The sequence below is a fragment of the Rhineura floridana genome, chromosome 5 (assembly GCF_030035675.1).
Source record: "Rhineura floridana isolate rRhiFlo1 chromosome 5, rRhiFlo1.hap2, whole genome shotgun sequence".
Classification (NCBI taxonomy): Eukaryota; Metazoa; Chordata; class Lepidosauria; order Squamata; family Rhineuridae; genus Rhineura; species Rhineura floridana.
Window position 1 is genome coordinate 17451231 of NC_084484.1, and position 1153433 is coordinate 18604663.

Genomic DNA, 1153433 nt, shown 5'->3' on the forward strand with positions numbered 1-1153433 from the left:
GACACAAAGTGGAATTTTTGAATCTGTGATGGATGCATTAGCACCTTTAATGGCTTCATTGCTTGCAGTGGTTCTGTGGCTTGTCAGAGTTGACACACAACCTCCTTCACCAGAGGTGTGCAGAAGAAATTTAATGAAGTCGGCACATGCGTGCAGTATCTGTGTGTGTCGGTGACTTGGGGTGGTGGGGTGGATTGCTACTGCTGCCAAAAAGATACAATGCTCTACATTTTCCATTAAACAATGTCAGCTGTTGAAAAAAGCCAACACTGCAACTAGAAAAATCAACATCCACATTTTCTTTTTAATCAGTTCAACAAATCTTTGCCAAACGTTTGCAATGTCACTCAAGGGAGGAACAGAGTGTCCCTTTAAAAGTAAATGTCACTTTAAAAGCAAATACCATCAAGTAGGAAAAAGCACCACTGAAAGTACCAACTTCGTGGCCAAATTGATGGTTACATGCAGAGAAGGTTTGAGAGCAGGCATGGCAGCACAAAATTCTGAGGTTTCCCCCCCATGTTAATCAGTTGCAGCAGCCTACAAACTATACAGAATCAGAGTGATATGGCAGAAAGCTAGTGTTGCATGTTATGTAGAGCACTGGACCTAAAACATGCAAGCCTGGGTTCATATTATACAGCCATGAGAGTGGCTGTATACTATAGCCAGCGTGGATTTTTCACATTCAGCACTGTTAAATTGAAAACACCCCTCATGCCATTCTGATGCTTCCCATAAGCTCATTTCAAAACAAAACCTTACAAAACCTATAGTCCTAAACTCAGAAAAGCTAGCTTAACAACCCTCTAAATTTTCATGGTGATACACAAAACAGTCAGAGAGAATAGAGAGTTCAAAGTCTAAAAAGAGAGAGAGAAAACCCAGAGCCCTTTTGGACTTTTTTCTCTCAGAGTTCTCATAATCTGTTGAAATTCATTAAAAATCAACCATGTCAACAGAGTACCTATAATCCTATTACTGACCTTGCCCCATACTCTGACGTTCATCTTCTGAAGTTTAAAAGTTGAAAAAAATGCCTGGCTGATTTTTAATTAATTTAAGAAATTTTGGCTGGCACCCTATGATAATCCCGGGCATGCTCAGTAAGAACCAACTGTCAGAAAAGCCAGACTCACAGCTGCTGGGCTTGCCTAATCAGGGGCTCACATCTACACCAGACTTTGATTTCACGTGAGACAGTCATGGCTTCCCTCAGAGAATCCTGGGAAGTGTAGTTTGTGAAGGGTGCTGAGTGGAGACTCCTATTCCCTTTAAAGAGCTCCAGTGGCCAGAGTGGTTTAACAGTCAGCTGCTCTGACTGAAGCTCTGTGAGAGGAACAGGGCATCTCCTAGCAACTCTCAGCACCCTTCACTAACTACACTTCCCAGGATTCTTTGAGAGAAGCCATGGCTGTCCAAAGTGAAATAAAGGCCTGCTGTGGATGTGGCCAGGGACAGCTTTGGTTTAAATGTAGATGGGAGGCTACATGTGCCTGCTGTAGAATAAAAAGGTGGGGGAAACCCTGAAAAGTAATGTTTTCCTTTTGAAAAGGAAAGGGGCTTCCCTTCTGCCCAGTGCCAACCCACTTAATATCCTACCCTACCCTCCTCCTACTCTCCCTTCCCCTCCCCCTGGTCAGTGTTGGACTATGACCTGGGAGACCAGGGTTCGAATCCCCACACAGCCATGAAGTTCACTGGGTGACCTTGGGCCAGTCAGCCTCAGAGGAAGGCAACGGTAAACCACTTCTGAATACCGCTTACTGTGGCCCTGTTCACACGTTAGTCAATGAATGTACAGTCCGTGTACTCAGGTACACAAGTAGTTGGGCTGTACACTCGTACAGTTATTCACATGTAACATTCAACGAGTGTACAGTCTATGTACCTAGGTACACATGTAGTTGCGCTGTACACTTGTACAGTTATTCACATGTAACGTTATAGAGTGTACAGTCTCCGTTATATACATATTTGCTGCCAGGGAAAGAAAATGGCTCAAATGACACTTATTAAATGTGCCATTGAAGCAATTCCCTTTTACTGGCAACAAGGCAAGGCATGCTGGATCTGTTATACTTCCTGAAACTGTTTCCCATCAAGCGGTACATTCAATAGAAAGAGTTTTGGCAGAAACAGGAATGTAGTTTTACTCTTTTCATTTTTCCTGCAGATTCTTAAGTTTTTAACATCAAAACACCAACTATTTAAAAGAAAATACCAGCCTGTAACTATCATAATTATAGCTATTAAAATATTGGATTTTTCATTGCCTGTTATTAGAGTATGTATGGTTTTTGATGTAGGCTTTCATGGAACAATCCTATACATGTCTATACAGTCCTATAGAGATGAATAGGACTTTCTCATAGATAAATCTGTGAAAGTGCAGACCTAAATATATTGAATATTTATATATGAAAATATTTTGATAAAGGGGCTGCAACAAAAACAAGCTGCTTAAAAGAGTATGAACTGAAACGATTCTTCCAACATAGTACACCTGATTCTTTCTTGAGGACATCATGAGTTTTAATACACAAAACTACACTCAAAGTATAAATGTGGGGGAAATTATTTATCAATTCGGCTTTCCAGCCTGCTGCTCCCACTGTAACATACTCTTTCCCCTGGAAAGCCTTTCCTGGTATTTGGAAAGCTCTGTGCTGTGGTTGTTATGGTTTTTCAGTGGAAATTTTTGTAGCTCAGTATCAAAAAGTGATCATCAGTATCTTTTATGGTATATGTCATAGTGTTTAGCTTTTGGATAGCACTTTAAATGCAGGATGGGCAGAAAGTAGATCAAAATGTATTGGTTTATCTCAGGATGACTCACAGAAGATCAATGAGGATTTCAGACTCTTGTTTCACAATGAAAACAAGAAAATGACCACCCTGCCATTATACCGCTGAAAAGAAGAAAATGGGGGGGGGGTAATCAGGAGTGGATTTTTGTGTGGAAATACTGTGAGCTCAGTTCAATTCTGGAACTCAAAACAAATCCCTGGGCTAAGAATTATTTAACTCTAAGTGTATATATTTTGTGGCTTGCTTTGGTTGGTGGATTTTGGGTTTTTTTAAAAAAAAACAACAATAATAATAATAATAAATACCAAAGACCTGAAGTCTAACCATCCTGATCTAGAGTATTAGATCCCGATCTAGTCTAACCATGAAGTCTAACCATCCTGATCTAGAGTATTTGCCACCCTGGGCTCCTGTTAGGAGGAAGGGTAGGATATAAATCAAATAATAAATAAATAAAACATTACAACCCTACAAGGAAGGTTTGTGTTACCATAAAACCATGTGATGCAGCTACTTCTGACAGCAGTTTCTAATGAAGGCAGACATTATCATGCGTTTGACCATCAGGTGACGCTAATTTTGATGCATAACACTTGACACAGAAGGTAAGAGCTCCCAAGAGATGAGCAAGTCCACAATTTTTTCTTATCAGTTTCTGGGTACACAGTGGAAAGGTGACATTGCTTTTTTGAGAATGCCTTCTTTGGCAATGTTTTGAAGCATATGGAATGCTTTAAAAGAAATAGGGGTGCCACAGCATCTGACTGTCCTGATGCGCAACCTATACTCTGGACAAGAGGCTACTGTAAGGACAGAATATGGAGAAACCGATTGGTTCCCCATCGGAAAGGGTGTAAGACAGGGGTGTGTTTTATCACCCTATTTATTTAATCTATACGCAGAACATATCATACAGAAAGCAGGATTGGACCAAGAAGAAGGAGGTGTGAAAATTGGAGGGAGAAACATCAATAATTTAAGATAGGCAGACGATACCATACTACTAGCAGAAACCAGTAATGATTTGAAACGAATGCTGATGAAAGTTAAAGAGGAAAGCACAAAAGCAGGACTACAGCTGAACGTCAAAAAGACTAAAGTAATAACAACAGAAGATTTATGCAACTTTAAAGTTGACAATGAGGACATTGAACTTGTCAAGGATTATCAATATCTTGGCACAATCATTAACCAAAATGGAGACAATAGTCAAGAAATCAGAAGAAGGCTAGGACTGGGGAGGGCAGCTGTGAGACAACTAGAAAAGGTCCTCAAATGTAAAGATGTATCACTGAACACTAAAGTCAGGATCATTCGGACCATGGTATTTCCAATCTCTATGTATGGATGTGAAAGTTGGACAGTGAAAAAAGCTGATAAGAGAAAAATCAACGCATTTGAAATGTGGTGTTGGAGAAGAGCTTTGTGGATACCATGGACTGCAAAAAAGACAAATAATTGGGTGTTAGAACAAATTAAACCAGAACTGTCACTAGAAGCTAAAATGATGAAACTGAGGTTATCATACTTTGGACACATCATGAGAAGACATGATTCATTAGAAAAGATAATAATGCTTGGAAAAACAGAAGGAAGTAGAAAAAGAGGAAGGCCAAACAAGAGATGGATTGATTCCATAAAGGAAGCCACAGACCTGAACTTACAAGATCTGAACAGGGTGGTTCATGACAGATGCTCTTGGAGGTCGCTGATTCATAGGGTCGCCATAAGTTGTAGTCGACTTGGAGGCACAGAACAACAAGCATGTGCTGTGCTGATCTTCTTTTAGCAGGGAAGAAGCAACGTTATTAAGACAGTTGACATAGTTCAGATAGTCACTTTAAATATGTCTGATTTACTTCGCAATTTCAGTGAAGTTTCCTATAGGAAATCATTTTCTTTTGCTTCGATTTCTGTGAATATGTGAAGTACAGCAACACTTTGCAAAGTTTACACTAAAAAAACTCCAAACATAATTGTGGAATAATGGCACTGACTATTCTTCAGAATAGTCTCCAGTGGACATCAGGAGTGTCTCAGTTTGCATAAGATAAAACAGTGGGAGGTAAAATATATTCTAGGTGTGCTCTATGTTTTTAATTGACCGTGCCCACCTTGACTTAAATGAAGTGGTTTAAACATAGCAAGCTGAAAACATGCATCTTTGGCAGGCTAAGTTTGTTTTTTCCAACAGCTAGAGTCGTTCCTGAAGTAGCAACATATTGTAATCAGTCTGATTTTACATCAAACTGCAGTTTCAGAGTCAACTGCTAATGCACCCAAAACAGAAATAGAACATAAGCTCCAATTGAAACACAAAGGGCTGTCTTCACCATCATATGACACTGACCAATAAAAAGGCTTTGAAATTAATAAAAATAAATTTGATACAGGTTTCTAGGATGAATAATGAGAGAAATAACATTTTCTAGATTAGATTCTCTGTAGAAACAATAGTAACACAGGAATGAAGCAAAGTAAGAAGAAGAACAACAAACGTACAACAATTGAATTCTCCCTCTTTGGAGATGGCAGGTGTTGCCACCACTCACCATATGCTCAGAGGCACATGTTACTAAATTCTTCCAAGCTACACAGCAAGTGGATTGGACTGTGAAAGACCAACCCAAATTGTGTTTGCATTTTGACAAATGTGTAGGGCAGTCCAATATCTCAGAGAGGAGGTCAGGTCTCCTGCTCCCCTGGTGCATTCACTATAGCTGCCCAGTTTCCCTGCTTTTTAAAGTTTAATAGAAAGATCACATTCTTAAACACAAGGTTTTTTGCATATTAGTGAATCTACACTCAGCTATGAAGCTCAGCGTGTAACCCTGCCTCACAGTGATCTTGTGACAATAAAACAGACAAGGAAAAGAAAGTTAAAATGCAATTCCCAGAGCAGGAAGTGGGAAAAGGTTTGGAAAAAAGATCTGAGAGAGCCTATTCATTCTTCATCAGCCAGAACATTATGTCTCTGGCTGGTTCAGAAATCATCATGATCAGATGAAGTTCATTTAAGTCTGTATGATATAATCCTTCTCCACCCAGTGGCCCCTGGTGACTCCCTGTCAGTGGGGCAGTTGATCAGCTCCAGTTTTAAGTCTAGATGTTCAATGAACTATCCAAAGTGCTGAATCTATTGTGGGAACATCTTGAAAGTTTGGACTAAAATCCCTAGTGGATTTCAATGTCCCACAGCCATGAAGCCACCATCCACCACTGTCTCCACCGCTGATATTCATGGACTCAGTGTTTTGTGGTGTTTTTGTGATGTAGGTCAACTTATAATGACATAAAAAGAATCTTGAGGGATCAGACAAAATATTCTTCTCATCCAATGTCCTGTTTCCACCAACAGTGACCAGCCAGATGCCTGCAGGAAGTCCACAAGGAGGGCATGAAGGCAACAACCCTCCTCTAGTTTAACCAGAGTGTCTGGTATTAATAGGTAAACTAAGGCCCCAGTTTTACTTTACATTTAAAGCACTCTTATACCTCTTTAAAGAATCATGGCTTCCTAATGAATCATGGGAGCTGTAGTTTGTTAAGGGTGCTGAAAGTCGTTAGGAGACTCTCATTCCCTTCACAGAGCTACACTTTCAGAGTTCCCTGAAAAGAGGGACTGATTGTTAAATCACTCTAGAGCTTGTAGCTCTATGAGGGGAATAGGGTTCTCCCATGCTCTAGGCCCTTCCATTCTCCTTCGCTCTTCCTCCCCTCTTTTCCTCAGGAACCCCTCTCTTCAAGTCCTTCCCCTTTACCCAGGAGCTATCTACCCACTTTGCTGAGGACATAAAACTACTTTCCATTTTATCCCCATTTTGGGACATAACACGGTATTGAAAGCAAGGGGAAGAGGAAGGGAGAGGGGAGAGTACACAGGCTGTATGCTGATTCATTTACTGGGTCCTCTGATCACTTTTAAACCCTAACAAGTGCAGGAGGTGAGATCTGCTCCAGATGCCATTTATGTCTGAGGTAACATATAAAATATTCAGAATTTTATATTTTATATGTAAATTATTTTGAGTTTAAAGGGGGAAATAATTAATATATAAAGGCATACATTAGGCAAAAAAGCATTTTAAAGACCCACTGAATTTAAAGAGAAAGTTAATTGTGTGTTTATTTTTTTCCCCATTGGAATCAATGACAATTAAAAAGCTTAATTTTGGCTGGATTGTGCCCAAATTAAATGATGTACCACATTAACATTATATCGGCTTTATTGGAAATCCAGACATGTTGCCCATCATATTGAAGCTTTTTTCATTTCCTTATTTTACAAAAATACAAATTGACAGCAAAGCAAATATTCTATGGTGGCTCATGTGATTTCATTATAATTTTGAGCTGAGCAGCCAAAAGATAATGAAATTCAGAAACCTGCCCCAAACTCACAAATTACTCAGTTATCTCCTACAACCATTTTGACTTTTTTCAACTCCATAACCAATTTCATTTTAAGGATTATTTTATTAAGAAAGGTAAATATTTAAATCAAAAAGATGATGGAAGATGTTAGCAATAGGATTTTGCTTCCTTTAAAAAAAATAATACTAGGTACACAATATCCTGTCAAGTTTTCTCCAAGATTTCTTGCCAAAAGAATAAAAAAAGTTATAGCATGAAGAGATGTTACAGCATTTCATTCAAAATGTTCCTCCCACTATTATCTGATGATAGTGTTATAGGACTGTGGGGGTGGGTTTGGATGATATCTGTGAGACCCCTTCTATTTTTTAAGTGTATGCCTGTAAGAGATACAATCTGCAAAGGAAGAAACATCCTCCTCTAGTCAGACTAGTTTCCTTTGTTAATCTAATGGTTTAGCCAAATCAGCCTGTGAGTTAATGGGTTTATTGAGTCATCAATCTACATATCCAAAGGGATATGGCCAAGACAGATCTTGTTGCTATCGGAACTCTTTTCAGGGGAAAGCCCCTTGTCCTCCCATCCTGAAGCCAAGGAGAGGCTTGTGTCGTTTAGTCTGATCTTGGGGATGAAGCTGGAAAGACACACAGAGTGGCCTGTCTTCTGTGACTATACCCCCAAAGCTATGGTCTTTGGGGAGTAAGATCTAATGGACTGTTAATGCTGAGGACCCCTCCATCTTGTGTTCAGGTTGTGAATATGTCTAAATAAAAACCATATATCCTATAAGACACCCCAGTCTTTGCTGACCTTCTTTCCAAGGAAACAAAACCATGGGCAAGTGTAGGAACCCCTGGAAGTCTGCACCACTCAATTGACCACTCAAAAAAACACAAAGGAAACTAGTCTGACCAGTGGATCAGGTTTCTTTATTTGCAGATTATATCTCTTACAGGCACACAATTATAAACTAGAAGGGGTCTCAGGGATATCATCCAAACCTACCCCCACAATCCTATAACAATATACTGTATATATTATCATCAGATAATAGTGGGAGGAACACTTTGAATGAAAAGCTATAGCACCTCTCTGTGCTAATACGTATATATTCCCTCTCATCCAGAACCATTTCAATGCAGCCCAACTGAAGCCTAGACAGCAGTTGAAGTGTTAAAGTGCTACCACTTTAGAGTGGAAGAGGGAGAATCACGATAGTGAACATACCCTCTGTGTTAGAAAAGCTCACAGCACTTAGGAATTGGAGGGGGGATTTGGTTTGTTCTTAATTGGCACTTCCCAAAATATACAAACCGAAACGCATCTGTTCTTTGAAACTAGCACTTCTCACGAGGCAGTTCTCCAGGCAAGTAATATTGCAAAAATCCATATATTGGGGGAAAGTGTGCATAAAATGCATACATTAGTGAAAATAACATATGGAATGCATTATATGAGGGGAAATGGCTTGCAAAAATGTGTAGATCAGGCAAAAGTTCACATGAAAATGTGTATATTAAGTGAATTGGACACTAAAATGCTTGTGAAATGTTGAGGGTTTTGTTTGTTTAAGCAAGCTGCTGGGGGTATGCGGTGAACTGAACTTAAGACTGGAACAATGAAAAAGTGGAAGAAACCAAAAGTGGTAGATTCATCGATCCCTAGCTGCACCACAGTTGTCATTGAAATCTTGTCGCAAGTAGAATTCAAAATGAATGTTGGGGAGGGGCGATCCTGCCACCAAGAAAACCTCTGCAGCACAACTGAAACATAAGACTGGCAGAATTAAAAATTGCTTATGAGTGACATTCCATGTGGCTTACTGAAACTGGACTATTAGCCACTACAGCAGTAGCACACCAGCCTGGGTCACAGATCCCTGGCATGTTAACAGCGTACTCCATGAGTTTAAACTAGCACTGAGCTGAAGCCCAGGGTCCAGAGTTTTTCTGATGTCACTGGTGGTGTGGGAGGATGGGTGTGGGTGTAGGGATGAAGGATCCGTCAGTTTTGGTTCTCTCCATTTCTCATTTTCTAATCTTAAATTCGGTTCTCCACATTTCTGCAACAATTTGCATTAAAAAAAAAACCCTCATGAAAATTATTCAGCATTTTAATGCGAGTCTCTCCTAATAAATAAAATGAGCTATGCAGTTTGGACTAATGTACACATTTTTGCAAGCAGTGTCTCCTTATATAACATCCTAAAATGTTTGGTTTTAAAGTCTGTTTTTCTGATGTTTTAGACTGTTTTTGGTGTTTTTATTTGCCACCCTGGGCTCCTACTGGGAGGAAAGGAGGGATATGCACTTAATAAACAAACAAACAAATAGCGTAATTAATTTTTGTGTTATTTACACCAATATATTCATTTTGTTCACACTCTCCCCAAATATATGCATTTCTGCAGACATTGCTTGGTTGGAGAACTGCATCACAAAATTTGGATCAGAGTGAATTATGAAGGATGGCTGTGTTTTGCTTCTCATGTTCTTTCAGAAAGTGCATATTTGATAGGTTCGGCTTGAAATGCCAAATTTCTCACCCGTCGCTAGTTATAAATAATCTGGCACCCTCAGAATACAGGGTGTTTTCCCTTACTTCAAGGATAACAGTGGCTTTCATCATGGGACTTCCCTGGGAAGTTCCCCTTCAAACCAAACAAACGTCTGACTTCCTGCCAAATCTCCTCATCCTCCCATTACTCCCCTTTATCTCAGAGGTTTCTTCTAAAACTTCCCTTCCCCTAAATTCCTTACCATTTTTGGCTGTCTTATCTCTCCACTTTCTCTCTCCCTTGGACTTCACAGAAGGTGCCTTCCAGAGACAGACACTATATTCACACCCACCTATCAACCTTGAGCTCTTCGCCTCTCTCCTACTGGCCTACTGGCAATCTGCATCACAAAGCACCCGTGTAAAGTAACCCTCAGCCTCCTTGGCACACCCCTCTTTGCAGCTGCTCCGTCTCCATCACAGGCTGCTTTTAAGTCTTTCTAAAATCCCCGGTTACAGATCTTGTGCACAACTTCTAGTTTGTCCCTTAGCATGCAACAATGAGGCCGAGGTGTAGGAGAACATGAAATTGCCTGAGTTGGATCTGTGGGTGGGAGAGACATTCTGTTCAGTTTCCATTTAAAGCTGAATCTATCAAATTCACACTTTTCATAACAATATGAGAACCCTAACCCAGCCATCCTTTGAAATTTGCGCTTATCCAATTTTTGTGAAGCAGTTCTCCAGCCAGTGTTTACAAACATGCACACGTTTGTTGGGAAATGTGCATAAAATAAATATATTCATGAAAATAACACATAAAAATATTATATTAGGAAACATTGCTTGCAAAATGCATACATTAGTCAAAACTGCATACAAAATTGTTTTTATTAGGAGAAATCTGCACTAAAATGCTGAAGAATTTCCATGTAGACTTCTTTCAAAAAATTGCAGAAAACTTAATTTAAGACTTGAAAAATGAGAAAGTAAAAGAACTGAAATTGATAGATCCTTCCATCCCTAGTTGGATCATTCATCTCTCTAGTACGGTGTTGTTTATTTTAGCTAGTAGAAGCTCAATGGAGGCTTTTAATTAGAGATGCTAGTTTTCTAAACAATATTATTATGTTTATATCCCACTTTTCCTCCAAGGAGCTCAAAGTGGCATTCCATTTTATCCTCACAACAACCCTGTGAGGTAGGTTAGGCTAAGGTCACCCAGCAAAGTTTGTGGTTGAATTGGGATGTGAACCCCAGTCTCACACCTGGGATCTTTTAGATGCAAAGCATATGCACTACCACCAACCACTGAGCAATGACCCTTGCTGCTAGAGGACATACTAGGAGCCAGATAACAAGTACTTGTTCCTTGGGCTGTGTGTTACCTGTCTCAAATAGATCACATAGGATATTTGGAGCTCCCAAAATGCCTCGGTGAGAAAAGGGGAGGGGAGGGAAAACAACTACAATGCAAAAAGAATTGATAAAAGGAGTCAAGGAAACTCATAACATGGTGCTAATTGACTCTGGACAAGATTGATCAAGTTCTGTCAAAGGCTTAGAATATTGTTGCCCAAGTCAGTCTGACCTTTAGATGTACCAGATGACAAATGCAATTCTAATTTGTTTGCCTAGAACATCACTCTGCTAGAGGATATTTTCTTCAAAAGCTACTTTGCAGTATATAAGTGAAACAGACATATTTCAGTGCCAAATAGCGTAAGTGATATATCCCTGCTTTAAATAAATGATTCATATTTATATTGTGTTATGTTATACACATATTCTTTTGTCGTCCCCAGTACGGGATAACCTCTTACTAGGTCAGATCCCTCGTGAGGAGAGAGCATTGGAAAATTATGAGGGTTTGTCATATCTAATTTATAAATATACAAGATGAGCATGTGGGAGCAGGCAGGCACCTAGATAGACAGCACTAGTTATTAAAATATTAATACTATACCATTTGACCCCATTTACACACAGACACACACACACATGCACACATCTCCTTTGTGCTAGCCAATAATAAAGTACTGTCTCCTTCACTGGCCGAATTCCAAATTGCAAACTGTTTCTTCAGCTACAGTTGAGGAATCTACTAACTAGTAGCCACCAGCCATCAAAGCACACCAGTGCTCTTTAGGTGTCATCAACTATTCACCTCTTTCTATCTTGTGTAGCCTCACTACTCTCTCAACCAGCCACTTCCTGTTCCATTCCCTGTTGCAGTGCCTGCTTCTTTCTTCTTCCTTGATTGGTCTTGTAAGCAATCCCAGTCAATTATGGACCATGTAGTAAAAAGAACGATGTTACAATGCTACATAGCTAATGAGATGTGGCTATATGATGGTATTCACTAATAGGCAAAAAGCCCTTGCGGTAATCAGACATGGTTTTACCATTGCCTTCCTCTGAAGCTGACAGATAATGACTGGCCCAAGGTCACCCAGTGAGCTTCATGGCTGTGCGGGTATTCGATTCCTGGTCTCCCAGGTCATAGTCCAGCACTGACACAGGGGAGGGGCAGGGAGGATAGGAGGAGGGGGAGGGTAGGAGATTGGATGGGTGGGCACTGGACAGAGGGGAAGCCCTTTTCCTTTCCAAAAGGAAAACATTGTGAACAGTATCATTGCTTTCCAGGGTTTCCCCCACCTTTTTATTCTACAGCAAGCACATGTAGCCTCCCACCCGAATTTAAACCAAAGCTGTCCCTGGCCACATCCACACCAGGCCATTAGTTCAATTTGGACAGTCATGGCTTTTCTCAAAGAATCCTGGGAAGTGTAGTTATGAAGGGTGCTGAGAGTTGCTAGGAGTGTTCCCCCCACAGAGCTTCAATCAGAGTGACTGACTGTTAAACCAGTCTGGCCACTGGAGCTCTGTCAATGGAATAGGAGTCTCCTCTCAGCACCCTTCACAAACTACACTTCCCAGGATTTTTGGGGGGAACCAAGGACTGTCTCAAGTGAACTTAAAGTCTGGTGTGGGTGTGGCTCCCTGATTAGGCAAGCCCAGCAGCTGGGAGTCTGGCTTTTAGACTGACAGTTGGTTCTTACTGAACATGCCCGACAGTATCATTCAGTTCAATGCAAAATTTCTTAAATTAATTAAAAATCAGCCAGGCATTTTTTTAACTTTTAAACTTCAGCAGATGAAGGTCAGAGTATGGGGCAAGGTCAGTAATAGGGTTACAGGTACTTTGTATACATGGCTGATTTTTAATGAATTTCAACAGATTATGAGAACTCCTGACAGAAAAAAATCCAAAAGGCTCTGGGTTTTCTCTCTCTCTTTTTAGACTTTGAACTCTCAATTCTCTCTGACTGTTTTGTGTATTGCCATGAAAATTTAGAGGGTTGTTAAGCAGTGTTTCTGAGTTCAGGACTATACGTTTTGTAAGGTTTTGTTTTGAAATGACCTTATGGGAAGCATCAGAATGGCATGGGGGCTATTTTCAATTTAACATGATGAAATGTGAAAAATCCACGCTGGCTATAGTATACAGCCACTGTCATGGCTGTATAATCAGTTCTAGTAAGAGAAGTCAATTGTGAATGAAAGCAAGAGGGGATCGTGCAAATCAACACATGAAGAATTTCACAATTTCAGTACTGCCTATAAGGTTTGCAGAATAACCACCACCCTGTGAATAGTTTTAGCTCAGCTTTGGTTATTACTCAACTTCCCATTGGAAAGCTCTTCCTGCAATAAGTGTACACAATTTATATATTTGTTGTTTTTGTCAGACAAATTGGATGCATCCCAAACACTTCTCTTTTCATTTTTCTTTATTTTACTGAATGGCATAACACGATCCCTCACAAAGTATAACTTAGTATAGCTTAATTAAGTTCATACGGAAGTAGAAAACAAGTGCAAGGTTTTTCTACGTACATGGTTCCTCCCCCGATTTCTACAGATGTGGAATCTTTCAAATGATTTATGCAAACAGGCTGTGGATTTAGTTGACATCTACAAACAACGAGCTGAAACTACAAAGGATATGTGTCTCGCAGCTGAGCAAAGCACTCACCTGTCAGTTGCAATGTCTACAGGATGGTACCGTACTATCTTGCCATTCTCACCATCAAAAGGTAAGCTATTAATATGTAACAGCCAATAAAAAGGAGCTTCAGGTCAAATTAATTATTCACTCCATGCAACACAGTCTACAGACTATTTTTTAGATTAGTAAATCTGTAGAGAGAATACATTTTTATACCAAATCAAAACATTTACAGTTTGTTTGTTTTAAAGATAGCTCTTTAGCAAAAAAATAAATTAACAAGGAGAAAGACAGGTCTTTCTTACCTTTATTTCAATATATAAGTTTTGAAACCACTTTTTAAATCCCTTTAATGGTATGTGGGAAAACAGAGCTTACGACAAATCAGAAGTGTTCATTTTCTTTGGTGGTAGTCCAGGAAGTCTAGCTTTGTGCCCTCAGCATGGGGTGCCTTTGTGGTATGGTGTGCAGCTCCTGGCACTGATGGCAGGGGAGATTCATACTCCCGGCCGTGCTCTAGTTTGCACGGGATTGCTTGTAATCCTGGGCAATCCTGCAAGTACTGCAGAGAGGAGGGACAGGTCCTGGCCATAAAAGGCCTTGGCCTACCAGATCCAGCCTCTTTCTTTGTGCAGTGGCTTTCCCACCTGCCTTCCCTCCCTTCGTATTAGTGTGTCACTGAGTTGTTCCTAACAGGATCGCTGGTTGGTTGGGCCAGCCAGGAATTTTTCATCTCAGTTAAATTCGCTCTCGGCTGAGCAGATTTTTTCACCTATCCCTCAGTGGTTGCTGTGCAATTGTCAGGCGTTTATCTGCTTCTGTCACAACTTAAGGCTGAAATGGCATTGGACAGGATCAACCATAAGGCGGACCCCCATAAGGGCTCTAGAGAGGTACTTGCTGGCCATGACCCTAGTTTGGGAGGGGCCAGGCCTCATCCAGCTCGCTACCACCCCCACTAGTTGGCCAATGAGATCACAGGTGATTGGTTGCACCTTGCCTGGGTCTAACGCTGGTCAACTCTCAAAGGTGATTCCCAACTGCTTGTTGGGCTGTCTCAGCATTCCCTCACTGTGAGGTGTTGGAATCAAATCAGATCCTTGCCCTCCTGCCAAGCCAGCCCCACTTACTCCAGTCAATAAAGTTGTGGCCTGTTTTCAATCATAAACCATTGTTCGCTGTTTTATTCCTGTTGCTAAAAGAGAGGCGCCTCTTGCATCTGCTTTGCACACTGTCTAGATGTGTCAATGATTTTTGCCTGAAACAAAACTCTATGTATATTGAACGAGTCCTGCTGAGATGAAACATCTGTAGGGATTTTGAGGGAAGATGGATGGCGCTGAAGAAGATTAGCAACATTTATCCAGGGCAGGTTACACACTCTTATGTTTTCCAATCATGTTACTTCAAGTAAAGTTTGAAGCAAATTTAGAGAGTCCAGTGCAAACAAAATATATGTAGAAAGTTACCTGGGAAACAAAGGGAATTTCAGTAACCCTGACAAAATGTCTTGTGCTGGGTGGGGGAGGCTTACATACATACCTACAAACATCAAACCACCATACCTTGTGACTGCATGCTATAGGGGTGGTATTGTGATAGGTGAATTGCATACTAGGATTTGGAGTTAAAAACATAAAAAGGATCCGGGAGGTATAAAAAATAAAGTGTGGGGTTAGAGGTTTGGAGAAGGAGGTTTCCATTCTGAGTGAACTGCTGAAATAAGGGTGCTCCAAGCATTTGTCTCTGAAATTTTAGATTTCATGATAGATAATAATAGGCCATGTTATATCTGGCACATGGAGAGGACTTGAAAACTGCCTGGACTCTGATTGTTCCAGATGTTAGCCGTGGGTGTATGGAGTTCCATGACCCTGAAAAACAGTCCCAACAGGAGAGCAGAATCTCTCCACGTGATAAGAACAATATGCTGAGCTGCTCTGGAAGTTATAGACATGTGGAAAAGTTGCCACATGAAATCTAGGGGCTAGTTGAGCTCTGTTGTGCACAACTTGGTAAACTATATTTATAATCTTAATTACAGGACACTATCCTAAATGACTGAATGGCTGGATCCTTGTCTACCTATTTTGAGTGTAGGAAGCACCAGCTTTTTTGTTTTTTTCTATGCATTTCTTATAGCTGCAATTGCATTCCTCTCTCTCCCTCTCATTGTACACTCATACCTTGATGCATTGTGCAACTTTTATGACCCCATGGACTTACACTGCTGAATTGGCTTTCAATAATAATGTGTCTGTTCCAGTTATTTCTGTATTCTTTTATGGCATTTGTGTGTTGGACTGAAAATACTAATATGATCTACGCCATTGAAGACTGCATATATACCAAGGCTTAGTTCTCAATGAAGAGATGAAACTGTGTCTAAACTGTAAAACTTCAGATTGCAGGTGAAGATTTTTCCAAAAAAAGAAGAAAAGAACAAAAAACCCTATAAATCCTTCTTGAGGCCTTATCACTGAAAGAGGAAACACAGGAAGCAGTGGAGGCTGGTGGAACCTAAACCTGGTGGAGCCTATGAGGTAATGTGGGTGGAGCCTATGAGGTCATGTGGGCAGAGCCTATGAGGTCTCTATTCTCCCTTGCAAACAAACAATGGCCAGTTAAGCAGTACAGTTCTACAAATGTTTAGCACCTAAAAGTGCCTTACCTTAGTTCAGAAGGGGGCCCTGTGGTCACAGTTGCAGTCGTTGCTGCTTACACACACACACACACACCAATCTCATGTTTACCATGGGAAGTTAGTTATGTCTTGCTGGTCCTGATTGTTGTGAATAAACCATCAATACATGTTACAAGTGACTTGAACCAATGGGGGGGATAGAGAGAAAGGAAATCTATTATTCTCTCTTCTTGTTCTTCCTCTAAAGTTTTTTCTTTTTGCAGGATTTGCTCCTCGCTTTCCATTCTGTCTTTTTCCCCAGTTAGTTAGTAATGGCTCCCTGAGTGCAGGCTGCATGGCTGCTGCAACACGTATGACTTCACCTCTTTGTAATAATAAACTTTACTTTTATTTATTATTTCAACTACCAGTCTTAACAAACCAGTTATTTCTGTACTTCACTGCAATTTATATATATACCAAAAACTCATAACACTGATTGTGGAAATACAGTTGTTAAAAGGTTCAAGTACCCTGCTTTCCCCAATGCCAATCCTAAACCATATGGAAGAGATATAATTAATGCAGTACAACCATAATTATTCTCAATGTTTTCGGTATCTTCCCCCTAGCAATATAATAAATATGGTGAAAATGGTAAGTTTGGGAGTAAGAAGTGGTTTATCATTCCCAAAGTTAAAAGTTTAGCTAAATTATACAGCCACAGGAGTGGCTGTGTACTATAGCCAGCATGGATTTTTTTGCATTCTGCATTGTTAAGTTGAAAATACCCCCATGCTATTCTGCTGCCTACCATAAGCTCATTTCAAAACAAAACCTTACAAAACTTATAGCCCTGAACTCAGAAATGCTTGCTTAACAACCCTCTAAGTTGTCATGGCAATACACAAAACACTCAAAGATAATCAAGAGTTCATAGTGTAAAACAAGAGAAAAAATATACCCCTTTTGGACTTTTTTCTATCAGTGTTCTTATAATTTGTTGAAATTAATTAAAAATCAGCCATGTTCACAGAGTACCTGTAATCCTATTACTGACCTTGGCCCATACTCTCACCTTCATCTTCTGCAGTTTAAACGTTTTTAAAAAATGAATGGCTGATTTTTAATTAATTTAAGAAATTTAACATTGAAGTCTATTATAACATTGGGCATGATCAGTAAGAACAAATTGTTAGTGCTCCAAAAGCCAGACTAACAGCTGTTTGGCTTGGCTAACCAGGGTGCCACACCCACGCCAGACCTTTATTTCACTTTTGACAGTCATGGTTTCCCCCAAAGAATCCTGGAAAGTATAGTTTGTGAAGGGTGCTGAGAGTTGTTAGGAGACCTATTCCCCCTGCAGTGGCCACAATGGTTTAACAGCCCCTCTTCTGGGGAAAAGCAATGATACTGTTCACAATGTTTTCCTTTCGGAAAGGAAAGGGGCTTTCCCTCTGCCCAGTGCCCACCCACCCAATCTCCTCTCCCTCCCTACCCCTTCCTCCCCCCTTCCCCTCCCCGTCCTCCCCTACTCTCCCCCTTCCCCCTCCCTGCCCCTCCCATCAGTTTCACCTATCTTAAGCATGATTGTACAAGAGTAAATCCAATTGAACTCAAAAAGCATGCAAATGATCAAACCTGCCCTCCCCTCCTCTCCCCTCTCCCCTCTCCCTGATTGCAGGTATTGCCACCACTCACCATATGCTCAGAGGCACATGTTACCAAATTCTTCCAAGCTGCACAGGAAGTGAATTGGACTGTGAAAGTTTTTTTTTTTTTTGCCTATTAGTGAATATAATCTGAACAGGGTTAGACTTTGTATGGTAAGGTTTGTATGACTTCTGTGCAAAGTGGAAATGGTGAGAACTGTGTGGGAAAGAGATGTTTATTCTAAAACTTATAATGGTTTATTACTGATTATGACTATCTAGTTTTGTCACTGATCTTAGTAAGCAACTCTGGGACCTTTTTTAGGCTGAAAAGTGGGGTAAAAATGCTTTATGTTTCTGTCGGTTGTATAGTATGAAAATAATCTTCATGCTTCAGGAAAGCGGGGCTGTTTAGGTTCTTGAAGCAACGAGTTGTGTTCACAGGTTAGGAAAAATAAACTGGAGTCAACAAACCAGAAAGAAGCAATCTTTTCTTTGAAATAGGAGTTGGAATCCCTTTGAATATGAGAGCAACTGCTCGATCAAGCCAAAGGTCAATCTAGTCCAGCATTTTGCTTCCCACAGTGGAAACTAGATGAAGCCCACAAGCAAGGTTTGATGCCAATACTGCTTCCCTCTTGTTTACCTCCTTCATCGTATTCAGAGCTAGGCTGCCTCTGACCATGGAGAAGGAAAGGGATCTGTCAGTTTATTGCTATATGGAATCCCCAGGTTCAGAGGCAGTCTACCTCTGAATATGCTGAAGTTGGGGAGACGAACAACAGAAAGGGCTTTTGGCCTCAAAATACACACAAACACACCTTCCCCTCTCTCTAAGCAGCTCCCCACTCACCAAAATTCTCTGTCCACTCAGCAACAACCAATGAACACACACACAAACATAAAATCTCCCCCTCTGTCCAAGCAACCTCCCCACTTGCATTTCAAAAGAAGTCTTCAGAATTCCCTTTTCCCCTACAAACAAAGCAATGAACACACACACACATTGTTCTCCCAGCAGCCTCCCCTTACAGCCTCTAGACCTCAAGAAAGAGCCAAGAAGGAAGACTTGTCAAGCAAACAGCCTCTTTCTCTCACACACCCCTAAATGGAGTAGTTACCATTGTCCCACCCACCCAGCCATCTAGTCTAGCTCTTTGTTCTCACAGTGGCTAACCAGATGCCTCAGGTTGTTCTGTGGATAAAATGAAAACGTGTGAGGAAACCATGTACAGTGCCTAGCACTGCCTTGAGGAATGGTTATATATATGTATACTGACAGCTAGTGTGGTGCTGTGATTAGAGTACTGGACTAAGACCTGGGAGACCAGGGTTTGAATCCCCACTCATCCACGAACTTCACTGGGTGACTTTTGGCTAGTCACAGCCTCTCAGCCTAACCTACCTCACAGGGTTGTTGTGGGGGTTAAATGAGGAGGGGGCCATGTATGCCACCTTGAGCTCCTTGGTGAAAAGGTGGGTTATAAATGCAATAGACAAATAAATAAAATAATACACTTCAAAACCTTTTCAAATCTATCTTGGATCATTTCAAAGACCAGCAAAATTTCTCAAACTGTATGTGTCTGTTACCCACATTTCTACACCATCTGTTTAAAGGTGACACTGTGTGCACAATTCATTCATTCAGTTTTATCCCACTCTTTGGCCAGAAAGGCTCCCAGAGCAGTTGACATATCAATTTAAAAAACAGAGTCTCTGCTCTCAGGCTCATGAAGTAAAAAGATATAACAAAAAGTGAAAAAGGGTTTTGGAAGGGAAAGGGAAAAAAAAAGAAAACTCACCCACCAAATTCTGAATTTACGAAGTTCTTATAGTGACCAGCTGGGATGAAAACAGCCCCCTCATTGTTGAAACAACATGCCTTGTTGGCCCCCTGATAAAAAACCTGCTTATCTCACCTTCGTGAAAGTGGCTGTAATACAGCTGAAATTGTTGACTGTATAGGATAGAGCCTTCTGGACATAAGAAAATTACAGGCCAGTTAGCTTAACTTCTGTCCCTGGAAAACTGGTAGAAAGTATTATTAAAGCTAGATTAACTAAGCACATAGAAGAACAAGCCTTGCTGAAGCAGAGCCAGCATGGCTTCTGCTAGGGAAAGTCCTGTCTCAGTAACCTATTAGAATTCTTTGAGAGTGTCAACAAGCATATAGATAGAGGTGATCCAGTGGACATAGTGTACTTAGACTTTCAAAAAGCGTTTGACAAGGTACCTCACCAAAGACTTCTGAGGAAGCTTAGCAGTCATGGAATAAGAGGAGAGGTCCTCTTGTGGATAAGGAATTGGTTAAGAAGCAGAAAGCAGAGAGTAGGAATAAACGGACAGTTCTCCCAATGGAGGGCTGTAGAAAGTGGAGTCCCTCAAGGATCGGTATTGGGACCTGTACTTTTCAACTTGTTCATTAATGACCTAGAATTAGGAGTGAGCAGTGAAGTGGCCAAGTTTGCTGACGACACTAAATTGTTCAGGGTTGTTAAAACAAAAAGGGATTGCGAAGAGCTCCAAAAAGATCTCTCCAAACTGAGTGAATGGGCGGAAAAATGGCAAATGCAATTCAATATAAACAAGTGTAAAATTATGCATATTGGAGCAAAAAATCTTAATTTCACATATACGCTCATGGGGTCTGAACTGGTGGTGACCGACCAGGAGAGAGACCTCGGGGTTGTAGTGGACAGCACAATGAAAATGTCGACCCAGTGTGCGGCAGCTGTGAAAAAGGCAAATTCCATGCTAGCGATAATTAGGAAACGTATTGAAAATAAAACAGCCGATATCATAATGCCATTGTATAAATCTATGGTGCGGCCGCATTTGGAATACTGTGTACAGTTCTGGTCCCCTCATCTCAAAAAGGATATTATAGAGTTGGAAAAGGTTCAGAAGAGGGCAACCAGAATGATCAAGGGGATGGAGCGACTCCCTTACGAGGAAAGGTTGCAGCATTTGGGGCTTTTTAGTTTAGAAAAAAGGCGGGTCAGAGGAGACATGATAGAAGTGTATAAAATTATGCATGGCATTGAGAAAGTGGATAGAGAAAAGTTCTTCTCCCTCTCTCATAATACTAGAACTCGTGGACATTCAAAGAAGCTGAATGTTGGAAGATTCAGGACAGACAAAAGGAAGTACTTCTTTACTCAGCGCATAGTTAAACTATGGAATTTGCTCCCACAAGATACAGTAATGGCCACCAGCTTGGATGGCTTTAAAAGAAGATTAGACAAATTCATGGAGGACAGGGCTATCAATGGCTACTAGCCGTGATGGCTGTGCTGTGCCACCCTAGTCAGAGGCAGCATGCTTCTGAAAACCAGTTGCCGGAAGCCTCAGGAGGGGAGAGTGTTCTTGCACTCGGGTCCTGCTTGCGGGCTTGCCCCAGGCACCTGGTTGGCCACTGTGAGAACAGGATGCTGGACTAGATGGGCCACTGGCCTGATCCAGCAGGCTCTTCTTATGTTCTTATGTTTAAGCGAGTGAAGGTGGCCTCCCACACTCCCAGTAGGGCAGACACCAGCTGCCTTTTCTAAGGGCCAGTGTGGTGTAGTGGTTAAGGTGCTGGACTATGACCTGGGAGACCAGGGTTTGAATCCCCACACAGCCATGAAGCTCACTGGGTGACCTTGGGCCAGTCACTGCCTCTCAGCCTCATAGGAAGGCAATGGTAACCCACCTCTGAATACTGCTTACCACAAAACCCCTATTCATAGGGTCGCCATAAGTCGGGGTCAAATTGAATGCAGTCCATTTCCATTTTTCTCTATAACAAACCAAGGGTCCTGTCAGATTGACAGAACATAGAGAGGTATGAAAACTATAGCCCAAACTCATACATCCTGAAGCCCAAAGCACGCAGCAAAAATGTATACTGATAGTCTTTACCCTATAATGCAATACTAACTGTACCATAAAGACTATCTGAAGCATAAAATATAAATATTCTAACAATTGCAATAAATACTTTTTTAAAAAATCCCAGTGTGTATACTTCTGTCCCAAATCACATCCTACAAAATATATTCTCCTTTACTGCTTCTTGCTACTATAAAAATAGCTGCTAGCTTTTTCACAATATGTAAATATTTGGATGAACTGCGAAGGGCATGCTTATATACATTGCCCTGGAGACATCCATTTTGTATTTCATATAAGTATTGCTTTTAAAAACATTCCTTATCATTTCTACTGCTACAAATGAGGTTCACTGGCACAACATTGGCAAGGAAAGAGTGGGGATGGAAATGTCCCTGATTCCGTGTTGGGGGTGATTTCAAAGATCTATTTCTTCTGTCAGCACACACCAGCAATTGCCGTAATTGATGTTTCAGCCCTTACTCCACCGGCTTTCACAGACAATGTAGATAATTAACCAGGCTCCACTTTTGGATGATTATTTCTGTCCTCTGAGGAACTTGATGGTATAATGGACAAAATGTCAAGAATAATTAGGAATAATGATGGTGGCAGATATGCTGCTAAACCTAAAAAAGAGTTTTGCCTTATCTTGGGACAGTGGGGAGAATAGCTCAGGGACATTAGAATTCAATTCTGTGGTTTATACGTTCCTTGGGAGATTGTTAACATTTTCCAGAAAATACAAAGTGGAAATGAGAGTGCTTGTAACACATCTTAAAATATGTCTGAGTGAAATGAGTCAAACAGCTTATGCATAAGTCTTTAATTTACTAAAAATGTCTTGTGTTTTGTGTGTGTTTTACAAACCAAAAACCTCAGGGCGTGCTATCTTATTAATATATTATTTACACAGCACACATGCATAGGTCATCATTAGGCAACATTTTGCATTAAACTTTAAACCTTCCTTCTGTTTTTAGTCCAGGAAAATACCCTTTTGCTTTCATGGAGTGTAGTATAATTTCATGCAGCCACTATTTAAAATTATTGTTTCACATATTGAAATTTACTGTGTTCCACAGTTTAAGCGTCATTTCTGCTTTCTCCAGACCCCATATTAAACACAACAGAAATGAAAGACAAGGGAGATACATCAAATATTGTGGGCACTGTCCTGATACCCTTTCCCTCTTAGCCTACCAGACCTCTGCAGATGGAGGCCAGTGGCATATAACCACTGCTACCATTGCTGTGACTTATTTATTTATCATTTGATTTATATCCCGCCCTTCCTCCCAGTAGGAGCCCAGGGTGGCAAACAAAAGCACTAAAAACACTTTAAAACGTCATAAAAAGACTTTAAAATACATTAAAATAAAACATACTTAAAAACATTTTTTTAAAACCTGTAAAAACAACTTTTAAAAAGTAAGAAAGAAAATGTTTAAAAACATATTAAAAAGCAATTCCAACACAGATGCAGACTAGGATCAGATCTCAACTTAACAGGGTTGTTGAAAGAGGAAAGTCTCAGTAGGCACTGAAAGGATAACAGAGATGGCGCCTGTCTAATATTTAAGGGCAGGGAATTCCAAAGGGTAGGTGCCACTACACTAAAGGTACATTTCCTATGTTGTGCAGAACGAACCTCCTGATAAGATGGTATCTGCAGGAGGCCCTCACCTGCAGAGCTCAGTGATCGACTGGGGATGATGATGATGATGGTTTATTTCTATACCACCTTTTGGCCAAAAGGCCCTCAAGGCGGCTTACAAAAAATAAACACAAATATAGAAATACATATCAATAAAAACAGTACAATTTACAAAAACTAAATAACAGGATAATAACATTATTAAAAAGCAACAATAGCAACTTTCAATGAAAATACAATAACAAATCACCCTTTCCTAACACCTTCCTAATAACTTCCTAACAATTAGACCAGCCTTTCCCAACCAGTGTGCCTCCCCATCAGCCTCAGCCAGCATTGCCAATGGTCAGGAAAGATGGGAGTTGTGGCCCAACAATATCTGGAGGGACCCTGGTTGGGAAAGGCTGAATTAGACAATGTCTACTAGTTCTTAGATTGATATGTTGACATCAGAACATGATACCACTGAGGTGTCCTGCTGGTACTGCATCTGCCAGTCCTAATACAGGAAATGGAGCAGGAGCAGTCCAACTTTTTGCCAGCATAGATGGTGTCCACGGTAACCAGTATTTCAACTTGATCACGGGGATGAAGTGGTCGACGTTCCGGCTGTCGTAGGTCATTGTAAAGGTGGAAACGATGGGCTCGGAAAGAAAAGAGAGGAAAGAAGTAGAAGCCTGCTCAGCGTGGGTGGGTCTGCCTGTGGGAGAGATGGAAATGACGGGCTCTGAGAGGAAAGGAGAGGAAAGGGGTTCAGGCCTGCTCGGAGTAGATGGATCTGCTCGTGGGGGAGGCCCCAGTGCCAGAGCTCACATAGTTGGACAGTTGGTACGGATCCACCATCATGGCTGGACAGGATGACGAGAGCCCCACAGTAAGGGTGGCAGCAAAAAAATGATGTGGTGGAAAAGAAGGGCAGGTGGCCCTTGGTGGCTCCAGGGCTTTCAAAGGTAAAGGTGGCACAACTGTCCTTCCACCGAACTGGACAACAAAAAGCCCAGGAGGGAGGGCGGCAGAAAGGAAGACGCAGCAGTGGAGATGAGCGGGTGGCATTTGATAGCTCTGGAACTTTTTGAAAATAAAGGTGGCACAACTGCACCTCTGCTGGTTACTCTGCTCTGCACAGGTCCTGAGTGGCGAAGGTGTTCAAACTAAAGCACCAGCATCTTGCCCACTGCTCTCTCTCCGCTGTCTTCTTGCAATAAGATGGTCTTTCAGGTATCCTAGTCCAAAGCTGTATAGGGTTTTGTAGACCATAATTAGAACCTTGAACTTAGCCCGGTAGCTAATAGTTAGCCAGTGAAATTCTTTCAGAAGCGGGGAGACATGTTGGCGATACCATGCCCCAGTGAGCAGTCTCGCCACCACATTTTGCACCAGCAGCAGCTTCCAGACTAACTCAATGGCAGCCCCACATAGAGCGCATTACAGTAATCCAGCCTGGAGGTTACCAGTGCATGGACAACACTTATCAGGCTATCCCTGTCCAGAAACGGCTGCAGCTGTCTTACCAGCCAAAGGTGGTAAAATGCACTCCTAGCCAATGAGGTCACCTGGGCCTCTAGTGAAAAAAAAAATCGAGGAGCACCCCCAGACTACGGACTTGCTCTTTCAGAGGGAGTATGACCCCATCCAAAGCAGGCAACTGACCAATTATCCAAACTCAGGAACCACCAACCCACAGTGTCTCCATCTTGCTAGGATTCAGACTCAGTTTATTGGCCCTCATCCAGCCCACCACCGAGTCCATGCAGTGGTCCAGGGCTTGCATGGCCTCTTCCAATTCAGATGTTACAAAGAAATAGAGCCAGGTATCATCAGCGTACTGCTGACACTTCACACCAAATCTCCTGATGACTGCTCACAAAGGCTTCATATAGATGTCAAACAGCATGGGGGACAAGATAGTACCCTGTGGAACCCTGCAGCACAACTGCCAGGGGGCCGAAAGACAATAACCTAATGCTGTTCTCTAAAAACAACACTGGAGATAGGATTGGAACCACTGTAAAACAGTGCCTCCAATTCCATCTCACCAAGTCGGTCCAAAAGGATACCATGGTCAATGGTATCAAAAGCAGCCGAGAGATCAAGTAAGAATAACAGGGTTGTGATCCCCCTGTCCTTCTCCCAATAAAGGTCATCCATCAAGGCAACCAAGGCCAATTCAGCCCCATAACCAGGCCTGAACCCAGATTGGAATGGGTTGAGATAATCTGTTTCATCCAAGAGTATTTGCAGTTGCTGCACCACAACCCTCTCAATCAACGTCCCTAAGAAGGGGGTATTTGGAACTGGTCAGTGCAAACCAATGGGTCCAGGTCTTTTTCAGGAATGGTTGGATCACTACCTCTTTCAGGGTTGCTGGAACCACTCCCTCCTGCAATGATGCATTGACCACACCCTGGACCAAATCAGTCAACCCCCCTCGGAAGCATTAATAAGCCAAGAAGGGTAAGGGTTGAGAGGACACATTGCTGGCCACATCATCACAAGCACCTTATCAACATCATCAGGCCACATCAACTAAAACCATTCCTAAGACATTGCAGCAGATGTTGCACTGGACACCTCATTGGGGACTACAGTAGATATGAATGGGGCATCAAAACTGCTGTGGAGGCGAGCAACTTTACCCTCAAAGTGCGTTGCAAACAATTCGCAGTAGGTGAATTCGCAGTAGAAGAACTCCAGTGCATTTCCTGGAGTTGATATCAACAGACCCCTGACAATAAGGATAAGCTCCACTGAACAGCTACTGGAGGATGCGATGGTGGCAGAGAAGTGGGCCTTCCTCACTGCTACACAGTAGGCACAGTTATGATGTTTTACGTGTGCCCGATCAACCTCACAGCACGTCTTTCACCACTTGCACTCTAGCTGTCATCCAGCCTGTTTCATTGCCCTTAGCTCACTGGTGTACCAAGGTGCAAACCGGGCTCCACAATGCTGATGAGGGTGCTTGGGAGCAACCGTATTAAGAGCCCAACGCACCTCACTGCTCCACAGTGTGACCAAGGGCTTCAACAGGGTCACCTGCTCTATCTACTGGGAACTCCCTCAGGGCATTCAGGAATCCTGTGGATTCCATTAGTCTCTCAGGGCGGACCATCTTATTCTGTCCACCACCCCTGCAGGGAAGGATCAGAACCATAAGTCTAAACTTCACCAGAAAGTGGTCTGACCATGACAATGGGGTGTCATCCACACACACCCCAACTCCAGACCACCCTTTCCTCCATCTGGAGCAAAACCCAAGTTGAGGGTGTGCCCTGCCCTATGCGTCGAGCCAGTGACAACTTGAGACAGCCCCATGGTCATCATGAAGTCCCAAGCCAGAATGGCAGCCCCAGCATGGACATTGAAATCACCGGGACTATCTTTCTGGGCTCCTCCAATATGACAGCCAAGAAAGCCTCCACCAGCTCTGTCAGAGAAGCTGCCGAGCAGTAGGGTGGATGATACACCAGCAGCAACCCTAGTTTCCTATCTCCTTGGCCCAACACCAAGTGCAGGCCCTCACAGCCAGCTCCAAGACAGAGTGGTTTCCTGGCAACATAGATGGAAGTTCTGTAGACCACAGCAACTCCTCCCCTCCCCCGTCCGTACAGCCGGTGTTGGTGTTGCATCAAGTATCCAGGTGGACAAAGCTGGATCAGATCAACTCCTCCCAGCTCGCCCACCCAGATATCAGTAATACACAGCAAATTGGCACCTTCATCCATGATCAAATCATACATGAGTATGATCTTATTGTGCACCACAGATGCATTACAGCAGATGAACAATGAGGAACCCATCCATAAGAGTAGTGGGAGTGAGGAACAAGGCATAGATAGCCTTCCTGTCATCTTCTATAGTAGTTCCCCACTTCCCCATGGCCATATCTCCCTCTACCCAAGATCACTGAAACTGGGGTGGCATTACCCATGTTCCTTCTTAGTAAGACTCCTCCTAAACACCTGATATGGACCCAACAGCAGCCCACCAACAAAACTTGCCTGAGCCAATTATCCCAGTAGGACTCTACGAGAACTGGGAACAGTCAGACCACTCTATCCTTTACACAAGGCACATCTACTCCCCCCCCGTCTCACACCCAGGGAGCGCCAGCCTTCTGCCAGTTCCAGACTGTCACTCCAAAGGCATCTGGTGACTTTCTCCTATCGTTCAGTTCACTGCACAGGCTCTCACCCTGTGCAGGAACTACACATGCACCGTACACCCTCCCGCTGCCAATCTCCTCTAGATTGGTTAAAAAAGATAGAAGGGGGTAGCGCCTATGCCCTCGGGACTCCCTAAGGGGATCCCCGAGGGCAACTAGGCTTTTATGCCCCCTGACCCAGCCAAGAGCTAATGCAAGAGGCTGCAAGACTGCAGCCTCTCTGGAGTCAGGGTCAGGCAAGGAGTGCCCATCCTTGCAGCACTTACGAGGGACTTCAGCTGTTTCAAGAGACAGCAACCCAGAGGAGCGAGCGAGCAAGCACCCACCTGCTCAAATACTCACTCCCAGGGGAGGTCTTCTTCAGTGCCCCAGTGCTGCAGCTGACTTGGGAGACCCATCAAAGCAGCTCTTAGAATAACTGTCTTATTATTAGGCTGGTGATCTATTACGTCTCCTCTTATCTGTCATAGCAAATTATTGGAGGGAACGTATACGTTTTGTTATTGGCTTTGCATGCCACTTTATGAGCTCACCTGTTCTGGAAGGTGGGATACTAATCTTTTAATAAAATAAACAGCTGCCTGCCATCATATGGCAGCTGGGCAATGCTGCCTCAAAATCTGAGGTGCTGGAATTGCTGCGCTTTCTCATGATAGCAACATTTCATACACACACATTTACACCATCCCCACTTTTTCTTCTTACTGGAAATAAACATTTCAGTCTACTCAGACTAACGTGTGTGATGGAATTGACTCTACCACCTAAGACTGCAAGGGCAAGGATTGCATGATGGAACATCCGTCCATATTTTAGAAAGGCTCCTTGCACGTAGAAAACTAGCATGTCAGGGTAAAGTAATTTAGCCCAGATTTCTCCCTGAAATTTTATGAAGCTTTCTCCCTACCACCTTCCCCCACAAAAAAAGTCACTTCTGCTGGAATCTGAAGTGGTAAAGCCCAGGAATACTTTTATCATATCTGCTGTTTGTGAGACCAACGCCTGAGAGAAGATAAACAGGTATTTCCAACTGGCTGCAGCTTGCCCTTTGAACTAGCTCGAGGATTAAGCAGTATATGTCTACTTAGAAGTAAGTCCCATTCAGCTCGCAGATAAGTGTGTATAGGATTGCAGCTTGAATGTACATACCACTTATAAGAAAACTCTGCTATTTAGCAATTCTCATGCTTTCTCCAGACGGCAAAATACCATGCTGACGAATATCATATTAGGTAGAAGAATGTTGTTAGCATACTAATCCCTTTATCATCCACCTGAACTACAGCTAATGCCACCACCTCTTGCCAAAATATATACCAGCTATGATATATGTTGGGAGGCCATCATAAGGTATCACTGCTTCTCATCCACATCATGCTCCACTGTCTCCGCTGGCCCTTCTTCCCTTTCAGGTTCAATGCCAAGAGTGGGTGATGACCTATAATGTCAGTACTGTAAGGTATGCCAAGAGGCATTCTCAGTGGCTGCCTCTCAACTTTGAAATTTCCTTCCCCAGGAAATTTGTTAGAGTCCATGCATCCTCCAGAATCACTGTGTGTTGTTGATGATGATGATTAAAATTGGCTTTTGATACAGAGTGCTAGGAAGGAACTGGGTAGGCACTGCTCATCTTACACATGTTGGGATAGGTTGCCTGAACAGTCCCTATACATGTACAGACTGTACACATATAGGCTTAGTACACATGGTTGAAAACCAAAGCTTGGCTGGACCTTTTGGCCTAGATGCTTTTTTGTTGTTGTTGTTTGGCAATTTGTGACAGGTGAGATGAACAAAAAATGCCCCTGAGGATTGGGAGGGGGGAGGTGAATTTCTCAGAGGCTTTCATGGGTGGGTGGGATTGTTTACCTTAGTTTATAGGTGGCCAACGTTTTTCCACACACACTTAAAAAAAACCCTCACTGCCACTAAAATGTGACACTAACTCTCCATAGAGTCTCCCAAGACCCATCTACACTATACATTTAAAGCAGGATCACTTCCCCCTAGCACCCCCCAAATCCTGGGAACTATAGGTTGTTATGGGTGCTGAAAATTGTTAGGAAACCCCTGTTTCCGTCACAGAACTACAATTATTTTATTTTATTTATTAAATTTATATCCCACCTTTCCTCCCAACAGGAGCCCAAGGTGGCAATTTCTAGCAATGGTTTAACAATCAATCCCATGGAATTCTGGGAATTGTGGATTGAATTCTTGAATGAGGTAAAAATGAAGAAAGTCATGCAACAAAAATACAAATCAATAGTGATCATTATTGCACTTAATACAAAGAGGGCTTTTTGTACTGTGTATGTGTACACAGTAATATCCCAAGCCCTGGTAGATCAGGAGGCACATTCAGAAAAGGCTTCTCTACATTGGCTGGTATGGAAGAATTTTAACAGTACTAGTGAATTACTACTAGTAGTAATTCTAGAAGTACTAGTACTACTAGAAGATCCTCCGTGGCACAGAGTGGTAAGCGGCGGTAACGCAGCCAAAGCTCTGCTCACGGCCGGAGTTCGATTCCAACGGAAGGAGGAAGTCAAATCTCCGGTAAAAGGGGTCGAGGTCCACTCAGCCTTCCATCCATCCGTGGTCGGTAAAATGAGTACCCGGCATATGCTGGGGGTTAAAGAAAGGCCGGGGAAGGAACTGGCAATCCCACCCCATATATACGGTCTGCCTAGTAAACATCACAAGACGTCACCCTAAGAGTCGGAAACGACTCGCACTATAAGTGTGGGGACACCTTTACCTTTTTTAGTGAATTGTCTGCTTGGGTGAGGAGGACTACCATGGGGATTGGATCTCAAGTCCTGACTGTTTCTCCACATCACCACCACTACTTAAAAAGGTGATCAGCATTCTCAAAGCAAACAGTTGGCAGGTAAACTCACTGCTGCTAAAACACTGCTTAGCCTTCATAGGAGAAATAAGGTGCAAGATGGGGCAATGACCATCCTACTCATACACAAGTGTCAATCGACAATTAATAAAGAGTCATGTTTTTTATTTTTATTCAGAATAATGAAAGAAGGAAGATGAACTGACAATTGCATTCCACTTTGTTTTTTTAAAAATGAAATAGTGGTATACAAATATGTTTATAAATAAATAAATAAAAAGTGTCATTTCATTTTTGATGTATGTATGCACAATATTCCCTTGAGAAGCTTTGCTGTTTGGACTGAAAATCTATCAGGTTAGTTAGTTAAAAGCTCAACTATTTCACATTTAAGGATTCTTATATGGATGCCATATAACTCTAGTAACAAGCTACTTTTTCATTTGTCTGACCTAAAACACCTTTTTGCCAATTTTGACATAGTTCTTGAAGTGATCATCCAGGAAACCATAGTAGTATTCCTTTTCCAGTTTTGAGGCAATCAAGATACTGTATTGTTTTTCATCAGTCATTGTCCCGCTCTTAAATCCTTTTTAGCTGATTTGGCTCGTTAGGCTCGTTATGGATTTGGACCTTACATGCACAACACAAATTTGTGAAACTGATGTTGCAAAGCAAGAGGCTTTTAGAATACTTCTGTTTTCTTTTCTCATTTGAATAATCTCATTGTTTTGAGATCTTGTCTTTTTTAAAGACCCATAATCTCATTTAGTGATTAATAACTATCTCCTTAACTATAAAATGGGTATCAGCAGCTATCCAGAGGCTACGTCTGGCTTTATTAATAATTCACACAGTTCTTTGTAGACTACTACTTCTAACTTTATTTCTGTTAACTGCTTGAGGACTGGCAATCTTTTGTCATGCTTTAAACAAATAACATATAATAACATCCCAGGTTTCCTATTGAAGGAGGAAACCAATGAATTGCTTGAGAGTTGGCATCCTTTTCTTGTGTTCTTCAATAAAGAAAAGAAGGTCCATATGACAACATTGTTCCTACTAAGAAATGCAAAACACAAAGCATCAAAGTCATATTGCCTCATGACTGCTAAGGAAAATGGTTGGTTCAGTAATCCTCAAAGAGAGGCAATTTCAATAAATGACAGGATTTTCTTTATTTCTCATCATGTTACATCTTCCTGCCTCTCCAATTAATGCCTTTTACCTTCCTCAGATCAGCCCTTTTATTTTATTTTTTACTTGCAGTACTGGCTGCTTCTATTTCTGTGCAGAGGACAAGGTATTCCACTTGAACAGACCCTGACATTTTAGCTCTGCAACCCATGTGCAGTATATGCATGTGAATGTGGAGTATATGACATGTGGTAATAGTGAACATTCCTTACTTGTACAGTAAATCAAGTCCAAAAGTGGACATTGTGGTGAACACATGGTTGCCACTGACAGCAGCCCTGCTAGGTCACCTTCTCTCTCGCTCGCTCCATGACATCCCTGTGCTCCCACTTTCTCTGTCCCCGCAAGTGACAGTGAGACTGAACGGGAGCAGAGGAATCACACTGCAATGTTGTTGTATTATAGGGAGATATGAGGCAATGTGGAACTGTTGCTTTCAGTGGCAGCTACACTTCTGTCATGTCTAGTATTGACCTAAAGGACTTGTGCATGTGCATCACCTGATTTTTATAATTGCTTAAGCCCATGCATGCACCGGACTTGACCTTTCAACATGCAATGACTCACAGCAGAATATGTTGTTGGCAGGTAATGAATTGAAACGTGTCCTGTCTGAGATTATATGAAAGTACACCATTGTGTCTGTATTAGATGCTGTCCTGAATGTCATAGCGGGGCAGAGAACATAACTCATCAGAAGGTCTGGCATCCTTTCGGCTGGCATCTTGATCATCAGGAAGTCCCTGGGTCTTCCTGCCCCTTCTTGTGTCCGTTCCCCCTCCCCAGACAGAACGTAGACACACATGATCAATGACTGAACTAGGAAGATAGGTGGTCAACAGAACATCTTCTATGGACCTTAAGTATAGCTACAGCTCCCCACTTTTTTAAAGGAAACCATCAGCTGGTAAAGACTATCTACTTGAATGAAGGCACCATGCTTTATAAATTACATATCACATCAGAAGTTCCACTGTAATAGATTGTAACAATCATCACCCAGTTGCAAATGCTCTCTTCCTGGGAAAGGTAATTGAGAGGGTTGTGGTGGAACAGTTGCAGGAATTCCTGGATGAGACTGATTATCTGGATCCATTCCAGTCCGGGTTCAGGCCCGGGTCTGAGACCGAATCAGCCTTGGTCACCCTGATGGATGGTCTTTATAGAGAGGACAGGGAAACTGCAACCTTGCTCCTCCTGCTTGATCTCTCAGTGGCTTTTGATACCATTAAGCATGGTATCCTTCTGGACCTGCTCTGCAGGATGGGTATTGGTGATACCATGCTGCAATGGCTCCATTCATACCTATAGGATTGTGTTCAGAGAGTAGTATTGGTAGAGTGCTCCTCTGCCCTCTGGTGTTTACACTATGGGTTGCCACAGGTTACTATCCCCAGTACTTTTTAACATCTACACAAAGCCATCGGGAATGATTATCAGGAGTCACAGAACAAGCTGCCACCAGTATGCTGATGACACACAGCTCTATTTCTCCATTTCATCTGAATCAGGAGAGGCTGTGCAAGCCCTGGACCAGTGCCTGGATGCAGTGGTGGAGTGGATGAGGGTCAATAAACTGAGCTTTCATCCTGGAAAGATTCAAGAAAGACCTTGTGGGTGGGTGGTTCCTGTGTCTGGGACATAGGTCAACTGCTTGCCTTAAATGGGGTTGCATGCCCTCTGAAGGAGCAAGTATGTAGTTTGGGGGTACTTCTCAGTCCATTGCTGTCACTAGAGACTCAGGTGAGCTCTGTGACCAGGAGTGTTTCTACCAGCTTTGGCTGGTATGCCAACGGTGACTGTTCCTGGACCATGATAGCCTGACCACAGTGGTCCTTGCATTGGTAGCCTCAAAATGCTATTACTGTAATGTACTTTATGTCGGACTGCCCTTTCATCTGGTCCTGAAGCTGCAACTAGTGCAGAATGCAGCAGCCGGACTGCTCACAGGAGACAATTAGTGGCAACATGTTACCCCACTACTGAAAGAGCTGCACTGGTTGCCAATTTGCTGCCGGGCCAGGTTCAAAGTACTTGTGTTAATTCACAAAGCCCTAAACAACTTGGGCCCAAAGTACCTTAAGGACTGCTTGATTCCTTATGTTCCATCTTAATCACTGAGATCTTCTGATGGGGCACTTTTGGTGGTTCTCCATGCCCCTGAGGTTCAGTTCGCCTCCACCAGGGACCAAGCCATTAGTGTGGCAGGCTCTGCCCTATGGAACTCCCTACCAATAGAAGTTCGGCAGAAACCATCCCTTTTCTCTTTCGGGCATCTCTTGAAAACCAAACTTTTTAGACACACCTTTTAACATGTTTTTCCCCCTCTAACTAATGCAGTATTTGTTGATGTTTTTATTATTGGTTTTAATTTTTTATTGGTTTTTAATTTTACAATGTTTTTGTATGTTGTAAGCCACCTAGATGTACTTTTATGAAAAGTGGCTTATAAATAAATGAATAAATAAATAAATACTGTTTCTGCCATCTTCCTCTTTCATCTTGGCTTTAGTGGCTAAAGTGTTGGACTATGACCTGGGAGTCCAGGGTTCGAATCCCCACACAGCCGTGAAGCTCACTGGGTGACCTTGCGCCAGTCACTGCCTCTCAGCCTCAGAGGAAGGCAATGGTAAACCACTTCTGAATACCGCTTACCATGAAAACCCTATTCGTAGGGTCGCCATAAGTCGGGATCAACTTGAAGGCAGTCCATTATTTAGATAGCAAGCCTTCGAGTGAGGACTTATCTTTTTTTATTTCTGTGTTAATCAATTAATATTAAGCACTATACAAATGATGAGTAATAGTAACTAGATAGTTTTCAGCAGCAGTGCACGTGGCCTACCACTACAAGTACAAGTATTGCAGGCTGGATCTAGACTTTTAAGATTCAGACTGATTCTACTACTTGCATTGATAGGCCTCTTCTTTCCAACTTTTTTCTTACCATCAGATACAGTTTTACCATCAGATACAAAGTCTTATTGACTAATTTTCAATGGCATGTTACCTTTCAGGACCCAAATAAAATATTTGTGATGTGATCACTAGTGAGAACCACTTTTACAAGGAATGTAAACTAGACTTTGTTAATGCACATAAAAAGCACTCAAGATGTGACAACTGCAGAGCATTACAATAATTTTCCAGGACAGATTTATCGTTTACACATTATTATACCATCAATAGTTGTTATTGCCAGTGGCGTTAACATCCACACAACTTTTTAATTGTTTTACTTCTAATTTCTGGGAATAGTCTTGACAACAAACAATCAGATTAAGAACATAAGAACATAAGAAGAGCCTGCTGGATCAGGCCAGTGGCCCATCTAGTCCAGCATCCTGTTCTCACAGTGGCCAACCAGGTGCCTGGGGGAAGCCTGCAAGCAGGACCCGAGTGCAAGAACACTCTCCCCTCCTGAGGCTTCCGGCAACTGGTTTTCAGAAGCATGCTGCCTCTGACTAGGGTGGCAGAGCACAGCCATCATGGCTAGTAGCCATTGATAGCCCTGTCCTCCATGAATTTGTCTAATCTTCTTTTAAAGCCATCCAAGCTGGTGGCCATTACTGCATCTTGTGGGAGCAAATTCCATAGTTTAACTATGCGCTGAGTAAAGAAGTACTTCCTTTTGTCTGTCCTGAATCTTCCAACATTCAGCTTCTTTGAATGTCCACGAGTTCTAGTATTATGAGAGAGGGAGAAGAACTTTTCTCTATCCACTTTCTCAATGCCATGCATAATTTTATACACTTCTATCATGTCTCCTCTGACCTGCCTTTTCTCTAAACTAAAAAGCCCCAAATGCTGCAACCTTTCCTCGTAAGGGAGTCGCTCCATCCCCTTGATCATTCTGGTTGCCCTCTTCTGAACCTTTTCCAACTCTATAATATCCTTTTTGAGATGAGGCGACCAGAACTGTACACAGTATTCCAAATACGGCCGCACCATAGATTTATACAACGGCATTATGATATCGGCCGTTTTATTTTCAATACCTTTCCTAATTATCGCTAGCATGGAATTTGCCTTTTTCACAGCTGCTGCACACTGGGTCGACATTTTCATTGTGCTATCCACTACAACCCCGAGGTCTCTCTCCTGGTCGGTCACTGCCAGTTCAGACCCCATGAGCGTATATGTGAGATGAAGATTTTTTGCTCCAATATGCATAATTTTACACTTGTTTATATTGAATTGCATTTGCCATCTTTCTGCCCATTCACTCAGTCTGGAGAGATCTTTTTGGAGCTCTTCGCAATCCCTTTTTGTTTTAACAACCCTGAACAATTTAGTGTCGTCAGCAAACTTGACCACTTCACTGCTCACTCCTAATTCTAGGTCATTAATGAACAAGTTGAAAAGTACAGGTCCCAATACCGATCCTTGAGGGACTCCACTTTCTACAGCCCTCCATTGGGAGAACTGTCCGTTGATTCCTACTCTCTGCTTTCTGCTTCTTAACCAATTCCTTATCCACAAGAGGACCTCTCCTCTTATTCCATGACTGCTAAGCTTCCTCAGAAGCCTTTGGTGAGGTACCTTGTCAAACGCTTTTTGAAAGTCTAAGTACACTATGTCCACTGGATCACCTCTATCTATATGCTTGTTGACACGCTCAAAGAATTCTAATAGGTTACTGAGACAGGACTTTCCCTTGCAGAAGCCATGCTGGCTCTGCTTCAGCAAGGCTTGTTCTTCTATGTGCTTAGTTAATCTAGCTTTAATCATACTTTCTACCAGTTTTCCAGGGACAGAAGTTAAGCTAACTGGCCTGTAATTTCCGGGATCCCCTCTGGATCCCTTTTTGAAGATTGGCGTTACATTTGCCACTTCCCAGTCCTCAGGCACGGAGGAGGACCCTAGGGACAAGTTACATATTTTAGTTAGCAGATCAGCAATTTCACATTTGAGTTCTTTGAGAACTCTCGGGTGGATGCCATCCGGGCCCGGTGATTTGTCAGTTTTTATATTGTCCATTAAGCTTAGAACTTCCTCTCTCGTTACCACTATTTGTCTCAGTTCCTCAGAATCCCTTCCTGCAAATGTTACTTCAGGTTCAGGGATCTGCCCTATATCTTCCACTGTGAAGACAGATGCAAAGAATTCATTAAGCTTCTCTGCAATCTCCTTATCGTTCTTTAGTACACCTTTGACTCCCTTATCATCCAAGGGTCCAATTGTCTCCCTAGATGGTCTCCTGCTTTGAATGTATTTATAGAATTTTTTGTTGTTGGTTTTTATGTTCTTAGCAATATGCTCCTCAAATTCTTTTTTAGCATCCCTTATTGTCTTCTTGCATTTCTTTTGCCAGAGTTTGTGTTCTTTTTTATTTTCTTCATTCGGACAAGACTTCCATTTTCTGAAGGAAGACTTTTTGCCTCTAAGAGCTTCCTTGACTTTGCTCGTTAACCATGCTGGCATCTTCTTGGCCCTGGCGGTACCTTTTCTGATCTGCGGTATGCACTCCAGTTGAGCTTCTAATATAGTGTTTTTAAACAACTTCCAAGCATTTTCGAGTGATGTGACCCTCTGGACCTTGTTTTTCAGCTTTCTTTTTACCAATCCCCTCATTTTTGTGAAGTTTCCTCTTTTGAAGTCAAATGTGACCGTGTTGGATTTTCTTGGCAATTGGCCAGTTACATGTATGTTTAATTTAATAGCACTGTGGTCACTGCTCCCAATCGGTTCAACAACACTTACATCTCACACCAGGTCCCGGTCCCCACTGAGGATTAAGTCCAGGGTTGCCGTCCCTCTGGTCGGTTCCATGACCAACTGGTCTAGGGAATAGTCATTTAGAATATCTAGAAACTTTGCTTCTTTGTCATGACTGGAACACATATGCAGTCAGTCTATGTCCGGGTAGTTGAAGTCACCCATTACTACCACATTTCCTAGTTTGGATGCTTCCTCAATTTCATATCTCATCTCAAGGTCTCCCTGAGCATTTTGATCAGGGGGACGATAGATCGTTCCCAGTATTAAGTCCCTCCTGGGGCACGGTATCACCACCCACAACGATTCTGTGGAGGAGTCTGCCTCTTTTGGGGTTTCGAGCTTGCTGGATTCAATGCCTTCTTTCACGTATAGAGCGACTCCGCCACCAATACGTCCTTCCCTGTCCTTCCGATATAGTTTATATCCAGGGATAACCGTATCCCACTGGTTTTCTCCATTCCACCAGGTCTTATAACCTTATCAAAAGTATATTTATTAAGTTAGTGGTTTCTGAGCTAATGTAACAAAAGGCTGATGTGGTTGAAACTCTGATTGTTAGAACTGCTAGCAAAAATGATGACATCAATCTGAGATCCACTATCAGGCTTCACTTGTCAAAGGCCCAAGAACAGTGGATTAAGCATGCTCTTTGTTGTGCTTGACACAAGACCCTTGGGGAGCAAGATCCAATACCTCAGCCGTTCATACTGAGAGAGGCCTAGAAATTGTTTCTCTTATAAAATTGATTGACTTGGAATGTGTGTCCGTGTTTTCAGCTCATGTGTTTAAAATAGGAACCATGGGGTATTTGGAAACTTTTCGCTCAGTAGCAGAAGACATGTTTTCCACTATTAAGATCCCAGATGTTCATTCCCCAGCAGCTTCAGCTCCAGAGATTTCAGAAGACAAAGCTTGATAGACCTCTGACTGAATCTTTGGATATCCACTCCTGCTCAGATGACACAATACTGAACAAACCAATAGTGTGACTCAGGAGCCATGTTCACATGAACATTATGCTTTACCTATGGTATTGTGCCTGCTGTCATCACTCCCAAGCTCTATGTATTCATTAAATGGTTTGCAGTGTGAATTAAATTTGTTTGATGTGCATAAGACTTCACTCCATGATTAGGTACCCTAGACAAGTGGGTTCCTAGTGTTGGGCAAGATCTAAATGAGACCTCACTGTGCCCCCTTCCTTCAGGTAAGGCATGGAGCTTGATTGGACCCTGAAACCAAGTTAGGAAGGAAAATACATACACAAACAAATACTTTGATCAAAGGATCAATCAGCACCAGGCTACCACAGAGAGGCAACTGTGGTCAGACAGACAACTTTATTCAGAACTCCTCAGTGTTTCATAGGACTTTGGGTACAGTAAATAATAAACATCAAAGATGCACATAAAGGTAGTAAAATGCAAAAGAATTACATAGAGTACCTCCTTCAAGGATAGAAGAGGATGTCACATTCCATCCATTTGAAGTCCTTGAGCAAGAAACAGAGGAGCCAGTACAATGCTTGACGAATAAACAAAGAATTCCTCTAGGGCAAACAAGTAATTACCCCTCACCTTTGATCTACATACTTAGCAGTGAGGATACACAGCTTCACGGGAATAGGAATCTTAAAGGGACAGCAACTCTCACAGATTCTGAGAGACTAAAAGTAAGAGTAAGGCTTGTTCTGAGCACCCATATAATTTTACTGATAACAATTCCCCCATTTGGGGCAATTGAGCTGTCAAAAGCCAATCTGCACCACCAAGATTAGTTATGTAGACCATGGGCTTCATTCATTGCTTCCCTAAAAGCAAGTTGTTCTAGGGCATCCATGGTATAGGGTGTTCTTATCCAAGTTGCAGTAGGGGGTTTACACGAGGTACAAGAAAGTGAGATCAGCAGAGGAGAAACATATGGAAAACAACACATAATCAGGGATAAAATGATGAAACATAGAAACCCAAATAGTAAGTAGTTTACCCAACCCCATCTAGATAACCACGAGGTAAGCCAGGAAAGTAGATCAACGCAGAACAGAAGCAAGTGATAAGGAGAAGAAGCACCATCTACAGACACCTGCCCATTCACCTGGCATATTCACTAATAGATAAAAACCCTTGCAGTTTAAGAACGTACAGTAGGGCCCCACTCATATGGCGGGTTATGTTCCAGACCCCTGCCGACAAGTGAAACCCGCCGAAAAGCAGAACTCCATCAATAAAATGGCTCCTGACGCCCGAAAAATGCCATAAAAGTGGAACAAACACCGTATAAGTGGGGCCCTACTCTAATTGAAAACCGCCGTATTAGCGGAACGCCGAAAAGTGGGCCACCAAAAAGCAGGACCCTACTGTACCTACAGCCAACAGGTATTTCTACCAAACTTTAAAAAGCAGGGAGATTGGGCAGTTATAGTGAATGCACCAGGGGAGCAGGAGATCCGGCCTCCTCTCTGAGATATTGTACTGCCCTACAAATTTGTCAAAATGCAAACAACATTTGGGTTGGTCTTTCACAGTCCAATCCACTTCCTGTGTAGCTTGGAAGAATTTGGTAACGTGCCTCTGAGCATATGGTGAGTGGTGAGGAGCAGGAGGGGTGGGGAGGAAATTGGGTGGGTGGACACTGGGCAGAGGGAAAGCCCCTTTCCTTTCCAAAAGAAAAACATGGTTAGCAATATCATTATTTTTCAGGGGTTTCCCCAGCTTTTTATTCTACAGCAGACATATGTAGTCTCCCACTCAAATTTAAAACAAACTTGTCCCTGGCCACATCTACACCATTTTAAACAGCCATGGCATCCTCCAAAGGATCCTGGGAAGTGTAGTTTATGAAGAGTGCTGAGATTTGCTAGGAGAAGCCCTATTTCCCTCACAGAGCTACAATCACCAGAATTTTCTAGGAAGAGGGGCTTACTATTAAACCACTCTGGACACTGGGGCTCTGTCAGGGGAATAGGAGTCTCCTAACAACTCTCAGCACCCTTCAGAAACTACACTTCCCAGGATTCTTTGGGGGAAGCCATGACAGTTTAAAGTGGAATCATTGCCCACCCTGGGTGTGACCACCTGATTAGCCAAGGCAAACAGCTGTTAGCCTGGCTTTTAGAACATTGACAGTTGGTTCTTACTGAGCATGCGTGCACTATCATAGACTCCAATGTCAATTTTCTTAAATTAATTAAAAATGAGCCATGCTTTTTTTTAATGTTTAAACTACAAAAGATGAATGTCAGATTATGGGGCAAGGTCAGTAATAGGATTACTTGTACTCTGTGAACATGGCTGATTTTTAATTATTTTCAACAAATTATGAAAACACTGACAGGGTCTGGATTTTTTTCTCTTGTTTTAGACTTTGAACTCTGGATTCTCTCTGAGTGTTTTGTGTAACACTATGAAAACTTAAAGGGTTGTTAAGCAAGCTTACGAGAAACACCAGAATGGCACGGGGGTATTTTTAGTTTAACATGGCGGAATGTGAAAAATCCACCCCGGCTATAGCATACAGCCACTCTTGTGGCTGTATAATCTCGCTCAGCAACAGTAGGAAAAGACCCCAGAGGAAAACTGAGAGCAAAAGGTCAAAGGCAAGGAGGAGGAGGGCATTGAGGGCATCCTGCCCAAAAACCTACCCACCCCTTGAAATCCTTTGAGCTGGCACTGTTGAAGAAGACTAGTTTTACAGCAGCTTCGTACGTTCACTTCATGTGTCTATCACATTAGAGACCAGGGGGGGGCAGATCCTAAGAGCAAATGCCATGCAGAGGCACAGATGAAATTTACTAATTCATCTAGGCTAATACAGTCTACTCTGGCTACCAGTGATCCTCCATAGTGTGAGACCAAGATCTCCCTCATCAGACTTGACCCTTTGCACTGGAGTTGTCAGAGAATGAACCTGGGACGTTCTGCATAGGAAACTTGTGTTCTTCTGCCATGGAGCTATGGCTCCTCCCCTCGTTCCTCATCCATATGGCACCAATTCCCAGACTGAGCAATTATATTCTCTTTGAATATTACCTGTAGAACAGTACAACGATATACACAAGGTAATACTGTTTTATCTTTTGTGAGACAACAGAGCAGCTGGCTAGCACAATGGTGTTATTCATTCCATATTTGCATGCTCCACAACTGTTTATTCTAGGTGCTGATTCATAGATGTCAGCATTGTTACAGATCAAAGGACTTTGCTGGGAAGAGAAAATATTTAGTGTCTCACTTTCCTGCTAAAAAAAGAAAAAACCTTGGCTAATTATTGATCTTCTCCTTTGACTGCCCCATTCACAGGAATAGTCACAGATGATAATAAGCTGAGATTAATTAAAGGAATGGGCAAGACTGACTTCTGCAACAGCTGCTGCGATTTAAAAGGTGAATGGCTCTCATTCAGACTGAAGCATGCCATGATCAAGGTGTGGCAGTCTTCAGGGTCAAATCAAATAGATTAAAACAGATGTTTGGCTTAAGGGTTTAAATAGACTAATCCCTGTGATGAGTAATTGGTGAAATCCTTGGTGAGTGAAGAATAGTTGAGAACCTTTAAGGATACTGCTGCTGAAATTCCAAATTCTTATTGGTCAGAAGATTTATTTATTTATTTATTTTACTTGTATACCGCCCCATAGCCGAAGCTCTCTGGGCGGTGTACAGTAACTAAAAACAAATACAATTTAAGATACATCTTTTAAAAAACAATTTAAAACACAATTAAAAAATTTAAAACAATATAAAACACAAATTTAAAACAATGTAAAAGATGCTTTTTTCTCAAACGTTTGATCATTTTAGTCATAGTTGAATGGCTCTGTCTCTAAGAAGCATTTAGGTTTTCCTCAAAACTTGGCAAATAGCTCTGTTTTCCCCAGTACTACTGATATCTAGGAGTAAAAGAACTGTTGGGGCCATAACCTTAAAATTCAACAACATCAGTAGTAAAAAGCTGCTCACATTAATGGTAGATGTTGCAGCATAAAAAACATGGGGAGCATTAAAAATTTTCTATATACAATCTGCACTTTTGGCATTGCCATCTTGGATACCTGTCTGACTGAGGGTAGAAACTAGGGATGGGTTCCGTATTTTGGCACTGGTTTGATTTTTGCTGTCGAACTTCCTTCTGATACCACTTCATCAGGGATCAAGAAAACCCAATCCACAAGGACAAAAGAAAGTGAATAAACAGGAAATCCAGTGTCAAATTCAATTTTTGCAAAATTCAAGCACATCCCTAGTAGAAACACACTCACTGTTCTGCCAGTTCCAGTGTGTCTCCACCTCTCTCTTTGAAAAAGGGGGCACATGATGCTAGTCAAGCCCCGCCCCCTTTTACTATAAAGCCAGGTGGGATCATCTTTAGTGCATTTTTTTAAAAAAATTCAACTTCAAAGAGGTTTTGCAACTGATCAGCAGGTCAACCCATTCCCTCTCCAGGTGTGGCTAATGGACAAGCTTTGCTGTAGACAACTAGTGTGTTCACAGCCTGAGTTTGATTCCACAGACCCATGTGATCTTATTAAAGGAAGTGACTGTTGAGCACAGCATCAGAAAAATATACATTTAATGATTTTTCAAGCTATTTGAGTTCTATTTACCAGGTTTGCTGTGACTATCTAGGAAGGAGATCCTTGGATTTGGGGATGCACTTATCAAAAACATCAGATGACCCCTGCATTGGAGAAAAGTCAAAATTAGATGTTGGAAAATGTTTGGAAAGAAGCAGAAAATAAAACTGCAAGTACCATAAAGCCAATATAAAACCTATGGTGTGGCCACAGATGAGATACTATTCACGAGTATTTCAAAAAAGGATAGGGTAGAGCTGGAAAGGGGAAACTAATAGTTTAATCCCATGTGGAGTCAGAGAAGCCTAGCTCTGCATAGGATTCAACCATAGAATGATTATCTGGGATTTTTTGTTTAGAAACAAGAAAAGGACATGATGGCAGTTTATAAAATTATAAATGTGCAAAAAGAACTGACAGAACTTTTTCTCCCTCTCATATAAGCTTCTTGCTCCGTGATGTCAGCAGTTGGTTCAGGACAGACAAAAGGAAGTGCTACTTTACACAATGCATAATTAAGTTTTGGATCTCACAACCAGTAACTTAGGTTGCTTTCATGAAGGATTAAATGAATTTATGAAATGCAGGTCGATCATGTTATTTTTTAAAAAAGCCTCTATTTTCAGAGGCAGTATGCTGGGGTAAACAAAAAAATAAGGGAAGCCATTTCTGCCCAGTTGTGAGCTTCCAATGGCAACGGCAACAGCAACTGGCTTGCTGTTGCCACAAACAGGATACTGGAGTAGACAGAGCTTTGACTTGGTCCAATCTAGATCAAACTGTTCAGTTTCTTCAACATCTTCCCAGTAACACTCTTTAAAAGGTTAAAAAATCCCAACATGATCCTGCATGTGTTTCTTAAAGTTGCAACTGCTTTGTTACCCAAATTAGCTATCCAGTCTATGGACAAAATCAATAAACAGTTCTGTTTCCAATTAAGAGTCCTCAGTGACATCAGGTTTCCTGCTTCAAGGTCTTTAGTGTAATAAGCAGGGCTTGAACTTCAGAAATAACCTTTTAGCCTTTTAAAAACTCCTTGGTAAAAAGGCAGCTATTAATAATTTGATACTTTGGAAGGAAGGCTAATTAGCTATCCCTATCCTAAGAACAACACTGACATCATTATGTAACTTTTAAGGCCTGAACTGAAACTTCCTATCTTGGCTTCAGTTTCGCTCTTGGTCCAGTAACTGCAATGTTCTATATAATGATAGCCCGAGGAAAGCATGAGTGTTTCTACCAATAGCCTTCAATTAGCTTTTCACAGCAAGTGTATTGCAGAAACATTGCTCTCTGGTGTATCACACACACACCCCGCAAATGAAGTTGAAATTACTGCAGAGTGCAGCAGTTCAAGAGTTCACAGGGAGTAGTCATAACCAGAACTAGTTTGGTTGAGCAAGTTCACTGAAATAGTTAATCTCTGAACTACACCTGAATAATTGCTAAGTGAATTAAAAGTGAATTAAGTTCATTACATGGTAGAATTTTTAATGATTTCTAGTTCATCTTCATGTTGCCGCCCTGGGTTCCTGCTGGGAGGAAGGGTGGGATATAAATAAAATAATAAATAAATAAATGTTCATCCCCCCCCCCAAAAAAAAGCTGGGTGGCAGACTCTTAGCTTTCATGTTTTTGGAAAAGTAAGTCACTTGGACACACAAAGAAAGTTAGAAAATAAAATATTGAGGCAACATTCTAAGGCTTATTAGGCAGATACAGAGGTGCTGCAGTTGCTAAGGATGCTTAATCATTGTTGCTAAGCAATCAGAAAGAAGGAATGTGAGGCATTTTCTGTATCTCTCCTGTTGAAGAGATTAAGTCTCTCTCCTTGCTGCAGGAACGAAGTGAATTATGCCTTTGACACAGGTGTGGCAGGCAGAAAGCAGCAGAGTAATCCTTTTTTAGTATGGAAAGCTTAACATGTTGACATTCTGCCTGACATCTTACTACTTTTGTGTGGCAGCTGATTTACTTTTGGACCCTATGCTTCTGCACAGCAGCTTGAATCACTAAGAATGTTGGGGAAAATAGCCAAGGATTAACTTTTTATGAATTATAAACATTTATTTGGATAAACCTGGACTAAATTAGTTCATTTTGTAAAGGTACAAACTGGAACTCAAACTAGCGCCTTTTGGGACATGATGAACTTGAAGCATAACCAGTTTCTCTGTTAAATAAACTTTCCAAACACTGTCTAGAATGTCTGTGACTGATTGTTATGCCTCTAACACAAGAACATAAGCATTTTTGGTGGGAGCAGGCTGCATAGGTCATATAATAAAATTGTTCCTGGAATTTATATTTCATATTGCAGGTGGGATATACACAGTGGAGGCTGCTCCATCGGGGCAAATGGGGCACTCCCCCACCAACCTCAGGCTTGATTCCTCCAAGCCCATCTGCCTTCTTACAAACAGTCAGTAGCCCTGTCTGTCTGTTTCCTTCTCTTTAGTCTCAATTTTGCCCTTGTAGAACTCATCAGGGAGGAGGATATGGACAAAAGTAGGATTTGCCTGTCAATGGCTCTGGCTCTATCTAATGTAGGTCTCCTTGGCTTCTTCCCTACCAGTCCTAATGGTCACCAGCCACTGCTGGATATACGTATTTAGATACTCCCCCAACACCACCAAAAGGAAAAGAAAGATCAAGCATACGGATATTTAGCATACCTGAGGAAATAGGATCAGACCATGGGCTTATTTTGTCCAGCATCCTCTTCTCACAGTGGTCAACCAGGTGCCTATGGGAAGCAGGCCATGAGTGCAACAGCATGTGATGCCCCTGTAAATGTAATTACTGTAAATATTCTAAGTGTGGGTTTAATAGAGTATATGTGGTAAGTAGACTGAGTGAGAGGGGGGAGTACATGGGTTGGAATGTTGAAGGATGTTGTATGATGATTGGCTGAGTGTCTGAAGGTATAAATGAGAGGATGATAGTTGTTAGGGGGGCTCGGTTGGATGGAGTTCTGAGAGGGTTTTTTGGAAAGGGTTGTTGGGTGGATTGGATTTAGACGGGTAGTGAGGCAGGTTATTTATGACTAAGAAATATAAAGAGTAACACATGTTATGAAACCACATGCATGTTGACTAAACCTTTAAATAACCTTGTTATTCCTTGTGTAAATAAATAAATAGTTCTTGGTTTACCAAAATGCCTGATCCTTGGCTGGGTTTCACAGACCAGAAGGGTGGGCAGGGCATATACCAAGGTTGGGAAACAGTATCAATGGTGGCAGCGGTGAAGAGATAGTGTAACATCATCAGGTATCCAGAGCAACCTAGGGCTGTATTCTTTATAGGTACAAAGATACAGGGGGGTTGTGGCCTGTAAGTGCACCCAGACACAACGTAGCAATAAGCCAGGAGGAGACTAAGGCACAGTTTCAAGGCAATATTATTTATAGGGAGTGTCAGGTGGTGCTGTCTAGCAGTGGGATCTTGAGAGATCTGTCCTAGGGCCAGTGAGAGAACCATTAAGAGACCAGGACCCTGAGGTGGGACCGTGACATGGTGGAAGATACAGGAGGAGTCCTGACACAGCACTCACCTCACTTCTTCTCCTCAGCAACTGGTGTCCAGTGTCATAATGCTCTGATACTGGAGGTAGTACACTGGCATCATGACTAGCAGCCATTGATAGCCTTATGCTCCATGAATTTGTCTGAACCCCTTTTAAAGCCATCCAATTTGGTGACTGTTAGTATTGTACATCTTGTAATAGCAGATCCCATAGTTAACTAGGCACTGTGTGAACAACTGCCTCCTTTTGTCTCTCCAGAATCTTCCAACGTTTAGCTTCATTAGATGAAGCCAGGTTCTAGTAGTATGAGAGAGAGAAACCCTTATCTCTGTCTAGGGATGGGGGAGAATATTCACTAAATCAGATTTTTTACCATATTTTGACATAACCCAACAATCCACATTGTTTTTGGACCGGCATTGATTTCTTGCAACAGGTCATGGCTGTCATCGGCATTTTTTTTTTAAAAAAAAATCAGTTCTGAATTTCACATTATTGTCTTCATAATCAGCTTTCCTCTGAGCTGATACACTCTTAACTTAACTCAGTGGAACAAGTGCCTGCAGCACAGGCATTTTTGTTAGCATTTTCTTTAGCAATTACATTTTTTTTTCACTGGGGAAAAAACCCGTGAATTGGCAATTGTGCAAACAATTAGGAACAAAAAAATGATCGATACTGGAAGCTAGTCTGTCAGAATTCAAATGGATAGGAACCAGCTACCAAAATCCATCCTGATCTCTATCCACTTTTCCCACACCATGGACAATTTTTATTCACCTCTATCATATACCCCTGGACTTCCCTTTTTTCCCTTCAACTAAAAAGTCCCAAATGTTGCAACCTTTCCTCATTCGTTGATGATGTTGCCTGTGCTCCCAATTTCTGATAGGAGAAGAATCAAATGGGTTAGAGCACAAGGAATTCGTAATCATTCAAACATAACTGGAGAAGAAACAGGTCTAACCCTTGTGAATTTCCTGTTCTCTATTTCTTCTATTTCCTCCCTTCCCTTTCCAGGAAGGAATGAGAACATAAGCAGAACCCTGCAGAATCAAGGTCCATATAGTGCAACATCCTATTTTCCGCAGTGCCCAATCAGATGCCTCTAAAACAGACTCTAGCAGTACTTGAACTTGCACCTTTGAATATGATAAATATTCCCTGGGCTGCCTCAGAATCCAATACATTCTTCAGAGCCACAGATCCTAGCCATGGAAAAGACAGAAAGTCTTGCACCAGCTGCAAGACAGAATTCACCTCTATCTCACCTCCCATTTCTGATAAGCTGGGATAGAACCATCCTCTCTACCAGAACTGGGAGGAGAGAGGCAAGTGAACAGGCACAGAACCTGAGGGTTTATCCAGATGATCACAAAGGGATATTGACCCTGTTCAAGGGTTACCTCCAACATTTTGGCAAAAGGAATGGAGCCAGACATACTAATCCTTCCTCTAATGTCCATCCTCCAAACTGACATGCCGAGTGGAAAGTCTGAAAGGTATATATTAGCACATTCAGTTAAATATGCTTAGAATCCTCCACGTGTTAGAGGTCTTTGTATGATTGGGGTTCTTGTTTCCATGAAGGACGGTAGGTGTATTCCAGTCAGCACACAAAGATTCCTTCTTTAGACATTTCCACTCCATGCACAAAGAGATGGGGTGTGGTATCAGGAGGCATGGGACCATTGGGGTGGGGCTACTGTAAACAGCTCTGCACCCATGGAGGTGACTGCATGAACAGAGCTAGAATCAAACTGCATTTCAGGTTTTGAAGGAAAGTCCTTCTAGGAAGAAAGTTGTAAAGTGCTGTTGCACCCAGATCCTGTTTTTGGGCTTCCCATGGGCATCTGGTTGGCCACTGTGAGAACAGGATACTGGACTCGATAGACCATTGGCCTGATCCAGCAGGCTTTTCCTGTCTTCCTAGGAGTATACCATACGAGAGAAGGAACAACAACCCTGCAAAAGGTGAAACATACAGTATTGTGTGTTTGAGTGCTCAAGAGAGGGAGTCTATAGTATGTAACCAGGAAAGGAATACAATAAATAAGAAAAGGGCTCTTCCTGAAACACCACTGTGTTGGTTTTCACTATTAATTTTCATATAGATATGTATGTATGGGCTCTAATAAACAAACATGAGCTTTGACAGATATTTATTACTAAACATACCAAGGAGGTCAACATTAGATTGAACCCACAAAAGTGAGAGAGAATTGTTTTCCTCCCTAATACTTTAAATGGATTCTGCTGAGAAAATTTACAGTGGTATTTTTCACGGAATAATAAATGAAGTGTTTTTAGTGCTCCTATAAATAGTCACTTTCTTACTAAACTTTGCTTTGTTTTGCTTCTGCCTGCTACTCTGAATGAGCCCCTGGAGACATAGAACTATCAGTCACAAGTGTGGCAGTATGGCAGCCAGAACAAAGGCAGATGTACAAATATATCATGCTCCATGTGAGCACCCTGCTTAATTCTTCATAGGACTGCTGGTGTTTTTACCAGACAAACGAACCAACAGAAACCTTTCTGAGACCATGCTCAATCAATCTACCACATCTTTGCATCTGTTTACTACTTTTACATATTTTAATATGTTGCTCAGTATGACCCACTGGAGAAATTTAAGCACGTTGAAATCAGTAGGATGCACTGTAAATGCACAGTATTTACCTTTGGCTGGATCATACCCATTTAATTAAATTATTTTAAATTAGCATGGATCATCACTTCCTGCACAGCCTACTTCATTAGGGGAAGGATTCCAAAGGGAGTTGGCTGCCCACACCCAGCAGGTTCTCAAATGGACATATATTGTGTCAGGCATATAGGACAAGAATCACTGTTTGTGTAAGAACTACCCACTCTCAAAAGAGAACACCTTGTGGTTCTGAACAAGTTACTCTCTGGAGTGTGCCTCCTCTGAATGTAGATAATGGAATAATCTAATCATACCTACAGCAAAGACACGGTAGAATTTATTCACCTCCACTGGAAGCTGATTGTAAGAGATGATGTCAGAGCAGTAAAGCATACAGAGATGCAGCATTCAGACTCATCTGTGTATAAGTACTTTGGACTCAGAGGACTCCCTCAGACTGGAGATGTATATGTTTGAGATATGACCCTCCCCAACTAACATAAGGTCACCAATTAAAGGGGGGAGGGGAGAGATCTAGCCTGGTCTGCTCCTGTAACTCTATGAGCAGCATGATGGATAGCATGGATATAAAAAGCACCACTAGCTCTTGTCTGCATATAAAAGCACCCTTAAAAGCACAGCTACAGCAGCTGATGGACAAGTTGGCAACCCTAAAAAGATATAGAAACATACATAGAAAGTACTATGTGGTCAAAATACTCCAGGTCTTTTAACTGTAACCAATAATAACTTCTTTTATTTCTCTAGTGATCCTAAAATCCAGGTAAAGATAAGGATATAGATAATATTGTTGCACGGTCTTCACTTCCTCAAGCGGTGAGAAGTTCCAGGGGTTGTGCTATCCAGGTTTAGCTTTCAATGGATGAGAAACAGCTAGGGATGGGAAGGAAATCTGGTGAAGTTCACATTTAAAGATGAATACATCAAATCCTCACTTTCTGAAGCAATATGACAACTGGAACACAACTATCCTTCAAAATTCACACTCATCTGGATTTTGTGATGCAGTTCTCCAAACCAAAAACGTGTACAAAAATGCATGTATTTGGGGAAACAGTGCATAAAACTTATTTATTTATTTATTAGGCTCATACCCCACCCTTCCTCCCAGCAGGAGGAATCTATACATGGAAATAACATAAACATGCATTATATTAGGAGAAATTTGCTTGCAAAATGTGTGCACTAGTCCACATTGCATACAAAAATGCATTTAGTTGGAGAAATCCATGCTAAAATGCTTATACATTTTCATGAGGACTTCTGTTTTTAAAAAATTGTAAATTACTGCAGAAATGTGGACAACTGGATTTAAGATTGGAAAAATGAGAATCTGAGAGATCGAAATTGACAGATCTTTCCATGGATGGAAAATTAAAACTACTGTAACATTTTCTTTATTTGCAAATAAGTGGAGGCAAACAGGATTGCTGACTTGTCTCCACTTATGCTCTGTCAAAGCAAATATTCCTTATATACAGCAGAACTGCTACGCCACAGCGTATCTCCAGAGAGACCCTGCATCCCAAAGTGACTCTTCCCCACTTTTTTCTCTCTCTTACACACACACAGCAATCAGCTGACACCATTTAAAAATAATTGGCCTCCATGCTAAACAATGTTTTATCTTATTAAAAGTTATTTTTTCTAAGTAAAATAATAATTAATAAATCATATCACAGGGTTTGGTTCCAGAGAGTCTTTATTTCATTTAAAGTTCTCTTTAAAAAAACACTTTGGCTTCAAAACAAAGGCAACTCTTGTGTGGGAAGAAACAGGATTCACTATAAACAAATCTGCTGTTGGCTGAAGGTTGCAATATCACTAATTACATTTAATGCATGAACTTTCATAATGAACAAAATCTCTAAGGGTGCTTTAAAGCTCACTCTTATATTCTACTTTGTTGGTATTTACTGTCTTTAGAATGTGTTAACCTCCTGAGCTGAACTTTCCCCTACCATGACAAATGTAATCTTTCCTTACCAAACTATCAGTAGATTTGCATCTAATGGAATCTGGCTCAGTCAAGAACAACACTCTGTCTGGTACCTGCTACTTCACACAGGCTGCATTCAGACAGCACTTTATTGTGTTTCCCCAGTGTTTCCTTACCCATTAATTTTTGTGTTTTAGGCGATCTTTCTCACAGTGTAAAAGCCACTTCTGCAAATCTAGTAGAATTAAGTGCAAGTTTAGCACTCATTTCCATATCAATTGCTTCCAGAAAAAGATCCATTTAACCCAGAAAATTGTTTGGCATTTTATTTTTCCCATGGTATTCTTGGGATCATACCACCACCACTCACATAAGTGAAATTTGGGGTGATATTCCAGCATACAGAAATGTACATCCACATGAAGGGTGGGGAGGTGGCAACATGTCCAATGACTTCTACTGTTGTGTCACACCTCACTCACTGCTGTGAATGAAATTTAGTGCAACGTGACAGTATATAGATTAAAAAAAACAGTTTCATAATACAACACATACTGCAGCGTGAAAGGAACATTAGAAATCAGGACAGAAATGGTAGTATTATTATCACATCTGAATACAGCTATAGTTAAGTCAAAATGCAAGGGAAAAGTTTGGAAAGTTTGGTTACCATTTCTTTTGAGTTCCTTTCTTCTGTGAGAAGTCTGTCAAAGTTTCATGGAGACCTCAGCAGGATAATTTCAAAGATCTCTTTGAGGATTTTTTTTTTAAAAAACAAAGCCCTCTGAATCAGAACTTTCTGTATCAGTGTCATTTTTAGCAAGGACACACTCCTTGCTTATTGCATGATACAGGCAACTCTTTTGTAACATGAAGCAAATTAACTAACACCTACCATTGAGATACCAGAATAGTTACACTCTTCATGTTGATCCTTCAGATGGCTTTCCAAAATAGCAGTGGGAAAGCCTCCCAGAATTAATTGCCACATTTGTTGCATGAATTGATACCAAAATGTTCTGCCACTTCCCTTTGGAACCGAAAGTGTTCTTAATACTTTCAAGTCCTTTGGGGTTGCCTCCAAATTACTAAGGAAATCACATTAGTTTTCATGATTAAGGAACTGGAGATACCTGAGTCAAATTAATTCAGAGATATTGGTATGGGTAGAAAAACAGCAGCAGCAGAAGAAAAAAGTGTCACCACCAGTATGATGGAATGCCAAAACAGGAAAATGATATGCACTAGGGCATATCACTGTGATGCAATAAAGTATAACATTGTAATCACAATGATTCAATGCAGACAAATGTTACAAATAGCCTAAATACAATACAATTCACAACAAACAGTAAAAGATGCCACGATAACCAGAAGCAATGAAATAGAACACTATGTTAATGTTGTGATAACCACAGGCAATGAGGAATAACACAATGGCAATTAATCCAGATTGTAAAAATACTTTTCAATACTTCTGTGGAACCGTCTCCATTTTGGCAGTTCATAGAAAAACAGCAGGCCAAAGCAGTAGGTAGTACAAAGACTTGGTGGTGGTACATATGCTGGATTTCTGCTTGCTATCCCGCAGGCATTCTGCAGGTACCTAAAATAAGGCGAGTTACACTGAGGGGTGTATGAAATCCTCCTGGGAAATGTAATTAGTTTTTTCTAAAGATTTCTGGTTTCTCTTGATGCTCCTTAGATGATTTGCCTTAGAAGAATGTTTAATATTTGCTTCAAAATTCATTTTAGCTGAAATCATGTGAGAAATTTGTTTGTTTATAAAAATACTTATATGCTGCAATTTCATTTAAAAAATTAAATGCAGTGTATAACAACAAATACACACACACACACACACACACAGAGAGAGAGAGAGAGAGAGAGAGAGAGAGTTAAAACCCTTAAAACAACCAGAATCACAAACATAATTTTAAAAAAATGTTTTCAGTAATGTCTAAAATTTAATACTGAGGTCATCTGCTGAATCTCTATCAGAAAAGTATTCCACAAGAGTATTACATAATCTGGTATCTGAATAAAAACCACATTAATTAGAACAGCTGGTGTCAAACCTTATTGCTTATCTCACTTAATCATAAAAGAACATCTGTATGAGTACAATGAAGGCATCTGCCTAATGTCAATAGGCAGGGCATTCCAAAGTGTAGGTGCTGCCACACTAAAGGACTGATTTCTTACAAAAGCAGAACAAGTACAATGTGGCACCTGTAACATGGAAAGCACACCTTGAACTTGGCCTGGTGGCAAATCAGCAACCAGTGCAGATTTCAGAGCAGAGGTATTATGTGCTGACAGGGTCCCACTCATGTCATCAATCAATTCACAGCATTCTACACTAACTGCAGCCCCTGGGTCAGATTGTGCTCTATGGGGATTTCTGTAACCTTGGCTGACTGGCTGCCACGATTTTTTTAGTTTTGGGTTTTGGTTAGGAATCCTGACTGGTTGTGGGATACTGAATTTTCTGCCTTACTCTTAGGAATCTTGTTGTGGTTGATATGGTATTGCATTTAGGAAATCATCATTGTCTTTTGTTTTTCTTTTCCTATTTGCATTTCATTTACCTTTAACCTCACTCCCTTACATCTAAAGAAGCAACAATAGTGACTCCATGCCCTCAGCTCAACCCCCTGAAACCCACTGATGATGCACCTTGTTGATTGCATGGCAGTTTGTTTCTTGCCCAATAGTGGTAAAAGAGAATTCATATACTGGGAAGTGTAGCTGCAATTGTTGTTGTACCCCAAGCTGCTGCCTGTGAAGGTAGACCAAACCAGGTGTGTTTTCTCTGTCAGTCATTACTTATTGTAATTGGGTTGATTGTCAAAATGAGTTTATAGCAGCCCACAGGGAAGACAGAAAAGGACAGAGAACCTTCTTACTCTTACTCATTTTTCAAACTTCTTTCTGAAGTGAAGGATCAAATCTGTAAAGAAATTTGGAGCAGTCATGTTAAAAGGTAGAAGCAAGGCATTCCAGGCAGGCTGTTGTCAACCCTGCTTGGATATGGATGTCTTTGCAGATAATCCCTAGTCAAGCTTTACCAACAGTGCAATTCAAACCATATCTACTCAGAGGTAAGTCCTATTCAGCTTAGTATCTTAGTAAGTGTGTTAAGAATTGCAGCCTTCAGAAGCATCCATCTTTACTCCAGAGTGCTCCCATCTAACATCTCCACAACACTAGGTTCCTTTCTTCCTACAATGGCCTTCTGGTGACTGGCCTGGCAGCACTTAAACCCTTCTTGCCAGAAGCAAGTAGTCTAGATTAAATGTTCTCTACCCAGGCTCCATCTTTTAGTTAAGATTTCTATCTTAATTTCCAATCAGACAAATGTTTTGTTTGAATTGTATGCTCCAAGCAACTGTGGTTGATGCTTAATGTATCATGCGTAATGACATCATTAGGGCTTGCCCCTATGACATCACTAGGGCCCCCCATGACATCTCTAGGGCCTGCCCCTGAAATCTCAGGGTTTGGGATGCGTCTGGCTTGGCAACCCTACTGCCTGGAAATTTTAAAGTTGTGTCAGCTTCTGTGGCACAGGTAGTAAAATGACACACAAACGCTGTACGATGCATAGGTGGTGACTTGATTCATCAGGGATATTACTGAGTAAATATGCTTAGGATCGGGCTATAAATGTGTGTCCTGTGCTATGTCAGGCACTTTCTCTACCGCATGCTTTTGCAATAAGGAGCAGAAAAGAAATAGCTTGGCTGGGGAATGCTTCGCAATCTCTGGCATACTAAATGGCAGCGCAATGTTGGTTTGGCATTAAGATACTTCTGGATGGCTCTCCCAAGGGGAGAAAAGGTTGCTCTTTTCTGAAGCTTAAATGCTGCACCTAAGCTTATTGAAAGAATTGCAAATTGATGAATGAAATGCTGGATGGTTTTCAAGGATTTTAAAACTCCTCATTTCAAACCAACACATTTCAGTATCAGGCCTTCTGTTTATACAGGATGCTTCATCTGTTAGACAAAATGAATTCATACAAGAGAATTGGCCGCAGCAGGGAGTGTGTTGTGCATACAACTCCATTTTAGGTAAAGGGTCAGACTAGACGTATCATGGTAAATGCATATTACAGGCTCTGAAAGTTAGATGATAAAACAACAAGCAGACATGGAAAGCTGTAGATTTGATCAGAAGAATGGTAGAAAGAGCTGCTGAATCCTTTGTCCACCCTGTAACCCACTTTTTCACCGCAGGGGAAAAACTATGGCTACCCATATTCCAAGGAAGCCATCATCATCAACATCATCCTCATCCTCATTCTGTGGTGCTAAGATACCTTCTGAATAAGTTGTGTTCCTGCAAAACTTGTTGATGCTTTTGGTCCAGGGGGATTTTGTCATTCATGCTGAGGCTGCCAGTTCTGGGGTCACTTGGGACTTTGTGGCCTCCATGACAGCTATGGAGCTGTCCCAATACATCAGCAGCCCAACACACATGTGACTGGTCAAACCTTCACCTGGTTTTCTTGGTGAGAAGGATGATATGAAAGTAGAAGATCTAACAACCATTCCCTTGTCATGGTCAGATCACTTCCTGTTCAGATTTAGATTGTCAGTGGCATTTCCCCTCTGCAGAGTTGGGGGGACCTATTAGCATGGTCCACCCTCAGAGGCTGAGGTTTTCAGTTGGCTCTGGAATCTTTCCCACCTGGCAAGTGTTGCAATTCTGTCAAAGTTCTGGTTGATCTATGGAACAGGAAAATGACTCCAAGCAAACACAACCAAACATATGTCTGCTCATTTTTGAGCCTACTCTGTGACTGTGAAGGCAGTGAAGAAGAGCTATATCTGTGCCTCCACTGCATCCTTGGTTTTGTGTCTGGTTGAGATATATAGGGAGGTATGGGTCCTCTTACATTCTGGCCCAAAGGAGATGACGGAACTCTCAGTAACCTAATATGATTTCTTTATGAAGCATTTGAGGACAAAATTGGCAGTATCCATAGCAGCAGACTCTGCTACTATAGTAGGTCAATTTTCAGTTCTGGTTTTGACCTTTCTCCATATGAATGTGCCTGGACCCTGAGAAATATTATTTGGTGTCCTTCTCTGTGTGCCACCTCTGAAGAAGGTCCAGAGGCTGACATTGAGAGAATGCCATTCCCACTATATGTGGGGGTGCCTTTGCCTTCACACCCTTCTCTTGGCACAAGGAAGACTCAGGTGGTTTGACCCGAAGGATGAGGGAAGGGCCTTTAAGCCAATGGGGCTAGGGCTGGGGCTGGGAGATCACCTTTTAAGCTTTCCCCACCCGCCCTCCCACCCTTTCAGTGTGAGCTTAGCTAGCTGTCATTTAGGGGCTGAGTAGGAATTTGGGGGGGGGGAGGTATACTTAGCCTCCCCTTTGGTTTGCTTACTCCATACTGGAGGGCTCAATTTAATTGACTTTCTGGACAGATGTGGCTGCTTGCCGTTGGCATGGTGTTCGGGCAGGTGAAGAGGTTGCGGGATTATCATGAGGTATACTGAGGCAGTTATGGGATTAGGGGCACCCTTTGGGGATCTCCCAGCTCTTCATGCCTGGGGCACACCTAGGGGGTGCCCCTGGTGCCTATCTTGTGCATTCGGGTGAATGCCAGGATGGTGGGGACAGAAGGCCCAGGGTGGGTGGGTGGGTGCCCACCCAAGGCTTGCCTAGAAAGGAGGCAAGTATTTTATCCCTATCCTTGGCTGGGGGGCTGGGGGGGATGTTTCCCCGAGGTTGGTTCAACCTCACCTGCCCAATCAGAGTTTAATTTAGTTAATAGTTAATTTGGTTGATTTGGTCTGCAGGTTCTCCAAGTTCAATGTTATATTTCAATAAATATAACATTTTCCCAACTTTTGTGTCTCGAGTCTTCTTTGGGGGTGTGGGGGCAACAGGCCTTTTCTGTAATAGCTCTCTATCTATGGATTGTTCTCCCCAGGGAGATATCAGGTGTCAGGCAAATAGGTTTTTGTTTTCCTGGGCATTCAGGCAGCATTAGTGGTTGGATGTTTTTACTCTTGAAGGTTTTTAATGTTTTTCTTTTTACTGTATCACTCTATTTTGTTATTGTAAATCACTTTGGGATTTCCTGTTGTGGGAAGCAATTCAATAAACTAAACCAACTTGTGACCCACCAAACCGATAGTAATGGATAGTTTTGTTCCCCTTCTGGGAATACAAACACTGGATGATTGTCAAGTGCCCAGCAATTCCAAAGATATGATTCATGTGCTCAGTTTGGTTTGGCAGACCAGGTTTTATGCCGTGGACATTTCTGAACAAAAGTGATGAGGGCAAAGAACAGACATTTCCCATCCTTCTTGGCTTGGAAATTCTGAAATATAATTGGGAACACAGCAAGCTTTCCTTTTATTTAACATTCTTAATATTCTTCAGATTATCATACCCTCCAGTTATGCAATCTCATTACTACCATCATTAAATATTATTTTACCCTTCAATTTCCATATTAAAGAATAAAGTATGAACACATTCAGAAAAGAAGTTGTATCTGCCATGTGCCTCCTTGTATCTTGTCAGCAGTACAGAAGTTTAAGCAGATATATCTTTCCCTTTCCTTCCCTTCCTCCCTATATCTAGAAAAGACATAATAACCTTTTCATAGTGAAAAAAGGCAGCAGCCATGAACAAATAATGAGAAGCATTTTGTTTTCAACTTCCATTTTCCAGTTTTATACAGGGGAAAATCCAGCTGCCAATGGAATCTTAGCCATCTGCGACCATCGATCATCAGCTCATTCAATATGATTCAGTTGTCTATTTAGTGAAAAACCTTATAGATTTTTGTACATGCCAGAAATTGAATCTGGGACATTCCACATGCAAAACATGTGAGCTATGACCTCCCCACCTCCATATATGTGGTGGAGAGGAGAGAAATGTTTGATTAGTTCACATTCTGCATGTTCTTATTCCCAGTGACTGCTGTGAAGCTCATCTGTCCCTTGGCACAGCATACTAGGACAGGGAGACTGATGTTGTATTTACTGCATGAACAACAACTTAATTAAGTGGTACTTTAGAAACACCATTGTAACTGGCATTGCACTTGGGGATGTTTCACATTGTTTTGACAAATGCACTGGGAGAATGGCTTTGTAGCTAGTTATGTTTCTGGAACATGACCGGCTAAGGAAACAGGAACATATTATTGCTGTCATACAAGGAGAAATTATGCAATCATTTCCAGGTAGGACCACAAAAGCCAGAATAAGAATGTACGTTTTTCAGCTACCGCTCAAAATCTGAATCAAAATGAAGACCACCTTTCACTTTTGAATGACATAACATTGCCCTATATACACCAGAATCTTAGCCACATCTACTGTGATGTAAGCTGCACTGAGTTCACAGCAATTAGCTTCCCATTCCCAATAAATATGCTTAGGATTGCTGCCATTGTTTAATAACAATAATAATATGTGAGGACTCCATGACATTTTGTAGAGGGTGTTGCACTAGGTGGGGATCACCCTCCTCTAAATGGTCACCTCAAGGACAGAGACTAAGCAGGGCTGGATTAAGCTGAGGAGGGCCCCTAGGCTGATTCTGAGCCACCTGCTGTCCCGTCCCATCTCATCCCATCCCATCCCCCCCGCTTCACCTACCTTTCCGCTTTTTTTGCAGCTGCATGCACTGCGCACGCAGGTTTGCCATCAATCAAGATGGCGGCTGAGGTTTCCCTAAGGGGCTGAAGCCTCTGCCGCCATCTTGGTTGATGGCAGCAATGCGTGCATGTAGCATGCAGGCGTGCCATCAACTAAGATGGCAGCAGAGGCTTCAGCCCCTTAGGGAAACCTCGGCCACCATCTTGATTGATGGCAAACTGCAAAAAACAGTGGAGAAAATGGTAAGTGAAGTGGGGGGATGGTGGGCAGTTCGGAAGCTCTTGTCCTACGATCTGTGGCTCCTGTCTTGCTTCCACGGATCACAGGCCCCCAAGAGCTCCGGGCCCCTAGGCTTCAGCTTACTAAGCCTAATGGATAATCCGGCCCTGAGACTAAGTCCTCATTTTCCTCCTTGTCACTTGGGGTGGGGGTGGGGATAGGGAACAAGAACTCAGTGGGAACATGGACTCAGATTCCAAGCCCAAATTCTCTTCACCACCACCCCATGGGGAGACCATTGGGGGAGGGATCTGGGTCCAAGACAGTGTGTCAAAAAAGAGTGTGTCTCTAAGTCCAATTCCTCACCCGCAGAGGCTTCAGGGGAGGAAGAGTTTGGCTTTCCTTTGCTCCTGAAGGAAGTGAGGATCCATTAATTAGCTAAAGGGAGCAAACACAGGTGGAACAATTAAGCTCCGGCCCCTGCACAGTGTAGCAGATTTCTCCTGCCCTCTTCTTCTTCTTTATTTATTTATTTACTATTTCATTCAAATGTATGGTTATTTATTTATTATTATATAAATTTAGGAGCCGAGGGCTGCTAACATATCTGTGATCAAACAATATAAAATTTCAAAACAATTAAAAATTAAAAACAATAAACACAGCAAAAAATACTTTAAACAAATGTAAAAACAGATATAACCATGTTATGGTATCCATGGATAACTCAGGAGAGAAGCAGAATCATTTTGACACTCAGTGTTTTTTATTCAAGAGTAGGATCTCTTGAGCATTAATTAAAGAACCTCTCTTTTCCTGTTTTCTGCACATTTGTGTTTACAGGAGGACATCTTCACTTGGGGACCACTTTACTAATATGATGGTGACTATGACAGGAAGAAGTTGCTAAATAATAATGCCCTCAACATAAATGTGTGGTACATAATTCAGCCAAATTTAAGTTCCACTGATTTCAATAAACAAGAGTTAACCATAACTCTCATATTTAAAGCTATAGGACTATGTTGTCTTTATCTTTTTTTTTAACTGTCCTTTTCAAAAGAACTTTCCTATGAAGCATGCTAGGTTAAGAGTCTGCACTTGCAAACATTTCTTGTGTGGATGAATATGGGGACGCCCTACACACATACACTACAAAAAGGATACTTGGGACAAGAGGGTCCTATGCAGAAGATGGACATTTACACCTGCATAGGTTTTTACAAGTGTGGTTGTCAAGGCCAGTCAATGTTGTGAGAAGTCTGCAAACATTCTCAGTTCCTGGCAACTTTGTATGGCTAAGAGAGCTTCTGGCAGGACTTTTCCTAGCCACTTGAAGCTATTATTTGGTGTGCAGGGCTAGACCCAGATGAGGGGAGGATAAAATAAGAATTCTTCTTCAGTTTTAATTTAAATCTGAGCCACAGAAGAATTTGGGGCTTTGCACTGCTTGCTTGCTTGAAGTGAGCACTGGAAGCCCTTGATGCTTTTATGCAGGCTTGATCCTGGCAGCATCTATCCATCCATCCATCCATCCATCCATCCAATCTCATCTCATCTCACTCCCTCTAATAGAGAGGTGATGAGTCAACAGGATGGGAACCAATACAGCCACTGAGAAACAAGCAAGAGGCCTGAGGGTTTGTAAAAGTTTGTAAAAGTTGCCACCCTGGGCTCCTGCTGGGAGGAAGGGTAGGATATAAACAAATAAATAAATAAATAAAAGTACCAAAAAAAAAAAACCCTAGGGGAGCAACTCTCACCAAAAGAGCAGAATGAGGACTGAACATACTCAGTAGCATACAAGGACAATGGAATGTTTAGTGCCAACTGGAAAGAAAAACTGTAAAACTGGGGAGAGTTGAGTCCTTTACAGCTGCGGGAGGGCATGGTTGGCTGGCAGGCTTGTTGTTACTTTGAACAGGAACACTCCTCTCAGAGGTGAAGATACTTGTGACTCTAACTAACACAGAAGTATGAGCTATAGAGACAAACTGAGACAGAGAAACGTTTTTTTTTATTGATTGCACAAGGTTTAATTTTGCCCCCCAATATTTAATATGTTTAAGAATAATTGGAATGATAAGATGATGCAGATTATTATTTTGCTATATATTTTGCCACATATCTGCACTGGATATATGAAAACTCCTGCTTCCACCTAAATGGCTAAATTAGTCTGGGCATCTGTGCGAGCACAATATCTCCCAGCTGAATATAACTTGTACTTTGCTACACATTTTTAGCAGGAAAGGAAAAGGTTGCTTGGAATTCTCCAGAGGTAACTTAAAAGGGAATAGTTCTCCAACTGCAAAAATGATTGCTACAAGAGAAGAGGAGACATCTGTTGGATAAATGAATTTTAGATAATTATGTGTGTTCATCCAGAAATAACAAACATTATACAACATTGGCTGCCATGTTGTAAACTATGAAGAACAACAGAGGTTGTAAAGTGGGCTTAAAATAAAATGTGGTGTTGGGTTAGAAAAAAAAACTATGTCATTGGGTGTGTGGTGTGTATGGATGGGGATGGGGCATATTCATCACTGAATGCTATTGTAATTTTTCTATCCCACCCATCCCACCCCATAATACAGCAGGAGGGGGGAAATCAGCATTTAATGCCACAAAGGGTGGCCTATTTTCAACTTTGACCTTCAGTCTCTTTTTATATCACAATGCACTGACACTATGTTTCAATTCACAAAAAATTTATAACTCAGTCTAGTATGTGCACCTGTTCTTCCTCAAAATATTTCACTGGTAACTAAATTTACACTCTAAATGGGAAGGTCATGTTTCAAACATTATTTAACTTTTGGCTTTAAATGGTCCACTCCACAAACTAAGGCGGATGTCATGTATGCTCAGGTCTTTCCAGTCATTCGTTTGGAGAAACTCTTTTCTGCTATTCAGTAATGTGTGAATGGATGTTCAATCTATTAATGGTGAGGTTGTTCTAGGAAGTTGAAGTCCTCACCTAAACTCCTGCATCCAGAAAAGTTTGCTGAGTCAATGTGAACAAATGTTTTGTAATTTCGACAATGCTAGTGAAATATTGTTGAAAATTAAACTGGAGTGAATTTGAGGGCTCTTAGAGTGATATCAATTGAGTCATACTCAGAGTAGATCCATTGAAATTGATGGATTTAAGTCCATCTATTTCAGTGTGTTTACTCTGACAATGACTTAGTTGGATATTGCCCCAACTGATTAATTGTTATTAAATCAAAGAAAGTGTCAATAAGGCTAGCAAATTTCTTTGGGTGATTTTTTTGCACATACCTAAGTTGTCTCTAGATTTTGTTTAAAAGAAAATTCAAAGCAAAATGTATGTGAGATTTCAAGAGAAGAAGAAAAAGTTTCAATTAGACTTGTGTCATTTCCCCATCTTGAAGCCATCCCTATTGATTTGTTGTCAAAATTTGTTAGATCTCTACTGTACTGGCATTGCCATCACAACGACCTAGTAGTTTGAGGGAGGGGAGGGGATTTCTCTGCTTTAAGACAGAGGACGGTACATAGGGCTACCTGTACTTTGTCTACTGGCTGTAAAAGCACCTGGTCTGGTGTCTTTAGAAAGTAGAATGCAATTGTTTGAAGACTGGTAGGCCCTGCCCACTAACAACCATCAGCCTTTTGCGCTTTAAGAGCTTCAGCTGACTTTGCAGGGGCATTAGCTTGGACTGGTGAGACTTACTTTGCTATGGAGAGCTGGGGAACATAGATAAGTACAAGGGTTGGGTTTTGTTTCCTTTATGAAGGGTGTTTTTGGAACACTGCAGTTTTTATGCTAAAAGCCAGGCTGGTTTTGTGTGGTTATTATAAAGAGTGTTCTTGCATTATCAACAAACTAGCCTGAGTCTTTTCATAATTTGCAAATATCTTGTGGTGGTCAGTTCTAACTGGTGGATGAGGAAAACGCTTCTAAAGAATACAGATAGTAGTTTGGATGCTATTAGATCTCTCCTTATCACTGGAGGCCTTCACGACACAAATACCATCAGTTAAGGCTGGTGTGCCAGCTGTGGTTCTTCCTATATTTTTTTTTAAATGCTAATAATAAATTAAAATACTAACAATGAATAAAATAAAATAAGTAAACCTAGATAGGCACGAAAGGCCCTTCTATGTATCTCTCCCCCTGCCCCATAGTGAGATAACCAGGAATGGACTCTGTTCACCTCTTTCCGTCTTTACCCCCATAAGTCCAAAATTCAACACTCCTGGTCTCTTTGTTTCCTTCTTCTGTCCAATTTGTCATTTTTTTTCTGGGAATTAACTGAACATGCACTTGGATTGTATCAGTGTGCGATACAAGTAAATTGTGTCAGCTACTGTAAAAACTGGTCAAGATGAAGCGCTGAAGTTACATTTAATTTCAATGATGTTCTTTTTGTATGCCCTCGGGAATATCAGGGAAAGAAAACTTGTCTTTCACCACCAGCAGAATCAACCTGATGCCTTCAAACACTGGTATCCTGCACAAACTGAGGAAGGACCTCAAGCAAAAAGGTCCATTATGTATGAAGAAAAATGAAGACATATTTCAAAGATAGCAATGAAAACAGAGGGGAAAGGTACAAAATTTCAATGAGTAAAATTATGCTGATACTTAGCAGTAAGAATCAATCTTCCAGAATGTTTGAAGCACTAAATGCCTTCTGACAGCAATAAAGTTTTTTCATTAGGGCCGTTGAAATTATAAAATGTGCTCCTGGAGAATACAGGGGAATCATGTTTCTCTATAGACTTGGTCTGGAAAGACAGTGATCATTTCCCCTTATCTTACTTTGTATAAACATTGTCGCTGATTATCTTCCAACACCACTTTAAGGCAGTTTCATTCATTCAGGCCATTGGGAGAGAGCTGAAACGAAATCTGGCCCATACATGGATACCAGGGTTTTGTGTACTGAGACTTTCTGCTACATATGTTTTAAAGATTATTTTAGAAATGCTATTGTTTATTTAATTGGGTATTGTAATTTTATTGGACTGTGTGATGTAATCCACTCTGGAATCTTCACAGGCAGACAGCAGGATATAAGTAAAACAGATAAATAAATAAATTTGCTTCCTAAGCATCTTTTGCCATTCCTTTAACATCTCAACACTTTCTGATGAAGTAAAACATTTGGTGAACATTATCAGCCGAAGTATGAGCATACTTGTAATAAGTAGACTCACACAGAGAGTCAACTTCTGGATTCATTTTTGTACTTTTGGGCGGGGGTTCCCCCCCAGGTGAAAGTGACACGTGCCCATTGAAAACAAGGTTTTACATAGATGTGATTAGGAAGCAATACTTTGTCCCTGCTTGTCCACTCCAAAGATAAAAAGAAGCAGCAAAGATAAGGCTGCACATTTTATCTTCACTTCCTATGAAAATTTAATTTGATTTTCTTACAAAGCATTTAAAACTTTAATACATCTGCATGCAAATCAGTGTTTTGGCTTCAGCATTCGAAGTCATGCCCCAACTATGCAGTAGCTCCCTCTCTGGGACGTGGTTGGCATCAGCCTTAGGTAAGACCTGGTGATTTTCTCAGGGACTTACAAATTGTTAATTCTGCTGTATAATAAGGGTTATCGGCCCTTCTGTGTTGTTTGTTGTTTGTTTATTGTTTTCTCTGCTTCTTGTTTTATTAACAAATAATAATAATAATAATAAATTTTATTTCTAGGCCGCCTATCTGGCCGCACAAGCGGCCACTCTAGGCGGCATACAAGATAAAGTAAAATACAACATACAAACTACATAAAAACCCAAGAACTACAATATAAAACGAAACCGAACCCACCCATAGCTAAAACCAATGGCACCCAAAAGAAAACAAAACAAAAGACAAAACCCCAGGCCACCTCAGCCAGCCGGCTTATGTATCCCTCCAAAGAGGGACAGGTGATGGAAATTAGTCACAGCTGGCTGGGTACCTGGGGCCTGGTCCTGCAGGAGGCACGTCTGCCAGGCAGCAGTTCCACTGGGAAGGGTGGTGGAGGTGGTGTTCCAACAGCAGCAGCAACAGCAGGCTCTCCTTCCCTGGGTGGCGATGTTCTCCTTCTTCCTGCAGGCACTGGGTCTCCCAGGCCACCTCAGCCAGCCGGCTTATGTATCCCTCCAAAGAGGGACAGGTGATGGAAATTAGTCACAGCTGGCTGGGTACCTGGGACCTGGTCCTGCAGGAGGCATGTCTGCCAGGCAGCAGTTCCACTGGGAAGGGTGGTGGAGGTGGTGTTCCAACAGCAGCAGCAACAGCAGGCTCTCCTTCCCTGGGTGGCGATGTTCTCCTTCTTCCTGCAGGCACTGGGTCTCCCAGGCCACCTCAGCCAGCCGGCTTATGTATCCCTCCAAAGAGGGACAGGTGATGGAAATTAGTCACAGCTGGCTGGGTACCTGGGGCCTGGTCCTGCAGGAGGCACGTCTGCCAGGCAGCAGTTCCACTGGGAAGGGTGGTGGAGGTGGTGTTCCAACAGCAGCAGCAACAGCAGGCTCTCCTTCCCTGGGTGGCGATGTTCTCCTTCTTCCTGCAGGCACTGGGTCTCCCAGGCCACCTCAGCCAGCCGGCTTATGTATCCCTCCAAAGAGGGACAGGTGATGGAAATTAGTCACAGCTGGCTGGGTACCTGGGACCTGGTCCTGCAGGAGGCATGTCTGCCAGGCAGCAGTTCCACTGGGAAGGGTGGTGGAGGTGGTGTTCCAACAGCAGCAGCAACAGCAGGCTCTCCTTCCCTGGGTGGCGATGTTCTCCTTCTTCCTGCAGGCACTGGGTCTTCCAGGCCACCTCAGCCAGCCGGCTTATGTATCCCTCCAAAGAGGGACAGGTGATGGAAATTAGTCACAGCTGGCTGGGTACCTGGGGCCTGGTCCTGCAGGAGGCACGTCTGCCAGGCAGCAGTCCCACTGGGAAGGGTGGTTGAAACAAAAATATTGTTTTTAATGTATACTTGCACCTTGCCCCAAGATCAATTTTATACAGGGTTGTTTATAATTTTTCAATTAATAAAGGCAGACAGACATCTAAATGAGCACTAGACTGGGATCTGGAGAAGGTTTGAGGAGGCAATTTCAGCAGTTTGATCATTGCTGAAATGAGGAGTATTTTTCATTGGGTATTTAAGGTTGGAAATGCAAAACAACATCAGCCCTAACTTGAAATATTGACAGTGGACTACTTTGTAAGGCTGCTGTAAGCTGCTCTCTCTCTCTCTCAGGCAGAGCTCCAAAGTCTGCAATATGAGGACACTGGGCTGTCATTGCATTTTCGTTGGCAGGATATTTTTCTTTTAACGATTAAACATTTTTTAAAAAATGTTTCACACAAAATAAGCCAAGCCTGAGCTCCTGCTTTGTCTGCTCTTTTTTACCTTGATGGACATGCTGCGGCCCAGTCATGCAGGGCTGACATTATGGATTTCCTAGGTTCTGCCCCGGCAGGAGAACAAGGAACACCCATCGCTAGGCTAGTGGGTTGTGACTCGAACCTTTTCTGTCATTACCAATAGACCTCTGGTGTAACCTCTGGAGGGTTGGGGGAATGAAAAGTGCCTTCATGAGCAATGCTAGCAGGGGGTGGACTGACGAGTACGAGGGGGGTGAGGAGGACTGGGGCTTTCCAGTAAGGAAAGCACCAAGCAAGGGGAGGGATGACAAAGCGGTCCCTGCTCCAGACGTTGATGGGTCACCTTCAGCAGTCCTAGACACACACACCCCCCCAGAGAGACCACCATACCCGCCTGTCACTCCTCCACCTGACGAGGCGCCTGTCCCAGCGCCCATGCTGCTACCAGACAGCCCTCCCACTGCAGAGGGACAGGACAGGACAGAGACTTAGGCCCCACTTTCACCCCAGTCCAAGAGGCAAATGCAGTGGGAGATTCAACAATCCCAGCTCAGGAGGAGTCCGCGTCCCAAGGATGTCTATGCACATAGGCCACCCCTGCTCAGATGGGCAGCAGGGACAGGATTGAGAGGGAGGTGTGCATCATCAGGGGCAGAACCCAACCAACCCTTTTGATTATGTGCTGTCCCTTCGTGCGCGTAATGCATAAGGGGGATTGGTTCGAACGAGTAGAGACTACTAAGTGGGATTCTAAGTGCGCCTCTGACAATGCTGTATTGAGGATGTATGCAGCAGCAGCCAGTGTTTTACACTTTCAATGTGCATTTTTAATGGATGTGTACTGGGTTGTCTGCTCCTGTTCCTACTACATAAATGTTCTTCAGAATTCCCGCATTGGCTTTGGACTGGCCGCCTTTGACTCCTCCCAGGCCATTGTTTCTATCCCCATCGTCTGCCCTCCCATCTTTTCTCAACAGCAGAAGTTAGTTGTGCTATGATGCCCTGCCGCCCTGCTGCCCTGCTCTTTCCCCCAACCCTTGTAGCTGTCACTCTTGCTGGTGGTGGCAGGAGCAGCATGGTTCCTGCGGCAAGAAATCCTGTCTCTTCTCCTTATGCAGCCCTTAGAGGAAAAAGAGGAAGGAAGGAGGGGGGAAGAGAGGGAAGAAAAGACTTACCTGGTCTTCACTACTTAGCTGCCTCTTGTACCCCCACCAACACACACACACTCACCTAAGTCTGTGTGTCCCTCTCTCTAAACTTACAACCCTCCCCCTCCCTGTATATCCTTCATTTAGGCTCTCTCTGCTTTCATGCAAACACCTATCCATTAGCAAAACAATCTCCTAATAGGTTCAGCCGCTTTCCCTTAACCCTCCTGACACAGTGAAGCTTCTAAAGGTGGCGCCGAGGAGAGTGGGTGTGAAGCATTCTTCTCCCCTCCCATTTTATTTAATCATAAGTTATTTGCTGTATGACCCCATGACACTATGCTAGCATGGTATTAATGTCCAGGCTGTGATTGTTGTGCTAAACCTTCAGTTGGTTCCACAAAAATGGCATCAACAGAAAGTATGTGAGAGTGGCTACTCATGAAGAAGCAACCTCAGTTTGGCACATCACCATGGTGCAGTGGCACATCAAAGATGGTAGTAAAAAGAAAACCCAGAACATTTCCAAAATAGTTTCAGAATACCTTCTGGAAGCTCCAATCACACACACATTCCTACTTATGCTATGTGACTGTCCCAAAAGATCTGTGAGTACAAATCAACTCGAATGCTGGAGCACATCTGACTACCCCAATACCATTAAGAGCACAAATCATCCTTGATATACAATAAAAAGGATGTCTGGATTAGGCATGTGATTTGCTGTGGTATTTCGTGCTGCTTGTGATCCATCAGACAGTTACTATGTCCTGGTCTGTAGCAATTATCATTTCATTAAATTAGATGATGAAATGAAAACAATGAATAATTAAAGGACAGGTTTTTTCCCCTTTCTTTTTTGCACGTAAAGCAGGTATTTTTTTCCATTTTTGCTTCGATTCCTCCCTCCTCTTTCCACACTACACCTCAGTGCACTTAGACCTTTTGCTTCAGGCATCAGACTGCTAAACAGCTTTGGTTGTGAAGCAAATGTGTGAGTTATTTCATTGAATGGATTATTAAAACATAGAAATTTATGTTAGTGGAATAAAGCTGTCATTACAGCTTCAATTCATTAAAGGTATTGTAAAGTTCACCAGAATATATTTTTTTAAACCCAGTATCTACAAAAGCTGCTAGTGGCTGTAATATTGACAACAGATCACCACACATTGAGAATGATCAAATTATATCTGAATCTACACCCACATTCATCACCATTCCAATCTGGAGGGGGCCTAAGAGAGTGCAGACCTAATTCTCAGTTAGAAGGTAAACTTGCATCTGGACTGAATAACTTGTATAATTTGGGGATGGGAGTGGGGGATATTCACATTATTGAGTGTTCTTCCACACAAAAACTTCCCTAAACAGAAACTAGATTCTCAAATGAGAAAATGTTCAGGTTAGAAGAACATGTTGTTGTTGTTATGTGCCTTCAAGTAGATTACGACTTATGGCGACCCTATGAATCAGTGACCTCCAATAGCATCTGTCGGTAACCACCCTGTTCAGATCTTGTAAGTTCAGGTTTGTGGCTTCCTTTATGGAATCAGCCCATCTCTTGTTTGGCCTTCCTCTTTTTCTGCTCCTTCTGTTTTTCCTAGCATTATTGCCTTTTCTAGTGAATCATGTCTTCTCATGATGTGTCCAAAGTATGATAACCTCAGTTTCATCATTTTAGCTGCTAGTGATAGTTCTGGTTTAATTTGTTTTAACATGCTATTATTTGTCTTTTTTGAAGTCAGTGGCATGCAAAAAGTTCTCCTCCAACACCACATTTCAAGACTTGATTTTTCTCTTATCAGCTTTTTTCACTGTCCAGCTTTCACATCCATACATAGAGATCGGGAATATCATGGTCTAAATGATTCTGACTTTTAGTGTTCAGTGATACATCTTTGCATTTGAGGACCTTTTCTAGTTCTCTCACAGCTGCCCTCCCCAGTCCTAGCCTTCTTCTGATTTCTTGACTATTGTCTCCATTTTGGTTAATGCCTGTGCCAAGGTATTGATAATCCTTGACAAGTTCAACTGTAAAGTTGCATAAATCTTCTGTTGTCATTACTTTAGTCTTCTTGACTTTCAGCTGTAGTCCTGCTTTTGTGCTTTCCTCTTGAACTTTCATCAGCATTCGTTTCAAATCATTACTGGTTTCTGCTAACAGTATGGTATCATCTGCATATTGTAAATTAATGATATTTCTCCCTCCAGTTTTCACACCTCCTTCATCTTGGTCCGATCCTGCTTTCTGTATGATATGTTCAACATATAGATTAAACAAGTAGGGTGATAAAATAAACCCCTGTCTCACACCCTTTCCAATGGGGAACCAATCGGTTTCTCCATATTCTGTCCTTACAGTAGCCTGTTGTCCAGAGTATAGGGTGCGCATCAGGACAATCAGATGCTGTGGCACCCCCATTTCTTTTAAAGCATTCCATAGTTTTTCATGATCTACACAGTCAAAGGCTTTGCTGTAATCTATAAAGCACAGGGTGATTTTCTTCTGAAATTCCTTGGTCTGTTCCATTATCCAGTGTGTGTTTGCAATATGATCTCTGGTACCTCTTCCCTTTCTAAATCCAGCTTGGACGTCTGGCATTTCTCGCTCCATATATGGTGAGAGCCTTTGTTGTAGAATTTTGGGCATTACTTTACTTGCATGGGATATTAAGGTAATAGTTCGATAATTACTGCATTCCCTGGAATCCCCTTTCTTTGGAATTGGGATGTATATGGAAAGCTTCCAGTCTGTAAGCCATTGTTTAGTTTTCCGTATTTCTTGACAAATATTTGTCAAAATTTGGACAGATTCAGTCTCAGTAACTTGTAGTAACTCTGTTGGTATGCCATCTGTTCCTGGTGATTTGTTTCTTCCAAGTATTTTAAGAGCAGCTTCCACCTCACATTCTAAAATTTTTGGTTCTTCATCACACAGTTCCTCCATGAATGAATCTGTCATCTTTGCATCTCTTTTATAGAGTTCTTCAGTGTATTGCTTCCATCTTCCTTTTGTTTCATCTCAGTCAGTCAGTGTGTTCCCCTGTTGATTATTCAACATCCCTAGCAGTTAAGGTGTTAGACTATGACCTAGGAGACCAGGGTTCGAATCCCCACATAGCCATGAACCTCACTGGGTGACCTTGGGCCAGTCACTGCCTCTCAGCCTCATTAAAAACCCTATTCATAGGGTCTCCTCGGAATTGACTTGAAGGCAGTACATTTACATTTCACCATTTGTTTAAATTTCCCTTTCATTTCTCTGATCTTTTGGAATAGGTGTCTTGTTCTTCCCTCTTTGTTGTCCTCTTAGTTCTCTTTGTCCTTACGTACTAGTCGCTGTATTGTTGCATTTATGGTTCTGACTGTGTTTCTATCTCCTCTTGCTTTTGCTTTCCTTCCTCCTTTAACCATTTCAAGAGTTTCTTCAGTCATCCATTGAGGTCTTTCACTCTTTTTAACTAGAGGTATTGTCTGTTTGCATTCTTCCCTGATAATGTCTCTGACTTCAACAGTTCTGATTCTCTATCAACAAAGTTTAAAGCCTCAAATCTGTTCCATATCTGATCTTTATATTCTTCTGGGATGTTATTTAAATGGTATTGTGGCATTATGATTGCTTTGTTGTTGTTCTTTAGCTTTACTCTTATTTTTTATATTACCAGTTCATGATCTGTACTACAGTCTGCTCCTGGTCTTGTTTTTGCAGAAAATATGGAACTTCTCCATCTTCTGTTGCCAATTATATAATCAATTTGATTCCTATATTGACCATCTGATGATGTCCACTTGTACAGTCATCTTTTCAGTTGTTCAAAAAATGTGTTAGCAAGAAACAAATTATTGCCTTCACAGAATTCCACAAGTCTTTCTCCTGCTTCATTTCTATCTCCTAAGCCCCATTTCCCCACAATTCCTAGTTCTTCTCTGTTACCTAATTTTGCATTCCAGTGCCCCATGATTATCATCTTATCGTGTTTTGGTGTGTGATTATTTCTAAATGGCTTTCCAGGGTACATGTATGGTTAAATTCAGGTTTGGCTTCTTTGCTCTTCTTTTTGTAAAAATCTATTGAATCTTTAGGAAGACATTAGATTTTAAATTATCCATTTAATTGAATGCTAAGTAAGTATAAGTCAAATAGTAATGTATAATCAGTTACTCCTTTTGACTCTTTCCAGTGGAGCCTTTTCTGTAAACAAAATGGCTGCAGCCAGACTGAGGGTGAAGCTTTTATGTGGCAAGTCATTTCAATAGGGACTTTCTTTCTTCCCCAGGGCAAAGGTGAGAGCTACCCATAGAAATCAATAGAGGAATCCCAGCTTTCCTCATAGCTGTCACTGGGTACAAGCATGTCTAGCCACAAGCAAAAAAAAACGCAACAAAGAGGGATCTTTTTCTAAAGAAAAAGTAGCCTTATTTTGTGTGATCAATTTCCCCCTGTACTTCTGCGTAACATCTCTCCTTCTTCTGCATTTGCCATTGGAGCATAGACTTGGATGATGGTTAAGTTAATAGGTTTCCCATTTAATCTCATTGATATCACTCGCTCAGACCTTGCGTTGTAGCACCTAATTGCTTTTGCTACATCACTTCTCACTATTAAAGCAACCCTGCTTCTTCTTGATTTCTCATTTCCTGCATAAAATATTTTGTAGTTGCCTGATTGAAAATGTCCCATTCCTGTCCATTTTAATTCACTCACGCCAAGTACTGTAATGTTGATACACTCCATTTCTGGCTTGACAATTTCTAACTTATCTTCGCAAAATCATGGAGGATGGGTGACGTGCTGGATGACAGGAGGAGAGATAATGTTGTCCCTATCTTCAAAAAAGTGTAAAAGGAGGAACCTGGGAACTACAGACCGGTCAGTCTGACATGCATCTCTTAGAAAATTCTGGAGCAGATTATAAAGCAGTCAGTCTGTAAGCACCTAGGAAAAATAAATCAAACACACAGTTATAAGATAGGGAATACTTGGCTCAGCAATACTACACAAGCTGAATACGGCCCAACAGTATGATGTGGCTGCAAAAAAGGCAAATGCTATTTTAGGCTGCATTAACGGAAATATAGTTTCCAAATCGTGTGAAGCATTAGTTCCTTTCTATTCGGCACTGGTTAGGCCTCATCTTTAGAACTGCAATTAGTTCTGGACACTGAACTTTTAGAAGGATGCAAACAAACTGGAACATATTCAGACGAGGGGAAACTAGGATGATCTGAAAGAACTGGGCATGTTTAGCCTTGAGAAGAGAAGACAGAGGGGAAATATGATAGCACTGTTCAAGTACCTGAAAGGCTGTCACACAGAAGAGGGCCAGGATCTCAATCATCCCAGAGTGCAGGACATGGAGTAATGGGCTCAACGTCCAGGACCCAGATTGCAGATAAACATCAAGAAAAACTTCCTAACTGTTAGAATGGTACAACAGTGGAACCAATTACTTAGGGAGGTGGTGGGCTCTTGGAGGCATTCAAGAGTCAGCTGGACAGCCACTTGTCTGATATACTTTAACTTGGATTCCTGCATTGAGCAGGGGGTTGGACTCGATGGCCTTCTAGCCCCCCTTGCAAATCTACTATTCTTTGATTCTATGACTCCTGAAATTTTCTTTACTTTCTGGGTACCTGAAGATTAAAGGCTCATGTGGAGGGGCAGGAGAGAAAGTGTGTTATGGGGGGGGGGGAAGGATCATACATAGCAGACATTTGTCCAAGAAGAATAATTCTTTAAATGTATCTCGGCCATTTCTCAATAGAATTTGTCTGGTATTTGATATGGCATTCAGCATGTAGATAATACAAGCCAAAGTTCAGCAGTTTGGGCAAATCTTTGGAATGTTATACACGTTTGAGGATTCATAATTATCAAATGCAGTTTGATCTGTCTGGCTTTCACTCCTTTATAATGTCAGGGAAGTGCTTTAGCCTAACCTTAAGAACATAAGACGACCCCTGCTGGATCAGACTAAAGAGCCATCTAGCCCAGCATCCTGTTCTCACAGTGGTCAACCAGATGCCTATGGGGAGCCTACAAACAGGATACAAGGACAACAGTATGTCTCTCATGTTCCCCACCAACTGATATTCAGAGGTACTCCACCTCTGATACTGAAGGTAATGCACAGCCATTGTGACTAGTAGCCATTGCCTGCCTTATCCTCCATAAATTTATTCAAATCCTTTTTAAAGCCATCCCAGTTGGTGGCCATTAGTGCTGGAAGTGCGACAGCAGAGATCATTCAGAGTGTAATTTAAGAGTTAATTCGGTTGTCAGTAAATCAGCTAACCAAGGTAGGTGGGGATGGAGGTGTTGCATAGCAACAAACGAAGGTGGCATGACTTTTATTGAGGTAGCATGTGCTCTGATAGGCTGCCTAGTTGTAAGGGAGTTTCTTGTGGATGTTTAGTGTAATCTACCCCTGCTCTGAACAAGGCCTGTCCAAAAGACAACCCCCTCTGTTTCTGCTTTTGTTGTATCCTGTTTTGTTCAGTTTCCTCAGTAAACATTTACTAGGATTTTCTCTATGGATTCTGTCTGCTTTATCCAAGTGTCTCTGCTAACAATTAGTTCATCTTGTGGTAGCAAATGCCATAGTTTAACTATGTTCTGGGTGAAGACGTGCTTCCTTTTCTCTCACCCAGTGGTTCCCATCCTTTATGAGTATGGGGACTCCTTTGTAAGCTCAAAAAATGTTGTGACCCCCCTCCCCCCAAGAGCTTGGAAAAGTTCCTTTTTTGAACTACAACTCCCATCAGCCCCAGCCAGCATGGCCCCTGGATTGAGCTGATGGGAGTTGTAATTCAAAAAACTAATTTTTCCAAGCTCTGACCCCCCCCCCCCACTTTAATTGTAATTTTAGTCTCTGTTAATTGAAAAAATGGTACCTGGCACAATCCAAATATCCCATTCCATTAAAAGCTCCCTGCAGGCCGGGTGTTGCTTTCTTTTCTTAGTGCAAAGGTCCAATCAAATTGAGATCCCCTCCCCCTCAACAGTCTCAAGATGTATAGTCCTGTCTCCCGACACTAGTGGTTTACAGTGTTGGGCTAAGATCCAGGTTCAGATCCCCATCCAGTCATGACACCTGCTGGGTGACCTTGGGCCAGACACAATCTCGCAGCCTGACCTATCTCACAGGGTTGGTGTAAGGATAAAATGGAAAGGGGGGGGACCATGTACACTACCTTGAACAACTTGGAGGAAAGGTGTGATAGAAATGCAATAATTTAATAAATAAATACATTTCAGCTGCTGTATGTGGACCTCAGCCAACCTGCTGAGCTTTTTAAAAATCATCATCATCATCAAGAAGCAGCAATATGGTAGTGGTGGGGATGGTAGATTGTAAAGACAAAAGGGTGGATAGGTTGGGAAGGGGGGTTAGTGCTTTTAGGCCTTGGGATGATCATCAGAACTGACAACTTGGTTAGCATGCACTTGGGGAATGAGAGCGGAGCAGAAGACATATCCAAGCATGCATGCAAACACACCTGCACCTCCTGCAAGCATCTGCAGACATGCATGCATCTGGGCATGTGGGAGGGGGGAAATCCTCTGCTGCAGCATCTTGGAAAGAGAGGTGGAGGGGCGGAACGTAGGTGGAAGAAAGGGGGGACACTGGCACACACACTTGACCTCAGAGATGGGGAGTGAGCAAGTCCTGAGCTTCCTCACTGCTTCTTGGTTCTGTCTGGGCTGAAAGTGCGATCTGGACAGCCTCGCAAATAAGAATAATTTTTAAAAGGAGGTGGCGGGGAAGCAGGAGTCAAGAAAGGCAGGCAGGCTGGCTGTCAGGAAGGAAGGGGGAAAGCAGCCTTTCCTTGCAGCCTTACTTCTTATTTTTTGCTTCACAAAAAACCCTCTCCTCTCATTCTGAGTAAGGGCGTCAGCAGCAGCGGCAGTGCAAGGAGATGGGAGTCAGGATAGTCATCCCATCTTCTTCTTGGTAGCACCTCCCTCAGCCTCCTTTAGCGTCTGCCACATGTTTTATAGGCAGATGCTTGCTCTCCGTGTGCCTGAAAGATGCTCTGGCACTTCAGCAAAGTCGTCCCCTCTCATTTGGAGCAAGGGGGAGGTGTCATCTGCAGCAGCAGTGGGCAGTATCCAGGTATGTGTCAAGAATCCCTGCCATCAAGGCCCAAGGATCATGCATCAGACCCAATTCCCACCCTTAGGGCAATTGATCTGGAACCGAAATATACCAAGTCACTCTTGCCAAGGCTGTGTGTCCAACATTAACCCTGCAAGGTAGACAGGTAGGCTGCCACCACCCCTTTTACTGGTACCACTCAGAGTCAGGGGATCTCTGAGCCCAGACACTAGTTAAACCAAGGTCCAAAAAGACAAGAGCCAAACTTTACACTCCTTGTCAGGAAACATCTGGTAAAATCCACAAAGTAGAATTAAGCTTTTAACTTCTTTTTCCCTCTTTGGTAGTATGTGACTGAGATGGTCAAGGTGCTGAATTCAGAACCACCCTTTCTCTCAATGAACACACCAGGTTAAATAGAAATAGCTTTATTAAAATATATAAGTGCACATCAAATATATAGCAGCAAGTAATCCTTTAAGACCATACACCCAAACAGGGGTTTAGGTAAATACAAGAGAGTTCATACCCACAACAAGAAAATAACAAACTAGCTTACCTAATTTACACATGAGGTAGTTGGTTGCAGTAGCACCTCTCCTGAGAGAGATGGATGTTAACAAAGCAATGGAACCAGGCATAGGTTACCTCCCGTAGGCAACACCATAGAACCACAAAAGCAGAACACTATGGAACTCTGGAGCCAAGGCAGCAGAGAACAAAGGCTATGGGTCTCCAGCCCTATACTTAAGGGAAAAGAACATAAGAACATAAGAAGAGCCTGCTGGATCAGGCCAGTGGCCCATCTAGTCCAGCATCCTGTTCTCACAGTGGCCAACCAGGTGCCTGGGGCAAGCCCGCAAGCAGGACCCGAGTGCAAGAACACTCTCCCCTCCTGAGGCTTCCGGCAACTGGTTTTCAGAAGCATGCTGCCTCTGACTAGGGTGGCACAGCACAGCCATCACGGCTAGTAGCCATTGATAGCCCTGTCCTCCATGAATTTGTCTGATCTTCTTTTAAAGCCATCCAAGCTGGTGGCCATTACTGCATCTTGTGGGAGCAAATTCCATAGTTTGACTATGCGCTGAGTAAAGAAGTACTTCCTTTTGTCTGTCCTGAATCTTCCAACATTCAGCTTCTTTGAATGTCCACGAGTTCTAGTATTATGAGAGAGGGAGAAGAACTTTTCTCTATCCACTTTCTCAATGCCATGCATAATTTTATACACTTCTATCATGTCTCCTCTGACCTGCCTTTTCTCTAAACTAAAAAGCCCCAAATGCTGCAACCTTTCCTCGTAAGGGAGTCGCTCCATCCCCTTGATCATTCTGGTTGCCCTCTTCTGAACCTTTTCCAACTCTATAATATCCTTTTTGAGATGAGGCGACCAGAACTGTACACAGTATTCCAAATACGGCCGCACCATAGATTTATACAACGGCATTATGATATCGGCCGTTTTATTTTCAATACCTTTCCTAATTATCGCTAGCATGGAATTTGCCTTTTTCACAGCTGCTGCACACTGGGTCGACATTTTCATTGTGCTATCCACTACAACCCCGAGGTCTCTCTCCTGGTCGGTCACTGCCAGTTCAGACCCCATGAGCGTATATGTGAGATGAAGATTTTTTGCTCCAATATGCATAATTTTACACTTGTTTATATTGAATTGCATTTGCCATCTTTCTGCCCATTCACTCAGTCTGGAGAGATCTTTTTGGAGCTCTTCGCAATCCCTTTTTGTTTTAACAACCCTGAACAATTTAGTGTCGTCAGCAAACTTGACCACTTCACTGCTCACTCCTAATTCTAGGTCATTAATGAACAAGTTGAAAAGTACAGGTCCCAATACCGATCCTTGAGGGACTCCACTTTCTACAGCCCTCCATTGGGAGAACTGTCCGTTGATTCCTACTCTCTGCTTTCTGCTTCTTAACCAATTCCTTATCCACAAGAGGACCTCTCCTCTTATTCCATGACTGCTAAGCTTCCTCAGAAGCCTTTGGTGAGGTACCTTGTCAAACGCTTTTTGAAAGTCTAAGTACACTATGTCCACTGGATCACCTCTATCTATATGCTTGTTGACACGCTCAAAGAATTCTAATAGGTTACTGAGACAGGACTTTCCCTTGCAGAAGCCATGCTGGCTCTGCTTCAGCAAGGCTTGTTCTTCTATGTGCTTAGTTAATCTAGCTTTAATCATACTTTCTACCAGTTTTCCAGGGACAGAAGTTAAGCTAACTGGCCTGTAATTTCCGGGATCCCCTCTGGATCCCTTTTTGAAGATTGGCGTTACATTTGCCACTTCCCAGTCCTCAGGCACGGAGGAGGACCCTAGGGACAAGTTACATATTTTAGTTAGCAGATCAGCAATTTCACATTTGAGTTCTTTGAGAACTCTCGGGTGGATGCCATCCGGGCCCGGTGATTTGTCAGTTTTTATATTGTCCATTAAACCTAGAACTTCCTCTCTCATTACCACTATTTGTCTCAGTTCCTCAGAATCCCTTCCTGCAAATGTTAGTTCAGGTTCAGGGATCTGCCCTATATCTTCCACTGTGAAGACAGATGCAAAGAATTCATTTAGCTTCTCTGCAATCTCCTTATCATTCTTTAGTACACCTTTGACTCCCTTATCATCCAAGGGTCCAATCGCCTCCCTAGATGGTCTCCTGCTTTGAATGTATTTATAGAATTTTTTGTTGTTGGTTTTTATGTCCTTAGCAATGTGCTCCTCAAATTCTTTTTTAGCATCCCTTATTGTCTTCTTGCATTTCTTTTGCCAGAGTTTGTGTTCTTTTTTATTTTCTTCATTCGGACAAGACTTCCATTTTCTGAAGGAAGACTTTTTGCCTCTAAGAGCTTCCTTCACTTTGCTCGTTAACCATGCTGGCATCTTCTTGGCCCTGGCGGTACCTTTTCTGATCTGCGGTATGCACTCCAGTTGAGCTTCTAATATAGTGTTTTTAAACAACTTCCAAGCATTTTCGAGTGATGTGACCCTCTGGACTTTGTTTTTCAGCTTTCTTTTTACCAATCCCCTCATTTTTGTGAAGTTTCCTCTTTTGAAGTCAAATGTGACCGTGTTGGATTTTCTTGGCAATTGGCCAGTTACATGTATGTTTAATTTAATAGCACTGTGGTCACTGCTCCCAATCGGTTCAACAACACTTACATCTCGCACCAGGTCCCGGTCCCCACTGAGGATTAAGTCCAGGGTTGCCGTCCCTCTGGTCGGTTCCATGACCAACTGGTCTAGGGAATAGTCACTTAGAATATCTAGAAACTTTGCTTCTTTGTCATGACTGGAACACATATGCGGCCAGTCTATGTCCGGGTAGTTGAAGTCACCCATTACTACCACATTTCCTACCATTACTACCACATTTCCTAGTTTGGATGCTTCCTCAATTTCATATCTCAAGAATCCTAACAGTCCAGGATTCAGGAACCAATCAGAAAATGTCTGATGTGACCCCCTTCTAGATGTTTCTCACTGTTTTGCGCCTTCCAGGCCCCCCTCTCAACGGTGTTTCAACTGCACAGGCCAAGAATTACCTTGAGTGCCAGGCACTTGTTAATCAGCACAGATAGCCAGGTGCTGCTGTTTAGGCTTCTCTAACTGTCTTCAGCTGGAAACCGAAACTTAACATTTTTACCCTTTCAGAGGCCCTGTTTTTCTAAGGGTTGACACTCCCAGAGTTCTTTGCTTGAACCAAAATGTTACCTAGGGTTTTATATAACTCATGAACATATGCAGGTTCATGACAGTATGGAAGACTTTTTAAAACAAATTAATAATAATTATTCATTTCTTTACTATTCTTGCCCCCCTCTGGATTGCTCCGTGGCCCTCCTGGGGATCATGGTCCCCAGGTTGGGAACCACTGCTCTAACCTGAATCTTCAAACATTCAGCTTCATTGGATTGACCCCCAGATTCTAGTATTATGAAGTAGGGGGACCCTTTCTCTATCCTCTTTCTCCACCCCATGCATAACTTTATATAGCTCTATCATGTCCTCCTTCCCTTGTATTTTTTTTAACTAACTTGCCTCCTTTCTGTAACCTTTCCAGTTCTACAACATTGCTTCTTCCTGATATGCTAGTTCTTTATGTGCAGGAATAATTTGGGAGCTGAACCTTTATTGTGAAGTGATACATTCCAGTATAGGTTTATTATTTCAATGAGAACTAAACCACAAATTAGGAATCAAACAGGGCAAAGGAGAGTGAAGGGAACAGAAGAATTAACAGAGGTCCACAAGTACGTTGAGGTACAGCCACGGAACTCTATTGGTCAGCCTGCTAGCAGTCTCTTCCGGCTTCCTTCTGCAGTGGCTGATGGGAGACAGGAGTCTAAGAGAGCAGGGAAGTGTGTGCAACTAAGAGACTGATGCTCTACAACAACCCTTTTTTCAATTCTCTGCTTTCTGGAGTTTCAGAATTCTGTTTCCTGGGGCATGAGCCTGGAGTAATCTCCTGCAAACAGACATGTTTTCTAGCAAGTAATTTAAAAACATATTTTCAAATTGTTTCTGCTGAATGAACTACCTATTTTGCCCCTCAATAAAAGGAAATGCATATCCTGTCAAACTAGGGGCTATATCCATTTACAAAATAGAATTTAGTGTTCAGAAAGAAGTGCTAGATTGACAAATGGTGGGGGGACATGACAAGTGTTGATTCATAGAATAATAAACAGTGCAAGCTTTTGTTGCTAAACTTAGAAGGTAAGATTAGTTCAGTCTGAACTGATCTGCTTGACTGTCAGGTTTGACAATGGTTTTTCAGTCTGAGTTCTGGACACCTCTCTGACGCTAGGCTCAAAGAAAGAGCGTAAGAGTCATTAGGATGGAAATATCTACAGTGATAGAAGGGGAAATTTGCAGCATATCAGTACAATACCAAATATCAGGGAGAGCCAAATTCTGTATTCTCTGGACTGAGGGCTGGAAGGGTATTTGGTTGCACAACTGGTGAAGCTCCATAATAAAGTTGCCTCCACTGTTACGTTGTATACTGCTTAGTATACAAAAGTACATTTCTTGATATATACATAAAAATGTAAAAATGAAATGCACTACAGGTTGTTTGGCCACAGACAAGTGACATTGCAAACTACAGCATGATGAGAAGGGATGGCGCTGGGCAGACATGGCATGAAGCAGGTGAGTGAGGCTGGCAGGCAGGTGGGCTAGCGGCTGTTGTTTGAGGTGGGCTGGAATCTGGCAAGAGAGCAGCAGCAAAGCCTAGCAGCACTACAGGGTTTGGAGAGGGGGTGGGAGTACCGGGGGTTGCCATTCCTGAGGTTAGGTGGCGGGGTTGGCATGCAAAGTGCACAGAGGCAGCATCCCCTACTATGTGACATATAAAACAAAAAAAAAGAACAATGTACCTTTCTAACATTCAATGGAATGTTTCAGTCCGCTGAAAGGTTCATTGGGGCAACATCTTGATGTGGAATATATCTATTCCTTACAACTGGAAAATACTCTCCTTTCCTTATTATTAAAACTGTGATTAGGTATTTCCCTAGACTTGATTAAAATTTGGTAGGATGACCAGAAGCCAGATGCATTTGTCTAAGGAGGACTGCATCAGTCCCGTGAGTGAGCAGTTGGCCATCCTTGCTGAATGATCAGCCTCAGGGTTTGTTATGTCTAGTCATTTATATCCATTTGCCACACCTTCTGCTGGGATAGGAAAACAGAAAACATCTGGCAAAATTAAGTAAGTGGTTCAAAAAGCAGTCTGAGAGTGTGGAAGTACAATACTTTAAACAGCTCAATTATAGTGACTCCTTATCAGAGGTAGAATTTGAAGTCTAAAGCCAGATTGTTGTGGGAAAATTGATTGAATAGCAGTCTTATTATTGTTGTTGTTGATGATGTTGTTAAATTAATTAAACTTCTATCCCACCCTTCCTTCCAGAAGGAGTCCAGGGTGGCAAACAAAGAACAAAGCACTAAAAACATATTAAAACATCTCCAAAATTAAACATCTTAAAAACATTTCAAAAATAAAACATATTAAAAGCATCTTTAAAAAATCTTTAAAAACATTTTAAAAAGCAATTTCAAAACAGACACAAACTGGGACAATGTCTCTACTTGAAAGGCTTGTTGAAAGAGGAAGATCTTCAGTAGGCACCAAAAACACAGCAGAGCCACGCCTGATTAATATTTATGGGGGGCGGGGTGATGCCAAAGGGTAGGTGCCACATAGGTTCCTACGTTGTGCAGAATGGACCTCCTGATAAGTTGATATCTTCAGAAGGCCCCCACCTGCAGAGCATAGTGATCAACTGGGTATATAAGGGATAAGAAGGTATTTCCAGTATCCTTGTCCCAAGCTGTATAGGGCTTTGAACACCACAACCAGCACCTTGAACTTGACCTGGCAGCTAATGGGCAGCCAGTGCAATTCTTTCTGCAGTGGGGTAACATGTTAGTGATACCCTGCCCCAGTGAGCAGTTGCACCACTACATTTTGCACCAGCTACAGCTTCTGGACCAATTTCAAGGGCAGCCCCACATAAAACACATTACAGTAATCCAGCCTGGAGGTTACCAGTGCATGGATTACAGTGGTCAGGCTATCCCAGTCCAGAAATGGTCACAGCTGTCTTACTAGCCAAAGCTGGTAAAAGACTCCTAGCCACTGAGGTCACCCGGGCCTCTAGCAACAAATATGGATTCAGAAGCACTCCCAGACTATGAACGTGCTCTTTCAGGAGTACGACCCCATTCAAAGCAGGCAACTGACAATTATCTGGTCTCGAGAACCACCTACCCACAGCACCTCCATCTTGCTAGGATTCAGTCTCAGTTTATTGGTTCTCATCCAGCCCACCACCGAGTCCAGTCCAGTTTATGAAAGACTATACTGAGTAACTCATGTCTGGTGTACACAAACATTTGTTTTTTAGAACATTTTTGTTTGTAACAGCTGCCTTTATATCCTACCTTGCAGTTTTGACTTATCTTCTACTGTACTCCAACCTGTCATATTCAGTCAATTCATATTCTAATGAAGTAGGATGTTGCCTATGGATCACATGCCACAATAATTTACCCAGTTTCTAAGGCAGACTTACACAACTTGAGATCCATCAAGCCAGACAGAGCCCATCTGACCAGCCAGATGTATTTTAGAGTTGCAGCATAGGTCTTCTCTAAGGGAGATTTGGCACTATATGTCAACAGTAATGGGCTTCATTTGGCTTGGTGGATCACAGGTTTTGCGAGTCTTCTCTAAGACTTCTGTGGGCATATAAAGAATTATTAAGGACAATAATTTTGATTCATGTCAAACTCGACTTGATGCATTTGTTACATGTACGTGATGCAGAACACACATGTACATATATGGCTCTTAAAACACACTACTATAGAGGTGGGATCTTTTATATGAATGAATTGCACTCTGCCCTGAAAATGTATCTAAGCAATCTGAAACCTAGGAATACATGCCCACAAAAAGCTTTCTTTGAATGCCCAAGTGAAGCATCAATTTATTACAAAAGATAGCAAAGAGATTTTGGTAACAAATTGATTAATGCGGTGTAGCACATATATAAGATCAGTGGGAGAATTGTTTAATATCCTAACATATTTACAACCCTTAAGATTACAAATGAATTCTTAGACAACAAAGGAATGCCCTATACTAACTTAAGAGAGAAAAGGAATCTTAGCACACCACTTTGGAATGAGGCTCCTCAAAATAGAGGAAAAAAGCAATGTTATTTTTCTAGCTCAGTTTGAATGTTCCTGGAAGCTGTGTAAGTATGCAATGAAGCCAGAACTAGATATGGAAGTATTTGTCGATTTCAGTTCTCCACATTTCTGCAACAGTTTGCAATTTTTTTAAAAAAAAATCCTCATGAATTCAGCATTTTAGTGTAAATTTCTCCTAATAAATACATTTTTGTCTGCAGTTTTGACTAATGTACACATTTTTACAATCAGTTTCTCCTAATATAATGCATTTGTGTTTATTATTTTCACTCACATATTCATTCTTATGCTCACTGTCTTCTGTTATATGCATTTTTATAAACATTGGTTGGAGTAATGCATCTGATAAGTGTGAATTTTGAAGGATGGCTGTGTTTATATTGATTTGAGAAGTGTGAATTTCATAGAGAAAGTTTTCAATGCAAATTGTATTGAATTCCCCCCCCCATCACTACCCACAACCAGAAGTTAGAAATGGAAATTCTGTGCCTTTAAGTATTTCACTCTTTTTGGAAATTCCCTGGACCTTTTCACACAACAAGGCAATAGAATCCTTACCTGAGCTTCTTAGTCTGGGGTTCCATGCTGCATTGTTTCCAGCATGGAGGTTTTGCATAGTGTAGATCACTATTCTTCAGCTTTGGGTCCCCAGACTGTTGTTGGACTACAACTCCCATCATTCTGACCATTGGCTAAGCTGTCTGAGGATGATGGGAGTTGTAGTCCAACAATTTCTGGGGACCCAAGGTTGAAGAAAACTGGTGTAGATGTAAAGTTGGAGCTTGAGTTGAAGCTGAGTAATAGCATTCCTATTGGCTCCTTCAGAACAGTTTTTGGTCCAATAGGAGTGTATGTAAAAAAGGAGGGGTGTACTGATGTGTAGAAAAATGAGAAAGGATGGGAGTGCCCCTTCCAACCTTCCAGAAACAGGCAAGGTTCAGAAAGTTAAAAATTCCTTAGAAGGTGGGCATCAAGATTATGATCCTGCCCAAAAGAGCTGGCTCCTGATTGTTGAGAATCTTGGAGTAAGAATCTTGGTCAAGGAGGTAGCTTCAGTGGCATATGTTATTTGACAGGAGGGAGTCTACTCCTTTACAGCTAGATAAGAGTTTAAGTAAGGGGTCTCCAGCCAATGACTTTTACATTGCCAATTTTATCAATTCAAGCCTTATTGCAGTCCAGAGTCAAATGATTTCTGGTTTTCAACTCATCTCACAAAACGAGAAAGGGTCAGGGAAGTGGAAATCCCACCATACCCCAAAGTGCCCCCAAATCCCAAAGGGTAGCTGCCATGAGCCTGCTGTGTTACATATTTCAAGCAAGATTCAATATATCAAAACTCCGTGAACTTGTTATGTTTTGGAATGATTGGCTTATGAGGTGCACATATTTCAAAGCCACCCACCACTAATGCAAAATTTGGTAAGAATTCATAGGGACACTGTGATATTTGAAGAGACTCGGGTGTGCCCTGTGGAGTTTTTCGCTTCTCGCACCCCACTACAGAAGCACCTCCCATATCACTGTTGAAATGTGACAGTGCAACTCAGCTTGGAGCCTGGGAGGAGATTGCATGCTACGTGAGGAGTGAAGAAATAGACAGAAAACCTCCTAGATTCCTAGACTGCTTGGTCCACTCTCACCTAAGCTAACCTTTCCTTCCAGGTGTAAACTAATACTCTCAGGGGAAACTTCTCCTTCTCTGATTGCAATCTTCCTTTGTTCTTCTTGCCAGCATGGCTCCCAGAAGAGGAGCACAGATGAAGCAGACATATCTTCTGTGGCATCTCCTATCTAGTTAGTCAGATGTAGGTCTTTTCTATTTAAATGTATTTCCTACAATAAGCTTACTTTATTATTTTTTCTTATACCAGAGCCTCAGTGTAATTTCTACCAAGCTAAAGTGTAGCTACTGCTTAGTGGTTACTGTATGCACTTAATTCCGCAAAATACCATTATAATCCAAAGATTTTAAAAATCACTAGAGAATGTTTTTCAAGCTTCACTGAGTTTCAGGGATAGCTTTTCAGATAGGAAGCGAGAATGGTTCCCTATGTCCCACCTCCTAGCCCTACCCCCTTTTGATGTTAACCTAATATAAAATTACAGGCCGTACCCCTTTTATATAAAATTATAGACCCCACCCTTTTATATCATGTGATAGGCCCTGCCCTATAATTTAATATAAAATCATAGACCCTGCCCTCTTGATATCAAATTAATATTAATTTAACTTCAGTTTATAGGCACTGTACATTTTATATCACCTTAATATTGATTGATGGGCCCCATCCCCATTTTTTTAAGATTCCCCATTTTTTCCATCCCCCCATGCATCCTGGACCTGTGTATGGTGTTCAACAAGAGCCTGAGGCTGACTCCAGGCTGTTCTGAGCTCCCTCTACCCTCTTTTTAACCCTTCATGGATTTCCCTCTCCCCACACTGGAGCGTCTGTGTGTGGCATATTTAACAAGGCAGCATCCAGGCTGTTCTGAGTTCCCTCTGGGAGAAGCGTGTGCTTTGAGCCACCCATTCTATCCTTTCCTAGTTATCTTTATTTTGTGGCAGTGGCTCTAAGGAGAAACCACATTAAAGCCTGGCTTGCAGACCAAGAGGCTTACACGTTGCATAAAGTGGCATTTAAAAAGAAATAAAATGGCTGTTTCAGAAGCAGAAGGGACAGCAAGAAAAGTTAGCTAATACCACCCTGATTAATTTCAGGCAGTTTTTCCCAAAAAGGGATATGTTGGGGTTCAAGCTTACTTGGAAGCAGCCCCTTGGACTACTTAGCCCTGTTGTGTAAGTCAAATGAGAAGGATGCAGAACTCAGAGGCACCTTTTATGATTATGATGAATATTCCCCTACAGTTAAGTGCTGCAAAACACTGCAGAAACAAACACAACCCCAGAGGTTTTGTGATACATGAGGAAAGAAGAGATTTGTGAAAAGCTACACAGAATTTCAGTAACTATTCCTTCCAGCAAACCTGCGGGATGGGATGGGAACTGAGCAAGAGATTTTATAATGCACACATGTATATTGATATTTAATAAATACAGTGCTGAGATGTAATCACCCATGCATGTAGTGGCAGCCCAGAAGAGACTTGGCAACAGCCACAGAGGACAAAGGACCTCTGTGTCTAGAGGCAATCTATCTCTGAAGTGGGACAAACTACAGAGGATGAAGGTTGTTGATAGTTGTTAGGAGACTCCTATTTCCCTGGCAGAGCTCCAGTGGCCAGAGTGGTTTAACAGTCAGCCCCTCTTCCAGGGATTGTAGCTCTGTGAGGGGAACAGGGCCTCTCCTAGCAACTCTCAGCACCCTTCACAAACAATACTTCCCAGGATTCCTTGGGGGAAGCCATGACTGTTTAAAGTGGAATTAATGTCTGGTGTGGATGTGGCCAGGGTTTAAATTTGGGTGGGAGACTGTGGAATAAAAGGCGGGAGAAACCCTGAGAAATAATGATACTGTTAACAATATTTTCCTTTTGGAAAGGAAAGGTGACTTCCTTCTGCCCATGCCCACCCACCCAATATGGTGAGTGGTGGCAACACCTGCAATTGGGGCTGCATTTCCAAAGATGGAGAATTACATTTTTTCATATGTTTGTTGCTTCTTACTTTGCTTCTTTCCTATGTTACTTACTGTTTCTACAGAGAATCTAACCTACAAGATTATATTTCACTCATTACTTGTACTAGAAATCTGTGTCGAATTTATTTTTATTAATTTCAAAGCCTTTTTATTGGTCAATGTCATATGATGGTGAAGTGTTTCAAATTGGAGGTTATGTTCTATTTCTATTTTGGGTGCATTAACAATTGAATCTGAAACTGCAGTTTGATATAAAATTAGACTGATTACAATATGTTGCTACTTAAGCAATGACTCTAGCTGTTGGAAAGAACAAATGTGGCCCGTCCAAGATGCATGTGTTCAGCCTACACTCCACTTAAGGAAGGGTGGGCATGGATAATTAAAAACAAAGAGCACATCTAGAAATTTGCTAGAATATATTTCACCTCCCGCTGTTTTATCTTGTGCAAACTGAGATACTTCTCGTGTCCACTGAATACTATTCTACAGAATAGTCTGTGCCATTATTCCACAATTGTTTTTGGAGTTTTTTAAATTATGCAGTGTTGCCGTACTTCACAAATTCACAGAAACAGAAGCAAAACAAAACAATTTATTATAGAAAACTTCACTAAAATTTCAAAGTAAATCCAACATCTGAACTATATAAACTGTCTTAATGTTGTTGCTTCCTCCCTGCTAAAATAAGATCAGCACAGCACATCTCTTGGTTTTGTTATTTGGGCTGATTGGAGGTGTTGCCACCATTCAGCATATGCTCAGAGGCATATGCTACCAAATTCTTCCAAGCTACACAGCAAGTGGATTGGACTGTGAAAGACCAACCCAAATTGTGTTTGCATTTTTACAAATTTGTAGGACAGTACAATATCTCAGAGAGGAGGTCAGGTCTCCTGCTCTCCTGGTGCATTTACTAAAGCTGCCCAGTTTCCCTGCTTTTTAAAGTTTGATAGAAATATCTGTGGGCTATAGGTACATTCTTAAACTGCAAGGTTTTTTGCCTATTAGTGAATTTATGTGCAAAGCCACAGACTGTACATTTGTGAAAGCATATGTTGATTAACTCATTCTTTTCTCATGTGCCATTTGCTGCTTTTAAAATGCAGTGTTGTTTACTGAACAGTTTTTTATGATTTCAAAAATGTAAATGTGCTTTCATCAGCAGTGTGTGTGTGTGTTTTAAACAAGTTTAGGCTGCAGTTATTTTGTGTATTATGAAACATGTTTTTATTATGGACCAGGGAATTTTAAAAGTCTTTATGTATAAAGTTTCTTATCACACTAGCCCCATACCCGCTTTTGATTTGTTGTTTTTTAAAATCCATGCTTACAATGGCATGCATTTATTCTAAATTCCTCTGTAGCAGGTGGTAACTAACTTGATTTAATTCACTGGGGCATTTGGAAGCAGATAGTTGCAGCATGTAACTTTTTGTAAAACAAAATATTCTTGAGTTGAATTGAAATGTGCATAGCCAATACGTGTGGATGAAACAAGATTCCTGGTGCAGTTCTTACCAATACAACTTGAAAAAATAAAATAACTTTTAAAATAAAATGATAACTTTCCTACAATTTGTTTTCAATATTTCTCCCCACACAGTCCCCCAGCTTGCATTTTCCCCTCCTGCAGGCTGTATGTCATTTTTCTGTGTTACCCCAAGTACAGGAAAAAATACACTGTGTGAAATATTTTCTACCTGCTCTTGCTCTGCCTTCAAAGTGTACATATATTCTACCTTATGTTTTTATTTGGATATGCATAGGATTCCACTGTCTCTGTCTGTGACAGAAAAAAAGTCAACTCAAAAATACATGCTAACCAATGACATTGTTCTTCAACAAACACATGCTTACAGAGTTGCATATTGTCAATGATGGTGTTTACAATAACTTGCCTTGTTAACTATAACTCACTCAAGATGCAAAACTGGCAGAGACTATGATATTGGGCTAAGTGAATGCACAGTAAATTGGTATTAGTTAAAAGGTTTTTTTGGGTAAAAAATGATAGAACTCAAATGTACATTTCATCTAGCATGGTTATCAAAAGAGCCCTAGTTGTCTATATATAGCTGTCTTAGTCTGAAGCATTCTCATCATAATATTAGCTTGAGCACGAGGGTATCCTAAAAAGATATTTGTGCAGTGCTATGCAGATTTTGTTTCTATAGCTGGAATAGTTTAGAAGTAGCTCTGTAAGATCGTGCTTAATGAAGAACAATGCATGCGTCCATGAGTTACTGCATGTACATTTTTTACAACTCAACATTTTCCTGTGAGGGGGTTGCACCGTAAAACAATTTTATTTAAAAAGCACAGTTTGGGGTGGGGGAAAGTGACTTACAAATAATCCCTGTCTAAAATTTGACACAGTTTGCAGAATAAAAAAGTGCAAGTACTCTGTGTGTGCCCAGATGTACACTCTGTTTCCATTACTTTATACATTTACAGAGTGCTTTTACCAATCAGTGTTTTTTATCACTTGGAGAAATATGGATATTAATATCAATATTTTAAAAGGAAATATCAATATTTTGAAGGAATATCAATAAGTTATCGTTCTTACAATCAATGATTTAGAAACAGATATTTTTTAAAAAAAATCAAAAAGAACTGTGGAAATTCACTACATGAAAATCTGATCCTCATTGATTGAGAATACACAAATTAATGAAAAATTCAGTACCAAATCTGAATTGGGTGGAATTCTAGCACATCCCTAACAATTACGCTTGATATTTACTGTTGTTGATTTCAGCCTACAACCCATACACAATTGATTACATTCCCCCCATTTGCATTGTGTTTCCTTTGCAATGAAATGAATGGGGTGGAATGACATAATGACAATATAATTTATGTCATTTCGCCACAGATGGCAAAACAAACTACAGCAGAACAGAACAGTGCTACATGGACAAATACAGGGTGGAACAGAAAATGGCACCTTCTTACATCCCTACCCTCAGCATACCAAAAGTGTTCTGCTGTTATGTTTCAGGCAGTGGTATAAGTCACCTCAGTTGTAGCCTGAGCAGGGAGGGGTGCCAGGCATGAGTCAGGTTCCAGTAAGAAAAGCAAGGCAAAGTCAAGGAAGTCCAGGGTCAAACAAGGTACTGTTCAGGCTCCAATAAGGCAAAGTCAAGGCAAATTAGAGGACATATTCTGATAAAGCAAAGTCCAAGGAAAGCAGGCAGCACCCTGGATGGCTCAATGTAAAGTTCAGGCTGAAGAATCATACAAGGAGATTCAAATTATGTTGCTTTAACAGGTAATTCTAGATGCACCCTTAAATACAGTAGCAGTTCCACCTAGGTGGCTAGCTACACATTCGGTGAGAGAAGCCTGTTTCAATAGACATTGTCTCCAACAGCAAAGAGCTGTCCATTCACCTTGGTAGGCTTTTTCTGATATACCACCAAGAACGAGAAGTCAGTCAGTCGAGGGTTTAACCCAAGTTTATTCTGCAGAATAGAGACACACTCACACGCTCATGCGGAAAGTAAGCTGCCCGCATGTTACTGAGCAGGCCTTCTTTTTATACCTTATCTCACTAATGCTATGTGGCAATAAAAAGTTACAAAGCTCAAGCAGTTTAGCAAAGAAAACAAAAGATGTGCCACCTTATGGCTGGCTATCTGCCAATTACATCTGCATAAACAAGATAAACCAGAACTTCCAGCTAGTTTCCTTATCCTTATCTCAGTGCATTGTAATCAGTTCCCTGAGGACTTTTGACCTTCGATGTGGCTGTACTATATTTCTGTTGTACATTATAACACACTCTGAATTTTCTCGACAGTTCCATTGGGGCTTCTGTGCTGGAATCCTCAGGAATCCTCAGAGTACAATGAAGGCAACGTAACCTCCTCAGTTCACAGAAGTGCCAGTAAGATGCCTATTGAACTGAAACTCACATCTGGGGGTGATTTTGAGGGCAATTCCTTCTTTGGCTCTGATACTTCCTCCAAATCCATGGGCTCCTCTCTGAAAATAAAGAGGATCATGACACCTTAAACATCTCTGTCCTTTCTCCCTTTATTGCTCCTTATGCCTAGAAGATTGCTTTGTTGCTGCCCTCTCTCTCTATTTCACTTGAATAGCATAATCAGCAGCCACGTCTGTTGTTGCTTTTTAAATTAACAATCAGAGTGTGTATGTGAGAAAGTTTGTTTTATCAGGATTGTATGGTGCAGGGAGAGGTTTAACCCCTCCATCCCCAGCTGCAATCTACACACACACACACACAGAGAGAGAGAGAGAGAGAGAGAGAGAGAGATTAACTTCCTAATCTAGAAAAAAATTTCTAATCATTGCCTGGGAGGAGGTTCATCAGAGTTGTGGCTGTGGAGGGCAGAATTAAATATCCCCTCCCTGTTCACTATGGCCCTGATAAAAATTCTCCTGTGCCTTGTGTGAGTGTGTGTTACGTGGTTGCTAATCACATATATAAAGTAGTGTCTTGTAAGATGAAGGATACACCTTTGTGCATATCCTTCCAGTCATTGTTTTTCCTACTGTTCACTCCCCTTCCTTCCCTCTGTCACCTTTCCTACTGTTGGAGTTCCGGTTGTAAGTACCTTAGGGTAGGAACCTGAATCACATACACAGATCACACTATCAAAACGTTATATATGTATGTGTATAATCTTTCTTAAGAAAGGAAAATGTAATTAATTTCAATCAAGATAATATTTCTTCCTGAGATATGGCTACATTTTTCCCCGGACATAAGGAGAGCACAAGGATTATGTGTGATCCCTACCGGGATTTCAAATTAAAAGTATTTGACTGCACAAGAAAGGAATACACATGAGTGAGATCAAGAGTAACAGATGGCAATACACCAGGGGTGTAACTAAGGGGAAATTTGACATTCTTGAAGATAGCTTTAGAATGGATGCCAAGCGTAACCTAGCATAGGAGATAAAATAACCATGCTGAGATGAAGATCTTGGATGCAAAACAAGAGTAAATCAAGATAATACAGAAGAGCAGAAGACACTGAGATAAATCTCTCCCACAGCAGGTGGATTAGTGGCAATTACAGTAAAAACATCTGCAGCTTTCATTCACCCTTGTGATGTTGTCATATACGTTTATGCTGTTTCATCTGAGTTAATTACATTTATTTCAGGTAACTGTGGCCAAGCATCCTAAAGAGATGTAGAAGCCCCTCCCTTGCATAGACAGACAGACAGACAGACAGACAGACAGACAGATTAGATAGCAACCCATAGGCTTATTCAGAGAGTAGGTCCTGCTTGTTCATAAACGGCACAGAGGGGGAAGCTGGGCTGCATATACTATCCCCACGCCCAACATGGACACTGTCACTGGCTCCACTTCACCCCACAGCACTTTTAGCAAAGGTCTGAATGTGAATACTATATACGTGCAGTCAATCACCATCATGTGCAGGAGACTATTAGATCCGGGCAGTTCTTTAAGAATGGCTATGGCTAGCATCCAGATTTGTCACAAGGAAGATATAACAATCAGATCTTTTCTAGTTGACAATGGAAATTGTGATGAGACAATTAGGAACAAAATCCTATCTTGGGCCCTTTATACATGTATTTCATTACAGTATACACCAAATGAAGACTTGTAATTGAATATATGAAGTGACTCCAATGAAAATCATTTTAGGTGATCAGAAAACATATAAAGCCCTAAAAACCTAGGCCCCAAATATCTGAAAGAGCACTTCATCCTGCGTTGACCTTCCCAGTATGAAGGTTAACAGGAGAGGCCCTCTTGGCAATGCCACCACCCTCTATGGCTTGAGGGGCTCTGTGGGGTGTGAGATGCCCTTTTCTATAGCGGCCCTAAGGTTGCGGAATGACCTCTCTTCCAATCATGCTCTTCAGTGATTGGTCATGGTTCACCTCTTTTTCCAGGCCTTTGGTTTAGGGGATGCCTTCCCTCCTCCTGCATTGCTGTTCTGTACTGGGGTTTTGTTAACTTTGTTATTGGTTCATTTTGTGGCTTTATTTTATGATTTTAATGATAATTTGTATTTATTTTAATTGTGATATTTTTGTAGCCCACCCTGGGACCATTCAATGAAGGGTGGACCTTGGGTTGTATCCAATGTTGAACCAACTCAGAGCAGACCCAATGAAATGAATAGACATGACTAACTAAGTCCATTACTTTCAATGGATTTACTCTGAGTAGAGCTTAGTTTGCTGGTGATACCTAATTAAGAACATAAGAAGAGCCTGCTGGGATCAGGCCAGTGGCCATCTAGTCCAGCATCCTTTGCTCACAGTGGCCCACCAGATGCCCATGAGAAGCCCACAAGCAGGACCTAACCACAAGAGCACATTGCCGTCCTGTGGTTTCCAGCAACTGGTATTAGGAAATATACTTCCTCCAACTGTGGAGGCAAAGCATAGCCATCATGGGTAGTAACCAGTGATAGCCTTATTCTCTATGAAGTTATCTATCTATCTATCTGGTTGGTGGTCACTCGTGGCCGAGTAAGATTGTCTTCCAAGATAATTTGGTTGGAAGACACCTGTGCGTGAATTTGTTTTATGTGGGGAGATCGGCGCATGACAATCAACACACAATCTTGACAGAAAAAGACTTTGATCCAATGGCATGGGTACCACGATGATTGGAAGTCTTTTATCTGCTGCAGCCTTCATCTGTCTTCACAACCGTTGTAACATACACATTGTTATCCTCTGTCTGTTCTGCTGCTGAGGACATTCTTGGATCATTCTTTGTCTGGTTCCTCTCCCTCAGCCTTACTGCCATTGGTGACCCTTCTGGGAGCACATGACTCCCGACGGCATCGCTCATAGGGTTCATTCGAACACGCAAGCCCACTCACCACTACAAGGTGATGATCTATCTATCTATCTATCTATCTATCTATCTATCTATCTATCTATCTATCTATCTATCTATCTATCTATCTATCTATCTATCTATCTATCTATCTATCTATCTAGGTTGGTGGCCATCACTGCCTCTTATGGAAGTGAATTCTATAGTTTAACGATGCACAGTGTGAAGAATGTAAACAAGTATATAGTGATGCATGATGGAGCAAAAACTTAATTTCACTTGACTGACTAGGAACGAGACCTTGGGGTCATAGTGGATAGCCTGATGAAGATGTTGGTCCCAGTGTATGACAGCTATGAAAATGGTAAATTCCATATTAGGGATCATTAGGAAAGGAATTAAAAATAAAACTGCCACTATCATAATGCTATTATACCAATCTATAGTGCAATTGCATTTGCAATACTGTGCACAGTTCTAGTTGCTGCATCTCAAAAAGGATATTGTAGAGCTGGAAATAATTCTGAAAATGTCAACCAAAATGATCAAGGGGGTGGAACAACTCCCCCATGTGGAAAGTTTAGAACATTTGGGACTTTTTAGTTTTAGTTTGGAGGAAAGGTAAGAGATGACATGCTAGAAGTGAATAAAATTAGGCATGGTTTAGAGAAAGTGGATACAGAAAAGTTTTCTTCCCTCTCTCATAATGCTACAACTCTTGGACATCCAGCTGTTTCAGGAAGATTCAGGACAGACAAAAGAAAGCACTTCTTCATACAATGCATTGTTAAGCTATGAAATTCACTTCCACAAGAGCTGTGATGGCCACCAACTTGGATGTCTTTAAAAGAGGATTAGACAAATTCAAGGAGGGTAAGACTATCAATGGCTCATGATCACGAAGGATGTGTTCTACCTCAACTGTCAGAGGCAATATGTTTCTGAATACCAGTTGCTGGAAACCACAGGAGGGGAAAGTGCTGTTGCAGTCAGGTCCTGATTGCGAGTTTTCCACAGGCATCTAGTCAGCTACTGTGAAGGATACTAGTTTAGATGGATCACTGGCCTGATCCTGAAAGTTCTTCTTATGTTCTTAGCTGGATACAATTGACTAAGTACAAATAATCAATCAATCAATATTGGAGTTTTATCCACACTGCTTGAACTGCGATAACTCATGTAGATAGGACAATCATCACTTGATTCTCTATTCATTAGTATCTGAACAAGCATGTATGAATTGGATGTTATGTGTACAGGTTTAATTGGATGACTGATAGAGCCTCTCTCTCCAATCTCCAGTTGCAAGCCACTTTTGACATTCCCACAGTCCATTTAGATTAGAAGACAGGCTGATGATTTTTTTAAGATAAAGTCAAACAATCAGTTTAAGGCCAAATAATAGGATGTATGTAAAGTTGAATGTTAAAAGTCAACATCAGTCCTAAAAAGGCTAACCAATTCATCTTTCTTCTCCTTTGAAAAGCAAGGTTATTAAAAAAACCCGCTATGAATTCTGCCTATGCAGGAATTTCCAATTCTCTCAGTTGAAATATTGTATAAGAATAAGCAGAATGTTCTAAAAGCAGACAATGGTGGAACATGTTGATATGCGAAGGTTAAGTTGGTACTTTCTACCCCAGAGGGCAAGGGAATAATAGCGTCTCAAACTATAACACCTTGCATTTCACAACTCATTTTCTGGCAGTATATATATTAGCTAAAGGGAAGAACCCAACTGATAGGGAGAAATAAGATGCATGCACTCATATCTCCTTGTGGGCTTTTTAAAATAAACTCTTGTCTACATTCTGCACCCTGTATAAACAGAGTTCTTCTGAGGGTATTTCTCGCACTGAAATTAGAAAGAGAATGACATCAACATTTAATACCTCCCTGAGGTATTTTACCACAGCAATAAAGTATAGCAGTGAGGCAAGAAAAAGCTTGCCTTTGCTTTCCTGTGCTGTTTGCCTAAAGGGTATCAAATTGCAGCATGTGTTTTATTACGTGGATAAACACTGATCTCAATAGCAATGTGTTTTTCTATTTGCCTACCATGTTTGAAAAGATGCCGTGTAGCTCTCAGGAATTTGCAGTTTTGAATTAGAAGAATCTATTCATAGAGACTGTGCCTGGATACTGAGGAAATACTTCAGTGTCCCATAGATTTTTGCCATCTTTTAGTTCTGCTAGGGTTAGTGCTCGACTGTGAAAATACTTGCAATCCCATGGAAGATTCTAAGGTCTGCCTCCATGCATTTATTGGACAACAGCTGAAGGGGACATCAGAATCCTTTGTGGATATGGAAAAAGATGAGGTAACCCTCTCAAATCTACATTCAAGCAGTTTGCACAAGGTGCTGGCATAATGAGATCAACAAGTCATGTACATAGGCTCATGATGTGATTCTATATTGTCTGACTGTATTGCTCAACCATTTGGCCATCTAGGCATGGGCCAGGCCTGCACAGCTTGTGTAGTACAACTCTGAATGTATTCCGTGAGCCTCATATTGGTAACATCTCTATTTCTGTAGTCTCATGCAAAAACTGGAGAATTATGCAGCCCCTCGTGGGCTAACATGCATAGACGGCTGCATTTAATGTGATGGGACAGAAATTGTAGGAGCCTCCACTAACATCATACAATAAATAATGGGAGGGATCACATTCACTTCCTTCGTCATGGACTCAACATACTAGCCCTCGACCTATCAGAGGAAGGATGGAACGCTTGCATATTGTAGCAAACAATTTATTGAAGTGAAGCACAGTATATAAATATTAAATAAATGAGATATATAAATTCACCAAACTGGTGGGCGGGGAAGCTAAGACCAGTACGAAAATAATTCTGACTTATCATAATAATTTGATTGAACATCCAAGAAATCTCTCAGAAATTAATGCTAGTTATGGATAAAGGGGCTATGGGGAAATTTTTGAGATGGCTGGAGAGAATACAATATCCCTCTCCTGCAGGACTAATATATGCATGCTACGGACTACAATGTAAAGGACAGTGTCTATTATTTATGATATCTGGAAAGCAGTTATGACATTCTAAAGCTTGTTAGACTTGGGGTGTAATGAAGAGAATGCTGGACTTGGACTTGGGATACCTGGGTCCCACCCACAGAACAATCCTAATTATGTCTACTCAGAAGTAAGTCATGTTGAATTTAATGGGCCTTAGTCCCAGGTAAGTGGGGTCAGGATTGCAGTCCTAGTCAAGAAGCTCATTGGGTAACCAATGTCACTATTTCTATCAGCCTGGCTTAACTCCCAAGGTTATTTGTGAGCATAAAATGGGACAAACCTGAACTCCTTGGAGAAAGAGTGACATAAGAATATGGTCAATAGACATATAAACAACATGCCTCTCTGGTGTGTTCTGATAAGGTAACTTTTATCCTGTAGCAACACAATAATATTATAGGGAACACCTGTTACCTCTTATTATCAAAGAGGATCAGCTGGTCTAAGGTGTTTTTTTTTTAAAAAAACCACACACAACTTGTTACCAAGTCAATTGTTTAAACCATAGACTATACAATTTACCAAATCTTTCTTTCTAGGAGAAACTGTTAAAACTGGTTATTGAACTCCCTCTCTTGTTATTGTATTCTTATAATGAATGTAATTTAATTAAAGCTAGGTTGGAGAGAGAAAGAATGCCATCTATTATTTATTGACCATGTTCTTCCGAACTCATTATTGAACTCACAATGAAGTGAATTATTAATCAGATGACAGCAAATTAATATGTTGCTATGTGCCCATGGTAACACTGGCATAAGCAAAAAAGATGACACTATAACAAGCAGAAAGATGAAAAAGTAGGAAGATGAATTCTGAATGAGACTGGCAACATGCTTTACAGGAGGCATATCTCTAAGGGCAGAACTACATGTTCCACCTCTACTTCGTAGCTTGAAACTCCATTTCTCCACCACAAAATGGTGTCAGGAGACAGTGTAGGACTTGGGGCGCTTAACCTTCCTCCACCCACTTTCCCCCCCCCACAACTCCCCTCAGCCTTCAAGGGACATGCTTATATTACAACGCTAGTGGGTGAAAAACGGCCCCATCGAAAACCTACACACAGGGAGAAGAGGAATATAACTGGCTGGAGTGGTGTTGCCAGGGAAAATGGGGAATGTGTTAAGCACCCAAACTTCTTTATTTTTTGTTACATTACATTATGTTATACTATGCTATGGTTATGGTTACATTTTTAATGTTAGATATTGTTACGTTTATATTTATGATTGTGCTTTGGTATTTCATGCATTTGTTTTTGATGTCTATGCTCTGTTTTCTTACCTTTATGCTATATTGCCTTTATGGTTGTGTTTGGATACATTTGTTATGTCTTTATGTCTTTTTATGTTTATGCTTCTGTTATCTTTATATATTTCCTTTTGGGCCCAAAGGCCCCCAAAGCACTAAGGAGCATGTTAATAATTTAAAAAGCCAATAACATAAAAGTAGAACTAATACAAACATACAATTTGCTGTTAAAAATCGCCCACAGGATGGAGCCCATATATTGGTCTGCCTTTGAAGCAGCCCTCTTTAGGGTGGTCTTTGCCTTCTCCAAAGTTCTGGGGTGTGGATAGGGACTGACAGTGGTATACCGGAATTACAATTCAGCCAGGATCCTGAGTGGTGGTGATGTAGAGACATACAGCTAGAAAGTCACCCCGCACATTTGGTGGCCAAGAACAGACAAGCATGTTCAGGGGAGCCATCCAGTAAACAGCTTCTTGGATAAGTGAAACTTGCTTGCTAAAAGATCTCCATGCCTATTTAGCAGTTCAGCCAAGATCCTCAGACCAGTGCCTGTAGCACTCAGATGGATTGCTGCTTAGTAGACACCAGTTTTCCTAGTGTCTTTCACTGTTGCATCTCAAACCTTGGGCTGGCCCAAGGAGAGGTCTTGGCCCAATAATTTCATTCATTCATTCATTCTATTTCTATGCCGCCTTTTGGCCAAAGGCCCTCAAGGCGGCTCACAAAAAAATAAAATAAACACAAATACAAAATACACATCAGAAAAGAATACAGTGCACAGAAATTCAAACAACAAAACATTAACATTGTTTAAAAAACAAGGTTCTTTAGAGGCCTGGAGATAATCTGTCCTTAAAATGTAGCACTGCCACTCCAGGAATTTTAGTCCTCAAACATTGAGCAGCTGTTGTAAAGGATTTGCTCACCAACACCATCGGATTCTTGCCCGAAATCATTGTCCATAGACTTGAAGTAGAACTTGTAGTTGGGCCGGTTGAGGAGCACCTTGAAGTCGCCCAGCGTCACCCGCTCAGCCGGGATGAGCAGCTTCACCAGGTACGGCTTCTCCTGGTTGTCCAGATGGTAGATGATCTTGGTCTCCACTGCTGCCATTGCCGCCGCTGCTCTTTGCGGAGGGCGCCGCCGGCCGAGCCCGGGCCAAGCTTACCTAATGTTGTATTTTCAATTGACATGAATTCATTGTTACTAATGAACTTGCGAAATGGGCATGGCTACAATGGTGGCAGGCTGGGAGTTACCAGAGCCACATATACAGACCATTGGCTGCTGCTGGTCCATAGCTATCAAGGACTATATCTGCACTCACTGCATCCTCCAGTTGGAGGCTCATAAACAAAACAGCATAAGAAGAGGAGCCTGCTGGATCAGGCCAATGGCCCATCAGCACAATGGCGAACCAGATGCCTATGGAAAAACATAACCATGTTAATTTTTTGTGGTATGTTTCTGGTTATGTTTCTGGTTATGTTACACTTTATGTTTATAGCTTAATTATGTTTATGGCTATGTTTTGTTATATGCATGGTTATAAACAGCACACTGCTATTTCGCAACAAGCGCCTCCCTGTGTACCAGTGTGATGATCAGCAGCAGCAACCAGGCTTCTCCAATGGGCATTGGGAGCATGTCAGGGCTCAGGCCAATCTGCTCCCCAGAATCTGGTCAGAGGGCTCAGTTGGCTTCTGGAGGCAGGTCCGTGATACTTGCTTTGTCTGGTCCTGTCGTTGCCATTGCCAGAGGAACATCAGTCTGTGGAGCCTGAAGAAGGAAGCAGCAGCATCCATTACATGAACAGCAGGTCGGCCCTCATGTGGCTATCCCAAGTGGCCAGAAGAGGGATGCAGTCATAGCCACTTGGCTATTGCAGGCATCTTGAAAAGGCCATGAACATGGCACCACCCAGGAAGGGGTGCCCAAATCTGGACAGTCCCAAGGTTTGGGTGTAGATGTTTGTATCCATGCCTGGGGAGTTGGGTATGCAGAAGCAGAAGTGGTCTGCCCCACCCATTTGTCCTTGGGACCCGCAGGGAATGTAGTAGGACTCAAACTCCCCAATCTTTGGTTGGCCTATACTATGGCAGCCACCATCTTAAACAACACACGTGGCAGCCATAACCGTTTATCACATGTAGAGGCCTTCATCAGGGAAGCACCTGAAGACCTCCAATTTTAATGGAAAATATGTGGATTGGTGCGGTGGCAGGTGCACTGTCAGGATATTAGCAGGCTGTCCCCACAGACCATTATGAACAGGAAGGAGCCATGGTTCAGTAGCAGAGCATGGGTGTTCCTATCAGAAGATCCCCAGTTCTCTCTCTGGCTTCGGGTTTAAAGAGGGTCTCCCCTATGCCATAGGTTAGGGCCATGAGGCAGTCAGAATAACCAGCTCTGAGCCAGGGAACCATGGCCATAATTTGGCATATGGCAGACCCTTATTTCCCCTATGGGCAGGCACTAGAGATTACATCTCTCACACATAGCGGAAGTGAATGTGCAGGTGGAGGCATTGGCTGCCAGCCCAGTGCATTGGGAGTTCAGGGGCACAATACATTCAGATGTATGCAGGAAGGTGCTTTACCAAACCGAAAAGTTACTGATAATGGGAAATGATATTGGCGAATAATGGGGTGGCGGGGCGGAATGAATTCATGATCCTTCCAAAATGCTCACCTTCTTCTCAATTCTATCCTAAGCCTAAATATACCAGTGACTGGGAAGAGGCTTGTGGGCCAGAGTCTGCTCTCCCTGTCACCCTGCCTGCCTGAGTAGGATGGCAGGAACAGGGCACAGCCACCGGCTCATGCTTTGCCTAGAGAGGCACAGAGGTTTGAGCAGGGCTGGCCAGGAGAGCAAAATCAGTTTGAAGAGCCTGTCTCAGTCCCTGATACAATTATCTGAGTACATGGCACAGAGGGGGACATCAGGGCCACCGGCCCTCGTGCCACAGCACGAGTATGTAAGAAGTGGCGGCACAGGGAGCCCCAGTAACCAAGGAAGAAGCTTCAGGATGAAACTGTGAGAAAACTAAAGACACCCCCCTGGTCATCTACCTTCCGTGAAAGATCAGGGAGCACATCCTGCTTGTATATAGATGTCTTTTCCTTGCTCAGACCCCAAACTGAGGAGAGCAGGGGAGAAGCCAAAGAAAAGAAACAGGGAAATGAGGACAAGAAACAGGAGGTGGGTAGGACATTCATCACCTGGCTGGTAGGCTGCACCAAGGGCGGGGAACTGAATCTGCCCAGCAGGCTACATTGTTTTCACCCCCCCCCCGGGAGCATTTGGTAGGTGAGTGACGCCATCCACCTGTCAATCACCTGACACCATAATGATGTCCAGTAACCTTCCTTGCCCTTTCAAAGCACTGCACAAGATAGTGGTTTGAAGGGGGTTTCTGAAGACCCAACAATCAGTTTTCAAAATGCTATCTTGGGGAGATAAATTGGAGAGGGGCTGTAGCTCAATGGTAGAGCATTTACTTTGCATGGAGAAGGTCCCAGGTTCAATCCCTGCCTTCTCCAGATATGGCTGGGAGAACCCTGCTGGAAATCCTGGAGAGATGCTGCCAGTCAGTGTAGGCAATACTGAGCTAGATGGACCAATGGTCTGACTCAGTATCCGGCAGCTTCCTAGGTTCCTATCTTGTGCAGATAGAGGGCTTTACCGACAATGTGCAATTGGCAGCACCTGCAAACCCTCTCTTGGCTGAGGCAGGTTTTTACCTCCTGATGTCATGTAGGCCAAGTGGGCATGGCTTGGCCAAAATGGACTGGTGAGCCAAATGCGGAGGCCTGATGGGCCTAATTACACTTGTGGGCCAGATGTTCCCCACCCCGGTCTACACAGCCTCAATATAATACAACAAAGCATAATAAAAACATATCAGGCAATGCACAATGCCAGTATAGTGACAATGATAAAACACACACCCTAAAGTCCAGACTGAATAACTGTAACAACCTTATCACAAAAGCTGCCCATACACCCGGGAGAATAAAATCATGTTTTCCTGCTGCAGAAATGATAGTAAAGTTTACTTCCATTGCTTCCAGGCATGCTTCCATTCCAAAGATGGGGGCTATTGCAAAGAATGCCCATTCTCTGGTCACCACCCTCTATGCTTTGTTTGGCGGTTGGACACAGAGAAGGCTTCACATTACAACCATAGTGTCTGCACAGGTTCATATGGGAAGAGGCTGTCTTTCAGTGATTGGGGTCCCTAGCTTGAAGATTTCCTAATAGTAGGAAATACACCTGTAGAGATCGGGGTGAATGTCAGCAATTTTGGATTTGTTTCCAAATTTGGTCAGAATCCATAAATCCTGTATGTCTTCAGACCGGTTTTGATTAATGCTTGCGACCGTCAGTGACACCAGCTTTTTTAAAAAACATATCCACAGCTAATTTGACATTGTTATTAACGTAAACAGCTTTGCTTTGAAGTGCTGCAATGTGTTTTCCTGTGAAGTTCTGTCTCAATGAGATGATAACAATCACCATTAACATCTTTGGTCAGCACCACAGTAACCTGAGGCAAGAGGCAGAACTGACAGGCAATGATCTGCCTAATTTAAATTTAAATAGAAAACCCAAGAGACCATCGGTAGAAAGATCGCCAACAGCATTAGCAATTTTGTTAGCTGTTACAAGTGGATCGGAAATAGAAAAAAAAATAGGGGTGGGGAAACGTTGTGGATCGGCACCACAATCCAGTTGCTAAAACCAAACCAAAGAGCGAACCCCATCCCTAGACACCTGCATTATAAGTTTATTGAATGAACATATTTGCATACAAAGGTGAATAGAAAACTAAATGCTGGGGTATCAAGAGAGCACAGTGAAAATAACAAGACCCAATTGTTGCAAGCATTTGGCTGGAACAAAAAGTAATAGTTGAAGCCCTGTAAATTTGCATTCTGCCATCTGAATCGGCTAAGATACAAAATCACAGCGGTAGTTTTTAGTTGCTTCCTCCAAATCTGGCTGGCTTGTGATCTTTCCCCAAGTCAGGGGAGGCCCCCTGCTGCTAAGACAATAGCTCCAGTGCCAACACACTATACTGAAAGCAGTGCCAGCATCACTCAGCGGTGTTTCTGCTGGTAAGGGAGGTCAGCAAGCATGATCACTGTTGAGGAAAGAAGCAAAATAGAAGTCAAGCTTCATTTGCGCCTTACAATTAAGAAAGTAAAATACTCTTCCAGAAGAAGAAAAAGCTAGATGTAATATGTCACATGGAAAGAGAGAGAAATGGATGGTACGTGCTTTCTTTTCCTTTGCTGGAAAGAAATGCCACCCAATAGTTTGAAATTTCGAGCTTGCACTAAAGATTATAAAAAAAAAATTCTGAGAGTGAATAATGGTAAAACCCAAAATACCATGACACTTTGAAAGGACAACCAGTTCGGTTTTTTTTAATACAGGAAAAAAAGAATTGGAAAATTATGGCTTTGCTGGATCAGATCAAAGTCCATTGAGCACAACATTCTGTTTCCAACAGTTAGAAGCCCAAAAGCTGTGCACAAGGACAACTGCTCCAAGTTGTTTGTCCAGAGCATCTGCTCATCCCAGGCACACTACCTCTGAATATGGAGGTTTCACCCAGTCTGTAAAGCAGGTGTGGGGAACCTTTGATTCTCCAGATGTTGCTGAACTACAACTCCCATAATCCCTGTCCAATGGTCAAGTTTGCTGGGGTTAATTGGAATTGCAATTCAGTAAGATCTGAGGACAAAGGTTGTCTACACCTGCTATAAAGGCTAACAGCTACTGGCAGCTATATATATTCCCTGAATCTGTGTAATTCTTTTTTCTTTTAAAAAGCCATCTAAGCTAGAGGCCATCACCACATCTTTTAGTAGAGAAATCCATGCATTAATAATTCACTGTGAGATGATGAAGTACTTCACTTTTTTTTCTGTCCTGAACTACTAACAATTTTATTGGTTAATTCACAGTTCTCTTAGTTGGTTGTCACTTTCTATTTTTTCAGATTGACCAAAGTATTATGTTCCTCCATCATGCCCTCTCTTTAGTCATTTTTTTAAAAAAACCTAAAATAAATAATAATAATAATAAAATTTTATTTCTAGGCCGCCTATCTGGCCGAATTAACAGCCACTCTAGGCGGCGTACATAGACTAAAATATAATATAGAGTAAAATATAACATATAATACAAAACAAAACCCCAGTAGTCTATAGACATCCCGAGCAGCAGGTTCACGCACACATACACACACACGGTCTCTGGCCACTTCAGCAGTTGCTGCTTTTGTAGCTGGAGAGAGACAGGGCCCCGCCCTTCCAGGCCAGGTGGAAATCAGCCAGAAATGCAGGGAGCAGGTCTTGCAGAAACTCACACAGGTAGATGGTCTCTGGCCCCTTCAGCAGCTGCTGCTTTTGTAGCTGGAGAGAGACAGGGCCCCGCCCTTCCAGGCCAGGTGGAAATCAGCCAGAAATGCAGGGAGCAGGTCTTGCAGAAACTCACACAGGTAGATGGTCTCTGGCCCCTTCAGCAGTTGCTGCTTTTGTAGCTGGAGAGAGACAGGGCCCCGCCCTTCCAGGCCAGGTGGAAATCAGCCAGAAATGCAGGGAGCAGGTCTTGCAGAAACTCACACAGGTAGATGGTCTCTGGCCCCTTCAGCAGCTGCTGCTTTTGTAGCTGGAGAGAGACAGGGCCCCGCCCTTCCAGGCCAAGTGGAAATCAGCCAGAAATGGGTCTTGCAGAAACTCACACAGGAAGATGGTCTCTGGCCCCTTCAGCAGTTGCTGCTTTTGTAGCTGGAGAGAGACAGGGCCCCGCCCTTCCAGGCCAGGTGGAAATCAGCCAGAAATGCAGGGAGCAGGTCTTGCAGAAACTCACACAGGTAGATGGTCTCTGGCCCCTTCAGCAGCTGCTGCTTTTGTAGCTGGAGAAAGACAGGGCCCCGCCCTTCCAGGCCAGGTGGAAATCAGCCAGAAATGCAGGGAGCAGGTCTTGCAGAAACTCACACAGGTAGATGGTCTCTGGCCCCTTCAGCAGTTGCTGCTTTTGTAGCTGGAGAGAGACAGGGCCCCGCCCTTCCAGGCCAGGTGGAAATCAGCCAGAAATGCAGGGAGCAGGTCTTGCAGAAACTCACACAGGTAGATGGTCTCTGGCCCCTTCAGCAGCTGCTGCTTTTGTAGCTGGAGAAAGACAGGGCCCCGCCCTTCCAGGCCAGGTGGAAATCAGCCAGAAATGCAGGGAGCAGGTCTTGCAGAAACTCACACAGGTAGATGGTCTCTGGCCCCTTCAGCAGTTGCTGCTTTTGTAGCTGGAGAGAGACAGGGCCCCGCCCTTCCAGGCCAGGTGGAAATCAGCCAGAAATGCAGGGAGCAGGTCTTGCAGAAACTCACACAGGTAGATGGTCTCTGGCCACTTCAGCAGTTGCTGCTTTTGTAGCTGGAGAGAGACAGGGCCCCGCCCTTCCAGGCCAGGTGGAAATCAGCCAGAAATGCAGGGAGCAGGTCTTGCAGAAACTCACACAGGTAGATGGTCTCTGGCCCCTTCAGCAGTTGCTGCTTTTGTAGCTGGAGAGAGACAGGGCCCCGCCCTTCCAGGCCAGGTGGAAATCAGCCAGAAATGCAGGGAGCAGGTCTTGCAGAAACTCACACAGGTAGATGGTCTCTGGCCCCTTCAGCAGCTGCTGCTTTTGTAGCTGGAGAAAGACAGGGCCCCGCCCTTCCAGGCCAGGTGGAAATCAGCCAGAAATGCAGGGAGCAGGTCTTGCAGAAACTCACACAGGTAGATGGTCTCTGGCCACTTCAGCAGTTGCTGCTTTTGTAGCTGGAGAGAGACAGGGCCCCGCCCTTCCAGGCCAGGTGGAAATCAGCCAGAAATGCAGGGAGCAGGTCTTGCAGAAACTCACACAGGTAGATGGTCTCTGGCCCCTTCAGCAGTTGCTGCTTTTGTAGCTGGAGAGAGACAGGGCCCCGCCCTTCCAGGCCAGGTGGAAATCAGCCAGAAATGCAGGGAGCAGGTCTTGCAGAAACTCACACAGGTAGATGGTCTCTGGCCCCTTCAGCAGCTGCTGCTTTTGTAGCTGGAGAAAGACAGGGCCCCGCCCTTCCAGGCCAGGTGGAAATCAGCCAGAAATGCAGGGAGCAGGTCTTGCAGAAACTCACACAGGTAGATGGTCTCTGGCCTCTTCAGCAGTTGCTGCTTTTGTAGCTGGAGAGAGACAGGGCCCCGCCCTTCCAGGCCAGGTGGAAATCAGCCAGAAATGCAGGGAGCAGGTCTTGCAGAAACTCACACAGGTAGATGGTCTCTGGCCCCTTCAGCAGTTGCTGCTTTTGTAGCTGGAGAGAGACAGGGCCCCGCCCTTCCAGGCCATAAATAAAATAAAAATAAAATAAAAATAAATAAAAAATAAAGTTTCAATACCTTTTATACTCTCCTCCTAGGGAGTGCTTCTCCACCTTTTTGGCCATTTTCTCTACCAATGCCATCTCTCCAACAATTTTTTTGAACTTGGGCAAATTCACGGAATTCAGATTACCCTGGCTGAAGTTCAACTACCACAAGGCATCTCCATTTTAGTCAATTGTTTTTTTAAAAAATTAATTACTGTTACTATCCATCAATTTCAGCAAATGAAGATGATCAAAGTTTTACACCAATCGGGAATGTAATTTCAACAATCCCAGTATGGGTCCAAGATATTTTAAGTTAGTTGGAAACTGATCTTGGTTTGTGAATTTGCTAAAATGAAGCATTTACATTGGCTCCACCAATAAATGGACAACTGACTCTGCAGGGCTTTGTGTGCGTGTGTGTGTGCGTGCGTGCCACTTTTGTATTCCAATAAGTCTGTGAAAGTGAAATGCATACAAGTAATTGTGAAGAAAAAGGATGCTGTGTTTCATTTAGCTAAAAAAATATGGTGGTGATGAAATTAGAAGAAAACCTAGCTGATGAAGAAAAGAGGGAAGCTTTAAGCCCCGGTCTGGACAAAGCTATAGGGATTTTAGAAGTACCTAAGTGCAAACAATAGACACAGTTCTACTTTTCCCTTGAAGAGCTTGTGGCACTCCATGCCCTGTGCGCAGATGTGAAAATGGACAGCAGCAGGAGTGAGCAGTGTTACGGCAGGACCCAGGTCAATAGATTTATTGTGAGAGGAGCATGGGCCAAGAAGCTCAGTGCCTAACATTCTGGATGGCAGAGGAGAGAAGAGATTAAACAGAGTTGGCCTACTTTTCTCTGCCCCCTTTGCCCACTGGCAAAGTAGCATCTGTGGTACAGTCTTGTTACATGGCCTCTAAAAGAGAATCAAACTGAAAATCAGTCTGAAACAAGCATTAATCATTAATTTCAATAATGGGGGAGGGGTGCCTACAGAAGTAAGATGGATGTGTTTGCTTGTTGCCATTTGTAACATTCCTGTTATGAGGAGGTAGCATTCAACATATTAATGTGTTTGCCTCTCCTCTAATTTACGATTCCTTTCCCACTTTAATGAGATCTGCTTCTCAGCCCATAAAATAATTGTTATGGTAAACTGACTTTTTAAAATTAGCTACACACCAGTTGTTCCAGAAACCTATTCCTCCAGACTATTCATGCACAAAATACCTTTGTGGAAAGCCCTTTCCAAGTGTGTAATGACTGGAGCAACTCCAGAAGTCTGCCTGCAAATTCTCTCTGCGTGACTGCCAGGAGAAGTGGCCTCCCTGCTTCTTTTCTCAGCTCAGCCATGCAGTCAAAATGACTGAGATGCAGAAACACTCACACAGCTCTTGACCTGACAAGGAGACTAACTTCAAATCCTGGTGCCATTTCAAATAAAGATAATAAGCCGCATCCATGAGGAGTCAGGATCCACTTCCCCGCTTCTTCAGCCGTTGTTTTGCTTTCAAGAGCCTTTTGCGAGAAATCGGATGGGACAAGATGGGTTTCCTTAACTTCTGCATGAACACCATTACTGTCTTTTTTTTTTAGTCTGCTTTCAGATAACTACATTAACGCTGCATTTCCCATCAGGGAGCTTCCATTTGGGTTATTAGGAATATTGGCTAATGACATCCAAACAGAGCCCCTCCTTAAGAAAGACAAAACAATACAGATTTCATTTTGTCAGTGCAATTATGAATATGACATGTGCAGGGTGGGGGAAAATTTATCTCCATGTGACTTCTAATGTAATGCTTCTTTGAAAATAGCCGAATAAAATAAAAGAGGAATAGCAATCTGAATCACTCTCAGATGGGGAGACAATGTACTCTTCCTTTGAGCATTTGCAAAAGAAAGGCGATGTTACTATGGGTGAATAATGAATGAGTTTTGCCATTTACTAAGTGGTGCTATACAGTGGTTTTATACTCATCTTTGGATGTAATCCTTGGTAATTGGTCATCTGTATTCATCCATAGTTAAGTTTTCTCTCTTTCTCTCATCTCTCTGGCCGCCGCCATTCTTCCACTCCACATTGCTTCTGGGAAGGATGTGAGTGTGCACGTGCTAGTATCATTCTGCTAGCATGGACAGGTTAGCATTCTTTCCAAAGGAAGGACAATGGTGGGGGCAACCAGAACTCTTCTGCCACCGCTGCCATGCTACAAAAGCTTAATGAAAGGAAGTAAGGAAGTTCAGAGGCCTCGTTGTAAGCCTCGCCAACCCTCAGAAATCAAGTCGGGGTCAACTTGCAATCCCTGAAATAGCCTTTCCAATCTGCCACTTATACATTTGGTGGCAAATTGATGGTGGTTGCATTGGTCCATGCTACACAGCTGATCTTAAATCATGGGGAAACACACATTCAGTCATGGTTAGTATACATATTCAAGTCTTACTGAAAGGCAATATATATTGTTTTGCTTTTGTTCTGTTCTACATCTACACTGCTGGCATAAAAGTCTTTCTTCCACACACTCTTTTTTCTTTTTCTTCCTTTCTGTCTCTGCCCTTTCCTTTCCATTCTTTCTTGATTGCTTTAAATCAAATATACTGTTGGTATATTTAAATTAAATATTCACTAATAGGCAAAAAGCCCTTGCAGTTTAAGCATGTACCTATGAAAAATGGACTGCCTTCAAGTCAATTTGGACTTATAGGCGACCCTATGAAGAGGGTTTTCATGGTAAGCTGTATTCAGAGGTGGTTTACCATTGCCTTCCTCTGAGGCTGAGAGACAGTAACTGGCCCAAGGTCACCCAGTGAGCTTCATGGCTGTGTGGGGATTTGAATCCTGGTCTCCCAGGTCGTAGTCCAACACTCTCACCACTATGCCACACTGGCTCTCTATAGCCAACAGATATTTCTATCAAACTTTTAAAAGCTGGGAAATTGGGCAGCTATAGTGAATGCACCAGGGGAGCAGGAGACCTGAGCTCCTTTCTGAGATATTGTACTGCCCTACAAATTTATCCAAATGTAAACACAATTTGGGTTGGTCTTTCACAGTCCAATCCACTTCCTGTGCAGCTTGGAAGAATTTGGTAACATGTGCCTCTGATCATATGGTGAGTGGTGGCAACACCTGCAATCAGCCCAAATAACAGAAAGAAGACATGTGCTGTGCTGATCTTGTTTTAGCAGGGGTGGAGCAGCAATATTAAGACAGTTTATATAGTTCATATTTTTGATTTCCTTTGCAATTTTAGTGAAGTTTCCTATAGTAAATCATTTTCTTTTGCTAATATTTCTGTGAATATGTGAAGTACAGCAACACTTTGCATAATTTGCACTAAAAAATCTCCAAAAACAATTGTTGAAAAATGGCACTGACTATTCTGCAGAATAGTATCCAACAGACACGAGATGTGTCTCAATTTGCACAACACAAAACAGTGGGAGGTGAAATATATTCTAGCAAATTTCTAGGTGTGCACTTTGTTTTTAATTATCCATGCCCACCCTTCCTTAAGTGGAATGGTTAAAGCATAGCAGGCTGAATACATGCATCTTGGGTAGGCTAAGTTTGTTTTTTCCAACATTTTCCATTCATTGCTTAAGTAGTAACATATAGAAAATCAGTCTAATTTTACATCAAAATGCAGTTTCAGATTCAAATGTTAATGCACCCAAGATAGAAATAGAATATAACCTCCAGTTTCAAACACAAAAGATTGTGTTCACCATCATATGACATTGACCAATAAAAAGGCTTTGAAATTGATAAAAAATAAATTTGACACAGATTTTCAGGATGAGTAATGAGTGAAATATAATTTTCCAGGTTAGATTCTCTGTAGAAACATTAGTGACACAGGAAAGAAGCAAAGTGAGAAGCAGCAAACATACAAAAATGTAATTCTCCATCTTTGGAAATGCAGTCCTGATTGCATGTGTTGCCATGACTCCAATATTGGGTGGGTGGGCACTGGGCAGAGGGAAATCACCTTTTCCTTTCAAAAGGAAAATATTGTTAACAGTATCATTATTTTTCAGGGATTCCCCCAACTTTTTATTCTACAGCAGACACGTATTCTCCCACCCAAATTTAAAACAAAGCTATCCCTGGCCACATCCACACCAGATCCTTACTTCACTTTAGACAGTCATGGCTTCCCCAATGACTCCTGGGGAGTGTAGTTTGTGAACAGTGCTGGGAGTTGCTAGGAGCTGCCCTATTCCCCTCACAGAGCTAAAATCATCAGAAGAGGGGCTGACTGTTAAACCACTCTGGCCATTAGAGCTCTGTCAGGGCAGGGAATAGGAGTCTCCTACCAACTCTCCGCGCTCTTCACAAACTACAATTTCCAGGATTCTTTGGGGAGACGTATAACTGTCTAAAGTAAAATAAATGTCTGGCATGGGTGTGGTCCACTGATTAGCCAAGCCAAACAGCTGTGGCTTTTAGAACACTGACAGTTGGTTCTTACTGAGCATGCCCACACTTATCATAGGCTCCAATGTTAATTTTCTCAAATTAATTAAAAATCAGCCAGGCTTTTTTTAAAAAAAAAAACTTTTAAACTGCAGAAGGTGAAGGTCAGAGTATGGGGCGAGGTCAGTAACAGGATTACAGGTACTCTGTGTACATGGCTGGTTTTTAATTAATTTCAACAAATTATGAGACCACTGACAGAAATAGAGGTTTGGATTTTTTCCTCTTGTTTTACACTTTCAACTCTTGATTCTCTCTGACTGTTTTGTGTATCACCATGAAAACTTAGAGGGTTGTTAAGCAAGCGTTTCTGAGTTCAGGACTATAAGTTTTGTAAGTTTTTGTTTTGAAATGAGCTTATGGTAAGCAGCAGAATGGCATGGGGTATTTTCAATTTAATGTTGCAGAATGTGAAAAATCCATGCTGGCTATAGTATACAGGCACTCTCTTGGCTGTATAATACTAATTTTCCCAAGAGAAAACATGCATATTACAAATTGTGCTTTTTCTGAATAGATTGCTCAATATATCTGAGCAAACATTACTAGATTCTGTGCATAATACTATCTGCTAAACTGAATTATAATCACCAGAAAATGAGCTGTTGATAAGAAACAATCAAGCATTTTAAATTCAGGGTGTTTTTGTTTAATGTCATGTTCTTTATAGTTATTCATCACTGGAACAGATAAAGCACAAGCTGAGTGGTATAGAAAGTTAAGGAAAATAATATCTATCAAAGCATCTAAAAATAGCAGAATAAATCAATAAAACCCAATTAGAGTGAAGGACACAATTATTTATTTAAATTGTTTGACACTTTCTTTTCTAAAGTAAGAGAGGGCTTTCAAATCGATAAAATGCAATAATAATATGATCCAATTAAAAATACAACTCCAATCAACCATTTAAAATAAATCATAAACATACCTGATGGTTCATGAGCCATCACAGACAAAAGCTTAATAAATTAGAGGGAGAAGATCAACTGCAGTCGAGGGGCGAAATAAGACACAGACACATCAGCTTGGGTTGAACAAGGGCCACTTTATTAAACTATAGCAAAAAAAAACCCTTTTATAGTAACCTGCAGAGGGAAAACCTAGGTGGGGGAACTGTCTGTAAGCAAGCAGCTTGCCATACAGCTCTCAGGCGACCAGCCCCTGCTGGGCAAGGGCAAGTCCATCTGCTTACCCCTTACCCCGGCCACACCCTGTAGGTGATTAGGGGGGCCTTCCCACGTTACCACCCCCTGGGTCCATGAAACTCCGGGTGGATGAGGTAAGATGGCCCCAGAAGCAGCCCATATGTCCTGGGGCAGGCGGTACATGAATGTGCAGCTCCACAAATGGAACACTCGTGCCAGAAACAACATGGGTTGCGTGCGCACACACCTTGGGAGCTAAACTCCCAGCACAACAGCCGTTGTTGAACTCCCTGCCCCGCATTAAAGAGGGGAAGGGTAGCAGCCAACTGCCTGCTCACTAAGTGCCCACTATCACACCTGTCCCCAGTCATGGCTCGGGCCGCTGCCATGAACTGCAGCCATAACTCTGGCTCTTTCTTGTCCCCTGGCAGAGTTCTATCGCATGCTGTATGCATGCGAAAAGCCTCGTCATAAGACAGCTAGGCCAGGCCAGAAAACTCAACATACGCCCTGTGTATAATATCCAGGTACTTCACTAGAGGCAACACCTTCAGAGGCTGCCTTTCCATCAGTACTCCAGCATAAATCAGGTATGCTGGTAACCAATTGGCCAATGTCCAGTCCACCCTCCGACATCTGGGCCTCTCCGCGTCACCCTCGCCCTCCTTATCCTTATCTTTTTTGGGGGTGCTCCCTATAGAGCAGTGAAAATAAATCCATGTACTCCCCTTGCCAAATCTTAACCTTGGTCGCTGGGAGCAGGTGGAAACCCAGGGTGACAGATGTATCCCCAAAAGGAATGGCACCTGCTGCTACTGACCCCAGAGGGTCTGACATTGCACCCTGACCCGTTGCTGCAGCTGGTTGTTCATCAGTCAGCATGGCCATCGGATCCATCCCCCCAGGCAATATGGCCGATGCCACCACCTGTCCCCTTCCTGTATGTTGCCAGACTTGGTTACATGTAGCCTGGAGCGGTGGCTGGAGACCACCAGGCATCATTCCCACACCAGGCCAGGTGTGGAATGTGCCACTCGCTTCCACTCTGGAAGGAATAATGACTGCACACACCCCGTCCCTGAGGCCCATGGACCCCATGGAGACCATCCCCATCCTGGCTACCCAGCTGCCTGGGCAGGCCTAGCAGACTCACCTGCTCCCACCAGCGGCCCTGTCACACTAGCTGCCTGATTCTCCCCTGCTGATGATGACATCACACCAGCCTCGGGTGCAGTCTCCTCCTGTCTTGTCCCAGCCACTGCTGCCGATGTCGCGGGAGTCTCCACCCCCTGCTCCCATCCTGGGTCGAGCTGGGATGGGTTTCTAAGGCATCCAGCCGGGCTAAAATCAAAGCAATAACATTTTTATTAGCCCCTTACTGCTGTCCCATGCCAGTACCACCCTGTGCCCTAGCCTTAGCCCTCTTCAGCCTGGCCACCACACCAGTCGAAGTCCCAGGAGTGGCTGCCAGTTCTGTGGCAGTCAGGGGTGGCATGGTGCTTTGCCCTGATGCCCCCATCCCCTGCTGCTCCAACGCCTCCAAGCGAGTTAGAAAAGCCACCAATGGAGGAGCCTGCTCTTCATCAGAAGAGCTAGGCACTGGGGATGCCATGTTTGTAGAGGCCTGGAGGCCTTTTCTTTCCCTTTTGGCCCCCCTTTCCTTTTCTTGGGAGGCATTGCTATGTCAAAATCCCTCCTTGTGTTATAATCCTTCACTTCCTTTCCTGTGTATTTACTTTATTTTATTGCTTGTTTTTTATTTTATTTTATTTCATTTTTTGAACTGAACAATCAGCAGCCCTGATGCAGCGCTGCCTAAGGATGCCTCATGCCACCCTCCCCTAACTGCCTGGGGAGGGCCCTGGAAAGTCCAGCCAGCTAGGCCCCTTTAACAAGGCCCGCTGGCTAGGCCCCTTTTATGAGGCCCGCTCTAGCTGCAGCCGCACTGCAGTGCCACAAGTGGCACCCCCCATGCGGCAGCCTTATTTTCCACCCACCCCTATTGGGGAAACCAGAAACTGGGCCTGATTGGCCCCGCAAGCACGGCCTTTCCCACCGCTTTCGAGCACCGCAAAATGGCGCTGCCCACGAGGTCGGGATAAAATGGCAACCACAGCTCTCTGCCCGTGATGCTCCGTCCTCCTCTCAGCCGTCGCATGCCAAAGAGGAGAATAGGAGGGGCCGCCTGGGCTTAAATAAGCCCCAAAGCTCCGCCCCTCCACGCCTTACATCGCACATGCATAATAGGTGCAACTCGCGATGTTGCCCTTTTCCAAGATGCCCCCATCTGCAACTATGCTCCGCTCGTCCAGGCTGCACGGGCAAGCGGAGCAGTATTTCCTTCACAACATATGGTAACCTGAGATAAATAATAATGCTTAGCATTTTAAAATATTCGAACCACTTCATATAAATCATGTGTAGGAAACCTGCTTGTTGGACCACATCTCCCATCATTCCTGACCATTAACCATGCCACCTGGGGTTGATGAGAGTTGGAGTTCAACAATATTTGGAGACCCACAGGTTCCCCACCCCCCCAATATAAATTATTGCAATAATCCTTAATTAGGTCTTGTGAGATGGATGCTGGTGGTGGTTGTCATGCCCGCCCGACCCTCAGGGTCCCGGGAACATGCATCAGGCTCAGACCCCCACCCTTAGGGAAATGAGACTGGAACCGAAAAGCTATTACTTCACCCTTGCCAAGGCTGTGTACGCTCACAACAACCCTGCAAGGTAGAAGGTAGGCTGCCACCACCCCTGTATACTGGTCCACTCAGAGCCAGGGGATCTCTGAGCCCAGAAGGTATATAAAACCAAGGTCCTAAAAGGCAAGAGTCACAGTTACACTCCTTGCCAGGCACCTCTGGTTTAACACTTAAAATCCAAGCTTTTAACTTCTTAACCCTCTTTGGTAGTGAGTGACTGAGGTTGGGTCAAAACACTGAATTTAGAACCACCCCTTCTCTCAAATGAACACACCAGGTTAAATAGAAGTAGCTTTATTAAAATATATAAGTGCACATATCATATAGCAGCAAGTAATCCTTTAAGACCATTCACCCAACAGGGGTTTAGGTTCTTACAAGAGAATTCATACACACAACAAGAAAATAATAAACTAGCTCACCTAACTACTTACATACGAGGTAGTTGGTTGCGTGGCACCTCTCCTAAGAGAGATGGATGTTCAACATAAAGCAATGGAACCAGACATAGGTTGCCTTCCCATAAGCAACCCCAGGAACCATAAGGCAGAAAAGGTTTGGAACTCTGGTGCCAGTCAGCATAGGCAGAGAACAGAGAACAAAGGCTGTGGGTCCCTAGCCCTATACTTAAGGGAAAAAGATCCTAACGGTCCAAGATTAATTGACCAATCAGGAATTGACTGATGTAACTTTCTTCTCGATGTTTCTCACATTTTCGCGCCTTCAGGCCCCCCTCCCAACGGTGTTTTCCAACTGCATAGGCCAAGGATGACCTTGGGTGCCAGGCACTGGCTAATCAACAAAGATAAACAGGTGCAGCTTGTTAAGGCTTCTTCTAACCGTCTTCAGCTGGGAAAATGAAACTTAACTTTGCAAATTGGCAAAGCCTGTCCTTTCTGACTATAACCATCTCCCAGAGTCCCTTACTGGAACCAAAGTGTTGTCATCAGATTTCTAATAACTCATGACCATTACAGGTTCATGACAGTGGTGATGATTATGATGATTTAAACTTATTGATTGTGTATTGCCTGAAAGGTCTCCAAGTGACTTACATTTAAAAACATAAACATAAATACATAATACCACAAAAAAGAAAAAGCCATACAAAAGCTGGTGGGAGGCACTCCATACCTCCAAGGCCACCTGCGCCTCAAGTGACTGCAATGGTTCCAGCAGAATCCCCAAACTATGAACTTGCTCCTTCAGAAAGAGTGTAGACCCTGTCTAGAGCAGGCCATACACCACTCAGCTGGATAGAAGAACCACCCACTATCAGCATCTTAGTCTCATCTAGATTAAGTATCAATTTATTGGTCCTTATTCAGTCAGTTAATACAACCAAACATATCCACTGCCTTACCTGACAAAGATGAAAAAGAGAGACAGAATGGTGTGTCATCAGCAGATTAACAACAATTATTGTTCTTGGTTTTGTCATATTGTAAACTGTTTCAGTCAGCACATTTAGATGCAATCCAGAACCATGGATATGCATGTCATTCCCATGGTTTACTTGGGAGCACTTATTTAGACAATGGGCAATATTCTACCAATGGGTCCATCAGTGCAAGGATTACCACTAGTTGAACAGGACTCCCCTCCTTTCCTCCCCCCACACATGCCCTACGCTCTTCCAAATCTGTTCTGGGGGGTTTGGGGAACACCCTAGAACAGATTTAGAGTGTGTGGTGGAGGAGGGGGAAAGTTCTATTGTGCAAGCAGAAATACTGACTGTGCTACAATGAAGACAACTCAATATATTTTGGCCTGGCAGGCCAATAAAGTGATTATCATAAGCAAAGGATACGATGTAATCCATTTTGTAACAACAAAACAATATTGAAAACACATAAAACTAAAAGAGATTGATCACAGATAGGGATGGGGGAGAAATACAGTTCAATTTGCATTGAAAGCCGAATCTATCTAATTCTCACTTTCTAGAACAATATGAGAAGTCCCTCTCCGAGTGCCTGAGCACAGCCTGGGTGGGTCGCAGCTGCAGCCAGGGGTTGAAGCCCTGGTCGGCATCATAAGTGAGGGCAGCAGTTGTGTGTCACACACAAAGTGTGCGCGCAGTGTGCTGTGGGGGGGGGTCGGAGCATCAGAGCCTTTTTAAGCCCACGTCACCCCCTTAGTCCTCCTCTTAACGCCCACCCTACTCTCCCATTGCTATGAGGTGATTTGGGTCGCTTCGAGGCCAAGTAGGAATTTTTATCCTGCCCACCCTTGTTGGTGGGCAGGTGTTTTGCCTGCTCCACACTGTGGTGGTGGGATGGAATCAGGTTAGGGGGTGTCATGGTTAATAGGTTGTTTTGGCTAATGTGGCTAATTCGACAAGGTTAAGGTTAATTCCTTGAGTTGGTTTAGGCTGTCTGGTCACTTGTGTGGCAAGGTGCAGGGAGGGAAGTAGTTAAGGACATCTAGGTGTCCCCCTTAGGCACCTTTGGAGGTGATTGGTGGCTCCGGAGGCCTGCCAGTCAGGAGTCTGTGGCCTGAGGGCAGGATATGGGCTGCTTCTGAGGCCTACTTACCTCATCCACCTGGAATTGTAGGGCTCCCAGGGGGTGGTGACATGGGATGGGGCCCCTGCTCACCTACAGGTGTGGCTGGGGTGAGGGGTAAGCAGAATGGCTTGTCCTTGCCCCAGCAGGGGCTGGTCACCCGAGAGCTGTGTGGCTTATAGACAGTTCCCGCACCTAGGTTTCCCCTCTGCAGGTTAGTTTAAAGGGTTTTGTGATAGCTTAATAAAGTGGCCCTTGTTCAACCCAAGCTGATGTGTCCATGTCTCATTTTGACCCTCGATAGGAAAAGCCATCCTTCAAAATTTACACATATCTGAATTTTGGGATGCAGTTGTCCAACCAAATAGTGTTTGGCAAAATGTGCATAAAAATGACTATATTTGTGAAAATAACATTAAAATGCATAGTTAGGTGGAATTGCTTGCAAAAATATGTAAATGATTCAATACTGCAAACACAGATGTATTTATGTGGAGATATTTACACTAAAATGCTGAAGAATATTCATGAGGCTCTTTTTTAAAAATCAGAAATTGCTGCAGCAATGCAAAGAACTGAATTTAAGACTGGAAAAATGAGATACTGAGAGAACCAAAACTGACAGGTTCTTGCATTCCTAATCACCAATTCGGCACAGCATCCTATTGGCTAAAAATTCTGATCTTTTAAGTATATTGTGAAACTATATGTGTTTTGGCCATGCACCTGAATGCCAGTGGTAAACAATACTGGTGGACCATCCTAGCGAGGGAGTATGAAGGTATACCCCTGGGAAAATACTGCTTCTCATGACCTCTAGCCTAGTTGCTGATATCAGTGACACTTGGAGGAGGGACTCATCAAATGATCAAATAGTTGCTCAGACACCATTCCAGGGTAACATCTACATCTTGGGCTCATGTGGTTAGAGTAGGTTACATGGCTACCAACCATAGTGGCAATGCACCCACAAATAGGGGTAGCCTGACTACTGTAGTCCATGCATCGGGAACTTCAAGGTCAGATTACTGGAACGTGCTCCATATGGATCTGCCCTTGGCACTTGTTCAGAACCTTCAACTGGGGGGGGGGCTTCCGGGTTTACCTCTTCCGGTAAGAGACGTTCGCTTCAGCTCCTCCGCTTTTGTTCTATCTAAATCCTTTAATTAATACTACTGACAGAAACCGTTTTTAGCTACTACCCTCTCCGCAGCTTCTGTAACAGCAGTGTATTTACTAAACAAATTTTAGTCTATCTTCTCCTGTCACGGAAGGCTGATAAGTCCCGGCTAGCCATCCGCTCGTTAAGGAAATACCAGCAGGCGGGGGAGTGTATTGGAGGGAGATAAAATGAAGAGTTCTGCCCAAACAAGAATTACGGACTACTTTCTGAGTGGAAAAGATCTATCTCACATTCCAGCAGTTTCCAACAACGATAAAGAGACTCGCCCTGCTTTTACAGTATCACATGAATGGACGATAGAAAAGCCCTTTTCTGTCCAAGCTTACGCTGCAAAAATGGCTGCCAAATCCTTGGCAGAGGAACTCCAAGACGCTGGGTTTAACTGTGCCTCTGCAGACTGGCTGGAGAATCCAACATCAGAGATGATTACAATTGATTCACTACATGACTCCCAAAGCGATTTACCACTTCTATCGGATTTGAGCTTGGAAACAGATAAACATACATCTACTCCCCCTCCGGTTTCCATGAACCCCACCACAGGATGGCAATCCCTTATATCTGAAGAACTGAGACTTATTAAAGGATTCCTTGCTGAAACAAACAATCTACTTATGACCCTGGTGAAATCTCTTGGCCCTCATCTTCTCCAGGATCCAAATGGACAAAGCCCCCCAACAATTTTCGCCAACACCCCGACTCAAATGGAGCTGGATTTGAAAGACACAATGGAAAAAGACATCAAGGCCCTCAAGAAACCGCGTACTATTGATGGAACTTTAAATCATAATAAAAAGACTAAGAAATCTAAAAACATCAAAAACCCTAAATCCTCTTTCTCCAAAAAAATGAATTTTAAGCCGCTATTTAAACTTTTAGATTCAAATTCTTTGAACCCTAAAAACAAGCGACATTTAAACAGGACTGCAAATCTGCCCGCCCAAGGGAGCAAAAACATCAGCACGGAACTACTAAAGAACTCTGATAATATTGACACCCTCTCTGGGTCGAAACAACAGTTCTCAAGAGCACATCCAAGAGCTTTTTCTATTAACACACAAACTCACCCATGGAACCTAGTATTGCAAAAGAATAAACTAGCAGTGTCATATAAGCAAAAGTACCCCAGCAGCAAGACATTATATCCTAGCATTGCATTTTTGGATAAATGTTTTTCCCAGCTCCTTCAACCCTTACATAATACAAATTATATAAGGTCTTTGCTTAATGTATCCTTGCATCCAGATTACCTTCGAATGATAATCACCTTTCACTCTATATCAGATGTCAATCAGATATATTCATTAAGACAGAAGTTTGAGGAAAGAGGATTAAGTATACAGAGATATTATATAAACGCTATCTCTCCTACTCCGCTAATACTCCTTAACACTTACTGTCCTCAAGACTCTCTCTTCGAGACTGATTCCTCTATCACTATCAATACCCTGGGACCCCACTCACAACAAAGCATTCCAACGGGCCGGAACCTCTCGGCCCTACCCTCCGCGCCTCAATTTCCAACAACTTTCCTGTGCAAATTGATTCTGGAAGAACTACAACTCAAGGAAATATACTCTCAATTACCGACCACTGAACGTTCGTTAATTATTGACAAGCTATATCAACTAATACACCGACTTTTGGAGTTTCAAGAAGAATGGAATACCACGGGAACCCAGAGGCAGTTCTCGCATATTCCGGAGGTCCACATGCCAACTAAAACACAGGACGCGAATAATATCATTCCAACTTCAGTTAACGCGTCGGGAGCAATATTTGTAGACCACTCTGGATCTTTGAATCGAATAGAAGAGTTGCATTGACCTTTTTCATATACATTATCTTCCTCAAATAATCTTCCATCACTTTCCATTCCTCCTCTTACATCTACAACTAGAAAAGGGTCTGGGGTAGAGTTACCTCTAAAATTCATTTCATGGAACATAGCAGGTTGGTCTTCTAAAGTCAATAACTCTGATTTTACCAGTTGCTTACATAAATTTGACGTTATCTGCCTCCAGGAGACATGGATCACCTCAGCAATAACTCTGGATGGATACTTTCCCATACATCTCCCAGCACAACAGTCACCTGCGGAAGTTAAAGGCAGAGCAAAGGGGGGCCTAATAATCCTGATCTCCACCTCACTGACAGTTCAACTGGTCCATTTAACTCCTTGTAGTAATATTGCCGTAGCGGTACTACTTACAATGCACTCTTTATCCCTGTTATTGCTCAATGTTTATATCCCTCCATCTAAAACGAAGGCAGCAACAGATCAAATCTGGGAAGAACTAGATACCTACATATTAAAATGGGAGGCCACCTATCCGAAGGCTCTACCAATTATTATGGGCGATCTCAATGCCAGAATTGGCCCCAATAACGACATTCTATTTTCATCTAATCTGGGGGGGGGAGGACAATGAACGGTTTGTCAACCATATGGACTGGTCCTCCAAAGATAACAAGGTAAATTATTCTGGCATTTGCTTAATTCGTGTGGTAGGGAATCGCGGTCTGGTTATATTAAATGGCTTAAATATCTGGGATTCATCTAACAAATTCACATTTTTTTCCAACAGAGGAAGTAGTGTGATAGACTACATAATAATTCCCTTCAGATTGCTTAAGGCTGTAACTAACTTTTCAATAGGCACTAGACAAGACAGCGACCACCTTCCGTTAACTTTTGCAATTCGAATAAATGAAAAAATAAGATTAGAAGCAAAACACGTGTCTTCCAACTCCGCCAAACATTTCTACAAAAGAAATAAACGGTCCCCCCAGGTAGCTTCCAAGATAGCAGAGTATCTTGCTTCCCCCCCAGCACTGGCATCCCAAGCCCTGCTAAGCAATACTCTGAACAATGTAAAGGCCTTAGCTACATATAATACACTCTCTGAAGCTCTAAATTCTATCATTTCCACCTCTCACCTTAAAAAAATCGAGCTTGAGTACTCATTTACCTCATTGGTTTGATCAAGAATGTAAATTAGCAAAAACACAAGTAAAACAATTATATCTACAATACAGATACTGTAATTCTACAAATCTTCCCCCCGAATATTATAATGCCAAAAACAAATACAAACCTATAATAACAAAAAAAAGGAGACAATTCCAACAAATAGGCTGGAATTCCCTAATACAAGCAGCTAAATCAAAAGATACAAAAAAATTCTGGTCCTTAGTATCTGGAAACTTAAGGCCTACAACTTATACTCCCTGTAATATCCCTCCCTATATTTGGGAACAGCACTATTTAGCTATACAGCAAATCGCACACCCATCTCCATTAAACAATCCATTTAACTTTGCTCTGGATACAGTGCCATTATGGGCTCCTGTTTCCCATTCAGAAATACTAGACCTAATTTCTCAGCTTAAAGTGACAAAGGCACCGGGAGGAGACAATCTACCTCCGGAGCTACTAAAAAACCATCAAGATTGGTGGGTCCCGGTTTTAGCCAACTTATTTACATTAATGAACAACTCAGGACTTATCCCAGAGGCTTGGAGCGAAACAGTAATAATACCAATATATAAGAAAGGCCCTAGAGAAGACCCTAACAACTACAGACCAATCAGTCTGCTTTCAGTTATAGGAAAATTATATGCCAGCCATCTGAAAAACAAACTGGAGTCATGGATAGAGGAAGAAAATACCTTAGGCTGTGAACAGGCAGGGTTCAGGAAGGGTCTTTCGGTTATCGATCACTGTGCCTTATTATTCCATTTGGCGGAGAAATACAGGAATCATGTGGGAAGTGGCTTATTCACAGCGTTTGTGGATTTAAGAGCAGCCTTTGACTCGATATCCAGATAAATATTATGGAATAAACTGGCGAATACATCAATTGAGAAAAGACTGCTCTTTCTTATTTACAAACTTCACCAAAGCACCTCCCTAAGAGTCCGATGCGGAATAGATGGGGGGTTGTCTAACACCATTCCTACTCTAAAAGGAGTAAGGCAAGGCTGTGTTTTGGCGCCCCTACTCTTTAACCTTTTTCTCAATGACATGAGAGCTAGTTGTCTCTCCCCTTCCTTCCATTCTCCCAAGATCAATGAGCACAGTTGTCCAATTCTCCTTTATGCCGATGATGCGGCTTTACTATCCTTCTCCAGAATTGGCCTAAAACGCTTGCTCAGTACCTTTATGGCCTGTTGTGCAGCAAATCAACTAGATATCAATTACAACAAAACTAAAATAGTAGCTTTTTCCAAATCCTCTAAGGTCCCCAACTGGTTAATAAACAGTCAATCGATCGCCCAGGTATCCTCCTACAAATATCTAGGCATTCTGTTTCAGTCAAATCTTTCCTGGAACACTCATATCCGAGGGGCACTAATGTCAGCTCGGACCACCACAAAAAACATCATTCGATATTTTTATACTAAAGGGGGACAATTTATCCCCGCGGCCATACAAGTCTTTAATTCAAAAATCATACCCCAATTATTATACGGCGTCCCCCTCTGGATTGTTGCCTATAAACCCCTTTTAGAATCAGTTCTCTCGACCTTTCTGCGCCAAATTCTGGGACTACCAAACTGTGTCCCAAGCGCTGCGTTGAGATTGGACGTTTGCTTAACATCAATTGAATGCAAGGCCTGGATATTAGCCTTTAACTATTGGTGCAAACTTGCATATAATCAAACCCCAGGTTATTTAGCAGGAATCTGGAAAGATATGTTTATATCCAGCTGGATGAGCTCTTTTCGCGACAAACTCTCTTTCTTAGGCCTCTCTTTACAATATCTAGCTTCCCTAGATGTAACTACTGCCAGAAATACCATCTGCTCCAGACTAAAGGATATAGACCGACAATGTGACATGGCAGCAGCTTTTAAAACTTGCTCACCCTTATATCACTCTCAATCTTTTGATGCCCATAAATATGCGCGTTATCTTGAATTCCAGGCAATTCCCAAATATTCCCATGCGTTCATAAAAGCCAGATTTAACTGTTTATCCTCTTCAATAATGAAAGGTAGATACAAGAGGATCCCTTTTGACCAACACCTATGTTTGTGTAATGAGGGGGTCCCGGAAACTCTCACATCCTGTTGGCTTGTCCATTATATACCCAGAACGACCGCCACAAATACATCTCTCCAATTATAGCAAAGTATTCCAGTAAAGCTTCTGAGCTACTTATAACTTGTCTCTTGTCCGGTTTGAATGAGCAATACACGAGAGAGGTAGCTAAATTCATGTATGTAGCTCAGATTAAACGTGCCAACCTTTTAAAGTGATGGTATCAATACAAAGTTATGCAAATTCCAGTTTCTTTTATGCCACTTATGAATAACTATTTTATTAGCTTGTCTTCATGTAAATAATTTAATTTTCCGGTGGTACCTTCTGTATCTCTTAATATTTTCATTTTATTTCTTTTTTGTATTCTAACCCTTGTATTTTAATCCATTTTATCTGTACGGGTCAATGACCACAAATAAAACTCTATGTCTATGAAAATTCAACTGGTACAAAATGTGGCAGCCAGACTGCTGATGGGGGTATATGGCTGACAACATGAGACATCACTCTAAAAACATTTGCACTGGCTGCCCATCCACTACCAAGTTCCTTGTATTAATTTACAAAGCCCTGAACAACTTAGGGGTGTCTTAGGGACCACTTGAACCCTTATATCCCAGCTCAATCACTGATATCATCTGCAGGAGCAGCTTTGGTCATATAACATCAACACGAAATCGAGCCTTCACTGTCATCCAGTTCTCTGGAATGCTCCACCAATGGAGATCCAGCAGGTGCCTTCTGTTTTAACTTTTAAACATTTGCTGAAAACATTTCTGTTCCACCAATTTGCAGTAGTCGACCTTTGCTTTTCCAATATTTTTAATTTATTTATTTTTCAAAATGAAATAGTGGTATAAAATACATTTATAAATAAACAAACAAATATTCACTGAGACACTTGAGGCCTGCTTTATCTATGACCAGCTCCAGTATGGCTGGGCTAATGTTTAAATTATACCACATGGGAAGGGGCCAATCACATAGCTCTTTCTCAGGAAAATCAGCAACTATCCCAGTGATCAGTAACAATTCCAGTGACAGGTTCCCCCCTCCCATTGTTGGATTACATAAATGTTACCCAACTGTGTGGGAGACACTCATGGGCAAAGCATTTCTGTATGGCTCACTTGAATGAAAGATGTAGCAGGATTGACGTGGGAGTAGCCACAAAGATGACAACAGCCACACTGCTCCAGGTAATGTGCAAAGGGCCCTAAGAAGTATTTAGCTTTGGCCAGAACATACTTGGTATATTAAGGGTTAGAGTAAAATACTTCAGAATCTATAAATATGGAGAGAGTTAATAAAATACTCTGAAAACTGTCATGGAAAAATTAAATTCAAATGTGCTACGCCTTTTTAAAAAAGCACCTTCAGGCACTACAAATAAAAGTGATTTGACAGAACTTCTGAAATATTGCTTCCTTGAAGTATTCAAAAATGTTTTAAACATATCAACTGTCAATCTCCTCTTTGCAAGGCTCAATGTCAAAATGTTACATAGGGAATAAAGCCCACCATGAAAGAAATCAAACAAGCCACGAGCAGGTAAGGGGAAGAGTCATATCAAAAGCAACCAGGGGCAAACTGCACAAACAACCTCCTTGAAAAAGAATTGTAAATCAAATAAAAAAAATAGCTTTGAAATGCAGAATCATGTTCATTAAAACCAGATGAAGGAAAATGAAACCATTGGCAGTGTGTTGCTGATGCATAAACACAAATGCCAAACATTTCTCCAGCATTTTATTAGGCCATTCTCCATCAATTAGTGTAAAAAGAAACTGCATTTGGAAAATATCAAAGGGGAGTGAAAATTTTGATGAAATTCTCATGGGTGGTTTTTATTGTTGTGCTTAGTTTACTTTTGAGGTGGCTGAGGGATTTTGTGAATGACATTCTGCAAGTCATCTGTATGGCGATCTGCATTCTGCAGCATTCTTGGGTGCCCGCACGTCTTGACAAACCCATGATGTCCTTGGCTGGACTTTCTGTACAGAAGAGAAGTTGGGGAGGCTGTCTACTTCAGAGAGGGAGGCATTCAAGAGGCAGCTGGACAGCCATCTGTCGGGAATGCTTTGATTTGGATTAGGCCCCTTCCAACTCTACTATTCTATGATTCTATGAAATAAGTGAAATATTATTTTAGGAAAATATAAAAGTGACTGCACTGATCTCAAGAGCTTGGTAATCACCTCCCTAGCTTTGCATACTTGTTAAAGCCCAGGGGAAGATGTCATGAGGTAGTTCCTTCCTTCCTTCCTTCCTTCCTTTCTTATATATAGCCCACCGTTCCTCTCAGAAGGAGCCCAGGGTGGCAATGATGTCCTAATTATGTCCTCATTCCAAAGAAAGTTAGTTATCTACATATTGTATTCCGACCAAAGCAACAAGTTAATGGCAACCAATGGATGTCCAATAGATTTGACCAAGATCTGGGGCCTGCTGATCAAATTCATTACTGCCAAATTTTCTTATCCTTGGATAGCTCCTCGGTATACTTCTGAGATGAAGGAAATGAAGCAAGAGGGATGATGACTTGAACGCAGGTGGAAGAGGAGACTCTTGTGCCGAGGCTGAACAAACAGATGCTAGAGCCTAATATCTAGCCTGTTATGTGGCAATGGTGGTAGAGGGGGGAAAAAAAAGAATTTTCCTTCACTACTATTGCATCTTGTAATTGTCATCCAGTGGAGCTTTTCTGGGTGATTAGAAGTGTGTTACAATGTGGTCCAGAAAGAGTAGCACACTATGACATTTTTGGAAGGCACTTTGAAGATAAAAGTCAGTTGCATCCATCATGACTCAGACTCCACATTTAGCATAGTTCTTTTAGTGGTGTCAGGAACACCATCTGGCCTAGCTGCATTGGATGAGTTTCTATTGCTGAGGTCTGAGGATGTAGACGAGGAACTTGCATAGGTTTGGCCACCTGCTCTTTGTTGGGCCTTTCCTGTCTTGATTCATCACATGTTTTTTAAAAGTCTGCATGTTTTCCTCCATGTGATATATTAGTGCACCCTCACCAATACAAGCAGCTCATCCCCAGAAACCTCTAGATATACCCTGGATCCACAGAACTGCTGCTGATCATTCCTTTTCCTGCTCAGACAGATAACAACAGCCTCCAGCTAGCAAATAGGCTTGTAGCTCCTGACTGGAGGCTGATGAACTAGATGGAGTCAAACAATGGAGCTCAACAGCCTTTGGTTCCTGTTGCATTTATGATGGCTCCATTCTACAGTCGTAGCCAGGTCTTGCATTAGAACCTGATTGAAGGAAAACCCACTACAGGCCTTCTGGAGCTGCAGACAGAAGGGACCCTAGGGAAGGATTTTTGCTTCTTGTTCAAGAATGTACTGCTAAGGTCGGAATGGAATATGGCAGAACCAATCGTTTATATATAAAAAAATGGTTTCAAAAACAGTGGGATATGTTAAGCCATTTGAGAACAATATATTTTTTGGGTGGTGGTAGAGGCTGCAGAGTTGCCCTCAAGACGCAGCATCCCTGCATCTTACTTTGATGGGAAAGGGGAGGGTGGCAGCAAGGTAGAGGCTGTGTGGACACATCAGGTGGAGCCAATTCAGCACTCCTACCAGTGCATCTGTGCCATCCTGACCTTGCTACTGTCCTTCTGTATGAATGTGGTTTTTTCCCCTGCAGAAGTATTTAACCAAGCAACAGTCCCACCTATTCAAAATGGTTTAGCTGAGAAATAAAAATGCTACCTAACCTGCGGTTTGTGCAAACAGATCTCTCCTCCCCTGATAATTGTGAAATTCGACCGCATTGCGATGGCATGTGGACTCAAATCTAACATCTGTAGATATATTCCATTTGTTCTGGCACTTTGCTACCTGGCCCCATCAAGGCCACTGGGGTGATGAGGTTCAAAGAAACTGGTGCCTAGCTGTTCCAGTGAGAAGCAAAGAAATTTATTTGTGGGAATCAGGATGATCACTACAATAATGTTATCAAGATGGGATACAGCCCACTTTTTTTCAAGCCAAAGCATTTGTGCCTTTGGTATTTCCATACCTATTATAAAGGCCAATTTAATGGTTTATAAGAGGGTTGGGGCACTTCTGGCCCATGGGCAGATTTGGACCAGCAGCCCAGCCAATTTATTTATTTATTTATTTATTTATTTAAAATACTTATATCCCGCCCTTCTACCCCACAATGGGGCACTCAGGGTGGCTTACAATAAAATCACACACTCGCAAAGGGAGATGGCTCAGTTGAGGACTTTCTCAGCTGTGGCATTCACCCTCCTTCCTCTGGAGGTCTGTCAGCACCTTTTTGCTCAGGTCTTCATGCCTTCTTGAGATTGCCACAAATTAGAGAATTTGATTTGGATAAGGGTCTATGGGATTGTTTTCTTGCTGCTGTTTCAAGTAGGCGTTATTGTTCTGTTTCACTCTGGTATGTATTTGGCCGTGATTTGTGACCCATTCTGGGATCTTTTAAAAAAATTACAAAATGAATTTAATAAATGAATATACTCACTAGATGGTCCAAGAAAGCCACTCTCAGCTTTGAATCTCACCACCATCACCTCCTACAATATGGAGGATAATAATATTGACTTACATTACTGCAGGGGGGGTGAATCTGAGGTCTACGGGCCACATGCAGCCTTGGATCTGCTTCCCCCACTTAAAAAACATAGCATCTATTGGTTCATGATTTTCATGGGGTGGAAAAGGTACAGTAAACCCTCCCACCCTTCAGGCTGCAATCCCCCTCCCCCATGCCTCCACTGCAATTAGACTTGGGGAAAAGTCCCCATTTGTGTGAATGGGTGCTACAGCCCTGGATCCAACATTGTCATTGGAGGCTCAGGTGGCCTTGGTGGTTAGGAGTGCCTATTTCCAGCTCTGGCTGATCCACCAGCTTATTGAACTCCACAAGCAGTCTGCCATACATGACTGGTGGGCTGTGTTTAATGTGGCCTTGTGCAGACCTCTTATAGAAGCTTCCAACATCAAATTGCAGAGGAAGAGTGACTACCCCTGCTGGGCCATGTTTTTTCCCAGGTCCCATTTTGGTTGCCATCTCGTTTCTGGGCCCAGTTCAAGGTGCTCACATTAGTGTTTGAAACCCTAAATGCCTGGGGCCCAGAATATCCGAAAGACCGCCTCCTTCCCTACCAACCCTCTTTGGAGTTAAGATTGGCAGACGCAGGGGGCTCTCAGTAATTCCGCCACCCTCCAAAGTGGGCATTATTTGTGGCAGCCCCTAAGCTGTGGAATTGTCTCTCCACAGGGGCATGTTGGGCACCTTCATTATGTAGTTGTTGTCATTTGCTGAACACGCACCTCTTAACCCTTGCTTTTGACACCCAAGATAGGTATTTCCGGAACCGCCTTATTCTCTTGGTTGTAATTTATTTTAATATTGTATTTGAAATTATTGTAACCAGCCCTGAGCAGGTAACAAACCTAAGTAATACTAATGTTAATACTAATAATGTTTTCCTCATCCTAAGGATGAATTTTAAGAGGATGGGAGGGACACGTAAAATGTTCCCTCTGTAGGCTGCAATCCCCTCTGCAAATTGATCCAGCTGCAAAAAGGCCCATTTGTGTGAATGAAACTGCCTCTCCCTCAAGCCTAATTGCTGTGTTTGAAGTATTTTCAGGGGATGGTAGGTGTGGAGTCTCTCTTCTGTACACATTGCACCCCCCACTGAAAAACCAGCCCTTGCATAACTTTGAAAAACACTTTTATTAGTGCTAATGGGAGCTTTTTCTTCAAAGCCTAATTGGTGTGTGGGAGTGGTTTTTGGAGGGGTCCGTTGTGAAGGAAAGGGCTAATCCTCCCCTTCATGTGCCCCGCATTGTTCCACACAAGACAACTTTGAAAAATAGAAGCTTCTCCTGGCACCAGTGGGACCCAGCACTGGCATGTAGCCCCTGATAACTGGAATGCTGCCCTCACTGGAGAAAGAATTATAGCTAGATAATGTACATGAAGTGCTTTGGACCCTTGAAAGCCCCATACAATTTTTACTACTGCTTCTACTCCTTCCTCCTACGCCAATACCTCCCTCAGCAGCAGCCTTTACCATGACAAGACTGCAATTCCAAACACTGCCAAAGTCTTAGCAGTTACAGAAATGGAAAACAAATGGTGTTGTCCTGGCTGTTAAAGAATTCAAATAAATAAATAAGCAACCAGCCACCCAAGCCCACTTCATCTAAATATTTTGCTGGTTTGTTGGTCCAGAATATCAAAACAGGCTTCAGAGTCTTTACTTTGGAAAGGTATACTTGGAGGCTTGATGATGTTGCCAGCATTTCTTTTGAAATCATTGTCTACACTCCAGTGTCACTGCCATATTGAATTGTTAATTACACAGAGATGTTTTGTTGGTGGTGGTTTTTTTCCTGTCTAGAACTGCAAGCTTATAATTTGTCATAATCAGGCACATGACATATTAAACATGCAGTAAAATGCATTTGCTTTATACTTAAAAAAAAAACATGAGGAAACATACTAATTGAATCAGTATTTATCCATGCATATGATTTGTAGGTGTTCCAATTTTAAGCTCAGTAATGATCAGGTAATATTTTAAGAATGGATAGTTAAGCAGCAAATATCCTCCAGAATCTGGTAAGATATTTAAATGGCTGGCCTGTGAAGATTGCCTGACTTAGCTTTTTTTTAATAGTCCAGGACTGCACATAAGGGTGGCCAGATACTAAAGAGGCTCGTGCCTATTGGGACTGGGAGGATGGAAGGCTGGGAGACCAACAGGAGGTGGAGTCAGAGCCTGGTTGTAAGTAGGAAGGCAGGCAGGTATGAGATGGCTGAGGGCAGACTGAGGCAGTGTCCTGTTCACCCTAATGAATGATCCTCCACTATCTGTAGAAAAGGGAATTTCAGCATGTGTAGGTTGTCTCTTCTTCTCAACTATTTAAGGTCTAGGAGCCTCTTTATCATGTGGCTGGCCACCCTATACTTTCTAGCTGAAGCATTCTGGAGAGACTTTACCTTTCAATTTCCTTTTACCAATCCTCTCATTTGGGGGAAGTTTTTTCTTTTGAACTAAAATGTGACTGTGTTGGATTTTCTTGGCAATTGTCCATTTATATATATTTGATAGTACTATGGTTACTGTTCCCAATCAGTTTAACAACACTTACATTTCACGCCTGGTCCTGGGCACCACTTAAAATGAAGTCCACGATCGCCACTTCTCTGATCAGTTCCATATTCTAGGGCACAGTCATTTGGGGTAACTAAACGTTTTATCTCTATGTTGTGATGGGATCACACATGGTACCCAGTCTGTGTGAGGGTAATTGAAGTCACCTATTGCTATAGTGTTTCCTCTTTTGAATGCCAGCTTGAGTTAATTCTCCATCTCAAGATCACCCTGAGCACTTTGGTCAGGGGGACAGTAGCACACCCTCAGTACTAAATTTATCACCACCCACAATGCTACTGTGGAACAGTCTGCCTTTGGGGGGATTTTATCCTGTTGGACTCTGTCCTTTTTGATGCACAGAATTACTCTACCTCCAGTACACCCTTGCCTGTCCTTCCCATAGAGTTTATATTCAGAGATAATCATATTGTCTCCATTCCACCATGCCCACTATATCTATCCTTTCACCTAAGAACAGGAGCTCCAGCTCTCCAATTTTGGCTTGGAGACTTCTAGAATTAGCATGTAAACACTTATACAGATGTCTCCCTCCAATATGTTTGGCACTTGCATTTTAGCCTACAATAGTTTGGCCTCTCTGAACTGCTATCATGTGCCCCTGTACTCTCAGTGCCTAGTTTTATCCCGACCACATTTAAATTAACATAATCAGAAGGTTTGTTCTGAACCAGATGCCCCTCAGCTCCTGTTGGGTTCCCCTGCAAAATCAGTTTAAAAGCTGCTCTGCCATCTTTTTGATTTTAAGCAACAGCACTCTGGTTCCATCCTGGTTCAAGGGGAGCCTGCCCCTTTTGTACAGAGCTGGCTTGTCCCAAAGCATTTCCCAGTGCCTAACAAATCCAAACCCCTCCTCCAAACACCACCGTCTCCTCCATGCATTAACATTACACAGCTATGTGTGCTGCACATGTAACTCTTGGCATGTAATGGCCTTTTATCTCTTATTATACCTTTTTGTAGAACTCTTGCACACCACACGAGTCTGCTTGAACCTTAGGATCACCACTGGAAACCCACCTGGGAGTCTCCCACTATCAGAAGTTAGGTGGGTGATGGACAAAGAAAACTCTTTTGTCAGTCATGGCTTCTTGTAGTAGGAATACCCTCCCCAGAGAAGCTTGCATGGTGCTAACACTGATGTCTTTTCAATGCCATTTTTAATTTGCCTGGGTATTTTCACATAGTGTGCAGCTGGTTTTCGTTGCGTTTTTATGGCTTTTGCTGGATTTTATTAGCTGGTGGTGGCTTTGATTTTATTCATTTTGTGTTTGAATTGTGTTGCATTTGCTTAAATTATTTTGTTTCATTGTGTTCACATTGTTTTATTTATTATTTTAAGTGTATATCACCTGTAACCCTAATGAAGAAGGGCAGTTTATAAATCAGCTAAATCAATAAATAATTTACAATTTGTATTGAGAAGCGGTGGCTTCTGAGATTTCAATCGGCAGTGGTCAAAGCAAGAGAGGCCAAGACGTCTAAAGCATTCATATGTCAAGTTTTGAGATAAAAAATCACATTCAAAAAGTGTATTCAAAATTGCTTCAAAATTTGCCATTTGAAAATTGTGTGATGAAATTGGAAAATTTGCTGAATTTTGAGTAATTAGAATAAGAAGCAAACAACAATAGGGTAGATGGTTCTTTATTTTTGGAGGTTCCCATTTTTGTTGCACTTTGTTTGGTCTTGTACCATGAATAACAGCAAATACTTGGTTTGGTAGTATCTTTATTTGCATGGTGTGATGGTGCCACACACTCTGCAAGGAACAGAACTTGATGCAAACAGTGATGAAGCTGCAGTCCACAGAAAAACGACCCATTCTCTCACACAGACAACATAAGGATGTCCTGCTCACCATAAATAGACATTTAGTGTGGGGCTTATTCTGTCAAGACAACATAAAGAGGGCACAATCTCTGCAAGACTGAGATGCATGTTTAAGTAGTTGACTGAGGATTATGCAATGAGTTACATGTGTGAATGAGTCATCACAGGTCAATTGCCACACATGTCCGGCTCAGCCTGCCTGAGCGAATCCTGGATGGGCGGTGCATATTTGCGGCTGGGGTTTGAAGCCCCAGTCGCCATGGGAAGAGAGGGCAGCCATTGCCTGGCACGTGGGGAGCACATGCACGGTGCGCTGCATAAGTGGGTGGGGTGGCAGCAGGCCTATTTAAGCCCGGGCTGCCCTCCCATTACTGTGGTGTGTTCGTGGTCGCTTCGGGGCCAAATAGGAATTGTTGTCCTGCCCACCCTGGTTGGTGGACAGGTTTTTTGCCTATTCCACACTGTAGTGGTGGGATGGAATCGGGTTAGGGGGCATTGTGTTTAATAGGTGATTTCAGCTAATTTGGCTAATTCGACAAGGTTAAGGTTAATTCCCTGAGTTGGGTTTAAGTTGTCTGGTCACTTGTGCAGCTAGGTGCAGGTTTTCTTGCAACAAAAACCACAAGGTGAAATTCTCCCTTCCCCCTGCACAACTTTTAAAGATACAGAAGTCCTCTTGGTTGCCAGGCCCAGCCTCCAAGAGGTCTTCTGTATCTTTAAAAGTTGTGCAGGGGGAAGGGAGAATTCCACCTTGTGGTTTTTCCCATTAAAGTGTTGCAAGAAAACCTGCACTTGGCTGAATTTTCTCTTCTCTTAAAGATACATAATCATTCTCAGGCCCTGAGCCTGGCAAGCCTATCAACAGGTGTGGTGGGGGTAAGGGGTAAGCAAAATGGCTTACACTTGCCCCAGTAGGGGCTGGTTGCCTGAGAGCTGTACTCCTATGCTTGCTTACCAGACCTATGTTTTCCTCTGCAGGTTAGTTTTTTGTTAGAGTTTAATAAAATGGCCCTTTGTTATTTATTTATTTAATTTGTATCCGCCCTTCCTCCCAGCAGGAGCCCAGGGCAGCAAACAAAGCACTAAAACACTTTAAAACATCATAAAAACAGATCTTAAAATACATTAAAACAAAAAAGCATTAAAAACATTTTTAAAAAGCAACTTTAAAAAAGGGTTAAAAACATTATTAAAAACATATTAAACAATTCGGACACAGATGCAGACTGGGATACGTCTCAACTTAAAAGGCTTGTTGAAAGAGGAAAGTCTTCAAAAGGCGCCGAAAAGATAACAGAGATGGCACCTAATATTCAAAGGGAGGGAATTCCACAGGGTAGGTGCCACCACACTAAAGGTCCGTTTCCTATATTGTGCAGAATGAACCTCCTAATAAGATGGTATCTGCAGGGCACCCTCACCCGCAGAGCGCAGTGATCAACTGGGCATATAAGGGGTAAAATGGTCTTTCAGGTATCCTGGTCCTGAGACGTATAGGGCTTTGTATGCCAAAACTAGAACCTTGAACTTGGCCCAGTAGCAAATGGGCAGCCAGTGCAATTCTTTCAGCAGCGTAGTGACATGCTGGTGATACCCTGCCCCAGTGAGCAGTCTCACTGCCGCATTTTGCACCAGCTGCAACTTCCGGACCAACCTCAAGGGCAGTCCCACATAGAGCACATTACAGTAATCCAGCCTAGAGGTTACCAGTGCGTGGACAACAGTGGTCAGGCTATCCCGGTCCAGAAATGGCTGCAGCTGTCTCAGCAGCCGAAGTTGGTAAAAGGCACTCCTAGCCACAGAGGTAACCTGGGCCTCTAGCAACAAAGTTGGATCCAGGAGCACCCCCAGGCTACGGACCTGCTCTTTCAGAGGGAGTATGACCCTGTCCAAAGCAGGCAACTGACCAATTATCCGAACTTGGGAACCACCAACCCACAGGGCCTCCGTCTTGCTAGGATTCAGACTCAGTTTATTGGCCCTCATTCAGCCCACCACCAAGTCCAGGCGGCTGTCCAAGGCTTGCACGGCCTCTCCCGATTCAGATGTTATGGAAAAATAGAGCTGGGTATCATCAGCATACTGCTGACACCTCGTCCCAAAGCTCCTGATGACTGCTCCCAAGGGCTTCATATAGATGTTAAACAGCATGGAGGGCAAGATGGTACCCTGCGGCACCCCACAGCACAACTGTCAGGGGGCCGAAAGACAGTCACCCAATGCTATTCTCTGAGAACTACCCTGGAGACCCTTGTTCAGCTGAGTTTACTGTGTCCATGTATTATTTCAACCCTCGGCTGCAAACAACATCATGTGGTAATTCAAAGAAAATACTCATCAGTGGAAATGGGTCACACATTCAGGAAAGCAAAGATTAATCAATAAATGAGAGATCAACAATGTAAAGGCATGAGTAAGCCAACAACCCAGAGCCAGTGTGATGTACTAGTTAAACACAGACCGGGCAGATATGTGAGTGTGAGAGAGAAATAGTAAGGTGGCCAAATTCTGTGAATCAAACCTAAGCATAATACAACTACATGCTGATAGCATCTGCCTGGATAAAGTACCAGAATCCAAAAATACTTACCACCAAGGAAATCATTTTTAACGTCTTGGCAAGACACGGCCACAGTAAAAATGCATCATACTGCAGTCATATGAAATGTGTTATATAATGCAAGGCATATCCTAATAAACTTTGAGGAGGTGTGGCAACAGAAGAACATATTTGGTGGTCATCCTCAAAGAATCAGACACTGGGCAAGGATCCTTAGCTATATAAACCCCATTACAAGTTGTACAGCCCCCTTGACAAAGTCCAGTTACTGTTTTGTTTGCTACCTAGAAAACCAGAACATTTCAATTTAATAGGTCTTTTGTTAAGAGCAGTCAAATTTGAACTGGCCTTGCAAATGAAAATTTTCCAGATGTCACCTGTCAAGGATGGTTTGACAAAGTATGAGCATATAATACATATATATAAAATAGAACAGCTTTGCACCCTGATTTCAAGGATAGCGTATTAGAAAAATGCTTCCAATTGACTCTAAAAAGAGGATGTGTAAAAGGCCTGTTAGGTTCAACTCTATATTTATATTGTGATACTGACACTTGCAAACCCTTTTTATTTATATGAACAGTGTTTAAAAGATTTTAGGAAGGGTGACAGAAATTTATAATATTGTTTTGTAATATCATTTTGAAAATCTTCAAATAAAGTAGTTTACAGAAAGCAAAACTTTAATTGCCACCAAATTTTGCCCAAAGTGAAATTCAGGGTAGATTCCTGCTTGTGGGATTTTGAAGAAAGTTGAAAGGATTTCTCGTAAGACTTCAGGGTAGATTCAAATATCCTTAGGCAAAGAAGTGACTTGCTTACATACCTGGATTCATCAGACAAACACGACTGAAGGCCTGCTGACTGCATGAAGTTATTGTGGGGGTGTAAGAACCTTACACATTAATTTTCTATGAGCCTCAAGTGATTATTTCATCCAATGCTGCTTCTTAAAGCAGAACACAATCTCTTGCTGAACTGCAGTCAGCATCATTTCAGAGTTTGGGGTAGGGTTGCCAGGTCGGAACCATCCAAAAACCTGAGAAAATGGGGGCAGGCCCTAGTGACGTCAGGGGGTGGGCCCTAGTGACATCAGGGGGCGGGCCCTAGTGACATCAGGGGGCGGGCCCTAGTGATGTCAGGGGGTGGGCCCTAGTGACGTCAGGGGGCGGGCCCTAGTGACATCAGGGGGCGGGGCCTAGTGACATCAGGGGGCGGGCCCTAGTGATGTCAGGGGGCGGGCCCTAGTGATGTCAGGGGGTGGGCCCTAGTGACGTCAGGGGGCGGGCCCTAGCGATATCATTAAACATGATACATTGTATCAACCACAGTTGCTTGGAGCATACCATTCAAAAAAAATTCTCTGGAGATTAAAATAGAAATCTTACCTAAAATAGGGTGTTCCTAGGTCCATCTGAAGTGACAAGGTCATTCTTTCTCACAAGCTTAGGGTGATGCAAAATGGAAATGGACTGCCTTCAAGTTGATCCCAGATAGGGTCTTCATGGTAAGCAGTACTCAGACAGAGGTGGTTTACTATTGCCTTCCTCTGAGTCTGAGAGGCAGTGACTGGCCCAAGGTCACCCAGGGAGCTTCATGGCTCTGTGGGGATTCAAACCCTGGTCTGCCAGGTCACAGTTCAACGCCTTTAGGGAACATTTAATCTAGCTTACTTGCTTCTGGGAAGAAGGGTTTACATGCCCTCAGGCCAGCCCATTATTGGAAGAAAGGAGCTTAGTGTTGCAGAGACGTTAGATGGGAGCACAGATAGATGCCCCTGAAGGCAGCAACTGTAAGCATGCTTATTAAGGAACTAAGCCCCATAGAACTCAATAGGACTTACTTCTGAGTAGATATGGTTGCAGCCATGTTAAGGACAAGGGAGGGCATTCTAGGCAAAACAGACAAATAATTGGGTGTCAGAACAAATTAAACCAGAACTATCACTAGAAGCTAAAATGATAAAACTGAGGTTATCATACTTTGGACACATCATGAGAAGACATGATTCACTAGAAAAGACAATAATGCTGCGAAAAACAGAAGGGAATAGAAAAAGAGGAAGGCCAAACAAGAGATGGATTGATTCCATACAGGAAGCCACACACCTGAACTTACAAGATGTGAACAGGGTGGTTCATGACAGATGCTCTTGGAGGTCACTGATTCATAGGGTCGCTATAAGTTATAATCGACTTGAAGGCACATAACAACAACAAACCTCCCTGATAGACTGTGGGAATGCTGTGGACACAATATATTTCAACTTTAGCAAAGCTTTTGACAAAATGCCACATGATATTCTGATTAGCAAGCTAGCTGAATGTGGACTGGATGGAACAGCTATTGGGTGGATCCACAGTTGGCTACACAATCATATTCAGAGTGCTGACTTCCGGGAAGGGTGACTTAGCCTGTGCCTGCTTTTGAGACGGGCTCCTGCCTCAAAAGAAGCTTATTCAGATATATCAGTCAGATTTTTTCTTTTTTTTGACTGATTAAACTTCTCCCGGGTAGGGAGAAACGAAGAGATTAACCTCAAAGCCTATTTTTGTTGGGACGACCAGATCTCATTAATTTATGGGACGAGGTCCAGCCGACGAAGGTGGGACGGATTTTCAACAACAAGCTCTATCTGATAAAGCGAACGTTCATCTTATCTTCTAAGAGAGAACGCACTAACAGGCAAGCACCCTTCTTTCTATATTTTTCTTTTACTTGACTTAAATTGTTGCTGTTTAAAAGAGATTTGCCAGATTGATCGGTTTTTGACATCTCACTGGGGAGCCATAACTTCTCTCTGCTACTCACTAATTAATAGCTTATCTCTGTTTTTGTTGCAAAAAGCTGTCCTGGATTTGCATTCTAAAGATATACACAGAAGAGGGATTTCTATTCCAGATTTTTATTTTGAAGAATATTATATTGTCTGAGACTACTCTCTTTTTGGTCTATTTTATTTTGACGAATCTGTTTCCTGATGACCGCCATTAATTGTTTCGATCCTGGGAACTGCATTTTGTTTACTTAAGCATGGAGAGATAAGGCTGTCTGCTCTGTTTATACTGTGATGTCACCAAGTTTGGAGTATTAACCCAATTGTTGCTGAAATAAGAAGTGGTTTTCCTATACTTTTGTTTTAAAATGGCAATTAAGAAAGTGGCTGAGAATCTGGAAATAACTATGTTTCAGAAAATAATGGATGAGATTGAGATAACGAAACAAAACCTGCGACAGGGTTGTAAGGAGCTGAAAATTGAATTGAGTAAAATGAAGCAGGAGATTAAAGATATAGGGGTCCCTGTGAGAGAGGTGACCCTGGAAGGGGTCCCTGTGAGAGAGGAGACCCCGGAGATTGGAACAAACGTGGAACAGGAAAAAGATTTGGAGTCTATGGACTTTAGAAACAAAATCTATTGTTTGGAGACACAGGAGATTAAAGACATAGGGGTCCTTGTGAGAGAGGAGACCCTGGAGACTGGAACAGGGGTCCCTGTGAGAGAGGAGACCCTGGAGACTGGAACAGGGGTCCCTGTGAGAGAGGAGATCCCGGAGATTGGAACAAACGTGGAACAGGAACAAGATTTGGAGTCTATGGACTTTAGAAATAAAATCTATTGTTTGGAACTCAATGTTATCTCTGAAGAAATTAATGAAGATTCTAGAGATAAAGTTATCAATGGCATGGATAATCTTCTGGACTGGAATGATGTGATGGAGCCCAATATAGAGAAAATCTATGGAATTAACTGCAGCCATGTGACAATGGAAAAACTTTCAAGAGATGACCCAGTGTATTTTGAAAAAAAGAACAGAGATATGATTTTACAGCAGTATTTCAGCAACCTATTCAGAATGGATGGCAAGAAAATATTTGGGATAGAGGTAATTCCCATCAGACTCTTACTATATGACTATGGCTTTGACAGCAAGATTATTATGGAATACTGATAATGGAAGATTGGATACTGAAATTACTGGACTTAACAAGACTACTGAAGATGGAAGATGGAAAATGGAACTAATAGGGATAATAGAACAATGGCTACTGAAATTACTGAACCTAACAGATTCTGATGTGATGGATTAATTGAAATGTTTATTTTGACTATGGTTATGACAATAAGATTATCATAATTAGTAATGAGATGGATTAATCGATATGCTTATCTGGAAAAAAAAATTGATAGATATATTTCTTAAAGAATTGAAACCTCTCTTTGACTTTTTGTGGAAAGAATAAAGTAATGTTTATGAGATTTGATGATTAAGTAAGATAACTACTGGAGGAAAGTGATTTTATAATATGACTTAAGAGACAGGATTGTTATATATTATAGACTTATAACTGATTTGATCTTTGACAAATGGGAAGTCAATATTTTACTCTTTATTTTTTATTTTTGTTTTTTTTTTTCTTTTTTTTTTTTTGTTTTTGTTTAACTATTTTTGATTTTGTTTTTTGTCTTTGAATGTTTTATGATTTCGTCTTGTATGTTTTATGAAAATCTGAATAAAAATTATTGAAAAAAAAAATCATATTCAGAGTGCTAATCAATGGTTTCTTCTCAACCTGGGGGGGGGTAACTAGCGGGCTACTATAGGGCTTTGTCTTGGACCCAGTGCTCTTCAACATTTTTATTAATGACTTGGATGAGGAGGGGCAGGGAATGCTTATCAAACTTGTAGATGATGCAAAATTTGGAGGAATACCTAATTCCCTGGAAGACAGAAACAAAATTCAAAGGGATCTTAATAGGCTGGAGCATTGGGCTAAAAACAGCAAAATGAAATTCAACAGGGATAAGTGTAAAGTTCTACACCTAGGAAAAAGAAACCAAATGCAGTTATTAAGATGGGGGATACTTGGCTCAGCAATACTACATGCAAGAAGGATCTTGGGATTGTTGCTGATCACAAACTGAATATGAGCCAACAGTGTGATGTGGCTGCAAAAAAGGCAAATGCTATTTGAAGCTGCATTAACATTTGGAGGCAATATGCCTCTGAAGGCCAGTTGCGCTTATTTATTTTATTTATCTATTAAACTGATATCCCGCCCTTCCTCCCTGAAGGGTCCTGCTTGCAGGCTTCCTATTACGGTTGGGGTGAGGAACTAGATGTTCTTATGTCCTTAAGGGAACCTGAAAACTACTGAAAGGTACCAGGAGAACAGATGGGCCCAACTCCTGCTGTGCAGCTCCCAGCACGGGCGGATGAAGCAGGGTGGCCAAGGCAAACTAAGACTCCAAGCCCTGGCCTGAGGCAGGATTGGACCAGATGCAAGGATCCGCTTCATTTACCCAGGAATGTTGGATGCAGACCCATGGGTGCTCTCTAGCCCAGTGCTGTCTGCACTGGCAGCGGCTCTCAGGGCTTCAGGCAGGGGTGTCTCTCAGCCCTACCTGGAGATGCCGCTGAGGACTGAACCTGGGCCCTTCTGCATGTGCAACAGTTTCCCTAAAAATAAAGTAAGATTCTAGTCCTTATGGTTCTGAATGAAGGGTGATTTAAACAGGGAGCTGCTTTATACTGAGTTAGGCCATTGGCCCATCTGGTTCAGCATCAGCACTGTCTACAGCGACTGGCAGCGACTGTCCATGTTCTCTACCACTGAGTTACGGCCATCTTCCCTTGATTTAAAAGGGGGGGACGGGCTCTGGCCTGCAGGTCCCCCAATATCACCTGCTCCACAGGCTCTTCTCAGGCGGGAGGGTGTTCAGCACTGGGCAGTCTCTGCTTGAGGAGAATTTTGAAAGTGCACATTGAGCAAGCTGGCAGCTGACCCAAGGCATCTCCTCAGGCCACTGACCCACAGACAAAGCCAGCTGGGGCCTCAGGTTGATTTGGCTGGTGGTGGTCAATGGCTCTTGACAGACAAAAAGAGGCTTCCTACTCTGCTGCGGGGGGCTTTGCACGCACACTGAGAGGTTTAACTTCCAGAGTCTTGAGTGGAGGCAACTCAATGCTGAAAAAAGACTAGAAACTTGTTAGCAGAGTTAGGTTTGGGATCAAGAGCAGACCCAGCGCTGATGTGTGTGTGTGTATGTGTGTGTTTGTGTGTGTGTGAGAGAGAGAGACTTTCCCTGTGAAGTAGCAGACTTTTACGCTGCAGCAATAACTGAGGATTCAGACTTAGTAAAATAAGGAACAGCTTGCTTCATTGAAGGAAATACACAATAGATAGGAAAGGGATTCTAGTTCTAGTAAACTACCTGCATTGGAGGTTCATGGACCTGACATGGCCTTTGCCCTCATGCTGCAGGTGAGAGAGACAAATCAAAGACATCTCTTCTCTTCCAGAGACAGCAAAGAAGCAGGATGGAGAGAGTTGGAAAGTGTGGTCAGCATTCCTAAGAGGTATCAGTTTTCTGGAAGGAAGATGAGCATATGACCAAAGGAAAGGCACAGCTTAGCAACCTGGAGGTCTCCTCTCTGTCTCCCTCCAGACATGGAAACACCCAAATCAAGTTGCATTTCCACAATTCCAACACAAGTGATGCTTAAAATGGAAACTGTGATTTATCAGGGACAGGGATTAGGAAACAGACATTGTTCCTGGGGAACCTGGCCTGGTTTTCCCTGCCTTCCATCTGCAAGATTCTTTCTTTATTTTAAGACCCACTCTGCACCCACCTGTTCCCGGGGCTGCCAGCTTTCTTTGGGTGGCAGCCAGAAATTCAAGACGTAGAACTTTCATTGTCACAGAGATGAGGGGACGGGCCTGTTCACCTGCTGAAGTTCCATACACACACAAACCCAGCTGGAAAAATCACATGGCAACCTCATCCTGCTATACATTTTGCTTATTTAAACATTTGGTTTTCAACAATCCAAGGAGCTGTGGCAGACATGGAACCACCAGCTTTCCACAATCAGAAAAGGAAGAGGGGGGGCCCAGGGTGTGAGAGTGTGTGTGTGTGTGATGGAATTTCCTCCCCCAAGGTGTGGTGATGGCCAGAGACTGCTGAGCCCCATCTCTCAGGCCTCTCTCTCTCTCTCTCTCTCTCTCAGGCCTCTCTCTCTCTCTCTCTGGCCTCTCTCTCTCTCTGGCCTCTCAGGCCTCTCTCTCTCTCTCTCTCTGGCCTCTCAGGCCTCTCTCTCTCTCTCTGGCCTCTCTCTCTGGCCTCTCAGGCCTCTCTCTCTCTCAGGCCTCTCTTCTCTCAGGCCTCTCTCTCTCTCTCTCTCTCTCAGCCCCCCCCCTCTCTCTCAGGCCTCTCTCTCTCTCTCTCTCTCTCTCAGGCCTCTCTCTCTCTCTCTCAGGCCTCTCTCTCTCTCTCTCTCTCTCAGGCCTCTCTCTCTCTCTCTCTCAGGCCTCTCTCTCTCTCTCTCTCTCAGGCCTCTCTCTCTCTCTCTCTGCAATCAGCCGCAGTCCAACCTGCTCCAGCTCCTGCCACCTGCAGCCTTCTGCTTCCAAACGAGATTCCAAACTGCTCTATCGGCCGCGATGCAAACCGCAGCCAGAAACGCCCATCGCGGCTGCTCCTCCCACCCAGCAGCCATGTGTGTCAATCACGCATGCATGCCTGAGGGGGACGTCCAAAAGCCGGAGATCAGCCTCTTCACACCAAATATGGCTGGAGGCCGGAGACGGCCCACTTTTGCTGGAGACTCCGGCAGAAAACCGGAGACCTGGCAACCCTAGTTTGGGGGTGACAGACAGACAGTTGGGCCGTTTGCTTCCCTGCCACTGTGCCTGATTTATTATGTGGATAAAGCAATTGCCTTTCTGCTGCTGTCTCCTGTCCCTTTTCATTTGGCTCTTGGGGGTGTAACGCCACATGGTGGTCAGTAATTATGCATGATCTCTACCAATAATGTAGTGATAACCTCGAACACAGGATAGGAGAAGTGTCCTAGGATCAAACAACTAAGCATTCAAAATCTCAGGCCTGGAAGATTCCCTTTAGAAAGAATGTTCATACAAATAATTCTATACTTTAAAAAGACTCATCCCATACAAAGCAAAATTAAATTGCACTCCTCTAAAACAGTACTTGAATTCCTATGAACGATAGTGCAGTAATTCACACCTTAGGAAAAGTACATAACTAAAAACATCCCTCAAACTTTGGGAGGGCATAGTATAATGGTAACGTGATTCAGGGATGGGGAACCTGTGGCCCTCCAGGTGTTGTTGGGCCATAACATCCATGATCCTTAATCATTTGCTGTGCTGGCTGAGGTGATGGGTGGTGGAGTCTAACAACATTGGGAGAACCACAGATTCCTCATTCTCTCTTAAAGTGAAGATGTTTCTACTGCTCAATGCATCCACAGACATTTTATATTTACCACATCGAAGGAATACATATAGCACAGAAAATTCTTTTCACTGACATTTGACCTCTGAGGGCTAACATACGTGTTACAGGTGGGTGCAACATTAGCCATTTGTTTGGTGAGTCACAAGTTCTGCATGCCCTCAAGTTGTTGTTGTTGCTGTTGCTGTAACTTATTAGTTGCTCACTAAAAAGAAGACTCTAAAGGACTTACAAAAATTAAGAGCCAAAGGCATAGCATAAAAACAAACATTATGCATTACAATAAATAAAACCATTACAATGACATGGCAAAACTTCAGTAGCAGAAAACAGTTAGTACTGGTTAGCAAATGGAGCCAGTGTGGTGTAGTGGTCAGATTGTTGGAGTAGGGCCTGGGAGACCAGGGTTCAAATCACCACTCAGCCATGAAGGTTGCTGGATGACCTTGGCCAGTCACAGTCTCAGCCTAAATTACCTCACAGGGTTGCTGTGAGGACAAAATGGAGAGGGAGAACTGTGTATGCCACCCTGTGCTCCTTGGAGGAAAAGCAAGATATAAATGCAGTAATAAATAAATAGGCAGCAGAAGTGATGAACTGTGATCAGTTGGATCGTTCACAAAATGAAAGGGCTAAAATCCATTGAAAAAGTCACAATGAATGTATACATTGGTAATAATGGTAAGGACCAAACTGCGTATATAAGAGATTATAAAAATTACTACTCTGGGGTTTTTTTATTAGTCCAAGAGCCTTCTAGCTACTTCAGAGACTAGTAAAAAAAAAAAGCCTTCTATTAAGCATGTTAGCAGATAAGAAACAAATCTCTCTGTCCTTCATCCGTCAGCCTGCTTGGTTTCCCTTGTCCTTCTCCTCTTCTCTGTGACCAGCATGGAAATACAGTACAGTAGAAGAGGAGGGGTGGGTCTCTCTGTTTCTCTTATAAATGCCTACTAGCCCAGATGGCTATGTTCTCCCTCTGAAGTAGTAAGCCTCCGAATGCCAGTTGCTGGGAATAACCAGTCGGAAGGGTGCTGTTATGTTCAGATCCTGGTTACAGGCTTCCCATAGGCATCTGGTTGGTCACTGTAACAACAGGAAGCTGGACTAGATGGCCCCATTAGCCTGATCCATCGGGGCTCTTCTTATGTTACTCTACCACACCTCTGCCTTTCTGGACTGGTTGTGAGGGAAGGGGCTTGCCTTCCTCCCTGGCTAGGAAAGAAATCAAGTGGGCTGGTGGAGGAAGGCCAGGTGACCTGTACCTCCTCCACTAGTCTGCTCATTCACCTGCATGGAATTCCTTGTTTCCTGTAACTTCTAAGCAAATGAATCTGCATTGCAATGAAGCTAAGTATAACAGTAGCAATGGAAGGGTGCTTTGAATAAGGGGGAGAATGCAGAGCTTGGAAAAGTTACTTTTTTGAACTACAACTCCCATCAGCCCCAGCCAGCATGGCCACTGGATTGGGCTGATGGGAGTTGTAATTCAAAAAAAGTAACTTTTCCAAGCTCTGGGAGAAGGATAATGAGCCCTTCCCTTGCTAGCAAGTTTCACACTGAAATTCCCCCTAGCAGTTCAGCTGCCTTCCAGATCTACATTTACGTTGGAGGCATGGCTCTGAAACCCCATGTGGAGAAAAGCTACTCAGAAAGTGCAGGGGGGAAACAGCCCACAAGGGAAAGACCAAGTACCCCCACCTTGCTTCCTCACTTGCAAAGTGGAGTGCTTTACAGCCAAGAACTTACTCCATCTCTTAATAGCTGTTACTTCCCTTAAACTTTTTAAGTACCGTAGCAATCATTCAGTACATTCATTTGACTGCACTATAGCTCCTTATGATAGTTCCAAATAGTCACTGCCCCTTCCAAACAGAAAATAAATGTTATGCTTCAATTTGGATTCCCGCATTGAGCAGTGGGTTGGACTCGATGGCCTTATAAGCCCCTTCCAACTCTATGATTCTATGAAATTCTGTCCATGAATGTCAGGGTGTTTCAAAACATTAGCCTAGAATCCATCTCTTTGACATCTGGTTTTTCTATATGCACTGATTCTCTCTCTCTGTCTCTCTCTCTCTCTCTGTCTCTCTCACACACACACACGTGTGTGGGTTGTTAGTCCATTAGGGCAAATAGGACACTGCCCCACCAACCTCCATCTGCCCTCAGGCAGCCCTCACCTGTCTCCCTTCTTACTAAATCCAGTTCAGGTGGTGGCACTGCTGGTCAGCTTTTTCCAGCTCAGTCTCGGTGTTGCTATTATAGAACTTGGTCAGGAGGATGACAGGGACAAAACTAGAATTAGTTGGCTTATTGAAGACCTTCCTCTTCCAACAAGCCTTTTAAGTTGAGACCTTATCCCAGTCTGCGTCTGTGTTGGAAGTGCTTTTTAATATGTTTTTAAACCTTTTTATAAAACAATATGGTTTTAACCTTTTTTTAAAGATGTCTTGAAAGCTTTTAAAAAAATGTTTTTAAAGATGTTTTGTTTTAATGTATTTTAAAGTCTGTTTTTATGATGTTTTAAAGTGTTTTTAGTGCTTTTGTTTGCCACCCTGGGCTCCTGCTGGGAGGAAGGGTGGGATATAAATCAAATAATAAATAAATAAATAATATGATCCACTCAACTACAATCTGAAATGGCGCAAACACAGGTTCCCCTTTTTAACAGTGTGTTAACTAGGCCAGGAAGTCTAGGTTTAATGGAAACCATAATACATAGCCCATCTCTTAGCCTCACTAAGAGCGTTGGAGCAGAACTAAGAGCTGGTCCACGTATCCAGAGACATGTGTGAATCAGTCATCACAGATCAAACATCAGAGACTGAACTCTGATGTTCATAAATTCATCTGCCTGGCATCATCAAGTGCTGCATAGACAAGGGCTGTACTCGCATGTGTTAAGCAGCCATTATTTGAGACTAATTCTAGTCATATTGATTTGAATGGAATTTAGTCATGACTAATGGTGAGTTCTTACCTTACCCTGTAAGCAGCATTGTTCTTTTCCATGCCACCAGTAGAAGGTGAGAAGCCCAGAATCATGTGGAAAGAGACTGTCCCAATAGCTCCTCCTCACATTAATATCAGCCTTAAAACTGATTTAAGAGTGTGTGGGAAGAGCTTCAAGGTGGGTTCCTCCCACGTGGTCCAGGGATTTTCAAATTTCACAGTGGCATGGGAAGAAGTGGCACTGCAGAAATTCCCACACCACTGAAGTGGAATAAGAGATATGCCTAAGGGCTCTTTCAAATACATCCACAGCCTATACAGGAACTGCTTCTCTAGCCACTATCTCTTTGGAAGTATGTATGTAAAAATCATAACTACCTGGATGCAGTCCATTGCTTGGGTGTTTCCTAACTGAAGTTTCCTAACTTCATGCTGCAAGGAGAGAAGATGATGATTGGATGACAAATGGTTTGTCTGTTTATTTCAAAAATGTGTACTCCACTAGCATGTATAAAGCACATCACTCCGGTATTGGATCACACTACGAAGATAGCTACCACATAACTGGTGTAGCCGAGGTCAGAGCTTGGAAGTAACTAGTTACAAGCCACAAATTACTTGTAATTTATTACTTTTTTGGGTAACTTCACTACATTTTGCTGGTAATAGAACGAGTAGTAACTTCATTACTTTTGAGGAGTGATTGTAATGTTTCCAGCATTACTTTTGCACATTACTTGGGGGAGAGCAGGAGAAGACTTCTGCTCCTCTGATTTGTGAATAAAAATCATGTGCTTCAAATTGGGCTTCTGTGCAGCGTTGTTCTCCCTTCATGCTCTATGGGTACTCAGATGTGCAGCAGCCAAGGCCAGCACCTTGTAGGCAATTTTTTTTTTTAAAAAAGTAACTAAAATGTAATTGTAGCAAATTTGAGTAAAAGTAAAGTAATCGGTTACTTTCAGAGCAATTGTAATTGTGACGGTAATTACTACTTTGGGGGCATGTAACTGTAACTGTAATTTATTACTTTTTAAAAGTGATTTCCCAAGCTCTGGCTGAGGTGGGGAAACCTTTTCAGCCCAGGGGCCACATATCCTCATAGGCAACCTTCTAGGGACTGCATGCCAGTGGTGGGTAGAGCCAGAGGCAAGTGGGTGGAGCAACTGATGGGATTTAGTAGGCTATATTCCAACAACACTGACTCAGAGGTTTCTACAGACATGTACCCCACATCTCTCTATCCTCCATCCAGGCAAGCAAGTGTCAAGGCAAAAGCATCTGAGGAAGGTGTGGATTAAGGCTGGTGAGGCTGTGGTCTGGGGAATGCACTCAGTGCCAGATAAACAAGCCTGAGGGGATGTATTTGGCCACTGGACCTTAGGTTCCCCACCCACTGTGTGTGTGCGTGCGCGCGCATGCGCACATGCTTGTCATATATATGAACAAGAGAAGACCTTCCCATTTTTCATATTCATATATAGTGCAAGTCTCTCCTTCAATGACTTAATATGTCTTTATCATATGGTTCCCTTGGGTCAGGAAATAGGACTTTTTAATTTTGCAAACTATCTATCCCTTCGCATACTTGAGGTAGATACAATGTTAACACGATAAAATGGAGTTCTCTTTTGAAGCTTGTTATTGTTTTTGGTATTATTTTTTTAATAAGAGGAAAATAACCCTGAAGAAACCTATTACAATTTGTATTTTCCAATCAGTTTGCAAACTTCTACAGTCTTGTGAGGGGAGGAAAAGGCCCTCATGTTTCCCTGCTGAGAGAAGGCTTCTGGAAGTGACATGAGCAAAGCCTCCAGATACGGCCAAGCAGGCTCACTGTTAATCACCCCTTAATGCCTGGCTCTGGTTCATGTGATCCTAACAAGCATTTGAATGGTCCCTTGGGCTGATTTGCATGTTCATCTTCTGCCGCGGGAGGAAAAAATGCCCTTTCTCTGCCACATTGGTGAATTTCTGTCAAGTTGTAAACTAAGGGCTTATTTAGAGATATATGGGATTTACCCAGAAGTGTCAGAATGCTAGAGGGACTGCGCCAGCTCATTGGTTGGAAATGAAGGTGTATTCACTGAACACATATATAGGGCCAATTGCATATCCTATTGAAGTCCATGGCACAAGTCCCACTGCCTTTAATTGGATTTAAATCGAGTTCTTGGCACATTTCTACATTAAGGCTGATCTCCAAATGCTTTTCTTAATGAACAGAATTCATTCACAATCTATTATAAGATGTTCAAGGTTTAAGATTATCAGCAAACAACTTCTCAAGTAAACTGGATGGCTTCTTTTAAAGAAGTAAATATTCTTTTTCATCAATATTATCCATTAGATGGTTTGCCAACATTACCCATCCTGATTCTCTGGAATGTTTTTCTTGGGCCTGTAGAAAGACCAAAGTGTGGTTTAACTGGGCTGATTTCAAAAACAATAACATGATAAAACTGTTTCTAGACTGTACTACTTCATGCTAGAGTTTGAATAATCTCTCTCTCTCTCTCACACACACACACACACACTCACTCACACATGTGCACACACATATATAGAGTCCCAGCACACAGAAAGGTAGTATGTAGGAAACATGACCTAGATGTCAGAGAGGTCATCTTCTCTACATATTTTGAGATCTCTACATCTCTCTGACAGTTACTTTTCCATATGCAAGGAATTGTTTGGATATAGGGGCATATGCAACCATTCCTGCACTATGAATTAATACAACCCAGTAACCTTATTACAATTTAATCTGTTGTTTGTGTAGACTACCTCTTAAACAACACCATCTACTGGAACTTCTTTCCTAAATACCAATATGGTGCCACCGCTCTCTCTCTTCAAATCCCTTCTTAAAACCAACTTTCCCCATATTTTTAATGAGAAACACACACACCTCTCTTTATTCACAATACATTTTATATATGTGTAGCTGCATACACTCATATTACTCACCTTAATAATAAATGATGATAATAATTTATAGACATTATCACATTCTAGCTCTAAGGTTGGCCAACCAGCCAAGTTCCCCCAATAGTTTTTCATGCATATCCAGGTACAAGAATGACTTATTCAGAAGTACTTTCTGTTCTGTTTCTGTTCCTGTTGCATCCCTGCCAAGCATTTACCCATTCTTTTTACATGCAAATTATTTCAGTAGGCTGCTTGGTTGATTATCAAGTGATCAGTTGTCACACAAATTCATGTACTAATACCAGGAGTGTTGCTTCCTATCAAGGAAAAACATGGCAAAGATCACCAGGGTACACACTGCTGCCACTTTATCATACTATTTTATTTAACCGACATTACTATGAGTTTGGATGTTCTGTGTAAGCCCATATATAATAGTCAAACAAACTGGCCAGATTTTAACATTTCCCCCCTGGTTCATTGATATTTCCTTGTCTTATGGTGCCAGGTTTTCAAAGTATTCAGCTTTTGAGGACAAGCAACAATCAAATGAACATGGCACACAGAAAAAAATCACTTCAAGAATCAGATTGGCAAGGGCAGCTTACAGATGACAATTTATGGCAGAGAAGAGAAGCAACCCCAATATTGTTTTAATAACGTGACAACTACAAATATAGGAAAGCTGAAGAAAATCCTAACAGAGCTGTCAATGATTTTTTTCCCCATAAAGTAAAATTTGGAAGGTCGTGTGCAGGCAATCCAGTGGTAGGACTTTCAAGAGACGTTAAAAGGATTCCTATTATGATGGGAGGAGGAGCACTACATATCTCTAAATTGCCACCAAATTTCTACCTAAAATGGAACTTGAGAAGGAGAATACTGATCAGGTGAAATATTGTAGGAATTTCTAGGAAGTTAAACAGTACAGGCATAGCCCGCTTAACGTCGCTTCACTTAACGTTGCCTCGCTATAGCGTACATGCTGTATACATCCCCATATCCTGCTTAACGTTTGCGCGCTTCGCAATAACGTACATGATGACGCTGCCATCTAGTGGTGATTGTGTGCAGTACAAGTGAAGACAATTGCTTCACTTAAAGTAGATTTTCACTTAAAGTATACTCTCCGGTCCCATTGCGAACGTTAAAGCAGGGTATGCCTGTATTTATAATGTTCAAGAAAATTCTGATGGGAAGGGGCAACATTTCACACACCTGGGCTCCTACTGGGAAGAAGGACAGGGTATAAGTCTAATAAATAAATACCATGTAAACTGACTAAGGGCAAAGTGGCCAATAATTGGCTGGGGAAATGAATTTGGAAACTGATGACTGTGGCACCACCTCTGCTTTTCCCTGTAACACATGCCGTTCAACAGCACTCTTAGGCTGCCTACAGTAACTCTTCCATCCCTACCGGGACAGTGGCAGGGAGAAAGTTCAAATAGAAAGAGAAGAACAGAAAGGAAGGGAGGCTGCAGAAGGTGGGTAGGCTTATAGCACCCACACCCCACCCTTTGGCATCCACAATGCTCTCCCAGAGCCAAAGAAAGGCTCAGTTTGACCTTGGTCTGCTAGTTCTGCCGGGACCTTCCTTTTAAATAGTGCCTTTCCCTATAGCCTTACCCATCAACATCATTTTCATTAGCTGTCACACTTAAGGTCAGTATTTCTCCTCTTCATGCCAGTTTCGTCCAGCTGTGGCACAGTGACTTTTTAATCTTAGTAAGCCTTAGTAAGGCATTAGGCCAAGAACTCCCACAAGACAATCAGGAATTCAGAACATTTATTGCAAGAGCTGAATAATTGTAAATAACGTTGAACTGGCAAAGCAGTAACAAGGATAACTGTTTAGATATTTATTCGGTCAAAGTCATCAAACACCCCTCACAAACTGACATAAGTACTGCAATAAGCAATGCACCCCTAGCCCATTTTATGCTCGTATATTGTGGAGGAATATTTTTGTGTGTGTGTGTTTATTTTAAGACTGATGTTTAACTGTGGAATAAGATATTTTTTATTTTTTTTCTTTAAGGACTCCCCCCCCCTATGTTGCATGCTATTTGTTTAAATTGTCTGTCATGCCTTAAGAAAAAAAACGCCTAAGAATGTTCAGATTAGGATTTATTAGACGTGCAATTTAGATCTTATTAACATTAGGAGTCACTTTGCTAGTTTGAGTCAAGTGACACAACACTGGTACCCGCCAGGCATTGACCAACTATGATAACAAACAGTTAAACAGCAAGAATTAGAAACTGAACCCTTTCATTTCCCCCAACTAGCCTACCAGGAGAATGCTTGGTTACATCATGAAGGCACAACACATTAAATATTTTGTGGCTATGATCTAAAAACACTTGTGTTACTACAACATCAATGCAGATGAAGATCAACACAACCGCTGCCATTTGAGCAATACAAACTGTCTTAGGTATAGACACACAGCCCAATTTTTTAAAAAAAAACAGTCAGTAGATATGAAAATGCTGGGTACAATACGAATTTCTCCTGCACAAGTTCCATTGAAATAAATGGGCACAGGCACCTTCCATTCAGTTCAGTGGAGCTCATACAGTCGAACTTCTCAGCTGATTGTGCCCTTTATCCTCCACCTAATTTTGATTAATATTATTCTCTGGTGTGATGACAGCTAACATCAATTCAGCTGCTATCACGGTTGAGGTTCTGTTTTTCTCCCTTTGCTTTGCAAATCAAAATAATAATAAAAATAAATTGGCTAAAATTTCAAAGCCCTTACTTCAAGCACATTTTTTTTTCAAAATTGGCAAATAGGTTTAATTGGCAATTTTTTAATCGCACTAATAGTAAAGTAAAATATCCCCCCCCCATTTTTCCTCAGTTTTTAACACAAGTGTTTTGAGTTCCTTGGAACATTGTGTGTCAGACAGACTACCAACACAGAAGCACCATCACCAAAAGAAACAAAATGATAGTAAAAAAACAACAGGAAGCAAATGAAATAAAGTAGAAAAAAAGCAACTGTGAAACACAGAATTATGCTACAGTGGGGTTTTTTAGGTGAACGTTATTACACAAAAGTCGTTACTAATAATTGATTCTATTTACAAGTACTTGAACACTGATTGACTTAACAAGTGTCCACTAGCGTCGTTAATAGCACAGTAGGTTTAATGTTTGTAATTTTAGTTGTTTGTTTCAGTAAAGATGTCAAGTATAGCAGTCCCAGCACAAGATCAATGGCAACAATAACACAATTTCCTAATTGGATATGCTTTCTAAGAATTGCAATCCACCTTTTCTCACACACACACTCACTTTCTCTCACTCTCCATATGTATCTTCCACTGTTCACAGCAGCAGTCCAGGGTCAAAAAACAAAGGAACGTGAACAAATCCCCACCCATTATCCCAAATAAATTGAAAAAATTAAGATTGTTTGCAAACTGGAGAGATTCTCTGTAAGAGTTTGATTATTTCTATTTAACAAAACCACACAACTAGGAGAAATGCTGTTTTGTGTTGCAGTTCCATGGAGCTACCACAAAGTTATGCATATCTCTGCTATGTGACGCATAGTTCTAGAGGTCTACTCAGTACATAAAGCTCTGACACACACACACACAGTATTAGCAAGTCTAACTAGGCTAAAGTCACTGTTCCAAAGAAGGCATTCCTTATAGCTGGTTCTCCTTTGGACTTTCCACTGGTCCTGATGCTTGCTTAAAGGATTTCAAGTTAGCCAAAGGAATGTCAGTCATGTGATTGCCAGGGTTGAAATGACCTTCACCTGAGCCGAACTGCTTTCGGTCACTGAACTGGTTTCTGTTGCTGTCTTCTTTCCAGGTTCTTGTCAATGTATGTCCATTCACCAGTTTGTCTTTCTTAACCCATTCCTTCTGAGGTGCAAAGGTGGAGAGTGGAGACTTTGGCTGCTGGTATGAACCCAAAGTGGGAGGCATCCAACAGTTGTCTGAGTGACCCAGGACCAGGCATTCTTGAGTGCACATTTCAGTAGCTTCGGCTAATCCTCGAGGGCCAAGAGGTCCATCTGTGGTGAGATGCAGGCACAGGCAGAACACAGAAGGGGCAGGGTGTAGAAAAAAGAGAGAAAGGGGTGGTTAGCTTTTTGTATATAAAAATGTATTACTTATTCATTTAAAATATAAATTCCTCACCTGACTAGTTTATTCAGCTCTGCAAACAACTTACAACCAATAATAACACAATAAAAACAACATCACACACTAAGAAGTCATATAAAATATTTTACAACAGTCTATTTAATTCTTCTTCAACTAGAAACCACAAAGACCCTTCAAAATAGGAAGGATTGTACAAATCTCCAAAAAAACTGGAAGGGGGCTGGCCAGACAGGCTTCTTGGGGAAGGAGTTCCAGTGACTAAACATTACTTAGATTTCTTGAGATCTTATAGCTGCCTCCATGGGAAGAGGAGGTAAGGTGTCCTCTTAAAGCAAGTATTGTGAAAATCAGGGTGGGAACTAGCATTCAATATGAGCACTTTGAACTGATCTTGAACATATTGGTAACCCAAAGCAGCTTCCTCCAGGTGAAAGTTATATGATCACTCCGCTGAACTCTAGATAGGAGCCTCTAATTGTGGCCATATGCACCTTCAGCAGTTTCCAGACAGCACATTGCAGCAGCCCTCCATATAGCACATTGCAATAATTCAGCTATTAAAGCTTGATATCTTCCTGGTTTAAACTATAAACTATAAATAAATAAAATCAACCTCCACAAGGACCCTTCATATCCATGAAGGGCTGATGCCTAATGTTTTGGCCACTGTTCATCTCATGAGTTTAAGTGAGCAGATGCCCTGAGTGTGGCTGGTTACTCTTTGGGGAGTCAGAAAATAATTGCTTCAAGCTTTGCCTCACTGGCTGTAGCTGAGCATGTTTTTTGCCTTCCCCAGGGTGCTGTTCTGTGAGGGAGACAGCAGAACACAAGAAGAGCCTGCTGGTTCAAGCTAATGACCCATCTAGTCTAGCAACCTGTTCTCACCATGGCTAATCCGACACCTATGAGAAGCCCACAAGCAAGACCCTGCACCCAGCAGCGTTCTTCCCCTTTGAAGTTTCCAGCAACTGGTACTCTGACCATGGAGACATAGCACAGCCATTGTGGCTAGTAGCCACTGATAACCTTATCCAAATTTGCCTTATCCCTTTTTAAAGCCATCCAAGCAGGTGGCCATCACTATTTTTTGTGGGAGCAAATTTCATAGTTTAACTATGTGTTGTGTGAAGAAGTACTGTCTTTTGTCTGTCCTGAATCTTCCAACATTCAACAGTCCTCCAACGTTCAGTTTCAATGGATGAGAGGGAGAAAACCTTTCTCCACTTTCTCCACACCATGACTAATTTTATACACTTCTGTCATGTCATCTCTTAGGTACACACCCTGTTCATCTTTGTAAGTAGGTTAGGGTTGCCAAAAAAAATGATGCCTCAGGACTGATCTGGTGGCTCAGACTGATCTGGTGGCTGGTGGAACAGCCAAGCTAAATCTCATGGGTGTACAGACAGGTTAGCTTACTGTCCTCATCATTGGTCTGGTTTGGTTTTTGTTAGAAGTTTGAAAGTTATTGAAGAAAATAAAGTTTTGGCCTATTTAAATCCAGTATGGTGTCCATCTCTTGATTCCCATTGGCAATGCTATAGTAGATTTTAATCATATCTAAAATAAAAGCTATTGAAATAATGTCATTCCTAAATATTCAGATAAAATAGTAACATGCAATCTTTGGGTTTGCTGTGAAACAACCGAACTGAGTTATCAAACAATTGGGTCAATGCTGCCCTCAGTCCTGAAAAATGTTTGCCACCTCTGGCATAGGAGGTCCATATCAGCATGGAGACAATGTCACTCACCCTTAGAGGTAAGCAAATTTGTCACTATTGGTTTCTCTCCATGTCTCATTTTTCCAATCTTAAACTTAGTTTTCCAAATTTCTGCAGCAGTTTGTGAAACCTCACAAAAAATTGACAGCATTTTGGAGGACATTGTTCCTAGTAGTCACTTTTGCATGCATATTTGCCTAATGTTCACATTTTTGCAAGCAATTTTCCCTAATAAAATTCATTTTATGTTGTTTTTACTAATATATGTCTTCTTCATACAAATGGAATATATGTATTTTAAACACTTTTTATTGGAGAACTGCACTGGAAAATTCAGAGACATACAAATTTTAAAGGATAGCTGCACTTTAGTTTATATTGTTTCAGGAAGTGCAAATTCTCTAGATTAGGATTAAAATGCAAACCTCACCAAATTTGATTCACATCCTTACCAACCCTGTCCCTCTTGCTTGGAACTGTCAGAACCATATCTCCATTAATGCACCTGGATTTACCATCAAGTATATCAACCACATATTTACCATCAACCACAGTTACTTGGAGCATACCATTCAAACAAAAACATTTGTCTGATTGGAACTTCAGAAAGAAATCTTAGCCAAAAGATGGAGCCTGCGTAGAGAACACTTAATCTAGCCTATTTGCTTCTGGCCCCCTTTAGGATGCACACCTTAATGTGGTGAGGGACTTTGAGAGTGTTGAAGAATCTGAAACCAATGCCGTCAGGAGTCTAGAACAAGAGGATAGACTCCTAGCAGGGGCACCCAAGGAATAATGGTCAAAGCTGAGACACCAGACTAAGAGGCATCCAAACTCAGAGGAAGGCAATGGTAAACCACCTCTGAATACCTCTTACCACGAAAACCCTATGAACAGAGTATCCAAAATGCAACATGAGATAGTGCTGGAAGATGAGACCCCCAGGTCAGAAGGCACTCACCGAGCTACTGGGGAAGAACAATTGACAAGTACGAGTAGCGCTGTGACTAATTATGCAGCTGGGTCAAAACCAAAAGGAAACCCAGAGGCTGATGCACACAGATGTGAAAGCAGAGTCTGGAGTTGTACGACGCACACAATAGGAACATGAAATGTGAGAAGCATGAACCAGGGAAAGTTAGAAATTGTCAAGGAAGAAATGGAACACATGAACATTACAATACTTGGCGTGAGTGAATTAAAATGGATGGGAATGGGACATTTCCAGTTAGGCAACTACAAAATATTTTATGCAGGAAATGAGAAATCAAGAAGAAGCGGGGTTGCTTTAATAGTGAGAAGTGATGTAGTAAAAGCAATTAGGAGCTACAACGCAAGGTCTGAGCGAGTGATATCAATGAGATGAACTGGGAAACCTATTAACATAACCATCATCCAAGTCTACGCTCCAACGGCAAATACAGAAGAAGAAGGAGACATGTTACGCAGAAGTACAGGAGGAAATTGATCACACACCAAAACAAGATATGATGATAATCATGGGGGACTGGAATGCAAAAGTAGGGAACATAGAAGAATTAGGAATTGTGGGAAAATGTGGCTTAGGAGACAGAAATGAAGCAGGAGAAAGACTTATTGAGTTCTGTGAAGCCAATAATTTGTTTCTTGCAAACACATTTTTGAGCAACCTAAAAGACGACTGTAGACATGGACATCACCAGATGGTCAATATAGGAATCAAATTGATTATATAATTGGCAACAGAAGATGGAGAAGTTCCATACTTTCTGCAAAAACAAGACCAGGAGCAGACTGTGGTACAGATCATGAACTGGTCATATCGAAAATCACAGTAAAGCCAAAGAAGAAGAACAGAGCAATCACAATGACAAAATACAGTTTAAATAACATCCCAGAAGAATATAAAGATTTGAGGCTTTAAACTTAGTTGACAGAGAACCAGAAAAACTATGGAATGAGGTCAGAGACATGATCAGGGAAGAATGCAAAAAGACAATACCTCTAGTTAAAAAGAGAGAAAGACCTCAATGGATGACTGAAGAAATTCTTAAAATGGTTAAAGAGAGAAGGAAAGCAAAGAGAGAAGGAAAGCAAAAGCAAATGGAGATAGAAACACGGTCAGAACCCTAAATGCAACAATACAGTGACTAGTATGTAGAGACAAAGAAAACTAATATGATAGTTATTGTATAGAAATAGAAGAAGACAACAAAAAGGGAAGAACAAGAGCCCTATTCCAAAAGATTAAATTAAAGGGAAATTTAAACCAAGAGTAGGGATGTTGAATAATTAGCAGGGGAACACACTGACTGACTGAGATGAAACAAAAGGAAGATGGAAGCAGAACTCTATAAAAGAGATGCAAGGATGACAGATTCATTCACGGAGGAACCATATGATGAAGAACCAGAAATTTTACAATGCGAGGTAAAAGCTGCTCTTGAAATACTAGGAAGAAACAAATCACCAGGAACAGGTGGCATACCAATAGAGTTGCTACAAGCTACTGAGACTGACTCTGTCCAAATTTTGACAAACATTTGCCAAGAAATATGGAATAATAAACAATGGCCCGCAGACTGGTAGCATTCAATATATATATCCCAATTCCAAATCGCAAACATATGTTGGATAATGTTGGATAATGGAACGGAGCAAGGAATTTCAGAAGAAAATCACCCTGTGCTTTATAGATTACAGCAAAGCCTTTGACTGTGTAGATCATGAAAAACTATGGAATGCTTTAAAAGAAATGGGGGTGCCACAGGATCTGATTGTCCTGATGTGCACCCTATACTCTGCACAAGAGGCTACTGTAAGGACAGAATATTGAGAAACCGATTGGTTCCCCAATTAGAAAGGGTGTGATACAGGGGTGTAGGTTATCACCCTATTTGTTTAATCTGTACGCAGAACATATCATATGGAAAGTGGGATTGGACCAAGATGAAGGAGGTGTGAAAACTGAAAGGAGAAATATCAATAATTTAAAATATGCAGATGATACCATACTACTAGCAGAAACCAGTAATGATTTGAAATGAATGCTGATGAAAGTTAAAGAGGAAAGCACAAAAGCAGGACTACAGCGGAATGTCAAGAAGGCTAAAGTAATGACAACAGAAGATTTATGTAAATTTCAAGTTGACAATGAGGACACTGAACTTGTCAAGAATCAATACCTTGCACAGTCATTAACCAAAATGGAGACAACAGTCAAGAAATCAGAAGAAGGCTAGGACTGGGGACGGCAGCTGTGACAGAACTAGAAAAGATCCTCAAATGCAAAGATGTATCATTGAACACTAAAGTCAGGATCATTCAGACCATGGTATTCCCAATCTCTATGTACGGATGTGAAGGTTGGACAGTGAAAAAAGCGGGTAAGAGAAAAATCAACTCATTTGAAATGTGGTGTTGGAGGAGAGCTTTACGCATACCATGGACCGCAAAAAAGACAAATAATTGGGTGTTAGAAGAAATTAAACCAGAACTATCACTAGAAGCTAAAATGATGAAACTGAGGTTATCATACTTTGGACACATCATGAGAAGACATGATTCACTAGAAAAGACAATAATGCTGTGGAAAACAGAAAGGAGTAGAAAAAGAGGAAGACCAAACAAGAGATGGCTTGATTTCATAAAGGAAGCCACAGAGCTGAACTTACAAGATCTGAACAGGGTGGTTCATGACAGATGCTGTTGGAGGTTGCTAATTCATAGGGTCGTCATAAATCATTATCGACTTGAAGGCACATAACAACAAAGATATTTATAGTGCAATCCTATGCATGTTTTCTCAGAAGCAAGTTGCAATGTATTCAATGGGGCTTACTCAAACAGGCATGTACTTTACTCACCCAACCCAAAATTCAAAATTGTGCCACTTTAAGCTGTTTTGCCACTGTTTATATTTTTTATGGTTATTGGATTTTATTTCTTACTGTGAGCTGATTTGGTTTCCAATTGGCAACCATACGTCATAGGGTTGTTGGAAAGACTCCATATACCACATACACTGGAGATGTAAAAATACATTCACCCCATATAATTGTTTATTGTCAAAACCAGTTGGTAATTGCAGAACATTTTTTTAAAAAAATCAGTATTAGTTTCCTACATAATAAGAGCAGTGATTCTATGTAAACCCTGCCTAATTGCTTTAAAAAATAGGATTGTAGGGGAAGAGAAAGATTTACTACACAAACACAATTCTTTGCTATGCTCATTCAAAAGTCTCATTAATTTACTGCACAATCTTAACCATGTCTACTCAAAAGTAAGTCCCATTGAATTTAATGGGGTTTACTCTGGATATGTGGGATTAGCATTGCAGCTTTATTCCCAGAAAAGTGAGTATTGGTTTAAAGCTTCATATTGGAAAGGTTTCCAAACCACTGCCCTCTTCAGCAGCCCAGGAAAATTTCGCTTGGTTGACTCTTGCACACAAGAGAGAAAAACACTAAAAACTATATACTTACTCAATTTATGAGATTTTCAGATAAGAAGGAAAAGAACAACAGTTTTCTGGCCTTGCAGTGAGGTCTTACTATTGCCTGGAGGTCAACCAATCATAACTCTGACTTCACTTATTGGCTACAAACCTGAAAGGGTGGGCTTAGAGCAGCGAGCTATGAGCTCATTAAACAGAAGTTGAGGAAAGGGGGTTGCTGATGTTTTGGTGTATATATCATGAACCAGATCGCCTAGAAACTTTTTTTAAAGAAAGGTAAGAGTCCAGAGATTAAGGTAACTCACCCTGAGACCCAGAGAGGATCCCAAAAATCCAGAGTCTCTGGGCAAAAAAACGGAGACCTGGCAACCCTATCTAGCCCTGAGTTTTTCAATGCTATCAATAAACTCAGTCATGACTGTCAAGAACAGCTAACTTTGGTCAAGCTGAAATGGGTCTACCAGAGAGAATTCTGGGAGCCTGTGGATCCCTGGGACACCCTACTGAGGGAGATCCATGGCTCAGCGCCAGACAGACAATTTGCAACATTGAAAGAAGAACCTTAGCTGTTATCTCTTATCTTCTTCCTGAGTTCAAAAGTCAGGAAGAGAGGGTGTTGTAGATCAGGACCCCTGGGTGGAGCTGTCAGGCCCCCTTATCTTTAAAGAAACTGATCACGGCAGGGGCGGAATAGGGCTAATTGCCCCCCTCCTTGTTAACCGTTAAACTCCATAAAAATGAAGGATGTTCTTTCAGTTGTTGTTTCCTATTTCCATCTATCTCAACTCACTGAAGTTTACTGGGAAAAGCCATTGGAGACCAGGCTATTCTAATGTGAGTATAGGATCATAGCTTAGCAAGCTCTTTGTTATGTTTTTTGGTCTGTATTGAATCTCGCACCTTTGTTATGCCAATGTATCTCTTGTAGCCCTGCTGAGGGCGACTAGCTTTGAGGAAGCATCTGCTGCTCTCTTTTTTATATATACTTTTCTTTTAAATAAACTACCCTTTTGTAATTGGTGTGTATTGCTTGAAACTAATTATTCTAAATCCAGTCTTTGACCGATGGACGCTACTGAGTACTGTTGATTAATGTGGGTTAATACCCTTAGAACTCACATAGCTCTCTGAGATCCCCTTTCTCAGAGAAGGGAGCTAGAAAGAGGGGTGGTGGCAGTTCTACCATAGATTTAATCCTGAAGGAGGGTTAGTTTGCCTGAGAAGCAGAAACCCAAAGGGTTGGGACTGTTCTCAGAAACAAAGAACTCCCCTTGGGGTGCTGAGGGCAAGAGACCCCAGGGGGACAATTCTTTGACAATGACATCCCAAATATATGACTATTTCAATTACAAATTATCAACAGCAAAGGACAGTTCCTTAAGGGTGATCTTCCTGTTGTTCCTAAAGAAACAAAGTTGCTTTCTTTACCCTGTGTACAGACAGTCAATTGTTTCTTGATTAAAGTCAAGTGACAGGAAGGTGATAGGAAGGAATTTACTGATTTAGTTAGAGCACAAAGTTAACTGATACTCAGAAAGGCTGTAGTCAAAGGAACTTTAAAGGGCAGCACAAATGAGAGAAGAATAAAGAACAGAAAAGGTTGCCCTGATCACTGTCACATCAGCCAAAAAAAAAAAAAGATTGTTTGTAAAGGATGGAAACTGAGAGGAAGAGCGCCTGGCCCACCTACAAGCCCAGGAAAATGAGACATATTTTTTTAAAAGTTAGCAAGTGCACCATGTGATATTCAGAGTTGCCACCTAAAAGTCAGGTAAAGGGAAATAAGAACCACATTTAGAATTTTCTTCTCAGGAAAACCATCAGATTTTTGGGGTAGCCAAAATTATTTCAGAAATACTAGAAGAATTTATCAGGGAAGCTTGTGTTGATGCTGCAAGTTGCAACAAGATTTGAAGCATGTTTGATCTTTTCCCTTACAATTTTACCTGTAAAAATAAAAGAGGGGGGAAATGGGGGAAGATAATTTTTAAAAATGAAAGCAGATCATTCTGCTTTCCAGTAGACTCCCATCCCCATTGGCTACAGGTACAAGGTAACTCCTCAATCCCTTCACTAACCTGGGAATAGACTCAGATGAACACAAGTAAGACTTATGCATCTAAAACTTGCAATAGTCAGGTTAGATTACGACTGGTTGACGCTTTGGTGAAACAATATGGGGAGCACAGAAAAACATGGCCTTTTATAGTACAAAGATGCATCACTCTGGTTAAAATAATCAAAAGTTGATGCCTGTGATACAAACACTAAGTCCCCTTTTATAGCCATTTTTATCTACCTACTATATCTTCCCAACAGGCATGTGAGGTACGTTATACTGAGAGTTGAATAAACAGCCCAAGATTAGAAGTAAGAAAACCAATGCTGTGTTAAGTGAGCTTAAAATCTGCAGTTGCACATGCTCAACAGCACTTTTTGTAGTCCACGAAATCTTGTACCATAATGTTAATCTCTATGATACCACATAACTTATTTTGTGGTGCTCTATTTCATGTCTTCCTTTTGGGGGGAAGGAGGGAAAGGCCTTGGTGCCTTGGTATAATTTCTGCCATGGCACTATTTCATAACAAGACCCTGAAAGGATGCTTCTTATTAAAGGCACAATATCTCATCACATTCTTAGCCACGATATTACACCAGCAGTGCAACCCTCCTCTTTTTGACTACTCAAAGTAAATTCCATTGAGTTCAGCAGGCCTTCTTCCCAGGTAAGTAAGGACAGGACTGCAGCCTGAATATTCCAGAAATCTTATATATTTATCTATTAAAGAAGCTGGCAAGATAAATAGGTCTGTTATTTTAGCTCATACATTTTATACAGTTTTTTTTCAATTTTGAGTTATATTTTTTTTCTTCTCTTTTTATTCAGACAATTCACTTGCCTTAAACCCATGGCATACACTAGGTGTTGGCTGAAATAAATTAAATGGAATACCATAAAAATATATACACATTTGGTACCAGAAGCTTCATGGGTTTTTCAGAGGGCATCAAATCCTGAGCTTTCCATCTGAATCCCTAGAGTTTAGTGGAAAAAACATTTCTTTATTTTATAACTCAGTCCCCTCCTGGCCTTTCTATGCGCCTTTGCAGTCTTCACTGCTATATAATCAAAGTGATGTAGGTATTTCATGGAAGAAGGGGGGGAAACAGCTAGTAAAAGGGAGTATTTCCAGCATATTGTTAACATTTCAAAAGGTTAATCTATAGGTTAAATGCTGATTATTTTCTTTTCGGCTGACACCAGCAATTTACGTTTAATTAGGTTTTCTCATTTTTTTCTCCCCACACAATAATGCAATCCTATCTTGCTGACCCAAAAGGGAATGGTTTGGCAGGGATTAAATCTTCCAGTGCACAATGAAGAGGGAAGGAAAAAACCCACAACCTTCATTCACTGTGGACTGACACATTTCAGAAAACAGAAACAGCTCCGTCTCAGTGCTTCCAGCTTTCAATGAAATGAATGGAAAGCCTCAGCACCAAACTTCAATGTTTCAAGTCCTCATCCTGAAGCTAAACAAACTAAAGTCAAGTTGAAGCACAGCTAACATCTATTTTGGTTGGGTTTTAAATGAGTAATAAGTCATTTTTAGTCAGAATGAAAATAGGCTTGTGGCCCTTTAAGCCATGTCAGATTGGTGGCGGAGAGATTTATTTCTCATTTAGTTTGCTTTCCTCTGTAACAGTCCCTGAGATACTTAACGCACTTAATTTTGGTGTAGGGTGTATGCAAGCTTTTCTAGCTGATGAGTCGATAAAGTTTATATGGTGCTTTGGAAATGTTTGTCAGAAGCCCGATTTAAATGCATGTTCTTGGTGATGAAATGCATTATCTGCACATATTTTCAGAGATGTGCTGGAGCAACTCATTTTAAACAGATGTATATTTTTCTTCACTCTCCCTTACCCCACCCCACTTCGACTATAACATCGGGTACATCTAGATAATAACAAAAACATTTATTTGCTAGCACTGTATTAGTGCTAGACTTGGTTAGTGCTAATTGTGCATTACTGTCACACAAAGGAGGGCCAGGATCTCTTCTCGATCATCCCACAGTGCAGAATACAGAATAATGGGCATTACAGGAAGCCAAATTTTGACTGAACATCAGGGAAAACTTCCTAGATCCCATGCAATGGAAACCCTCTATACAAACACTTCACCCACTCTGGTAGCGATGGGAAATCACTACTGATTCCCCCAACAATGCAATACAATGCAAAGTGAACTGAGACTCTGCCCTAAAGCATAATTCTGAATCCTCTCCAACATTGCAAGGGTCTTGTGGAAAAGGAACCTGTTTCTCAGTTACTCCAACACAAGCTTCACCGGAGATAAGAGGACTAGCATGCACATATGAGCCTGCTGTATACAAAGCCAGAACACTGGCCCATCGTGCCCAGTTCGACCTACTGACAGTGTCTCTCCAAAGTCTCAGGCAAGAGTCTATCCCAGTCTTTCTACCAGAGACTTTTTAAGTGATGGTATCAAAGACTGAAGCGAAGACCTTCTATAGGCAAAAGCATATGCTTTACAACTGAGTTATGGCCGTTTTCATCCAGGATGGGACTCCTAAGTCTTGTCTTCATCAGTTCTATTCTATTCTAATTACTCTGCCTATTTCTACAGCTCAATCCATCTCAAGTCGTTTCTTCTGGTCAGGACTGTAGGACAAAGGGATAAATTATGATCATGAATGGGCTAAGTAAGATGGGAAAGGTGGCTTCATAGAATGCATACAGCCTCTTATATATATATATATAATCCCTTGCAAAAAAAAATAATGACAGCATAATGTTGACCTAATGGCAATTATCTCTTCCCCATCATCAAACAATGGCTTTCTCCCAATTTTCTGAAGTTGTTTCATTGCTGCATACAATGACACCACTTTCAAAGTAGCTTCTGCTGCTTTAATTTAATAATTACATTAAGTTGTTTCCTTTTCCTCCATAAAACATCACTGAAATCTCCATATCGAGGTTCTTTTTTCCCTCTCAGGCTCAAGTATTTCATGGATTCTCTCTCCCTTTCACATCCTCCCCCCTCCCAAATCCCAAATTATTTGTTCTTCAAACAATCCAGGATAAATCTGGTTATCAGTCTTGGCTGCTTGAATATATAATGACGCAAGTGCTGATAAAATTGTACAAGCCATCTGTCCCCAAATTTAAATATTTTGAAGGCAAACACAGCAAGAACTCCTTAAAATTGCCTTTGTAAATATTTATATCTGATTGTGCTCAAAAATAATGCCTTTTGTTGTTGTGTTTTTATTCTGTTAATAGCTGTCAGGCAGACGCACATTCATGTTGCCTCAAAAGCAGGCAGGTGGAAGACAAGAGAGTAATCTATGCCAGTCAAGTGCTGGCTGTCTCCTAATGGTGGAAATTCTGAGTGGTCTTTTATCTCATTTTATTATACCCAGAAGCGAAACTCTTACTCCATTGATTAACTCACTGGCACAATTAGTGAGTAGCTTCTGGCAAGCTGACCGACTGCATTTCAACCTCCTGCTTCAAAGGCCTTTTGCTCAAAGGGTAGAGAACTGACTCTGGAAGAGTGAGGACCTCATCATTATCCCCCTCCCTCCCTAAAATAAATCCTACTCTAAGATATTTTTTGTTGCTAAGTATGAGGAGGTACAGTTTGGATACAGTGAGGCATTTAGTTCATACAGTTGCAACCACCGTGTGGGAACATTTCTCCTCACCACTTGCCTGGGTACAGAAAACTATTTTGCCGTATCTGACACAGATGTGTGGTGTAATTCATTTTGTCATTTGTTAGGATGGCTAGGGTTATCAAGCTACCTTGCACTGAAACGCTATAGCCCCAAGAAATTTGATCATCAATCCATCATCCTCAATCAAGTTATAACATACCAACTAGCAGAGCTTGGAAAAGTTACTTTTTTGAACTACAACTCCCATCAGCCCCAGCCAGCATGGCCACTAGATTGGGCTGATGGGAGTTGTAGTTCAAAAAAGTAACTTTTCCAAGCTCTGCCAACTTGATACGTATTGAACTTGACTGAAGCTGAAGACACACCTGTGGTTCTACTGGCTCATTGCTTCTCCACCTCTGTTTTTTCATCTGGGTACATACGACATTCTTCATCCCCCTCGTCTTTTTAATCCAAAATCTAGATTTACTGAGATTGGATGAGTTTTCTCTTCAAGTCAGTTTAACACCAACTTGAAAACTGCTTGGTTGATCAACCCATTGTGACTCAGAAGTGTGTTCAATGTAAACACTTTATGGCAGCTGGTCCGAACAGCTCTGACATCAAGCAGTGGGGCTGGGTGCATTCCATCGAACAATAAAGATGTGTGCAGCCCAGTGTAGATTCATTTCAAACCACACCCAGACAAAATGGTCTCTCTGCTTTAAAAGGAACTAGCGTGCCCATAGCTTCAATCATGCACACCCAACTTTCCTCATAACATGTTGGACCTTCATTGAGTTTCCATTTCTGTTAAAGAAAATCTTTACTCCCTTCTCTCCAGTTTTATACATATTCAGTTCCAGATCAGACTACCTCATACTATCCATATTAATTCCACATTAGATGTACATTGTACACCCTCAGGCCCAACTCTCTTATTAGCCATGGTGAGATCCTTGTCTCAGGTGGCAGATTGGGAGGGATGGTGGACTATGCACACCAGCCCATCTCTTAGTTTACCTGGGCACCCATAGGGCCATCTACCAGCATTGTGTTCCATTGCCGTCTCTTGCCACCACCAGCATCACCATCACTGGATGCCCTCCCTTCATTGTGAAGCATTGTGTGTTAAGTAACTCCAAAGAGTGCCTGCTTAAAATTTCACAATTTTGTTTCACAGCTTAGTACTGTGAACCTTTAAACTGTATTATTATTATTATTATTATCAGTAGTAGTAGTAGTAGTACAATATCCTGCCCTTCCTCACAGAAAGAGCCAAGGGCAGCAATTTGCCACTGTGTATTTGTCACTGTGCTGGTAAAGCAGTGGCCATGCAAGTGTTCCTTGGGGCCATCTCACCCACAATGCCTCACTCTTAGGAAGGTCCCTGTGCTCCTCAGAAAGAAACATGCTGCTGCTGTGGTAAAATGATGACGACAACACAGCTTGAAGTGTTTGGTGAATGGGTGTGTGAAGAGGAGGATGCAACAGCCTTGCTCTAGGTGGCACATTGGTTGGTATTCAATGCTACTCCTTCTCAAAGTACCATTGAAGTTTACATGATTAACTTAGGTTCTTTAATATTAATGGGTTTATTCTGAGTAGGACTTAGCTGAATGCAACCCAGTGTCTTCTACAGCCCAGGACACATTCTAAAGAAAAAGGTTATATATGAGAGGGGAAATACTAGAACAGTACAAAATGTCTGCTTCTTACCCTTACATACTGGCAGAAATCCATTTCTTCCTATGAACAACAAAGCAAAAGTTTTATTACTTAGGCCATGGATCACCAACCTAGTGCCAACGGGCACCTTCCTCCCATGATACCCACAAAAGGCTTCAGTAAATATTCCATTAACATCCCCTTCAAAAAATCCATAATCCACAAGAAATGGTTTGCTCTTCCCGCTCAGTGCCTGTTTGCACAGGCTTGGCCTTTCCTACATAAACTCAGTGAGACTTCCTTCTAGACATGCATAGGATTGCACTGTTAGATTCTTAATATGAGCTTGCACTATAGTCTGTCATGCAGTGGTACTTTTGACTTTGACTTTTGAGTAGCTGGTTCCCATACCATCTCACAAAATGACCGTGAAGCTCCTTTAAGGGTCTTTTTTTTTAACAGTTTGTCATGGGGAGGGTCAGCTGCCCAATTAAAAACCTTCTTGAGCTAATGAAACTGGTCACATGGTCTTTGGATCCTGGCCAATAAATAAAAATAAATAATAAAGTAATATCTCTCCGACAAAGGGCAGGAATTATTTTCATTGCTCCCTTGTGACAAAGTTAGACCTGTGTAACGTGTGATGCAGGAGGCCAAAGGCAGCAACTCTAGCCAAGCTGTAAACTGCATTTGCTTGTAATCCTGATCAGTGACCATTTCTCATCCTTACTTTGTTGTCTGGCTGTTAGGTTCATTTTTTAAAAACTATAGCTTGTGATGCACTGAACCAAACACAGCCCACTAGCCTTATAGGGTGACATTGACATGAATTATTATTAGTATTAGTATTAGTATTAGTAGTATTTACATTGATATACTACCTTTCCTCCAAGGAGCTCAAAGTGGTCTACATGTTTTCCCCCTCTCCAGTTTATCCTCACAACAACCCTGTGAGGTAGGTTAGGCTGAGAGGCAGCAACTGGCCCAAGGTCACCCAGTGAGCTGCATGCACTTATAGATTCATGTCATTTATTATTGATACTGCTATTGGAATATTTCTATATGCTTCTACTCTTATGCATTCACTATAAATATTATTTTATCACTGATTCACATTTACAGTTGTATCTTCAATACATATATAAGAAATGCTGTTAACTGCTGTTAGTACTGAAAGTGTCAGAAATAGTGTTTGAGATAAAGTCAGGGATGTTTATAACTTTCTCCATCTTGTTTGCAAAACAAAGTGCAGTGTCTGTTACATTGCTTGAATGTACTACGACGAATCCAGCTAGTCACCTCAAGGCCACCAATGATGAGTGGTCTATGTTATGATAACATGCAGAGGATGTGTGGGTGTGAATAAATTCCTCTTTCTAGGGCTTATGCCTGAAACTGGAGGCTTGGAGGGGCTGAAGATTATTAAAGTGACAACAACTGGAGGGTGTCTGGAATACATCAGCCATAAACAAATCTTCTAATTCTAATGTAAGTCTGAGTACTCTTAAAGAGATCCTGTGACTGGTGCTCCTGATAGGCACCAAGATAGTATGAGGAAGAGGGGGTGCAGCCCTGAGAACATGTATGTGCTAAGAGACTGACATCACTACAAGTGCCAGCTGAGTAATTGATGGATGAGATACTAGGGCTCAGTGATGATATCAAAAGAACATCAAAACCTTATCTGACTATAAAGACACCTCAGCTTCACCAGAAGATTTGAGGTTTCATTTCTCAAATCTGAGAGGAGGGAGGTATAGAATGTGTCAGATCTACCTGGTAAGTTTTTTTAGGATTGGAGCAATATAAAAGGGATGAATGTCCTTATAATATGTACAGTATAACAGGACATAGGTGATTGATTCCACCTCGCCCGATTGGCATGGGCAGATGCATTGGGAATATAGGCTTCAAGGGCAAAATTCTTATCGTGAGTCACTAGAAACGAATAACATGAGGCCCAAGCTTCGTTTCTTGTAAGGCAAAATCCCTAATCCAGTTCTTGGTCATTTATTTGGCCTTTGTAGGTGTGATCCTATGAGAGGTATAGTGAAAAAAGAGCTCCATTGGGCCTACAGCTATATTTCCTAATCAGATTATGTAAGATCAGGCATTGATCGGTGGTGGAGCACCAAACCTAAAGCCATCTTGCTCCTCAACTAATATGTTCACCTGATCAAGCCAGTCCCAAAGTTTCCACAACAGATGTCTGGCATAGAACTTGCTTACTGTGCTAAGCAGACTAATTGGGCAGTAATTGGAGGGGTCATCCTTTCATCCCTTTTTAATATTGGGATGATAATGGCCAGGCCCACCAGTCTATTTTTTTTTATTAGCTCTGATGGAATACAGTCAATCCCAGGAGCCTTCCCAGGTTTGAGTAGAGTGAATAATTTTTTTATTTCTAATATCGAGACTGGCTGCCATGAAGGAGTGTCTGCCAAATTAATAACTGAGGTTACTGCAGTTTTCTACCATAGCCTACCACCTGAAACTCCATGAGTGCTCCTCCTCTCCTTCTCCAAGACTCTTCTTCTTCCTCGCTACAGTACTGGTTGGCCAACAGCTACTTACATGAGTGTGTGAATGTGAAAGATCAGGGCTACTGGGCATATCTAATTTTGCATTTTACCATTTCTGCAATGGGTGACTCACAAGAGCACCTCTGGCTGTGTCAATGGGACATCTTTCGATAAATCGTTTAAAACCTTTTATCTTGGTGTGGTCCTAACACTCCTTCTGCTCGCTCCTACTATCTCCTGCCTTCATCACCCAGGAATGGCTTTGGGTTCATTGGTAAGACCTAATTCCCCAACACTACATGTCAACATACTATACACTCAAGAAATATATTCTTTTTTTCCTACCTGCTTGGGTCTGCAGAAAATGGGGGTGGGGTATTTAGCATTTGGCAGGACACTAAATGGATGATGGGCTAAATGGTGAGTCATATGTTGTACAGGCCTTACTCAGCAGAATTCTTGTGAAAGGAAATGGGGCCTTTTAGTCTAATCCTACCATCTTGTTCCCTCTCTTTCTTCCTCAACATTTCCTTAATATATATTCAATGCGCCATCCTACGTTAAATAAACACCTTAATTAATGTGCATGAGAGGCAAGGGATGGGGGGAAATCCAGTGGCACATTTCCAAATTTCCAAATTAAAGAAGCCACTATAAAACAAACTTTAGTTCGTGGACAAGAAATCAGTGTCATGTTCTAGATGCAGGCAGTCACTTTGAAAAAAGTGGCAGAGGAGAAACCAAGCAGGATTCCACAAAACCTTTTGTTAGCAAATAAATGGAGATTACAGTTTTACACATCTCTCGCACAGATTTTATTCTTCGGTCACAGATGAAAAGTCAACATTTGGAGATGGAGATGGTCCAAATACAACAACACATGGGCAGCCAAAGAAGCAGATTCTCTCCCCAGGAGAATATGGTTATTTAGACAGACTTTATAGCTCAAAAAGAACATATACTAGCACATCTTTGTAAATCTGTACCTTCTATTTCATGGCATGGGCCTCATCTGTCTTTTTAACTGCTGAAGCTACTGCTGAGGAGAACATTACCACAAGTAATTCTGTCTTTTCCAAATTAGCATTTTTGCTGCATTCCCTATCTTTTCTAAAATAAATAAATAAATTATGCAGGGGATTGAAATGAACCTCTACATCTGACATATTTGCTAATAAAAGCAGAGCACCCACAGTGTTGGATTAATATTCACTTATTAACATACATTTTATGTTATTTAGTTGAGATGTTTTAGGCTGCTGCTAGGGAGATAAAATGCATAGAAATTTATTGATTTTGCCAATGCTTTTCATGGAGTGAAATGCAGAGGAATCTAGACCAAATACTGAGAACTATTCAGTCATCTGATAGATGTGCTGACCATTCCTGAATGCTAAACATGAGAGCTGTGCCATGCTTCCTTAACTGACTGGAAAAATAAGGGGGCACCCTTTCCCCCTACATCTCGAATCAGTCTTTAGGGTAGGGTTAGCTAATCCCTGGTTTGGGGGCCTGATCCAGCCTCCAGGTGATTTCCTATGGCCTATGGTGATTTCCTATGGCCTTCAAAGACCTCAACAGTTTGGTGGCAGCACAAAAACATTTTTTTTCCACCAACCACATCGAGGCTCTGCTATAACATGATGGAGTATCCAGCATAGGTTTCCGATTCTGGGGGTGAGGCAGGGAATGGATTTCAGTCATGGAAAATTATTCTGAGATTGCCATCTGGGGCCATGGGTTTCAATCCCACCCCCTCATTGCATTTGCATATGTGTATGCATGTGAGCATGTGGGGTGGGTAGCCACTTTTTCGAGCTGCTAGCATGTAGCCCTTGGAGGCTCTACAAAGGGCAATGTGGCCCATGAGCTGAGAAAGATTAGCCATCCTTTTTCTTGGGCTAACAAAGAAAGAATCCTGAACCCCATAGCCCAGTTGTTCAAAGTTTAAACAAATGAACGTCAAACCTGCAAAATAGTACTTTACATGGATTGCACAAATGAACTTCATACTGTACAAAATATTACTTTACATGGAAAGAGTTCCCAGGAAATTCCCAGACTGCAGCATCAAGGCCAAAAATCTAACAACAGAGAGAGAATGTTCATATCTTTCTTGCCTCATGGTAATCACTATACCTCTCATAGGATCACACTTCACACACTTCACACATTTTACACTTTCAGCTGCCATGCTTAATAACATCTGGCTAATAATTACCAAAGGCAGCAATTTCACTTAAATGATGGAGGACCAGACAAGTGCTTGTCCCTTCTACTATGCATTTAGTGAGAGCCAATGCGGTACAATACAGTGTTGGATTCTTTAGTGATTCATTTCAAAAACCTGCAAATTCTGTTTTACCAAAGAAGACAATCATACAAAATAGACACGTGACTATACCAAGGGCAACTATGCCTTAGTCATATCACTTCCAACTCTTTTGAAAACTATTGACTCTCTACAGCCAGAATTGAATTTCAAGAGTTTTATGAAGACATTAGATATACTTCAGCTATTTTCTATTTTACAATACTTCCAGGTAGCTAAAATCCAGTCCTGCTGAATGGATAACATGACATCGATGTCAAGAAAGTACTACGTCAACTAAGTTTATCAGTGATTCTAATTCTGCAAAACACGTGTGCACATCAGGGACTTTATGATTATGAATCGTTCCCCTGACTAGAACAGGACTACTTATACCTCTATATCGTTTCTTAACTGTGTGCTTGCAAAAACTTATATTAGTACACATATTTCACCACCTTGAAAACTAACAATTTCATACTGGTGCTCAGATGGGGACTCTCTTATCTTCATATTTTCACTTCTAATGTGCACAGAACCATGGATCTTCTGGTTGAACTCTCTATTTTTCCAACCATGAAATGTTATAACTTAAGAATTCCTTTGATGTTCTCTGACTATCTTCATTTCTCACCCTTCACATTTTTGATTAGGTCAGGGCGCTCAGTGAATGTAATGCACTGTGGGTTCTCAGCAACTACAAAGCATTAATTTATATTTCACATGAAGAATCTAGTAATTCATTTGAGGCATATGTTTCTGTGAGTGCCTTTGTATGCACCTACTGCCAATGAGAGCAAGCAAATGCCCAGTTCCTTGGCTTGTTTATTGGCCAAAAAATCACACAGCCCTTAATGGGGCTTGCTTCCAACTAAATGTGCTTGGAACCAGAAGCAAATGAATATTGTTGCTACATTTTTTTATTGTTTAAATTTATTAGTTGCTTATAACCTGAAGGTCTCCAGGTGACTTACAACACTGTTTTTAAAAAAGATATATATCGCAACGTAAAACAAAATAGTAAAACAATAACCACACACATACAGCCATAGAAAGCTTTGGCAGCACACTAATACAAAAAACATCTCAGTCTATCAAATGCCTGTGAACAAAGCTAAGGCTTTATCTGGTGCCACAAAGATGACAATGACATTGCCAGGTAGACACCACTGGGAAGCACATTCCACAGATGGGGAGCCACAATGGAAAAGGCCCTCTTCCTGGTCACCATCCTCTGATCCTCCATCAGAGTGGCGACCTGGAGAAAGGCCTCAGAAGTCTGGATAGGTTCATATTGGGAGAGGCATTCCAGAAGATATTGGGGTCCTGAGCCTTAAAGAGCTTTATAGGACAAAACCAGCACTTTGCATTGGACTCAGAAGCATACAGGCAGCCAGTGCAACTGGAACAGAATTGCTGTTATATGATCTGTTTGCCTTGAACCTGTCAACAATCCAGCAGCCACATTCTTCACTCATTAAAGCTTCTAAACCATTTTCCAAGGCAGCCCCACATAAAGTGCATTGCAATAATCCAGCCTTGAGGTTACCAAGTTATCCTTGTCAAGAAAGGATCGCAGTTGGGCCAACGGCCTAAGCTGATACTTAGAAACAATGGACTAAAACAATTTAAACTTATTTAAACTCTTTTTCCAGGTGACTGCAAATAAAAAAACACAGAAAAATGTATGGAAGTGCAATTTGAAAAAAAGAAAGACTTTCTATGGTTTTTTAGGAATAATTTATGTAGCATGTAAGCTCGATGTTATGAAGAACAATACAGATATTAGTTATGTATTATAGATCTTTTCCATTACCTGCTGTTCATAATGTTGTAATTACACAAATAATATATTTTTTAAAATCAACACTTTATTTGAACCACTAACAATTTATTTGAACCCTTCAAATAATTCTTGGACTTATGCTAACAGTGTCACTCTCAAAAGTTGGACTGCTCTAAAGCTGAAGTTATGAAGAATTTAATTGCCAAATTTAAGCTGATGATTATCCATTCACTGGGCGAATTAATGGATTAATAATCAACTTCCACAGCCTCAGAATGATTTGGAAGTAATCATGGGCAATCAGTGATGAACACAATAAAATGATCTGTTGGACATCAATTGTAAGGCAACAATTACAGAGTTAAATTTAGAAATTCCTATTATGAGCTGGAGTCAATCTCTACACACTTGGACTCTTCTTGTTATTTTAGCTCAGTGTTTTTTATTGCAATAAATCAGCATAACCTATACCTTGCAATAGGGGCCCCTATAAAATGTGTGTGTATCATCACTCTGCACCCCATATCTAACTCTCTTTTTACATACATGAGGAAGTTATTTTCCCTTGATGAATAAACTCACAGGAGAATACCTGTTCCTGATTCTGACCTTAAAAGCTGCGAGAGGAACGCAAGATGCTCAAGCAATCCCAACAAGTAAAACATCCGTATCTATATCATCTATATATTTAACTAGCTGGAATTGAGACTTGCTTCTGAGTAAATGAACATAGGATTGCACTATAAATATCTTACAGGTTGTGTAAATAATAAACATCTTTGACAGTCATGCTTATATAAATATTAACTAATAGACAAAAAACCTTGCGGTTTAAGAACGTAGCTATAGCCCACAGATATTTCTATCAAACTTTAAAAAGCAGGGAAACTGGGCAGCTATAGTGAATGCAGCAGGGGAGCAGGAGACCTGGCCTCCTCTCTGAGATATTGTACTGCCCTACACATTGGTCAAAATGCAAACACAATTTGGGTTGGTCTTTCACAGTCCAATCCACTTGCTGTGTAGCTTGGAAAAAATTGGTAACATGTGCCTCTGAGCATATGGTAAGTGGTGGCAATATCTGCTATCTCCAAAGATGGAGAATTACATTTTTGTATGTTTGTTGGTGTTCTTACTTTGCTTCATTCCTATGTTATTATTGTTTCTACAGAGAATCTAATCTAGAAAATTTTATTTTTCTCATTATTCATCCTAGAAAGCTGTGTCAAATTTATTTTTATTAATTTCAAAGTCTTTTTATTGGTCAGCATCATATGATGGTGAAGACAGCCTTTTGTGTTTCAAATTGGAGGTTGTGCTCTATTTCTATTTTGGGTGTATTAACAGTTGAATCTGAAACTGCAGTTTGATGTACAAGCAGACTGATTACAATATGTTGCTACTTCAGGAACGACTCTAGCTGTTGGAAAAAACAAACTTAGCCTGCCCAAGATGAATGTTTTCAGCCTGCTATGTTTAAACCGCTTCATTTAAGGCAAGGTGGGCATGGTCAATTAAAAATATAGAGCACACCTAGAATTTTGCTAGAATATATTTCACCTCCCACTGTTTTATCTTGTACAAACTGAGACACTCCTCATGTCCACTGGAGACTATTCTGCAGAATAGGCAGTGCCATTATTCCACAATTATTTGTGGAATTTTTTTAGTGTAAATTTTGCAACGTGTTGCTGTACTTCACATATTCACAGAAACAGAAGCAAAAGGAAGTGATTTACTATAGGAAACTTCACTAAAATTGCAAAGTAAATCAGACATATCTAAAGTGACTATCTGAACTACGTCAACTGTCTTAATAATGTTGCTTCCTCCCTGCTAAAACAAGAGCAGCACAGCACATCTCTTGTTTCTGTTATTTGGGCTGATTGCAGGTATTGCTACCACTCCCCATATGCTCAGAGACAATTGACTGACACTTAGTTCTTACTGAGCATGCCCAACAATTAGTTCTTACTGAGCATGCCTGACATTATCATTCAGTTCAATGCAAAATCTATTAAATTAATTAAAAATCAGCCAGGCATTTTTTAAAATTTTAAACTCCAGTAGATGAAGGTCAGAGTATGGGGCAAGGTCAGTAATAGGATTACAGGTACTCTGTGAACATGGCTGATTTTTAATGAATTTCAACAGATTATGAGAACTCTGAGAGAAAAAAGTCCAAAAGGGCTCTGGGTTCTTTTTCTCTGTCTTTAGACTTTGAACTCTCGGTTCTCTCTGACTGTTTTGTGTATCACCATGAAAATTTAGAGGGTTGTTAAGCAAGCATTTCTGATTTCAGAACTATACTTTTTATAAGGTTTTGTTCTGAAATGAGCTTATCGGAAGCATCAGAATGGCATGGGGGTATTTTCAATTTAACATTGCGGAATGTGAAAAATCCACACTGGCTATATTATACAGCCACTCTCGTGGCTGTATAATTTCTTCATACTATGTCCCGATACATTTCACAGTATGGTTGTACATGGTTGTTTCCTCTACATTTTAAATGTGCCCTTCTTGCTTGAGGTGGTCATGGCCCCCTTCTGTTGTTTTCACTCTGAGGGGCAGATTAGGCTGAGAGATGGTGAGTAGCCCATGGTCACCCAGTAAACTTTATAGCAAATTTCCATTTAAAAAAAATTAATTAAAATAATTTACATGCAGGCAAAAGTTATGAAGTGGATCCACACAATACATTTAAAGCTCATCCAACTCGCATTTAAAGCGCATGACTTCCCCTAAAAAATCCTGGGAAGTGTAGTTTTCCCTTCACAGTTATAGTTCCCACCACCCTTAACAAACTGCAGTTCCCATGACTCTGTGGTGGGATTCATGTGCTTCAAATGTGTGGGGAGGGGATATATGGGATATTTGATGTTTGGGAAGTGTAGAGTGGAATTTCAAGCCAAACACTGCAACATTATACTTGAATTCCATTCAGGTGTGAACTTGCTTCAGCCTATATGTTCTGATCAATAAATATTTTCAGCTGCTGTTCCTCAAACACAATGATTTATGCACTGGATAGAAATATCAGTGTTTGCCCTCCACTAAGAGAAAAAAAAACCTCAGCCTGTTTTCTGTTTGTTGACACTGGGGGAGGAAGTGGGGAAGGATTAAAGGCCAGAAGAAAGGCTTTCTTTAAATACTTATGGTTTGAAAAATCAAGTGGTATTTGAAACATAAAATTTATTCCTTCTACACACTAAATGTAAATTCTTTTCAGCACTAATTAACCAGGTTTTGCAACAATTACCAGCAAAAACACTTAATAGGTACTTGGAAGATGAAGTGTCAAAGAAAACCTGCCTTCTGTTAGCTCCCATATTATTAAAACAGTTCAGGGAAATTAAATTCAGGAGTGGGTAGTACGGGAATCCCCACAACGTTGTTTTTGTAAGATGACAACATTACAAACACTATTGAATTCAGCAGCTACATACGCAGAAAGGATATGATAGAATTGCTCCATGGTTCCTCAACAAGGGATCATGAGGGGATGACTAGAAGAAGCAAGGATCCAAGGAAAGAACTTGAGGGCAAATCCAACTGGGATCATCCAATTTAGCTTAACATTGTCATTTAAAAAAATCCTGACAAATTTTTGAAAATTTTCTTTTTTGAAATCCTCCTGAATTGTCAGAGAATTTCAGGCCTACCCAAGAAAATTCAGCAGAGTGGCCTCCACAGTTTCACCATCCCTGAATGTTGGGCATAACTGTGAATCCTGTTTTAATACCGTTTAATGTTATTTTAATATTGCTGAAGGAAGCAATGGACTTGGCTCTTCCTCCTTCCAGTCCTCCTCTTTTAGCCTGTTGATCCCTTCATCCATGAATATGAACAACAGAGTTTCATTTGCCAAATGTCTGAGATGAGAATTTTCTAAGGAAAATAAAAACATTTGGAGAATTTCACCTCATTCCTCACAGAATATCCAGGAAAATCCCACTCCCCATTTCATAACACACAAATAATGCGGGGAATTATGGGATGAGCTATGAATTGAAGCCTTCAAGTCTCTTGCATCTCCCATGAATTCACTAGGTTGCCTTAGGCAGACCATGATGCATCAGTGTCTGTCATGCCCCCTTCTGAATTATGGGAATTATTTCCCAGCTCTATCACTGATATCATCTGCAGGAGCATCATTAGGTGTCCTCTGAGTTGGCAAAGCTCATTTGTCAACAACAAGAAATTGAGCCTTTAATGTCATTTGCCCAGTCCTATGTAATTCTCTGCAACTAGAGATTCAGCAAGCATCTTCTTTTTTGACTCTTAAATGCCTGATGAACACTTGTATGTTCTGCCAGCCTGATGCAGGCAATTGAGAAGATACCATTCTGCAATAGTTAGTCAATGATTTAGAGACGTTTCAGAAGATAATGTATGTGATGTACTTTGGAAACTCACGAAGTATCATTTCAGTGATATTATTATTGTTAACTTTTGGTGGGCATCTCACTATCCATCTAAAACCACCCAGTTAAACAATGGTATATAAAGTTTTGAATGTAAGGGATTCCACCATAAATCTTCTTAAAACATTTTCTTCCCCAAATGGTTTACTTCTGCAAGTAACTGCACCTCATATAATTGTACTCCATATACAGTTAACAATTAATTATAATATTGTAAGAGTGTTAATACTTGGAAAACACTGTTGTGCCCTTGGGAATAACTGCAGCTAGTTGTGGGATTTGCGATTAAACACAGAGGGAAAAGGAGGATGCGGCAAAACATGGTGGCTTCATGCTGATCAAACTTCATAACTGATTAAGTAAGCTATAGGCATCAGCCTGCACAAGTGCCTGCTCAGCATGTCCTGCAGCAGAGGACATTGCCCACAAGAGATGCTTGAACATATTGTATATTTACAAACAAGGTGAATGGCCAAGACAGCAGTTAAAGACACACACACACACACACAGAGAGAGAGAGAGAGAGAGAGAGAGAGAGAGGTTGCAGCAAAAACAGCTGCTACAGGAAACTAGTTTATGTAGACGTCTATAACATCAAGGGAGAAAAAAACCTGATACCTTTCATGTATCTATCATTTTTTGCTATTTGACATTTAACATTATCTGTGCAGGGGTGGAGGACAGGAGGGAAATGAGATGATGAAGACATTAAATTTGGGGAAGAATTTCAAATCTTTATTTACAGTGGTTTAATCAGTTAGTACTATGATTTGTTTTTCTCTACATGGCTGGTGAGATGCCTGCTGAAAGACTGTGTGACACACCAACATACATAGATATGTCCAGCACTCTCCTATGGCATTCTGTTAGTCTTAGGCTGCAATCTTAAGGCTGGGAAGGAAACCAGAGGTGGCTGGACTATCTCATCCTAAACCCTGCTGGCTCATGTCAGCCCTTTTAACTGTTACCCTCCCATTGGGAACAAAGGGAGGAAAATAACAGGGAGATAATTAGACCAGCTCCTGAGGTTGGTGATGCTCCTGTGGCCAAGAAAGCTTTGGATCCTTGAGATCCAAGCCATTTCCTAGTCCTCACCCAGCACACCCCTGAATCATCCCCAACAACACTCCTTTTTTGCTCTACTGACATTGGAGCTCTGACACTGGTTGGGCCAAGGTGTTAAGAGATTTCTTGGTGGTGCAGAGGGGGGATCCAACATCATACCTCTCTCTTTAACTTCAGAACCCCTGATCTGATATGTCCATTGGCTATAAACAATAAAACTCAAACTGAACTGGTATATCCTGGAATGCCCTGCAATCCTATGCATACTTACATGGGAGTAAGTCTCACTGACCACAGTGCAAGTTACTTCTGAGTAAACATATATAGGACTGGGCTGTTAGCAAAATGCTTTGGGCTTCCCTCAAAATTCTCTGACGTTTTCAACTCAGAGACACCTCCAAATTGCCTTCCATTTTCACATTAGTTGAAATTCCATGATGACAACCATGGGAAATGCAGACAATCCCTCATGCCAAAATTGTCCTAGTCTTGTTGATGTACTCCTTTTTGCTTTCATTAAGAATTTCTCAGATGTTCTGCCTTCAGATGGCAGCCGAATATTCACTTTCATTGTCACTTTATGCAAGGGAAAGGAACTCTGTACGTAGACAACCCCTTGCTACCTGGTTCTCACAGTTGTAGACTTCAAGCTGAATCCTCTTGACTTGTGATTACCACAGTTCAAGGGTATGTAACAATAATGCATAGCATGTATACAGCATTTCCCCTAATTGTTCTAAGCCCTTGACAAACATTATAGCAGGCATGCCTACAACTTTGTAATACAGGCCTGTACTGACTGATTGATTGACTATGTATAAACCACCTTTCCATAGCAAGCTGTGCCCAAAGCAGCTTACAACAAACATTCAAAATATCAAAATACAAAGCAATGAGGTAGGGGAGAGCAGTCAGTTTACAAAAAGCAACAATAAATTCAAATAAGACAAGAATCAACAATTTAGCAAATGTAGAACAAATCATATGACAAAAGAAGCAGTCTAGACTTGAATACAAAGCAAGACAGTGAACAGACAATAGAGCTTCAGGAACAGGTCTTATTGCATTCCAAGGCAACTCAGCAACCCTGGCTTAAATATGGTTCAGAGGGGAGGGGTCCCCTCACCAGGCTCTATGGCTTACTCTGGCTCTTTCTTCTGTCCTCCATGTTACTGATGGACCTGGATACATGGACTGATTGATAGTGGCTTACCTATGACCACCCAATGAGTTCACAGCAGAGATGAACCGTGGATTACTCAACACATCTCACACTTCCTTCCATTACAATACAGGTGGCTTGTATGTATGAAAATGCTCTTATCCATTATGAACTCCTCCCCTCCCCCCATAAAACCTATGAGCTTGCATGCTCATTTCCCAAATGAAAAGCCAAGAAAGCAAAATGGCTTCATGGCAAGATGTAATCTTGTACAGATGAAATTATGAACCAAGGTGAACCTGTCAACAAGGAAAGGGAGGAGAAAGGGGACATGCACTTTCGACGCGAATTTGCCAATCGCGCTTTGAAGGTAGTCAGACTACAACTAATGCTGAACCTAATTTTTGTAAACCTTTTCAAGGCAACAGGTGGAAAGCTGAAAGGGGCAAAAAGCCCCTTGAGAAAAACCTGTACATTAATAGTCTTTTGCTTGTTTTACACCTCTTTTCAGTCCTGATATGCTGCCACTTTGGTGCAATTTTAGGACTTTCTTCCCCTCCGTTTAGTATTCCCAGACCATCAGATAGTGAATGTGATATCAGAATGGGGCACAGACACTCATGTTTTGCTAACTGATGATGATGTCAATGCAGGCCTTATGGTAAAGTGGTGGGGTGGCAGGGGGAGAGATGGAACATGATGCCATTACTTCAGCAAACAGCTCGACACCCCTTATCTAGTAGTGCTGCACTGTCAGTGTCATGTCCCACCAACTCTGTTAATGGATAGTTATGCACAACTAAGGGTCAAATTATATGTTATGCTAAATGCATAATATTCAGCAATGTTATTTTGTTTTTCTTTGATTACAGCCATGCAGTGAGGTGGACTTCCATATCAGAGGTGCAGTGTGCAGGGAGCAGAGGTTTATCCCTTCCATCCCTAGCCGTGACTCAGACAACAGTTGCCCGACTCAGAAAAAGATTCACATTGTTGTCAGTGGGAACTGTTTTCTAAGCCATGTTTTGGTTTTTTTGTCTTGTTTTTTTTGGGGTGAGGCAGACAGTTGCCATTCCAACTACAGCTGGATGAGGAATGGATAAGCTTTCTCTCGGTGCATGTTGTGGTCTAGATAACAGTCCCCCACCACACCTGTAATAGAAGATATACTTAAATGCATTTAGTGTAGAGATGGCAAGATCTGTCAATTTCAGTTCTCTCAGTTTGTCACTTTTCTAATGTTACATTCAGTCCTCTACATTTCTGCAGCAATCTGTGAATTCTCTTTTTAAAAAAATCCCCATGAAATTTCTCCACCATTTTAGGGCGAATTTCTCCAAATAAACACTTTTTTGTAGGCAGTTTTGACAAAGCTACACATTTTGCAAGCCATTTCTCATCATATCATGTCCTTGTGCATGTTATTTTCCCTCATATATTCATTTTTATGCACACTTTCCCCATATATATTCATTTTTGTAAATATTGTTTAGTTGGCAAACTGCATCCCAAAATTCTAATAAATGTGAATTTTGCAGGATGGCTGTGTTTCGGTTCTCTTATTGTTTCAGAAAGTGCGAATTGGATAAATTCTGTTTGAAGTGCGAACTGAATCGAAATTCTCACCCATCCCTAAAGTGTCATTTGGCCATAGCTATGACATAATAGACATGATGATATAGAATCCACTTCCTCCAGCCCCCTTTGGCTGAACCAGGGAACTCCTGACGGGGATCTATTTAGTCCAGTTTAGATAGCGAGGCTATTTGACAAGAAGCCCCATTTGCAAAGGAACAATTGGGCGCTCCCTTTAAGCTTCCAGTTGTTCTTTTCTAGCTGCATCAGTACCTGCTGCACACCTGATGTCACATATGACAGGTGTGGGACATGGGGCATAGTTTATGGGAAATGGCCTCACATGCCAAACTGGGCTTACACTGGACCTGATTAGGCCCACCGGCCAGAGGTTAGCTGCCCCAATATAGATGCAAGGCTCACTTCCATTGAGTTGCAACTACACACACAGAAATCTATGTGAAGCACTAGAATTACTTGTTATACCCACTCGTCTAAAAAAACGCCACACACTTTTGCACACTTCCACAAAGGGCTGCAAAATGTTGTCAAGACTGAAAGAGGCTCCCTTCCTGATTTGGCTCAGCATTAGTTAAATCTGCACTGGGCCTCAGAGACATGCAGGTATTTATGTAAAAGAAAGGGTATGTATGGTCAAGTAAAACAAGACTGGGTGAGTGTTAAATCCCTCCTAACAAAAACTGAGCTCTCGGGAAACGCTGAAGTTGGAGTTATCATACTGAAGACACAGGATCAGACAAAGCAAGCCGACGTCCAAGGACTGGGAGTATAAACAAAACTGTTTGTAGTTGACAATTTAAGGCCAAAGCAGAGGTTTACCCTTCTCTGGTATTTAAAAAGGAGTTATCTGTTGCGCACAGGCCTGAGATAAGTGTGTTAGAAATTATGGGCTGGAAGCCCCCAGGCATCCCAGGCTTGTGGGGGAATCATGCAGTTGTTATCGAAAGTACTATACACAGCAAAGATACTCTGTTTGTTCTTGTTGCCTGGACTCTTCAATAATTGAAATGGAGGTAGGCAAAGGAAGTTTTGGCACAATATATAGTATATTTGTACAATAATGAACAGCTCAGAATTATAAGCTTCTTAATTCATTTTAAATACAGAGATTGAGCCCATTCTTTCTTGACATTAAAAAACAAACTCAGCTACTGATGCCTGAATGCAAATGGTATGCCTATCTTGTCATTTGGGAAGGAGACATGCATATCAAATCTGGAGGTGTCTCTTTAAAAGACACAGAAGCAGGGTCCCAATCCTTTCCTCAGTTGCCGCATCTGATAATTTTAAAGGATCGCATACTAAATTTTACACACACATGCCTTTTTTCGAAGAAGTTTGCAGATTTGATGCTATGACTCCCTCAACCAACATTCAAATGCAATTTGTGCGTTCTTCCTCAGGCAAAGCATCCAAATCATTGCAAGAAAAGCCCCAAGAGTTCAGACAGAGCTGTTAACATTTCTTTGGAGGCATTTGTACACCCCTGTTGTGTTCTTGAATATGAATACCTAAGTGTAAAACATAAAATGTGAATTGGCCCTAAGTGGGGTGGAAACACTACAGACATTATTAAATTGTTGGTAAGCCAAGCCTGTTTACCCTATAAATCAGAAGGAGAATACAAATAATGCGATTATTTGTTTATTTGAAACATTTCTAAACCAATGCAGGCAGATCCCAGGATGGTCCACAACAGTATTGATTGAAACAGCTCAAAGTCAGTGTCCACATAAAAAGGGAACAGTGGCTATATTTGGTGGGCATTTGTGAAAATATGTTTTAACACATGTGCTGTTTTGAAAAGAAAGCAGCAGCTGCAGTCAATACTATGCTTTCGACAAACCTTTGTCCCAACAAACCTTCCGACAACGCATTTAAGGAATTCATACCATGTATGCATTAACATAGAGAGCCAGTGTGGTATAGTGGTTAAGGTGTTGGACTACAACCTGGGAGACCAGGGTTCGAATCCCCACATAGCCATGAAGCTCAGTAGGTGACCTTGGGTCAGTCACTGCCTCTCAGCCTCATGAAAACCCTATTCATAGGGTCGCCATAAGTCAAAATCGACTTGAAGGCAGTACACACATACACATATGCATTAACATTTATCCGCCACATGCTTATTCTGACAACAGCCTCAAAATATGGGGCTGGAGACACTCAAGGGACAGCTGGACAGCCGTCTGTCGGGAATGCTTTGATTTGGATTCCTGCATTGAGCAGGGGGTTGGACTTGATGGCCTTATAAGCCCCTTCCAACTCTACTATTCTATGATTCTATGATATATGTTGGACTTTTTCAAACTTTTTAAAAAATGTTCCAATAATAGGAAGATCACAGGTCTCATGTCTGGAAAGAACAAATTCAACAGCTGCTCTTCCCTTGACTGCACAGATTCAAAATATGTATTTTACCTGAGACAAGGGAGTGACTATGGCTACTCAAAGTCACAGTGGTTAGTGGCTTTCTTTGAGACATGTTCTGTAAGTTCCCCCTCCTTGTTCCTCATTTCACCATCTGTACCTAGACACAAAATCCTTACAATATATCACCTTGTGTAGTTTCATGCGGCAGATACATTGAAGTATGGATATAGTCAAGCTATTCAGCAGACATATCATTTTACATTATATGAAATGGGAAATTCAGCAGAGTACTAAGTAGAGTGATACTGAATCAGTGTGGATGAAATAGACATTGTTTCCCATGTTTTGAAATTAAAGCTTCAGGGGCATAGTTTATTTATTTAAAGCATTTTGCCCCATTCTCCTGCTGAGAAGGCTCCCAGAGTTGCTTACAGATTATTATTATTATTATTATTATTATTATAATCCCTGCCCTTTTGTCTTGTCCAAAAGACAAGACATAAAAGGAAAGGGGAAGGGGTGGGAGGAGAAAAAAAAGCAAAGCCTGGCATCAGCTCTTAAAGCCACCAATATAAAGAAGGAAAGAGCAAAGCTATCCTATACTTTAATTATGTTGGAAGAAGAAGGAAATACACCATTGCTGTTGTAGCAGAGTGACCAGCAGAATCCTGTACATGCTCAGCCCAAGAAGAAAGGGGTAAAACACACAAAGGCCATGTGACAATCACATGACCTTTAGCGTAAAATTATTACTCACAATTCCAGCTTGGCAATGACTTTTTTTTGCACGTGATTGGCTCTGCTCAAGCAATAATAACCCTTTAAATGTTATAGCTGTGTCGTGACTTCCCATAGCATAGTGCTAATGCTTAAAATCGTATAGGGGGATTTTCAATTTCTTTATCCCCAACAACCTAAAAGACTGTAGGCTATGGAGCCTCTATGGAGCCTCCCCTTCCTTCTCCCTTCACACACCCTCATCTCTTTCCAGATTTCCATCCTGATTCATGTGGGAGCAACCTGCATGCTAGAGGTTCTGAGAGTACAAGGCCGCTGCATACCTGGATGAGGTGCAGAAGCGCTATCGATAATGGCTAGGTATCCTGCAGCATACACAGCCCATCGGCAACACCTCCTGCAGAGCATCACTGGGGATATCGGAGGGCTTCATAGAATGCCTATAAAGATTACTGTGCATAGGTTTGTGCATGCGTGAAGGAATGGATCATGTCTGAACTGTTGGGCAATTCCACAACAACAACAAGAAACAAGTTCCAGGTAGGCACAGTTTTCTTGCCTTTCTCCTGCCCTCATAATATACTTAATAAATATTGGAATAATACACTGGCTACTATACATTTTTATATTTATATTGCTGCTCTGTAATTCTGGGAAGCAGCCATCAGAAAAGGAAATCTCGGCCTACCTAAGGTTTAAATCTGATTCCATAAAAATGATCAAGTTTTTTAGAATTACAGCAATCAATGAGATTCACTCACACACCACCAATATAGACTCAGTATTTCATTAGCCCAGGAGAAGCATCAAATCATTGCTCAGATATTAAGGTCGTGAAACTCACTGCATTTGTGTTTTCAAATGCTAGCATCTGCAGAGTCAGCTTGCTATTAACACCCCCTACGTCTACAGAGGAGATTGCTGACACATGAATGCGATGCTTTGTCAGTCTGGCGCAAAATGTAGATGAAGTACAGAGAAGTGAAGCAGAGAATTCAAAGGGACTCTTGATTGCCTTCTTTAAAATGCCAAGAACTTAAGCTGCCCTTTCTTATCTTCCTCTGCATGCATGTGACACTTTAGGAGGTCTGCCTCATCCTACTATAATTCAGCAATTGTTCCTTCCATGCGCTGCTCCTTCCCTTGCGAAAGGGCAGCATGAGATATATAATTCTGGTAATGAACAGCTGCATAATTTAGGGGTTGTTCAACTATGAGGGCACTCTTCCCGATTTGTGTTTCCTTAGCAGATGCCAGGATTTCCCAAGCCTATTTAGGAATGCATTTTCCCCCTCTCTACTTTCAATCCCACGACTGAGAAGTGCTGGAATTTTTCACAAAGCAATTCAGACGTACGGGAGCAAACTATGCCTTAAGAGTACAACTGTGTCCCATTGATGGACACTGGAATTTCTCAGAGAATAAATTTGGTAATAAGAAATATAAAAGCAAGAGATACCTAGTCAGGCTGAGCTAAACCCCCCACACACACACACACACAAACCCTCCACACCATTTGTGGGTAGTAAAATTGGTGTTGGGGCATTTTCCCAAATATTCTTGGAGGAGGAGGTGAAATTCTCCAACAGTTTTTTTGTTGGAAACCACATCTGAGAAATATGGGCTCCCTGAATGTTGAATGAAACTCTGCTGTTCATCCATATTTATGGATGATGGAAGCAGAGGATGATTGGTGGATTAAAAATTCATGGATGGGGAAATGGGTGATGCAATGATCAGGAAGGAGCATGAAAAAGAAAAGTTTCAAAAATTAGTCAGAAAATACTTTTGTGAGCAATTGTGGCTTAGCTGTAGTACCGAGACTTTATTCCACAAGGTGAACAATGTGTACTTTTTTCTTCCAGGCCATGCCTAGTCTCTGCTGCATTGCGCCTTCCTCTACCAGTTCTTTCCTTTTCTCTAACATGAGTTATACAGGACCAGTTCATACATTAACCTCCTGATGATGAAATACATGCATGTCATTCCCTCCTTTCGTACCTCGTTCTCTGCAACCAGAAAGTAGGAGGAGCAGGAGAAAGAGTCATAACCTCATCCTCAACAGAAGCAGCAGCCTCTAGCTTTATCTGGAACATTAGTACATCAGCTAAGTAGGCAACCATTTTTTCTCCTTTGGTAGACTAAGCAGATCACATGATTTTATCAAATGACCACTTAGAGATTTTATTTACAATTTAGCAGTATATAAATGTTGTTAAATAAATATGCCAGGTAAAGAGCTCCATGACTGAGGATGGAAGTTCTTTCTGCATCTCTGCCTCTGTCAGTGCATAGCGCAAGGCACAGCAAGGCAGTTCTGTAGAAGAAAGGTTTCACTTCTGTCCAGCTAGATGATATTATCAGGAAAGGCCAGTTTTGTCTGGAGTTAGTTGTAATAAAGCAGACGAACACCTCAAACTTATTTCACCTCTCTTAATATGACATGGTATCAGAAGTGGCTGGAGCTTGCCTCTCAACAAAACCAATTTCTGTAAGTTAAAAGCAACCCTCGTAGCTCTTACTACCTTCAGATGCTCAAAAAAATACTAGGAAGCATGTAGAAGCAATGGATGAATGATGAGGCCTAATGAAGGGAGAGGGGAAGAGATATTGTAAAGAAACAAACCTGGACTGACAGAAGAGTCAGCAGCAGGCCCAAACTCCAAATGACAGCGCACTCCAGCCCAAGACAAAATGGAACCATTCAAGACTGCATCACTAGAATGGTGTGAGTTCCACTCCTCTGGAATGTGGCCCCTGCAATGTGGTCTTCAATCAATTTAGAGAAGTCTCTTAGTAATGCAAGTTCCACAAGCTCCTCCAGCCATGTTTGCTTGTGGTGGTTGCTATCAGAAGTATGTGCTCTCTTCACCAGCGTTTAAAATAGGCCAAGGGAGATTGATGCAGACATGTTCCTTCGTTGTGGTAACTGGTAACACAAAGGTGGGCCCTTTCACTTGCAGCACATGTTATGGAATGCACTCACTGCTGAAATGCAAGTGACCATTTCTGTACAAGGCATTCTCTTGATCTCTTGACCCAAGTGTTGTATTTTTAATTGTTGTATTATTTTAATTTTTTTAAGTGTATTTTAATTATGGATGTTGACATTTTAAAATTGTGCAACTTGGTTTTTGTACTTTGTAAACCACTAAGAAGCCTATCTTGGCTTTAAATGCTTTATAAAGTAAAACAAAACAAAAGAACAAGAACCAGAACCATAATGCACGAACTGGCTCCTATCGCACAAGGTCAATCTTCCAAAGACTGAGGCAGTTACGGATCGTGAAGATTCAAGGTGTGCTTCTCATTCTGTAGCCTCAGCAAGGGTTCTCCGTTTCTAAAAAGGTTGACCCTGGATTTCCTAAGGGCTGAAAGGCTGCTTTGGCCAACATTCAGCAAGTCTTCTGCAATTTGCATCAATAAAGAAGGCCTTGCGTGTATGGTCATAAATACACTCTTCAGTTGCCCTAAGGATTACAAACCAAACAAATGGTAATGGAAGTTGAGGGAAAAAATGCAGCCGGAAAGTTGCCTGCTCGTGAACAGTATTCTGTCATTTTCACTAGCACTTTGGTTATGTCTCTTTCTCAAATAGGCCTGTTTGCAATTTATTATTTTATGGAAGGTTCAGGTTGGTTTATGGCAGCATATGAGTTCCCTCATAGGAACTTTCACATAAAAAGACAAACTCCTTTAATTTATGGCTCAGGTTGGCCACACTCCATTCAGATGGCAAACAGCAAGCCTAAGAGACACATGACAGGCTGAAAAGGACTAGAAATTGTCTGCAAACTGGCAGCCACTGTGGTTCGCTGACGACCTGTAATTATTTTCCACTACCTTTGGCATATCTCCATTTGTCACACTTAGACAGCTAAAGCCAATGTTATTCAATTAATACTGAAAAACAGCATTGTCCCTTGCTTTCTTCAAGAAGGAACAAAATGCAGCCATATAAATTCCACAGGAAAGGTAGTTATACTAGATTTTGTGCTACAAAAAGGATTCAAGATAGTTACAGAAAAGAAAACAACAATGCAGAAACAAAGGCTCCGCCACTTAACTTATATCACACTCCACTGGCCATTATTCACCTTGGGTTATCTTCTATGCAGCACATACAGCCACTATAATATTTATTCCAGACAATGGCTTTTTAGGGAAGCTGAATCCCCCCAGTTGTAAATCATGCAAACACCCAGTGCTCATATTACGTTGCTATGAAAAGCATCTGAGAATGTGTTTTTTGAATATCTATTCATTCTTCAAATACCAGCACCAAATTGTATTGTGCGAGTGCATGCTTCTGTGCGTGCTATTTTATAGAAATAAAAATCTATGACAAACTGTTTCTTTCCAGTTGAAAGTAAGGAGAGGGTTGGCTATTGCAAAAGTAGCAAAATGTTCATGCATCAACATGAGTTTTTGACACTATTATATAAATCCATCCATCACAGCAAAGCAATAACACTACAAGTAGTGTGCGGTGGTGGTGGTGGTGTGTGTGAGAGAGTGAGTGAGTGAGTGAGTGTCCGTATGACTGCCTATACTATGAGAGTCAGATTTATAAAGCTCCTCTGTTGACAATATTTTTCTGGAATCACAGATTCCCCCCCCCCCCGCTTAAGAACGCAAGACCCTGCCGGATCAGACCAGAGCCATATCTAGTCCAGCATCCTGTTTACCACTTACCAGCCAGATACTATGCGAAGACCACCAGGAGGACATGAGGGCAACAGCTCTCTCCCCATTGTTGTTCCTTAGCAACTGGCATTCAGAGCTATGGTGTCCATGGAGCTGGAAGTAGCATAGAGCCATCATGACTAGTACCCATTCATATCCGTATCCTCCATGAATTTGTCTAATGCCTTTATAAAGCTATCAGAGTTGGTGGCCATTGCCACACCTTATGATTGCAAATTCCACTGTTTAAACCATACACATAACTGCATAACTACGCATTTTTTAGGAAGTATTTCCTTTTTTCTTTCCTGGATCTTCTGCAATTCAGCTTCACTGGATGATGTCAGGATCTTATAGCATGAGGAAAGGAGGGAAAAAAGCCTTTCTATCCACTTTATCCACACTGTGCAGAATTCCCACCCTGCTGACAGACCAAGGGGGCTGTATCGGCAGCTGGCCTTTGTAGCCATGCCAGGAGAAATCCTGGTGTGGGTTCAAAGCCCCTCATAGCGGTGTGGCCACACATGCCACATCATGCAGGGGGCAGGGTAGGGTGGCTATTTAAGCCCTGCTCTTCCCTAGACTGGCCTCTTTGGGGCCTTGCATGACGAGGAGCAGGGCGCCTCGGTCAAGGAAGCTCTTGTCCTGACAGGGTGGCCTGTTTTGGCAACGGGCGAGGTGGGAAGGGAGACATCATGAGGTTGTTGTGGGATCCTTACCTCCCTTTGGCGACCAGCAGTGGCAGAGTGGCAGTGGCAGTGTGGTTGGCGGGCTTTTAAGGGCACGGTTTGGAGTTTGGGCTGGGGGCATTTTACCAGCCTGACAAGCCTGTGTTGAGGGCTGGTGTGCAGTGTATAGCTGGGCCTAATCAGTCTGCTTTTAGGCCTGAATGGTGAGGCAGCCATTTTGGCAGCAGCCATTTGTGGCCTCGTGTTTGGGGCCATTTTAGGCTGGCTCAGGGAGGCGGTGACAATTTTGTGGCAGTCATCTTAGATGCTGGTGGCCATTTTGGGAAGGTTGCTGGGGTGGTAGCCATTTTGTTGTGGCCTAGTCTGGTAGCCATTTTGGGAAGGTCATATTGGAAGGTGGTAGTTTATTATCACTGTTATTGCTATTGTTATTGCTGTTGTTGTTGTTACTGTGTAGGCCATGCCTCCTAAGAAGGGCAAGGGTGGTCCTAAGGGGAAGGGGAAGGCCCTGAAGCATCCAGCCCAGCAATCTCCTCTTTCACCTCAGGATTTGTCATCCTCTGAGGATGAGGGGCCTGATATGGCTTCGGTATTAGCCCATATTGAGTCTCTGGAGAGGTTGAATAGGCAACCTCAGGAGAATACCTGAAAGGTGGTTAGAGATAAACATGATAAAAAGCATTTATCTGATAATGACTGGAATTCTGTTTTGGACCATTTATCTCCGTTGGAGTGGTCATTGAACCAGTTTGCCCCAGTGTATTTGGTGCCTGAGGTGGAGTTGGCGGCAGCAGGGGTTCCTGAAGTGGAGGTTGCTGCAGTTCATCCTGGTTTTGGTGAGTCTACTCCTCAGGGGAGGATTTCCTGGCCAGGGATGGGTTCCTGGGTTATACCATGTGGTGCTACTCAAGGGTGGCCTTACCCGGCATATTCTGGGGCAATACCTGCTATATATGTATGGGGTGTTTCTCCTTCTTCCCAGCAGCAGCCTCTGGGGGATGCCTGTAAACAGGGTTGGACCTCCAAGGGTACTGCAGTGATGGCATCGGCTACAGGGGCAGCCCAGTTTGCTGTGGATCTATTGTCTTCTGTTCAAGGTGGAGTGGTTGCATTTGGGAAACATCCACTCCTCTTGGGACCCATGTGTTGTTGTCAACAAACGAGCATATTTGGAAGGGGGAGTACATAGATGTTTTTTTCTGTTCTGTGAGCCTGAGCAGAAGGGAAAGGATAAGCAGGATGAAAGAGAGAACGAAAAATTTAAAAAGAAAAAGGTTGATAGGACCTGGGGTAATTGGATGGCAGGATTCCTAATCTACATCGCAGTGGTGATTCAGCACCAGCCTATGAGGGTGGCAGCTTTAGTGAAATACTTGGACACCATGGTATTCCCGATCTCTATGTATGGATGTGAAGGTTGGACAGTGAAAAAAGTGGATAAGAGAAAAATTAACTCCTTTGAAATGTGGTGTTGGAGGAGAGCTTTGGCATATCATGGACCACAAAAAAGACAAATAATTGGGTGTTAGAACAAATTAATCCAGAACTATAATTAGAAGCTAAAATGATGAAACTGAGGCTATCATACATTGGACATGATTCTCTAGAAAAGACAATAATGCTGGGAAAAACAGAAGGGAGTAGAAAAAGAGGAAGAGGAAAACAAGAGATGGATTGATTCCATAAAGGAAGCCACAGACCTGAACTTACAAGATCTGAACAGGGTGGTTCACGACAGATGCTATTGGAGGTTGCTGATTCATAGGGTCTCCATAAGTCGAAATCGACTTGAAGGCACATCACAACAAAAGGGAATCTGGCAATTTTTGTCTGTGTAGAGGGTATCCGCTCCTTTGGCCTATCCCAGTGGACCAGTTGGTTAAATTTTGCATGGTTCTTCACCAGCATGGCCTTTCTGTGAAGACCATTAGGGGTAAGTTAGTGGGGATTGGGTTTTGGCCAAGGTTAGGGGTGTACCTGACTTCTCAGGAGATTTTAGAGTGAAGATGATTGAGGGGTGGACTTGGACCCATCCTCCTGTGCCAGACATTCATTGCCATATTTCATCTGCTATTTCGTTGGCTTTCATGGGCTTTGGGTGTCTTTATGTAAAGTTGCTGTTATAGTGTTGTTGTTTTTTTGGCTTTTTGTATGGGAGGGTTACTCCCCTTTTCTACGAATGACAGGTCTAGTCAGGCTTTGGATATAACTGATGTTATGGTAAGTGAAAGCCACATTCAGATTCAGCTGTACAAGTTGAAGACTGACCAGAGGGGCCAACAGTCTGTCATCATTTTGGCCTCTTTCCCTGTAGATGGGCTGTGTCCAGTCTAGGCCTTAGGTTCATTTTTGTGGCTTAGGGGTAAGTCTGGGGAGTTGCCATTTTGTCATCAGGATGGTCAGCCTTTAACTAAGTTTCAGTTTTGGTCCATGGCCAGACAGGCCTTGTGATGTTTGGGTCTGGATCCCGGGCAGTTTGGTACACACTCTTTCAGGATTGGTGCGACTTCTATGGCAGCTGCCTTGGTCTTTGGGAGCATAGCAGTGGGGCGCTGGTGTTCAGGTGCTTTCAGGGCTTATGTTAGGCCAATCAAGGGCCCTCATTAACTGTTGTGCTAGTAAGCATTTGGTTAATTGATGTTTCTGTTTTAACAGGTTGGAGGGTGCTGGAGAGAGTCAAGGTACTCATATGTGGCCACAGCATGGTGTTCTGGGCCAAGAGGAGGGTATCACAGACCAGGCACGGAACCCAGTTGGGGCTCATCCATTGCGCTTTGGTCCAGTGGCTGAGTAGACGTGGCATGCTGTGGGAATGCCTCCTATCAATACTTTTTGAAGGTTCATTGCTGCAGCAACCACCACAGGTTTTGGTTATTCATTTGGGAGGCAGTGACCTGGGAATGTTGAAGGGGAAAGCTCTTATCATTCAGGCTTGCCTGGACTTTGAGGCCATACATAGAAGGTGGCCTGGGACCGTGATTGTTTGGTCTGACATCCTCCCTAGGAGGATTTAGAAGGTGGGAATTGACCCCAGGAGCCTGAAAAAGGCTCATAAGAAAGTAAATAGGGAAGTGTGGCTTGCTCTTGCTGATAGGCAGGGTGAGGTAATACATCACCTGGAGGTGAAATGTGGCAGGGCTGATCTTTACTGGCCAGATGGTGTTTATAATCCTGACTTGGGTAACAATCTGTTTCTAACTGATCTGCAGAGTACCTTGTGTGAAATTATTGGCTGCAGGTGGGCAAAGAGGGACTAAGCTGAGGCTTGTCCTCTTTTGTGGCGGATATGTGTGGAAATTTCACAGGGTAGGGTTTCGTCAGCACCTTTAACACTCTAAGGTGAAAGGAGCAATCTGAGGCTTGCCTTCCAGGTTAGTGATGCCTGTTGGCAGCATAAGGTTCACCTTTGGGGGTAATCTGTAACACCCACTCAGAGTTGTGAGGCCCTGGGAGGGGGTAGAGCAGGAAGGCCTCCCTAACCACCCTGAGGGGATGAGACCCAGAGAAAAGATTGGGCTTGGACCACCCCCTTTCCATGGGAGGGTGTCTTCGCCCAATTGGTTAAGAGTTCTGTCCCGCACTTTTCTCTGCAGATCATTTTTATACTATCAATCACTTAATTGGCTTTATTTAAATAATCATGGCCCTTAATTTACCCACACTTCATCTTGTAATACCTCTTCATTTCCTGATTATGGCTGCAATTTTATACAGCTATATCATGCATCCCTTTCAGAATATTGCAATACACTGTACATGGGAATGCCTTTGCAAATGGTCCAGAAACAGCAGTTGTTTCAAAATAGGACTGCAAGGTTGCTAACTGGGATTGGGCAACTGAATCAGGCAACTAAATCATATTACGCCGGTACTTTGTCAGCTACACTGGCTTCCAGATTGTTCCCTTAATAGCTTGGGATCAAGATACCTGAAATATTGCCTCCTCCTACATATACTGTACCCATCCAAACTTTGAAATCCTGTTCAGAGGCTATGCTCTGGGTGTCACTGGCAAGTGAAGTGAAAAGAGTGCCTAGGAGAGGGCTTTCTCAGAGGTGGCACACCAGTTACAGAATGCCCTCCCCAGAGAGGCTCACATGGTGCCTTCTATATTATTGAAATATTGGTTATTTCAAAACAAAGTGAAGACATTTTATTCTCATGGGCCTTTGATGTGAAAATATCATGATCTTTGATATGCAATTATATTATTTCTTTGTACATAGGGGTGGGGGGCAAATGATCCATTTTGAATAACTGTTTATATGCTCTGTATGTTTAATTATAGAAGAATTGTTATGCAGCAGATGGTTATATAACATTGTATTTTAATTATTTTGTGAGCTTCTAAGTGAATAACGTTATTGAGAGACTGATATATAAATGCCATAAACTAACAAAAACATCCACTTTCTTCACGCTATACGTAATTTTATAACGCTCTATCATTTTGGTCTTCCCACCCAGTTACCTACACTTTTCCCAGATGAGTTTATAGAAGTCCATTTTCAGAAGAAAAAAAACTAACTTCATATTCCAGCTTTTAAGCTGCATTAAAACAGAAATCTCTCGGAAAGGCTCAAGGGCCATCTGTGAAGTCCCTTGATACTAACCATAAATTTTGATTCCAGCTTAATTGACAACTATAACATTTACAGTAAGTGTGTGTTAATTGTTTCTGTAAGCATTTCTTCAAATGTTACGTGATCATGAAATAGCGGTCTCAGAAGAAACATGAATGCTAATATTTAAATATTTCTCTTTAACAAACACTGAAGATTTTTGGTGATCAGGGTTTCTTACTTTGTTTAAAAAAAACAATCCACTTCAAAGCAATATTGAGACAAACTGAAAAATGATATGGTCACACATTCAAGGCTTCATATACGTTATGGCCCAATAACACTAATGTAATTGTAAACACCAACACTATTATTTCGGTATCCATGTACATATTTCAGAGGACTAGTTCATACTCGGGATTATCACTTGAGGAAATGTGGTATCAAATAATGACTTGAAACATGCATGAAACATGAATGAAATTGCCCATGGTCATTATAATTGATAAACTAGTGCTATACCCTTTCGAGGAGTCAAGGACAAGCACAGAGTTTGAAGTGGGTCTTGGCACAGAGCCCTCTAGTGGGTCCCCTCTGGCTTATAGTGCCCTCATGGCAGGTTTACTCCAATCAGTACTGGTCAGGCCCAAGGAGGAGGTCTGTCATTTAGTTTCCCGCAATGTTCCGGAACAGCATCACTCTGAGGCACTGTAGGACATGCAAATTTATTAAAATGTTTAAGAAAGGCCTAGGGCAGGTTATGAGTCAGTCATGGGCCAAGGCGGCTATATCTGTATCCTTAACTATTTTTTTTCATAACAAAAGCAGAATCCTGCAACACCTTAAAGATTAATAAATTGTGGCATAAGTTTACATGGCCTGCAGTCCATTTCACTGTATGGTAGTGATAATGGATTTGACGATACATATTTACCTCTGCACTAACCATAACAGCTATTCCTTGTCTCCTGGATTCAAGCAATGCAGAGAATCTATATATCCTTTTTATAGTCAGTCCAGAGATGCTCAATTTTCCATTTTCTTTCTTGCTTCCATGAGACATCATGAAAACATTGGTAGAGACTGCAGAGGACAAAGTACCTTTGTGCTTACAAGTCCCCGATTCTACTCAGATGAAAGTAGGAGATATTCTTCTTTGAAGCTCCATCTTTCAGTGAAAGACCACCACAATGTCTGGACATGCAAGGAGATTTGGGGTTTTTTAATGTCCGTCTCCCTCTAAAAGAGGTGCACGAGGACCACAACCCTGACAGTATTCCAGCACTGATTTGTGAAGATAAAGACACCCTATACCTTTTTAGCAATTAAGCTATTGGCTCTTGTTCCTGGACAGTTTCTAAGAGAGAGAAAAACTGAAACAAAATTCCTTGACAGGAAGACCTGCTAAGATTTAAAGAAGGAACGTGAAGTCTGAAGATAACTCATATTGGTGCTAGGTAATTGAAAAGTCTACCAGAGGGAAAAATAATGTTCACAGGACCTAAAATGTATCTGCTGAAATAATACATTTTATATAGGGTAACAACCACCTCTCCCCACCTCACACATCTCTGCAAACATGTAAATTTAAGAATACCAATGGTGTTGTGTTAATAACAAAACAGGAATTTGATCTTGTTTGAAATAATGGGGTGGGGGAGTGGCATTGAATTTTCCCTATTATCTCACTACACCAAGTGCTGGGGAGAAAGAGCAGGTGATGGCTATCGTCATCACCCCCCCCCAAATCCTATGATGCCCAGCTAATGGCCTGCCAGAGGTATGTGGCTAGTCATTCTGAGACAGAATGTTGGGTTTGATAGACCCTTGGCCTGACTCAGCCTGGCAGTTTCTTAAATCCTTATTAGACTGTCTTCAGAGTAAACCCTCTTGGAATAAATGGGAGTTGCACATGAGCACAACCGTGCTCTTAGCACAACCTCCAGTCACTTGTTCTGTGTGGGGTTTTTTATTACTGTTAGATATTGGACTGATTGACAATGACATTGATGCTCCAGGGAAGCTATTAATGTTGAACTTCTCCAAAAACGTGACTCTCCTTCCCTCCAAAGATACTGCTGTTGTGGCGACAATTATTTTATTTTACCTGCATTGATGGGAAATCTCTCTGCAACTACAATTTGGAAAGTAGCATCCCAAGAATTGGTTACAATCTTTACTTAAAACAGTTTTTCTTAAAAAAAGGAGGATTTTTGTCCAAACATTTCTACCAGTCTTGAAATGATAAATTTGAAGATTAAACATCTAGCCATTTCCACCTTCAGCCACACACCTGCAAGCTGTTTCTAGTTAAATCTTACTTAGCTGTAGCCTAGTGGTCTCTTAAAACACAAGTCTGTTATTACAACTGGGTTTGCAAAAGCACAGCCTTTTGAGGCTAGGGATGTATAACATGTTAATGTATTAGCTCCAAATATAAAGGCTTGTGGAATTAGACTGTGCTTTGAAACTATCCCTGTTCTTGTCTTTCTTTCTTCCCCACCTTTGCGGCATGCTCTCCTCAGGCTTCTACAGATTATGAGCTGTTAATTTTGCTGAAAGGCACCCTGTTACTTTTGGGCACAGCTTTGAGAAGCTAAGGCTGGTATTTGCCACAAAAACAAGGCTGTGGTGATATGCACCAAGTTTAATGCCAGAGAATTGCTTTGGAGCATTGTGCTGAGGGATTAGTACCTTATCCCAGAGAAGACATATGAACGAACTGCACGGAGATGATTTTTTAAAAAATCAAATCACTTCCATTGATCCAACTGCCATACTTGTTAAAAGGTCAAACACATCCTAAACCCCAATGATAATGAAAATGCAAGGTTTCTTGCCATAACTTGCACAAATATTGGTGTATTTGCCTTGGTGGTCTTGTAGGGAGGAAAAGAGACAGAAATAAAGGAAGGCTGGTTCCAGATAGGGATGCTCAAGGTTTTTAGTTAGTCCACATTTTTACATGAATCAGTCTGATTTACACTTCCTGGACTAATATGTGGATTCAGTTTTCATGCTTCTCTGACTTTCACAGTATTGTTGCATGCATCCCAATCTCCGAGCAGCGTGAGACTTTCAGGGGTTCCTGTGCTTACCAGGGTTTGGTTTTCTTGAAATGAAGGACAGCAGAGACTGTGGTGCCTTTAGGATATATGGTTTTATTTACACATATATACAAGCCAAGCATAAGAGGGAAGGACTCACAGCGTTAACACTTTAACAGATCTTGCTCCCCCATCAGTTTCTAGGGGAGTCCTCCATGCTATAGCTTGACATTCAGCACAGACAGCAGGGCAAGCCTCTCTGTGTCCTTCCAGCTTCAATGCAGACTAACTCAAAATCTACCTCCTGTCCCAGCCAGGTGAAGAGGTAAGGATGTCCCTGTTACTATGGCACCACATTGCTCTCCTGGTCCAATCTTTACACATGTTAATGGGGTATGTGACAGACCTGGCCAGCCCCATCAGTTTATAAAAGAACTGGTTCAACCAGTTCAGCAGTCTTTTCTACTGCAAACTTCATTCCTAGAGATACAGAATTATTGGCTGAGAAGGGGCTCACAGATATCATCCAGACCAAGTAATACTATCTTTTGTCTGTCCTGAATCTTCCAACATTCAACTTCTTTGGATGTCCACAAGTTCTAGTGTTATGAAAGAGGGAGAAAAATGTTTCTCTATACACTTTCTCTATACACTTTTTCCAGTGGTGTATGTATCAGGTCACCTCTTACTGACCTTTTCTCTAAACTAAAAAGCTCCAAATGCTGCAACTGTTCCTCACAGGAGAGTTGCTCTATCCCTTTGATCATTTTGGTCCCCTTGTCTGAACCTTTTCAGCTCCACAGTATACTGTTGAGGTGAGGCGACCAGAACTATACGCTGTATTCCAAATGTGATCACACCATAGATTTGTTAAATGGCATAATGTAATTGGCAGTTTTATTTTCAATCCCTTTCCTAATGATTCTTAGCCTGGAATTTGCCTTTTTCACACCCATCACATACTGGGCTGCAATGCATTATATTAGGGGAAATTGCTTGCCAAAATGTGTATATGAGGCAGAATTGCAAACTAAAATTTGTGTAAAAAGGTAAAGGTGTCCCCACACTTATAGTGCGAGTCGTTTCCGACTCTTAGGGTGCCATCTTGCGACGTTTACTAAGCAGACCGTTTATATGGGGTGGGATTGCCAGTTCCTTCCTCGGCGTTTCTTTACCCCCCAGCATATGCCGGGTACTCATTTTACTGACCACGGATGGATGGAAGGCTGAGTGGACCTCGACCCCTTTTACCGGAGATTCGGCTTCCTCCTTCTGTTGGAATCGAACTCCGGCTGTGAGCAGAGCTTCGGCTGCGTTACCGCTGCTTACCTCTCTGCGCCACGGAGGGCCTTTAACATTTGTGTACTAGGAGTAAAATGCAAACTCAAACGCTGATGATTTTTTGTGATTTTTTTAAAAAAAGAATCAACAGATGCCAAAAATGTGGCAATTCAGAAAATGAGGAACCAAAAATGGGCAGATCCATCCATCCCTTTTGATCATCCCAAAAAGGGTTGTGCTTTTGTGAGTGCTCTAGCTAAACATTCAGAAAAGGGAAAAAGCGATTTGCAATAGAGCACCATTCATTGCTGCTTCCCCTTTCCCAAAATCCAAGAATGTGAGCACTTCCAGGGCTTCAGCAGAGTGTCATTTGCCTTTTCCTTCCAGGTACCAGGATTAGTCACCAGCTCCAGAATCCCCTGCAGGAAACTGAAACTACTTGTGTCATTTCCACCAAGTAGAAGGTATGTTTTTGAATTTGAGAGAAAGGGAAGGGGGAATAGTAGAAGTAGCTCATAGAATCAAGAGAAAACATATCCTTGTTTACCCTGTCCAAAGTAGTTGCAAGCTGCACTACACTTGCTTCAGTCCTGCTCACAAGCATTATTTGCAAGTTCCCCTGCTCAGATGCTCACAGTAATTCTACTTTGTCTATCCTAGTTTCCTAGAACCATTCCTAAAACAGGTAAATCTTCCGATATGAACCGGCCCGTGCACTACGTTCTGCTACGAAGGCCCTCCTCCGGGTTCCAACTCACAGGGAGGCCCGGAGGGTGATGACAAGATCTAGGGCCTTCTCAGTGGTGGCCCCCGAACTATGGAACAGTCTCCCTGAGGAAGTACGCCTGGCGCCGACTCTGCTCTCCTTCCGGCGCCAGGTCAAAACCTTCCTATTCTCTGAAGCATTTTAAGTTATACTGATTTAATTTTAAAAATGTTTACTGTGTTGGATTGTTGCTTGTATTTTAGTATTGTTTTGTTATTTATTGTATTTTATGTTGTTTTATGTTCACCGCCCAGAGAGCTATTGCTAGTCGGGCGGTATATAAATTTAATAAATAAATAAATAAAATAAAATGATAGACACGTCACTTCCTTCAAATTCCACCTTAAAGCACACTATTTCCACTTCAGCCTTTGGCTTAAAATGTCTAACTAGGGATGGTAACAGAATCTGTCTCAAGCAGATTCTGACCAGATTTTGCAGTACCATATTGCTGGAATGGTTTCTGGACTGGAACTTAGCAGGACAGGATCCAGGTGGATTCCAGAACAATGATTCAGAATTTTTCCAGGGGGAAACAGAACTGCTAAAATTTTGAAAGGAGACTTTGCTTTATTTTCCTCCATGTTTTAGATTTATGGAATTGTGCAAAGATGTAATGGGGCAGTTCCATGATTGTACAAACTTGCAAATTAGAAAAAGGAAGTAAAAATAAAAGAAGCTATTCTTTCAAAATTCTTTTCATGAAAAGCCAAGTCCACCAAAGGATTTCTCCCCATTCAAAAAAAAAACAAACTATGCCAAAAACCGAAATAATAATACTATTATTAAAAACCATGGACACATTATGTGAACAATTCCACCAAGCTACATTCCAGAACCTGAGTTTCTGACCAGTATTAAACCAGGGTGGAATTAACTGTAGGTAAGCAAGGGTGTCTTTCTGGTGGGGGTAGTAACTATTGTAGAACTAGTTGAAGTCAGTGGTGTATATATCACCCAGTTGTTAACTCCTGATACATTTCTTCGCTCATTGTCAAAAGCTCTTACTTTGTAAACAGTTTAACAACACAATGTATCATTATAACATTATGTCTCTAATAAACTGTAGCTATGATTTTGTACCATTCCTTATGAACATTTTATAATTTATTATTTGATCAAAGTGGCCAGCAATTCTTAACGGACTGCCTATCCATTAATTAGTAATTATGACTCAAAAAGTGTCTGGTCCAGATGAATACAAATGTACATAGCTCCTGTAAAATAGCTTCTCTAACCAGTGAGGATAATCCACCATTTTAGAGTCTGAAAAAACTAACCAATTAAACAGTGGATAAGGCCAACTTTTATTGACTGTAGATTCCAGCAAACACCCCCCCATGTAATTGGACTGTGATTTCCTTAAAACACTTAAAAAAATCCAGAAGCTGTTCTTCTACTGTGATAGAATATGAGTAGTCTTGCAACAACGTAATCATTCATTGACATAAAGATCAATACAACTATAAAACCTTGGAGCCAGAAAAAAAAGGGGGGGGGAATTACGGTTAAATTGCAACAGCAATTTAAAATGGATTTGTAACTCTTAGTAGGCATTTGGTAACACACATATGATATGTACACACAGCAGCAAGAGGACTGCCAGTTTTGCACATGGGAAGAGTAGGCACTGTTGGGCTGGCCTACACATTCACATTTATACCTTGATGACCGCCCCATCAAGTGATGGGATGCATGTGACGGTTAATAGGTCATCAGAGATATAACACAGTCAGAGAACTTTGAAATCAACTCACATCATCTCATATACTTTTCAATGGAAGCATTGCACAGTCAATGCCAGTCATCAAATACGTAGTCATCAAATGATGCACATGCATCTTCTTTATCAGTGCTTAAATCTGAGGAAGAGAACTTGAATCAGAGGAACCAGATCTATTCTCCTTGCAAATCATATTATTCCATTTTTGTTTATGCATGAACCTGACAAACATCAGAGTGTAGCTCATTTATGTAATGTCTGTCTTAAAACTGTCTCAAATGAGACACTATGTGACTACATAAGAGCACAGAATTGGGTAAAAGGGCTAATGTGAAAGAGCAGCAATTTGACACTGACATTTGTATATAAATTAGCATATTTTCACAACTTATTCCTTTGACTCTATGGATAATTTAATGTCATGTGAATTCAGTAATCAGAATATGAAGAGAATTGTTTATATCATAGAATAGTAGAGTTGGAAGGGGCCTATAAGGCCATCAAGTCCAACCCCCTGCTCAATGCAGGAATCCCAAATCAAAGCATTCCCGACAGATGGTTGTCCAGCTGCCTCTTGAATGCCTCCAGTGTCAAGAGCCCACTACCTCTCTAGGTAATTGATTCCATTGTCGTATGGCTCTCAGTTAGGAAGTTTTTCCTGATGTCCAGTTGAAATCTGGCTTCCTGCAACTTGAGCCCATTATTCCGTGTCCTGCACACTGGGACAATCGAGAAGAGATCCCGGCCCTCCTCTGTGTGACAACCTTTGACCTGTTAACCCTACCCCCCAGTCTTCTTTTCTCCAGGCTAAACATGCCCAGTTCCTTCAGTCTCTCCTCATAGGGCTTGGTTTTCAGTCCCCTGATCATCCTTGTTGCCCTCCTCTGAACCTGTTCCAGTTTGTCTGCATCCTTCTTGAAGTGAGGAGACCAGAACTGGATGCAGCATCCAAGATGAGGCCTAACCAGGGCTGAATAGAGGGGAACTAATACTTCACACGATTTGGAAACTATACTTCTGTTAATGCAGCCTAATATAGCATTTGCCTTTTTTGCAGCCACATCACACTGTTGGCTCATATTCAGCTTGTGATCAACAACAATTCCAAGATTCTTCTCACATGTCATATTGCTGAGCCAAGTATACCCCATCTTACAACTGTGCATTTGGTTTCTTTTTCCTAAGTGTAGAACTTTGCATTTATCCCTTTTGAATTTCATTCTGTTGTTTTCAGCCCAATGCTCCAGCCTATCAAGGTCCCTTTGAATTTTGTTTCTATCTTCCATGGTATTAGCTATGCCCCCCCAATTTTGTATCACCTGCAAATTTGATAAACATGCTCTGTACCTCCTCATCCAGGTCGTTAATAAAAATGTTGAAAAGCACTGGGCCCAGGACTAAGCCCTCTGGTACCCAGCTTGTTACTTCTGCCCAGTTTGAGAAGGAACCATTGATAAACACTCTTTGAGTATGATTCTGGAGCCAACTGTGGATCCACCTGATAGTTGTTCCATCCAGCCCACATTTAGCTAGCTTGCTAATCAGAATATCATGGGGCACTTTGCCCAAAGCTTTGCTGAAGTCGAGGTATATTATGTCCACAGCATTCCCACAGTCTACAAGGGAGGTTACCCAATCAAAAATGAGATAAGATTTGTTCTTCATAAATCCATGTTGGCTCCTAGTAATCACTGCATTGCTTTCAAGGTGCTTACAGATTGACTGCTTTATAATCTGCTCCAGCATTTTTCCAGGCATTGATGTTAGGCTGACTGGTCTGTAGTTCCCGGTTCCTCCTTCTTGCCCTTTTTGAAGATAGGGACAACATTAGCTCTCCTCCAGTCATCCGGCACCTCACTAGTCCTGCATGATTTCGCAAAGATAATAGAGAGCTGATTTGAGAGTTCTTCAGCCAGTTCCTTCAATACTCTAGGATGCAGTTTATCAGAACAATCTGAACTCGTTCAAAGTGATTAGGTATTCCGTGACCATTTGTCTATCAATCTCAAGCTCCAATCCTGCTCCTTCTACTTCATGTTTTCCGGGAGGGTCACAGATCCCTTTTTTGGAGAAGACTGAGCCAAAGTAGGAATTGAGCACTTCTGCCTTTTCTTTGTTATCTGTTATCATTTTGCCTTCCTCATTGAGTAGCTGCGCCACCATTTCTTTTCTCTGTCTTTTACTATGGATGTACCTGAAGAAAGCTTTTTTGTTGCTTTTAGCATCCCTCACTAACCTCAGCTCATTCTTAGCTTTAGCCTTCCTGACACCATCGCTGCAATTCCGTGATACCTGCTTGTACTCTTCCTTTGTGGCCTGGCCTTCTTTCCACTTCCTGTATGTGTCCTTTTGTTTTTGTTTTCAGGTCCTCTCTAAGCTTTTTGTGAAGCCACATTGGCTTCTTCTGTTGTTTCCCCCCCCTTTTTTTCCTTGTTGCAATCGCTTGCCATTGTGCTTTTAGAACTTCATTTTTTAGAAACTCCCACCCATCTTGGACTCCTTTTCTCATTAGGGCCGCTTGCCATGGAACCGTACTTACAATTGTTCTGAGTTTATTAAAATCAGCTTTCCTGAAGTCCAGGGTGCTTGTATGGCTACTCTCAGCTTTCGCTTCTGTTAAAATCAAGAATTCAAGTATGGTGTGGTCACTTTCCCCCAGAGTTCCTGTAGCTGCCACTTCATCCACCAAATCATCTCTATTGGTTAGAATCAAGTCCAGGATAGCTGATCCTCTGGTTGCTTCCTTCACTTTCTGTAGGAGAAAGTTATCTCCAACACAAGTCAGAAATTTCTTGGAGGGGCCGTGTTTGGCAGAATTTGTCTCCCAACAGATATCAGGATAATTGAAATCCCCCATTACTACTTTGCTTTTCAAAAGTTACATTCTCAATTTCTCTTTGATTGGGTGGTCAGTTATAGACTCCAAGCACCACCTTCCTTTTATTACTTGCCCCATTAATTTTAATCCAGATACTTTCAGTGGAGCTACCAAACTCATCTTCCTGTATTTCTGTGCAGGGATATGTATTTTTAACATATAGCGTGACTCCACCTCCCTTTTTATTCTTTCTGTTCTTTTTGAACAAGTTATATCCTTCAATTGCTGTATTCCAGTCATGGGAGTCATCCCACCAAGTTTCAGTTACACCTATCAAGACGTAATTGCCCTGTATTAAGAGTTCAAGTTCATCCTGCTTGTTTCCCATGCTCTGCGCATTAGTATACAGGCATTGAAGACCATGTGATTTATGGCTTGGCTTCCTTACTACATTTTCTGAGGACTGTCACTGGTCCCTATTACAGCCAATCTCTCTGTTCCCGTTACTGTGCACAAGCCTTCATCTTTTGTTACCACCAAGTTTACATCTCCCTCCCCCTTAGGATTCAGTTTAAAGCCCTCCTGATGAACTTCTCCATGCTGTGGCCAAACACATTCTTCCCAGTCCTTGTGAGATGCAGCCATCACTTGCCAGCAATCCATCTTCCAGGAAGCATAGCCTGTGGTCCCAGAATCCAAATCTCTCTCGTCGGCACCACCTTTGTAGCCATTCATTCACATGGAGTATTTTTCTTTCCCTTTCTACTCCTCTTCTAAGTACTGGAAGGATGGATGAAAAAACTATTTGGGCCCCAAAGTCCTTGAGTTTCCTTCCCAGAGCTTCAAAGTCTGATGTGATTTCTTCATTGCTCCGTTGGGCAGTATCATTTGTTCCTACATGGATGAGGAGAAAGGGATACCTGTCAGTGGGTTTGATGAGTGATGGCAACCCGTCCGTCACATCTCTAATCCGTCCTCCTGGTAGACAGTATACCTGGCGAGTCCACGGCTCTTCTCTGCATACTTGGGTTTCGATCCCACGCAGTAGGATATCAGGGATCATTAAACTTTTTGGGACAGTGGGCACATTTGAACTTTTCAGAAAGACCCATGGACACCAGCCACAGAGTGGCTGCTGTGGGGTGTGTGGCTTAACAGAAAATGCATACAATTGTCAAATGCACATCTAAAAGCAGGCAAAGAGACAGGACCACAAAATAGTCAAGCCCTCTCCCCTGCACTGAGCCACCACCATTCTTGCTCATAGAAAGAAGTTATTTGCACCTCTCTTCTGTTCAGAACAGATGGGAGGGTGGGTGTTCAGCTCTGGCATCCAATGAAATGTGGATGTATTTAAGAGAATATGTTCAATGTAGAAGATGCCGAGTCAGGGCAAACAGGAACTGAGCAGCAAGAGCAGTCTCAGGCATTGTGGAGTTTTGGAGGGGATATTTACAGAGATATTTTTCAGGCACCATTGGAGGGACCATGGGCAACACATTGATGATCCTCATTTTATATGATGGCTCCAAACCACAGATTTTTGTACCACTGTCACAGCACAACTTGCCTGCTTCCTTGTTCTGTGCTTAATGAACCTATGTAAGAGTAAGGGTAATGCAGTCAATGCAGTCTTTGACTGCATTGCCTTAGACAGGCTAACTTACCTCAAAGGATGCCATGAGAATAAAATGGGATAACTCTAAATCTGCCATCCTGAGTTTTGTTTGAAGTACCTTCTCCTACAACATCTTCCCATCTGCTCAAATTATCAGTCAAGACTCTATGCTGTGTTTCCTCTATCCATAAACATAGATTGGCTTGGACATAGAATGGGCATTTTCAGTGGTGATTATGAATGTCCTCAAGGAGACTCACCAAGCTACCGTTTGGTTCATCATCATCATCATCATCATCATCATCATCATCATCATCATCATTTTCTACTTCTAAACTGAAGTTGCTTTTTGAGTTTTGCTTTTGACATAGTACTGTTATTTTGATATTGATTACAAGTGTGTATGCTTGTTTTGCTTGCATTTATAGTGCAGTTGTCTACTTTTTCTATCTTATATACTGCCTTAGGAAACTTTCTGTTTGATGTAAGTAAATGATACAAATGAGGCATGTGCATGTATGTGTGACTATGTATGTATGTTACACTTTCTCCATTGTGGTTTCTACCAGAGGCCTGGATTATTATGGCTTACCCCTGATGTACAGATATTTCAGTCAGAGCTCAGAGTTAGATTACAGTTATTTCAGAACCTGCTTCCACCTGGCAGCTGTCAGAAGAGATGGGAGAGACAGTCGTTTCATTACCCTGGATGGGACCAACTACAACTGAGCTTCTCCTTCCCAAAATGTGTGTGCGCGTGCATACACACACACTTCTTTCTTCTGGCTGCTCAAGAACTACTGTGAAAGTACTCTAAAAGCACACCATAAAATTGCACAAAAACTGCTGGCTATTTATGTGTCTCACTTCTCAAACTGCCTTCAGACTTCGCTATGTTGTGTTACTAGCCAGGCAACATAATCTCCAATAATACCAAACACCATTCCTCTCTAGTTATGCATCATATTTTTGTTTTGTTTATCTTGTTCAGATGCATTTTTAGCCTTTGCTAAGTAATTACTTGCCAGTTTGTCTTTGTCTGGCTTCACAGCCATCATGTTGACCTTCTTTGCTTACTTAGGACTAGTAGTAAACCATTACTTTCTAGCATGTTTCTAAGTGCTAACAATTAGTTTCATATGCCTGGTCTTCTACCTGCATGTAGATGATTTGCTGTCAAAACATTTTATTTGTCTGTCTCCAGATATTAAGCAAACATACAAATGTTCCAAGCTCTTGGAAAAATGCCATCTGGATAAATTTAATAACTAGATGGCCCAATGGATAGGACTAAGGGCTGCAGTGTTTGAATTCTCCATTGCAATTGGCTGTAAAAGCTGCTTTCAATAGAATGGGTAGCTAAGGAATGTTTATAAATATTCAAACTGTTCAAATTTTTTTTTTGTTTTACTAAACAACTTAATGCCTAAAGAACAGATGGGGGTTGTTTGCTGTTGGTTGGAGGGTTTCAGCAAGAAAGGTATTAAGCAGCACCATTGCACGTTTATTCCCAGTTTCTCCAGCCCTGTCTCAGAAAGTTATCATGGTTGACAATTCATTTGCACAGGTACATTAAAAAAATAAGAAAATATGTGAAATGTCTTGTACTAGAGTACTTTCCAGGTTTCATCCTTTACAGCTCCATTTCGACTTGTGGAGTAAGGGAAGGAGGATTCTGTGGGGTATTTCTGTGCGGCACCTTGGCATCAGGCCTTACAACAGTACACACAGGAACTCCTTTTAGCAGACCAAGGTCTCCAAATACTCCTTCAGTTTCTCCCCTTGTTTTCAGTACTCCCATTTGGGCAGCTGTTCTACAACTGAGGAGAAGGTCTAGGCTATAACCTCACATCATGTATGCAGTGAACACAAACTGCGATAGATGATTGGCTGTCAATTTTTTATCTGTCTGTCTCCAGAAAGTAAGTAAGCATACAAATGGAAATACCAAGCCCTTGGCAAAATGTCACCTGGCTCAAATTTAATAGCTAGGTAGCTCAATGTAGTGAATAGGAAGGAGAACATCTGGCAAAAGAGAAAATCTGCTTATCCAAATCCAGTGGCACATCTGACTGTCATGGTGAAGACGGAAACAAAATATTTATCTTGCTTAATAACTCCAAGTTTGCTTGCCATTTTCTCTCTTATCCTAACACACATATTGGCATGAGTAACTTAAATTTGTGCTAAGTACTTCCTGCCCACCTTCAGCTACTTTTAGTCACAGAATTTTGGATATATTTTAAAAGCAATTAATTAAGAAGATTTTCTCTCAAGAACCATGCTTAGAATACACTAAAAAAATTAAAATGTGCAAAATGGAACAATATATATTTGGCCTCAAGCTACCAACTTCCATTACTGAAATTAAAATCCCTCATTATTAAATAAAATAGCCACATTATTATACATTTCTATATGTATATTTATATACTTGCAACCAATATGATCATGATACATGCTATACGTTTCCCTGTCTTTGGAGATACAATATTCAGGCTTGCACAAATCACTGCTACCATACAATTCCTGCCAGCCCATCACCTGAGGAAAGCTCATTGCTACAAGTCAGCCCTGCTTGTGTGCCTACTGTGTGTCTGCTTGAAGTCAGGAACGTGAGTGACAAGCAGCACTGTGCAGCACAGCAAATGCAAGGAAAAGCCAGGGGCCAGGTTCATTTTTCATGTGTTATAAAGAAATTTGAGTCTCAGTTTAGAATAGGGATAGGGGAGAGATTTGATTTTGTTTGTATTTTAATGAGAAACTACCTTACATACACTTCACGAATCAGTAAGTGGGCTGAAACACAACTATCTTTTAAAATTCACACTACTTTGAATTTTGCAATGCAGTACCCAACTAAAACATTTGTAAAAAAAATGCATGTATAAGGGGAAAGTTTGTATTAAAATACATATATTAGTGAAATTAACATATAAAAACTATTATATTAGGGAAACTTGTTTGTCCAAATGTGTATATTAGTCAAAACTGCAGATACAATGTGTTTATTAGGAGAAATTTGCAATGAAATGCTGAAGTGAAATGTGGAAAACTGAATTTAAGATGGGTAAAATGAGAAAATGAGAGAAACCAAAGCTGACAGATTCATTAGTCTCTAGTCTGGAGCAGGTTTTATTTGGGTCTTGGCCTGTGTGCATAATTAAAGTCTAACAGTAAAATAAACCATGTGTTTCCTACATAATTGTTTGGTCTGTGGTCTGTGACCTTGCTGAACGATCTCCTCTGCATGTGTTTTGAATTCTCTGTTATGAATTCAGTAATTGTCCTACCTGGGCAACAGACTCAGTGTTCTCTACCTGTAAAATGGGTAAATGATTTCTGGAAATTTTTCTAAACCACTGGGTTCTTAACCTTTGTTGGGGCACGGACCCCTTTGAGACAGATATGTGCAAATGACCAAGGTAAGCTTCTGAGAAGGTACATCCAGGTATAGGAGCAGGTTTTGAATTTGTCCATTTATTTTATATATTCATACTAAGATTTCTACCCCACTTTCCCCCTCCAGCCATGGCATTCAAAATAGTTACATCTCTAGCTCATTATTTCTGTTTCCACCCCAATTGCTTACCTAAACCCACCTCTTCCTTTTTGGACTCACTCAGTGTAGCAGACATCCAACACAGTAGAAGAGGTCAGTAAAAGGCTGCCTACAATATGATGAGATGTCAAGAAAGAAAGGTATGGCAGAAACAGCTATCTGTGGGAGGAATTGCAGGAATTGAAGATTTGTTCCATTATGCACTATGGGCTATTACTATGATCATGTGTATATTCACTGATAGGCTAAAAAAAAATACCCTTGCAGTTTAAAAATGTACCTATAGCCAACAGATATTTCTATCAATATTTAAAAGGCAGGGAAATTGGGCAGCTATAGTGAATACACCAGGGGAGCAGGAGACCCGACCTCTCTACTGCCCTACAAATTTGTCAAAATGCAAACACAATTTGGGTTGGTCTTTCACAGTCCAATCCACTTTCTGTGTAGCTTTGAAGAATTTGGTAATGTGTGTCTCTGAGTATATGGTGAGTGGTGGCAACACCTGCAATCAGCCCAGATAATAAACATCTATTGGCTATAGGTACATTCTTAAACCATAAGGTTTTATTTTTTTCTGTTTTTTTAATCTGGGAGGTAAGAAATGGGATCCTGTGGAAGTTTGCAGAGACTGGATTGATCATTTGCATGCTTATTGAGTTCAATGGGATTTACTCCTCTGCAAGCATGCTTAGCATAGGTGAAACTGACCATGGGGGGATGAGAAGGGGAGGAGGAGAGAGGGGAGGAAGAAAGGCAGAGGGGAGGAGAGGGAGGGGAGCAGGCAGGAGGGAGAGGGAAGGAGGAGGGAAGGTTTGATCATTTACATGCTTATTGCGTTCAATGGGATTTACTCCTGTGCTTAGGATAGGTGAAACTGACCATGGGGCAAGAAGAAAAGAGGGAGGGATGAAGTGGGCAGGGGGGAGGAAGAAGGAAGAGAGGAGAAGAGGAAGAAGGGATGAGGAAGGGGAAGGAGGGGAGGGGAAGGAGAGGGAGGAAAGGAGAGGAGCGAGGGGGACTGGGAAGGGTAAAGGCTGGTCTGATCATTTGCATGCTTACTGAGTTCCATGGGATTTACTCCCGTGCAATCATGCTTACAATAGGTAAAACTGACCATGGAGGAGGGGGGAGGGGACAGGAGAGGGAAAGAGGGGGAGGGGGAAAGAGGGGGAGGGGGAAAGAGGGGGAGGGGATTGGAAGGGGATAGGGAGTGAGGGGGCAAAAAGGAGGAGGAAGGGAGGGCAGGTTTGATCATTTGCATGCTTGTGGCTGTATAATTAAGACACTATATTCTGTAGTGGCAAAAGCTGTTTCTCCTATTTTGATACTATCATTAGTGTCATCATTGTAGTGCCTACTGTGATGCATTACTTTTTCAATGGGGATTCAGCAAGAACATCTTTCATGATATGCAATTATAGCTGTTAGGAGCATATCTGTTAAATAGCAATGCATTCTTAACCAAGGCTGTCCATGTGTTCCTGCCAATGCCAACCTCACAGCAAGGCAATCAGTTCATTTCAACATATCTTGAGGCATTTATAAATCATACAGTCCCAATAATCGTGGTTTGATAAAATTTCGCTATGTTCTTCTGCAGAGCTGCATTTATGCCTTCTTTGATGCCCCAGGCATCAAAACATGCCATATCTTCTAATGACATGTAGAAATTGCCCAGAAAGATAATAGCAGAGACTAATTATTAATCAGCAGTTTTAGCAACATGTTTCACAATTATGCATGGATGGATGTCTCCTAGGCTGCAAGATTTCATCAACAGATCAACTAAAATATTCAGTGACTGACTGCTTTCCTATTTCCTGGGCCTGCATTATTAAGAGTAAGCATTATATGTATTAAGATGTATTAAGACTGCATTATAAGAGTAAGCTCAAGAACACAGCCATTTATTTATTGGCTATTCTGGTTCCAGTGTGTTACTGTACTAGGAATGAAAAACAGTAAATATTAAAAGTGGTCTTGCAGTAAGTGTGGACTTTTTGCAGAAGCTGCTGTGCTTCCTGGCAGGTGAGTTGCTGCTGCTTATGGGAGGGACAGGGGGAGTGGCAAGGCGGCAGGGAGATTGGCATTTTGAAAATGCACCAGCAGGTGAGCCGGGTTGGCTTCACCAGAGTGTTTGCACCACACCAACCTCCCTGCTATCTTATCTGTCCGTCTCTCTCTCCTGGTGATAGCAATCCACCTGCCAGGAACCTAGAATAGCAGCTCCACTCTATCCGACAAGTGCTTCTTATCAGAAGCACCGATCTTATGAAGTGCTAGACTATACTTATCAAGTTTGCTTATCAGAGAGTTTTGCAATTTGGAAGTGCCCCAAGGTGGTGTTAAATTATTATTATTTGGGGGGGGAATTAACTCCTTGCCAGCAAAAGCCCTCAAAACAGCTGTCATCACGTAAGATAAAATATCACAGCAACAAAATACAACTCATTAAAAAAAATCTATTAAAATCTACACCAACAGATACCCAGTGGTGCAAGTTCCAGTAAAACTTCAGTAAGTTCACAAAATATATCAAACTGACTTTGGGGGAGGGGGAATCCTACTTCTTTAAATGTAATTGATCAGTCTTTTGCCTTTTGACCCATAAAATGTAATCAACTCAATTTTTGTATCAGTTGGCAGCCTCAATTTTTACATTTGCATATAATGGTGTTACCATATGCTGCTGTGAAAAAATGGTTTAATTGATAAAATTGGTTTAATTCCAATAGTCTCAATGTTTTTATAGCAAAATTGCCACTTAGCAGTTCAACCCTACATACCTTAGTTTATCTCTAAGTCTATCTTTAGACTAATATTTCCATGTTTTTGCACTACTTTGCACATCACTTTTTAGAACAGGGGCCCATTCGCATTGCCAACACAGCTAAGGTACTGTGTTACTTGGCTGTTCTGTAAACATGCAAACTGCATGGAGGTCGTAGCTTCTGAGTTGGCCTTAGACCATGTTTAGGATCACAACCAGACTGCACTAGTAAAGCAATCTGTACATACAAGCATGCACCATGTACAACGGGTATAAATAAGATAAATAATCAAATCATAACAAAGCTATTGGGTGAAAGCTAGCAGTTTATAGAGGTTGAGATTGTTCGTGAATAGAAGCCTAAATGCCCATCTATATATGTCAGAGGAAGCAGATTTAATCATGTTTTCATAGTCTTCACCTGGCTTTATAGGTGTATTTTTATTAAGTTCCTATCATAATATTTGTAGGCCTCAAATGATGTACTTGACCAATGTCTAAAAATCTCAGTGCTTCAGAATTTGCTACATCTCTGCTGAAGTACATTTCACATATTTATAGTACATGAACCTTTTCTATTCACCAGATACTCTTTACTGGAATACTTGAATTGCAAAGCTCAAGAGGTCTATAATGATGTTGTCTTATGGGGATGGAGGAAAGCCTATTGGTTGCATAACCTATGCAAAAACACACACAAAAACCCCTCACATTAATCAGCAGTACACTGAAAGTGGTACATGATTAATGGGAATTCTAATTAAAATTAAAATGCAACCTAATATAGGCAACATAATTAAATTGCTTACAAAATTAAAAGTTTAATTTTAACATTAAATCGTGACAATAGAGCATGTTAATTTTCAACACGACAGCGTTCAGTGTGGGGATAATATTAAAAACATTCATGTGGGCAAACTGCTGATTAAAGAAAAACTACTGTTTAAATTAATTGGAAAAGTTATAATCACTACCCGTGTTTTAATTCAGAATATGCAACATTAAACCAATGCCTTGAATTCTAGCCGTGTCTCAGTCCGGCATGCAATTACATGCCTTTAAGTCCTGTTGATTTTGTTGGTGTTTTAAATGTGTGCTGAAAATACCTTACATGTAAGCAACAACTGTGCAGATTTTAAAACAAAATCTGCAAGTACTTGAAACCAAAAACGTGTATTTAAGTAAATGTCAACCCAGAGTCAATTCTGCTCAAATTTAATTGAATTCAACAGTTATTTCTTACTTCACTGATGCAAAGGAGACTAGAATTATAACCTATACATCTACCCTTATGTTTATTCAAGCACAGAAATATGCTTGGTGTAATTTACAATATGAAATGGAGGCAAAATTGCATGGATTTCAGAGAGCAAACTATTTTGTTTCTTGTAAGCATAGAGACTGAAAAAGGCTAGAGTGGCACACAACCTGAATGGAAAGCTGTCATTGGCCATGATTCTCTATGAGAATTGTTGGCATCTTTATGGAGAAAACCTTACATACTTTATGTCAATATTAAAATTGAAAACCACTTCAGTTTTAGAACAGAAGTGCTAAAAACAACGATGTGTGCTTCTAGTCCTTTTTTATTCTTCTGATTTTTGTATCAGCAATCCAAAACATTAAATGCAAAACTAGAAAATTAATCGTACAGGTTATCAGATAACATACTTGCATTTTTAATAAATAACAGAAAAAAGGAATGGAAGTAATAATAATAAAAAATTCTGCACCAGGCAATCCAAATTCTGCATCATGAAATGCTGAATTCTTTCACCTGCTTAAATCATGCAAATTGAGAAAAAATGCATGATTATGCATAATTTCCCATGTGATGCATATTTTTATGCAGTTTTACTCTTCGCCAGAATTCAGTCTGGTTTCGTTAGTAATGAGAAAGGCAACGAGCTATATATGGCACTGAAGCCTTGCCCCCGGCCACAGGAAATTTAATTCAGTCATTCTTCTGAGATATCACCAAGCATTTTGCCTACTTGCTTTCAAGTGTATATCTGCACAACCATATACACTAAAGACAAGGGATGGGTGAATATTAATCTACTTGCCTTGAAAGTCATTGTGAGTATTGTTGGCAAGCACTTATAGAACCTTGATGGGCTTTGCAAGTACTCTCAAAGGACACTTGCAAATCCCCAATGGTGTGCCCTTTGCCACTTCACAATCTTCATTTCACAAGCAATGGCGACACTGATTTTAATAGGAAGAGTTAAACAGGCTGCATGCTGGAAGAAGAACTGCTGGTGGTGAAACATCACCTCACAAGGGAGGAGGAGGGGCAACAGATGCTTCAGCAGTAGGTTAATGTTTTCGCTGCCCATGCCAGCACCACCAGGCATTTGGGGAATGCATTCTCTTTAACTTTCACTGCTGACATTAACTGAGACAGACACAACAGGGACAGTTTTTTGAGCCTAGTTCTATTTTTGCCTCTCTGAGGCATTTGGCAAAATGAAGTGGGGATGGGATAGTGGAATCCAGACATTGTAGAATTTATTTATTATTTATTTATTTAGTTGCATTTCTAAACCGCCCTATAGCTAGCAGCTCCCAGGGCAGTGTACAACAAGATAAAATCACATTAAGAATGGGCTTAATCACTTGACATTGCAATTCAGAGGTCACATTTTTCAAATTATGCCAAAAACAGGACAGAAGTAATAGCGTAGTGATACATTATCATTTAGAGACATTCACTTACATGAGGTGCTGGTCAATTGTATTAAGAAAATAGTAATTTGTAGATGTGCCCTCAGGTCACATGGGATCTTTAGAGGAATGCTTGAGACTGCTGTACAAGCTGTTGAGGCATTATGCAGGTTAACATTGTGTTTATACCAGTCCTCCTTCTGTTCTGAGACACTACAAATCAGCAGGGATTTTATTTTTATAGTATTCACCCACCTCACAGCATGATCTGGTACAGTCTACTCTGCTGCCTCACCTCACCCTGCTGCATCTTTGAACAACATTGGTCTTATACTGTGGACCCAATATGATCCGTTTCATATTTAACTGAAGTTGCTTTTTTCTTAAACTGGTTGGTATATCTTAACATCCTTCCTTTGGTAGTACTATGAATTTGGAATGAAATGTACTCCATGTAGGAACATAGGGAAAGAGGCAACATTTAATTCTTTATGAGGAGCAGTTTCAGCATTGTATGGTTGGCTGGTGCTATAATAAATCACACTATTTGAGCAATCCATAAAAACACATGACAGTTACACTTTTTTTCCCTGGGATAGAGAGGTCATCATTCATAATAGTGAAAACATCCAGAAATGTCCCTAAAAATAAAATAGAAACCCCCTTAGGTGTCTTTTCTGAACAACAATAAAAATATTGCTTGCTGTAAAATTTGTAAGAAGGCTCTATCCTGTCAGCTTCGAAGGAATGAAGATGAATTGCAGTCAGAGAGATACATTCAGAAGGCCTGAGTAGCACACTGGTGGAGCTTCCATGAAGCAGGCATTTTTCTTTTGCCAACTAAACTTATGAAGTCTTGTCATTGGCTCAGAAAGAAAAAGAAATATGAAAAATTAGCAGTGGTTTCAAGCATGTATTACTTCCTGATAGTTCTGCTTTAGGAGAAAAGAGTCTACCTGTGGCACATTTAAGAATGTAATAAGTGGCATCGTTTTCTGGCTGGTGCATAAAGTCACCTAGACTTCTCATGGTGAAGCAGTAATCCCCATTCCTTTCTATATAGAACTTAACATGTGACACAATGGATCCTTACGTATGGTCATGCACGCATATACCGATTTTTTAGAATGGAGATATCATGCAAAATGGGTCTGTGTCCATACCCTTGAAATCTTCATGGCACATCATACCTTATCTGTGTGATGAAGAGGGGCATTCCAGCATTAACTCTATGCCTGCTCGGAGAAGGTGGCATTTGGCCATATTCAATTTTTGGTTAGGCAGCTTGCAACTAATGCTCCCAAACTGGGAGGATAATCTCTCTAAAGAGGTTAATTCTGTCTTATTTTATGTGCATGTGTTGGATAAGAAATCAGTAGACTAAGACTTTTTTTCTTTTCGTACAGCACTAATGACTATAAGTAGTCAAGCAGGGTTAGCAAGTAGGGACTCACATCAACAAGAAATACTGACAAAGGAACAACATACAGAGATGCAACAATTGATTTATTATCCAAGAAACAAGTATCCTATGTTTTAAGCCTGAAGTTCTTCATTACACACTGGATTTTAAAGAGGCAGAACCCTTACAGTGGTGTGTCCACTTCTTTAAAAAACCCACTCTGCGCCCAATGGAGTGTAACAATTGTAGACCAGTTACCAAAACCCCTTTCTTGACAAAGGTGGTGGAGAAGGCGGTTGTAGAGCAACTGCAGGTCTTCCTGGATGAGACTGATTATCTAGATCCATTACAATCTAGATTCAGTCAAGGTTTCAGACAGATTCAGCCTTGGTCACCCTGATGGATGACCTTTATTGTGAGAGAGACAAGGGGAGTGTGACCCTGTTACTTCTGCTTGATCTCTCAGTGGCCTTTGATATTATTTGCCATGGTATCCTCCTGGACCGACTCAGTTGGATGGATATTGGAGGCACCGTATTACGATGATTCTGCTCTTACCTTCAGGTTCGTGTCCTGACAGTAGGACTGAAAGAGTGTTCCTCACCCCCTTGGCACTGTGCTATGGAGTTCCACAGGGTACTATTCTATCCTCAGTTCTATTTAACATCTATATGAAGCCATTGAAGGTGCTCATTAGAAGATTCGGAACAAGGTGTCAGCAGTATGCTGATGACACACAACTCTATTTCTCCATAACATCTGAATCAGGAGAGGCTTTGGACTCTCTGGATCGGTGTCTGAATCCTGTAGTGGACTGGATGAGGGCCAATAAACTGGGCTTGAATCCTGGGAAGGTGGAGGCTCTTTGGGTAGGTGGTTCCCAAGTGTGGGAGATAGCCAAGTTACGTGTCCTGGATGGGGTCACACTCCCTCTAAAGGAACAGGTTTGTAGCTTAGGTAGTTCTTCTTGATTCTTCTTTGTCACTAGAGGCTAAAGTATCCTCTGTGGCTAGAAGTGCCTTTTACCAGCTTTGTCTGGTTTGACAGCTATGGGTATTCCTGGCCAGGGATAGCTTGATCACTGTAGTCCATGCGTTGGTAACTTCGAGGCTGGATTTCTGAAATGTGCTGTATGTGGGATCACCCTTGGCCCTGGTTTGGAGGTTCCAGCTGGTGCAAAACACAACAGCCAGATTGCTCATAGGGGTACATGGTCAAAAACATGTGACACTACTGTTAAAATATCTGCACTGGCTGCCCATCTATTACCAAGCCATGTTCAAGGTCCTTGTATTAATTTAGAAAGCCCTGAACAACTTAGGTCCAGGGTACCATAAGGACTGCCTGAACCCGTATATCCCAGCTGAATCACTGAGATCATCTGCAGGAGTAGTGCTGGTTGTTCCCCAAGTTGGCCACACAAAATTCATTGTTATTGGCACAGTTCTCTGGAATGCTCTGCCACCAGAGATTCAGCACGCACATTCTGTTTTAACCTTTAATGCCTGCTGAAAATCCACCAGGATTTCTGTTCCATCAGGCTTATGCAGGCAGTTGAGAAGATGTTTCTTTGCAATAATTGACAATATTTTTACGGTATTTTAATGGTTTTTATTATATAATTTTAAATTGTTGTTAACTGCTTTGATGTTTTTTAAAATGAAATGGTGGTATATAAATATGTTTATAAATAATTAAATAAACCTATCATACTATTCCCGTGCAATGCCTCAAAATATTAATTCTAGCAGAACTTTGGCCTTTGCTCTTCCATTGTTTAAGGTTGAGCGTAATATCTGATCACTATCCAATTTGCACGCAATTCAGACAACCATTTCAGGTCATCCATGAGAAGCAAAGGTTGCTGTAATTTCTTTCAGATCCCTGAGATATTCAGGACAGACAAAAGGAAGTACTTCTCCACATAGTGTTTAGTTAAATGATGGTATTTGCTTCCACAAGATGTGGTGATGGCCACCAACTTACACAGCTTTAGAAGACGATTAGACAAATTCATGGAGGATAAGGCTATCAATTTCTCCTAATCATGATGGCGATACCTCCAGGATCAGAAACATTAGTAATGGGGAACAACAGCAGGAAGGAGGCTATTGCGCTGCTGCTGGGCATCTCATAGTCCACTCTGGAAAGAAGAATACTGGATGAGATAGGCCTTTGGCCTGAACCAAAAAGGCTTTTCTTATATTCTTTGAGTGAACCTCTCTTCTTCATTTTGTGTGTCTGTGTGGGGGCATAGTCTATGACACTCTTCTTTGTACCTACAGGGGAAATTTTGTTTGTTCATCCTATACATTTTCTTCTTGATTTACAGAAAGTAGACGATGAGAAAAACTTTGGAATCACTGAATAATTCTACTCCAATCTAGAACTCACTAATTTAACTATTTATCACACCTCAAACTTACAGCAAAGACCAAAATGAACAAAACTGCTTGTTGTCCAATATCAAATTTTGAGAAATTACTTGATGTTTGTCAGATTAAAAAGTCTAAAAACTAATGCTATAGTATCCATTCAGCATTACCTTTCTTGCTGTATGATAATCATTAATAAAGGAGAGTCATTACACATCACCAGTAAAAGATTCTCTCCTATTAAAAACCAGTCAATTAAAAGAAAGCTAGTGCAACATAATAGTGCTTGTGCAATGATGATCTGTGAACAGGACTCCGCAAAACAGGTAAGCACAGACGGCATACTAGAAAAATTTGAGTTTCTTACTAATGATTTATCAGGGACTGCATAATATACAACAGGGCACATCATAGGCACTGCATTAATTTCAAATAAAAGTATTTTTATGAGTCTGAAAAATATGGTTGAATTCTGCATATTGTATTTGGTTCTTGACTATTTTGCGCTCAGCAGTATATCATTTTTTCATTATATCCTTTACTGTATAATTATACTTTGCATATTTGTGTATCTTATTTCACATAGAGATTGTGTGTTTTTAATATTCATTTTTGCATCTCCTCCATGTTTTGTTATAAGCAGTGCAATTCTGTGCATGCCTGTCAGAAGTAAGAACTATCGATTTTGATGGGCTTACTTCCTGGTTAGGGATGGGAGAGAAATTCAGTTCAGTACCCATTTAAGCCACATTTATCATATTCACACTTTCCAAAACAATATGAGAATCAAAGCACATCCATCCTTCAGAATTCTCATTTATTCAAATTTTGCTTTTCCAACCAAAGGATGTTTTTAAACTATATTAGGGAAAATGTGTGGGGAAATGGATATATTAGTGAAATTAACATACAGAAATGCATTATTTTAGGAGAAATTGCTTGCAAAAATGTGAACAGTCAAAACTGCAGATAAAAATGTGTTAGGAGAAATTTGCACAAATATGGTGAAGAATATTGAGGATTTTTTTAAAAACAAATTTGCAATTGCTCCAGAAACCTAAAGAACTGAATTTAAGATTGGAAAAGTGAAAAAGAGAGAGAACCAAAACTGACAGATTCTTCCATCCCTGTTCCTGGTAAGTGTACATGGGATTGCAGCCTAGACAAACAAACTGAATTAAATACAGGGAAAAAAATCTATCCATAATAAAATTAATTTAAAGCATTTGTTTTGAAACTGTTCCTATGTTCACTAAAGTTTGTGAGTTTACATGAGTTTACAGACCTGCCTGAAAACACTGATAATGATGGTTAAGCTGTTCAGCACTTCGTTTTCCCAACCTTATTGACCTTTTCATGAAAAGCGCAACAACAGCAGTAGTATCTTGGTCACATTCTTGGGTACACTTACATTTTTAATAAAGCCATAGCAAAGATCAACAGGTAAAGCTTCTCTTAATTATGTGCACCCAAGGGTATGCCCACAAATTCTCTGCCATACCTTTGTAGGTAAATACATTTGGGAGGTTTCTCAAAGAGCAGAAATTTTGAGCACCAATATCCAGATAAAGAAAACTGATATAAAACTGGTTTGTGTTTGTAGGATGTGCCACAAATCTACTACAAGTGGACATCATCAAAGAAAGGCTTTCTATTTATAAGAAGCATACTGGCTTTATCTGGAAGAATCTTCCCGTGGCATCATCTGTCTTATGCAGTATACAAAGGAGGGCTGACATGAGAAATCAGAAAGTGCTATTTTACATATGTCCTTGCTTCAGGTGCAGAAGCAGCAAAGTAATATTGATAGAGGAACAAAGGAAGCTGGGAGCTGGAGGGGGGTGTTTTGTCAAAACATTATTTTAATGGCAAGTAGCTAATTCAAAACTACACTTCTAATGTGCTGCCTCCATCAAGGTCATATGCAAGACAGATCTCTCACTCCAGATGCTGGAATCAGGAGTGTGTTTATTAAACCAGAAATACAGATAATGTACAGGGACTTATTGCCTTCGTTCTGCCTGTCTTAAGTCTTTGTCTTCTTAATGTTGCATTCACCTTTGAATTTCAGTTTCAAATTTATCCAAATTTAACTTTGAATTTTATTATTGTTGTTGTTAATATGAGTATTGACTTTAAGATTAGGTACATATTTTCAGGGACACAATTTATGGTGGATTAAAACTATATTTGCCAAAAAGATGAATCTGTCAGTATGTCTGAGCTGGAGCTCTCTGCAAAGAAGGCTACCAAAGAACATACCAGTCAGAAATAGCCATGATTTAAAATGGCTGCGTATAAGAAATGAGGAATAACCAGATTTTTATGAAAGGTTGTGCTGCACAGGCCTGTCTCCGGGGGGGGGGGATATCCTAATTTACAGAGGACATTCCTCCAGTTCAAAGGCTGTTAGAGTGGAGTCCTCCATTTGAAAGCATCTTCATTTGAAGGGTTGTCTGGCTCAAGCCAACTTTAAAGACAAAGAAACTTAAGAATGGAGAGCAGCACGGGGTCTTGAAGTTGGCTATCTTGTGTTAGATGGCAGACTGAGCAGGTACATGGGTCACCTGGTCACAGCCTTCTCCACTAATAATTGTTTCTAAATTGGCATCTATGAATAATATAGTCACATATTTTATGCAAAATGGTGCCCTCTTTTGTCTTCCATTTTTTTGATGATTAAGTGGCCATTCCAAATCCGAGCAATAGATTATGGCAATAGAAAGCAGAGTAATTTATTATCATATTTGTTTCTAGCTCCTGACTCTTTCATTTCCCTCCCTCCCCTTTCCAGTCCTCGTCTCCTCTTTTTCAGCTTCCTCTATCTTAAACGTGACTCTTCTTCCTCCAGTGAGGTCATATATTTCTCCCTCTCCCTTATGCCATTAAACATTTAACTCTTCCTTCTACAGTTTGTCCATACAGAAGTCTTGAATATCTATCAGGACGTAACAACCTATATTCTTCCTCTTTCATCTTCTACTACCTAGCAAGGCAAAATAACAATTTGCTCCCACTTATTCCACTGCTTTCTCTCCCTCACCCATGCATTTCACATTTGAAATTAAGAATGACATTACATGTATGCTTGAACATGGGAATGCAAATGCCTATTTATTCCTTAATAGATGAGCTATGATCTGATTAGCCCTCTTTTTAGGCTATTCACACACTAAGGAAAATTGAACAGAGGCCTCCCTTGCACTAAGGATCGCATGAATAATAGCCTATAGGCAATGCACTGTAGACTTATGGCCTCCTAACTTGGCTCTTGTTGGATAATTTCCTGGCATAATCAGAGGTGATAATGCATGGTAACTCCCTATGGCAGATGTCAAGTGATAGCCTTCAATTAGCACATTAATAATGTAAAGGATTGTAGGAAGAGTTCACTCCTAGCCCAACATTTAATCTAACCATGGTAAATAAATAAATAAAACATTTCTAGCGGGTAACATATGGCTTCTTGATATCACACAGCCAGCTAAAAGATTCCCAACCAATTATCTAGTTCCCACAATTCCTCTGTTTTTAAATCTTCACATTCAGACAAAAGTTCCCCTTAAATTGTGATGCAATCTTATTTATAGCAACACATTTTCATGATCAAGAGCCGAAAACCAGTCTCTTCAAATATTACTTCCACTTTATTTCCCTTAAAGATATCTTCTAACCTTGCCAGTAAGATGAGATAATCTACATAATAACAAGCCCCTATTGTGTAGTTCTGCTAAGTCAGTGGAGTACTGATTCAGTTGGAAAACAGTACCAGATTGCATCCAGGAGAACAGAAACTACTACAAATTCACAATGGCTTTCTCTTTCATCACAAAAGCTTGAGCAATAAACTCATAATTATACCGCTAGACTCCTCCATTCATTCAAAATTTTGCCTCTTAGCAGTAAAATATACCCAGTGCTAAGCACCCTTTTTTTCTGTATTAAAATGATACACACTGCATTTGGATGTAATTACTTGCTTTTAATAGGTGGATAAGGTGGAATAAAATGACTTCTCAGTAATAAGAACTGCTGATTTTCTTTTGAGATTAAAACACACGCACTATCCTGATATATATACAGCACTGTTTTGGAGAACTTGAAAAACCTTACACATGGGTCTGCCTATTAAACTTGCATCAGTGAATGAATTGGATCTCCAAGTATTAGAAATCAACAATGGACAGTATATGTACATTACCCAAAGATGGCCAAATAGGTAGGGCTTTTCCAGGTATAACTTTTAAGCATAATAACAGTCTGTTTGATCAGACCAGTGCTTCATCTAGTCCAGCATCCTGTTCTCACAGTGGCCAACCAAATATCAATGGGAAGTCCACAAGCATGATCTGAGAGCAACAGGCTCTTCCCTCCTGCGGTTTCTAGTAATTCCAACTGCCTCCAACTGTGGAGGTAGAACATATCCACCAGAGTCAGTACAGTAGTTACTGACAGCCTTATTCTCCATGAATTTGTTTAACCCTCTTTTAAAGCCATCCAATTTGGTGGACATCACTGCCTCTTGTAGGAGCATATTCCATAGTTTAGGTGTTGCGTGAAGAAGCACTTTCTTTTGTCTGTCCTGAATCTTCAAACATTCAACTTCATGGGATATTCACAATGTCTAGTATTATGAGAGAGAGAAACTTATCTGTGTCCATTTTCTTCATGCCATGCATAATTTTATACACTTCTATCACATCATCTCTTGGTCACCTTTTCGCTAAACTAAGCTTTGCAGATTGCCTGGCTTTTTGCGGGTCTTGAGTCATGTGCCTGGGAGCGAGGACTTGGAGCCAAGTGGGGAGACTTGAGGGCCCCCCAATTAGTGTAGTGACTGGTAGAGGGAGATATGGCATTGTGAGGAGGACTTGCCAGGTAAGGGGAACGCGGCCCAGGCAGTTAACAACTGTGGATGAATGAATGAATGAATCTTTATTTTTACCCTGCCCTTTTTCCAAAACTGGAACTCAAGGCGGCCTTCAAATAAAAACTACACGTAGGTAAAAAAAACATACAAAAATATACAATTAAAATAGAATTAAACTATTTGTGACATGAAAATCATGAAACATATACTTAAGATACTAAGACAATTTAAAACATTAAGAATAGGACCATAGAACAATACAACAGACCTTATGAGGCCCTATCTTAAACTTGTTCCGGTCCTCCCCACACCCGCAGGTTTGTTGGTTGCCCTATCAGCCAGCTGTCAGGCCTCCAGATGCTGCTCCTAAATGAAAGATCGGTGCATAATAAGATCTCCCTCATTCATTATTTAATTGTGGATGAGGCAGCCAATCTGGAATGTACAACTGAGACCTAGGTGGGTGAGCAGGGAGGAGTCAGTCTCTCCTAGCTATGCCCGCCAGGGTACCTGGTTCATCATAAGAGTACACCTGAGGGTTGGGGAGGGAGGGTTGCTGTGGTCTATAGGAGCTCCATCTCCCTCTGCAAGCACCTGTCCATGTGACTACTGGTCTGGAGTGTTTGCACCTTGTGTTGGGTCAGCGGGACAGACTGGGGATTCTGTTGGTGTACCACCCACACCGCTGCCCAACAAACTCCCTAGCTAAGCTGATGGAGGTGGTCTCAGGTGTACTGTTGAGATCCCCCAGACTGTTGGCTCTGGGGGATGTCAACATCCATACCGAGGCCACCTTATCTGGGGCAGCTCAGGATTTCATGGTTTCCATAACAACCATGGGACTGTCCCAACATGCCATTGGCCCAAGACATGTAGCAGGGCATACTCTAGACTTGGTTTTTGCAACTGGACATGAATTTGCTAGGCACTTCCAGGATAAAATCTTTAGCATCCGCCAGGACTTAGACTCCAGCGTTATAGCAGGTGAATCAAGCGAGGTATCCAGAGCACAGCCTTGTCCCGATTTCTTGGATGAGTTTCAGTTGGTACAGCTTGAGGATGTTGACAAGGTGCTTGGACAGGTTCGTGCAACCTCTTCTGTGCTGGATCCTTGCCCTTCTTGGCTAATAAAAGCTAGAAGGGATGGAACAGCCAGCTGGGCCAGGGAAGTGATTAATGCCTCTCTGCGAGAGGGGGTGGTCCCTGGCTGTCTGAAAGAGGTGGTAGTGAGACCACTTCTGAAGAAACCCTCCTTGGACCCAGAAAATCTTAATAACCATAGGCCGGTAGCAAATGTTCTGGTTGTCTCACCTCAAAAAAGGTATTGTAGAGCTGGAAAAGGCTCAGAAAAGGGCAATCACAATGATCTAAAGGGATGGAGTGACTCCTATGAAGAAAGGTTAAAGCATTTAGGGCTTTTTAGTTTATTTATTTATTGCATTTGTATACCGGGCCATAGGTGAAGCTCTCTGGGTGGTTTATAACAATTAAAACATTAAAAACAAAATATACAAATTTAAAAACACATTTTAAAAAAGCAATTTAAAAATATATGCTAAAATGCCTGGAACAAGAAGAAAGTCTTGACCTGGCACCAAAAAGATAACAGTGTTGATGCCAGGTGCACCTCATCAGGGAGATCATTCCATAATTTGGGGGCCACCACTGAGAAGGCCCTCTCCCTTGTTGTTGCCAGACTCCCAGCTTCCCTCAGAGTAGGCGCCTGGAGGAGGGTCTTGGATGTTGAGAGTAGTGTATGGGTGGGTTCATGTTGGGAGAGGTGTTCCATCAGGTATTGTGGTCCCAAACCATGTAAGGCTTTATAGGTCAAAACCAGCACCTTGAATCGAGCTCACAAACATATAGGCAGCCAATGCCAGCGGGCCAGAATCAGTTTTATATGTTTGAACCATCTGGTCCCTGTTACCAATCTGGCCACTGCATTTTGCACAAACTGCAGTTTCCGAACTATATACAAAGTTAGCCCCACGTAGAGTACATTGCAGTAATCTAACTTGGAGGTCACCAGAGCATGGACAACTGAAGCCAGGTTATCCCTGTCCAGATAGGGGCGTAGCTGGGCCACCAACCGAAGTTGGTAGAAGGCACTCCATGCCACCAAGGCTACATGAGCCTCGTGACAGAGATGGTTCTAGGAGAACCCCCAAGCTACGAACCTGCTCCTTCAGGGGGAGTGCAACCCCATCTAGGACAGGTTGGACATTCACCATCTGGTCAGAAGAACCACCCACTAGCAGCATCTCAGCCTTGTCTAGATTGAGCCTCACTTTATTAGCCATCATCCAGTCCATTGTTCAGCACATTGAGAGCCTCACCTGAAGAAGATGAAAAGGAGAAACAGAGCTGCGTGTCATCAGCATACTGATGATAACGCACTCCAAAGCTCCGGATGACCACACTCAACGGTTCCATGTAGATGTTGAACAGCATGGGGGACAGAACTGACCCCTGCAGAACCCCATACTGAAGAGTCCAGGGTGCCGAGCAATGTTCCCCAAGCACCACCTTCTGGAGGCGACCTGCCAAGTAGGAGCGGAACCACCGCCATGCAGTCCCTCCCACTCTCAACTCAGCCAGTCTTCCCAGAAGGATACCATGGTCGATGGTATCGAAAGCCGCTGAGAGATCAAGGAGAATCAACAGAGTCACACTCCTCCTGTCTCTCTCCCGAGAGAGGTCATCATACAGGGCAATCAAGGATGTTTCCATGCCAAAACCAGGCCTGAAACCCGACTGAAATGGATCCAGATAATGGGTCTCATCCAAGAGCATCTGGAGCTGACCTGCCACCACTCGTTCAAGGACCTTGCCCAGGAATGGAACGTTTGCTACTGGCCTATAGTTACTAAGATTTTCTGGGTCCAGGGAGGGTCTCTTCAGAATTGGTCTCACTACCGCTCTGGATATCCTGCTTGATTCACCTGTTATAACACTGGAGTCCTGGAGGATGCTAAAGATTTTATCCTGTAAGTGCCTAGCAAATTCATTACAGCGGGCCTCAGATGGTTCTACCATGTAGCTTGCAGCTAAAGTTGCCATATTGCCCAGTTAGCCGGGTTTTACCCGGATTATAGCCTTGCTACCTAGAGTCTCATTAGGTGGCCTGGATTTTCCAGTCAGGTCCCGACCTGCAGAGACTGGTGAGAAGAATGAAGAGTGGTGCATGGGAAGCGCAAGGTGGGCAGTGCTCAGGGCCGGCACCATCCTGCCCCGGCCCCCGGCCCACGCAAGCACTTTCCACCTACCTACCTCTCCCTTGACATAAATGCTGGTCATGCTGTGGGCGCAACCCTGCCATCAACCAAGATGGCAGTTGAGACTTCCCTAAGGGGCTGTTGCCTCTGCCACCATCTTGGTTGATGGCACAAATGCGTGCTACATGTGCACATCCCTGCCATCAACCAAGATGGTGGCAGGGGCATCATTCCCTTAGGGAAACTTCAGCTGCCATTTATGTGAAGGGAGAGGTAGTTGGAGCATGCAGGAGGGTGCCACAGGCATGTACAGTAAGGGTGTATGTGCCTGGGAGCTCCCTCTCATGATCCACTGCAGGGTCGGCAGCCCGGGTTTGTGCAACTGGAATATGGCAACCTTATTTGCAGGACAGATAGCAGAACATAGATAGGTGTCCGGTTCAGAGCGGGAAACACGAGTCAGAGATGAGGGTGCAAAGAACTCTTGCTTTATTAACATAATGGATATATCAAAGGCTGAGCGCCTCATAGAAGAGACGCTATGCTAACTCACTACAAGTCCCTAACTACCCTCTAGACATGCTCTGCAACATGTGATGAAAGTTGACTCAAAAAGTTGATTTACAGCACGGCAGTCTTAAATAGGAGAGGTCTTGGAGCGTAGCCTCTCACTCCTTCGCACGCACACCCTCTGCCCTGTCCGCTTCTCCCTACATCGTGAGCACGGTGAAGGGAGGCAAGCCTCCACGGGCTCATCTGACAGAACAGGGTCCTTATCTGCAGGTGGGGAAGCAGAGGGCTGGGAGGCATCGGGCGTTTCTAGGATACTGCTTGGCACTGGAGGAGATACTGCTCTTTCGGAATCCTCCCCTAACAGCTCTGTGGGGGTGCTTGATGGCTGAGCGCTGTCCCATTGAGGGGCAGGGCCATCCGTGGGAACTGGCAGGGCGGCTAGCTCGCTCTCTTCCTCAAGGTCTGGGCTAGACTCAACAACAGCTGGATCATCCATGCCTGCTGACGGCTGAGGCGCCTGCAACTCATGCCTTCCCTCTCCTTGATCCTCAGGAGAGAGGCTGGGCTCAACACCCCTGGCCTCAACAGGTGCAGGAGCTAACTATAGGCAAGCCCTATACCCCTGGGTTCAACAATAGGCCTTAGCTGTAGATGGGTGCTCCATGTGCAATTCCTGAAGAGCTAGGTCTGTTACCCCGTGACCTCAAGATCACTTGCCTGATTTTAAAGAACTGGAAACAGAGAGTAGGAAAAAAGGAACAGTTCTCACAGTGGGGATGTGTAGGAAGTGAGGTCCCCAAGGATCTGTGTTGCAACCTCTGCCAGCAGTGATGTTGCCAACTTTGCAGATGACACCAAATCATGTAAAAACGAACGGGGGGATTACAAGAGCTCCAAAAGGATCTCTCTAAACTAGCTGAATCGGTATTAAAATGGCATATGTGGTCCAATATAAGTAAGCATACAGTGAGTGATACATGTTGAGGCAAAAACATATACACTGATGGGGTCTGAGTTGGCAGTCACTGCTCAGGAAAGGCTCATGGGGAATAGTTAAATAAAAACATTGACCTAGTTTATGAAAAACTAAAACAAATTCCATGTTGGGGATCATCAGGAAAGGGATTTTTTTTAAATCCCTGACAATTTAAAACCCTGCCAATATCTATACTTCTATATAGATATTCTCTCTATACACGCCTGTCATGGAGGCATTGGCAAGAATTTCTATTCAGTTGACATTTCAAGCTGAATTTATTAAATTTGCACTTTCCAAAACAATATGGGAACCGAAACACAGCCATCCTTTGGAATTCACAGTTATTTGAATTTGCAATGCAGTTTACCAACCTGTGTTTACAAAAATGCATATATTGGGGGAAAGTGTGCATCCAAATCAATATATGAGTGAAAATAACATGCAAAATGCATTATATGATGAGAAACACGTACATTAATCAAAACGCAGTTGTTACGATACTGCAAAAAGCTTTCTTAAGAATTGTGGATAACATCAGTACAGCCCTACAAATGACTATTCTATCTATACGTGTGTGTTGTTAAAATTGAGACAAAACGCAGGAATATTTCTCATTAATTCAGTTTATTCTTTAACTTAGCTCTATCTGTCCATTTTATAGCCTCCTTTTGGAATGTGCAAGGGATGTCACACATCCAATTTTCTCCAACTCATAGAACAAAATAATGGCATGTAAGTGTCCTATTTCCTTTAACATGTACATCGGCTGCATTTCTGACTCATCAATGGCAGCATGAGTGGCAGTTCCTATTGCCAAAGTTGGAAGCACTGCAGGTTCCCCCACAGCAATATTCTACTTAATGCCACACATAGTCTGGCTGATTGATGTGCCACCTCTGGAGGAAAGAAAGAAAAAACCCTCAGTCATCTTCATTTATTTGAAACAGTTGGCTCTCTCCCTTCAGATACTTGTCAATGGTTCTGGAAAGATGTTTTAACTGGCACTCTGTCAACCAATATATCTAAACTGGTGAGGCTTACTAACTGTGAAATTTTGTGGTTTCCCACCCTAGCAGGGCATAAATGACAAAAAATTCAAACAACCCTCTGAAGAGGACACGTTGCCCAGCTCACAGTGACAAAGAAGCTCTCTTTTTCTTTTTGGCATATTTTAATTGCAACCATATGACACTTAGATATAAGCTGGAGGCCGAGGAAATGACTGAAGCTATGTTGTAAAGCATTACACTTCTGGTTTGGTATGCATGTTCTAAATAGATGCATATCTTTACACAATCAGCGACTAATGTCCATTTTCAAAGGCTCTTTTAATTAAAATGGTTTCGGGGCTCTACTATATAAATTGATGAAGGGCACATATTGTTTGCACATCTCTTTGTGACCGTAGGTTTCTTATACAACATCACAGATAGTTTGGTCACATGTACTAGATGACATGTTCAGAACCCTTCCAAGGAACTTTACCAGTCTTGTCAGAACTCTTTTTCAGAATTCCTCAAATGTTTCTGAGGAAAACCTTCAGAATTCCTCAGATGTTTCACCTAAGAAAATTATTCCAAATTCATTTAAACACGCTTTAGAGAAAATTATGTGATTATTCTAAAATATGTGGTAGAGTTGAGATTAATTTGAATCTCAAAATTCTCCTCAAAACTATCTTTTGGAAATTTTGATGCTGAAGGTCCTCAACACATTCTTTGAATTCTTGAATATTTGTGGAAACATTTACCAGATATTTGTTATCTGTTTGACAATCAATTATATTTAGGTTGCAAACCTATACACCAAAAGATGAGATACATTGAGCACAGAAAGACTTATTCTGAATAAACATGGATATGATTGCACTGCACATTTTAAGATATGAGACTGATCTTTTAATATTTGAGTGTTGACCATGCAATGGTATTTAGCATTTGAAAAATCTTATTTTCATATTTGAAATCAGCTGAAAGAATAAAGACGTTACATGTCTAATCTCACATTTCAAATTCTGAGATAAAATTTTACATTTCAAAATGCAAATTTTCAATTTTGATCTGAAATTTTGCATTTAGAATTCGACTGTTGATGTTAGTAATTCTGCTAAATTTCAGATTGATGGAGATGCCTGTTTAGGCTTTAATCCAGGGGTTCCCAAACTATGGTCTGTGGTCAGGTGGTCCATGGCATGTCTGTGCAGAACACTTACAATCTGAATTCTATGGAATTCAAACTGCAATATTATAAAATACAATATTAGAAATAAAATATAATTAAAATGCATACAACATTTAGCAGCTGCAACAGGCAGAACAAGCAGGAAGTAGTCCACCAAGACCCTCAGCAATTTTCAAGTGGTCCATGGGGGGAAAAGTTTTGGGGGAAAGTGCTTTAATGCAGTGTAGTGCAGTTTGTAAAAAAAAATGTGTTCCACAATTATCACAAGAAGCTTAATATGTGGGGAAAGGATTAATTTGATTATATTTTAGATTCTGTGATGAACTAAATGGAACCATTAGTATGGCAATTACCTTTTTAATCATGGCAATTAAATTAGGTTAAAGGGGGAAGGCAGGTTTGAACAATGCAATGGGAAAGCAAGATAGTAATGCTGCAGCCAGAACTTCTATGCAAAGACTATGTTGGAATTTAGAAACCCGCATTAAAACAACAGTTTACACCTCGAAGCTCAGGAAGTATGGGTTTGTACCCCATGTATAACCTTATGAAAGGCTTACTTTTGATAGAGATTTCTTGGATACTAAATTTGAGGTATGCCAAAGGCACACTAAGCACTACTTAAAGTGACAGGGATGTACTCTGGATGTAATAGACCAGCTGTTGATCTCTGTAGTGTAAAGGAATTTGTTCTGATAGGCTCTAGCTTGCAGTAATGTTAACTGCAGGAATGTGAATCTGGATACATATTTGTCTGCCATGTATTTATGTGATATTTGATATTAAAGGGCTGCATATCCTCCTGACTTAGCTGTCCTGACTGACCTAAATACTAGCATAAGCCTCTCAGGAAAAGGCTAGAGAATGCTCCATTTGGAGTTCCTGTCAAGCACACCAGATTTATTATCTATGTAATCAATGTTTCTTAGTGGAGGATTCTGTTTGCTAAAGTGAAATTATTGTATCATGAACTTTTAGAAGCTGTCATGAAGAAACCAGAAAGGTTTCCTTGGGCCATGCACTGATCAAATATGCATCTGGGAAAAGACAATATGAAACAGGGCTATTTTCCTAAACCTAGTGTTTCAGAGTTGAGCTTTCACTACATTCTTGAGTTACTGTGTAAGAGTAAACATAAAGCATTGTTTAGACTTGTTGCTTAAGTAGAATATAGTTATTTTCCAATCATTATTCTCCAATTTGGCTGTTTGATTTCTGACAAATTCACATATCTAATTTAACTAACATATATAATGCAAATATATAATCTGAAAGCTGATTTCTATGATTTCATTATACTGAGGCACAGAAGCTCAGAAGTTCCCAAACTGTGGTCTGTGGATCACAGTGGTCCACAAGCTTCATTCATGTGGTCCACAGCATGGCCACGTTGAATACTCATATTAAATTTTAATTCTATTTGTATTGTTTTGTTTATGTCTTATATTGTATTACAATTTGAATTGGATGGAATGCAACTTTTAATACAATATCAGAAATAAAAACAGCAATACAAATACAATTAAAATCATACAGCACCTAGCACAGCACACTACAATTGCTATAATAGGCAGAAGAATAATGAAGTGGTCCACCAAGACCATCAGCAATTTTCAAGTGGTCTGTGCGGGGAAATTTTTTTGGGAACCATTGTTGTAGCAAACAGCTCATACTTGCCTCCTCATGATTCTCTCAGAAAGAATCTTCTGAAGAAACAAAAGTTCATCTGTATAATTTAAATCACACTTCCCCAACTTAGTGCCCTCCGGATGTTGTGAACGATAGCCCACATCATCCCTGGCCATTGGCCATGCTGGCTTGGGCTTATGGGAGTTGTAATCCAGCAACAACTAGAAAGCATCAGGTTGAGGAAGATTGCTCTAGAGTGCCTGTGTGCCTGTCTCTTGTGTTTGCTTACTTTTTTAAAGCAAGAAACTGGTGGTTGTTGGGTGGCATGAAGGACTAAGATTACCTTTCCAAGTCCATAGGATCAATCTACACTTCACTGGAGACAATGATGAAACTTCAGCTGATTTCACACAACCTGGATTGTCTCCCATGAAACTTTATATTTCTTCTGATAGGTAAGCATTAGAGATAAGTGAACAATGGTAAATCAATGTCATTTGAAGTAATGCTTCCTAGTCTTTGCTGCCATACAGAAATCAATTGCATATCAGGGGGAAAAAGACCCACTTCACTAGTAACATCAGGGATATCACTAACTAGAACCTTTGGATGCCTTCTGAATATACTGCATTAGACACAGCTGATAGAGTTGCCATCAATATTTTGTCAAAAACAATGTTTGAAATGGAGCTGAGGTTTCCTCATTAGTAAAAAGGGATTTTAAGGAAAGCCCACAATGTCTTGATAAAACTTGCAAATATTCTCAGGAGATTCCACATAGCACTAGATTATAGATTTTACCTAAAGCATAAGATGAAGTGAATTTAGAAGCACCTTGTAAAACGAAGTAGCAGGGAACCTTCTTAAGGCCAAAAGCTTTACAATAAAATGAGCAAAATTTATACCTAAAGCAAATATTTTGAGATAAATGTGCAGGTTTCTGCTTGAGATAAATATCAGATTAATTGAAAGGAAAACAAAACAAGTTCCCAAAAGACAAGCAAACTTTCTTGCAAAGATTCCATATATCCCTTATTTGCCTATGTTACACTTAGGGAGTTATCTGTGCTAAGTGTTCCATACCCAGCTGCAACCCCCTTCCCCAAAATGCCTCCCAATCAAAGTCTTTTTATAAACCTAATGGCAGTGGGAGAGGGGCAGGGAGAGACAGGATGCTGCAGGCTAGATGGGGAGGCCACAAAGGGCTGTATCTGGTTGACTTAATAACAATTATGCAGCATCTTCCCAATCTCTGACCTCAGTTTTGTGACAAGTGAGTCAGATGCTGCTTGGCTCATATCCAGGTTCACAAGGTGACTAGGTACCATTTTGCTCCTCAAAGCCAATCACACTTACCAGGAATCCAGGCCCTTAGAGTGACTTTTCAATTGACATTTTAAAGTCTTTATCAGATGATTTTATGTTTTCAGTTTCATGTTGTGAATATCTTCCAAGCATTCCAATGTGGTGAAAACTGGTAACTACCACATCAGGAAGCCAATTAGGTCTCAAGCTCCTCCACCCCCATGGTGAACACTGGGAGTCAGCTGTGATTATTTATTTATTTGAAAACATTGCTGTCCTTTCTCCCTTTCAGCTCCTCAACAGGGTCCTGAGGTTCCTAACAATTTCCATAATTATAAAAAAAGAGTAATGAGCAACAATAACGGCAAATAATTAAAACAGCAGGTAAGAAACAAAAACAGAAATTATTAAAAAGCATATGCAAAGAAGGAAATTGCCAGCTGGCATCTAAATGCAGTATCTTCCCTTTAACAGCTATCTTTTGGTTTCCCTGCATTATTATTACCTTATTGGAGCCTTAATTCCTGATACATCTTGTTAAATTAGTAATTTATCTTCCAATAAGTACATTCCTATCACTGGGTTTCCTGTCTTGACATGGATACTAAATACCTTGATTTAAAATCCCTCACATTTCCACCTGTAACTCTTTTAGTTCTCTTCTGGCACCTACCCATCCACCACCCTGTATTCCCTGAAGGCTTGTTGACCCACAGACTAACCGTTGATCACAAATTTGCCTACATCATTAGCCTCAGTACAGCTAGCACTCTGACCTATTGCGGCCAGGCGTTTTGCTTGCCTACTACAGAGCCTGAAATATTACTAATGCTAATACAGTATATAAATTCTTCAGCCACAAAAAATAATCCTGCCAAGCAATGAAAGTGTTTTAGTAGGAATCTAAGCCACAAAAAATAATCCTGCCAAGCAATGAAAGTGTTTTAGTAGGAATCTAAGCCCTAAAAATATGTCTGAATGAGACCTCTTACACCAACACACTGTGAGGTGACAAAAACCTGTCTTTTGTGAAATTTTCAGTTTCTCATATTTCATACCAGTAGTAAAATACCAAATATATCTACTCAATGGAAAAAAGAGGGCCTTCTAATCATGCTTATCATAGGTTTTGTTCATTAGCAAAACAAACAAGCCAACAGGTTATTGAAATATATAGATATCAGATCTTAAAATATATTTCCAAACAAAGCTAAATTATCCAAACATTGTAAATACATGTATTCATTTAGTATTTTAAATCCTCTTTATAGGATTGATTATGGAAATAATATAATAATATAAGAAACAAGCAGAGAACTAAACCGTGCATTTAAATGAAAATGGATTTGAACATATGAAATGCCAAAATTGTTATCATTCTCATTTTTTGGTTCTAGTAATATTCCACAAAGAATTTACAGTGCAATTTCCTTGTAAAGAAATAATCAATCTCTGTTTTACATAATAGCTGTCAACAAGGAGATGCACAAATATGATGTTCTGCTTCTATCTTATCACCATTATAGGCAGAAAGAACAGCACCATTTAAATACAAGTTCCAGATTTGTTTATGGACAGTTGTTGTCCCATTTCTCTAGAACAGAGATAGGGAACCTGTAGTCAGCTGTTGCTGGGCTAGAACTTCCATTTTCTCTAACTATTCCCCATGGTAGCTGAGGCTGATGGGAGTTGTAGTCCAACAACATCTGGAGGGCCACAGGTTCCCCACCCCTGCTCTAGCCCAAGGCTTTCCAGTTTCTTTCTTTCAGAACCTTTGTCCTCCATTCACTTCTTTAGAAATGGACAGATCTATACAGAACTGGTGCAGATGCACCTATATCTCTCAGATGCTCCTTACAGCTCCAATGCCCTTCAAGTCTCTAATACCCTCCAAGTGACAGGTGGCTGTGGCTACCGAACAAAGACCTTTTCATTTCTATTACATTTTGCAAGCAGAGCAGAATGCCTAACAGCAGCTCAGTATAAAAAAGAGGAAAACAGGGGAAAATAGGGATTCCTTGCACAGAGATATCATTATCTTCCTCCTCCTGGCTCTTGCTCTTTTTTAACTTGATATTATTGCACTCCATGATGAGGGAAGAAGGCAAAGACATGGCGTCTTCAAGCCTTTTTACCAGTGAGGCTGCTTTTTTTACAGCCTAAAATTTAGGCTAATGTTATAAATGCTGACCTGTCACAAATGTTATAAATATGGACCATATTGTGGGGCTCCATGTCTGTTAAGTTTCCATAATCCCAACCATATAATTGTCATTGGATTTAGTCCCCAATGTTGAATGTGTGTCCTATATTTCTGATAGATTTATTGATATGATCAATAAATTCATCCCAACCTGAACACACATTTCTGACAGTAAGTTCCTGAGGGGCTTTATAAAAACCGTTGGCATTGCTAACTCCAGTAGGGGTTGAAGAAGTTCCAATACATCTTTGTGCCTCACCTTCAGAATTTTAAACTATTGGATGTAGCCATATCTTGTAAAGTGGGTATCTTTGGAGTGGCCAGATGCATAAGAGAACATGGTTCCGGCGCCTTTAATGGTTGCATTGAAGAGGAAATCTCAGTGGGTGTATTTGTCATGTTTGTCATGACTGATGACCTGGGAACCTTGCAGTGCACGACTGAGGACTCTGATGAGGTGCAAGTAGGGATAGAAAGGTTTTTCAGTTTTGGTTCTCTTCGTTTCTCATTTTTCCAATCTTAAATTCAGTTCTCCGCATTTCTGCAGCAATTTGTGTTTGTGTGTGTTTTAAAAAAAATCCTCATGAAAATTCTTCAGCAAATTTCTCCTACTAAGCACATTTTTGTATGCAGGTTTGACTAACGTAGACATCTTTGCAAGCAATTTCTCCTCATATAAAGCATTTTAGTATGTTATTTTCACTAATATATTCATTTTATGCACATTTCCCCTTTATTTTAGTAAACACTGGTTGGTTGGAGAAGTGCATTGCAAAATATGAATAAGTGCAAATTTCAAAGGATGGCTGTGCTTCAGTTCTTATATTGTTTTGGAAAGTGTGAATTTGATAAATTCTGCTTTAAAGGTGAACTGAATCAAATTTCTTTCCCATCCCTAGGTCCAGGCTACTTTCTTGAGAGGAACCCTCCAAGTCAGAGGACACAGCCGTATCACCATCCTGTGACACAAGGATGAATCCTCTGCAGTAACACTGTCTATAAATAAAGGGGAGGGGTCTTTAACCAGCAAGCTAAATTCTCAAAAAAGGGGAGGGGTCTTTAACCAGCAAGCTAAATTCTCAAGGGAGGAGGAGCCTACCACACTTCATTCCTAGTCAACCCACACTAGGATTCAGTTGGCTCTGTCTCCCTGTAGAGATAATATCTTTTGTACCTGTCTTACCAGGAGGCCTTGGAGTTGTCCAAGGGCATGTATGCTCTCTGACTGGTTCCACTGACAGCCTCAAGTGCCCACAGAACTGGACAATGGTGTAAGTGCCCTGTCCTCTTTTGCATCTAGCTGATTTTGTGGAGTCACTTGAGATCTCCCCACCGGCCCCCTAGGGTTACAGAAGTGCAAACTGTCACGGTTGCTGTGTTTGCACTAAGAGTGTCACCCTATAACATGCCCAGTGAACATGGTAAGTTTGATAGCAGTAAACAAGATATTTTGTGTCTGTGATTACTGATCTTCTTATTGACAGTTGTCTGATAATTTTTTGAGAAACACAGTCTGAAAATGACTGTTTCAGTATAAACATATTCACCTAGAGTGAGCCAACAATGTACCAAACATATTAAATAATTTCACAAGATTTCAAAAAACCACTAAATTCTTCACCCACAGGATGAACTGTATAATGTATAGTATCATTTTTCTTTTCAGTATGAGGGCAAGTGCCATAAATCCTGATGTAAGCATGAGACACAGGTAAGAACACATTATTATGCCTGCCATGTGTTGGTGGTGGCGGCAGCCAAGAAGACCTGCTACCATTGCATCCAGCAGAGCTATTCCATGTGGTGAGAGGGTTAGTAACATCTGAACATAGGGTGGGGTATTCAAACGTGCAGAAACCTGGGGTGACAAATTTGCAAGTCATTTGCAAATTTTGCAGACACAGATTTGCAGGGAATTAGAAGCCCCTGTTACGATTAGCCTGGGGGAGGTGTCTGTTCCTGTTAACCGGGATAAGTTTCAGCAGTTGTAACCTGATGTCGTAGCCAGACAAGCAGCTTGAAGAGGTACAGCTGATCACATATTTTCTTGAGCCTTCCCCATTGTGGCTCATAAGAGTGAACTGGGGGGAGGGTTAACTGCGTGTTCCAGGGAGTAATGAATACCTCATTACAGGAGAGGGAGTACCACTGGCTTTTTAAAAAGGCAGTGGTGCACCTTTTTCTTAGGAGGACCTCCCTGAGCCCAGACGTGTTAAACAACTATAGGCCAGTTGCTAATATTCCTTTCTTAGCCAAGTTTCTTGAGAGGATGGTAGCAGTTCAATCTGGACCCATTTTAATCTTGGTTGAATCCCAAGGTACAGTAACAAAATTGCCATGGTCTCCCTGGTTAATAAACATTGTTGGAAGGGGTACAGCGAGAATGATACTCTGTTGATACTCGACCTCTCAGCAGCTTTGATCCCTTGGACCACAGAATCATTTTGAGTTGCCCTATGGGTTGGGACTAGTGTAGTGCACTGCACCACAGAGATTGGAACTACAATAGGGATCTATTACTTGACACCACAGGGGCTTATCTGATCTTGCCCCCATGCTATTCAGCATCTATAGAACACCGCTGGAGGATATCATCAAGGGGTCTAGGGTAAGGTGTCATTGGTATGCTGAATCAGAATCAGGAGAAGCAGTTTAGGTGCTGGACTGGAGGTAGCAATAAGTTGGATATGGGTCAATAAATTAAAACTGAATCCAGGCAAGATGGAGATGCTGCTGGCTCTTGGGTCTGTGATGTGAGCAGATAGTCTGCTCTGGATGGGTGGCATTCCCCTGGATAAATCAGGTACACAGTTTGGGGGTGCTCCTTGGTCCAGCACTGTTGCTTGAGGCCTAGAGATAGTTTAGCTGCAGTGCTCCATTCTTTGGTAACCTCACAACTGGACTATTGTAATGTGCTCTATGTGAATCTGACCTTGGAGACTGTTTAGAAGCTGCAACAGCTAATGAATGCTAGTGGGCACTCCTGGACAGGCAAATCTCACACCAGTTCTTAAAGACATGCAGTGGTTGCCTGTGTATTTTCTAGCCCAATTCAAGGTTCTCACACTGACATTGTTGTTGTTATGTGCCTTCAAGTCAATTATGACTTATGGTGACCCTATGACATAGAAAGACCTAAATGATTTGGGCCCCAAATATCTAAAGGAGCTCCTCCTCCCATAAAGACTTGCCCAAGTGTTAAGATGAGCAGGGGAGTTCCTCCTGGAAGTTCTGCCACTCTGTGAAGTTAATGGGGCAGCTGTGCATGAAAGGGCCTTTTCTCTGATGGGCCTTAGCTTCTGAAATGACCTCCCCTCCAAGGTGTGTCTGGCCTTGTCAGTGTTTACATTTTTTGTCAGGTCAAGATACACCATTTTACACAGGTCTTTGGTTGGAGGATGAGATCAGAATCTCTCTCCCATATTATGTTTATGTATTACATAGTTTAATTATATTGAGTCATATGCAAGCTGCCTTGGGGCCACATAGTCAAGGGCAGAATATAAACACACATATAAATAAATATATAATAACTATGGATTAGGACTGTGGAGTCTGGGGCCCTATTTAGTGTTCTCTTCAAACAATTAAGTGGCATCAGCAAAGGTCTGTGAGTTCCCAGCTTACATTACATTGGTAACACACATTTTCTACAAGTATAGAATATACTAACCCAGCCTTTCCCAACTAGTGGCCCACCAGATGTTGTTGGACCACAACTCCCATCAGCCTCAGCCAGCATTGCCAATGGTCAGGAAAGATGGGAATTGTGGTCCAACAACATCTGGTGGCCCCCTAGTTGGGAAAGGCTGTACTAACCAGGCATTGGAAGTAGCCAAAGATATAGTTGGAAAAACCCCAAGTCTTCCTTACATAGACTTTGTAAGCAGAAGGTTTCTCTCCAACAGTAACTTAAGGTTCAAAGAGCTGTTAAATTTTCAACAAATTCACACTTCAAAATGAGTTTGAGAGTTCTCCTCAGGCAAAACAGTGGACAAATTTTGAGGGGATTAAAAAAAATACACAATGTGCTTGGGATGCTTGCCAAACCTCATCACTGTAGCAATTTAGCCAAAAGTAGAGACTTACAAAGAAATCTACCCTTCTGGTGCTGCTTTGATATGATTTTTGTATTTATGCTCCTGTGATTTTTTTATTGTTTTACTAGTTACTTATTGTGGTGTTTTTCAATGGTTTTCTATGTTGCCCTGAGCATTTTCTTGAAAAGGCAACTAACATTGTATACAAAAATAAATCCGTCTGCCTTTGCTGTCAGTAAGAAAATGGTTGGCCTTGGGGATTTCGTAGACATTCAGTATCAGAAGAAATCTGTCTTCCACAGAGAGTTCAGCTGATGCTAATATCAAGGAGACCACTCAAAGGGAGTAATAGGTACGTATGTTGGGAAAGTAGACACTGCAATCACATTAAGCTTCTAGTCTATCATTCTGCCAAATGGAGAACATAATTTTATCACATTTCCATACATGAGGAGGAGGAGCAAGAAAGAAGTAAAATTCTCAGAACCACTTGACTGGCCTATACAGATTTCCAAAGTAGTTTGGAGAGAGGTTGATCATGCTGAGGTAGTTTTATTCTGAGGTTGCCAAGTGTGAGGTAGATTTTTCCACCATGTAAATGTGCAAATATAGTAAAGTGCTGCCTGTATGGGCTCAATGTACCAGCTTAATAAGTCGCTATGTCCACATCATGGTAAGTTACCCCATCATCATTGACACAGTAATAGGAAAACTTTTAGTTCAGCTGTGGGCAACCTGAGGTCCTAGGGCCACATGAAGCCCTTGTCTTAATTTCAAATGCCTTCTGCAAGTGATCAGTTCAAACTTTATCTAAAAGCAATCTGCCCCTCTCCTAGCAACCTGCTGGGTAGGAAGGAAGAGTGAGGGAGGGTAGAAGCATCTGAATATGAGAAAAGGGGTGACAGAAAGAGAGAGGGAGAATACGTTGGCCATGCACATTTTTGGTTCTGGATCCATCCACTGCTGACAGACAATTCTCAAAGGACTACACCCAAGGTGATTCAGTCCTGAACATTTCCTATCCCTCCAGCAGATACTCATATCAAAACCTAGCAGCGAGAAATGATGAATCTGTAGTTATTCTAGGGTGGATCTATTCATTTGATTTTAATTATGCTGAGAGCTCTTATTCCTCTCATTTCTCCTTGAGAATAAATTTATACTATACAAGCCTTCCTCTAAGTATCTCTCCATCAATATTTTCAAACTTTAGAACCCTTGTGCAGATTCCACTTTAAAACTGCGGTAAATTAAACAGGAGTTCTAAAATTGTTACTAAATTGCTATAACTGAATCCACATTTAAAAAGATGGTGTCCATTCCAAGGACAAACTGTATGATAAGAAAGGATGAAGAAAGTGAATTATATCTAAATATTGCGACTTGGTGAGTTCCCATTGTAAAGAGTGTACATTAGCACTTTCGGGTTTATAAAAGATGATCAGATTAACAGTGGAAGCAAGAATGGATATCTTTGAATATCTTATTCCTTCTGTTTAAATTGATGGGCCATCTTATGATGAAGCACTGAAAGGTTTGAAAAATGTTGGAATTTAATGGGATCATCAGGAAATTGAGAACAAAGGGCATTGGTAAGCAGCCAGTTTTTGCAATGGAGGAAAGCTATGTGGACTGTCCTAAAAACATAGTGGTTCTTGTCTTAGTTGTCATGGGTGCAAATGTACTATCTTGAAACTGCTGTGTAAACAGAGGTAAGGAATTGGGGGTGGTATTCTGGAAGTTGGATAGTGGCCCATGGTACCTCTTTACTTGCTAAGTTTGGGATAGCAGTAAGGCCACTACTGACAAATGTTCAGCTAATCTGTATCTCATACAGTACAGTCCTAATCACTGTTACTCATTTACTCCTTTCACTAATCATTACTTATTAAGTAAGCCCAATTAATTGAATGGGACTGACTGACAAGAGAGCAGATATGGGAATACATTGCTAATAAAAAAGACCCACAATTCTCTATGTCACTAAAATGTCATGTACAGCAAAACTGGAAGGTTCCTCTTCAGTTGGCACAACTCAGGCATGTTGAGAAAAGACAAAGCATTGCAGTAATGCTAAAAAAAACTTCTCAAGGAGGTTCCGCGCATCTGTATGTTCTTACCAAAGCAAAATTCAAAGTGAGTTTAGAGATTTTCCTCAGGATTTTTAGGAAAGATGACAACAATGCTGATTGTTGGCCTTGATTGAATATTATTATTCATAATAAATATATTATTGTTTTTAGTGTTAGGGGTGTTTTTCTAATCCAGTTTATATGTTTTCTGACAGACTTTCCCATGCACACTAGGCTTAGGTTTATTAATTTTATATATTGCTTCTCACAAAAAAGTCCCAAAGCGATTCACAATAAGAGTAAAAATACAATAATAAAAATACATTAATATATTAGAAGCATCAAATTACTGGTGCTTTCCGAATGTCTGGGTAAACAAAAACATCTTTTCCTGGCTTTGAAACAATGCCAAAGTTGGTGCCAGGTGGGCTTCCCTGGGGAGATATTTCCATAGATGGGAGTTACTATAGAAGAGGTGTGTCCTCTCATTGATACCCTCCAGATCTCCCTCAGAGGTGACACATAGAGAAGGGCTTCAGATGACATACCCAAATGCCCGGGAAAACAAATGAGAATCTCAGGGTCCAATAAGCCTCATATGAGGAAATAGGGCTGCCAGGTCAAAAGGATCCCAAACCCTGAGATTTCAGAGGCAGCCCCTAGTGATGTCATGGGGTGTGCCCTAGAGATATAATAGGGAGGGTCCTAGTGATGTCATAGGGGCAGGCCCTAGTGATGTCATTAAGCATGATAAATTAAGCATCAACCACAGTTGCTTGGAGCATACAATTCAAACAAAAATGTTCTATGATTGGAAATTAAGACAGAAATCTTAGCTAAATGAGGGTGTTTTCAGGTCCAGCTGAAGTGATGGGATCATTCCTTGTCACCCTAGCTAAGGAACATTTAATCTATCTTACTTGCTTTTGGCAAGAAGAATTTAAGTGCCCTCAGGCCAGGCCAGTCACCACAAGGCCATTGTAGGAAGAAACCCTAGTGTTGTGGAGATATTAGATGAGAGCACTCAGGAGTAAAGATGGATGCCCCTAAAGGCTGCAATTGTAAACATAGGGACTAAGCCCCATAGAACTCAACAGTAGATATTGTTAGGATTGTGCTGTTAGTAAAGCTTGACTAGGGATCCTCTGCAAAGATATCCACATCCAAGCAGGGTTGGCAACCCCCTGCCTGGAATGTCCTGCATGCCTTTTAACATGGCTGCTCCAAACGTCTTTACAGAGAGACCCTTCACTGCACAGAAAGGTTTGAGAAATAAGTAAGAGTTGAGAAGATTCTGTGGGCTGCTATAAACTCACTTTGACAGCCAACCCAATTCCAGTGAGTAATAATTGACAGAGAGAAAACACACATGGTTTGATCTACCTTCACAAGCAGTAGACTGGGAACAACAGCAATTGAAGCCACACTTCTCAGTATGTGAATTCTCTTTAACCACTATTGGGCAAGAAACAAATCATCATGCAAATAACAAGGTGCATCATCAGTGGATTTAAGGGGGTTGAGCTGAGCAAATGGAACCACTGTTGTTGCTTCTATGGATGTAAGGGAGTAAGGTCAGAAGTAAATGAAATGCAAATAGAAAAAGAAAAAGACAGTGATGATTTCCTAAATGCAATACAATATAAACCACAACAAGATTCGTATGAGTAAGACAGAAAACTCAGCATCCCACAACCAGTCAGGGTCCTAACCAAAACTAAAAAAATTCTGGCAGCCAGTCAGCCAAAGTCACAGAAATCCACATGCAGTTAGTGCAGAATGCTGTGGCACGATTGCTGACATGAGTGAGACCCTGTCAGCACATAATACCTCTGCTCTGAAATGTGCACTGGTTGCTGATTGGCTACCAGGCCAAGTTCAAGGTGTGCTTTCCATGTTATGGGTGCCACATAGTACCTGTTCTCTTGTAAGAAATCATTCCTTTTGTGTGGCAGCAGCTACACTTTGACATTAGGCAGATGCCTTCATTGTGCTCTTTCCAGCACTTGCAAAAAACATGTTTGTTTAACCTACCCAAGCATGTAGAAGCTATTGTGTTTTTATCTGTTTTTAATTCATTGTTGGTTTTATTATTTTGAATGTTTTTAAATACCTGTCTTTAACTGTTTTTACCAATAATTTTGGGGCTATGTGTCATGCACTTTAAATGTGAGTTGGATGTGCTTTAGATGTATTATGTGGATCAGCATTATGTCATAAACATTGCCTGCATATAATTAATTTTAATTAAATTTTAAAATGGAAGTAAGCTACAATGTTTACTGGGTGACCATGGGCTATCACCATCTCACAGCCTAATCTGCTCCTCAGGGTGAAAACAACAGAGGGGGACCATGACCACCCCAAGGAAGAAGGGCACACTTAAAATGTAGGGGGAAAATGATGTCTGTCGCATAGGGGGTGGAGCAGGGTGGCTATTTAAGCCCTGATCCACTTCCCCTCGGCCTCTTTCTGGCTTGACATGACGATGGAGCAGGTTGCTAGGCCATGTTAGGTGTGTTTGGCCTTGGATGGAACAGGTTGCTAGGCCACGTTAGGCGCTTCGGGCATTGGCTGGTTATCTGTTTCGGCGGCGCACAAGGCGGGAGAGAGAGGACCTGGGGGGACAGCTTCTTAGCACTGGAACGTGAGAGAGAGGCTTGGAGCAGTTGAGGCAGGAGAGTCGTAGTGGTTGCAGTGGCATTGTTGGTGGGCCCTTAGGGGCCTGCAAGGTTTCAGGTCTGGGCAGGGAGAGTCTCTGCTAGGCCTGGCAGGTCTGCTTCACTTGGCAGCCTCCTGTGCAGTCTGGCTGTCCTGTTAAGGGCCTGGAGGGCTGGGATCGCAAGGTTTGGAGTCGGGGCAGGGTGAGTCTCTGCTAGGCCTCGCAGGCCTGCTTCATTTGGCGGCCTCCTGTGTGGCCTGGCTGCTCTGTTAAGGACCTGGAGGGCTGGGATCGTTTCAGGCCTACAGTTAGTGTTAGAGCATGGGTGGTAGTTTGGGGCTATGTGACTGGGCCTTTCTTTGCCTGGTACCCATTTTGGGAGACTTTCTGTGAGGTAGCCATTTTGGAAAGGTTGTCATAGGTGGCCATTTTGGTAAGGTCTTATGCAGGTGGTCATTTTGTTATGGTGATTTTTAAATAGGAGCCATCTGGGTTGTGGACCATGCCTCCTAAGAAGGGTTGGGGTGGCCCTAGGGAGAAGAGCAAGGCCCTGAAGCAGCCTGCTCAGCGGTGGCTTCTTTCACCTCAGGCCATGTCATCCTCTGTGGATTAGAGCCCTGATGTTGTATCTGCATATTCAGGGGCAGTACTTGGTGGATATTGAAGGTGTCTTTCTCTTTCTGCCCAGCAGCAGCCTATGAGTGATGGTTGTAGATAGGTTGGGGCCCCAGTGGGCACTCCTGCTGCAGGGGCAGCCTATCTCACTGCTGACCCATTGTCTTCTGCCCAGGTTGGTGCAGTTCCATTTGGGGAGGCGTTAGCTCCTCTGGGGGCCCATTTGCTGTAGGCAACAAGGCACCAATGCATGGATGTGTTTTCCCTGTTATAAAAAGGTAAGCAGGAAGAGAGAGGCAATGAGAAACTTAAAAGAAAAAGGTGAATAGGACCTGGGGTAATTGGATGGCAGGAATTTTAATTTATATGGGGATGGTGATTCAGCGCCAGCCTATGAGGGCAGCAGCTTTGGTGAAATACCTGGACATAATATTTAGGGCACATCTGGAATTCATGGGGTCAGCATGGCTGGCCTATGATGAACATTTTAGGATGAGAGCGGCAGTGGATATAAACCTACAGTGGGACAGAAAGGACCCAGGTTGTGGTTGCAGTTCATGATTGCAGCTCAACCCATACAAGGGGATAGGACAGATAGTGGGCATTTACTGGGTCAGTCTGACACTGTGGTGCCTTCCTGTGGGTCCACGGGGCAGGGGGTTCAACCCCACCTGCTTTGTTGGGAGTTCAGTGCTAAGGGCTTTTATAACAGGGACCTGTGTAAATTTAGACATGAGTGTTCCATCTCCACTGGCTCCCATCCTTTTACCAGCTGCTCTACAGCTGAGGGATTTAAGGGTTTTCAGAATGGGAAAAAGTCCAGATCTGGAGGGCAACCTTCAGGTAAGGGGTCCCACCCTGATTAATATTTGTGGGGTTTGCCTTTGCTCCATCAGTATCTTAGGCAGGAGGATACACTCTACATGGGGGAAAGTTTTTTGTTTGGTTTTAGGTTTTCATTTGTTGGGGAGCATAGCCCTTACATGTCAGGGAATTTGAAGTTGGTAGTTGGAATGGAGCTAGTGGTGTAGAAGAAAATAGATAAGGAAGTAAGATAAGCCGAGCGCCGAGGTGCGATTTGCCACACCTGACCAGCAGGAGCTGCACCTTAGGTGAAGAAGTGGCTGTAGCGGCAGAAGAAGACGAAACAGTGGGCTGAAGAGGCACAGTTGTCCGGTCCCTCTTTTCCCCTCAGAGTAGGGCTCAGCCAGTGGCAGCTCTCAGGGCTGGACAGTGCCGAAGAACTTTTCCCAGTCCGGAGTCAGAGGTACTTCTGGATTGCCTCAGACATTGGTGGCTGGCAGGGGAAGGAGCCTGGCGGGGCGAGCATGGAGGCGGGAGAGGGGGAAGACAGTCAGAGCAGCTGGTGTCTACAGGCAGGACTCGCCCCTGCAGCAGGTGGTTGGTGTGCTGATGCTGCTGGAGGGGCTTGACGCAGTCAATGCCTGCAACCCCCTCACCAACTTCAGGGTCCCAGCTGCTGCCGCCATCGCAGGTACACCATGGCTCGCCCTCATCCAGCGGGGTGGCAGGTGCACCTTCTCTGAGAAGATCTATGTGGCCGCCAAGCGGGGGGCCGCCATTGTCGCCACCACCATTTACAACTACAGTGGCAGGATGGGGAATGACATCCAGGCCATGACCTACCCTGCTTCTGCAGGACCGGCTGATGCTGGGGAAAGCTTACTTGTATTTTGCCATCAGAGAAGCTGGTCAGAAGTTCAACTGAAGGTGTCGGATTTGCAAGCACAGAAGGAAAGAGACAGAACCAACTCACACGTTTGTTGGGGGCAGCCTGAGATGCTTCTGCCGCTCCAGGCGCCTACACCACCCTGTATTTTCACTGGAAGTTGTAATCGCTGTTTTTTGATAATGTTATTTGTTATTTAATTTTTGTAAATTGTATTCTTTTATTGATGTATTTTTATATTTGTGTTTTTCTTGTAAGTAGCCTTGAGGGCCTTTTGGCCATAAGGTGGGGTATAAATAAACAACAACAACAACAATAAGTAGCCGAGGGTGTAGGGTACTGGGTCCATTTGACTACCCTCCTATGCTCGCTCACAGCAGTGTTTTGACTTATGTCTGTATTTTGACTTGTATCTGCTGAGCCTTGGCCATGGGAAAAACAGAGGGCCCTTCACCTGTGCTTACCTTTTTTGGAAATTGAGCTTGACTCAGTGGTGCAAGCTTGCCGTTTTCCAGCAGTGAAGTTAGGGGAGTTGAAGCGTAGGGTGGCCAGCATTAGATGCACCAGGAATTTTGGAGCAATTTAATTGGGTTTCTTTTGGCGATGGAACTTATTATTGGAGGCAGAGTGTAAATTCATGCTGTTGCCTCTGGGGCTTTGGGTTTTGGGTTTATTTTTCAGGATAACTGGTGTGCATAGCCAGTAGAATGGGCAGAGGCTGTTGGGCTTTCATGGGCTTTGGTATCTTTATGTAGTTCTAGCTCTGACGCAGTCTTATTTCATGCAGTGCTAACTTTTTTGGGGGGTGGCTTTTGGATGGGAGAGTTGTTTTGCTCCCTTTTTAGGAATGACAGGTCTGGTTGGGCTTGGAGGAGGTGATGTTTCAGTAAGTGGCAGCTGTGTTTGGATTCAGTTGCGCAAGTCAGAGACTGACCAGAGGGGCTGAGGTTTGGTCATCACTTTGGCCTCTTCCCTGTACACAGGCTGTGTCCAGCCGAGGCTTTTGATTCATTTTTGCGGGTTAGAGCTAAGTCTAGAGGGTTGTTATTTTGGCACCAGGATGGTCAGCCTTTGACTAATTTCAGTTTTGGTCCATTGGCAGACGGGCCTTGTCACTGTAACCTGACCAGTTTCTGAGACAGGGGAGGAACAGAAATAGCCGTCTTTGAGGCTTGTATCAGAAATAGCAAACACACCTGAGAAGTCGAAGGGATGGACTTTGCACATGGTGCATTGTGTCCAAAATTGTTGTGGCCATGATTTATTAGGGATCATTTCATCAATTCTTTCCACATTCAGAACATACCATATCTAATCCTGACTGATTGACTGTTATGCTGAGCCAGCAAGGGCTGCTCAGATAATAAAGATGCAGATTACCCAGTGTGGGACATTATGGAAACTACTACTCACATTATAATAGAGTGCAGTGACCGCTCTCTGCCTTTGAGGGGCTAACTGGAGCTTCTAATTACTGTCGTGTTTGGGGTTGGATCCCAACCAGTTTGGTATGCACTCTTTCCAGATGTGTGTGATTTCTATAGTAGCTATGTTGGGCTGTGGGAGCACAGCCATGCAGACAGCGGGGCACCGGCGGTAAGCCATTTAAGGGCCCTCATTAACCGTTGTGCTGCTGAGCATATTATTAATTGTTGTTTCTGTTTTACCAGGTTGGAGGGTGCTGGAGAGAGTCAAGGTGGCCACAGATGGTGTTCTGGGCCAAGAGGAGGGCGTCGCAGACCAGGCATGGAACCCAGTTGGGGCTCAGACATTGCGCTTTGGTCCAGTGGCTGGGTAGATGTGGCATGCTGTGGGAATGCCTCCTGCCAACACTTTTTGATGCTTTGTTGGTGCAGCACCCTCAGCATGTTTTGGTGATACATTTGGGAGGCAATGACCTGGGACTTTTGAAGGAGAAAGCCCTTGTCATTCAGGTTTGCCTAGACTTTGCAGCCATATGACGGAGTTGGCCTGGAACTGTAATTGTCTGGACCGATATCCTCCCCAGGAGGAGTTGGAGGGGTGGGATTGACCCCAGGGGCCTGAACAAGGCTTGTCAGAAGGTAAATAGGGAAGTCCAGCTCGCCCTTGCTGGTTGGCAGGGCAAGGTAATACATCGTCCAGAGGTGAAGTGTGGAAGGGCTGATCTTTACCAGCCAGATGGTGTTCATATGTCTGACTTGGGTAATGATCTGTTTTTGACTGATCTGCAGAGTGCCCTGTGCAGGTGGGAGAAGAGGGACTAAGCTGAGTCTTCTGTGGTGGATAGGTGTGGGAATTTCACAGGATATAGTTTGGTGACCACCCTTAGACACCCTTTAAGGTGATTGGTGGGTTCTGAGGCCTGCCTTCCAGGTTGTGCGGCTGGTTGGCAGGATAAGGCTCACCTTTGGGGCTAACCTGTAACACCCACTCAGAGTTGTGTGGTCCTGGGGGGGGTGGAGCAGGAAGGCCTCCCTAACCACCCTGAGGGGATGAGGCCCGGAGAAGGAGATTGGGCTTGGACCACCCCCTTTCCCATGGCAGGGTGTCCTTGCCCGATTGAGTCAGAGTTAGGCCCCACACTTGTCTCTGCAGATCATTTACTATGCAATCAAGCATTTAACTGGCTTTATTTCAATAAACATGGTCCTTGATTTACCCACACTTCATCTTGTCTTGCCTCTTCATTTCTCGGCTGTGCACTACAAAGTACTCTTTACACTGCTGAAAGCTATAAATTTACTGAATTCCTTATGTGAGACAAGCAGGAAAAGGAAACTGTTCTCAGAACTTGAAATGGAGTTTAGGTATTGCTAGGGGTCAACAAATCTTTTCAATCACAACCCTGACTTCACTTATTTGCTAAAAATGAGAAAGGGCAGGGATTAGAGCAGCTGGTGCTAACAGATGTTACAGCAGGGGGGCGGCTGACATTTTAGTTTATATCTTTTGAACCAGACCACTTAGAAACTTAATTTTTAAAAAAATGAAAGCTAAGAGTCTGGAGATTAAGGTGACTCACCCGGACACCTGGAGAGGACCCCCCAAAACTGGAGTCTCTGGGCAAAAACTGGACACCTGGCAACCTTATGGGGAAAGGTGGTCAAACCCAGGATTTTGAACTGGCACTGAAAAGAATTAGGAGCCAGTGCAGTCAGGCCAGAATCGATGTTATAAGTTCATGCCTTCTTGTTCCAATGACCAATCTAGCTGCCATGTTCTGCACTTGCTATAGTTTCTGAACCATCTTCAAAGGCAGCACCATGTCCAATGCATTCTGGTAGTCTAACCTGGAGGTTTATTATAACTGGATTATTATGGACACAATCCAGTTTCACAACATGTGCCATGCCTGAATTCAGGGGACTCCCATAGAGTTCAATAATGCTCCCATTTCCTATTTTGGCCCATTGCCCTGTCTGTGTGCATTCATGCTGGGAGCATGAGGGTGGGTAGGGTAAAGACAAGGCTCCATCTAATAGAAATCCTCTGTGCAAGGTTGCTGCTCCAGCAGTGGAATCAGTTTGTGCCTAGGGAAATAATTCCTGCCCCCACTTTCTCCAGATCATGGACATTTGTTAAGGTTTCTTTGTACAATAGGTCCTTATCTCTAGCAGCTGCTGTAATCAAAACATGATGACAGAAATAGTCTTTTCTGACACAAGGCTAAATGTGAAACTACCTGTTTGACATTTTATAATTCTCAGTTTAGAGCATGTCTTTCAGAAACCCTTCCCCCTCCCTTCCCCAGCAATTTTCAAGCCCAGCGTTTGACTTTCTAGTACTAATCGGTCTATTGACCGGCCAGATAAATGCTTGCCCTCAGTAGGTTCTCTTCTAAGAAATTAACTAGTGAATGCCTCTGGTTATCTAAATAAGGTGTTGATTGATCTTGTGGAAATAATTAATCAGGTTCCATCTGATATGATCTCTGGCCACGTCAGAACTTTCTCCTCTCATTATGTTCACCAAGAGGAGAATTTAAATTTGCAGCTGATGGCAAAAGGCAATGGTTCTGAGAGGAATCTGTGACTGAATTTACAAGGAGGAAGTCAGATTTCATTGTAATAAGTCCTTTAAATGAGTCCAATTACATTTTAGTTCAAACAGCCTTGTTTCAAATATTATTCTGTCCATCTAGCAGGCTTTAATAGAAATCAACACCAGATTTTCGTACATTAGGGAATAAGATGTCAGTCTTCTGCTGGGAAATCATATGAAGCAAGAGCCCTTGGTGGACAGGCAGTTAAATGTGTGCAAAGCATTAATTGGAAAGAGAATGCTGTTAGAGCTGTGTGCTCCCTTTCTAATGGAGTCATTCTGTAGACAATTTAGGTAGTGTGACACGTATGTACCAACTGACTAATTTATCATATATGCAGAGTAACTTTGCTGATTAAAGAAATAATACATGTGTAATGACAGGCAGTTTTCAGTCATCCCTTGTTGTGATATAGCTCAACAACTTTTGCTGTAAACAAAAGAGATGTGTTATCAATTAATCAATTAATATTATGCTACCTTTCTACCTAACATCAACCAAGAAGGTTGCAAGTAAATAAAATAAAATTCAACAAAAACAATATATGTACACGTGTACGTGTGTGTATGTAAGAAAGCAATCTTCCTATATAATAAAAATGTAAGCCCTCGCACCATCATGATGTCACACGCTGTGATAGTGGGAGCGCGGCAGCAAAGACCGCTGTGCAAGCTATTTGCCGGCAGCAGAAATTGTGGAAGGTGCACAGGCGGTGGAGCGCACGCTGCCGAGGCTGCCATATGCTCCAACTGCTACTCTTTAAAGGTCCCATAAGGGCCACAAGAGGAAGTGCCGCACAGGATAATGTACCACATTTACTCACGCACACTTGGAAATGAGCAAGTTGGAAGTGAGCTATGTTTCATCCCTGCGACTGAGCTCTCTCCTCTTGGGCAGCTAGATAGGCTGCCTGTCCTGGTTATTCCTGGTAGCTGAGGTGACCGAAGCAACCGTTATGTTAACCGTCCACTGTTCCAGGCCTAGTACAGCTATGTGGGTACTTATGACCTGTATAACAGTTTCCCCCATTGACAGGGCTGGTGCCACCATGAGGTAAATTGCGGCAATTGTCTCAGCAGTGGTAGATCAGGGCATTTAGACTCCCACTTTCTTGCCTCATTGCCACCCTCCATCCTGTGAGGCTCCAGCTGGACTTTCCACCGTCTCTTCCCCTCTACCTTACCCTGACGAAGGGAGTCCTTACTTTGTAACATTACAGTTTTAATTAATTTTTAAATAGAATGTCTAGCCACAACAGCAAAGCTGCAGTGAGGCAAATACTTCCCAGTCATCTCAGACAAAATGGCTCTCTCTGATGAAGGATCCTCTTCCTCAGAAGGAGGCAGAGAGGAGGGGGAGAGCCCACCAGTGCTGCTGCCACTAATGCAGTGGTGAAACTAACAATATGCAGGGGAGAGGAAGAGGAGGAAGGAGCAGAGCCCCACCTCAGGTGGCCCAATGTCTTTTGCCAACCCTTGTCCCTGGATTTTAAATGTAAGTGACCATGTCAGGAGACAGCTAAAGCTAGAAATATCAAGAATGATCAGCAATAATGTTACGTTTTTAAATACTGTATCCCATCTTTCTGCTATCAAGACTTCAAGGACGCTAACAACGCTTGATGCTTCAGAACAATTCAACCGTTAGCTCAGTAATCTCTGCATAAGTCAGTACTATAATCACCCCAATACGGCGGATGGCGGTATGGGTAGAGTGTGAGGCTGAAACAGGGCTGGCCCTGCAGTGCAGCAGGTGATGCAACTTGCTTCAGGTGACACCACACAAGCAAGACATGGCCTCTGAATGGGGTAGCAAGACTTTCAAGTGTTGGCCCTAGCAGCAGAGGAGGGTGGGGAAGACTAGCATTTTGGCTCCACTTTAGGCTAGCACTGGCTGAAAAAGAGTGTCTTCCCTAAAACCACCTTATAAATGTATGGGAAGATTTGAAACAGAGCTTTCCTGTCTCAGAGACCATTTCCTGAGACACTAAGCTATAAGAGTTCTACTGATCATAATTATATAGATGAACAGAAAGAAATAAGTCACTTAAGTGATCCATGCCAGCAAGGCATCCCCATAGCATCCAGGTACAAAAAAAAGGCATGGCTTAATTTAACAAGAGTTGTTTATAGATGTTAGACTTCCAGTGTTAAAGAGTCCCCAGTGTCTTTCACACAGCTGTTTAGCACAAGGCTCCTGATGCCTTCCCACTCCAAATCACTCCCCTCTGAAGCTGCTTTTTACCCTAAGAAAAGCATTTCCTGAGGTGTTTCAGTTCTTTCATTTGAAATAAAAGCTCATTTTTTAAAATGTCTCTAGCATATATCACTTCAGGCTACAGGTGGAAAGATTAGAATGCTCTCCATAATAGGGATGGGGGAGAATATCCGACAAAATCGAACCTGGTACTGGATCCTGACTGAATTCAGTATCCCTTCAGAGTGGCACTGATCGGCAGGTCATGGCTGTAATCAGCACATTTTGCGGCTATGACTGCAATCAGCAAGATTCCCCCCCCCCCGAAATCCTCTCCCTATTTTATGTAATTTTTTTCATAATTAAGATGTGACCACAGGATTTCCATTTGTCCATTATATATTATGAAAAAAATTAATTAATATCACAATATAATGTAAAAAAATTGACTATATATGTCTTCAACGTTAATTGCCAAAGCATCCTGCAATGTCATGTTTTTCAGGCAAGATTATCTCAGAGCATTATGAATCTCTTCTGTGGGAAACATTACGATGAGACTGACCCACGCTAGCTGCCTCACCCTGCCCCATCCCTCTTTCGTTGCTGCTGTCCTGAGCTAACCAAGGGATGTTTCTCTCTTCCTCTCACTGTCTCTCTGTGCTAAATGTGTGTGTGTGTGTGTGTGTGTCACTGTGTGACTTACAGTGACAGACAGTGTCTGTGGCACGGTGGGATGCCACCGTCGTCTGCCTGCCTGCACCACAATGTTTTTCTCCACTGCCAAAAAACCACGTGGAATGCTGTCATTTACATAAGAATCCATGCAAACAATTGCGTAAATTTTGCAATATGGAAAAAAAACCCTGCAGATCAAATCACCCAAAAATGCGTGCAGCAGATCGAATCGGCAAGCACCAGACAAAGCGGAAACAAAAAAGGACGTAATGGTAAAGAAACAATGGACCATCGGAATCCATGCGGATCAGCACCATGCAGTGAACCCCATCCCTACTCCAAGAATTAAACTGCCTGCACTCAGAAAACTAGCATGTCTAAGGGTAGGGATATATTGTCTGGGCGTATCCACATGGGATCATTTCTTTGTAGCAAATACGCTGCTTTTACCATCATAACAGATTTTCAAGGTCCACACTTCATGCTCAATGGTAGCTTCAAATCCTTGTTTACTATTCACACAAACAGGCATTCCTCTGGAAAGGATTAGTGTCCCTGTTTCCTTGTGGCCCCACCCTCTAATTTTATATTTTTACTCCCTCCACTTATTGGACATGTGCAAATATACTATGCGGTATTTCCACTCCTTCCTGTCCCCACTGCTTCCTGAAGTTTGGCAGTTGAAAAGAAAATAACTCACAGGAACCTTCCTTCTCCACTACCCCTTGCTTTTTCTGAGTTAATTTTCCCCAGGTGGACAAACAAATCAATATAATATTGCTATTGTAAATAAAATATCAATATCGATATTTTGAGAAAATGTCAGTATTGATATTTTCTCAAAATATTGATATTAGTATCAATATTTTTGAGGTGACTTTTTTTTAAAAAATCCACTTTAGATTTTTTAGGGGAAAAAATTGGAAACCAGGCAAAAATAGAGGATATGAGAAAGAATGATAAAATCCAATGGCAATTCCCATTGCTAGTTACAAGGAGTGAAGGAAGTTTACTCAGGGAGAAAGGGAGGAAAGAAGGGAGGGCTGCAGCAAACTGTGAAGTGGGGAGGACAGAGCAGTTGGAAGTTGCTAGATAAATCACCGGAAACAAAATGGAATTCATGGGAGAGCTAGTGGGTGGAGAAAGGGGAGTAGCTGGAAGTGAAGATTCACCAGCCTACTAAAAAGCATTGACACAAACCATCTGCAAAGATGTGTGGAGCAGGGCAGAGCCCTATTAGCCTAAACTTTTCGTATTATCAGCAGATTCGGATAGTATGGATTTACAGGGGGGAAACTGCGTGATAGCTTCTGTTTGCCAGTAATGTCTGTGAAACACATGAATTAGAAGGAGATGTGAGTAGCACCAAACACACAGTAAACCACCGTGTAGATGAGCCCACTGTTCTGCTGGTTCCGGTGGGTCTCCACCTCTCTTTTCTGATCAAACTCCACCCCTTTTTACTGTAAAACCTGGTGGGATCAGTTTGAGTTTTGTTTGAATTTGCTTCAAAGAGTTTTCACAGCTGATAGGCAGGTCAACCAGTTTCCGCTCCAGGTGGGCCAATGGAAATGCTTTGCTGTCAGCATCTAGTGTGCTCACCCCCACTGTGCTATCTAGTGAGACTTTGTTAATGGAGAACATTCAAAAATGTAAACATCCGCACCCCCTAGTTGCAACCAGGATAAGCTTTGCTGCTTGATCCTGCTAAACATATCCTTAAGTCATTCTTGTTCCATCAGGGTTTTGGATGTCAAGTTATTTTCCGTAAGAGAACATCTGGGGATTTTTTTATTTGTTTGTTTTGCGGGGGTGTTAATTAGGCTTGTTGTTTTTAGATGGTATTTTTCATTTTAGCATAACTTGTTAGTTAGTTGCCTTGATTACAGGAAGGTCAGGTTACAGATACATAACTAATGTATGGTTTCTTTCCAATTAAACACATTTATGAATGGTATGTTAAGATTATCAGCCTAATATTAGCAGATTCTCACTTGCTCAGGTTCTGCATATGTTAGCAATCTATGGGTTTACAAGGGGGGGGAGGAGGAAACTGTGCCAAAATAGGGAGCCTACCAATTTATTTCCAGCATAAATTCTTAAAACACAAAAAGTAGCATGATTTGACAACTTACATCAGAGAAAATAATTCAGGTTTCATAGCACAAATGCTATGATGATACAACAGATATAAGATATACACCTATATGTACAATTAAGGCCGAGCATGTATTTTTTTTATTTGAAAATTGCTATATCTTTCATATGCACTTATATTTCAGCATTAGCAATTGGCAGAAAAACAGTACTAGGCAGCTTCTCTCTCTCCATTTTTGCATGCAAATGGAATTCCCATTTCTGTTTTATGTTGTTTTAGAGAAAGTGGCTGGGAATTAATTAATTCATAATTGTACTGATTATAAAAGTTAATTGTCATTTTAATGAAACCACCAACTGCACAACTGATGGGCAATTGCAGCATTAAAATCAGCCACTAACAAAGCCCATTCAGTTCAGCAACATAATGGAAACACTTATAGCAACAAGAAAATTCACAATTAGAATTTATTAACAAGGTCAAAATAGTCATTAATGTCTGTATATGTGATGTGAATATGAAGAAACCCTGCTTTTTCAAGAAATACCCTTTAAATTACCCTTCTGGATAACACTGGATTTGTACTACAGCTCTGTAGCCACCCTTCCTCATTAGGTGGGGAGCCACATTTCTAGGAGGGCATTTGTGAGGAGAGGCACATAGTGCCAGCCAATCCCCGCCCTCACTGGTGGAGAGGACATGAGAACCAGGCCAGGGGAAAGGCAGTGACCTTCCCCATCACTCCTTTTTTATCCAGACAGCATGTTAATTTACATGAATGAAGTTGAATCTGTTGAATTGTCTCTCCCTTTTTTTGAGAGAGATTCCCAGGAACATCAGACTCAAAAGCTTGACTTTGGCTATAGCTACAGTCTCTTTCACCTGTGGTCTGTCTCCATGTTCTGATTCTTCATGAACTGAATTACATTGGTAATAACAGTAAGCTCCAGAGCTTAGCTTTGATGCTGCATTAGATATCTCAATTTTAGATTCCTCCCAAAAAACAAACTTGTTCACACTATAAATTTAGGAAAGGACAGAGAGAAAACACATTCTTAGGGTATGCTTGTTAAGACCTCCTTGAGAGTGCCTTCAAGTCTTGTTTCTGACCTTTAGATTTTCCTTCCTGTTGGACAATCAAGGGAAAACTTTTTAACTGGTGGCTATATTAAGGACTAACTAAGCAATTGGAAATAAACTGAAAAGGAATTTAATTTTTTTTTTACTGATTGCTGGGTTGATTTTTCTGTGCAGAACCACTGAGAAGGCCTCATGCTGAGCTGCACACATTGGGGAAATCAAGAATTAGGTCTGAGTTACAGCCTTGGTGGCTAGCCAACTAGCTAGCTAACTGTAGTGTATACAACAATATTAATATTCCTCTAGGGCTGTTTCCATCCTTTGCCATCAAGTACTCAAGAAACAGAAGAAAACAATAGCTACTATGATTGTGTGTATAGTGAATGCTTTTTAAAGCATAACATAGGGTGGCCATTTTTTCAGATCACTTTATCTCTTTGTTTCACGCTTTAGAAATAAGCACCCAGTCCTACTGTACTCATAATAACAACCACAGAATAAACAAACTCTTGCTTCTTACTGCAGGCAAACAAAAATGCTTCTTTCTGCTGGCTGGGTAGGCAGCTCAACTGAAACTGAAAAGCAGAGCAAAGGAAAATCCAAGGGATGGAGTCTAACTCTAGACCATAATACAAAGTTTTAATATTTACCTCTTCAAGGGTCATGTTACTATACAGGCTGTGTGTTTTTTCAGGATCATTTAAGTAATTATAGAGTGATTGTGATCATGAAAAATCCACCCTCAGTCAGGGAGAGTCTTGAGTGAGCAGACTTTTGGAGGCTCTCTCAGATGAGGCTTTTGTTGTGCACTCACCCTGCCTTATTCCCTGAATTTTTCAGATGGTCCTATTCTTAATTTGCTCCTGTTCTTAAAATATTAAACAGAGGTTGTCATTCACTGTCATGTCACAAATGAAAAAGAAGACAATTTACCCAAATTTTCCTGGAAGGGAAAAGCACAGCTCTAGGGGATGATGTTACCATTTACACCACCCAGATACATAATAAGGAAAGGAAGGACAACCCTTGGGATTAGGGACTGTGCTGGGGGATCCAAATAGACATTTTCTTGCAAGTATATTGAGCCTATGGGCAGCCAGTTGCTAGTCTGCTGATGTACAAACCTATGTGCTTGGCTTACCCATCTTTGTTATGTACAGGCCAAAGAGGTAAAGAAAAGGAAAATCCCACAGCCAAGCCATACAGATGGGGTTGTATTCAACGTAGCACCAAGTAGTTCCATCAGCACAAGGATTTCTGTTTGTACAAGAGAACTTTCCTCCCTCTGTTTCTCCAGTGCACCCCCTAAATCTGTTCTATGGATTCCCCTGACCCTCCAGAGCAGTTTTTGGAGGGCACAGGTCATGCATAGGGGGAGGGGAAAGTCTCATTGCACCAGCTGTAATCTTTGCGCTGATAAGACAGGTTAGTCGAATACCGCCCTTCTATTTTAAACAAATATTGATACTCCCCTCCGTTCCTTCAAAAGCCAAACTATTTAGCCTTGCTATGTTTCCTTTACCACCAAATATAGTTCCAAATGATAACACATCCTCCAAGGGCCATTCACGTTATTTGTCCTCTAAGGATGGCACAGAGAGCACAGCTCAGTGGGGGTAATGGAACTCTCCCCTTCTCTTACATAGCAGCCCCCTAGACAGGGCCAGCCTTGCTATTTAGCCGAGTAAGATGGCCAGCTCAGGCAGCTGATTTTGGAGGCCATAAATAGCAGCCAACTAAAGTACTGAATTTACTTTTACTGTATCTTTACTCCCAGGGAAAGTGCCTAAATAACTTGGCTGGCCTTAAGTCTTATGCACCTTGACTGTGGGCGTGGGTGGGTGAAGTTGTTGCTCTGCCTTAGGCAGCGAAACATCTTGGGCCAGCCTGTGCTGTGCTGCAAAGACATCTTTAGGCACCAAAATCTGCATTACTCCACATGTGAGAGAAGTGGAGGAAGAGAGCAGTTCCCCTTCACACCTCCTTGACTCATCAAGGGATATGCAGAAAGCTCCTGGATGGACTGTGATCAGGTCATCTCAGGATGATTAGAACATCTGAAGTCTGTGAAACATTCCTGGCTCTTCATGCTCCTGGCTGAGAGTCAAATCTCATGGAACCAATGCAGGCTCCTCTCCTTTGAAACATGAGTTGCTCTGTTTTAGGTTTCCTGTTAAGTAACGTATTAGCTAGTCAGTTATTTTCTTTTAAAAAGCATCTTCCCATTTCTGAATAGCTCTCTGTCTGGGTTTTTAAATAAAAATACTCTGAACTGAGTCCCTGGAGTTGATTCCTGCCTCTTTGCATAGCTTGGATAGAGATATGAAGGCCTGGAAAAAATGGGGGGGGATTGCTGATTCCCCCCCCTTTTTTATATACTGGGCCTTCATATCTCTAGTCTTATCAATCCACTTTGACTACTTGGTATACAAACATTAGCAAAGTTTCACAGTTTTGAAACAAAGTCCTGCAATAAGACCTGTTGTTCTCTGTAAGTGTAAACTGTAAGTCTGAAATGCCCATGTGTTTACCAACAGTGATGACAGGAGCAGTACTCTGGCATAAGTAACAAAGAGTGGCTGGCAGTCTGTCCTACCTTGCAGAAAGGTGAGTTCATTTGTTACAGAGCTGTATATTGACCTCCTGTTCCCTCCAATGTAGCTTTGTACTGCTCATATGTAGACCCATGCAATGGCCTGGCAGCCTCTGCTGTACTTCACTGGATTGGGCCCCATGTCTTAAAGAAATCACGTTTGTCTCCAATTTTTTTTTAAAAAGAGCAAAGTTTTTTTTTTAAAAAAAGAGCAAATTAACAATCTACCAAACATGTTCACTTTAACCGATCTCATATATTATGGAAGTGTTTGGTCTTCAATTATTTTCAGCAACTTTGGCATATCTGACATAATATAAACCAGGAAATGTGCCCTAAATTTGCACCATGTTCAAGATTTAATAACCAAATGCTGATAGAGCTTAGGCTGAAATAATAGACATGCCAGTACAATTTAAAATTATCATTAATATTCATCCCAGAAATTTAGGCATTTGAGAGTCACAATCATTGACAAAATTGCTGCTGATCACCTGAATTTTTGATTTATTAAACCTAGTTAGTAGATGCAAGACAGATGTCGCTATTAATACTATTATAAAGTAGAATTCTTACTAATAATGACATTCTGTGCAACATGGAGCAAGTTAAAATTTACCTGTAACACAATGTTTTGTTCCCCATTGAGCATTCAATATGTCACAAAAATACTGAATCCAAAGTCTCCCAGCCTTAATGGTATATCACATATTAATCAATTTGTATAAACACACACACACACACACACATCTAACCAAGGGTTGTATGAGTGCTGAAACAGGCTTTCGCATGCATATCGCTAGTTGGATCAGTAATCCCATATACTGATTGATGCTATGCATACAATTATCTAGCTTGTTCTAGCAGCTGGAGCCATGCACATGCCCCCCCTTTTAAAGGTGTGCTGGATCTAGTCACCCCTCCCCACTTCCCTCTTCCTATCAAGCAGCTGATGTGTTAGATTTCAACTACTTGACTGAAACACTGGCTCCTCTACATATTCTCTATTGGGCTAGTATGTAACTCTACTGCTAACCTTTCTAAACTTCCATGAAAACTGGGGGTTACAACAGCAATGATCTTGCCTTGTGTTCCTGGCTGGAGATATGGGAAAGGAAGCCTATAATGGGCATCATCATCATCATCATTATTATATTGATCACATTTATATCCCACCCTTCCTCCCAGTAGGAGCCCAGGAAAGCAAACAAAAACAGAAAAACATTCACATCATAAAAATAGACATTAAAATATATGAAAACAAAACATCTTTAAAAGCACCTTTTTAAAAAAAGCTTTAAAACATATTTAAAAGAAATTCCAACACAGACGCAGACTGGGATAAGGTCTCTACTGAAAAGGCTTGTTGAAAGAGGAAGGTTTTCAGTAGGCGCCAAAAAGATAACAGAGATGGTTCCTGTCTATTATTTAAGGGGAGGTGAGCATGCCAAATTCGAGTCTGGATTGATGCAGCAGATGACATGAAAGCATAACAGGGAGGACCAGATGGGGAAACTGTTCACTGACTTATTTTTCTTCATGCATTCAAAGGTAAAGCTCCATTTCCTCAGGTTCAGCTCAGATGCAGCCTTCTTTCCCATCACACTAATTTTTCCCAAGTCTTGATATGTTTGTTTTGGATTACATCGGCTTCCAAATGAAAGCCCAACTTTCACCGTGATCAGCTGCATTCATGTGCCTGCAGTTAAACCTACTTACAATAAAATAAGCTGTTCTAATTCAGCAAGTAACCACCTCCTTGCAAGGATCTGACAGTGCTTGCATTCAATTCAGAAGTGAGATCTACCCAGAGCAAGAGAAATATTGTCCCTTGAAAAATGTAACAGATGAAAACAGTGTACCTCCTAGGCAGAGCTCTCAAATACCATCACCAAAATATCTGTAACTGACTTGTAGGCTCACCCAGCCAACCCCACCCTGCAGATGCCATGGCTGCTGTTGGAAGGGTGGAAAAGACTAGGATCGAGTTATTAGTCTCATGCCCATTCATTTTGATCAGCTCAAGAAGGGGATGAGGACTATGTTCTTTCTGACATTATTTATGATGGGTTTAGCAAGTATCAATGGACAGAAGAGGTGAAACAGCAGATCTGATCCATTTTTATGTGTTTTACTGTATTTCTGTTGTTTTAGTGATTAACTGTCTGGAGTATCCATTAGGAAAGAAAGTTAGGATAGATATAGAACAAACCAATGAATAAATTAAATAACAAAACCATATTCAGATGGTTTCAGGACTCCTAGAGCTACTAGCTGCAATAACGCAATTGGAATGCTCTGTTGAGCAGTACAAACAGTTAAATACAGACTTCAAATAAGAAGTGTAGAAAGTAGTGCCAAGCCAAAATGGGGCATTTATTTAACATTTTCATCCCCTGTAAAATGTGCTTCTCTTTCAGATTTATTTTGGCACCTTTTTGTGTAAGATTTCAAACTGTAAGGGGATGGATGGGAAGAAGTAGAGAGAATTGATCTCTGTTGTTGGAGCATCCAGGCCAACCATCCTTTACCATAGTTGAGTAGAGGGGACAGAATTTAGATGGCAAGAGCATCCCTATCAGTATTCTGCCCAGTATCCATAACTACCTGTGACACAAGTTGAATTGCAGTCTTTCTACAATAGGCTCATGGGTAATTCAACAGCCAGCAGAGTGTAGCAAGAGAAGGAATGTTGGTCCAGTTGCCTGGGCCACAGGGATGAATTCTCTCCTAATCAGAGAGAGAGATTGCTCTCACTTCGTAATAATGAGACATAGTTTGATCGATTCTCTGCGGTATGTCTGCATGTATGCGGTAGTGGCCAGCATGGCTGTGCAGGTGGGGCTACATTGCTCTCCCAGCTTCCCAGCTCTGTGTGTCACTGCTGGTTACCAAGAGGGAGAGGGACAAGGCTGTGGGGAGCTCAGTATGGTGGGGTGCATGGTACAGTGCAGCGATGAAGCCAATCTGATACTCCCAGAGCTACACCTGCAGCACACTGAACTTCCCACTGTCTTGTCCTCCCCCTATGATAAGTGGTAGTGATGCACAGTGGAGACCAATGCAGCCCCATCTGGACAGTCCCGTCAGCCATTACTACATGCATGCAGATACTAGCAGCCTCATATCTGGTGCACCAAAAAGAGAAACAAACAAACAAAATCAGTGAGTTTTGGAGTCAATAGTTAAAATCAATGCAGTTTTAAAAGGGTCAGTCTGTCATCTTAATTGAAAATGATGTCCAGTTGTATCCAAACATATCCAAAAACCTGCTCTTTGATCTCAGGAACCAGCATCATGCAAAATTTGGTTACGATATCTCAAGAGGCATATGAATGCATAGAAAACAGACTGTCAAACAACTTCCAAAATATATTTGTTGTTGTTATATCCCTTCAAGTTGATAGTAGATATAATATACATAAGATCACCATAATTACTGCATGGCCTCTAATTGGGTGGGATCGTGCAATGAAAAACTCCTTAAATCCCCCCCTCCCGCTGCCGCCATTCAGTCACACACACACACAGGAAACTTTCACACCTTTACCAAAATTCAGCTCAGCACTACTAAGAACCATTTTCACAATCTGTTCCTGCTTTCCTTGTCCCTTCTCCAATTTCTCACTTGCATACAAAGTAGTGGGTTCAGCAGGGGACACTATCTTTGTATCCACTAATGGCAAGTTGTCTTACTTCATTCCAGATTGCTTATAGAACTCTGTAAGAGGTGGAAGCCAGTCCTGCTGGTATGACCTTGAGGGATATTCACTGAATGCAAACAGCCTTAAGAGAAACCTACCAAGGGTTTTGCTTCCTTGTGTGTGATCCCAATCTAGGGAGAAAAAAAAACATAATTGCAAGGCTTTGCCACACATCACAGCCTAAATCATTTGTTATGACACTTACAGATTTCATAAAAAGGAAAAAAATGCTAATTTTAATGCCTGTTCGAGTGCCAAAATAATAAAGTCAACTCCCTGCGGTTATAACTGATTTGCAGCATAACACAGCTTCAATCTTTTCCAGCAATCAGTTTTGCTTGAAACCTTCACAAGATTGACACTGATTCTTTAAAAAGGCAACGTAATGTTTAGGAATTCCTGGCATTTTACTGCTTATTAATTTAATTAGCTGATTCAGCTGGGTACATTTTTTAAATCAAGGGTTGTACACAATCACCCTCCCATGCCCTGAAAAGTACAGGATATTTATAAAGTGCAGCAGATCAAACAAGAGAGAAAGAGTTAAATGTAGTTAAGGGTATAAAACCAAAGAATGATAATGCAGTATTCAACACTTTCCCACAGCACAGATATTGCTCACAATGCTGCCTTTAAGGGGGAAAAGAGCCTGTCATAAAGTTAAACTTGCCTTTTTATTAAGCTACAGAAAAGATGTATCTTCATACACTCAAACAAAGCAAGCAGAGCAGCTCTTTTATGCAGTTACCATACCATATTTTAGTATCCGCCCCAAATTAAAAACCCAGAATGAAGGGGTGCTTTGACACAGAATGTTTTACTGCTTGAGCGAGTGCGTGTGTGTATCTCAAGGCTGGCTCGTGTGTTGGAAATGGGGAAAAGATTCCAATTCCCACAACAGCCTAATTTTCCATCTCACTTGTGGTTCTGCTGGAAAAGCCTCCATAGTGAGTGAGCTGGCCTGGCAACCAAGAGGTCTTCTGTATCTTTAAAAGTTGTGCAGGAGGAAGGGAGAATTCCACCTTGTGGTTTTTTCCATTACAGTGTTGCAAGAACACCTGCACTTGGCTGACTTTCTCTTCTCCTAAAGATACAGGATCAGTCTCAGGCCCTGAGCCTGGCAACCCTAGCCCTTTACACCCAGGAGACACGAGCGGGGATTTGAACTCACAGACTCTGGACTCCCAGCCAGGCTCTCCTCCCTACTGTGGTATCCTGTAAGGTAGCAAAATTTCATTATGACTTAAGAAAGGTTTATGTTTCTGGATTGTATTTTTATGTGATAGCCCATTCTAACTGGCTGCTTAAGCTTTTTATGGTGTAATCAAGATGGCTGAAGCCGTCGTTTTTAACTTTTTTATTTTTTTCTAATTTAAACTATAACGTGTGAACGTGTTTGATTTTAAAATTTAAAACTGTATTGGAAAGCTAATGAACTCTCTTACAAATAACTAATTGTAATAATAACCTTATCCATTACTCTTTTCATAGTACAAACCATGGTGGAGTATAAATATTTTTAAATAAAAAAATAAAATAAAAGTGCTCCAGTGGTTACCAGTTTGTTTCCAGGCACAAATTAGTATTTTTGATTATTCAAAACAAACAAAATTACCAGTGAGCTGTGTCAATGGTCAAGCATCGAGGATCACATTTACCAAAAAATGGTTAGATGGCTCAACATTGGTGTGCTGAAATAGGAGAAGTTCCTGAGGTACTTTTTTGTTCCAAAACAGTAATCATGACATGACATATCTGCTTGTTGTGTAACATGTCTCAAAAGCCAGGAAGTGTCCATATTTTATTCAGACTGTTGTCTGTGATCCCAAATGAAGAAGTGTTTTTGTGTGTTTTTTAAAGGAATGAATCCACATGCATTATTGCCACTGGAGCTAGGGGTTCCCTGTAGGCAATGGACTGGTGCTGTTTGGGAATTCAATGGCGTAATGCAGAAGCAGTAAAGAATAGTTTTTTGTGTGCTACATTCTCTTCCCTCAACAGATGGCTGGTTAAACTCTGCACACATGGGAAATCAGTTTTAGATTTCCACTCAGGCCTCAGAAAATAAACTGCAACACCAAAGCCTCAGGAAAAAAAGTAATTTCTCCCCTTACTTTCCTTTTTTCCCTGGCATCATTGATAAGCATTTTAGCGCTCTCGCTCTCTTGTGCAAGCACATGCACACCCATACACACCCATGTATGCAATTCCACTCTTGTAAGGCTATTTTTTTCTACCATGCAAAATCAGAAATAGCATGCTTAAAGGCAGCATCTCATCCACAGGGCACCTTCTGAAGTGCCACCCATATTTATTTTGTGCCTTTTTCCCCCTTTAACTAAAATTCTGTTGTAAGGCAATTCATATTCTGCAACAAGAAAAGCTTGTATAAATTGTGTAAATTAATTATACTTATGTATATTTCTTTATTTTGAAGAATTCCCAATTTTTATTATTTTGTGTAATTGGTTGTTATTCTACTACTCAACGGGGGATGAGGAGATACTCAGGGCCTTGTTGCTCTCTCCCCTCTGGCCCTTGGGATTTCAGCAGGCGTTGTGCAATAACATTCATTTATAATATGCAGCCACAAGGGACTCTCAGAAATTCAAACGTTGCACCTTTTGCCAAAAGCTATTTTCCCCTCCCCCATCAGCAAATCTAAAGAGCCTTGCCCAAAATGCAGTATTTCTGAAAGTGCCCACAGCAGAAAAAATCAAAATGTTTCATGGTACTAACTGGCCTTTTGCATCACAGATTTTTAAGGCAACTTACAAGAGGATACGATATAGGTGGGTTGTTTTTTTTTTAAAAAAACATCTAAACATAGTAAAATACTGCAAAATGTTTTTAACAACAATGCTAAAACAATAAATATTAAACAGCTATGCAGTAAGATTATATGTGTTAATTAAATGCAGTCCCAAGGGTCCAAGTTGTGAGTTCAGCTGTCTGATAATGTGAATGAGTCCATCACTGTGGTTTTGCCTAGAGAGTCATCTGAAAGGAATCACAGATCTGGCAAAATTGCACTGCAGCATAGTCCTATTCATGTCTGCTCAGAAGTATGTCCCACTGTATTAAATGGGACTTTCTCTCAGCTAAGTGGGTACAAGACTGCAGCCTTAATATTAGGTTGCTGGGGGTATTAAACACAATGGGATTTATGTCTGAGTAGGCATTCATAGGATTGTGCTGGTTTTGGCTGTTCTGCTGAATGGACAATTCTCTGCAGGAACAGAGCTTCAGATGAGTGTTCTGTAGGATGACTGGGGATATTTATGGGGATAACACAATTTGCAGTTTTGCAGAGAGAAAGATAGAAATGTTCAGGCTGGCATTAGGTAGAATTGGTCACCCTGTGCAGGGCTGGCTCCAGGAATGCCGGGGCCCTTGGGCATCAGCTTGCCCTGGGCCCTGGCGTGTGTCTGTGTGCGCATGCATGCACATGCCCCCCCATGTCCCCCCATGTCCCCCCCTGTCTGCTGTCTTTTACCATTGCCCTTAACGAAGATGGTGGCTGTGGTTTCCCTAAGGGGATGAAGCCTCCGCCACCATCTTTGTTGATGGCACGTGTGTGTGTTACACGTGCACATCTCTGCTATCAACTAAGAGGGCGGCAGGGGCTTCAGTATCTCAGGGAAACCGCGGCCGCCATCTTCGTTAAGGTCAATAGTAAAAGACAGCAGACAGGTAAGGGGGGGCGCAGATCGCGGAAGGGGAGCAGAGGGGCAGCTGAGGGGCCTCCTGTAGCTTCAGGGGCCGTCGGGCCAGTGCCCCACCTGGCCGCCCTTTAGAACCAGTCCTGACCCTGTGTGATGACCTATATCAGGAGAGAGATGGGGGAGTGTCTCCTGTTAATTCTCCTTGATATCTCAATGGCTTTTGATACCATCAACCATGGTATTCTACTGGAGCAGCTGTCCAAGTTGGGGATGTGCGGTACTGCTTTGCAATGATTCCTGTCTTATTTGGATGGTTGCCTTCAGAGGGCAATGTTTGGGGAATATTGTTTGGCCCAGTCAAATCTTCAGTGCAGGATTTCTCAAGGTTCAATCTTATCCCGCCATGCAATTTAACATCTAAATGAAACCGCTGAGTGGGCTCCTACTGGAAGGAAGGGCAGGATACAAATCAAATAATAAAATAAATAAATAAACAAATAAATAATCCAGACTTTTGGAGTACTTTGTCAGCAGTATGCTGATGACACACAGTTCTACTTCTTTACTTCTGCAGGTGTGGCTATGGATGTGCTAGACAGATGTCTTGCCTCGGTAATGGGTTGAATGAGAGCAGACAAAATGAAACTTAATCTAGATAAGACTGAGGCACTGTTAGTGGGTGGTTCCCTAGACCAGATGGATGGAATGTGGCCTGATCTGGATGGGGGTCACACCCCTTCTGAAGGATCAGGTATCTAGCTTGGGAGTATTATTGGATCAACTACTGTCCCTTGAGGCTCAAGTGGTCCCGGTGGTGAAGAGTGCCTTCCATCAGCTTCGTCTGGTGCCCCAGGTACACCCCTATCTGGACAGGGATAGCCTAACTTCTGTTGTCTATGCCTGGTAACCTCTAGGTTAGGCTACTGCAATGTGTTGTCCATGGGGCTGCCTTTGAAGACAGTTTGGAAACTGCAGCTGGTGCAAAATTTGGCGGCCAGATTGTTGACTGGGGTAGGTTGGTCTCAACATATAACACCAATTCAATATGATTGCTCTGGCTACCAGTTAGCTTCTGAGCTTAATTCAAAGTGTTTTTGACCAATAAAGCATTATGTAGCACAGGACCCCAATACTTCAAGGACAGCCTCTCCCACAGAAACCAACCTGGGCCCTGTAATAGTCTTCGAAGACCCTTCTTAGTGAGTCCTCTCCATGGGAGGTTTGGAGGGTGGCAACATGAGAAAGGGTCTTTTCAGTGTCCCCCCTCCCACAACTGTGGAACACTCTCTCCAGGGAGGCATGCCCGGTGCCATCTTTATCCATCTTTAGGTGCCAAGCAAAGGCCTTCCTCTACACCCAGGCCTTTGGGCCTTGGTGACCTCTTTTAGTGGGGTGGGACTAATATACCCACCCTTTATTTGTATTGACTGTTTGTTTTAATTTGGTTTTTAATTGTCTGAGGTGTTTTTAGGCTTTATAGATTCTGTGGTTTTTAATTAGTTATGTAAGTCACTTTGGGTAACATGGTGAAAAATGTGACCCTTAGATAGATAGATAGATAGATAGATAGATAGATAGATAGAAACTACGGGATGGGGTGCATCCTTAGAGTGCTACCCAAGGTGTTCTTTGGAGATCTACCACTTGCTGTAGGAGTGCCTCTTTGGCTCCAGTTATGTCCTTCTTTTATATTATAAATAAAGCAATTATTACAAAGTCACCATAAGTCTCCTGTGCATTCTCAAAGGAAACTAATCCAAGAGCCCTGTGCTTACAACCTCTCTCTCTCTCTCTCTCTCTCTCTAACACACACATAATTTGTTTCCCAGTTGTTTGCTTTTACTATTAGTGTGGCTTGTAGGGCCAAATGTCTCAGTTCAGAATGGATTGGTCCTGTTGTTGCAAAATAATGGCAATACAGAGGCACTCCACAATCAGCCAGGTGCTACAATTTTATCTCAGTTGCTTGATGAGTAGGACAGCTTCTTGAGGATGGCATTATTGCTGAAGATGAAGGCAGATGCTCAAGAAACTGTAAATCACTGCAATTTAAAACCTGCTAAAGCAATTAAGAGAGAAATATGACGTGTCTTTGCTTCCAGAAGTATAATGGGTGTTTCCATTAAGGGAAAAAAAGAGGAAAAGAAAAGCTAAAGGGCTAGAAGACAAACCAGACCTATGACAGACTCCAAAGATATTGCAGTAATTCAATGAGTTTTGTTCCAACTCACATTTTTGAGAAATGGACAATAGAAAAATGTTTCACTTCATCCCCTTTACATGTGTTCTGAGTGTAGGGATGCTTGAAGAATGTGAGCTTTGTACATTCCTATATTAAGCATCAGGACCCACACCTCTTGGACTAAATAAATAAAACCAGTTGCCGGAAGCCTCAGGAGGGAAGAGTGTCCTCGCACTCGGGTCCTGCTTGTGGGCTTCCCCTAGGCACCTGGTTGGCCACTGTGAGAACAGGATGCTGGTCTAGATGGGCCACTGGCCTGATCCAGCAGGCTCTTCTTATGTTCTTATGCTCTTAACATTCAGATCAGAACTAACTGTCCAACAGATTTCACACTCCTGAATGCCGACATGTAGTTCTTGATAGTTTAAATATATGAAGCTAAATAAATTCCTGAGAGAAAGTGCGTGTTCAAATATGTATTTCAATACAGATTTTGATAGATTTTAAATGCAGAAATTGAATGGATTAGGTAAAAATGTGACATACACTGGAAATAAACAGATTAGTCCAGCCTTCAGCTAGAGTGCTGTGATTGACATTTCCTGCATAGTTGACCCATGATTCAACTTTCTATAGCACGCAAGTGATACTGTCCTCTTGAGAGATGTATAAGATCTGCGTCATATACGCATGCTATAAACCTGAACCACAGGGGTGGAAGCTTTATACATTTCTGGAGTGAGACAGGACCAACTGCAGAGCAGGAAGCAAACATGTCATGTTAAACACACATAAAAGGCTTCTAAGAACTTGACTCTAGCCATGTTTCTATTTATTTATTTAAACATTTCTAAACCTCTGTTTATCTAGACTGATCGCATGGCAAGGAACAATAACAACAACAATGAAATACAATAAAAGCAAAATATAATCCATTGTGAAATAACAGGAACTAAAAAGCAACAAACAAAAGCAAAAAGCACACAACAAATAAATGTAACCTCTTTAAAAAGCCTGGGTAAACAAGAAAGTCTTAACCTTGCACTGAAAAGACCGTACTGTTGATGCCAGTAGAGCTTCTCTAGGGGAGGTGTTCCAAAGTTGAGGCACAAGCACAGAAATAGCCCTTGGAAGAAAGTCCTCCTGACATTTATTGGATTGCAAGATGAAGCCTTCTTTAGGTGTCATTCTGATCTGGCGCTTCTAATGTGGGCTGTGTGTGTAGAGATGGGTATACTACTTCCACCCCCATCAAACTGTTTGAAGTGTGAAGCCTCCTGTACTCATGGAGGCTCCCTGAGTAAGTGAGATTCCTGGATATTCAGAGATCTAAAAAGTAGCCCCCTTGCTTCAGACCATTGCCCTTCAACTCACAGAGGGCAACCAGGATTGTAGTGAAGCTACATCCCCATGGCCCCCTCCCCTCCCTCACATGTTGTTTCCCAGTTTAGTAGAATGCCTAAAGAGGGCTTAAGTCAAGCAATACTCAAATAGTCCATTAGTCCAGATATTATATGACAAACAGAGCTTTTAAGGCTTTAGGTGGCTTAGGACCTACATGTATTAGAGAGTATGTCCTCCCCCATACTCCTGACAAGCTCTTAAATCAAACAAGAGTGCCTTCTTAAGCCCATCACACAAATCTCAGGTTACAACAAGTAAGATACAGTAGTCGTTTCCGCAGGAACAGTCATTTTCCTAAGGGAACGAGCAACCTCTAACAAAGGACTCTAGGTACCCTCACCAAACTATATCTCTTAGGATTCTTTGGGACAATCCATGACAGTGTCCTCCTTCTTTCGGCTGCTTCGGCTCATTTACTGTGGATGGGGCAGATTATAAATTACAAACAAAACAGAATGAAATCTGTACGGATGTCACTGTGGACAGAAACACTGATGGTATATCTATCTACTACTGCATGTACTGGAGGTTGGGCCCAAAGGGCAGTTTAGGGATTCTGCTTATGTACCGCCCACCCCACTGCACAGCAGATTCCCTGACCGAGGTGCTTGAGGTGGTCTCGGCTGTACGGGTGCTCTACCCTAACCTAGTGGTTTTGGGGGACTTCAGCGTACATGCCAAGACCGTCCTCACTGGAGCCCCTCGGAGTGGAATAGGGAGCTCACTAGGGCAGTAGACTGGGTGGCTCCAAAACGTCCTCTCCCTCTGAACAGAGCTCAGATAGCACCCTGGTACACACCACGGTTGCGGAGCCTGAGACAGGAGGTGAGACGACTAGAGCGCCAGTGGCGGAAATCCTGCTCTGAAGACGATCAGACACTGGTTAGAGCAGCAATAGCGGCCTACCAGGTGGCAACAAAGGCAACAAAGCAGGAATTCTTTGCTGCCTCTATTGCGTCTGCAGAGTGTTGTCCCAGGAGGTTGTTCCAAGTGGTCCGTAGCCTGGTCGGTCCAGTTGCTCAGGAACCCATGGAGCACTCTAAAGCCTCCTGTGACATATTTGGTAAACACTTTGCCGATAAAATCGAACGCCTGAAGAGCATGATTCCGTATGCCGTGGACACAGGAAGTGAGCCAGAGGCGGCCAGTTGCATTCCGGTCTGGTGGGATCGGTTTCAGCCTCTCCCTTCTGAGGAAGTGGACAAGGTGCTGTCTACTGTGAAGCCAACTACCTGTCTGTTGGATCCTTGCCCTTCATGGCTCATTATGAGCTGCAAAGAGAGGCTGAGCGAAGGGATCAGGGCAGTGGTAAATGCATCCTTGGAAGAGGGTGCAATGCCAACAGCCCTCAAGGAGGCAGTAATAAAACCCATCTTGAAAAACCCCTCCTTGGATCCCCAAGAGTTGAAGAACTTTCACCCAGTCTCTAATTTGCCATTTTTGGGCAAGGTCATTGAGCGCGTGGTGGCCAAACAGCTACAGACACACTTGGATGAAGCAGATTATCTAGATCCATTCCAATCGGGCTACAGGACTGGACATGGAACTGAAACAGCCTTGGTCACCCTGGTGAATGATATGAGGATATGTTGGATAGAGGAGAATATACCTTCCTCGTCCTCCTGGATCTCTCAGCGGCTTTTGATACCGTCGACCATGGTATCCTTTTAGATCGTCTGGGGGATTGGGAATTGGGGGCACTGTTTTACGATGGCTCCGTTCCTATCTCTCAGACAGACATCAATGGGTGGCATTGGGAGATGAGGTTTCAGACCCTTGGCCTCTCAATTGTGGAGTGCCACAGGGATCTATCCTCTCCCCCATGCTATTCAACATCTATGTAAAGCCACTGGGAGCCATCATCAGGAGATTTGGGCTGCAGTGTCACCAATATGCGGATGACACTCAGCTCTATCTCTCGTTCAGGTCCTCACCAGAGTTGGCTGTGGATACCATGTCCAAGTGCCTGGATTCCGTAAGTGAATGGATGGAAAGGAATAGGCTGAAACTGAACCCCGACAAGACCGAGGTGTTGCTCGTGGGAGATAAGAGAAGGTTGGGAGACATAGACCTGGTGTTTAATGGGGTAAGATTACCCCTGAAAGACCAGGTCCGCAGCCTTTTGGTCATTCTTGACTCCCAGCTGTCCATGGAGGCTCAGGTGTCGGCAGTGAGCCGGGCGGCTTGGTATCAATTACATCTGATATGGAGGCTGAAACCCTACCTTCCCGTTCATCTGCTCCCATGGGTGATACATGCCCTGGTCTCCTCTCGCTTAGACTACTGTAATGCGCTCTATGTGGGGTTACCCTTGAAGATGGTCTGGAAATTACAGCTGATACAAAATGCGGCGGCGTGCTTGATTAAGAACAGCCGTCGCCGTGATCATATCACCCCGGTGTTAGTAGATCTACACTGGTTACCAGTTGTCTACCGGGCCCAATTCAAGGTGTTGGTGTTGACCTATAAAGCCCTATACGGTTCTGGCCCAGTTTATCTGAAGGAGCACCTCCAGCATCACCAATTATGCTGCCTGACAAGATCAGCCACACAAGACCTTCTCTCGGTCCCATCAGCTAAAACAGCTAGGCTGGTGCGGACCAGAGAGAGGGCATTTTCGATTGTGGCCCCCACCCTCTGGAATTCCCTTCCTTTCGACCTTCGCGATACCCCCTCCCTGACAGGTTTCCACCGGGCCTTGAAGACCTGGCTATTCAGGCAGGCCTATGGGGTCTCCGGGGGTGGGTCAGTTTTTAATGTTGTTTAGTTTAATGCTGTTTAATTTTAATTTATTGTATTTTGGGTTTTATATTGTATTTTATTCTGGTAATGTACGTCGCCTAGAGTGGCCGTTCAGTTGGCCAGATAGGCAACTCACAAATAAATTTTTATTATTATTATTATTATTATTATTACTAATGTACATTGGCTTTGTGACATTGCTTCCCCTAACGGATCCTGCAGGTTGTAGTTTAGTGAGATGCTGAGCATTCTTTGAAAGATCCCCATTCCCCCCCATCCCATTGAACCATATTTCCCAGAGTACTCTTGGAAGAGGGAACCAGTTTAGAGATGCCTTGAGAAGCCTACAAATGAACAAAGACAAGTGCAACCCTGTAAATGTCTACTCAGAACTACACCCTGCTGAATTCAGTGAGGCTTACACCCAGGTAAGTCTGGACAGGGTTGCGCCCATGGGATCAGATAATTCTTCTCTCAGGAAACAGGGAAAGTCTCTCTTCCACTCAGTATTAAACTTACATCCTTGTATTTTGAGCTGCTTTATCTTTTCTTTCACATTGATCAGGATGTCTTCTCTTGGATACTATAAGCAGAGTGAATCCTTAGGTACATCATTATGCTCCACAACTTGGCTTGCTTCCATAGAAACAGAGATAACACTGTTCCACAGCAGAGTATTTTTTTCTCTTTTTTATGAAGAGGGAAAAAAACTAATGTAAATGGACAGCCTAAGGAAATACATAAAAGTGGATTTCACTGTTCATCTCGCTGAGCAAGAAGGGCCAAACAGCAGTTTCAAAAAACAGAGGAAGTAGATAAATCCTGGGTTGTTTGCACATTAAACTTCCTGCTAAAAACTAAGTTAGAATTTAACAGCAGAAGAGAAAAAGGAAAAAAGTTTCTTTTATGGGCTGTTGATCTTCAATATTTGCTGGCACAGCATCTTCAGATGCTATAGCAGAACGGCAAGCACTGGGAGGAAATGTATGGAAAACTTCCAATAGGTATGGCTATGCATAGTAGCCTCCACAATTTGTGACCCACCCAGCCAAGCACAGCCCACTAGTATGGTTGTCTAGCCTTATTGTTGCCTAGCTCTGACTATTCTCAACCCTTCTTCTCAAGGTCTCCATGCAAAGGAGTAAAATCTTGCAATGAGAGTTCAGAAGGGGGGGCAGATTATCTTCCTCAGGAGGAGCCATCCCTAATCTTCTTCACCACTGAAGAATGAGATAAGATTAGCAAAATGTTTGTTGTATGCACTCAAAGTCCAAGAAAGTTGTGCTTAGTAGTACTATGTGGCTTAAAACTTTTACAGTTGGTGCTGTCAGTGCCTCCTTGTCCATAAGACCCCATACTGCAAAACTGTACCTTCCAGAGCTTGGAAAAGTTACTTTTTTGAACTACAACTCCCATCAGCCCCAGCCAGCATGGCCACTGGATTGGGCTGATGGGAGTTGTAGTTCAAAAAAGTAACTTTTCCAAGCTCTGCTTCTGGCCCATTAAGGGTAACCCTGAGACACTACACCCAAAGTCTCCATCTCATCTCATAACTGGAAACTCTGTAGCCCTGGCAACCCTACCCACCAGCCATGTACTGTGGCCTGCCAGGTATTTTACATTCTCGTGGTCTGCAGTCTTTGGCAGACACCAAACCAAGAGGCGAGTGGCTAGATTTGATATGGAGGGTCAGAAGTGCAGGCATGAATCAGGATTTTAACTTGAAAAACCTTTCTGTTGGTTTTTCAGAGCATATATGTACAGGCATATTAGTTTCCTAAAAACTGGCCTGATTCAGTCTCTACCCAGATATTCACACTTGGAAGAAACAGGAAAAAGAGGAACAATATTACAATGGACGCTGAGTAAAGGTAGTTGGGAAACAGAGTTCTATGAGGAAGAAGGGAAGGAGTAGGTGTTGAAGGAAATTAGGAAGTGAGATACAAAATTGATATTTACTGAGACTGAATCTGTCCAAATTTTGACAAAAAGTTATCAGCAAATATGGAAAACTGAACAATGGCCCACAGACTGGAAGCATTCAATATACATCCCAATTCCAAAGAAAGGGGATCCCAGGGAATGCAGTAATTATCAAACTATTGCCTTAATATCCCATGCAAGTAAAGTAATGCTCAAGATTCTACAACAAAGGCTCTTGCCATATATGGAGCGAGAAATGCCAGAGGTCCAAGCTGGATTTAGAAAGGAAAGAGGTACCAGAGATCATATTGCAAACATACGTTGGATAATGGAACGGAGCAAGGAATTTCAGAAGAAAATCACCTTGTGCTTTATAGATGACAGCAAAGCTTTTGACTGTGTAGATCATGAAAAACTATGGAATGCTTTAAAAGAAATGGGGGTGCCACAGCATCTGAATGTCCTGATGCGCAACCTATACTCTGGACAAGAGGCTACTGTAAGGACAGAATACGGAGAAACCGATTGGTTCCCCATTGGAAAGGGTGTGAGACAGGGGTGTATTGTATCACCTTATTTGTTTAATCTGTACGCAGAACAATATAAAGGAATGGGATAAGAGAGGAAAGCTGTTATAGGAGGGAGAAGTGAATGTAAAAGGAGAAGGGAGGAGGAATGAAAGAAATGGGTTTTTTTGGGGTGCTGAATAAAGTACAAGTTGAGTGTGAAAGAAGAATGGGAGAAGAAATTAGAGGAGATGGGTAAAAATAACTTTGAGAGACATGGGGTAGGAAGGGAAAGCTATAATAGAAAAACACTTCAAATTTTATAGCATCTGGGTCAAAGATGAACTACTTAGTCACAAATCATTCAGTACTTGCCAACTGATTATGTCAAACACTGCCTTTCCTGGCCACGTTTTGTGACTGCCTTTGCCCCACATCACCATTTTGTTATTGTATCAGTAATTTTCAGAAGTCTCAAGTGTGTACCATGGGTAGAAAGTTTGAGAATCCCTGCCCTAGTTAATGTGTTCCCTGAGGTGCATTGTCCTTCCTACTAACTGTTTTCTCTCCTTACTATGCACAAAGAACTGTGGGACTGGTAATTCCTGAAAGAACATGTTACACAAGGAATCACATTTTTTTCTCTCAGACTAAAATAAACACACTGTCTCCATTCTAGAGAAGAGCCTGGGACAGCAACACATTATTCGGAATGTGGCTTCTTCTGCTCTAACACTACATCTGAGTGGCTCCAGCAAATCTCACAAGATCTGTACAACAGGATATGTATTTTACAGCTTGCAGGAAACAAGTTTCCAAAAATATATTCAAATATGGTCAATAATTTAGCGTAATTCCCACCCCCCATCGTAATGAGGTTTTCAGCTTGTTGGGGGGGGCAGTAAAGTGCAGTGGTGTAGTCGTCCAGGGTCTCAGGAGGTCTTAGACCCCTTACTTTTTTGGGAGCAGGGTCTCAGCCGGGCTCCTATGTCTCCAGCATCCTGTGAGCCAATAAGCATGAATGGGGAGAGTGTTAGCTACTAAGAAGAGTCCTGTAGCATGCTTCCTTGTCCTTTCCTGCTGATTGGAGCCAATCAGAGTGAAAGGAGGTGAGTCAGCCATTGAGAAGACTCTTCTCAGTAGCTAACACACTCCTCCTTCATGCTGATTGGCTTCTAGGCACATCTGTTGTGGTAGGCAAAGGTGTTAACAAGGATCTCATTCTCAACCCAGCAGCAAAAAAAGGAGGGAGAGGAGAGGGGGCGTGACCATGACTATCATGAAAGGACCCTGCACTTCTGAATTTGCTACTACTCTGCTGGTATAGTGTGCCTCTGCCTGTGCCCGCCACTCAATGCCTGGACCCTGGTCCTAATAAATGATTGATATATGTAGCAGGTCATTTTCAACAGCAGTGATGTAGGCCAATTGGGTGTTATTTCCCACAAGAAGATTAGAAAACATTGTTGAGGACCGATACATTTGTGTTAAGTTGAAATCTTAAAGACGCTATATTCCTGAATAGTAGTTGGATGAACACCGTGTTGTATCCTGTAGTTTTTATACATATAAGAAAGAAACTGACCTAAACTCTTCATTACAGAATGTGAACATTGAGATTATTTATAAAATTACAATTTATTTGCTCAGTACAATCTTGAAAGTGATCCTGCTTGAGGGTTTGTTATATGTATAAAATAATTTTTAATATTGAATTTGTTGGTAGGCACTGAAATCATCATGCCAGGCATTAACATAAAGCACAAAGTGTATTTAGTAAAAGGCATGCATGTGGTAGAAACTATGACGATTACTCATATTAGAGAAGCCAGGAAACAGGAGCAATATCAAATCCCTTTTATGTATAACCTTGGACACACTGAGGAGCTAGACAGGTCTGCTCCATATTCCAAGCAAAAGATCCTGCTCTGGTCACAGAAGTCCAATCTAAGAGGCTGTTGCAGTTCAAGGATATTTGCAGGATTGTACAAAGAGCTGGGCATTGACAAGGGTATATAAAATAAACAAAGGAGAAAACAACATTCAGGAAAGGGTGATTACTTTGCTGTTCATGCTTACTATTGCTTTTACAGTAAAATGGAAAATAAACACTTCTGGTTGTATCTTCCCAGTAGGAAAACAACATACAGGAGCCACTGATAAGGCAAATGTGTGCACATTCCACGTTTACGGGTGCAACAACGGCAACTGAAGAAGCAGTATCCTTATGAAATAATGTAATACAAGTACATAATTTCAGGGGAAATCTATTGTCAGCATGAAAAGCTAACGCTGCGGTTTGCTACTACAGCCACAAAATGCTATCACTGTGTAAATAAATTATTGCAGTATTGTTTCAAGAGACATAAAGCATAGCCCACAGAAAAATGCTGAAGCATGAATCCTGTTAAAGGCATCCAACAATAGAATAAGCACTGTCAAAACAGATGTTACATTTAGGTGTGACTGTTCCAGCAGCATTATTGGACAGTGCCCATGATGAACAGACTTCCAAACAAATACACACCAAATGTCCAGAGAACATTTGGTTGTAAAAGATTTGAGATGTAAAAAGTTATTTTACATTTCCTGTATGTGAAAACATGGGTGCATAGTCACATAGCCAGTCAAGTAACGCTTATGTGGGGAAATAGTTGGACCAGAAGCCACTTGCAATTGGGTCTAGCCAGGTTCTCAAATCCATCTATGTTGTATTGCAGCTGTGTTCAAAAGTCTCTGACACCAACAAGCTAAACTCATCTGATAGTTCAGAATGTTCATAAACATTTTGTCTGTTGGGGGAACAAAGATATTTACAGCCCAAGCTGAAAGAAGATAAAGTTGTTGGTTGAACGAGGTGTAACAATTTGGAACACCTCCAAAAATAACATAGCTTTGTTAGTAATTTATAAGATTCAGATACCACTGGTAATTGATGTCAAAAAAACCTTTATTTCATATTTATTCCTGTGCCCCCATACACATCAGTACCACTACTGACACACATTTGAATTAATCACAATTAATTTGTTGCAATAGTTTCTATAGTATTTAGTTGTGACTAACTTTAGCTAGATTGGGGCCATTAAATACTTTGGAATATACTTCTGATTAATTAATGAATTAATAGGGCAGGGGTCACCAGCCTTTTTGGACCAGAGGGCACAGTTCAAATTTTGACAGAGTGCTGAGGACACCAGTCACAAAATGACTGCCATGGGGCATGGCATAACACAACATGGCTGTCATGGGGACATGGAATAACACAGAATTAGAGAGTAGTCATGGTGAAGTTGCCGGGCCCAGCAGGGGAAGGGAGAGTTTCACCTCGTGGTTTTTCCCATTACAATGTTGCAAGAAAACCTGCACTTGGCAGACTTTTTTCTTCTCTTAAAGATACAGACTCATTCTCAGGCCCTGAGCCTGGCAACCCTATTACCATTGTATTGTAAGTTAACTATAAAGTGGATTCTTAATGAGTCCCTGGCCTTTAGCTCCTACAGAGCAGGAGACATGCTCTGCACCATTTGCCTTCTGCAGGGAGTGGGATTCGTTAACATTCACCCACACTTATTGTGTGGTAGTAATTGCAGAAAATAAATGATTTCACTCATTGGCTAAAAGCACCAACAGGTGGGAGCAACCAGGTTGGTGCCATGGAATCTGTGGGTACCAGGATGTCAACCTCTGTAATAGGGACTCCTTACCTTTCATTATCTCCTGTTCAGTCAGAACCTGATAACCACAGTGTAAAACTTAAGGCTTCACTTGTTATTTTGCCAGTTACTAGCTTCAGGTAACATGTTGTTAAGGCTAATATTCCCATTGTAACGGATTTATGTTTAATGGTGATATACCTGGATTAAACTCAGATTTATATGAAAAATAACATACAGTCAAAGATTCTTATAAATCCATCTAGTTGATTCTATACCAAAGGAAGTTTGCAACTTCTAGAATTCTGTAGGAATATATCTACCTCAGCACTCCAAAGTAGGCACCACTACACATTTCAAAACTCAGGTCATCCCTCATAATTGGTTAGCTGTTTCATTTGAGGAACCTCCAAATTTGCTTTGAATTTCACCTTGAGCAAAATCTGATGACAACTAGGGATGTTTGGAACTTCCTGAGAAATTTTGATAGCGTTATACAAAACACATTGGGCTTTCTTCAGAATTCTTAAAATGATAACCTGAAGACAACCCCCCCAACACACACACGCACATTGACTTTTGATGAAATTTCAGTGGTATCTCCTAAAGGTTGGTATGAAATGATTTTAACAGCCATACTGCATGAGTTTCCCGTCTGAAATAAGAGATAGAATGAGAGATTGAAAGCCCACTGCTAGGTCCTCAGCCAGTATCATCACTGTGTGGTATTACTGAAAAACTCAATCTCCTCTCACCACTAGGGACATGAAAGTTGTCCAGGCTTTAAATCTTATCCTATAGAATCCTTGCTCTATTAATAAAAAAACTCCAGAGGCTTCCTCGGTCACTGATTGAGTGACTGATTGATGTTACAATGGTGAGAAGGACTTCAGCTTCATAAACCATTGTGTGTCCCCTGTCTCGCAGCCTATTAACTACTAAATGAATGAGGCTGAAACGTTCCTACAGGCTTCTGTGCTTATTTCGTTTGTGTGGCTGGTATGTTGTACATTTAGCATGTCACAGAAGACTACATGTCCAGGATCCAAGCTTCTTAACCTGAACTCATTACATCATGTATTCCAACTCTCTGTACCTATGCTGTTTTTAATACTGCTATCCAAAATATTGTGAATCAGGGCAGTATGCCTTATGTTCATTGTATCAGCTTTATAAGCAAACTCTACCCTCCCAAGCAAACACTTTGCCATGCAGTATGTCTACAACAGCTGTATTATAACCCAATCCCAAACACTGTGTTGATTAATCCACCTGCAGTGCCAACATGACATTGCTAAAACAGCAACATTATGTCATGTTTTGTGCTTTCGCTCACCCTGAGCACTTATTTCCTGGCACAGCAAGTCTTAGGTTCAAGCAGTTAGCTTGTTTGCAAAATGGATTTGTGGGAAGAAATTGGAGGGAACAGGGTTAGCTTAGTGATGCATCATTGGTGGCATCTGGCACTGTGGAACTCTGATCCTAAACATGTAATGTAGAAACAAATCTGCCTAGAGCAATGGCCTGTGCTTTCAAGTAATGTCTGCAGGGATGAGATGATAACAGTAAAAAAAAATTAGCAGTTGAAGCTTTTCCTGGCATGACAATGAAGTGCAACAAAAGCTTTGCCTACTTGATTTATTAGTCAAACTATTGTTAAAGGTGAAGGAAGGAAAGATGTCAACTTAACAACAATGATTTTTGGGAGAAAAAGCATGATTATTGTATTGTTTGGTGGGTAAATGCTGCATTTCTTCTATCTGTTGATTCCAGTTTGGTGGGATTCAAAATTACTTTACAGTAGAGGATTCTGAGAGTATTTATGAATAGCAAATGGAGAACAATGACTAATTACTGTTGGAAGAGTGAATATTACTTAGAATTGGTGCCAACGCCCACTGGAGTCAATGTGTGTCTTTCCATTAACATTAGCCATTGTTTAGCAGGCTGACAATTATAATTTCCAAAAAAAATCTGTTTTAAAAAATGAAAGAATTACATTTTTGAAACCTACAGGAAAAAATACTGAACATCAAGACCCTGCTTTCGAAAAGAAAGCCTCAGTGATCTTGACACAAGCAGTTAATCTTCAGTACCCAAAGTTAATGATCTGTATTTGAATGTTAATGCTCTGTACCTAGGCTTAATTGGTATAACTTAGCATAGCTTGGGAGAGAATAATATATTTAATGTAAATAATGGAGCTGGCCTACATTCGAAAGACCACATCTCTCTTTCAGCTGGTATGTTGCCTTCCACTTTTTTTTCATTGCACAAAAAGAAACCAACTTCACACATTCATTGGTGGCACTTGCTTGGTTATGTGCAAACCTTATAGTATCAAATGTCCCTAAAATAAGATATTTTGCATATTTCAGTCCTTCCGCATGATATTGGGTGTGATCTAGCTCAGGTTCAGCCTTACTGACTTCAGCAATGTAGACACACACTTATGCTTAACTTTGTTGTTCAAATTTACAGGATTTCAAAGTGTGCAAACTCTTGGTTTCTATTATACAGGGAAATCTGAGGCCTGAATGCTAGGCTATTTACATGACTGCAAGGCCTATCTAAGAACATAAGAAGAGCCTGCTGGATCAGGCCAGTGGCCCATCTAGTCCAGCATCCTGTTCTCACAGTGGCCAACCAGGTGCCTGGGGGAAGCCCGCAAGCAGGACCCGAGTGCAAGAACACTCTCCCCTCCTGAGGCTTCCAGCAACTGGTTTTCAGAAGCATGCTGCCTCTGACTAGGGTGGCAGAGCACAGCCATCACGGCTAGTAGCCATTGATAGCCCTGTCCTCCATGAATTTGTCTAATCTTCTTTTAAAGCCGTCCAAGCTGGTGGCCATTACTGCATCTTGTGGGAGCAAATTCCATAGTTTAACTATGCGCTGAGTAAAGAAGTACTTCCTTTTGTCTGTCCTGAATCTTCCAACATTCAGCTTCTTTGAATGTCCACGAGTTCTAGTATTATGAGAGAGGGAGAAGAACTTTTCTCTATCCACTTTCTCAATGCCATGCATAATTTTATACACTTCTATCATGTCTCCTCTGACCCGCCTTTTCTCTAAACTAAAAAGCCCCAAATGCTGCAACCTTTCCTCGTACGGGAGTCGCTCCATCCCCTTGATCATTCTGGTTGCCCTCTTCTGAACCTTTTCCAACTGTATAATATCCTTTTTGAGATGAGGCAACCAGAACTGTACACAGTATTCCAAATGCGGCCGCACCATAGATTTATACAACGGCATTATGATATCGGCTGTTTTATTTTCAACACCTTTCCTAATTATCGCTAGCATGGAATTTGCCTTTTTCACAGCTGCCACACACTGGGTCGACATTTTCATCGTGCTGTCCACTACAACCCCGAGGTCTCTCTCCTGGTCGGTCACCGCCAGTTCAGACCCCATGAGCGTATATGTGAAATCAAGATTTTTTGCTCCAATATGCATAATTTTACACTTGTTTATATTGAATTGCATTTGCCATTTTTCTGCCCATTCACTCAGTTTGGAGAGGTCTTTTTGGAGCTTTTCGCAATCCCTTTTTGTTTTAACAACCCTGAACAATTTAGTGTCATCAGCAAACTTGGCCACTTCACTGCTCACTCCTAATTCTAGGTCATTAATGAACAAGTTGAAAAGTACAGGTCCCAATACCGATCCTTGAGGGACTCCACTTTCTACAGCCCTCCATTGGGAGAACTGTCCGTTTATTCCTACTCTCTGCTTTCTGCTTCTTAACCAATTTCTTATCCACAAGAGGACCTCTCCTCTTATTCCATGACTGCTAAGCTTCCTCAGAAGCCTTTGGTGAGGTACCTTGTCAAACGCTTTTTGAAAGTCTAAGTACACTATGTCCACTGGATCACCTCTATCTATATGCTTGTTGACACTCTCAAAGAATTCTAATAGGTTACTGAGACAGGACTTTCCCTTGCAGAAGCCATGCTGGCTCTGCTTCAGCAAGGCTTGTTCTTCTATGTGCTTAGTTAATCTAGCTTTAATCATACTTTCTACCAGTTTCCCAGGGACAGAAGTTAAGCTAACTGGCCTGTAATTTCCGGGATCCCCTCTGGATCCCTTTTTGAAGATTGGCGTTACATTTGCCACTTTCCAGTCCTCGGGCACGGAGGAGGACCCAAGGGACAAGTTACATATTTTAGTTAGCAGATCAGCAATTTCACATTTGAGTTCTTTGAGAACTCTCGGGTGGATGCCATCCAGGCCCGGTGATTTGTCAGTTTTTATATTGTCCATTAAGCTTAAAACTTCCTCTCTCGTTACCACTATTTGTCTCAGTTCCTCAGAATCCCTTCCTGCAAATGTTAGTTCAGGTTCAGGGATCTGCCCTATATCTTCCACTGTGAAGACAGATGCAAAGAATTCATTTAGCTTCTCTGCAATCTCCTTATCGTTCTTTAGTACACCTTTGACTCCCTTATCATCCAAGGGTCCAATTGTCTCCCTAGATGGTCTCCTGCTTTGAATGTATTTATAGAATTTTTTGTTGTTGGTTTTTATGTTCTTAGCAATGTGCTCCTCAAATTCTTTTTTAGCATCCGTTATTGTCTTCTTGCATTTCTTTTGCCAGAGTTTGTGTTCTTTTTTATTTTCTTCATTTGGACAAGACTTCCATTTTTTGAAGGAAGACTTTTTGCCTCTAAGAGCTTCCTTGACTTTGCTCGTTAACCATGCTGGCATCTTCTTGGCCCTGGCGGTACCTTTTCTGATCTGCGGTATGCACTCCAGTTGAGCTTCTAATATAGTGTTTTTAAACAACTTCCAAGCATTTTCGAGTGATGTGACCCTCTGGACTTTGTTTTTCAGCTTTCTTTTTACCAATCCCCTCATTTTTGTGAAGTTTCCTCTTTTGAAGTCAAATGTGACCGTGTTGGATTTTCTTGGCAATTGGCCATTTACATGTATGTTTAATTTAATAGCACTGTGGTCACTGCTCCCAATCGGTTCAACAACACTTACATCTCGCACCAGGTCCCGGTCCCCACTGAGGATTAAGTCCAGGGTTGCCGTCCCTCTGGTCGGTTCCATGACCAACTGGTCTAGGGAATAGTCATTTAGAATATCTAGAAACTTTGCTTCTTTGTCATGACTGGAACACATATGCAGCCAGTCTATGTCCGGGTAGTTGAAGTCACCCATTACTACCACATTTCCTAGTTTGGATGCTTCCTCAATTTCATATCTCATCTCAAGGTCTCCCTGAGCATTTTGATCAGGGGGACGATAGATCGTTCCCAGTATTAAGTCCCTCCTGGGGCATGGTATCACCACCCACAACGATTCTGTGGAGGAGTCTGCCTCTTTTGGGGTTTCGAGCTTGCTGGATTCAATTCCTTCTAACATTACCCATAAGGATTGTTGTGTCCTATATTCACCAGTCCTAACAAAAGTAGTACTCAAATCAGCAATATTGACTCTACAATTTAAATGTACTGAATCAGTAATCCGGAAAATACATCTTTACTGCTCCTTCCAAACACCAAAGGCAAGCATCAAGGCACTAGGGATGGGTGAGAATTTCGATTCAGTTCACATTTCAAGCAGAATTGATCAAATTCACACTTTCTGAAACAATATGAGAACCAAGACACAGCCATCCTGCAAAATTTGCATTTATTAAAATTTTGGGATGCAGTTCGCCAACTAAACATTTACAAAAATGCATATATCAGGGGAAAGTATGCATAAAAATAAATGAGTGAAATTAACATGCAAAATGGCATGATGTGATGAGAAATGGCTTGCAAAAATGTGTACCTTTGTCAAAGTTGCCTACAAAAATGTGTTTATTTGGAGAAATTGGTGCTAAAATGGTGGAGAATTTTCATGAGGATTTTTTTTAAAAAAAATCACAGATTGCGTCAGAAATGTTGAGGACTGAATTTAACATTAGAAAGGTGAGAAACTGAGAGAACCGAAACTGACAGATCTTTCCATCTCTACAAGGCACACAAAACAAACAGGTCGTTTCTTTTCTGAGGACATATTGCCCCTTAGCCACAATATTAGAACTGCCTTTAGGACAGAGTGGAAGGCCCTGCTTTCTCCCTACTCTTCATATCTGGGCAATCCCTTGTCATAGGAAATGTGCAGGTTTTGTCTACAAACACACTACAGGCATACCCCGCTTAAAGTCGCTTCACTTAAAGTCACCTCGCTATAACGTGCATGCTCCATATTCCCCCATACCCCACTTTAACGTACCCGCTTAACAATAATGGACACTTAATGGCATGACACTGCTGCCATCTAGTGGCCATTGCAGTGCAGTACAAATTGCTTCACTTTAAGTACATTTTCACTTTATATACACGCTCCGGTCCCATTGCATATGTTAAAGCGGGGTATGCCTGTACTTTACTTTTTACAAAGGGAATTAAGTTAGCACTCATTCAGTTATGCAAGAGAAAGCAAGATTGATGGGGATTTTTTATATACAAACAATAAGCAAAATATATTATTTTATAAAACTGTAAAGGTTTATAATATTTTAATAGTTTAGTAGCCAGCCAGAACCTTTTTTCTTTTTAGAGCTGTCTTCCCTGACTGTGCTTTTTAGTATGACACAGCTTGAACTCTATAAGATAACACTGAACAGACACTGAACATGCCTGTACTCTCCAAGACGTGAGGATTGCATTAATTGAAATGCTTAACTCATAGTGAAAATGTACTGGTATGTGAAGTACAGAACATTTCCAAATTGACTAGAACATAATGCAATGCCTATGCAATGTTGATGTAATGCTCATGTAATGCCTATGTAATGCTGATGTGTAGGCCCCTGATTGGGGAAATGCTAATGTCTTTGTCCTGGAATGTATAAAACCCCCAGGCACATAGTGCCATGTTACAGATCTCCACCAATATCATGGGAGACTGACCATGCACAAGTAACCAATAAAGTCCTAACTTTGCTGCAAGCCTGTGTCTTCAATTTCATCTAGAACCCCCAGTCCTACGAATCCCAGAACTCCCCATCAAGACCATGCATTCGGAAACACTTTTAGGGTAGAAAATAAATATGGACACTGCTGCAGTTTTAGGGTGAGTGTGTTGTACCATAGAATTCAAGAAGAGTCACTAAGGATCAAGCCTTCTCATATCTGCATAGCCCTGCCCTCAGTTGTATTTCATGGTTATATTTGAATAAGGTGAAATGTTAGGAAAGTGGGACTTATGAAACAGAAAGAAAGCCTTCCTCCTTTGTTTTATTCAACATGAGTTCTGTCTGCCAGCTTTAAGATAGGGCCACTTCTTCAGCATAGGAGAATAAGAAAAAGAATTGCGAGTGAAGGGGCAAAATAAGACAAGGACACATCAGCTTGGGTTGAACAAGGGCCACTTTATTAAACTATACAAAAACACCTTTTAAAGTGACCAGCAGAAGGAAACCTAGGTGCGGAACTATCTATAAGCAACCATCTTGCCATACAGCTCATGGGCGACCAGCCCTTGCTGGGGACAAGGGCAAGCCCCATCTGCTTATCCCTTCCACCAGCCACACCCAGTAGGTGAGTAGGGGGGCCTTCTCAGGTCACCACCCCCCGGGGCCACACAACCCTCGGGTGGATGAGTTAAGTTGGCCCCAAAAGCAGCCCATATCCTGCCCTCAAGCCGCAAAGCTCTGACAGACAGGACTCTGGAACCGCCAATCACCTCCAAAGGTGCCTAAGGGGGCCACCGAGCTGTCCTTACCTATTTCCCTTTCCGCAGCTTCCCACACCAGTGCCCCAATTATAAACTGCCCTCTTGGGGCAATTAAACTTCGACCATAACAAAATAGCCAAATTAGCCAAATCCACCTATTAATCACAATGCCCCCTAACCCGATTCCATCCCACTCACAGTGTGGAGTAGGCAAAAAAACTGCCCGCCAAACAAGGGTAGGCAGGGTAAAAATTCCTACTCGGTCCCGAAGCGACCATTGAACATACTATAAGAGAGGGAGGGCAGGGTGGGCGTCGCTTGCTGAAAGAGGAGGTAGGAGGGGCAGTCTGGCCTTAAATAGGCCCATGGCCCCACCCCTCCCTGCCCCACATCATCCACACATAACGCTGTGATGCACGACGTTGCCCTTAACGAAGATGGCCGCAGCAGCATCGTTCCCTCCTCGCAACTATGCCCCACTTATCCATGCTGCGCAGGTAAGTGGGGCTTCATTTCTGAAGAATAGACCATCAGAAGGCCAATATGTTACTTAAGGATGAAATGTAACATTCGCCTTGTGAATTAATCCTGAGGGATTAATTTCATCAAATATGTAGAGTGAGTCATGGAAGAACTGCCTATCTCTAGCTCTATAGGGACAAATTGGGTCCAGATTTTCCTTGACTACAATTGAGGCTAAAGTAGCTCCCGAATTTGGCTCATCATGGACTGTCTCAACCTGCAAGGGTAATGAATCCTGTAGTCAAATTAGCAGGACAAAGAAGGCTAAGTGAAATAACAGATGATTAAAAAGTGAGTCATATGAAGATTCAAAATGTTAAAATAGTAAAGTCTAGAAAACTGAAGACTCAATGGACATGATGAGTGCTTGTGAACACCTTCAAGGAAGCAATATAAAGGAAGGAAGGGATTTATTCACAGTCTCAGAAGGGAAAGTTGCCTAAAGCAAGCAAGGATTGTTAGTAAGGGGGAGATTAAAGGTGAGATCAATTGGCTAGTCAAAAGATATTCCTAAAGGAATCTGAACTGTTTAAAGAAACCACCATCACTGCAGATAGGTAAGAAAATTATCTTTGACAGATCACTAGTGCATTACCACAGCTCAAGGGGTCTTTCCAACAATGCTACCCTAGCATGATATATCTAGGCTGGCCCAATCAGAATCTTAACAGAGAGATAAGTTTGTCATATAGCTGCTCTGCAACATCAGGACAAACCCTGGCCCATCTTTCTCATATCCTTATGTATCCAACCTCCTATTTTTTAAAATGACTACACATTCCACTTTGCTGCACCTTTCCAGGACACCTATGTAGTGCACTGACTCTTTCTTCAAAATCCATCACTTCCATGAACCCTTTATTTTAACCTGTTTTCTGCATTCCAAAATGAAATGGTGCCTTTAGTACATGTAACTACATTTGCTCACATTCATCCCTTACTCTTCCTTCAGTTGTCTCCTATCTATCTAAATTTAGATTGCAAGTCAGTACAGAACTTGTCTTTTGCTTGTTCTTTAAAGCACTGAGGACACTGAAGGCGCATTCTTGTTGCTATTAACACTGTAACAGAGGCTGTGGTTGTTATTTCACTTCATCGGCACTGGGCGCTATGTTCAGCATTGATGAACTATCGAGATCCAACAAATGACATACCTGTGCTGGTGCAAGAGTGCCATTCTCACACTGGCATTTGAACCCATTCTGTGCATTAATTAGTACACAGGTGTAGACAGAGCTGTGTTTGGTGAATGCCAGCAGCTGATAGGATCAGGCTATAATTCTGATAAAACAATAGTAACAGGAAATGACCTGTTCTGGATTTTTTAACCTCATCAGCAGTAATCTCAGTTAAAAACATGGACTCTTTTACCTTAATATCTGAATGACTTGGAGCCAGTAAACTGATATTAAGAAATGGATTAGTGTTTAACTCTTTACAACACTGGTGCATGACTAAAAGTAACCAAAACTTTCATTGAATTATGAGAAGACACCTGCCTAACAGCTGCAAAACAATGTTTAAAGTCTATCAAATTACTATTTTGTGTGAAAGCAGAACATAAATTCTACAGTTTTAAATCTTCCTTTAAAAAGCTGCAAACCTGAAATTAGGGTTACCGACGGAACTCTTTTAAGAGTACATGTACTCTTTTTGAGATGGTGCAACAGCATACTCTAACTTTTCACTTATCGAAGCCAAATGTACTCTTTTTGAAATGACAAAATGATGGCAACCCTACCTGAAATATTATTTATCTGTATGTGTAATATCCAGTTACCTATTGACTGATAGAATTTTGCAACCACTTGTCAAGAGTGGACTGCTCACTTCTGTGGGCAACAATGTTCTTTTTTCTTTTCTTCTCTCCCCCCCCCTTTTTCCCCCTTTTTGCCATGTCTATTGCTTGAACACTGCACATAGCTAGGTATTTTGCCACTAAATTCTGTGGGCTGCTGATAACGAGACAAATGGAGAAATGTAATCATGCCCTATGCACAAGTATGTATACACCCAAGTCTGTGTTGAATTTCTTTGCTGGCACCAGCAAATCATAACGATTGATACAGTAGGATAGCTTCTCAGAGTTATGAGGATGGAAAACAAGATTTTCTTTGCTTCTGGGAGGCACTTTTTAGGTGTTACATAAAACCATGTCACAATTATACACATATTGTGTGAATGTGAGATAGAGATAAGTAGAGATTTGCTGCAGTTATCTGCTGACACAGTGGCTGACCTGGATTTGCAACCAGGTAAATAATACATGAAATAATACATGAAAAGGCCTTGGGAACTTCTGTAGAAATGAGAAAATCTCATGTAGTTTCTGCAAACTTGGGAAACTTAGCAGGAGAACATTTTGCTTGATATCTATTTATTTGTGACATAGCAAAATGTATTTTATTCCACTGTAAACTAATTAGATTTGCCCCAACCCACAGGTCTTCAGGAGCAACCATCTAACAGGTGGTTGATTGTTTGAGCTTTGGCAGCACTGATCAGTGAACAGGGGAAAGGAGACCTGTGGAATCACACAAGCAAGTAGGTAATTGACACTGTTATAGCACCAAGCATTTCTCTAGAAGTATAAAGGGCATTGCTCCCACACCCAAGGAATACTTGAGACACAGAAATGGGTTGATGTTATATTTTAATAAAATATGACATGTTTTTTGGAGAACCTGCATTCCAATTCCACCGAAATAACCAAATTATGCCAAAATCCAAATGTCCGGGTAGGTGACCATAACTCAAACTCTGGGGAAACACCCTCCCTGAATCCCTGCACATGTTAACAGCCATAGGCTGTGGCTCCCCAACCAAGGATGAAGAGGAATTACCCCTCTCCTTGTTGAGTGAGCCTAGGATGTTGACCCTACTGGCATTCACCCTAAAAGTGCAAGCCAGGCCAGCAAAGGCACCCCCCAGTTTGGCCCCGAGGCATGAAGCCCCAGGATATCCCTGAAGGTTGACCCTGAACCCTAAACACCTCAATATACCTACATTAAGCCCCAACCTGTTCACCTGCCTGGACTCCATGCTAAAATGCAAACCATCACACCACACCCAAAGCCAAATGAATAAAGCCCCACAGTATGGAGCAGACAAAACAAGGGGGATGCCAAACGCATATCCCCCCCAAAAAATCCCTACTCAGCTCCTATGGCGACTGGACAAGCCCATACTGAAAGGGCAGGTGGGTGGGTGGGTGGGTGCTGCAAGAGGGAGGAATTGGGCATGAAGCCTGCGCCCAACCCTGATTGGCCAACAATGACCATATGCCACACTCCGTTCCCCTGGATCAAACCACCTCTCATCTTCCTAACCCGGGGGGGGGAGGTGGAAGCAAATCTGCCCCTGCCAAAGGTGGGAACATTGCTGTCTGAACACGTGTGTCTCCCCCACCCCCTGCACTGCTTTGGGCATAAGGCTGTAATCTAGTAAGCAGCCTATGTAGTTTGACTGTGTTAATATTTCAGCAAAAAGATCACTTATCCTGATAAAGCAAGTTTCCGACCCTGTCTATAATTTATATTAAATAAAATAATGGTTGGTGTAGAAAAAGGTAAATTTTTTTCAATTTCTGCCACTACTGAAATGGTAGTATCTAAAATTTATTTCACTTCCATTTCTTCTTTCTGCACTATTCTTTCTCTGTGCACATTCTACTCAGTTATATTCATGAGTAACTGTGCAGACACCAAATTCCTAGTACTGAGACCTGACAAAGGTGAGTCCTTCCTGGACTGTACTACTTTAATATTGGAAGGGGAATAATGCACATATACTTTGGAAGCATGTGTCTTTAACATGTATTTTGCAAAATTATTTTGAGATAATCTAACAACACATAACACAGTTTGAATGCAATGGTCCTTATTCAGCCCTAGTCATATCAGGAGGTATCTGCACAAAACTAGATACATCCAACCACAATGGGGCTTGAATACAGATATGAAATTAGGGCTCTGAAATATGTGTGTGTGTGTGTGGGGGGGTGATAAATACCTCTGTTCTTGTTGGATGTTGTTATAGGTTTGGGGTTGAGATAGATGATTTTTATGAGTCCCCTTTTAGCCTCTGATTTGGAACCCTGCACCTGGAGATGGCTCTGCAGCTGAGAAACCTGCTCCGCTGGTCAGATGAGTCCCCTTTGTTAGTCTAATAGAGTGGCCAGGTGGGCTAGTGGGTCTGTCAATTAACCATTAACTGGTGAATGGGACAGGGAGATCCTATTGTTATTGAAACTCTTCAGGAGAGCCTGCCCCCTTCCTGGGGCCTAGGAGAGCCTTGTGTTTTTAGTTTGAGTCTGAGGAAAGGCGAGGAACTGGAGACAGGCAGAGAGGCTGTCTCCCTGCACCATGGCTTTAGGGTGCCTCTTGTAAGCCTGATGGGAAAGCCAGATATTGGACTGTTGATGCTTTGAACCCCTCCATCTTAAGCTCAGGTTAATAAACCATATTTCATGAAGACACCACAGTCTTTGCTGGCCTTCTTTCCAAAAAAAACAAACCCCTGGAGATCCCTCACTGCTCGGAGATTGGGATGGCTCCAAACAGAAGTCTTTTGGCTTTTCTAAACATTCCTGACATGTTTCATGTGAGGAGGAGCATCCAAAATCACAATGGATTTCATTGTTGCTGAAACTATGCCAATGCAAGTCTCCTTATTCCCATCGGCTGCAAGAAAGGAAGCCCATTTCTACAGGAGGACTGCAGTTTGTACATGAAAAGTAACATTTTATTTAACTGTAGGGTCACTTAGGTTTCGTGAACTGATCTGACATACTGGCAATCAATAAATAATGAATTGAGCAATTTATCTTTCATTTGCTATGAATTAGTTAACTGGAATTTAAAGAAGCCATCACTTCAGATTTTCTCTTATGATATTAGAAAACAGCAAGCTGAGTAGTTTATTTAAATAATGAAATCTCATTGTTCAGTAGTAAAGGTCACTCTTCTGTTATGTCTAATGCACACCAAATAAGATCCCATTTTGATCTTGCTTTCACCAAAGACAATCTGAATTGATTCATTTTAATTCAGCCAGTGCAAATTGGCAGTGAGCAATTAAATTTATGTCCATAGAGGTGGTACTGGTATATATGATAGCCCTGACAATTATTTTCCCAGTGTTGATGTCTGCTCTGAAAAGTAGCACTGACTCTCAGAGACTTCAGCTGTGATGGTGCTATACAGGAAGCACAAGGATCTTACACTCCTTATTCTTCCATACTTCAATCATGTCCAGATTCCAACATCCATGTAGAACATCCATAGGAAGTTCTCACACTGGGAGCTTGCACATCTATGAAGGCATGAAAGAAATGTGAATAAATTGATTGTCCATTTTCAGAGAAGGTTATTTTCTTTGTGCAATGTTTGTAGGCTTTCCAGCAGCATCTGGTTGAACACAGATAAAGAGGATGGAGTACTAAATCCATCATCTTTGGTCTGATCCAGCAGGGCTTTTCTGTAAACCTAGCCTTGATATTGACAGCTAAATCGTGACTGAAATCTGTTGGTAAGAACTGTGTTTTACTATTACAGGCAATATTGGTAGAGTTGTGGTAGTTCGTTGACACATGTATATCACAGATTTTGTAGTCATCAAATGATGAACACGCATGTTTGAACCACCCAAGAAAAAGAAACACAATGTGGCATAGTGGTTAAAATGGTGGATAAAGAATCAAAAGACCAGGGTTCAAATCGTCTGTCAGGCATGAAACTCACTGGGTGACCTTGGGCGAGTCACTCTCTTTAAGCTTAACCTACCCCACAGATTATTGTGAGGATAAAATGAGGAGGAAGAAAACCACATATGCTACCTTGAGCTCCTTGGAGGAAGGGTGAAATGGAATAAGAAAAAAACTACAAATAAAACGTTAAGAATCAATGCTGCATTTTAGTGTGTGGGCTTGTAAAGGCATACATTCTGGTATCCATTTTTTTTAAAAAATAAGGTGATTGCGTATGCTAATGGTGGTGCTGATTTATCAATTATATGGTATTAACCTAGAAGTGGAAAGCAGAAAATGTTTTGGGAAAGTTTGGGAGTATACTATGAATATATTTTTCTTTTCTTTTTGACATTTATAGGTGCATTAGCACAGTACGTTCTTATGAAATTAGCAGATAGATATAATTTATCTGTCTTCCAGGAACTGTGGAGTAATCAGGCATCAATAGATTTACAGACTAAGAGGCACTGTGAGAGCTAGACAAAAAGATTCCTCTCAAATTAACTTCTCCCCATGTTCCTTATGTTACGTATGATGGTATCATTGACATTCTAATTATCAGAGATTCCATCTGCAAAATAACACTCTATATCATATTTTAAGTAGTGAAAAATGTTATTGAGTGCCTTATGGATGGGCAGCAGTTCATCTATTCTTTATCCCCAAGTTTCCTGCCAAGAAAAATTAACAATAGAAGAGTTTTATAATAAAATGTCCTGACCTAGAATTAACAAATAGGGCATAAAATTATTGTATATTAACAACCTTTGGATTCCATATCCTCTCTCTTTATTCAAAACTTATTTTTCCAGAGAAGAAGAAAAAAATTAGCTAAATCTTTTACATGCCAGCTGGATTCTTGACAGTTCAGGAAGCTCCAGCACGTGTGCATGCATCTCAGACTAACAGTATGAGGTCACTGATGTTTAAATGTGAACGTAACAGAGACAACTAATTACAAAACAATTTGAAGGCATGTTAAAGTGCCCAGTTGCTTACACTAGCATGTGCTTATATAGAAGGAAAGTACCAACACACTTCTTCATAAAAGGCCAGGTCTGCACTTCTCACTATCTGCCCTGTTGAACACAGCCCGCCTAGCTAAGTATGGACACCACCAGCATCCTGATCAAACTCCTGGTTTTGCCATCTACCTAGGACTCCAAAAACAGAGAAGAAAGGTTGTCACACATGTGACAGGGCACAATACATTATTATTTATTTTTATTTTATTTATTTATTAAACTTATATACTGCCCGACTAGCAATAGCTCTCTGGGCGGTGAACAACAAAAAAATACAATACATAATTTCTGGGTTTAGGAAAAGGCATTCTGGTTTAGAATTCACTAGAGAAAGAGATTATTTTCATTGTAAGAGAAAGATTGGAAACTTTTTATGTTTTCTTTCTTTTCTTTATCTGTTTCTTTTTCTTTCTATAACTTTTCAAACATCCCTTAATCAACATTTTTTAGTGAAGAGGATTAAGTAAATAATATAGACTGCTGGTTAAGTATATTTTATTCTGGCTTGCAGAGCCTCAACAGGAACAAGAATTATGTTACAAATAATAGTGCCCTGAAAATGAGCTTGTATTCTTTGATTTATTGCTGGAAGGACAAGAGCAGTATGATGCAGTGGTGGTGTCAAAGGCTCTTGTTCAGGTGCAGGTTAAGGGGTTCATAGACTGTCTCCATACCATCAACCGTAAGAGAGAGACACCTACCTGCAGGTCAAAAAGGCATGCTGACAGTCTGAAAGCAATACAGGCAGATGGGACAGACACAGTGAGAAAGGTAAATGTAACATAGTGGGGCTGGAGGGAACGAGGAACTGAATGAAGGCTTGTACAGCCAGGGAGCAATGGGCAAGAGAGAGAAAGAAACAGTCTGTGATCTGCAATTGCTAGATGACTTGTAGCACAAAGTCAGCTAACAGGACAGGGAACTTTATATAGGAAAGGAAATGACTATGACCAGTCACAATGAGGTGGAGATCAAAGCAGAGGACCTGTATAGGTACTTGTAGACCTCTGCAAAGATGCAGTGTTGGAACAGAGCTCCAGCCCAGATCCTGAAATATCCACTGTTAGGAGTCTGACTATGGTTGATGAACCAAACACCATCTTCCTTGATCATAATCAATTATTTTTGTTGTTAAAGAGGTGCCAGTACTAATATTGAGAATAGTGTTGTGGGTGCCAGCACAAAACAGCAGCTATGGGCAACAAATAAGAGATCCCAGTACTCTGTACCAGCTAATACCATCACACACAGGCATGTGCGCGCACACACACAGCCATTAATCATAATTATTTAAAATTACTGGTTTGCCCAAAAGGTTCCGGTGAAAACATTTTATAACAGAACTCTTCTCCCAAAATATTAAACTGTCAAACAAATTATTAGCTGGTATGCAAAAGGACATCCTTGTTTCTTAAACTAATCTATGTTGCATGGAAAGGCAGGATTTTAATGTTTCCAGTATAAAAATGTAAATCTACCTACTCTGTTTAAGAAACCTGAGGACCCTGAGCTGCAGCAGAAAAAGAGAACCTGATGTGAAGCATTTCTAGTGGTCCCCATTACATGTACATAGACATTCAGAAAGCCATTGAATAAGTTGTGCCACAGGCTTTTATCAAAGCTGGCAATGCAGTACAAAGGTCTTATATTACATGCGTTTGAATTACATTAATTGCCTTTCTATCATGTTTGCCAACTCCCCTCTCACTAATACCATATGATAGCCAATAATATGCTGAAATGTTTAACTGCTTATTTGCATCCTTCAAGAGAAGGTGGGTCTCCCTCCCCCATTTTGACAAGGATATTAATGCTCTCAGACTGTACGTAGCCAAATACCTTTCATCACATATTAGCTCACATTACATTTATTAAGACAAAAAGCAGATCCAAATTTGGTACAGACGGTCATGTCCTATCAGCAATTGCCTAAAAATCAGAGGCTTCACCAAAATAAAGACTGAGTTTCCCCTCTCCCAACTTTGGTCACGATTATCTTGCTGTAAATAAAATACATGATTGAATTAACCTCTCAGTGATAGCCAGTATTACTGTTCTGACTTATACCATCTTCCAAGTGAAAATAATAACAAAACTGGTATCACCAGATCTAATCTTAGGCACCTTTGCACCCAACTGCTGCCTACATTCTTCTCCCCTTTCTCTCCACTGACATCTCTAGCAACACGTTTCATATTATAAAAACAGAGGGGTTGAACTGTGTGCAACTTAAATCCCCTACATATGTTAGTCACATTAAAGAGTACTGAATAATCAAAAGGCTGTGGAGTTGCCTCTCTGGCACTCCATTGCTCTGGCATCCACATGTTAACATGGATGACCGAGGCATGGAAACCTGTATGTGTGTAGGTTTCCTCAGGACTTGGAACACTGCACAGTAATGTTTCCAAATTCTGGGAAGCCTGCATACTAGAGATCTATGCGCATAGGCATCCTCACTGCAGACATCCTCACTAATGTGGCATCGGGGCAGAGATGCAACCCCACAGCCATTTTAATCATTGAACCTTCACATGATGCTTCACATGAGAAACACATGAGGGGTCTAGTATTCCTTGAATAAATATTTGTTTGATCTGGATAATTTATCTCCAGAAATGATTTGGCTTTCCAGCCAGGTCTTGCCATCATATGAGTCTGTCAAAAACTTGCAAAGCAGAGGTTGGGTCACATGTGTATACTGATGATTTAATAACTACAGCATCAAGTGCTGACCTGTGCGTACGACTCAGTCATCACTTATAGCAAACACCACAGACAGAATTTTTGTATCACTGTATATGACTTGAAATATAATACTTTTCTATGGAGTAAGTTCACACATTCCATTACAAAAAGTTGCATCCCTGAGAATATTTTTCCTGCTACCAGAGCATATTGTCCAATAGGATTCCCTACATGAATGAGAACATAATGTAATGAATTTCCCTAGTCCCACCAGCAAACACCATTGCAATTGGAAAGTACTGGGGAAAGTAATCATGGAATGGCTCTTACTGATTCAGTGAGTTCTATTTGAAGTTACAGTTGGCAGGCTGGGAACACAGGCAGAGCTTGGAAAAGTTACTTTTTTGAACTACAACTCCCATCAGCCCCAGCCAGCATGGCCACTGGATTGGGCTGATGGGAATTGTAGTTCAAAAAAGTAACTTTTCCAAGCTCTGCACAGATTATTTGCTCTGACTGGTAGTGATCCTGCAATGTCTCAAAAAAAAAAGTCTTCTCCATCACCTGCTATCTGATCCCTTTAAACTAAAGATACCAGGGACTGAAGCTGGCACTTCTGCATGTGCTCTACTACTGAACTATGAAAACTCACGAATCCCTCACATGCATACACCATTTGGAATCTAAAATTAGATAATTTCACAGTGGATTCTGTTTATGTTGCTTCCTTTGAGGTTAATTCTGAAGACTGGGGTCCACCTTTCACTACAGACAAGACCATAATCTGCTCATTAGTATGATTCTGAAAATCTAATATAGCAGGTGTGGGGAATCTTTGACCCTCCTAAATGTTGCTAAACTATAACTCCCATCATCCCTGGCCATCAACCATGCTTATTGGGGCTGCTAGGAGTCATAGTTCAGCAACATCCGGAGCGTCAAAGGTTTTCCATCCCAGTAAGAATAGCCACAATGAGAATTTGTCTTTTGCTAAGATCATTTTGAAAACATGCACTATTTAAATCCTGTTGCATTATAGGGTCCAAGGCCACCTGTACTCATCCTTCACCATAAGGTCCCAGAGCATGTTAGAACAATATACAAACCTTGATCCAGATAGTATTAGATATAATGCCTATCCCCAAAGTTTCTGTTATTTATTTCCCTTCCAAGAAGGGTGCATAATGTTCCAGTAAATTGTTAATATCTGATTTGATGATAACTAGTTGGGTCCCATAGAGACCAACCCATTCTCATTCACCAGCACATTAAGAATTAATATTTGCCCATCCCTAACTTTTGGGTTACTTAGCAGAGACTTTAACAAAAGCAGTCCAAATCCCCAAGCACCCTTGCCTGGAAAGATTAATAATAATTCATTTTGATCAGAATGAATTCAGTTGGCTAACTGTGGTTTCCATGGTAATCAGGTGGAAAAGCAGATTTCATCAGTTGTAAGACATCATTAGAATAGTCCTGCACTTCTAATTATGACTTGTAGGGCTGGCTTTTACATACTGTAGCTAAAAGGCACTCAAAGAGACAGCTGTAAGCTGGAAAACTTCCACCAGGAAAGAAATTAGAGTTTCCCTCTTCTAATCAATTAGGACAACTTCTCTCTCTCCCCCCCAGTAGGAATGTTACAAATTAGGGAATGTTTGCCAGAGGATTTCATATGAACCACAGCTAAGATATAACTACTACAAAACATATAGATCCTTTGCTGTGTTAATAATCACTGAAACATTTTTTAAGTTTCATAATGATCACAAATTTAATACTAAATCACTTGCTTTCTGAGAAAATAATACTCCCACCCACAGCTCTTACATCTGTCCTGACAATCTCAGATTGATTAGGGAAGTGAAATAAGTCCTTGATTACTTCTCTTTCTCTTTCTGTCTCCCCATTTCTCCCTGAGTCCTTTGATCAAAGGTTACAGATATAACAATCCAAGTCCAAAAAGGTACTGGATTGTAAAATGTGTTCTCACACCATCACTCAAATATGGGCACATACAAATAGGAAGATGAAAGACCCAGTCAAGAATCTCAAGCATCATACCAATTAGACTTGTGTCACCAAAATTTAATGTTAGAAAGGATGTAATATGAATTTGGGAGGTTCCTCCTCAAGCAAAACATCCAAAGAATTTTGAAGAAAGCCAAAAGAATTTCAAGAAGGCTAGCAAAGCTTCTTGAGGCAGGAGAGGAGATTCCATACATTTCTAATATATGTCCACATTTCAATGAATATGCTTGCTTATTATAAAATTCTTACCACGCTTTAACCTCGTATTCATTATTGCAATTAGGGGTATAGCATGGAAGAAAATTTGCTTGTTTGAAGTTTGGAGGTTCAGAACAAACTAGCAAATGTACCCAAACAAATATACAAAAAGGCAATGGGGGAGAATGAGGAGGTGCAAATGAACAAGTATGCTCTCTGAAACAGAAAAAGGTCCATAAAGATGGATGAATCTCTTCCTCCTAGTGCTTCTCTCTAGGAGATCTCAGCCAGTAGGATCTGTGATGAAGCCCACTTGGCAACAGTACAGATCTGGTGATCTCACTTCATTTTAGTGTTCAGTAAAATAAGTGATAATTTGAAATGATGGACAAGTTCCTCTGAGCTTGAATCAGTTTGCTTCAGAAATAAGCAAATTATTTTCCAAAGAATGAGAAAACAACTCATCTTATTTCAGATCTACTCTAAACTTGGATTTCAATCTGGATCTCAACCAAATGAGACATCATCTCTCATCCCACCCACTCACCTACTGATCTTCCAAAGCCCTTTTCTTCCTTTCCACCCTGGCTGAAGATAGGACATTTGGAGTAATAATTGGTTGGTGCATGAGAGGAAGATATTCATGCTGATGGGTGAAAGGGGGCTTGAGGGCATGCTGATTGGGAAACTGTAGAATGGAAATATTTCCCCAGCCTTGAATTAAAATCCAAGGTATGCAATTCAGTAACATCAATAACTAATAGTGATGAGAAGTAATCATGTTATCTTTTCCATCACTGTTATTCACATCATTAGTCTTATCAAACTCTGCTTGGCTGCCTCAATGATTCACCAAAGAAAAAATCTTCCCAATTAACTTCTAATTGTATTTAGGTAACATTTAAGTGGCAACTCCAATGCTGTATAGTAACAGCCAATAGGTGATTCAACAGCAGCAGGAACCATTTTTGCACATTTGTACTATCAACATCTCAAGCACTTCTTATTTTCTTTTGGAAAAAGAAATTCTCAGGAACATCCATTAAGAGAGCTTCATCACAGTGCCCAGCTGGTTCTCAAGCATAGCAGTGGCCAACATATGATGTGCATGCCAAATCAGCACTTAATCCTTATTTTAATGGCAAATGCAAGTGCTGGTTGCTGCATGTTTAGAATACAAATTATGCTCACAAAAAGAAAAAAAAGAAAGCAGCTGGAAATAATTATATAAAAGGCATTTTACTGAGACATGCTGTATTTCAAAGATGGTGATGTATTAACAAGAAACAATCTACACTGTTCTTTTTCTTCCCTTAGAGGAGAAGCAAAACAAAACAAAAAGATGGTGGCTACAGCCAAGATATTTGGAGGTTGGATTTCTTTTTAATTCAGGAAACAAACAGAAATTAAAAAAGAGCTAATAGAGATTTGGATAGCAATCAAAATCAGGAGCCAAACAGTTGACTAAATTCAATCCAGTTTTCTAACAAGTTTGTGCATTGGCTTCCATGTGTTGTTATTCATTTTTCCCCAGGCGGTTTATGAGAGTCAGTAAGGTCTACTTCTTCAACTTTTTGCAATGAATTAGCTGGCAGAAAACAATAATAAACATTTGGAAAATGGCATTGCTAAAACCTGAAGGCAAACAGTCAGTTCCAGGTCTTCATGTGTCCTCCTCACTTCGCAGTCCTCTCATCTGAGTTTGCAATTATGGAGATCAGTGAGATTCAAAACTAAAGGAATTATTAATGACTGAAACAGTATAGTGATGTATAATACCTGTACATGCACAGGCTTTTATATACAGAGCTTGTTGAGGAACTGCATGTGTAACGGATGGCGCAGATGTAATTCTCCAGTCCAACCCACATAGTATTGTTTTTTAAAAGCGGGATTCCTGATAATTAGCTGTTCATGAGCAGGAGTAGGGTGAGGATTTAGTCCTCCCTAGCCCCTGCTATACAACAAATTGGCAAGATTCTTGCTTTTTGAAAGGGCATGCGTGTACAACCCTGGCTGCTCCATGCTCTCTGTCTTCAATAAGACCCCACATCTGTTACCAAGAGGTTGTCTTCAAAAAGATCAAGAGGACAAATGGTTAGAGTACAGGATATGCCATTCTACTCCCAGTCTTGCAACTTCTATTATTCATATATTAGTGAATGAATGAACCACACCAGTTATATGGTGATCAAAATGGAAAGAGATATTATGTGATGAAATGTCAGGTACTGTGTCTACATCAGACAACCCAAGACAGTTTGGTGCCTGAGATGAAAAGAAAAATAAATTCAAATGGCATTTAGCATGTTGGCAAGACTATTTTAAATAACTGCCAACTAAATAATTGGCATTTTATCGCCCTTTAATGATGAACTGCCTTCAAGTCAATTCCAGCTCATGGCAATCCTATGAATAGGGTTTTCAGGGTAAGCAGTATTCAGAGGAGATTTACCATTGCCTTCCTCTGGGCTGAGAGGCAGTGACTGGCCCAAGGTCACCTAGCGAGCTTCATGGCTGTGTGGAGATTTGAAACCTGGTCTCCCAGGTTGTAGTCAAACACTCTAACCGCTACACCACACTGGTCCTTTAATAGTGCCCCCCCCAATTCCCCACCGGATATCACTATTCTGAAAGGCATATACACTGTGTGGAATGCTAGCTAGGATAAGGGTCAGTAGTTAGGAAATGAAACATGTCCCTTTCAGAGCCTATTTGATTATTTCTGAAGACAATTTATGTTTCTGATTATTAGATTTAAAAGTAACCACAATAAATGTTCTTAAAATACACATTCTTCTGCAATTTAATCTTGAATATATTAAGCAGCTGGCCTTCAAACTTGGCTGTTATTCTCACTCCCCCAAATTATCTTACCCTATCCCATTGATACCTGAAGTACCATCTTGAGAACGGATTCCTTATGTCCTACATCGAATCCCCATCTAAAGATTCAAGTATCAATATGGAGATTTTTCTTGCACTTTAAATGGATGGGGAAGCCACATCATAAGAGAAAGCTGCAGAGTATTAGACTGGGGTGATAGCATTAAGTTCATTGGAAAGGCATTTCTGGAATCTCCACAAGAACTGTAGAGTTTTCCCCCCTCTCATCAGAAGATCCAGATGTAAACTCCTCCAGGGAATAATATCCTTCACCATAGGCAGTGGTGAAGCCCATCTTATCCCTCTCACTTTAGATTATTTCACTTTTGGTAGATAGGATACATAAGCACCATTTTGTATCTAGCCTAATGGTCTGTCATTTTGTGTTGGAGATACACCTTAACATTAGTATCCCCTAAATCACTAACTTGCTTCCATGTTGCACACTAGGAACTTCATTTTTGGGGCTTCCTCTTGCCATAGAAGTGCATCCCCACCACTACTCCTGAAGTTTGGAAAACTGTCCAACCTAACATCAGACATATACAGTAATGAAGATCTGCAGCTAGAAGCAAAAATCAGCAAAACCCCATGCGCATGGAAAAGTGCTTGATGTGTGTCCTTTGGATTCCAGCCATAGGTATCTCATGAGCCAAATAAAGTTATATGTAAACTAAGAAGGAAAGAGATGCTAATGGTGTCTCCCAAGAAAACTGATCATAGTTTTTTTTAGTGTAGGTGAAATTGAGGTAGACAATAGCTAGTGTGATATTCTAGAAGCAGGTAATAAGAAGGAAATATATAACAGTCATGTTTATGGCATAGCGGCTACAGTGTTGGACTATGACCTGGGAGATCAAGGTTCAAATCCCCACACAGCCATGAAGTGCACTGGGTGACCTTGGGCCAGTCACTGCCTCTCAGCCTCAGAGGAAAGCAATGGTAAACCCCCTCTGAATATTGCTTACCACTAAAACCCTATTCATAGGGTCGCCATAAGTCAGAATCAACTTGAAGGAAGTATATTTACATTTTTTCCCAGCCCCAGGCTTAGAAAAATTCTACTGGCTCGCTCAGTATGTAATGATTCTTGCATGACATCCATTCACTGGCTAGATTCATATTTGTGGGGGGACTTCTTGCATATGGGGGAAAATAATGACAATGGCTTCATCTGAAAACAGATATTTAGAAATTAAAATAAGAGAACAGAAATCTGTAGTATGACATTAAACAAACTACAGGAGAAATCCGTAACAGATTAGAAGAGCTTGCTTCTCTGCAATGTAGTATTAATCATTTGAAGCCCAATTCATTAGCAATCAAAAGTCATAGTGATCTGATGGCTATTTACAGGCATATAGACATTGATTTTGTGGTTTCTGTCCAGTTCCTCTCAGACAAGCATTAGTTTTTACTGGCCTCATTATTTTATGTTTATATTGTATAAATAAATGTTCTGGCAATGTTGGCAGTATCAGAAATGAAGTTAATGTAGAGATGACCACAGTGGGATATTAAAATACTATCTAGGTTTGTTTTGCTAGAAAGATTAAAATTTTCAATGGATAGCTCTAAAAGCAAAATGCCTTTTATTTATTTATTTATTATTTGATTTATATCCCGCCCTGCCTCCCAGCAGGAGCCCAGGGTGGCAAACAAAAGCACTAAAACACTTTAAAACATCATAAAAACAGACATTAGAATACATTAAAACAAAACAAGTAATGACAACAGAAGATTTATGCAACTTTACAGCTGACAATGAGGACATTGAACTTGTCAAGGATTATCAATACCTCGGCACAGTCATTAACCAAAATGGAGACAATAGCCAAGAAATCACAAGAGGGCTAGGACTGGGGAGGGCAGCTATGAGAGAACTGGAAAAGGTCCTCAAATGTAAAGATGTATCACTGAACACCAAAGTCAGGATCATTCAGACCATGGTATTCCCTATCTCTATGTATGGGGGTAAAAGTTGAACAGTGAAAAAAGTGGATAAGAGAAAAATCAACTCATTTGAAACGTGGTGCTGGAGGAGAGCTTGCGGATACCATGGACTGCAAAAAAGACAAATAATTGGGTGTTAGAACAAATTAAACCAGAACTGTCACTAGAAGCTAAAAGGATGAAACTGAGGTTATCATGCTTTGGACACATCATGAGAAGACATGATTCACTAGAAAAGATAGTAATGCTGGGGAAAACAGAAGGGAGTAGAAAAAGAGGAAGGCCAAGCAAGAGATGGATTGATTCCATAAAGGAAGCCACAGACCTGAATTTACAAGATCTGAACAGGGTGGTTTATGACAGATGCTCTTGGAGGTCACTCATTCATAGGGTCGCCCTAAGTCGTAAACGACTTGAAGGCACATAACAACAACAACAACAAAACAAAACAACTTTAAAAACATTTTTTTTAAAAAAGCTGTGAAGAATTTTTTTAAAAAAAGTTTAAAAAACATTGTTTTTTTAAAAAATGGTTTAAAAGCATATTTAAAAGCAATTCCAACACAGAAGCTCATTTCTTGAGCTTTCCCAAAGGAATAGTTCCTTGGCTGTCTAACACTAATCCTCCTTGTTTGATAATCTGTCTCCAGATGTGGCATTTCTGATGACACCAAGAAACTTGGGACATTCAACTCACACATCCCATCAGGGCAAGAATGCCCCACACCCTCCCCAAATCTGCTCCATAGGGTTGGGGAAACCCCTATAAGAGATTTAGGAGGCATGCAAGGGGAGTAGAGGGGGAGAACATTCCATCGTGCAAGCAGATATCCTTGCACTGACGGAACATTCACACAGCGCCTTGTTTCCCCACACCAAATCTTGGTACTGAAAAAGTTTTATTTACTGAAAAATAGAGATAGATATGTGAGTCCCATTGCTGATGTAAAGAAACCAAATTCAGGCCCAGAGCCTTATATTTTGTAGTGAAAGGGATCGAGGAGGACTAGAGGAAGGGGCCATGTAACTTAGTGCTAAAGAGCAAATAAATAAATATGCTTTATTATATCTGCTTCTTCCTCCTTCTTTGTGGGATCCCAGCCCTCCTCATTATTTCCAAGCAAGATCATTCAGATGATTCAAGATCATTCAGATCATTCAGCACAGGCTCCAAAAGTCCCCTCCCAGAATGCAACACATCCTTTTGTAGTGTCAAAATATGCTTCATATATGTGAGTTACTGAAACTGGTTTTGGGACCCCTATCCAATGTAAAGATTAGTTAACCAATATTGCTTCTTTTTTTAAAAAAAACAGAATGACAACTATCATTTCTCGCTTGCGTTAATTGTTAAATAAGTATTTTACTTTAGAAGCCTGAAGTTGAGTAACAAGGCTTTACTTGGCACAACTATTTTAAGACATTTTGATTGGTCTAATAAAAGCATTGCTCTAATATGTATTTTGGATTTTTCCTTATGGGCCAACATAACTTTACCTTTACGTTTTGTGAGGTTTGCTTGGAGGATCACGCTCATGTCAACTAGTCTGCCTAATGCTACTTAATTGCTAGAAGAAAAACTGTCTTAGGTCTGTCTCTTTCCTCCTGAAGACACCATACGTTTGAATTTCCACATGTTCATACTAAGATATAAAAAACGTATAAAAATGGTGGTGGTGATTGGTGGTATTAATAGTGGGTAAATAACACAACAGGCATGTCACAGTGATTTTGCTTCACAAGGGAAGCAGAAGATAGAGAGCCTGTCCATCACATCTTACTGATCAAATAGCATAGTATACTGTCTGTGCATTTCTCCTTATGTCTAAGGGACCACTGGCTTCTTTTTTGTTTGTTTTCATGAAAGCTGAACATTCTGGGAAGAAGCCTAATAAAAAGTGACACTTATCATTCCATCTTTTTAACAGAAAGGATAGAAAGGACATTTCTCAGAAATTCCAGAGCTGCCTTGCAATTTTTAAAAGCCTCATAATTAAAGAAATTACATTAAATGCTGCAAAGGAAAGCAATGAAGAAGAATGAAAGTGCCACAATTATAACTGCATTAGAACATGAAAACTAAAGATCCAACTTTGAACCCATTATGTCAATGGCAAAATTGTCAGTAGTGTTGACTGGTTCAAGATAGGGAAGAAAGAGAGAAATAACAGACATTATTCCAAAATATCTAAAGGATGAGGAAAATCTCTCTGAAATGCAGTGTTTACATTCAGCATATCCCAATAAAAATAGTTTTAGAGTTCAATTTTGCTCAGTACTTTCTAAACGTTTCTGGAATTTACACAGTGGCAATAGCCCTCTTCAGGTGTTCAGCTGTTAAGAAGGCAGTAGGGCAGCACACACAAACAACATCCTGGAAATCTGAATCCTCACCACAGGTTTGAAGGGAGAGTCTAAGCATGTTGAGTTGAATGCTCTGGGAAGCCTGTCCACAACCAGGAAACCAGCTCAATCATTATTTTTCATGGTGATAAACTTCTGGTACTGAGCTCAACATGATCTCACCTTTAAGAAGCTCATTCTGTGCAAATGTATGACATCTGTAGCCATCAGCACTTCTGCAAGGAACTATGACACTTAGGGCATTCCACAGCAGTGGCAAGAGAGAGGTGAGCATTCAGTTCATGCATACCACTTTGTATGTGACCCAGTAATTGGGCAGAGAAAGTGTGCAACTCTTATACTACTACTTCTATGGATTGTCTGAAGTGGATCTATGAACCAATTCACACTGAAGGCGAAATCTCACAGCTTTTCCTGTTTCAGGTTGCAGATGGAGGACTTCAAGTTTAAATATACCCATATGGGTGTGGGAGGACCCTGAGACAGAGTAGACTTCTCCTCAACATGCTAATTTCCTGTGAGCAGGGAGTTTTATTTTATTCACATGGGGAAGCATTTAAGTATCATGTGCAGCCTGGAGTGATACAATCCACCCCCCCATGTGACTCTTATGCAGATGCAGAGCTTTTTAAACTCATACCTTGATCAAAGTGCAATGAGTGCCAGCACAAAATGGCTCCCATGGGCAGCAAAGAAAGGAGGTGTCAGTATCCATCTCTCTCTCTCTCTCTCTCTCTCTCTCTCTCTCTCTCTCTCTCTCTCACACACACACACACACACACACACACACACACACACACACACACACCACCGCATATATGCATATATGAACTGGCCATTATAGCATATGGCTATAAGATGGACCCTTGATCTATTTCAGCAAACTCTGCTTAAATAATTATGTACTTACAGTAACTGAGGGAATTGTCTCAAAAATTCCTGATGGGAAGTAGGGTTGCTAGGTCTCTGGTTTTTGCGCAGAGACTCTGGTTTTGGGGGGTCATCTCTGGGTCTTGGGGTGAGTAACCCCAATCTCTGGACTCCTAGCTTTCGCTTTTTAAAAAATAATTAAGTTTCTAGGTGGTCTGGTTCAAGAGATATACACCAAAATGTCAGCCACCACCCCATCCACAACTTCTGTTAGTACTGGCTGCTCTAATCCCCATCCTTTCAGGTTTTTAGCCAATAACCAAAGAGAGGGTTGTGTGACTGATGAGAGATTTGCTGACCTCCAGGCAATAGCTAGAAGCCATTGCAAATTCTGAAAACCATTTCCTTTTCCTGCTTGTCTACACATCAGAAGTTGAGTGAGTGTATAACGTTCAGCAGTAGCAATATTTCTACAATAATATAGCATGAAAACTACAACCAAATATCAGAGCAGGATCTCGGTAGGCATGCACACACAGTAAACAATTTCAATTATGACTGAAATAAAAGTGTACATGCAGGGTTTTCTAACTACTTGCAAAGATATCATATTATACATTTTATCTTTCAAATAGTTTTTGAACATAAATTTGACAGTGTACATGCTGCACCATATGATGCCATTACAATGTTAGACTTTTCCATGTATGTATGTATTGATTGATATCCCGCCCTTCCTCCCAGTACGAGCCCAGGGCATCAATAAGTCGAACAAGTTTAAATTTTCCTGGGCTGTTGAAGAGGGCAGTTTATTTATCTAATTCATAGCCTGTTGTGAAAACCATCCCAATATGAAGCTTTAACCCTATACTCATTTTTCTGGGAGGAAAGCTGCAATGCCAGTTCCACATACCTGAGAGTAAACCCCATTGAATTCTATAAGACTTACTTTTGAGTAGACATGGTTAGGATTGTGCTTTGAATCAATGGACTTTTGAGTGAACATAGCAAAGGATTGTGTTTGTGTTGTAAATCTTTCTCTCACCCTCCAAGCCCTTTTCTTTGTAAGCAACTAGGCAGGGCTTACTTAGCTGTCACTGCTTTTATTTCATAGGAAACTAATACCAACTTTAAAAAAAAGTTCTGCAATGACCAACTAGTTTTGAAAACAAGCTATAATATGGTGTGTGTGTGTATTTTTACATCTCCAGTGTGTGTATATGGAATCTTTCTAACAGCCCTGTGAGGTAGGGTTGGAAACCAAGGCAGCTCACAATAAGAAATAAATCCAATAAAAATCCAACAATCAGGAAACAAGTATATAACAGTTGCAAAACTGTTTAAAGTGGTGTGATTCTGATTTTTGGATTGGACGAGTGACGTTCCTTATCATTTCACCTTGCAGTCCTGTGCACGCTTCCCTGTTTGAGTAAGCCCCACTGAATATATTGGAACTTGCTTCTGAGTAAACATGCATATGATTGCACTAGAAAAATCTTTAAAAAGTAAAGGTGTCCCCGCACTTGTAGTGCGAGTCATTTCCGACTCTTAGGGTGACGTCTTGTGATGTTTACTAGGCAGACCATATATATGGGGTGGGAATGCCAGTTCCGTCCCCGGCCTTTCTTTACCCCCCAGCATATGCCAGGTACTCATTTTACCGACCACGGATGGATGGAAGGCTGAGTGGACCTCGACCCCTTTTACCGGAGATTCGACTTCCTCCTTTCGTTGGAATCAAATTCTGGCCATGAGCAGAGTTTTCGGCTGCGTTACAGCCACTTACCACTCTGCGCCACGGAGGATGTTTTCAGAAAAATCTTTACAGTTGTGTAAATAATAAACATCTTTTAGATTCATACTTATATAAATATTTCTTCATACTAATTCTAGATGTGTATCTGATTTTTATACTATGGTTGTATATTATTATTTCCCCTAAATTTTAAGCATGCCCTTCTTGCTTTAGGTGGTCATGGCCCCCTTCTGTTGTATTCATCCTGAGAGGCAGATTAGGCTGAGAGATGGTGAGTACCCCATGGTCACCAAGTAAACTTTGTAGCTAATTTCCATTTTAAAAATTAATTAAAATGATATTTACACAGGCAAAATTTATGAAGTAATGCAGATCCATATAACACATTTAAAGCACATCCAACTCTCATTTAAAGTACATGACTTCCCCCAAAAAATCTTGGGAAGTGTAGTTTCCCCCTCACAGTTATAGTTCTTACCATCCTTATTACAGTTCCCATGATTCTGTGGTGGGATTTGTGTGCTTCAAATGCATGTTGAATGTGCTTTAAATGCATGGTGTGGATCTGGCCTAGGTATGCTGTGCATTCATAAGTGAATTGAAAATAACAATTGTAAAAGATACTTTTTAAACAGGAGAAGGACTATAGTTCAGTGGTAGGGCACATGCTTTGCATGCAAAGGCCCAAAATTCAGTGATTGGGAAAGACTATTGCCTGGAACCCTGCAATGTCAATGCTAGTCCATGTCTCCAGTACTGAGCTAGATAGTACCAAATGCCCTGACTCAGTATAAGGCAGATTCCTTTGTTCATAAAAGAGGAAAGAGACCCAAAGGCCACAGTGATTCCAAAATTTATTTCTGTATTTTACTTATAGCATTTATATACCACTTTAATAATAATAATAATAATAAAATTTAATTTATGTGTCGCCTATCTGGCCGATGGCCACTCTAGGCGATGTACATGTAAACAGTTAAAACACAATGGGATAAAATACATTAATACAATATATAAACAATACAGCAGCAACAACAATACTAGTGCAGGGTAAGAGGCATTTCAGTCATAGAAGTTAACCCTCCCCGGAAATCCCAAAGGCCTGTTGAAAGAGCCAGGTCTTTAAGGCTTTACGAAATACATTTAGGGAAGAGGCGTGCCGTAGATCTTGTGGGAGGGAGTTCTAGAGGGTGGGGGCCGCCACTGAGAATGCCCTCTCTCTAGTTCCCACCAATCTAGCTGTTTTTGTCGGCGGGATTGAGAGAAGGCCCTGTGTGGCTGATCTTGTCGGGCGGCATAATTGGTGGCGTTGAAGGCGCTCCTTTAGATAAACTGGGCCGAGACCGTATAGGGATTTAAAGGTTAATACCAACACCTTGAATTGGGCCCGGAAGACAACTGGAAGCCAGTGTAGATTGAACAACACTGGTGTGATGTGATCCCGGCGGCGACTATTCGTAAGTAGTCGAGCCGCCGCGTTTTGTATAAGTTGTAGTTTCTGGACCGTTTTCAAGGGTAACCCCACGTAGAGCGCATTACAGTAATCCAATCGAGAGGTGACCAGGGCGTGTACTACCAGTGGGAGCTGATGAACAGGAAGGTAGGGTTGCAGCCTTCGTATGAGGTGTAGTTGATACCAGGCTGCCCAGCTTACTGCCGAAATCTGAGCCTCCATGGACAGCCTGGAATCAAGAACAACCCCAAGGCTGCGGACCTGGTTCTTCAGGGGTAGACTCACCCCACTGAACTTCAGGTCAACATCTCCCAACCTTCTCTTGTCCCCCATGAGTAGCACCTCGGTCTTATCGGGGTTCAACTTCAGCTTGTTCCTTCCCATCCATCCACTCACGGATTCCAGGCACTTGGACAAGGTCTCCACAGCCAACTCTGGTGAAGATTTAAACGAGAGATAGAGCTGAGTGTCATCCACATATTGGTGACACTGCAGCCCAAATCTCCTAATGATTGTCCCCAGCGGCTTCATATAAATGTTAAATAGCATGGGAGAGAGGATAGAGCCCTTTGGCATACCACAATTGAGAGGCCAAGGGTCTGAAACCTCCTCCCCCAATGCTACCTGTTGGTACCTATCGGAGAGAAAGGAACGGAACCACTGTAATACAGTGCCTCCAATTTCCAATCCCTCCAGGCGATGTAAAAGGATACTGTGGTCGACAGTATCAAAAGCCGCTGAGAGATCGAGGAGGACAAGAAAGGTGAATTCTCCCCTATCTAATGCCCTCCTCATATCACTTTATTGTAAAAACCTCAAACTGGTTTACAGAAGGAACAAAAACAATAAAATTATTGGCAAAAACAGTTAAAGAGAGGTATTTAAAAACACTCAAAATAATAAAATTAACAATGAGTTAAAAACAGATAAAAAGCATAATAGCTTTTAGCACATGCCAAAAAGAGTGCAATGAAGGTGCCTGCCTCATGTCAATAGGCAGGGAGTTCCAAAGTGTACGTGCTGCCACACTAAAGGATCCATTTCTTACAAGAGCAGAACCAGTACTATGTGGCACCCATAATATGGAAAGCACATCTTGAAGTTGGCCTGATAGCAAATTGATAACCACTACAGATTTCAGAGCAGAGGTATTATGTGTGGATAGGGTCTCACTCATGCCAGCAATTGTGACACAGCATTCTGCACTAACTGCAGCTCGTGGGTCAGGTTGTGCTGTATGGGGATTTCTGTGACTTTGGCTGACTGGCTGCCAGAATTTTTTTTAGTTTTGGATTTTGGTTAGAAACCCAGACTGGTTGTGGGAAGCTGAGTTTCCTGCCTTATTCATAGGAATCTTGTTGTGGTTGGTATGGTATTGTATTTAGGAAATCATAACTGTCTTTTGTTTTCTTTTTTCTATTTGCATTTCATTTATCTCTGACCTCACTCCCTTATATACACAGAAGCAACAACAGTGGTTCCATGTGCTCAACTCAACCCCCTTAAATCCACTGATGATGAACCTTGTTTGTTGATGGTTTGTTTCTTGCTCAGTAGTGATAAAAGAGAATTCACATACCGGGAAGTGTGGCTTCAACTGCTGTTGTTCTCAGTCTACTGTCTATGAAGGTAGACCAAACCATGTGTGTTTTCTCTCTGTCAATTATTGCTCACTGGAATTGGGTTAGCTGTCAAAGTGAGTTTATAGTAGCCCACAGGTAGGCAGGAAAGAATAGAGAATCTTCTTAACTCTTACTCATTTCTCAAACCTATCTCTGCATTGAAGGGTCAAGTCTGTAAAGAAGTTTGGAGCAGCCATGTTAATAGGCAGGCAGAGCATTCCAGGCAGGGGGTTGCCAACTGTGCTTTGATATCAATATCTTTGCAGAGGATCCCCAGTCAAACACCAACAGCACAACACTAACTAAGAAGTAAATCCTGTTGAGCTCTATGGTAGCCTTCAGGGCATCTGTGACGTCCTTCCCTTGTTCTCCCTGTCAGGTTCCCACCTGCTTGTGGCTACTGCCTTTCACTAGGCACCACCAGGGATACCACCAGTCCGGACCACCCTTTATATGGTTTCTCACTCCGCTCTAGCACAGATCTCACTAGATCCCCCTGCTAGGCAGCACCACCAGTCATGTCCTATAACCAATACTCCCAGAGACTTTGCCTGAGTCTCTCTCTAGCTGGTTACTTTTGTGACTGCGTGCTTATGCTGTTCCCAACCCCCTTCTATCTTTATAGATAACGCATACAACTCTGGGTTGCTCTGGATACTTGAATTGTTATTATTCCTCCCTTCACCGCTGCCACCATTAGATACTGTTTCTGTTCAGCCTTGGTAATTACCTTGCCCTCCCTTCTGGTATGTATATCCCCCATCCAAGGATCAGGCCTTTGGTAAACCAAATAAGTATTTATTAAATATCAGAAATAACAAGATTAGTTTTAGAATGTTTCACAAGCGTATGGTTTCATCTATTCCTGTTTTGTACTTGACTTATTATTAATCAGAACTCCAACTCCCTCGTTCTCCACACTCCTGACCTCCACCCTCAAACACCTCTTTCTCCACACTCCCAACATCCACCCAGATTCGACTGTCATTCTTCCATTTATACTCCCAGCCATTCAAACGCTCAGCCAATCATCCAGCATTCTACTGCTCATGTACTCCCCCCTCCTCTTTCACTCCACTTACCATATGTCTTCTATATAAACAGCACTTACCATATTTACACTATAAGCAGGAACATCACAGCATCCATCTTTACTCCTGAGTGCTCCCATCTAACAGCTCCACAACACTAAGCTTCCTTCTTCCTACAATGGCCTTCTGGTGACTAGCCTGGCCTGAGGGCACTTAAACCCTTCTGGACAGAAGCAAGTAGGCTAGATTAAATATTCCCTACTCAGGCTACCTAAGCAGGTGAGAAGGAATGACCCTGTCACTTCAGCTGGACCTGGGAACACCCTCATTTAGCTAAGATTTCTATCTTAATTTCCATTCAGAGATTTTTTTTGTTTGAGTGGTATGCTCCAAGCAATTGTGGTTGATGCTTAATGTATCATGCTTATTGACATCACTCAGACCCACCCCTGTGACATCACTAGGACCCACCCCATGATATCACTAGGGCCGACCCCTGAAATCTCAAGGTGCAGGATGCTGCTGATCTGGCAACCCTAATGGGAAGACATATAAGGAAAAGCTCTAATAAACCCAGGCTTTGTAAGAAAGTGCCTACTAAATTGTTAATCTAACTACATAAATTCCTCCTGATCCCAGAAATCTGAGAGAATATTCCTTGAGCCACAGATGGTTGATTCAAATTGCCTAATCTATAACTTTCTATTTACTTACATTAGTACCAGATAGAATGCCCAGAAATATAGATATTTTGGGCTTGGGGGGGAGGAGCAGGTATGATGTTATAAAGAGGGGAAAGAGCATAATTGTGCATATTTCTGGAACTGTAAAACCTTAACTCAAAGCCATTGCTTTTTTCATAACCAGCAGGAACAGACACTGTAATATTGCTACACCAGAATCTGTCCAGAGATTAAGCAGAATGAGTTAAAATGAGAAGGTTAAAACCCCTTAAAGTAAAAAAAAAAAGGGGGGGGGTGGAGAGCTTTAACATTCCATCTATGACCAGGGTTCATTTATGTGTACAAGTTTTTATATAGTACAGATACAGCCATTCCTGGGGAATCAAAAATTGGACTGAATTTAAATATGCATATCTAGTCTTTCAGCCAAAGGGGAAATAAATATTTGGCAAGGGCCTTGTTGTGAGAGATATGAAGTTATTTCAGAAAGAAATAGGTACACAGAAAGCCCTATTTGTGGAAACAGAAAAGAATGGCTTTGTTTCAAAGTAGTCATCTATTGCAAATATCCATTGCAAATATCTGACCACCAATCTGTCCAGAGTTAACACATCTCTGCTTGAATGAGGTATTGCTCACTGTTTTTGTTTTTTAAAGTGTATTAAATAACTACCTATTTGAACTGACCACAGATTTTTTTACCATGCCATAACCCACATATAATTTTTGTTTAAACTTTCTCTGATATTTTCAGCTAAATTAAAAAGGTGAGATGCCTAATAAGGGGGCATTAAAATATTTCATAAATCAGTATCATTTTGGAAGCGTTCACGAAAGGGTGTGTGAACCAGCCCCCATTTTGTGTACGTAACTCTCCGGCTACCTGTAGCAATTATAATTTTAAAAAAGCCTTCCACATACCTTCATTTCGTACAACAGATTCATTTTTTCCACTAATGTATTGAATTTTAAATGATTTGTTTCTTTTGTGCCATTTTCATTCACATTTAATTAATTTGGTGTTGGATCATATATATTGTACTTGTTCTTGAAAATAAGAACAGGAAAATGCACATTGGGGCAGCTAATAACTGCCACAATATGCCCAGTGAAAGTTTTCATTGCTTGGGTCTGACAGTAGAGCCACGTGTGTGTATGTGTGGGAAGCTGCAACATTAAAACCAACAGGGCAGCGGCAGCCAGTCCTGCCAATGACTGTAGAGGCGATTGCTGGGCGTGGACACTGTCTCCAACAGCTGATTTGGGGATTTTTTTTTACCCTTATCCAAGTCAGTCACAACTCTGTCTACATTGACTTGTATAGGTGTAAACAAAAGGCTGCAGCCCCCAAATCAGCTGTTGGTGGGAGGGGACCCATACCTGCCAGCGACCCTTGGGGCAATGGGGCTCCATCTAGGAGGAAGGGTGGGGTCTACATTTAATGAATAAATAAATAAGGAGTCATGTCTTTAGGTGCAGGACTGTATTATTTGGAACGGCCCAGAGAAAGCCAAGTCATGTGACTCAATAAGCATACACTGAAGTTTCCTAACTGGTTTTAAATGAGGTATTTACACTGCAAGCACGGTTTGTTCACTGGCTGGAATAAACACCCATGTTCATGCTCTCAGCATAACAGCCTTAACATAAAAGACAAACATTTTGTAAAATACAAAATAATATTATCTCCTATTGTCAGCTCTGATAAGAACTTGAATTTATATGAGCAGCATCTCTAACTCCTTGTTGTGAGTGCTTATGGACAAAAAGTTCATACATTCACATTCTACCAAACAATTGATTTAAAAAATGTACTGTGATATATATCCCTGGGTCAGCATTACAGGGCCTTCCCAGGGTGCTTTCATTCCATTTATTGCATTAAACAGGGAGGATAGTTTAGGCTACTGATTCAGAAACATTTACTATCTTGGTATTTCTTGCTGGGGTAGTGACATTTAGAAAGAAACAGCTGGAATTTGCATCCTATTTCACACATAAAGAATCGAAATGTTGAACCAAATGAGGATTCAGTGGTCCCATAAAGTATGAAATATTCTTTCCACCATAACCTGAGTGGCTCTAATTGCTTCATTCATATATAGAAAAGGAAAACATAAATTTATTGGGAATGCAACCTTTTAGCAGAGCTACAAAGGTCTACTATAAAGTGTATATTACTACAACGGTCCATTCATTTGTCCACATAAAACTCTACCGTATACTATGCAATTCCACTGGATTCTAATAGATTTGCCTCTTTTGTGACCCTGTTCCCTGCGGCTCAGGAGTCACAGGAGGTTAATCTGGTTTTGTGATTTCTAGTTTACTCCAAAGCCCCCTATCTTTATTCTTATGTGGGTTTCCTAAGGGTGTTCAGTGAAGTGGATGCAGGAGCAGGCAATAGTTTCTCCTAGGCTCAGGCATAAACAGAATAAGCTTTGGCCACTGTCTGTTGCTGTGCCTGATAATAAAGGAATGTGATTGGATCATAAAGACTTAAACAGGAAATTGAATCATTTTGTAGCAAATACTTACTATTTCCAAGTAATTGGAGCAGAGCAGGATGAGAATTCTGACTCAAAACTTTTACCTGAAAGAACTAAGCTCAAAAAGGGTAGGGAATGCACTAGCTCTCTCTCTCTCTCTCTCTCTCTGTATGTGTGTGTGTGGTTCATTTCTGCTTCAGTTTGATCCACCCTTTGCCTTCAACATTACTGAAGCTTCAGCAGATAAAAAAAAGAGCCGGTGTCCTGGAAAAGGCCCCCCAGATACAAACAGTTTTAAAAATATATCAACCAACGTACCTTTTAAAAGTCAAAAATCATTTTTTTCCCTTTTGTCTTTGTAAGCAGTTCAGTCTCTGTTGGTAAATATATCTACCAACATATCTTTTAAAGAGTTAAAATTCTCTCTCCACCTTTCTGTAAGTAGTTCAGCCTCCTCTGGTAAGTGCTATATATAAGTAGCCACATATATGTGTCCCAGACTTATTTACAAGACACAGGGTTACTGTAGCACACATTGGGGCAGGCGAGCTTATGGGGGGGAGAATGGGTCCTCGCTTGACGTGAATGTCAGGACTAGTGCTATAGATTTCCAACAAGTGTACTGTAGCACTTGAGCCCTACTCTGTAAGAAAGAAAGCCACATTTAGATATAACAAGTAAATTTCCTGGAAATTGGCAGGCATCTTTACAAAGATAATTACAATGAGGAAAGTTGTTTTACAACTTTACAATGAATAGTATATATTCAAGCTGATGTATCTCAGCTTGAAAACTGGTTTGAGACTTTCTTCTTTTAGTCAAAATGGAACCTCTCCCTTTGTGCTTACCTCCATTCTATCAACCATTATCTTGGTATTTATTTTAGATTTCTCCACATCTATATAAATTATCTCATACATAAACAAACACACAATAAACATGTATACTCTGATACAGAGTCCCACTCTAGAAGTATTTCTAGTGGGAGGGTGGTCATTGCAGTTCTTACCTCACTTCCTATCGTCCCTTGATAGGAACGTGTAAGAGCCCTGTTGCATCAGGCTAAAGGGACATCTAGTCCAGCCAGTAGCTATTGATAGTCTTATTCTCCAATAATTTATTTAATTCTCTTTTAAAGCCATCCAAAGATAATTTTTAATTCTGCCTGATTCTAAGCCGACTGGAGAAAGTCTACATGGTTTCCCAAGCTTCCCATCTTCCCTAATTGATGTCCTGCAAGCTCCAGAAAGGGGCAAAGGCTAGACTCCTAGTATCTATAAGCCTGGTATTCCAGACACTTCATGTTGCCTACCATTCACAGGACATCATACTTCACTTTGCAGTTCTTTTCTGTGACTGATGGCTCTGAGATCTGAGCACACGTTGTCCACCATAGCTCACAAGCTAGCTCTTTGCCTCAGACTCTGAAGTTCCCACTTGAAGCCACAGAATAACTGACATAACCACAGAAAGAAGTAGCAACAATGGTTGAAAGATCCAATTAAGAATCCTTTTCACCAAGAGGAACAGGACCTGAGCAAGAAGGTTTAATAAGATTTGAAAGCACAATGGTAACTTCTCCCAGGCGGCATCTAAAACAGATTTTCAACGCTGCAGTTTATCACTGAAAATAATGTAAGCTAATTAGTGTCACTGGATATCACTGCAGTATTAATTTCTATAACATATACTTGCATAAGATAGTAAGCTGGTGATACATAATAGCATAACAGCAAAACACAGAAACTAGATTAAAAGCCTACTTAAAAGCAATTGTAGGGCTGGGAAGGCAATTTTCATTAAATATCTGCATGGAAACCGTTGGGATGATAAGATAAATAATAGCAATTGCAGTAAAACACTATAATGCATTTTCCCCTTCACCTTTGCTTGATTACATTATGGCTTGTTTGTTACAAGCAATGGATATGGTATTAAACCTACATCTGGACTGCATCACTTCAAACTGTACGTGGGACTCATGTGACTTGATGCTCCTCCATACAAAATGCATGCTTTCTAGCTTAGTCCTTTCTCTTACATGCCAGTTTTCCATGTGTAGGTGTGACTCCCTTCGACCATACAGAAAACTAGGCAACATTTAATCATGAGAGTTCCCAACTTCAGTTTAAAGTGGTACCATCCACACACGTTCTTACTATCTCATCAGCTGCTCATGAGAAGTATCTCTAAGGCGGTAGGCCATCTCTTCAAATAAATAAATAAACAAAACACAATTATTTTCAATATAGACCCTCTATTTTGGGGGAACCACTATACAGCACATTTTCTGCTACTAATGAAGTAACATGTGATAGTAAGCTTTTTTTAAAAAAAATCAGGTTAATTCCCTCTGCACAATTATCTTCCAAAATATTATTTAATTCATTCTCCTTTCAGAAATGCATTCTCCATATTCCCTCAATTAAGTTTCTCCCTCTGCTTTCTACCTCCAAAATAACAAAAGATCTCTCTTCATTATTTAATGTCACCTACAACTAGCTCCCCTTCAGTCTGAACCCAGCAGTGGACAGCTTAGTGGGGCAGCAGAAGTCACCTGATTTCTCAACAGCTGTTTACCTGGAAGGAAAGGGGTGAGGTGGTGAACATGTTGGCACAGCACAGAGCACTGGATTGTGTCTGCTGGTACAGTTGCACTGCACTGACCTCCCCACCACCTCTTCCTCTCAACTCAACTATTGAAAGGTCAGGAGAATGCTGTCCCCCCCACCACCACACTGCTGCTACTGCCAAACCATTGCCTTTACACTTGAGACTGTTTCACGGCTCTGCTTCCATCCCGAAGAGTCAGAAGAACAAAGGTACTGAATTCGTTAAAAACATAAGCAGCTGGCCAAGCAGCAGTCATCCAGAAGTGTGATAACGAACACTCCTCTCTGATCTGCGGCCATCAGTGTACAAGCACCAATGTGGCCGCGGTATTTGGTTTAGAAATGCTTTTAAATACATAAATCCAAATATTATATTCAGCAGAGGTGGGCTCTGAAAACCCTTTTTGTGTCTCTCACCTTGCCGGTGTCATCTGTAACAGAGACAGCCATCAAACATCCCAGTTTATTTATTTATTTCTCATGCATGTGGTTTTTGCAAGGACAGTTCTGCCATGTGTAACCCTAAATGGTGGTCGCTGAATTGGGACGGGGAGAAAGTTTCATTTAAGATGGCGGTTCAGCATCCTATGTACCATGAACAATGTTATTGAGGAGCTCAGTTTCACTGCCATTTTAAGCATGCCCCTAGCCCTTTGACTCTAATAAACTCCATTTTATCTGGGAAGGGAGATCTAAGTAGGCTTAGGGAACCAGAACAAGATCATTTTTTTTACTTCAAGAGTGGTTCTTGCTAACATGTGTCCTGCCCAGAGCCCGAGATGCGAGACGGAGGTGAGGCTTGGTTTAATTCTTGTTTTATTAGGGTGATGGTTACATCCAAAGCAGTGCGCTTCATAAACCTGTCTACTCTGGCTCACTACTTTCCCTAGCTAAGCTACCTAAACAGTCTCTGCAGTGTGTGGGGAGAGTTGACTCAGCACTAAAGTCTGGGTGGGCACCTGCTTAAGTTGGAAAGGTCTTTGTCCGTAAATGTCGGCTCCTCCAAAGTCCCACCCTCTGAAAGTCCCTCTTCTCATGCCATCTTGCGTGGGGGGAGGGGAGTGAGCCTCCGATGGCCCATCTGACAGTGGGGCTTCGCTAGGTGGCGGCTTGGCTTCAGAGAGCGGGAAACTGGTTGGCGGGGAAACATTTGAAGTGCCAGGCGGGGATTCCTGTGGGGGTGGCCCACATGAGGAGTCGCTTCCCAATGGCTCAGGCAGGGAACTCACAGGCGGAGTGAAATCTGCCTTGATGGGAGGGCTGGTCGAAGAAGTCTGTGGGCTGGCAGTTCTCCCCCTTCCTTCTACGTCCCCAGGGAAAGTTTCCTCATCTGACTCCTCTCCCTGATCTAACTCCCCTTGCGCCCGGGCCACAGCAGTATGCAGAGACACAAAAGAACTCTGGAAAATGCAAATTCCTTCCTCTACAGGAAGTCTATCTTTATCACCCAAGCATGTCCACTATTTGTCTATTTCAAGAGTCCTGACAAAGAAATCTCCATACTGGAAGGGCTGGTAAAACAGTGGTAACACACAATAGGGTTTACTCAACCATCAACATTTGTTAGACATTGAGAATAGGAACCTCCACACACAATGATGTACTCAGAACCCCATTTATATATGCACTCAGCACCCATGGCAGGAAAACGTGGGTCCTACTAGCAACCTAGATGGAACTTGTTCTCGCTTTGATCTAGGAAAAACCTTCTCTCACATATGAACCTTTAAAAAAGAGTTCAAAATCTAAACGTACGCTCACTCACTCAAACACTGCAGTTAAGGTTAGTAAGCTCACCCACCTTTACTTTCCCCTAGTCCTCCATTCCAAGGGAAAGTACAGCTTCATGGTGTACCTCCAAGCCTCTGTTCAAGGAAGTTTCACACTTCATAAAAGCTTTGGAGACTTGCTGGGCACCGCTTGCACCCAAACCCTAACCACAGATTGCCCAAGCATCTTGGTGCCTAAGACAGTCCTCAAGGATTTTCCCTGAAGATGAAGTCTCCTTCTTTCCCTCTTTACTTAGCAGCGCAAATGTTCTCTTTCTTACTCTGCCTCTATCTTTCTACCTCTCTAACTTAAGCAAGTGAGGCACACTATTGCCCACCTTGGTTATACTCTGACTTCATCATCTTACCTAATTAGGTTTTACACATGTCTGCCTGACATCTGGCTCCTTCCCTGCTCTTTACCTGGTATTAGGTTCCTCTCAGCAATCCCACCTCCTTACATTTGATTCTTCTCTTTCTTCAAAAACTACACACTCTAAACTTTGGCTTGTTACCTGTTTGCTAATTCCCACTGATATCACTGTCATTTGTCCATGTGATGCATTGTGATTCTTGGGTCAAGACCCAAACATTGGGGGGGGATAGCTCAAGTGGTAGAGCACCCCTGCTTTGCATGCAGAAGGTCACAGATTCAGTCCCTGATATTGTCAATTAGGGCTGGGACAGAACCCTGTCTGGAATCCTGGACAGCTGCTGTCTGTCAGGATAAACAATACTGAGCTAGATGGACTCTGTAAACATGTACTCACTGACACTGGTAGCTGAGGACACATCATAGCAAGGAGTCAGAAGTGAACATAAGACAGGTACTTTTCAACACCCTTCTCATAACCATAGTTAATAAGAATTTTAAATTGTTCTCTATCTGCATTTCTCATTTTCTCCCAAATGAAATAGCACAATTAAAACAAAAGAGACTGTAATTCCATTTAATTCCTTTCTAACAAGTGGGCCAAATTATAGAAACAAGTTTTCAGTTCCCTCAAGATATACCTAGTGCTGCTATACTAGAATTAAAAAAAATTAAACTAATTGACACTTTATACCACTACATGACTGCAGAGGTTATTGCAATATTCTCTTGAAGCTTTTGGAGGCAAGAAGAAAGAGTATGTCATGGGTTACTAGCATTTTACCCCAACGCTGTATTTTACTATCAAAAATTGAAACAATGAAATTCTCGCCCCACCTCTGGTTGTTAGAAAGAGATCTATTCAGGATCAAACTAGATATAAAGTTAGCCATGAATGCAAATCTCGCTTTCAGGATTTTCCTTTTATTAATATAACAATTGGATCTGGATCAGGGCCCTGACACAGGTAATTTTACAGCTGAAAATTTCCCCTGAAGCTGCTTTTAGCAGGTTTAAAATAAATAAAACAAATATAAATTAATATATTTGTGGGGCCTGACTGAGAATTCGCTAGGGTGGTTTGAGGTAAAATCATTTAGAATGTACTCTGCATAGAGCCGAATGGGATATGGGCAGGCTGAGCTGATATTGCTGTGGAACTGGTACTATCTATGTGATGGCTACCGCATCCCATAACATCCACTCAACCTCTGCTTTGTAAACAGATTATTACAAACAAAACATAAGCTTCTGGTGCTCCCTTCTTCAAAGAAAACTGGCCTGACTGGGGAGATGGGTGCATCAGGCAATGTGGTGGAGATTGGGGGCAAATAAACCTCTCTACTTGAAACCATGGCCTCAAATCCCTTCTAAATAGGAAGGCATTAGTCACTCTGTGGAAGGTCCTTAAAGAGAGGGCAACATGAGATGCTCTTAGGAGGGAGTTTCAGTACCAGGTCACAGCTACCACAAAAGCTTACTGCCTGGTCCCAACTAAGTGTACGTCTTACGATGTCAGGACACACAGAAGGGCTTCTGACAAATTGATTGATTGATTAAGATTGTTTAAATGCTGCCTCTCCGCAGTGAGTTATGCCCAAAGTACAACCATTTGCTTATCAAAATGCAAAACATATCAATAAGTTCAAACAGGACAAAATTTAACTATTAGCAAACATAGAATAATTTCACTATTACAAAAAAAATTAATCTAGTGTTAAATATATGTTCTCTAACACATAAGTTAGCAAAAAGAAAGTTAACAAACAATAAGGCTTATATTCAACTAATTCCTACTCAGAGTAGATCCACTGAAATTACTAAACCTACATTTAGTCATGTTTATTAACTTCAATTGATATATTCTGGATAGGAACAGGGCTCCTACTGGGAGGAAGGGCAGGATATATTATTATTATTACTACGACTTGGGAGACCAGGGTTTGAATCCCCACACAGCCATGAAGCTCACTGGGTGACCTTGGGCCAGTCACTGCCTCTCAGCCTCATAAAAACTCCATTCATAGGGTCGCCATAAGTCAGAATCGACTTGAAGGCAGTACATTTACATTTTAAAGTTCCAGCTGCTGGTACAGGTCCAAGGAGTCTTAGCAGCCTGGCTTAAATACAGCTCAGAAGTGAGAGGGCCTTTCACCAGCGTATATGGCTTACAGCTGGCTCCCTTTTCTCTCCTCTAAAGGAGACCAACAACAGCGAAAGGGAAATGCTGGGGAGGGCAATGCTAGTAAGTCTCCTTCCCCAGCCTCCTGGAAGTTTCAACTGTTCGTGCAGGTCTTATTGCACTAGAAGGGCAGGCTCATACAGTAAAAGGCAGATATTAAGAAATCCTGATCCCAAACTAGTATTTTGAATTGGTCCTAGGAACAGGTTAGAAACCAATACAATTATTTCAGTAAGAGAGTCACATGCTGCTTTCATGTGGCCCCTATTAATAGCCCGGTCACTACATTCTGGGCCATTCACGATTTCTGGACACTCTTCATAGCTAATGTAGAGCACATTGCGGTACTCCAGACATGTGTGTTAACCTGGTCAGATCTGCAGTTTCCAGAATTGGGCCTAGTTACCCACCAGCCTCAGCTGGGCAAAGGAACTCCTGGGTACAACTGAAACGTAGGTATCCAAAGTCAAGGCTGGGACTTGAACAACCCCTAAATAACAAACTTGCATTTTCACAGGAAGTGCTGCCCCATGTAATGCAGACTGAATCCCCATCTCTGGATCAGATCTACTAACAAAAAGCACATATGGATTAAGCCCGCATGCAGTCCATTATCATCTTGAGGCATCAGTTCAGGACCTCAACAGACTCTAGAACAAGATGGGAAAAAAGAGATAGAGTTGTGTGTCATCCACATATTGATGGCATTGAACTCCAAATGCCCAAACTATCTCTTAACAGTTTTGTGTAGATATTGGGAGCAAGATGGAACTCTGTAGAAATGGCCAATTTATCAAACAAGAGCCCCATGGCACCACCATTTGAGACTGCACATCCAGAAAGGCCCTGTGCATAACATTGTGTCTGAAATTCACCATGTCTGTGCCAGTGAATCAGTCTAGAAAGACAACCTTGGTCAGTGAAATGGTATGCCACTGAGAGGTCCAGTGAAACCAACAAGGATGCATTGTCCCAGTTCAGTTCTCAGCATAGATACATTACTAGAACAACCAAGGCTATTTCTACCCTGAAAATGAGTCTAGAACCAGATAGGTTGGCCCATATCCTCTTGCTCCTGTCAAGGTGTGGCATCAAAACACTCCTTCCTTGTGCTGCTTCTGGTACCCCTGCCACAGGTTGGTTACCTATTTAATAACTGTATGTGAGGCTCAGTAGGTGGAAACAGTTCTCAAAGGCCTGGTATCCCAGAGAGACCATTGTAATTCTGTGGATGCTCATCAAAGGGAGATACTCCTATGGGTAATAACCCTGTAGCCTACCAGCTGTCACTTCAGCTGGTCTTGCAATTTAGCCTGAAGAAGTCAAATAACACATCGGTGATGGAGCCAAAAGCAGGCTTTAGTTCCTTGACTACTTGATCACTGTATGTATTAAACAACAGTGACAGGGAAAGAGTTCAGTCCAGCTGTCCTCACTCAGGAAAAGCAGTAGGCTCCTTCAGTAGTCTTCTGCATCTGCAAAAACCAGCCATAACAATTTTCAAGTAAGATCCTTACAAGCTGCGCTGCTTTTCCAGCAAAACCACTTTCCTGTGCTTCAAGGAGATTTAAAGCCAATGCAAATTGGCAGGGGAAGAAAGTTGAGATAGGCACTCTCTACTAACTGAATATGTTTAGAAGTGCAAGCATTTACTCTTTTTTTTAGCAGGGAAAAGCAGTGTGATGGGAGAATGAAGATAATCCTCTCTATTCATTTGACATCCTTGCTGCGAGTATGGGTTCTACCAGACATGGAAACTGATGACATTTTTTTTATTTGTTTTATTGTGTGTTAATTATAGATATCGATGGGGGAAAACTGTTTTCATTATAATTTCACAATAATGAAGTAAGAAAATAACAGTTTGGGGAGTCTGAGAAATTAAGGACTTAAAATTTAACACATCTTTATCTTCTAAAGATCCACAAAGCTAGCAACAAACTTACATGGGATTTTTCTACTTCTACCCTCTTTGCCAAGGACGGCATTTACAAGGAAATTAGGGGAGGCATAGACAGATTAAAGGAAGGGAGATGTCAAGAGCTGCCCAGGAAAATTAAAAGAGGAAAACCTAAGAGAGCCAGAGGAGTATCTGGGGCAAACCACCCCAGCAGCAGGTCAGGGGAATGTAGAACAGGTTGTGAGGCTAAATAGGGTCCACACACTATAGAAAATAAAGGAATTATTTGGACCTACACTGAGGTATAACAAATCAATAACAGGCAGTATCTAATGATGAGAAGAGTCCTAATCTCAAAAGGGTGAGGGGCTCACCAAGTGTCTCTCTCAGTAAGAGGCACACTGGTCTCTGAAGACACTCGGGACTAGGGATGGACAAGAAATTCAATTCAGTTCACATTTCAAGCTGAATCTATCAAATTTGTACTTTCCAAAACAATACGAGAACCAAAACACAGCCATCCTTCAAACCTCACACTTACTCAAATTTTACAATGCAGTTCGCCAATCAATGTTTACAAAAATGCATATGTTAAAAGAAAGTGTGCATAAAAATGAATATATCAGTGAAAATAACACGAAAACATTATATGACAAGAAATGGCTTGAAAAAATGTGCACATTGGTCAAAAACTACCTACAAAAATGTGTTTATTAGAAGAAATTCACACTAAATTGCTGGAAAATTTTCATGAGGATTTTTTAATTTTTAAAAAGCCACAAATTACTGTAAAAATGCGGAGAACTGAATTTACGATTGGTAAAATGAGAAACTGAGAGAATTGTACTTGACAGATCTTTCCAACCACTTGGGACCCACAGGAAACAATAAAAGGAGAGGGGAACCCCTCCCCAACATTTATAAACTGCCTCAGCAAAGGTTTACTCATGTGTAGAGTCATTCATTGTAAAGAAATAATTTACCAGAAAAAGGGAAACATCTTGCTCCCATTGTAACCATAGAAGATGTTTTACTAGATCTTAAGAGAGCTGGAGTCACTAGACACAATCATAAGTGTGTGGAAGGAATAGTCATTAGAAAATAAATAATTTTTTTAAAAAACCTCACGCACATGGATCTTTGTGCCAGAGTTAACAATGAAATCCTCCTTGTCTGCTGGATTGCATTTGCAGACAACTATAGAACTAGCTTTCCTTGGAGTTTTCAATGTAACTGGTGCTACTTCAGCGCTAACAGACTCCTGGCAGCAATTGTATCCTTGCTGTAGGATCCCACACTGTAGCATCCCACACTGGGATAGCAGGCAGACAGTCCTCCCCTGAAATAGATTTACTCATGAGTAAGATTCTAGTTGGCACTTTTGAGTGACAATCTTGTGTATTTTTTTTTTTAAGGTAGAACTACCAAAATGAAAGTGAAGGCCCTGATCAGGGACATCCCCTGAGCTGATAAGGAGTCTACTAATAGTTTCCAGTATGGCAGGCCTGCCATTTTATGACCCCACAAGCTAAATGCAGTCCACCATCGATGGTAGTACTTGCTGACTTCCCTGTTTTCCTAGGCAGGCAACACAACCAGAATGTATATCAACCCCCTTTTGGATTTCCAAACATTGCAGCAGAGAGGGACAGCAATCTTCAGCTTAGTGAGTTATCTGTTGTGAACTTGTGCAGGTCTACTGTATGTCCTGGGACATTTCCCATGAGGAAAAATACCTTCTGCAAAAACCCTTACCACACAATTCTACATATAGGGTTCATCCATATGACATTTGTGGGGTGAGGGTCACTGCAAAATCATTCCCATGTTGCAGCATGTGAACAGCCCTGATAATGTGGACTCTTCCCATGAGAGGATACTATCATGGGAAGTACTCATAGGATCTGGCTTACATGCATTTTGTTGCCAGCCACAACAGAGTAATTTTGAGGTGGCAAGGAAACTAAACTCAGGGCCATATATGAACTAGAGCATAGATTTTTTTTCTAGGTTATGATAGAATCAATCAATGCACCAATGGATTGCATTGCTGTTTTTCTTAAGATGTCCCCCAAAAGAATGGATTGTTGGTTGAGGACTTCAACAACTGAAATAAATTTATTCTTCTTCTTCCTAAATCTTTCTTCATCTATTAGCTCACAAAAACTGCTTCATCCCTTCATTATTTACTGTTTGTTAACAGCTCCCCCTGCTTTCTCTTTTATTTCAAGCAGATGGCAAGAGTAAATGTTGAACATTTTAAAATTTAATTTAAAATTCAGTACATCACATATAGCCACATCAGCAGGAGGATGGGGCATGGCTTTGATCCTATCTAAATTGTTATTCCAAAGAGCATGTATTGTTATACAGAAGATGAGCTGCGACATTCAAGGAGTACATTATACAAGCCTAGCAGGTGAACACACAACCGACACAACCTTTTCTTTTTTTTTTTTTTCAATAATTTTTATAGATTTTCATAAAACATACAAGACAAAATCATAAAACATTCAAAGACAAAAAACAAAATCAAAAATAGTTAAACAAAAAGAAAAAAAGAAAAAAAAAAAATAAAAAATAAAGAGTAAAATATTGACTTCCCATTTGTCAAAGATCAAATCAGTTATAAGTCTATAATATATAACAATCCTGTCTCTTAAGTCATATTATAAAATCACTTTCCTCCAGTAGTTATCTTACTTAATCATCAAATCTCATAAACATTACTTTATTCTTTCCACAAAAAGTCAAAGAGAGGTTTCAATTCTTTAAGAAATATATCTATCAATTTTTTTTTCCAGATAAGCATATCGATTAATCCATCTCATTACTAATTATGATAATCTTATTGTCATAACCATAGTCAAAATAAACATTTCAATTAATCCATCACATCAGAATCTGTTAGGTTCAATAATTTCAGTAGCCATTATTCTATTATCTCTATTAGTTCCATTTTCCATCTTCCATCTTCAGTAGTCTTGTTAAGTCCAGTAATTTCAATATCCAATCTTCCATTATCAGTATTCCATAATAATCTTGCTGTCAAAGCCATAGTCATATAGTAAGAGTCTGATGGGGATTACCTCTATCCCAAATATTTTCTTGCCATCCATTCTGAATAGGTTGCTGAAATACTGCTGTAAAATCATATCTCTGTTCTTTTTTTCAAAATACACTGGGTCATCTCTTAAAAGTTTTTCCATTGTCACATGGCTGCAGTTAATTCCATAGATTTTCTCTATATTGGGCTCCATCACATCATTCCAGTCCAGAAGATTATCCATGCCATTGATAACTTTATCTCTAGAATCTTCATTCATTTCTTCAGAGATAACATTGAGTTCCAAACAATAGATTTTATTTCTAAAGTCCATAGACTCCAAATCTTGTTCCTGTTCCACGTTGGTTCCAATCTCCGGGATCTCCTCTCTCACAGGGACCCCTATTCCAGTCTCCAGGGTCACCTCTCTCACAGGGACCCCTGTTCCAATCTCCAGGGTCACCTCTCTCACAGGGACCCTTATATCTTTAATCTCCTGCTTCATTTTACTCAATTCAATTTTCATTATCTCAATCTCATCCATTATTTTCTGAAACATAGTTATTTCCAGATTTTCAGCCACTTTCTTAATTGCCATTTTAAAAGAAAAATATAGGAAAACCACTTCTTATTTCAGCAACAATTGGGTTAATACTCCAAACTTGGTGACATCACAGTATAAACAGAGCAGACAGCCTTATCTCTCCAATAGTTAAGTAAACAAAATGCAGTTCCCAGGATCGAAACAATTAATGGCAATCGTCAAGAAACAGATTCGTCAAAATAAAATAGACCAAAAAGAGAGTAGTCTCAAAACAGTATAATATTTTTCAAAATAAAAATCTGGAATAGAAATCCCTCTTCTGTGTATATCTTTAGAATGCAAATCCAGGACAGCTTTTTGCAACAAAAACAGAGATAAGCTATTAATTAGTGCGTAGCAGAGAGAAGTTATGGCTCCCCAGTGAGATGTCAAAAACTGATCAATCTGGCAAATCTCTTTTAAACAGCAACAATTTAAGTCAAGTAAAAGAAAAATATAGAAAGAAGGGTGCTTGCCTGTTAGTGCGTTCTCTCTTAGAAGATAAGGTGAACGTTCGCTTTATCAGATAGAGCTTGCTGTTAAAAATCCGTCCCACCTTCGTCGGCTGGACCTCGTCCCATAAATTAATGAGATCTGGTCGTCCCAACAAAAATAGGCTTTGAGGTTAATCTCTTCGTTTCTCCCTACCCGGGAGAAGTTTAATCAGTCAAAAAAAAAAGAAAAAACTGACTGATATATCTGAATAAGCTTCTTTTGAGGCAGGAGCCCGTCTCAAAAGCAGGCACAGGCTAAGTCACCCTTCCCGGAAGTCAACCGACACAACCTTTTCGACATTGCTCCACAGCCCATATCTACCAGGCTGATGGTATCTCTTAGATCACAGTAATTAAAATGACTGATCAATTAACCAACCAGTGATTTAAAGAGCATCAAATGCAACAAATTAATAGTGAAGAATCTGTGGATGATCTAAAGTTACATTAATGCTACTTATGCTTGCTGTTATCTAAAATATGCCATAACTGTCAAAAGTTCTATGTAGGGAGCATTAAACACGAAACTAATGCCATCCCCTTTAAATGGCTGTAGCTGGGGATGAAGAGATCTCAAATTCAGGTATCTCCTTGAATTCATGCTGAGAGGAGAAACATGTATTGTTTCTCTGGGTTTCCTGGTCCTGATTCCCACATGCACATTTATTTTGAGATGATATGAGGGATAGCTTGCATGTGTGGATGAGTCCTCTGTGCAGCATATGTAAGAACTTTCATTTCGTATCACACACAGTGATTTTCAACTGAGGGAGTTCACACATTCATCTGCCTTTCATCAAAAGTACAGAGTACCAAGCTATCAAGCACAGGGCAATCAAGTGTTGTACATGCATGCATGTATAAGCCATCCTCTAGAGCAGCCTTTCCCAACCAGTGTGCCTCCAGATGTTGTTGGACCACAACTCCCATCAGCCTCAGCTAGCATTGCCAATGGTCAGGAAAGATGGGAGTTGTGGTCCAACAACATCTGGAGGCACACTGGTTGGGAAAGGCTGCTCTAGAGAGAAAAAAACTCAATCCCTAACATTCAATCACATGTTAGCATGATCCAACAAACAGAATGCTAGACAGGGCTATGTAGATGGTGGAATTCTCCTTGGTGGGAATCATCAGAGAACACATTTGACCCCCCCCTCCCTTCCCAATTATGTCATCCCCTCACTTGCTCTTGTTTCTGGGACACTATTATGATAAAGGCAATTATGTCCAGACTAGGTCAAGGTTATGGACAACCATAGACAAGTCCAGGGAATCAGGGATGGAGTGTTGAACAGCTAAAAGCAGTTCATTGTCAGTTGGAAGCTGAAGTTCAGTAGATACAGCTCTATTGACCAGGCAAGGCTTGATGCTGCCTTCCAATCGTAGATCGCTAGGACACACATCCCTATCCCATTTGAGGTTTTGGCAGTATCAGATAGTTCGTCAAGCTAGATCTTAGCTCTAGAGCAGCCTTTCCCAACCAGTGTGCCTCCAGATGTTGTTGGACCACAACTCCCATCAGCCTGAGCCAGCATTGCCAATGGTCAGGAAAGATGGGAGTTGTGGTCCAACAACATCTGGAGGCACAGTGGTTGGGAAAGGCTGCTCTAGACTATAAGTTCCCAGGTCAAGCCCTAGAGTCCCTGACAAAACCTACCACTGCTGACAAATCAGTGGGGAAAGAATGCATATTTTCACACTTTTCCAGCCTATCTCAATGATAGGCACTTTACTAACATATAGTCATTTTCAGTTTTCCATTGCAGGGAGACTCCCAGGGAGACAATTCAGTGTCTCATAATGGTGAGAGAAACTCAGAGGACAGTTTTGTAGCTACCATATTTAGGTCTCTCTTAATGCAAACCAATTTCAACATACGAACCTGAAGCTAAAAAAATACTTAATGTCAAACAGTGCAATCACCTGCACTACTGCTATATAACACTCGACTTAAAAAAAAAACAAAAGAGTGCAATGCAGCAGCACAGAATTCAGAGATTTCATGTATCAGGCAGAAGTGAGCTAGTCTCTTCTAAGTGGTTGCCTTTAGAGAAGGACTGACCTGGGGCAATGTATTCCATCCAGCTGAGTACCACAGTAATGCACACAGTCCCAGGGTTTAGCCCAAGGGATGGTTCTGCATCATGCCACTAACCACAGCTGTCAGCAAATACATTAACAGCAAGAAGGGAAGGGTACAGGGGTGAACAAAATCATTAATGGCATGCGGCATGACCCAAAGACATGTCTCTGTGGCTGCACACACTTGCAGATCTAATTTGTATGCTCTCGAGTCAAATAAAGCAAGCAGATGCAAAGAAGTTTAAAGAACAACTAATGTGCTTGCCATATTACCATAATTTGTATGGTTTTAAAGGCCTGTTTTTTATTTGATGCTTTTAATATATTGTTCACTTAATTTTTTTATTGATTCATTATCTTTTGTTGTTTAATTATTATTTTTTGCGAGACCCCTTGAGCATTTCCATTTTGGGAGCAGAAAGTTGAGGTATAAATTTTCAAAAGAAAGAAAGAAAGATAGAATTATGGAAAGTTTAATTAATAGATATCTGATCCTATCAACATCTTGGATACAGGAGAGACTGTAGCCCTCTACATGAATTCAACGAAAGTGTGAGAACTCAGACTGGGTAAGGTTTACCAGGACCAGCTTCAGGGGTCCTTGGCCTGGTGCTGTTGATGGGCCCCTTCTACCATCAAGGCCATGACTACACAATATTTTTTCCTTCTTCTGTTGCTGCAGTGATAGCAACAATACCACTCACCACCTTCATATAAGTGGGGGAATGCATTTTGGGTAAACTAAGATGCCCACAGCAGATGTGAGCCGAGATTCACCTCTAAATCAGCCATGGAGGGGCCTGGCAGGGGAGCAGTGAGTGGTGCCATGGCCAAGTCAGGCCAGTGGGAGGCCTGCTGAGCTCCTGGGCCTCCAGGCCAGTGCTTGACCTGGCTGACCACTGGTACCAGGTTTGAGGGGCACAGGATCTCAGTCATGAGTGTTGATTGCCCAGGATTTCTAATCACAGGGAAAAATCTAACCATGTTCTACTAAATGTGGTTAAAATTCTTCAGACTATCACAGCACATGAACGTTAGCGAGGAGGGGGCAGGGCTGGCATGCATGGTGACACTGGGGCCAGGGCCAGCATCCTCACCCAGTTTGAACCTTCGTGCATTATTTTGAAGGTTTGTAGAGAGCAAATAGCTTAGCAGTAAGAGCATGTGCTTTGCATATAGGTTGTCCAAGATTCAGCCTCTGGCATTTGCAGTTAAAAAGGGGGAATCTCGGTGAGGAAAAACCTACCTGAGATCTTGGGGAGCTCCTGCTCCATGCTACTGGGCTAGATGGACCAACATATACCTGTATACAGTAATCATAATACTTATTAGAAGTAGAGCCTTCAGAGGGGATACATTTCTGTTTGGTACACTTAACTATCCTAACTGAAATGCTTCCTTGGGAAATGTCCATGATTACACAACCAGTATAACTCAGAGAAAATTCAAGAATAGTAGGAAGGCTATGCATCCAATCCAAAGAAAATCTCTTCATCGAATGCATCCATTTATTGGAACTTCACCTCAAATGACCTTAGAGGGTGCTAGCTGCAGAAACATTTATGATGTGTCTTAAAATGAATAACTGAAGCCCCAAAGAGCACTAAAGCTCCTAAATTATATATTTTGAGGACTCTTAAATCTAACTCACTGCACTTTTTTAACAGCTCCCCACTTTATATCCTCAGAGATTTAGTGAACTATGCACTGCAACTGGTGATCTAAAATTATAAGCATTGCATGTACATATTTCAAGCACCATCTTTTATAAGTAGTCACACATGCACTTAAAAAAAAAATCAATAGCTGAGTCTAATAAAACTGGATTCAACTATAAACCTAAATATGAGAGGTGGGAGGAAGATGGAGTGAGGCAGAGAGAGACAAACTGTCATATAACTTATAAAAATTAATGGCAGGGCCCATTGCAGAGCGGCTGCATTATCTAATTCCTGGAAATAGCTGAGAGGTTTTGTCAGCCAGCAGCAATTCCAGCAGAAGCAAGTCACAGAAGCCTAATCTGAGTTCTTTCCAGTAAGAATTGCATGGCCAGGGCACTTTAACAGCAGTGACACAATGGTGTCAAGTGTGATGGTTAACAGGGCTACCACAACAACTATGGCTATTAGGAGAGGGAATTGCAATGGCAAAAGCTGAGTCAGAGTTCACAAAGAGAAAATCAGATTCTTAGGCCCCATTGCTCAAGCAATTCTCAACCATGCTGATCATTAAAGGAACACCCATCTCCCAGCCCACAGAATGTGACTGTATGAAAAATCCCAGGGCTGCAGGTACACTTGTAATAATAATAATAAATAATAATACATTTTATTTTTCAGCCGCCTATCTGTCCGGGTTAGGGACACTCTAGGCGACGAACAACAAGAATAAAAACAATACATATAGATCAATGTAATCAAATTTTAAGCTAAAAAACCATTCATTAATTCAATTGTAACATAAATTAATCTGTCCCAATCTTGTAGGCCTGCCTGAACGGCCAGGTCTTCAAAGCTCGGCGATAGCTGGACAGGGAGGGAGCATGTCTGAGATCGAAAGGGAGAGAGTTCCAGAGGTGGGGGCCACAACAGAGAATGCCCTCTCTCTGGTCCGTACCAGCCTAGCTGTTCTCACCGGTGGGACCGAGAGAAGGTCTTGCGAGGCTGATCTCGTCAGGCGGCACAATCAGTGATTCTGGAGGCATTCCTTCAGATATACTGGGCCGAAACCGTATAGGGTTTTAAAGGTCAACACCAACACCTTGAATTGGGCCCGGTAGACAACTGTACACTTGTAATTTTGTTTCTTTATTTATAGCCCACCCTTCATAATGCCAGGGCATTATTCAAAGGCATAAAATAAAACTAGTCATGCCAAATGATACAATAAACCAGAACAATGATATGACATCATCATAGGCAGATAGAGGCAGCTAAAAGCAGCAGAACAGGCTAATCAAATTAAAGTGTAAAGATGCCTGGGCAAATAAGTTTTGACCTGGTGCCAGAATGATGGCGGTATTGGCACCAGTCTCACTCCTATGGGGAGGGCATTCCACAAACAGATTACCATTCACTGGTAATATATATGCACGGGCAACGAGAAATTAGAAAAGATTACGACTGACATCTCAGAGGGGAATCAGTAAATGTGTTTTCCTCATATTTTTCACTAGATACTATAAAGCCTAGCCAAGAAATTTCATAACAGGGATACTTCACATTTATTTTTGACACAGCATTTCAATGCCTTCTGTTGCTAGACTTGTGCTTTTTCTCTCACTGGAATGAAATGGCTATTAGTCATGACAGCCAAATATTCAAATCTGGTGTAGCAGTTGCCGAACATTGCCTTCATGCCCTGCTTGTGGCCTCTCTAGAAGTATCTGGGTGGTCACTCTTGGAAAAAGGTGCTGGACTACATGGATCCTTGGCCTGATCCAGCAGGGCTCTTCTTACGTCAAGGAAACCTAGGTAGCAACCTTATACCTTCTCAGGCCAATGGCCTACCTACCTACCTACCTTGACACTGACTGTAATGGCTCTCCAGGGTATTTTCTAGTCCCACACGGAGATGCTGGGGACTGAATCTGGGACCTTTTGCATGCAAAGCAAGTGCTCAGCTGCTACGGTATGGCTCTACCCAGTAATGTTACTACACTATTAAGTCAAAGTGATAGTCTCCAAGTATAGGCAGGTTCACACAAAACTGAGTCATGGCATGATGAGCTTTCCCATCCACAGGTTCACACACAGCCTGGTGTGCCAGGCATTCAAGAATTGGAGCAAACCTAACAAAGCTTGCTGCTCTCAGACTGTACCTCCAGCCAGTCCAATGGATATAAATGCAGTTTGATAAATATTGACAAAGATGCAGTCCACTAATCTTTTCAAACAGTTTATTAGTATTCTTTGTATGGAAGTACCAAGAGGAACAGAACAAAAAAAACTCGCTTTGTATATGATTCTGCTGTATGGAAAGTGAAAGCTATTTGCATGAGACACACAGTAAAGGAATGAGCAGCCTATTTTCATGCTCAGTTTCCACCCACAGAAATCTGGGAAGGTCCTGGGCTACGAAAAGCTTCATCTTTAAAAATGCTTACAGTTTGCGTGCATTAGTCGCCACCTGGCCGTAACTTTTGCTTTACCTGATCTGTAGCTTTCATGCCATTTTTTAAAAAATGGTTTCTTCCAGGGATGATCCTAGCCACTCAGGGATCATGATGGCAACATGATGACATCACATCAAAATGCAGCCAATCGGATTTGGCTGTGTGATGATGACATAAAGTCAAATCAAAGTGAGGACAATGCTTCATTCCCTCTCTGAACAGGCAAGCATTTTAATCATATTTCACAACCCTACCCCAAACTGGTAACACATAGGTCCCATGTTTTACAGGGCAAGGTCCCCCCGCCCCAAAACTGCTGATACAACTATTATTGAAAGCCTCTTTGCCATTTTTAAAGCTATATGGGCCTATTATCTAGACTAAATACACACTTTTCTCTGGACTGATTTAGCCAATATAACAGCAACAGTTGGGAAACAAACTATTTATTTACTTATTAAATTTATATCCCACCCTTCCTCCCAGAAGGAGCCCATGGCGGCAAGAACTAGCTTTGTTCAGGTGAGAAACTCAAGTTTAAACACTTGCTTAGCTATGAAGCTTGCTGAGTAACCTTGGCCAAGACACTGTATCTCAGCCTACCTTTTTCCTCCAGAAAATAATATCAGAAGAGGATATACTGGCGCTCAGTGAATATTTAGAATAGGACAGGTGAAAATGTTTCACTATTCTCCATTCTCTCTTTGTTCAGATGAGAAATCTGAAGTACTGAATAACACATGTGTATCATTTCACATGTGTGACTACATACGTATTTACAATACCTATGCATGAATGCTGCATAATATATTGGTACTATTCATACAACACAAATACTGTGAATAACAAGCCCTAAAAAACAACCACAAACTGTTAAATATACATCCTTGAGCTCAAATTCTAAATTAAGTTTGGTCAGTCGGGAAGCAGAATGTAAAGAACTCATAGGAATAATGCATTCCTTAGAAATTTCAGCTCAGTGTTGTAGAATGGTTTAGAAGGCAAAGACAATAGAAAATTAGAAAGAGCAGCCTAAATAATGGCCCTACAGAAACCAAAAATGCAACTACAGTAGGGCCCCGCTTATACGGCAGGTTCCGTTCCGGACCCCAGCCATAAAGCGGAAATCGCCGTAAAGTGGAACCTCATTGACTTTAATGGGGCGCGTTGCACGAAAATGCCGCAAAAGCGGCAAAATCGGCTTTAAAAGAGGGGAGGAAAGCTGCCGCACTAGCGGAATGTCGGGTAGCGGAGCGCCGGGAAGTGGGGCCCTACTGTATAGCCTTAGATAATATGTGTAGTTCTGACTGCTGGACTGGAGAAGGTTAGAGTACTAATGGGAAACTTTTTCTGTGTATAAATCCTCATCAGCCACCTCCTGAATGAGAAATGCAGAGCACATTGCTACAATTTAAGCAGATCAATTACCCACTTTATGCTTCAATTTTTCTGCTGTAAATATGAGATTCTCTAGTTACTGGGATGCATTTGCACAGGCCACAAAGCAAATTCAAAACGTTGAAATCAGGGAGCCCCTTGTTTTACAATGCAAATCAGCCCATTAAGACAGAGGCAGTCACAGAGTTATAAAGCAAAAAGGAAAAAGTGCACCTGCTGTAGTTTCATAGTGTGATCAGTGGTATTCACCTTCTCATCTCTGCTTAACAAGAATGCCTATCATACCAAGAAAATGGAAAGCTTTAAAAATGTTATCCAGTGGGGTTTTTTTTAAAAAGAAAGGGTAGAGCATCTCTCTCTCTCTCTCTCTCGCCCCGAGTCATCCCTGCTGAGCAGAATAGTAAACCTTCTGCCCTTGTGGTCTTCCTGCTGCCCTAGAATAGAAGCTCTGTTTAAAAGCATTTTGTAAATATTATATAGACTGATTATACTGCCACGAGAGTGGCTGTATACTATAGTTAGCATGGATTTTTTGCATTCCGCAATATTAAATTGAAAATACACACCATGCCATTCTGATGCTTCCCATAAGCTCATTTCAAAACAAAACCTTACAAAACTTATAGTCCTGAACTCAGAAACGCTTGCTTAACAACCCTCTCAATTTTCATGGTGATGCACAAAACAGTCAGAGAGTTCAAAGTGTCAAAAGAGAAAGAGGAAAAAACACACAGTGTGGACTTTTTTCTCTCAGAGTTATCTTAATTTCTTGAAATTAATTAAAAATCAACCATATACACAAAGTACCTGTAATCTTATTACTGACCTTGCCCCCTATTCTGACCTTTATCTTCTGCAGTTTAAAAGTTAAAAAAAAATGCCTGGCTGATTTTTAATTAATTTAAGAAATTTAGCGTCAAACTCAATGATAAGGTTGGCCATGCTCAATAAGAACCAACTGTCAGTGTTCTAAAAGCCAGACTCACAGCTGCTAGGCTTGCCTAATCAGGGGGCCACACCCACACCCGAACTTTATTTCATGTGAGACAGTCATGGCTTCCCCAAAGAATCTTGGGGAGAGTAGTTTGTGAATGGTGCTGAGAGGAGACAGAGCTTCAGTGGCAGAGTTGTTTAACAGTCAGCAGCTCTGACTGAAGCTCTGTGAGGGGAACGGCATCTCCTAGCAACTCACAGCACCCTTCACTAACTACACTTCCCAGGATTCTTTGGGAGAAGCCATGACAAAGTGAAATAAAGATCTGTTGTGTGTGTGGCCAGGGATAGCTTTGGTTTAAATTTGGATAGGAGACTACATGTGCCTGCTGTAGAATAAACAGGTGGGGGAAACCCTGAAAAAGAATGATACTGTTCACAATGTTTTCCTTTTGGAAAGGAAAGGGGCTTCCCCTCTTCTCTGTGCCCACCCATCCAATCTCCTCCCCTCCCCCTCCTCTCCCCCTTGCTCCCTCCCCTCCCATTCCTGCCCTCCTCCTCCCCTCCCTGCCCCTCCCCCAGGTCAGTTTCACCTATCCTAAGCAGCATTGCACAGGAGTAAATCCCACTGAACTCAAACCTGCCCTCCCCTCCTCCTCCCTCCTATCCCCTCCTTCTTGCCCCTTCCTTTTCCCTTCCTTCACCCCTCTCTTCCCCTCCCCATCCCCTTCCAATCCACTCCTTCTCCCCTCCTCCTACCCTTCCCGTCTGCCCTCCCCCTCGGTCAGTTTTACCTATCTTAAGCATGATTGCACGGGAGTAAATCCCACTGAACTCAATAAGCATGCCAATGATCAAACCTGTCCTCCCCTCCTCCTCCTCCCTCCCACCACCTTCTTTTTGCTCCTTCTCACCACTTTCCTTCACCCCTCCCCCTCCCCTCCTTTCCCCTCTCCTCTCCTTCTGCTCCCCTCTCTTCCCTTCCCCCTTCTCTGTACTCTGCCCTTCCCCTCCTCCTCCCCCATGATCTGTTTTACCTAGCCTAGCCATGATTTCATGGGAGTAAATTCCACTGACCTCAATAAGCATGTAAATAATCAGACGTGCCTTTCTCCTCCTTCCCCTCCCTTCCTCTTCCCTTCTTCCTCCCCTCCCCTCTTCCTTTTTCCTCCTCCCCTGCCCGTTCCACTCCTCCCTCCTGATGGTCAATTTTACCTATCCTAAGCATGACTGCAGGGGAGTAAATCCCACTGAGCTCAATAAGCATGTAAATGACCAGTCCATTCTCAGCAAACTTTCACAGGATCCCATTTCTTACCTCATGGATTAAAAAGCAGGGAAATTCACTAATAGCCAAAAAACTTTGAGGTTTAAGAACATACCTATAGCCAACAGGTATTTCTATCAAACGATAAAAAGCAGTGAAATTGGGCATCTCTAGTGAATGCACTAGGGGAGCAGGAGACCTGACCTCCTCTCTGAGATATTGTACTGCCCTTCAAATTTGTCAAAATGGAAACACAATTTGGGTTGGTTTTTCATAGTCCAATCCACTTCCTGTGTAGCTTGGAAGAATTTGGTAGCATGTGTCTCTGAGCATATGGTGAGTGGTGGCAACACCTGCAATCAGCCCAAATAAGAGAAAGAAGACATGTGCTGTGCTGATCTTGTTTTAGCAGGCAGGAAGCAACAATATTAAAACAATTGATATAGTTCAGATAGTCACTTTAAATATGTTTGATTTACTTTGCAATTTTAGTGAAGTTTCCTATTGTAAATCAGATTTCAGGGGTCCCTGTGATCATCCAGGATTTGGTTTCCTTTGGGAAGAAGTTCAGCGGAGACTGTGGTGTCTTTATGAAATATGGTTTATTTATTTACACACATTCCAACCTGAGCTTAGGATGGAGGGGTTCAAGGCATCAGCAGTCCAATATCCAGCTTTTCCATCAGTGTCACAGGAGGCATCCTAAAGCCATTGTGCAGAGAGCCAGCCTCTCTGCCTGCCTCCAGTTCCCAGCTATTCTCTCGACAACTCTCAAAACACTCCAAGCACAAACCTCTGCTAGCTGCCAGGAGGAGGGGGAAGGCTCTCCTGCAGAGTTTAAAAGACAAAAGGATCTTCCTGGCCCATTCACCAGTTGCTGGGCACTTGAAAGACCCATTAGCAAACTGGCCACTATATTAGCTTAACAAAAGAAACTCATCTAGCCAGCAGAGCCAGCCCCTCCCCCAAGGCACAGGATTCCAAATCAGAGGCTGGAAGGGGACCCACAGGAATCATCCATTCCAACCCCCAAACTTGCAACAGTATAATATCTCAGAGAGGTCAGATCTCCTGTTCCCCTGGTGCATTAACTAGAGCTGCCCAATTTCCCTGTTTTTTAAAGTTTGATAGAAATATCTGTGGGCTGTAGGTACATTCTTATACTGCAAGATTTTTTGCCTATTAGTGAATATGGTTTATTACTTTCTTTTATATGTTACATTGATATCCCAACTTTCCATTTAAAATGTCCAGCTAACAATGTATCACAACAAGACTGTATAGAAACAAAAGGAGATTTTTTAAAAAATATATGACAGCCAATTAAAAGCATAATTAAAGCAAACCACACAGATTAAAACACCGAGTAGCAGAGAAAAACAAATCACCCTGACATTTCTCAGTTTTCCCCACATTGTGTGCCAAGACACCTTAATGTGTCACAACAGCAAACATGCTGTAGGAGAGATAAATCGTTCAATAATCAAAGGCTTGTTTGAGTCAAAAGCACTCATCCACAGCAGGAGACTTCCTCTAAGGGTGAGTAATTCTGGTGTCTGTCTGCATCACATGAGAGTGAATTATCCAATCATACCTGATGCAGAGGAACAGCAGAGTTATTACCCTGAGAGAAGACATCCATTGCATCTTTATGAGTCACTGCTCAGGGCTTACCACCTTGCACTAAAGAGGCACACTTAGAACAATGATTTGTGCAGAATCACAGAAGGTGAAACCTCTGGGAACAAGTAACTGTTCCACACCTATAGGCTTTTTTTTAAAAAAAATACACCAGTGAAGGATTACCAAACTAAAAATGGCAGTAGTTTGACAACGGTCCTATTTGATAATGGTCCTGCTGGGCCTGTTGTGAATAACATTGCCAGGTCACAACTAACCCAGGTCATATGACTGTAGCTTTAAATTCCACAATGAAGTGAGAGACAAGGCAGCTGTAGCTTCTTGTTCATTCACTTCCCTGGATGCTGTATTGAGCTGGACTCTAGGTATGCCTCCAGCAGGACATAGAGAATAAAAGCAGATGACAGGACTGATGAAGGAGCAGAAGGGAGAAATTGCTGCTGTCGCCACTCTCATTGCATCATGACATTTAAAGCTCCAAACACATCCCCTGTTTTGGAGTCTGGCCATTCTTACGTCACATAACAAACAAGGACAGAACAAATCAAAGGTCACTGCAATACTGAATTAACTGTTTTTTTAAAAAAGGGGGGGTTTGCGCTTAATACACTGCATAAAATTCAAGAGAATACTTTCAGTTGTGACTGCAGAATGACAAAATAATCCATGCCAAAACAAATAAACAAGCAAGCAAAAGGCCAATACATGCTTGTTTTCTGATCTGTCAGTATTCAAGACATGACCATATATTTTCTATTTTCCTTCCCTCTTGAAAATGGCTGTGGGAGAAAAGAAGGTAGTCAAACCTGAAATGTAGAATTGTGTTCTGGCATCCCATGTGAGAAAGAAACAGTGAAATTAAACCAAAGGCCTCTCTTAGTTCAGATGAGAAGTTAAAAGTGGCGCCGCACTTACAGCCAAATACTGTTGTGTGCTCGCTGGATGCTGGCTGGAGAAAAGCGCAGCTACAGTGCCTTGTTAAAAGACAGAGGCCTTCACATTCAGCAGCTGGACATCTATCATCACTCTCTTAAGCACCAAAATTCCCATTAAAAGAAATAAGATGCCTCTAGGTATAAAAGTCTGAATAATATTACCTAGATAAAATACTGTAGCCTCCAACCTCCTCCCTCCTTCCCTGAGATTGATTCATGGTGATTGAAAATGTCCAGTGACACAGTTGTGAAGCAGGATTCTTTAGAAAGTGTGTTGATTCAGAACTCCCAATACATATTTCTTTCTCTCCTAAATCAAGGTGGGAGTGACATATTGTTCTTATAGAAGGAGCAAGACCTAGAGAAAATGCCCCAGTGACCAGAGCTGTCAGTTTGGAGTTCAAAGTTAGCTGAAATATAACTCACATTTTTGCTCCATGAATTATAACCTAACTATGACTGCAAAGAAAATAAAAAGAGGCTTCATTAAACTCTGTTGCTGGACTTTTCTTTCTGTTGCATTCATGTAACTCCTCCTCCGCACTGACTTCCTGGCATGTTTTGTATCAATTTCAAGATCCTAGTCCTTAAGTCCTCACAGTGGCCCTGGGCTCCTATTGGGAGGAAGGGCGGGATATAAATCAAATAAATAAATAAATGTAATGTCTTGAAACTGCTTCAAGGGTTAGTCCTTTCTTTTAGTTTAAAACTCCCCATGACTCTTGATTCTTACTTTTTAAGCAGTTACTTTTAATGGTCTACTTTTCAAAGCAATTACCTAATAATATTTGGGTGGTTTGCCTATCTAATAAAGTCTGTAAACTCTTCGGACAGAGACTGTACCGCTTTTATATGGTGTAGGGTCTGGACTATGAATTTCATAGTTCCATGGAAGTTATAGAACAGCGGGTGGGGGTAGTAGTAATCTCCAGTCTGCCAGGCCTTTCCATTTGGCCTGTGAGACCATTTTGGGCAAAGCATGCCCACCTCCTAATCAACTGAAGTCATATTATGCCAGGCTCTGAAAAGTTAAAGCTGGTCACACCCTTCAAATAAAAGGAAGCTGGAGCCCCTGTACAAAGACAATCTTGGTGAAGTTAAAGTAGCAAATAGTGAGAGAAAGGAAAGGTGATTTCCTGGTATGCCAGGTATCACAACGGAAGAAATTAGGTCACAGATGGGCTAAACGTGTACCAAACTTACAATACAATATGGAGTACATGCAACTGGGTCTCTGTATGACTTGTATGGATAGTCGCTTCCGCTTTGCCAGAAAGGAACAAAACAAAAGGAAGATTGACTTATTCTTTCTTGAGAAAATTTTGGTTCCTCTCCCCGCCCCATCTATGCACTTGTGCCTTTGCCCCATCAATCATTGGGGTGCAGCCCTAAGAAAGCTGGCCCCATTTGAATCTAGCTCTTGGGCCAGAAGAGGTTCCCCCCAGTTGTTAAAGAATGTGGTACTGGCTGCAGAATTCAGCTTCATATCATGACACCTCCCCCCAAACAGCAGCTGGATTGTGTATCTGTCCCAGATAAGGGATTAATCAGCCCAGTTACATCAGACACAAGGATGCTGGATGCAGATCCAGGCCTCAGCTTTATGACCAAGCCGGAGCCAAAGCCTGACCTGTGGGAGTAAAACCCATTGAACCTCCTCCCTACCCAAAGTGGGACCTCCAGAGTCAGTAACCTCTAAACTTGCCCCCCTCCCTGAGGAACTTTCCTTCTCCATGCCAAGGTCCCTATGCAGCTCCAAGCCTGACCTTCAAAGGAGGCAATGAGCCTAGAGAAATTAAAGGCTTTAGTTTAGTCCCAGACTTTATCAGAGCAAATTACTGGCCTGGAGCTCTCCAAGGTTCTGCAACTCTGGTGTGCCTTACTGCTTATCCTGGTGGCCCATTGCACCCCCTGGACTTCGTTTAGGTGAGGACAGTGTGCTTCCTAAGTTTCTCAGCATTCTTTTCTTTTAAATAAACCATCTAGCCCTCTGTGAAAGTACACTGTGTGTGCAATGCCTAGTGTTATCAGCAGTCAGAGGAGTTGCTGGACATTTACAATAGTCAGAGAGGAGAATTCCAGCTCCTTGCCACACCGCATGATTAGCAAAATTCAGTACATTATGCAAAATATGAGAAAACATGTAAAATGGCATGATTTGTACGATATATAGAATTTGGCTTCTTCCTCAGTTTCTTCAAACTTTTGATGATTTTTTAAAAACTAAGACAGAAATCAGGATCAAGTGTCTTAAAAAAAGGAACAGCTTAGAAGTATGCACCTTCAAGTATCAATGCTCTCATGTTACAAGTATCAAACGTCTAACAAGAAAAATAAAAATTTTACTTACTTATAAAACTAACTAGAGTGCATGATTCCACACCTTATTTATTGAACACTCAGTACCATCCATCATCTGAAGCATCCTAGAGGAAAACATATTTTACATTCTCCCTGTCTAACATATCTTATAGGATGGGGTGGGGCAGGAGTAGGGATGCCTCAGGGGTAATGTGTCAGGGACTACATGCCAGAGGCCAAAAGTGGGTGGCATCACCCACCCTATTTCACACAGACACTCACACCCATCCATCCATCCATCCACACACAAAGCACACCCCATTCAGTTATCAATCATTTATTCTCTCTCTGTTACCCATTTTCTTGCTGCTGTTAGAGGCATTGAAGACTCACGTGTGAGTATTTTAGAATTCAAATTAATTCTAAACCACATTTTTCCTCTTTAGTAAGGGAATAATGACCACATATGTTTAGCAGAGGGGTGGGGAATCTTTTCATCCTGAAGGTCCTATTCCTTCAGAGATTTCCTTCCAGGGGTCACATGCCAGTGATGGGCAGGGCCAGAGGTTGAGAGTGGGGAAGTTGGCAGGACCGACAAAGTGGGTGCAGCAATGGATGTGACTCTTATCTTTGTACCATAAACTACGTTCAAGCCACACAAAGTAAGAGATTTTTACACACACACACACACACACACCTCTTTCCATTTTACATCCAAAGAAGCAAGAGGCTTTATCACAGTTCAAGGACACATGCTTGCCTAGCAAAAGCATTTGAGGAGGGCAAAGAACAGGACCGGGGAGGAGTGTGATCTAGGGAGAGTTTCAAGGGCAGGATAGAAAGGTCTGGAGGGTCACATTTGGATCCCAGCCTGAGGTTCCCCACCTTGCCCTATCAGGGACACTGCCATTAAGGTAATTCACAAGTGAATGTTTACCTCTCACACTGATTTATGCCAAGGCAAAATCTTTCATTTTAAGTCTGTTAAAGTAAAAAGAAACATAAAGAACCCTGGATTGATCCCCTGTGCTCTCAATTACATGTCTTTTTCTGATACATTGTCAAAATACTTAACAGATGTATTTCTACCGAGTTTCAGGCCCAAGGGCTTTATAGCTAGAATCTTAATTGGATGTGGAGGTCTGCTTCTGTTTAGCAGCCATGCATTGCTTGCTCAGTTGCAATTCTGCTACTTAGATCTTGATAAAATCTTTCTGAGATAAGCAGAAAATGAACATTGTATTTATTGGGCACATTGAATAAGTGATTCACTTCTGTTTTATTTATCAGCATCTATTACCTCAGTCTGGTTTGAAACTCAAATTATCACACCAAATTTCTTGGGAGAAATACAGAAAAGGAAGGAAGGAAGGAAGGAAGAAGGAAGGAAGGAAGGAAGGTGCGATTGAACAATAGCAATATTTTATTCTGCAAAAACACCAGTATGGAATTTATGCAGGGACCATGAATTTAAAAAAGGAATAGGATAAATCTGTTGATAAATCTATACTTATTTAAGAGATTTTATATTCCACCACCCTTCCACTTTAGCTACAGTACTCAGGTCAGCTCATAACAGTTTTAAAATACAAAATGAATCATAAATATTTCACAATAAAGAAAAAAACAATAACAGAAGACAAATACAGTTCCTCTTATTAAAAACATTGGAAGCTTTACTCGAAAAGTCCTTTAGATCTTTTGCCGAAGCAGGAACTTCCAAAATTAATCTTGAATTTTGCTTCAGGTAGAGCTTGGTGCCAGGGATAACACCTGTCACCTCTCTCAGGAATTGTAAGGGCTCCTCAAAATTCTTTCCATGCTTTACCCCAGTAAAAACTCCTCAGTTCGCTTTGGAATTCCACTTAAAGCAAAATTCAGTAGCAATTCTCTTCCTGGATGCTACCTCTTCTGGATTCCTTGGGTGCAGCTGCATGCTGGGATATCAAAGAATGGAGAGGAAGTGCTGCAGATATTAAAATATCATTACAGCAAAGGATGGTGACTAAAATCTGCCATCTATAGCGTTATTACCAGATGGATGGTGATATTGCAGTCCCACCCTCCATTAAGAACAGATGTTCTGACAGTGACAAGAAAGGACACATTCAATTTAGTTGCTTCTCTCAAATCCCTTGACACTGTTGCTCTATGATGGGAGATGTTTTGGTTCCCTTCCTCTTCCACAATGCAAGAAGATGTAGAAAAACACTAGAGATCAGCATTCTATTCTGGGATTCTTCTGATTATGTCATTAAAAATCTGTCACTGTAGATTTTCATTTATAAGCTTATAGACTAGGCCCACAGTTGCAGTTCTTTTACCTACACTGAATAAGGAAAGCATATCTTCTGTACCCAAACAGGAAGCAAGTTTGATATAGTATTCTCTCTCTCTCTCTCTCTCTCTCTCTCACACACACACACACACACACGGAGAGAGAGAGAGAGAGAGAGAGAGAGAGAGAAAGAAAGAAAGAAAGAAAGAAAGAAAGAAAGAAAGAAAGAAAGAAAGAAAGAAAGAAATTGGATGTGCAAGCTGTTGCACAATTAAGCTAACTGTCCATACAGATGTGGGTTATGTAGTAATTCTTTTCAATAGGGAACATGATGCACAATTAAATGAACTTGAATGCAGTTAATAATATGATGAACAACAATTATTTGGAACTGCATTACAAAAACCTCATTTTGCAGATTGTAAAGATGCTGTTTAGATTGGATGGATAGACAGAAATAAAGAATAAAGGGGCAGTTTATGAACATCCTTTCAGTGGAGCAGTATCAAAGAAGAAAGAAATGACACTGGTCTCAATTTTCTGGGAAGTTCTGGGAATGGCACTTGCATAGTAGAAATGTCTGGACAGATTGTTCCTTTTAGGTCTATGTTAGCTGTGGCTCTTAAACTGGAGTTAAGCTATTGGAACAGTTTTTTAAAGGTGAACTTGAATTTTAAAAGTGCAGTCAAGTTGGTAATCTCAAGGTGATTTGAATGCCAAAGCTCAATTATTTTATTAAAGCCCTAGAAATTTAGATACCTTGTGGGTAGCAAGGAAGCGTATTTGACAATAAACAACTTGGCTATTATTATTGCTTATATCCCCCTGTAGCAAAAATTGCACTCATTTCCACACGCTCCTCCTCCAAGCAATTATATATAAAATCATTGCAAATTTTAAGTAAAAATACATATTACTCTTCTATGATAGTTACTGATGATGCAGGCTTCTTCTATGTTGGAAAAATAATTATCTCAAAAATATTGATTTTTAGATATAATGTTTATTCCAAAGCAGTAACTTTCAGGGAACCCTTTCTACATATAATTGTTTGCTAAGAGGCTCCTTCAAAGCTGCCTTGGAAGCACCCTTTATTTTATTTGATCCTGAGGCAATTGCCTACATTTTTTTTGACTGTGTGTACAGGCCATAATTAACATGTGCCATCCCTGTGTAAGATGGGGACAGTAGAGGCAGGAATGATATATTATCATCGGAATAGGGAGGAATCATTTGTGCCTCTCACCATGATAGATTTGGATTGGTATAATCCAAACCGACCATCTGAGAAACCTCAGATGAGACCAAGGAACATCAGGGTACCCTGGAACAGTGTACAAAGCATTGGGAATTTTCCTCAACTGTGCTTTATCCCCAAAGTGTCAAAGCCGCCTGCTTTTATTGATAACCGAGAAAATTCTCTCGTGGCGCCTGTTATCAAATTAAGGGGTGCAATGGCAAAAAGGGGGTCCGCACAAGGGATCCCGGGTGAGCCCCCAATTGTTAGGTCCAAACCCAACACGCAAGTTGCCCTGTCAACCCCAACTCGCTTATTACACCCGGGAAGAGTGCGGAGTTGAGTGCAAATGAACCCACTATCAGAGATCAAGTAACATGAGACAAAGAACCTTTGCAAAGGGGACCCAATACTTACAAGCCGAAGTCGGCCAGCATGGGAACCTCGTTTATTGGTGTCATAGGGTTTATATAGGCTCACCCCGAAGTTTACAGTATCGGGCATACGTCACAAAATACAAAAGAAGCAGTTGCTAGACACTATAGCTTTGGGGCAGACAAAAGGAGGTAAAGGGGTGTAGGGGGAAGGACGAAAGTGGAAACACTAAGATTATCTCTTAGATTCCATGTCTGCATACTTCGCATGTCCTTGAGATAAGCACTATGCAACTACAGAAGAAGAGAAGAGTAAAGGGGTGGCCGGCTGCAACCGGGCGCCCCATGGGTAGGAGACAGACATGAAAATTACTACGCTTGCATATCAAAGGGTTTCACAAGTCAAGATCTGTGGGGCAGCGGAACAGCTTATAACATTTCTATGCAAGGCACCTTTATAGCAATAAACAAGGTCATAGGCATGGATGTGATACAAGAGATACATAGTAGGGAAGTTTCCAGCTTAAACCGGCTTTTATTATGTGAGCCACTGGAATGTAGGTAAGGGTCAGGTCGCCAGGGAATAAACTGACATTTTATATCAAAAGTCAACTAAAGGCCATTTTGGTTCTATTTCCCATAATGCCTGAATTTGTTTGGGTAAGGCAAGTGAACTATAGTATTGCAGACGACTGAGGTTCAATTTTGATCCTAACAGTCCCCCCCTTTCAGCCCTGAGAGACTAGCTAGTCTCTCAGGTAGCTGCATTACCTTGCTTGGGTTGCCAAATCGGCCTCAAAGCCATCTCCATATAGGTCGGCTGTGATCTCCGGGATAATGACAGCGTGAGCTTACTTAGACAGACCGAAGCCAATTGCATCAAATTTGGTATACATTGTAAGCAGCAACAAACAGAAATCAACAAAGCTAATACCAGAACAATATAGAATAAAATCTTGTGCCAGTCTGGCCATGCTGAGAACCAGTCAGAAAACCCAGAGAGCAAGGAAAAATTCCCAATGCGTTCTACCTCATGATAGATGTTTCCGATATCATTAATGTGTTTAATGACGTCGAAGTTCCTGATACGTTTTGGCTGCCCCATACATTGGAAAAAAAACCTCTCAACACCGCCTCCCCTGTGCCTCTCCGGTTACGGCGGCGCAGGGTTGGTAGGGTGTGGGAAACCCGGAGCCCCGGTACCACCCTCCCTAAAGTGCAGGTCCAAGAGCCCGATGTTGGCAGTTTCCTTACCGCTGAGTGCCCACAAAGCTACCAGAGTCCAGCTGGGGTTTGGTGATCCACTAAGTCCGTGAGGAAAGGCACTAAGTGATGGTCTGCAAAAGTTAACCGCAACAAATACTGCCAAATGGATAACCAGGTTAAGCCCTCTGCCTTGCGTGTCCCGTTTAAAAATGTCCAATTACCCGGGTTTGTGGAAAAAATCAAGCCATCACACATCATTCCTCCCTTCGGCTGGTTTCCACTGCTTACGCAAACTGACCTGGCGATGGGCCCGCTTAAAATCAACCCCCCTTCCAACTCCTGTGAACTGGAATGTGAAGCAAAAGAAAGATACTCCTTTAATGGCAAAGGGGCCCCAGTCAAGGGGACTCCAGCCTGTCTGTGTGGTGGTGTGTGTGCACAGACATAGCAAGTACCTTTCTTAGGAGCTGTCTCTTCCATTAAAGCAACAAACGTGTTTCCGTCCCACCCATCGCCTATTTTTGTATTTCTTTGCTTAAATCCACCTATTGGTTTTACTTCACGTGTAGTGTGTGTTACCTGATTTTGCGAGGGTTTCTGTGTCTCCAATCTATCTTTTAGCCATGCGTAACAGGATGGTATGCCAATGCCTACACAAAACTTCTCTTTCTCTGTAGTTCGGACCAGCAAAGTAATCCTACTATATTCTGCCTTGAAAGTGATCATATTATATTCTGATCTTATGGAATTAACATCTAAGTTAGTGGGGCAACCATAATTGGGCATAGGGCGGTATTGTTTGCACCGAAGCGCAAGTCTGATGGGCCATTCGATTTCTATACGGGTGCAATAAAGCCCTGCTCCGTAGGAAAGATTAATTCATTCATAAGATCCATAACAAATCTTGGAACAAAATGAGAAGACTACCCCTATCTCACACAATATTAATACAGTCCTTCACTTGCCATTAGTGATCTTCTTTCTATACAAAGGTGGCCTCTCTACAGAAAAGACTCATGCACAATACATTCTCATGAAGTGACTACAGAAGTTATTTGTGGATGGCATTGGAGTGAAGGCTGTATATCACTACTTTTAAGGATAAGAGGAATTTCTCAAGTAAAATTATGTTGTTTTTAGAAATTTGATATCTTCTCTTCCAATCTGTTAGATAACAGCAGTGAAAAATACTCTTATCTTGTTCTTAACTGGCTCTTCTCATGAATCCTAAATTGTATCAAACATAATAAAAAAGAGAGTGCTTTTGAACATGGTGCAGTTCAGCACAGAGTAGCCCATCATGATGTTCATCTGGTTTCACTAAGATGGCTGGAAGCATTGGGATGGGAATATGCATCCCTATATGGGAACACTATGGGTAGTTGCATGGGGCAAAGATATAGGACAGATATAGGATTGCACATGCAGTGTCACACACAGGTCCGAATGCCTGCCTACATTGCTGCTGAACCAGAGTGGTGAGAGCAGGGCATGATTTGCAGCAGTGAAGCAGCAGCAAGGCTGAGGTGCTTAATCCTCCTCCCAGGTCTTTCTCTCCCCCTGCAACTTCTCCTCTTAGTTGCTTTCCTCAGTGACAGAGAAAATATGCATCTGAAACTCCTTCTGGGGTAGCCCAGTAGGGAAAAGTGTTGAACAAGGAAAGGGTTAAGCACCCCTTCTTTCCTACTGAACAGTGTCCCCTCACCATATTACTCTGCAGATTTCCCACAATGATCCAAGCTCACTGACGAACTTCAGGCAAGAGGGCTGAATCATCAGGACAGGGGAAATGTTTGTCCCCTCTTACCTATCTAAATGGCATATCAGACTTTTGATTCCCTCTTGTTAATGTCTGCTTTCCATACTTCATGGCCATCTCTTAATACTGAGGAGGAATCTCTCTCTCTCTCTCTCTCTCTCTGCTTCCGACCCCAACCCTGCTTGCACCTATTTGGATGGAGTCATTTGCTACTTTAAGAGACCAAAGGATTTGGTTCTGCCTTCCACATTATATTCCAAACTCACCATCATCTAGTGGTACATTTAGAGGCTTCTTCTGAATTATTTCTTTCAAAGCTTTGATTTGATTTTTTCACATTATTATTCATAGTACCGTTGTAATTGTTAACATATGTAGTAAGCTGTTTATAAATAAACATGTGGAACATCAGAAGAAAACAAGCTACAGAAAATAATATAATGGACTGCAAATTGCATGTAAAAGAAAACGCTTTGTAATTGTAGGAGTGAGCAAGACAGGGACCTTTTTCAAGTATAATAATACTCAGAAACACAAAGTTCCACAGATCAAACCATTTCTTGACATACATTTATACTAGCGCACACCTATTGTTGCTCAAAGATTGTGATACATGTTTTGCTTTATCCTTTTTTAACCCATCAGACTGTATATACAACAACAAAGAAGATCCACACCATATTGTGCATTCTTAAGTAAGACAAGAGCTATTATATGTCTGTTTCAAACCCACACATGCACATGGTGGGTGAGCTAGGCTGTGTATGCCCAATTCCTCCCTCCCTCTCCTAATGCATGTCTCCACTTGGACACAATGGTCCAGTCTAGACATAACGCTAAACCATGGTATATTGAAGGGATGGGGAACCTGTGGCCTGGCAGATGTTACTGGACTACAACTCTCATAACCCCTAATTATTGGCTATGCTGACTGGGGTGAATAAGATTTGGAGCACAACAACATTGTATTCAATGCTAGTCCTACTCAAAGTAGACCCACTGGGGTTAATAGTTAGGTTCATTAATTTCAGTTGGTCTACTCTGAATAGGACTTAGTTGAATACAACCCCTGTGGTCTAGTTCAGAAGTATCAATAAACTGCAGAGAAAAGGAGATGTGGGAGTGTACAAGCCTGAACGTCGTAGTTACCACAACAATAAATATGGTTTCGTGTTTCATCTGAATTAGAGCAATGTGTAAATAGGGCTGTGCACATAGATTCACTGTGGAGTCAAGGCAGAATCTGGCTTTTCAGAGTTCAGCATTTCCCGTTTCAAACTCTAGCAGGCTGGCAGCCCTGTAACCAGATTAATAATTTACATATAAACTAATTCTTCCCTGATGTTTACAGAAAGATCTTTTGTGACCCCTGCACAAATGGGGTATATAACATGCATAGGATGGGCATGGTGAATGGGCAGAGTCAGTGGAAGTAATCCCCACCCCACCCACTCCATACATATTGATAGATTAAACTGTGCAAAACCACTCTACAATAGTCTCAAACTTTGCCAACCTTGCCTTTTCATTATATCAAGTATTAAATGAACCAGGGAGATATAATACATTCCCTTCCCCTGAACTTTTCCTTCTGAGCAGTCACAGACTCACTACTTGATCTGCATCTGTTAAGACTTAAGAAACAATTTCCCACACGCTAGAACTCTTTTGAAAAACATTGGCAAATTAAATAATTAGATATACACGTATGGCTGACAGTTTAATTTGTTTTAATGAGGACGGTAATATACCTGTTTTCAACACAAAGGAACATTGTGCTTTGACAAAACCCACACAGTGTTGTCTCACAAAGGAAGAAAAGGAAGGACAATCACTGAAAATGTAACAATAGAAATTGAAAGCATGGCAAAGATCATTTCCAAATGTCATTATATTTGTGTGCACTATGCAGAAGAGGCTGCTGAGGGCACAACACAGTTATTTTTTACAAGTTCACAAAAGCGAATTATCATAATGTAGAAAGGGGAAAACGCTCCAGTCTTCTGCCATGCCTTCTCCTAATGTGTGAAGAACGAAGACCTAATTCCTTTCCAGCTATTATTCTGACTGCTTAAACACCAGTACTTAAAAAACAACAACCCACAAACAAGCATATTTTGATACAGTTTTACTAGATGCAAATAGTAGAAGGGTGTAAATTACCATACATAGTTTGTTTCTACATGGTCTATGATAGTTGCCTAGGCAACTGATGCAAGGCCAAATTTGTCAGAGTTTGAAATCTGCACAGTTAATGCAGAGAGTATAAACCATGACACAATCTGACCTAAGTTGGAGGATGTTGAAACAATGCCTCTAAGGGAGACACATTTCGTATACTTGCTGCTGGCTGAGTGAAAGACAGGCTCCATTTCATATTTTCCACAAGGGATACTGAATGTTCATAAACCTTACAACTGCTGACTACAAAAGTTAGTAAGAAGTGAATACATGCATATATACATTGGTGCACACATTTAACAAGTGGGTAGCGAGCTGCCTCTTGGCAAATAATAATGTGAATAATACTCTTTCTAATACACCTCAAACACCATAGTAGACTATCATGAAATGTACAAATGAATGAGAGGCATGTTGAAATTCATATAATTCTCAGAATTTTCATGCACTCAAGGACCTATTTGCACAGGAGCCTATGCTTGTAGGCTCCCTGCATGTAGCAGAGGGTGCAAATTGCATGCAGACCCCTCTATGCAAGTAGAATATTGAATGTGAAAGGAACAGTAGTAACACTTGTGATCCCCACCTCCATGTGTTAATTTCTGTGCTTGATGCACAGAGCTCATGGGAGAAGTAATCTTAAACCAACACACTTATGTGCTTGATGCCATGGGAAACTGTGGTTAGTTAAAAATTGGGACCAGAAGCTTTTGATTTCCTCTTCTGGTGCACAAAAGATGAGGAGAACAAATCCAAGCTCACCATGATCTTTCATTACATCTGAACCGAGCACAGGAGATCAGCCTCAGAATGAAATGAAATGGACTGCCTTCATGAAATGGACTTATGGCGATCCTACGAATAGGGTTTTCACGGTAAGCGGTATTCAGAGATGGTTTACCATTGCCTTCCTCTGAGGCTGAGAGGCAGTGACTGGCCCAAGGTCACCCAGTGAGCTTCATGGATGTGTGAGGAATTGAACCCTGGTCTCCCAGGTTGTAGTCTGACACCTTAACCACTACACCACACTGGCTCTCAGCCTCAGAATAGACAGATATAAAACAGAAACAAAGCAAGACACACTGCATGACTCTTTCTCTCTTTCTTGCTCTATTGCAGAACTTTGTGTGACCCTTAAAATGTGAGGCAGTTAGGGTGGCCATGTGTCCTGCTTTACAGAGGGAATTCTCTGTTTGAAGGTATCCTCTATTTGAGTGCTGTCAAGTCCAAGTTCAGTTTAAATATAGAGAACCATTAGACGGAAAAGCAAATAGGGGCCTTGAAACAGGCACACAGGTCCCAATCTTTCCCATTACGGTAGATGCATTTCTGCTTAAATTATAGCAATTATTTCACAATTTGTATCTACACATATACATTAACATAGGTATATCTGTGCCTTCTTTTTGGTAAAGTGTAAGTGGTGGCCCTGGCCTCTTCTCATGTAGGCTATGCCAGCACAACTTCTGACCCAGCAAGCTGTACGCAATCCACCAGCCATATATTGTGGCCTGCCACATCTTTGACAATCCCCATATCCTACCAGCCCTGCTACTGCTGCAATCTCTTTACCAGTCTCTAGTGGGGTTGCCATAAACAAGAGGGGAGAAGGGGGTGGGCGGCACTTGGCTTGCAGACTTGCTGCTGGCACCCATTCTAGGCTGTCATATCTTCTGAATATGCTGATATGCTGAATATGCAGTTGTGAGGAGAGCACCAGCGGCTGCGTAAGTGAGGTGATGGGAACAAAAATGGAAGAAGACAGTTCATCAGCTGCCTATTGAGGAAGACAACATCTGATGTAAATCCTACTCTAAATCTCAATAGGCTTTCTAGGAAAATGTAGTGAGAAAGTAGCTAGTCCAGCATTGGGCAACATGACTGAAAGATACCCCCAAATGCACATGCTGCCAAGGTCAAAAGTTCCTTGCAGTTATTTGGCAGAAGAAGAATGGAAGGAAATAATGGGACAAAACAGACAGGAAGAATTTCCCCAGTTAACAAATAGTTATCATCTTGAGACCATCTTGGCTGTAAGACTGTAAGGCTGAAAGACCCTCTTTCTACCTGGCCTGGAAGGGTAGGGCCTTGACTGACTGCAACTATAAAAGGTACCACTATCTGAAGATGCCAGAGACCACCTTGACTGTGGGGTGTTGTTTAGGGGCTTCTGTTTGGGTAAAAAAATAATTCTGCTGGTCAGTTTTTTATTTTGCTGTTATTGGGATTATGCTTCTGTATTTTATTGTTGGATTTTATTAGGAATTATAAGGATGTGTCAATTTATTGTATGTTTTTTAAGATGTTTTTGTTAACTTATTGGTCATTTGAATTTATTTTTTACAGTAAATTGCGTCACTTTTTTCTGTTCATGTTGTGAGCTGCCTTGTGCATAAATTGTTATGGAAAGACGGCATACAAATAAACAGTGATGATGATCATGAGTACATATTATGACACAAAGGTTTATCAACAGGTTTAAAAATGTACCCTTTATATACTGTTTGTATATAATGCCAACTCCTGCATTTCATATGCTGGTTTGTAGATGTTATCTAACGAACATATGAATGTGTTGCATATAATATATTAATTAACATTGGCAGCATACAACTAAAGAGTTAAAATTCTGAGAAACACAGTTGCCAGTTTTTTAAGATTGTTCTAGATCTCGTTTGAAAAGACAAATATGACTATGTGACAGTAATATATGCTAAGGAGTCTAAAACCAGCAGATGAATATAAAGAAGCTCAAATTAATGGTTTTTCCTTCTAATCTCTCTAAGCCCATTTAGAGATTTCTCCCCCTGAGGTTCAGTAGTTTTTCATGATTGAAGATAGGGAGCCCAGAACAAGAATATCAGATAATAATTCCAAAGTCTATATCATATGTAGTACCAGTAGCAGAATTCAATGAAGTCGTTAATATATTCTTATATATGTTAATTACATGGATCATTATCCTGTCCATTTATTTATTTATTTTTACCCCGACTTTGTAGTGCCATCGAAAATAATTTAATCAAGTAAATATATGTCCCACACCAGATCAGCTCTGTGTGCAAATGTGACATCCCACAGGTAGGGAATCCCTGAAAGCCCTTATCAGGCATGTTCATTTATCAGGCATGGTCTGAACATTTGAGAAGCACACAGAAAATATTAGTCTGACTGATATAGTCTACCTACCATAGTTCTAGCTGTTACAGAGTCCAAGAGAGATGGGCATGCCATTCTACTCAACCTCTTCACCCTCCCTTCCACATCACAAGTTACATGCCCTGTTAGGGGCTTTGGAGACCCTTGGACATACCTTCCAGCAGAACCTCTGCTTTCCAAATATACAAGTCAGTGATTCATATCAGAGAATAAAATGTATGGCCTCTGGGGCTAGCCTCACTAGCTACTGCCCCCTATACAACTTGCTTCCATGGACAGAGAACTCTTCATCCTGCCCTCTGCATACACAAAGAAGGGGCTGAATTGTTAATTAGCTATGTTCAGCTCCCATTTGATTTCCAGTGTCTCTCCCAACACTGAAGCAGACTCTCACTTTAACTTTGAATATCTATATCTATATAGACACACACACACACACACACACACACACACAGAGAGAGAGAGAGAGAGAGAGAGAGAGAGACTAAATTGGATCATTTTGCATCTGTATAGTTTACAATCCCAGTGGCAAATCACTTTGACCTACTGTATCCAAAGTAGATGAGCAGGTACCTCAAGGATGTAATAAAGGGAAAATGTAATATAAATTGTCTAAATTAAAAGCTTCATGCCCCCCCCCAAAAAAAAACTGGAACCACTAGAACTGCTTGGGAAGCAATGTCTGCTGATTAGCCGAACAGTCCAAACTATATACCAGCAACTTGACTAAACTATTAGGAAGTGGACTGTTTGCCTGTGGGACACAATGATTGCCAAGCATCTGCCAGTACCTGAAAGGAGTAATCAAGTGCCTGCCAATGGTTTATTTCTAATTATTATTAAATTTATATCCCACCTTTCCTCCTAAAGGAGGAAGGCAAGCAATGTCATAAACCACTAAAAACATAATTAAAACATCATAAAACATCATAAAAATATTTAAAAAGAAACAGTTCCAATACAGATGCAGACTGGGATGGTTCAACTAAAAGAAAACAAAAAACTTTAAGTCAAATAATTACTGTTATCTTTTCAGTGCCAGGTCAAGACTTTCCTCTTCTCCCAGGCATTTTAGCATGTGTTTTTAAATTGTTTTTTTTTAAGTGTTTTTAAATTTGTATATTTGTATATTTGTTTTTAATGTTTTTAATTGTTGTAAATGCCCAGAGAGCTTCAGCTATGGGGCAGTATACAAATGTAATAAGTACTAAATAATAATAATAATACTGTAATATTCAAACCATGTGGCATTGTAGTTGAAATACTTCTTTACAGGGGATCACTTCTCAAATGGAGTTATGTGTTTTGGGCTAAATAACATCTGAGATTACTGCTGTGCCTATTACTGGGAAATATAGATTTCAAATTGACTGAGAGGATATAAAATTCTAGGGGAACAATTGGCTTTAACTTCTTATATACTCCCTCTGGGCAGAATTTGACAATTGACTTGTCATTTTCAGTCTTGCAACAAGATAGTGTATTAGCTAGGAAGTTAAGAACTTTGTGAAAAGGACCTGGTAATGGGGAATTTTATATATCCACACATATATACTGATAGATATTAAGAAGGCATATGGTTTAGGATCATAAGGAATTAACCATAGGCCTGAAGGCCTGTTGAGAAAAGGCTCACAGATAATCCTAAAAACTATAGAAAAAGCAGGCAAAGTAAACTTAGTTTGAACTCTTGGGTTCTTGCCAAATCGGCTGGTGCAAGACTGGCAGATATTAATTAGCCTATTGTTTAAAGTCAAAAGACCATTTAACTTGTGACAAGCTATGATTTATAGAGATATTGTTAATCCCGGGAAACTGAATTTTAGTGATTCTTGGTTTCGTATGCTGTAAAACCATAGCTCCATCTAGAGGGGGGGGGGAAGCTTTACAGCATAATCAAAGGGTTTAATGAAGAGAAACAGTGAGATTTTACAATGATTTTAAAACAATCCAGTGTGTTATATTATATTTACAACTTTATAAGTGTGTTTTTATTAAGAAAAAGGTACTCTGGGGTGTGGGCTGCCTTCTCTATATCGCTGAGGCTGAAAGATACTAGTTAGCTAGAGTTACCCAGTCTGTTCCTTAGTCTGTGTGGCTTCAAAATGAAGCTCAAGTGTTGAAATAATCCCCTCTTGAGTTATGTATTTTATAAGTAAGGAAAGGGGATTTCTGAGAAAGTATGACATAAGAACTCCTATGGCAAAGGAGCAGAATTGGGGGGGGTGCTCATACATTCCCAAACACCCTGAGTTGAGGCAAACGTAACTCAGGGAACTTGTCCAAAATATCTCCAGGTGTACCTGAGTCAGCCTGACCCATCAGAAACAATGCAACAATGGATGTACCAAGTATGCTTGAAAGCATATTCACAATAGTAACTGTTCCAACTAGTCCCAATATTCATTAGTCTTGAAAAGACAGTAGGACAATGGAGACATTAATGAGATTGACAGTATCTTGGAATCACCACTGGAGTTAGCTAATACTTTCTGATTGGTTTGGAACGATTGTAGAGAGGAGGAACCGTGATGTTGGGTGGGCAGGAACTCATGAGATTGGTGAATCACTGTCACATGCTGTAACTGTACTCTATAAAAGAGCTTGCACACAGTGTCTCAGTGCAGTCTCTCCTGGATGTTTCTGGGGGGCTGACCCTGCATGTGCATATGCATATGCTTGTAAAGAATAAAGGCCTACCTTTTTGCTTCAAGCCTGTGTCCTCAAATTTTTTTTAAGGACCCCCAGCAAAGGATCCAATGGAGAAGTATTATCCAACACTGGAGGCTTGAAACAGAAAGTTCATGACTGGGAGCTTGTCTAGAGAACTACTATGAACAGCCTCTGCTCAGCCCAGAGACACAGAAATTAACACAGAAATTAACAAGCCTTGGGATTGACAGGTAATATTCAAGCCTCTGGATGGTCAAGACTGATTTAAATACTGAGAACCTGGCTTTTATCCCTTGACTGGTCAACACAGCAGTACCTTCTATTTGCTGCACTTCAGCTTCCAGTTTTCCCAGCTCCCAGCTCAAGAACTGACCCTTAGCTTCCAGCAGCAGACATCATCTTGGATCCTTAGGAAGACAATACATCCACCTGGCCTGGAGTCAGGGATACCTGCACATAGTGCTGACAAGCCCCTGATACTGTGTTGCCAACCAAGCAACTGGCCTGGCCAAGCAGTCTTTTTTAGGAGGAAGAGGTTGAGTGGGATGTTGAAATAACGCTGCCATTATTTTCTCCTCAGCCTGCATCCACCAAAAATGATGGATTATACCCACCTCACCTTAATCCCGGACCTGCCCATACCTACTTAGCTGCATCCCTACCAAAAGACCCCTTAGCTCACCCCTTTGGCTCCAATCCTGGCACCATTCAGGACTCTGGCCCAGACATTACACTGATGCCAGTCCCCCCCCCCAAGCTGGGAACTCTACTGCCACAGGACATAAATCAAGAACACGACTTTTAAAACCACATTATGAATTAGTAATTTTCTATTATATTTATGAAAGGATAACAGCCCAGGTGAGGGATTCTAACAGCCAGCAACTATGGAGAGAGAGAGAGAGTTGAGTCCTTCTTGAGTTTTTACTGTTAGGTTGTGGCTGGCCAAGCATAACATACATGGATTTCAATTTTAGTTTCTGGCTAATTTGGATTAACCTAATGTTTGGTTTTAATGTCATATTATTTTGAGGCTTTATTGATTTTATTGCATTTGCTTTATGAACAAAATCAACTATAAGCTGTCATCTGACAAGAACAGCAAAACAGAAATGAATTTTATTAGTATTCTTCACTACTATGACTAACACCTCTCATGGTTTTACATTCAGAAACCATGGTGGGCCTTAGTTAAATAACATGAACATGACCAGCTTAAATCCTGTTGAAGTTGATGTGATGTAAGCAGCCCATCTGTATGTAAAAACTGCAGCCATTGTATTTAGGGAGTAGCTACAACCCAAACTTAATACACTGTGGTCATAGTCTAACAAAATCAGACATGCTTAAACACATTGAAATCAATGGACTTAGGCATGCCTGACTCTGAATTTGGTCTTTAGTTTTCCCTTGACACACTTTAATTACCATTTAGGGTACTTAGAGAATGGATTTTTCCTACTCCTTCAATGCATCAGAAGGTGTGGAATGGCAGTTCTAATCTACATAAGTGATTGTAAGTACAGAATCAGGAGGGTAGTTATTACTGCAGATCAATCATTTCAGAAAAGGAATGGCTCTGATTATGTACCTTTTAGTGAGGCCCATGGATATTCATTTCTTCTCAGTTCCTAAATTTGTCCATTTTTCTGCATTCCTTTGAATACATTTTAAGATTCTGGGCTTTGTTTTCATTGTCCAGCTCTAGGCCCATGACAATGCCCCACTTATAGGGCAATCCTATGCATATTTACTCAGAAGGAAGTCCTACTGAGTTCAGTAGAACTTGCTCATAGGATTGCAGCTTATCTGATATACTAAGAATTTTATTTATTTTATTTAAAATACTTTTGTCCACTTCTACAACTATTCAAGTCAACCTAGAATCAGATTTAAAACAGCCAGATCAAACCTTTTAAAAAAGCAACTGAACAACAGTAGAATTAAGTTCCAATACAACAGTATTACTTAAAGGGATGAGCAGCACTAGACATTCACATTCACGATAATCCAATTTAACGGCATGGGCAGGGAATACACACATTACTAGAAGTGTTTGAGTAACTACAGAATGACAGCAATGTCTGCACTGGAATCTGGGAGCACAGAAGAGGATTCTGGGGCATGTTCTAACACTGATACTTGACTCATGCAGGGTGTTACCAGGTCTCTGGGGCCTCACCATCACCCTGTGTGAAATGGTAGTGTGTCAAACACTGCAGGAAAAGATTTGTAGTGATCAGAACACTGTCTTCAAGGGGCATTGCTCATCATCATCACCCATCTTCTAATGACTGCTTTGATAAGTTTCCATGGAACAGATAACACCCATAAAGATCACAGCTGTTTTTATATGTTGCAAAGAAATAATAGTGACAAACTTTTAAGAAATGCATGTTATATTGTCTTACAGTGAAAAATCCTTACTAGTCTGCTTTTATGTCAACACCAGGAATCGGTCCATTAAAATTCAACCAATGGCTTCTGAAAACAACAACAACCAGGTATTAGTCTTCCTTCTATAATGTATATTAGTCTTCATACTATAATGTAACTAGTAATTTACTGCTTAAAGGTAAAGGTGTCCCCACACTTATAGTGCGAGTCGTTTCCGACTCTTAGGGTGACGTCTTGCGACGTTTACTAGGCAGACCATATATATGGGGTGGGATTGCCAGTTCCTTCCCCAGCCTTTCTTTACACACACACCCCGCATATGCCGGGTACTCATTTTACTGACCATGGATGGATGGAAGGCTGAGTGGACCTCGACTCCTTTTACTGGAGATTCGACTTTCTCCTTCCATTGGAATCGAACTCCGGCCGTGAGCAGAGCTTCGGCTGTGTTGCTGCCGCTTACCACTCTGCGCCACGGAGGGTCAGTAAATTTACTGCTTAAGATGGGCTAAATGCTAAGTGACAAACATTGAGTCCTTCAGATACTTCCTGGATTTCATTAAGAATTCATTGCACACGCAGTAAAACACAAAATAAGTTGCAATATGTAATAGTAATACTCTTATAAAAAGAAGTCCTACTCCAGTTGTTATTTTTTTTTAAAAAAAAAAACTATATTAAAATGCAGATCTTAACTTTTCCCTTGAGGGTGGTAATGCTAATGTTCCTTTGCCAAAGGTGCCAAAATAAAAACACACTTTGATCCATATATTATCCACAAACGCAGGACTTTGGGGTTCTTTCTTTCCTTTTGTGAAGATCTATGTTTGTTTGTACTAGCTTTCCTTTAATATTATAACTGTGGTATTGGGGCAAGTCACAACACAAATAAAAATGTTCTTGCTACAAATGAGCATTTTAAAGAACAAACTGAAATCATACTAAAACACTAGAAAGATTCTCATTTCAACCATAAAAAAAAATCCTCTGATCTACAGATGTCTATATTGAGAAAATTGTGAAACAATGTATCTTAAGAGACTTGGGCGGCAGACACACTAGCTGCTTCAAAAGCAGCCAGAATGTTTTCTCTGGTTTCAGTTTAAAACACATTTAAAATGTGCTTGCCCATGGCTGGATGCATTTCCCTTCCCCAGTACTGATTAGGACTGCCCACAGCAAAGTGTTGGGCCAATCATTGTGTCTCCTTCAGCCTAGAGAATGTCGTTCCCTTTAGGGACGGATTTGCCGCCGCCATTATTAAAGGGAGGGCTCGTGAATGCTCACGATACAAACATTTTAGAGCCACGTGAGATCGTTCACCCAATCAGGAAGGGTGTTTGAGCAGCATATAAAAGGCTGCTGCTTCTTCCCGCTCTTGCCTTTTTTGCCTCGCGGCACCCACCCTCCCTCCCTTGTCAGTATGGGCTTTGCTGGTCGCCAAAATGGGGCCGAGTAGGAATTTTGGGGGGGGGATTCTGATTTCAGACTCCCTTTGGTTTTGCCTACTCCATGCTGCTCGGGTTAATTCAATTGGCTTTTCGGATGGGTTGGGTTGAGTCTGCTTTGGCTGGCATAGAATTTGGGCAGGTGAGGTATAGTGGGGGATTATATATTTAGGTGGTTAAGGCATCACAAAAGGAGCACTTCCCAGGGAACCATCAGGGTTCATCTCTGGTGGGGATCTGGGTGGTGTCCTTATGGGACCGGCTTGCGCATCATGGTGAACGCCTGTACGGCGGGGCCATGGTGGGGAGGTTGGAACCACGCGCATGGCTCCAAGAGCAAGGAGTGAGGATTTTACACACGTCCTTCACTCTGGAGTTATGCAATAATTAGAATTAATGCCTTTTGAAGGTGGGAGGGTAGTCCCACATAGTTAGGATTAACCTCACCTGCCCGAAGTAATTATATTTGAATGATTGGCTGTCTTGCTTTGGATTTAGTATGTTATATTTAATAAATATAACATTATTCCAATCTTGTGTCACGAGTCTTCCTTGTGTGGTGGCAAAACCATTTTCATTGGACTCACCTAGAGTAAAAACTGAGTTGATGGCCAATCAGTTTTGAAGTCTGTGTGAAGCTGACTTCAAGATGAAATGTGCTGGAGCTGCAACTTCTGATGTTTTGGAGTAAAAGGGGGTGTGATTTTATTAGCATTGTGTGTCCCTGCATTCAGAAAACAAAGGTGGAGATGCACTGAAGCCAGCAAAACTGCACGTGTGTCTGTACTCTTGGTCTCATCAAGATAGACTAATAGCATTCTACTGCAATAGACACATTCCTGATCAGCAACTAGTTTTCCTAGAGTACCACCTTGTGAAGTCAGGGCTTGTGAACCAGTGACTCAACCCCCACTTCCTAAACTGGATTGTTAGAAAGTTCTGTGGCTTGCCACAGACACTATTTTCTACTTGTTTCTTTTGCATGTAATCTGAACAGGTGATGGGTTCAGCATCTCCAGTTACTAACATTTACCATCTTTTCTTCATTCTTGACTATGCATTGTTGCATTTGTAGAAACAAAGTCACAATCCCAAAAGGCTAGCCTGCACCTCAGTGTTTGTGTTTCCCTCTCATTAGCTACCTTCACACAACCCTCCAAACTGCACTGTGGACTTTCCAGGGTGTAGTTTCACAACATGAGAAATCGCTTCAGACCTTAATTATTTACATGTGAATACAACATAAGGGAGACACATTTTCTTTACTCAATGTAATATTAATGCACCTTCCCTGAGGATTCAAGGTGCTGGTTCAAATTATTAAATGGCTTTGGATCTGCTCCAGCATGAGCTTTCCCTCTAAGGATGGATGAGTCAATTTCCTATCCATGAAATGCACATACAAATTCCTTAATATATTTTCTCATAAAATGCATATTCCTAAACATATTTTCCCTCAAAATACAATATATGTATCTTCTCTCAAAATACTTTTTAAAAAAAGATGCAAACTACATTGGAATATTTAGGAATGGTGAAAGCATGTTGATAACTAATGTCTTATTTGAACATTTGGTTGGAAGATGCTGATCAGGTCAGTTCATAACAAAATTTGGAAAGATCAAATTCCTCAAGAATCCCTCCTCCCCCTTCGATATATGAGACCTTCTCTGAGTACTACACTAGTGTGTGACGTGGCCACATCAGTTGCCCTAAACCAAGATGGTGGCTGGGGCTTCCATCCTGGGCTGCAAACACGGCCTGCTCTCGGAGGTTTTGCTGGGAATGCAGAGCAGAGATTCTTCATTGTAGAACTCCTTATTTACAGTAAGACACTATAACAAAAATACTTTCAAGAGGAAGCTGATCAGGCATGCACATTCTTTAATATTTTTCATTTCAAAAGATTTTTGGGAGGGCTGTGATATTGGTTTTTCCCTCCCATATTTGTTTTTCCAAGTTTATTATTTTACTGCTGCCTCACAGTACAATCCTTTTCAGATCTATTCAGAAGTAAGCCACACTGAGTTCAATGGGGCTTACTTCCTGGTGAGTATTGCAGCTTTAGAGCTGCTTATATTAACATTTTATTCACTGTTTCATTAATTTAAAAGTGAAGTTTTAAACATTTTAATATGGATACTTTGTAGTATATTTTTAGTATATTTAATGACCATTAATTACTTTTAGCCTATGACCATACTTCCCTAAATATGCCTGACCTAGTCTGATCTCGGAAGCTAAGCAGGGTCAGACCTGGTTAGTACTTGGATGGGAGACCGCCTGGGAATACCAAGTGCCGTAGGCTTAGAGGAAGGTAAACCACCTCTGAATACCTCTTACCATGAAAACCCTATGGATATAGCCAAAATATTCATAGGGTCACCATAAGGAGTAAGTGACTTAAAGGCATATAACAACAATTACTTTTAAATCTTCCTTGTAGAAAGATTGGGTTTGAAAATAAACAACTAAATACATTCACTCTAATAGGGTAGTGGTGACAGCTTGTGTATCTCTTCTTGACAGAGACAAGGGAACTCCCATTTTGAAGATTGTACATATCTGCAAATAAAGCAAATACTACACCCTCATGTTAATAAATAACGTCCAAAGACAATCTATAAGTTCATTAATGTAGGCTATCCTGTAGGGGTAAAATGCACACTAGATCCAAATGCAAAAGGGCTTTATGGTAGAAGGCTTGAGGTTTTCCATCAGTAAAATGTTATTTTAGATACCCCAAACTCTTTTTTTTTCTTATCTTTTTTAATTTTAACTTATAAATTACTTATAAGTCACAGTAAAGTCTAGAATACAAATGATGATTGTTAATCCACTCCAGTATACCTATAATTGTAAAAAACATAAAACTATGATCCACTGTTACCCCAAACTCTTTAAGCACACTCTTTGTAGAACTTACAGCTTTTTGCATGATAAAACTGCTCTATGGCATGGATTACTTGCTTGTGAAAATACATTTTCACAGATCTCTTCTCATTGATCATTCTTATCACATCAGCTAAGAAGACCACAGGCTACAACACAATAATAATGAAATATCCATGATAAAAGATCTGTGATAATGGCTTCACAACAAGCAGTCTTGCAATAGCTGCACTTCATCACACAAGAAGTTTTAAGTACTGCTATATTTACTGAATGCATGAACTACCCTTACTTTTTTTTCATACATTCACCAAAATAATAACTTGCATTCAGGAGCTATTGTTCCCAGCAAGGTGGGATCAAGCCAGTAAACCAATAATTGTAGCCACTTTGGGTTAAAAAAATGGAGGTTATATTTCCTGTTTTAATTGGGATTTATTGAATGCATTAATGAGCCTTACCTTTTTTTTTTATTCCTAGAATGAAAAATAACATATTTTCATTCCTCAATAAAGTTGGAAATCACAGTTGGTGGTTTAATTGGGATTTAGGACTCAGCTGTGTTGTTTTATACTTGTGTTTTAAATGTTTATATTTTAAAAAGTTCAAAGCGACCATGAATGTATAGAGAGAGATGTAGCTGAAATAAATAAATCTGAAATAGCCAATCAACTAACATATTGTAGCTGATCATCTGTCTTTTAACTGAGTGTTCAATTAATGGACTAAATTTTAATAATTTGCATATTATCAACATCTCAATATAGGTGCCTTTTTCAAACAATGGAGAAGTGTAATTAAAATTGCTGTACCCACTTACCTGGGACTAACTTCTGAATAGATATGCATAGGATTGTGCTGTTAATGTACAATTGAATCATCAAAAGCACCCGTGGCTAAAAGGAAAGGCCATATTTAATCTTTTCTTTTTACATTCCCTATTCATCATAGTACATATGTCACTAGAACTGAATACTCTGTTTTAATAAAACCACCCAAATGAATCAAAAGTCAACCCTGCCACTTAATCTATGGGACGGTATACAAATGCAATAAATAAATAAATAATCATTATGTATACTGATAAAGCTTTAGTTGACTAATGAAGCAAAGATCAACAGGACAAACTTATACATGTCTACAGCATAGAAGAAAGTCCTGTTGAGTTCAGTGGATGCAGCTTAACAGTGCAATCCTGTGGATATTTACTTACTAGTAAGTTCAGTTCCTCCCTAGTAAGCACATTTAGGACTTCAGCCCTAAAATAGTATTTCTCGGTTTTAGAGTCACTGGAGGCTAAAGTTCTAAGCATACTAACTTGGAAGCAAGTTCCACTGAATTTAATCAGAATTACTTCCAAGCAAACCTGATTAGAATTAAAAACCTGAGAAAATGGGGGCAGGCCCTACTGACATCATGGGGGCGGGCCCTAATTATGTCATTAAGCATGATACCATACCAACCACAACAAGATTCCTATGAGAAAGGCAGACAACTTAGCATCCCACAACCAGTCAGGATTCATAACTGAAAACCAAAACTAAAAAAATCCTGGCAGCTACGCAGTTAATGCAGAATGCTGCAGCATGATTGCTGACATGAGTGAGATCCTATCAGCACATAACACCTCTGCTCTGAAATCTGCATTGGTTGCTCATTTGCTATCAGACCAAGTTCAAGCTGTGCTTTCCATGTTATGGGTGCCACATAGTACTTGTTCTGCTCTTTTAAGAAATCAGTCCTGTAAAGTGGCAGCATTTTGGATACTCTGTTCATAGGGTTTTCGTGGTAAGAGGTATTCAGAGGTGGTTTACCATTGCCTTCCTCTGACTTTGGACACATATCATACTTTGGACACATAATGAGAAGGCATGATTCATTAGAAAAGACAATAATGGTGGGGGAAACGGAAGGGAGTAGAAAAAGAGGAAGACCAAACAAGAGATGGATTAATTTCATAAAGGAAGCCACAGACCTGAACTTACAAGGTCTGAACAGGGTGGTTCATGACAGATGCTATTGGAGGTTGCTGATTCATAGGCTCGCCATAAGTTAAAATTGAATTGAAGGCACATAACAACAACAACAAAGTGGCAGCACCTACGGTTTGGAACCTTTTCTTTTTTAAAAAAAAGTTTTTAAAGCTTTTAAAAATGTTTTTAAAGATGTTTTGTTTTAATATATTTTAAAGTCTGTTTTTATTATCTTTAAAGTGTTTTTAGTGCTTTTGTTTGCCACCCTGGGCTGCTACTGGGAGGAAGTGTGGGATATAAATCAAATAATAAATAAAAATAAATAAACTTCATTCACCCAACCTAAAATTCAGAATCATTCCACTTTAAGCTGTTTTGCAACTGTTTATACTTGTTTTATGATTATTCAAATTAATACACACCAGAAGCCGCACAACAGTCTGAGAAATAGAGTGATATGTTTCCCCTACCCAGCCCTCTCAGTGCCAAACCACAGCATTTCCCACAAGCTGCAGTTTTCAATGGGTGCCTCATGTAGAGCGCATTGCAGTCGTCTTGCCTTCATCTATCCCACTGATTCTGTTACCTAAAGCAGGTCACTTCACCGGCCCTGGAATGTGTACTTTGACAAAACTTCATTGGCTGGTGCTATGTTGTAAGGGAACTTTAGAGCGCTCTCTCTCTCTCTCTCACACACACACACACACACACTTTATTGCTGTTTCTGTCTTTTCCTAATGAGATGGGGGCAGGGTGATTGAGCTTTTAAACCAGCGGGGAGGGCAGGCAGGGGGAGAGAGTGGGGCTAACACACACACACAAACATACACCATCATCACACACCTCCATTCTGCTGCTGCCTTCACCTCCGTCATCCTTGCCCTGGCTTTCTCCACCACTGTCCATTTTTCTCTCTCCAGCACTCCACCCCCCCCGCCTCTTCACCTCCTCCCTTGTGCCACCTAACACAGAGCACGAGGGAAGAGCGAGGCTGCGCAGAAGCCCAGTGTGAAGCACATGTCTTCTGTCCACCAATCACAGGAACAGAAGACTTCCGCTTGCTCCCCAACCCAGTAACGTCCACAAAAGCCAGAGATTCTTGGACATGGGGGCGAGTCTGACCGGAGATCAGAAGAGCAAGCGCAAAGCCAGAGTCTCCGGTGGGATGCCGTAGAACTGGTAATGCTAATGTCAAGTGATTTTGGCTCATGAGTCAAATTTCTTTGCTGCTAAACATTTACATATTTGTGATAGTCATCCTTTCCCACACAAGGGGCCTTCAGCTGATTTCAAATACCAATTTCTGCTTTTTTAACATTATTCTAGGCTGATACCTGAGAGGCAAAGTAAGTAGGATGATTGTAACATGAAACCATTTTCCATCACCGCTGTTTTGCATGACAACAGTCTCATACTTTGGAAAGATGCTTATGCAGGTATGATGAGGACTTAATGAACTTTTATCTGTCTATCTATCTATCGATTGGCCGATTGATTGATTGATCAATCTCCACACACAGAAAAGAGAAAATATAATGAACTATAAAATGTGTACATATTTATCAACCATGAAATATACTTTACTGTGTTAAAAGGATGTTTTGTATGGCATTTTCTGGTGATTCTGACAAATAATTTTTATGCTGACCACAGGTTTGCTATTTATATTAAAGTTTGCTTCCTTTACAGTTCATCTGAGATAAAACCATTCAGTTTTGCTTCATTGTCCCAAAAGTCAGAAGCAGAACTCCTCACTTGTACAAAACATGAAAGGTTCCCCTTAGGGCAGAGTCGGAATAGAAATGTGTAGGATAAACACACACACACCCCAAGACCAAAACCAAACTCCAGAAGAATATGGACTCTTTTTCACACAGATTTATAAAGGGGTTCACATATTTGGAGGGTTTATTCTCAGATTTATCTCAAAGCATAAGAACCTAGTTGGGTGACTCCTGTAATACAGTCCTCTCATGATTGATCCCACTTTCAGGATGATCAGAACTGGCTTGCTGATCTGAGGAAGATATGTACTGATTCAAGTTAATGAATAAAAAGGAAGGTTCCAAATTCCAGGTTTGCCCATGAATAATCCCTTTAACTAAACAATAGTCCTTGCCAGATGCAGAGTTCAGGTTAAGATAAGATGCTACTTCTTAAGCACAGCAATTTACACCTACACATTTACTCTGGAGACTGTAGGCATAGTTTTAAGTTTATACAGGTAGACTAACAGGACAAAGAAAATTCTTTCATGAGCCAAATTGCTCAACTGTACATCCCCTCCCAATTTAATGCAATTCAATGCAAGCTCAATACACATTTAAGATCAGGGTTTCAGGGAGTCAAGGGGGGCACACTCTGCTCCAACAACCTTCTTGACACCTCACATTGCTCTCTAAGATCATCTCAACATGCAGCTTGCGATACAAGGCAAGGAAAGGGGTAAGAATGATATGCTGGGCCATGCAGTGGAGTTACTAGGGTTGGTGTCACCCGGTGCAGTAACTCATGGTGTCACCCCCATGGACTTCCTCCCGTATGAGACCTAGGGTGCCTAGGGGTGAGGCGGCTCTGGGTTAGGGTTGCCATATTCCAGTTCCACAAATCCGGGCAGGCTAATTTGCATATTATGCAAATTATTTGCATAATTTGGATTGTCCAGTTGTTTTGTTTTTGTGCCTAGGAATTATCACCAAAAACTGGGGAAAGATGTGAGAAATCTTTTTTTAAAAAAACTTAACATTTTCAGCCTTAAATGCCTAGACTCTAGTTTCCAGCACTATGGAATGTTGATTGATTGATTAAGAGGATTTATATCCTGCTCTTGCTGTTAAAAACAGAGCTCAGGACAGCTTACAAATATAATAAAAACAATAAAAATGAACAATCAATATAAAAACATAATAAAAACACAAAATAGCAACAAACATAAAGTAAGTCAGGGCAGCAGTATGGTTAACCATTACATATATGATATATTTCAGAGATGTGGTGGGTGGAGAAAAACAAGCCAAAATGTTCGGAAAAGTGGTCTTTCACACCACATGCTCAGTTCTAAATACTGTTGCAGCAAGTTTTACAAGTTCCTCCAGTATTCCACTGGTGCAGGCACTCAGACATTCAAAGTATCTGTATGTTTCTTAGGTTTTATAAAAGCAGAGCTTTGCTTAACTCAAAATTTCTTCTCCCTTTGATCAACCACAACTACACAGGTTCCACCTCCATATTCAAAATGAAACTGGGCCTAGAAGTGTGCAACAACCCCACACATACCTTGCAAATTAGATTACCAATGCCAGGATGTCTGTCTTATCGACTACTCTCCTGCTCCCCCCGCCCACCGGGCATCATGAAAGACCCAGTCCTGGGCTCAGAAAGAAAATAAATATCTGGTCCTCTTGTTTTAATTAAAATAATAATTATAAGTTCTTGCTCTTATCACTAATGGAAGTTAATTATCTTGCATATGCTGCTGTTGCTTCTATGGCTGTAACGGAGTGAGGTTAAAGATAAGTGAAATGCAAATAGGAAAAACAACAACATAAAAGGCAGTAACACTTTCCTAAATGTAATACCATACCAACCACAACAAGATTCCTATGAGTAAGGCAGAAAACTAAGCATCTCACAACCAGTCAGGATTCCTAACCAAAAACCAAAAATACGATAAATGAAGAAATATTTATATAAGCATGGCTATCAAATATATTTATTATTTACACAAACTGTAAAGGTATTTATAGTGCAATCCTAGGTTTATTTATTCAGAAGCAAGTCCCAGTGTATTCAGTGGAACTTACTCAGAGACAGAACTGCAACCTCAAGTGATAAGCAACTTCATTCACACAACCCAAAATTCCGAATCATGCCACTTTACGCTGTTTTGCAACTGTTTATACTTGTTTTATGGTTATTGGATTTTAAATGGCTTTATTTCTTGTTGTGAGCTGCCTTGGTTTCCAACGCTACCTCACAGGGCGCGCGCACACACACACACACACACACACACACACACACACTGCAGATGTATAAATACATACAGCCCATATAATAGTTTATTTTCAAACCAGTTGGTCATTGCAGAAAAATCAGTATTAGTTTTTTAAAAATCAGTATTAGTTTCCTGCAGAATAAAAACTGTAATACCTAAGTAAGCCCTGCCTACTTGCTTTAAAATAGGACTGGCGGGGGGGGGGGGAGAAAGAGAACACAAACACAATTCTTTTTTACATTCACTCCAAAGTCCCACTGTTTTTCAGCACATTCATAACCATGTCTACTCAAAAGTAAATCCTATTGAATTCAATGGGATTTACTCTGGACATATGGGATTAGCAATGCTTTTACCCCCACAAAAGCAAGTATTGGGAAGGTTTTCAAAACACTGCCCAGGATCTGACTCCTACACACAAGAGGGGAAAAAACTGAAATGTATATACTTACCCAATTTATGAGATTTTCAGATAAACGGGGGGGGGGGAAAACCACCATTTTCTGGCCTTGCAATGAGGTTTACTAGACACTGCCGCAGGTCAACCAAACACTTCACTGATTGGCTGCAATCCTGAATGGGCGAGGTTAAAACTACGAAGTGCTATACAGTAGTTTTTAAAAAGATTTAACGGGGGGCTGACATTTTTATGTATATCTCGAGAACAAGACCACCCAGAAACTTAATTTTTTAAAAAAATCAAAGTTGAGAATCCGGGCCAGCTAAGGGGCTAAACGGGCACTGGGTGGCATGCATAGAATCTGGGTAAAACCCAGCTAACCGGGCAATATAGCAACCCTACTCTGGGTAACACCACCCTCTCATGGTGTCACCCTGGTGCGGTCCGCACTCCCCGCACCCGGCTAGTGACGCCGCTGGGGCCATGGTAACATCCAGGAGGAGAGAGAGACTCTCACCAAGCATATCATTCTTTACCCTAACCTTGCAACCTGATTTCCTTCAGGAAAGGTATATCTACTCATATCTCTATTGCTTCCTTTCTTTCTCTGCTGTGAATTTATGCAATCTTGGAAGTAATTAGCAATAGGGTTTTTCTTATGCTCTTTAGATCTAAGGAATGAATTATTGTATTGTCAGAAGCTGCTTGCATTTTTATTATAATTAAAATTATCCCCCCCCCGTTTCCTCTTTCAATGAACCAACCTATTTATTTATTTATTGCATTTTTATACCTCCCCATAGCCAAAGCTCTCTGGGCGGTTTACAAGAATTAAAAACATTAAAAACAAATATACAAATTTAAAAACACATTTGTAAAAAGCAATTTTACCTTTTTGTGTGCTTTCTTTGGTTGTGGATGGATTCATACACACATAAGGGTGATGTGTGGTTTTTAATTCCAGCAAAAGATCCTGCTATCCTGTTAGGGTGCAGTTTGGGTCTCTAGTGGGTATTACACATTGGTACACCTGAAACACATGTGTGTATTGGTTTTGATTTTATGAATGTGCCATTTGACACATCGCTTTGATGACTGAAGGCAGATGGAACTATGATTGCAGACTGGGAATGACTGCACAATGTCCCTTAAGACAAATGAGTAGGTAAGGTGATGTTATAAATTACCATCAGGTGCCACTCATAGAGGATGGAAGCTTGATTATGGTTAACAGACATCAATCAGAACCACTCAGAGAAAACCTTTGGTGACATTCTGTAAGGATAAAAGGTTATGTTTCACACACTGAGTTATGAATTGCAGGGTCATGTTTTAATTAAAGAAGGGTCTAAGGGTCAGAACTGAGATAATCTCCTTTAAAAACTGGCTAAGCTAGTAGTCCAACCATGAAATCCACATGGTACACAACTTTGAAATTACCCGGTATCTCAGGTGAACTACTTGTGACCCATTCAGCCTCCCCAGCCATGTTTTGTGGCCAGGCAGGTCTGTGTTAGGCAGAAAATCAGGAGTTTTGTCAAGTTTTGTCCATACATGATTGGTAGCTTGTGTTCACCTTGGTGGCTCATAGATTGTGTAGGATTATCCTGAGTTGCCCACATATGAATGCCTACGATGCACTCAGCTCAAAAATAACCAGGAATGGGATCCAACAAACCTACCTTACACCCCCAATATGACAGTGATCATGTGGCTGACACTCAAGGGGGTTTAAGAGTGACATGACATGGCAGAGGGCTCTGTTCTTCAAAGAAAAGCAGTGTTCTAAAAGACTTGGCATACATGCCTTTGGTATGCTTGATGTCATTTTTTTTACTCTCACAGTAAAGGATTATATCGACTAAGGGTGCAGTTAAACAGCTATTTATGATAGGCTGAAGAGAGTTAGATACGGTGGGGTCCCTGCTGAGCCGGCTGGGTCCCAGCTCAGCTGGGCTACACTGGCGGAAACCCCTCATTCTGACTCAGCCAGGGATCTGCCAGGAAGCCCAGCCCGGCAGAAGGGGAGCCGGCAGAAGCCAGCAGAAGGTCGAAAAAAGGGGTATTCCAGGGGCATGTTGGAGGAGTGGGGGGGACTTAGGCCACATCCTACTGATGTTTGAAGTGCTCCTGCAGATCCCAATTCAGGCAAAAGTTACACCAGGAAAACAGTCGGTCTAAGAAAACAATTGCAATGGAAGTCAATGGAAAGCACTTGCTCCCTGGTAGGGGTATTTGTGACAGCTGGCTTTTATTTTCCAGTCCCTGCTTACAGCTCCTACCTAAGCTGGTGTTCAGCCAGTCTGGAGGCTTCCAAATGGCAATTGCATACCGTGGACCTTCCCGCCTCCTCCTCTTGCACCAGCTTCCCTTTCACCAGCTTCCCCTGAGTTGGATTGCTCTACCTGACTTCCTTCTTAGTTCCCTAAATATCTCTGAAGAGATAGCTCCCATATTTTCCCTGGATGCTGCTAGTCCGAATAACAGGGTGATGGTGGGGAAGGGAGAAAGCTTTTCCCCCTCAATTCTCTCTGCACACCCTCTGCCGTTGAGGGAAGGGACAAGGATGAATGTGTTTGAAAAGTGACAGAAGGGGCTGGAAGGAGGAGAAATGGGCTGGCAAGGGGGACAACCTCAACTTGGCTCAGCTCATTTTCCAAAATTATCCTTTTTTTTCCTCCTGGGAAACTCGTAAAAATCCCAAGCCAGACCAGGAAGAGCTTTGGACAGCTCACCCATCTCAAGAGAGGGTAAAATATATTTTTTTAAATCCATGATTTTTGCAAACAATAAAACAGTAAAACAATACAGCTTTTAAAAATAAAATAAAACAAAAGCATTTTAAAACAATCAAGTATTCTCACAGCTAATAATTTCAATGTGTGCAGGAACAGCATATTTCCGCAATCAAATGCCTGGGTTAACAGGAGTAATTTAAAATTGCTCCTGAATGTTAATAATGAGGGAGACAGATGCACCTAATCAGGGAGGGCATTCCACAAAAGGATACACTGCTCCTGACAAGGCCCTGTCGCTATCCCACCACTATTTATAGTTTAACATTTCTATTTATTCTTTTTGCAAGCTTACTGCAGAAGAGGAGGATATAAATGCTAAGTAACTACTACTAACACCTGCTAACTGTAAGGTCCAAGATGGTTGATACTTTGGGAGGTCCCAAGCCATTTCAGGTTTTGTACTCTAGTGGTAACACCTTGAATTGGGCCCAGTAGCTCACTGGCAGCCAGTGCAGTGGTTTCATTGGGCTATCCCACTCACCAACCAGGCAGCTATATTCTCCACTAGCTGCAGTTTCCAGACCATCTTTAAGAGCAGCTCCACACAGAGAACACTGCAGCACTGATAGCAGGGGTTATTAGAGCATGGACAATTGAGGCCAGCCTATGCTGGTCCACAAACAGCCATAGATGGAGTACCAGCCTAACTGGGCATAAGCACTCCTACTCACAGAGGCACTTTGCACTCCAGTGGCAGCTGGAATCCAGGAGCACTCCCACACTACAAACCTGTTCCTTCAGGAAGAGTGCAACCCCACCCAGAACAGATCATACATTTAATTCCTAGACATGGGAACCAGCCATCGTATCAGGATTCAGCCTCAGTTTATTGACTCATCCTTCCCATTATTGCTTCAAGAAACTGGTCCAACACCATTACAGCTTCTTCTGGTTTGCATGGAATGGAGACACAGAGCTGTGTTTCATCAGCATACTGATGACACTGAGCTCCAAATCCCTGGATAACAGCTCCCAATAGTTTGATATAGATATTGAATATCATAGGACACATAATAGACCCCAGCAGGGCCCCACAACCCAAAAGCTGTGGGGCCAAGCAACAGTCCCCTACTGTAACTTTCTGGTAAAGACCGTTCAGGTAAGAGCAGAACCACAGTGCCTCCAACTCCTAACTGCCTGAATTGTTCCAGAAAGACACCATGGTCAATAGTGTTGAAAGTCACTGAGAGATCAATGAGACAGGTTCACACTCCTCCTGTCTCTCTCCAGATAAAGGTCATCAATCAAGGCATATCCCATGCTAAAACTGGGACCGAAACCAGACAGAAATAATCTGCTTTCTCCAGGTGTACTTGCAGCTGAATGGTCACCACCCTCCCAACACAAAATAGTGTAGAAATGTTCACCTTTGTCAATCCTATTTCCTGCTAATGCTTCTCCAAATCTGCTGTGGTTTCAGAGCACTATTTTCTTATTGTTACCAGTCCCTGATTTAGTCGCACAGCAATCCTAGCCAATCAGGGATCACATGATGAATGGAATGATTTTATGATGCTATGTAACCAGTCAGGTTTGGTTATATGATCACATCATTGAGGCCAAATTCACGGAGATAACAAGGGAGGACAACACAAATTACTTGATGAAGGGGCATGTCTGAAACACTGTTGCAAGTAGGATGTGCTTTCCAACCCTTCCCATATTGTTACCCAAAGCCACTGAGTATCGTTCCACTCCAAACATTTTTGTCCCTCCTCTGATTTGTGTATCAAATGCTAATAAAGGCCCAGAGGCCACACCTCCAACACTCTGGCAGCCTGCTAATGTCAGTTAGGCATCTTTTACATATGAATATAGGAAGTTGCCTTACACTGTGTCAGACTATTCATCCATCTGTCCCAGTATTTCCCTTTAATTTCTGTAATCTTTTGGAATAGGGCTCTTGTTCTACCCTTTTTGTTGTCCTCTTCTATTTCTATACAATAACTATTGTAATCGTTCCCTTTGTCCCTGCATACTAGTCACTGTATTATTGCATTTAGAGTTCTAAACATGTTTCTGTCTCCTTTTGCTTTTATTTATTTATTTATTTATTGAATTTTTATACCGCCCCACTAGCATAGCTCTCTGGGCGGTGTACAACCATTACAATAAATACAATAGAATCACACAGAACAATACAAAAACTATAAATGCAAATCCACAATCTAAAACCAATTAAAACATGTTTAAGAAAAGCTAAAATGCCAGATAAAATAGGAAGGTTTTGACTTGGCGCCGAAAGGATAACAATGTCGGCGCCAGGCGCACTTCTTCGGGAAGACTATTCCACAGTTCAGGGGCCACCACTGAGAAGGCCCTAGTTCTTGTTACCATCCTCCGAGCCTCTCTATGAGTCAGAATTCGGAGGAGGGCCTTTTGCTTTCCTTCTCTCTTTAACCATTTTAAGAATTTATTCAGTTATCCATTGAGGTCTTTCTCTCTTTTTAATTAGAGGTATAGTCTTTTTGCATTCTTCCCTGATAATGTCTCTGACTTCACTCCTTAGTTCTTCTGGTTCTCTATAATCTAGGTTTAAAGCCTCAAATCTGTTCCTTATTTGATATTTAAATTCTTTTGGGATGTTATTTAGATTGTATTTTGGCATTATGATTGCTTTGTTGTTGTTCTTTACCTGGACTCTGATTTTCAATATTACCAGTTCATGATCTGTACTGCAGTCTGCTCCAGGTCTTGTTTTTGCAGAAAGTATGGAACTTCTCCATCTTCTGCTTCCAATTATATAATCATTTTGATTCCTATATTGACCATTTGGTGATGTCCACATGTACAGTCGTCTTTTCAGTTGCCCCAAAAATGTGTTCGCAAGAAACAAATTATTGGCTTCACAAAATTCAGTAAGTCTCTCTCCTGCTTCATTTCTAAGCCCTATTACCCGACAATTTCTAGTTCTCTGTTCCCTACTTTTCCATTCCAGTCCCTCACAATTATCAAAGCATCCTGTTTTGGCGTGTGATTAATTTCTTCCTGCACTTCTGAATAAAATCTCCCCAATTTCTTCTGTGTATGTCGTTGGAGCATAGACTTGTATGATGGTTATGTTGATAGGTTTCCTGTTAAGTCTCATTAATATAACTTACTCAGACTTTGCATTATAGCTTCTAATTACTTTTGCTACCTCACTATTAGAGCAACCCCGTTTCTTCTTGATTTCTCACTTCCTGCATAAAATATTTTGTAGTTGCCTGATTGAAAGTGTCCCATTCCTGTCCATTTTAATTCGCTCATGCCAAGTATTGTAATACTGATACGTTCCATTTCTTTCTAGACAATTTCTAACTTTCCCTGGTTCATGCTTCTCACATTCCATGTTCTAATTGTGTACGTTGTACAACTCCGGTCTCTACTTTCACATCTGTGCACTTCAGCCTCTGGGCTTCCTTTCGGCTTTGACCCAGCTGCGTCATTAGTCACAGCACTACTTGTACTTGTCCATTGATCTTCCCCAGTAACTTGAAGAGTGCCTTCTGACCTGGGAGTCTCATCTTCCAGCATTATCTCATGTTGCATTTTGGATAGTTTTTGGATAGTTTTGGATTGAGTTTTCATGGTAAAAGGTACTCAGAGGTGGTTTACCATTCCTTCCTCTGAGTCTGGATGCATCTTAGTCTGGTGTCTCAGCTTTGATCATTCCGCCTTGGGTGACCCTGCTAGGAGTCTAGCCTCTTGGTCTAGACTCCTGACGGCATTGCTTTCAGCTTCTTCAATACTCTCATACTACAGGGGGTCTTTACCAGTAGCAAATATTACTTAGTAGCAAATATTTGCTACTCTTTACCAGCAGCAAATATTAAATCCTGAAGCTGGCTCTTTAACAGCAATTACAGAGAAATACCACCGGGAAGCTGTCAACATTGCAGTCTTTATACTCATTCTAACATTTAGCACCATGTGATAAAACAGCTTGTGGTAACAGTGTTACCTGCCCTCCAAGAAGCCCAGGGAAGTAGTTGTACATGGTTGTCATTTTATCTACATGGCAAGTGCCAAGTAGTAGCTTAGGGTTGAGACATACCGATCACCCAAAGTCACCCACTAAACATTTTGGATGAGCAAGGATTTGAAGTCATTTCTCTCTGGTGCCTGAATGCAACACTCAGTCCACTGCACCACACTGGCTCTTACAACCTTTCATACATATTATCTGATGCATCTGATCTCCTATCTCCCTCTGTGTAGTTTATTATTTGCAGGGACTCTAGTACTTGAACAAAGATACTAATCAGGGACTGAAGCTGGAAATTAATCTGGAAAGCAACCTGGGTCTATACCATATACCTGGTTCCCTGCAACTTCAGGCTGAGGAATGTGGAATATCAGATGTTGAAATAGGCAGACATTAAGGAGACTCTGGATTGGCCAGGTTAGTATAAATATCGGAAGCCCAGAATTCTGCCAATGCCTGTCAGTAGTAGAAGTTTCTTCCTTGTAGGAAGCAGCTTTTCTACCTTGGCCCCGGCATGTGTTCATTCCATAACCCAATGGAAAGCTAAAGGCACTTTCAAGTCTGCTTAATCTGCTTCCAAATCTGCTTAAATGCAGGTATTGGGGGTTTAACTAAGCACAGGGGCATCACTACCGGGGTGCGGAGGGTGCGGCCCGCACCCGGGTGTCACCATGAGGGGGGTGACACCCAGAGCCGCCCCACCCCACGCCGCTGCCCGGCAAGGCTGCTCCAACTCCTTAGAGGCGGGCAGGCGGGCGAGACCGGGAGCAGTGTCGGCGGGGCGAGGGAGGTGCGCTGGTGTTCCCAGTCCTTCTCCGGCTGGGTTCCCTTCCGACGCGCGCCCTCCCAGGGGTATGCGCGTGCACACACAAGCCCAGCCACCTCATCCATGCCTCTGGGAGGGTGCGCACCAGAGATCCACACCCCCCCACACTCCCGCTACTGATGCCGCTGACTAAGCACTGTATGTTCATGTATTGATATACATTAGCATTGCACATTTTTGTCTGATCTGCTTTTGGTCACTCACAGGGGTGGAGGGTGAAAGAGACAAGTGTCCAAAGAGGGAAGGGGCAAAATTTACCCTACTTTTTTTTTTTTACCTTAGTTATTTTTAAGATGAGGTGGCTTGTTAGTTATTTTCAAGAGGCAGTGTGTGCTTTTTAAAAGCTTGTTTTAAAAAGGTATTGTGGTAGCCCCTAAGCTGCCACTGCAGTTTGCTTCCTGCATCCCGTACAGGGGTGGGGTTGACTTATCTTTAAAGAGTATGAAGTGTGAGTCCCCACAATGATTTTTTCAAGAAATCAGCTGAATTCTTTACCAATAGCAAATATTAAATCCTCAAGCTGGCTCTTTATCAGCAATTACAGAGAAATATCACCAGGAAGCTATCAACGTTGCAGTCTTTATAGCAGAAGATGGCCACCAAACCAATCTGTCTTCTTCCACGCACAGCCACTGCAGCATAGGGTGACCTAAATCCAAACAAACTCTTCATTTTGTAATTACTGCACTGTCAGACGCAAAGTGAACTACAGGATATATATGCCAATACCGCTTAACAGCTTTAACTATGTAAATATTTTTCCATCATAATGTCACTAGTTGGTTTGTGCAGAATTAGGATTCAATCCTGCTGAAAGCATCCATACATGTGGTAGATTCAGTCACCACAGGAGACCAATTATGCAAGGTTATTCTTTCTTAAATAGCAGCTATGAAGCCAAGCTTGTATAGTTGGTTTTGAAATGGAGAGATTATGCAAATGAGCTGCCAACCTCCGGTCGAGCAGAAGATCAGATTTCTTCTCAATTTATATCTCTCCCTCATCCATGAAGTTATTTTAAAATGTGTGAGAAACAGCCATGATAGGGGTAGTGAAAGTGGCAGGGCTGATGCTTGCCAGTTTTTTTGTTTTAAAAGCAAGCCTAAACCGTATGGCCTTACAACACTACAGGAAAATGCTTGAGCCAAGGCTCTGACAAATCTCCAAAGAGAAGGGAGCTCCACAATTGTGGAGCAGCTACCAAGAATACTCCATACATTCTCTTGGTTCTTAAAATTGATGTGTGGAGGCTAAAGAGTACACTTTCAGTTGAAACATCATGATGGCTACCTATTAGCTACCAGGTGAAGTTCAAGGTTCTTGTTTTGGTGTACAAAGCCCTATACAGCTTGGGACCAGGCTACCTGAAAGACCCTCTTATCCCTTATATACCCAGTCAATCACTGCGCTCTGCCGGTGAGGGCCTCCTGCAGATACCATCTTATCAGGAGGTCCATTCCACACAACATAGGAAGCGGACCTTTAGTGTGGTGGAACCTACCCTGTGGAATTCCCTCCCCTTAAATATTAGACAAGGACCATCTGTGTTATCTTTTCGGCGGCTATTGAAGACCTTCCTCTTTCAACAAGCCTTTTAAGGAGACCTTATCCCAGTCTGCATCTGTGCTGGAATTGCTTTTTAATATATTTTTAAACCTTTTACAATGTTTTTAGTGCTTTTTAAAAAATGTTTTTAAATAAGTTTTGTTTTAATATGTTTTTAATGGTTATTATGTTTAAATATATATTTAAGGTCTGCTTTTATGATGTTTTAAAGTGTTTTTAGTGCTTTTGTTTGCCGCCCTGGGCTCCTATTGGGAGAAAGGTTGGGATATAAATCAAATAAATAATTAATAAATAAAAAACCCATAAAACATACATGAGGCAGATTGAGACCAAGCTGTTTGGGGGTGTGAAAGCTAGAGATGTGTGGAATCCCCCTGAGAAATTAGTCATACGTTTTCTTTTCCCCTCAAACGTCTTATGGCATTTCTACCAAGCAAAAGCTTCCACATTTATTTCAGAATTTTGTTTTCTGAGACAAATTTGCATTATAAGCTTTGCCCAATGCACACATGTAGAATTTCTCCATCAGCCTCTGACTCCCAAAAGGAGGTCAAATGCTGTCAGGGATGGGACCTTATTAGATTAGCAATATAGGTAAGAGTCAAAGGCATAAGACGTGGCCATGAATGGGCTGCTGGCATTGCACTAGATCAGGAAAACAAAGGCCCAGGGACAGAGGCATGGAGGGACACGGTCAGAAGACAGGCTGCTGGTTGCGTACTTGGCAATTTATTTGGTTGAACCCTTGGATTGACTCTTCCTATTGCAAAGTTCCTGTAGCTAACAGTGTCTATGGATGAGAACTCCCAACATTTTACAGTTTCATCCTACACAGAAGATGCCCTGCCAATTGCTGGTCTTGTAATGCTAACACAATTCCAAGAAGATAGCATGAAAGGATACCGTAAGCAGTACCACTGCACTGAATGTTTTAAAAAGCTGGGATTCTTGGCATGGAAAACATTTATTCACATAAAAAAGAATGACATTTCACATGAGGAATCCATGACTCAACTGTTGACAAGGACCATACATTTTGACAATAAATGGTGACTTAATAGCAAGAAGTAGGGATGCGTGGTGGTATAGGAGACAAGGTGTAATATCTTCACACTAGAACAAGATAAGATTATAGGAAAGATGATTAAAATGATAGAGAAAAGAAGGCATGATAGGTATCCTTCCCATCCAACAGAGGGAGCTGCAGCAGACTCCTCATCTGACATACAAAAAGGTAAAAGGTAAAGGTGTCCCCGCACTTGTAGTGCAAATCGTTTCCGACTCTTAGGGTGACGTCTTGCGACGTTTACTAGGCAGACCATATATATGGGGTGGGATTGCCAGTTCCGTCCCCAGCCTTTGTTTACTCCCCAGCATATGCCGGGTACTCATTTTACTGACCACGGATGGATGGAAGGCTGAGTGGACCTCGACCCCTTTTACCGGAGATTCGACTTCCTCCTTCTGTTGGAATCGAACTCCGGCCGTGAGCAGAGCTTCGGCTGCATTACTGCCGCTTACCACTCTGCGCCAAAATCACTAGGGCTCTAAGGCATCTCATCTAAGGCATCTCATTTTAAATAAGGAGGCAGGCAAAAGGTAGATAAGAATCAACTGGTAGATTCTGATTTGCAGTAGTTCACCTAGGGCAGGGGGTGCCAACCTTTTTGGATCAGAGGGCACATTTCAAATTTTGACAGAGTGCGGGAGGGACGAGTTAAGAATACAGTGAATTCTTAATGAGTCCCTGGTCTTTAGCTCATGCAAACCAGAAGACATGCCTAAGTTTTCACATTTGCCTTTTGGGGGACGGAGATTCTTTAACATCCCCCCCCCACTTTTTATGTAGTAATATTTGCAGAAAGCAATTTCTAGGCCCTACTTGATCTCAGGGGAACCCAGCACATGAAAGATGCATCCTGGTTATAGGGGAAAAGGAAGGGCAAACTATGGAAATTCCAAGGACTAGGAAAAAGGACAGAAGCAGGAAAAGTGTGCTAAAAGGGAGGGCAAAACAGCAGCTCTCTGGGACCCCAGGGACACCCCTATCATTTGGTGTTCACCACACAACTCACTTATCAATCACAGGCAGGAGCAGCCAAGCTGGCTCATTTTCACAAAAATCACTTAGATTTTTGCTCCATAACTTTCTTTCTCAGAGGGCTAAAGATTTACTTTTTGTTTTAAAATGAAAGCTCAAATTCTGGACTACCTGCTGGGGATGCCACCGAAGTCCTTTGCAAGCACCGTGGCATCCATGGGCAGCAGGTTGGCAACCCCTGAGCTAGGGTTTCTGACTTCCAATTGTTTATCAACAACTAAAAGCCTCTCTCTCTGGCTGCTGTAATGAAGGTCACATGGGAAGAAATCAAGATTGGACTTTTGCCTGAAAAAGCTGGGAGGTCTGGTAATGAAAATAAATTCCTGCACTGAGCATGTGTTCATGAGTACCCTTTGCCCTTATTTAATTCTAAGTGCATGTCTGCCCCACTAAGCCACAATGCAAATACCGTGCTCCAGTTGGTGGGTTGTGGAGGCCCTAGTAAAAATCAAAGTAGATTTCACAAGCCTGAAATCTGCCCAACCCTGATCCAAGGAGCTCGTAACAACCCCATGAAGGCAGAGAGGTAATGACTTACTCAAGTCTACCCCATGAGCTTCATAGCTGAACAAGACTTTGAAACCAGGCCTTTCTGATCCACACCCACTTCCAGCACCTTAGTTTACTGTACATTTGCCTCATACCTTTGGCCAAATGAAGCAAATTTTTAATTATCCAAAGAATCTGACAAGCTTATAAGACCAGAAGCCTTGAATGATCATGGTGTAGGGCTAGCCTACCTGCCATATAACATTAAATTCAAGAACGGCAATAGCCGTGTTTCTTGAAGAATTAACAATTGGGACTATAGAATAACATGTCATGGCCCCGTCAGAGGACTCCTCAGATGAGGACGACTCAGGAGTAACAGCAGCAGATCCAGGAGCAGCAGACTCAGAAGGAGACATGGAGGAGCCTCCTGAGAATCCAGCTCCTTCTCCCCCTCAGCTGCAGAGCACCCCAGGGACAGCAGAGTCCCTGCAGCCAGACACAGACAGTGAACAGGATACTCCCCCCTCACCTGCAGAACGTAGACAGCAGAAGGTCAGGCAGAAGAGAGGCAGGCCTGTCTCCTTAAGGCCCAAACGCTGAGGACTCACACCTGCTGTCAACCTTGCTCTTTATAAGGCACACCTTGGCTGCAGCTTGTTGCTGACTGCAACGTCAGGCGTGGCTTGTGTGTTCCTAGTTTCCTGGCACCCACTTTCGGACTGACCCCTTGGCACTTGATCCCGGACCTCTACTGACCTTGCTTCTGGACTCCTGACTCGGCAAGTACGCTTTGGACAAGCCTGGCCCTTATCAGATTCCCTCCTCCTAAGACCTGGCAGATTTATGGCCAGACTGCCGGCTAAGGACTTTGCTTCCCTGCCAACCACCCAGGAATTCCCAGCCCCCACCGGCACTGCTCACGCAGTGTAGAGCTGACAGTTTGCAGTCAGCCCAAAACAAAGCAGGCAAACGAGGGAGTGGGGGAAGTGCTGACCATGGAGCAACTCCAGCAGGAAAACTTGCTCCTGTGCTCACAAGTAGACCAGCTGCTGTTGGCCGTCCAAGGCTTGCAAACCCAGCTAGCAGCAGCCCCACCCCCTCTCCCTACAGGAAGAGCCAAGTGCCCTGTGACTCTCCCAGAGAAATTCCGGACTCCTGACTCGGCAAGTACGCTTCGGACAAGCCTGGCCCTTATGAGATTCCCTCCTCCTAAGACCTGGCAGATTTATGGCCAGACTGCCGGCTAAGGACTTTGCTTCCCTGCCAACCACCCAGGAATTTCCAGCCCCCACCGGCACTGCTGATGCAGTGTAGAGCTGACATAACTTCAGTTTTACACACAACATTCAATGTATTGGAGACCTCGTATAGGGAGACCCTGTCAGAAAACAAGGAGCTCCATCCACATTTTCCATTTTCTCAAATCCAATTTAAAGAACCAGCTGATATACAGTTCACTGGCCTTTGGGCCACTGGTTTCTTGCTATATTTTTGCATACAGTGTGAAACTTAATCTCAAAATATTTTACACAAGAACAAATGCTTGCCATTTAAAAGTATACTTTACTGACATTTTTGTCCTCATTTTGAGCTTTAGAGTAAAGAAAATGTAGTCGATTTGGTAGGGCTTGAGACATACCATTTTGATATGGGAAAGCATATGGCAGGAAAAAAAGTTTTGCATATCCTGGGGGGAACATTCAATTTCATTAAAGCTTTTTATTAACGCACCGCTTGTTAGCTATATCTAGACATGCTGGGTTAGTGATCATATTCAACGTAATGGCAGGGAATTTGGGTACTGCATGTGAGATACAAAATATCAAGCAGAATGCATAGAAATTGCTAGCTACGCCTCCAGGGCACATGCTGATAAATAAATAGTAATATTTTTATTTTTAAAAATTACATTGGCTCAATTTGTTAGCCAAATGCTTTGGGGGTTTTCTTTTTCCAATGCACATGTTGGAGGGATTATTTCACAAAGGCATATCAAGTTTTAGCTTTTAGGGGATTTGTGATCGTCTCCTTTACATTAATTATTGATTATATACACTGGGCAGGATTCAGCTAGGTTTAAATCCCATTGATTTCAATTGGAAAGATTTTAACACACATTTTTGTGCTTACCAGCTTGGCTTTGATCCAACAGAGTATCTGCAGAGCAATTGCACTTGCATGAGCATGGCCCAGTTTCTAAACAGCTGAAATCTTTCTAATCAGGATCATGTCCCATATCCATACTCCCAAACAGCCGGTTGGCAGGATTTCAACCTTTTAAAAAAGGCTGTATATGTACCCAGCCCCAGCTATTGGAACAAACCAGGGGGTTAAGACTGCAGCACCATGCAATTCCCAACTTCATTAGGAATACAGGCATCTAGGGATACTATATACTAGGGATACGGCTCCAAAATCTTCAGTCTTGGAAGCTGATGCTGATGTCCACCAAGGGGAGGACAGAATGCCTTGCAGAGTGAGATCCATCATGTCTCACCCCTATGTTGCTTCAAGCGGTTGGAGAAGGCTTAGTTTTCAAAAAGACCATTAGTTAAATGTGCATTTTTTGCTGGCTCAGTTTTATGTTACTTTTGTGCAGCTGGAATTTATTATTTATTATTTTTATTTATTTAGTTAGTTGCATTTCTAAACCGCCCTATAGCTAGCAGCTCCCAGGGCGGTGTACAACATGAATTCATTAGAGAGGCTGGATATTGTTAACATAATGATCTTAGTGTATATTTGGATATTTTTTAGAGGTTATGTTTGTTTTCTTCTGTTTTTTGCCACCTTCTTTAGAGAAATAGGGTAATTTTTTAATAAATAAATAAATAGTTGGTGCTATGCCAATAATTCATACTCAGAATCGACTAATTGAAATCAACAGGGCTGATTTCAGTGGGTCTACTCTAAGAATGACTAACCAAATGGACACACACCAATGATGGAAGCCAGCTTCATCATGCATAAGTCCCTTGCTGGATTCAGGTATGAGAGTTTAACTACTTATTATTGGGGGTGGAGGATGTGCAAAGGGTTGAACTAGAGATCTGGAATACCTCTGACTCCCATGGTCACTTCTATTCATTTTTTTAAAGTGTTCAATGTGGGCAAATGCTCACTGTGAGCTCCAAAGGAGATACACCAAAAGGGTGTGACAAGACGGTTAGGGCACTACCCTTGGACTATTGTTAGTGAATGCACTTCCTCCTAGGTGACAGACTGGAGCAGTGGGGGGGGAATGTGATTTGCCTGGCTTCTAGATGAGAGGTGGAATGCTGGGAAACTGCATCTGTGGAAAGAGCCTGAATGCAGGTCACAAATGTGTATCCAATATAACTGGTGGGTATTTGGTGATTTTACTTTTTTATATTGTTTAAGTTGATATATTCTACTGTTACTGTATTTTTCTCTTGTACTGATATTCTGTTCATTGATTTGGGGGCCTTTGGACCAAAAAGCACTATATAAATAAACCATGCCATACAATATATATATATAAGGATATGAACCATATCATGTTCTTCTAGTGATCAAATATGGTACATATCATGATAAATGGGCAATTTTAAAACACACTTAGGAAGCTTATAATTGTCTATTTATTGTGTAACCTAAAACTGCATTCCTTAGCATCATTCTCTAACTCAGCTGCTGTCCATCTTTTTTTCAATGATACACTGCAAATATTTTGAAGTCTTTGGCACTTCTATGCAAATAAAACTTTGTATTTCATTCTTTGCCTGCAGGCTTACAGTCTTGAAAAACATAACAATGAAAGGAAAGGGGGAGAGGAATGGAAGAGGAAACAAGCAGGGACAGAGACCAGTTCATAAAACTCTATAGTTGTTCCTATAATGACCAGCTTAGGAACTTGAAGTGATGTTGTAGATTGGGGTTATACAATTTTATTGTTCACAAATCCCATGTAAAGTCGATGATGTTAAGGAATAGTGACCACGTTCATTCAATGAGCTTTTATAGCTGACTAAAATCCTGGTTCTTGCAAATCTGAGTCTCAATCACTCCCAGTTTCTCTGACAGTGCTTAGAATGAACTAATTCAATCGTACAAATTCATTGAACTAATGCAAACATGTCTGAACTACATATGAAAGTGCTTCCCATGTTTTATGGGTGAACTAAAGTTAAATTAGGTAAATTTCGGGGTAGAACTTTGAACAATTTCTAGTTCATCTTGACATTCATTCCTCTCCCCCCCCCCCAAAAAAAGCAGGAAGCCCAGATTCTTAACTTTCTCCTAAAAATAAATAAATAAATCAGACGTCTATAAATAAAGTTAGAAAGCAAAACATGGAAGCAACATTCTAAGCCTTATTAGGCAGATATCAAGGTGCCGTTCTTTAGTCACAATTATTGTTTCTAAGCAATGAGGAATGAGGCATTTCCTGTATCTTCCCTGCTGAAGAGATTCACTCTCTTCCAACAGAAGCAGCCTGCAGAGAGAAGTACAGGTACAGGCAAATAATGCCTTGTGCCTTTAACAGCTGTGGAGCAGCAAGAAGTACACAAGACAAATTATGGATTGTGTCTGTGTGGCTGGGAGAAATTAAACAGATTAAACATTTTCTAGTATATGGGGAAAACATCACTGTTGACATTGTCTGTCAGACATCTTATTACTTGTATATGGCCACTGGTTTACATTTGGACTACCCTTCAGTACAACACAGCTTATAACTTTCTGAATGCCAAGGATGAACTGTTTATGAACTAAAAAGTTTATATGAATGAACTCAATCTGAACTAGTTTATTTTATAAAAGGATGAACCTGAACTGGAACTAGTTCCTTTTTGGACAGGATAAACTTGAACTAGAACTAGTTCCTTTTTTAAATGAACTTTCCAAGCACTTTCTAGTACCTGGGGAATACCAGTCCCCTATGCACTGAAGGCTATAGGGTGGTGGGAGGGGGAATTGGATCCAGCTGGCAGGCCAAATTCTTATCTCCCCTATTCGCCACCACTTGTCAACCATCTCAGGTCACAGTGATGTCAAGTGACATGGTGCTTTGAAGCACTAAAAGTCAGTTGATTGTCAGAACTCCAAAGCACCATGGAGGGCTCTTGCAAGGGGCTTGCAAAGGGTGCTGCACTGTGCTTTGAAGTCCCAACAATGTCAGTAAATTGGCAGGTGGGTGTGGCTTGGCCAAAACGGTCTGGTGGGCCAAATGGGGAGGCCTCGTGGGCCTAATTAGGTCTGCAGACCAGAGGTTCCTCGCCCCTGCTATAAAGTCTCTGTGGTGGCAAATTGTGTTGTATATGCATAGGCTCTCACTATGATCTGGAACCAAGTGATCCAGCCAGATATCTTTTGACTTTGGGAGATCCATGATGGATTCTTCTTCTGCCTTTTTCAAAAGCTTAACAGCAGCTGTGGGGAACCCTGAATCCAATCAGGACTACAGCACTGGGAGAAAGTTAGCCCTTTCTTCTTCTGCAGTTCTCCCTAAAAACACTGTCTCCTGATTTTCATCAGGAAAATGGAATCCTGGGGGAGGTCTAACTCCCTCCTTCAGGACTGCAGTCCTCAACTGATTTCCCTCTGCTAGAGATATGATGACAGGGAGTGGGGTCAAGAGGTGTGGACCGGTTTGTTCTCATTATGCTGTGTTAATCACGTGAGAGAATAATGTCCAAAGGGGCTTCAAAGAATAGATGCTTTGAAGTCATTACAGCCTCTGTGAATTAAGTTACGTATTTTTCAGGAGTTATTTCATGGCACACAGGCGTGCCCTTGCCACACAAAGTTTGAAATTTACTGCTCTACTCAAGACACCACACTGGCTCTAAATTCTTCCTTTCTCCTTCTACAGGCATACACCATTCTTTGTTTTAGAACACGATCTTCCCATGTAATAGATATAACAACTAGGTTTTCAAAATTTGACACAACAATTGGAATTTGGTGTACAAATATGGCAAAAATATATGTAATTTTGATGATAATCTTTAAAAACCATTAACATTAACCATTAGCCAACTATCCATGGATTAGCTCTAAAGCTATGCTGAAAGTTTCTCCCCCTGTAAAAAAAACAACCCCCCCCCCAAAAAAACAACAGATGGGGAAAATCTATCCTCCCTACATGCTGGAGATTCTTTTCTTTCCTCAAGGGTTATTAAAACACGTTACCACTAATTTTTGCATTATTCACAGCTCTATTCTCTGTTTTCCTTTTAGAATACATGTCTTTACCCACCTTGTAAAAATGTGCACGTAGAATTTTGTTCGAGCTGTCATGTGCACACAGTATCCTAATCAGAAATATTACCTGTGCTAGGTCAGAGATCCCTTAACAGTCTTCACAACACTGATATAAACTTTTTCAATATCAGAACCCACATCTCTTTTATTCTATAATCAAGGATTTCCCAGCTCTAAGCCTTGATTAGGTCTGCAACCTTTACCACGCAAACCTATGCATGTCTGATTGGAATTAAGTTCAGTGATGTTCAGTGAGGCTTCATAGAATCATAGAATAGTAGAGTTGGAATGGGTCCATAGAGCCACCGAGTCCAGCCCCCTCCTTAATGCAGGAATCCAACTTAAAGCATACCCAACAGATGGGTGTCCGTCTACCTCTTGAACGCCTCTAGTGCTGAAAGGCCCACCACCTCCCTAGGCCATTGGTTCCATTGTTATACTGCTCTAACAGTTTGGAAGTTAGGCTTACGCCGAGGTAAGTGTTCATACTTTAATAAGTTTACACTGCAGGTTATGCAACTAAAGGTTTAGCCGATGAACTGATCAGGAAGATTTAATTAGCAAGGACTTTTTTTAAAAAATCTGGGGCTATGAATTAGGGACGTGCATTTATTTTTTTCAGGTTTTTGTAATATTCTGCTGTGTATTTCTGTAATGTGGAATGAAATAGAAAGTATGAAAGATGGTCTTATTGTACAAAATAATTGTTTTTGCAACAATTGATCTTTGTTTTTATTGCATTTTTAATTCTATGGTGGTTTTAAACATGTAACCTGCTTTGATGTTTTTAATGAGATAGCTGTATACAAATATTTTTATAAATAAATAAATGATGACCTGTCCTAAGTCAGGACTGTATCCATGTCATGTTGCTGTCCTGGTGGATGCTCAACTGGTCAACATGTTTAGGACATGGATGCCAGAGCTTTTCTTTTTTACTTACCCATTTCAACACAGATAAAAATTATATGGGCTGCAGTACTTAATTTTCATACAAAACTCTGTCAAAGATCAATTCCAGCACCATGTGATAGAACAGCATATGTTAACAGTGTTACCTGCCCTCCAAGAAGCCCAGGGAAGTAGTTGTGCATGGTTGTCATTTTATCTACATGGAAAGTCCCACGTAGTAGCTTAGGTTGAGACATACTGATCACCCAAAGTCACCCATTAAACATTTTGGATGATTTGAAGTCATTTCTCTCTGGTGCCTAAATGCAACACTCAGTCCGCTGCACCACACTGGCTCTTACAACCTTTCATTCATATTATCTGATGCATCTGATCTGCTATCTCCCTCTGTGTAGTTTACTTTTCATCCATACTCTGATATGAGTAAATATTAAGTTGAAACAAACCACAGAAGTAAACACAAATGGCTAATCTTTTTGTTTGTACTGTTACACCCGCAAGCTTACATATTTGCAGGGACTTGAACAAGGATAGTAATCAGGGACTGAAGTTGGAAATTAATCTGGAAAGCAACCTGGGTCTTATACCATATATCTTCTTTCCTGTAACTTCAGGCTCAGGAATGTGGAATGTTGAAATAGGCAGACATTAAGGAGACTCTGGATTGGCCAGGTTAGTATAAATATCGGAAGCCCAGAATTCTGCCACTGCCTGTCAGTACAGTTACAGTTTATTAATAAGTTGTTTATAGCCATAGGCTGTTACAACAAGAATACTATATACATTCATACAATATAAAATCATCCTAAATTGAATTTAAATTAAAATTTCAAATAAATTGATTTTAACAACTATTCCCAGAATAAGAAGCTCTCAGTTTCTTTGCCGCTAGAGCAAAGTTAGCAATAGAAATTATCATATGTGGCTGAATAGCAGATAATAAAAAAATCAAAATCTGGGACTTATTGTCGTTATTATTCATTGGAATCAGCGGTGCTAAAAATTTTGTTCGTGGGGAAGAATATAGAGGACAATCGAGCATGTAATGGATTAGATCTTCTGGCACTCTGCATCCTGCTATGCATAACCTTTCAGCATGTGGGATACCTAAGTATCGGCCATACAAATAATTTGAGGGCATCACCTGGAAACGTAATTCAGTATAGGCTCTTCTGAGGGGCGCGCATGTTAGGACATCTAAATAGGGCGGCCATATATGATTTGGTTTGATGTAGATAAACCATTTGGAAAAATGGGAAGTGGCGATCCTTGTGATGTCATGTTGTGCGTCACTATTGTAAATTTGGTTAGACAGAGCCTTTGGATTGAGACTGGCGAGCAGAGGAGGGGTCAAAAGATACTGGATACCCAGATCATAGAAATTTTTAGCCCAACCCCCTTTTTCTAGTTGTATCTCCCAGCAAAGTTTGGCCAGTGAGGGTGAGTTGGCCTCCGAGAATTTTTTCCATAAGCGTAAAAACGCTAGGTCAGTAGTAGAAGTTTCTTCCTTTTAGGAAGCAGCTTTTCTACCTTGGCATGTGTTCATTCCATAACCCAATGGAAAGCTAAACGCACTTTCAAGTCTGCTTAATCTGCTTCCAAATCTGCTTAAATGCAGGTATTGGGGGTTTAACTAAGCACCGTATGTTCATGTATTGATATAGATTAGCATTGCACATTTTTGGCTGATCTGCTTTTGGTCACTCACAGGGGTGGAGGGTGAAAGAGACAAGTGTCCAATGAGGGAGGGGGGAAAATTTACCCTACCTTTTTTTAGGTGGGGGGCTTACCTTATTTTTAAGATGAGGTGGCTTGTTAGTTATTTTTAAGAAGCAGTGTGTGCTTTTTAAAAGCTTGATTTAAAAAAGTATTGTGGTGGCTCCTGAGCTGCCACTGCAGTTTGCTTCCTATGTCCTGCATAGGGGTGGAAACAAAGCAGCTGAGAGGGAAGATTTTCTTTCTTTCTTTCTTTCTTTCTTTCTTTCTTTCTTTCTTTCTTTCTTTCTTTCTTTCTTTCTTTCTTTCTTTCTTTCTTTCTTTCTTTCTTTTGTTTAAAAAAACCTTTTTAAAAACCATGACACACCATGGCTCCCCCGAACCTCCAAATTATACTCCACTTCCTTCATTCCATGGACCCACAGGAATACTGGGCCCAGAAATGGCAAGGAGAAAGTGGAACGTGTTGCGAAGCGTCAGAGAGAACTGTCACATGACACATTTTAAGTTTTCAAGAAAGAGAAACCTCCCTTCCTTGGGCTACCGTGTTCCAAGTTAAGCCAACCCATTCCTACAACTCACGTAGGCAAGCAGAGGGAGCATCATGGCAGCAATTCCGGAGCCATCATTATACTTAAAAAAAAAAAGGATTCTAAAAAGAAACATACACCTTAAAAAAAAACATCAAAGGCAAACCACCTCCACCACCCTGAAAGCTCTGAGGAAATTTAACTCATCATAACAAGAGAAACACCCCACACTTTTGCAGCGGAGGGGGCAAATGGCCCTGCAAAAGAGTTGAGTGATTTTTAAGGCAGAACTAAAATAGATAGAATGTTTAGCCTGCCCTTCAGTATAAAACTTCCAGGGTGGCATACAATATAATAAATTGTGCTTCTCTGCAGGAGTTCAACGTGAGTCATTTATGCTTAAGAATTCACTTCAAGTTCTAAAATCTAAAACAGGGAATCCAAAGAACTCACCTGCTGATGATGGTCACTGGAGTTAAATGGCTATCTCTGCTATACAAATCTCATCCATAATGAGATGCCCAGCATATAATTGCAGTATCAATACGAGGCACAGCTAGGAATGTAAGACGGCATTGTTTTTCATTCTGCTTTGTATTTGTTGCATGCAGCACTCTTTCTGTTGCACTGCAGTTCGTTTTCTGCCAAAAACTATAATTTTCGTCTCCATGTCTGCTGTGGTGTTTATGTAATTACATAAATTACATTACTATTATGTTATTCCACCCCATCCATTTCACTGCACAGGGAACACATTATAAATGGGGGACACGTAATCAATTGCTTATAATTTGCAGACTGAAAGGAACAACAACAGTGCATACCAATCGTGTTTGCTGGATTGATTTCTGTTACAGGCATGGGACCCATATGCGAACATTGGCAATTGCCGCTCCTGTTTCTGTTTTCTCTGGAATTCTCTGACATCCCTAGGTACAGCAGAGTTAAGCTCCAATTTGCATTTAGGATTATTCCAATACCAAATCCATGTTCTTCAACTAGGATACCTATCTGCAATTTCAATTTACCCTTCTTTTTTTCCTGGACAATTGGCCTTCAGATGATTAGTTACATAATGGCAACACAAGGCAAGGATTTATAAGTTCAAGTTTTAAAAACAATACTGGGCCCTGGATCTAGAGTAGGACAAGCAGTGTAGCAGAATAGGGGCAGAAAGCAATGGGCCAAGGATGGGGCATGGTAGAATACGGCAGATGATGCATGGAGGCAAAGTGGAACTTGTTTGGTCAAAGAAAGAGCGAGGGTGTAATTTGAAAGTTCATTTTCAATGTATTTATCAACAATATTAAATAGACAACCTTCATTATATAGAAATCACAGGGTGTTTCCAATTTAATATCTAAAAGCATAATACAAATATCTAACGTCATGCAATACTAATAAACTAAAATCCAAAATAAAACAACTACAAGTAAACAGTGATAGATCAGATAAACTAAGACATTAGACACAAGTTAAAACCAAACTATATCTCCAAAGGCTTGCAAGAAGAACAATTATGTTTAACCAAGCATTGGAAGCTTAACAACACTGTAGCCATCTGTGCCACCAAGGCAGAGAAGGCCCTGTCCCTTGTCACACACACTGTCAGGACAGTGATCAGCCCCACCCCCACCCGCCTTCAGGGCCTGGGTTAATCTATATGGGGAAAAGTGTTTTGACAAGTACCTGAGCTGAAGCTGGCAGCTCAGCGTAAAGCCTGGAGGAAGCTGGTAGACCTTGGATTAGTTAGTGGATGTGATTCATAGTAAAATATATCTGCAGTGTGTCCTCAGACGTCAACTAGTGCTGTAGGCCTCAAAATTGTCCCTCTGCAAAAAATGTAGTTTCACAGCTAAAAGCAGTATCATAATGCCCAATTGGAACACCTGTATGGGCCAGTGGAGAGACCTGGCATCCTGGATGAAAGGATCTGTCAGCCATATGTTCCCTACCTGTAATTATAATAGGAGAGTCATACAGAGATTTCCTGAAGTTGTGAACAATGCATTTAACTCTTGTCAATAGCTACTTACGGTGCCTCAATCACAGTCATTTTACATATGGTGCCTGTTACGATCCTGTTGGTTATTAAGTCAACAGAAAGTTATCACTTGGGCCTCCAGGTTTCCTTGCCACTGCTGTGTAATATTAAAATGCCATTACTGAATCCGACTTTTTGCCTTGCTGTAATATTATTCTCTGTTGATCACTTGCCTGAGCTGAAATTTAAAACTGTCACCCCTTGCAGAAGTGATTCAGCTACACTTGTAAGGAAAGCAAAATTAAATATTCATTCAAGGACTGCATTTCAAGTTCAAACTTACTGACGCTCCTTAAGGCAAAAATGTATTTAAGTTGCAGCTGATTTCCCCCCCTTTTTCAAAGGGAAGAATTTTAAAAATTCACCATGTCTGTTTATTAGGACTGGGCAAACAGTCACAAGATGCATTTATTCTGAGCATAAAAATATGTTTCCTTTATCTAGCAAGGTTTTCCTTGATGCTTTTAACTACTGCTTCAAACATAATTGGGATTATTTTAAAGCAGTAGAAATTTTGAAACCAGGTTTGATCAGAGTTTTCTATCCAGAGGCAGCTGTGCTCCTCTGGATTTCTCTATCAAATATTCCCTACTGGTTCTCTCTATTTCATCGGGTTTTCCTGGGGACGTACTCGCACCCTTTGACCAAAATGCCCAAGGTGATCTTGAGATAGAGAACAAAATCAAGGAGGCATCCAAAGTAGGATATGTAGTAACTGGTGACTTCAGTTATCCTCACAGAGACTGCATGTTCCAGTGGTGGCTGTTTTTAATTTTTAGTTGCATTTTCCAGAAAATTGAACTCAAAACAACTTACCAAAACAAACATTGAAAGCAAGAGTAAAAACAACCTAAAATGCTCACCAATAATATTAATAAAATAGCAGATCCAGCTCAACTCAACCCTACCCTGCTCAGAGATAAACAGAAAATTAAGTTCCAAAGGGCTGGATGAATAAAAATATTTCTGGATGGCACTAGTCATGACAAAGTTCTAGGTACCCTAAATGGCTGTGCCATAGAACAATCAGTTGTAGAACCTACCACAGGGATGACAACCCTGGACTTAATCTTAAGTGATGTCCAGGACCTGGTGCAAGATGTATATGCTGTTGAACAGATTGGGAACAGTGACCAACAGTGTTTGGGACACAGTCACTTCTGACTTCAAAGGAGGAACTTCTAAAAAATGAGGGGATTGGTAAAAAGGAAGATGTAAGGAAAAGTCAAGAGGTCAGATCTCTCCAGAATGCTTGGGGGTTATTGAAAATCAACAACAATGAAAGATCAGCTAGAATGCATACCTGAACTAACTAATTGACCCTGAAACCTCAGGTCAAGAAAGGTGCCACCAAGGCCAAGAGGATGCCAGTGTGGTTAATGAGCAGAGTCAAAGAAGCTATTAGAGTCAAGAAGACTTCCTTAATAAAATGTTAGTCTTGTGCAAAGGACAACAAAAAGGAACATGCAGGCAATAATAGATGCAAAACAAGAATTCAAGAAGTACACCACTACAGACATTAAGACCAACAATAAAATATACATTAGAAGTAGGAAAATGCCTAGGGAGGCGATAGGACCTTTGGAAGACAAAGGAGTTAAAGGTATCCTAATGGAGAAAAAGGAGACTGCAGCAAAACTGGATGAAATATTTGCATCTATCTTCACTGTAGAAGATGTAGGGCAGATTCCGGTTCCTCAGCTAACTTTTCCAGGAAGGGAGTCTGAGGAACTGAGGCAGGTAGTGGTGACAAGAAATGAAGTTCTAGGCTACGGGTGGGGAACTGGATTTTTTTGCCAGCAGGCTGGGTCTGTATCTCTTTCTCTCTCTGAATGCCAAGTTTGGCAAGTGGGCAAGGACTCCCACATGCCAATCGTGCAATTACAATGACATCAGGGGACTTGTTCACTCCATGTCTGTGAGTGTTTACTTGCTTCACACCTGATGTCATATACGACATTAGGGTTATGGTAGGTGGGCGTGGCTTGGCTTGGTTTGGCTTGGCTTGGTCAAGACAACCTTGTGGGCCAAATGGGTAGGCTTGGCTTGGCAGGCCAAATATTATCTGTCACTGTTCTAGGCCTTATTGACAAAATAAAAAACTGTAAAATCACCAGGTTCGGATGCCATCCTCTTACAAGTTCTTAAAGAAATGAAATGTAAAATTCCTAGTCCTAAGAAAAAAAAATGTAATTTATACCTAATATCAATCTCCATACCAAAAGACTAGAAAATGAACAATGCAACACCAATTTTTAAAAGAGATCCAGAGGAACCCCATAAATTACAGGCCAGTTAGCTTAACATCTGTTCCAGGAAAACTGGTGAAAAACATTATTAAATATAGAATTATCAAACATTCAAAAAACCCAAGTCTTGCTGAAGTAGAACCAGTATGGCAGGAAAGGGCGTTTGTTGTTGTTATGTGCCTCCAAGTCAACTGCAACCTATGGTGACCCTATGAATCAGCAACCTCCAAGAGCATCTGTCATGAACCACCCTGTTCAGATCTTGTAAGTTCAGGTCTGCAGCTTCCTTTATGGAATCAATCCATCTCTTGTTTGGCCTTCCTCTTTTTCTACTCCCTTCTGTTTTTCCCAGCATTATCTTTTGTAATGAATCATGTCTTCTCATTATGTGTCCAAAGTATGATAACCTCAGTTTCATCATTTTAGCTTCTGGTGATAGTTCTGGTTTAATTTGTTCTAACACCCAATTATTGGTCTTTTTCGCAGTCCATGATATCCGCAAAGCTCTTCTCCAACACCACATTTCAAATGAGTTGGTTTTTCTCTTATCAGCTTTTTTCACTGTCCAACTTTCACATCCATACATAGAGATCGAAAATACCATGGTCTGAATGATCCTGACTTTAGTGTTCACTGATACATCTTTGCATTTGAGGACCTTCTCTAGTTCTCTCACAGCTGCCCTCCCCAGTTCTAGCCCTCTTGTGATTTCTTGACTATTGTCTCCATTTTGGTTAATGACTGTGCCGAGGTATTGATAATCCTTGACAAGTTCAATGTCCTCATTGTCAGCTGTAAAGTTACATAAATCTTCTGTTATTACTTTAGTCTTCTTGACGTTCATCTGTAGTCCTGCTTTTATGCTTTCCTCTTTAACTTTCATCAGCATTCGTTTCAAATCATTATTGGTTTCTGCTAGCAGTATGGTATCATCTGCATATCTTAAATTATTTATATTTCTCCCTCCAATTTTCATACCTCCTTAATCTTGGTCCAATCCTGCTTTCCGTATGATATGTTCTGCGTATAGATTAAATAAATAGGGTGATAAAATACACCCGTCTCACACCCTTTCCGATGGGGAGCCTGCAAAGTCTTTAGGGCATGATGGCACTTTGAAAAGGGCTTCTGGAGATGACTTCAGCAACTTTCCTCGAAACACTCTTTTGTGCAACACTTGGAATGGGTTTTTTGAAAATCAGCTGACTGCTGGATCTTCAGTAGTCCAGTTCAAACCACTGTGGGAAATAGTGGGCAAAAAGGTCACAGGTGGGCAGTTCCACCCGGATGTCAAACTTAGCCCAAGAGGGGCAGAGTATGTTCTGCTGGGCAAGAAACATTCCCCACCCCTAGTCTAGATAATCAGTTTCTTCCAAGAATGCCTGAAACTACACAGTGACAATCCTCTCATGTACCTTGCCCCCAAAGGGGGTGTTTGCCATTGGGTCCAGGGTGTTTTTTTCCCCTCAGTTGTGGCTACACTACTGCCACCTTCAAGGCAGCAGGCATCACCTCTTCTTTCAGAGTTCTTTGAGAGTGTCAATGAGCATATACTGTACATGGGGGGATCCAGTACACAGACTTTCAAAAAAGCTTTTGCCAAAGTCCCTCATGCCTCTGAAAACCAAAACTCTTTTGGTGTAATGGGGAAAAAGTAATCAATACTGAATCCCCTTTCTTTACCTAAATATATTTTCCTGCACTCTGCTCCCTCCTGCCTTATCTCTTCCTTTGTGTATTTTTTTTCAAAACAATTGTCCTTAGGAATATTGTTATTCATAATTCCATTCTTTTCCATTCCATTTCCACATTAATATGGGACTTTAAAAAAACTCTCCCCAAAATATATATTTAAAATATGTGTTTTCTCTCAAATTACATAATTTTTAAAAAAGTTTGATACATTAAACTTAGCCTGTGAGGGGTACGGAGTTAACCATCTGTCCTGCTGGGGTAGAGACTGAACTGTGTTACAATTTTTGGAAAAGTGTAAAATATGGTAGGTAGTTATGTTCTGATTTGAACATTAATTCAAGAGGTGTGAAACAGGTAATTTCTTATGGGAATTCACAAAGATTTAATTCCTCCAGCATCTCTAGTTGTCTACCAAATAAAAACATAACCTCAGGTATCTTCCAGACTTTGCATGAATGGTGCAGGTCTGATGTGCAGTTGCCCACTTGCTTTTGATATGTTTACTCCAGCAAACACTGGCTCAGACACTGGTGTACTTGATGAGCCACAAAATAGTGTGAACCACCTTAAAGCTATACCATATTCCAAACCAGTCTCCTTTTGGGGCTGTGCTACCCATGCTGATCACCTAATCTGTCATTAGTAGGTCAATAATTGTGAACTAGTGGGGACTATAAGAGGAAATAGCATGGCCTGATGGTGTCAGGGGCACTGAAATCAGAACAAGTGACATACAGAAAACTCTTTACATAGAAGCATCCTAAATGAATAAGGAAAAAAGGAACTTACCAAGCGATCATATTTCTCAATTCAAGCATAAGCCAATTTAGTTACAATTTTGGCTTCTCTAAATCTTCAGATATACTTTACACATCTTATATCCAAGGTGCATTTTTCTAAGCTGTTAACATGACAGGAATATTTCCACACTTGTGATCTTTTTCAACGGGTAAAAACAACTCTCTAGCCTTTCTTTCTACGTGAAAGCTTAAGTCACCACCTAGTACTTTTGTTTCACCATAAATGTGATTGTGTGTTGTAAAATTACTTGCTGATTAAACTTGCCTTCTGCCTAAATAAGTGTCATACCTGAATCATGAAACCAGGACTTAGGAAACTAATTACACATTCTTTTATCTCCATTTATTTCCAATGATAAGCCTAGCAAGAAATAATTATTGTTTAATTATGTTTACCAAAATGCAGACAAAACCTATAATCTACCAAGGATACATCCTGGTATTAATTGATTCAGAGAATGCAAAGCACAAAACTCTAATGCCAGTCTGTCTTTGAAAAAGCCTGTACTTCCTTTTAATCTGTTGCTATTAATTACTATAGGAATCAATAACTGTTTCCCATTGATCAAACCTTCTGTATGGTACATCAGACAAGAAAATGAGATGCACACACAACAGGATGTGCAGTTCTTTTCTCCCTGGCAGCCTAAGAACAAAATGAGAAGAAAATGAGCACTATGGTCATGGGCATCTAGAGAAAGAGCAGCACTTTCTTTTTACACAATTTATATACTACAGTAGGCCCCCACTTTCCAGCGCTCCGTTTCTCGGCGCTTCGCTAATGTGGCGGTTTTGAATTGTATCCGTGTTCCACATGTTTGGCGCTTGTTCCGTTTTTGCGGCGGAAAATTGCCAGAATACAGAGAGATGCTGAGTGCGCAAATTGATGGCGCCTGACGCCCTTCTTAGACTCAGCTGCTGAGCGCGTCGTCAGAGCTTGGAAACATTCCTTTTTTAAACTACAGGTGGGCTGATGGCAGTTGTAGTTCAAAAAAGGAACGTTTCCAAGCTCTGACGATGCGCTCAGCAGCTGAGTCTGAGAAGGGTGTCGGGCGCCTTTTTACTGTCGGTGATTCAGTCTGATTCAGCATTTGTGCGTTGTGCGTCTCTCTGTACTGTATTCTGGCAATATTCCAAACTTTCAAAAGTTAAGGTTATTATATTATATTATACAATAAAATATTTATATATACTGTATACTGTATAAATATATATAAATAATTTATATAATTTACTGCCACCATAACGAGGGCGAGCAAGCGAGCAGGCAGGGGGTAGGGCGAGTGAGGGAGCCAGCAGAGGGTGAGCGAGCAGGCGCGGGTGGGCCAGCAAGCAGCTCCCTGCCTGCAATCCGCGGCAGGAAGCCTGCCACCATAAGGAGGGTGAGCGAGCAAGCAGGCAGGGGGAAGGGTGAGTGAGGGAGCTGGCGGAGGGTGAGTGAGCGTCCACAGGTGGGCTGGCAAGCAAGCGGGCAGCTCCCTGCCTGTGATCCACAGCAGGGATGAGCGGGGGGGCAGTGGGAGAGGGCAATGCTATGTTCTACTTTTCGGCGCTTTTCGCTTTTTGGCGGAGGCCTGATCCCTAACCTGCCATATGAGTGTGGCCCTACTGTACTGGCAAAATCCCCATCATTATGAAGGAGGGAGGGGCCCATATATTACAAAGACCTTCGAGAGGTGCAATGTGTCTATGACTGTTCTGCACTCAAAGACACAATGGAACTCTCAGGCATGGTGGGCAGAGTTGTTGTTGTTACCATTGCAACTCTGTCCACAAATGCAACATTTAATTTCTCCAATATAAGTGAATGGTCACCATTCACTCCATTGGAAGTTAGTAAAGGAGGTATTCAGGCACACTCTTGATTTGGGGACTAAACCTAGTGATTCCAGAGTCTGGTGTTAACAAGAACGTTTCCCTCCTCAGTTGTGTACCGCATTGTATCCCAATCTCATAGAACTCCATGGGAACCGTAGGAACTGAGCCAGATACTATCCACATATTTTCACCCACTTCATTTGCACCCACTGCCCATGAATTCATTTCAGGGTATTACTATAGTTTAATTGAACTAATCTGAGAGAAAGAGGGTAATGCTGCAATGTTATAAAGGGGATTTCAGCAGGCCTCTACTCATAACCTCCTTGATTTCCTCTACTCATAACCTCCTTGATTTCCTAGGTTTACCGGACAGGAGTTTGTTCTGTCCCCTTTGCATTACATTACAGTATACATTTCTTTTGCTATTCTGGACTAGTCAACACATCATGTTTCAAACCTCCACTTTGTGCTGCCTTTAAAACCATTTTCAGATGTTTTATGGAATGTCTGTTAATTGCCTTGAGGCATATGCAAAATGTGATAAATAATAAAATACAAATACTGATAAATTAATCATATGATAGATAAATGTAGAACCAAACTGATTTAGCATGCAGAAGATATTACAGACAGATCTACTCAGAGATGTTTCTTAGAAAAGTTTTATATGTCACTGACTTATTAACATTCTTTTAATCTTCCTCAAAATCCTAACAGATCTTTGGACTGAGTGGGATCTTCAAAATTTGGCATTAAGTAAAATTTGGTGATTAGAGCCAATCAGAGAGAAAGGAGGTGAGAGACTTTTCTCAGTAGTTAACACATTCCCCTTTCATGCTGACTGGCTCCTAGGGATGTGGGAGAAGGCATGAGTGGGAAGGACTGAGGAATATGTAAATAACAATGGAGAGCAAACAAGTGAGTGAGGGGAAGTGCCATGACTATCATGAAGGGACCCTGCACTTCTGAATTTGCCACCACATTACTGCTTTCAAGGCAGACAGTGTTAGAGTAACATGCGGTCCAAAAAATCCAGCTGCTTCTGAATTGCTTTGCACTTAAGGTCTAACTGTTATTTTAATTGTGGGTTTCAACCTGCATACCAAAATGGTATCTAAATGACTTATTCAGTAATTTAGCCACTTGTTGTATTACATATAAAATGACTTAGAAATGACATTTTATAAAGCAGGGGTTGCCAGTGCAGTTCCTGCAGGCACCAGTGTGCCCATCAGTACCTCCTACAGCTCATGTGAAAGGTCTCAGTTTGTTTGTTCTTCTTGCTCCTTTCCTGTTTGCACTGGCTTGGTCTATCCAACATTGAACATACATGCCACATTTCATGGGATGACAGGATTGGACATCCACCCTCTCTTCTGTTCTGAACAGAGAAGTCCAAAGAGCTCCCTGAAAATGTTGAGGAACACTGGATTAAACTGAAGACATCAATTATTGCAGCATGTGAACAAACTGTTGGATCCCAAACTAAGAAACATCAGGATTGGTTTGATGAGAATGATAGTGAGATTGAACATATCATCAACAAGAAAAGGAAAGCCTTCCAGATATGGCAGAAAGACATTAACTGTGCTGCTAAGAAAAAAAAATCTATGCCAGCGCTAAGGCTGAGGTCCAAAGAAGAACTAGAGTACTTAAGAATGCCTGGTGGATAAAGAAAGCTCAAGAAATCCAGCACTTTGCAGATGCTCACAATGCACTGGGCTTTTTTAATGCCACAAAGGCCTCTATGGACCAACAAATCATGGTACAAATCCCTTACATTCAATGGATGGTACTAAACCTCTTAAGGATAAAGAGTTTATTGCACTGCACTGGAAAGAGCATTGCCATGACCTCCTTAATCATAACTCTATTGTGGCTAGTGAGGTCTTCTCACAAATTCCACAACAACAAACTAGAGACGAGCTTGCAGTATTCCCTAATTTGGATGAAGTCAGTAAAGCCATCAATCAAATGAAGAACAAAGCTAGTGGACCTGATGGGATTCCTGCTGAAATCTTTAAAGAAGGTGGGCCTGAATTTACACAACAACTTTATAAGCTCATCGAAAAAATCTGGATGAGGAAGGAGATCCCGGAAGACTTTAGGGATGCCATAATTATCACCCTTTTTAAGAAGGGTGATAGGACAGATTGCGGGAGCTATCGAGGTATCTCTCTTCTTGCTCCCACAGGCAAAATCCTTGCAAGGATCCTTGCAAATCGCCTCTTACCGATCTCAGAGGATGTCCTCCCAGAATCTCAAAATGGTTTCCGCCCTTCCAGGGGGACAGTGGACATGATCTTCATTGCACAACAGCTTCAAGAAAAATGCTGGGAGCAGAATCTACCTTTATATATGGCGTTTATTGATCTGACTAAGGCCTTTGATACTGTCGAACCACTCTCTGGACCATCCTTCTGAAAACTGGATGCCCTGATAAATTTGTGAATATTTTGCAACTCCTTCATGACAACATGACTGCGACAGTTTTGGATAATAATGGCTTTCAGAGTTATCCATTCAGAGTTGGATCAGGTGTAAAACAGGGATGTGTCATTGCTCCTATCTTATTTGTTATCTTCATTGCTATGATTCTACACCTTACTGAAGGGAAACTTCCTACTAGTGTGGAAATCATATATCGAACAGATGGAAAGCTTTTTAATCTCAGTAGGCTGAAAGCAAAAAGTAAGGCAATGTCAACTTCAATATGCCGATGATAATGTGGGCTCCGCACATTCAGAGAAAGATCTTCAAACTATCCTAAATGTCTTTGCAGAAGCATATGGAAATCTTGGGCTCTCACTTAATATTAAAAAAAACCAAAGTGCTTCATCAACAGGTGCGAACTAGTCCCTCTGTAGCACCATCAATCCAGCTTAATGGTGTGACGCTGGAGAACGTGGATCACTTCCCCTATCTTGGCAGCCATCTCTCTGTAAAAGCTGACATCAATGCTGAAATTCAACATCGTCTGAGCTCTACAAGTGCCGCATTCTCCCGAATGAAGCGTAGAGTGTTCAAGGATCAGGATATTCGCAGGGAGATCAAAATGCTTATTTACAAAGCCATTGTACTACCGACCTTACTGTATGCCTATGAAACATGGACCATCTATAAACGCCACTCCCAACTTCCTGAAAGATTCCACCAATGCTGCCTCTGGAAAATTCTGCAAATTACTTGGGAAGACAGATGGACTAATGTTAGTGTTTTGGAAGAAGCAAAGACTACCAGTGTTGAAACAATTATCCTTCAACATCAATTTCACTGGACCGGCCATGTTGTTCGAATGCCTGATCACTGTCTTCCAAAGCAGCTACTTTACTCCCAACTTAAGGATGGAAAACGGAAAACGAAAAAGCAGTTTAAAGATGTTCTTAAAGCGAATCTAAAAAAATGTAACATGAACACTGACAACTGGGAAGTTTTGGCCCATGAACGTCCCAAATGGAGGTCAGCTATTATCAAAGGTGCTGTGGACTTTGAAAAAGTACAAATACAGGGCGAACGGGACAAATGAGCCAAGCAGAAGGCACATCAAACAAATCCTCATCACGACCATCTTCCATCTGGAAACCTATGTCCTCACTGTGGGAGGCTGTGTGGATCCAGAATTGGCCTCCACAGTCACTTATGGACCCACCATTAAAGACCTTACGCTGGAAGACAATCTTACTCGACCATGAGGGATCGCCAATGAACTGATAGAAGGCTGAGGAGAGGCATCCCTATACCATTTTGTGACCTTTTTCTGCTCTTTAAGGTGTTGGAGCCATTTATGCCATGATCCCACAGCAGCCATTTTGTGAGTGGCACCCATGGAACTTCCTCAAAATTCCAAATGTGCCCTGTGTCCTGAAATAGTTGCTGACCCTTGCCTTAAAGCAAAACTTTGATCAGGAAGGGCAAAAAACCTTACCTCTGCGCACTTCTTATTGCAGAATTTACAGCCTACAATGTAGTCCTTCAAGGATATTATCATCTGCACATTGTTGGTTGCTGCCTGAGATTTGCATTCCCTGTCTGAAGACTGGGTACGCTGCATAAATAAATTTCACCTACTTACAATTTATTGTCTGTTCTCCACCCCCGATAAACAAAAAAAGCATCCAGGACATAAAACATCACAAGAAAGTATTGATTTTTACCACGGGGGTGTTGTTGTTTGCACCAAGCAATGTATAGAATTCAGTTTTTTTTTTAAAAAAAATAGCTTATCTAGTGAAGCAGATATAAGTGCCTATAGTATATTTCTTTCTAACTGCCATTGTGTTTGCCATTGCAGTTGTTGTTTTCCCCAGCCAATACAAAATGTTGTGATAAGAAATATTGCATGGGGGTTATTTTTTTTCGTAAACAAAAACCTGATGCAGTGAAGCAGACAGAGGGCTGGTTCACACGGCTTTAGTGCGGGTCTGGTGCTACTCACAGTTCCTTTTAATTTGCATGGATCACAGGATGTTGCATGCAATCAGCAGCTAGATCACAATTTCCCCCCTTAAATCCATAGTATATTAATGCTCTTTTAATCCAAAAAGGGAAGGTAAAAACAACTTCAGTTCATATATCTGAGAGCTCGTAGACTCTTTACTCCAATGCTTTAGGTGGGTGTGTCAATCGTTTCCCTCTCCACACCCACTCCCTCCTCCTCCCTTCTTTCATTTCATTTCCTGTTTGGCTGCTGTCTCCAGTTCTGCAAGCTTGCTGCAAACTGTGCTTTATTTTTCTTTCTCCCCTAACTAGTGCACAAAAGCATAACACTGTTCAAGTAAATATTTGCATTCCAGCTGGATTGTAGCAGTGAAAATACAAACAATTGCACTTTATGAAACCTGGAACAAACTGAGCATGCTCAATTGCCAAGGTAACCAGAGGAAGTGAAATTTTGACTGTAAGAGGGTGTGGTCATTAGGAAGCTGCATGATTAATCCTTTCCCTTCAGTGTGAATGAAAAGCATTGGATTTGCAACTGGCTTTGAGCCCCCTATGTGGACTGTGCAAACAGAAAATGGAGGTAAAAACAGCGTCTTTAATACAATGTTTTGCTCCCATGTGGATAAGCCGTTAGGCAGCAAATCCAATACCTGATGGAGTCGGGATAGCTCATAGTATCCTCTCCACTAGCAGAGAGAAGCACTGTTAGTGGAGGGTAGTGATGGGACTAGTGGAGAGTAGTGATGGGATCAATTGGTTGGTGCTGGTTCAAAAGCATTCTGGTGACCCAGCAGGCCAGTATCTATTCAAGTTCATTCTTTGTCTGCTACCTGCTGTTTTTACCAATCCATATTTTCCCCTCGCCAAAAAAAAAAAAAAATACTCTAGAAATTTTGAAAGAAAATATCAATATTCTGTAAGAAATATTGATATTTTAAAAGCAACTATCAATAAATGAAAAGAAATATCAGTAAAAATATAACTCTTCATTTTGATATTTTAGAGGTGGATTTTTTTAAAAAAATCTGTTTTTAAAAATTGCTTTGGAAAATCACTACATATAAATCCAATCCACAATGATAAATAATAAGCAAATAAATGGATAATTCAGTACCAAATTGGGCAGAAGTCTAGTACATCCCTAGTGGGGGGGGTATCAGCACTACCTAACCGGGTGGTAGGTGGGCAGTTATCTCACTGGCAGTAGGCACTGGGCAGGGCATTGGGGATCTGCTGGATAAAAAGCTTAATGGATCCCCCAAGGGGGCTTCATTCTTGGGCTCCTCAGCTATGTCAACCTGGAGCTGGTATAGAAATAAATAAATTTCTACCCTGTCCAGCAAAAGCTGACATGATTTTAAATGCAGGAAAGGATCCCCCACTCAACAACTCCCTGGCCCCTCATTAGGATTGCTTTTCTCTGCACCATTCTGCTGACAGGGTTTTGTGTTGTTTTATTTTACTACACTGTGATACATTGGAAATTGGCTTGAGGTAATAAAATGTTTCCAAAAAAGATCTGCATAAGAAATTATTATTATTATTATTATTATTATTATTGCTGGATCGCAACTATTATTTCTGGAATCTGCTAAATGCCTTTCTTGGATACTTAAAAGAAGCTTTTTCTCTCCATGTTAGAGGGGAAAATTTGACTAACCAGATATTCTGACAGAAAAAGGGCACACAACTGATTGGGTTTTCATGAAATTAATCCATAATTCTACCATCTGGAACAATGCTAGATTAACCTTTGGACATATGAATAAAAAAACCTTGCTGAAACCAGTAGGGTCTCTTCAAGAAAAATCAAGGAGAGATGCTTAGCTATCCTTGCAGACTTCTAAATTGCTTTTCACTTTGGAAAGCAATTCCCAAAAGATAATTAATGCAATTTCAACTTACTTTGCAATTCTGTCTTATTAAAGAATTTCAGTTCATTGTAGTTAGAGAAATTGCATGAATGTAGAGGCTAATTTACACCACATCTCTTAAGGGGCAGTCCCAAAACATGTAAAATTCTATTCTGGTCTGCCAAAACTCTGGAGTAGATTGCAGAAGCTATAAAGCATGTGACACAGCATCTTAACACATGCAGCAAACTCAGCAACTCACAGTGTGATGATGCCTCACATGCTCTGTGTTTCCCATGTGATGAGTGGTTAGTGTCTTCATCACATTGCAGTCTAGCAAGGCTAGCAATGAAGTATTCTATAGCGTTCTAGAAGCACCCCTAGATCATTCTATGATATCCTCTTCCATAGGGCAGTGCAACAGCCAGTGTTTTCACTCACCACTTCAGAGGCCTGGAGCATCGTGTTTGTATGTATGCCTCTGAGATCCACCATCCAGTAAGAGGATAGCTATAGTGGAATCTCATTATGTCCCTATTCTAAAATAAATGGACTCCAATATTTCACCCACTCTTTCTCCTTCTTTTAGGAATACATTCAAGGTAAGCTTTTAAATTAACTGCAGGGGGAAGCCAAAAGGAACAGAAGAGTGTTTGATCGGAAACAATTGTTTATGATTGTTCAAGTGATGTAGGGGTACAACTAGACACTGAGAGTTCAGGGGCGCATGATAGCAATTCAGAGAGGCCAAAGGACTGGAGGCTAAAACACAAGTGGCAAAGACATTTGTGGTTGAGGGTTGAAATAATACACAGACAGAGCAAGCTGGGTTGAACAAAGGGCCACTTGATTAAACTATAAATAAACCCCTTAAACTAACCTGCAGAGGGGAAACATAGGTGTGGGAACTGTCTGTAAGCAAGCCATTGCAACATAGCTCTTGGGCAACCAGCCCCTGCTGGGGCAAGGGCAAGCCATTCTGCTTACCCCTTACCCTGGCACACCCTGTAAGTGAGTAGAGGGGGGGCCTTCCCACATCACCCCCCTGGACCCTACAATCCGGGTGGATGAGGTAAGTTGACCCCAAAAGCAGCCCATATCCTGCCCCTGGGCCCTAAAGCCTTGATGACAGGCCTCTAGAGCCACCAATCACCTCCAAAGGTGCCTAAGGGGGCCACCTACCTGTCCTTACCTACTTCCCTTCCTGCACCTTGCTGCACAAGCGACCAGACAACCTAAATCCAACTCAGGGAATTAACTTTGTTGAATTAGCCAGATTAGCCAACCTAAACCCAACTCAGGGAGTTAATTTTGTCGAATTAGCCAGATTAGCCAAAATCACATATTAAACACAACACCCCCTAACCTGATTCCATCCCACCACCACAGTGTGGAGTAGGCAAAAAACCTGCCCAACAACAAGGGTGGGCAGGGTAAAAATTCCTACTTGGCCCAGAAGGAACCCAAAAACACACTATAGCAATGGGAGGGCGGGGTGGGTATCGCGTGCCAAGAAGAGGATTAGGGCAATGGCACAGTCTTAAATAAGCCCTGATGCCCCACCCCCTCACACAATGTGCAACTGCTGCCCTCCTCCAACATGGCGACCGAGGCTTCAACCTCCGGCTGCAAATATGCCCTGCCCACCCAGGCTGTGCTCAGATGAGAGGCATGAGATGTGGGGAGAGACACTGCATAGAAATATGTATATGCTAATACTAGAAGCCTCTGAGCCAAGAAGTGTATAAAATTATGCATGGCACTGAGAAAGTGGATAGAGAAGTTTTTCTCCTTCTCTCATAATACTAGAACTCGTGGACATTCAAAGAAGCTGAATGTTGGAAGATTCAGGACAGACAAAAGGAAGTACTTCTTTACTCAGCGCATAGTTAAACTATGGAATTTGCTCCCACAAGATGCAGTAATGGCCACCAGCTTGGACGGCTTTAAAGGAAGATTAGACAAATTCATGGAGGACAGGGCTATCAATGGCTACTCTGCCACCCTAGTCAGAGGCAGCATGCTTCTGAAAACCAGTTGCCGGAAGCCTCAGGAGGGGAGAGTGTTCTTGCACTCGGGTCCTGCTTGCGGGCTTCCCCCAGGCACCAGGTTGGCCACTGTGAGAACAGGATGCTGGACTAGATGGGCCACTGGCCTGATCCAGCAGGCTCTTCTTATGTTCTTAAGAAGGGAAAGTTGGAGTACATATAGTGGGATAATGGAAACTTGGTGGAATGGAGAGAACTAGTGCAGACACAGTTATATCCAAATGCAAACGCTATAGGAAGGACAGGAAGGGCATATTGGAAGTGGTGTCACTCTGTACGTCAAAGAGGACAAAGGCTGCTTTCACACTGCTCTTTATTCAATTATTTCCTGTTGCCTGTGGAAGGCCGTGTTTACTTTGGTGACAAAGGCTGGGTGAGTGTGTGTAGCACCACCCTGTCTTTGTGGAAAATACATAGGTGCTTTTTGACAGATAGAACCTGGAGCTCAGACACCCTATGTGCTGTCATAATAGCCACTAGAACTGTTTTGAAGGAAAGAATTCTTACAGGGATTGACCCCAAAGATTCAAAGGAGGTTAGCATCAACATCATGATAACATTTGAGGGCCAGATCTGACCTGCGTCTCCTGCTTTCCTGTGTTGTAGAAAGGAACATGAGGTAATGAGGCCCTGGTAACTCTTATGCCAGAGAGATGTATGGAGACTCAGGCCAGCAAATGTCTTGGGTATGGCCGAGGTAAACCTAGAGAGCCCCTAGCACAACTAACAAATGCCCAGCCTTCTCCACAGGATGAGCTGGATTGGAATGAAATGAATTGGGGCAAAGGGACCATGAAAACAGCATGGCTAGATGCACTGGAGATGCCATGATGGAGTAAACTCCAACTTATTGTTTCCAGCAAACATGGCCGAGAGGTCAAGATGTCTGACTAGTACTACCTCATACAGTCACCTAGTAGAACTGAAATTCCTATTTGAAGAGGAAACCAGTTGCAAGATTAAACAACCTGATTAATTTCAAACGGAAAGAAACATCTCAGAGACTATAGCTCCCAGCAACCAATCAGAATTCCTTAAGGAGTTTTTTTTCTTTGCAGAAAAAGAAGAAACTTGCACCCCCATGGAATCCACGAATTGCTTCATAATCTTACCATTGTCTTACAGCCACCCTGTCTGGGTCCAAAGAAATAAATAGGCAAATACATGGAAGACAAGGTCAGCAGTGGTCACCAGACACAATGAACATGCCCCGACTGCCTCAACAAGGACAAAATGCTTTGAACCCCTAGCCACCCAAAACGGCAGGAGCCTTCTGCTGTACTCATGTCCTACCTGCGAGCCTCCCCTGGACATATGGGGCTGCTGGAGAGTCAGCCACAGAAAGTAAATACTGGAGAGTCAGCCACAGGAAGTAAATACCCAGTGACATATTCTGACTAAGTACCTGTGCAGTAACCAGTCCAGAGGAGTACCCGTCAAAACAAAAACAGTAAAATAAAAAAGATGTATTTCTTTTTTTTAACTGCTGAAATGCTTAATTGCAGGTGGTGCAGCCGAATATCTATACAAATATGCCAATGTATGTAATTCTGAGTCAAGTTACAAAAACTGAACAGTGAAGTAAGTCTTACCAAAGGCTAGATTGTTTTGATAAATTTAATATGGAATTTTAAACTATTATAAGTCGACCAGGGACCTGCAGATGGAAGTCAGGAGTTGACTGAACAACCACCACCCTTCAGGAGAACTGCACCTCAGCACATATATGCCAATGTGAGTAACCTTGAGCCTAGTTACACAAAGTGGAACTGTGAAGTAAGCCTTACCAAATGCTGTCTTAAGTCATCCTGGGGCTTGCTGGTGAAGGGAAGACTTAACCAAGCAGTCAGCTTAATTTACGTTTACCTAGGATGATAACAAGGGAACCCTTAGTGCTTCCAAGGAAGTCACTGGATAAATCCAAATATTTACTCAGACAGTTATGAAGGGCTGCAACTATTCAGAGAAGCAAACTGGAGCTTTGCATTGATGCCCTAGAAATAGACAGGGTAGAAAACCTCATGTAATTGACAAGCTATATTCAGCTTTATTGACTTATCTTGCTTATTTACATTTTCCCACCGGAGATCCTCCTCCATAAGGAAGTAACTGGGTAAATCCAAAAAATTTACACAGATGGTTATGAAGGACTGCAAAAATTACACAGAATTATGAAGGGCTGGCACTATCCATAGGAACAGACTGGGGCTTCCAACTGCAGCTCATGAGGCAATTCATATACCTTCGCTACACTGAGGCCCCTAGAGGAGCCACCAGATTATTCTACTATTGCCTCTGAAGAAGGCCTGCTACTGTTCAGGTCTTGGGAGAACTGGAGCTTTGAGCTGAGGTTCATGAGGTAATTCATATGTCCTCCTTACAGGAGGGGGAGGGAAGGGTGGAAAGGCAGAGGGGAGGACTGGGGTGGGAGCAGGCAGGAGGGGGAGGGGAAGAGAAGGACAGGTTTAATCATTTTCATGTTTATAGAGTTCAGTGCGATTTACTCCCATGCTTAGGATAGGTAAAACTGACCTAAGCTATCATTCTTAGGATAGGTAAAACTGACCAGTGGGAGAGAGGGAGGGCTGGAGTGGGCAGGGGAGGAGGAAGAGGTTAGGGGAGGAGGAAGGGAGAGGAGAGGGGAAGGAGGGGGAAAGCAGGTCTGATCATTTGCATGCTTATAGAGCTCAGTGGTATTTACTTCCGTGTAATCATGCTTAAGATAGGTAAAACTGACCATGGGGAGGAGGAAGGGGCAGGGGAGGGGGAAGGGGAAGGAGGGAATTGGAAGGTGATGGGCATGGGTAGGGGGGACAAAGAAAGGGGGAGGGAAGGGGCAAGAATGACAGGATAGGAGGGAGGAGAAGGGAGGGCGGGTTTTTATCATTTGCATACTTTTTGAGTTCAATGGGATTTATTTCTGTGCAATCATGTTTGAAAATAGAAATAGACTGCCTTCAAGTCGACTGGACTTATGGTGCCCTTTGAATAGGGTTTTCATAGTAAATGGTATTCAGAGGTGGTTTTACCATTGCCTTCCTCTGAAGCTGAGAGGCAGTGACTGGCCCAAGGTCATCCAGTGAGCTTCATGGCTGTGTGGGGATTCAAACCCTGGTCTCCCAGGTCATAGTCCAACACTGTCCCGGGGGAGGGGCAGGGAAGGGAGGAGGAGGGGAGGAGATTGGGTGGGTGGGCACTGGGCAGAAGGGAAGACCCTTTCCTTTCCAAAAGGAAAACATTGTGAACAGTATCATTGCTTTTCAGTGTTTCCCCCATCTTTTTATTCTACAGCAGGCACATGTAGCCTTCCACCCAAATTTAAACCAAAGCTGTCCCTGGCCACATCCACACCAGGCCTTTAGTTCACTTTGGAAAGCCATGGCTTCTCTCAAAGAATCCTGGGAAGTGTAGTTAGTGATGGGTGCTGAGAGTTGCTAGGAGATGCCCTGTTCTCCTCACAGACCTTCAATCTGAGTGGCTGACTGTTAAACCACCCTAGCCACTGGAGCTCTCTCAGTGGAACAGGAGTCTCCTCTCAGCACCCTTCACTAACTACACTTCCCAGGATTCTCTGAGGGAAGACATGACTGTCTCAAGTGAAATCAAAGTCTGGTGTGGGTGTGGCCCCGATTAGCCAAGCCAAGCAGCTGTGAGTCTGGCTTTTAGAACACTGCCCGTTGGTTCTTACTGAGCATGCCTGACGTTATAATTGGGTTCCAGACAAAATATCTTAATTAAAAATCAGCCAGGCATTTTTTAACTTTTAAACTGCAGAAGATGAAGGTCTGAGTATGGGGCAAGGTCAGTAATAGGATTACAGGTACTCTGTGAAAATGTCTGATTTTCAATGAATTCCAACAGATTATAAGAACTCTGACAGAAAAACATCCAAAAGGGCTCTGGGTTTTTTTCCTGCTCTTTTTAGACTTTGAACTTTCTATTCTCTCTGACTTTTTTGTGTATCACCATGAAAATTGAGAGGGTTGTTAAGCAAGCATTTCTAAGTTCAGGACTATAAGTTTTGTAACATTTTGTTTTGAAATGAGCTTACAGGAAGCATCAGAATTGCATGGGGATATTTTCAATTTAAGATTGCGGAATGTGAAAAATCCACACTGGCTATAGTATACAGCCACTCTTGTGGCTGTATAATTTCTCATCAGCTGGGGCTTCCCCCAGGCACCTGGTTGGCCACTGTGAGAACAGGATGCTGGACTAGATGGGCCACTGGACTGATCCAGCAGGCTCTTCTTATTAATACTTTGTGGTATCTTCTATTTCCTTATTTTTCACATATTTCTGTCAATAGAGCATTAAAATATAATCTGACAGGTGATAATTGCTAACAGAGCAATTTCTACAAGCAACTGGGGTGCTTATTGATGGTTCTAAAAAGTTATGCAACTCAATTAAGGCAGAAAGTTCAATTGACTGAATATGAGTTGAGATTGATTTCTGCCATCCTGCTTCAGGCTCATGGTGAATTGCAGTCCCAAGAAGGGACACAGCTTTATATGCATTTTAGAAGTTGTAATAGCTAAAAGTGGAGGCCACTTCAGATCACTCCCCATAGGTACTGCCACCTAATGTGAGAAGTGCATGGGTATATCAATGTGATGCACAGATTGGGCAATTTCTCCATTCTTCTGTAGATGCATGGAGACAGGCACAGGAATAAAATACTTTTTATGCACTAACAAGAATGCAGAAAATATTTTGGTACAAAATAGTTCACATATGCAAGTACTGTGAGAATAGAGAGAGTATAGGAGATTCCACAAAAGTAACATGGGCCTACTACTAGACATAAGGACCAGCATCTCTTAAAGAAATCTCAAATTCCCAAGATTCCAGAGCAGGTACCTTAACTTACATCAGAGTCCTTGTAGCACAGTAATAGCTGTGCAGATTCATGATGTATGGGGTTTTGCAGTAGCTTCTTAGGCATTTACTAAGATTTATTGTACAGTTCTGAAAATGATTTGGCTATAAACTGCCAGGCAGAGAAATTTTAGAAGGTTTTATGGAAACAATATTATTTGGTTTGTAAAAATAAAAAGCCACTGTCAGAAGCAATGTTTGTCTTACAAACTGACAAATAAGCAGATCAAATTGTGACAAATAACCAGACTAGGCAGTATTCAACCACAGTGTTCTCTTAAGACTCTAAGTGTTTCTCAGTGACCAGACTCTCAAAATGGAAGGCAGAAAGACCTGTTTCAGGAAATCATGCAGTTGTTAGGACAAGGAGGAATATGCTCCTTCATTATTTTCTCTGCCAAGTTGTACACGTATATTTTCCTTACCACCTCCCTTTAATCAGTCAAATACTGGTGGACTCTATGCTCTCCCTCCCATATAGTGACTGCTGGGTCTGGGAAGTTTCCTGAGACTGGCTCCTCATTCTTGCTTAAGGCCTACCACGGGCTTTTTCATGTTTCCTTTTATATGTCTACCATGTGGCTTCAGAGGAAAAACAGGATTGCATGGGACCACTATGCTTATTTACTTTTAATGAGACTTCTGGAGGAGTAAACAACCCTCCCATCACTGCTGCCATTTGGCTCCTTTTGTCCCAGAACTGAAATCTATTACCAGCCAGTCCCCCTGGCTGCAGGAGAGGGAGAGAAGAGACAGGAAGGTGCACTCCATTGTCTCAGCTGGGACTGACTCTCCCACAACTGTCCTCCACAGTGGCTGTGGACCATTTACGCAACTAAGAAGGATTCATGCCTGAATGTGCTTGTTTTATTCATCCCTCCCTATTAGATCATATGACTGTGAGTAGGGGCTGTGTTGTCATTTACAAATATTTGAACAATGTATAGGAAATATAAAGCACATAGTAATAGTGATTATGATGCTTATGAAGACAATAATGTGCCCAGTCTCTGCAGTGGTTTCAAGTTAGGGTCTATATGGGTAGCATCTATTTATATATCCTTTGTTTATCCAACCCCATCCCATATTAAACTGATTATATGGCAGAACCCCATCCCATATAATAAACCTGGAACTCCCCTCAATTTCAAGTGAGGTTTGCCATGCAGATCTCCCTGGCTGTGGATACATTCCATACATGCACGAACCCTGCTTCCGCAAGTTTATGTGCCCTAGTTGAATTGGAGACATTATTTTTCCGAGGCTGAAGGATGCATAAAATTGTTCTGGATTGTGGCCAACATGTTCTAGGCTTTAAAAGTCCTCAAACTTTTTGGGGCCTTAAATCACTACATTCAACACATATAAGGAACATTTACAGCCATTGTTGACTGCTGCTATAATGACCTCTCTGCAAAATTCAGCATTTCAATTTAGAAACACATTTAGATTTTGTAATAAAAAGGGGTCGTGGTCAGGATGTTGTACCCAATGGTCCCATTACTGTCAATCAGATTCCTTTATTACAGATTTGCCACAAAAGAGAAATTATCCTTGCATTATATAAAAAAGCTGGAATCTATTTTATTAGTATCTCGCAAAAGTAAAGTCACATGAAAGAAACACAAAATGCAAAACAGTAATATTTAGCATAAAATAACAATTCCTATCTGTTGTTTCAGTAATCCTCGGCAGGGCAATATTATCATCCCTAGTCCCAATCCAGAGAACATTACCATGCTTTAAAGCCCATTGAAATTAATGAGGTAAGTCTTATGTAGAATTAGCCGTGTCAATACCCATTGGCTTAGATCCAATGAACTATGTGGTAAACTCCACACACCCATGGAAGTTTTGAAGTGAACATGTTTCTTGAACTGTAGCTCATTATGCTTCATGAGAAACCTCACGTAAAAGTGAGGGGTGTTCAATGTTATGATAAGGCACAACAACTTGTCATATAAGCAGTTTTGTCCAATATCCCGGGGTGTGTGTGTGTCTTCAAAACCCCATACTAACTCTAACTCTAACTTTACAGGTGGTATGGTGAGCCCCTTAATTCTAGGCAGGAGGTTTGAGTAGTCTATTCATCATTAGATTTTCTAACGAAAACAATGAAATCCTCGCCCTTTCCACCACCTCCCATCCCAAGTAAAAGACAGATAAAAGAAATGGTGGAACAGCTGCTCAATGAGGGTGGCAAAATGATAACAGATGACAAAGAAAAGGCAGAAGTGCTCAATTCCTACTTTGGCTCAGTCTTGTCCCAAAAGAGGGTCTATGACCCTCCTGGGACATGTGACATTGAAGGGGCAGGATTGCAGCTTGAGTTTGATAGACAAATGGTCAAGGAATACCTAATCACTTTGAACAATCTGCAGGGCCCAATGAACTGCATCCTAGAGTACTGAAGGAACTGGCTGAATAACTCTTGGAATCATTGTCCATTATATTTGCGAAATCATGGATGATTGGCAAAGTGCCGAATGATGGGCATAGTGCCGGAGGGCTAATGTTGTCCCTATCTTCAAAAAGGGCAGAAAGGAGGAACATGGGAACTACAGACCAGTCAGTCTGACATTGACCCCTGGGAAAATTCTGGAGCAGATTATAAAGCGGTCAGTCTACAAGCACCATGAATACCATGCAGTGATTACTAGAAGCCAACATGGATTTATCAAGAACAAATCCTGCCAAACTAATCTTATCTCATTTTTTGATCGGGTAACCTCCCTGATGGACTGTGGGAATGCTGTGGACATAATATATCTTGACTTCAGCAAAGCTTTTGACAAAGTGTCCCATGATATTCTGATTAGCAAGCTTGCTGAATGTGGGCTAGATGGAACTATCAAGTGGATCTACAATTGACTGCAGAATCGTACTCAAAGAGTGCTTATTTATGGTTCCTTCTCAAACTGTGGGGGAGGTAATGAGCGGGGTACCACAGGGCTCTGTCCTGGGTCCAGTGCTCTTCAACATTTTTATTAATGACTTTGATGAGGAGGTACAGGGAATGCTTATCAAATTTGCAGATGATACAAAATTGGGAGGAGTAGCTAGTACCTTGGAAGACAGAAACAAAATTCAAAGGAATCTTGATAGGCTGCAGCATTGGGTTGAAGACAACAGAATGAAATTTAGCAGGGATAAGTGCAAAGTTCTACACCTAGGAAAAAGAAATCAAATGCAGTTATAAGATAGGGGATACTTAGCTCACACAAATGCAAGAAGGATCTTGGGATTGTTGTTGATCACTAGCTGATGACATGATGTGGCTGCAAAAAAGGCAAATGCTATTTTAGGCTGCTTTAACAGAATTATAGTTTCCAAATCGCATGAAGTACTAGTTCCTCTATTTGGCACTGGTTAGGCCTCATCTTGAATACTGTGTCCAGTTCTGGACACCGCACTTTAAGAAGGACACAAAGAAACTGGAACAGGTTCAGAGGAGGGCAGTAAGGATGATCAGGGGACTGGAAACAAAGCCCTATGAGGAGAGACTGAAAAAACTGGGCATGTTTACCCTTGAGAAGAGAAGACTGAGGGGAGATATGATAGCGCTCCTCAAGTACTTGAAAGGTTGCCACACAGAGGAAGGCCTGGGTCTCTTCTTGATCATCCCAGAGTGCAGGATATGGAATAACGTGCTCAAGTTACAGGAAGCCAAATTTTGGCTGAACATTAGGAAAAACGTCCTGACTGTTAGAATGGTACAATAATGGAACCAATTACCTAGGGAGGAGGTGGGCTCTCCAACACTGAAGGCATTCAAGAGGCAGCTGGACAGGCACCTGTCAGGTATGCTTTAACTTGGATTCCTGCATTAAGCAGGGGGTTGGACTTGATGGCCTTATAGGTCCCTTCCAATTCTATCAACATTTGAAACAGTGATGTCTTTTATGCAGTTGCAGACTGTTTGAATTTATTAGTTCCACATTTGTGAACTAGGGTTGCCAGGTCAGAAGCATCCCAAACCCTGAGATTTTGGGGGCGGGCCCAAGTGATGTCATGGGGTGGGTCCAAGTGATGTCATGGGGCAGGTCCAAGTGACATCATGAAGTGGGTCCAAGTGATGTCACAGGTGGGTCCAGGTTCAAGTAATGTCATTAAGCATGATACATTAAGCATCAACCACAGTTGCTTGGTGCATACAATTCATACAAAAACATTTAGCTGATTAGAAATTAAGATAGAAATCTTAGCTAAAAGATGGAGCCTGGGTAGGGAACATTTAATCTAGCCAGTTCGCTTCTGGCAAAAAGGGTTCAAGTGCCCTCAGGCCAGGCCAGTCACCAGAAGGCCATTGTAGGAAGAAAGGACCCTAGTGTTGTGGAGAAATTAGATGGGAGCACTCAGGAGTAAAGATGGATGCTGCAATTCTAAACACACTTTCTAAGGGACTAAGTCCCCTATAACTCAATAGGACTTACTTCTCAGTAGATATGGTTTGGATTGTGTTGTTGGTAAAGCTTGACTAGGGATCCTCTGCAAAGATATCCAAGTAGGGTTGGCAACCGCCTGCCTGGAATGTCCTGCCCCAGACTTTACACTTCCAAAATGTTTTACAGATTTGACCCTTTACTTCAGAAAGAGTTCTGAGTAATGAGTAAGAAGATTCTCTACCCTTTTCTGTCTCCCCTGTGGGCTGCTATAAACTCACTTCATCAGTCAATCCAATTCCAGTGAATATAATTGACAGAAAGCACACATGGTTTGGTCTTTCATAGGCAGCAGCTTGGGAACAACAACAACTGCAGCCACGCTGCCCAGTATGTGAATTCTCTTTTACCACTATTGGACAGGAAACAAACAACAAGATGCATCATCAGTGGTTTTAAGAAGATTGAGCGGAGCACATGGAACCAATATTGTTGCTTCTATGGATGAAAGGGAGTGAAGATAAAGGTAAATGAAATGCAAATAGAAAAAGAAAAAGAAAGGACAGTGATGATTTCTTAAATGCAATACCATACCAACCACAACAAGATTCCTACGAGTAAGGCAGAAAACTAAGCATCTCACAACGTCAGGATTCCTAACCAAAAATATGAAAAATGAAGAAATATTTGTATAAGCATGACTATCAAATATATTTATTATTTACACAACCTGTAAAGATATTTATAGTGCAATCCTACGTTTATTTATTCAGAAGCACATCCCAGTGTGGCTTTAAACAGGGACAGAACTGAAACCTCAAGCGATAAGCAACTTCATTCACGCAACCCAAAATTCAGAATCATGCCACTTTAAGGTGCTTTCCAACTGTTTATACTTGTTTTTATGGTTATTGGATTTTAAAGAGATGCATTTCTTATTGTGAGCTGCCTTGGTTTCCAGACTGCAATCCTACCTCACAGGTTTGTTGGAAAGATTCCCATATACACACACACTGGAGATGTAAAAATACATACACCCCATATAATAGTTTATTGTCAAAACCAGTTGATCATTGCAGAACATTAAAAAAAAATCAGTATCAGTTTCCAACATAATAAAAACAGTGATACCTAAGTAAGCCCTGCCTAATTGCTTTAAAAATAGGATTGGAGGGGGAGAGAAAGATATACAACACAAACACAATTCTTTCCTATGTTCACTCAAAAGTCCCATTAATTTACAGCACAATCCTACCCATGTCTACTCAAAAGGGTGTCCTATTAAATTCAATGGGGTTTACACTGGGTATGTTTACTCTGGGAAGCAAGTACTAGATTAAAGCTTCAATTTGGGAAGTTTGCAAAACATTGCCCTCTTCAAAATTTAAATCTGTCTGACTCCTACACACAAGAGAAAAAGACTGAAAGCTTCCCCCAGGCACCTGGTTGGCCACTGTGAGAACAGGATGCTGGACTAGATGGGCCACTGGCCTGATCCAGCAGGCTCTTCTTATGTTCTTACTTACTCAATCTGTGAGATGTTCAGAAAAGCAGGAAAAAGCATGTTTCTGAGTCTTGGGCCAGTCACTGACTCTCAGCCTCAGAGGGAGGCAATGGTAAACCCCCTCTGAATACCTCTTACCATGAAACCACTGTTCATAGGGTCGCCATAAGTCAGAAGGCAGACAATTCAATCCTAGATTTTTGGCTCTATAATTCCTTGTCAATCACAACCCTGATTTCTTATTGGCTAAAAACCTGAAAGGGCAGGGATTAGATCAGAACTTAGAACAACTAAGAAGTTGGGGGGGCGGCTGACATTTTGGTCTATATCTCTGGAACCAGACCACCTAGAAACTTTTTTTTTTTTTAAATGAAAGCTGAAAGTCTGGAGAATAAGGTCTGTCACCCGGAGAGCTGGAGGGGACCCCCAAAAATCAGAGTCTCCGGTTGGAAAATAGAGGTCTGGTAACCCTAATGTGAACTTATTAATTACTATAAAAAGATAAAGGTGTCCCCACACTTGTAGTGCGAGTCATTTCCGACTCTTAGGGTGACGTCTTGTGACGTTTACTAGGCATACCATACATATGGGGTGGGATTGCCAGTTCCTTCCCCAGCCTTTCTTTACCCCCCAGCATATGCCGGGTACTCATTTTACCGACCACGGATGGATGGAAGGCTGAGTGGACCTCGACCCCTTTTACCAGAGATTCGACTTCCTCCTTCCGTTGGAATCGAACTCATGTCCTGAGACTGCTTTTGTGATGTTATACAGAAAAAAGCCCCTTGCTTATTAATACTATTATTTATTTACTTATAGACCACCCCTTCAGTAAAATATAAAACACCATAAAAGCCATTGCTTTTGTTTTGTTATTTTACAACTATTGGGGTTTTTTTTAATTATTGTTAAATTATAAGTTTTTAAAATAAATTAATAAAGTGTGATATGTGAATGAACTTTGTGTGAATTGGCTTGAATGGATGTGTGAGATAGAAAATGTCAATATAAGTAGTTGTTTGTGTATGAGTGTATGGGGAGTGTGCATTCTCTGTGTTAGAGAGTGACAGTGAATGTGCATATGTGCATGCAACCCCATGAGAGGATGTGAAGTCATGTGACTGGAGCATGGACAGAGCAGGTACTGCAAACAAAAAATCACATCTGTGAATTGTTGCAGGTCTTCATTTTTGGTCTTTTACTTGCAAACATTTAGTAATATAATTAGCGGCTATAATAGTGTCCAAGATCATGGCAACAATCCTATACACATTTACCTAAGCATAAACGCCACTGGAATGGCATTTACTTCTGACTGAGTAGATATGTACAGGCATGCACTGCAACTTGGATCCCAGTGAAATGAAAGGATAAGTCAGTCTATCTTAACTTTCACTAATTTCAGTGAAAGCTTTCAGCTAACTTAGTATGGATCTCACCTATAGTCTTGAAATGCTTCTGCCATCTCTTTGAATATTAATGATGGCACAAGTTCTGTATTTCAAAACTTATTAATACAAGATTGTCATCAACTCCACTTAGAGGTCTTCTGTATCTTAAATGGAAAAAAATATGTTTTGTAGCCTGGCAACGGGATATGTATACAACATTGTCAATTAAGATAAATGCATATGTTCATATGAGAAAACACATTCATTATTGTATTTTTCATACTTTTTTGTTTGAAATAACAGATGTACAGATGGAGTTCAACCAACTGAATTACTTTATGTTAATTGACTCTCTATAAATAAGCAAATATTTCTTCTTGTTAGAAACATATCATAAAGCTTTGCTTAAAGTTTCCACATTAAACAACAATAATAAAGCATTTTTCACTGCACTGGCATTCCCTATCCTATTCTACCTGTTCTTAAATCTTCCTGTCTTTCACATAAACTGGTTCTGCAATAAGCATTTCAATGCCCTTGCTCTTTGCTTTAGACAAAAGGGAGGGGGAAACCCTACAAACTCAAGGCATATCAATCAAAAACACTGCAGTCAGCACTAAGTCTAATAATGAAACCCACAATTTCATAAATCATTTTCCACAGGTTGGGGGTCATGTTTTTTTTTTTAAACAATCCTTATCGCAAAAAGCTGAAGATTTCTTGGTTGCTCATTCTTCTTTTTTAATGAAAACAATGGAAAGAGTGTCAGCATACAAATGAAACCCCTTTTGTATTAAAAAAGATTCTGCAAAGGGGAGATTACACCTCACTTTGCCCTTGAAATAAGATGATATGATCTCTCTCTCTCTCTCTCTCTCTCTCACACACACACACACACACACACACACACAGGGAGAGAGAGAGAGAGAGACAAAAGGTCCTAAGAACATAAGGAGAGGTATGCTAGATTAGATTTAGTTAGCTGTCATAGCTCAGAACTCCTGAAAGATCCATCCATTATATGACAGATCTAGGATAACTCTTTATTGCTGTTCCGTTATGATACATAATGTTCTGAACAAAGGTGGATTTAATAGAAACAACTTTCAGTTTTAACACTGCAATATTGCCTACTTATATAATAATCAGTAATTCAGAAACTATAGTCCACTCATTCCATACACAGTGCTTCTTTTAGAAGGATGCATTTGGGCGAAGTGAGCTCTTTCGATTTGTTTGCATTTGTTACCCTGAACAGTAACTGGAAACTTAATTTTACAAGGTAATAACAATTTTCACATCCTGTAACACTTGATATCCACAGCTTTCTATAACCAAGTTAGATCAGTTAATAATCAGACACACATATGCTAACAAACACAATATTTTTTTTAAATTATTATTTCACAAATAACCCAGTCCTCTAGGCTCCCTGCTATAGCTATACACATTGGATTCAATGGCTTTTTTTCTCTTAGAAGAGGAGTGGAAAGATTATGCCAGGGGAGGTGAAACTTCAGTGTGGCTCATGATGTTGATGGCTTGGTGCAGTCATCTCTCTGCCATTTTCTAGATGGGAAGCTACTGCTGGTGGTTCTCCTGCAGGCAGCAGCCATCAGAAAGCCCCCAAACATGGGGGGGGGGGTGTTAAAGAGTGCAGCCATGGAGGCTTCGGATCTGTGAAATCCAAAACCCTGCAGATGCTTCAAGGCCCTCCTGGAACTGGCACAGCAAAAATGTGCCAAAATTCACTCTCACCTTCCACTCTGGCTAGCATTAACTGGCATGTCTTCAGATACAGCAGTGCCTCCACCACTCTCATCCTTGCTGGCCCATTGCGAGCGGTTACTGATACACTTTCAGCAATTAGGATACATGATGATCTACTCCTCAAGCTGAATGCTCACATCTATGTCTCACCTTGGATGAGCTTTCTTACATGTGCATCATGGCCTCTAATACAACACCCCAAATTGTAATGTGGTCACTGCTGTAAACAGTGTTGCAGCAATATTTATTTAAACATCCTATCCCACATGTTTCAAGGTGGCTAGTGAACAGGAATAACAACAGAATAAAAGACACGACCCCTATCTCCCCACATTACATCCAAATTAACAATATTCAACCTATTTGACAAATATTACCTCCATGTACTACTGCCCCTTGCGCCAAAATATTAGCAGACTCAACTCAAGACTCTAGATCAAACTGTTAATTACCTTGGTAAAGCCAAGTTTCCATGACTTAATAGGGAGCAAGATGCCAACTGTATCAAGTCAAAGGTAACTTTATAGAAAGAAGCCTATGGGAATAAGATGGTTTTTAAGTGTTTGGATGCTGCAGCAATCCGCCAATGTTTTTAGCAACATGGCTTCAGGAAATTGTTGTTATTAAGACATACTGCAGAAACATAAAAAATGAACAAACAAAACATGGCATCACATAAACATGGATGATGAAGCTTAAGATGTTGGCAGCCAACACTAGAGATGATGCCATTTACAAACTATCTCTTCCCACATTCAGTGTTTTGTTTCCTTATGTGCAAAGAGCTTCAAACCAAATATGTTAATGGAGATAACCATATACGGATACACATAGCTGTTACAAAATTTACTCATTTTGGTTGGATGCTTAGCTGTATCTGCTTGATGACCATGAAAGTGAGTCTGAAGGAAGATGAAAATTCTCTGGAGATGCTTAGCAACAACAACAACAACAACAACAACAACAACAACAATAATAATAATAATAATAATAAATGGTAGGGTTTGTATGCTTTCCCATGTGAGGTAAATAGCAGCTTTAGGGAATACAAATTTAAACAGGAAAATACCACTGGGGGGATGGTTTAACCCTCCCCCCCAGTATTATTGACCCAATCCAATATGCACACATACCCCCAGGCACTTAACATTTTAAAAAAATGATCCTTATCATAGATCTCCTACTGTCTTAGAAAGCTGCATTCCTATTTATTACATTTTTAGCCCAGAGTTTCAAAAAAGAAAAGCGTGGCATAGGAAGAGTTCAGCACTGCTATTACACCCCCTCCTAACTGAGTGTACTTTGCAACATTAAAGTAATATCATACTAACATTAGAAGTGGCTATGTATGACATGTAGTTTGGCCCTCTTTATGCTTAGGGAGTCATAATCTAAAAACATATGTCCTTGCTATAGTAAACAGAGGCTGAACTGAATATATCTTGTGTGAATATAGTCACTCCAGACTATATCTTATGCCATCTATCCTCTTATTTAACAGAATATGTAAGACCCCCTTAGAGTATGTTTCTAGCAAATGGAACTTCTTTTGGTTTACAGAGTAATTATTAGCATCAAACAGCTGAACTCCCTCTTGTTCCTCAAGTATTGCTAACCTGAGGAAGTTTGTAATAATTCAATTATTCGTTCTTACCTTGTACGTCGCCCAGAGTGGCTGGACAACCAGCCAGAGGGCGACTAATAAATTTAATAATAAATAATAATAAATAAAATTTAATTTATATATCCCCAAAGTAGGACAAGTCAATAGATATGCATTCAGAACATTTCTATTAATGCTCCCTTGCTGATGACAAGAGGGAGCATATGGTATACAGTAGTTACACTGAGCATCAGAACCCATATCTTACACACTTCTATTTATGGTTCTCATATCACATGCAGGAGGACTGTGGGACCTCTGTAATATATTTCACAGTGCAATCCTATCCTTCGGTTACACCAGCTGAAAAATGATAGGATCTCTATTAAATCCTCCTGTGCTGACAGAAAAAAAAATACATTAGTGTAGCAGCATAAACCGTTGCACCAGCAAAGCATCATTCTTATGATGGCATACCATACTAGTGCTAAGAGCAAATATGGGCACAGTTGAAGTCATGGCTAGGGTGAAAGCTTAGTCAAAATTCCAGAGGTTGCTTCTGGCATGACAGTGATGTTAACCATACACTTCCAATATTTGTTTTAAGGATTTTCAGCACAATCCAACCATGACTACTCGGCAGCTTATGGTACTGAATCCAATTTTATCTTGAGTATCACTTTAAAAATGAGCATTTTTAAGAGCATACAAAATCATGCAGACTCACACTTGCACTGATACTACCTTTCTTTCTCTCTGTCTTTTGCCACAGAAAGAGATCTTAATCAGCTAAGATTCATTTAAAAGAGGTTGACTGCCTGATCTATCACCTATTCCAATTTATGTAAACTCCACTGGACACTTTGCTGATGTGGCTTCAAGGAACCTCAACCATACATATTAAGGTGTCTTTTGTAAGACAGAAATAACTTTTTGTAATGTGACTGATCTGTGGCAGCCCCATTAAAATAAAATATAAGCTTCTACATTATACTGACAAGGGATTACATTAAATAAAATGCTTTTGACTGACATGAGTTTCCCATTACTCAGTTTGTCCTTGGCTGCCAAAACAGAAATACAAGCAGAGCACATTAGGAAGGAAGCTCCTTGTCTCCAGGCTCCTTCAGGATATGTAAGCAATCATGCTGTATTGCTCAGCTGCTCCTGAGATTTTGGGATGTTCATGATTTAGGTTGTTCTCCTTTGCATCATAAGCGTAATAACACTCAACTGACAAGTGAAGGATCCCATTGATATTTGGTGCGGGGGTTGTTGCATTTTTAGGATATAGGACATGGTTTTTCACAGCCTTCACCAACCTGCTGCTCTCCAGCTATTTTGAGCTACGACTCCCTAAACCCCAAATCAATGGAGACATGGTCCCAGCACCTAGGACTTAGCACTTACACCTTACTCAAGGCTTCCCCTTCCTCACCCCCTGCGGCCCCAATGACATTCCAGAACTGCTCAGGTGGGTCCCCCAGTCCATATTTGGGGGGCATGTGGAAGCTAAAGGGGGGAGAAGAAGACGAGGAAGCTTTATTGTACAAATAGACATCTGATCCACTTGCGCACAGACAGTACTGGAACTGTCACAACTGTTACACGTACATGTACTTAAAGCAGATATGCTTTAAGAATGTGGAGAAGAGACCATTTTTTTCTCCCCACATCAGAATATATTCTAGCTATGTAGGTCATTTTATCTTTCACTCACTGAGGGACGTGTTATAATTTATAGGCATAACAAATCAAACCTATTTTTAAATATAAAACAATTGTCGTTTGGTTAAACTTGAAACTCTAGGATTTGAAATTCAAAATGTTTAAGAATTTGAGGCATTTGAATATGTAAAGTTGTACGTTTCAGATGTCTCCATTCTTCCTTCTGGTCGGAAGACTCTCAACTAATGAAAGGGGAAACAGTCACTCCTCTTAGTAATTCAGGCATTGATTTGTGGGACATGACCACTAGGCAGTTTTAGCATGACTATTTTTTTGTTTGTTTTTAAAATGGATAAACTGCTTTTCACTGAAAAATGGATTTCATGGTGGTATACAAATAAACTAAAAATACAAAAAAGTTACAATGTAACACAAAATGGCAATAAAATTAAGAGGAATAAAACTATTGAACCAGCTAAAAATATTATAACCCCAAATGCCTGGGCAAATAAAAAAGGGTTTTAACCTGGCACTAACAAAATACAGCGTCCTTCCCTCAGGAGGGCATTCCATAGCTGGGATTGTCTCTTTTGTATACAATATGATGTGCTTCTCCTAAAGGTGGTTTGTTGTATCTAAGTCATACTCACAGTATACCCACTGAAATCAATGGATTCAAATTAGAAATGACAGTCAAAGCAATGTACACTACAGGAAGCCAGTGTAATTTAAAATGGAGTAAATTATGCTGGTGTAATTTGTCCCAATTCCAAAGCTACATTCAGGAGCAGGGCTATTACCGGCTGAGCTGGTTCAAGCCTGGCAAAGGGAAAATTAGTTTTTCAAACACAGTTTGACTCCCTTTTGCCAGTGTAACTTCTGCTGGGTTTCTAGGTTGTGAGACTGAGCTGAACAGAGTTTGGAATAGGGGTATGTTTCCCCCTGCCTCATCATGCCCCCAACACTCCTACGAAACACCCTTTTCTCAGGACTTAACCCACCCTCTGCTGAGCCATCTTCAGCTGAGCTGGGCTGGAAGACTTATGCTGCCACCTTTGGATGAGCTGAAATAAGGAGCTTCAGCTCAGCCATAGAACTGCGTATTCCAGGCTCTGCTCTTCCCAGCAGATCCTGGACTTGGATTGCTCTCTAACTTAAGACCATGGATTTCAGTGAGTCTACTCTTGAGTACAATTTAGTTTGATACAATTCAGAAAACAGAGGCCACCTCTAATGATCTGGTTGCACTACGCCAAATACAGCCCACCACCCATGAACAGTGGCTTGGACGAAGCTCAATAAACCTCCTGTGACTGAAGAAAGCTGTTAGGCCACAATAGATGGCTGGTAGACTCTGTTCAGTCTGGTAAGTCACAAGTCATATAGGCCTGACAAATTCATATGAATTATGTGGTGAAACTCACATTTTGAAAGCAACTTCTTTCCAGTTCACTGGTTCATTTTATTTGAGATTCTAGAACTACAGGCGTAAATTGATCTAATTATCCCACATTGTGGCCTTCAGCTTCTGTTACAGCAGATAACCTCTGTCCCTTGGGTTCTAGTTTCTGGAGAAACTTACAGGCTTGTAGACTTATAACATGATACAACATGAATTGAAATGTGATCTGGTGTCAATACAGATTTCATGAACCATAGCGACCTGCAGCAAAAGATGTGGTTGCTTATATCAGATCAATAACTGAACTTCTAGGTCTTAAATTCAGTTCTCCACATCCCTGCAGCAATCTGCAATTTAAAAAAAATCCTCATGAAAATTTTCCAGCATTTTAGTGCAAATTCCTCCTAATAAATTCACTGTTGTAGGCAATTTTAACTAATGCACACATTTTTGCAAGCAATTTCTTGTCATATTATATATTTTTGTATATTATTTTCACTGATACATTCATTTCCCCCCTAACATATGCATCTTTGTAAACATTGGTTGGCAAACTGCATTGCAAAATTTGAATAAGTGCACATTTCAAAGGATAGCTGTGTTTTGGTTCTAATGTTGTTTCGGAAAGTGAAAATTTGATCAATTCAGCTTGAAGTGCAACTGAATCAACCTTCTCGTCCATCTGTTGTTGTAGCTTTTGTTCATGTGTATATACAAAGCCACTACCTAGTCCAGTGTTGTCTCTGAATGGGAGTATGACATGACACAGGACTTTGACTCCCCATTCTCAGGGGAAGAGGCCAAAAATTAAGAGGAGAATGTGCCCTCTTAACCGGTCCGTGCCATTTTAACACCAGAGGAGCTTGCATTGCCAGAGCCTCTGCAGCCTGAAGAGGTCTTCAGACTCCCAGGGCTCCAGCTCGAAGGCCATAGGAGAGCTACAGCCTCTCCCATGCTGCCGGATTCCATAGCTCCTACAACCGGCTGGGTCCCTTTAAGGATAAAAACTCCACACCTCAAAGGAAGCTGCAATCCTATTTCAGGCTTAGGCTGTGTACACATTACCAGCTTAAAATGCAGTGGAGTCTCCCCCGCCCCTAACTGCATTTCAGTTCAAATTTACACATCCTTGTACACATCACTGCTCTTTGATTTATTTCCAGAATATCTGTCCAGACCAGTGGGCAGGGAGTCTTCACCTGATGTAAATTGCCTGGTTGGTTTCACTGCCCCTCCACCCACCCCTGAACTCTGTGAGGCTGTCATTTTACTTCCAAGTTAATGTGGAAGTGCAGCCCCGTGCATGACAACTCAGAAGTCAGTCTCACTGAGTTCCATGGGGTTTACTCTCAAGTAAGGGAAAGTAGGGTTACAGCTTAAGGCTGCAATCCCAACCCCACTCACCTGGGAATTCAGGACTTATGTCTGAGTAGTCATCATGGTTAGGATCGTCTGATGGAAAAACGTATTGTACTAACTGACAAACAGGGAGGTCAACACGGTCATGTCACCAGCAGGCACAACAGCCCTATTGGTTCCTTCCTCTTCCCCCTGACAGAGGCACGACAAGGAGGATAGGGAAACAATGCTCCTTGCTGGATTGAAGGTAATTAAGCTCCGTTTTTTTGTGGGGCAGTGCCCGGGAAGAAACTTTATTATCTCCATTATTGTTATCATCATAATCTCCTCATACACCCCTACTTTTGACATAGGTGGTGGGCAAGCAGGCAGGAAGTAGGATGCTCCTCTATGGTAAAACACCCACCCTAATGTCAGACATGTAGGACCACCCACTCACAGGAAACCTGGGCTTAACTGTGAATTGAATATAGCTGCCATTCTCCAATCAGAACAAAGCTGACTTGGGGTAAAATGCAGTATTTCACAAGAAACGACAGGCTGCCTTTTGATCGGTGATTATGTTGTGTGCCCCCAGATTCAAAAGCCAGCAGTGGGAGTGCACTGCAGCCAGAATAAACAGTAATGTGTACACAGCCTTAGTCAGGTTTTGCTGGTTGATGGAGCAACATTCTAGCCTGCCTTGTCTGACTTCCAGCCTAGGCTCCGCTTGGCGCTACAAATTTTGCTTGCCTTTTGGACTTTGCTTTGCGTGACCCTGCTTATTCAGACTTACCCTCTGCTTTGTCTGACCTTTGCTTTGCTGGATTTTGGCCTTTGCTAGACCTGACTTCACTTCCTGGATGTGGAACTGGTGCTAGAGGCACATGGTCTGGTGTGCCAGGGCTCTGTGCCTAGTGCAAGCCTCTAATTGAGCAAGAACACCATCCTCCAACTGGGACCACTACCTGGGAAGTAACAGAGTGGTTATTCCAAAAGCAACAGTCTTTCCCAGCCCAGCTACCTGATATCTGCTAACTGGAGATGCCAGGAATTGAACCAAGGACCTTCTCTATGCGTAGCATGTGCTCTGCCACTAAGCAAAGTCCCCAAGCCCATAGATTTGATAGCCAAATAAATATATCACAGTGACACTTCGCCTACCTAGAGCCTGTTGCTGATTCAAGCGCTACTTTCTAGCCATTTCAAGGTCTCTATGAACTATTCTCTCCCGAAGTGCTGTGTGTGTAAACATTCAACCAAAGGCTAAATATCATATGAAATGAATTTAGAGGAGCACAGCAGGTTTTGAGGTTTGCAGCCAATTACCGCCCCTACATTTGGAAGGCAGCTTCGGCACTGATTCCAGAGATTAATGAGCAATCAGTTCTAAATTAAACCAAGAACCTCCATTAAAAATCTCGTTTCCTTTGGATCTGACTTTGGTACATTGGATATGAGTTACACTAAGCAGAGATGAAGCACAGTAGTAGACTTTTTCACTTGCTGAGGAATGCCATTAGCCATGAGAAAAATTGCTTCTGAAACATTTCCTTCACATTTTTCTCATCATTTGTTTTCTTGAGCAATTTGAAAGGAAATGGGCCATGATGAGCTTTGCAGTTTCTGAGACAGTATGCGGAATATGTCTGTTGGTTTTTAATACAGATACTCCACTGCCCTTTCTTATGTCAGGACAGAAGTATTTGATGTCAGAAGCATTTCTGACTTGTCATGACAGAGCTAGATGTGATCATAGCAAATCCATGAGCTTAAACATGGCTCACTCCCAGTTACATAGAAAGGAGAGGCTGGGGCTCCATTTTTAAAAGCAAAAGGGACATATGGATGGGAAGATATCTTCAGATATACTCGGTGGCTGGTGCCACTGAGACTGGTGGGGCAGAATGCAGGTAGCCCAAACGGTAGGTGTAGCTCAAATTAATAAGAGGTAGATCCAACTGAATCTAGCTGGACCCCATCCTCCTCCTCTCTGCTGAGTTCTACAAAGGCAACACCAACAAGGGGAAGTTGACATGTAGCACTGTCCTTTCCCAGGATTGGTGGTAAGTAAGAAGGCAGGCAGGCAGGCGGGGACTGGGTGAGGGCAGATTGAGGTTGACAGGGCAATGCTCTAATGGACCGACCTCCAGTGGATATACTCATGTAACATTTCCTCACATTGGGCCAAGCTCAATGCAATGCTATTTGCACAACTGCTAATGGTGCATAATGACTTTTTAAGCAAACAGTGGTGGCCATGCTTTTGAATTGGAAGCATGTTGAGCTTGGCTTTAACACTTTCCCCCACTGCAGTTCCTATCTGGATTGCCCCTCCATTTTACAGTCTTTATTTGCATTAAGAGGAAAGCTCCCAGCTAGTATGGGGCTACTGGGGGGGGCATAGGATTAAAGCCAGGGAGGGACTGCTATTCACTTTTTTAAAAAAATCACACAATTAGGAATTGCATGAATAACGTCATGTCTAATTTGATCCACTGCCCACCCTCATTAAATTGCCGCTTTAACTGTCAGAATTGAAAATTTCATTCCTTGTTGGCTGAGGGGCAAGAATCTTATGCAAATTGGTCTGCTGGCTCCTTACTGAGTCTTACAGTTACAAGAAGTTTGCAAAGTCTTATTTGAGCTAAACGCGTTAAGCAAAATTGTGAGTGCATTTTAACACATACAATATTTAAATGACTTTATTTATTCAACTTTAAGGGAGTCACGGCCAACCTTCCACACGCTGAAATAATGCGTGAGGAAAGCTCTAGGGCAGCACAGGATAGACTCTCCTCTTCCCTAACAGCACATACATGCTCTGAGATTCCCAAAGTCTACTCCAATGTTTTGTTCAAGAAAGTGTTACAATTATGTTCAAGGAAGAATGATTGTTGATGGTTCTAATGGCACATTTTGCTATTACAAATCAAGATTCCCTGTGTGATGTGATACTAGTAAATAATTTACTCCATTATAATTCAGCACTTGGGCGTATAAACAAGAAAAATGAAGTGGAAATGAGGAACACATCATGAACGAGTTCTCAATGCCTTTGCCAAAATGAATGCTCATCTTATTTTATCACCATCTTGTTAGTGAGATTAGTCTGTTAAATTCAAATAAATGAAAAGTAATAGCAAATGATAAAGAAGGCAAAATACCCATGACATCTTTTAGGAGTTTAATCAACACTGATGTTGCATATTGTTTATTCATTTCCAGATTGAGGATCTTATATTTTTCATTATATTCTTAATTTCATGTATATCTAACTCCCCCCCCCCAAAAAAAACAAAGAGAGAGACAATATATTTCTATCAATTTTTTCTTCCCTGTTCCCTTTTTCTTCTGAGACCATAAGAATTCATTGTGTTTGGTTGTATGCACATGTCTGTAACAGTACAGTACATATTGTGGCCCTAAAGCAAACATTCTACTGCCAGTATTGGTTCTTAATAAGAATACCAGCTTTGGTTTAGAAGCAGAAAAACCAATCTCAATCCCTCCATGCCTGTAAACAGGGAGTAGCTTATTAGCAATTTGACAGCATGAGAGTGGCATGATAGCAGCAAAACCATTGTGTATGAGGCACACATATTTATTTTGTCCCAGTGTTGCTTCTGGCCAAACTGCTTTTACAATTTTTTAAAGTGGTAAAAAAGGTGTGAAACCTGTGAACAAATATGACTAGTAGTGTGCAAATACTTCCAGATATATTTTGCAGGTCTTACCAAACCTCTTTAGTAGGGATGGAAAGATCTGCCAATTTCAGTTCTCTTAGTTTCTCATTTGTTTCAGTCTTAAATTCAGTTCTCCACATTTCTGCAACAATTTTTCTTTAAAACATCCTCATGAAAATTCTCCCACATTTTAGTGTGAATTTTTCCTAATTAATTTTTTTAGGCAGTTTTGACTACTTTTTTACATTTTGCAAGCAATTTCCCATAATATAATGCACTTTTTATTTTATTTTCACTCATATATTCATTTTCATGCACACTTTTCCCTAAGATGTGCATTTTTGTACATGTTTGTTTGGTGAACTGCACTGCAAAATTTGCATAAATGTGAATTTCAAAGGCTGGATGTGTTTCAGTTCTCATTGTTTCAGAAAGTACAAATTTGATACATTCGGCTTGAAATGCAAACTGAATCAAATTTCACGCCCATCCCTACTTTCTGGTGACCTTAAATACTTCATGTTTCTTAACAGTATATTGGCCTTCCAGACTTGCCATACCAGGAAATCACTGTGTTTTTAGTTTAAGCTCTGTACTGCAAGCAGTAGTCTATTGATGACTCAACCTCCCTGCCCCAGCATCTTGTAATAAAGTTCTTGTTTATGCACCTTCTGTGTGGCCTCATCTGCATGATACTTTTCATTTGTATAAGAAGAACACTACTATACCCACGTTCCCACCAGTCTGAAGTTTGGTTCAGGCAAAATCAAGTGGCAACTGGGGATGTTTGGAAGCTTCCTGAGAAATTTGGCTAGCATCATGTTTAAATGCCATACACTGGCTTTCCTACAATGTCCTAAGAAGTTTTTATGAAGGAAGAATATCCAAGTTCACTTGAGGAAAAATATTGATAGCAATTCTAGAGATGACAATGAGATGAATATGCACACCACAGGCATTTACACTTTGATCATGCTACTTTCAATTATTTGCAACTATTATCTTTCTTGAGTCCAGATTTTATCCCCTCTTATTCCAACACCTTCCACTTCTCCCCCAAGTGCCAGTTTGTACCTGGTGTCCACCATCTCCACTCACCTTTTCTCTAAACTAAAATGTCTCAAATGTTGTAACAATTCCTCACAGGGAGGTTGCTCCAACCCTTGATAATTTTGGTTGCTGTTTTCTGAATCTTTTCATGCTCTCCAAATATACAATATAAAAGTCCAAAGCATAAAAATGAGAACCAAAATATGTACTAAATATCTACTGAGCAAACTGGAGTGTGTAGCATTGCACTTTGAAATTACAATAGCAGACAACCCACAAAGCCAAAGATACTTACCAGACACATACTCAGGACCGGCACCAGCGGGCAGCCAAGTTGGGCACTGGATGAGAGCCCCTGGCATTGAGAGGAACCCCTGCTGCTGGGCCAGGGCAGGTGTAGCTCCCTGCAATCTGTGCTAGCATCGGGTTGCAGAGCATGCACCCACGACTCAATGCTGGTGGTGCGGGCTGGCAATGCAACTTTCTGCAATGCCACAACACCATGTCAGCATGCTGCATGCACATGCTTGCCATCACCCAAGATGGCGGTGGGGGAAACGTGCACTCACAGTGTGCTAATCCACTGACACGGCCAGACCTATTTAAGCCACCGCAGGCCTCTGAAGTTTGGTGCCAAAGGGCCCACTGCACATACTATGTCTTGAGAAAATCTTGAAGCCACTCCTTCATGATTTCTGCAGTCCCAGGCAAATTGGTAAAAGTGTTATTTAGTTCCTTGTGGATCGCTCATAGATGCCTTGTGGGCTGCATTTGACTTGGTGACATGTATGTTTGCAGGCTTGCTTATAGCTATATCACTGCACACTAGACCCCATAGCTGCAACAATTTTGCATAAACATGGAGTGTGTTAATCTTTTCACCCTGTTTCATTCTGTTTCCTGACTCCTAACTGAGCAGAGCAGAGGGAGATGTCTCAGCTGGTTCACGGGAGAGGAGATACAAGCAAGCCAGCGAGAGTGAGCGAACAGAGTGAGCAAACAGGGAAAGCAAACAGCGGTTTGACAGGGAAGGTCAAGAGGGAGGGCCCCAAAAATAGATAATTAATCATTCTTCTTGTACAGTGCACCACATACCAGTAGGACTCTCAGGTTTACCCAGAAGTAGGACAGAACAAAGCACAGGCCACTCCAAAACAAGTAGTTAGAAAGAAACAAAAGGTAGAAGAGAGTATGAAGGGGAAGGATACTCCAGCGGCTGTGACCTGCAAGGTGTGTGCCATGTTTGTTTTCTTGCCTGAGAACAACATGGCATACACGTGCAACAAGTGCAAGCTCGTGGCACTGTTGGAAGAAAAAGTGAGAGGCCTGGAACGGCGGATGGCCACACTGAGGACTATAAGAGGAAGAGTTCTTAGACAGAACTCTGGAACAACAGCAGCAAAGAGAAGTGGAGGTGGAAGAGCAACAGCATGTGGTAGCAGAAGAGGAGACTGCTTTGGAGAGGAAAAATGAAGTGGAGGAAACTCTGTGGGAAAGGGTGACAATTAGGAGCAGAAGAGCTAGAAGACACCCTTCACCAGTGGAGCTATGGAACCGCTTTCAACCACTTGAGGATGAGACTGGAGGACAGCCTGTGGTGGAAGAATTACAGGAGACCCCGTGCAACAACGAGCGAGAGGCTGAAGCTCAATCAAGCAGGGACAATGAAACCACACCCCACAACAAGAAGAGAAGAGTACTAGTAGTGGGAGACTCCCTACTGCACGGGATCGAAACCCAAGTATGCTGAGAAGATCTGTAGACTCAGCAGGTATGCTGTATCCCTTTCTCTTCATCCATGTGGAAACAAATGATACTGCCAAACGGAGTTATGAAGAAATCACATTGGACTTTGAAGCTCTTGGAAGGAAACTCAAGGACTTTGGGGGCCAGATAGTTTTTTCATCCATCCTTCCAGTACTTAGAAGAGGAGTAGAAAGGGAAAGAAAAAAACTCTGTGTGAATGAATGGCTACGAAGGTGGTGCCGATGTGAGAGATTTGGATTCTGGGACCACAGGCTATGCTTCCTGGAAGATGGACTGCTGGTAAGTGGCGGGTTGCATCTCACAAGGACTGGGAAGAATGTGTTTGGCCACAGCATGGAGAAGTTCATCAGGAGGGCTTTAAACTGAATCCTAAGGGGGAGGGAGGCATAAACTTGGTGGTAACGACTGATGAAGACTTGTGCACAGTAATGGGAACAGAGAGACTGCCTCTAATAGGGTCCAGTAACACTTCTAAAAAAATGTAGTAAGGAAGCCAAGCCATAAATCACATGGTCTTTGATGTCTGTATACTAATGCACAGAGCATGGGAAACAAGCAGGATGAACAGGGATAAATGCCAAGTTCTACACCTAGGAAAAAGAAACCAAATGCACAGTTATAAGATGGGGGATACTTGGCTCAGCAATATGACATGTGAGAAGGATCTTGGAATTGTCATTGATCACAAGCTGAATATGAGCCAACAGTGCGTGTGGCTGCAAAAAGGCAAATGCTATATTAGGCTGCATTAACAGAAGTATAGTTTCCAAATCATGTGAAGTGTTAGTCCCCCTCTATTCAGCACTGGTTAGGCCTCATCATGAGTACTGCATCCAGTTCTGGTCTCTGCACTTCAAGAAGGATGCAGACAAACTGGAACAGGTTCAGAGGAGGCAACAAGCATAATCAGGGGACTGGAAACAAAGCCCCTTGAGGAAAGAATGAAAGAACTGGGCATGTTTAGCCTGGAGAAGAGAAGACTGAGAGGAGATGTGGTAGCACTCTTCAAGTACATGAAAGGATGTCACACAGAGGAGGGCTGGGATCTCTTCTTGATCATCCCAGAGTGCAGGACACGGAATAATGGCCTCAAGTTGCAAGTAGCCAGATTTCCACTGAACATCAGGAAAAACTTCCTAACTGTTAGAGCCATACAACAATGGAACCAATTACCTAGAGAGGTTGTGGGCTCTCCGACACTGGAGGCATTCAAGAGGCAGCTGGACAACCGTCTGTTGGGAATGCTTTGATTTGGATTCCTGCATTGAGCAGGGGGTTGGACTTGATGGCCTTACAGGCCCCTTCCAACTCTACTATTCTAGGATTCACCCCTTAAAATAATCTTCAGTGTGACACACTCTTCACCCTTCATTTAAACATGCAGAGGTTGAAAACGAAACCATGCTTTCATATTAAACTAGACCAGAACTGTGATCCAAACAAATCTGTGGAAATTCAGAAATATAGACTCAATCTGAATTATTGCATCTAGAGATAAAATCCTCTTAATATGAACGTGGGAGCCAGAATGCAGAGCGCTTACTATGTCCCTCCCTCCTTAACATTGCATTAACTTATTTTATCTGAAATTGTTCAAAGGCTGTAAAAAGGCTATCTTGCTTCTTGTTGCCGAGACAAAAAAAATCATCTAGGGACACACTAAAACATTATTCTCTAATTGGTGTGACATCACTGGGATGGGAGGGGGGAATGAGGAGATAAAGCAGCTGCATTAAAACCTTCAAAGAGCATGTGAGTTTACTCACATATTTTCTCTCTTTTTTAATTCCCAAAATGCAAGAAGGGCAATTAATGCATACTAAGCTAAACTGCCAACATCTCCTTTTCCCCAGTACCAGTTTCATGTCTGGCTTGATGCCCCAATCTCACTGACATTACATAATGCATCTAGAAATAGAAGGTACCAAGCAAACCACTTAGAACTAAGGGAAATCTAGCAACTCAGGCATTATTAATCTGGCCTCAGTTCCATAGGCCCTAGCTACAATCCAGTGGGTGGGAGGGTTTGTGAAGCTTATTGAAATCCACAGTCGCATACACACCTGCCTTATGAACTGTGGAATTGGGTACATTTTGGGAAATTGGACGGGGGGGGAACCTGGCCAAACAACTTCCAAAATGCACTGTCTTCTAGACAGCTGTAGATCTGGAGGAGAGGGCTGCTGATGAAATAGAATGAAGGATTACCAAGATCTAAACTGTTGCTGAGAGTTCTGTGCGCTGGGGATGCTTGAAGAATTTGCTGGGTCCAATTTCTCACGTGATCCAGACCTTCCTGGTTAATATGTGGACTGGAACACAGTTCTCTGTAAGAATCTGCCACACAACAAATTTGTATGATGTGGTCCAAGGCCTGACCAAAACTATATATTTTTTTCTTTTCAACAGGTCCTAGCCACTTGCAACATCTAGAAAGCATGGCTGTGCACACTGAAGATAGGGCCATAATAGCCTCTGAGAGTGATGTGATGATGTGCTTTCCCTCCTAGAGACTTTTTCCCATACAATGTCCCTGAGAGTGCCCTATGGGTTCATGGGGACAGCACATTTTTTCCCATACAATGTCCTTTGTTGTGATGGTATGTTATTATGTTTCAAGGAGAGTTGTGGCCCCATTTGCAGTGTGCACAGCAGGAGCTGCACTTTGCAATCTGTTAAAAAAAGTCAGCCCTCAGACCACCTCATATTGCAAGTGTGTGTGTATATATATTTTTCAGGAAAAAGAAATCCACACAGACAGAATGGATGCACAGGTGAACACATGTGAAAGGGATATGAACTGGATCAAGACTGATCCATCTATTACTAAGTGGGAGCCATTTCACAACAACCAGGGATCTTTAATATAGCCTCCAACCACAGAAGATTGTTGGAGACAGCCTTCCAGCTACAAGGCTTCCTCTAGGTGAGGGGTGGGGAACCTTTTTCACCCCAAGGGCCTTGTGGGGAAATTTGGGGAGAGACATGCCAGTGGTGGTCAGCGCCAAATGCAAAAGTGGGTGAGACAACTGATGTCATTCCTATCTTTGTACAGTTGCCTATGTTCTGCCACACAAAAGCCAGAAGATCTCCAGCCTTCATTCAGGAAACAAGACGCATTATTAGAGTTCAAGGACACATTCCAACTAGGCAAAAGCACTCAAATAGAATGTGGATCAGAAGTGGTGAGAGGTGTGGGTTGGTGTGTAGTGTAGCCTAGGGAGAGTACTAAAGACCAGACAGATAGGTCTGAAGGGTTATCTAAGGCCCCCGGGGCCTGAAGATCCCCACCTCTGCTCTAGGTGATTGGCCGATTCCTACAGAGGCATCACTAGGGCAGTGCGGCAGGTGCGGGCCACACCGGGTGACACCACCAGACGGAGGTGACACCCAGAGCCACCCCCCAGTAGCCCCAAGGACAAGGCAGCATCCGAGTAAGAAGCCCCGTCTCCAAAGACTACTATGCTCTCCCACCAAAAAAGTTTAGTTCAAAAATAACATTCTCTTTTCAGCCACTCCGAGGCCTGGGGAGGCTCCTGCGCAGAAGTTACCCACCTCTCCCCCCTTGCCTGCAGCCCGCAAGTCACCCCTGCGGTGGGATCCAAGTGCGCCGAGGTGTAGCACAAGCGGCGCAGGGCTTTGCAGGTGCGGCGGCTTCTTGGGGTTGCTCCGGTGAGTTCCCCGGCAGAGGGGGGCCCCTGCAGCCGCCCACCCCCGTGTCTGAGCAGGCAGAGTTTTGCACCCAGTGGGGAGAGGATCAAAGCAGCGCGCTAGCGGGACAGGCGGGGGAAAAGGGAACGAGAGGAGAGCAGAGAGCTCCTTGGGCACCTTGGAAAGCGGGATCTGGGGCCTGTGCTGGAAGAGTCAGTGCGCCAGGCAAGGGAGGGGGAGGGGCCCACTCCGGTGGTGCTGGGGGGGCATCGAGAGATTTGGGGGGGGGTTGATTTGCAAACAGGTTAGTGGGGGCCACTGCGAGTCAGTGCAGACCCAAGGGAGTGACTGAATCCGGGCATTTCTGCAGGGAGAGCACAGCAGGAGCCTTGCTGGAAAGAAAGGAAAGGAGCCCATCATGTTTCTCCCCTGGCCTCCCTCTGCATTCAGCCACACAGGAGGGCTCCCCTATTTTATTTTATTTTGGTTTTTGCTCAAGCTGAAAGAGCCACGATTGCTTGAGAGGGACCAAAATTCAGCGGTTGGTGTGTGTGTGAGGAAGATGCGGCCTCCTGCAGGTCTGGAAGAGAAAGCTGGAAAAGAAGCAAAGCAGGAAAGACAGAATCGCAGTGGTAAAACCAGCATATTTGCAGTTGAGGCAATCCCACACATCCACATCCACACAAGGATGGAATTGTAGTGATATTTTGTGCAAATGTCCAGCAGCCTGAATAAAAATAGCTGCATTTTCTGGAACTGGCTTCATTCATTCACTTGGGCTGCAATCCAAACCCCACTGGAAGTAAGCTCCATCGAATTCAACAGGACTGATGTTTGAGTAGACATGGTCAGGATTGTGCTGTTGGTTATGATGGCGAATCCAGAATATGTCTCTGCCAACTACTTGCATTTCAGTGTTTTTGGTAGTTCCTATTCCCCAACCCACCAAACCTGAGTTGTGGCCATTTCCCCCCCCCCTTGGGATGCAATTGCAGCGCTGGCTGGTGTCGCTGGTCCAGGGCTATGCAGACGCCTGGCAGACTGAAATGCACAGGATTGCACAAAGTCCCAAAATCTCCATATGAAAAATGCTGCTTTCTTGGATTCCTGCCTGTCCCAGCGTAAAGGCATCTCCCTCCCTTGTGTTTCCCACCTGGCTGCCTCTGCTCATTTCAGCAGGAGAAGCTGGAGGCTGAATCCGGGCATTTCTGCAGGGAAAACGGGTGAGTCAGTGGGTGGCTCTAAGTAAATTTGCAAAATTTACACAAAAAAACCCTCCAAAAACAAAAAAGATCTCAAAGCGGTTTACAATAGAATATGCCTTCATGACACTCCCAGCCACACCCACACCCTTTTTGCTGCTGGGTTGAGAATGAGATCCTTGTTAATACCTTCTCCCACAACAACATATGTCCCTAGGTGCCAGTAAGCATGAAAGGGGGGAGTGTTGGCTACTGAGAAGAGTCTTCTCAGTGACTGACTCATCTCATTTCACTCTGCTTGGCTCCAATCAGCAGGAAAGGACAAGGAGGCATGTTAGGAGACTCTTCTCAGTAATTTACACTCCTTTCAGGCTGATTGGCTTATAGGGTGCTGGAGACATAGGGACCCTGCTTCCAAAAATCAACTGGTCTAACCCCCCCAGACCAGTGGATGACTACATCCCTTGGTTTAGGGGTACAAAGCTAGCAAGCACCCGTGAGCTTTGGCACTTTTTTTTTTTTTAGAAATTTACCATTGCTGTTAGACTTGGTGCAATATGATCCCCAGGGCTTAATTTCTCAAAAAAAGATAGGTTTCAGTTCAATTCTGTGTGGAAATGACATTGCCTCTTCTGTCCCTGTAATCCTTGATTTGGAGATCCTCTGAAGCCAAAACAAAACTGTGCAGACTTGGGAAGGGGACCTATTGAATCAGGATTACTGCACCCCCTGCCCTGCTTCACTTGTGGCTGCTCATTAGAATGGGGGGGGAGGATAGCTCAGGCCCAGAGACCAAATGTGGCCCTCCAAGCCTCTCTAATTGGCCCTCAGAATTATCCCAGGCCAGCAGAACAGTGAGTGCTTTTCTACCCTATCTCAGTGGTAGGCTGAGCATGTGCTTTGAATGCAGAAGGTCCTGGGTTCAATCTTTTGCATGTCCTTGTGAAAGGGAAAAAATGTTCTAGGTTGTTTGTGTGATGATCCCACAGCTGGCTCTGTGTGTGTGTGTGTGTGTGTGCTATTACTTTCAGTGATATACGGGAATTACAATTTACGAGAAACATTAGTACAAAAAACATTACTAAAGATTCTGTATGGTCTGGTACGGGAGGAGGTCCATGGGGGTGACACCATGAGTTACCGCACTGGGTGACACCAACCCTAGTGACACCACTGGATTCCTATATTATATGAAATGGAAATTCCAGATGCAGCTATAGCTCATTAGGAAGTACAGCTGAAGGACCCCAAATATACACACACACACACACACACACTTTCCCCCTAAGCAGCCCATTGCAAAATTGCAAGTGGGTCCATGCTGTTTGGGAAAATGTAGGTATCCTCTGAATGGAGGAAGGCCAAGCTTCTGAAAGATTTCCAGAGCTTTCAATGCAAAAATGAGGGCAAGTCAATGAAACCAAGAGAAATAGATACTGAAGGTTCAATTAACTCTCGTCTTACAAAATTGCCTCTTGAGTCCATCAAAAGACATGGCAGATGCAAGGCATTTATGTTTTCAATGGAGCATTTGGATTTAACCCTTCTTTAGCCCTACTAAGACAGTGGGACTATGCAAGCTTAAAGCCAAATGCTCTGGTTTATACGGACATATATTGGTCTCTTTCCACCAGCTACAGTGGATTCCCAGCTTAACTAATATTTTAAAAAGTCACATTCCTTTTTAATTCTCTTCCCTCCTTCCCAAGGAACCTGTGCGTTTCACTTAAGGCTAGAGGTAGATCAAGGTAATGGCTGAATTTTATATTTCCAAAAGTGAGGGTTCAGTCGTTATTTGCTTCTTTGTTCCAGCAGTATGAGGAGCAACCTGAAACCTGCACAGCTCTGAGCAGAGCCTCGTCTAACTAAGTCTATCTCTGCCTGGACTCCATTTTAAGACTGTGCCTGCATGCAAATTTTGTGGCTCCAGCATCAAGCCAGCTTTGTTACATCTCCCTCACCCCACTTTGCTTTGACATCCAGCCTGATGAACAGTTCTGCGGGACTCAAATGTTTGTATAGTTTTTGGTGACATTTTGTAATATTCCCTGACTGTGACTTTTGTAAGTAAGTAGACTCATCAAATAAGTTTCACGATTAATATAAATATTACAAACATACTATTTGATATCACAGCAGTAAGCTCTGCTCCTGACCTATGACCGCCTGTAGGAAATGAAGATGTTATACAGCACCTGCCACTGGGACCCTCCAGACAACCTGTTTATTGAGAGCTCATCCCAATTTGCTTGCCTAAAGCATATGCTTTAGTTAAATTTATTTATTGAGCATTTGTTCCAAATTTCTTGAAGGAAGTTTATACAACAATGGACATTTTTCCTGCATTCATCCATTCCTAATTTGCTTGCAGAATGTTTGTAAGTCTTCCCATTAGTCATTTGTTCATCCCATATTTTTCAATGCATTTCCCCATCACTTACCAAATCTCAAAACGTCTTGCTTCTTTTTATATAGTGGATTTATCATGCTAGGGCAACAGAGCCCTTTAATACACGTTAACTGTGCAAGCCTAAAGTTCTGGTATGTGCATGAATCCCTCCTGCAAAATTGTGACAAACTGGAGGCACACGCTGTAATACTGTCCACTTCCTACACACACCAATCATCCATGATTCAAACATCTTAAAAGGCCGTGTATCATAAGAGAATGAGGGTGAAGCTTCATCTTCAGCAGCAAACAGAGGACTCCCAACTCTGCATTGGCAGCAGGGGAAACAGCAAGTAGGAATGGGGATGTTTAGTCCCTTTCCTACCTACTGCTTTTCACCACTGAACCATCTAACATATCTCATAGTCCTTGCTGGGGGAAAAACAAGTAGGGGAAGGGAATGTACAAGGATAGAGATGCAGACAAAAATGGGGTTGGGAATCCCATATTTTCTGTCAAATGTGGACGCAATGTGGATGTTCCCAAAAATGGGAACCTGAAGAAACCAATGGAAGGAACATTTCCCTGCATTACTGCTCCTAGTTAAGGCACTAGAATCGTATATCTACGTCTGAAGATGACAAAACAAACCGGGCTTTTCAGTGCACATGACATGTGAATGTCAGCAGAGGACAACATTGTTCAGAACAGGACTGCCATGTATTTTCACCTGCCTTTATTACTATACTGTATATATTTTACCCAACTGAAAACCTCACATTCTCTAAGAATCTCTATTTTCTCTTGATTTTAAAAAAATGTATTTGAATTTATAAATATTTATTTAGTTTTTCTTAACTATTCTGAAACAGACATGTAGAAATCCATTAACCAAGAACAGTAATTGCAAATGCAGACTGTCCCCCAAACACCCATTACAGCCTGTTTCCTTCTCTGTGTGTCATTCCCTCACCCCCATAATACGTTAATTTATCTGTGCCAAGCTTTTCTAGCTTCTCTTGAGATTTTTGAAATAGGCTCTTTCTTCTGAGAGAATTTCTCCTGGCAGCTCCATCAGTTCCACAGTCTCCTAACTGTCTCAGCAAGGTAGGGATTCAAAGCTACCCTATAGTCACTCATATTAATTTGAAGTCCAAAGCCAAGGGCCATCAATTGTACAAAAGCAAAAATACAAAAACAGTACTTCTGAAATCTACATGCTCCGACAATGCTAAAAGACATTAAAACATAACAAACAAAATCTTGCCTATGACTATAATTTAGTTTGATACTCTTAGCTTGCTATTGACAGCTTTGGATCAACAAAACAAACATACTAGCCGAGGAGCAAATAGGCTTTCAAGACGGCATATTTGTTTTGTAATTTCTCAATTGATCCACAAATATGTAAGAGTAAAGAAAAGTTCTATTTATGTTGCATTTGTTGATCTGAAGACTGCTTTTGATCTGGCTAGCAGGGAGCACTTGTGGGATAAATTGGCCAAAACTAGTATTGATGGTAGATTGCTCTATTTAATTATAAGGTTTCATACCCAAACTTCAGTAAGGTTACAGAAAGGATATTCAGGAGAACTATCAAATAGTATCCTCACCTCCTGGGGTGCACAGCAAGCGGGCTGTTTGCTGCCTCCCTATTGTTCAACCTCTATATAAGCGATACTGCTATTGCTTTATCCAGCACCAATTATAGTCCAGTGTATCTTGGGGAGGATCATATCACAAACATACGTTGGATGATGGAACAGATCAAGGAATTTCAGAAGGAAATCACCCTGTGCTTTATAGATTACAGCAAAGCCTTTGATTGTTTAGATCATGAAAAACTATGAAATGCTTTAAAAGAAATGGGAGTGCCACAGCATCTGATTGTCCTGATGTGCAACCTATACTCTGAGCAAGAGCCTAGTGTAAGGACAGAATATGGAGAAACCAATTGGTTCCCCATCAGAAAGGTGTGAGACTGGGGTGTATTTTATCACCCTATTTCTTTAATCTGTACGTAGAACATATACAGAAAGCAGGATTGGGCTAAAATGAAGGAGGTGTGAAAATTGGAGGGAGAAATATCAATAATTTTAGATCTGCAGACAATACCATACTGCTAGCAGAAACCAATAATGATCTGAAACGAATGCTGATGAAAGTTAAAGAGAAAAGTACAAAAGCAGGACTATAGCTGAACGTCAGGAAGACTAAAGTAATAACAGAAGATTTCTGTAACTTTAAAGTTGACAATGAGGACATTGAACTTGTCAAGGATTATCAATACCTTGGCATAGTCATTAACCAAAATGGAGACAATAGTCAAGAAATCAGAAGAAGGCTAGGACTGGGAAGGGCAGCTATGAGAGAACTAGAAAAGGTCCTCAAATGCAAAGATGTATCACTGAACACTAAAGTCAGGATCATTCAGACCATGGTATTCCCAATCTCTACGTATGGATGTGAAAGTTGGACAGTGAAAAAAGTGGATAAGAGAAAAATCAACTCATTTGAAATGTGGTGTTGGAGGAGAGCTTTGCACATATCATGGACTGCGAAAAAGACAAATAATTGGGTGTTAGAACAAATTAAACCAGAACCATCACTAAAAGCTAAAATGATGAAAAGGAGGTTATCATATTTTGGACACATAATGGGAAGACATGATTCGCTAGAAAACACAATAAAACAGAAGGATGTAGAAAAAGAGGAAGAACAAACAAGGGGATTGATTCCATAAAGGAAGCTGCAGACCTGAACTTACAAGATCTGAATAGGGTGGTTTACAACAGATGCTACTGGGGGTCGCTGAATCATAGGGTTGCCATAAGTCAAAATCGACTTGCAGGCACATAACAACAACAACTATCTTGGGGATAGGCCAGTATCTCTCCTGCTTTATGCCCACAATACAGTCCTCCTGTCTTCCTCACAAGTGGGTTTAAGGAGAATAATATAAAACTCATACTATGGTAGAAGGGAAGGTCAGAGACAACATGGGTGGTCTATGAATGGAAACCAAATAGCCCAAGTTAAGCAATTTAGATATTTGGGGATCACTTTTTCTAGCTCAGGAACTTTTAAAGCACATCTGGAGTAAGCCAGAAAATGTGCTGGTCGGATAGCAAATGGAGTAGTTAAATTTTACTTTGGCAGAGGAGGCCAGCTAATTCAGCCTGCACTTAAAGTCTACAAGGCAAAAGTAGTGAGACAGTTGCTTTATGGAGCACACCAATACTGATTTACAGAGGAATGAATCTATCCAAAATCACTACCTCAGAACAATTTTTCAAGTGCCAAACGGTATACCATCTTCCCTGCTATGAGCGGAAAAAGTTGCCAAAGTTGACTTCACTTATAAACAGTAAGATGCTACCCTACTGGATTAATATGATTTATAGAGTCAGAACCTCTCAAATTTAGCATTGATTAGTATCTCAGATAGCGGTTGGGTCAAGTCAGTACATTGGCTGATAGTCTCAATAGGATTTTCAGTTGAATTCCTATTAAGGCAAGGGAGGAAAAAAGCAACAGATTTGGTGAGGCAACATATAATGCATCTAGACTTTCATGAACTGCTGGCAGAGATTAAAACTGAAAGAACAGCCCCCCTATAACCAAGATTGGATGTCAGGAGCTCTCTACCCTTATATATAATAAAATTAACTTATCCAAAATGTCGGAGAGAAATTACATTGCTAAGAATGAACAGCTTTCCCGCAGCAGTTACCACGGGATGGTTCAGAGGAATCCCCTTGGAAGAACGCTGGTACCACTGTGGACGGTGGAGACTTTGGAGCATATTGTACTACAGTGCAGTCTCTATTGTTGCCCAAGGCACAAATTCATACAGAAATAGTTGAGGGACACAAAATGGATTAGAGAACATATTTTAGTCTTCTTGCTGACAAGCCAGATCCATCGGATTATTTTTCATCTAGCAAATTTTTTGGTAGCTGAATGGGCTGAATCTCATATGATTGACTGCCAACATATTATTTCCACAGAGAAGTGGCAAAGTCAGCTGGCATGGCTAAGGCTTGAGTGACATCATTTCTGCTTCAGTTAAATCAGGTTCCTGTGGGGAATGATCACTACCACAGTACTGAGGAATGCTTCTGCTAATCTCCTCTAACTGCTGTTGACCTATTGCTGCCATCTCTTCCCAAGTATATAACAAATCAAGTGCTTTTTTTCCATGAAAAATGAAGTAATTACTCACTGAATTCAATGGCTAATTGCACTCCAAAACCTCTGGGAGATATGGGACAAAACTCTGTCAGATTTCAAAATAGCTGGAAGAGGTGATAATGAAGTTAATAATGCCTCAAAATGGTGACAGTTTGAAGAGGCTTGGAGAAAACATACCATGTATTGTCACAAACGGATTCCATGCACGTCTTGCTAGTACACCAAATTCACAGCACTAACTATAGTGGAAATATTTCTTTATGGTAATTTTTTAAGTTTCTTTTTAGCCTGCCCTTCATCGTGTGATCTCAGGGCATGGTAATTAAAACGACAATTCGCACTCATAAGAGCACATTTGTTATTACTTATTATGTCATCATAAGGAGCAAATAAGATATGGCAAGTCATTTATCTCTCACTTTCTAACACGAGTAATGAAAGGGAAAAGAGAATAACACTATGCAGATGAACAGGTGGAACTAAGCAAATAGGAACCTGCTTCATTCTCCACAGTGCCTGCGGTCACCAAGGACCATTTTTTGCTTATAGTCAAATGATGCCTGCAAATGTGCCAGTTAATATTCTGCCATAAAAGTGAATGATTAGAATTCATTCTTGTGGGGTAATATAAAGCACTGCAGTAGGGTATCTTGTTGAAGTGGGAGTAAAATTTTAAAAAGCCCTGCCCTCTACTATAAAAGAACATATACAGATAAAAATATTTTAAAAATCAGATTCTGTTATAATGTGAATAAAACTTTGTAATTTAGCACAAAGGTGATTAAAACAGCCACTGAAATCCACCAACTTACTCTGCTACTCTTATTGAAATGTTATTATAGACTGGAGGCTGTGCATGTGTATTTTACATGAATCAATTGAAACTACTTTTGATTATGGAGCAATGTAATTGTTGCCAATAAAATGAGAATGTCCCCCAAAGTGCTTGTAAATGCCATTCATACAATTTGTTTTTAAATGTCCAGCACAGTTTGAGCTCTTATGGGCTCTTCCTCAGGGAATTATAAAACTGCTACAATGACCGCTTCTCTCTCCCAACTCTCTGAATGCTTTTTAGTACAGTTTTAGAATTCTCCAAGGAAGAACCTGCAGGGCTTGAAACACCTTGGACGTTTAAAACAAATTCTATTAGGTTTTTACAGGCATATTTGGTACATTAGTGTGCTTGTGTGTGTGTGTGCAATAAAGGTGAAATTCAATTTGTTGAAAATAAAATAGAAAAAGCGGATAAAGTTGTCTCTTTTCTCTGCCACCGTGTTGTATTTCCCAAAGGTGATGTGAGGACCTGATCAGAATAACGATGTGTGTGTGCATGCATGCGTGCATGTTTGCTTGTTGTAAAGCACTCCTTTATTCCTACCTTAAAAAGCTTAAAAAAAATAAATATAAAGATGATTTGTATGCTGAATAGGGTATGGTATCATAACTGAAACAGTGATTTAGCTGCATTGTATGCATTGTAGTTTACACACTGGGGAAAGTATGAAACACAACCTTCCAAAAGACATAACTATTTGGTTGCCTTTTGGAGCATCTGTGTGAAAACAAAGACTTAGAACTGCTTTTTTCTTCCTTGCCCTTCAGGCTCCACAATACTGATCCCTTCTAATTTGCTTTGTCTCTGCTTATTAACACATAACCAATGTCCTGTATTCCCTTATAAAGGACATCTTTAAATCACTGGAGAAACTAAAATGAAAAACTCACTGTTGTCTTAAGCAGAGCTCTGCACCCTTTGAACCACCTTTGCCTTGAATTCCCAGCCTATCTCTGGTTTTATGCTGAGGTGGCAATAAGACACTGAGTTCAAGAGATGATAAGGCACCAGGTCTGACCCACAAAAGATAAATTGAAATTGCTGGTAGAGGGCTGCTCTACTTCACCATCCTTTGAGCAGGACGGAGGATGCATTTCAATCTCACTGTCAGACACCTGAAAACAAGCATCCTTATCTCTATGGGTTACCTTCTTAATCTCTTTAAAAGTTATATATAGAAAACCTGAAATAAGCCGATTTGTAATTATTGTTTGCAACCAGGTATCAGCAAAGTACAAAACAAGGCTGAAACATCACCAAGACTAGAAGGAAGAGGGAAAGAACAACAGGGACAGAGAGCTATCAGTTTTGAAATTATCAGATACTTAAACAACCAGAGGTCCAGAAATGCCCATATATTGATACATACACAAATTCCACTCTAGCTAATGATGTGGGAGTTCCTCTGCTTTCATAAGGGAATGTACTGCTTCACTTTCAATACTAAAATTGCAAAATATTAAAAAAGAAAATCAATAAGCAACCTTCATTTTAGAACACGCACAATCCTTTGGGTGATATCCAACTTAAGTCCATTGATTTCAATGGGTCTTCTCTGAGAATGACTAATATGGAAATCACCCTTTAAAAGTATGAAAAATTTTGTGAACACAAGTATCTGGTTTCAGTTAGATTTCTTTTTAATGTCTGATCTATATATTGGTCAGGTCTCTCCCTACCAAAAGTTGGCTGCATTGGCAAAGGTGCTTTAGATTAGCCCAATAACTCAAAGGAGAGTTTTGACTCTATGAGATTGCAAATACACCTTACAAACTGTTTTTGCAATTCCTCTCAGTTTCAAAAGTCCATGATAACACATGAACCGTATCCAGATGTTAACTCCACACAGTTAACAATTAATCACAAGACAGTGAATGGGAAGGTAGTAGGAAGTTCTGGGAACCCAATGGGTTGACTGACAATATTGGCTAGGGTGAAAAGATTCCTTAGCAGACTAACTATTGTAGAAAAAGTTCCTTGAAAGTAGAATGTTTGTACCCACCAGAATAGGAAGGATGCTTTTTCTATAAGATGGGACAATATATCATGTCCTTACTCCTTATTTTTGCATAAGAACTGTCTCCAAAGCATTGTTGAATAAAGTGACTGCCTGTAGTCTAAGGATATCGAGTCCAACGCTCTTTCAAAACACCCATTTATTGGTCTGATGCCTGGAGAATGTTCCAAGACTGACTATCCTAAGATGAAATCCTCTTAAGGATCCATATTTCAGTTGCCTTTACCTTCTCTGACAGCCGGTTCCCTTTGAGACAGACAATTGTTAATCTAACTACTTTATTCTTCCTTTAGAAAACTAACACAGCTACAAATTAGTTAGCAATGCTCTAAAGCCCAGAGCAAATGTACCAGCACCACAAAGAGTCCATCTGTAGAATGGAAAAGAAAATCCTTGTGCTTAATTCAGATCAGTTTTAACAGCAAGAGATGGAACAATGAAGACTTGTTTAAGGAAGTCCTATTTGCTAATATAGCACAAAGAAACAGCTGTTATTTCATGCATACCTCATGAAATAGGCCATTCGGCAAATTTTTCCTTTGCATGTGCAGCTCACAAACATAAAAACAAGCTCATTGTCTCTATTCTCTTTACATCCAATTCTGCACTATACCTAGCTCTCCACTGAAACTGCAAGCTGCACAAGTCTGAATGATTTCAACATAAGGAAGGGCAATCACAGGGGGGGGGGGACTATTTACAGAAGAAGAATACTGACTTAAAATGGTCATTTGAAATACCCCTGCCACTTGCAGATGGTGAAATTGGGCAGCTATTTCAGATTTGGGGGTGAAGGGCAAAGTGGTTTATGCAGTTCAAACGGGCCTTGCCAGGGTGGTGGGAGAGGGATGATTTTTTGTTTGTTTTTTCATTTTAAATCTTCCTGGGAGAAGTCATACTGACCTTCCTCTCCTCAACCTCACCCCTTCCTATGCGCAAAAGCAAAAATTTCTGGCCACCCCATTTCCCCATTCCCAGCATACCACTGGAATCTCTTGCTCCAGCCACAATACTTCTAAAATTGGAGGGAATAAGTTCACTGCTGCTCCCAAGAGGTGGTAGATTTTAAAACAGATTTCAATTGGGGGGAGAGTGCAAGCTCCTTCATCCCTGTCATTCTGATGAGGAGTCTCTGAACAAAACAAACTGGTTCAGCCCCTATCCCCTAAAACGGCTACCTCTGTTTGGGGTTTTTTGGGGGGGGGAAGGTTGATTTATTTATTTATTTAGATTTATATCCCGCCCTTCCAGTAGGTTTTGTGGTGGTGTAGAAACTGCACTGACTTTCTGAGGCAAATCCCAAACCCTGGCAAAATGAACCCAGCCCTAGCAGTGGAAATATTCTCAATGCCTTCTTTTAACCATCCTGCTGTCCCACAAATTGACAAAACTGGTCATCTGTAGAATATATACTAAATTCTCCACAAATTCTCAAGTGTAATGCAATGCTGAAATCTATCCAAATCACCTTACTAGTCTCCCTATAATCCTCAACCTGCCTCTGTTTATTTATTTATTGTCCACAAAATGCAGATCCTTCTTTCTCTAGGCCCTCTGATAATTTCTTACCCAGTCAAACCAACAAACTGTTCCGTTTTCTCATAACTCTACTGTCTTGCGAGTTATTTTACGACAGTCTGTCCCACTTAATTGTTGTGTGTTTGCAACTATTCTGCTACATTGGAGCATCTCGGTAAATTCCATGGGATAGCCTGCAGTTGCAGGTAACATTCTTCAATAGTGATAACTCAGCTTTTCACCTACTATATAAATAGGAATTTTGCACTACAGCTGATTTGAATAAATTTCAGCACTGCATTACACTTGAGGATTTAGGGTACTATTATATATTCTACAGGCAACCAACTTTAAATCATCACCTTGGATACCACCTGATCGGATTCTGCAGTACTAGAAAGCAGACTCTCAATAAAATCCTCAAATGCTTAATTATCAATGTATTAAGAAGTAGCAGTAGGGTAAGGTAATACTATTATTAGGAACAACTAAATTATCACAAAGAACTGCACAAGCTTTTGAGTTCCCCACAGGGCCACAACTCTTCATCACTGCGGATATGAAGCGGGGGTAGGGAGAGAAATAGAAGCGGAACATGATGGTAAAGTCACAAAAGTCTGCAGTTTCTTAACACTGTTAAGACTGAGAGCAGGATGTGTTATGCAGGTGCAAAACAGAAGATTGCACCATGAGTTAATATGAAGACAAAGAAACAATAATAGCTTTTCCCCCTGAAAATATAAAAGGCAACTGCTAGGTGGAACCGAGATTAAATGCATGGATAGCACAACCCTACACATGTCTATTGAAAAGTAAGTTCAATGGGGCTTACTCCTAGCCCTAGGTAAAGGGTATAGGATTGTAGTCTCAGTGGGTGATGTTAATGATGGAGAGTTAAAAATATATTTAGATCCCTCCCTTTGAAACCAATGGGACTGAACTGGCTAAGGGCTTTTGTCAGTTACCTGTTCTGTTCTTGAACCACTGATATGCTGCTGCCCATATTTTAACCATTTTATTTTATGTTTCTGTTGAACTTAATATGTTCAACATGTTGTCTGTTTTATTTAACCCACTGGTATGAAAATCCTTTCTGTGAACTGCTGAAGAGTTCATTTTGTTAATCCTCTAAGAGAAGTTAGTCAGATATTCTAAGTACCGGCTGCAAGCTATTGGATGGTTTTGAAAAGAAAAATATTCATTGGATCAATAATTAATCAGTGTTTTCTGCGGCAATGGGTTTTGCTGTTTTGTTCCTTTTTGTTGTTGTTGTAATCTTAGTAACTTTAACCGGCCTTGGCCAATGAGGTTAGAAAACCTGCTCCGGGAAGAATATGTGTCTTAGCTCTTTGCATCCTATGACAATATAGCATCAATGTGTCCTGTAAAAACATGACTGTGTTAGTTGTCTCCAGGCATATTTAACTGGAAGATTTGGATGGGTGGGGAAAATGTAAATCTGTTCCTCCCAGTGACCACAAACTTGAATCCTATGTACAATTGTGTGTTCCCTTTCTTGGTTCCCAAAGATAATGTTCCGGCATCAAATGGCACAGTTTGCCATTCTATAATTAGCAATGGGAATGGTTCACTGTATGTCCAAAATGTATGCTACACCTCAAGAACATCAACATGTCCAGGGGACTGCTTACATCCCAGAAATGTGATTGCATATTAGTGGCAAGGTATATTCTGATCCATTCTGCAGTAAACAATGTATGTATAATTAGGGCCAAATTATAGACATCTTTAGTCCTGGCTTTAACTGGTTTTTCCAGTATCTGTAAACAGTTTTCAGAAACTGATTCTAGATTAAAGCAGATATCCTTCATAAATTACATAAATAAATAGGGTTGCAAATTGGGTTGCAAGGTCTAGAATCCTTCATCGAACAATCATTTTAGGCATTCTTGATGTGGTAAATGTATAATTGTAGACAGCATGCTAAAACAGCCCTTTCACCTGATTCAGGTCCGATTCCATCATCACAATGTACTTGGAGCAATACTTTTAAAGAAGATAAACCATTCTGGGATCCAAGTCAAATATAAATGGATAAAATCAGTATTCTCTAGTCGCATTAAGACGAGATGCCATTCTAACTTGCTTGTGTAAGTAAGGATCACTTTTAGGGAAAAGGGACAGCACCCTATGGTTTCTGCATATCCACCTCTGTTGCCATCCTTTTCCTTAATGCCTCACCTGCCATCTCTCTTTGCCTGTGTGTGTGTGTGAGTGAGTGCGCGTGCGCTTCAGCCATCTCTTTCTTTTCTTGCTGGTCTCTCTGCAGCCCCATTCCACCCTTCTCTCACTGCAACCCACAGTGAACCTTCTCTGTCTCTTCTTTCTGCAGCATCACAAGTGTTGCTACACCCCATCACGTAGTTTACCTCTTAACTTTTCTGCCTTTTTTTAGCTGTTTATAACCTGCTTCCCATCTCCATCTTTTCTCTACTAAATGTGGCCACCAAATCCTCCATTTTCACAGGACCATTCATCCCTCCAAATGTGGGAAGAAGGTTGACTGCTTTTTGGGGCGGGGGTTGAATTTTTCTGAATTCTTGTTTTGAGAGGATAGGGTCCCAGCTACATGTTTTGAGAGGATAGGGTCCTAGCTGGATCATAATGCCATGGAAACAAGACCTCATTTACTTTTAAGCTAAAGCAAGCTAAAGTGCATTTTGGTTTTCCTTCCTCCTATCCCCCCCCCCGTTTCTACACACACATACTTCTCTGTCTTCCATCCAAGCAACCTGGAGCTATTATCGGAGTTCAAGGACACATTCCTGCCAGGCGAAAACACTTAACGAGGGTATGAAGTAAGGATGGTGAGCAGTGTGGCATGGGGACAGGGAGTACTGTTACCTAGGTTTTACCTGGAGACTCCAGCTTTGGGGGTCCTCCCCAGATCTCCGGGTGAGGCACCCCAATCTCCGGTTTCTTGTCAGCCAGGGGGGAAACAATGGACCCAAATCTCCCTTGAGACTTAGTCCCATTGCGTCCCCTCCCAGCTTTTGAGCTGGCTCCATTGGATCAGCGGGGCAAGGAAGAGGATGTTTCTCCTCACCCCTTCCCATGGGATGCAGCTGGCTTTAGGGCCTACCCTTTGACATCACTAAGGCCTGACCCTGAAATCTCACAGTTTGGGATGCTTCTGACCTGGCAACTCTAAGAGGGAGTGTGGCTGAGGAGGAGGTGTGGTCAGAGGTGAGCCAGATAGAGAGGCCCAGAAAGCTGCATTTGGCCCCTGGACCTGAGGTTCCCCATCTCTCCATTAGAGGGACACTGAAACTAGGGGCTTATCCACATGGGAGCATAACTTCGTGCTCAAGATGCTGTTTTTACCTCCATTTTCTGTTTGCACTGTCCACAGTAAGGGCTCAATGCCAGCTGCAAACACGGTGTTTTCTAGTCACACTTGAGGGGAAGCATCAATCACACAGTTTCCTAAAGACCATGCTCTCTAATTTAACATTTCAACTCCCTCTCATTACTTGGCAACTGAGCATGCTCAGTTTGTTCTGCCAGTAAGTTTCATTTTAAAAAAACAACAACCCGGAATTGCGATTATTTGTATTTTCACTGGCACGATGCAGCTGAAATACAGATCTTTGTTTGAGCAGTGTTATGCTTTTGTGCACAAGTTGGGGGGGGGAAAGAAAATTAAGGCACCATTTGCAGCAACATAGAAAACCCTTGCAGAACAGGAGAAAGCAGCGGAAGTTTCTCTTCAGCCCACAGGAAATAAAATGAAAGAACAGAGGAGGAGGGAGCAGTCTTGAAGAGGGGAACCATTGACACACCCACCTACAAGCATCAGAGGAAGTGTCTGCAAGCCCTAGAGATACAGAGTGAAGACTTTTTTCCTTTTAAGGATTGGGTTAGTACGGATTTACAGGGGGGAAACTGTGTGATAGCTTCTGTTTGCCAGTAACATCATGTGAACCATGAAAATTAAAAGGGGGTGCAAGTAGCACCAGACACAGTAAAACCCAGTGTAGATGAGCATCCTACTTAATAGCTTTTTTCCTGTCTTCTGTGGATTTGCCTAACACAAGCTTGAATACAAATCATTTTTGTTTAAAACAATATGGGCAAACTGAAAGAGAAAACTTACAGAAAGTATGGGTCGTATAAGCATAACATGCTCTCTGCTGGAATTAATCAATGGGACTTTTGTTGTATCTGCTTCTTCATGAAACCCAAACCCATAAAGACTGGTGCATATAGATCTGTATTCATACACGTATGATCTGTTTTGCTGACAGAAACCCTTTTCTGCCACACTGCTCATGTTTACAGGTTGCAATCAAGCAGGACAAGCATGCTGGGGTCCACTAACTGCAGGGAACCGCCTCTGTTCATGGAGGCTGTGATTTGGAATCCAAATTTTTCATGAATAGGGGAGGCTCCCTACTTCGGACTTTGTCCTCATGGAGAACAGCAGGTACAGCTATGTCAGGAGTGGGGCGGGCAAAGTTTACCTCTCTCATCTCCGCTCACTCTGCTGGAGAGTAGGCCCCAGATAGGGCAACTGTAACTTTAGAATCCCATAACTTTGGTTTGATTTCAGGTCTGTAAAGACTGACTTGATTTGAATCTGGGAACAGTTGTTTTCCTAAACAAAGGGCATTGTTCCTTAACCTTGATGTTGTTTAATGTGAAATCTGACTCTTGAGAGTAACATATATATTTTTTAAAATCCTCTATTTGGAATTCCTGCTACTTCAGCCCAGTTCAGATGCTCAAAAATTTCACCAATACAGTGTGTTTCATGATGTCCTTGCCTGTCCTTGAGCTGCCAGCAAGGGAGGTTGGAGTCTCAGAACCTCAGAGAGCTCTGAGGAATTGAGCAACTTGCTCCTATGAGGTGTGGAACTCAGCTGAGCCCTTTTACGATTACAGGCCAGATCACCTCTTCCGAAGGGCTAAAAGATCTTAAAAATCTGTGCCTGGCCTGGAGCTCATCACTTTACTTCCTGTCTGTTAGTTCCTCCAGGCTCACTGCTGGTACTCATGGGCAGGCAGGCAAGCAGGTGCACTGGGGCCTGGTGTGGAGGTTCAGGAGTTAGTTACTATCTTAGGAGTTTCCAGTGTGAAGGTCCATGGCTGACAGGATCTTCTGGTTGCCTGGGGTATCCACTGGTTCTCTTGACTCTCTGCTTCATGGTCCAACAGATTTGATTGACCCCTCTTATCTGGGTTGGATTCAGGGTTGGTGCGCTGCTCAGGCTGGACGTTAAGACACATAGATACAGCCACATGACAGAAATAATGTGACATCCAGGATGACCACGCTGACAGGTACAATTTTTGGTGGTTGTAAAACAAGACTGCTGGGCACATTTAAATTGACACCAAGAAAGCGACACCTGACTATGTGGTTGTGTCCACAAAGACACACTAATTTCAGAGAATCTGAATCAACCTTGTCTCCCGCTCCCTGGAGCAGGTCATTATCTAACTACCAGAGGTCTGTATTTACCTGTGACAGGTGATGCTTTCACGAGGTGGAAATAGTAAGGAGGAAATCCCATTGGTAGAGGAGGAGCCATACGCCATGAGAGAATGAGCCAAACCCCAATAGTCTGGGGGCTTATCCTGAACTACTTTTAGGAGTGCATATAACAGACATGCAGTTTATACTGTAGCAAATGAGGTATGGCAAGCTGATATTGAATACAGAGCCATGTATGACAAAAGCCACATTGTTTAACCCAATTTCTATCCATTAGCATAACAACACACACAATGCCATCCTGTTTGGCCAAAGCCCAGCAACCTCTCCCTCAGCAGTCAGCATCTCTAGCTTTATGAGATCAAGCAATTACTAGATTGTATGCTTTAAAATCTTGACTTCTTGTATCTTGCTCCACAGGGCTGCTGGAGACCAACTGTACTCTCTCTTTCTTGCTTACATTTTAAGGTTACCAATGATTCTCTAACCAGATATGCATACTGTAAAGATTAACCTATAAGAGACAGGAACGTTTATTTTAATTAAAATAAATGAATGTTTGAGCCTGTATCTCTTTGATCTTTGCCTTGTTAACAAACTGAATAACAATGAAGCCTTTCAAATGTAAAACCCACTGGGATTTGTACAGCTAGCAATGTCCAAACTATAGCTAAAGAACCATTAATCCAATGCTCCTTTTTTCAATTTTTTTGCTGTTTTTTTGTATTCAGTTTTATCTTAAACGTAAATGTTATCCAGCACAGTTTTACATTAAACACCATCAATACCTTTTTAAGTCCTTTGTAGTCAATTGCTACTGTCAAAGGCTAATCTGCTTCCCTTTTTATCATTATTTTTTTCCGCCTGACAAAGGGGACAGAGCAGCATTGTGTGAGGGAAGGTGCAACACAATGAGTTGGTTGCTCTCTCTCATTAGAGTCACTATGCTTGTCTAGGTGAGAGACAAAGGTGTGGGAACAGGAGGCTTTCCATCCTAATGACACACAAGACTACAGAAATGTGCCTTTTATCAGCTTCACCACTTACTTGCTGCTCACTCTAAAAAGGAAGACTGGATAGGAGACAGAGGCAAACAACTGCCTACTCATAAAAGCATCATTTTGCAAGGGTTTTTTTTTCCTGTTCCTGTGAGCTTTTTGTTCTGTACTTGGAGATGCTTACATTTTCTTGGCAACATCTTGAGATCACAAGATAAGTTCTTTGTAACATTCTTCCTTACATAGAGTCTAGTGAACTGTGTTCTCAGTTACATGCAGATACAGGACTACAGGCAATAGCCTGCAGAGGTTGCTGCTGATCAATTAAGGCACCCACTTCTTTAAGGGTTTTTCAGTTTAGAAAGAAAGGCAAATAAAGTCATGATACTGGTATATAAATTTATGAAAAGTATAGAAAGAGCAGACAAAGATAATTATTTTCTTCCTCTCTCAATATTGAAGATTACTCCTATGAAGCTCATTTGTAGTAGTTTCAAGACAGACAGAGGGTAGTACTTAGGGAGGTCACTTATGCATTGCCACAGAAGAGGACACATAGTTGCCTAATACTGCATACGCATACAGCACAAACGTCTTCAAGGAAGAGGCTTTCACATATATAGTTTATATAAACAAAGGCGGAAAAATAGATGAAACATTGTAAATAATCATTATAATTTAAACAGAAATATCCAAATCCAAATCTTTATTAATACGGTCAAAGACCAGCAGTAAAACAATATCCAATAATACATACATTTAACTAAAATGAACAAAATTTTGTTCGATTTAAGATATTTTAAAACTATCAAATTATAAAACACCATGTGGGACAGCCTGTTCCACTCTAGGCCTATGCTGGTGTTATAACTTCCATGTTCATCAGCACAGGAGCAACAAGCAGGGCCATGCACCACCCACAAAACTGCCTACTCCTTCCAAACAACTGCACATAGTGTGAGCAGGACTTTTGTGAGTACAGTTCTATATGTGAAGGCTTCCACAGGATCTTGAACCACTAATGAACAGGGTTTCAAGTTCCATGGAAATTTGTATAACTGTAAATATGCCAATAGCAGTGTGTGTAGTAGGGTATAAGGGCAGCTCAATCCTACTACACACACTGCTATTGTCTGCTGCTATTCAAGTGTGGAGGAGTAACTTTTACCATCTTAAGCTGGTACTTCGGCTGCGATTCTATTTGGAGAGGCTGGATGTTGCATTGGTTATATATGCACTGGTGACATCCAGGGCTGGACTACTGTAATGGACTCCATATGGGCCGGCCTATGGTCTGGGAACATCAGGAATGCAGTCAGGTTTTGGAGGGATCCAAGTGATTGAATATGTGACACCAATATTGTACCAGATGCACTAGCTACTGTTGTGTTTCCAGACCTAATTCAAAGTGTTAACCCAGCCTTTCCCAACCAGTGTGCCTCCAGATGTTGTTGGACCACAGTTCCCATCTTTCCTGACCATTGGCAATGCTAGCTGAGGCTGATGGGAGTTAATTGTTAATTGCTTGTGGTAGATGCTGTATCAATAAATCAATTACAACTATGAAAAAGGCTTTAGCCCTGAAAAGAGGAGTGAAGAGTATAGCATGTATGTAGAAATAAAGAAAGGAGGGGAAAGGGAGACACAAGAAATTTATGACATGACGAATATGCAAATATTAAAGGTGGCGCTAAGATAGCTCCAAGTGGGGGAGTGGAGCAGCAAAAGCTTTTACCTTTTTTTCAGATTTCCTATCTTTGGTTCAGAATTGTGAAAGCAAAGAATGACACCTACAATGTTTCTGTGTAATGTACTAAGAGGGAATGCAAAAAAGATGTTCCAAGAATCATGCAGTCATTGTAACCCAAGTAGTGTAAACAAAAAGAGCAAACTGGTTAGGAAAGTAGTTGCAAGCCATGTGTATGTAATCCTTATACTTTAGACTGTTAAGTGTTCACCCTCATTAATGTTTCTTTCTCTATGCTCTCTACTCTATGTGAAAGATAGTAGAACATGTCAAGCTAACAGGCTAAAATAACATTTTAAAACAATGGCATGCTGTAATTTAATGTTATAACTTTGTGGAATGGTATAACTATCTGTTATAAAAATGAAGGTACAGAGTACTTTGGAATTCTTAGTTCTCTCCAAACAGATGTTTGCATCTAAATAAAGGTGCATCTAACGGATCTGTTTTCAACACAACAAGAAGACTTGTTTTTCTTCCACAGTAGATATGGAGAATTCCCAGCTAGTCTCCCTTGCAGACATTGAGCCAACTAAAGCCTGCTCAGGTTCAGCAGGATTTGTGCCTCGTGTGCCTTCAGGCCATATCTTTGAGACAAAAATTGATCCAGGACTGGAAACCCACGGAACAAGATGTGCAAAAATATGGGGAACAGCTGCAGCACTGGGGAAGTGGAGAAAACCTGCCCTGGGAGTGACTGTCTGAGCATCTGGGTGCTTGCTTGCTCACTCCTCTGAGTTGCTGTCTGTGAGACAGATGAAGCCCCTGGTAAGTGATGCAAGGACTGGGACCCCCTGCCTCACCCTGGCTTCAGAGAGAAGGTGCAGTTAATTTTGCAGCCTCTTACATCAGCTCCTGGCTGGGTCAGGAGACATAAGAAGTCTTGTTCAATTAAAATAGTTGATACAGGATAATTGCATTATCAAAAATGGGCAGGTGACTGCATTCAGATAGTTAAACTGAAGAATGAATGTGGTCTTAGGCCAAGTTTCTGATTGTAGCACTTTTCTCTCATTTCTATTCTTCATTAGAAAATTGGGCTATAGAGGTCTTTGCATTAATTATAGGCTGATTTTGCAACATGAAAGCACTCCATGGTGGATGTCAGAACACACTTCCATCTCCCTTGTATCTTTGGAGAAAGAACTAAAATAGGGTATGGTCATATCCAGTAGCTTGGGTGGCTTTAATTAAAGGATTAGATAAAATTCAATATCTATTTGCCATTGTAGTCAAATGGAACCTCCATATCAAGAGGCAGAATACCACTAAATGCAAACATCATGAGAAGGTCATCACTTTCATGCTATTTGCAAGAAGCCAGAGGCAATGGAAAAATTATGCTGGGTTAAGCAGAACTTTGGTCTGGGCTTCTTATATTCTTAACATAAGCACAAATGCAATTTGAAAACATTCCAAGATCCCATTCCTTGAAACAGTAGGGATAAATATCATGATAGATTTACCAACTAAAATAAAATAAATGCAGCCAACAGGTCCAGCACTTATTGTCGACAACACTGGCAGGTTAGGGCAAAATTCCTGGCAGGGCTGTGTTTGCAAAGTTGGTAATTTCAGCTGGAAATTAAATTTGACCTGAACCACATATCAAGCTGTCAGTTCCATTCACCTAAATTAAATGTAACCTGTGCTGCCGAAACAATGAAAATCAGCAAATTAGTTATTAGGCATTTCTTACACAGTCACTAAAGCACTTTCAGAAAACTCTTGAGGCTAATCTTATATGAAAAGCCACACAGGACATCATTTAAAAGTATATGCGTAGTTGCTGCATTGATGACAGTTGTCAAAAGAGGCAGCAAGAGAGCTTGAAAACTTTAACTACTTTTCACCTTGGTAAGAGCAATTAGTCTCTATTCCCATGGGAGCAACTAAGAGGAGAAAAAGGAACACAGGACTCCCTTTGGGGGGAGGGGGCAAAATAACTGCTGCACACATTAAATATGCAAGAGGCCATTAGGGGTGATTAAAGATTAATTCTTTGTCAAAAGACAGGGCTTGGGATCATTAAAGGTCATGACTTTAGCCTTAATTGTTTGGCTTATTGTTTTTATTTAATTAGCTTAGTTTAATGAGTCTTTGGTTATTGATGTCTGGGTCATTGGAATATTAACCAAAAGGTTTCTTGCCTGACTTTGTTTCTACCAACAATATAGAGAGAACAATAGAGAATAGAGGACACAAGCCAGAATCAGCAAAAACAGAGGGTGTAGCCTTCCTGCAGAGAGGAAAACTGGTCTATAGAGCAGTCAATTTACAATCGTTTAACCATTTCAGACCCTGAAAATACTATGCACCATTATGTACTTTCAACAGCACGCATGATCATTCAGTAAATTTTTATACTTATTTATTTAGCTGTTTGTAAACCACAGTTCACAGAAAATATAGCAAGGTGGTGTACAACATAACACACACAATATTACAATAACAGTAAAAACATCAACAACATATCAATGAAAACTGGTAAAGGGGAGAAAAATCACATTCCAAAGAGAAGGGAGTTGGGAAAGGATCTGTTCTGTCAGCTTCCATGTTGTACCCATCTCTGCTCTTTCTCCTTGTTAAAACTAAAAAAAACCCTTATTCCTCTCTTCCCAACCTATTCAAACTTCTCCCATAGTTTAAACCACCACTTTTCCTCTCTCACTGTCCCTCCGTTCTCTCTCCCATGTTACAGCCACTGTTGTTGTGCAGCCTGCCTTCTCTTCTCCCCTACCACGCCCTGACTCCCATGAAGCACTACATAGCCTCCAATAGGGGCTGCACTTACATTTTTATTATTTGTAAGATAAAATCTATGCAGTAACCGTCTCAAATTGTGGCAGTTTGCAGTATTGTACCCAAATTGTGTGATTTTACTAAAACTATTTGCTGAGTTAGAAGCATATGTTGGTGTGTATAATCTCCCTCTTTCCACCTCTTTCTTACAAACAGTCAGCATCCCATTACTGAAACTTGTTTATACTATGGACCATATGACATAGCTACTTGTAGCTAATTCTTGTTTCTACTTTTTTTTCTCCTTGGAGACAAACAAAACCCACCACAAAGATGCAGAAAGTTTAAAGTATACAGCTCTGGGAATTAGCTATGAAGCTTCTGTTACCAGTAATGGGAACTGTATGGCTCATTCCCCAACACAGCACTGGAACCAAGCCCTATTTTCTCCTGATGTTTTTTTTAATTGATAACCACATGCTGGCCAAAAGTCTTGATTAGATGTTGCTCTGATTTTTATATGATGCCATGATGTGTTTTCTTTTTGTGTGCTGTGTGTTCTATTAGTTGCTATAGCACCCATTTATTCATAAATCAATGACAAATTCCACAAGATTTGATATTCGCAAAGATGACATATTATAGCACTAGAGCAGGGCCAGCATCAGCACCTGGTAACCTTGGGCAGCAGGAGGGCCCCCGCAAAGCCTAAATACTAGGGCCAGTCCTGGGCTGCCCATTCTTTCAGGCCCAGGATATATTTTAATATTCCACAATACCCTCACATGCTGCTACACTGGGGTCATTGTGGGCATTCAGATAGTGGCTATACCCAGCCACCCAGCTCTACTTGAAGTACAGATGAGCTTCTCAGTGCTGCCAAGTAAGCCCACCAAGGCTCACTGACAGAAGAAGGGCCTACTGCCTAGGGTCCCCTCCGTCCTGGAACCAGCCCTACATTAGAGAACTACAGCCAAGTATTTCACTGCTTATTTCATATATTTATTCATTTTGGCCCCCATGAAGACATACCACTTGGTACCTCTCCAACTTCTTTTCCTGTCCATTCCCATTCTCAAAATAATATAGTAGCCCTCCAGTATGGTGTAGCTGTTAAAATGTTGGACTACGACCTGGGAGACCAGGGTTCAAATCCCCACATAGCCATGAAGCTCACTGGGTGTCCTTGGGCCAGTCACTGCCTCTCAGCCTCAGAGGATGGCAATAGTAAAACCCCTCTGAATACCGCTTACCATGAAAACCCTATTCATAGGGTCGCCATAAGTCGGAATCGACTTGAAGGCAGTCATTTTCATTTTTCATCAGATATTTTCATCTACATGTAGGGCTAAGCATGTGGAAATGGAGCAAGAAAATGGCTTCACCTCTTGGATGTCATAAAACCAAAGAATCATACAGTTGGAAGGAGCCTATAAGGCCATTGAGTCCAACCCCCTGCTTAACGAAGGAATCCAAATTAAAGAAAACCTGGCAGGTGGCTGTTCAGCTGTCTCTTGAATTCCTCCAGTGCTGGGGAACCCACCACCTCCCTAAGTAATTGGTTCCATTGTCATACCACTCTAACAGTTAAGAAGTTTTCTTCCTGTAAGTTGAGCCCACTATTCCATGCCCTGCACTCTGGGATGATCAAGAAGAGATCCTGGCCCTCCTCTGTGTGACAACCTTTCAAGTACTTGAAGAGCTCTATCATATCTCCCCTCAACCTTCTCTTCTCAAAGCCAAATATGCCCAGTTCTTTCAGTCTCTCCTCATAGGGCTTTGTTTCTGGTTCCCTGATCATCCTTGCTGCCCTCCTCTGAATCTGTTCCAGTTTTTCTGCATCCTTAAAGTGTGGTGTCCAGAACTGGATGTGGTACTCAAGATGAGGCCTAACCAGCACTGAATAGAGGGGAACCAATACTTCAAGCGATTTGGAAACTATACTTCTGTTAATGCAGGCTAAAATAACATTTGCCTTTTTTGCAGCCACATCACATCATCAGCTAGTGATCAGCAATAATCCCAAGATCCTTCTCGCATATAGTGTTGCTGAACCAAGTATTCCCAATCTTATAACTGTGCATTTGGTTTGTTTTTCATAGGTGTAGAACTCTGGACTTATCCCTGTTATTTCATTCTGTTGTTTTCAGCCCAATCCTTCAGCCTCTCAAGGTCCCTTTGAATTTTGTTTCTGTCTTCCAAGGTATTAGCTACTCCTCCCAATTTTGTATCATCTACAAATCTGATAAGCATTCCCTGCACTTCCTCATCCAAATCATTAATAAAAATGTTGAAGAGCACTGGGCCCAGGACCATGCCCTGCGGTACCCTGCTTGTTATCTCCCTCCAGTTTGAGAAGGAACCATTGATAAACACTCTTTTAGTACAATTCTGTAGCCAGCTGTGGATCCATCTGATAGTTGTTCCATCTAGCCCACATTCAGCTAGCTTGCTAATCAGAATATCATGGGGAGCTTTGTTGAAAGCTTTGCTAAAGTTGAGATATATTATGTCCACAGCATTCCCACAGTCTACCAAGGAGGTTACCCGATCAAAAAATGAGATAAGATTAATCTGGCAGGATTTGTTCTTGATAAATCCATGTTGGCATCTAGTAATCACTGCATTGTTTTCAAGGTGCTTACAGACAGATCAAATTTATAAACTGTTCCAGAATTTCCCAGAGATTGATGTCAGGCTGACTGGTCTATAGTTTCCAGGTCCCTCCTTTTTGCCCTTTTTGAAGATAGGGACAACATTAGCCCTTCACCCATCCTCCATGATTTTGCGAAGATAAGTAGAAAAAGAGGAAGGCCAAATAAGAGATGGATTGATTCCATAAAGGAAGCCACAGACCTGAACTTACAAGATCTGAGCAGGGTGATTCATGACAGATGCTCTTGGAGGTCGCTGATTCATAGGGTCGCCATAAGTCGTAATTGACTTAAAGGCACATAACAACAACAACAATAGATACAGGCGGGCCCCACTTTACAGCGTTTTGCCTTTCGGCGTTGCACTAATGTGGCGGCTTTCAATTCCAGAAAGTCCCGCTTTAAGGCACTTGTTCTACTTTTACGGTGGTTTTTTTTCATTGCATGCCATTTTCACGTCATTTTCATGCGATGTGCACCATTATTTTCAATGGGTTCCGCTTTTCAGCAGTTTCCACTTTTCGGCGGCAGTCCAGAACGGAACCTGCCGCATAAGCAGGGCCCGCCTGTAATAATGTCCATGCACTTAGCACAACATATGTGAGGATGACGCTTAACATGTGTTGGCTTTCTTGCGATTGGAAACTGTAACTGAGGACCCCAATCACATCGATGCCTATGCATTTTCAGCTATATGCACATAGGCTTCACCTTCAACATTAGCAAATGTTGTGTTCAATGTGTGGACAGTGATGGGGCCAGGAGTCACAGTCCCACTTCCCATCTACTCAGCATCTGAAGAGGACTAGTATTTTCTGTCCTTAGACCCAGCTTCTCTTTTGCCATGGCTCCACAACTCCCTTCTCTATTCCTCTTGCCCTTAACCATTTGCTTCCTCCACTTACTGCTCCTTCTGATCCCTACTTCTCAACCCACCACAGATGCTTCTAGTACTTTCTAGTACCATCTTTTAAATCCCTTACCTCCAGTTTCTCTTTTCCTCCTGGCTGAGATTAGACAGGCCACCTCCCTGTTAAACTTCAGGAAACTGACAAAGAAAGACCTTTCTTTTTCAGCAGGCATTTTAATGTTTCTGTCTTTATGATTAATTTTAATTGATTTTGTAATTTTTATGTAAATACGTAGAGACCTGTAATTAAGTGGTATATAAATACCTTTTAACAATTAACAGAATATATTTGCAGCCACCTGTCTCCCTAGTATGCCAATGGTGTGCAATCTTTTCTGGCCCTGGACCTTGTATTAGGTTGTATCACTAGGATGCTAGACCAATACTTTTCACTAAATTGCTTTTAGATCAATTCTTATTTTGCATAAATATTCAGAGAACACATAATGCCCTAACACTGCTGTGCCTGGAACAAAACTGGCAGAACAGAGATCTGGCTTTCAATTATGTAAAATATATTTGCTTTTGTTTTTTTTTGCACCTGAAATTTTACATCAATGCAACCCCGTGGGTGGATTGGGAGGGTCTTTTATTAATTGTTATGTTTTATTATTCATGTTACTTAAATCAGATAAAAAATTGTTATGCACCTTTCCCTAACATTTTTCTAGCCTAGTCTCTCTTCTCTCTTTTATGATGGTGGTTTGTGTCTGATCAAGCATTACAGCAGGGAAATAGCATTATTATACCCATGAATCTTAGGTGGCATTTTTGCAAAGGCTCATCCATTATTACCTTTCATTAACACCCAAATAATCCTGCACAATTAGCTCCACATATCCCCTCGAGAAAATATTCAAAATGCAGCACTCTATCCTTACCTAGAACAGCTTGCAATCTATGTTGGGGAAAATGAATTAAGTTCATGCTGGAATTACCTTCCAAACACCTGGTGCCAGGGCTTATCTTGAATTATCAAAGCTTAATCACAATTATGCAAGCTTCCCAAACGATACCCCATACCACGTGGACTGCAAAGTTTGGGTATCTACCATTTCTTTCTTTCTTTTTGAGCAAGCGATTCACACAATTACGTTCCAGTGCCAAACAAAACCCTTAAAACACATATCAGGTGCCTCTAAAACCTGAAAAAGAAACACAGAGCAGAGGTTGATTGTATATAACAATTTTGTTGAATTTACCCTGAAATTACCTTATTCAGTAGCAAAATCTTACAGAAGATTTCAGAAAATATCCCATAAAGAAATATTTCTACTTGAATAAAATGCTGCCTTTTTTCAAAATTACTCATAATGGTAGCTTGTTAAGGTAACCAGAATCCTAGTAAAATATCTGGTAAGCTAACAGCCTGAACGCTTATTATCTCAAAGAATGGTGTTCCCACATTCACATGGGGTCGAGTTTGTCCTCACCCCTCAACTAGGCAGGGAGGACTCGGGATTGCCACTCCCGATTGGATAAGAGGGTGGGGTGAGGTGGCGTTGTGCCTCAGTGGGAGGGAGCAGAGTGGTTGTATTTCAGACCGCTCCACCCCCTAATTCTCATCCTTGCGTTTGATCACAGCAAGGAGAGGGTGCGTGCGATCAAAGTTAGACATGAGGCCTGTCTAGAGCTGCGGCCTCGGTTGCGGAGCCCTGAGTGGTGCGGTCAACAGCGGCTGCAGCAATCTTCTTTCCCCCACAGCACAGCTGGGCATCGGGAGAGGCAGCACTCTCTTGGTGGCGCTTTCTTCTCTTCCCGGCTCTCCACATGCCTTGGGCAGTTGTTTGGCGCTAGTGTGCCCCTCCCTCACTTAGACCCTGCGGCCTTGGGGAATGGTTAGGCGCTAGCGCACCTTCCCATTTACCTCCCTGCAATGCCATGCGGAGCTGTTAGGAGCTAGCATGCCTCCCCAGTTACCCCCCACGTGGCCTTTGGGAGTGAGTGGTTAGGAGCTAGTGAGCCCTCAAAGTTATCCCCCCCTCGTGGCCTTGGGGAGTTACAAGGCGCTAGCACGCCTCCCTAGTTACCCCCCATGTGACCTTGAAGGGATTATTGGTGCCAGCGCTCCCTTCCAGCCCTCTAGCTTGGGTGCCAGAACACCATCCTGGCTCTGGGCCTGTCAGGCATTGGTGGGTGGTGGTGTTCCAGCCTTATAGGCTTAGCTGCATGTGCAGCTTTCTTACCTTTTGATCTTTGTTGATCTGCACCTCCCTCCTCCTTATAGGCCTAGTGTGCAGGAGGTTTATTGGATCTTCACACACACACCCCATTTTCCTCACAGGGTTAAATCTGAGTTACATAAGTCTTTTTCCAGCATCTTGTTAAAGGATTTGAGTCTTGGTGTGCTTTCAATCTAGCAGTTCTTGTTTGGTGTTCTCTTCATCCATTTTTGCAGGCTCCTGGTGGTTACAGGTGTAGGGCGGTTCAATTTGTTACCTGTTTCTTAAATTTCTTGCAGGTGTACTTTAGTTTATTGATCATGCCCCCTAAGAAGGCCAAACAGAAGTGAGGGGTACAGGCGGTCAAGTGACCTACAAGGGAATCTGTGCCGCCCAGATGTTGCTGTACTACAACTCCCATCATCCTGGGGACCCAGGGTGGAAGACCAGTGCTTTAGGGCAGGGATGGGGAACCTGTGGCCCTTCAGATGTTGTTAGACTCCAAGTCACAGCCAGCATGGCCAATGATCAGGAATGATAGTTGTAGTCCAGCAACATCTGCAGGGCCACAGATTCCCCTTTCCAGTTTTAGGGGAATGGTAATAAAGTGTTAAGAGTAGCTCAGATAGGTGCAACCCATTTTATCCACAGAGCAACCCTGTGTATAGGTAAAATTGGTGCATGCCCCATGACCACTCAATGAGCTTCATGGCTGAGCAGCAGGTATGCATACATGCAATACTCTACTCACTACAGCATACTGTCTCTCATTTAGTATCAATTCATTCTGACTTGAGCTGTGATTTAAAGAAGCAGTCTCTTCTTAGGAGAATACAACATTCATCAGGAATATCTATCAAACTCAGCAAGGTCAAGATTGATACCTGTCTAATTTTATATATATCTACATGTGTCTTTCCAAGAGAAAGTAATTGTTGACAAAGCTATCAGGTATAATTTGTGCATATTGTACTGAGTTGTTTTCTTTGATCTTTTCTAAAAATAAGTTGGTTTATTTGACAGCTCTTCCATTGTTAAGGCAGTCTGAATGACAATCAGGCTCAAATGTGTTTGATTAGTTAATCATTAGCTGTGCCTGTATGACTCTTCATTTGTCACCCCAGAATGAGAAGTGGGCCTCTGCCCATATTAAACTTACTGCCAAGTTTTTCCCAGTTTCTAGCCATTGCCTAACCTTAATAATATGCTTAATGAACTTGTTCTGATGTGCCGCAGTTGCCAGTATGGAACCGTGGGTTTACTGGAAAGATCATTTGCAATAATATAATATAGAACATTTAGCTAGGAGATGGAAAGAGAGGCAAATAACACTGGCAAAAATAGAAGCCTTTAAAGAATCCATATGTGCATTAATTATGTATTAGACCCAACAGGCAGTATGGTTTCGGTGCAACTACAGAACACCTTAGGTGGTGCTGTAATGCATATATTTGCAGACAAACTATTGTTAAGGTTTGAAACATGGAGTTTTGTAGGGATTCCCCACCCCCAAATCAGTGTATGACACTGTTTGTGTGGGGAAAACACCAACAACACTCAGTTCCTGTTTCAGACAATCAAATGTTGCAATATTTATCCTATTAGGTTAGGGAACGTATACCACATTTACTTCATAGTCACATGCAAGAGGGAGGAAAAATCCAATCTGCATAGAAACACAGTGAACCCTAAGAGTGGTTCTTGTAACTAACTTTCAGTCATGGATGAAGATAAGCATCTTTAAACTCAATTATTTCACTTGGATGAAGAACACTTCATAGCAGGGCTGTGGAGTCGGTACACCAAACCTTAGACTCTGACTCCGACTCCTCTATTTTTCTACTGTCCGACTCTGACTCTGACTCCACCGAAAATTGCTTCCAACTCCACAGCCCTGGAAAGGGCTGTAAATGTCTTTTTAAATTGGAAGCTCTCATAGGAGCATTTTTATCGCTGCCTGAATATGCGCTGATCTTGGCATCACACCATTTGTCTTCATCTGGGTCCTGTGTCATACACTGACACAGAAAATGTTTTCCATCTTGAGTTATGGTGAAATGCTCAACTACAGCTGACTTCATGGGAAGCCTCTTTGACATTTTGAATTTACATTTAAAAAAAATTGTCAATCAAAATTTATTTTGAAGTCGGAGTTGGTATATGTCTTCCGACTCCGACTCCACCCAAAATTGCTTCCGACTCCATGACTCCGACTCCACAGCCCTGCTTCATAGTATATAGCGTGGATTATCAGTGCTTCAAATCAAAGTAATGGTCACCCACAAGCAACATGTTCAGATTGTTGATCCCTATGCTGATTGCTCCTAGCCCACACAAAAACTAATATTATTCCTTCCAGTCAGCACAATCTAATGGGCTGCCTGAGGACACAAACTACAGCCAAGCTCAAAGTTCTTATGTGAGAACTTTTGCCTCAAACTTCAGGGGTGGATGAAATTCAGGCGACAGTGGACATTTTTAAATCTGTATTTTGTTTGACATACAAGAGCTTAGTGGCAACAGCCACTACATGGATAGATACAGAGATTTAGTCACTGTCTGTAATATAAGAATTAAAGCTTTTTGCAATGGCTATTTGCTGCCATGTCCCTGCCCAGAATGCCACAGGGTATATTTGTAAAAAAATATATGGTAATCCTATTTTGGGTTTTGGTGGGTTTTTTGGGGGGGAGCTTATATTTTCCCCTGAAATTATGCTACACCAAAGGCATTCTAGAAATACAAAATGGCAGCTACTAGCTGCCAGCCACTTGGAACAGCTCTGCTGCCACTACCACAGGACATTAAAAAAAGTTCAAAGTGAGGGGGGGCTGCAACCACTGCCATCACCAATGGTATCTGTCCACTAACCTCTTAAGAAATGTTGTCCCCCAGCCCAGCTCTGAAAAGGTGCCAAAATGGCTTCTCCAAAATTGCCACCTGTGAGTGGGGCTGGAAATTTTGGGAAGGCATTTTTGTTCAACCCTAAACAGAACACATCACAATCCAGGAAACCCTCTGACCTGGTAAACGATGCCTTGACACTAGGCAGAAGTGCCCATATCCAACAGTTCTTAGTAGTAGCCAAGGCACTTTGTGATGCTTTCCTTCTATATCTGCAATAGACAGATATCACAAATACACTGTGACTCTAGTGCTCTAAGGAACAACCTTTCAGCATTGCCCCTCGATTTTTCACCACTTGGGGAAGTGTAGGACCAACAAGCACTAGTGGCATTAGACAGAAAGGGTCAGGCACAATTTAAATGGTTTAATTCTGGAGAGCACTTCCAGAAAAATAATGTCCACACTTGCCACTAAATGAAATCTGGCTTCTGCATCTACATGGTTTCTGAAGAGGAAACTCCTTAGCTGGACAGACATATATCTAGCAAAATCTGACTCCTCTAGCCTCTCCAGTACCTCAACATGCACGGATTGCTAGCAGAGGAATCCTTAGGGAACTGTGCTTTGCTGTGCCAATCTAAGTGCTCAGAAAGATGCTGTGTCAGAACTACACCTGAGAATGCAGCAGTCTCAACTTTAAAGACAGAAGGGCATATCAGCTTTCAACAGCTGCTCTCAGCAACTCAGCTAGTTGGAACAATTCTCCAGTCTTTACACTTCTCTGTTGCTGTCAGCATCTTCAGATGCCACAAAAAAATCTTTCCATCTATGTCAGTAACAAGTTCAGCTACATCCACAGAAGGTTAGAAATTGAGAAAACAACACAACCCATGCAAAGTCTTCCTCTCTGCCTCCATCCCATCTCCACCACAGGACAAGCTAAGGATACTATGAAGCTATATGAAGCATCTGCTTCAGAAGGTCGATGCTAGACAATACATGGTTCTAACCCTAAACATGGTCTGCTTGTCTCTGGTTTAATTGCAAACACTCAGAGGAACATGAGATTTTGAATTCCCCTCCACACACACACACACACACACACACACACACACACAAATGATATCCAAATCAGCCTTAAAATTCCATGGTATTAAGTAGGTTATTTATTGCACAATATGGTGGATAGTAATAATTTTGAATTGAATATAGCCATTACACCATATGCCAGAGAATGGAAGGAGAGAGACAGCTGGAAGACAATAATCACCAAGTAAACAGCCGTATGTGTCATCTTCCTGAAAGTGAAGGACAAGGGCATATTTGCCAGGAGTAGCTGGAATAAGGACAACTCATTGCAGTATGAAGTTCAAAATATACTCAACTTCTGTGTCAGTTACAGGTTCATTTATCACTCAGTTGTCGTTGCATTGGTACAATACTTCAGTATGCATAAACCAAAATATCAGAGAAGGGTCAGTACAGCTAGAACAGGATGGGCAGTCTACTCACTCTCAAATTTTGAGCTGCTGAGGTAGAGCTGGGAAGTAATAGGGATGCCTGGCAGATCAGGGAGTGAATTCATATGGGACAAGGGTAGAACCTACTGGTGTCTGGTGAGAGCACTAAGGATGGCACCTGCTCACTTTGGGGCAGAGCTGGATGCCTCAAGATGAAGTCTAGTGAACTGCCACATTCCACCAAGTAGTGCAGAGCATTTTACCTTTGATCTTCCAAAATGTTGACCAAGAGTACGTGCCGTCCTGGACTCCTTTGAGAGGAAAGGCAGGATAGAAATCAAATAAAGAAAAATAATAAATAAATGTGTGGTAAAATTATCCTCACATCATAGACCTTTTAATGCCACACACCCTCCGCAGGGGACAAGGATCTATTAGGATGGTCCGCCCCAGACGCCTGATGGATCTTAAAGGATTCCTGAATGCGCTGGGAGATTTGGAACCGGCTGAAGGACACCCAGTCGAAACCCTGGTGATGGAGTGGAACAGGGAGATCACTAGGGCGGTAGACCGGGTGGCTCCGAAACGTCCTCTCCCCCTGAATAGAGCTCAGATAGCACCCTGGTACACTCCACGGTTGCGGGGTCTGAGACAGGAGGTGAGACGACTAGAGCGCCGGTGGCGGAAATCTCGCTCTGAAGGCGATCGGACACTGGTTAGAACAGCAATAGCTGCCTACCAGGTGGCAACAAAGGCAACAAAGAGGGACTTCTTTGCTGCCTCTATTGTGTCGGCAGAGTGTTGTCCCAGGAGGTTGTTCCAAGTGGTCCGAAGCCTGGTCGGTCCAGTGGCTCAGGAACCCATGGAGCATTCTAAAGCCTCCTGTGACATATTTGGTAAACACTTTGCTGATAAAATCGAGCGCCTGAAGAGTACGATCCCGTACGCCATGGACACAGGAAGCGAGGTGGAGGCAGTCAGTCGCATTCCGGTCCGATGGGATCGGTTTCAGCCTCTTCCTTCTGAGGAAGTGGACAAGGTGCTCTCTACTGTGAAGCCAACCACCTGTCTGCTGGATCCTTGCCCTTCGTGGGTCATTATGAGCTGCAAAGAGAGGCTGAGCGAATGGATCCAGGCAATGGTAAATGCATCCTTGGAAGAGGGTGCAATACCATTAGCCCTCAAGGAGGCTATAATAAAGCCCATCTTGAAAAAGTCCTCCTTGGATCCTCAAGAGCTGAATAACTTCCGCCCAGTCTCTAATTTACCATTCTTGGGCAAGGTGATTGAGCGAGTGGTGGCCAAACAGTTACAGACACACTTGGAGGAAGCAGATTACTTAGATCCATTCCAATCGGGCTTCAGGACAGGACATGGAACTGAAACGGCCTTGGTCGCTCTGGTAGATGATATGAGGAGGGCATTGGATAGGGGAGAATATAACTTCCTTGTCCTCCTGGATCTCTCAGCGGCTTTTGATACTGTTGACCACGGTATCCTTTTAAATCGTCTGGTGGGATTGGGAATAGGGGGCACTGTTTTACAGTGGCTCCGTTCCAATCTCTCAGACAGACGTCAACGGGTGGCATTGGGAGATGAGGTATCAAACCCTTGGCCTCTCAATTGTGGAGTACCACAGGGTTCTATCCTTCCCCCCATGCTATTCAACATCTACGTAAAGCCGCTGGGGGCCATCATCAGGAGTTTTGGGCTGCAGTGTCACCAATATGCGGACAACACTCAGCTCTATTTCTCCTTTAAGTCCTCACCAGAGTTGGCTGTGGAGACCATGTCCAAGTGCCTGGAATCTGTAAGTAGTTGGATGGGAAGGAATAGGCTGAAACTAAACCCCGATAAGACTGAGGTGTTGTTCATGGGAGACAAGGGAAGGTTGGGAGATATAGACCTGGTGTTTGATGGGGTAAGATTGCCCCTGAAAGACCAGGTCCGCAGCCTCGGGGTCATTCTTGACTCCCAGCTGTCCATGGAGGCTCAGATTTCGGCAGTGAGCTGGGCAGCTTGGTATCAATTACATCTGATACGAAGGCTGCAACTCTACCTTCCTATTGATTTGCTCCCACGGGTAATACATGCCCTGGTCTCCTCCCGCTTAGACTACTGTAATGCGCTCTACGTGGGGTTACCCTTGAAAACGGTCCGGAAACTACAGCTGGTACAGAATGCGGCGGCACGTTTGAGTAAGAACAGCCGTCGCCGTGATCACATTACTCCGGTGTTAATAGATCTACACTGGTTACCAGTTGTTTACCGAGCCTAATTCAAGGTGTTGGTATTGACCTTTAAAACCCTATACAGTTTCGGCCCAGTTTATCTGAAGGAACGCCTCCAGCATCACCAATTATGCTGCCTGACAAGATCAGCCACACAAGACCTTCTCTCGGTCCCACCAGTTAAATTAGCTAGGCTGGTGCAGACTAGAGAGAGGGCATTTTCGATCATGGCTCCCACCCTCTGGAATTCCCTCCCGTTTGATCTCCGCCATGCCCCCTCCCTGTCAAGTTTCCGCCGGACCTTGAAGACCTGGTTGTTCAGGCAGGCCTATGGGATTTCTGGGGTGGGTTAGTCTTTTAACTGTTGTTATTAACTGGTGTTTTATTAATTATTTATTATGGTCCTTTTGGTTTTTATATTGTATTGATTGTATTTTGTACGTCACCTAGAGTGGCCGTTTACTCGGCCAGATAGGCGACTCAAAAAAAAAAAATTCTATTCTATTATGTATTAATGGTTTCTTATGAGAGTATATGCAAACCATGGTAAAATACCACTTGGGAAATGGTTGTGTGCATTTGAGTTAAGCCAATATATTACACAGACATCATCTAGAAGATAAGCTAATTCATCATTCAGCTGTGAGTCATGAAGCAAGTCGCCAGCTGATGTACATGTATGAGAAAAATCAGCCTTCTACAATAGGTGTTTGTGTTTTGCAAGGAAGTCTGCTTGTTTAGAAAACTAAATAACAACATAAATTTAAAGGTTCTGATTCTTATACCAGCTTATATATTAAAGCCCAGTTGATCAAGGAGAACTGTGAGCTTGATTATTGGGGTCACTGTGAATGAGGGGTCAGGGTCTTGACAAAATAATTTTATTCTTTCATAATAACTGTGGACAGTCTCCTGATTGGACAATTAACCTGCAGGAATGGCATCTGTGTGTGCGTGCGTGAGTGAGACTTTAAGCAGCCTTTAGAAACAGTAAGCCTTTTAAACATTTATGAAATGTGTGCAAGCTGAACACATAGGATCATACCCACATGAGTTGTTTGGCTCTGGGTAAAGTTCGTATGCACTCACAACCTATATGCTTGTAGGCTCTGTGCATAACAGTCAGAGAATGTGCACGAATTTCTAGGCGGAGTACAGCCTTGGAAGAGACTGTACAAGGAGTTGCTCTAAAGATCTCTCTTTACTCACTTTTAAGAAGTTGCAAATACCACAAAGACACTGTCAGTCTTCATTGCACTCTGTCATTTAAAAAGAAACTAAATTGTGCAGTACTTCTCACTGCCTGGCAGTGGGCAGCGCTTAATAGCATGAAGACATTATATTTCCATCCTTTCCTCCTCCACAAAATACCAGACACAAAGAATTTCATATCAATATAAGCAGTGATCAGGTAGGTGAGGAGGTATATATTTTACTGATAACAAAAAAAGATGAAAGGCATAAATATTAGTTTGGGTGTTTTCACTTATATTGTTACATTATATGAGAGGATTAAGAGGTATACAAACAACTTGGATCCACTAAACCGGATTAAGGGGCAGGCCACTGCCTTTATTTCTATTACAACTGTGAATTCTATGTGTTTTATGAAGGTGGGATATCAATGTAATAATAAATGAATGAAAATGTACAATGATTTATGAGCTGAATATAGGAGTATTCATTCATATGACAGGGCTGCTTTGTAAATCTAGACTTGCTCTGAATCAACAGATTAACAGGATCAGAGATTGTATTTCCTCCTCCTTATCTCCTCTCCTGTCACCTCCTTGCCACCTTTTCCTTGTTGCCTCCTTGCTGGAGCCTCTTTCTTCCTCAATCTAATGTTGCACTCACTGCTCCCAACAAAGCAGTGGCAGTACAGGTACTCCATGCCTCATTCTGAGGAAGGGGTCCTTCCTCAGAAGGAGGCATTGGAGAAATCTAGAGAGTGCCTACACTGCCACCAGCTGTATAAAACAGTCATTTACTTCTCTTGCAACGAGTGGGAAAAGCATTCTCTGGCCCACCTCATGCACAACGCCTCACAATGAGGAAGCACCGCTTCCACAGAACAAGGAGTGAAGTGCCTGCAGCAGCACCACTTTGTTGGCAGTGAGTGAGAGTGGGTGGGAGAGGAATAAAACAGCAGTATCAGTGACAGTGCCCAGCCCATCAACTGACTGGCCGCAGCCATGCTAGCAGTAGCCAGCCTGGCAGATGGTAGAAAGGAGATGCCTACATCTGCTGTCTGAGGCACATGGTTCAATGTACCACATGGTAGGTAATTAATCAGGGACAGCAACAATCACATACATGGAATGAAATGTGAAGTTGTCCAGAGGGACAATTCAAATGCAATTTTAGTTATTTGCTAAAAATGAAGTCGCTGAGATATTGCTCCCACCTCAAACCAGAGTGGTGGAATTTCATAGTTAATTTAGAGCTTACATCTGGATATAGGATAAATGGATTTTCCAGGAATTCAAACACTGCATCATTACCAAGGAGGAATTGTGAAATCTTACCATTTAATTTTGCGCCTGTTTCTACCTTCCAGAATAATGAGATTGCATGCAAGGGAAACTTTTCATGGTAAACTGAATATATAGATATATGAACCTTGCAATTCCCAAATCATTGTGCATGAGTAATCAGCTTAATCATGAATCATTCCCCAATTCTGCTTAAATGGAGATATCACTTTTTTAGACTTACAGTGGCTTTTCCCCTCTGCAAGGGTGGGGGACCTATTAAGTTGGTCCGCCCCAGAGACTAATGGATCTGGATGGTTTCCAAAGGGCTCCAGGGAATTTTCCGGCTGATAGGGCTGGTGCTCCTGTAGAAACCCTGGTTGAACTGTGGAATACAGAAATGACCCGGGCTGTTGACATGATTGCTCCTGAGCGCCCTCTCCTGTGTAGAGCTCATAAAGTCCACGGTATACCCCAAAGCTGAGAGCGATGAAACAATATAGGAGACGGCTTGAGTGCAGATGGAGACGAACTCCTGGTGGATGCAATTACACACTAGTAAGTGCCTATGGTAAGCTGTATTTAGGGACAGTGAGGGCAGCAAAAAAAACAATATTTTGCTGCCACTATCAAATCATCAATCTGCCACCCAGCGGAACTCCTCAGAATTGTCTGGGGACTATTACACTCTGGCCCGAGGGACATGGTAGAACCATCTGAGGCCCGCTGTAATGAATTTGCTAGGCACTTCCAGGATAAAATCTTTAGCATCCGCCAGAACTTAGAATCCAGTGTTATAGCAGGTGAATCAAGTGAGGTATCCGGAGCACAGCCTTGTCCCGATTTCTTGGATGAGTTTCAGTTGGTGCAGCTTGAGGACATTGACAAGGGGCTTGGACAGGTTCGTGCAACCACTTCTGTGCTGGATCCTTGCCCTTCTTGGCTAATAAAAGCTAGCAGGGATGGAACAGCCAGCTGGGCCAGGGAAGTGATTAATGCCTCTCTGCGAGAGGGGGTGGTCCCTGGCTGCCTGAAAGAGGCGGTAGTGAGACCACTCCTGAAGAGACCCTACCTGGACCCAGAAAATCTTAATAACTATAGGATGGTGGCAAATGTTCCCTTCCTGGGCAAGGTCCTTGAGTGAGTGGTTGCGGGCCAGCTCCAGACACTCTTGGATGAGACCAACTATTTGGATCCATTTCAGTCAGGTTTCAGGCCTGGTTTTGGCACAGAAACAGCTTTGGTCGCCCTGTATGATGACCTTTGTCAGGAGAGAGACGGGGATTGTGACTGTTGATTCTCCTTGATCTCTCAGCGGCTTTCTTTTTTTTTATAATAATTTTTATTCAAATTTTTCCAAAAACAAACAAAACAAAGTAAAAAAAACATAACAATACATCAACAAAAAATGAAAATAAAATAGTTGACTTCCGATTTGTCGCAGATCAGCTATAAGTATATAATATACATCAAACCTGTCCCTTAATGTATACATACAGAGTCCCTTTTCTCCGTAGGCTGTCTTAATTAATCATCAAATCCCAGTATCATCATTTTATTTTGATCTTTCAACAAAAAGTCTAAAAGAGGCTTCCATTCCTTAAGAAATGTATCTGTCGATTTTTCTCTAAGTAAACATGTCAATTTGTCCATTTCTACTAAATCCATTAATTTCAATAGCCATTCTTCCATTGTTGGGGTTGATTCCATTTTCCACTTTTGTGCATATAATAATCTTGCTGCCGTAATCATATATAATATTATTCTTCCATATTTCTTTTCTATTTGTTTATCCATAAAACCCAATAAAAAAAATTCTGGTTTTGACTGAATATTTATCTTTAGAATTTTTTGCATCTTCCTACCTATCTGTGCCCAAAATGATTTTGCCTTTTTACATAACCAATATATGATAAAATGATCCTTCTTGTTGTTTACATTTCCAACAAACATTAGAAACATTACTATACATTTTTGACAACTTTTCTGGAGTCATGTACCAACGGTACATCATTTTATAAAAATTTTCTTTAAGATTATAGCATAGTGTAAATTTCAAACCTTTTTTCCACATATTTTCCCATTGATCCATTTGTATGTTATGACCAAAATTTTTTGCCCACTTTACCATACACTCTTTTACTTGTTCTTCCTCCATATCCATTTTCAATAAGAGTTTATACATTTTCGCAATTATATTTTCATCATTTGTACACAATCCTATTTCAAAATCAGATTTACTTATTTCAAACCCATACATTTTCTTGTCCATTTTATATCTTTCTAACAATTGTAAATAGGCAAACCATTGAAAACTATATCCTTCCTTTGTCAGTTGTTCTCTCTCTTTCATTGTATATTCTCCATGTACATTTTCTAATAGTTCCATATTTTCAACAGAGGACGTCTTATAAAATGATTGTTAAAGTCTACATTTACTTTTACTTTGTCATACCATAAATATCCATGCCATCCCCACTTCAAATTATGGCCCTCCAAATCCAATAGTCTTTTATTCCTCAATAAAATCCATTCCTTTATCCAGACTAAACAGCAGGCAGCAAAATAAAGTCTCAGATTTGGTAATCCCAGTCCTCCTCTTTCTTTGGCATCTTGTAGTAGTTTAAATTTAACTCTTGGTTTTTTTCCTTGCCATACAAATTTAGAGATATCTTTTTGCCATTGTTTAAAAGGTAAAGGATATTACAGGTATTGTTTGAAACAAAAACATCATTCTCGGTAATACATTCATTTTTATCACAGATATTCTACCCATTAATGACAGTTGTAGTTTATCCCATCTTAGCAAGTCTTTCTTAATCTCTGTCCATAATTTTTCATAATTATTATGAAACAACTTTGAATTTTTATTTGTCATAATGATACCTAAATATTTCAACCTTTTCTCTATTGTAAAATCTGTCTTAACTCTTTCTGTTCCCTTAAAGTTAAATTTTTCACCAACATCTTTGTTTTTTGATTGTTGATGTTAAATCCTGCTAACGGTCCAAATTCTTTTAATTTGTCCATCAATACATTAATTCCTTCCAAAGGATTTTCTAGTACAATTATCAAATCATCAGCAAATGCTCTCAATTTATATTCTTCTTTTTTATCTTTAATCCCGAAATTCTTTTATCTTGCCTTATATCTCTAAGCAGCACTTCTAAGACCAGAATAAATAAAAGGGGAGATAAAGGACATCCCTGTCTTGTACCCTTTTGTATTTCACATGAATCCGTTAAATCTCCATTAACAATTATCTGAGCCTTCTGAGATGTATAAATCGATCTAATCCATTTTATAAAATTATCTCCAAAATCCATTTGCTCCAAAACCTGGAACATAAATTTCCAATTCAAATTATCAAATGCTTTTTCAGCATCTAAAAAAATCAAGGCTGCTTGTTTATCATTTCGTTGTTCTAAATATTCCAAGACATTCAAGACATTCCTGACGTTGTCACGTAATTGTCTTTTAGGTAAAAACCCTGATTGATCTTCCTGAATAAATTGTTGCAATATTATTTTCAATCTTTCTGCCAAGATCATTGTAAAAATTTTATAGTCATTATTCAATAGAGATATTGGTCGATAATTTTTTGTTTTAGTTAAATCTTGCTCCTCTTTAGGTATTAATGTTATATTAGCATTTTTCCAACTATCCGGTCTCTTTCCCTCTTGCAGAATAAGATTCATTGTAGACTGTAAAGGTAGTAAGAGTTCTTCCTCCAAACATTTATAATACATTGCAGATAACCCATCTGGTCCTGGTGCCTTTCCTAATTTAATTTTATTTATAGCTTCAGATATCTCTCTTGACGTAATAGGACCATTAATAGCTTGTCTCTGAAAGTCTGTAATTTTAGGCAAATTCTGTTTAGATATATACTCTTCTATTTTTTCAGATGGAATTTCCTGACATTTGTACAATGTTGAATAATATTGATGAAAAATCTTTTTAATTTTTACATTATCTGTCAACGTCTCATCTCCTTCTTGTATCTTTAAAATGATATTTTTTTGACGTTCTTTTCTTAATTTATATGCTAACCATTTCCCAGGTTTATTTGCAAATTCAAAAGTCCTTTGTTTAACAAAATTTAGTTTTCTTTCAATTTCTCTAACTGTCAGCATTGATACTTGCTTCTGTAACATTTTGATTTGATTTACAATAGAAACTTTAGTTGGATTCTTTTTCAATTCTTCCTCTTTTTGTTTTATTTCTTCCAAAATTAATTGCATTTTCTGTTGTTTCTTTTTTTTTAATTCAGAGTTACATTTAATAAGATATCCCCTCATAAATGCCTTACTTGTATCCCAAATGATATTTTCGCTTGTTCCTTTATGTAAATTATGTTCAAAAAACTCTTTTAATTTCTTCTTACATTCTTGTACTACTTTGTCATTCTGTAATAAAGATTCATTTAATCTCCATCTAAATCCAAGATTTTTCTTTTTTAAAGTTAATATCACAGGGTTATGATCCGAAAAAGTTTTTGGTAATATATCCATTTTAAAAGTGTCCTTCACTAAAATTTTAGACATCCAAATCATATCAATCCTGGAGAATGTTTTGTGTCTTTCTGAAAAATAAGTAAATTCCTTTGCATTATCATTTATATATCTCCAGGTATCCACCAATTCTAAATGTTCCATCAGTTCAAAGCAAATCTTCGGTAATTTACCCTGTGTCTCTTTGATATTTTTTTCAGAAAGCCTATCAATTTTTGGTGAGATTACACCATTCCAATCACCCATAACGCACCAATGGTCATATGAAAACTCTGACAATTTTTCCATAAGTCCTGTGTAAAACCTTGTTTTATCTTCATTGGGGGCATAAATACCCACTATCGAAATGTTTGTACCCTGTAGAGTAATTTCGACCCCCACAAATCTACCACTATCATCCAATAATACCAATTTAGGAAGCAATTGTGGGTTAATGTAGAGAACAACTCCATTTTTTTTTTTTGGTCCAGCCGAAATAAATTCTTCACCCAAATTTTTGCAAATCAAATATTTGGAATCTTTCTTCTTAATATGAGTTTCTTGTAAACAAATTATATCCAATTTTAATCTTTTCAAATAATGAAACGCTTTCTTTCTCTTCTGCGCCGTATTGGCTCCATTTATATTCCAAGTTAGATATTTGTAATCCATCTTTAAGCGTGTATTTTAAAGTGTGCCTGATGCTCCTTTTAATCCCTCATCTTCCTTCCCTTCCTCCGCATATCTTGTTGACTTTGTTCCCCACGAATTATATCCATATCTTTGAGTTCATCTTCATCCATATCTTTTGAAGCTTTTCTCAAGAAGTCCCTTGCTTTTTGAACAGTATTCAATCTATATTTCTGTTGTCTGAATGTAAAGATCACTCCTTCTGGAACATCCCATCTAAACTGAATTTTGCGTTGCTTAAGTTTCTCTGTAAGGAAAGCATATTCTTTTCTCTTACGTAAAAGTCTAATAGGAATTTCTTTCATCACCAGTATTTCCTTACCATCAATTTTAAAGGTATTTTTAAAGTGTTGCTGTAATACCATATCTCTGGTCGTCTTCTTTATAAAATGAACAAGCACATCTCTTGGAATTTTATTCATTGTTGCATATCTGGAATTAATTCTATACACTTTGTCTATTTCAAATTCCATCCGATCTTCATTCAAATCCAGAAATTTTGCTAAAGCATTAACAATTTTATCTCTGATGTCTTCACCCGTTTCCTCAGGAATTGCACGGAATCTCAAACAATGTTCTTTATTTCTCATATCCGTCACAGCCATATAATCCAATTTTTTTTCTAATTCCAGATTTAATATATCTGTTCTATTCTCCAAGATTTGTACCTTTTCTTTAGTGTTTTTTGCATCCTCCTTTATTTGCCCAATTGTCACTTTAATCTCATCCACTTGTGTTTTAATATATTTTTTTATATCTGTCAATTCAGTTTTCATATTCTGTTTTATATCATTAATCCCTTCCATTATTATTTGAAACATATCTGGGGGTATAGCCCCTTCCTGTGGATCAGTAGAACCTCTTCGCTCCCGGGCCTTAGTTGCTTTTTTAGTTGTCATTTTCAAGAGAAACCTTTAATTTCTGATATTAATCACTGTTCCAAAACCTAGAGGCAGTCTATTTCTTTCTTTTTTTCCTCCACCAACAAAAAAGTTAATATTCCAGGCCTGTTATTGAAATCCAGCCAGCACAGCACAGTTCTTATCTACATCCAAGAATGCAAAACAATTCTGGTTCCCAACACCAAGCAATTAGTAACATATACGAGCAGCAGATTCGTCCAAGAAGAAATAGTCCAAAGAGAAAAATAGTCCAAAATATAATAATTACCTCTCATCCGTTTTTAAACTTTAAGTCTCCAAATTCAGGCCAGCTTTTTGTCGTAAAAAAAGTATATAAGTTGTTTACATTTTCTTTCTTCCTTAATTATATTTAAAAGAGAAAAAGTATGACTCACCCAGGTTTCTCAGTTGCTGATTCGTAAACAAATCTCTTTTATTGTAGTAATTTACGCCGAATGATAAGATTTAGACAGAAGTAGGCTCGCTGGTTAAGAACGTTTTTTTTTAAGAAGAAAAAAAAGAACGCTTCGCTTTTTTCCAGTACAGCTTGCGTGGAAATCCTGACTCCGTCTTCAGCCAATCGGCATGCCTTCTTATCTCAGGGATTTCCTGATCAATTCCAGCCGCCGACAGCTCAACGAAGTCTTGTGGAAAATCTGATCAGTTCTCCTATACCTTGGAGAACATTTAAGCCAGTCCAAGATTCCTCTTGGCTGGCTTTTAACCTGAAAAAAGCTTCCTCTGAGGCAGAGCTCCCCCAGAGACAACCACCAGCCAGCACTCCTTCCGGGAAGTCTATCTCTCAGCGGCTTTCGATACCATCAACCATGGTATCCTTCTGGGGAGACTGGCTGAGTTGGGAGTGGGAGGTACTGCATGACAGTGGTTCCGCTCCTACTTGGCAGGTCGCCTCCAGAATGTGGTGCTTGGGGAACATTGCTCGGCACCCTGGACTCTCCAGTATGGGGTTCCGCAGGGGGCAGTTCTGTCCCCCATGATGTTCAAGATTTACATGAAACCGTTGGGTGCGGTTGTGATGAGTCCTTCTCTGGCTCTCCCTGTCAGGTTCCTACCTGCACGTGGCTACTGCCTGTCACTAGGCACCACCAGGGACTCCACCAGTCTGGACTGCTGTCTCTTATGGTTTCTCTCCCCGCTCTAGCACAGATCTCAACAGATCCCCCTGCTAGGCAACCACCAGTAACGTCCCAATACTAGTATTCCCAGAGACTCTGAATACTGGTATTGTTATTCTCTTCACCGCTGCCACCATTTGTTACAGTTCCCCTTCAGACTTGGTCATTACCTTACCCTCCCTTCTGGTCTGTGAAACTCCAGCCAAGGATCAGGCCTTTGGTAAACCAAATTAAGTATTTATTACAGATAACAAAGCTAACAAGATTAACAAGATTTCTTCTTAAGGCACATAAGCATATGGTTTTACTCAATACTAATCCGAACTCCACCTCCCTCCTTCTTCACGCTCTCCTGGCAAACAACTCTCTCAAACCCCACCAAGCAATCCACTCTTTCTCTTCTCCCCCCAGATTCCACAATTCACCACCTCACATTCACCCAGATTTACCTGTCATCCTTTCATTTATACTGTCAGCCATTTTAAACATTCAGCCAATCATCAAGCATTCTATTGCCCATTCACTCCCCCTCCTCTTTCACTACTTACCATGTATACTCTAAACAACCAGCACTTACCATATATACACTAATATATAGGAACATCACATTTCCCCCCCCCTTAAACAACGGCAGAGTATTATTCCTGTTCCAGGATTTATACGTCGCGTTAACAAATAAAAGTCTCTATGGGGAAAATGTCTTTCTTTGTTCCTCTGTCTGGTCACGTCACTGCAGTCCCAGCCACTTGCCTGGAAAGTCCATCGGCCAGTACATTGTCCTTGCCTTTGATGAACTGGAAGTCCACTTGATAGTCCTGTAGGGCCCAGGACCACCTCTGCAGCATAGTGTTATGGTTTTTCATAGTCTGCAACCATAACAAGGCCCGATGATCCGTAGTCACTGTGAATCTTCGTCCCCACACGTATGGGCGCAACTTGTTCAGTCCCCACACGACCGCTAGGCACTCCTTCTGGACCGACGAATAGTTTTTCTCCCTCGGCGTCAGCTTGCGACTCAGGTACGCCACTGGATGTCTAGTGCCTTCTCTCTCCTGTAGCAAGACAACTCCCAGCACCAGGTCCGACGCATCTGTAGCCACGATGAATGGTTTCTCATAGTCTGGTGCTATTAATATGGGTCCTTGGCACAAGGCTTGCTTCAGTAGATCAAAAGCCTTCTGACATTCATCCGTCCATACCACACGCTCAGAACACTTCTTCTTTGTTAATTCATGCAAGGGGGTTGCTATTTCCCCAAAATTTCTCACAAACTTCCTATAAAATCCAGCCACACCCAGAAATGCCCTTACTTGTTTTTTGGTTAAGGGGATCGGCCACGCTTGTATTGCCTCCACCTTGCTCCATAAGGGGGTGATTTTCCCACTCCCCACCTTATGTCCTAAATAGATTACTTCCTTTAGTCCAAACTGGCATTTCTTAGCTTTTATTGTGAGGCCTGCTTTTCTTAAGGCCTCCAATACTGTTGTCAGGTGTTGGACATGCTCAGGCACCGACTTGCTAAAAATGGCCACGTCATCGATATAGGCCACTGCAAAATCTGACATGCCTCGCAACACAGTATTGATTAGCCTCTGAAATGAACTTGGTGAGTTCCTTAGTCCCATGGGTAAGGTCACAAACTCATATAACCCATCTGGTGTACTGAAGGCAGTTTTGGCTCTGGATTGCTCGTCTAGTTCCATTTGCCAAAATCCTTTACAGAGATCTAGTGTAGAGATAATGGTTGCTGCCCCCAATAACTCTAACATAGCGTCTACCCTAGGCATAGGATACGCATCTGGGACAGTAATTTTATTGATTAGCCAATAATCAATGCAAAACCTTGTCGTTCCATCTTTTTTCGGAACCAGGACAATACTTGAGGCCCAGGGACTGATGGATTCCCTGATCACTCCTAATTCCAGCATATCTTCCACCTCCTTTTTGATCTCATTCAAAACTTTCCCATTCGCACGGTACAGAACAGATCTGATTGGGGCATGATCTCCAGTATCAATGGAATGTATAACTATACTGGTTCGGCCAGGTTTGTTGCTAAAGAGATTCCTATAGGTTTTCAAAACTCTCAGAATCTCTTCTTTTACTTCCTCCTCTACCTCCTCTGACCATTCCACTTGATCTACCCCTCCTTTGTCTTTGCTTTCCTGTACCAAATCTGGAAGTTCAGGCCCACTTCCCTCAGGGAATAAGGTAACTTGCAACACCTGTGCATCCCTGGTATGGTAAGGCTTTAACATATTTACATGAACCACTTTGCTTTTGTTTAATTGGTCTGTGGCGATTACATATGTCACTGTGTCAAGCCTTTCTCTGATGGTATATGGTCCTTCCCAGTTAGCCTGTAATTTGTCATGTTTCCTGGGTATGAACGCCATAACCATATCTCCCACATCATACACACGTTCTCTGGCTGTTCTGTCATACCAGTAACTTTGCTTCTCCTGTGCATGACTCAAATTCTCTTTCACTACTTCCATCATTGATGTTAATTTATTGCGGAATTCCAATACAAAATCTACTACAGAAGTTTTGTACTCTCCCAGAGTTCCTTCCCATGAATTTTTTGGCAGTTCCAAAGGTCCCCTCACTTTTCTAGTAAACATTAGTTCAAAGGGTGAGAAGCCTGTTGACTCCTGAGGGACTTCTCTGTATGCAAATAAGAAGCATCCCAAACGTTCATCCCAGTCTTGTGGGTGATCTTGAACATAGCTTCTTATCATGCCCTTCAAAACTCCATTGAATCTCTCAGTTAGCCCATTGGTGGCGGGATGGTAAGTAGTGGTCTTTAGATGTTTTAGACTACAACATTTCCACATACATTGCATCACTTCTCCCATGAATACACTGCCTTGATCTGTCAGCACTTCATGAGGGAAACCCAGCCTCATAAAGATTTTTAATAAAGCCTCTGCCACTACAGGGGCTTCTACAGATCTCAGTGCTTCTGCGTCTGGGTACCTGGTGGCAAAATCCACCACCACCACTAGATATTTCTTGCCATGCCTTGTGGGTTTGGAAAAAGGGCCCACCAAATCTATTCCCACTCTATAAAAGGGTTGTCCAATTATAGGAAGGGGCTTTAAGGGTGCCTTGGTCTTTACTCCACTCTTTCCCACCTTTTGGCATATTCCACAAGATAGACAATGTTGTTTTACATCCTTGGAGATATTTGGCCAATAATGGACTTCCGGGAAGGGTGACTTAGCCTGTGCCTGCTTTTGAGACGGGCTCCTGCCTCAAAAGAAGCTTATTCAGATATATCAGTCAGTTTTTTTTTTTTTTTTGACTGATTAAACTTCTCCCGGGTAGGGAGAAACGAAGAGATTAACCTCAAAGCCTATTTTTGTTGGGACGACCAGATCTCATTAATTTATGGGACGAGGTCCAGCCGACGAAGGTGGGACGGATTTTCAACAACAAGCTCTATCTGATAAAGCGAACGTTCATCTTATCTTCTAAGAGAGAACGCACTAACAGGCAAGCACCCTTCTTTCTATATTTTTCTTTTACTTGACTTAAATTGTTGCTGTTTAAAAGAGATTTGCCAGATTGATCGGTTTTTGACATCTCACTGGGGAGCCATAACTTCTCTCTGCTACTCACTAATTAATAGCTTATCTCTATTTTTGTTGCAAAAAGCTGTCCTGGATTTGCATTCTAAAGATATACACAGAAGAGGGATTTCTATTCCAGATTTTTATTTTGAAGAATATTATATTGTCTGAGACTACTCTCTTTTTGGTCTATTTTATTTTGACGAATCTGTTTCCTGACGACCGCCATTAATTGTTTCGATCCTGGGAACTGCATTTTGTTTACTTAAGCATGGAGAGATAAGGCTGTCTGCTCTGTTTATACTGTGATGTCACCAAGTTTGGAGTATTAACCCAATTGTTGCTGAAATAAGAAGTGGTTTTCCTATATTTTTCTTTTAAAATGGCAATTAAGAAAGTGGCTGAGAATCTGGAAATAACTATGTTTCAGAAAATAATGGATGAGATTGAGATAACGAAACAAAACCTGCGACAGGGTTGTAAGGAGCTGAAAATTGAATTGAGTAAAATGAAGCAGGAGATTAAAGATATAGGGGTCCCTGTGAGAGAGGTGACCCTGGAAGGGGTCCCTGTGAGAGAGGAGACCCCGGAGATTGGAACAAACGTGGAACAGGAAAAAGATTTGGAGTCTATGGACTTTAGAAACAAAATCTATTGTTTGGAGACACAGGAGATTAAAGACATAGGGGTCCTTGTGAGAGAGGAGACCCTGGAGACTGGAACAGGGGTCCCTGTGAGAGAGGAGACCCTGGAGACTGGAACAGGGGTCCCTGTGAGAGAGGAGATCCCGGAGATTGGAACAAACGTGGAACAGGAACAAGATTTGGAGTCTATGGACTTTAGAAATAAAATCTATTGTTTGGAACTCAATGTTATCTCTGAAGAAATTAATGAAGATTCTAGAGATAAAGTTATCAATGGCATGGATAATCTTCTGGACTGGAATGATGTGATGGAGCCCAATATAGAGAAAATCTATGGAATTAATTGCAGCCATGTGACAATGGAAAAACTTTCAAGAGATGACCCAGTGTATTTTGAAAAAAAGAACAGAGATATGATTTTACAGCAGTATTTCAGCAACCTATTCAGAATGGATGGCAAGAAAATATTTGGGATAGAGGTAATTCCCATCAGACTCTTACTATATGACTATGGCTTTGACAGCAAGATTATTATGGAATACTGATAATGGAAGATTGGATACTGAAATTACTGGACTTAACAAGACTACTGAAGATGGAAGATGGAAAATGGAACTAATAGGGATAATAGAACAATGGCTACTGAAATTACTGAACCTAACAGATTCTGATGTGATGGATTAATTGAAATGTTTATTTTGACTATGGTTATGACAATAAGATTATCATAATTAGTAATGAGATGGATTAATCGATATGCTTATCTGGAAAAAAAAATTGATAGATATATTTCTTAAAGAATTGAAACCTCTCTTTGACTTTTTGTGGAAAGAATAAAGTAATGTTTATGAGATTTGATGATTAAGTAAGATAACTACTGGAGGAAAGTGATTTTATAATATGACTTAAGAGACAGGATTGTTATATATTATAGACTTATAACTGATTTGATCTTTGACAAATGGGAAGTCAATATTTTACTCTTTATTTTTTATTTTTGTTTTTTTTTTCTTTTTTTCTTTTTGTTTAACTATTTTTGATTTTGTTTTTTGTCTTTGAATGTTTTATGATTTCGTCTTGTATGTTTTATGAAAATCTGAATAAAAATTATTGAAAAAAAAAAAAAGAGATATTTGGCCAATAATAATGTGCAGCCAATCTCCTCTTGGTCTTTTTTATTCCCAGATGTCCTGCACATGGGACATCGTGGGCTACCTCTAGCAATCTGGTTCTGTATTTGCTAGGTACTATCAATTGCTTCACTGGTTCACATTCATCCTTTCTTTCAGCAGGCATCCACAGTCTATATAAAATCCCATTCTCACACACAACTTGATTCCTCAGTTTGTCAGTGAAAGGAATCTGTTGGGTCAAGGCTTGTTCCTTTACCTGCTTCAAACTGATATCTTTATGCAGCTCTTCCCTGAATTGCTCTGCTTCTTCCCCAGAGACCACTTGATACATTTTGTCTTCTTCAGCAGGCCTGCTAGTGGTTGCTATGGTGACCTGAGGTTGGTTAACAGATTCCACCCTGTTTGTTTCAGCCCCCCTTAATATGGCTTCTTTTTCTCTGCCAATTTGCTGTCTGGTCACTACATAGATCTTTCCTTGGGCGCCCATTACATCCCTTCCCAGTATTACTGGTTCTTGTTGCTGGGCATTAATGCCTACTTTATATTGGCCCTCTCGGCCTCTCCAAGTCATTTCCACCAGGGCCACAGGCAAACTTTCTGGTTGACCCCTCACTCCTTGGATAGTCACAGTTTCCTGAGGTAATATTACCTCAGATTTTATTAAATCTGGCCTCAGTAATGTCTGAGCGGCACCAGTATCAAGCAATGCCCAATAATTTGCCCCTTGTACTCTCACTTCCTCTCTCAGACTTGAATCAAGGTCTGTTACTTCTGTCCAGTTTATCTGGCAAAATTGAACCTTTTTCGCTGTATCTAAAGCCTTGGGCTCTGTTTTCACTGCCCTTGTCTGAGCAGGATTACTAATGGGGTTGGCAACCTCACATTGAAAACGTAGGTGCCCTGGTCTACCACATTTGTAGCATAATTTCTCCTCACTTTTAGGGTACACAAATCCACTCTGGGGTGTCCTGTGCCCTTCAGATTTTAATGGAGGACTCACTCGCTGTGGTACCACATCCCTTCTGCCAGCACTATATGGTCTGGGTTTAAACTCTCTTGATGTTTTCCCCACCCAGCCAGTTCTATTAGAGGCGAAGTGATCCGCCATCTCTGCGGCCTCCTGCACAGATGTAGGGGAACGGTCTTTGACCAGGAGCCTTATTTCTGGTGGTAACTGATGGTATAATTGATCCAGTATCATGAGGCTTTTCACCTCTTCCACTGACTGAGCTTTGGCACTACTCATCCACTTTCCAAATATATCCATCAACTTTGCTCCCAGTTCCACAAAAGACCTCCCTGTCTGTATCTGGCAGTTTCTGAAAAGCTTTCTAAAATAATCAGGCCCCAGTCTGAATCTTTTAAACACTGCTTCTTTGAATTCAGCATAGGTGACGGGCTTGTCTGAGGGGAAATATTGGTATACCTCAGCCAATTCCCCTTTAATCAGGTTTGATAAATACTGCATGTATTTATCTTCAGGTAGCCCCCACAACTGAGCTGCTTTTTCAAAGGTGCTGAGGTAAATTTGAGGATCTTGACCAGGCTCATAGACAGCAAAGTCCTTTGGAGTAATTTTTATTTTTGCTCCATCTCTGTCTTTCCTTGTCTCCTCAGAGTGAAATTTCTCTCTATCAAATTTTAACTTTTCTACTTGTAATTCAGCATCCAATGCTCGTTGCTTCTCCCTCTCCTCAAACCCCAATCTCATTCTCTCAATTTCCAACTCCCTCTGTTTTTCCTTCTCTGCACCTTCCATCCTCAATCTCTCAGCTTCCAACTCCCGCTGTTTATCTTTTTCCTCAGCCTCCATCCTCAATCTCTCAGCTTCCAACTCTCTCTGCTTGTCTTTTTCCTCAGCCTCCATCCTCAATCTCTCAGCTTCCAACTCTCTCTGTTTTTCCCTCTCTGCACCTTCCATCCTCAACTTCTCTCTCAAGTACTCTATATAAGCGGGATTGCTTAAATATCCTTCTGGGGTCTCTTCTCTGACAGGTTGTTTTTGCTGGGCAGTTGCAAATCCTGTAAGTGCTACCCTCAATTCATCTACCCCTTTACCCTCATGAGGTAAATTGAATGTTATGCACTTCTCCACCAGCTCCTCTCTTTTCATTTTTATGTATTCAGCCATGGTGTTTGAGTTCACTCACTCTTTGCCACACACTCTTTGCCAGTCACTCTCACAAGAAATCTTGTTTTGTTATTTCTGTTTGCTACACAACTATTAGGGATTGTCTAGTATTCGTATCTCACTGCTACAGCCAACACCTGTGACGTAGTCTCCTTTGTCACCACGTGTCTTTGGGACTCTCTTTGGTTCGTATCTGGATTCTCTGTTGTTCGTATCCCACTGCTACTGACACCACATGTGATGCATCCTTCTCTGGCTCTCCCTGTCAGGTTCCTACCTGCACGTGGCTACTGCCTGTCACTAGGCACCACCAGGGACTCCACCAGTCTGGACTGCTGTCTCTTATGGTTTCTCTCCCCGCTCTAGCACAGATCTCAACAGATCCCCCTGCTAGGCAACCACCAGTAACGTCCCAATACTAGTATCCCCAGAGACTCTGAATACTGGTATTGTTATTCTCTTCACCGCTGCCACCATTTGTTACAGTTCCCCTTCAGACTTGGTCATTACCTTACCCTCCCTTCTGGTCTGTGAAACCCCAGCCAAGGATCAGGCCTTTGGTAAACCAAATTAAGTATTTATTACAGATAACAAAGCTAACAAGATTAACAAGATTTCTTCTTAAGGCACATAAGCATATGGTTTTACTCAATACTAATCCGAACTCCACCTCCCTCCTTCTTCACGCTCTCCTGGCAAACAACTCTCTCAAACCCCACCAAGCAATCCACTCTTTCTCTTCTCCCCCCAGATTCCACAATTCACCACCTCACATTCACCCAGATTTACCTGTCATCCTTTCATTTATACTGTCAGCCATTTTAAACATTCAGCCAATCATCAAGCATTCTATTGCCCATTCACTCCCCCTCCTCTTTCACTACTTACCATGTACACTCTAAACAACCAGCACTTACCATATATACACTAATATATAGGAACATCACAGCGGTCATCCGGAGCTTTGGAGTGCGTTGCCATCAGTATGCTGATGACACACAGCTCTATTTCTCCTTTTCATCTTCTTCAGGTGAGGCTGTCAATGTGCTGAACAGATGCCTGGCTGTGACAATGGACTGGATGAGTGCTAATAAACTGAGGCTCAATCCAGACAACACTGAGATGCTGCTAGTGGTTGGTTCTTCTGACCAGATAGTGGATGTCCAACCTGTCCTGGATGGGGTTGCACTTCCCCTGAAGGAGCAGGTTCATAGCTTGGGGGTTCTCCTAGAACCGTCTCTGTCACTTGAGGCTCAGGTAGCCTCAGTGGCACGGAGTGCCTTCTACCAAGTTTGGTTGGTGGCCCAGCTGCACCCCTATCTGGACAGGGATAACCTCGCTTCAGTTGTCCATGCTCTGGTAACCTCCAAGTTAGATTACTGCAATGCACTCTATGTGGGGCTGCCTGTGAAGATGGTTTGGAAACTGCAGCTTGTGAAAAATGCAGCAGCCAGATTGGTAACAGGGACCAGATGGTCCAAACATATAAAACTGATTCTGGCCCGCTTGCATTGGCTGCCTGTATGTTTCCGAGCTCAATTCAAGGTGCTGGTTTTAACTTATAAAGCCTTACACGGTTTGGGACCACAATACATGATGGAATGCCTCTCCTGATACGAACCCACCCGTACACTACGCTCAACATCAAAGGCCTCCTCCTGGTGCCTACTCCGAGGGAAGCTGGGAGGCTGTTAACAAGGGAGAGGGCCTTCTCAGTGGTGGCCCCCAAATTATGGAATGATCTCCTTGGCAAGGGTGCCTAGCACCAACACTGTTATTTTTTCGGCGCCAGGTCTCTCAGGCATTTTAGCATGTGTTTTTAAATTGTTTTAAATTTTTAAATTGTGCTTTAAATTGTTTTTAAAATTTGTGTTTTAAATTTGTATATTTGTTTTAATGTTTTTAGTTACTGTAAACCGCCCAGAGAGCTTCGCTTATGGGGGGGGTATATATATAAATAAATAAATAAATGCTTATTGTTACCCGTTCATAAGGACAGACTTGTGCCTTATCTGCTCAATGTTACTCATTCAAAAGCATTGGATTCTAGTTTAGTTATGCTCTGGCTTAATTATGCACCATTCCCAATTCAAAAGTATAGACCAAAGCAGTATAATGCCAGTCTGAATGTTTGTATGACAATTGACTTAAGCGTACAAGAGGAGGAAAATGCTGGGGAAAGACAGTAAGTACGGGCCAAAGGAAACTTAAAAAGAAAACACCAATTAACTTTGCAACAAGTTTGTCTCCAAATAATAATTATATGGTTCCTATTTAAATAAATTCCACATAATTTGTCTGGAGATTGGATAAACCATATTTTACTTATACTCCTTGCTTGCGCACAGTATGTTCACTACAGCTAATATGATCTTGCACTACTTCATAATTTCCAACTCCCTGCTGTTTTCCCACTACTCATGCACATTGATTGGGTTTTCAGCAGGTGTTTAAAGAAACAAAGTTAAAATTCTGAAAACAGATTGAGCTTCATTCTGTTCTTGTAAACAAATGTATAGTCCCATCAAAATTAACTTCAGTAAATGCCAGAAACAAGCATCTCAATCATGTAAATGAGAAAATTTACACTTTGTGTGACCTTAAAAAGTTTGCACTCCATGCTAAATGACCATCTGGTACCTCCTTAGACTTTATTACTAGATACTCCACAAGCCACCTTCAGTCATAATCCATCACTACTCAAAGCTCAGTTAATAGGAGATGGATTTGCCTTTGTTGAATTCACTCTCAGTTGCCATCACTGTCTTGATCCCTCCACCACAACAACCCATTCCAGTAAGCATAGTTCAAGCCACAGTGGCTTCTGTGGACAGAGGAGGAGAACTATGGCTGCAACAGAAGACACCATGTGTAACTTGTAATATACTCTGGAGGAACACTGAAGGTATGATATGTATGCAAACATTGAATCTGCTTTCAAACCACTGACAGGAGAAATGCCTAGGCAGCTACGTTGTATTCCATATAACAAGATAAGCCCTAAAGATTTATGTATTATTCATGTGGCCCACATGACCAGAATTTCTGTTGTCATTTCTGGACATATTTTCATCAACAAAAACTACTGAGGTCAGCCAACACTGAAAACATCCTACAGTCTTTTAGCACTTCCAAGACTGACAAATCTATTATGGCATAAGCTTTAGTGGACTCAAGCCCACTTCATCACCAGCATGACAAAACATCCACTGATTTTTTTTTCACTGAGTGAAGATACTAGCCACACAAAAGAAAAGAGAAACCCCTCTGGAGGCTGATAGTAGTAACATGACTATTGTGGGTTGGGAGATAGATACTGTTAGCCTCCCCAGCCTTTTTTGTTTTTACTGTGCCTTCTCCTGAAGAATAGCAGAAGATTTGGCCAGCTGTCTCCACCTGGGAAGAGCGAGAGTAAGAACTTTGCCACAACTGCAGCTGCTTTCTAAGGGGAAAGCTATTTATTTGGAGGCTGCCTGTGGGCCAGCCTCAAAGGCGTTGGTGTAAAAGGGGATGATGTAAAAGGTGATCACCCATTTAGGCTGCGAAGAGGGTGAGAGCACTTCTCCTGGGTGAAGGTTTGTAGAAAGGCTTGCTCCTAGGTGAGAGATTGGAGCAGCTGGGGTGGGAGATGTGAGTTAACCTTGCTCCCAGGTGAGATGTGGAATGCTGGGGAACTGCATGTGTGGTGAGAGCATGAATACAGGTTATAAGTATATATCAAGTATAGTTGGTGGATTTTTTTGGTGATTTTGCTATTTTATATTGTTTCATTTATTGTATTATTTTTTTATTTTGTATTAATGATCACTGGTTTTGGAGCCTTTGGGCCAATACACAGTATATAAATAAACCATAACAACTGAGGGCTTTATGTGTCAGTGTGAAATGGAAATGGACTGCTTTCAAGTTGATCCTGATTTAAGGCTACCATATGAATAGGGTTTTCATGGTAAACGGTATTCAGAGGGGGTTTACCATTGCCTCCCTCTGAGACTAGTCTTCCCCAGCTGGATAGAGCCTGCTCATCTTGCCACAGCTGCACAAGCCAGCCCCTTCCTTGTCCACAACTGCCAACTGGGGGGCAACTGGACTCCTTGGGACTATGCAGCTTGCCCATGACTGCACAGGTGGCAGGGCACGTAACTCCTGAGCCACTCACTGTGGGGTGATCTTTAGCTGGCCCTTGACACCCAGGAGACACAAGCGGGGTTTTGAACTCACAGACACTGGACTCCCAGCCAGGCTCTCATCCCCACTGTGCTATACCAGCTGTTTATGTGTCAGTGTAAGCACCTTAAATTGAGATAAAAAAAGTGAATTTGCACGCAAAGCAAATCATTTAGGAGTAGAGTGATACAAGGCAGGGACAACCACCAGCATTCTAGCTGCTACATTCTGTACTAGGTGCAGCTTTCAAACCATATTTAAAGGCAGCCCCATGTACACTGAATTACAACAGCCCAATCTGGAGGTTATCATTGCATCGATCACTCTGGCAAGCTATCTCTGTTGAGGAAATACCTTATCTGGTGAACGATCCACAGCTGGAAATAACTGTTCTCCACTGTGTAGGAGGTCTCAGATCTTGTCCCATTGCCATGCAAGCCCTCTCTCTTTAGGATCTGACTTTTAAAATTGTTTTAGTTGTATCAAGACAGGTGTGTGTGGGAAATGCTGCGGCTGTCTGCGCCGATGCCGGAATACTGGTACAACGTTCGTCAGGCAAAAAAACAAAAAAAACCCTGTGTGACTAAAGGGCAGGAACGCATTGCATGCTGGGATGCCGTCACATGAGCGGCAGCAGCTAGCGAAACACTCCAGTGATCTTCTGCGTTCCCAGCCTTTCTAACGGATTATTTCCGGTATCATTTATTGCGGAAATTAGTGCCACATTGGCATTACATTCCACCAGAATTCCAGAGCTACCCGGTACATCGTGTGAAAGCTCAAATATAATGCGCAAATTACCAGGTAAGAAATCATCAGAATAACGGAATAAAGTGCAGTGTGAAAGCACCCCTTGTCTCTAGTGTTGGTATCCATCTCATGCCTAAGCCTACTATACACACTACAAGGGGGGTTAAAAAGCATTCTGAATGCAGTAGTGGTAGCAGAAAATGAAGGAAGCACAGATACCTTAACCAGTGCTTAATCAAAGTGAAGCGAAGGGAGTGGGTATCCCCAACAGTCGCTAATGGTTCCACAACTTTCATTTTCCAGCCAGATCTTACCAGCCCATTCATCATTTGGAAAAGTCTTACTAGATAACTAGTAGAGGATACAATGGTGGTGGTGAAGTATGTCCTTGTTGCTGCCATCACTGCCACATCATGTCACCACACAGCCAGATTCACATCAAGATTTGCACTGCTTACACTCCAGCCATCAAACCTTCCTGCTTCATTGCCCGCAGCTCCCGAGAGTATCAGGAAGCTCAGTTCTTCCCATCTTTAAGTAATTGCATATGTTAAAGTTGTATAAAAGGTTACCAGCTACACATGCATGCATGAACGCATATGCACGCGCATGCATGTGCGCGCACACACACACACATACAAGTATCTTTCTAAAGTGCCCTTAAATTGCTTTTTGGCACTCCCCCTTCTCTACTCCCAATTTTAACTAGCCAAATGATTTTTAAGGTTTTCAATTCACTAAGTGCAACAAAGCTCCAGAGATTAGTAGTAAGCAAAGTCAAGAGGACATTTCCAACTCAAGAGCAGTTAGTCTAGGCAGAGGAGGAAGTACACAATGTGTTTGTTCCCACATGGAACTGTACTTTAGGGCCTTAATGACCTTTCTAGTGATGTTGCACTAACCGCTAATCAATAGCAATTATTTTCTTCACCATAGGAACAAGATTTGTTAACCCCTTGAGTGTATTATCCTTTTGGAACAGAGCATGCCATAAAAGAATAATCAGTCCTTCATGAGAACATGACACAAGCCACAATACAAGAAAGTGTCTTCAAATACTTTTCAAGCTGCTATTAAAGGAAGACTATATGGCAGGCCATGCATACTTTATAGTGTGTCCCCTATTTGCCCCCAAACTCAACAGTACAGACAGGACTGCTGAATAAGAAGAAGCAAACCATGCTAGTGGAGATTCAAACCACATATGAGGGAAATGCAAACATTAAAAAATGTTTCTATTGTTATGTATAAAAAATGAGTTATTTCAGTGGGATAGAAATCTCCCTTCAACTCTTTAACAAATAGTTAAGAAAGGGTACACAGCCATTGTTTCTCCTGACCCTTGCAACTTTCTGGCAATTTCAGCCCTACAGTGGCGGTTCCTACTTTATTCTTGGATTAGTTACACCCACCCAGTAAGGAATCACGCAACAAACAGGATAATATCACAGTGATTCACAGCCAATCAAATCTGGTTATATGCCAAAACTGGTGAAGTTAATGTAAATGAATAAGTAAGCATTTTCCCAAAGAGTGCTGAAGAATAACCAATATCAAAGGTAGTTTTTTTGGAACTGCCAGAAATGCTCCTGAGAAATTTCAAGTCGTTTAGGCTCAGCTCTTGCAAAAACAACAACAACAACCAACAAACAACAAATTTAAACATCACTTGTGAAAATGGCTTTCAAACTATACTACCACTGGATTTGTTTCTTCAATACATGCAACAGCCTTAGCATGACACCAGCAATAACACTGTCAAATCAGCACAACTGAGTCAGAGAGAAGGTACTGCTAGCAAAGAATGAATATTAGAACCTATAGTATTTATGTTAGCATTGACTTCCGGGAAGGGTGACTTAGCCTGTGCCTGCTTTTGAGACGGGCTCCTGCCTCAAAAGAAGCTTATTCAGATATATCAGTCAGATTTTTTTTTTTTTTGACTGATTAAACTTCTCCCGGGTAGGGAGAAACGAAGAGATTAACCTCAAAGCCTATTTTTGTTGGGACGACCAGATCTCATTAATTTATGGGACGAGGTCCAGCCGACGAAGGTGGGACGGATTTTCAACAACAAGCTCTATCTGATAAAGCGAACGTTCATCTTATCTTCTAAGAGAGAACGCACTAACAGGCAAGCACCCTTCTTTCTATATTTTTCTTTTACTTGACTTAAATTGTTGCTGTTTAAAAGAGATTTGCCAGATTGATCGGTTTTTGACATCTCACTGGGGAGCCATAACTTCTCTCTGCTACTCACTAATTAATAGCTTATCTCTGTTTTTGTTGCAAAAAGCTGTCCTGGATTTGCATTCTAAAGATATACACAGAAGAGGGATTTCTATTCCAGATTTTTATTTTGAAGAATATTATATTGTCTGAGACTACTCTCTTTTTGGTCTATTTTATTTTGACGAATCTGTTTCCTGACGACCGCCATTAATTGTTTCGATCCTGGGAACTGCATTTTGTTTACTTAAGCATGGAGAGATAAGGCTGTCTGCTCTGTTTATACTGTGATGTCACCAAGTTTGGAGTATTAACCCAATTGTTGCTGAAATAAGAAGTGGTTTTCCTATATTTTTCTTTTAAAATGGCAATTAAGAAAGTGGCTGAGAAGCTGGAAATAACTATGTTTCAGAAAATAATGGATGAGATTGAGATAACGAAACAAAACCTGCGACAGGGTTGTAAGGAGCTGAAAATTGAATTGAGTAAAATGAAGCAGGAGATTAAAGATATAGGGGTCCCTGTGAGAGAGGTGACCCTGGAAGGGGTCCCTGTGAGAGAGGAGACCCCGGAGATTGGAACAAACGTGGAACAGGAAAAAGATTTGGAGTCTATGGACTTTAGAAACAAAATCTATTGTTTGGAGACACAGGAGATTAAAGACATAGGGGTCCTTGTGAGAGAGGAGACCCTGGAGACTGGAACAGGGGTCCCTGTGAGAGAGGAGACCCTGGAGACTGGAATAGGGGTCCCTGTGAGAGAGGAGATCCCGGAGATTGGAACAAACGTGGAACAGGAACAAGATTTGGAGTCTATGGACTTTAGAAATAAAATCTATTGTTTGGAACTCAATGTTATCTCTGAAGAAATTAATGAAGATTCTAGAGATAAAGTTATCAATGGCATGGATAATCTTCTGGACTGGAATGATGTGATGGAGCCCAATATAGAGAAAATCTATGGAATTAACTGCAGCCATGTGACAATGGAAAAACTTTCAAGAGATGACCCAGTGTATTTTGAAAAAAAGAACAGAGATATGATTTTACAGCAGTATTTCAGCAACCTATTCAGAATGGATGGCAAGAAAATATTTGGGATAGAGGTAATTCCCATCAGACTCTTACTATATGACTATGGCTTTGACAGCAAGATTATTATGGAATACTGATAATGGAAGATTGGATACTGAAATTACTGGACTTAACAAGACTACTGAAGATGGAAGATGGAAAATGGAACTAATAGGGATAATAGAACAATGGCTACTGAAATTACTGAACCTAACAGATTCTGATGTGATGGATTAATTGAAATGTTTATTTTGACTATGGTTATGACAATAAGATTATCATAATTAGTAATGAGATGGATTAATCGATATGCTTATCTGGAAAAAAAATTGATAGATATATTTCTTAAAGAATTGAAACCTCTCTTTGACTTTTTGTGGAAAGAATAAAGTAATGTTTATGAGATTTGATGATTAAGTAAGATAACTACTGGAGGAAAGTGATTTTATAATATGACTTAAGAGACAGGATTGTTATATATTATAGACTTATAACTGATTTGATCTTTGACAAATGGGAAGTCAATATTTTACTCTTTATTTTTTATTTTTGTTTTTTTTTTTTCTTTTTTTCTTTTTGTTTAACTATTTTTGATTTTGTTTTTTGTCTTTGAATGTTTTATGATTTTGTCTTGTATGTTTTATGAAAATCTGAATAAAAATTATTGAAAAAAAAAAAAAGTATTTATGTTAGCATTGCAGAGATGTTGCTTCAGTGCTGCACACAAACCTGCCAGCTCAAATATTTAGGTTTGAGTTACGAAGATCAAATCAATAAGCAATCAACATAAAAGCTGTTTTACAATCAACCTGATTTCAGCTTGGTTATGCTCTGCATGATATTTGGCTGGGGAGAACATGGTGGATTATTATAGTATCAGTACTAAAGATGGTTACCTTTTGGTCTCTTCTCTTATTTTTCTCTATCAAACACAGTGGAAATTAAATATATTTTAATTTTTATAATAATCTTTTGGAAATTCATTTGTCATTTATCACAATATGTCACCATATGGGAATAAATCAAAGAACAAGATGTATTAATTTGAGGGGGGAAATAAGACATAACGAGCCTCTCTTTGGAACAGAGGAACTCTGAATAAAATATTTCCAAGTAATGCCAATTATGATAGTTATGGAATAGGAACATTTGTACAACAGAAGCTGGAATATATATTTGCAAAGCCATTCTTAAATCAAAGAAATTATATGACTTTGTTCTCCATGAGGCAAATAGGGATGGAGGATGTGTGATGATAGTAATTATAACAAACCATTGCTTTCCCACAAACATACTGTTGCTTTCTTCAGGTATTACCTGTGTGAAGGGGTAAGCATGGTGAAAGGAGTTGTGGGTGCTTGTCCAACATTTAGCACTGCCCTTCACCCAAGTTGTGCGGCTGCTCCTACTGTCACCAAAACGAGATATAACATTTGAAGCAAGGAACCTATATGGAAGCTCCCAGCATGATTTAGAACCATGGGTGATCAGGGTCCATAGCAGCTCACACAGAAAGTCAATAAAATGCTGAGTGAAACAAAAGAAAAAAGCCTTAAGGTCTGCTTAAATATAATTACTAAAGAAGCCATACTTACTTCTAGGGAGTAAATTCCAAAGATGTTGGGCCACTGCTGAAAACTGTCACTGGTATATGCCAGTCTGATGGAACTTGATGGTGGGCCAGAAAGCAGGGTCTCCAAGGTGGATATCAGGGCCTTGGCAGGTTCATATGTATGCAAATGGAATTTTGAGATAGTGCTGTGGGCTGGGTCACTCTGCCCCCCCCCCAGCAACAGATAGGTAGAAAGAAAACACACACACAAACAAACCTATTTTTTGTTTGTCCATGGAGTCTGAGTCAAAGTTAGATCCAGTAGAATTAAAATGGATCTTCCTGAATTTGAATGATTTTACACAGGGGAACCCAACCAAAAATCTACCAGCCCCTCCCACCACCACCATCACTATCTTGTCTGGATTAAGCAACAAATCGTTTCATGCATCTCTGAACTGCATCCAAACATTCATTCAGGATTTTCTACCATCTCCCTGTGATTTGTATATGAAAAAGAGAAGCAGAGCTGTGCCATCCACATATTGATGACTTCTGCTTAAGCCTCTGGAAGACCTCTGCCAGTAGTTTCAAGTAAAACATAGGGAACAAGATGGATCCCTGAGGTATCCCAAAGAAAAACGGCCATGAGGTAGAACTGAAGACTCCCAACCCCACATTCTGAGTTTATCCCTCTAAAGAAACAGAGCCACTGTAACAATGTGCCTCTAAGACCAACTCTGGAGAAGTGGTCCAGAAAGATACTATGGTCAATGATTTTGAAAGCCACGGAGAGGTCTAGAAACACCAAAGTCGCACTCCTCCATTCATTTCTGGCACAGGTCATCCTCCACAGTGACCATGGTGATTCCATCCCAAAACCAGATCAGTAACTCAACGGAGCAGATCAAAATAATCAGTGCCATCTAAATAGATTTAAATGTAGGAAACATCAACAGACTTTATCATCTGTCACCTAACATTTTCTATGTAGAAGGATTTTGTGTTTGTAGAGGAACATTCAATTATGACAGGCAAGGGCTCTTTGTAATCTGTAGTGGCACAGCCTTTATAGGTTTATCACTTCAGTGGATAACTAGGAGCTGTTGTATTTCAGCTTTAGCCCCATTTCAGTAATGTAGGTATTATAACACTGGGATACCCATAAATACCCAGATATCTGTATAGGCATATACCCAGACCCTGCATTCTTCATCTGAGGTCCTTCTCTATGTGCCCCTCCAAGGGAGGTGAGGAGGGTGGCAGCAACAGAACAGGCCTTTTCAGTGGTAGCTCCCCACGTGTGGAGTACTCTCCCCAGGGAGGTATGCGTGGCACCATCATTATCTATTTTTAAGTGCCAGGCAAAACCTTTCTTTTTACCCAGGCTTGTCGCCCTTAATTTGATGGACTTTAGGTATCAATAGCCTCTTTTAATGTGGCAGGTCCTGCAAGACCTGTCTTTATTTGTACTGATCTGTTTTTAAGATTATGTTGTGTTTGTTGTTTTAATGGATTTGTTATAATTGGTTTTAATCTTATTGTTGTAAATTGCTTTGGGTTGCTTTGCAAGGGAAGTGAATAATAATAATAATAATAATAATAATAATAATAATAATAATAATAATAGGTCGTTGCTGTAAGGATTACTGAGGTAAAGTATGCAAAGCACTTGACACATTTATAAAAGGTGAAGATTTGAACTTTGTAAAAGGATAATAGTAGCCTAGTAGCAATTTTGAAATATCCTGTAGAAAAAAAGTCAGAACATTTTATGCATATGAACAATTTGAGGCTAGGTGAGGAGGGGGTACTTTTTATTGGCTGATTATATATAATATTAAAGGCTTGGATCCTGATTTTACTTCTGCTGGTAGAAGGGAAAGAAGTGACCTTTGCTGATTCCCCTTCTCATAATACTCCTTTGCACCTTCTGAAAATCTGCTTGAAGACATCTGATAGCTGGAGGGCACATTGAGACAGGTCTCGTTTGGAACCAGCCACCACCTCACCTATCCCAAAAGCTCCAAAAAAAAAAAAAAAAACCAGCGTAAGGGCTACTGCCTGGAATAGTCTGGCTTCATAACTGGAGGAGCTTACTCTATTCCCACTGGCCCACCACACCCAGATTATGTCCAGTGAGAAAGGGCGATAGGGATAGGGAAAAACCACCAGCCTAGCTAGCAAGGAAAGTCCCTACAGCTTACCTTGAAGTGCTCGGACTGACAGGCCCCTTCTCCTGCTGTCCATTAGGAATTTGAGCAGGTGATTCCCTACCTGCTCTCTGGTAGCTGGCGAGCGTGCTGGGGGCCATGGAATCCACAGCCCTAACCCCAGTGTTCTTAAATATAAGGGGGTTATGAAATCTGGTCCATGGCCAATGAGCCCTTCTACCCATGTCGACATTAAACACACCGGGAAAGAATGAAAGGTGACATATATAGTTAACCCTTCCCTAATCCAGGCCTGCAGCCGCAGGAAAGAGGGCCACATTGATGGCCACATTCACACCAAACATTTATTCCACTTTTATTCCACTTTAAACAGTCATGGCCTCCCCCAAAGAATAATGGGAAGTGTAGTTTGTGAAGGGTACTGACAGTTGTTAGGAGACATCTATTCTCCTCACAGAGCTACAGTTTTCCAGAGTGGTTTAATAGTCATTTCATCTTCCTAGAAAACTCAAGAGAATTGTAGCTCTGTGAGAGGAACATGAGTCTTCCAACAGCTTTCAGTACCCTTCACAAACTACACTTCCCAGGATTCTTTGAGGGAAGCCATGACTGTTTAAAGTGGAATAATACTGGAATAAATGGCAGGCCTATGCAGCTGTTAAAATTGTTTTTTGAGTGGCCAGCCATTTTAATTATTGTTCTGTATTGTTGAAATGTTTTTATGTTGCTGTACACCACCTTAATGTTTTGTGAGAGGGTGGTATATAAATATTTTTATAAATAAATAATGATAATATAGTTGGGGAGATGGAAATAAGGGATGCTGTAGAAAACTAGAGCACATTGCTGCACGGACAAGCTAGCATCTGTTTTGGACTGCAGATCTACAAAGTAATATTTGGAAAATCTGTCTGCAGAATGTGTGGCAGCCTTACAGAATTCCACGATAGACCTATTGCTAGGGGAAATAAAACAGGGCAGGCAAACAGCCTTATGGTGTGATTCTAAAACTTATAGTGCCAGTAAATTAGTAACAAATCCAAAATATCTGCCAGTATAATCTCACAACTCATAACATTATATCAGAATCAGAAGGACATTGTCTCCAAGGTAAATGCTGTGGAATCAGGATGAGCATATTCTCACAGTTAATAAGATTGGATGTTTAGCCGCTTCATGATACGTAAAAGTGATCTCTTTAGTTGGCTTGTTTGTCACCCCAAAAATTAAAACATTAGATTGAATTTCTAAAAGACCAGTTATGCAGAGGGAGCTGGAAAGAGCTTTCATGATATCCACTGTTCCAGTTTATCAGGGACTATTCCTATTTACTGATCCTGTCCTTGGTAAACAAAAAACAAAAAACACTTTCCCTATTATGTCCCTGTTTGGCTCTTAGGGAGATGCTGAGCACGCCTTTCTGAAATAGTATTAATATGCGCGCACACGCACACACACACGCACACACACACACAGAGAGAGAGCAGACTTCATTGGGATTCATTTCCTTCTTCCAGTCTAATGCTGACTTTGAAGTACACATGCACTGGATTGTTTTAAACACATCTAACAAAGGGACAGACACCTTTATACTTTTGACTTAAATTAACATTCATGCATATGTATAGCGACAAAATACCAATGCACTACTTTCTTTCTACTCATCCAAATAGTGAATCTTGCTAAAGTTTTCAAGTTGCAAGCATTTATAATAAGAACACCTAGATCCATACTTAGACTGATGAGATTATACGTAAAGGTTTTTTGGGCCCCCAGGAAAGAGAATGTGTTATGGTGGGTATACTAACACATTCTGTTCTTCAAACTCTAGCACAGGGTCTGGGTAACATACAGTATAGTCAGTGAGAGATCCTTCAGCTATGTGTATGGAAAGAGAGACTTAGACTGCAATCCAGTATACATTTACCTGGGAGTAAGTCCCATTGAACCCAATGGATCTTATTACTGAGTAGGTATGTAAGTGGGAGATTAAGACTGTTATGAATGCAAAAGAGTATCCCTATTTCTAATACTGGAGGGTATGCTCTCGTCTGTAAATTGAAGCAATTTCAAATGAATCTTGATGACTGAAAAGACAGAAAGCAGCACAATGGATATTCAGGATGTATAGATTCCAATAGAAAATACGTAGCCAATACACTGCACTGGCATCAAAAAAATAAGTTCAGCAACAGTCTTAGCTACATAGATTTTCTTAATATGCTGAGCAGATGCAGTTTTAATTAGAAAGGAACTCTTATGGAAAACAAGAATTTGGCAGTAGTTAGGCCTTATCTTGAGTACTGCCATCAGTGCTGGGCAGTGTATTTAAAAAGGATGCAGAACGGGTTCAGAGGAGGGCAACGAGGATGTTCAGGGGACCAGAAACAAGCCCTAAGAGGAGAGACTGAAAGAACTGGGCATGTTTAGCTTTGAGAAGAGAAAACTAAGTGTTCAGTGTGCCAAATCTTAACATCCCCACCCCCTGGTGGGCCAAATTTTACAAATTTGTTCCTTTGAAGCCCCACCCTTACCCATGCCACACCTGACATCACATGGCTTCCCAAAAATGGTCTCTTGAGCCCAATAGGGATGCCTGGTGGGCTAGGTTTTGCCTGTGGGCCAGAGGTTCCCCACCTCTCCCGGAAGTGATAATTTCACAAACATTTGCTTTCCTAATCTTAGAGTTTTATTGTAGAAAGTATTTCACAGAATTTTAAAAAATCTGTATTGGCATTTAAACATGAGTGCCAAGACATAGCAAATGCCTTGCAGGCATGCATTGGGATTAAAAAAAACCCCAACACAACTTTTTTTATCATCAGATCTTCCCACACCACTCTAATGTCGTATCACAAATTGTGTTCAAAATTCTCTTCAGTTTCAAAAAATGGACTCCCATGGAGTGTGTGGGAAGCAATGCTAGAGAAAAGTAAGCCCCCAATCCCTTGGGTATTGGAGGTAGTTGTGCTTTCTTTGGCACTTGACCAACATGTGGTTTATTATTCTCTTTGACTTCGAGCTTAATGGTCACAATTTGCACCCAATTTACTTACTTATGATGGAAATCAATTTCAATGTTCCCTAGGATGACAAACGCATATACTGTCAATGAGTAACACAGTTGTTGTCTGATCCTCTCATTTACCTGATCAATTGTACAGAAATTGTTGTTTGCTATTGGGAAGATTGTAATTTTACTGTAATAATTAAGGAAGATCCATATTAATTTATAGTTAAGATAAGAAGAGAACAGTTAGTGAATTGAGTATTTGTCACTGCTGTTGTTCCTGCTTTAATTTTCTGCTAGTTATTAGAGATAACATTTTCAGAAGACAAGCACATAAAGTACTTAAGCAGAAATTAGGAGTAAACTAGTGCTGTTTCTTTCACTTTTTAAATAAATGCAAGTGCCTTTGAAAATTAACACAGGAGCTTTTTTGTGTGGGTGTAATATTTTCATAGGAAGGGTGCAGGGTTTTTAATGCACTTATGTCACTTTTGAGGTGGCTGAGGGTTTTTGTGACTGCCCTTTCTTTCATTCTACATCTCTCCAGTGGTCTCCAGACGGCCTACACTTCCTGAAAATCCCATGACATCCTCAACTGGGCTTTTCTGTGTACATGGGAAGTCAGGCAGGCTGCCTACTGTGTACCTAACAGGTATTCTACCTTTTTTAAATAGTGGATTTTTTCTTTAAAAAAATGCATGCAGAAATATTTTTCCCAAAAGTAAAAAGGACTTCCCTTAAAAACAAAGGGTGCATAGAGATGGATGCTTATTATAGAATCAGTGCTGTTATACATGCTATCAACAAAATGCCATCCTGTACTTTTTTACATTTAATCTGGACTTCCTCTTTCAACTAGTGATGGAAGCTTGTTGGGGCATTTTGGAGGTGGGTGGTCTGTCACGTGTATGGTGATATTTATTTATTTATTCATTTATTATTTGATTTATATCCCACCTTTCCTCCCAGCAGGAGCCCAGGGCGGCAAACAGAAAAGCTAAAAACACTTTAAAACATCATAAAAACAGACCTTAAAATACATTAAAACAAAACAATGTTAAAAACATTCTAAAAAAGCTTTAACAACATCTTTTAAAAAAGGGTTAAAGCATATTAATAAAAACACATATTAATAAGCAATTCTAACACAGACGCAGACACAGATTTTGGAAGGTAATCTCTACTGACATCCCATTTGCTCCTCACCTAACCATTTTATTTCTGTGTGCACCTATTTCCACCAATTCCCACACGTAGGGACATTGGAGGAGCTATTCTTTCAAGGGCTCAGCACATATGGAGTATTACCATGGAGACTGCAATCACATACGTTAAGACTATCATTATTAATGCAAAAGTCTTGCATAAAACCTCTTTCAGTACAGCTAAATTTCAGTTTTGCACAAGACCTCTGCATTAAAAATGAAATTGAAATTAAAAATGAAAGGACACACCAAATGTAACTGATGTTTGCTACCGGGCCAAGTTCAAGGTTCTTCTCCTAATTTACGTAGCCTAAACAACTTGGATCCAAAATACCTTAAGGGCCACCTGATTCCTTATGCTTGATTGCTGAAATCTTGTAATGGGACACTCCCATGCCTGAGGTTTCACCTTTGCTAGAGACAAAATCTTTAATGTGGCAGGCCCTGCCCTGTGGAACTCCTTGCCAATAAAAGTCCAGCAAAAGTCATCCATACTTTCTTTTTAAAACTGTATTTTCAGACAGACCTTTGGAATGTCATTTTTTTTAACCAACCACCTATTATTGTTACATTATTGATCTTATTCCTGCTCGCTGGATAGTCACCTTGTACTGGTGAGTGGGCTTGCATGTTCCAATGAACCCTGTGAGCGATGCTGTCGGGAGTCATGTACTCCCAGCAGGGTCACCCATGGCTGTAAGGTCAAGGGAGAGGAACCAGACAAAGAATGATCCAAGAATGTCCTCAGTGGCAGAACAGGCAGGGGATAACAATGTGTACGTTACAATGGCTGTGAAGGCGTATGAAGGCTGCAGCAGATAAAAGACTTCCAATCGTCGTGGTATCCATGCCATTGGATCAAAGCCTTTTTCTGCTAAGACTGTGTGTTGATTGTTGTGTGCCAGTCTCCCCACATAAAACAAATTCACGCACAGGCATCTTCCAACCAAACCAAACCAAACGTCCCATGGTGATCGGCAAATGGCGATGGGGGCAGGACTGTGAAATCCAGAAGCCCCTAGTCGTGGACCGGTACATGGGCAGTGGATACAAACTCAGTTGTCTTGGCTCAAGGACTGAAGCAGTTGAGTAGTTTGGAAGCTATATCAACTACTGTGCAGTCCTATTCATGATCCATTCTGCTCACCCCATATGGGGAGGGGGCTAGAAAAGGTGCCCTAAACATAGTCTGCCTCATCTCTCTCTCTGACTGGATTACCGCATCCAGTGGGGTCACCACTTAGTGGTTGCAAAAGACATTGAATTTTGGAACATGGAATATACGGACATTGCTGGACAATACAGACAGTGAACATCCTGAACGCAGGATTGCCATCATCACAAGGGAGTTGACATAGCAGCACTCCAAGAAACTCGAAGAGCAGAAGGACAACTGAAGGAAGTAAAAGGAGGTTATACCTTCCTCTGAAAAGGACTGCCTGAACAAGAACGATGAATACATGGAGTAGGCTTTGCTATTAAAAATAATCTTGTGAAGCTATTATCAGAAGTTCCTACCAGCATAATGAACAACTTTCAACTTTCTGGTTAAAACTCGCCAAAAACCAGCAGGCAACTATTCTAAGTGCTTGTGCACCAACATTAGATGCTGATGAAAACATCAAGGAAAAATTTTATACCCAGCTGAACACCATTTTATCAGAGATACCTAAGGAGAATAAAATTATCCTCCTGGGCAATTTCAATGCAAGAGTTGGGCATGATTTTGATTTATGGCCAGAAACCATTGGGAAAGAAGGAGTTGGCCATAGCAACCTGAATGGAATTCTATTTCTGACTAAATGTGCAGAGCATAATCTTGTTATTACAAAGATGTCAACATCCATGCCGAGGCCACCTTATCCAGGGCGGCTCAGGATTTCATGGTCTCCATGACAACCATGGGACTGTCCCAATATGCCATTGGCCCAACAGATATAAGACAATCTTACTTGGCTACGAGTGATCGCCAATGAATGAATGATCTTATTGTAGTATTGTGCTGATATGTTGTACACCATCTTGTTATATTTTCTGTGAAGTTGTGGTTTGTAAATACTTAAATAAATATAAATAACTGCCAGTCCCCACCCAGGAAATAACATACATTTCGATTATGCCCATTGTGAAAAACAACTAACTAAAGGCTGGTAACATTTGCTCTTGTGCTCTTGCATACTTCCTGTGTAAAATTCTTTTAAAAGGTGTGTGTGTGTACAGATACAGAAATACCTGTGTATGTATCTAGAACAGGAAAAGGTAGTGGAGGGCAGGGGAGAAGGATGATTAAGGGGAGGGACCAAAACACATAGCAGGGAAACATTCCACTGAAGACCACCCACTAGTGTGGATGGGAAATAGTGGTATAGCTGTGAAAAGCTCCTCACAATCTGCACAATTTGTCACACACCCACACATCAGTGCCCCCCCACCCATCCAGATGAGGAGCCCACATCACCCTTGACATTATGTATGTGGTAGAAGAAGCATGTAATCTGCTCCTTCACCATGGACCCAGGTCTACGTAAAACATGAATGCGTGGGCTCTTGTGGGCCAGTCACAATTTGTTATATGCATACACCACAGCCACACACACGCACAAACACAGAGAGAGAGAGAGCCATCCAGATGAGCAGCCCATATCACACTTTATATTGTGTGTGTGCTGGAGGAAGCATATAATCTCCTGCTCCTCCATTTTAGGATTGCCAGGTCAGAAGCATTCCAAATCCTGAGATTTCAGGGGCGGACCCTAGTGATGTCATGGGAAGTGGGCCCTAGTGATGTCATAGGGGGCATGCCCTAGTGATGTCATTAAGCATGATACATTAAGCATCAACCACAGTTGCTTGGAGCATACCACTCAAACAAAAAATATTCTCTGATTAGAAATTAAGATAGAAATCTTAGCTAAATAAGGATGTTTCCAAGTTCAGCTGATGAGATAATTTCTTCTCATCTGCTTAGAAAGCCTTGCTTCTCACAAGAAGGGTTTAAGTGCGCTCAGGCCAGGCCACTACCAGAAGGCCATTGGAGGAAGAGAGCCTAGTGTTGTGGAGATATTAGATGGGAGCACTCTGGAGTAAAGAGGGATGCCCCTGAAAGCTGCAATTCTAAGCACACTTCCTAAGGGACTAAGCCCCATAGAACTCAACAGGACTTACTTCTGAATAGATATTGTTAGGATTGTGCTGTTCGTAAGGCTTGACTAGGAATCCTCTGCAGCAATATCCATTTCAAAGCAGGGTTGGCAGCCCCCTGCCTGCCTTTTAATGTGGCTGCTCCAAATTTCTTTACAGACTTGACACTTCACTGCAGAGAGAGGTTTGAAAAATTAGTAAGAGTCTAGAAGATTCTCTACTCTAACCTGCCTACTCTGTGGGCTGATATAAACTGACAGCCAACCCAATACTAGTAAGTAATAATTGACAGAGAGAAAACATACATAGTTTGGTCTACCTTCACAAGCAGTAAATTGGGAACAACAGCAATTGAAGCCACATTTCCCAGTATGTGAATTCTCTTTTAACACTATTGGGCAAGAAACAGCCATGAAAACAACAAGGTGTTCTTTTCAATTTCCTAATGAATCCACAGCTTACTAGGGCAGATCTATACCATGCATTTAAAGCACATTCAACATACATTTGAATCACATGAATCTCACCACAGAATCATGGGAACTATACTTTGTTAAGGGTGGTGGGAACTGTAACTGTGAGGGGGACAATTCACTTCCCAAGATTCTTTGGAGAAGTCATACACTTTAAATGTGAGTTAGATGTGCTTTAAATGTATTATGTGGATCTGCATTACTTCATAAATTTTGCCTCCATATAAATGATTGTAATTAAAATTTAAAATGGAAGTGAGCTATAAAGTTTACTGGATGACCATGGGCTACGTACCATCTCTCAGCCTAATCTGCCCCTCAGGGTGAAAACAACAGAGGGGGACCATAACCACCCCAAGGAAGAAGGGCACACTTAAAATGTAGAGGAAATAATAAAGTACAACCATAATGTGGTATCAGATACATATCAAGACACAGTATGAAGAAATATTTATATAAGCATGAATGTCAAATATGTTTATTATTTACACAACCTGTAAAATATTTATAGTGCAATCCTAAGCATGTTTACTAAGAAGCAAGTCCCATTGTATTCAATGGGGCTTACTCAGACAGGGAAGCAAGCACAGGACTGAAATTCAGTGATAAGGAACTTCACTCCCCCAATCCAAAATTCAGAATCTTGCCACTTTAAGCTGTTTTGTAACTGTTTTATATTTTTTTATGGTTATTGGATTTTAAATTGTTTTGTTTCTTGTGGTGAGCTGCCTTGGTTTCCAGCCCTACCTCACAGGATTGTTGGAAATATTCCATACACACACACACTGGAGATGTAAAAATACATACATCCCATGTAATAGTTTATTGTCAAAATCAGTTGGCCATTGCAGAACATGTTTTTTTAGCTTCCTGCCAAGTAAAAGCACTGACACTTAAGTAAGCCCTGCCTAACTGTTAAAAGAAAAAAAGATTGGAGAAAGAGAAAGAGATTTACAACACAATCCTTTTCTATGTTCACTCAAAAGTCCCATTGATTTTCAGCACAATCCTAATCATTTCTACTCAAAAGTAAGTCTTACTGAATTCAATGAGGTTAACTCCCAGGTATGTGGAATTAGCATTGCAACTTTACTCCTGTAAAAGCTTCATATTGGGAAGGTTTTCAAAATAGGTTATGAATAAGACAAATACATTGCCCTCTTCAACAGTCCAGTAAAATTTAAATTGTTTGACTCCTTAATTAGAAAAGTATACACTGCATTATGTACACTTTTTAAAATTTCTGTTCAAAAATTATTTGAAAGATAAAATGTATAATATGCCATTTTCCCAAGTAATTTAAAAAAGTCTGCATGTACACTTTTATTATAATTATTAAAAATATTTACTGTGTATGCTTACCAATATTCTGCTGTAGTCTTCTGTTGTAATGCAACCCTATGCATGCTGACTCAGAAGCAAATCCTAATCCTTTACAAAGAAAGTACTCTTCATGCTGCTGAAAGCTATATATTTACTGAATTCCTGATGTGAGCCAAGCAGGAAAAGGAAACTGTTCTCAGAACTTGAAATGGGCTTCAGCTATTGCCTGGGGGTCAACAAATCTTGTCATTCACAATCCTGACTTCTGCTGGAAGGAAGGAAGGGGTATAAATAAAATAATAAAATAAAATAAATTTATTGACTAAAAACCTGAAAGGGCATGGATTAGAGCATCCGGTACTAACAGAAGTTGCATGGGGAGGAGCAGCTGACATATTGGTTTATATCTTTTGAACCAGACCACCTAGAATTTTTTTTTTAATGAAAACTAAGAGTCCGGAGATTAAGGTGATTTACGCAGAGACCTGGAGAAGAACCCCAAAAACTGGAGTCTCTGGGCAAAAACTGGAGACCTGGTAACCCTATCTACCACGGTCCCAGCTGTGTTTTAGCCCCTACTTTATTTAATTTCTATGTGAATTCCCTGGTTACCTCTCTGGCACAGATTCCATCACACCCACCAACTCTCGCCAATAAAACATTATCGATACTACTGTATGCAGATGATGTAGTATTGCTATCGTTGACAAGCATCGGATTGCGATTACTACTTCGAGCACTGGCGGATCACTGTGTCAAGGGTCGGCTAATTATTAATCACGCCAAGACAAAAGTGCTTGTGTTTATTAAGAAAAAGACGAAATGCATTTGGCATCTTAACCATCTCAAAATTGAGCAGGTCTCCGCATATCGATACCTGGGTGTGACCTTCCATGCCCTGGGAACATGGCATCTCCACGTAAAGAATGCCATTACCATCGCTCGGAGAAACTCGAAGGCATTTTGTCATTCTTCTATTCTAAGGGAGGTCAATATATCCCCTCCGCTATTCAAGTTTTCGTAGCAAAGGTCATCTCTGAAATGCTTTACGGCTCCCAGGTGCTGGTCTTTCCTAAATCAGTCTCTTTTGAATCCATACACACCAAGTTCCTGAGGTCCGTCTTCCGGATACCGTCATGTGTCACTAATAACACCCTATGACTGGAAGCTGGCCTGCCTACCATTGAAACACGCATTTGGAAGCTCAAAACAAAGCTATGGCTAAAACTGAGGTTCCTTCCCATGGGACTGGCTCCCCTAGTACTTATTGACACATACCAATCGTCCTGGCATAAACTACTGATCAGGAAACTGGCAACACTTGGCTTTTCTCTTACTGCCATCTCTATGCTAGGGTATTCTAAAGCATGGTCAGCTATTTCCCAACGTATAATGGATATAGAATTTCAAACCCATTTATCACTGACCGCACTTAAGCCCGTCATTACCATCCCTATCAGGGGTTTTGCACCTGCGCAATATCTTAGCAACCTTCCTAATGTTAGATATAGAAAAATATTTACCATGGCGTGATTTGATGTGCTCCTGTCAGCTCTGCTTGAGGGTAGATTCCATGGAATTCCACGCGCAGAGCGGTTGTGCCCGTGCAGGATGGGAGAAGTTGAGACAATAACCCATGTACTCTTGTTCTGTTCCTATTATCATGACATCCGCACTTCCAGTATAACCCCTATTATTCAATCGATCCCAGGCCGTGATTCCTTATTCTATACCAGTTACCTGCTAATGGATTATCATCCACAAATTACATATACTGCTGCAAGGTTTTGTGCCATGGATACTACCATTCGTAGTATGATGTTAAGACATATGTCTGCATAGTTGAGCCCTGGCAATTGTTGTACAATTTTAAATAGTTTTAAAAACAGTTTTAATTGTTGCTTGATGATTTTGTACTGGTCATTGACCGTAATAGAAATTCATTCATTCACCACGGTCCCAGGCCTTCTTAAAACATTTATTTATTTTATTTATTTATTATTTGATTTATATCCCGCCCTTACCCAGCAGGAGCCAGTCACACACACAGGTACTACCCCCCCTCATGACTTCCAATGATGGTAATAGTGACCTCAGTCCTGCATCCCCACCAAAATTACCAAGAAATTCACGTGAGACGGAAAAACAGGAGCCTCTTTTGCAGGGGAAGAAAGCTTTCAATAAATTGGTGGGCAGGTTGTGGCACAGCACTGCAAAGAACCAAGTTTTACTTTTCAACAAATTTGAATGCAAACTGATATTTTTCAGGATTCTATCTAATTAAGGAAAAATGGGTGGATGGGTCTCCATAGATACATAGCATTGTTCGAACTCAAATCAGAGAATGCAGGTCTGGTTCTGTGGAGAAGGAGGAAGAGAAGGCATGCTTCTTCCACTCCATGCATAATGCAAAGTGTTAGGTGGGCTCCTCATGTGAATGTGGTATATGGTGAGCACCATATAAGGAATGAGTGTGCCTGCCAGGGCCAGCTCCAGACATGCCAGGGCCCTTGGGCCCCAGCTCGCCCCAGGCCCCAGCACACACTCACGTACACACACATGCCTACCTGTCTCTTGCAGGGAGGGAGCTTCTTCCGCCTGCCCGTTCGCTGGCTCAGTCTCTCCTGTCTTTTGCGGCTGTGCAGGTTGCTATGAGTGCGCATTGCTGTCATCAATCAAGATGGTGCCAGAGGCTTCAGCCCCTTAGGGAAACCTCAGCTGCTATCTTGGTTAATGGCAGTCCTGCACGCACAGCCCGCGCAGCCTCAAAAGATAAAAGAGGCAGGAGGGTGGAAGAAGCTCCCTTTCTGTAATCCAAGCCAGCTACTCTGTCGCAGATCACAGAAAAGGAGTGCTACTCCTCCCCCATCCTATTAAGAGGCCCCTTAGGGGCCTCTGTGGCTCCAGGGGCCCTCAGCCATGGCCCGACCTGGTCACCCTTTAGGACCGGTCCTGGTGCCTGCTTCCCCGTCATCACAGGATCTTCAGCCCAAGTTAGCATCTGCTCCAGGCCATGGAATTTTCTTAATTAAGAAGCATTTTAAACAAAACAAAACAAGAAAATCACCATGCATACAGGGATGGATGAATCAGTCTACTACTGGTTCCATTTGCTCACATGTCCATTCTTTACCATTCCTGCTTTAATCTTTTTATTTTTTTATTTTAAATCTGCATGAAAAATTTACTCACTTTCTCCCAAAGTACCTATTTTTACATGCTTTGGGGCTTTTCTTGACCTGAGAACTGCATTGGAACATTTAAGAAACGTGAAAGCTGGTAGGTAACTATGTTTTGATCTGCACCTTAATCCAGGTGATATGGATCAGGTCAGCTGTAGAATTCATAATGATTGAAGTATCTCTATACACATATTTCTCTGATACAAGGGGGGAATGGTTCCTAACTGTAACAGGACTCAATGGATCTTTTACTGATCTATTCAAAATCTGGATCTATTACCCCAAAATCAGCTTGAGACATGCATCCTTTCTTATGATCTTCATTCTATCATCTAAAAGGTTATTGCAAATAAGATGTTCATTAAAAAAAATCCAATACCGCATCCAGTCAGCAGCAAGACAGCTTCAGTTTGCCATTTTCAGATATTCAGCCTCCAGTAACATCAACCACAGAATACTAGAAGTGTGTTTGCCAGGCACCAAACAAATTACATGTGTGAACCAAGCAATCATACATAGAAACATGTATACTATTTGTCCAATCAGTATGATACTTCTACTCTAGCTGGGAGTGGAAAGATTAGATGTATCAGGCAAACATATCATTGTTTGCCCAGTTCACACATAATTTGTGTGGTATTTGGCATGCATTGCCCTCAAGGTCCGGCCCTGGCCTCTACCATGAAAAGAATGTAGTTTATATGATCCAGGCCTAAGATTGCAACACTAACTGCACTGGTCCAGTTCAGATATTCTGTTTGCAGTGTGTCATGATCCTGCATATATCCAGCCACAATTTCACAATCTTTGGACTTCATGGAATCATCGTGCAGTAGATTACTCCTGAACTAAAGCAATAATATTTACAGTCATAGCTGTGAGAAATGTGTTATCTAGAAGCTTATCTAATATCCCATTTCAAACCAAAAACCCATGTTTGTCCCTAGCAATTGATAACTTATATTCTTATATTATCTCAGGGATATAAGACAGGGTTCCACCTGTTAGTTTTAAATGCCAACATAGAGGTTTTTCTTTTAGAAAATCTCTTGTTTGAACTATAGAATAAAAGAAATCTTTTGGAGGGAGAAGAAACACTGTTTACAGCATAATTCTATACACATCTACTCAAAAGTAAGCCCCACTGAGTTTGATAATACTTACACCTAGGAAGTATGCACAGGGTTGAAGCCCAGAGAGAAGTTGTCACTTAATGAAACACACTGATGACATGGTAAGCCGTGAGCAAATCAACTACTGCTGAATAGTAAAGTGCCAACTTGACATGCCCAACTTCATAACTACATATTTCACCTCTTAGCAAATATTACAGATTCTAAACAGCACTGAATGTTCTAGTATTCAGTAGAAAGCAAGTCATTGCCAAGGCAACCACAGGGGGAGAAATGTGGTGTTTATAGTGCTCCAGTTATCAAAACTGAGTATTTGCTACAAGAACAAAATTCAGTAGTCTATTATTCGATGTAGCATTTAAGGAAGAAGGGGGGAGGAACAACAACACCCTTATCTAACTCTCAACAACAACTTTAGAACTTATTTCCATGTTGCAAGGTTTAAAAAAAGATCCCTGGGAAAAGGAATGCATACTTATAGATATTCATAAACAAACATCTTCCATTTATAGGCTGAGGGAAAAGCAGCATCCTTAATCATCTTAAATGTAATGTTTTCAATATCACTTTGGTTAAGTTTCTTGAGTTAAATACAATTCTGCCAAATTGATAGCACTAATTACTTGAAGGTTGGTATTCAACCTCAATAAAGCTTTTGAAAAAGATTCTAGACCTAATTGAGTATGAAAAGCTATTAATGAAAGGACTGCAAATTTTGTTTCAAGTGTCTGGGCGGAATGCAACTATCCCATCAGCTCAAGGATAGCTGCTAGCACAAAAGGACTTCCCCCCTTCTGCCCCATGTCCATCCCCCCAAAAATCTGCTCCAGAAGGTTGTGGGACCCCTAGAACAGATTTAGGGGGGCATGGCGGGAAAAGGGGTGCTGTGCAAACAGAAATCCTTGCACTGATGGAACTACTTACTTAGTGATATGTTCCATACACACCTATATTATAGTATAATCCTGTTAGAAGTCTATTCAGAAATAAATCCTATTGAGCTTAATGGGGTTTATTATACAGCCATGAGAGTGGCTGTATACTATAGTCAGCGGGGATTTTTCACATTCCGCAATGTTAAATGGAAAATATCCCCCATGCCATTCTGAGGCTTCCCATAAGCTCATTTCAAAACATAACCTTACAAAACTTATAGTTCTGAACTCAGAAACGCTTGCTTAACAACCCTGTCAATTTTCGTGGCGATACACAAAACAGTCAGAGAGAATCGAGAGTTCAAAGTGTAAAAAGAGAGGAAAAAACTCAGAGCCCTTTTGGACTTTTTTCTGCGAGTTCTCATAACCTGTTGAAATTCATTAAAAATCAGCCATGTTCACAGAGTACCTGTAATCCTAATACTGACCTTGCCCCATACTCTGACCTTCATCTACTGCAGTTTAAAAGTTAAAAAAATGCCTGGTTGATTTTTAATTAATTTAAGAAATTTTGGCTTGAAGCCTATTATAACGCGGGGCATGCTCAGTAAGGACCAACTGTCAGTGTTCTAAAAGCCTCACAGCTGCTGGGCTTGGCTAATAAGAGGGCCACACCCACACCAGACTTTGATTTCACTTGAGACAGTCATGGCTTCCCTCAAAGAATCCTGGGAAGTGTAGTTTGTGAAGGGTGCTGAGAGGAGACTCCTATTCCCCTGAGAAAACGGTTTAACAGTCAGCCACTGTGATTGAAGGTCTGTGAGAGGAACAGGGCATCTCCTAGCAACTCTCAGCACCCTTCACTAACTACACTTCCCAGGATTCTTTGAGAGAAGCCATGATTGGCTTTGAGCCACGGCTTTGAGAGAAGCCATGATAAATTGTTTTAAATTGTTTTTAAAAGATGTGTTTTTAAATTTGTATATTTGTTTTTAATGTTTTCAGTTATTGTAAACCGCCGAGAGAGCTTCGGCTATGGGGCGGTATATAAATACACTAAATAAATAGATAAATAAATAATGATTGTCCAAAGTGTAATAGAGGCCTGGTGTGGATGTGGCCAGGGACAGCTGTGTTTTAAATTTGGGTGGGAGGTAGGGTTGCCAGGTTCAGGGCCTGAGACTGATCCTGTATCTTTAGTAGAAGAGAAAGTCAGCCAAGTGCAGGTGTTCTTGCAACATTGTAATGGGAAAAACCACAAGGTAGAATTGTCCCTTCCCCCTGCTCAACTGTGAAAGATACAGAAGACATCTTGGTTAGCAGGCCCAGCCTGGTCAGTTTTACCTATCCTAATCATGATTGCATAGGAATATATCCGATTCAACTCAATAATCATACAAATGATCAGACCTGCCTTTTCCCTCCTTCCCCTTTCCTCTCCCTTTCTCCTTCCCTCTTCTTTCTTCCACCTTCCCTGCCCACTCCAGCCCTCCATCCTTCCCCCCCAGTCAGTTTTACCTATCCCAAGCATGATTGCACGGGTGAAAATTCCACTGAACTCAATAAACATGCAAATGACCACATCTATCCTTCTTCTCCCCTCCCCCTCCTGCCTGCTCCCATCCCAGTCCTCCCCTCTGCCTTTCCACCCCTCCTTCCTCCCCCTCCTCCCTTCCCCATCCCCTATGGTCAGTTTCACCTATCCTAAGCATGATTGCCTGGTGTGTGTGTGTAAATCCCACTTGCTTCCGGGCGAGATTCAAGGTGCTGGTTCTTACCTATAAAGCCTTACACGGCGTGGGACCTCAATACCTTGTGGAACGCCTCTCTCGATACGAACCTACCCGTTCACTTCGTTCAGAATCTAAGGCCCTCCTCCGGGTACCAACCCATCGGGAAGCCTGGAGGGTGGTTACTAGATCTAGGGCCTTTTCTGTGGTGGCCCCTGAGTTGTGGAACAGCCTCCCCGAAGAGGTACGCCTGGCGCCTACACTTTTATCTTTTTGGTGCCAGGTAAAGACCTTTTTATGCTCCCAGGCATTTTAATTTTCTTAACCATTTTAATCTTTTAATCCGTATTTTTAATTTTTGTTGTATTGTGTTTTTGTAGTGTTTTTTGTTCTTTGTTTGTATATGTTTTTATGATTTTTATTATGATATATTGTATTTTATCTTGTTTGTTCACCGTCCTGAGAGCTATTCTGCTAAGGGCGGTATATAAATTGAAATAATAAATAAATAAATAAACTCAATAAGCATGCAAATGATCAATCCATTCTCAGCAAACTTGCACAGGATCCCATTTCTTACCTCCCGGATTAAAAAGCAGGGAAATTCACTAATAGGCAAAAAACCTTGCAGTTTAAGAATGTACCTATAGCCCACAGAAATTTCTACCAAACTTTAAAAAGCAGGGAAATTGGGCAGCTATAGTGAATGCACCAGGGGAGCAGGAGACCTGAATTCCTCTCTGAGATATTGTACTGCCTTACAAAGTTGTCAAAATGCAAACACAATTTGAGTTGGTCTTTTACAGTCCAATCCACTTGCTGTGTAGCTTGGAAGAATTTGGTAACATGTGCCTCTGAGCATATGGTGAGTGGTGGCTACACCTGTAATCAGCCCAAATAATAGAAAGAAGGTATGTCCTGTGCTGATCTTGTTTTAGCCAGGAGGAAGCAACATTATTAAGACAGTTGATATAGTTCAGATGGTCACTTTAAACATGTCTGATTTACTTTGCAATTTTAGTGAAGTTTTCTATAGGAAATCATTTTCTTTTGCTTTTGTTTCTATGAATATGTGAAGTACAGCAACACTTTGCAAAAATTATACTAAAAAAACTCCAAACATAATTGTAGAATAATGGCACTGACTTCTGCCAAATAGTCTCCAGTGGACCTCAGAAGTGTCTCAATTTGCACAAGATAAAACAGTGGGAGGTGAAATATATTCTAGCAAAATTCTAGGTGTGCTCTATGTTTTTAATTGATCATGAACACCTTGCCTTAAATAAAGTGGTTTAAACATAGCAGGCTGAAAACATGCATCCTCTTTTTTCCAACAACTAGAGACATTGCTAAAGTAGCAGCATATTGTAATCAGTCTGGTTTTACATTAAACTGCAGTTTCAGGTCCAACTGTTAATGCACCCAAAATAGAAATAGACCATAACCTCCAGTTTGAAACAAAAAAGGCTATCTTCACCATCATATGACATTGACCAATAAAAAGGCTTTGAAATTAATAAAAATAAATTTGACACAGATTTCTAGGATGAATAATGAGGGAAATAAAATTTTCTAGTTTTGATTCTCTGTAGAAACAATAGTAACACAGGAAAGAAGCAAAGTAAGAAGAACACCAACAAACATACAAAAATATAATTCTCCATCTTTGGAGATGGCAGGTGTTGCCACCACTCATCATATGCTCAGAGGCACGTTACCAAATCCTTCCAAGCTACACAGCAAGTGGATTGGACTGTGAAAGACCAACCCAAATGGTGTCTGCATTTTGACAACTTTGTAAGGCAATACAATATCTCAGAGAGGAGTTCAGGTCTCCTGCTCCCCTGGTGCATTCACTATAGCTGCCCAATTTCCCTGCTTTTTAAAGTTTGGTAGAAATATCTGTGGGCTATAGGTACATTCTTAAACCGCAAGGTTTTTTGCCTATTAGTGAATTAGTGACCCCTAGAACAGATTTAGGGGGGCATGGTGGGAAAAGGGGTGCTGTGCAAACAGAAATTCTTGCACTTATGGAACTACTTACTTAGTGATATGTTCCATACACACCTATATTACAGTATAATCCTGTTAGAAGTCTATTCAGAAATAAATCCTATTGAGCTTAATGGGGTTTATTACCAGATAAGTGGGTATAGCCTTGCTGCCTTAGGTTGCGCTTCTAACCCCATTTACCTGGGAGTAAGCCCCATTGAATTCAATGGACTTACTTCTGAGTCGACATGGTTAGGATTGCACTGTTAATCTGTTTCTTAATCTGCTAGTTACTAATGCTTTAACTATGAGTTAGTTGAAAAGATCAAGTACAAAGTTGTCACTTAATAAAAATAAATGAAGAATAATGGAGCTGAAAGTACTGCAGAAGTCTCCAGATTACTGGCCAAAGTCAGGGGAAAATGGACAAACTAAAAAGGATATACAGTTTATTTATTTATTTACAGCCCCATAGCCGAAGCTCTCTGGGCGGTTTACAGTAAGTAGAAACAATAAAACAAATATACAAATGTAAAGCACATATTTTAAAAACAATTTAAAACACAATTTAAAAACACATGCTAAAATGCCTGGGAGTGAGTTTTGCCATTTAATATACATAGCAAAATAGCCCTTGAGAGGCAGCAAAAGTAGGAAGTGTTCCCAGTACCAATCCACCAAGCAGCCCACATGCATGCTTAGATATTTTCCTTCTACCCCAATGTTGCTCAAAGAAGAAGAGAAGAAAGTAAATTTCCTGAACTAAAGCAGAAACAATGATGGTCACAATCTAATATCTCCACTTCAAGACAATGAAATATGATGCAGTACTACTATAAGTATGATGCAGTACTGCTATAAACCTGAAAATCAGGATGGGGCTGTCTGTCTGGCTACTGGGATAGGGTGGGAAAGTAGGGGTACTTTACCACTAGGTTCTTTAGAAGCCAACATTTCTTAAAACATATGAACAGAAAAAATGGCAAAAAACACTGATACATTTATGGTTTCATTCCACTGGTATCTTAGGCCTAGTACAAATGTGTAAACCTGTGTCTAGACTGCATGCCACAAAGCAAATTTAACTGAAAAGAAAGGAGTTCTCACCTAGTCCCCTCTCATACAGGGGTGCAGGGGTGAGACCAGTGCCGGATTTAGACTTGGTGACGCCCAAAGCTATATAAAGCTTGGAGGCCCTTTGTTAAAAAATTACACCATATATATATTCAGTACACATAAAATTTTAAAAGCCCCCCCAAAAAATTCTGAATTTTTTTTGAGGCCCCTGCAGATTGTGAGGCCCTAAGCTGTAGCTTGTTTAGCTTATGCCTAAATCTGGCACTGGGTGAGACTGTGCTGGGACCATCAAGGGGCAAGCTTTTCCATCTCAAGGAAAAATGAGAAGGCTGAGAAGAGAACAAATGGGGAGAGTAAAAATATTGTTGTGAGTTTGGGGGGTTGAAATAGATCATTCCTATGAGTCCCCTTCCAGTCTCTGATTTGGAGACTTGTGCCTAGGGGTGAGAAACACTCTGCTGATCAGATGAGTTTCTTTTGTTAATCTAATAGAGTGGCCAGGGGGGTTAATGGGTCTATCAGGTGCCCATCAACTGGTGAATGGGCCAGAGAGATCCTTTTGTCATTGAAAGTCTTCAGGAGAGCATTCTCCTCCCCTCCTGGGGCTGAGGAGAGGCTTGTGTTTTCAATCGTGTCTGAGAAAGGTTGTGGTCTGGAGGCAGGCAGAGAGACTGGCTCTCTGCACCATGGCTTTAGGATGACTCCTGTAACCCTGATGGAAAAGCTGGATATTGGACTGCTGATGCCTTGAACCCCTCCATCCTAAGCTCAGGTTGGAATGCGTGTAAATAAACAAACCATATTTCATAAAGACACCAGAGTCTCCGCTGACCTTCTTTCCAAAGAAACCAAACCCTGGGCGAGCGCAGGGACCCCTGGAAATCTCACCACTCGGAGATTGGGGTGGCACGCAACAATATTGTTTCCAGGAAGAAGATTTTCTCCTACAGTGTGCATTATAAAGTGTATTCCAGAGTATACTGTTCATTCACACCAAACAATGGTGAATCCCAAAGGGCTAGTCAGTGTTCCCACATGAACACTGTACACTAGAACACACTCCAGAATCCTCTGGAACATGCAGCAGTTGAAAGCAGGCCTGAGTATGTAAAGTCAGCATATGGGACACACTATTTGTAGAGGGACAGCAAAAAGAAAAAAAGAGAGGTAGAAGGGCTAAGAAGGGGATCAATTTGCCATTTGAGATTACTATTGTTAGGTCCAAACCCAACACGCAAGCCGCCCTGTCTCGCCAACTCTCTTATTACACCCGGGAAGAGTGCGGAGCTGGGTGCAAATGAACCCACTGTCAGAGACCAAGTAACACACAAAAGAAAGCCTTTGCAAAGGGGACCCAATACTTACACGCCAAAGCCTGCGAGCATGGGAACCCCGTTTATTTGGATGCCAGAGTATATATAGGCTTACCCCGAAGTTTACAATATCGGGTATACGTCATAAAAACAAAGGGAACAGTTACCAATAATTACAGTTACAGGAGCATATGAAAGGAGGTAAAGGGGTACAGGAAAGGGGGCACATTTGGAAACATCAAGACTATCTTCCAGACTTCGTGTCTGCCTATTTCGCATGTCCTTGAGATAAGCACCAAGTAACAGTAGACAAAGACAGTTATGCAGGGGAGGCCCAGCTGCAACCGGGCGCCCCCTATAAACTAGAAACAGTCATGATATTGCTTCGCTTGCATATCAAAGGAATAGAACAAGTCAAGGATATGAGGGGCATAGGAACAGCATTTGACATTCTTGTGTAAAGGCACATTAGCAACAATAAGCAAGGTTACATGATTGTGATAAAAGAAATGCAGAGCAGGGAAGTTTCCAGCTTAAACCGGCTTTTATTATGCGAGCCACTGGAATGTAGGTAAGGGTCAGGTCACCAGGAAATAAACCGACATTTTATATCAGAATCAAATAAAGGCCACTTTGGTTCTATTTCCCAGAAAGCCCCAAACTGATGTTAGCCGAAGTGAACTGTAGTATCACATAGAGGATCACAAATTATCCTTAACAATTCCCCCCTTTCAGCCCTGAGAGACTAGCTAGTCTCTCAGGCAGCTGCATTCTAGTTTAAAAAGAAATCCCTCACCGCTGGTTGCGCTTGATGAACAAAATTAGCAATGAGGGTCGGGTGATCCAGCACGTTTTCCGGGTCCAGATTGGTATAACTACGTGCTCCCTCTAACAAGCACGACCAGAATTTCCTGGGAGGTTCACTGGCCTCTTGTTTGATTGCCATAAATTTAGCTTGGTTGGGGGGTTTCTGTGACATTCGTTCTAAGTGCCTCAAAATCCTATCTCTATCGGTCTGCAACTGAGCGCGGCGAGGCTGCGTCCAGTCTCCCGCTACCCAAGCTGCAGCCGCTTGAGCCTGTTCCGGCCAAGCCCTATTTGCCGCCGCCTCCGCGGCCCACGCAGTCTCCAACGTCCACAACCTGCTACGTTCTTCACCTGTCAAAACTCTCCTCAATAAATGCTCCACGTCCGAGTACGTCGGATTGTGACTTTCAAACAGTCTGGCTAGCAATTCCCTGATTTTTCTTGGCTGTTCCCCGAAGGTCCCAGCCATAGTACTCCATTCCTTTAAGTCCCACTCTAACCAGCTCTTCAATTCCACTACCTCTGTACGCTGGATGCCTCCCCGGCCATCCACATACGGTTGGTCATGTATAACAAGAGGCATCTCCAATGCCTCTGCCTCTTTCCTTCTCTTGTCCTTGTATCGCTGGCGCGTGTCCATACCCCCTGAGGCCCCCTTCTCTTTTTCTTTTTCATCCATCTCATCATCTGAGATAGGTGAAGAACCCCTCTCCTCCAGATCGGGATGCCCGCCCCCGGGAGCTGGTGGCGGATCTGGAGCAGAGGGTATTATAGAACGAGTAAGGACCGTTCTTTTATTTGACGTATCGTCATTAAAATACTGAGGAGGGGGTTCCTCAATGGACAAAGTTCTAACTGCCATCAAGGTAAGACTATCCCATTTTTGCGACCCTATTTTCCATAGGAGCCAAAATTCCAATTGGTCCGGGTGGGTATCCCCAATCCGCCTCCGCACTCCCAGTAACGGAGCGGTTTCGAAGGACCCACCCCTCGGCCACCGTTCACCCGGTGCCGACACTGCAGTCATCCGTGGCCACTCCTCCTCACAGAGCTCTATCATCTTTTTCTTTTTCAGGCCTCTTCTTCTAACCGGCAATTCTTCTTCTTGCCACAGCATGCACATAATTCCCAAGGGGCTGTCCTTTACCGGTACGCTCCCTTTATTTCCCATGGCGTCTGGCAGCGGGTTTTTTTTTCCTCAGCTGCGCTTTATCCCCAAAATGTCAAAGCCGCCCACTTTATTGATAGCCGAGAAAATTCTCTCGTGGCGCCTGCTATCAAATAAAGGGGTGCAATGGCAAAAAGGGGGTCCGCACAAGGGATCCCGGACGAGCCCCCAATTGTTAGGTCCAAACCCAACACGCAAGCCGCCCTGTCTCCCCAACTCTCTTATTACACCCGGGAAGAGTGCGGAGCTGGGTGCAAATGAACCCACTGTCAGAGACCAAGTAACACACAAAAGAAAGCCTTTGCAAAGGGGACCCAATACTTACACGCCAAAGCCTGCGAGCATGGGAACCCCGTTTATTTGGATGCCAGAGTATATATAGGCTTACCCCGAAGTTTACAATATCGGGTATACGTCATAAAAACAAAGGGAACAGTTACCAATAATTACAGTTACAGGAGCATATGAAAGGAGGTAAAGGGGTACAGGAAAGGGGGCACATTTGGAAACATCAAGACTATCTTCCAGACTTCGTGTCTGCCTATTTCGCATGTCCTTGAGATAAGCACCAAGTAACAGTAGACAAAGACAGTTATGCAGGGGAGGCCCAGCTGCAACCGGGCGCCCCCTATAAACTAGAAACAGTCATGATATTGCTTCGCTTGCATAGCAAAGGAATAGAACAAGTCAAGGATATGAGGGGCATAGGAACAGCATTTGACATTCTTGTGTAAAGGCACATTAGCAACAATAAGCAAGGTTACATGATTGTGATAAAAGAAATGCAGAGCAGGGAAGTTTCCAGCTTAAACCGGCTTTTATTATGCGAGCCACTGGAATGTAGGTAAGGGTCAGGTCACCAGGAAATAAACCGACATTTTATATCAGAATCAAATAAAGGCCACTTTGGTTCTATTTCCCAGAAAGCCCCAAACTGATGTTAGCCGAAGTGAACTGTAGTATCACATAGAGGATCACAAATTATCCTTAACACTATGATGAGTGCGTGTCTATCTATATCTATATCCATATATATCAGTGACAATCCAAATTAAGAATGTTTACAGAAACACCATGGAAATCTCGTTTAGAATTAAAATGGAATTCACAGTTACAGTCAGAGCATCTGTGACTCATTAACTGAAAACACTAATAAGTTCTTGCTTTCCATCATACATGTCTGCACAGAGGCAGCTAGACCAAAACTGCAAAGTAATCTGTTCTGTTTTGGAATCATAATTACATATTGACAAGTTAAGCTGTGAGACTGAAATCAGGAGGATTTAGGCTATAATGTGAGGATTCCCAAGAGGAAAGCTTAAAGGGACATTCATTATTTTGTCAGAAGCCCACAATCCTTTTCAATTTCCCATTGTTCTATGACATATCCTGGGAGAAAAGCTACACTGGAAATACAAAATATGAATTTATTGAGTCAGAGCATTATTCTACTCACTTTTTTGTTAAATGGGGTTGGGGTTGGAGTGGGATTTAGTGGAAGAACTCTAAATATCAAAGGGTCATTAAGAACTATTAAATGAAAACAGTATGTTTGCTCAGAGAAAATGTTTGCTATGTGTCATAATATCTCAGGCCCTGAGTAGCATCTCATATATTGAACCCAGGGCTAGCAGTGTCAGGAAACATGCATGTTCCAAAAGAGATAGTTGGCCTCTTTGAGAAAGAACAGATTATGTACTTTTAGATGGAAGACCACTTGCTCTTGGACCCCAATCCTGATCTTAGGAATGAAGGCCAACTGAGTAAGCATTTTGAGATCCTGCACAGTAACATATCAAATTTCTCTCTCCCTTCTGCCCCAACTCCTTGCCAGATGTGCCCAGAAGCCTGCCAATAAAAACATGCCTCCATACCAGAGTGCAGTGAACTCTCCACAAATGAATAGGGTTTGGAGCAGTTCATCATGATTTTTACTCTGGAAACAAAAATCTTGCTGGGCTTCTGCTGGGATGAAGGGCAGGATATAAATCAAATAATAAATAAAATGAGTAAAACTCAGTTATGTGTTCTGATGATCATCACAACAGTGTGTTTGTTTCCCCTTGAAGATGCCTAAGATACAGCGGATCATCTGTCTTTCTTCCTATGGTCTACCCATGGCCTGCTACTTTGCCCTTGTTATTGAACATCAGTGTTCTGTCTTAGTTAGAGTTGGTTTTTGTACCCTTACCCATGTGGCCTAACCAGCCTAACTATGACACTAAAAGCTATTTTAACCATTAAAATAGCTTGTATTACCTATATTGTAAATGTTACTTCTGAATGCACTCTAAGATTATGATTTATTCTATATAAAAAGTGCAGTCCTGCTCAGAAGTGTGCATGGGTAAAACCCACTAACTTCAGTTAAGCTTGCCCACATATAACAGCAGCTAAAACTTCAGCTGAATATAAGAGCAAATAGCACAAAATGATTGACTTGAGAAATTGCTTGCAAATAATAGGTCGTCATACATCCATTTCCTCAAGCATACATGGTGCAATGGGATCTTTATTAATGAATCAGTTTAACATGGCTCAACTGTCACTGAGGATTGGTTCTGGTGTAATATTTTCTTCCAGGCAAATGCTTCTGAAATTATTCCCTTGTTGCTGAAAATGTCGCATTGAAGTGGATAATTCACATGGATTTTTTTCACAACGTATCTGTGAGCAGGTTACTAGATCCCAGATGTTCCTGCTGGAAAATCTTTCCTTAAAAATCCATACAAATCTTCATTTTCAGTTAAATGTTTGTGTATGGTTTTCCTCATACGGATCATTTCAAAAGATTTACATTTTATTTGAATTTGAATTTGAGTAGAATGTTTTACTTAAGACCATAAGAAATGCCTATGCTAGGACAGACCATGGATCCATCTAGTCTAGCACTTTGTCACCACTCCAGCAATAGCCACTCAGATGCCTTTGAAAGTTCACAAGGCATGAAGGTAATTGGTGTTGCCTCTGGTTTGTCCCCAGCATCCAATCATCAGATGTGAACTCCATCTGAACATGGAAATTGCATTGACTTGTTACAGAAGTTGGCTGTGAATTTGAATAATCTGTTTTTGTGAGACCACCTAAGGGAGACCCCATCACAGCTTCTTGTGGTGATAATCAATGCATGTTAAGCATGTTTTGGAATATACATTTGTACCCCAAGAATATAGGAATATCCAGACAGGGCCAGTTCTAAAGGGCGGCCAGGTGGGGCACTGGCCCGAGAGCCCCAGAGCTACAGGAGCCCCTGAGGGGCCCTCCACTCCCCTTCTGCAATCCAGAGCACCATCCGCAGATTGCAGGGCAGGAGCTTCCACCTTCCCGCCACTCCCTTGCCCCACCTACCTATCTCCTGCCTTTTAGCCTTGCCCTTAATGAAGATGGCGGCCACAGCTTCCCTAAAGTACTGAAGCCACTGCCGCCATCTTAGTTGATGGCAGAGATGCGCACATGTAGCATGCACGTGTGCCACCAACAAAGATCGTGGCAGAGGCTTCATCCCCTTAGGGAAACTGCGGCTGTCATCTTCATTAAGGGCAATGGTAAAAGACAGGAGACAAGTAGGTGGGGGTGTGGGGGGCCACGCACATGCATGCCAGGGCCCAGGGCAAGATGATGCCCAAGGGCCCCGGAATGCTTGGAGCCGGCCCTGTATCCAGACACTGACCAGGCCCAGACTGCTTAACTTTAACAACATGGTGGCCTCATGTGCCTTCAGACTATACCATATCTTTCACATCTCAGGGAGAAAAGCATTGTGTGTTGTGAGGGTGCGGGAGAAGACAAATGGCAGGAAGGATTCGGATAATAATCTTCCTTTCCTCCACCTGTCTTCCACTCAACCTGCTCTACCGATAAAAAGGCAAAAAGAATCTAGAAGGACATTGAAGATGTGGTCTTACATTAGAATTAAACTGCAGATTCACTATGCTGAAGATTCACAAGCAGAGCTTGGAATTACTTTTAAAAAGTAATAAATTACAGTTACAGTTACATGGCCCAAAAAGTAGTAATTACTGTTGCAGTTACATTTGCTCTGAAAGTAACTGATTACTTTACTTTGCCTCCAAAGTAATCACTACAATTACATTTTGGTTACTTTTAAAAAAACTCCCTACAAGGTGCTGGCCTTGGCTGCTGCACATCTAAGTAGCCTAAAACAACATTAAAAATAAACACACACATACAGAGGTAGTAGAATAATTCCTTTTATCCATAAGATAGCAAGGGTGGTCTCTCTGCTGGTAAGGGAGGTGGGGAGGGAGGCAGAGGCCACTACTCAGGTCTTTGCACGTCAAACCAAGTGCAACCCCCCCCACTGAGCCAGCCAGCATAATTTCTCTCACTTACCCACCTCCCAAACCCTGTCCTGCCACCAACTAAGGGACACTCACTCAAGCAAACATTTTCCCCTGAGATGCAAAAAAGTTAAAATACTACAAATGCAGCACAGTAGCCAGAGACGGTGGTGGAGGCCACTTTGTGTGCCAAAACATGTCATCTTTTACCTCCACAGTTCTTTATCTCCATTCTACTGCTGCCTCCTTCATCCATGTTCTTGACCTCCGGATCCTTTTCCCCTCCACTCCATTCTTCACCACCACTATTCGTTTTTTTAAATAATTGTTTTCTCCACTCCACTCCACCCCATCTCACTCTCCGCCTCCTCCCTCGTTGCCTTCTACCCATCCACACAGCATGAGGGAAGAGCGACACTGTACAGAAGCCCAGTTTGAGACACATGATTTTCATCCACAAATCAGAGGAGCAGAAGACTTCCCCTGCTCCCCCCCCCGAGTAATGTCCCTACCTGAGCTGAGAGGACCTTACATCAGTTGTACATGCTCTGGTAATCTCACGATTAGACTACTGCAATGCGCTCTACGTTGGGCTGCCTTTGAAGACAGTTCAGAAGCTACAGCTTGTCCAAAATGCGGCGGCCAGATTAATAACGAGGACCAAGCGGTCAGAACACATAACACCTGTTCTGGCTTACATTGGCTGCCAATATGCTTCCGGGCCAGATTCAAAGTGTTGGTTTTAACCTATAAAGCCCTACACGGCACGGGACCACAATACCTGTTGGAACGCCTCTCCCGATATGAACCTGCCCGGACACTGCGCTCTACATCGAAGGCCCTCCTCCGAGTCCCGACTCATAGAGAGGCTCGGAGGGTGGTGACAAGAACTAGGGCCTTCTCAGTGGTGGCCCCCGAACTCTGGAACAGTCTCCCCATTGAGGTGCGTATGGCGCCGACGCTGCTGTCTTTTTGGCGCCAGCTTAAGACCTGCCTCTTTTCTATGGCGTTTTAATTTAATTTTTTTTCAATTATGTAATCTGATTTCTGCACTTTATACGTTTTTGTAATATTTATTATGCAATTTTATGAGATGTATTTTGTATTTTGTGTTGTACACCACCCAGAGAGCTATGCTAGTGGGGCGGTATATAAATCTAATAAATAATAATAATAATAATAATGCCCAAAAGTAATTCTGGAAACGTTACAATTGCTCCACAAAAGTAGTAAAATTACTCCTAGTTCTATTACAAGCAAACTGTAAAGGAATTACCCACTCATTACTCAAAAAAGTAATGAATTACAAGTAATTCGCTACTTGTAACTAGTTACTTCCAAGCTCTGTTCACAAGCATTTGTTTCCAAATTGTGTGAAGTATTAGTTCCTCTCTATTCAGCACTGGTTAGGCCGCATCTTGAATACTGCGTCCAGTTCTGGTCTCCACACTTCAAGAAGAATGCAGACAAACTGCAACAGGTTCAGAGGAGGGTAACAAGGATGATCAGGGGACTGGAAACAAAGCCCTATGAGGAGAGACTGAAAGAACTGGGCATATTTAGACTGGAGAAGAGAAGACTGAGGGGAGATATGATAGCACTCTTCAAGTACATGAAAGGTTGTCACACAGAGGAGGGCCAGGATCTTTTCTCAATCATTCCAAAGTGCAGGACATGGAATAATGGCTCAAGTTGCAGGAAGCCAGATTTCGACTGGACATCAGGAACTGTTAGAGCCATACGACAATGGAACCAATTACCTAGAGAGGTAGTGGGCTCTCCAACACTGGAGGCATTCAAGAGGCAGCTGGACAGCCATCTGTCTGGAATGCTTTAATTTGGATTCCTGCACTGAGCAGGGGGTTGGACTTGATGGTCTTATAGACCCCTTCCAACTCTACTATTCTATGATTCTATGATTCTGTGCCTGAGTAAATATTTTAAAAGGCTTAAGCTGCAATCCTACAGTCCAAGGGAGGGATTTCCACAGGCTACAGAATGCATCAGCTCTCCATCTCTGGGGAAAGTGATAGAGGTCCACCCTTGGAGAGAGAGATTCTGCATTGGATGCCTTCTCATTGTAGCTGCAAGAGTTCCACATCTGGTTCCTCTCCAAAACTGGACAAAGCAAAGAGAGGGAATCCAGATGTGTGATGACAATATGTTGGAAGAGACATGATGCACAGCCTTCCAAGGCATGCCCCCGGAATGGGGGACAGATTATGCAAGCCCTGGAGGTGACATAGTTTACTTCCCTCCCATTGACTCAAATGGGAGGCTTTAAAAAAAAACAGGAAAAGACAATGAAAAAGAAAACATGCCTGCATGGCAAGGGTTTGGGAAAGGCACCCATCCATCTTTAATTCTCCCCTTACTCCACCTCACCCCTCTTTGAATTGCTCTGTAAATCTGTTATGATACCGAGCTAAGCAAGGCTGAATCAAGAATACATCCAAACAAATACAAAGAAGCAGTGAGGTAGAAAAGTAAAACTGAGCAGGTGGCCTTAGAATTTTACCAAGTTTAGAAATTAGTTTAATGTAAGAATGCTTAAAAATATAAGGATTATAGTCCAGAGGCCCCAAAACACTAGGATTAAACACTAGAATATGCTGATGCTTCCATGAAATGGAAATGGACTGCCTTCAAGTTGATCCTCACTTATGGCGACCCTATGAATAGGGTTTTCATGGTAAAGAGTATTCAGAGGTGGTTGATCATTGCCTTCCTCTGAGGTTGAGAGGCAAGAACTGGCCCAAGATCACCCAGTGAGCTTCATGGCCATGTGGGGATTCAAACACTGGTCACCCAGGTCATAGTCCAACACTCTAATCACTACACCAATGCTTGGTTTTTAAAATGAGATGGTCATATCCACCTGAAAACCACACTTTCTGATCTAGGCTGCCATCTGGAGTGAGCTTGCTAGCAAGTAAATTCCATCAAACTCAGACTGAACTGCTGGAAGATCTTCCCCTAGGCTAAGATATGTGAACCGGTTGTGCTTCTATAGGGTAATGAATGCCCTTCACACAATTATGTGGGCCATGCTGAAGAAAGAAAGTATTCCACAGATACTCTCACAGGTTTCTAAGATTTCTGTGGAAGTGTCACCAGAATTGTAAACATTACAGCAGGAATGTTTTAAATTTTAAAATTGTGTTTTAAATTGTTTTTAAAATACATGTTTTAAATTGTATATTTGTTTTAATGTTTTTGATTGCCCAGAGTGTTGTTCTTCAACCTTGGGTCCCCAGATACTGTGGGGAATACCAGCACATCTTCTTTTGCCGCCCATAGCAACCATTTTATGTTCACACCCACATCACTTTTATCAGGATTGGAGTACCAGCACCTCATTTTCTACCACACCAAAGAAAACAACAAACCCGCACTGGCTACAAGCATCTCAAGCATGTGATGCCTATTTGCAGGAAGACAGCAATATTTATTTTTTTAAAAAGGAACAGGTTCTGCACATCCCCAAAACACACTAAGCAAAGATAATAATGTTTTTGATTGCTGTAAACCGCCCAGAGAGCTTCGGCTATGGGGCAGTATACAAGTGCAATCAATCAATCAATCAATCAATCATATAGTAAAGCATCTGAGCAAGCATGTATGACCTAACAATTTGGATGAAAGACAGTAGTGCCAGCCTAAGATATTTTGCTGGCTGAGGCAAAGGAGATGATGCCTAGAGGTGAATCTTTCTTCTGTATTAGTGGCAATATCTTCCACCATACCTGACAGCGGCAGGTAGGGATGCTGGAGAATTCTGATGGAGACAAAAACAAGAACAGAAATGGCCAATGTTTGCTTATTCACAAAGCAATCCAGCAAATATGACCAATATACATTGTTGTTGTTCCTTTCAATTCACAAATGATATGTAATTTGTTACAGTTTTCCCCCCATTTGTATTGCACATGCTTTGAAATGAATGGGGTGGAATAACGTAATGACATGCATCACTTTACATTTACACTGAATTGCATTTGCCATTTTACCACCCATTCACTCAGTTTGGACAGGTCCTTTTGGAATACTTTACAATACCTTTTTGTTTTAACAACCCTTGACAATTTAGTATGAACAACAAACTTAGCCACCTCACTGTTCACCCCTAACTCTAGATAGTTTATGAACAAGATAAAAAACACAGGTCCCAATACCCCCTTGAGGGACTCACCTTTCTACAGGCCACCATTGGAAGAACTATCTATTTATTCCTGCTACCTGCTTCTTGTTACATAACCTGCTCCAGATCCACAAGAGGATCTTTCCTCTTATTCCATGAATGCTAAGCTTACCTAGATGTCTTGGTAAGGTACGTGCAAGCCCTGGACTAGATGGTGGGCTACTAACTGAGTCTGAATCCTAGGAAGACGGAGGCACTGTGGGTTGGTGGTTCCCAAGTTCAGATAATCAGTCAATTGCCTGCTTTGGATTGGATTATACTTCCTCTGAAAGAGCAGGTTCGTAGTCTAGGGGTGCTCCTGGATCCATCTTTGTCCCTAAAGGCCCAGGTGACCCCAGTGGCTAGAAGTGTCTTTTACCAGTTTCGGCTGCTAAGACAGCTGTGGCCATTTCTGGACCTGGATAGCCTGACCACTGTTGTCCATGCACTGGTAACCTCCAGGTTGGATAACTGTAATGTGCTCTGTGTGGACTGCCTTTGAGGCTGGTCTGTAAGATGCAGCTGGTTCAAAATGTGGCGGCAAGACAGCTCACTGGGGCAGGGTATCACCAACATATTACCCCACTGCTGAAAGAATTGCACTGGCTACCCATTAGCTACCGGGCCAAGTTCAAGGTTCTGGTACAAAGTCCTATGCAGCTTGGGACCAGGACACTTGCAAGTTCATCTTACCCCTTATATACCCACTCAATCACTGCACTCTGCAGGTGAGGGCCTCCTGCAGATCCCATCTTATCAGATGTCTTTTCCACACAACATAGGAAGAGGACCTTTAGTGTTGTGGCACCAACCCTTTGGAATTCCCTCCCCTTAAATATTAGACAGGCGCCATCTTTGTTATCTTTTTGGCACCTACTGAAAATCTTCCTCTTTCAAACAAGCCTTTTAAGTAGAGACCTTATTGCAGTCTGCATCTGTGTTGGAATTACTTTTTTAGATATTTTTAAAGCTTCTTTTTAAAAACGTTTTCTAAAGATGTTTTGTTTAAATATGTTTGTAAAGATGCTTTGTTTTAATATGTTTTAAAGTCTTTTGTTTTTAAGGTGTTTTATAGAGTTTTTATGTTTTTGTTTGTCGCCCTAGGCTCCTTTAGGAGGAAGGGCGGGATATAAAGTTAATAAATAAATAAATAAATACATTGTTGAAAGCTTTCTGAAAGTCCACCTACACTATGTTAACTGGATCACTTTTGTCTATATGCCTGCAATGGGAAATCTTTATGTGCATGAAGAACAATATTCACCAAAAACCTTTAAAACCCTTCATTCACAGGCATTTTCATCATGCCCAAAATAAACATGATGGGTTTGATTATTAATTTCAGTAGAGTTAAATAACCACAGTTAAAAGCTAACTACACTAGGCATTCCATGAATATCTGATTTCCCACTTCCCATGCAGAAACAACATATTAAGAATTGTTAATAAGTGTTCTGAACCAGCAGCACCTTTCGATAGATCTGGGGGGCAAGTGGAAGAACACACTGCTGTATAATTAATCCAAAGGTGAATAGCAATACATGTGTGATGTGCAACTATAATTCAAATCTGCTTAGAAAAAGATGTTTGTGCTTTAGAATGGGGAGCACAACACACAAGAAAGCCACCTGTGGATAATAATATGCATGCAATGTGCAACCTCTTGCACACTGGTGTCACATTGTGGGATGCTTACAGCACAGTCTCATGAACACTTACCTGGGAATAAGCCCAATGAACACAGTGAAAATGGCATGGATAGGATTGTGCTATAAGCAATGCTTTTTTCTGATAGTATAGAATATTATTTATTATTATTTTATTATTTATTGAATTTATTAGTCACCCATCTGGCTGGTTATCCAGCCACTCTGGGCGACGTAGAAAATAAAACATCCAATACATTAAAACATTTAAAATCTTGAACCAGACAGGCAACGGGGACAAGATGAAAGAGAGAGAGTAAAAACACCAGGCCGCTGGGGTTGCCCAGAGTGTTGTTCTTCAACCTTGGGTCCCCAGATACTGTGGGGAATACCAGCACATCTTCTTTTGCCGCCCATAGCAACCATTTTATGTTCACACCCACATCACTTTTATCAGGATTGGAGTACCAGCACCTCATTTTCTACCACACCAAAGAAAACAACAAACCCGCACTGGCTACAAGCATCTCAAGCATGTGATGCCTATTTGCAGGAAGACAGCAATATTTATTTTTTTAAAAAGGAACAGGTTCTGCACATCCCCAAAACACACTAAGCAAAGATAATAATTTGTACAAAAATCTTAAACAAAGTTGCCAGTGTACAAAAATGGACTGCAACTAATGAGTCTTACATATGAATAGCTGAGCAGAACTGCAGCATTGGCTCTTTGCACATGAATTTTAGCAGCAACTAGAATAGCCTTTCTCCCCCACCTCTCTAATACACTCATACAAAATTTCCTTGATCAGCATAAACTGTTCTTTCATGTATTGACACTTGCAATTCATTACCAGCATGCAATTTCAAGGTGACTTAAATTTTAATAGCTTCGTGGTTTTTAAAGATTTGAAATGTATAAGGTGAAAGAAAACCTCAGCTAGGTTTCATTGATTTGGAGGTTCACAGTGTCTACCTATAGAACCCACAAGGCACAGTTTGTTGTTGTTATATGCCTTCAAGTCGATTACAATTTATGGAGACCCTATGAATCAGTGACCTCCAATAGCATCTGTTGTGAACCACCCTGTTCAGACCATGTAAGTTCAGGTCTGTGGCTTCCTTTATGGAATCAATCCATCTCTTGTTTGGTCTTCCTCTTTTTCTACTCCCTTCTGTTTTTCCCAGCGTTACTGTCTTTTCTAGTGAATCATGTCTTCTCATTATGTGTCCAAATTATAATAACCTCAGTTTCATCATTTTAGCTTCTACTAATAGTTCTAGTTTAATTTGTTCTAACATCCAATTGTCTTTTTCGCAGAGTCCATGGTATGCGCAGAGCTCTCTTCCAACACCACATTTCAAATGAGTTGATTTTTCTCTTATCTGCTTTTTTCACTGTCCAACTTTCACATCCATACATAGAGATCAGGAATACCATGGTCTGAAAGATCCTGACTTTAGTGTTCAGTGATACATCTTTGCATTTGAGGACCTTTCCTAGTTCTCTCACAGCTGCCTTCTTCTGATGTCTTGACTATTGTCTTCATTTTGGTTATTGACTGTGCCAAGATATTGATGATCCTTCACTAGTTCAATGCCCTCGTTAACTTTAAACTTACACAAATCTTCTGTTGTCATTACTGTACTCTTCTTGACGTTCAGCTGTAGTTCTGATTTTGTGCTTTCCTCTTTAACTTTCATCAGCATTCGTTTCAAATCATTACTGGTTTCTGCTAAGAGTAAGGTATCGTCTGCATATCTTAAATTATTGATATTTCTCCCCAGTGGCATAGCTAGCGTATTTGACACCCGGAGCGGATCATTTTTTAACACCTTCCTCCTCTATACAACAAAATTATTTTCAGTAATAATCATGAAATTAAATAAGTAATAATAATGGCCCCAGCACCTCTCCTCTCGGGTCAGAGGTAGACTGCCACTGGCTGTGGGGGCTCCACAGAAGCTGAGCAGGAGGCCCTCACCATATCTGCTGGTACAGGCAGGCTGCAGCGGCTGCAGGAGGAGCCCTCTGAGGAGCGGCTGTGAGCAGGCGAGGCTAGGGATGTGCCGGGAAATGGTGACAAGGGCAGGATGGCAAATGGTGGCCGCACCGTCGAGGTCACCCCACCTCCTTGTGGGGAGCATCAAAGAGGCCTGCAGACAGATCAGGCCAGTGGCACCACCTAGCCTGCCCCACTGTTGTCTCATGGCCAACCAGACGCCTGCAGGGACGCTCGCAAGCAATAGAGATAGAATTTTTTCTGTGTTTTATTACTTCAGACTATTCCACATGAGTTTTACTGATTAAGTTACTGTTTTTTAAAGTGGGAGGGGATATACAAAAGGTAGAGGTTTTAGCATCTTTGCCCTCTTAACATTAATGTCTCATGCTGCCCCATCCATTCTGCAAAGGCATTGCAAAACATTCACAGAACTATAATGTCAAGTCTCACTTATCCTTTGGATTATCCATGATCCAAATTAGCTTTCCTATTGGAACCATGAAATAATTTACACACCACTTTTATGACTCCTAAAACTTGGTGGTTCAAAATATACTCCTCACGTCAGTTCAATAACCGATTTGGGCATTTGTTATAGGAATACAAGGTATTATAAATATAGGTTCAACAAATTCACTCCCATTGTCTAAATGAGCAACTTAAGTTTTACCTGCTGATTGACATTTTTCATGCATAATTGCTATTATCACCATTGTATTGAAGAGTAGCTGCAAATTTGCTATGGAGCCTATGAAAGTCTATTGAAAGACTGTTACTTCTGGATGAGCACTGGATATTGGCTTAAATAGTAGCCATTTTTCTGGGACCACAAAACTGGGCAAAAGTTACCATTTCTTTTTCTCTCTTTTTTGCATTTCCAAAAGTCAGCAGTACCCCCCACCCCAAGACCCTGCCATACACCAGCATCTACGACATGCCTTAGCTTTTCAGTGTCCAGTGCAGGATACTGAATGTGGTTCTTAGTGCAAGCATTTCTCTGTTTCCACATGCTTAATGTTCAAAGGATCTCAGAGCACACATCAGTTCTATGCACCACACTCCCTTTTCTATATTCCCTTCACCCTTTGAGGAGGGAAGATATGGTGAGTGGTGGCAGCCACTGGAGGTAGCTAGGTAGCTAAATGGTGCCCCTCAAGGGACTAGATGTGGCCTCCAGGCTGCCAGATGGTCAACCATGATATATATGATCACAGCCTGTGAAGAGCCATCACTACAGATATGAGACTAAAAGGAGCATGATTTATAAGAACCAGAAATGTATCTTGTTCCATTTATGCCACAGTGCACATAGAATAACAGAATAGTAGAGTTGGAAGGGGCCTATAAGGCCACTGAGTCCAACCCTCTACTCAATGCAGGAATCCAACTTAAATCATACAAGACAGGTAGCTGCCTCTTGAACACCTTCAGTGTTGGGATGCCCACCACCTCCCTAGGTAATTTGTTCCATTTTCATACAGCTCTAACAGTTAGGACATTTTTCCACATGTTCAGCTGAAATCTGGCTTCCACTAACTTCAGTCCATTATTCTGTGTCCTGTATTCTGGGATGATTGAGAAGAGATCCTCCTCTATGTGACAACCTTTCAAGTACCTGAAGAGTGCTATCATATCTCCCCTTAATTTTCTCTTCTCAAGACTAAACATGCCCAGTTCTTTCAGTCTCTCCTTATAGGGCTTTGTTTCCGGTCCCTTGAACGTCCTGGTTGCCCTCCTCTGAACTTGTTCCAGTTTGTCTGTATCCTTCTGAAAGTGTGGTGTCCAGAACTGGATGCATTTCTCAATATGAGGCTTAGCCAGTGCTGAATAGAGGGGAATTAGTACTTTGCATGATTTGGAAACTATTCTTCTGTTAATGCAGCCTACAATAGCATTTGCCTTTTTTGCAGCCACATCAAACTGTTGGCTCATATTCAGCTAGTGATCAACAACAATTCCAACATCCTTCTTGCATGTAGTATTGTTGAACCAAGTATATCCCATCTCACAGCTGTGCATTTTGTTTCTTTTTCCTAGGTATATAACTTTGCACTTATCCCTGTCAACTTTCATTCTGTTGTTTTCAGCCCAATGCTCCAGTCTACCAAGATCACTTTGCATTTTGTTTCTGTCTTCTAGGGTAGTAGCTATCCCTCCCAATTTTGTATCATCTATGAATTTGATAAGCAATTGCTGCATCTCATCTTCTTGAAGAGTACTGGGCCCAGGATCAAGTCTTGCATGTGTGATAGGCACTCTTTGAATACGATTCTGTAGCCAACTATAGTTCCACCTGATCATTGTTCCATCCAGCCCACATTTAGCTAGCTTGTTAATCAGAATATCAAGGGGCATTTTGTCAAAAGTTTTGCTGAAGTCAAGATATTTTATATCCACAGCATTCCCACAGTCTACCAAGGAGGTTACCAGATGAAAACCTGAGATAAGATTAGTCTGACAGGATTTGTTCTTGACAAATCCATGTTAGCTTCTAGTAATCACTGCATTGTTGTCAAGGTTTACAGATTGACTGCTTTATAATCTTCAGGTTTACAGACTGACCACTTTATAATCTCCAGGATCTTCCCAGGGATTAATGTCAGGCTGACTGATTTGTATTTCCTAGTTTGCTCATTTCCCCCCTTTTTGAAGATAGGGACAACATCCTCCACAATTTCACAAATACAGGGGTTCTGAGAGTTCCTTATTACTGTAGGACGTTGTTCATTGGGCCCTGGAGATTTGAACTTGTTCAAAGTGATTAAGTATTCCTTGACCAAGTCAAGTCTATCAGTCTCAAGCTGCAATCCTGCTCCTTCAACTTGTACTTCATGTTTGCCAGGAGGGTCATAGACTCTCTTTTGAGAGAAGACTGAGCCAAAGTACAAACTGAGTACTTCTGCCTTTTCTTTGTCAGCTGTTATCATTTCGCCATCCTCATTGAGAAGCTGGAACATCATTTCTTTTCTCTGCCTTTTACTATAGATGTACCTGAAGAAATCTTTTTTGTTGCTTTAGCATCCCATGTTAACCTCAACTCATTCTAAGTACTGGAAGGATGGATGAGAAAACTATCTGGGCCCCAAATCCTTCCCAGAGCTTCAAAGTCTGACATGTTTTCTTTGTAGCTCTGCTTGACAGCATCACCTGTTCACATCTGAGTGAGAAGAATGGGATACGTGTCAGAGTTTTATGAGTGTTGACAATTCTTCAGTCACATCTGCAATCAGTACTCCAGGGAGACAGCATACCTGGTGAGTCCATGGGTCTTCTTTTGCATACAGTCCTACGCAGTAGGGAGTCTCCCACTACCACTACTACTCTCCTCTTCTCACTACTGCAGGCTGTGGTTTCATTGCCTCTGCTTGACTGAGCCTCAGCCTCTCACTCGATGTTCCAAGGGGTCTCCTGTAATTCTTCTTCTGCAAGCTGTCCTCCAGTCTCATCTTGAAGTACCTGAAAGCAGTCCCATAGTTCCACTGGTGCTGAGTGTCTGCTAGCTCTTCTGCTCCTGTCACCCTTTCCCACAGAGTTTCCTCAACTTTGTTTTTCCTCTTTTCAACGCTCTCCTCTTCTGCTTCAACTTGCTGTTGTTCTTCCACCTCCTATCCTACTCTTTGCTGTTGGTGTTCCAGCATTCTCTATCACAATTCTTCGTCTTCTCTTATACCATTGAGTGTGGCCATTCACTGCTCCAGATCTCTCATTTTTTCTTCCAATAGTGCAATCAGCTTGCATTTGTTTTATGCCATATTGTTCTCCACCAAAAAAAACAAAAACAAAAAAAACACCTTGCAGGTCCCCACCACTGGAGTGGACTTTCCATCCACAGTCTCTATTACCTTTTTGTTTCTATCTTTCTACTTGTATTGGAATGGCCTGTGCTTTGTCCTGTCCTCCATGAAGGTTAGCCGGAAAGTTGCACTGGTATACGATGTGCGTTACAAGAAAAAAAAATTGTTTGGGACCACCTCCTTGACCTCCCCTGCCAAACTCTGCTGCCAAACTCCTGTTAGCTCTCCCTGTTCACTTTTTATCTGAGTGGCAGCTCAGAGAATATATATCCTCTGGACAGGCTGAGGCACCCTGCTCTGCTCTGCTCAGTTAGGAATCAGGAAACAGAATGAAACCCCCAACAAAGAGTTGCTGATAGTTGCACTCAGCAATTATCAGGCCACATCCCTTCAATCAACAGCTATATTACTAACATGGAGGACCATTCTAGAAATCAAATCTATCCAAAAGCTGCTAACATTTCATAACTGTGGGCTAAATTTTGCCATGGTCACAAAGCATGCCCATCTCTTTTTGATTTCATAGTAGTGACAGAACCTAGAAATAAGGGTAGGGAAAAAATAGAGTGAAAGAATGTACCCAGCCATAGAGTAATTAATCACAATTTATATAAAGGCATGTGTAGTAAATACTGTAAACGAAAGCCTGTTCTAAAGCAATTAGTTTTAAATCAATATAAGACATTTTGCTTGGGGGGAAAACACAGAATAAACACAGATAGTGCATCATTATTATTAGTGCAGCAGTTATATTGTTATTTATTATCAATAATTGCAACCTACTGATTTCCCACTCTACCAATGCTGATGTCAAACACTTTCACTTATTTCATAGTCAGCACAGAAGTGTCTCTTGATGATATTTGGCTTGCTGCTATCCAGATTAATGGGATAATGTACTATGGGCTTAATGCAAAGTTTCACAGCAACAACAGTCTCGAACTGGTTGTTAGCTTTCAGTGAATGGTTTTCATGTTAGGCAGATATCATTCTGAGTGATGGCTCCTCAATAGCAAGGGAATGGTCACCTCTTGAGTATTACTTTGTTCATAGTAAGCCTCCAGAACCCCCACAATTCAGTCAGAATTAAGTAGCCTTAATATGTGTGATATTAAACATTTTCTGAAGCTACAAATTACATCTAGAGCCTTAGCCTGTGAATGAAGCCTTCCTTGCTTCCATTTTCTTTCATTATTCATGCAGAATAGCCGTTTCAAGTCCAAATAATGTCCCAGCTCCATACTACCTCCCCAGGGCCCTTGAGGGCTTGCTGCATTGACACATTTACTTAAAAGTAATCCTTCCCACCTCATCTCCTCAAACTGCTCTGCAGTCTCTGAACTTTTATTTTTCTTCTTAAATACTTAGTGGTAATAAATGAGCGTGTAAACCTGAGACATTCAATAATCAAGTTGATATAATTGAGTCACCTCCTCCCAGCCTGTTCCAAATAGCCCCACAACCCTTTGGAACAGAATCAGGGGTTGCAAAAGTAAGGGGAATAAGCAAAATTACGTCATTCCCCTTATTCTCTGTCCATCAAAAGAGGGACACAACTAGATACAACCTATAACAGTTATGTATTGTGTACACCTGCACAGCCCTTAAGTTATTCACCAGGGTTCTTTCTCAGGTGCTCCCACCAAATAAGGTCACTAGGGAGAGGGCCCTTTTGGTAGTGATTCCCCAGTTATGCAACACTGCCCACAGAGAGGCTCGTTTGACTCTTACATTGCTGACTTTTTCAGTGTCAGTGGAAGAAGACCTTTATTTTCACAGGCCTTTTAGTTACTAGTTTTAGTGTGTTTTTAGTTCTTGGCACTAACTTATTCTGCTCTGTGCAGCTCTTACGGTGGTTCTATACTGCTGTGTCTGTGCTGATTTTTATGCAGACTTTGATCTGCTTTTATGCTGATTTCTAGTTTTATTTTACTTTTTGTCATATAAACATGGTTTTAATATGTACTGGTGATGTGATCTTATTGTATTGTTTTGTAAACTGCCTGGAGGACTTTGCTAAGTGGGTGGTCTATACATGCTGAAAATAAAATGTGTGTACCAAAGGCACATTTTTCCCCCAAGCATTGCTAAATCATTAATACGGGTGTTCTAGCTCTGCCACTATGTGTCCTGGCACACTGGGTCTCTGCTCTGTCTGGTGCATTTTCATTAGCTCTTCATTGCTGGGACTATCAGCAGAGGTTCCCCTAAAATTGAGGACTTGGACTTCCCTTGATCAGTGTTAAATTGCATTTAATTATCATTAGAAAATCTAGGAGAAGTTCCTAGCATCCCTGAGAAACTATCACTGAACTGGCAGTACAGATGGTCTCAAGATTGGGGATAAGTCTTTGTGTTACTCCTAGATCGAAACAGTTGGCTAGCTAGTGCAATCTTAGCAAATACAGCATTCTCCATACTCTATTATCTACTGCAAGGGAGCATGAGATTCTCATTCCCGTCCCCTCATGAAAGCGAGGAAAGGGATAGAAACAATGCAAGTGGGAGTAATTTTATCAGAAATAACACAACATGCTGATGTTAACAGAACCACAGTAGCTACCACTGAAACAGAATCAGATGTAATGATGTTAGAAAGTCAGCAGAAATTAATCCTAGTTCTAGAAATAATGTATCAAAGCAAGATGAGATAGCATTCAGCACTAAAAGCAACACCTTACAGTAAATCATGACCCTATCTTCGTGAGAGTCATTTTTCCATGAGTGGTTCCCACAATGCTGGGGTAAGTTTTCTAATTTTAATGTGGCAGGGGCCAATTACATAGGCCATCAACATAGAATTAGCTTCTCCCGGGACAGGGGGTGCAAGACCCAAATGAATACCTGCACAATCCACCCCAGCTCAAGTGGATGAACCATATTTATCCCATCTTTGTAGGAATCACTTGTGGAAAAGAGTTGCCACACACCTAGGGCAACGTATAAAGGTCCCGATCCATTTTACCGCACGCTGAGTAAGGGCTATACTTAAACTACACTTTCCTGCCAAAGTTAGGCATCTTAAAGACCCATACATTTTACTGGAAGAATTAAGGATGAGCTTAACTACGTTGAAGATCCTCCATGGTGCAGAGTGGTAAGCGGCGGTAATGCAGCCGAAAGCTCTGCTCACGGCCGGAGTTCGATTCCAACGGAAGGAGGAAGTCGAATCTCCGGTAAAAGGGGTCGAGGTCCACTCAGACTTCCATCCATCCGTGGTCAGTAAAATGAGTACCCGGCATATGCTGGGGGGGTAAAGAAAGGCCGGGGACAGAACTGGCAATCCCACCCCATATATATGGTCTGCCTAGTAAGCGTCGCAAGACGTCACCCTAAGAGTCAGAAACAACTCACACTACAAGTGTGGGGACACCTTTACCTTTACTATTATATTGGTGTACTGAAGATAAATCTATATTATATATAACTACCAAGTGCAAAAAGCAAGAGTCCTGTTGTATCTTAAAGTATAACACATTTATTGTGGCAATACATTTCCTAGGCTTTATAGTGCAATGAGACTCTTAGCTGCTTATGTTGTAACAGACTAATATGGCAAGTCGTCTGAAATTTGTAACTGTAATGTAAAATCAGATTGCAGCTAATGGTTTGGAGACTAGTAATGGCAGGCCGGAAAAACCAAGTGCAGACCTCTTATTCTGGACAAATTGGTGTAAACTCATTTTGATCAGTGTGAGAGACCTTTGAAGTGCTGTGCAGTCCAAATACCTGCTTATGTTGTGGCATCAGTAGAGTACCTGATCACTTTGATGGAAAGGGGAACTGGTCCACCAGAAGCAATTAGGGCCCACACCTATTTAGAAATAACCCAACAGAATAATTAGTCTGTGCACCACCTGTAACAGAGAAATCTAAAATTGAAATTAGATTAGATTTCCCTTGCTGTTCTTTGCCAAAGGCAATAATGGAAAGCAAGTGCATACCTGCAACATAAACAAGTATTTAATACCCATCTTGCATGCAACCTATGTCAAAAAATATGCATATTTCCAACTATAAGCATGCATAGGGCTTTTGCAACTCTTTATCCCAGGGCTGTTTGAAACAGGAGCCAGAAGGATCTGTTGGTGTAATAAGCAAGTGGCAAGAGATTAAAAAAGCAACATTTCCCATCTTTGCCTCTTGTCATGTGCCATTGGCTGGAAACGAGAATCCCAAATTGGTGTCTAAATTTCCCCACCATAGACAGCAACACATTACATTGACACAAGGTAGCTTAACTGGTAGGCTGCTAACAGAACCCCAGAGATCCTTTTTAATTATATCTAAAACTAACACAGAGGGACTATAAACCACAGCCAAGACGATGAAGAATAGGAATGGCTCAAGTCTGAAGAAAGTATACTAATCACTACATTGCTAGCACACGGCAAGCACTCCACATGGATGGAACCCAACAATTCGGTACACTGGACTGCAAAGCTAAATTTATGTTCCTTATATGTTGAAAGAAACGTTAGAGGTTACTTTAATGTTGGAAGAAGGTGATAAGATGCTAAAGTAGTGCAGCAGAGAACATTATTTATGTCCTCTCTCTCTCTCTCTCTCTCTCTCTCTCTCTCTCTCTCTCTCTCTCACACACACACACACACACACACACACACACACACACACACGGCAACCCCATACCAAATAAGTAATGACAAAAAAAGTCATTTTCATGCTTGACATAATTTCCCTGTGGCATTGTGCCACCTCCACAAAGTCATCCATAACTCTTCTCCTGCTTGAAACAATCTCTAACATGCCAGTCTCCTTAATGACGGAGGTACCCCCTGACGGTGCTTAACATTTAAGAGTGCTGGAGCACCACGTTTGCCCAAACAACCTTTTCCCATTTACCGTACCTCAAAGGCCTTCTAATTTTTCTTCAGAGACAGAAATCCTTTAAGCCCATTGTATCCTTAGGCTACAAATTTACTGAGATTTAGGTTTCCAATAAGAGCGTTGAGATGAATGCCACCTTCTCATTTATGAATCAATTTTTGCCCATCGGCTTTTCAACGTTATTACTTTTTATTTTATTTTGCACTCAAAGGGCCAAACCTTACGAATATATAAGCTAAAAAAAAATATGAGGACAAATTTGAAACCTGGACTAAAGGAAACCTGTGACCCATTTTTTTCTTAATATCCTATGTGTAGACATCTTGCCAACTATGTACTCTCCATTACAATCTCTTTTCCTCATCTGCAGTTCTTTTTTAAAATCATCAGCATTCCACCACAATTCCAATAGTATGTTATTTCTTACCAATGCCATGTACCATGTACCATTATCATGCTTGTAACTGGTTATGCCTGTTACTGGTTAGAATAATAAAAAGGGGCATTCCTTATCTGTAATTCAAACAACATAATGTAGATGGACCCTCCATCTACCTTTTGGGAGGAATTGGGTTTAATGAAGATTACTTGGCAGTTGGCAAAACCTTGTAATAAAACTGCAGACAGTAATAAGAAGAAGAAGAAGAAGAAGAAGAACCCAAGCATTTGTTTGACTAAAAAGGCTACATATCTCCATATTTTGGAAACCATCCCTTTACTCAGTTGTATTTTCGTAAGTAAACAAACAGTATTATAGAACTAATTCTTAGCAGTTAAAGGTTTGCACAGAAATACATCTAAGAAGGTGGATGGATGCAAGGCCTTTTCTCATGCTAGATTTGAAAGAGGAGTTTGCTTTCTTAGGAGTCATGTTGCTGCCTAAACAGCCATGAAACCTAGACCTGCAAGATGGGATCCACCCACCCCGCACTGCAACTTACTTTTATCTACTTTCCTCTTGATTACAGGATATCTATTAGCCCCTTTCATGTGTTAATGACATGAAGGGTGGTTCTGAGATTGCCAGAGAGTGGTGGCCACACTACTCCCCCTTCCCCTGAATGTTCACTTGTTGGTGTGGACTGTGATGTTCCTATATTAATGTATATATGGTAAGTGTTGGTTGTTTAGAAGATACATGGTAAGTGGAGTGAAAGAGGAGGGGGAGTGAATGGGCAGTAGAATGCTAGATGATTGGCTGAGTGTTTAAAATGGCTGAACGTATAAAAGGAAGAGAGACAGTGGAATCTGGGAGGTGGTGGTGGTGGATGAGGTGAACTGAGTGGGTTGCTTGGTGGGGTTTAGAGAGTTGTTTGCCAGGAGAGAGTGGAGAAGGAGGGGGGTGGAGTTCGGATTAGTATTGAGTAAAACCATATGCTTATGTGCCTTAAGAAGAAATCTTGTTAATCTTGTTAGCTTTGTTATCTTTAATAAATACTTAATTTGGTTTACCAAAGGCCTGATCCTTGGCTGGGGTTTCACAGACCAGAAGGGAGGGTAAGGTAATGACCAAGGCTGAAGGGAAACTGTAACAAATGGTGGCAGCGGTGAAGAGAGTAACAATACCAGTATTCAGAGTCTCTGGGAATACTAGTATTAGGACGTGACTGGTGGTTGCCTAGCAGGGGGATCTATTGAGATCTGTGCTAGAGCGGGGAGAGAAACCATATAAAAGGACAGTCCGGACTGGTGGAGTCCCTGGTGGTGCCTAGAGACAGGCAGTAACCACGAGCAGGTAGGAACCTGACAGGGAGAGCCAGGGAAGGGCGTCACATGGACATCTGAGCCAACAAAGCTTATGTGTAAGTCACAGCATGGCCTCACTTTGCGGTAACCGCATGCAGTACCTTTCACAAGATTAAGGCATGAAGGGGGTCTATTGAAACACAAACCACCATACTTAAAATGCAATGAAAAGCACAGAGTTCCAAAAGCAGAGAAAGATAGAATATGATCAGAGCTTGGAAAAGTTACTGTTTTGAACTACAACTCCCATCAGCCCCAGCCAACATGGCCACTTGGATTGCACTGATGGGAGTTGTAGTTCAAAAAAGTAACTTTTCCAAGCTCTGAATATGATGCTAAGTAAAATACATCTGCAGGTATTAGCTTTTTATATTCTCACACAAACATAGGAATTTGCTTTATACTGAGTCAGACCAGTGGTCCATCTAGCTCAGTATTGTCTACACTGACTGGCAGCGGCTCTTCAGGGTTTCAAACAGGACCCTCACCCAGCTCTATCTGGAGATACCAGGATTGAACCTGGGATCTTCTGCATTCAAAGTAGGTACTCTTCCATATATGTTTTCCCCATAATGCTCATGCAATTCTTTGTGTGACCTCTAAAACGTCTACTAATTATTAATATATTTAGCATTTAAAACATATTTAATATCTACCAATGCAATTATATTAACAGAAAAAGCTAAACGACTTGACAAGGCTAGGACACAAAACAAACTACAGCCCATTGCATACCTTAGTGCCTAATTCCATGTGTCTGTTGCAGCATAAACATGTCTTGTGGCTGAGTTAACCATTGTCCCGTGGTCAATGTAAGTATACACTGTTCATTTGCTTTACCAATTCATCATTTGTCCACTCTAATTGGCTTTTTTATTCATTTAAATAGATTTAATTTTTATTTGTGCTCTGCAAGGGTTCATTTGGGGGCAGGGGTTGAAAGCACACATTTGGGGGGGGATCAGTGGGTCATACTGGCTAGCCCCAGCTCACATCATGGAGATCCCAGGATTCTCCCTTGCATGAAGGAACACTCCTCTGCCCCCACTTTGTAAAACTAATTCTTTCCCCACCACCACCTGTGCCCTGCTTCTGTGTGGAGATATTCAGTACACAGAAAACATTGTGCATATGTGCATGTCACAATGTTGCCTGTCTGCTCAGCCTTGCAGAGGTCTGCATGGGGATTTGTTTGCCAGTAGAGGCAGAAAGAAGTGCAAAATCAAGGACATAAGATGCAGGTTCATGTTACATCAGCACTGATGGTGGGTAGAGCTAAGCAGGTCTATTTAAGCTCACTCTGGCCAGTTCCTGGCTCATCACCTTGAACAGCATCCCACCCGTCCTCCCTGAATAATGGTGCATAATCAGATGGTCACCATTGTAGGGGCAAGCAGGATTTTTTTTATTGTTGTTAACCTTGTACTCAGATCGGCTAAGCAATACAAGTTTTTTTCCACCTACTCTGTGCTGTTGGATGATGGAGGAGCATTTAGCGGAGTGCTGAGAAATAAACAGGCTGTTGGCTTTAGGTCACTTTGGGAAGGATGTGCAGGAAAGGGAAAAGATAGGAAGAACATCTTGGAACACTTTTGCAAGTGAATGGTGACTACTAAAACTTGCACTTAGCACTATGGGACCTGTGGGCAGGGTACAGATCAGTTTGGGGGTTAACCTGTATCACCTACTTGGAGTTGTAGGGCACTGAAGGAGTGCAAGTCAGGAAACCTTCCTCCCCACCTGAGGAGGCGATACCTAGGGGACTGGGTGATATATTCCTTCAGGGCAGACTCACTTGGTAACATGTTAGCAAAGATGCATAGCTTTCCAATGCAGTTGTTTTTGCTGAAGTAACATTTTACCACATTTCATTGTGCTGTGCATCATTATTTCTGGCCTCATCTTACCATAAATGTTTTCATTTGTTCCTGCTACAGGACTATTTGTTGTTGTTACATAACATGTCATAATAAGAACTAAACACAGATGAGAGTTTTAGTTTTAGAGTTGTCCTACACATTAGATGGTGTATCTTGTCAGTATGTGAATGGGTAAAGCTGATTAACAGTGACCAATTCCCCCCCCCCCCAAAAAAGGTTTTAGCTGGGTTAATGAGGATTGGCCTTTTAGGAAAGCTGAGCAGGCATGCCCTCCTTTGTGTTTCAGACCACATGCTGATTCTTTATCAGGAGTATCTATATTTCCGTCCAGATCAATAATAATTTTACACTTTTGGTAACTATTGTAATAAACAATAAAATGGAACTGTGGAGTCACAGTGGTGGAAGACAGCACAGTAGCACTGCTCAGTATACGTGTCTTACATAGCTCCAGCAGTAATCCATAGGAACTATACCATCCCAGAAGAAAAAGCACCAACGGATCTGCCTCTCCATTGAGCCTGTCCTGGCACCATTTCCTATGTATATGGCCCAACTCCGTATTAAAGGACACTAATCTCTGTCATCCCCATTTTTAGTTCTGCTTGACTCTTAAGCCATCCTGAAAGGGCCACACATAAGCAGCATACAGTCGCACAGAGAAACATCCTTCTACTTTCCTGCTAATCCTACAATTGAAATTTGTCACTGTGTGTTGATGGGTGCCTTCTGTTTTTCACAATGAGCAGAGACTTGGGGTTGAAATGAACTCATTGTTGTAGTAGAATATCTTTCATTCATACATTGGAACTATCCCTCCCTCACCTCTACTAGTGTATCCCTAACATTTCCCTAGATCTTGTCCAGAGGGTTGGGAAAACTCCCAGAGTAGATTTGGTGGAGTGCAGGCAGCACATGGGGGGAAGAGAGGGAGAGGAGGTTATTCTGCTGGTGCAATGTTTTTGCCAGATACAATCCTTGGGAACTTAAATTTTCCAGCTAAAATTGGGAATATCTTTACCATGATAAAAGCCAGCATGTTCAATTTTGTGTGATTTTAAAGTATATATTTACACACACACAGCCCTACCTCATGCATACACATCAATTACTCAATATAAACCTACACAGGCAATAACTCTTCAGCTATGGCTGCCTACCTGCCTAGGCTTCCATTCTGCCTTGTACTTAAGCATACTTTTTACCTTGCTGGTGGAGCTTAACTGTTGCTTGCCACAACTAGATCTCATTGCTGGGCAGGATCACATCAGGCAGCTGGATCCAATGGGAATTTTCATTCCACAATGTCAGGGCTACAGCTCCCTTGGCTGGCGAATTTAGTATGTGTGACAAAGGGAAATGTGGTACTGATGTAGGAACTTCCTGTGTGACACCTCCTCCCCCAATGCTTCCACAGATTATCATTGTGGCATGACATCCAGTTACAAGTAAGTGGCAATCTCACCTTACTTGACATTTATGAATTAAGCTATACTCTCATGATTACTTATTATTGCTATTACATTCCAGCTTACATGGGGCTCCCAGGAACTCCAATCAAGCTAAGATGGACTTAGTTTTAAATGTCATTGTTGTTATGGAAAGGTATACAGTGTTGAACCTGAACCAGAGTGACACAGGTTCAAATCCCCAGGTATCTATGAAGCCCATTAGGTGACTGATTCTGACTCAGGGCTGGAACAGGCTTGCTCACTGTTCTGCTTAGAGCAAAGAACTCATCAGTAGGGGTTCTTCTAACCCAAGGAAGAGTTCAGGTTTTGACAAGCAGGTTTTGGCTCCTTTGGGGAGGAAGGGCAGGATATACATTTAAAAATAAAAAAAATCATGGTTCAATGGTGCTCTGGACAGCTCCATGTTGGGCTCTGGCTGGCAACTCTATAAGAGCAGAGCTCAAATGTTATGTCACCTGCAGTCAACTTCCGACTCAGCATTAAATAGGAGCTGCAACTCTATCAGTGTATCTAGCTCTGCTTTCTGTGAGAAGAGACTCTTCATTTAAAGATGGGAAGTAATAGTCCCACTATATTCTGCATTAGTCAGGCCTCATCTGGAATACTGCGTTCAGTTCTGGGCGCCTCATTTTAAGAAAGATATAGACAAGTTGGAGCGGGTTCAGAAGAGGGCGATGAGGATGATAGACGGTATGGAGAACAAGTCTTATGAGGAAAGGTTGAAGAAACTTGGCATGTTCAGTCTGGTGAAGAGAAGGCTGAGGGATGACATGATTGCACTCGTTAAGTACCTGAAGGGCTGTCACATAGAGGAGGGTACAGATTTGTTCTCTGCTGCCCCAGAGGGGAGGACTAGGTCTAATGGTTTTAAGTTGCAGGAGCGTAGATTCAGATTGGACATTAGAAGGAACTTCTTGACAGTAAGGGCAGTTCGGCAATGGAACCGACTGCCTAGGGAGGTGGTGGGATCCCCTTCGCTGGATGTCTTCAAGCAGAGGCTGGACAGCTATCTGCGGGAGATGCTCTAGCTGTGGATTTCCTGCTGTGAGCAGGGGGTTGGACTCGATGGCCTACAAGGCCCCTTCCAACTCTATGATTCTATGATGTCCAGACTGTGTTAGCAGTTGTTGACTCCACTGGAGCAGGGAATGCTCTGGTTCCATAGGGCTTCTGAACTGGTGTCCTCAGAGTCAAAGGAAGGCAATGTGACCTTGGGCTTCATAGGTACTGGGGCTCCTTTTGCATCAGTGACTCTGGTTCAGCATACACATCTGAGGCTGGGATTGCTCCTGAGGGCAAATCCCTCTCCAAATACCCAGTCTCATCTGCCAAAAGTGAGGAACCCATCCCAGGGTCACAAAACCCACTTATTCCCATATTGCAAATGTGCAACGAAGGGACGGTACTAAAGTTAAGAGCTGCATGCCTAAAATTACTTAGTTAATGTGTGGCAGAGCCAAATTCCACAGCAGTAACTGTCCATTCTCCTAGGCCTCAGGGCCAAACTAGATGTGCCACAGAGTTATGTGCATTTTTTCATAGATGAGGTTTGGGGCTGTGGGGCAGTGGAGTAATGAGTAGAAAAAGAATGACAGTGGGGCAACTTAACCCTTTCCTTTCCTGCTGTTTGTTCACTCAAAATCATCCACCCAGCTGCTTTTTCCCCATTTGGAAAAAAAATGTAAGGAACACATAACATTTCTTCCTCTGCAGGAAGGGAAGCACCTGTAGAGAAAGGGGGATTTTGATAAAACAAATAGTAAGAGAGAAAAGAGTTAAGCAGCTCATCTCTCTGCTCCCAGTTGCAGTTTTCTTTTTTTTGGTATGCGACATCTAGTTTCACCTTTAGCCACCATAATACTGTAGCTCTGTAATGTAAGAGTATCACATGACCTCAGACCATGCACTGAACCCCTCTTATCATTAGAATGTGAGTTGGCGTGAGATGAGCAAAAGGCAAAAGAATGAATAAAAATCCTCAGGGCTGCCAGAGCTTGCATCTGAACACACATGTTGCATAGTAAACAGGAGGAAAAGCCATTTTCAAAGGTTATCTGAAAGCATGTTAAATAGTTGACTATTCAGTGAAGTGAAAAATAGATCCAACGGATGAAATAATAAAACTCCAGGGACAACAGATCCACACACTATTTAGCAGAGAATGAGGTTCGGTATAAAAGGCAACAGAAGCAACGTTTCCTACGGTACTTATGGAAAATGATTGCACGCAAGCAAAGACTAGTGAAACATTAAACTATTCAGCAACAGCTGTTTAGAGCTTTTTCTGAGAAGATGCGCACAGCTGCATTTCAGGGTGGTAACGCATCTTTATTTTATTTCTTTCCTAAAGCTGCTTCCTATGCAGGATTTCAGAGGAAAATATTATGTTCACTTGAAAAATATATTAAAGTTCCATTGTAAGCCATTGTTTTATTAAAAATATGCACTCCAACGTGAATTAATGAAACCTTACACTCAATTTTGTTCAAATGCACTTTGCAGGTTTAGAAATGCACCACTTAATATTAATATTCTGAATGAATTTCTCTGTGTGTGTGTGTGTGTGTGTGTGTATTCAGATAAAGTGCTTAGAATGGTAATTTATTATAGACTCGTACATGGTAAATCTACAAGTTTCCCCACCTTTCCATCAACAAAGAGCGATATTTAATTTAATCCCTCAACCATTCCTTGTTTGAAATAAGCAGATAGTAAGTCATCTTCTCCTACAGTTACACACTTAAAATAATGCCACTGTCAAGTGGCACCTCAGCAAGCCAGAAAATTACATGCTGCCACACTCTTCATGTAGCTTTTGACATGCTAATATTTTCATTTCATTTTATGACCACATGAGAGGTTTTTTCCTATCAAAATGTTGTTTGACAAGAACTAAATTAAAAAAAAAATCCGAGGAAATTATACAGCCATGAGAGTGGCTGTATACTATAGTCAGCATGGATTTTTTGCATTCTGCCACTTTCCATAAACTCATTTCAAAACTAAACCTTACAAAACATATAGCTCTGAACTCAGAAACACTTGCTAAACAACCCTCTAAGTTTTCATGGCATTTTGGAAGAAGCAAAGACTACCAGTGTTGAAACAATGATCCTTCAACATCAACTTCGCTGGACCAGCCATGTTGTTCAAATGCCTAATCACCGTCTTCCAAAGCAGCTACTTTACTCCCAACTTAAGGATGGAAAACGGAACATTGGTGGACAGCAAACAAGGTTTAAAGATGTTCTTAAAGCGAATCTAAAAAAATGTAACATGAACATTGACAACTGGGAAGTCTTGGCCCATGAATGTCCTAAATGGAGGTTGGCTATTATCAAAGGTGCTGTGGACTTTGAAGAAGCACGAATACAGGGTGAATGGGACAAATGAGCTAAGTGGAAGGCACGTCAAACAAATCCTCATCGCGACAATCTTCCATCTGGAAACCTATGTCCTCCGTGTGAGAGGCTGTGTGGATCCAGAATTGGCCTCCACAGTCACTTATAGACGCACTGTTAAAGACCTTATCTTGAAAGACAATCTTACTTGGCCGCGAGTGATCGCCAATGAATGAATGAATGAATGAATGAATGAATGAATGACATAAAACATGCAGAGAGAACCTGGAGGTCAAAGTGTAAAACAAGAGGAAAGAATCCAGACCCCTGTTGGACTTTTTTCTGTCAGTAGTCTCACAATTTGTTGAAATTAATTAAAAATCAGGCATCTCCACAGAGTACCTGTAATCCTATTACTGAGCTTGCCCCATACTCTGACCTTCATCTTCTGCAGTTTAAAAGTTTAAAAAATTCCTGGCTGATTTATAATTAATTTAGGAAATTTAACATTGGACTCTATGATAGCGCAGGCATGCTCTGTAGAACCAACTGTCAGTGTTCTGAAAGCCAGACTCAGGGCTATTTGCTTGATTAATCAGGGGGCCACACCCATGCCAGACATTAATTCCACTTTAAACAGTCATGGATTCTCCCAAATAATTCTGGGAAGTGTAGTTTGTGAAGGGTGCTGAAAGTTGTTAGGACTCCTATTTCTCTGACAGAGCTTCAGTGGCCAGAGTGGTTTAACAATCTGTCCCTCTTCTGGCGATTGTAGCTCTGTGAGGCGAATAGTGTGTCTCCTAGCAACTCTCAGCACCCTTCACAAACTACACTTCGCAGGATTCTTTGGGGACCATGACTGTTTAAAGTGAAATAAAAGCCTGGTGTGGATGTGGCCTGTGACAGCTTTGTGCTCAGAGGCACATGTTACCAAATTCTTCCATGCTACACAGGAAGTGGATTGGACTGTGAAAGACCAACCCAACTTATGTTTACATTTTTACAAATGTATAGGGCAGTACAATATCTCAGAGAGGAGGTCAGGTCTCCTGCTCCCCTGGTGCAATTACTAAAGCTGCCCAGTTTCTCTGCTTTTAAAGTTTGATAGAAATATCTGTGGGCTATACATATTCACTAATATGCAAAAAACCTTGCAGTTTAAGAATGTACCTATAGCCCAAAGATATTTCTATCAAAGTTTAAAAAGCAGGGAAATTGGGCAGCTACAGAGAATGCACCAGGGGAGCAGAAGACCTGACCTCCTCTCTGAGATATTGTACTGCCCTATACATACACCTTTCATCCCATCTCACGCACTCAGCACACTTTTTCTGCGTTAACTCATGCAGTGGGGTTGCTATTTCTCCAAACCCCTTTATAAACGTTCTATAAAATCCAGCCATACCTAGAAATGCTCTCACTTGTTTCTTGTTTATGGGAACAGGCCAAAATCGGATAGCCTCTACTTTATCCCATAAGGGGGTTATCTTTCCACTCCCCACCTTATGCCCTAGGTAAATTACTTCGTGTAACCCAAACTGGCATTTTTTTACTTTGATGGTTAAATCAGCCTTTTAAAGTGCCTCCAACACCGCTGTTAAATGTTGAACATGTTCAGACACCAACTTGCTGAATATAGCTATGTCGTCTATGTATGCCACAGCAAAATCTGACATGCCTTAAAATAGTATTAATTAACCTTTGAAAGGAACTTGGTGAGTTCCTAAGCCCCATAGGTAATGTTGTAAATTCATACAACCCATCAGGTGTGTTAAAAGCAGTTTTAGCCCTGGATTGCTCTTCAACTCCATCTGCCAAAATCCTTTGCATAGATCTATTGTGGAGATGATTGTTGCTGCCCCCAACAGTTCTAACATGGTGTCTACCCTAGGCATGGGGTACACATCCAGAACTGTGCTTTTATTTATAGCTCTATAATCAATACAAAATCTGATTGTCCCATCTTTCTTTGGTACCAGCACTATACTAGAGGACCAGGGACTAATTGATCACCAAATCACACCCAGCTCTAGCATATCTCCTACTTCCTTTCTGATTTCATCCAACACTCTTCTATTCACTCTATAAGGGGTAGATCTAATTGGGGAATGATTTCCAGTGTCAATAATATGTTTTGCTACACTGGCTCTACCTGGTCTATTGCTGAAGAGTTTCCTAAATTTGTGCAAAACACTCATAAGAAGGGGCTTCAGCTTTTGTTTTTACCCCACTTTTTCCCACTTTTTGGCACATCATACAAGAGGAACAGTACTGTTTGACATCCTTGGAAATATTTGGCCAATAATAATGAGCAGTCAGCCTTTTCTTCGTCTTTTTTATTCCAAGATGCCCTGAACAAGGAATATCATGTGCCATGTCTAACAATCTGGGTCTGAATTTGCTAGGCACAATCAATTGTTCAACTGGTTCACAGCAGTTCTCTATCTCTTTAGGTAACCACAGTCTATATAGTACGCCATTCTCCCACACAGTTGGATCCCTCAGGGTCTCTGTAAATGGGATTTTTTGTGTAAGGCCTTGTTCCTTTATTGGATTCAAAGTGCTATCCTTCTCCAACTCATCCCTGAACAGTTGTGTTTCTGCAGTAGAAAACATTCATAACAAAGTTTCATTCACTCCAGGCACACTAGGGGTTGCCATGGCGACCTCAGGCTCAGTTACAGGCTCCACCCTGCTCTGTTCAGCGTCAGATAAAATGGCTTCTGCAGCTTTGCCAAGCTGTTGCCTTGTCACGACATAGATCTTTCCCTGTGATCCCATCACATCTCTGCCCAATATTACGGGTTCATTTTGCTGGGCATTGATACCCACTTTATATGTCTCCTCCTTTCCTCTCCAGTTCAATTTCACTAGGGCCATGGGAATGCTTTCTGGCTCACCTCTCACACCTTGGATTACCAACTTTTCCTGAGGTAAAATTTCTTCAGATCTTAACAAATCTGGCCTGAGTAAGGTCTGAGCAGCACGAGTGTCCAGCAAAGCCCAATATTTTGCCCCTTGCACACATACTTCTTCTCTCAAAGCTTGAGTCAAAATCTTGAACATTTGACCAGCTTATTTGACAGAATTGTATTTTCTTCATTTTCCCCTCCCTCAGTTCACTTTTCATTGCTCTTCCTTGAACAGGATTACTGATAGGGTTTGTAGCTTCACATTGGAAACGGAGATGTCCTGGCTTACCACATTTGTAGCACAGTTTCTCCTCCCTTTTAGGATACACAGACCCAAACTGAGGTGTCCTGTGCCCTTCTGATTTTATTTGAGGGTTTACTCTCTGTGGTACCACATCTCTTCTACCATTATTATTTGGTTTTGATTTAAATTCTCTTGGTGTTTTCCCCATCCAACCAGATCGGTTTGAGGTAAAATGATCTGCCAGTTCTGCTGCCTCCTGCACGGATTTAGGGGAATGATCTTTGACCAGCAATCCAATTTCTGATGGCAACTGATGATATAATTGGTCTAATATCATGAGGCTTTTCACCTCTTCCACAGACTGAGCTTTAGCACTTGTCAGCCATTTTTCAAATATGTCCATCAGTTTTGCTCCCAACTCCACGAAAGACCTCCCTGTCTGTATCTGGCAGTTTCACAAAAGTTTTCTGAAGTAATCAGGCCCCCATCTAAATCTTTTAAACACTGCTTCCTTGAATTCAGCATATGTCACTGGCCTGTCTGACGGGAAATATTGATACACCTCAGCCAATTCCCCTTTAATTAAATTTGATAAATACTGCATGTATTTATCTTCAGGTAGCCCCCACATCTGAGCTGCCTTTTCAAACGTTGTGAGGTAGATTTGTGGATCTTGACCAGGCTCATACACAGTGACTTTTATTTTTGCTTCATCGCTCTCTTTTCTTGTCTCCTCATAATGAAATTTCTCTCTTTCTAATTCCAACCTTTCAGTCTCCAACATTTGCTGCTTTTCCTTCTCTTCAGCCTCCATTCTCACTCTTTCAGTATCCATTCTCAGTTTCATCATGTCTTTCCTTATCTTTTCCCCCAGCCTCCATTCTCAATCTTTCAGCCTCCAACTTTAACTTCTCTCTTAAATACTCCACATAGGCAGGATTACTTAAGCACCCTTCTGGGGTCTCTTCTCTTACAGGTCCTTTGGTTTGAATTGACGTATATGTTATTAATGCCACCCGCAATTCATCCACCCCTTTACCCTCATGAGGTAAATGAAAAGCTATACATTTTTCCACCAGCTCCTCTCTCTTCATTTTCATGAACTCAGCCATGTTTCTCGGAGATCACACACTTTACCACACACTCACAAGTAATCTTTATTTGTTATTTCCTTCACAGTCACACCACTTTATAGTGACTCTCTTTTGTTCGTATCCCACCTGTGCCACCACATGTAATGTTCCTCCCACTGGCACCACCTGTCAGGCTCCCACCCATGGCTACCAGCAGGGAGAAACATAGTTTTTTTTTAGCTCACCCTAGCACAGATCTCACAAGATCCCACTGCTAGGCAGCACCACCAGTCACTCCCTGTAAATACTGCTAGAGACTTCACCTTAGTCTCCCTTCTGGCTTATTGTTACTTTGTGTCTGGGTGCACTTGCAGGCCACAAACCCCCTGTATCTTTGTCTATAAAGCATACAGCCCTGGGTTGCCCTGGATACTTGATGATACACTATCTCTTCACCGCTGCCACCATTGATACTGTTTCTCCCCAGCCCTTGGTAAATACGTTGCCCACCCTTCTGGTCTGTGGAAGCCCCAGCCAAGGAGCAGGCTTTTGGTAAACCAATAAAAGTATTTATTTGATAACACCAGGAAATAACAAGATTATGTAAGGTATGTTTAACAAGCATATGGTTTCATATAGTGTCACTCTTTATGTTTCCAGTCATATATATTCTGCCTAAATACCAGCCAAATATAATCCAACCCACAACCAACTCCAATCCACACTCCACCACCAACCGCCAACTCCCTCACCAAACAGAACCCTGAACCAACTGTCATCCTCTCATTTATACCTTCAGCCACCCAAACGCTCAGCCAATCATCATACAGCATTTTCCAGCATTCCAGCCCATGTACTCCCCTCTCTCACTCAGTCACTTACTATATATCACTTAATAAACCCGCACTTACCATATTTACAGATATTACAATACAGGGACATCACAGTGCCCCACTGGCAATTTCTGGGTGAGTATTTTAGCCCTCCAACCCATTTGAAATTGAGATCCTTGCTTAGCTCCAATCATATGTAGATTCTCTGCCTACAACCCCCCAGGGTTGTATCTTCACAGTTGAGTCACAGCTGAGCTTATGAACAAGGCAATACTGAAATGCTTTAACTTTGCCAAAATGTTCTCACATTAAGGCAGAATTAGCAGAGGAGAGAAATCAATGAACTGACAAGTCTGAATGCCAAACCTTTAACATAAAGCACAGAAAAGTACACTAAACATGCAGGCACCTTTCGACAGGTAAAAGGCTGACAAAACCATAATGGACGGGTGTTCCCATCAGTAATGTGGCATTTGGCCTTCCAGAGCACCCTCTTTTCCAGCCAAGGTTGTGTTATAGCCTTCTCTAGAATATAACATGGAGATTTTGAAGCCTTCTAAGGACAACTGTTCCTTTCAAACCTATACAGTTGGCAGAAAGATTCATGGACATATTTGAGCCATAAATAAAATAACTTCCTGACTTTCAAGCTGCACCACAATTTTTCACTGGAGAAGCAAGAATTGCCCAGACAGCTGCCAAGTCCCTAAGAGATGCAGTTTTCTCTGGTTAACTCATTCCTTCCACAGGTTTCACACTTGAAAATCAAGATGCCTCTTTCACTTTTCCATAAAGTCATCTTAGATTTATGGCTTCAAAAGCAAAGTCTCCTGTCAGGTATGGGACTTAGGAGATTGTGAAGCTTCTCAGTCAACAAATAAGCATGCAAACAGGGAGTTTCCTATTCAGCTCGCTCACCTCACCAAAAACCCTTAGACAAGCCATTTTCTAAGCTTCAAGGGCCAATTGGTAGTGTGAGAGTAATAATGGCAGTGACCTACCTTACAGGCTGTGGCATGAATTACTAACATAATGTACATATTTAGTGCAATGAACAATCAAAAAGCACTCTATAAATGCAAATTATTATTTTTAAACCTTAACTTGGCAATGAGCAATGCATTATTCTATACACACAGTCAATGGGGCTTAACTCTGGGTACAAATGCATAGGATTGTACTGTAAAATGCCTGATGGATGCGTTGCATATTCCCCTGATACACACACACTATATAAACTAGAATATTTCTAGACTGTGATAGCCTGATCACTGTTTCTGGAAAGGGATAGCCTGACCACTGTTGTCCACGCACTGGTAACCTCCAGGCTGGATTACTGTAATACGCTCTATGTGGGGCTGCCCTTAAGGTTGGTCCAGAAGCTGCAGCTGGTGCAAGTTGTGGTGGCGAGACTGCTCACTGGGGTAGGGTATTGCCAACATGTCACCCCGCTGCTGAAAGAATTGCACTTGCTGCCCATTTGCTACCGGGCCAAGTTCAAGGTTCTACTTTTGGTGTACAAAGCCCTATATAGCTTGGGACCAGAATACCTGAAAGACTATTTTATCCCTTATATACCCAGGCAATCACTGCACTCTGCAGGTGAGGGTCTCCTGCAGATACCATATTATCAGGAGGTCCATTCTGAACAACATAGGAAACAGACCTTTAGTGTGGCGGCACCTACCCTGTGGAACTCCCTACCATTAAATATTAGACGGGCACCATCTCTGTTATCTTTTTGGCGCCTATTGAAGACTTTCCTCTTTCAACAAGCCTTTTAAGTTGAGACCTTATCCCAGTCTGCTTCTGTGTTGAAATTGCTTTTTCATATGTTTTTAAACCTTATCATTGAGTTCAATGCTAAATTTCTTAAATTAATCAAAATCAGTCAGGCATTTTTAAAAAACTTTTAAACTGCAGAAGATGAAGGTCAGAGTATGGGGCAAGGTCAGTAATACAATTACAGGTAGTGTGTGAACATGGCTGATTTTTAATTAATTTCAACAAATTATGAGAACTCTGATAGAAAAAAAGTCCAAAAGGGCTCTGGGATTTTTCCTCTCATTTTAGACTTTGAACTCTCGGTTCTCTCTGACTGTTTTGTGTATCACCGTGAAAACTTAAGAGGCTTGTTAAGCAAGTGTTTATGAGTTCAGGACTGTAAGTTTTATAAGGTTTAGTTTTGAAATGAGCCTATGGGGAGCATCAGAATAGCATGGGGGGTATTTTCAATTTAACATGTGGAATGCCAAAATTCCATGTTGACTATAGTATACAGCCACTCTTGTGGCTGTATAATAACAGATTTCAGAACCATTGGCTTACTAACTGACATAGGTTTAATATAAAGAACAGAAACCTTTGTGTATTTCAAATATTACATGAAAGTCTCTTGCTGCTCTACTATACCACTAGTAATCAAGGGAGATATTACATTGCATTCTGTTTTACACCTTTTCTGCCTCTGTTGAAAATAGATTTGGAGGGTCACACTAAAAATTGTGGAAACACAAGAGCTGTGTTCTGAATGCACACACAAACTTTCATTTTGATATGTAAATGTTTCAGGGAAATTTTGCATTGCATTGCATTGTACCCTTTCTACTTCAGAAAGGGTGCTGAGGTAGAACTTCTATTTGAACTTGAAATGTAGATTTGTCCCCTGCCAATCAGCAGTGGATGGTGGGATGCCCCCACACTTGGTTTCCATCTGGCTGATTTGCTGCAGCATATTGGGATGGAGAAGGGGAGCAAGTTCCATGAGGTGGAAATGTGCCAGGAGTACCCACAGTATTAGCTCTGTCAATGCATTTCACCCGTGTCAATCATGCCACTGTTGCATCCCTCCCCATCTCCATCCCAGTATGCTACAGCGACTCAACTGGCTAGAGGGCAGGTGAACAGAGCAGCCCCACTACACCATCCACAGCTACCCCCATATATATCAAATGTCATTCCAATATTTCAGTCTTCAAACAAGTCATTATGTTACAAACAAACCTACACATAAAATGCCAGATGAGTGAGCTAAACCAAAGGCATCAATTTGCTCAGCTAACAGGCTATTTTACTATTTTCTTTTATTCACTTCAAAAGATTTTCAGCACGTTGTTCCATTACGTTCTGCATATATCTAATTAGCAACCCTTTTACCTATTGTTAATTTCATATACATGCATGTCACTTATTTGTCAAAAATATGTGTTTGGCTCCCCTAATTTCTCTTGTACCCTTTCATTCTAATCTAATGAGATGAAAAGGAGCTCAGTTCTATACACAAGTAGTCAGAACACTGGACTAGTGAATTCAAAATTGTGGCATGAAAGTTACGAATGGGTTAGGAACATTTGGTGCAAACTGGACACGATGCAGTGCTGATGAGATAAAGAAAGAATTATTTGCAGATTGGGGTTAGGACTACAAATCTGAAACCAATTTTGGGGAGTGCCTGCTTGGGTAAAATCTGTAAGGAATTTCAAGCAAAGCAAGTTTTTATTTAAATAACTTCTTCATGTTGTTGTTCCATAAGGGCCAACCACTTAGCCCTGAACAAGAACAATTTTGCAGAGGTGCTGCTGACATTTCCAGTTTCTCAACTGTTTGAATGAATTCTCAAGGCTAGAAGATGCATTAGGCATACCAGTCAGAATCTTTACTCCACCTACAGCATGAGAAAAGCAGAAACTTGGACAGAGGAAAACATCCATTAAGAGGATTCTGGTAAAAAAAAAAAAAAAAAGCTCATCCAAAAATGAACCAAGATTGTGGGCCCCTAAGTATTATGTTGTGACTTGCCTTAATAGACAGCTTTAATTTATTTATGTTAGTTATTTTGGGGGCAGCTGCTTGCCCTTCAGCCAAAGAGTAAATAAAACATAATAACGGTAAGGTACTTTGGCAGTTACTGTACTCCTTATTATTTATTGAAGAGTTTCATTACTTAGCTAACTTGGTTTTCCATATAGGAAAATGTTTCTCAGACATCAAAAGAACTTCTATTAACAAAATGCCACACAAACACAAAGCTGAAGTACATAATCTAATATACCTCTCCAACTAAAGAGATTAATCTACAAATACAAATATAGAAGAATAATCTTCCCTTGACTTTTTTATTTATTCAACAGACTTATATATGCTGCCTTTCTGCTGTTTACCTCTTTAAGGCATCTTAAAAATACAATTGTTCTTAGCAGAGATGGGTTTCCACAAGCAGATCTTATACCCTAGACCAAATTAACATGCTCCTTCACCTTATGCCTCCTTGCCTACTCTGGACACTCATGCCAATGGCTTCTATACAAACTATATTTCAAAGTCATTTTGCCAACATCTGGTGATACTGGTAGCTCTGACTCCCAATCAGGGCAATGAGATTAATGATGGTATAAACACCGAAATTTGTGGGACTCTCTATAGCACAGGCAGAGCTTGGAAGTAACTCATTAGAAATAACGAGTTACTTGTAATTTATTACTTTTCAAAGTAACAAGTGGGTAACTTCATTACATTTTACTAGTAATAGAACAACTAGTAATTTCCCTACTTTTTAGCAGCAATCATAATGTTTCCAGCGTTACATTTGGATGTTACTTGGGGGGGAGCAAGCTGAAGCCTTCTGTTCCTGTGATTGGTGGACAGAAGACATGTGCGTCACACTGGGCTTCTGTGCAGCCTTGCTCTTCCCTCGTGCTCTGTGTTAGGAGGCACGAGGGAGGAGGTGAAGAGGCAGAGGGTGATGAAGCGCAGGAGAAAGAGAAAATGGACAGTGGAGGAGAATGCCAGAGCAAGGATGACAGAGGAGAAGGCAGCAGCAGAATGGAGGTGAGTGACGAAGGTGTATGTGTGTGTGTGTGTGTTACCCTCCACCCCCACTCTCTCCCCCACTTGCTCAATCGCCCTGCCCCCTTACTCTCTCCCACGCCTGCCCTTCCCGCTCACTCAATAGCCCTGCCTCCACCCTCTCCCTCTGTCTGCCTTCCCCACTGGCTGAATCACTCATTCACCCCACCCCCATTCTCTCCCCCCGCCTGTCTTCCTCGCTGGCTCAATTGCCCAGCACCCCACCCTCATTCTCTCCCCCTGCCTGCATTCCCCGCTGGCTCAATCGCTCTGCCCCCCACCCCACTCTCCCCACTCTGCCTTCCCCGCTGGCTCAATCGCTCAACAGCCCTGCCCCATCCCCATTCTCTCCCCCCACCTGCCTTCCCCGCTGGTTCAATTGCTCAATTGCCCTTCCCCACTGGCTCAATCGCTCAATCGCCCTGCCTCCCCACCCCCGCTCTCTTCCCCTGCCTGCCCTCCTCACTCAATTGCTCTGCCCCCACCCCTTCTCTCTTCCCCACCTGTCCCCGCTTGCTCACTCAACCTGCTGCCCCCTCTCTCTGCCCCTGCCTGCCCCTGCTCACTCACTAGTTGCCTTGCTGCCCCCACCCCCTCTCTCTGCTATGCACACTTCACTGGTGAGCATTATTTTTTTTTAGGTAATAACACTGTGCATATTAAGGCACAGGAGAGGTGCCTGCCTGGAGGAGCTTACCATCTAAAATTGGATATGGGGGTCAATTTGGTGGATTACTTCTGAGCATAAAAACATTAGAATGCATAGGATTGGTTCGCAGTACTTAGTGCACAGGCCTAAACACAGTCAGGGGACTAAGTTGCATTGATCTCACTAAATATACATAGGACTGGGCTGCATGGTGACTGGAAATATAAGTACACTTGTTTGGAGGCAAGTCCAATTGAACTTAATGCCCTTGTTATAGAACTCTGGACCCCCCCCCCAAAAAAAAACACCCCTCCTGCTCTCTGGTGAAATATTTGCTTTCTTCCCCACAAATGGTCAAGGACAGATGGATCTGGAATGAGGCTTGCTTCTGAGTAAACATGAATAGGGTAGACTATTAGTTCTCCAGGTTCTGAATGAAGGAGGGATTATGGATGTTTTGTCTGGGTCCTAAAAACCCAGTAAGTTCTGTCAGGTATTGAATTCTTCATAGGGGAGAGTGTGTGTATGATGTTTGGAAAGTTCTATGGATTTGAAAGGAGATGCCTAGAGATGAACAAGTTTTCTGAACATAGGAGGCTGCTTTATACTGAATCAGAGTAGAGGCTCATCTAGCCCAGTATTACTGCCTCTGACTGGCAGCCGCTCAGGCCAAGGGCTTTTGCTAGCTTTGTCATCTGAGATCCTCTTAACTGTCAGAGATTGAACTTAGGACCTTGGCGCATGAAACACATATCCTCTGCTTCTAAGATATGAGCTCTCTGACTGGAGGCTCCTAGCTTACTGAAAGTGTTGAGGTAGTAGACGGACTCTGAAAGAGGTGGTTGGGCTATGTATCTGGAGTTGCCTTTGCATATGGATGTGTGTGGTGATATTGAGGTATCCGGCAATAATGCTTCATTAATATAGCAGATTTCAAATGACTTATCGAGGACCATTAAGTGAGACTGGAACTGTGGATCCTGCAGCCAGCTTTTATCTGGATGTTTGCTGCTTTTGTGAACTGACGTTAAATCAAACTGTCAAACTTACAAATCAAAGCCTCAGATCTAGGAGCCTAGGGGGAGTGCTGGCATTCAGACTATTTATTTGCAATAATAGCCCCAGGAAATCACTTGGTTATAATGGTTGTCTTTTTCGCAGTCCATGGTATGCCCAAAGCTCTCCTCCAACACCACATTTCAAATGAGTTGATTTTTCTCTTATCAGCTTTTTTCACTGTCCAACTCTCACATCCATACATAGAGATTGGGAATACCATGGTTTGAATGATCCTGACTTTAGTGTTCAGTGATACATCTTTGCATTTGAGGACCTTTTCTAGTTCTCTCACAGCTGCCCTTCCCAGTCCTAGCCTTCTTCTGATTTCTTGAGTATTGTCTCCATTTTGGTTAATGATTGTGCCAAGGTATTGATAATTCTTGACAAGTTCAATGTCCTCATTGTCAACTTTAAAGTTACATAAATCTTCTGTTGTCATTATTTTAGTCTTCTTGATATTCAGCTGTAGTCCTGCTTTTGTGCTTTCCTCTTTAACTTTCATTATCATAATGGTCTGTGGGTGGGTAGGAGACAACAAGGGAGGAGGTGGAGAGTAAGACAGGGTGGAGTGGAGAAAGCAATTGTTTAAAAAAATGGAGTGAAGGGAAAAAGGAGCCGGAGGGCAAGAACATGGATAAAGGAGGAGAAGGAGGCAGCAGCAGAATGGAGATAAAGAACTGTGGAGGTGAAAGATGGCGACATGTTTTGGCACACAAAGTGGCTTCCACCACCCTCTCTGGCTACTGTGCCGCATTTGCAGTATTGTAACATTTTTGCATCTCAGGGGAAAATGTTTGCTTGGGTGAGTGTCCCTTAGTTGGTGGCAGGGCAAGGTCCAGGAGATGGTTAAGTGAGAGAGAGTATGCCTACTGGCTGGGGGGGGGGTTGCACTTGGTTTGACGTGCAAAGATCTGAGTAGTATCCTCTGCCTCCCTCCCCATCTCCCTTACCAGTGGAGAGACCACCATTGCTATCTTATGGATAAAAAGAATTATTCTATCTCTGTATGTGTGTGTTTATTTTTAATGTTGTTTTAGGCTACTTAGATGTGCAGCAGCCAAGGCCAACACCTTGTAGGCGTTTTTTTAAAAGTAACTGAAATGTAACTGTAGTGATTACTTTTGAGAAAAAGTAAAGTAATCAGTTACTTTCAGAGCAGTTGTAATTGTAACAGTAATTACTACTTTTTGGGACCACGTAACTGTAACTGTAATTTATTACTTTTTCAAAGTAATCTTCCAAGCCCTAAGCACAGGGAGCATCACTCAGGCTCTGTAGCCCAACAGTAACATATGTGTGTGAGAGAGTGGAGAGTGTCTGTCTGAGAAATGTGAGTATGCATGTGCATATGTGCTGCATTTTTATTTGTGCAGATGTTTTATATATATATATTTATATTTGTGTGTGTTTGAGAGAGGGAGGAGGGTGTGCAAATGTGCAGACCCCAACCCTTTGATGCCCACACATGCAGCCTTTGGAGACAAAAATATTGTCCACCCTTGATGTAAGCAAACCCTCCAACCATTAAGTGGTACTGTTCCTAGTGCTTAGCTAAGGTTCTGTTTCTTGTCTTCTTGTTGTTCTGTCTTGGGAAAATTCCTGGGAAAGTGCAGATCTAAGCTGGAGGCCTGTGGTGCTAAGATAAGCTTGCATAGAAAAACAAATGTATACATGACATGCAAGTTACACAATACCACTTCAGCTTCAAACTCATAGCTTCCGCCACTTTTTTTTTTGTAATAATTTTTATTATTCAAATTTTTATAAAACAGACACAACAAAATCAAACAACAAAAACAATACAGCAAAAATAAAAAGAAAAAACTTGACTTCCGATTTGTTACAGATCAGCTATAGGTACATAATATATATCAAACTTGACCCCTAAAACATACAAAGTTCACTTTTTTCCATAGTCTATCTTGATTAATCATCAAATCCCATTATCATCATTTCATTTTTTTCTTTCAACAAAAAGTCCAAAAGAGGCTTCCATTCCTTAAGAAATGTATCTGTCGTTTTTTCTCTGAGAAGGCATGTCAATTTGTCCATCTCGACTAAGTCCATTAGTTTCAATAGCCATTCTTCCATTGTTGGTATTAATTCCATTTTCCACTTTTGTGCATATAATAATCTTGCTGCCGTGATCATATATAATATTATTCTTCCATATTTCTTTTCTTTTTGTTCACCCATAAAGCCCAATAGAAAAAATTCTGGCTTTGACTGAATATTTATCTTCAAGATTTTTTGCATCATCCTACCTATCTGTGCCCAGAATGATTTTGCCTGTTTACACGACCACCACATATGGTAGAAAGATCCTTCTTGTTGTTTACATTTCTGTTAGGGATAAATTGAAACCCCCCAGTGCTTGCAAAAACTATAATTCACTTGTCCTACCTAAGCCAGCTTGGGCTTCACGGGAAATAGAACCAAAGTGGCCTTTATTTGACTTTTGATATAAAATGTTGGTTTATTTCCTGGTGACCTGACCCTTACCTACATTCCAGTGGCTCGCATAATAAAAGCCGGTTTAAGCTGGAAACTTCCCTACTATGCATTTCTGTATCACATTTATGCTTATGGCCTTGCTTATAGTTACTAACGTGCCTTGCATAGGAATGTCAAACGCTATTCCAATGCCCCTCATATCCTTGACTTGTAATACTCCTTTGATATGTAAGCAAAGTAATATCATGTCTGTCTCCAGTTTAGGGGGCGCCTGGTTGCAGCTGGGCCTCCCCTCAATAGTTGCCTTTGTCTGTTCCTGCATAGTGCTTATCTCAAGGACATGCGAAATATGCAGACATAGAGTCTAAGAGATAGTCTTGATGTTTCCACTTTGTCATTCCCCCTGTACCCCTTTACCTCCTTACATATGCCCCAAAGCTATGACAGTTGGCAATTGCTTCTTTTGTATCTTATGACGTGAACCCGATATTGTAAACTTCGGGGTAAGCCTATATAAACTCTTGAACACCAATAAACGAGGTTCCCATGCTGGCCTGCTTCGGCTTGTAAGTATTGGGTCCCCTTTGCAAAGGTTTTTGTCTCGTGTTACTTGATCTCTGATAGTGGGTTCATTTGCACTCAACTCCGCACTCTTCCCGGGTGTAATAAGCGAGTTGGGGTTGACAGGGCGACTTGCATGTTGGGTTTGGACCTAACATTTCCAACATACATTAGAAACATTACTATACATTTTTGACAACTTTTCTGGAGTCATATACCAACGATACATCATTTTATAAAAATTTTCTTTAAGATTATAACATAATGTAAATTTCAAACCTTTTTTCCACATATTTTCCCATTGATCCATTTGTATATTATTTTAGCTTCCGCCACTTAATGATTGGTAGAGGAAGTGGGGTTACTTATTGACTTGTTTGAACAAAAAAATCCTAAGTAAAACAAAAATTACACCCAGTTAACAGGCTCAGTTTATCTCTTAATCTTAGATACTTTTAAGTGTCAAAATCTAAATATACATTCAATAAAACTGAAGATAATTTATCTTAATTTGAACATTGTTTAAGTGTTGAGTGGTTTCTTTTGAATTACTTGAAGTATTATTAATATTGTTGTTGTTATTATTAGAACATTTTATTGATTGCTAATGTAATAGCACAGAATGATGGAAGAAACTTTTAATTTCATAAGCTAACTTTCAAATGACTTTAAATTGCTGGTATTACGGAAAGCCCACTAGCCACCCACCTACATATTTTTATTGAAAGACTGCAGCTACAATCCATTAGTTAATGACAAAGCTGTACTTGCCAGATCACATTCACGCTCCCAACGACTGGAAAGTGGCTGGATTTTTAAGGGCTTTGCAGTCAGTAATGATCAAACCAGCCTCCTTTTGTTCTCTGTTTGCAAAACCAATATTCTTAAAAAACAACACCTAAATTTTATTGGCTTCTCTATTGAAAAATGCAAGTCTTATCTTCAAAGGCCATTGCTTTGTCACAGTAAATTTATTTTCTCTCACTGAAGTGGATTGTGCATATTACGTTCAACTCTCCTTCCTCAAACAAGGCTTTAACTTAGGTAGTGCTAGTAACTTAAGAATTTCTCCAAGATAGAAATCAATTAAGAACATACCAGCAGTAGATTTATCACTTCAATATCATGGTAGAAACAACTATTATTCAGTAAAAGCTTAAATGCCAAAATTATTTAATTACCCCAAGTCACTGGGGCAGGGATGGCTATGTCTTGCTGCTAAGTTTTCCTTTCTTAAAATAAGAAACAGTTATACCCAAACAAGACAACACCAGAAAACAACATGCAATGTTTCTTATTTCAGTCACCACAGTCCCCATAACCTACTGTAAGTAAGCCTACATATGAGCAAATGGGAGAAAAACATACTTGTGTCCTATTTACCCCGCCTCCACTTCTCTGGTCTTCCCTGCATTGAATTTTGCACAGGAGTAAATCCCACTGCTCAATAAGCATGCAAATGATCAAACTGACCCTCTCCCTCCCCTCTCCCTCCCCCCTGCTTTCATCCCCCTCCTCCCCTCTTTCCTCCCTCCTCCTCCCCTACCACTGCCCTTCTTCTTTCTCCCCTCCCCATTCCCCCATGGTCAGTTTCACCTTAGCATGATTGCAGGAGAGTAAACTTACAAATTTGTAGGGCTCTGATCCCGCATGCTTTGGGCACCAACACCTCGACACACACAAGGACTCCCAACCCAGGGCCTTGCAAACACACACACACAAACAACCCAGGAGATTCCCAATCACACTCACACACCAGGCACCCCAAAACATATACACAGGGACTCCCAAACACAAAGGAAAGTCCCAAAATCCCCCCCAGGCACATGCTGGTGCCCTTACCAGTCTTCCATCTGCCCAAGCTGCCACTACCACCCCATCTCAACCACTTATCTTTCCACGTTGTCTCTGCCATCCACTCACCCACCCTCACTAGCTTTCTGGAAATAGCAGTAAAAACAGTATTGCATAATAAACTTCTGTCTTTTAACCACATGCCCTAAACTCAGAGCAGGGCTGGGGAACCTGTGGCCTTCAGATCCTGTTGGACTCTAACTTCGATCAGCCCCAGATAGTGTGGCCAAAGGTCAGGGATGATGGGAGTTGTAGTCCAGCAACATCTGGAGGGCCACAGGTTACCCAGCCCCGCCTTGAAGTCATGTGATTCTGCACCACCTGCACATTGCCATTTGTGATAATATTCTCAGATCTGTTATCTGCTCAGCATACCTATCAGCAGTTGTTCTTCTGTTTTGCTACCTTTTTTTCATAAAGGAGTGGAAAACAGATCATCATGGTCTTCTACATTAAAGCTGTGTGGACATCGCTATCCCTCAGGGTGTTCTTACAATCTGTCCATCTGATGTCATAAAGGACACTGAAAAACTGCCCCCCAAACGTATCCAAGAACAAATCATAGCCTAAAAACATGCTTCAAAATGCAAGCCGCATTCTCTTTAGTTTACATTGTTTGCCATCTTCATCATAGGTTCTAAGTTCTAATCTGACAAAATTTGTGAGACTAGAATATATTTCAGAGCTGGTACAAGAAACAAAAAGAGAGAGAGTTCTAACAGGCACCAACATCTAGAAACTGCAACTAGACACATTGAGTTGTGACATAAAAGGGAAAATTGATATGGCGGATTCTTCCTCAGTGTAATTCTTTGAGACTGGATTTCTGTCAAAACTAAATGTTCACACTCACGGAAAACCTATGTAGGTATACTAAGATTAGCAAATCTACATCCTGTTCTGAATTTGCACTGGACTTAAAACTACATCACAGTAAAATGGACAAAAACTGCATTCCAAGCACAGTTATGTGAAAAAAGGCTTCTTGAACACAAAAGAACTTGAGTCTGAGTAAACTAGGATAGGATTGAGTTGCAAGATTAAAAACGACTTACATTTAGCTCCCAGTGAATAAATTGAACTGCATAAGTCACACTCTGAGATATGTCCTTATGTCTTCAAGTTCATGTTTTCATCCAGTAGATACGGCCAAGAAGGAGACATTGAGAAGGTTCATCCTTTACTGTTATATTTTTTAAATGTTTTGTAGTATTCTGTTTCTTTTATACACATCTTAGTTGTTATTAGCCATCTGGGTAGGCAGGATGTAAATTACAGACTGACTGATGCACTAACTAAATCACCTTCAAGTGGATGCTAGCATGGAAAAGACCAACACCATTTGTGTCCAATTCCTCTCTTCAAACGTTACTAGAGTATCATGGACTGCACATGCTAACATGCCTTTGGAAGACGATCACACATCTGTTTTCTTCATACTATTCTAAATACCAGCAGGGGGACATCTCACTCATGGCAAGATCTGGAAACTTCAAATGACTTCTTGGGTTCATAGATGTCACTACAGGTGAAATGCATGAGCTCCACTGTGGGCCTTGCAGGAAACGTTTGTCCATCTGTTTTCCAAGCATCTCTGTAACATTATGACCTGGATCTTACAAGGGGTTTCTGAGCAATAGATGAAATGAATGATCATGCTTTGGGAATAGCAAGCAAGGTTAAAGCACCATTACCTCCTGGGCTTAGTGACAGGGACAATAAAAACCAAAGTTCTTTGGACAGAAGGATTAACTTCCCCCATTGGGGTTATGTCATATGACCAATGGTAACAGAATACTTTCTTGAACTTTAATCATAATTAAACCACTCTCACAATGATATTCCTACTTATTACTGGAAATTATATTATGATTTAACTCCCCTGACATAATTTCACTAAACCACTACAGCATTAGGTTTATTAAAATGTGGGATATTTATCAGCTACATTTATTTGAATAATTTAGACAGCTCTTTAAATACCGCTTCCAAGAACAGTGAACTTAGTTTTAAAAAAACAACAACCAAGGAATTCTAAAGTTATGTTTACAATGTTTTGTCCAGTGACAACCTTCAAAGTGTAAGTGGGATTTTCTCCCAAGTCTGATCTTCATCACGGCAGTAATTATTTATGTTACTTATAAACTCTCTGTGAAAATTAGATAAACCTTTACACAGCTTCATATACAAATGTAGATGGACAGAAATATAATTCCACCCTTCCTTCTGGCTCTTACATCAATGGAATTATTACACATATTCATCTGCCATGGATAGGAGGCTCTCTCCCTAAAGCAGTTCCTACACTCTTTTAAATATATGCTATTCCTCTTTATCTCTTTGAAGAAGAATGAATCACATCTGCTGCTTGCAGCTATCAAAATGTAATTTCATCAAGTAGGCTCATGAATGCACACATTTCCCCAGCTCTACACTAGGAGGCAAGTTTTTCCCACATACCAGTCTACTTCACTATTAGTTGAACTGTGTGTAGCCAAAATATGTTTTGCAGCTTACCACCATTGGCAGACAGCTTCCATGCATCACAGTAACACATGCATACCCAACAGCAGCAGCAGCAGCAGTGTCAGGCTGCTATTTGCACACAGGCTTCTTAAATTGTACTGAAAGCTTAATGTTTATTTAAAACCATGATAGAAATAAAATCCATGTACTTGCAAAGTCATCCACAGAATGATCTGATTCCCTCCCCCACTAAACTGACTACCAGAAACACAAAACAGGTAACTAATGTGCAAATATTTGTTTATATAAGTTTGGTAACACTGGGCTGTTTCAAATGGACATTTCAGTGAATAGAAGCTGTGCATGGCAAGGAAGTGATATGGCCATTGCCTGGCAGTATCCAGCCTGCTTCAGGCTCCACCTGATGTCCATATATGGGTGCAACACTTGCATAGGACCTACTCACATTAGACCTTCAAAACGACTTGACTGGAATTGCCAGTGTCCTATACACAATCTGGGATTTGACCATTAAATTCAGACCTACACACATTGGTTTTGATGCGCTGAGAGAGTCCATGCTTTAGAGTAGACCCACTGAAATAAATTAGACTTCTTAGTCATTGTTTACTTAAGTCCAGTTGATTTCAATGGGTCTACTCTAAGTAAGGGCCTCCGTGGCGCAGAGTGGTAAGTGGCGGTAACGCAGCCGAAGCTCTGCTCACAGCCGGAGTTCGATTCCAAGGGAAGGAGGAAGTCAAATCTCCGGTAAAAGGGGTCGAGGTCCACTCAGCCTTCCATCCATCCATGGTCGGTAAAACAAGTACCCGGCATATGCTGGGGGGTAAAGAAAGGCCAGGGAAGGAACTGGTAATCCCACCCCATATATACGGTCTGCCTAGTAAACGTCACAAGACATCACCCTAAGAGTCGGAAACGACTCGCACTATAAGTGCGGGGACACCTTTACCATTTTTACTCTAAGTATGACAAGTTTGGATCTAGCCCTACATGCGTAGGTCTGCTGCAGACTTTACAGGCACTCATATTCAACTGGTGGACCCAAAGGCTGGGCAACTTCATCCAGAGTAAGATGAGCAGGAGCAGTATCACTCCCCTGCCATGGAGAGCTATTTAATTTCAAATTAATTTGATACAACTACTTAATTTTGGGGGGATGGTGATTGAGACGATGCCATACATATTCATGGTTCTGCCTGTATTTTACTAGTATTGTTATCAAGCAAAATAACTAACTTTGTATTCAAAAGTTTAGAATGTTTTCCTGAAAATTTAATGATGTAAGCATGAGAAGAATGCTAACTAAAAACCTTTCCACTGGCAGGTTTTCCTATTATTCAAATATATAAAGAAATGCCCTTGTTCAAAATAAATTGTATATATTTCTAACATCCTTTGGCAGTAAAACAGAGTAATTCTGTCCTCTGCACATTAGATCATAAACACAATATGAAACAACAAATTGCAGAACAGATGCAATAAAGTAATGTTGTCGATAAGCAATTAATCATGGGATGTCATGCTATTTGCTAAGGCATTTAATATTTTATGCAATTTTGAACATGCAAATCTGAGATAGTGAAACGTAATGCACAACATTAGTCAAACTTCTGTGAACATTTTCCCCATTAAGATCTTAACAGAAAATACAATCAAGAATAATATTTCTAAGATCTGATCAGAACTTAGCTAAACAGAAGAACTTTGACTTAAGTAAGAATACATATCTTTATATCAGGAGTGGAGAAGTTTGTTTTTTTAAAAACAAGTTGAGAGCCACATTCAGTAAGGGGCCATGTGCCAGCAATGGGCAGGACTAGAGCTGGTGGTGGGACAGGGCAAAGCTGGTGATGAGGTAGACTAGAGCCTGCTTTTCTTTCTCTCTTACTATCACCCTGTTTTTTCTCTCACTCCCTTTTCTGTTTGTCACCATTTGTCGCTCTCTCTCCCCTTCTCTCTCTGAGCTCCCCAATAACTTTCTCTCTCTGGCTGGCTATCTTTCTCATTCTTCTCACAGTAACCACAACTTTTCCTGAGGAGAAGGAGAGAAGGAGACTGTGAGGCAGGCAAGCAAACACAAGAACTTAGAGGCCCAAGCAGAGCATGCTGGCTAGAACATCTTTTGAAAGGACGTTGCATCACTCTAGCAAACATGCTCTGTGGTCAGGCCTTTGAGCTTGTATGTGCACTTGCCTGCCTACCTGCTTGCCTCCTGGTCTTTCTCTCATTCTCCTCCTGGCAGGCACTGCTTTTTGTGGAGGTGAAAGAGAGAAAGAAAATTGGAGGCAGATTGTTTGCCATGGCAGAGGTAGATGGAGTCACTGAGGAGGGCGCATGACTCAAGAGTGGTGTCCAGAAGGAAAGGACACAGGCCAGATGGAAGGGCCCCAATGGACTGGGTCCCAGACACCAGCAATTCCACTTTCCTGCTTTAAATCTCTTGGTCTACACATACACTTAAAATGCTGAAAATTGTTCTTAGTTAAGTGTAGTGCTCCCTATACCACAAACGAGTCCACAATCAAAGCTCTTCTTTCCTGCAAGATACCTAAATAACTAAGCACTGAAAAGCAGCTCCGCACCTGTGAAGCTGCTCTAAAGACAAAAAAGCATCACCTGTTTATAATATGTGAGTTGAGAGGCATCAGATCAAATCGCATCTCAACTATGAACTCACTTTGGCTTACTACTCAAACAGCAGAGGAAGTGGTTTGTGTCACTTTAGACTGCAAAAGCAGGGGTTACGTAACTGTGAACGTCTTTTCATGGGTGGGGGGAACCCTTTATAACAATAGAGGAAAGGGCTCTATCTTAGCCTTCTCTTTAGAATGAACTAGCATTAGGCAGTCTTCTATGTTTTTATGGACCCTTGAATGAAGGCTACACAGCCCAGGGACATTCTTTTTTATTTGTGCTCATATAATTACTGTTCCTGCAGTGGGGGGGGGTGGCATCCCACTTCTCTTCAAGTGGGCGAAAAAACATTCCAGGACACTACACAGAGCAGAGTCAAACCGGTATTGTGAAAAATCACTTGACCCAGGCCAGAGCTGCTTGTGGACCTGGAAGAGGCAAGCACTGCAGCGTATGGTTGCAGGTCAGAAGCATCCTAAATCCTGAGATTTCAGGGGCAGGCCCTAGTGAAGTCACAGGGGCATGCCCAAGTGATGTCAATAAGAATGATACATTAAGCATCAACCACATTTGCTTGGAGCATACAATTCAAACAAAAATATTTCTCTGATTGGAAATTAAGATAGAAATCTTAGCAAAAAGATGGAACCTGGGTAAGGGACATTTAATCTAGCCTACTTGCTTCTGGCAAGAAGGGTTTAAGTGCCCTCAGGCCATCAGAAGGCCACTGTAGGAAGAAAGGAGCCTAGTGTTGTGGAGATGTTAAATAGGAGCACTCAAGAGTAAAGATGGATGCCCCTGAAGGCTGCAGTTCTAAACACATTTATTAAGCCCCATAGAACACAATAGGACTTACGTCTGAGTAGATATGGTTTGGATTGTGTTGTTGGTAACAGATCGGTGCTCCTCCAAGGGGACTTACTCAAACAGGGAAGTGTGCACAGAACTGCAGCGTCATGATAAGGAACACTCACAGAATCAATGCCACTTTAAGCAGCAACTGTTTATACTTAATGGTTATTGGATTTTAAAGGGATTTATTTCTTGTTGTGAGCTGCCTTGGTTTCCAATTGGCAATCCTACCTCACAGGGTTGTTGGAAAGACTCCATTTACACACACTCACTGGAGATGTAAAAATACATAGACCCCATGTAACAGTTTATTGTCAAAACCAGTTGGTCATTGCAGAACATTTTTTAAAAAATCAGTATTAGTTTCCTATATCATCAAAGCAGTGATACCTATGAAAGCCCTGCCTAACTGCCTTAAAATAGGATTAGAGGGAGAGAGAAAGATTTGGAACACAAGCACAATCCTTTGCTATGTTCACTCAAAAGTCTCATTAATTTACAACACAATCCTAACCACGTTTACAAAAAATAAGTCCTATTGAATTCAATGGGGTTTACTCCTGGTATGTGGGATTAGCACTGCAGCTGTACTCCCAGAAAAGCAAGTATTGGATTAAAGCTTCATATTGTGAAGGTTTTCAAAACATTGGCATCTTCAGCACCCCAGAAAAGTTTAAACTGGCTTGACTCCTACATACAAGAGAGAAAAAAACTGAAAGCATATACTTACTCAATTTATGAGCTTTTCAGATGAACAAGAAAAAAACAACAGTGTCTACTTTTGCAATGGGGTCTAGGTTAGGATTGCCAGGTTCATGGCCTGAGACTGATCCTGTATCTTTAGGAGAAGGGAAAGTCAGCCAAGTGCAGGTGTTCTTGCAACTCTGTAATGGGAAAAACCACAAGGTGGAATTCTCCCTTCCTCCTGCACAACTTTTAAAGATACAGAAGACCTCTTGGTTGCCAGGCCCGACCTCCAAGAGGACTTCTGTATCTTTAAAAGTTGTTCAGAGGGAAGGGAGAATCCTACCTTGTGGTTTTTCCCATTACAGAGTTGCAAGAACACCTGCACTTGGCTGACTTTCTCTTCTCCTAAAGATACAGGATCAGTCTCAGGCCATGGACCTGGCAACCCTAGTCTAGGTACTGCCTGGAGGTCAAGAAATCCCTTGTCAATCACAACCCTGACTTTACTTGTTGGCTACAAACCTGAAAGGGCAGGGTTAGAGCAGCCAGCTAAGAGATCATCTCACAGAAGTTGCGGGGGGGGCAGCAGCTGATGTTTTGGTGTATATCTCATGAACCAGTACACCTAGAAACTTACTTTTTTTAAAAAAATGAAAGCTGAGAGTCCAGAGATTAATTTGACTCACCTGGAGAGCACCCCAAAAATCTGCAGTCTCTTGATGAAAATCAGACACCTGGCAAACCTATTTTCAACTCTTTATACTTGTTTTTATGGTTATTGGATTTTAAAGGGATTTATTTCTTATTGTGATTTGCCTTGGTTTCCAATCAGCAGCCCTACCTCACAGGGTTGTTGGAAAGACTCCATATCCACACACACACCGCAGATGTAAAAATATGTACACCCCACATAATAGTTTATTGTCAAACCAGTTGGTCAATGCAGATCATTTTTAAAAAATCAGTATGTTTACTACATAATACAAACTGTGATACCTATGTAAGCCCTGCCGAATTGCTTTAAAAATAGGATTGAGGGGGAGAGAAAGATTTACAGCACAAAAACAACACTTTGCTTTGTTCACTCAGAAGTCCCATTAATTTACAGCACAATCCTAACCATGTCTACTCAAAAATAAGTCCTATTGAATTCAATGGGGTTTACTCCATGCAAGTGGGATTAGCATTGCAGTGTAACATCCCAGAAGAGTATTGGATTAAAGTTTCATATTGGGAAGGTTTTCATAACACTGTCCTCTTTAACAGCCCAGGAAAATTTAAACTTGTTTGACTCTTGCACACAAGAGAGAAAAAACCCTGAAAGCTATATACTTACTACATTTATGAGATTTTCACATAAGCAGGAAAAAACAACCATTTCCTGGTGTTGCAATGGGGTTTAGGCACTGTGTGGAGGTCAACAAATCACAACCCTGACTTCACTTATTAGCTGCAAAGCTGAAAGGGTGGGATTAGAACAGCCTGCTACAAGCTGATTTAACAGAAGTTTACTTATTTATTATTTATGTATTATTTGATTTATATCCCACCCTTTCTCCCAGCAGGAGCCCAGGGAGGCAAACAAAAGCACTAAAAACATTAAAACATCATAAAAACAAATTTTAAAACACATTAAAACAAAACAGCTTCAAAAACGTTTCTGAAAAAAAGCTTTCAAAATATCTTCCAAGATTAAAAAGATTTTAAACAAGGTTTAAGAACATATTAAAAAGCTATTCCAACACAGACACAGACTGGGATAGGTCTCAACTTATAAGGCTTGTTGAAAGAGGAAAGTCTTCAATAGGAGCCAAAAAGATAACAGAGATGGTGCCTGTCTAATATTTAAAGGGAGGGAATTCCACAGGGTAGGGGTCGCCACATTAAAGTTCCATTTCCTAAGTTGTGCAGAATGGACCCCCTGATAAGATGGTATCTGGAGGAGGCCCTCACCGGCAGAGCGCAGTGATCAACTGGGTATATAAGGGATAAGACGATCTTTCAGGTATCCTGGTCCCAAGCTATATAGGGCTTTGTACACCAAAAGTAGAACCTTGAACTTGGCCCAGTAGCAAATGGGCAGCCAGTGCAATTCTTTCAGCAGTGGGGTGACATGTTGGCAATACCCTACCCCAGTGAGCAGTCTCGCCACTGCATTTTGCACAACTTCCAGATCAACCTCAAGGGCAGCCCCACATAGAGTGTATTACAGTAATCCAGCCTGGAGGTTACCAGTGCATGGACAACAGTGGTCAGCCTATCCTGGTCCAGAAATCGCCACAGCTGTCTTACCAGCTGAAGCTGGTAAAAGGCACTCCTAGTCACTGAGGTCACCTGGGCCTCTAGCGACAAAGATGGACCCAGGAGCACCCCCAGACCATGAACCTGCTCTTTCAGAGGGATCACAACCTCATCCAAAGTAGGCAACTGACCAATTATCTCAACTCGGGAGTCACCAACCCTAAGTGCCTCTGTCTTGCTAGGATTCAGACTCAGTTTATTGGCCCTCATCCAGCCCACCACCGAGTCCAGGCAGTGGACCATGGCTTGCACGGCCTCTCCCGATTCAGATGTTACAGAAATAGAGTTGGGTAGTGTCAGCATATTGCTGACACCTCACCCCAAATCTCCGGATGACTGCTCCCAAGGGCTTCATATAGATGTTAAACAGCATAGGGGACAAGATGGTACCCTGCGGCACCCCTCAGCACAACTGCCAGGGGTCTGAATGACAGTCACCCAATGATATTCCCTGAGAATGACCTTGGAGATAGGATCGGAACCACTGTAAACCAGTGCCTTCAATACCCATCTCACCAAGTCGTCCCAGAAAGATACCATTGTGAATGGTATCAAAAGCCGCTGATAGATCAAGTAAGAATAACAGGGTCGCCCTCCCCCTGTCCTTCTCCCAATAAAGGTCATCAATCAGGGCGACCAAGGCCGATTCAGTCCCATAACAAGGCCTGAACTCAGACTGGGATGGGTCAAGATAATCTGTTTCATCCAAGAGTACTTGCAATTGCTGCGCCACAACCCTCTCGATCACCTTCCCTAAAAAGGGTTTTTTTGTGACCAGTTGGTAGTTGTCATAAACCAATGGGTCCAGAGTGGGCTTTTTCAGGAGCGGTCAGATCACTGCCTCTGTCAGGGAGGCTGTAACCACTCCCTCCCGCAATGATGCATTGACCACACCCTGGATCCACTCGATCAAACCCCCTTGGCAAGCTTTAATAAGCCAAGAAGGGCAAGCGTTGAGAGGACACATTGCTGGCCACATCAACGCAAGCACCTTGTCTACGTCATCAGGCTGCATCAACTGAAACCATTCCCAAGTAGTTGCAGCAGATGTTGCACTGGAACTTCATTGGGGACTACAGTAGATGTAGATGGGGCATCAAGACTGCTACAGAGGCGAACAACTTTACCCTCAAAGTGCCTTGCAAACAATTCACAGTGGGCCTCTGAAGGGCTAAAACTCCATTTCCTGGAGTTGATGTCAACAGACCCCTGACAATATGGAAAAGCTCCACTGGATGGCTATTTGAGTTTGCGATGGAGGCAGAGAAGTGGGCCTTCCTCACCCCCCTCTCCGCCACCAAGTAGGCATGTTTATGATGTTTTACTCGTGCCCAATCAGCCTCACAGCACGTCTTTTGCCACTTGCGCTCTAGCCGTCATCCAGCCTCTTTCATTGCCCTTAGCTCACTGGTGTTCCAAAGTGCAAAAAGGGCTCCACAATGCCGGAGAGGGTGCTTGGGGGCAACCGTGTGAAGAGCCCGACACGCCTCACTGTTCCATAACATGACAAGGGCTTTAACAGGGTCACCTGTTCTATCTACTGGGAATTCCCCCAGGGCATTCAGGAATCCTTTGGATTCCATTAGCCACTGGGAGTGGACCATCTTAATCTGTCCACCACCCCTGCAGGGAAGGATCGGAGCCATAAGTCTAAGCTTCACCAGGAAGTGGTCTGACCATGACAATACAGTGACATCCACCCCCCTATCTACAGACCACCCCTTCCTCCATCTGGAGCAAAAACCAAGTCGAGGGTGTGCCCTGCCCTATGTGTTGGGCCAGTGACAACTTGAGGCAGCCCCATGGTTGTCATGGATGCCATGAAGTCCTGAGCCGGAACACTAGAGGGAGCCTCAGCCTGGACAGTGAAATCACCCAGCACTATTGTTCTCGGCTCCTCCAAAATCACAGCCGAGATGGCCTCCGCCAGCTCGATCAGAGAAGCTGCCGGGCAGCAGGGTGGATGGTACACCAGCAGCAACCCTAGTTTTCTGTCTCCTCGGCCTGACACCAGGTGCAGGCCCTCATAGCCAGCTTCAAGACAGAGTGGTTTCCTGGTGACAAAGATGGAAGTTCTGTAGACCACAGCAACTCCTCCCCCCATCCCTGTAGCCTGTGCTGGTGTTCCCCTGGGTATCCAGGTGGGCAAAGCTGAGTCAGATCAACTCCTCCCAGCTCACCCGACCAGGTCTCGGTAATGCACACCAAATCAGTACCTTCATCCAGTATCAAGTCATGGATGAGAGTGGTCTTATTGTGTTCCGATTTGGCGTTAAAGAACAATACACACAGGCCAGTGGGCACAGCAGATGAGCAACAAGGAACCCATCCATGAGAGGAGTGGCAGCAAGGAACAAGGCGCAGATAGCCTTGCCCTTGTCTTCTATGGTAATTCACCACATCCCCATGGCTATATTTCCCTCTACATGTGATCACCAAAATTGGGGTGGCATCACCCATGTTCCTTCATACTAAGACTCCTCCTAAACACCTGATGTGGACCCAACCAGACACCAACAAAACCTGCCTGAGCCAATTATCCCAGTAGGCCTCTGCGAGAATTGGGAAAAAGCCATACCCATTCACACGTTTTCACATAGGGCCCATCTACTCCCCCTCCTGTCTCACACCCAGGAAGGGCCAGCCTTCTACCAGTTCTAGACTCTCACTCTGAAAGCATCTGGTGACTTTCTCCTACAGTTCACTGCTCAGGCTCTCACCCTATGCAGGAACTACACAGGCACCAGACACCCTCCCCAACACCAATCTCCTCTAGATTGGTTTAAGAGAAAAATAATAAAACTCTTTTTAAAAAAGGTAATAGAACGGGGGGTAGTGCCCTCATCCTTGGGACTCCCTTCGGTGTCAACCCCACCAACGGTAAACCGTCCGCCCAAGGGCATCTGGGCTTTTATGCCTCCTGACCCAGCCAGCAGCTGATGCAAGAGGCTGCAAGATTAACTGCAGCCTCACTCTGGAGCAAGGGTCAGGCAGGGGGTCCCAGTCCTTGAAGCACTTACCAGGGACTTCAGCTGTCTCGAGGGACAGCAACCCAAAGGAGTGAGCAGCAAGCACCCAGATGCTCAAATACTCACTCCCAGGGCAGGTGTTCTTCAATCCCCTAGTGCTGCAGCTGTTCCCCAAGTTGCAGTGCGGGGGGCTGACATTTTGGTCTATATCTCTTGAACCAGACCACCTAGAAACTTAATTTAAAAAATATAAATAAAGCAGAGAGTCCAGACATTAAAGTGACTCCCCTGGAGACCTGGAGAGGACCCCCAAAATCCAACCTGGCAACCCTACTGCAGAGGGAGGGAGGTACTTGGATAGGCAGCTTCCTCTTCCTCCAAGGCTTAAGCTTAGCTTGAAGCTTCAATTTTTGAGGAAGAAGAAGCTGTCTTCGCAAGTGCCTGCTTCTCACACTTCCACTGTATAGTATCAACATGAGCAAGTGTGCTTTTAAAGCAAGAACAAAACAAAACAAAAACTACACTTAATGCCAGCCATAGTGAACCACTAAAGGATGTAAAAGAAACTGAATCTAAAGACAGTATGAATGTGGAAGAGCCAGCATCAACCGATACCTGTTCTACCAGCAGAGTGTCCATCCCATAAAGAGGAAGATTTTCCACATTACCAGTCAAGGTATTAGTTCATTCGTATGAAAAATGTAAAACATTTAAGTGGATGACAGTCGGAAAGGAGTAGGATGCACTACTTGCATTGTTGTGCCAAACCCTGTCTATGTTCTTCACAAAAAACTTGGCTCCCCGTGAAAGAGGCATTTTTTTCTGCCTGTTTTGTGGGGAGCAGGAGAACCTTGTAAAGAATTTTGTGGGACTTAACATGGAGATGGTTGCACGTAGCTTATCAGCTTTTAACAAGATAGCCAATGGGTTTTTCTTTCAGTTTTAATGCTTTAGAAAACCCCCACACTTGCTTGCTATGGTAATGGGGCTCTTTGCAGATGGCCTTCCAGCCCAACAGGACTTTGAATGACCAGGTGACATCATGCAGTCACTAGGGATATAAGAAAGCAGCAATTTCTGTTCTGACCTATATTAATCATAATTGTTGTTTTCATTTCACTGCAATTCGGTTTCCACCAAATACTACCTTATTTGTCTCATTGCTATGGCAGCATTGTTTGTAATTTCTGTCATATTTCTCTTGTAATTATTACCTTTGATGCAGCTCAGCCCTGGAAAAAACAGGATTTAATCTCCCCCATCCATGAGCTGATGGGGGTTTAAATCCTGCTTATTTGGGTACGTGTGAGTTCCTCTGTACAACCCTGCAGAAAGCATCTGTTGCAATGTAAAGGAAATCTCGAAATTATTTTAAAAACAATGCCATTAATTACATATTGTTTGATGGATTTGAAAAACAAACACACATGAAGGATTTCCATTCTTGACAACAGACAAACATGAAAACTGTGGCAATTTCTGCTTCTGTGTTTGTTTACAGCAGAATTCCCCAACATTACTAGCGGTTACATGGTCATTCCAAGTGGTGCCAGTCTGCCAGTACATTTGCAAATAACCCTATGGTGTAAGTGAGTGCAGGGCCTTCCTACACTGTTTGAACTGAAAGAAAGCTCCCTTGGTCACCTTATTAAGTTCATAAAATAAGTGCACTGGGGTGGGATCTGTTGGCCAGTGCCAGTTTAAAAGTGTTCTGTTGACACAACAAGCCTCTATAGATTCCAGTTCACTCTTTGTTTGCTAGCCGCTGGTTTTACTGATCCATTTTTCCCCTTGCAAAAAAAAATGATATTAATTATAGATAACGGAAATATCGATATTTTGAAAGGAAATAGCGATAAATGAAATGAAATATTGATAAAATTATTGTTCATAATATTTCTATTTTAGAGGCAGATTAAAAACACACTTCTGAAAATAGCCATGGAAAATCGCTACATAAAGATCTAATCTGCAACAATAGAGAATAACTGAATTAATGGAAAATTCAGTACCAAATCCGAATTGAGCAGAATTCTAGCACATCCCTAAAGTGCACACACACCCTGCCCAGTCCTACAAAATTTCTAGCCAAGTTCTACCCCCACCCTTTTTGAAGGCATCTTTGTTTCACCCCACCCTCTCAAATGGTCAAAATTAATTCATTGCAAAAGTTTGGCACAGTATGAGTTGGGACCATTGGTTTAAAACTAGTACGTGACGGGATGGAAGATGCTCTTACAGCATGCAGTGATACAAAAGAAATGAAACAAAGAATTTGGGGCGGGGGGATCTGCCTGGTCGTAAACAATAAGCTGCATACTAAAGGGATATGAACTACAAGATGAATGTGATAATCTCTTCAGTAAGGAACTCCATGTTGCTAAAAACTATATCCAGTCTGGTTTACATTAGCTTGGTTGGCTCTCAACTACAAATTTTAAGCCAGAAAATTATGAAGACAATGGCTGGGAAAGGAACATTGTCATGCTGACTACACTTCCTTCCTGCCAAAGCTTTTCTGTGGCTGTATGGAGGTGGTTGCTTTTGATTTATTATTTGTTCTTATTGTATAGTGTATTTACTTTTGTTTTTAATAATGTTGTAAGTCACCTGGAGACCTTCAGGTAACAAGTGAAGAAGAAGAAGATGATGAGTTTTTGCCCTGCTCATGTAGTGCAGAAACAGACACACTTACACAATGAAAACGTCTTGGAAATTTTTGCCATGCCTACTGTTAGGCCACATTCATTAATGGAGCTGACTTCATGTATAATAACTCTGTTCTCTTCATGCTAATGATTGATAACTGACTGTAATTATTTCAAAGTATGAATATACTAATTTAAGCTTGTTAGCAAATAGTTTACACAGTTATAATGATGGTGAATGGACCACAGGCTAAATGGAGTCTGGCCTAATTTGAAATGAAATCAATCATTTTCTTTTCCCCCTTCATTCACTGTATATGTGCAGATATAACTGTATCAAAAATGTAATAATAATAAAAAGCTAGTGTGTACTACTAGCAACTTACACATGGATCACTGCAGCCATTTTTCTGAACACAGCAGACTTGCACATTAAACTTGCAGTTGCTTTCATCTGTTGTGTGGCTTATGGAAAGACCTGTGGACGCAATGTCTGAATGTGTCAAATACACAACCATGGAGGTACCTCAAGGTAAGCTGACTAAAGGCACACTGAATGGGAGTAAAGGGAGTCATGTTGAACTGGCTGTTTGCTTATATGACTGATTCCTTTCCTCAGGCAAGGAGGTCTATTCCTCTGGTATGCTTGAGACTGCTTCTCCTTCTTGGGAGCTCAGAGAAGGGTGAGGAAAGAACTGGGCCACTACCTCAAGCCATTTTCAGCATTCCCAGCCAGTTGGCATGGTTGTGGGAAGGAAACCTTCAGGATGCTAAACAGCTTCCCATGTGATCAGCTGGAACATATAGCTAGGCTCTTATAAGGGAGCATGGGAGAGGCCTTCTCGGAATAAAGTGCTGGACGGGAGAAACCAGTGCAAACTGAGAACAACAATGGTCTCTAGACTATAGACTCACTAGGAATTTGCATGATAGAAGAGCAGCACAAGCCTCTGTCCTCCACCACATAATTAATATAATTAAACAACAGCTTCCCATATAGAGCCATGAGGAGGCCTGTATGTGTGATGCCCTCACCTGTGTGATCTTTGCTCCCTTATACAAAGGGTGGGGAATATTTCAGAAATTAGCCCGTATGCATCCAGGGCTCTGTCAGAACACCCTCATATGTGATATTCTGTATAAATTACACTCCCATCATGATTGCATGCAGATCAGTAACATTAGGAATAAAATCAATGTATGGTCAAAAAAACAGATACCAGGGATGTTATCACAGAAGTAGAGTCATATGTAATTACTACAGAAACTAAGGTAAGTATGAACTGAACTGTATCTTAATAAACAGGATAGCAGAGTATGAATAATAAAACTAATGTTGAAAATCTCTTGCACTCTCTCCCAGCGTGAATGATTGCTGGCTTTAAGATTAGCTGGATGAATTTTCTCTCACTGTGCATGCCTTTTCATTAGGTTAGGGTAATTGTATAACTCTCTTGTCTCTTTGTAGGCTGGCAACGCTTGGAAAATATAACAATGCATCTCTGATGTACTGGTTCATTAAGCTTGGAGAACATTTAACTCATTCTAGAACACAGTAGGCTTTTCAAACCTGAATACTAAACTTTGTTTCAGCAGCAAAATACCAATATTGGGAAGCATCGGTTATGAGACGGTATGCAAAAATAAACCAATGATTCTTGTGAACCTGGAAACAAACTGCCCAAATTGTTCTCACCATGGGGCAAAAAACTCAAATCAGGAAGAATATCACCAGCACAATACATAAAAGTGAGGTTGCATAACAACTGGCATTTAAAAGGCAGACAGCAGGGCTAGCTTGGCTGTATATTTAATGTTTGCAAAACTACACACAAATTTATACATGTATAAAAATGCTCCTACTCTTTGCTTCTGAAATGAAAACATGCTTTTCATACCAATTTAAAACATACACTTGCACACACAGAAACCCTGAAGCATTTGCCACACAAAATGTGCCGAGTGTTTGCTTGTAAGGCAGAAAAAAAAGCTGAATATAATTTGCCTTAACAAACAAAACAACAAAAAAGGTGAACATGCAAGAAAAGAACAGAAAGACGGATTTGAGCTGCATACATACCATGCATTTAAAGCACACACACACCCCAAGTAGCTGGAGAACTTTCGTTTGTTAGCAGTTCTTGGAGTTGTAATTGTAATTGTAATTGTGGATACGCTTTAAATGTATGGTGTGTACACAGCCTTGGGTAGTTTCCCCACCTAAAGTCTCTCAGTGTGAAACATTAAAATATTATTCCACATGCATATGAGCAAACAACCCTTTTATTTTACAGAGTAAAAAAAAAAGTGTGCGAGGGGAAACAGCCTTTGACCTTTGGACCGTATTCCAGAGGGGTAGCCTTGATACTCTTGCAGACAACAACAGAGTATCAGAGCCCCATGAAGATACACAGTTCTGTGGGCCATATGATTCACTTTGTCAGATGCAAGAACTTCTTTCCTGACACAAATGAGTTCATGACAGCATGGAGAAACTTTACAGAGTGCTGGCTGTTTACACAGGGATGGCTGCAGCTGTTTCAGAAATTGCGAAGAACTAACCAGAATTTCAGCTTTTTAAAAAAAAAAAAAAAATCTTGCATATGCATGAAATTTCTTTTGAAGTCCTGTTTCAAGATCACATAGCCCACAGTGAAATTTCAGAAAGAAATTTCTAATATTTACTCGTATTTCAAATTTGTTTCAGCTCATGGGTATAGCATTTCTCTGTGCTGACATTTGTACCAGTGTGAGTACAATTTCATTAATTTTCAGCTTACATTAAGGACATTGAGGGGTTCTGGATGTGTTGATACAAAACACATGATCCTTGCAATCCACTACACCCATCTCCAAGTAGTACGAACAACAGACTGGGGGAAATGGTGAAGTCAGCGCAGCTTAGAGAGTTGACACAGTAGAAAAATGTCCACAAATCCACATATCATAGTGCCCTTTTCGCGCCTTCTGCCTTGGCAACTGCATCTGAGATGTCAGAGTGTGAAAATTCCCATTCCCTAAACTATATGTACTCTTAAATGATTCAAAATCATCTGTCCGTTCAGTTTAGTTTTTTCACAAAGTCTATATTAGCAAAGAATCCATCATTTATTATTAATATTACATGTTCTAATATATTTTAAATGGCACATTTGCTATCTTTTCTCTAATGCAGAAGCATTCACATAGAGTACCTTCACAAAATGATTACAGTAATGAAGACCAGATATCATTCTGGATTTGTTACAGTACTGAAGCCAATATTCAATTCTATGCCATCAAGGCTAATAGTAAAGTGCACACAGGTAACACCGTTGCAGGGCTGTCTTTTAGTTGCTTAAATCTGCTTCACCTCTAGTATAAAAAAAAATAACAAATTCTGGATCACTCCATGTAAGTTGCTTCAAGAGATAACGGTGTTTGCTTGGGAATCCATATGCTTCAATGATATCCTAGCAATTTATTTATTTGTATTTAAATAAGGTTACCATCATTTTAACAGTATTGCTTCCACTTTCATAAATTATTATTATACCATCCAGAGGTGGCAACTGTGGCTCCTCATGGGCCATCATTCAGCATTTAGCACCCAGGCCAGAGGCATCCCAAACAAACATACCAAAAAAATCTGAGTCATTCTGGAGCCTGCTGTAGTAATGGTGTGTATACATATACATTTTTGATAAAACAAACAAGCAAAACTGAAAATTATTTTTCAAAATATTTTTATCATTCCTGTTAATCTAACACAAAGTAAAAGATTAATACTGAGACCCCAATATAATTATTGCATAGGGCACCACCCCACACACTGAATTCTACCCCAGTTTAGGTACTAGATTTGCCATAGGAATCAGCATGTCCTTGCCAAATCATACCTCATCCAACTGTATCATTCTCTCCTCCCTCAACCTGAAATGAAAGCCACCTTATTTTAGCTGCAAAATCTGTGGTCTCCTGTTTCTTAAGCATTTGGGGGGGGGTCCAGAAGTTGTTGAGCTCCAGCTCCTATCAGCCCCAGCCCACATGGCCAATGGCCAGAGATGATGATGGGAAGGCCACCTGTATATAATATTTACCCACTCTTGACCACATTCTGCAGGAACAATTGCCTTATAGAACCATTAAACACACATTATTAGAATTCAACAGCATGATGCTACATGTTTATCGTGTAAATTCTACAGAGCTAAATAAGAGTTACTCACTAGTAACTACGCTGAGAACTGCAGACTCATAATAGTTTCACTTTATTTTCATTTCCCACATGCCCACCAGGAGGACAAACTAGGTGCATTATTTTACTATATCAAAACCCGCAACTGTTCTCAAGAACAGCATCCCCATGTCTTCCAGAGCACTTGAAGAGAACAGACAAATCCATAATGTCAAAGAGCCCTGGAGTTTCGACATATGGAATGAAGAGGTGGCTTCTTGCAACAGTAGCTCCCACTGCATGCTATACACCATACTGCTTCAGAAACTTGTAAAATCTTTAGCAGCAGCCCCTAGTGAAACAGGAAGATAAGCTGAAGACCTAAGAAAATGAGTAAAGCAGAGTGAGCACAGAGAAGCTCTTGCACATACTGTGAAGAACTGTTTTATTTCCTCATGTTCCAGGTTATATGCAATTCTATCTTAATAAGGCCAATGCTAAGGTCAATGCCTGCAGGAAATATCACTGTAAAGTGATCGTCCTTTAGTTACTTATATTTTTTACACTTCTAATATATGGACATGGTGTTCAATCCAAGATAGAACAAAAAAAAAAGAAATCTTAAGAAAGAAAAAAATAGAAAGTTGCCATCACTAGTGAAAGCATCTTTAATTACCATACCACAAAAAACGATGATCTTGTTTTATGAATACAGTAATAATTTAAAAAGTATTACAGCACTAACAAGGAAACAATCCTTTCCTTCTGCCTTTTGCAGTGGCTCTTCCCATTTCACTAATAAAAGCTAGCCATCATCGTTATACCTGGCATTCCATGCCACTTTATATGCTGTCAAATATGTGGAGGATGCATCTTCTACACATAAACATAGAAAAAGCAAAACCAAAACTATGTCAGGCTGGGTGGGCGGAGAAGGCTTGAAAATGCAACTCACCAGAGTTGGGATCGGAGTTGCCATCAGCTTCGGTCCTCTTGTCCGGTGAAGCCTGATCGTAGAATTCGTCCTGCGGCTGAACCAGAGGGAGAGGGTGTGAGATCAGGGTTCCACTACCCACAGGCTCATGATCGCCTAGACCACTGTCACTGCAGCTTTCCTGGGAGCCATCAGGGAGGTGAAACGTAACACGGCGCTGGGACTACAAAGAAGAGCACAGGACACGCTGGATTAGTGCTCTTCTTTTATCTATTATCACTCTCTTTTAAAATATATTCTTTCCTTTTATAGTTTGAGCATTTCCCTTCCCGTCCACATCACCTCTTTGTCGCAGCCCAGGAAAGAAAGTAAGCAGGTCATCAAGGGCAGCTTCATATACCCTGCAATTATTCTTATTTACTTGTATTATATCTGATATTAATAATTTAACACCTACTGAATATTCCTCTCTTGTGGGGGGGTGGGGTTCTGCTTGTGTGCAGGTAGTGTGGAGGAACCACAGCTCAGTAGTAGAGCACATGTTTTACATGAAGAAGGTCCCATGTTCCATCTCCAACATCACTGGGTAGGTCTAAGAAAAACTCCTGCTGGAAACCCTAGAGTTCCATAACCAGTCAATGTAGACTGGACTGAGGTAGCTGCATAAATGGTCTGACTCCATATAAGACAGTTTCCTGTGTATTTAATTTGAACCTGATATGACTTTACTCGCAAACTGTACCTGTCTGGGTTAGATATATATTTACTATGGGAACTGGCATGCCTGTGGAAAATGACCTATTTTTTTTAGTCACATTAAGTAGCATGTGCCACATGAGTCAGGGCTATCAGGTAGTGAGCTTTCCCACTTCCGCTGCTGGTAGGGGTAGGAAACTTACAATGGGATGATCTGACTTATATGTTAAGTTCTACCAGAAGATATGGGGGGGGGGAATAGAAATGTGCCATAGGGGTGGAACAATTAGCCCACACCTTACTGACATAAATACTGTGCAAGTTACTTGAGAGCCATATCTCACACCTTTGCTAGTATATCCTGATTTTTGAAAAAAAAATGCTACTACTAATAATCTGAAAATGTTAATAGTTGTGTATGGCAAGATGAAACATGACATGGCAACACAAAAGGTAAGCATGTAGGATATCTAAACATGAAAATGTGCTTCCAGATTGTACCTAATATTTCAACAATAGATGATATTTCAAAAATCTTTAGCAGCAGACACAAACAGACCAGAAGTTGCTTCCATATGGCTTACTCCATTTCATGTAACAACAGTTTGCCTGCAATCTGCTGAAGTATTGGAGATATCTATCCACATGCAACTTTGGGGAGTAAAGCATGAGATGGATCAGATTGTTTAACAAACTAAATAAAAATGCCCCTCTTGTTCTCTGCTAGCATTATATACTACTTCTTAAGAATCAATGAGAACTGAAAGTTTTTGGGATTTTTCTAGGCAAGGATTAAAGGATATGCAGAATAAATTGTTGCACTGCTTGGGATAAATTCTAGTATTTCAGAACGACAGTTTTAAAAAGAAAAACAAAAACAAATCTCCCAGTGGGCCTTAATATCAAGGATTTCAGTTTGATTCATAGACAAACAACTTTTTTATATACAATCTGCATCAAATTTAACTCACTGATCACAACATGAACACAGTAAAGCAAATGAACAACATGAACACAGTAAGCATCAGCTTAGTTTTTACAAGCTATGATCCTTTGTACAGAAGTGCCAATATGTGTATTCTGAGTATGGTGACTTGTGGTCACATTTCTGGCTTTCCAAGTCATTTAGGCTGCAATCTTAACCCTTGGACAGCACTGGGCTTAATGGATTGGTGCAGCCACTACCACTGCTGTAGCTACTTCTGCTGGCCAAGGTGTAAGGTGAAGGGGAAAGAAAAAAAATGCATTTATTGAGCCAGATCTCAGGCAATAGCAACAGCTCAGGATCCAGTAGATCCTGTGCCACCCCAAATGGCTCTTTTGGGGGGTTTCCACAGGCTACTACTGATGGTAACATCTGCCTATCAACTGTATGCACACTGGGGTGCTCCTCAGCAACGGAGCTTCCCTGCTGATACTGGAGCTTTCTGCTGGACACCTGGGTCCCATCCAAACCCACTCAAGCATGGTGGAAATTGGGTGGGTGGATATTGATCTGCTCTGTTGAAATCCTCCCCCCCAAGTTTATATCCCATGCTGTATGCAGAACAGAATTTTTAGTCTATTTGGTGAACTAAGGGCCAAGTGGCACATTACGTTAATCAGGTTTTTTGCCCATAAGTGCATTATTTTTTTTCAAAAATAGACAGTATATGGTCCCCCATCTAGACTGAGAATCTAGCATGGGAAATAGGGGCTCTGAGTCAACTTCCCCTCCTGCTACAGTCCTGCAATTTACATGAAAATGCTCCCATTCACTGTGCACATCATAGTATCCAAACAGGACTTATGAAAGGAAATGAAGTGCTTAATTACTCTTAATTCCTTTAACTTACTTATGCTTTTTTGTTAGAATAACTAACCATACAAGAGGTATAAGTAGTATTATGGGTCAGCATGTGACCCGTGAACTTGGAAGACCATGGTTCAAATCTTACCTCAGGTTGGAATTTACTAAGCAAGTGTGACAAGTAACTACACTCAACTTTATCACATCTGCAATGTGGGGGTAACAACACTGTTCAACCTACAGGACTACTTGTAAGGATTTACGGAAATTATATATGAGAAGTGCATTGGACACATTTAAAAGGGCTATAAAAACAAAAATGGCCTTTTAATTTTAGGCACGTAGGAAGATATCATACCGAGTCAGACCATTGGTCCATCCAGCTCAGTCCTGTCTACACTGGCAGGCAGTGGTTATCAAGGATTTCAGGCAGGCGACATTCCCACTCCTACCTGAGATGTTGCCAAGGATTGAACCTGGGACCTTCTGCATGCAAATTTACCTATCTATTGGGCAAATCAGAAAGGTGTTCTCTGTAGCTAGCCATCAATAATGGAATATCCTTCTTCTAGAGCAGTTTGAGTCCAAGCATCTTCCAGGACCAGCACAAGGCACTCTTTATTGACACAGTGGGTTTTAGTGGCCTGAGCAAAGAGGGATAAGGTAAGGACACAATTTAATTCTTTGTAATAGGGTTTTTATTATTTGATTTAATTACCCATCCTAGGCTCATGGGATGGAATGGGCTATTCATCAAATAAACACATAAATGAACAAAGATATAAATAGATACATAGATCACACAGTATACATTAGTGGAAATCAATCAGCTAGAATCCAAAGATTCTAGATTAGCTATTGCGGAGATCAGGCAGATCAAGACACTAAGCCAACAATTCTATACCCAGTTACTTGTGAGTACACCTCATTGAAAACAATGGGGATTATTCTTTAGGAGACATGGATAGGATTGCATTGTAAAATATGCTTTTTCTCACTAACTCTATAATCCCAAACTAAATTCCCCTAGTTAACTTTTAGTACCCACAGAAAACTGAGCAGGGATCTTGACTGATTGGTTTGTTGAGGTGTTTTTAAAAATGGCATTCATATACCCACTTGCCTGAGATCAAGCCCCATGGAACTCAGTGGAACTTGCTTCTGAGTATACATGCAAAGAATTGTACCATGAATATTAGTGTGGGATTTTTTTAAGCTATTCTCTTCTTGGAAAATAACATTGTTCAGACAGGAAACTATTATGCCCTACTTGCCAGAGCACATTAGATTTCATGAAAAGACAGGTTTTTATTGTTACATATTATGAATATGTAAAAGGCTGCTCCTTAACTTATCTTTTTCAAGTTATGTCATACTTATTGGTTTCACATGTAGTATTCAAATAACATATAGATTTCTTGCTCGCTGACTTACAAATTGTATATGTAATATTCCTCACTACAAATCATACGAAGTTACAGACCAAACCCAAATCCATTCTCAGGCCGGAGTGAGACAAGCAATTGTTAGTTTGAGGATTGTTGTTTGAGAGACTTGAGAGACTGTATGAAGAAAGCATTGTGGATTTTTTAGAAAGGTTTTATTTCTAAAGAATATTTCACATACATTTTTTAAAAAGGCAAAACGTTTTCCGTGGCGCAGAGTGGTAAGCGGCGGTAATGCAGCCAAAGCTCTGCTCACGGCCGGAGTTCGATTCCAACGGAAGGAGGAAGTCGAATCTCCAGTAAAAGGGGTCGAGGTCCACTCAGCCTTCCATCTATCCATGGTCGGTAAAATGAGTACCCGGCATATGCTGGGGGGTAAAGAAAGGCCGGGGAAGGAACTGGCAATCCCACCACATTTATACGGTCTGCCTAGTAAACGTCACAAGACTTCACCCTAAGAGTCGGAAACGACTCGCACTACAAGTGCGGGGACACCTTTACCTTTTAACGTTTTGTACATGCCATTAACTCTAACATAATTTTACACATAGACAGACAGACAGACGGATAGATAGACAGACAGACAGACAGACGGATAGATAGATGATAGATAGATAGATTGATAGATAGATAGATAGATAGATAGATAGATAGATAGATAGATAGATAGATAGATAGATGATAGATGATAGATGATAGATGATAGATGATAGATGATAGATGATAGATGATAGATAGATAGATAGATAGATAGATAGATGGACAGATGGACAGATGGATAGACGGATAGACAGACAGACAGATAGATAGATAGATAGATTACACCAATATACTGTGCTCATGCAACAAACACACATTTGCAAACATGTGCATTTCCATTGTAGGGCTATGCTAGTCAAGAGTGTGTGACCACTAGGGTTGCCAGGTCTCTAGTTTTCACCCAGAAACTCTGGTTTTTTTGGGTTCTCTCTGGGTCTTTGGGTGAGTCACCCCAATATCAGGACTCTTAGCTTTCATTAAAAAAAGTTCCTAGATGGTGTGGTTCAAGAGATATACACCAAAATATCACACACACACCTGCAACTTCTGTTAGTACTGGCTACTCTAATCCCCACCCTTTCAGGTTTTTAGTCAATAAGTTGTGATTGACAAGGCATTTGTTGACTTCCAAGCAACAGCTAAAACCCATTACAAGTTCTGAAAATAGTTTCCTTTTCCTGCTTGTCTACACATCAGGAATTCAGTAAAATTATAGCTTTCAGCACCATCAAGAATACTTTCTCCATCCATCTAGAACAGAAGATCACAGCAGGATCTTGGTAGGCATGCACAGTAAACAATTTCAGTTATTATTATAATAAAAGTGTGCATGCAGGTATTTTTAATTACTTGCAAAAATAGCATATTATACATTTTATCTTTCAAATAATTTTTGAACAGAAATATTAAAAAGTGTACATGCTGCAGCTTATGATGCCATTACAATGTATTATACTTTTTTAATTATAAGAAGTCAAACAAGTTTAAATTTTCCCAGGCTATTGAAAAGAGAAGTTTATTTGTCTAATTCATAGCCTGTTTTGAAAACCTTCCCAATATGAAGCTTTAATCCTATACACTTTTCAGGGAGTAAAGATATCGTGCTAATCCCACATACCTGGGAGTAAACTTCATTGAATTCAGTAGGACTTACTTTTGAGCAGACATGGTTAGGATTGTGCTGAAAGTCAAGGGGACTTTTGAGTGAACATAGCAAATGATTTTGTTGTAAATCTTACTCTCCCATTTCAATCCATTTTTTAAGCAACTAGGCAGGGCTTACTTAGGTGTCACTGTTATTATTTGGTAGGAAACATACTGATTTTTTAAAAATAAATCTGCAATGACTAACTGGTTTTGACAATAAAATATTATATGTCTGGGTTTTTTTACATTTCCAATGTGTGGAAGATTTTCCCCAACCCTGTGAGGTAGGGTTGGAAACCAAGGCAGCTCATAACAAAAAATACATCCATTTAAAATCCAATAACCATAAAACAAATATAAAACAGTTAAAAACAGCTTAAAGTGGCATGATTCTAAATTTTGGGTTGGGTGAGTGAAGGTCCTTATTACTTCAGGGTGAAGTCCTGTACACATTTCCCAGTTTGAGTAAGCCCCATTGAATACATAGGGACTTGCTTCTGAGTAAACTTGCATTGGATTGCAGTATAGATATCTTTACAGGTTGTGCAAATAATAAATATATTTGACATTCATGCTTATATAAATATTTATTCATATTACATCTCGACATGTATGTGATTTCATACCATGGTTGTACTTTATTATTTCCTCTACATTTAAAGTGTGCCCTTCTTCTTTGGGGTGGTCATGGTCCCCCTCTGTTGTTTTAATCCTAAGGGTCAGCTTAGGCTGAGAGATAGTGAGTAGCCCATGGTTACCCAGTAAACTTTGTAGCAGATTTCCATTTTTAAAAATAATTAAAATTATTTATATGCAGGGAAAGTTTATGAAGTAATGCAGATCCTCATAACAGAATTAAACATCCAACTCTCACATCTAACTCACATTTTAAGTGCATGACTTCCCTGAAAGAATCCTGGGAAGTGTAGTTTCCCCCTCACAGTTATTGTTACCACCACCCTTAACAAACTACAGTCCTCATGATTCTGTGGTGGGATTCATGTGCTACAAATGTATGTTGAATGTGCTTTAAATGAATGGTGTGAATCTACCCTAGGTATGGCGTGCATTAATTATTGAATTGAAAATAACGATTTTAAATGATACTTTTTTAAACAGGGAAAGGGCTGTAGCTCAGTGATAGGGCATATGCTTTGCATGCTAAGGTCCAACATTCAATTTCTGGAAAAGCCTATTTCCTGAAATCCTGGAGAGCCAATGCTAGTTCATGTCATCTGTACTGAGCTAGATGGTACCAAATGGCCTGAGTCAGTATAAGGTGGATTCCTTTGTTCCTAAAAAGGGAAGAGATCCAAGAGCCACAGTGACTCTGAATTTTATTTATATATTTTATTTACAACATTTATATACTGCTTTACTGTAAAAAAAAACTCAAGGCAGTTTGCAGAGTGGATTAAAAATTATAAAATTATTGGCAAAACAATTAGACAGGTATTTAAAAACATTCAAAATAATAAAACTAACAATGAGTTAAAAACAGATAAAAAACAAACACTTCTGCATGCCTGAGTAGGCTTGCCTAAACAAAAATATTATCAGCGAGTGCCCAAAAGAATACAATGAAGGTGCCTGCCTAATGTCAATAGGCAGGGAGTTCCAAAGCACTGGTGCTGCCACACTACAGGATCCATTTCTTACAAGAACAGAACAAGTACTATGTGGCACCTGTAACATGGAATGCACACCTTGAACTTGGCCTGGTAGCAAATTGGCAACCAGATTTCAGAACAGAGGTATTATGTGCTGATAGGGTCTCCCTGATATCAGTAATCATGCCACAGCATTCTGCACTAACTGCAGCCCCCAGGTCAGGTTGTGCTGCATGGGGATGTCTGTGACCTTGGCTGACTGGCTGCCAGGACTTTTTTAGTTTTGGTTTTTGGTTAGGAACCCTGACTGGTTGTGGGATGCAGAGTTTTCTACCTTACTCATAGGAATCTTGTCGAGGTTGGTATGGCATTGCATTTAGGAAACCATCACTGTTTTCTCTTTTTCTTTTCTATTTCATTTACCTCTGACCTTACTCCCTTACATCCATGGAAGCAACAACAGTGGTTCTATGTGGTCAGCTCAACCCCCTTAAACCCACTGATGATACACCTTATGGTTTGTGTGATGGTTTGTTTCTTGCCCAACAGTAGTAAAAGAGAATTCACATACTGGGAAGTGTGGCTTCAATTGCTGTTGCTCCCAAACTGCTGCCTGTGAAGGTAGACCAAACCATGTGTGTTTTCCCCCTGTCATTTATTACTCATTGGAATTAGGTTGGCTGTCAAAGTGAGTTTATAGCAGCCCACCGGGTAGACAGAAAAGGGTACAGAATCTTATTAACTCTACTCATTTCTCAAAGCTCTCTCTGCAGTGATAGGTCAAGCCTATAAAGAAGTTTGGAGCAGCCATGTTAAAAGGCAGGGGCAGGGGGGGTCCAATCCTGCTTTGATATGGATATACTTGCAGAGCATCCCTAGTCAAGTCTTACCAACAGCATAATCCTAATCATATCTACTCAGAAGTAAATCTTGTTGAGTTCTTTGGGGGATTAGTCCCTTACGGCCTTCAGAGGCATCCATCTTTACTCCTAAGTGCTCCCATAACACTAGGCTCCCTTCTTCCTACAATGGCCTTGTCATGAGGGCATTTATCATAAAGGTCTGCCCCATGAGATCACTAGGGTCCACCCCTATGTTATCACTAGGGTCCACCCCTGTGTCATCACTAGGGCCTGCCCCTGAAATCTCAGGGTTTGGAATGCTTCTGATCTGGCACCCCTATTGGCTGCAGATTTCTAATTAAGTATTCACTCAGTGATAAATCTGTGTTTGTTGCTGTACATCATCTGCAAATCCTGTCTGATCAAGTATGATAGTGTCAGCAAAACAAAATAAATACATGTGTGCAATGTAGACAACAGGAAATGTGGCATCTTTGCCATACCCTAAGTGTGGGTGCTTATTGTCCTGGGATGAGACGGTAGTAATCCATCATCAGCTGTATTACAATATCTGAACCCCAGAGCTGTTTTGAATACAATTCCTGGCTCCTCACAACCCACACATCCATAAATGTGCTTACAGATGCCTAACCAAGACACTCTCTGTCTCTCTCTCTCTCATGCTCATACACATACTGAACCAATAAGCCCTGAATAGGTGAGGTAGGCTCCAAAAGGGTTCCATTTCCCTGTCCTCTTGAGCCAAACATCCCTAGGGGGCTGGTTGAGAGGCAACCTCTTCACCATCCATCCGATGCCTTGGGGTGCTCAACAATGTAACTTAACTTTAATATTTTCTGACCCATAATCCTCAATTACACTTCCCATCTTGAGTTGACCTAGTTAATTCTGCCTCACCATTCATCTTTTCCACAACTGGTGATCCCCTTACTTTACAGTACAGAGTAGGTGGGGAAAGGGCTTCTTCTTATAGCTAATTCAGGGGGAAATTCATGACTCCCTCAAACAGTGACCAGTTAGTTCTGCACTGTATCAAAGGGTGAGGCGGTGGCCTATTAGGAAGCAAACACTTTGCAATGTGGGCCTTTAGCTTTTTATGTAGCTTGACCTGACCCATAGGATTACCTGCGTGAGACCAGTTCTGGCATTTTAGCCAAACACCTCCTTGTTTCCTCCCTTCTTGTTGCCTGCAAAGCCACTCCCACTCATACAACTCTGCAATGTGGGGGGAGTGTACTATCTTTTTAGAAGTATTACCGTAAGTATTCTTCACAAACCATGGGACATATGTATTTAATAAATAAATGTCAGTTGAGCGAGTTATAAATTAACCAGTTAATAAACAATGGACATCATTCCCCCCCTCTGTGTGCGTGTGTGTGTGTGAGACAGAGAGAGACAGAAAGAGGGAGTTTTATTCTTTATATCAAACTTTTCTTAATACATTAGGTCCATTGTGGAATCAAAAAATGACACCTTAACTACTGACGCGGGGAAATAACATTTTATATTTTATTTCAATTAGCAGGAAATCATCTTTTTCCTTCCTTAATAAAGCACCCGGTATCTGTCTACACTTGTCTCAACTGCAAAGTGAAATAAATTGCCCCTTAACAAGCAAATAAAGTGGCACAATTTAATCTAATCTAACTCCTTGTTTTATCTTAGTCAATTGGGTGTCAGCTAATGCTAATAATTTCCACATTTTAGCCTTTTAACACAAGAATTAATGTGTCTGCAGCTTAGGAAATCAATTCCAGTCTTATACGTAGGTTAAATTAGCATTAGGTAGTGGTGGAGAAGATCCTAACCACTTGTACCATAGAAAGGAACAAATGGAAGTGCAACATTCATCTGAGCGTTCTTTGATCTAAAGGGTTAGAATACTTCCAAATGATGAACCAAACAGATGACTTTTGATAAAACAATCCACTAGGATCCTGTTCCTATAGGCTGTAATGCATACATAGCTGAAAATCAGATACAGGGATTCTGGTACCGGGAAATTTTTGTTCCCTGCCTCTGATGTTTGGATCTGATCTCATCCCAATCAATACTTAGGTACCTTTATTTTTATTTTTATTTTTTAATTGTATTATATATATATATATATATATATATATATATATATATATACACACTAGCATTCATGGATGTGGAGTGAAGCCATTACAATAGCATGAACTCATTTATATTCGTTGTAAAATATCCACTATATGGCAGGTAGTGTGTATATGGACTAAGGAGGGATTATACATTATACCTCTGCCCCAGACCATTCGCTGTTAGGGATTGTGGATAGTTTTGGGCGACAGCACAATGTTGCTCCCAAATGTCATACCTTTGAACCAAACCAGATATGACACAGGACATCCATGATTTGGATGGAGACCTGGCGGAAGCCCCCAAAATGGGGTGTTGCAGAAGCATGGGGGGGGGGAGAAGCCATGGGGGGATTTACATGAGATCCTTTTTGCATTCAGACTCCTCCCCCAGGTCCTGATCCCCCTTTAAACTCCACCAGCCTGGCCAGCAGAGTAAAAACACCCTTTAAATCCCATTCAGGCCTACAGGGAGTGCTTACTCCCTAGGAGGCCTTTTAAAGAGCCAGCGCTTTCCAGCTGGCTTGTGCGCATAGCTCCCAACAGAGCCAGCATTCAGCTGGGCTGGCAGCTCCCGAACGGAAGGAGGATCTCTTTTTTTTTTTTTACAATAATTTTTATTCAAATTTTCATAAAACATACAAAACAAAATCATAAAACATTCAAAGACAAAAAACAAAACAAAACAAAAATGATTAAACAAAAAAATAAAATGTTGACTTCCCATTTGTCGCAGATCAAATCAGTTATAGGTCTACAATATATAACAATCCTGTCTCTTAAATTATATTATAAAATCACTTTCCTCCAGTAGTTATCTTAATTAATCATCAAATCTCATAAACATTACTTTATTCTTTCCACAAAAAGTCAAAGAGAGGTTTCAATTCTTTAAGAAATATATCTATCAATTTTCCGAACGGAAGGAGGATCTCATGGAGCTTTCCGTCAGTTCCTACTCCGCCCCCCTGCCTGCTGCCCAGCAGATGGATTACTTCCTAAGAAGATGTATTATAATTGAAATCACTTTGGCTTAAATAACCTTTCATATAAAATCCTCCAGTTACTACCTCCCTGAGTTGAACTCTCTCTTGGGTACGGATAAGAGGCATTTAAGGGACTGGCTTTTTTTGGATAGATGCTAGAAGGGACTTACAATTAATTAAGATCTCCAGATTTTCCCCATGGTTCTCTTTGGTGAAAACTGAATATTTTAGAGCCAGTTATTTGACAAAATTAATGCCAGTTTCCCTAAGAAATGCTTTTATGGAACTACGCTTCCAAGTCATGCCAACTGCAGTACTAGATGGACGCTACAAAAAGGTGCCATTTGAAAATAGATTGTGTATTTGCAGCCAAGGTCAGGTGGAGGACATTGCTCATTATATGTTAATTTGTCCCCTGTACGGGCACCCAAGAGAGATTCTTGAAACCTCTGTTGTCTCAGGCAAGTGGGAATGCCCATGTAGAATCAGTACAAATCCTCCTGAGCAATAATAATTGTTACGTGACATACAAAGCGGCTATTTTTGCGCTTGCTGTGAAAAAGATTAGAAAGAAAGAACTAGATAAAATTGCTACAAATTGTTTGGGAGATTCAGAGTCTTAAACTGAGCTCACTGATGGTAACTCTGAAATTCTTTTATATTATTGGTTGCAACAACAATTTGTTCTCTGTATACTTTTACATACCTCTGTATGTTTTTATGTTTTTAATGCATTTGTCATGGCCTTTGGCTAGTACAATAAATTGAATTGATTGATAAAATCTTCCATCAAAATTCTGAACTTTGACCTCTCCATCCCGATCCACACACAGTCTCATCAACTTCCCTTCCAGGGCTGCTGGACTACTTGCATTAATCCACAGGTTGCCAACCTCACCTCAGACCGCAAGGGGGGACAATGGAAATCAGCCTACACCAGGCATCATTTATCGGTTATAAAAAGGGGGATATTTAGCTCAGCAAAACTCATATTCGACTTGTGATCAACAACAATTCCAACAGTGTGATGTGGCTGCAAAAAAAGGCAAATGCTATTTTAGGCTGCATTAACAGAAGTGTAGTTTCCAAATCATGTGAATTATTAGTTCCCCTCCATTCACTGATTAGGCCTCATCCTGAGTACAGCATCTAGTTCTGGATACTACATTTTAAGAAGGATGCAGACAAACTGGAACAACAAGGAGGGCAATAAGGATGTTCCAGGGACTGGAAACAAAGCCCTATGAGAAGAAACTTAAAGAACTGAGCATGTTGAGCCTTGAGAATAAAAGACTAAGGGGGGATATGATAGTACTTGAAAGATTGTCAAACAGAAGAGAGCCAAAATCGCTTCTCAATCAGCCCAATGCAGGACAGAGAATAATGGGCTGAACTTACAGGAAGCCAGATTTCGGCTGAACAGTACAACACTGGAGGCATTCAGGAGGCAGCTAGACAGCTACCTTTATGCTTTAACTTAAATTCCTGCATTGAGCAGGGGGTTGGACTCAATGGCCTTATAGGCCCCTTCCAACTCTACTATGCTATGATTCTATGAAGGGCAGTTAAAAAAATTATTGAAATTTGACAGTTACTTCATTTTAGTTATAGAGAAGGGACCTCATACTCAAGGTTCCTTTGTTGCGTCTATTTACTAAGTGATAATCTGTGTAAAACTCCACTAGGATGCACATCTTAACATGGTGAGGAGGTTTCAGAGTGTCAAACAGACTAACAGCAATGCCATCAGGAGTCTAGACCAAGAGGCTAGATTCCTAGCAGGGGCACCCAAGGCAGAATGGTCAAAGCTGAGACACCAGACTAAGATGCATCCTAACTCAGAGGAAGGCAATGGTAAACCACCTCTGAATACCTCTTACCACGAAAACCCTATGGACAGAGTATCCAAAATGCAACACGAGATAGTGCTGGAAGATGAGACCCCCAGGACAGATGGAACTCAGCGAGCTACTGGGGAAGAACAACAGACAAGTACAAGTAGTGCTGTGACTAATGACACCACTGGGTCAAAGCCAAAAGGAAGCCCAGAGTCTGATGTGTACAGATGCAAAAGGAGAGTCCGGGGTTGTACGACATACACAATAGGAACATGGAATGTGAGAAGCATGAACCAGGGAAAGGTAGAAATTGTCAAGCAAGAAATGGAACACATCAACATTATACATAATGAGAAGACATGATTCACTAGAAAAGACAATAATGCTGAGGAAAACAGAAGGGAGTAGAAAAAGAGGAAGGCCAAACAAGAGATGGATTGATTCCATAAAGGAAGCCACAGACCTGAACTTACAAGATCTGAACAGGGTGGTTTATAACAGATGCTATTGGAGGTCGCTGATTCAAATTGTCGCCATAAACCGTAATCGACCTGAAGGCACATAACAAAAAATCTGTGTAATGTTCTTGTGTTCCTTTACGTTAGAAGTCTTCAGTTTCTTATATGCATTGCTAAGTAAGAAATCAGAAGATATTTTCATTTAAAGTATACAATCATGCATATACTGTAGGATTACTGCAAGTCTGAATATGTTTTGTTTAGAATACAAGTATAAATTTTTCATTACAAGCTACATTGTACTTCCATTAACTAAGTTCTGTTCTCTGTAACTGCTCTTGTGTTTCCACCAAAGTCTTCAGTTTCATATATACTAATTAAAAAATTATAAGGTATTTGATAATGCAAATAAAGCTTTTTGCAAGGCATATTATATATATATATATATATATATATATATATAGTTGTTTTTCACTGCATCTTGCCTATGTATATATGCAAATATAATGTTTGCCATAAATTTTTTTCATTGAAAAAATGGACTGCCTTCAAGTCAATCCTGACTTACGGCTACCCTACGAATAGAGTGTTCATGGTAAGCGGTATTCAGAGGGGGTTTACCACTGCCTCCCTCTTAGGCTAGTCCTCCCCAGCTGGCTAGGGCCTGCTCAGCTTGCCACAGCTGCACAAGCCAGCCCCTTCCTTGTCCGCAACTGCCAGCTGGGGGGAAACTGGGCTCCTTGGGACTATGCAGCTTGCCCACAGCTGCCCAGGTGGCAGGGCACATAACCCCTGAGCCACTCACTATGGGGGTGATCTTTAGCTGGCCCTTGACACCCAGGAGACATGAGCGGGGATTTGAACTCACAGACTCTAGACTCCCAGCCAGGCCCTCCTCCCCATTCTGCTATAACCAGCTGTATTTTTTTTTCATTACCCTTTCCATTATAATGTGATGCATTTTTCATTGTTTATGGCATGAGGCCTCTGAATATTGATATGGCTTAGGGCCTGAGCTTGTCTTAATCTGGTCCTGGCAAGCCCCTTCCATGCAGCATATCTTTTCTGCCTCTGACTGCATGTTTAATCAGAGCTCCTGCGGTGGGGGAGGGGAGAAGCCTATCCTCTTCCTGCCCCTTCCGAATGCATGATTAAACAAGGGATCTTGGGAGGCAGGGTGGGAAAAAGAATGACAGCCTCTTCTCCTCTGCCCTTTTCTGACTGCATGTTTAATCTAGGTTTTAAACCCTGATTAAACAAGTGATTGGGGGGGGGGGGAGAAGCCCTAGCAGGTGCCTGCAAACATACTCCTTTCTCTCCCCCCACAACCAAGTGCCGGGGGGAGGGCTTCCATCCCATCGATACTGCCTGTCAAGAGTCTCCACACTTCCTTTCAGATTTCAGGTTGCAAACCATGATCCTTACTTGCACATAAGTGCCGTATAAACACTGGGTTATTTTTGAGTAAAGGTATATGGGGCCAAGCTTCTAAGGCTGCAGTCCTATGCACATCTACTATTGATATTGATGAGGCTTACTTCTGAGTAAAAATGCATGGGATCAGCTACATGGTAAGGTTGTGGAGAAAAGAGACAAAACTGTGATTATGTTTGGGAAGGAAAGGGCGAAAGAGGAGAAGGTGACAGGTTTTAAGGGATTTTTGTAGATGCCAGATCTTATCTGTAGAATGCTTTGAGTACAAAATTTTCCGGCCTCTCCCACTCCTTAAATAGATGATTAGTCTTTTGCAACCTATCATACTCGCACAAACAAATCCCAGTAAATTCCTCCCATTTCTGCTCCATTTGCTCATGGTAGTAGTTTTTCCCCCAAACTTGATGGTTCTTTAAAGGAATTTTAATGTCAAAACTGTAAGAATTACAGTGAGGTAAGAATTCTTTCTAAAAACTGGGGGTGTGAGGGCTTTTCAGCAGAGATATCTCCATTATGTGGGGATGGAGGTTGGGGAAGTTTTTTTTCCCCCCTGCATTGCTTATTCCTGTTCCTGGTTTTATGCTTCGGCTTGTGCTTTCAAGGTGGAAAATGTGGCTTTATTCCGCTTGGCTCCTTCTTCCCTGAGAATTCTGGAGCTCAAATCTGAGTGCAGTGATATTCCCTGCACATAGGTGAAAATGGAAGGGGCTCAGCCCCGCCGTTCCACATCATGGCATTTATGTACTTGCCACAGCCTCACCGCTGCTTGCGCCATGGATTGTGCCACCCGGGGAATGCAGTGCTTGCTCGGCCCAGCCTTTCAGCTGCCACTGTCGTGCTGGCGTGTAGGGGAGAGAAAGACCGCTCCTCACTGCCATTTCCTGGCGCGGGGCCTCCTACTCAACAACAGCCGTTGCCGCTGTGCCCTTCTCCTCCTCCTGCTCCAGGCAAGGCCCAGGTCCTTGCTGCCACTTCTCGGCACAGGGCCTCCTGCTCAACAACAGCCCAGTGTGGGGTCTCCTGTGAGGGGCTTCCCAGCGCGGGGGCCTCCTGCTCAACAACAGCCTGGCGTGGGGCTTCCCAGCACGGGGCCTCCTGCTCAACAACAGCCGCCACCGCATCCTTCTCCTCTTCCTGCAGGCAAGGCCCAGGTCCCCGAGCCTGAGCTCCCGCAACTGCCCCCCCCGACATAAACCATCACCACCACCAGCAGCCCAAGCCCAGGGAGCAGCAGCTGAGTGAGCCCAAGGTCAGGGAGAGGAGGACAATACTGAAACAGCAAACAGCTTCACTGTAACAAATGCCTGTCGCCCTTCTGCCTCTCGGGAGCTGCCGCCCCCACTAACACCACCTCCTCTTTTTTGGCAGTGCCAATAATGATAACAATGTTATTTGTTATTTAATTTAATTTTTGTAAATTGCATTTTTGTTGTATTTTTACTGTATTGTTATACCTGTGTTTATTTTTCTTTATAAGCTGCCTTGAGGGCCTTTGGCCGAAAGGCAGGGTATAAATAAGATTTAATAATAATAATAATAAATACCTGTAATTACAATGTTAATTTATAGTGGGGGAGCTAACGGAGCTATGCCAAGAAGCAAGGTAAGTTTTATTGAGATAATTGCCATGAATTAGGGACAGATAACAGGTGACCTGATATGCCTTGTGGACTTTTCAAGAGGATTTTATTGTAAAAGTCTTAAACAGGGTGGGTTTTCACTTCTTGCCTTCAAATCCAAATACAGAAGCAGAATGGATGCTGAATCTGACCTAAGATTCAGGCTGACTAATATTACTCCGGTCCAGACATCAAAGAACTTTGTCTAACACTACAGGCACATCCATCACATTAAATATTCATACTGATTTTTAATTTTAATTCCACAGAATGCAAATTGTAATGCAATATAAATAAAATAATAATTAAAAATACAATTAAAATCATACTGCATCTAGCACAAAGCATTACAATTGCTAGAATGGGCAGAAAACAAATTAAGTGATCCACCCAGAGCCTCAGCAATTTTCAAGTGATCCATGCGGGAAAGGTTTGGGAACTTCAAAACAGGCTAGTTATTTCACTTATACATGCACATACATAATTATTCACACACACCTGTGGGACTTCCTAATCACAAAGTGACTTAAGGAGCAATTCAAACACAAACAGAGTTTAGAATAGGTGGATCTCCTACTGAAGTCTTCCATCCAGACTCAGCCACAGATATGGCAACTGTTAGGTCCTCCATCCCAGGTCAACTGACGCTCATTCAGCTCAGCTGAAGCAAGTCCCAAAAAATAGGTGTTCCGAGGGCATGCTAGGATGGAGCAGGGGGAGATTTAACCCTATTCCAAACTCCATTCAGCTTGGTCACATGACCTAGCAACTCAGCAGAAGTTACATTAGTAAAAGGGTGGTATAAGTTTGTATGGGAAATTGACCCCCAGAAGATTGGTGAGGAGATAGAAATGACCTGTGACAATTGTTCCTTCATGTCTGACTCTCTGATTCTGTGAATTTAGCAGCCAGGCCCTTTAGGAGGCTGTAAGCTCGTTTAAGGCTTAATTGGCTAGTTTCCCAAAGAGATTGTAAGCTTGTTAACTTAATTAGTTGTTTTTTCTAAAAGTAGCCACCTGTTCAAGACAACATCCTTGAAGTTTGTGAGAAGTCCTTATCTGTTAGGGTAAATAGTTGATGTTCTTGGCTCATCTGCCAACAATAGTCATAAACATTGATGAAGGTTGGTTCAAAGTTGGTTCAAACTAAATGCAACCAATTAAGTTGGTATAAACTTCAAAAAAGGTGCTTAACAACCAAGAACATGACCATCATGACCGGTGTGATTGATGAGGTTGTTGTTGAGAATCAGCAACTAGCCTTTGGAGCTTATAAATCCCCAAGATCTGTTGCCCAAGTGAACTTTGATGCAGACCTGGATCGGTAAGGTGCTGCGTACTGGCCATAAGCTGGGGTCTCTCTGTTGTTGTTCACTTGGAGTTCCCAACAACTGAATGGAGAAAGTAAACTCAGTATCCTTTTGCCTGCTACTGAATAAAATCTTTGACTTTCACCTACCTGCGTGTTGATTGCCTCTGAATCCAAAAGAACCCTTGCCAGTTGGCAAGACAAAGTCAAACTATTTAAAAGATTTGTTTTCCCTTTGCCAGGTTCAGGCTGGCTCAGCCAGCAGCAGCCCTGCTGCTGAATGGAGCTTGGAATGGGTAAATTACACCAGCATAATTTAACCCGGCATAAATTATGCTGGCTTCCTATCATTTGTCTTGCTCTATTAGCCTCATCTAATGTTCATAGGATGCTGAAGCGGTTTGAACTGAACAACCTCAGAATGCTGGAGGTCATGCATCTTTAAACCACCCAGAAATACCCCATTTGGGACTCTACCTGGTAGAGTAATCCCCCCCTTGACATGAGGAGTTAGGATGGCTCTGTAAACAACCTTACAAACAATGCTTCACAGGGCTAGTCCTACACAGCAGATGAAGAAGCTTGATTTAGGTGGCACCATGAAGTGAGATAGATGAAGGCAGGAACTGATGTCTAAATGTTATTTTCAAAAGTGTTAGCCCTGTGGGGAGGACACCAGCACTTCAGGCAGCAAAATGCCATGGGCAAACAAGGATACTTCCATGACCTTGACCTTTTTGGAGTTATACACTTGGAGTACAACCCAGTTTAAATAGAAATGGAAATGGACTGCCTTCAAGTTGATTCCTACTTATGGTGACTCTATGAATAGGGTTTTCATGGTAAGGGGTATTCAGAGGGGGTTTACCATTGCCTTCCTCTGAGGCTGAGAGGCAGTGACTGGCCCAAGGTCACCCAGTGAGCTTCATGGCTGTGTGGGGATTCAAACCCTAGTCTCCCAGGTTGTAGTCCAACACTCTAACCACTATGCCACACTGACACTCTGGTCTGGGCAGTGGACAATACACACACAATAAAAAAATAGAAAAGATAAAGTAAAAGATCAAAACGATTTTAAGCATTTCAACTGCCTGGGAAAACAAACAAACACCTGTAGCAACTGTGCTATTCATTTGACTTGACTGGTTGGTTAAAATTAGCTTTTCTGGTACGGTTAAATTATAAAATGAAACTTTTTTTTAAGAAAAGGGGGGATGGATTCCTTTCTCCCTTAGTGAGTATTTCTAGGTCAAAAGGAAAAGTTACAGAGCAACCATTCCTTCTTGCCATCTGTGGGATATGCATCTGGATGTTGATTTATAAACAAATTATTATGTGCTTCTAAATGTCACAATATGGAGAAAATGTAGAAAGTATTATTTGCAATGAGAGTCATATTTATCAATACAAATTGTGGTCACAGCGATTTAATTAGTCACAGTGCAAAATTACAAATCCTGCCAGTGGGGGTTGACTAATTATACTAAATACTAGAGAAAGAGCCATGAAATTTCATAAGCAGAAGGGAATGAGAACAGAATAGAGGGGACTCAAGCCTTCTACCCATCCTTTCCCACATACCTACACTCTTCTATTTCCCCTCACTTGAAATAGTTCATTGACTCATTTTCTCCTGCATCACCCCCTGCTCTGTTGCTATCCCTTTTTGCCCTCTGTCTCCAATCCCTAGATTTTGCTTTCATCATTCTCTCCAATAAACCCCACGCTTATGTACAGATGACCTATAGGGCCAGCATCAAGTCGAGAGCCTACACCCTAGCAGGGAACCCATTGATAAGAACCCCTTGGACCTGTTCCTCCTCCTCATGTTTGTTCACCTGCCTCTAACTCTGGCCTGAACAACAGTGGTAGTGAGGAGGAGGGCCAGAAGATGTCACCATCTGCTTGCTCATTGGCTCCCTGTCTGCCAGGTGACAGCAGTGATGATGAAGAAGAGGAGGAGCAAGATCAGCCAGTGATAATGGTGGTCAGGAGGTGCACTCACTGAGGGAGGGGAACCTGTGGAGACCGTCTTCCCCAAAGCCCCTCCAAAACCTGGGGCTGGCACTGGTGGACTAAGACATTTTGCTGTGTGAAGCAGAATAGCAACTGATGTCCCACCACAAGTCAATGTACACAATGTCCAAGATCAGCCAAAACAGTGTTACACATACACCAATCTCTGAGGCTCAGAGACTTCAGGAATGCCAATGTTTACCTCAGTTTTGACTTCCTTGGAATGAAGGTCAGTGGAGACTGGTGTCTTTTTGATACATGGTTTTATTTACACATATATGGAACGTCTGCATAAGATTGAAGGACTCACAGCACTAACACTTTAACAGATCTTGCTTCCCCATTAGGTTTCCAGGGAGGCCCCTAAAGCCACAGTTCTGCTTTCAGCACAGAAAGGTGACTTTACAGCTCCTAGCTCCAGACAAGACTAGACAGCCAGGTAAGAGGGGGTCTTGCCCCTTCCTTATGGAAGTATCACTAACTAGTTGTTTCTATGGCAACACATCTGTACTTAACCAACCCTTTAGACAGGTAAAAAGGGTGTTTAAAAAGTTGGCTAGCACCACTAACATAATAAAAAGACTGGTTTGACCGCCAGCAGTTCTTTCTTTTACAGACTCCCATCTTACAGAAACAAAACTACAGGTTTGAAGAGACTCAAAGACCTCTTTCAAACCAACTCAATCCTATAACAATATTTTGGCAACTTTAGCAGATTATCCCATAAGTGCCTGTAAAAATAACTAAGGTTTGCTGCCCTTTCATGACACCCAAAATCAGTTGCCTAAGGCAGCTACCTCACTCTGCTGAGTGGTAGAGGCAGCCCTACCCAGGCTATCTCCTTCCTAACCCCTTCCCACTCTTCTCCCTCTTAAGGGCTGTGCTTAGCATTTCACAATAATAAAACGGAAGCATTAGATTGTGTAGAAAAAAAGACAACAGGGTGGGAGTGGGGAAATATTCAGGAGTCTCATCTATTCCATGGCCCAAGAGCATAAAGCCAACTCCTCCCTACACAGCCCCATCCTGGATTCTTATTTCGCAGCCACTTGGAAGTGTGACAGAATACTAGGAAGTGACTTTTATATGCATAAGATACACAGAGGACTTCTGTGGTGTCGTGTTAGGAACAGAGCTTGATGTAGCATCTCTTCTAATAATAATTCTGTTGGAAAACAGGCTGTGCTTATGCTTTGCTTAGTATCATTCACTCAAGCTGAGATTAAGGTTCATATGGGGATAAGAAGCTAGGAAACATCCAATTGATCTTTAAGGGATTTTAAAAAAAAATAGAAAGCGCTAGTGAAAATCCCTTTAGTATTCCGTTCTGTTAGCTTTCTTTAACAGAGTGCATGACCTTGGCAATCTAGGAGGCCACAGCCCTTGTGTAAAGGTAGCAGGCTTTTGTCTAATGGGATGTGGCCCTCCCTGTACGTTATGATTAACCTCAGGTTTCAAACACTTGACTTAACAAAATTGTTCACTTAAAAAGAGTTTTTTAAAAAAGAAATCTGTTTGAAACTTTTGAAGCAGACTGGCTTAACAGAACAAGACCAGAGCTAGTCCACAAATGCCGCATTACATTAAAAATACAGATTCATTTGCAGGTCTGGTTCTAAAGGGCAGCCAGGTTGGGCACTGGCCCGAGGGCCCCTGGAGCTACAGAGGGCCCTCCGCTCTCCTCCCGTGATCCATGGAAGCAGGACAGGAGCTGCGGATCTCGGGACAAGAGCTTCCGAACCGCCCACCATCCCCCAGCTTCACTTACCTTTTTCTCCACTGTTTTTTGCAGTTTGCCATCAATCAAGATGGTGGCCAAGGTTTCCCTAAGGGGCTGAAGCCTCTGCCGCCATCTTGGTTGATGACATGCATGCGTGCTACACGTGTGCATTGCTGCCATCAACCAAGATGGCGGCAGAGGCTTCAGCCCCTTAGGGAAACCTCGGCCACCATCTTGATTGATGGCAAACCTGCGCGTGCAGTGCACACAGCCACAAAAAAAGCAGACAGGTAGGTGAAGTGGGGGGGATGGGATGGGACGGGACAGGACGGCAGGCGGCTCAGAAGCTGCTGTCCTGCGATCCCTCCCACGGCTGTTTCCACGAATCGCGGAAGGGGAGCAGAGTGGCCCAGGGCATGCTGGTGCCCAAGGGCCCTGTCATGCCTGGAGCCAGCCCTGCTCATTTGGCTAAAACAAACCATTTGATTGCAAGGAGTGCAAGATATGGAATAATGGGCTCAAGTTACAGGAAGCCAGATTCACAGGAAGTTACAGAAAGCTGAACATCAGGAAAAACTTTCGAACTGTTAAGAGTGGAGCAACAGTGGAACCAATTACCTAGGGAGGTGGTGGGCTCTCCCACACTGGAGGCATTCAAGAAGCAGCTGGACAGCCATCTGTTGGGTAAGCTTTAAGTTGGATTCCTGCATTGAGCAGACGGTTGGACTCGATGGCCTTATAGGCCCCTTCCAACTCTACTATTCTATGATTCCATAAGAAGGGCTCTAGTAAGCAATGCAACATTTTCTAGTTCAAATCTCCCGGTAATACATGGATAGCTAGTTTAACATAGTGGGTGGCTAAAGGCTGCAATCCTATACCCACTTATCTTGGAGTATGTCTTATTGAACCAATGGGCCTTACTTCTGAGTAGACATAGCACTGCACTGATAGAGGATGAGCAATGAGCCAGACGATGTTGGCTATAATCTTGCCTTTGCCATAAACTTACCAGGAGACCTTTGGCAAGTCATAGCCTCATCTCCCAATCTGCAGTAATAACGCAGGATTACCTTTCAAGGTTATTGTAAGAATGACAGAAATAAGGTACGCAAAGTAGTTTGAATGTCCAAACATGCTGCTCTAAATTTGCTATTACAAAGTGCTATCACACTTATAGCCTACAGTTCACCTGAAGTACCCAGGGCCTTGTGAAAGGGTTATCCCAAATTGTTCCTACAAGTACTCATCAGGAAGTTTCTTCCCCTCCCCCCCAACCTCTGTACAGTAGGGCCCCGCTTTACGGTGCTTCGTTTCTCGGCGCTTTGCTAATGCGGCGGGTTTTGAATTATGTCCATGTCCCATATGTTTGGCGCTTGTTCCGTTTTTGCGGCGATTTTGTAATTTTGTGGCATGACGCAAATTGATGGCGCCCAACCCCCTGAGCTTGGAATCGTTCCTTTTTTAAACTACAGTTGGGCTGATGGGAGTTGTAGTTCAAAAAAGAAACATTTCCAAGCTCTGATGACACTTTCAGCAGCTGAGTCCGAGAAGGGCATCGGCACCATTTTATTTTCGAGGGAGGCAGCGGAAGGCGAGCGAGTGCGCAAGCCAACAGGCAAGGGGGAAAGCGAGCGGGCAAGGGGGGACAAGCCAGGGAGGCGGTGGAGGGCAAGTGAGCATGCAAACAGGCAGGGGGGAGGGCAAGTAGGCAAGGGAGGATGAGCGAGGGATGCAGTGGAGAGCAAGCGAGTGTGTGAACAGGTAGGGGGGAGGGCGAGCGAGTGAGCCAGCGGGCAAGGGGTATGAGCCAGTGAGGTGGAGGGCAAACTAGCAGGCATGGGCTGGTGGGCAGCTCCCTCCCTGCGATCCGTGGCAGGGCCTGCCACGGAAGGGGAGCACTACTCTCCCCACCATAACAAGGGTGAGCGAGTGGGCAAGGGGGGACAAGCCAGGGAGGTGGTGGAGGGCAAACAAGCAAGCAGGTGTGGGCAGGCAGCTCCCTCCGTGATCCACGACAGGAAGCCTACCGCAGAAGGGGAGCACTACTCCCTCACCATAACAAGGGCAAGCGAGTGGGGGGGAGCGATGCACGGAATAGTGGAACATCAATCAGCTGTTGCAGGGGGAGCTTCAGGGGCCATGCACTGTCAGCTGGAGCTCACCGCACTACAGCTGATCGATGTTCCGCTTTTCGGCGATCTTTGCTTTATGGCGGGGGTCTGGTCCCTAACCTGCCGTATAAGTGGGGCCCTACTGTATAAAATGTATACACTAATCATACACTGTACCAACCTTGCACTAACTTTCACCTGATAATTGAAGGCTTGTTCATTTTTTAGGATAGAGCTACACTTGGGTTGAGGTTGCTTCACAACTCAAAACTAGGTAATCTGGTTCAGATAAACATATCTATTATATTCTCATTAACTCTATGATAACAGTTAAAAACTAATTCAATGAATGTTTTGAGGAATGTTTCTGCTGTTCTATTATTATCAGATCTTTCTCCTGAAACATATTATGAGAGGAAGTAGTTAAAAATTATTACTTCAATCATATCAAAACCAACAAAAAAAACCCCATTGGTTATTGAGGAGACTTCCCCTTTCAGGCTGCAGTCCTAACCGCACTTACGTGGGATTAGGGATGGAAGGATCTTTCAGTTTTGATTCTCTCAGTTTCTTATGTTTCCAGTCTCAAAGTCAGTTCTCCACACTTTTGTGATTTTTTTTAAAAAATGAAAATTCTTCAGCATTTTTGCAAGCAATTTCTCCTTGCGTTTTTGTAACTCATTTTAATGAATATATTCATTTGTATGCAAATTTTCCAATATATATACATTTTTGTAAACATTGGTTGGAGAACTGCATATCAAAATTGTTTAAGTGCAAATTTTGAAGGAATTTTCAAATTCCTGTGTTTCTGGTTCCCATATTGTTTCACCAAGTGCACATTTGATAGATTAAGCTTTAAATGCAAACTGAATCAAATTTCTTCCCCATCTCTATCTGGGAGTAAGCCCCAGTAAATTCAGTAGGACTTACTTCTGAGTAGATGTGGTTAAGATTGTGCTGTAAATTGTTTAACTATCAAACCATTTGTCAAATGTCTTCTTCTTTGCTTTGTCCCTTAGGCTAAAATTTACCTTTTCATTTCTTGCATCCTACATCCTATCAAATTTAACCATGAAACCATTTGTCAAGGGTTTTAATAGGAGAACACATTTATTATTATTATTATTATTATTATTATTATTTTGCTGAATGCTGAAGTTGAGAAAGGGTCTGTTAGATGTTGCTTTGACTTAATTTTGAGTAAGCTTACAAGAACAAAAAATATGTTTCATGTTAACATGAAAGTGATTAGGATGGACACTTGGAGTGGCATCCAGAAGATTCAGCTGATGTGTTAATTGCGGATTTTTATTATGAGCTACATACGTACATTTTGGTACTTCTGATGTTTATCTTATCAACAGCTATGATGAGGTTTGCCTTATCTTCTCCTATTTACCTGGCAATGTCCTCTTCTTTGCTTCGTCCCTTAGGCTAACATTTACCTTTTTATTTCTTGCATCCTCAGCCTCTTCACTACATGGCAAGGGGTTGATGCTCAAGCTTCTCTCTTATATAATAGATGAACATGCGGGAAACAAGGGGAGCAAGAATACAAACAAATGCGAAGACCAAGCACACAAGCAGAAAGTCCTATGCACATCCCTTAATTAAGCACACACCAACAATATTATGAGAGGCACACGTGCACACACAGAATCCTGTGCAAGAAAGATTTTTAAGGTAGAGTCTCAACTGAGGGCTGCTGGAGAGGGAATAGCACATTGGAAAATTGCCTCCTGCACACAAGTACTAGCGCGTGTAATGGATATCTGTCACTGACACCTCGCTGGGTTACAATTAATTCTGAATCATCAGTCATGCCTTCTCCTGAGAGCGCAAAAAAGTAGCAGCAGCATCAAGAGTGCCCTTTGAGGATAAGCTTTTGTAACATGCTAGGATTCTAGAAAGCAGCCATACATCTACTAATACCACAGACACCACAGCTGTCAGCTTAGATAAATGGAGCCAGTATTGAAAAGCAGAAAGTGGACATGGATTGTCAAAGATAATATGGCTAACTTGGTACATCATGTGCTACATACGACTTATCCCAGTGTTTAATTCAAATATTTTGAGTCCATTACTCCAAACTACCTCAAAAACCAGTTGTTTCAAAAGCGTCCCAGTTACTTAAGTTAGCTTGTTGACTGAACTGAAAGACAGAATAATTTTATTTATTCTATCTCTGAGCAAACAAGGTGCAGTTAAATGGAAGATGTGAATATATAGGTACAGGAGTATTTTTCAAGGATGTCTTCCTCCCATACAAACCCCACAAGTCACTCAAGCCATATAAAGAGGCTTTGCTTTACTGCTGACCACAAGGGACATTATATTTTCTGCTGTGGCACCCATTTTGTAGAATCGTCTGCCAAACGAGTGAACAAAGATTTCAGAACAGTGTACAGCCCTATTTGGACACGCTGCTTGCAGGTAAATCCTATATGCAAGAAGACAAGAGAGGATGAGTATAGTAAGCTCTCCCCTTTATGTTGCTATGCCCGTCACCCTCCAAGTTGGAGGGCAAAGTCCAAAGCAAGAGAATCCTGCAAAACATCTGAGTCTGAATCCTAGCAAGACAGAGGCACCTTGGGTTGGTGGTTTCCAAGTTCCGATAATCGGTCAGTTGCCTGCTTTGGATGGGGTATATTCACTCTGAAAGAGCATGTTCATAGTCTGGGGGTGCTCCATACTATCTTTGTCTCTAGAGGCCCAGGTAACCTCAGTGGCTAGGAGTGCCTTTTACCAGCTTTGGATTATTATCATTACAGGTATTATTACAGGTGCAGGAAGCAGGTTTCTAGCTTATCCCAATGGTGCCCAGGTGCTTCCCTTTAATTTTCCCTTTGTGACTTAATAGCAACCATTCACTAATATGCCGCCCTATTCTAGGGTAGAAGAGTGGGACAGAAATATTTTAAGTAAATAAATAAATAATTGTGGAAAAAGTCAGTGCTGCAAAAGGATGCCATTGCAGTCAAGAAAAAATCCACTTCCCTTCTCTGACACGGGCAACCTTCCTTCACTCAATAGCCTCTGTCTCTGTGCGTGTTCATGGAAAAATCTGTCAGTTTTGGTTATCCCAGTTTCTCATTCTTCTAAACTTCTCCACATTTCTGCAGCAATTTGCTTTTTTTTTTTAAATCCTCATGAAAATTCTCCAGCATTTTAGTGTACTTTTCTCCTAATAAACACATTTTAGGCAGTTTTGACTAATGTACATATTTTTCCAAGCAGTTTCTCATTATAAAATGCATTTTTGTAAGTTATTTTCACTCAGATATAATTTTTTATGCACACTTTCTCCTTACATATGCATTTTTATAAACATTGGTTGCACACTGCATAGCAAAATTTGAGTAAGTATGACTTTCGAAGGATGGCTGATAGTTCTCATGTTGTTTCAGAAAGTGTGGTTTTGATAGAAATTCTTGAACGGCGAACTGAATCAAATTTGTCACCCACCCCTAGTGTTCCTGCATGTATAGAATGGTGAGGATGTGCACTGTAAGGCACCTCAGCAGAGGTCTTTGACATATATAGGATCCCTCTCCACATACATCCCACCTGTTAGAATGACAGGGATTTTAAATGAAGACTGGTATGAAGGTGTTTTCATATGAAAATGGAGGGGCATATGCTAAATAGACAATGGATCTTAGATAGGCTTGCCATATTCCAGTTCCACAAATCCGGGAAGGCTAATTTGCATATTATGCATATTATTTGCATATCATGCAAATTATTTGTATATTAATATTTGGATTGTCCAGTTGTTTTGTTTTTGTGCCTAGGAATTACCACCAAAAACTGGGGAAAGATGTGAGAAATCTTTTTTTAAAAAAGCAACATTTTCAGCCTTAAATGCCTAGACTCTAGTTTCCAACACTATGGAATATTTATTTATTAATTAAGAGGATTTATATCCTGCCCTTCTGCTGTTAAAAACAGAGCTCAGCACAGCTTACAAATATAATAAAAACAATAAAAATACACAATCAATATAAAAACATATTAAAAACACAAAATAGCAACAAACATAAAGTAAGTCAGGGCAGCAGTATGGTTAACCTTTGCTGGTCATTGACCAAAATAAACTTATTTACATTTTTTAGTATGGTTAACCATTACATATACGATATATTTCAGAGATGTGGTGGTTGGAGAAAAACAAGAAGCCAAAATGTTAGGAAAAGGAGTCTTTCACACCACATGCTCAGTTCTAAATACTGTTGCAGCAAGTTTTGCAAGTTCCTCCAGTATTCCACTGGTGCAGGCACTCAGACATTCAAAATATCTGTATGTTTCTTTGGTTTTATAAAAGCAGAGCTTTGCTTAACTTAAAATTTCTTCTCCCTTTGATCAACCACATCTACACAGGTTCCACCTCCATACTCAAAATGAAACTGGGCCTGGAAGTGTGCAACAACCCCACACATACCTTGCTAATTAGATTACCAATGCCAGGATGTCTGTCTTATCGACTACTCTCCTGCTCTCCTCCCCCCACTGGGCATCATGAAAGACCAAGTCCTGGGCTCAGAAAGAAAATAAATATCTGGTCCTCTTCAAAGTACTGATAAGCCTCTTGTTTTAATTAAAATAATAATTATAAATTCTTGCTCTTATCACTAATGGGAGTTAATTACCTTGCATATGCTGCTGTTGCTTCTATGGCTGTAACGGAGTGAGGTTAAAGATAAGTGAAATGCAAATAGGAAAAAAAAAACACAAACGGCAGTAAAACGTTCCTAAATGTAATACCACACCAACCATAACAAGATTCCTGTGAGTAAGGCAGAAAACTCAGCATCCCACAACCAGTCAGGATTCATAACCAAAAACCAAAACTAAAAAAATCCTAGCAGCCAGTCAGCCAAGGTCACAGAAATCCCCATGCAGCACAACCTGACCTGGGGACTGCAGTTAATGCTAAATGCTGCAGCACGATTGCTGACATGAGGGAGATCCTATCAGCACATAATACCTCTGCTCTGAAATCTGCATTGGTTGCTGATTTGCTACCAGGCCAAGTTCAAGCTGTGCTTTCCATGTTATGGGTGCCACATAGTACAGTACTTGTTCTGCTCTTGTAAGAAATCAGTCCTGTAAAGTGGCAGCACCTACGCTTTGGAACTCCTTGCCTATTGATATTAGGCAGACGCCTCTTTTCAGCACCTGCTAAAATCAGTTTTCTTGAGGCAAGCCTCTCCAGGCATGTGGAAGCTATTGTGTTTTTAAATCTGTTTTTAACTCATTGTTGGTTTTATTATTTTGAACGTTTTTAAGTATCTGTCCTTAACGCTTTTGCCAATGATTTTATTGTTTAAATTCTTTCTGTAAACCACTTTGAGATTTTTTACAATAAAGCGGTATATAAATGTTGTAAATAAAAATACATAAATAAATGTTGGAGTCACTGTGGCCCTTGAGTCTCTTCCCACTTTTAGGAACCAAGGAATCTGCCTTATACTGATTCAGGCCATTTCGTACCACGATTTCTTAAATGCAACACCGTACCAACCACAACAAGTTTCCTGTGAGTAAGGCAGAAAACTAAGCATCTCACAACCAGTCAGGATTCCTAACCAAAGCCCAAAATATGATAAATGAAGAAATATTTATATAAGCATGACTATCAAATATATTTATTATTTACACAAACTGTAAAGGTATTTATAGTGCAATCCTAGGTTTATTTATTCAGAAGTAAGTCCCAGTATATTCAGTGGGGCTTACTCAAACAGGGACAGAACTGCAACCTCAAGTGATAAGCAACTTCATTCACACAACCCAAAATTCCGAATCATGCCACTTTACACTGTTTTGCAACTGTTTATACTTGTTTTTATAGTTATTGGATTTTAAATGGCTTTATTTCTTGTTGTGAGCCGCCTTGGTTTCCAACCGTACCTCACAGGGTTGTTGGAAACACTCCATACATGCACGCACGCACGCACACACACACACACACACTGCAGATGTATAAATACATACAGCCCATATAATAGTTTATTGTCAAACCAGTTGGTCATTGCAGAAAAATCAGTATTAGTTTTTAAAAAATCAGTATTCGTTTCCTACAGAATAAAAACTGTAATACCTAAGTAAGCCCTGCCTACTTGCTTTAAAATAGGACTGGAGAGAAGACAGAAAGAGTTAGAACACAAACACAATTCTTTTTTACATTCACTCCAAAGTCCTATTGATTTTCAGCACATTCATAACCATGTCTACTCAAAAGTAAGTACTATTGAATTCAATGGGATTTACTCTGGGCATATGGGATTAGCATTGCTTTTACAAAAGCAAGTATTGGGAAGGTTTTCAAAACACTGCCCAGGATCTGACTCCTGCACACAAGAGGAAAAAAAACTGAAATGTATATACTTATCCAATTTATGAGATTTTCAGATAAACAGGGGGGGGGAATCACCATTTTCTGGCATTGCAATGAGGTTTTCTAGACACTGTCTTAGGTCAACCAAATGCAACCCTGGCTTCACTGATTGGCTGCAATCCTGAATGGGTGGCGTTAAAGCTACGAAGTGCTATACAGTACTGTTTACAGAAAGATTTAACAGTCAGGGGGCGGCTGACGTTTTTATGTATATCTCGAGAACCGGACCACCTAGAAACTTTTTTTTTTAATTAAAGCTGAGAATCCAGGCCACCTAAGGGGCTAACCGGGCGCCAGGTGGCATGCAAATAATCCGGGTAAAACCCAGCTAACCGGGCAATATGGCAACCCTAATCTTCGATGACAGGTATGAACATGTCCTAAAACAAGAATGGAAAACCTTTTTCTGCCCAAGGGCTCCATTCCCTTCTGGGCCACATGTCTGTGGTAGGTGAGGCCAGAGCCAAAAGTGGGCAATGAATGTAAATTTTCTTTTACAAGTTGGCCTGTTTCTATACACATTCACACACCTTTGCCTGTCCTGTATCCAGCCAGGCAAGCAAGAGGCATTATGTGAGTTCAAGCAAGCATGCATTTCAACTAGGCAAAACTACTCGGAGTACAAAGCAGGTATGTAGCCTGGAGAGAATTCCAAGGATTAGAGACAGAAGTCTGGAGAGCTGTGTTGATCTCCAGGCCTCTGATTCCCCATCCCTGTCCTAAAATGTCCTGAAAGAGCTAAAACAAGGAGATCTGCAGATCAGGCACTGGCTCACTGTACTACCAGAGCTACTGGTCAGTGGAAAGAACTGCATGCTGGGACTCATACACAGCATGCTAGAAATCTCCTGTCCTGGGATGTTTGGTGGCACCAGATGGCCAAGCTGGTGCCATAGTCTACTAAAACACTCCCAGATTCTCTGTCTTCTCTCAGTCTGATGATATGTTGCTGAGAGAGGCTACTAGGTTCTCTGCCTTCACTGCAATAGTGCCATTCACTGGCTGGCCTGAAATACTTGCCTGCAGCAACATTAACTTTTGAGTGTCAGTCACCCCATCTAAACAAATTCATAGTTGTGAATTAGAACTGATCAGCATGGGTATTGCCTTAAATAAACATTTTAAGTTTATCTTTTCTTTGCATAGGGGAACAGGAATGCCAAAATATTTTAAAGCAAATTGCACCAACTTAACTTCAAAATGGTGAAATCAAATACTTCTCATATCACAAAGATTTCTGATGTGAAACATGTCTTAAGCTGAAAGATAGAAGCAAATAAAAATGGCAGTACTTTGGGATTTAAGGTGTTATCTCTCTATGGAATATATCGTAGAATTTAATGTTTGTAGAAGTCATCTTATCTCAGACTTCACAGGTTGACAAAGTACACAGAAAATACAGTCAGGCTCCTGATTTGTTCCTTGACTTTGACAGATCAGAGACATGAAAATTGGAGCTATTTTCCATGGGGCCCGTAGGCAGAACGATAACTTGATGATGAAAAGGAGCAGATATCCATAACCAGTTTCAGAAGAAGCCCAAGAGTAGAACTCCTTTTCTGCAGAGGAGGCAGAAGCAGACACTGCCCATATAATTCAACTACATAATCAAGATTTAGACAACTATGCTCTAACTTTGCTGTAGGAATAAAAACAGTTAAAAGTGCACAACACCATGTTTACCAGCTTCCATTTTAAAGCCAGCTAGAGTGTTTAAATACTTTAAAATACTTGTAGCATAAACAGCATGAGGTACAGAATTACTCTGCATGAGACGCTGTTATGTGGCTTTACTTGATTACAGCAAGGTTGCTGTCTCTGTGTGAATGAAGTGATTGGATCACAATAAAAATAGCATCCTCTTAGCATTGTTAGATTAACTTGAGCACTGAACTGTTCACTGGGGTCTAAAATTGCACCAATATACTATCTGCTCTGGCTTCATACTTTACACTGTATTTTCACAGGTACATGAGGATTACATCAGTGCTTTCTACAACAAACACATAACATATGAATGGCAGATATGGATCCTAAAACAGCTCAGCATCAGTACGTAACAGCCCAGTCATGGCTATCAGTCACAATGGTGTTTAAGGACACAAAAATGCTATTAATATTTTACTTAATTGTTGCAAGACACACTGGTGTAAAAATGCTGTACCAAGTAAATGGGACTGCTGTGTAAAATGTAGAGACGGAAAGACCAGACAGTTTCAGTTTTCTCAGTTTCTCATTTTTCCAATCTTAAATTCACATTTCTGCAGTAATTTGCCATTTTTTTTAAAAAAAATCCTCTTGAAAATTCTCCAGCATTTTAGTGTGAATTTATTCTAATAATCCCCATTCAGCCCCCAGGCTCTGGAAGAGCTCTGGGGGGAGTAGGCTTGGCAGTCGGGCCAGGACAAAACCTGGCATGGCTTTAGCCACGTAGCATGCTTAGCACACACACTATGTCACTTGGGGGGTGAGAATGGGTTGCTGGCCTTTTTAAGCCCGCCCCGCCCCCTTTCCGGCCTCTTTCGGCGCCTGCCTGGAGCCCAAATCGATTGGCAAGGGAGCAGCTATAGGCAGCCCCGGTGGCAGCAGTGATGATAAACACAGTTGCAAGCAGTGAGGGAGCAGCCAGAGGAAGCGGCCAGCAGCCAGGGAGCGGCTAGCAGTTGGTGTGGTGGTTGTGAGAGGCAGTAGCTGTGGAGGAGGTTTGGCAGCAGTAGTGGTGGTGCTGGCTCTGCTTTGGCCTAACTGCCTTGTGGGAACAGCTGGCACAGAGCAGTGACAGTTGGGCCTGTGAGGCCTAAGGTTTGGAGGAGACCTCAGTGGGGTAGGGGTGGTGTTCTGGTTCCCCCCCTGTATGGGTGTCGGGAACCAGACCTGAGTCTAGGCCCGAGTTGGCAAGCTATCAGCTTGCGGTGGGGCCAGGACTTATTTTCCAATCCTTTTCTCTACATTGGGGTGAGGCCTATTTTCCCACCCTTTTTCTTGGGATTTATAACTGATATTGGCAGTGGGACCTATTTTCCCACTCTTTACTCTTGGAATTTCTAACTGACATTCGGGGTGGGGGCTATTCTCCTGTCCTTTTTTCTTGGGATTTCTGACATTTGAGATGGGGACTATTCTCCCTCTTTTCTTTTTCTTTGAGTCATTTAAAATTAGTTACATGCTTGGTTTTAGAGGCAGACCTTGTCGTTCTGCCTGTGATGATTTTTGGGGGGCTTTACAGCCTTACAGGTGCTCCCCATCCTACTGATTCTGATTCTTTGGATGGTGAAGCTCCTGATATGGCAATGATATTGACTCGATTTGAGTCCTTGGGCAGCACTAAAAACAGATGGAGGCGGTGCCTAAGAAAAAAGCAAAGGAAGCTGCAAGAAAAGGTGAACGTAAGGTATCACATGCTAGAGCTCTGCATGATATTTTTGATCACCTTGCAGCTTGTGAGGGATGTTCTACTTCTGTGGTGGGGGGGCACCTGTTACGGACGTAGAGGAGACTTTGCCTATGCCTGCTGAGAAGCCAGCAGCTTTGCCAGACTGGGGTTCTAGTGAGTATGCACACCCAGCACATAATTTGAGTTGTACAGGGTGGCCTGCAACTGCATGGGTTTGCCATGGGGTTCGGGGCAGGGCTGGCCATATGGGTCACCGATTTTTGCATTTCCAGGTCCTTATGAGGTTGATCATGGGGATTCCCTCACTAGCAACTCATCGGTGAGGCCTGTAGGCAGGTCTGGCAGCATGCCTTGAGGCAGCCTGCCATGCAGGCTAGTGGGGTTAGTCAGCAGGTGTCAGATCCCCTGGCGTCAGTGAAGGAGGAGGCTATGCCTTTTGGTGAGACTTCTCCTTTGGGTATGCACTTTTCCCTTTCATACCGGGAGCCAGAGCAGAAGGAGAGTGCTAAGGCAGAGGACAAGGGTAACAATAAGATTTTTAAAAAAGAAGGTGGAGAGAACCTGGGCCAACTGGCTGGCTGGTTTTCTAATCTTTGTAGGGGTGGTTCTACAAAAGGAACCACTGAAATCTAGCACTCTGGTCAAGTACCTTCACATATTTAGGGCATACACTGAATACACAGGCCTCACATGGCTTGGGTACGATGAAGTCTTTCGCATGTGGGCAGCAGTAGACCAAGGACTGAAATGGGACAGGAAGGAGCCCAACCTCTGGTTGCAGTTGATTACTGCAGCTGGACCTATTCAAGGGGATAGGGCCAATAGCAGTCACTTGGTTTTAAAACCTCAGCTGGCATACCTTCCTGTGGGGTCAAGGGAAGGGGGTTCAACCCTGCCTTCTCTGCTGGGAATTCAGTGCCAAAGGTTTCTGTGGGAGAAACCCTTGTAAGTTTGTGCTCCATTTGTGGAGAGCCACATTCCTTTTTGGGTTGTTCCCAGGTTCAGGAATTCCAAACCCCACAGCAGGGTAAAAATCCCAGCACAGGTGCCCAGGAATTGGGTAAAGGGGCCCAGCCCAATTAAACTGCTGGAGCTCAGCCAGTTGTTGTGCTTTTACCATAATCGTGAGGATGCTATTTACATTAAGGAAGATTTTACTTGTGGGTTTAGAGGTCCAGTTATCGGGGACTGTTATCCTTTTTTCTCTCAGAATTTGAAGTCAGTATTGGGTTTGGAGGAGGTGGTGCAAGAGAAGATAGACAAGGAAATCAGGGAGGAAAGGGTCCTGGATCCTTTCCTTGCTCCACTGGTACCCACCCTGAGGATTTCCCCTTTGGGGATAGTACCTAAGACAGCAGAAGACAGTACCACCTCATTCACCATATGTCCTATCTAAAGGGCAGTTGGTCAATGAAGCTATTCCCAACCACCTTTGATCTTACACTACACTTCCTTTGACAGTGTTGTTGCGGACTTGGCGCTCTCATGGGAAAGTGTGGCATTAATTCAGCTTTCTGCCTCTTCCCAGTTCACCCTTCAGATTTTGATTTGTTGGATTTCTGTTTTCAGGGTAGGTTTTATGTCGATCATGCCTTACCAATGGGCTCTTCGGTTTCTTGTGCTGCATTTGAGTGCTTTAGCACATTTTTAGAGTGGGCTTTTCGGTGGCAGTCTGGGTCATCCTCGGCTGTCCATTATTTGGATGATTTTTTGCTCGCTGGTCCAAGAAATGCAGTTCAATGGCAGGAGCTTATGCTTCAGTTTGCCCATTTGGCTAAACACCTGTGCATCCCTTTGGAGGAGGAAAAGACTGAGGGGCCTTCCTATATTCTAACATTTCTTGGCATTGAGCTTGATTCCAAGGCTCAGTTGTGCAAGTTGCCAGAGAAAAAGGTCACAGTGCTCAGAGCTAGGATTGAGGAGATCCTGGGGTTTAGGAAGGTCACCCTTAGACAACTTCAGGGAATTTAAGGGCACCAGAACTTTGCCTGTAGGGTTGTCACACCTGAGAGAGCATTTTTGCACAGAATCTGCAACCTTACCAAGGCCTTCGCCAACCTCATCATAGGGTAAGGGTTACCAGCGAGATGCGGAAGGACCTTTTGGTTTGGTCAGGATTCTTCACTCAGTTTAATGGAGTTTAGTTTTCGGGGAGTGACCTCCTCCTGGAGGCTGAGCTCCAGGTTAGCTCTGATGCCTCTGGTTCTGTTGGTTTTGGAGTTATTTTCAGGGACGGATAGTGTGCTGCCACTTGCCCTGTATGGAGGATGGTGGAGGATGGTATGACCAAGGATCTTACCTACCTTGAGTTCTTCCCAATAGTGGTGGCTGTTCACCTTTGGGCGGACAATTTTGCCAACTCCGTGGTTCATTTTTGGTGTGACAACCAAGCCACGGTGCAGGTTATCAACTCTTTGACCTTGAGGAATCCTCAGGTCATGGTTTTGGTGCATATGTTTGTCACTCACTGTCTCTAATTTAATGTTCTTTTCCTTGCCCAACATGTCCTTGGGTTGGATAATGACACTGCTGATGCTCTTTCACACGAGCAGATGGCGTGTTTTGGGGAGTTGGCCCTTTTGGCCAGGACTCACATGGAGCCGGTGGCACTTTGGGAGCTTGGCAGTCACAGGTGGAGAAGGCTATTATGCAGTCCCTAGCCCCCAGCACCAGGTCCTGCTATATGAGAGCAGGTAAGGATTTCCACAAGTTTATGTAGAGCCATGGGTATCCTAGTCCTTGGCCCATTCCGGCTGCACAGTTTATGGAGTTTTGCATTTATTTATACCAACTGGGGCTATCAGTACGTACCATAAGGGATAAGTTGGCCAGCCTAAGTTTTGGGGCAAATGTGCAGGTTGTTTACAATACTACAGGATACTTTAGGCTTCAGAAAAGGGTGTTAACAGGGCACAGCCACCGGTTCCTGATTCACGGTACCCAGTTTCTGTGAAGGGGACTCAGTTGGGACTTAGTCAATGTGCTGAGGTCCAATGGTTGGGTAGACAGGATATGAGATGGGATTGGCCCCTGCCTACTTTATTTGATCTTGTGCTGATGCAGCACCCTACACATGTTTTAGTTGTTCATTTAGGGGGTAATGATTTAGACCTTTTGAAGGCAAGGCCTTGGTCATTCAGGCAAGTATGGATTTGGGGGGCATTAGGCAAAGATGGCTCCAGGCCCTCCTAATCTGGTCCAATATGCTTCCCTAGTGGGTCTGGAGGGGAGAAGGGGGCCCTAGGTGCCTTAACAGGGCATGTAAAAAAATAAATAGGGAGGACCACCTCACACTGTCGGGTTTGCAGGGTAATGTGATTCACCACTCCGAGGTCTTGTCTTCACAGGTGGAACTCTAATGGCTGGATGGAGTTCATTTATTTAACTTGGGCAATGATATTTTCTTGATGGATCTGCCGTGTGTCCTGCATGATGTCATTCAGCACAGGTGAGGGAAGGATGACTAAGCAGGGGCTTGTCTTCTGTGGTGGGTATGTGCAGAACTGGCACAGATGAGGGTATTGGTGAGCTTCTTTAAGATGAAAGGTGACCCCCGAGACTGGCCCACCAGTTTGTGGGGACTTGCATGATACATATTGTTCATCTTTGGGGCTAACTTGGGCTACCCACTCAGAGTTGTGGGGCATCAGGACAGGGTGAGTCAGGAAGGTCTCCGTAATCACCCTTTTGGGTGGTACTGGGGGAAAGGGGTGGAGTTAAAGCCACCATCTTTTCATGCAGCAGAGTGGGTCTCACCCAAGGATTTAGATTCAATGTTCCTGCACAGTCACACTGCAGAAGGTTGGTTAGTTTGAATAAAGTTTATTAAACTTTATTAATTTTAATAAGTTTAATAAATGTGGCCCAAGTTTTCACCCAGCTTCAACTGTGTCATGCCTCTTTATTTCCTAGCTACTGGCGCAAACACATTTTTGTAGGCAGTGTTGACTAATGTACATTTTTCCAAGCAGTTCTTTATTATATAATGCATTTTTCTGTTATTTTCACTCAGATGTTCATTTTTATGCACACTTACCCCCTAACATATGCATTTTTGTAAACATTATTTGGCTGGCAAACTGCATTGCAAAATTTGAATATGTGAACTTTGAAGGAAGGCTCTCAGCTCTCATGTTGTTTCGGAAAGTGTCAGTTTGATGGATTCGGCTTGAAATGCAAACTGAATCAAATTTCTCACCCATCCCTAGTAAAGTGTCGATCCACTCTTATGGCAAGTAGATGATTTATTAAATATGATTTATTTATTTATTATTTGATTTATATCCCGCCCTTCCTCCCAACAGGAGCCCATGATTGTGAGAGAGATGGGTCTCACAGTTCAGAATAGAGGCCTCATGTTAGTCTAGCACTGCTAAAACAACCACTAACTTTGTTGTTGTTCAATGCCTTCTTAAGTCATTGTTGTTGTCAATTACTTCAAATGAGAGAAGGCTGTCTGTCTGTTGGGTGTGTGTGTTTGGAAGGACTATGTGCTGTTTGCCAATTGCCTGCAACTTTGCCATATCTTCTTTCTGTTCCAGATAAATAAAGAGTAGGGGCTGCCCTTAGCATCACACTTGAAGTCATCTTGGAGTCAGTTTAGAATACATTTCCCTTCAAGAGAAATGATCACCACACTCTGTAAGTTCTGAAGAGAGATGGGCAAAGTGACAGGTTGTTGTGACTGAAAGCCTGCCCTTTTTAGGGCAAAAGCTTGATACTTGAATAATGTGTGGTTCCTCGGATAAGTGTCATTGCCTGCAATGATGGAAAAAGTGGTTTCTATACTCCCAAGGAGAGAGCCTGGTGGGGATAGTTTCTGCCCCCTTGAGTGAGAGACAAGGGGGAGCACTTGGTATGAATGTTTTCTTGAGAGAGTGTGTGTACCACTGCTTAGTTGTATGTATTTAGATTTGGGTGGTTCTCATTGTGTAGGCATGTGAGTGTGCTGTTGTTTTTAGGATGCAAGATTGAATTATGTGAGTGCTTGCAGAGTGTAATTTGAGGTGTACTAAAATAGTAAGCTTGAGTGCATTGGTTTAGAATGTTGACATGTTTGATTTACGTGAGTATGTTGATCTTGTAAGGGTGTACTTGAGGAAACTGAATGATATCTATTTCCAACTGTAGTTAGGTGAAATTCTGTTCACTATTATAAAGGGGGTGGCTGTGTTTATAATTGTTGTTATTGTTATTTAGTGATTAAGAAATGAGATTATTTTCTTGTGTCTAACCTATCATGCTGAAAACTGTTGTTTTTTTTAACCTTGATTTTTATTTTATTTTTAAATTGAAGCCTAGGATATATTTTATTTATTTATTTATTTATTAAGGGCGGCAAACAGAAACACCAAAAACACCTTAAAACATCATAAAAAGACCTCAAAATACATGAAAAAAACAATGTTAAAAACATTAAACATATTTTAAAAAAGGGTTAAAGATATTAAAAGACATATTAAAAGCAATTCTAACACAGATGCAGACTGGGATAGGTCTCAACTTCAAAGGCTTGTTGAAAGAGGAAAGTCTTCAAAAGGCACCGAAAAAATAGCAGAGTTGGTGCCTGCCTAATATTTAAGGGGAGGGAATTCCACAGGGTAGGTGCTGCCACACTAAAGGTCCGTTTCCTATATTGTACAGAATGGACCTCCTGATAAGATGGCATCTGCAGGAGGCCCTCACCTGCAGAGCGCAGTGATCGACTGGGTATATAAGGGGTAAGACGGTCTTTCAGGTATCCTGGCCCTGAGCGGTATAGGGCTTTATACCCCAAAATCAGAACCTTGAACTTGGCCCGGTAGCGAATGGGCAGCCAGTGCAGTTCTTTCAGCAGCAGGGTGAAATGTTGGCGATACCCTGCCCCAGTGAGCAGTCTCACTGCTACATTTTGCAATAGCTGCAGCTTCTGGACCAACCTCAAGGGCAGCCCCACATAGAGTGCATTACAGTAATCCAGCCTGGAGGTTAACAGTGCATGGGCAACAGTGGTCAGGCTATCCCGGTCCAGAAACGGCCACAGCTGTCTTATCAGCCAAAGCTGGTAAAAGGCACTCCTAGCCGCTGAGGTCACCTGGACCTCTAGTGACAAAGATGGATCCAGGAACACCCCCAGACTACGGACCTGCTCTTTCAGAGGGAGTACAACCCCATCCAAAGTAGGCAACTGACCAATTATCTGAACTCGGGAACCACCAACCCACAGCACCTCCATCTTGCTAAGATTCAGACTCAGTTTATTGGCCCTCATCCAGCCCACCACCGAGTCCAAGCACCAGTCCAGGGCTTGCACGGCCTCTCCTAATTCAGATGTTACAGAGAAATAGAGCTGGGTGTCGTCAGCATACTGCTGACACCTCACCCCAAATCTCCTGATGACTGCTCCCAAGGGCTTCATATAGATGTTAAACAGCATGGGGGACAAGATGGTACCCTGCGGCACCCCACAGCACAACTGCCAAGGGGCCAAAAGACAGTCACCCAATGCTATTCTCTGAGAGCGACCTTGGAGATAGGATTGGAACCACTGTAAAACAGTTCCAACAGTCTACTACAGGCATACCCCGCTTAACATCGCTTCACTTAACGTTGCCTCGCTATAACGTACATGCTCCATACTCCATCATACCCCACTTTAACCTACGCGCTTCACAATAACGGACACTGAGGGAACTTTCGTTCCACGTGCCACGTGTGCAGCTCCGCTCAGATCACTCCGACGACGCTTTGCGAGCTAGCAATCTGAGCGGCTGCTGCCTTGGAGACTTTTACAGTACTGTACATAATCATTTAGAGATACTGTATTTTATTTTACATTTAAGTACTTTACTTTACAGTACTCTAAAGAGCGATCGGAGCTCTGCCTGCCCTGGCCTACGTCGGTGGCGGCAGAGTGTGTGTGTGTGTGTGGGGCACCTCGTGCTCTTTAGATCCCCCTGATTTCATTTTAGATCCCCCTGATTTCATTTTACTGTCCTATTTTATACCTCTCCATTGTCCCATGCGCTTTACTGTAATTGTTTGTGATAAAAAAATAATAAAAAAAATCTTTAAATCCCCGATTTCATTTTACTGTCCCATTTTATACCTCTCCATTGTCCCATCTTCCTTTCCTGCTTTTTCTCTCTCTGCCCATAATTAGTTCTGGGTTTTGCCACTGCTGGTTTGTGACTCCCAATAGCGTGTGTGTGGTGTGTGTGTGTGTATTGGTATTGTTTTCCCTTGCCTTCAGTACTGTACAGTACATAATGGCAGATACAAAGAAAAGTCGTAAATCTATTACCTTAGATATGAAGCTTAAAATGATTAAACTGTCTGATGAAGGTGTTTCTCAAGCTGAGAGAGGCTGAAGGCTAGGCTTCACTCGAACGACAGTTAGCACAGTCATGAGGAGCAAAGAAAATATTATTGCGGAAGTTAAGAGTGCTACGCCACTGAACACAACAAAAATTAGAAAAAGGGATAGCCTTGTTGCAGACATGGAGTGACTCTTAATACTTTGGATAGAAAATCAGACTGCACGCCAGGTTCCTGTAAGCCGGGCAATGATTCAAAGTAAGGCCTTAAGCCTATTAAATGACCTGAAGGCTAAGAAAGGTGAGGCAGCGAAGGATGCCGAATTTGTTGCAAGCCGTGGATGGTTTGACAGGTTCAAGAAGAAGTCTAACCTGCATAACATCAGAGTGCAAGGAGAGGCAGCTGCTGCAGATACTGAGGCTGCAGAAAGCTATCCACACGACCTTGCCAAAATTATTGAAGAGGGAGGCTACTCCAAAGAACAAATTTTTAATGTGGATGAGACTGGGCTGTTCTGGAAAAAGATGCCTGCAAGAACCTTCATCGCCAGAGAGGAGAAAACAATGCCAGGCTACAAGCCAGCTAAAGAAAGAATAACCCTTCTGTTAGGTGGCAAAGCCTCTGGTACCTTGAAACTAAAGCCTATGCTAATTTATCATTGGGAAAACCCTAGAGCTTTGAAGAACTATGTTAAAACCTGGACTTCCAGTGCATTGGAGGTCTAATAGAAAAGCATGGGTGACTGCAGCTGTCTTTGAAGACTGGTGACACCTGCTTTGTACCAGAGGTGAAAGCCTATTGCAGGGACAACAATATCCCTTTTAAAATTTTGCTCCTTGTAGACAATGCTCCTGGCCACCCTCGAATGTTAGATAAACTGAACCCTAACATTTGAGTGGAATTCCTACCACCAAATACCACCTCACTCATGCAGCCCATGGATCAATGTGTCATAGCCACCTTCAAGTTGAACTACTTGAAAAGAACCTTCAGCAAGTGTATTGCAGCAATAGAAAATGAAGAGGGGACAGGGCAAGAAATCCTAAAGAAATTCTGGAAAAGCTACAACATCTTGGATTGCATCAAAACTATAAGAGATGCTTGGAATGACATCAAGGAAACAACAATGAAAGGGGCCTGGAAAAAAATATGCCCACAGTTATTTGATGATGTCGAAGCCTTTGAAGATCCTGTAGCTGATGTTACTGAAAATATTGTAGAGATGGCAAGGCAGTTAGAGCTGGAAGTGGAGGCAGAAGATGTTGCTGAACTTATGGCGTCCCATACTGAACCCCTCAGCAATGAAGATCTTCTTGAACTTGAAGAGGAGAGGAAGAAAATGTGTCGGATGAGGATGAGACCATGGAACAGCCTGAAGGCCTAACTTCAAAAGTTCTCTTCGAAGCTTTCCATCATCTTGATAGCACCATGGCTCTTTTTGAAAAGCATGATAGGGACTTTGAAAGAAGTTCCAAAGTCAATGCAAACATTTCGGGGGTTTATGCCTGTTACAAAGAAATCTACAGGGAAAAGAAAAAAGCTACAGTTCAAACCTCCATAGACACCTACTTTCTCAAAAGGCCAGCAGCAACACCCAGTCAATCTCCCAGACCATCAACATCCACTGATCCATCTCTAGCATCAACACCAGCCCCAAGCCCTACTCCTACTTCAGGTAGTCCATCCAAGTCGCCAGCAACAAAGCATCTAGCCCTTGATGACTCAACTTATGAAGTAGAAGATATGCCCTCTCCTTCATCCTTCCTGCAATACACGTAGATTTTCGTTCATCCATTTCGCATCTGCCAGCTGACATTAAAGGTAAGCTTACTTTATTTTGTTTATTTTAGTTATAAATGTGTTATTTACATCAGTTATGCCCATATATGATGATTGCAGTGCAGTACATGCATCGATAAGTGAAAAAAAAAGTAGTGCTTCACTTTAAGTACATTTTCACTTTACATACACGCTCCGGTCCCATTGCGTATGTTAAAGCAGGGTATGCCTGTATGTTTGTTATGTTTTTTCTTGTATTTTTTGTAGTTCATTTTTATGTGCAATGTTTATACTAAATGTTGATTCTAAAGAGGATGTTCTGGACAGTTATTAATTGTATTTTATAGATTGTGCAGTGTTTTTGTACTTGCTGTTTAAGATGTTTTAATTTATATTGTACACCACTTAGAGTTCCATTTCAATAGTCGGACATAAATTGTCTAAATAAATAAATACAGAGGAATAAAGTGTAGTAGTTAAAACCTAACTCAAAATCTACTGAAATTACAATATAACAAGGTTGTCACCCATCCATATTCTTATAGATTTTTCATATTCTAGGAGTTCAGTCCATAGTAAGTAGAAAATGTGTTGTACATATTTTTGTTGTCATGATTTGTCATGAGAAATGAAATGAATGACATCTGCAACTATTAGCCAATTTGATAAAATACATTGATAAAATGTCATCTGTATCGTCAGATATTGTCCTGCCCAGAGTGCAACTCACCAGACGGAGACAAGGATGAAATTAATTCTTCTTTTATTAGAGTAATTGAAACATCAAAGGCAGCGAGCTTCATAGACTTAGCTATGATAACTCACTACTGTCCCTAACTAAGCTACCTAAGCATACTCTGCAGGTTGTGAAGAAAGTTGACTCAGCACCCAGGTCAGGGGGCACCCAGGTCAGGGGGCCTTAAGTAAGAAAGGTCTTCGCCCATAATATCTGACTCCTTCAAAGACTCTCCCTCTGACCGAAGTGCTTCTTGCAATGTCTCACATGGGGCAATAGGGGGCGGTCCTCCGCCGGCCTGACAGTACAGGATCGATAGGTGCTGGCTCCACTTCAGGAGGCGGGGACGCATTTGAAGTGTCAGGAGGGGAGCTCAGGGAGGGTGGAGTTGGCGTGCGCACCAGGACATTCCCCAACGGCTCTGTTGAGGTGTCCGGAGGTGGAGCGAAGTCTTCTTCGGTGGGAGAACTGACTGTGGGAACTGGCACAGTACCAACCACCCCCCCTCTCTCATTGTCCTCGAAAGTCTCAACACTCTCTGATTCTTCCCCTTGCCCTACCTGAGGGAGCTGAAGCTCATCCAGCCCCCCTCCTTGATTCCCTTGAGGGAGCTGGGGCTCGACAGATATATCACTTCGATGCAATGTTGCCAGATAAGAAAAAAAATATTCAGCTATAAATAATGACCACTTTGTATTAGTGTCCTGATGTCCAACTGTATATTTTAAAATAATTAAAATGCTGTGATGAGAAAGAGAGCCATGATTGCCTTGATGTCCTATTTGTTATGTCCTATTGACATCAAATGGTTGGACCATCCACAGTGTGCCTGGTCAAAAAAAGATGACAATCCTACAGTATATAACCCAGTCCACTTCAGTTGGGCATAAAAAGACTAGAAATGAACTCAAGTAAGGAAAATTTCCATTGGAAATTTCAGTTGGAGGGGCCTTTAAAAATGATCCCAGTATGTTCTTCAGCCCAATAAATTCTCATTGTTTTAAAACAGGCTCCTGTGGTTCCAAACATTCAGTTACAATTAATTCAATCCAAATTAACTGCTTTGACAATGTAGTAATTTGTGTCAAAAGCTCCCCATTGCATTATCTGTTCTGGATAACTACTGGCTTATGGTCTCTCCCCAGTGATGCAGCAATAAGTTGGTCTAAGGAAGGTCTGAACAGATTTAATTATTTCTAGATCAATGTGGTATACACTTTTATAGGATGTCATTTCCTTGAATTATGCACATCACTCTCTCTCATACACACGACAGACATATATACAGGAAGATTCTCTCCCCTTCCACCTGACATTTTGCTGTTAAGAGATAATAAGAGATAAGATTTTTGTTTGCATGGATTTACTTTGCCTAGCCAGGAGCAACCAGTGCAGTTCTCTCACCTTTCACTATCAATAACCCTATCCACTTTCTGCCTGTGACTACATTTACAGTCATATGGGCCATGACTAGGTTGCAAGTTTACATGGATATACAAGATTTTACATGGACTACATAAAAGGGAAGCAGGGTTAGGGCAGTTTTGCAGAGAATGACCATTTGAGGCTATAGCTGTTTCCAAGTTTGCCCTTTTTAGGGCTCAGTTGGGGATGTCATAGGTCCAAGACAGGACCCTCCCATAAAACTTCTCATTTTTTCTCACATTGGCTGCCTAGTTTTCTGATAAAAAAAAAAGTTTTGCATCAGGATCATTTAGATGTCATTGAGCATCAAAAATTTGGGCTATTTTTTTAAAGCCCCAAAATGAAAGAGAGAAAAAATCATATGTTTTGTTAGCCATAAAATATGTCCAGCATCAGTATAACACAGGTGCCTACAACCTACCTATGAACTGAGAGCCTTCTGTAGAAAATATGTGTTCCACCACTAAGCTATAGTGAGAAAACAGAAAACTTATTTAGAGGCAGTTCATATAAGAAATATTACTTTCCCCTTTTATGCTGCAGATTTTCTTTTTTTCAAAAGGCAGGGGAGGGCATTTTAACATCAACTGAGATGCAAAGACCATATTGTTCATTTCATAATGAAGAATCCAAATGCTTATATGTGATAGGGAGGAAATGTGATCAAGTGTATGCCCTGAATTGACAGATGGAAGGAAAGAGGAAGGCAGATGTGCTCTAATTTCTTGATTTTTTGAAAGAGGACTAGCATGCACAGATTAAACTGCTTGCTTGGCATTGCTGTCTGAAGTTATACACCAGAGCAATAATGCAGATTTTTATGCCCCCGCTCAGAATTTTACTCACTAGTGCAGTTCGACATAGAATACAGCAACCAGTCCAAAGCCCAACAGCCGGCACTCTGCTAAGGAACAGTGGAACACCAGCCAGGTCCAGCATGTATATTGCTTGAATTAAGCAGGGCCATATGGGGGTGCTAGCCTGAATCTTCACAGTGAAAATCAAGGGCCAGGTCAGACAAGCAGCACTTTTCAAAAATGTATGATGCCGAGTTTCTAAGCTAAACCAAAAATGACAGATGAATTAACAAAAGAGGGAAGAATAAAAGTCTGTACAGCTTCTTTTCCCTACAGAGGTAAAGGTGGCTGTGTGATTAAAGTCTAAGCTAGGGAATTGAGGTTACAGCTCTGACTTCATCAAAAATGTCTAGAATGATAATAAGTAAGCTTCAGTTAAAAACAGATCCTGATTTAAGTCAAGGAGGGGGAAAAACCTGGACTTTGGATCCCCTAGTCTATTATATTATGCTTTTACATATGATGCTGGAGTCCACCATTACATTAGATAAGGTCTATAATAATAAAAACATAACATCTGTGTCCAGGGTGTGAGTGTGTGTATTTGAAGTTGGGTGGTCGGGACAGATTGGGGATTCTGTTTGTATACCGCCCACCCCGCTGCTCAACAGTCTCCCTTCCTGAGGTAGCCGGGGTGGTCTCGGGGCTGATGTTGGAGTCCCCTTGGCTTGTGGTGCTGGGGGACTTCAACATCCATGCCGAGGCCGCCCTGTCAGGAGTGGCTCAGGATTTCATGGCCTCCATGACAACCATGGGTCTGTCCCAAGTAGTATCTGGCCCCACTCATGTTGCTGGCCACACCCTGGACCTTGTTTTCTGTGTGGAGGGGGATGATGGTGATCTTGGTGTGGAGGAACTTTCTGTAGTTCCTTTGTCATGGACAGATCACTACCTGGTGGGGTTTAGACTCACTGGGACTCAGAACCTCTGCAGGGTTGGGGGACCAATTAGGATGGTCCGCCCCAGGAGGCTGATAGACCCGGATGGTTTCCTGATGGCTCTTGGGGATTTTCCTGCCACCTCGGCAGGCGATTCTGTCGAAGCTCTGGTTGACCTCTGGAATGGGGAAATGGCCAGGGCGGTGGACATGATCGCTCCTGAGTGTCCCCTCTCACGAAGTGGAGCCAAACCAGCCCCTTGGTTTACCAAGGAGCTGGCGGTGATAAAACGAATGAGACGGAGACTAGAGCGACGTTGGCGGAAGACTCGGAGCGAGTGTGACCGAACACGGGCTAGAGCCTCCTTGAAGGCCTATGTGATGCGTCCTTCCCTGGCTCTCCCTGTCAGGTTCCTACCTGCTCGTGGTTACTGCCTGTCTCTAGGCACCACCAGGGACTCCACCAGTCCGGACCGCTCTCTCTTATGATTTCTCTCCCCGCTCTAGCACAGATCTCAACAGATCCCCCTGCTAGGCAACCACCAGTAACGTCCCAATACTAGTATTCCCAGAGACTCTGAATACTGGTATTGTTATTCTCTTCACTGCTGCCACCATTTGTTACAGTTCCCCTTCAGCCTTGGTCATTACCTTACCCTCCTTTCTGGTCTGTGAAACCCCAGCCAAGGATCAGGCCTTTGGTAAACCAAATTAAGTATTTATTACAGATAACAAAGCTAACAAGATTAACAAGATTTCTTCTTAAGGCACATAAGCATATGGTTTTACTCAATACTAATCCGAACTCCACCTCCCTCCTTCTCCACTCTCTCCTGGCAAACAACTTTCTCAAACCCCACCAAGCAATCCACTCTTTCTCTTCTCCCCCCAGATTCCACAATTCACCACCTCACATTCCCCCAGATTTACCTGTCATCCTTTCATTTATACTGTCAGCCATTTTAAACATTCAGCCAATCATCAAGCATTCTATTGCCCATTCACTCCCCCTCCTCTTTCACTACTTACCATGTATACTCTAAACAACCAGCACTTACCATATATACACTAATATATAGGAACATCACATTCCCCCCCCTTAAACAACGGCAGAGTATTATTCCTGTTCCAGGATTCATACGTCGTGTTAACAAATAAAAGTCTCTATGGGGAAAATGTCTTTCTTTGTTCCTCTGTCAGGTCACGTCACTGCAGTCCCAGCCACTTGCCTGGAAAGTCCATCGGCCAGTACATTGTCCTTGCCTTTGATGAACTGGAAGTCCACTTGATAGTCCTGTAGGGCCCAGGACCACCTCTGCAGCATAGTGTTATGGTTTTTCATAGTCTGCAACCATAACAAGGCCCGATGATCCGTAGTCACTGTGAATCTTCGTCCCCACACGTATGGGCGCAACTTGTTCAGTCCCCACACGACCGCTAGGCACTCCTTCTGGACCGACGAATAGTTTTTCTCCCTCGGCGTCAGCTTGCGACTCAGGTACACCACTGGATGTCTGGTGCCTTCTCTCTCCTGTAGCAAGACGACTCCCAGTGCCAGGTCCGACGCATCTGTAGCCACGATGAATGGTTTCTCATAGTCTGGTGCTATTAATATGGGTCCTTGGCACAAAGCTTGCTTCAGTAGATCAAAAGCCTTCTGACATTCATCCGTCCATACCACACGCTCAGAACACTTCTTCTTTGTTAATTCATGCAAGGGGGTTGCTATTTCCCCAAAATTTCTCACAAACTTCCTGTAAAATCCAGCCACACCCAGAAATGCCCTTACTTGTTTTTTGGTTAAGGGGATCGGCCACGCTTGTATTGCCTCCACCTTGCTCCATAAGGGGGTGATTTTCCCACTCCCCACCTTATGTCCTAAATAGATTACTTCCTTTAGTCCAAACTGGCATTTCTTAGCTTTTATTGTGAGGCCTGCTTTTCTTAAGGCCTCCAATACTGTTGTCAGGTGTTGGACATGCTCAGGCACCGACTTGCTAAAAATGGCCACGTCATCGATATAGGCCACTGCAAAATCTGACATGCCTCGCAACACAGGATTGATTAGCCTCTGAAATGAACTTGGTGAGTTCCTTAGTCCCATGGGTAAGGTCACAAACTCATATAACCCATCTGGTGTACTGAAGGCAGTTTTGGCTCTGAATTGCTCGTCTAGTTCCATTTGCCAAAATCCTTTACAGAGATCTAGTGTAGAGATAATGGTTGCTGCCCCCAATAACTCATTGCGTCTACCCTAGGCATAGGATACGCATCTGGGACAGTAATTTTATTGATTAGCCAATAATCAATGCAAAACCTTGTCGTTCCATCTTTTTTCGGAACCAGGACAATACTTGAGGCCCAAGGACTGATGGATTCCCTGATCACTCCTAATTCCAGCATATCTTCCACCTCCTTTTTGATCTCATTCAAAACTTTCCCATTCACACAGTACGGAACAGATCTGATTGGGGCATGATCTCCAGTATCAATGGAATGTATAACTATACTGGTTCGGCCAGGTTTGTTGCTAAAGAGATTCCTATAGGTTTTCAAAACTCTCAGAATCTCTTCTTTTACTTCCTCCTTCACCTCCTCTGACCATTCCACTTGATCTACCCCTCCTTTGTCTTTGCTTCCCTGTACCAAATCTGGAAGTTCAGGCCCACTTCCCTCAGGGAATAAGGTAACTTGCAACACCTTTGCATCCCTGGTATGGTAAGGCTTTAACATATTTACATGAACCACTTTGCTTTTGTTTAATTGGTCTGTGGTGATTACATACGTCACTGTGTCAAGCCTTTCTCTGATGGTATATGGTCCTTCCCAGTTAGCCTGTAATTTGTCATGTTTCCTGGGTATGAACGCCATAACCATATCTCCCACATTATACACACGTTCTCTGGCTGTTCTGTCATACCAGTAACTTTGCTTCTGCTGTGCTTGACTCAAATTCTTTTTCACCACCTCCATCATTGATGTTAATTTATTGCGGAATTCCAATACAAAATCTACTACAGATGTTTTGTACTCTCCCAGGGTTCCTTCCCATGAATTTTTTAGCAGTTCCAAAGGTCCCCTCACTTTTCTAGTGAACATGAGTTCAAAGGGTGAGAAGCCTGTTGACTCCTGAGGGACTTCTCTGTATGCAAATAAGAAGCATCCCAAACGTTCATCCCCGTCTTGTGGGTGATCTTGAACATAGCTTCTTATCATGCCCTTCAAAACTCCATTGAATCTCTCTGTTAACCCATTAGTGGCGGGATGGTAAGTAGTGGTCTTTAGATGTTTTAGACCACAACATTTCCACATACATTGCATCACTTCTCCCATGAATACACTGCCTTGATCTGTCAGCACTTCCTGAGGGAAACCCAGCCTCATAAAGATTTTTAATAAAGCCTCTGCCACTACAGGGGCTTCTACAGATCTCAGTGCTTCTGCGTCTGGGTACCTGGTGGCAAAATCCACCACCACCACTAGATATTTCTTGCCATGCCTTGTGGGTTTGGAAAAAGGGCCCACCAAATCTATTCCCACTCTATAAAGGGTTGTCCAATTATAGGAAGGGGCTTTAAGGGTGCCTTGGTCTTTACTCCACTCTTTCCCACCTTTTGGCATATTCCACAAGATAGACAATGTTGTTTTACATCCTTGGAGATACTTGGCCAATAATAATGTGCAGCCAATCTCCTCTTGGTCTTTTTTATTCCCAGATGTCCTGCACATGGGACATCGTGGGCTACCTCTAGCAATCTGGTTCTGTATTTGCTAGGTACTATCAATTGCTTCACTGGTTCACATTCATCCTTTTTCTCAGCAGGCATCCACAGTCTATATAAAATCCCATTCTCACACACAACTTGATTCCTCAGTTTGTCAGTGAAAGGAATTTGTTGGGTCAGAGCTTGTTCCTTTATCTGCTTCAGACTTATATCTTGATGCAGCTCTTCCCTGAATTGCTCTGCTTCTTCCCCAGAGACCACTTGATACATTTTGTCTTCTTCAGCAGGCCTGCTAGTGGTTGCTATGGTGACCTGAGGCTGGTTAACAGATTCCACCCTGTTTGTTTCAGCCCCCCTTAATATGGCTTCTTTTTCTCTGCCAATTTGCTGTCTGATCACTACATAGATCTTTCCTTGGGCGCCCATTACATCCCTTCCCAGTATTACTGGTTCTTGTAGCTGGGCATTAATGCCTACTTTATATCGGCCCTCTCGGCCTCTCCAAGTCATATCCACCAGGGCCACAGGCAAACTTTCTGGTTGACCCCTCACTCCTTGGATAGTCACAGTTTCCTGAGGTAATATTACCTCAGATTTTATTAAATCTGGCCTCAGTAATGTCTGAGCGGCACCAGTATCAAGCAATGCCCAATAATTTGCCCCTTGTACTCTCACTTCCTCTCTCAGACTTGAATCAAGGTCTGTTACTTCTGTCCAGTTTATCTGGCAAAACTGAACCTTTTTCGCTGTTTCTAAAGCCTTGGGCTCTGTTTTCACTGCCCTTGTCTGAGCAGGATTACTAATGGGGTTGGCAACCTCACATTGAAAACGTAGGTGCCCTGGTCTACCACATTTGTAGCATAATTTCTCCTCATTTTTAGGGTACACAGATCCACTCTGGGATGTCCTGTGCCCTTCAGATTTTAATGGAGGACTCACTCGCTGTGGTACCACATCCCTTCTGCCAGCACTATATGGTCTGGGTTTAAACTCTCTTGATGTTTTCCCCACCCAGCCAGTTCTATTGGAGGCGAAGTGATCCGCCAGCTCTGTGGCCTCCTGCACCGATGTAGGGGAACGGTCTTTGACCAGGAGCCTTATTTCTGGTGGTAACTGATGGCATAATTGATCCAGTATCAAGAGGCTTTTCACCTCTTCCACTGACTGAGCTTTGGCACTACTCATCCACTTTCCAAATATATCCATCAACTTTGCTCCCAGTTCCACAAAAGACCTCCCTGTCTGTATCTGGCAATTTCTGAAAAGCTTTCTAAAATAATCAGGCCCCAGTCTGAATCTTTTAAACACTGCTTCTTTGAATTCAGCATAGGTGACGGGCTTGTCTGAGGGGAAATATTGGTATACCTCAGCCAATTCCCCTTTAATCAGGTTTGATAAATACTGCATGTATTTATCTTCAGGTAGCCCCCACAACTGAGCTGCTTTTTCAAAGGTACTGAGGTAAATTTGAGGATCTTGACCAGGCTCATAGATGGCAAAGTCCTTTGGAGTAATTTTTATTCTTGCTCCATCTCTGTCCTTTCTTGTTTCATCAGAATGAAACTTCTCTCTTTCAAATTTTAACTTTTCTACTTGTAATTCGGCATCCACTGCTCGTTGTTTCTCCCCCTCCTCAAACCCCATTCTCATTTTCTCAGCTTCCATCCTCAATCTCTCAGCTTCCAACTCTCTCTGCTTGTCTTTTTCCTCAGCCTCCATCCTCAATCTCTCAGCTTCCAACCCTCTCTGTTTTTCCTTCTCTGCACCTTCCATCCTCAACTTCTCTCTCAAGTACTCTATATAAGCGGGATTGCTTAAATATCCTTCTGGGGTCTCTTCTCTGACAGGTTGCTTTTGCTGGGCAGTTGCAAATCCTATAAGTGCTACCCTCAATTCATCTACCCCTTTACCCTCATGAGGTAAATTGAATGTTATGCACTTCTCCACCAGCTCCTCTCTTTTCATTTTTATGTATTCAGCCATGGTGTTTGAGTTCACTCACTCTTTGCCACACACTCTTTGCCAGTCACTCTCACAAGTAATCTTGTTTTGTTATTTCTGTTTGCCACACCACTGTTAGGGATTGTCTAGTATTCGTATCTGGATTCTCTGTTGTTCGTATCCCACCGCTACTGACACCACATGTGATGCGTCCTTCCCTGGCTCTCCCTGTCAGGTTCCTACCTGCTCGTGGTTACTGCCTGTCTCTAGGCACCACCAGGGACTCCACCAGTCCGGACCGCTCTCTCTTATGATTTCTCTCCCCGCTCTAGCACAGATCTCAACAGATCCCCCTGCTAGGCAACCACCAGTAACGTCCCAATACTAGTATTCCCAGAGACTCTGAATACTGGTATTGTTATTCTCTTCACCGCTGCCACCATTTGTTACAGTTCCCCTTCAGCCTTGGTCATTACCTTACCCTCCCTTCTGGTCTGTGAAACCCCAGCCAAGGATCAGGCCTTTGGTAAACCAAATTAAGTATTTATTACAGATAACAAAGCTAACAAGATTAACAAGATTTCTTCTTAAGGCACATAAGCATATGGTTTTACTCAATACTAATCCGAACTCCACCTCCCTCCTTCTCCACTCTCTCCTGGCAAACAACTCTCTCAAACCCCACCAAGCAATCCACTCTTTCTCTTCTCCCCCCAGATTCCACAATTCACCACCTCACATTCCCCCAGATTTACCTGTCATCCTTTCATTTATACTGTCAGCCATTTTAAACATTCAGCCAATCATCAAGCATTCTATTGCCCATTCACTCCCCCTCCTCTTTCACTACTTACCATGTATACTCTAAACAACCAGCACTTACCATATATACACTAATATATAGGAACATCACAGCCTACTCCGTGGCAGTGCGGGCAGCAAAGAAATCATTCTTTTCTGCCACCATTGCATCTGCAGGGAGCTGTCCAGTGGAGCTGTTTGAAGTGGTCAGGGGTCTTTTACATTCTGGCCCCCGAGAGGGTAATATAGATCACTCAACAGCCCGCTGTCAAGAGTTTGCACAGCACTTTGCAGATAAAGTCGCTCAGATTTGTTCTGACTTAGACGCTATAATTGATACACTCAGGGGATGTAACTTTGGCTCCTGTCTGTCCAATAATGATGGATTCTTTTCAATTTGTACAGCCCGAGGATGTGGACAAGATCCTTGGAGAGGTGACAGCCACCACATGTCTGCTAGACCCTTGCCCTTCCTGGCTTATAAAAAGTGCCAGAGAGGGACTGGCTGAGTGGGTGGGGGGAGTGGTTAATGCCTCCTTACACCAAGGCAGAGTTCCAGGTTGCCTAAAGGAGGCAGTTGTAAGGCCTTTGTTAAAAAAGCCCTCCCTGGACCCCTCCATAATTGATAATTACCGGCCAGTGTCCAATATTCCATTTTTGGGTAAGGTAATAGAGCGTGTGGTGGCCTCCCAGCTCCAGGGATTCTTGGATGAAACAGATTATCTGGATCCATTTCAATCTGGTTTCAGGCCTGGTTATGGGACGGAGACGGCTTTGGTCGCCTTGTGTCCTGTCCAGAGCCGAAAGAATGAGGCTGGAGTGTGTGTGCAAGTAAATCTCATTTTATTAGAGTAATGGATACATCAAAGGCATTGCGCTTCATAGGAAACCCTACGCTAACTCACTAGAGTCCCTAACTATACTCTAGACATGCTCTGCAGCGTGTGAAGGAAATTGACTCAACGACCCCCCACTGGGAGCCGCAGGCTTATATAGGAAATGTTTTTGAACGTAATCTCTGACTCCTTCGTAATTCCTGTCTTTGCCCTGTCCGTTTCTTGCGGCGATGGGAACGAGGAGACAGGGAACGCGCATCCAACGGCTCATCTGAAGACACCTGCTCCCGAGCAACGGGCTTGAGGTCAGGGGGCAGTGCCACACTGGAATCCTCCTGGGAACTGCTTGGCAAGGGAGGAGCTGGCACTGTCTCTGAAGCTTCCCCCCACAAGTCCTCTGCATCAACTGGGGGCGGTGCGCTCGGCTCCTCGGAAAGGGCGTTACTCGTGGGAACTGGCTGGAGAGCAGGCTGCCCACCTCCTGCACGATCCTGCTCAGACACAACAATCCCCAACTCTGCTTCTTCTGGCTGCGGAGGAGCCTGAAATACATGCCTCCCCCCTTCCTGTCCCTTCTGAGTTGGCTGCAGCGCAACACCTTGGTGGATGACCTACGCAGAGAACTGGACAGGGGGAGTGTATCCCTGTTGGTTCCGCTGGACCTCTCAGCGGCTTTTGATACCATCGACCTTGGTATTCTTCTGGGCCGCCTTGCTGGGATGGGACTTGGGGGCACTGTTTTGCAGTGGCTCCATTCCTTCTTGGAGGGACGAACCCAGAAAGTGGTGCTAGGGGATTCCTGTTCGACCCCTTGGCCATTGACCTGTGGGGTCCCTCAGGGCTCAGTTTTATCCCCTATGCTATTTAACATCTACATGAAACCGCTGGGAGAGGTTGTCCAGGGGTTTTGGGTTCGGTGCCATCAGTATGCTGATGACACCCAACTCTATGTCTCCTTTCCACCTAATTCCAAGGAAGCTGTCTCGGTTCTAAACCAGTGTCTGGCGTCAGTGGTAGACTGGATGAGGGTGAACAAATTGAAGCTTAATCCAGACAAGACAGAGGTGCTCCTGGTCAGTCATAAGGTGAATCAGGGAATAGGGATACAGCCTGTGCTGGATGGGGTTACACTCCCCCTGAAGGCACAGGTTCGGGTGTGCTCCTGGACTCAGCGTTAAATTTGGAGTCCCAGGTTTCTGCAATAGCCAGGAGTGCTTTTGCACAATTAAGATTAGTGCGCCAACTGCGCCCGTTCCTTGAGCTGTCTGATCTGGCCATGGTGACACATGCCTTAGTTACATCCTGTTTAGATTACTGTAACGCACTCTACGTGGGGCTGCCTCTGAAGACTGTTCGGAAACTTCAGTTGGTACAACGTGCTGCAGCCAGAATGTTAACTGGGGCTGGTTACAGGGACCGTACTACCCCCCTGTTAAAAAAGCTCCACTGGTTGCCAGTCTGTTTCCGGACACAATTCAAAGTGCTGGTGTTGACCTATAAAGCCCTATACGGCTTAGGTCCAGGCTATTTATCAGACCGTATCTCCCTGTATGAGCCTGCCCGGGCCCTGAGATCCTCAGGAGAGGCCTTTCTCTCAATACCCACATCTTCTCAAGTACGACTAGTGGGGATGCGTGAGAGGGCCTTCTCGGTGGCTGCCCCTAGGCTTTGGAATTCCCTTCCTAGGGAAGTAAGAATGACCCCCTCTTTGCAGTCCATCCGCCGACAAGCAAAGACCTTCCTATTCCAACAAGCCTTTGGAATTGAAGGCTAAGGATAGGGCGTGAAGGGTGCTGCATTGCTAATGTCTATTATATCATTTTTAAACTAGTTTGAACTTTTTTAGCTATATGTGTGTATGTTTTTTTATTGGAAATAGTTTAATCTTATTTTAATGTAGACTTTGTATGTTTTTAATTATATGTATTTTTTATCTGGAAGCCGCCATGAGTTCCAGTTTTGGAAAAATTGCGGGGTATAAAGATGATAATAATAATAATAATAATCTTCCCTTGCTAGCTGAGGTCTTGTTGAATTTCCTTCTCTTTTTTTCAGCTGGCTACAACCAATTCTCTGCTGTTAACACAGACTGCCTCCCTTATAACTAAAACACATATTACAATTACCACAACTGAGCTGCCCTCCTTCTGTGGAACAGGGCAAAGTCCTGGCCAGCTGACCTACAAATAAGATATATTTTTAAAAAACTCTGCCGAATCTAGTTTGCTATGAGAACTTGTAGTAGTAGTAGTAGTAGTAGTAGTAGTAGTAGTAGTAGTAGTAGTAACTATTTCTCCTGGGTCTCCCTGTAACTTTTGATAATCGCGCACCATGATATCTTTCTGGGTCATCTCTTTGGGTTCATTATCAGGGACACCATGTTCTAGTAGCTCCATTTCATCCTGGTGCTTCCAGAAGGTAGTGCTAGACTGTGGACTGTCTTCTAGATGCCAATATTGTGGTTACCACTTCCGTTGGCAATCCAGCCCTCAGCAGTTTGCCCCTCTCAACTTCCATGCGGTTAAGCTCAACCATTGCAGATCGGGGTGGCGAAGCGGCCCTTGTAGCAGCAAATCTGGTCAAAGAGGCAGATGCCATGGGGGCTCGACAGATAGGTTGACTAGCTCTGAGAACCATGGCCTCCTTGGGCAATCTGGTGCTAGTAGAACAACATTGTCCCTCTCCATCCTTACCTTTTTCATTACCCAAGATAGCAACGGAAAAGGAGGGAAGAGATACAGTGTTGCCTTCGGCCAAGGAGAGTTTAGGGCATCTACATCCTCTGCTCTGAGAGATGGATAGCGAGTGTAATACCTCTTCAGTTGATGATTGACATTTGAAGCAAAAAGGTCCACATACATCCTTCCGAACCTTCTGCGAATCTGTTTGAACACATCTTTGTGCAACTGCCACTCTCTGATACCCATACTGTAGAGCATTTTTTACCCAGCGGTCTGATGTTGTCATCTGCCAAAGGTGTGCAAATTTCAGCAGGCGTCCTCCCACTGGTATCTGCAATAAGTCAGAATTGTCTTTGTTGCCTTCCACCTCTGTTCCTGACATGGTGTTTATGTTATGAAGCTTAGCAGGACTCCGTTTTGTCCCTTTTGATGTGTGACAGCTACAAGAAACTGCAGGAGAAAGTTATCTGGAAATTTGAAGTGAGGAATAATTGGTATGGCACTCAACTCTATTTTTCTTTTCATCTAATTCAAGTAAGGCAGTAGAAATCCTGAATATATCCCTGGAATCAGTAATGGGCTGAAGAAGGACAATTCATGGAGGTTCTGTGAGCACATGTGCATTTTATCAGGAAAGGAAAGTTCAGTCTGTTCTGGATATAGTTTCATTCACCCTAATGGATCAAGTACTATACTCAGCTTGAGAATGCTGTTAGATCTTTAACTCTGGATGTGCAAGTTTGTGACACAAAGTGCCTCTCCCAAGAACACAAAAAGAGCCCTGCTGGATCAAACCAAGGCTGCTCTAGTACAGCGTTCTGTTCCCAAAGTGGCCAACCAAATGCCATTTAATGACTTAGGGCCCAAATATCTCAGAGACCATCTCCTTCCCTACAGACCCTCTCATGTGTTAAAACCAACAGAGGGGGCCTTCTTGGTAGTTCCACCACCCTCATCAGAAGTTTGGGGAATAACGGCCTGGGAGAGAGAGCTTTCTCTGTGGCAGCCTCGAAGTTGTGGAACTCCCTCCCTGCAGAGGTGGGTCTGGCACCTTCACTGTACAGTTTTGGGCAAATGCCACCTCTTTATCCTGTCCTTAGGCACTTGAGATGTATATTTTCAGGACCCGCCCCAATTCTGTAATGTGTTTTAATTGTTTTTAATACTCTATTTTAAATTTCTGTAACCTGTCCTGGGACCTAGTGGTGAAGGGTGGGCAATAATAATAATAATAATAATAATAGGGTCCAGGACATTGATTGATTGATTGATTGATTGATTGATTGATTGATTAAATTTATATCCCGCCCCATAGCCGAAGCTCTCTGGGCAGTTCACAACAGATAAACATCCAATATACAATTAAAACATATATTAAACAAGTTGAAAACTAAACCTAATGGAGACAATAGTACTCTATCACAGTTGTTCCCCACCAACTCACCATGCCTGAGTTGTAGTTCGAAATCTACTCATTAAAGTTGCCAGTGTACTCTTCTCCCCCACCTCCCTCTATACACCTCACCTTTCTATGTGTTGTTGTTGTTTAAAGGCTGTATGTGTGCACAAGCATTGAAGGGTAATATTGTTTAAAAAATAGAGAAGGAACTGAGAGGACATTGTAGAGGTGAAATGGACAAGAAATGCTTCCCTTGTACACAAAACATCTATTTGCATTACAGAGAAGGGGGAAGCAGGTGGGCAACAGAGAAAAGTGAACTTCCACGTTATAATATAGAATCTAATCACAGGGCACTGTAGGGAACATCTAGGAGTAGGCAAGTTAAGGTATCGTTTCCTGAAAGAGCTGGAGAGAGTGTGGTGGCATTTAAAACAGGAAACACATAACTTGTGAATTGTGGTCACCGGTAATGTACATTAACTGAATTGGTGGAACATTCCCAAGGGATAATTTGGGTGCTTTAAAATGCACATGTGATCCCATCCTATGGGTTATGGTGATGATATTGTTCATTTCCTACTATCCCTTTCACTTCCTTACCCCCAATCACTCTCTCACACACATGCACACAACCTAATGCAAAGCCCACATTACTTTGAAAATTACTACAGAATACAAAATTAGATTTCAGAAGCATTATTTTAAGGCTGTGCTCTGAAAGATAAGCTATTATCACATTCATATATTAAATGAATTCATAATTTAGTACATCCTCCATTGTCCAAACTCCAGTTTGCTGAGTTTCCAGATTCTATATACTAGATTCTATATAAGCACAATATAAAAATATTTTGCATTATAAACTGAAACCATGGCCCTGTGCAGATGTGTTTAAACAAAAAGTGCACTGATGAATGCGTGGAACTGGTCTTGGTCCTCACTCCATGCTTTCAAGGCTCCAGGACTCTACATACATACATTCCAAATACACTAGGCTCTATATGCAAGATCTGAACCTTCCATTTTGCAGGGTACAGACCAAATTAACTATATAGGCATGATAATCATTTATGTAATCATTTAGCCAGAGACAGCTGTGTGATCCTGACCTCTCACCCCCACACACACCCACACACATTCAGCTGCATGTACTCTGAGTATCTGCACTGGTCTACTGACTTCAGCAGACAAGTTAAAAATCATGCATTTAAGAATCTGGACCATACTTCTGAAAAGCAGTAAATGCAGAGAGAATCACACTAAAGACAATGGAATTCAGCATCCTATCTTCCAGCAACAAAACTGACTCATCACATCCTCGTCAGCAGCAAAAGCAGATGTGACAAATGTTTGTGCTAAGCCATTGCTCTGATATAAATTTTTCAACACTGTGCAAATGGCAAGTTTTGCTGGCATCAAACAAACATCCTGAGTGTGTTTCCTTGTGATTGCCTTTAATTTTATATTGCAGTGATTAATCAGAGCAAATGTCTTTATTTTCTGCTGTTTTAAGTACAAGAAATGATCGCTTCAGTTTTTATCCTATTATAAAAATTGTTGCAAAAATGGGAAACAATTAACACTGGGTTTAATGTGCAAGGGCTATAGAGCTGAAGTAATCGCTCTCAAGCTCTGCTAACTTTGTAATCAGGCATTTGGTTGCAAGCTGCTCACGATTGATTCTTAGAGAGGAACTAACACACTCAGAAAGGAAGGCAGGTATGCCAGAAAAGCAGACATGTTGGCAAAACAAATTAAGACTCTGAAGGAGAAAAAGAAGCAGAAACCAGAGAACATTCTCATCAGCAGCCCACTGCCTAAGCTCTGACTACTGTTGATTAAGCCAATTTGCACCTAGGGCTACTTTATGGTGTGGGATTGCACATGCAAATGTGGAAATAGAACTGTGTAGAGAAACCAGTACCCAGAAAAATAACAATTTTCATCTTTAAAACCACCACCACCAAATTTCTAGTCCTGAGAGGAGGCCTATACAACTTCTGGCCCACCACAATAAATACAGTTGGCTGCCTGTCAGGGATTGAAAAAGGGTAAGGAGACTTTCACTCGGTTCATGCATCATGCTAAGCCAAATCATGGTTTGGCGCAGAAGCATGAGTGTGTGGGAAGATGGCCACTGTTTCACTTCTGCCAGCTCATTTCATGCTACGCTACACTGGGCTAAGCCATAGTACCACAGCCTCGTGGTATAGCTCTCCTGGACAAACCATGAGTCATAAAGGATAGGGCAAACACTGGTTACAGATTATCCATATAGGTGGCAGAGTTCTGAGCAGATCTTCAGTGATGTGTACAGCTCCTTCCTCCTCCCAATAGGTAGGTGAATCAGTATTAAGCACATATATAATTTGGTTAATCTATTCAGGCCAAAGGATTCAGCTTTTCTTCACCCAGAAACTAATCACTACAGCTCTGTGTATCTATCAAACCTCTTTTTTATGTAGCACAAAACACACAGTCCAAAATGAATTAAAAATATAACTGTAACACAAGGGCAAAACAATAATCTCCTGAGAAGCACAAAAATATGAATGAATCAAGTTAACAAAAATAAAAGCGAAATTTCCATTAGTAATTGGAGTTAAACAAAAACAAACAACCAGCAGGATCTGGTAGACATGCTCAATATAGACAAGTGCCTCTACTAGGGATGTTTCAGCCTCAGTCATGCCACATGGAGCAATCGACCCAGCTGCAAGGGTTACACACACCTAATTATAGGCAATGAAGTTTTAAAATTTGACTTCAGAGTTTGAAAACTTGGGTCTCAACCTCTTTTTTTTCTAGAAACGATCAAACAGAAGGAGAGACCAGTCTGATTTGTTTGTTTGGGGTTTTTTGCATTAAGGCTGATTACTATTTTCCATTTTTATTTTTTATCTAGAAACAATTGACACAGTACAAGAATGCCACTGATAATTCAAGATTTTTGTTTTTAAAATGAGAGTAGGTTTAACTATGCAAAGTTTCACTTTGAGACTTTAATTAAAGCAAACTGCCTGGTCCACCCAAGGTTTTCTCACCATTTCTAAGCCAAATGGATACAAGAAGTGATAAGTGATGACAGCTCGAGAACAGCAACAGGGAACAGTTTAATTCTGGTGCACCTGCCCGTCAAGTCTCCAGCCACAGCTCAGTGTTCCAGCTACCTCCTTTGCCTGAAACAACCAATCTCAAGTCATTTCCCATCAACTGTCACATAAAGAAAGGGACATTACACAAGTTAAATAATGTGGATACCACCGGTACCCATTCACACACTCGCACACATATGTGCACACATTCACAGAACTTCATATTCAAATATTTCAAATATCTTTGACCTGGAGGCAACAATCCAGGAATGATGCCAAAAGAGGGGAGAATGGCTGTGCTGACAGTTAAGAATTTCCTTGGAAGCCAGATAATCCCTTTTGTTGAGATGGCTTTTACCAGGTTAAACAGACATGCTCCTTTAGACACTTAATAGGACTCTAAAATCAATTCCACCTGCGCTGTACAGAATTTTACCAAGACTGGGATGGCAGGCATGCGTTCCTTCACATTTAAGATCCCAATGGAGCTGATTGAAAAGACAGCTGGAATACTCTGGTGCCAAAGCACTGAAAGCAGTTTGAACCGCACTGTTCATCTTCAAAGGACTCAGGAAAAACAATCCGCCCACCACCACCCTTTCAGAAGAAAAAAAGAAGTCATGAGATCTTTTAAATAACACTTTTGGGAGCGAAATTGCAGTGTATATACAGAGGTTTTTCATGGGTTGACGTATCATAACACCTGCAGGGCATTTTTCTATTTACCTTTAGAGGTTAAGCAGTCTGGCTATCAGGATCAATGAAATTATTAAAAGCACAGAATTTCATACACTAATTCATGACACAAAAATAACCATGTAAGACTATCCCAGGTAGGGACAGGTGAATCATTATAGTTCCAGTCCCAGTCACTTCGTGCAAGTTTTTCCTATTCTGTTCTGTTATCACATTGATCTACAGTTGTTTAAGTCAAAATACATATTTAAATAATACTTTCTCTCAAAAATATTTAAGTATTTATTATAATGCATTTAAACTGCATCACAAAATTTGGAGAAGCTCAAAATCCAGTGAAAAGCTAACTTTCAATCCACATATTAATTTGAGAACTTCAGGTCACTTTGTAATGCAATTCGCACAGATTGAAATGTTCAAGCATCTCCAAAGGCTGCATAATTTATAGCCAATGAAGCTGAGCAGAGCCTGTCTGTCATGTACTATGGTCTATCAAGGAGCTATGGTTTCCATGCACCTGTTGCTTTGTTGCCTGCCCAAGGACAGCAAAACAGAGATGAGGTGTCAAGCATCTGGCAATCCATAACGAATGGCAGGTGGGCTGTGTTAATGGACTTGGAGAGTCACAACTAGCTTTATTAGCCAGCCTAGTCCTATTAACCCTTTCTGGAAAAGAAAAATAAATATCTTAACACAGTCATTAAGAAATCAGAAAACCCTGTGAATGAAAGTTCCACCGTGACATGCTTAAGAAGGATTTGTTCTGAATGTAAAGCTATAAGATTCTTTACTAATTAAAACTGTTTTACCACAGAGAAATCCCTTGAGATTGGCCTCCTGTTTCCAAGGGTGCAAGAGTGTGAAATTATGGATGAACAAACTATAGCACCATAATTCCCTTCTGCCAGTTTTAATGAAAAGGTTGGAAGTGAGCTGTTAAAATTAGTCCCCAGCACTTTTACCCACCAGTGAATGCAGTTTATGTTTTTGTGAATAGGTAAACATGCATACAAAACCATTAATCTGAAAGTAGAAGATAAATATAGGCACTTTTCCTGGGCCAGTGTCAGCTCTTGAAAAAGGATATCAATGTTCTAAATATTATTTTTTAATTTACAAGTATCAAACAAAAACATCAATAAACAAATAAAACAGACCAGAGAAAAACTCAAACAACCACTAGCTAGGATAATATTCTTCATTATATGTTTAATATAAAAAAAAGACGGCCATCATTAACATATTTGTCAATATGTTTGTGTTTGAGGGACTTAAGGCAACATAACATCAACCAATGATAATTCCCCAGACACTTAAATCATTAATGTCCTCCCCAAAATTGTCACATATTGGGCTAGAAGTGTCCTTGTACTGTCAGTCTTATTAGTATGGAAAATAAAACTATTCCATTCTGCAAAAAGGAATCCTGTTTTACTTGTCCCTTGATGACATGGATACGTACATAAGCTTCACTGCAATGGAACTTTTACAATATTTACTGTACCAGAGATGTATAGTAAGAGTCCTGTTGCTCTTCTACACTTACAATTTTTTATTGATTTATATACTGCTTACTGCCGTAATGGGTTCTAAATGGTTTACGAGCACAAAAAAAATTATAAAATCCATACACATTTAAACTACACAATAAAACAATTCCATCAAAACTCGGGATGGGGTTTGCCCCTCAGCCAATCTGCTCTGCCCCACTCACCCCCAGCGTCACGGAGGAGATGGCAGGAGATAAGGGGCCCTCCTTGGGTGGAAGGATATAGTGGCTGGCGTGGCAAATGTCTCCCAGAGCAGGGCCAGACCACAGAGGAAGAACAGGAAGAGGAGGTGTCACGCCACTGGGCAAGTGACAGGCTGCAGGCTAGCATAGGTGAAGAATCCACTTAAGTTTGACAGCAGGGGTCGGCATTAAGCAGATATTTGCCCATTGCAGCCTGCAGCCTGTCCCTTGCCCTGTGGTGTGGCGCCTCCTCTTCCTGTTCTTCTTCCTCCTCAATGGTCTGGCCCTGCTGGGGAGGCTTTTGCCAAGGCTGCCACTCTATCCTTCCACCCAGGGAGAGCCCTTTCCCTCCTGCCTCCTTGTCCTCCATGATGCTGGGGTGAGAAGGGCAGAGTGGATCGGTGGCAGGAGGCGAATCCCATCCCTAATCAAAACATTTAAAACACCCATATTCAAAATATACAAAAAAGCCTATTAAAAATCACAATAATTAAACAATTAAAAAGCAATAAAATGGTTAAAACAAGACACTTTTTCAGGAGAATGCTTCCTTAAACAAATGTGTCTTCAAGAGCCAACAGAATGCCAATATGTGTTATCACAAGTCTGGAAGCCACTAACATGTATCTAGGGATAGAAACACACTCACTTTTCTGCCAGTTCCAGTATCTCCAGCTTTCTTTTCTGAAAATGGGGGCACATGACACTAGTCAAATTCCATCCCTTTTTTTTATTGCAAAACCTGGTGGGAACAGCTTGAATGTGCTTTTTAAAAAAAATTAAGCTTCCAAGAGATTTCACAACTGATCAGGAGATCAACCTATTGCCCCTCCAAGTGTGGCTAAGGAAAACACTTTGTTCTGATGATTAGTGTATTCACAGCCTAATCAAGTGCTTCCATACCACACACACACACACCCCAAACATTGAAAGTAACATTAATTTTGGTGTTTTAACAATAGTATACCCAATTATAATGCTGATCTGATTGAGTATCTTATCCCAAAAACTCACTACCTGCCACCACCCATGAATGTTGTATACATGAATATGCTTCCATTGCACATGAACATAAGTACCCTGTTGACTCCAACATTGTATCCAGCATGTGTCGATCTCACTTGAGTTGAACACCAATGGTTGATAGTTTTACTGTATTTTATCTGATATACACGGAAACAGATTGCAGTGGTTTCACCTTCCAGATGCTATCCCTTTGACTAGGTAGAATTTCCTCCCCAGTTAAATATTAAATAGAACAGAACTTTAGTTTGAAAGCCTAAATCCTATATTTGCAATCCTGAAACCAGGGGTTCCTTTTCTTATGTATCATATCAAGTGACATTGATAAATCAATCCCAGGCCTGCACAATCTCTGGTAAACAAACCAATCAGAGTGCACCAGTAGCAAAATAAACTTCCTGGTTTGATGCCTGTCTGGGGTTGCAAACATTAGGCTATTTATTTATTTATTTATTTATTATTTGATTTATATCCCGCCCTTCCTCCCAGCAGGAGCCCAAATGTTTTGGAGACCATAAGGAAAAGGTTAACTCAGTAACTCACAGGTTCCTTGATCTTGATTTACGTTACATTATTCATAAATAAGGGTTATCAAATCTCAGAATCTGAAACTCAGGGAAAGGATTCTGGAAGACAGACAGTGGAGTCTGGCAGAAAGGGGGAGATGGAGGATCTAATGTATTTATTTAGAACAGTTTGTATCCACAGTGGCTTAAAATATCTAAAACATAATTTTGCCTTTATATATAAATAACAACAATAAAAGCAGTGGTCAACTACTCAGTATCAGACATGTCAACTAAACAAGATTTTAAAAAATCCTATCACAAGTCCGAGCAAACAATGACACTTTGAGTATTCAGATTTGAATAGCAAATATCCAAATATTAGCTGCCCTTTTCTCTACTACGATTATTGGAATTTCTGAGCTCAGTATAAACTTGTCAAGTTGTTAGATTTATTGACAAAGCGGGAAAGCAAGTATTCTCTGAGTGTGATATGTGCATTTGAAAAAAGATGCTCTAGCATGAAGCAGAAATTAGGTATACTTATTTAGTAAGTAAATTGTTGCTACTGTTAGATAAATGCTATTTGTAGATAAACTTTTGGTTTTCAACACTTTCAGCACTAAGGTTAAAGTTTATGGAAGGGGGGGGCAGAGAAACCCCACTCACAATATTTGTCCATTTAAATTTGTTCTCGCACAAGTGAATGCATGCTTGGAAGATCAGAGCCAAGCTAATACATTCAGTCTTCTCATTACATATGAAATAATATGATTCCTTGGAATTGCAACTCTCCAAAATAATTCTATTGCTTCATTTCAGACCCTAATCCTGAGCAAACTAGAATCATAACCCAATTATCCAAGCACTAGCTTCATCAAAAAACATATTTAGCGGGTAAATATTTATCTTCTTCTCACAGATTTTTATTTTCAAATTCTTAAGTGGGAAAAGCTTCAAACAGCTAATTAAAACACACACACACGCACACACACACACTGCATACTGGCATATCTGGTGTGATAGAAATATTAACAGCACAATCCTAATCACATCTAGTCAATAGTAAGTCTTACTGAATTCAGTGGGTCTTGCTCCTAGGTAAGTGGGTTAGGATAGCAGCCTAAGTTTTCATTCCTCTATATTTTTTACCATTCTTTCTCAAAAACAATTCAGCAGCACAGCTGGCAAACTGTTAGTATGTGCTACAACTTCCCATAACCAGAATGTTGCCAAATGGTCCTGCTTCTTCCAGCTGAACAGTCCTACAAACACAGCCCATCTGTGGCTTGATAATCCTTCTGTTGCTGTTTCCCTTCCCTGCTTCTAAGAGGCTGCAAAATAGGGTGACTGTAAGCGTCTGGCAGGCCACTGGTGGGCTTGGCTTGGCAGGTCACAAATTGTGCAGACTTGCAATATAATATTTTATGTTTTGCAAAATCACATTATCTGACAATTTACCCTTTTCACCCATCTTTATATTTAATGAATTATTCATTGTTTTTTTGTCCCGCCCTTCCTCCTACAAGAGCCCGAGACAGCTAACAACTACCTGAAAACACAGTATAAATTTAACAATATAGTGACAATTATCAGCAGAATAACAACCTTTAAAACACAGTGCATTGTGCTTTTCTCTTTGTCTTTTTATAATGTCTCCCCACCTCAAACATGCCTCCCATCATTTAAATTCTATCCTGGACCTGCAAGACATTCTAGATGCTCATCCTGGATGACATCTAGGAGGTCTTTCAACTTTCATCAGATATGTTGTTTGTATCTAAGAAGGTTGTAAATGGAAGCATGGCGCCCAATTATTTTCTTTCCTTTTAAGAATCGCTGTAACACCTGGAACAGAGATGTCTGTTTCTGGTCCATGTCACTATTGTATGTTTTCACTCATGATTCAGTTTTATTTCATTTTTACGTTACTCTTAGGTTTCTATGATCTCTTTCTGGATAGGCTGAATTCGGACAGGCAATTCCAGACACTGATGCCAGGAGAAAACTGCTCTGCTCCTAGGCACTTGTACTTTGGGGTGCCATGGGGTTCAAATTTATGCATCATGACCTTTAACATCTATATGAAATTTCTGAATGAGGTCATCTAGAGGTAAGGAGTGAGATGTCAACATGTAGATGATACACAACTTTCTTATTTCCATCAAATTGATGTAAGGCAGTGGAAATGCTAAATCAACATCTATGTGTGACAAGGGACTAGATGAGGGTCAATAAACTGAAACTTAGTTCAGCCAAAACACAGGCACTGCTAGGAAGTGTGAGCCTAGGTGAATGCTGTGTTCAGCCAGTTCTGGAGCAAGTCTCACTCCCTCCAAAGGACCAGATACACAATTCTGGAATGCTCTGCAATCCATCTTTGTTTCTGGAGACATAGGTCACTTTTGTAGCATAGAATGCCTTTTACCAGCTTAGACTGACATGCCAGTTATTATCCAAAATGGCTGCAAAGCATTGTCCTCTGCTGTATAGCTAAATTCTAATCACCACATGAGCCTGAGGGTGTGGATTAGGTAAATCAATGAAGGAATTTGCAAAGATCCTCAAGAATAGGCACCAACGGGTGGCATTGGGGGATGAGGTTTCAGACCCTTGGCCTCTCAACTGTGGAGTGCCACAGGGTTCTATCCTCTCCCCCATGCTATTCAACATCTATGTAAAGCCGCTGGGGGCCATCATCAGGAGGTTTGGGCTGCAGTGTCACCAATATGCGGATGACACTCAGCTCTATCTCTCGTTTAAGTCTTCACCAGAGTTGGCTGTGGAGACCATGTCCAAGTGCCTGGACTCCGTAAGTGAATGGATGGGAAGGAATAGGCTGAAACTGAACCCCGACAAGACTGAGGTGTTACTCGTGGGGGACAAGAGAAGGTTGGGAGATATAGACCTGGTGTTTAATGGGGTAAAATTGCCCCTGAAAGACCAGGTCCGCAGCCTTGGGGTCATTCTTGACTCCCAGCTGTCCATGGAGGCTCAGGTTTCAGCAGTGAGCCGGGCGGCTTGGTATCAACTTCATCTGATACGGAGGCTGCAACCCTACCTTCCTGCCCATCTGCTCCCATGGGTGATACATGCTCTGGTCTCCTCCCGCTTAGACTACTGTAATGCGCTCTACGTGGGGTTACCCTTGAAAACGGTCCAGAAATTACAGCTGATACAGAATGCGTCAGCACATTTGATTAAGAACAGCCATCGCCGTGATCATATCACTCCGGTGTTAGTAGATCTACACTGGCTACCAGTTGTTTACCAGGCCCAATTCAAGGTGTTGGTGCTGACCTTTAGAGCCCTATACGGTTTCGGCCCAGTTTATCTAAAGGAGCACCTCCAGCATCACCAATTATGCCGCCTGACAAGATCAGCCACACAAGACCTTCTCTCGGTCCCACCAGTTAAAACAGCTAGACTGGTGCGGACCAGAGAGAGGGCATTTTCAATTGTGGCCCCTGCCCTCTGGAATTCCCTTCCTTTCGATTTTCATCATGCTCCCTCCCTGCTAGGTTTCCGCCGAGCCTTGAAGACCTGGCTGTTCAGGCTGGCCTATGGGATTTCTGAGATGGGTTAGTTTTTACTGCTGTTTAGTTTAATTGTTGAATGTGGTTTCTGGTTTCATATTGTATTTTATTGTGTCAATGTACGTTGCCTAGAGTGACCATTAATTCGGCCAGATAGGCGACTCAAAAATAAAATTTTATTATTTATTATTATTATTAATACCATGACTGGAGTAATAGGTCTGTTTATAGTTTCAAAAAGGATGGAGAGTAGAAGGAATATCTAGCAACCATTATATTACATGTATCTTCAAGATATGAACAACTCATGGCTCACAAAGGACTTATCCACACAGCAGCATACCTTTGTGCTAAAGACATTGCTTTTACTGTCGTGATAGATTTGCAAGGTTCACACTTGGTAGTTTCAAATCCGCTGTTTTCACATTAGTAGGCATTCCTCTGGGAAGGACTAGCATCTCTGTTTCCTTGTGGCCCCACCCTCTCATTTTACATATTTACTCCCTCCAGTTCAAGGCTGAACCTGGGAATGCTGCAGTGTGCAACTGACAAGAAAAAATGAAACTGACTAGACTGTCCAAGCTTGAATGAAAAGCGGATGAGGGGGGAGTGAGTGAAAGGCAAAGTAGGCAGTGGCTGCAGCAGCTGGGAACCGCTGAAGTAATGATTCACCCACCCACTAAAAAACATCAAAGCAAAGCACCTACAAGGAGGAGTGCAGCACAGCTGAGATGGCTTTTCCTTTCCTTTTCGCATTATCAGTGGATTGGGTTAATACAGATTTAAAGGGGAAAACTGCATAATAGCTTCTGTTTACTTGCAATGTCAGGTGAACCATGCAAATTACAAAGGGATGCAAGTAGCACCAGACACACACTAAATCACAGCGTGGGTGAGCCCAAAGTTAAAAGCATCCTAGCCATATAAGACAACCCCACATACCTGATTAATTAATTTGCATTTTTCTGAGCATGCCTATGGTTGAAAAAAAATAAGAGTTTTTTTAAAGCATCTTGAAAGCCACAATCTACAGTTGGTGGGTTTCACCTCATTCACTGGGTTACAAATTGTGCAGGTTCATAATATAAGCATCAATTATAGAGACATATATTACAAATTATAGAGACATATATTATAAATATTCTTTACATCATGCAGACGGAGCTCCCAAAGTTAAGTATATTCAAGCCCTTTGTTTCTGGCTATGCAAATTGTTAAGAACCACTTTTTTGTCTGTAGGCTACAACTATGAAATGATACTGCATTGTTAATAATAATCGCCTCTTAATTGTAACACCAATTGAAAAGCTTTTTGCAGCTTACTAAATGAGTCACTCTATCACTTCTTCTGCCTGGTTAGTGCCTACCAGCAACTAACAATGTACAGCAGGGAGACTCTAATTACTGACACACCAAAGGTCACCTAATCCCAGGCAATGCAAATACCCTAATTACATTGTTTCTTAAGGACTCTTCTGGGCAAGTATCAATCAACAAAGGCAGCATACAGAAGCAGAGTCAATGTTCATACCGACAGCACAAATTCAACACATCTCCCCAGAACTCAAGCAACAAAAATGACACCACATGAAATGGGCTGATATGGAATTTAATTGCTGTGGTTTATAATGGACAAGCTATAGGATAATTAAAACATTAAAAGGTAAACTGTTTACATAAAGCTTTAGCAGAAGTTTATTGCTTCTAATTATGGACACACATATACCATAGTTATGGTTAGGTGTGATAATACTTTTGGAATTATGCTCCATTTTTGCTTTTATAAAATGCATGGTAGTTATGTATAATAATGCTTTGGAACAATGCACAGCTTTTTTTTTATTCTATACATCGAAAGCTCTAAATAGAGCTTATTTCATTGTTTGAAAATAAAAGAATATTCTTGCCTTGATTACTGCCACAATTATTTATGCATTGTTTTGTGTTTTTATCAATTTTGGTGTACATGGAACCAAATGAACTCACTGTGAACAAACCTTTTCATGTGCTACTACTTTAGTGGTTAGTTACTGTAAACTGTTATTATGGACCCAATGAGTGACAGATATCTGCAAAGATGCAACTGTGGAGTTCCAGCCCTGGAACCATGCACTGCAGAGGGAGGGATATGTTGTGACCATGTTGCTGGCACCATATACACAAAAAGTCTACATAGATTAGATCTTAAGGACCAAGGTTAGATATTATTTTCCCCGGTATTCCCCTAGCAACTTCCACCACCACCCCTTGGTCCTCTGTTTAATTTAGAAGCATTGATCACTTGAGTAAGGACAGTCACTTCATTGCTTTCTTTCCAGCAAACACCACTGACATGGATCTCGGGTAAGGAAACTGATGGTGTGATGAAAGCCTCCAACTCATGTGGTGAGTGATATTAACCAAGATGGTTGGGGCAGGACAAAAGCCTATTTGAAGTGGCATGCTAAAGAGTAGAGATTCAAAACACACTAACAGCAGTTATCATGACACCACAAGTACATACAAGACTATTTCATGGGAGTAGGAAGGGTCAAATGAGTGGGCCTTTTATTAAGTGTAATTAAGGATCAAGAGAAAAGCCCACACAATGGAACTGCCAGAAGCTGACTTTCCCATTCCCTCCTTCCAGCAGCCCTAGGCCCCTAAAAAGCCTCTCCTAAGGGTTGGGAGACCCTGTTGAATGTGGGGATGGAGGGCCGACAGGGGAAGAGGGAGTCCCTAATGGCTGGTACTAGGCTGCATTTGGTGGCAAGTCTCAAGTGGTGTAACCTTAAATAGGGTAGAAATTTAGACTTATGAGGAATGATCTGCCCTGCACATCTTTCATGGGTGAAATAAGCTAGATCAGAGACTATGAGGACCACAGATGTGGCTTTGCATTTATTTTGTTTAAAGCTTCCCAGTATGAGCTTAACAGTATAAGCTTAACTAGGTATTTTACAGAAAAACCACATTTAGCATCATCATCTGCAACCAAGTAGGAGTGGGGGGAAGACTTACATGTGAATGTTATGCATGAACACTCCAACATAAATAAGCAGATGGTGGGAAAGCATTCACCAGCATAATTATCAGCTTAACCCCCACTATGTAATAATACATTACAGGGGTGTGTCTGATGGTCTAGTACCCAACATGCTTTCAGAGAAATTGCATCTGCTGTGATGATGACTCTACAAGACACTTCCAATTCATTGGGAACTCTGGCCCACCAGGCACTCTCAGTCTACCAGCACAAAACCAGTTTAGGCCAGACACAATGTCAATTTGCATGGCTAAACTGACAAGTCATGCTTGTCACCAGTCATCAGCTCCTGTTCTCTGTAACGCAATACAATACCCCCTTGGACAGGGCCAATTCCAAAGGGCGGCCAGGTTGGGCACTGGCCCGAGGGCCCCGTAGCTACAGGAGCCCCTGGGGCCCCCCTGAGGGGCCCTCTGCTCCCCTTCCATGATCCGTGGCACGAGCCACGCCACAGATAGCAAGACAAGAGCTTCCGAGCCACCCGCCGCCGCCGCCACCCGCCACCATCCCCCCGCTTCACTTATCTTTCTCTGATGTTCTTTGCAGCTACACGCACTGCGCACACAGGGTTGCCATCAATCAAGATGGTGGCAGAGGCTTCAGTCCCTTACAGAAACCTCGGCTGCCATCTTGATTGATGGCAACCCTGCATGCGCAGTGCGCGCAGCCACAAAGAACAACAGACAAAGGTAGGTGAAGCGGGGGGGATGGTGGCGGGTGGCAGTGGCGGGTGGCAGTGGCAGCAGCGGGTGGCTCGGAAGCTCTTGTCTTGCGATCTGTGGTGCAGCTCGTACCACGGATCGCGGAAGGGGAGCGGAGGGGCCCAGGGCAGGCTGATGACCAAGGGCCCCAGCATTCCTGGAGCCGGCCCTGCCCTTGGATACATGAATCAAGTTAAGAATAAGAGTGACACAGAAACACATTCCAGATGTTCAGATAGATAAGGATAACAACATATACATTGCAGAGTAATTTTAAATCACATTATGCACACAGACTCAGGGGGCCTTCTTGGTGGTGGTGGAAGGGGACTGGATCTCTCTGTCTGTCTGTCTGTCTGTCTGTCAATCTCTCTCTCTCTCACACACACACACACACCATACTTTTCAGTGGTTCCTCTAATGCAGCACTTTCCCCCTTAGGAATAAATGACAGTTAATTACTTACATAGCAGAAAATAAAAGAGTGTACTATGGGATACTTACTAAGTTTGTACTCAAGCCCCCAATTTCTTGGGTAAACAAGCTATGGCCCTCTTCCAACTGTTGTGCGCACTGACCATTGTATTGTCCCATTCAGGTTTTTTTTTGGGGGGGGGTGACATTAAGAATCAGGACAGCTCTATTTGCTTAGCATTTTTTGGCCATGCTAGAGAAGTCTGCACAATTCTTGACTGACACAGCTCGGCAGCTGTATAGCTGTCCAACAGGCTTTGTTTTTGCTCCCTCCCAGTTGCTGCAAGCACCTGGCAGGCCACAACCAGCAACCACTGTTGGATCACTAGTTGTGCAGGTCTGTGTTATAGAATAAGGAGTGTAAGGCTAAGAGCTGGAATCCAGGAATTTGCCTTAATATATATGATAATGATTTTCAGTGATGAAACCTCAGCACCATTAATGTTTGTAGTCTGAGGAAGAGAAAGGGCAGGAGAAAGGATGTCCTCTACTGCCTTTTACAGGGAAAGAAAGTGACACACCTCATCATTCTGACAGGTAAATGATTTCCTCCAACTTTGTGCAGTTATTTATTTACCTGTTCAAAGTGCAAGGCAGTGGAGAATCTAAGCAATTTGTGAAATGCTACTTTTGTTTTCCATTTAGAGACCACAGAATAATTATAAGAGTAGCAATTAATTTGAGGATGTCAAATTCATTTTATATTATTAAACAGAACTTTTTTTAAAAGTACTCTGTTGGATCAAACCTTAGTACAGGTAGACAAGAAAAATAGGGTGATTTATTACAAAAGGGAAACGGTGTTGCAAATGCAAAATGTATTCTGGGAAACTGTTTATCAGTTAGTGGCCAACAGCTCTCAGATACAACTGGACCTTGTGAATGAGGTTGGTTTAGAGCCCAGGTATTCCAGTACCTCATATATCTGACTATTTGTTATATTGTATTTGAATTTGTTAAAACCTCAGACACACAGCAAGAGGGGGAGCAGCAGCCATATAACTGGAAAGCTCCACAGCCTACAGAGACTAGCAGCTAGAAGCCTTTGCCACCCTGGGAAAGGAAAGCTAAACAAAGGATATAAGTATTCTAGAAAGAAGTCAGGCAGAGACTGTGAGTGATGGAGCTCTGTGGAAGGGGGGAGAACAAGCAGGGCTGGTGCCAGAAGGTAGCTAAGTTGGGCCCTGGCCAAGGGCCCCTGGGTCCCAGAGGGGGCCCTGAAGGGCTCCTCCTTAGGGTTGGTGGGTAGTGCTCCCGTTCTGCTATCGGAGGCAGTGGCAGCTGCTGACCTGCATGAGTGCCATCAACCAAGATGGTGGCAGAGGCATCAGCCCATTAGGGAAGCCTCAGCTGCTATCTTGGGGATGGCAGGCATGCGTGCACAGTGCGGCCAGCATTTACTGCAGTGGGAGAGGTAGGTGCGGGCAGCTGTCATGGGCCCAGGGCAAGCTGGTCCCCAAGGGCCCAGTCACTCCTGGCACTGGCCCTGAGAACAAGAGAGAAAATAAATTCTATAAAGAATTGATTAAAGAAGGTGGCTTAACACCATTATTTGAAACTTAAGTTCCTGATGATGAGAAGAGGCTAGGACTTCCTGTAGGGATAACAGCCTCAACAAGTCCCCTCTAAAATCCTGGGGCAGACTTGGGTCCCTTCTGACATAAGCTGCTGAACCTCTTAAAGGGAACAAACTACAACATTATCATTAGTTTAGAAATCTTTTGCTCCTTTTGCTTCTTCCCCCTCGAAATTTATCAGGTGTTTTGTCAAAGCAAGAGCCTCCACATTTCCCACAAATTTTGGTTTTGGTGGGGTTCAGTGGCAACTCTTCTTGGTATTTTCTGCAGATGCGAGGAACAGCTTTAGGTTCCTTCCTCTTGGGAGCCAGTCACTGTTGCCTAAGTTATATGTCCTGCTCTTTGGGGATTGGAGTGGGTGAGGAAGTTCACCAATGCAGAAGATAACCAGAAGATTACATAGCATGAAAAAAAAGCCTACATTTATATTTGTAGGGAGTCACTGTCTTACTGACACTTTTCACAGGGCTGACATGAAATATATGTTAAGTCCTTAAAGCAGAAGATGGTACAGTCAGCAAGTAATATGTATGTGTGAACTGGACTTAGGAGAAATACTTATTTTCATATAGTATGCCCTGAATGTGACTTAACACTTTAGTTCTAAACACTTCCTACACATTCCAGAAAGCCATGCAATTAATTCCATGTGTCCAATAGAGATTTCACTATATATCCCTCTAACGGCAAACTCAGGCAGTGAGTGTAAACATCTGTGTGAACATAAATGGAACAAAGGAGAACCAAAGGAGACGTACAAAAATATTTTAAAAATCTAAGGGAACAAACCATCACCAATCCATTACCACATCTGCCCATATCTTGCATACAGTACATGTTCATGGAACTATTAGTTTGGGATCTTTACTGGAGACCATTGCATGCCATAGATCCTATTGCAGTGGTAACTGTTTTCTTAGGAAACACCAATACACCTTGCTTATCTGGGGAAATTATCAGTGCCCAATAACTTTAACAATGGCCAGCAGCATTTCTGTTAGGAGGTGAGGTGACACTGCAACATTTTGTTGCTGGTCCCAGATATATATTTCAAACAATAGCCCTCCATGATGCATGGAAAGCAAATTCTCAAATGGGGTGGGAGTGTTAAAAACCAGTTTTGGGTAAAGTGATAGGGGAAAGTACCATTGGGTATGTGCATGCCCTTGAATATCTCAACAAGAGCTGTCTGGATTGTGACCATTGGCTGCAATCCAGAAGTGAATGCACTTTAGCTATGCAATGGGCATGGATCATGCATAAGTTCTTCTTTTTAACGAGGGCAGCAGCCACCTCCCTCCCCGCCATGCCCTAGGAAATAGCTTGTCATTCAGCAAATATAATTCTGTACCAAAGAAAGGGGGAGCAGATACGCACAAAAAATGGAAACAGCAGGCCACAGCTCATTTGGTAAGCACTGCATATGCAATGTCCCAGGCATCTTCAGCACAGCCAAAGGCAGGGCGGGCACCAGATATGCCAGGGCCCTTGGGCATCAGCCTGCCCCGTGCCCCAGCACATGCATGCACACATGCAATACCTACCTACCTATCTTTCCCTTGGTGAATGCTGCCCACACTGTGTGCACGTGCCTGCCATCAACCATGAAGGCAACTGAGGCTTCCCTAAGGGGCTGATGCCTCCACCGCCATCTTGGTTGATGGCACGTATGTGTGCTATGTGCGCACATCCCTGCCATCAACCAAGATGGCAGCAGGGGCATCAGCCCCTTAGGGAAACCTCAGCCGCCATCTTGGTTGATGGCAGGCTTGCAACCGCAGTGCAACAAACATTTATGTCAAGGGAGAGGTAGGTGGGGCATGTGGGCGGGTGTTGCGGACCTGCATGGCAGTAGGGGGAGGTGCCTGGGAGCCCCTCTCGCGATCCACAGCAGGGTCAGGAGCTGATGCTGCTGCAGATCATGGAACGGAGTGCTACTCATCCACCCTAATGAGGGACCCTTCAGGGGCCCTCAGCCAGGGCCCGGCCTGACCACCGTTTGGTGCTGGTCCTGGCCAAGGGCCTCTAGAACCACTATTAGCCACAGAAGATAAAACTGGGCTAGATGGACCAATGGTCTGAATCAGTATAAGGCAGACCCTTTCCTATGAAAATCCCAACCATAGCATGTATGCCTTAGTGCAGGGATGAGGAAACTGTGCCCCCCTAATGTTGTTGGACATCATCATTCTTGAACCTCCCATCAACATCTGGAGGGCCACAGGTTCCCCACCCCTACCTGAGTGTATGCCAAGGGGTCCTGCTGAGTCTTGACCCTTACGTGGAAGTTCTCTTTTTTAGATAAATCCAAATAATCATTAATTCAAAAGGGGAAAATGATTTCTTTATTATGTTATAAAACTAACACTGATGCAACATCCTTCAGAATATATAAGTGCAGTACAACCAAATTTGCAAATGTGACCTACATTCTGGAAAGTTATTATCGCATCTATTTTTTTCAGCTTACTTTGCAATACTGTTTTGTTTCCCTTTAATTTTGATAGTAGCACAAGTTTGTCGCATTTTCCACCTGTCTTTTTCTCTGTTTGCTTTATTCAACAAAGACTATTTAGAAAGGCAACCCCTTTTGGATGTTCTCTTTTTTCTAAACTGCTTGTTTTATGTTCTGTGTTATCACTGCTGACATCTGGAAAACCAAAGAGCTCCCCGCTCCGCACGGTACTTACCGGCTGCGGGATGAGATTTGCGGCCTGGGGTGAAGCCCTAGCCGCCATATAGAGGAAGGGCAGGCGCGCCAGGATTGGCATGACGTCATCAAGGCGCGCCGCAGGCGACAGCCGGCCGAGCCTATTTAAGCTCGCGCCGGCCACTCACCCTCCTTTTCTTCTTCGGCGAGCAACGAGAGGACGACGAGGGACATAGCAGAGAGAGCTGCAGGACTGTTGGCGTTGGTTGGGCCTATTAGGCCTAATTGGTTACCCCCAAAGGGGGTTTTGGGAGCCCCAACAGCTGTGGGTGGTAGAACTGCGGCGTGGCTGTGACTGGGGCAGGCCTCGTAAAGGGGCCTGACCAGCGGGCCTCGTAGTGGGGCCTAGCAGTGGCACGTCCAATAGCCCCCCCACCTAGCAGTTGTGGAGGGGTTGATTGAGGCTTTTTATTGAGCAGCGCGACGTTAGTGCTGCTGCTGGTTAAAATAAAGACACAGGAAGTTTAAAAATAAATGAGACTATTCTGGATATACAAACAAAATTAAATATAGTCAGGCTAATACACTGGTTAAAGACAGACTCATGCACATAAAGGGAAATTAAAAATAAATCAGAATAAAAGGGACGAACAAATGAAATTGTATCTAATCCTTCTAGTTTAAGTTCCCTCTGAGCACTCTCTGAGCACAGGTTCAGCTTAGCCCCCCCGATGATATACACAGGTTGGTTCTTTATTATATTATTACAGGGTGGATGCATGATGTGATGGCAGAGCCCTTTCATGAGGCTTATGACTTCTTGCTAGGCCCAGTCATAGGTACAACTTCTTGCTAGGCCCGGGCATGTAGGAGGTTTGAAGTACTTAATTATATGATTATTATACTACATACTAGTATATTGGTGGGGCCTAGTGAGCCTTTTTAGCCTTTGGGCCTTTCATAGTTATATGATAATAAGGGCGGAGTTTGCTGGAAAATGTCTAAATCGCTGTATCTTAAGTGAGCGGTCCTTTTGCATTCCAAGTGTTAATTTCAGGCTATTTGTTCACTCTGAGACAGAAGAGGCATTTACCTGAATTTAGTTAGGAATGGAAAGTTTAGCAGATGGTAATCATATTGATTGGGGAATAGGAATAAAGAGGAAAGCCCAATTTGCCTAATAGAGATCCTCATATTACAGGATCTTAGACTCTTATTGACATAGGGCTGCCTTTTAAGGTCCAGGCAGACTCTTCCCCCCTTTACTGAGGATTGTGGCACCAACAACGAAACATCATTACCTGAAATTACATTTTAGTTAGGACTTCTGATATCATTACCTGGAATTACATATAGCGTGCAACTGTTGCATTGGCTCATCTATTTAGATATGTGTTGGAAAACCTGCTATAGTGCAGCCACATATTGGTGACAGCAACACATCCTCGGCATCTGCTGATCTTGGATTTATGATATCATTTACTAGAAAGGGATATAGGATGTTAATTTTGCATTTTGGACATCTATTATGATAGGTGTTTGGAAGCCTACAAGGAGGAAGCCGCTGCAGTGGGCCAAATATGGGTGGCAGCGCCATATCTCCAGTATCTGTGCTTTGGGGAACTGGGTTAGCTGCACTAAAATGGTGGCTGGGAAAGTGTGCTTACTCATAAATTATTTTCTTTCTTTATGTGAAATGGAAATATGAGGCCAGTGGCCCTCACAGCAGGGAGGAGAAGCACCCAGCAGTAGCTGCTCAAGCAAAGCATTCCTCCCTGTTACTGGGACCTTGCTTGCAGACTGCCCAGTTCCTGGGGAGGTTTGTTTTGTTATGGGGTTTTCTTTCAGTTTCTGGATCCCATATTGTCGTCTCAGGGCTTGCCTTAAGGGCCTGTGCTCTTAAATTTGTCTTGGGCATAGACGCAATGGCAATCAGTAATGGCTTCCTACCAGTTAGTTAATGCACTGCCTATGGGAAAGTATGACATCTAATCTTTTTTTCATCTGCTGTGGGGATACAAGAGGATTTATAGCTGTTGGGTTTTTGCCTTTTCAGTCAATTCTATGAGGTAGAGCATTACATATAGGCTGCTCTATTCTCGCATGGAGCGCTTCAGCTCCTTCCTTGAAGGGGCTGTCGGGATGAAAGGGTAAAAAATTTGGATGCATGTTAACACCTGATGTCACAGATTATGGAATGGCTATGTAACTGGTTCATCTTAATGGCTGTGTCAATGGACCATCCTGCCCGGTGTTAACCTTCCTGGGCATACCACCTAATTCACCACCAATCATACTCATGTGGTCAGTCAGTAAGGGCTTCATGCCAGTTAGGCCAAGAAAGTGTTTCTTGTCTGCCCTCCAGGTATTAGAGGTCTTTTCCGGTGGTTTATGAGGTCGTAGCAGTGCTTTCACAGCCTTACTACAGGTTCAGGTTTGTGGCTGTATAATAATTTAATGCTTGTTGTGATCAAATATTGATCAAGAAATTAGAGCCATACTTCAGGTTACATTTTATATTCTGGCCCAAATCATTTGGTCTAGTTTTCCCACACTCCTGGGGAAGAACTAACTAACTTGCTGTAGAATTATGTGACATAGCTCAGCGCTAGAGCCTCTGAACTGCAGCTGAAGGTCCATAGCATCTCTAGGTAGGGCTGGGATGTAGAACTGGAAATCCGTGGATGCATCGGGGTTTTTGTGCTGGCTGCAGGCTTGGACTTATAGGCAGTGAGGCTTGGGAACTCTCCCGTCCATTTTAGTGGGATAACATGGTCATGGGACAGGTCTGTGACTTTCTTCTATTTCGAAACAGTAGGATTATGGCCCTTGTCTGTTCCTTTGTTCTCTAGTGCCCAGATTTTAATGTTTTCTTTTGGGGCATGGTAAGGTAGAGTATTGACACTGTTTTATTGAGGTGCTGTCATGGACTCAGGTGGAGCGGTTCAGTTGTGCTGTGCAACCGCACATTGGGAGATTGGGGAGCGGAGTCAAAGATGGCCATAAGCCGGTCTGTCGCCCCAGCATGCTCAACAGCTATCAGAATGCAGGAGGGGGTTCCCCCAGGACTTCTGGGCCGGCAAGGGCTATGCGCCAGAGTGGCCTATTCGGTGAGTCACCTGCTGGGATTGCCTAGTGAATGGCTGGAGACTGGGCCTCTCAGTCCAAGCGCTTCGAGGTAAAGGCTGATGATTTTCCCACTTATTCCAGGGACTTTAGAGTCCACCGTATGTTAGCTGGGTGGGCTAGAGAACACCCTGCCACCTCAATCCCCGTTGCCCTTTCTCACGGGACATTTTATTGAGTATGGTGGGCCAGTGAAAAACAGTATGCTCCTCAAGCTATGAAGCCAGACTATTCCAGGCAGCAGCCCTTATGCTGGTTTTTGGAGCTTTTAGGATAGGTGAGGTGGTGGCCGGATCCAAGGGAGATTTGTCTCGACGGGCCCTCCAGCAATCAGATGTCTCCATGGAAGGGAGTTGTACCTGTATAACATTGATGGACCGGCAATGTTGCTGGACAGGGATGGAGCAGCTGCGCACCCTATCCTGGGCTTACAGTTAGGCCTCAGTCAATGGGCTGCAGTGTGGTGGCTTGGCTGGCGAGGAATACTTTGGGACGGGCTCCTACCCACTTTGTTCCAGCTTGGTTCAGTGTGGACATCTCTGCATGTGGTGGTCATTCCCAACTCAGTATTTGAGACAAGGCCCTCAGGTGGCGGGCATGTGCAGACATGCAGTTCGGGACGCAACGATGGCCTCGGTTACCTAAGGGCATGGCCCTCAATTGCAGGCATGTGCAGACATGCACTTGGTGAGGCACAAGAAGGGCATGGCCCTCAGTTTGGCAGGCATGTGCAGACATGCAGTTGGCGAGGCAACGATGGCCTCGGTTACTAAAGGGCATGGCCCTCAGTTGCAACGAAAGGGCATGGCCCTCAGTTTGGCAGGCATGTGCGGACATGCAGTTGGCAAGGCAACGGAAGGCCATGGGCCTCAGTTTGGCAGGCATGTGCAGACATGCAGTTCAGGAGGCAACGATGGCCTCGGTTACTTAAGGGCATGGCCCTCAGTTGAAACGAAAGGGCATGGCCCTCAGTTTGGCAGGCATGCGTGGCATGCAGTTAATAAGGCAACATCGGCCTTGGGTATGTCTGCTTTGGTCAGACATACTCCCACGTGTTGGCACATAGCTGGGGCTTAGCCAGTGGGCCACAGTACAGTGGTTGGGCCGCCGAGGGATGCGCTGGGATGGGCTCCTTCCTACGCTTTCCCAGTCGGCAGTGGTTCGTCATGTGCCACAGTTTTTGGTTCTTCACCTGGGCAGTAATGACCTGGGTATGCTGAAAGACAGGGCTCTTATCGAACAGGCGTGTGCTGACTTCCGGGCCATCGAAGGACGCTGGCCGGGAGTTCACTTAGTGTGGTCTGATGTTTTACCCCGTAGGCATTGGAATTGCAAGGGTGACCCTAGGGGCATAAATAGGACCCGCAAGAAAGTCAATAGGCAACTCAGACTGGCTCTTTTGGGCTCTGGTGGGTTGGTTATTCACCATCCAGAGATAAGACGCAGTAGGATAGAGCTATATAGGTCAGATGGAGTCCATATGACAGATATGGGTAATGACATCCTTCTAGGGGACCTGCAGAGGGGTCTGCATGAGTTGTTGTTTGGAGGTTTGTCCCCTCTTTGGTGGCAAGGAAGTGCGGGAAAGTGTAAAGGTGAAGGGCAGCTAGGTGACACCTTTAGGCATCTTTGGAGGTGATTGGCAGTTCCGGAGGCCTGCAGATCCGGGTTATACGGCCCGAGGGCAGGATACAGGTCGCCTTTGGGGCCAACATGTCTCATCCACTCGGAGTTTCAGGGCACCGGAGGCAGGCAGTGACGCAGGTTGGCCTTCCTACACACCCTATGGGTGTGGTCAGGGCAAGGGGTTGGCAGATTGGCAGCCCCTTGCCTGGCAGGGGTTGAATCGCCCCAATAGCTGCAAGCAGGCTTTGCCTAACTCACCAGGAGAATCCCACACTTATGTTCCCCTCTGTAGGTTCATTATGCAATGTGAATTTGGTTAATAAAGTGGCCCGTTATTTAACCCAAATATATATTGTGTCTGTGTCTTATTTCACCCCTGGGCCACAACTGTTGGATAGCTGCTAAATCCTTTATTGGCAACTTGCTATAGTTTTCTTTTCCCCTTTCTTACAAAACTAAGAACTGAAACACACGATCAAAACAGGCACATGGTATAACTTGTATCATGGGAAAGGACGTATCATTTTCATTTGCAGGTGGGGACTCAAAGCATGGCAGATCTGTATAAAACCTTTTCTGTACATACAACATTAGTATGTTTGGGATGTGAGTTAGATTAAAGCACATTAACATATACTACTTTAGTATGTGCAGGAATCCTTAAGCAAACATCTATCTCTTAACATAATATATCTAACAGGATTTTGAGGATAAGATGGGATAGCTCATGTTTACTATTTTTTTTTCTGAGTACATTCCTCCTTCATTCTCACAGGGTAGAGACACACTTGCCATTTTGCTGGCTTCAGTGCACCTCCACCTCCATTTTCTGAATGCAGGGACACACAATGCTAGGCAAACTCCACCCCCTTTTATTCCAAAACCTCATAAGTTATTGCTCCAGTGCGCTTTACCTTGAAGTCAGCTTCACACAGACTTCAAAACTGATTGGCCATCAACCCCACTGTCACTCCAGGCGTGTCCAATGAAAATGCTTTGCTATAGGTTCAGGCAGACACAATGATTGGCCCAACACTTTGCTGTGGGCAGTCCGAATCAGCAATGGGGAAGAGAGAGGTGTCCAGGTGTAGGCAGAGATTGCTTCAAAATTTGCTTAAACATGCAGCCAGACAAAAAGGCCTGGCTGCTTTTGAAGCAACTAGTGCATCTGCAGCCATATACTCCCCCATTTATAATATTCATACACAATATTCATACACATGCTACTTACATCCCATTCTCATCCCATTCAAAAACACACCACACACATACAGTTGAGCTAGACTTAACAGTGCAGCTTACTTCCTCTTTATCAAGCTAGTGTTCATAAACATTCCACAACACCCCAGAAGCTGATAGGGAGGGATGCTACATTGACATCAGCTTCTCAGAGCCAATAGTTAGGACCGCATCAAAAATCACAGCCTCTTTTAACCCCAGGGCTTTTCTTTTACATTATCTGTTTTTGGCATAATTTGGCAAATCCACTTTTTTTTGGAATAAATCTATGTGTTCTGTACTTTAATACAATATCTCATTCATTCCTGTATAGCCGTAAAAAGCATCAACTATCCAAACTTATCATGAATCCTGTATAAACCTTGTGAAGAAACCTCACTAGAATGTGCCCTAACGATTAACTCACATAGATATCTATTGGTTTGCTCACAAGTAAGAATACATAGGTTTTTCATGCTTTGTTTCCATTTCTAGGATCTAATTATGGATGCTTTGTTTTGGGACTGGAGCTAACTGGATATAAAGATGCTATGATACAGGGTACACTGCCAACCCTGCACTACAGAAGCATTTCATGTCCCTGACTCGTACATTAAAAACAGACAATTCCAAAGATATTCAGAGTTAAAGCCAGGGTTCAGTCATAATCCTGCCCTAGCAGTAACGTGCTCATTGAAGGAAGATAGCTTGAACAAATTCAACAGTCCGCTTAAACAGCCTGCTCCAAACATGTAGGACATACATAGTCTGTGCTCTACTGATCCCTTCTTCAAGGTTGCTCTGTTTTGCTCATATGTATTGAAGGCAGGCCTTTGACCGCAAAAGTAGCACATAAATAAATGAAATACTACTTCCATTAAAATTTTGTAAGAATCACAGTTTCTCTATCAAAGGCCAGGAAGATCAAAGGGAGGCTTTGTGTCTCTGAAGCGTTTCCTGCCTTGCATCTTTCAACTGCTTTCAGCTTCTAGTCCAAAATGCAGTGTGCTTCATTGGACTGCCGTCGGCTGCCCTAAGGGCTATTGCCCTAAGTAAACGGGCTTGCACGTGCAGGAGAAAATGAATTAGAGTGGCAATACCACCCAAAGGTTACCAGGGCTGACCACATCTATGTTGTGGCAAGATTTGTCTGAGTTTTGAGCAACCACAACAGAAATGTGCAATTCAGTCATGATTATTTTACTACATCTCCAGCTTCCCATTACTATTAGCAGAACTTGCGACAAAATGATGCAGTTACATTTTCCCTCCAAAAAAGGTGTGCTTCTGTTCAGGGTTCACTAGTCATGTTTTCCAAGCACACCATTCCCCTCCTCTCCCCCCCAAGGTTCAGGGGCTTTTCCTCCCAACTGTCACTCTACATTCTTTGGATACTGTGCATGCCCACTTCTCAATAAGCTTTTAAAATACATGTATATGTTTCTGCATTACGCAGGTTCTCCCAAGCATGCTGATATTTCCCTCTTGTTTCTCAATGACCATGTTTAAAACTCACCACCATTTATATTAGAAGAAATGGTGTACATCAGTGGTGGAAAACATCAGGCCTTGAAGTCAAATGTGGCCCTCCAGGCCTCGCTGTCTGGCCCTTGAGACTCTCTCTAGGCCATGTCCCTTCCCTAGCCACACTCCTCACCTGCCACGAGAGTGGCTGTATACTAGAGCCAGCATGGATTTTTGACATTCCACCGTGTTAAATTGAAACTACCCCCATGCCATTTTGCTGCTTCCCATAAGCTCATTTCCAAACAAAATCTTACAAACCTTATAGTCCCGAACTCAGAAATTCTTGCTTAATAACCCTTTATGTTTTCATGGCAATACACAAAACACTCAGAGAGAATTGAGAGTTCAAAGTCTAAAGCAAGAGGGAAAAAATCCAGACCCCTGTTGGACTTTTTTTCTGTCAGTGGTCTCATAATTTGTTGAAATTCATTAAAAATCATCCATGTTCACAGAGTACCTGTAATCTTATGACTGGCCTTGCTCCATACTCTGACCTTCATCTTCTGCAGTTTAAAAGTTTTTAAAAAATGCACGGCTGATTTTTAATTAATTTAAGAAATTTAACATTGAAGTCTATGATAGTGTTGGGCATGCTCAGTAAGAACCAACTAACATCTGTTTGGCTTGGCTAATCAGGGAGCCACACCCACACCAGACATTGATTCCACTTTAAACAGTCATGGCTTCCCACAAATAATCCTGGTCAGTGTAGTTTGTGAAGGGTGTTGAGAGTTATTTGGAGACTCCTATTCCCCTAACAGAGCTCCAGTGGCCGGAGGGGTTTAACAGTAAGCCCCTCTCAGAGAATTCTGATTGTAGCTCTGCGAGGGGAATAGGGCACCTCCTAGCAACTCTCAACACCCTACACAAACTACAGTTCCCAGGATTATTTGAGGGAAGCCATGACTATTTAAAATGGAATAAATGTCTGGTGTGGATGTGGCCATGGAGAACTTTGGTATAAATTTGGGTGGGAGACTACATGTGCCTGCTGTAGAATAAAAAGGTGGGGAAAACACTGAAAAACAATGATACCATTTGCAATGTTTTCCTTTTGGAAAGGAAAGAGGTTTTCCTTTGCCCAGTGCCCACCCCGAAACTCCTCTCCTCTCTCATGTATTCCTCCCCCTATACTTCCTCCCTTACTTCTACCCCTTCTCTATGCCCCTCATCCCAGGTGTATTTCAGCTATCCTGATTGCACAGGAGTAAATCCCATTGAATTCAGTAAGTATGTAAATGATCAAACCTGCCCTCTTCCTCCCTCCTATCCCCTCCCCCTTCCTCCCCTCCCCCTATCCCCTCCCTTCCTCATCCCCCTCTCCTCTCCCCTCCTCCCACACAGGAAGCTGATTGGACTGTGAAAGACCAACCCAAATTGTGTTCGGTTTTTACAAATTTGTAGGGCAGTACAATATCTCGGAAAGGAGGTCAGGTCTCCTGCTCCCCTGGCGCATTCACTATAGCTGCCCAATTTCCGTGCTTTTTAAAGTTTGATAGAAATATGTTGGCATAGTATATTCTTAAACCACAAGGGTTCTTTGCCTATTAGTGAATATGCTCCTTGAGGGCAATATTCAACTAACCTTTTGCGTTAGATTCTGCCCTAGTGTAACTGGGTCCCCCACTCTCCGCCTCTCACACACAAGTGCCTCACACTGTCCCCAAATCTGCTCTGGAAGGGGGGCTGGGGGAAACCCCAGAACAGATTTAGGAAGCACACAAAGGGAAAACTCTACATGGGGCTGCCTTTGAAGACGGTTCGGAAACTACAGCTTGTGCAAAATGCAGTGGCCAGATTGGTAACGGACCAGACGGTCCGAACATATAAAACCGATTCTGACCCGCTTGCATTGGCTGCCTGTATGTTTCCGAGCTCAATTCAAGGTGCTGGTTTTGACCTATAAAGCTTTACACGGCTTGGGACCACAATACCTGATGGAACACCTCTCCCGATACGAACTCACCCGTACACTACGTTGCAGATCAAAGACCCTCCTCCGGGTGCCTACTCCATGGGAAGCTCGGAGGGTGGCAACAAGGGAGAAGGCCTTCTCAGTGGTAGCCCCCAAATTATGGAATGATCTCTCTGATGAGGTGCACCTGGCGCCAACACTGTTATCCTTTCGGCGCCAGGTCAAGACTTTCCTCTTCTCCCAGGCATTTTAGCATGTGTTTTAAATTGCTTTTATATTGTTTTAAATTTTAAAATTGTGTTTTAAATTGTTTTTAAAATATGTGTTTTAAATTGTATATTTGTTTTGATGTTTTTGATTGCTGTAAACTGCCTAGAGAGCTTCGGCTATGGGGCGGTATACAAGTGCAATAAATAAATAAATAAATAAATAAATGAAGGGGAGATCATTCCTTTCAGCTAGGAGAAATCTTTGCACTGACAGAACACTTGCCTTAGTGCTAGGCTGAATACAACCCTTTATGTTTCTACCTGGCTGAAATGGGCCCTTTAATGAACTCTGATGATAATTAATCTTACATTGCACAGATGGATCAAAAAGAGGGGTCTATGAATGTGTGTACAGACTAGTTTTTTCTGTATAAAGGTAAAATTTACATTCATTGCTCTGTCTACTGTTGCCACTGCCCCCCCCTCATCATTGGCATGTGGCCCCCAGAAGCTTGCCCCCAAAGGAGTGTGGCCCTCAGGCTGAACAAGGTTTCCTAGCACTGGGACAGGAGTAGCTAGCAGGGTGGTGTGGAGTGTGCACCTGGCCTCCTAGCACCTTCGTTGCTGAAGCTAACTGAGAGGGGGAAAGGCAAGGCAGTGGAGAGGTCAGTGTTGTGTGAATTCACCCGCAATAGTGCCAAATTGGCTCTACTGGTGTATCCACACAGTGCCTATCTTCCCACCATGTTGACCTTCCTGGAATACTGCAATAACACCAGTGTTGGGAGGCCAGTGGCCTTGCCACTCCTCCCTGCCATCCACTGTTGTCCTGGTATACATTGCAATGCCATCAACATGTTTAACTTATGTTGTAAACCTCTTAGAGAACTTTACATTCAAATAGTATACAAATTTTGTTAAATAAATAAATAAATGAACTTTTGAGAGCAAAAAGGGGCAGGTTCCTGTCCAGAGAGATTTACAGTCCAAATGTTGGACACTGAGAGATTCCACAAAGAGACATGATGAAAGGGAAAAGCAAGAGTGCCAACAGCTGTTGATCAGGAGCAAGAAACCAAAAGTCTTCCCTGACCTTACCTGACTATAAACACTTCCAGGTCAGGCCTGGGTGTTTGCATTGGCAACAGCTAGCTTGGTCATGTCTGCCTGGTTGCTTCTCCTCTAGCTGTAATTTGACTCCAGCCTAAATTTCCATGTTTGGATACACACCATACATTCAAGCACATTATTTCCCCCAATGAGTCATGGGAACTATACTTAACCCCTCAGCGAGGTATAATTTCCTTTCACTAACTGGCTAAAATAACACCTAGTGGACAAAGAACAAACTGGAATCAACACTGACCTGTTAAGTGACGGAATGCTTTCCGACTGGCACTGGACAATGGATCCTATCCCTACTGCCTGTGAGTGTCTTCTTTAAAACGGTGTGTCATCCCACATCCTCATAGTTCAATACAAACAAATATGGAATAGTCACCATTATTTTGCAAGGGTACAAAGCAAGAAGGAAAAGAGGAAGTTTAATTTCCATTGAACTTCCAGTAAGAAGTGAGATACTTTACTGCTGGTATATTAATAGTGGAGAATGTAAAATCACTACAGTTTGGAAGGGTGTGGGTCCCCACCTACAAATAAAGGATAAGCTCAAGAGAGAAAACAAGGGAGTAGCAAGAAACATTGTTTTCACTGTATATTGCTAATTGCATTTTGTTAATTATCTGACAATAATTATTTGACAAGGAGACCTCAATGCTATGACAGTCATCAAATGATTAAGTTCTCAGACAACAGATGGCCATGTTGTCTGAACATCAACAATGAACCTAAATGATCCATGCTGCAGCACTAGTGAGGCACAAGACAAAATTTGGTATCTGAAAAAAAATCCATTGTAGAATATTACTGGCCGTCATGATTGCCAAGAGAAACACGTGAAAAACCATCTCTTGAAGCCTTGAAGACAACATTGCACCTTGGACTTCCTAGTGATTGAAGATGCCTGTATCTTCTCTATATCAAGCTATGTCCTCTTTTCCTTCTATGTCCCTTGTGGAAACTGAGACAAAAACAACCCAAATGTTCCAAGATCAAACAAGTTACACAAAATGAGCAATTCTATGCAAACTTGCATAGTCACACTGACTTGCATAATCACATACTTACAGAAGCTTTAGGCTTCTTTGGGTACATTATTAACTTTTATTTTGTTGTATTCCTCACCTTATAAATTCTCAGACCCCAAAGTACACATGAATGTTGGAATCCCTATGTAATTTACTTTTTGTAGAAGCAGGTGGATGGGGTGGGGCACACAATTTGGATCAGGGATGGGGACAGAGGTTAACCCTGCAACGCACCCTCTGGAGCTCCTTTTAGTCATTAAGGGGAAGAACTGTGACTAATGATGAAACTGGCTCAAAGCTGAAAGGAAGCCCGGAGGCCGATGAGCACAGCTGCGAAAAGAGAGTCCGGAGCTGTACACAATAGGAACACGGAATGTGAGAAGCATAAACCAGGTAAAGTTAGAAATTTTCAAGAAAGAAATGGAATGTATCAGTATTACAATATTTGGCATGAGTGAATTAAAAGGTCTGAGTGAGTGATTTCAATGAGACTTAAAGGGAAACCTATCAACATAACCATCATACAAGGCTATGCTCCAACGGCAAACACAGAAGAGGAAGTACAGGAATAAATTGATCACACACCAAAACAGGATGCTCTAATAATCGTGGGGGACTGGAATGCAAAAGCAAGGAATAGAGAAGAGCTAGAAATTGTGGGGAAATGGGGCTTAGGAGATAGAAATGAAGCAGGAGAGAGACTTACTGAATTCTATGAAGCCAATAATTTGTTTCTTGCAAACATTTTGAGGAACCAAAAAGACAACTGTACATGTGGACATCACCAAATGGTCAATATAGGAATCAAATCAGTTATATAATTGGAAGGAGAAGATGGGAAAGTTCCATACTTTCTGCAAAAACAAGACCAGGAGCAGACTGTGGTACAGATCATGAACTGGTAACATCAAATATCGGAGTAAAGAACAGCAAAGCAATCATAATGCCAGAAATACAATCTAAATATCATCCGAGAATAATTTAAAGATCAAATAAGGAACAGATTTGAGGTTGTAAACCTAACTAATACAGAACTATTCTTCATCAAAGGCTCCCATCCCTCATTTTTCCTGAGTCATTGTTTTGAGTCCTGACTGGGATGATCCAGTTATACTGCAATGCAAAAACATGGCAGAACTGAGCAGAGGCTAATGGGACAGAGGAAAAGCCAGTGCAAAAAGAACAACAGAGTCTTGAGGCATCTTAATCATTAGAAGATTTACAGCACCATCTTATACATGTCTACTCAGAAATAAGTCCTACTGATTTACTTCCAAGTGAGTGTGACTAGGATTACAGCCTTAATGTGGAATAATTTTTCACAGATTAGAGGTCATTTCATCAGATACATGAAGTGTTGACCCTCAGTTGGCAAATATTACATACACACCTATACTCAGGCACATGAGGAAAAAATTGTGCAGAGAAGGGCCAAAACTCCAGAGCAGCGGATCATGAGGAGATTTAGCATTTTCTGTGGATAGGTGCTACTCAGCAATCCTAAACACACATAGGGAATAAGCCCCATTGGTTCTTCTGAGTGGGACTTGCTCCTGAGTAAACATGTAAAGGGTTGTGCTATTAGACTCACTTTAAGTATTCAATAAGTTTATTTCTCATGGCACAGTAGATTTCTCAGGGTATGCCCTTCACTCCCAAACTGAGGACTGGGGTACAGTAGTGTCATAAGAGAGAACTTCTTAGCATGCCATGCAAAACAAATAAATATTTACAGTGAGCCTAAATCACAGGCATTTAATAGTGCTCATCAGTGACAGAGTAACATTAGTGACTGCTAGATTACTCATTTTAGAACGTTATATGTTGAAGCAAAATATCAAGAAGACAGGTATTAACATGCACAGCAATAACATACTCACTTGGCACCACTTCTTTAAGAAAGAGTGATCAGGCTGGGGGCAGGGATACCCAGAATGGAAAAGTTATCCCTTGAAAAAGGTCTTAGACATTCTAGCAATTAGAGCGACAAACAATATTAGTCAAGTCCACAAATGCACATGACATAAACAACAGATGACAAAACCATTCTATACCGTAACATGCATTTTTACAGAGCTAATCTTATAGATTATATTTGTAGCACAAAATAAACCCTTGCTCTATTACAGACTTCTACAGCCCTCTAGTGTTCTAAAGCCATAGGCCCCAACTAAAAATATCCTGAAATGATTATGCTTTGTGCAGCTGTCGTTTCACCTACTATCTCATACCCTTGTCCAAAATAACAATGACAGTGATAACCAAGTAAAAAAGGAATTTGGGAGGCGGAGAGAGAAACACTCACTCTGTTAATTCAGAAGTTATATTTGGCTATGATGGAAACAGCGATTCAGATTTTTGAATGGATGCCTGTCGTATACAATTGCTTATTCTAGATCAGGTTGACACCCAATTTTGCCTGAACAAAAAGGGAGTTTCAGACAAGTCAAACTTCAGGGAGAGGGGGGTCTGTACAATCCTACAGACGTCTGAAGTCTCCATGTCACCCAAGCAGGCAGGTTGGGCATATTATTCATAGATCAGTATCGGTCTTTAAGAGCTGCCTTTGAAATTCATTGTGGCCAAGGGTTGAAATAGACACTACGACACAGACACTAAGAGCTGGGTTAAATAAGGGCCACTGTATTAAAACTTTAAACTAAACTAAACCTGCAGAGGGAAATACATAGGCATGGGAGCTGGCTATGTGCTAAAATGCCAAACTACAGCCATAGGACACCAACCCGCCAGGGCCAGGGCAAGCCATCCCATCTACCCCTTACTCAAACCAGGAGGTGAGTAGGGAGGCCTTCCTGCACCACCACCACCCCGGAGCCCTGGAACTCTGGGCGGATTAGGTCAATTGGCCCCAAAGGTGGTCCATCTCCTGTTTGCAGGCCACCATAGCTGCCAATCACCTCCATAGATGCCTAGCTGTCCTTACCTAGGGTTGCCATATTCCAGTTCCACAAATCCAGGCAGACTATTTGCTAATTATGCATATTAAGCACGTTAATTGTTACATTGTCCAGTTGTTTTGCTTTGATGCCTAGTAATTACTACCAAAATCTGAGGGAGGATGTGAGGAATCTTTTTTTTAAACTTACATTTTCACCCTTAAATGCCTAGACTCTAGTTTCCAACACTATGGAATATTTATTCATTTATTAAGAGGATTTATATCCTGCCTTTCCACTGTTAAAACCATAACTCGGGGCAGCTTGCAAACATAATAAAAGCAATAAAAATACACAATCAATTTACAGTAGGGCCTCACTCAGCAGGTTACGTTCCAGATCCCCGCCTAAAAGCGGAACCCACTGAAAAGCGGAACTCATTCAATAGAATGGCTCCTGATGCCCCAAAAATGACATAAAAGCGGAACAAGCGCTGTATGAGTGAAGCCTTACTCTAATTGAAAGCCGCCGTATTAGTGGAATGCCGCAAAGCGGGGCCATACTGTCAAAACACACAATCAATATAAAAAAACACAAAAGAGAAACAACATAAAACAGCAGCAGTGCAGCAGTATAAAAATCCAGCATTAAACAAAAAGCCAGCAAAATATCAATTAAAACCGCTGCAACTTGCAATGCAGACAGAAATCAAGATTTCAATATTATCAGTCCAGTCGGTCATCTTATCTAAAGAGAGTAGTGTCTAAGCATGTGAGAAATGTCTTTAGTACACTGATTCTCACATACCAGATCAGGGAGAGGGGAAACACAGCCTTCTACCATAAAGGCTGGAACCTTATGGAGACTTGAATGCTGGCATCTCTTTTTTAAATAAATGCATGCAGTGAATTCTAGAGACCTGGCAAGCTGTGCTAGCATTAGATAGGGCAGCTGTTCCATTCCTGTTAGTCTTAAGGGGGGAAAAGATTGCACACACCCCACGTTAGATCGAGAGATAGATACTATCTCTCTGTGTGTATATATGTATCTCTGTGTGTATATACATACACAAACATTCATCCCTGGGGAGTAAATGAAGTATGGTGATCTTTGGCAGGGAGATGCCTGCCAGTCATTCTGAAGGAGGATATGTATTAAAAATACTTTTCAGCCTTTTCTGAATTGCTGCTGTGCTGGGCAACAGGGTGAGTGAGGTTGCATTCCAATGCAATTTTACTTGGGAGTAAGCACTATTTAATAGGATGGGGGCAGGGCTGAAAAATGCAAGTGCTAATACCTGAGCCCTTTCTACTGAGAGGTTTACTTTTATATTTTGTATTTGTTCAGGGGAGGGAGCATTTAGTGGTTTCAAACCCCTTTATTCCATCCTCACATTGCAGACACTCACATTGCATTTACCACTTAAGACATGTACTCTGAGCCACAGAGGGAATGGAGATCAAGGGTTCTTCTCCTTGCTGACTCAACCAGAAAGTCTAAGGATAAGGGGTGGAGCTGCATGTGTTGATCAGGTGAGCAAGTGCAGTTTTCTCAACTGCCTATATTCTGCACATGCAGCAGGCAGGCAGGCTGGCTAAAATTCTTGATTTTTCCAGGACAGCTATGGTGTCACTCATCGGCTAACAACACTGGAAAGTGGGAGTAGACTGATTTCTCACAAAATGGGCGGAAAACTGCCTCCACATTTTGCCCTGTATCTCTGGATCCACAAGGGCTAGAGACTTGCTTTGAAACAAAAAAACCCCATGAAAGCTGGGAATCTGGGCTACCTAATGGGCTAAGCAGGCACTGGGTAGCATGGCTAGAATTTGGGTAAAACCCGGCTAACCAGGCAATATGGCAATCCTATTCTTACCTACTTTTCTTCCCGTACCTTCCTGCTAAAGTGACCAATGAAACCTATAAAGCAAACACCAGGGTAGCCAGATTAACACCATTAAATGAATGCCAAACTGGCCAAATTGATCAAAACAACCCATTAATACAGAGACACCATGCCTAACCCAGTTCCCTTCCACCACCACAGTGTGGATGGGGCAAAAAACTCACCTGACAATGTGGGGAGACAGGCTAAAATTCCCACTGGGTCGCAAAATGACCAAATTTATCACACCATACAAAAGGGAGGGGGCAGGTGCCAAAAAGGGAGGCGTGCTGGCGGTGGAGGTTTAAAAAAGCGCAGCTCTTCCACCCCCTACATGGCCACACTCAGTGTGCGGCACACCGCGTGGCCACACATGACCTCAAACAGGTTGGCAGCCAGGGCTTCAACCCCAAGCTGCAAAACATGCCCTGCTCCCCAGCAGTGTTGAGCAGGAATTACATACATATGCAGAATCAATTGGTATTATTCCCCTCCCTCCAAAAACTCTAACAATTCAAATATTATGTATTACATTAATCAGCTGCCTAAAGAATTTATACGTCCCAGTTACAGTTATCCAAAAAGCAGTATAATGCTTCACCTTCCCACCATCTCTTTCTCTCTCTCTTTCTCAGAGAATCTCTATTAACAGACTCTAAACTAATCTCAGTCTGGTGTCTTGTTTTGGACTATGACCCATCATCCCTGACCTTTGGCCATGCTATCTGGGGCTGATGGGAGTTGAAATTTGGCATCTGGAGGGAATCAGTTTGGGGAAGGCTGGTCTAAGTTAGACTCTCAGCAGTCAGAGACCATCTCCTTCTCTACACACCCTCTTGGGCATTAAGACCAACAGAGGGGGCCTTCTTAGTAGTTCCACCACCCTCAGAAGTTTGAGGGATGGTGGCCCAGGAGGGAGTTATTTTCTGTGGTAGCCCCTAAATTGTGGAATTTCCTTCCTACAGCGGTGTGTCTGATACCTTTACTGTACAGTTTTCAGCGAATGCTAAAGATACACTTCTTTACCCTGGCCTTCAGCTCCTGAATTTGTTTTCAGATCTTCCCCCATTCTTGATTGAAATGTGTTTTAATTCTTTTTAATATTGAATTTTAGATTTTGTAACCCACCCTGGGGCCTGTTTGTTTAGGGCGGGCAAATAATAATAATAATAATAATAATAATAATAATAATAATAAAAACATCTGACACTGCCAAAAATTTTGTTTGACAAAAAGTAGTTAAAAATGTTGCTCTTAAAAACTAATTTTTGGAGGACATGCAATGAAATTATGCAAGGCTATCTCACCTCAAGATATTGGCAAAGCAGAAATGCTCACTTGAGAATCATTGCACTGAATTCCCTTAATTCCTGTGATCACAAGTCACCAAATAAATCCTAAAATCTGCATAGGGTGTATTCCTCAGTATAAAATAGCCAATAATGCAGCTAGGTAATTTTAGATTCTGGACTTACTGGTGTTAATATTCCCTGACCTTTTAGACAGCCATGTGTATTACTTCAGTTGTGAAGCATACAATTAACATTTCTCTTCATGAGCCACCATTCTATATTTTATAACTACTTCTACATTCCTTATATTTTAGAGGAAAAAAGCAAGGAAAAATGTTTGCCAACTCTGATTGAAAAAAAAAAAAAAACTTTGAGCATGTGCACTTTCTCATTTTAAACTCACTTAAATCATAGAGCCATCATGACTTCAGCAAGAAAACAGAGTTCGCTTCTGCTTCCCTGACGCTATACACATTTACTTGGGTATAAGCACCATTTTGTTATTAAAAATAATATTTTAAATAATAATAGGGTTGTGTTCAATGTAGTGCTAAGGAGATTGTTCGTCAGAACAAGCATTTCTGCTTGCCTAATGAAATGATCTCCCCTCTCCTCCCCCCTCACTGTTCTGGGGGCTCTCCAGACCCTCTGATGCAGACTTGGGGAAGGTGCAGGGGCATGCAGAAACAGAGGAGGGAGGAAGTCCCGTTGTGCTAGCACGAATCCTTGTGCTGGATTCTGATAGTATGAGTTAGTTGAATATGGACCAACATTTTAAAAATAAGAATAAGAAGAGGAGCATCTGTAACTAGGCATATCTCTTGCCAACCATCCTTTGGCTATGAAATGTTTTAAAAATTAGAAGAAAGGTTGTCTGATAGAGCACATACTTTGCATCCAAAAGGTCCCAGGTGCAATCCTCAGCATATTTGAAGCACTGGAAAGCCACTTCCAATAAATTTAAACAATACTGAGCTAGATGAACCAATGGCCTGACAGTATAAGGCAGCTTTCTAATCAAAATCATATCAAAACAAGTTCAAATTCCCATTTAGCCCTGAAGCTAACTGGGTGACCTTGGTTCAGTCACTGTCTCTATGCCTATCCTATCATGCAGAGTTATTATGGAGCAGAGCACGTATGACACTTTGTAGGCAAGGTTGGATATAAATAAGGTTGGAGTCACAACGATGTCCATGACATCTTGGACCATGGTGATGCCTCCACAAGCTCTTTAGTACAGAACTGAACTACTCCAAAATTTAAACTGGTGTGTGTGTGTGTGTGTGTGTGTGTGTGTGTTTGTTTGTATCAATGTCCACAAATTGGCAAGTGTCACCATTCACATGAGAATGGAGAATGTTGACAGCAATCCCAATTTTTTGAGCTTCCAAAAACTCAGAAGAGCACCAGGAACCACATTTCAATGAGTTACAGTGACTAGAATGTTACTGACAACATTCACTGGCAAACACAGAAAAAGTGAGGAAATCTGTTTTCAGATGTCAACAAAATTATTTAGCATCGCCATTGTTCACATCAATGTAATCATGCACCAAATTCTTTAGCCCTCTTTGGAAATTCATTCTCCTCTCATCTAAACAAACAGGAGTGAGGAATGGGGACTGCTCAAGTCCCCCCCCCAAGTCTCCTTTATTGGGTTTATAGCCCTCCATGAGTTTGAGAGCGAAGGTGTGAAATGGGGAGTATCTTCTGCTCATGGTGCCTCCCTGCACAAATCAGCATTTGAAATCAAATGGGCAGTACCCATGATTAGAAGAGGCTCCTGACTGCACATCGTTGCTCTCAAACTCATGGAAGTGGCATACCAGAGGGGTGGGGTTTGGCAGTGTGTCCTGGTGCTCCCCCTAGCATGTTTACTTATACACAAGGAGAACAAATGGCCCAGGGGGGTTATTGTAGCATGCACACAATTAAAGGAAAGTAGAACAAAATCAGCAATTAGTATGGGAGGTGGGGACAGAAGACACAGCTGTGAAGCAGCAGAACATCTTATCATCTTATGATTGCATTTATATATCACCTTTCCAAGGTAACGTATATAGTGTTCCCCCTCTCCATTTTATCCTCACAACCACCCTGTGAGGTAGATTAGGCTGAGAGGCAGTGACTGGCCCAGCGTCAGCCAGTGAGCTTCATGGCCAAGTGGGGATTTGAATCCTGGTCTCCCAGGTCCTAGTCTAACACTCTACTACCCCCTTTGCCACACTGGCTCTCTGCATTGCAATTATTACACTGCAAATGCCCAAATGTCTGGGAGCCTGGAACACTGGCAAGAATAAAAGCATCTGGGGAAATGGGAAGACCTTCGGGGAAGCGGGATTCTGGCAAGCAAAAGGTTGAGTACTCTCTTCTTCCCATCCCTCCTTTGAGGGAATCAGGTACTTTATCCAGAATCTTACTCAAAGAGTGCTTACCAATGGTTCCTTCTCAAACTGGGTGGAAGTAATGAGTGGGGTACCACAGGGCTCGGTCCTGGGCCCAGTGCTCTTCAACATTTTTATTAACTTGGATGAGGACGTACAAAGCATGCTTATCAGATTTGCAGATGATACAAAATTGGGGGGCATAGCTAATACCATGGAAGACAGAAACAAAATTCAAAGGGACCTTGATAGGCTGGAGCATTGGGCTGAAAACAACAGAATGCAATTCAACAGGGATAAATGCAAAGTTCTACACTTAGGAAAAAGAAACCAAATGCACAGTTATAAGATGGGGGATACTTGGCTCAGCAGTACGACATGTGAGATCTTGGAATTGTTGATCACAAGCTGAATATGAGCCAACAGTGTGATGTGGCTGCAAAAAAGGCAAATGTTATGTTAGGCTGCATTAACAGAAGTATAATTTCCAAATCGCGTGAAGTATTAGTTCCCCTCTATTCAGCACTGGTTAGGCCTCATCTTGAATACTGCATCCAGTTCTGGTGTCCGCACTTCAAGAAGGATGCAGACAAACTGGAACAGGTTCAGAGGAGGGCAACAAAGAGTATCAGGGGACTGGAAACAAAGCCCCTTGAGGAGAGAATGAAAGAACTGGGCATGTTTAGACTGGAGAAGAGAAGACTGAGGGGAGATATGATAGCACTCTTCAAGTACATGAATGGTTGTCACACAGAGGAGGGCCGGGATCTCTTCTCGATCATCCCAGAGTGCAGGACACAGAATAATGGGCTCAAGTTGCAGGAAGCCAGATTTCGACTGGACATCAGGAAAAACTTCCTAACTGCTAGAGCCATACGACAATGGAACCAATTACCTAGAGAGGTAGTGGGCTCTCTGACACTGGAGGCATTCAAGAGGCAGCTGGAAAGCCATCTGTCGGGAATGCTTTGATTTGGATTCCTGCATTGAGCAGGGGGTTGGACTCGATGGCCTTGTAGGCCCCTTCCAACTCTACTATTCTATGATTCTATGATATAGAAGGGACAGTCAAGATTTTCGCTGCTTTCACCCTGCACTTTATTCCGTTATTCTGATGATTTCTTACCAGGTAATTTGCACATTATATTTGACCTTTCACACAATGCACAATCTAGCTCCGGAATTCTAGTGGAATGTAGTGCAAGTTTAGAGCAAATTTCCATGATAAATGATACCACAAACAATCTGTTAGCAGGGCTGGGAACCCAGAAGATTGCTGGAGTTTTTCACTAGCTGCAGCTGCTCATGTGACAGACTAATACCATGCAGTGTGTTCCCGCCCTTTAGTTGCACCTTTTTTTTGCCTGATGAAAATTGTACCAGTATTCCAGTGTCAACATAGATACCAGCAGCATTTCCTAAACACATCCCTGTGTCTGTACAACTAAAATAATTTTAAAAGTCAGATCCTAAAGGGAGAGGGCTTGCATGGTGATGAGATGAGACCTTAGACCTCCTACACAGTGGGGAACAATACGCATGCGTATAATGGGTGAGGGTTGAAAACAAGATGTTCATTGCAGCCGTGCGAAAGACTGTTGAGCGAAATGCCGGTATATTGGCTGGAAAAAACTGCTGTTCCTTAATGCAATAGGTACTGCAGTATGAAAGGAATTTTAGAAATCAGGACAGAAGCACTACCTTTTAATCTGTTAAACTAACATAATCAGCCCCATGTGTGAAAGCAGACTTTGTTTCAGAAGGCTTGCAGCATAATGTGCTGTTTGCCCTTCAGACTAAGAACATACAGAATACTTTTAGGTAAATTAAATAATTATACGCAGTTTCCCACCAAAAATCTCTGGCTTTGCTTAAAGCTCCGATTAGCAATATTACAACAGGATCAAAGCGTCGCCATGTATACATTACCACTCAGTGCAGTTACAGACCTATTGCTGTGCAGTCTCACTGCTGAAGCTCTACAGCTTATTTTGCACTTGAAATTTCTGATAACTGTTGCCTGGGGATCTCCACAGGGAAGTAACAGACGGCCAGCTGTTATATTTACTGGTGAGGAGGCTCGTTGTGCTTCCTCTGGACAATTTGATTGAAGTTATAAAGTTAACAATCGCAAATCTACCTAAGGGAGGCAACATAAACCATGTAGTAATATATACATTCATGTTATTTACATAAAAATAGTCATGTGTTGGAGCCAGTCAATGTATTGCCTTAACCTGACAGCAGGAGGGTTTTGCATGGGCACCTTCGTTGTTGAAACAGCTGAGACTCCAGTCTCATCTATGCCCCAGGCCAGGTCCAAGACTCAATACTTTGCTGTTGTTCTCATTAAGAGCAGCCTGAGAACACTGATAAATAAACTGGTATTTTGGGCTTGTGGGGAAAACCCATTGATGGCAATTGTGTCCAAGCCTTTATTTTTCATTAATGTTTCTAGATCGGGGAGAACAACGTGTGCCTGGGCCTAATAGCAGAAAGAGAAAGAAACAAGAGGTTTGGGCAGAAAGAGAGAGAAACGGGAGTGGTCCTGGCCACTGTTGGAAGTGGTCCTGCCCATTGCTAGTAGCCAACCCTCAAAAGATTACCTCTGAATGAATGTAGCCCTCAACAGGGGCGGGGGGGTTGGCCTGTTAAGTATTTTTGTTTACTAGTTAAGATTTTTAAAAGCTTATGTAAATCTTAGCAAGCCCAACTGCTGCTATGTTAACAATAAGTCAGAACAGCACTAGCTGTTTATGGATATTATTAATTTCTTTTATAGTACTCAAAGGAATGCTAGTCACTCGGCAAAACAGCACCAAAAATGTCTCAGACCCTAGGATTTTCTACCCTAACTTCTAAGATAGGGGATAATGTGTGGGTGTGATAAACAGGGTAAGAATAATAAGAGATTACCACAGGGCTCTCTGTTAGTGCATCTATGAAACACTTCAGTTTGGATTGCTCAAATTCTGTGCAGCTACATATATAATCCCAAAGGCACGTGACATGTACAATCTCCTTTTTTTAAAAAAAGGCAAAAAAAAAACCCCACCCCAGCAAGGAAAGTGTGTGTTCTTGACATGATAATGAAACAATAATAATTAAATTGTAGGGCAGCAAGCCTCAAACCATTATCCAGGCTTAAGTCTTAAATATTAGGCAGGCGCCATCTCTACTATCTTTTTGGCGCCTTTTGAAGACTTTCCTCTTCCAACAAGACTTTTAAGCTGAGACCTTATCCCAGTCTGCGTCTGTTAGAATTGCTTTTAATATGTCTTTTAATATCTTTAACCCTTTTTTTAAAGATGTTGTTAAAGTTTTTTTTAATGTTTTTAACGTTGTTTTGTTTTAATGTATTTTAAGGTCTTTTTATGATGTTTTAAAGTGTTTTTAGTGTTCCTGTTTGCCGCCCTGGGCTCCTGCTGGGAGGAAGGGCGGGGTATAAATAAAATAATAAATAAATAAGTCTCCCTGGAATTAAATGACTGGGAAACTGATCTGTTGTAACAGCGTACAACCCAGAAAAGCTCCCGGCTCTTGGGAGCAAGGGGTATCTCACACACACAGACACACACACACACTCTAAATGAAAGCTTAGGCAGAATCCATTCATATCAGAAGCAGAGAACCTGTGTCCTTACACATATTTTTAATCTTGTAATACTAATCCTTTTATCATCTTACATCTTGTTTAATTGTATTTTGTTTTCATTGTGTCTTATATGTTTTGTGGTTTTATTATTATGATGTATGTATTTTATCCTATTCTGTTTACCACCCTGAGAGCTACTTGCTATGGGCGGTATATAAATGCAACAAAATAAATAAATAAATAAATGTTGTTGGACTGCAACTTTCAACAGCCACAACCAGTATGGCCAATGGTCAGAGATGATAAGTGCTGTAGTCTGGCAACATCTGGGGAGGTCACAGGTTCCCCGTCCTTGATCTAAAGAAAGGATGACAAGGCCATAGAGAATCAATCAATCAATCTATCTATCTGTCTGTCTGTCTGTCTGTCTGCCTGTCTACTAAATAAAAAAATAAATATTTGTAGATCACACTTATACAGCATACAAAATTGCAGTAAGATGAATAGAACATCATTTAAAAACTAGGATAAATAAATTCATGTTTCAAAGGCCCATCTAAATAACACAGTTTTCAGGAAACATCTAAAAGTAGACAGGGATGATTCCTGCCAAACCTCTACAGGCAAGGCATTCCATAAGGCAGGGCCTATCACACTAAAAATTGGCAACCAGTGCAGCTCTCTCAGTAGAGGGGTACAGTAGGGCCCCGCTTCCCGGCACTCTGCTTCCCGGCGTTCCGCTAATGCGGTGGCTTTCCTCCCCTCTTTAAAAGCCGATTTTGCCACTTTTGCGTCATTTTGCGGCATTTTCGTGGCATTTTTGTGCGACGCGCCCCATTAAAGTCAATGGGGTTTTGCCTTATGGCGATTTCCGCTTTACGGCGGGGGTCCGGAACGGAACCCGCCGTATAAGCGGGGCCCTGCTGTAACATGTTACCAGTAGCATGCTACTGTGAGCAGTCTGAACTCTGCACTCTGAACTAGCTGCAGCTTTTGGATCAGATACAAGAATAGACCCACATAAATCATGCCATAGTAATCAAGTCTTGAGGTTACCTTGCATGGACGACTATGGTCAGGCTATCCTGACTCACGAATGGTCACAGCTGCTACACCTGTTGCTAAACAAATTTACTTAGGAATAAGCACCATATTGTTGTAGAAAATGACAATATATTGTTGAAGCAAAAATAATAAAATGACTGCCCTGCTGCCCCCTTACTATAGAAAGTTAAAAGTTTATTAAAAAAAGGATGCTGTGGCCAATGTCAGCCCCAGTGAGTCTCACCATACTCAGGCCAGCTCAGTTGCTGATGCAGGGTCTGAATGCCACTACCACCATCAACTGCTGCTCTCTGGGTGATCAATTTGGGGTGCCCTGGGCCCAGCCCTTCCTGTACTACTGCCTATCTATAGAGGGGGAAGCATTCAAAAACATGTGAAAGACTGTGCATGGAAACCTTTAACCAATGCAAACATCCATGTGTGATGCATAACTATTGGAGGTCAGAAAGCTATGCAGTATTGGGACTGCCCATCTAAACATGGTGCCCCTTTTATATCAATAACACATGAAGGAGGCTTAAGTTTCTGTTCGGTATTATAAAAATACACACAGAAATGGGAACTAATTTGGTTGGTCCTATTTCTTAGCAGAGATATAAAAACACAAGCAGCAGAGTGAGAATGTAACCAGCCCCACCTTTCTCTATATAAATAAGAACAGACACAATCCTTTAGGTAAAAGAAAAGAATGTTTACTCACAACCTCTTCACATGTTCAGAAGAAGATAGGGTCTAGCTTAGAAGAAAGAAAAACATAGAAGTCTCAGTCCATCTTGGTGTTTGTATTGATGCTCTTAGAGAGAGCATCTGTGCCATACGGCCTCTCTCAATGGTAGGAAGATCAGCAATGGAGGATATTCAAAAATCCCCCAGGACAAAGGAGAAGGAAGTCAGGTAACTAAACCCCACCCATTAGGAAGTTACATCATGGTAAACAGGTACATGGGATATTTCCCAAATATCCCTTAAAGTGACCATGCAATATTTGTTTACTCTAACAGTTTCTTCCCATCATTTTCTACATGTTACAGGCTGAAGAATCTGTGAAAGACATGAGCGCATTTTAATACAATGTCTATGGCAGTGATTCTCAAACGGTGCGCCCTAAGAGGTGGCTAGGTGTGCCACAAATATTATGAAAGTATCTTTTAAAAATGAGAAGAAACCCATTTGTATAGGGTAAGTAATAGTTTTCTATAGTTTATTTTTATTCATAGTTTAAAATATATTGATATATTTTTAATTTTGTACATGAAGTGCGCCAGAAAATTTTTATATGTTTTACAGTGCGCCATGAACAAAAAAAGTGTGAGAACCACTGGTCTATGGTATCAATCGGTTTAGTCAGAAGATGGAACTATACATTGTGTTAACAAGGCAGATGTCTGAATGAGTATAAGGGCAGCAAAGAGTGTGAAACAAGCAAGCAAGCAACAACAAAATAAGAACCGGGATAAAAAAAATACTTTTGACCATACTACATGAGAGCATGCTATAGTTGCCTATTCAGATAAACACAAAGGCATCAGCTTGAACCATTGTTTGCTATGTTCACAAAATAACATCAATAAGATAGAAAAGGTTTATTGTTTAGCAGCTAAAACAAACTCCAAACCATAAATGAATAGGAATACTGTACCGTGAATGAAGTAATTGAAGAATGCATGACCCATTGCTAAACCTACTTGCTTGAGCATTCATGGTCATAAGGAGTTAGTTTTAAGACAGCAGATTAGCAGAATGTGTCCAAGAGACATATAGTTGTTCACAATTAATCAGTGCCACAGTTTCATTCATAGACAATATCCCTTTGCTAAAAGTATGCAACAACTTTTCTTTAGCTTTTAAGGAGTTACTTCTCTTGACCCTTATTATTCATTATATGAACATGTGAAAACTGCCTTACGTTGAGTCAGTTTTACCAGGGAACACATTCCACAGAACATAGGGTAAACATTCATAGGACCAGGCTATCAGACTAGTGGTCCATCTAGTCCAATATTGTCTACTTTGACTGGCAGCAGCTCTCCAAAGTTTCAGGTGGAGATACATTATTCTCAGCTATCTGAGCTTACTTTAACTGGAGGTCAAGGGACAGAATCCTAGGACCTTCGCACGTAAAAGCCTTGTGTTCTGCCACTGAACTAAAACTCTTCCTAATGCTCATCCACAGTCTCTCCATTCAACCAGTACTTAACAAATTATTCCCTCAACTATTTCCTGACTTCATCCTTTTTCCATTTCCTGTGTTCTGCTTCTTGGTTAATTAATATTTGGACTTCAAATACCAGAAGACTATCCCTTTGTATGGGGACCTTCCTATATGGACTTACCTTTCTTCATTTCTACTCCTTTTTTGTACTTCATTCCCTTTCTCCACTTTTCTGAGTGCTTACAAAACAAACTAGTACATCTGCAGATAGTGTTTGCTCTTTTTAATCTGTGTGTAGTGCCTTCTTATTCTTAGTATTAGAGTGGACACAACATAAACCTAACTCAAATCTACACAAGTGTGGGTGATGCATCACCATACTTGTTATATTATGAATCACAGTCAATCTTTCTTATTTGGTCACAGAACTGGACATCTTTTTGTATGTATTGACAAACATCAATTACAGATTGGTTCTGGATTTTAACTGTCATTTGCAGAGGTGTAAAATTAGCCTTGCAGTGCATCGGATAACATCCACATATTGGCTTAAAAATGTATGTTCACAGATGTCAGAGAAAGAAAAGCCTGATTAGATTTTTCTGTTTTATTTTCTAAAAATCCTGGATTTTTCTTCAAATATTTGCCATTAGTTTATGTAGTCTATTTCTAATGAGTTAAGCTCTGGGATGTCTATGACTTCCCTTGGCAGGCTATTCCACATTTTAATAGATCTTGCCATTAGAAAGACCCTCTCTTTGCTTAATTTTATCATATAGGCGACATTCACCTTGAACTACCACCAATTTCTCTTGTCTGACAATTATCACTATCCACTACAAAGACCCTCCGTGGCACAGAGTGGTAAGTGGTGGTAACGCAGCCAAAGCTCTGCTCACTGCCGGAGTTCGATTCCAACGGAAGGAGGAAGTCGAATCTCCGGTAAAAGGGGTCGAGGTCCACTCAGCCTTCCATCCATCTGTGGTCGGTAAAATGAGTACCCAGCATACGCTGGGGGGTAAAGAAAGGCCGGGGAAGGAACTGGCAATCCCACCCCATGTATACGGTCTGCCTAGTAAACATTGCAATACGTCACCCTAAGAGTCGGAAATGACTCGCACTACAAGTGCAGGGACACCTTTACTTTTTACTACAAAGGAGGTTGCTGATATGATCTATCCATCAGACAGTTCTACCGTTAGGTCTGAAACTGTTGTTTACTTACTGCTTGAGGCTCTGAGACTGTCTTTTCAGATTGGTTCACACAGTGAGGTGATGGTACTCATATACTGATAAAAGTGCTGCATGCCAGCATATAATGGCTGCTATGGGCAGCAAAAAGAGTACTCCATACTGGTGAGTACTTTCACAAGAAAAGCCCTGGGTCACACGTACATGAACCTCACTTGATGAGCCTACTTGATGACTCACGACTGATTGTGTGAAGTGAATCCATTTAAAAGTATAGCATCTGACAACAAGCAAGCAAACAAACACAAGCTGACAATCAAACCAGGGAGAGATTTTGAAATGCATCCGTGTCCGTATTGTACTTCTCTTTCATAAATGTAATAAACAAACATCAGTTAGTTCAAAACCTTCTCTACCTTGTCGTTCTTCTCTCATAAATATATAGTTAGCCTGGACATCTGAATGAAATGGAAATGGACTGCCTTCAAGTTGATCCCAACTTATGGCAATCCTATGAATAGTGTGTTCATGGTAAGTGGTATTCAGAGGGGGTTTACCACTGCCTCCCTCTAAGGCTGAAAGGCAGTGACTGGCCCAAGGTCACCCAATGAGCTTCATGGCTGTGTGGGGATTCGAACCCTGGTCTCCCAGGTCATAGTCCAGCACCTTAACCACTACACCACACTGGCTCTTGGACATCTGAATAGTTTTCCAAATCTTGGCCACTCATTCTTTAAGGGTGGAATTTCTTGGCTGTGAGAATTCTAGCAGTAATCAGCAAATTCCATACAACCTCATGCATCTCTAATGGTAAATATGCTTCTAGAAACCCAAGTTTCTACTAAGTGGGATGGAACATTTCCATTATCCAAGTGTGGAGTATAAGATGGAAGGGATGCAGATGACTTCATCACCAAAGTGACTAGCAAACTGGTCACAAGCCAATAGGTCAGTGTGTTCTGCAGGAGAATTTCTCTGAAATATCAGAAGCCCACTCTACATAACTCGGAGCAGGGATTTCAGTGGCTTATTGTTATTGTTATTGTTATTATTATTATTATTATTATTGGCCATTAGTCCTTCATAGGCACAAATTTCAGTCCTCATTCAGGTATGGGTGTGTGACATGCATTTCAGGTTCTAGGAACAGCAACTTATTATCAATGCCAATTAAAGATAGTTTCCTATGTTTCTCTATGATTAGTGACATATGACTACACAGAGTCATTCCAAACAACTACAGGAAAGCTTCAGTACTATACACATCTCAAAGCACAAGTAAAATCATCCCATCATTAGAACATTAGAACAGGCTTGCAGGACTGGACCAAAGGGCTATTTAGTTTAGCAGTCTGCATCCAACAATGCCCAGCCAGATGCCTTTGGCAAGTGCATCCACATGAAGGCAACAACCATACCAGTTTTGTCATCATAATCCAAAGCTTGGAAGTAATTAGTTACAAGTAACAAATTACTTGTAATTCATTACTTTTTTGAGGAACAAGTGGGTAATTCCTTTACATTTTGATTGTAATAGAACTAGGAGTAATTTTATTACTTTTGTGGAGCAATTGTAATGTTTCCAGCATTACTTTTGTGCATTACTTCGGGGGGGGGAGCAGGGAAATCTTCTGCTCCTCTGATCTGTGGATGAAACTGGGCTTCCATGTGCAGTGTCACCCTTCCCTAATGCTCTGTGGGTGGATAGGAGGTGACAAGGGAGGAGGTGGAGAGTGAGACGGGGTGGGGTAGAGAAAACAACTGTGTAAAAAAATGGATGGTGGTGGTGAAGAATGGAGTGGAGGGAAAAAGGAGCCAGAGGGCAAGAACATGATAAAGGAGGAGAAAGAGGCAGAAGCAGAATGGAGTTAAAGAACCGTTGGAGGTGAAGGTAGACAACATGTGTGTGCGTGCGTGTGTGCATGTGTGTGTTTGCACTTGGCACACAGAGTGGCCTCCACCACCCTCTCTGGCTACTGTGCTGCATTTGCAGTATTTTAACTTTTGTTGCATCTCAGGAAAAATGTTTGCTTGGGTGAATGTCCCTTAGTTGGTGGCAGGGCAGGGTTTGGGAGGTGGTTAAGTGAGAGAAATTATGCTTGCTGGCTGAGTGTGTGGGGTGGTTGCACTTGGTTTGACGTTCAAAGATCTGAGTAGTGGCCTCTGCCTAACCTCCCCACCTCCTTTACCAGCAGAGAGACCACCCTTGCTATCTTATGGATAAAAGGAATTATGCTACTACCTCTGTATGTGTGTGTTTATTTTTAATGTTGTTTTAGGCACTTAGATGTGCAGCAGCCAAGGCCAGCACCTTGTAGGCGTTTTTTTTAAAGTAACTGAAATGTAATTGTAGTGATTACTTTTGAGAAAGAGTAAAGTAATCAGTTACTTTCAGAGCAAATGTAACTGTAACAGTAATTACTACTTTTTTGGGCTATGTAATTGTAAGTGTAATTTATTACTTTTTAAAAGTAATCTTCCAAGTTCTGTCAGAATCTGATAGGCTGATTATACATATTATATATATGATGTTATACATCTGAATGTATAGAAAGGATAGTTTTTTGTTTTGTTTTTACATATATAATGCCAGAAACTATTTTATTCATGTTTCACATCTATCCTTCCACTTACTGCAGCTCCGCTTACCTGGGCGAAGCTGGGGAGCGGCAGCGCAATTGCGGTTGAGGATGAAGCTGCAGAAGCCATCTCAAGGAAGGGCAGCATCGCGAGGAGCTGACACGCAATGTGCCACATGGAAGGGGCGGAGCCAATGGGCTTATTTAAGCCTGCGCCGCCCCCTGTGACTTACACTTGGCTCGCGACGCCTGCCCCGCCCTCCCTCTTTTACGGTGTGCCCATGGTCGCTTCGGGGCCGAGTAGGAATTTTTATCCTGCCCACTCTTGTTGGCGGGCAGGTTTTTTGCCTACTCCACACTTTGGGGGATGGAGGGAACTGGGTTAGGGGGGGTCGTGATTAATAGGTTAATTTGGATAATTTGGCTATTTTGGTTTCAATCAAATATTAATGTTGGCATTTGGGACATGGATACGGTAAAGTGCTGGAGGGGAAATAGGTAACAACAGCTAGGTGGCCCCCTTAGGCACCTTTGGAGGTGATTGGTGGTTCCGGAGGCCTGTCTCTCAGGGTTTTACGGTCCGAGGACAGGATATGGGCTGCTTTTGGGGCCAACTTACCTCATCCACCCGAGGGTTCTACGGCCCTGGGGGGTTGGTGATGTGGGAAGGCCTCCCTACTCACCTACAAGGTGCGGCCAGGGCAAGGGGTAAGCAAAAGGGGCTTGCCCTTTGCCACAGCAGGGGCTGGTCGCCCGAGAGCTGTAGGGCAAGCTGCTTGCCTATAGTTAGTTCCCGCACTTAGGTTTCACCTCTGCAGGTCACTTTAAAAGTTTTGGTTTGTAATTTAATAAAGTGGCCCTTTATTCAACCATAGCTGCTGTTGTCTGCGTATTATTTCAACCATTGACCGCAACTGCAGCAGAAAATAAAGAGACATTAAACAAAAGAACAGGAAAAAGAATGACAATGCCCACATTTCAGTATCTATGCTAAGTGCATGTGATTACTATGAAACAGTGGCTATCTCTCTTCTTAAGCAATGGCTCTTTGATACAGTTTGACTGTATGATGAGGGAAACTATTTGACATGCACTTACCATAACAAGGCTTGGCACCTGCATTGCAGACACTCATCAAAGCACTCCTTCACAGGGGTGAAAGAATCACAATTTGTAATACAATAATTAGATTGGGTAGAAGGGCTTCCAGAAGAAATTCAATCTGGTCTGCTTTTCATATCTGACTGTGTTCTCTTGGCAGATTATTAAAATAATGAGAGAACATCAGGGAAGAGGTCCCATAAAGGACCTGTGTCTCCTCTCCTTACTCACTGAGCTCTTCTTAGTATATAATTAGTAGAGATGAGATAAGGGGTAGCAGGAAGTTCAGTGACCAGTTCTGGGCCCACTCTGGGAACAACTGGAGGTCTCCAGTGCAGGGAGCCTCCTTCCCTCACTCAGAAGCCTTCAGGCATATAAGGTTGACAAGAATGGACAAGGGGGCTGCACTAGATCTGTGTAGCGCATCCCAGCACCCCTGCAATATAACAAGGGGGCAAAGGTTTTCCAACTTCTTCCTGCTCCATACTTCTTCCAACTAGAAGATCTGCAATGTAACAAGCCGCTGATACAAATATTGTCCTTGCACTATGCTGGAGGGCTGTTGAGCATGCCCAGAGAAGCTTCTCAACACTAAGCTTCTCTGCACCCACCCATAGTGAATTGCAGAAACCATTCCAGCATTCTGGCAAAGTTGAATGATTTCATTCTCTGCCAAAACTCTGGTGTGGAACTACCCATCCCTAACAATTATAGGCAGTCCTGTCTGAGGTCACCAAAAGAAAAAAAAATAGTAACTTCTAGGACGTTAATTGAAACCAAATAAATGAGATATCATTTTGGCCATAGACACATAGTATAAGAAGGCTTTATTTTAATGAAGTCACTGAAAGAGTAACTAAAATACCAAACAGATTCTCTGTTTGATATTAGAACAGATACATGAACAAATGGAAGCTATATGTTGTTCTTAGTGTTTGGATAGTATTGTTTGCTCATTTGGAATTCTGAGGAATGGTGCGATAGGGCTCCCACCCACCATGTTGCCATCCCACATCAACCTGTCCCTTTTTAGCAGCTATGGCCATCTTTTCAAACTGAGTCACCCCCCCTCCCATCAGCATGACCAACAGTCAGGGATGAGGGTAGTGGGAATCTAAAACATCTGGATGGCATCAGGTTGGGGAAGGTAGTTTTACAAGATGCCATTCCTCCTTTGTACCAGTAACACATGCCTTGTCTAGGCCAATGAGATGGGGAGGAATGGATCAATGTGGAAATAGCTTCTTTCAAAGCACAGCCACAGCTATTAAGGAGGCTAGTTAAGTGCTTCAGCTATTCTTCTTCCTTCTCCAAAAGAGCAATGAACAGTAAGCTAGTTCCTGAAACTTTATCCTGCACTGCCAGCTATTCAGGAAACTGAGAGTAGGAGTCTCTGCCCTTCCTCACAATTCCAAACAAGCAAATGCAGACACTCATCCAGATGGTGGAGACTGAAGAGGATTATGAATGAAGACTTTGTTCTATCAGTATAAGAGAGGTTTGCTGCCTCTGCAAATGTGCATTTGCTCCAGATTTCACATATGAAATAAGTTGTGCAATATACAACTGTACAAGTACAGAATTTTCAAGTACTTCTTTTTCTTAATGTGTGCAGTCCTTAGTAGTCATCTCTTTTGTTAAAGTTGTGGAGCCTTTTGCATTTGTCACCTTGCCAATGGATATCTGCCTTTTAGATGCTAAATTAGTTCCCTGAAGTTTTCCCCATGCTTTTGTTACAGACTTTCAGTCAAATCTTTGATCTGAACCATTATTATTACTTGGGGGAAAAGTAAATGAGGGCAGCAAATGAGGGCAGTAAAGAAAATGTTCCCCTTCAACACCTATTATTTAAAGTTGCAAAAACAAGAGTAACTCTTTTATAAATTAACCCTCTGTTAAGCCATTAATTTTGCTCCTGAGCTCCATAATTTATTCAGCACATTTATTTCAGTTTATATTGTACCCTGTTGCCAAGGTGCGTTGTGCTAAAGTGCAGAGCTGTTAACAAAATTTTTGAAATTTCTGAGATTTGGACAGAAATCATAGAGAAACAAGAAGTGCAAATTAACTGTGCTTTCTCATTCCATACTTTTTTTGTAACATCCAAAGCAGGGGTGTCACTACCGGGGTGCAGAGGGTGCGGCCCGCACCCGGGTGTCACCATGAGGGGGGTGACACCCAGAGCCGCCCGTTGCCCAGCAAGGCTGCTCCAACTCCTCCTCGGAGGTGGGCAGGCAGGCGAGACCAGAAGCAGTGTCAGCGGAGCGAGGGAGGTGCGCCGGCATTCCCAGGCCTTCTCCAGCTGGATGCCCCTCTGGCACGCTCCCTCCCAGGGGCATGGACGGGGTGGCTGGTCTCAAGTGCATGCACACGCATGCCCAGCCACCTCGTCCATGCCCCTGGGAGGGCGTGCACCGGAGGTCCGCACCCCCCCGCACTCCCACTAGTGACGCCGCTGATCCAAAGTGAAATTTTCGCATTTACCCCCACAGTGAGATATGTAATCATGACATTCTGGAGAAGAATGGACACAGGACTTCCGGGAAGGGTGACTTCGCTTGTGCCTGCTTTTTGAGATGAGCTCTCGTCTCAGAAGAAGCTTTTTCAGTTTTAAAATCAGTCAGAATGTTCTTTTTGTCTGGTAAAGATTTTCTCCCGGGCAGGGAGGAACGTAGAGATTAACCACAAAAGCCTGTTTTTGTTGGAAGGACTGGATTTCATTAATTTATGAGAGAAGGTTCAGCCAGCAATGCCGGACGGACTTCCAAACAAGCTCTAACTGATTAATGCGACACGCTTATCTTTTCTTCAAAGAAAAATGGACTTTAACAGGCAAGCATCCTTCTTTCTATTTTTTTTTTCACTTGGTTTAAATTGTTGCAGCAAAAAGAGATTTGTCAATGAATCAGCTATAAAGAATTCCTGGGTGAGTTATAACTCTTCTCTGTTATTCACGAAACTAAGGAGGAAAGAAACTGAAAAAGCTTATCTTTGTTTTTATTGCAAAAAGCTGTCCTGGAAGTGCATTCTAAAGATATAAACGGAAGAGGGATTTCTATTCCGAGGAGAAAAATAAAATAACTAAATTTGATTTATGAACTTTGGAATATTATATGTCTGGGACTATTTTCTTTTTGGTCTATTTCATTTTGACGAATCTGCTTGTTCACGACGCCACTAACTGTTTTGATGCTGGGAACTAAATTTGTTTTGTATTCCTGAACATATAAGAGATAAGGCAGGCTGTTCTGTCCACATTGTGATGTCATCAAGCCTGGAATATTAACCCAATTGTTGCTGAAATAAGAAGTGGTTTTTTTGTTTTGTTTTGTTTTGTTTTCGTGGTTTTAAGAATGGCAATCAAGAAAGTGGCTGAGAATCTGGAAGTAATTATGTTTCAGAAAATAATGGATGAGATTGAGATAACGAAACAAACCCTGAGACAGAGTAGAAAGGAGATGAAAATTGAATTGGGCAAAATGACGCAGGAGCTTAAAGAAATAGGGGATCTTGTGAGAGAGGAGATTGATGAGATCAGAGATGAGAAAAGTAAAATTAAAGGGAAGATACAAGCCCTGGAGATTGGAACAAATGTGGAATTGCAAAAAGATTTGGAGTTTATGGATATTAGAAATAAAGTTTACTGTTTGGAATTCAACGTTGTCTCTGAAGAAATTAATGAAGATATTAGAGATAAAGTTATCAATGTCTTGGATAATTTTCTGGACTGGAATGATGTGATGGAGCTTGACATAGAAAAAATCTATGGAATTAACTACAGATATGTGACAATGGAAAAACTCTCAAGAGATGAGCCAGTACATCTTGTAAAAAAGAAGAACAGAGATATGACTTTACAACAACATTTCAGCAACATATTCAGAAATGATGGCAAGGAAATATTTGTGATAAAGGCAATTCCCATCAGACTCTTATTATATGACTATGGCTATGACAGCAAGATTATTATGGGATACTGATAATGGAAGAATGGACATTGAAATTACTGGACCTAACAGGACTATTGAAGATGGAAAATGGAATTAATATTGATAATGGAAGAATGGCTATTGAAACTATTGGACTTAACAGATTTGATGAGATGGATTAATCGATATGTTTATTTGGACTATGGCTATGACAACAAGATTATTATGGGATACTGATAATGGAAGAATGGCTACTGAAATTACTGGACTTAACAGGATTAATGAAGATGGAAGATGGAATTAATATTGATAATGGAAGATTGGCTATTGAAATTATTGGACCTAATAGATTTGAATGAGATGGATTAATCGACATGCTTATTTGGAGAAGAATTGATAGATATATTTCTCAAAGAATTGAAGCCTCTCTTTGACTTTTTGTGGAAAGAATAAAGTAATGTTTATGAGATTTGATTATTAATTAAGATAACTACTGGAGGAAAGTGATTTTGAAATGTAATTTAGGAGACAGGATTGTTATATATTGTAGACCTATAGCTGATCTGCGACAAATCAGAAGTCAGTATTTTATTTTACTGTTTAATCATTTTTGTTTTGTTTTGTTTTCTTGTCTTTGAATGTTTTTTTATTTTGTTTTGTTTGTTTTATGAAAATTTGAATAAAAATTATTGTAAAAAAAAAAAGAGAGAAGAATGGACACAGGAAACATGATGCAGGTGAAAGGGCTAATGTATCTCCAAAACAGGCAGAATGGCTTCATTTTTATGTTGAATAACTGTGGAAAGAAGATAATTTGTGGAAAACCTGTATCACAGTCCCCTCCATTGCATTTCCTTTTGTTGCTTGCTTACATTTGGTTTGGCCCTAATCTTAAATGGTTCCTTATTATTCTTGACAAAAACTAGAAAATACCATAGAACTGAACTAATTGATAATGAAATCTGAGACAAAAGAAGTTGCTTTTGTAAACAATTTTTGCCACATCAAAAACTAATTTTACAGTATTTTTTTACAAAAGGTGTTGAAAGTGGTTATCAACTGAGAGCGAGGGCTATGCTTACTGAAAGCTCAATTTGGTAGCCAAATACTACTAGCCACATCATATCATTGTGATGTCATCTCATTTGCTACATGTCCCCTAGCTGACTACAATCACCTGTGTTGTATTCACAGGAAGACCAAGTTAACGTGGAGAAACAGCAGCAGCAATTGGAGCCACAAACAGCATACATTCACAATGGCCCTTACACTATGGAATGCCCTCCCCTGTGAGGTAAGATCAGCCCCCTCTCTTCCCGTATTTAGGTGGTTGCTGAAGACTCGTCTTTTTAAGCAAGTATTTGGTTAAATGTCTACCCTTTCTGCCAGTATACTGACATTTTAAAGGATTTTTTAATGGATTTATTTATGTATGTGGGGGGGTTGTATGTTTTTTGTATTTTTAAATCTCAGCATGGTTTGATGTATACTTTGTATTTTTAAATCTATGCAGTCTGCCTCATTACCTGCATTCCAGGTGAGAAGCAGATAATGATAATAACAACAATGATAATAATTGGAATTTGGGGGGGGGAATAACTTGGCTTTCTCGAAAGCACTACCTTCACCCAGAAATCATAATAGACAAATATTCAACATAGTCCTATTGACAACAGTGAAATTATTAATTATAACAATCATGCCCATTCCCCACTCCTAGAAGTAAAGCACCTTTTGCAGTCAGCCCACCATGTGGGAAGTGGCCACCACTCTGGCCCCAGCTGCAGACCCTCCTCACATGGCTGGAGGAAGGGATTCAAGGAGCTGGCTATATATGGCTCAGCTTACCCCTCAGTCCTGTTTTCAGGCTGACATCCCCACACTTGCCCTTGGTAGAGTGTGGCTTCTCCTTGCTGTCAATTTAATTTAGAGCACTGAATGTATTCCCCCCCCATTGGCTTTGGGCCAGATGTTTTGTTTGTTGCTCCTAAAACATACTGGATTGCAATTTTGGGAGATATAATGCATAGATAAGGGGAAAGGGGTGGGGGCAAAGAAAAACATTTAATGAGAACCTAGGAGATTCCTCATACCTATCCTTCAATGCTGCAAGACCCAAGAGTAAGAACAGGAGCCCCTCAAGAGGCCTGGCCAACTCACCCGTTCACTGGTATAAGGCTGGAAGGGTGTCTGTGTGGGGGGGGGTGAGGGAGAGAGAGATGGACAGAATTCCATCTGCACAGTTAATGTGCCACCAAGAAAGCAGTAGAGAGATAGCTACTCAAGAATTCAGGAGGCAAGAGAGCTTGCCCAAAAATTGAGGTGTAGGTGTAACAGTCCTATGCCTTGCATTTATAGACCCTCATACACACACTATTGCAAATTAGTTTCCATAGCAGCTGCTACCCATTTGCAGATCCTTTAATTATATTCAATAAACTAATTTGTTAATTTAAATCCCAAGAGCTGTTGTGTATGTCTCCAGCTTTGTGAGGGTCCAAGGGCAACAGGGTGCATGGAGGAAATAGGATAATTCAATAACATGTGTAAAGAAACCACACATGATCATGAAGGTGGTTTTCCCAGGGTGAGATTCATCCATTGCATTCGGCGTGTGCTGACCCCTGTGATTTCTCCATATGCGGAAAACTTGACTGCATAATTTGCAGTGACCAATTTATGAAGAACATTGAATGTGAAGATTTTAAAATGCACACATTTTAAATCAGCCTAATATATGTGCTTATTTTGTACAATTTATTTTGTTTTAGCTATTATTGCTGTTGTCATTGACTTTTTTGAAAGTGGAACTGATCCAATTAAAAAAAAGTGCTGCCAAATACTTTAAATATTTATTATTATATTCTTCCCACTTCTCAGGAGAGTTTTACACATTCCTAACAAAACAAATTAAAAACAAACTCAGACTGTTACTGATGTGTCTCCTTTGAAACCTAACCTAATCCTGACTACGTGGAAGTAGGCCCCATTGATTTTAATTCCTGTTACCTCAAACAAGAACACAATGAGATCACTATCTCACTCTTTAAGATTGAGTTTGGGGGCAGATTCATTCACTTCAATCAGTTTGTACAGGAGGATTTCCAGGTGGATTGTGCCTATTACATACTACCTGTCAGGCACAGGATTCATTCTGTGATATGGAGAGAATACAAATAAATATGTTTAAAGTGTAAATATGTGGTTATACCTACAGGCATTGCTCTTAGGGTGACAAGATCAAATTAGATTTAAGCTTTAGGCATGATATCCATCAAGTGGAATGAATGCAGACTTTTTCCTGCACATGGAAAGATCTGCCTGGCAGCTAAACCCATAATAGCAAAATACTGTGCACTGTGTATATATATAGACACCACTGCACAGTCTTTATTATAGCAGAAATGCAGGACACACCACAGAATTTCTCTTGCAGGCTACAAAAAAGGGAAATACAACCCTGATTTTTATATATAAATGCATCTATTACCACTAGATCTCTCTCTCTCACTCACTCTCTCACTCTCTCACTCACTCACTCACTCACTCACTCACTCACTCAGTCTCTCTCTCTCTCTCTCTCTCTCTCTCTCTCTCTCACACACACACACACACACACACACACACACACACCCTGCAGACACATACATACTTAAACAAAATTCAGTGATTATATGCTTTTTTAAAAATGCACACACATGGAATATATATACAATTCACTAACAGGCAAAAAATCCCCTTACAGTTTAAGAACATACCTACAGCCAACAGATATATCTACCAAACTTGAAAGAGCAGAGAAAATGGGCAGCTATTGGTTCCCCATCAGAAAGGGTGTGAGACGGGTGTATTTTATCACCCTATTTGTTTAATCTATACACTGAACATACCATACGGAAAGCGAGATTGGACCAAGATGAAGGTGTGAAAATTGGAGGGAGAAATATCAATAATTTAAGATATGCAGATGATACCATACTCTTAGCAGAAACCAGTAATGATTTGAAGTGAATGCTGATGAAAGTTGAAGAGGAAAGCGCAAAAACAGGACTACAGCCGAACGTCAAGAAGCCTAAAGTAATGACAACAGAAGATTTATGTAACTTTAAAAGTTGACAACGAGGACATTGAACTTGTCAAGGACTATCAATACCTTGGCACAGTCATTAACCAAAATGGAGACAATAGTCAAGAAATCGGAAGAAGGCTAGGACTGGTGAGGGCAGCTATGAGAGAACTAGAAAAGGTCCTCAAATGAAAAGATGTATCACTGGACACTAAAGTCAGGATCATTCAGACCAAGTTATGCCATCTCTATGTATGGATGTGAATGTTGGACAGTGAAAAAAGTGGATAAGAGAAAAATCAACTCATTTGAAATGTGGTGTTGGAGGAGAGCCTTACGAATACCATGAACCGCAAAAAAGACAAATTATTGGATTTTAGAACAAATTAAGCCAGAACTATCACTAGAAGCTAAAATGATGGAATTGTGGTTATCATACTTTGGACACATCATGAGAAGACATGGTTCACTAGAAAAGATAATAATGCTGGGAAAAACAGAAGGGAGTAGACAAAGAAAAAGGCCAAACAAGAGATGGATTGATTCCATAAAGGAAGCCACAGACCTTAACTTACAAGATCAGAACAGGGTGGTTCAAGACAGATGCTGTTGGACTTCCAGGAAGGGTTGCTTTGCCTGTGCTGCCTCTGAGTCGAGCTCTCATCTCAGAAGAAGCTTTTTCAGCTTTAAAATCAGTCAAAACGTTCTTTTTGACTGGTAAAGATTTTCTCCCGGACAGGGAGAAACGTAGAGATTAACCACAAAGCCTGTTTTTGTGGGGAGGACTGGATTTCATTTATTTATGAGAGAAGGTTCAAACTGCAATGCCGGACGGACTTTCATCAAGCTCTAGCTGATTACAGCAACACGTTTATCTTTTCTTCAAAGAAAAACGGACTCTAACAGGCAGATAAGCATCCTTCTTTCTATCTTCTTTTTTCACTTGGTTTAAATTGTTGCAGCAAAAAAGAGATTTGTCAATGAATCAGCTGTGAAGAACTTCTGGGTGAGTTATGGCTTTTCTCTTTCACTCACGAAATTAAGGAGGAAAGAAATCGAAAAAACTTATATTTGTTTTTATTGCAAAAAGCTGTCCTGGAGGTGCATTCTAAAGATACCAACGGAAGAGGGATTTCTATTTCGAGGAGGGGGAAAAAAATATTATTTTTTTTTAGTCTATTTCATTTTGATGAATCTGCTTGTTCATGACGCCACTAATTGTTTTGATGTTGGGAACTAAATTTGTTTTGTATTCCTGAACACATAAAAGATAAGGCAGGCTGTATTGTCTACACTGATGTCAGCAAGCCTGTAATATTAACCCAATTGTGGCTGAAATAATTTTTGTTTCTGTGGTTTTAAGAATGACAACCAGGAAAGTGATTGAGACCATGGAAGAAATTATGTTTCAGAAAATAATGGGTGAGATTGAGATAACGAAACAAACCCTGAGACAGGGTAGACAGGAGATGAAAATTGAATTTAACAAAATGACGCAGGAGCTTAAAGAAATAGGAGATTCTGTGAGAGAGGTGTTTGATGAAATTAGAGATGAGAAAGAAAAATTAAAGGGAAGCTACAAGCCCTGGAGATTGGAACAAATGTGAAATTGGAAAAAGATTTGGAGTTTATGGATGTTAGAAATAAAGTTTACTGTTTGGAATTCAACGTTGTCTCTGAAGAAATTAATGAAGATTTTGGTGGTAAAGTTATCAATGTCTTGGATAATTTTCTGGACTGGAATGATGTGATGGAGCTTGACATAGAAAAAATCTATGGAGTTGGCTACAGATATGTGACAGTGGAGAAACTCTTAAGAGATGAGCCAGTGCATTTTGTAAAAAAGAAGAACAGAGATATGACTTTGCAGCAATATTTCAGCAACATATTCAGAATTCTTGACTGGAATGATGTGATGGGGCTTGACATAGAAAAAATTTATGGAATTAACTACAAATATGTGACAATGGAAAAACGTTTAAGAGATGAGCCAGTGCATTTTGTAAAAAAGAAGAGCAGAGATGTGACTTTACAACAATATTTCAGCAACATATTCAGAATTGATGGCAAGGACATATTTGTGATGGGCGAAATTCCCATCAGACTCTTGTTATATGACTATGGCTATGACAGCAAGATCATCATGGGATACTGATAATGGATGAATGGATACTGAAACCACTGGATTTAACAGGACTATTGAAGATGGAAGATGGAATTAATATTGATAATGGAAGAATGGTTATGGAAATTATTGGACCTAACAGATTTGACGAGATGGATTAATCAATATGTTTATTTGGACTATGGCTATGACAACAAGATTATTATGGGATACTGATAATGGAAGAATGGCTACTGAAATTACTGGACTTAACAGGATTATTGAAGATGGAAGATGGAATTAATACAGATATGGAAGAATGGCTATTGAAATTATTGGGCGTAACAGATTTGAATCAGATGGATTAAGCGACATGTTTATTTGGAGAAAAATTGAAAGATATCTCTCTCAAGGAATTGAAACCTCTCTTTGACTTTTTGTGGAAAGAATAAAGTAATGTTTATGAGATTTGATGATTAATTAAGATAACTACTGGAGGAAAGTGATTTTATAATATAATTTTAGAGACAGGATTGTTATATATTACCTACAATAAAAAATGAGAGTGTTCAGAGTAGTGATGGGTAGACTGACCCCATCATAATTTGTAATTTGTTCAAGTTGCAAATTAACCTGTATAAATGGTATAAACTCAAATTAAATTCTGTTAGTATTCTGTTAGTACAAGATTTTGAAATATCTTTGAATGTGAACTGTTTATTTATTTATATTAGATTTCTACTCCACCCTTCCTCCTAGTAGGGGAGTAATGTAAAGTGATCTGAGGGCCTTTTAATCACTTTCTTCGTTATTTTCCTTAATTTCCTTATGAATTAAAGCCTCTCAAGAAGATTAGGAAGCCTGTCTCCTGCACATTTTCAAAATGGTGCAAGAAATGGTCCTAGAAAAGGTACCATGTGATCATACAATGTTGTTTCCAAGGGCATGTGAAGAAAGACGGCTGCCCTGTGGGTTCATCAGTGCAGCTATCACTCCCTGGCCTACACATCCCTTGGAAACGTTACACAATCTTTTAGTGCCACTATGGGATCTAACCTAATAAAAAGGACAGGATGTATTCCATACCTCATCTCACTTGCCTATCATGAATTTCCAATGAATGTCAAGCTTCTTCCTCAGATAAATCCTCTGAAGGATTTTAAAAGAAGTCAAAATATTTGTTTCCACTTCTAAGTGGACACTAGAGTCCAAATATGGTGAAATTTGAAGCACGTTTGGAGGTTTCTCCTTGGGCAATACACCTGAGAATTTCAAAGAAAGCCAAAAGAGCTTTGATAAGATTAATATCTCTCAGGGAATGTTCATACAACACCTAAAAATACATTTTTTTAAATCTAACATTCTGAATTCTAAATTTTTATCACTACTCAGCATTGTTGTCTCTTTGATTTCATTTTTGACTATATGAAGAAAAGGGAGAACTTGTTCTCTTCTGAATGCGATAAAAAAGAGTAGTGTTTGACCTTGTACCCATGTTGTAGCAATCCACAAGACAACATGAGAAGGATGTTTTGTTTGTGTTGAGCCCCAGCTACCCCAAGCGCATCAGGGAGAGTGGGCAGAGGAGGATGAGACTTCTGAGAGCTTTGAGGGAGGGGGAAGCATTAGCAGCCCTCCAGTCTCCCTGGACAATCCACCGGGTGATCTAGACCCCACTCCACCTGAAGGCGCCTTGCCACCTGCAAGCTCTCTGCCAGAGCTGTTGGGGAGCGATCTCGCATGTGTGCCAACTCCAACCCCCCAGGACTCCCTGCATGGATCTTCAAAAGTTTCCCCGCCAACTTGCTCCCTGCCTCCTGAAGTCGAGCTGGCACCTAGCGAGCCTTTACTGTCTGATGAGCAGCCGGAGGCTCGCTCCCCCATCGCCCCATGCAAGACGACGCGAGAAGCGGCACAGTCAGAGGGTGAAACCACACAGGACTTGGAGATTACGGGCGAAGACCTTCCCTACTGAAGGTGGCACCCCCCTGAGTGGGGTGCTGAGTCAACTTACTCCACAAGCTGCAGATAATGCTTAGTTAGCACAGTTAGCATCAGTAGTGAGCCAGCCTAGTTAGGTCTATGAAATACATTGTTTTTGATGTAACCGTGACTCTAATAAAGCAACAATTATTGCCAGTCTCGCCTCCATCTCCTGTTTCGGGCTCTGGGCAGGACGGTTTGTCAAGCACAAAGTTATACCCTCAGAACAAAACAGATAAGCATTATCCATCTTCAAAGACAAATAGCTATCTCTTGCTGTTCATTTCATAAAAAGGTAACAGACAGCACACATCATGTTTCTGGCTCCTCGTCCTCATTATCCTGTTTTTTCTGTCTTTTAAAGTAAATGAGGGGAACAAATATGACTGACATTCAACTCCATAGGAAATGTTCTAAAATTTCTAGCTGGACAACTATATAAAAGATGTAATTACAGTGGAAATCTGTTTGTTTGAAGTAAATTTAACTTCTAGACAGTTGTAAAAAAAAAAAAAACCTCTGATCCTGTTTCCCTCCCCCAGTTTCACTGTAGGAGGGGGGATCTCTTTTTTCACCTGGTCTATCACTGATGGGGCATGACCTCTGGTGTCAGGTGCAGATGTTTAGTCTGCCAGGGGACATGCACAAAGCTGCCTGCCTGCCTGGCTTTCATGCTTTCTCCCTTCCCCCACTCATTGTGGGGTTTGGTGGCATCCATCGTCCCACCCATTGCCTTTCAGTGTGGGCTTTGCTGATTGCCACTAGGGGGCACATAGGAATTTTTCCTTCCAGGGGTCCTTTGAAAAGGGAGTTTGTTTTGCCTGTGTCACACTGGGGGTCAATGGTAGGTTGGTGTGGTTTTAAAATGGTTTTGGCAAGGTCAGTGTGGAGGTAAGGGGGAAAAGGAGTAAGTGGAAAAACTGGCACCTTCTCGAAGTTGAAGGGGGGCTTCCTCAGATCTATCCATGAAAGCCTCAAGGCCAGATGGTGGGGACAGGAGCCCTCCTTGAGGACTGCCCAGATCACATACTCAATGCCTCAAGGCTGGAGTGGAGGGTGTAATTGGCAAGATTCCCTAGGCATAGTTAATATGTTGGCAAGGAAAGGTCAGGAGTAGCTAGTTCACTACTCTGCAGCCTAGAGTCAAGATTCCTTGCTCAAAAATCTGAGCTGCTGGATTAAGTTTCATAGCACTCAAATTTATAGGAGCCCACAATGATCTTTAAAATTATCTAGTTCCCTCCACAGATCTTAATTTGGTTGATTCCCTTAATTAGCTTTCACCTACTATTCGTCTTAATTGGCTTAATTCCTTAAGAGGTTATTTGGTTTAATTGGTTTAACTGGCTTTAACAAAAACATTGCATGTTTTAAACCATTATTTTTGTGTCTGCCTCATTGTTTTGGGTGTGTCCAAGTGCAATGTGGAACCTAAACAACTGCTGTCCTCCAAGAACATTTATACAATCTGAAGAAAAAATGTGTATCAACTTGCCTTCAAATACAAAGAAGACAGCCTGAAACTATGAAACCCAGGCTTCAAAGTGATGTAGCATATGATGATAGAATCATTCAAATGACCTCTCCCTTCCAAACACATGTATATTACAATCCATTCTATTACAATCTTGGTATATTCACTAATAGGCAAAACACCTTGTGGTTTAAGAATGTACCTACAGCCCACAGATATTTCTATCAAACTTTTAAAAACCAGGGAAGTTGGGTAGCTATAGTGAATGCCTCAGGGGAGCAGGAGACCTGACCTCCTCTCTGAGATATTGTACTGCCCTACACATTTGTCAAAACACAAAACACAATTTGGGTTGGTCTTTCACAGTCCAATCCACCGCCTGTGTAGCTTGGAAGAATTTAGTAACATGCGCCTCTGAGCATACGGTGAGTGTCTCACCATAACATGGATGTTATTTTGGTGGGAGATGAAGATACACCTCTTTGCCCAGGATACTTCAATATACTGGGCCTTTGAATTTCTGTGGCTTCTGGTGGTTTTATTTGTAACTGAAATTTGTATTCTATCTTATGCTGTTTTAATTTTGTTTAATTTTGGTTTAGATTGTGTATCTTTCTGCTCAGGGTGAAGGGTAGATTACAAATATGTTTAATTAATAAATACATAAATGCGTTCCTATGACAGAGGAAAGGTTGCAGCATTTGGGGCTTTTTAGTTTAGAGAAAAGGCGGGTCAGAGGAGACATGATAGAAGTGTATAAAATTATGCATGGCATTGAGAAAGTGGATAGAGAAAAGTTCTTTTCCCTCTCTCATAATACTAGAACTTGTGGACATTCAAAGAAGCTGAATGTTGGAAGATTCAGGACAGACAAAAGGAAGTACTTCTTTACTCAGCGCATAGTTAAACTATGGAATTTGCTCCCACAAGATGCAGTAATGGCCACCAGCTTGGATAGCTTTAAAAGAAGATTAGATAAATTCATGGAGGACAGGGCTATCAATGGCTACTAGCCATGATGGCTGTGCTCTGCCACCCTAGTCAGAGGCAGCATGCTTCTGAAAACCAGCTGCCGGAAGCCTCAGGAGGGGAGAGTGTTCTTGCACTCGGGTCCTGCTTGCGGGCTTCCCCCAGGCACCTGGTTGGCCACTGTGAGAACAGGATGCTGGACTAGATGGGCCACTGGCCTGATCCAGCAGGCTCTTCTTATGTTCTTATGTTCTTATGACATCACCCTGCACATGGAAAGTTAGCATGTCATGGAGAAAAGTACTAGTATAAACATTTTCCTCAGTAGTCCAGGAGTATATGTGTTCAACACATCTTTGCGAGAGGGCATGGTCCCAGGTGCCCTGAAAAAGGCAGTGATCTGACGGCTCCTGAAAAAGCCCACCCTGGATCCATTGGTTTGTGACAATTACCGCCCAGTTGCAAATACTCCCTTTTTAGGGAAGGTGATCAAGAGGGTTGTGGAGCTGTAATTGCAAGCACTCTTGGATGAAACAGACTATCTTGACCCATTCCAGTCTGGGTTCAGGCCTGGTTATGGTAATCAATCAGCCGTGGTCACCTTGATGGATGACCTTTATCAGCAGAAGGACAGGTGGAGTGTGACCCTGTTATTCTTACATGAACTCTCAGTGGCTTTTAATACCATTGACCATGGTATCCTCCTGAGCCGACTTGGTGAGATGGATATTGGCATCAGTTTTACAGTGGTTCAATCCTATCTCCAGGATCATTTTCAGAGAATAGCACTGGGCGATTTTCTTTTGGCCCCCTGGCAGTTGTGCTGTGGAGTACCATAGGGTACCACCTTGCCCCGATGCTGTTTGACATCTATATAAAGCCCTTGGGAGCAGTCATCAGGGGATTTGGGGCAAGGTGTCAGCAGTACACTGATGATACCCACCTGTATTTCTTTGTAAGATCTGAATCAGGAGAGGCTGTGCAAGCCCTGGATCAGTGTCTGGACTTAGTGGTTGGCTAGATGAGAGCTAATAAACTGAGTCTGAATCCTTGCAAGATGGAAGTGCTGTGGGTTGGTGGTCCCCAAGTTTGGATAATTGGTCAGTTGCTTTGGATGGGGTTGTACTCCCTCTGAAAGAGCAGGTTCATAGTCTGGGGTGCTCCTGGATCAATCTTTCTTGCTAGAGGCCAGGGTGACCTCAGTGGCTAGGAGTGCCTTTTACCAGTTGCTAGCATTATCCTCCATGAATTTGTCTAATCCTGTTTTAAAGCCACCCAAGTTGGTGCCCATCACAGCTTCTTGTGGTAGCAAATTCCATAGTTTCACTATATGCTGCACAAGACTACATTTTTAATTGCAGGAGAAGGGATAACATTTATTCTGGTGGATTGGATTACTTTTGATATGTGCATTTTTGTTTACCTACGTTATATCTCTTAAGTTCTACCTCTTACAGTTCAATCGTGCATACATGTCTACCCAATGAGTTCAAATGGGACTTACTACCAGGTAAGTATGTACAGGATTAAGTTACTTCTAAGTTATACTGTTCATAAAAACAATTACAAAGGCACTAAAGTTTGCATTTTTCTTTAATAAAAGGGGATTGCCATGTTGATAAAAATGTGTTTTAGTTGAAAGGGGTGCTGCGGTGCTTTTTGTAGCACAAAACACGGTCATGCCTTTAAGCACCACAACAGAATGCCTGTTCAGTACTGGTGGCAACATAATGACTGTAAAAAGACATTCCTTATCTGACGTGCTCTTTGAGCTAAGATGAGACATAACAGAAATGTCTTGTAAAAGCAGCATTTCAAGTATAAAATTTGATTTTGAGTGAAAAAATATACGTGTGTTGGGGTATCACAATTGCTGGGGTGGGGGTGGGGGCTGGATGTGAGATTCTTTTATACCATTCTGTTAATCTTCTGGATAAAAAAAATATTCTACTACCCTCTGTGTGTGTGTTTATTTTTAATGTTGTTTTAGGCTACTTAGATGTGCAGCAACCAAGGGCAGCATCTTGTAGGCACTCCATTTTTTTGAAAAAGTAGCTTAAGTGTAAGTGTAGTGATTACTTTTGAGTAACAGTAAAGTTACTTTCAGAGTAATTGTAATTGTAATAGTAATTTATTCTTTTTTGGGGCCATGTAACAGTAATTGTAATTTATTAATTTTTAAAAGTAATCTTCCAAGCTATGCCATAACCTTATGGATAGATTTTAATTTTTAAGGTTTCAGTTTAAAGCTAATTCAGAGAGTACAATATAATAAGTGTAACCCAAAAGTCAATATTTTTCACAGTACCTTTGTTATTATAACTGCAATTCTTGGTTTGTAAGCATATACTATAGTGTCATATTGACTGTGTTGTAATTTTTTCTTTGTATGTTTCAGGTAAATGAATGTAACTGAACTATGGATGGAGTTATGCAGATTGATCAGCCTTCATCATCATATAAATGCAAATGTGTGACTGGTACAGGCTTTGAATTCTGTCTGTTGTGTCAAGAACAACAAAAGGAGGCATTGGTTGAAATCTCAGAATCTACACAGAACTACTGGATGCTGTAAAACTTCAGCACAAATGTGAAGATGGTGATTACAAGCTGGTGGCAGAATTTTGTGTCAATATAATGCCAGAAAAACTATACCAATACAATGCAAAGTGGCATCTGTCCTGTTACAAGAAGTGCATGCACACAGATGATTTGGAAACATTACAGGCTAGATATAATATTAAAAGTGACAGAACATTCAACTGGTAAAGCACAGTAAGGAGGAACGAGGCTTCCTGCACAAATACAAAAGAACGACTGCTTCTTTTGTGGTAGACCTGAAGTTCAAAGGCATTCATTACACATTGTTTCCAGAATGGATGCAGGTCAGAAGATTTATGAGGCGGTTCAGTTAAGTGAGAATAGCTAATGGAAACTGAAGTTGAGTGGGTGCATTGATCCAAAATATGTGAGAAGGATCTTGGGATTGTTGTTGATCATAAGTTGAATACGAGTGAATAGTGTGATGTGACTGCAAAAAAAGGCAAATGCTATTTTAGGTTGCATTAACAGATGTATAGTTTCCAAATCATGTGAAGTATTAGTTCCCCTCTATTTGGCACTGGTTAGGCCTCATCTTGAATACTACGTCCAGTTCTGGAAACCACACTGCAGGATGAAGACAAACTGGAACTGGTTCAGAGGAGGGCAACGGGATGATCAGGGGACTAGAAACAAAGTCCTATGAGGAGAGACTGTAAGAACTGGGCATGTTTAGTCTCGAGAAGAAAAGTCTGAGGGGAGATATGATAGCATTCTTCAAATACTTGAAAGGTTGCTATAAGAGGAGTGTGATGTCCCTGTATATAGATATTACTGTAAATATGGTAAGTGCGCATTTATTAGAGTAAATGAGGTAAGCAGGCGGAGTGAGAGGGGGAGTACATGGGCTAGAATGCTGGAGAATGCTGTATGATGATTGGCTGAGTGTTTGAGTGGCTGAAGGTATAAATGAGAGGATGACAGTTGAGAGGGTGTGGAAGTTTGGGAGTTCTGTTGGTGGTGGTTGTTGTGGGTTGGAGTTGGTTGTGGGCTGGATTGTATTAGGCTGGTATTGAGGCAGATTATATTTGACTAGAAACATAAGGAGTAACACAATATATGAAACCATACGCTTGTTAAATATCCCATAAGTAATCTTGTTATTTCCTGGTGTTTATAAATAAATATTTTCTTGGTTTATCAAGCCTGATCCTTGGCTGGGGCTTTCACAGACCAGAAAGGTGGGCAGGGTATTTACCAAGGTGGAGAAACAGTATCAATGGTGGCAGCGGTGAAGAGATAGTGTATCATCAAGTATCCAGGGCAACCCAGGGCTGTATGCTTTATAGGCACAAAGATACAGGGGGGTTGTGGTCTGCAAGTGCACCCAGACACAAAGTAACAATAAGCCAGGAGGAGACTAAGGCACAGTCTCAAGGCATTATTGTTTACAGGGAGTGTCTGGTGGTGCCACCTAGCAGTGGGATCTTGTGAGATCTTTGCTAGAGCTGGTGAGAGAACTATTTTGAGAGTAGGACCCTGAGGTCCTGCAAGTGCACCCAGACACAAAGTAACAATAAGCCAGGAGGAGACTAAGGCAAAGTCCCCAGGCAATATTGTCAAATAGGGAGTGGCTGGTGGTGGTGCTGCCTAGCAGTGGGATCTTGCGAGATCTGTGCTAGAGCCGGTGAGAGAACAAATAAAAACCAGGATCCTGACTGGTGGGACCTGACAGGTGGTGGCAGCAGGAGGGATCCTGACAAGGAGGGCCAGGATCTCTTCTCGATCATCCCAGAGTGCAGGACATGGAATAATGGGCTCAAGTTGCAGGAAGCCAGATTTCAACTGAACATCAGGAAAAACTTCCTAACTGTTAGAGTGGTACAACAATGGAACCAATTACCTAGGGAGGTGGTGGGCTCTCCAACACAGGAGACATTCAAGAAGCAGCTGGACAGGCACCTGTTAGGTATGCTTTCAGCTGGATTTCTGCATTGAACAGGGGGTTGGACTCAATGACATTATAAGCCCATTCCAAATGTACAATTCTATGATTCTATGATATGATATATCCTATAATCAAATATGCTACATGAGAAATGTAACCGATGTCTTGCAAAGTGTGCAAAACCGTGCACGCTAATTTGGCAGAATGTGAAAGTCAGGTGGAGTTTATTGACAGACTAGTTGAGGCCCTTTTGGAAGGTAAGATTATTTCAATTGAAGAAGCTGAGAGACATTACAGGTAACTATCTTACTCAAAAGGTATTAAAGAGAAGACATTATTTTGAGAAAAACTCTGAAAACACTCATAGAAAACAAACTTGGTGAAACAGAAATAGAATTCAGCAAGCCTGCCTCCAAAAACCAATCGCAGAGTATTCATTTGAAACCAGTTAAGGATGCAGTATTTTCAAATGCAGAAGCAGCTGCCAACTTAAACTTGAATAAAAAGGTTCTATACCATGCTGCTAAAATACTGTGGAAAAACATACTGACAGAGGAGAAGTGGAAATTTACAGGTTCTGTATCTGAGGACCAAGTAAGACAGGCAATACCACAGGAACTAATATCCTTCTTCAAGTGATGTATAAGCGGCAGAAGTGAGTTTGATACCATGCAGAGTGATATTGAATGTTTGGACCAAAGGGCAACTGTATTGTCACAAAGTCTTATGTATCAGTTCCTGACAGAAAGGCAGGCCTCATATTGCACTTCAACTTCAGTAAGGCATACACACTACCTTCCACTTCAGGCTGCTATCAGCAGTTAGCAAAATAGTTAGCATCAAATCTGAAAGCATCTTTTCCGTTGCATATATTGATGGTATGGCAGAGGTACAAGCTGTATAGAAATCAAAATATATTCAAATGTGTAAAGATTTGGCTGGTGTGTTCATAAAAAAAAATCAGAGCAAATATTGTGAGTATGATGAAATACACCTGGTGTTTGACACAAAGACAATGAGTACAGTAGGGCCCCGCTTGTCGGTGCCCCGCTTTTCATCATTCCACTTGTACAGCAGTGCCAGCAGGGTGATCAGCTGTAGCGCAGGGAGCTCCAGCCACCACGTTCCAGCTGACAGCGATCAGCTGGAGTGTATGAGCTCATCGCGCTCCAGCTGATCGGGCGCTATAGCTGACAGCGATCAGCTGGAGTGTGGCAGCTGGAGCTCCCCGTACTACAGCATCGCATGATCAGCTGTAGGGCAGGGAGCTTGCGTGCTACAGCTGATCATGTGATCAGCTGTAGGGCGGGGAGTCCTACAGTACAGCTGAGTAGGGCCCCACTTTCTGGTTTTTGCTTTTCGGTGGGGGCCTGGAACAGAACCTGCCATATGAGTGAGGCCCTACTGTATGACAAAAGAGATTCCAGGGGATATCACCCACCCAGTACAAAATCATGGACAGCATGAACATAGCAAATGTTACTATGAAGAAACTACTTTCACACATTAGCACCAAAGATGAGTTAACTGTGTACCTAGCTCAGACTTCAGTATGCAAAAATAACTAGAAAGGATTTTGTAGCTGCATGGCGTACAGATGCGGCTGCCTCACATTATTCTTTGGAGTTTCTGAATAGTACCCCAAGAAGAAGCAGATACCAAGATAATTCTACATGCCATCAATGCCATGGAAAGAGGAGCTAAAAAACTTTATGTATATGCATAGGACATGGATATTTTGGTTCTTGCTGTATGAAGGTACCCAAGACTTCCTCCTGAGTCTTACTTTGTTCCTTCTTCAAAAAATGTTATATCACTTGCAAATATGTTTCAGTCACCAGGCCTTTTGAAAGCTACTGCATTGCCTGCATTTCACATGTCCCTATCTGATTGCATAGGTATTTTGTCAGGGAAAGATAAAATTTCATACTGGAAAGTATTCACTAGTGACCAAAGACTCCCTTCTTGCTTTAAACTCACTAGGAACAAACGACACAATCCTAGACATAGTATTTGATAAATTTGAAGCATTCATGTGCCAGGTCTGTCAGCCAAGTACCAGGATAACTACTCTTGTAGAGTTACTTTGGCTGTGTTTTCTAGGAACAGACAAATTGGGAAAAATTACCACCTACACGAAGTGCTTTTATAACTGCAATGAAGCAGATTAACTACCAAGCTATGATTTGGAACCAAGAAGACCAACCATGACCAACAATTCCATCTCCTGTTCAACATGGATGGAGCAAGGAGGATGGACAGATATTTCCCATTCTGTGTGACATGCCATGTGCACAAGATTTAATTCTGCAGTTGATCAGATGTTCATGTATAAAGAATGGATGCAGTCCACCCTGCATATGCTTAGCCAACAACCTATTGTGTATAGACATGTGTGAGTGTGGAGAAAATGATGGCCTGTGTGATAATGATTCCTACATTATACTGAACCTCTCAGACTCTGATAATGAAGATGATTATGGTGTTGATGATGTTGACTAAAGTCTATTAGAATATGCAATGTGTGAACAGTTATATTATGTTACAGTAATGACTAACAGTTCCAATAAACAATAGTGAATGACTTTAAACAGCTGATAACACTTCCATTATATTACATATTTCTATCAATATAAAACTGTCACATATTAAACATTGTCTAAAAGTACTTACTAGATATTATATATGCAATTTAACCACACACACCAAACTAAATTCCAGCAGGATATTTTTGTTCTGTATTACCTGTGTAACACCCAAAACTAGTATAGAGATAGGGTTAATATTATAAATACCAAATATCTGTAAAAATTATTGAATTAAAGCTGTAAGGATCAAATTTATAGTTCAGTGAATTGCCTACAAAATGAGACTTTATAAATTAAAATCTATCCATCTATCTATTTACAGAGATAGTCAGGATTTTGTTAATTTTGATGCAGCCATGTTGATGACATCATCAAAACTATACACCACGCGCCATGGAGTTACACCATGGAAATTATACGTCTAAAGGTAGTTTCTGATTAAAAAAACCAACCACACATTATTTTCACTAGTTCTGCCATGAAATTACAATTGCTCCCCTACTATAGTGTTCATTTGGTGGCGTGGGGAAGCATTGAAGCATGCAATTCTCCACCTTTATGTAATGGTGTAGTCCTAAAATGACTGTACCATTTATTCCCACACTTACGCTTACCTTTTACTATATATATTCTGCAGTGGTTCATAACACATGACAAGAAATTGACATATCATGATTATGGTATGTAAAAATCAGTCGGAGGATCTGTTTTAAATTTGAAAATATCAGTTTGTATTTCACCGTAATTAAACAAAGGTGGGCTGCAAAGCATCTGCAAATTTCTTCTGACATGGCTTCCTCACACACTGCTTGATATTCTCAGAAATTTGGGGCCATGTAGAAGGAGTTCATATAACATCTTGCCATATCAATGATGCTTCTCCTTGGAACTGGTGCCACAATGTTATGGGCAGAAACCATGGTGCAGCAGCTCCTGTACACTAAAAAAAGCATGTCAGCAGGGAAGGTGGTGTCAGCAGGATGGACCAAAGTTTCTATTCAGGGTTACCTAATAATTGTCAAGCACTGGAACAAAACAGATGTTTATATTGTAACAACATTGATATTCACAAATGATACACATGAAAGGGTAGGTTTGGAGTATATTTATCATGTGGCTCCTCTGTTAAGAGCAGGTGTGTATGCCACCTGCTCACAGGAATTTTGTGGCACGTTAATGAAATTCACAGATGACACTCAAATTAGAAGGTGATAAAATAGCAGCAAGGGGCACAGTCAGTCTGGAAAAATGAGCAAAACAACATAATGAGATTTGTGCGTTTTTTTTTTAAAAAAAGACCTAAATGCACCTTGTTGCAATCTTGAGGGAAAATACTTCACTGGTGAGATGAAACACCTTTACCAAATAATATATATCACCAAATTAGGCATTGGTTTGAAGCTCTCTTTGTTTTTTTGTGTTTGCACCTCTCTGTTGGTGTACAAAAAGGATCACTTCCCAAGTTAATTACTTATAAGATAACCTTGTTATTAACAAAGACCAATGAAGTATATATCACAAAAGACTAACTATTCTGACAAAAAATGAATAGATAACAAACATTGATTCAAGTACAATAAAATATGGATCCTTAGAAGAACACAATCAAAAAAAGACTTTCTAGACAGAAAGATCCTGGCTGCAGTGAATCATGCTGTAAAGTTGACTACCACAATATGCGCTACATGGGGCTACCTTTGAGAATGACATGTGTTGTCAGTGGTGAAATATATAACATTGATCCTACACAAAATTTATTAAACAACTTATTAGCAACTGGCCCAATTCAAGGTGTTGACATTAATGTAAAAAGACCTAAATTACTTGGGACCCAAATATTTGATGGAGTGTCTCCACCATAATGACCAAAGCGGGCACTGTGCTCTGCAGGTTAGACATGTCTGGTGGTCCCTTCAAGGAGCAGAGCTTCCCATGTGGGGATGTGGGACAGGGCCTTCTATATGAGAGTCCTCCCCCAGTTTGTGGAACTTCTTCCCTGTCCCACTCACTGCTGATGTTTAGACATCAGTTGAAGACCTGTCTCTTCACACAGACCTTTGGGTGAAATTTGGTGAATTATACAGCCATGAGAGTGGCCAACATGGATTTTCCGCATACCGCAATGTTAAATTGAAAATACCCCCATGCCATTCTGATGCTTCCCATAAGCTCATTTCAAAACAAAACCTTACAAAACTTATAGTTCTGAATTCAGAAACGCTTGCTTAACAACCCTCTCAATTTTCATGGTGATACACAAAACAGAGAGAATAGAGAGTTCAAAGTGTAAAAAGAGAAAAATAAAAACCAGACCCCTCTTGAACTTTTTTCTGAGTTCTCATAATTTGTTGAAATTAATTAAAAATCAGCCGTGTTTACTGCATACCTGTAATCCTATTACTGGCCTTGCCCCATACTCTGACCTTCATCTTCTGCAGTTTAAAAGTTTAAAAAATGTCTGGCTGATTTTTAATTAATTTAAGAAATTTTACATTAAACTTAATGATAACGTCGGGCATGCTCAGTAAGAACCAACTGTCAGTGTTCTAAAAGCCAGACTCACAGCTGCTGGGCTTGCCTAATCAGAGGCCACACCTACACGAGACCTTTTTCACTTGAGACAGTCATGGCTTTCCCCAAAGAATCATGGGAAGTGTAGTTTGTGAAAGGTACTGAGATGAGATTCCTATTCCCCTGACAGAGCTCCAGTGGCCAGAGTGGTTTAACAGTCAGCCACTCTGACTGAAGCTGTGTGAGTAAACAGAGGGTCTCCTAGCAACTCTCTGCACCCTTCACTAACTACACTTCCCAGGATTCTTTGAGAGAAGCCATAACTGTCTAAAGTGAAATAAAGGTCTGGTATAGATGTAGCCAGGGACAGCTTTGGTTTAAATTTGGGTGGGAGGCTACATGTGCCTGCTATAGAAAAAAAAAGGTGGGGGCAACACTGAAAAGCAATGATACTGTTCGCAATGTTTTTCTTTTGGAAGGAAAAGGGGCTTCCCCTCTGCCCACTGCCCATGCACCCAATCTATTCCCCTCCACCTACTCTCTCTCCCCCAGGTCAGTTTCACCTATCCTAAACATGATTGCACACAAATAAATCCCACTGAACTCAAAGTATGCAAATGATCAAACCCACCCTCCTCCCTCCTATCTCCTCCCTCTTGCCCCTTCCCTCCCCCTTTCTTTGCCCCTCCCTCCCCCTCCCCTCCCCCTCCTCTTCCTCCCCCCTCCCTCCCCCATGGTCAGTTTTACCTATCGTAAGCATGATTGCACAAGGGTAAATCCCATTGAACTCAATAAGCATGCAAATGATCAAACCTGCCCCCTCCTTGCTCCGATCACCTCCCTTCTGAACCTTCCCTCCCCCTTCCTTTGCCTCTCCCAATCTGTTCCTTCCGCTCCCCTCTCCCCTCCTTTCTCCTTCCCTCTCCTCTCTCCTCTCCTTCCCCCTTCCCCATGGTCAGTTTTACCTATCCCAACCATATTTGCATGGGAGTAAATCCCACTGAACTCAATAAGCATGCAAATGATCAGACCTGCCTTTCCTCTACTTCCCCTCTCCTCTCCCTTCCTCCTCCCCTTCCCTCTTCCTTCTTCCTCCTCCCCTGCCCACTCCAGCCCTCCCTCCCTCCTCCCAGTCAGTTTTACCTATCCAAAGCATGATTGTATGGGAGTAAATCCCATTGAACTCAATAAACATGCAAATGATCAAACCTTCCCTCCCCCTCCTGCCTGCTCCCATCTCCATCCTCCACCTGCCCTTTCTCCCCTCCTCTCCCTCCTCCTCCTCCCCTCCCCATCTCCTGTGGTCAGTTTCACCTATCCTAAGCATGATTGTTGTTGCTGTTATATGCCTTCAAGTCGATTACGACCTATGGCGACCCTATGAATCAGTGGCCTCCAAGAGCATCTGTTATGAACCACCCTGTTCAGATCTTGTCAGTTCAGGTCTGTGGCTTCCTTTACGGAATCAATCCATCTCTTGTTTGGTCTTTCTCTTTTTCTACTCCCTTCTGTTTTCCCAGCATTATTGTCTTTTCTAGTGAATCATGTCTTCTCATTATGTGTCCAAGGTATGATAACCTCAGTTTCATCATTTCAGCTTCTAGTGACAATTCTGGTTTAATTTGTTCTGACACCCAATTATTTGTCTTTTTCGTGGTCCACGGTATGCACAAATCTCTCCTCCAACATGACATTTCAAATGAGTTGATTTTTCTCTTATCAACTTTTTTCACTGTTCAACTTTCACATCCATACATAGAGATAGGGAATACCATGGTCTGAATGATCCTGACATTAGTATTCAGTGATACATCTTTACATTTGAGGACCTTTTCTAGTTCTCTCACAGCTGCCCACCCCAGTCCTAGCCTTCTTCTCATTTCTTGACTGTTGTCTGCATTTTGGTTAATGATTGTGCCAAGGTATTGATAATCCTTGACAAGTTCAATGTCCTCATTGTCAACTTTAAAGTTGCATAAATCTTCTGTTGTCATTACTTTAATCTTTTTGACATTCAGCTGTAGTCCTGCTTTTGTGCTTTCCTTTTTAACTTTCATCAGCATTCGTTTCAAATCATTACTGGTTTCTGCTAGTAGTATGGTATCATCTGCATATCTTAAATTATTGATATTTCTCCATCCAATTTTCACACTTTCTTTATCTTGGTCCAATCCTGCTTTCCGTATGATATGTTCTGCATACAGATTAAATAAATAGGGTGATAAAATACACCCCTGTCTCACACCCTTTCCGATGGGGAACCAATCTGTTTCTCCATATTCTTTCCTTACAGTAGCCTCTTGTGCAGAGTATAGGTTGCGCATCAGGACAATCAGATGCTGTGGCGCCCCCATTTCTTTTAAAGCATTCCATAGTTTTTCATGATCAACACAGTCAAAGGGTTTGCTGTAATCTATAAAGGACAGGGTGATTTTCTTCTGAAATTCCTTGCTCCGTTCCATTATCCAGCATATGCTTGCGATATGATCTCTGGTGCCTCTTCCCTTTCTAAATCCAGCTTGGATGTTTGGCATTTCTCGCTCCATATATGGGAAGAGCCTTTGCTGTAGTATCTTGAGCATTACTTTACTTGCATGGGATATTAAGGCAATAGTTTGATAATTACTGCATTCCCTGGGATCCCCTTTCTTTGGAATTGGGATGTATATGGAACGCTTCCAGTCTGTGGGCCATTGTTAGGTTTTCCATATTTCTTGACAAATTTTAGTCAAAATTTGGACAGATTCAGTCTCAGTAGCTTGTAGCAACTCTATTGGTATGCCATCTATGCCTGGTGATTTGTTTCTTCCAAGTATTTTAAAAGCAGCTTTCACCTCGCATTCTAAAATTTCTGGTTCTTCATCATATGGTTCCTCCGTGAATGAATCTGTCATCCTTGCAGCTCTTTTATAGAGTTCTTCAGTGTATTGCTTCCATCTTCCTTTTATTTCATCTTGGTCAGTCAGTGTGTTCCCCTGTTGATTATTCAACATCCCTACTCTTGGTTTAAATTTCCCTTTCATTTCTCTAATCTTTTGGAACAGGGCTCTTGTTCTACCTTTTTTGTTGTCCTCTTCTATTTCTATACAGTAGCATGGTAGCCATTTGGTAAAATCCAATGTTATATCCACTGATCCTTTACATTATGATACCATTCCTTTTTTCAGTAATCATTTATGTTATTTATCATTGTTTTTGTACTCTATATGCTATGGATTTGTACCACATACTGTTCTATTATTCCTCTGTGATAGGTCAATACTGTTCTGATTTTATCAATGGTGATATGGAAGTTCCAAAATGATGACTTTTTCTCCAACTCTCAATGAATCTGTGATAGCTCAGCTAACATCTGAATCGAGAAGCAGCAAATCCCAAGATCTGCTCATCAGGCCACTGTGACTCATGTAACATAAATCTAGTGAATGTACTATTAATGCTTACACTTTGGTTACTTGAGATTAAAACCTGTTGAACAAAGGTGTCCATTTGGTGGCAGTTATATCTGGTTTCTGGAAAGTCTCTCAAATTCAATGCATATGTTCTAAAACGTTTGCCCACAATTTCACTTACTGGGGGAGGGGGGAAAGGATTTTAAAGTTGTAGGATACACCACAATTCACTATTACATCTTTTCTTGGGTTTTGTAACATAAAATCCCAGATATACCAGTGGCCATATGCTTAATAAATGTATAGCCCTTACTGCTAGCTGGCAGCAATTTTATTTACAAAACTGGATCATCTTTGAGGAAATCAGATTACCTGGCTGCAAGACCTCTTGTTTGGGGAAGTTATCAGTGCAGTAAAAGAGTTTGAAAGTGTCAAGACACCATTTCCAGTTGTTTGTTCCAAACACATCTGTGACTGCAGTTACAACGCAGACATCCAATTATTTTTCTGACAGTACATAAATAGATGCAAGAGTGACATACTGATATGTAGAAGCCTAGAATTAAGTGAAGTTGAGTGCAGCATCTACTATTGATTAGTGCAGTAGTTTGCATTGGTATTTTTCTCAGTATGTGAGTAATTGTCCACATAGTACAGCTAAGATTTGATCCAAGCTAACATTCACACGTTACATTCAACAAGTGTACAGTCTAGAGGATACACATGTAGCTGAGCTGTATACTTGTACAGTTATTCACATGTAACATTCACCGACTGTACAGTCTCCATTATATACACATATGCTGCCAGGAAAACGGCTTCAATGACACTTATTAAATGCGCTATTGAAGCAATTCCCTTTTACTGGCAACAAGGCAAGGCATGCTCAGTCTGTTACACTTCCTGAAACTGTTTCTGTCGAGGCATACATTCAATAGAAAGAGTTTTGGCAGAAACGGGAATGTAGTTTTATTCTTCTCATTTTTCCTGCAGATTCTTACGTTTTTAAAATCAAAACACTAACTTTTAAAAAGAAAATACCAACTTCTGTAACTATCATAATTATAGCTATTAAAATAATGCATTTTTCATTGCCTTTTACTCTTAAAGTATGTATGGTTTTTGATGCAGGCTTTCATGGAACAATCCTATGCATGCCTACTGAGATATAAGTCCTATAGAGATCAATAGGACTTACTCACAGATAAATCTGTGTAACTGCACACCTAAATATTTATGTATGAAAATATTTTGATGAGGAGGGGGCAGCAAGAAAAAGAAGCTGCTTAAAAGAGTATGAACTGAAATTATTCTTGCAACGTGGTACACCTGATTATTTCTTGAGGATAAAATGTGTTTTAATACACAGAACTACACTCAAAATATAAATGTGGGGAACATTATTTATCAGTTGGGCTTTCCAGCCTGCTGCTCCCACTGTAATGTACTCTGCCCCTGGAACGCCTTTCCTGGCATTTGGGAAACAGAAAAGCTCTGAGCTGTGGTTTTTATGGCTTTTCAGTGTAAATGTTTGTAGCTTAGTATCGAAAAGTGATCATCAGTATCTCTTTTTATGATCTATGTCATAATGTTTAGCTTTTGGATAGCACTTTAAATGCATGGTGGGCAGAAAGTAGATCAAAATGTATTGGTGTATCTCAAGGTGACTCGCAGAAGATCAGTGAGGATTTCAGACTCCTGTTTCACAATGGAAACAAGAAAATGACCACCCCACCATTATACTGCTGAAAAGAAGAAAGCTGGGGGTTGGTAATCAGGAGTGGAAACAAATCCCTGGGCTAATAATTATTTAATTCTAAGTGTATATATTTTGTGGCTTGTTCTGGTTGGTGGATCGTGGGTTTTTGTAATAATAATAATGAAGAAAAAAATCAATACCAAAAACCTGAAGTCTAACCATCCTGATCTAGAGTATTACAACCCTACAAGGCAGGTTTGTGTTACCATAAAACCATGTGATGCAACTACTTCTGGCAGCAGTTTCTAATAGAGGCTGCCATTATAATGAGTTTGACCATCAAGTGTGTCTACTTTTGATGCAAGCATGACACTTGATGCAGAAAGTGAGAGCTGCACAGAAATGAGCAAATCTACAATTTTTTCATCTCTGTTTCTAGGTACACAGTAGAAAGGTGACACTGTTTTTTTGAGAATGCCTTCTTTGGCAAAGTTTTGAAGAGTCTTACCTCTCCTATTGTAGTTTCATTCTTGCAAGCATTTATTAGCAGCTGCTAAAACAAAGCCTCAGGCTCTCCCCAGGGAGGAAAACTAATGCTCACTATCAGCTCCAGGTGGACAGCATGAAGGGAGAATCAACATGGGAACAAAAGACCTCTTCAGGGTGCAGGTACATGTGGTGATTTTTCAAATCACCAGGAGTAGACTCTTTCTCAAGAGCAGCTGAACTCAGGTACAGAGGGTTTCTTCCCGGGTACAGAGTAACATGTGAATAACCCCTATGACACTACCTTTTGGTCTTTCTCCCAACTCCCATTTTCAGGACATTACATGATCACTTTCCAGCTCACTGGCAGTGTTTTTTCTCATTACAATCTCCTTGATGGATTACAGAACAGAAACCATGATTTAAAATAGGAGGGGGAAAAACACTAATGAATTGGGATTGTCCTATGGTATCAAGAAGGTTGATCTGTCTAAATTGTAATCTGTACCTAATTTCAAACTTAAATGTATTTGTTCCCATATTCCCCTCCCCCCCACAGCCTTTGTCGAGGAAAATCATTGCTGGGAATTTTTGATGATAATTTAGAACAAATATAATGTAGCTGCTTTTCATAATTCAGAGGTAGATAACATATGGCCCATGAGCCCCCTTCCCTTCTGCAATCCATCTGAAGGTGGGGCACCTGACAGAAGAAGCATAAGGAGGAAAGCAGGGCTTGTGATATTTGAATTATTTTAATTAATTAGGTGTTTTTACATGAAGAAATTTGCTGTACCTCAGTTTGAAGGTTTAGTTCACATAGTACATTGCCTTATATTGAATCAGACCATTGGTACTGTCTATACTGTCTGGCAGTAGTTCTACAGAATTTCATATGATCTTTCCCAGCTTTACTGGTAGATGTCTAGACTGAACCAGGAACCTGCTGCATTTCAGCAATGGCCCTTTCCAGGCTCTCAGATGGTCTCCTGCAGAACAGCTGCATCCAGTCTTGATCTAGTAGTTTGTGTATGAGTAGGTACTAGGGATGGCAGAGAATATCCATTAAATCAGGCTTAGTGCCGGATTCCGACTGAATTCAACAGTTTGCTATCTTTTCGGACCGGCACTAATTTTTTGCAGCGGGCTGAGGCTGTAATCGGCATGGATTTTTTTATTTCCCCCCCCCCTATGATTTTATGTAATTATCTTCATAATTTCATCTAAATTGATGCATTTGTAACAGTGTGTAGGTGTGATAAATAGGAAAAAATAAACCACGCGGAACACTGTGATCATTTACATAGGCATCTGAGTTAAAAATTATGCAATTTCTTTCACAACCAAAACCAACAACAGCTGATCGAATCGGCAAGCAACAAAGCAAGCAGGAACAAAAAAGGGGCAGATCAGGATGGAATGACAGACTATTGGAATACACGCAGAATGCAACTAGGCAGCGAACCCCATCCCTAGGCACAGTGCCATTCTTCCTTGTAAAGCCCAACTGACTAGTATAAGGTGGAGTGGTAACTTTTCTGAGTGGCACATGTTGGGAATGTGGAGATTACCTATGCTAGAGAAGGTTTCCAGGCTCAGGCCTGGAAAGTGCAATGATAAAGCTAGACTCTGATATGGTGAGCACTTCATCATAGTTATTTCCAGTCCCAAAAGATTTGCCAGCTTTGCTTTACTGAACAATTCCATGAAGAAACCTAGAATGCAGAAATTAAGCAGGTGAAGCTTCCCTGACATGGGGATTGTGTAATGGGAAAAGATTTATCAGGAATATCATCTAATTTATAACAAATGGATTAAAATATTTTTGAATAATCCAATTCATTTTTTTTAAAGGGGGTTGAACAAGAAAGGGGCAAACACAGATAAAGGTATTTTTTTTCTTCTGTTAAATGTGTCTTTCAAGGCTATCTAGCTAAACAAACATTCTTTTTGCAGATCGTACAGTCAGTGGAGGGAAAGCCAAGAACAGCCCACTTACACCATTTAAATCCAGTTTATTCCTCCATAATGATTAGAGTTGAATCACACAAGCACATGCTTTAATTGCACAGCCTTGCAAACATGTAGAGATGTTGTACGATTGAAAGGTTTTCTATGTCATCAGAGCTTAAATCCTCTGTATAAGACTTTATCTCTAAAGATATTAACAGACCTAATCATCTTATTACTTCGGTTAGAGTCTTGACAAAAGCCAGATTAAAAAAAAAAGATTTGTATCTTCAGGGTGCAGCACCATGAATGTTGTGCAAGAAGTGTCATACCACAGATCAATTAATACTTAGTTTAGCCTTGCTTTCAGGCAAGTGTAGATCTGAGGGGGGAAAGGACCAATTTACTTTACTTCAAAAGGAAATATCACCTTTTCCATTTGTGATCATTATATCACTATGCAAAAGGAAGTAAACCTTTAGTTAATTTTCTATTCTTCGACATTGCTTGTTAGCTTGAATGCTTGCAGATGCATTCCTGCAGTACAATATAAGGCTGACATCTCTTACTCAGTAAGTCACATACTGAAGGGGGTCCCCTAGGATTTTTCACATGCAGGGGGAAAAGGTCATGTAACCACTTCTTGGCCGATATAGAAGACTACACCTGTTTGGGACATAAGCTGAAAACAGCAGCACACACCTACCATTGCATTGGGCATTTGGTGTTCAAATAGTTTTCCCCATGTGTGTATTCTAATAGTCAGGGTTTAAAAAAATATATTATTATTAATAACTGTGGGATGAATGGCCCAGTAATGCTAAAGTATTTCTGTGAGAGACTCCATACATTTCAAATAAAGATACAGGTATATTAGCAGTAGGCCCACCCTATGATCAAATTATGGGGCAAAAGGTGAGCATGTGGAGGGTGGATCATGATCCGCACTATGCCGAACTCCTGATTCCTCCCAATTTTAATTGAATAATGCATCCCTTAAAGCCCTCTCAGATCGTTACAAAATGTAAGCATGCTGGGACCTCTGTGCCCCATGCCCTGTAATTTGATTATTAAACAGATTTTTTACACTTTCATTATTTAAAAAAAATGAAATTCATATATAATTTAAGCAAAATAATATACACTGCTTTTGGAGTCAGAATTGCAGAAAGTGTTTCAATTAAACTTGCTATGCCAAATAATTTTTATCAAAGTTGAGAATCTTTCTACACTTTACTGAAGCAAGAAAGTTCTGTAGTGAAAATGCAAAAATTAGCAATAAAACAACAGGGTGTGTAGTTGCAGCATAAAAACAGCCTGCCTAGGTTTTCACCTTGTTTCTGTAGCTACCCTGGGGGTGCACTTAATTAATACACATTGAAGTCTCATATAATGAGGGAAAATATACTTAAAGACTGAAAAAAGGCTTTTGCCATGCCTGCGTTCCTTCCATTTATAGCAACAGATTTTCATAAAGTGTGACCTTCTGCCAAAGAAGCAGCTGTATGAAAATAATGACCTGCCAAAACTTTAATTAGAAAACAGCTCTGTTAAAAAAAAGTTTTTTTTTAAGGTTTACTTTAATGTAAACTGTTAGCAGGAATGGAGCAAAGCAGCCCTGATCAGCTTCTGTTCTACAAAGACAGCACAGAGAGTTTTCACTTCTTGACTTTTTTGGTTAGTTCTTTTTTGGTTAGTTCTTATGTCCTTATGAGGTGACTATCATGTCCTAAATTTTACGATCTGGTTACCTGTTTGCTTCCAAGCCTAACTCGAAGTTTTGACCTTTAAAGCCTACACAACCAAGATCAAGAGCTTGGCTAAAAGTTCCCAAAGAAGATTTGGTGAGGTTGGTGAGACATACTAGTTCAGGATGGTGCTCCTTCTGGCATTCACAATGTTCTTCCCCTGTGAACCACGCTACGTGATAATGTAGCATCACTTTGATGGGTTCTGAGGGTTTGTTTGTTTTTAAAAGAGGCAGTTCCTGTAGAGAAATGCTGCATGCTTACATTTTGTACTTTGAAAAAGATTTCTGTGATCTCTGTCGATGTCAGAGCATGACATCAAAGTTTGAGGCTTTGTACTGTGACTATACTGCAAGCCTGTTTAGCAATAGCTACTTGGTGACCTGTTGGGAGAGGGGGAGAGACAGCTGAACTATTCAAGCAGCCTGAAGTACAACCAGAGGAGTTTTGAGGTAAGAGCAGATTGTGGACCAAATTGTGGGTGAATGTGGCTGGGATGGTAATTTAAGGGATTTGGCCTGAGGTAAGAGCCACTTAGAGGCTAGTTTTAGCAACAATATTTCTTTTTAGAAACTTCAATTACATGTAAGACCCCAATGTATTTATTTTATTTCTTTATTTATTAGATTTATACCCTGCCCTTCCCCCCAGTGGGAGGAATAAATATCAGTATTTGTTTATGTACATAACATCCCTTTAATATAAGACATTTTAGCTGATAGTTTGTCCTGTTTCCAGCATTGGTGTCCATCTCACATCTAAGCTTTCCATACCAAGCTACTAGAAGGCTTGAAAGTCATTCTAAGGGAATGGAGGCAGTGGGAAAAGGTCACAAGGAAAACCTTTGAGGAGCTATTATGGCAGAGAGTTCCATATTCCATAATATAAAAATTAAAGAAGCAACAATACCTAAACATGTGTTCATATAAAGTGAGGCTGAGGGAATTGTTTCTCTATCAAGTGTGGGACCTGTTTCTGCACAGCAGCACCCTGAGTTCCACCATTATTATTTTTTAACCCAGAAGCCCTGTCAGAACAAAGCTGTGATATCAGACAGCATCATTTCTCAGTTTTTTTAATGTGGAAAATTGGCAGCTGAAAGAGCCCCACACCAGGTCAGTGAATTTTTCCTTGATCACACTCTGTAATCCCCCCCACATTGCTTCTCAGTATCTCTGAAATGCCTCTCCACTTTCATAGCCTTTGAATGGAGCCATTAAATGGGGACTTTTGGCCAGCCCTATTTGAGGTATTACCAACACGTATTCCTTCAAAAATGCCCCTGTACTTTCAAATCTTCCAAGGAGGACCTATTGTGTGTGTCCCCATCATTAAGCATCCCATACATCCTGCATCTGTTGTTGAAGCAAACAAGCCAGTTCAGTATTTCATCACACACTAGTGACAGAAGGGTGGGGAAAACCGATTTAGTAAAAGTTAAAAGAGTCTTTTAGAACACTGGGAGAGTTCCACAGGAAATATGGATGAAGATGACTTTAGTCCCTTCTTGGTGGGTTTGGGGATTTAGCAGGTGTATCATGCAGATCCTCTGTGGCGCAGAGTGGTAAGCAGCGGTAACGCAGCCAAAGCTCTGCTCACAGCCGGAGTTCGATTCCAATGAAAGGAGGAAGTCAAATCTCCGGTAAAAGGGGTCGAGGTCCACTCAGTCTTCCATCCCTCCATGGTCAGTAAAATGAGTACCCGGCATATGCTGGGGGGTAAAGAAAGGCTGGGGAAGGAACTGGCAATCCCACCCCATATATACGGTCTGCCTAGTAAACGTCGCAAGACATCACCCTAAGAGTCGGAAATGACTCGCACTACAAGTGCGGGGACACTTTTACCTTTTTATCATGCAGAACTCTGTCTCAGGCCAACCTTGCTGTTCCAGCTCCAGAATGAACTTCAGTGGCTCCAAAGCATGCTTACAATGATTCTAATAAAGTCTTTTTTAAGAGGACATGAGTCTGTCCCACTCTGCACAGTCCTAACTCAGCAAGTTTGAATTTTTTTTATTGCAAAAAGAAGGTGAAAATGTACTGAGTATAAGATTTCATTTTTCAATATATCTAACTTACATTTGATTTTATAAGCCTTCCATCTCATAAATATTCTCCACTGCTGCCTGGAATCTATAACAAGTCTACATGGTGCTGGCTTTTAATCTATGTCACTTTTGTTATTTCTATCACTTTTTAGGGTTGTAAAACATTCCACAGTGTAATTAACTAAATATGTAAATAAATGTTCTCTGGTCTTGATCAGATTCTATCACATAATACAGGCAGAAGTAAATAATAGCAAAAAAATGACACTATAAAGAAATACAAATGATCGTGGCTTAAAACTAGGAAAGTAGGACTGTTAAAGCACTATGAGAAATTCTGGCTAAGCAAACAGAAAATGTCTCATTCATTGCATGTTGCGAAAAATGATTAAAGGAGTCACAGCTTGATTCACAACTAGGAATATAAGAAGCATCATTTTTAAATAGTATGGAATTTGGCAGTTCCAACCTGATCAAACTTTGCACACATCAGACTGCCTTTTCACTGAGTATCTGCTTATGTCCAAGCTGCTTGTTCACTGTCATTTTTTTAAAGCCAACTGTGTGCAAAAATATGCAAAAAAATGTTTATCATATATACAATATGTGTAAGAGTCAAGCCACATTCAGTAGTATATTCCTGCATCATAATTGTAGAAGTATTGATATATAAACATTTTATACAGTTATACGACATATTGTATGTATTTGTTCCTGTGCAGGTTACTTTAGGAAATCTGTTTGTTTCTTTACTTATTTACTGATATACTGCTTAATGCAAAAATATGCTCCTAAGTTGTTTACACATATATGTATTGTGTATGATATGTGTATAATAGTATATGTATACTAATATATATATTAGCTCTCCTATGTAGAGCTCATACAGCTCCTTGGTATACTCTGGAGCTGAGAGCGATGAAACAAGACAGGAGGCGGCTTGAGTGGAGATGGAGACGAACTCCCGACGAATGCAATTATGAGCTGGTTCGTGCTTCTACTAAGCTCTATGTAGGAGCGGTGAGGGCGGCAAAAAAACAACATTTCGCCGCCACTATTCAGTCATCTCTCTCACGCCCACGGGAGCTTTTTAAAGTGGTTTGTGGCCTACTCCATCCAGGCCTACAAGATACGGCAGATACATCGGTAGCTCGATGTAATAAATTTGCTGAACACTTTCAGCATAAGATCTCATGCATTCGCCGGGACTTAGACTCCTATTTAATAGCAGTTAATCCTACTGAGGTGTCCGGAGCACAGTCTTGTCATGTTTTGTTGGATGAGTTTCAGTTGGTTCAGTTCGAGGACGTGGACAAGGTGCTTGGACAGGTTCGTGCGACCACTTCAGTACTGGATCCTTGCCCCTCTTGGCTAATTAAAACTAGCAAGGAAGGAACAGTTGGCTGGGCCAAGGAAGTGATTAATGCCTCTTTATGAGAGGGAGTGGTCCCTGGCTGTCTGAAAGAGGCGGCAGTGAGACCACTCCTGAAAAAACGTTCCTTGGACCCTGAGGATTTCAGCAGCTACAGACCAGTAGCCAATGTTCCGTTCCTGGGCAAGATCCTGGAACGTGTGGTTGCTGACCAGCTCCAGGCGCTATTGGATGAAACCGATTATCTAGATTCATTTCAATCGGGGTTCAGGCCTGGTTTTGGCACTGAGACGGCCTTGGTCGCCCTGTTTGATGACCTATGTCGGGAGAGAGACAGAGGGAGTGTAACTCTGTTGATTCTCCTTGACCTCTCAGCGGCTTTTGATACCATCGACCATGGTATCCTTCTGGAGAGGTTTGCGGAATTGGGAGTTGGAGGCACTGCTTGGCAGTGGTTCCGCTCCTACTTAGCGGGTCGTCTCCAGAAGATAGTGCTTGGGGAACATTGCTCGACACCGTGGGATCTCCAGTGTGGGGTCCCGCAGGTTTCGGTTCTGTCTCCCATGCTTTTTAACATTTATATGAAGCCGCTGGGGGTGGTCATCAGGAGTTTTGGAGTGCGTTGTCATCAGTATGCTGATCGATGTGCTGAACCGTTGCCTGGCTGCGACAATGGACTGGATGAGAACTAACAAACTGAGACTCAATCCTGACAAGACTGAGATGCTGTTGGTGGATGGTTTCTCTGATCGGATGGTGGATATATACCCTGTCCTGGATGGGGTTACACTCCCCCTAAAGGAACAGGTGCGTAGTCTGGGAGTCATCTTAGACTCTTCCCTCACACTTGAGGCTCATGTAGCCTCGGTGGCCCGGAATGCGTTCTACCAACTTCGGTTGGTAGCCCAGCTACGTCCCTATCTGAGTAAGGAGGACCTCACATCAGTGGTACATGCTATGGTAACCTCGCATCTGGACTACTGCAATGCGCTTTACGTAGGGCTACCTTTGAAGACGATTCGGAAGCTACAGCTAGTGCAAAATGTGGCTGCCAGACTGCTAACAAGAACTAAGCGGTCTGAGCATATAACACCTGTGCTAGCCCATTTGCACTGGCTTCCAATATGCTTCCGGGCCAGATTCAAAGTGTTGGTACTTACCTATAAAGCCTTATACGGCGCGGGACCACGATATCTGTTGGAACGCCTCTCCCGATATGAACCGGCCCGTACACTACGGTCTACTACGAAGGCCCTCCTCCGGGTTCCGACTCATAGGGAAGCCCGGAGAGTGGTGACAAGATCTAGGGCCTTCTCAGTGGTGGCCCCCGAACTATGGAATGGTCTGCCTGAGGAGGTGCGCCTGGCGCCGACACTATCATCTTTTCAGCGCCAGGTTAAAACCTTTCTCTTCTCTGAGGCATTTTAATTCCTGTTAATTCTAAATTATTATATTTTGATTTTAGACTGTAGAGTTTTTTGTACAGTTTTGTATTGTGATATACTGTATTGTGTTATTTTTATTGTATTTTTAATGTTCACCGCCCAGAGAGCTGTTGCTTGTCGGGCGGTATATAAGCTTAATTAAATAAATAAAATTATATATATATGAATGCAGGAAACAATGTGCATATTATGCAATAATTGTATTTTTAATGGACTCAGTTTAAAAAAACCCTCGCTCATCAAAGAGCAGGACAGGACCCTCAGGGGAAAATCATGCCAACAAGCTTGAAATTGAGATTTTGAAAAAAATCCATATCTGTCTGAAAGCCACACAGAGAGACCAGTTCTGGCATGTGCAGTGCAACCTACGGAGGTTTGCTCAGAAGTAAGTCCTATTGAACTCAATGGAACTTACTCCCAGCAAGTTAATGAAGGTTTGTAGTCTTGAGCAATGTTGAATCTGGTTATTCCATTAATTTCAGTTGAACGAGCTAATAAAATACTCAGACTTGACAGACAGATGGCACAAGAAATAACCACACTTGTATGACTAGCCCTCAAGGGAGGTGGTGCACTGGCATGGTGATGGCACGTGTGATCCATTTGTTCCACACACATACTGAATTCGGGGATCAATTGAGAGATGTCATGGGAAACCACAGGGTAATGGCATTATGCTAATATAGCAACAGTGGGCTGTTTGTGATTATGTTTCAGTGAAATGATTAAAATGAAGAATGGAATGTAGAATATAAATGGAATTAATATTAATTCAGCTTCCATAACTATCTACAACCTCTTCTGAACATTAGACATTGAAAAGAAGTGCCACTCAAGTATAGATTATGGACGGAAATCATTCAATCTGTACCAGATTCAAAATAGCTGTTCTGGTTGTGTACAAATATTTTCCTCCAAACTTGCAAACTTGCTTTTCTTGATCGTATTTGAAGCCATTATTCTCTTTGCTGCTTTTTTTCTTCTTCCTACATTAGTTGCATGGTAACCCCACCCAAAGCAGGGGTCATGTTATGAACATGATGACATCATAATCCTATGTTAACAGTCAGTTTGGGTAAATGTCCCTGATGGCAAGTGCCGTTAACCGAGAGGAAGAGCATGAGAGCTTTGTGAAAAACTGTGAATAACTTCAGAAAAAGCTTTAGATACAAATCCAAATTATCCTCCCCCTTCCTAACATATACATACATGTTAAAAAAGTCAAAAGTGGCACTGAATGAATGAATGTCTTGGTTGTTGAGCACCAGCCTATTTCCTGGGGGGAAAGTATATGATTCTTATAACAGAATACTCTTGATTAAAGCCCTTTCCTCCTTAACTTACATTGCCAAGGTTATAATTTGTTCATCCCCAATCACTGAGATGTTATAATTGTACTAGGGGAACTGATTTTTTTTAAAATTCACAGTAGGGTGGAAAATACAAATTCTGTCTGAGAAGGGATTGCCACTGAAAAAAGAATACCCATGCTGTTTCCTTTTCCTCTTTTTTCCTAATGTGAAATATCATGTTGTAGTTTTCCCTGTCCCTGCCTTATAACTCTGGCAGCCGCTGGGAACAGGATAACACATGTGATGATGTCACACAAAAATATGCATGTATATAAGCTGGGGGAGAGTGGGAGGATGCTGGTGCGGAAGCTGATTTTGGAAGCAACCCCATGTGAAAAATAGTGTGCAGCTGCAATCTCACATTCAGATCAGTCATCATTCTTGTGTTCATACATATTTACTCTCCTTCTTACACACTGCTTAGTTGCCTGGTGACCCATTGGCAAGACAGGGGTTCACTGGTAAGAAATCAATTTTAAGGAACACAAGTGATGTTCATATGTGGCAGAAAATTCCATTTCTTAAGTAAGCAGGCACAGGAATGGAAATTGCTGCAGTTTGCATGTTTGTTTGTGGTCATGAATGGAAATCAGGCAAGCAAACATAAAAGGTATTCACAATTGTTGTTGGTTTTTTAGTCCACAAATGATACATAATTAATTATGTCCCCAACTGCGTTTTACAATGTTTTTAATTGTTTTTGAATGTTTTTAACTCTTTTTACTATGCTTTTCTTTTTCCTGTTAAATTGTTTTGGCTATGTTTGCTGCCTTGGGCTCCTTCAGGAGCGAGGGTAGTACATAAAATAAATAAAGACATCATTAATGATATTAAATTTGACCATAGTGGACAGTGTGATATCCCTGTATATATATAATACTGTAAATATGGTAAGTGCAGGTTTATTAGAGTATATGTGGTAAGTAGACTGAGTGAGAGGGGGAAGTATATGGGCTGGAATGTTGTATTATGATTGGCTGAGCGCTTGAGTGTCTGAAGTTATAAATGAGAGGATGACAGTGGAGAGGGGTTTTTGTTAGTTCTGTTGGTTTGGTTGATTCTGAGGGTTGGAGGGTGGATTGGATTAAGCGGGTAGTGAGGCAGGTTATTGATGACTAAGAAACATAAGAGTAACACATCTTATGAAACCACACACATGCTGACTAAACCTTTAAGTAATCTTGTTATTCCCTGTGTATATAAATAAATATTTCTTGGTTTACCAAAATGCCTGATCCTTGGCTGGGTTTACACAGACCAGAATGGTGGGCAGGGCATGTACCAAGGTTGGGAAACAGTATCAACGGTGGCAGAGGTGAAGAGATAGTGTAACATCATCAGGTATCCAGAGCAACCCAGGGCTGTTATCTTTAGAGACACAAAGATACAGGGGGGTTGAGGCCTGTAAGTGCACCCAGACACAAAGTAGCAATAAACCAGGTGGAGACTAAGGCACAGTCTCAAGGCATTATTGTTTACAGGGAGTGTCTGGTGGTGCCGCCTAGCAGTGGGATCTTGTGAGATCTTTGCTAGAGCTGGTGAGAGAACTGTTTTGAGAGCAGGACCCTGAGGTGGGACTGTGACAAGGTGGTGACCCCAGGTGGGATCCTAGCAGGTGGTGCCTGAGATGGGATCCTGACAGGAAGTGGCCTGACAGACAGCAAGACAAATAACATCATTTTTGGCTGAAGCCAACCTGAATGGAAACGGTGCTGATTGCAATTAATACAGGTTGGCACAGAAATCACAGCCTTCTTACATCCCTATGCCCTTTGCAAACTTGTGGAGGCAGCTGCAAGTCTCAAATCAGAGCTCCACTCCTGTAGAGTTGGAGCATAGGGGTCCCACGTGCAGTTACTGCCATGTGTGTAGTCATAAAATGAATCTCCAAATTCACTACTAATTTTATGGTAAATGAACATTTGCGGTATTCAGACATCTGTAGCCTTTCCCAACAAGAAAACACTCTAATCTAAGCAAGAATCTTTCAGTTTTGATCAAAATTCTCATGATTGTGATTACTTTTGCCTGAACAGGATCCTCTAGGTTTACCTTTGGCTAAAACTCACTGGTGACAATATACTGCATTGCAGCTCTCTGAAATAAAATTAATGGTGATACTAAATCTCAGGAGTTTTTATATCCAAACAGAAATGCATGTTCCTAGCTCTGTCATAGGAGTTCCACCATATTTTGAAGACCAAGCTGATGATTTCACAGCTCATGTTCCAGCATTATTCTTAATTTTCAATATGACCTCATTATCATATCATGAATTTTATATTCAGGGTACCTGCTAGCCCCTTCAAGGAAATTACTCCTGGTTAACTATGGATGAAATCACTGGCTTGATATATCGGTTGCTTCTTTGTACTTATTCTTCCTTTAGGCTTCAAAATTACACAATGAGCCTCAAAATATGAGTGAGGCAGCCCAACATTATAGGTATATTATACAACTTTTTTTGTCTGAAAGAGCAAGACAAATCCTAGTGTTCTTGAGGTAAAGCAAACACATCCCATCAAATGAAAAATATTAGCCAACTACAGATCTAGAAAACCCTTCAAGCATTTATAAGAAGCACACTGAGCACTGATAAACTTATTAACAATAAGACTAGTTTAAAATACACTTCTTTCTACATTTTTCTATATTCTTTCTACACTACTGCTTTTTTAAACGACAACTTTAATTTCCTTTTGGTATGTTAAAAAATACTGGTGTGCCACTGGAAATTAGAACACATTTAAATCAGGTAAACAAACATGAATGGAGGACAAATGTTACTCGGTACTCTTGATGTCATACTTTATTTCCAACTAAACAGATGAAACTGAGTACAGCCTTCCTCTCTATGCTTTCTGGGTAGAGGCACTCTAGGAGTTAAAAGGACATTATGGCCAGAGGGCTTTGTTCTATTTTCTTTCCTCTGGAACAGGACTGAAAAGCCAAATTGCCTTTTAAAATGCAAAGAATGTCAGCCTCCATTTTATATGCTTCTTTCAACTTTCCAGTCTGCTTCAGAACAATAGACTACTTGCCCTGCTTTCCCGCCATCCTTTAATGTAATGCAGTAAATTTTGGCACTGTTACCATTTTTGCATGTGGAGAGCCTGAAAAAGGTACAGAAAGGGACAACTAAAATTATCAAGGGGCTGGAGCAGATTCCCTATGTGGAAAAGCTAAAACATTTGGGTCTACTTAATTGAGAAGTAAGTGTGATGTGATAAGAATCAACATTATTAATAGTGTGGAAACAGACACACTTTTACTAGGGCTGAGATGAAAAAGGGAGGTGTATTCTTGTGAACATTTTCATCCGAGTTAAAAGGTGCACCCCTTGGCAATTTTTCTTTTTTTAGGGATAGGAAAATGGGTCAAGAGTTTTAATTTATTCAGAAAGTAGTATTCTCACACTGAAGGGGCTTCACTTGCACTTAGTGATCCCTGATTAGTTAGAATCACCAGTGTGATCCCTGATTAGTTAGAATCACCAGAACTGCTGTCAGTCTACTTCAGTTTAATTTGCTATTGGTAACTTCAATATTTGATCACTTAGGCAAATCTGATTGGCTATGTAGCATTGTAACATCATTAAAATCACCACATGAGCTCTGGTTGGTTGAGATCACTCTAGATAAGGGCCTGAGGGCCTCATGTGCTTCTGGGCAACCATTTTGGGGCCACATGACAGTGGTGTGCAGGGCCAGAGGGAAAAGTCGCCACAGCAAAAAAACTGAATTTTACTTTTGTACAGTAGGCTAGTTTCTACACACATTCCCATAATCCTTCCAGCCAGACAAGCAAGTAGTATCAGAGTTCAGTGACATAGTTGGTGCTACTGTTCAGAAATACAACCAGCTGAAACATTCATGGAATGTGTGAAACAGAGTTGGCGAGGGGTTTGGTTCAGCAGGGTGTGTTTCCTTGGGAGAGTCCCAGTGACCAGATGGAGAGGCTTAGAGGGCCACATTTGCCCCTGGCTCTGAGGTTCCCCATTACTGCTCCAGGTGAAAGAAACTCTACCCAAGAAAAAAAAATGGTTCTGAAATTAGAGCAGATTGGGAGGTGGAATGGACAGGCCTGAGCTGAAATTTCTCAGGATTGAAAAATCAGTCAAATTTTCTGTTTCAAGTTCCACCTGAACTTGAATTTCAATATTCCTTGGATAATATTTTGTGAAATGGCCTCCACAATTTCTCCATCCATGAACATTCACACATTTAAAGTGAAATCCTCCCCAGCAATATTTTCAATCCTAAAATCAAAATGGGAAAACATGTGATGCACCCTTTATATATCTATACCTGATACTGAGGATAAATCAACACCTTGATGCTGTGGTTGTGAGCTCTTGACTGCCATATGCCTGACCACTATTGAAACCAAATGCTGGAATAGATAGATGTCCATCTGATGCAGCAAGGCATGTATTCCTGAACAGTAGTACCAACTATGTCATTTTGAAAACATGCTTTCAAGCACTCTACTGAAATTAACAGTGACCTGCTAAAACACTGAGGCTTTTAATTACAATATATTGAAAGAAGTAGCATTAGGCAGTTGGAATGTAAAGTGGCCAGGAAAAAGCATCTTCCTGAAAATCTGGTTTTCTCCTCTGTGTTGTTGACTTCTTTTGCATAAGTTGTAATGGTACAGAAGAATAAAAAATGATAACAATGAATGTAAGAGAAGTACAGCACAAAAATGTATTCTAGATATTCAGGTTCTAAAAATGCATATCCACCTAGATGACGACGACATTACAGGAACGGTGGGATGATGAAGAAGAAGAAATTGTGACATGAGGCTATACAGAATTCTGCCTATGGAGTTCTGAAAAGTTCTGAGTTTGTTAAAGTAGAGTATCATAAGTCTTTTTCAAAAACTTAAAATGAAGCTTTTAACTTAAAAGTTAAAAACTATGCTTTACCAAAAACAAGAAAACAAAACCCAAAGCCCTTCAGTGTTCTGCAGGCAACAGTTTGGACATCTTCACTTTTTAGAAAACCCATGGACCTAGAGAAACATAGAGATAGAAAAGTAGAGCTATGAGATACAGAAAGTTCAGAAAAAAAGAGTGACAGATTAACACAACACTTTATCTAACAGGACACTTTATTGATGTTGCACTTCAACTCAAGAATGAGAAAAATCACACCAAATAACCTTGCTTTACCTCATTATTCAGTCTCCCTACACAGCCACTTCACACCCCTAGTTCATGACTATCACTGTTGACCCCAGCTATCCCAACCATATCAGGGAGAATGGGCAGAGGAGAACTAGACTTTGGAGAGCATGGAGGGAGGGGGAAGCGCTAGCAGCCCACCAGTTTCTCTGGACAATCCTCCAGGCGACTTAGACCCCGCTCCCCCTCAAGGTGCCCCGCCACCTTCAAATGCTCCATCAGAGCCATTGGGGAGCGATCTCTCGCGTGCGCCAAATCCAACCCCCTCAGACTCCTCGCCTGGACCTTCAAACGTTTCCCCACCAGCTTGCTCCCCATTTCCTGAAGTCGAGCTGGCACCTAGCGAGCCTTTACTGTCTGATGAGCAGCCGGAGGCTCGCTCCTCCATCGCCCCATGTGAGACGACGCGAGAAGTGGCACAGTCAGAGAGTGAAACCACACAGGAGTTGGAGATTACGGGCGAAGGCCTTCCCTACTGAAGGTGGTGCCCCCCTGAGTGGGGTGCTGAGTCAACTTACTCCACAAGCTGCAGAGAATGCTTAGTTAGCACAGTTAGCATCAGTAGTGAGCCAGCCTAGTTAGGTCTATGAAACACATTGTTTTTGATGTAACCGTGACTCTAATAAAGCAACAATTATTGCCAGTCTTGCCTCCATCTCCTGTGTCGAGCTCTGGGCAGGACAATCACTGACAGACTGAGTTCATATAAGTGTATGATGACATGCAACAACCATATCTCACTGATCAACCCCCAAAATAAGGATGAAAAAGTATGATTACTAGCTTGAAAAATCAAGACATATTATTTCCTCTGTAAATATCCATTTTAAATGAGTTTTCCTGGTACATAAAATGAACAGGGTAAAAATCTGAGGAACTTTAAAGGAAGCCAAATAGGTTTTGATTGAAACATCTTAGGGAATCACACATCACTAGTATGGTTGGATGATTTAATATGGAATTGTTCCCATTACAGTGGCATTGTATCAGTATTAGTCTGGCAGTGTCTATAGATGCTTTAATTGAAAAGATATTTGATATTGCAGTATATTCCACAACTAGGTAACAAAATATTCAGTCCCATCACCACTCAGATTTACAACTCATTAAAAGCTTCACTTTGATTTTTCCTTAAATCTAAGAATTCTTTTTAATGGAATTATATTAATCAGCTTCCCAAGCCAGTGTTATTTTATTTCATGTGTGGAGGTGTCCCACCACCACCACATGGAGAAAGTTTCTGTGTACCCCAACTGGCATTTTTAATGCAGTGGAAGAACCTGTGGCTCTCCAGATCTTGCTGGTCTGCAATTCCCATAATCCCTGACCATTGGCTGTGCTGGTTGGGACTGCTGAGGGTTTAAGTCCAGGATATATGGAGGGCCACAGATTCCCTACTCCTGCTTTAGTAGTAATCCCAAACACAGGTTTGCTACCTCACAAGGTGCTGGGTTTTTTTTAAGGCGGGTTTATGATGCCATGGCAGCGCTTTCTTGGCCTTACCACAGGTTCAGGGTTACAGCTGCCTTATATGCCAACCTGGCTGTGTGGTCCTCTTTCCTGCAGGGCTTCAATGGTGTTTCATTTTGGAGGGAGGACTGGCTCCAGGAGGTAGAACTGCAAGTCCATTCAGACGCATGGGGGCATTTTGTTTTGGGGTGTTTGGGGGACTTCCTGGTGTAATAGTTGCTAGCCACAGGCCTGGATTCAGGAGGGGTTAACTAGGTGTTTCACCTTTTGTTAATTCTTTCCCAGTGCGTTGGAGATCTACTTATGGGCAGAGAGGCTTCGGAACTCTCCTGTCCATTTTTGGTGTAATAACATGGCCACGAGCCAGGTTCGCAACTCCCTTATATCTAGGAACACTAGTGTTATGACACTTGTCTGTTCCTTTGTTCTCCAGTGCCTATGTTTTAATGTTCTCTTTGGGGCATGGTACGTGTAGGGTATTGACAACAGTGTCACTGATGCGCTGTCATGGAATCAGTTGGAGAGGTTTCAACAGTGCTGTGCCAACCACATGTTGGGAGATTGCGGAAAGGAGTCGGAGAGGGCCATAAGCCTATCCATTGCCCCAGCATGCTCATCAGCTATCAGAATGCAGGTAGGGAGCTCCAGGAGTTCAGGGCCAGCAGGGGCCATGCGCAGGTGGCCTATTCCTTTTTTTTATATATAATAATTTTTTATTATTCAAATTTTAATGAAAACAAATACAAATACAACAAAAACAATACAGCAGAAAAAAATAAAATAAAAAGAAAAACTTGACTTCCGATTTGTTACAGATCAGCTATAAGTATATAATATATATCAAACCTGTCTCCTAAAACATACGAAATTCACTTTTTTCCAAAGTCTATCTTAATTAATCGTCAAATCCCATTATCATCATTTCATTTTTTTCTTTCAACAAAAAGTCCAAAAGAGGCTTCCATTCCTTAAGAAATGTATCTGTCGTTTTTTCTCTAATAAGACATGTCAATTTGTCCATCTCAACTAAGTCCATTAATTTCAATAGCCATTCTTCCATTGTTGGTATCGATTCCATTTTCCACTTTTGTGCATATAGTAATCTTGCTGACGTGATCATATATAATATTATTCTTCCATATTTCTTTTCCTTTCGTTTATCCATAAAACCCAATTAAAAAAATTCTGGTTTTGACTGAATATTTATCTTTAAGATTTTTTGCATCATCCTACCTATTTGTGCCCAAAATAATTTTGCCTGTTTACACAACCACCACATATGATAAAAAGATCCTTCTTGTTGTTTACATTTCCAACATACATTAGAAACATTACTATACATTTTTGACAACTTTTCTGGAGTTATATACCAACGATACATCATTTTATAAAAATTTTCTTTAAGATTATAGCATAATGTAAATTTCAAACCTTTTTTCCACATATTTTCCCATTGATCCATTTGTATATTATAACCAATTTTTTTTGCCCACTTAACCATACACTCTTTTACTTGTTCTTCTGCCATGTCCATTTTTAATAAAAAATTATACATTTTTGCAATTATGCATTCATCATTTGTACACAAACCTATTTCAAAATCAGATTTATTTATTTCAAACCCATACATTTTCTTGTCCATTTTAAATCTTTCTAACAATTGTAAATAAGCAAACCATTGTGAACTATATCCTTCCTTTATTAGTTGTTCTCTCTCTTTCATTATATATTCACCATGCACATTTTCTAATAGTTCTTGGTAAATTAACCATTTCTCTTTTCCACCCATTTCTCTTCTATAACATGCTTCTTGACTTGAAACACATAGTGGTATTTTCGAAAAAAACCTTGTTTTGTATTTATTCCATATATTCAACAAAGGACGTCTTATAAAATGATTATTAAAATCCACATTAACTTTATCATACCATAGATATCCATGCCATCCCTACCCCTTTCTCTACCCCTTTCTAACCCAGATGTTTTGATGAGTCCGAGGGACCCTTTAATTAATTGTAATAATCACAAAGTATTGGCGTCTTCTTTCTCTGTTTCTCCACCATTAATTGATTACCCTAAACGAATAATGTCAGTTGGTCAGCTTCATATACCCTTAGGGCTACATGTTGATGAACTAGGGAATAAATTCCCTAGTTTCTCAGACATGACTCAACAAGATATCATTGATGATCTGTATAATCTTCTTAAGCTATTGCAAAATAATAGACTGTCACAGAATACAAAAAATTCTAACCTTCACCTAGTAGCTGAAACTACCTGTGGTTCCCCCCCAAAACTCGTTACGATGGATTCGGCACTTTCCACCACCCCTGGGGATCAACTTCATATAGACCCCCCTAGACGCAGATCTTTATTAGAACCTGATGCCGTCTCCTTTTGAGTTTCAGCACAATCAGATCTGTCCCCTTCCTGTTCATACACCTGCCCAGAGAATCGGGGGGGATGTTCACCGAGCATCCTTGACAGAAACCCTATTTTCACTATATCAGGCAGAGGGAACTATAATCAGTTGACACCATATGATCGCCACAAGGAGGACAGAGCATACCGTTATTTGATAACTCCTGCACAATCAGCTCAAAAAGAGAGACAGACTCTTTCCCCAATTAATTTCTTTGGATCTAAGATCCTGCTTCTTAATGCAAGATCTGTAAATAGGAAATCTGCGATTATCCAAGATCTTATTTTGGATGAACAAGCTGATTTACTATGCATTACTGAAACCTGGTTAGATGAAGCTGGTGGAGTGAACTTGTTTAGCCTTTGCCCACCTGGCTTCTTGGCTTTACATCAACCCAGGCTAGGAGCCCTTGGAGGTGGAGTAGCAATTATATAGAGAGAGACTATCTCTCTGACTAGAATACCGTTCCCATCTCTGTCTGGATTTGAAGCCCTTAGTTTAAAATCTGGTAGTCAGGATGGCTTGGTAATCTTATTAATCTATCGCTCCCCATGTTGCTCTATGACCACCTTGCAAGAGCTATCAGATTTAATATTAGAGTTAATGCTGGTGTCCCCTAAATTGTTAATATTGGGAGATTTTAACATCCATATTAATTCCTCTTTATATGGAACGGCTCGTGATTTTGTGACGACTATGACCACTTTGGGATTATCTCAATTAATTAACGAACCTACACATAGAGCTGGCCATACTCTTGATCTTGTTTTCTATACTGGCTCAGACACAGAGGATTCCGCAATTAGTGATCTATCTATTCGTCCATTACTTTGGACAGATCACTATTTGATTAAATTCAAAATACCACCATTACATACTCCTGTTAAAGAAAAGAAGCCTTTAAAAATGATTCGCCCAAAAAGATTATTAAACCCAACCGTCTTCTTATCTACTATTGAAAAATTATCTGTCCCTCGAACCAGTGACTCTATTGTCGACTTAGTCGATTCTTGGAATGATACAATGTCCAGGACCATAGATGCTATTGCCCCTCTACGTCCACTCACTCATTCTCGTTCTAAAGTTGCCCCATGGTTTTCCAAGGAATTAGCAGATATGAAACAGACTTATAGAGCTTACAGCGCCGATGGCTAAAGACTCGGAGCCTTTCTGACCAACTTCAAGCTAGGAATTTTTTGAAGTATTATATGACATCTAGACTAACGTCACAAAAAGCCTTTTTCTCGGCTGCCATCTTGTCTGCTGACAACCGACCTAAAGAACTCTTCCGGGTGGTTAAGAATTTACTTAACCAAGATCAACATAAACCGAACTTTGAATATTCAGCTTCCCGTTGTCAAGAACTAGCCACATATTTTAGTACTAAAATTACCCAGATTCGTTCTAACCTTGACTCTAATAACACTTTAACTGATGTTATGCCCCTGACTAAGGTGACTGTTTGTTCCTTCACTTTAGACTTTTTTCAGCTTGTCCTCCCTGCTGATATAGACAATCTCCTGGAAGGGATGAGACCCACCACGTGTTTATTGGATCCATGCCCCTCATGGATTATAAAACAGTCCAGGAAGGGACTTGCAAATCAGATCTGCGAGGTGATTAATGCTTCCCTCCAGCAAGGCCGCCTCCCAGGAAGCCTAAAGGAAGCAATTATCATTCCCTTATTTAAAAAGTCTTCTTTGAACCCTTCTTGCTTGGACAATTTTTGCCCTGTGTCCAACTTACCTTTTTTAAGTAAGATTATTGAGAGAGTTGTGGCCTGTCAGCTCCAGAATTTTCTGGATCTGACAGATTACTATGACTCATCTCAGTCTGGATTTAGGCCGGGTCATGGAACTGAGACCGTATTGGTGGCCTTAGTAGATGATCTTTGGAGGGAAATGGACAGGGGGAGAATGTCTCTGTTAGTCCTTCTTGATCTTTCCGCAGCGTTTGACACAATTGACCATGATATTCTCTTGGGACGTCTCTCTGAGATGGGTTTACGAGGCGCTGTTTTTCAGTGGCTCGCCTCTTTTTGGAGGGCAGATCACAGAGAGTACTGTTTGGGGACTTTAGCTCTAACCCCTGGCCGTTGTCATGCGGAGTACCACAAGGCTCGGTGCTTTCACCGATGCTGTTTAATATTTACATGAAGCCGCTGGGTGGGATTATCCGGAGTTTTGGAATTCGATTTCACCAATATGCTGATGACACCCAGCTTTACTTTTCCTTCCCTCCGGATATGAGAGATGCCATTCTCCCTTTAAATAAATGTCTAACAGCAGTTAAGATCTGGATGACGCAGAACAAACTGAAACTGAACCCAGATAAAACAGAGGTACTGGTGATTGGGGACCGAACCAAATTGGAAATAGGGAATTAGATGGAACTTTACTCCCTTTAAAGACCCAGGTCCGTAGTCTGGGTGTCCTCCTGGATTCGGCTTTGACTTTGGAGGCCCATGTCTTAGCAACGTCCAGAAGCGCCTTGGCCCGTCTAAAACTTGTCCGCCAATTGCGCCCTTTTCTGGAGCTTTCTGACCTAACCACGGTTACCCATGCCTTGGTTACGTCTAAGCTGGACTATTGTAATTCGCTTTACACAGGACTTCCTTTCAAAACACTCTGTCAATTAAAATTAGTCCAAAGAGCAGCCGCCAGGATGCTAACAGGAGCGGGTTGGCGAGTCCACACCACTCCGCTTCTAAAACAGCTACACTGGCTCCCAATCCCTTATCGAGTCCAGTTTAAGATTTTGATGTTAACGTTTAGAGCGTTATCTGGTTTAGGCCCTATCTATCTATCTAATTGTATTTCGTTTTATGAGCCTACTCGTCCTCTAAGATCCTCATTAGACCCCGGCCTTAATATTCCTCCTTTCTCACAAATTCATCAGATTGGCATTAGGAACAAATATTTTTCAGTGGTAGCTCCAACCCTTTGGAATTCTCTTCCGCAGGAATTTCGTTTTTCCCCTTCTCTGATTAGTTTTCGCCGCCAAGTTAAGACCTTTTTATTTCGGTTAGCGTTTAATTTATAATGTGAGAGATAATTGATTTTATATATTGTATATTGTATAAGGTGCTTATATCATGTTATTGTTTTTGCCGCTTAGAATTCTTTGGAACTGAAGCGGGATATAAACTTCTTAAATAAATAAATAAATAAATAAATCCCCACTTCAGGTTGTGACCCTCCAAATCCAATAATCTTTTATTCCTCAATAGAATCCATTCCTTTATCCAGACTAAGCAACAAGCAGCAAAATAAAGTCTCAAATTTGGTAATCCCAGCCCTCCTCTTTCTTTGGCGTCTTGTAATAATTTAAATTTAACTCTTGGTTTTTTCCCCTGCCAAACAAATTTAGAAATATCTTTTTGCCATTGTCTGAAAGGTAGATCAGAGGATATGACAGGTATTGTTTGAAATAGAAACATCATTCTCGGCAATACATTCATTTTTATTACAGATATTCTACCCATTAATGACAACTGTAATTTATCCCATCTTAACAAATCTTTCTTAATCTCTGTCCATAGTTTTTCATAATTCCTGTGAATCACCTGCTGGAATTCCTTGTGGATGGTGGAGTAAAAGCCTATCTGTCAGTGCGCTACGAGGTAAACTGGAGGGGCTTTCTGTTAAGATCAAGGCAGGGGGCTTTCAGAACCATTCGGAGGACTTTAGGCTGGGCTAGAGAACACCCACATACTCCTGATCCTCATCCTCCCCTTTTCACCTGATCTGCTACTGGGATTCTTAATCAGGAGGGTGCCCCATGCTCATCACCCTTTGAAGCTCAGTGGTTTCATGCAGCAGCCCTCACACTAATTTTAGAGTCTTTCAGATGAGGGAGGGGGTTGCTGGGTCAAGGTCTGACACTTCCTTACGAGCCCTTCTGTGGTCCAATGTTAGTTTTGAGGCAGACCAGTGGTGCATGGGTTGCACCATCATTTTATCCTGCCCCAAGACTGGACATCTGCCCTGTGAGGACATTACAGAGTTCCTTGGATACCTGGGGTTCCAGGCCTGGTTATTTGTTCTTCATGAGGAGAGATCTCCATTCACAAAGTTTCAGTTTTGGGCCCTCACTAAATTCGCACCACAAAGCCTGGGAGTGGACCCCATGGGGTTTTGAACATGCTCCTCCAGAATTGGAGTTACCCACATGGCAGTGTATCTTGGTTTTTCGTAAACGCAGGTACAGGCTATCAGAAGGTTGAATTATGGGGTATACAGGAAACACTGGCCCCTTGGGTGAGCCTGGACGTCCAGGAGCCTAACTGTTCACAAATGTTTCTGTTTTCGGCAGGTTGCTGGATGGGGACAAAGCAGATGTGCATCCCACTCTGCAACCATGGCATGATCTTCTGGGCTGGACTTGGGGCCACAATCTCATGTTGGTTCACAGCTGGGACTCAGACAGTGGGCCACGGTTCAGTGGCTGGGTCAAATGAGTATGCGCTGGGATGGGCTCCTAGGTTTGATGCAAACAGTTCCACAGGTTATAGTCATTCACCTGGGGGGGATAACTTTGGACTACTTGGGGGCAAGGCCCTCAGTCTGCAGGCATGTCAGGACCTGCAGGTAATGAGGCAGTGTTGGCCTCAGGGTTGTTTGATGTGGTCAGACCTACTCCCTTGGAGAGTTGGCGTTGTTTGGTTGACCTGGGGGGTATAGATAGGGTCCGCAAGAGGGCCAACCAGCAGCTTCGGTTGGCTCTTCTGGCACATGGGGGATTGGTTTTAAATCACCCCAACACACAGCACTCTTGGGCTGAACTTTACAGGGCTGATGGAGTTCATCTGACAGATGCAGGGAACAACATCTTTCAGGCTGACCTGCAGAGTTGAATGTGAGACATGGTTCTCGGCAGTGGGGTGAAGGGGGACTAAATAGAGATTTGTCCTCCTTCTGTGGCAGCAAGATGTGGGAAGTTAAGTAGGTAAGGACAGCTAGGTGGCCCCCTTAGGCACCTTTGGAGGTGATTTGTGGCTCCGGAGGCCTGCCAGTCAGGGCTTTATGGCCCGGGGGAAGGATATGGGCTGCTTTTGGGGCCAACTTACCTCATCCACCCAGCGTTATAGGGCAGGGTGTGGCACGGGTAAGGGGTAAGCAGAATGGCTTGCCCTTGCCCCAGTAGGGGCTGGTTGCCCAATAGCTATATTGCAAATGCTTGCTTATAGACAGTTCCCACACCTATGTTTCCCCTCTGCAGGTCACTTTAAGGGGTCTATTTGAAGTTTAACAAAGTGGCCCTTTGTTCAACTCAGCTTGCTCTGTCTGTGTATTATTCCAACCATCGGCCGCAAACACAGGTTTACTACCTCATCAAGAAACAAGCCTTCCAAGCATTTCATTTCCCCTACAAATGGTAGTTTGGAATACAATGCATTTACACTGCAAAAGCTAAGGCGGTCTCAAACTGCTCACCGCCTGGATGGGCTAGTGCATTGCAGGGCCATATAAATTGTTCTGAGCTTCCTAATGGGAGTGGTATTTAAGTGTAGTAAATAAATTGGTAATCTAGACTTGAATAGGATTCACATATGCCATTTAAAAAAGGCATTACAAGTTTACAAAGTCTATCCTTCAGCTGTGATATCTCAGTGTATTGGATTACAAGACCAAGCAGCAGCAAACAACTGTGCCTGGAACAATGTCATTTACTCAATAAAAACTTAACAACTGATCATGTAAGAGGCTTCCAGCTTTGACGTTAGGATACAACCAAGCATGAATGACATGTGCCCACCACCTCAATGCAACGCTAGTCATTTTATGTTGAATTGATAGGAATGATACCGGCTTGATTTCAGCAGCTGTTGGGATCACCAGGCTTCTTTCAGCCAAGCACAAAGACTCTGCCATCACTTCCAGACAGATGCATTCAGATCAAGCAGTTCACACAGACATTCTGTCTACAATACACTAGTCCTATGTTAACAATGATTAATCATATTGACAAATAGTAGTCAACTGTACAGTTCCTCTGTGCATGTACAAATCTTGTGATAGCAGGTTTTTGAAAATGAGTGGGCGGGGGGGAACTGACTTGTTTAGCAAAGACAAGAATCAGGGAAACCACCTCTGATGTTGAATGAATACATTGTAAAAAAGAAAAGGAGGCAGAAAGAATTAAGAACGCAAGAAAAGCCCTCCTGGATCAGATCAAAACCCCCATCTAGTCCAGCTTTCTGATCTCACAGTAACCAACCAGCTGCCACTGGAAAATCTGCAAACAGGACATGAGCACAACAGCAATATTCCCACTCATGTTCTCCAGTAACTGGTATTCACTTATTCAGTTGCATGCCACCTCCAATGGTACACAGCCATCATGACTAGGAGCCTTTGATAGCATGAATTTGTCTAAAGCCATCCATGTTGGTGGCTATCTCTACATCTTGTGGTAGCAAATTCCATCGTTTTAGTACCTCCTTTTGTCTGCCCTGAATCTTCCAACGTTAAGCTTCATTGGATGACCCTGCGTCTTGGTATTGTACAAGAAGGAGAAAAACCTCTCCATGTACTTTTTCCACACCATGCATAATTTTATACATCCTATCATGTCCCCTATTACTCACCTTTTTTCCTAAACTAAAAAGTCCCAAATATTGAAACTTTGCCTCATAGAGGAATTTCTCCAGCCCCTTCATTATTTTGCTTACCCTTTTCTGAAACGTTTTTAGCTCTACAATATCCTTTTTGAGGTGAGGTGACTACAGTTGTACACAGTATCCCAAGTGTGATCTCACCACAGATTTGTATAACAGCATAACAACATTAGCAATTTTATTTTCAGTTCTTCATGTAATGATCCCTAACATAGAATTCACCTTTTCCACAACTGCTACATGTTACATCAACATTTTTATTGAGCTGTCCACCATGACCCCAAGATCTCTTTCCTGGTCAGTCATTGCCAGTCCAGACCCCATCAAGACCAGATCCAAAAAGCCTACAATGAAGCCCAAAGTCTTCTAGTTCCTTTTCAGGCCTGTGACAGAAACATGCAGTCTTAGAACTACATTATGATTACACTAGGAGCATGTGAATCATCCACCATGTGATCAGAGGGTTCCGGTTGATTGTTCGAACAGCTGTTAGCATGGATAACTACATGCTCACATCCATGCAACCCCTTTCAGATCCAATTTACACTGCAGCCTGCCACTGTTCACTTGCTCACTCATTCAACCTCCAGCAGCCCCTGGCACCATGGCATCTTCTAAGAGGAGAGAAGAGAGTAGTCACAGCAAAGGGAAGACCATCTACTGTTTGCCTTTGTGCTGTCAGCAGAAGCCATATACTGAAGATGAGTGAGTGGCATCAATAGCAGGCAGAAGTGCTAAGGCTGGTAATTATTAGTTATGATAGCCATTAGTGTTACCTGGAGGCCTCTGAACTTAATAGAGGCTGGTTTGAAGGCTGCTGTGTGTATTGAACAATACTACCGCTTTACTCTGTGTATGAAAAAAGGCGTACGCTACTCTGAAGTGCAATGCAAGTATTAATTTTGCTGCAAGTGCACCACTCGATATTCTGATGTCCTAGCAATGGTGACTTTTGATGAGCATAATAATAGTCCACTGTTAAGCACTGGAAGGGGTCATATCATCAACGCTGTGCTCTATATTAGTCATCAAGAATAGAGAGATCTTAAAGCTTCAGGTTCCTCCCCTTCATATCCTAGTTAATTTGGCACTCAACATCTGCTTAAGTCATTACTGTATCCTCATCAGTAAAATCAGTACCCTCAGGCTGCCCTGCGACTGAACATTCACAGTCCACAATTGACTGCTCCCTTCAGTGCTTTGGGGGCACAGATCAGCAGCTCATTCCTTCTGCTTTGATGTGCATGCTCTGTGCCAACAACTCCAAAAGATGCAGGTCTAATGAATTGGCTTTAATGGTCCTCTTTCCCACTTAAATGGCTTTGTTTTAATTGGTTGTGCTACTCTGTGTCCAGAACTACATTGAAAAGTTCACAGCATACATGCTAATAGTCCCTTTCTAATTACCACATAATGCACAAAGGTCTGACAGAGCAATTTCAGAGGTTAGGCTCCATCATTAGTAATTATCTTTATATTTAACTTGACAAAAATCACTACAATCTTGCACAATGAATGTAACAGAAAAAAAGACATGCAATCTAAATATATTTTGTTATATAACTGTACTTACACTGTTTGTCCGTTTTTGTTTTTGAAGGAGTTGGTTTTTCTTACTTAATTTAGCCATAAGCAGCTGCAAACTCAGCTACTCATTTGATCCCCTCAGTGTACTTAACTTTCATGGATCACCTCTCTGGGGTTGAACTTAACTAGTTTTCTACCTTCATTTACTGGATGAAAAGAGTAACGGCTGTACCATTTAGTAGCAAATATGCACGCAGGGTTCCATTCATGAGTAAATGGGATAGGAAGGCAAAAAATCAGTGAACTAGAATTATTGTCTACATGAGACTTTTAAAGTTTTTGCTACTCTTCTGGCAATGATATCATTCATAGCTAGTGTAAAATGCTGTGACTTGTCTCTTAAGAGAGACAAGACACAGGGAGAATATAGTTCCTACTCTGAGTAGGGATGGAAAGATCTCTCAATTTCAGTTCTCAGTTTCTCAGTTTCTCATCTTAAATTCAATTGTCCATACTTCTGCAACAATTTGTGATTTTTTAAAAAAAAAATCATGAAAATTCTCCAGCATTTTATTGCAAATTTATCCTAATAAGCACATTTTGTAGGCAGTTTTGACTAATGTACACACACGTTTTTGTATGTTATTTTCACTCATATATTCATTTTTATGCACATGTTCCCCTAACATATGCATTTTTGTAAACATTGGTTGGTGAACTGTATCACAAAATTCAAGTAAGTGTGAATTTCAAAGAATGGCTGTGGTTCAGTTCTCATACTGTTTCGGAAAGTGCTAATTTGATGGAATCTGCTTGAATTTGGCTAATTTGATGGATTCTGCTTAAAATGTGAACAACTGAATTTGTCCCCCATCCCTAATTCTGAGTCAGTTGCACTGCTGCCTGTTAGATGCTGATACCAATTCAAAGTGCTGGTAATAATGACCTAAACAGTCTAGAGCTTGCATACTTTAGGGCCAACTCCATACATATGTGCTTCCTTTTTCAGATTATGACTAAAGAACTCCTAAAGCAAAAGTTTGAGCTAAATTTGAATGTGTGAAGTTCGTTTATATCAATTTTGAAGTGGCCTCTGAATGATGCAATTGTTAAATAAATCTAACCTACATTGAGCAAGCCCATTGGCTGAATCCAGTATGGTCCACACTGTCAGGCAATCGCTTTGCAGGGCCCCAAACAGAGGTTACCCCAGCCCTGCAACTTAATATATTTTTTAGCTGGAAATGCTCAAGACTGACAACATGCTGCACCACTGCAAAATATGTTCTACCTCTAAGTTATGATTCTTCCCCAATGATGTCTTTGCTTAGGCAAAACATTTGAGGAATTTTAGGAAAGCTTAAAGAATTTCAGTACGGCTAATGAAATTTCTTAGGGGCATTTTACACATTCTGATCTACCATACAGCTTCATTTGGAGAATACTAAATTTAGCCATTCAACAGGATCCTAAACAGAAGGAAGGCAGCTGTTATACCATCTGAAGATGGGACTTTTTTCTCGGAGTGAACATTCACTCAAACACTAACCAACTCAAGGGCAATCTGAAACCTACAAAGAGCCTACCAGAGACTGATTTCAATGACTGCTACCTCCTCCAACTAAAAAGTCTGACTAAATGCCGATTCCATTCTTGGCTCCAACTTGAGCCTACTTTTTCCCTCCCTATCACCTTTGTTTTGTTTACCTTAAAACCTAATGAAGAATTCTAGAGAACTCAAAAGCTCACACGCTACCAAATTTTGCAAATGGATGTGGGATAAAAAGTATCATCAACATTATTAAGAAATTATTCAGATAAACATTGTTTTGAATGTTTATATAGCAGGCACAATTCAACCCAAAGCTAAGTGGCCTAAGCACATAATTTATTTGATTTAAATTGGCTTCAGCTCATGTTTATTTTGAATTGTGGCCATAATGTCATAACTACTACTCCTATATAATCTGTCTTGGAGCCTGTGGTTGATGAGCAGGGGGCATGGTGACCCATGAAAGAACTTTGTCTGTTGTTACTCCTTGACTATGGAACACCCTGCTCCTGGACATCAAAGACTCTGATAGATTCCTACCATCAAATAAAAACCTTGCAGAGGAATCCAAACCCCAGCCAGGCAGAAGTGGGTTGTGACAGCGTGGTGTAAATCAGCCTATTTCCATTTGTATCAGTTTGCATGCTTAATTAAAAAATCCATTCTGTTATATGTTCTGTAGATTTTTTAATGCACACATAAAATTTCATGTAACTTGTACACATTTTCTTTTGAATATGTATTTTGTATGCAGTTCATATGCACTTTGTATGCACTTTCTCTTAAAACACACATTTTTATATACTTTTTCTGAATTAAAACGGTATTTTGAACTAAAACTAAAATCCAGAGATCTACTTGATAACCTGTTGCAATTCACATAAAAAGCTGGGAGCTGAGAATTAGTCCTGTTTGCTTTGGAATCCAGACCAAACAAAATTCTCCTCCAACTTAGCATCAATTCAGGGCAGTCTACAATAAAAAAATGGGTGATATTCAAAGTTAATTATACTCAGAGCAGATGCATTGAAATCAATTGACTTAAGTCTTTATTTTAATGGGTCTACTGTGAGTATTACTAATGTTGGATATCATCTAATGAGTTTACACATTTTGAATTCTTGTGTCTTCATTTGTTCCATCAAAGTGCTGGGCTTCTCCCTATATAATCTTTATAATGATGTAATTATTAGATTCAGTTACTACACTGCATGTTCCAATTAGAAGAAACCTCAAATCCATTGTCAGATTCTGTTTTGAACCAGTGACAGCAATATTTACATTTAATCTTCATTCTTAGAGGGCTTGTATTACCTTGCCCAGCCAGGATTTTTATTGTGTTGTGCTAGGTAATGAGCATCATCTTCATTAAGCATCAATTGGCAATCAAACAAACAAGAACATCTTAAAGTACCATTCCCCAACCGGCAAGGTTCCAGTAAAGGAAATAATAAAGTAAAATATGAAGAATAAGTCTCTTCTTCTACAGAAAGACATCTAATTAAAACAGGACTTAACAACTGTATGGATTAATTGGGAACCAACTGAGAAAATTAGACCTCAGGGATTAAGATTACACCCAACACAAACCAATTTTATTCTCAAATACAGGTTACATGCTTAATGTTTTGATTTTTGAACTTGAATTGCATGGAGAGAGACACTTTTTACACTTCCGACAAGTTCCTGAAATTAAAAAAATGTATTTTAAAGCATATTTGGAGTATATGTGTTATTTTGAATTTTTATTAGAACAAATGCTCGGGAGAGAGTGACAGTGCCTTCTGATATCATGAAAAGCCTCCTTATCTCCATACTGGGACCAACACCAGGCTTAAAATCCACCTCTTAGTTAGATGCTAGCCAGTTTGAGGACTGGGCCTAGGAAATTGCAAAGCCCCCTCTGATATTTTTTTCTTGTTATCAATGCTATATAAGTTCCCTGCAAAATTCCTCAGATATTTTGTCGAGCAGCAACTTCCAAATTCACCTTTAAATGTCACTTTAGGCAACATTAACTCAGTGGCAGCTGTATAAGAAATACATGGCTTTCACATCTATTTTTGACAATAGTTTGTATGCCAATTATATTACTAACCTTAAATGGACACAGTTTGACCTGTATGCCCAGTGCAGTTACTTTGCACATTAGGAGTTCAAATGCAGCTGCAAATTATAGTGAAAATGAAGCAGTATCTTAACCATGCCATCTTGCCCTTTGTGGCATACATATATCAGAGTATTATACCTTACACTGGTAAAAAATAAACAATATCTGTTTTGAGGATGCTAATACGTTGGACATATTGGAGATAGTCACAGCCTGGTAAACATCTGTGAACAAAAAACTGTAAACAAAACTGTTGTAGCCTGTCCTGGGATCTTTGGGTGAAGGGCAGGCAATAAATGTAAACGACAACAACCATTTGAAATGCTGCCATACAACATTCACAGTGTAGAAAAGGTAAAATATGTGTTCAGTAGGCCAAGTGTAAAAAAAAAAGGTGATTCATTAGAGGGAGGAGCCTGGTCTCCCACATGTTGTACTCTGCTACTCTATAGTAGCAATTAACATTAGGAGAAAACCTCCCACTAGCATCAATTAGAGGTTTGGGTTTTTTTAATCAGGAGGGGGAGTTGCTGAGATAAACTCTGAGAAGGAAAGGGTTAAACCTTTCTGCCTCACATGCTATGGTGTCAATAATAATCCCCACTTTCAACCCTGCTATGTGATCGTTAATTCTCTTGTTAATGTAACATTCAGTTAGACCCTTAGTGTGTGGACAGGGGGAAAACAGCAACTGGCTGGCAGTGGAGATGGCATTCTGTTATTTCAGCTTAAGAATTTTGTGTCCTACATTCCTTAAGTTAGAGGTGGGAAACCTTTGGCCAGATGTTTATTTATTTATTAAATTTATATTCTGCCCAGTAGGAGCCCAGGGCAGCAAACAAAAACTCTAAAAACACTCTATAAAAACAGACTTTAAAATAAATTAAAACAAAACATCTTTAAAAACATATTAAAACAAACATTTTTTTTTTAAAAAAAGCTCTAAAAACATCTTAAAAAGCAATTCCAACACAAACACAGACTGGGAAAAGGTCTCTACTTAAAAGTTTTGTTGAAAGACAAAGGTCTTCAGTAGGCGCTGAAAAGATTACAGTCTAATATTTAAGAGGAGGAAATTCCAAAGGGTAGGTGCCACTACACTAAAGGTCCACTTCCTATGTTGTGCGGAACAGACTTCCTGATAAGATGGTATCTGCAGGAGGCCCTCACCTGCAGAGCGTAGTGATGGACTGGGTATATAAGGGATAAGACAATCTTTCAGGTGTCCTGGTCCCAAGCTGTACAGGGCTTAGTACACCAAAAGCAAAACCCTGAACTTGGCCCTGTAGCTAATGGGCAGCCAGTGCAATTAGCCAGGGCAGCCAGGGGTGATATATTGGCAATACCCAGCTCCAGTAAGCAGTCTCACCACTGCATTTTGCACCAGCTGCAGTTTCCGGACCAGCCTCAAGAGCAGCTGCACATAGAGTGTGTTACAGTAATCCATCCTGGAGGTTACCAGTGCATGGACAACAGTGGTCAGGCTATCCCAGTCCAGAAATGGCTGCAGCTGTCTTACCAGCCGAAGCTGGTAAAAGGCACTCCTAGTCACTGAGGTCACCTGGGCCTCTAGCGACAAAGATGGATCCAGGAGTACCCCCAGACTACAAACCTGGTCTTTCAGAGGGAGTACAAAGCAGGCAGTTATCCGAACTTGGAAACCACCAACCCACAGCACCTCCATCTTACTAGGATTTAGACTCAGTTTATTGGCCCTCGTCCAGTATACCACGAGTCCAGGCACTGGTCCAGGGCTTGCATGTCCTCTCCCAATTTATTTATTTATTGTTGCATTTATATTCCATTTTTCCTCCAAGGAGCTCAAAGTGGCATACGTGGTTCTCCCCCTCCTAATTCAGACGTTACAGAGAAACAGAGCTGGGAATCATCAGCATACTGCTGACACCTTGTCCCAAATCTCCTGATGACCGCTCCCAAGGGCTTCATATAGATGTTAAACAGCATTGGGGACAAGATGGGACCCTGCAGCACCCCACAGTACAACTGCCAGGAGGCTGAAAGACAATCTCTCGGTGCTATTCTCTGAAAACAACTCCAGAAATAGGTTCAGAACCACTGTAAAACAATGACTTCAATACCCATCTCACCAAATCAACCCAGAAGGATACCATGATTAATGGTATCAAAAGCCACTGACAGATCAAGTAAAAATAACAGGGACACACTCCCCCACTCTTTCTCCCGATACAGGTCATCCACTAGGGTGACCAAGGCTGATTCAGTCTCATAACCAGGCCTGAACCCATATTGGAATGGGTCAAGATAATAATAATTATTATTATTATTATTTATTGGTTAAATTTATATCCCACCCTTCCTCCTAGTAGGAGCCCAGGGTGGCAATCTGTGTCATCCAAGAGTACTTGCAATTGCTGTGCCACAAAGCTCTCAATCACCTTCCCTAAATGGGGGTATTTGTGACTGAGCTGTAGTTGTCACAAACCAAGGGGTCCAGGGTGGGCTTTTTCAGGAGCAGTCAGATCACTGCCTTTTTCAGGGTGGCTGGAACCACTCCATCCTACAATGACATGTTGACCTGGATACACTTGGTCATACCCTCTCACCAAGCTTTAACAAACCAAGAAAGGCAGGGGTCAAGAGGACACATTGTTAGTCACATGTCACAAGCACCTTGTCCATGTCATCAGGCTGCATCAACTGAAACTGATACCAAGAAGTTGCAGCAGACATTGCATTAGACATGTCATTGGGGACTACAATAGATGTGGATGGGACATCAAGACTGTTATGGAGGTAAGCAGCTTTACCCTCAAAGTGCCTTGCAAACAATTCACAGTGGGCATCCAAAGGGTCTAAAACTCAATTTCCTGGAGTGGATGTCAACAGACCCTTGACAATACAGAAAAGCTTCACTGGACAGCTACTTGAGGATGTGATGGTGGAAGAGAAGTGGGCCTTCTTTGCCGCCCTCACCGCCACGCAGTAGGCAAAGTTATAGTGTTTTACTCGTGCCCGATCAGCCTCACAGCACGTCTTTCACCACTTGCACTCTAGCTGTTGTCCAGCCTGTTTCATTGCCCTTTGTTCACTGGTGTACCAAGGTGCAAAGTGGGCTCCATAATGCCGGAGAGGGCACTTGGGACAACTGTGTTAAGAGCCCAACACATCTCGTTCCACAGTGTTAGAAGGGCTTCAACAGGGTCCTTGCTGTTGCTCAACTATACCTCCCATCAGCCTCAGCAAGCATGACCAATGGTTATGGGTGATGGGAATTGTAGTTCAGCAACATCTGGAGAGCCACAGGTTCCCCACACCTGCCCTTAGTGATCTTCAGCTAGTTGTTCTTCAGTATCCCTCACCTATAAAATGCGACCAAATGGTATAAATGCCATTTCTTATCATTTTGGCTTTTTAAATTGTTTTATGATGCTGTTGTTTTCAGTGTGTTGGCATTGCAACTTATCAGATCCTCATCAGGCAACCAATTTCAGTATGGATTCCATTGCCACCACACCAATGAAGACTCGTGACACATATATGGAGTAATGTTATATTTATTAAAATATAACACATAATCAGTTGAATCCAAATCAGCCAATCATTATATACCAAATAGTTTAGGCAGGTGAGGCTCCACCTATCTGGGAGGGTCTAGACCCTCCAATACAGAGGCAACTCAGTCACATCAGACTGTAACTCCCCAGTCAAGGATTTGGGAAAAGTTATCCCTCCTTGCTATTGGAGTCAGGTATGTGGTTCCAACCCCCGCATCCTGGCCCGGCTGTACAAGTGTTCACCCTGATGCGCAAGCTGGTCCCACGTGGACACTCCCTAGATCCACACAGACATTATACCTTGATGTTTCCCTAGGGAGTGCCCTTTACCAAAATGCCTCATCCTCCTTACTTTTAACCCCCATTACCTCACCTGCCCGAATTCCACACCAGCCGATCCGGAATCACCACAACCCCCCCTGACAAGCCAAATGAATCAAACCCAAGCAGTATGAAAACCAGAGATTCTGAAATCAGAATCTCAAAAAAAAAATTCCTACGCAGCTCCAATATGGCGACTAGCAAAGCCCATACTGACAAGGGAGGGAGGGTGGGTGCCGCAAGGAAAAAAGGTGCGATATTAGGGGGGAGCACACTATTTATAGCTGCTCCATCCCTTCTCCTGATAGGGCATCAAGCCCCTCCTGACCAACTTGAGAACCTTTTAGAACCTTTCCAAGTCTTCCTGGCAATGGGGTGGCGGCAAACACGCCCCCATTCAAGGTGGGAATGCCATTGTTTTATGAAGCTTTTAAGACACTTAAAAAAAGATAAGTGGGGTACAAATAGTTACAAAAAATGAATAAATGCTAAAATAAATAAATGCAACATACTGCATATTTGCATATGTATTTGGCCCCATATAATGTATGACTTGCAGCAGGGCTTACACACCATTTTCTGATTCACGTGAAGTTAGCTGTAACTGATTGAAAGCAAAACTGGTTATATTATTTGTGCAACTAACTTGTTCCATTCCTTCCAGTGAATTCTGAGGCTGCATCAAACAGTTCAGTGTGACTCCTAAAAATTCCTTTTTTGAGAACATATCCCATACTTCTGATTCCTCCTCTCACCCTAATCCTTTTGGTGAGTACTAAGGTGGTTAAGTTAGGGAGATATTCAATTCAGTTCACATTTCAAGCTGAATTTATCGAAGTTGCACTTTCCAAAATAATATGAGAACGGAACCACAGCTACAATTCAAAATTCGCACTTGCGATGCAGTTCACCAACCCAACAATGTTTACAAAGCTACATATGTTAGGGGAAAGTGTAGGTAAAAATGGATACATGAGAGGCAACAACTTACACAAATGCATTACATGATGAGAAACTGCTTGAAAAATGCGTACATTAGTCAAAACTGCCTTAAAAATGTGTTCATTAGGATAAATTCACACTAAAATGCTTGAGAATTTTCATGAAAATTCTTTTTTTTTTTTTGAAAAAATGCAATTGTTGCAGAAATGTGGAAAATTGAATTTTAAGAATGGACAACTTAGAAACGGAGAGAATGAAAACTGACCAATCTTTCCATCCCTAGTGCAACAAAACTACCATGACTGGTGGGACTATATATATAAGGAACCTTTGTTGTACAAACCACAAAGTGGTTCATCATGGAGTACACCTAACTACAATTTGACCTCAGGAGCAGAAGCTCACTAACCACCTTAGTTGGATGATCATTATTTTACACCTTCAAAATCTGCCTAAAATTACTGCAAGGATTCCCCTCTCGCCCTCCCCCCAAAGAGAGGAAGAAAACTATCTTGCTTTCGAAGGCAGGATTATCAGAGGCTTATAAGCACTTGGGGATACATTCTGGAGGCAGTAACTAATAAATCAATAACTATCAGCAGGACTTCTGCCAATATACTGCTGCGTTAATGAGCTTGGATCAGACACACAAACTAGTTCAACTAACAGAATCATCTGCCTGGATTTTGTTATAGATAAAAAGAGAGAAAAATATTGTATCATCATGTTTGTCAGCCCTTTCAATTTCATATGGTCTTGGTTCCTTTTCTCTGCAGGAAAAAATTGAGTTTGTATTTCCCTTTTTAGTCATACCTATACAATACTATTGACGTCATTAGAGTGTGAGGAAATTTGTCCCAACCATTTAATATTAATGTGATTCAAAACTAACATCTATAATCTCTTCCATGCTGAATTTTTACATCCTCTGTTAAGACTGACAGACTCCGATAATAGTAAAAAGTAACATGCTATGAAAATAGCTGGGGTGATAATTTGGAAACAAACAAGCAATAGGGATTTCTGTACAAAATTGCTGGAAATTAAACCTTTCTATTGTCTTCTGTGTAGCTCTTCCCCAGAGCATTTCAGACATCCACTGCTTGTAGAATGTATATCAAGTCTATTAGAGAAGCCACAGCCAGCTTATGAATCACTGAACGTTCACCTGGGCTGTCCCTGTATGACTCACTGTCTGTGACTGTGGCAAGATGAAGATGGCATAGGTTTAAGTAGATGACTAGTGGCAGTATCTAAGATGAGAAACTGAGCAGTGCATATTCTAGTATATGTAATTTAAACTCTTGTGGTGGAGGATTAGGAGGAAGTTCTAATATATATTCCAGACAAAATTGTACCATTCATACGTAACTGGAAACATACATAACTGGACAGAAGTAACACAGATATAATCATTTGCTTAATATAGGAAACAGCTGTATTTATCATGTTAAAACAAGCACCAAGCACCTGGGCATTGCTGAACTCTGGGGTTACAGACAAATCCCTTGACGGGACGCAGCAATTCACCAAGTGACGCACTGTTGTTATTACCATAAGTGCCATATCCAGCTCTATGGTACTCAGTGGGCCCCAATTCTGTTGTGTATAATTACCAGCATCTTTTCCCATCCTAATACTGTGTTCATATTGACAAAGTCTCATCTACAGCACTTTGTTTAACAACACAGAGACGAATTTCCAGCTGGACTCTAAATTAACTCCATGTAAATAAGCAGATGGGTTTTTTGTCTGTTGTCCTCCCATATTAGCCCGAAGCTAGAGATGCCACAGAGTTTTGCCAAAAGTAAAGTTTGAGGCTAATTTTGAGGTTTCTCTTTGGGCAAAAACACGTAAGAATTTAAGGGATTGTGAAATAATTTGTTTGGGGCATTTCCCACATCCATGGTTGGAACCACTAGACCAACTCAGAGAACTGAACAACCCCATGCAATTGTAAACAACTGTACTTTAATTCATCACTGCAGCAGAAATGTTTCCTTTAATTCTGTGCAAATAGTCATTCAGAGTAGAAATTAATATTTGGGGGGGAATAGGGGCATGCAGTTCACTGGCCCCTCTTCCAAATTCCATATGCTCAAGTTCTGCTTTGCACAAAGGCCTAGGCATGCATGTATGCATAGACTCCCTACCCACTATCCCCTCTTGCATCAACAGAAGATAAAGATTGTGTATTGGTTCCTGTGCAATGGAATCTTGAACACATAGATCAGTAGTGGGCAACCTGTGGCCCTCCATCTGTTGCCAGAGCACAACTCCCATAAATCCTGACTACTGGCCATGCTGGCTGGAGCTTATGGGAACTGCAGTCCAACAACATTCAGAGAGCCACAGGTTCCCCACTACTGATATTCCCCTCTCCACAGATTCATTTCTACACTGGTTGGCTCTGCATAGGGTTTCAATAAAGGGTAAACATGGTCCTGTTTGTGACTCAAAATATTATTAGTTTTTAAGACACATTTTTCAGAAGTGTAGTTTTTCTTCTGCAAGTACACCTTCTTCATTCTCTTTTCTCTCACTTCTTGTAAACATTTGCCTATCTAACCTGTGGATAACATAAATTATTCAGATTTGCCAAAATCAATCTACCCACCCACCCACCTACCTACATATATCCTGCCCTTCCTCCCAGTAGGAGCCCAGGGCAGCAAACAAAAATACTAAAAACACTTTGATGGCAGGGGGAACACCTTCAAAAACAGAAAGCCGTTCTTTTTCAGTGATGTATAGTGGATTTTGACAATTTACTTCCCACATCACATGTTGATCTTTGCAATGCTCATGAAAGGCATAATAGACTGTGATGCCACTTTTTTTTCAACAGGCTATGAAAAGCACACTTCAAGTGTGGAGGCACTGGAGCCCACAACTCATCAGACCTCATCAGATAACCCAAATTATAGCAATTGAGGGCTTTGGTATAAGAAGTGAGGGCTTTCGTCAAATATAGCCAATAACTATTTGGGACAAGTTGGGCCTGTACAAAAAGCAGGGCCGGCAGATGGGTGGGTAGCACTCCCTTCTGCAATCTGCAGCAGTGTCAGCTCCTGACCCTGCCACGGATTGCGAGAGAAAGCTCCCCCTACTGCCGCACAGGCCCGCAATGCCCACCTGCATGCCCCACCTACTTGTCCCTTGACATAAAAGCTGGTCGCGCAAGCCTACCATCAACCAAGTTGGCGGCCGAGGTTTCCCTAAGGGGCTCATGCCCCTGCCGCCATCTTAGTTGATGGTTGGGATGACAGCGCTTAGCACGCATGTGTGCCATCAACCAAGATGGTGGCAGAGGCATCAGCCCCTTAGGGAAGCCTCGGCCATCATCTTGGTTGATGGCACGTATGTGAGCACAGTGTGGGCAGCATTTACCAAGGGAAAGGTAGGTAGGTGGAGAGTGCATGCATGCATGCATGTGCCAGGGCCCAGGGCAGCCTGCTGCCCAAGGGCCCTGGCATGCCTGGTGCCAGCCCTGACAAAAAGGATGGGCTCCACTTGAACCAGGATGGAACCAGACTGCTGCTGCTTGAAATAAAAAGGAGGCAAATCAGCTTTTAAACTGATTGAGGGAGGAAAGCTGACAGGAACTGAGCAACACCACCTGTATCGGGGTGGGGTGTTGAGATACAGCACTGTGAGCCTGGGGCAGGCTGGTGCCCAAGGGCCTAGTCATGCCTGGTGCAGACCCTGATTGTCATTAATCTGTGATGCTTCACTTACACATGCATGTCATCCTTAAAATCATCAAGCAATATATGTGCACATGTGAACTATGATACTACCATGGGAGAAAGTTAAAAAGCAAGCAGGAAGCAAGAAGAAATAATGAAAAATATGGCATGAAAAGGCTATCAGGAATGTATCACCTTGGCTGTTGTATTCATACTTGAAACAGCATCAACACAAGAGGTGCAGCAGGAAAAACCGTAAACAAATGTGGAGTTTTTTTTAATTGGTCCTGCTTGTCACACTTAATTTTCTCCTGATTTCATTTCAGCGTATTATTAAATTCACACGGATACATTAAAAAGGCATCCTGTTAACATTAGCTTGTGCGTTCCATTCCATATCCAGCCCTTATATGAACAACTGCTGCAGCTTCTCTGTTTCTTTCAGGGCATAGGCAAAACATGGATTACATCCAATTTTTAATCAGCTGTACAGATGGGTTTATTTCACAAATGCACTAGGCTGCACAGATGGAGGTTCCTGAATGCATGACAAGGTGTAAAAACTGTTACAGAGATTACAAAGGAACAAAAAGGAAGCAGTGGAAAATTATAATTAGCAGAGACTTGGTCTCTTAAGGGTTTATTAGTTCAGAACTTAAATTTTGTCCTTGGTGTGCACAAAACAGTTTGCTAAGAAAGAAAAGAAAAACACATATCAGATTAAGTATGAAAACTGGTTGGGAGTCCCTCAAGAGCATATGCAATCTTGCAAGTATCTAACTCATTATGATACTTGATACAATTCCCTCTGAAACCAGCCAAAAGCATGATACAATACATCCAGCCATCCAATCACAGAACAAATTGCAACATTTTCTGAGGGGATTTGAAAAGGAAGGATTAGTTGAGGTTAATTTACAGTTATAAATACTGAAGGTGCTCATTAAAAGAATGGAGAACGATCTCAAGCAGGTAGCTTAAAGCTGATAACCTTCTATCCTCTAGCAATTGCATCTGAAATTCCCAAATGTTTGGGCCTAAATAACAGAATGTTCTGGTGTGCTGGACAATCTTCTTGCGTACATATCCACATTTATTACTTGTTGGCTTTAACAACAAACTCTTTCTAATAGAAAGAGGAAAGTCTGCAGTTTAGTGGTAGAGCAACTACTTTGTATGCAGAACACCCCAGGTTCAATCCTGGGCATCTCCAGAGAGCCCTGTCTGAAACCCTGGAGAGCCCCTGCCAGTCAGAGTAGATAATACTGAGCTAGATAAGGGAGCTTCCTATATTCCTACAATGTCACAGAATTTTGGCTTGTGTCCAGAGTAACGCTAACTCACCATTAGTGTGAGGATTATGCCTGCACAACAGATTTTCCCCCTCCTCTCACTGTTTTGGGTTGGGGGATCCCCCCAACTCTCCAGAGTAGATTTGGGGTGTGGGGCACACGTGGAGATGGGGGATTGTTCCATTGCTCAAGCATAATTCCTTGCCATAATAGAACAAGTGTATTGGATACTGCCCTTTGTATATATTGAGAATTTTATCACATTGGACATAAATCATGTTTCTTGGATACATTGAACTATTGCTATGGCTGCCCTAAATAACTGGCAATGGTTACAGACAAGAGCAAACATGTGGAGAGATGGCTGTGAAACTGGGGCACTAGAGGGCAGCATTGGAGAAAGTAGTAAGATGTTGTGGGGGCAAAGTCATCCATCTTTCTTCAACCTGTCCAAAGCCCAGTTCTCACAAGTGAGCCTCTGGCAATGAGCTTTGCATGTTGAGAGCCTGATGTGGACCCACAAGTATGCACACCTGACAGCAATTTAACAGTGTGTGGTGTGAGCTGGGGGAATTGCTTCTACTGATTCACACACACATAATTCTAGGCCTCATCTCACTATGTCAAAGTCACTGTCACTTTTCCATATATCTTAACTGAGTCAAATTTGACTACTGTTAAATAAATCAATTGAATCACAGACTGCTACTGTGAAAGTTTATAACTTTGTATATTAAGCATTTTGCCTGTTATACAATTTCATAGCTTCTCTACCTCACCTCTACACTGTACTATCCTAACAAAAAAGGCTATCACTTTACCCAAAGTAATGTAATATGGGAGCACAACCTCATTTTAGAGCAATAGCTATGTAGTCCATTTATTGTTTTCCCTTTGGGGAGTGTTTTTTTCCCCTCCATCATTTTTAGGTCAGAGTGAACAGATTTTGTTTTGGTGGATCATATAAAACAGTTTTTACGGCTTCATAACTTGCTTCCACATAATCTAAACATAAATAGATATTTCATAATGTAAAAGTGGGCAAAAAAAAATAAGATAGGAACTCAATCTCATTTGGAAAGAACTGTGCAGAAAAATTTTACCATCTGGTGGTGTGTGATTATTAAAGGCCTGTTTTTGCTGGCTTCCTAAAAATGCAATCATGGTCAAGCAAGTAGATTAAATGCTATCATCTTTAATATTGTTTTAAGCAAAGTAGATTGTTGGAAGTGGTAGTAGATTTTAAAGTAAGGATACTCATTACCTAGTCTGCATCTGTGTTGTAATTGCTTTTTAAAATGTTTTTAAACCTTTTAAAAAAACCCACACAATATGTTTTCAATTTTTTTAAAGAAAGATGTTTTGAAAGCTTTTTTTAAAATGCTTCTTAAAGATGTTTGTTTTAATTTATTTTAAAGTCTGTTTTTATGATGTTTTAAAGTGTTTTTGGTGCTTTTGTCTGCCATCCTGGGCTCCTGCTGGGAGGAAGGGTGGGATATAAATCAAACAATAAATAATAAAATAAAATAAATTAAATTCAGTTTTACACCATTGTGATTTCTCTTTTGGGTCCCATGAATATATCTGACACTGCTAACTGCAGTTGTAATATGCATTACACACAACAGCCGAGGGTCGGAAGGTGGGGAGGGGGTGTGGCAGTCATCTATCGAGAGTCCTTGGTTTTTGCCAGACCTCCTCTCCATAGGACCCAATTTGTTGATTGCATGTACTGGAGGTTGGGCCCAAAGGGCACTTTGGGGATCCTGCTAGTGTACCGCCCACCCTGCTGCACAGCAGACTCCCTGGCCGAGGTGCTGGAGGTGGTCTTGGCTGTACGGATGTTGTCCCCAGAATTGTTAGTGCTGGGTGACTTCAACGTGCATGCCGAGACCACTCTCACTGGAGCCCCTCGGGATTTCCTGGAAACCATGGCTTCCTGGGAACTGCACCTTAATAACACTGGGCCCACCCATGTAGCCGGTCATGCACTCGACCTTGTGTTTGTCCTGGGAGAGGAGTGCTCTGAAGTTGGGAGTGGTTTATTCCACCCCAGTGTCATGGTCAGATCACTACCTGGTAAACATAGACTTCTCAATGCCACACCCCATCCGCAGGGGCGAAGGACCTATTAGAATGGTCCGCCCCAGGCGCTTGATGGATCCGGATGGATTCCTGACTGCACTAGGGGAACTAGAACCTGCTGAAGGTCGCCCAGTCGAAACCCTGGTGAGGGAGTGGAATGATGGGATCACCAGGGCATTAGACCGGGTGGCTCCGAAACGTCCTCTCCCCCTGAATAGAACTCAGTTAGCACCATGGTATACACCACGGTTGCGTACTCTGAGGCAGGAGGTGAGACGACTAGAACGCCGGTGGCGGAAATCCCGCTCCGAAGATGTCCGGACACAGGTCAGAGCAGCAGTAGCTGCCTACCAAGTGGCAATAAAGGCAGAAAAGAAGGTTTTCTTTGCTGCCTTTATTGTGTCTGCGGAGTGCTGTCCCAGGAGGCTGTTCCAGGTGGTCCGAAGCCTGGTCGGTCCAGTTGCCCAGGAACCCTTGGAACAGTCAAAGGCCTCCTGTGACATATTGGCAAAGCACTTCGCCGACAAAATCGAACACCTACGGAGCTCGATTCCATATGCCGTGGACACAGTAAGTGAACCAGAGTTGGCCAGTTGCATACCGGTAAGTTGGGATCGGTTCCAGCTTCTCCCTTCTGAGGATGTGGACAAGGTGCTCTCGACTGTGAAGCCTACCACTTGCCTAACTGACCCATGCCCATCGTGGCTCCTTATGAGCTGCAGAGAGAAATTGGGCAAGGGGATCAAAGCGGTGGTAAATGCATCCTTGAAAGAGGGTGTGATGCCATCTGCTTTCAAGGAGGCAATCGTAAAGCCCATCTTGAAGAAGCCCTCCTTGGATCCCCAAGTTTTCAATAACTTTCGCCCAATTTCGAACCTACCATTCTTGGGCAAGGTCATTCAGCGAGTGGTGGCCAATCAGTTGTCGACACACGTGGATGAAACGGATTATCTAGATCCATACCAATCGGGTTTCAGGCTGGGCACAGAACTGAAACAGCCTTGGTCGCTCTGGTAGATGATATGAGGAGGGCATTAGATAGGGGAGAATTCACCTTTCCTGTCCTCCTCGATCTCTCAGCGGCTTTTGATACTGTCGACCACAGTATCCTTTTACATCGCCTGGAGGGATTGGGAATTGGAGGCACTGTATTACAGTGGTTCCGTTCCTTTCTCTCTGATAGGTATCAACAGGTAGCATTGGGGGAGGAGGTTTCAGACCCTTGGCCTCTCAATTGTGGTGTGCCACAGGGCTCTATCCTCTCTCCCATGCTATTTAACATTTATATGAAGCCGCTGGGGACAATCATTAGGAGATTTGGGCTGCAGTGCCACCAATATGCGGATGACACTCAGCTCTATCTCTCATTCAAATCTTCACCAGAGTTGGCTGTGGAGACCTTGTCCAAGTGCCTGGAATCCGTGAGTGGATGGATGGGAAGGAACAAGCTGAAGCTGAACCCCGATAAGACCGAGGTGCTGCTTGTGGGAGATAAAGGAAGGTTGGGAGATGTTGACCTGAAGTTCAATGGGGTGAGTTTACCCCTGAAGGACCAGGTCCGCAGCCTTGGGGTTGTGCTTGACTCCAGGCTGTCCATGGAGGCTCAGATTTCGGCTGTGAGCCGGGCAGCCTGGTATCAACTACACCTCATACGAAGGCTGCAACCCTACCTTCCTGTTCATCAGCTCCCACTGGTAGTACACGCCCTGGTCACCTCTCGTCTGGACTACTGTAACGCGCTCTACGTGGGGTTACCCTTGAAAACGGTCCGGAAATTACAACTTATACAAAATGCAGCGGCTCGACCGATTACGAATAGTCGCTGCCAGGATCACATCACACCAGTGTTGTTCGATCTACACTGGCTTCCAGTTGTCTTCCGGGCCCAATTCAAGGTGTTGGTATTAACCTTTAAATCCCTATACGGTTTCGGCCCAGTTTATCTAAAGGAGCGCCTTCAACGCCACCAACCATGCCGCCTAACAAGATCAGCCACGCAGGGCCTTCTCTCAATCCCGCCGACAAAAACAGCTAGATTGGCGGGTACAAGAGAGAGGGCATTCTCAGTGGCGGCCCCCACTCTTTGGAACTCCCTCCCACAAGATCTCTGGCATGCCTCTTCCCTAAATGTATTCCGTAAAGCCTTAAAGACCTGGCTCTTTCAACAGGCCTTTGGGATCTCCGGGGAGGGTTAATTGCTATGAATGAAATGCCTCCTACCCTGTTTTAATATTGTTGCTGCTGTATTATTCTCATACTGTTTTTTATTGTATGTTGTATTTTATCTATTGTGTTTTAACTGTTTTGTACGTCGCCTAGAGTGGCCACTGGCCAGATAGGCGACACAGAAATTAAATTTATTATTATTATTATTATTATTATTATTATTATTATTATTATTATTATTATTATCATTATCATTATCATTATCATTATTATTATTATTATTATTGAGTGAACCCCTGAATAACATCATGCTACCCCTAAGGCAGTAGACTTCTGTGATCAAATGCCGTGGGAATTATCAAACAATCAATTACAGCAACTGTTCAAAATATGGTGAATGTTGAAGCAGAACATTCATCTGGGAATGTCAGCATTCACCAATGTTGGGAAGCCAAGTATATCATATAACAGCCCAGTTCACATGGAATGCTAAAGCAAATCATGACTAAGCATAAATGAGCAAGTATGTAGAAACTCAGAGAGAAAAAATGGCTGCATCACTTCTTCCCTGGTCTTCCTGTTGCTGTGTTACCCAGAACTAAGCCATGGATTGGATTGGCTTTATGTGCCAACCTGGGCTCATGGTTTGTCTCCCCCAAACAAACCATGAGCGGTAAGTCAAGAACAAACTTTGGCTGCAGCTCATGGTTTGTTTGAGACAAGCCACACACCCAAGTTTGAATGTAACAGCAAGCCAGATTATGGCATAGCTTTAGGCAGGAGAGTAGCAGGAGGACTGTGAGAAGAGTGAAGTGGCCACGATTTTTGCTCTGAGTATCTACATACTTGCTTGTTCACACTAAGTCACAGTTTGAGTTAGTGTTGCATGTGAACCAAGACAATGTGTAGATTGCCTTTTTATAACCACAGCCTTTGCAATCCTTGAAAATGAGCCTCCATAATGAATGCTGAACTTCCAGAGTAAACAGAAAAGTATTATAGTTCACCAAATTTACTTTAGAGATATTTTAAATATTTTTACCCAACCTCTTTAAGCATTTGAGGCAGCTTGCAAACACAATTAACATAATCAAATTTAAAGTTTGCCCTAGGGAGTCTCCTGTAAATGGGCAAGGGGGTACACTGACACCTCTCATCCCCCCGTCCCAACTGCTTATTCTAGAATGTTGGAGGTACTTCTGAGAAGTCTTTGCTCTTCCCTGCCACCATTTTGATCTCCCTAGATGAGAAGACTAGGAACAGAGTCCTACCTAACAATCTTAATTGACAGATAGCAAATGCTTTGTACAGGGAAAGCCCTGTCTGTAGGTTGCAGATCCTAAGCAATGAAGGGCCCTCACCACCAGCACCTTGAATAGGGGCTAGAAGCTATCTCTTTTTCATGCTACAAAACAATGTAGAATATCAGATACTTGAATAATTGACTCACTTTTTCTGTACTAAAGATAATGTTTTTGCAAGTCCAAGTGCACATGTGCATTAGAAACACATATCCAGGACAGCTCAGCGTCTTGCGACCAACACAACACTGCCTGCACATTCGCAGGTCTCTCTCATTTTACCATCTGTTCCATTATCACCAAATTTTCACCAGAGGCTAAAAAATGTTATGGATTTTGGTTTAGACTGAGACAACAAAAAAGTAACAGCATCCCTTCAGTCAATTCAAGGGTAATCTGACCTTATTTCTAACATGTCTGCTATTGGATAAACTTTTTTCAAATCAATCTAAATACATCAACTGAGGCCTGCCATTAAGCAGGTGATACCATTAAGACTGTCAATGTAGCCTTATATTTTTATAACATTATTTTACACAGCAGCATCTGCTCCATGTTTAATGTCTACAACAGCAGCTGTTGGGAACAATACCTTTAGCAGATAAGGAACACTGCAGCCATTAATATAATTTAACTTCCTCTGATAAGGTTGGCTGTTAATTAGAGAGTGTTGTGAATGGGTTTACACTGAAAATGATTTTTTTTGTGTGTGTGTGTGTTTTGTGCTTAACTATGTGGGGAGGAGAGCCTGGCTGGGAGTCCAGAGTCTGTGAGTTCAAATCCCCGCCCGTGTCTCCTGGGCATCAAGGGCCAGCTAAAGATCACCCCCACAGGGAGTGGCTCAGGGGTTACGTGCCCTGCCACCTGTGCAGCCATGGGCAAGCTGCATACTGCCAAGGAGCCCAGTTGCCCCCCAGCTGGCAGTTGCGAACAAGGAAGGGGTGGCTTGTGCAGCTGTGGCAAGCTGAGCAGGCCCTAGCCAGCTGGGGAGGACTAGCCTCACATGGAGGCAATGGTAAACCCCCTCTGAATACCACTTACCATGAAAACCCTATTCATAGGGTAGCCATAAGTCAGGATCGACTTGAAGGCAGTCCATTTTATTAGCAATCAAAAGTGTTTTATTGACATCTACTAGGGCCAAACTAGATGTGACAAGAGCAGACACCTTCGTTGTGCACATGTCTGCTCGAATCATATTTAAAATGGTGCTTGTATGAACAGTAATACTTTTTATAAGAAAAGAGACGTGGGTGAAGGGATCTTTTCTTTGCCAGTCACCACATTTTCTAATACTATGAACACCAGTAGCGTAGTGGCAAATTCAGAAGTGCAGGGTCCCTTCACAACACTCACAGCCATGCACCCTCATTATCATGTCCCCTTCTAAAATTATAGAATAATCTGGCCAGGCTTGAATGCTGCTTCTCTCTCACTGTCACCGTTTGACTGTCCCTTTCTCACTGTCAGAGATACTTTATTGTTTGAATGACTGAATTCAGTGTCTGCACACATTTATTTCCTGCTGCTACCAAACTGCTGGATGATGTAGATGTGATGCTATCATCAGGATTCACTGTCTCTTCTAACGCAAATACAGAATTCTCACTCTCCACAACTTGGCTTTTTGAAGTAGGAACTAACAGGAACTCCTTTCACTCTGATTGCTCCAATCAGCAAGAAAGGACAAGGAAGCATGTTAGAAGACTCTTCTCAGGGGCTCGCACACTCCCCTTTCATGCTGATTGGCTCATATGATGCTGGAGACATAGGGACCCTGCTGGGATCTGGCTCCCAAAAAAGTAAGGACTCTAAGACCCCCTGAGACTCTAGACAGCTATACCCCTGATGACCACTATGTGGAAGACTACATGAAAAGTCTCTAAAGACACACCTCACCTCTTCTATACTCCATTGCAGTTCTATACAGAGATGAAGGAAAAGACAAACACAGTTAGATTGCAGGTTGACACTGACATGTATTCTCTGTGTCACTGGAGTTCTAATAGAAGCATTCAGAGAACATGTAGTGACCTTGGGCCAGTCACTGCCTCTCAGCCTCAGAGGAAGGCAATGATAAACCACCTCTGAACACTGCTTACCATAAAAACCCTATTCATAGGGTTGCCATAAGTTGGAAACGACTTGAAGGCAGTCCATTTCCATTTCAAAGTATGGAGGATCACCAGACCTGTCCCAAGTGTCCCTGCTAAACCCACCCCTGACCCTCTCATGTTGAGCAGAAATATTTGAAGAAGGATTCTAAGAGAGTTGGACTACGACCTGGGAGACCAGGGTTCGAATCCCCACACAGCCATGAAGCTCACTGGGTGACCTTGGGCCAGTCACTGCCTCTCAGTCTCAGAGGAAGGCAATGGTAAACCACCTCTGAATACTGTTTACCATGCAAACCCTATTCATAGGGTTGCCATAAGTCGGAATCGACTTGAAGGCAGTCCGTTTCCGTTTTTCACTCATACTTTTGGCGATCCTGTATGATTGGAGCTCCTGATCTCTGAGAGGATTCTGGCTGGCTTCAGCCAAACATGTGAAGAATCCACCTTCAAGTCTCCCACCCAATGTGCAAAGGTACGAGACACTGGGTGGGAATGGGGACTGGGCTAGCTCCCCCCTCAACACATCTTCAGGTGAACACCAGAACAGGGATTGAGACATTCAGACATTACTCTTCGTGGCCATTTTCAACTGGCTGTGCACAGGAATATCCCCCCATCATGCAGATAATATATTAACAGTTTACATTATTTTTCCTTCTCAAATACAGGAAGGGGATCTAACTAACAGACACATTTACTTCAAAAAAGATGCTGAAGAACTAGAAGATTCTAGTTTTGGCCCACTGGCTGCTTCCACTGTTGTGAGCTGTTGTGTTGACTGCTTCCTATTTGTCTGTTTCTATCTCTATGAGAAGAAATAAATATCAGACTGTATACAATGGAGGCGGGGTGGGACAGAGAGAAAGACACAAACATGCCAGGACATCTGTACCTCCTGGAGAGCAGTGGTTTAGATTGCCCTGCGGCTGCAGCATGCATCTGTTTTATAATCCCTCATGTCCCTTAGAAACTAGATGAAAATCCACAGCTGCTAGGCCACTTGCCTCCAACTCTCAAATGAAAGCTTTCCAAGTCAGTTAGCAATCATATTTTGAAAGCATTTGCAAACCCAACCTTCATGTTGCTCCCAAGGGACTGGACTTGACTACCTCACACATACAGTGGATGGTAAACTGACATGTTCTACAAAGAGTTTTGCACAGGAGCTCCTTTGGAAAACGTCTGAATGCAAGTGGATTTGTCTCCTGTCAAGAGATAGTGGCTGTTGGCTGGTACTTTTGCTCGCTTTTTTATTCCGACAGGCTTTTGAGATAGAAGGTGTTTAGGATTGGGCTCTACAAGGTTTGTTTACTGTTTTATGCTATTATTTGTATTACTTTAAATTGTTTTTTAGCATTTTAAGTGCCTGTTTCATGGTTTTAAGGTTGAGTATAGTTTAATTGCATCTTAATTGTATATTTTTGTATGTTTTTAACTACATGTAGTTTTATTTGTAAGCCACCCTGAGTTTCAGTTTGGAAAAAGGGCGGGGTAAAAATAAAGTTTCATTCATTCATTCATTCATTCTGCTGTCCCACCCATTGGAACAGATTTGATTTTAATTCCTGACTTTTATTTTGTGGTGTGATTTTTAAAGAACAGCATAGCTATTATTAAACCTATATAATTAGCATCAAAAGCCTATGACCAAAGGTTAGCTAGCTTAGTTAAATAAGAATGTGAATTTCAACCTTCTTTGACTCTGCAGCTCCTGGTCATATATACTTCTTTCTTGGGCCTGTTTTCATTACTAACCATCTATTCCTCACCCCCTGACTTAACAAGCCATTGCCTTCTTTCCTAGGCTCTTGCTGATGTTTTTTTTCCTGCCTTGAGTTGTTCTAAAGTTCTGCATTACTTTAGGGGGATTAGAGTCATGGCATCCAGAAACCTTCTGCCAGCCCACCTCTCATGACATTGGCAGATTGGATAGTAACTTACTTCACCAACACCACCACAAAATCTGTAGTGTACAGACAGTTTATAGCTATTTTTCCAAAGGCAACTTAAAGCAGCATCTTCCGGTTATTGGTTCCTGTATGAAGGCCTCTTGTTAATTAAGGTTACATGGTTGAGCAGACCTTCCAGCTGCAGTTAGCCAGCAATTTCCCACCTGGCCCAATTCACTCCCAGTTTGAATAGGCATGGAAGGATATTCCAATATCCCTGCCAAGGCAGCTTGTATAGACCATTAGAGTCTTTCTGCTGTTTTTGATGGAGGGAAACTGAAAATGTGCTTTTGTCAGATGTGTCAGTTTATCACCAAGCATAAAGTAGCAATGCTATGGTCGCACTACTGCAGGAATAATCCACTAACAGGCAAAAAAAAACCCTTGCCATTTAAAAAACATACTTATAGCCCACAGATATTTCTATCAAATTTTAAAAAGCAAGGGAATTGGGCAGCTTTAGTGAATGCACCAGGGGAGCAGGATACCTGATCTCCTCTCTGAAATATTGTACTGCCCTACAAATTTGTCAAAATGCAAACACAATCTGGGTTGGTCTTTCACAATCCAATCCACTTCTTGTGTAGTTTGGAAGAATTTGGTAACATGTGCCTCTGAGCATATGGTGACTGGTGCATGGGAGCATTTCTTCATAGCAAATACACTGCTTTTATCTTGGCTATTGATTTGCAGTTCCTGCTCAATTCTTGCTCAAATGGTAGCTGCCAATCTGTTTTTCCCATTCACACAAGTAGTCATTCCTCTGAGAAGGATTGGTCTCACTGTTTCCTTGTGGCCCAACCCTCTAATTATATATTTCCACTCCCTCTGGATGCTAGGTGACCAAGCATGCTCAGTTGGTTCTATCTGCTGCAATAGGTTCCTTAAAAACAACAATCTGGAAGTGTGAATATCTGTGTTTTTCCTGCCTATGGTTGATAGGATACAGCTGAAATACAAATCTTTGTTTGAGCAGTGTTACACTTTTGTGCACAAGTTAGGGGAAAAAGAAAATAAAGGCACCATTTGCAGCAACATAAAAAAGGCTAGCAGAATGGAGGAGACCATTTGGAAGTTGCTTGTCAGCCCACAGGAAACAGAATTGAGGAGAGCCACATGAAGTTGATTGTCAGCCCACAAGAAACAAAATGAAAGAAGGGATAAGATAGTGGGCATGGAGAGGGGAACGATTGACACTCTCACCTAAAAGCATCAGAGCAAAGCATCTGCAACCAGTAGAGAAATGGAATGGAGATTTTTTTTCCCTCCACTTTTCGTATTATCAGTGGATTGGGTTAATATGGATTAATGGGGGGAAACTGTGTGATAGCTTCTGTTTGCCAGTAATGTCATGTGAACTATGCAAATTTAAAGGAGATGTGACAGTAAAGCACTGTGTAGATGAGCCCTAAGTTGACCAACCTATTTCCTGTTCAGCAACAAAATGGTTAACTTAGTTTTGATGTTTTAAACTGTGTCCAACACTACAATCCTAAATATGCCTACTAGAGACTGAGTAAACCCCTCTGAATAAGATAGGTTTTTTTTTTTTTAGTAAATATGCATAGAACTTTACTGTCTATCACTCAGGGAAAACCATGAATAAAGCTGTTAATCGATGGATGGCTGTTCTGACATATGCTTTTGATATTGGCATAATTAACTGAACACATGACTGTCGAAAAGGGCTATAAACATTAAAAATGTATTTCAATACAAATCTTCTAGTGATTGTGGAAAATAGATTGTGTCCGTCACCATACCTATATGTATGAAAACTCTACCTAGATTTGTTCAATCATAACATCAGTCATCCTTTCCATAGAAAGTCGTGTTCTTTTTTATTCACTCCCTGCTTGTGTTGTTCCAAGATATTTTGAAGGAACAGTCTTTTACATTTCCTGTTTCTTTTTCTTGTTTTCACCTAAACTCCTGAGCATCACTTGTTTTAGGCTAATTGGCTCTGATTGTCATCCCACACAGCCACCCCAGACAGACAGACAGACACAGTGATTTCACACACCATGCATTTGCCACACAGTGTAGATTGAGAAAGGCTGCAACTGACCGATGGGGCGGAGTGGTAGTGAGCCTGCTCCTGTGGCTTTAGCAGCAATTTGATCTGCAGAAATCAGCATATGAGGCTTTCTGCTCCATGGAAATAAACATTGTCACATGTTAATAAGACACTTATGGTACTGACCTAACAAATGGAGCAGGAGCAATATGATGTTGAAGATACACCTACAGTGGATGAACAGTTCACAAGCTGGTAGTCCTACCTCTGGTCAGGAAACAGCAGCCAATCACAATTCCCTGACTAGCATTCTTGTATGATACAGAAATTTGCGAATGAGTTACAAATATCCTTGCTTTACATTTTAAGGTACACACTCAAAACATTTTTGGTATGCACGTCAACATACTACATTTGAAATGGCTCTCATACTGCCTGATACTGAGTCAGACCATTGGTCCATCTAGCTTTGTATTGACTACCCTGACTGACAGTGCTTTCCAGAGTTTCAGGCAGCAGCTCTTCCAAACCCTACTTGGAAAGGCCAGGGATTGAACCTGGGACCTACCGCATACAAGGCAAATGCTCTACCACTGAGTTACGCCCCTACCCCATAATTATACAGCCATGAGAGTGGCTGTATACTATAGCCAGCGTGATTTTTCACATTCCGCAATGTTAAATTGAAAATACCCCCATGCAATTCTGATGCTTCCCATAAGCTCATTTCAAAACAAAACCTTACAAAACGTACAGTCCTGAACTCAGAAACGCTTGCTTAGCAACCCTCTCAGTTTTCATGGCGATACACAAAATAGAGAGAATAGAGAGTTCAAAGTCTAAAAAGAGAGAGAGAAAAACCCAGACCCCTTTTGGACTTTTTTCTCTGAGAGTTCTCATAATCTGTTGAAATTCATTAAAAATCAGCCATGTACCTGTAATCCTAATACTGACCTTGCCCCATATTCTGACCTTCATCTTCTGCAGTTTAAAAGTTTTAAAAAAATGTCTGGCTGATTTTTAATTAATTTAAGAAATGTTGGCTTGAAGCCAATGATAACATGAGGCATGCTCAGTAAGAACCAACTGCCAGTGTTCTAAAAGCCAGACTCACAGCTGCTTGACTTGCCTAATCAGGGGGCCACACCAGACTTTGGTTTCACTTGAGACAGTCATGGCTTCCCCCAAAGAATCCTGGGAAGTGTAGTTTGTGAAGGGTGCTGAGAAGAGACTCCTATTCCCCTAAGAGAATGGTTTAACAGTGAGCCACTCTGATTGAAGGCCTGTGAGAGGAACAGGGCCTCTCCTAGCAACTCTGCACCCTTCACTAACTACACTTCCAAGGATACTTTGAGAGAAGCCATGGTTGTCCAAAGTGTAATAGAGGCCTGGTGTGGATGTGGCCAGGGACAGCTTTGTTTTAAATTTGGGTGGGAGGCTACATGTGCCTGCTGTAGAATAAAAAGGTGGGGGAAACACTGAAAAGCAATGATACTGTTCACAATGTTTTCCTTTTGGAAAGGAAAGGGGCTTCCCTTCTGCCCAGTGCCCACCTACCCAATCTCCTCCCCTCCCCCTCCCCCTCCCCGCCCCTCCCCCAGGTCAGTGTTGGACTACAACCTGGAAGACCAGGATTCGAATCCTCACATAGCCATGAAGCTCCCTGGGTGACCTCGGGGCAGTCACTGCCTCTCAGCCTCAGAGGAAGGCAATGGTAAAACCACCTCTGAATACCATTTGCCATTCAAACCCTATTCAAAGGGTCGCCATAAGTCCAGTTGACTTGAAGGCAGTCCATTTCCATTTTCAAATATGATTGCACAGAAATAAATCCCATTGAACTTAACAAGTATGCAAATGACCAAACCCACCCTCCTTTCTCCTCCCTCCTATCATCTCCCTCTTGCCCCTTCCCTCCCCCTTCCTTTGCCCATCCCTCCCCCTCCCCTTCCCCTTCCAATCACCTCCTCCCCCTCCCCTTTCTCCTCCCCATGGTCAGTTTTACCTATCTTAAGCATGATTGCACAGAAGTAAATACCACTGAACTCTATAAGCATGCAAATGATCAAACCTGCCCTCCCCTCCCCCTTCCTTTGCTCCCCTCCAATATACTTCTTCCCCTTCCCCCTTCTCCTCCTCCTCCCCCATAGTCAGTTTTACCTATCCTAATCATGATTGCATAGAAGTAAATCCCATTGAACTCAATAAGCATGCAAATGATCGGACCTGCCTTTCCCCTCCTTCCCTTTCCTCTCACTTCCTCCTCCCCTCCCTTCTCCCTTCCTCCTCCTCCTCCTCCCCTGCCCACTCTAGCCCTCCTTATCTCCCCCCGGTCAGTTTTACCTATCCTAAGCATGATTGCATGGGAGTAAATTGCACTGAACTCCATAAACATACAATTGTTCAAATCTGTTCTTCTCCTCCCCTCCCCTTCCTGCCTGCTCCCATCCCAGTCCTCCCCTCTGCCTTTCCTCCCCTCCTCTTCCTCCTCCCTTCCCCATCCCCTGTGGTCAGTTTCACCTATCCTAAGCATGATTGCAGGGGAATATATCCCACTAAACTCAATAAGCATGCAAATGATCAATCCATTCTCAGCAAACTTGCACAGGATCCCATTTCTTACCTCCCAGATTAAAAAGCAGAGAAATTCACTAATTGGCAAAAAACCTTGCGATTTAAGAATGTACCTATAGCCCACAGATATTTCTACCAAACTTTAAAAAGCAGGGAAACTGGGCAGCTATAGTGAATGCACCAGGGGAGCAGGAGACCTGACCTCCTCTCTGAGATATTGTACTGTCCTACAAATTTGTTAAAATGCAAACACAATTTGGGTTGGTCTTTCACAGTCCAATCCACTTGCTGTGTAGCTTGGAAAAAATTGGTAACATGTGCCTCTGAGCATATGGTGAGTGGTGGCAACACCTGAAATCAGCCCAAATAACAGAAAGAAGACATGTGCTGGGCTGATCTTCTTTTAGCAGGGAGGAAGCAACATTAAGACAGTTGAAATAGTTCAGATGGTCACTTTAAATATGTCTGATTTACTTTGCAATTTTAGTGAAGTTTCCTATAGGAAATCATTTTCTTTTGCTTTTATTTCTATGAATATGTGAAGTACAGCAACACTTTGCAAAATTTACACTAAAAAAAACTCCAAACATAATTGTGGAATAATGGCACTGACTTCTGCAGAATAGTCTCCAGTGGACCTCAGGAGTGTCTCAATTTGCACAAGATAAAACAGTGGGAGGTGAAATATATTCTAGCAAAATTATAGGTGTGCTCAGAGAGGAGGTCAGGTCTCCTGCTTCCCTGGTGCATTCACTATAGCTGCCCAGTTTCCCTGATTTTTAAAGTTTGATAGAAATATCTGTGGGCTATAGGTACGTTCTTAAACCACAAGGTTTTTTGCCTATTAGTGAATATATACTTGTGTAAGTATCTGCTTTATTCCAAGTCAGACCAGTGGTCCATCTAGCTCTGTATAGTCTACACTGACTGGCAGAAGTTTTCCAGGGTTTCAGAAAGTGGTCTTTTGCAGCCCTACCCAGAGATGCTGAGGATTGGGGTCCTCCACATGCAAAACATGTGCACCACCACAGAGCTACAGCCCTTCCATTAACTACAACCCTTCCCTTAACAGACAAACCACTCATTATAAGAGCAATTAAGTAAGTCAGTCCACTGGAAAAATGTGAGACTTCTTTCTGAGTATACAACATGAACTGATAGGGCTGCAAATATCCCATTGCAAACAGAACTGACCATAGCATTAGCTAAAGAGTAACAACTGCTTCAAACAGATGCTGAGGGGAAGCAGTGAGGTGTTGGAAGACAGAATTGTGTGTGCTTCTTGCCATGACCTGCACTCCATTAAGCTAGCCTGCTGCCCTCAGGTGCCATGGAGTACACTGCCCCGTCACCAAAGTAAGATCTGCCAGGACACTCAATTTACGTACATGGAATGGGCGTGCCATTCTGTCAGCCTTGGGCATCAAAATGTTTTGGGCTGGTGCTGATCACATGCATGTCTAACATTCAGTTTTCCTTTAAAATCTCTCTACACAAACATCTACCACTGGAATATGTGATCTTTTCAAAATTATTTTCTTATTGAAGAGAAGAACTATGCTACACACAGCCCTTACAGTTTGTTTTAAATTTTTCAACAAGATTGATATGAATGGTGCTTTTGCTTGTGTGGTTGTTGTAGGTGCTTGAGCACAAGAGAGACAGGTAATTGTGTGCCAACTGAATGGCTAATGAAGACTGGTCAACACATGGTAAACAAGAAGCCTTTTGCTAAATGACAGGTGGTTGTCAAGCTAAAGGGAGTTCATGGCTGGAGATGCTTTCAAAAACAACACATTAGCAGCATACAGGTATTAACAAACTTCCCAGCTTTCAAGGCCACCTGTGGGCATCTGACCTACTTCAACCACATCTACCTATGGTGAAGCAAGCTTTTCCTTTCCTCAGCAGGTAGTAATCTTTCAGGAGGACCTGCTGAGAACTGCAGGCCTCCCTGTTTGCTGACTTCCCAAATAGTTGCTTGGCAGGATGGACAACATGGCCATATAGTGCCTCTGCTGCTTCTTAATCTCTTTCCATCCCCCTCCAAATTGTCTCCCATCCACCCAATAACAGGAGACTCCTTTCCGTGGAAGAGATATAATCAGGAGAGAGGACTAGCCCTGCATTTAAAAAATGCTGCCACTCCAAATACCTCCAACTTGAAATAAAGTGAAGCTTTTGCTCTTGTGCTCTCAAATTGCCCAGCATGGTATTGTAGCGGGGAGCCTGACAGCCTGACATTTTCAGCCATTGGGTTTTGATTCATATTAGCTGACAGCCCTGCCATCAAGCAGTTTTGCTACAATAATGTCTCTCAGCCACGCACAGTTCAAGGCATTCTGTGAGACTGCAAGGTCTGATTTTTAGATGCTGAGGTTCCAAGAAATGCCTTTGCAAAATGACATGGTTCTTGGACCTTGTGCAACCTTTTTCAGATCTGGGACTCATGTAAATCCACGCTACACAACACAGAACCCACATCTGATCCCTCCATTTTTAGGTGTCTTTCACCTTCTTTTTGAGAGCTGGTGTGAACTGTGGCAAAGAAAGATATGGCTACTGAACCAAACCTTGATTGTATAGAACTGGCAATTGTGGCATGGTAAATTTCGCATGCAGACGTGAGAAAAAGTTGTAAAGTGCTTCTGCAGGTAATGGAGTTATGCTGTTTTTTTGCATCTAGCCTCTGTGAGAGTATATATGTGCATGCTTTTTCTCTGGTTAATATTTCTCTCACACACACACCCAAAAAGAAAATTATGCTGGGACTACTAGCATGACCAATGTTAAACTGAGGATACCTGAATGACTTGCTGACAAAATGTGTAGAAGAGGGAATTTCAGCAGATGCAGCTTTTATCTCCCCTGTATGACAAACTGCACCTGTCAAAATCTCCTCTTTTTGAAACTAGAACCCGTAAGTTGGTGCAAAGAGTCTTTCTTAGCCAGTGTGCTGACCTCCCTGAAACCTCCTCCTTTGGTTAGAATGAGGAGGTGTCACACAGGCACTCTAGAGCCCCTGACTGGCCTCATTCATGTCACCTATTGACAACCCCCTGCTGGATTAAGCCAGTACAAATGGTTACAGAAAAGGTGGCATACCTCAAAACTTGGGGGGCCCTCCAGGTTTTAATGAAGGGAGTTACCTTCGGGGAAAAAGAAAAGCCCTTGCCTAATTCCTCAGTCTAACCAGATGTACCTGGAAGCACATCTCATTTATTCCGATGGAACTTCCACGCAAGTGTGTTTAAAATCACAGCCTAATATCAACTTCCTCAGGATCTTCTCACTCCGCAAAAAGAAAGTGATTACAAAATACTGAAGTGTGATTAAAGGCAATACTAAACCCTTTAATACTGGACAACTCAAGTGAGGCTACAGGCCAGAAAGAAAGGCATTTTATAGATGTTTAGCTCAAATACTCTTTGGGACTGATTAGTACAATTATACATAGTTATATTTGCACTGTAACAAATTTCCATCTAGAAGCAAAATGAAGTTTACAATAGCTCCAGGCACTGTGCAGATTAGCACTTTGTTGCATATTAATGAATTACTCCTTGTGACCAATTGTTATGCAAATTGCTCTTGTGTCAGAATTTATAATAATATTTAGCTGAAGATAAAATACATGAACATTTAAAATTAAAAACAAAGTAAGACTCCCACAACAGAGCAAATTAATCAACTGAGTTGAGCGCACAGTTTACAATTATTAAATTAGTGATTTCCATTCTGATTTTGCACAGTGAGACGGCTCTAGTATTTATAGTCTTAATAACAAAACAAAAGAAAAAGCAATATATTTTAAAAGTATAGGGATTCCAGCAATTTCCATATTATAGGTCCCATCTGCTTCTTTGGTTTTTAAATTTGGATAAACATTCTTATGTGTATCTAATCAGTGCAAATCAATTTCTCATTAAAACCTGCTAGCCTCTGTATGCATTTCATTAATACAGGATGAGAAGACATAACCTAAAATTAAGAGTAAGGGATCTCCTACAACTTTGTTGGAGGAGGAGCTCCCACATGTTATGATAAGACCCTGCTCTGTGATAAATATGACAGCACAATGTATAGAAGAACCCACTGGGCTCCTGAGAAGACTTCCGCGCCATGGTGCCTCTGTGTCTGGCAGACTACTTTTTACCTGGGTTATTACTTTCAGTGAGGGTGCTTTTGTCCCTCACCTTTGAGCATATAACCTCACTGTTTACATCCCCCCTCCACAAAACAACAATAACATGTATATAACTCAGGATAACATTTCATGCTATCTTGTTGTCAATGAAAGCTTATGCCATTACAAATTGGTGACATTTTTAAGGAGGCACAAGTCTCTTTATTCTTTTTGCTGCAACAGACTACCCATCTGAAAAGGAGATTTTTAAGGCTCCATGCAACTCTTGGCATGATATAGGAAGCTCTGGAGCCTATGGACAAAGGAATTGTATGTGCAGTTCCTGACCATATTTGCCCATGCTGGTAATCTCCCTAATTTAAGCAGCAGTCTATAGTATTCATAATTGATACGCCCAAATCTGAACTCAGCAGAAGGGTATCTGAATCCTAGAGAAGCTATTCTGCAGGCTGCTCTTCATGTACGCAACATTCAGGACTGCAGCCCAAGTCAACAGGAACCCCCACATGCTAGCAAAGCAGTGTAAATCCACACAACCAGCCAGAATGTACTTGGATTATTGGCCTCTCCTCCTCAAGTTCACACTGCCTTTATTTTTAAACAGTTGATTCTAGTTTTTTATAGGCAGAACATAAAAAGCTAAGTAGTAAAATATCAATAATTATCTATGTTTCATTGCTGTATCAAGTAGGTAGCATACCTATTATTATACCTTCCTAATCCAGATATTCTTTGCCAGCTTCATGGTGCGGAATGAAGACCAGACATTAACAATGTCTGCCTGCTTGTTCTCATGCCTCATGTTAATGATACTTAAAATATACACTTTTTTGTTAATATCACAAAGCATGTTGTATATATCATTTCAATAATCCTTGAAACAGCCATGTAATTAGTTTTACATAGTCAGTATTATTTTTCCCCTTTGTGGATCAGGGGATCGGGATCAGAGAAGTGTGGCTTCCCTCATGCCACCTAGAGAGTTCCTAACCATGGTGAGACTTGGGACTGCGTGTCTCAAAGCATACTCTAGTAGCTGCTATGGTACAACAGCTCTGCACCATGTTGCCGTGACAGAGCAAGCTGTACATATTGTCTCACCCGAAGCAAATGTTTGCTTGCTTTTCCTTTTTAAAATAACCCACACAGAAATAGACAGAGGAAGGGAAAATTGTATCCCCTTTGGAATTAACTGCCTGAGATAGAGGGCTTGATGATAAGGCCAACTATGACCCAGATAATCACAGGGTCCATTTTGGCAAACCTGACCTACAAGAGCAGCCTAAATTATTGAAGCCAAGTATCTAGGTTGGGTTTGGTCCAGACTTACTCATGCTTAGAGTAGACCCACTGGAATCAATGGGACTTGAATCACACCAATTTCAATGAGTTTACTCAAAGCCTGACGTACTGTGTTTACTAATGCAAGCAGCCTCATATGGTTTGATCTGATCTTTCCCATTAGGTTAAGAAATGACTATATTTTCTTGGGTCGCCTCTGATCCTCTTCCTCTAAGAGGAGGTGTTATATGAAGTGTTACTCCTTGTTAATGAGACTGGTTAGAATAAAAAGTATGAAGAGGCAAAGAATACTTTTGGCTAAGTAGTCTGATTCAATATGTTCCTTTAAATATGTCAGCTAACCAAGAGAGCTCAAACGTCTTGGACTAAAGGGTTTCAATGCATCAGATGAAATTGAAGCCTGTGATTTTTCTGCACCACTTCAAAGAAGCACAGACGATAATTGTATTATATTAAAAAATGAGAGCTGAACAACGTGACTCACCAGCCAAACACAGTTTTATATATGATATATAGTTTATTCGGGTTTTTTTAGCTTTTTAAAAGTTGTATTTGATTGCTGAACTTATATATTAATTTATATTGATTTTCCCCTGATTATATTTTATGTAAACCATTTTGATATATTTTTAATATTAAGCAGTATATAAATTTTATAAATAAATGTTACAGGTAAAATGCTGTTTATGTAGTTGCAGCTGCTGTGTGGTGAATTTATAAAGCCGCTATTAAATTGTTGTGTGAAACCATCCTCACTTAAGCTAGGGAATCAAAAACAGTTTCCATGGAACCAACAGCAATTTAAATCCAAACGTGTTAATTTAATTGCATTGAGGATTAGATAATCATTTTGCTAGAAGACAATCAGTAAACTGGACACAAAATAAATTTACATTAGGAATACACACGGTAACTTATGCTGTGTGAGAAGGGGAAAGCAATCCCAATATATAATTCCCAGGAGGCAAAGTCTACCATGCCATCTTCAAAATGGGAGTTAGAAGTTCTTGAAGGGTACGAGAGAGCACAAATGAAAGACGATTGCTGAAGGATGGGCTGAAAATGGATGAAGTGATCCACTTCTAGGTATGGCCTTTGCTTAAGAAGCGGGAGTTGCAAAAAGTATGATTTCCAGGAAATTGATGAGTTCTGGGGAGAGTAGAATTAGTAGGAACATGGAAAAAAACTATGTTGGGACTACTCAAGTTATAATTGCTACCAAGTTAGGTGCCAGCCCACTAGCTTCTTGAAAGACAAGTGAAACCTCTCTCTCTCTGTCTCTCTGAGAGAGAGCAAAAAAGCATTTAATACAGCTCCTTTAGCACTATAATGTATGATTACTGATGGGTCACAAGTTGTGCAGGTCATGTTCTAGGCCATTTAGATTGTCAGGGAGTAGAGAGCAATAAAAAAATCTTCTGACTGGAGTCATGAGGAAACTTTTCCTAGAACAGGTTGAGAGGAGTGATAGTCCTATAACTGGTCTGCTGTGGGTTAGAAGAGGGGCTTACATAACCCTGTCCACAGACTGAAAGAAGGTGTGTGTGGGATCACAGGGCCAAACAAGCAGGTCCCGCCCTCACCACACACCACTAGAATGTGTTCTAATCACACACTGATGTACATATGTAGAGTTCTTCCACACAATGTGGGGCCCTGGCCTAATCAGAGTCCATCCTCATAATATGGAGCTCTATGCATGCATATCAGTATGAACAAAGAACTCCTTTTGACCTATTTGAACATGCAGATGTCAGGGGAGTGTGGCAGTGAGAGTCAGCTTACCTGCAACACTCTGAGACACATATCCCCTCCACACCTCCTGTCAGCAAGGCACAACAAAGAATGTACTTCATTCTCTCATCTTTATCACTGCTTGTGCTTTATTCCCTGACCCACTGAGTTGTTAAAGAACAAATCTGAATTCAAATTAAGTCACCTAATTTACAGTGTGGACCCTTTTATTTCTAAACCAGTATATCTCTCTTTCTTACATCCTTTATTTCATATAAGAGAGCATGACATGCAGGTCAAATACTTTTGTGCTTTAGGGATGCAAAGAATTAGTTAATGTATCAAGACAAAGTACAGAATCAGTTACTAACCTCATGATATGCTTCTTGTATTTGAGTATTATTAAGGTGGGTTATGTAGTTTTACAAATGGGATCAATTCTGGGCACACAGTAAAGCCAATACTGAATTTTGCTTCTGCTTAACAAATGGATATAATTAATTATGGTGTCAACCTCTCTGGAGCAGAGTACATTACCAGCAGAGGTACAGATGCACAGTAGGTTGTTTCTCTCTTATTTTCAACAATAACTGAAATAGTTTCCCTTTTGAATTCTCACCTTCCACGTAAGTGTGTGGTGACCCATACAATGAACAGCAGAAATAATAAATTGCTTGTTTAAAAGGCTATCAAAAGCAACACATACAATCTTGTGGATATGAAGCAACCTTATACTGATTCAAACCATTAGTCTATCTAGCACTTTATGATCTATTCCAACCTTTGCCAATCTGGGGCCTTCCAGATGTTTTGAACTGCAGCTCTCATTAGCCACTCCCAGCATGACTGTTATAGTCCAAACATCAGGAGAGCTTGGGGAAGGCAAGTCTACTCTGACTAGTGATGGCTTTCATAGATCCTTCCCCGCTCTGCTTCTGCTACTCACGGAGAAGCCAGGGATTGCTCTTGGGACCTTCCACACATATGCAAAGCATACACCTTACCAGTGAACTATGTCCCCTCCCCAACTGATTTCCCCCCATAGGACTAATGTAACCTATTATCATATGCCCACTCCACCACACCTCACTGATGAGGCAGATTATTTACAGAAGATTTCCTCTACCTTTTCAGATATTGTGGTTTAATATTCTGGGATGCTTTTCATACATACAGCAGCATGGAAGACACTTGAGCATGGCACCATCCCATGTGTGATCAAGACAACATTTAAAGGTGAACCTCTCTAATTCACACTTTCCAAAACAACATGAGAACCAAAACACAGCCATGATTTGAAATTTGCACTTTTCTGAATTTTGCAGTGTGGCTCTCCAGCCACATAATGTGTACAAAAATGCATATACATGGGTAAAATGTCCATACAATGCATGTACTAAAATACATTATTTTAGGAGGAAATGCTTTATAAAATATGTGTACATTAGGCAAACTTGTATACAAACAAGGAGAAATAGGAGAAATTCACAACAACATACTGATAACTTTTCATAAGGACTTTAAAAAAATCGCTAACTGATGTGGTAATGTGGAGAACTGAATTTAAGATGGGGAAAATGAGAAACTGAGAGAAACCAAAATTGACAGATTCACATGTCCTTATGTGTGACTAACACAAATATATGAGTGAGCCAACAACCTCAATCTTTCCAACAGAACAGGCACCTTCCAATGGGAGTAGGACACACTTGCAACCTCTCTACTGCGTTCTTCTCATGCATGCATGCTGAATCAGGCACTTTCCCCTTGTTATTTGAATCCCACACTTGAAATCTTTGACAATATCAAGAGATGTTTATTCTGAGCACAATGCACTGGGTGTGTGAAATTCAATCCTGAAGGAGATCAGCCAGATATTTTCCACAGGCTCTTTCAGGAAGGCAGTAAAATATTTTCTTTTCAAACAGGTGTTTAGGTTAAGAACTAATGCTATCCCCTGCTCTTAAGTTTTTGGATTTGCTGGTTTTATTGTTTTAATTTTTAAAATAAATTTTATCAGTTTTGAGCATGTTACCAGCCACATGGAGGGGGGGGGAGCAGTGTAGAAGTTAAAATCAAAGTACACATGTAAACCATAACTTAATTTAAAGAATCCACCATAGTCAAACCATACATATTTCCCTTTTACAATCGCTGTTTTGCTACCAAGCAACAGGAGATGGTTTTATTTTAAGCTTTCTTTGCTGCTTGACCCCCTCCTGTTGTATTTAAAATCTGATTACTACAATGGTTTCTTCATGAGCATATTACAAAGGACTACAGGGACTGTTCAATGCAGATAATGTTTAGAGATTAATTTGACTCAAGGAATATTTCTTATGCCAGCTGGGGAAAGATGGGCAAAGAGAGTTTTTTAAGCATTACCTGGAAAATTGTGATGTCTAATCTTTCTGTTGCACTGGCTCACACTATAATTCCACATAAATGTGAATTCACTTTCCATCTGACTGGAGCGAGCATGCTATTCAATTATTTGAGCAATTTAGCTGGGATAATAACCAGTTGTCTCTGTCTCACTGGATGCCAGGAATGTCTTATAAAAATCTGTGGCTGTTGGCCCGACAGAATCAGCTGAGAAACCACAAAAATATCTCACAATACCACTGTTTTCCCAGTTTAAATCAACAGAGACTTGTTGCAATATCATCTCTGCTTCTATCACCTAGAGCTCCCATGCTGAAGACTTTAATTTGGCTACACTGAATAGTCTCTAACTGTTGATATTCCCCTCATAAAATGACACGTTTGATGTGGCCAAAGTTCTCCTTTAAAAACAACAACACATTTGTGAACATTTGTGTTGATTCCAGCTAGATAGAGGGAGGAAGAAGAGCCTGGAATGGTCAACTGTATAGCCTGGCTAACTACTCAGGTCTGAAACTACCTGTTTCAGTTGTTCCCTCCAGATGCAATCTGTGTCATTTACAGAACTTATCATATTGTTGTATTGTCTTTAATATAACTCCTGCTGAATATCTCCCCCCCTCAAAAAAAAATTATTGTCACTTCTGCATCCTTGTATTTCTGTTTTTTTCTTTCATCCATACAATTTGTTGCATCCATCTTCAATGAATCTTATCTTACTGTTCTAGGCAATTCTCCAGTCTATCAAGATTATTCTCGATTCTAATCCTATCTGGAAATTTCCCTCCCATAAAAAAAAACTGCTTTCCAAGCCTTCCCCCCCCCTTTCCCCCTTTTTGGAATAATGCACAATGATGAAAATATACTGTACTTGATTGCCAATTGAAACAAGAAGAAAAAACATTTTTCATAAATATTAACTTTATTTTTGTCAAACTTAAGCTCATTAAGGATGCTTTTATTCAATTACTACCTCTACCATTCCATCTATTGTTGTTATTATTATTAATCACGTTCTACAAAAGTGTCTCAAGGCAACGTACAATGAAAACACCAAAAACAGTTTTAAAAATACACACACACCCCAGCAGATATATTTAAAAACCAGCAAACAGAAAACCCCACAGACATCCATGACAGAGAACAGAACAAAAAATGTCTTCAGTTGTTTCCAGAAAGTGCAGATAGTGGGTGCCTGCCGTGTCTCGACAGGAATACTGTTCCACAGAGCAGGGGCAGCCACACTGAAACCCTTCCTCTAAGTTACTGTGGAGCAGGTTTCTGATATCTTTGGAACTTTCAGAAGAAGCTCTTCTGCAGACTGCAGTGACCAGCTAGGTATAAGGTGGTCTCTCTGCCTCTGAATTAGGGGAGGGAGCATGCTTTACACACAAACGGTCCTAAATTCAATCCCTGACATCTCCAGGTATGGCTGGGAGAGCCCCCTGTCTGAAACCCCAAACAGCCGCTGCCAGTCAGTGTAGACAATATTGAGCTAGATGGACCAAAGGACTAAAGCAGTAAAAGGCAGCTTCCTATGTTGTTAGATATATTATTACAACCTAAGGCAATTTTTTACCACTGTTTTGAGTTCAGGAAGAAGACAATCTCTGCTTGCAATTTAAGGCATGATGGCATACAAGGAAAAAAGGATGGAGGAATGGGGAAGCAAGGTCAGCCACCAATTCCTAAAGCACTTGTGCCCACCATCACCATCCCAGTGCTTCCCTGTCCCTCATTGCCTCCCTGCCCCTGCCTGGTCCCAATGAGTGGCAGCAATATTGTTACATTATAATGTAAAGAAGCTGTTCCTGTTCAAAAACTGCAGTTTAAGAATACCCCAAATGAGAACGTGGGCTAAAACTGAAACAAGCTGGGCTATTAAAACAACAACAACTTTTTCCTTATGTTCCTGGAGGTTTCCTCCCTTTCTTTCTGGGCAATTGGTGCCTATCTTCCTATTTATCTTTCTAGCAAGAAGCCACATAGTGGCTGGTTTATACTGTAAGATAGTTCGAGTGTGCAAACTGCATCCATCAGTTAAACTTTTTTTTTTCATTCATTCATCACACTTCCATCCACCACGGCACAAATGAATCCTCACTACAACCCTGTGAGGGGGGGTATGCATTTTTGGTTCCAAGTTACCCAAGGGGATTTGTACTGTCTCCACCGTCTGTTCAAGACTTTTTGGTACAAAATATAGGCTTAATCCCCTCATTCTACTGTGAATGGACGGTAACTTTGGATTGTTAAGATTTAAGGAAGGTAAATTCAGTTCTTTCTCCCTTTGTCTCTTGATTGGTCTCATGTCACATGGCAGAGTGGCTGCAAGTGAGAACTTTAATCAATCCTCACTAAATGGAGATAAATGTTAGAGAGTCTTGGGGAGGACAGATGAGATAGCCTGGCACAAATGGTTGCTGTCTGCTCTTATGCCTCTTGAATGTTTGTTGTGTCCTTTGCATCCACAAGCACCTACATGAAGACATTTGAAAAATAAGGCATGCATTGTTTGGAATTCCCCACTTCCTCCAAGTTGCGGGAAGTTGCAGGGCAGCCTTTTATAGAATCAGTTTCCTTGTGAAGCTACAGGAGACTTATTATAAAATGCTACCTCTGTTTATTTACTAATATACAAGTTGAGTAGTAGGGATACAAGTAGCCCAATGGCTAGGCAACACTAGTCTTAAAAACAACAGCAGTTCCCCAAACAGCAGCATACACTTCGACTGTGAATATGTCCAAGACTTTATGTTGCTTACCAGCTTAAAAAGCTGAGATGGTTTATTTTGCTAGATCCAAGCTGCCTCTTTTTCCTGTTCACTTGGCACATGCACTCCCCAGATAAACACTGGCCTCAGCTCTCATTTAGGCAGGTAAGGATGACCTATATAGCTCTGGGTTAATCAAATGATCATCGGGACCCATTTAGCAAGCAGCTCTGCCCATTCTTGCTTGCTGAATCTTATGCATGGAATTCCCTCTCAGAGTACCTACGTGGTATCACTAGGGATGGATGAATCAGCCCCATTTCCACATTAATATATGAATTCAATAATTAAAAATAAAAGGTATTTAAATGTATATTTTATCTCAATTTATACTTTTCTCAGTGTTTCATTATAAAATATGTATTTATTTATCTGATTAACACATGTCTTTTGAGCCAAGAATTGGCAAAATTCAGAACAGTGGGAAATAATTATGCCCAAATGTGTGTACTAGCGAAGGAGGTGCAAATTAGGTGAGTTCCCTTAAAAGCAAGGACTAAACAAAGATGTAGTGATGGTCACCAGCTCGAGTTTAGACAACTTCCTGGAGAATAAGGCTATCAATGGCTACTAGTCATTATGGCTAGGCACTACTTCCAGTATCATAGCCAGTATGCATCTGGATACATATGCTGTGAATCACAAGTGGGGAGAGTACTGTTGCAATCAGGCACTGCTTTTGGGCTTCCCACAGACATGTAGCTGGAATATACAGGCCTTTGGTCTGACCCAGCAGAGCACTTCTTACGTTCTTACTTGGCTTTGTGAATTCCCATTCAAACTGATCTGCTCAGCGCCTCCCAGGCTACTGCACAGAACAAAACTTAGTTTAGCCCCCAGCTGCCGCACCTCCCTGAATGTTCCCACTCAGTTTTTAGGATAGCAATATAATATATATATTTAATTTAGTTCCCTATCATTTTCTATCCTAGTCACATGTTACTCATGTGCAGGGACCTGCCACGTTGATGGAGCAGCAGTGCTACACTTCTATTCCATCCTGAAGCTATTACACCTTTCTGCAGCAAGTGTGTGTTGTGCACTGTTGCCTGAAGTGAAATTCTGTTATACAAATCCGTCTGCAGTGATATTCTGATACAGAATACCTGGCTGTGCAAGTGTCTCCATCTTGCTGAGCTCCAATGCACAAGGAAATTCTCTCACTCCTTTATTAAGACAGAATCCTAGTCGTAGGAAACCTACAGAAACCTGCTTTGCAACATTACCCTAGCAGGGAAGCTTGAGGGGACACAGTAAAACAGACTAAACGCCTGTTTTGGAGAAAGGGAAAAAGGAAAGTCCACCAATAGTTCAACATTAAAGTCAGCTTAGTTTTTAAAAGAGTAGGCTGGGTCTTCCTGAAACACACCCTTTTGGTTTACCTTTGCTCACTTCCCATCTCCAGGGGGCTGAACTGACTGACAGCAGGAATTTAAGCCACACCCCCAGAAATCATTTACTGGCAGTAGCAGCTGGGACGGACCAACCACACATATACATTTAGAACAGCCTAGTGAAGGAGCCCCCAGCTGAAAAAGTGTCAAGGTGAGCTAAGCAGCAGACTGACCTAAACAAAACCTAAGCTTTCAATAAATTAACTCAATATACTGGGCTCCTACTGGGAAAAAGGAATAGATAGAATATATTGTTATATATTATTATATTACATATATAATAACAATAATAATAATAATAGTGCAGGTAGGAAACCAGCAGAGATGTGGGGGCTTTCCAGTGTTTTGCACTGCCTGTAACGTATACAACTATCTGCCTGTTGGACAGAAGTTGCGGGTGTGCCTTGATGCAATGAGTTCCTGGTTCTCCAGGAACAAGTTTGTTTCCTTGAGTTCAAGGTGGCTGACTGGAGAAACTGAAAAACACAGAGAGGTTTGTAGATGAGATCTTTGGGGATATTATAGCTATGTCATTTATTATAGCTAAGACATTTAAAATGATCAAAGTTTAAATGGAGTAGGTCCAGAAATATGCATTGTGAGGGCAGGGGCACAGGATAGCAATTTAGAGAGGCCAAAGCACCACAGGCCAAACCAAAAGTGCCAATGACACGAAGAGAGATACAGTATATAAGTGTTTATACACTAATGCTAGAAGCCTCCGAGCCAAGATGGGAGAAGCGATTGGTCTTAGAGGACAGCACTGATACAGTGAGCATAATGGAAACCTCATGGAATAGACAAAACCAATGGGACACAGCTATCACTGGATACAAACTATATCGGAAGGACAGGAAAGGACATATTGGAAGTGGTGTTGCTCTACACGTGAAAGAGGGCCTTGAATCCAGCAAGCTAGAAACCCTCAAAGAGGCTGACTCCTCCTTGGGAAGGGCCGTAGCTCAGTGGCAGAGTATCTGCCTTGGATGTAGAGGATCCTTGAAACCGTGGAGAGCCGCAGCCAGACAGTGTAGATAATACTTAGCCAGATGGACCAATGGTCTGATTCAGTATAAGGCACCTTCCTATGTTCCACAGAATGTTGTGGAGGGTGACACCAGGTCCCACAAGTAATTTAATACTGGTGACATTCTATCGTTCCCCTAGCCAAAATGCTGGGGGGGATCTTGAGATGAAAAATGAAATTGAGGAAGAATCAAAACTAGGAAACGTAGTAATGGGTGACTTTAACCACCCTGTCATAGACTGGCTACATATGTATTCCAGTCATAACAAAGAGGTAAAATTTCTAGATACCTTAAATAACTGTGCCCTAGAACAGTTGCTCATGGAACCGACCAGGGTGATGGTGACCCTGAACTTAATCTTAGGTGGCACCCAAGACCTGGTGCAAGATGCGTTGTTGAACAGATTGGGAGCAGTCACCATAGACATACTTGTAAATGGCCAATTGCCAATAAAATCCAACACAGTCACATTTGACCTCAAAACAGGAAAATTCCCCCCAATTATGTGACTGATAAAAAAGAAGTTGAAAAGGAAAGTTCAGAGGGTCAAATCAAAATCCTTGGGAGTTGTTTAAAAACATAATATTAGAAGCCCAAGTGGAGTATATACCGCATATCAGGAAAGGTACCACCAGATCCAAGAGGATGCTGGCTTGGTTAATGAGCAGAGTAAAAGAAGCTATCAGACGCAAGAAGGCTTCCTTAAAAAAATGGAAGTCTTGTCCAAAGGAGGAGAATAAAAAGGAACACAAACTCTGAAAAAAGGCAACCAGGCAATGAGAAATGCTAAAAAAAAAAAAAAAAAGAATTTAAGGAACACATTGCTAGAAACATAAAAACCAATAACAAACAATTCTTTAAATACATTAAATGGAGGAGACCATCTAGGGAGGCAGTTGGACCCCTAGATGTCAAGGAGGCAAAGGTGTGCTAAAACAGGATAAGGAGATTGCAGAGGAGCTAAATGAATTATTTCCATCTGTCTTCACAGTGGAGGATATAGGGCAGAGCCCTGTGCTTGAAATAACATTTGCAGGAAGAAGAACTGAGGCAAATAGTGGTGGCAAGAGATGGATTTTTAGGCTTAATAGACAAAATAAAAACTGTTCAAAAAAGAGCAACCACGATGATCAAGGGGATGGGGCGACTCCCCTATGAGGAAAGGTTGCAGCATTTGGGGCTTTTTAGTTTAGAGAAAAGGCGAGTAAGAGGTAACATGATAGAAGTGTATACAATTATGCATGGTGTCATGGCCGTCAGAGGACTCCTCAGATGAGGACGACTCGGGAGTAACAGCAGCAGACCCAGGAGCAGCAGGAGACACGGAGGAGCCTCCTGAGAATCCAGCTCCTTCTGCCCCTCAGCTGCAGAGCACCCCAGGGACAGCAGAGGCCCTGCAGCTAGACACAGACAGTGAACAGGATACTCCCCCCTCACCTGCAGAACGTAGACAGCAGAAGGTCAGGCAGAAGAGAGGCAGGCCTGTCTCCTTAAGGCCCAAACGCTGAGGGCTCACACCTGCTGTCCATCCTGCTCTTTATAAGGCACACCTTGGCTGCAGCTTGTTGCTGACTGCAACGTCAGGCGTGGCTTTGTGTAGACCTAGTTCCCCTGCAGCATCTCTTTGACTGACCTCCTTGGCAATTGATCCCGGACCTCCACTGACCTCGCTTCTGGACTTCTGACTCGGCAAGTACGCTTCGGATAGGCCTGGCAGATTTACAACCCGACTGCTGGCTAAGGATTTTCCTTCCCTGCCAAAGACTCAGGAATTTCCAGCCCCCCCTGAAACTGCTGATGCAGTGTAGAGATCATTAGGAAAGGTATTGAAAATACAGTTTGTAGTCAGCCCAAACAAAGCAGGCAACAAAGGAGTGGAGGAAGTGCTGACCATGGAGCAACTCCAGCAGGAAAACTTGCTCCTGCGCTCACAAGTAGACCAGCTGCTGTTGGCCGTCCAAGGCTTGCAAACCCAGCTAGCAGCACCCCCACCTCCTCTCCCTACAGGGAGAGCCAAGTGCCCTGTGATTCTCCCAGAGAAATTTACTGGGGCTTCCGACCAGCTCTCAGCCTTCTTGGCCCAGGCCCAGCTCTCCATGGAGCTACGCCCAGAGGCCTTCCCAGATGATAAGACCCGGGTGGGATTCTTGATTAACGTCTGCACCGGGGTGGCAGCTAGATGGGCCACGCCCCTGCTCCTCGAGCGGAGCCCCATGCTCAACGACCTAGCCGCCTTCACCAGAGAACTGAAGGCTATGTTCGAGGACCCAGTCCAAGCTGCCACAGCCAACCGCCGGATACGCAGGCTGCGGCAAGGCCGACGCCCCTTGGGGGAATATGTAACAGACTTTCATCTATTGCAACAAACCCTGGGCTGGAACGAAGCCGCTCTCATGGACCAGTTTCAGGAGGGGCTGTCGGATGAGCTCCTGGATGAGCTAGCTAGGGTGGAGCGCCCTGGAACCCTGCAAGCCCTCATACGCCTGTGTCTCCAGATTGACGGGAGGCTGGAAAGCAGGCGTGCTGCCAACCGACCCCGGCCAGTCTACAGAGCATCAGCCCCAGTGGCTGGGCCCTTGGAGCCTGTCGGCAAGGACCCTACACCCCCGGCAGAACCGATGCAGCTGGGAGGGGCTCGGCCACGTCTCTCTGCGGCCGAAAAGCTGCGATGCCGGAAACAGGGCCTCTGCCTGTATTGTGGGGCCCCGGGACATTTTGCAGCCCAGTGTTCCGCGAAACGACCCACAGCCCCTGCCTCGGGAAACGCCCATGCCCCGGCCTTCACAGGCCCCTGAGCCGGGGCAACCTCATGGTTCAAGGGGCCTGCCACCTCAGTTCCTCACCACCCAAGCATCTGACTGTGTTGATCGCACTGACAGTCCCCGGAAGGGGGACCCTACAAGTACCCGCCATGCTGGACTCAGGATCCACCAGCAATTTTATGGACGTGTCCTTTGCCAAGCTCCACCGGGTTCCTAGTCAACCCATTCACCGCCCCCTCCTGGTGGAGACTATTGATGGCCGGCTTCTCGCCTCGGGCCCTGTAGTACAGGAGACAGTGCCGCTCAACATGGCCCTGGGGGAGCACGAGGAAAGCCTCCAGTTCTACCTGGCTGCCGCACCCCACTTCCCGGTCGTGCTGGGCCTGGCATGACTCCAGCGGCATGACCCCATCATCCAGTGGTCCACGGTCCGACTGACCCTCGGATCCCCCTATTGCCAAGCCAACTGCTGGAGGCCGAAGGAGCGCATCCTGATGACCCAGGAGGCAAGCTCCGTGCCCGAGGCCTTACCGGAACAGTACCGGGAGTTCGCGGATGTGTTTGGGAAGCAAGAGGCAGACCAGTTGCCGCCCCATCGTCCTTACGACTGTCCCATTGATCTGCTCCCCGGAGCCAAGATTCCCGCGGGCCGGCTTTATTCCCTGTCAGAACCCGAACTGGCAGCCCTCAGAGAGTTCCTCAACAAGAACCTGCACCGAGGGTTCATTCGCCCTTCCACGTCCCCAGCAGCCGCCCCTGTCCTCTTTGTCAAAAAGAAATGTGGGGAACTCCGGCTGTGCAATGACTACCGTGCCCTCAACCAGATTACAGTTTGGAATCGCTACCCTCTGCCCCTGATCCCAGAACTGTTAGAGCGGCTGCGGGGCGCTCGCATTTTCACCAAACTAGACCTGAGAGGGGCCTACAACCTGGTGCGTATGCGGGAGGGCGATGAGTGGAAGATGGCCTTCCACACCCGTTATGGGCACTTTGGGTACACCGTGATGCCGTTTGGCTTGTGCAACGCCCCTGCCGTCTTCCAGCACTTCATGAACGACATCTTCCGGGACCTCCTAGACCGCTTCCTGGTGATCTACTTGGATGACATCCTGATCTACTCGCAGAATCCCTCGGAACATAAGGAGCATGTTCGAGCAGTGCTGCAGCGCCTGCGGGAGCACCGCCTCTTCGCCAAGCTCGAAAAATGCGCCTTTGACCTCACGACCGTGGATTTCCTAGGCCATCGGATCTCGCCCTCGGGTATCCAGATGGACCCCGCCAAAATTGAGACCATCCTCCACTGGGCAGCTCCGCGAAGCCCCAAAGATGTGCAGCGCTTCTTGGGCTTCGCCAACTATTACCGCCGGTTCATCTCCCACTTCTCCAAACTCACCACGCCCATATCAGACCTGCTTCGAGGCAAAGAGAAGTTTGTTTGGACCAAGGCCGCTCAACAGGCCTTCCGGCGCCTCCAACACGCCTTTACATCTGAACCCATCCTCCAGCAACCCGACCCTACCCGACCTTACATAGTGGAGGCCGATGCATCGGATAAGGCAGTGGCAGCGGTCCTACTTCAGCCGGTGGGGAGCAAGCAGTCCCTGCTCCCCTGTGCGTTCCACTCCCGGAAACTCAACGCTTCAGAACAGAACTACACCATTTGGGAGAAGGAGTTACTGGCCATCAAAGTAGCCTTCGAGACCTGGCGTCATCTCCTGGAAGGGGCATGCCATCCGGTCCAGGTACGAACAGACCACCGAAACCTGGAGCACCTGCAAAGCGCCCGACGGCTGAACCAACGCCAGATCCGGTGGTCCCTGTTTTTCTCCCGGTTCCAGTTCACGGTCACCTACCTCCCTGGCCGCCAAAACACCCTAGCAGATGCGCTCTCTTGCAAGCCAGAATACCGAGCCAAGCAGGTCGATCGCCCCCTTCGCCCAATTCTTCGCCCAGAGAACTTCGCCGCTACCAACCAGCCACAACCCCTCCTGGACCGGGTGCAGGAACAGCAGCAAAAGGACCCCTATGCCCTGGCCCAGCAGCGAGAGCTCCAGTCAGGGATGCCTGCCTGGGACAGCCCCTTTTCCTTGCAGCAGGGCCTCTTGTATCACCGGAACCGGTTGTACGTTCCCCCGGGAGCTCTGCGGGGAGAGGTGCTCCACCTCTGCCATGACAGCCAGCCGGCAGGGCATTTTGGAATGTATAAAACCCTCCACCTGGTCCTACGGGATTTCTGGTGGCCCCGGGTCCAAGCGGACGTCAAGGACTATGTAGCGGCCTGTGATACCTGCCAGCGAGCCAAGAGCCACCCTGGCAAGCCCCCGGGGCTCCTGCTCCCACTGCCTACCCCCCCCGGGCCCTGGCGCTCGGTCTCCCTGGATTTTATCACGGACTTACCAGCCTCCCGGGGAATGACCACCATCCTCGTAGTCGTAGACCTGTTCACCAAGATGGCCCATTTCCTCCCCTGTGCCGGACTACCCTCTGCCCCAGAAACTGTGCAACTGTTCTTGAGCCAGGTTTTCCGGTTACACGGCCTCCCCGACCACCTGATCTCTGACCGAGGAGCCCAGTTCACCGCCCGGTTCTGGCAGGCCCTGTTTCGGGCCCTGAACGTCCAGATCCACTTGTCCTCTGCCCACCACCCTCAATCAGATGGACAGACAGAACGTACCAACGCCACCGTCGAACAATACCTGCGGTGTTACACCTGCTTCCAACAGGACAATTGGGTGGATCTGTTACCGCTGGCGGAGTTCGCGTATAATAACTCCGTGCATGCCTCCACGCGCCAGACCCCGTTCTTTGCCTCTTACGGCTACCACCCCCGATTCTTCCCCTCAGTGCGACCCCCGTCGCCGGTCCCCGCTGCGGATGTCATGCTGCAGGAGTTGCAAGCCCTGCAAGCAGTCCTGAAGGAGCAGCTGGAGCAGGCCAAGGGCACGTATAAGCGCTTTGCTGACCGCCACCGCCAACCAGGCCCGCCGCTGAAGGTAGGCGACCGGGTATGGCTCTCAACCAGATTCCTGCGTTCGCAACGGCTGTCTCACAAGCTGGAGGCTCGGAATGCAGGACCCTTCCGGATCACCCAGCAAATTAACCCAGTGGCGTTCTGGCTCCAACTCCCTGTTTCCTTCTGCATTCACCCTGTATTCCATAGATCACTGCTGACTCCCACTCTCCCGCCTCACCCCTTGGGTAGTCAACCACGGCCCCCACCACCGATACAAGTCAATGGGGAAGAGGAATTCGAAGTGGCGCAGATCCTGGACTCCCGGAGGCACCGGGGCCGCCTCCAGTACCTCATAGACTGGCAGGGGTACGGCCCTGAGGAACGCTCGTGGGAAGATGCGGTGCAGGTGCATGCCCCTCGTCTGGTCCGGCGCTTCCACCAGCGCTACCCGGATAAGCCGGGCCCCGGCGGGAGGCGGAGGGTTGGTCGTGGGGTGGGGGATAGTGTCATGGCCCCGTCAGAGGACTCCTCAGATGAGGACGACTCGGGAGTAACAGCAGCAGGCCCAGGAGCAGCAGGAGACACGGAGGAGCCTCCTGAGAATCCAGCTCCTTCTGCCCCTCAGCTGCAGGGCACCCCAGGGACAGCAGAGGCCCTGCAGCTAGACACAGACAGTGAACAGGATACTCCCCCCTCACCTGCAGAACGTAGACAGCAGAAGGTCAGGCAGAAGAGAGGCAGGCCTGTCTCCTTAAGGCCCAAACGCTGAGGGCTCACACCTGCTGTCCATCCTGCTCTTTATAAGGCACACCTTGGCTGCAGCTTGTTGCTGACTGCAACGTCAGGCGTGGCTTTGTGTAGACCTAGTTCCCCTGCAGCATTTCCTTGACTGACCTCCTTGGCAATTGATCCCGGACCTCCACTGACCTCGCTTCTGGACTTCTGACTCGGCAAGTACGCTTCGGATAGGCCTGGCAGATTTACAACCCGACTGCTGGCTAAGGACTTTCCTTCCCTGCCAAAGACCCAGGAATTTCCAGCCCCCCCTGACACTGCTGATGCAGTGTAGAGCTGACACATGGCATGGAGAAAGTGGATAGAGAAACATTTTTCTCCCTCTCTCATAACACTAGAACTCATGGGCATGCAATGAAGCTGAATGGTGGGAGATTCAGAACAGACAAAACGACGTTGTGCTTCACACAGCGCATATTTAAGCTACGGAATTTGCTCCCACAAGAGGCCGTGATGCCCACCAACTTGGATGGATTTAAAAGAGGATTAAATAGATATGTGGAGGAAAAGGCTATCAATGGCTTCTAGCCATGAAGGCTATGCTCTTCCACCATAGGGGGAGGCAGTACGCCTCCAAATACCAGCTGCTGGAAACTCCAGAAGGACAGAGGCTCTTTGCGCTCAGGTTCTGCTTGCGGGTTTCCCATGGGCAACTGGTAGGCCACTGTGAGAAGAGGACACTGGACTAGATGGGCCATTGGCCTGATCCAGCAGCTGTTCTTATGTGCTTAATACTGCACCAGAAGCAACTGCAGCTGAGAGCGGCATTTGCAGTTGCTCAGGGAATGGAGGGGCCTGGCAAGCAGCTTCAGAGTGCAGATGCTTTCTACACTGATGCTGGGAGGGGGGTAATGGAAAGGCTATTTAAGCTCAGACCCATCTGCCTGGAGTTGTGGGGCCCCAGGAGGGGCTTGCGCAGGAAGCCCCCCTACTCTTAAGGGAGCATAAAGGAAGGTGTAGCTGAAAGGCTACCCCTTGCCGTTGGCAGGGTGGGCTCACCCATCTTTGGGCTATGAGTTACATCTTGGTTCCCCCATGCAGGTTTCTTTGGGGCTAATTAAATATGTAAATAAATCAATGTGGCCCAGTTCATCCCTCTTTGTGTCTTGCCTCTTTATTTCCCTGTGTGGTCGCAAATTCCCTACACATGAGTAATGTGTTAACAGGTTTTCTGTCAAAAAAAAAAAAATCTCCAAGGCCCCACATTCTTTGTTACATAAGCAAGAGTCAGTTGTTTCTCTTTACAGAAGGGTTTTCCACGTACGCATTGGAGCCAGTCATCTGTACATGAATCTTTATATCAAGGTCCCTGTTCATACAACACTGTAACAATGAAGGATTGCAAGAGCACACAATAAACAAACCCGCACAACCAAAATCCTAATGAAACCTTTAAAAATGTAAGCAATTTCATATGGTTTTGAAAGAACAAACTTGACTGTTCATTTAAAGATGAAACCTGACCTTAATTTCATCCCACACTAAGTTACATTTTTGGTCAATAATCCCTCAATAAAAGTCATAATTAAGCAAGCATCACAGTGACCTAGCAATATTTATGGTTGAAACACAATTTTCATTACAGTGGAGTTATGCACTCATACTTTATTTTTGTTAAATATGTATTTATTTGCATCATAATGCCTGGTTTTGCATCAGCCTTTGGTGCTTAAAACAGTTTTAGTTTTCAGTTATACTGAATTTATACTATGATATGTGGTTTATAAAATGTTCCATTTGTGTCTGGCTTACCTGTACGCAGCTTTTGTAAAAATCATTGTAAAAGGAATAGTCTGCTGTACTCTATTTCTTTCATTGGTCTTGGTGAATTGTCACGCTAACCAATCTTTGGTTAAGAGTGTATATTGTAAGGTACATCTTTGAAGATAAATGTAAAACAGTTAAGACACATTGCCATTCTATGCACGTTCACTGCGTGGAAACTTCCTCTGTGTTCAAAGAGGATTCCTCCCAGGAAAGTGTGCACAGGATCGCAGCCTTAATACCAGTTAATGCATCTTTGACCCTTACAGCAGCATGGGAGGACCTGTCTCAGCCCAGGGGCCACATTTTCTGACGCAACCTTCCAGTGGATGCATTCCAGTGGTGGGAGAGGCCAGAGGAAAAAGTGGGCACCTCAACTCTTCCCTTTGCACAGTAGGTTATATTTCAGTCACACAAAAGTAAGAGGTTGCTATCCATACCCACAGCTTCCTCTCCAGGCAAGCAGGAGACACTGTCAGTCTTCAATGGCACATTCCAATCTGACCAAAGCACTCAAGGAGAGTCGGAGCAGGGCTGGTAAGAAGTGTAGCCTGAGAAGCTGGGAAGGAGAGAGCGCATCTACCCTAGCATGTGGGGTGCTGGAATCCTCAGAGACCTGCCATGTCAAATCTGCTAGGTGCCTGGAGGGCCCCATTCAGTTCTTGGACTTGAGGTTCTCCACTCCTGCCCTTCAGCTGGTGACCATATTGTCATGGAAGACCTTCTGATCCAGCAAATACCTGTGCTAACTTGAAGAGGATGGGAAGCAATTGTTGCTGATTCCTTCTTCCTCCTGCAGCTCCCCACATCACCATCTGCACTGTAGGGTCCCCCAACTCTTTGGAGCCATTTTGGGGGGTGCTGGGGGGTGCAGAGGGAGAGGGAACTAGTAGAAACTGCCTCCCCTCTGCTTCCATTAGTGGTGTTCCCTGGTTTAAGAGCTTTCCTGAAAGCACAAGGGCACCAATTGCATTTCACCCTATGACTAAAATTAGAAACCATTCCATGCCATCTTTCATTCCCATGTGGCTTCTCTACTGAAATTGTTACTAGGTCAGTGTGACCCTTACACATCTTGGAAGTGTATGGGAGTTACACTAGGTAAGTGGGTGCTTGTATAAAGTGATATCTCCATGTGGATGCAGGCCACTGAGATGCTTGAAACAGTACTGGTGCCATTTAAGAAACAATTATGCCCACATATACAGCCCTACACTAGTCCATACAGATGAGTGTAACCTAGAAGTTAGTGTGTGTGCTCCTGAGAAGTTTACATGGATACTGCTCTACATCTGAACTGGCTCTTTGCCTATTGTTTTTGGTGATATCGGCAAGACAAATGAACTTACCTTTTTCCTGTAGGAGCCAGTGAACAAACATACATTTATTTAAAAATCCAAAGCAATGAATGAATGAATGAATGGGAACGCGTCTGGCATGTTGAAGGGATAGAAATCCTTGATCTACATTGCTTGTTCCTGACAGGTTACCATGACTGCAAAGTATATTTAATTTATATATTTGTTTTTAATTCAAAAGGGAGGACAATTGTAAATAATAGAAACAGCCTACAGTGTGTTCCCATAACTCATTTCAGATGGAAATGAAGAAATTCCAGTATGCATAAACTTAAAAAAAATACATCAAAGAACATGAATCCTTGAAATTCCACTTATTTTCAGAAACATACCCTGTCTGTATTGTAATATCCGGGTTGCAAACCAACATGACAGCAAACCAAGCAAACAATACAAAACTGTGGAAGGATGAAAAGTAATAGTGGAAAGTCAAGCATATACAAGGCAGCTATGCTCAGTCTTGTACAAAACGTTCGTTGTTCTTGGCTCCAAGGATAATAAACTGGTCTTAGGGTGCTACCAGTGATCTCATACCATCTGTGTTTTTGGGTACATGACACTTCATGGAGTAAGATAGCCCCCCAAAAAGCAGTTTTCTGTCTCTTTACTGTCTCCTTCTAAATGGTAAAATGTAGAGAATAAGATCCACAGGAGTAGGTAAGAATGCCTGAGGAATTAGCAAATGCCGATTCAAGCTGACCTGATCTTGGACTAATATCTTTCTATTGGAAATACTCCATTGGAATACACTCCAACAGAAACACAATCCATTGGATTGTGCCTTTCTATGAATACTGTATCACAGTTCTTCACTCAACAAATGTATCAAGATGCATTTAAAAATGAATGTTTTGAGATGAAATATGTTCATAAATGTTTCCCCTCCTACTACGGTATATAAGTAGTGTTTCACTGTGAATTACATTTTAAAAAAATAAAATAAATCACAGATTAATGCAGAAATGCGACAGAACAAATTATGTGTGTAAACTTCTGAAACTGACATGGACTGGAAATACACTAAGTTGTCCACCCTTTTTGGGAGAGACCTGTCAGTTTTGCTTAAAGTATTAGCTGCATGAAAGAGAATGGGAAAGGCTGGCAAGGAGGGCTTTTGGGGATGGGGAAGGCTTGTAGTAATAGGGGAAAAGAAACAGGGAACCCTTCTCCAGCTCTGAGTCTGAGTCAAAGAAGAGTTCATGGGAGCTTAAAAGCTCACCTTTGAGGTGGCCTTTCCAGAACCCCAGAAGTTTGTTTCCAAGCCAGACTCCGATGAGCTTCACCGGTATCACATTGTAGTGCTTTTTTTCCTCCATCGTAGAAATCAACTGCTAATCAATTCACTCACACAGAAGAAAGTGGTTGTGTGGGAACTAAACCTGCCCCCTGCCCCTAGTGACCAACCTATTGCTAAAGCATGCTTTCTGCTATTTGCAAAATCCTATCCTATCAGTGTAGTTCCACCCTGGGTTCTGTTTCTAGTTCACACTTATGACAGAATTTCAAAACCAGACAGGCAGGCAGGCAGCTAAAATAAGTTGGATCAGCTGTTTTTTGTACGGAGTATATGGTATATGCCCTATTCAAGAGAGTGTTTAAAGATTTATTAATTAATTTAATTTTAAATATTTCTGTTGTGACTTTTTCAATAATACCACGATGGTTCACCACAACAACAACACATCATCATCATCCCAAATTAACATTTAATTAAGAATATTAGGCAAAATATGCCTTCATTCTTCCAAAACAATTAAAAATATATATATTAAAATTAATATATTGTAACCTCCCCCTGCAAACCCTAAACATGAATAACAACACTATAAATAAGAAATAATTAAACTGAAAAGTTTCCATAAGTTTATCCAGTGCTAAGCTAACACTATAGCCTATGGACGCAGCTTGAATTTATGGCAACAATAATTCTGATTTCAATTAGACTTTACCAGTTCCCTTGTGCCTCACTTTTTTTAAAAAAAGGGAAGAAATTAAGAAAGGCATGTCTCTGATCGGTTGCTAGAGGCACCTTTTCCAAGCTGGCTGAAGTGACTGCCACAAGGGTAAAAATGATTGTATTAAAATATCTACTAATGAGGCCTCTGTAGAAGCATGCCAAGAAGGATTATTACATGCTACATTTGTCAATTCTTTCTCTCTATATTTTGCTATCATCTGGGAAAATACTGAAAGAGCTTACCCCACACCCCACACCCTCCACATTTGTTTGCTTGATTTGGAGACATTCTCCTTATTTAACCTTAGTAATAAAACTCATCCTGGTTTTGCAATGCATAAATATTCTATTAAAGAACTACGCTTGTAATTATGAACATGATGTTGTCAGTTTCTCTAGTAACGTGGTTTACTTAGGCTGAAATGCATAATGCTCAAAGACAGCAGCATTATGACTTCATTCAGGGTAGACCTTTGCTTGACCACCACTGAAGGCCAAATGCCACAATAATGTTGCTTGTATACCACATTAAATATTGAGATTATCCAGACCAATGAAAACACTTATTCCTTGTTTTGTGTAAAGTAACTGATTAGTCTGCATCTTTGGGAATGGCCTAACAGGCATAATCACATAGCATTGTATCCTACTAAGTTTTACTCAGAGTAGACCCACTGAGTTAAGGAACCTAAATTAGTCATGTCTATTTCAATGGGTTTACTCTGATTAGGATATAAACCATAGTTTTATGCAAAATGGCTCCCACCACGGAGTCTGCTGAAGAAACAACTGGGAGCATAGAACATACGGTACTTTCCTCCTCACAATATTTTTGCTAATCTGACATAAATTCATTTATCTTCCCCAAGGCTAGCAGCAGCAGCAAGTGTCCTTGGGCGGGATTCCTCCTGCTGCTCACCCCCTGCAGTTCAAATTTACTAAGTGCTATTGGTGGGAGGTTAGGAAGCCATCATTCGGATGTTTCCACAATGCCACAGAGTAATCCTATATCAAATCATTGTGGGAGTGTTGAATTGGCAGGTGGCTCACAGGCACCCACCATAGACTGGGGATAAGCCCAACTTATAAATATATAAATATAAATATACAAATATATAAATTAAATAATAAATTAAAAAAAATAATAAAGTGGTGGACCGGCACTGGATGGCACTTTGCTTGGAGGCCCGTCTCACCTGGAGCTGGTCTTGGTCTTCCCACAATTTTTTTCAGAAGTTTTGCCTGAACAAGAGATCGTTCTCCTGATGCTATCTGTATTGCCACAGGGAATTCAGATATCTAGCTTTGATATAAGGATGCAGCATGTAGTGATGATAATTTGTCCTTCAGAAAGATACATGGGACTATGTACTAGTAGAAAACTGCAGGAATTCTCAATAAGATTGCCAGGGATTAGGGATGGAAAGATTTATCAGTTTCGGTTCTCTGACTTTCTCATTTTTCCAATCTTATATTCAGTTCACATTCCTGCAGCAATTTGAGATTTTTTTTTTTAAAAAAAATCCTTATGAAAATTCTTCAGCATTTTAGTGTGAATTTCTCCCAATAAACACATTTTTGTAGGCAGTTTTGACTAATGTACAGATTTTTGCAAGCCATTTCTTCTCATATAATGTATTTTTGCATGCTATTTTTACTCATGTATTCATTTTTATGCACACTTTCTCCTAAGATATGCATTTTTGTAAATGTTGTTTGGTTGACAAACTGCATCACAAATAAGTGCAAATTTTGAAGGATGGCTACGTATCAGTTCTCATATTGTTTTGGAAAGTGCAAATTTGATAGATTCAGTTTTGGATTCCAAGCTGAACAGAATTTTTTGCCTGTCCCTATCAGTGATGGGTGCACTATATGTATGATTGCTGTTAACTAATGGCCATGAGCTGATACACAACCTGAGAGACACAAGCCTTCTTCAGACATTCCAAAGAACTAGGCAGGGGATGTTGTGGTGCAGACACTGGTCCTACTTCCAACATCCTCATGCATGCCACTCCATTTCTTCCTCTTCCAACCCTTATGAGTTAAGAGAAAAAGTCTGCAGGGAGATTCTAATCACATTCAGCTGAACATGTTCACATTTATCCCTTCAACCTGGATATCTGATTGCACAGATGTTTTGACTACAGGGAGGAAACTGCTCATGGTTTGAATCCCCATTCAGACCTTTGCACTGAACGTGCAACTGAGGAGATAGCATCTGTGGGCATGCTGGGGTGAGGCATCTGTGCACACACCCCTACCCACATTATTTTGAATGCCTGAATAGAGGTACAGTCTCCACAATTCATGAGTACAATTGCTCACATGATTTCCTGATGGTGATGAGTTATTGAAATACATCATGCACCGTGGCCAGCTCTGATGCATTTGACACAGCCTACACATATAATGAAGAAAAACCTAAAATATGTTATGTTCTAATACATGCTTAACTTTAAATATGCTTAACTTTAAACTCTGAATTGAGTTTAAAGTTACCTTGCAAGGGATAGGACAGCACAGAGCATTAGGGCCTTGCAATTTTTGTCATCGCCTCTCTGAATGAAGTTCCGATCCCCATCTCTGTTTCCAGATAGACAGAAACCTCATTCTAATCAATAGGCAGTGAGAAACATCCTAGGACATTATGTACTACCATCTAAGGTAGTTTTCACCACTGTGGCCTGTTAATACTACTACACTTGAAGCTGCTGTTACAAATAATAAGAAATAAATAAATATATAAAAAGTGCTTACCAACTTGCTTGGTTAAAGAGACAACCTCAGCCATTCACTGAGCTGTAAACAGACTGAAGGACAGTGGCAAATGCTGGTCGCCAGAGATCACCACTCAGTATCACATACTATGCATCAGACTATGGTAGTGGTGGTGACCTTCCACCAAACTGAGATTTGTGCCATAGCAAACTTGGATGAGCCTGACAGGATCTAATTATGTTAGCTAGACCATTTCAGAGTGAAGCAGGGATGTGAGGGGGAGTTCAAAACTTGGCATGCTCCCCCACATATAACATTCCCCACACATACAGAAACCCATAGGATCAGGCTAAAGGGCTAGGTTACTACATACTAGCAAGTATTCCAGGTGGGATAGGAATTAATGTAGTTAGTTAATTATTTTAAAAGGATATTTTCTGTCTGAAACACAGCTGCCCGAAGCAGCCAATGCAACAAAGTATTAAAAAAATGAACAACATGCCATCAACAAAAATGTCAATAAACAAATCAAAAACACCTGATGACTAGAATATGGAATGTACCAATGAGACATTAAAACTATTAATCTAAAGATATCCAGGAGTAAGTAAAACAACTCTATGTTACATATTTATAAGGAAATTTAATTGACAAGCAGAATTATGGGCTTTTTCTGCATTCCTCCTCCTTTGCCATGGTGGGTGCCTAATTAAAGAGTAATGTCTTGGGGCAGGAAAACATGTGTTTCACATTCATGTGATATTGTTACCCTCTCTTAGCCTCTGGTATAAAAAAAGGCTACAAATACAAATTAGAGAATTAATTATACAGCCACAAGAGTGGCTGTATACCATAGCCAGCATGGATTTTTTGCATTCCGCAATACCCCCCATGCCATTCTGATGCTTTCCATAAGCTCACTTCAAAACAAAACCTTACACAACTTATAGTCCTGAACTCTGAAATGCTTAACAACCCTCTAAATTTTCATGGCAATACACAAAACTGTCAGAGAGAATCAAGAGTTCAAAGTGTAAAAAAAAGAGGGGGAAAAGACTCCCTTTGGACTTTTTTCTGTCAGAGTTCTCATAATCTGTTGAAATTAATTAAAAATCAGCCATGTCCAGAGAGTACCTGTAATCATATTACTGACCTTGCCCCATACAGTGACCTTCAACTTCTGCAGTTTAAAAGATAAAAAAAACCCTGGCTGATTTGTAATTAATTTAAGAAATTTTGCATTGAACTCAATGATAACATCGGACATACTCAGTAAGAACCAACTGTCAGTGTTCTAAAACCCAGACTCACAGCTGCTGGGCTTGCCTAATCAGGGGGCCACACCCACACCAGACCTTTATTTCATTTAAGACAGTCATGGCTTGCCCATGTTACCAAATTCTTCCAAGCTACACAGGAAGTGGATTGGACTGTGTAAGACCAACCCAAATTGTGTTTGCATTTTGACAAATTTGTAGGGCAGTCCAATATCTCAGAGAGGAGTTCAGGTCTCCTGCTCCCCTGGTGCATTCACTATAGCTGCCCAATTTCCCTGCTTTTTAAAGTTTGGTAGAAATATCTGTGGGCTATAGGTGCATTCTTAAACTGCAAGGGCTTTTGCTTATTATTGAATTAATTTTAAGATATTAACATCCATGAGTGCACATGCATGTGTGTGTGTGAAAACACACACACACACACACAAAGTAACAGCTGTTTCTCTAAATTTGGATTATCACAGTTTCTGGTCCCTCCCATAAACTGATTTTTGAAAAATTGTTGACATCACAGAAAAAGGGTAGAGAATGGTGTTCCTGCTTTTGGCCGGAGCAAAGTTGCCTCCACCACCACCCCTCGGAAGGAGATGTTGCTGGAAAAATCTACTGAGAGGGAGAGGTTGGCGGGGACATGGTGTGAGGCCACTTTGGCCAATCAGGATAGGTGCTGAGAGGGCTTATAAGCCTGCTCTGCCCCTAATTCAGCCCCTTCGCTTTTGCTGCACCCACTCTCCCTCCCTGCCGGATGGGCTTTGCCAGTTACTACACTGGGGCTGAGCAGGAATTTTTTGGTGGGATTCTGATTTCACCTCCTTCGCATTTTACCTACTTCATACTGCAAGGATTTGATTCATTTGGCTTTCGGAGTAGTGAGGTCAGCTCACCTTATTGGTGTGGAGTTCAGGCAGGTGAGGAAGATGGGGGGTAAACAGGTAGGCATTATTGGGCAAAAGGCACCTTTTAGGAAACCATCACTGCTTGATGCATGGGAGGGATCTCGGGGGGTGCCCTCGTGACCTGACTTGTGCATTGGGGTGAACGCCAGGATGGCAGGGCCATGATGCGGAGATAGGGTGCACACCCAAGGCTCAGCCAGCAAGGAGGGACAGAATTGCTTCTTCATCCTTGCCTGGGGAGCCACAGCTAATTGCTGCTGACATTCCCAGGGGACTGGAGGGATTCTGCCCTACCAGACAGAGTTTAGTCCTCACCTGCCCAAGCGGTTTGAATTTGGTTTGAATTGGTTTGATCTGGTTTAATTTGCTCAACTTGGTCAGTTTGACTGCAGGTCCTCCAAAGGAGGTTTGTTATATTTGAATAAATATAACATTACACCAATATTATGCCTCTAAGTCTTCTTTCAGGTGTGGTGGCAAACTCTAATCTGATGTACCATCAGCAGAACCAAGCAAATGCATTTGGACTCCAATGACTAAAAACAGCTAAACTGGATTTAAAAAAAAAAATCAATACATGGATTAATAACTCATTTAAGCCCCTCTTTGTCCACTCTCCTTCCACCGTCACACATATTGCACTGGGTGAAATGAAGTTTGATAAATATTTCAAAAACACAGGGAATTTCTTCACTATAGGCATTTCTTTATACAGAAAATCTTCACTATTTAAAAAGATAATGTAAAGCAAGAGCTCTATTACATACATATCACACAACGGCCAACATGTACATTAAACTGCAGATGTGTCTAGCGAAGCCCCAACACCCCCCTCTCCATTGCAAAATTCCCACCGGAAAGATAGTGAGCTAGTATGAAGAGAAACCCATCCAAGATCCCTTGTTTTTGGTCCAGAAACTGCAGTTAATGCAGAGTGCTGCAGCATTGCTGACAGGAGTGAGCAGTCTGATGGTTCTAATGAAGTAGACTGTAGTCCACAAAAGCTTATGCCATAATACATGTGATAGTTTTTAAAGTGCTCAACACATTTTTCATTGTTTTTTTTTCTGAGTTGCCAAAAAGGTCTGACCAAGGGAGATAAGCGTAGTTTCTTGTTTGTTGTTATTTGCTCTTAGTCATCCCACCCTCCAAGCTGGACCCACTGCAAAACAAACCCTGCAGGGACAGGTAGAATGAAGCCACGTTCCATACCGTACAACCCTGCCAACATCCATATTATTTAAATGACAGCCAGCTGCAGATTACCAGCTCCTCTCACAAAACCTTTTGTCTTCTGGTCAGCATCCATGCAAAAATGGCAGGGAAGAAAGTACAGTGCAATATAAACAGGTTTGTTTGTATGTCACAGTTCTGAGGGATATAGATAGAGCAAATTTCAGATCTGTAAATCGCTTCAAGGGGGCATTTGCAAATATAGGAAGATGCTATGTGAAAATGTATTAATGAACCCTGCATATGGATGCTATTTGGAAAGAAAAAGAAACCTTTGCGTGGTGCCTTCTAAACATCACCACTACTGCCACCACCGCTGTAATAATGCATGCAGCATGAACCATTCTCAGAGTTCCTATCATAAATATGTACAAATCAGATAAACACATTCCTTAAATTTCTGGTTTCAATAGCCTTTTTTTAAAAAAAAAAATCTGGATTGAGGTGGATTTTTTAGAAGCATGGATGGCTGGGAAAGGAATTTGGGACTGTAACTAGAGCCAGCAGTATGGTCTTCTTTGTGGCAGAAAAAGTTCCTAAAATCTGTATTAGCTGAGATCAGGGAAAATCTTGAACCGGGTACTCACCACACAGGCTGCATTGAGTTTACTGCTTAATCAAACCAGAGTTTAGGAGAGGGTGTCGAGAAAGGGGTTCACTTTATTATATGTGGTGGGAACATAAAATTGTAGTAAACGTTTGGGGAAAGGTTTTTGTTGAGGTACCAAAATCAGACTGTGTCTCCTACTCCACATTACCATATTCTTATTGGAGCAGCTCAGTCGGAAATAGCCAGAAGGTGGAAAGATTTTGACCATCTCACAGTCAAAGAGTGGGACACATACTCCTGTCAGAAAACGCAATACATCAATTCAGACCCTGCAAAGAACAGGCTGAAACAGATTCGTTTTTATACAACATGATATCCTTTCAGTTCATTCAATAAGTCAACAATAGCCCTCTTATCACCCTAAGAGGCAACATGGACATAGTCAGAGCTTGGAAAAGTTACTTTTTTGAACTACAACTCCCATCAGCCCCATCCAGCTGGCTGGGGCTGATGAGAGTTGTAGTTTAAAAAAGTAACTTTTCCAAGCTCGGGACATAGTGAGGGTCCACATTAAGCCCTGCACATGGGGAGACACAATTTCCCTGGGCCCTTTTCATGATTAATGTGAAGTTCTACAGCATAGAGCATGGGGGTTCCCCACACAAATGAAAACCCTTATCTTCCAATTGTGTGGGAAGCCTATGGCAGTTTCACATTATTTGCCCCCATCTTTATCTGTCTCCCAAGACTTGTTTGAGACAGAAGGATTGTATAAAATTAGTGTGTGCATATAACCAGATCACACAGTACTTAGCAGGCATGGTTAGGAATTGACAAATCTATTTCTGCCCCATGTCACTTTTGCACATGCCATTGCTCACTCATAAGTCCACTGTGTGTTGTTTTCTTACACTTATTAGCATTTTTGGTAAAACTTTTGCATTTAAATATGTACTTATATAGGTAGTATCTGACAACCACCCCACACACCCATATCAAAGTGTGTTTCAATATTGTTTTTGAGCTCAGAATTGCACTACAAGTGTGAAAGCCAGTAGGTAACCAAGTTCCAGTCCAAGAAATGCAGCTGAGTTTGCTTCATTTGGAATTCTCAAAGATCAAAGTCCTTAAGCATCCTTAGCATGGTTGGAACAGTGTTCATTATTTCCCATTGAACTATAGAAGAGCCACATTAGGTAAGCATATAACCAGGCATCAGATTCCCAGCCCATTTTATCTTATTATTTATCTTTATTATGCCTTGGGGTTTCATACAACAGATGACTAGGCATGACATGTCAACATTAAAATCAAGAATTGTTTTAAGAATTGTTCTATGTTGCCCCTTCAAACAATGTGTTCAGCTCACATCACCAGACAGGCAATGCATACCCTAATCTGAAGAGTTTTTCCTCCCCACACAGATGCACAAACATTTGGAACTCATCTCTGCAGGTAGAGAAAAGCAAAGTCAGTTGCTGCCTTCCAGACTGAAACTTGACCTTGCAATTCATCTGTGACCCTACAGTGTTTATGAATTATAGCTATCTATATTTCTTCAGGCATAATTTGAAATTTCACAAAAATAAAACCTTAGTAGATGTTATGCCCATATTCTGAGTTTTAAGCAGAGACTAGGAATAAACGGACAATTATCACAATAAAAAAGTGGGGATTTGTACTGGGACAGTGACATTTTAACTTATTCATAAATTAACTGTACTTGGGGTGAGAAGGGAGGTAGCCAATTTAGCTGATGATACCACATTATTCAGGGTGGGAAAACAAATAAAAAAGTGATTGAAAAGAGCTCCAAAGGGCTGCTACAAAGCACATGAATGGGTATTAAAATGGCAAATGTGGTTAATTGTAAATAAGTATAAAACAATGCACATTGGAGCAAAACATGTACGGTAATGGGATTGGAGGTGGCAGTGACTGCCTTGGAAAAACATATTGAGGTTTTGGTGGACAGCTCAGTGGAAACATTGACCCAGATGTGCAGAAACTGTGAAAATGGTAAATATAATGTTAGGGGTCAAAAATAAAACTCCCAATATCATACCTTTTTACTAACTTATAGCACAATCACACTTGAAATAGTGTGTACAGTTCTGGTCTCCAAACCTCAAGAAGGACAATGTAGAGCTGGAAAATCTATTGTCTTTGTATATTATACAGGCTTCATCTGTGTTTAGTTTTAAACACCCTGTTAAAATGTTTTTATTTACACAAGTTTACCCTGCCATGTGACCCAGTTTTAGGTTCTTCTGAGCTTTGCATTTTTATATTTTATACTTTTGAGTTAATTTGATTTTATGATTTTAAGATCTTTTTATTATTTAGCGGTATAGAAAATAATAAATAAAAGGTGCAGAAAAGGGCGACCAAAATGCACGTTTTGATCTGTTTAAACCACCTAGAATTGTTGCAACATTCAGAGAAGTGTGAAACGTAGTAGACAGCTAAGATGTGAATTACACATTAGACCAAGAAGTGTGGATCAGATAACTTTATATATAGGAATTTGCAAAGATCCCATTCCTTAAGCATCTCTACTGCCCTATTGCCTAGAGAGGCTTGTTTATCAGGTGCTTTCTTGACCTTTAGGAAGCATGTTCACATCTTCCATTGACCTGATGAGGTCTTAAGCTTGATTCTAATACTGGATAAACTGTTTTGGCATTGCAGGCAGAAATCAGTCTGCCACTCGCCTGGTGCCTTCCTAGTGGAAGAAGAGACAAAGTGCGTGACTGCTAGAAGTGCTGATTTTTGTTGGTTTTTGCATGCTTTCATTATTCTTAGTGTTAAAAGAAGAGCAGCTTATGGCCTTTGCAAACCTGTTAAGGCTGAGCATTAGATATGTAGTTCTCATTAGATGTCAACTCAAGCATGGGAAAAAAGACCTCCTGTCCTGAAGAAAGTTGGAAATGTTTTAACAAGACCACAATGCTGACACCTTAAATTTTTTGGTTTTTCAAGGCATCAGTCATCTCAAAACATGTAAAATGGTTGGGTGGATGCCCTTACACAGCATGGATTAGTTTCATATGCATCAAGTGCTCTGATTATTTTTTGTTTGTATGTATCACTTTGTATCATTTAAATACTCCTGTGGCCTTTCACATTCGAACACTAGCATGATTTAATCACTTATTCCATTTAAATTGGGGGCAGGAAAGGGTATCAGAGCAATGGGCACCTTACTGAGAAAGTCAGAATGCTTTCAGAAATTTTACTGTTCTTAATATCCTTTTCAGAGACACCTCCTCTCCTTGTTTGATATTTGTGGGATTGTAAAATGATAATGTATGATAATTCATGACGATGTGATAAGCATACTAATAACCTTTGCAGCTACTGTTGGATAGATTGGCACTATGTGATCTGACTACAGGCAGGGAAAACAAGAGCAGTACAAAACAAAATAACAAAAATGAAAGGGGAGGAAAAGGGTGTCAATTTGGCATCCAATCAAAGCTGTCAACTTTTTACCAGTGCAGCTGTCCAGGCTTTGGTTAACCTCTCATTGATCTTCCCAAATAGGATTTCATCTAAAGCACCAAATTAAAGCACACACACACACACACACACACAAGACTGAGAGCTGATTCTGTAAATTGAAAAGTGTAAAAATGAATTGCTAGCAAATGCCCTTGGCAGCTTTCAGCAGTTTTAAGCATATGATCTGAATCCCTAGTATTAGACTGGAGATCATGGACGGGGAAGGTGTCTTACAACAGAATCCTATGCATGTTCATTCAAAAGTAAGTCCTACAGTGTTCAGTGGGGCTTATTACCAGGTAAGCATGTTTAGGATTATAGCTTTAATGAGGTAAAAATATGTTGTTGTTGTTTAAAACTCTGAGATGCATTCCACCCCACCATGATAGGAAAGACACAGTTCAGCTGTTTATTGTTCTTCAGCTAAGGTGAGGCAGAATGAACAATATGTGTGGTAGAGATCATACAGAGCCAGTCTGGATTACACAGTAGGTTATACAACATACCAGAGAGCAGGGCTCCAGCCAGATAAGGGTCCCCGTTGTGCTGTAATTATCTAAACATGCTTCTTTGTGATGCTGGGTCCTTTCCTCAATCCTTGCTTGCTTGATTTGTTTGTTTGGCACCCTCAAGGGCTTAATTTGTGCCAGGAGCCCTGGCATCTGTTTTCAATTCCAAAGCTCAGCCTTGGAATTTATAAAGTAAGAACAGATTAACATTCCCCTGAGTAGGTGCAGAGCACATGCTGTTCACCACTAAGTAGCTACGAAATGGAAATGGATTGCCTTCAAGTCGATCCCAACTTATGGCTACCCTAAGCATAGGGTGTTCATGGTAAGCGGTATTCAGAGGGGGTTTACCACTGCCTCCCTCTGAGGCTAGTCCTCCCCAGCTGGCTAGGGCCTGCTCAGGTTGCCACAGCTGCACAAGCCAGCCCCTTCCTTGTCCGCAACTGCCAGCTGGGGGGAAACTGGGCTCCTTGGGACTATGCAGCTTGCCCACGGCTGCCCAGGTGGCAGGGCACGTAACCTCTGAGCTACTCACTGTGGGGTGATCTTTAGCTGGCCCTTGACACCCAGGAGACATGAGTGGGGATTTGAACTCACAGACTCAGGCTCTCCTCCTCACTGTGCTATACCAGCTGTTACTACAGTAAGACCTTAAAGGTCAAGGACTAGGGAGTTTCTAGATCTAAGGATTTGTTACGAGACTGAGTCCCACAATCTCTTTTGATTAATAATATTAAGCAGTGGCACCCTAAGTAGGGCTGCTTTCACACTGCACTTTATTCTGTTATTCTGACGATTTCTTACGTGGTAATTTGTGCATTATATTTGATCTTTCACACAATGTGTAGGCTAGCTCTGGAATTCTAGTGGAATGTAGTGCAAGTTTAGCACAAATGTCCGTGATAAATGATACCAGAAATAATCCATTAGCAAGGTTGGGGATCCAGAAAATCGTGGGAGTTTTTCGCTAGCTGCAGCTGCTCACATGACAGGCATCCCAGCATGCAGTGCGTTCCCGCCTTTTAGTCACACAGGGTTTTTTTGCCTCACGAAAATTGTATCACTATTCTAGCATGGGCCAGACAGCATCCACATTTCAGCCACACACCCCTGTGTCAATACAACTAAAATAATTTACAAAGTCAGATCCTAAAGGGAGAGGCTTGCATGGTGATGGGAACTTACACCTCATACACAGCGGGGAATGGGGTGCACATGTATAATGGGTGAGAGATGAAAGCAAGCCCTGTGAAAGACAGTTGTGCAAAATGCCAGTATATCAGCTCAAAAAAATGCTGTTCTTTCACTCAACAAGTGCTGCAGTGTGAAAGGGATTTTAGACATCGGGACAGAAACGCTACCTTTTTAATCCGTTAAACTAACACAATCAGCCCATGTGTGAAAGCAGCCTAGGTGTCTTTGTCTACATGTTCAGGTGATAGGATCCTATGGTACTGAGGCTGACTCAATGTTTTCTGCCATCCTCAATGGGGTGGGAGTCTGGGAGGGAACTCTTTATTCCTGTGAGGCACCCCGAGGGGCCACCCTGCTGGACCCTATGTTTCCTACCTACTTGGATGCAGGATCAGGGCCCCATCCACAGGGGTTGCTGGTAGGGACTCTGATAGAAAACAGCTGGAGTTAGATACACCCCTGGGTAGGGATAGAAGGATCTGTTGATTTCAGGTCTCTCATTTTATCATTTTAAATTAAATTCTCCACATTTCTCTGTGTGTGCTTGTTTGTTTGTTTGAAGCCTCCTGGAAAATTTGTCAGCATTTTAGTGTAAATCTCTCCTAATAAACACATTTTTGTATGCAGTTTTGAGTAATGTACATATTTTTGCAAGCAATTTTTCCAAAATAATGTATTTTTGTATGTTATTTTCACACACATTTTCCCCTAGTGTCTGCACTTTTGTAAACGTTGGTTGAAGAACAGCATCACAAAATTCAGAGAAGTGTGACTTGTGAAAGATGGCTGTATTGCAATTCTCATGTTGTTTGGGGAAGTGCGAATTTGATAGATACAGCTTCACGTGTGAACTGAATCAAATGTTTGTCCCCAACTCTAGCTGTGGAAAATTATCTTGAAAATGCCTCAGAGCCTTGCATAAAAGAAGCTCTGGAGGAACGGAGAAGAGTAGTACTGGAGGGGCAGGCTGGAGTCCCTGTGAAGCCAGAGACAGACGGACAAAGAGAAAACTCCCGGAAGACAAACCTAGCAAGCCTAGTGAGCTGCAGAGGCAGGTAGAGAGAAAGCTCCTGCAGGAGAGTCCCTGAAGGGGGAAGCCCAGACAGCTCATTCAGTGGACTCCTTTGATCTCAACATTTGCTTATCTGGAAATGCGGGAGGGTCCCGGAAAGGAGTTCTTCATGCCTGATTCAGAAAGAGACTGAGTCAGAACTGCTAGCAAAGGAATTGCCTTGCTTGAACAAGTAAATTCAGGGTTGTGCTTAATTTTTGCAGGAAAGCTCTTGAGTAGGATCACTGGCCTAGAGTGGGTAGTTGGAGTGTGCTGTAACACCTAATGCCGTACAAGAGCTGTGGAGGCGAACATTCCCTGTGACTTTCTCTATTTGTATAAGGAAGAAGGTGGCATTGGGAACGTGTGCAGGTCTTTTCCATGAGCCCCTGCCCATGGATGCTCAACAATCCCCTTTATTCTGCAATACACTGTCATAACAGAAGCTGACTAATACGTTAAATCCTTCTGGCCTTCATTTTCAGCTATATGCATGCTTGGACAGTGTGTACTCCCACGTTCTCAAGGAGTTAAAGAAGAAATTAACTAGTGCCATTAACAAGGCGACTCAGTGTGTAAGAAACATTGCAGTTCGGCACAAACAGGGTGGCCAGCACAGCTGGTTGACAAAAGATTGATTGTTTTAATTGGGCACTGATGACACATTTCTGGGCATAAAACTCTTTTCCCCATATCCCCCTCAAAGTTCACCAACTACTGGTCCTTGCTGTGACTGGTCCCTGCACCCATAAATCACCAAATGGCTTCTAGAGGCTGATAAGAAATTTGGACTCAGTATGGGTGCTACACAGAATAGATGAGCTTTTGCAAAACAGTCATTTTGCTTAGCACATTCCTCTTCTTTTAAAACAAAACATCAAGATGTTACACCTTTGCTGTATTTGCAAGGGAAGCCAACATACTTAATGGATACAAAGAGAGTTCCATGGCTGAAGGCGGCCCCCAAACCACATACACTTCACTGTTCATTCTGTAATATTTATGTAACCTGATAATAAGAACGATCTCATGCCAGAAGAATCCATGACCAAAATGGTGCCCCTGATGATTAAGTAACTGAAAGTTCTCTCTCCAGAATTTGCCACCTGATGCAGGCTGCCTCCACATGCCTAATGATGGGACCGGTCCTTTATCCTGCAGTGTATGGGAGTTACTATTCTGTGGTTTGAAACCATGGCGATGAGCAACTGACATGGTTCTTTTTCATGCCACCATTACACTGCCTGCAGCAATTGTTATGTGGGGCATTATGTCATTGATCATGTTATGTTACCCAGATGAAACCAGAGCTGTGTAGATCTGAGCCAACAAAGTAGCAGTTCCCACAGTTCTGCTGGGAAATCTGCAGGTCAGCCTCCCAAGTACCTTCAGGAACTGTCACCTTTGGTAAAGCTATATCTTCTCTTCTTGCCCTTCACCCCTGGTTGTCCATCAATAACCACCTGGCACCCTCCCTCCCCCAGCAGCTGCTTGCCATATCATGTGACATAGGCATGGATCATTGTGACGTTCCCAGGATACCCTACAAGGTTCTGTTCACTGGACATCACTAGGTAAGTTCCTCAGCTATTCTGTCAACTCCAGACTTCCCTTAATTGTTCTCACAATACCTACTGCCACCACTTTCTGAATTATAGAGAGCAGGAAGAATCTTTCATATTCTTTTTTGAGTATATCTACAGATCCAAATCAGAGCTTGGAAAAGTTACTTTTTTGAACTACAACTCCCATCAGCCCAATCCAGTGGCCAAGCTGACTGGGGCTGATGGGAGTTGTAGTTCAAAAAAGTAACTTTTCCAAGCTCTGATCCAAATATAAGTGGGGTGAGATACAGTATCTTTAGAATTCACCCAGCCCAGAACACATATAGTTAAACTGTAAACATATTTAGTCATAGAAAATAATACCCACAGCAAGTAGTAATTGGATGAATATGAAGAGTTCTAATATACTAACCTAATATGACTGATATTCCTCAACAGCTATCTTAACACTTTAGCTATGCTTTCATTTCCCCTCCCATGTCATTCCCTCTCTTTGTCTTTCCAGCAACTCTCCACCTGTCACTCATTCTAATTCCACCCAATGTCCCATTATTTATTTATTAGATTTACATCTCGCCCTTCCTTCCAATAGGAGCCCAGGGCTCACCTGCTGCCCAGTGTTATTCTACTCATTCTTCTGTTGCATGCCCCTATTTCAAACAATGGTCCAATTGTGATGTCCCATGACAACAAACAGAGGATGATTCTGGACGGATGGACAGATCAACCTATTTCCATCCTGTGTCATAGGACAGCCTTACATACTACTTATGCATAGCCAAAAGAAGAAATGCTTCTCCAAAAAGAGAGAGAACGAATGTTGTCGCATACTTGCATAAGATTTGTATGTAATGATTTATATTCATAGAGGTAAATTTAGAAATAATTACTATAACAAATAAGGATACAATATGGCTCATTACAGTGGAGAATATGACCAGGTGTTTTGTGTGCCTGCCCAGTCTGCTGTCCCTAGATGGTACCTGTTGAGAGGCAACTTCAGAGACCCTGCTTATCTTTCTTATGGGTATGGACACAGGAAACTGCTTTATACTGCCAATCTACTTCAGATGTGAGCGTGATGTCCTTATATGTTTAAAACTGTAAATATGGTAAGTGCGGGTTTATATAGGGATATATGGTAAGTGAATTGAGTAAGAGGGGGGAGTACATGGACTAGAATGCTGGAGAATGTTGGATGATGATTGGCTGAGTGTTTGAATGGCTGAAGGTATAAATGAGAGGATGACAGTTGAGTTGGGGAGGTTGTTGGGGAGAGTGGAGAGGAGAGTGATTGGAAAGGAGTTGAAGTGGGAGGCAGTTGGGATTGAGTTGACAGAGTTCTGAGGGAGGTTTGGATTCTATTAGGCTGATATTTGGACAGAATATATATAACTGGAAACATAAGAGTGACACTGTATGAAACCATACGCTTGTTAAACACTCCTAAAGTAATCTTGTTATTTCCTAGTGTTATCAAATAAATACTTCTTTTGGTTTACCAAAAGCCTGATCCTTGGCTGGGGATATACAGACCAGAAGGGAGGGCAGGGTAATTACCAAGGCTGAAGGGAAACTGTATCTAATGGTGGCAGCGGTGAAGGAAGAAAGTGTAACATCGTCAAGTGTCCAGAGCAACCCAGGATTATATGCTTTATAGACAAAGATACAGGGGGTTGTGGACAGCAAGGGCACCCAGACACAAAGTAACAAGCCATAGGGAGACTAAAGCAAAGTCTCTGGCAGTATTGTTTACAGGGAGTGGCTGGTGGTGCTGCCTAGCAGTGGGATCTTGTGAGATCTGTGCTAGAGCGGAGTGAGAAAAAATAAAAATGACGATCCTGACTGGTGGTGTCCTGAGGTGGTGCCTAGTGAAAGGCGGTAGCCACAAGCAGGTGGGAACCTGACAGGTGGAGCCAAAGGTGGGATCGCCACAGTGAGCACTAACTGGCCGTGGCTCTCCAGGGTATCAGACAGCAAACATTTGCAGCCCTACCTGGAGATGGCAGGGATTGATCCTGGGACTTTGTGCATGCAGCAAAATAGATGCTCTACCTCTGAGCCACAATCCATCTCTAGAGATGGTTCATTATCTTTAAACCAGACTATATGAGGACTCCTTCAAATAGATGGCGATCCATTTAGAATTGTTTTTATTTTAATTCTAGATTTCAAACTCTGTGCTTATATTGAGAATCCTCAGTGACATTGTGACAATATAGTGGGAGGAGGAGGTAACGGCTTGTTAGCCTAATAGTTTCAAGCAGTTTGGATGCTTGTGTTTTTAATGACATGAGGGTGCAGGAAGAAATTAGACTGGTGCTTGACATTAATGTTTTGTTAAAGATAATAGGCAAAAGTGCTGAATATTTGTTAAGGTAATGAGTGGGGAGAGATGGCGCTCATTCAGATATGGAAATGTTTGGCAAGAAGGAAGCTGGGTGCTTATGGAGGAAGACAAGTCTTGAAGAAATTGAGCATCTGTGTATGCTTTGCTTGGGATTGTTTTATAATGACTGTAGCATTACATTACGGATTGTCATGGTGCAGCAAGAATACTGGAGGCATTAGCATCTGCTGCTGGTTAGGAAACAACCTATTTCTGCTTTCCTTTTTGTGTCTTACAGTTCTCTTAATTGTAACACCCTTCTCCCTGCCTCACATTCATACACATCCCCAGATCATCTTGAGACCATTCTGCAAGTGCCACAGACATTAGCCAGAGGTCTAATTAGACATGGAGCAGGGTCTTTTTCAGTAGTGGCACCCACCCTTTGGAATTACTCATGCTTTATTACTACTGACTTTCTGGCAGATGACGGTTGAACTTATTTTAAAAATAATGTGAGGAGGACATTTCTATTATTTATTGTTCTGCTAGTTTCTGAGTGATCCAGTTTGTTCTAGCATGTTCATTTTTCCTTTGGTGTATAATGTTTTAACTCTGGAATGGACCGGAGTGAAAGGTGAAGCATGAATCTGTTAACTGGAAAAACAACTATTTAACATATTTCCAATATTATCAAAGCAAGACACTCCCCTATCACAAGAAAATATCAATCAAAATGCTCTGCTATATAACATTCAGTGACTGCCCTACTCAGAGATGAATCATACAATTTAGGATTACCCAGATCAGGGATGGCTAACCTGTGACCTCCAGATATTGCTGGACTACAGCTCCATCATCCCTGACCATTGGCCATGCCGGCTGGAAATGATGGGAATTGGAATCCCACAACAACTGGAGTACCATCAATTATATAATTTATTTTTCCCTTCACCCAAAGATCCCAGGGTGGGTCACATATGATTAAAAATATAAAATACAACTCTTAAAACCACCATAAAATGCAATCAAACAGCAGCTCTCAGGAGCAGAAGTGAGTGAGCCACTCTTGGGCTAGATTTTAGTTTAAAAAGTAATACGTTACATTTTTAACTTAAAATTTAAGTATTAGTTATGCTGCTTGCACATTATAATTAAATATGTGCAAACTACATAAGATAGTGTTAATCGTAAACTCCTTTGGCTTCTTAGAAGTTCCTCAAGAGAATTCACTATCCCCACCCAGCAAAGAAGCCAGAGATTCTGTTCAATATAAGAGTAGCCCCCTCCAAGCATGACTCGCGTGAGGAAGGTAAGCCAGGTGAATGGAGAGGAGAGGGTGGCATTCATTTAGCGCTACCTGCAAAGACTCTTGGCTCCTTCTGCCCCCATCATTGCCATATTGGAATATAACATCTGCAGAGGGAAGCCTTTTGTATGTGTGGAGGCTCCCTGCACAATTTAGAATCCTGTCTTCACAGGGTTCTAAATGATGTGGGAAGCCTGAATGCCTCCAGAAGGCTTCCCGCTGCAGATGTGCTCTAACCTGTGGGAGGCCATGGGAGTAGAAGCAGATGTTTGACTGTGCCGCTGGGGGTAAACATGCGACCCCCCCCCAACCTCTCTCACTATGCTTACCCTCTTCACATACAGTAAGTAAAGGGCTAGTGCAGGAGTTCCCAAACTGTGGTCCGTGAGCTTAATTCAGGTGGTCCGCAGCATGGCCGCATTAAATTTTCATATTGATCTTACTCTGTTTTATTGCTTCATTGATTTCTTACATTGTATACTACTGCATTACAGTTTGAATTAGATGGAACGCAAATTGTAATACAGTAAAATACAATACAAGAAATGAAAGCAGCAGTAAAAACACAATTAAAAAAACCATACAGCATCTAACACGGCACATTACAGTCGCAGAACAATCATTAAGGGTTCCGCCAACACCATCAGTAATTTTCAAGTGGTTTGGGGGGGGGGAGTTTGGGAACACTGGGCTAGTGCTAACCTTCATTTGACAGGTGCACATGCAGTCTCTTGACTCAGCAAGTATTACTGTGTGCCGGTCCTGTATTTTGCATATGGGTTTTTTCGACTGATTACACCATCCTTTTGCATATATTAATCACCATGCAGCAAGGCTACTTGTGTGGAGAATCTTTCTTTGGGAAGATGCCTTTGCTGATTTGGAGCGGAGTATTGGGACTAAGGTGCTTCATGATCTAAGTTGTATTATGAGGTTTGTACACTCTGAAAAATAACAGAGGTCCATCCCCATTCTCATCTGACAGGACCTGTACCTACGTTCCGTGGGTTCTTTTTGTAATTGTATTAATTAATTAAACATAAAATATATACTGTCTTTTGGCCATCAAGGATCTAGAGAGCATGAAAACAGGCCAATAAAGACCTACAAGCAGGTAGGAATTCAAATACTTCAGAGGCCAGACAGAATATGTGCACCTTGACGCATGAATGAGACTTATTCTACTCTAATCTCTTTTGGGAGAGAGTTGCATAGTCAAGGTGCCACAGTTCAAAGGGTCATGTTCCACTTCCTTGCTAAACATACTACCACTGATGGTGGGACGCAGAGCAAGGTCTTGGAAGATTAATGAAACTTGCAGGCAAGTTGAAGCCCACCACTGTGAACTTGGCTTGGAAACTAATGGTAGTCAGTTCATTTTTACCTGCTGTATGAATTAAAAATAAACATGTAAATTAGAAACATAAAATACATGGTACACACACACACACAGAGAGAGAGAGTCTTGGGACTAGGCATATAATATACCCTCACTGAGCATTTACTATATATACTCAGATTCTCAATGTATATGAATCATTCATAATTACATACATGCAAGGACACAGTTCATCATTGCTGCTTGTAGGTTGTAAGAAACACGCCTTGCAATTATTAGAGCTACTTAGCCTTAATATACTCAATACATTTTACTGCTTTTTTGTGGTTCTACTTCATTAAAACTGAGTGGATAATATTGCAATTTTTGAGCCTAGCCTGGTTCCTACAATACATCAGCATCAGGGTTCCTTCATGGCATTTCATTTACTCTGAATTATTAAAATACCATTAATTTTAATATATGAGGTTATGTCTCAAGCCTAATATGTATACTAGTCCAGAAAATAAATACCTTTGATTTTGTGACTAATGGGAAAAAATTACATGATTGGATTAATTGTGCTCCACTAGGGACTGCTTCACATACAATGATTTCCTCTGCACAGGAAGTAATGTTTCTTGTACAGATTTTTCTCCTGTATAGTAAGGCTGCACACGTGCACAATGGAGTAGACAGTGATGAACTCCCTAAGGTATGGACATTTACCTGAATATAATTTTGCCACAATAAACTACATCGTATATAGAGCAAGACCAAAGGCTTGATCTAGGCCCGAGATGATGTGGCAACTGACAGTTTACTGTAAGCAGCTCCAAGTAATTTCCAGAAATAAAATTGTCTGGTAACATGTTTACCAACTGTTAAGACAAAATATATTTACTTAATTCATGATGTGCACACACAGTCCTCTCTCTAGTTGGCAAGTGATTTTCTGGTGGGGGTGGGGAATTTTTTGCCAACACAAGCGTAAGTTATAGACTGTTGAACCAACTTCCCTTTTCATTGTATTTGTTGTACTGCAGTCCCTCCCCATTTGAGCACGCCAGTCTCTTGCATCTCAGTCTTCCAGCCTGGAATCTCTAGCCCTATCTGCCACTTACAATGAATGTGTGGGCACAAGGTCAAAGATTCTGCTCAGTGTCTCCACTCCTGGCCCCCAGGCATTCATCTGACAGTCTGTGTATTTGTTTCCTTATTAGAAAATTCATACGGCATCTTTCTTCCATGGGTAGGGATGGGGGAGAAATTCAATTCAGTTGGTAAACGTAAAGGTGTCCCCGCACTTGTAGTGCAAGTCGTTTCCGACTCTTAGGGTGACGTCTTGCAATGTTTACTAGGCAGACCATATATATGGGGTGGGTTTGCCAGTTCCTTCGCCGGCCTTTCTTTACTTCCCAGCATATGCCGGGTACTCATGTTACTGACCATGGATGGATGGAAGGCTGAGTGGGCCTCGACCCCTTTTACTGGAGATTCGACTTCCTCCTTCCATTGGAATCGAACTCCAGCCGTGAGCAGAGCTTCGGCTGCGTTACCGCCGCTTACCACTCTGTGCCACTCTGTGCCAAATTGATCAAATCCACACTTTCCAAAGCAATATGAGAATTAAAACAGTGCCATCCTTTGAAAATTGCACTCATCTGAATTCTGTGATGCAGTTCTCAAATATATATACATTAACAGGAATCCAGTCCTAGAAACCTTTCTCTTATCAATAAACAGAGTCATCAACAACCACACACCAACTCCTACTCACGACAACCTTTCAAAAGAAGAAAGAATAGCCCTAAAGAACCTTCAGATGAGAAGGGATGTTGTCATCAAGCCCGCAGATAAGGGTGGTGCTGTTGTGGTACTTAACACTACAGACTATATAGCAGAAGGTCAAAGACAACTAAAGGATGAAACAACATATAGATTTCTTGACAAAGACATCACCACAGATCTCAATACTAGTATCATTACATCTATACAAAACCTTACAAGTAGGAAACTTCTTAAAGAGGAAACTGCTGATCTCCTTGTTAATCCAAATCCCACCCCTGGAAGGTTTTACATGCTGCCTAAAATCCACAAAGCCAACAATCCTGGTCGCCCAATTGTCTCAGGTAACAACACAGCTACTGAAAGGATTTCTCTGTACATTGACTTAAATTTACAAAACATGGTGCAAAACCTCCCATCATATATCAAAGACACCAAGGACTTCTTGCTTAAAATTCTTTAAAAAAGCAGTATCAATTCCACAACAATACTATACTAGCTACTTTACATGTCACATCTCTTTACACCAATATACCACATAATGATGGGATTCAGGCTTTAAATGAGTTCCTTAACACCAGAGATATGAATAATCCTCCAACAGAGGTTCTCACAACTTTAGCTACGCTAGTCCTGACTTATAACAACTTTACATTCAATGGAGAACACTACCTGCAACTGCAAGGGACAGCTATGGGGACTCGCATGGCTCCATCATATGCAAATCTCTTTATGGGTAAACTGGAACAGGAGATCCTCAAAAAGGCCATCAACAAACCACTTATATGGTGGCGATACATTGACGACATCTTTATGGTCTGGAAGAATGGTAAAGAGAGTTTGGAACAATTTAAAAATTACATCAACTCTATCCATCCCTCTATTAAGTTTACATTTAATAGTACAAATGACAATCCGCACATCCCTTTTCTGGATGTCTTTCTCACCATCGAAAACAACAAAATAGCCACTGATCTCTACAGCAAACCCACTGATGTCCACACCTATTTAAACTGGAAATCCTGCCATCCTAGGCATATAAAGAAGAACATTGTGTATAGCTTAGCTCTGAGAATCAAACTTATTTGCAACACTGAAGATAAATACCAGAGAAGGATCAGTGAACTTAAAGAACACCTTCTTCGAAGAGGATATTCTCCACATATTATCAATTGCAACATCCACCGAGCCTCCATTCTGTCCAGAGAAAACCTCCTCCATCATACTGAGGTGTCAAAGAGCAGAGAGCAACGGATTCCGTTTGTGGTAGATTTCCATCCAGCATCTCCTAACTATCACCGAGCAATCAGGGAGAGCTACCCATTGCTGGCAAACTCTGAACATCTTACTAGAGCCATCAGCAGGCCTCCTGTTATAGCATTTCGCTAACCTCCTAATTTGCGAAGACTGTTGGTGAGAGCTGTGCTTAAGCTACCTATCACCAGTCCAGGGTCTCATCCTTGTCACTCCAAACGCTGTATCACCTGTGTGTACCTCAGGGAGACAGCCACTTTTACAAGCACTAGGACAGGCAGGAGATATTACATCAAACAGAACATCACCTGCAGGTCCTGCAATATAGTTTACATCATCGAGTGCAAAAGACCAGGATGTCATATACAATATGTAGGAAAGACCACAACTGACCTACGCACATGCTTCAGGAACCACAAGTCGGCAATCTTGACAAAAAAAGTAGAGCAACCAGTTGCAAAGCATTTTAACATCAAGGGTCACAGCCTCTTGGACTTTTCCATTACAGTGATAGAGATGCCAGCAGATCCAGCAGCATTGACTAAAGGGGAGAACTTTTGGATTTACTCTCTGGACACATTGGCACCACATGGCCTGAACCTGGAGGACAGTACCACCACTACTTAGCTTCTGCAAATGAAGCCCCTCTGAGCATTCCATCCTCAAAGCTCTATAACTGCCACCTTGGTAACAACATTTGTATGTTAGCAGCTGATGAAGGCGGAAGCTGAAACGTTTTGTTAATATAATAAAAACCTCTGTTTGGTTAATCACAATTACGTATATATATATATTAGGGGAAAGTGTGCACAAAATAAATATATTGGTGAAAATAACATATAAGAATGCATTACATTAGGAGAAACTGCTTGCAAAAAATGCACTGAAATGCTGAAGAATTTTCTTGAGGATTTTTTTTTAATGCAAATTTGCTGCAGATATGTGGAGAACAGCATGGAAAAATGAGAAACTGGAAGAACCAAAATTGACAGATCATTCCCTGCACACGAGTGGCACTCAAGGTGGCTAACATCTATATTTACAATGTCCTCTCTCTGAGCAGCTGGGAAACTTAGAACAGGCAGGTTCCTGGTTGTGTAGAGAGAGCTGCATGTGGTTTTGCCCTATGCAGATCCCCACCTAAATGCTCTGAAGGGGATTGTGGGGAAAGAGAAGACAAGAACCTGCATTTGGCACCTTCTGAGCTCTGGCTCTACTCCATTGATGCTCCAAAACGTGCCAGATGGCTTGGGTTAGCAACCATTTTCATTTCCAACAATGTCCTCAATGTAGCATCACTCCGAGGCATTGTGGGAAATCAAACCAGACTATACGCATCAGATTGGCACTGTTTGGAGTGGTCCTTGAAGCACTGCTATTCACTGTCAGGTAAGCAGGGTTCACATCTAGACGAAGGGACTCCTCTATGGAGGGAGAGACCCATCAGCATGTACACCCCAAACCTAGCCTCACAAAGTCCTTGCCTTCACGGTAATTTATAAATAGGGTTCTAATCTGTCTGACTTTATGTTTCTCTAGAGGTTTGAAGAAAAGGCTCAGCACTCATCATTTAATGGTTTCTTCCATAAAGGTTCCATGGCACCGGTTATGTACAATGACTCTAACCCTATTTTACACTTGTTTGTGTTATTAAACATAATCCGCAAACGTGTTCTGGCCTGTCAGGTGCCTTCCACTCCCAGGCCCCATTCACACCATACATATATTTGAGAGAACTCTCCATGCTTTTTTCACTGTCCAACTTTCACATCCATACATAGAGACTGGGAATACCATGGTCTGAATGATCCTGATTTTGGTGTTCAGTGACACATCTTTGCATTTGAGGACTTTTTCTAGTTCCCTCATAGCTGCCCTCCCCAGTCCTAGCCTTCTTCTGATTTCCTGACTATTGTCTCCCTTTTGGTTAATGACTGTGCCAAGGTATTGATAATCCTTGACAAGTTCAGTGTGCTCACTGCCAGCTTTAAAGTTACATAAATCTTCTGTTGTCATTATTTTAGTCTTCTTGACATTCAGCTGTAGTCCCGATTTTGTGCTTTCCTCTTTAACTTTCATCAGCATTCATTTCAAAACATTACTGGTTTCTGCTAGTAGTTTGGTCAGAGCTTGGAAAAGTTACTTTTTTGAATTACAACTCCCATCAGCCCAATCCAGTGGCCATGCTGGCTGGGGATGATGGGAGTTGTAGGTTAAAAAAGTAACTTTTCCAAGCTGAGTTTGGTATCATCTGCATATCTTACACTATTGATATTTCCCCCTCCAATTTTCACACCTCTTTCATCTTGGTCTAATCCCGCTTTCCGTATGATATGTTATGCATATAGATTAAGAAAACAGGGTGATAAAATACACCCGTCTCACACCCTTTCTGATTGGGAACCAATAGGTTTCTCCATATTCTGTCCTTACAGTAGCCTCTTGTCCAGAGTATAGGTTGCACATCTGGACAATCAGATGCTGTGGCACCCCTATTTCTTTTAAAGCATTCCATAGTTTTTCATGGTCTACACAATCAAAGGCATTGCTGTCATCTATAAAGCACAGGATGGCTTTCTTCTGAAATGCCTTGGTCCATTCCAACATATGTTTGCAATATGATCTTTTCTAAATCCAGCTTGGACATCTGGCATTTCTCGCTCCATATATGGTAAGAGAATCTTGAGCATTACTTTACTTGCATGGGATATTAAGGCAATAGTTTGATAATTACTGCATTCCCTGGGATCCCCTTTCTTTGGAATTGGGATATATATTGAACACTTCCAGTCTGTGGGCCATTGTTTAGTCTTCCATAAAGGAATCCTTGTACTGTTATGTTATGGAATCTACACCTTACCTGATTCTTTCACACAACTCAGGAGAATCTGAAACAGACAGTTGGGGATATGGCTGTATCTTGGGTATTCTGTCTTGGCCCAAATTAGAAACAGGTGAATCTGTCAATTTCAGTTTCTCATTTTCTCAGTCTTAAATTCAGTTCTCCACCTCTGTTTGCAATATTTTTAAAGCCCTCGTAAAAACACATCAGCATTTCAATGTGACTTTCTCCTAATATAATCATTTCTTTCCAATTTTGCCCAGCTTACACATTTTTTGCAAAGCACTGTCCCCTAAAATACTTCATTTTTGTATCTTATTTTCATTGATATATGCATCAGTGGATTGGCACTTTACCCAAGTATATGGATATTTGTATATAGTATATTTGTATATGGCTGGAGAACTGCACTGCAAGTCAGAAAAGTGAGAATTTTGAAGGATGGCTGTTTCACTTCTCACAGTGTTTCAGAAAATGTGAATTAGGTAGGCTCGTCTTTAAATGTAAACTGAAATGAATTTCTCTCCCATCCCTAATCCAAATCTCTAGCTAGCCCTACTATTAGGCAAAGTGATAAAGGCCAGTTCAGACAGCAGATTTGGGGTACCGTTACATGCAGGGAACTGTCAGTTTTTTTATATTATTATTGGCGGCTGGATGTAATTTGGATTTTTCCACCTCAGGACTTGCTTGGGTTATCCCTGTTCCTCGCTGATTGCCCTTCAACAGATCTTTCTTGATATTTGCTGGTTTCTTTCTACATATTCTAGAGCACAACAGGATGAATCATAATAGGAATCATCATCCATATTTCCCTTGTGAAAGTGCATGCCGTATTTAATAGTGTTTGGATGGATAGATAGACAGATTGATCTGTAAGGTAGGGGTTGTTTTGCCTGTGGGGAACAACATAGCAGACACAGCGTACACGTACACATTTTTCAAGTGGGCTCCCAGTCCTTTGTCCCTGGAGACAACCAAAATGCAAAAGAGGTGTATCACTGAATGACAGTTAATGTCCCGAATTATGCCTCAAGGCCCAAGGAGCAAATGCTTGATTTTACTACCCTGAGCTGTTGCTGGTATCTGACAAAGCTGACTCAGAAGGGAACAGTATACAGAGCTCCTTTCAAGCACAAATTTAAGAGTGCACAAGAGTTTTTGCCATGACACTCGACTCACAGTTTTCTTTGACATTTCTGATCTTATGCACTCTTTTTTAAAGGATCATGACTACAAATATTCTGGGCCTTTAAATGTGTAACGTAAGTGTTAAAAATGTACATATTTTATTGCTGATCACAGAAATCAAAGCTGGAAAAAGTCTATGAGAACATTAACTCTTTCCATCACCACCAAAGGCTCTAAAGCAGAGATGACAGATATCAAACCAAACTCAATCAAAATACCAAGTAACAGACATGATTTTTAAAGTGGGATGAAGTTACCCCATCCATAAGAATTAAAGAGATCCCCTCTTTTAATCAGATAGCATTGTTTTGTATTCATCCTGTCTGGATACAGGAAAGGCCCACAAAGCTTCACCGACTGTAGACAAAATTATGAATATATTCAGTGAATGGCAAAATCCTAAATTAATTTAGTAATGCGGGCTGACATGTGGCATGTCAAGGGGTGGAGAATTGCTTCAATTACCTAGAGGTTTTTCCCCCAACTCACCTCAAGTCAGTCCATCAATCCATTGATTTATATATTGGATTGGAAGACATGGGAAATGTGACCCAAAATAAAATAATAGTCTCTAAAAACAGCATATTTTGCCAAGAATGAATATTTGCCTGAAGGAAGGGGGAAGGGAACAGGACCAAAATGTACCCATAACATGACCAAGTGTATGCTTGATAGTTTTTGTGGTCAATTTATACACAATTTCTATATGCATAAAATACACTGCTATGAAATCTTCTTTGTTTTTATTTTATTTAAGACCAAACTCCCACTCCCTTTTCTGTAGTCCCAGAAGCAAGCAAAACAGGAAGGCCTCTTGAGCACCAGCTCTGTCTCTCTGTCTCTCTGTCTCTCTGTGACAAATTCTGCAGCAAGCATAATTTACATGTATATCCTGCCCCATCCTGAAGCCTTTAGGTAGGTAATAAAAGCAACAACCCTCCATCCCAACATAAAGTTTGGCCTTATTATAGTTAGCATTATCCCTGTTTGCCAATATGACCCTGAATGCCAACTGTAACAACAGGTAGATCTTACAAAGTTTCCAAATTGTGTTCAGCAAGTCTGTGGTGTGATGTGATATGCACTGTAATGTAAGGGAAACTACCTTATAGCATGTCAGATTATTTGCCTATCTAGTCATGTATTGCACGCTCTAGCTGGCAGCATGTCTCTGGGAGTTCAAGCACAGACCTCTCCCATCACCTGCTACCAGATCCATTTAACTGGTGATGTCAGAAATTGAACTTGTGACCTTTTTCATAAGAAGAATATGGGGTGCCACTGATCTATGCTTTCCCATTGCTCAGGAATTTTCTGAGACCTGGCAGTGATTGGGTGCACTATTGCAATGTGATGGAATGTCCGTAAGACCTCCAACTGCTCATGAAGCAAAGTAGCCAACAACAAAATGTTTAGAGCCTATCTTGTGAAAGTTGTGAAAGCTTCCCATTTAGCTGGGATTAAAGCTTCTGAAAGGCCTTACAGACAGAAAGATGTTGGGTAAGCTGTAGACTGAAAATTAGAGTGGAAGGAGTTGCCAGCAGGTGAAGAAGAGAGGGGATAGGAAGCCCAAAGAAAGAGAGGCTAGAGGATGAAGGCAATGTAAACAAAGGTGTAAGACAGAAGTACTTGGGGGAAAGGCAGGTAAGAGGAGACTGAGTCCCAAGGATAAACAGGGGAGATGACAGGGACCTGAGAAAAGTATGGAGGCTAAGGAAAACAAGAGCTGTAGAAAAAGCTTATTAAAAAGTGCTCTTCAGTCAACATACCTACGGTGAGTGAATGCACATGGGGCAGGGATCTATACATTCAGCTGAACATATGCATGGAACCTATAGCATATAGGTTGGAAATGGGGCCTGTTGCCACAATCCAGCCTCTTCAAGACACAGCCTCTTCAAGCCACCCAGTGTGTTTGCTCACCCTGGATATGTCTTCTACATAGCCCTGCAGTTAAGGACAATGGAGACCGCATGAGATTGTCATGAAGAAGGAGCAATGCAAGAGTGCTGGGAAGGCAGAATCAGGCTAGCTAATAGGAGAGGAAAAGTGGGGACTTAATGGTGACTTGAGTGTCCATTGGGAAAGACAGGTAGGATATATATTTAATGAATGGATGAATATGCAAATAATAAAAAATAACAATCGGAGGTAAGGCAACCCTTGAATGGAGACATTCTGGCATTCTGGGCAGGCTCCCGCTGGGATATGTCAGATTCGGACATAGAGGAGGGCGTTCAGGTCACTAGCCTTGCAGGTCTCTGGGGGCTTTGCTGAAGTAGGCAAGTGAAACAAGGTGACACACTAGCCCAATCTTGTCTTATCTGACCTCTCTCTCCTTCCTCGCCCCTTCTTTCCCTTGAGGCTACAGCCTACATACAGGTGACAATGGCTGCCTTTTACCTCTGTTTATGTGACATGCAAGGTAACTGACTGTGTATATATGAGCACCTGCATATATACTAATCTTATCTGTACATCAGTTCCTTGAATAAACAACCAAATGGTGACACAAAATCAAGTTTCCTCTCATTGTAGTAGGCCATTCTTTTGTCCATATGCCACTTTGCAAGCATACACCATACATCTGTCTCATGGCAAACATAAAATGGTTGAATTCACTATCAATTACAGGTTGGTACAAGTTTGATTTCAATTACAACAGGAGAGCAAAACAGCTGGGAAATCCCCAAGGGGAGGTGCGAGAACCAAGGGGGTGAATGGTTCATTAAACACTACTAATTAGGGAGAGATGAACTTGAGATATAAAACACATCTTGTTGCTCTGCTTCCTTTACTGAGACGTTTCAGGACAAAGCGGAACACCACCTAGTTTGACTGAATCTATTTGAATTTCGATATAATTGCTTCCATTTGTAGCTTTAACAACTGGCCTAACTTTTTAAAAGTAACAGAAAAGCAAATTAGTACACTCCTAGTTGCCTAAATTACATTCAAATTAAACAGCTGCTTTTGTGGCAAGCATAAGTCAAAGTAAAACAGACGTTAGGAGAAAATATTTATATCTAATGATGAGACTTGGATAATTGGAGAAACTTCCAGGCTAGCTCTATTAAGCTGCTTGAAATAGTTACTCCTTTAGTAATATTTATAAGCTATCTGCTCTCATGAATACAATGAAAACTTCACAGTTCAAAAACACCAAGTTCCCCATCCAACTCTACATACAAAAATAATCACACACAACTGATGCCCCCAAAACACACAAAAGCACACCGAACCAGTCAATAGGTCCTGAATGAGTACTGTGATGTGCTTGCGCATGCTCATCAGGATGTCGTTTGCATCCGTATTAGCTGTGCTGCTGAGTAAAAATATTGTAGGTATCCTGTTCTGCATCCAGGAGCAAGCCCACAGAACACTCAAAGTGTCCCATATATTATAAACAACAAGAATACACACCAAGACCAGAATCCCGACACAGTTACGTGCACTGAATAGATTTCACTAGGACTTCAATGTGTTTAAGTGACCCAAATACATTGGGACAATCTGTTTGAGCTGAAGCTATGTCCATACATACTTGGGAGTAAATGCAACTGTGCAAAGGGGGACTTTCATCTGAGTACACATGCAGTTGAGGCTAACAACACTGCAGGCTTGGGAACCCAAATTACCATTCTGTCAACTTTGAAATGGAAATAGACAGCCTTCAAGTCAATCACGACTTATGAAGACCCTATGAATAGGGTTCTCATGGTAAGGGGTATTCACAGGTGGTTTACCATTGCCTTCCTCTGAGGCTGAGAGGCAGTGACTGGCCCAAGGTCACCTAGTGAGCCTCATGGCTGTGTGGGGATTCGAACCCTGGTTTCCCAGGTCGTAGTCCAACACTCTAACCACTACACCACACTGGCTCTCAGCTCTGTCAACTTTACTGTACTTTAAAACTCTTGCTCTTCATGACAAAGATTATTTATTTGATGTTTCATACTTCTTTTGAAGCCATTTCAGTACATTGCAGAAACATTAATATATAAATGATTAAAAACTCAATATATTTATTAGTAGCCAATAAAATGGTTACTATTTAAAAGTGTAGTCTATCAAACTCTGCAGTAAAACATTATAATTTCAAAGGTAAGCAATAAAGTATATAACAGAATTGTTTAAAAAAAGTCTTGCATGAAAGATGAGCTTCAGATGAGATATAATTGGAAGCTGTATTTGCATGTTTAATTTCCTAGTAACAAAATCAGAGCAAAGACAATTTTCCTTGTTAAGTGACAATATGAAAAAAATAATGGCAATATTCAGTCAAGGCTGAAGAGTTTAAGTTCTATTGATTTCAACGAAAGAATTAAGCATATGCTTAAATCTCCTCCATCAAAATTAATGGGGCTTAAAAGTGCTTTTGTTGGCTGGATTATGCCCTCTGCCTACCCCCCCCCCCAAAAAAGTGAGTGCTTTGTGTGAATTTGCTGTCGATAATGGAAAGATTTTATTATGTAAAAATGTGTAACTGCTATATCAGATGTTGCCTACTTTACAGAAGACAGTCTTCCATTTGAAAGGCTGTCTCGTCCAAATCCAGCCTGAACATAAAGAACCTTAAGGAGAAAATGCTGGGGGGGGGATGAAGTTGCCCATCAACAATTAGCACCTGGGCAGCAGACTGAGCAAGGATACAGTATGCACACATAGTGGAGCAGTCTTCCCCACATGGTGAGATGCATCGCACTTCGGCTTAAATTATAGTAATCATTTCTAAAATTGCATCTATACATAGAAATCAACAAATGCAATTTCTATGCAAATCTTTGTCTTCTTTTGTCCTCTTTTTGGGTGATACATTTCTTTTTTCTTTTTTGGGGGGCAATGCATATGTGACCACCCTAATAACAGTATATCCTAAAGTAGACAGTAATAAGCAAGTTTTAATTTGCCTTCCAAATCTCTTGGAACTGTAGAGCACCCTCATTCAGATGAAACAAACCCTCATTTATGCATTTAGAAAACATTTCACTCCAGTTTTCTCCAGTTTCTAGCTAAAGCTACTGATCTGACAGGTTTAGATTCAGGTACTGTGGCCTTGACCTGGCCCTACCAGAGGGGTCCTACTGACATCAGAGACTTACACAGTGGCATCATAAAACATAAGTGAAAGGGTCATATTCTTCATTCACCACGTTTATTAAAGAGATACATGATATCTTCAGATAAGCAGGAACCATAATTGACTCAATCACTGCAATAAGATCTGATTCTATCATTCACATGGGCATGCAGTACAGTTCCACAGGACTGGACTACCTAAAAATGCATATTGCTTGTTTAAAACTACACTGAGATCAAAGTATCCCTGCATGTTGAAAAATACCCCCCTTCCGGACTATGTACTTTCTGAACAGCTACTGCTTGCAATAGTGCTTTCAACCTCATAATGACCAAATCAGCACATCATATTAAATCCCATGGTTGTATTAAATGAAGTCCTACTCAGAGTAAACACATTGAAATGAATGAACCCAAGTAAGTTATGTCTATTAACCTCAATGGGTTTACTCTGAGTAGGCATAGCATTGAATAACACACCCATAGTTAAAATTAAACTATGGTTTAATATGGAAAAGCAGAGTGCTACTGCACACTGTTCAAAAGTCCCAGCTGTGCCCCTCCTCCACTACTTCCTTTGGCTTTCTGTGAACCACCACTCATGGTTTGTTTCTCTCTGTTCAGGACTAACCACTTGTGACTTATTTGGGAGGAACGAACCATGAACATTGGTTCACACATAATGTTTCTCCTCGGCATTCCAAAAGGAGTGGGAGATGTGCAAACTGGGGACTTTTGAGTAGTGTGCACCACCATGCTGCTTGCTTATTCACATTAAGCCATAGTTAACAATGGTTTAACATGATGTGCAAACCAGGCCAAATCTGACAATATTATTTCAGTGTTGTAGTGTGTGTGGTCTATTATTCTATTTTATACTTGTATGATTTGATGGAAAATAGAGGCTTGGTTCCAGAAATCAAATGATTTTCTAAAGACATTATGCATTACATTGGTGAAACAGATTATGTTGGTGAATGGAACTCCCTTGAGCATTGATCTCAATGGGAGGATGGGCCCACAATACTTGATGTTAAAGAAAAAAAATGTTTTTTTAAACAGTTCTGATATCTTACCACCCATGGTTTGTCAGGTACCCAAATCTCCCACAAGTACTTCGGCATATCTCCAAAATTCAGTGCCTAAAAAGCAAGTAATATTTGAATAAAACAATTTGTCACTTTTACTGCACCTTAAGATAATTCCCCCAATGTCTGGCACAGCCCACATTAAAGTCCAGTCCATATGCAGTTACTGGGTTTCTGAGTCACTTTGTATAGGTGGCTGTGTCTCCCTCCGCTTCATTATGCCCATCCTATAATACATGATGACCTGTTTTACATTGGTCACAGCCACACAGCATGTTTCCCCAAAGAATCCTGGGAACTGCAGTTTGGTAAGGATGCTGGGAATTTGTGATCTGTGAGGGGTAAACTACAATTCCCAGGGATCTTTGTGGGGAGCCATGTGGTTTGAAAGCATGGTGTGGATGTGACCATTATATTTTACTATCCTTTTTTGTCCCTTGAGGAGGAGAAATGACATGAACTAAGCCATTGTTGTACACTCAGAGTCCTTGTGCTGCATGTCATCGGAGTATGTGGTAGAAAAAAGGGACATACATATGCCCTTCCACCATAGCACGGCAGCCCAGTAATGTATGAATCAGGCTAAGGAAGACCCCACACCAACTACCTAAAGTGCTTAACTTATCCCATTTGTGTTTAAGGGGGCAATCCATTGAGGAACAAATCCAAATATGGATTTCTTTGAATACACACCCGTTGGGGAGTGTGTGTCTCTGTGTGTGTTTTGCATCTTTATTGAATAAAAAGTGGCACATAAGATAAAACTCAGTTCAAACATTTGCATTAGTTCTTCGACCCAGATGTTGTTGGACTACAATTCCCAACATCTCCAGCCAACTTAGCCAATGGTCAGAGGTTTCGGGAGTTGTAGTCCAACAGCTAGGGACCCAAGAAAGCTGCTATAGCAGATACCAATTCCCTGTGGTTGCATTCCACATTGCTCTAGCAATGCAGTGAGGATATCACATGAAACAGACGAATCCTATGAGAAACTCAGAGCCATCTTCTGTCCATCAATCAGGACCACCACCAGTAGTAGTACTAAGGTGGGATCTTCCCACATGATTGGCCTCTCCCATGAGATTTCCTCATTTATACATTCCTATATTGCTTGCAGCCACAGGAAAGTGGACTCTACTTAACATATAAATTGGGTCTGTGTAAACCATTAAGCATAAAGTTGGCATGGATGCATCCAAAGATGTTAGCCACTCCTGCATTTGGGGGGGGGGAAGAGACTATAAATCTAAATAGATAAGTACAAATAGGGGTCATGAAAAATATTTGTGATTAGTATAACTTGTCCCTACTTTCTTCTTATTTTTTAATTGTTGTGTAATTCTTTAATTACTATAAATAGAACACTTATTTATTTTAAACATTGATTAAGCTGGCGTGGCGCAGAGTGGTAAGTGGCGGTAACGCAGCCGAAGCTCTGCTCACGGCCGGAGTTCGATTCCAACGGAAGGAGGAAGTCGAATCTCCGGTAACAGGGGTTGAGGTCCACTCAGCCTTCCATCCATCCATGGTCGGTAAAATGAGTACCCAGCATACGCTGGGGGGTAAAGAAAGGCCGGGGAAGGAACTGGCAATCCCACCCCATATATACGGTCTGCCTAGTAAACGTCGCAAGACGTCACCCTAAGAGTTGGAAACGACTCGGACTACAAGTGCAGGGACACCTTTACCTTTTTAAGCTGGTGAACCATAGTTATAATTTGATTGCAGCTCATGGTTTGTTTGAGAGAAAGAAACCATGAGCCCAGGTTTGGTCGCAATGCTAAGGCAAACTATGGCTTAGCTCCTGGTAATGTGGCAGCAGGGGATGAGTGAAGCAGCTGTGATCTCACCAGCATGCACCAGCATGATTTAAAATGATGTGTGAACCAGGCCATTGTGATTGGTACTCTGGGTTATTGTATGCATGCTCACCTATATTTATCAATAAATAATACTATTTTGTGCTTTTCTGCATGGTGAGCATACATCTGGTCAGCTTTTTTACTTTGTATTTTCCATAATAACATTTTAACAATGCTTCTCCTGTTCTGTTGTTTGTTACTGTGTATATGTGCATGCCTTAGACTCCCTTGCCTTAAGCAGATGTTCCTCCATGTATAGGACAAACACATGGGGGAGAGAGCAGGGCTGTGCCTCCAGGACACCACATTCATATATTATATGCTTTGCTGATCCTACTCCCATCACCTCCGTATTGATCACGTATATCTACAAATGAAAAGCCATCACACAAAGGCTCTTACAGAGTTGGGAACTCCACTCACACAAGTTTCCTGTATGTACACAATCTTCTTCTTTGCAGATAGGGAAGGGCTGGTGCAGTGTGCTAAGTCAGGAAGTAGCGGAGGAGGCACAGCCCTACTCCATCTCTCTCGGACCACACTTCATACCCTGATGCCACATGAACAGATTTTGTTCACATTCCATACAGTCTTACTCTTCTCTGATTCTGACATGGAGTCAAGATGAGCAGAGTATAAACCAAAGCATTTATCTCTTTGATTTCCTTGGGGGGTGGAAATTAACGAAGAGTAGGGATGGAAGGAACATAAGAAGATAAGAACATAAGAAGAGCCTGCTGGATCAGGCCAGTGGCCCACCTAGTCCAGCATCCCGTTCTCACAGTGGCCAACCAGGTGCCTGGGGGGAAGCCCACAAGCAGAACCCGAGTGCAAGAACACTCTCCCCTCTTGAGGCTTCCAGCAACTGGTTTTCAGAAGCATGCTGCCTCTGACTAGGGTGGCACAGCATAGCCATCACGGCTAGTAGCCATTGATAGCCCTGTCCTCCATGAATTTGTCTAATCTTCTTTTAAAGCCATCCAAGCTGGTGGCCATTACTGCGTCTTGTGGGAGCAAATTCCATAGTTTAACTATGCGCTGAGTAAAGAAGTACTTCCTTTTGTCTGTCCTGAATCTTCCAACATTTGCAGTTCTCTCCATTTCTCCTTTTCAAGTCTTAAATTCAGTACTCTGAACTTGCAATTGCTTTTAAAAAAATCCTCATGAAAATTATTCAGCATTTTAGTGTGAATTTCTTCTAATAAACACATTTTTGTATGCAGTTTTGACTCAGGTACACATTTTTCAAGCAATTTGTCCTAATATAATGCATTTTGTATGTTATTTGCACTAACATATTTATTTTAATTGACACTCTCCCCTAATACAGCCTTTCTCAGCCTTTGGGTCCCCAAATGTTGTTGGACTACAACTCCCTTCAGCCCCAGCCAGCACGGCAAATAGTCGGGAATGATGGGAATTGTGGTCCAGCAACATCTAGGAACCCAAAGGTTGGGAAAGGCTGCCCTAATATATGCATTTTTAAAAAACATAGGTTGGATGGAGAACTGCATCCCAAAATTTGGGTAAGTGCAAATTTTGAAGGATGACTGTTTTGGGTCTCATATTGTTTCAGAAGGTGCAAATCTGATAGATTGGCATTAAATGCAAACTGACTCCAATTTCTCCCCTGTCTCTAACAAAAAGTTATCCTAAGGAATTAAATAGGGACAATCTGTATCACAATCCATATCAAGATAAAAACATTAGAAGTCACACTTTAGTTAACTGCAGTCTGCTGTACAAGTGATTCATGAGCACGGTCTTCACCTCCATTATTTGAAGCTAATGGTTCAGGCCTAGTCCTTTTTTGTTTTTTAAACAATACCAAGATTTATAGTCTAAGACCCATTGTAAGTGTGTTTCTTAATAATCAAGTCACAAATGTAATGTAAGAGAGCAAATCCATTCTTTGAAGAAGATAACTTTTTTAAAGAAAATGCACTACTGAGAACTCTTATTCTTATTGTGGCATTATAAATCAATAATTAACCTGGAAAATGGCAACAACAGTTCCGTACAACAGCAATTAACTTTGCATTTTATGTGTAAACATTACTAACTGTTCACTAAATTGTGAATATGAATAATATTCTCTGCTGATGTAGTTTAGCTACTATTCAACAAATAACCCTTTATAAAAACTGAAATAGTTGGAAGAACCAAAGTGCTTATCCAGCAAAGGCGTATGTTTAGGGGCCACACCTCAAATTTTTCACTTTAAAAATAGCATAAGTTTCAGTGGTGTGGAAGGTGATAGGTTGACTTCTAAATATGCCCCTTTTCATCTATTTCCAGTGAGCCACCAATTTTAACCCTCTCCCCAAAAATCAGTTCAACAGCCCTAATGCTGCATCCCAGTGATAATTCCTCAAGACGGGACCACCTACCTGCAGCTCTCAATTGTCTATCACCTAAACTGTCTTCTTTATACCACAAGCCAAAGGAGTCCCAAATAAATTTTCTCACCCTAAACTACATCCCAGTCATCCAAATCTCTTTTCCTGCTGGCCACAGAGAACTGCCACACATGCTATGCCTTTCACCACTTGTGCTTATTGTAGGTACCAAGCTCTATACTACATTCCATGTATCTAAAACAGGGAGAATATTTTTCCCTTGTAGCTAACCTTTTGGAGCCTGTGCGTGAGTGGTGAGTTGGCCCAAACAAAACTGTGTGTGGCCAGAGCTGGCACACCACACACAGATACTCATAGACAAAACACACTGCACTAGGGTTGCCAGATCAGAAGTATCCCAACCCCTGAGATTTTGGGTGTGGGCCCTAGTGAAGTCATAAAGACAGGCCTGAGAGATGTCATGGGGTGGGCCCAAATGATGACAGGGGGTGGGCCCGAGTGTTGTCATTACGCATGATATATTAAGCATCATCCCAGTTGCTTGAAGCATACAATTCAAACAAAAACATTTCTCTGATTGGAAATTAAGATAGAGATCTTAGCTAAAAGATGGATCCTGGGGAGGGAATATTTAATCTAGCCTACTTGCTTCTGGCAAGAAGAGTTTAAGTGCCCTCAGGCCAGGCCAGTCACCAGAAGGCCATTGTAGGAAGAAAGCCTAGTGTTGTGGAGATGTTAGATGGAAGTACTCAGGAGTAAAGATGGATGCCCCTGAAGGCTGCAATTCAAAACACACTAAGGGACTAAGCCCCATTGAACTCAACAGGACTTACTTATGAGTAGATATAGTTTGGATTGTGCTGTTGGTAAAGCTTGACTGGAGATCCTCTGCAAAGATATCCATATCCAAGCACGGTTGGCAACCCCTGCTTGGAATGCCCTGACCCAACCTTTTAACATGGCTGCTCCAAACGTCTTTACAGATTTGACACTTGAGAAATGAGTAAAAGTAAGAAGATTCTCTACCCTTTTCTGTCTACCTTGTGGGGTGTTATAAACTCACTTTGACAGCCAACCCAGTGAGTAATAAATGACAGAGAGAAAACATACATGGTTTGGTCTACCTTCACAGGCAGCAGTTTGGGAACAAAAATTGCAGCTACACTTCCAAATATGTTAATTCTTTTTTACCATTATTGGGTGAATGAATGAGTCATTTTATTATGGTCACAGACCACATATTAAAAAACATACAGTATAAAAGATTAAAAAACTTAATTATTGGGCAAGAAACAAACTGTCATGCAACCAACAAGGTACATCATCAGTGGGTTGAAGGGGGTTGAGCTGAGTGCATGGAACCACTATTGTTGCTTCTAAGTAAGTGAGTGAGGTTAAAGATAAATGAAATGCAAATAGAAAAGAAAAACAAAAGACAGTGATGATTTCCTAAATGCAATACCATACCAACCACAAGAAGATTCCTATGAGTAAGGCAGAAAACTCAGCATCCCACAACCAGTCAGGATTCATAACCAAAAACCAATGCTAAACAATTCCTGGCAGCCAGTCAGCCAACATCACAGAAATCCCCATGCAGCACAACATGACCTGAGGGCTGCAGATAGTGCAGAATGCTGTGGCACGATTGCTGACATGAGTGAGACCTTATCAGCACATAGTATCTTAGCTCTGATATCTTATCTGTTTTTAACTCATTGTTGGTTTTATTATTTAGAATGTTTTTAAATACCTGTCTTTAACTATTTTTGCCAATAATTTTATTGTTTTAATTCCCTCTGTAAACTGCTTTGAGATTTTTTATAATAAAGGGTATATAAATGTTGTAAATAAAATACATAAACAAATTTTGGACTCACTGTGGCCCCTGGGTCTCTTTCCATTTTGAGGAACAAAGGAATCTGCCTTATACTAACTCAGGCCATTTGGTACCATCTAGTTTAGTACTGATGACATTGACTACCGTTGGCTCTCCTGGATTCCAGGCAATAGTCTTTTCCAGAAATGGAATTTTGCACCTTTGTATGCAAAGCATATGCCCTACTACTGAGCTACAACCCTTCTCCTGTTTAAAAAAGTATCTTTTTAAATTGTTCTTTTCAATTCACCAATGAATGCACATCATGCCTAGGGCAGATCCACACCATTCATTGAAAGCACGTTCAACACATATTTGAAGCACATGAATCCCGCCACAGAATCATGGGGTGTGTAGTTTGTTAAGAACTATGGTGAGAACTATAACTGTGAGTGAAAAACTACACTTCCCAGGATTCTTTAGGGGAAGTTATGCACTTTAAATATGAGTTGGGTGTGCTTTAAATGTATTGTGCATATCTACTTCATAGACCTTGCCTGCATGTAAATCATTTTAATTATTTTTTTTTCAAAATGGAAATGAGCTATAAAGTTTACTGAGTGATCATGGGCTACTCACTATCTCTCTATCTGCCCCTCAGGATGAAAGGGAACCATGACCACTCCAAGGAAGAATGGCATACTTAAAATGTACAGGAAATAATCATCTACAACCATAGTGTGAAGTCAAAGACTTATGGGGACACAGTATGAAGAAATATTTATATAAGCATGACTGTCAAAGATGTTTATTATTTACACAACCTGTAAAGATATGTATAGTGCAATCCTATGTTTGTTTACTCAGAAGCAAGTCCCAATGTATTCAATGGGGCTTACTCAAACAGGGAAGAGTGCAGAGAACAGCAACCTCAAGTGATAAGGAACTTAATTCAACTGTTTATACTTGTTTTTATGGTTTAAAGGGATTTATTTTTTACTGTGAGCTTAATTGGACTCCAATCACCGACCCAACTCAAAGCGTTGTTGGAAAGACTCTCTCTCACACACACACACACACACACACACACACACACACACACACACACACACACACACACTCCAGAAGTAATAATACATACACTCCATGTAATAGTTTATTGTCAAACCAGTTGGTCATTGCAGAACATTTTTTTAAAAAATCAGTATTAGTTTCCTAGCTAATAAAAACTGTGATACCTAAGTAAACCCTGCCTAATTGTTTTAAAAAATAGGATTGGAGGGGAAGAGAAAGATTTACAACATGAACACAATTCTTTGCTATGTTCACTCAAAAGTCCCATTAATTTACAGCACAACCCTAACCATGTCTACTCAAAAGTAAGTCCTATCGAATTCAATGGGGTTTACTCCAGGAATGTAGGATTAGCATTGCAGCTTTACTCCGAGAAAAGTGAGTATTGGATTAAAGCTTCATATTGGGAAGGTTTTCAAAACCCTGCCCTCTTTAACAGCCCAGGAAAATTTAAACTTGTTTGATTCCTGCACATAAGAGAGAGAAAAACTGAAAGTTATATACTTACTCCATTTATGAGATTTTCAAATAAGCAGGAAAAAACAACAATTTTCTGGTTTTGCAACGGGGTTTAGGTACTACCTGGAGGCCAAGAAACTCCTTGTCAATCACAATCCTGACTTCACTTATTGGCTACAATCCTGAAAGGGCAGGGTTAGAGCAGCCAGCTAAGAGATCATTTCACAGAAGTTGTGGGGGTGGCGGCTGATGTTTTGGTGTATATCTCGTGAACCAGACCACCTAGAAGCTTATTTTTAAGAAATATTAACGCTGAGAGTCTGGAGATTAAGGCCTGGAGAGGACCCCCAAAATCCAGAGTCCCCAGGCAAAAACTGGAGACCTGGCAACCCTACACTACACACATACGTACTTACTCATATGCATGCCTACATATATACACACAAACAGCATACACAACACACACATGTGCAGAACACACTACACATACATATGTGCAGGCGTTCACTTTTTCCCCACCCCTGAAATCAGAGGTGATCTTCAGCAATTACATTTCTAAACAGCTTTACATCAACACCAATATAAGACCGTTTTCAAGCCTAATTGCCATTTTTATGGGCACCACAGCTCATGGGGAGGCACAGTTTAAACCTTCCCTCCTGAAAACATCCTCCGTGCTACAATTAGTGCTCAGACACACTTGCTGTTGTGCAGGTTCCACCTCTGTTTTTTTAAAAAAATTGGGGCACACAACACTAATCAAACGCTGCTGCTTTTTACTCTAAACTCTGGTTGGATCAGTTAGAGCGCATTTTTAAAAATTGAGCTTCAGACAGATTTTGCAACTGATTGGTGGATCAGCCTGTTGCCCCTCCAAGTTTGGCCAATGGAAACATTTTACTGTAGGCTCAGGCAGAGACAGTGATTGGCCCAGCACTTTGCTGTGGGTGGTCCTGAAAGATCTGAAGGCAGCAGTGGGGAAGGGAGGTGTGTCTAGCCGAGGGCAGAATCTTGCTGCTTTTGAAGCGACTAGTGTGCCCACAGCCTTAGGCATAGAGCCAATAGAAGACTTTCCCCAAGCCTAATTGTTGCATGAAGAACACTTTTTGGAAGGGGCAGTCATAGTCCAAAGAGAGGGGAGAATTAACTCTTCTCTCCCCAGCAGCAACCCTAACACTCAGAAAATACTCTTTGCACAGGAATGAGGCTTGAAGAAAGCCTCCTTTTGGCTCCAGTAGGAGGTTCTTTTTCAAGCCTCACTGCTGCATGGGAGTTGGACAAAGAGAGGATGCTATGGGCTAGATGGGAAAGCCCCACAAGCCACATCTAGCCAGTGGGATGTTGGTTCCTCACCCGCAATCTTAACTCTCCACCTCCCTTGTCCTTTGTGTTGCCAACTGAAAGAAAATGGTGAGAAATGGAACGCAGTGTCAGCTATTACTGATTTCAGCCCTTTATTCAACTGAGCACATTGGCTTATAAACCAGAAGGAATGTCCAAGAATGTGTGTGGAGAGAGGTAGGGTGTCACTGGCCACAATGGGAACCCCAAAGGTCCTGCTATAACCAATTTAGATATAATCCTCCCATGAGCTCCCAGTGCAAAAGTCCTGCTCACTTCCTGAATGTGTGTGTGTGTGTGATGAACAAGGTTCTGCATTACAGGCTTAAGAACATAAGGAGGGCCCTGCCAGATTGGAGGAAAGGTCCATGCAGTCTAGCATTCTGTTTCCTACACAGTGGCCAAATGCTTCCAGGAAACCCTTCCCTGTTGTTTAGGAGGTAAACTGCCTGTAGACATAGAAGTTCCATTTAGTATAATAGCAGTATTCTCAAAAGTTCACTAAAAGTTCACTTATTCCTTTACAAACTGGATGTATCAGTTCAACAATGGGGAACATTCAACCGTACAAGGGAGAAACAGCACAACATGATAACTTTTACTCAGAGCTTGGAAAAGTTACTTTTTTGAACTACAACTCCCATCAGCCCAATCCAGTGGCCACGCTGGCTGGGGCTGATGGGAGCTGTAGTTTAAAAAAGTAACTTTGCCAAGCTCTGCTTTTACTATGGTCCAATAATAAACAGAGGGGGGGAAACAATGGAGTAGTTTGGCTTATGATTCAATAAAAGATTTCACATGCACCTTCAGTCTCCTGCCTCATCCTATCTATGTTCTGTCAATAAATATTATACATTTTCACTTTCCAGTTCAGTTCCAAGTAAAACTAACCCACATGTTTTCCAAGTGTAACTAGCCCATTACAAATGTCTGAAGTAGTTCGTTGTGGGGTTGGGTTGGATCCAGAGTTGCTCTGTGTGTGAAAGGGTGGAGGACAAATCACGGGAAGAGATTGTCACCGATTTCCTCTTCCCCCTCTGCACTATCTCCTACACTTTTCCAGAGAGTCTTCCAACTCTCCAGAAAAGTTTTCAGTTACACCTGGGCCTGCAGTGGGAGGTGGGACTGGCAAAAATAGTCTCCCCACTTCCTTAACCAGGATCTCTGGATCCAAATCATAGAGTCAAGAGGGACCATATTTTCAGCAAATGAGATTTCTGCAAAAAACAAAAAAGTCACAGCTTTTTTAGACTACTCAGTTCCATGAATATTACACCACATAATACATATATAAAAAACCTGCCATACAAAGGGATCTCTTACACTCACAATCATCTGCTTCTGGTACCAACGTAAAACATGGCTTTTTGAGAAGGTAGAATTTTGAGGTGACAGAATAGACTGTAGCACTTAGGGATGGGTTCCAGTGCTGGTTCAAAAGCATTCTGTAGACCGAACAGGCTGGTATAGATTTGAGTTCATTCTCTGTCAGCTAGCCACTGCTTTTACTGATCTGTTTTTTTCCCCTCACAAAAAATATTGATATTAATATAAATATTTTAAAGGGGATATCAATAATTTTGAAGGAAATATTGATATTTTGAAATGAAAAATTGATATTAATAAATTAAAGTAAATATTGATAAAATTATCATTGTTAATATCTTTATTTTAGAGGCAGATCCAAAAATAGTAGTAGAAAATTGCTACATAAAAATCTTATTGGCAACAACAGAGAATAAGTGACTTAAACAGAAAATTCAGTACCAAATCCAAATTGGGCAAAATTCTAGCACATCCCTCATACCACTCCAGGCTGCAGGTGAAGATACTTTCTTTGAATGAATGCAAAAAAAGTAAGCACATTAGGAAGAAATGGTTCTAGCCTGGCCTGCTAAGTGTCTGCAGAGCACATGTCAAGTGACTTTCACTGGCTGATAGTACAGAACTGAGCTTCCAGTCCGTCTGTATTTTAATGGTTTGATCAGCATAGCTCTATTGTATGAAGAAACTAATACTGGGGTCTGAAATACCAGTAAACTTCCGATTTTGTCAAACAATCATGAGCTGTCAAGCACTATCATATCACATCATATTCTACCTCAACCTGCATGATTTTGCCCTGTCTCCTCTTTCTTGTCAGACTCCATCCAGTTCCCATTTATGACAAGTTGCAAAGGGTCAGCATTTATTTATTTATTTTTAAAAAGTCAAAAATTGGCAATACTAGTTAAGAAGCAAGATTTGTGTGGGGTATTTTGGTCTAGTGAGATGAAATTAGCATTCTGTTCAGAATTGTTTGCTCACCTTTGATCATTTATTTGGTGAGCAAAGGTGGAAACATCAGAAATGTTTACATCAAACTACATCAACTCCTGTGGAAAAACACATGTCTGTTCCACAATTCTTCCATCAGATACTTCTGAAATTTTACACACATCCTGTGAGCTTGCAGAGTTACATCACAGTCCTTTTACCTAAGGACTGGACTTGAAAGGAGCTTCTTACTGTTTATATTCACTGAAAATATTCTCGTCTGATATCAAGTCTGAACCTTCCAACTGACTTGTAAGAATTACTTTGCTGCCAACTGGTATCCTATTTCAAAGAAAAACACACCTCAAAAGAACAGAAACATGATATTTGGTTCTTTAGTACTTTTGAATCAAACCTCCAAGGGTATTAGCAAATGCAACTAATATAGTAAGTTAACTCAATGTATTCTATAAACACATCATACCCTCTATCAGAGATTTTTACATGTGCCCTACAAATCTTGCAGCATTGACGTTCAAGCTGAGTGAGACAGGAGCCGCTGTTCCCCTCAAAGAAGTCAGTTATTGTTACACATATATAATGAAGCAGAACTGAAGACTCAACTAATTCCTCTGTGATTGAATCTTGCTAGCTAAAACAGAGATAGCACTGGTGTTTGCTTCTTGTTTTGCTTTGCTTTTCCGGAAGCAAGTTAGTCCAGTAGCCAATATCTTCTTTGCTTACAGCCCCATTACATAGCTTATACAAGTGGTGGCATGTAGAAGTGATCCTTGAACTTGTGTGCCCTCTAGCTCATAGAATGCTGGTAGCCTTCAAGCCAAGCATCCTCAATGGATCCCCTTTAAGCTAGAAGAGGTGGGCCCTGTAAAGCAAGAATTCTCTTCGATTGCTGCTAGGTTTCTTGGGTGCTCCATAAAAGGGAGCATGGCAGTGCTGTTATGGATAGGGAGGATTCTTTGATGGCCTTCCTGCCTCCTGGAGCTGGCTTTGTCACCACAGGTAGATGTTTCAATGTGAATGGTTTGGTGCGCATTATGATCTCTTGAAGAGACCCTTCTTATGGTCCCACCAACTGGTGATGCTTATTATGCAGTGACCTGGAATGGGGTTTGCAGCTGTAGAGCTCCCTCCCTCCTGAGGTATGACTGGAACCATCACTATCCATCCTACAGTACCATGGGTATGTGCCAACTGTCACCATTTTGCAGGAGGAATTCAAGTGCATATTGGAACTTTAACACATGTCAGAACGGGAAAAGCAAGCAGAGGTATTAAGAAACAGTTTGATTTGTACTGTATGCTAGCTGAGAGGCCAAGTTGTTTTCCTTTGAAATGGAAGCATCTGATCACCTTAGGAAAGGACAAACTCTTCTTGCACAGCTTTGCTGTAACAAATGCCTGTTGCCCTTCTGCCTCTCGGGAGCCGCCGTCCCCGCTAACACCACCTCCTCTTTCTTGGCGGTGCCCATAACGATAATGTTATTTGTTATTTAATTTTATTTGTTATTATAATGTTATTTGTTATTAATTTAATTTTTGTAAATTGTATTGCTTTTATTGTATTTTTATTGTATTTTTATATTGTATTTTTATACCTGTGTTTATTTTTCTTTGTAAGCTGCCTTGAGGGCCTTTGGCCGAAAGGCGGGGTATAAATAAAATTTAATAATAATAATAATAATAATACAGTGCCAATTTAAAAATATATCTATTCAGCCAGGCTTTTGCTTGAGTTGAACTGCAAACTGGCTATTGTATATCAGTTGTTTTTGTATTACTGTACTACGTTACATGGTTTTACCACTTTTATGTAGTCACCACCTGATCCAAGTGCTGTGCAAGGCCCCCAATTCACTTTTGCATCCAGATCTCCAGACTGGGTCCTGAACAGCCCTAGTAAATACACTATAATCCACTATTATTTAGGAAGATGGTCCAATATAAATCTCCTATTTGTCCTTGCTGTCCTTTATTCAGAATAAGTGTGGGGAACCTTTGCTGAACTTAGATGTTGCTGAGCTACAACTTGCATTAGCCTCAGCAAGCATGGTCAATGGCCAGGGATGATGGGAGTTGTAATTTAGCAACATCTGGAGGGCCAAAGGTTCTCCACACCTGATTTAGAGCCCTGCTTGCTTGGTAATACTTTTTTATTACTGTATCAGTTAATCAATACATTAATAAATGAAGATATAAATAACAAAATAAAATAAACTTTTTTACAAGTCAGCTTATAACATAATTACATTTATCTTTTAGAGAGGTTCTAATAATGCATGTGGAAAAAATATTTCCCTGAATCTTGTTTGACCAACAGATAAAAAAAGACACTTTTTCTATAAATTTGCCTTTGGTCTGTTGGCCTTCCCTGACCTGAATTAAATTAGTCAGTCTGAACATGGAACCTAAATCCCAGGTTTTAATAATCCATTCATCAATAGAAGGAGGCTGAATTTGCTTCCAATTATTAGCTTTAGTTATGTGCTTAATAGAGGAATAATCATTTCAACATATATTGGTAAAACTAAATGTTTAATGTATCAAAAAATGACCATTGTTAATAGTTCTGTAGGTTCTTCTCTACTAATTACACTTTAGACTTCAGGCTAAAATATATGAGCAGAAAACCTAATGCTAGGCTGTACTATTTCACACTATTGGTGGCTGACTGAACATCTATAAATTCTCTTGGATAAAATAAATAATTAATATGGGAAAGGCTAGCTTGGAACATTCCTCGTAACATTCTAATTTGTGTAGGAAGTATTCTGCCCCAGGGCTCCTACTGGAAGGGTGGGATATAAATTTAATAAATAAATAAATTCAGTCATTGCACTCCGAAACGTTATATCTCAGCAGCAAAGTCACATGGGGTCTGCCTGTTTCACTCTTTTCCTCTTTCATCTCATTATGACAGATGAGAAATTAAACAGACAAAACGTAAACACCAAAATCTTTGAAAAATAAATGGCTTGAAGTAGCTATCATGCAAGTGTTGCAAGTTGGGGGGAGGAGGAGTGTTCAAAATCCCCTCTCTGAGACAAGTTGCTAGTCTTATTGCAACTCTTTCAGGCTCACTTAAAATCCTTCAAATGCTTTGCCCAAGCAAGTAACACATCTCAATGTTTTGCTTTAAGCAAAATTCTGGGAGAAAAGAATTGCCAATTTTGACACTTGGGTTAAAATAAATGTAAAATCCTGAAAGTGAAATGGTAGCCATCTTACACATGCCTGTCTCAAAACCAGCGACTGAAGAAACCCTCAAATATATGCAGTTCTTTTTCCCAGCAGAGGTCTAAAAGTCAACATAATTTAAGATCCTGTAAAGCTGGTTACCTGTAAACGAGAGTGCAGCTTGCTAATCTTTCTCTCCACCTCTGCTTATGTTTCTGTCTCATACACTGACACCAGCAAAACGGTTCTGCAGCAATACAGCTGGGCAATTCATTTAATCCAGCACTCTCTATCAAGAAACAGAGGGGGGCTGGTGAAAATTCCTCAACAGGAAAGCACTTGGAAAGCAGTAGTGGTGGGAGACAGAGTGGGAGAGACTAACATAAAATCAGCAGGTTCAGTGATATACGGCAATCCAACAGCAAGGGAGATTACAACTGGAAATGTAGACAATTGCTCGCTTCCCCAATAAAATCAAAGCAGATTGAACTACCGACCTACACACAGTAATAGAAATGGTCTACTGTGTTGTTGGTTCCTAGAGAAAAGCAAAAGGAAGATCAGCTTGCAGCCCCCACAGCAGCTGAGTTTTTTTCAGCTGACTGGTGCAATATATTGGGGGGGGAGAGAAATCTGTGCATTTAATTAATCTGTATCCTTTAACACCTTGTTCTTGGAGTCCTGAAACTGGTAAAATAATGAGAGTCATAAGGATTGCACAGAAACGCACACACTAAAGGATCTGAAATATCAATTTACCATGTTGGAATGTGGTAGCCATTGGGCTGATTTCACATATTGCATTTTTAAGTTTCACCAGCTTTTTTTTTAACTGAACACTTTAGAATGCATGAATCAGATCATTACATGCTTGGAGACACTCATGTCCTGCAGGTAGGCTTCAGAGAGATCCAGGACTGGCTGCCTGTTAAGTGTGCACTCTGTATCTGTCCGGGTGTTGTACCTGACAATAATGCTGCACAGATGACTACAAAAACTTAGAATATCCAACACATCAAGGGCATGGTTTCGGGTTTTCTTCTTGTGCTGCTCTTCCTCATTGCTTTAGCATCTTCAAACCTCTGAGGTTAAGGTGTTCTGTAACCTGAACTGCTAGGCACAGCTCTTTGACATCAAGAAGGAGACGGGAGATTTGGTACTCTGCTGCGTTCAGCAGCAATATTTCTAAGGATTAAACAATGATTATATGTCTATTTTCTGGGAAACTTTTTACAGTTTTTGCCAATTTAAACTTTGTTTCTGGCATTGTAACTATATTTTATATTAGTAAGGTACAAAAAGATAAATAATGTGATGGTTATTTGTTAAAGCCAGCATCTGATGGGTACACCAATGTCAACACCTGTTGTTGACAAGAATAAAAAAAGCTTTTACATTTAAATTTCATTTGCAAACTGTCACTCTTCCTATGCTGCAAGCTGCAAAAAAAGATTCCAGCTTTACCATGTTTCCCAGAGCCAGCAGACTGACAATCCCTCTCCCTCCTCCAATACTTTACCACCATCACATGCTATCTATGGGTCGAGGACCTATCCAAGAAATCAAAGCAAATGTAACTCCTGGAAGTAAGCCCCATGGAATGCAATGGTTCTTACTTCTAAGTAGACTTGTATAGGCTTGCATTTTAATATAATCTGATAATTTTTTAAAGTTGAGAATCACGTTAGTAGATTTTGGCCAGTGTGAAAATGATAAGACAACCAAGTTCCAAGCTGCACGTTAGTGTGGGGTGCACACAGATCAAATTCCTCACATACCCCTGACTGTTATTATGGTTTGCAAAAACAGCCTAAATCTGCATATTCTTTTCTGTCCAAAGAACCAGTGTATTTCAGGTGTTGGTCTACTATTGCTCGCTGCTGCCAGCAGCCTCTCCTGATCCTGTCATTGAAACAAAATCTTGCAGCCAATTGAAATGAGTTCAGAATTAGCCACTGATTTATAGGGATTGTTTCCTCTTGAGATATTCATACTTAAAAAAATTAATCTAAGCAGAAAAATTAATACTAAGATTCTCTATAGAAGTAGTATCCCAGAATAGGATGCTAACCTAAAAAAAACAGCCATCCTTTGCATATGAGCTCAGTTAAGGCTCTGTAATGAAACTCCTCATCCATACCCTACACACATGGTAAGACCCAGCAGCCGCTGAAAGGTATTATTCCCGGGACTGTCTCTTCTAGAACAGCAGCAATGACATTTCATAGTATTCCAGTCCATATTCACAATGACCAGGGGCAGGCACACTGATACAGATATAATACTGCAGAATGTTGCCCAATGTAGGGGTTGCAATGCAGATGAAAATGCACACCCCCATTCTTACCATGTATTGGGTGTCATTGGTTGCCTCACATCCAGTGAGCAATGCGATGCAGATATGACACTGAGTTTGTATCCACATTCAAGAGCTATTCATGCATTCCCCTCCACTTTTAGTGTATACATGAAGGAGGAAACGGAGTATGTCTGCCAGCTTCATCTCCAACATCCATGTATTTGGTATGATGTCTGTAAAAGGGAGTCTTTGCACATTCAACTGTACATGCATAGGCTCCCTGTGCAACAGAGAACCCCAAACATGCACCACCTCAATTGTGTGGTGAGCCTCCCAGTGCAAGTTGTGCACATGTGGGCTCTCTGTTTCCCACAGTGCATAGAGGAAAGAATATGAATAGCCTTTCACATAATGGAACCTGGAAAATTGCATGGAAGCTGCTTCCACATGCACATTTCCATTGCTGGATCAGGACACAGATATCTTGATGAGACTTGAGTATCACAAGAGTGATAGCATGAAGTAGCATCATGTATGGCAGCATTCTGAATAACCCCCTTGAGGACTCATATAATGTTATCCTAGTTACCTTCTTGTGTCACGATGATGACACTGGAAGATCTAGGTCATGAGGGAGAAGTCTACAATGTGGATCTCTCCCATGCCAGCATTGTGCTTCCTGGGATAATGCTAGCAGAGGAAGAACCCACACAGAGGACTAAATGTTCAGCCATTACCAGAGTGGCATGGAAAGACCACCCAACAGAGCAGCTTCCTTATTCCTAAGGTAACATCAAAAAGGGGGCAGAGACTAAGAAGCAAGGGACCCATTTTAAAGCATTTGCCCCTCAAAATCCAGTACAGATTAAAGGATGGAGAAACATCAGTGAAAGAATTTTGGAAGTGAAGATACTGTAGCAGCCTTTTAAAAGGTTTGCATAGAGCTCCTTTACAGGGAATGGAATTTGCTTTCCAAGGCTGTGTCAGGGATGCACCAGAATCTAGACCTGGATGGTGCATGGTTCACTTCAGCATCCCAGAGGTCAGTAGCTTCATCTGGACTCTGGAGCCTTATCGTCCAGTAAAGAAAAAGGACTGCTCTGACGAACTGGCAAGGGCCAACAGCTAAGCTCCTAATTTCATGTATACTTATTTAGGCCTATACTTATCCATGCTGTCTGCCAACTGCAGAGGTCAACTTCCCTTTCTACAACTGCAGAATACTTTGATGCTGAGGACACATAATCTACAGTAAACCAATGGGCTGTGTCCTGGCCTCAAGTGGCCACTTACACATGGCCAAAACACTGGAAATGCATCACCAAAAAGGAGGACAAAAGACACAGATTTGCATAAAACGTCCATTCAAATTGTGCAGATGCAAATTTGGAAATTACTATAATTTTAATAGAATTGCAATCTGTTACAGTCCTCTCCACCAGTTCTCTTCATGGCAAAGATACTTCCACCAGCCCAGGCTTTTAAGTATTCTCTAAATGTGTGCAGCAAACATATGAGAGGGGGCAGTGGGAATAAGCATGTTGGGTCTTCCTCCATCGTTGTTGTCACCCTCCATTAGTTGGGGTGTGAAAGGATGAATCAGGGCGCCTCCTGTACTCACATACTTTACAACACTGGAGGTAACAAGAATGCAGTCAGGGGCAGAGCTAACACATTCTTCCTCCCTTCCCCCATACTGTTTTTAAACATTTGGAGAAACCCTGAGAGGGCTCTCATGTGGATACTATGTTTGCACACTGTGTGCTTGTTCAATCTACTTCCCAAGTGTTAATTGATGCTGTGCAACTTCAAGGCTACTGCTCTCTCTTCTTATGCTTATCTTTAAACTAGATTTAGACCAGACAGCCCTTCAAAGAGAGGACTGTCCTATGTAGAGTAAGACACATAGCCATCTGATTTCAGCATTTGGTTAGGAGGTTTCCCCAAAGCTACTGCTGCTGAAGAGCAGCATCTAGGGTGGGAAACTTCCCCGTCCCCCGGCAGGCAAACTTTGGCAGGTGGATGGATTAACCCACCTGTCAATCACACAACACCATTATGACATCACATGTTTGACAGGTGGGTTGCCCCACTCATCTGTCAAAATCCCTTTGCATGGCGTTCCCAAGCTTGAGAACCACAGCACACGGGGTGTTGCCAGCCCTGTGTTTTGCAAGTTGTTCCCCACCAATCCTTTCAAATCAGATGTTGAAAGGATCTGCATGGGAAGGCTGGCAAAACTGCCCTGTGCTCCCCATGTCAATCAGAAACATTGGAGATTGAAAAGATCAGTGCAGGAAGGCTCGCAAAAGCTGCTTGAGCAGTGCTTGGAGGGAAACTGCTCCCCCTCCTTGAGAAAGGTGTCTTGTTCCAGCAAAGGATCCCATTCTAAGGTCCTGATTGTTCCTCTGAAGCTCTGCCTTTACCCAGCCCATTCCCAACATCAAGTGGGTGGGCATAGCTTCTCCAAAACAGTTTGGTGGGTCAAACGGGGAGGCCTGGTGGGTCCCCCCCCTCCCGATTTAGGTTGTATAAAACTGAAACATTTCACAAAATAAGAAAACAGTAAGGATTTTTAGGGACCAAAGTATCTAAATGATAACCATAAATGTAGAACAGTAAATCAAGGAAGTTGTTTTAGCTGCACGTTGACAGTTTGACATATGCATACATGCAAAAAAAGCCAACGAACCCTTGCAATATCAACTCTGAATTCAGAAAAGAGCCCTATTTAAATCCTTGCCACCTGGCACTGCCTATTTTGCCTCCATGGTGCTCTTGCCTCCAGTTTGTCCTTATTTCACGACAGAACCAGAGAGCCAACTGGAAACCTCCTACTAAAGACATAGCTTCATTTAATGTGCAAAAGTTCCAAAAGTTATTGAAAACATTACAAGTCTGAGATTAAAAATACATCAAACGCACCTTGTAAAAGACCCCCAGCTAAATGCAACCCAGCAGCCTGGTGACTATAAGCATACAATTTGATCTGCCAACTTCAGGAATTCCTTAATTAAAGACGGTGTCACATTTCCTGACAAAGAAAGATAAAATGTGGTTTTGTGCAAGCCACTATACCTCCTAGATAAAAAAAGCTGGCAGCTCAGTCAAAATCCAGAGCAATGTACCTCATATACCAGTAGGTAGAATTTGCAAAATGATGTACTGTTCTTGCCAACACAAGCGGCCAAAACCTGTGCTTCTTTCAATCCCCAGTGATTAGCTCCTAGCTAGGTCTTAAGATAAGAAGCCTGTCCTGTTTTCTCCTATATTACATCCTTAATCAGAGAAGCTCAGCCACAAGGCTTGTCCATCTGTCACCTTTCACTAGCATAACATTCCTTTTAAAATAGAAGTAATGGAAGCCACAGAAGGTTTGAAAGTCTAGAAATATAGGTATTCAGTCAAATAACTATAGCAGCTTCACTTTCAACCAAATCCTAGTATCTTCACATGGGAGACCATGCCGCCCCCCTCAACCCCACAAGTGTTTTGCTCATGAAACAGGGAAAGGGCTCGCTTTCAAAGATGTAGGTGACTTTTCTTCTTCAGAACGAATAGAGAGAGAAAGATAAAGCTTGCCACGATACAGAGAAAAGGTCAGAATGAACAAGCCTGCAGCAGTAAGGAAGTATGCCAGACATAAAAAAGGGGTTTTGGCACATCTCTAAAGGCAGTTATGATTCAGCAGTTTTACAGGTTGTATGATTCAGCAATTAATCTGAACTAGTTTAACACATGTCCTCTATGCTACCATGTAATATCAAATCCCAACAAGAGAGAAGCGGAGAGGAGAAAGCACAGGGACACATCCTAGATGCATTTAAATATGTTTATTGCAGTCATGATGTGAGGAGAGTTATCTTCCATTGTTGAAAACAAAATGGAGTTACTAGAAACAATCAGTCATCTGCCACGTATAAACACATAGTCATCATGCTGCACTGGACAGTGTGTTGGACCTGGGAAAGCCTGGGTTGAAATCCTTATTCAGTCATGAAGATTACTGGATGACCTTGGGCCAATCACTAACTCAGCTTCATCAACCTCAGATGGCAGTTGTGAAGGAAAAAATGGGATGATTGTTAGACTCTCTGAAGGATAGGAAAGAGACAGTGAAAGAGACAGAGGAGAAAGGAAAGGATAATATATTAGATCTAAATGCTATGAGATGAATCTAAATAGTTCATATAAAATCTAATTGTAATATTAGCCTACTACTATCAAATCCATGATGAAAAAGCTCAAAAGTTAGCTGTTTTCGGTGCATGTTTTTTTCACAGATAAAACTTGAATGATGTTCAGTTACTTTTTAATATTGTTTTTATGGTAGAAGACTGATATTTAAATAATAATTGCATTTATTATTTATTTCAGGTATATTCCTTCCACCTTTCATGGATTGATGGTTGACAGTATATTCACTTTTAGCCATGAAATGCTGTGTGTGTGTCTATGTAGAATAGTTCTACTGATAGCTATAAGGCATGATAACTTATACATGTCTAGACAGTTGTGCTTAAAAGAAAGTTTGTGTGTTTCATCAGAGCAGGTATGTTTTTCAGACGCTTATTGTGTTTAACTCTATTTTACATCATATTTTGAGCCAGCAGGAGACATTTAAGTACTGTTTATCACAGGACAGGTAGCTTCTTGCTAACTCCTCCAATTTACAGAAGGCAACAGGGACAGAGTTGAAAGGTGGAGCTAGCATGCTCATTCCTCCAGCCCACCCCCTTATAATAGAATCATAGAATAGTAGAGTTGGAAGGGGCCTACAAGGCCATCGACTCCAACCCCCTGCTCAATGCAGAAATCCAACTGCAAGCATACCTGACAGGTGGCTGTCCAGCTGCCTCTTGAATGCCTCCAGTATTGGAGAGCCGACAACCTCCCTAGGTGATTGGTGTCATTGTTGTACCGCTCCAATAGTTAGGAAGTTTTTCCTGATGTTCAATTGGAATCTGGGTTCCTGTAACTGGAGTCCATTATCCTGTGTCCTGCACTCTGGGATGATATGTAAGCTTACACAGTTTCCTGAATGCCTAAATATGGCTTTTGTTGTTTTCATAATTTTTTTTGCACCTTTTACTATTTTTTACCTTTTCAGATAGCTGAGATACTTTTCAGTTTGTTTCTAAATTTAACTTGAAAAGTGGCTCAGCCATTAAAAAAGGTGTTTTTTAAAAAGAGTATAATATGAAGAATTTAAAGCCAGCTACCTTTGTTGTCACAAACTAATGTTGATATTTACTGGCTTTTGATTCCTGTCAGAGAGTATAAAAATCTAATGCAATTAATAATGGCAATATTGCTGCAAATTGTGTGAACAGGCTTGCTCTGATACCTTTAAATTAGCCCAATAGGCATGTTGTTAATATGCCATCAAACATCAAGGCAGACTCTTGACAGCCTCACAAAAAGCCAAATCCTTATTGTGGGCCAATTAAACATATGTTTGGTACCTATTTTTATCTTTGTTGTTTGTATGAGATAACCAGCTTTGTTCTACACAATGGATGAACTGGTGCCCCCCAGATGCTGTTGGACTCCAAGTCACATCAGCCCCAGCCAGCATGACCAATAGTTAGAGATGATGGGAAAGGCAGTCCAGCAACATTTGGAGGACCATAGGTTATTCACCCCTATCCTACACATTTCTTTATTTTTTTAACATTCTTAACTTACACAACAGTGCATAAACTTCACCAGAATATAAGATTACAATAAATTGAAAACAATATTTGTTTATACATTATCTTGATAGTTATTATTCTAAAACATTAAAAACAAAGCCCATTTTTCCATAAATCTGTTTGGCTGATTAAGCTGTAATTGTTATAATATAATTTAATCATTATCAGAGTAGACCATATTTTCTTAATCCATTCAAGAAAAGAAGGTGTGGTACTCTTTCACCAATTTTTAGCTATCATTATTTTTACAGCAATTAATAAATTAATTGCTATCTCCAAATAGGTTTCTGGAATTGTATTCTGTAAATATCCAAGCAAAACTATTTTTGGTTCTTGAGGTATATAATAGCCTAGCATTTCTATAACAGTAGTGCACACTATATTCCGGTATGTAGGTATATGAGAACAGTCTCAAAATATATGCATAAAATCAGCTTTACTCCTACCACATCTCTAGCAATTATCCTGCCCTGTTTTCTATATTAGGTTCAACTTATATGGTGTTAAATGCCATTGATATAAAATGTTATAATGTGTATCCTTTAGGCCATCTAATATCAGTCTGGATGGAATGTGGTTCCATAGCCAAGTTCATCCATGTTTATTTTTTGCCAGATATCTGTCTTGTTTCCTCATAAATGTACTTACAATTTTTCCCTTTGTAAAGTTTATCTATAATTCCTTTACCTTCAATATTAGTAAGTATAATTTGACATTTCTCTTCTTTTCTTAAAAGTCCATACTTCCATATCAAAGAAGTAACTGCTCCCCGAATTTGAAAAAAAAAAGAAATAAAGGGGGCCTTATTTCTCTCATGTCTCCTTAAAAATTAATATAGTTTGTCCATCTAATAGTTTTTTTTTTAATATAGTATAATTCTGCACTTTGCCATTTTTTAAAACCACCTATTATGGCCAATCTAGGATTCAAAAATGTATTATAAGAGTGCAGTTAAATGGGATAATCCTGGGCACACTGGATTTTTAATTTCATACTAGATATTTTATATGTTGCATAAGTTTGTTGTTGTTGTTATGTGCCTTCAAGTGGATTGTGACTTATGGCGACCCTGGGAATCAGTGACCTCCAAGAGCTGCTCACATTCCTTCCCTACAAAAATCCACTCCTGATTATCCCCATCCCCAACTTTCTTCATTTCAGTGGTATAATTGGAGGGGGAGTCATTTTGTTGGTGCCGTTAAACAAGTGGGATAAGAAATCCTTGCCAGTCTTCTTCAAAGCACTTAGATATCAACTAGCAGATCCTGATATACTCTGTGACTACCTGAGGCCTACTACATTGTGAACATCTTGTACAAAATCTATTGCAACCCTAGCTCAGTCTTCAAAGAAAAAAAACCACACTATTACCAGCACAGTAACCAGGAATAGATTTCTATTATTATTTCCTTCCCACTCTTCGCAATGAGACTAACCTTCAAGTACTCCAATACAATCTTTTCATACTTTTACACATTCAAGCAATTCAGGATACTTCACAGTTCAGCCAAAAAGATTTGGTTTGTTATTGCTGGGGTTGGGGGAATTTCTGAACTCTCTTATGTCTATTAGCACTTACTTAAGCAGCCTAGGGCTTGATGAAGGAACCCTTCCTTATAGCAGAAGTCATTATACAAAGATAATATTTTTCTAGAATTATTGGATAGCAGTTCTCAAAAGAAGGCGTAGGTACCTGAGAGTCTATCTCTAAGAAAGCACTTGGCATGCCTTTCTCAAACTTCTCTCCCATTTTAAACTCAGATATGTTTTATTTATATGGCACTTTTTAGCTATATAAAGACTAAGCATTAAATCTGTTCCAGCAATGTTCTTTGCAGTTCCTGGAATCCATGAACAACCATATTGTTGCAATTAAAACTATTTAGGGTCTGTGATAGGGTTGTCATGTCTCTGGCTTTCACCCAGAGACTCTGCTTTTTGGGGGTCGTCTCCAGGTCTCTGGGTGAGACACCTTAATCTCCGGACTCTCAGCTTCCATTTTAAAAAAATAAGTTTCTAGGTAGTCTGGTTCAATAGATATACACCAAAACATCAGACACCCCTCCGCAACTTCTGTTAGAAGTCGACTGCTCTAATCCCCACCCCTTCAGGTTTTTAGCCAATAAGTGAAGTCAGGGTTGTGATTGACAAGAGATGTGCTAACCCCCAGGCAACAGCTAGAACCCATTGCAAATCTTGAAAACAGTTTCCTTTTCCTGTTTGTCTGCACATCAGAAGTTGAGTGAGTGTATGCTAAGTTATACTTTTCTAATTATAAGGAGTCAAACAAGTTTAAATTTTGCTAGGCTGTTGAAGAGGGCAGTTTATTTGTCTAATAATTCATAGCCTGATTTGAAAATCTTCCCAATATGAAACAGGGCCAGTGAGGGATATTGCCTGGGGAGAGAGAGTGTGACCTGGGGAGTGTTCTGAGGGCCAGATAGAGAGGCCTGGAGGGCCACACCTGTCCCCTGGGCCTAAAATATAACTCTGCTCTGTGGTTGCTAGAGATGTTACAAGTAGAGAGAGATTTTCTCTTAAAATAGAATCTAAATGTGTATTTTGATACATTTAAGCTGCATCCAACTGTGTTGCAACATTCAAAGAAGTGTGAAATCTACATATAGCTAAATTTCGAGCAAGACATACTCTAAGTGGTGCAAAACATGCCATTTCATAGAGGAATTTGCAAGCTCCAAGACTAGGAGCCAAACCAGCCTTAAGGATATATAACACACACAGTGGAGACTGGTGGCTCTATTGTCAGTGGGAGAGTGAATCCATTCTGGGTTTATCAGGGACCTTGGACAGCTCCTTCAAAGTTCATACTAAAACCTGGAGCACCAGTCTCTCTCTCTCTCTCTCTCTCTCTCTCTCTCTCTCTCTCTCTCTGTATAATACATACAAAATTAAAGTGAGTCACAGATTATTGGTATGTATGCCATAACTCATTTAGGGGCAGCACTCTCTCTACCAGTCCAACAACAGCATATCAAATCAGCTGTATCAGCAGTTTTAAAATCCATGATAAGATCTGCCTTTATAATATGGAGCTGATGGGTGGGTGAGGGTCCTCCTCAGGAAAATCATCTTAGGAATTCTAGTGGAAGCCTAAAGAGTTTCAGTCAGGCTGGCAAAATTTCTCAGAAAGATTCTGCATATCCCATGAGCCCTATTGAAGTATAATCTGGAAGAACAGGGAAAGAATTGCTCTGGCTGCCCATTTGCTACTGGGCCAAGTTCAAGGTTCTAGTTTTGGTGTACAAAGCCCTATACAGCTCGGGACCAGGATACCTGAAAGACCATCTTACCCCTTATATACCCAGCCAATCACTGCACTCTGCAGGTGAGGGCTTCCTCCAGATACCATCTTATCAGGAGGTTCGTTCTGTACAATATAGGAAATGGACCTTTAGTGTGGCAGCACCTAGCCTGTGGAATTCCCTCCCTTTGAATATGAGGCAGGCGCCATCTCTGCTATCTTTTCAGCGCCTTTTGAAGACTTTTCTTTTTCAACAAGCCTTTTAAGTTGAGAGCTATCCCAGTCTGCATCTGTGTCAGAATTGTTTAATATGTTTTTAATGATGTTTTTAACCCTTTTTTAAGGTTGTTGTTTTTTAAATTGTTTTTAATGCTGTTTTGTATTAATGTATTTTAAGATCTGTTTTTATGAAGTTTTAAAGTTTTTTGGTGCTTTGCTGCCGTGGGCTCCTGCTCGGAGGAAGGGCAGGATACAAATTAAATAAATAAATAAATAAGTGCACCAGCTTTCTCCCCACCCATCATCCTCTGAGTTGAATGGTGACTGATTGAAGCAGGGAGACTGCTTCATCTTGTATAGGCCCCCAATGTGATGCAGAACCCTGGTTTTCCAGGAATTCAGGATGGCTCACACATTCAGACAGTGGCCAGAGGGTGATGGGGATGGAGGGGACACAGCTAGCTTACTTGTCCTGCAATCCCCCCCATTATATTTCTAGGATCAAAGAACACCTAGATAGGTCTTTGTTTAGGTTATCACCAGAGTTTACTGAAAGCACAATTTAGTTTGTTTTGGACATTCTTCCTTGGGGAAGGGCAGTAACTCAGTGGTAGCACATCTGCTTTGAATGCAGAAGGTTTTGGGTTAAATCTCCAGGCATTCCAGGTCTTGTTGGGAGAGAACCCTGTCTGAAATCCTGGAGAGCTGCTGCCATTCAGTGCAGACAATACTGAGCTAGCTGGACCAATGATCTCACTCGGTATAGGGCAGCTTCCTATGTTCCTATGTAAAATGTAAGGGAAGCTAAAATCAATGCAATTAGCAAGATTTTTCCGAGAGGTTTCCACATTCTTGTCAGCCATCCTAAAGTACGCTGAGCCGGAGACCACTCAAAAAGTTTCATACAGGACAAGCAACATTTCTGACTTTTACTGAACCTTGGAAGTTTTCTTGTGTGTATCTTTTAAAGATTTCTTAGGCCTTTCACAGCTGGGAGACTACTCTCCAGAAACTATCCTTGAAAACACATTGTCTGCTTACTTCATTGAAAAGTTCTACCTCATCAGAAGAGCAATCCACAAAAGAATGGTTCGGACCCGGTGTCATGGCCCCGTCAGAGGACTCCTCAGATGAGGACGACTCGGGAGTAACAGCAGCAGACCCAGGAGCAGCAGGAGACACAGAGGAGCCTCCTGAGAATCCAGCTCCTTCTGCCCCTCAGCTGCAGAGCACCCCAGGGACAGCAGAGGCCCTGCAGCCAGACACAGACAGTGAACAGGATACTCCCCCCTCACCTGCAGAACGTAGACAGCAGAAGGTCAGGCAGAAGAGAGGCAGGCCTGTCTCCTTAAGGCCCAAATGCTGAGGGCTCACACCTGCTGTCCATCCTGCTCTTTATAAGGCACACCTTGGCTGCAGTTTGTTGCTGACTGCAACATCAGGCGTGGCTTGTGTGTTCCTAGTTTCCTGGCACCCTCTTTTGGACTGACCCCTTGGCACTTGATCCCGGACCTCTACTGACCTCGCTTCTGGACTCCTGACTCGGCAAGTATGCTTCCGACAAGCCTGGCCCTTATCAGATTCCCTCCTCCTAAGACCTGGCAGATTTATGGCCAGACTGCCGGTTAAGGACTTTGCTTCCCTGCCAAAGACCCAGGAATTTCCAGCCCCCCCTGACACTGCTGATGCAGTGTAGAGCTGACACCCATCTTGAAATTTAAGCTATCCCAAGAGAACTGGAAATAATATATTAGGCAGTATATAAACAATGCCAAAACTCTTTGTTCAAACTTACCTCTTACTGAGGAAGTAAGAGTTTGAGAAAGCTCTCTGCAGAGCTTTAAGGCTCAAGGACAGCAGGTGAATTCACAACCCTAATCCTAACTTTCAGGAGAAAAGGCCTTGAAAGTTTATCCCCCAAGCTGTTATGTCTTGACAGAGGTCTAGTTTTATTGCTTTTCCTCTATGTGAAAAATGAACTTTTAGAATAAACCGCTGTTTGGGAGATAAGCTGCAGTAATACATACATAGCAAATTCTTGGACATTTCAGTTTTGTTATGGGCAAAACAGAACCACAAGGGCTAAATAGCAATGTTGGAGGTAGAGCCCTCTGCAGTGCAGAGAGAGTGAGATAGAGAGCAAGAATCTAATCACTTTTTTTTCAAACCAAACTTACATCTTCTCCTATACTTTATCTCCTGAAGAAAATCAGTATTGCTTGCGCTCTACAATATTGTGCAATTTTTGTTTGGACTGGTGCAGGGATTTATGAAGCTTTCTTAAAAGGAAGAATTTATTTCAAGTGAGGACACAGAAAGAGGGCATGATCCATGCAAGGATAATCACTTCCAATTTATTTAAATAGAGCAGATTCAAGCATATTACTTTCCCACTAAAATTATGGGACTTTAAACGTATTTGACTAGTTCATAGCCAAAATAGCACACATGTCAAATTCCTTATAAACATATGTTGTTGCCCTCTACTGAGTAAGATCTCCACTATATCTACCACAGCCCACCACTATCTATGGCTCTCCATGGTGTCAGGCAGTGGTCTTTCCAAGCTATGAAGACTGAGGTCATTTTAATTGGATGTGCCAGGGATTAAACCTAGGGCTTTCTGTATGCTCTACCCAATGGGTTATGCCCCCTTGCCATATATGCCACTTCTAAAAACCAGTTATTTCTCTTACATGCACCAGTCCCCTTTCTCCTTATTCCCTAGCAAAGTTTGGTATGCCACATCGTGAAAATTTCCAGATCTGCTTGGTGAGTATTGCCAAGTTGGCATTGCTAGTAAAAGGTACTTCGCTTCATAAAACCACCAAGTAATGATCCAAATCAGTTTAAGTCTCAATTGTCCTCCTCACGTTCATTAGAGAAATACTTAGAATTTTCTCATATTCTAAGTATTTACATCAGGATCTCTCGAGGATATCTGAATGGTAGCTTGGTTCAGGCTGAAGTTGATGGAACAGCAGAATGTGTTCTTACTACCCTCATCCTATATTTCAAATGCCTAGCTCAATTATTGTAACTAGTGAATTTACAGATGATGTGAATGTCTGACTTTCTGCTTTACAAAAGGAAAAATGCAAATATTCTGCTGTAGACAGGAGTGGCCGGTGGGGCGGGATACCACTGCAGACCTGGCTTCCCAGCAGCAGCATTGCTGCTGTGTATTAGGATGGTGAGAGAGTGTGGCAGGGCAGTGGTGAGGTTAGGATGGTTCCAGCACACCAGAGTGTGCTAGAATAGCTCTCTACCCAAACTTCCCTGACCTCATTACTGCCCAGCCCCTCATCATCCCAGCATGAAGCAGCAATATCCACTGCAGTGCCCTTCCCCCACTGAGCACTCCTAGTTGCAGACAAAAGTCCTAAACAGCGATTTGGACAATACTGTTGATAGAGCCATAATGATGAGACTGGACAATTTCATACAGTATGTAACAAAGATTCAGATCTTCACTATACTACTTTGAGAGATAACTGCACTTTTGAAGTACTTACACTCCTTGTGTAAGTTATTGTACGTGTAGCAATGAAAAACCATTTGACCTGCACTGCAAAACCTCATGTCCTCTTTTGCAGATACGCTTCTCAAGCCAGCATGGTAAAGTGGAAATTAGGGATGGACAATTTTGGTTTCTCTCAGTTTCTCATTTTTCCAATCCAAAGTTAAGTTCTCCTCCTTTCCACATCAGTCTGTGATTTTTTTAAAGCCCACATTCCACCTCTAACACACACAGTTTTAGTACAATATGTACAAAAATGTGAATTTTGAAGGACAGCTGTGTTGGGGTTTGCACATTAGTTTGGGAAGTGAATTGGGTAGATCTGCATTAAAATGCAAACTGAACAAATGTCTCCCTCATCACTAGTTGAAATAAAGAGATATCTCAAGTAAGACGTTAAACAGTTTTGGAAAAGAGAGGTCCCATATGTCCTTATTTTGACCAAAGCCTCTACATTTATTTCTCCCTTAGCCCTTTCATACTCTTTCACAATCCCAACATTTCTATAAACCATTTACAGAGAAGTATTGCATATTGTGCTCTCTATTCTGCAGTCAACAAGTCACAGAAACATGACTCAAAAACATTCCCTGCAGAAACAACATGCTACCGCTACATTTGTATTTAGGGAAAGGGAGGGACAGAGAGAGAGAGAGAGATCCTTAACATTCATACTGTGACTGATGAAAAAGATAAATGTCTCACAAATGCAGGGGTCCTTGCAACGGCCCCATCTTTCTGCGTTACACAAATTTTGCTGTTCTGACATATTAGGAAAAAATCCCGTTAGTTTCTGATACTATTTACCACAACATAACACATCACACAGAAAAAAATAATAAAAGTTCACAAAATTCCTTGGAGACTTCCCACAACAGTTGCATCAAACTCATGAATGTTGATTTCAATTATTTCCTCTATCTGCACAAAAGATATCTTCCCTCATATACACAATCATATCAGAAAGAATTCCCTGCCTTTGCATTTGAAATGGGAAGAAGATGACAAAAGGCAGGCTTTCCTATTTATTGAGATCCTTTATTTTGTTTTATCGGATGACAATAACAACATATGGGCAAACCAATTTTATTTTAGGAACAGCAGTTTTTGCTAGATCACATGCAGGGAGATGATATGCAGGGAGATATTATACAATTGTTTGATTCTGGATACAGGTAGACAGATCTATCTTCTACCCTTTATCCAGAATCAAACAATTTTAATTTATCTAGGTTGATTTTTCTTTTAGTATATACTAAAAGGTAAAGGTGTCCCAGCACTTGTAGTGCGAGTCGTTTCCGACTCTTAGGGTGATGTCTTGCGACGTTTACTAGGCAGACTGTATATACGGGGTGGGATTGCCAGTTCCTTCCCCGGCCTTTCTTTTCCCCCCAGCGTATGCCGGGTACTCATTTTACCGACCACGGATGTATGGAAGTCTGAGTGGACCTCGACCCCTTTTACCGCAGATTTGACTTCCTCCTTCCGTTGGAATCGAACTCCGGCTATGAGCAGAGCTTTCGGCTGCGTTTCCGCCACTTACCACTCTGCGCCACAGAGGATCTTTAGTATATACTACAGAAGAGAAATTTGTTCAGCCCATATTTTTAATTGAACTAACCTAATTCAAACCTCCTGGACTAATACAAGAACTGGAAAGTGATTACTCTTCAGATTTTGCACTTCCTTGAATTTTGTGATATAGTTCTTGCCTCAAAAAAAAGTACCAAACAAAATGCATATTTTAGGATGTATACATTGAGATAAAAGGCATATTTAAAGAACATGTTTTCAATTAAAACAGATTAATAAAAAATGGGCAGAATAGAATGATGAATGAGCTCATCTCAAACTGACATAAACCAGAAATAAAATGTCTAATCTAAGGCAAGTAACAATACCCCATCCCTAGTCTTGCATCAAATAGTTGTTCTCCACTACTTTTGAACACAACTGAGGTATTTGCCTCCAAATCCACTCACGCCATGAGCCATTCTGTGTCTGACATGCAAGCAACCCTTCCACAACCACATCACTCTATGTACACAAGAGGAGGGTCAGTGGGGAAGTGGGAAGCCCATTGGGGATATGATATTTTTTTAAGGAATCATTACTGGGAGTCCATTTTTTTTTCATTCAAGTGTCTTGCACATAGAAGCCTCTCTAGCATGGACAAGCTCTGAGATTTGGCTGAGGCAAAAGTGGTTCAAGTTAAAAAAAAAAGAAAAGAAAGGGAGTGAATACAGCCTTGCAAATGCATTTAAGTAAGTTACAAGCCTAGCAAAAGTTTTGCTAGCCCGCGCACCCACCAGTAATCACATGAATTAAAAATCAACTGCTGCTTATGATCCACATCCTGCTGTAGCAAAATTCTTATGAAACAAGAATGACAAGAACGTGACATCACAGTGTATAGGGACAGAGGTTTTGTTAAGACATTTTTCAGAAAGATTGGTGGTTTGTAAGAACCCTGAGCATTGTGTGTGCCCCTATGCTCCAATGTTTCTTTTCAATTTCACTAAAACTTCATACCTCTAGTCACGGTTTCAGTGGCTTCTAATCTGAATTTGTGTTCACTGATTCATTTTTATGTGTCTGCCCATTTCTGTCCACTGGGTGTCCAAAAGCTATGACTGGGTGGCCATTTGGATACACAACTATTACTTTAAAAATGTCTTGCTGGGGAATACAACAAAACAGTGCATGCAAGAGGGGAAGTGAAGGCAAGTGGGAGGGGACTGGATTACCCCTTTAATACTTCAAATTGCTTTTTTTATATTCAATGCCACTGAAAAATCTTTTTAAAAAATCTACGTGAAGATGCAAGATAATATGTGTGCAACTGATGCAGATGAATATTCACATCTGGATATGTATCTGATTGTCAATGTAATGCTCTTCCAGGCTATTGAACTGGTTGTGTCTTTTGATGCAGATGTACATCCCCATTGGGATGCACATAGTTGTGCATGAAATCATAAGAATTATTTGGGGCATTTGTCTTTAGTTTAAGCTTTATCCAGGCCATTCCATTACCCCCACACTTCAAGCCAAGCCTAATTTTTACTTTTAGTTTTCTAAAGATTCTGGCAATCCACAAGTCACTTGAACATGTATGGTAAGGGGGACAGCAGTAACATGTGGGGCAACCCCACACTCTATGATGTTGTCCACGTTGAGCATATTCCATAGCCAATGAGCCAGTGCTCATCTGAAGGGTGAGTGTCTTTTTTGTCTGTTGGGTGTACAACCCTAAGAAATTAGAGTTCCTATCACCATTGTTGGAAACCTCACACATAAGTAAAACAACTTTCAGGCAAGCACTGATTGTGCATTGGCTAGGGAGTATGCTTAAGTTTGCATGGCATTGGGCAGCAGGATTTTCCCATATGTTGCTATAGAGTCTATTTCTGGTCCAGGTCAGTTTCACATGTCTTCATCCACAAGTCCATTGCATCCAGTTTCCACACTGATCTGCATTTTTTTGAAAAAAAAATCTGCACAATACTGTTAAGAATAGCTAACTTTGAGTTAAAGATGGTCAAGATAAAATGGTTCAGCCAGAAGGAATTCTGGGAGCTATTGATTCCTGGGATAATTTGCTGGAGAAGTCCAAGTGCCAGACAGGCAATTTGCTAATGTCAAGAAGATGCAACTAAACCTTCTCTGTTATCTCTTATCTGCTTCCTGAGATCTAAGTCAGGGAGAGTGGGTATTGCAGATCAGGACTGCTGGGTGGGACTGTCTAGCCCCCCTTATCTTCAAAGAAGGTGATCACAGAAGGGGCATGTAGGATGGCTAATTGCCCCCCTCCCTGTTGCCAGCTAAACTCCATAAAAATGAAGGGTGATCCTTCAGTTGGTTGTTCCCGTTCCCGTTTCCTAATTCCAACTATGTGGACCTGCCTGACTTGCAGTTACGCTGTTGGGAACCAAGGGTTTACTGAAGTGAGTATGGATAGGTTATAGGATTTGTTATTTTCTATTGTCTGTTTGAATCTCTCACTATTGTTGTGCCAATATATCTCTTGTTAGCCCGGTTGAGGGCAATTAGCTTTTAAGGAAACAGATACTGCTCTCTTTTTGTACGTATCTTTTCTTTTAAATAAACTACCCTTTTATTAATGGTGTGTATTGCTTGGAGCTAATGACTCTAAATTCAACCTTTGAACGCTGGATGATACTGGCTACTGTTGATTAGTGTGGGTTAATGCCCTAGAGCAAAGGGTGTAACAATAGGTCTGCTCTAGGATCACAGCACTCTGAGGTCCCCTTCCTCAGAATAGGGAGCTAAGAAAGGGGTGGTGGCAGTTCTACCGTAAAACTGATCCTGAAAGAGGGTGAGTTTGCCTGGGAAGCAGTGACCCAAAGGAATTGGGACTGTTCTCAGAAGCAAAGAACCCCCTTGGGGTGTTGAGGTCAAGGGACCCCTGGGGGACAATTTTTGACAAATACTTATATTTTATCCTAATATGCAAGTTTTTATATACATTTTAGTATGTTTCTTGAGAACTACATTGCAAAATTCAGAGAAGTGTGAAACCAAGTTCGGATAATTGGTCAGTTTGGATGGGGTTGTACTCCCTCTGAAAGAGCAGGTCCATAGTCGGGGGGTGCTCCTGGATCCATCTTTGTTGCTAGAGGCCCAGGTGACCTCTGTGGCTAGGAGTGCCTTTTACCAGCTTTGGCTGATAAGACAGCTGCAGCCGTTTCTGGACTGGGATAGCCTGACCGCTGTTGTCCACACACTGGTAACCTCTAGGCTGGATTACTGTAATGCATTCTATGTGGGGCTGCCCTTGAGGTTGGTCCGGAAGCTGCAGCTAGTACAAAATGCAGCGGCGAGACTGCTCACTGGGGCAGGGTATCACCAACATGTCACCCTGCTGCTGAAAGAACTGCACTGGCTGCCCATTTGCTACTGGGCCAAGTTCAAGGTTCTAGTTTTGGTGTACAAAGCCCAGCTTTGGACCAGGATACCTTACCCCTTATATACCCAGCCAATCACTGCGCTCTGCAGGTGAGGGCCTCCTGCAGATACCATCTTATCAGGAGGTTCGTTCTGTACAATATAGGAAATGGAACTTTTGTTTGGCGGCACCTACCCAGTGGGATCCCCTCCCCTTAAATATAAAGCAGGCGCCATCTCTGCTATCTTTTCGATGCCTTTTGAAGCCTTTCCTCTTCCAACAAGCCTTTTAAGTTGAGACCTATCCCAGTCTGCGTCTGTGTTAGAATCGTTTTTAATATGACTTTTAATATCTTTGACCCTTTTTAAAAAAGATGTTTCTAAAGGTTTTGTTTTAATGTTTTTAATGTTGTTTTGTTTTAATGTATTTTAAGGTCTTTTTATGATGTTTTAAAGTGTTTTTAGTGTTTCTGTTTGCCGCCCTGGGCTCCTGCTGGGAGGAAGGGAGGGGGAATAAATAAAATAATAAAAATAAGAATAAAATCTGAAGGATAACTGCATTCTGATGCATGTTAGTCCAGGAGGTAAGGATTGAGTCACTTCACTTCTAAATGTGGGCTCAGTGAAATCCACGAGTATCTGGAGTTTGAAGTGAAAGTCTGAAAAGGAGTTTAAATGAATGCATTTATGCCATTCAGTTAGGGATGTGCTGGTATTCCACCCAATCTGGATTTGGTACTGAATTTTCCATTCGTAAAAGCAGCAGCTAGCAGACATAGAATGAACTGGAATTGATGCCAACCTGTGAGGTCGATGGAATGCTTTCGAACTGGCACCGACCAATGGATCCCATCCCTACATTCAGTTCAATTGAAGACAGTAGGAATAATTGTATATCTTAATCCACAGAGAAACTCTAGTACAAAGACTCATAAAGACAGAATTATGAAGTGTACAGTATAAACTATCACAGTTTGGGAGGGAATGATGAACTAGGAGTCACAATTTACATTATTTCTAGGCTTATAAAATATTTGACACTGATGAAAATAACACATTTTTAATGGTGAATTTTTATTCCAATTTCTTGTAACAAAGCAAAACCAGCCAGCTGGAAGGATGGAAAGACAGTACAGCATAGTAAGATCTTGTCATACAGGATGTGGTACAAAACCAGAACAACAAGAATAGTAGAATGAAAGCAATCAGGCTGACTTGTCTGTGCAATCCAATCCTCTTTAGAAATAAGTCCCTCTGAATTCAATAAGGCTCATGCTGAAGGATTTATTTATTTATTTATGTATTACATTTATACCCTGCCTTTCTTTTCATGACTGAAACCCAGGACGGCTTACATATGGTTCCCAAGTGGTCTGTATAGGGTTGCAGCCTAAAACAAAGTACAACTGAGTAGTGTTCCAGGATACAAACAGAAAAAATCTTCAGCATGGAGGAGAACAATAATAAAGCAAGTAAGTGGAAAGAAGGAACCTCTTAGCTTCTAATGGAATCTTTTTTCTGTTGTTGCCATTACTCATGTTGGAATATTTTCAGCCCATTTTCTTTCAGAACAGCAGATAACAGCCTGGTTGATGGTTTATTTTTAGGAATACCTAGTCAATTGCTAGTTATGTTTGCAGAACAAATGAGATGGGGAAAAGGCTGCCGATAGCGGAGGGAATGACGTGCCACCATGTGCGCACACGTGCCGACACACACCATAGATGCCATTGATAAACTTTATAGCTAAAAATTTAATATGTTTAGAACCATGATGAAATGCTTATCATCTCCCTGCATTGCCTGGAGTACTTGCTGATCTCAGCCTGCTCAATGTGCCTGGTAATGAAATGAAATAGTATGGGCTCCTTGCCTGAAAAATAAAATTCATTTCATTACTGTTTCAAGGTTTTACCTTTCTTTTATTCTTAGACACAAGGCCTGGAGATATAAAGATCATCAGCCTTTACAGAATTCATCATTTTTTTTAAAGTCCTAATTTTCAGTGTCACATAAAGGGATATTCTAGTATTGAAGGGAAGAAGAAGAGGAATAGACAGCCACAGGGTTCAATCTAGGCTGCCACGTAACTCACAATCTCAGAACTGGCTCCATGTCATGTCTATCAGCCATATTCTTACCACGGAAGGTGAGCAGAAGAGGGACAAAACATGTTGGGGATGGGTTGGAGGGGAAGTTTAGCAAAGCCCAAAGGCCCACTCCTAGATATATGTAGGGAAAATGTATTCTATGCACATGTGCTGTACACTTTACAGTATGATTATCAGCATTATCAGCACAGAACAAAAAGGCACCCCTTTTTTTCTGTAGCAAACCCATCTGAACCTTGGGCATGTACACCTAGCACATAAGCCCACCAAACTGTTTATAAAAATAGCAGCCCAGTGAATTGAATCCCACTGAGTTGACCATATATATGTGTGTGCATGTGTGTGCTTCAGGAGAATAAGGCAAGTGTTGTCTGAATAGGGATGGGTAAGAATTCAGCTGAATTCGGATTTAGCACCGGATTTTTCAATGGTCCGCATATTCTCAACTTTTGCAGAGCGATCCTGTTTACTCTCACCTTCAGCGGCTTTCCCCCGACACCAGAGACCCCACCTTGAATATTCCTTCAAATATATTGTTCTTTTATTGATTTTACACACAGCACAGCAATACAGGTTTCTCTGGCTGCTTTCACACTGCACTTTATTCCGTTATTCTGATGATTTCTTACTTGGTAATTTGCACATTATATTTTATCATTCACACAACATACAAGCTAGTTCTGGAATTCTAGTGGAATATAGTGCACGTTTAGTGCAGAATTTCATTGTAAATGATACCAGAAACAATTTGCAAGCTTTGGAACCTGGAAAATCACACGTCTTTTTCTCTAGCTGCAACGACTCATAGGCATTCCAGCATGCAATGTGTTCCTGTCCTTTAGGTGCACTTTTTTTTTTTTGCCTGATGAAAATTGTACCGGTATTCCAGCATTGGTGCAGGTAGCAGCATATACACAAACTTCCTACACAGTGGGGAACTATAGTGCACATATTTATAACCAGTGAGGGACAAAACAAGACATTGTCCATTGTAGTCACGTGAAAGACGTTTGCACAAAATGCCATTATATCAGCTGAAAAAGCTACTGTTTCTTAACGCAACAGGTACTGCAGTGTTAAAAAGAATGTTAGAAATTGGGACAGAAACGCTACCATTTTAATCCACTGAACTAATGCAATAAGCTGCATGTCTGAAAGCAGTGTCCCCCTCCCCCTCTCCCCCCTCTCCCCCCCTCTCCCCCTCCCCCCTCCCCCCTCTCCCCCCCTCTCCCCCCCCTCTCTCTCTCTCTCTCTGCGCCACCCCCCTCCATTCAAATAATCCAGGCTCCAAGCAGAAGGAAGCAAGCCAAGTCTATTCTAGGTTAAGAACTCAGGGCTTGCCAAGCAGGAGGTGGGGGCACTGAAAGCTGTTTTCCTCCTCTCTTCTCCCAAAGGAGTACAGCCAGTCTCTTCTTGCTAACTTGAAAACTGACCAGCCTTAGTCACAACAAAGGAGGAGGAGGAGGCAAAGAAATTTTCCTTCATTTATCAATATTTTCTTTCAAAATATCAATATTTCCTTTCAAATATAGTTACACTGTAAAGAAAATATTGATATTAATATCAATATTTTGGAGGAGAGAAAAAATCAGACTGGTAAAAATAGTGGATAGTGGACAAAGAATGAATTTAAATCGGTACTGCCTGTTAAGTCAATGGAATGCTTTCAAAGTGGCACCAGACAACAGATCCCATCCCTAGATCTGAAACATAGAATATGCTATATGGAGATGAGTTCTTAATATGTGTAAAGGTAAAGGCCTCTGTGGCGCAGAGTGGTAAGCGGTGGTAACACAGCCGAAGCTCTGCTCATGGCCGGAGTTTGATTCCAATGGAAGGAGGAAGTCAAATCTCTGGTAAAAGGGGTCGAGGTCCACTCAGCCTTCCTTCCATCCGTGGTCGGTAAAATGAGTACCCGGCATATGCTGGGGGGTAAAGAAAGGCTGGGGAAGGAACTGGCAATCCCACCCCATATATACGTTCTGCCTAGTAAACATCGCAAGACATCACCCTAAGAGTCGGAAACGACTTGCACTATAAGTGCGGGGACACCTTTACCTTTTTAAAGGCTGCAAACATTCTTGTCAGAATTCTCTTTATGTATCTTAGATATCAAAGAATGAATTTCTGAGTGGCATAATAAGGGCACACCAGCTCATCCCCAACACACACACACAAATCTGTACTCAGTTTACACTTAATCCAAGTAGAGAAAAACTCCCTGATCAAGAACTAGGAATGGTCAATGGATAAGTGAGAGAGCTGGGAAGTTCCCTCTTCAAATGTCGCCTCTGCCATGAAGGACAGATAAAGATTTTAACTGCCCTGAAACACAAATACCTCACATTGTAATGAATGTGTGTGTTTAAATGAAAGCTGAGCTGAACATTCTCAATGAGTGATCTCTCCTTGAAAACTGGGGAGGGTCAAATTTGAATGGAAACTGGAGGGGATTTTGGGTGAGCAAATGAAATTTCTTAAGGGGTTCAGGAGAAGGTGGGTGAGGACCACTATTATTTTGTGTTATCCTGCCTAGGACAATCTGGGAATGAACATGGTTGCTACCACGTGGCACTAGGGTTTTCTGTCAGTAAGAAAAAAGGATTAAAAAATATGTGCATGACAACTGTTACCTATCCACAGTGAGCCCACCAACTCTCCTAAGAAATGTTGCTGCCCTCTGAAAAATCCAACTAAAATGGTGAAATGGAGGTATGCTTTGGACACATAATAAGAAGACATGATTCACTAGAAAAGACAATAATGCTGGGAAAAATGGAAGGGAGTAGAAAAAGACAAACCAAACAAGAGATGGATTGATTCCATAAAGGAAGCCACAGACCTGAACTTACAAGATCTGAACAGGGTGGTTCATGACAGATGCTCTTGGAGGTCACTATTCATAGGGTCACCATAAGTCGTAATCAACTTGAAGGCACATAACAACAACGTTATGGTCATTGACTTCAGTAAAGATTGACTGAAAAATCACTATGACCTCCCCAAATTAAACGCCCTGCAAATGAGGGAGAACACTTTTGACAGAGCCCTAGTTGAAATCCAACTCATTTTAGAATTCATGTCCTTCTTCACCCAGCTCACCAGGTAGTCAGCCAACCTATGCCTTATCTGCAATATGAGGATAATCATACCTCTTGTAAGTGCTGCTGAGCTAATGTATGTAAAGCACTTTGAATATTTGACACTTGCTATATAAATTGTTGTTGTCATTAAGTTCTTCTGGTATTCAGATGAAACAGAAGTAGGGATAGAAGGATCTGTCAATTTCAGTTCTCTCAGTTCTCATTTTTTCTAGTCTTAAATTTGGTTATCCACATTTCTGCAGCAATTTGCAATTTTTTTAAAAAAAACCCATGAAAATTCTTCAGCATTTTAGTGTGAATTTCTCCTAATTAAGTACATTTTTGTATGCAGTTTTGACTAATGTACACATTTTTTGCGAATATATCCTAATATAAAGCCTTTTTGTATGTTATTTTCACCAATATATTCATTTTTATGCACATTTTCACCAAAATATACATTTTTGTAAATATTGCCTGGTTGGAGAATTGCATCATAAAATTTGGATCAGTACAAATTCTGAAGTATAGCAATATATTTCAGTTCCCATATTGTTTTGAAATGTGGGAATTTGATAAATTTATCTTTAAATGGGAACTGAATCGAATTGCTTCTCTATCTCTAACAGAAGCAAAGAGTTAGTGTAGGAGCAGAATCAGAAAGTTTAATGAAGCATTCCCTTTAAAACCTGCCCCTCTTTAATACCATCTGCCTGCCATTTTTTACAGTCAGACCCACTTTAAGAGGCGCTCATTACATTAAATGCTGGAGTGAGGGTGAAGGCAACAAGTTACACGCAGCCAAATTGGCTCTGCAAAGCACGGCTGAATTTGTTGTGGAGGGTGAGAAGAAGGGAGGAAGAATCCTTAACATTTTCAAAAATAGAAGCACATTCAGCAAAAGGTGTTGTGGAAATTAATTGTTCTACAGGACAGGGTTAGTGACCTCATTAAAACCCCAGTGGCGAACAACCCTCTGAATTTTTCACCAGTATGCACCTGCTGTCCTCTGATAGCACATCTCTTGGTAAATTTAACAGAAACCTTTGGGAGTTGCTACAGAAAATCCCAACAGCCTTTGGGGAGAGACTTATCTCCAAATATTATTTAAATATCTAGAACACAACACTTAATTATTTTGGTCTTGTTTTCTATTCCTGTACATCCGTACTGGTTCTCACAAATATAAATCCATTAAAAGTAACTCAATGCTCATATATAAAATGCACATTATGAAGGGTGTGTGCATGTATAATACATGGCCTTTCCTGTTAAAAATATTTTGAAGTTTTAAATGGAAGCATGTGCATGCTCAGTGAAAATAAAACTGAGCAGCTTATCTTAAGCCACCTAGTGAGTTCATGGCAAAAGCCAAACCAGGACTTCCTGATTTGTCATTCAGTATCTCAGCCACTACTCTAAACTAGCCTGATGCAAGTTAAGTGTAGCTTACACTGCAGTATTATCATCTCCCCCAAAAAACCCCCCTCAAAGTTATGAAGTTCTTGGTGATGGTGATGTGTTTGTGTGTGTGTGTGTGTTTTAAGATTATACAAATTCATGGAGGATGGCCTTATCAATCGCTATTAGCCATGACAGTTAAATGGAACTTCCACATTCAGGAGTAGTATATATTTACAATTTGCTTCTAGGCAAGCAACAGATGATGGTTATAGGCATCTTTCTCTGCTTGAGTTTCCAGGGGCATATGGTTGTTGGTAGCGTACTGATAAATTTTGAAGTGTAGAAGTTCATTATGACAGCCCCACAGCCATGCCCCCAAGGAAAGTCCATAGCCACACACACACTATAGTGCAGCAGTACATATAATACCCTATTTGTTAGAATCAGCATGACTGCAATTCCATACATAGTGTCCTAGGAGTAAGGACCATTGAACTGAGTGATGCTTTCTACTGACTGCTTATTCAAGATGTTCAGCCACCTGAAATGCAATTATTACCTTTTAATTATAAATGCAAACAATCTTTCACTGAAGCGTTACCATTTAAACTGCTAACATGAAGTAGGAACCCCATCAAAACAAAGGTACGAAATGCCCAGCCTCTACTTGATTTTTTTCCTCATTATCCAATTCTCTCAACCTGGTGCCATCCAGATGTTTTGAATTACGCTTCCTATCAACCCTAGCGAACACAACCACCAAATATGGGTTCGTGCACTGGATTAATACCAATTATCAGATTCATCATCATTAGAAAATTGATGATACTATAGAGCAGCCTTTCCCAACCAGTGTGCCTCCAGATGTTGTTGGACCACAATTCCCATCTTTCCTGACCATTGACAATGCTGGCTGAGGCTGATGGGAGTTGTGGTCCAACAACATCTGGAGGCACACTGGTTGGGAAAGGCTGCTATAGAGCTAACAGCTGGACATCAGCGGACTAGCATGCTGCTAGACTGTACAACTTAAGACTGCCACCACATGTTCACTCCCAACAAGACTACCATGTCAAACTAAAGGCTTTCCTGTCCTATTACACTTAGAACCCAACCACTCCTCAATTCTTTTGAAAGCGGAAGAATATGCAAATCAGCCATACATGCATACAATCCTATGTGTGGGGTCATTGTATCAGTTGTATCAGATTCTGTGCATGGTGGAGCAGGAGGCATGCACACTACTGTACCATGTAAAAAAGATTCACAACTTAGGTATGTGTATGAATTAAGCCATAGACAGACAGCTAAATATTACTTCCAGTGCCTTACCTTAGTACATCATTTAATGGTATTGTGAATTAAGAGCCCACCTCTGACTAAAATGAACAGGTGCACTGTCCATAAAGAATAGCTGTAGTATACCAGTAACAAAGTTCAAGATAAAAAAAAGATTGCAGTTCACGTGCTTGTGAGATCCAACTCAGTCTCAAGGGTAGGGAGGGCAGAGAAATTCGATTCAGTACACATTTAAAACTGTCTTTCAAATGTACACTTTCTGAAACAATATGAGAAATGAAACACAGCCAACCTTCAAAATTCAGACTTATCCACATTTTGCAATGCAGTTCTCCAACCAGTGTTTATAAAAATGCATATAGTAGGGGAAGTGTGTATAAAAATGAATGTATTACTGAAAATAATATGGAATAATGCATTATAGTCAAAACTACATACAAAAATGTGTTTATTAGGAGAAATTTGCACTAAAATGCTGAAGAATTTTCATGAGGATTTTTTTAAAGATTGGTGCAGAAATATGGAGAACTTAATTTCACATTGGACAAATGAGAAACTGACAGAACAGAAATTGTCAGATTCTTCCATCCCTACTCAATGGCAATTAAAATAATTAGAAGCCCTTTTCATTCCTTTTCAACATATCCATCTGTAAACCACCTCCACCCGCTTGCTGATGGTGAATAATCAGCATTCCTGAGAGTGCACTACCGGGAAAAGGATTCTAAACTGTGTCAAAGAAATCCAGGATAAGTGATTCATGTTGCTGATTGCCTTTCTTCCACTTGCATTTGATGAGCTATTCTGCCTCTGGAATGGTTATCAATAACTGCCACAGCCTCTAGCCTTAATCGAGTGTTGATAGCCATAAAGCACAGAAGTGTTAGGCAAGCGAGTACCGTAAATACTGTGCTGAGCTTTATTGAGAAAGTCTTGATTACCATGAAGCTGAGTGACTCCAAGCCTGGGCCAACACAGCACAAGTTAGAGGATTTATCGACTCTTGTTTAAACCAAACATATATCTCACCATACTCTCCTGTTTTTATTTTTCTTCACCACTGGGCAGCCCATAATTTTGGGGTGTTTATCACAAAACCTGTCTGTTCCATTTTTGAAGTCATTTGTCAAGCTCTTCAAGGTCACAGGGGAGCCACACTATGGACATATTAATAATGACTGATTGGTTCTCCTAGGGCTGCTACCTGGCAGCTAAATGTGCTCTGGAATTATTATTTTTAAGTAGTGAAGTGATGGTGGGCAAGGGTGATCAGAAAATAACAACAACAACAACAACAGCAGCAGCAGCAGCAGCAGCAGCAACAGCCCACCCTTCACCCTGAGACCTCAAACATCCCTGAGATCACAAAAATCACAAAGATAGGGTGAGTCCTAAAAACATACATCTCAGGTGTCAAAGGCCAGGGTAAAGAGATGCATCTTCAACATTCACCAAAAACTCTATAGTTAAGTTGCCGGAAGGACCTCTGTGGGAAGGGGGATCCACAACTTAGGAGCCACCACAGAGAATACCCTCTCCCAGGCTACCATCCCCTGGGCTTCTGTGGGTAGAGGAACTACCAAGAGGGCCCCCTCTGCTAATCTTAACATTTGAGAGGGTCTGTAGGAAAGGAGATGGTCTTTCACATATTTGGGGCCTAAGTCATTTAGCACATTAAATTATGAGAACCTTGAATTGGGCCTAGAGAACTGGAAACCAATGCAAATGTTTCAAAACTAGGTTTATATGAAAACCCCAGCCAGGAATCTGGCCACTGCATTTTGTACCAGTCGAAGTTTCTGAGTCATCTCAAAGAGCAACTTCTCATAGAGCACATTGCAACAATCCAGTCTGGAAGTTACTAGAGCATGGAGTACCATGGTCAAGTCATTTCTATCCATAGCTGTCAAACCAGCAGCACCTGGGAAAACCCTTCTAGGCCACCTGAGCCTTCAGTGATAGTGCTGAATCCAAGAAAAAAGCCAAGCTGCAGACCTGCTCCTTCCAGGGAAGTGCAACCTCCTCCAAAATAAACCACCTCCCAGATGTGGGAACTCAGGACACAAAACACCTGTCTTTTTAGGATTCAGCCCCAATTTATTGGCCCACATCCATCACATCACCACCTCCAAGCACCAGTCTTAACTGCCTCTTCCGAATCAGATGGAACAGAGAGGTAGAGTTGGGTTTCATCTGCATATTGATGACACATCACTGCAAGTATTGTGATTCCACTTACCAATATTCACAAAAGTCATAGAAACTGAGATTATAATGCCAAAACATACATAATAATAATAGCATTTATAGACAGCATTTCACAGAATCCAAAGGGTGCCAAATACATTACCTTGGGAAACCTTAAACAAACTTGATATACATCTCCATTAGACCAAACTAGACATGTTGTGGGAGTCCCAAGAGGAATCTCATGGCAATTTGTTTTTAACTGAAATGCAGTTGGGGTTGTGCAATCCTTAAGCAAGAAGGGATGCTTGCCTAACCCTTTCCTGATGGGCTGTATTCCCAATAAAAAGGATCCTGGTTTTTCTCGGCAGTAAAAAAGATATAGGAAAGGACCCAATCAGTTTAACCAGTAATTAAGATAATCATTGCTAGGTGAGGCCAAGATAGTGAGAAACATTGTTGAGTGTATCTAAAAGCCTACTGGTACCCTCTATATATGTCGTGCACTCTTGGCCCATTTCTGTAACTTGTTTTGTGTCTTCCAACATCCTTTTCTGCATCGGATGCTGGGGCACTGGATGTGGATGCTGGTTTGCATATCCCAGAAGCCTCCCTAGCATGCCTGTGTGTTGTTACTGTTTCCTCTGGCCCTGTTTCTTGCCATCACCCCTGAGCTCCACATCCTTTTTGCCTACATGTCTGCCTTTTCTGGTTTACTGCCATCCTAATTCTGAATGGACTTTTTACATTGTACATTTAGCATGTATGATGTTTTCTTCTTACCAGAAGTCCACTCTGCCTCATGACTCTGATTTGTACTCTACCTCATTTCTAAAATGAAACAAGACAAAGTTTCCAAAAGCATTGTGAGGTCAAACCATTTTCAGTTGGATAGACCAGGCTCTTGCCTACCATTAGGCGAAGTGAGCTGACTGCCTCAGGCAGCTAATTGAGGGTGTTGCAAAAAAACTCGCATCAAATTGTTATTTATTTGTTTAATTTATTATTGCATTTTTACTCCTAGAGAGAGTCAGTTGTGAGATTTTTGCCATAGGTGCCAAAATGACTTGGTCAGCCTTATGTATTATGTACCTTGGGGGCAAGAGGTTGCTACTTGCTATTCCACATGCCTGTATTGCTGACAAACCACATTTGTGTTAAAGGGGCCTGTCCATAGGTGATCCTGAGTATTAGATCTTTCTTTGAGTGGTAAAGTAATCCAGGAGCCAGTTTTCCATGCTATGCACATGATCCCAGTGTCATGCTGGAGTTGGAAACTCACATAAAAACCACAAATATTACAATCTAGCTTTTCAGTTCACAAAACAAGGATCTCACCTACTGCCCTCATGTTACTCTGTTCATCAGAATATATCCTTTGCACAAATGGTTATTTGTAGAAACAAAATGTGGCTGATCATCACCGTTGATTATGAAAAAAGGCCTATTTGTACAGGATTTCTAAAATGCAAGAGGGTAAGGAATAAAATTGATAGCATCCCTGTCTCATGTGAGGTTACTGGGCTTATATCAAATTTCCACTGACCTCCCATCTAGGCAGTGCTCAGACTCACTTGGTTTCATTGTCATAGCACCAGGTACTTCCAGACCATTCCAAGTACAGAACTCTCTCCTTTCAGCTGCAAGCACTGTAGCACTCCCTCTGCTTATGTTAACGTCGTATCATTTCCCTTTATAGAGTTCAGAGGGAACTAACCTTAGTAGACCTGTACATTTTGACCACCAAACCTACTAGCCACGTATACTAGCCCACTAGGGGCTTAATAGATCTTATCGTTTTGCTACCTGATTGGGCCTCTAAAAGCAAGGGATTGGCAAGTGCGTAGCAGCTGGCGGGCTGTGTTTGACTTGGTGGGTCACAAATTGTGCAGGCCTGAAGTGGTTTGATTGCAGGCAGCATCTATCAGATACAGTATATTAGATTAAAAATTATGCTGTTTCAAACAACTTCTTATTCATCTGTTAACAGACTCAATAAACAGATAGGTATGCAAACAAACAGATTGCATCTCCTACATCCAGAGGCAGTCTTTTAATTTCGCAGAAAGGATAGATCTGATAGCTGCTGGCTGCAGCCAATGCCAATGAGCTGTGGATTATCATATTATCTTCAATAAAAGATCATGGATTAAAACAAAACAAAGCCTTTGGGAGAAAACAAAATCGGTGTAGAAGTAGACTCTTTCCTGATGTCACATGGCTTGCACTTATGAGTATACAACACATGCTTCTACCTCACCCTTCCAGGAAGTAACTATTTCTTCTTAAAAGCAAGCAATCAAATGATGTTTGATGGCTTTTGAAAAGGAGGTGAGGGGAAAAACTTTAAAGCTTTTTTTTTTTTTTTACATTAATTTCTTCAAAGTGTGTTAAATACAGACAGGGGAGAAATCCGATTCAGTTCACATTTAAAAGGAGAGCCTATCTAACTCACACTTTCCAAAACAATGTGCGGACCAAAACACAGCCATCCTTCACAATTGGCCCTTCTCCAACTCTTGCAATGCAGTTCTCCAGCCAAGTAATCTGTACAAAAATGTATATACTAGAGAAAAATGTGCATAAAAATGCATATATTAGTGAAAATAATATACGAAAATACATTATCTGAAATGTGAATATTAGGCAAAATTGCATATAGACTGTGTGGGACCATTCCACCTACCTCTTCTCTCTTTCTGTGAATGCCCTGCGCGCTGGGCACGCAGGTCGCTGCCATCAACCAATATGGCAGTGGAGGCTTCTCTAAGGGGCTGATGCCCCACTGCCATCTTCATTGATGGCACGCATGCGTACTATGCTGGGTGCATGCACATACCTGCTGTCAATCAAGATGGTGGTAGTCTGCTGCCATCTTGGTTCATGGCAGCTGTGCACACAGCGCGCAGGACATTCACAGAAAGGGAGGAGAGGTAAGTGGAGTGAGCAGGCACCGCAGACATGCATAGTGTATAGCAGGGGGGCTGTGAGCTCTGTCTCTGTGATCTGCGGCCCTGCCAAGGATTGCGGAAAGGGAGCACTATCCCCACACCCTAAAGAGGGGCCCTTCAGAGGTCCCTGTGGGTCTCAGGGGCCCTTGGCCCAGGCCCAACCTGGCTGCCCTATGGTGCCGGCCCTGGATCCATAACTTATAATGGAAAGAAAGAAAAAGAACCAGATATTTTTAGAAGAAAAAGCCTGGTTTAATAATAATTCCTTTAAGGTTCATTATACCTATATGTCAGAATCAAAATAGCTTTACCAAATAAACAAGTATGCCTGTAACTCGCATTCTCCTGACAATAGTTTGCCCCACAATAAAATTGTCACCCACAAATTAATAAACTAAAGATTTGGTTGATTAATCTATTAATTAAACTAATTAAAGCATGCAAAACTTTTAAAAAAACAGACAGCTAATTTTTTAAAATAAACTTGCTGGTTGTAAAAAGTGTCCCTAAGAGATAATCTTGTCCTACACTAGGATAATAAAAGGTAATAAAGTAGCATACTAGCAGACAGAGCTTGGAAAAGTTACTTTTTTGAACTACAACTCCCATCAGCCCCAGCCAGCATGTGCTGGCTGGGGCTGATGGGAGTTGTAGTTCAAAAAAGTAACTTTTCCAAGCTCTGCATCAGTATTCACTTTCCCTGGCACAATTCCTGCCTCTCTAAGTCCATAACCATTCCACATGTTTCCTAAGCGGGCAACATTCCATCCTTTTCTTCACTGTAAAAAAAACGGGGGGTATGGGTCTGCTTCCTGGCATACTTCTTTTTTAAAAAATAATAAAATAAAAATAAAAATCCATGGGCATACACACAACCTTCTAAAAATCATGACTATTTATGCATTGCATCCATAAGGAAATCCCTGGGCCTGCATTAATCACAAGTGTATATAGCTCTAGCTTTTGTACAAAATACTTATGAGAGGCAACTCGCATCCATTTCTGCATCTCTCTCCTTCACACTCATTTTGTATCTACATTCTGATTCCATAAATTCTGATTCCTACCTTTTCTATTTTCCACTCTGGTTGTTTGTGATCGCTCAGGCACTGGAACTGTCACTTGTTCTAAATCCTGCTCCATCTCTCCCATCCTCCCTCTCAATATGCCACTCTCTTCATGAACAGTAGCATTTCAGCCGTCAGTGTGAATGGCAAAGATGTCCTTTACTGATAAGACTATGCCTGTGGCACAGAGAGTTCCTCCGAACAGCTAATTAGCAGGAGGTAGGCCACTACAAGGTTCAACGCTGTCCTTCAAGTTGGCTGCCAACACCGACACCATCAGCTGAACTGTCGGATTTGCGAGCTGTGGGAAGATGGTGGCATCCAAGTGTAGAAGAAAAATATTACTGAAGACAAGAGCAGAAGGCAAATTACCATTCCATGAAAACATGCACACTGCCTAATTATGGGAACAGATTATCATCATCATCATCATCATTAAACATAGGAAAGGACCCTTTTTCATTGGTAAAGCCAAGTAGTTACATTTTAAGAGGGCTGAACCTAGTGTTTACAAAAAGAATATGGTCTTGTAATAATTCATTATATTTTAGACTTAGGGAGCAATCCTAACTATGGAACACTGGTGTAATCCAAACCATGTTCAGGTGCAAGGCTACTGCCATCTGAACCAGCCCAAACCTGGCAGAGGGAAAACAAGAGTTTGAATTTCACCACCCTTTTTGCTGGTGTAGGTTCCACCAGGTTGCCAGATCACATGACTGTCCTCCCTCCCTGTCCAGTCCTCCCCCTGCCATGTCCCCAGAATGCCCCTTTTGAAGGACTTACATCGGCTTTGGCTGAGCCAGGATCAGGGACTTATGCTGCCGTATCTCTGGCTGAGCCGGGATTGGAGATTTATGCTGGCATAGCCCTGGATGAGCCAGTGATCCACCAGATCCTAACTTGCTCATCCTGAAGGATCTCGGGTTTGGATTTTTCCCTCAGAGTGACTTCACACATTACAGTAGAAGTCAGTCACATTGAAGATCAATCCAGACTATAGGAAGCAGTGTAATTTATGACAGGGTAAATTATGCTGGTGTAACTGACCCCTGTTCCAAACTCTGTTCAGGAGCAGGTCCACTGCTGGCAGAAGCGGCCTAAGCCTGGAAGAGGGAAAACAGAGGGTGACTTACACCAGTCTTTTTGTCAGGGTAACATCTGCTGGGTTCCTAGATCACATGGCTGAGCTGAAAGGACTTTGGGATAAGTCTCTCCCTGACCTGGAATGCCCTCACTACTCCTCCACCACTTCCCTGGTGGGATCTACCCCAGCTGAGCCAGGATGGAGGACTTGAGCTGGCGTATCCTCCAACTGAGCTAACATGAGGGACTTGAGCCAGTGCAGCCTCAGCTGTGCCTAAACTCAGGAGGCTCAGCTGGAAATCCATCTATTATGCTCTTCCCTGAGGATCCTGGGTTTGGATTGGTCCCCTTTGTTTACCAGTGTCTATCCCGCAAGACGAGACTATCGTCACAGCCCAAAAAGCTACTACTTGTCCATTTTACTTCCCCCTGGATTGGCCCATGGACCCAACACACTGGTGAGTGACCACAGATCCCAGATACAGCAGAACCAAACAGTACTGCAGGAGCATTGAGGTGGAGGGATGAAGTACAGGTGTAAGTTTTTGGCTTCAACATACAGACTGCTACCCACATTTTCTTTCCACTATGTACATACAGTAGAAAACTCATGAGAGGCGGACTATGGTCGCTTCCCACAGCATGTTTTCTCAATGTTCATTCTATGGGAACTATCTATCAGGGAACCTAACCATCACAGGCCCCATTTAAATGAATGAGAATCAATGCCAGCCGTAAATATGTTTGTATTCAAAGCAAAATGTCAGATTGAACCTTTATCTCCTTTTTTTCCACTCTGGATCATAGTGCATTATCATAGTGTTAAAAAAAAAACATACCAAGAAATGAAGGTTGGAGATAGGACAATGTTGACCTCTCTGAAATCTTCCTGATGTAAAGCAACTGCTTTGTATTGTTTCACAATTGGCTTAGCCTGGATAAGAATTCATGACAATGTGCAAAAACTTCCCAGAGGAGTGCACACAAAATCTTTATACCTACTTTTATAGAAAAGTGTGAAAGTGTTCTTTCCTGGGCAACTATTTACAAAGAAAATTCATTAGAAAATTTAAGATGTGTTACATTAACATTTTCCCATTAACAAGCGAATTTATATTCCAGTTGGCAAGTCCTTGTTCGTCCTAGTAATTTGTAACTACTATCAGCTATTCATTAAATGCTCTTGAAGACAAAAGGCACAACCTATACAAAGTTGAGAAGGCTTTGATCCCATTGATTTCAGTGGGAAACAAACAGGAAACTCTCCAACTGAAGCTAATGCATCTTGCTGAGATTTAGCTGCATTGCTCCAGTCCAACCAACATAAATTAAATAAATAAAGTCAAATCAGGACAATAATCTTATCTGTTCTTTTACACGCATAACATTGTTTTGTAAATGTATTCACTGTGTTCTTTTATCTCTGTTTTCAAAATCTCTCTCTCACTCGGTCGCTCTCACACACACAAACACAGAAATGAGGACAGGTGATCTTAACTCTCGTACAAAGTTGTGGGGCACGTTTTGACCCCAGGTGCATTTTTTATTATGTAATTTACTGAAAACGGGGGCACATGATGCTAGTCAAACACCACCCCTTTTTACTGTACTGTAAAACCTGGTGGGATCGGCTCTAGTGTGTGTTTTTGTTGTTTAAAATTCAACTTCAAACAGATTTCACAATGATTGGTAGATCAACCTGCTGCCTCTCCAAGTGCGGCCAATGGAAACGCTTTGCTGTAGGTGACTAGCGTGCTCACAGCCATAATTCCATATTAGCTCTATGTATCTCTATATCAGTAGGAACCAATGTGGTGCCCTCTGATGTTTTTGAACTCCAACTCCCATCATTCCCAGTTAGGGTTCATAGAAGGCCAGCTGGTGGGTATCATGAGGAGTCCCGTTTTCATGCAACAGTAATGACACAAGTCATGGTGCTGCACATGGAGGCACTGGTCTATATGCATCTATACATTATTAGATGAAGAGGCCTACCAACAGCTTTGCTGACCTCTTCACTCTCTTAACCAAGTCCGTGACAAATAGTCTACCAGGAATAGCCAGAGCAAAGGGGCGATGTTTTGCCATCACTCTCCCAACAGTGATGTCACTGCTGCTTAATGGGATGTTGTGGGGGCAGGGCAGTGGAAAGGTCACGGCTATGAGAGTGCAGTAGCAGGAGTGCTAGTTTGGCTCCTCCACAACCCCAACATCACCCCCATCCTGCCTTCAGGAATGCCAGAGGTGTGGCCTGGGGAGAGGAGGTGTGGCCTGGGATGGGAAGGGGATGTAGCCTGGAGCTGAGGGCTGGACAGAAAAGACTGGCCACAATAGGCTCCCAGGCCTGAAGTCCCTCCCCTTAAAAAGTCAGAAATACTCCACCAATGCCTAAATTCATTAACTCGATACTAACAGCAATGGATGAAAAGTTTATTTCACAGAAACATCACATGCTATTTCCAGACAAGACCTGGAAATCATTGGAAATTGGTCCATCCTAAGTGGAGTCTAGGAATCCTACCTAAAATCCAGTTAACCCAGAATTTGCTCCCATCCCAGGATCCCTAACGTGGACTTACTTTGGCACCAGGAGTTCTCCTGACTTTTGGTTTGATTTGTTTTTTTAAAGCTACTCATTGAACATGTAGAACTATTTGTTGGCTGGAGAGCAAGGCAGCAACATTTCAAATGGATCTCCCATGCAGTAACTGAAGATGGAATGCCATCAGGGATAGTATTTTCTATACTCTCTAACCTTATGGGCAAGTCACTTCTTCAGTGATTTCTGCACCCACAACCCATACTATTGCAGAACGATTAAAAAAAATGTTCCTACTTAAAGTTTGGTTATTAGTCTTCAAAAACCTCAGTCTGAGTTCATAAGCATGTACTTAAAGGCTGCTGTTTGCATCAACAAGGTTATAGAATTCTGAAGCATTAAATTCCCCAGCAGTGATTCCAGGACACTGTTGCAAAAATGTTCTAGGAACTTATGCACTGAGTAAAAGAACTTCATTTTTAGTACTTTGTTCAGTGCGTTTAGATCCACATTTTGTAGTTCATGTTAAAAGACATAGTGACTTGAATAGAAGCAATTAAGCCTGATGCTTCTTTAACTGAGAAGTAATTGGAAGGCAGTTATCATTCAGTTTCACAAAAGTGCAGACAAGAACTTAATTTCCTATATGTCTCTTTGTCGGAAAAGCTTCTCCTATAAATCCAGGTGAAGACTGGGGATGGGGGGGGGAGTGAGTGAGAATATTTCTCATTGCTCAGAATGTTACTTTGTTTTGATTTGGGTCTTTCTTTTCTACTTTAATAATGTTTATATATTTTAACGTGCAACATGCACCCATGAAATTTTCTAACAATGTTCTAAAAGCAATGTCTAAAATTCACGGTCACTTTGTAAGATGCCTACCAATTCCAGAAAAGTTAGATTTCCATCTGTTGTTGATTTTAGGATAAAGAAAACATATCACACAAATTCGTACTTACTTTGTAAAAATAATTTCAGCTAAAGCATCCAAGACAACACCCATTCTACCATGATGCATTATCTTGACTCCAGATATCCTTGATGCAGACCTCTTCTCTGAGATATTGTACTGCCCAACACATTTGGAAAGATGCAAACATAATTTGGGTTGGTCTTTCACAGAGCTTCAACCAGAGCGGCTGGCTGTTAAACCATTCTGGCCACTGGAGCTCTATCAGGGGAAGAAGAGTCTCCTCTCAGCACCCTTCACAAACTACACTTCCCAGGATTCCCAGGGGGGAAGCAAAGACAGTCTAAAGTGAAATAAAGGTCTGGTGTGGGCAGAGCTTGGAAAAGTTACTTTTTTAAACTACAACTCCCATCAGCCCCAGCCAGCATGGCCACTGGATTGGGCTGATGAGAGTTGTAGTTCAAAAAAGTAACTTTTCCAAGCTCTGGGTGTGGGTGTGACCCCCTGATTAGCCAAACCAAGCAGCTGTGAGTCTGGCTTTTAGAACACTGACAGTTGGTTCTTCCAAGCTCTGCACAAAATGTTTCAAGGAAAGGACTGTGCAGATTTCAGGATGTGTTGGAGTTTTAGAAAAGCTTATCTTGGAAATGGAAATGGACTACCTTCAAGCCGATTCCAACTTATGGCGACTCTATGAATAGGGTTTTCATGATAAGCTGTATTCAGAGGGGGTTTACCATTGCCTTCCTCTGAGACGAGAGGCAGTGACTGGCCCAAGGTCACCCAGTGAGCTTCATGGCTGTGTGGGGATTCGAACCCTGGTCTCCCAGGTCGTAGTCCAACACCTTAACCACTACACCACACTGGCTCTCTTATTTACAGTTAAACGACTTGTAAGCTTTTTAAAGCAAAAGTTGCTTTTTGTAATTAACTTACAGAGGATCTGTTCTTTCGTAGAAAGTTCTGGTTTGATCTAGCAGCTCTTTCAAAGTTCATATTCCTTTTCTCAATAGCCAATAACATTGATTGGAAAATTTTAAAAGAACAAACACTTAGTGGCACTTCCGAAGTCTTGATCAAAAAGAATGCAACTTTCCATTAAAAAGGATCTTTGTTTTGATTGTCTAACTTCAAATGAGCTATATTTGGAAGACTTTCCCCCTCTTTGGCCAGGAAGAACTACTTCCCAGTAGAACTATTCATAGTGACATCATTAAACTAACCACTGGTTCATACAATTTCCCCTTCATGAAGTATCATTTTGAAACAAGTCTCCCACTATCAGTACCAACTACTGGTTTCCAATGGAGCTATACCTATAGAGATATGAAGGCCTGGGGGCGGAAAAAGCACAAAAGATTCAGCAGAGAAGACATCTTTTTTAAAAAATCTGGATTTCCCCCTTTTTTTCTGTTTTGTTTTTCCCCAGAAAAAAACAAACAGAAAAATTCAGGAAAAAAGTTGTTCCCATTTTTCATTCCCCCCCCCTCCAGCCTTTCACATCTGTATATAGTCATGTACTGAAATCCCACAGGGCCAGCTCCAGGTTATTTGTGGTCCACAAGCAAGAGATCCTAAGTGGGACCCATTCATACAAGTAGATGGATGGAGATGGTGGCTGCTCCTGGTACTCCCTGTTGCTATCACCAATTGCCATTTGTCCACTCATAATCAGATCAAACTATTCAATCAGAGCAACCAAATCAGCTACCATGCTGAGTCTGTAGTGGCATAGCAGCACTCCAAGGGTGGAGAGTGGCCTACAACTGCCAAAGAGAAACCAAAAGCAGCCTTTTGCCAGAGTCTGCTCAGCAACCCCACCTACCTGTCATTGTAGGCATTTCCATATAGGGATAGAATTTTCCGAAAATCTTAAAGTCAAACATATCTACATGATTTTTTCCCTAATCCCTGTCTCCTTAATCTGGATGAGTAGAGAGTTCCTCCACTTCCAGTTCACTAGAATGCAAACAACTGTCACATATTATATGTTGACCATTGAGCAGTACAGTCTGGAGTTTTTCCACAAGACTATGGCAGAGCTAAGCAGAGCAGAGGTTAAGCTGCTTACTGAGGCTTGCCAGGCAGCCAAGGCCAACACCTGGCGTTGACAAGGGCAACCATCATGATAAAGGCTGGAAGCAAAACCAGCAGAGTGTGGGGGGAAAGTCTATGGAGAGGAACGTGGAGCTGGATTGTATGTGTCTGAGGCTTGTGTCTAACTCAAGTAAAGGACTCTTAAAACTTTCAGAAGTCTGCACTTGTCTCTGTTCTCTGGTTCAGCACTGCCGGGTAACACCGGAACTGGGCACTCGCTTATTCACACGACGACATTATATGCATCATACGCATACTATTATACACATATGCACTCCAGATTTTCTAAAGTAACTGGCACATAAGGAGCAATATACAACAAAAATATATGTATAAAAATACACTTGTATCAATATAAAATTACGCTGCAGAGATATAGCACAGCATGGGCCTGACTCTTTCATGTGTAGTATACATATAAAATAACATTTTTACATATACATTAGACTAGCTTTTTTAAAAATCAAAACTAAGCTGGACAAGATTGAACATAAGCGGTGCTGACTTGAAACTGGACCCGAGATCTCCCTTCTAGCCCTCTCTTTACCACACACTTTGGGCAAGAAAAGAGATGCCACTGCTCACTCATCCACATGCCTGCACAATACTTTGTTGTATGTGCTTGCAGTTTGAGAGAAGAAGGACATTCAGCAGAGCCAATAACAGCTTTGGGAATCAGTCTACAACAGCAGCTCAGAAACTTCCTTTTATGCGTGTTTTAAGATTAAACATAGAAAAATGGGCCACATTTGGGTCTTAAAAATGATAAAATGGAATCAGAGTAATTTTTCATGCTGACAGTCTGCTATTAATAACTACCAATTTTATTTCCTTTTTTATGCTCAACACAAGTAGAATTCTGTATATGTACCTAGTTTATGTCTGGATAAAGGCATTCAACTGAATATGATTGCAGATGTTTTAATAAATGGTCTTTGTCTATTCAGATCACAAATATTTCTATTATTCAGCAGCTCTGTGAGCCCTTCTATGATCTCTAAGACAAACAGGAGCACATCACAACAGTACTGGGTACAATGAACAACAAGAGAATAGCAGTGCCATGGCACGTAGCATAACGTATGAGAAGAGCTCTTCTATGACTATAAAAAATCAAAAGGCAGCCACTGGAATTTATCCACTGATTCTTATTTCTAGGAACTCTTTTCAAGATATTGGACAGTTGCGGGTTGTAATGCACAGCCAAGTATGGAATGACTCTCTTGAGTTACACCATCCCATATAAGGTGAGAAAGGTACCATGATGGAAAATAACATCTAGGTGAAGAAAAATGGTTCAATGAATGTATGCATAGAGGACTGATACCTGTGAAAGACAATGGACAAATACAGCTGAAAACTGCTGAAATGAGAAGGCAAAACTTGTTTTGTTCTGGAGCTAATGTGCACATAGGATTTATACAGTTGAGTATGTTCCAGCCCAGATACAAGCAATCCTAGAAAAGGCATTTTCCTTTGCAGGTGAGCTTGGATTCAAGTTAATCTGTGAAGGAAAAATGTACCTTTGCCTGTGCCGTATGATTTCAAACCACACAGTTAAAGGACACATTTCTATACAGCACCTGAAATAAAAGCTGATCAACTGATCAGTTCTTGCAGCAAGACCTGATTGTATACTCCATAATACAGCCAATCACTGTAAGGCTGTCAGTGCCAGTCAGCTGATCAGCATTTACAGCAAGCTATACTTTGGGCAGGGAAGACTCTAGAATGACAGGCTGCTGGGAATAAGAATCACATGGCAGAACAATATTACAATATTTCCTTATCTGAACAATAGTAAACTAAACTTAGACAGATGAATAGCAGAAGCCCACCACAAGTGGCAGAGCTGGATAATTACGACAGAAGGAAATGTAATCCCTCCCATTTCCTTTTGGAGGGGATTTTTTTTTTGTCTGTTTGCTTTAATGATGCAAAATTGTACATGGACAAAAACCCAATACTTTATTTCAGACTAGCACTGCTGTTCTTCAGAAATCAGAGAGATTATAGTTGTGTTTAAGAGAGAACAATATCCTGTCGTGACCTATTGCATTCCCACACAAAATGCAAAAGAAGCCAATGAACCTAAAAAGTAGCACCTTTGTAAGGAAGAAATTTCCCAGTCAATCAATTATCCGTGAAATAGTTTTGAAAGCTCCTAAACTGAGTAACCCCTACTGGGATGTACCAAGAGGCAGGATCCTCTGCACTGACCCTGTGCTTGTGGAATGCCCTCTCCAAAGATCAACTGAAGCCTTTTTAAAATATGGATCTTTAACTGCTGTTTTGTCTCTGGAATGTTTTTAGGCACTTGTTATATGCTGCTGATGTGATTTTACTTTTCTCTGTTTTATACTGATTGTTTTAATGCTGCTTTCTAGAATTGTATTTTGTATTTTATAGTTATATTGGTTTTATTATTTATTTATTTATTTAATGTATCGCCTTTCCTCCAAAAATGCATGTCATCCAGAAAACATTCGTTATTGGGTGACTAAGGTTGCAATCCAATACATGCCTATTCAGAATTAAGCTCTATTGGATTCACTTGGACTTATTCCCAGGTAAGCGTGTATTGGATTGCAGCCTTTGTGTGCTTCCAGATTGAAGTTTATTGTGCAATCTCAGTGCCTTGTGTATACAAGGTTCACACCCATTCCACCCAATGTCATCATCCCTTGAAATGCATAAAAATGCCATACCAATGAGCTAATGGCAATGAAACAGGCTAGACGATGGCTAGAGTACAAGTGGAGAAAGACATGCTGTGAGGCTGATTGGGCATGAGTAAAATTTCATAACCATGCCTACTGTGTGGTGGTGAGGGCATCAAGGAAGGCCCACTTCTCTACCACCATCGCATTCTCAAATAGCCATCCAGTGGAGCTTTTCCGTATTGTCAAGGGTCTGTTGACATCAACTCCAGGAAATGGAGTTTTAGACCCTTCGGAGGCCCACTGGGAATTGTTTACAAGGCACTTTGAGGGTAAAGTTGCTCGCCTCCATAGCAATTTTGATGCCCCTTCCACATCTAGTGTAGTCCCCAATGAGGCATCCAGTGCAACGTCTGCTGCAACTTCTTGGGATTGGTTTCAGTTGATGTGACCTGATGATCTGGTCAAGGTGCTTGCAACAATGCAGCCAGCAATATGACTTCTCGACCCTTGCCCTTCTTGGATTATTAAAGTTTGCTGAGGGGGTTTGACCAAGCGGATCCAGGATGTGGTCAATGCATCATTGCAAGAAGGAGTGGTTCCAGCCACCCTGAAAGAGGCAATAATCTGACCGCCCTTGAAAAAGCCCACCCTGGACCCACTGGTTTGTGATAACTACCTCCCGGTCACAAATACCACCTTTTTAGGGAAGGTGATCAAGAGGGTTGTGGCGCAGCAATTGCAAGTACTCTGGGATGAAATAGATTATCTTGACCCATTCCAATATGGGTCCAGGCCCGGTTATCAGCCTTGGTCGCCCTGATGGATGACCTTAATGGGAGAAGAACAGGGGGAGTGCGACCCAATTATTCTTACTTGATCTCTTGGCGGCTTTTGATGCCATTGACCATTGTATCCTTCTGAACCGACTTGGTGAGATGCGTATCAGAGGCACTGATCCTATGGTTCTGATCCTAGCTACACGGTCATTTTCAGAGAATAGCATTGGGTATTGTCTTTTGGCCCCCTGGCAGTTGTGCTGTGGGGTGCCACAGGGTACCATCTTGTCCCCCATGCTGTTTAACATCTATATGAAGCCCTTGGGAGCTGTCATCAGGAGTTCTGGGGTGAGGTGTCAGCAGTGCACTGATGATACCCAGCTCTATTTCTCTGTAACATCTGAATTGGGAGAGGCCGTGCAAGCCCTGGACCAGTGCCTGGACTTGGTGGTGGGCTGGATGAAGGCCAATAAACTGAGTCTGAATCCTAGCAAGACTGAGAGGCTATGGGTTGGTGGTTCCCAAGTTCAGATAATTGGTCAGTTGCCTGCTTTGGATGGGGTCATACTCCCTCTGAAAGTGCAGGTCTGTAGTCTTTGGGTGCTCCTGGATCCATCTTTGTCACTAGAGGCCCAGGTGACCTCAGTGGCTAGGAGTGCCTTTTACCAGCTTTGGCTGGTAAGAACTGTGACCGTTTCTGGATCAGGATAGCCTGACCACTGTTGTTCATGCACTGGTAACCTCCATGTTGGATTACTGTAATGCACCCTATGTGGGGCTGCCCTTGAGGTTGGTCCAGAAGCTGCAGCTAGTGCAAAATGTAGCAGCATGATTGCTCACTGGAGCAGGGTATCACCAACATGTCATCCTGCTGCTGAAAGAATTGCACTGGCTGCCAATTAGCTACCGGGCTAAGTTCAAGGTTCTGGGTTTGATGTACAAAGCCCTATACAGCTTGGGACCAGGATACTTGAAAGATCATCTTACTTCTTATATACCCAGTTGATCACTATACTCTGCAGGTGATAGCTTCCTGCAGATACCATCTTATCAGGATATCCGTTCTGCACAACAGAGGAAGTGGACCTTTAGTATAGTGGCACCTTCCCTTTGGATTTCCCTCCCCTTCTAATATTTATTAGAATTATAATAATATTTATAATAATAAATAATATTTATTAGACAGGCACCATCTCTATTATCTTTTTGTTGCCTACTGAAGAGCTTCCTCTTTCAATAAGCCTTCTGAGTGGAGACCTTATCCCAGTCTGTGTCTGTGTTGAAATTGCTTTTAAAGATGTTTTTAAAGCTTTTTAAAAGATATTTTAAATATGTTTTGTTTAAATATATTTTCATGTGTTTTTATGATGTTTTATAGTGTTTTTGTTTGCTGCCCTGGGCTCCTACTGGAAGGGAGGGATATAAATTTAATTAATCAAAATGAATTAATGAATTAATAAACTAATGAATTAATGAATACTACTACTAATAATAATAATAAAAATATTTTTAGTAAGTGCTTTGTTGTGAATGTCATGAAGTTACAGTGGGTGTTCTCCATCCCCACAGCCTCTAGTTCCATTCACTGCTCACCTGAGCAGAACCTAGCCATTTTATTGGTGGTGGCCAAAATGATGGGAGTTTGCACATTTTCACTGATTGCCACATGGTGAAGCCATGTGTGAATTTCAATCACCCAGTTTGGAGAAGCTACCCTCCCAAGTTCTCCACATATTAAATGTGGAGTATTACCTCAGGGACTGTGATTGCGCTACATGGAGTTCTTGTTCAAGGCCACATTACCATAATTTTGCTGTTTTGTTGCAGATCAATATAGCTCAATACTACTCTTGTGCAAGACCTCAATATTAAAATGTTTTTAAAATACAGCAAATGGAATTGGCTACTCACCTCCCCCCTCCCCCCAAAAACGCACATCCCCATTTTGTCCACCGTGAAACATGGTAAATAATGGCTGGTAACCTTTGCTCTTGTGCTCTTGCACACTTCCAGTAGATTTTTTTAAGAGTGCAGAAATACCTGAGTGCACGCCTAGAACTGAAAAAAGCAGCAGAGGGTGAGGGAGGAATGAGTGAGGGAGGTGAGGGACCAGAACAAAACACAGATACATTCTGTCAAGTTCTGCCCACTGATGTGAATTACAAATAGCAGAAAAGCAACAAGTATTTATGACCGACAAAATGAACAGATGACTTGTTTCCAACATAAAGCCCATACCTGGAAGCACCATAGGAAAAAATGAGTGGCATCCAACTAATGTGTCTCTTTAGGGCAAGCAGCATGGATTTCCATTTGCAACAGACTTGCCCTTTCTCCTTCCCCTTTTCACACCCTCCCAAAATCTACTCCAGTGGGTTGGGGAAACCCCTAGAATAGATTCAGGGAGTGGGAAGAACAGAGGTCCCATTGCACAAGAGGAAATCCTTGTGCTGACAGGACACCTTCCTATTTTGGATACAACCCATAGCAAACCAGTGGTCGACAATGTGTTACCCTTTAGATGTTGTTAGACTACGGCTCCCATTTTCCCTGACTATTGGCCATGCTATCTGGAACTTATGGGAGTTGTAGCCCAACACATCTGTGAGCATCACGTTGGCTGCCCCTAAAATATACAAACTGCCTACAGTGTCAGTTCCATTGATCATAACATGTTTTGATGAAGGATTTTCCTTTCTATTATAGCCCCCCAAATATTTCTATCTTACCACTATCCCCCACCCGCCCAATGCAGATTTGAATTGGTAAAGATTCTTTTTGTAACCTTCTACTATAAAAAAGATATATATGAATCCATACACTTGAAAGCAGTACATATGAACAGCCATTTGATACAGAGTTATTTTCTTGAACAGTATATGCTTTCTTTCATCTGAAGGAACTGTTAAATGCTAACAAATGGTATAGCTTAAAAGTCACAATAAAATATGCAGTAAAAATGCCAAATTTCCTTTAATTTGTCAGTTTCCACATGGTTTTTACTCCCTTATGATAGGTATTACCTAGTACATATTTCACTGCACATTGTGGAGTCTACAAAAGGCAATTTCTGCAACATATTAACTCAGTAAAGCCTAGTTATGTTACACAAAGGAATTGTTCTCATGTAAATCTATGAGCTTGCTGTTGAGAGTAAAGGGAAACATACAAATTTGTGACCCCACGACTGCAGCCCACCTGGTCTTAGTATTCATCCTACCTTTCTTTGCTGTTTCCCTGGGACTGCAAAAATGGGGAAGAGACGTTAAGCACTTGGCAGGCCACAATGTATGGCTGGTGGGCTATGTTTGGCTTGGTGTGTCACAGTTCTGTGCTAGGCAGTTGTGCAAGATCTGCACTAGACAGTATGGTCTATTTGTGACCATAACATTGAAGGAATTCAGAGATGTGGTTTCTACATAATGTACCACATGACTAACCAGTTTCAAAACCCTTTCTTACCCCATTTAAGAACTGAAACAACCTTTTTTGTACTGGTGCCCAAACTATTTCAGGAGAAAAAAGACAGTGTAACTCTATACAGGTTCCCTGGACTTCTCATCAGCTTCCAGTGCTACAGACCATGGTGTCCTTTTGGTTTGTACATTCTGGACATTGTCTGGGTTTGGATATTCCGTACGTTGTCCTGGTTGGGAATTCTGGACAACCACACACAGATGATTCTACTACCATCTAACTGGAGAGGGCACTAAGAGTAAGTTGTTCCTGTCCATAATAATTATGCTATGGAATTCTGCAGGGTTCCATCCAACCCACCCTGTTTAAACTGCTATGGAAAGTAGCTGAAGATTTACAGTAAAGTCTCATTGATATGCTGATATCACCCAGCTCACTTTCTCTGTTTCCCTCATGCCTACTAGAAACTTGAATTAGAACACGGGGATTCACAAGGTAATGGGGCATGTCTTCAACCAGGACACGCACAGTGTGTGACCCATCAAGCTGATCACAACCCACAGGTTTATATGAGGTTCCTGCTTCTGTTCTGAGGTGTCATGATTCATGCCAGTGATTTGAATTCAGCTTGATGGGGAAGCCTATTCTACACAGAAAGTGTTTCTAAGTGAAACTCCCTATCAGGGATAGGCCACATTTTTTCTTCCTATACATCATGAAATTGGCAAAATAGGCTTTTCTGGAGCTTGATCTGAAACTATTTATGTGATGTATGAAAATACTTGGGAATATAAAGGATCTTTTTCTCTCTATGAAGTGGCTTCCAGGATGTTGAAATTGCCAGTCTCTGCTTCTTTTTTAAAATCTCCCACAATGCTCATTGAATGATGCTACATTGTAATGCAGCTTTGTTCCAGAGTTGCAGTGCAAGCATCAACAAACCAAAAGAAAGAAAGCTTCTCCCATTCCCCTTTCGTGAAAAGTCCCTACCCTCAAAAGTTACTTAGAATTCTCAGCCCTGAAACTGGGCAGTATTTTTTGTTGCCTGACTCTCACTTCCCACCCAATCCTCAAATATGGAGAAAAAAACTTTAGACCACAGTTAGAACATCCAGCTACTTAACATTTAACAGTGAAATTTAACTCCAAAATACAAGAAGAAAATACAGCTATATATCCAGTAATTATAAACAGAGAGTCTGTTTCTTCCACTGTTAGATATACAGCCAGAAACAAAAGATTCCCATTGGGTGACATGGTGCCTCTCATGATTCATCTAGAAAAACAGTTTACTAAGGAATTCAGTCATATAAAAACTGTGCCCTGGAATGTTGCCTATTGGAAAAGCAAATAAACTCTCTTTTTTGTGTATCGTAGTATGTAGAGATATAAAGATTCTAGAACCACTCTGTTAGAGGCTACTTTTTGCTCTGGATGCTGTTGGAATTAGGATGAAGATGGCCAAACACTTAGAGGAACTAATGATCAAACAAGGAGAAAATTCTAAGCATGTTTATAGCAAAAATACTTTTTAATCATTATTGTTTATGCACTGAATTATTGTGCCCTCTGAGTGATGTTCTCTCCTCCCGCCAACATGCTGTGCTTTATATTTTGTGCTAAGAACTTTGCAGAGTCATGCATGCTTCATATTTTGTATATTTCATATACTATGGAATTGGCAGAGCCTGGAAAAGTTACTTTTTTGAACTACAACTCCCATCAGCCCAATAGTGGCCATGCTGGCTGGGGCTGATGGGAGTTGTAGTTCAAAAAAGTAACTTTTCCAAGCTCTGGGAATTGCAAGGACCTGTGGTTAAATCATATACTGGGTGGTATCCAACTGTACCCTTTCGCACATGGAAGGCTCTCTGCTCCAGCAGGATTGCTCATGTTTCTGTTTATATGCCCACATAAGCACACATCTTACATGTATATTCATGGAAAGACAATTCTGGGGGTATTTAATCTGGTTTCACACTAGGTTATTACACTATAATAAAGTCAAGTCATAGCTGCCAATACAGACTTACTTGGCAGAATTATCAAGAGCCAAAAAATGTGAAGATAAATGCAGATGAAATATTTAGTACACAAAATGGTGGACAGTGAATAAAATAGCTTTGCAGCTTGAAGCACCAATTGCAAGGTTACAGAACAGCAAGCTGGTTAGTTGCTATAAGCTGATAAACAGGCTACTCACACCAATGTTTCCTGGACCAGTAACCTAAACTGTTTATATGATAGCAATAAGAATAGAGGTAGGGCAGAGGGTTGCCATAGACAGAGCAGGGAGGGTGCTAGGCAAATCATGAGGCTGCAATGGAACATACTCCAAGGGGAAAGGCCTGAATGCACATTACTACATTTTGATAGTGTGAGGATAGAAAGACAGTGAGATTTAGGAAAAAAGGAAAAGGAGAGATTGGAGGAAGATGGGAAATCCTGAAAAAGGGGGACCAGTAAGATATGGTTCCCTGAGTGTTACTGTGACTTACTGGGCCATATGTGTGGCTGCATATGAGTTCTGTATCAGCAGTTCAATAATTGAGTGGCTGGCCCATTTCAGACTGAAGACCTGCCTTTTCTTTCTGAAAGGGCACAACTGAAGGTAGACCAAAGGTTGTCCTTTGTAGGGTTTCCTTGAGCCAAAGTCCTCAATCTACTACAAAAAAACTTTCCTTGAGAGAGAACATTAGCTTGTGCTTTCTGAAAGTATCCAAACTAATCCAAAGACAATAAAAAACAAGGGTGAGAGGTAAGAAAATGGTGAGAGGAGACAAGGAAAGATGAAGACAGGCCCACTCTTACAGGCATTCATGGGGTATAGCAGGCTTGAATAGGAGAAGCTATGGAAAAGTTTTGTGGGAGAAAAAATGAAGAAATCTCTAAATTTGCAAGATACCCAGTTACAAGAAAGGAGATTTCTGATGAGTATTAGCTCTAACACAAAGGATGATCTCATTAGGGAACAGAGAAGAGGGGAAAATCTGCTCCAACTGAATGCAAGCATAGATCCTGGCACACTTTGCACAGTCATGACGACTGTGCAACAACTGGTCACCTTTCATGAAAACACCCATGACTTTCATTGATGCTGATTAAAAAAAAACTGGTAAACTTTACAATATCATTAACAAAAGAAGCTCAATTTTAACATTGGTTTTATTCCACTAATGCTAACTTCTCTGGATGTGTGCCACACTGGCAATTTGGCAAATACAGACAATGCAATGGCTCAGTCATTTGTTTCACAGTCATAACAGGCACAGATTGGGTTGTGCACAGAAATTTGTTTCTGCAGCTCCTTGCATCCCGTCCTATGCTGTTCCAAAGGGTGCCCCCCAAAAAAACTCTAGAGCAGATGAAGGGAAGCTGCAAATGGAAGTGGGGGAAGCAAAAAAACCACCCAGCTTCCTCCTTTCTCCACTGGATTGAGAAGCCTTCTGTGAATGGACAGACACAAAGACACAATTGGATACAATTCAGAAAAGCCAATGCGACCCTGGAATTTGGTTCACCACATATAGTTTTTTGCAGTATGTAAAGTGACACTGACCATTGTGATAAAGGTCCTCACCAGTACAGGATACTAAAATACAGGATACTGAAATAAACATTGGCAGAAGCCCAGATCCAGGAAGTGGACAACTGGGAGACGGCTATAAAACAGCAGAGAAGCCGAGGTCTGAAGGGGCAGTGGTGAATATTTTCCCTGTTTACCAATTCCCCTCTGCAATCTCCTCCTACATCCCTCCTGATAGGGGTTCCAGAAGCATGTCTGTCACATTACAGAGAAAAGCAATGAGGGAGCACTTTAACACACACTTTACAGTTCATCCTCAGAGAGAGAGAGAGAGAGAGAGAGATCCAGGTTCCTACCACAAACTGTGCTGCCAAATGTCTAGTCTGGCTGTCAGATATCACAGGGAGAATTCTCTCTCCTTTCATAAACTCTAACTCAACCTTTCAAGAATTTTCTGTCCTTGTAACGTGGTGCCACTATTTTTAATATTTGGCTGAAGTTCCTCCAAATGTTCTCATCAGTATTCCACGGACAATCTGTCTTGCATACACAGCATTACCTCATCTCACCAGGTTCCAAAATCAGCTGTGTTATCTATCTGTTGAGATACGGATATCTATATTTTGGACAAAATTTCCTCTGAATTATAGATGCTGATAAGGCATCTAAACCACGGAGCCAATATTGAGAATATATGCCCTGTCAGTCAGTAATAATTACCTAGTGGTGTCTTCTGATGAAAACAGTTTTATAAGGCTTCTTGTATCAACCTTCTTGTTGAAATGTAATAGCAACTTCTGCAGTTTTCCGACTGACTTCTTTCCTTCCCCTGACATAATGAACATTGTTTTCAGTGAATCAATGGGACCATTATAAAATATGTTTGCTATAATCAAATTCTTATTTTTATGCTGCTGGTAGTGTTAAAATATGAGCTTACACGGTGACTGATTAGTGTTGTAAAAACCCGGCCTCTCTCGCTCTCCCTCTATTCTCCCCCTTTGTCTTTTTCCTTCTTTTTTCTTTTCTTATTGACTTGCTCTTTCTTTTCTTCTTTCATTTTCATTGTTATTGGTTTCTCATAAACTCTTAGGGAAAGTTTGGGATCAGAATGAGTAAAATGGCGTGATTTGTTGCTGCTGGATTGAAAGAAAAAAAATCTACACCTAGAAAACAAAGACACTAGTTATACATGAAAGCAGCTCGTTTGGTGGGGCGGAGCCAGAACTTCATGGTTGATGTGTTGCTGCCCTGTCCCAGAAGGGAAAGAAGGATGTCAGTACAGGGTGCTCAGGTGGAAGCCATGCCCAGTGGCCCTGTATCAGATGTCATATATAACATTAGGTTGCAGCAAATGAAAACGCGGCTCCCTTCCAAAAAAAGGTTTGAAAGAACCAGCAGTCATCTGCAAACCGCTCTGCCATTCCCTGCAAGGTTCAGTTTCAAACCATGCAGGTAAAGGAAAAGGCTTCACCTGGTGTCACAACAGAAATTATCAAAATATTCTGGTGCCAAGTTCCCAGTGACCTAAAGATTCATAAGAACTACTGGTAAATGACAACTGTGGGCCATTCACACTACATGCAGGATAAGCCTTTAATTGCTATCCAGTATATACATGAAGCTGGCTCCTTGGCAGTGAGTATATCTGGATGCTACCCATTTTGTATGGGTGTTGCATTCATACTCCTCCGGGTGCCTACTCAGAGGGAGGCTCGGAGGGTGGCAGCAAGAAAGAGGGCCTTCTCAGTGGCGGCCCCCGAATTATGGAATAGTCTTCCTGATGAGGTACGCCTGGCGCCGACATTACTATATTTTCGGCGCCAGGTTAAAACTTTCCTCTTTCCCCAGGCATTTTAGTATGTGTAAAAATGTTCATGTTTTTAAACTTTAAATTTTAAGCTTTTAAAGACTGTTTTAAATATGTGTTTCATTGTATTTTATTGTATTTTATGTTGATTGTTGTGAACTGCCCAGGGAGCTTCGGCTATGGGCGGTATATAAATTTAATGAAATGAAAATACTTTGAATTGTTAGGTATTAATCTACATTTTGATCTACATCTAAACGTGTTTCTGGCATTTACTCTAACTGTAGAAGCACCAAGCATTATAAACACCTGGATTACATAATCTTTATTAAATACGAATTTCACTAGGGTGTGTATAACTTACCCTAATTTGATGTATATAATACATGTATTTTAGGGTTTAAGACAGTAATAATCTTTGTATACTTGTACTTATGCAACCCAAACTTTATGTCTCAGTCTTGTAACCGAATCGGTTATTGTAAGCCTACTTTCTTATGTTCCCTGTAAACCCCGAAGAGCTTTAGTTTAGTTTTATTGTTATTTTAATAGTATTTTAAATTGCCTTTCTGTAAATAATTTTGGTTTGGATGAACGGGTCTTTGACCGTAAATAAACTTTGCTGCATAATCTTTGTTAAGTTTATCTTACATATGTTAGAGCCTAACACATATAAGACAAGGTAAACACAGATTATGTAACCAAATGGTTTATAATGCTTTCTGCTATATGCTTCAGTTAATTCATTAAATAACTCATGCTTAAACTCTGCTTTTGTACAATACTGTTAGATTTTAAACGTGCAAAGTTAAGAGCCTCCATTAAGCATTTCAATGCCAAAAATAATACAATGATGAATAATAATATATTTTCAGGATATTTAAAATAAAGCTAAAGACGGACATTAATTATGATTTATGTATGCTCACTCAGGTTTGGCTGGTGTTGAATTTGCTTGGAACACATCCAAGCCAAATTTCACTAAGCATTCAATTATTGAGAGAAAACACTACAAAAGATATCATGGCAGGCTGAGCGAACACCACAACTGAGAAAAAAATCAAACAATTGTTGAACTCAGTGAATATATTTTAGTTTAACAGCAGTTTTCAAAGTGAAAGGTTGACAAATGTTAGCTTCATGTAGTATGCTGATATTATATAGCAGAACAACGCACATGAAGGGTGAGAAGAAATGTGTCAAATCAAATATTTTGCAGCACCCCATACTGAAACTGAAAACAATAATTAGAAGTACAAATGAAGCTATGCATTTGTCATTTTTTTAGTTTATCTGGTGAATTGTTTCCCTCCCTCCCCACTGCCAAACAAAACACATAGTCTAAAACTATATCATAGTGACCAGATTTTCTATCTCCATAGACACTGTCCAACATTCACTTATCTGATGAGAACCTTTGAGGGTCTCTACAGAGTTCCTATGCATTGTCGAATATTTTGTGGCATATACTAGGGATCACAATCTGCTTGTTAATGTTGGAAAACATCACTCAAGGCAATATTTCAACATAAACATCATTATAAAATAAAGAATCACAACAGGCTTTCCCTTTGTAGCTTGTCTTGGCTGTTTTATTATATAGTTTTAATTTGTGCTTATTGTTATCAGTGCAAAGGCGGGTCAGAGGAGACATGATAGAAGGGTATGAAATTATACATGGCATTGAGAAAGTGGATAAAGAAAAGTTCTTCTCCCTCTCTCATAATACTAGAACTCGTGGACATTCAAAGAAGCTGAATGTTGGAAGATTCAGGACAGACAAAAGGAAGTACTCCTTTACCCAGCGCAGATGCAGTAATGGCCACCAGCATGGATGGCTTTAAAAGAAGATTAGACCAATTCATGGAGGACAGGGCTATCAATGGCTACTAGCCATGATGGCTGTGCTCTGCCACCCTAGTCAGAGACAGCATGCTTCTGAAAACCAGTTGCCGGAAGCCTCAGGAGGGGAGAGTGTTCTTGCACTCAGGTCCTGCTTGTGAGCTTCCCCCAGGCACCTGGTTGGCCACTATGAGAACGGGATGCTGGACTAGATGGGCCACTGGCCTGATCCAGCAGGCTCTTCTTATGTTCTTATGACTACTAGCTTTTTTTTTTTAAAAAAAATTGTGTTTATTGTTATCAATGGCTATGCTCGGCCTCCATATTCAGAGGCAGGAAGTCTCTGGATACCAGTTGCTGGGAATTCCAAGTGGGCAGAACGCTGTTGTGTTCTGGTCCTGGTTGTGGCTTCCCATAGGCATCTCGTTGGTTACTGTGAGAACAGGACTAGATAGGCTTTTGGCCGGATCCAGCAAGGCTCTTCTTGTATTCTTATGTACAAGCTAGGGCTTTGCCCCTGTACACTTTGCACACCATCCCTTCAAGCACTGTCTTGTCATGCACCCCCACACCCAGGCACACCCACTCACCCACTCGCAATGCCCCTCAGTGCCTGGAGACATTGGTGTAGGCAGACTGCCATGGGCCTGATTGAAAAGTTTAGAAACTAAACATGCTAATTGTGGACAAATACCACAAGCACTGATTTATTTCAAAAGTCCAATATAGCAAGCTGCTTCTAGAAGTAAAAGTGAAACTAAAATGTCTCAAGAAGAGTCCTGTGGATTGCAGGTGATATATGACAGTCTGTCTATTAGAAAAGAGCAAAATCTTACATATGCTTTATGTTCTGGGGGTATATAGACATAATCCACTTTGTTTGTAATGAGGACTTACATGACATTATTCATGAAGCTCATTTAAGTATTGGCCATGGTGGCATTAAAAACAAAATATAAAAATATAACTGCTGAAACTGTCATCAGGGCCACTAGACCAAGTTTGTCATCCTCAGAGTCTTAGCAAGCAAGAGTGCAGAAGCAATTGCAATTTGATAGACATTTTCACTACTTTTGGAGCTCCTAGTGTTTTACAGAGTGATAATGGGCACGAGTTTACCAACAGAGTGGTAGAAGAATTAATGTCAATGTGGTATGACTAGGGGGAAAAGTCAGGGCTGTACTGAGAAGGCAAACAGAACACTGAAAATATATTTTACCACTTGGCCGCAAACATTGAACTAAACATGGGCAAAAGGCTGTTCATAAAGAACCACACAGGAATCAGACAGAACCCATATGAGACTGGTATGTTTAGAACATAGATACCTTGTGAACTCTTGGGTGAGATAAAACCAGAAGATCTATAAAAAGTTGCTGAGCAGAGAGAGGAGGCAAAGCTGGGAAAACAGAACATCACACAAATACACACACACACACCCTCAGAATGTGACAAAGAAGAGGAAATGGAAGTGGCACCTATAATTACAAGTGAAGTAAAATGCCATGTCTATCAACAGGAATATAGGAATGTCCATGGGTATTCAGACTGCAACCATTTTGTATGCTATTTGCGGGAAACCTGGTACAGGAGAATAATATTTACATGTATGTTAAAGAGAGGGAAATTAAAAGTTAATTTTTGCATGGACAGTCTTGGGAGAGCAGGAAAAAAAGATGACAGTTTTATCTGAATCTACAGCTTCTCCACATAATGTTGGTGATACAGTCAGGGCTGTGGAGTCAGAGTCGTGGAGTTGGAAGCAATTTTGGGTGGAGTCGGAAGAAATGTATCGACTCCGACTTCAAAATAAATTTTGATTGACAAATTTTTAAAAATATAAATTGAAAATGTCAAAGAAGCTTCCCATGAAGTCAGCTGTAGTTGAACATTTCACCATAACTCAAGATGGAAAACATTTTGTGTCAGTGTATGACACAGGACCCAGATGAAGACAAATGCTGTGATGCCAAGATCAGCGCATATTCAGGCAGCGATAAAAATGCTCCTCTGAGAGCTTCCAATTTAAAAAGACATTTACAGCCCTTTCCAGGGCTGTGGAGTTGGAAGCAATTTTGGGTGGAGTCGGAGTCGGACAGTAGAAACATAGAGGAGTCAGAGTCGAAGGTTTGGTGTACCGACTCCACAGCCCTGGATACAGTAAGATGTCATGTATGAGATGTTGATCAGGGAATATCCCGGGTGTGATTCTGCCAATTGAAATAGGGACCAAAGCTGAAGGACCTTTCACCTAGAACTAGTTTCCAGTCTGTCCTAAAAATATGTTAGCAGCTGAAGAAGCAGTTGTACTGAATGAGACTTGAGAGAAATAGTACAGTTACAATCAGTATCTGGTGGCCAAGGATATCAGTAATGCCATTGTAAAGCAAAGTGCTCCACAAACCAATGCAAGTGGAAGAATATGAATGTACCCTGCACCTCAAAATGTCACAGTTGCCAACTCTGTTGTAACGTATAGTGACAACTCATCATGAAGAAGTAAAAGACAAATGGAAGGTGCTATTTTAGAACTGCATTCACATTAGGCTACGTTCAATGTCAGAATTTGATTCATAACATGTAAAAATTTGAAGCATTGTGTCATTTTAAGATGTTAAATACCTTATTTCTTTAATGCAATGATTCCCAAACGTTTTTCCCCAAGGACCACTTCAAATTGCTGGTAGTCTTAACGGGCCACTTCATTATTTCTCTGCCTGTTGCAGCAATTGTTGTGCTAGATGCTGTATGATTTTTAATTATATTGGTATTGCTTCTTTTATTTTTTATACTGTATTACAATTTGTACTCCAAATTATAATACAATAAAAGAAATAGAGGAAGCAATACAAATACAATTAAAACTCAATATGAATATTTACTGTGTTTGTTACAGTTTGTCATGATATCTTTAAGAATACATCCAGTCCTAGAGGCCTGAAAATACTACCGTAACAAAAAGCAGGAATGGGCAACCTTTTTCCTACCAAGAGCTGAATTCCCTCAGAGGTAATCTGTCAGCAGTGGATGGGGCCAGAAATGGCAATGGTTGGCCAGAGGTACCTCACACTTTCTTTCCCAGCCCTCTTTTCCCTGCCAGGTAACCCTTCCTCAGCCAGTTAACTCCTCCCACTCTTGTGATCCCAATGGAATTTTTTCTAGAGATAGAAACTAAGGGCATGTTTCTTGATGACTACAGAATGTACAAAATGCATCCGAGATATGCACATTCCCCAAGGCCTTTTGGTAAGGTAAAGGCGTCCCCGCACTTATAGTGCACGTTGTTTCCGACTCTTAGGGTGATGTCTTGCGACGTTTACAAGGCAGACCGTATATATGGGGTGGGATTGCCAGTTCCTTCCCCGGCCTTTCTTTACCCCCCAGCGTATGCCAAGTACTCATTTTACCGACCACGGATGTATGGAAGGCTGAGTGGACCTTGACCCCTTTTACCGGAGATTCGACTTCCTCCTTCCGTTGGAATCGAACTCCGGCCGTGAGCAGAGCTTCGGCTGTGTTACCGCCACTTACCACTTTGCGCCACAGAGGGTCTTTGCGCCACGGAGGGTCTTAAGGAAACTTGCGCCCAACGTGGGGCACAAACCCACGACCCTGAGATTAAGAGTCTCATGCTCTACCGACTGAGCTAGCCGGGCTTCCAGCCTTTTGGAGATTATATATATTGACGAGGAAATGTGCACAGTTCCCTCTAAAAATGGCAATGATCCATTACAAAAGGTTACTGTAGACAACATACAAGTTATACAACGTAAGTACTATATTTCATACCATTCCTTCACCCAATGTCGTAGGCAGTGAAACAACAAGACAAGGATGGGGCATACTTATCTGGGAATAGGGATGGAAAGATCTGTCAATTTCTCATTTTTCCAATCTTAAATTCAGTTCTTCACATTTCTTCAGGAATTTGCAATCTTTAAAAAAAAAATCCTAATGAAAATTCCCCATCATTTTAGTGTGAATTTCTCTTAATACATTTTTGTAGGCAGTTTTGCCTCATGTACACATTTTTGCCAGCCATTTCTCATCACATAATGCATTTTTGTATGTTATTTTCACTCCTATCCTTTTTTATGCACACTATCCCCTAACATATGCATTTTTGCAAACGTTGTTTGGTTGGCAAACTACATTGCAAAATTCGAATAAGTGTGCATTTCAAAGGATGGCTGTGTTTCAGTTCTCATGTTGTTTCAGAAAGTGTGAATTTGATAAGAATCACCTTTAAATGTCATGCGAATTGAATTTCTCGCCCATCTCTATCTGGGGGTAGGCCTCATTGAACTCAGTGGAGTTGACTTCTAAATAGACATGTATAGGATCTAGGGATGGGTTTCGTTGCCTGGTTCTGATCCACTTGTATTCCGATGGTCTGTCATTCCATCTTGATCCACCCATTTTTTGTTCCTGCTTGCTTTGGTGCTTGCTGATTTGATCCACTGTTGTTTTTTAGTTGCAAAAAAAATTGCATAATTTTTAACTTAACTGCCTATGTAAATGATCATGGTGTTCTGCATGGTTTATTTTCTCCTTTTTATAACACCTACACACTATTATGAATGCATCAACTTAGATTAAGTTACAAAGATAATTATGTAAAATCAGGGAAAAATTAAAAAAAATCTGTGCTGATTACAGCTGCGGCCCGGCACAAGAAGTCAGTACTGGTCCAAAAATATAGCAGAGTGTCAAATTCTGTAGGAATCTGGTACTAAGCCCGATTTAGTGGATATTCTCCCCCATCCCTAATAGCATTGCACTGCTGAAACCCCATTTCAAATGTATGAGCAACAAAACTGCTGCAAGAAATTATTTTAAGATTATTGCAATTGGCTCTGTCACCCTTATTTCGCTGCCTATTTCTTGAGCTCCTTCCTCAGCTATCAGAACTTTCCTCCTCCCTTAAACAATCCATCTCCTTTTGGTGCCCCTTATGCCTAAAACACCTTCTCAGAAACATTTGTGGTACCGCTTATCTCCTTATTACCCACTTCTTCTATGAAGGCTTTGTCTTAACACCTCTTCCTCAGAACCCCAAAACAAAGCTTATAGGACTGCCCTTTTGATAACTTCATCTTTCTTTCTCCTCTTACCATAGTCAAAATGTTGATGCTAACTCCTTATGGCAGGGAACATTTCTTCCGCTTATGAAATTCTAGACTGCCCTCTATGCTAGGAATGCCTCATACCCAGTCAGACCACTGGTCCTCCAGCTCAACATTATCTATACTAATTGACAGGGTTTCAGACAGAGAGTGGCCTTTTCTAACCGGGGGCTGAACCTGGGACCTTATGCATTCAAAGAGTGTGATGTACAACTGAGCGACAGCCCTTCCCCATTAATGCTGCTATACAAAGACAGAGGTGTATAAAATAACCACAAGATGAACATCAACTAGTTTTCAAACTGAGGATAACTCTTCAAGACAATGAGTATTTTGGGAAATGCATCCCATTTCTGTCTCTGATGCATACATAGCGTTTGTGGTGCAACTCTGCATTTACAAAGATATTTGAAAAGGACATTTGGACTGTAAAAAAAGGAGAAAATTACACTCATGCCGTGGTGGTGGTTGCTTGGTTACTTCTTTCAGCACTGTATCTATGCTGTTTTTATTTCCTTTCCCTGTGACTCTGGGACTTTACATTGATTAATATTGAATCTATCAGTGTTCCGTGTAGCCCTCACAACTCTAATCTCTTTAGGTTGCTTTGCAGCCTGATTTCAGTCCCTTGTGTGTTTTAACAATTCTGTTGTCAGATGAAAATATTACCACAGTTGGGTTTATTCCGGAGAATCATCCTGCAAGAATGGCTATATAAATCAGCTATGCAAAATGCCAAGGGACTGTGGTTTATTTAGTTGGAAACTGGAAACTAAAAAAAAAAGTATTCCTGAAAATTCTATATAGGGTACCACCACAGTATTTATTTATTTATTTATTTTATTCCATTCCATTTCTATACCACCCTTAGCCTATGGCTCTCTGGGCGGTTCACAGCAAGGAATAAAATACAGTACAGTGAAATAAAAGTAGGTAAAATCACTAAAAACATACAACTTGAGCATATAACAACTTGGTATAAAATTAACTTAACAATGAACATGAACATTAAAATGCCTGGGAGAATAAAAAGGTTTTAACCTGGCGCCGAAAAGATAGAAGAGTAGGCGCCAGGCGCACCTCATCGGAGAGACTGTTCCATAATTCGGGGGCCACCACTGAAAAGGCCCTAGATCTAGTAAAAGCCCTCCGAGCTTCCCTATGAGATGGGACTCGGAGGAGGGCCTTAGATGTTGAATGTAGTGAGCGGGTAGGTTCATAGCGGGAGAAGCGTTCCACAAGGTATTGTGGTCCCGCACCGTGTAAGGCTTTATAAGTCAAAACTAGCACTTTGAATCTAGCCCGGAAACAAATAGGTAGCCAGTGCAAACGCGCCAGAACAGGTGTTATATGTGCGGACCATCTGGTCCCCGTCAACAGTCTGGCTGCTGCGTTTTGCACTAGCTGTAGTTTCCGAATTGTCTTCAAAGGCAGCCCCACGTAGAGTGCATTGCAGTAGTCCAATCTCGAGGTTACCAGAGCATGGACGACTGAGGCGAGGTCATCACTATCCAGATAGGGGCGTAGCTGGGCTACCAACCGAAGATGATAGAATGCATTCCGTGCCACCGAGGCCACTTGAGCCTCAAGCGACAGAAATGGATCGAAAAGGACCCCCAAGCTATGAACCTGTTCCTTCAGGGGGAGTGTAACCCCATCCAGAACAGGTTGAACATCCACCACCTGGGTCGAGAAGGCACCCACCAACAGCGTCTCAGTCTTGTCAGGATTGAGCTTCAGTTTGTTAGCTCTCATCCAGTCCATTATCGCGGCCAGGCAACGGTTCAGCACGTCAACAGCCTCACCTGAAGAAGATGAAAAGGAGAAATAGAGTTGCGTGTCATCAGCATACTGGTGACAATGCACTCCAAAACTCCTGATGACCGCTCCCAGCGGCTTCATATAGATGTTGAAGAGCATAGGGGACAGGACCGATCCCTGCGCGACTCCACAATGGAGAGTCCAGGGCATCGAGTAATGTTCCCCAAGCCCTACCTTCTGGAAACAATCCACCAAGTAGGAGCGGAGCCACCGCCAAGCGGTAACTCCAACTCCCAATTCCGTGAGTCTCTCCAGAAGGATACCATGGTCGATGGTATCAAAAGCCGCTGAGAGGTCAAGCAGAATCAACAGGGTTACACTCCCCCCGTCCCTCTCCTGACATAGGTCATCATACAGGGCGACCAAGGCTGTTTCCGTGCCGAAACCGGGCCTAAAACCTGATTGAAATGGATCAAGATAATCGGTTTCATCCAAGAGTACTTGTAATCGTTTCACACCTTTTGGTAGTCTGTGAAAGAAGCAGCTAAAAAGTTTGTGAAGAACACTCTCTGACCCACAGGTTGAGAAATGTCCATTGAATATATTGGAAAGAGAAGATATTAAAACAATGACTTCCTTCCATAATTTGTTTCTTTTAGTAAACTTCTCCGCAGATGTTGGTAGGAATGTTATACTGTGCTATGGTTTATTTATATACTGCTCTTTGTCTTAAGGGCCCCCAAAACAGTGAACAGGATATTAATGGAAAAGAGACAATAAAAGTACACTAAATTCAATCAATCAATAATAAAATAAAATAAAATAGCAAAATCATCAAATGCCCACCAATTGCACTGGATATGCATTGGTGAACTGCATTCATACTCTCACCACAGACACAGTTCCCCAGGATCCCACCTCTCTCTTGGAAGCCTACCCCCTGGCTGCTTCAATCTCTCACCTAGAAGCAAGCCCATCCACAACCCTTTGCGCATGGGGAGTACCCTTGCTCTTATCACATCCCGAAGGAATTACCAAAAGGGTTATCTCCTCTTTGGCATCACTCCCTTCAATATATATACACACAGCCCACAAAGCAGCTGTGGCTTGTTCTTGTTCTTCATGGGCAGGGTGAGTTGCCCAAACCTTCTGCTCCTTCAACAGCCTACCCTTCTCCAGGTGCCACAGAAAAGAGCTTGGGAGGCTAAAGTTTGTATTCATCGTTACAATTTTTACTCCTGTAACAGTCTAACAGCCCTACTCAGGCATTCTAAAGTGCACTATGCCCCCCTCCCCACTGCTCTCTCTGTTCATGGGTAGGGTTTACATTTGAACAAAACAGCCAAATAAAGCTAAAAACTCCATTAAATCAGAAAACCTAGCTAGATCTGTGGTATGAAAATCCACTAAGTAAATGTAACTCAAGGAGGTCAACACCTATGCTAGACATCATTCAAATGTCTCACAGAGGATTATCTCTGGGGGAATTATAGGCAAAAGACGGCAATCATGCCCAGTATAGATGCTTGTTTCTCCCAAGAGATCTTCTGCTTGTGGAGCCACTAGCAGGCTTGCAACCTGCTTGGGACTACACAGGGCCACTGTGGAACAGGCACCTCTGTAATGATTTGTGAATGTGGCAGCCTGTTTCCAAGTTGCAAAGGTTTTCACAGTCATAGCATGTGAGTCATCAATGGTCATGGTGTTAGCAGGGCACGCACAAGGCTGAGAAATTAATGTACTCCCTCAAAGATCCACCAAAGGGCCAGATTGATCTCTTTCCTTTCCATAAAAAGCAGGAGTTTTAAAAACTGCAGTTTCATTTAAATTTGGTAGAAATGCCAGGGGTATGTTCTTTCAAGAGCTTATCCAGGTTCTACCTGTGAGCTAAAGTTAATGATATCTATGGTTTCAAAATGTGTTTATTAGTTTTGCCATTTCTGAAGCATAGTCTTTCAACCTCCAGTAATTTAGCATGATTTTGCTAGTTACATTCTGAAACATTGTGGAATAGAATTCTTGATAATTTAATTAAGAATCTGAGCAACAGACCCCCTGTGTGAAACTCACGCAGCAGGCTTCCTCTGAATGTGCTGTAATATATAAGGTTGTTTTTTTCTGCTGGCTACATTGCAACAAAGCTTGAAGAGAGCCAAGGAAGTCTGAGGGGAGGAGCAGATGAAATCTGGCAAAATAAACAGCAGCTCCTTTTAAAAGGACATGCCATTTGTTTCTCAAGTCCAACTGCTCAGCCCATTCATATTCAATCCCAGGCCTCTATTCTAGTGTAATATATTTGTGCCAGATGCAATTTCAAGCCATTACTCACAGCAGGAAGGCTAGGAACCCATTTTTGATGGGGGACCACACATTTTCAGTAGTTTGGGGCACATTACTCTTGCTGGGCCTAAATGGTTCATGGTTGTTAAATTTGAATTTTATTCACCTGTGCTGACCTAATTACATTTAAACAAAAATCCTATCAACATATCCCTTTAATAATGGGAAATACCTTTCTATTTCTCTGTTTGTCCCTTTGCCCGGTTCCCTGCTGTTATTACCTTGCTGAAAATCCATTTCATGGAACCGAGAAAGAAAGAAAGAGGAAAGAAAAAAGAAAAAGATGAAAACACTGCAAGGTTTTAAATTATAAAAAGGAGACTATGGTGGATAGGCTCTCTGAATCTGCACCACAGGTCACTGTGATTTTCTAGCCTTCACGTTAACATTATGTTTAAATAAATTGATGCAGGAAATATAAGCATTTGTAATTCCTCTACCAGCTGAATACAAATGCCATTTTGGACTAGAGACTGCTCAAGGAATAATACATAAGACATTTTCATTAACAGATAAAGGAATTTGTTCGGTGCTAGCTGGATGGCCTCTGCTAAAGAATTCAAGTACTGTAAGTAGTGCTTATGTATAACTACTCTTTTATTTTACAGTCTGGAATTCTCCCCCATCTCATATTCAGTTGCACTGATGCCTTACAGTCTGAGCTTTTCAAACTTCAGTGACTAACAATTTTTATATGTGAAAATTTGAGGCGAATTTGGAGGTTCCTTCTTGGACAAAGCACTTGAAGAATTTCCACAGAGGCTCAAAACAGTCTCAATAGGGCTAATAAAATAAAGGTTTTTGGGGAGGTGGGTTTACCTTCCTTTAGAGCTATTCACAGCTTTTGTATCCTCTTGCTGTTACAGTGGCAGTATGATTTTTCAGAGCCCCCCCCATTACCTTATATTCGTGTAAATGAGTGTGATATCATGATGCCATGAAGCTAATCAGATTTTGCTACATGATAATGTCACTGAGGGGAAAAGGGCAAAGCTAAATGCCCAAATTTTAAGCTTACAATGATTATCATTATTCTTAATAACTCAGCTGTAATTAACTATATCTTAGTAAACAAGTTTGTTCTTTTTATTATTTACAAGATAATGCTCCACTCTGAATGATTGTCCTTGCTGATTTCAAGACCTGTTAGATTTCTGAAGGAAACATCTGAAGGATTTTCAAGGGAAAGATAAAGAATTTTGTAATTTCTTGGAAGCATTTCACCAATTCTAACTGGAGACATTCCAGAAAAGTGCAAAGAGGTCAAGCATTTAGTACTTCCTCTAGACCAACAAGACTGGTCCAAATGAGGATACAAATATGTTGTTATGTTGGGTACCATGTATTGCAGTGGTCACTCCAAAAGTGGTTAAGATTTTCCATACATGCATGCAAAGCCCTTGAGGGTGCTCAAGAAACTCCCACACTTGCTGCCACTACCTTCTCTTTCCCCTGTCTCAAGACAAAGAAACACACCTTGGAAAAGGTGAAGATGAAGGCCCCCAGTGCAACATCTTTTCCTACTGGGGACTGATAAATACCAGTCCCGCCATTCCTGGTAGAAATTTTATACTGCTCATGCCTTTCGTACCAAGGAAAAGTATATGTAACCATTGGGTAATCTGGTTGCAAGCATTATGCTTCAGGATATTCATGCCATAGGGAAATGAAATGCAACATGGAGAGGGGCCATGACTGTTCCCCACACTACAGCTTATTCTCATCGTGTTTTTTCTCCCTAGAACTACAGTCCCCCAAAATGCTGAACTTTCATGTTAGACATTCAGCTGAAATAAAATGTATTTATTGGCTTTGTCTCAGAATGAGATTTTTTTTCCTCACACCACATTCATCCTCTTGCATCATGCACATATTTAATTTATATTAAGTGTACATGTTTTATCTTCTTCCAGAATACCAATGAAAAGGTTGACCTGTAGCAGACCTGAATCCGTTCCTATGGTATCCTATCTTTCACAGAAAGTGATCGCTCATTAAAATCACTTGCTGAGATATACTTAGAGATTTAAATAATCTAAGAAGAGCCTTATTTATATTATGTCCTGCTATTTTTTTATTGTTATAATATTCTGCTTTTCTATAGAAAATTCAGAGGTTTCCCATCCAAGGACTGATCATATCAACACCTAATACCTGCACTGATGCATCACTATTGGATACTTCTAGGCCATACAATAGGCCTATTGGTGTTCTTATGTGTACCCCTGCTGCTTCCTCATGGTGTGCTAATATCTACCAATGCTCATCATGTGATGCTGCGGTACCATGTTTAGGTGGTTTCCCTCTACCTTCACGAGTCGTTTATTATTGATGTGCAGCATCCCTTTACATCAGCGATGGGAAATCTGTGGCCTTTCAGTGGTGGTTGGAATTTTCCCATTATTGCTGACAATTGGCCATGTTGGCTGTGGCTAATGGATGTAAGAGTCCAACAACATCTGGAGAGGTGCAGGTTCCCCATTCCTGCCTTACATGATGAATGTTAATGTAGACTCTGTAGTGCAGAATTGCAAATAGGTCACAAGGAAGTAGTCAGACAGCACATAAGTCAATGTCTAGGGTAGCCCTTAGACACCCAGAGAAGCAAAACCATCAAAATTAAACTGTTCAATTCTGCTTATTATAAAAATGAGATTAGATTTGACATGACATTTTTCTATAATATCCTGCTGAGACTGCCATTAATTACATTCCTTCTGTTAAAGCTTTATTGATTAAGTCTGTTCTCCTGTTATTTTTGTCTGATATCTGTATATGGTTAATCAGCCTGAAGATAAGATTTTTCAACACTGAATCTTTTCCCTAACTACTATCCAAACATGAGCTTCATTCTCAAGAATGTAAAGATGGACTTTAATGTACTAAAGGTGCACTTAAGAAAGGGAGAAACAGTAAATGTCCATCTATCATTTTGTCTAGGTTCAGAATTACTGATTACTGGTTTAAAATGTTTATTCATTTTGGCACAGGCCATTAAAGGAAAGGGAAGATGCCAGATTGGATCACTCTCAGGCAAATGGAAATAAACTTGGGTTGGAAACCTAGCATATGAAACCTTTAGGATACTGCACATAAAAGTTTGGAAAATGAAGGATTCCAGTGTAGTGGGGGTTTGGGGGTGGGAGGGAAGGCACGTCAGACAGTTATTCTACAACCTTTTCTTCTGCAGACATACATAACAGAGTTATCACCTTGAGAGAACCTTTGTCCAGAAAGGTGACCTATAAATACTTTAAATTTCTAGATTAAAAAACAAACAAACTTATTTAGTGAACCATAATCCATGGCTGTATATAAACACTTGAGTATCGCTCATTGATTGGAGTTATTCCAGATGTTGAAATACTTTTCCCAACATGCAGAAAGTTAAAATTTAGCACCCTTGCAGTCCAATGCACTCTGCTTACTAGAAAACAGGGCATGTTTACTCTTTCCCCAGAAACCATGGCCTGAATTGTGCATCATAGTAATAAGTCAAAGATGGAACGGATACTCCCATGGGGATTTCACATTCACACACTTGAATGCCTTAGATTTTAGTGTATCAAACTATGAAACAACCACAATAAGATACCATGCCTAGTATGGGCCTATTTTTATTTTGGAAAGCATAAGGAGATATCCTAGCAAATACATTAAGGGGAAGGAGGGTTAAAAAATCTTCATGCAACACCTTTAATCTCTGAACTGGAGGCATTCAAGAGGCAGCTGGAGAGCCATCTGTTGGGAATGCTTTGTTTTGGATTCCTGCATTGAGCAGGGGGTTGGACTTGATGGCCTTGTAGACCCCTTCCGACACTACTATTCTATGATTCTATGCTGGATCAGGCCAATAGAACATCTAGCCAAGCATGCTGTTTTCACAGTGGCCAGCCAGATGCCTATGGGAAGCCCACAAGCAAGAGTCAGACCTGAGTTCAAGAGTACTCTCCTCTCCTGTGGTTTTCAGCAACTTGCATTCAAAAGCATACTGCCTCCAACCATGGAGGGAGAGCATCTACTAAATTGCTGAGATGTCATTGTGACTACAAGACAAAATGTTGAGCAAAATATGATCTTGAGCAAAGTCTCATGCTCTTCAAAATTCCTATTAAGGCCAGAGGCTTGCATACACAGAAGTGGATCGAAAGTCTCCCTTCACAATAACTGGTTCCTCCCATATATCCAAATCTCTTTCAAAAGAGCACTAATGGGTTCAACTGAGCCTTTGATGTTTCTGCCAGTTGTGTGTTTATTATAGCAAGCTATTGTACAATCAAGGCATGCTTAGGAATTCTTCCTGAATTCTTTTGTAGACAGAAGTTCAATAACTTGTGTGTTAAGATTGCCAAAGGTACAAGGCAGCATGATCTTTAAGGCAAGATCCTTATCTAGCATCAGACAGAGACTACCTTTGGCTGTAAGTAAACTTATGTTCAGAAAGTCTTTGAATATAATCCCCATTTAAAAGCCCTGTATCTCTTGAGATACAGCAGATCCTAAACACGCGTGGGGTACCTGCCTTTTCAAAACCACTACAATAATCTGATCTTTTTTATAAAGATGGCTGGGGGAACTTTGAAAGTCAAAGAGTGTTTGAAAAACCACCTATGGATTTGGTTGTAACTAAGTAAAATCTTTCAAACTTATTTCTTTGTTGGTAGAAGAGAAACCTCTATACAGCAACTTCACAGTTTATCCTTGAAATCCCAGGCGTAGAACTTAGTTCATTTTCAAAGGGAATGAAATTGCTTTCTGTTCTTCCCCATAAAATAGGCTTCACTGTCAGTAGCATCTGAAAACATGTCTGCAAATATGAACCACAAATTGTATGCTAGGTCTGGTATCTGGCACAGGGCATAGTTTTCTAGGAATATCTGCTTTTTAAAATTTCTCTTCTTTTCTTAAGTCTCCAGGCTGGAGACTCCAGCCCTCAAGGGGATGTTTATAAATGTGCAATCAATTCCTATATAAAGTCTGAATGTTAAAGGGAATTAAATAAATGGATGTTGTATGGGTGCATCCAAAGATCAGCACTTCTGAAGTTTCAGTGATTTTAGTGGAACAATTAAGCACATACTTAGATCACCTGTATTGAAACCAATGGGACTCTACTCCTGCCTAGGGGATGTGCTAGAATTCTGCCCACTGGTCTACAGTGCCCTGCACTCTTACTGGGTACTTCTAGTATTCTAGCCAATTCAGATGTGGTACCATATTATCCATAAATTTGCTGGTTTGCTATTATTGCAAGTCAGATGTTTATGAAGTGATTTTTAAAGGCTATATTCGCAAATGGATTTTTTAAAAAAATGTGTCTAAAATATTGATATTATTGATAAAATGTATCAATATTTCCTTTAATTTAATGGCATTTCCTTTCAAAATGTCAGTAGTTTATCCAATGGGGGGAAAATTGCATCAATAAAAGCAAGGGCTTGCGGTCAAATAATTAACTCATATTGATGCCAGCCTGTTAGGTCAATAGAACATTTTCAAACTGGCACTAGCCAAAATACCCCATTTCTACTCTGTCCTCATGCCACTCCTTGCAAACAACTCTAAACTTAAAGTTTCAAACTTAAATTATACAGCCACAAGACTGGCAGTATACTATAGCCAGCATGGATTTTTCGCATTCCGCAATGCTAAACTGAAAATAGCCCCCATGCCATTCTAATTTCCCATAAGCTCATTTCAAAACAAAACCTTACAGTCCTGAACTCAGAAATGCTTGCTTAACAACCCTCTAAATTTTCATGGTGATACACAAAACAGTCAGAAAGAATCGAGAGTTCAAAGTGTAAAAAGAGAGAGAGAGAAACCCTTTTGGACTTTTTTTCTGTCAGAGGTCTCATAATCAGTTGAAACTAATTGAAAATCAGCCATGTTCACAGAGTACCTGTAATCTTATTACTGATCTTGCCTCATACTCCAACCTTCATCTTCGGCAGTTTAAAAGTTTTAAAAAATGCCTAGCTGTTTTTTAATTAATTTAAGAAATTTAACACTAAAATCAATGATAAGGCTGGGTATGCTCAGTAAGAACCAACTCTCCATGTTCTAAAAGCCAGACTCACAGATGCTGGGCTTGGCTAATCAGGGGGCCACACCCACATCAGACCTTTATTTTACTTGAGACAGTCAAGGCTTCCCCCAAAGAATCCTGGGAAGTGTAGTTTGTGAAGGATGCTGAGAGGAGATTCCTATTAACCTGACAGAACTACAGTGGCCAGACGGTTTAACAGTCAGCCACTCTGACTGAAGTTCTGTGAAGGGAACAGGGCATTGCCTAGCAACTCTCAGCATCCTTCACTAACTACACCTCCCAGGATTCTTTGGGAGAAGCCATGACTGTCTAAAGTGAAATAAAGGTCAGGTGTGGATGTGGCCAGTGACAGCTTTGGTTTAAATTTGGGTGGGAGACTACATGTACCTGCTGTAGAATAAAAAGGTGGGGAAAACATTGAAAAACAATATTGTTCATACTGTTTTGCTTTTGGAAAGGAAGTGGGCTTTCCTCCTGCTCACTGCCCACCCACCCAATCTCCTCCCTCCCCCTCCCTTTCACCCTTCCTGCACCTCTTCCAGGTCAGTTTATCCTAATCATGATTGCACAGGAGTAAATCCTATTGAACTAAAAAAACATGCAAATGAGCAAACCTACCCTCCCTGCCTCCTGCCCCTTCCCTCCCCATTCCTTTGCCTCTCCCTTCCCCTTCCTGATACCCTTCCAATCCCCTCTTTCCCCCTGCTGCTCCTTCCACTCTCCTATCCTCTCCCCCTCCCCATGGTCAGTTTTACTATCTTAAGCATGATTGCATGGGAGTAAATCCCATTGAACTCAATAAGCAAGCAAATGATCAAACCTGCCCTCCCCTCTTCCCTCCACCTCCCTGTTTGCCCCTCCCCTCCCCCTTCCTTCCCCCTCCCCTTCCAATCCCCTCCTTCCTCCTTCCCCCTTCCCCTCCTTCTGCTCCCCTCTCCCCTCCCTTCCTTCTCAGTCAGTTTTAACTATCCTAACCATGATTGTATGGAGTAAAACCCATTGAACTCAACAAGTATGCAAATGCAGACCCGCCTTTCCCCTCCTCCCCCTCTCCTCTCCCTTCTCCCTTCTTCCTCTCCTGTCCTCTTCCTTCTTCCTCCTTCCCTGCCCACTCCAGCCCTCTCTCCTTCTTCTCCTCCTCCCCACCATGGTCAGTCTTAAGCATGATTGCACAGGAGTAAATCCCACTGAACTCAATAATCATGCAAATGATCAAATCTGCCCTCCTCACCCCTCCCCCTCCTGCCTGGTCCCATCCCCCTCCTCCCCTCTGTGCTTCCTCCTCTACCCCTGCCCTTCCTCCTCCTTCCACCCCATCCCCTTGTGGTCAGTTTCAGCCATAACTGTAGGGGAGTAAATCCTACTGGACTCAGTAAGCATGCAAACGATCAATCCATTGGGCAGCTACAGTGAATACACCAGGGGAACAGGAGACCTGAACTCCTCTCTGAGATATTGTACTGCCTTACAAATTGGTCAAAATGCAAACACAATTTGGGTTGGTCTTTCACAGTCCAATCCACTTCCTGTATCGCTTGGAAGAATTTGTTAACGTTCCTCTGAGCATATGCATTCACTAGAGCTGCCCAATTTCCCTGCTTTTTAAAATTTGATAGAAATATCTTTTGGCTATAGGTACTTTCTTAAACCACAAGGTTTTTTTTTTTGGCATATTAGTGAATATATAGTAAATATCATAACAAACAAATGTAGATACATTTATTTATTTATTTGATTTATATCCTCCCTTCCTCCTGGCAACATTTTGTTGAATGCAAGATCTAGGTTTATACTAAACAAGATGGATCCCATCCTCACTTCAAGGTTCTAGAAGCAACATGCCAGTTGCATGACTATGCAAAAAAAATGGAAGATTAAATACTAGATGTACTCGGTAAGAGTGCAGGGCACTGTAGAGAATGGGTAATATTCCAATGAAGGTCTGTCTTTTCTGTCACCTCACCAGTTTTTCTCAGATAAACCATATTTTATGGGAGTCATAGATCTGGCAGAAAAATCAGAAGCAGCCATAATTTCAGAGAGACTCAAGCCATTCCAGTAATGTTTTTAAATCTTATATCTTTTCTGAAACATGATAGTTAATTAGTTATTTGATTATGATAATCAGAAAATCTAATCACTGCAGTCTTGATGAAAATTCAGTGATTATCCCATGAGAGCTCTGGTCCAGTAAATGTGTTGACAGGCCATTTATTATGATGGTGATGCCTTCCAATGATGGGTGGAAGAAAAGAAAGACAGGCAAATGTTGCAAATGTGACATACAAGTCTCCAATTTAAAAAGGAGAACCTGAAAAATGAGTTTTTCATCTACCCTGCTGATGCAAAAGAACGAGAATGTTTCCAAAGAATATGAAGCATTTCATACTTCTTTACTTAACAAGCCTTTTAAATAGAGACCTTATCTCAGTCTGCATCTGGGTTGGAATTGCTTTTTAAAATATTTTAAAGCTTTTTTAAAAAAATATGTTTTTAAAGAAGTTTTGTTTTAACATATTTTTAAAGATGTTTTTATGATGTTTTGGAATGTTTTTAGTGCTTTTGTTCACTGTCCTGGGCTCCTACTGGGAGGAAGGGTGGGATACAAATTTAATAAATAAATTAGTGTTTTGACCCATCACAGGAAGATTTTTAATTTGCAAATTTCAACCAGTGATACCCAAACCATCCAATCTGCTTGTCCCATTACTGCTGACTTCACAGTACAATTGAGCTATATACGTTTGGTAAATGAAGTAAGGCATGTTCAAAGTTTCCCAGCTTTGCACCCGAGACTTACCGGGTTGCGGGGCGTGTTTGCGGCCCGGGTGAATCTGGAGCCTCCATGTTTGAAGAGGGCAAGCGCGCCGGACTGGCGTGACGTAGTCACAGCGCGCTTCTAGAGGGGGCGGGGCATGTGATTTTATTTAGGCTCGCGCTGTCCGCCCCCTCTCCTTCTCCATAATTGTGGCACCCGCCCTACCCTCCCTGTGCTACAGTGTGAATCATTTGGTCGCCTCTGGGGCCGAGTAGGAATTTTTGGCTTGCCTGTGTTTTAGCTGGCGGGTTTCTTTTGCCTACTCCATACTGTGGTTAGCAGGAAGGGCATTTAGGGTTAGTACGGGTTTTTTTTGTGGTTATTAGGTTGATTTGGCTGTTTGAATTTAATATTTAATGGTCGCTTTATTGAGGAAGTGCAGGAAAGGTTGAAGGTGAAGGGCAGCTAGGTGACACCTTTAGGCACCTTTGGAGGTGATAGGCGGTTCCGGAGGCCTGCAGCTCCGGGTTTTACGGCCCGAGGGCAGGATACGGGTCGCCTTTGGGGCCAACAGGTCTCATCCACCCGGAGTTTCAGGGCACCGGGGGGCTGTGACGCAGGTTGGCCTCCCTACGCACAATTGGAGTGTGGTCAGGGCAAGGGGTTGACAGATTGCACCCCTTTGCCCGACAGGGGTTTGGGTCGCCCAAATAGCTGCAAGCAGGCTTTGCCTGACTCACCAGTTGAATCTCGCACTTATGTTCCCCTTTGCAGGTTCATTATCATAATATGAATTTGGTTTAATAAAGTGGCCTGTTGTTTAACCCATCATATTGTGTCTGCGTCTTATTTCACCCCTGGGTCGCAACTGGATCCTAGACACTCAAGGGAATTTTTGTTTGCATACAGATCTTTTTGCACACTATGGCTATTGAAGAAATAAACTTTTGCAGATTCCAGTGTGAATTGTCCTGATCCGCATTTCCCAGGTGAATGTGTGAATTCTAAGTTGGATACCCAGGGTGGTATCCCACAAAACATTTTCGCTAGTGCAAGAAAGGCATGGGAATGTGAAGCCATATTGGTTGTGTGTGCAGATCTGCCTTGCTGAATAGTGCTGCTGTTTTGGTTAGGGCTGATCTGAAATTATTTCTCTCTATTATTTCATGTTTTTTCACCATGAGAGTTGAAAGTGCCTCCCACTTTTGCTGCTTTTTGGATGTGGCAAATGGAACCTCATGTTCAATAATAATAATAATAATAAAATTTTATTTTGAGGCCGCCTATCTGGCTGAATAAACAGCCACTCTAGGCGGCGTACATAATTAAAATTTAAAATACACATATAAATACAATCATAACATATTCAATTTACCCACATCTGTACACTATAGAATTAAAATTAATTAAAATCAAGGATGACACATGGCAAACAACATAGACAATGAAGCCAATCCATTATGATGATGTCACAGACAGTTGTAAAAGGTAGGTCATAAAACAGCATTACATGGCATAAAGCAACAATTGTGTGTCAAAGAGGATGGGAAGGACCAAGGCCATTATTATTACTATTTATGTATTTATTCAATTTATATCCCACCCTTCCTCCCAGTAGGAGCCCAGGGAGGCAAACAAAAGCACTAAAAACACTCTAAAACTTCATAAAAACAGACTTTAAAATTTATTAAAATAAAACATCGTTAAAAGCATATTAAAACAAAACTTCTTTTAAAACATCTTTTTTTAAAAAGCTTTAAAAACATCTCAAAAGGCAATTCCAACACAGATGCAGACTGGGATAAGGTCTCAGACTTGTTAAAAGAGGAAGGTCTTCAGTAGATGCTAAAAAGATAACAGAGATAACAAAACAACTGGACAATCCAAATATTAATATGCAAATAATTTGCATAATATGCAAATTAGCCCACCCGGATTTGTGGAACTGGAATATGGCAACCCTACTCTCAACCAGACCACCAGATACTGGTCCAGGGCTTGCAAGGCCTCTCCCAACTCAGATGTTACAGAGAAATAGAGCTGGGTATCATCAGTGTACTGCTTACACCTTGCCCCACATCTGATGGCCACTCCCAAGGGCTTCATATAGATGTTAAACAGCATGGGGGACAAGATGGTACCCTGCGGCACCCCAAAGCACAACTGCCAGGAGGCCAAAAGGCAATCACCCAAAGCTATTCTCTGAAAACAACCCTGGAGGTACGACTGGAACCACTGGAAAACAGTGCCTCCAATACCAGTCTCACCAAGTTGGCCCAGAAGGATGCCATGGTCAATGGTATCAAAAGCTGCAATCAAATAAGAATAACAGGGTCACACTTCCCCTGTCCTTTTCTCGATAAAGGTCATCCATCAGGGTGACCAAGGCCACTTCAGTCCCATAACCAGGCCTGAATCCAGATTGGAATGGGTCAAGATAATTAGTGCATATAAGATCCCCCCCCTTCCATTTATGCCATTGTTCTCCACCCAGGGCTTTGTGAACAGAATGCCTTGTGACGTGTCTGTTTGTTGCTGCAGCCCACTCCAGATGTTAAGGCAGATGGATAATTAGTACAGCGCCACCTTTGTCTTTTATTTCTAAATTGAAATAAAATCAGACTTGAACATGTCATACAAACGATCATTATCAACCTACCTGAAATGGCAGGAATTCACTACATTATCTTTGGTAAATGTAGAAAATAATTGAGTGAAGGCTTCATGAACATAATCACCAACAACATATCAGCATACAGATTGAGCTAAGAGCCAGGAAGTTTTGGGCTACATCTTGGCTCTGCCATGAACTCAGTAGATTATTTTAGGGAAGCCATTATTCTTTGAGCCTCAATTTCCCAACTGTACTGTGGAAATTATAATACTGACCTACCTTAGATTGGGTATTTCAAGGGTTACTCTGGTAACTATGTGAAACACTGTGAGCACTCTAGGTCTTGACTGTTAAGCATTATCATTCTTTTTAAAAAGTATGGGTTCAAACACAAGACTAAGATTATTTTAGCCAGAGCTTGGAAGATTACTTTTAAAACGTAATAAATTACAGTTACATGGCCCCCCAAAAGTAGTAATTACCGTTGCAATTACAATTGCTCTGAAAGTAACTGATTACTTTCCTTTTACTCAAAAGTAATTGCTACAATTACATTTTAGTTACTTTTTAAAAAAACAAATTGCCTACAAGGTGCTAGCCTTGACTGCTGCACATCTAAGTAACCGAAAACAACATTAAAAATAAGCACGCACACACAGAGGGTAGTAGAATAATTTTTTTTATGCATAAGATTAACAGAATGGCATAACAGAATCTCACATCCCCTAACCCCACTCCCAGCAATGATGATACCCCAACACACATATTTTTGTATATATATATTGCCTCCAGCTCTTTTCTCCTTCCACTCCTGTCAATTTTAAAACAATTGTTTTCTCCACGCCATCTCGCTCTCCACCTCCTCCCTCGTTGCCTCCTAAACACCCATAGAGCATGAAGAAAGAACAATGCTGCACCGAAGCCCAATTTGAAGCACATGATTTTTATTCACAAATCAGAGGAGCAGAAGACTTCCCCTGCTCTCCCCCAGGTAATGTGCAAAAGTAATGCTGCAAACATTACAATTACTCCTCAAAAGTAATGAAGTTACTACTCGTTCTATTACCAGCAAAATGTAATGAAGTTACCCACTCGTTACTCAAAAAAGTAATAAATTACAAGTACTTCGTTACTTGTAACTAGTTACTTCCAAGCTCTGATTTTAGCATTGCCATTAGAAGCATCAAAAGCCTGTAAAAGTAAAGCCCAGTCAAATACTGGAAAAGGATTAACAGTGCAATCCTACATATATAGGATATGTATATAGGTGTTCAATGAGGTTTACTCCCTTGTAAGTGTACTTAGAATCATGGCATAACCACTGCTGTTGCCACATGATAACTACCTTCATTCGGTGAACTGCTTAGTAATAGATGTCCTCCTGTGGGCGTTACAAGGAAAAAATATATCATTCTAGCACAACCACTATTTCCCAAGAGGTTACAGTTTTGTCAACACCTACAGATGTTTTCCACCATTCTATCAGATGCCCACCTTTGTAATTTCTCACTTCTATTTTCAATTGAGCCAGATGTAATTTTCAAGTGTGTTGAGAAGTCACAAATTTTTCTTTAAAATGACTGATTACTTTAGCCTGCCGAAATCACTCCCCTCGGCACACCATTCTTTTTTATTTTTATTGATGCAAGTATTTACCGAGGGTGGAGAGAGAGAGAGAGAGAGAGAGAGAGAGAGAGATGTCATTAGAGTGCTATACAAATCTCAGTGGTAGTGTGGGGTTTTCCACCCCTCCTCCCCCTTCTCTCTCTTGTTTTGCTTTACTTTCCCATTACAAGCAGCTGTCAGACTTTGCGACTGTCGAAACTGGCAGCTGAAAACTTTTCTCCATACCTGCCAGAGGCAGATGATTGGAAATATGCAAATCTTCTCGGAAACATTAACTGTCATGTTCCCAAACGGTCTGCAGATGAAGAAACGGCATGGCCCGCTTCCCTTTGCATTGCTACAAAAATCATTTTCCTGGGCCACCCAGTAACAGCATAATTAGAACACAAGAGGCCACATATGTCATTGGTTTCTCTTTCTTCCTGTAACTGTTGCTCTCAAGTTCCATGTGCCATTGATTTGTAACTGTCAAGCCACAGAATATTTTCCTCTGCTGGCTATTTTTCAGCTGTGAAGGCTATGCAGAAATTAAAAACTTCAGCACTTATTCATTCACCCTTCCTTTAGGCCAATGCATAGGCCATTTTGAAAAGCTTTTTCTTTTTAAAGAAGTGTGTGTATTGGCCACTGACCACCCAAGTACTTGGGTGGTCAGGATAGCACAGAGCAAAGGAAAATAATCTAATAACTGATCATAGTTTGCATTCAGATTTATTATTGCTGTTTTGAAGATGCTCATCTTGCAAGTTAAGTTCAAGCCCCTTAGGAACTGTGGCTTTGTAAAATTTGCTAGTAATTGGTAGAAATATTACTTCATGCCCCTAAAGTGTTAGGAAGCCATGCTGGGGCAAGCAAGATGAATGCTAACAATATGGAATTCTAGCAAAAATTGTTTCGATTTGGATGATTTAAAAAATAAATGGAAGACGAAATGTAACAAACTGTACCAGAGGCAGCAAACACTTCCACTTCTTGAGGTAAGGTATATTCTGATATGGCTGGATAAATGCAAATGCAGGACATGTGCAAGAACAAAATGGATGCCATGACCGGCTTGGACATTTCTAGAATTGGCCATATGAGAGTTTGCATATTTCCCCTAAAACATTGTCCTCCGAAAGCTGTTGCATTCCAACTCCCATGAGGCCCAACCAGCATGGTCAATGGTCAAAGATGATGGGAGTGATGGTATAGCATGGAGGGCGACACTCAAAGCAAAGTTTAAGGCAAATGTGAAGGTTCCACATGGGGATAAACAACAAAGGAAAGTCAGGGGAAACAAAAAGCATGTTGATAAGATGTTGGTCAATTTTCTCAGGATGGTCTCACACACTCCTTGTCACAACCCTCTCTTTCTCTCTCATTTTGCTTTAGTATCCCCCCCTATTGCTAGCATCTCTTTGCTTGGTTTTATTGCATTACATCACTTTATATCAAATTGCTTAGGTGTATTACAAGCATGTGTGGTGGCGCAATTGGATCTGAGCACATGGCAGGGCACTCAGTTCACTGCATCATCACACAGCCATTCAGTACTGAAAAATTGTCTTATACTTTACATGCCCAATTGATTACTGCACTCTGCAGGTGAGGGCCTCCTGAAGATACTTTCTTATCAAAAGGTCCATTTCACACAATATAGGAATCTACCCTATACTGTCCTGGCACCCACCCTTTGAAATTCCCTCCTGTTAAATATTAGACAGACCCAGTCTCCATTGTCTTTTCGGTGCCAACTAAGAACTTCCACTTCCAACAAGCCTTTTACGTAGAGATCTTTCCCAGCCTGCATACGTATTGGAATTGTTTTTTTAGATACTTTAAATATTTTTATATTGTTTTATCACTTGTTTGCCACTGTGGGCTCCATAGGGTGGGGCAGCGTACAAATTTAATAAATGAATAATCCATGTTGGCAGGAAAAAGTCCAGTAAGATCAAACACAAGGACCAAAGCTGCCTTATCTGCTATCATGAAATCCCATCCATTGTATCTTATCCATTTAACAATCACTGGGGCTATTTGCCAGGACCCGTAGTGTCTGGTGAGAATTTGTGTCAAAAGCTTTCTGCAAGCTAAAGTATATAACTTCTACCAGATCATCCCTATCTTTAAAAACTTGTTGATACTCTCAAAGCATGAGAAAAGGGTGGTGAAGCAGAACTTTTCTTTGCTCAAGCCATACTGATTCTTCCCCAGCAAGGCTTGTTCTACCCAAATTAGATTTATGTTTTTCAAATAAATATAACTGCAATATAACCAGATTGCAGCTTTGCCATTCTGCTGAAATTTTGTCTTCCTATATTATGAACTAATTTGCCATGTATACTCCACACTGCACACTTCCATAAAATATGGTTGTCTGCAAAGCACATGCATAAAGCATTTTTTCTTGAATATTTTTTCATGCTGATACATAACTACAATTAAACAATATGATGACGATGACAATGATATCATCATCAATAATAATAATTATAATAATAAATAGGATTACGGAGGAGAGAAGTGGAACCTATGCAATATAATGGCTAGTGTTGGAAAAGAGCTGGGGAGACCAAGGCTCAAATCCCCTCTCAACTATTAAGCTCACTGGGTAACTTAAGACCAGTCACTATTTCTCATCCTAAGGTAGTTCACAGGGTTGTTGTGAAGATAAAATGGGGAAGCTGAGAACCATGTGCAAATCCTTGTATTCCTTTGATGAAAGGTTGGATATAAATCTAAGGAAAAATAGCAATGGTATTCATTGATTATCTTTCCATAGAAAAAAAATAATACATTCTCAAAGCCACTCTATTTCCCCAAATTACAAGGGGGTGGAGACAGAATTGAATAAAAGAAACAACTATAAAATATGGAGGAACTTCCATATTCTCAACAGAAAGTGATTCCTTGAGCCACTCAAACTTACTGTATTTTTTGGTTTGGACAAATTTGTTGGTAGATAAACACCACTGCAGTCTCATGCTTGAAAAGTTTTGAATGTAATTGACTGTCAGTGATATGATGATTTATAAAGCAATCTGCTGCTATGTCTGCTGCTGGAGATAACTCTAATTTGCTTTTATTGTATTAGATATTATGAACTTGACAATCACTCTCAGTTTTCCAGTTGGGCTTTTATTCAAGTTAATGGGAAAAATAAAAGCTCTTCTCCATTATTTTCTACCTAGCTTCCAAAAACCATATGGAGCAATGTCATATATGTGCAACAGAACTAAATTTCTATACATGCTTCTGTTCAGTAACAAAATCAGGAAAAAGAAGTATGGGCAATACGATTTAAGTAACATTAATATTTTAAAATAGAGCCAATCTAGAGAGGCATCTAGGCATGAATTTGTAAGCAATTTGGAGTGAAAATTACAGTTGCAGAAAGTGTTAGACAAAAACAAGATGTCAGACAGGCTTGCCCACCAAAACCTGGATTTAGTTAAGGAATGGACTAAATTCTTAACTAGATTCCCAATTAAACACAAACCTAACTACACATTTCATTGTTAATGTCTGAAGGCTCAGTTTTAATTCTGGCACACTAGTCAAGGTAAATATATAATATACAGTGCCTTGAAAAAATAATCAGACCCCTGACAAATGCTCTCATATCACTGAATTACAAATGGTATATTGTAATTTCGTTCTGTATGATATTCTGTTTTGAAACACTGAAACTCAAAATCAAGGTGACATTGGTTTTATGTTGGGAAATGTTTGTAAGAAACTGAAACATGTTGCTTGCATAAGTATTCAACCTCTGTGTTGTGGAAGCTCCCAGTTTACACAGATGAAAGAAATTGCCCTATCGAGGACACAATTACCTTACCACTGGCCTCCACCTGTGAACCATTAAAGCTGCTGTCACATTGTCAGGATAAAACCCCCACTATTGAAGGATTGTTGGTCAGGCTGCAGATCTGAAGGAAAATGAAGACCAAAGAGCATTCTACAGAAGTAAGAGTGAATGTAATACAAACACATAGATTAGGAAAATGGTACAAAATAATATCCAAGTGTTTGGATATCCCAGTGAGCACAGCTGGATCAATAATCAGGAAATGGAAGCTGAATCACGCCACCCAGGCACCACCAAGAAAAGGCCGTCCCTCAAAACTCAGCACTCGAACAAGAAGGAGACTTGTGAGAGAAGCCACAGAGAGGCCAACAATCACTTTGAAGGAGCTACAGAGTTCAGTGGCTGGGGGTGGAGTAATGGTGCACCAGTTAACTGCATCAAGAGCTCTGCATAACAGTGGCCTTATGGAAGGATGGCAAGAAAGAAGCCTTTACTGAAAAAGTACCCTCTGAAAGCCCATCTGGAGTTTGCCAGAAAGCATGAGAGTGCCCCAGCTGTGATGTGGGAAAAGGTTTTGTGGTCAGCTGATAGAGCTTTTTGGCCAAAATTCAAAGCATTATGTGTGGTACAAACCTAACACTGCCCATGCCTCAAGGCACACCACCCTACAGTGAAGTATGGTGGTGGCAGCATCAAGCTATGGGGATGCAGGGATTGAGCATCTTGTTAAAATTGAAGGAAGAATGGATGGAGCAAAATACAAGGAAATACTGCAAGAGAACCTGCTTCAGTCCACTAAAAACATTTCAGCAGGACAATGATCCCAAGCACAAGGCCAAAGCAACATTGGAGTGGCTCAAAAACAAAAATGTGAATGTCCTACAGTGGTCCAGTCAATGTCCTGATCTCAATCCCATTGAGAATCTGTGGCTGTTTGAAAATTGTGGTCCACAAGCAATGTCCTCCCAACCTGAACGACTTGGAGCGAAACTGCCCAGAAGAATGAGCCAAAATCCCTCTGACACCGTGTGCAAAACTGGTGCATACCTACTCCAAAAGACTTAAAGCTGTTATTGCAGCAAAAGGTGGCTCTACCAAATATTAATGTGTGGGAGTTGAATACTTATGCAAGCAACATGTTTCAATTTTTTATGTTTCTTACAAACATTTTCCAACATAAAACCAATGTCACCTTACAATAATTGATTTTGAGTTTCAGTGTTTCAAAATAAAACATCATACAGAATGAAATTACAGGTTACCATTTGTAATTCAGTAATATGAGAGCATTGGTCAGGGGTATGATTACTTTTGCAAGGCACTGTATATTGTAATTTACTGGGTCTTCTTGCATATCATTCCTCCTACTATGACAGGGATAAGGAACCCAAAGCACTCTAGATACTGTTGGACTCCAGCTTCCCTCATCCCTGATCATGAACCGTGATGGCTAGAGCTGATGGGAACTGAAGTCCAGCAATATCCAGAGGTTTTCCATTCCTGTGCTAAGCTTGAATCCAAGAAGAAAATGGCTTCATACTAGGCATGCTTGAGGAATTCAATCTCTCTGCCTGTCCTGAATTAAATTGTGGACCAGAACTTAATCATCCACATTTCCTGAATGTTCTGATGTGGTTCCCCGCTAAAAAGTAAGTTTTAGAGAAGATACACATATAATATGTATTTAAATATTTGTGAAATTTCTTTTTTTATTGCACATTAATGGGATGGAACAGACTAATGGATGAACACATGTGGAAGTAGCATGAACTGTAGTGCAATCCTAACCCACTGAAGTCCAGCTTAGGGAGTTTAAGGATGTAAAGTACTACTTTGTCAGCAGAGAAAGTCAGCAGACAGAAGTACGACTTTGACAGCAGAGCTCTTTGGGGTGGCTTATTTCAGATGCCCTGATACATCTTCAGAAAGCTCTAGAGGCATAAGAGTACTGCTGGTTGTCTTCCCACCAATGGCCAGGGTCAACATGGGAGTATGGCAGAGGTGGACAGATTCATGGGATCCAAATCCCCTTGCTCTCCTGGATCAGGCTTGTAAGTGACACCAGCCTGAAGTTCGTGTACTTAATTTCCCTTTCATAGGTTTCAATGAGAAGCAAAGTTTATGGAAGGGGCAACCATTGGGGGGGGAAAAGACTAGAAAATAAACACTTCTGCCTCCCACTCTGGCCACTGTAAGCTGGCAGGGCTCTGCATGTATCAGAAGCTCCAATATAGATCTCTCTCTCCCGTCCCCCCCGCCCATATTTAGGATTGTTCTGCCATTTGCATTCCATTGGAAAAAGTACAGAAAGTCTCAATTTAGCACACGGCCCAAACACAGATATTTGATAATAATTACAAAACGGTATTTTAAAAATGGAATATTTTCCCTGCATTTTCAACTTGTGGAGCTGAAACAGTACACTCATAACAAAAATGGTTAGCCTTGTGCTGCAGTCTCAGAGGGTGTCTTTGGGATGGCTGTTACATTATGTGTTGTTGTAATGCTTCACTTTCCAACAATTCACAACTTGTCACTTCAATATTGTCACTTAAATGCACATTAGGGATGGAAAGATCTGTCAGTTTCAGTTTTCTCAGTTTCTCATTGTTCCAATGTTAAATTCAGTTCTCTACATTTCTGCAGCGATCTGTTTAAAAAAATTCTCATGAAAATTCTCCACCATTTTAGCGCAAATTTCTCCAAATAAACACACATTTGTAGTTAATGTTGACAAAGCCACGCACTTGTGCAAGCCATTTCTCATCATGCCTTTTTGCCTGTTAGTTTCACTCACTCATGTATTCATTTTTATGCACAGTTTCCACTAATACATGCATTTTTGTAAATATTGCTTAGTTGCGAACTGCATCCTAAAATTCTAATAAACGCAAATTTTGAAGGATGGCTGTGTTTCAGTTCTCATATTGTTTCAGAAACAGCAAATTTGATAAATTCTGCTGGAAATGTAAACTGAATCAAAATGCTCACCCATCCCTAATGCACAGTGCCGCCTTGGCAGCTGCGTGAAGAAAGATTGAGTTTTGTAGAACTCAGTTTACTCCTCTCCTAATGTATCTGTAGGGGAACAGTATCCTCTGCTGATGCTGTATATTTAAGGATGGGATGTCGGTATCACTACCAGCTTACTTGTCTCAGTAGGAACCATTTTTAGAGTAAGGATTACCTTAAACATGTTTCAGCAGATTAGGCAAGGTATAAAAGGCAGCTCTGCTCATAAACAAAACAGTAGGCAGTGATGGTGATGGCAGATACAAACTGAGACATCAGCAGTAACTAGCATATATTTAAACCAGCATGAGTTTCAATAGTTTTCTGGTCTTCTAATTTGCTTTGTGACCCTTGTAAATCCTTAGATGCATGAAAGAGATCAGCTATAAACTTCATAAATGCAGGCCATGCTTTGTTGTTGTTAATAAAGTGGTTAGCACAGAAAATTAATGCTTCAGTCATGAGTTAAATGCCTATGCTGTCTATCACTGTTTTAAGGGGATACAAAGTAGATATGAAAGCAATTTGAAACATTAAACCTGAAATCAAAAGTTAAAAAATTGTGTGGGAGAAAGTCAAGCAGAATCGCATGGTACAACTCTTGCTGAAAAGTACTACTACAGATGGCAGGTGGGGGAATGCACATTTGAATGTTCCCCTTATGAACACCTGGCACATAGAAAAATGACATTAGTCACACACACACATTTTGGGTGAGCATTTGATTTGAATGAATCTTGAATTCCGGGGTGAAGCTGGATGCCACACAGAGATTTGGGACATGCACAAAAACCACTGCAGGTATGCTTCTGAAATTTGGCAGGATCATGCCCTCAGAAGGTACAACCTTACCTGCAAATATAATCCAATTTTACAAATAATTTAAAAAGTAATTTCCTTTTAATATCCTTTTTAAAAATCAAACTTCAAAGGTGCCCAGCACAATAGCCCCTAGCCCTATTTATCATGTATCTAGGTATTAATTTTATTTCAAAAAATAATATACTGCCAGCTTTTAGAAAAAAATATTATGGCGTTAAACAGCATAAAGATAACAATACATTATATCCATAAAACAAATGCATAATGTATTACAAATCAGTGTAACAATATAATGCATTAACATATCTGCATCACATCTCAGGAAAGCCTGTAATTTGATAAGGCTTTATCCACTCTGAAAGGGCTAGAGTTCAGCTGTTTTGTTTTGTTTTAAAAAACTTCCAGTGTCTAAGGGGGAGCGAATGAAGTGGATCTAGAAGGTCCACAAGCAGATTTGGAAGGTTCCCAAGCTTAGTTAGGCAGCCTACAAAGCACCTGGGAGCAAGGCAGTTTGTTCTGTGAAGTGCCGAATTGGAGTCCATGCCAAATGTTGTGGTCCGTGCCCGAGTGTGTGTTTCCTGGTACAACCCTTGTCAACCATTTGGGTCTTGACAGTTATTTATCTATAGTTTCCTTTCAGAACTGTGCTGTATAAACGTATGAATCTTTACTCAAAAGCAAGTTCCACTAAACTCAATGAGGCACAGTCTTGGTAACAGCACAAACCTACACAAGTCTTCTCAGAAGTAAGTCCAAATGAGTTCAGTTAGACTTGCTCCTAGGTAAGGGTGCATAGGATTTCAACCCTAAGTCACTGCTGGCTCTTGACTTTTTAGGAGAAAAATAAGAGAATCCTATCACTCATTGCAACATTTCTACCAATTTGAAAGCACTTGGGCCAGTAAAGAATCCCATTTGTAAGAGGTATTCAAAGCGAATGCAAAATTCATATTGATGTGCTTGAACTCTCTAATGTATAGCTATAGATTGATTTTGGAAACCTGGATAGTATGCTTTCTTCACAGATAGGGATTCTATTAGAACCATATGCATGTGAGATGAAAGCAACTTACCTGAGAATATAGCAAGCAGAAAAATCAAGGCTAAAAATTGTTGTGCTTGTCTGCAATTTTTGTGCAGCCATTAAACCTGTCATGAAGCCATTCCCAAGAAGCACCACCTTCACGTCAAAATAAAAACATGTTTGCATGTTGAATTAGTTTTTCCCCCTCCTAATTCCTTTGCACGTTTCAGAGAGTGTGGTAACTACCAGCACTAAGTAACTAATATACACATGGTGCAACTGAGCATCCTCAGCAGATGGTGCCCTATTCAGAAAGTACCTATACAGACAGACAGACAGACAGAGTGTTGATAATACACATAAGTATAAAATATTGCACCTCAATAAGCTATATACATTTGCGTTGCATTCCTGCATTATGCCTGCCTTCATCTAGAGCACCCAGTCAACACAGCAGTGTTTATATAGTCCTTTAGCATGTTCACACTCATATTAGTTTCTATTCTTCCAACAGCTTATAGGGTCAGTATTATTATTGTGCAAGTGGGGGTGAAAGCGTTGAGGTTAACAGAGAGTGGCTTATCTATGACCATCTAGAGAGGCGGAGCTGAGATTTGTGGCAGGGCTGAAATCTGAATCAAGGATTGTGAGGGGTCCTTCCCTGGCTCTCCCTGTCAGGTTCCTACCTGCTCATGGCTACTGCCTGTCACTAGGCACCACCAGGGACTCCACCAGTCCAGACCGCTCTCTCTTATGGTTTCTCTCCCCGCTCTAGCACAGATCTCAACAGATCCCCCTGCTAGGCAACCACCAGTAATGTCCCAATACTAGTATTCCCAGAGACTCTGAATACTGGTATTGTTATTCTCTTCACCACTGCCACCATTTGTTACAGTTCCCCTTCAGCCTTGGTCATTACCTTACCCTCCCTTCTGGTCTGTGAAACCCCAGCCAAGGATCAGGCCTTTGGTAAACCAAATTAAGTATTTATTACAGATAACAAAGCTAACAAGATTAACAAGATTTCTTCTTAAGGCACATAAGCATATGGTTTTACTCAATACTAATCCGAACTCCACCTCCCTCCTTCTCCACTCTCTCCTGTCAAACAACTCTCTAAACCCCACCAAGCAACCCACTCAGTTCTCTTCTTCCCCCCAGATTCCACTCTCACTCTTCCTTTTATACATTCAGCCATTTTAAACACTCAGCCAATCATCTCGCATTCTACTGCCCATTCACTCCCCCTCCTCTTTCACTCCACTTACCATGTATCTTCTAAAACAACAACACTTACCATATATACATTAATATAGGAACATCACAAGGATGTCCTAATTTCCGTCTTTTAGCTGCTACAGCAGCTCCCAGTGTATGTTTGGACCTCATCACTGTATTATGTTCAAACAAGAAACGTATTGCACTACATAAGTTTCTCCTTCCAGTGAAAGAGAAGGAGAGTTGTAAATTGCTTGGAGACCTTTGGTATCAAGTGACTAACAAGTCTTTAATTAATAATAATAATAATAAACAATTGAGTGGGGGGGAAAAGTGTCAGGAGCTAATATAGGCATGATATGAAAGTACATACAAACAGTACATGAAAAGATTACTGCTTCTCACAGGCTCCAATAACACAAAGTTTACAGATATCAGAGTAATTAAATGTCATTATTTACTGGTTTTTATTTCATATATTTTAAAGCCAGTGGGTGACATCCAGCAAAATCATACTCAGAATAGACCCATTGAAATCAAGTTACTTAAGTCCGCTGATTTCAACAACCCTACTCATGACTGATGTTGGATATCATCTAGTTCCAAATGAAAACATTGACATAACTAAGCCATAAAGACTGATATTCCTAAATGACACTAAAAAAAGTATATAAAGCAGAGTTCATGGCAACATTTTAGGGGGGACGATCACCAAATGTTAGAAATGATGAGTACGACCTGATAAAGCACAAGGCAGGTATAAATACATAACTAGGGAAGATAAATAGGATTGGAAAAACTTATCTGATCTGCACTGCTTTGCACTGCCTGACCCAAGGATGTAATTCAGGGACAGGAAATCTGTAGCACTAGGGCTATGCATGGTCATTACTTCAATTGAGTTCCATGGAATGAAGTAAACACGAAGCACTTTTGGAGAAAACCAAAACCTTCATCCATCCAAAAAAAAAAACGGAGGATGGGATAATTGTTCAGCCCAATGCACTCTCTGGGTATACATCCCCATATAACTGAATGGCTGCAGTTCACACAGGTGTGTGTGTGTGAGAAGAAAGTAGAATGCGGGTGCACGCATATTTCACACAGATGGAACAATGGTACCAATGGAAGCGAAAGCAGTTTCAATGCAGAAGCAGGACCACCCCATGAAGGGAGATCTGGTCCTTCCCAAAAATGTTCTTTACATTCCAAGCAGTATGAGACATCTTCATAGAGCATCATGGGATGTCTATGGGATGCAGTGGGAGGCTGCTTCATGTGTCCTGGTCATGAAAACACAATCCATCCACCATGGCAGAGGCATGAAACATCTGATGATAGGGAGGAATTTGTTTGATCTGCTTTTTGAAGCAGAATGGCTGATTCAAAGCTCCTGGGCTTGCTTGTGGATTGGAAGGCAACTCCTAATTGGACTATGTACTTCTCCAGATTTTGTGATGCAGTTTCCGTGAGCAACCAGTGCACACATAAACATATATTTTATGTAAAAGATGCATACAAAATGTGCATTTTACTGATGAATGCATTGAAAAGTAATGAAAAGTGTATTTTACAAGTGCATAATTTATGTAAAAAAATACTGACAAAATGAGTACAAAATGTGTACAATTTAAATGTGGGCTTTTCATCCTTTCAAAAAATATGCACGTAACAAGACAGAACAGACCTATGATTGAGCACTAGCAAAATGCAGGCTGCAATCCAATACATGTCTACCCAGAAAAAAACTCCATTGGGTTTAATGGGGCTTACTCCCAGGTAAGTGTGTACAGTAGGGCCCCGCTTACTGGCGCTTTGCTTTCCAGCATTCCGCTAATGCGGTGGAGGGAAATTCCCCGTTTTAAAGCCAGTTTTGCGCTTTTGCTGCATTTTGCGGCATTTGCACGTCATTTTCACGTGACGTGCCCCATTATCCTCAATGGGTTCTGCTTTACGGCGATTTCCACTTTACAACGGCAGTCCGGAATGGAACCTGCCGTATAAGCGGGGCCCGCCTGTATTGGATTGTAGCCTAAAACAGGATGGTTATTAGGCCACCCAGTCCATCCATCTGATGCAGTCTCTGACAGGATGTAGTCATCTGGAGTTGTGGTGGATGAAAACCCCTCACTTTCTTGGGAGTTGGTTCCCAGCCAGGTCCCCATGTATGAGCCAACCAGCATGAAAGGGGAGCGTGTTAGCCACTAAGAAAAGCCCTTGTCCTTTTGTGCTTATTAGAGCCAATCAGAGTGAAAAGAGGTGAGTCAGCCACTGAAAACAGTCTTCTCAGTAACTAACACATAGTCTTCATGCTAATTGGCTCCTAGGAAGGTCTGTTGTAGTGGAGCGTGGACTAGAGATGACACGAAAAGCAAGGAAGACAAAGGAAAGTAGAAAAGGCCAAGGCTATGAGGGGCATGGCATGACTATCGTGAAGGGACCATGCACTTCTGAATTTGCCACTACACTACTGGTCTCTGGAACACACTAGCACCGTGGGCCCTGTGATCTTTATGCCCATCATAATGATAGCCATTTTGTGCTAGTCTTAATTAGGGTATGGGATAGGATAGAATTCTGCCACATCCTGCAAAACACACTCAGACTATGGGATCCATACACAGCAGATGGAACAGTAGTCCAGACGGTACTTTCCAGCCTATCCAGAATTCCATGGAACATCATACTGTTTGCTTTGATCTGTTTATTCATCCCAGTGGCAAGCTAAATTATACCATTTAATTGCACTTCACATCATATTTCCCCCCTCTACATTAACAAAATTCTCATGGAAAACTTTGTACATTTACCTTAAGTACCAGTGGCACTTCCCCCCCCAAAATTACGATACAGCATCAATGAAAAGATAGGCCAGATACTGAGAGACAAAATTATCAGGGCCCCAGGTGGGAGACAAATCCAGGGCACTTTTAAATTCTACAGGAGCTAATAAAATCATTTTATCAACAGTATATATTATCAACTTATGGTTTATGTAATCCAAACACTAGTCTGAATATGGCACTAACTGTGGAAGACAATTACTCTGTGTGGCTGCCAAGTCTACAGAAGAGCTATTTTAAATCTTTATTTAGTACTTGTTCAATATATGAAAATGTACTTTGTGCAACCCCTTAGTGTATTTGGCAAAGGTCTTTTAGCAATATTCCCACGTTACGGTGCTTACTCTGGAGAGCTGGAAATAACCACACCTGCAATGGTAATATTTCTTTATTAAAAAAATAAAGATTTAAATATAAGAACATGTCAAAACACAATGATTTAAAAACAACAAAACAGCTTTGTGTTCTTGAAACACTGCTACAGAAAACATGCCAAATTAAAAGGTTTAATAATTCATTGCACAGGATAACTGACCTGTGTAACGCATTATTGCGCCATATGCTTAATAACTATTGAAGAGATGGAAATGGGTACAGAGTGACTAGAGGCAGTTGCCTAATATGGAGTTATGAGGCACTGTCTTACAGACCCTCTTTTGGTATGAGGGAAACTGAAAGAATTAGGAAGGGGGGAAAGTTACATGCAAAGTAGTAATTTTTCCCATCTTGTGAGAGTCAGAGGAGAGTGCAATCATGGAAATAATTAAAATGGAAGAAGTTTAAAAAGCTGAGATGATATACCTGTCCCATGGTAGAGGGAAATTGGGGAGAAAAAAGGTTTTGACATGTGCTTTTCTGTTGAGGAGTCATGCTTACTCCCAAAGCAAAATAACAAACACTGTTCAGAGGCAAGAAAAAATGGGAAGATAGAGGCAACGACATCGCCTAGTTAAAGTCTAAACAGAAGAGATGGGGAGGAGTAAGCTCCCACAGTTGTTCATGGGGGCAGAGCATCTGAGAAGAAGTGGTATGAAGTGGCCTCCTGGTATGATTCCAAAAAACTGAATAAACTTGAGATGCAACGTGCACCCAGTTACAAGAAAAACTTATCATACAAGCCCTGAGCTGACTATGAAGTGGCTTTTTCCACAAACAATTCAGGCTTGGATATGATTGTCATTACATAGCAAAGGATGTAGGTACAGAGTGTCCTGGGACAGCCTAATTCATGTTGAGTCAATTAAATGTAAGCCACACAGCTAAAGCCAAATAATCAGGGAGTTTCCACCATTCAAATCTATATTTAGTAATATGACCTTTATACTTGGACCTTTCAGAAAGTGCAAAAAAGAGTTTCATAGTTCAACTACATTGGAGTATGCTTGCCAGCTGATTCTATTCATTCACAAGGAATTATGAACTAATTACAAGCTCTTGCTTATGGCTGGCATGTGCTTAAACCATAGCTTGCACCATATGTGTTCTCCCTGATTTACAACAATGATGCTCTTATTGCTCACAGCAATGTCAAATCACCCATACAGTTCTCAGGCATGTACCAGGTGAGACAAGGTACTTAGCAACAGATAAATGATGCAGCCAGTGCTTTACCCGTTTATTTTATTATATGTAAAAAGGGAACAGTATGCAACCTACTTACTCTGCAGCAGTCCCATTCATTTCAATGGCATTGCTCTGCAGTAAGTAGGTTGTGGGCTCGACCAGTAGTGAAGCACTCTGAGAACTTCACAGACCACAACATACTACAACAGGTTTGCCATAGGAAAGATGAAAGATGGGATTGTAAGAGATTGGAAACAGATGGAGATAAAGAGTAAAAGATATTGATTTTCAGGGAGGATGAAACGAGTATGCATTCGGATTCTGACAATATCTGGTCTCTTTCAGTTTCTGCAAAGATACTTCAAACTCCAGGTTATACAATCAAGGACCAAATGTGCCAGGTGAAGCCACAATTTCTCTTTTGATAAGCCGTCCCCTCCTGCTACCATGAGATGAGCAAATTACTCCACCTGTCTCACTGATCCTCAGCATTCAGCTTGACAGTGACAATGGTAGTGCACCTGTTACTGTGATGGACAAGTGATTGGCAGCCAGGTATTTGCAGCCTTCTATAAGAAGTTGGTTATTATACAACAAGGCATGACAATGTAAGTGCTATCATATCGGAAAGTTCAGCTAGATGCAAATTTGGGTGGGAGTTGGTGGAGAAAAATGTAATAGTGGCTGTAGTGCATTTGATTTCTCTTTTTTGAAAGTCACCCTCTTTTTTATTAAAGCATATTTACCATCTTTCCCTGTCACCACTTGGTGCCATTTTCCTTCTCCAGAGTAAATGAGAAGGTATTTGAGAAGCAACGAGCAAAAATAAAAAATGCATGAAAAGATCTAGGTTCAAATTCTAATTCAGCCATGAACTTGGGCATATTAATAAAAGCTAGAACTGAAACACCATTTTTTAAAAACAACCCTTTTTTTTTTTTACTATTTCAATTTTTATTTTAAAAACTAAGCATCAACATTTGATATTCACATTTTAGGATAGTCACCCATTTTCTAAAGCAAACAAAACTATGTGGGTTTTTCTCCCCTCATTTAAAGGGATTTTCCCCCCTGTTTGGTTATAAATAAAATACAGAATGTATTAAATGTTACCACACACTGTCAAATACCCTTCATCCACCCACAGCTTTTTACTTCCATTTTACTTTTTCATCACTTTAGCAGGAAACCTATCTTGGGACCCCAGCCAAGAGAAGCCATTGAGGAACAAAAACAGCAGCTTGGAGAAATACCTTTCCCCTCCCACTCACTACAAATGATACACACACCCTCCAGCCACATGTTGCTATCAATAGCAAACAGGGAATTCTGTGCTTGCAGCCATACATGAAGTTTAGTTAAGACCAACTGAAGTCCCATTGATTTAGAAGGAACATAGTTATGAGTTGACTAAGATTTGCTGGATTATGCCCTTTGGCTGCAAAAATATAATGATGTCTGTTAAAAACAAAGCATGTGTAGTGTCTGTGGAAAAGCTATACGGGTTGGATCCAGGCTAAATAGAAATCAATGGGACAAGTCAGTTGTGATTTAAGTCCTATGGTTTTCAGTGGAAACCAAATCTGACTAACTTGGTCTGGATCCAATCCTATGTGTACATTTACAAGTTATAGAAACTTGTTTAGGGGAGAAATATTTCTTATGGTTAATATTATATAGAGAAATGAGGCCCAATTCAAGTTTAAAGGAGGAGGCATTCAAAGTACCTCACAGATTTCTTTTTATCTGCAGAGATTGCAGCTATGGGGCTGCATTTGGAGGAGAGGATTCTTACCTACTTTCATTTCTCCACTCCCTTTCCTCACATTTGTTTGTTTTTAAAGTGGGGGCACTTTAACAGATTCTGGTGGGATACTCTATCCAAAGCTTTCTAAAAAGCCAAGTCAATTATACCTCTAGTCAGTCACCTCTAGCTGCTATTTTATGAAACTTCTCAAGAAGCAGATCAGTCTACAAAGGCATGGATTTTCTGTTCAGATGCTAAACTGTTTTGACCCCATCAAATTATTCTTATTCTAGGAGCAGAGAAGTTACACAATTTTCTTTTCAGCAAGTTTATGTTCTCAGAGGGGAAAAAAATCTACTTGAAGGGGATTAAAGGGGGAAAATATGACATCTGGGAGAGCTCAACAGTTGGGCCTGAATTTGAAGCCAGCTAATTGTGATTTCTCAAAGATATGAAATACAATTTAAAATATACTAGAGTTATGGATTTCTGTGTTGCCTTTAATCACAGGGTTGCAATGAAGATCTCTTCTTTTCACTTTCCTAAGGAAAACTGCATCATGCAAGGTATAACATGGACGGCTGCCACTAGAGGTGGACAGGGGAAGGTTCGTGCATATATGGAAGCCCCACCATGAAAGTAGCACGGCCTTCTACTCACAATATAGTCCATTTGAATCTGGCCCATGGTGATCAAACCCACAGATGTTGATCAACACACATACCCATGCATTTAGAACGTAAGAAGAACCCTGCTGGAGAAGAGCAGAGATTCTTCTAATTCAGCATCCTGTGTCCCATGATGGTTAACCCAGGGATGGGGAACATCAGACCTTGGGGCCAAATATGGCCCTCCAGGACTCTCTATCTGGCCCTAGGGGATCTCCCTAAGCCACACACTCCTCATCAGCCCTGCTTTGCACCATCCTTGAATCTTTTTGCTTGTCTGGAAGGTGTTCTTGAACTCTGGTGATGCTTCTTTCTTGCCTGGATGGAGGACAGAGAGGGAGGTACGAGTGTGGGGAAAAAGAGACTAGGCTATTGTACAAAGTGCAGCATTGCTCTACTCACTTTTGCCTCTGGCCCTGCCCACCATTGGCATGTGGCCTCTGGAAGGTTGCTCAAATGGGAATATGGCCCCTGGGTTGAAAACATTTTCCCACCCCTGGGCTACCCAGATGCCCCAGAGAATCCCAAAAACAGAGGAAGAAAGCAACAGAATTTCCCTGCAGCTTTTCTCCTAGCAACTGGAAAGCAGATGCCCGCTCCTAGAAGTGTCATTTATCTTTCATGGCTAACAGCCTTGACAGATCTCTTCTGCATGATTTTTCTAAGCCCCATTTCCAATCATTTAGGCCAGTGGGCATCACACCATCTTGTTGCAATGGGCTGTATACAGTGCTAGTCCTACTCAGGGTAGACCCGCTGAAATTAATAGATATGACTAACTTGGGTTTAGTAATTTCAATGGGTCTGCTCTGATTTATTGTGATTTGCATTTCCCATTAAAGAATAACATTCTGCAAGATTGAATGATTGATTAAATTTATATCCTGCCCTTTTCTCCCAAAGGAGTCTAGGGAAATAATCAGCAAACAATAAAATTAAAAATAAAATAAAACATATTTACAATATTAAAAACAATTTAAAAAAATCTAAAAACATTAAAATATGTAAAATCGTCACATACTCTCACAGCTGATAATTTCAAGGTTGCCAGGAACCACAGGTTGTCTCCAATGTTAGTCTTACTGAGAGTAGGCCCATCAAATCTAATGGACATAAGTTAATCATGTCCATCAATTTTATTGGGTTTACTCTGAGTAGATCTAACACTGGATACAAATTAGTATCTTTCAACCATCAAATGCCTGGGTAAACAGGTATGTTTTTACATTCCTCTTATATGTTAACAACGAGAGAGAGAGATACCCAAATGGGGAACTGCCACCAAGGAGGGCCCTGTCATGGCAACAGGTCAATTACCAGCCAGGTAGCAGCCTGAAGCGGCACCACCAAAAGGGCATCACCTGCCAATCAAAGAGCCTGACATTTTTAACATTGGGAGGGGGGACACTTGGGTCCAAAGCCATTTAGGGGTTTGTATGCTAGTATTAACACCTTGAATTGGGCCTGGTAGCTCATTGGCAGTTAGAGTAGTGCTTTCAGGACTGGTGACATATGATTCATTTGGGCTGTTCCACTTGCCATTCTAGCAGCTGTATTCTGCACTAGCTGCAGCCTCTGGAGCATCCCCAGTCCCATGTACAGCACATTACGGTAGACTTTGTGGGAAGTCACCAGAGCATGGACAACTGAGGCAAGGCTATTCCAGTCCAGGAATGGTCATAGCTAGCAAACCAGCCCAAGCTGAGCATAAGCACTCCTGGGCATAGAAGCCACTTGAAACTCCAGTGACAGGTTGGAATCCATGAGTATTTCTAGACTATGAACCTATTCCTTTTGGAGGAGAGCAACCTTTCCCAGAACAGGCTGTACACCTAATTCCCGGACAGGGAAACCACCCACCAAAGCTAGGAATGGGGGAGAAATTTGATTCAGTTTGCATTTAAAGATAAACTTACCAAATTCACAGTTTCCAAAACAATACACATACTGGTACATAACCATCATCTGAAATTTAAATTTCTCCAGATTTTGCAATGCAGTTTTCCAGCCAAGTAATTTTTGAAGTGTGCATAAAAAATGCATGTATTAGTGAAAATAACACAGAATAATTCATTAGAGGGAACTGCTTTGCAAAAAGGTGTATATTAGACAAAACTGCATACAAAATTATTTATTACTTATTTATTTAATTTATTAAATTTATATCCCGCCCTTCCTCCCAGAAGGAGCCCAGGGTGGCTAACTAAAACACAAAAAACCACTCTAAAACATCTTAAAAACAAAAAAAGTTAAAAAATATTAAAAACAAAACATCTTTAAAAACATTTTTAAAAAACAGCTTTAAAAACATCTTAAAAAGCAATTCCAACACAGGTACAGTCTGGGATAAGATCTCTACTTAAAAGTCTTGTTGAAAGAGAAAGGTCTTTAGTATGTGTTTATTTGGAGAAATTTCCACTTAAATGCTGATGAATTTTCATTAGGATTTTTTTTAATTTATTTATTCAAGTTTATTAATTACAAGGCCGGAGGCCTATAACATTACAAAGACCAGTACAAACAAGACAATAATTATAAAAAAAACACTGAAATATAATATGAGATTGACTATAAGTGGACTCAGTTATTATTTGGGGATAAAGCATTGAGCATTTGTAATTTTTTAAAATTAACCCTTAAGTTACGAGCAGCTATAGTAAACGACGATACGTTATAAGTTACCTCAGGGTTAGAATCAGACATTAATTTTTTTATTTTTTCCTCAGTTGTACACAACCAATGATTATTAATCCAATTCCTGAGGAATCTATATCGAGGATTATTATAAATTGGGCAAGAAAGCAGTATATGGGAGAGGTCTTCCGGCACAAGAGATCCACAAATACATAGCCTTTGGTCTTTAGGAACTTCTGAAAACCTGCCCTCTCTGTCAGCATTAGGCAGGGAGAAAAAGAGTAATGCTGTGAAGGCGTGTCGCAAGGCCAATGGAAGAGGAGATATAAGATAAAGTGAACATTGAGAGTCTAACTTAAATCTCCAATACCAGGGGGCTAGCTTTGAGTTGATAAGGGATAATCTATCAACTTTTAGGGAATGAAGAACAATAGTTTCTCGGAGACGATTATTATTATTAGAGTTAGAAAGCAGGTTGAATTCCCCGAGAGAGATGTGGTAGTTATGGATCAAATCCCCTAAGTTGCTTTTCCACAATTTAGAGGCCAAGGGATGGTCAGAACATAATTTTAAGAGTTTTCTATCCTGAAGTACCTCTAAAGATTTCAGAAACTTCATAAGTACTAAGTGTATACGAGCAGACAGAGGGGGAAGTCCAGTCTCTGAACGTAACATAGCAGCAGATGTTCCTTTTGGCAAGAACAAAATACGCCTGAGAAAATCATTTTGTGTAGATTCTAAAAGCTTTATATTATTATTGTCCCAACCCCATACTGAAGCCCCAAATAAAATCTGTGGTACCACTTTAGCCTTAAATTTTTTTAGGGCAGGTAGGATCTGATTGCCTCCAGAGGTACGGTAAAATTTTAAAATGGCTCCAATTGTTTTAGCGGCTAAGGATTTAATGTATTGTAGGTGAGTCTTCCAAGACAGAGTGTCCGAGAAGAATATTCCCAGATATTTGTAAGCTCGGATCTGGGCTAGCTGTTTATCTGCCATCTGCCAACGGTGTCCTTCATATCTCTTGCTGAAAACTAAAATGTTTGTTTTATCATAATTTATTTTTAAATTTTCTTTAGTACAATAAGATTGTAAATTGCTTAATAGCCTCCGAAGGCCAAGAGGGACTAGGGAGAGAAGGACCATATCATCTGCATAAAGTAAGATTGATACTTTCCTGGAGCCAATTGACGGAGAATAAAATTGCGGGCCAGAGAGGGTAGGAATAACATTATTCAAAAACAAATTGAAAAGAAGGGGGGCTAATAGACAGCCTTGTTTAACTCCCTTCTCCACCTTTATTGGTTCTGATAGGACTCCAGAGTGGCCGTCTTTTACATAAGCAAAAGTGTTGGTATGGAGAGCTCTAATAAGATGAAGCAAACGCGGGTCAATGTTCAGTTCATACAGCTTAGACCACAGAAGGGTCCGGTCAACCGAATCAAATGCAGCAGCAAGATCTACAAAGGCCGCATATAAATGTTTTGTAGGACCAGCAATACTCTGTCTCGCTAGAAAATAGAGAGTCAGACAGTGGTCCATGGGCGAGGACCCTTTTCGAAAGCCAATTTGTTCAGGGAAAATTATTTGATGAAAATCAGCCCAGTCATTTAATTTATTAAGGAGAAATTTACTGTATAGTTTAGAAACTACATTCAATAAACTAATTGGGCGGTGGTTTGTGGGAGCTGATGGATCACCCTTCTTGTAAATAGGGATAATAATATTATTCCTCCAACCTTCTGGGATAACCCCCGAATCATTGATTTTAGTAAACAGGCGTGCTAGGAGTGGGGCCCACCAATCTGAGAAGTGTTTAAAAATTTCTGGCGGGAGGAAATCTTCACCAGGGGGCTTTCCATGTTTCAACGAGTCTATCAGGATTTTGATTTCTGTCACAGTTACAGGTAACCAAGATGACAGGTTCGAATTGTTCAGATTATTAGGAATAAATTCTGAATATGTGGATAAAGAATAAAGTTTTATAAAGTGAGTGTGCCAGACAGCTAACTGAATCTGCACAACATGGGAATGGTTGGAAAAAGAGAACCCAGATTTAACTAACTGCCAAAAATGACGATCCTGGTTTCCAAAAGTTGTTTTAAATAGGCGCAGCCAAGAAAGTTCAGCAAACTCAGCTTTTTTCCCTTTTAAAAGGCTTCTATAAGAGGCCTTGGATGTTTTATAGGCCAAATAGGTTTGCTGAGAATTATATTTAAGAAAAAGCGAAAGAGAGGATTTAAGATGTCTTTTCGCTACTCTACAGTCCTGGTCAAACCAGGAGTGTGAGTTAATGTTTCTAAGAGGGCCCTTATTATGTCGAATTAAGTAGGGTCTAAGATTTGAGAGAATGGATTGAAAGGCTAAAAGAGAATCTTGGGGGTCATCCAGAACTGTCTGACGTAATAATTGAAATGTATTACTCTTCAACAGGGATTCGCAGGTAGATCTGATCTGCTCAGACCAAGGGGCTCTTTTCTCTGCCTTTTGGGTAACCCGAAGAGGGGAAGAATGCATGTTATAATCAGTAGAGGTCTTCGCTCTTAAGAGGAGCAGAAAATGATCACTCTCAATTCGAGGTTCTATTGTAAATTCAATAATATCCTCTAGGAGCTTGTGGGACGCTAAGATGTAATCGATGAGACTAGCTCCATGTAGAGACCAATAAGTAAATGAGCCTTTGGAGGAATCTAATTGAGAGCCATTTAAAATTTCCAAGGAGTGTAAAGAAGCTAGTTCAATAAGTGGGGACCCTGTTTATTGGACTTTGTGTCTTGCAGGCCTACATACTGAGAAATGTCTTGTGTTAGGGGCTCATGGTTGGAGGTTGGAGATTTGTATGGCCAGATGTTACCTATTCTGGCATTCAGATCTCCGCATAGGAGAATTCTATCGTTAGGGAACTTAGACTCCAGCTGAGATAAAGTTTCCTCCAACCTATCCCATAGATTGGAATCATCACCAGAAGAGTTTGTGATGGGAGGGTGATAAGCGTTAATGCAAATCAGATGTTCTTTCCATAGGCCCTTTATCCTAAGCACCAAGTTATTATTAGGCATAGATGAGGGAATTAGATCAATCAATAGGGTCCGAGACTGTGATAAGAAAGTTGTGAGTCCCCCACTGGGGCGACCTTTGACTGAGGATTTTACCGCTGGTGAGAAAAAAGACTGGTAGCCTGGCAAATTCATAGTTGTCAGGGTCAACGCCCACGTTTCCTGTAGGCAGATAATCATAAAGGAGTTCAAGAATTCAATTAAGTCAATATCCTGACGATTATTCTCCCAACCGTTTATATTCCAGGATAGAATGGAAAATGGTCAGATATTATTAATCTCTTCAAAAAGATGAGAAGGAGCAATACACCCATTTTGAGAGGAGATTAATAAGGGGGAAGTTTCTAAGGGAACAGCTGAAGTTGTTGCCAGTAGCTGGGGGACCTTGGGGTTCTGTTGTGAACAAAGATTAGGAACAGAAGAAGCCTTAGTGGATCCCCTTTCTTCCAACGGCAAGAAGCGCATCTTGCACCAATATCCTGGGGAGGTAATTTTTGCTTTTTTGGCCAGTTCATATGTAGATGCATTTTCGGAATTAGAATTGAAACTTTCCTCCAAAAGAGAAGGAAGATCTTTGTCAATAGGACCCTTATCACTCTCCCAATGCGAGTTCTTCTGGGCCAAGGGGCCCTTCATTGAGTCTATTTGGTTAACTTCAAGACTCCTTTGATTGGGTGACGGTCTAGGTCTTAGGATCTGTATTATTGGCTCTAAGGTAACAGGAGGTTTAGGATTTTCTTCTGAATAATATGGAGAATTTTGTGTTTTTAGAGAAATGAGGTGGATTTTCAGGCGATCTAATCTGTTCAAAATCTCATTCTGATTCACCTCTGGTAAGGAACTAAAAGAGCCGATGAGTAAATCTCTTTTGGAGTGAATGAGTTAACAGAAACTTGTGACTGCAAATCTATCCCGGGCGGAACCTCAGTGTTGACAATCGTCCCTTGGCAGGGTGTAGTCAGGAACAAGTCAATTAAAGGTTCATCAGGCAGAATAAAAGTAGGCTGTAGTTGAGATGTTATTCTAAATTGGGTATAGTTACTAAAAAGAGGTTTAGGATAAACTCTATTGACAAAAAATCTATGTATAGACATTCCATGTCTTGCTATACTTGATCTAACTGATAATATTTTGCGAACTGTGAGTAAGGAATGGAATCTTACCAAAGCCTGTGCTGCATATCCGTTAAAATAGTAATATTGAACTTGAGATACTTTTAAAAAAAACAAACCCATAAATTGCTGCAAAAATGTGGAAAAATGGAAAAATTAGGAAAAAGGAGAACTAAAATTCACAGATCCATCCATCCTTGCCCACAGCACTTCCATCTTATCAGGATTCAGCCTCAGTTTATTGGTCCCCATCTAGCCTGTCATTGACTCCAGACACAGTCCACCACTTGGCACAGCCTCATCTGATTCAGATGGAATGGAGCAACAGAGCATACTGATAACACCATGCTCCGAATTCCTGGATGATGGCTCCCAACAGTTTCATATAGTTGTTGATTAGCAAAGGAGACAGATGGACACTTGTGGGACCCCACAGCCCCAAAGCCAGGGAGCTGGCCAGAGTCTCCTACTACTACTTTCTGGTGGCAGCCTTGCAAGTAGGAGTGAAGCCACTGTAATCCAGTGCCTCCAGCTCCTACCTACCTACCTCAGATGTTCCAGGACACCATGGTTAATGGTGTTGAGAGCTACTGAGAGATGAATGAGAGATGAATGAGAGATGAATGAGAACCAGCAAGGTTGCATTCCCCACATTTCTCCTGATAAAGGTAATCAGGAATGGTGAGAATGGTTGTCAGTGGTAAAGAGAAGAGAAAGAATTCACACCAATCGAATGAATACACTGTACCATATCTCCTTGTAAACATGTACAATAAATTGCTAATAAGTAAGTACAAGAAGGAGATCATCCATCTATTTTTAAACCAATGATCTTAAACTATATTGCAGATTGATGTAGTCTTCTAAAACCTGCAGTATCATATATTGCATATGCTAATGCTGGGCCACTTCCAGATGTAACTGTTGAGTATGCTGATATGGTCAACATCCACAAGGTGTAGGAATAAACAGATTGACAAGATCAACACAAGTGGCACAGTGACAATAGCACCAAACTAGCCATGGTTTAACTTCCTGTGTTGTCATTATAACTTGGTGCTTCCCTTACAATTAGGTGAATGTCAAAAATGATTACATACCAAAGCTTGTTTTCAACATTTACACTTGTAGAAGATGCTATCATTTAGGATTATGTTGTTTTTCAAAGTCTGAATCTGAGTCTGAATCCTGGCAAGACGGAGACTCTGTGAGTGTGTGGTTCCCGGCTGTGGGAAGTCAGTAGGTTGCCTGCCCTGCATGAGGTTGAATGCTCTCTGAAGCAGCAGGTGCTCTGTAGCTGGAAGCATAGATGTCCTCGGTGGCTAGGACAGCTTTTTACAAGTTTTGGGTGGTAAGACAGCTACAGCTGTTCCTGGATCAGGTTAGGTTTACCACAGTTGCCCTTGCATTGGTAACCTCAAGTTTGAATTACTGCAGTATGCATTATGTGCAGCTGCACTTGAAGCTGGTCTTCAGGATTTGCACTGATTGCCAGTCTGCTATCAGACCAAATTCAAGGTTTTGGTACTAACAAATAAAACCATATACAGCTTAAGACTAGGTTATTTGAGAGATCACCTTATCCTTTATATATCCAGTAGGCTACTATTAGGGATATGGGGGAATTCTGCTGAAATTGGATTTGGCACCGGATTTTCCAGTAGTCTGCATGTTCACTATCTTTGCAGAGCTATCATGTTTGATGAGAATTTCAATGGCTTTCCCCAAGATCGGGGGGGATATCTACTAAAAACATTGATTTTACTGGACTTCCCAGGAGGATCCCTCCGCCTGTGAAGCCTCTGAGACGGGCTCCCGTCTTGGATGAAACTTTTTCAGTTTTAAATCCAGTCAGAAGGGGGGTTTTTTGACTGGGGATAATTTCTTCCGGATAAGGAAGAAACGTGAGATTTCCCACACAGCTTTGTTGTGTTTGTTGGAGACTGGAATTCGTCAGAATTGTCTGTGAAAGAAGGTCTTCCAGCAGCTCGGACGGAGCTAGGATTTCTAGCTAGCTCAGCTGAATAAGTGACCCTTTTTTTTCTTTAAAGAAAAACGGACTAACAGGCAAGCATTCTCCTGTCTACGCTCATTATTTTGTTATCTATACAGCTAAAGAGATTTGTCAAAGAACCAGCAATTAAGAAAACCTGGGTGAGTTAAAACTTTCTATTTTACTCACGGAACTAAGGGGGAAGAAAATAAAAATAGCTTATCTTTTTTTTATTGCAAAAAGCTGACATGGAAATTAGCATTATAAAGATTACAACGGATGAGGGGTTTCTGATTGGAAGAGAAAAGAAAAATCTTTTTGATTTATAAGACTTTTGTGTAATATATGTCTGGGACTATTTTTTCTGGTCTACTTTTTTTTTGACGAATCTGCTCATTCTTTCTGCTACTAGTTATTTGGACACTGTGAACTAAAGCTGTTTTTGCACTTCTGGGCATATAAGAGATAAGGGCTGTCTAGAATGTGACGTCAGTTGGTTTGAAAGATTAACTCCTTTGTAACTGGATAAAGAAATAAACTGCTCTTTGCTTGGGACATTGAAAATTGAAGGAGTTTTGTTCCTTTGGTTTTAAGAATGACAATTAAGAAGATCATGGATGTACAAGAAGGGACTTTATCTTTAGATATGTTTCAGAAAATAATGAATGGGATTAAGTCAATAAAACAAGAACTGAGAAATAATAGTCAAGCGTTGAGAATTGAATTTGACGAAATGAGACAGGAGCTGAAAGAAATTCAGGATTCTATGAGAAAGGAGAATAAAGATAGATCTGGAAAACCAAAAAAGGATGAAAGAAAAAGTAAAGGCAAGGTTCAAACTATGGAGATTGGATTAAATATGGACATGGAAAAAGATCTGGATTTCCTGGCTGTGATGGATCCTGGAGACAAATATTATGGTTTGGAACTCAGTGCTGTCCCTGAAGGAATTGATGAAGAGATTGGCGATAAAGATATTATCGGTTCGAAAAAATTCCTGGACTGGAAGGATTTGATGGAACTTGAAATGGAGAAAGTTAACAGAATTAATCCCTGTTTTGAACAGAGATGCGGCTTTGCAACAATACTTCAGTGATACGTTCTGAATTGATGGCAAGGAAATATCTGTGATAAAGGAAATTCCTATCAGACTCTTATTATATGACTATGACGGCAAGATTATTGGGTGCGTAAAGATGGAAGATGGAACCAACACGGATAATGGAAGAAGAGCGATTTGAAATTACTGGACTTAGTAGACTTGATGAGTTGGATTCATTGACATGTTTATCTAGAAAAAAAATTGATGGACATATATCTCAAGGATTGGAAACTTCTCTTTGACTTTTTGTGGAAGAATAAAATGATATGATGTTAATGAGATTTGATACCAATTAAGATAACCGCTGGAGGAAGGTGATTTTATAATCTATTAAGAGACAGGCTTGTTATATATTATAGACTTATAGCTGAACTACGACAAATCAGAAGTCAATATTTTAATATTTTTTTCTTTTTTTATTGTATTAGTTATTGATTTGTGTTTTTTCTTTTTGTATTGTCTTGGTTTTGAAAATTTAAATAAAAATTAATTAAAAAAAACATTGATTTTACTCATAGCACAACAGTCTTTTATACATGTTTCTCTCTTCCTGCCACCTACCATTCATATAATCCATGCGATTCAAGCTCCAAGTGGGGAGGGAGCGAGCCAAGCCTAGCCTTTTTGCTAGAAATATAATATCCAATCAGTACAGCATTTAACAGGTTAATACTACAGAGATTAAAAGGCAAGTCTAGAAAATCTCCTCAGAGTCAGTGGTAAAGTTGAGGAGACTCTAGCTTGCCTTTTAATGCAGTATTAAGCCTTCCATGTTCCCAGCAAGCTCAGGATGCCTAAATCACAAGATCATCTTTTAAATGTCCTCCTTCCTTTCTTCTGTCTCTCTGTCTCTCTGTCTCTCTCTCTCTCTCTCTCTCTCACACACACACACCCCTCATTTCCTTTCAGCCACTTTCCCTGCCCCTGTGGGGACATTAAAAATAGCATTGGGGGGAAATCAAAAATGGTAAAAGAAGGAGATAGAAGAAAACAAAAAACACGGAATGGAACAGCCTGCCAGTTCAACGGAATGGGATTGGGTTGGCACCAACAAAAGGATCCCATCCCTAGCGACTATGTTCTGCAGAAGATTTTCTCCTTCTTCCCTAAAATATTAGAAACCTGCTCCATAGTAACTTCGAGCAGGGCTTCCAATGTGTCTGCCTCTGTTTTGCGGAACAGCAGCAGTCCTATTGAGATACAGAAGTCATCCACTATCTGTACTTTCCTGAAGCAATTGAAGGAATTTTTGTTTTGTTTTTCCAGCTGGATGAAAAAAAATCTGCCTTAGGGTGTTCATTCTGTATTGTTTTTAAACCTATTGTTAGTGGTTTATTTTTTGTACTGTTTTAAAAACTACTTTAGCTGTTTTATGGTATGTTGTTGTTGTTGATGATGATGATGATGATAATGACAACACTTGGTTGACGTTGAGACTTACCAGTAAATTCCAGAAATGCTTCTTGTGGCAAGTTTATTTTGGATATATTCAACTGTGTCATAACATATATTATTCTTTTTCCTATAAATGATGGAACTGAAGATGAAATTTGGTCAGTTCCTACAGGCATGAACTCAATCTGGATTTGAAATTTCAGTGTCAAATATTCTAATTGTCCAAGGATGTGGTCCCAAATTATGGTCTGAAGGCACATGAGGTCACTACCTTGCTGAAGCTAAACAAGTCTGGGTTTAGTCAGTGTCTGGATGCGTAATCACCTGGGAACCCCACAGCAGAAGAAAGGTAGGATGCAAGAAAACAAACCATTAGATTTTTCCTACTGGCTCCTAAAATCTGAAGAATTATTGTAAATGTGAACATTCACCAACTTTCTGACATCTATCCATCTTCTTATCGCACATGAAAAAACATAAAGTGTATATATTTACACTTTCCAAAAGGAATTCAAGAAATAACCAAGATAAAATTATTCTGAAACAAATACAAAACACAGCAGAAATGTCACTATAGGAAAGCTGAACTGGAAGCTTGTGCATGATATAAACCAACAATGTAGAAGGTTCAATTCTCCGCCCCCCTCTCTATATATATATTGTTAATCCCAGTGTTATTTTTCAACTCATTGGGTCCCTGCTTCTCCAGCAAACTGGATCAATTTGAAGCTACTCATTCAAAAGCCTTCTGAACAGCCAGTTCTAGAATTCAGCGTGACAGATGAAACAGGGAGTCAGCTTCATTCCCAGTCACAGTCAGCTGCAGGCAAAACTCTTGGGCTCTTTTGAGTATTATGCAAATTAGGTATAGCCTTTTAGAAATACTAAAGGATATTTAAGTTAGAATGTAACCAACAAAAACAAAAATGCCATGTATCCTGCCCAGTGTCAGCCTAAACAGGACTCCAATTCAGAAAATACACCAGTCACCTCACTCAAGGGTGAGCCCCCAGCAGCGCCTTGGAGAGGATATGGCTCTTCCATTGTCCCGAGAGTCTGAGGATGACCCCCTTGCAGCATCTCCTGGTCCACCACTGCATAGAAATACACAACTGCATAACAGGCTCTGGCAGATTGCTGGCAGTTCTCCCAAGAGGGCAGAGCCACAGAAAGGATGACCCTGCCAGCCTTCCTAAACCCTCAGATTACTTTGGTCCTTGGCTGAGACAACGTCCCCTAACTCAGCCAGCAGGGCTTACTGGGAGCTGTCTCTGGTGTTGGTTCTGCCTTGCCTCAGCAATCATTGCCATGTCCTCTGTGGGCTGCAACCTCTTGCAGAACAGGTACTATGAATACTACCAAGTTAATGTATGAAGGAATATCCAACTATCGTGTTTTTCTTTTTCATTTCTTATTTCAATAATAAACAAATTTGTATCCTTAATTCATACCCGACTAACATTGGCCTCCACTGAGAAGTCAACTAGTGTGAGTTTCCAACCTTTTGGGGCCTGTGGGCGGATTTGAAAACTGAGCACCACATGCACCCAAAACCACACATGCACTTGCATGCTCATTCTTCCTCATCCGGCCAACAATTAGACTTCAAATAAGTATTTTTGAATTTTTGTTTTAAAGCCCAATATTTTTTTGGGGGGGGTAATCTTTTTGGAGAGTGCACCTCAGGAGGCAAAAGTTAACTTTCCCTCCCCAACCACAATCTACAGGAAGATCACCCCCTTACAACAATTATGGATTGAAAAGGGATTAACCCTTATCTCCCCAGTAGCAACCCTCAACATTTGGCCCTTCCTTGTTGCAATTAGGCTTGAAACACAACCGGCTACAAGAGAAGGTTTTTTTTCAAGCCTAGTTGCAAAAGGAGTGCATTTTCAGGGTGTGTGTGTGTCACAGATGGTGTAGGAAAGTGTGACCCCCTTCAAACTCCCCTCATCTCTGTTATAATTAGGTATGGGGAAAAACACATTTTATTGTAGCCAATAATTGTGGTGTGGGGGCATTTTAGCTGGGGGAGGTGTCATCGTCCCCAGCTGGAACCCTTCACAGATTGCCCCATCCGTGATGCAATTAGGCTTCAAATGAGTCTATTGGTTACGTTAGGAGGCTTCTTTCAAGCCCAATGTCAGAGGATGGGGTGCTCTGGTTGCTAGGCAAAGCCTCTATGAGTGCTAGTGCACCTGTGGTCACTGCTTTGGCAAGCCATGAACTAGAGTATTCAAACACTCATTGATTAATCTATTGAAGAAGCCTGCAGCCCTATAGTGATTATTTGTGAACAGGAGAAAAAGGAAAACAAGCTCAGTGGGCTGCACGTATGTGAAACCAGAGTTTAAGAGAGTAGAAAATACAGGCAATTATGGGAAAGCATGCTGCATCCTTCTGCCAAAATGACTCCTGTATATAATATCTGCAAGCCCCTAGAAAAAGGGAACATTGAAAAATGTAGGTCAGGAAAATGGAAAGTACTCTGGATCTGAAACAGTGCATTAAACAAGACTTTCCTTCACAAGCCATTAAAACGGTCCATACAATCTCCTGGTATCCAAGTGCTTGATGTGTTAATAGCTTGTTACCTGTTAACCTTGACTACATTGTATCATCATCAAGCATCTATCGAAGTTCAGTTCCAACCTTTTCATTATGGCACTAGGAGCTATAAAAGCCAGCGTGCTCATTCTCATCAGTGGAGGCTGGTCTACTAACCTACTTTGTCTCCTACTTAGTCATCAGTGTGTTGCATGTAGCCCATCCTATGCGCTTCCACACAGACTGCATCCGAGAGATAATGAATGGAGCCGCTGAACCAGGAGGAAAGCAGTCAGCTTTGAAAGCACAGTGCTAAGTCTGTATATTTGAAAGAGTAGCACACAGATTATTCAAGCCCCCAAAGGTGGGGCAGATCTATCTTTAAATCAAAAAGGCATGAAAATCTAGAATTGAGGAAAACGTAGGGTTAGGAATGCATTAAACAGTGCTTCTTTCCCTAAACAAGGCCAGAAATTATTCAGCATAGACAGTGCAATTTAATGAGAGATGGAAGAGATGGAAACACAGAATCCTAGCTAAAGGTCTGGAAGATTTGATAGTTTCAGTCCTTTTCCCCAATATCTTCATTCCCACTCAAACAGAGAAGCTGGCCTGAGCTCTCTCAGCTGAGCCCCGTATTGGAGCCAATTTGCTTTGTCCCAAAGAACTATATGGGAACCACTGAGAACTGACTAAGTACTTGTCTGGAAAACACTAGAATGTAACAGGATACTGAGAAACTGCAACAGAATGTTGGGAGAGTGTGACAAAAAGAAAGCATATTGGAAACCAGCTATATTATATGATATATTGGATTCTGCAACCAATTTAAGCTAGATTTTTCACAAGTTAGCATTTCAGTTTTCTGAACAAGACAAACAGCTATCGGTTACTGCATTTTCTATTCATCTGCAACAATGCTCAGTTAATTTTTACCATAACATGCTCTCTCTCTCTCTGTAGATACACACATACATATTCTATATTGCACACAGATACAGACGGACACAGGAGTTCAATATGTTCATCTACAAGCCTATTCTACTGAATGACAACCTTATCTGTCTTTCAAGTGTAGAGAAATAAATCAGAGTAGAAAACACTCTGTCACTCATGATGCTGAATCACATCAAGGAAAGAACACAGAATGACCATAACATTGAACAGATAACTGAAGGGGGAAATCCTTTGAATACTGTCTCCTATTCCAGTAGTTCCAGTCTTGGTGGACTACTGAGGATTGTATTCAACTAAGTCCTGCTCAGAGTAGGAGTAATGAACCAAAATTAATCATGACTATTCACTTCAATGGGTCTACTTGGAGCTGTAATCATTTTTCTGCATATTGTAGCAATTGTAATGTACTGGGGCTAGATGTTGTATGGTTTTTATTTTTACAGACACACCACAGATGACCGGAATAAAATTCACCAACCACCTGTCAAGACGCTTCTGAGAGCTGCTAGGACAACAGAGGAGGGGGATAGAGGCAAGCATGCAGGGGTAAAGGGAGGGGTGGCTGACTTTGACAACTTTTAAAAAGAGAGAGTGGCTGGCTCTGGTGAAGCGTAAAGGGAGAGTGGCTTTGGTGAGAGATAAAGAGAGGGGGTTAAGTGAGGGGTAAAGAGAGGGAGTGAAAGTAGACAGAGTTAGCAAGCGAAGCAAGCAAGGGGTGCAGCCCCGTGTGTGTGTGTGTGTGTGTGAGAGAGAGAGAGAGAGAGAGAGAGAGTGAGAGAGAGAGATATTTGGCATGTTAGGCCAAATGATAGGCATCTTCTAAAAGTATGTAGAATAGGGGAGGGAAAATGCAGTTATGTGTGTCTGTTTGCTGCCTTTCTGTGGGCTTGACTGTGGCTATGTTCACAATACTGGCTTAAAATGCAGCTTGAAACAAATTCTTTTTTCTCAGTTCACCTTGAAACTGGTTTAGGGGAAAAGGCATCAAACCACCACAGCTATTTCAAAAGAACCAACAGGATAGATACAAGGTGGTGGGAGACCGCTGGAGTGTAAACAGGAGTGTATACACAGCCTGATACAGGTTAATATGTAGCCGTGGTGGCTAGTGAGGAGATTTGCTAGATGAAGCTGCTGGAAGCCACTCTATGGTGATGGGAGGGACAGGGGAATTCCTCACCTTACCTTTGGGTTCTGGTAGGCATTAGCAGTCATGGTGCTGCAAAAGCCAGCATCATGCAAGTTAGGGTTGCCAGGTCTATGCCTGGCAACCAAGAGGTCTTCTGTATCTTTAAAGTTGTGGAGGGAGGAGGGAGAATTCCACCTTGTGGTTTTTCCCATTACAGAGTTGCAAGAACACCTGCACTTGGCTGACTTCTCTTCTCCTAAAGATACAGGATCAGTCTCAGGCCAAGAACCTGGCAACCCTAATGCAAGTGCTGATTTCTACTGATGATAATCATCCCAACTGTGTGTGTGTGTTATGTGCCTTCAAGTTGATTACGACTTATGGCTACCCTATGAGTCAGCGACCTCCAATAGCATCTGTCGTGAACCACCCTGTTCAGATCTTGTAAGTTCAGGTCTGTGGCTTCCTTTATAGAATCAATCCAAATCTTGTTTGGTCTTCCTCTTTTTCTACTCCCTTCTGTTTTTCTCAGCATGATTGTCTTTTCTAGTGAATCATGTCTTCTCATTATGTATCCAAAGTATAATAACCTCAGTTTCATCATTTTAGCTTTTAGTGATAGTTCTAGTTTAATTTGTTCTAACACCCATACACAAAGATCGGGAATACCATGGTCTGAATGATTCTGACTTTGGTGTTCAGCTATACATCTTTGCATTTGAGGACCTTTTCTAGTTCTCTCACAGCTGCCCTCCCTAGTCCTAGCCTTCTTCTGATTTCTTGACTATAGTCTCCATTTTGACTCCACCAAGGTATTGAAATCCTTGACAAGTTTAATGTCCTCATTATCAACTTTGAAGTTACACAAATCTTCTGTTGCCATTACTTTAGTCTTCTTGACGTTCAGCTGTAGTCCTGCTGTTGTGCCTTCCTCTTTAACTTTTATCAGCATTCATTTCAGATCATTACTAGTTTCTGCTAGTAGTATGGTATTGTCTGCATATCTTAAATTGATATTTCTCCCTCCAATTTTCTCACCTCCTTCATCTTGGTCCAATCCCGCTTTCCATATGATATGTTCTGCGTATAGATTAAACAAACAGGGTGATAAAATACACCCCTGACTCATACCCTTTCTGATGGTTTCTCCATATTCTGTCCTTACAGTAGCCTCTTGTGCAGATTATAGGTTGCACATCAGGACAATCAGATGCTGTGACACCCCCATTTCTTTTAAAGCATTCCATAGTTTTTTTGTGATCTACACAATCAAAGGCTTTGCTGTAATCTATAAAACACAGTGTGATTTTCTTCTGAAATTCCTTGCTCCGTTCCATTATCCAACGTATGTTTGCGATATGATCTCTGGTGCCTCTTCCCTTTCAAAATCCATCTTGGACGTCTGGCATTTCTCGCTCCATATATGGCAACAGCCTGTGTTGTAGAATCTTGAGTATTACTTTACTTGTATGGGACATTAAGGCAATAATAATACTAACTAGATCTTTATAGCAATAATACTAACTGAATGTTCTTAACGCAGGCCTTTCATCTAGCAGCTATATAACAGCAAAGTCCTAGTGAACTCTAGAAGAGCTCTTGACGTTACCTTTTAAGTGGTTATTTTCTATCACTATGTAGGAGCAGCAGCTTCCTGTAGTCTAGACCATATATTATGTTTGCAGAAGAATCAGGAAAGGGCGAGTGGGATCCTAAAATCCCACTAAAACTCATTTTAGCAATTAATTATTTCTCTGGAGCAATGGTAACCACTTCTTCCTTTGTTAATACTATAGCGTTAGCCCTAGCCAGCAGGAAATGCTCAATAATGGTTCAAATGTCATGTATATTGTTTTTGTTTTTTGGGGTGGGATGGGGTGGGGTGAAGGTGGAGGAATGAATCTCATTGCAGAGAGAAAAATTGGTTGTTCCATTGTACTAATTCCTAAACACTGCTACATTTCCTAGCCTCCTACAAACTGAGTTGTGAAATTGACTAGTCCAGACTATAAACTAGGGCCACATACACACCAGACATTTATTGCACTTTAGACAGTCATGGTTTCCCCCCCCCCCCAAAAAAAAATCCTGGGAACTGTAGATTGTGAAGGGTGTTGAGAGTTATCAGGAGATGCTCTATTCCCCTAACACAGCTCCAGTTCCCAGAATTCTTTGGGAAGACGGGTTGACTGTTAAACCACTCTGGCCATTACAGCCCTGTCAGCCAATACCATTCCTAAACTTTTTTTCCCTTTTTAAACAGCTACAAGAACATATATATATGGATACTGCAACAACTTTTGATTTATGTGGATGTGGATATATGTCCATCCTTGTACACACACATACACACATTTTGAGACAGACTGATATCATAAAAAGCAGTTCCAAGATGATTCTGTGTAGCTGTGGGTGTTATTCATTGTGGACAGTATTCAAAGACACCTACAACAACCACACCAAAGAGTGAACACATCAGTGCTGGTAACATTTATGGTGATTATTCTCTCTCCCCTAGAATACAACCTGAAGTGCTATAAAAACCTGCAAAACCAGTTTGACCGGAGACCATAGTGGGAAATAAAAGAATCAAACGTGTAGAAAAGCTAGCAACAGCTCTACAGTACTGCCTTCAATTCTCTCAAAAGATGTCATCTGTTCACAACCTATGTGCAACAGATAGGCAATACAAATGGATTCCTACCTCCTTCAAGCTATGCAGGCCAGCCATTGGCATGCATGTCACGTGCCTGCTTTTACTGGCAAGAATGCAAGCTGCATCAGCCATAAAACATACTCATAACTAAGTCCCTTTGTGGGTATGGGAGTTCCCAGAGGAGGAGGGGATTAAAATGTGTTTATTCTGATCATTTTGTATCATACCAGCTACCACTAACAGTCTTAGCTCGAAGGTCTGGTATATTTGTGGACTGCTGCTATGCGATTAGACATGAAAACCCACCAACATCCCTGAACCAGAACTGAAATCAGCCCAGGCCAGTTGTCCTATGTTCTCTTGAGATTCAAAGTGGTGTTTGTTTCCTGATGCTTTCCTTTGGAAGGGATTTCTCCTTTGAATCCAGCACTGCACAATAATTTACAGCTAAAGATCCAGGAACCTTCTTTATTTCTAGTTTCAGTTAAATAACTTTTTGAAGAAAATGATACATATGTGTTGCGTGTGTGTGTGTAACCTGTCAGACACTGGGACATATGGATGTATTATGTGACCCTTTTAACTATCCAATTGCTCCTTCTGGGTTTCACTCCCATAAGTAACATCAAATAACGTCAGTAGTCATGACAGTGGGCGGGGAAGGAGTAGGTATGCATCCTGCGATATTGTAGGCTCCTTCCCTTCTAACTGATCAATAAGAAGAAAACTTGATCCTGCCTTACTGTGTCAATGAGTGAATGGAACCAGGGTTATTGAAGGGATAAGCAAATTACTTCCATTCCACCTTATTATTATTGCAGGTTTGTTTCGTTATGCCCTGAGTTCTGCTTCAGTTGTCTCCTGAGAGAGAAGAAGAAAGCCTCAAATTTTTATATATATAAAAAGGGGGCATTGTGCTGAAAAAATGTTAAAAGTTTTCTTCTACAAGAGTATACCAATTCTCCTTCACTACACACATACAGTCAACAGGAAAAGAATAACCCACTTCAAAAATAGCCACTTCAGCAAAAGAAATTGTTTTTAAAAGATTCTCATTTTAAAACAATAAATGTAATAAAATGTTTAAAACGATTAGAGACAGGGCTTTTTCAGTGGTGGTCTGGTGACTGTAGAACTCGTTCCCATGTGATGTGTGTATGACGCTATTATTGGCTTTTAAATGCATCTTTAAAACATACTTCTTTTGGGTCGCTTTGTCTTGAAAGATTTATTGTGCCGCTAGTTTGAAAGGTTCTGGGAATTGTGGTAGATAATTTATAATGATGTAATGCAGACCTGGGTATTGTTTTAGACTGTGTAAGCTGGTTGTTTTACTGAATTGTGAATTTTATAGTTGATTTCTGTAAACTTCCTTGTGAGGTTTTTGCCCATGATTTGATATTGCATTGTAACGTCGGTGTGTTCCTTCAGGAGGGGTGGGGAAAACCCTCCCACAATTGCACATCAAGGGTCCTACACAACATAAAATACTCATAATCAGCAATGAGTAACTTTTCATAAACAAACACGCTAGGCTAAACATTTTAGTGTGTGCATTCTGGGAAGACAATTTGGAATGAACTCCAGACTCAGCCATAATGAAATCTGCTGTTATAAACTTTTATGGTTATACAGAACCCCAAAATCTGGGAAGAAATTCAGCAGAATTTTGTAAACATCCCTCAATGACTGACAAACAAGGAAAGCAGGATGTCATGCTTCATGGCATGTAATGACAAATGAGGGAACAATGGGTCAGAATTTGTATACCTTCTTTCCTTCTCAGTCATAATCATGATCTTTTTCTAGTTGACCATGGCCTGATGAACACTGATTATCCAGGCTTGAGAACGAATGATGAACGGCTAAATTATACAGCCACAAGAGTGGCTGTATATTATAGCCAGAATGGATTTTTTGCATTCCGCAATGTTAAATTAAAGATAACCCCATGCCATTCTGATGCTTTCCAACAGTTTTTCATAAACTAAATGCTAAATTTACACTGCTAACTTTCTGCAAACCATAGCATGGGGGTAAGAATTATTATTTATTTATTACCATATAAGAAAAAATTAAACTAGATGGGCCAATCATATTGTTGATTTATACAGAATTGAATGTCAGCTAGCAAAGCAATCGTTTTTAACCAAAAACTACTCCCCACCACCATGTATACTTCAAACGAGTAACACAGAAGTGAAAACATGACATTCCCAGACAAGTCATTCATATTGTGACAACTTAAATTACCCCCTTCCAAATGTGTTGATGGAAAACAGATTTATGTTTGTTCCAAAAATCACACTTCTTGTTTGAGAATAGTTCCAGCAAGATTAATCAAAAAGTGAAAACGAGAGAAAGGTTTAGTTTTAGTAGAACTTCCACATAACTTTTAAGCAGAAAAGCCTTGAGTCCATACTTCCGATCCTTTATCTCTTCAAAGAGTGATTTGTTCATGATTCATCTATTTGAAAACTGCATGTTTTCACAAAGTACAATAGAGGCTGATATTTATTTACGTCATGTTCTATTTGTAGAATCTTTATTTTTAAATCAGATAAAGAGACGTGTGAAACCTGTCCGTTTAATTCCAACAAGTTTTTCATGTTGCCTCCTCATGCTCTTGGATATCCAGGAAATAAGTGTGCACGGTGTCTCACCTGTCCTTGCTTTTAGAAACAACTTATGTACACGTAAGATCCCCCCCCCCCAAAAAAAAGGAAATTGCACTGACTGGCAGTATAGCAGTAGGTTGGTGAATGCATCGAGATTAGTTGTGGAAATGAATGCTTGTTGTAATGTACATTTCCTGCTGAGAGCAATGTGTTGTTATTTAACATTTATCACCCACCCTTCATCCAAGGGTCCCAGGGCAGGTTACAACAATTTTAAAATACAGAGTTCTAACAATTAAAAACAACCTAAAATCACAAAATGGGGTGGTTCCTAAAAACATCAGAGGCCTGGGTAAAGAACGTAGCACCGACAAAAGCGCCTTCAGATAATTATTTATTTATTTATTATTTGATTTATATCCCGCCCTTCCTCCCAGCAGGAACCCAGTTAATAATTACATGCACACAGTTAATAATAACGTGATGGGGAGAGCAGGACCATGTCTGCCAGCTCCCACTACCACGTCACCACCGCTACCATCCCATTTTGGGAGGGAAGGCCTGAAGAGGGGAGGCTGCCCTATGCATGAAGGCTTCTCCCATGGTTTAGCACCCTGGCTCTCCTCTTTAGATTTCCCCCCAATGCATGGAGAGAAGGGTTGGGGGCTCAGGAATGTATTATGGAGGTGGGGCCAGCCAATGCAGCCCTGTTCTCTGTTAACTGTGTGAGGGTGAATGCCTGGAGGGAGCTAGAATCAGATGTGTATTCTAATACAGGTTCAGGTTTTGCTTTCCCCTTTTGCAGCTTCTGCAAAACTTTACATATCAAACTATCCATTATTTTTCCCCTTGCCACTGAGTAAATCAGATACAATCCACTGAGTAAATCAGATACAATCCGACATAAAAATGTTTTGTGATTGTTGTACCAATGAAGCAACAATAGCAGCACTGGAATTGGAACTTGGTCGATTTCCATGGGACCTTTAGTCCCATCTCAAAGTAGGTTAAACCCATGCACTGTGGTTTAACCACTTTCCTTCTCAGGCTGAAAACAAGTTAGATTCTGAAACATGCTGAGATCCAGGCAGGCATTCTCTGTGTTTTCACAACAGTGCAGCATGCTGGGTAAGTCAGAGCAGAATTGTTTTGAAACTATTGACCTAGTTGTGGATGCTGAGCTCTCTAGAAAATGCAGCATACCGGTCTTGCATTGATTTTTTTTAAGAAAAGAAGAAATCACCTTGAACAACTTGAGCTGCAAACAAAAATAAAAAGGTATACAGGAATAGTATGGGGGGGATTACAGTGATAAGTATTAGTGGGGATCCACTTACAGGATTTCATTGTGGAAAAGATATTGTATATTCTTATTTAGGTGATCTTTTAAGTCTTAATTTCCTGGGGCCTGTGTACACCTATTTGGAACCCCTATTTCCATATTCCCTGCTATGATTGTTCCAGGTCAGGCACTGGATCAGGTAATACGTTTCTGGCCTTTCTTGTATGGCTCTCTAGCCTTTTATTTATGAATGCCTCCTTCTTGCCATTTTATCTGTCCAGTACTCAGTTACCTTGTATCTGTATCCAACCTTCCTCAGATGGATTCTTATGTTTGTTATTAATCCAGAATCTGCACTGATTCTGCCATACTGTTGCACTTCCATGGACCCACTTCCTAGGCTATTTTATTTATGGAGGGTGAACTTGAACGGGGAAAGGGTTGAGTGTGTAACATGTATTTGGCCCAAATATGTAACAAAACAAGGATATTGCGCAGAGATTTACAAATGAATAGTACATTCAAAAGCTTGACAACCTGACAGGTGTAAATTGATGTCAACTTTCACCATAAGGCTCTCTATAGACTAATCTCATCTTCACATCTAAGCATTTTGGGTTAACTTGCTAATGGATCATGCTACCATAGTCCTACTGTAAGTAACTGTTTTAGAACACAGTAGCCCCTGAAAATATGATCACCAACTTCAGACCCACTCTTTGTCACTATTTAGCTAGGTTTCAGACCCCATTCTCCAACTGTGTCCTTTAATGAGACTTCCGCTCCTCTTGACTTCCTCTCAAACAGGCCTTCAAGAATCAATGCAAGGTCAATGAGAATTTTCATTGAAGAGGAACATTCAGTTTGGATTTTCATTAAATCACTAGCAATTTTGCCAGACAAATCAAGCCTCCCCCCGCTTTTTTTTTTTGCAAGAAAGTCAGGTAATCAGGCCCCAAATTTATAACTTAGGGTAAGAGTGGCCAGCCGGCAGCATTTAGACTTCATCCATATCCTTAAGCAATTTATTTTGCCTGGAGACTCCTGATGAAATCATGCCAATTTCAGCTCTCTTTAAAAAAGAAAAAAAGTTTCTGACCTTTCACATTAGCAGGGAAAAGCTTGAGAATGCAGAGCCCAAAGGGACAAAAAATAGGAAGTTGGCAACACGAAGTGTGTCAAACCAGCTGGTGCTTATAATGCAACTGCCAAGGGCCAGTTTGAATATCTCAGAGGCTGTCCTGTTGCACAAACTGCAATAAACCAATAATTGAAAGCAACAGTGTTGACTTAAAGAGTTAACCACCATCTAAGCCCTTGACATAACTTCAATACATCCAGTTCCAATTGGGGGGAAATAACCAGAATAATGTCTTCTAGTCTGACCACTGTCATAAACAGCAGAGCTGTCATTTAGAAATGGTAGGTGATCCAAAACAGGGTCAAAAGACAACTAAATGGGACAGGGTAGTTTGACTGTATTATGCCTGTGCTTTGTCAGGTGCACTGGCTCCCAGTCCATTCCAGGCCCAATTCAAAATGTTGGTTTTAATTTTTAAAGCCCTAGCTGGCTTGTACCAAGGCTTCCTGAAAGAGCACTTTCTCCCATTGATTCCTACCCAAACTTCTCCAGAAGCCCTGCTCTGAGTGCTCCTGTCAAATGAAGTAAGGTGAGTAACCACAAGGTGTTTTTTGGTAGGGGCACCTCAGTTATAGTATGGTTCCAGGAGAACCGTCCTAGAAAGGTTTTCTTGGCACCACCTTTGTGATCTTTCGCAATCCTGTTTGCCTTCCTGTTTAGGATTCCTGCACTGAGCAGGGGGTTGGACTTGATGGCTTTATAGGCCCCTTCCAACTCTACTATTCTATGATTCTATGATTGCAAAAGATCACAAAGATGGTGCCAGGAAAACTTGTTCACTCCTGGCTTTTACGTATAGATTTATGTCTTATGGTCTGGCCCTCTTAGTGTTTTTTTTTAACTTTTTGTTTTTAATTGCTTTTATTGTTTTTGTATTGTATTTTTACTATTTTTAATGTTTTACTGTTGTATTTCTTTTGTGAGTCACTTGGAGAACATACATTATGGAGTCACTATAGGAATTCAGCTAAGAAATGATAAGTAAATCAACAAAATGCTGTTCTATATCAGCAATGGGCATTAGGTTCAATCCTGCAGGACATGCTTATGTCACTCTCCCTACAGCTTAAGCCAAAGCCAAATTCTGAATGTTGTATTATGCATAACCTTGCTTATTACATCATCATCCAAATTTTGCCCTTCACTCTACCTTTGTACATCACTCACCCACCCCAATTGTTCTTTGCTTTGTGTATTTGGTACATGTTGTTCCACATACAAAAGATGTCAACAATATCACTGTTTTTTATTGCCATGCAGCATCTTAGCCTCACAATACTAAATGTTAGGGAATTTCAAAATTTAGCACATGGTTCGAGTTACAAATTCCAGTTTCCACTGGAACCAGATCAGTCCGCTCCAGCAACAGATGCAATTTCCAGACATCCCAGCAAATTCTGAGAAAACAGGCAGCATACTTATTACTAGATGGATCAGGAGGGCAGGCTTACACTTCTGCTCTCTTAGTAATGATGAAGTCAAAATGGCTTAGCCACCCTAAACAAAAGCTGAGCCAGACTGTGCCACAATGGCGGGGAACCTGTCCTCCTCCCGATGCTGCTGGAGTCCAACTCCAGTCAGCTCCAGCCAGCATGGCCAACAGTCAGGGATGATAGGAGTATTAGTCCAGGGGCAGCAAATGCAGCAGAAACCTTTTACTGCCTTCACATTGCTTACTGAACAGCATATTGGGATATTAGTTCAAAGGAACAGTAGCTTCTGTTATGCAAGGTTTTCTATGAAGTTCTGCTCAAGCACAGATTAATGCTGACCCTCTTCTGAGTTTCCAAAGAAATCACTGCAGAGGGATATTTGCAGGCCACCAATCCTCAGACTGACTGGATAAAAATGAATAAGGAGTTCTTATCTCTGTGTCCTACATCAGCATGCTATTCTGAACAGCAGTATTCCTTTAGTATGCCGTGTCTCCCCGCCACATGCCCGCCTTGATAAGCTCAGTAATGCAATCTAAATCTGTCATCAAAACATGTTTACTTCAGAGCATCAAACCTCATGTGTGTCTTGCAACTTCTTCTTTTTTAAGTGTCAAGAGTGTTCTCAAAGTTTGCATACCAATATGGGAAAGAAGAAAACACACATTAATTTTCAGGATAGGGTGGCTCCTCCTAACCTCCCTTGCAGCAGCTACACCAACTGGTGACCGGGGTGGAAGAATTATGGCAGTGTAATAATGATACCCTTGCATGGATATCAGTGGTTACTAGTCATAGGTCCTGTAGCAGAGACCGTATGTCTCTGAATGCTAATTGGTAGGGATCACAAGTGGGAGAGCTATTGCACCATGTCTGGATTGTGGGTGCATCTGTTTGGACACTGTGAGAACAGCATGCTGGGCTAGGTAAGTCTGTGCTCTGATACAGCAAAGCTCTTCTAACTCTTTTATGCCTGCCAGTGCAGGGAGAAATCTGCCTAGATTTGGGGGTGTAGCTAGAAGGAGTGAATGTTAGAATCTGCTGGTCTTTGGGCGCTTGGCTTAGCCCCAGCGGCAGCAAAATCTTTAGCCTGCAAAAGAAGTGGAGGGGATTTAAAAACATTTTCATTGGAGTCAACAGAGAGCCCCTGATTACTGTTCCATCTCTTGCCTCTGCCTAAGCAACAGAGGATTAAACTGTAAATAACTGCAGTCAAACACACCACACTACGAGGGATATTTAAGGCCCAACCAGGGAATACAGATGTGCAACATGCAGCTACATCACTCTGAACCTGTATCTAGAGCGGGAGCGCACTAGAAGGAATTTTGGTGATGGAGCACTTTGCACAAACAATGAGCAATCAAGGCTAACAACATTGTAGAAGCAAATAGATAGCACCTGTCTCCCTAGAATCCTCTAAGTTAACTTGCCTCAGGACACCAGACGGTAACAGCCACCAGGAACTTCAGATCCACTCTTGCACCTGGGGCACCAAGGACGAAGCACTTCATGTAGGCAAACCAGGAGAGGGAGGCCACCAAGAAGGGGGACATCATACCTCAAAGTATAATACCTGCACATCCTCATCCATACTCATCAAACTCCCAAGAAAATAAATGCAAAAATGCCTTGAGTGCATCCTACCTACTTGCAACATGGAGAAACGGTATGGCAAACAACCTTCCTCTAGTGTTGGACTAGGTCCTGGGAGACCAGAGTTCAAATTCTTTGTCCATTATCCATTACCGGCCCAATTTTTTTCTTCCTCCCAAAACTCAATATTAGTAATGATATTTTGAAAGAAAGCATCTCTATTTTGAAATGAATTATTGATATTTTGAATGGAAAGTGGCTTTGCATTCTCCTCCTCCTCCTCCACCATTATAGGCTATTATAGGCTTGGCTTGCTTCCTCCCCACTTGGAGCTTGGATTATGTGAGTGGAGGGAAGGCAAAGAGATTGAGAGAGTTGTACTGCTGTGCTGTGAGTAAAATTAATAAAATACAACATATTCAAGGGGGACAGGATTGCTCTGCAAAGATGGAAAATATACTGACCATTGAAACATTGGGTGCTAAATCGAAATTCAGCTGAATTCTTGCTCATCCCTACTCTAAAATGGGACAAATATATTCTAAAGAATATAAATACTTAATTCTACCATTATCCCTTTTTACTGGCCAAGTAGCCTCTGGCTTCATCCACCTCTCCATTCCGCATTCACTTAATAGTTTTCATATTCAGCTCATGGCACACTTGTAAGCAGGCAGCAGGGGACTTGAACAATCGTGTAATAGCAATCCAGCTTATGTGTGCAAAATGCTTTGCGTGCATACACGCACACACACACCTTTGTGTTGGCATGAGGCCTAGTAGTTTTCCATCAAGTCTGCAAAACTGTAACTAGGGGGAGTTTTGTCTTAGCCCAGTCTGGGAACGGACTGCCAAGGCCGTTGCTATGGTAACCATCTGATAGACTGGGAAAGTTCTAACGGAGTCTGTAAGTTGTGTCTTCTGATTTATGCCTCTGATCTGTGAGGCTGTTCTTCTGATTTATGCCTCTGAACTGAGAGGTTGTCTTCTGTGTTTACCCCCAGAGGGGGGGGGATGACTGAAGAAACTCTACATGTATTTACTCTTAAGCCTTAAGCCATAATGTCTTAATAAAAGACTCTTAACATGCTCTAATGTTCTGAAGAAGTTTCTTGCTCAACTTAACTCCAACGTAATGTATGCTGTTTCACGCAACAACGCACACACGCCAACACTTTGTCTTGCCACAGTCTACATCTTCATATACAAGGTTCTGCCTCTCTGTAATGATGATGGTGGCCTGAACCTTAAGTTCAACCACAGAGGCAGTAATCTCAGGCCCATCACAAAGGCCAGTTAGGTTGGAAGTTATCAGGGACAGAGGTTTTCAGTGGTTGTCCCACTCTCATAGAATTCTCTCCATGGAGCACTCCACTTGACCTCTAAGTGGACCCTACAGGTGTTGTTTTTATTCCTCCAAATTGGTTTCTTTTTTTCTTTTTTTGCTGGCCCCTTGTATAAGATTTCGTCTGATGCTATTTTTTATTATGTAGTTGTCAACTGTTTTATGTAAGGTGCATTGTAAGACCTTGTCCTAAAAGGCAGGGTCAAAATATATTAAATACATATATTAAGAAGCTTTTTAAAAACTTATGTACTCCAGTTAAATTCTGTTAAGGTTCCCAAGGAAGTTCATAATACAACAGTATGGCTTACAGTTTTGCAGATCATATAGTACTTTATTGTGATGTAGCACTGAACTGAATGACATTAAGCATGCAGTTGCTGAGCTCCTCCTATCTCCTATTTGGGAATAAAGCATCTTTGAATGCCATTTCCCCCACCAAAACTAAATGCAACTGTTTAGTATTTTGCTACACTGGCATGTGCTTACTCACCACTGGCAGTATGAAACTCCCGCTTGTGATGATTCAGCTTGACCAGGCCTTCATGTCGGTGTGAAATAAAAGTACTTTTGAGTTCTACTGTCCTGAAACTTGCAAAATAGATTACAGTGTGTAATCAAAGGTGAACAGTGACATTTTCCCAGTGTTCTGCACTGTTGCCATACCTTATCACTCAAAGTAATATTCCTCCAAGGCTTCTGCTCATGTATGAAGGGAAGAACAGATTGCCTTAACACTTCATGCATTGGCTGATTCACTATTTTTTCATGTCGAGCTAAATATGAAACTGCAAAGGTTTGTTGTTGTTTTTTAACCTGTTCCAATGAATTGCTGCTTGCTTGAGCCTCACAGCAGCTTTGGACATTACAAAGAAGAGTTGCCAGATGAATGAGCTAGTGACTGAGAGCAGTTCTAAGACCTGTTCACATATTCAGCTAGCCGTGCAGACTAGGCCTGCACTATTTGCAAACTGCCAAGTCAAATGCACCAGTCTGTGGCCTGTCAGGTTCTTAACAATAACTCCCTCTTGTTTGGGAGTCCCATGAAAGCAGAAAAAAACAAGATGCTTATCCAGGGCCTTGTGGGCCTGCTTTATTGCTGGTGAACTTTGTTCAAAGTGGAGGTCAGGTGTTGTGTAAAATAAACATGTGGCTGATACAGAACCAGGTGGCCCTACATTCCTGCCTGCCTGCCCTGTCCCTATCTGGTCTTCAGCATGACATTTTAAATGTACCAATTAGAACGGCTAAATTATACCACCACAATAGTGGCTGTATACTATAGTCAGCATGGATTTTTCGCATTCCGCAGTGTTAGTGAATTTAGAATTCTTAAATTTAAAACTCTGTGTAGGTGTTATTTATAATCTTTAGGTAAGATCCTATTTCTACCTGAAACAAAAGATAGAGTGTTAGTAACACATTGATCCTACAACATGAGAGACACAAGCCCCGTTCAAGTATTCCTTTGGATCAGCATGGAAGAACCAGCACATAGCATTGACTCTGCCCCTTTTCTCTGTGTATTGCTCTGAATCCATGCAGAGAGTTTACATGCATGCTCCAATAGGTGGAATATATACATTGGAAAACAGAGGATACTGATCATGACAAGCATAAGCTCAGTACGTAAGTTCCAATGGCCACAGAAGTTGGAGCCAATGGGTGCATCAAGAGTCCTGTCAACCTCTTTGTATTCAATTCCATCCCAAACAGGTATCCAAAGAAGGATAAAGAGTGTATGAGATGAGTCTTTTTTAGTGGTTTGCCTAGTTCAACAAGGGGAGTAGGGAGGGCAAAAATACATTGAAATTGGGATGTGAGCAGCTTCTGCTATTTTTTTTCCAATTAATTTTTATTCAAATTTTCAAAACCAAAACAATACAAAAAGAAAAAACACAAATCAATAACTAATACAATAAAAAAAGAAAAAATATATTAAAATATTGACTTCCGATTTGTCGTAGTTCAGCTATAAGTCTATAGTATATAACAAGCCTGTCTCTTAATAGATTATAAAATCACCTTCCTCCAGCGGTTATCTTAATTGGTATCAAATCTCATTAACATCATATCATTTTATTCTTCCACAAAAAGTCAAAGAGAAGTTTCCAATCCTTGAGATATATGTCCATCAATTTTTTTTCTAGATAAACATGTCAATGAATCCAACTCATCAAGTCTACTAAGTCCAGTAATTTCAAATCGCTCTTCTTCCATTATCTGTGTTGGTTCCATCTTCCATCTTCCATCTTTACGCACCCAATAATCTTGCTGTCATAGTCATATAATAAGAGTCTGATAGGAATTTCCTTTATCACAGATATTTCCTTGCCATCAATTCTGAACGTATCACTGAAGTATTGTTGCAAAGCCGCATCTCTGTTCCTCTTTTTTACAGAATACACTAGCACATCTCTTGAAGATTTTTCCATTGACACAAAACAGGGATTAATTCTGTTAACTTTCTCCATTTCAAGTTCCATCAAATCCTTCCAGTCCAGGAATTTTTTTGAACCGATAATATCTTTATCGCCAATCTCTTCATCAATTCCTTCAGGGACAGCGCTGAGTTCCAAACTGTAATATTTGTCTCCAGGATCCATCACAGCCAGGAAATCCAAATCTTTTTCCAGGTCCATATTTAATCCAATCTCCATAGTTTGAACCTTGCCTTTAATTTTTCTTTCATCCTTTTTTGGTTTTCCAGATCTATCTTTATTCTCTTTTCTCATAGAATCCTGAATTTCTTTCAGCTCCTGTCTCATTTCGTCAAATTCAATTCTCAACGCTTGACTACTATTTCTCAGTTCTTGTTTTATTGACTTAATCCCATTCATTATTTTCTGAAACATATCTAAAGATAAAGTCCCTTCTTGTACATCCATGATCTTCTTAATTGTCATTCTTAAAACCAAAGGAACAAAACTCCTTCAATTTTCAATGTCCCAAGCAAAGAGCAATTAATTTTTTTATCCAGTTACAAAGGAGTTAATCTTTCAAACCAACTGACGTCACACTCTTTACAGCCCTTATCTCTTATATGCCCAGAAGTGCAAAAACAGCTTTAGTTCACAGCATCCAAATAACTAGTAGCAGAAAGAATGAGCAGATTCGTCAAAAAAAAAAAGTAGACCAGAAAAAATAGTCCCAGACATATATTACACAAAAGTCTTATAAATCAAAAAGATTTTTCTTTTCTCTTCCAATCAGAAACCCCTCATCCGTTGTAATCTTTATAATGCTAATTTCCATGTCAGCTTTTTGCAATAAAAAAAAAGATAGGCTATTTTTATTTTCTTCCCCCTTAGTTCCGTGAGTAAAAGAGAAAGTTTTGACTCACCCAGGTTTTCTTAATTGCTGGTTCTTTGACAAATCTCTTTAGCTGTATAGATAACAAAATAATGAGCGTAGACAGGAGAATGCTTGCCTGTTAGAACGTTTTTCTTTGAAGAAAAAAAGGCTCACTTATTCAGCTGAGCTAGCTAGAAATCCTAGCTCCGTCCGAGCTGCTGGAAGACCTTCTTTCACAGACAATTCTGACGAATTCCAGTCTCCAACAAACACAACAAAGCTGTGTGGGAAATCTCACGTTTCTTCCTTATCCGGAAGAAATTATCCCCAGTCAAAAAAAACCCTTCTGACTGGATTTAAAACTGAAAAAGTTTCATCCAAGACGGGAGCCCGTCTCAGAGGCTGCACAGGCGAAGGGATCCTCCTGGGAAGTCCTGAGCAGCTTCTGCTATTGAAATACAAGCTAGTTTTGCAAGCTTGAATCCTAGCATGGCGTTGGCCATAAATGCATATTCAATCACAGTTGTAATAATGTGCATGCATAATAAATATCCAAGGTATGAATGTTGCTATAATTATTGAGGAAATTTGATATGCTTTAAAATAAAAGAGTTCTGCTGGATTTTCTAATGATTTACAACCAAGAAGATCAACAGTGTACATAAGTTCTCTTTGCTTTTGTAAGCAGAATGGAAAGTACTGATGCTTTCAAATTTTAGAGTTCAGTCCCCCCAACACCTTTATAAAAGCAATTGGTGTCACCAAGAGGCCAAAAGCCAATTACACACCTATACAACTAACTGCAGACATGAGGCTTCTGAGGATTTACTTTTATGTGCAATGCAGTTGTTCTTTAACATTGTAATATAATGTGGCCTATTACCAAAGGCCTCAGGCATAACCTTCCTAGAACACTACTGATAGTTCCATTTCTTCTTCAGAAATGCAAAATGCATGTAAGATTATAATAGGAAATACAAATTTTATCTGGTTGGGATCCAGTGAGTTACCTGAGGCCACCTGAAGTGCTTATGTGTCATTAGTGAATCTTTCCTTTGGGATTTTGACTCCCACACTGCATTACAGCAGTGTGAACATGTAGGATCCTAAGATACGGGCTTATGCACATGTAGCATTCGTTGTTGTTATATGCCTCCAAGTCGATTACAACCTATGGCGACCCTATGAATCAGTGGCCTCCAATACCATCTGTTATAAACCACCCTGTTCAGATCTTGTAAGTTCAGGTCTGTGGTTTCCTTTATGTCATCAATCCATCTCTTGTTTGGTCTTCCTCTTTTTCTACTCCCTTCTGTTTTTCTCAGCATTATTGTCTTTTCTAGAGAATCATGTCTTCTCATGATGTGTCCAAAGTATGATAACCTCAGTTTCATCATTTTAGCTTCTGGTTTCATTTGTTCTGACACCCAATTATTTGTCTTTTTCGTGGTCCATGGTATGCATAAAGCTCTCCTCCAACACCACATTTCAAATGAGTTGATTTTTCTCTTATCTGCTTTTTTCACTGTCCAACTTTCACATCCATACATATGTAGTATTACTGCCACAATAATAATAGCCTCAACCAGTACTGACCTGACGGCCTCTGCCATCTAATTAGATGGGATATGGCAAAGCTTTCGGAACAAACAAGGCGCTAGATTCCATTTCACCCAGGGGATACATCACTTTCCTAATATAAGGTAAGAGACACGCATAGTGTTGTGCCGGTTCCAGTGTGTCTCCACCTCTGTTTTCGGAAAGTGAGGGCACGCAATGCTAGTCAAACTCTGTCCCTTTTTACTCTAAAACCTCATTGGATCAGATTGAGTGCTTTTCTTCATTCAGCTTCAGACAGATTTCACAACTGATTGTGCGGTGTGGCCAGTGGAAATGCTTTGCTGAAGGCTCAGGTAGAGACAGTGATTGGTCCAACACTTTGCTGTGGGTACTCCTGAAAGGTCTGAAGTCTGCAGTGGGGAAGGGAGATATGTCCAGCTGAGGGCAGAGTCACTTCAAAATGCCAGAAAAATAATTATCATTGCTTTTGAAACAACTAGTGTGCCCGCGGCCTTAGTTTTCAAATAACACTAGTATTATATGTTCCAGGTAATTGAAGGTTATATTCATCACAAGGAAACCCGTGGTTGAAAATAAAAAGTGATGAGCCACATTTCCTCATAGAAACACAAGAATAATATGAGCAGTGCGCTCTATATTGTGCTTGGTTTGTTTTTAGTTCTGGCCTCTGTCCCTCCAAGATCAGTTGTGCGGTACAAAAGGCAAGGCATTTGTGTATGTCTTCCCATTCTGTGCTGTTCTGGGTAGGCAATGGGATGAGGAATCTGCGGTCCTCCAGAAGTTGTTAAACTACAACTCCTGTCATCTCTGACCATTAGCCATGTTGGCTGGGGCTGATGATTGCAGGAGGGCCACAGATTTCCTATCCCTGGACTAGTAGCTCCCACTTCCCTGACAAAGTTATAGAAGTGAAAGATAAGACCTGGCCTGTGCCATAAGAGCCATGCTGTTCTTCTTCAGCAATAAAGGGCCAAGATTCACAAGCAAGGGAGCCATTTGGACATTAATTTCACTCACCCTCATAATCCCGCAGGAGCAGTGGTGCAGCTAGATATTTTTAGACTGCAGCCTTCTTACACCCACTTTAGATGGCAAATTCCTTCATTTACTTCTAAGTGTGGTAAACCAGCCCTGTGGTGTTTGGGTCTCCTCCTGCTGATCATTCTGCTGAGTTGACTCTTGCCGTGACAGCACTATTGTCAAGGAGTGATGGGTCTCAGGCACACACCAACATGCATGTTTGACCTTCACCACCCTATCCTCTCTTCCATTTACCGACATTTCATGCCATGACCCATGATCTTTAAAAGGACTTTAATCCTTAAGATTCAAGGGAGATCTCACAGTAATCTTCCAGCAGAGAGGCGAGTGGGAGAAAAGAAACTAAGGGAAGCAGGGGAGGAATTGTGTGACCCCCTCACCCCAAGCCCTAGTCCTATCCTCTTTTGGCTTCATGTCCCAAGAGGAATTTGGCTTCAACCTTCGAGAAATTCCACTTCATCTGGCACTAATAGAAAGCATCAACAGATTGATTAAGGCAATATAATATTGCTGTGTTTTCACCAGAGTGTCTGAATATGGCTTACAATTGAAATCTATACGGGGGAAAAAATCTCTGGCAGAAAACGGAACTTAAAAAAACAAAACAAAATCATTATGTCCTTTGCTTTTTCCACTCCAACTCCATAATACTAGATACAGCAGCAGATTCAGGATAGGAGTGAATGTTTTTATTTTTTTATTACTATTATCTTTCAGAGAATGATTTAGTAGCCTCTCTTGTTTCTGTCTCCTTAGAGAAAAATGTCATGTCTTTATGACAAGAAACCTATGCAAAAAAGAGTGAAAACATTGCATATATTCACCTTACAGTCCTTCTCTTTTAGAATGTTTATCTTCCTACTGTGTCCCTAATTCATCTGACTGGCTGCTTTTTGTTGGACCCATTCAGTGCACACACTTTGTCTGACCTCACTGTCTGGAGATTGCCTCAAAATGACAAATGAAACAAGGCACAGCAATACATAGCATGTCATCCCTGACCTATGTACTGCCAAAACAAAGAAACTGGAGGCTGTAGAATACAACTAAAAAGATATACCCCAAAGTACAGTATAGAAATCAACAAGCTAGTTTATCTTGAGAATGATTTAGTCATCAGCTATACAGTAATACCTCAGTTAACCAAGTAGATGCATTCCTGGATATTACTTCTTTAACAAAAACTTTGGTAGCAGCAGTAAGAATGACATGGAAAGAATACGGATAGGTTCCAACACCTGCTCATAGCTGGTGGGGCCAGCTTCAACAGGGGCTTTAAATGGTGCCTACCTGGCATCCACCCACTTTCCCTGACAAGTATAGGTCTAAGACACCTTCTAAAAGCCCTGGACTCTTACTGTAATAAGGAACGTCTGATGATTAATTATGACAAGTCCAAAGTATTAGTTTTCTCCAGGAAGAGGATAAAGCATAAATGGCAATTAATAACCATCCTATTGAACAGGTTACATCTTAAGTTTATCTGGGTGTAACTTTCCATGCATCAGGCTCCTGGAGAGCACAACCAAAAAATGCTACTCGGAATGCTCATAGGAGTATAAAGGCCTTGTTCCGGTTCTTTTACACCAAGGGGGGCCAACATGTGCCTTCAGCCTTCCAGGTGTTCTTAGCGAAGGCTATATCAAAGATGTTATATGGCATCCAGTTATGCCCATATGATAATTTTGCCCCTTTCGAAGTCACACAGACTAAGGGCTCATCCAGACGACTGTAAAATGTGTGACATGATCGCTTTCTGTTTTCATTATTTTTTGGTCGTCCATATGACGCCGTGCGCTTTTGCGCATTTTTGCGCAGTTAAATCCTCTCCTGCAATACCGCAAATCATGCGATTTGCTTTTTTAAACCAGGAATCATCCGCTGTACCATCAGGCGCTTGGATGCAATACCACGGACTTTACAGCTGTGGGCATTTGATGGGTAGTTCCCCATATCCCTTCCCTCATTCTCAGCCAATCATGTATTTCTACTGTTGGGCATGTGAGCAAATGTCCGGGGAAAGCCCGGGAAAAAGGAACCTATCAGAGCAATGGTGTGGTTTGGGGGGGGGGGTGCAACTTCTACTGCGCAGATGCAAAAAAAGTGCATTTGCGCAGAAGCAGCAACGGCGGTTAATTTTTAGCCAGCCTGCAAACTGGGCAGCCGCTCAGGGTGAGATCTGCAATTGTGGTTGTTTGTAAACTTTTTCAAGGGAGAAAATATTTATCTTTGCCTAACCTCCACCTCCCACCCTTCACCCCCCACATCAAATGCCCTTCTTGAACGTACTGGTCTTTGCTTCCAGGCATCCAGAGTAGAAAGAGAGGGAGGAGAAGAAAAATTGAGGCTTTCCTCTTGGATTACAGACACAAACGCACCCTTAGTCAATTTCGCTTTCCTGCCTGCAAGGCTACTCTCTTTGAGTATTGTCAATTTCAACCACAGCCTGCAGGTTCTCCGCAACCCAGCTGAGCTGAAAAGCACACAGTCACTTTTGCGAAATATCGCAAATACAAGCAAAAAAACCACAGGAATTATTGGCATATAAGTGGTTTGCTAGAGCGTCTCAGCCACCTGCAACCATAGAGACTGGTGGTCTACCTTCCTAGACATGGCACATTGTTACTTGCTGTTCTGGAGAAATAAGTGGAATTGCAATCATGTGTATCTCCAGAAACGTTAATATGCGTAAAGGTAGAAAAGCATACAGTCGGTTTTGCGAAATATCACAAATACAAACAAACAAAAATACAGGAATTATAGGCATATAAGTGGTTTGCATGTTTCTTTTATCAGAGGGAACACCGCAAAGCCTGTACTGGTAGCTTCAGCACAGATTGACAAAGCAGCACGTGGGGCTGTTTGCCCGCATTCCCTGCCCGAGCCAAGAGTGGCCACCCGTGGGGGGGGCTGTTTGCTTCCTTCAGGGGCAGCATTCCTGCTACCGAGCCACATAATGGTCCAGGGCTGAACCCTGCAGTGAATGAGCCCAAGGGTCATGGGGGGATTTGCCCGGCGATTACAAGCACTGATCCCTTGCACTGCCCACAATCCCCCTGGATGGTCAGGGGCACCTGGAGACACCCCCCCGGCCGGTGCTGCTCCAGAGTGGTGAGCGACAAGGAACTCCATTACAGCCACTACTACCAAACCATCAGGAAATTCAAACTTTCGCGCTCGTACGTTCAAGTGCATGCGCCTTGTTGTGCTTTGTTGCAAAGGGGGAGAGGAGCATACGTCATATTTTTGCGGACCAATTGGCTGATAATGGGGGAGTGTTATGGGTGGAGCTGGGAAAAAGCGAAAAGAAGTACGGGTCCTCTCGCTGTGTGTGGGGGCGCAAAAAAAGCGGGGTTTTTTTATTGGGAAAGAGCGAACAAACAGGCAAAGTGAGGACTGTCAGATGACAAACCAGATATGGAAAACATGGATTATCCTGCTCCGTTTGGATGAGCCCTAAGTTTTTGAGAGCTGTGCTTGGAGTTCCAAGCTGTGCGTCTAATGTGTCGCTTTGTTTAGAAGCGGGCTAATTACTGCTGAAGCCCGTGTATGGATTCTTAGGCTTCATTACTGGCTGAAGCTGTTTTTTTCTCCTGTGGGTTTGGCCCCTTTGACATGAATTGATGCATATCAGTCAAGATGGAAAAGCTCGCTGTTTGAGAAATGGCAAAATCTGGGATTTACCCCTTATGCTCTTCTTGCTCTTGGATATGCTAAAGCAAAAACTACTATCCAATAGCGAATTTGGGATATGGAACTACAAAATCACTTGAGTCTTGCTGGCAGGCTCCCTGAGTTTGGGGATAACGAGAGAGCAGTGGTGCCTATGCATTATTTAACAAATTTGAATATCCCTAAATATAGAAGAGCTTTCACAGCTGCCAGGTTCACTGTACTTTCATCCGCCCTCCTAGAGAGAAGATATAGAAGGGTACCTTATCACAAATGAGTCTGTACATGTGGAATGGAGGAAGTGGAAACTGTAGGTCACGTTTGATTGTATTGTACCTTTTATAGGGATCTCCATTATTCTTTTATTACCCCAATTTTACAAAGCTTTCCGGACATACCTAGCGAGTTTTACTTAACATATTTATTGGCAGACAAGAATCCACAGGTTACAGTAAAAGTGACCAGTTTCTGTGTTGCTGCTGTCGGAAAACAATGATAAATGATCTTATATATATGGAATTTATACTGATTTTATTTATTTAATTAATTAATTAATTTGTAACCCGCCCTTCTTCCCAGCAGGAGCTCAAGGTGGCAAACAAAGCACTAAAACACTTTAAAACATCATAAAAACAGGTCTTAAAATACATTAGCAAAACAGCATTAAAAACATTTAAAAAACAACTTTTAAAAGGGTTAAAACATTATTAAAAACATATTGAACAATTCTGACACAGATGCAGACTGGGATAGGTCTCAACCTAAAAGGCTTGTTGAAAGAGGAAAGTCTTCAAAAGGCGCCGAAAAGATAGCAGAGATGGCGCCTGCCTAATATTTAAGGGGAGGGAATTCCACAGGGTAGGTGCCACCACACTAAAGGTCCGTTTCCTATATTGTGCAGAACAGACCTCCTGACAAGACGGTATCTGCAGGAGGCCCTCACCTGCAGAGTGCAGTGATCGACTGGGCATATAAGGGGTAAGACGGTCTTTCAGGTATCCTGGTCCCAAGCTGTATATTTTGTAATTGTAATTTTGTACTTTTTATTCACTCGTGATTTTATGTATTTTCTATTATTTTAATTACTCATGTTTCTATGTACTGATCTTTGATCAAAATAAATTTATTCATTCATTTACCCACTCCCACTCCTTTCCTTCTCCTCCTCTGAATGGTATGGATCATTTCCATACCTCCACCGCCCTGGGAGAAAGCAAGAGATCTCTTCAATGAAAAGCAAACACACAGGCTTGTTAGTTTCACCCAAGCAAAGCAAAAACAGGCTTGAAAATTCATCCATAGCAAAGCAAAGCTGATCAGTTTCATGTTTTAAAAAGCCTTCATTAAAAGGAGCTTCCTTCCTGGAGGATTCCTTAAGTGAGGTATTATTGTATGCATTATATAGTGCTGTTGACGTCAGTACTTGGTAGCCTCCTGCAAAATGCCATTTGGTGGGCTTCCCATACAAGGTGCCCCCCACAGTCCATTTATTTATTTATTTATTTATTTATTTATTTTCATTTCTAGACCGCCCATAGCTAATAGCTCTCTGGGCGGTGTACAAAACGAGATTAAAATACAATATAGAATAAAATCAGTAACAAAGGAACACATTACACTAAAAACATTAAACATAAAGCATTAAACATTAAAATGCCTGGGAGTATAGCCAGGTCTTAACCTGGCGCCTAAAAGAAAGAACTGTAGACGCCAGGCGTATTTCCTCCGGTAAGCTGTTCCATAATTCGGGGGCCACCACAGAAAAGGCCCTAGATCTAGTAACAGTCCTCTGGGCATCCTGGTGAGTTGGTACCCGGAGAAGGGCCTTAGATACTGAACAAAGTGAACGGGTAGGTTCATAGCGGGAGAGGCGTTCCACAAGGTATTGCGGTCCCACACCGTGTAAGGCTTTATAGGTCAACACCAGCACCTTGAATCTAGCTCGGAAACAAATAGGTAGCCAGTGCAAGCGAGCCAGGACAGCTGTTATATGCGCAGACCGATTGGTCCTTGTCAACAGCCTGGCTGCCGCATTTTGCACTAGCTGAAGTTTCCGAACGGTCTTCAAGGGCAGCCCTACGTAGAGCGCGTTACAGTAATCCAGTCTAGAAGTTACCATTGGGTATCCTGAATAGGTTTACCTTCATGGTGTGACTGGATCTATGGCACTGGCAGATCCAGGTGAATATATGCAATTTTTTCACTCTTTTTTGCATCGTTTTCTTGTTATAAAGACATGCCATTCTTCTCCAAGAAGGAGAGAGAAACAAGAGAGGCTACTAAATCATTTTCTGAAAGATAATTAATCCTGAATCTGTTCCTATATCTAGTATTATGGATTGGGGGGGGGAGGACATATAGATGTTTTTCATCATGGAAGTTGGTATCCAGATATTTTTTCATCATGGAAGTTGAGTCAACTTCCAGGACATGAAGGGGGGAAACATTGTATCTGACCCAAAAATATATGACAGCTGCCATGTTTTTGTTGTGGCTTTTGTTTTTCACCACAGTGCCCCAAAAGTCAATTCACCTCTCAAGACATTGTCAAAAATGAAGAGGATGTGTCCACCTGGAGTGGACACGGATGTCTTAACTTTCTTTTTAAGGAGGGCCCAGGGCAGGCATCAAATGGGGAGTAGGGCCATTAAGGTACTAGGCACTGGCAGTCCAAGGTTGTTAACAATAAGTCATGTGCTTCACAGCAAACTGTAATGAAAAGGCTTGTAGTTCCTCAGATTAAGTTTCTCCCTCACATTTTTCAGGTAGGTATGTGCACAAAATATTTTTAATAGTCTTGGTTCTGCTTCATTTCCCCGAGTTTTGTAACAAAAGGAAACAGTTCTCTTAAGGCAGTTCCAGAAGTGTACTTTGTTTAAATTTTGTTTAAAATTGATTCAAACACATTGACTTGCTTTTTAAAAGGCACTTGAGCTGACAGACACAAAGCTTAAAATATTAATTATCTTAAGTATGACATTTGTAATTAATCAAATTAATTAGAGCCATAACACAACAGATAAACATGATGAAAAGAACAACATGAAGACACGATATTCAGCTGGAACCAGTGGAACAGAATGACTTTGAATCTCTAGGAAGGACATAAAACAGTGCTGCAATGACATTTTGTGATGTGTAAGCTACTGTATCAAAGGGTGTGAAGGGTTCCTGACTCATCTGACTGCCACACTTTCACACATTTTATTGCCTGAGCTCACAGCCATGGCTTGTTTCCCAATCTGCTGCTTTGGTTCCATTTGAAAGAGCGTCTTTGTAACATGATCATAATAAACGGCAACATTATGTTATGATAATATTTTAAACTATTTTGCATGAGTACTTTGACACAAAGTAAGATGGGGAATAACTTAAGTCCATGGATTTAAATGATTTCAAAAATAAATAAACACATAAATAAAAAAAACATCCAAAACATACTATGTCCACAAGCTTAAAAGAACAAGAGGGTTATAGACTTTCAACCAATTCCCCCTTTCCTAATCTTACTTATCAATAAGATTAATACTGATAAACTGGATAAAAACACCATTAAAACTATATATAATGATGTCTATATATGCCTTGCATTGCATAAATACGCTTGCTATTATCAAACATTGATAAAAGAGTTTTTAAATATGTTCTGTATCACTCAGACTGCAACCTACCCTATGCAGATTGCCTGGGAGAAAAAACATACACTTTCTTGTTCACTCCCCTGTTGCTTACAGAGCTGTGTCAATTTCCCATGAGCTGGATAAAGGCAGAGCTTGGAAGATTACTTTTAAAAAGTGATAAATTACAGTTACAGTAGTAATTACTGTTACAATTGCAATAGCTCTGAAAGTAACTGATTACTTTACTTTTACTCAGAAGTAATTGCTACAATTACATTTTAGTTACTTTTTTTAAAAAAAAATTGCCTACAAAGTGCTGGCCTTGGCTACTGCACATCTAAGTAGCCTAAAACAACATTAAAAATAAGCACGCACAAACAGAGGGCAGTAGAATATTTTTTTATCCGTAAGATTAACAGAATAGCATAACAGAATCTCACATCCCCTCACCCCACCCCCAGCAACGATGATACCCCAACACACATATTTGTGTGTGTGTGTGTGTGTATCTATCTATCTATCTATCTATCTATCTATCTATCTATCTATCTATCTATCTATCTATATCTATATCTATATCTATCTATATATATAGCCTCCAGCTCTTTTCTCCTTCCACTCCTGTCAATTTTTAAACAATTGTTTTCTCCACGCCGTCTCACTCTCCACCTCCTCCCTCGTTGCCTCCTAAGCACCCACAGAGCATGAACGAAGAACAACGTTGCACAGAAGCCCAATCTGAAGCACATGGTTTTTATTCACAAATCAGAGGAGCAGAAGACTTCCCCTGCTCCCCCCCAAGTAATGCACAAAAGTAATGCTGGAAACATTACAATTACTCCTCAAAAGTAATGAAGTTACTACTCGTTCTATTACCAGCAAAATGTAATGAAGTTACCCACTCGTTACTCAAAAAAGTAATAAATTACAAGTAATTCGTTACTTGTATCTAGTTACTTCCAAGCTCTGGATAAAGGATATACTTAAAGACCTGTGTTCTTACCTTCATTAAGTGTCAAGCAGATTTGATGAATAGCACTAAATGCATGAAACAATGCTGTCAGCATAGGTTGTTGTTGGGTTTTTTTGCATGTTTTTCCCCTGAAAGCTATTTTACAAAATAGAGAGGGGGGTGATAATGAGTGGACTATGAGAAACGTCCACCTTACAGAGCAACACATATGTAAATATTGATGCTTTCATCAGCTGTATCCATCAGGGTTATATTTTCCTGCTGATCACAGCTCTACACACTGTAATAAAATATACAGTGACAGAATAGGCATCTGCTCAAAATATTGACTGTTGGGCTGAAATGCACGTGCATGCTCTGGAATTTATAATCCCTGATGAACACTCTGTGTATTTCTGAAGAATCCTACACAGTTTGTCTCTAACTACTGTTTAAATATCTGAGGGTTTGCTTGAAATTAATTTAAGAGAGAGAGATTAGTGATAGCACACAGTATTTTTCAATAGAGTATTTCTCAACAAAATGGCACAGTATAATGAAAAGATGATTTTATTACAGGAATTTGATGAAGTTGTTAAATGTGCTTCACTGGATGGTTTTCTGAGTGTGCAAAGGTGGTGAAGAAGCACACTTACTTTGTCACCACCTCCACCATATGGCAGATGCAGTTGTGCACTCTAATCTGTGTTCATTTGAGTCCATTATGGGACTTGTGCCCCCTGTGCCTCAACCCTTGTCCAGCCAGTTTCATAGCCCAGAGCTCCTCAGAATACCATGAAGCATTCCAAGCTCCACCAGATTGGCAAGGGTGCTCAGGAGTATTCACACTGACACCGTTCCTCATCTCACAATTCCATAGTGACACTAAGGCATGAAAGGGAGTGCAACTGGAAATGTCCCCAAGACCTATAATGAATTATTCAGATTCCATAGGTCTCCTGGGGTGGACCATCATAATAGGACCTCCACCTCTGCAGGGGATTCAGTCACAGCCAATCCAAACCTCATCAGGGAATGTCCATGACAACATGGTGGCATCCACCACACGTTATGGGATCATTCCCAACCTGATCTGTTGTGAAGACAGATCAAAGATATTACTAGATGGATGTATTGGATCAGTGATGTACTGAAACAGCCCAATGGCTGCCATGGTGCCCTGAGCCAGATCAGATGAGGTGAGGGCAGCTTGGATACTGAAGTCCCCCAGAACCACCATCCTGAGGTTCTCCAACATCACATCAGACACCATCGCCTTGGTCTAGGAGGTGGTTGGGCAGTGGGGTGGGTGCTACACTAATAAAATCCCTGCTCTGTCTCTCTGACTCAGCCTTTCCCAGCCAGTGTGCCTCCAGATGTTGTTGGACCACAATTCCCATCTTTCCTGACCATTGGCAATGCTGGCTGAGGCTGATGGGAGTTGTGGTCCAACAACATCTGGAGGCACACTGGTTGGGAAAGGCTGCTCTGACTCAATACTCGGTATAGCTCCTCACATCCAGCTTCCAAGTGGGCAGAGCTGGGTAACATCTAGTCTTCCCAGCTTGCCATATTTCTTTACTTGGTGGGTGAAGCTAAAGTTAAACCAAGAGAAAGATAAAATGTTTTGTGACGAATCAGAATGGATTTTGTCATAAGGTGGCAAAATAACAATAACAGAACTTATAAAAATCATTCTTGTTTTCTTTATACACCTCTCCCATAAAAAAACCCCAAACAATAACAACAATTCACAGTATGCAATACCAATCTTTACTGCGGATGAGGAAGCTTGGTTAATATTGGTACCAGACGTGGACAGTCACAGTTTGTGTTGTGGATTCAAGAGGCAAGCTGGGACATGGGACTTTCTTGGTCCAAATCCATTGCTGGATGGCTTTGGACAAGGCTCTGTCTCTCCCCCTCAGCCTCTTATAATAACATCGGCTGACTTTACAGGGCTGCAACTGATATAATATGTGAAGTGATTTAACATGATAACACTGTATTTAAACATTACGGACTGTCATTCTTTATACATGGACAGAGACATTATGGGAGGGAAATATGGTTGTGCTGGAGCTCTGCTGTGGCTATCAAAGTCAGCACACGGAGCAATTGTAAAAGAAAAAGGGGCAGGGAGTGCCCCACCTCTACAGCTTTTTAAACTGAAAAAGGGGGGGGGGAGAAAAAGGAATCTACCAGCTGCCATGGTAAGTGCCAGTTATCTGAAAAAACAATTCACAATGTTTTGACCCTCTCTCTACAAACAACAAAATGGCAATCCCCAGTTCACCACCTGTTACGAGTGGCAGTGACTGGGGAGATCATTCAGGTCATCATTCACACATGATCTGCCCCACACACATTATTTACAACCAGCCCTATGGAATCACATCAAAGAAACACAGTTGCATGTGAACAACTAATTGCAAACATCCAAACCGAACAACCAAAAATAAAATAAAAATGTAGATGTGTGATGTGTGCAACCATCCATGAAGAAACTTAAAGTAACAGTGTTCTTATTATGCCAACATTCTACATTATGCAAAGTAATACACAGACACCAGAATCATATTAGCTTCTTTTAGCAGTTTAGATCTAATGCCTTATATAACTACTTTGCAAAGAGTTGTTTGCTCTGTTCTTCATTCACATCTATTAGGTTGAAGAATGTGATTTGAATCCCTTTGTGAAACAAACGTCTGTCCCTATTTCCCTTTGAAATTACTACTTTTTAGAAACAGGCATTATTCTATCTATATCACCACTCGGGAATTACTGCGTTCCAGTGTAGTTAAGATAATGTGATAACTAATTGTTTAAACAAATCCATACAGGAATTAAAACACACATATACATACATGCACATGTGTGCTTGCATGCTTACATGCGCGTGTACACACACACACACACACAAACATACATATTAGTTATGTCCTTGAAAACTTGTTGTTGTTTTTTCTGATGAAGCCAGCCATCATCAAAGGAATGAATTAAAACAAACACAGGGGTTGAAAATCATAATTCCCAGGGATCCTTCTGCCCTTATCTTTTGAGTTCTCATGACAGCTTGGTTGTATCTGCATTGCAAAATTTTACCTTTGGGCAAAATCAATGGTAAGCGCAGACATATGATGACTGCATATAAATTTGCCATGCCTGAGATGTTACATTTTGCATGTATGGGCTAAGCTGTGCAGCAATGCCTTAAATCAATAATCCTATTATTATTATTATTATTATTATTATTATTATTATTATTATTATTATTATAGTTTATTTATATACCACTTTTTGGCCCAAAGCCCCCCAAATAATATTAATGGTCCTGAATATGGAGTTCAAAGATATGGTTGCCAACCAAACGGTAAACAGCATTCTGTCAAGGAACCAGTATGGCACTCTGAAAAGGTAGTAAACTCTATATGCTGCCAGACTCTGCCCACAGCTTATCATCATGTGGCAGTTTCCACCCATAATCCATCAGATCAGGGATAGGTAATCTGTGGCTCTCCTGACATCATTAGATTACAACTCCCATCGAGCCTGCCTGCAGGCCATGCTGGCTGGGGTTAATGGGAGCCAGAGTCCAACATCATCTGGAAGGCCATAGGTTTCTCATCCTTGTCCTAGACCACACCCTGGACCCATCTGACCCAGCTCCCACCCCAGCTGTGTTAATGGGACCAGTGCTTTTTAAGTCAATAGTTGGCAACCAAAGACAGGAATATGGATAACAATAGGATGCCTTCTTACAACAAAATAAATGTGTCATCTATCACTTACCATGAACCACCTTGGCATACATTTCTTACACATCAATTAATATGTCTGGCCAAATGGCCTCTGGGCTGTTCTAACATAACTTTTGAAGTGTGACTTGTCCTGAATATTTGGGGGAGGGAGGGAAGAGGGGGGAAAAAAACACTCTACATTTCTAAGACTAGAAAGGACCACACAATACAAAGGAATGCTTTAGCATTAATCAAGGATATATGGGAAAAAGCATATAGAAAATTAACTGTAACAGCACTCTTCTAGATACAGACCTGGATTGAAATTCCTGCTTTGTCATGGAGCTCATTGGGTAACCACTGACCAATCACATTAGCCACATTGATACATTAATTGGGTGAATAATGGGAAGCAGGCCGTGCTGTGGTTGCAACCACTCACCAGGGTTCACAAGTTTGAACATGGGCATCTGAGAAGGTAAGGACTTACATGCAATAACACTATGTAAATGGGCTTTTAAGAGGAGATACAATGCTGATTGCACAGAGTTAAGGATTCCCCTTCAAAAGACACCCATACCAGCACAGATATTGAGGGTCAGTGCCAGGGAATGGTGCAACTTTGGAGGGAAGGCCAGTGACACAGACCAACTGACCCTTTAAGGGAACAATTCAAAACCAAGATCTGCCAGTATGAATGCAGGGGTGTGGCTGTCCAGGGTCTTGGGGGGTGTCTTAGACCCCTTACTTTTTTGGGAGCAGAGTCCCAGCAGGGTTCCTAGGTCTCCAGCATCCTATGAGCCAATAAGCATGAAAGGAGAGTGTGTTAGTCACTAAGAGGAGTCTTTTAACATGCTTTTCTTGGTTCCTTCCTGCTGATTGGAGCTAATCAGAGAGTGAAAAAAGCCACTCCAATATAGCTCCATCTTTATATATCAAACCCAGAAACTCTTCCCTTTCTTGCTTATTGGCTCCTAGGGACCTCTGTTGTTGTGGGAAAAGGCATTCACAAGGATCTGTGACTATCATGAAGGGACTTCTGAATTTGCTACTGGAAGTATTGGAACTACTATACTACTGGATGGGCTTAGCAGGGGCTATGCTGGCTGAAATCTCTCATCCCAGGTCAGCTGGGGCTCTGCTGAAGACAGCTGAGGCAAGGCCAGGGTAATTCCCCCCAAAAGGGGTGTTCCAGGGGAGTGGTGTGTAGATCCCACCAGGGAAGTGGTGGAGGAGTAGTGGGGACATTCCAAGTCACGGGGAGATTTACCAAATAAGTGAAAGTTATACTGGCAAAGCGGGTGGTATTAGTCAAACTCCGTCTTAAAGGCTTGTTTTCCCTCTGCCAGGCTTGGGCAAGCTCATCTGGTAGCAGCATGCTCCTGAACGTAGTTTGGGGTACAAGTAAGATACACCGGCATAATTTATCCTGGTGGAAGTTAGACTGGCTTCCTATAGTTTGGGTTGCTTCATAACTGTGTGAAGCTCTTTCTTGTGATGACTGCCATGGAGGTAAAATGGGAGAAAATAGAGCTGTGTGCAAATGACTTCTTAAAATGTTCTGTTTTGGGCAGAGACATTTGGGATACCCTTTCAGTTAATTTCTCCACTAGGAAGAGAATTTATCCAAAACATTTTGGGGTGGAGCTCATCATTAGCAGTTGCAAAAGCACAACATTTATTTTCTTGTAAAATTATTTTAGTATGGGCTGCAACTGCAAGTGGCAACAGCAGTAAATGTGTTGCATCCTCCATTACTGTCCTAGACCTAAAGCAATTCTGAGGCACTGCTGTGTGTATGTGTGTATTAATGGTGGCCTCCACAAAAACATGTTGCAGAATAATCTGAGAAAATTCTCAATGGTAACCTTCTGTTTCTTGGAGGGGAGAGGTGTTAGAAAAAACAAAATCTCTGAAATTTTCTAAAGAGAGAGAGAGAAAGTCTTATGAGAAATTTCAGCTCAGCTCTAGGAAAAATGCACAGACAGGCGGACCCCGCTTATACGGCAGGTTCCGGACTGCCGCCGTAAAGCGGAACCCATTGACGATAATGGGGCGCGTCATGCAAAAATGATGTCAAAATGGCACGAGACGTTAAAAAAACACCATAAAAGTGGAACAAACGCCTTAATGCAGGGACTTTCCCTAATTGAAAGCTGCCGCATTAGCGAAGCGCTGTAAAGCGGGGCCCTACTGTACATTTCCCTGAGTTCTTTAGAGGAACAGCAGAATATACACACATGCATGCACACACACACATACACACACTCACGTGTGTGTATTTACATACTCTTTACCTGTTCTTCGGATTGGTAGGAAATCATAAAAAGATTAAAACTCAATGGGCAACCTTATCCACAAGTTATAGTCCTTTTTCCTATCTGTGTGCTTTACAGCTTATCAAAATGGCAACATAATTTCAATCAATCAAATCTTTATTTACAGTCAACTGACCACAACTGGCAACATAATTTCATTGGGGAAAAACCTGATTTTTGTAAATTACATAACAAAACTGAAAAGGAGTTTCCCATTCTGCCATGGGTAAACAATATGAAGTTTCAGCAACCCAATGTGCTAATTATATGCAACACCACTAATAATCTAACATGAACTATTCACATGTGAACTGACTCCAATGCTCTAGCTTAACAGTGGACAGCTGCAGGCCATCTCTGAGTTTCACAACTAATTTCAGCTCACACTTAACAGAAAATACATATCAGTGGCAGATCAGGATGAATCTAACTATAAATATACTGCCTTAAGTTGTTTGCAGATCACCGCCTGTACTAGAATTGATTATGCAACAACAGAAGCCAACTAAGCATCAAGTCTAATTTTAACTATGCTTGTTACATTTTTTGTATTAATACAAACAATGTAGCCATCATCACTTATGCATATAGAACATACAGAAGCATAAAATTTCCCTGTCTGAAATGAAGTAAAGATTTTAAAATAACATTTGTATCTTACCCTCCAAGGTAAATGCAGGAAAATAATGGTCCCAACATTGTACCACTTGCCTGGCTACACCCCTGATCTCTGTGGCTTAAGTAAATGTCTGAACAGGGGAACAATCATACTAATGGATTTTTTTCCACATGATTGAGAACCCTGATCACCTCCACGAGTACAGTAAGTTCCCCCTCCAGAATTTTGCTCAACACACAGAGGTCAGGAGAGTGGAGCCACACATGCAGATGAAACAGTTTGGACAAGGACAGCAGTGTGGCTTCACTGTGCTATATTTCTGTGGAGCCCCTTCACATGAATAACACCCAAAGGGGGGGGTAATCTTTCATTTTAACATGTGTGTTCCCAAAATTCTCCAAAGAACTAGTTCTGTGGGCTACACGGGGCTGGCACCAGCCCATCACAGGCCCCCACCTGCCCAGTGTTTGTGTTCATGTGCATGTGTGTGCATGCACACTTAAATATGCCTGGTTGTGCAACCTCATGTGTCAGCACACTTGCCTGCCATCACCCAAGATGGCAGCGGGAGCATGTTGACATCCCCAGCATCATCTTGGGTGATGGCAGGCATGTGTGCTGATGAGTGAGGTGAAGCAACTGGGTGTATTTAAGTGCCATTGGCTGCATGCACATACAGGGGTGCTGTTGGCTGGGAGAGCAGAGCTCCTGCTTTGCAATCCATGCCACTGTTCAGTTGCAGCCTGTGACCCAGTGCTGGCAGAGATCATGGAGTGGGAGCTCCACCCTCCCAGCCACAGGGGCCCTTGGCCAGTGCCCGACATGACCACCCACTGGCACTGGGCCTGGGGTTACAGGAACTTTCCTACTGTCCAGAGTAGACTTCTGTTATGGTTTCCGTGATGACATTCCAAAATGAACTACATGAGGTTCCTAGAAAATATCTATTTTTTTTCATGGTATAAACAAATGTGTGGCACAATATGAACATGTGGTAGGATTGACAGTTGCACATATGCATGCATGGCCATCTGTGTATGCAACTACCATCTGTGCAGAAATGCACATGACTGACATGTAAGCTGTCTTTTAGTGCATATTCCATTTTTTTTTCACAAGGTTTTTCTTTTTTGTCAGTACTAAGTGTAGGCGCTTATCTCAAAGTGAATGAGGACTGAATCATTCTGAAGACAGGAGGAAATATCGCATGAATGCTGATCTATAGTACCCAGGAGATTCCAGAAAATGTATTAGATCATAAAGCCTCAGTGTCTAAACCTGAGATTTATTACAAGACTCTGAATTTCATCCACAATCAAATGAGCTGACCAGCAGATTTTCTCTTCAACTGAATCCCCTTGATAGAAACACTTGTTTCAGCTCTATTCAGGGCCAATAGCAACATTGCTCAATTTACCTCCCTCACAAAATTAAGAATGGAAGGCCAGGCCAGGGAACCTATACCATCAGTGCATTGCCAGTACCTGGCTGAATTTAGCTGGGAAAGCCACCACACCTTCTTATGGCTTTCTTAAAAATCCATCAACTCTGATATATATATATATATATATATATATATAAAGCTATCTTAACTATGAGATTTTAATGACTATGATAATTTTTCAAAGGCTGAGCCAAAATTTATCTGAAAAGATTTTTTTCTATCAATTTCTGGGATTTTCTTTTTCTTTTCGGAGCACCTTGTGAACTATTGGAGAATTTCAGCACTCCTCTGGAGAAAATTTAGTGAAATGGTGTTCCGAATTTTGATGTCCATAAATTTTGGGTGCAACTGTGAATACTGTTTAATATTACTTGATTGTTAAAGGAAGCGTTAACCTGGCTCCCACTCCATCCATTCCTCTTATCTTAGCCCATGGCTTCCTTCATCCACAAATATGAACTAACAATGAATTTTCATTCAGCCAAAATTTATCCGAAGAAAGGTTTCTAAGAAAAACTGTTGGAGAATTTAACACCTCTCAGAATATTTGGCAAAGAGCCCCCCACCCAACCCCATATTTGCCACCCACAACACCAAGAAGGAATTGGGGAGGCAATTTTTCATTCAGCCCTTTTTTTATGAGCATGTTTTGCACTTAGGAAAAATGGCATTACAAATGCCTTAATGTTTTGTTTAAAAGGCTAACATTTTTGTGGACTATTCAAATTAATAGCTGTAATAAGGTTGTCTTCTCAGCAATTGATTGAAACATGCAAACAGCATTGTGACAGCAACTTAAAATGAGATTGCAAGTTGGCTGTTTCACACAGCAAGCTATTCTTTTGAAACAGCTCTCATGAGAGTCAGCCACCAGTTACTGCTAGCCATGAGAGCAAGGCCTTGTGGTGACATGGCAAAGATCTTCAGGACTTTGTGGACAGTTGCTTCTACAAATGGGTTGCCAAGCAGAGTAGATTCCAGTGACTTGTGAAGAGGGCACTTCATTACTGCTTGATGTGTAAACTTGCATGAAAAGTAAATAATGGTTTTTAAATGTTCAGATCAATGGAGAGTAGTGGGCTGTAGTGAACTACATCTTGGAGCCATAGGCCCTTGCTCTAGGTTATATGCAAAGCAGCACTAAGAAAATGTCCCATCAACATAAGGATTTCCACTTGTGCAATGGGACTTCCATCTTCTCCTCCTCCCCCCACATTCCCATAAATTAAAACAAATTGGTTCCCCCAACCCTCCAAACAGATTTGGGGAGGGTACAGGGCACACATGGGGGATAAAGCCATGTTGAGTTAAGTGGAAATTCTTGTGCCAGTGGGACATGTGAGATGAATACCACCTTATCTCTCTAATGAAGCTGATCGACAATGGCTTCAAGAATGGTGAAAAGAACAACTTCACACAGTACTTAATTTTGGCTGCTTTCACACATGGCGCTGATTGTGTTAGTTTAATGGATTAAAAAGGTAGCGCTTCTGTCTCAATTTCTAAAATCCATTTCACACTGCTGTACCTCTTGCGATAAGGAACAACTGTTTTTTCTTGTTTTCACCCCTCACCCATTATACACATGCGTATTGTTCTCCACTGTGTAGAAGATCTAAGATCTCATCCTGTCGCCATGCAATCCCTCTCCCTTTAGGATCAAATTTTAAAATTATTTTAGTTGTATAGACATGGGTGTGTGTAGGATATGCTGCTGCTGTCTAAGCTAATGCCAGAATACCGGTACAATTTTCATCAGGCAAAAAAACAACTGTGCGGTTAAAGGGCGGGAATGCACTGCATGCTGGATGTCTGTCACGTGAGTGACTGCAGCTAGAGAAAAACTCCAGCAATCTTCCGGGTTCCCAGCCTTGCTAAAGGATTATTTCTGGTATCATTTATCATGGAAATTTGCACTAAACTTGCACTCATTCCATAGAATTCCAGAGCTAGCTTGTGCATTGTGTGAAAGGTCAAATATAATGTGCAAATTACCAGGTAAGAAATCATCAGAATAACAGAATAAAGTGCACTGTGAAAGCAGCCTAATGATTGTGGTGATAGTAACTAAACAGAACCTTCATATTCAAAAGCAGTGCACCATTGAATATCAGATGTTGGAGACAAACAACAGGGGATGGACATACATCTTGTTGGGAGTAAAGCACCAATGCTTGTAACTAGTGACCTGAACCAGGGTGGGTGGGGGTGACAGACAGAAAGGCAACCTATTATTCCCTCGCGGATTCATCCACTTGTTGATATTCAGATTGCTTTTCTCAGACTTTTTCCCCATTCTTTGTTAGATAGATAGGTAGTGTGTGAGAGTGCCACCCTCATGACTCTATAATGGCCACATGTATGTCTGTACTGAGAATGACTTCATTTCCCACTAGTAATAAACCTTCAGTGTCCTTACTCTTTCAACTAGTCTTGCCAGACTATTCATTTCTGCACTCTGCTACTATGCATACCAAACTCCAATACATTTCCCACTGTACTTATGAATGCCTAGATGCATCTGGCTGGCCACTGTGGGGAATAGAATGCTGGAGAAAATGGAGCTTGATCTGATCTAGGAAGACAATGTTTACTTCTTTCCAAACAAAGCAATTAGCTAGTTCTGAGGATGGAAGGAAAACACTCATTTCTTTTGGGTCCTCCAAATTGTAAAAGTTGACCTTTGCAAAGTGGCTGCTTAGTTCAGGCCATGGGCAGCCATGACCAAGCCTGACTTCCAGACCTTTCCCCTTCCACACAAATCACTTCTCCCTCTTTCCTCTGCCACTCTGTGAAACAGTTCCCACATCTTTCTCCGGGTAATACTTCAGCAATAATGCATGTCTCCTCCTCAAGTCTGCACAGATGTTTAGATTTAATGTCTTCTAATGTCTCCCTTATTTCCAAAGTTAAAAGGCAAACATAATTTGAAGAGTTGACAGGCTATTTGCCAGCTTTAAAACACTCATGATCCTGTGTTATAGACCATGCATTTTACTGCAGCTTTTCAAGAGAGAAAACCAAACCAGTGGGGTGAGGAAACAGAGCCTAGATCACAGCTCAAATGCCTTGCAAATCGGAGTTGTTCAGGACCTGCACCTGTCTTTTGCACCGAAACCATGGAGTGTGATGACTTCAATAATGTAGTCTTTAAGATTTCACTGAATTATTACTCAGAAGTGGCAGAAAAGATGTTTTTGATGCCGTCTGCTTGCCAGGACCCTGTGGTGATTCATCTCCAATTTCCTCAGAAAGTATTCTTTTGAAGCGTTTACTCTAAACAGAGTGCAAGTGGGAGGAGCCAAAAAGGCCACCACTGACAATTCTCCGAACAGGCCCCAGCATAAGCTACTGCTAAAAGGAAGGTCTCCCTCACACATAATCTCAGACCTTCCCAATGGTAACATTGTTTCTGCTAGGTATCCAACATCCATGGCCAAAATATTTATTTTGCATGTTTTTCTCTCTTAACTTGATCTCTTACTGTATGTATTTATTTATTTATTTATTGGATTTATTAGTCGCCCATCTGGGAGGATATCCAACCACTCTGGGTGGCGTACAATCAAAAATATAAAATTACAATGAACAATAAAGATAAAAACATTAATACATTAAAATCACGTTCTCCATGGTGTTAACAGTGACCAAAGCATGAGGTGGCTCATCCTTACCAGGCAGCATCTGGCCATCTTTCCGTCCCACCTTGCCTTCTTTCATAGACCCTTTGCCTCTGATCATAATCTTAGCATTGCACTCCTTCTCAATGTTCTTCAATGTGTTCCCCTGCGGGCCCACAATCTCGGCCACATGCTCAGAGCTGGGCACCAGGAAACACTCAGCGGTGTTGACGCTCTTCCCCCTCAGCAGTGCCGCCTGCTCCCCATTCAAGGCTGGCCTGGGGGGCATCCCAGCCACCGCCATGCCTCCTCCTCCTCCGCCGGGTGGCCTGTAGTCTTGGAAAAGCATCGCCACCATCATGCTGTGGTGGACATTGTCACCAGGCCCGTGCAGCGCCCTGCCCAGGCCTGCCTCCTCCTGAGCCTCGAGGGCTGAGCAGGCGAAGAGAGGCGGCAGTGGCAGCAGCAGCAACACCGAGCCCAGCCCGGGGGGCAGGAGCAGGGGCGAGGCCAGTGACGACAGCAGCAGTAGTGAAGCAGAGCCGCCGCCGCCACCTCCTCCTGTGAGCGCCAACAACAACTCCAACATAATACGTTATTCCAGGCCTATTTTTTTTTAAAGCACTTGTGTTTTGGAGATGCAGTATTTAAAATTTGTTCTGAAGATTCTGGGGTTCTTGGGAAGCTTATCAGGATTCCTTAATTAGAGGGTTGCAATAGCCAACAAGGTTCTCTGAAAGCTATTTGCCTGCTATTGCCACCTTCTATGTTGCACCTCAGCAAGTGTTGGGCAATGGTTAAGCCCAGCAGGCCTGGTCAATGCCCTACATGATCTGAGTGACTACCCTTACCCAACTTCCTCAGAATCCTCTACTACATGCAACAAGTCAACATGGAAAATGTTTCCTGGAATCAGAAAGTGAAAAAAGACTGCTTTAGAGTTCCCAAGGAACTTTACACATGGAGGTTTTTGTTGTTGGTGCTAAGCCTTTATCAATAAAACCGGTGATTTCTATTTTGCATTTCTATTTTTCACTTTATCTCACTAATCCGTCCTACAGCCCTGTAAGATAGATCAGTATCATTACCTATATATTGCAGATAGGGCAGATTCGGAGGTAGCACAGTGATAATAGCTTGGCTTGACCACCTACTGGGTTTTTTGGTGGAATGGGTTGTGAAGTAGGGACTTCCAGTTCACATCCTTACATGGCAATCCTAGGCAGGTCTTCTCAGAAATAAGGGTGCAATCCAAACCCCAGTTGTCGCCCAGTGAGGCTTAATGGAGCAGTAGGGCCATTGCTGCATTTGCAACCCTGCTGCACATTGGATAGGGTGGAAGGTGCTAGCTAGTCTGGTGCAGCTGTCGGGCCCAGTGCCATTATGTGATCAACTCAAGATTGGCCAGCTCAGCATTTCCTTGTCCCCACAATGTCCAGTTTGGGGGATTCTGGCTGGGTGCTGCCAGCAGAGATTCCACGGGTGGCACTTCCATCCACCATTAGGTAGGCAGAAGTGGGAGCTCCACGCTGGTTGAATAGCCCCGGTGTTACTCTGCAGGTAGAGTTCAGCAAGACTGAGCAGAGGGAAACCCTAAGTGCCATTTAGTTAAATGAGAAAAAGTTATTTATTTATTTATTTATTAAGGATATTTTTAACCCACTCTTCATCAGAGCATGATCCCAGTGAAGGTTATGTTATCATATACACCTACTTTGAACAACAATTAAAACAAAAATCCAGACAAAACAAGAAATACAGACACCACCACCCCCAAAAAAATCCAGGAATGCATTGCAGCAGCAATTGGAGAGGTCTCAACCCAGTGCCAAAATTTATTTTATTTATTTATTTATTTATTTTGTTGCATTTATATACCGCCCATAGCAAGTATGTCCAGGGGAATGCCCTTCTGTAATTGGGATGCCATCACTGAAAAGGCACTATTCCATGGCATCACCCGACAATGTCCCTGGGTGGTGGAACAATGAAAAAGGGCTCCCCAGATAAGATCTAAGGAACCAGGCAGGCTGATTCAGGGAGAGACATTCCTTCAGATACCGTGGTCCTAAGTTGTTTAGGGTTTTATAGGTCAACATTAGCACCTTAAACTGAGCACAAAAATAGGCAAGCAATTAAGATATTTCAGCATCAGTGTTACATGACACCCAATAACTGCCCAGTCAACATTTTTGCCACATCATCTACTATATATTTTGAAAAGTTGTTTGTCTGTTCTATATGCATTTGAACACCTCTTAAGATACCATAGCAACATTTTGCATGATGGCTCCAGTAATCCAACCTGGAGGTTACCAGTGCATGGACAACAGTGGTCAGGCTATCCCAGTCAAAAAACGGCCACAGCTGTCTTATCAGCTGAAGCTGGTAAAGGGCACTCCTAGCCACTGAGGTCACCTGGGCTTCTAGCAACAGCCACGGATCCAGGAGCACCCCCAGACTATGAACCTGCTCTTTAAGAGGGAGTATGACCCCATCCAACGCAGGCAATTGATCTATCATCTGAACTCAGGAACTAGCAACCTACAGTGCCTCCGACTTGCTAGGATTCAGACTCAGTTTACTGGCCCTCATCCAGCCCACCACCGAGTCCAGGCACCAATCCAGGGCTTTCAGGGCCTCTCCCAATTCAGATGTTAAAGAGAAATAGAGCTGGGTATCATCAGCATACTGCTCACCTTTTATCAGTGATGGGCAGACTTGTATTAGTGAAGGATAGACTTCCTTCAGTTTGATTTGGTAATGGGGTCAACAAACTCAGCTATCTCATCCTCACCCCAAACAAACTGAAATAATGGAGCCTTTTCAGAATCAAATTCTGAAAGTTTGAAACCTATGAAACCAAAGGATGTGCAATGGGTGCTTTGAGCACTTGACAAACCCTTGTGGGTTCCCCAGCCCCTCCAATCCTCTGAATCCTGTCTCCCTACCTTCTTCTCTTACCATATACCTGGATGGCAATGTTGGCAATTAATCATGCTCACATCATGACTAAGCTAAAACTCCATCATTCGGGTAGCACTCCTAACTTCCAGCTGGGAGCAGCAGTCTCTCCAACAACTTGTCCTACAACTTTCATTAACCAGGGTGGAAGGGGAAGACAATAAGGCTGCCAATTTAATTCACCAGATCCAGACTGGTGCAGCAGCAGAGAGGCCCAGAATGGTCCCATCCACAGTATCTGCGTTGACTTAGGATTCAAATGCTTTATTTGGGGAGGGAGATAAGCTGGCTGCTGACAAAATCTGCAGCTGTCTGCCTGTGCTTCTGTCCCCCACCATCAGAGCTCAGCCCAGGAACACCTCTGCTGCTTTGTAAACCCCTACAGCATGGCTGATCAGGGAGTTAGAATTGCTTTGCCATAGAAGTAAAAAATATCCTCTACTTCCCATGAATAGTTTTTCCTTATAGAACCCAGATCTTCAATGTGCACTCCGTGAACAACAAGAGTTGTGCTGAGTGTTTCAACCTAGCGCATCAACCCTTACTCTCCTCTCTACTTGATGTTGTTGTTCATATATTTTCCTCTTTTTTATTGCTGGTATTGCTACACTTCTTTTCATACTGAGGGCATTTAAAAAAAAATACATATATGTGTAGCAGCTGAGAAGGGGACACCACTGGCCACTAGGTGGGGTAGGTACACAAAGCAGATGATGGTCCCAGGATGGCAGCCAGGAGAATGGAGCTTGCCTGCCTGATAGTTTAACTGCCTGATACTGCTGGATTGCACACACTTTGTAGCACACTTGCCACTGAATTTTACCTGAAGCAGAATTTGAGGCGCATTTGGAAGATTCTCCACAGACAAAACATGTGTAGGAGTTTTGAAGCAACTTGAAATAATTTTGAGAAGAGTAGCAAAATTTGTTCAGAGGGATTTCACACATCTCTTTCGTAAAGATTTCTAAATGGTAGACCATATGAGCCTGATCGTTGGTTCTTATGCAATACATATGCATTTGAAGGAAGATACATTTCAAAGGGCAACACTGAAATGAAAATCAGTGCAAAATCTCCTTAGTGCAAGTGTGGGGAACTTTTGCCCTCCAGATGTTGCTGAACTGAAACTCCCATCATTCTGGCCATTGGTCGTGCTTGATGGGACTGGTAGGAGTTGTAGTTCAGCAGTGGGAGTTGTAGTTCAGCAACATCTGGAGGCACAGGTTCCCCACAGCGGCCTTAGTGTATCCCTCGCTATGGGACACAGCTCAGTTTTGCATGTAAAAGATCTCAAGTTCAATTCCTGGAATCTCCAGTTCAAAGGATGCCGTGTAAGCCAGGTTGGAAAGATCCCTAGAGATTCCTGGCCAATTGGCATAGTCAGAACTGAATTCCCTCCATGCCAAAATTTGTGTGATTCTGATGAAGAGGAAGGGATATGGGGAGAGTCATCCCCACACACTTTCTGCCTTATGTAGATCTTGTTCCTTCCAACCCAAAAAAGCTGTGTTTGGTGGGCTGGAAGAGGTAGCCTGAAAATGGGGAGGAAGACTGCAGGGAAAGTCATTCCTATGTCCTTTCCTCCCAACATAAATTGCATTTCTCCTAGCTGTTTGGCAGGCTGGGAGGAGGATTGTCACTCCCTGCTGAGGTGGAGAGGGGTTTGCCTTTTTTACCCTCTCTGCTGGAGTAGAAAAGACTCTATCTTCTCTATCGCAGCAGGGGCAGCTTCTGAAAGTCAGGATTGTGCTGGATCCCAACTTCTGTTTTTTTTTCTCTCCCTGAAGGGATGGGGAGGAGTCTGTCCTTTTCTACCTCACCAGGGAGAGAGAGAATGTGTATGTTTGTGTGTGTGTGAATGTGTTTATATCAAGGCCATGCCCAACACCAGCTTTGGCCATGCCCACTACATGTGGGTTTCAGGGGCAAATAGGTTGCCCACTCCTGATATATACTTATAACAAACTAGTTATCCAAGTGTGAAACCTTATTTAGCCAAAACTGCACCATCCCAGCACAAGAAAGAGGTATCAACAAACTTGGGAGAACTCCAAGGTGAAGTATGCAACACCTTTAGTTCAAAAACAAACATCAAAACCTAAGGAGGAAAAAACTACTGAAAACAGTTCAATGAGAACTGAGCATGTTCAAGAAAAAACCAATGGAATGCTTCACTCATTATTGTTCTTTTCACATGGAGAGAAGTGATCTCCTTTGTTACCTATAGATTTTATTTGTGCTCCTCAGTTAAAGCCTCTTTGTGAAAGTGAGGAGAACAATCTGGATATGACTGCCCATTTTTGACCACCCTAAATCTTTGTTTTAAAATGAACATTATATTTAAGATTCATTTCCTTTCCCTGCTCCTGAGGTTTTCTCGACTCATAACCAGTAGTATAGTGGCAAATTTAGAAGTGCAGGGTCTCTTCATGACAGTCATAGCCATGCCTCCCCTTTTTTCCTGTTGGATTTAGAATGAGATCCTTATTAATGCCTTCTCCCACAACAATGAATGTCCCTAGGAGTCAAGCATGAAAGGGGGAGGGTTAACTACTTAAAAGGGTCTTTTAAAGCTGATTCACCTCCTTTCACTCTGATTGGCTCCAATCAACAGGAAAAGACAAGGAAGCTTGTTGGAAGACTCTTCTCAGTGGCTAACACTCATGCTAATTGGCTCATTGGCTGGAGACATAGGAACCCTGCTGGGACCCTGCTCCCAAAAAGGGGTCTAAGACCCCCCAAGACCCCAGATGACTACACCCTGCTCATAACTAAACAGTCCTTCCCTGATGCCTGAGTGAGGGAAACAAGTCAGGATGTCAAAATCAAGGTAGTGAGAGTGACTGCATTCCTAACCCCACTTACCTAAGAGTAAGCCCCACTAAAGTCAATGGGACTAACTTCTGAGTAGACATTATTAGATTTGTAGCCATATATGATATTGTGGTTAGCCATTAGCTATTTCATTAACTTTGTCTTTAAAAGTGTCACAAAGCTCTTGATTGTTTTTACCCCTCTGGAAATTCATTCAGCTTTGAAAGGGAACACATGGGAAAGGTTATTGATTTGTAAATATTTATAGATGGCTGAGATATGTGTGTCTACTATGTGCTATATAAAAATACATTAAAGATATGTATATATCTGTATATGTCCACATCAGTGGATTACAAAACACAACACTGACTTGTGCAAAATAAACTAATTGCAACAGGACACAAAATTCCAGATTAAAGTCTGAATGAATATTGGAATGGACTGGGACATGTTTATACATCCCTAGTTGAAGGTCTCACTTGCAGTATATTTAAAGCCTATCTGGTAGTCTATAATTTGTATTTGGGTGGGCATGCGTACACTAATGCTAATTTGGTATATGGCAGCTTCAAAGGTTAGTAAAAATAAATAAATAAATAGAGAATTTGTGGTATGAAAGAATGAACAACTGCTACATCAGCTTTTAGGCTCTAAGCAAGCCGAACATCAGTGCCAGCCTAAGTCACAGGCCCTCTTCAAGAAACAGCATATGAAATGACAACATCATCATCATCACTAATACCACACTTCTCCTTGAGGTCTTACAGTAGGAAACACAGTGTACATAGGTGACAAGATGTTTTCTATGTTCGGTAAAAAACCCTGTTTGTGCTCATCAGTTTGAGTGAAACACTGCACATTTTTATTATATGTGCGAGAAACAATCCATTGTATAGAACAATGATAGTCCAAACTGGCTATAAATCCTCAGCTGATCAATAACCACTATACCCACTGCCTTAGCCATGAAAATGATGCAAGAGAGGTGTAAATTCACTTGTGGTCCATTTTTCAAGGGAATGTCACTCCCTCAAAGGCAAGCCACAGTGCACCTGGTATGACAACAACATAAACATTTTCCCCATCTATTACTGCCTACAAGAGCTGTTCCTATTTCAGTAGGTGCACCAATTAATAATTGAAACCACACTGTCCAAAATGTAAGAAGACTGAAGAATTTTAACCACCTTAACTTTGGCTACTGAGAACCAACAAGGAAAAGCTTGACTGAGAGAAAACTGTGATTGGGGGAATATAGATTCACTACAGTAGCCTATAATAAATAGTTCACAAATTGTTAAACCCAATATTGGATTGTCTCCTTCCATATGGACTACAGCTCCACGGGTCAATTCCATCTTGGTTGCTACATGCAGCAAGGCTTTTTCTGTTGGGGGATCCATTATTTGGATTGCCTAAGACTGGCTAGGCAAATTCCTCGTAGATTTTTAGAAAGCTAATAAACACTGCAGGACGTTTTAAGGTGATTAAAAAGTGCTGGTGGACCGTGTTGTGACCATTATTCTGACTTTGCTGCTCTGGCTTTTACTGTTGTTCCTTGTGTGTTTTACTGTTGGAGATGGTTTTAAAACTCTATTAGGTATTGTGAACCATCTTGGGAGCTCCTGTATTGCAGATAGGCCCTATATTATACAGCCACAAGAGCGGCTGTATACTATAGCCAGTGTGGATTTTTCACATTCCACAATGTTAAATTGAAAATACAGTTTTGTATTTTCTTGCAGTTCTGATGCTTCCCATAAGCTCATTTCAACACAAAACCTTACAAAACGTATAGTCCTGGACTAAAAAATGCTTGCTTAACAACCCTTTAAATTTTCATGGAGATACACAAAACATTCAGAGAGAATAGAGAGTTCAAAGTGTAAAAACAGAGGAAAAAACCCAGAGCCCTTTTGGATTTTTTCCCATCAGAGTTCTGATAATCTGTTGAAATTCATTAAAAATCAACCATGTTCACAGAGTACCTGTAATCCTATTACTGACCTTGCCCCATACTCTGACCTTCATCTTCTGCAGTTTAAAAGTTAAAAAAATGCCTGGCTGATTTTTAATTAATTTAAGAAATTTTGCATTGAACGGAATAAGTTGATAGGAGAAGCCCTGTTCCTCTCACAGACCTTCAATCAGAGTGGCTAACTGTTAAACCAGTCTGGCCACTGGAGGTCTGTCAGTGGAATAGGAGTCTCCCCTTAGCACCCTTCACAAATTTTGACAAATTTGTAGGGCAGTACAGTATCTCAGAGAGGAGGTCAGGTCTGCTGCTCCCCTGGTGTATTCACTATAGCAGATTTCCCTGCTTTTTAAAGTTTGATAGAAATATCTGTGGGCTATAGGTACATTCTTATACAGCAAGGTTTTTTGCAATTAGTGAATATATTTTAAAATAAACAGATGAACAATGAAATGAAATAGGTCTCAAATCTGTGCCCACTTTATCTTCTCTTCACATTCCAATTCCAGCGGCTTACTTTTCTCCCGTTCCATCCTACTGGGGAACTGGGAGGTGAACACTTGCCAGAAACACAGGCGTGGAGGGTGTGTGGAAGGTGCAAGGCAGTTGTCATAGTTCCCAATCTATGCACACACACCCATTCAATGAAACAGCCATTTAGAACACAAAACAGCATCACCAGCATCATAAACATAACATCATAAAGACATGTGAATGCAGAAAGATGCCATAATCTAGTAAGAAAGCCATTTCTCCCCCTGCAGATCCAAGGTTATTTTATAGTGTGCACATGTAGGGATAGTAGGACTGCAGCTTCAGAATAATCATAACTAAAAACACCTCTTGTCAATTTTCAAACACACTCATCATTTTTCTCCCCTTCGAAGTTCAAATAATGGAATACAGTATGGCTACTGGTTGGATTTTTCAGTCCACGCTCCCTGAAAAGCATATAACCACTTGGCATCGACCCACAATCTTTCAGAAGAGTGTGGCTGACAATTAGCGTGTTTTCAAGTGATTTGCCCTATGGTGGGGGAGCAGCATTCTAAAGGATTTTAGTGCCTTCAAATTGGTACTAAGCCTTGTTCTGTTGCATTAACGTGCACGGAGTGTTAAGGCACTTATTTGTAACGGCTCTGTTCCTGGACAAAAGCCTGCCTGACTTGTTAATGATACTTGAAGCTCTTAAGACTGCAAAGAAGGGAAGACAGCTGCAAGGTGTGTGAGCCACACAGAATGCCATTTTCTGAAAAATGAAAATCATCGCTTGCTTTAAATGATAGGCTTCTGAGAATTCCTCAATATGGTTTGATAATTGCCTAGGCTCACAGTTTCTCTCCCCCAGACAAACAATGAGCAGTTAGCCAAGCCAAACCTTGGTTAGAGCTCATGGTTTATTTGGCGGGAGATAAGCCATGAACCCAAGTTTAAATGTAACACTAAAGCCAAGCCGTGGCTTAACTCTGGGTAGCACAGCAACGTGATAACTGGGACAGGAGTGAAGCGGCTGCAATTTTTACTGTAACTGAGTACCCATATGCTTGCATGTTCACGCTTAGCCATGGTTACTACACTATTACCCAGTAACAATGCCTAATAATATATTAATTAGTTCATCACATGCACGGATTCATTTGTGTGTTTGTGTGTGTCTGTGTATGTGCTTAGTGTGCATCACCGACTTGATCCAGGAAAGGCAGATGTTTGAGGTCCTTCTGAAATCAATGGAACTTCAAGGCTCAATTAAACCTAAGGGATTTCACAACGATATAAGTCATATTTATCTACCCAGTTATGACAGTGCTGCAAATCTCCATGGTGAATCAGCCTTTGATTGTATTATTTTTTATTGTTCTCCAGGAACATCAGAGCAGCTTGCTTATATGAGGGTTTACAAGGAGTTTCCCAATCAGATACTGAACTAGCTAACATTTGTTTAACAGCGTCATGTTCCTCAGACCATTATCTGGTTAGATGTAAAACTATTAAAAACCATTTTGATAATAATGATGGTAAGACAAAAGAAGCTTTTTATTACGTGATTCATACATACAACTAAATAGTGCCATTACAGCATAATCAAAACCATTTAAAAAAACTTAGCTCACTAAGTCCAATTTGACTTCAGTGGGATATTTAGGTGTTATAAAAGGATCACATCTAGTAACTTGGAAGCAAGTTCTATTTATTTCACTGATCTCACTTCTAAATAAACTGATTTTGGAACACTGCATAGTGAATTTGGCTATTCTATACAGATAGCATATTATGTCTAAGCATTCAAAAAACATGACCCTTGTGTAAAGTTCAAAGAGACTCCACTTGAACCAGAATGGAACCAGACTGCTGGCACTTAAAATTAAAAAGGTAGCAGAGCAGCTTTTAAACTGACTGAGGGGGGAAACCCGACAGGAGCTGAGAAAGGTCCGGTTCGGAATAAACCTCCCCCCTGGGATAAAAACCAAAGAAATGATGAAATTTTAAAAGGGGTAGGCCTAGAAGTAGGTATTGTGAGAGCAGGGGCACAGGATATAAATTCAGAAGAGCAAAATTACCACAGGCCTAACCACAAGTGCCAAAGACACTTGAAGAGAGACACTGCTTACAAGTGCCTGTACGCTAATGCTAGGAGCCTCCGAACCAAGATGGGAGAACTGGAGTGCTTGGTCTTAGAGAAGAGCATTGATATAGTGAGCATAATGGAGACCTGGTGGAATGGAGAAAACCAGTGGGATACGGTTATCCCTGGATATAAACTATATCGGAAGGACAGGGAAGGACGTATTGGTGGCGGAGTCGCTCTATACGTGAAAGAAGGCATTGAATCCAGCAAGCTCGAAACCCCAAAAGAGGCAGACTCCTCCACAGAATCGTTGTGGGTGGTGATACCGTGCCCCAGGAGGGACTTAATACTGGGAACGATCTATCGTCCCCCTGATCAAAATGCTCAGGGAGACCTTGAGATGAGATATGAAATTGAGGAAGCATCCAAACTAGGAAATGTGGTAGTAATGGGTGACTTCAACTACCCGGACATAGACTGGCTGCATATGTGTTCCAGTCATGACAAAGAAGCAAAGTTTCTAGATATTCTAAATGACTATTCCCTAGATCAGTTGGTCATGGAACCGACCAGAGGGACGGCAACCCTGGACTTAATCCTCAGTGGGGACCAGGACCTGGTGCGAGATGTAAGTGTTGTTGAACCGATTGGGAGCAGTGACCACAGTGCTATTAAATTAAACATACATGTAACTGGTCAATTGCCAAGAAAATCCAACACGGTCACATTTGACTTCAAAAGAGGAAACTTCACAAAAATGAGGGGATTGGTAAAAAGAAAGCTGAAAAACAAAGTCCAGAGGGTCACATCACTCGAAAATGCTTGGAAGTTGTTTAAAAACACTATATTAGAAGCTCAACTGGAGTGCATACCGCAGATCAGAAAAGGTACCGCCAGGGCCAAGAAGATGCCAGCATGGTTAACGAGCAAAGTCAAGGAAGCTCTTAGAGGCAAAAAGTCTTCCTTCAGAAAATGGAAGTCTTGTCCGAATGAAGAAAATAAAAAAGAACACAAACTCTGGCAAAAGAAATGCAAGAAGACAATAAGGGATGCTAAAAAAGAATTTGAGGAGCACATTGCTAAGAACATAAAAACCAACAACAAAAAATTCTATAAATACATTCAAAGCAGGAGACCATCCAGGGAGACAATTGGACCCTTGGATGATAAGGGAGTCAAAGGTGTACTAAAGAACGATAAGGAGATTGCAGAGAAGCTAAATGAATTCTTTGCATCTGTCTTCACAGTGGAAGATATAGGGCAGATCCCTGAACCTGAACTAACATTTGCAGGAAGGGATTCTGAGGAACTAAGACAAATAGTGGTAACGAGAGAGGAAGTTCTAAGCTTAATGGACAATATAAAAACTGACAAATCACCGGGCCCGGATGGCATCCACCCGAGAGTTCTCAAAGAACTCAAAGGTGAAATTGCTGATCTGCTAACTAAAATATGTAACTTGTCCCTCGGGTCCTCCTCCGTGCCTGAGGACTGGAAAGTGGCAAATGTAATGCCAATCTTCAAAAAGGGATCCAGAGGGGATCCCGGAAATTACAGGCCGGTTAGCTTAACTTCTGTCCCTGGAAAACTGGTAGAAAGTATGATTAAAGCTATTATTATTATATAGCTGTTTTTATACGTTTAATTGTTGTATATTTTAGTTGTATTATGTGCTTCGGAGAGAGTTTTATCCATCAGGCGGGGAGACTTGAGGGGGCCCCAATTGCCGTAGTGACGGGCAAAGGAAGGTATGGCGCTGTGAGAAGGACGTGCCAGGTAAGGGGAACGCGGTCCAGACATGTTGTGGCTGTGCCTTGTTCCGGTCCTTCCCACACCCGCAAGGTCGTTGGTAGTCCTATCAGCCAACTCTCAGATCTCCAGTTGCTGTTATTAAATGCCAGATCGGTATATAACAAAACCTCCCTCATCCACGATTTGATTGTGGATGAGACAGCCGATCTGGCATGTATAACCAAGACCTGGGTGGGTGAGCAGGGAGGAGTTAGTCTCTCCCAGCTCTGCCCACTGGGGTACTTGGTTCAGCATCATGGTAGATCTGAGGGTCGGGGAGGTGGGGTTGCTGTCGTCTATAAGAGTTCCATCTCACTCACCAAGCACCATGTTCATTCAGTTACTGGCCTGGAGTGTTTACACCTTGTGTTGGGCCAGAGGGACAGGCTGGGAATCCTTTTGGTGTACCGCCCACCTTGCTGCCCAATGGCTTCCCTAACTGAGCTGGCGGAAGTGGTCTCGGATATATTGTTGAGGTCCCCCAGACTAATAGTACTGGGGGATTTCAACATTCATGCCGAGACCACTTTGTCTGGCGCGGCTCAGGACTTCATGGCTTCCATGACAGCCATGGGGCTGTCTCAATATGTTAGTGGTCCAACACATGTATCGGGGCACACTCTAGACCTTGTTTTTGCTACTGAGCATGGGGAAAGTGATCTGGATGTGGGGAGTTTTACAACACTCCCTTTGTCATGGACAGACCACTGCTTGCTGAAGTTTAGACTTTCAGTAACCTCTTCCCTCTGCAAGGGTGGGGGACTTATTAAAATGGTCCGCCCCCGGAGACTAATGGATCCTGAAGGTTTTCAAAGGGCTCTGGGGGATTTTCCGGCTGATAGGACTGGCGCTCCTGCTGAAGCCCTGGTCGCTCTGTGGAATACGGAGATGACCCGGGCTGTAAACAGGATCGCTCCTGCACGCCCTCTCCTGTGTAGAGCTCATACAGCTCCATGGTATACTCCGGAGCTGAGAGCGATGAAGCAAGATAGGAGGAGGCTTGAGCGGAAATGGAGACGAACTCCCGACGGATACAATTATGCGCTGGTTAGTGCTTCGACTAAGCTCTATGTAGGAGCAGTGAAGGCAGCTAAAAAACATCATTTTGCTGCCACTATTAAATCATCTCTTTGCCGCCCAGCGGAGCTCTTTCGAGTTGTCCGGGGGCTTCTCCATTCAAACCCTCCGGACACGGTGGAATCATCGGAGGCCCGCTGTAATCAGTTTGCCGATCACTTCCAGAATAAGATCTCATGTATCCGCCAGGACCTAGACTCTCAAGTTATAGCAGTAGATCCTAGTGAGATGTCCGGAGCACAGTCTTGTCCTGTTTTGTTGGATGAGCTTCAGTTGGTTCAACTCGAGGACGTGGACAAGGTGCTTGGACAGGTACGTGCAACCACTTCGGTACTGGATCCTTGCCCCTCCTGGCTGATAAAAACTAGTAGGAATGGAACAGGTAGCTGGGCCAAGGAAGTGATAAATGCCTCTTTACGAGAGGGAGTGGTCCCGGGCTGTCTGAAAGAGGCAGTGGTGAGACCACTCCTGAAAAAGCCTTCCTTGGACCCAGACAATTTTAACAGCTACAGGCCAGTGGCGAATGTTCCATTCCTGGGCAAGGTCTTGGAACGGGTGGTTGCTGGCCAGCTCCAGGCGCTATTGGATGAAACTGATTATCTAGATCCATTTCAATCGGGTTTTAGGCCCGGTTTTGGCACTGAGACAGCCTTGGTCGCCCTGTACGATGACCTATGTCGGGAAAAAGACAGAGGGAGTGTAACTCTGTTGATTCTCCTTGATCTCTCAGCGGCTTTTGATACCATCGACCATGGTATCCTTCTGGAGAGGCTCGCGGAGTTGGGAGTTGGAGGTACTGCTTGGCAGTGGTTCCGCTCCTACTTGGCGGGTCGTCTCCAGAAGGCAGTGCTTGGGGAACATTGCTCGACACCGCGGGCTCTCCAATATGGGGTCCCGCAGGGGTCAGTTTTGTCCCCCCTGCTTTTTAATATCTACATGAAGCCGTTGGGAGAGGTCATCAGGAGTTTTGGAGTGCGTTGTCATCAGTATGCTGATGACACGCAGCTCTACTTCTCCTTTTCATCTTCTTCAGGTGAGGCTGTCGATTTGCTGAACCGTTGCCTGGCCTCGACAATGGACTGGATGAGAGTTAACAAACTGAAGCTCAATCCAGACAAGACTGAGATGCTGTTGGTGGACGGGTTCTCTGATCGGATGGTGGATATATACCCTGTCCTGGACGGGGTTACACTCCCCCTAAAGGACCGGGTTCGTAGTCTGGGAGTCTTTTTAGACTCTTCCCTCTCACTTGAGGCTCAAGTAGCCTCGGTGGTTAGGAATGCGTTTTACCAACTTCGGTTGGTAGCCCAGCTACGTCCCTATTTGAGTAAAGAGCACCTTACATCAGTGGTACATGCTCTGGTAACCTCATGTTTGGATTACTGTAATGCGCTTTACGTAGGGCTACCTTTGAAGACAGTTCGGAAGCTACAACTAGTGCAAAATGCGGCGGCCAGATTGCTGACAAGGACCAAGCGGTCCGAGCATATAACACCTGTTCTGGCCAGCTTGCACTGGTTGCCAATATGTTTCCGGGCTAGATTCAAAGTGTTGGTATTAACCTATAAAGCCTTATACGGTGCGGGACCACGATACCTTGCGGAACGCCTCTTCCGATATGAACCGGCCCATGCACTACGTTCTGCTACGAAGGCCCTCCTCCGGGTTCCAACTCACAGGGAGGCCCGGAGGGTGATGACAAGATCTAGGGCCTTCTCAGTGGTGGCCCCCGAACTATGGAACAATCTCCCTGAGGAAGTACGCCTGGCGCCGACTCTGCTCTCCTTCCGGCGCCAGGTCAAAACCTTCCTATTCTCTGAAGCATTTTAAGTTACACTGATTTAATTTTAAAAATGTTTATTGTGTTGGATTGTTGCTTGTATTTTAGTATTGTTTTGTTATTTATTGTATTTTTATGCTGTTTTATGTTCACCGCCCAGAGAGCTATTGCTAGTCGGGCGGTATATAAATTTAATAAATAAATAAATAAATAAATAAAGCTAGATTAACTAAGCACATAGAAGAACAAGCCTTGCTGAAGCAGAGCCAGCATGGCTTCTGCAAGGGAAAGTCCTGTCTCAGTAACCTATTAGAATTCTTTGAGAGTGTCAACAAGCATATAGATAGAGGTGATCCAGTGGACATAGTGTACTTAGACTTTCAAAAAGCGTTTGACAAGGTACCTCACCAAAGGCTTCTGAGGAAGCTTAGCAGTCATGGAATAATAGGAGAGGTCCTCTTGTGGATAAGGAATTGGTTAAGAAGCAGAAAGCAGAGAGTAGGAATAAACGGACAGTTCTCCCAATGGAGGGCTGTAGAAAGTGGAGTCCCTCAAGGATCGGTATTGGGACCTGTACTTTTCAACTTGTTCATTAATGACCTAGAATTAGGAGTGAGCAGTGAAGTGGCCAAGTTTGCTGACGACACTAAATTGTTCAGGGTTGTTAAAACAAAAAGGGATTGCGAAGAGCTCCAAAAAGATCTCTCCAAACTGAGTGAATGGGCAGAAAAATGGCAAATGCAATTCAATATAAACAAGTGTAAAATTATGCATATTGGAGCAAAAAATCTGAATTTCACATATACGCTCATGGGGTCTGAACTGGCGGTGACCGACCAGGAGAGAGACCTTGGGGTTGTAGTGGACAGCACGATGAAAATGTCGACCCAGTGTGCGGCAGCTGTGAAAAAGGCAAATTCCATGCTAGCAATAATTAGGAAAGGTATTGAAAATAAAACAGCCGATATCATAATGCCGTTGTATAAATCTATGGTGCGGCCGCATTTGGAATACTGTGTACAGTTCTGGTCGCCTCATCTCAAAAAGGATATTATAGAGTTAGAAAAGGTTCAGAAGAGGGCAACCAGAATGATCAAGGGGATGGAGCGACTCCCTTACGAGGAGAGGTTGCAGCATTTGGGGCTTTTTAGTTTAGAGAAAAGGGGGGTCAGAGGAGACATGATAGAAGTGTATAAAATTATGCATGGCATTGAGAAAGTGGATAGTTCTTCTCCCTCTGTCATAATACTAGAACTCGTGGACATTCAAAGAAGCTGAATGTTGGAAGATTCAGGACAGACAAAAGGAAGTACTTCTTTACTCAGCGCATAGTTAAACTATGAAATTTGCTCCCACAAGATGCAGTAATGGCCACCAGCTGGGATGGCTTTAAAAGAAGATTAGACAAATTCATGGAGGACAGGGCTATCAATGGCTACTAGCCGTGATGGCTGTGCTCTGCCACCCTAGTCAGAGGCAGCATGCTTCTGAAAACCAGTTGCCGGAAGCCTCAGGAGGGGAGAGTGTTCTTGCACTCGGGTCCTGCTTGCAGGTTTCCCCCAGGCACCTGGTTGGCCACTGTGAGAACAGGATGCTGGACTAGATGGGCCACTGGCCTGATCCAGCAGACTCTTCTTATGTTCTTATGAGACATCATGTAAAAGGTAAAAGGTTGCTTCACATGCTCTACACAGTCATCACTTGAAACAAGAACCTACTTCATGAAGAGGTACTATGGTCAAAATGCTGGTTAAATTATTAGCTTTCATTGAAATCACATAATTCTTGCTCTATTGCCATGGTATTGAATTTTAAAAGGACTTGACTTTTTCTTTCTACCTAGGGGCAAATGCCACCACTAAGGAATAATTATAAAGGGTATGGGGAGGAAGAAATTGTTACAGCTGGTGAGTTCTAAAATACAAATGGATGTAAAATGTTGTGAAGGCTTGGAATTTGAAAAAACATTTCATTAAAGGGGGAAAAAACTTTAAAAAGGCATTTATTCAGTTGTAAACACTAAACATTCTATGCATGCTGCTGTTTTAGCCAGACAACAAATATTGGACAGTTATATTTTCAAAGCATTCAAATTAGGTTTGTGACTGAATGTTACCCAAGATGCATATTGCATCAAATTTGTAGGCTTAGATACAATTGCTTCATTCACGTTAACACCAAGCCGTAGTTTAGCACAGAGGTGTGGCACCTTTAGCCCTCCAGATGTTGTTGAGCTACATCAGCCCCACTCAGCATGGTAAGTAGTCAAGGCTGATGGCAGCTGTTGTCCAACAACATCTGGAGGGCTGACGGTTCCTTGCCCCTGATTTAGCATTACGAAGACAACTTGCAGGTGGTTATAAGGAGAAAACCGGAAGCTTTTGCTTCAGTTTTTGGATTAACCACAGCTTATTGTGATGTCTAAACCTAGACAAACTGTGGTCAGTCTTTTCAAAGGAAGTGGAAAAACTAAGACTAGCATACTTTCTCAAGGAAGTGTTCCCTGCATCCTGAATAATGGGAAACCCAGTAAAATTATCTGAAATTTGAATGCAGTTAGGAAGGATGGATCAGTCTTATTTTCTAGTTTGTGTCACTTTCACATGTATTAGGCTGTCTCATTTCGGTTCCTCATTAATATGTAAATATATTTCTGCTTTCCATAGTTGTTTGGAACATCTCACATGAACACTGTCATGGAAGATTTGCATCCAGTCTCTGTATCTATGGTCATTCTAAATAACCATGGGAATAGGGAGCACAGATACTCAAACCTTCCCTTCCTTCATTGCTAGTTTGTGGTAAATGCAAGGTCAGTGAATGGTAAAGCAACAGCTATCCAGGACTCGATCCTGAGTGAGCATGCCAATCTGGTTTGTATAACAGCGACCTGATCGGATGAAGCAGGGGGATAATATCTCAGCCTAGCCCACCAGGGTTCTTCGCAGAACATCAGGAGAGTCCTGGGGGGAAGGGAGACGAAGTTGCAGTGGTCCATCATGATTCCATCTCCATCACCAGATGCCCTATTCCACAGACTGCTGAGTTGGTGTGTGTGTATATTTGAAGGTGGGAGACTGGGACAGAATAGAGATTCTGTTGGTGTACTGCCAACCCCACTGCCCAACTCTTCCTTCCTGAGCTAGCCAGGGTGGTGTTGGAGTCCCCTCGGCTTGTTGTTCTGGGGGACTTCAACATCCATGCTGAGGTTGCCTGCTGGGAGTAACTCAGGACATCATCGAAGGCCCTCCTCCGGGCGCCTACTCAGAAAGACGCTCGGAAGGTGACTACAAGAAAGAGGGCCTTCTCGGTAGCGGCCCCCGAACTATGGAACACCCTTCCTGACGAGGTACGCCTGGCGCCTACTTTACTATCCTTTCGGCACCAGGTGAAAACCTTCCTCTTTGCCTAGGCATTTTAATATTTTAATATTTTTAATATTTTTAATTTTTAATATCTTGGCTTTTTTGTATTTTTGTATTTTTAGTTAATGTTGCTATGTTAGTTATATGTTTCATCTGTTTGTCTACTGTTGTTTTGAGGATTAGGTGTTTTTAAATACTGAAACGTAATTGCATATTTTCTTTGGTTGTACACCGCCCAGAGAGCTTGCTATGGGCGGTATAAAAATGGAATTAAATAAATAAATAAATAAATGTCTGCCATGACAACCATGGATCTGTCCCAAGTGGTATCTGGCCCCACTCATGTTGCTGAACATACTCTCGACCTCATTACCTGGTAGGGTTTAGATTCACTGGGACTCAGAGCCTCTGCAAAGGTGGGGGACTGATTAAGATAGTCAGCTCCAGGACACTGATGGATCCAGATGGTTCTTGGGGAAAATCCTGGGGATTTTCCTGTTGCCTTGGCAGGTAATTCTGTCAAAGCCCTGGTTGATCACTGGAATGGGGAAATGATGAGGGCGGTGGACACAATTGTTCCTGAGCATCCCCTCTCATGGAGTGGAGCCAAACCAACTCCCTGGTTGTCTAGGGAGCTGGTGATTATGAAAAGAGTGAGATGGCAACTAGAGTGATGTTTGCAGAAAAACTGGAACAAGTCTGACTAAACATAGGCCAGAGCCTATTACCCCATGGCAATGCGGGCAGCCAAAAGATCTATTTTCTCTTCCACTATTGCGTCTTCAAAGAGTTGTACAATGGAGCTGTTTCAAGTGGTTAGGGTTATCTTACAATCTGGCCCACGAGAGGAGAATTCAGACCATTCAACAGCCCACTGTGAACAATTTGCACAGCACTTTGCAGACAAAATCACTCTGATTCATTATGATTTGAATGCTGTAGTCAATAAAGGCCCAGTGGATGTAACACTGGCTCCTGCAGGTCCAGCATTAATGGATACTTTTCATTTTGCAGAGCCCAAGGATGTGGACAGAATCTTTGAATCTTTGGAGAGGTGAGGGCCACCACATTTTGGTTGCGTTGTTGGACAACCCATGCTGCGAACTGGATAGGGGGAGTATATGTTTGTTGGTTCTGCTGGACCTCTCAGCAGCTTTTGATACCATCAGCCATGGTATCCTTCTGCACCACCTCAATGGGATGGGACTTGGAGGCACTGTAGCTCCATTCCTTTCTGGAGCGGCAAGCTCAGAAGGTGGTGCTGAGGGATTCCTGTTTGACTCCTTGGCCTGTGGAGTCCCTCAGGGTTCCATTCATGCTATTTAACATATACATAAAACTGCTGGGAGAGGTTTTCTGGAGCTATGAGGTCCAGCGCCACCCAACTCTATTTCTCCTTTCCACCTACGTACAAGGAAGCTGTTTTGGTTCTAAACTAGTGTCTGTTGTCAGTAATGGTTTGGGTGAGCGCAAACAAATTGAAGCTTAATCCAGACAAGACTGAGGTGTTCCTGGTCAGTTGGAAGGCAGATCAGGGAATAGGGATTCAACCTGTTTTGGAAGGGATTACACTCCCCCGGAAGGCACAGGTTGGCAGTTTGGGTGTACTCCTGGATTCAGCCGAGCCTGAATGTTCAGGTTTCAGTGGTGGCCGGGAGTGCATTTGCACAGTTAAAACTAGTGTGCCAATTGTACCCATTCCTGGAGATGCCTGATCTGGCCACAGTGACTGAGCACATGTCTTAGTTGTATCCCATTTGGATTACTGTAACACTCTCTGCGTGGGGCTGCTTTGAAGAATATTCAGATACTTCAGCTGGTCCGAAGAGCTGCAGCCAGATTGTTAACTGGGGCTGGTTATAGGGAGCACACGATTCCCTTGTTACAACCGCTCCACTAGCTACCGGTCTGTTTCCGATCACAATTCAAAGTGCTGCTTATGACCTATAAAGCATTATAAGACTTGGGTCCAGGCTACCTGAAGGACTGTATCTTCCCATATGACCCTGACCGAGCCCTGAGATCATTGGGAGAGGCCCTTCTCTCAGTCCCACCACCTTCACAGGTACGTCTGGTGGGACCAGGGGAAAGACCTCGGTGGCTGCTCCCAGGCTCTAGAACTCCCTTCTTAGGGAGGCCAGACTGGCTCCCTGCCTGCTGTCTTTCCGTCGGCAGATGAAGACTTCCCTGTTCTAACAGGCTTTTGGGAAATGACTGCAAGCACTATTAAATAAGGTGCTGTTTTTACTGAGTTGTATTTTGTGTTTTTTTAATCACTATGTTTTAATTGGTTTTAATTTTATAGTTAGTTTAATTACATTTTAACTTCTGTATGCTTTATATATTTTTAACTGTATTTGTTTTAACGTTTGTAAACCGCCTTAAGTTCCATTTCTGGGGAAAAGGTGGGATATAAATAAACAAACAAACAAACCAATATAGTTTCTAATATACAGGGGCATGCTTCCTCCCTGATGCAATTCTTTTGAGGACTGACATTTTAACCTTTGGCAAAATCAGGAAGTTACTCATTCTCTTCCCAGGACTCCACCACAATCTTGAGAATTTTATATTTTTCTCTCCCCCCCATTTTGCTTTTCTGATCTCCAGAGCTCTAGAAACAAGGGTGAAGACAGTCGCAGGAACTCTGTAGTGGTATATGTAGCAGTTTGCTATGAATGTATCAAATGGATTCCTGCATTGTCAATTTACATCCAGAATCCTCACCATGCAGTAACGATAATCTACAGTTAGCTTTCACATTTTCATGACTTTGCACTGAATATGTCACAGTTTTCCCTGAGGCATTTTCAAAGCAGCCTGTTAAGAATTCCATTTTGTTTAAATTATTATGCCACAAACAATGCTGTAAAATGTAATAATACATCATGTGGCTTATCAAGGAAACAAGAAAAGGCCCTGTAGCAGAATCTCTGTAATCAGGGACTCTTGGGATTACTTCTCACATTTTAGCCTAAAGACTGAGGATGACTTTTCAAGTCTTTGGAAAGGATTAAGGGCCTTGTCAGTATGGGTAATACACATTTGGGTCTTAGCCAGACCTGTGAACTGCCAAAACCTTTAATGGAATTTGGAAGCTCAACAGACTGTCTAGGAGCCAGACATATACACTATCCATTCTGACAAGACATCTGCCTTCCTTTCAAGTCATCCCATCACTCTCCTCTATAACATAAGATGCAGCCATTAGTTATCCTAATTCAGCCTCTTGCCGGGGCCCCCGAACAATTTCATGTAAATTATTTTGCCTGATTGTAAAGCACTTCACAAACATTAAAACCGCTATGTGAACACTTAGTAATAGTTTTTTACGTCCGATTATCCCCATACTGGAGGCATTCCTAGCCATTGAGATGAATGAGGCAGTGTTACATCATGTTTGCATGAATGGGAATTATATACAATGTCTCCACCTTCCCCGTCCAAACTAATTTTAGCTAGTAATTGAATGCAACCTTCTGATAGCCTGGAAGGAGCACTTTAGAAAACTACCTTGTGTGTCTCTGAAGCCTCATTCTTGCTGCCACTTCATGAGGTATTTTCATCTCTTCACTCTCCACTCGAAGCCACAGTACTCAGCAATAATGAGCTAAATGCCTGTCACATTCAAGCAGTACTTTGAATGCCTAATTTTTGTGCTGGAATTTGCTTTTGTTCTGTGTCCAGATTTACCTCTGCTGCACAGGCCTTTGCAAGGCAGCTAATTTTCCTCGTTGCTCAGGACTTACTGCTGGGCATGTTTTCCGGCTCAGACAATTTGCAAAATGTGAAAGGGGTGGAAAAGAGATAGAGGGAAAACATACATTTCCAGAACAGTAACATCCCTAAATTATCAAGTAGATGGAAGCAACCTTATTTACTTACTTACTTATTGCCTTTCCTCCCAGAAGGAGCCCAGGGCAACAACAAATTCTACCATGTGCTGAATATATAATACTTTTTCCTAACAGGAATTAGGAGAATGTTCCATGGTATGAAGCAACAAACTGGAAGCACTTACATGTCAAATCATCATAAATAAATATTGCCTTCCTATATGACGCTTAGCAAGCAACTCAGAACCAGCTTACCGTTTACACCACAAGTGTGTTTTGCCACCTTTACCTGCAAAGTGTGAAGCTGTGGTGTGTCATCACAGCTCTCTAGCGCTCTGTGTTCCCATGAGGTCATGTGTCCTCCATTCACATTTTATGTCTTCAGGTGTCCAAATACCTGAATATAGGTGGCTGTGCAACGTATAAATCAAACCCCTGAAGCCAAACTATCTGGCAAAAAAAGTCATAACTTAAATGATTTACTATAGCAGTGAAATGGGTGTGTATTTCTTACTTAGCACAATGAGAGTGAAGATGATGTGCATATACTGCGCTATTGGTGCACAGGGCACCTTATAGTGTTACACAGGCAATGGGAAATATGTGGACATTCCATTACAGGTACTTAAACACTGGCTATAAAGAGGACCAAGGATAAGATGAAGAAAAAAGAAGAAGGTTCTGGGAAGGGATTTGAAGGAATAATATTCCTTTAACAATTTTTTTTAAAAAGTAAAATATTACACAGTGTTCAGTTTCACATTATATGTTAAGATAAAAACACACTTCACTTTACAATTATGCTATTATATCAAACTATGTCAAATATTACAGTCTTATCTAATCCTAAACCAGCATATCAACTAAGCCCGTTGAATGCTGCTCTTGACAAGGGAAATGTTTTTGCCCCAACCCCCTCACAAATACGGAGCAAGGCTCGCAAGGCTTTCTTCCGATGGAAGAGGGGTACAAGAAGGCTCCTCCTTCCTCCCTCTCAGTGTCCCACCCACCCACGGTTTGGACAGTGCAGGGTTAACGATCACCTTCAGGGACTGGGTAGGAATTTGTTTAAGGCATCCCTGATTGGCCTTTGAGGTACCTTTTTGCCTGCTCTGTACTGATCTGATCTGGAGTGCATGGTTAATTTGACAGGGCTGGGAAGGAATTTTGCTTTAAGGTAAGCACCCTGAGGCACCTCATATTGCTGGTTGGCTCAAGTGGTTTGCCTGGTTGGATAGTCTTGGGACCTGGGAGCTCCCTTTCAGCTCACCTTTGTGGACAGTGGCAATGAGACCCTCTCCCTGATCTAAGGATGTAGTTTGAGCCAGGATGCTGTTGCTCAGTCAAGGAGAGCAAGGCATTAGCGTCCCCTTACTCTCTGCTCAAATTCAGCCTGCAGGTGTTCAGTTCCATGCTGCTGTCCTGTTAATAAGATTGTGACCATTTATTCTGATGTTCTGGTGCGACAGTCCTCATTCGGGGGACATAGGGGCAAGTGCTGTACCATTCCAATAGCCAGTGAATAAGCTCCAGTTCTCTGCAAATCTCTCAAATTTCTGACTTTTGCATTTATATAACCAGTATATAATCATTATGTATGAGAATTCATACGTTTTGTTTCCCTTTCTAGTGCTGGAATTTGAATATTTTTTCTACTATTGTGATACTATTTAAGGTAACATCCCTTGAAAGGTAGCCAGGAAATAAAACCTAGGGTAGTATTCAGTGCTAGTCCTACTCAGAGTAGACCGGTTAATAGACATAACCACCTTAGGTTCATGAATTTCAGTGGATCTACTCTGAGTAGGACTTAGTTTAATTCAACCCATAATCACATGACAGTGAAACTCTTGGCGTTCATTCTTTTCCTGAGCCAAATCAAATATGACATATTTCAAATAAAGAGAAAAATATATTTCTTAATTATCCATGGATTCAATACCAAATCCAATTTTGTGAATATTCTACACCATTCCTAGTTCTGTCATATGAGTATCTGGGTGGGGGGAATGGATCCGGAACTTCTCCAGATGTGAAATCTAATTTCCGGGGGGGGGGGGAGTTTTGATAATACAAGAACATTTCTCAGGTAGTTTTCGCACAACTCAGATCTATTTCTATGCAATGTGATGTCACAAACTCGCACAATCTGTAAACTTATAAATGGCAACTTTGTGTTTAATACTAGGTAAGAACTTTGCTAGCACAAAATCTGGATACATGCCTGATCTTTTTTTTTTTTTTTGCATCTTTTTAAAAATTAAGATGAATGCTACGGATCAGTAGCTTCTTTGTGGCTTTCAACTTTTTAAAAAAGGTTTATCTATAATTTTCCAGCAGAATGCTTTAGTCATTTCCAGATACAAAGATTAATAATCTAAATCAATATTAGAAATGTAAAGCTATCTTTCCACCTATCCATCCATTTTTATATGGACTAGTGTCATATCACACTTTTTTTCTCATTTCCTCAAAAAACCTATTGCCCTGGATCTGTCCATGCCCCCTAAATGATCTATATATCTGACCTGAATCAAGCCTGAGCTGGTAGCTATCAGCAGGTGCTAAATTCATATTGCAAGATGGATCCATTAGTATTTGAACATTATTAATGGAGCCAAGAGGATGAAGCTCATTTTTCCCATTCTAGAGGACAAGGAACGGTTCTCTTGTGGCTGGAAAGCATTCCATCACTTCTGTCAGCTCCAAAATGGCAACTATGGTCCTGTTTGCAGCCAAATGAAGATGTGTGCTTACCAACAGACATTGGTTCAATGATGAGTATAATTCCTGTCTCTGTGTTGCTGTTCCCCCATTGCCCCCCATTACAAATATAGAACTGCAGATTGCAGAAAAAATGCTGTGATATTTCTAGAAAAGCTGAAGAAACAGTGTGTTGAAATAAGAAGCTAAAGTCTCTCAAACTGTGAAAAATGAGAACACCATCACTCTAATTCAGGGCACACAGGAGGCTGGGGTTGTTGTTCATGTTCAGTTCTTTCCATCAGTTTCATTCTCTTTGTTGGTTGAGGATCATTCAATAGTGCGGTAGGAAGGTGCAGGGGGGGATCCCATAACATTTCAGAGAACGGGAATTCCTGGCCATGCATGGCCGATGTTTAAAACCACTGATTTCCAATTTGATACATTTACAGCTAGAAATGCCCATAATAATCAACCACTCACCAGGAGTAGCTCTGAGTAAGAATTGGTTTTGAATGGCATTGCTTAGTATCAAAGTGGAATGTAAAATTAAATCATTAAAAAAATCTGATCACCACCACTACCCCACCAGCAGGCTTTAGTGCACTCTAACACAAATTTTAGCCATCTCATTCTGCTATACTAGATCGGAAAAGAAGTACATTCTACTACTGCTGCTGCTATGATGATATTAATGCCATCACATGCCTGTGCACTGAGATTTACAGAACATGGATGAAAGAGACAAGTACTTGCCTCAGGGAGCTTATTAACTAAATATTGACCCTATGGACAACAACAGAGGGAGCAAAAGTAAGAGAGATGGCATGGGTAACAAGAGATCTATTCAACAGACGTCACCTATTTGTATCTCCCAAGGAGGAATAATTGATTACACAGAAAGGATTTTTTAAAATGCTGGTTGTTAATTTTTTTAAAAATTGGGCCTATTGTTTCTCCTTAAAAGGAACATTTGAAATTCTCACCTTCCTTTTTTCACTTGTGACTTATCCCTGATGTGATCTCATGCCCTGTCATGGGAAATAACTCTTAAAAGTCACTCTTAAAAAAAAGAAAGAAAAAAGAAATGCAAAATCCCAAAGGCAGACTCACACAGATATGTCTGCCCACATTTGTGTACCTGTGTTGGTTCTCAAGATACACCAGCAGGAAGGAAAGAAGTGAACCACATTTGTATGCATTCCCATTTATCTTGATGTCATCTTGTCGTTGCAAGATCCAACTTTTAATAAAGTTGTCTTCGTTGCTGGTGGAGGGAATAGTTGCTGAATGATCATCTTTACTGTTAAAGAGCAGAAGGTTAATAGGTTCAGTGTTGTCATTTTCTACATGTCAAGGATGAAATTTAATATTGTATTGATGGTGGGCTCTCTCTTATCAGAAGCCTTCTGCAACCACAATGCTATCTCTTAGAAGCAGTACATGTAGGATTGCCCTATGACTATTTTGTACAATGTGCACATATGAGACAGGTGCGTGTTTGCACCTACATCAGTGGCTGCATTCCCTGATGCAACCTGCCGCATGCCAGTGGTGGGCAGGGCCAGCAGGAAAGTGGGTAGAGCAATGGAAGTGACTTTTACCTTTGTACAGTAGGTTACATTCCAGCCATACACATCAGAGTTTTCTACATGTAGGAAGCCACAGACCTGAACTTACAAAATCTGAACATGGTGGACCATAACAGATACTATTCTTTTTTGGAGGTCACTGATTGATAGGGTCGCCATAAGTCATAATCGACTTGAAGGGATATAACAGCAACAACACATATTTCTCCACCCTGCATCCAGGCAAGCAAGGGGAATTCTTCAAGGACACATTCCAGGCACACACAAGGAAGGTGCGGAGGAGGTTGGCGAGAGGCATGACCTTGGCATGAGGCATAGTCTAGGATGGATAGAGGGGCCTAAAGTGCCACATTCAGCTCCCAAGACTGAGACTCCCACCTCCTGATCTTCACGATCCTAGTGCACTTTTACTAATGTGAATGAAATGCAAGAGCTTCCACTGTCTCTTTTCAACCCCAGGGTACAATCCAAAGTTCACTTAGGGCTGCTTTGTATTTTACAGAACGAGAAAGTATATGCTTTAGAAATAATTGACAGCATAGTCCCATGTTCACGTTTCCTGTAAGTTTTTTCCATGTGTGTTCAAGCTGCAGGGAATCAGGATCTGACATGGCACATGTATACATCACCCTGTGTACTCTGAGTGTACAAGCAGACCAAAGGGATGAGTACAGCCCACATATGCTATTGTGAATACACAGGGGTTACTGTTAAGAATCATTGTTTTCCAACTCTGCCCTGGAATACAAGCTCACAGGAGCTCCTTTTGGCTTCATACTCTGTCGGTAAAATGAACCTGGAAAAGGCTACTGGTAGGCACCTCCTGTCTCTAGATCCATGGCTGTGACATGAACCTGCTCGCTTATCCTTATGCTCCCTTTGCCTTGCTCTGCCCTGCCTCTCCAGGCTCACTGCCTCTTTGGCCTTTGCTTTTCATTGATGCACCTTTGTTGGCCGTGTCCCAGCTTGCCCCCAGACAAGAGTCTTAAGAGTCAATCGGAAGATGCAGCAAAACACATGGCACAATTCTTACTGCAACTGAAGCACCTTAATTGTGCACTTTTAAATGCTCTCCCCCCTGCCCACGCTAAAATGTCCAGGAACATACTATTTATCAAAAATGTCAGAGAGAAACTGAGTTCAAAACCTTTTTTCCTGAAATGCTAGCTTTTTGCGTGCAAAGATATTTTAATATGGTTTAGCATGTGCACATGTAATCTGCCACAGGCTAAGTTAATGCAATCTGTAAAGGCCCTATTTTGTGACTTGGTCAACTCTCCCTCAGAAGTACAACCCATTGAAATGAAATGAAAATAACAGAGATGATGCAATTCCTAACTTTTTGACATTTTATTCTTCCCCTCTTAACATTCAGTTTTTCTGTCATTGTGAGAAAACATTATATAGCTGATGTAAAGCTGTGTGTATTCCTTAAGAGGAAGAACAGCACTGTGATAGCGCTTGCAGAAAGATAAAAATGTAATTCTGTTTCTTTACTGTTTCTCTTATTTCATTTCCCAACACAGCAGTAGCTTCTTCAAGCTGTGACATAATTATGATTTAACATGCCACTTGATATGCCTATCATATCTTCAGATTATACATTTAAATTAATTCAACAAGAGAAGCCTAGCAGAAATGCAAAGCAGAAATGCAAGAAATCACCTGATACGTGTATTGGTCACACCCGTAGAAGGTTAGGAGCTATTCAAAGTGTAGACTTTGTAGAGCATACTGATGAAAGCCTGGTTCTCATTCAGGCGGTAAGCTGGACCAGATAAGAATGCAGGAGAGGATCACATGATTGAATGCTCATCCTTTAAAAAAAAAAAACACTCCACAAACGAAGGGTAGATTACATGGGAAGATCTGGCTACAGCCTTTCTACCTGATATCAAGCTTTTTTGTGTGAAGTGTTTGTTTTTGCACGGAGGGGCATTTAAATCATGCTGTAATCTCCACCTGTATAGACTGACATAAACAGAACTGGGCCAAAAAACTGAGCTTGGGGTGCTTCCAAATGAGCTACCAACTCTGGAATTGCTGTCTTCATTTACACACTTTTTATGGGACATTTGCACAAAGCAGCCAACATACCATCGATATAATGTTACTGTCATTTCTTTCTAGATCTCAGAAAATCTAGCGGTAGGCTGAAGTGTTCAGCCCAGCTATTTCTGGCACATTTAAATAAATAAATAAAAATCTAAGAGACACAGAGAGAGAAGCTTCCCCTGAAGATTGTCACATTTTCACTGGAGGATGTGACTCTTTTTGTGTGTTTACTTACATTCAATGAGGTAGCCAAAGGTGTCCCCTTCTTTCACTTAAAACAAATATGAGCCCCACACGCCACTCCAAACAGTGGGATGGCTGCATTCAACAGGGAGAGCAGTGTCAAGAGCTTTGAAAGTGAAGGCCAGGAAAATGGAGGCTTTCAGCAGTAGCTTATCTTTTTATAAGTTTTTTAAAAAAATGAAAATCCCTTGGTCACCTTGTTGAATGTATCAATCAATCAATCAAATTTTATTATGCGGTCACAGACCCAATATACAAATTGATTAGACAGACTTGCTAAAAGACATACAGACTATGCAATAAAATATAAATAACAGTATGTCTTTAAAATAAAGCATTATTATCTAAAAGGAGGACCTTCTTACGTATGCTTTGGATTGAATTAATAAACTTGGCTGCTATCTCTGTGATTGACTTATCTGTATCGGCCAACAGGTATTTCAGGAACCAATGTAAGTAATGTAATGTAATGTTGAATGTAAGTAACCCATCAGAGAGTTATTGATATCCCCACACCCACCTTTGTGCAGCACAAATTGTCCCGTGATGGTGGTGCTGGGGAAATTATGCTCAGCCCTAAGAAATGGATTTGTATAAAGAACAAAACAGTAGCGCAATTTCCTCAAGTGCAGGTTCTTTTCCACGAGCTTCTAATTTTACAGTTTGCTTGTTTATTTATAAAAGTATTTATATGCCACCCTCTCAAAAATAAACAAAGAGTGGTGTACTGCAACATTTTAAAAAAACCTTAAAGCAGTACAAAACAGTTAAAGTGACTGCCTATTCAAAAAAAAAACCCTGAAACACTTTTACATGGAGCATTTTGGAAGAAAAAAACCCTCAATGAATGGCATATGAGCTGTGTACTCTTCCCATATCACCCTGTCTATGTAATGAGTGCCCTGGCATCTAAGGTGAATTGGATGGGGCTTTTTGGTAGTGAACTCCCTAGGAAGTTTTCACCTGGTGCCTACTCTTATCTTTTCATCACCATCACTGGTTCTCCCAGGCTTTTTAAGTTCTGTATTTTAACCTATTTTAAACATCTGTTTATTGTGGATCTATAATAACTGATGTGCTCTGTTATGTTGTATCAATTTGTATTAATTTTATTGTTTGGATTTTATTATCGTTGTTTGTATTTCATTCTGATCTGCCCTGGGGGCTGTCAGGTTGAAGGGCAGTATAAAAAATATACTAAATAAAATGAAATGAAGAGTTCTTGTTCTACTAAAACACCAAGCTTGCCAATTATCTTGGAACAATCAGTCTTTTCTCCAGGTACAGTGGGGGATAGTAAACTTAAACTCTTATGATAAGTAGTTTTAAACAAAGCTTATATTTACCAGTATATTTAACTGTGGTAATATTCTGGAAATGCTTCCAGCCTTTCAGATACAAACCGTATCCATTTTTTGCTCTACTCCAATAAATGCTACATGTAGAATTAGGCTGCTTTCGGACTGCACTTTATTCCATTATTCTGATGATTTCTTACTTGGCAATTTGCACATTATATTTGATCTTTCACATGACGTACAAGCTAGTTCTGGGATTCTAGTGGAATATAGTGCAAATTTACCTCTAATTTCCATGATGACTAATACCAGAAATAATCCGTTTGCAAGCTTGGGAACCTAGAAAATCAGGGGTTTTTCACTAGCTGCAGCCGTTCATGTGACAGGCATCCCAGCATGCCATGTGTTCCCACCCTTTAGGCACACAGGGGTTTTTTTTTTGCCTGACGAAAAGACAAAGGTATGGGTAGCAGCAGCATTTTCCCCCCACACCCGTGTTTGAAAATGGAAATGGACTGCCTTCAAGTCAATTCAGACTTATGGCAACCCTATGAAGAGGGTTTTCATGGTAAGCGGTATTCAGAGGTGGTTTACCATTGCCTTCCTCTGAGGCTGAGAGGCAGTGACTGGCCCAAGGTCACCCGGTGAGCTTCATGGCCATGTCGGGATTCGAACCCTGGTCTCCAGGTCGTAGTCCAACCTGTGTTTATATAACTAAAAAAAAAAAGACAGATGCTAAAGGGAGAGGGCTTGCATGGTGATGGGACAAGATCTTAAAACTTCTACACAGTGGGAACTACAGTGCACATGTGTATAATGGGTGAGGGATGAATGTTCATTGCAGCTGTGTGAAAGACAGTTGCATGAAAAAAGCTACAGTTCCTTAATGCAACAGGTACTGTAGCTTGAAAGGAATTTAAGAAATCAGGACAGAAGTGTTACCATTTTAATCCGTTAAACTAACACAATAAGCCCCATGTCTGAAAACAGTTTTAGAGTTTCCACACTACCAGGGTTGTTTTTTGTGTGAACCTTCTGCTATGTTCCATCCACACTGGTGTGTGTGTGTGTCATATCATAACTGTGTGGGTGGGGAAGAGGCGAGTTCAAACTTTTAAAAAACAAACGAACAAACATTTCAAGCTTTATCTTTACTGCCTGCAGACTCTGCTTTGCCCCTTTCCATCTGGTGAGATATCCAAGCCAGAGTTGCCCACTGGCAGGAATCCCAGCAGATCATCCAAGGCTGCTACTGCCTGGGAGAGGGAGGCAGGCAATTCTCTTCTTCCCCACTTCCTTTTCCTACCTTAGGAATAAGCAGAAAGGGACTTCTTCTCCCCCATACAAGTGCCTCCCACAACTCATAGTGTAAAGGCAAATTCAGAAGTGCAGAGTCCCTTCACTATAGTCACAGCCACACATCCCCTTTTTTTGCTGATGGGTTGAGAATGAGATCCTTGTTAATGCCTTCTCCCACAACAACAGGAACCAATAAGCATGAAAGAGGAGAGTGTTAGCTACTAAGAAGAGTCTTCTCAGTCGCCTACTCACTTCCTTTTACTCTGATTGGCTCCAATCAGCATGAAAGGACAAAGAAGCATGTTAGAAGACTCTTCTCAGTGTTGGCGCATTCCCCTTTCATGCTGACTGGCTCATGGGGTGCTAGAGATGTAGGGACCCTGCTAGATCCTGCTCCCTGAAAAGTAAGGGGTCTAAGACCCCCAGAGACCCTGCACGACCCCTGCCCCCAACTCCTTGAAAGTATTACTAAGAAACAACTTTTGCCCAACTGAGATTAGTTCGCCAGCTGCGCCCGTTCCTTGACTTGTCAGATTTGACTACGGTGACACATGCCTTAGTTACATCCTGATTAGATTACTGTAACGCGCTCTACGTGGGGCTGCCCTTGAAAACTGCTCGGAAACTTAAATTGGTACAGAGAGCCGCAGCCAGAATGTTAACTGGAGCTGGGTTCAAAGAACATACAACTTCTTTGCTATACCAGCTCCAGTGGCTGCCACTTTGTTTCCGGGCACAATTCAAAGTGCTGGTTTTGACCTATAAAGCCTTATATGGCCTAGGTCCAGGCTATCTGTTAGATCGTATCTCCCTCTATGAACCTGCCCGGACTTTAAGATCATCCAGTGAGACTCTACTCACTATTCCATCTTTTCCGCAAGTTTGTCTTGCGAAGACACAGAATAGGGCTTTCTTGATGACAGCCCCCAGATTGTGGAATTCCCTCCCTAGTGAGGTTCGACTGGCCCCCTCGCTTTTGTCTTTTCGTGCCCAGGTGAAGACTGTTTTATTTAAATGGGCTTTTAATTGAAACTGAAATTTTTAACTTTCTTCTGATTCGTTTTACATGTTTTAAATGTTTTAATTTGTATATTTGCTGTTTAACTGTTTATGGTTTTTATTTGTAAGCCGCCCTGAGTTCCTTGGAAGAAGGGCGGGGTATAAATATTAAAATCAATCAATCAATCAATCAATCAATCAAACATCTTAGTTTTTTTAAAAAACAAATACTTATAACAGAATATCAAAATTATACAACTGACAAATCCATTTTTAAAATAAAACCATTTCTAGATCAGGCAACTGTTGCAGGAGCTGGACAAACCAGTCAGGGGAAAAGAGGCAAAGAGGAGTCTGGAGGCAGTAGAGACAGAAGTAGAAGCTCCACATATCTCCACTCTGACATAAAGCTCATATAATTAATTCCGAACTTACAACACTCTTCAAACAGGGATGGGGGTGGGGTGGATATATCACCAGCATAGGATCTTATAGGGAGAGGGTAGGCCAAGGTAGGAAATGATGTCTTCTCTTCTCCCCACCCTCTTGAACAAAAAGCACCAACTGGACAAGGAGAGGTGTGTGCTGGAACAAAGAATAGAGAAAGAGGTAGCATGAGGTGGTGATAGGTCCAAATTTCGGATACATCATAGCACATGCCAAAACCAGAGGAGGAGCACTCTGGCTGCCTGCTGTTGCAGAGATTGCACTGCTATTCTGTGATTGTTTTAAAAAATGGATTTTCTGAGATCCAAATAGCCATGGAAGAAATGTTGGGAAAATACAGCAGAATAAGGAATTGAAAACATACATTGCCCCACAAAAAGTGAGTGAACAAAGAGTGGTAATTCCAGAACAAAAACCCCGAGTCCAAGTACCAGCTGAAATGGAGGCTTTCTTTTTCTTTTCATTTCTTTTTTTAAATAAATACTAACTTATTCTAGGGCCTTCTTTCAATCCCTCCCATGTTAGGAATGGCTTATTTACTCTACACACTTATCAGACTAGACATACATGTCAGTTTGCTTATTAAACATGCCAACAGTGGATGGGTTATGGTGGAAATTAAATTGGGCAAATCTCCAGTGGCCTTGCCACTCAGGCCTAAACCTGCTAACAGTATCAGTGAGAAGAGGAGGTCTGTAACTCTCAGTTTTAAAATTCCAAAGAATGACACTAAACAGAGAGTAATTTGCATCCGTAATTTAATGCTTGCTATATATTAGGTGGAATATCCCTTTCCACCTCCCTCCCAACAAACAGGCCCCTCATACTCCCTTAGTAAATAGTTGGTGCTCTTCTTGTATATAAATAATGGTTAGAGCTTCTCAAGGGCATCAGAAACCTTGAAGCATAAGACACCAGTTAATATAAAAGGCAAGAGGTGGCATTGGACAGTGATATATTCCTAAACTCTGTGAGTGAGCTGACACTTTCTAAATGCTGAGGCTGACAAAACAAGGGCAACATGCTCCCAATCTGGGAATCGTAGCTGCTGCAAGAGGCTGTGCTTGAGTGCTGTTGCATGAAAAGTGGCCACTATTGAGAAAGCCAGCAAAGGGAGTAGTAGGTTTATCACCCTGCTGCGACTATATTTCAGGATGAGTTTGTATGTTTAAAAATGCATGAGTACCATAAATAATTTATTTTGCTCTTGTGCTTTAATTTTCCAAAGCCAGAGTCAGACAGACAACACTGCAACTTTGTCTCCCTTTTCCGTGTTTTCATCAAGTATCTGCTAGCTCTCCTTTGCTGTCTCTAGAGAACAGTTGCCAATATCAGTATACTGTTTAGTGAAGAGATGCAGCTGCAGCCTCCCCAGTGAAACCCAGAGAGGTTCTAACATTTTCAAAAACTCCAGCAAGAATCTCTGCCAAAAAAAACCGGTGGGGTTTGTTGTACCTAGAGGAGAGGAGGACAAGGTTTTCAACCAATTATGAGCATATTCCTATTGCTTTGTAGTCCCCTGCCTTTTACTTGGCAGACTACATTTCTTTGGTTTGCATGGTTAATTTTCCTGTTAGTTCTAAAAACAAACATTTTTAAAACAACAGTAAAAGGAGCAATGGTCCAGTGTTTCTTCAGGATTAACAGTAGGCAAATATATGAATTGTAGCCATGCTTAAACTATAAAATCAAGCGAATGGAGAAAAAGTACTAATGTGATCAAGTTCTGAGTGGATTATTTTCAAGCCTTCTTTACCGTTTTTTTTTAAGGACTGCATGATGAATAGAGTATATGGGCATCTGTAGACTTCCCCTGATTTCCGCAAATATGTCTGTGTGAACCATACATGTACCTCTGAGTGTACATTCTCTACCTTTCGGTTCACTTGGCTTTGTTGAAGAAACAACTGTCAGAGGCAGCATGCTTCTGAAAACCAGTTGCCAGAAGCCTCAGGGGGGGAGAGTGTTCTTGCACTCGGGTCCTGCTTGCGGGCTTCCCCCAGGCACCTGGTTGGCCACTGTGAGAACAGGATGCTGGACTAGATGGACCACTGGCCTGATCCAGCAGGCTCTTCTTATGTTCTTAACTGTGGACATTTTATATGTGATGTTATATGTACTTAGAAAGCCTTCCTTTTGCCTGTAATTATTATTTTAATTTTGTTTAAACAAAAGATATGCGCTACATCCCTGAGTGCCACCAACAAATGAGGTAGCCATATATAACCAGGGCCAGCACCAAAGGGCAGCCAGGTCAGGCCCTGGCCAAGGGCCCCTGCAGCCCAGAGGGGTCCCTGAAGGGCCCCTCACATGGGTGGGAGAGTAGCGTTCCCTTGCTGTGATCCACAGCAGAGTCCCTGCCACGGATTGCAGGAAGGGAGCTTCCAGGCTGTGCACCCATTTGCTCACTCCACCTACCTCTCTCTAAACCTTCTTCTTCTGCAGCTGCACATGCTATGTGTGCAAAGCTGCCATCAACCAAGATTCTTTAAGCTGATGCCCCTACCGCCATCTTCGTTGATGGCAGGCATGTGCGCAAACATAGCGTACTGTGCATGTGTGCCATCAATCAAGATAGCGGCAGGGGTATCAGCCCCTCAGAGAAGCCTCCGCCGCCATCTTGGCTAATGGCACCCTGCGTAAACAAGTACACACAGCAGTAGGAGACAGGAGAGAGGTAGGTGGAACAGGCAGGAGCTGCATGCCTGTATACAACCATAGTATGAGTTAGTGGTTCTCAACCTGGGGCCGTGATCCCCACGGGGCCCACAAAGTGATCCAGAGGAGCTGCAAACAATAAAGAAATGAATTATTTTTTCTTTTTTTTAAAAAAAATCTTTATTCCCTGGACACTGTCTGTTCCCCACTGCCACTGCTGACGACACCTCCCCCTTGCTCCAAACAAGAGGGGAAGATTTTTGCAGAAGCACCAGAACATCCTTCAGGCGCGCTGAAGGCATGCATCTGCCTATAAAACATGTGGCAGATGCCAAAGGAGGCTGAGGGTTGAGCTACCAGGAAGAAAAGGGGATTACTATCACCGACTCCTCTCTCCTCACACTGCCACTGCTGATTACACCCTTACTCAGAATGAGAGGAAAGGGCTTTTCATGAAGCAAAACGAAGCCAGGCTGCAAGGAAAAGTTGCTTTCCCCTTCCTTCCTGGCAGCCAGCCTGCCTGCCTTTCTTGGTTCCTGGTTCACTGCCAACTCCTTTTAAAAATTATTCTTATTTGCGAGTCTGCCCAGATCTCACCTCTGGCCCAGATGGAGCCAAGGAGCAGCAAGAAAGCACAGAACTTACTTGCCCCCCATCTCTGAGACTAAGTGCTTGTGCCAGTGATCCCCCTTTCTTCCACCTACATTCTGCCCCCCAATCTCTCTTTCCAAGATGCTATGGCAGTTGAGGGCTTCCCCCCTCCCATGTGCTGAAATGCATACACACCTGCAAATACTTGCAGTAGGGGCAGGTGTGTTGTTGAGTGTACATGCACTGATTTGTCTTCTGCTCCACTCTCATTCCCCAAGTGCATGCTAACCAAGTCATCAGTTCTGATGATCATCCCAAGGCCTAAAAACACTAATTCCCCCTACTCAATGTATCCACTCTTTTGTCTTCACAATCTAGTATTCCCACCACTACCATATTGCTGTTTTTAAATTTATTATTATTATTATTATTATTATCATCATCATTATCATCATTATCATTATTATTATTATTATTATTATTAACAACAACAACAACAACAACAACTGAGGCTGGGGTCTACATCCTGCAGCTGAACTGTATTTAATTAATTAATTAATTAATTAATTAATTGTTGCATTTATATCTCACCTTTCCTCCAAGTTGCTCAAGGTAGTGCACATAGTCCCCCCCCCACTTCCCATTTTATCCTTACACCAACCCTGTCAGGCTGAGACACTGTATCTGGTCCAAAGTCACCCAGTGGGGATTCGAACCTAGATCTTAGCCCAACACTGTAACCCACTTGTGTTGGGAAACAGGACTGTATGTCTTCAGACCATGTGGGGGGGAATACCAATTTGATGAACCTTTGCATTAAGAAAAGAAAGCAACATCTCCCTGTCTGCAGGGAGCTTTTTATGGAAAGGGATATTTGGAAATGTGATTTTGCCACGCACCATTTTTTCAATTAACAGCGGCTAATTTTACAATTAGCGTGAGGGGAGGTGTCACATAATTTTTTGAGCTTATAAAGGGGGTCCCGTACTCATAAAGGTTGGGAACCACTGATTTAGAGTTATCTAAGTAGATGAAGACACATGAAAACATAGACAGTTCAGGTTTATATGTCCCTTATCCTAGGTTATCAATATTTGTAGGTATGAAGACACTCCACTTTTTACAGCTGCTTTGAATCACAATTCGTATTTTTAGAAGTGCCATATATTTAATGCTCTAATGCTTCTAGGCTCATAACTGAAGATATATTTTTCAAGGTGTTAAAAAACCCACCTTCAATGATAAAAATGAGTTTTTATCATTATGTGGTATTTTAGCTTTCAACACACATACACTACAATGAGCTGCTTTGCTATAATACTGGCCTAGTGCAAACGTGCAATTGTGCAGGAAAGGACATTGTGGCTGCTTTGTTCATCTTTCAGTCCTACTGCTGCTGTGAGCTAAGTTTTGGATTGCCTTAGCGTGTCATCCACATCTGGACTCATGGCTTGTCTCATCCCGGATAAACCATGAGCTTCAACCAAGGGTTGTTCTTGCGTTCACAGCTTGCACTTTGTCTGAAAGAGACAAACTATAAGCCTGTGTTCAGATAACACGCTGAGACAAACCATGACTTAGCACAGCAGCAGGAAGACTGGGGGAGAGTAGAGAGGCCACATCCTCTCTTTGGAAACTCTCACACTTGTGTGTTCATGCTAAGCCATAGTTAGATTTAGTGTTACATGTGAACCATCTCAGTGGGTGTAGGCAGCAGTAAGGTAAGGAAGTATAAAAATCTTACATCTAGGAGATTTAGACTTCATCTGACAAAACAAAGTCATTCTTATTTTATCTAGCACCAGCTGGTATTCAAAACCTTTTGCTTTTGTACTATTTATCTGTTATTCATTAACAGGCAAACAAAAGAAAAAACAACTCTTGCGGGTTAAGAACATACATATAGTCAACAGCTATTTCTATCAAACTTTAAAAAGTGGGGATATGGGCAGTTATAGTGAATGCACCAGGGAAGCAGGAGACCTGACTTCCTCTCTGAGACATTGTACTGCCCTACAAATTTGTCAAAATGCAAACACCATTTGGGTTGGTCTTTCACATTCCAATCCACTTTCTGTGTAGCTTAGAAGAATTTGGTAACGTGCCTCTGAGCATATGGTGAGTGGTGGCAACATCTGCAATCAGTTCAAATAACAGAAACAAGACATGTACTGTGCTAATCTTGTTTTTGCAGGGAGGAAGCAACAATATTAAGGCAGTTGATGTAGTTCAGATATTCTCCTTAAATATTTTGTTTTACTTTGCCATTTCAGTGATATTTCCTATGGTAAAGGGTTCCTGGGAAGAGTGCTGCGAGTTGTTAGGAGACACACTCTTCCCTTCATAGAGCTACAATCATCAGAATTCTCTGGGAAGAGGGGCTGACTGTTAAACCACTCTGGCCACTGGAGTTCTGTCAGGGGAATAGGAGTCTCCTAACAACTCTCAGCGCCTTTCACAAACTACACTTCCCAGGATTCTTTGTGGGAAGCCATTACTGTTTAAAGTGGAATAAATAAGTGGAATAAATGTGTGGCCCCGATTAGCCAAGCCAAACATCTGTTAGCCTGTCTTTTAGAACACTAACAGTTGGTTCTTACTGAACATGCCTGAACTATCATAGATTCCAATGTTAATTAAACCCTGATAACTTCTGTAGGCTTACGTATGCTATATAACTTGTTGTAGTCTATTTCCACAAAGGAGCCAATTTAGCAATCAGCAAAGTAATTTGTTATTGATAAACCTTTTCTTTGACTGCATCACTAAAGACTGCAGGTGATAAACTGTTCATGTTTGAATGCTCCTATGTACAAAATAAAAAAAGTCTCATATACATAGAAGACCAGCCTGTAAAAATGAAGATTTCAGCCTGTCCTGATCCCTGGCATGACAATTTTCTATGTTCTGTGAGGTGTTTTGTTTTTGTTTTGTTTGCAGGAGATCAATCACAAACCGTCTTTACCTGTAGCCAGGAACAGCTGTACAGTGTACACATACACCTGCTGATTGTGTAAAACTGGCTTAATGCGAATGAATTTGGGCACAATACACAATGTGGAGTACATTCCTATTCACTTCAGTGGGGCCAGCAGAGGACAATCTCCTGGCAGACTGGGTTCTTTCCCAGCAATGTAACATTTTACGTAAATAGCCAGAGCAGAGCAGCAAGAAGGCAAACTAAGCACCTTTCCCTTTACTGCTGCTTACTATTTTGGTATTCTCAAAATAGTTGGACTTGAAAATTGCCAGGCTGTGGAGTGTAGTCCTCCTGTCCTTTGTAACCCTTAATTCTGAAGATGAAAAATTGTGATTTGCTATCTACTTATACAGTGAGTAATGATCTCATACATTCACACAAAACCAACTTCAGAATTCCTGGATTTTGTTTAAAAGGTATCTAATGAAAAAGGAATTATTTCAATTAAAAACATAAGAAGACACATAAGTAGTATTAACAGAACTAATTTTGAAATATGACCAGCCAATTCCTCACCCAAAAGAAGAACTGTAGGCAAAGCTCTGGGAATAACAGAGTTTATTCATAAATAATACTAGGCTTTTGCACAGTACTTTTAAAGCCCATCACATTCTTTTTCAAGAATCCTCAGAATAATCTTGCAAGGTAGGTCAGTATTACCCCCACATTGCAAATCAGAAGCTGAGGCTGAGAGGATGTGGCTTGCCTGAGACCTTGTAATCAGGTCACGACCAATGTGACATTTGTTATGTACCTTCCTGCCATTACACCACCCTTGAGCAGCCAAAATAGTTGAAAATCTTTTCCAGTCACTGTCTAAAAGAATCTGAAGCTAATGTATGAAAAGAAAGATTTTGGACAGTGTGCTCCAGCTTCCACTGTGTCTAATTCTCATGTTTTTTCTTCCTCCGCTCTTGGAGGACCTGCTGGGCGAGGAGTTCATCTTACTATATATTATTCATAGAACAGCTAATGTAATGGGGTTTCCTAGACCTGTTATAATAAACACACATGCATAAGCACTCTTTTGAGAAGTATTATACCAATAGCACTGGAACTAAAACCTACAATAGTTATCTCTCTTGTTAAACACCTCCCTCTTATTTTAAGGAAGAGGGGCAATACTGGTTCCATTGCTTTTAAAGTTCACCAGGGAATCACCTCAGCCTTCTTAATGGACATTTCTTTAATTTTTCTTCCCACACACACACACACACTATCCACTTGTCTAGCACTCATTTTCCCCACTATTTCTTCACTCTGTTTTGATACTCTCTATGTGAAACACCCTCCAGTGCTGCTGTTATCCCTACATGAGAGCCTTTCTAAGTATCTCATCCCATTGACTCAGAGGCATCACCTTGTTTACCATCTCAAGAGAGCATACACATTACATCTGAAGTGTTGTACTTAATTTCTTACTGTCTGTGTCATACAGTTTGCCTTTGCTACGGTTTCTTTTTCTTTTGCAAATAGCTGGCTCATGTGTATAGGGGCAGGAGGCCAGATTGGAACCACAAAGTAGAGAGAGGACTTTAAACTGTTGCCCCCCCCCCAGTCCCAACCAAAATTCCCCTGCATCTGCAGTTTGCAATGGAGAAAAGCTGTGCCTACTTCACAAACATGTCCACACCCTTTCAATCCTTACGCACACTTCTGTGTTTCCACACAGTCCCATAGCCCTTTTCCCCACATAATGTATGTCGGCTCCTCACCGTTTCTTTCTTTCCCTTACTGTGCCTAGAACATGAAGCATCTACTGGAAACTGCCTGCCAGCCTGACTGAAGGGCTTTGGTGAAGGACACACGGGGGAGTTTCACTGGGAATTAATCATTCCTACAAAAGGCCTCTGTGCAGCCATTAGTGAGGGCAAAGTCAAGTAAGCTGAAGTGGGATGCACACTGGGAATGGAACTCAACCTCTGTCCTCTCTTTATGATTTACACAAGTTTGAGAGGGAAGCAGACACACAACCCAATGCTCAGAGCCAATCTTGATATGAACCCACCAGGGTCAAAGGTCAGTTCTCAGTTCCCTCTTGTCCTTTCCCACATCAAGCAGAATGTGGCAGAATGAGCCATTGTAAGCTTAAATACCCAACCAGTATGCTAGTTTCAGCTGTTACATGCAAGCAGCAGAGCACAATTCATTTTTGAGTTTCTACGTTGGTTTGGATAATTTTTCCTGAAGCTACATGTGACATGCATTCATTCAAGACCATCTGGAGAACAACAAGTGCCCTTACGCTGTTGGCTTATGGAAGTGGCACTGTAATGCAATTCTTGCTAATGTTTCAAAGAAATTCAAAGGGATTCATAAGCATCCTTCCTTTGAAAGTTGTCTTTACATGATTAGTATCTTATGTATTATTGCCAAACGAAAGTGTGTACCATGCAATTGGAGTAGATGAGTGGCACATTTCAAGCAGAGGTCACACATTAGAATATAGACACACCCAAGTTATTTAAAATTAATAATTTTAAAAGAAATTTAAATTGTCTCTCTGTTACAAAATAACCATATGATATCACAGCTAGACCTATGAACAATTTTAATTGGAAAATAACGCAGGTATATTTGACAAAAACATTCCATCCCATAGAAACAACAGGGGAAATTGTGTTCAAAATTTATAGCAATTATAAAATAGCCACTCTGTTAAAATAGGAGAGTTTATGTCACCGCTGCAAAATTGCATAATTAATTGTGCTTTTCTTTTTTCTTATGGTTCAGATGAGGTTCATGACTAAGCACTTTGCAGACCTTGTTTCTAAAAGATTCTTGTGTGATATCAGATTCTTATCCCTCCCACAAAAAAAGAAAAAAGAACATACGAATTAAACATATTTATACTATTTATATAGAAATTAAACATACTTCTTGTAAACTGCCCGAGAACTTCGGCTATGGGGCAGTATACAAATGCAATAAAATAAATAAATAAATAAATAAATTTAGTTACAAATCAAAACCTGACATTCCAATCTGCACCCAAATCATAGGACCAGTTGTTATTAGAGCTGCCTTGGAAATTTGGCCCAGAGCAAAGTTTATGGGGTCCTCTTCAAATGAAAGTCTGAGAGATTGCAAGGGAAGTCAAATGTTATAATTGGTTGTATTCAACTAAAGTCCTGCTCTGAGTAAACCCATGGAAATTAATGAACCTAAGTTAGTTCTACCTATTAGCTTCCATGGGTCTACTCTGAGTAGGACCAGTATTGACTACCACCCAATATTTCCAAAATCTTCCAGAGAAGTCTCACACAGTCCTAAACCATCCACTGGATGAAAGTGAAATTTCAAGTACATTTTGATTTGTGTCTTCAAACACTGGGAGAAACAAAAGGAGTTTGAATGGAACAAGCAAATAAACTATGAAGGAATGTTCACATAGCCATTGTGGTGTAGTGGTTAAGGTGTTGGACTATGACCTGGTTTGAATCCCCACACAGCCATGAAGCTCACTGGGTGACCTTGGGCCAGTCATTGCCTCTCGGCCTCATGAAAACCCCATTCATAGGGTTGCCATAAGTCAGAATCGACTTGAAGGCCTACATTTACATTTTTTGCACATATCCAAATTCTTGCTTGCACACTCCTAATTTTTAAGGCAACATTTGCATCAACACAGTTTGCTCAGAGCTAAATTCCAGACATAGTTGTAATTTGTGGTATTTTCTTTCAGTGGGTTGTGTGACCCATATGAACAAAGTGTTTACATGTACATATAGAATCACTCCAGAAGGCATAGCTGGATGCCAAATAATTTCGTATAAGACTACTCAATGCTGTGAAAACAAGTTTTGTGTTGGTTTGTTGCTTTCTAATTGTGGAATGAACCCTTTCCGAGCATCTCTGAACAGCGTGAAAAATACAATTTAGCAGCCATTAGGAAACATTAGTAATTCTGATTAGTAAAGCTGGTGCAACCTACTATGTCTGGGGCATACTCTATCACTGACAGTTGGGTTTGGACTAGGGAGATCCGGGTTCAATTCCTTCCCAAGCCAGGGGCTGACTTTGAGCCAGCCAATTTATCTTAGCCTGACTTCAGGGTTATGGTGAGAGGAGGGAGAGAAGTAGTCCTTGGAGAATAAGATGCACAAGGTGTTTAGGTATGAACATCACATTTTCATTTTCATTTCAAAACCAGGCATGTAATCCAGAGATTGGCTAGAGACCTTAAGAAATATGCCTATGGAATGGTGGCCAACATAACATTTACAAAGCTCAATGCTGGATTGGACAAAACTCCCATCTTGTCCAGTGGCCTGTTTCCAGCACAATGTCTACCCATGTGTTCCTGGGAATCTTACAAGAGCAGCCAAGGCTGCAGATCCTCCCACTGTTTGTTGTTCACACCAGCTAGTTTTCAGACTCTGAATAAACACAGTTTAGTTATGATTTAGCTACCATGTACAGAGGTTGACAGAACTACCCTCCATGAATATGTCCAATTTTTAAAATAGATACTAATTATCTTGGACTCACCCCAAAAAGCATTTGTACCCCTCAAATATGAAGGGCTGATACTTAGAAAGCTCTTGGGCAGGTCTCTCCGAGTTCAGCTTTATTCATAAAAGGCAGAGTCCTTCAGCTGTTCCCCAAAGCAAAAACAAACAAAATGCCAAGGGATGGATAGAGAGTTCTAAGAAAAGCTGAAGGGTCCCAGCAGGCCATCTGTCTGGGCAGAAGTGACATATATTCCGCCAAGGAATCATGGGGCTTGCAACCCAGCTCTCTGAATTACTGTCTGCCAGAGAGGCAGCCCATTGCAACCCTTCAGCTTTCACTGAAGTCTTTTGCTGGATGGTTGCCACTCCTGTTCTTCCCCTGAGGACAAGGGCACAGAGTTAACACTTGGCAAAGGGCTAGGAGTGCAAGCGGAATCAATGCAGGGACCTGCTCAAGAGACTATGAATTCCCCCGCTCCAGTTCTGCTCACAATTCATGTAAAAGAGTGCTTGCCTAGTTGAGCACCCTTGCTCTAAGTCTCATCCCTTCACTATTTTCAAAACCATCCAAACTAACTTAGGTAAGTGGGGGGCTAGGATTGCAGCCTTAGAGTAAGCCCCATTGAATCCAATAGGACTTAGTTCTAAGTAGACATGATTAGGATTGCACTGTTAGTGGCTGCAACCACCTACTGTTCATTCCATAAATTAATTGCATATTGTTCGTATCAGTCACCTGTCCTGAACCTACTGCTAGTCAATTTCACTGGGTAACCCTAAACTCTACTGTGATAAAAGAGGGAGGGGGGGGATCCTGGCCTCACCATTGAATGACACCAGTAACTGTTAGGGAATTATTCCTTTATAAATGTGCTTTTTGTGTATTTCAAAACACTTCACATACGTTGTCTCAGTAATAAGCTCCATTTGATAGATGCAATAATTTGAGTCATAGGTTCTGATATTTTGCTAATCTATTGGGTAGACAGAGGACCACTATTCCTGAGCACAAGGGAGAACTACTTAAACCTGCCTGAGAGGCTCCAATAAATCTTTGCCATGACCACATCAGTTTTGAGGAAAGCTCATTGTACAATGGAGAAGAGAAAAATACACAAATTTCTTTACTATTGCAGCATAAAAGTGTGGATTTATTCCATGAATGAGAATCAGCCTCAGACAACATTCTAGCTTTTATTTCTTTGATGTATTACACCACAGTGGATTTACATTTTTAAAAAGTGGATTACAAGCACCACTTAATGGTCAACAGGTTTCTAGAAATGCTGATAAATACTTTGCGATTACCCTCCCCCCACAAAAAAATCCCAATGCACTACATGAAATATATTCATTCTCTGTGCCACTTTATTACAAATGCTTCTCACAAGATCTATTCAAGCCACAGATGTATACCAATTTTCAATCCAAGACAGCAACAACTCCAGGCAAAGTTGTACTATGGATTCTTGGGTGGGTTCCCATGTGAAAAATGGCTGCAAGATTAAGCTGTCATTTGGCTGACTATTAATTATCTTCTTTTTCCAAGGTGCACCTGGACTAGTTATTGCAAATCAAATAGAAATAATTTTAAATGAATTTGATCATTTGGCAAATGCCTGTTGATTTTTTAAATTTTTTTTTACCGTGATGCTTTGCTCTTTACTGCAAGTAGATATTTGGAATCTATTTTGTGCAGAACAATTTGAGTCATACTATGCAATGTTTTTCATCTCTTATTTAATAAACTATCTTCCATTAAGCAGGCTACCCTAAGAACTTGGGGCAATATCCAGCTCCTTAGGTACATTCACAGGGAGGCAAGCTGTGGAAGGAACCAATGCATGTCTGTCCAGTCCAGTGTCTAGGGCCTGATAATGTGCAAAACTTACGTCATGGCACTGAAGAGGTGCACACTGTGAGGAAGAAGAGCCTGGCCACAGAAAGCCTGTCATGACAGGGAGTCTATTTGCTGCTTGGCGCTATTCAAAACCCCATCTTGGATCCCATGAACTGGCACCTTGGATAGAAAAAAGGGACAGCTGAGAGTAATACACTCACGCACTCCTATGATGGCAGGAAAAGGTGGACATTACATACTAGACTGGCCAGCTTTTTCGTTATTTGCTCCAAATTCTGCAGGAGCAGGGTGACAAGAACAGGGAAACTTTCTCCCCTCTATAGTATTCTTTCTTGCCTGACACTACTTAGCATGTATTTGCCATGGGGACCAGAGCTCTGGGATACATTCACAGTATTCAGGCCTCCCCAAACATTAAAGAGCTGGATTGTGCTCTTATTGTAATACATTCTGGCTTACAGAGAGGACTTCTATCGTTATTTTTATGTGCCTCCTAAAAGTGAATATAAAGCAAGGTGATTAATATTGATCAGGTAATATCAAATCTTTTCCATCCAGTGAGGAAAGGTATTTGCATTTTTTTAAGCCATCAATAAATATGTGTTCTGTACTGTGAAGCACTCATGGAAGACTATTTTAAAACTTGCAAAATTAGCATTTCAGTACAAATATATGCATTTCCCAATAATTTAAAGACAGCAAACGTGCATTCATCAGCACAAATGTTTATATATTGGGAGGGGGGAATCCTGTCTGACGAGAGTGTGAAACGTTACCAGCAAACAGATATACCAACTTCTCAATCAAGTTTGCCTTGTTAAGGAAGGAATATTTTGTTACCCAGGTGCATAAAGGCCAGTTCACTCTTGAGAAATGTATCTCAGAGGTGGTAAACTTAGAAACTTGTTTTATGCTTCTTTCAAATGACAACCAAATAAACCTTTGGTCTTCATTTTCCATCTTAAAAATTTGGAAGGGCAAAGCCCTGGCTATCAAGAAGTGGTGTCCCTTCTCTTTCAATATGACCAAGTTCTTCACAACAAAGAAGACCAATTCAAAGAGAGGAAATGTAGTTTCTGTGTATGGTCTTTGGCTCTGCATCCCAAGACATCTTCTTGGATGCTCTCATCCTTCTCAGCAGAGAAGGAAAGAAGGTCTTCAGAGAGAGTAGTGTTCTGTGCCATATTGGATGTTGCCTCCAGGTAGCCAGAGATGATGAAGCAGGCATTGATTCTCTCAGGGAGAGGGTGGGGAGCACTTGAGAGAAAGAAAGAGAGAGAGAGACAGAGAGAGAGAGAGAGAGAGAGAGAGAGAGAGAGAGAGACCAAAGAGATAAGCAGACCTGGGGAACTTCAGGACATTTATAACCTAAGTATAGGTTTCTGTTTTTCCTGGCTACATAATTGACTATAAAGGTATCATACATCAGGGCTACACAATGTGTGACATATAAAGTCAAACTCAGTTCAGCAGCCATATATGGCCGGCCTCCAGGGACTGAATAAGCTTCCAGCTTTCGATGCCTGCCCAAAACAGTAGACAGGGAATTATGAAGCATGGGGAAGCCAACAATACAGGACTGGCTGGCTGCTTTTGACCTGGTAGATTGCAGATATGCAGGTCTATCATACGTTGCAGTACCTGTTTATTTAGATTTCTATTCTAACTGCCTAGGATAGGTTACAATATTTCAAAAGTAATCAATAGAATAAATAATCTTATTACCATATTATGTTAAACGGCAAATTTAAAAAAATACTTAAAATATGCTAATATGAAACTTATAGAGAGCTTCGGCTATGGGGCGGTATACAAATGCAATAAATAAATAAATAAATATAGCACCAAATAGGATTCAAATTCATTCCTCACAGATCTCATACTTTTTGCAGAATACTTCAGAAATGTATATTCTACCCCTCTACACAATACACCTAAAGCACATAACTGTTATTGAAACTGGAATAAAATACATGTTAGGGTGTTATGATCTAAGAAAGAACTAATTCAGGTTTTATGTTTAAGAAGAATCTAATGCAGTCATGGAAATAGCCTAAAACCAAGCTCAAGTAGCACATAAAAAAATTCCTGGGATTTTTTTGAAAAGCATTCATCAGCTTTCTAGAAGCCAAAAAGCAGATTTGGTGAACCATTATAGAAATGGAGTTTCAAATCTGTGGTTCTAGGACTGAATAACCACTAGCCTAACCTCTGAAGACAAACTAATTTGAGGAGTTCTTGCTGTTTTTTCATGTCAGTGTTATTAGCCAATCAGGAAAGTCAGAACTTTGGTTAATAAGTGAGTTGTTTGGACACTAGGCAACAGGGGGGTCCAAAAGAGCTGCTGTTTTGCCCTCCCTTTCAATTCTCTTCCCCCCAATAAAATTCCACCATACTGTCAAATTATTGCTGAAAACAAAACAGCCAATTATGATGAAATGATTGATAAATAGCATTTAATGAATACACAGTTTTGCAATGAGAGAGGAGAATGACTAATACTTTAACCATCCCAAGAAACATCCACTTAAGGAGTATTAGAACTAGGGTATAATTTTTGGTCATGCCCATGATCTGTGAAATTTTGCCACTGGGATGCCCACCACAGTCTGACTGTGCAGCTTTTCTGCAGAGATACACACTTTTATTTCAGCAAACATTTAGGGGTTCATGTTGATAAGCTCAGTTTCAAAAAGTTCTGATTTCACTGGAATTCCCGTAAAAATGTAATTGATGTAAGGTGCTTTGGTTTTTATATTAAGAGTGGTAAACAAAATTCCACAGACCATGTATAGTAGGAGATCCATCAAGACATTTCAGCAATCATAGGCTTCTCTATCCCCTAACATTCAACCTGTCCTGCATATTAATCTTTAAGTTCTTGGCAGCTCCTGTTCCTACCTCTACCACCATCAACAACACTGTGCCACAGAATAAAAAAAGGACACCAACCGTTGTTCTTATCTGTGCATCCCTGCTTCATTTTGCAGCTCTCAAAGAACCAGACCTCTCATATATCAGCAGTCCACTGATGTGATCGTAAGTGCTGACTTTATAAGGAAAAACCCCTTGCTAGATGTAAACTATCAGCATCCTTACCCAGGGTTTGTCTTTCCACATTTCATTTTCTTGCTTTCTACCATGTGCCTCATAGCCTGAAGAGCTTTATGCCTCTATTTATTACCTTAAGGATTCCCCTTAGCATACTCGGAAGGACAAATTAACACAACTTCCAAAGGCTCTACAAAACTGCTTGGGAGAAAAAAAAACTTTAAGCATTAAAAAAACCTAATGAAACGCATATATCAGAAAAGGCAAAATCCCTGAGGTGCCTGGCCATCAGAAATCTCTCCCTCGTGTGTGTGTGTGTTCCCATGTGCAAACATATACACAGCCACACATCATGTTACTTTCTTCTTTAAAATACTCTTTTTTTTTAAAAAAAAGAGGACTTTTAAGTAAAATAGCCCCAAAATTTTTAACTATATGAAATCTTCTCATGCCACATTCAGCGCCAACTAACCTTATCCTCCCCACAAATCAACATGCAAATACACCAACAAATTTTATTCAGGTGAAATTTCAGTGGCAATACTAGCCAATACTGTACAGAATTTTATAGATCTAAAGCAAAAATGTAAGCATACCAGAGATGAATGAAGGGGAAAAAAATAACATTTGATGACACATTACCAAGGTAGCTCAAGCCAGCTCTTGAGAAGTATAGCAAACATCACTGTGATCAGCGCTTTACATTTTAATCTTTGCATCACATTACTGAGTATGCAAATTTGCAGTATCCGGATTCATCAGCGACAGAGACTGCTGGCAACTATTAGACATTACCTGTGTGACACAGGGTGCTCACACATAACTCTTGTATCTGATATGCGATGCAATTCTCCTTGCCATTTAGCAGGCTTTTAACAAGCTGGTTGGCATGACAGAGGCCACCTTGGGATAGTTTATCCCAATCTTTTTCATCTCCAACCCCAGCCTGTGTCTGTGTTGGAATTGCTTTTTAAGATGTTTTTAAAGCAGTATCTTTTAAAAAAGATGTTCTGTTTTAATATATTTTAAAGTCTTTTGTTTTAAGATGCTTTTAGAGTGTTTTCATTGTGTATGTTTGCCACCCTGGGATATACATTTAATAAATAAAATAAGTAATAGATAACATAATAATTTGGGTGATTGTGAGCCCAGCTACAGTGCTTTCAACATTTGGCTTAACACCACTGTCCAGCCAAATCTCTAATCAACTTTGCTGACTTGCTTTAACTGCAGTGTGACTAAATAGATATCAGCTATGAGTGTTTTCAAACTCATCACATACACATGCACCATAGAAAACCCACAGTGCTTGTATTAGATGGTGCATTTCATTGTAACAAATCAACTCTTATAGACAATCATTTGTTTTCAAGGACGCTTTAAACCAGTGGTCCCTCAATTTCCCCCCTGCATGGATCGCTTGAAAATTGCTGAGAGTCTTGTTGGGCCACTTAATTATTTTTATGCTTGTTGTAGCAATTGCAATGTGCTATGCTAGATGCTGTATGCTTTTTAATTGCATTTGTATTGCTCCTTTTGTTTCTTGTATTCTTATTTTTAATTTATTACAAATTGAACGCCACAGAATACAACATAAAATATAATAATAAATTCCTAGAAATGAAAGAAGTAAAAATGTACAATTAAAATAAATCTGAATGTTTAATACACTGGGTCTGCTGTTCTTCACATATAGACCATGGACCACCTGAATGAAGCTTGTGGACTATCAGTAGTCTGTGGACCACAGTTTGAGAGCCTCTGCTTTAGGTTATTTCATCTTTATCACCTAACTGGTAAAGACTTCCACTCGAAAGACCAATGACTTCCTCCCAATGAGCCATTGTCATCTCCTGTCTACAATCTTCCTCCCTCCTTCCTGACTTTGCTAACCCATTTTGTGTCTTTTGAACTTGTGCCCTAATGTTGCACTTACTGGGGACTCCTTTTTTCTTTGTCATTTTGTACAAAGACGAAACACTTGCCAGTGGAGTTCCAAACTTCATTGATTCTCATTAAGAACTACAATTGATTGTAACAGATGGAGTAGGACTTAGAAGTCTAAAAGTGACAAGCTACTCGACATTTTGAGAAGAGAGAATCACTGAATTGACTGTTTACCACCCAAGAAGTTAAACTTTCTCCTGGATACACACAGCATATTTTGTACGCAGAAACATCTGTCTGTTACTGTGCAGCACCTAGCCTAGCACAACATTAAGTGCTTTATAAAAAGTACATTACTACATTCCTGGTGTTTTTTAAAAAAACATTTTTAATTAAAATCCTCCCTTTATACACAAAACATTGAGAAAAATCCTAACCCCACCCTAGCATCAGCAGAGCCTGATGGAGCCGTGTGGACACTGCTGCATCCACAGCCGCTCATGCTGCTAGGGGTGGATGGAAAGGGGCAGACCAAATCCTGTTCTATGCTAGCCTGGAGCTAGTGTAGCAGTCTGGCTCAAATCAGGCCCAATGCCATCAAGTGACACCAATGAGACTACCTCAGAATCCAGCGGTTGCCAGGCCAGCTCAGCCCTCCCCTAGAATGCTCCATTTTGAGGCTTTTTGTAAGCTACCACTGGTGGGAATCTTGCCAACAATACTTTTGCCCACCCAGTTAAACAGGGAGCTCCACACTGGAGGATTGATGCCAGCATCACATCAAGGGTGGAGGCAAGCTGTTTTGAGTCACCCAGCACCGTAGATTGTGGGGGTTGGACCTACAGCCTTAGTCTTCTTTAGAGTCATAAAAGGAATGATGTAATGTTACTTTGCAGTTATATAGCACTGCTTCTCAAAAATTAAATTGCTTCCCATACATTATCTGAGCAAACCTTTCCAAATCTCTGGGATGATAAACCCCACATTGCTGAGAAGTAGGGTTGAGGCTTAGAAGTAACAGGTTTTTGTCTTGAGTTTAGTGATGTAGTGAGATTTGAACAGGGTGTGTGTGAGAGAGAGTTCCTGATGCATTGCTCACTCTTGTGCAGTGCAATCCTATGTTTGTTTACTCAGAACACAGCTTGGAAAAGTTACTTTTTTGAACTACAACTCCCATCAGCCTCAGCCAGCATGGCCACTGGATTGGGCTGATGGGAGTTGTAGTTCAAAAAAGTAACTTTTCCAAGCTCCGACTCAGAAGTATATCCCACTAAGTTCAATGGAGTTAATGCCCAAGTAAATGGAGGTGGGATTGCATCCTTAGCCACTATACTATGGTACTCTCATCTAGAAGATGAGAATTCTATAAGGTAGTAATAGGTTTACATGCATATTATTTGACAGGAACATGTAGCCACACATCTCACAGTATAATGATGTTTACGGATGCTGCCCATTACAAACACTGTTTATTGATTCTTGGTATGCATTGATGGATTCATATATTCTTTCTTCCTCAACTTCTCCCTTTTTAGGTATCATGAAGAGGGGAGGAGAGCTAGCTGAACTTGAGGGCAAACCACTTGGACTGGAATTTGTCTCTCCATCCATCATTCCTAAGTTAAATGAAAGGTAAGTGTATATACGAGTTGTGTTGGTGGTATGTTTATAAAAAGGTACTGCATCTTAAAAACTGAATATGCCAAACGAAATTCCTCCGTACTTTTATACCTTAACTCTCCAGCTTGGTTTTAGTCACTGAATTGGCCATCTAGTTATGAATACAGTACCAGGCTAATTAAACACATTAAACTGATAAAGGAAATCAGAGGAGAAGTCATTTGTGTAAATATTGGGTTCGATGCACAGATGAACTTGCACAGCAGGGCTTTCCCAGCTTCTTCCTACACACAGACCCTACAGCCTCAATACCACTCCCCCAAACATTCCTGAGAATTGTGAGGTCCTCTGGTATGGTATATGGGAGGCTGCAGCAGGATGGGGAAATCAGGAGAATTCAGCAGAGCTGTCTTACAAGTGACTTTCTGCTTGTGCAAAGCACCACAGGAGCAAAACCAATGGATTTTGTTAATTTGGTCATTCCTATTCTTGGGTACAATTTTAGTGTAAGGTAATGGGGTATTCTGACCACCGAGCAGTAGGGAACTGTTTACCAATTCCTTCTTTAACCATGATAGTAAATACTCAGATTTATAAATGATGGCAACAACAGCCACCATGATATTGCACTTGTTTAGCACCACTGATTCAGTGAATACCTGCCCTGTCCATAATTTGATTGGTTAAGAGGTACTATATTCTGCTGGTGTTAAGATGAGCCTGCTTCACAAGTTTACCAGTGGCCTTAGACAAGCTATTAGTTCTCAGTCTGACCATGATGCCCCATCGTTAGTATGGAAAAAACACATAGTAGTGATGTACTATTTGAGGAACATTTTAAAATCTCTGTGGATGACTACTGGGCAGAGGCACACAGTACATACACTTTCCTCCTGCAGTACAGTATATGGAACAGCTGTCCCCTCCCCTGCAAGTTCTGTTTCCTCTCAGAGAGATAAGATAACTAAACATTCAAGGAAAATACTGACAAGAGATGAAACCCCAAAGATTCAGGTCTGTCCATTCAAATGTCTACAATGAGGACTCACAATATATCGTGACTTGGCAGCAGTGGAGAGAAATATGCAAGGAATTACTGGGGGTATCATTCCTCATATACAAGAGCACACCAAACCCTCACCCAAGACATTTTGGGAAAGTATGCAATTTTTATGGAGCCAGAGTAGCATTATTAGGAGATTGTGCCAAAGCTGCTTTACTCTGTGTTAAGTTGATCCTACCTGATACTGCCCATCACTCAGTTAATTGGGGTAAAAAAGGTAAAGGTGTCCCCGCACTTGTAGTGTGAGTCTTTTCCGACTCTTAGGGTGATGTCTTGCAACGTTTACTAGGCAGACCGTACATATCGGGTGGGACTGCCAGTTCCTTCCCTGGCCTTTCTTTACCCCCCAGCATATGCCAGGTACTCATTTTACCGACCATGGATGGATGGAAGGCTGAGTGGACCTGGACCCCTTTTACCTCAGATTGGACTTCCTCCTTCCGTTGGAATCGAACTCTGGCCATGAGCAGAGCTTCAGCTGTGTTACCACTGTTTACCACTCTGCGCCATGGAGAATCTAATTGGGGTAGGCCCTATGAAATGGCCTACCACTGGCAGAAGTGCATGTTGCAAGTCTGTAGAACAAGAGGAGCTCTTCTGGTAGGGCACACAGGCTCTGGAACTCCTTGCCCAAAGAGGTCCAGATGAGACAGCACTTTCCTGGATGGTGCTTCGCTAATTGATAAAAAGGATACCATTTCACTGGGCTTCACTGGCTTGGATAACAAAATTTCTCAATTCCCTTTTATGATACTACTTACATTTTGCTGTGCTTTTTTATGATATTTTTATGTTTATTTTTTTACTGGACTGTTTTATTGAACATGAATTGTTACTCATATTGTTATTTGGCTTGGCTTTGGCACAGGAAGTACAGCATGGAAGTATTTTACTAAAAAGAAATCTTTATCTGGGAGATATGATTTTTAACTCCTCTCTAAACTAAAAGTTACCAACCTTCCCCACCTCTAGTTCTATGTCTCAAACAGCAATCATATACAGAAATGTTTCTGATAGGAAAAGTGAGGTTTTCCTATTATAGAGATTAAGGGCTTACCTAAACGGAGCGGGATAATCCACAGTTTCCATATTCGGTTTGTCATCTGATAGTCCTCACTTTGCCTTTTAGTTCGCTCTTTCCCAATTAAAAAAAAAGCTTTTTTGCACCCACACATGCAGCGGTAAGACCCCTACATTCTTTTTGCTTTTTCCAAGCTCCGCCTCTAAAACCTCCCCCTATCAACCAATTGGTCAGCAAAAAAATTATGTATGCTCCTCTCCCCCTTTGCAACAAAGCACAATATGGCTGTAAAGGAGTTCTCGCCTTGGAAGGAAAGGCTGCTGGTCGGTTTCATGCCTGCCTTGTTTGTATTTGCGATATTATGCTTAAATGAATGTATGCTTTTCTGCCTTTATTGATATTTAAGGAGATACACACGCTGGCAATTGCACTTATTTCTCCAAAAATGCAAGAAAGGTGTCACAGACACCCCTCCTTCTCCCTTTCCTTCCCACAGAGAATGAAATTGACAAAGCTTTCCAGAGCAGGCTTGAAACCGACCAGAAGCCCTTTACTTGTTTGTATGATATTACACTTAAAGGAATGTATGCTTTTCTGATTTGAAGCAAAATCCCCAGCAAGTAGAATGAAATTGACAAAGCTTTCCGGAGGCAGGCTGAAACCGACCACCACCCCCTTTCTCGCTTGCTGTGCATTGCAGATCTCACCCAGAGCGGCTGCCCAGTTTGGAGGTTGGCAAAAATAAAATGCATCTGCACAGTAGTTGCAGACCCTCCCCAACACCCCACCATTGCAATGATTGGTTCAATTTTCCCAGGCTTATTCTCACACATGCGCAAAGGTGCAGATACGTGATTGGCTGGAATGAGGAGAAGGGGCAAGGGGAAACACCCAAGAACCGCCCATCAGCTGTAAAGTCCACGGTATTGCATCCTAACTCCTGAAGGTACAGCGGATGATTCCCGATTTTAAACAGCAAATTGCATTTTTGCCGGTATTGCAAGAAGTGGATTGAACCCGCGAAAATGCATAACAGCGCGAGACGTCATTTGGACGACCAAAAAATAATGAACACACATAGCGGGTGTGTCACACATTTTGCAGTCATCTGGATGAGCCCTACGTGTTTGGGAAAGCTTCAGCTGATTAAATTGAGAGTATATAGCTGTTATTGAAAGGCAGAGGAGCAGATGACCACAACAATTGTTCCCTCCGTCCCTTATTTTCCTCCTGGTTATTGTACAGTTAAGACATCAACTGCTCAAAATTAGTGATGGTAGTGGCTCACAAAAGAGTAGTAAAGGGAAAAGAGGCAGAATCTGGCACCCTCAATTCAGCTTGAGATATAGGGGGATTTGGGTGATCTTGATTTGTGGGGCATTTAAAAAACCCAGCAGGTGAAATTTCTTTACATGGAATTAAAGTGCATCAAGCAGCTGGTATAGCACAGTGGGGAGGAGAGACTGGCTGAGAGCCCATAGTCTGTGTGTTCAAATCCCCGCTCGTGTCTCCTGGGTGTCAAGGGCCAGCTAAAGATCACCCCCACAGTGAGTGGTTCAGGAGTTACATGCCCTGCCACCTGTGCAGCTGTGGGCAAGCTGCATAGTCCCAAGGAGCCCAGTTGCCCCCCACCTGGCACCTGCGGGTAAGGAAGGGGCTGGCTTGTGCAGTTGTGGCAAGCTCAGCAGGCCCTAGCCAGCTGGGGAGGACTAGCCTCAGAGCAGAGCTTGGAAAAGTTACTTTTTTGAACTACAACTCCCATCAGGCCCAGCCAGCATGGCCACTGGATTGGGCTGATGGGCGTTGTAGTTCAAAAAAGTAACTTTTCCAAGCTCTGTGAGAGGGAGGCAATGGTAAACCCCCTCTGAATACCGCTTACCATGAACACTCTATTCGTAGGGTCGCCATAAGTTGGGATTGACTTGAAGGCAGTCCATTTCAAAGTGCATCATCTGCTAATTGCTGCAGATCAAAATAGCTCTTAAAGGGATAGCTGCAGCAGCACATTCAAAAATTGGCAACCCACCCTCCACCCTCCAATTCATTATGCGTCTACAGAAAAATATCTTCATTAGAAGCTGCTATATTTCCTTCCTTCAGTAACTTTAAAGCTCTTTCCAGAGGGGGGGGAGGGGTGTCTTTCAAGATGTGAAATTATGCAACCATTAACTTTATTAATAAAATGCATAAAAGGAATCAGAGACACTCCCCTAAAACACTCAGAACAAATGGTAATGACAATAATCACCACTTCCTACTGGCAAAGCATAACCAAATTCTTCCTTTCAGGGTGAAGTATCTTATAGATTTCTATAAAAGCACATTGATTCAAGAGGAGGTTGGAAAGATGCTTATCCATGATTTTTCAAGCAATGTACCGTGTTTAGAATCGGAGAAAGTTCCCAAAGGCAGTTGGCAGAACAAAAACGTCTCATCAGGCTTAATAGAGTGCAATTGGTAATGCAATTTTGATTCTTTAATTGCCAATAGACTTTCATATACTTTTTTTAATAAAAAAGAAGTGTCTAGTTCTGCCTTTTTATTTTTCTGTTGCTGTTTGTTTTACATTATTGTTTTATTGCTATGTCTATTTTAAACTGTTTTGAGTGTCCTTGGACAGAAAGACAATAAATGTTTTAGAATATAAAGATAAATATTGTGATGCTGCCTTGCTCCACTTTTTCCATTGTACAGAGAGGTGATCAATGAGGTCACTCAGTAGAAAGTGCAACAGGGGCTATTACACTCTGGCCCCAGGGACATGGTAGAACCATCTGAGGCCCGCTGTAATGAATTTGCTAGGCACTTCCTGGATAAAATCTTTAGCATCTGCCAGGACTTAGACTCCAGTGTTATAGCAGGTGAATCAAGCGAGGTATCCAGAGCACAGCCTTGTCCCGACTTCTTGGATGAGTTTCAGTTGGTACAGCTTGAGGACGTTGACAAGGTGCTTGGACAGGTTCGTGCAACCACTTCTGTGCTGGATCCTTGCCCTTCTTGGCTAATAAAAGCTAGCAGGGATGGAACAGCTGGCTGGGCCAGGGAAGTGATTAATGTCTCTCTGCGAGAGGGGGTGGTCCCTGGCTGCCTGAAAGAGGCCATAATGAGACCACTCCTGAAGAGGCCCTCCCTGGACCCAGAAAATCTTAATAACTATAGGCCGGTAGCAAATGTTCCATTCCAGGGCAAGGTCCTTGAACGACTGGTTGCGGGCCAGCTCCAGACACTCTTGGGTGAGACCGATTATCTGGATCCATTTCAGTCGGGTTTCAGGCCTGGTTTTGGCACGGAAACAGCCTTGGTCGCCCTGTATGATGACCTTTGTCGGGAGAGAGACAGGGGGAGTGTGACTCTGTTGATTCTCTTTGATCTCTCAGCGGCTTTCGATACCATCGACCATGGTATCCTTCTGGGGAGGCTTGCGGATTTGGGAGTTGGAGGTACTGCTTGGCAGTGGTTCCGCTCCTACTTGGCAGGTCGCCTCCAGAAGGTGGTGCTTGGGGAACATTGCTCAGCACCCTGGAGTCTCCAGTATGGGGTTCCGCAGGGGGCAGTTCTGTCCCCCATGATGTTCAAGATCTACATGAAACCACTGGGTGCTGTCATCCGGAGCTTTGGAGTGTGTTGCCCTCAGTATGCTGATGACACAGCACTATTTCTCCTTTTCTTCTTCAGGTGAGGCTGTCAATGTGCTGAACTGGTGCCTGGCTGCGACAATGGACTGGATGAGGGCTAATTAACTGAGGCTCAATCCAGACAAGACTGAGATGCTGCTAGTGGGTGGTTCTTCTGACCAGATGGTGGATGTCCAACCTGTCCTGGATGGGGTTGCACTCCCCCTGAAGGAGCTGGTTCATAGCTTGGGGGTTCTCCTAGAACCATCTCTGTCACTTGAGGCTCAGGTAGCCTCCGTGGCATGGAGTGCCTTCTACCAACTTCGGTTGGTGGCCCAGCTACGCCCCTATCTGGACAGGGATAACCTGGCTTCAGTTGTCCATGCTCTGGTAACCTCCAAATTAGATTACTGCAATGCACTCTATGTGGGGCTGCCTTTGTAGATGGTTTGGAAACTGCAGCTTGTGCAAAATGCAGCAGCCAGATTGGTAACAGAGACCAGACGGTCCAAACATATAAAACCGATTCTGGCCCGCTTGCATTGGCTGCCTGTATGTTTCTGAGCTCGATTCAAGGTGCTGGTTTTGACCTATAAAGCCTTACACGGTTTAGGACCATAATACCTGATGGAACGCCTCTCCCGATATGAACCCACCCATACACTACGTTCAAGATCAAAGGCCCTCCTCCGGGTGCCCACTCGGAGGGAAGCTGGGAGTCTGGCAACAAGGGAGAGGGCCTTCTCAGTGGTGATCCCCAAATTATGGAATGATTTTCCTGACGAGGTGTGCCTGGCGCCAACACTGTTATCTTTTCAGCGCCAGGTCAAGACTTTCCTCTTCTCCCAGGCATTTTAGCATGTGTTTGAAATTGTTTTAAATTTTTAAATTGTGTTTTAAATTGTTTTTAAAAGATGTGTTCTTAAATTTGTATATTTGTTTTAATGTTTTTAGTTACTGTAAACCGCCCAGAGAGCTTCAGCTATGGGGCGGTATATAAGTACAATAAATAAATAAATAAATTAGCCCCAGATTTCAAGACTTGGGTCCAGAGACCCCCAAACACCAGGGAGGTGATTATGGCAATGGGGCAGCAGAGGCATGGCAGGAAGTGCTGTACCTGCAGTTGAGGCTGTGGCTGCCTGCTGACAGCCATAATTTACCAAAATTCCCTCAAACTGACGAGGGTGGCAGTGAGATCAGCCAATCCAATGCCACCTTCAGGTTTGTGGGACCATTAAGAACTCTAGTGCACAGGGCCGGGGCCAAAGGTCAGCTAGGTTGGGCCCTGGCTGAGGGCCCCTGAAGGGCCCCTCATATGGGTGGGAGAGTAGCACTCCCCTGCTGCGATCTGTGGCAGAGTTCCTGCCATGGATCGCAGGGAGGGAGCTTCCAAGCCATCTACTCATTCACTCACTCCACCTACCTCTCTCTCCTGTCTTCTGCAGCTACATGTGCTGCACGCACAGGACTGCCATCAGCCAAGATGGTGGCAGGGGCATTAGCCCTTTAGAGAAGCCTCCACTGCCATCTTGGTTGATGGCAGGCCTGCACGTGCAGTGCGCACAGCAACAGGAGACAGGAGAGAGGTGGGTGGAACAGGCAGGAGCCGGGCAGGCTAGTGCCCAAGGGCCAAGTAATGCCTGGCGCCAGCCCTGCTAGTGCAGCTAGAGATCAGAAGAGGCAGCATAGGTGACACATGCACATACACTTGAACATTCCTTGCCAGGGATCTCCTCAAAACTAGCAGCACCTCTAGCCCAGGAAAATCCACCAGAAGACAGCTTTTGACTTCCTTTCACCAGGAGGTGAAAACCTCTTTCTTTTAATAATTCCCAAATACAGATTGTTGCAAGTTTCCATTTTTGTATGTGGCTTTGAAGCCAGATTTTGGCATTTTACCCTTCTGAGATTTAAGGTTGCATGTCATTGTTTGGGTCTGTTTCCCCAAGTCACTTCGAGAACTGGCTTTTTTTTTATAGAGAGGCAGTTAATACACTGAATTAATAATAACTGAAGTTAGTATAAGAATCTTAGGCACCTGTGCAGCTGTTATCACCTCCTTTACCAGCAACAGCCTTTGGTCTGTTAGGAATTCCAGAAGGTAATACCAGCTTATATTGACAAACCTGACTGCAAGGAGAATCAGATCCAGAACCAAACAATGCTGAAAGCCCAAATACCACCAGGAAGTAGGAGTTATACTCCTAATGAACCTGTGAAACTCATGCCCCTCCATCCCCTGGTGCAACCTCCACAGATACTGCAGATAAATATCAAGCAATCATCCAACCAGGACAGATGAGTTAATTTGTATTAGCCTGTGTTTGGCAACATAAGCATTCCGCCATCTGGACTCCTGTAGGCACAGGAGGTATCTAAGGAAGGCGAGAAAACCCTCCAGGCAACAGACTTCTTCCATCTCCTCTACTTGACAAGTCTAGAGATCCCTAGCAGTCAAACTGTGCACTGGACATGCGAGTTAAACTGTATCCCTTACAGCACAGCAGTAGAGCAAAAGCATCTCACGCCTGTCTTGTTGTGTCTCTTTGTTTTCAGTAGTGCAACGTCAGCTCTTATCAGACATTATCACAGCTTGTGGTATTAGTTCAACCTGTGTTCGTTGTAAAAGTGTAAAGTTTATCTGGAACTGGCTCTTCTTGATGTAATGATTGAATCAGGCATCACAGAGCTAATACCTCAAATAGAGTTTGTTTTCCCACACACAAGTACTGAGACATCGCGTTATTTATGCACATATGTAACCTAATCCTCAGCTTTTGTCAAGTTCATTGAAACCAGGCTGATAAATCAGTGCAGGATGACAATGTGCTTGACTTGCACGGAGGAAGCTAAACCATCTTCCACACAAGTAGTTCTCCACTTCCCTGAGAGGTAGGAAGTTCCAGGCAAAGCAGTGCTCACTGCCAAGGGTTGGTGCCGTCAGGCATTTGACAATGGCCTGAGCCCTCTGGAGCGCCCACCACACCATCTCCCTTCCCTTTACCTTAGGACAGACATGCCTCAGCAGCAGTAGCAAAAAGCAGGTTTAGCAAGCAAGTGTTGCTGCTAGAACCCAGTATTTTAATTCACTCACATGTCTCTGGGGTCCCAACAGGGCAATGCGCCAGAGCATTGCTTTGTGGGGGCCACAAAGGCGTGGGGGGTTAAAATGGCAGGTTCCATCAGCAACAGCAATAGAAGGAGAGCTAGGGCAAGCAGAATTTCCACTGGCTCCGCCTAGAGATGAGCGAGAAATTCAATTCAGTTCACATTTCAAGCCAAATCTATCAAATCCACACTTTCCAAAACAATGCAAGAACTGAAACAGAGCCATCCTTTGAAATTCACACTTATTCAAATTTTGCAGTGCAGTTCGCCAACCAAACAATGTTTATAAAAATGCTTATGTCACGGGATAGATTGCATAAAAGAAGGATAAATACCACACAAAAATGCATGACATGACAATAAACGGCTTGCAAAAACGTGTGCATGAGTCAAAACTGCCTACAAAAATGGTATTAGGAGAAATTAGCACTAAAACAATGGAGAATTTTCATGGAGATTTTTTTCTAAAGTGTGGAGAACTGAATTTAAGATTGGAAAAATGAGCAATGATCTTTTCGTCCTTAACTGGGGTCCCCAAAGCAGTGTGTGTGTGTTAACATGGCCAGTTCCAGCAGCAGCAGCACTGGAAAGTGAGATAGGGCAAGCAGGATTTCCACTGGCTCCACCTTTGCTGTCCAGGAAGGGGTTGCTGCTTTCAACTTCACCCCCAGGAATGGGGCTCCACTAGCTCCACCTCTGCCACCCTCTCCACCAGAGGATTATGCCAACCCTGGCACCAGCCCTACACTACACTGCAAGTGCTTTCTTCTCAGTAAATATTGGAGGCACATGGCTCTGTTGATAACGAAAGAGCGGACAGAGCTCCTCTTTGAAACAACATACGTTTTCCAAAGTGAACACTGTCCATTCTAATCCCTGCAATATTCTGGGAGGAAGGGTGCGATATAAATTTAATTAATTAATTAATAAAAGTAATAAATATCATGGCTCTCTCCTGAAAGCCAACTGCAGAATTCAGGCTGAAAACAGATTAAAAAAAAAAACTCAGTCACCCTTCAAGCCGGCCTTCACTACCAAACTGTCAGGCAAATAAATAATGCTAGTTCAAGCCTCAGTTTTGCCTTTGCTCACTTCACCACCTCCTCTGCCCCAGGCTGGGGTAAGCTAATAAGGGACCCCACAGCCAGAAGCCTGATTTTGGGAGGAGTTTGCCCCACTTCTGTTTCAGAAAGACAGATGCAGGGCATTTTGTTAACTTTGCCCGGAGGGAAGCAGCAGTGAGGGAGGGATGTGGGATGGAAAGACTGAAATGCCTGAACCAGCATTTGGTCAGCTGGCCGGCATCCTTGTCTGATGTTTCAGTTGTGAAAGCAGGTTCACCATGTTGGCAAAGAGCAGGTTGTCTCTGCTGAGGGCATGTCTTTTCATGTTGCATCTGTTGTCAGACTTAGACCTAGTTTTCTTTCACTTGCAGTATTGCATCCTCCAACCATTTTTCCCCAGTCTCCACCCCAGCACGCGGGGAGAGAACCTTACCTTGTAACCACCAACCATGTAAAAGCCATTAAACACCTTTGGCTAGTTCTAGTAACATCACTCGCTATCTGTGCCCATTTACAAGAAATCAGTTTATACAGAAGTTGGTAATCTCTGCTTGACACAAGACAAGATTTCAGAGCAAAGCTTGGAAATGTATTTTCCTCCAAGCCTTCATGAACAAATCTTTGTATCAAAGGGATCAGGGTCAGAAAGTTCACAAGTGTGGAAGCACAATGGGCTGCCCAGATGCCCTCCAATTTTCCCCAGTGGTATCTCCTCCCTGCCCTTATTGCAGCAGCATGCACTTCAACTGCCAACCGTCGGTGGATGCTGAATTTATTCTATGCTACAAGTGACACAGAAGACTTCAGTCTGCAAAACGATCACTGCAAAACAAACCCTGCAACATCTGGAGAAAAAGTGGTGGAGGGCTTACCTGGAAAGCCAACACTATTCACCTGACAAACAGCACAGATTACCAAAAGTATGCATGAGCTTTAATTATGTACACTCATAATCACACATCCAATCTGATCCCTTCCTGCACTGTTTCATCATATGTTCTAAATTAGCAGAATGCAATTGTCAACATACCAGGAAAAGAGCACACTGTAGTTTCAGCTTCCAGTCATGTTTAATAAAGCTTAAGTCCTTTTGGTGAATGAGCAGCAGGTGCTGGACTCTCAAAAATATCCAATAGCAAACAGATGCAGTATTCTCTGTATTAGTAAATACTGGCAGTATTTTCCAGGAAAGGTGCAGACAATTACCCCCTCCTCTATTATTTCAAAACAAAAACAATTAATAGGGAAAAGACTACCATAGGGATTTTTGTTTTTGAAAAATAAAAACTTTTAGGGACATAGTTATTGCCTATAGCAGCAGTATTGTTTAAGACGGGCTACGTCAGGGTTGTGGATACGGAGTGTGACAGAATCTGCAGGTGTACAGTGCTTTGCCTATTGATACAAATTGAATCTGAAAACAGCAATTTATTCACCAAATCAAACCAATCACTGCACCACAGTTTTCCTCTTTCAGCGCTCATTTCCCCACTCACTATTCTTAACCACTCTGCTGCATGTGGCTCTACAGCACACTTTTTGTTGTCTGCCAAGGCTGTTAAGGGAAGGATGGTGAACTTGGAGAAAAAATGGAAAGAGGGTTTGCAAACATTTTATAATGAAACATTCATACACAGTAGCCTCATTGCAAGACACCATTCATGTTCATTAGCTAATGTTTGAACAGTGAAAATACGTAGACTATAATTTTAGAAGTTTCATTTATTGCCTTTGAATCCCCCCAAACCCTAGAACCCATAGTTTATGAACGCTGAGAATTCTTTGTCAGAGATCCCTAGCCCCATCATTTAAAGAACTGCAGTTTCCAGGCTGCTTCAGGGCCAGCAAACACAGATTAGACTTTCTTCTCTGGGTAGGACCCTGAAAACTGTGGTTCTATAGAGGATGGGCCTAGAGATCTCCAACAGAGAATAAGTGTACCCTTTGGTACTTCATGCACAACTCATACATTTTACTGGCATTCAGTTATAATCATGGATCATTGCAGGCAGCAGAAATCAAAGAGTGAAAGAAGCAAAAAGCACAGGCTGTGTGATTGTGGAATCTCCACCTGCACAGCAACTAATAGAAGCGGACATTGTAATTAATAGGAAACCTGTTTAAGAGGCAGGTTCATAGGATTTAGAATGTATTGTGTTTGAGCTGTAGTGTTGGAATGGACTGTGGTTGTCATTGTGGGGTGAACTTTACATTTATATCCCTTGAGGATATCCTCATTTTGAGATTCGAACTTCTAAGATGGGTAGAAGAATATCACTTGCCTTGAGGTTCAGTTGCCTCGACCTTTGCTGTCCTTGGAACTGCCTCTCAGAAATACCCGTTTTCTTCCATGAACTCCCTTCTCAAACGCACCATTTACATGAAGCCTCTGCACAACTGCCTAGCCCCTGTGCTCTGCCCTAAATACATTTAAGTGTGTGCCACCGTAATTCATGTTTTCCCCCATTAATCCTTTGCCTCCGCTTTCCTACCTTCCTCTGTGTCCCTCCATCACATTGTAGATAGTAAACTCCCTGGGGCAAGGACCTGTCCTCTTGTACGCTGCAAAATGTTATGTATGGTGATGGTTCTATATAGATAAGACACTAAATGTCATAGTAGCACTCATGGAGCTAGATGCATGGGGAGGACTTGAAGTTCTGTTCTAGACCCCCTAATTACCCAACAGCTTTCCTTCTCACTTTCCAATTGAATTAATTTCTTGTTCATGCAAACAAACCAGATCAAAATGCATTCAGGATAGCTGATTGTACAGGGGGAAAAATCTTCATATTACTAGGAAGGCTTGAAAACCACGTCTTCTTTCATTGTGTCACTCCCAAAGCATTCTGGGAAGTGTGATCAGTGGGAGGCAGGGCTCTCTCTAGAGCCTGCAACTGGCTGGACTTTCTAGATAAGCGGCAATTCCCTCTTGAAAAATCCAGAGAAAGTTCCCACCACCAAGAAAGCCTCAAAAAAAATCAACCTCCATTCTCACAGGGAGATAATATTTTCAGGAAAGAGGGGGGCAGATTTTGATCAAGCCTAGGCTGTTATTACACGTTTACTTTTAATCCTATGCATTTCTTTCACAAATAATAGCATTTCTATAGCACATTCCAAAAACATCTTGTATATATCATTTCATAATTTTTACAACCTCCCTGAAAAATGAGTCCTATTACATTCCCAAAGCTGCATAGATATGACTAATGCCAGACTCACAAAACACTCTTTAAACTTTCCCTGACTTTCCCCACTCCACGTTTATGCGTCAAAAAAGTGCCTGTAGAACTGTAACAAAGTACTTCCCAAAGTAACTACTGCCAAACGGGGAATTAGAAAACTGAAGAGACTCTGGGTTGCCTGACACAAATGCACATGGGGAAGAAAAATCTACCATTTCAAGGAAGGGAATGGTTTGGCAACCCCCAAAAGGAAGAAATCTGAGGAGTTCTACAGTGCTGAGCCAATATACAATGATGGATTAATAGCTCACCTTGTCAGAGATCAAATATAAGGATGTTCTTACTGGGCATTCCAGGCTTGTTGTTACCTGAGTTTGTTGCTATGGTTACTTTGGCATGGTGACAGGTAGCCCATAAGAAAGTGATTTAAAGAAGGGATGGATGGGAAAGGTGTTTAAAAGTTTGTAAGAATACATGTGGACTTCATTCTCTAACAGCTTCTGGGAAAGCAGTAAGAAAAGTATCCAGGAACGTGAGTGATGATTCTATTAATTCCCCAAGTATATTGTTAAAAAGCTACGTGTATACGTTCTCCAACAGAAAGAAATGACTCTTTTTCTCACTTATGTGGCAGCTTTCCAATGAGTAAGCGATTTTAGCACAACGTTCAAAGCACAAGGAAACTGTGTGGACCTTTGAGTCACTTTGACTCATCTGAATTGTCCACAGGAACCCTGGAGGGTCAAGTTTCACTCTGTTGCTTTAAATCAGCCAAGAACAAAAAGGTGTGCGAAAACACTTGGGGTGGTTAGACAGTAAAGCTTTTTTTCAGGAATGCCATTGGGATGATGTGCAGTTACAGCAAAGTTTGAAGGCCAGCAAAGGTGAAAAATTAAAGACTCATCCCCCCAACCCCACCCTGCATATTGACCAAGGTTTACTGTATCCATTTTTCAAGACAATGGTTTTATGCATATTTGCTTTTAATTGGATTGCGACTGCAGCCATGTTTCAGCTATTGTTTTGTTTTATCTCTAGTTTTTGATCAAGCGGCTTATAATTTTTAAAAAATAAATAGAGCACTATTTTGAATGAAAGGGATTTGTGCCTTGGACATACCAAGTACATAAGCACAATGATAATTACTAACAAAACAACTGGAGAACCTATGAATTTGGCTGGAATCTGTGCTCCAGAGAAATAACCTCACGTTTGGTTAAAAAACCCAAAGGTCACTTCCACCCACATTTCCTAGATTGTTCCACTTCAGCTGCAGATGGGCGATTTATATGTTTAATGTCCCTTCCCATCTAATATATTGTTGGGAAAAATATATAATGAAGAAAGTTAGGCTGAACCCTTCTACTTGACACACTTTGTTTGCACAAGAATCTCACTAGAGACAGGGAATAAAAAACTGTATTCACTTGGAGACTGAAGCAGAACAATCCACAAAATAATAATAATAACAATAAAATTTTATTTGTGAGTCGCCTATCTGGCGACGTACAATAACACAGAAATACAATACATAATCAACAAAAACCACAATTAATAATTAGTCTAAAACCAGCCTGCCAATTAATAACAAAAGCTTTGTCACTTGATTTTGGCTGGCCTAACAAAGTGAAGTAGGTTACTCCAGGCAGTGGAATTAAGGGGGACAGGCAAGTGATGTTTATGTCACGCAGCAAGAAAATGTTAGCCCTATTATGGGGAGTGTGGGTGCCTTTTGGTGTTCTGCTGCAGGCAGCAAAATGTCTTGGGGTGGCACTGTTACCTTACCATAGAAACCCGCCCTTTCCCCATGGATATCCACAGGATTTTTCAGGGGAGAAGGGAGGTAAAACACCAAAAGAGGATAGCAGGCTAGTTTCTTACAAAAAATGAGAACAGTGTTTGTGTTATCTCAGGTTTTGCCTTATATCTCAGGTTTGGCAAATGCTGCAAACTTACTCTTCATTTTTAAATGAAAGCTGAGAATCTGGGGTTTATCGATCAACTGGGGGAGCATCTGTATCCTCCCCCCCTATCCTGTGGATGTCCATCCCTTCATCCTCTTCTAACAAGCAGACAGTGAATTATCAGATTCTTTACCCAATATAGGTCTATAAACTAGATGGAAAAATTAAATCTTGTTAATTCTTGGAAGAATGACAAATGCCTCCTGGCAGACTTCTCTAAAGCAAATGTTTAAGAATCGGCTGGTTAGGTTTGTACTCAGTAGTTCTTACATCATGGTATCTATGCCCAACTGAGCAGCATAGCAAGGAAGAAAGGGTTTCACGTGGCACTGTCCCAGAGAGATAGCAGGAGACATGTATGCAAGAGTAATGGTGATTATTGCTGTTTACCTGCTGTGCTATCAGAATGGGATGCTATGAAGTGCAAGGGTGTCTCTGTATGCTTCTTCTTTTTTTTTTAGGACTCACTGTGTGCTCCATATTATCTTATCACAGTGCCTCATCCTTTTCCCCCCTTAGCACACTCTTGCTAAAGCACTGGCAGGGAGAGATAAAAATGAAGAACTGAGCTTGGTAGGGGGAGAAAAATCACAGAAGTGCTGAACTGTACTTTTCTCTCTACAGTGTAGTGCATATCCTTTTGGAGAGAAAGGAGCTGTCTTCATTCACTCCAAAAGGAACTACATGCCAGCGTTAGCAACAGAAAAAGGAAGAAGGTCCGTTTGGTGCCTGAAAACTGGCATGAATTATCCACCCAACATCCCTATCCAGCTAAAAAGATCTATGCACATATCACTTGCTGAATCAGGAATCACGACTGTAAATCGTTGCTTTCTATGGGATGCGCATTCCCATGCGCATTCAAATGTGCAGCGTATTTCCATTATACTCCAGCTGGTCACACATAAATACTATTTAAAATTGTCATTAATGGTGGATTTGGAAGGGAGAAGGAAGTTCGGACCTTTAAAGTGAAACACAGCCAATACACACACATGCATCTAAATGTGAGGGACAATAGGAGGGAGCATAAAGAAATGCAAGACTATAACATCACATTTAAATAACAAATTTTAGCACTTCTATCCCATCTTGTAGCCAAAAGGATTCTCAACACCCAACATGGAGGAATGGATACAGCATTACACAGACCCAGGAGTTCAAATCCTGGCTCAGCCAAGACACTGGCTAGCCTTAGAGTAGTCACACTTTCTCAGCCCAACCTCCTTTATATGCTTGTTCAGAAGATAAAATAAACTCAGCAAAGGAAAGATGAGAATGTGGTTAAATGATAGCAATAGACGAGTTTGTATTCAACCATACGAAGCACACACATGCCGCAAAACTAAGGCCACTGGTCCTCATTCCCAGCTAAAGTCTGCAATCCTAAACATACCTACTAAGATGTCATCCCTACTGAACACAACTGGACTTGCCTCTGAGCAAACACGCAAAGGATGGTGCACATTCATCCTTCACTGTCCATTATTAGAGTGTAACTGCTGCACTAAGTCAGGGGCTTGTATTTGTATACATTTTCATGTTAGCAATAAACTGAAATAGATAATCAGGCACACAGAAATAAGCTAAGTTTCCATTCTACTTCTTTCCCTATAAGAAAATAGTTATATTGCATGCCAGACAGAAGGGAAACAAGGAGACAGGACTGAGCAGCAGATTTAGATTCAGCATTTAAAACAGGCAGCATATTTTATTGTTGACTTTCAGTGTATGCATTAGAGAAATCTTTACGCAAACACCCAATTTTTCTGAAGCAACTACATTCTTCCTTATTCAAAAGACTCAAATTAGTTGCTAAAATATACAAATCCATCATAAGTGAGGATAACTTGCAGCATTAACCCAAAACTAGACCCCTGTTCACACAACAATGTGTCTGCTGTCCGGTCCCCTGACCTCAGATGATCTCTAGATGATTGGGTAATCCTCCCTATAAGGCAGGGTCCCTGGCTATGTGTCCAGCGTATGTACATAGGCTCTTTTCATACCTCTGGATGAATATGCATAAACTGTGGACAGGGCCAGCAGGTACAATTCTGCTGCCTCCTCAAAATATCCAAAGATTTGTTGTGTGACTAGAGCTAAAGTGACAAATTGCACCTGCAACTCTTGGCTCCAGCAAGATTCTTTACCAATATGGACATATACTTTCATATATCAGAAAGATTATATATTGATGTGGATTAGGATAGCCAATTGCAAAAGCAGCCAGAGCTCCTGAACCTTTAATAGTTGCGTAGAAGTCGGAATTTCAGCAGGTACAACTTGTCCTCAGAAGTTTGTTACACCCATTAGGATTCTCTCTCCTCTTTTGTATCTGGCCACCCTAACACAGAAAGTCAGCAGGCCAGTGACATTCTGTGGGAGCATCAATGCTTGGAGGACTGAGAAACTGCAACAGACCTCATCGTCTCACAAAAAGTGGAAGTTCCACAGGATGGGGACATTTTGTAAGATGGGGGATCTGCAAAGGCTGGGCCTAGCTGTGGCCTATGTAAGGCACTGCTAGGAAACCAGAAGAGGAGAGCCTGGGGTAATCTTCCTGCCAATGGTATTCTCTCCCAGATTTCAGCCTCAGACCTTAAGCCTTGCTGAATCAGATCAATGCCTACCTAGTCCAGTATCCTCTTTGCTACATACGATGAACCCCACAAATAGGATATGAGTGCAACAGCATGCGCCTGCTCCCCTTCCCTCATTGGGAAGCCCGAGTGCAAGAATCTGAACTGACCCTCCAGGAGAAGAGAGGCAGCTTCCAACACTAAAGGCTCTTTTTACAAGCTTGTTGGTGGCATCTGCGCGTTTGTGTGTGTGTTGCTAAACAGAATTCTTTGTACCATTTGCACCATCTTTCTCTCTCTGAAGTATATCTGAGTACTGAACTTTCTTTTGCTTCCCTGCAGTTCCCCAGGGTTCTGTCAGGATGATGTCAGTCACTTCGAGTGATTAAAATGGTTGCTTAAGTTATTATAGACCTCAGGACAAACTGCTGGAGAAAAGTAATTCTATTTAGAATTGGCATAGCTGGACTGACACACTCTTTAAAGGGCAAAAGGCTCCAGGGGTTCATCTACCAAAAAAGAAGAAGAAAATGCAACAACTGAAGCAAATACACAGATTTCTAACACTTAAATGGAGTAAAGCTTACAGAGAAACCTCAAGCACATGCACACAGAACATTTTTCTAATTAGCCACCCTAACTGTAACATCTAAACCATTACAGCATAGGTGAAAAAATCTAGGAAGAAACATACCTGTGAGAATCAAAGCTATTGATCGCAGGGGCAAATGTTAGCTTTTGATTAGCAAACGTAAACCATTTTGGCACCTTATCTACATTTGCATGACAGGTTTTGCGTGCATGTTTTTCAATGGCCGTTGAAAGCTTCTAGCTTGATAGCACTGAGGCTTTGTAGAGTCTCACAGTTCCTCAGAAGTATCAGCATATAGATAATCCAACAGAACCTGCTGCTTTACCCATATAATGTTACAACATTTTTCTCCTTTTCACACTTTGGATTGGGACAGCTGTTCATGTTCTATTTTATATTTAAGAACAGGTACTGGTTGGTATTAGTAACACACAGCTTACGTGCCAGTAGCTCATTTTTAACTTTTTCACATTGATAATAAATTAGTCCAATTTTTCACCCATAGTCGTATAAATAAAGAACCACCTTGCCAGGTCAGGCCAAAGGCCCAATCAGTCCATGCCTATGGAAGCCTGCAACCAAGGCCCATTGCAATAGCACTCACCCCAGTTGTGAGCAGATGGCATACTGGTATTAAACATAAACTGCCAATATGCAGCCCAGCTGGCATATATACATCATTCTGGTCTGACCATTCAACAGAAATTAGATAATAATATTCAGCATTTATATTAAACTCACTGATGGTATCTGGCATAGCCTGGCAGGTCTTAGAAACAAAAAAAAACACACACTGAGATTTATAAATGGAAGATGTAACCTGTTGGTTTATAGGACTGTGCATGTTCCCTTCCCTGACTGCCTGACCCAGGGAACACCTGACCCGGATCTGGCCCTGATTCAATTTTGAAGATGGAGCAAATGTTCAATTAGGGGTTTTAGAACCCTATATAGTTGGCAGGGGAGGGGGACGGAGCAACTGCATCTCCTTATCCTTCTCCCAACCACATTGCAAGGAGCAGGGGAAATCAGTCCTGCTGGGGGCTACTTCATGAGTACATTCTCTATGGGAAACACAGACCCTTGCACCCAGCAGGACTGCATCCTTGGTGGGCGGTTCCTGCATTGCATGTGCCCAACCAATGTATCAGGCTTGCTTGCCCTCCCCTTGCTTGCCCTCCCCTTGCTACCCTCCCCGCATCATTGCCCCCAACATGACCTGGTTCAGTGTGGTTCAGGCCCCAGCCATCCACACTACCACCACTGACAATGCCACCTCTTCCCACTCCATGGCTACCACTTACCCAGCTGCCACTGCTCCTGCTGCTACACAATGGGAAGCATTCATCTGAGTCAGCCTCAGCTCACTCACCGCTGCCCCCCCAAACCAACCAATCATGGGCCATAAGCAATGATGAGAGACTGACCAACCCCTGGTGTTGGGCCAGCATGGGGGCAGCAGTCAATTCTTCTCTCCTCTCCACCCTCCTCAGCCCTATGTTTGGTGTTCTCTTCCCACCATGGGACTTCTGCAGTCTCAGCCACCTACTTTTCAATCCTGCAGTGGTCCATTTCTCCTGTGTGTTCCTGTAAGTAAATGTCCTGTTCCCACCAGGCTCCTGAGGAGGCAAGAGATTTCCCAGCAGTAACACCAATGCGGGCAACACCAATGCAGTATTCAGGGCCAATTCAAAGTCAGAGTCCACAACAGCAAAAGGGTCAGGCAGGCAGCAAAGTCAGAGCACTCCAAGATCAAGCTTCAAGCAGGCTGTGGGCAAACCAGGGCAAGGGCAGGGCAAGTCCAGGATACTCCATGGTCAGGTCTGAAGTCCAAAGGAGATCAGCAGATACTGAAAGTACAGAGATAGTGCATAGACATTGTTTCAGTACCTTTTTCCAGTCTAGCACTGCTTTTTTTCAGCTGGAGCTGCTGGAATCACACCCCAAACCTCAGCTGACTCCTATTCACTACTTTCAGCCAGACCTTTACTCCTGAGGAGTCCTTTACTGCTAAGGAGTCCTGCCCTGCAGTCAGGCACTCCTCTAGATGGGTCCGGTCCCCAACTAGCACATGAGGCAACATCTTTCCTTTAGGCTTAGGACCCACTCAGCCTTGGTGTCAGAGGCTGAACTCAACCTGAGTGAATATGGCCCTTCCTTGGCTTCATTGCAGGACCCTGGCTGGTCACCCCAGATGCAGCCAAGGCCAGAGCCTCTTGATCTTCCTCTGACGAGGACTCCCCCAGCTGGGACCCATCAGTAATGCAGACCCCTGCAGCTAGCAGGATTGCACTAGCTGCTGACCAACTGGTGAGCAGAGGGTTCGGCTCAGTTCTGTCCAGTTTGACTGTGTCCATGTGTTCCCCTGCTGGGAACAGGCACATGCAGCCAAAGGGTAGGGTGGGGATATTTGAAAGCCCTCTTTGCAGAGGCTGCCAGCCTCTCCCTCTTCCTGCCCAATGCAGCCCCAGATCACTCCAGGCAGCCTGGCCCAGACTCAACACAGATCTTCTCAAATCTGCCTGTTTTGGTTTGGGATTCAGGCTTTGGCTGAATCAGATGCATAGTTTCCTGCCATATTTGGTTAAAATCAATGCAGTTTGGAAAGGTTCAGTTCAACATCTTGATTCAAAATGGCATCCTATGGCATCCAAATATAGACCAAAACCTACTTCTCAGCAACTCTCACATCAAATTAGGTGACAATATCTTCAAATCCAAATCAGTGCAGTATGGAACAGTTCAGTCTGTCATCTTGATTCAAAAATTATGTCTGACGGTTTCTAAACATAGACCAAAAAAAACAGCGCCATCTCAGGGATCATCATGCCAAATTTGGCAACGAGATGTCCAAATGCATAAACAAAATATGGACAGACAGATAGACAAACCACTTTCCCAATATATAGTAGTTGCATATTTAAAGCATTCAAGGAATTTCACTATGTTAGCTCAGCAATCCGTGCAACATCCTGTATCTTCACATTACTGACATGGAGCAGAGACTGAAAGAACTGTGGCTTGCCTACAGCCTCAGAAGTTCATGGGCATAGCAAGACCTAAACTAGCAACTTCTCATCTCAAGTTTCACATTCTTAGCCACTATATTACATCAACTTAGGAGGCATCATGCTCACATGGTGACCAATTTGAGCACAAACCAATGTAAGCCTCACATTTCAAGGCACCATGCAAGAATGCCTTGTCTTTCCATAAGGATTACAGCATGGGTCAAGCGTTGTGCAGCCCCGTGCAAACAGCATTCCATTTCTACCACTGCAACTGCAATCACCTTGACTCACACTGTGCCACAGCAGTGTATAAATTAGGGCTGTACACAGGCTCTTCCTTCTGATCTTCTTTTATGTTTCTTTTATGAGCTTCTGAGCTCCTGACGTTACAGCTGCCACTGTTGCGATTTGTGGCTATTGGGACCCTGCTGTTATTGCTGTGCTATTTGGGTGTATGAATGGTTGTATGAATGAGTGTATGATTGTGTATGGAGTATGAGTTTTTTTATTTATTTTATTTTTATTATGTGCCTGGGGGAGAGGATAGGGTGTTGGGAGGGAGGACCAGAGGGGGCCCCAATCAGCGCAGTGACGGGTAATGGGAGGTATGGCGCTGTGAGGAGGACACGCCAGTTAAGGGGAACTCGGCCCAGACAACTGGTAGCTGTGCCGTGTTCCGGTCCTCCTCACATCCACAGGATTGCTGGTAGTTCTACCAGCCAACTCTCGGATCTCCAGTTGCTGCTTTTTAATGCCAGATCGGTAAATAATAAAACCTCCCTCATCTATGATTTAATCGTGGATGAGGCGGCCGATCTGGCATGCATTACCGAAACCTGGGTGAGCAATCTGGGAGGTATTAATCTCTCCCAGCTGTGCCCACCTGGGTATTCGGTTCAGCATCTGGGTAGATCTGAGAGCCGGGGAGGGGGAATCGCTGTGGTCTATAGAAGTTCTATCTCTCTTGTTAGGCACCCCATCCAAGTGGCTAATGGCCTGGAGTGTCTGCACATTACGTTGGGCCAGCGAGGCAGACTGGGAATACTGTTGGTGTACCGTCCACCCTGCTGCCCAACAGCTTCCCTAACTGAGCTGACAGAGGTGGTCTCGGACTTGGTGTTGCGATCTCCCAAACTTTTGGTATTGGGGGATCTCAACATCCATGCCGAGACTGCCTTGTCTGGAACAGCTCAGGACTTCATGACCTCCATGACAGCCATGGGGCTGTCTCAATTTGTTACTGGCCCAACGCATGTGTCAGGACATACTCTAGACTTGATTTTTGCCACTGGAATGGGGGAAGGTGATCTGGGAGTGAGGAATCTTACATCTATTCCTTTGTCATGGACAGATCATCGCCTCTTGAGATTTAGACTCACATCGTCTTCTCCCCTCTGCAAGGGTGGAGGACCAATTAAGATGGTCCGTCCCCGGAGACAAATGAATCCTGAAGGATTTCAGAGGGCTCTGGGGGATTTTCCGGCTGATAAAACTGACGCTCCTGTCAAAACCCTGGTCACTCTGTGGAATACGGAAATGACCCAGGCAGTTGACACAATCGCCCCGGTGCGCCCTCTCCATTGCAGAGCTCAATTGGCTTCTTGGTTTACCGAGGAGCTAAGAGTGATGAAGCAAGAAAGGAGACGGCTGGAGGGTAAATGGAGACAAACTCCCGACGGCTGTAATTATGCACTTGTGAAGGCCTCCACGAAACGCTATGTGAAGGTGGTGAGGATGGCGAAGAAGCAATACTTCGCTACCTCCATTCAGTCATCTTGTAACCGCCCAGCGGAACTTTATAAGGTTGTCCGGAGACTTTTACACTCTGGTTCTCCGGACGCAATATTACCATCAATGGCCCGCTGTAATGAGTTTGCGAGGCATTTTCAAGACAAGATCATAAACATCCGTCGGGACCTTGACTCCAATATTGTAAAAGTTGAATCTAATGAGGTGTCCAGAACACAGTCTTGTCCTGTTTTATTGGATGAGTTTCAGTTGGTACAGCTCGAGGATGTGGACAAGGTGCTTGGACAGATACGGGCGACCACTTCCGCTCTGGACCCTTGCCCCTCGTGGCTAATAAAAGCTAGCAGAAATGGAACGGCCGGCTGGGCCAAGGAGGTGATTAATGCCTCGTTACGAGAGGGAGTGGTCCCACCTTGCCTGAAACAGGTGATAGTGAGACCGCTCCTAAAAAAGCCCTCCTTGGACCCTGATAACTTTAACAACTATAGGCCGGTAGCAAATGTTCCATTTCTGGGCAAGGTTCTAGAGCGCGTGGTCGCTCGCCAACTCCAGGCTCTCTTGGATGAAACTGATTATCTGGATCCATTTCAATCCGGCTTTCGGCCGGGGTTTGGTACAGAAACAGCCTTGGTCGCCCTGTATGATGACCTCTGTCGGGAGAAAGACAGAGGGAGTGTAACTCTGTTGGTTCTCCTTGATATCTCAGCGGCTTTTGATACCATCGACCATGGTATCCTTCTGGGGCGACTCGCGGATTTAGGAGTTGGAGGCACTGCTTGGCGGTGGCTGTGCTCCTATCTTGGGAATCATCTCCAGAAGGTGATGCTTGGGGAACATTACTCGAGTCCCTGGGTGCTCCAGTATGGGGTCCCGCAGGGCTCAGTTCTGTCCCCCATGCTTTTTAATATCTATATGAAGCCGCTGGGTGAGGTCATCAGGAGTTATGGAGTGCATTTCCAGCAATATGCTGATGATACGCAGCTCTATTTCTCCTTTTCATCTTCTTCAGGTGAGGCTGTTGCTGTACTGAACCGCTGCCTGGCCGCGATAATGGACTGGATGAGAGCAAACAAACTAAAACTCAATCCTGACAAGACTGAGATGCTGTTAGTTGGAGGGCCCTCTGCTCAGATGGTTGATGTCAGACCTGCCCTAGATGGGGTTACACTCCCCCTAAAGGAACAGGTCCGTAGTTTGGGGATCTTATTAGATCCGCTTATGTCACTTGAGGCTCAGGTAGCCTCGGTGGCACGAAATGCGTTTTACCAGCTTCGGCTGGTAGCCCAACTACGACCCTATCTGGACAGGGAGAACCTAGCCTCAGTTATTCATGCTCTGGTAACCTCTAGATTGGATTACTGTAATGCTCTCTACGTAGGGTTACCTTTGAAAACGATTCGGAAACTTCAGCTAGTGCAGAATGCTGCGGCCAGAGTTCTTACTGGGACGAAGAAATTCGACCACATAACACCTATTCTGGCCCAACTGCACTGGCTTCCAATATGTTTCCGGGCCAGATTCAAAGTGTTGGTCCTTACCTATAAAGCCCTTAACGGCACTGGACTGCAATATCTGATGGAACGCCTCTCTCGCTATGTTCCTACCCGTTCACTCCGCTCGACGTCTAAGGCCCTTCTCCGGGTCCCAACCCATACAGAGGCCCGGAGAACAGTAACAAGATCTAGGGCCTTTTCGGTGGTGGCCCCCGAATTATGGAATGCCCTCCCAGATGAGATACGCCTGGCGCCTTCCCTGTCATCTTTCCGGCGCCAGGTAAAGACCCACCTCTTCACCCAGGCATTTTAATGTATTTTATGCTTTTAATCTTACTTATTTTATTTCTAGTTTTCTTTTACTTTGTTTATATAATGTTTTATATTGTTTGCGCAATACACACTTGCTGTATTTTAAATATTGTGGTTTTTATCATGTTGTACACCGCCCTGGGAGCTGCTAGCTATAGGGCGGTTTAGAAATGCAACTAAATAAATAAATAAATAAATGTTGGGAAGTTATGGCTAAAGAGAAGCAGTTTCAAGGGATAAAGCCAAGGCACTGAGTTCCACTTGAAACTCCACCACTTTAACAGGACATCTGGAGGTGACCTGACATACAGATCAGCTGCCATCACCTGTTATTTCCCCCTAATTTATTGCTTTATTGCATATTGATCCTTCCCTTTCTCCAAGGATACAGGGTGGCTTACAGTTTTATTTCCCTGTCCCGCCAATTTTATTATCACAATGCCTGTGTCAAGTAGGTTAGACAGAGAGATAGTGGTGACATCCATAGCATACATTTAAAGCACACTGATAAATATTTGGCTTCCCCCAAAGAATCCTGGGAACTATAGTTTGTTAAGTATGCTGAGAACTGCACCTGTGAGTGTTGGAATTCTATTGAGTAGCATAGCAGAGCGGAGCGTATTGAGCGACCTTATGTGTGTGTGTTTGAATCTTTGCTAAGATTCTACCTTCCCTGCAAATTAGTCAGACAGAGACTTTAAGCTTTAAAATAAGAAACAACTACTTTATTCTGGAAGTACATGCTTGATAGGAAAGAGTCCTATATCTAGCTAACTAGCTATGTTGGAGCAGTCTGCACTGGTCCCAGCGCAGCTCTCATGCTGGTTGAGAGGGAGAGACAAAGGAAAGATGTCTGCTCCCCTCTCAAGAGAGAAGGAGGAACTGGGAAGGCGGGAAGGAACTGGGATCAACATCCTTTGCATATCAGTCTAGCAGGAGGGGGGAGACGGCAAGGCTCAAAGGACAGGTATAGCCTGGCAACAAGGAGGTCTCCTCCCTAGCTACCCTTTTTAACCCCATGCAGCCTCAACCCACCAAGGTGGAGTTGAACCTCATACATTCCAACGGTGAGATGGTAAACTACAGCTCCCAGGATTCTTTGGGGAAAACCATGTGCTTTAAATGTATTTTCAATGTATGGTGTGGATGTGTCCAGGGTCTGGCCTGAAATCACCCAGTGATGTTCATGAGTGAGTGAGGATAGCCCTATGCTTCCACTGTTCTGGGTATATCTCCTGATTTGAAGGCGACAAGCCCCGGACGTGGACTCAGGCAGAGATGCAAAGTGCATCCTCCTCCGATGGCAAGTAATCTTGCTGCTTCTCAATGTCAATGTTTGAGGGCATGAGTAGGGCTGGTGGTCATAGACTAAATGACATCCCAGGTGAGGTGCATCTTCAGCACCCATTCTCCATTTGTTTGACTTCTGAATTTCCTATTTTAACAGCATTTGTAGCCTATTTCATGGCTCTGAAGTGCAATTTGCATGCACTACTTATCTCTGCCATGTAAGATGATACATTTGCCCGTAAATAGTTCTAGTCACTAAAAAACAACAACATTTATTGAATGGGCACAAATATTGTAAATTTTCCCTCAAATAATCAGAAAGAAAGAATGTTAATGCAATGATGTCCATGCAGGTCAATGTGGCCAGCTTTATAAGTGAAGATGAACTGTTTGTACTGTTTGTTTAAATGATTGTTTAAATGATAGTTAAGATAACATTCCCCCCTCCAGGTCTACATTCCAGGCAGCTGCCCCTGAATCTAGACTAAACCAGTTCTATTGTAAAATGATATGCGTGTCATGGAGGCTTAGCGGCAGTTAATAACTCCAGAACTGTGTATCATACAGAGACAGAGCAGGCACCCTCCTCTGTATGTGGTTTCTTTGGGCACGAAAGAGGTGTTAATTATATAACCAATTTTCTTCTTGCAACACACAAGCATTTGTCTTGCAGCAGGCTTGTGTGCCCTGCCACACAGTTTGGGAAGAGCTAGCATGCGCCACTATATTTTCAGCACAATGCCAAAACTTCATAGTCAGCTGCAGCTAAATGAATTTCCATTTGTTTTCCAGGCAACCAAAGCCATACAAGCTTATGAACCTGCTAATCAGATAGTCTGACCCCTGATAAGTCAACTTTCTAATCAATAGCTTGCTGCCTTTTTTGCTTCGGCTCATAGTGGCACCTTCTGATTAATATCTGCCTTCCAGGAGAAGGATATGAAAATGATTTCATGCATAAATAGCTTGAACTGCCACACTAATGCAGGACACTGAAGTACGGGGGGAGGGGGAAGGCTAAAATCAACTACAGTAGATAAATGTCAATTCCTCGCGTGTGTGTATGTGTGTGAGGAGTTTGAACGTTATATTTAAATTATAAGGGGACATTCCCTTGCTCTGAACCTGCTAGGTCTCTCTCCCCCCCCCCTTGCCTGCAGCCCGCTGAAGATTCTGATAAAATATGTGATCGCTCTCTGCCAAGGCTCTCGATTCCTCTTCGGTGCACACGGCAGGTTTTATATGATAAAATTTTAATGACCATGGACCCGCATATCATTGCGAGGCACCAGAATATTTTCAATAACGCTCTCATGTCTGTGAAGACTGGCACCGGGTGATATTCTTATAACAGAATCCTACAAGTCCTGAGAGGCAGGCTTAGTGGAGATAGTGGCAGCTCTAGTGAAAGCTCCATTATCATGCAGCTGTTGTAGGGATGAAATGGAGATTTATGGATCTCCCTGCCAAGGAAACTATATTATAGGCTTTAAATTAAAAATAGGGGCTTAACTCACACCAAACTACATGTTGGAGAGGTCTGGACCCAGATTACCCCATTCTGTTTCCAAAGAGCCTGCAGTACAGTACCCGCCTCCCCAATTACAGCTGTCATTTCACAGCCTCAGATTCAGACTTTTGCATTTGGGGGAAAATGCAAATTAAATGCTGTTAAGCTTTACATTTAAATAGACATGCATATGATCAAGATGGCCTTAAACAGGTAAAGGTTACGCCTAGCTAGCACTGCTTTGAAGACTTGTATCCTTTTGTAGAATCATCGAAGTAAGGAACAGTTCACGCTTGTGAAGAAGGCAAAACCAGCACACGCACCATATATACTTTCCCTTTAAGATCTCAGAGCTATTCATTTGGCCATCTGCAAGATCTCCCCAAGTTCTGCTTAACCACTCTTTTATTGTAAGTGTAAGTGTATATTTCCATTTCTTTGCCACCAGCATTCTAGCCTACCTAGCATTCATCATGGCTGGACAGGAATTTGCACTCGGATCCAAGCCCAATCGGCTCTCATATAAATATATTTATATGTGAAATGAAAGAATTATTCAACACGTTTGGAACACTCTCCTCCTGGAGACTTGCCAAAGCCTGAGCTTGCACATCTTCCAAAAACTGTGTAAGTACCACCACCACCACCATTCACGCAGACTTTTGGTGCCAATGGATAGGGAAGAAGAACAGAGTACAATAGTTTGACATATTGTCACCCATCCCAAATTCTCAGGATGGGGAGGCTATTTGTCAGTTAACGAAACATACACTAACTAGTTCAGTAGACATTAACCAGAATATTCTTTTTGCATTAAATTTCACATTTGAGGCAAGTCATAGAAACTTAGAATAGGGAAGGGACCTTGTAAGCCAGCTAGTCTAATCCCTTACTTAGTGTAGGAAATTCAGTGCATACAAAGTCAGATAAACTGTCTTGTGATGGGGGTGGAGAGAATGCAATTTGCACACATCATAGCTTTTTTAAAAATTGCAGTTCCCAGTTGCTTCAGAAATTGATGATGATTCAAATTTAAATATTACCTTTCATTTCAAGAATAAATTCCAAAGCAGTTCACAAACCATGAGTGGCGGTGGGGTGTGTGTGTTCTCAACACTTATTCTTTCCCTTGATCTGGCTGGATATTTTTTTTGGGGGGGCTGACACTGCCATGGGGAAGAACAGTATGATCTGCATAGTCCCATGGGATCAATGCTTTATTTGTCACCAAGGCAACAGGGGATTGAGCTACTGGGGAGCAGGTTTTGTGGAGACTACCACACCATCTGAGGAATGTGAGCTGAAACATCTGATATTTTTTTTTTTTGGCAGTACAAACCAGAGAATATATAACATTTTCAAGATAACAACATTAGAGGCATGCATTGTGTTTCTCATACATATCTTGCACATTAAAACTTACAGCTGTCATTTTCAGAAAGCTGGTTAAGCAACAGATTTGGATCCTCCCACCATCTTCGTTTGCATTTGAGCTGTGTCCTCCTGACAAAGTGCCAGCCTCTTAATCACTGCCACAGAGGTATCATTTCCCAGGCCCTAAGGCGTGCTCTGCTGCATGATGCTCCACTTCAAATGCTTCACTGAAAATACTGGGCTTAGCTTGTGAGGGAAGGCCTGTGGTATGCCTTCGGGCATGATCCTCGGGGGCCTAAAGCGATAAATGAGTTCCTGCTTGGTTGCCCATACCCTGCTTCAACATTAAAAAAGAAGCACATTTACACTTTAGACAACTACAAAATGGTCCATATGGAACCAACCAAGTTCTCTCTAGGCAAAGGCATATTCTGACTGCTGTGATAGCTAAGGTAAATTTGATCACTACTGTTATTATAAGATTCACAAAACAACGAATACAACAAAATGTTGAAGGGTGGTGTTTGTCATTTGGGACAAAGGAAAAAGATCATGTTCTTATCTCCCTTCTCTCACTACTACAGTGAGGACTGCTTTTATTATTATTGCTGTTATTTTTTATTGTTACTACTACTACTACTACTACAACAACAGCAACAACACAATATTTGGGCATCGTTCAGCCAAAGCTTAAGCTTGGCAGAATAATTATTTCTGATGTTCCCCCATCTCATCTCAATTACTGAGGGAGGTTAACAGTACCAGCAGGGCACTCTGATGCATATTTACTCAGAAGTAAATCTCACTGTGCTCAATGAGGCTTGCTACCAGGAAAGTGTGGATAGGATTTGCAGCCTAAAATGCACAAGACAACAAACTACACATACTAAATAACCCTCTCATAAGTATGCTGAAGTATTATATTTAATTAAAACTAACCCTTCCCTGATTAACCCCAGCTGTTGAAAATGCTAAGAGCTCCAGGTTTGGCAAGCCACTACTAAGAGATGAGAACAGAGTAGTGAGAGAAAGCCATCAATGACACTGTCTTCACACAACCAATTCTGTGGACACACAGCATAATCAAGTGGGCATTTGCACACAATTCTAAAGATCACAGTGGAGCATACAATTGTGGTTTTCAAACTTTCCACTTTCAAGGAACCCATTACATTCAGACTTGTCTGCCAAGGAATCCCAGCATATCTTGTGTGCATATCTCTGCAATGCAATAATTCTGAACCTTTTTTTTTGTACTGTAGGCAGTTAAATGGCACATGCAGTGCATGCCATTCCAAGTGGACATCATTCCCAGAGGAATGATGGGGATCACATTTTTGTGTGCATTGTGCCCCCCCCAAATGTCCTTCAGAACGAAGCAATTGGAAGTCTTAACATGGAAACACCACTAGGCCAACAGAGTTTTAAAGAGGTCTCGTAAGTTTCATCCATCCCTGAAAACCATACCCTGAAAATCACTGAAATGCCTCCTATTCCACAGCACATAGGTGTGCAAAATGGGGAGACATTTCAGTGAGCCCTATACACAACACTCTCCTGCAGCTGCACACTGGAAAAAAATATTGTTACCAGTGGGCATGTTCTCTTTCAGACAAACTACTGTTAACAATCTTGCATTGAGACACCGCAATAAGCTCCAGAAAACGGTTTGACAACCACTGTCATTAGAGAAGAGGGTGCCTCATATATATGCTGACACAGATGCTACTAATACTTGATCTACCAAGGACTGGTCTTGAGCAACAAAAAAGCTATATTTTGCTAATGGGGTCCTACAGACAAGGATGAATGCATTATAACTTGTTCTTTACTGTATCATTTTTTTCTAGTTCAGTTCTCGTTTTCACAATTTTCCCATATACCCTCTTACTCATTCAACATATTCTTCCATTCACACTCTTGCTTGGCTACATGGCTGCATCACACAGCATCCCATCCACCCTACACATTTAAAGCACATGTATACATTTATTGATCTGTTCTAATCTTGTTCATCAGTAGCTGGTGTAATTGTTTTAAATGTTTTAATTACTCGTTTTTAACTGTTTTACTGATAATTTTTTTTTTTAAAAAAAGTAAGCCGCTTAGAAGTCTTTGCATTCAAGTGGTATATAAAGTTGTTAAATAAATAAATAAATGCCACTTCAACAGCCATGCTTCCCTAAAATAATCTGTAGTTTACCCATCGCAGAGCTATAATTCCCAGCACCCTTAACAAATTACAGCTCCCAGGATTCTTTGGAGGAACTTCATGTGTTTTACATGTATGGTGTGGATGTGATTTAAGTTAGTCATACACTCAGCACTCTTGAATTCTCATATATTTGTGTACAAGTGTCAGTCCCTGCCTGCTGCACCGAGGTGATATATGGTGCTATAAAGCAATTAGCCTGCAGCTACCTACACAGGGGCTTGGTTGTAAAGCAGATAAGCAAGGGAGACGGTCAAGGGGTCTCAGTGGACGTACCAGGTTGTCTTCCAAAAGGCAAAGTCAGTGAACAAAGCAAGGTCTGATATTCTAATAAAGGCAATCCAAGTTTCAAGACACTGCTGGTGATGGCTTGCTGCTGGCATCTTGATATTGCTTCCAGCAAAGGGCAACTGGCATCTCATTGCCTTTTAAGCTCCCCCTCCCTGGTTCAGGTGATAGCAATCAGCCCTCCGACTCCCAGGACTTATAGCCTCAAATGGGCAGAACGCCTGCATTGCTCTGCTACTTGCAGGCATCGTTGCTCTGTTGAGAGACCATGGCTTGATTTTTCTTAGCTGAAATTCAATTCTGTTAGGCATGTGGGGGTTTTATGTGCAAAGGATAAAAAGTATCCCACAGAGTATTACCTTTCCTATCATCACTGACAAAGCAAGCGTTACTTTATGTTAGTGAATGAGGTTCTTTATGTAGCTATCTTCATAGTGACTTGTGCCTAGCAGCCTATGAGAAGTAGAGACATGTAAGGAGGAGTGATAACCTTTGAACCTGCCCATCTCAAGCAATGTTAAGAACAACTCTCTCAAGATCTTTGGCTATATTCCACAAACCTTCCCACTCAGTTCTTTTACACTTTCTTGCCATCTGTAATCCTTTAACAATTTTTGTTTTTAGTTAACAGCATGTAATGAGCTATAAGGGACATTCATTATCAGAGCTATCATTATCACAGGATCTGTCCTCCAGAAAACACTTGCTCTACTACGGTCTGGCATGCACTTTCTAGACAGCAACCATCTCAATCAGGAAGGGGTGAAGCCAGGAGCAGTGGAAGGGAGCCTAGAGATATAAGTAAATACCCAAACTTAAGTGCCAGATTTCCATGGAATGTTAGCCTTCTTCAAGTGCTCTATAATGAAGTTAAATAAACATGTGGGAAAGACAGTGGGGATTCACACACTAGCTCTGCATCCCCATCAATCCTTTGTCACCCTGCATGAGTTGGAAGATGGACTTCTGAAGCACAGAGACTCCTGTATTTGTGCAGACTCCCTATGTGTTTTAGAACTCTGATTTTCCAGGGTTCTAGAAAACACAGGGAGCTTCCACAAATAAAGGAGGCTCCCTGCTTCAAACATTCACCTTTCAATATGTGGAGGGCAACTGTGACCATGGTGGCAGGACGGAGCTAACTAGGAATGGGCAAATCTGTGCGTTTTGGTTAGTTTGCCATTTTTCCCACTCTTAAGTTCAGTTCTCCACATTTCCAAACACACATCATGTAAATTAGCATTTCAGTGCAAATTTCTCCTAATATACACAGCAACATTTTCCTGAATATCATTCATGCTGTTTTCACCAATATTTACATTGTCTGCACTCTTTACCCTAGTATATGAATTATCTGTACACAGTACTTGGCTGGAGAGCTGCCCTGCAACATTTGAAGTACTGATTTCTAATATTTCACTTCACATATTGTTTTGGAAAGTACAAATTAGGTAGGTCCACTTTTAAATGTGAACTTAATCAAATTCCTCTCCCATCCTTAGGGCTAGCATGCTAGTCGCCACTGCCCTTCCTCGTGTGCTTACTTTAACCAGATATATAATACCTGAAGAAGGCTTTAGAGGAAACCATGTTCTGTGCAATCCAAATTCTTCAGATAATTCCTTACATATGAAATCAAAGATGAACGGTCACAGCCTTTTCCCACTCTATAAAACACTGAATGCTACAAGTTAACTTATGGCATGTGACATTTTGTGTGTGTATGTCTTGAAATTCTATTTTAATTTCCCATTACTGTTGCTGAAGCTGAGAGTGCTTCTACAGGGGTTCTTTGCAGTGTACACATTTCCAAGACTGCCATGTAAACAATATCAGCAAACAAAAGGCTTTGACATTTTTTCCCTCTTGATCATAAGAGAATAAACAACTCTTAAAGGTTAAATTATTCAGGTGCCACATGCATCTGTAAGAATGGCTCTTTTTCTTCACATCCAATTACTCTATCGCTGCTTGTGTCTTTTAATCCCATCCCAAATCTCCTGTGTACTGCTTCAAGGAGAAGAGAAAGCTGCAACTTGTGGCAACTTATTTACATCCACTGATGGCTATACAGTTGAACAGAGGCCTTGTGCAGAACTCCACAGCAGCTAGATCAACTGTACGACAAATCGTTGTAAGACAGGGTCTATAAGCATTTCAAAAAGCCTTGTGCGCTAAGGGATTTCCCATTTGAACAAGTGTCAGTGTTCCACTTCCGAGGGTCAGACAAAATATGAATAATCTCGATGTGGGAACATTAATGAAGAAGAGAACCTCTGACTCAAACTATATGTACACAGCTTTCTGGATTGACAGAGCTATAGCAAGCAAATATTAGGATCCGCAAGTCTGAAACTGGGCAAAGCATGAAGACTATTTTCTTTCTTTTTTAAAATATTATACTTACAGCCAATTTTGTTCCTCAGCAGGAAGTTTGCAAAGAACTTTTCTTTGTTTAATTCACTGTAACAAAGAAAGGACACACCAGTCTAGATGGTACTCGATGCAAGTTCTCTTTAGAGTAGGCCCACTGAAAGGAATAGACATGGCTAACTTGAGTTTGTTCATTTCAGTGGGTCTACTCTGAGTAGGACTTAATTGACTATAACTCTCTATTCCAGTCCATATTAGTTTCACATGTGTTCACCCATAAATCCATTTTGTCCATTTCAATATTAATCTGTATATTTTTAAAAAAATCTGTATGTAAATAAATATTTAAAAGTTACATTCTCTAAAAATATACATTTCTAAAGTATCTTCTCCCAAAATATGCATTCTGATATGCTTTTTTTTTAATTACAGTGGAATATCTGGGAAATATGAAAGATGGTGGATAGCTAAGTTTTAAGAACATAAGAACATAAGAAGAGCCTGCTGGATCAGGCCAGTGGCCCATCTAGTCCAGCATCCTGTTCTCACAGTGGCCAACCAGGTGCCTGGGGCAAGCCCGCAAGCAGGACCCGAGTGCAAGAACACTCTCCCCTCCTGAGGCTTCCGGCAACTGGTTTTCAGAAGCATGCTGCCTCTGACTAGGGTGGCAGAGCACAGCCATCACGGCTAGTAGCCATTGATAGCCCTGTCCTCCATGAATTTGTCTAATCTTCTTTTAAAGCCATCCAAGCTGGTGGCCATTACTGCATCTTGTGGGAGCAAATTCCATAGTTTAACTATGCGCTGAGTAAAGAAATACTTCCTTTTGTCTGTCCTGAATCTTCCAACATTCAGCTTCTTTGAATGTCCACGAGTTCTAGTATTATGAGAGAGGGAGAAGAACTTTTCTCTATCCACTTTCTCAATGCCATGCATAATTTTATACACTTCTATCATGTCTCCTCTGACCCGACTTTTCTCTAAACTAAAAAGCCCCAAATGCTGCAACCTTTCCTCGTAAAGGAGTCGCTCCATCCCCTTGATCATTCTGGTTGCCCTCTTCTGAACCTTTTCCAACTCTATAGATGAGGCGACCAGAACTGTACACAGTATTCCAAATGCGGCCGCACCATAGATTTATACAACGGCATTATGATATCGGCTGTTTTATTTTCAATACCTTTCCTAATTATCACTAGCATGGAATTTGCCTTTTTCACAGCTGCCGCACACTGGGTCGACATTTTCATCGTGCTGTCCACTACAACCCCAAGGTCTCTCTCCTGGTCGGTCACCGCCAGTTCAGACCCCATGAGCGTATATGTGAAATTCAGATTTTTTGCTCCAATATGCATAATTTTACACTTGTTTATATTGAATTGCATTTGCCATTTTTCTGCCCATTCACTCAGTTTGGAGAGGTCTTTTTGGAGCTCTTCGCAATCCCTTTTTGTTTTAACAACCCTGAACAATTTAGTGTCGTCAGCAAACTTGGCCACTTCACTGCTCACTCCTAATTCTAGGTCATTAATGAACAAGTTGAAAAGTACAGGTCCCAGTACCGATCCTTGAGGGACTCCACTTTCTACAGCCCTCCATTGGGAGAACTGTCCGTTTATTCCTACTCTCTGCTTTCTGCTTCTTAACCAATTCCTTATCCACAAGAGGACCTCTCCTCTTATTCCATGACTGCTAAGCTTCCTCAGAAGCTTTTGGTGAGGTACCTTGTCAAACGCTTTTTGAAAGTCTAAGTACACTATGTCCACTGGATCACCTCTATCTATATGCTTGTTGACACTCTCAAAGAATTCTAATAGGTTACTGAGACAGGACTTTCCCTTGCAGAAGCCATGCTGGCTCTGCTTCAGCAAGGCTTGTTCTTCTATGTGCTTAGTTAATCTAGCTTTAATTATACTTTCTACCAGTTTTCCAGGGACAGAAGTTAAGCTAACTGGCCTGTAATTTCCGGGATCCCCTCTGGATCCCTTTTTGAAGATTGGCGTTACATTTGCCACTTTCCAGTCCTCAGGCACGGAGGAGGACCCAAGGGACAAGTTACATATTTTAGTTAGCAGATCAGCAATTTCACATTTGAGTTCTTTGAGAACTCTCGGGTGGATGCCATCCGGGCCCGGTGATTTGTCAGTTTTTATATTGTCCATTAAGCTTAGAACTTCCTCTCTCGTTACCACTATTTGTCTCAGTTCCTCAGAATCCCTTCCTGCAAATGTTAGTTCAGGTTCAGGGATCTGCCCTATATCTTCCACTGTGAAGACAGATGCAAAGAATTCATTTAGCTTCTCTGCAATCTCCTTATCGTTCTTTAGTACACCTTTGACTCCCTTATCATCCAAGGGTCCAATTGTTTCCCAGATGGTCTCCTGCTTTGAATGTATTTATAGAATTTTTTGTTGTTGGTTTTTATGTTCTTAGCAATGTGCTCCTCAAAATCTTTTTTAGCATTCCTTATTGTCTTCTTGCATTTCTTTTGCCAGAGTTTATGTTCTTTTTTATTTTCTTCATTCGGACAAGACTTCCATTTTCTGAAGGAAGACTTTTAGCCTCTAAGAGCTTCCTTGACTTTGCTCGTTAACCATGCTGGCATCTTCTTGGCCCTGGCGGTACCTTTTCTGATCTGCGGTATGCACTCCAGTTGAGCTTCTAATATAGTGTTTTTAAACAACTTCCAAGCATTTTCGAGTGATGTGACCCTCTGGACTTTGTTTTTCAGCTTTCTTTTTACCAATCCCCTCATTTTTGTGAAGTTTCCTCTTTTGAAGTCAAATGTGACCGTGTTGGATTTTCTTGGCAATTGGCCAGTTACATGTATGTTTAATTTAATAGCACTGTGGTCACTGCTCCCAATCGGTTCAACAACACTTACATCTCGCACCAGGTCCCGGTCCCCACTGAGGATTAAGTCCATGGTTGCCGTCCCTCTGGTCGGTTCCATGACCAACTGATCTAGGGAATAGTCATTTAGAATATCTAGAAACTTTGCTTCTTTGTCATGACTGGAACACATATGCAGCCAGTCTATGTCCGGGTAGTTGAAGTCACCCATTACTACCACATTTCCTAGTTTGGATGCTTCCTCAATTTCATATCTCATCTCAAGGTCTCCCTGAGCATTTTGATCAGGGGGACGATAGATCGTTCTCAGTATTAAGTCCCTCCTGGGGCACGGTATCACCACCCACAACGATTCTGTGGAGGAGTCTGCCTCTTTTGGGGTTTCAAGCTTGCTGGATTCAATGCCTTCTTTCACGTATAGAGCGACTCCGCCACCAATACGTCCTTCCCTGTCCTTCCGATATAGTTTATATCCAGGGATAACCGTATCCCACTGGTTTTCTCCATTCCACCAGGTCTCCATTATGCTCACTATATCAATGCTCTTCTCTAAGACCAAGCACTCCAGTTCTCCCATCTTGGTTCGGAGGCTCCTAGCATTAGCGTACAGGCACTTGTAAGCAGTGTCTCTCTTCAAGTGTCTTTGGCACTTGTGGTTAGGCCTGTGGTAATTTTGCTCTTCTGAATTTATATCCTGTGCCCCTGCTCTCACAATGCCTACTTCTAGGCCTACCCCTTTTAAAATTTCATCATTTCTTTGGTCTTTATCCCAGGGGGGAGGTTTATTCCGAACCGGACCTTTCTCAGCTCCTGTCGGGTTTCCCCCCTCAGTCAGTTTAAAAGCTGCTCTGCTACCTTTTTAATTTTAAGTGCCAGCAGTCTGGTTCCATTCTGGTTCAAGTGGAGCCCATCCCTTTTGTACAGGCCCGGCTTGTCCCAAAATGTTCCCCAGTGCCTAACAAATCCGAACCCTTCCACCCAACACCATCGTATCATCCACGCATTGAGACTGCGAAGCTGGGCCTGTCTGGCTGGTCCTGCGCGTGGAACCTGTAGCATTTCAGAGAAAGCCACCTTGGAGGTCCTGGCTTTCAGCATCCTACCTAGCAACCTAAAGTTTGCTTCCTGGACCTCACGGCTGCATTTCCCCATGTCGTTGGTGCCAACGTGCACCACGACCACTGACTCCTTCCCAGCACTGTCTACCAAACTATCTAAACGACGGGCGATATCCGCAACCTTCGCACCAGGCAGGCAAAACACCTTGCGGTCTACACGCCCATCACACACCCCACTGTCTATGTTCCTAATGATCAAATCACCCACTACAAGGATCCCTCCACCCCCTGGAGATATATCCTCGGCACGAGAGGATAGCTGCTCATCCCCCAAGGAATGGGTCCCTTCTAAGGGATCGTTTCCCTCTTCCTCAGCTGCATGCTCTCCTTCCCCGAGACCATCGTTCTCCATGATAGCAGGAGAGCTATTATCCTTGGAGTGGGACACAGCTATAACGTCCCTGAAGGCCTCCTCCACACACCTCTCTGCCTCTCTCAGCTTTTCCAGGTCCGCCACCTTGGCCTCAAGGAAATGAAGTCGTTCCTGGAGAGCCAGGAGCTCATTGCACCGAGAGCACACCCACGACTTCTGTCCAACAGGCAGATAGTCGTACATGCTGCAGGCGGTGCAAAACACTGGAAAGCCCCCACACCCCTGCTGGCTTCTTACCTGCATAGTTTTGTTTAAGGTTTATTACGTCAATGGGTTGGAGACTGCGGTTTAGTTGAGGTCAGGGAACAGACGGGCAGAGTGGGGGGCCTGTACATTAATCTGTACATTAATGCAGGAGGTGCTGATGGCATCAGTTTAAAGTAAAATTCACAAAAACTGAATTCCTCTGGCGTCACAACACCAAGCCTAAACTTAAGCAAATGAATGAATGAATTTTATTATTACGGTCGCAGAGCAGATATTAAAAAAAGAGACATAAAAAGGCAAACATACAGGATGGAGGATTTGGATATTTAGGATACAGAGCTACCATAGTTCCAAGAGCCCAATTCTTTAAAGAGCAGGTTGGCAACATTTTTTCCTAATTTGCATTGAAATAAGGAGAAACTTTGCAACATTAGCAGTGATATAAGATGACGCATCAGCAAGACAGGTCGACACCACATTGGCGGAATTGCTCTTAGGCAAAGCTGTTACCAAAGGGGAAATTAGCCTTCTCCTGTATTCTTTATATAACTCACAGGATAGAAGAACATGTTCTACAGCCTCCACTGCACCATCTCCATAGAGGCATAACCATTCAGTAACTGGAATCTTGTTGAAACAGCCCTCCATCAGTGCCGAAGGGCGCACATTGAATCGAGCAAGAGTAAATGCTCTCCTATATTTCGGAATGATCAGTGAGAACATATAGGGGGCTACAGTGGTTCCATAATTGCTGAAGTTCCTATACGTTAATGGGGAGCAGAGTTTGTTAGCTGCATTTCTTAAGTACTGCAAATCTATATCAATTAATCTTTGAACGGCCGAAAACTTAAGCTGATTGTCAGCTCTCTAGAAGCCCCTTCCAAAACACTTGGCACAATAGCTTTGAAATGGGCTCCTGAAGACTAACTCTTAGCTGATTGTTGGATTTCTAGAAGCTCCTTTGAAAGCTCTGGACAACATCACACTTTGAAAGGGGCTTTTGAAACCATGACAGGTTTTGCCCCTTTGCCCAGCACTTTGCACAGGGCTTTGCAGGCACAACTGATCATCTGACTGGCTGTGTCTGCAAACCCCTTTTCAGTCAAGCCAGGTTTTTACCTGCCCCTCTTCTGATGTCATATATGATAGCTTGGCTGAAATGTCCTTGCAGTCTAAATAGGGAATCCTGGTGGGCCTAATTAGGCCTTTGGGCCATAAGTTCCCCACCCCTGCCCTAAAGGCCTAGTACTCAGATATTGAAAGGACCACCTCCTTCCACATAAACCTACCTATGAATTGTGTTATTCTTCAGGTGTACTGCTTTATGTTCCACCACAAAGAAGGGTGCCTTTTTTCGTGGTAGCACCCTGGCTGTGGAACTCCCTGCCAAAGAAGGTTAAATTCATCCCTTCATTGATGTATTTTAGATGGACAATTAAAAATGTGTTAAAAACAAAATATCTGTGTGTGGATTTGCCTTATTGGCTCCTTTCAATACTCTGTGGTCTTAATTGTTTTAAACTGCATTGGGAGGCCTTGTTAGGGCCCAACAATGGTATATTAATGGATTTATAATTTAATAAAAACATCTTGGGAATCATACAGCTCTGATACCACAGATAGGGTCCGGAGATGGAAAGTTGTTATCATTATTTATTTTTATATACACTTCCACAAGTGCTCCTGTGTACTACACCACACACACACACAAAGCAACACCCATCTTTCAAGGAGTTGACAATTTAGTTTTTGACAGTGGGGACTGAACAGAAGGGTGGGAGGAGGTAATATTGAAGAAATGTATACAAATAAAATTAATCCTACTTAGACTGTTGCAGCTGGAGAATGAAGTTTGGGAGCTCAGCTAAGCAAAGTGTTTAGTATGGAAAAGGGGTTTTTTGAGGAGGCATTTCAGAAAACAGAGTGGTGGCACCACTTAGTTTAGGGATGGACAATCTGTGGCCCTTCAGATGTTGTGGGACTCCAACTCCCATCAGCCCCAGAGAGCATGGCCAATGGTCAGGGATAATAGTTGTACTCAAACAATAATGGAAAGGTCAGAGGTTGCCCTCCCCTGACCTAAGTACTCTGGAACATATGGAACAGCAAAAAAGTATTGTTGAGCATAAGCATGTACAATTATCTGTGACAGGAAGAAATCAATGTATAGTTCTGTCTGTGGTGTTTAATCCATGACAACTCATTCATATTTATTTATTTATTATTTGATTTCTATCCCACCCTTCCTCCCAGCAGGAGTCACATTCACATGTGCAAGCTGCTCTCAATGAGGAACATAATAATGGATTTATGAACTACCCCTGAGATCAATTAACTGTTTCTGAAAATAAGAATATTTCACACACATTTGTACATTAATAAGAAAGTAACTTTTTTTGCTCTCTATCTCACCTAGCTCTGGTAGTATTGGGAAGAAATGTATTGTAGACAGGAGAGAGAATTAATCAAACATGGCATGAAAACTCCAAGTGTCAACATGAGAGGAGAAATGGAGCGTGGTCAGATTTCAATGAGAGCAGGATCACATGCTGATGACCATTCATTGTGAAATGAGTGCTCTGTGTGGAGAGCTATTGTATGTTGCAATGTCATGTCTGTGATACGTGGTATGACAAATTCTGTTTGCCCCAAATAACATATACTTTTGATATGGGTATTCAAAGTGACCAAAGCTGTCAGTTCATGTATGTCTCTGGAAAGGCTGAGAAAAGACCTCTCCTAAATTATGTTCTTTTTCTTCCCTCCCTTATTCCAGATCTTCCCAGGCACAGCCACAGTTTTCCTAGGTGTGGACCAGCTGTAAGTGCTGGCCACATCCATGAACTGCTCTCCAGGGATCTTGCAAGAGGTAGAGCCAAGCCAATAATAAACATGAAGGCAGCTCCACAGAGCTATTCCATGAATGCAAGCCTTTCCCTTTTTGTGGTCACTATGGCATGGCAGTAGCTCACAGGCTGCCATAGCACATAGTGTGAACCAAAATTTACATTGCGCATTCAGACCACTTCAGCATAAGGCTGACTCATATCAGTTCCTTGGAAAGTGACAGGTCGTATCTTTAAAGAATTAACAGGAGCAGCTTTCTTCATTCCTGTATAAAGTTGCTTTAAATCTTAAATCTGGAAAACAGACGCTACCTGAAATATTTAAATGTTAGTCTTGTTTATTAATTTGAAATCTCAATGTCAACAAAGTTTAGACATTTCCCATCCCCCCCCCCAAAAGGGAGGGGTTTATTCCTTCTGAAAAATCTATTATTTTTGTCCCTGGATCAAATTCTTTTCAGTGCAATCTGAGCCTATGCATTTTTTTCAGAATTAAGTCCTAGTGAAGTCAACACAACTTCATCCTAACTTACTGTACACAAAATTGACTTGCATCATTTATATTTGCTGCAATTTTGGAGGGATACATAAAACATTGGGGGTAATAAATGTCTGGAGTCAAGGGACATAGAAGGATGGATGTACAATTGAGAACCACAATATCTCATCATCACATCTTTATTTTCAGACTACCAAGACTATACCCTATAACAAACATTGCCCTACTTATCCAAACCACCTCTCTTATTCATAAACTATGTTCTAAAGCATTTGTTCTCTTTATAGTAGATGTGAGTACTAGAATCTTATTGTTGAGGAAGGGTGTGATATAAATTCAATAATAAATAAATAATATGAAATATTAATCCTCAGCAACATTTCCAATTCTGTGCCAGAAATAGGTCTGGCACAGATTAATAACAAACCAGATATATGAGTCATTTTGGAATGTTAATGTTAAGCATGACTGAAGCCTTTCCCGGGTATCTAAGTACACATCTACCCTAATAGCCAAGCACTCTGGAAGCAGTTTCTTAGCGCAGCCTCATGGGAATTTTTTTATCTGCATGTGTTTAAATAAGTTAGCATATAGGAATGATAAATTTTTATTGTTTTCACCCTGGGATATACCAGCTATAATCATTATGCACAACCTGGGTGTCATTACTCTGAAACCATGGCCTGCCTTTTACCTTTTTTGCTTTTTTTGAATGATGTGATGCCCACAGGATTATTTCCCAGGAGCATTCTGTACATGCAGACAGACATCAGAGCTATGGCAGATGTGAAGAGAAATCGCTGTTAAATGTCACTGAGGATTTGACAAGAGAGAGGGGGAGATTGTAGGATATATTTAAAATGAGAAAAATCAGCAGGGATGAAGAGACCATTGAGCCATTCCCCTATCAAATAGCTCTAGCGTCCTTCCTTTATTTGGATGTGTTGAAAAAATATGTCTATCCACCTGTCAGCATCCCTCCAATGTACCCTCAGGCAATCACAACTGAAAGTAATGGAAAGATTCCCTAGCGCTTGCACATGGGACAACATGAACTGAATGTGCAACAGCTGGAGGGATCAAAGAGGCAGGACAGCATCCCGCCTTTACAGAGCCATCATTTCATTTTGCTCTTGACCCAGGCACATTGCTGAGATAAATCTGGCTGCATATTTTTTTAAATGTGATGTTTAGGTGACAGCTAAGGAGCACACAGTAATGAGAACATAAAATGCAAATCATGAACAGCATTATTTAATCCAGCACTAGCCAGTGGAGGACCTTTCAAGTTTTTTGAGAGTTTGCATTCATAACTAATCTGAAAATGCATCAAATTAAAAACATGCTGTCATAGAAGACAGGTGTAGATGTGGTGGAAGATTTGACAAAGACAACAGGTCAATATTATTTTTCATGGCACATTCTTGGCACAAAAGGTTCCAGAAAGCCTTTATGCTTTGCACATTAAATTTAAGCATGGCTTTTATGTAAACAGTACATTTCATATTTATAGAATTGCTCAATTCGTTAGATCAGCCAATTAGTAGTTCATTCATGAAACTCAAAAATCTTGTGTCCATTGCATAACATTATAGGAATATATTCATTTAAACCTTTTTTTGTATCATCTCTTTGATTTAAAATTTATTGGGCGATTTATAATGAGTCATAAACCAATAAAACAATACTTAACAACAGAGTTGGGGAAGGGCCTTAGCTTAGCATTAGAGCATTTACCTTGCTTGCAGAAGGTCCCAACTTCAATCCCTGGCATCTCCAGGAAGGGCTGGGAGAGACTCCTGCCTGAAACCTTGGAGAGCCTCTGCCAGTCAGTGTAGACAGTACTGAGCTTGATGGACCAATGGTCTGACTCAGTACAAGGCAGCTTCCTTTGTTCCTATGGTTGATAACAGTTAAAGGCAGTGCAAAAAACAATCACAGGAAAAATTAAAATATACCACTGATTAAAAGCCTCGGAAAATAGAAACATCTTTCCCTGGTTCCTAAAGGATATTAGTGTTGGTGCCAGCAGAGGCGTCACTAGGCGGGTGTGGAGGGTGCAGACCGCACCCGGGTGACACCATGAGAGGGGTGACACCCAGAGCCGCCCCCGTCGCGGGGCAGGGCACCGTTGCCTGGCAAAGGAGCCGAGAAGCTACCACACCGGGTGACACCAACCCTAGTGATGCCACTGGGTGCCAGGAGAGTCTCTTTGGGGAGAGAGTTTCACAAGGTGGTGCCACAACTGAGAAGGGTCTCTCCCTGGTCACCAACCACCTCACTTCAAATGACAGGGCCAGTTATGGATGGAGGGGTGGGATGGCAGCGCTGACCTGACCTCCTGGCAAGTGAGTCACTGCTGCTTCTGAGGAGGGAAGGTGGGAGGGGCAAGGTGGTGGGGTGGTCAGCACTGTGAAAACATGCCGTGAAGCCAATATGGTGCTCCTGCCATTGCATTTATACACTGCCGAGCTCTCTGCCACCATGCCCTTCCCACTCTCCCTCCTGAAAAGCAGCAACAAGACAATGGCTGGGAGGTTACGTAAGCACTACTGCTCCACCCCACTGTCCACTACTGGATGGGGCTCCCTGGAAAAGAGACTCAGCAGAAAACTTTAGTATATAGGCCTGAGAACTTGATGTGGGAGAAAATGTTCTCTCTGATACTGGGTCCTAAGGTGGCTCCCAAGTGTTAGAAATAATCAGCAGAAATAGGCTGAAAGCCAGTGGAACTCTTAACATAAAGGACCCTTTTGATATAAACCTGCATGAGACCCAAGAACTGCTGCCAGTCAGAGATCTGCAGAACTCTTGACCAAGAACCAGCTACATTCATACTAATGATATACAGAGCCTTCTCACGAAATGTTTCCAGTCTTTTTCTTTTTTGCATTCCTCAACATTTCTGATGTTTCACCTGAGCAGGAACTTCCAGCTTTGCCTTTACTTTTTCCCCCTCAGGAACATTTTTCATGGCAACTCTAATTCATAAAATATATCTTGAAATGTACCCCTTAAATCCATAAACATGGAAATGCTCTTCGAAATAGGTTCCTCATATAGTACACTGAAAGACAGTCCCATGAGTTGTAACTGTTCAAGAAACAAGTGTGAGTTTAACAGACTATGGATAAGCAAGTTTTAAGGTTGACATAATTTGACCAAACACATTTACATGTATGCATCCATAGGATTTATTTATTTGCTTATTTGTTTATAAAATTTGCCACAGTTTCCTTAAAAATGTTCAAGGTGAAACGTAAGAACTTATTTATTTAAAATATTTATATACTATCTTTCATTAAAATACCAAGGTGGTGTACAATAAAATGATTCAGTACAAAACAACACATTCAATAACAATTCAATATACAATACAAATAGTATACCACAATTACAGCAATCAGGAATTTTTCAATTGGTATCAGAGGCCAGGGAAAACATAACCAATAAATAAGTTTTTAACACCTGGCAGGAGCTCACCGCAGTAAATATCTGCCATATTTCAGTGGGAGTGCATTCCACAGGCTGGGGCCAACATGAAGAAGACCCTTGAAAAGTATCATGAAGGAAGAGGCCACAGAGAGGAGCTAAACAACAACAAGAACTTTACTATAACTAATCATATACAGAGAACGAGGCCCACGGTATGGTGCTGCTTGTAAGGCAGGCCTGGAACTGCAACTGCCACAGCCTGGGGCTGACTCAGCAGTTGCTGATATGGCAAGCCTGGACGGCCAATACACTACACCCCTCCCCCCTAGCTCTCATAGTACATTCTGCACCCATGAGGCAAGTTCAGCAATAGAGTTGCCGGCGACCAAGACGTCATCAAAATACGGTATGGCACCTGGTACTCCTTTGAGAATATCCTCCATTAAGCTCTGAAAAAATCCAGGGGCCACAGAAACACCAAACTGGAGGCGTTTTACTCTGATGTTCCACAATGAGTGGTGATAGTCTGAGCATCGACAGTAGCATCATCCACAGACAGTTGCTTAGGCCTGGGCCAGGTCAACTTCGCAAAAACTTTTCGTTGTAAAAGTGATGCCAAAAGATGACTCAACACTGGGATTGGATATGGATGCTGATGCAGGGCTTTATTGATAGTGCACTTGTAGTCACCACAAATGCGGATGCCGCCATTGGCCTTCAATGGGGTGACAATGGGTGTCTCCCATGTAGGGTGTGTCACTGGCTCCAAGATGCCTTGCTCTATGAGGCGATCAAGTTCAACATCAATCTTTACTCGCAGTGCAAATGGAACATGACGGGGTTTCATATGGATGGGGGACGCAGTAAGATCCAAGAACAATGAAACAGGAGACACCTTATATTCTCAAGACTTTTATCAAAAACAGCTTTGAAATCATTTAGGATGCTATCCCATAATGATTCACCAATCTGGTGGACCCCCGTGAGAGCAATGCCCAATGTCTAAGCCAAGGAGATTGGTGTGATGCCCTTGGGCAACCAATAACTGTGAAGTTCAATGGAAAGTTTGGTAATGCACCTCAACTTCACAGACACCCTTTATTGGAACCTGATTTTCCTGGTAATCAGTAATTTTGGAGTGGAAAGGGACAATTTGTGGGCCCCCATAAGGAAATATTTGCTGGTAGATTTCCGATGAGATTACAGTATAACCTGAGCCCGAATCAACTTCCATGGTGCATGGAGTGCCCTGGATGGTGTCTGTCACCTTCACCTTCCTCACATTGGTGGAGTACTACAACCCTGGCTTGATGTGGTTAATCACCTCCTCTGCGTTGTCGTATGTGGAAAACTTCTGTAAAGTGTGTTGTACTGCCCTGTGTCCTTGATGGTGTTTTCCCTTCCACCGCACTTCTAGGGGTGGCTGCTTCCGCTTTGGCTTGGCATACTCGCTCAATATGCCCAACTTTTTGACAATACTGACAGGAAAAACTTGTCTGGATCTTGGAGGTCCTGCAGCACCTACTCTGGTCGGTGAGCATCTGCACTGTAGCCTGTGGATCTCTAGAAGTGGTTGATTTGAATCTTTAGCCAGCCGGGTTTCTGAACAGGGTGAGTTTCTTGCCAAGCGCACGTCTCAAGTGCTTGCTGCTGCAGCTTCTGTAGCCAGAGCTTCCTCTAATGCAGTCTTGAACATGAGCTGTCCTTTTGCAAACAGACGCTTTTGTAGGCCCTCGTCATGCAACCCACAAACCAGGCGATCATGCAGCATCTCCTCAAGGTTTGGGAAATCCAGTGTTTCGCCATGTGTCTAAGTTCACCAACATACAGTGACACACTCTCTTTTGGGCCCTGATTTCGTTTATAGAAAGAATTACATTGTACTATTTCAGACAGTTTTGGAGAGAAATGTCCTTGTAAAGCATTCAGGATATCCTCATAAGATGTATTAGCAAGTTTTGCTGGTGCTACGAGGGCCTGGGTTAGGTCAAAGGTGTCCAGCCCACAGACACTGAGTAACACAGCACGCTTCTTCTCTGACTCTGCAATGCCATTTGCTGCCAAGTAAAACTCCAGCCTTGCTGCATAACTTTCCCACTTGCTGGGACATGCAGGGTTAGATTCTTCAAGATGTCCTTGGGTGGCCATATTCCACAAAATACACACTGACCTGGAGTGCTTTGCAGTGGTTTCCACAAGGCCCAAGCTGATGCCCTAATCCAGTCTAAGGAGAAATGTTTTCTCCTTTTCAGCCTCTAATGCATGAAGAAAACACTCTGCGTGCCTCAGAGAATCCCACCTTCATCACCAGTGAAAAGTATCATGAAGGAAGAGGCCACACAGAGGAGCTAAACAACAATAAGAACTTTACTATAACTAATCATATACAGGGAACGAGGCCCACAGCAGGGTGCTGCTTGTAAGGCAGGCCTGGAACTGCAACTACCACAGCCTGGAGCTGATTCAGCAGTTGCTGGTATGGCAAACCTGGAGGACTACACTACAGCCCTCTTCCTAGTTGCTGTGAGTAACATCTGCAGCCCACAACAAATCTAACAGAGCCTCCTCCAAAGAATTTAATGACAGGCAGACCTCTTTGGGAGAAGGTATTATTTCTGATAGCCTGCCCCTGAGATGTTTGAAGCTTTATAAGATAATAACAAAGCTTAAACGTGGCTCGATAGTTCAAGTGCACTTCCTTTATCACACATACGTGTGGATTCTTCACTTAAAAACCTAACCACTGCATTTTGTACCAGCTGTACCATCCAAACCAGCCTTAAGAGCAACTCTATATAGAGTGCATTGCAATAGTCCATCTTCAGGTTACTAATGCATGGCTCGCTGTGGCTAAACTTTCCTGCTCCAGGAAGGTTATAGTTGGTCCACCAGCTAAATCTGGCAAAGGGTGCTCCTAGCCAACGAGGTCACTTGGGCCTCCAGTGGCAAAGATGGATGATGAAGCACCCCCATACTACATACCCAATCCTTCAGAGGGAGTGTAACCCTGTTCAGAACAGACACATTCCTTACAATGCCCAACCAGGGAACCACTCACCCACAGGGCCTCCATTATATCAGGATTCAGATTCTGCTTATTAGCCCTCACCCAACCCACCACTGTCCAGACATTGGTCCAGGGCTTCTCTGATTCAGATGTAACAGAGAAAAACACATGGGTATCATAACACTGTGTTCAAAACCCCCTAATTACCTCTCCCAATGACTTCATATAGATATTAACTAGCATCAGGGACAAGATGGGTCTCTGTAGCACCCCACAGCATAAGTGTGTGTGTGAGGAGAACAATCACCCAATGCTACTCTCTGAGACCAGCCTCATGGGTAGGAGAGGAACCACAGTAACAGTGTCTCCAGCTTCCAACCCACTAACTGTTCTGACTAGGAACTATAATTTTAAAAATAATAATGCTAGTAACAATTCCAAGAAATAGTTTTGGTGTAAGGATTAGAGTGCTAGTCTAGGTCTAGGGAGACACCAGGTGCAAAGCCCCAGGAGTCACAAAGTTCAATTTGTAACCTTGGCTAAGTCATGATCTCTCACCCTAACCTACCTCACCTGGTTGTTGTGAGGACAAACGGGGTAGGGAGAATCATATGTGGAATCTTGAGCTCCTTGGTGGGATATAAATGTAATTAATAAACAATATGGATGCAAAATTATATGTCACAACCACTGGCTCTGACTTATGAAACTGGCTATGTTTCTGCCTAATTCATGAGCTTTGCCCATCATGGTGATTAAATGCTTCTGCCTAATAGAACAATTAGTTTATTTCATTACTGAGGGAAATACATTGCTGATTTCATAATTAGGTGAGAGCATTTAGGTACTGCCTAATTTGTAAATTAGGCAGAGACAGAGGCATTGTGCATTTCATGACTAAAACAATACTTTTTTGGGGGGAGGGGGGTTCTTTAATGAAGGAATTACAAAAGTGTGGCAGTGAACTTCCCACATAAATAAGCATATGATTTTATGCCAATGGAACAGTACCCAATTCACACTCAATTACTAATCATTGGAGTATGACCAGTCAACCAAGTTAAATATAAGGAATTAATACTCTAAATTTGAAATGTTGACAATGACCTTACCAGATTGCCTTGGTTACTTTAACTTGGGAATTGAGGGACCCTCCCAAACAGCATCTTCTACCAAACTCCCCTCCCTCCCAAAAATGCAGCACAACAAATTGCTTCTGAATAATGGATACTTTTTTTTAGCAAACTGTGATAAGGAGGGGATTGGCTGCTGAATGGGGGGGGGGAGTAAAATCCCAGAAGATGATCAAGTTGTTGGGTGCGTATCCGATAGCTGTTTGGGATAAGTCTGCATTGAATTTAAAATATGCCATGTTGGGTGGAGAATGCAATAATTCCTGTACACACACACACACACACAATACAACCCTTCCACTCTTTTGCACAATATGTGTGCCTGTTCTACGCTACTACTCTTGAAGGATGAGAAGATCCATAGAATACACACTGCCAAGGATGTGTACTGCGGCAACATTCCCTTCCATAATGCATGTCCCAAATTCTGCAATGCAGAGGAATCACATTCACATTGGGATGCATATTTTGCAAAGTAGAGTGAAAGACTGCCAAAAAGGACTTGTTTGCAAAATATATATATATCATATTCACCACGATTTGCCAGAGTAAAACTATGGATTCTGAAACTGGAAAACAGGCAGTTCCCCCTCCCCCAATAGATTTCTCCCTTTCCTGCTTTCTATCTAGAACAAAAGCTTGGTTTTGCTATCTGGATAATTTCTGTTGCTCTTGACCATCTGGTGGTTTGATTATGCTCTGTTCTTCAGCTTTGAGTCACCAAATGTTGTTGGACTACAACTCCCATTATCCTTGGCCATTGGCTAAGCTGATTAAGGTTGATGGGAGTTGTAGTCAGACAACATCTGGGGCCCCAAGCTTGAAGAACAGTGGATTATGGGATTGGGCCGAACAGGTAGGTTTAGAGAGAGAAATCAGAGCAGTATTTCCCCTTTATAGATCAGCTTAATGCTAGGTGTATATATAGTTCTAATTTGCTGAGCCAATGATCGAGGCATGATCTGCTCCATTCAAAGAAATTTCCATGTTTCACAATATAAACAAATTGTTCTTCCCCATAAGAGGAGACTGCTTTAATTCAAGTTTAAGCAGCTGTATCGAGATTCCAAAGCAGGTAACTGTAGCTACTCATTAGAGATGTGCAAGCAATTTATTACTGCCCTAGTTCTAATTTGCCCATTCTTCCCTCTTGAATAAAACCTCCCCCAATGGAGAATCAGTCATCTAAATGCAACCCTGCAGAGCCTTTGCTTTATGTTTGCAAACTTCTGCGCAGTCTAGGAAAAAAGGAAAAAAGAGACACTTCCTCTCTTTTTTCTCAGTCGCCTCCACTAGGAATTAGAGGCAGTCTCTGTCGTTGTGCCTGTAGCAAACTGCTAGTGGAAATTAATTCTTAAAAATAAAATAAAATAAAAATAGAAATGGTGTATGTGCACGAAGGGGCAAGGAAAGAGTGAGGGAACTTGTAATTTAGAATGAAGTTATTGAGTTTACCTGTGTAAGCAAAAGACAACTACATATCATCATCTTAAAGAACTTTTCCTTGGAAATTGTGACATTTTGGCTCACAGTTAATGAAAGCTCAGGACAGGCACTTTAATGATTTGAAGAACTGTATCTAGGAAGACACAGAAGTAATGAAACCAGTGAGAGTTGTCTCCTTTGAGATAGCAAACGATCTGCTCATAAACCTACCCTCCATGACAGGCAAGAAGGGAGCACTTTTCACAGAGGGGATCACAAAAGTATTCACTATTCTCTCTCTTCTCTCTCCTCCCTCCAATGCCTCATGCTCCACATTTCCCAAAGAAAACAGAGACACTTATGTACTTGGAACACTACTATCTTCACTCAAAAGATAATTGTCTATGTCCCGCTTTCCCCCTGTTAGCACATTGTCGAAGGCTCTTTTCGGCCTGCTCTTCATTTATTCTGGAAACAGTCCATTCCACATTGGCTTCTGAGGCTGTGTGTGTAAACTGACCATATTTGTTTCAAAACAAAAATGGACAAATGTTTAATATAATTTATAATTTCATAATGGATTTTGTTGCAGAGATGTAGAAGAACTACAGCTAAAAACATTCATTTACTACATGACATAGACTTAGAGAGATGGCTTTGGGGGCATGGAAGGGTAGCATACAGGGACTTTATATTCCCATATGCACATACACTGTGTCTGCACACAACTCAGGCAGGTTTGAACTTCCACAGACATTTGGAAGAGGGCTGGAACCCTTAAGAATGGCAACTTGAGTAACTCCATAGCAGAGCTTGGAAAAGTTACTTTTTTTAACTACAGCTCCCATTAGCCCCAGCCAGCATTGCCACTGGATTGGGCTGATGGGAGTTGCAGTTCAAAAAAGTAACTTTTCCAAGCTCTGCTCCATAGTAACAAAAGTCATCCCCAACAACTCCATAAGAGACAAAATAGGCAAATGATGTAACTGAGGCAAGTGCCAGAAAACAGAAAATGGACAGTGACAATTGGCACATATGCAATGCTGAAATTCCTTGCAGATAAATTCATGCAAGTTACTAGTCCAAAAAGAATGATAATATGTGAATCATTTATAGCATAGCAGTAGCCAGAGAGAATAAATTCCTGCATCTTTAAAAAGAAAACAACCAGCTGCTAGTTCATAACTATCCAAACCAAGGGAAAAAAACCAAATCCCAGTGTGAACATCCCACTGAAAAGCAAGGAAGTTATGGAGAAGCAGCTTGTTGGATAGTTCACAGCCTTTCAAGTTCCTCATGAAAATCAACTGTTTTACTGGGTCAGACTAGATCCATGTAGTCCACTCAGGGCTGCTGTTATAATGAGACAACTGACTTAGGCAAAGTGGACATGGGGGAATGCTGAATCAGTGCCATGGTGTTCACATACTTTATTATTTCTTGATTCTTACTGTTTCTACCAGGACCCAGGCACCTCCACATCCTTCCTGCTTTATTCTAGTCTCTGAGGAAGGGCCAAGAAGATCATTTCTCAGAGCACAGCCTTCTGGGTGAGGTGGCCAGGGTGAGGTGAGGTGCCTGTGACATAGTTTGTCAGAGCAGCTAAAATGCTGTCTAAACTTAGGGGAGAAAACCTTAGAAAAAGCTGAAAGTATTTCAAGGTTTAAACAGCATTGTTAACCACTGAGGCAGCAGCGGCAGTGCAGATACTCTTCCACCCAGAATGCCTTACTCTGAGGAAGGACCCCCCCCCATGTCCTTTCCTCAGAGTGAGGCAGGGAGAGGGGGGGAACACCAGTGTTTGGAACACAAAAACAAAAATGAAAACCTAAGGAGGAGGTATGGAGGGAAGCAGCAATGGAGGAGAAGAGGAGAGGAGGTGCTGCAATTGCTTGCAGAAGGCTTGGGGCAAGGTGTCAGCAGTACGCTGATACCCAGCTCTATTTTTCTGTAAAATCTGAATGGGGAGAGGGTGTGCAAGCCCTGGACCACTACCTGGATTTGGTAGTGGGCTGGATGAGGGCCAATAAACTGAGTCTGAATCCTAGCAAGATGGAGGCGCTGTGGGTTGGTGGTATCCGAGTTTGGATAATTGGTCAGTTGCCTGCTTTGGATTGGGTCATGCTCCCTCTGAAAGAGCAGGTCTGTAGTCTGGGGGTGCTCCTGGATCCATCTTTGTTGCTAGAGGCCCAGGTGACCTCAATGGGTAGGAGTGCCTTTTACCAGCTTCGACTGGTAAGACAGCTGTGGCCGTTTCTGGACCGGGATAGCTTGACCACTGTTGTCCATGCACTGACAACCCTCCAGGCTGGATTATTGTAATGCACTCTATGTGGGGCTGCCCTTGAGGTTTATCTGGAAGCTGCAGCTGGTGCAAAATGCTCATTGAGGCAGGGTATCAACAACATGTCAACCTGCTGCTGAAAGAATTGCACTGGCTACCTATTAGCTACCGAACTAAGTTCAAGGTTCTTGTTTTGGTGTACAAAGCTCTATACAGCTTGAGACCAGGATACCCAAAAGGCTGTCTTATTCCTTATATACCCAGTCAATCACTGTGCTCTGCAGGTGAGGGCTTCCTGCAGATACCATCTTATCAGGAAGTCCGTTCCTCACAACTTAGGAAACACACCTTTAGTGTGGTGGCACCTACCGTTTGGAATTCCCTCCCCTTAAATATTAGACAGGTGACATCTCTGTTATCTTTTTGGTGCCTAGTGAAGACCTTCCTCTTTCAACAAGCCTTTTAAGTAGAGACCTTATCCCAGTCTGTGTTGGAATTGCTTTTTAGTATGTTTTTTAACCTGTCCTCTTTTTTAAAAAAAATGTTTTAAAGCTTTTTTTATAAAAATGTTTTTACAGATGTTTTGTTTTCATATATTTTAAAGTCAGTTTTTATGATGTTTTAAAGTGTTTTTAGTGCTTTTGTTTGCCACCCTGGGGCCCTACTGGGAGGAAGGACGGGGTATAAATCAAATAACAAACAAACAAACAAATAAATAATGCTTAGTGTTCTGCATACAGTCTTGCATGAAAGCAGTTATCTGGTGTTGAAGAAGAAGCCCACATGAAAGACTGGTTTATACTTTCTTTTTTGTGAAGTTGCTATCTGCCAGTTCTTATAAGGGGAGAGTGAGAATCACCATGCAGAACTAATGTTTTTGCACAAAGAAACCGCAAAAGGTAGCAATGCTGCACCTCTGCTGGGAAAGTATAATAAAAATAAATCATAATGAGTGAAAATGCAGCGGTTAATATATGTGACTGGAAAACAAAACAACACAAAACAAGATTAAGATATAGGGTTTTTATCTCCATTAGAGTGAGCACAGGCCCACTTTTCAGTATCATTCTGTCTGAAGATATACAGATATTCATTCCACAACAGGTTTAATAGATTGTCCAAGGGAAGCTGGAGTGTATGGGTGTGATCCAAGGCAGCATGAGCACTCATCCATTCACACAACAGAACCTCTCCTTCCTTCCCTGCCCTGCAGCCCCCAGGAATCGCTCTGGAGGGAACGGGTATGTTTTAAGCAGATTTTGAGAGCATGAGGGGGGCTGGAGGGAGGTGAGCAGAAAAAAGATTATGTCCTATTGTGCAGGTGGATTTCTGTTGTCACTGGATGTCACCCCTATGTGATAGGGTGGATGGGGAAGCCTTTTATATGCAAGCATTGCAAAACAGCACCTGTGGGATCAGGGCTGCCAAGGTGTGTACAAGGTATAGTGACCAAGCCCAGAACCAGCAGAGGGATGACACTCTGAGCTTTCATTAAAAATGAAAAGAATCTCTAGCTCCTTTAGAACAAAAATTATGAAGCAAAGTGTGCTCTCACTTTTTGAAGGAATTGCCTGCTCCCTCCTTTCAGGGTTTTTAAATGAGTACTGCGATTGATGAGTGCTCTGCAAAATTTTAGAGAAACACACCAGGGAAGACTCCAAAAAAGTTTCAGCTGATCCAGGAAGTCCCTTCTCAAGAGATCCTGGTTCATGTTGGACCCATTTGGGTTTCTTCCTGGTCTGAGTGTGACTGCAGTTTAAGGGTAGGCAGCCTCCGAACCACAACCCGAGTTAGGACTGGCACAGCTCCCAAGTTGGCCCATGAGACAGTTTCATATGTGATGTCAAGTGAGGGGCAGATGGAGATGTGGCTGCCAAAGCACAATCAGGAAGCTTAACATGCGTTCTTGACTATGGGTTGACAAGGGAGGTCCTCCACCACCCCTGCAAAAGATTTGCACATGACACAAAGCATATGGACATTTAATGCAAATTTGTGTTAACTTTTTGGAGTGTGAGGGAGGGCCCAATTCACATATAGTGCAGTGGGCCAGAACATCCTGTTGGCACCAGTTTTTGGCCAGATGGAAAGAAAATGAACAGGAGACTGGATCTGAAAAAATAGAGGGAGGTAATAAGAAATACTTAAGGGACCAAAAAAACACACAGACATCTTAGGGAGATAGGTGGGCCTTCTGCATGAATGGACTCCTCTTAATGGTCAGACAAAAAAGCCAATTTCAGACAGCTTTCGGGGTGAATCATGGTTCAGAAGGTTTGTGTATAAGTGAGAGAGGGGTGGCAAGAGAAAGAGAGAAGCATTCAGTCTTGGGAAAAGTAGGATCTAATGTGCAACAGCAGAAGATGGCAGGAGACTTCCTCATTACAGCTTTAAAGTTATGATTGTCAGGTGTTTTTATCTTTTATTTTTCTGTATCATTGTGTTTCTTAATTCTAATTGCCATGTTCCACAGAACATTTAGGGCAGCACTTCCCAACTTGGTGTTTTCCAGATGTTTTGGACCACTTATTTATTTATAACCCACCCTGCATCCCAAGATCTCCGGCTTGGGTACAGAAAAAAAATCCTTAAAAACAAGGGCTAACATTAACAATTCCCACTGCACTATGGCTCTCATCATCCCTGACCACTGGCCATGGTAGCTGTCGCTGATGGGAGCTGTACTCCAAAAGACCTGGAGTGCGTGTGTGTTCAAGTCAATTACGACTTATGGCGACCCTATGAATCAGTGGCCTCCAGTAGCACCTGTTGTAAACCACCCTGTTCAGATCTTGTAAGTTCAGGTCTGTGGCTTCCTTTATGAAATCAAGCCATCTCTTGTTTGGCCTTCCTCTTTTTCTACTCCCTTCTGTTTTTCCCAGCATTATTGTCTTTTCTAGTGAATCATGTCTTCTCAGGATGTGTCCAAAGTATGGTAACCTCAGTTTCATCATTTTAGCTTCTAGTGATAGTTCTAGTTTAATTTGTTCTAACACCCAATTATTTGTCTTTTTTTGTGGCCCATGGTATCCGCAAAACTCTCCTCCAACGCCACATTTCACCAGATGCAAAAGGCTGATTTAGGGAGCTTCAACAATGATTGTCAGTTCATTCTTAATCAGTATGTTTATTCCTCCGAAGTCTTACAGATGAAAAAAAAAAATGATATGAAGACAGTGGTTCTGAAAGTACAGTAAAACCCACTATTTTCCAACCAAAACTCACTGACCAAGCTGGCTATGCTCACACTATGTTCATTCTCACAGTGGTGCATCTGGCTGTGCTTATTATAGAACTGTTGCAATGCAAACACACTCAAAAACATTTTCTAACTGATTGGCAATGGGGGGGTGAGATGGAGGCCATTCACTGGCATTTTGTGCTCAGAAAACAAAGGAACAATCAACATAGACACAGCTAGGGTATGATCACAAGTCAGAATAAAATAAAATACTGTTTTGAACAAAAATATCCTGGAAAATATAATTGTTATAAAATATGTTGTAATGCTTAAAATCTCAAAGAGGCTCTCTACACCTATAGTGTCAAACGGTAGAGTGGGTGAATATCATAGTGTTCCGTCTGAGAGATTTACAAGACTTATGGATGTCTACTAGTGAGCAAAGCCTAAGTGTATATAGAATTGCAGCTTTAATTTACAACTAGATGTGACATCTGGAGATATATAATGATATCCATATAGTACTTTCATATTTTCCCTTGTTGGGCAAGTAGCTGAGGGGGGGGAATGTTAACTGGGAAAACACAGTGCAGGGAGAAAAGATTAAACCCTTCCCCCAGCACTGTGGTCTGGACCATATTCCTTCCCACAGGACTGCTATTTGTTTTTTAAACAAAACAAAACTCAGCCGATCTGATCACAGATCTACCAACATCACACCTTCTTTGATCCCCAGATAAAGGGAATTAATCTTCAAGAATAGCAACATCTTGAAGGGCCTGCTCTACCAGTAGGCACAGTGAGGCAGCCGCCACAACTGTTGGATGCTGGATTGTGTAGAGGGGGCTGTGGTGAGAGTCTCCCAGCCACTCCTCTTTGTTGAAGGGCAGCACATGCAGGTGGCCCTCTGTCCTCTAAGCTAGCTTACTGCTTAACTGGAACTGGACTGCCTTCAGTTCGATTCCGACTTATGGGCAACCCTATGAATAGGGTTTTCATGGTAAGCAGTATTCAGAGGTGGTTTTACCATTCCCTTCCTCTGAGGCTGAGAAGCAGAGACTGGCCCAAGGTCACCCAGTGAGCTTCATGGCTGTGTAGGGTTTCGAACCCTGGTCTTCCAGGTCATAGTCCAACACTCTAACCACTATGCCACACTGGCTCTCATTATGACATTACAGGGCTATTATAAGGATTCCAAAGATAACGTTAGCTTTCCTTTTGCTTTGTACTTATGTATTAAGCTTAGATTTATTTTGTAATACTGAATTTATTGTATATTTGCTAAACTGGTTTTCTCCTATTTGAGAATTATTTTTGAAAACTGACTTCTCTCCCCCTACCTCAATGCTTTGTATTTTGATATTTTCAATCTGAGTTGTAAGCCACTTTGGGCACAGCTCACTGTGGAAAGACAGCATAAAAATAAACTCAATCAGTCAGTCAATCAATATAAGTGACACACTCTAAACAAATCAGGATACTTAGAATTTTTAAGGTATTGGAAGACAGAAAACATAGGGCTCCAGGGGTTTGAAATGGAAAATGGACAGCCTTCAAGTCGATCCTGACTTATGGCGACCCTATGAATAGGGTTTTCATGGTAAGTGGTATTCAGAGGTGGTTTACCATTGCCTTCCTCTGAGGCTGAGAGGCAATGACTGGCCCAAGGTCACCCAGTGAGCTTCATGGCTGTGTGGGGATTCGAACCCTGGTCTCCCAGGTTGTAGTCCAACACTCTAACCACTACACCACACTGGCTCTCATCTAATAGCCTGGTGGGCTTCTTGCTGTCTGCGGGAGTCATCTTGTTCATCTCAGAAAGCAAAATGTCTTGGGCCAACCTTGAAGTATGTGGACACTGAGCAATTTTGTAAAAGATATCCTCAACATCTCTCCAAAAGACAAAACTGGGTCAAAAATAGGGACAGTGATTTACTAGAAACAGGTATGAGGGAAGGATGGACCCATACAAATATGGATGATTGGAGTGTCCATCAAGATTTTGAATAAAATCCTGAGATTTTTAAATACAGTTGTAAACATTTTACAGTTTTTGTCCCTTTAAAGTTTTGCAGTATCACATTCACAAGTTTTTACTTATGTCATTGTATGATGTCCATTGCTTTGTGTAGAGGTTTTGGAATGTTCTGTCTTCAGGGGATCCTTTTCACAGCTGCCAACGCATCTCTAGTACAGCTGTTTTAGAGTACTAGTGCATTGTAGAGGATTCTGAGGCATGTTCTAAAGTGGATGCTTTGGTCATGTGGATCTCAGTCTCCCCGTGAAATTACCCCTAGAATGCACTCCCCTGAAAATGTACACAGAAGGAGAATTTGTGTTATAAGAGAAGATGATGAACAGCCAGGAGAAGCTTCTTTCCCTGCCTTCGAAGAAACTCTGAATCAGCATGACTATGACCAATGCCCAGATGCACATATTTATATATCCTTATTTTCTTTCTTTCTTTTCATTTTAATGTATTTGTAACATCACATATCCTTTACCTTAACTATGAGTAATGGTGCGTTCAATGACAGCCTTTTTTGAGAATATAAGAATCCTGCTGGATTAGAGCCAAAGCTAACCACGCCCAGCATACTATGGCTCACAGTAGCCAACCAGATGTTTATGGGAAGTTCAAAAGTGGACATGAGGGTAATAGCTTTTTTCTGCTGTTGTTCCCCAGCAACTGGTACTGAGAGACATACTGCTCTGATACTGGAGGTAGTACACAGTCATCATGACTAGTAGCCATTGATAGCTACATCCTCCATGAATTTGTCTAATTCCCCTTTTAAAGCCATCTAAATTGGTGGCAATCACCACAGCTTGTGGTAGTTAATTCTGCAATTTAGGATGATAGTGACTAAATAAAAAAAAGGACAATGTTCATGTATCTTCAACACTTCAAAAGCCTTCTTTCTCCCCCTACCCTTATGAAAAAGGCAAGACTTGAGCTTTACTTTGTTTCTCAAGACAGGCAATATTGCTGGCATATAGCAATTGAATGAAATGGTAGTGCTGAAGCCAGCAGCGGGGTTATTTTAGGCACATGAGTGAATGGTCTCCATCTCCCTGCAATGACCCTTGTATCACCTGTGCCAAATGTTTAAATCCCAGCTGAAGATTTAAAATCAGTCTAGTTCTCTGTTTCCATTCCACTACCAGAGGAGTTATTCTTCACTAAGTTGCTTGACCAAGAAAAAAGACTGTGGACTAAGAGTCACAGACAAATAAAAAGTAACTACAAGAATCTGTACTTGTATAAGCAATTATGTCTTTCTCTCTGTGCCCATTCTTATGCTGTTATAAAATAACAGGTAATTGAACTAACTGAGCATAACTAGAAAGACAGTCCTCTCTTACAAACTCATACCTTCATATAATTTACACTGAATTAGAAGAATTACCCCATCAGAGTGCTATGCTTTTATAATGTTTCTTTTCTTTTTTCCAGTCAGAAAATGGATTGATATCATCCATTTGCAAGTAGGTTAACCGGAGGGAAAGGAAGACAGAATTCCTGTAATCTTAATAGCTATATAGCTTTCCCTCCCCATTTTCCCATGACAAGCCACACTTGCCAAAAGTCTCTCAGTGTAATAGTACGCAGGGCAGAGGAAGGAGTGAGTTCTGCTTCCTCCTGTCAGTCAGCTAGGGTTATAGGGCAGAGACACTTACTGTTGTGCCAGTTCCCGTGCGTCTCCACCTCTATTTTCTGAAGATGGGCACACAACCCTAGTCAAACTCTAGTCAAACTTTTTATTCTAGTAACATGGCTGGATCAGCTCAAGTGCATTTTTTTAAAAAAAATCCGCTTCAGACAGATTTTGCAAGTGATTGGTAGACCAACCTGTGGCCACTCCAGATGTGGCCAATGGAAATGCTTTGCTGAAGGCTTTTCACCCTCACACGTTATACAGATGTGAACTGCAGTTTCCCCATAATTCACTATGCGGGTTAGTTGTCTGGACACGGGTTTATGTGGGAAAAGGAGGAAGGGGAAGCTGCTACCTGCAGCTATGCTGGAATACCAGTATAATTTTTGTCAGGAAAAAAAAATTGACGTGGGCCTAAAGGGCAGGAAATGCTTGTCAAGTAAGCGGCTGCAGCTAGTGCAAAACTCCCGTGATTTTCCAGGTCCCCAAGCTTGCAAGCAGATTTTTTCTGGAATCATTTATCATGGAAATGGGCACTAAACTTCCACTATATTCCACCAGATTTCCGGAACTAGCTTTTACATTGTGTGAAAGATCAAATAAAATGTGCAAATCACCAGGTAAGAAGTTGTGAGAATAATGGAATAAAGTGCAGTATGAAAGCAACCTATATAAGGCCAGCAGTGATATCAGTAACAATACTTGTTCTTTCTATAGAAAATGTACATCCTAAGGCCGCTGTAGTGGCTAAAAGCTTGGGCTTTGAACGAGCAAGTGGAGTGTATACCACAGGTAAGGAAAGGTGACCAAGAGGATGCCAGGGTGGTTAATGAGCAGAGCCAAAGAAGCTATTAGAGACAAGAAAGCTTCCTTCAAAAAACAGAAGTCTTGTCCAAAAGAGGATAATAAAAAGGAACAGGGCCGGCACCAGACATGCCAAGGCCCTTGGGCACCAGCCTGCCCTGGGCCCCAGCATACACACGCATGCACACTCCACCTACCTACCTCTCCCTTGGTGAATGCTGCCTGCACTGTGTGCGCATACCTGCCATCAACCAAGATGGCAGCTGAGGTTTCTCTAAGGGACTGATGCCGCATCCCTGCCATCAACCAACATGGCAGCAGGGGCATCAGCCCCTTAGGGAAACCTCAGCTGCCATCTTGGTTGATGGCAGGCTTGCACCCGCAGTGCAACCAGCATTTATGTCAAGGGAGAGGTAGGTGGGGCATGCAGGTGGGCATTGCGGGCCTGTGTAGCAGTGTGGGGGTGCCTGGGAGCTCCCTCTCACGATATGCGGCAGGGAGCGCTACCCACCCACCTTAAGGAGGGGCCCTTCAGGGGCCACTTGGAACCCAGGGGCCCTCGGCCAGGGCCTGTCCCGGCCGCCCTCTGGCGCTAGCCCTGAAAAGGAACACAGTCGTTGGCAAAAAAAATGCCAGCAAATTATAAGGGATTCTCAAAAAGAATTTGAGGAGCACTTTGCTAAAAACATAATGATCACCAAAAAAAAAAAAAAAATTAAATGCAAGAGATGATGTTCTAGGCTTACTAGATGAAATAAAAACTGACAACTTGTAGGATCCAGATGGCGGCCACCCAAGAGTTCTCAAAGAACTTAAATGTGAAATTGCTGATCTTCTAACAAAAATATGTAACTTGTCCCTCAGATCCGCCTCTGTACTGAGGACTGGAAAGTGGCCAATGTATCATCACTGGCCTGATCTTGCAGACTCTTCTTATGTTCTTATGAGGATCCCAGTTCCAATCCTACCTCTGGTAGGTCACTGTATTGTAATATTTATATTATAGATGGGAAGAGGATAAGAAAGCAAGTTGGGTTGCCTAGTGAGCTTATGACAGAAGCAAGACTTAGGATATGGACTTCCTGGTTGGCCTTTCCAGACTCTTAGCTACAATGTTATATTAGCTAGCCTACAACTACAAAGCATATTTCTCTACTCAGCCAGCTTTTCTGAGCACCATGCAGTTGTGAAGTTCTCTATTGTCTCCCCATCCCACAGGCTCATTGTGCTTCATTTCTGAAAGCCATACCCCAAGGCCATTTAGACACATGACTATACAATTGTACTACATAGTTTGTTTATGGTTCTTTTAGTTTTAAAATACCTAAAGCCTTCTACAGAAAAATTGTTGGCACTGTAACTAGCTTGATTCAAGAATCTTGTTTCAGTTTGAACTCTCACTGATTTCTTTAGGAACTTGATTTAACCAGGTCTGGAGCATTGAGAATAAATTCTTGTTCATTTCATCCCACTAATAAAGGAATCCCTGACCCACTAAAGCTTGCAGCCCATCTGATTTGCCACCTAATCCTAAGCAGTTGGAGGTAACCATGACAATTACCAAGTTAGCAAAACTCTTCAACATTTCTCTATGGTGTATTGTCAAATCACAGGAAGCTAGACTTGGATGCTGCATGAAGTTTGGGATTCCAGTTGAAACTTATCAATTTGTGGTGTATTCATTTATCTTGAAAAAAGGTGGTTGCTACATTCTCTTGACTTAAATCTGAACTAAAGTGAAACTGTGACACGTTATGATTTTTATATCATGCTGCTGGCTTTTACACCCTGGATGTCCTGTGGTGTAACTGTAATTGAAATCTCACTCTGGTGCCTATGGGTTTTTGGAACCTCCTGATCCTGAAGATCCAGCAGTCCCAGCTTAAATCAGCACTCAGTTGTCCTGCATTTAGGCTGGGCCTCTCAAGACGGAACTTTGGCTGTCCATCTATGTTCCTGCCAGCCAGACATGGCCCAAGATATCTCCATGCCTAAGGAAGAATCCAAATGGGATTCCCAGTACAAAACAATAAACTAAATAATCAACTCTTTTCTGCCATTTAATGTTTCCTGTTACCTGAAATTTAACTCCTCACCTCATATAATAGAGCCAGCTTTCTCCCCGCTCCTCATTTTTTAAATGTTATTTCCCAGGCAGACGCTTTTGGGAAATACATTGCTAGGTTCCCCCCATTTAAGAGGAAAGGGAAGATACACTTTTAAAATATTCAGTTCAAGTCAACTAAATTTTCACTGTATCATGCACTACTACTGTCAACTACAAGTGGGTTCTCTTTCAAAGAATGTTTGGTACCATGACAACTCTCAAGCAGAGAGTCAAGATCCAACCATAGGTTTTCGCAGCTATAGTAGGGACAATATAGCACAGAAATATAGATAATTAACTTGATATGAAAAGTAGATACCATTCTTTTGGGAAGCATTCCTGAATATGCACAGAAAGGGTTAGTTTAGACAGTATCTTGAACAGAGCTTGGAAAAGTTACTTTTTTGAACTACATCTCCCATCAGCCCCAGCCAGCATGGCCACTGGATTGGGCTGATGGGAGTTGTAGTTCAAAAAAGTAACTTTTCCAAGCTCTGATCTTGAACCCTATCAATCCCATCACATGAATCGGTGTGAGAGAGCACCTGGCCTCCCTCCCCCCGATTGCCCGCCCTTCCTCCCCTGGCCCCAGACAGCTTTAGAGTGCAATATCCAGTTCACATAGAGCTCAGTCATGTAGTCGATTCTCAGATATTTCTGACAAAGTGACTATACTTTTTATATTGTTTATATTGTTTTAAATTTTTAAATTGTGTTTTAAATTGTTTTGTAAAAGATGTATTTTTAAATTGTATATGTTTTCAGTTACTGTAAACCGCCCAGAGAGCTTCGGCTATGGGGCAGTATACAAGTACAATAAATAAATAAATATACAGTTGAGGCCACCACACACTGGATGTTACATATATAGGCAAACGTCAGACATGCCATCCACATGAGCACATGGAGGACAGGTGTGACCTTTGCTCCATTTCATACAATGGGGCAATTGGAAGATGTTGTCTGAACCAGCCCCCAAAGAATGAACAACATGTAATAAATAGGTGATTGAACTTTGACAGGTAGGTGAGACCACCCACCTTTCAATCACCTGATATCAGATGACTGAGGAGATCAAAGGAGGTTCAAATAAGATCACTGTAACCACCAATCTGCTGGTAGGCAGTTACAGAGGTCCCTTTTGAAGTCTCTGGCTTGGCTTAGCATGCTGACTGAACCTGGGTTCATGGTTTGTTTGCTCCAAAAAAAGGACAAACCTTGGTTACAGCTCATGGTTTGTCTGGAGTGGGACAACAAACCACAGTGTGGGTCCAGACAACATGCTAAGCAACCCCATAGATTAGCTCATAGCATTGCACCAGGAGCAAAGTAGCGACAATCCTCCTCTCCAGGAACCTGCACACTCACATATTTGTTAATGTCTGAGCAAAATAAATAAATAAATAAATAAATAAATGCATTGATGTATCAACCATAGTTCTGCCTAACAGTACTTGATCTCAGGATCCCATGTGACCACAAATAAAGTAAGTCTGATTTATGACAAAGTCTGAAAACATAGAATGCTGATACATTGTTAAATGTAAGCGGGTCTGGAGGTTGGCTAGTGCATGGATGGGAGAGTAACAGAGGAGGATATAAGTGCAATAAATAATTAAATGCAAAGGAGTGAGATAATCTCTGCTGAGTAATTCAGGACCACACTATATGTGCAGCCAGTGTGGTTGCCACTGAAAACTGATCCCGTTTTATGTGATGGGGTACTCGCATTTGGTACTATATTGATTTGGGATGCGGGTGTGTAGAAAGTCTTCACACCAAACACCACTGTCCCACCTTCCTTCCAAATCATGAATTGGGTAAGCCTCTTTTTTAAGGTTTTACAAAACAGGGCATGTATGCCTTAGAGAAAGGATCAACTTTCTAAATTATCTTTTGAAGAGAAGGAGGATTTGTATTGCATGAAGCTTTGGAGAAGGTAACTGAAAATTTCTGAGCAACAGAAGGTGCATGAGAGGACAACGAGCAAAGAATCTTACGTCCCTGGTACATAGTTTTTAAGTCAGACATGGCAGGCTACTTAACCAAAGTTAGCTTGGTGACAATCCTTTTCTGTTGTCTAGCTAAAACATCTGGTTTGTTCTGTTCTATACCAAGTTCCAGATGTCTACAGATATATATATATATATTTGGTCTTCTTATATTCTTAAATACACTTCGGTATGATGCGAAATCAACAGTGGCTGGTGAGTTCATTAGGCGAAACCACCGCTGGATGTTGAGAGGCAATAGAGGGGAGGGGGCTTCCTGCCCTTACCTTTTAGCATCAAAAGGCAATCGTGCAGATGAGGGACTGCCGTAGTCGGCAGCATGCACTTCCATGGCTGCTTAGTGGATGGTTGCCCTCATGAGGTCAGCAGCCTACACCCATGCATCAGTGACTATTCACTCAGCATCGTGCAAGCACATGGTTGTTGCAGAGCTTGGAAGTAACTCGTTAGAAATAACGAGTTACTTGTAATTTGTTACTTTTTTGCATAACGAGTGGGTAACTTTGTTACATTTTGTATGTAACAGAACGAGTGGTAATTTCATTACTTTTGAGCTGCAAATGTAACTTTTTTGCATTACATTTGGACGTTATTGGGGGGGGAAAGCAGGGGAAATCATCTGCTGCTGTGATTGGTGGAATGGTGGAGGAAAGATATGTGCCTCAAACTGGGCTTCTGCGCTGTTTAGCTCTTCCCTTGTGCTCTATGGAGGCACGAGGGAGGAAGTGGAGAGTCAGACAGCTCTGGAGGGCAAGGAGGAGTAGAAGGCAGAAGCAGCAAAATGGAAGTGAAGAGCTGTGGAGGTGAGTGTATGTGTTACCCTTTCCAGCCTACTCTCCCTGCCCCCACCGCTCGTCCTGCCTCCCTCAGCCTGGTCGCCCGCCCCCTCTGCTCTTCCTGGCACCCCCTGCTTGTCCTCGCATCTCCTCTGCTTGTCCTTGCACCCTCTTTGCATCCCCTCTGCTTGTCCTTGCACCCTCTTTGCATCCCCTCCGCTTGTCCTTGCACCCTCTTTGCATCCCCTCCACTTGTCCTTGCACCCTCTTTGCATCCCCTCAGCTTGTCCTTGCACCCTCTTTGCATCTCCTCCGCTTGTCCTTGCACCCTCTTTGCATCCCCTCCGCTTGTCCTTGCACCCTTTTTGCATCCCTTCCGCTTGTCCTTGCACCCTCTTTGCATCCCCTCCGCTTGTCCTTGCACCCTCTTTGCATCCCCTCCGCTTGTCCTTGCACCCTCTTTGCATCCCCTCTGCTTGTCCTTGCACCCTCTCTGCATCCCCTCAGCTTGTCCTTGCATCCTCTCTGCATCCCCTCAGCTTGTCCTTGCACCCTCTCTGCATCCCCTCCACTTCTCCTTGCACCCTCTTTGCACCCCCTCCGCTTGTCCTTGCACCCTCTTTGCATCCCCTCCGCTTGTCCTTGCACCCCTCCAGAGAGGGTGAAAATTGGGAACTGGCAAGAGACTAGGAGGTAGGTGCAGTCTCATACTTCTGTTTGTGTGCTTTGCTTCAGTTATGTGCCTCTCATAGAGCGACTCTCACTAGGCAGCAATAGATGACTACCCCAAGCAACTAATTTGGGGCACCATGCAACAAATTATTAGCTATTTTAATTTTTGGTTGTTGTATATTTACTGTCAGGAAGAGGTACTTGTGAGATTTTCTGCCTCAAATGCCAACATAACTTTTCAAGCTGTGGTACTATGACCTTGACTTGGGGGCAGGGCACCATTTGCTCTTCTGCTTCAAGTAGCAAAATGTCTTGGGCTGCACCTGCCTGCAGTCATTTCACATACTGGACAACTAACATGGCTTTTTGGTGAAGGGCAAGAGAGAATGAGACTGTTATCTCAAAAACAGTTGTGCTTGAGGAAAAGATGGCAAACATGTAGAACTGAACTTTTCTGCAATAATATAGACAGTTGCAAAGGGTATTTTTTTCTACTCATGGAATATTAAATCTTTAAGTCCTAAATCCTTTGTCATCCCCTCCCCCTTGTGCACACCCTTTACACTGTCTTTCTCCCTATGCATGTAGGTCAAAATGACAACTGGTGTAGTTTGGGAATTAACAGAATGAGAGCTGAATTACAACTCAAAAAAGAACTTCCCTGCTGGTGTCTGCTACTGATGTTGGGGGCATTTTGTTAGGGAGAAGTGATGAGAGGGGGTAATTTGCTGCTGAAACTTTTTATCTGCAACCCCTTCCCTGGCCACTTTCCCCTAGCTGATGGAGGTCAATAAGGAAAAATATGGGGCATTGCACTGGTAAAGTGGCAGGCATGGAAAACAGCCCCTTCCATCTATCTCCTGCTTCACCTACCCAAATGCACCCCAGCAAATGCTTTGCACATTGACAGCACACATTTAGTCGGATTTCTGGTATTTGCTGCTGAAAGTGTAGTTCCATGCTGGGTGCAGCTGGGACGTTCTGAGTTCATATCTTACCACAGCCATGAACTCGCTGGATGACCTTCTGGCCATGCCCACGCCAGACATTTATGCCACTTTAAACAGTCATGACTTCCCCCAAAGAATCCTGGCAAGTGTAGTTTGTGACGGGTGCTGAGTGTTATTAGGAGACTCCTATTCTCCCGACAGAGTTCCAATGTCCAGAGTGGTTTAACAGTCAGCCCCTCTTCTCAGACAATTCTGTGACTGGAGTTCTGTGGGGGGAATTGGGGTCTCCTAACAACTCTCAGGACCCTTCACAAATTACACTTCCCAGGATTCTGAGATCATGACTGTTTAAAGTGGAATAAATGTCTGGTGTGGATGTAGCCTAAGTGAGTCATTTTTCTTTCCAGCCTGCCCATCAATCATATGGACATTAAAAAAATCTGGACTATTATGAAAGTTAGAATTTTATTTGAAACACCTTTCAACACTCAAAAAAGGACTGTGAGTCATTAGAGCAGTATGACAATGGAACCAATTACCTAGGGAAGTGGTGGGCTCTCCAACATTGGAAGCATTCAAGGGGCAGCTGGACAGCCACCTGTCAGGTGTGCTTTAACTTGGATTCCTGCATTGAGCAGGGGTGTGGACTCGATGACCTTAAAGGTTCCTTCCAACTCTACTATTCTATAATTTTCTGTTAGCTGAGACATCTCTCACTCTCACTCTCTCTCTCTCACTCTCTCTCTCTCACTCTCTCTCACTCTCTCTCTCTCTCTCTCTCTCACTCTCTCACTCTCTCTCACTCTCACTCTCTCTCACTCTCTCTCACTCTCTCTCACTCTCTCTCTCTCTCTCTCACTCACTCTCTCTCACTCTCTCTCTCACTCTCTCTCTCTCTCTCTCTCTCTCTCTCTCTCTCTCTCTCTCTCTCTCTCTCTCTCTCTCACTCACTCACTCACTCACTCACTCTCTCACTCACTCACTCACTCACTCTCTCACTCACTCACTCACTCTCTCACTCTCTCACTCTCTCACTCTCTCACTCTCTCACTCTCTCACTCTCTCACTCTCTCACTCTCTCACTCTCTCACTCTCTCACTCTCTCACTCTCTCACTCACTCACTCACTCACTCACTCACTCACTCACTCACTCACTCACTCACTCACTCACTCACTCTCTCACTCTCTCACTCTCTCACTCACTCACTCACTCACTCACTCACTCACTCACTCACTCACTCACTCACTCACTCACTCACACAGCCACTGAACATTCCATAACAGAGCATGCTCAGTATTCATTTGGGCTGTTTTGGGAGTCATCCCCTTTCTGTTTTCTCTCTCACTTTTTTGTATACTGCAACACTTGGGGTTCCCTCTTGCCCACTAATACTCCTTATTATGTGTGGTATGGATGGTGATACCATGGCTACATAAGCAACAACGCTTCCAGCCTGAGCTTCAGAAATAGAGGGAATGACACTCTGACCAGTTTAAGTGGTTAGTATTTAAATCTGATTGGAAACTGTTCAGTTTGATACAAGGTGGCTATTAAGCATGACCTAAAAGCTGCAATTCCAAGCATACTTACTTGGAAGTAATTCCCATAGCAGTAAATAGGATTTACTTCTGGGAGTATAGAATCAATCTGTAAGGGTCTTCCAGTAGACACCATACATGTAAGCACATGGCTTTTTCCCAAGAATCTTGGGGACTGTAGTTTACTCCTCACAGAGCTACAATTCCCAGCACCCGTAACAAACTACAGTTCCCAGGATTCTTTTTTGGGGTGGTGGTGGAAATGTGCTTTAAATCTGTCATGTGTATGCAACTTTGGTGAGATAATAGCTGAAGGTAATCAAACAGTAGGCATTCCCAAAAGACATTCAAACAGTGGGTAAAAAAAAGTGAGAATTACAGAGGCAAACACAGAATGCAGTTAAGCAATAAAGTAATCCAAGAGAGAGGAGACACCTTTGTCTCTGCTCTCTCCCTCCTGAGCCAGGAGGGCAACTCCCAAACCTGAGTGTTGCGCCTCCAAGTTAGTTAGAACTAGGTATGCCTTTCCTATCTACTATGTATTTCTATAAATAAAATAGCTTTTCTTATTTTACTATGTCTTAAGTCTCAGTGATCTCAGTGCAGGGTAAAAGCCTGCCACTTAGGTAAACTCACACATTGGCACACACACATCTCACACTGTTGACAATCTCTGCTAATATCTATACAAATTTGCATAACATGCATCACCTGAACTCACATGATCTAGAGTTACCTTAGATCTTGCAACATTTGCAAATGAGAAGCAATAGGGTTTTATATTAGTTCTGATTGTCTATTGGGCTATTATAGGGTATGTATTTTTTGCCTTTTCTATGGCAAAAACTCCAACTTCAGTGGAATTTATGTGATGTGTTCTAATCATTTGAATTTGGCTAATGAATGCTTTATTCTTTCATCAGAACTTTAGCAGTAGTACTAAAATACTAATAAAAAGGGAAAGAGAAAAAATACTTCACATACATCATTCAGCTGTATTGTTAATTATAGATATAGATATAAAGGATAAACGGCATTTTGTCAAAAGTATTTTTGTCTACATTTTATACCTCCTCCTTGGTTGTCCAAGCTTGGCATGGAATGCTTGTCATACAGAATTAATTTGAAATGCTGCATTATCATAATCATCATCTTCAAAATAAAAAATAAATGTACTGCCTTCAAGTTGATTCCGACTTATGGTGACCGTATGAATAGGGTTTTCATGAGAGGCAGTGACTGGCCCAAGGTCACCCAGTGAGCTTCATGGCTATGTGGGGATTTGAACCCTTCTACTACCCCCTGTGTGTGTGTGTTTAGTTTTAATATTGTTTTAGGCTACTTAGATGTGAAGCAGCCAAGGCCAGCACCTTGTAGGCATTTTTTTAAAAAGTAACTGAAATGTAATTGTAGTGATTACTTTTGAGAAAAAGTAATCAGTTACTTTCAGAGCAATTGTAATTGTAACTGTAATTTATTACTTTTTGGCCAAGTAATTGTAACTGTAATTTATTACTTTTTAAAAGTAATCTTCCAAGCTCTGGGTTGTTGCCTGCAGCAACTCCCAGGAGCTCCATCGCTGCTACATGGGGACCTCTTTATGGTCATTCAGATGCCATTGGTATCTTGTGTAGCAAACCTTTTCACCGGCAGTGAAGAATAGCATTTTGGGGCACTTCTTTTATTGGCCAATTAATTATAGTGATCCTTCTTTCATTTTAAAAAAACACAGAATGACATACCATAATTAAGCAAGTAAGGCTTTTCATGGCCTGGAGATAAAGGTGATGGGGAACAGGGCCAGTAAAAAAGTGGCAAGCTCAGGAACCCTAGAGTGGTCTGTGCTCCAGCCACGGATTTTAAACTTAACATGTTTTCTCATTTGAGGTTTTTTTCTCTCTCCTCATGATGTTTGCATGAACATTTGATCACTGTTAGTGTATGGAGGGGCAGGAAAGAGAGATATGAATAGCCTTGCTGGCCAATGTGAGTTGTACATTCACATCTCAAAGTGACTGAAGCATGCAACACATTTAAGTCCTTAATAGAGCACCTCACCAGCCCCCCACTCCACCCTCAAATGCTATGTTTTGCACAAAATTAAGAAAATCATTTGTTTTCAACACAAGCACAATAATTGCACATTCCTTGATAGAATGAAATGCTTTCCTTCCGACTCTGGCCCAGCCATATATATTCTCTCATTAATTCTCTTCATGATGTCCCATTGCAGACTATTATGACCTCTACAGATCACAGCAAAATTAGACGGCGATATAAAATTCTTTTCCAGACTGTTCTTTGCACACAGAAAAAAGGTTGTTCATTAAACGTCAGAAGAGAAAACATCCCTTGGAGAAAGAAGGAGCCAGCACTAACGATTCATTTGTAATAACCCAGAGAATAAGCACTAAAAAGGGTAGGAGGCTATAGGGAAGTCAGCAAATTGACAGTATTTGCTGTTGCCCACAGGAGGCCTCCAGTAGTCAGACATGGGAGGAGGGAAGATACACAACAGGCATTCGTACATTTCCCCTCTATAAGAACAAGAGTCAACTGTATGCATCCTCTCAGCATTTTCTTTGTCTCTCTCTGCATGCCTAGCATTCCCTGCCTAGTGCGAACCTCAGAAAACAGATCCATCTTGTCCCAACCATTGAAACGCACCGAGGCCTCCCTTCAACCATCTCTTCTTCAAAATTGCAAAGTGCTTTAACTCCTCTAAATTAGAAAACAGTAGAGTGGAAAATTGCAGGAGATTGCTTTCCATAGACTCTCTGTTTACAGAGGAAGCCTGTAACAAGACAGCTATGACTAGCTTTGCCTGTGGCAAGTGCCAAGCAAGGGAGTGAGGGAAGGACTCTTGTTTAGTCGACTGCACATCTGTAGGGAAAAAAAGAAATGTCTGAAATGTTCACACATAGACGCACCTCCTGCCTTCATTCCAAAGTCATTGCATGCTACTCTTATAATCCACAATGAAAACAGTGGCCATATATCTTTATTTCCCCCCCCCCCGGAAGAAAATGGCAAATATAGGAAACTGTCCTAGAAGTAACAAAATAAGGAATTACGAGAACCCTAACCTTTTATTGCATCAACTACATTAAACTTCTCTCTCAGCTGATGTTCTTTTCATCCTAATGTACTAAATTAAATATCTGCTTCTTGTAGAATGTGATTAATCTAGTATAGATTAAAATCAAATCATGTACAAAATCAATTTCACTTAAAGTACAATAATCTGAGCCCATGAAGGTCCTTTTCTAATAATAACGAAAAAGACTTCCTCTGCCCACCTAACTTCTCTTACACGTTTTTGTCTTTAGCCTTTTACTAAATGCTTAATTTCATACCCTGTTATGAATTATAACCTTGTATATCTTATTCATATCTTATTGCAAAAACTTGGTCAAGGAGCTGAGGGAGAGACAAACTTATTCAAGAATTCCTCTGGGGATTTTCACGTCATTTTTTTTAAAGATGAGATTGGTATAAACCTCAAGGGATTTCTTGATTTAAGAAAGAACTGCAAATATTTAAGCTGTTTTGCGGGGATTATGTTTCCATTGGATCACGGGATTACCTCTTGCATGCAAATCAGAGGATTTGAACTGGTTTGTCCGCTTGTCAGGAAGTAAATTGGGCAAAAAGGGATCTTATAGAATGTTAATCACATATTCAATCATTCCTTACTATAAGCAGGTCAAAAGGTAAAACAACAACATGAGGGTGGGGGGAAATGGAAGAAAAAGAAACCTGTTTGATTGTGACCAATCTGAGTGTTGTTATGTGTTTGGTGGCCTTGATTGCAATAAAAGGCTCTATCACTATGGTTTCACCTACAGTGCTGTCTCATGGGGATCAGATATTTGCAGTGATGAATGAATTGGCCTATTCTGAACAATTTTGCCTGTTCTCATTTATAGACCCATCCCATTTTTTTTTGGCTGATTTTTAAAAAAGAAAACTGCATGGGAAATTTATATTTAAATTGTATACACTTTCCCTAGAGTACATATTTTGTATGCATTCTTTCCACAAAATACAAATTTTTTCTTGTAAAATAAACACTACTGTGTGTGTGTGGTTTTTTTTTAAAGAAACCTAAAACTGCATTACAAAATTTGGAAAGTGTGCAATCCAACTGATAACTGTGTTGTGATTGGCTGGGACTGGCAAAGTAAGTCAATTCAGTTTAAAGTGCAGACCAATTAATTTCTTCTTTATCCCTAGTATTGGGGGGAAATGTAATGTTCCTTGATAGGCCTAGCATTCATAATGTGACATCCATCAGAATTTTGTGGGAGCATCAGAAAGATAGCTGTGGATGGCAATGTGGTTTGAATGTAAAGAGAATCAGAGAGGCAGATGGAGAGCTGTGAGCTGGTTGAAAATGAAGCACCTCAGACACAGGGACTCTCTCTGAGAACCTGGTACAGGATCAGTGAATTTGCTGCCTGCTGTAGAAATATTGATTGGTAGCCAATATTTAAAATAAAATGACACGAGACAAACACATCCAAAGGTACCACTGAAGGCTGTCCTATTTTAAAATTACACACATAATTATATATAATAAGTAAAATCTGCATGTAAATATCGGCCTCATTGTCATGTCACAGCAAGCCAAACTATGGCTTACTGTGAATGGGCAAATGGAGCTGGTGCGCACTGCTAAAACTGCATCAGTCCTGCTCCTCTGTTACCCAAGCTGGGGAAAACAAACCAGAGCACTGGCTCAGTGATGTTGCATGTGAAGCAGCATTCATGGTTATTTCTTGCCAAACAAACCATGAAAGGAAGCCAAGCAAACAGGTTCATTGTCTAAAATTGCCATGTAGATACTGTCTAACTAAAGTTTTAAAAAACCAAGTGTTAATTTTTGATATAGTCAGTAGACTCTTTAAATAGTTTTAAATCAGAGTGTATCCCGATAAAGTTTTTTATATTGATAAATTTGATAAAGTAGACATTAGTGGAAATCAATATGCAATTTTAACAATCACAAACTACAAATTATGCTCAATGTATGCATGCAGCTCTGTCTACATTGTTTCTCTATTTAATTACAGGTGTTTGTGAGGGTGGGGTTGGTGGCAGCATGGTTCACATTCACAATGGTGCCAATAGGAACTTTTTACTTTGCTGTGAGTGGGGTTATATTTGTCCAGATCAGAATACAGAATAAACCTCTTCCTTTATGAATGTTGCAGTCCCAATGACAATCAGCCCCCCATCACACACACACACTATTAATTAAAGAAAAAAACCCATTGGTGCCTGCTGTGCCATTAAAGCAATGTTCAAGGTGTGTTCAGGTATTCATCTGAACATGAAAACCCTCAAAGTGTGAATGGGGGCAGGGGGCATGCACACAAGCCCTGCCCCTAATAACCTCATCTTTCCCACAGGGCCAGGCCCTAACCTGCCCACGTTGCACAAGGAAGGTCTGCATGGGGATTCTACTGTGTAGAATGCAGTCCTCGGGACAGTTGGAAACCCTGATAAAGTGACGTAGATGCCCCATGTAGACTTTCTCTGCACAACTCAGGGAAGGTCAAAGACTGAGAGGAGGGTGATGTTATGAGAATGTGGGATCTGGGGCTTCTGTGCATACCCCTGTCCCCGTCTACACTTGGCATATTCACAAGCTTGGGTGAATGCCTAAACATGACTCATTTGGCCCAGAGCCTCCAGTTATATGTGTATTTTGCAGTGAACATCTTAATAAGGTTTTCTTCTTTTCCTTCTCCTAATGTTAATGCATCATAGTCATAAGATGAAATACCACATTGGGGCAACAGAATAATTACGTCATAATGTTTGGTGGCGTGACAGATGGGGGCTGGTGAGCGGGATGGAAATCTGTGATCAGGGAATCTAAACTTACTCCTGCTTGTAGAAATTGCCAACAGAGTAATGGGTTTCATTTCTCTCTTTCACCCAAATGTGTCATTTTTACCCTACGGCTGCAAATTGGTAGCATTCCTCCTCTTCTCTGTCACCCATATAGTTCCACACATAGCCTCTAATATGTATTTCATAAAGATGTAAAGGCATGTTCAAGCTGCACAGTCAAAGATAAAGGCTGCTATGTGTATTCCTTTTATGCGGACTCACCTGAACGCTTCTAAGTGAGTGAGGAATGTACTTCTTTGCACGCTGAAATCTCAATCATGAAACCTACACACACACACACACAATGCACAATGGCTTTGCTGGCCTATAATTTGGTCTATTTATAGCTGGCAAAGCATTAAAGAACAAGTGAAATTCATGTCGGGAAAAGAAGACGACTTACTTGAGAAAGAAGAGTAATTAAATTTTACCCTGAAAAAAACCCTGTATAATTCCCTTAGGAAGAAATTCTAGGTGTCACTGATCCCAAGGCCTAGTGTGATTGGAGCTAATCAAGGGTGATGGATATTTACCGACCTCAATCACTATGTCATATAAAGGGCATTAAGGCAGGAATGGAGGGGGGGGGAGTTAATCCAACATTAATATTATTACACTGCACTGGGAACAGAGCATTCTTTCAAATTAGTGTAAATTAGCTCATCTACAGTATTTATTTGCTACATCTGTATCCTGCCCTTCCTCCAGTTCATTCAAAATGGCACATTTGATTCACAATAACCCTATGAGCTCATTTGCAGGTGAGGATGGATTCAGACTCTGCATAACATTGGATACAGGGAGCACTCATGACTCTGACATCTTGTTCTTTACACTCCTTTGTATTCTATGCAGGCCAATCATTCACATTTTCCACACATGTTGCATTGTGCAAGATCTCAAAGGGGGAACGGCTTACACAACTCACTGTACTGGGGAAGAGATGAAAAGGCGTTTCATGCACATTAGAAAGAAGACCAGAGAAAAAGAAGTAAGTCATTAGCACTGCATTGTGCAATGACCAAAAACACCCTAGGACAAGGGTTCCCAAACTGTGGTCCACAACCTTCATTCAGGTGGCCCACAAGTTAATGGGAGGCTAGAATGAAGAACTTTAAACTTGATAATATATTTTCTTTTAATGGTAGCAATATGTATTTTATTGCTTCATTTATTTCTTATATTGTATAAAATATAAGAAATGAAATAAATAAGAAATGAAAGAAGCAATAAAAATACAATTAAAATTATACAGCATCTAGCACAGTGCACTGCAATTATTACAACAGGCATAAAAATATTGAAGTGGTCTGCAAAGACCCTCAGCAATTTTCAAGTGGTCGGGGGGGGGAGTTTGGAAACCGCTGACCTCAGAGAAAGCAACTTGGCCAAGACCACCTAGTATGGTTCATAGCTGAATGGGATTTATAACTGAATCTCCCATATTCATCCTCCCACATCCAACACCAGAACTTCCCTGTATAGCTGAGGCTGCAATTATTATGTCTATGGTGAGAATCTAAACTTCCTCAACTGATTTGCTGGCCGCTGTACTTTGCAAGCCTTTTTTGTCATAACAATTGTGTGATACGTCAGCACAAGGAGTCCTGGGCATGCTGCCATTCAATTCATGTTTGAGTGTGGGATGTAGAAGGAGCTGAATTAGGATGTGCAAAACTGGCTATGTGAGCTGTACTAAACTTCCACATGTCCTGTGTATTTCTGCTACTACAATTTACAAGTCCTTTAGCATGTGAGAGTACAAGATGCTTTTCGGATTCGGATGTGCAAGCCGAGATTCTATTTGGATCTGAATCTAAGGATTGGTTCAGTTCTTGACTGGCCAAAGTGTGTGTGCCCTGCCATGACAGAAAACTGTTGTATTTTGTGATAAAATTGGGTGATAGAAAAGTCCTGTCTGAAGCATGAGTCTGATGATGAATCATATCAATGTGAAGGCAGCCACTTGATGTTGCAGTCTTCAAGGAATGAAGGTGAAAATGTGAACCAAGAGTCAGTAGTGTTCCGTACAGCAGTGCTAGGCATGTGACTGGCTTATGGTATCTATTTCTTTTTTAAAAAAAACTATTATGGTATCTATTTTTTTAAAAAAAACATCGTTCACTTCACTCGCCAACCTATCCTACTGCTACCAAAGCCTGCCCCTTCCCCCCATGGGTCAGCAGGGCCCTGCCCCTGCCCCACCCCCCACAGGTAATCAGGGCCCTCCCCCTTCCCTCCATCCCCCTGTGGCCTGCCAGGGCACTTTCCTTTCCCCTCCATGGGTTACCAGGGACCTCCCTCTTCCCCACATGGGTCACCAGGTCCCTCATCCTCCACCTTCCCTCCTCACACAGGTCACCAGGTCCCTCCCCTATGGGTCTCAAGGGCCCCATCCCTCCTCCTACATGGACTGTCAGGGCCCTCCCTCTCTCCCCCTCCCAGGTCTCTCCTCCTCCTCCTCCTCTTGCTGCTGCTGCTGCCACCAACCTCTTGCACCTGGCCATGCTGGGCCTCTGCCTCCCATTGCTGCCACTGCCACCCTCTTGTGCTGGGTCATGCCAGGCCTTTCCCACTGCCATTGCCAGCCTCTCACCCCCGGCCATGCTGCCCCCCCCATCACCACCAGCCTTTCACGCCTGGCCTTCCTGGGCCTATGCCACCTCCAGCCTCTCACGCCCGGCCTCCCCTGCCTTTGCATACCCTGCCCGCCACCCAGGTAAGCTGTCCTTGCTGCCATTGCCCCACACCCAATATCATGCTACATGATGTCATGAAGGCATGACAGTGTACTATTATATAGTAAGAAAACCCTGAGATTCAGCAACCAGAGCCAGATGCAAAAAGTCACACACTTTGAATTAAAGAATGATGAGCCCAAGAAGTAAGTACCAGAACTAATTGAAGATGACAAACCACTCCTAGTCACCCAGATTTTCTTCATTTCAACAGTATGATTTGGGGTGGAGAGGAGTCCTTTAATTACTACTAGTTTTAAGCAACTGGGTGTTGGACACCCTTGCCAATCTACTGCAAATTATCCACACATCTACCTTTAGTGTGCGGCCTGTCTTCTGCTCATCCCTACCGTACAGGATGATTCAATAAGCTTGATACAACTGTCCATCACATTGGTAACCTGCAGAAATTGTTTTCCTTTTAAAGGAATGTCTGCATAATCTGTTTCTTTCCCTATGAAAGAAGAAAGCTTTGTTTGCTATGAATGTCTCTGTAATTTTATGAGTACATCTGCCTGAACAAATGCATTATAAACACTAAACACTCTCTTCATAACTTTTTGCTCTCACAAAAGAAGAAAAATGGCAATAGACTGTGTAGCATGTTGAACTAACACAGAAATGAAAGTTAATTGTTAATGCTGGTTGTAAATATTTGCTTCCACAGAAAGAAAGGGGCAGCTTCTGCCACTGAATCTGCACCCTGGAATTCAAATAAACAAGTTAATGAGTTTTCTTCTTCTTGTAACTGCTGCAACTGCAAATCAACCCATTTCTTCAACCACAATAAAATCAAACATCTTAGAGACAAAAATTATTGGTTCTTCAAAGGGTGGGTGAAAACAATTTCCGAAAGAAAGAGATATTTTACTTAGAATATATCAAAAATCCAAGTCCTTATAATCTGCTGGTGCAGAGTGCTACGGCTCGGCTTTTGGCCAGAACAGTTTTGCATCAGCTTATTACACTGTTGCTGAAAGCTCTGCACTGACTGCCCCACAGTTATCTCAAATTTGTTTCATTTCTACACAAACCAAGGCTTTTGGTGCAATGGCACCAGTAATTTGGTCCTTTTTGAAATCAGACAGGCATCTACAATTCTGCATAAGAACATAAGAAAAGCCTGCTGGATCAGGCCAATGGCCCACCTAGTCCAGTATCCTGTTCTCACAGCAGGCAACCAGATGGTTGTGGGAAGCCCACAAACAGGACTTAAGCACAACAGCACTCTTCCCTCCTGAGGTTTCCAGCAACTAGTATCAGAAGCATACTGCCTGACTGTGGAGGCAGAGCATAGCCGTCTTGATACTTAATGAAATATAATTCTGAAATTTCATCGTTTGCAAAAACATTTTTGTTTAGCTAAGCGGTTTTTGGTGAATGTTTGATTCACTCTTGATCACGAGTTCTGAATTTTATAATTTTATACTTCTATGATGTTTTAATTATTTTATTATACACTGCCTTGATATTTTTTTTATGAATTGGTGGCTTCTTCTCATAAAATAAACATAAAACTGTACAGATGTTTGAAAACTCTTTTCATGGTGGAAGTGCTGGCAAGTGAGGAAAGCTACTAACCATGCATAGGTAATAAGTGGGACTGGACACTAAATGTTGCAGTGTAGAGCTCCTATTCAGGGTGACAGACATACAGAGCATCTTCCAAGATACTCACATTTCATCTCCCCTCCCTGTTTTCCATTTCCCCACTCCCACTCCAATAGACACTGAGCATTTTGTGGCCACTGAGCATTTTGTGGCATGCTCAGTACTCACTGGCTTTTCTCTCTAGGCTTTTTTCTTCTTCCTATAGTTCTTTTATACTTCTGCAAAACTTGGGGTTCTCCCTCTGATGTTTTGGCCACACAGGGATTGGCATTCAGAGAATGTGTTTGCTATTAGTCTAGGATATAGGCTAAATGCACGCATTCCTTCCCCTTGCAAAAAGAGAGTGAAGTTGTCTAAATGAAGTGTAGATAAGTACAGGCCTATGTATGAAGTGGCCTGCCACATTGCCTTAAACACAGGACAGGAACTGGACCACATACCTGCTTCTGCATCACACAAGGAGGAATCTTGGTGAACAAGTGAACTATGGCTGAGGAAAGGAGACTGTTTCGTCAAGAACCTTATCAGAATTGAAGGAGAGTCTCCTCTTTTAGACACTTTTCAGAGAATCTTTTCCCTGACAGCAGCAAAATTAATTTAGTTAGAGTGATTCCTGATTGGGTAAGATCATCCAGGTGAACGGTTTAAGAAAGCACTGTACTTACTCTAAACGGGCATCATTTGCCTTTAGTAATCTACCTGTGTGAGTTTCTGCAAGACCTGCTCCCTGCATTTCTGGCTGATTTCCACCTGGCCTGGAAGGGTGGGGCCCTGTCTCTCTCCAGCTACAAAAGCAGCAACTGCTGAAGGGGCCAGAGACCATCTACCTGTGTGAGTTTCTGCAAGACCTGCTCCCTGCATTTCTGGCTAATTTCCACCTGGCCTGGAAGGGTGGGGCCCTGTCTCTCTCCAGCTACAAAAGCAGCAACTGCTGAAGGGGCCAGAGACCATCTACCTGTGTGAGTTTCTGCAAGACCTGCTCCCTGCATTTCTGGCTGATTTCCACCTGGCCTGGAAGGGTGGGGCCCTGTCTCTCTCCAGCTACAAAAGCAGCAACTGCTGAAGGGGCCAGAGACCATTTACCTGTGTGAGTTTCTGCAAGACCTGCTCCCTGCATTTCTGGCTGATTTCCACCTGGCCTGGGAGGGCGGGGCCCTGTCTCTCTCCAGCTACAAAAGCAGTAACTGCTGAAGGGGCCAGAGACCATCTACCTGTGTGAGTTTCTGCAAGACCTGCTCCCTGCATTTCTGGCTGATTTCCACCTGGCCTGGAAGGGTGGGGCCCTGTCTCTCTCCAGCTACAAAAGCAGCAACTGCTGAAGGGGCCAGAGACCATCTACCTGTGTGAGTTTCTGCAAGACCTGCTCCCTGCATTTCTGGCTGATTTCCACCTGGCCTGGAAGGGCGGGGCCCTGTCTCTCTCCAGCTACAAAAGCAGCAACTGCTGAAGGGGCCAGAGACCGTGTGTGTGTATGTGTGCGTGAACCTGCTGCTTGGGATGTCTATAGACTACTGGGGTTAGTTGTTTTTTAGTTGTTTTGGGGGTCAAGATTTAATTTTGGAGATTCATTTTTGCTGTTATTTGGACTATAGCATATTTTTGTTAAACACTGTTGTGAAGTGTGTGGGGATTGTTTAATCGTATATTTATTGAGATGTTCTCATTAGTTTGTTGCTTATTATTATTGTTTGGCTACTTATATACTGTGTATATTTATACGTTAAAAATAAAAATGCTACTTATTTGCTGGGAAATTGAAGATTTTTATTCTAGGCCTTTTTATAAAGTGTTTGGTTCTCTTATTGTGACACACTTAAATGTTTTTGCTTTTCTTTTAATAATGTTATTTGTTATTTAATTTTGAGAATTGCATTATTGTATTTATGCTTTATGATGTGTTGTATTCATGTTTTTGTAAGCCGCCTTGAGGGCCTTTTGGCCATAAGGCGGGATATAAATTTAATAAATAAATAAAATAAATAAATAAATAGTAATGTCATCAGTCATTCCCAATGCTGCACCAAAGTGATGCTATGTCAGGCATTTCAGGGTACTGTGGGAAATATTAAATGGTGGCTTCCCAGACTTAGCCATCTGGTACTGGGATGGTGGTTGGAATGGAGCTAGTTGTGCAGGAGAATATAGATAAGGAGGTAGCTGAGGGATGGGTCTTGGGTCCGTTTGATTACCCTCCTATACCCACTTTAAGGGTATCCCCTTTGGGCATCATTCTTTAAAAAGATCCTGGACAATATTGCTTCATTCATCACCTGTCTTTCCCTAGAGGTCAGTTGGTGAATGATGCTATTCCCAAGCATTTGTGTTTGATACATTACGCTTCCTTTGACAGTGCAGTTGTTATGGTTTGGCGTTTTGGCCCAGGTGCTGTCATAGGTAAGTGTGCCGTCAAGTCGGCTTTCTACCTCCTGCCAGTCCACTCCTTGGACTTTGATCTGTTGGGGTTTTCGTTTAAAGGTTTGTTTTATGTAGATCAAGCTCTGCCCATGGGATGTTCTATTTCGTGTCCAGCTTTTGAAAGCTTTAGTATATTCCTTGAGTGGCCTCTCAAGAGGCAAGCCCGCCCTAATGCTGTAGTGTATTATCTCAATGACTTTCTTTCTGCTGGTCCTGCTGGTTCACAGCAGTGTTGTCAGCTTATGTTGGCATTTGGGCAGGTGGCGGAGGAGTTAGGGGTGCCTTTGGCCAGGGAAAAAATGGAGGGCCCTTCACCTGTGCTTACCTTCTTGGATATTGAGCTGGACTCAGTAGCACAGGCTTGCAGTTTACCGGGAAGTTGTGGGAGTTGAAACACAGGGTTGATAGCATGAGGGGTGCTAAGAAGGTGACCCTCAGCGAGCTTCAGGAGTGATAGGGCATTTAAATTTTGTGTGTAGGGTCATGACACCTGGCAGGGCATTTTTGCACAGGATTTGTGACCTGATGAAGGGCCTCAGCAGGCCTCATAATCGGGTTAGAATTACCAGGTACATGAGGGATGATAATAATCAATTTAATTTATGTGTCGCCTATCTGGCCAGTGGCCACTCCAGGCGACGTACATACAATAAATATAGCAAAATACAATACAAAAATACAGTGTAATAGTATAAATTATAAAACAAACAATACATAATAGGAGGCATGTAAACAAAAAATGTTAAGCCTCCCCAGAAATCCCAAAAGCCTGTTGAAAGAGCCAGGTCTTTAAGGCCTTGCGGAACATATTCAGGGAAGAGATGTGCCAAAGATCTTGTGGGAGGGAGTTCCAGAGGGTGGGGGCCGCCACTGAAAAGGCCCTCTCTCTAGTACCCGCCGATCTAGCTGCTTTGGTTGGCGGGACTGAGAGAAGGCCTCGTGTGGCCGATCTTGTTAGGTGGCATGATTGGTGGCATTGAAGGCGCTCCTTTAGATAAACTGGGCCGAGACGGTATAGGGATTTAAAGGTTAATACCAACACCTTGAATTGGGCCCGGAAAACAACTGGAAGCCAGTGTAGATCGAACAACACTGGCGTGATGTGCTCCCGGCGACGACTGTTTGTGAGTAGTCGAGCCGCCACATTTTGTATAAGTTGTAGTTTCCGGACCGTTTTCAAGGGTAACCCCACGTAGAGCGCATTACAGTAATCTAATCGAGAGGTGACCAGGGCATGCACTACCAGTGAGAGCTGATGAACAGGAAGGTAGGGTTGCAGCCTACGCACAAGGTGTAGTTGATACCAAGCTGCCCGGCTCACAGCTGAAATCTGAGCCTCCATGGACAGCTTGGAATCAAGTACAACCCCGAGGCTGCGGACCTGGTCCTTTAGGGGTAAACTCACCCCATTGAACTTCAGGTCAACAGTTCCCAACCTTCTCTTGTCCCCCACGAGCAGTACCTTGGTCTTGTCGGGGTTCAGTTTCAGCCTATTTCTTCCCATCCATCCACTCACGGACTCCAGGCACTTGGACAAGGTTTCCACAGCCAACTCTGGTGAAGATTTAAACGAGAGATAGAGCTGAGTGTCATCCGCATACTGGTGACACTGCAGCCCAAATCTCCTGATGATCGCCCCCAGTGGCTTCATATAGATGTTAAATAGCATGGGAGAGAGGATAGAACCCTGTGGCACACCACAATTGAGAGGCCAAGGGTCTGAAACCTCCTCCCCCAATGCCACCTGTTGGTACCTATCAGAGAGAAAGGAACGGAACCACCGTAATACGGTGCCTCCTATTCCCAATCCCTCTAGGCGATATAAGAGGATACTGTGGTCAATAGTATCAAAAGCCGCTGAGAGATCGAGGAGGACAAGGAAGGTGAATTCTCCCCTATCTAATGCCCTCCTCATATCATCTACCAGAGCGACCAAGGCTGTTTCAGTTCCGTGACCAGTACTGAAGCCGATTGGTATGGATCTAAGTAATCCATTTCATCGAAGTGTGTCGACAACTGATTGGCCACCACTCGCTCAATGACCTTGCCCAAGAATGGTAAATTTGAAATTGGGCAAAAGTTATTAAAAACTTGGGGATCCAAGGAGGGCTTCTTCAGGATGGGCTTTACAATTGCCTCCTTGAGGGCTGATGGCATCACACCCTCTTTCAAGGATGTGTTTACCACCGCCTTGATCCCCTCACCCAACTTCTCTCTGCATCTCATGATGAGCCACGATGGGCAAGGGTCAGTTAGACAGGTGGTAGGCCTTACAGTCGAGAGCACCTTGTCCACATCCTCAGAAGAGAGAGGCCGAAAATGATCCCAGCATACCGGCGTGCAACTGGTCAACTCTGGTTCATTCACTGTATCCACGGCGCACGGGATCGAGCTCCGTATGTGTTCGATTTTATCAGCAAAGTGCTTAGCCAAAGTGTCACAGGAGGCTTTTGACTGTTCCAAGGGTTCCTGAGCAACTGGACCGACCAGGCTTCGGACCACTTGGAATAACCTCCTGGGACAGCACTCTGCAGACGCAATAAAGGCAGTAAAGAAAGCCTTCTTTTCTGTCTTTATTGCCACTTGGTAGGCAGTTACTGCTGCTCTAACTTGTGTCCGGACACCTTTGGAGCGGGATTTCTGCCACCGGCGTTCTAGTCGTCTCACCTCCTGTCTCAGAGTACGCAACCGTGGCGTATACCACGGTGCTAACTGAGTTCTATTCAGGGGGAGAGGACGTTTCGGAGCCACCCGGTCTAACGCCCCGGTGATCTTTCCATTCCACTCCATCACCAGGGTTTCAACCGGGCAACCTTCAGCAGGTTCCAGTTCCCCTAGCGCAGTCAGGAATCCATCAGGATCCATCAGGCGCCTGGGGCGGACCATTCTAATAGGTCCATCACCCCTGCGGAGAGGTTGTGGCATCAAGAGATCCATGTTTACCAGATGGTGATCTGACCATGACACAGGAGTGGAAAGAACCACTCCCAACTTCAGAGCACTTTCCTCCTCTCCCAGGACAAACACAAGGTCGAGAGCATGACCGGCTACATGGGTGGGCCCAGTATTACTGAGGTGCAGTTTCCAGGAAGCCATGGTTTCCAGGAAATCCCGAGGGGCTCCAGTGAGAGTGGTCCCGGCATGCACGTTGAAGTCACCCAGCACTAACAATTCTGGGGACAACACCCGTACAGCCAAGACCACCTCCAGCACCTCGGCCAGGGAGTTTGCTGTGCAGCGGGGTGGGTGGTACACCAGCAGTATCCCTAAACTGCCCTTCGGGCCCAATCTCCAGTACATGCAGTCAACGAACTTGGTCCTATGGAGAGGAGGTCTGGCAAAAACCAAGGACTCCCGGTAAATAACTGCCACACCCCCTCCCCGCCTACCCACCCTTGGCTGCTGTGCGCAACGGAAACCTGGTGGACACATGGCCTCGAGAATGGGTGCAGAGGCCTCATCCAGCCAAGTCTCCGTAATACATGCCAGGTCTGCACACTCATCCAAGATCATGTCGTGGATGAGTGAAGTTTTTTGTACCACAGACCTGGCATTGCACAACAGCAGACGAAGGTCGGTAGGAACCTTGCGTCCCCCAGTTATCGTCTGGTTTTGGGCAGACCCAGAACAGGGGATAGGTATAATGCATCTACCCCCTGTTCCCCTATGCTGGCGTGGTCTGCCTACAACACCTTTCCAGCGCCTGCCGCCCAGTCTTTCAATAACTTGGCCCCTCACCTCCCCAGTCTGATCTGCTAGTTTGGTCACAGTTTTTGCATCAGTTTAATGGGGTTTATTTTTGACATAGGGATTGGAGGCTGAGTTGCAAGGTCACGCTGATGCCTCTGGAGCTTTAGGTTTTGGGGTTATTTTTCAGGATAGCTGGTGTGCAGAGGCATGGCCGGTGGCCTGGGCTGAGGCTGGCATCACTTGGGATCTAACCTTTTTGGAGTTTTTTTCCATAATGGTTGCAGTACATCTGTGGGCAGCTGATTTGGCTAATTCTGTGGTCCATTTTTGGTGTGATAACCAGGGCACAGTGCGCATTCAACTCTCTTACTTCTAGGAATGCTAGAGAGATGGTTTTGGCACGTGCTTTTGTAACTCAGTGCCTTAAATTTAATCTTATTTTCTTGCTCACCATGTTCCTGGTCTGGACAAAGGCGTGACTGATGCCCTCTCTCGCCACCAGATGTCACATTTTTGGTAGTTGGCCCCTTTGTCCAGGCCTCTACCAGAGCTGATGTCGGTGGCACTGTGGGCACTTGGCAGTATGAAGCTAAGAAGGCCATGCTGTTGTCCCCTGCCACCAGCACAAAAAACTCCTATTTAAGAGCAGGTAGGGAATTTGAAAGTTTTCATTTAAGCAGGGGGTATTCACTCCTTTAGCCTATCCCAGGGGACTGGTTGGTGGAATTTTATATGGTTCTTCACCAACAGGGACATTCGGTGAAGACTATTAGGGGTAAGTTAGCGGGGATTGGATTTCTGGCCAAGGTGAGGGGTGTCCCTGACTCGTCCGGTGATTTTAGGATGAGGAAGATGCTTGAGGGGTGGACTAGGGCCCATCCTCCTGCATCAGATACTTGTTGCCCTAACTCACCAGTGTTTTTATTGGGTTTTCATGGGCTTAGGGTGTCTTTATGTAGTTCCAGCTATGAGGCAGTTTTATTTCATGCAGTTGCTATTATTATTATTATTATTATTTGCTTTTCACATGGGAGAGTTGCTTCCCTTCTCTAGAAGTGACAGGTTCAGTTGGGCTTTGGAGGTAGGTGATGTGATGGTGAGGAGCAGCTGTGTTCGGATTCGGCCCTGCAAGTCAAAGACTGACCAGAGAGGGCAGGGAGCTGTTATCACTTTGACTTCTTCCCCTGTAGATGGGCTGTATCCAGTCCAGGCATTAGGTTCATTTCTGCAACTTAGGGGTAAGTCTGGGGGTTTGTTGTTTTGCCACCAGGATGGTCAGCCTTTGACTAAGTTTCAGTTTTGGTCCATCATCGGATGGGCCTTGTCGTGTTTGGGTCTGGATCCCGGGATGTCTGGTAAGCACTCTTTTAGGATTAGTGTGGCCTCTACAGCAGCTACCTTGGGCTTTGGGAGCACAGCAATTCAGGCAGTCGGGTGCTTTCCATACTTATGTCAGGCCAATGAAGGGGCCATGTTGACTGTTGCGCTAATGAGCATATTGTTAATTGTTCTTTCTGTTTTAACAGGTTGGAGGGTGCTGGAGAGAGTCAAGGTACTGATTTGAGGCCACAGCATGTTGTTCTGGGCCAAGAGGAGGACGTCACAGACCAGGCATGGAACCCAGTTGGGGCTCAGCCATTGCACTTCAATCCAGTGGCTGGGTAGACGTGACATGCTGTAGGAACACCTCCCAGCAATTGCTTTTTGATACATCATTGGTGCAGCAACCTCCAAAGGTTTTGGTTGTCCATTTGGGAGGCAACAACCTGGGAATGTTGAAGGAGAAAGCTCTTATCATTCAGGCTTGCCTGGTCTTTGAGTCCATACATAGAAGGTGGCCTGGGACAGTGATTGTTTGGTCCAATATCCTCCCCAGGAGGATTTGGAGGGCAGGAATTGACCCCAGGAGCCTGAATAAGGCTTATAGAAGGTAAATAGGGAGGTCCAGCTCGCTCTTGCCAATTGGAAGGGCATCACCTATCGGCCAGATGGAGTTCATATGTCAGACTTGGGTAACGATCTGTTTCTAACTGATCTGCAGAGTGCCCTGCATGAAATTATTTGCCACAGGTGGGGGAAGAGGGACTAAGCTGAAGGTTGTCCTCTTCTGTGGTGGATATGTGTGGGAATTTCACTGGGTAGGATTTGGTGAGCACCCTTAGGCACCCTTTAAGGTGAGAGGTGTGATCTGTGGCTTGCCTTCCAGGTTGGGAGGGCTTTTGGCAGGATAAGGTTCACCTTGGGGGCTAACCTATAACACCCACTCAAGAGTTGTGTGACTCTGGGGGGGGTGGAGCAGGAAGGCCTCCCTAACCACCCTGCGGCGATGAGGCCCGAAGAAGGGGATTGGGCTTGGACCACCCCCTTTCCCATGGCAGGGCATCCTTGCCCATTTGGGTAAGAGTTCGGTCCCACACTTTTCTCTGCAGATCATTTTTTATACAATCAAGCACTTAATTGGCTTTATTTAAATAAACATAGCCCTTGATTTACCCACACTTCATCTTGTCTTGCCTCTTCATTTCCTGGCTATGGGCTGCAAATTCTGATCACCTACTGTAATAATCTGCAGTTAATTTTCCAAATGCTTTGTTAGAATGTTACAAGTCGGGTCCCTTTGATGTTGCCATTTTTATGATCATTCATAGTATAAAGCTGTTCCTTTCACACTTACCACTTACTTTGGAAGGCATACAATCCTGTTAGCTGGTAGCTAATTTGATTTTGATTGTTAGAATGGCATTTTCAAAGCCCTGCAAATAATTCTTTTGAATGTTTTTGGTTGTTTACAAAGCACAACACAATACAACAAAACCAAGTTTGAGTGTTGTTTCTTGCTGTACCTTCCTTTCCCTTTTAAGGGAAACAGCTTCCAATTCTGTTTACGGTTTCTTCTAAATACAAATGACATCACATGTTGTGTACAAATGGCAAGATAGAGGGAGTTTTAATGGGCAGGAAAATACCTCTCCATGTATTAGCAAAAAGTGCTTCTGTCTGCATATGAGATTGGAGCAAAAAATCTTAATTTCACATATATGCTCATGGGGTCTGAACTGGCGGTGACCGACCAGGAGAGAGACCTCGGGGTTGTAGTGGACAGCACGATGAAAATGTCGACCCAGTGTGCGGCAGCTGTGAAAAAGGCAAATTCCATGCTAGCGATAATTAGGAAAGGTATTGAAAATAAAACAGCCAATATCATAATGCCTTGTATAAATCTATGGTGCGGCCGCATTTGGAATACTGTGTACAGTTCTGGTCGCCTCATCTCAAAAAGGATATTATAGAGTTGGAAAAGGTTCAGAAGAGGGCAACCAGAATGATCAAGGGGATGGAGCGACTCCCTTACGAGGAAAGGTTGCAGCATTTGGGGCTTTTTAGTTTAGAGAAAAGGTGGGTCAGAGGTGACATGATAGAAGTGTATAAAATTATGCATGGCATTGAGAAAATGGATAGAGAAAAGTTCTTCTCCCTCTCTCATAATAATAGAACTCGTGGACGTTCAAAGAAGCTGAATGTTGGAAGATTCAGGACAGACAAAAGGAAGTATTTCTTTACTCAGCGCATAGTTAAACTATGGAATTTGCTCCCACAAGTAATGGCCACCAGCTTGGATGGCTTTAAAAGAAGATTAGACAAATTCATGGAGGACAGGGCTATCAATGGCTACTAGCTGTGATGGCTGTGCTCTGCCACCCTAGTCAGAGGCAGCATGCTTCTGAAAACCAGTTGCCGGAAGCCTCAGGAGGGGAGAGTGTTCTTGCACTCGGGTCCTGCTTGCGGGCTTCCCCCAGGCACCTGGTTGGCCACTGTGAGAACAGGATGCTGGACTAGATGGGCCACTGGCCTGATCCAGCAGGCTCTTCTTATGAGATGAGAGGTGGGGTAGGTACTTCATGGGGAAACTTCTCCACACCCTCCCATGCAGTCAGCATTCTGGTCTAACTCAGGAAAGGAGGGAGCAGAATGCTGCCCATAGTGCTTTTAATATCAGCCATTGTGGTTATCTTGCAAAAAGAGAAATGTTTTAAGAGAAACATAGAAATATGCACTCATTTGTGTAGAACATCATTAGTCCCCCTCCCCCAATTGGATTGGATACAGACATAGGAACAAATAAATACATTTCCCCCCTTTTCTTCCATTAAAGATGTGTGGGACCCATTCCTTCATTTGCTATCGATATTTCCACTTTCCCATGCAGTGGCATCACATCTTTGGACACTTCTCTGCACAAGTAGAAAGTGAAAATCACCCTTCAATGCAGATCCAACTTTCAGTATATCACATGAATATTATTATCTGCAATAGGCTCAACTGTGCATTGTATTCCCCATTCAACTGTCCAGGCATGTTGCTAAGTAATATAACACAATCTGGATCACTACTGCACATCACATGCAAGTTGTGTATCATCTTACACATACAGTCTCTCTCTCTCTCTATGTCTCTCTCTCTTCCCTGCAGATGATAATATTCTCCAAATGGCTGCCTAGTTGGGGATGTTTATCAACAACAGTGAATATGCAGCTTTCCCACTGGAAGTAGTAAATCTGAGATACTCACAACATTCTTATTCTCACACAGACACACATAACACAAACCTTGAGGCTGATTCAAATACCCACATCTTATACACAACAGTTCTATGCGACATCCAGGTGAATGTCACAGCACATACTGTATACTCAAGTTGCTGTGTGTTTTATCATTATAGTGGTTTCATTTGTTTTTATAACTGGATATTCTATTATTGTAATCTGCCCAGGGACCTTATGGGGAAGGGTGGGCAAGAAACCTTATGCATAAATAAATATCACCCATTGAGTATCATGGTGAAGAACTTAACACACATTGCCACATTCCAAGCCAAATGTTATATCCATTACACCAACCAGCTCTTATAAGAAAGGAGAATGCACTAGTTTTGTCCCTTCCCTCTGTGGATTCTGCTAGAATAGGCCAGGTCCAATAGGAATCTGAGCCTTTTTTTCCCCCCTTTGGTACTTTTAGACCAGATGCAGGTCTAATAAAATGTCTATTTACCTAGTTTGTATCTTGTTCTCTGGAACCAATACAGCAACAAACATCAATCCCAAGCTATCTTTCACAGGTCATTTGTTTAATCTTCAGTCAATTCAGATTCCATTATGCTGGATCGGTGACAGAAGAAACAGACAGTTTTGACTTTAAATATGATCTCAGTGTCCTACATCCTCCCAAATTGCAAAATCTCCAATTTTGTTAGCTCTTGCTGGTCGGAACACTGTCGGATCAAGATCAAATTCTTTTATCCCTTAGAGGATCAGTCTAATGGTCAAATCTGTTCACAAGAACTGAAATGGTATAAATGAAAAGCAAGGGTGGATGAAATAAAAGCAAATGATACACTCCAACACAAGACCAATTAAAATGAATGGGAATTCATTTTCATACAACTTGCATAGGAGAGCTTCCTTGTTGATTGTGCCCAAAAGGATACTGTCATGCTTTTAATTAAATGGGGGCTTGGTAGTGCAGGAGAGAAACTTTACTGGTGCCTGGCAAAAGACAAGAAGTAACAGCACCTAGCCTATCAAGGGCTAGACTCTGGTGGTGTGCAGTGGGTCAGAAGCAGAGCCTGATGGGCTAAATGGTGGAGCCACTAGCTAATATCTAAGTCAAGCAATGCCATTCACACATGACACTTTTGGTGCACAATGAGCTTTGTGCAGCCTCTATATCATTATTTATCATGATAAAGAAGTGCAAAAGCAATGGTGGATGAAAAGAGCTTTTATTTTTGTTTCTGAGTCTTCACCAATCCTTTGCCTACAGATCCCGAAAAAGAGCCTGAAGTTCTGAAATTGGATCAAGCCTTGAGATTGAGCAATCCTACTGACACTACTTTTGGAAACTGCTCGTACCTGAACTTTGGCAAGTCTCCGTGGAGGCTCTGTGGAATATTCCACCGTGGAGGGGTGGCTGCTAAAAAAAACACCCTCTCTATGTATTCTGATAGTAATAACATGGCCACTTAAAAAGCAGCATATTGATAGTGATGGGGCATAGCATTTGAAGCAGTCTCTTAGGTATGATTCACCCAGGCTGCTGGGGACACTGTAGGTCATCATAAAACCAGAACAATAAAGGATGATACAGCTCAAGTGTGAAAACAGAAAACGTTGACATAAATGATCACTTTGAAACATGAAAACAAGTCTCTTGTTCCAGCCCAAAGTACTCAGAGTCCTGGTTGAGTGGGCCAATTGACGATCAGGAACAAATCATGGTGTGCTATGGGGGAACTTCTTCATGCACAGGTTGTTCCTGGATTGGGCTTTGTACTAGAAGAGAAAACCTTAGCACAATCCTGAATGCAACCCTTCAGGGGACAAATAAATGTTCTTCAATAGAGGGATGTTTGAAAAACTCAGCAGCTTATGGCCCCAAATATAGACAGATTGTAGTTTCTAAAACATTTTGTATGTCAAGATTATATTAGTCATGGGAAAGGCTGCTTTTCATCTATTATTCAATGAATGAAGCCACACACACCTCAAAATAAAAGGCTACCACTATATGTCTATGTCAGTGGCAGGGTTAACAATTTCAAGAGTCTAATCACAACTGTTAGCTGCTGATTAAAATAGGGGTTTGCGGGCAATATGAATGATTCACTTTGAAGTGGAGCAGGTCTCTCAGTTAAATTGATGTGTGGTATGCACAGCAGCCCTTAGCAACAGGTGGAGGTTAACTACGCTAATTGGTAGCTTTCCCCTCTTTTCTATTAGAAATAGCCTCATAAAGAGCTGATATTGAAAAGAGCATGATGTACTGGAAATACATTAGAACATGACTACATTCTCTATAAGATATTTATTTGAGCTCTTGTCGCTACCATAGCACATAAGTGTAAGGACATGCAAAACTGTCACTATTATTTCTGCTTCACGTTTGGGACACTTGTGTACAAAACTGGGTAAGTTATTTCACACGTTAGTGCATATTATTAGTATTATTTCACACTGAAAGGACCGAATCACAAATCAGAAATATTTGCTGCCTTCTCACTTATGTGGCATAGGTGGCATCTACAGTATATCTATATCTATACCACTTTACAGCATATGCAAAAGGATAGGTCCTTCAGGCAGGGACCTATAGTGTGACTATGAGGGAAAAAAAGATGACATGGAGGAATGGGGAAGATGCAAGGGTACCAAAAGATGACTGCAAGCAAATTCATTTATGCTTTGGATGAACACTCTGGGAGTGGGTTAGTAAACAAAAGCTTGAACAATAGTCAATGGAGGATGGATTTAAAGGAAGGTGAATTTGTACTAAGGGCCTGGTTTGAGAGTTATGAAAAGTATATGTATAATTTCTCTTCTCTCTCTCTCTCTCTCACTCACTCACTCACTCACTCACACACACACACACACACACAGAGAGAGAGAGAGAGAGAGAGAGAGAGAGAGAGAGAGAGAGAGAGAATGGAAGCACAAAAAGGCTTCTGAATTTGTCATGAATCAATAGACAGGATTGGTGTCAGAGGTACATGTATCTGGACATCTTTTAAGACCACACCCCTGCAAAAGGTCCTCTCCTCTTTACTGTCATGGCCTGTTCACCTGCCCTCTTGGAGCATGCAAGCACTGAGTTAGCAAATGAAAGAGCTTCCTTCATTTCCCTTAGGCTTTTCCTGGGGAAGATTGTATAAACTGGACCCAGAAGGAAGGGGCAACTGAGAAGGCACCAGTGCTTTGGAGAAGAGGAGGGGGTCCACAGCAAGGAAAGCCCACCCAATGCACCTTGTTGAAGCCTGGCCCTCCAAACCTGGAACCTGCATTGTCTACAGGAAATCTATGACCTTGGTAATAGACCTCTGCAGAATACTGGAGGAAGGATTAAGTAACATTTGTTTCTGTGTTAGACAATCAAGATAATAAGAAACAGTTAAAATAATGTGATAGTTTCAGAAGACCCTGATTTTGGCATAGGTCCAAACGATGCCTTGTACAAGCAGAAAGGCACTTCCACTCCTGCAAGGCACCCCCCTCCTATTACTGCCAATTCCCTCATTCCTACTGCAGTCTCCTATGCCACATCCCATGGTTTTTTTTGAGGGGGCGGGAGTCAGGGTGCTGCAATGAGGAGGAGGGATGGGTAAAAGTCCTCACTGCATGACTGGAGAGCCAAGCCTTTAGTCAGTTACTTGATGAGGCCCTCAGAAATGACAAAAGTCAGTTAATCAATAGAAGCTGTGAAGTTCTTGATAAAGAGAGTAAAGCCAATTCTGCACCCTCTGTGAATGTTACTTTTTCAGCTGACTCTCACTCTTTGCAGGGCTTGCGTTTCACTGAACACAATACAGATCTCTGCTTACTTTGGTCATGTGTCAGAATCAGCTTGAAACTATGTGATTATTCACTGACACATTTAGAAACTAAATCCAGTTTTTGTGCTTGGACTCAAGTGGTTTCCAGGGCTCTGAATTACTACCTTTAAAACAACTTTACAAAGCTCCAGCTGGCTTTCTGATCATTAGCAATGTAGCAAACACATCTCAGGTCAGATGTAAGAACTGGAAATGGGGTTCCCTACTATGTTCCCAAATGGCTATTTGCAGTACCACGTGGAAAATGCCCCAGAGGTGCAGCATCTGGTCTTGTTCTTCCTCTGGATAAAGAGTTTTAGCTGTATAGGCACGCTTACTCAGGGCATGCAAAAGCAACAGGCAAGACACCTCGGAGCACCATCCCCCACAGCATCCTCGATAGCATTAAGAATTCTGTCCTTGCCAGTCATAATGCCTCCAGCAACGACTGCATACTGTCTCAGCTCCACCCACCAGACATGAGCTTTAGAGAATAGTCAGAAATCTCTGCAGTTGTTTGTGGTATATAAAAGACCCAATCAGAATGCAGGCCCAGTGATGTTTTTTGGGATCTCTACAGACTGCCCCCAGTATTCTTCCAGAGATCGGGGTCAGGTAACTAGGTGTTGGAGAGGACATCAAAGGTGGTCTTTGGCGAGGTTGCCTAAGGTGGCTGTGCAACCCCTCGCTGAAGTGTAACAGTCTCTGCAGTGCCCCCTTACCCAGCTATAAAAACACAGCACCATTTTGGGGAGGGGAGATCATCATATTTGGTGGTAACCTGGGCAAATGCCTACTTTAAGAGTAGATACATTTACAATAATGTTTCCTTCAGCTTGTTCAGTTTACTTCCTTTCTGGGAGTTTCAAAGAGACAACAGATTTTACAGATACCAGTTATGGGGAGGGGGGAAAAGTATAAGAAATATTTCAACATACATTCCCAGTGCAAACTGCTTTCACCTTACAATTTAAAAGCCAACATTTCATTTTCTTCTAGCCTTTAGTGCTGAAACCCTTTCTTATTGGAATCAATTTACTCTCTCTCGCCTCTCATTCTCTGTTCTTCTTAGAAACAAATTCTTGGTGCCTTAGGAAAAGTTCAGCTTGGTGCGCTGATGCTTTCTCAGGAAAAACAAAACAAAAAGAAACTGAATTTATTTCATATAGCAAGATCGGTATTTGAAAGGGATTTTGGCCCCCCAAAGCAATGCACCATTAAGTTTTCTAACAGTGCTGGATTCTGTGTTCGATTCCTAGGATGTGACAAATTCTACATTAATACTTTGCATGTTGTTTTGAAAAGAAAAAAGTTGAAGACAAGACTTCACTATGAAATCATTATATGCAGAATTATCACTGAATTCTTCTAAAGTGACATTTTAGATGAAGTTAGAGGGTCCTTGCAGAGGTAAAACACCTGTAGGAATTCTGAGAAAAGCATATAAAATTTCAATAAAATTAGTGAAAGATCTTCTAAATTAATGCCACATTTTGGCTAAAGCAGACACTGAGGACAAAGTTTAGGGGACCCTGCTTGGGTGAAAATTATCTGCAACAAACTATTTTCAAATAAAAA

The 1153433-nt window shown here is 41.7% G+C and overlaps 1 protein-coding gene, 1 long non-coding RNA gene, 1 other non-coding gene and 1 pseudogene across 3 annotated transcripts; 1 reads left to right on the top strand and 3 right to left on the bottom strand.

The window, feature by feature from the left end:
* Positions 1-150956: 150956 nt before the first annotated feature.
* LOC133386222 (protocadherin-9-like) lies at positions 150957-871668 on the bottom strand. Its single transcript, XM_061629963.1, has 5 exons — positions 871520-871668; positions 844625-844690; positions 592356-592557; positions 263293-263325; positions 150957-153281 (listed from the first exon to the last, which is right to left on the bottom strand). The coding sequence occupies exons 1-5, from the start codon at positions 871583-871585 to the stop codon at positions 152908-152910; spliced, it is 741 nt and encodes a 246-aa protein (XP_061485947.1). The 5' UTR covers positions 871586-871668; the 3' UTR covers positions 150957-152907.
* LOC133386300 (5S ribosomal RNA) lies at positions 364801-364919 on the top strand (annotated as a pseudogene).
* A 45589-nt stretch (positions 871669-917257) lies between the features above and the next one.
* Positions 917258-917330, bottom strand: TRNAK-CUU (transfer RNA lysine (anticodon CUU)). Its single transcript has one exon. It is a non-coding gene; the product is annotated as a tRNA-Lys (tRNA).
* A 133872-nt stretch (positions 917331-1051202) lies between these two features.
* On the bottom strand, positions 1051203-1078842 carry LOC133386223 (uncharacterized). Its single transcript, XR_009763095.1, has 2 exons — positions 1078196-1078842; positions 1051203-1052048 (listed from the first exon to the last, which is right to left on the bottom strand). It is a non-coding gene; the product is annotated as an uncharacterized LOC133386223 (long non-coding RNA).
* Between the last annotated feature and the right edge of the window lie 74591 nt (positions 1078843-1153433).

Bases quoted from the DNA above. Each gene is read 5' to 3' on its own strand.
- LOC133386222 (XM_061629963.1), bottom strand. From the start codon at position 871,585: ATGACACCGGGTCCGAACCATTCTTTTGTGGATTGCTCTTCTGATGAG. The intron at 844,691-871,519 runs GTAAGCAGACAA...CTTGCTTTTTAG, and splicing joins AGGTAGAACTTTTCAATGAA to GCACTGAATTTTGGAGATAT. The intron at 263,326-592,355 runs GTGAGTTGCATT...TTTTCTCCCTAG, and splicing joins CAACTCCGATCCCAACTCTG to ATTGGGATCACACACAAGGA.